The sequence below is a fragment of the Ambystoma mexicanum genome, chromosome 12, assembly GCF_040938575.1.
Source record: "Ambystoma mexicanum isolate Mex_15411 chromosome 12, UKY_AmexF1_1, whole genome shotgun sequence".
In the NCBI taxonomy this organism is placed as follows: domain Eukaryota; kingdom Metazoa; phylum Chordata; class Amphibia; order Caudata; family Ambystomatidae; genus Ambystoma; species Ambystoma mexicanum.
In genome coordinates this window covers 988169953-989323385 of record NC_090936.1, presented here as the reverse complement: position 1 = coordinate 989323385, position 1153433 = coordinate 988169953, and the positions used below count along the sequence as shown (strand labels likewise).

At 46.0% G+C, this 1153433-nt stretch overlaps 2 protein-coding genes across 8 annotated transcripts; one reads left to right on the top strand and one right to left on the bottom strand.

The window, feature by feature from the left end:
* The first annotated feature begins 376646 nt into the window (after positions 1-376646).
* LOC138514175 (protein tyrosine phosphatase domain-containing protein 1-like) lies at positions 376647-640210 on the top strand. Of its 2 annotated transcripts, XM_069629488.1 has the most exons (12): positions 376647-379340; positions 421118-421317; positions 435356-435436; positions 491972-492090; positions 517786-517923; positions 572013-572602; positions 577334-577552; positions 588388-588528; positions 589054-589155; positions 622384-622464; positions 629376-629486; positions 639711-640210. In XM_069629488.1, exons 2-12 carry the CDS (start codon positions 421139-421141, stop codon positions 639867-639869), a joined length of 1920 nt encoding a protein of 639 aa, XP_069485589.1. In that variant the 5' UTR covers positions 376647-379340; positions 421118-421138; the 3' UTR covers positions 639870-640210. The 2 variants fall into 2 exon arrangements, with proteins under 2 accessions (XP_069485589.1, XP_069485590.1); XM_069629489.1 differs by lacking the exon at positions 629376-629486.
* Positions 640211-663100: 22890 nt separating this feature from the next.
* TYMP (thymidine phosphorylase) lies at positions 663101-1153220 on the bottom strand. Of its 6 annotated transcripts, XM_069629484.1 has the most exons (12): positions 1153088-1153219; positions 1034063-1034145; positions 920254-920284; positions 811795-811923; positions 794529-794731; positions 712353-712451; positions 710155-710284; positions 707492-707610; positions 704950-705112; positions 688400-688627; positions 681926-682066; positions 663101-672899 (listed from the first exon to the last, which is right to left on the bottom strand). In XM_069629484.1, exons 3-12 carry the CDS (start codon positions 920282-920284, stop codon positions 672727-672729), a joined length of 1416 nt encoding a protein of 471 aa, XP_069485585.1. In that variant the 5' UTR covers positions 1034063-1034145; positions 1153088-1153219; the 3' UTR covers positions 663101-672726. The 6 variants fall into 6 exon arrangements, with proteins under 6 accessions (XP_069485585.1, XP_069485583.1, XP_069485584.1 ...); XM_069629482.1 differs by lacking the exon at positions 1034063-1034145; XM_069629483.1 differs by lacking the exons at positions 1034063-1034145; positions 1153088-1153219 and adding an exon at positions 1052049-1052320.
* Positions 1153221-1153433: the final 213 nt, after the last annotated feature.

Below are 1153433 nucleotides of genomic sequence, written 5' to 3'. Positions count from 1 at the left end.
TTCTCTCTATTACTAGGGTCATGTGATTGAAACGTTGGTGCAGCGAGTAACGATCTCTGTTGATTACCCCTTTGTTCAGGAGTCAAATAATTTTACCTGGACTTTGAGCACACTCAAGGGACATTTTGGCTCACCTGATTTCCATCACTGTTGCTGAGGGTTCTTTAGATTTTGGTATAGTGTCTTTAATTTTATCATTTTCTCTACCCTGACAATAGAGTACCTCATATAGTTTGGTGCTTTGGTGTACAATCCACTCAAGTGATTTGTCACGGTCAAATTCACGGACCAACTATGATATGATGTCTTTCTGTAGTCCATAGAAGTAGGCAGTTTTAAACTCATTGGAATTGGGGTCAAAAGATACATCAAAACGAGAAAAAGCTATTTTCAAGTCTTGCCAAAATTGGCATGGAGATGTATTAGGCCCAGCAGTAATTGTGTAAGCAACTTTCTTCGCCTCTTGTAATGATTGGAAAGGAGAAAAATGACGTCTAATCTCTTTTTCAAACTCCGCCCATGTCATATTCTGCTGTTTATTTAATCCCCTAATGATACTGGCTGTGGGGGGCGTCCAGAGTTAAATGAAAATATTGTCTGTATTGTTCCTTAGGTATCTGGAGGGCTTTAAATATGCCATGCACCACTTCTAAGTGGTCCTCTATGCAGCACTCCCCTCCTTTTTTAAATGGTTTGATCAAAGCTTTGATGGATTTCATTATCTTTATGGGGCTACTCGTTGCTATGCACGAAATTGCACTACATTGTGAGTCAATCCTGGTTTCAGGTGTATGGGATTGGTGGCGGCCCCCAGTGGCTGTATCAAATCCCCAAAGGGCGCTGCAACCAAGTTCAGTCACCGGCCCAATCACTGGGGCACTAGCTCTTTGGATAGAAATAGGATTCACCTCAACTCCATTGAATGTGGTGCCGTCTATATCAGTGCAAACAGAGGGGTCAAGCAAGGATGCCCCTTGGCCCCAGCCCTCTTTGTTGCATTTCTTGGGGACTACAAAGACTCTGAACGACTTGTTCGTTCCTTTCCTCCAAAGCTTGGAAACATGGTCCTGTCTCGACTCCTCTATGCAGATGACATGATTCTGTTCGACCAAACGCCAATTGGCTTGCAAAGACAGCTTGATAACCTTGCAGCCTATATGTCAGCCAACAACCTACTAATCAACCAGGCCAAAACTAAAATCATGATCCTTTCAAGAGCGACTCGTCCTCTCAAAAAACCCACATCGTGGTCTGTAAATAACATCAGAATTGAGGTGGTCCCCCACTTCAAATATCTGGGGGTGATCATCGACGGTTCAAGCAAGGAACAGAAGATGCAAGCTCACCTTTGGACAAAAACCAAGCTTTTGACGTCTCAACTCAAAGCGATTGACAGAAAATTCGGCAAATACTCACTATTGCCGGCCATTACCTTTTACAAAGGGAAAATAGTGCCAGCATTAACGTATGGCATGGACGCGATGTTTACAATCCCACGCCAACTATGGCGTAGGCTAGAGGGTCACATATGGAAATCACTTTTGGGCCTACCAAATGCAATCCCCATCGAAGCAGTTAGAAGAGAGCTGGGCCTGCTCTCACTGAGTGCGTCTGTCAGGGTGGCTTCACTTGCCCTGTTTAGAAAGACCTTAATGAAAGATGGCCTTCCAATCTGTAACTTTATTGGCCAGGAGCTGTCCTCCACGTCCTCGAAAGCCACCCTGCTTTGGGTACGCAAACAAGAACACATACTGGAAGAAGTGTCATGTTCTAAACTTGACCTAATCTCGAACCCCCAAAGGGTTAACGAAAAAGTAAAGAACCAAGATTGGATCTCTACCATTGATAAAGCAGTAGCTGCGAAGTGTTTAAGACATCTCCCGCCAACATTTAATAAGTTGAAGTCGCCCCTAGGCTACTGTACAAAATTCCCAGATAAAAATCTGCGAGGAATATTTCTGCGAGCCCGTCTCAACCTGCTTCATACAAGAGAAATCTTGGGGATAAGATCCTTAACTGCTACAACCACCTGCAGACTATGTAACGATCCTGACTCCACGGAGTCAATACGCCACCTTTTGTTAAAGTGCCCCTCGCTGAACCGAGAACGGATGGCCTACCTTCTTCCATTATGGCACGACTCAATCTTGATTGAAGAAAACACATGGTGGTGCCGTCTGATTTGTGGTGAAAAATCTCGCTGGGCAACGGCCACGGCAAAAATAATGCAGGCGGCTTTTTTCAAAATTGCAAACCAAAGCAAGAACTCCTTACCGGAAGCTTTCGCTGTTGGACATCAACTTGATAACATAGGTGCACGACACGAGGCTCCAACAGGCGAACCAGGCTCTGGCGGAATTTATCCTTTCAATCTGCAAAAAACTCCGCCTTGACTTGATTTGATCTGTTTTTACATCAACTCTTCAAAACTCTGTCCAATCCCTGGTGTCTGCACCTGTGTAGGTTTTCGAAACTTATGGAAGCAAGATCTGATACTTCTTGTAAAAATCATGTTTTTCTTTGATTATGTACAAGTAATAAAAAAAAAAAAAAAAAAAAAAAAGAATTATTTGTTTCTCTTGTCTCTTTCTTGAAACATTTTAACCATTTCCTGTTCAGCATTTTGGAGATCACTTTCTTTTTCACAATGTTCTTTTTGCAAAATCTGCATTTCCAAAATCTGCATTTCCAAAACAACCTCATCTTTGTCTTGTCTAATATGGTCTACCAATGCTTTCAAATGTACCAATTCTTGTTCACTATCCTCAAACTGTTTCTTGCTTTTAGACAATTGAGAATCAAGATCCCTACATTTTAACTGCATGTCTTTTTGACATACCTCCAATTCTACTCTTAACATTTCCTCTTTTTTACTTGCCCCATCCAGATCAGCTTTTAACCTGTTAATCAGCTTAGTATCACTTTCTTGCATTCGCAGGGATCTGTTCAGGATAAACCATGTCTTTTCACATAGCCGTATCAAACAATCTTTCTCTGCATGTTTATCAGCTGCATTTAATAGTCTCAAAAGGCAGACCTGAATTATGCTGCCTTCTGAAAAAATGCTGTCTAATGGTTCTTTCTGTACTTCACCATAAATGCGGTCATGCCATTCTGTGGCATTATTTGATGACCATGTCCCATGTGCATATAACTTTGCTTCCAGATACTGCACTAGCTCTGAGAATGTGGCTTCCATTTGAGACATTCTGAAATTCACTTTTAGTGTCACACTGCTATTATGAAATGGGTTCCCTCTAATGCCCGGATGTTAGTGTGAGACACACTTGCCACGCCCAGTAGGTGCTCTATAATCATTTCCCCGGCCTGAAATGCACCATATATGCAGGGTATTTTGTGTAAATTTGGGGTATGGCAGTATTTTCTTACTGCCAAAAGAAGAGTGGTAATTTGTTGATAACTTATCCTTGCATTTAGATTGGGTTTGGCCGTACCTCATTCTAGTGACCATATTTTGTTACACTATATTGGAGAATTTAGTAATATACACTATTGGTGGTATTTTCTGGTGGTAAATTACTTAGTGGTGAGCATGATTTTCCTTCCCTACATTATAGCCCCATCATACACAACACTTTCCTTACTATTACAATACTCTTAGTGATCTATAGAGGGCCTTGGACCTACATTCAGAGACACCACGCTTTTACATAGTGTGCCACCTACAACCTGTGGCTGGTATCACTGATTTATTTACACAAATGAACTATGCGTCCATAGGCCTCATTACTGGTTCATAGACCCCCAGTAATCTATATATTGTATCAGATTTCCTCCAGACAACATGCACTGGGGAACACACATATACATCTATTTATCACCGCTAAGTCTTATTTTAGGACAGCTTATTCTGTCTCTTATTTTAGCTACATGGGAAAAATGGGAAATGTACTACCTAAAAAAATAAATCTTCCCCATGTCACAAATGCTATTCCAAATGCACCAAGAAAAGAGAAAAACTAAAACTCTCTACACGTTCTGTTTTTATATTGTTTGTATTATACACAATTGCAATTCAAAATAACATTTTACCATGTACATTGCATTGTTATCTGTAATAAAAAACAAGAAAAGAAACAATACAGAGACAGCAAAATTCACTTTGCAACATTATCATATGACAAATTAAAAGCAGGGGATTTCTTTTGGCGTTATCTCCCCCAGACGACCTCCTTCAGAAGAGCAGGCCCAGTCAGCAGGGGTGTTCTCTGTTATCTCGAATGTTTGGAATGTGTGGCAAAAACATAGAGTTCTCAAGCCAGCGCTAAGTGAAACTAGGCACGTCCGTCTGGAAGCCCAGTCATTCTCCAACTCCTCTGCCTCTGTCAGTCTTTCCCCAGCAAACCTCTGCACCTTCCCCTTTTCCTACGTAATACAACTGCAGATACTTTGCACCAATCAAGTTGAAAGGCCACATCACCCTTCCTTCCATACAATAGACCAGTTATACAGTGCAACTGTAAGTAATATCATTTTCTGGTATGCATGCTCTGCTTACTGCAAACACAGAAGAGAAAAAAAAATATTCTAGTGCACATTTGAAAACGAATTTCAGAACATGTACTTTTACCCCATTTGCACATAGAGATTACATTATAATGTTAATAAGTTAGTATTTTGTAATTAGTAATTGTTAATTAAGTCAGTTAATTAAATGAATAATGTAGTCTCCTATGTATGAGGTATTTCAAAGAAGAGGAAAAAAAAATTCTGGTGCACTTTTAAACCTGCAGCCTGTCTCCAGCCACATACTCACATGTTATGCTGGAAACATAGACTGGCTATATGTGTATGCCACATTATGGCTGGCAACAAAAATGCTATCACATTCAGTGAGGCGCTATAAACTTCAAGACACTGTAAAGCGCTATATACTACTACAGGTGCACTGCTAATGATCTCTGCTTTAATGGCAGTAAGACAGAGAACCTTCTCATTGGGACACCTGTTCTCCCCTCGCCTCCCCCACCACCACTCTCTGGCCCCTCTCCTTGGGTTCCCTCCCCTCATCCTCCTGTGAGGCTAAAAACCTTGGGGTCATCTTTGACTCCGCTCTCTCCTTCTCTCCACACACCACCGACCTTGCCAAGAAGTCCAAGGTTCAGCTCCACCTCCTGAGAGGCATTCTCCCTTTCCTCACCTTCCCCCAGAAGCTCAATGTCTCCAGAGCTCCGGTTCTCTCTAGGCTGGACTGCTGCAACAGCCTGTTCCTCAATCTGCCTCTTTCCTCCCTTCCCCCTCTTCAACTAATCCAGAATAGGGCTGCAAGACTTATCCTTGGCCTCAAGCCCAGGGATTGCATCTTTCCAGCCCTAAAATCACTCCACTGGCTCCCGGTGACTGCAAGGATCAAATTCAAGACCCTTTGCATCATCCACAAAGATGTCTGGGGCCTGGGACCTACCTACATGCAGCTTTCTCTGCCTAAATACCTCCCTGCTAGAGTCCTTTGGTCCTCTAGCTCCAACTTTCTGCAGGTCAGACACTTCTCCAAACAGAGAGTGGGAGGCAGATCCCTTTCCTCGGCAGGAGCCTCCCTCTGGAATGGTCTCCTTGCCCCCCTCATTTTTGAGCCGGATCTTCATAAGTTCCAGAAACTTCTTAAGACTTTCTTTTTCTCCTTCCCCTTCCTTTTCCCCCTCCTGTGGTAATGTCCTTCTGCCGCTTTGACTGGTGCCTGGTCCCTTATGAGTGCTACAGGGGCCAGGCCCTCATTTACCAGTTCCCCCTCAGCATCCCTACCAGCACTTGCCCTCGGGAACCCTTCCTGGACTAGCCTGAATATGGTCCCCGCCATACTTTGAACTTTTCCCTTTCCAACTTCCCCTGCACTTGCTCTTCGTGGCTCCCCTCAGCACTTGCTCAGCCCCCTGGACCACCACTCCTGCACTTACCCCCTACCCTCCTGCTCCATCCCCTGCCCTCTCTTCCACCCTTGCCTGCACTTGCATGGTAAGAACATCACAAGGCCTAGTACAACCATTACTGTTGGTTTTCCCTATGCCCCCCTTTTTGCCTTATGGCACCTGGAAACACTTGCGTATAGGCACTATAAAAATGTGCAACAAAAAGGTTGATATTTCTTTCTTGATCAAGGCACCTCATCTGTTATTAGTGGAAAGAATATCTTTAGCCCTAATCCTATAAACCCTGATTGGTTCTAAAACCACACTCTATTTCACTTTGATTTCATAAAACCTTTTAATGATGAATACAAATCATACATAAAGGCATATACCATAAACCACAGATTCACATCTGAGAAAGAGTGGGAAATGGGGTGCCACCACACATGATCACTATTAGAACAGTTTAATTGTTGCTTGATGATGAATTTCAATCCATTTACGTTTGTGTAGCAGCTGAGGATATGATATGATATATGATGAGTCATTTATAATGTGCCTGTACACAAATGTTTCGAGGCGCGACAAGACAAGGTAGGGAAGACAGAGGGAGGACAAAACAAACAATCTTACTAGGCCTTGTGTCATTCAGATCGTGCGAGTGCGGGCGGGGACAGGGAGAGGAGAAAGGTGTAACGCTCACCTGACTCCCACGGAGGCGCTGGCCTGGTTCGCGCTGCTGTGACCTCTTCAAAGGTGATGCGCAGGGTTCGGAAGACGGACTGGACCGGGCCCCCAAATCTGGCTTGTCTGGCTCGCAGAAGTATCCTTCTGTAGGCGAAAATAGGGGATTAACTGTCTGCGGGGTAATGCAATCAGCCTCCCACTTTCCCCTCTCACCCTCCTCGAAACCCTTCTGTGATTTCTCGTAGTGTCTCACCTTAGGGTCTGGAAGGACGAGCTCTCCATCCTGCTTCTGATGCAGGGGCGCGTTGGTATCCAGTTACTTCACTGGATTTTCGGATTGGTGAGAACCAAACTTGCTTGGCTTCCAGGCAAGTTTTTTGATAAGAGGTTCCCCTTGTGTCCATGCATTAATGTACTAATGCTAGTGTCTTTTTCCCCATAGGGACCGGGGTACGGAATGCCGGGGAATAGGCACCGACCCGAGATGAGAGGTGAAATCCTTGTAGAAATCAGGTAAGTCTTTAATGAGCGTTTTTTGGTAATGTCTTTTCATTCGCTCATTAACGCTGATGTCTCTTTTTCCCCTTAGGGGCCGGAGTCCGGAAATGCCAGGATGCGGCGCGGACCCGAAATGAAGAGGGAATTAATCAACAGGTAAGTCTAAACATGGAGAATTAGCTTTCCTTATTCCCTTCTCTCTCTCACCTTTTGTTCTGGTCTTTTTCTCCCTAGGCGCTGGGGCGTGACTGCGAATCCGGATGATCGCTGCTGAACATGGAGGCGCCCTGTAAAGGTGAATGGAATGCGGCACTGCAGCGATCGACGCAATGAGCTTTTAAATATAAGTCTTCCTTTTAGGGGTGTCACGGTATTAGTTTTATGACGGTGCAATAACCTTCTTGCCAAATGACGGTATATCATGATTATCGCGGTATAGCAGGTGGTGTTAACTAATCTTAACAAATATTTTCTAAAAGGTCATAAATTGTCAGATTTATCATCACAAACAAAACCAGGCACCCAAGACCAGAATTGGGTTTTTTAACATACTTTCCACTGAAATGCCACCCCTTGCTTCCACCAAACACAAACACACGTGTGGAGAGGAGGAGGGGGGGCTGCTGCGACTAGCAAAGCAAACTGAATAGCTTTTCTTAAGTGGTCATTTAGGCTTTTAGCTCCCCCACTGGCTACTGGTGAAGATGAACATGTTGCCATCTTGATAACCTGCATGCCACAGATCAATGGAGGCGGATGGTAGTATAAGCTTGTGCGCATATACACACACACACACACAAACACACACACATACATACACACACACGCACTCCCTCCCTCTTTACGTTACAGCCTTTACTTTACTTCCGGGCCAAAAGGTGTTCAGTAATCACAGACATGTTACCCTTTGGTATGGCAGCAGGGAATACCCACAGAGATGAGTACATTTCGCAGTGTGACTTATTATATGTAAATTCAATGATAGAACCAGGGAAATCCCCCATTGTCATATGTTTAGAAAACATTATCCATTATAAATATATAAACCCCAAAGCCGCCAACTCAAAGTCCCGGGAGGATAGCTCAGCGGCAACGTGCGCGCCTTGGAAGCAAGACGACACGAAGCAACACAGGTTCGATCCCCGGGTCTGCGCTTAGAAACCTCTTGGTGTTTAAGCGCGTTATAAATACGCAACTAAGACAAAAACAATTACGCAACTAAATAAACAATTTCTTTAACACTGCCTCAATGCCCGCGGGCTGTGTGAGCACTTTAAAAAAATAAAAGTAAACCCTTTTCCTTCTTGGCACTGTATTTATTCTTCCTATTGATAACATATTGATTTTGTGTCAGGCACGTGTGGTTTATGGAATGGAATTAAAAACTGCTCAAACTGAAAGTACTTTGCAGACGGCACATCCAACAGTGCAAGACCAAGACTGCGCAGCACTTGCTTACTGCAGCCTTTCCAAATCAGATTGAAAAACACACTTAACGGTATGAACGGTATACCGGTATAAACAATGTGACGGTTATTATTGTTCGATTAGGTGGTTCACGGTATCTTTAACGGTATACCGTAATACCGTTGCATCCCTACTTCCTTTTCAGGATTGTCGGCGAGATGTCTCCGGGATGCGGATTTAGCAGGTAAGGACTTTTCCTTCTTCTGTTCTCTTCTTCTCTTCCTTTGCAGGTGATCCAGGATGCTGGCAGGCGTGGCAGAAGTCAGGATGCAGGAGCGTCCAGCTGCTAGATGCAGAACAACGTGAAGCACGTGTGGCTGTTCGGGTGGGGTTTAAATAGCTTTGGAAGAAGTTCCAGGTATGTATCCTTCCTACAATCAGGTATGTATCCTTCCCCGACCACGCCCGGATGGTAAATTAGTCCCACAGGTAAAGTAGTTCCTTTCAGGCCTCAAGGAGGCCGGGATCCTGCAGCATGGTCTGCATCAGGTAAGTGCACCCAAGCACTTCCATAATGAGCCTGGTGCCTATGGCGCCAGGACTGATGTCTTTTATGAGCCTGGCGCCATAGGCGCCAGGACACTGTCCAAAGGGCCCCTATATGGGGTTGCTGGGTCCTTCCTTGGGGACTGGATGTCCGCTTTCGGGGACGCAGGGCTTGAACCGGCTCCCCGGGAGCGGGCATCATGACAAAAGGCCAGGGGGGACGGAAGTGCGCGGTAGGCCTGGAGACAGTGCAGGGACTACAGGTCGTGGAGGAGCCTGGTGTCCATTGAGATTCTGAGGGTTAGCCAGACAACTAGTCAGCGCAGCGGTCGGGTAGGTCAGCAGGGGAGAGAGAGAGAGAGAGAGAGAGCAGAAATGAAAAGGAAGGTCTTGAGCTGCTTCAGGAACCTTAAGTGGTCCGGCTCAAGTTTCAGAGGGGCAGGGAGGCCATTCCAGAGGAAGGCACCTGCAGAGGAGAGAGATCTACCACCCACTCTCTGTCTGGAGAAGCGTCAGACCCTCAGAGAGTTGTAGGTGGCTGACCAAAGGGGTCGATAAGGAAGGTGTTTAGGAAGAGAGAGTTGGATGTAGTGTGTGCTCTGGCCCCTGAAAGCCTTGTGGACAAGTCCAATACTTGCTTTTTTGTTGTTGGTGGTTTTTATATCGAGAATAATGTGACCTTAGGGCCAACGATAACGCAACCAAAATTTCAGGTTGAACAGTCTTTATTGATGATCATATGACATGTATTCTTTCTTCATGCATTATGGTTGCGTATAAGCTAACAACATTGTAGGAATTATGGATGCAATTGACAAGTCATGGTCATCCTGAGTTTGCCTGTATCCTGGTGGTAAATCCGCCAGGATATCAACAAACGAACCTACTGTTTCCCGGCACCCGATATCCCGGTATTACTGGGATTTTACAGGTGCCGGAAACGGTAGGTAAATCCCCATTCCAACTCCATGGGGGATTGCAGGTATTAGTGGCTCGTTTTTGCCAGTGGGGGCCTGATTTATCTCTAGCTCTCTAGGCAAATCAGTCAACTCCCCCTCATAAACTTGTAGTTTAGCGGTGCGGGTAAAGTGCAGAAATCCCACCACTTTTTTCCCACACCGCCAAACTTGGAATGTGGCCAATTGTGTTGTTCAAGTTCCAAAATTAATTCAGTTGTGTCTTCATCATACGTAATCAATTTTGATAAACAATAATAAATGCAGCTTGCTGCATGTCTAAAACGCTGTAATATTGCTACACTACTGGATGGCCAGGTGGCTCAGTAAGTTTATGAATCTTGGGTAAGCAGTGCAGTACAGACCCTTTACTGTCAACAAAGCTGATGTTGCCTCAGTGATTTAAACTAATTGCAGTCCCAATTGTATGATGTTTCTCAGCTACTTACAGATTTGCTCTATGCCACCTCAGATAGATGGTTTTATTAGACAATAGGAAACATACTCTGTTGTAGACAGGACTCTCAAGTATAGGTATATCCTTCATCTCTGTCTAATGTACTGGGAAAACGTAATGTATTGTGAAACCTGGCCTCTCCCTCACTCTACAGAATTCCCAAATCTAGACGCTTAGCTAAATTGCAAAGGTCAGCTCCGAGACATATAACCCACTAACCAAAAATGCAAAAATGTCTGCATATTTAACTCATACAAAAACCTACACAACAACCCCTCGCACAGCAAACGGCACGCACTTCACCACACTGCAACAACAAACACATAAGCCGCACTAACAGCACACGAGGACTGACATTGATCCGATGCTCGAACCAAGTCTCAGCGCACGGTCTATACCGAACTGAAGCTGTCAACAGGACACTTCTCTCTCACTATCCTATTCCCTCTTCACCTTACTAACCCACCCCACCTTCTTGCTTACAGATCCTCCTGAGCACCTGGGGACCAATTCCGTTGGTGATGGTGCGTGGTATAAATACCCTTAACATTTAACATTATATCTAGCGCTCTGCTCTGTGTTCTTGATAACAATTTTGGGTTTGTTTTGTTTTTTAACTCCGTTAACACTTTTCTTTCTACCTTCGACAAATGTAGATGGTCTTTTAATTTGTAGATTTAAACTCAGAGTACTGTCGTGACTGTGGGATCAACGACCAACATTAGAAGGTTTGGTACAACCCGATTTATCGGAAAATGTACATATGGCAAGGGCTCGGGATCGACTAGAAAAAGGAAGGGTGTTAATGAAGGAAATAAAAACAAGAGGAATAACAGCTTCATTAAGGACGGTAGTTCGTCCGTCAATTCATCCTGTACTACCCCTGGTTCTGCCTCTTGGCAGTCAAATGAAAGTCACTCACAGTCTGTGGGGTTTTAAGTGACTCCTGCACTTTTTTCAGTTTCTGGCTGAAGAATGCTTCAATTGTTCTCCTGCAGGATTGTAGCTCTCCCAGGTCGACACTTCCACTTGTTTTCATTTGCATGTCACAACCCCAGCCTCTGAAATGCATCAGTATCTTACGTCCAAGGGTGATTGATCTTGACTCTGCCAAACTTGAATTGCCAGGCACCTGTTGCATCTTGCTTATCGCCTTGTAGCAGGCTGTCGTGTGGAATGTTGGGAGGACGTGAGGGTTCGGGTGGGTGACAGTTGGGGCATTCACATGATGGGACGCCAGAAGACAAGACATACATGTACTAGGTAGGGTGGACAACGGTCCCGGAATTTGCAGGATTGTCCCGCAATTAGGGACTCTGTCCCGCCGTTTGCAGAGTGGCTGTGCGGGACGCAGGTTGTCCCGACTTTCGTCAGGACAACCTGCCTCCAGCACAGCCACTCTGCAAACTGAGGTGGCCATGAACACAGCATGGCGCTGCCGCCTGCTGCTTTCTTTCTCCGGGCGGCTCTGCAGCCCTGGCTCCTTTTGAGCCTCCAGGTCGAGCTGTAACGCTCTGACACCTGGTTTAATTGAAATGCTAATGCTTTGTTCCTGTGGTCGTGATGGTTATGTTTGCAGTTAAAAAACGTAACCATCACCTCCCAAGGACAAACCATTTGCATTTCAATTAAGCCCGGTGTAAAGAGCCATCAAATTGTTTTTTTTTAAAGGGGCGGGGCAAATGTGAATGACGTTGTGATGTCATCACCGCCTTGTGGGCAAGTGTCCCACGAAAGACTCAAAGAGTTGGCCACCCTAGTACTAGGCCTAAATAAATATACTTTAAATTCATCCTACCTGCCCCTTGCTGCCCCAGTGTCACGCAGACAAAACATATTGTGCCAACAAGGATCCCGCAACCTTATCGATTCAGGTTCGGGTGGTGAGTAAAACAATATGAGCCAGGCCTCATTCCGCAAGACAGCTAACGAGAGAAGGTGCTGAGAAAGAGCTGGGAACACTGGCTCAAGAGAGCGCTGTAATAAGCAAGCACTGCTGTGTGGGACATTGCTGCGACGCTTAGGAGTGCGTGTAGGCGGGCTTAGACTAAGCACGCCAGAAGGAGTGTCATGGCTCCTGAAAGGCCTGCAACATCCGTGCGAGAAGAGCATCCAGGCTGCTGGTGAAAAAAAACTGACTGTAAATATATTACAATAATCATAAATTAAGTCAGGAAAAGGAGAACACTGCAATAAAAAGGTAGAGGTGAACAGAGGAACAAACAGTATGAATATATACATATATCGGAGGCTTGTGGATCTGTTTATAATCACATGCTCTGCATAGGCCGCCATCTAGTGGTACATGCCGAGTATTGCATGACTTGTTTTCAGATTTAGAAAATGTCTGTCATGATGCCTACCTCCAAGGAGCCAGGTCCGACCCAGCAACCCCAGAGGCAGGCATCATTTCCCCCAGGGGAGTGCCAGCGGGCCCAAGCTGGGGCCCTTTGGACGCAGTCCTGGCGCCTTAGGCGCCAGGCTCATGTTGGACCTCTGTCCTGGCGCCTTAGGCGCCAGGCTCATAAAGCTAGACATGTGTTCAAGTGTTTTAATGTGCACTTACCTGATGCAGACCATGCTGCCACATCCAGGCCCTCTTGAGGCCTGAATGGAACTACTTTACCTGTGGGACTACTTTCCACCTGGGTGTGGTCGGGGAAGGATACATACCTGATCGGAGGAAGGATACACACTTGGGACTTCTTCCAAAGCTATTTAAACCACACCCGATCAGCAACTCACGCTTCGCGTTGTTCTGCTCCTCGCAGCTGGATGCTCACCGTGTCAGCTCCTGCATCTGGACTTCAGCCATGCCTGTCAGCATCCTGGGTCACCTGCAGAGGGAGACAAGAGACCTTACCAGCTAAATCTGCACCACGGAGACATCACATCGACGATCCTGAAAGGGAAGACATTATTTTTAAAAGCATTTCGTTACGATCGCTGCAGCACTGCATTTCACTCACCTTTCCTGGGTTCCTCCATCTTCAGCAGCGATCATCCGGATCCACAGCCACTTCCCAGAGCCTAGAGAAAAAGACATTGAATGAGCGTATGCAAAGACAGTTCCCGAGCGCTCATCCAGAACTAACCTGCCATTTTACTGGAACTGGAACTGCACGTTTCACTTCGGGTCGGCGCCATATCTCCGGCATTCCGAACCCCGGCCCCTAAGGGGAAAAAAGACATAAGCATTAGCGCTTGCTGCAAAAAGAACATTATTATTAAGCTTGGACTTTTGAACTTGCAACAGAACTTTTACAGAGCCTTACCTGAATAGTCAAGCTTACCTGAACTCCCATCAATCCTCAATCCAGTGAAGTAACTGGGTTTCAACGCGCCCCTGCATCAGAAGCAGGATGGAGAGCTCATCCTTCCTGACCCTAAGGTGAGACTTCACGGGGAATCGTGGAAGGGTATCGTGGAGGGTTGGAAGAGAGTGGGGGGCTTGAGCATAACTCAGTCAGTAGGTAATACTCCCTTTTCACGCACAGGGGAATATTCCTGCGAGCCGGAGAAGCCAGAGTAGAGGGCCCTTCCTGTCCATCTTCAGAGTCCTGCGCTTCACCATTGAAGAAGCATCAGCACTCGAAGCCAGACCTGTGCCTCCGTGGGAATCAGGTGAGCGTTACAATGTCCCTCTACTCAGTGTGTCTGTAATACTATCCCTAGTGTGATGTCTGTTGTACCCATGGTCCTTCACATGTCGAGGTCCCTCAGATTATTTTTTTCCGCCATAGTGGTCGGTCTCATGTTACGGAGTACATGGCTTATAGCTTTTACTTACTTATCGTTAACATCATCGACAATCAACATCGTGACAGACTTCTCAACAGCTTTTTTGACAAAGAAGCGTTTTGACATCCGTTCCGACGGCTGTCGTCTGCTTCAGCCTATGCCAGGCTGCGGCCTGTACAGTAGGGAGAGAGGGGGGTGTTACTATATATATGAGGCTTGTGGATCTGCTTAGATCTCATAGGCGGACATCTAGTGGTTGTCGCAGAGAATTACATCATTTGTTTTTGAAACTCAAAAAGTTACATCCACTGGGTGTGACAGTAATACTATCCCAGTGTGACGCCTACTGTACCCATTTATTTATTTATTTAATTAGTTTTTTATAATGCGCTTAATACCTGAGTTCGGGTTCTAAGCGTGGATCCAGGATTCAAACCTCTCTTGCTCTGCGTGGTCTTGCCCCTCTGCTATCCTCCGTTTACCCATGGTCCTTTACATGTCGAGGTCCTTCAGATTGTTTTTTTCCACCATCGTAGTCGGACGCTAGTTTGCAGGGTTCTTCTGGCTAACACCTTTGATTACAAAAACTTTAACATTAGACTTTCCTACCTGTTGTTTCGACAACTGCCCATCGACGCCGCTCCAAGAACCTCTTCAGCAGCTTTCAACGGACGTACCCATCATCGTCGACAAGCCGAACAACCGTCTTGACGACAGTGACTACGGCCTACACATGCCCCACCGGGCCTCGGCCCATTACAGTAGAGAGAATAAGGGGAGGTCATACACTTCATCTTTAGCGAATACCTAATCAGACCCCTTCTATTCCCTTTCATTGTCATGCTGCCTTTTCCACTATGGAAAACACAGCATTTAAATTCAGCCCATATTGTAATAGGAAGTACCCCTGAAAAGACCTGCACAAAGTGGGCAATCACTGTCTTCCAAGGGACCACCCCGAAAAGGACTGCAAATCCTGTAGGCTCTTTTGTCCTAAGACTTTTAAGTACTGTCGAACTAAGTGCAGTGCCGCCCACACCACGCAGGCTGAGGCCTCCATAGACTTGGTGGTGGAATCCAGTGATGGTAGTGTTGATGTCCTAAGTGACACCGAGGGCGATCGGGATTCAGGAGAATCCCATGTGCGAGCCCCCAACTACATTAAGCAGGCCAGCAGTACTGTTACAGAGAAAAACACCCGGTGGCAAAAGCACACACACTGCACGACCCACTAAGGACATAACCCGCGGCCGAACGCCGACCACCTCGTCGACTGTTCATGGCCACGTGGTGTCTGAGAAGAAGTCTTCTAAGTCATCTCTGTCGTTTAGGCCATCGTGATCGCTGCATGACAGGTCTCCGAAACTAGCGCTGACTAGGCCAATTTCAGACACTGGGCCTCATTACGACCCAGGCGGTAAGTTACCGCCTGGGCCGTGATTTTACCACCATGGCGTAAACTACATTTACGCCATGGTGGTTGGCGGATTTACCGCCCCATTCCGACCTTGGCGGGGCGGTAAATCCCCATTTTCCCATTTACCCTTCCCCATTCCCATTTTGCCCCATAGGGCATAATGGGAGTGGGGAAGGCGTTAATTACGCCACCGTAAATTACGGTGGCGTAATTAACTCCATGGTCCCTTAGCGCCATGGATTTAAACACCTGCTAAAAGCAGGTGTTAAAACCTCCATGGCGCTAAGGGACCTCGTACTCAGGCGGTAAGGGTCGGCGCTGTTTACGCCGCCGTAAAACCCTTACCGCCTGAGTTGTAATGAGGCCCACTGTGCCTAAAAAGCCCTCCTTTCACACGCCAAAGGGAATGCGTCGAAATCAAAACTTTCGACGTCCCCTTCTAACCAATCAAAAATGCAGGAATTAATCAAGAAACATGTCTGGGTCACGCTCTTAAGGTCCAAAATGTAAAAAACCTCAAACCATTTAACGGCTATTCCTTCCCAGCCCTCTACCTCACAAGATAGCAGCTATACTCCCTCTAAAGACACCCTATCAGCGGCACTAAGTCATAAGGAACATACTCCCATTCAAGTAATTCCTGCCTCTCCTGTATTTCCTAGGTCCACTGAATGGACCCCTGAAAAATTTGACAAAGCGATGAGGAGAATATCTTGTTTCGTGGACTTCATGGACAGTCACCCTGAAGAGTTCTGCACAGGGAGAAATAATAGGCAGGGGTGAACCACCTGCCAAGTTGCCACAGATAAACACTTCCCAGCCCAGCACCTCCACCCAAACCTGTGTTGCCTCATAGTTACATGATCCCTCACAAGATCTCTATATTGTGGACCCCTCCGATTCTGAGAATCCAGGTTCCCAGGGCGACCAGTATAGTCAGGACCAGAACCAATATTACGACGATAATGACACAGACATCTACGTCATCCAGTCCCCAGACAATCAGGATCAGCCTGTGGCTGACCAACCTATAGATAATCAGCTGCAGTACAATGAGCTGCTCTCAGGGTCGCCCAACACTTAAAGATGGTTACTCAGGAGGACCAATAGGACAAAGATGTTGTGGAGGACATTCTGGGAGACAAAAAGTCTGCTACACAGTTTATTCCCCTCCTTCAGTTGGTACAAAGGCGTATTCAGCCTTCCTTACTAAAGGCAAACCTCACAAGAGCGGTCAACCTACACATTGAGAAGGTGTTCAGACTGGCCCCTACCGACCCAATGTATATCAGGTCCACAAAAAATGACCAGGAAGAGAGCAGGCACACCTCTGTCCTCTGCTAAGGTCCCACCTGACAAAGAAAGCAAAAAGATGTACACCTTCTGCAGGAGAGTGGCATCCTCAGCTGCCTATCAAACCATTATTGCCAATAATACCACTCTTTTGGATAGCTATGGTTGCCCTATGTGGGACTCGCTAGAACAACAGATTGAAGCCGTTCCCTAGCCACTCAAGGCACAGCTTATAAACACAGTTTCAGAGAGCAAACAAGTGGGCAACTGCATTAAAATAAAAATTTGGATGCCGCTAACAATGCAGCTCACATCATAGATCAAGGCACGTTAATTAAATGCCGTGTCTGGCTAAGGCAGTCTGGTTTTAAGCTAGAATTGCAGGCCACTTTACTTAATATGCTCATTGAGCCAAATGCCTTGTTTGGCAAGGCAGTTGAGGAAGCGCTGAAAAGTGCCAAAGAGGAATATGACACCTTTAAATCACTGGGACAACTGTCTAACAAACCTTTTGTCCAAATAGGGTCATTTAACACGAGAAGATGTTTCCGTGGTCAGGGCCCACAATGCTGCTCTAACTATAATCAGGGAAACTAATCACCATTGTGGGGCAACTCACAGGGACAGTCTTCCAGCGATTTTCAAAGATGCTACCTACAAAAGGCCCAGGAGTAGAGGTAGGGCCTCCTCCACCAGAGGATGCACTAACCCCAAACAATGACGCCCGCTCTAGGTCCCCTCCCGTGCGACTTCAGTAGGAGGTTGCATCTCTCAATTTACCCACGCATGGAAGGTGATCACTTCGGATAAGTGGGTGTTATCCAACGTGGCAAGAGGATACTGCATAGAGCTTGTTTAGAAACCACTCAACCACCCGTCAAGACACAGAAAACTGACACCAGAAGAAAGGCTCATATTACTGGAAGCGGTGAAGACCCTGCTGGAAAAAGACACCATAAAAATAGTCCCAACCAGGTAAACAAGGGTATCTATTCAACATACTTCCTTGTACTAAAGAAAGACTTAACAATGCACCCTTTACTAGACCTGCGCCCATTGAACACATATGTCAAGCCACAGAAATTCTGCATGACAACACTCCAGGAGGTAATTCCACTCTTAAAACAGGGTGATTTCATGGCAACTTTGGCCATGAATATCCAACCTTTGGATATGAAAGTTGCATACTTTCATATTTCTATGTTCCCAATGCACAGAAAGTATCTGTGATTCGAGATGGCTGGAAAACACTACCAATTCAAAGTGCTCCCCTTCGGCATAATCTCAGCTCCAAGAGTGTTCACAAAGATGCTAGCAGTGGTAGAGATGCACCTACGCAGAAAGCCAATCCCAATGTACCCTTATATAGACAACTGCCTGATAACAGAAGAGACTCCTCAAATATGCAAATACAACACCCAAAGAACAATCAATCTACTGTTCCAATTGGGATTTTTCTATCAACGAGAAAAAATCAAGTCTCGGCCCCAGTCAAGTAAAACAATTCCTGGGAGTGATCATAAAGACTCAAGAGGAGTTAGTCTTCCCCTCAAATGAAAGAGTACAAAACATGCTGTTGCAAGTACCTGGCTATCTAACCAGCTGCCATATAACCGTACGCAAGGCAATGAGCCTGCTTGGGATGATGGCATCATGGGTGTCTGGAGGATAGCTGAGGGGCAATGTGCTCATCTTGGAAGCAAGATGATGTGGAGCAACACAGGTTCCATCCCCAGGTGCGTGCTTAGAAACCTCTGAGACATATATATAATGTTCCTCACTGAAACATGGATCTTGGACTCCAGCGGCCCTATGATTGACATGGCTGTCCTAGAGGGGTATTCCATCTTTTGCAGAAATAGGGATCAGGGCTTCGGGGGAGGAGTAGCTAAGGGCAAATACAACTTCTTTGCGTCTCCCTGTGCTTGTTAGGGATGTGAAATCCTGCATATGAAGCACCCACCAACTGACCATAATTGTGTTAACTTTATATTACTCTATAGACCACCTTCAGTAATGCATGACTTCAATGAGGAGATTGGACACCTGTTGAGTAGTCTTGAGGGACCGGACCGCTCCACTCTCTTCCTTGGGGACCTAAATCGATGGCGGGGCAATCCTCTGGACAAATATTCACAGGATCTAGAAAGATCACTAAATAACATGAACTATGTAGTCTGTAACAAAGAGCCTACGACCACCAAAAAACAACATGTTAGATTGGGTGGTGTTATGCAACTACCCCGAGACCACCATAGATAACACTCTACCCTGTATATGGTCAGACCATTAACGTATTGACTTTCGCATCAAACTTCAGGGTCCTAGGTCTAAAGCCTCCAACAACCACCAAAAAGTCCTAAGTAGGAATTTTAATAAGGTCCTTCCCTCTGACATGGCAACTAGCCTGAACACCCTCATGGACCAGACATCTGACATCGATCCATGTGAAACCCAGGTGTCTGCTTTCTCTTCCACTTTCAGGGAACTGGTGGATAGAACTACCCCAATTAGATTGAAATTGTTCAGGTAAAACTCGGGACAACGTAAAGGGTTCACCTCAGCACTTATAGCCCAAAAGAAAGAGAAAAGGAAACTGGAGGAACAATGGTTACAGTGTCCTTCCTGTGAAAACAAGAATGATTGGAAGAAGGTAGAAAAGTTGTGCAAATGCAATATCCTGAAAACAAAGAAAAACGTCTATAATGACCAAATCAGCAAAGCACCGAATTCCACGGGTAAACCCTTTGAGATCCTTAGATCACTGGAGAAGCCAAAGACCCTATCTGTCAAGGTCCAGCCCACTCCGGCCGATTGCATAGAAGTACAAAATGCGTTTGAAACCAAAATTCTCAAAGCCAGGGACAAAATCAGAGAAAAACAAACCCTGCCAACAGAGACCCTGATATCCCCGACAGAACATCCAAAGCGAGCTGATACAGATAGTTTCTGTTTCACACAAATCAACACCACAGACATGAGAAATCTGTTGTTCACTATGCGACGCACATCGTGTGTAGAAAACATCCTCCCCCCAGGACCATCCTGAAGCACCAAGAACTGTTCATCCCTTTTCTAACCCATATGGTTAACTCTTCCTTCCGAGACAATATTGTGCCGGAATTCATCACAATGTCACCGCTGTCTATTAAATAAAAATGGGGCTAGACCGAAAACATCCAAGCAATCTAAGACCGATAACCAATTGCAACTTTCTTCTAAAAATTCTTGATAAGTGTGCCACATTTAAATTCCAACGTTTCGTCGAAGCCAATAACATCTTACACCAACAACAATCGAGTTTTAGACCAGCACACAGCACTGAAACAGCCCTCATTGATCTACAGACTCATATGCTCCAGATCATGGACCAAGGGAAGACGGGTGTGCTGGTCTTACTTGACCTGTCCGCAGCCTTGGACTTGCTTGATCATGACCAGCTTCTACAGACTCTTGAACACATGGGTAACTGCTCCAAGAAAGAGGTTAACTGGATTCACTAATTTCTTTCCAACCGCAGGTCCAAAATACACTGGGGTAAACTTTTTCCCCCCTATCGCCAATTAAGCGCGGGGTGCCACAGGGCACCAGCCTGTCCCCATTGCTTTTCAACCTATACCTCAGACCACTGTGCCCTCTGCTAGAGGAGTCTTGTGTATTTTTATACAAACTACGCCGACGACACACAGCTGGTACTGGAGATGAGTGGGAACTACCTCCAAAATTCGAATCACTTGACAATTATTTATAACATCAATGAGTCCTGGGTGGGCAGGGACTGGATGTGTTTAAATAGCAGCAAAACTGATCTGCTTATCTTCGGCTCCTGGCAGGCCCGTGCAAAGCTGAGCGAAGAGTATAAAAGCTTTAGCATCAAGCACAGCATCATTACGGTACAGGGCCAGGTGAAAACTTTAGGCATAAACCTGGAATCATCCCTGAGTGCAGAGGCACGTGTGAACCAGATCAGCCGAAATTGTCAGTATTAACTAAGACTGCTTAGCCACATGAGACCTCTTATCAATGAAAAGAACTGTGCCACCATTGCACGCGCAATCATCTTATCGAGGATAGATTATGGCAACACTTTTCTGGTAGGGCCAAACAGCTCCTGCCTTGCTAGATATCAGACCATACAGAACAACGCTGTGCGTATCATTAAGAATAAACAAAGAGGCGAGCACACATCCTCAGACAGGAGGGACCTATATTGGTTGGCAGTGAGGGAGGGAATTGCCTTCAAATCCAGCACCATCATACATTGCTGTCTCTTCGGAATTGCGCCTTCCTACGTGAAGCTATTCATTTCCCAGTATGTACCCCGCAGATCCCTACGTTCGGGAGACACAGGGCAGATTAACTGTTTAAACTTCAAATGTTCTAAAGGGCTGGGCAGATCTTTCTCAGTAAGAGTGGCAAAGCTATGAAACTCATTTCCCATGGCTTTAAGATTAGAGAAAAACGTACTGACTTTCTGCCGAACCTTAAAGACCCTGCTTTTTAAGTAATCAGGAAACAGGCCGCCCCCCTCTTGAATTCAGTTGTCCTGTCTACTTTCATGTTTGTCTCCATCTAATTGTTGCACCCTGCTGCCTGCGGGCTGCAGTGCATTACAAATAAATAAGCAATAAATGAATAATTCCGCATTGGGTCCATAGGACACAATGGGTTTGGGGTGCACTATTACCTCCAGCAGTAACTGCGCCGGCGGTAATAGTCCCAAAAAACAGCCCACAAATGGGCGGTACGTGGACATTTTTACCTCCAGGTTTTTGCTGGTGGTAAAACTCTAACTTACCGGTCAACTAGAGATTGCGCCAGCCCTTAATTGCAGTGTTAATAGCTTTACCGCTACATTTAAGGACTGGCACCCAACTCGTGATGAGGCCCTAAGTCAGCTATCTCAAAGTGGATAGTCAAATGCATTAAAATGTCCTACTCCCTGTCTAACACAACTCTTTCACACCCAGAGCACACACTACACTTGGCACAGGGGCTACCTTGGCTTTTATCGGAAATGTCCCTTTAGTTGCCATTTGCAAAGCGGCTACTTTACTCAGTATTACTGTCTGGATACACACTCCAAATAAGCTTCACAAATTGGACAAGCAGTATTAAAACATCTGTTTGCTGCTGTACCTTCTAACATTTAATTTCATTTTATTGAATGTATAGAGTGCCTTTTCGCCAAGGGCGCTGAACAATAAAAAATAGTAAAAGCAGTGTAATTCATCATGATAAAAAATCAGCATCTCACTGCCTTCTCCAGGTACTGCTCGCTAGTCTATGCAATGCATGTGATTCTAAGGATCCACAAGCCTCAGCAGGCATACATTACTCCGCGTAATCGTATTTCAGATGCTTGTATCTGCTTAGATTTGCATGCGTTCACCCTTCCTCCCCTCTTTGAGTTGAAGGTACATAGACATCAAACATCTTACACTTGCTCTTATGTACTCACACATATACTTCATGTTCCCTCATATCAGAAACAAAACAATCTGATGGACTTCAACGCATGAAGGGCCATGAGTACAATGGTTGTCACACTAGAGATAGTCCCACAATCACACCCAGTCGACATCCCTTTTCGACTTTTGAAAATAAGTCATGGAATGCTCATTTACCACTAGATGGCGGCCTATGAAAAGCATGTGACTCTAAGCAGATACAAGCATCCGAATATATATTTCAATGTTAAACAGCATTCAAGACGCTGTTCCAGCGAGCAGCACTCCAGGTAATAGCTCCAAAACACGAGGTTTACCAAATATCAGATCACGGGCAGAAATCAACAAAAACTGCTACACAGGTTGTGTATCATTAAACAACCTTTATTTTCATATTGAGCAGTTTAAAAGTCAAATTATCCCAGTAAAATCTTTTGCCAGACGGCAGCCTGACGCGTTTCGGCACAACCTAGTGGCTTGTTCACAGTTACTCCTCCCCAGCAGGAAGTTCATTTTTGAAACACCACAGTGAAAAACATAGAAAGGGTGACTTGCATAATTAACACCATAACTAGTGGCCATGTTGGTTTGGGCTACTGAGTGTGATTACAAATCTCGTAGTATTATACACAATCTAAGTCTATTCGTTTTTATTATATATATACATAAGTGTATATTTTCTTTATGTTATAATATAAAGCACTCTCATGGTTATGAAAACAAAAGAAGTGAGATTTAAAAATATAAAAGCACACTTCACAATGTTTCCAATGTAACATATACATTCTTACCAATAGCGTACCATTCAGTCCATGATATTTAGAAAGGGACCCCTACGTGCATAATTTAGTGGCACCTGCACTGTACAATGTACATAATTTAAAATGTCACATTTCTGCAATTCGAAAGATAAAAAATATTCATAAAATCTTTTTCAAAATGCAAAGTCTGTTTCCAATAATTGTTTTTAAAGTGCAAAGTGCAACAAATAGGAAAAATATTCCTAAACCATAGGCAGTGGTTGCACATGCATGTTGCCATCATGGACAATGTATTAACTAATATTTCAATGTGCAAAGACGCATTCCTATGATTTCAATTCATTTTGTATTCTCAAAGCAGCATTGTCATAATATAAAGTGCATAGTGCATTCCTATTACATTCTCAGAACATTAGCATATGTCTTTGGAAATATAAATATGGATACAAAGTGCAAAAACACATTCCCATGATCAATATACAATTGCAAAGTGCAAAGATGCATTCCTATGATCAATATGTCATACATAGTATGGAAGGGACATATATATAAGAAATGTGATATAAAGTGCCATGTGCAAATTTAGAACAAGGGATAAAAATACAGGCGCTTAAAAAGTAAGATTGCACGATTGTAGATATTATAATGTCAGAGAATGAGGTTAAAATAGTTCTGCTACTTAGATGTCATACTAACAATAGATTACCATGAGTAGTAACCACATATATACGCTGATTTATAATAGGTTGAGGTGTAGATAAAAATAGTATTAAAAGTCACCATAAAAAAGTGAGAAGTAAAAATACATATGCCTTAAAGAAAGAAGAAAAAGAAAATTTCACACAAGTAACCAAACGAAAATGAATATAATATTAGATTGTTCAAGTTGATGATGATTACTTCCTGGGCTTTCTATACTTAGTTTAATAGAATCCTTATGTCCCCAAGAAGATGTAAAGCTCTTCATCAATATTATGGCCAACCGGGGTCTTACTCTCATAATCGAGAATTAATTTTGTCTCTTCTTGCCGAAGTGTTCTCTCATTGTCTACTCCCCTAGGGCCAGGAATGACCTTGTGTATACCGAAGAATATTAGACCGGCTGGATCTCCATTGTGAATTTCAGAGAAATGCTTGGCCATCGGGTAAGTACAGTCAGAGCCATATTAGTGATGGCTCTGACATGTTGTAGGATACGTACTTTTAGCTTGCATTTGGTACTTCCAACGTACCACTTGAGACATGGGCACATCAAGACATACTCCACCAACTCTGATTCACATGTGATTTTACTTTTTGTATGAACCAGATGTTTCAATATGGGATGGGCATAACTTTTGCAGTTTTTTGCATATTTGCAAATTCTACACCTGGTACATTTAGAGAAGCCACCTCCTGTTGTGGAAAGCCAATTAGTGCTTGTATCATTCTTTTCCACAGCCATATAGCTGTTCACCAATAGATCAAGGATAGATGTGCTTTTGGGAAAATTAATGTCTGGATGGTCATTTAATAAGCTACCTATATCTTTGTACGCTTTCAACACTTTCCAATATTTGGTTATTATCCGTTTGATGATTCTGGGGCGGCTTCCGAATGTCAAAATGAGTATGGTGGTGTTTTCTTCTTGTTTTGCTAAGTCCGTTTTTGATGTTATTAACATTTTTTGTCTGTTCATTTCTCGGACCTTCAGATATGCCTTTTCAATGATCTTTTTAGGGTACTGTTGTTGTAAGAAATTTTAGTCAGTTACTTTACTGTAACGCTCAACTTGTATCCACAGGGACGCCACCCGCCTTGGCTCGATTGCTTCTGACTTGGATTCACCTCCCCCAGGTACTCGTTCTGCCGTGGATCTATTCTGGAAGACAGGAGTTCTGTTTTAGCCACAATCTCCTTCTCTCGGGGCCCACCTCCCAAGTGCTTCCCAGCGACCCCCTTAGAGTCTTTCTCACCTTGTGTTTCGATAAGGTGCGCTCTCCATCCTGCTGTTCTGTGCAGGGGCGCGTCGTGGCAAGGCACCTTACTGCCAAGTTACTTCACTGGCATGGGCCCTGGAGTCCAGTCCTGCTGCCACTCCGCTGTTGAGGTAAGTCTTTAGTTCTCACAGAGTGTGTGTCTGTAATAGTAGTTGCCCTGTTAATCTCATCCTTCTCTCATAGATGCAGAAGGATGATGAAGGCGTCGAGCTGATGGAGATGGTGGTGCTCGAGATGGTAAGTGAATGCGCAGAGCGCAGCGCTATGAGCGTCTCTGTAATTGGGCTAACCTGTGTTGATCTTCCTTTGAAGATCGCCGAGAAGTTCCTGGAAGAATTGCGATCAGATGGAAGTGGGACGTAGAGTGGAAGATGTCCAGACAGCCGTCGAATACCAGGAGAGCTTCACTAGGTAAGCGCGAGTCTGAGAGGCGTTGGAATCAGAAGACGAACGCTTACTAAATTGTCCTCTTCTCTCTTCTCCCTAGGATGTTTCTAGCAGGCGAGGACAGGCTCCAGAGAAGATACCAGAGCAATCAAGGAGCTGGATTGCCGAACAGGTAAGGAGGACTAATGGTGTTCTTCTTCTCTCCTTATAGATGCAGGCCTGGGATACTGCGAACAGGTCACAGTGAACATCGCACTGCGAGTGCAGAGCAACGCGAAGCGTGCGCTACAGCTCGGGCATGGCTTAAATAGCCTACAGGTATCCCAGGTGCCTCCAGGGCGGACCACGCCCTAGATGCTAGACTGCATGGTTCAGTTCCGAACTGAACCTTGTGGGGGCAGCCATGTTGGTCCATTCCCCAATGGGAACTCCATCTGCCATATGAGCCTGGCTCCAGGACAGCCAAGAGGGGCGTGATTGGGCCCTTGGGGCCTTGCAGGAGCACCGTGGCGCGGCCCAGAGACACCGAGTCCACAGGCCATGGGCTATGGCCTTGACATTTACTTGCTAAATCAAAATCCATGATGTTGCTACAGTTACGTCTAATACGAATACACCATGTGAGATACTCCATAATAGAGTTTTGGGGTGTGCAATATTTGCCTGCAGTGGAATGTTAGCGCCTGTAATCTTTCTGTATAGATTGGACTAAATTTTTTGTGCCTCTGTCTTGACCTGCACATCCAGAAACACAATCGACTGGTGGCTGTGGTGTTCAGTGAACTTAAGATTCACGTTGTTGATGTTGAGCAATTTGACAAACTCACACCACAGCTCAGCTGTGCCGTCCCAAATATTGAATCAATCATCAATGTAGCAAAGCCACAATACCATTTTCTCAGTATATTTTTAATTAGCTTCTGCCCATACTGTGGTTTTCTCCCAATGTCCCATTATTAAATTCGCATATGATGGCGCGAACTTCGTGCCCATCGCAGTTCCCTGGATTTGGCGAAAGGTTTCATTGTTGAATATGAAAATATTGTTTTCCAAGCACATTTTAATCATTTCGAGGATCATCTGTGAATGTTGTAGGTGATTAAGAGATCTAGTATCGAGAAAGTTTTGACAGGCGAATATCCCATCATTGTGTTAATGGGTTAACGGCCCCGTAAAAGGCTGCAGTGCCGTTAACCTATTAGCCCCTAATTACAAGGTCCCTTTGCGGGACCCGACCTTAACGGCTGGTGTAGACCAGCCGTTAAAGTAGGGACCCGCAAAGGGACCTTGGTGCTAAGTACGGTGCCGCAATTTGCGGCACCGTACTTAGCGCCTTCCCCATTCCCATTGAGCCCTATGGGGCAAAATTGGGAATGGGGAAGGGCCATGGAGGAAGGGGGAATTACCGCCCCGCCAACCTTGTAATGGGGTGGTAATTCCCCCTTTCTCCATGGCGGAGTCGGTAACTTACCGGCATGGACCATGGTGCTAGTAGCACCATGGTCTTCCGCCAGGGTCGTAATGAGGCCTGTGGATTCCCAAGGAAGTTCATACATTTTTCAATAAGAAATCCGTGATGTCCCTCACATATGATGGTAATGTGGATACGAAAATGCAAAGGACCTCATCTATGAATTTGGACATATTTTCCAATAGCGACCCACACAGGGTCACAATCGGTCTACCTGGTGGTTTAAGGGGTTTTTTATGGACTTTGGGGTGGAAGTAAATGGTAGGAATAACAGAGTTCTTAGGAAATAAGAATGTAACCATTTCTTCCTCAAGAATATCTGCCTTTTGCCACTTAGTTAGGAAGATCCATACTAATATATATATATTTATAGTCCCCTTAGAGAATGCCTACATTTACACACTCCCTGTATGCTCTAGGTTCATTTATCCTGTCCTTCAATAATGGGAAAAACTCCATTTAAATGTTGTCCATCCTGCCATATAAAATGTCCATGGAAGGACGCTCCCTGGGTGTGCAGTCGCTGCCTCCCGAAGATCATTGTGAGAGATGCTGTGCAGCCTGCCACTGTTTTTGACCCAAAACTTTAAAAGATCGACGCTAAGCGTTGGACAGCTCACGCCATCCAGGCGGAAGCCAGCCTAGACTCCACAGCAGGTGCCGGAGAGTCCGACGACGAACAGGGTGCTTTCAGCACACAAAGTTACTTGAAGATGATATGGGATCAATAGATTCACGAGTGCCCGACCCCTTTCCGGAAGGCAGGCTGGCGGCACTCCTATGGAGACTACCCTTGGCGACAGTGGCACACACAAAGATACATAACTTGAGAATACTCACGTGATAAAAACACAACCCCCAGCTATTTGACAACAAAGCCGTTGAAATCTGGCCACGCGGTACACAAACACACTGTGCTGCCTCGACCTCGACGCAGTCCTCTGCGCCCAACCCACGTGTGTGACACTACAGCCCTCCAAAACAAGTGTTGAGCAAGAAGTCTACCGCACAAAAAAAGTCCTCGGGCCATGTTTCAAAAGCACATGTGGTTGAACCTACGCCTGAATAAAATGCCTGTCTCCAACTTTTTGAAGATGCACACTCCTTCCTAAACGTCAGTCAAAACCTTCTGCAGAAGAGACTGGTTTAAAACAACGGTCAAAACGCCCTCACTCACATACAAAAACATTGGTGCAAGTGTATACATCACAGAAAGACACTCACTTCATGGAGGCTCAATCTCCTTTGTCAAAAGCTTTGCTTTTTGAACCAGCACATAACCCTGAAAAGGTTATATTTCCTCTTAAAGATACACCTTGGATAGGCTCTTGTGTAAAAGAAAGGTTCGAGTTACTATGGACAAAGTCTCGTCTTTTGTGTCATTTCTGGAAAAATATCCTGTTAGACAAAAGCATATTGATTTAGAACAGGACGCACCTCCTTCTAAATCCTCTAAATTGCACGGGGAAGTCCATTCACAGCCCCAAGGTGCAGGGTTTACAAAAGAGGTCATTAATTTAGATCAAGATAATACTGATCATCAGGGAACTTCACAAGATTATCTAGGTGATGATGATCAATATGGTGATGATGATCCTTATAATGAGGACAACACATTTCTACTTCCTTCCCCCCAGGATGATGGCCAACGTGTAGCTTCTTCTCCTGTTCATGACCAGATCTTATACAATGATCTGTTTAAAAAAGCAGCAGACCATTTCAAAATTCAAACACAAGAATCTCCACAAGAGCTAGATTTTGTAGATGAAATGCTGGAAGAAAAGACCTCTATAGTGAAGTTCATTCCACTGCTTCAGTCAGTACCCAAAATAATTCAGCCTTCTTAAGTAGCATCTTCTCTCACCTGAATCCAGATTCCCTGGTGATTACCACTACCCACAAAAGGGCGGGGACTCCCTTAGCTTCTGCAGAAGCCCCTCCTGAAACGAAAGTAAGAAACTCTTCTCCCTGGAAAACAAGTGGCTGCTTTAGCCACGTACCAAGTGCCGATTGCTCACAATACCATTCTTCTTTCCAGCTATAATGGGGCCCTCTGGTACAATGTTTAGTCACAGCTGGGCCTGAACTACTTTGACTCATATTTCAAAGACAGTAGTTGAGGGCAAGCAAGTGGCTAACAATATTATTAAAGGTAATTTAGATGCAGCTGACAATGCTGGTAGAATTGTAGTGGAAGGCACATTACTAAAGCATCATGCTTGGTTGCGACAATCAGGCTTTAAGCTCAAGAATTAAGCAACCTTACTCAGTATGCCAATTGAGGCTAATGTGCTGTTTGGAAAGGCAGTGGAAGATGCCTTGGAAGCTACTAAGAAAGAGTTTGAGACTCTAAAATCCTTAAAACAGATTTCAAACAAACCCTATGTCCAGTTGGTTGTTTTAACACACAAAGGTTTTTTCGTGGACAAACATATCCACGTACTACACAGTCTGCCTTCAACCAATGCTCATCATCCCCTTGGTACTCCAACACTTCACAGTCAACCCCCTTTTAATCCACCTATCAATGGGGCTTCAAACGTGGTAGAGGTTACACTAGGGCAACAACTGCTAAAGGCTTAGTAGTCCGAAAACAGTGGCAGTCCGTTTTAGGTTCCCTCCGATGTTTTCCCAGTAAGGGGTCGCATCTCACAATTCCCCCACGCATGGGAGGGAATCGCTTCAGACAAGTGAGTACTTACACTATGTCCAAGGGCTACTCCATAAACTTCCTCACAAGACCTCATTACCATCCACCAAAGCAACAGAAAATGTTGCAAGAACACCAGCAAACTCTACAAGACGAGATTCAAACTCTTCTACTAAAAGGAGTGATAAAACAGGTCCCGCCTCATGAGGTAAACAAGGGTATTTATTCAACATACTTCCATGTTCCCAAAAAGGATTTAACTATGCCCCCTGTGTTAGACCTACGTCCAGCAAACACATATGTGAAACTGCAAATGTTTTGAATGACAACCCTTCAAGAAGTAATCCTGCTCTTAAAACAGAGTGATTACATGGCAACATTGGATATGAAAGATGCATACTTTCATATTTCATTGTTGCCAGCGCACAGGAAATCTCATGCTCAAAGTTGGAACTACTCATTACCAGTTCAAGGTGTTTCTTTTTGACATATCCACAGCATCCAGAGTATTCACCAAAGTCCTTGTAGTGGCGACTGCCCACCTGTGCAGACAGTCCATTCCAGTGTACCCTTCTGGCTAATTATAGGAGAGACACCTCCAAAATGTCAGCAAAACACCCAAGATACACTCAGCCTACTCTTCAGTCTAGGCTTCTCGATGAACAAGAACAAATCAAGTCTTATTGAAGATCAAACAAAACTGTTTCCTGGGGCTCAAATTCGAGTGAAAGATGCCTTACTCTTCCCCTCCAAAGAGAGGGTAGAAAATATGCTATGCCAAATTCCACATTATGTAGCTGGCCGTCAGATAACCGTACGAAATGCCAAGGGCCTCCTAGGGATGATGGCTTCCTGCATTTACCTAGTGCCTCACACCGGGCTGCGCATGCATCCTATGCAACAGTGGCTGGTGAAACAATGGTTGCAAGCAGTCTGTGGACTGATCTAGTGGTAATTTCGCAAAAACCTGGTTCACTCTCTGCAGTGATTGATAAAGGAGAACTTTCTTCAAGGAAAATCCTTCACCACCCCTGCAGAAGTCGTCACACTTACCACAGATGCATCACTGTCAGGGTGGGGAGTGCATCTCCTCAATCACACTGCTCTCGGCAAATGTCACAATTACTAACATAGAAGCCCATCAAGGTTCTAGAATTATTTGCAGTGTTCAAAGCGCTTCAAGCCATCAACATATACTTCAGGGAAATACAATCCTAGTCCTAACGCAGCACTAAAGCCATGTTTTACATAAACAAACAAACCAACAAGGGGAACACATTCTCCAGGTCTGTCTACACTAGCACAGAACATATAGAATTGGGGATTAAAACGCAACATGTTCCTACTGTGCCAGCACGTTCCAGTGGAACACAACTGCCTAGCCAATGTGTTAAACAGAGACTTACAGCTTCTGTCGGTACATGAATGGCAATGAGCATTACCCCTGCTAGTAGCACAGGGAGTCTTGATTATATTAAAGACATGGAGGCAAGCATTATGCTTCAACTTGTTTAATTTACCCTTCAGCAGTTCAACACTCCAAACAGAAAACAAAACAAACTCTCCATCTCCATGTGTTTTCTTTTTGAAAACTACATTTCCCTTCTTTTTAGTCCATTTCTGTACTCAATCCGTTTTACTGTCTGTAGCCCTCCTAGCTACTTCCTACCTCAGGCCCCACCTGTTCTTTAATCGGTCTGAAAAAACTCTATAAATGTCTTTAAAATAACACAACACTCGAACAACAGTGTCCCTGGTGAACTCCTGGTGGTGAACGTCAACACTCAAAATGTCAGCTCCAACCTGAACCTGGACTACTCGCTGCCCCTCCGCCTGCTAGGCTCCTTGGCCATTCTTCTGGTTGTCTCCGGGGGAATCAGAAAGACACCATTAGGGAGGGAGAATGCACTGCTCTGTTCCAAAGTACCAACAAATACGCGTTAATACAGCAATAACATACAGTGCATGCCCTTGGGTGGGAAAGCAATGCCCACCTCCATGTCTTTAATAGAATCAAGACTCCCTGCACTACTAGCAGGGGTAATCTTCATTCTATGTCAAGACCGGAGGCAAACATTATGCTTGTTCAAAGCTCTGAACTATCGCCTCCGCTATTGATGGAATTGGCTTAAAATAAAAGGTCTGTAATACGCTATCATTGGACCAGTCCATCGCTTGCAGGATGTCCACAAGCAGAACTCCTGCGGTGACCACCTTGAAAGCCATGGCCCCCCTTACTGAGTGAGCCCCGAACCATTCTAGAGCGATCCCTGCCTGTTGCATAACTTTGAGGACCCACGTGCCGATCATGGCTGTCGATACCGCCATAAATGGCTTCCTGTGTGGAATGAGCAACTGCAACATCCCAGCCAGTCACTGTTCTCTCGCCCTGTTCTCATACTCCTTGATGCGCGATGGAAGGCACAATTTAGGGTGGCGGGCATCTAAGGAAAGGAGATGGAAGTGGAATTCATCTGGGTCCTCTATTCTAGAGTAAATGTAACCCCTTCTGGGCTGAAAGTCTTCCTATCCACTTCCAGACCTCTGACATCTGAGACCCTCCTACACACAGTAGCATCGCTAACTTTCCTGATAGTTGTGACATCGTGAGATATCTGTTCGCTGGCCAGGCAGAGAGAAATTGAAACACCACGGTCATGTCCCACAATCGCATGTACCGGGGCGCTGGAGGAATTCAGAATTTCGCCGCCATCATTGATATTGATGTTGATATTGATATTTTATTATTATCGTGCTTGTACACAAGTGTTTCAGAGCGCAAACTGTGTTTCATGAGCAGCAGCACTGCTGGGTGCTCCCCTACTGGCGAGCTGTCCACTTCTGCTTGACCAGCCAAAATAGCAGACCTGTACACTCCTAATGTCCTGGATGCCTTGCCCTCATCCAGGAGGCCAGCTAGGAAATAAAGGACTGATACTACGGGGGCAGAACGTGGAGAAATACTTCTCCTCTTGCACCAGCTTTCCCACTAGCTCCACGCTGCGTCGTAGCTCCTGCGAGTGGAGGGGACCCAGGAATCTGATATGAGCTGAACAGGGTGGCCCGATATGCCCAGAATCGCCCATCTTCTCCTGACACCATCAGCAGCAGCACATCCCTTGCTGTCAGAGGATGACACTGCCAAGCTGGGTTCCTGAGTAGTCGAACGTCCGATGGGAGAATCCACGTGAAATCTGAGGAAAGTTCCATCAGAGCTGGAAACCACACTTGTGACTTCCAGACGGGTGCTACGATCACAACTGTTGCCTTCTCCCTGAGCACTTTCGCAAATACTTTCGCTAATACTCTGCTCAAAATCACAAAGGGAGGAAACGCATAATGCAATCCCCGGCCCCAGTCATGCAGGAATGCGTCTGTGTCTCGCGGGCTGGTATCCAATCTCCAGCTGAAGAACATGGGTGTCTGTGCATTCAGCCTGGATGCGAAAAAGGTCTGTATCGAGCGGCCTCCATAGCAGATCCAGTTGCTGAAGACTTTCACGCCAAGCTTCCAGTCGCTGGAGTTTGTCAGGTAATTGGAGTTCCAATCCGCTACTACGTTGAGCGACTCTGGTAGATACTCGGCTGTCAATGAGATTACAAACTGTAGGCAGTAGTGGGAAAAATCCTTCGCCAGCTCCGCCAGGAGTCTGGACCTTGTTCCCCCTCAGTGGTTTATGTACCGGACTGCTGAGATATTGTCCATCCGCAAAAGGATACAGCAGTTCTCTCTATCTTTTGTAAAAGCCTCGATCGCGAAAGACCCCGCTAATAGTTCTAGACAGTTTATATGTAGCTTCAACTCCCCGGGTGCCCATTTGCCTCCTGTTTCCAGAACGCTGAAACTTGCGCCCCAACCTGCTCTGCTGACATCTGGTTCTATGACTAAGTCTGGGCTGTCCCTGAAGAAAGCACACCTGTTCCACGCTTCCATGTTCTGGAGCTACCAACGCAGCTCTGTGCAGCATTCCCGGTCTAGGGGGACCGTCTGGTGATATCTGAGACACTGATGCACCTGTTTGATCTTCAACCTCTGATGGGCTCTGTAATGCAGGGGCCCTGCCAATGTCACTTGGATGGAGGACGCTAGTAGTCTGACCACCCTCGCTAGCGAGCCAAGAGAGAGGAGTTCCTTGTCCAGACAGGCTTTGAGCTCCTTCATGATATCCCTTATCTTCTTCACTGGAAGTTCCAGTGTTGTCTTCTTTGTGTCTATCACAAGGCCCACAAAGTCTATCCTTTTGACTAGGGACATATCTGACTTCTCTTGGTTCACAGGAAACCTAGTGACGCTAGGAGATCCTTGGCCCAGCCTATCTGGTATACTAACGTCACCCTGTTTTCTGCCATAAGAAGGATATCATCTAGATAAATTATTATGCAATTTCCTTTCTCTCTGATGGCTGCTGTTACCGGCCTCATCAGTTTGGGAAACGCCCAAGGGGCGGTTGCTAGACCGAATGGCAACATCTTGAATTGCCCTCCCCACCAGAATGCTAGGAACTGACAGAATTACGGTGCCACTGGTTCTGTCAGATAGGCATCTTTCAAGTCTACCCTGGCAGGCCATTTGTCTTTCCTGAGAATATTTCTTAGCTGGTGAATGCCTTCCATCTTGAAGCACCTGTATATCACCCAGCCATTGAGCTCTTTGAGGGTTATTACCGGTCGGACCTTCTCCTTCCTGTGAACCAGGAACATATTGATGATGAAACGGGAGCCCTGTGCATCGCTGCCTTTTATGGCTTCCTTCCGCCTGAGCTGTGTGAGCTCGTTGTGGAGGAGCTTGTCCTCTGCTTGCGGCCAGACCATGGGGTTTGGTCGCGTTATTTAAAAAGGGGGCTGTACGAACTCTTGGTGAAACCCGTGCGTGGGTTGTAGCATCCATGCATCGCTGGACAGCGCGCGCCAGCTGTGCCAATATTTCAATGTCCTCCCTCCCACTGGAGGATATGTATAGTGAGTCTCTCTTACATGATATTTGTCCTTCTGAGCGACCTGTGCCCCTTCCTCTATGACCTCTCGTGATCCTCTCTCAGGGAGGGAAGAATGAATCTTGTTGTCTAGACTCCCAGTAGTGGGCCCTGCCCCCCTGGGGTCTGCGTGAGGACGAGAAGCGAGTGGCTGCTGGACCCCGATAGCGACCGGTCCCGCCAAAAACTCTGCCTGGGAAGATTTTCTTTATGGAGACTTGAGCCTTTTCCAGGGAGGTATATGTGCCTACAAACCTCCCCATCTCCTTGCCAAAAGCCTCTCCGAATAGGAGACCTTGTGCTGCTTCGCCAGCTTCATAGGTGGAGAGGTCACTCAGTTTTGGGTCGATCTTTAACAGCAGGCTTCTGCGCCTCTCTGAGGAGATTGCACAGTTAGTATTGCCTAGGAGGCACACCACTCACTATGCCCATCTTGCCAAGGTCTGCACCTGCACCTCCTCACCGTTGTCTCTACCACGCTCTGCTAGATCCATTATCTTTGCCAATGGGCTAGTGACGTCCAGCAACTTCTCTTAGCAGCTTTTCCAGGACCTGTCCATACCTTTCCAGAGGTCCTTAGAGGCTTTTGTGACAAAGGTCAGCTTCTTAGCATCGAGTTCGGGCACTTCAGCCACTTTTCCTGCCAGGTCTAGACGTGGGCATTCCGCCTTCATCCGAGCCCTCGTATCCTTATCTAAGGCTTTCCTGATGCTTTGTGACATGTATTTGGCGACTCTCGACGAGGGCTGCCAGTCCGAGGACCTAGTATTTCACATATGCTCTGGATTGAACATGTCCGACATGTCAGGCTCCTGAACTTCCAGGTGCTTCTCCTTCCTGACTTTCTTGCCTCCCACGGGCGCTGCCTCCTGCTTGCCCTCATCATCCTGGTAGGATACAGACACCTCCAGCTATTCTCCTAGCGTCCTCGTCTGTGTTGCCCATATTGTCTTCCCTTGGGGGTCGGGAGGTAAGGAGGCTTGGCACTGCTGCCCTTTGGAGGAAGGCCTTCTTCAGCTTACCAAAGATGTCAGCTGACCCTGGGGTCTGTTGTTCTACCCCATGAAGTGGACCCGTTGGAGTAGAAGAGGATTTCCTCTTCAGGATCATGTCACTCCCCTGAAGGCTCTCTTTCGTGGTGGTGGTCTTTGCGGAGGTGCTATCTTTAAAACCACGGTTGCTTTTACTTTTCTGCCCTAGGATAGACTCTAGGGTGGCCGGCCTTTCTTGTATAGGCATCAATCCTTCTGCCACGGCTTCCACTAATGAGTCCCCGAGCACCTGCTTGAAACTGAGCGCCAGATTGCTCTCTACTTGCTCCTCTTCACGCCACTCATATTCAGATATACTGGCAGCTGGATGGCTATTGGCTGCTGCTGTGTGCCTGTGCCTGAACTAGAGCAGGCTGCTCCGCACGTCCGCCGGGATCAACCTAGTCTCAGCGTGGTCTGCACCCCCAGCTTCAAGCTGGCGTAATCTGGTGTTGCTCACAAACACCTCTTCTGTTATATACGTGACTTTGCACACTTTAAGGTTTATTTTCTTATTTCTTAACATTTATTTTTTAACACTTTCTCTTTGATCCAACTCACTTCCTACACCTTATTGTGGTGTAAAAGCTCGATAGTGCTTTGTTACCTTGGGGCCTGCTTTCAGCACCCCATGCTCTTGCCACGGCTCTCCGCGGGGTGTGCCTGCAAGCTAGGCACGTTGCCAGTGGATCAAAGAGAGACGCTGTGTGTTCCGGAGGCCCGTCCGATCCTGAAAGTAAGCTGCGACGCTTGAGAACTCTGCTCACACTGAGCGGGCGAGGTAAAGCGTTCGGTCTGCAACCGGACTATGCTGCCAGATGTACTTCTGACTAGGAGCCACATTGCACATGTGAAACAACTCCACACTCCTCTTCCCTGAGGGAGGGGGCTTCAATTTAGCTCTGCAGTGCGGTCGAGCAAGTCCCTGGGTGTGCAACTAATGTTGCACGGGACGCGTTCACTGCACTGCAGTGATGGCAGTCTTCGTGCACAAGACACCGTAAAGTATGGGCTTGCAGCAAGATTGAAAATCGATTGACTTTACCGTTAAATACGGGTCGAGTTGTTAAAAACAATAGGAATTGCTCGCCATTATCATTGCGCACTGTACCACACGTAATACTCATACAAAGTCACTTTCACACTTTAATAAATGTAAACTCATAACATTGCTTAACAGCAAAGCAAAATATCACTTATCTGGCTGAAGAGCAGCAAAGAAGAGGTGGGGCCTGAGGCAGGAAGTAACTAAGAGGGCTACAGACAGGAATTAGGATGGACTACAGAAATTGACTAAAAAGAAGGGAAATGTAGTTTTCCAAAGAAAAAAAATGAAAACATTTGTAGATGAAAGTTTGTTTGGTTTTCTGTTTGAAGTGTTGAACTGTTGAAGAGTAGACTAAAGAAGTTGAAGCATAATGCTTGCCTCCAGTCTTGACATAGAATTGTACAAAGGCATTCTGTACAACATCTTCGCAGGTTGGGGACAAGCAGACATAGATCTGTTTGCAACCCAGGACACCGCACAATGCCCAAACTACGCGTCCAGGTACCCCCAAACAGGAAACAAGGGTAAGGCTCTGTGAATGAGCTGGTTATGGAGTTTTGATACGTGTTTCCCCCAACACCACTACTCCACAAGATTATCCACAAGATGCACCACCAAACTCATTCTAATAGGTCAAATGTGGGCATGTCAACCATGGTTCTCACACCTGCTCACAATGTCCCTTTGCTCACCAGTCAAAGTTCCATGCCCATACAACATGCTGTCCCACCATCAGGAGACAACATATCATCAGTGCCCTCAAACACTGAACTTGGAAGCTCGGCTCCTGAAGTCATAGATGTTGGCCATTTAAACTTACCACAAAGATGTATGGACATCCTTAAAGAGGCATGCAAACCCAATACCAGACATTGTTACAACAATGAATGGAAACAGTTTGTTATCTGATGCAAAGCTTGAGACTTCAACCCAATTGATTGTTCTCCTTCACACATTGTTCTCGTCTTACTTTACCTGTTAGACTCAGGTTTAGTGTTTTAACTCTCTAAAAGTCCATTTAGTAGCACTCTCTGCATACACCACCTCTCAGACTTATGTGTCTTGGTGGAAGGTACCAGTAGTAAAGGCATACATGGACAGGGTTAAAATATTATGCCCACCTATTTCTAACCCAACTCCTGGATGGGATTTAAATAGTGTACCCCATTTGAGCCAATGCATAAAATAAGTCTTAAACACCTCACTTACAGGACTGCATTTCCATTGCCATTAAATCCATTAAAAGGGTTGGTGAACTACAATCACTCTCAGTTCAAGATCTCTTTGTTGTCATTCATAAAGACAAAGTGGTGCTAAGAACACACCCACGTTTCTCTCCTAAATTTATTTCAAAGTTCCATGTCAACCAGTCCATCAGAATTCTAGCTTTCTTCCAAAATCTTACCAATTCAGCAGAAAAGATCATCCATACATTAGATGTTAGGAGGGCTGTAATGTTAGAAGACAAAGCCAATGAGGAAAATTGATCAATTCTTTGTGTTCATAGCTACTGGAGGAGAAGGGTATCATTTCAAACAAAACTCTGCCTTTCACACCCAAAGCACACTCAACACCTGGCACAGGGGCTACCATAGCCTTTATTGCAAATGTCCCTTTAGATGCAATTTGCAAGGCAGCTTCTTGGAGTTCTATATATACCTTCACACAACATTACTGTCTGGATGCACATTCCAAACAAGATGCTCAGGTGGGACAAGCAGTGGAAAGACATCTCTTTGTTGCTGTACCTTATAACATCCCACCACCTTCTCCAGGTACTTCTCGCTATTGTATGCAAAGCATGTGATTCTAATCAGAGCCACAAGCCTCAGAATGCATACATTACTTACCGTAACCATATTTCTGATGATTGTATCCAAATAGATTCACGTGTGCCCATCCTTCCTCTCCACTTGGAGTGAAGGACCATGGGTACAACACATGTTCCACTAGGGATAGTATTACAGACATGCCCAGTCTATGTCCCTTTTCAAACTTCAAAAACAGGTCATGCATTACTCTGCGCATGCCACTAGATGGCGGCCTATGAAAAGCATGTGAATCTAAGCAGATACAAGAATCAGAAATCCGATAACAGTAAGTAACGTATGCCATATATTAATTAAGAACCTGGTCTAGGTCTAGTGTATTGGAGAATATCATAAAGGAGTACAATAAACACGACGGAAGAGCAGATTAGGAGCAGCAGGATAACTGTGGCTCAGACAGTGGGTCAACCACCCATGTTCATGCCAACACCAGGGGCTTCCACCATGGCTTGGGAACTTTGGCGTGAATTGTTTGAGGCTTTCATGGAGGCACAAGATAGGGATACATTCCAGGCTATGAAAAAGTTGTCAATGGTGAAGAATTATTTCGGGTCGGGACGTGTAACTGTAATGAAGCACTTTCCTCCAGGAGGAGTTGAAGCGCAATTGGATGTATATGCCATCATTATGGCACAGTTGGAAAACCAGTTCAAAGATAAAGTAAATCTCATGTTGGAGAGATTTCAATTCTGCTCCTACTCCTCAGGGGTAAAGTAGCAGTGAGCGCATTGATGAATACATTGCAGACTTTAGATGCATGGCGGCAACATGTGATTTTGAGACAATAGATTTGGCGCACTTACCAAATACTGATGCACACATATAACCCAGGAACGCTTATGGACAGGACAAATCACAGATTTGGATCCTAGAATTGACATTCTGATTGATAATCCTGATCTCTTGCACTCTCAATCATCCCACCCTCGCTTTCTTTTACAATCCCTCCCCTTTGCTTGATCACTGCCTTCTCTTCACACTTACTGCCTTTGACTTTGCTAATTTCATCACTTCTAAATTGAATTCTCTCTGTTCTGCCATTCTCCTTGTTTCCCCGCTTTCATCTTGTTCTGTTTCTTCTCTCCCCCGTTGCGGTCCTTTCCTCTTTTTCATCCATCTCTAATTCTGACACTTCTTTACTCACCTCTCAGTCCCATCCTACTGCTTATCCTAAAGATCCTGTTCCATCTTCTCTTATTTCTAAAATGTATCCTTCTCTCAATTCTTACATTAGTAGCCTTAACATCTCTCTTACCCCTCCTATTTTTCCTCTCTTATTCAAACATGCTATTATTCTTCTGGTTCTGTAAATAACCTCCCTTGGGTCCTGTCATTCCTTCGAATTTCCATTCTATTTCTCTTCTTCCATATCTTTCTAAATTACTGGAATGTCTTGTCTACTCTCTGGTTGCTTCCTTTGTTACTTTTAATTCTGTTCTACCTCGCTTTCAATCTGGTTTTTGACCTCTTCACTCTACGGAAACTACTCTTTTATCTGTCCCTGACCCTCTCCTTTCTGCCCGCTATGCAAAACACACTTCTTTTCTTATACTCTTGGACTTATCCTCTGCTTTTGATACTGTGGACCATAACCTACTTCTTGTTTCTCTCTCCTCGTTTGCATTTTCTGGTTCTTTAATCAGATGGTTCCAATCCTATCTCTCTAATCACATGTACCTACTCTCCTGGGCTGGTGTTAATTCTAATCCCCTTCCTCTTCTACACAGTGTTCCACAAAGGTCTGTTCTTGCTCCATTTCTTTTCTGTCTGTATACTTCTCCTTCTCTGAGTTTCTCTTCTTTCGGGTTGTCTCATCACTTTTATGTCAAAGACACCCAACTATTCCTATCCTTTTCTTCTTTCACACCTGATATACACTCAAACCTCTCTGCCTGTCTTTCCTCGATCAAAACTTAGATGTCGGATTAACATCCCGAAAGTTACACCTTTTCTTACCTTCAGTGCCACAAAGCTTCTAATCTTTTCTTTAATTTTCTCTCGATTATTCTACTGTTCTGTTCTTCTCTTTGGTCTTCCTTTCTCCCATCTTTCTCCCCTTAAATCTATTTTCAATTCCTCTATCCATCTTCTGTATTCCCTACCTTTTTGTGACTCTATTTCTCCTTCCTTGACTTCTCCTCACTCTCAACCTAAATTCAATTTTCTCTACATAGTACTTACATCTCTTTATGGACTTGCTCCTATTTATCTTGCCTCTCTTGTTTCCTTTTATGTTCCTTCTTGTACTCTTCGTTCCCAAACCCACTTTCTTTTAACCGTCCCTCGTCCCCATGTGCTTCCTCTTGTTTCTGTTCTTTTTCTCTTCAGGCTTCTCTTCACTGGAATGCTCTCCCTCTTTCCTTGCGGTCTACACATTCTTACTCTACCTTCCGTGCTGCTCTAAAAACATTCTTACTTCAGCCTTAATTGTATGTGAGTTCTATTATAAATTATGTTATTTTATTGTATCCACTTTTATTGTACTGTAAACTGGTTTTGTACAGCGCCTTGCTGTAATGCGCTATATAAATAACAAATAAATACAAATACAAAATACATTGTCCGCAACATTGAGATGTCAGAGATGAACCTCAAGCAACTGAAGTGTGAACTTGACTTGCTATTGGACAGTGTGAGGAGCAAAACGGTACACACGCCATGTAGAAGAGAGGGACGCAAGGAAGCAGTGTAGGAAGTTGGGCCATAGGAAAATCTGAGTGTTACCTCTGGGAAAATGAGGGACACTTTGCAAGAGACAAGTGTTGTCTGGCAATTACTAAAATATGCTCAATATGTAAAATGAAGGGGCATTTTTCAAAAACATGTTGCAGAAGGTGTGCTAGTATACCTGTGATATGTGTTAATACTCAGGAGGAAGACCAAGTGGAAGTGGATCTAGGTCTGGTTGAGGATGATAAACATAACAGGGGAAAATGCCCCAAACCATAGTGTATTGTAGAATTTGATGGCCAGAAAGTAAAAGTGATGGCTGATTTGGGGTCCAGGCACACAATCCTTCCTAAAGCTACCTTTGAGAGGGTGTGGCCAAATGTGAGTTTGTGTGGTCTTGCCATTACGCTGAGTGGAAACGAAGGGGTAAAATAGCCATTGAGGGATACATTGTGGTGAGTTGCTCTTACCGTTGTAGGTCAGCTAGGACAAATGTATATTGTGCAGAGAAAGACATACCTATAATTGGTTAGCATTACATGCAGCAATCCGAATGAAATTGCATTCAGAGGTATGTGATCAGGTTCTGGTGGTAGAAGGGTAGTCAGTGGATGGTGTGGTCCAATGCTTTCCAGAAGTGTTTTTGGTTAATCCTTAGGGACTTTAAACACACAATGTTATTGCAGAAAGCTGCAGTGCCAGTGGTTCACAAATTGAAAAAGATTCTGATCAATTACTGAGAAGAATTGAGTGATACCCTGAAGGATTCATGCAGGAATGATGTCATAGAGCCAATTGAATCAAATCAATTCAAACAGGGTTGTCCAACATAAGTGAGGTGATTCACAAAAGCCTACTAATTTGACAATATAAAGGCAAAACACAGAAAAGGGCAATACACTGGTAGGAGAGAAACATGAATAGCTGAAAAAATATCATCAAATATAAAAAATACATTTAATTATAAATGGTTAAAATACATAGAAATTTACAAAATACAAAAACCAAATCATTACAATAAATATTCACAACATATGTCATGGCAATCACTCAGGAGAAAATGTGAGTACATACATCAATATCACATAAATACATCAATGCATCTGATGTGCCTAATAGGAAATTGAGCCCAATGGGGAATGTGGCATTCCCAAATGGGCTCAGTGGGGAATGGGGAATTCCATTACCGCCAAACCCGTTATCCGGTGCTAATAGCGCCAGGGGATTTGGCGGTAGGGCTAATACCACTGGTGGTAATACCGCCGGCGTTACCGCCCAACTCGTGATTGTTAGGCAGGAACCTGTGCAGTTCCCTCTGGGACCACTGCAAAAGATTTAAGACTACAGATGTTTGGCAGTGAACCCACTTGGTAGCAGTCTGTACCACACAGATTCACTTGGTAGCTGTGGCTGAGCAGTCAGACTTCCCTCAAGAAGAGTTAGGCAGTATACAGAGTATTCACAATAGGTCAAAAGAACTCAGTAGAACAAGTAAACACTGACCAGAGCTTGGTGTAAAAGAGATATAATTATTTATTTAAAACCACATCTAGAAAAACACACAGGCACTAATAGTAAGCAGTTTAAAAACACGGTCACTAAAAGATATACACTCCCTTAAAAGAATATTAGACAATTCTTTAGTAAAGCCCCACTTATTATCAGACAGCGGTGAGCCTTAACGCAGATGGCACTCTAATAATTCGTTTTAAAAGGGAGAGAAAAGCAGAGTATAACTTGAAACAGATCCCAACACTTTTGCAAGAACACAACAAGAGAGGAAGGCAAAGTAAAACCGTGAGTTTAGAGTTCAGTAGGCCGGATCCACTTTAAGAGGATCAAAACGAAATGTGTCCAAGGTCACACGGTTGCAGTGCACAAAAGTCTTGAAAAGGTTCAAAAAGAGTTGGACCAAAGAAAGGGACCAGTTAGCAGGTCAAGGCGGCCAGCCCAGTCCAGAAGGTTAAGGGATTATTATTACCTTGTAGCAATCTTTAGAAAGGGTGGCCTGGTGGACACGGTACCTTAAAGTGGTGAGAATACTCCAGCGGGGGCAGTTGTTCCTGGCAGCGGATGCAAGTCGGTGCGTCGTCCGGGGGAAGAGAGGATCTCGTCGGGGAGGAAGACAGGAGTCTGTTGCACTGCCAGGGAAGAAACCAGCCGCAGAGTTCTCAGGTAAAAGGAGCGGCCCTTTTATTCGCGGTCCAGTGGTAAGTGGCTATCCGGTTGCCGGGGTGCTTGGCACGGGCAATTCGGCCACAAGACGGCCTGGGATGTGAAGAGAAGAAGGTAAACTGGTTGTGCCCACCAGTCAGGGGAAGAAGCCTCTCTAGCCGGGAGATCTTCTCTGTCATCGGGAAGTGGTGAGTCGGTTCCGTAGGGCTCCACCGGTGGTGTCGTCGTGGTAGGTCGGCTCAGCTTCTCCCTCGTCGGATTTTCAGGTCCTGTGGCGACTTCTGAAGTTCCAGTCCCCAAAGCCCTGCTTTTATGCAGCACACCCCCATTCACTCAGCCTGGCTGTCAATCAAACATGCTAAGTGGTGAGCCGGTCGGCTCACCACTTGGGCCAATCACACAAGAGTGCGACTTGAGTTACCAAGGTAACTCAGTCCAGGGTGGCTAAACCCCCTCCCACACCCTCTGTGGTACCCAGTCAGAGTGGCACCACTTTTGGAGGCTTCTGTGGAGAAGCCCGCCAAAAAGTGGAACAAAGGGCACGACTTGGGTTGGAGTCACAGAAGAGAACACAAACGCCATTTTAGAATCGAGTCCTTGCAGAAAATACCAACCGGCAAATTAATATTAAATAAATAAACCGGCGGTATGTTCGAGGCTATGAGAATTAAATAATTAAAGTTGGTAGCCTTGAACAATGGGAAAATCCCCTAGGGATCTAATCGCGGTCGAATATAAAAAGTAGTATCCACTGCCACCAGCCAAAACTCGATCAGGGGGGATGGAGACGTGCCCCCTCGACTAACAGACCCCGGGGCAATTGAATTGCCCCGACCAGTACGTCCACAATATGATGGTTTGTACTGGTTTCTGTTCATAATTTGGGACTAGTAAAGCCAATGGTGACTATACATGCCCTGGGAGACAGTAGTCAGTCCCAGGGTATGGAGTCTTTGGTGGGGTGTCACTATGACACACCTGTGTTACTGCACGGAGGGTGCTGTGTAACACACATAGGAAAAACACATGAGACCCTATGGAGTAAAGGACCCCATAGCCCATAAAACACATTAACAGTCAAAGGAACACCATAAATCATGTCCAAGAGTGGGAGAAAAAGAGTCTCACTCTTGGCAGGAGAAAAGAAAAAACTCCAGAAATCCAGCAAAGCTGCTGGGGGACTCACTAGGTTAGGAAATTCAGCCTAAAGAGAGAATTCTCCCTAAGAGTGATGAGGCCCTATGTCTAACCACTTGTCCAATGTATCTAGATCTCCAAGTCAACGTAACCATTGATGTCAACAACTATTGGTTATGGATGGTAAAGATATTAGGATTGATTTGCTAAAATGTTTTTTTAACATAAATATGCAAATAAATTTTAAAAAAGATGTCAACAACTGCAACGTTGAAGCACCCTTGTGCACCAATGTACCAATGTATGCCACCAAACTGGGTCTTATTGTTCGGTATGAACCCGGACTATTTCTGGATAATGAAAATTTCAAAGTGAAATGGAGTTACGTCTCCAATAAGTGTGGCAGAGATTGGTTGGTTTTAATCATCGAGACTGCGCAAGAAGTGTCGAAACAAATAGAGATAGAGCTCTTCAAAATTGTGGAAGATATTAAAACAACACTCCCCTATAGATGAGTTAAAATTAAAACTAGAACTGAAAGAATTAGCAGAGTTTAAAAGTGAAACAACAGGAGTTCGTATCGAAAGACTTGAAAAAGATTGAAATGTTTTTTTATATTTCCATATGTTAAAAATGTCTACGTTGCAGGATCAAATAATCCTCCCTATGATGGTGGTAAAAAGAACAGAAGAGTAAGATTCTGTGACACATCATGCAGCTCAAGTGAGGATAGCTCAATTGGCGACAGTAAACCCGGTACTGCAGGCATGAATAGTGCAAGTAATACTGGCGAGACAGCTTCCCATCATAGATGGTGAGAGGGCGAGGCAGGTACCAGTCACGATATCAGCACCATTTGTTTTTAGACAAAGGCAATGGGAGGAAGGAATGGGAACAGAGCCAAATGCTAACCAGGAACAAGAAACAAAGGTAATGCATGTATAATCTTAGTATTCATAGTTGGGCCATTTTAAGTGCAATTTTTATTCATTCATCAAGTGTTTCATGTGGACTCATAGTCCCAATTGTGGTCAACCGACACGTGTTTCGACCGCGTGGGTCTTTATCAAGGCAGGTGGTATGAACAGGATGCCCCAATCGGGGTAAGGTGGTGAAGAGCGGTCAGTCCTTTGGATGACGGCTGGGCTTGAAGTATGCCCTTAATTAAAGTCAATATGTACGCATATGTGCGCCTCAGTCCTTTTTTGTTTCGTACTGAGTTTTACCAATTCTTGCGCAAGATCCACCTAAAAGAATTCTTTAAAGATAAAGTGGGACATGACAATAATAATTGTTCAGGATTTAAAAATCCTTCCACTTTTTTGCCCTCCCCTGCAGTCGTTTTCGCTGAATCCTTGAAGTTTGAAAAAAAGGTTCTTAAAGAAATAGATAGCTGGGAAAAGAAAAGCATGTCCGAACATTCTAATTTGAGTAACATGAAGTGGGTTTACTTTGGAATTTAGGGCGTAACCGACAAATTGTGTTCCACCAGGTTGATAAGGGATGCTGCATAGTGATAATGGATCAAGCTGACTATATTAAGCAATCTAACCGGTTATTGTCAGATACAGTGGCCCTCAGGCGTTAAGGGGTTAACAGCGCCGTAAAAGGTGGCGGCGCCGTTAAACCCTTACAGCCTGATTACGAGGTCCCTTTGCGGGTGGCACTTTAACGCCTGCTTTTAGCAGACGTTAAAAAACCAACCCGCAAAGGGACCTTGGTGCTAAGTACGGTGCCGCAACTTGCGGCACCGTACTTTGCGCCTCCCCATTCCCATTGAGCCCTATGGGAATGGGGAGGGGCCATGGCGGCATGGGGAATTACCGCCCTGCCAACCTCGGAATGGAGCGGTAATTCCCCATTCCGCCATGGCGGAGTCGGTAAGTTACCGGCATGGACCATAGTGCTATTAGCACCATGGCCCAACGCCTGGGTCATAATGAGGGCCAGTGAGTTACCAGAAACTACAGAATGATCCTATGCAAGAATTGATGAAGGAAATCAAGTCTAAGGTGGGCAGACCCTTGGAAAATCTATTGATAAGCAAACAAAAGGCTGATTATTTAACAAAAGAGATGGATGTATTCCCATCTTTAAATTGTATGTAAAGTTCACAAGAAATAAATCAATGACCCATTGTGTCAGGGGTGTTGTGTCGAAATTTGCAGATTTCTACCTCCTCCCCTTTGTGATACAGATGGACTCATACATCCAAAATACTAAGAGCGCCATCAATAAAATTGAAGGTCTTTTGATCCTAACAGCCTATTACTTATTAGTCTAGATATCAAATCTCTCTATACTTGTATTCCTCAAAGAGCAATTTTAGAGGTAATGGAGGAAGTGCTGTTGAGTAGAGGCGATGATCATCCTGTCACCAATGGATTCATCATGTGGTGTGTAGAATTGGCACTTACCAAGAACTTTTTAAGTTCCAGGTCCAGTTTTTTCTTCAAACTGAAGGTACGGCCATGGGGTCTGCATTAGCTCCCAATTTGGCTAATCTATACATAAAAATGTTTGAGAAGAATGTAATAAAAGTGGCCTCCAATCCTCTCAAACCCAATATAGTGTTGTGGTTACGATACATAGATGATGTCCTGGTAATTTGGTCAGTATCGATAGAACAGGTTAATGAGTTAATTGGCTAGATTAATATCCAAAACAGGTATTTGAAATGTACCCACACATTTAGTGATACTGAGGTCAATTGTTTGGACATTACGATATACCATCATAATGGTACACTGCAAGTGAAGCGCACCATAAAAAAACAGACAGAAATGCATTGCTGCACTATAATAGTCATCACGTTAAACACATTAAAAGCAATCTCCCTTTTGGACAGTTTCTACGTCTCAAAACAAATACTAGCATTAAACAATTGTATATGTCTGGAGCACATTGTTTATCTTATAAACCCAAAATACAATGGTATCCTAATGCATTGGTGAGGAAATCTTTAAAACATGCTTATAATAATAATTGTGAAGCACTATAGGAACAGATTGGAACCAAGGCAGATATGGATAAATTGGTGTTTGTTAATACTTTGACAAACTTATTTTACAAGATGAAAACAATTGTGAAAAAGAATTTGAGATGTTGCTTTAATAAATCTTTAGCAGAACCTATATTTGCTTTCAAGAAAAGCACTAGCATCTGTGATATCATTATTCATAATGATCTGAAACTACATAAGGAATTGTGGGGCATATACCCTATTATGGGACATCACCGGTGTGGCTCGTGTATCATATGCGATTAAACCCATTATATCCAGACTGTAGATTTGGGATTACCAAATATGAGGCAGCTAAATGAGTTCACAAATTGCAATACCATGACTATTATTTACATGATCAGTTGCCCATGTGGAGGTATATTGTGAAGACAAATTGCAAATGCAAGACTTGCATCATTGAGCACCGTAGTTGTATCAAGAATAGCATTTAAAATGCACCACTAGTCAAGCGCTATCAGACAGTGGGTCATACGTTTGTGGATTTAAAATAGGTTATCCTCATGAAAATTAAAGGCAGCAATCAAGCAACTGTGAATCCAAAATGATCTCAGTACTTTCTCCAGAATGCTACAATGACCTCTCAAATCAATGAGATAAACCAAGATGCCATCCTGAAATGCCATAACTCTGTCCACCCCCTCAAACAGGGTTGCCATGAGTTTCTGAAACACAGTCAAGACGCTAGCTAAAACAGAAACTCATTTATGTGACTAAAAGCCATTTAAATGGGCTTAATAAAAATGTAAAATGGCACAATGTTGTGTGAAGGTATTGGGGAGCATACTATTTTTTATGACTCCCATTGAAAAGTGCCATTTTATGAGCTTAACCAGAGATCATTTTGAACTACCTCTGAGGGAGCATCTGTTAGTATCATTTTAGGTTTTCATTTTGAGAATTTATGACAAATGGAGTGAGTATGGTGTACATTACCTGATCTTGAACAAACCTTTCGGGTTTATATTGGAGATTTGGACAAATATTGTTTTAGAACACCATCCAATATTACACTCAGGTAACATGATTTTCACTGTTAGGAATGGCTCAAGGTTTTTTGAGCATGGGATGTACACTTGTTTTGACAACGGTGGTACACACGCCGCTGGTTTGATGGAATACATTGGTGCAAAAGGGTGCTTCAGTGTTCTAGTTGTTGACATGAACGTTTACATTGCCTTGGCGGTGTAGATACATTGGACACGTGTTTGGATGCAATCACGTGACATTGGAGTTATCTTCTGCTTTTCAGAATGAAAGTCTAACTATCATACTCCGCTGTGATGGTGGTGGTGATCAGTCCGAAGGGTCAGCGTGGCCCTTTAGAGCTGCCAACTTGGGTTTTGAAAGGTACGCCCTTCGTTATTAACCGGTTTGAATTACATGTGAGAGCTTATTGATTCAAGTGAATGGTTGAGGGAACTTAAATAAATCAGTTGGTGTTTTATTTTTCCATTTAGGAACTATGATGCCAGATGAACTATGAAGGGCTGGCTTTAGAAAAATTAACCTTTGTAAAAAGAACTCCTGTTTTTGTAAATAAAGGTGAATACCATATAATTATACTCGGTGGATGATTGACACTCGGTGGGTGATTGAAAGATTAGGAGGCACATTTCCATTGCGATTGAGGACCTATTTTTAAAAATATTGTTATAGATTTAGTGTGTCGAGCAGGCCAGAGTTTCAGGAATGTGCACAATTGGAGTGCGTCCTAATGATTTTGGATATACCATTACCGTAAGGAAATTTACCAGGTATTTGGAATACTGTGAGGTGTTGAAATTAGATCCGTAGAGAATGCTGTTATTACTTTGATATCACTATTGATATGTGATACTGTGAGGTGTTGAAATTAGATCCGTAGCGAATGCTGTTATTACTTTGATATCACTATTAGGAGGGATACACTATGGTTTTTATTCATGTTTTTATCTTTTTTAGAATGATTGTTTGGGGTCTATCCCCCTGCTGATGGTCTGGCTGATTTAAGGATCAGTATTTTGGCCTTGATTGGCTCTAACGTGTTAACCTAAACAGAGAGCACCAGAAGACAACCTTTTTCACTGAAAAGGAGAAATACGATGGTTGAAGCCCTGAGGAATGTCCAACAATCACTGTGTTAAAGACAGAAACATGTTGGATTGCATTAGAATACAGTTAATTATTCATGGAAATATATGTTCAACTCACTACTCCTTTCCCTATTAGGTGGATTAGATGCATCAATTTATTTATTTGATATTCATTTATTTACTCAAATATTCTCCTGAGGGATTTTCATGACATTGTTTTTTGTATTTTGTACATTTCTGTGTATTTTAACTATTTACAATAAAATGTATATATTTTAGATTTGATGATAGTTTTCAGCTACTCGTGTTTCTCTTGTACCAGTATTTTGCCTTTTTCATGGTTTTGCCTTTTGAGAGCCAATTGAGTCATCAGGATGGATGTCCATGATTGTATTGTCTAGGAAGGTGAGTGACTAATTAAGGTTATGTGCAGATTTAAGAAGCTTGAACAAGTGCATAGTGGTTAGTTCCCATTCACTGCCAAATATGCACACAATGTTCTTTTTTCGGAGGGGCTAGGTATTATACCACGTTGGACATGGCAAGTGTATATTATCAAGTACCTATGCATGCTGAATCACAAAGTCTCCCAGCGTTTCTCACACCTGAGAAAACTCATGGCAACCCTGTTTGAAGGGGTGGACAGAGTTATGGTATTTCAGGATGGTATCTTGGTTTAGCTCATTGATTTGAGAGATCATTGTAGTAGCATTCTGGAGAAAGTACTGAGACTCTTGAAGGAGGCATGGATTAATTTATGGAAAGACAAGTGTTTTTTTGCTAGACATGAAGTAGAACATCTTGGACATACTCTGTCTGTGGAGGGAATAAAACACAAGAAGAAGCCAGTACAAGCAATAGTGCAAGCTCCTTGTCCAGGCAACCATGAACAATTGATATCCTTCTTGGGGCTTGTTGAATTATATTCAAAGTTAATTTCCATCTTTGAAGAGAAGACAGAAAAGCTGAAAGTATTGTTGAGAACAGGGTATCCCTATGTTTGTACAGAACGGGAAGACGAGTGTTTCGAGGACATAAAAAGAGAAATAGTGAAAATACCTGTTTCTGCCCGTTTGATGAGAGGAAGGAATGTTTTATAAGTGTGGCTGCTAGTGCGTATGGAGTTTGGGCTGTTTTGCAACAAAAACGCAAAGGCATTGACAGTGGTAGCATCTCATACACTAAATGAAACTAAGCTATTGTAGTCAATAAAAGAACGGAAAGCGTTCAGCTATTTCTGTGCTGTGCCTCACTTCTATGTATTTGTGTGTGGTAAGAAGTTCATACTAAACACTGATCACAAGGCTTTAGTTAACGTTATGAAGTCAAGAAAGGTTGGAACAGAATGAATCTCCACATCTGGAAAGAATGGTGTCTAAAATGCAACCATACTTGTATGAAATAGGCTATGTATCGGGCAAAAGCAATGTCCATACTGATTTCTGGTCCCAGCAACCCTTGGCAAGTTCAGATGACGTAGTGGAAAATGAGAGCAGTGTCGTGGGTGGAAGACTGGGTACTAGCGACTGAGGGAAGTAGTGGGACAAGAATAAAATGGGAAATGATGTATAGGAGAAGGAATGTAGGAATGATGTTCTGCTAGAAAAAGTATGTGAATCCTGTTGTGTAGGGTGGCCTGCTGAAAGGTCATTAGCCAAGGACTACTGGAAAGTGAAGAATGACCTATTTGTAAGGGGCGTGAATGTATTGAGGAATGACAAATTTGTACTGCCCTGGAAATTGATGGAGTTGGTTGGTAAGACATGTCATAAATTCCACTTTGAAATTTCGGCCATGAAGAGGAGATAACGGGAAGATTTCGGGGGGCCTGGAATGGACAGTGCTGTGGAGAGATTTGTGTTTGGGTGCAGTGTATGTGCTGGGAGTGATACAATGCTGCAACCAAGTGCTCCGCCTTTGACTCCTGTGACGCAACCACAGTGGCCATGGTGTAAGAATGCAATAGACATTATGGGTCAGTTCGAGAGCTTGGGTGGGGAATACCGTTATTTGCTTGTAGTGATGGACTATTAGTCTAGGTGCCCTATGTGAAGTGTATGTCTGAGGTGACCACTACCAAGGTTATAGAAGCTTTTGAGACATGGTTTGAATTGGAAGGCCTCCCGTCTTCAGTTGTTCGGGCAATGGTGTCCAATTCACTTTTCAATAGATGTGCAGTTTTGGTTATGGGTATTGCCCATGTACGCACTTCTCTGTACCACCCACAATCAAATAGTTTGTGCAAACATTTCCATAGGGTGCTTAAGGATCATGTGAAAATTGCTGTAAAAACATATGGTGTTGGGTGGCGGTCCTGAAGAAACTATTAGTGTCATATAGACACATTCTACATCTCCTTACTGGAAACACCCTCTTCGAATTAATGCTGAGAAAGTTGCCATGTTCTGAATTAGTCTGAGGTTCGCATGAGTTTAGTTTTTCAAAGGTGGATGAAGTCTGCCTGCATGAAAGGATAAGAACAGGGTAAACAAGGATGAAGAAGTGTTCTGTTGGCCAGTGAGGAGCCAAAACACTTAGGGGGTAATTCATAGAATTCAGCGCAAAAGTGGCGCATGCGGCTGGCGCACAGTATGGGCGTGCGGCAGTCTGCGCCAGCCGTGTGCGCCAAAACCCATTTCGCCGCACAGCGTATTCCTGGATTTTAACATCCCTAAGCAGCCGTGGCGCAGAGTGGCGCAGCGACCCTGTAGCAGCGCCAGTTACGCCCCCAACCCCGCCCCGTGCGCCATGAACAGCGCACAAATCCAGTACATGGGGCACAGGCCAGTGGACTAGCAAACAGCCCCCCAAAAACTCCCCTTGCACCCCTCGGAATACACGTACACCGCTCGCGCTAGGCCATTTGCGTGTAAAACTCCCCACGCACCCCTCAAAATACACGTACCCCGCTCATTTGCGGGAAGTTTCACATGTGGTAGGCCCTGTGCGAGCGGGGTATGTGTATTTTTGGGGTTCGCGGGGAGTTTCACACGCGGTAGGACCTGTGCGAGCAGGGTATGTGTATTTCTGGGGTTCGCGGGGACTTTCACACGCGGTAGGCCATGTGCGAGCGGGGCACGTGTAATTCTGGGGTTCGAGGAGACTTTCACACGCGGTAGGCCCTGTGCGAGCGGGGCACGTGTAATTCTGGGGTTCGCGGGGAGTTTCACACGCGGTAGGCCCTGTGCGAGTGGGGTACGTGTATTACTGGGGTTCGCAGGAAGTTTCACATGCGATAGGCCCTGTGCGAGTGGAGTATGTGTATAACTGGGGTTTGCGGGAAGTTTCACACGCGATTGGCCCTGTGCGAGTGGGGTACGTGTATGACTGGGGTTTGCGGTAAGTTTCACACACGATTGGAGCGGGATACGTGTATTTCGGGGGTTCGCTGAAAGTTTCAAATGCGATAGGCCCTGTGCGAGTGGGGTGCGTGTATTACTGGGGTTCGCGGGAAGTTTCACACGCGGTTTTGCTGTCAGAGCGGGGTACGTGTATTTCGGGGGTGCGCAGGGATTCCTACACGTAAATTGGCACTGTGGGTCCTCCCAGGTGTGCCCTCTACCCCCTCCACGGCCCCTCCAGGCAGCCCACACCACAGGGGACTATCCTGCACCCCTGGTCATGTCCCGCAGGCAGCCCATCCACCATGAGCATGCCCCCAGCCAAGCCACATATCACCTTGCACTACTGATCACCAACTCATGTCCTCCAGCACCCCCACCCCCCCACCATTGACGGGCATCTGCCAGCAGGCCCCCACTCATTTCCCCCAGCACCCCCACCCCCCAGCAGTGAGGGGCACCTGCCAGCAGGCCCCCACTCATGTCCCCCAGCACCCCCACCCCCAGCAGTGAGGGACAACTGCCAGTAGGCCCCTACTCATGTCCCCCAGCACTCCCACCCCCCAGCAGTGAGGGGCACCTGCCAGCAGGCCCCCACTCATGTCCCCTAGCACCCCCACCCCCTAGCAGTGAGGGGCACCTGCCAGCAGGCCCCCACTCATGTCCACCAGCACCCCCACGCCCCAGCAGTGAGAGGCACCTGCCAGCAGGCCCCCACTCATGTCCCACTCATGTCCCCCAGCACCCCCACCCCCCAGCAGTGAGGGGCACCTGCCAGCAGGCCCCCACTCATGTCCCCCAGCAACCCCACCCCCCAGCAGTGAGGGGCACCTGCCAGCAGGCCCCCACTCATGTCCCAATCATGTCCCCCAGCACCCCCACCCCCCAGCAGTGAGGGGCACCTGTCAGCAGGCCCCCACTCATGTCCCCCAGCACCCACCACATTCCAGCAGTGAGGGGCACCTGCCAGCAGGCCCCCACTCATGTCCCCCCCTACATGAAGTAAAGATGCACAATCATGGCCCACTTCTACACCAGAATACCACAGTACACCACCCCATTCTTGAGACGCAATGATTTCCCAATCCTCCCCACACTGACATGCCTATCTCAAGACACAAACCAAAAGTCAACTATGTACATCAACACATGTCCATCACACACACACTGGTTGTCATTGATTGTGTAAACCCACATTTTCACATGCATTAACCCAATGAGCGAATCCCACACATGGAACTAAAATATGAAAATGTATTATGTACAAAAATAAAGCAATGAAATGAAAGCACAACAAAATAGCAAACAGGAAATGAAAACCATGTGCAAAAGATGAGTAAATGAAAAGTATAACCAATCCAAAGTAATCCTAAAGAAAAAGAAAAATAGTCAAAACTCTCCCTCCACCAACGCAAATCCAAAGGAAACGTAAAAAGAAAAATCCATTGATCCATGGTGAAATCAAAAGAAAAAGTTCTATATAATCCATTGTCCATCTATGTACAATCCATTGTCCAAAAGAAAAATCCATTAATCCATGTTCAAAATCAAATAAAAAGTTCAAATAAATCCATTGTCTAACTATGTACAATCCATTGTCAAGGGTCGGTGAGCCCAACGAAAGAAATGAAACCTACCTAAGAAACTACCTAATAAAAAAACGATATACAAATGTGTGTGGCATAGTCGATTCACCACAAATCAAAGGAAAAGGAAAAGGAAACCTAACTCTAAAAACTATTTGCAATGGCAGCGGGCTAGTCCAACGGCTCACTTTTGGATGTCCCGGGCCAGGGCATCATCGAACTCCCGCTCAATGTCCTGGAGGCGGTTCTCTTCCACGGCCCCGAGGGTTCGCAGGGACGATGACATGTTCACCTCCAACTCCCTGCGAATTGCCTCGAGGCACTCGGCCCGCCTCAGTCCCCTCCGCATGGAGTTCTCTGCCCTGACCATTGTGAGCCGTGCCTCTTCCGCCCACTGCCGCTCCGCATCTATGGCGTGGCCCAGCCGCTGCCACACGGAAGACACTTGAAATCCTGGGTCCTCCTGCCCTATGGCCGATGCCTGCCCCTCCGATGTTGAAGGCCCTGAGCCATCATTGCTCCAACCATGTTGCTGCTGCTGTGCCTGTGCCCTGGCTCTTGCTGCCTGCACGTCCTCCTCCGGCTGGGGTGCAGTTGTCGTGGTGGCCACCCCTGCTGGACGTCCGACTCCCGACTGTGGCAGGGATGTGTCCTCCACCAGCCTGGCTGCTGGGTCAGAGGCAGCTCCACAGGGTACCCAGGTGATACATGTGTGGGAAGATGGCATGGAGGACAACTTGCTCGTAGGGGGTTCAGGTGAGGAGGGGGTCGCAAGAAGGTCCAGCACACGGAGGAATCCAGCACCGGTGACCCGTCCCAATAGGTCAACGTGGTCAAAGAGGCATGCGAGACGACATGCAGTCTCTCCACGAAAAGACTGCGGGTCACCTCGCATGCCCCGTTGACGCAACGCTATCCCAGCCAGGACAGGCTCAACAAGGTCCCGGATAGCCACGTCCGCAGGGAGAGGAAGGCCAGTTGTTGTGCGCTTATCCCCTCCCTGAAAACGGGTCTGAACGTAGGCATCCCTGCTGGTGCCAGATGATGCAGTGACAGGATCAGGGACAGGATTTCACACAGGCACCTCTGTGGCTGCCTGTGCTGCCTCCTGTCCCTGCCCCTGCACTGCACCACTAGCACCAGTGGAATCCCTACCTCCAGACCCTGTGTGTGTCCCTTCCGAGGCCTCCTCCACCAAACCCCCCACCAACCTGGATGACCCCGTGCCATCTTCCTCCGTCAGACCCTGTGGGGTCTCAGCTGCCCCTTCTGCTGCCGAGGAGTCCACCTCCGACCTCCGCCTTTTGGGCCTACCCTCGGCAGCTGCGGCCTGGGACGCGGCACCAGACTCCTCATTCCCCGACGAGAAGACAATCTGGGAGGGGAGCCGGGCCTTGCGTCTCCGGCTGGTGGTGCGATTCCTGCCGCTGTGCTCCACAGCACCCTCTCCGCCCTCTTCATCAGTTGACGCTGCAGACAGAGAGAGATAAAACACAGGCATCAGAGCACTGTAAAATGGACTGAAACACACATGACAGTTGTACATGAGTGGCAGTGTCATACTTCAGACATGGCATCACACTCCCCAACACACATGTCATTTGTACTCACACACATGAGCAATTCCACAGCAATATTGCACCAGCCAGCACCATCCATACACATACAACAGCATGAGCATCCGAAGGTGAGCCTGACGTCACATGAAACACGGGGAGTGCACAACACATTCACACATGCCACCACCCTTACATGCATGTGTACATGTCACCAACTGTCATAGTGATGAGATCGCCATCCATGTCACATCTGGCATTCAGCCTTCTACATGTCAGTGTCACATGCATCCAAGTTGCTTCACAGTTGCACACTTGTCAAATACACGCACATGCACATGTACACAGTGCAGATACATGCAGCAGGAACCACCATCCATGTGTGACACCACAACCATGCCAACGTACATAGACTGAAATTCAAACATGTGTGCTCCCACACCTGCATTTGCCCAGCATGCTTACCAACACATACACCATCGATTTGTCTCACACCTGAGAGGACTCACATGTGGCAGCCTCACGCCCATGTTCATACACATCCCTACATGGCCCTACAAAAACACGTGTGCAACCTGCACACTACTGGCACACCACGACACGCAGAGCGTCCATTCAGTATGCATGTACACTTACCGCTCGACTCCAGACGGGTCTGCCTCTCAAGGACCTGGACGTGGAGCGCTGGGCATATGCGTTCCAGGACCCTCATTTGGTGGCCGGACAGGTGGCCCCGGCGCCCCTTGGCATCCACTGCCTTCGAGAGGCGCCGGGCCTTGTTGAGGGTCCTGGCACTGAAGTCCTCCCAGCGCTTCTTGACATGTGGTAAGTCGCGGACTGCCACCCCCTCCGCGTTGATGGCAGTCACGATGTCCATCCAGATCCTGGTCCGTCCTTCATAGTCGGTGCGCAAACTTCCAAAGAGGGCATCATACTGCCCAGGACTTGCTCCACCAGGACACCAACTTCCCTGGCACTGAAGCTGGTGGCCTTCTGCCTCTCTGGCTGGGGGTTGCCAGTGGTGCCAGATGGTGTTGTGCCCGACATGGCAACCCCAGAGGCAGGAGTGGTTGGGCAAATGGGTCCTGGGGCTGGGCTGTGGAGCGATGGTATCCCAGTCGGGAGTCTTCGGTTCCAGCAGGGGTGGTCACAGCAACTGCACCCCTGGCTGATGTGCAGGCAGCAAATAGCATGGCATGTGGCAAGCAGGCAGTCAGGCAGCAGCAGATGGCAGGTGGGAGCGTGCTCAGGGCTCTGGGGGGCAGTAATTCGGCCTTCTGGGCAGGAGCGTGGTCTTCCGTGTGTTTTCGCGTGGCCAGCTTGATACGGAGTGATTTGGCACGTGAAAAAATTGCACGTCAGCGTGTAATTCGAGGAAAGGCCCTTAGAGCGTAAGCGCGTTTTTGACGTTACACGCGCAGGCGTTTCCCTTGTGATGTGGGCATAGTGGTTCAGCGCGCGTGAAAAAACTGCACATCTGCGTATAATCCGAGGAAAGGGCCTATGCGCGTAAGTGACGTGACACGCGCGGGCGTTTCCCTCAGCACGGGTTAAAGGTGAGCGGGGCCAGCAGTTCGCTGTACGTGCCTTTCGTGGAGACCGACGTGTGTTGCTGCTTCGTGTTGTTTCGCGCGCCATCACAACTTCACAGCTATCAAGGACGTATCTCTTCTTTTGGCGGGGGTATTCGCTACGTGTGTTTTTCTGTATCGCGCTAGACAGAAGGTGAGTCACGCACGCTATTTTTCCCACTGCGGGTGCCCCTGTGTATCGCACCCGTTTACAAGGTTATAGTAGCCTGCGTGTACCACGCGTATGCGTTTTCCGCGTTACTGGGTGCCACCGCGTATTGCGGGAGGTTGATTCCACGCACGTAGGCTGCAGGGTTGCGTGCACGGTTTTACTGCAGTTTTGGGGTGCCTGAGCGTTGCGTGACCCGTCACTAAATCACCGGGGTCACATACAGCCTTGCAGGTGTAGGGGGGCTGTTAAAATCTTGCATCCCACCCCGTTCACCCCAATTGCCCAGGTCAATTGTGGTGTACACCTCCCATTGGCACTACTCCATCTGTGCCGGCACTACTACATCTGTGCCATGGTTGGGAGGCCACCAAAGGTGAGGGGCGCCTCAGCTGGGCGTCCTCCTCGTGGCGGGCGTGGTCAGGGACGTGGCCGGGGTGACCAGGGAGTAGGGGGACTCCAGGGTGGCCACAGAGAGGGAAGAGGCAGGGGTGCCCCACTTGAGCACGATGTTGTGCCATGTGTCGGTGCAGTCATGCCCCACCCCCTGTAGTTCTGCGAGATGCAGCTTCTGCATCTGGCACTGGCACCCGTGTGACCCGCCAGTCCGTTGCATCGACTGCCACGGGCCCAAGGGTAGTGGTAGCTGCAGGTGCAGCTGTGGACACAACCACCCAGGCTCAGGGTCTGCCAGCGCAGACTGCGTTGGCACTTGAAGAGCCCTTGAAAGATTTCCAACAGGCCAGGAGGGAAACCATAGGTGCACGCAGGGCTGCCCTGACCAAGACACGTGTCCCTAGGGCAGTTATGTCATCTGCTGCCCCGTACAGCCGGGTGTTGGCAAGTGCAGGGGCAGATGCACCGAACAACACCCCAGTTGTGAGTCTGCCAACCAGGACAGTTGCGGTCAATGACCCTGCCACAGCGGATGTTGCTGCGCAGGGTCCATTAGAGGGCACCCAGCTGCCACTGACACAAGTCAGGCATTTGGTCGTCCCTCCACCTGCCACTCCCTTGGCTCAATCCACCGAACCCACTGGCCATACTGATCAGGGCGGCATTAGCCAGCCAGTGTCTGCGCCACAATCCAAGAGGAGGAAGGCTGCACCTGCAGCACAGGCTGGGACCCCACACACAGCCAAGACCTCCTGCATGTCGAGGAAGAAGCCTTTCTGCAACCAGGAACTGGACTTCCTCGTGGACTACGTGCGGGACCACAGCCATGACATGCTAGTGGGTGCTAATTGTCAGACTATGGCTGCCCACCGTGATACCCACTGGAAGCAAGTTGCGGAACATGTGAGTGCATTCAGCCATGGGGTGCGCATGGCGCAACAGTGCAAAAAGCGTTGGAATGACCTCAAACTCAGCGCTAAGGCTAAGCGTGCCTCAAATTACAACTTGACTCTGGTGACTGGCATTGGGCCTGCACCAGAGGAGGAAGACCTCACTCCGCATGAGTCACTCGTTGCGGAGTTCATACCATCTGAATCGGTCAAAGGAGTGGGAGAGATGCCGGACTTTGATGCCCAGTCCAGTGAGTGTTGATGCGTGTTTGTTGAGGACGTGTGTGTTTTACTTGTGTGATGTGTTGTGCATGACTACCACTACATGTCACGTGTACATGGTTCTGATGTGCAAGTAATGCAATGCTTCCCTGATGCATGTCTGCTCTGCTGGATGGTGGACATGTGGAGCAGACGGGGACTGTCCGCATCACCACTATTGCACCCTACTCACATGCTGGTTACCAGTATGCCCCTCCGGTCCATGTTCCAGCTCACTGGCCCTTCTGCATGTAGCGTGGGGTGACCTTTCTCTCAGCCCAGGGACAATGTCATAGCATGAGTGACGTGCATGTGTCCTCTGCCTGCATGCGGGTACTCCATGTAGGCATGCTCCCTTGCCCCTCCACCCCCCGCTCTGCACCCCAATTCCACCTTTGCACTGGTCTGCTTCAATATTGCCGTTGGGTACTTCCCTGTTCATGCGTCCTGTGTACATGCTAACTTCCAGCGGCCAATCTGCCAGACATATGCTGTGTGGTACATCCTTAGTACTTGATGCAGGGTATCTCACTTGTACTGTGCAGAGGTCAGATGCCCAGCAGGGACATGAGTGCCCATTCATGCTCCATGTGCATTCCACACATGCCCCTATGTGTCCTTGACTGGATGATCACTGTAATACAAGTCCTGGGTGACATACATTGCATGGCATTTCATCAGCCTTCCCATGTCCACTGTGGCTCAGTACTGCGCTGCACACATGTTTAGGGCCTGACAGTCTGTGTGTGTCACAGGCCTCAGCCTGTTTAATGGCCAATGACACTGTCCAACTGGTCTAGTGTCTTCTTCACACGTGGGTGTACTCCAGAGGTTTCATCATGTGTCCTGCTTACTGTCCCATCATCATTTGCTGTGTTGTCACTTGATTCACATGATGCTGTTGATGCTAGTCAACACTGTCTGTCAATACACAGTTCTATGTTCGGCCTTTTGATACCATGCTAGGCATCCCTGCATTTGCACTTGGGGGGAGGGGTGGTTTGCTTGTAGACATGCTACCAATTGAATGCACGTTGCACGTGATGCCTGAAGTTGACCTTGCACTGCCTTCACATTTTATGACACACATCATGAAGTTCTTGTACATGTAGATAGTGAGTAACATACATATTTGCTGCACTGCATTGACCCACTTCAGTGCAAACTGACACCTTTTGACATGCCTAATCACAGAAGCAATTTCAAGTTGACCCAGCATGCATGGCAGGTTCTATTTTGTGTGTGCTATGTCTGCTTGATGTGTTTGGTGTCTGTGTGTGTGTGTTGTGTGCTTCTAACATGTGTAGTGACCTTATTTCTCTCTACTTTTCAGATGATGATGCAATGGAGCCAGAGGATGGTGTTGTCATACTAGGCACAGGGTTGTTATCACTACAGCAACCCGGCACAAGTGGGGGTCGTGGCGTGGTAGGCCACGAAAACCCACATGTGCTACAGTCCATCTTGTCTCTGGCTGGCAATGAGTCCAGCCCTGATGACCACTCTGATGTCCATGTTGAGTTGAACGAGCATCAGGTCCATATGTCAGGGGTGAGTGATTCTGATGTGGACACTCCTGTGTCCGCGACACCTGCACTGATGGGTCAGACAGTCTTGGAACCTCCGCCTGTGGTGGATCGGGACGCAGCGTCACCCTCCACACCAGTCACTGATGTGCCTGGGCCATCACGTCGACGGGGGCAGGTAGTCGTGCGGCCGCGGGCGGTGCCAACACAACGAGGACACCCAGTCCTTGGGTCCCGCAGCGGTCAAGCCCAGCAACGCGGTCGCCACGCGCAACTGCAGTATACTGAGTGGGAGCAAGACATGACTGCCAATTCTGAACAGCAGGGGGCAGCAATGGAGAACATCGCTGAGAGCATGGAGCGTGTGGCCCAATCCGTGCTCCCCCTGCTAGGCAGGTGCTTCTCCAGCAGCAGGCGACACCGTCCACGGCCCGCTTGCTCAGGCTGGGCATGGCGGCCTCAGACAGGGCCCGCCAGGCTGAAATGTCGTCTCTGCGTAAAGCAATTGCTGCTCACGCAGAGGCACACATGGAGGCCCTGAGGCAAGAGTATGCTTCTCTCAGATCCACTCTGGGTGTCCTTATGATGTCCCAGAGGGAGCGGGCAGAGGAGAGATTTACGCAGCTTGAGCGTACCATCTCGGCTGAGCTACATGCTTGCCGGGAGGTGCAGCAGTTGTCCAGCCAGGGCTTGCAGGAGGAACTCCGTGTTACACGTGCTACCTTGCAAGAGGAAGCATGTGTATCACGGGAGGTTCTGCATGCAGACCTACGTGTGATCGCCGCACAGAACCAGGCTCACCCGTCCGGCAGACTTGCTGCCGACGAGAGGCAAGCTGCAGCTAGGCGTGGTCAGGCTCCTGTGCCACGGCCTCCTTTCCAGGAAGAGCCGGACTCGGGCGACAGTCTATCTCCCACATAGGTCGGGCTGTGCAGGCGTTGAGCCCATGGAGGTTTTTTTTTTCCTCAACATCATCGCATGTGGGTGTTGAGCAGCACCCTGTACCTCCCCCTTCCTGAGTGCCCCCCCCCCTCGGGTCGTATGTGGCCATTTTTGATTTTTCTTTTAGTTTAGTTAGTTTAGTTTCAATTTGATAGTTAGTTTAAATAGGTAATATAGGTTTTTCATAGTTAGTGTAATTAGTTAATATAGTTTAAAATTGTCTATTGTGCTTTCATGTGACGGTGTGGTGCTTTGTGGCTTTTGAGAGCATCCACTGTCTGGTCCACCTGGGCCCTTCAAGCTTGTCCTGTGTATGTGTTTGCAGCTTGGGGTCCTTGACTCACATATGCCACTCCTGCTTCCCTTATCCATGGGCTTGCAAGGATGGTTCGGTGTAACAGCCTATTACACAAGGGCTCTGGACTGTCATATCTGTGGCATGTCTGCTGCTGTGAAACTTGTGTAAACACCCCTAGTGGGGATGATAGGGGTGTTATTGACCACTGTTCTTCATTCGCTAGATGGGGGGTTTCATGATTGATGTGTACATTCATTGCTATTCATTGTGTAGTATATTTATTATCTATACTGTACATGTGCTTGTTGCAATTCATGGCGTAGATGGTGTGTTCAACAGTTTGCCTGTGAAAGACGGACTGATGGTGTGATTTGTGATGTATGTCTCTGACATGGTCCAGTCATGTAATGCCTGAAGAGACACACACAGATGATTTTAAAGCATTAATCATGTGTTTCATGCACTTTCTGCAGGGGGATGAGCCTCCAGACCACCTTTGCCAGCACACATGGGCCATTGGACATCTGGAATCTGGACACATTTGGTGGTGCCGACATGCGCATGTGTGCGCAAGCAGAGGCACAGGGATTGGGCTCATGCATCCGAAAACAGCTGACGTGTTTCAAGGGACTCCAGGCAAGGTGAGCAGCACAAGGGGGCCACAACGCAGCAGACCTTCCACCTGGCCAGTTGCACATGCATGCTTAGTAGCAGCACTGACGGTGGGCTTGGACAAATATTGGTGTTGAAGTGCACAATGCGTTGGTGGACTAATGGTGGACTAATGGCTAGTTGATGGGAAAGTTGTCTGGGGCACCTGCAGGGCCAGTGGCACATACCTTCCGGTCTACCATGGTCCATTGAGGCACTTGTATTAGCCATGTAGCATTGCAAGACATGGAACAAAGCAGCTCACAGGGACAGACAGCAAGGGACAGACTCGTGTGCAGTGCATTTCATTACCATGTAGAATTTGACACATGCACTACCTACTTTATTTGGGTCATGGTGGAACATGACTTGTTCTGAAGTCATACCTTGCTATTTGCGTCTGGCTGCTTACCCAGGGAACATTGCATGTTGTGTAATTCGTGACACATTGGTCTTCCATTTGCAACGCACCCAGCAGCGCATGACTTACTTCATTGACTGTGTATGAACCATCACAGGGGTAATGTTACATATGGGTACAAAGCATCCACACCAGATTGTTTGTTTGTAGAGTATTTTGTTACTTTGGGGCATATATGGTGGTGTGTTTGTGTGTTATGGGCACGCACAGATTAGTAACTGTGGCTCTCTTTGCAGCATTAAACTGCTCCTGTTACCGGACCTGAGAGTGTGCAGGCAGGAGGTGTTACGCTCACCTGGCTCCCACAGGGGCGTCGGTCGGACCCGGACAGCTGAGATTTCCACCCACGTGATGCGTAGTGCAGCAATGACTGACTGGATCTGACCTCCTAATCTTGTCTGCTTAACCCGTAGAAATATTCTCCTGCAAGTGGAGAGATGGATTTAGCCACTTGTGGATTCAAGTGATGGCACCCCCACAGTCCTCCCCAACTAATCACCTCCGAAATGCCCTCACAGCAATTTCACCTTATATTCCTGAAAGATGAGCTCTCCATCCTGCGTGGATTTGCGGGGGCGCGTCGATTCCAGTTACTTCACTGGTTTGAATGCTCGGGAGAGTTCCGGAGAGTATTGACTCTGAGGTTCCTGGTGAGGACCAGTAAGTATTAAGTTCATAGAGTTCAATATGTACGATGTTCACTCTTGTTGCCCCCTTCCTTTCTTGTCTTGCAGCTGGCTCGTGAAAAGATGCTCTTGTGGCAGCTGGTGGCGCTCAGGTAAGAGTCTGTATTACCCGGCACTGTCCGGTAAATGTTGCACGAGGAAAACGTGTTGTTTTGTCTCTCTTTACAGATGCGGCACGTGAAAATATGGAGAGTCACAAAAGGATGCCTCCGGTGGTAAATCAGGTAAGTCTATGGTGGTAAGAATTATATTTGTTGGTTCCCTCGGCTCACCTTGTGGTTTTCTTTTGTCTCCTAGGTGCCGAAGTTCGGCAAAGAAATGATGGAGGCAGCGCCGACCCGAAGGATGCTGTGAAGACTGGTGAGTATGGCGCGGCGCTGCAGCTGGAGGTGCGGCGCGTGCAGAAATGATGTTCTTTACAGGTCCAGAGACAAGATGGATCCAGAATCAGGTGTGGAATAGAAATACGTTAGTTTTCTAACCTTGTCCCTTTCTTTCCTCTTTGTTTTAGGAGCTCCGGATTCGAGGCGGGCGTGGCAGAAGACTGGATGCAGGCTGCAGGCACGGTGAGTGTTACGCTGCTGAATGCAGAATAACGCGAAGCGTGTGTTGCTGGTCGGGTGTGGTTTAAATAGCCTCAAAAGTAGTCCCAGGTAAGAAGTCCCTAGAACCACACCCGAGTAAAAAATAGTCCTTGTAGAAAAATAGTCCCTTTCAGGCTTCATGTTGGATTGGAGTCATTTGCAGCATGGTCTGCCTGAGGTAAGTAATGACTATGAGCCTGGCGCCTTAGGTGCCAGGATTGATTCCTACTATGAGCCTGGCGCCTAAGGCGCCAGGACTGAACCCAGATAGCCCCTAGTCGGGGCTGCTGAGGTTTTATTAAATGTCTAGATGCCTGCTCCCGGGGCTGATGGGCTTGGTCTGGATGCCTGGGGGTAGGCATCATGACAGCACTCTCCCCCAAGGCCCCGCCTAAAGTTGTTCTTCCCCTGGGCCCTGGTTTGTTTGGGAAGTTCTGATGGAATCTTTTCACCAACCGAGGTGCATGGACGTGGTCACTAGGTTCCCATGACCTTTCTTGTGGTCTGTAGCCCTTCCAATCGATTAAATAAAAAAGTTTTGATTTAACCATCTTGGAGTCCAGGATATTTTTTACCTCGAATTCAGGTTCTCCATCTATCAAGATGGGGTCGGTTGGTTTGGTTAATCTTGTTCCTGGTTGAACTGGTTTTAAAAGTGAAACATGAAAGACAGGATGAATGCGCATATTAGAGGGTAATTCCAATTTGACGGCTACTGGGTTGATAATGGCCTTAATAGTGTAAGGTCCCAAATATATAGGGTTAAAAGTCTGAGTTCCCTTCAGAGGTATGTGTTTTGTAGCCAGCCAAACTTGATCCCCAATCTGGTATTGTGGAGTTTCACTTCTATCTTAATCAGCATTTTTCTTATATTTCTCTTTTGCTTGTTTCAAATGTTCTGTTGCCTCTTTAAAGGCTTGTGTAATAGTAGAATGCAAATGACTAACTGCAGGCATTTCTAAATGCTGAGGCGAATCTAGTTCTGAGGTTCAAGGATGAAAGTCGATTTTAGAAGTGTGCCCAATAGCCTCTCTGTTAAAGTCAAATTTAGAAATGTGCCCAATAGCCTCTGTGAAAAGTTGAACCTAGAAGTGTTCCCAATAGCCTCTCTGTGAAAAGTAGAATTTAGAAGTGTCCCCAATAGCCTCTCTGTGAAAGTAGAATTTAGAAATGTGCCCTATAGCCTCTGTGAAAAGTTGAACCTAGAAGTGTTCCCAATAGCCTCTCTGTGAAAAGTAGAATTTAGAAGTGTCCCAATAGCCTCTCTGTGAAAGTAGAATTTAGAAATGTGCCCAATAGCCTCTGTGAAAAGTTGAACCTAGAAGTGTCCCCAATAGCCTTTTGTGAAAACTGACTATAGAAGTATGCCCAATAGCCTCTCTGTGAAAGTTGAATTTAGAAGTGTCCCCAATAGCCTCTCTGAGAAAGTAGAATTTAGAAGTGTTCCCAATAGCCTCTTTAGAACATTTTAGAAAACACTTGAATTAACCATATAACCCACCATATGCTTACTCTCTCCTTTACACCACCACTCAACTAGAACACAGAGATACTATGACACCATTCGGTATAACTGTTCTCATACCAACATCCGTCTCATACTCCACATCACTCTATGTAAACACTGCTGGTTACACCCCCCCAGCCAGGCGTTCTCCTCAGGCCTAACGCAGCCACATCCGGTCTGGATTAATCCTGCCAGAACGAACACATACTCCTGACCCCTCAACCACCACACCTACCGCTAAGAAGCAGCTATTACACGAATACCGCACAAGCTGCACACATACATGGTGCCCACACGCACCTTTGACTCTCTCTACTCCCTCTACTGATCTGAACTTCGGTTCCCAAGGGTGTTCAACCTACCAGCGCCTTCAGACCATACCAATGGTATATAAGGCGCTATATAAATGCAAAATAACAATAACAATAACAATGATGTCCATATATGGTATAAAAGGGGCTTTGTCCGGTTCCTGAATGTACAGAGTTATTGTATGCATACTCGGAAATCCATAAAATATCTTTCCAATTACTTTCGGTCTGGTGTAGCATGCAACGTAGGTACTGTTCAAGGGTCTGGTTGGTCCTCTCTGTCTGACCATCGGTCTGGGGATGGTGACTAGTTGATAACCTCACGTCGATTTGCGCCAGTTGACAACATTTCTTCCAAAAATGTGAAATGAATTGACTACCTCGGTCAGAGACCAATACAGAAGGAAATCCGTGTATTTCAACAATGTTTTCGAGGAACTCCTTGGCCAGAATTGAAGCAGAAGGTAATCCCTTTAGAGGAATAAAGTGAGCCATCTTGGAAAAAAGATCCACAATAACTAGAATGGTGTTATATCCATTACATGGAGGTAGATCTGTAATAAAATCTAACAATAAGGTGTGCCATGGTGAAGATGGAATATCCAAAGGTTGTAAGAGGCCAGCTTGTTTTTTCTTCTGACTTTTGTTTTGGGTGCAAATGCCACAAGATATTACAAATGACTTTACGTCTTTGCGCCGGGTGGGCCACCAGAATTGTCTCTTAATTTTAGCTTCAGTTTTTGCGATACCTGGGTGTCCTTCCATCAGGGTGTCATGATAATTGGAGATGACTAGTTCTTGTAGTTCCTTGTGTGGTAGAAATAGTCACCCTTGATAATAAGGTAGGTCATTGATGACTGAGTAGTCCGAGCCTTTCTTCACCCAGTCCTGCAGGGCTGTTGGATCGAAGAGTTGTTGGATCTTTACTTGAATATCCTCTAGTGTCTGTAGAAGGGTTATGCCAAGAATTCTGTGTTCTGAAATTATAGGCACCGGTTCCGGGTTCACATATGCTTCTCCCATCCCTATTCGGGATAAGGCATCTGCCTTGCCATTTTTACAACATGGTCGATAAGTGATCACAAAATCGAACTCGGCAAAGAACAATGCCCATCGAAGTTGACGCGACGATTGGGCCTTGGCTGTTTTTAAATATTGCAAGTTCCGATGATCAGTGATTACCGTAATGGTATGCCTGGCACCGAGAAGATAATGCCGCCAAGCCTTGAAGGCAGATTTGATGGCTAATAATTCTTTATCGGTAACCGCATAGTTTAACTCGGGTGCCGAGAATTTTCTGGACCAAAATGCTACTGGGTGAAGTTGACGGGTTTCAGGATCCTTCTGGGACAGGACAGCTCCCATGGCTAAACTGGATGCATCAGTTTCAACTATGTATGGAAGTTCGGGGCGTGGATGCTTTAAGACAGGTGCAGACTTGAATTTCGCTTTCAGCTCTTGGAAGGCCTTTTCAGCTTCTTCGGTCCACAAGAAGCGTTTGTTTTTTCGCAAAAGTGCTGTGATAGGGTGTGCAACATGTGAGAAATCCGGAATGAATCTGCGGTAGAAATTAGCAAATCCGAGCATGCTTTGTACCCCTTTAACTGAACTGGGTGATGGCCACCTGAGGATTGCGTCCACCTTTCGAGAGTCCATTCGGACTCCTTTTGGAGTCAGGATAAATCCAAGGAATCCAACTTCCGTAGCATGAAAAACGCATTTTTCCAATTTTGCATATAACTTGTGCTGGCGTAGTTTCTCAAGGACTGCACGAACGTGCTTCACATGGTCTGATTCTGAAGAGGAGTACACTAGAATATTGTCTATGTATACAACAACACAGACGTCAATGAGTTCACAAAGGACATTGTTCATAAAATACTGGAAGGCTGCTGTTGCGTTGCACAACCCGAAGGGCATCACCTGGTATTCGAATAACCCGTACTTAGTGCGAAAAGCAGTCTTCCATTCATCGCCTTTCTTTACACGTACCAGATGATATGCCCCTCAGAGATCTAATTTAGTGTAGATGCAAGTGTCCTTTACTTGGTCTAGTAATTCGGGGATCAGAGGCAATGGGTATCGGTTCTTAACCGTGATCTGATTTAATGCGCAGTAGTCTATGCACGTTCTGAGGTCACCTTCATTTTTAGGCTTGAAGAACAAAGCTGAAGATGCAGGGGACTTGGATGGACAAATGAAGCCATTAGCAAGGTATTGGTCCAAGTATTGTCGTAGGTGAAGGTTCTCTGGTTCCGTAAGTGCGTAGATTCTACTATATGGAGGTTGTGCACCAGGTATGAGATCAATTTGACAATCGTATGATCTGTGAGGTGGTAAGGTGTTTGCCTGTTCTTTTTGGAAAACATCCTGGAATTCTTGATATTCCTGAGGTAACTGCACGACTGGAGTAGCGACTGTGGCCAGGCCTTGGTTCAAGGGTTTTTTTGGGTAACAAGTATGTGCACAATCCGGGAAGGTTATTCTCTTCTCTCGCCAATCAATCCAAGGATTATGTGTTTCCAACCAAGGTATCCCCAGTATTATTTGGAACTGTGGGGCTTTGATTAAATCAAACACAATAGCCTCTCGATGCCCATCCTGACCCAATAGTGTCATCTCTGCGGTGGAATGAGTTACATGCCCAGAGGCAATTTCAGTTCCATCGACTGTGGTGATGACATCCGAAGTGGTCTTTTTGCAGAGAGATAGATTCATCCTAGAAGCCAACTCGTGGTCCACATAGTTTCCTAAGGCCCCGCTATCAATGTATGCCCTCACTGCGTGCATACGTGATGGCTGCCTTGGATCTATAAGGACCATTGGTATGATGAAGTGCGAGGTCCGAGTATCCTTCTTCAAGCTGGGCAAGCGGACCTCTACGCTTGTCGGGCAGGGTCGTTTCCCGAATCAGGCTCTGTTTGATTTTTATCAGCAACTCTGACTACTTTTTTAGATGTTTTTATAGGGCAATCCCGTAGAAAATGTCCTGTGGCCCCACAGTACAGACACAATTGCGTCTGCCGTCTTCTTTCTCTTTCCTTTTGAGTGAAGGGTCCCTTGACCCCCCGATCTGCATCGGTTCTGATACATCTGTTCCTTTGAGGGTAACATTGGGTTTAACCAATACCCGATTCTCGAACTTAGCTCGATCAGCCTTTCTATTCTGAAGTCGGTGGTCTAACTGGACCACTAAGTCTATATATTCTGCACAATCCTGAGGTGGGTTCACAACTTGGGCCAAAACGTCTTTGAGTCCACCCCAAAGTCCACGATGAAATAATGTAATTCGTTTTACCTCTGGCCATCCGGTTTCCACCAGTAACCTATTGAAAGTGGCGATATAGGTTAGTAGATCCTGGTTACCTTGTCGTAATGATAAAAGTTTGTTATCCAGGGCCTGTCCCTGTGAATGTCTGGCAAATAGTCTTTCCATGCTCAATTGAAAACCTTGAAAATCCTGAAGAAGAGTGTCATCCTGGTTAACTAATGGAATTGACCAATCCGCTGTGCTGCCACTAAGATATGATAGTACAAAGGCTACTTTGGTTTGGTCGTTCGGAAAAGCTCCAGGTCTGCATAAAAAGTGCAAGCGGCATTGGTTCATAAACACAGCGAACTTTTTTGGGTCCCCAGCAAAACGTTTGGGTGGAGCTAAAGGAATGCTCCCTGGTAGAACCACTTGCACAGGATTGCTTGATGAAACAGGAGTTGGATTCCCCCCGAATCCATGTAATGGTGTTTGCCCAGCTTGGTTTTGCAGTAATTGTCTAGCAAGATCATCAGTGCGCTCCTTTGACACAATCAGTTCTCTCCTGAGACCATTAGTCTCTTGTCGCGAGGCGTGCACTTCTGCCCGAAGTTCCCCTAACAATAGGGCTAGTTGGTTGGTTTCTGAGGTTTCCATAACGCCTGCGTGGGGATTTGTAGATAGGCTTCGCGTTCTGTTACGCTCACCTGGCTCCCACAGAGGCGTCGGTCGGACCCGGACAGCTGCGGTCTCCACCCACGTGATGCGTGGTGCAGCAATGACTGACTGGATCTGCCCTCCTAATCTTGTCTGCTTAACCCATAGAAATATTCTCCTGCAAGTGGAGAGATGGATTTAGCCACTTGTGGATTCAAGTGATGGCACCCCCACAGTCCTCCCCAACTAATCACCTCCGAAATGCCCTCACAGCAATCTCACCTTATATTCTTGAAAGATGAGCTCTCCATCCTGCGTGGATTTGCAGGGCCGTGTCGATTCCAGTTACTTCACTGGTTTGAATGCTCGGCAGAGTTCCGGAGAGTATTGACTCTGAGGTTCCTGGTGAGGGCCAGTAAGTATTAAGTTCATAGAGTTCAATATGTCCGATGTCCACTCTTGTTCCCCCCTTCCTTTCTTGTCTTGCAGCTGGCTCGTGAAAAGATGCTCTTGTGGCAGCTGGTGGCGCTCAGGTAAGAGTCTGTATTAGCCGGCGCTGTCCGGTAAATGTTGCACAAGGAAAACGTGTTGTTTTGTCTCTCTTTACAATGCGGCACATGAAAATATGGAGAGTCACAAAAGGATGCCTCCGGTGGTAAATCAGGTAAGTCTATGGTGGTAAGAATTATATTTGCTGGTTCCCTCGGCTCACCTTGTGGTTTCTTTTGTCTCCTAGGTGCCGAAGTTCGGCAAAGAAATGATGGAGGCAGCACCGACCCGAAGGATGCTGTGAAGACTGGTGAGTATGGCACGGCGCTGCAGCTGGAGGTGCGGCGCGTGCAGAAATGATGTTCTTTACAGGTCCGGAGACAAGATGGATCCAGAATCAGGTGTGGAATAGAAATAAGTTCGTTTTCTAACCTTGACCCTTTCTTTCCTCTTTCTTTTAGGAGATCTGGATTCGAGGCGGGCGTGGCAGAAGACTGGATGCAGGCTGCAGGCACGGTGAGTGTTGCGCTGCTGGATGCAGAATAACGCGAAGCGTGTGTTGCTGGTCGGGTGTGGTTTAAATAGCCTCAAAAGTAGTCCCAGGTAAGAAGTCCCTAGAACCACACCCGAGTAAAAAATAGTCCCTGTAGAAAAATAGTCCCTTTCAGGCTTCATGTTCGATTGGAGTCATTTGCAGCATGGTCTGCCTGAGGTAAGTAATGACTATGAGCCTGGCGCCTTAGGCGCCAGGACTGATTCCTACTATTTATTTTAAAATGTTTTTATTGGCATTTCTTAAATTAACATAGTGCCATCAATATGCATAGTTGCCATCATATAGCATATAACACACATTTAATAACATTGTAACCAAACAATAACCAACAGTAACTGTCTCAAAATGCGTTTCATCCTATTAGTTTACATCCCCGTAGAGTGGGGTCATTTTTGTAACGCATTCCATTAGCTTTTGTATTAAGTGCATATAAATAGTATAGAGTTACCAAAAATAAAACGACTAAAACTAAACAACGACAGTCTACATATGGAAGGTTCATCCGACTCAGATGGGCATGGTTACAAGTAAGGGTACGACGTCTCAGGAAGTGAAGGGGGCAATGGTCGAGGGGACATCGCCTCTGTTTCAATGCTTGGGTTCGGGTATAGCAATAACGATAAAGTTCTTCAGGGGGGCTTATGATCTGCGCTGAAGTGTATTTCTCGCAGGAGGGCCTTCCAAGAGTCAAGGGTGCCACTCGCTATGTCCCCACCAGGGATGATTCCATCTTGCCAGGCTCTGGTTTCGGCTGTGGTCCATCTTTCTAGTTCTCTCAACCAGCGTTCATGCCTCGGTCCTCCTGGTGTCTTCCATGCCAAAGCTATGGTTCTCTTCGCCAGTATGCATGCGATATCCATCAACTTTACGACATGTTTATATTTGCTTGGTCTAGGGTAAGTCCCTAATAGGCATTCTCCGGGTGTCCATGCATATCTGCGTACTCCGGCGTCTGTGCAGGTCTGTTGTACTCTGGACCACAACGCCATTGCCTTGGTGCAAGTCCAGAACATGTGGATGAGATCAGCCTTGTCGGTCCCACACCATGGGCATGCTGAGGAGGCCTGTTTGTTAAAGGAGGCCACCCTGTGTGGGGTCATGTACGTCCGGTAAAGAACGTTTAGTTGTATCTGACCAAATCTAGAGTTTCTCGAGACCTTCTTGGGGTATAAAAGTACTCTTTCCCATTCTTTGTCTGTGAGTGCAGTTTCGAGGTCTGCTTCCCACTTCGCCTTTAGTGCCGAACTTTTGGGATTGGGTTTGTCGTTGAGTCTTTTATATAGTCGAGAAACAGGTTTCCAGCTATCTGTAAGATCGTGCATTTCTTGTAACAGTGGGTCCGGGGTGGGTTCCTCTGGCCAGCTGCTCCAATTTTTCTTAGCGATTTGTTTGATTCGATGATACCAGAGGAATTGGCCACTTGATAACCCTTCGTTGGTCTGTAAAGATTCAAAGTCCCTGAACTCGCCATCCTCGAACATATCTCCCCATGTGTAAATTCCAACGTCCTCCCATCCTCCCATCTCCTAGCTATTGAGAGATCTGTTTGTGTTTTGCACATGTCAACCAGGATGGGGTTGTCTGGAGAGTAGGGATGTTTCACATGCCTAATGTAGCAAGTTCTTGACCAGATCTGCCTTCCAAGTTGACAATCATGGGGGCATCGGATTTCTGTTGTAAAGGGTTCCAAAGCGTTTCTCTGGGGAGTACTCTGGAGGAAGCTTGTCGTATCCGTCCCAGCTCAGCTGATGGATCGTCCGAGAGCCACTTAGTCACATGGCTAAGTTGTGCCGCAAGATAATACAACTGGAGGTCTGGGAGTTGTATTCCTCCTTCCTTATGCGGTAGGGATAGGGTATCTGAAGACAATGTGTGCCTGGTAGGTCCCCACAGGAAGTCCTTGATGAGTGACTCCAGTTTCTTAAAGAAGGGCGGTCTGACGTAGTGGCATATGTTGGCAAAGAAATATAAAAAACGGGGGAGAACTATCATCTTGATAATTGCTGCTCTTCCTACCATCGCAAGTGGGAGTCTTGACCAGAATTTCATGGATCTGCGGAGGTTGGTTATTGCTACTTCAGTATTGTATTCGTGTGTGATCTCCGGGGTGTAGCCCACATTGATTCCTAAGTACCGGAACTTGTCCAGTTGCCACTCCATCCCTATATTCGGGAGTTCTGCCTCTTCGAGGCCTCTCAAGCTGGCCAAAGGGAAGGCTGAGGATTTCAGTCTGCTGAATTTGATCCCAGAGTATTTTGCGAAGTTGTCCAGTACTTCCAGTATGATTGGTGCGTTGGCTTGGGGGTCCCTCAAGTATAGTAGCACATCATCCGCGTACAGCGATATTATATTGTGTTCGTTGCCTACCGTGATGCCTGCATCAAAAAACTTCTTCCTAAAATATATGGCAATCGGCTCCAGGCCCAATATATATAGCATGGGCGACAGCGGACACCCTTGTCTGGTGCCCCTCTGTATTTTCCAGGATTCAGACACCATTCCGCCGGTCTTTACTCTTGCTACGGGAGAATTGTAAAGCACTGTGATCCATCTGATGAAGCCTTCGCCAAACCCAAACCCTCTCAGTACCTCGAAAAGCCACTCCCAGTAGATGGAATCAAAGGCCTTAATGGCGTCAAGCGATAAAATCGCTAGGTCCTCTTCGCTCTCATAGGTTTCGGCCATGATGTGTTACAGTCGTCTCAGGTTGGCCGTACTGTTGCGTCCTGGAACAAAGCCATTCTGATCTTCGTGTATTAGGGACCCAACCACCCTAGCAAGTCTGCAGGCCAGTATGTGGTAAGAATCTTGCTGTCGTAATTTAACATGGCCAAAGGGCGATAATAGTCACAATCGTTGGGTGGTTTGTTCGGTTTAAGCATGGGAATTATTATCGTCTCTTTCATGGTGTTAGGTAGGACCCCATTTTCGTAAGCCTCCTAATAGACCCCATGGAGAATTGGGGTGAGAGTGGTTTCATAAGTTTTGTAGAATTCGGGCGGAAGGCCGTCGCTTCCCGGGGCCTTACTGGTGGCCAGTGATCTGATTGCTGCTGTCACATCTTCAGCCGTGATTTCCAATTCCAGTGCTTCTCTTTGTTCGCTGGATATTCTGGGGAGGCCTATCTCTTCCAGTGTGTCTTTAATATCCTCCCTGGATATTTGTGTGTCATGGGAGTATAACGTGGAGTAGAATTTGGCAAACGCTTCGTTAATACCCAGTTGTGTCCTGTGCCGTATCCCCTTTTCATTGAGTATCTCCATTGGGAGGTGTTTGTGGTGTTCTCGCTTGCACAACCAAGCCAGCAGTCTTCCGGGTTTGTCGGACTCCCTGTGGGACCTAGTGGTGTATGTTGCAAAATCAAACTTCTCCAGTCTATCCCAGGAAGAATGGCATTTCTCGCGGGCTTCCTTCAATCTCCCTTCAACTTCTGGTGTAGTGCATGAAGTGGATTCCAGTCGGAAGATCTCCTCTTCCTGTGCTTCGAGCTCGGCCCTCAGTTGCCTACGAGTGCCCCCAGCTTTGGATATTATTTCTCCTCTGACTACTACCTTCATGGCCTCCCACAGTGTGCTCCAGGTGGATACTGAGCCTTTGTTAATGTCAATATATTCCTCTAGTTTTTCGGCGAGGTCCTCTCTGAATATAGGGTCGGCGAGGGTCGCAGTGGGCATTCTCCACATGGGGATTGGTGGTCTAGGCCCCTTGACTTGCCATTGCATGACCAGTGGGGAATGGTCAGAGATTGATCTTCCCAAGTATGTTGTGGTTTCAACCAATGAGGCTTGTTCTCTGTCGATAAACAAGTGGTCGATTCTTGTGTAAACCTTGTGTGGGGCCAAATAATAGGAGTAGTTCCTTTCTTCGGGATGCTGTTCCCTCCAGATGTCAACCAAGTCGAGGTGTTCCAGCGCGTCTGTCAGTGCAGATGTTGCGGGGTTGCTTGGGTGGGGGGGTGGTATAGACCTGTCTTTAGAGCCATCAATGACGCAATTGAAGTCCCCTCCCCATATGAAGGTCTTATTTCGATGGTGTGTCTAAGCAAATTGGAGTCTCCTCAATAGTGCTCAATAGTGCCCCACATTATTACGTACCTTCCTTCCTTGTCAGATTCAAACCCTTGTAATTGGAAGGGTACATTCGGGTTCACCCAGGTGAACACTCCCCTCAAGTATTTGGAGTAAGGTGATCCTCTCCCGGTCCCAGCCCATTTGTCCGCTAGTTTAGACATGGCATCTTCCGTGAGATGTGTCTCTTGCAACATTGCAATCAATATTTTCTTCCTGCGGAGGTAGGACTGTATTCGATTCCGTCTCAGGTATGAGCTCATCCCCCTCACATTCCACGTCATTATTCTAAGATGTGACGCCATCAGAGCAATGCTTCAGGTCCAGCAGGCCGCTCCCCGTCGGGAGTCTGGAGCGATCTCAATCGTAAGTTACGATACAGCAGGCGAGGATATTCAGGTTCCACACCCTCTGAGTCGTAGCATACATCCTTCTTGCGCTTTTTCTGCGTCATTGATATGTAGACTGTGTAACTAACAAAACAATTAACAGAACTCAAACTGGTGCGACCAGCAACTACATCGTCGTTGTGGTGCTCAGGCGCTCTCGAGCCGTCTAGACCCATCCGGGTATCGGGCGTGAGGTAGGTTAGGCAGGTGGTTGGCCCGACCTAGGTTGTTTGCGGGGGATAGGGCTGGTGTCTGGCGGCGAGGCCGAACGAGGGCCGTTTCTGCATAGCTGACTTAGTTGGATTACCTTCCGTGGTCCGGCCACTTGTGCTTGTTGTGTCCTTCTATGGGGTCGTGTCTCATGCGGTCTGGGGAGTGCCTGTCCCTTCTGCGAGGTTGTTATCTTCTAGCCACATATTAGCGGCTGTTGGATTTTCCAGAAATATCGCCCGTCCCTTGAAGATGACCTTCAATCTCGAGGGGTAAAGGAGCATGTATTTCAAGTTTAGCTGTCTTAGTCTTGCTTTCACTGGTACAAATGAGTTTCTTTCCCTCTGAACTTTCTGGGTATAATCAGGGTAGATAGCGATTTTGGAGTTACCTCATTCTATGGGACCTTCCTCTCTGGAATACCTCAGGATGGTCTCTCTGTCTTGAAAGTTGAGTATTTTGGCAATTATGGGGCGAGGGTGCGAACCAGGTGGGGGCCTCTTTTGGAATGACCTATGTGCCCTTTCGACTGAGAATCCTTGGGTTAGCTTCTCGGGGCCTATCTCCTGTAGTATCAGAGACTCAGTGTAGGCCATTGGATTCGGGCCTTCGCTTCCCTCAGGCACTCCCAGTATTCTGATGTTTCCCCTTCTGGCCCTACCCTCGGCTTCCTCAGATCTTGTCTCTAGCGCTGCCACCTTCCTCTCTAGGTCTATGACTTTGGCTTTCAGGGCTACGGTGTCTTTGGTCGTTTCACAAATGGTTGTCTCGGCGTTTTTCACCCTCTCAGTCAAGTTTCTGGCATCCTGGCGCATGAGTTGGATGTCGGATCTGAATTCGTCAATTTTAGTGTCTATGTGTGTTCTTATCGAAGCTATAGCCTCCATTACCTGGGTATGGTTGTCAGCTGTTTCTCCCTCTCTTGCCTGTGCCGGTTCCGGGCTGGGAGGGTGAGTGTGCGTAGGGGTTTTTGATTTAGTGGAAACATACGAGTCCATGGTAGCTGGTTTCCCTTTGTTCCTGGCAGCCATGTTCGAGTCGTGCGTTGTTCAACTTGCTGCAGGGGCAAGGCGTGCAATTTATGGAGCAATCCGGATAGATTCAGGACTGGACGGGTGTGCCAGTCTTTTTTGCAATGTCTTGTGTACGTTGGGGCCAGGGGGCAGAATTGTGGCCGTCAACTCAAAGTGGTTGGGAGTTAATTGTCTTGTGCCCCGGACTCTATTGCGTGTGCGTGGTCCTCAGAGGCCCGTTGTCCATTTATATCCGGTGGACAGTTTCTGGGGCGGGGGCCATTCGCCTCTACTGATTGTGTTACCCCCAGCGCGTGTGGTGGGCGCTATGGGTGATTCCCTCCAACTCCTCACCTGAACTGTCCGCCTCCGCTTCAATGAGGTCGGGTGATCAGGAGTCCGCCACCTCAATGCTTCCCCGCCGCTCCTCTCCCTGGTCGCAGGCTCGAGCCCCCGGGTATCCGGGCGAGTGTGCTTGGCGTCTCCAAGCTCGTTGCGGGCCTCTGGGCAGCGAAGGGAAGGAGTCCCGGATGGCTGATTCCGGGCCTCTCGAGCCGCTCCCTCCTTTCCAGGCGGCACACGATCAGTGCCGTCCCCAATCCCGATCCGCAGCAGTCCACAGCGCGGCGGGGGGCGCCGGGTCGTGTCTCACCGGCACTCTTGGGCTCCCATACGGAAGACCGGGACCCAGTGTATTCCTGCAAGCTCTGGGAGGAGCGCCCACGGGAGCCGCAGCAGATGGCTTCGCCTCCTCAGGAGAAGCTGTATTTATCGGCGATCCGCCATCTTGGAAGCAGTCGAGAACGGGCAGGGGGGGGACCAATTCGAATGCAGTCCCTCACATCCTGTTGGTCCGTTTTCACGGCGGATCAGCTCTACCTTGTCGGGGACCGCTTCCACCGTCCTCGCAGTCACTTTTTCGTCCCTGAGGGTATAAATCAGGTCAGCAACAGGATCTAGAAACGGCGCCATGGCCGGAGCTCGGCAATTCAGCCTCTGCGTGCCATGAGCTCCAGGCCACGCCCCCCACTGATTCCTACTATGAGCCTGGCGCCTAAGGCGCCAGTACTGAACCCAGATAGCCCCTAGTTGGGGCTGCTGAGGTTTTATTAAATGTCTAGATGCCTGCTCCCGGGGCTGATGGGCTTGGTCCGGATGCCTGGGGGTAGGCACCATGACAGGAGGCCAGCACTCACCCCAGAGATAAGTTTCTCTTTGTCTTCCATTTGAGTAATTTGTTACTATGTGCATGATGATCAGGTTTGGTGTACTTGTGTATGTGTAAATGTGAGGAGTACATTTTTGTGCATGTACTACTTTCCCGTGTGAATCCTACTCCCCTCTCCTGCCCCTCATTCCGGTTATCCAGTATAGCAATGCCTGTCCCAACTGCATATCCCTGACTCTCCTTCCCCACCAGGGTCTCAGAGGCCTGTGTGAGTTTGACCTTGCAGGCACCCCGACCACGGTGGGAGTGGTTGGTTCGTGCCACTCTGCACCTGTACACGGGAGCTGTGACAGTACACATCAGTTTGTGGTTCATTATTCTGTGTTATGTACCACACATGGTACACATCCTGTTGTGACATTATTTTACTGTGCTACCTTGGTTGTTACGTCATTGTGGTAGTACTTGGGCTTTGTGACGTACTGCTACTTCAAGTCATCTACTGGAGGCTCTTCTGGTTTGTTTTGCTGCCTGCAGGCTTTTTGCTTGGCCTCTGTGTTGGCCTGCTTTTAGTTCTCTTTGATTTGGTGTTTTTGCAAGTCAAGGTAGCTTCTGAGGGTGCTGGACACTTTTTGCACACAAGGTGGGAGATGTTGACTAAGGGGAAGGGTGATCCTGTGGCCAGGTGAACTTCAAGGATGAAGGCTACATAACGCAGATGCTGTTGTTCAGTGGGTCATGGTGATTTGTGAGGGGGGGGGGTTGTTGTTGACAGTTGCCTTGCCCTACAGTGTGATGCGCACCCTGACATTGTAATTGCGGTATCCTATGTACATGATGTATTCTGCTGATCAATGCCTGTTCATGTGTTGTGTTTAGCTTTCTGGTGTGAGGGAATAGTTGTGGCTTGACATGCTTGGGTGTACACATGGTGAATGTTCACATGTGATGTTTAGAGGACACTGATGGTCACTTGATTGCACATGCAAATATTGAGTGCATGTCCCTACTGACCCACACACTCACACTATGATCCACTACATGTACAACCACCCTTCCATGTCCACATGTACACTCTGTTTGCCTTCTGGTGCCCACTGTGTCCCTGCAGCACATGATCTATGACCAATTGTGGATCCTATACATGCGTATTTTGCTTTTTGATGTAGTTTGTCGCTTAGATGTGATGCTTAGAGTGTGCGTCACACACAATGGCTGTTCACTATGCTGTGCGCTGAGCAGTGTGTTGCATGAGGTGGACACGGCACACAGAAGGTGCAGTGTTGATTTTGCTATGCACAATGTGCATGTAGGCAGGCATTCATTGTTATGTTACAACTACAACTGTTGGAATGCATTTGGGTATGACTTCTTTTGTGTGGGAGGTTGTTGGTCCGTAATTTTATCTGATTCCTTGTCAGGCATCATTGTCTGATGCCACTTTACATTTTTCACATGTCAATGTGTACCTTATCGGTACTGTGTTGGTGTATAGCTATTGCTTGCCATGTCCTGTTGTGGTTTGGGAGGGTTTGGGTGACATAACAGTGATTGTCATGGCCTGTCTTGCAGGTCTGTGTGATTCACAACTTGCATGTGTGCCTTGTGGTCACACAGGATTGCTTATGTTTAAGTAGCTAGGGATGCACACAATGTGGCGTTTCCATGGCAACATACTCAGGGTGGTAAGGTTGTGACAGTTGACTGTCTCTTTGTCATCATCGATTGTCACCTGGTATGTGCCAGGCCTGTGTGCACTCCGCAGGGGTGGGAGTTTAGGTGAAAAATGTGGCCACAAGCTGGGTCCGGGCTTCCTCGCCATGTGCCCTCTCCCCTCCCATGGGCAGCGCCTGTGCCTGTGGTTGGGCATGTGGGGACACCACCATGTCCACCGCTACGCACTGCCGTGTTGCAACATTGTGCAGGACACTTGCTGCCACAATGATCCTGCACACTACTGGGGGTGCATAGAGTAGCTGCCCGCCAGAGCCGTCAAGGGAGCGGAAGCGTGACTTGAGCACTCTGAATGTGCGCTCCACTCTGGCCCTGGTTGCAATATGGGCCGCGTTGTATCTTACCTGGGGTGGTGTGGTGGGGTTCCGGATTGGCGTCATCATGTGGTTGCTCAAAGGGTAGGCACTGTCCCCTGGAGAGTTGATGATGGTTGTGATTATTGGGGTTTGTGTATTTGTGTGTGTGTGACATGCATGCATGTGCACGGGCATTTGTACTCACCTAGGAGCCATGTGTCGCCATGCTGCCCAGCTTCCAGGGCCCGGCTCAGGGCGGACATTCTGTATATGAAACTGTCATGGGTGGAGCCAGGGTAGTTTGCATAGACAGAGGTGATGATTCCCTTTGCATCGCATACCACCTGCACGTTGATGGAATGCCAGTGCTTGCGGTTTCGTTAGATGTGCTCAGTGGCCCGAGGTGGACGTAGGGCCACATGGGTGCAATCTATGGCACCAAGCACTTTGGGGAAGTGTGGCACCCTGTAAAAGTCCTGGACAACGGCCTGCCTTTCTGCGGGTGTTCTTGGCATGTATATGTGCCTGCGGACTGAGGGGTGTGCAGTGATGATTGCCAACACCTGGTGTAGGCATCGTGACTGTGTGGCCTGTGAGACCCCCCCCACTATGGCAGTAGTCCGCTGAAATGACCCAGTCGCCAAAAAATGCAGGACATTGAACACCTTCTCCAAGGGACTCAATGCTTGGGAGCAGACGGTGGGGGATGTAAGGTCATCTTCCCACTCCCTGAACAGGTCTAGTATGATACGAGGTGGAAACCTATACCTGCCATAGACCTGGTTGTCAGGCATCCCAAAAAGGCTTGTCCGGGGTGAAAAAATGCGGGCCCTGGCTATTCTCCTCCTCCTGCGGTGTCCCACGATCAGTGCTGCGACAAATGGGGCATTCATCGTAGCTGTATATACGTGTTTGTTGTTTGTACGCACTTTTATACTGTGCACGGGACGCTTCCGCCTGCTTTCGTGTGGCAGACACGTTGACGCCTGTGCGTTTCTTTTGACGTGCGCGGGTTTCCCGTATTCGAATCCATGAATACGGGTTGTTCGCATGCGTGTGGGCGTTCCGTTTAGTTCCCTGCAGTACTTACCCAGTTACGCCTTCTTTTTCATGCGTTATTCCCCATTCCGCATGTTACGCCCACTGTTACGCCCACTTTTGTTGTGTGCGCCGCGCTATGTGCGCTTTCCCTGTGCGCGTAGCGCACGCCGTTTGATGACATGTGCGACCGCGTGCGCCATCCACAGATTTGGCGCACAACCAGTGGAAAACACGCGCAGTGCCTTCCTTGAATCGCACATGTGCGCGTGCGCTTGCTTTCTCACGCTTGCGCTGGGATTTTCGCCGCACATTTGTTCCATGAATCGGCCCCTTAGAGTGATGGTGGGAGACATGTTCAGAATTCTTTTATTTTTATTTTATTCTTTAAAGCGCAGACCTAGCTTGAGAGCAGCAGAGCACTGTACAGAGTGTGGGTAGCTGGCATTCGGGCTAGCATCTTTTAACAATAGCGCAGTACTGTGAGTTCTTTGCATTGGTATGTGCGTTGCGAGAAACCTGATGGTATTCTCCCACCCACCCCCTCAGGATCTTCCATTCAGGTGGCCAGAGAAGGGCCATCGCTTTTGGATTCCGACCGTGGGGTGGACAAGTGAGTGAGGATCACCTGAGTAGAAGGTCACAGGGGATTGGGAGGAGGATACCCGAGGGCGAGGCATGGTATTTCCCCAATCCTGAAAACACCCTACCCTGCTCGCCCTCAGCTTTTGTGGGTTGTTTACAATCTCACCTCATCTCCCCCTGCCCATTTCCAATAAATACTGAAGTGAGGAGGAGGGCCCTAAGATCAATAAAGATTACTGATCTTAGGGCCCTCCTAAAATCAGTAATAAAGTTATAGGAATAACTACTTTAGAGAAACCCACTGTCCCACTAAGAGTCAGGCAGAGTCAGGCATTTGTAAGTAACCATTCACACCTGACTCCACTTGACTGTGTGTTCAGCTATAAAAGGCGTGGTTAGTCACAGAGACACGAGCGAGCTAGGGATGCAGTCCGGACCGGTGGAGCCCAGAAGCGGAGAGAAGCAGAAGCTGCAGGCAGGAGGAAGACAGTGCACAGTGACTTGCCCGGTGTGTGTGGGCTGCAGCGTGGCGAGGGAGCCGTTCCTCTGGGAGCCGGAGAAGCAATGCCTGCATTCCGCAGGATAGGTCCAGCAAAGAATGCGTCTTCCCTTGGGGGCAGTGCTGACCCAAAAGGGTGCCTGAGGGGCAGTTGGTGAGACCCTGAAAGAAAGGAAAGCGTGAAAATTCAAAGTAAAAGCAAAGCGAAAAGGCTGAAAGTGCAGCAAAGAGACAGAGCGAAGCAGAGAGCTGGAAAAGCGAAGAGCATTGCTGAAAGCAAGAGAAAAAGTAGCAAGAAAAGCAGATCGGAGCAAAAGCAGAGTAAAGCCCAATCGAGGCAGAAAGTGAGAGGAAGTGGAAAGAAGCAGCGAGTGGTCTACAGCGAGGAAGGGGCACGAGAAAAGCAAAGAAAAGGGCACGGTAAAGAGGGTGCAAGTGTACACGGAACAAAAGAGGGTGGAAGTGTACATGGAAAGGAAAATAGATCAGCAAAGTGATAGGAGCAGGTTAAAGAGGGTGCACGTGTGCACGGAAAGGAAAGCAGAGAGTGCGATTGTGCGCGGAAACAAAAGCAGAGGAAAAGGGGTGAATTAAGCATCTGAGGAAACAGAAAGGTAACTGAAAAACGTGAGCGCCAAAGAAAATAAAGAGAGGGGCAAGAGGGTCAGAGTGGTTGCGCCAAGGAAAAGCAAAGAGCCTGGCGTTTCCAAAAGTCTCTAATTCTATCCCATGAAAGGATGGTATATGAATTCAAGAGAGAACTGTGCTTAATTATGTGTTGTGTTTAAAAACTGGAAAAGGACTAAAACTTGAGGGAAAGGGATCCTGAGAGGCCTGCTTAAGAAATCAAAGTACATCCCGATAAAATAACTGACTTTTTGTTTCACGGTTGAAAGGGGCCTAAGCTTGGGCAAGGGAACCCTAAGAGGCCTAGCCAAGTTAGAGACTTGTTAAATTTTGTTTTACTGTTGAAAGGATTGAAGCGTGGCGAAGGGAATCCCGAGAAGCTTACAAAAGGAACTGTTGTACCAATTTCCATGCTGTTTTGAAACTTGATGAAGCTGAAGCTTGGAGGAGGTACCCCCAGAATAATAACAAAGGACCTGTGGAGAAGGTCTTACGAATAGCCCTGTGGATTGAACTCATTTGTGTGACTTTGGCCATGCAGCACCTGGTAAGAAGACCACCTGAAACCAATACTGGTTTCCATTTTTGTTGAACCACTATTTTTCTTATTTTTGAAAAGTCATCCTTTCACATTTGTGTATAGAGTGAGGGCAGTCATAGGTTTAGTCACAGACAGACTTTTATTTTGGACTCTTAAACAACGACCGGCATTAGAAACATCAGCAATCACCCCTTTAAAGTTAGGGCCATTTAGGCATTACAACAACCGAGGAACCTTGGTAAATAAAGGTTTTCAAATGAACCCATTTGAGTCTTTCAGCCTCATTACGAGGTTGGCGGTAACCCGCTGGCGCTACCAGCAGTTTGCCGCCAACCCTATAACACTGATTCCGCAGCCTGATATCCTGGTGCTACCAGGATATCACAAGTGGTGGCAGAACGGTAGGGGCCTGATTTTCCAGAAGGTCAGGCCTGCCAGGTGATCCATGGCACCTACCGCATTCTTGTAGTATGGTGGTCTGGAAAGGGTGCCGATACGTTGCTACCGGCACCCTTATTTCCGGACTGTCATACTTGTGATGAGGCCCTATGTGTTTCTGGAATGACAGGCTGTTGTCAATGGTGAGGCCTTCGGATCTTGCTGTGTAGCCAATCCTAGGCGCATATCATTGAGCCATTGTTGGACAAGTTGTTTTTTAGCCGGTAGACCGATGAGGACAAATTCAGTCTTGGATGAGTTTAGTTTGAGTTAGACAGTCAACATCCAGGACTGTATGATGGCTAGATAATTGCAGAGACAAATGATGTCCTGGCGCTATTTACTCTCATGTACAACTGAGTATCATCTGCGTATTGGTGGATGGCCATATTGGGATCTTTGAAGAGAGTGCCCAGAGGATCCATGTTAAGGTTAAAAAGGATTGGCGAGAGGATGGAGCATTAGGAGACACCACAGGAGACCTAGAGTTAGTTAGAAGGCAACAAGTTCATCTGGATAGCCTGATGTCTGCCTGAGAGGTAGGAGGTAAGCCAATTCAGGACGGTGCCAGAGAATCTCATCCTTTCAGCAAGGAGGGAGAGAAGAATGCGTAGTCAATGGTGTTGAATGCAGCAGAGAGATCAAGGAGGACGAGGAGGCATGAGTTGCCCTTATCCATGATTCGGAGAGCATCATCCACCACCAGGATGGTGGCTGTCTCGATGCTACATGTTGGGAGAAACCCTGACTGATAGTCATTTAAGAGGTGGGGTTGTTTGATTCTGCTGAGAAGTTGTGTAGCAACTACATTTTACATGATTTTTCCAATAAACGGGAGGCTCGTAATGGGCCTGTAGTTGGCAAGGTCGCCTGGATCTAGGGTTGATTTTTTTCAACAAAAGAGATCATATGAGACGAGTCTTGAGAGTGTCCGGGAATTATCCTTCTGTCAGGGAGGCACTGATGATGCTCAGGAGCACATTAAGTGCCGGGCACATCAATTATTTAATGCTGGAGGCCAGAACTATATTGTCGGATTAAGAAGCAGGTTTGAGGGAGGCAATCATTTTGAGGAGATCCGAGGGAACGAGAGGAGAGAATTCGGTCCAGAGGAGCGATGTAAGTGCCGAGGTGCAGGGGATGCTAATGCTGTGAGAGGTTTATTCGATGGTCTCTTGGATTTGGTCTATTTTTTCTATTAAAATGGGTTGATTCTGTCCGAATTTTACCTGAGTTGCTATCACCTCGGGATCGGTTGAGGATTTGGTAAAATGCTTTTCTACTTCAAAGAGGGTTTTGCTCCAGTTTGAGGCTGCCACAGTGATGGTGGAGTAGTAAGCAACTTTGGCCCGAGTTATGGTTGTTGCGCCACTGTTTCTCTAGGGCTAGGATTGAGCGTTTGTTGGAGGCTAGCTCGGGGGTGTACAATAGGGCGGATGGTTTGGTTTTAGCCTGGCTGGATTTTAGGGGGGCATGAGTACGGAAGAGCATAAGGAAGGGTTTATCCCAATACTCTTTGCCAGTGAAAGTGGCTGATGCTTTCGGCACATGTGTGTGGATGGAGGAGGTTTCAAAATTGAATGCTGTATGAGTTGTGAGGGTAAATCATCCTTCAAACTAGGGTGACAGTATGCAAATTCAGGTACCAAAATCGAAAACACTAACTGAGAGTGAAACTATATTGGCTTCCAGTCCCATGGGGAAGCATGTGATGATTGCAGTCAGTGCTTCAGTTAAGATTTGGAAGTGGGAGCATTTTACTCCGTATTTTTTAAAGTTGCGAGTAAAATTCCCAATTAGAGTATTTTATAAGCGAGCAAGGATCTGTTTTAACTGAAAAACTGAAATATTTTCATAATATTTATTTCTTTGCACCTAGTTATTCATGCACATTAAAAGATACATATTTACTTCTTCCAATCGGGCTGTTAAAATAGTAGTTTCTTCCTGTGGTATTACTGGTCCAAACATATTCATGGAGCTGTGAGGATGAAAGCAAAGGTGCAAGATTCTACATGTCTTTTTCCTATTTTTACTACCCATTTACATTTTTTGTGAGTATTTGCCAATTTGTCGGCAGTAAAAGGGGCCGATTCACCACTTATTCTTAAGGCTGAATGCAGTGGAATCTAATGAGAAGGGGATTAACTCTAAAATTGATGTGCCACGTGAAAAAGAGGTGCCTGAACCAAGTACCTCTTGAGTCTAGCCTAATGTTGGCCTATCCAAAAGATTCCATGATTGTATGATGTATGGCCAGTGCAATTTCTTACTTGCTAGTAGCTTTCTTATTTCAGCAAATGTATATTAGATCATATTTACTGTTCTCAATTGTTATGTAAAGGTGATGATGTGTTGCATCTCGCTGAACGAGCTTGGCGCATGCTGGGGTTTGGAATGTTGGGGACTGGAGGGTTCGGGTGGGCGACGGTGGGAGCATTTGCATGAGGAGAAGCAGGAAGATAAGACATACATGTACCAGGAATAAATAAACATAGCATACCTTCACCCTACCCTTGCTTTGCTGCTCCATTGCCACGCTGACACAACAGAGCTCCTTCTGCAAGACTCCTATATCTTTTTATTCTATTTATTTTTTATTTATTTGTATCTATGTTTTAACAAAACCGTTATACCTTTCATTCATACGTAATATGCTGCTGTCAGTCTTTGTTGTTCAGACTGCACAGCGCTTTCCTCTCATTTCCACTCTCATTTTCCCCCACCTCATTTCCTCCCCTCCTTATCATTCTGCTCTCCACCTTGTTCCTGAAAAACATCCACACCTCGCACTGAACTCTTCATGCTTTTAACGCCGAGTGGAACCGCCGTTTGGGCGGGGGAATGCCAAACCGCACTCGGCTCTGCTGGTCTAGATGCTGAGCATGGCAATTGGTTCCTTAATTTTGAATAATTTCTTTTTGTTTTTTAATTTACTTGATTTAATTGTATAAAACAATTTTTACAAGACAAGATTCCAACATTAGTTAAGATAAGTCCTTTTGGATTTCCGTCATGTTCCTCGAGGATCCAAATTCAAAAGTGTCCAGCATGAGAAAGGATGGAAGGGTTTTCTTTTCGGTCAAGGCCGTCAAGTGAGTAGGCCAATACTTCGAAAGAAGCCCACCACTGCAATGACCCATGACGTCCCCACTCATAAGCCGGCACCACCATTCATCCTCGTCATGAAACTGCAGATTTCTAAATAAATGTCCTAGGTCTAGTGAACGAGGGCCTGTTACCCCTGAACAGTTTAACAATAGATGCTTAATTGTTTCCCTCTTCTCCGGCAGCTTACAAAATCTGCATGATTTTTCTTCTGACAGATTTCTTCTTGCCAGGATTTCCCTAGTATGTAGAATGTTTAGATGAATTCTTAAGAAATTCTCCCGGAGATTTTTATCCGGGCATTTTGTCAGATACGGTTTTAGGTTGTTCATATAAGGAGGTAGGTCTTGCGTCAATTTAGTGGCTGATGATTTTTCCAAGGTCTCTATCCAATCTCTCTCCATAATACGCTGTTTAACCTTTACTGGGTTATGGATAAGTTCCTCTTGAGAACTACCAACCCAATATAGGAGAGATTGAATCCTTGCTGCCCATTCCAAAAGCATTTTGCTAGACCCTGTTTGAATTTCCTGGTGTATTTCTTTCAGGATCAATGGAGGTGAAGGAAGCAAGGTATTTTGATATAGCATAGTTTCATTTTGTGCCACTATTGAACCCAATGATTGCAGTGAGAGTTCCCTCCTTATTAGAGCAATTGGAAGGGATTGAGGAAGATTGAGGACCTTTCTCCAGTAGAACCCTTCTAGTCCTGGCCAGAAATTTGCTGGAAGGTTAGGTAGAGCTTCTACCCCATAGGTCAAGCTTGGAATGACTTTCGTCTTGTAGAAAATCAACGTTGGTGACATTGTGATACGCCTGTACTTATTTGCTGCAGCTCGAGACTGTGAAATAAGAAGCCAGGCTTTTGTCATGATGCTTTCCAGCATTGGTGTTTCTTTACTGTTTTTGTTAATTTTCAATAATGTTGCAAAGCTGCTTCAGGTTTGTCCGTGCATCCTGGCACAGCTCCATGGACCAAATACTTAAAAGGATGATGCCCCATTTTGCTTTTTACAACATTGCTGTGCTGGTAGCCGCCAGACCTTTTCCAAGCGGCTGCAGGCTGAGTGTCCCTGTTCTCTTCTGCACCTCGAAGCCCATAAACTCAAGGGGTCTCTCAAGAAAGTACTTTCCAGTCTCTTCATTTGCAAATTGAACCATTGTTGTATCATTCTTGTTTCCTCGGCTGGCGGGACCAGACTCTCCTCTCTTTCGTAGTTTCTGCTGCCCTCACCTGGTTTCCACCGATGCATTGCACATGGAAAACAGATTCTGAGAGCAAGTTCTCCTGATATGCTTGGTTGTTCAAAATCCTCCTTTCCATTGTTGACTGCCACTGTCCACTGGCGTCTTCTGGAGGTTATTGATTTGAGCCACAAGGGTTCACAGGTTTGGTTCAGACACAAGAATTATGGTGGATAGGACAGCTAGGATGACATGATGAACACTACAGGTAAAATGTAGGTGGGGGACGTCTAGGGTATCCTCCTTTTACAGCCTCCAGAACCTTCATCACTTAACAGGTGGTGGCACCTAGCCCTCATGACTTCCCGTGCTCCAATTATTACCAAATATTGGTCACAGTATTCTTTTCACATAGTTCTCCTTCCCCTCCATATTAGTCCATGCCTTCTGTCTAAAAAAGTACACTCTGTTTATTGTGCTTGTTCTTGACAAGTAACTAGCTATTTCTTCAGATGTTCTGGTTGATTCTTTTGCAAATTTAGTTTGTTCCCTCACTGGTGCATGTTTGTGTTTCAAGAATCCTCACCGTCTGCCTCAATTTGACGTGTCTGTCTGTGGGTAAATGTATTGTGTGAATGTTCTGGCATATCATCCAGTCAGGAATATACTCATTCATACTTTTAGTAATAGTAGCACACTTGAATTTGGGCAATTATTTTTCAGCATTTCTTTCTGATGGCATTGAATCATTTTGCCCAGTACATGATTGATAGTTGCCCATTCATACAAAGTACATTCTTGTTCCCAGGCCTGTTTTGTCTCATAACATGGAATTCTTGGACTGTGCACAAGGTTCAGAAATGTGTTGTGCACTAAAATACCACAGGATACAGAAAAAGCAAAAGATCCCATTATTCAAGTTAGGACATAAGAAACATTTCAGCAAAGTGTGGTAAATAAACTGTGAGAGACTGACTGATATCGTCCCCCTTTGTTTACCTTTCTTCCTCTCCTTTCTCTCTTTGTGCACCTATTTATTGCATACTTATCTCTTGCTCTCTGTGGGGGAAAGTCTGCAATCGAAAATGTTATGTACTCCCATAGCATAATGCTTCATTATAATATTGAATAGGTACTGCAAGCTACCATGTTTAAAGAACTGTTTCTTGCCTTTGCATGGTGAGGCATTAGGCTTTACTGTGCATGTTTTTGCAATGAAGACTCTTAGTCTACTGTCTAGCTATACTCACTTCCACATCTCTTGCTTCTCACACATTTCGCTTTTGGCATATGTAAGCGTGTTTTAGGCAAGGGGATGTAGAAGCCGTAAATCATCATATTGTAAGTGTGCTCGCCTGCCTCAGAGCATGTGTGAACCTTTGAGGAGTATATTCAGCTCCACTAAATGTATCACTTTATGTTGTCTTTCCTGATAACAATGTCTTAGAAGTAAGAACGCAGCTGGTATCAAAGGCTTAGATAGAGAGGAACTGTTCCCTGCTTATAATATTATTTCAGTATGATTTCTTGCCCTGTCTCGACCGACCTCCCCTTCCATTGAAATGCATGTGTTCTCTTTGGTATAAGAGAATTGTGCATGGAGAGGGTTCTCACTTGTGTTGAAGTCTGGTACTGTTGTTGGCTTGTTTTTGTCCTGTTGCTTGCTTTTTACCAATAAGTTATTCACCAATCCATCAGAATAGTCAGTGGTCATTTTTTTCATGGCAAGTTTGATGCCTGTGGCGTTGTATTCGTGCTGTCATGCAGCCAAATCCACCTGTCCTCTCAGTGAACCCCGTGGGCCCAGTAGAGATGATTTTGTCGGAGGAGAGAGCTGGAAAAAGCCTTTGCGGTCTCGGGGAAGACGGACAGGGCAGATGCAGAAAAAGAGCCGACCGAAAATTGTGGGTTAGTGAATAAAGGTAATTGCATCAGTGAATATTTGTGTCTTGTATGGTAATGTTCGAAGCGGGTTGGGGTAAATGTTTGTCTTTGGTTAAAGAAATCTGAAATCTGAAAATTGTTGTGATAATCCAAGGATACAGGAGGGAAGGTATTCTCCCTATAGAACTGTTTATCTGAATAAGAAAGAGTAAGCGCGGTTGGCCACAGCGGTTTAGAGTAAAAAGTAAAAGCAGCACCCCATGCTCCCTACTGACTAAAGAGAACACTGCGCTGGTCGGAGCAGTGTAGTATGGATCAGGGACTAGGATGGATGTGTTCTGTATGAGTGTGAAGAACGTTTTTGGATGAGAGCACCATGATTGTTCTGTCTAAACCCGTTCCTTGACACTTGAAACCCTAAATGTGCAACTCAGTTGCAATCCTGCTTTATATTTCACTCTCATTTTTCTTAGTATGGGAGCTGTAACAGGCTTTGTTTCTACCGATTATGTGCCTTGTCTTCGACTCTTAGCTACACAAGTTTGAAATACAGCTCTGCGTTGTGGGTAGGGTAACGGGGGATATAGGCTGTGAACCAGCAGTCATCTGAATCTGACCAACAACTGTGGGTGTCACTGAAATTTCTGTACGGGGGGAGGAACAAAGGTCAGTTGGTGATATCTGAGCCTCCGGATAGATGTGGCAGAGCGGTCAGCTATGAGCCGTACCAACTCCACCAACCACTGGACAAAATAGTGTTAAAAAATAAGTTAGGAAAGAACCTGGATCCGTATAAATGATACCTTGTCTTACCCCTGTGAGAATGGGCTCAGGTCAGTCTAGACACTTCTTGTCCACTCACTACTCGCCCAAAGCATGTACGTACCTGGATAAATGGCATGAATATACACAGAGTGAGTCACCTAGACATCTCCCCCAGGAACGCCTCTTTTTTAATTTTTATTTAAACTATATTTATAGAGTGATTGATATTACAACAGAAGACAAGAATAGCAGCGCTTACATTAATAGGATATCCCAGATGTTTTGTATACATTGATTGACCGCAGTCAAAGCATTTCTCAAAGTGGTTGCTGATGTTTACAGAAAACCCAGTGATTGCAAGGGATTGTAACGCTTAATGAGGGATAAATTGTCAAGTGGTTGGGGAGTTCCATTGTCCTGGGTATCCTCTTGCAATGACATTAAGTAATTATGAAACAGGGCCCATATATCAATCGGTTTTCAGTTACTGGGTTGTAGCAGGACCATCGCTCCTCCTGGTCTGACGCCCATGTAACAGCTCGCAGCCAGTGTGGAACAGTAGGGCAAATGGGCCGCATACATAACATCAATATACCTCAGGCTGCCAGTAACATACATAGACTCGCCAATCTGTGGAGGCCTTGTACAAGAGGCTTGAATCTGTGTATCGTATATCCTGGCTACTCCGCCACACGTAGAAGTTTCTCCCATGACTAGATCTAGTAGTGGCTCGTTAGGATGTTGTACAGGGAATTCTGTCTAGGTTTTTTTGACAGCTTGGCAGAGCCTGGCTTATTATAACCACTGCTAGGGCTGCCTCTGTGAGGTTCCAGGCATGTCCTGAAGTTTAATAAAGGATTCCATATCATAGACATCCCCTATAGTCGTGTACGCATCCAGCGTCCATTGTTGCAGCGCCATCTTGTCTGCATTGGGGAGTGTCAAAATGAAATTCCATAATAGCACATCGCCATGGAAGGGGTGGGGGTTATTGATCATTTTCCAAAGCTTACCCGAGGCCAGTGCCGTTGCAGCAATGGGTTCACCTACTCTGGGGTCTTTCCATATCGGTGGTAAAATCAATGAGCGCACATCGCGAGCACCAGTAGCATGTCGCTTAATTTTGACATGTGGGTGGGGTGCGTCCTCATCGAACCAGTAGGCTGCATAGTACGCCTGTGCTGCAACCCAGTATTTTTCAAAATCCAGAGCCGCCAGTCCGCCCTGCGAATAGGGCCGGGTTAACGTATCCCATTTTAGTCTGACCGCACCGGCGTACCACAAGAAATTGTTAATCGCCACTTTCTGCGTGTCAAAAAATGCTGCGCCTGGCCATGCTGGTATATTAAAAAAATAATATAGGAGTTTTGGAAGGGTGGTCATTTCTAGGAGCGCAATCGGGCCCGCTATTGCGAGTGGGAGTTTCGTCCCAGGTACGAAGTTTGGCTGTGAGCTGGGGTAGGCACGCACCGTAGTTGCGGGTGTACAGTGTAGTTGGGTGCCATGTCACTACTATCACCAGTTATTTAAATTCTTGGGCCGACCATGCGAATCCCATGAGGTCTAGTGGTGCAGTCGTGGCATCAGTAAGTGGAAACAGTTCAGGCTTAGCACAATTGACACGAAGGCCGGACAGAGTTCCAAAGGATAGGACCTCATGCATGATTGGAGCTAAGTTTACTGTGGGGTCTCGCACAAATACGAGTGTGTCATCTGCGTACAATGAAATAATTTCAGGCTCACCCAAGAGTCTGATTCCTCTTTAGGCGTGTCTGCTTCTGATCACATCTGCCAGTGGTTCCATCACGATGGTGACTATAAAGGGTGACAGTGGGCATCCTTGACGTGTCCCACTTTGGATATCTATGGGATATGAGAGTGTTCCGTTTATATTGATTTTAGCGGATGGTGACGTATAAAGTAGTTGCACCCATGATATGAACTTAGGTCCAAAGTTGCATCTACACAGTACCTCCCACATAAATTGCCATGATGCAGAATCGAAGGCCTTCTGAATGTCGAGGGCCGCAGCAAATGCCTGCGTCTCTGGGTCTCTTTGGGCCAGGATGTTGAATAGATTCCTTAAATTCAGTGCCGTAGAACGGCCAGGGACAAAGCCAACCTGGTCCGGATGAATGTTTTGTTTTATGTATGGGGCCAATCTAAGGGCTAGCACCTTTGCATATATTTTAACATTGGAATTTATGAGGGAGAGGGGGTGGTACGAACCGCATTGCTCCGGTGGTTTGTCAGGCTTAAGTAGGACTGTGGTTACTGCTTTGTGCAGTGTTGGGGGGCGGTGTATCCAAAGTGCAGGACTCTTCCCACAGGGCAGGCAGCCGTGGTGCAAGGCAGGCCATCGAGGCCTGGGGCTTTCCCGGATGGGAGGCCATCGACAGCACTGAATATCTCATCTAAGGATAAGGGCCGATCGAGCATTTCTCTGGTTTCGTCAGAGAGTACTGATAACGGTAAATTGTCTACATATGTTTCTATCTCAGGGAGATCTGCTGTGTCTGTGTTAGTATATAGTGTTGCGTAGAAGGAGCGGAACACCTGAGTAACCTCCGTCGTGGTGTGCACCAGTGTCCCGGAAGTGTTTTGTACAAATGAGATTTGGTTGCTGCCTGACACCTGCCGTACCATGCTGGCCAACAGCTTTCCAGAGCATTCCCCCTCACTTTACTGCCTCGCTAGGCGTGGATTATCCAGGTATTTCAGTTGTCTATCCGCATGGACCCAGAATCTATCAAGTTCGATTTTAATAATATCTCCCAAGGCAATAGCACTAGGCACCACCCTGTATTTTAATTTTAGCTGTTGCAGCACAGTTTCGCTAACATGAATAACTCGCTGAATTGCCTTGAGCAGGCCTGACTCAGTGGCCAGGGCCATAGCTCGTACATAAATCTTGAACACCTCCCATAGTGTCGTTTGCATCTCAGCTGTGCCCGTATTTATAGTGAAATAATCATCCACACATTTTTCCATTTTGCTCTCAAACACAGTATCCAGCAAGGCCTGTGGTTTAAATCTCTGCATTCATCTCGCCCCCAACGTGTCCCCTAGTGTTACCATCAATGTTATCGGGGAGTGGTCACAGAAGGTTCTGGGTAATATGTCAGTGTCCTTGAGGTAAGTTATGAGGGTGTCAGTCAGCCACCACATGTCTATCCGGGTGTTACAGTCATGTTCTGTGGAATAGTAGGAGTACTTCTGTGTTCTTGGGTTGAGTATCCTCCAGGCATCTACCATTCCCAGGCCGGCATGACCTTCCTGCATCACCTGAGCTGCCTCAGTGAGTTGTCAGGATTTGTTCCCGGATCTGTCCAGTTATGCATCTACTATAGTGTTAAAGTCGCCTCCCGACAGCACTGGTACTTGGGGGCCGTAAAACTCAGGGTCATCTATATTTGGCCCATATATGTTTAATAGTACTATTTACTGACCTTTAAGCATACCTCACAATGATACATAGCGCCCCAGTGGGTCCAGATGTGCCTTTTTATGAACATACTGTACAGACCTATGAATAAGGGTCATAACCATTCTACATTGAGTCAAATATGTGACAAAGAATCGCTGTGTCCCCCAGCTTCTAGCAAACCTCTCGCAGTTTACAGTCAATGCATGTGTTTCTTGCAAAAACAGGATGCGCATCTTATGTCGCTCTATGTACAGCTGAAGGCGTTGCATTTTTGTCAGATTGCCCAACCATTACACGTTCCAACTCATAAATTGCAGCAGTTCAAACCCCCATCTGGTCAATATATGGTGTAAGTCCTAAAGCCCCGAGGGGCAGGTCTCAAACAGTGCATTAGAGTCTCACTTAAGTAGCATTGTATCTCATCAACTATTGCATCAACTCCAAGCATTTTTTGTATATTCATCCCGTGTACTCCCCCCCTCACTCTCTCAATCAGAGAAGTGATCGCCCCCTGCCCAACAACCCAACAACATTTGCAGCTTCATGCTTCATATGGGGGGCTGTCTGGCGACTTCAGCCCGACTACAACACAGCTGTTCTTTACATTTCTAACTGAAAAAACTGATTAGGTGCACATGCTTCCCAAGTGTTCAAATTCTCTGTCAAGAGAAACCAAAAAAATACTGTTATATCGGTGGAAATGCAGTATAAACATATAGGGCCCTGTCATCCGTGCAGGGCTCCAGCCGAGACCAAACAATGGGGCTCCCAGGATACGGGAGCATGCATTTTCAGGGATTACCCAAGGAAGTGGTCATCCAGGAATTTAATCGCCTCCTCCGGTATGTTGAAAAAGGATACTCTGTCACTGTGTTCGATTCTTAGTTTGGCTAGGTATAGCATGGCATATTTAACATGTAGGTCACGCAGCCTTTTCTTAGTGGCCGCAAAGGTTTTGTGCTCCTGCTGCACGGTGATTCAAAAGTCAGGGTATAGGTGAATTCTGTTGGAGCCCAACATCAGTTCGCCCTTGATTGTTGCTGCACATAGCAATGCGTCTCTGTCACGATAATTGAGGACACAAGCTATTATTGGATGTGGGGGGGCTCCTGGCCTGGCTTTGGAAGCAAGTGAGCGATTAACTCGTTTAATTGCGAATTGCAGTGACAGCAACACACCTGGCACAACCACTCAGCTTCAAGGTCACCAGACGCATGAAAAAAGAGACAGTGGCTGCCTTTGCCTCCACCTACTCTCCTCCTCCCACTCCTGTGGCTGACTCCCACCCTGACACAGCCCTCACTATACTTAATCTCTCCATCTCCAACACTCTTGATATCCTTGCCCCTGTCATGAGTGTCGGCCAGCTGAGCGGAAATGGAATTCTTCTGGTGGACCATCTGAGATACTGGCCTGCAGCCTCCTTCAAAGGCAATATAGACTATGCATCCGTTCCAAGAAAAGAGTCTTTATCCAAGACCGCATCTCCGCGGTATCAAACAACATGGCTGAACTTTTCAAAGTCTGCAAGGAGCTGATCAATCCTATAGCAGCCTCCTCCTCTGTCACTCCGACCCAGGACCTCTGCTCGTCCCTGGCAGCACACTTCACCACAAAAACCCAAGGCATCCTCCCCTCTCCCCACACTACTTCACATACCAGCACTGGGGCCTCTCTCCCCCCCTCCACTTCCATTTTCCTCTCTCTCCAGTTTCAGCCGATGAGGTCGCCACACAAGTCCGGTCTATGAAGGCCTCATCCAAGCAAGTGGACCTGTGTCCTTCAAAACCATCAAGGACAACATTGACTCCCTCGCGCCAGCCTTGGCTGACCTTTGCAACCTCTCCATTTCCACTGGAGTTTTCCCAACTGCTCTCAAGCACACCCTTGTGCACCCTGTGCTCAAGAAACCTTGTGCTGACCCCTCCACTCCTTCAAACTACTGCCCAATCTCTATCACTCCATTCCTGGGCAAACTCCTGGAGAAGCTGGATATATCTCAGCTAAACCTCTACAAAAGAAGCAATCAGTTGTTTCCATGACCATCAGTCTGGCTTTAGAGCATCCGGAGGCACGAAAACTGCTCTTCTGAACACCTGTGAAGACCTGCTCTCAAATCTTGACCCTAACACTGCCTCTGTCCTCATTCTCCTTGATCTCTCCTCCGTCATTGACACAGTTAACCACAACATCCTGATCTCACGGCTTTGTGATACCCTGGGAATCACAGGTCAGGCTCTGGCCTGGTTAACCTCTTTTCTCTCAAACTGCCCATCCCATGTCGAACTTGGTGCCTTTCTCTCGACTAGCACCCTCTCAACCTGCGACATTCCTCAGGGTTCTAACCTATCCCCCTGGTCTTTCAATGTCTACATGGCCACCCTGGCACGTGTGATTGCCACTTTCACCTCTAATTTCCAGTGTTATGCAGATGAAACACATCTCACCTTCAGGCTACCCTCGGCCGCTTCCTCCTCCTCACTCATACCTGACTGTCTGTCTGCTGTTCAGGCTTGGTGTACTGCAAACAACCTCTGTCTCAATGCCAGTAAAACTGAGATTGTTTGCATTGGGACCCGCTTTCCCTCTCTCACTCCGGCCGGCCTCCCTTGTCCCCGTGCCCACCCCCACATGTGAGGCCAAAAACCTTGGGATCATCTTCGACTCCACTCTCTCCTTCTCCTCACACATTTCTGACATATCTGCAGAGGCACTCTACCTTTTCTCACTTCCCCCAGCGGCTCACTGTCTGCAGAGCCCTGGTTCTTTCTAGGCTGGACTAGTGCAACAGCCTCTTCCTCAACTTCCCTGCATCTTCCCTGCGCCCTCTGCAACTCATCCAGAACAGAACCGCGAGACGTATCCTTGGCCTCAAGCCCAGGGAAAGCATCTCTTTGGCACTGAAATCCCTCCACTGGCTCCCTGTGGCTGCAAGGATCAAATTCAAGACTCTGCATTGTCCACAAGGCTTTCTGGAGCCTGGGACCTACTTACCTTCAACATTGCCTTCCTAAATACTGTCCCTCCCGAGTCAACCGCTCATCTACCTCCAACCTTCTGTTAGTGAGCAGGTTCTCCAAGCAGAGATTTGGAGGGAGATCCCTTTCCTCAGCAGACACCTCCCTCTGGAACAGCCTCCCTACCACCCTCCTCCTTGAGCCTGATATTCTTAAGTTCTGGAAACTCCTCAAGACCTTGCTCTTCCTTCTCTCTCACCCTGCTAACCTAGCTCTCTGGTCTTTCCTCTCTCCCTCCTTCCATTCAGCTCACTGACTGGCCGCCTGGTGCACCCCAGAGTCTCACAGGTCCCCGGCACCCCTGCCAGTCCTACTGCACTTGCCTCAGGGCCCTGCACCCCACCTACTCAGTGCACTTGATACAACTCCTGAGAGCTTCTCTCTCTGCACTTCCCCGGGTTCTACTGACTGGGTGCACTTGGGCCCCTGCCCCTCCCTCGTCCTGCCTGCACTTGCACTACAGCTCTGACTGTAGACCTTTCTGTCCTTCCTTGTCTTACCCCTTAATGTGCACTTGAAAAAAACACAGAATCACTGTCAGGCCTAATTGTTGTATTCTAACTGTTATATGTACCATATCCACTTAATCTGCCTGTGCAGACCGTTATCGCTTCAGAAATTCAAGGGCTCTAAACGACTGTTGTTTTTTTTTTCCTGTGCTCCCACCCCCCTTGAGTGCTTTGAAACACTTTCTTGTGTATAGGCGCTTTATAAATAAAAAATACAATACCAATGGATATCACTTGTCTTGATAAGTAGGTGACCTTAGCCCTAAGGGTTGCGACCTCGGCCTCAGTCGCGTCAATTCTAGTTTCGGCCTCTGTGATGCAGATGTCGGTCTTGTCCATTTGGGCTTTGACTGAGTTGATGGTGCCACACATGTCATCTAGCTTGGTGTGTATGGTGGTAAATCTTTCTTGCATGTGTTCCATCATGCGCTGTAGCTCATTGGGCTCGGCCAGCTCAGCAGCTCAGCAGCTCAGGTGCACCCCCTACCGAGCTGTCTCCTCCCTCTGCCCCTTTCACCGCTTTAGAGGTGGTTTTGGCAAACATATTCATCGAGCTTTGCTTCTTCTTAGCCCCTTTAATCATTGTTATGCCACCGGAAGGGCACAGCGCAGTTGCGACCAGGAAGTGCGGGTCCTGCCACCAGCATTGCCCTCCTTTTTGCCCACAGGCTGTGTTGAGTTGTTGCGCAAACCAGCCGTCACCCAGCAGTCAGGGATGTTGGGGCCTATAGGTACTGTGGCAGAAGGCTTTCTATGTCGCTGCCACCAGGGGTGTCTAGTTCGCCTTGCAGCGTACCTGGGATCTTTGGTGTGTCAGAGCAGCTTGGGGGTGGGGGGCACCCTGTCCCAGCAGTTGTCATGTCATCGCACCCCTGCAACAGCCACACACCACCATCAGTGGGGATGGGTGGCACAGTGTTGTACCTGTGTCAGAGCGACAGGCCGGTGATGTCCCCTGCAACTCTAGAATCCAATGGCACCTCGGGTCAGCACCAAGGTCCTGGAGGAGGTTATGTAGTCGGTTGGCCCAGCGTCTTCACCTCAGTGGGGTTGTACAGGGTAGGACTGCTCACAGTGATGTGACACTGGTCGGTAGTGGCTGCGCCCAGGAGTCGGGTGTCCAGCTGCGTAGTAGCCACGCACAGTCAGTGAGGGCAGCACACTTGATGTCCCAGCTTTGTTGAGCTCAGCCTCTCAGCATCCAAGGACCGGGGTGAAGGCGCTGCAAGGCCAATTGTTAGAGGGTGGGGGGTTGTTGCACCACCGCTTGTGTCGGTGCTCTCGGGGGCAATACATCCATCAGTCGGTTTGGGTGAGTTGTATAGGGAGTTGCATATTGCTGGGAGTCTGCAAATCAGTAATGCAGTGCCAGGTAGCTCCACTCCCGGTGTCAATATCCAGGCCACCACGACAGTGCAGCCCAGCTCAGGGAGCAGAGGGAGCAGATATCAGCAACCCGACGGGTCAGAGGGTGGTGGGGGCAAGGGCACGCAGTCCGCAGCACCCCTACCGGAGGACGGCAGATCAAGCCTCGGCGGGTCAGGCGCCCGGAAGTTGGTTAAGGAGCTGCCCACGGCCGAGGAGCAGCTGCGGACGCAGTTGCAGCAGGGGGCACCAGACGAGGAGGTGATGTGGCCCGGCACAGGAGGGAGAGAGTAGGTGCCCACTGTTTTGTGTGCTGCAGTGTTCCCCAGGCCCTCGAGCCAGTGCATATCAGCCCAGGGGGAGGAATCCGCAAAGCCTGGAGGAAGGCGGACCAACCTGGGCTATCCCGGTGATAACGATACACTATAAAAGACAATGGGGTATGTTTAATGGCTCTGAGATTCGTCCCCTAATTGCTGCTCACGTAAGTTCCTTAACCAAAAGAATCTCCGTCGCCGGTGTGGTGTCAAACCTTAAAGTAGCAGACAATACAAGTTTGTGCAACCAGATTTTAGTCCAACATTAATACAAAACATTTATATAGAAAAAATATTTCAAATTTATTAGGACACAAGGACAATATCAAGCTAAAAAACAATTATACAGTAGCTTAAAAGATTTGATCTAAAAAAGATACATGTGTGAACAATTTTCAGGGTCAACACACAGATCTAATTTGTAAACAATTCTAAAGCATAAACTCAATTAAAAAGCCAGACAGTTAATTACATATTTACAAGAACAAATCTGCAGTCAGGTACAAGAAAACGATAGTCCTATCTCAAGGATGAAACGTCACCTTTACAAATGCATTGGTTCTATGAATCCTAATGGAAGAACCACTAGGTTCTAATACTGCAACAAAAATGTTCTAATTCGACAACCTGTTAATAATACAGGGAATAAATGCCCGACATGTTTCATTCTGTCATCAACATTGAAAAATTCATCAGAACTTCATCAGGGGAAAACTTTGCAGAAGAAAACAGTAAGGACACTGTTTCATATCTCTAAAAGGTTCCACAATTTGATTGTCTGCTCGAATCCTAAGGAAAAACAACAACACACAAAAAAGCTGTTAATTACGCTGTCACTATTTAAAGCCTACTCACTAAAGTGGTATACTTCGTAATTCCAAGGCTTACCATAAGAATGTGGTGTCATCACACATTCATCGGTTCAGTAGACGTGTCTTTTTAATAGACTTCCATCTGTTGAAACAAATTGTACGTTAAACCAAAACCTGCCCAGCTCACTGTCCGTCACCATCTTTTCCCAAGTCACTGTGTATCGTTCTTCTCAAAATTTATTTTAAAACATATCCAGTTACTACTTCAAATTATCGGCATATGTTAAACTATGGGTCCTTCAGTATTTACGGCGGACTTCAAAGCACTACAATTGTGATAATTAATCAGTGTAATAGACTCTTAAACAATCAGAGGTCTTTGAATCAGTGACGTTTGTGGGGAAACCTTATAAGCTTATAACGACTTACTTGTAGATTGTCTGTCGATTTGTGTATTCGACTTTATTTTAGTTTCGTCATTCTGTTGGGCACACTCTGGAACTTTGTGCCGATTCCCATTATTTAGAGTGAATCACAAGAACTACAGGTACACCCTCCAATCGCAGGTATTCGCCATAGTCACTGAAAACGTGAAACACAACAACGTCACGCAACCACGTAAACACATCTAATACCACGTGTCAAAGTAAACATCTAATACACTTCTTCAACAAATCCTACTTCACCCAGTATGTTAATATGCTATGTAACTCTGCAGTAGCAGCTCGTAAATAGTGTGATCACTTAAAAACTAAACGACCGCCGCGGGAATTCAAAGAGCACTCGTAAAACAACAATAGTGCAATTTTGAAACAAAAAGCTCTCATATACAAAATACTCGACCCCCGTCGTCGTAACCATAATCAGCTCGCTCCCTTTGTGAAGCATAGACGATTCAGCTTAGTACAAAAACATAAAGACATACACGGCCAACGACCCATGTTACGCGCTTACCTTTTCAGTGTCTGGCTCGCGAACGTCTTGTCGAACAGTGTGTTGTACGGTAGATGCAGCAATATGCTATTACAAACTTGTGCTGCCTCTACATAAGTGAAAGACGCGGCCTCCCGATTGGTTGATTAGTCTCACGGCGTAGATCCTCGCCGTATCACGTGATTCATATTGATGACATTCTTAAAGTAACACTCCTCAATAGCACTTTAAGCTCAGATGTGCTGGTACAAAATGCTCCATATATCGCCAAAGAACAGGATGTGACTAAACATCAAAAAGGTGCAGTGCTTTTGGTCCAAATATATATATTTATATGATTATAATCAAGGTCCTTTCCATTTTTGGGACATAGTAATTACATCCCTCAGAGTTTATACCATCTTAGAACAGCTGTTGTTTAAGATGCACACGCGCTAATATTTACAATCAGAAACACTATTGCCAATATTACCTCCTATTACATTGGATAGGTCATTCGACCAATGGTCACATATGCATGGTACTTACATTTTGGTAGTTAAACAACTAGCTTATCTATGTGACAGGTTAAGCCATTCCACCTGTTCGTTTAACCCTGTGTTAGCTGTATCGCACAAGAAAATCAACCATTGTTCTTTGGCATATAGAGTACTATTTATGGATTCTCTTTGTGGCATTGATGGAACCTGCAATAACACAGACCATGTCAGATCTTCACTAGTATGTTCAGCCATCAAAAAACCTGTTCACTAGGGGTGCTAGAACCATTTTATTTCTAATGCAGCTCCTATGTTCCGAGATTCGGGTTTTGACTTTTCTGATAGTCATACCTATATAGATTTTGTGGCAAGGGCACCAAATTACGTACACCACATTGCTAGAATTGCAATTAGTGAAGTTACGTTGCACCCATGGTTGTTTAAGGCCTAGATCTACTTCTGTACTCCTTCGTGTTAGGCCACAGTTGACACAGTGGCCACATGGTGAGTGTCCTATCAACCAAGGCATACCCCACAATTCTCTTACACTAATTTGGGGTTGCACCGCTTTAGTGATATCATTTTTGGTTCATAGGTCTTTTAAATTCGTACCTCTTTTACATGCACACACCGGAGGTTCCAATGGGCATTCTCCACTCTTAAGGATGTCCCAGTGTTTTTTAATCATCTTGTTTATTTGATTAGACATGGGAGAAAAAGTACTCACAAAGACTATTCCTTTCTTTTCTTGAGATTTGTCTTGGTATTCAAGCAGGGCTTCTCGGTTGTTATGCATTGATCGTTTAAAAGCTCTATTGACTATTCTCTTAGGATAGTGCCTTGCTTCCAATTTGGAACTTAATTTATGTGCTTCCAACAGAAAAATGGTTTTCGTCAAACTATTTCTTTTTAAACGGAGGAACTGGCCAACCGGCAGGTTTTCTCTCGTATGGCGTGGATGGCAACTCTCAAAAATCAACAAGGAGTTCCGATCATTTGTTTTATGGAACGGCTTGACTTGAAGAATATTCCGCATTGTATCGACCCAAATGGTAATATCCGAAAAATGTATTTCTGCATTACTATGGGTATGGGTAAATTGTAAAAAATGGTTCTGATTATTGATCCACACCGTAAAGTCTTCAAGTTCTTCTACTGAGCCTTCCCATACTATGAGAATATCATCGATATAGCGTCACCAAAAACCTAACTTCGTAAAGAATGGGTTTAGGGTGCTGTAGATGTATTGTATCTCAAATTACTCCACATAGAGGTTGGTTGCTGAGGGGGCTACTGACGAGCCCATTGCTGTTCCATGAATCTGCTGGTAAATTTGATTATTAAAGCTGAAATAATTTTCGGTTAGTGCCATTTCAGCACACCAAAGGATGAAGCTGTTCGGTATTGTACCTTCTGTCCTTTTGGAAAGTAAAATTTCTTCCAACACATTCAGTGTTTCGCGTTGAGGTATGCTTGTATACAACAAAACTATGTCCAAGCTGACCAAAAGTTGTTTCCTGGGGTCAAATGCCATTTCTTCTACCATATTAATTACCTCTGTGGTGTCTTGTATAAATGAATACATATTTGACACAAATGGTTTGAGATATTTGTCAGCAAACCTTGACAAAGGCTCTAACACAGAGCCTGTGCCAGAGACAATAGGCCTGCCAGGTGGTGTAGTTAAGGATTTATGTATTTTAGGAAGGATGTAGTAGGTCTTTCAACTACCAAAAATGCTTGTTCTTGTTGGCATATCCATCCTCGTGATACTGCTTTTTCGACTTTCTTCGTGATCAACAGTTGAAGTTTACTATTAGGATCTTGAGCTAGTGGTTTATAAAATGCTCTATCTAACAATTGTCTTTCACATTCCTTGATGTATGCATCACGATTGAGCATGACAATAGCACCTCCTTTGTCGGCCTTACACAAAACATTATCTGGATTATTAGCCAGATTTTTCACTGCATTTCGTTCTCTGGCGCTCATATTTTGGAAAGCCTGGACAGGGGTTTGTTCTAAGCGTCTCAGATCTTCCCAAACTCTTTTAGCAAAAACCACTGACTCTGGAGTATAACTGCTGACTGGTGGATTAAAGGTAGATTTTGCACGCAGAACACTTTCATTATTCTGCTGGTCATATTCATGATGTTGGAAGTACTGTTTTAAATGTATTTTACGTATTAGCTGCTCTATTTCTACTCTAGTCTGAAATGTGTCATATTTAACTGTAGGGACAAACCCAAAACCTTTATTCAGCACAGCCACCTCTTCTGCACTTGGATTATAAAATGACAAATTTACTAGTAAGGATGCATGTTCCGGGTTTGACGTGGAGCATAGTCCCAATCGTTTGTTGGTGGCCGCTAGTATAAAAAACCTGGTTGAAATTGAGCTTGAGGACCCATTGGTGATTTCTGATTGCCTTGGGAATAGTTACCTCTAGTACGTGGTGTTCGGTTATTTCTTCTTTGATTCCGCCCACGACCTCGATTACGGGTGTTCCTTTGGCCTCTTAAGTGAAACTGATTACTACCGTTCGACCCATCTGAGCTGAAAGAAGTGTTACTGAATCTTACTTGCCGTTGGTAGTACTGTTGCCCTGACTGTTTTTGACCAAAGGGATCATATCCTTGTTTGGTAAACCGGAAGGCATTTTCATGTGAGAATTGTAACAGATCTTTCTTCATCCTTCCGATCCGATCTTGCGTGCAAAAGTCTTTAAATTCTGTAATTTCTTTTGAAATGTCCTCTAGACGTTTTTTGTAAGTTTCTAAAGGAACAAGTTTCTTGATTTCTTCTTCCATCTTGTCTAGATCTGCTGTAATCTTTAGTGTTATTTCACGGGCGGTATCAATAATCAGTATAGTGCAATCTCTGCCACATTTGTTCGCAATATAACTCCATTGTATTATGAAATTCTTATTGTCCAAGAACAAACGCGGCTCATTTCTGACAATTAGGCCTTGTGGGAGGGTCCCTGATCTTAAATATTCAATTATAATCGAGCCGTGGAGCTCAGTACGAATTAACCGTTTTTTCAGTTGCAACAACTCATCCCAATTACTCAAATTAGCTACAAACGACCCATCTCCTTCAGAAAACAATGTTGATTGTGCTAATAATTCGAGAACATATTTATCATCATAACTTTGTGTACGTTCTGCCGCCATTTTAAAACTAATGATATAAGATGTTACTATTACTAAAAGGTCATTAATTGGTAAGGAAGGCACACATTAAGTGTCTTAGAGGAAACAAGATATACATACGGATCGAGAACAAGGCAATGGAGTGGTTAACCTGTGTACAATTAATCAACAGGCCTAAGGCCTACTGTGAACTGTCTTGCAGGTATTAGCTGCACATAAGACCATGATACACTATAAAAGAGAATGGGGTATGTTTAATGGCTCTGAGATTCATCCCTAATTGCTACTCACGTAAGTTCCTTAACCAAAAGAATCTCAGTCGCCGGTGTGGTGTCAAACCTTAAAGTAGCAGACAATACAGGTTTGTGCAACCAGATTTTAGTCCAACATTAATACAAAACATTTTATATAGAAAAAATATTTCAAATTTATTAGGTCACAAGGACAATATCAAGCTAAAAAACAATTAAAGAGTAGCTTAAAAGATTTGATCTAAAAAAGATACATGTGTGAACAATTTTCAGGGTCAACACACAGATCTAATTTGTAAACAATTCTAAAGCATAAACTCAATTAAAAAACCAGACAGTTAATTACATATTTACAAGAACAAATCTGCAGTCAGGTACAAGAAAACGATAGTCCTATCTCAAGGATAAAACGTCACCTTTACAAATGCATTGGTTCTATGAATCCTAATGGAAGAACCACTAGGTTCAACAAAAATGTTCTAATTCGACAACCTGTTAATAATACAGGGTATAAATGCCCGACATGTTTCATTCTGTCATCAACATTGAAAAATTCATCAGAACTTCATCAGGGGAAAACATGAAATTGCAGAAGAAAACAGTAAGGACTCTGTTTCATATCTCTAAAAGGTTCCACAATTTGATTGTCTGCTCGAATCCTAAGGAAAAACAACAACACACAAAACAGCTGTTAATTACGCTGTCACTATTTAAAGCCTACTCACTAAAGTTATATACTTCGTAATACCAAGGCTTACCATAAGGATGTGGTGTCATCACACATTCATCGGTTCAGCAGACGTGTCTTTTTAATAGACTTCCATCTGTTGAAACAAATTGTATGTTAAACCAAAACCTGCCCAGCTCACTGTCCGTCACCATCTTTTTCCCAAGTCACTATGTATCGTTCTTCTCAAAATTTATTTTAAAACATATCCAGTTACTACTTCAAATTATCGCCCTATGTTAAACTATGGGCCCTTCAGTATTTACGGCGGACTTCAAAGCACTACAATTGTGATAATTAATCGGTGTAATAGACTCTTAAACAATCAGAGGTCTTTGAATCAGTGACGTTTGTGGGGAAACCTTATAAGCTTATAACGACTTACTTGTAGATTGTCTGTCGATTTGTGTATTCGACTTTATTTTAGTTTCGTCATTCTGTTGGGCACACTCTGGAACTTTGTGCCGATTCCCATTATTTAGAGTGAATCACAAGAACTACAGGTACACCCTCCAATCGCAGGTATTCGCCGTAGTCACTGAAAACGTGAAACACAACAACGTCACGCAACCACGTAAATACATCTAGTACCACGTGTCAAAGTAAGCATCTAGTGCTCTTCTTCAACAAATCCTACTTCACCGTGTATGTAAATATGCTATGTAACTCTGCAGTAGCAGCTCGTAAATAGTGTGATCACTTAAAAACTAATCGACCGCTGCGAGAATTCAAAGAGCACTCGTAAAACAACAATAGTGCAATTTCGTAACAAAAAGGTCTCATATACAAAATACTCGACCCCGTCGTCGTAACCATAATCAGCTCGCTCCCTTCATGAAGCATAGACAATTCGGCTTAGTACAAAAACACAAAGAAACACACGGCCAACGACCCGTGTTACGCGCTTACCTTTTCAGTGTTTGGCTCGCGAACGTCTTGTCGAACAGTGTGTCGTACGGTAGATGCAGCAATATGCTATTACAAACTTGTGCTGCCTCTACATAAGTGAAAGACGCGGCCTCCCGATTGGTTGATTTTTCTCACGGCGTAGATCCTCGCCGTATCACGTGATTCATATTGATGACATTATAATCAAGGTCCTTTGCATTTTCGTGACATAGTAATTACATCCCTCAGAGTTTATACCATCTTAGAACAGCTGTTGTTTAATGTGCACACGCGCTAATATTTACAATCAGAAACACTATTGCCAATATTACCTCCTATTACATTGGATAGGTCATTCGATCAATGGTCACATATGCACGGTACTTACATTTTGGTAGTTAAACAACTAACCTATCTATGTGACAGGTTAAGCCATTCCACCTGTTCGATTAACCCTCTGTTAGCTGTATCGCACAAGAAAATCAACCATTGTTCTTTGGCATATAGAGTACTATTTATGGATTCTCTTTGTGGCATTGATGGAACCTGCAATAACACCGACCATCTCAGATCTTCACTCCGGCACAGGAGGGAGAGAGTAGGTGCCCACTGTTTTGTGTGCTGCGGTGTCCCCCGGGCCCTCGAGCCAGTGCATATCAGCCCAGGGGGAGGAATCTGCAGGGCCTGGAGGAAGGCGGACAAACCTGGGCTATCCTGGTGATAGTCAGCGGCGGAGATGCGCAGAGGGTCGGATCTCCCTACGACTGGTGCGCTGTCCCTGCAGAAGCCTGCAGCCACAGTAGGCAGGAAGCATCAAGGGTCATGGCGGCAAAGCTCACCCCTGGGTCGCCGAGAGTCAGCGGGTCATCTCTCCGCAGCGAAGTCCAGCTGGCTCAATAGCATATATTTTCCACAGCAATTCTGCCACATTTAATGTTAGGAATGCACCCTCAGATCAAGGATTTTCGGCATGCTCCTCGTTCAGGTGGCCATCTTTGTCGTGCACAACAGCGCCCCCCTAGGAAGGCCCATTTGACTTAGATAAGATCATGAATTTACATAAGATGTTGGAAAAGAAAGGTGTATGTGCACAACAGACAGAAATGGGACAGCTATCTAGATTGGTATACAGAAACTACTAAGAGTCCGACTGAGTCTATGATCTGGGTACTGAAAGACACTCAAGAAATCCCTGAAAACCGAGTACTCAAATCGTACCGACCATAAAGCAGGGTACAAACATTTATATGCCGTAATTCAAGGCAAGCCCCTGCTAAAGGAAAATCCTGAAGATATTTTGGACACTCTAATAAACTCTATGGTTGGCCCATTAACCCCTGAAATATGAGCCCAGATTTCCACATTTTTTTCACCTTCCTCAGCCACATTTGAAGGGATCCCAAATTTGACAGCTAATACCAGTACTGGTGCATTCCCGCTCAGACAGCTACCTGAAGGAGGTGATACTTTAGTTACTGTACATGCCCACTGGAGCATAACTGATTTGTTTAATATCGTTCAGAGATTCCCAAAGATACAGGAATATCCTGTTAAGTTCCAGAAAGACCTTCAGGTTATAATAGACTGTTATCACATGTGAGGGTGCAGAAGTATGGCTCATTCATGTTGTGTCTCTAAAAACGACTTCTGTCCCTAACACTAACAACTTAAACCAGCCGTGCAAGGATGATCTCTCCCTAAAGTAAGGTTTTCTATGTAGATCCAACCAAAAGAAAAGTTCCCAGTCTCCCTGAGGACAAGTTAGACACTGGAGTCTGCGTGGTCTGCGATTGCCTGTTTTCATTGGCCCACTACAACATCTGACTGTAGGCAAAGCCGCGGCGAAGTTGCAGACAAGTTAGACACTGCTGTCTGTTGGGTCCGCGACACTGAGGATTGCCTGTTTTCATCGGCCCGGATTGTGAGGGCAAGTGCCTCTTCACTGTACAGGAGTACAGTTTATTTCATCAATGCCGGCCCGCTCCTCCGGAGTTCAGAGCTTAGAGGGAAACACCAGCGTTTGTGTTTACGTTGCCTAGCAACATCATGCAATGTGCAAAGCCACGCACCCTGCCTCGTTTTCTTCCCACTCGCCGGCTACAACATCCCCTTGTAGGCAAAGCCGGGGGCGAAGTTGGGGACAAGTTAGACACTGTTCTCTGCGTGGTCCACGGAGGGCAGCGCCTCTGCCTCCATGTGGGATTTTCCTCCAGGCCATGATACCATGCAATCTATGGCATCACAAGTTCTCTCTTACTTTACCTGACTCCATGCTACCGGCACGCCCTTTTCATCCATCTAAGGGCCACATTGGTGTTCCATTTGTGACCTCTGTTTCATACTGTATTACAGCAATACTGTTGGGTGCCTCATTTCTCGCGCTTGTTATGCCACCATTTAGCAGACTTTATCACCCTGTCAATACACGTAACCTTGCTAACCTGACCTATCCTCTTTGTACTCCTAAATCTACCTCTCCTTACCTCGAACTATGGAACGCTAGATCGTTATGTAACAAATCATCAACAGTTCTTGATATGTTCTTACACTTGAATTTACAATTCCTCTGTATTACTGAAACTTGAATCTCTGCCACTAATACTACCATACCTGCTTCATTGTCTACTTCTGCTACATCTTTCTGCCGCACCCCTCATATTTCTTCTCGAGGTGGTGGCACTGGTATTTTATATCATTCTTCTTTTTCTCTTATTCCTCATAATTTAACTCTTCCCACTTCTCTAGATTTGAATTTTCATACAAAAAGTTTTCTGCGGTTCTCCTACATCTTCAATTTCATTTCTATTGATTTTTCGTCCACCAGGGGTGGGATAGATATGATTCAAACTATTGATCTACATCTTCAATTTCATTTCTATTGATTTTTCGTCCACCAGGGGTGGGATAGATATGATTCAAACTATTGATACATTGTTGTCTTTTTTGCTTCCCACTACTGTTCCTCTTATAGTTCTTGGTGATTTCAATCTTCATCTCTTAACTACTCATTCTACTCTTTCATTTCTCTCTATTCTTGACTCTCACTATATTACTCCTTTTTCCACAACTTCTCATATTTCTGGTTCTTGTTTAGACCTTATATTTACCTATTTCTACATCTCCTGTGTCTTATCTTCCTGTCTATCTCTCAGACCATCATCTTCTTTTGTTCTCGACTTCTCCTGTGCCTTCATCTTGCATTCTTCCTCCCGCAACTTCTCCTACTTACTTATGTCGTGACCTACGTAAGTTCAACACTATGCTTTGTATCTCTACTAGTACCTCTAAACTGGGGTCTCAAGCTTAATTTTCCAATCTGACAGCAGATGAAGCGGCCACTGCTCTTTCCTCTTCACTCTCAACATCTCTAGATTATTCACTATATCCTTCTTCCGTATACCCTTCACGTCAACCACCCCAACCATGGCTGTCTTCCCATCTTCGCGCAATGCGACACATCCCCCAGTGCTTAGAAAGATGTTGGTTAAAACTGCAGACACCAGGGAACTATGCTTCTTATGTGTCTTATAATCTTTATGATAATTGTCTTCTCTCGCCCAAACAATTTTATTTTTCTGATGTACTTCATTCACAGTCATCTCATCCTAAACGCCTCTTTAAAATTCTTTCTTGACTGCTTTTATCTCATATTCCGGATCCTTCAACTAACTCTACTCTCACTGCCACAGATCTTGCGCTTTATTTCACTTCTAAAGTCTCTTCTTTTCGATCAGTTATTGAATCCTCTCGCACTCAGGTCAGCTCTCTGTCTTCTGCTTCTCCTCTGGATTCTCCTAAAGACATTTTCTCTGGATTCACTCCTATTACTAATGAAGACACTCTCTGTCTCCTTGCCCGTGCTCACCCTACTTCTGGATCCCATACCATCTTCACTCATATATAAAATCTATCCATCACTTGTTTCTTACTTTACAATTTTACCTAATTCCTGTTTATTTTCTTCTGTTTTTCCCTCTTCATTTAAGCATGCCACTATTATTCCAATCTTGAAAAAGCCCTCTGCTGATGTATCTTCTGCTTCCAATTTTCATCCCATTTCACTCCTGCCATATCTTTCTAAATTCTGAAGCGTGTAGTCTATACTCAAGTTTCTACTTTTATCGCTCGTAATTCTATTCTCCTTTGCTTACAATCTGGGTTTCGACCAGGATACTCTACTGAGACTACTCCTATTTCTGTCCTGGACTCTTTACATTCCCCACGTCACGCTAAACAGTCTTCTCTTCTTATACTTCTGGATCTTTCTGCCGCATTCAATACTGTTGATCACACACTCTTCCTGTCTGTTCTTTCTTCTTTTGGCTTTTCTGGTTCCACTTTAGCCAGGTTTGAATCATATCTATCCCAGAGAACCTTTTCAGTTTCCTGGGCAGGGGTTCCTCTGAAACATATTCACTTACTTGTCATGTTCCTCAAGGATCAGTCATTGGTCCTTTAATTTTCTCTCTTTATACTTTCTCGCTAGCTGGAGTTATTTCTTCTTTTGGGTTTTCGCATCATTTTTACGCTGATGACACACAGCTTTTTTGCCCATTTCCACACTTCACTGATGACATTCATCATAAACTTAGTTCTTGTTTACTGGCCATTCAATCATGGATGTCAGATCATTTCTTAGTTCTCAACGCTGCAAAAACTGAGGTTATCTTCTTTCCTTACACTACTAATTCTTCCCTTCTTCTATATCATTTCCTGCAGCCCAGTTACCCATTTCATCAGTGGCTCGTAACATAGGTCTTTTTTTTACTCAAATATTTCTTTTAGTCATCATATTTCACTATCTGCACTTTCCTGTCGATTTCATCTGTACAACATTCAGACTTTTAAAGCCACAACGTTACTGGTGTCTGCTTTAATCTTTTCACGGCTTTTCTACTGCTCCTCTGCACTCTTTGGACTTCCCATATCTCGTTTAGCTCTGCTGAAATCTGTATTTAATGCTTATATAAGTGTTCTTTGTTTGTTGGCTTCTCATGATTCTATTTCCTCTTATTCGGTTCAACTTGAAAGGCTCTCTTTTCATCACTTGTTTCATTCTATCTTCCCTCTCGCTCGCTTCGTTCTGCTTCTCACCATCTTCTTGTAGTCCTCCGTAACCTCAGTTCTCAATCTCGTTTTCGGTCATTTTCTCTTGTAGCAACCTTAAACTGGAATACACCCCCTCTCTCTCTTCATTCCATTACTGTCTATACCAGTGGTCGAAGTGTACGAAAAGAAGTAGTGGAAATATGTTCCCTACTGGCCTGCATTGCTCCCCTCAGACCCCATCGCAGAGCCCCCTCCCATGCACAATAAAACCCCCAAAAAACATTTGCCTGCTCGTTAAGGAAACGTCCTGTGCAGTGCACTGAAAGTGCAAGTTTCAACTTCTTCCTACACTTTTATTTTCAAACAAAACGGTTCCGGAACGGTTTCTTTTTAAGATAAAAGTATAGGAACGGTAAAACTTAATTAAAGGAGCACTGCACCGACCGCTCACGCCCACTTTGACCACTAGTCTATACATCCTTTCGGGCCTCTCTACGACCCTATCTTCTTTTGTCTGGTTAATGAGGATTTTTTGCAATTGCTGAAATACTCTGTGTTTTAAATATTGATTTAATAATTTGTACTGTTTTCTGTTCTTATGTACGGCGCTTTGGCATAAGGCGATATCTAAAATAAAATAAAATACAAAAAATACAAATACAAAATGTTAAAAACGTTAAGACTCCTGAGTTAGTGTCGTAATTCTTTCCACCAGAGTCCTTTTTATAGTGTTTCTCTCCTTTTGAGGCCTCCCGGGCCCCATTTGTACTTGCTCATACAAATGTCAATAGGCATTTCACGAGAATGTACTCTTTATGCTTCTCCTATTTATCCCACCAACTTGGCATACTCCCTTTGTCAAGCGTAAGATCTGGTCAGTTTTGTATTTTTCACTTATTTTGGGTGCGGGTCAAAGACTCAGTATTCAGAATGGTTTGGTTTCACAATATAACTGCTTGGTTCACTCTCCTGCCAAGCAGTTATCCTTTCATGAACTTCTCCTTTTGGTGCATGTCCCAGACTTGCAACATTCAAATCGGCTTGGTTACGCTCCTGCCAATCCTTTGTCCTCTCATGGACTGTCCCTCATTTGATGCAAGTCCCAGACTCGTAATATTCACTGTTGCTTGGTTTACTCTCCTGCCAAGCATGGACTGTCTCTCTTTGGGTGGGGGTCCCAGACACACAATATTCAGATTGCCTTCATTTCAGTTTCTCATATGGGTGCAGGTCACAGACATGCAATATTCAGATTGACTTTTGTTTCTGGCTTTCATAAGGCCCAAGACCCTCTTGTTCCGGCTTCTGCCTCCACCCACTTTCTCCCCGGACCTCCTGCGCCACTCTGGTAACCTGCATACCTATTTGCTTCCCTCTGGAAGGTATCAGCATTTCCTGAGCTGCTGCTTCTCTGGAGCCTCCGGTCGCGTTTGGGGCTTCGTCGCAGTTGGCAGCAGATTTCCTAATGTCGGCTTCTTCCCGGCAGTGCATGCTCTCTCCTAGGCGCTTCGCCAGTGCTCTGGATGACCAGAGGTCCCACACAGCAGTAACGTAATCAGTCCTTGCCTCTGCGACATTGCTCGCATTCTCCTCCGTTCTCGGCTTCCCTCCTGCTGGCTCTCGACCTTTTTGCCCCTGCACGGCTTGCCTGTTTCCTCCTTGGAGGATCGTTTTCCAATTGTATCTCAGCTGTGGAGTGTTTAAACTCCTGCGTTGAAAAATTGCAATCCTTTGGGCCAACCACATTCACCGAGAAGCAAGAATGCTCACTCTGCTTCTCCAGCGTGATCTTTGGACTCCTGGTCATCTTCCTCTTCTCAGTTTTTGAGAAGCTAAAGTGCGCATTATGTTTCTCCATAGTGATCCTTGGACTCAGTACATGACATGAAGTCAGATGTAATATACATTGCACTTTCTGAAGTTGGAAACTTATCAAGTATATTCGTTTCACCAACATGACAATAACAGATACTGGCCCTATCAAAAGGAGGGAGGGGTGGATTAAACATTGGAGAAGGATCTGGGTGACCTACTGCAGAGGAGTACCGCGTACTCTGAACATGGTCATTTCTAATCCCATAAGGGGGTTCCTCCCCCATGTGATCCTCCCTCGATGCACCGCCCCCAGAGGAACTATTGTACCGTGAACGCACTGCACTGACCCCATCGGAAAAGTCTTCCCCTAGGGGAGAAGGGACGACATTCTCAGATTCGTCACACACCATACGTGTGCTGATTTGAATCAATTGTTTCGAGCAGTGCTGCCCACAGATACATTTATCCTGCTGAAAGTGCGTGCCAACTGGTGAGCTGAAGAACCTGCTACAGCCAGGGACTTGAAAACCTTTACTGATAGGCTGGTACAAACTATCACCAATATGTGCCCTTGAAAGTCTGATTTGTCTAAAATTAATACATTCAAGCAAGCAAAACGTTTGAAAGGATACTCTGAGCAATACTCTAGAATCATTGACACAGCTACTATAGCGCGTCATGCAGTGGTGGCCAAGTTTGTTATGGGTGCGCAGCCCAAGGTAACAGAGGGAATTAAGGCAATACTAATAAGGTAGGAAGGAACATGTTTGGTAGAGATATTATTAGCTGCACAACACTTCAATGAAAAGGTTGAAAGACAGAAAGAAACTACTGAAGCCAAACTTATGGCGTTGCAGATACAGAGGTTACAAACTTCCAAGGGAAGGCCAGTGTTTTGACCCACCCCAGGAGGGCAAGGAGAGGGAAGAGGAAGAGGAACGGCCCCATCCTATGAAACATGGTAAACTGTTAAGAGTTATTACATGAACACGTACACTGATCAGTGCAACTACTGTAAAGAGTTTGGCCACAGGAAAGCCAGGTGTCCACATCAGCCTCAGTATGACGGTCAAGGCAGACATCCAACCACGCCAAGCAGAATAAATTGGTCCCAGCCTCCAGTGCCACCCCTTCAGACCAATGGTTAGGATTGCCAAGGGATCTCCAAACGTGTTGCACCACTCATATTGATTAATCCTACTGCCCTGTATGTTGATTGTGTTATTGCTAGTCAAAAGATTTAATGTTTGGTGACACTGGAGCATCATGCTCCACACTAAAAGCTTCAGAGTTTTCACGAATGATGCTGTCTGAAAATATTGTTAATGCTGTAGGTATAGGGGGTACGCCAATACCTCATCATGTGTCTACTCCGTTTATGGTCACGATAGGTCCAATTTCTGACCAACATGCATTCTTGTTGAGTCCCTATTCTCCTGCACACTTGTTTGGATTATGTCTATTTTCTAAGCTAAGGTGCTCTTTTTACTGTGCCCCTGATGGTGTATATCTTAACATCCCAGCACACAGAGAGCACAAGGTGCTGGCAGTATTACAGGAAAATCACTCATTCGAACCCTGGAGGCCACATGATCCTTCTTGCTTGCAACACGCACTGATGGACCAAGTCCCAGTCAACTTATAGTCAACCCATGCAAATGACGCTGGTTATATGGTCAATGCTGAGCCAGTCAAAATTACTTTAAATCCTGGCAAACCCCTGCTATTTGTACCTCAGTATTTTATTTCTCAACAGACTGAAGAAGGTATTTGCCCTTTAATAGAATCCCTTCTCCAACACAGTATTATTGTACCAAATTGTAGCCCTAGCAATACTCTAATTTTGCCCACAAAGAAGCCAGGTAAAGAGTTTTTCGGTTTAATTCAGGACCTGCATGCAGTTAATGTAGCCGTGTTACTGGCTTTTCCTGTTGTACCTAACTCCGCTATCATCTTGTCATGCATTCCCGACTCAGCCAAGTACCTCCATACCTATACATCCTGACAATTAGTATCTGTTTGCATTTACCCATAAATCCACACAATATACGTTCACTCATCTTTCAATGGGATACGTAGAAAGCGCTACCCTGTTCTCCCAAATTTTAAAGAAAGATCTTGACTTGAGTTTGGTTCCCAGGCAGGTCGTCAGTGGTGAAGTATGTAGATGACCTGCTCCTAGCCTCCCCCTCCTTGGAAGCATGTGAGGAAGACTCATTTTGTTGAAAGCGCTTTCTGAAAAAGGCCGCAGGGCATCTAAAATGAAGTTACAGTTGAGATTTCAGCTTGAAATTTATCCCAAGATCGGATTACAATGATACAGAAAGTCCCCAAGTCCCAGACTAGATAGCAGATGGGAGTGTTGCTTGGGATGGTCAGTTGCTGCAGATAGTGCATCCCCGGATACGTATCCATAGATAAGTCCCTTCAAAACCTCATGCATGGTTCAACCCCTGAGCCCCTGCCATGCCCTCAGGAAGAAGAGAATGCCTTTGTCACCATTAAACAAGCACTTGCAAAGACTCCAGCTTTAGGTTTGCTGGATTATGGTAAGCCCTTTGTCCTGTACTGCAATGAGCGCAACGTTTTTTCTCATGGTGTGTTGACTTAGTACGTTGACGAGCACTGGACCACATGCTACCACTGTGTAGCTTTAGATCCATTAGCCGCGCGACTTCCAGCTTGTCTGCAAGTCGTTGCCACTGCTGCTCTGATTTTCTTTTTTAAAAACACTCTTTATTGGCATTTTCAATAAACCAACAGATAAACACTCTCAGCATCCTCCTCCCCCAATGCCCCTTTTATGCCCCTTTTCCCATATTCCCCCTTGCATTTAACCGAGCATCTATTGACCCCTGTACCATTTCCTCCCTACCTTATTCGCCTCCTCTTCACCTATACCCCCCTAAAGTCCCACCTAAATAGCGAACCAGTCGGTCATCCGTGTCCCTCTGGAGTACTCTCGGTGACATTTCTCACCCCTTCTCTTCCCTCTCCTCTCCCTTTTGCCCCTTCCCTCTACATCCCCTTTGTCTCATGATGGTCTCAGATCTTTTGATATGCCCAGGTCATTCAGCAACTGACCACAGTCTGCTGTTACTCCATCCTCATCTGCCAAGTCTCGATTAGCCTGCAATATCTCCAGTTCCACCATACCCCATCTGCGGATATCCCCCTGCCACTGCATCACTGATGGGCTTTGTGGGCGTTTCCAGGCTATAGCCATATGGCGTTTAGCTATGATTAATACGATTCTCACCAGCTTATTCCATGACTTATATCTCTTCCCTTCCGAAAGTATTCCCCACAAACAAACTCTTGGGTTGCACTCCAGCCTCATCCCGAAGAATTAGTTTATCCCTTTGACAACTGTTTCCCAATATCTTGCTATGATTCCGCATTCTCAGACCATATGTTAATGTCCTGCCGGGCCCCTCCCACACCTTGGACACTCGTCACTGAGAGTGCCCTTCATCGTTCGGAGCCTAGTTGGGGTCACATATACTCTATGCAACAGGTTAAACTGAATCAGTTGGAATCTAGCGTTTCGTGACAGATTTTGGACCTGTTCCCAAATCTTTATCCAATCCTTTTATCTGAGAGCCGCCATCGGCTTCCCATTTACCCTTCACCTTCAATTCCTCACGGGGTACCTCCTCTAGGACCCTATAAATGCGGGAGATTTTCTCCTTCCCCCCTGCCTGCTTCAGTAGTAACTACATTAAAGGGCTGACCGTGGGTTCGTCAGGTATTTCCTCCCATAGCTCTACTAGTCTCTTAACTACCGCTCCATATGCCAGGAACAGCCCCTTTGGGAGGCTGTACTTTACGCATCACTCTGAAACTGTCATCAGGGTCCCTCCCTCGAAAAGGTAAGCCACCACACAGCAACCCTTTTCCCGGAACCTCTGTACCCCAACCCTCCCGATAGTCTGCCTTAATATTGGGTCCGAACTCCAGGGCAAGGCCCCACTATACAATCCCTTAGGTCGCCTCCTATGAATATACTTTCGTCACACCACTCTGACCGCTTGGAACACATTTGTCGGCCCATTGTTTCCCACTGAGTCCCACAACAATTCCACCCTCACTCAATGTGTCGGTAGATTCCCCATCAACTCTTTCATACCCTCCCCGTCTAGATGCCCCTATTCCAACACCATTTGCAGTTGTGCTGCTATAAAATAACCCTCATAGTCCGGTAAACCGAAGCCAACCTCCATCTTGGACGTCGTAGCGTCGCCAGTGATACCCTCCACCTTCCGGTGTTCCACAGTAATTCCCTGATTCTACCATCCAACATTTTTACAAACAGCTTTTTAATCACGTATTGTATATTGGTAAAGTAGTAGAGCAGTCTCGGGAGTATCACCATTTTACATATCGCCACCCTTCCCATGAGGGACAGGAGCAACCCTTTCCAAAACTGCAGAGTCTCCTATTTCAGATAGTGCCCGCCCTGTATTTATTTATTTATTTTTGCATTTGTAAAGCGCCACGCAGCCCGGAGGCATCAGGGCGCTGTTTCAAGAAAATGACTTAGTTACAGTGCAAGATGCAATAGACAGTGAATGTTACAGAGAGAGAGTGTCTAACAATAGCCTGGACAAGGAAGGTTGCCTTACATAAGTTATACAGTTGGCAAGGTGAGCACTGACAAGTGAGAAGTGTGTATATCCAGTACCAGGTCAGAGTGGGGTTTACATGAACAACATTGTTTTTATTGCTTTTCGGAAGCCCAGGTGGGACTCGATGCCTGTGATAGAGGTGGGTAACAGGTTCCAGTTGGTGGCTGCGAGGACTGGGAAGCTAGCGCCACCTGCTCTGGTCCTAATGCTTTTTGGAATTGATAGTCGGTGGGTATGGCTGGATTTGGTTGGTCTGTTTGAAGGGGGATCAAAGAATCTTTGCGCAAGGTAGCGAGGTGCTGTGACGTGGCGACATTTGTGGATGAGTGCCAGTGATTTGAAGAGGATGCATTACTTGATGGGTAGCCAATGGATGGATTTCCTGGTGGCCGAGATGTGGTCTCTTTTAGAGATTTCAGTGACTGCTCTCAGGGCATTGTTCTGCACTGTTTGAAGTTTTTTGATGTTTTTAGCTGAGGTGCCTAGTAGAAGTGCATTACAGTATCCTAGGCGGGAACCTATGATTGCTCTGGCGATGGTGAGAGAGTTTTGCTGCGAGAGGAAGGGTCTTGCGGCAATGATAAGTTTCGAGTGGTAGGCTGCTGCTGAGGAGATCGCATTCACCTGTCTATCCATGGTGAGGTTAGAGTCCAGGTAAACTCCTAGGGTTTTGACTGCTTTGGAGACCGAGATGCAGCAGTTGTCAATGATGAAGATGTCATATTGGGACCCCATTTTTTTGATTGTGACTGGAGATCCGATGATAAGTAGTTCTGTCTTTTCGCTGTTGAGGCAAAGCCAGTTTTCAGCCATCCAGGTTTGGATGGTGGTGTAGATGGAGATAAGGGTTTTTTGGTCGGCCTCGTAGTCCCCTGTCAGAGGGATGAGGACTTGTGTATCGTCCGCGTAGTTGGTGTATGTGATGCCCATTGCATCGAGATATTTTAATAGTGACCTTGTGAATAGGTTTTACAATGTAGGAGATATGCAGGACCCTTGCGGGACACTGCACTTAATTAAATGTGGTTGGGCGCAGGCTAGGTCGGAAAAGAAGGATGCGATCCAGGCGGTGGCGTCTGCTAAAAAGTTGCCCGCTGTAGAGAGGTGGTGGCAGAGGGTGTCATGGTCGACCAAGTTGAATGCCACGGAAAGGTCCAGTAGAAGTAGAAGAGCTGGTCTGACTACGTCTCTTAGGTCATCGATTTGGTTCTTAAGGTCCAATAATGCGGTTTCAGTACCATGGTTTGGGCGGAAGCCGGATTGCCGGAGACCAAGCGGGTGATGACCTTCAAGGTAATTCTGCACTTGGAGGTATGCAGTTTTATCCAAAAATCTTAAGAAGGAAGGGAACTGTCGTGATGGGCCTGTAGTTCCCTGGTATCTTGGGGTCTATTGTAGGTTTTTTCAACAGTGGGCGGACCCATGCTTCTTTGAGGCAGGATGGCACTTGGTTGGATTTGAACGAAGCGTTGATGAAGGCTGTGAAGAATGGTACAAGTGTGGGGGCGCTGTTCTTGATGACTTGGGCTGGACACGAGTCACCTTTGCAATTGGAAGTGATTTGCAGTTGGAAGGTTTGATTGAGTTGAGTATGGTTAGGACTTCCTTTTCTGTCATCTCCTGGAATGAGAAGGCTGGGATTGCGGATAGAGTGTTCTGGTGTAGGTCAGATAGTTGTTGCGATAAGGCTTTTTGGTGACTGATGATTTTTTCTTTTAGAGTATTCAGCTTGTTGAGCATGGCTGCTTGGATGCCATTACACCAATCTTTGTCTTTATTCAGGGGTTGGAGGGGAGAGTGGGAGTCTCCAATTCTCTGAAGATTACGAATATTTCTCTGGATCCTGATTTAGCGTTGGCAATCCTGATATTGAAGAAGTTGGCTTTGGCTGAGATGATGGCGGATTTGTATTGTTTGGCAATGTTTTTAAAAGCTTGTTTGGTGGTGTCATTAGGGTTTGTTTGCCAAGCCGTGAGAGCCAATCGTTTTTGTGAGCGTAGTTTCAAGAGATCCTGGGTGAACCATGAGTTCGTTTTTTGGTGGGTTTGGCTTTCCTATGTGTAAGAGGTGCAATGATGTCTATTGCCTTGGTGATAATGGCGTTGTAGGTTGCTGCAAGGGTGTTTGGGTTGTTGGTGAATGGGTGTTCGAGTTCGGGAACCTGGACGTGAGGAAGTAGTCTTTCCTTGGTGAGTTGCTTGGCGCTCCTGGTGAGGGCGGGTGGCAGAATTTCTTGAGAGGTGGTAGGAGTTCTGGTATAGTTGAGATTGAAGTGGATAATGGAGTTGTCCGACTATGGAATGGGAGAGATGATAGGCGTCGATAACTGCCAGTTATGTTGGGCGATCCAATCCAGGATGCAGCCTTTGTTGTGGGTTGGTTTTAGCACTTCTTGTTTGAATCCAAGTGTTGTGAGGGCGTTATTGAAGGCGGCAGCATTCCTGTCTGTGGGTTCATTGAGATCAAGGTTCATATCAACCAGGAGGATGGACATGGTGGTTTTCTTGAGGTTGGTGCTGATGGCGTGTAGGAGTGCTTCCTGGAATTCTCGTGCTGGTCCAGGTGGGCGGTAGGTAACGTGGACGGTAATGGTGCAGCTTGGTGAGGGGTTTATTTTGATGAGCATGTAGTCGCAACAGTGCGACGGGTCTCCTTGGATTCTTCTGATGGGGATGGATTGCTTAATTATCAGTGCAACCCCCCCTCCTTTTTGTGTTTTCCGGTCTTGTCTGAAAATTGTGTATCCATCGGGCAGGGCAATGGCTAGTGCTGGGCCTGTGGCTTCGTGGAGCCATGTTTCGCTAATGAATAATAGGTAAAGGTTAGATTTGCAGAGAAGGTCATGGATATCTAGAGCGTGTGCCGGGAGGGATCTCGCATTGATGAGGGCACACTTGAGTTTGGAAGGCTTGCTTGGATGCCCTTCGCTAGAGGGGGTGGGTGTGGTAGGTTTGTAGTTGGTAACATCCGCCTGAGGACAATCCAAGGGAGAGTTGGTATTAGTAGCACAAGCTAGAATGATAGGGGTGGCAGCCAGGTCAATAGTGGTTTTGGGAGCATAGGTGGTGGCGCCTAGGACAGTGCTGGGGGCACACATATCAAGTGGGTCTGTGCATACATCTGGTGTCACAATACATTCAGCATTAGCAATAGTGGTGTCTATACCTAGTTCAACAATGGCAGTGCCTGGGGCACACATATCAAGTGGGTCTGTACATACATCTGGTGTCACAATACATATAGCATTAGCAATACATTTAGCATTGGGAATAGTGGAGTCCATACTATGCTTAGCAATGGTTGTGCTAGAGGCGCTTGCACATACAGAAGCATTGGCATTAGCTGCTGCAAATACATTATTGGCCATGATAGAGTCTATGGATTCTTTTATAGGTGTTAGTGCTGAAGACCGGCGTCCTGCAGGGGGGCATAGTTCATTCCTACTCTGCGTTACGCTCAAGGAGGAAGTAGCAGCGTGGCAGTGCCGGGCCGGTGTCCACCAGAGGGTGGTTGGGACATGCAGAGCGGCTGAGGGGGGGGGTTATCCTTGTGCATAGTCGGTCATTTCTTCAGAGCCGGGATGGGGGAGCTGCGTGGGCAGGCAGGGCTGCTGAGCGGGCTCATAGGCGTGATAGCCTGCTCCCTAGCAGTGCGGGGGGCCAATTAATGGAGGGGCTCTTAACTTTAGTCGGCACCCGCACCCTCGAGCAGCAGAGAGCAGATTAGAGCTCCGGACGTGGCCTTTTCCCTGGGCCTTCGCTCTGTGGCTTTGCCTGTCGGTCGCCTCCCACTACCTTTAAAGCAGTAGGGGAGGGGCTGGCAGGCTCCACTGGCCTATTAGGTGCTCGGGCCGCGGCGGTGATGTTACGGCAGCCATCATGGTTGATGTTGGTTGCTGTGGCAACGGAGGTGGCCATTTTGGTAAGGCTGAGCTCCTCGTGGGCCTCAGCAGGCGCCGTAGATGCTGGTGCAGGGATGTTGAGCATTATGCACTCCGGTGCAATTTCTGTTGATGGTGGGGTAGATCCTCTGTACGAAGGTTTCCTCCATTCTGTGAAATATTCAGATACCTCCTAACAGGAACAGTAGGGACTTCTACTTATTTATCCGAAAGCCCGATAGTTTTTGAAAATTCCCCAGCACCTCCAGCAACGTTGGGAGATTATCCCACAAATTGCCCATGTACAACAACAGATTGTCTGCATAGAGCGAGACAATGTGTTTCACCCCTCTGCCCCACTAGAATCTCAGCATCCCCCATCTCCTGTCGTATATACCCTACCAGGGGTTCCAGAGCCAATGCAAATAAAATTGGGGAGACTGAGCACTCCTGCCTCATCCCTCTGCCCAGCTCCCATCGTCCAGACACCCAATGGTTGGTCCTCACCACCGCCAATGGTCTATTGTATAATAGGCCCAGCCATCTACGAATATTCGTACCAAACCCATACTTCTCCAGCCCCCGGAATAACCAACTCCATTCTATGGAATTGAATGCCTTCATGGCATCGAAAGAGGCTAATGCCATTTCCCCCTGCAGGGTTTTCACCTGGTCCATTATGTGATGCAGTCGACCAATATTCCTAGTTGTGTTCCTCCCCCCAATAAATCTGCACTGGTCTGGGTGTACCAACTCCCGAGCTACTCCCGCTAGTCTATTCGCCAATATCTTTCCCAAAATGTTCCCATTGACGCTCAACAATGAAATAGGACGATACAACATGTGGTCCAATGGGTCCTTCCCTTCCTTTAGCAGGACAGTTATAATGGCTTCCCTCATAGATTCGGAAGGATACCTTTCTCAAATGCCTCATCATACACCCCTTGAGACATGGGGCCAGGAGATCTGTGTATTCGCAATAAAATTGTACTGGGAACCCATCACTACCCGGGGCTGTACCCTTCTTCATTGTTCGCAATGCCTAGCGTATGTCTTCCTCCTCTATCGGGCCCTCCAGTTCTTCCCTCCGGTCTGCCCCTAGCAATGGCAATTGGATCGTACGGAGCAGCTCGTCTGCATCTTCCTCCACATACATTCCCTCACTGGTATATAGCTCCCTATAAAACTCCTGGAGCACCTTTTTAATTTGCTCTTGGCTACTCACTGTTTCACCCATTCCATCCCTGATTTAGGTAATAGTGCGGCGTGGACGTTCCGTGTCTGTGGACCAGGCCAGTAGTTTTCCTGCTTTGTCCCCTTCCCCATGCAGTCGTATATCTCATTTGTTACTGTCAAAATTTAAAAGGTCCATCAAGGTCTTATTATATGATGACCGAGCCTGGGCCAGTCTATCACCAATTTACCCCCCTCCAGCCACTTCCCTATCTAATTCCGCCACTTGTTTTTCGGCGTGCATCAGAGCTCCCTGCAATCGTTTCCTTGTGCCTACTATCGTGGATATAGAAACCCCTCTTATAGTTTCCCTTAAGGCCTCGCATAGTACCCCCACCATTGCCACTGACCCTGCATTTTGCTCAAAATAGTGTTCTAACTCTGCCCGGTGCTCATTCCTAAAAACCAATATTCTTCAGCGTCTTTCCCTGCATGCGCCACAACCATCGCATGGGCCTCTTACCCGCCCCCTGCAATTTCCCCACAAAGGGGGAATGGTCCGATAAGGTGCGTCTAAGTATTCCATCCCTTCAAATAGATTAAAGTTTTTCCTACCTGCCAAAAGATAGTCTAGACGAGAGTAGGACCCGTGTGCACCAGAGTGATAAGAAAACCACCTATCCTTACCATGTGCCTCCCGCCACAGCTCCACTAGGTCTAGCTCTTCCATTACCATGTGTAGTGCCACCGTCATTTGCGTCTTTTGGAGCCCTGACCCTGCAGCACCATCCAAATTCACATCCAATTTGCAGTTGAAATACCCTTCCCATACAAACAGACCATCTCTATGTGCCCCCTACTATTTTCAGTACCGATGGAAAATATTCCTTGTCATCAATATTCGGTGCATACGAATTCACAACACATAGTGTTCGCCCTCCATTTTTCCCAAACGCACTACTGTCCTCCCCACCTCATCCATCAAGATGTTTTCCACCTGAAGCGCTGCCCCTGCTGCCACCCAAGTCAACACCCCCCTCGCCTGCGAGTAGTAGGAAGTACCAACCACGTGCCCTCCCATCGCCTCCCTAGTGCCACCAAGTTGGCTCTAGTTAAATGTGTAAAAAAGGTAGCAGGCACCCCTCTCTAGAAAGAACATGGCATGATAACCTGTTCCGTGATTTTTACCAACTTTGAGAGTCTGCAACCATTGCTTTTTGCTCAGTGTACTTTTCACAAAGGAGGAGTATCCATTAGCATATTAGTCTGCTTTGTCCCGCCCACAAGGGCAGTCCAGCACCGAAGTGCCTGGCAAACCTCGATTGAACAAGAGTGCCAACGGCATCCCCAGACACATGTTCCAGCCTAGTCGGGCCTCACCAGTGAGGTGGAGCTGTGCCTCTCTGAGCACAGTGAGCAAGTGGTCCACGTCTGGGTTGTCCCAGGTAACTTAGGGTGACCAACCCCAAGTTCCTTGCAAAAATACAAAAAAGGTAGCAGGCGCCCTTCTCTAGAAAGACCACGGCATGATAACCTGTTCTGTGATTTTTACCCACTTTGAGAGTCCGCAGCCATCGCTTTTTGCTCACTGTACTTTTCACAATGGAGGAATCCCATTAGCATATCAGTGTCTTTATCCTGCCCACAAGGGCAGTCCAGCACCGGAATGCCTGGCAAATCTCCTTGAACAAGAGTGCCAACGGCAACCACAGACACGTGTTCCGGCCTCGTCGGTCCTCATCAGTGAGGTGGAGCTGTGCCTCTCTGAGCACTGTGAGCAAGGGGTCCACGTCTGGGTTGCCCCAGGTAACTTAGGGTGACCAACTCCAAGTTCCTTGCAAAAATACAAAAACGGTTGCAGGCACCCCTTTCTAGAAAGAACATGGCATGATAACCTGTTCTGTGGTTTTTACCCACTTTGAGAGTCTGCATCAATCGCTTTTTGCTCACTGTACTTTTCACAAAGGAGGAATAACCATTAGCATATCAGTCTTTGTCCCTCCCACAAGTGCAGTCCAGCACCAAAATGCCTGATAAACTTCCTGACGAGGCCCGACTAGGCCGAAACACATGTCTGGGGTTGCTGTTGGTACTCTTGTTCAGAGGAGAATTGCCTATCATTTTGGTGCTGGAATACCTATGTTGTGGGACAAAGACTGATATGTGTATGGACATTTCTCCTATGTGAAAAACATTGTGAGCTAAAGCGTGGTTGAGACCCACACGGGGGCCATCCACCCAAGAACAGGTCAATGTGCCGTGTTCGTACCGGTAGAGGATTTCCCAGACCTCTTTATGCACCTTTTGGGTACTTTGGTTTCTCACCCTAAGTTACCAGGGGAATCCAGACGTGGACCCCTTGCTCATTGTGCTTAGAGAGGCACAGCTCCACCTCCCTGATGAGGCCCGACTAGGCCGGAACACGTGACTGGGGTTGCCGTTGGTACTCTTGTTCAGAGGAAAATTGCCTACCATTTTGGTGCTGGACTACCCATGGGTGGGACAAATACTGATATGTGTATGGACATTTTTCTTCTGTGAAAAACATAGTGAGCTAAAGAATGGTTGAGGCCCTCCCGGGGGCTATCCGCCCACGAACAGGTCAGTGGGGCGTGTTCGAGCCGGTAGTTAAATGTGTTTCTTGTATCAGAGCTACCTGTATTCCCTGTCTCTTTAGAAATCCCCCCACTCTGTCTTTTACGGTTCGTTCCCAGCTCCCGAAGATTCCATGTTCCGATCTTCAAGTTCATGTTCCCCATCGAGGCCTCCAGGTATAGCTTGTGGTTCCCTCCCGGTCTAACAACATCCTGCCCTCATCCCACTCCTCCCTTCCTCTGCTATTTCCCCTTCCTCTTTGCGGTCGACATTCCCATCTCCGGGTCCTGCTCTCGGTCTCACTTCCATAACTTCCCAACTCCCCTGCACAATCCCTCCCCACTTTCTTTCCCCCCCAACTTCCCCCAACTCCCACTACCCCCTACCATCCCCCTACCAACTCCCCCTTCCCCATCTCCCCCTCAAATCCCCTCCCACTCCCGTTCCTAAAGTCTCCAACCTCCCCCTCGTACCTCCCCTGTTCTCAACCCCCCAGTTGCAATGTCCACGTTCCCTTTCGCCCCTCTGGACGAACAACCAGGAGTACCAGGGCTGACCCCCTCCCTCACGTTCCACCTGTCCCAAAAAGAAAAAAACACTGTAGGGAAAGATTATCTCCCTCTTCCCTGCCGTTTCTTCCCCCGACAAATCCTTAATCAGTTACTGCCCTGTTGGCTCCTGTTCGCACCACCAACCCAGGCCTTCACCCCTCCTTTCCCCCCTCACAAATGAGTTCCGTCCCCTTGTCATGTCTTCCCCTCTGCTCCATGCTCCCTTAAAGTTGGACGTTGTGGACTAGACTCCAGCCAGTCTCACGCCTCCTGTGGCGATGCGAAGAACCAGGATTTGCCCTCCACCACAATCTTGATTTAGCTCGAAAGAACATCATGCATCTGATATTAAGCTCTTGTAGTCGACGCCGTACTGCATCATAACCTCCTGTAAAATGTAATCTCTGTCTCGAAAAAAGGAAGGATGTTGGCCACTATCACTCTCGGCTTCCCTCCCGGTGGTGGGGCTCTCCCTGGCACCCTGTGCACCTGCTTAACAGTAAAGAGCTTCGCAAGGCCCTTCCCGCCCAGTGAATCCAGGATGAGATTTTCCACAAAAATCTCCATGCTCAGTCCTTCCCCTCTTTCAGGGATCCCCACCAGCCGGATGTTACAGCTCCGGGACCATCCTTCTGCATCCTCCGCTCTTGTTTCAAGTGTCCTTATAGCCCCCACCAGGCGGGTGGTTTTAAAGATGATGTAGGTCATCCTCCATAGTGCTCACCCTCTGTTCCATCTCTGTGACCATCTTGCACATCTTCCGTAGGTCCGCTCTCACCAGGCACACTTCCACCCCAACTTCCTTGATGCTTCCCCTCTAGGGAGATCTTTGTAGCTTGTATGGCCTCCATTAGGGCCTCTAGCATCACTCCTCCAGTTCCTACTGCAGCCGCCCCTCAGGTACCAAATCCCAACTTTCCTGTTTTTCTGCTTGCTCTTAGGGTCGGTGAACTTGTCGATTATTTTGCTTGCCGTTCACCATCGTGGCAGCCTCTGTTGCAACTGTCTCCAGGGCCTCCGCCGCCAGTCACCACTGGCCCTGATCATTTACCGTCTTCCCTCTCCACCTAGCTTAACCCCGCTCAGGGGCTAGCAACCGTCATGGCGGCGGCGCAGAGCCAATTACGCCTCCCTACCTCTGTGTCCCTCGCTGGGGGGGGGCTCACTTCAGTGCTCAGTCTCTCCAACTCCAGAGTGTGTACACCAATACAGTCCAAATTCCCAATTGCCCCTATAAAGTCCAACAGCCCACGCAGCCTTTGTTCTCCTGCTCTTTTCACACTGTTCCAGCCGGGGTGGTACCCAGACCGACCTCCTCACACACTCCTCTAAGTTCGTTTCGGTGTCTTGTGGTTTCCTTGGGCCCCCTCCCTCTCACCTATACTTCCACTGTCACTGGAGGGTGCAGCAATAACCCCAACACCCATGCCCCCGAGCGTGTCTCCGAGCTGGGTACCTCTGTCCGCAGGCTATCCTCCCTCACATCCACCTGGCGACGAGCCCGCTGCTCCGTGTCCCTCACCGGGTCCGGTGGTTCACTGTGCCTCACAAGGGCCACAGCATATCTCGCAGCTGGTCCCGCCTGCGCTCCTGAACTTGTCGGGGCATTCTCTGCTGTCATCGGCCAACAAATGTCTGTCTCTCCCTGCTCTAGAAGCCGTGGGCGGTAGTCGGCTCAGCACTGCCTGCCCCCGGCGGCCATCTTTTCCTCGGGTCCTCCGCACTGTTGGATCTGTCGCTCGCGGTTCTCTGGGGCAATATTCCCCAGAGGATCTGGCTTGCACGCGCTCTTCCAGGTCCCCAGGTTGGGGGATTACCATGATTGCACTCTTTTTTTCCATTTAAGGCAGGATTTCAAAAGGATTTCTTCGGGCGGCCCGGGAGCTCCGGAGAACTATGTGTTCATGCTCCGACAGCTGCCCTGCTGCTGCTGCACTGTTGATAGAAAAGACTGACTCACTAGAGCAGGGTCATCCGGTCACGATTGCGGTTTCCCATGCTGTGTTGTCATTACTGTTTAATGGAAAGATAGAGCATGTGTCTAATTCCCCTCTCACCCGATATAAAAAGTTGCTTTTCACTGCCGCTAATGTAACTTTGAACCGATGTTCAGTCCGCAATCCTGCTTCTTTGCTGCCAAATCCGCAGGGTGGGGAACCACATGCCTGTCATGTTGTTGTTGGGACCCTCATGTCCCCGAGTGCTGATTTATTATATGTGTCCCTGTTGTACCCTGACTTGATCGTTTTTGTGGATGGTTCTTGCATCGTTGTCTCAAACAGAGGAATTTGTCTCTGGATATTCTGTATGTACCTCCCATACAGTCCTAAAGCATATTGATTACCTATGACAAGATCGCTGAACTTATGGCTCTCACCTGTGGATGTACCTTGGCCTGGGATAGATCAGCTACGATCTATACAAACTCCATGTATGCTCACGGGGTGGTCCACGACTTCAGAGTCTTTTGGAAGTAGTGTAGATATTTAACTTCTACGGGAACCCAAATATTGAATGGAAAATGTGTGTCAGCCATATTGAATGCATTACTATTTTCCGCAGCTGTAGCTACCATTAAACGTAAAGGGTATCAGGTAATACAATTGCGGCAAAAATGTCACTGGTAAAAGAAATCGCGGCAAAAATGCAGTGGTTTGACCGGATAAAGGTGTACCTCATTATAACATTTAAGGGGAGCGGAGGTTGCGGGGGTGTCCCCCGCCTCCCTTAAATGGTATAATGGTTCCGGAGGTTGCAGGGGTGTCCCCCGCATCCTATACATGATTGTGGCGGAAAACCACTGCATTTGTGCTGCAATATTTTGTATTCATGGCCATTTTTGCAGTGATTTTAAGACATGGAACCACGTAAAGGACATGATCCCTCTCAATCGTTCACAGCCCAAGGAAATACACTAACAGATGGTGCAGTTCGTTCGGCGGCCTTAAATGGGCCCCTGGCTCCTAATGAATTTCTTGTTTGTGTTGAAGTCGCAATATCACTGACTGTTTCCCTTTCCAATCTGGCAATCCTTCAAGAGTAAGCCCCTACAGCCGAAAAGGTGACCTGGACCCAACGGTATTATAAATTGGGAGTATGGTATGCTATAGTAATGTTTATTTGTATAGCGCCTATACACAGGTAAGTGTTTCAAAGCGCTCAAGGAGGGAGGGAACATGGGGAAAAACAACAGTCACTCAGAGCACTTGAATTTCTGGCAGATTAAGTGAATATTATACATTTAACAGTTTAGATACAGCAAATAGGCCTGGCGGCGATTCAGAATTTTTTTTCAAGTGCACATTAAAGGGGTGGAGACAAGGGAGAACAGACAGAACGATCTTCAGGCAGGGCTGCATAAAGATCGTGCAGCGCGGGAGGGTTAGGGAGGGGAAGGGGGCCAAGTGTGCTCAGTCAGTAGAGACTGGTGAAGTACAGAGAGAGAAGTGCAGTGGGGTGTTGGGTCTTGCGGCAAGTGCAGAAGGACTGGCAGAGGTGCCTGGGACCTAACAGACTCCGAGGTACACCAGGCGGCCAGTCAATAAGCTGTATAAAAAGGAGGGAGAGAAGGAAGAGCTAAGAGCTAGGTTAGCAGGGTAGGGTGAGAGAGAAGGAAGAGGAGAAGAGGAAGGTCTTGAGGAGTTTCTGGAACTTGAGAATTTCAGGCTCAAGATTGAGGGTGGCATAGTGGCTGTTCCAGAGGGAGGCACGAGCTGAGGAAAGGGATCTCCCTCCAAATATCTGCTTGGAGAACCGGCTCACTCGCAGAAGGTTGGAGGTAGAAGAGCAGAGGGCCAGTATTTACGTAGGCAACATTGAAGGTACGTAGGTCCCAGGCCACAGAAAGCCTTGTGGACAATGCAGAGGGTCTTGAATTTGATCCTTGCAGCCATGCTGAGTAGATTCCCTGTGGCATTCCCCTAATGGCCGCTTGGGTACTCCTCCCTTGCCTGGTCCATAAAGCTCATGGATTTGCTCATTCAGGTAAAACTGCTATGATTACTCAATTGAATCAATATAAGATCGCTCCTGGGTTAGCCTCTATGGCTCAAGGTTATTGTGAGAATTGTGTTACATGTTTGACACATGCATTGGGGCTCATTACGAGTTTGGTGGTATCTTGGCAGTACATCCGCACGAGATACCACGGAACTGTAATATCGTTGCCTCCACTTGGTCCAGAGGTATTACTGCCGGATTACAAGTGGTGGTGGCGGTGTTAGTCCCCATTTAATTGGAGTACATAGGACTTCATGATGGATTTCATCTGAATTGCTGCAGCGGTAAATCCGCCAGCTGTAATTCTGCCAAAATTTGGCAGAAAGGTGGCAAATTTACCTCCAGCTTTGAGCTGCAGGTGAATCTTCCAACTTTCCGCTTGGCTTGAGGATGGTTGACCCACAGGGGTGCCCAAGGTCTGGGACATCACCCCGACCATCCTGGAGGTTACAGAATCCTAAAAATGTCCTCTCCCCAAACCCTTTTGGATACGAGTGGTTTAGCTTTTTGCCTTTGCGCCCGGGAAGGTGCACCCGCAAGTCAAACCTCAATGGATTCCCACGGGTGGCTTCTTTTTAGAAATGCATGGGGTTCCCTGTTTTCCTTGGTGGCTGCAACACCCCAGGCCCAAATATGTAGGTTGTCCACAACACCAAAATCCTTAAAATGTCCTCTCCCCAAACCCTTTGGGATACCAGTGGTTCAGCCTTTTTCCCTTTGTACCCAGGTAGGTGCACCCACACATGTGTGGTACCGTTGTCGTCTGGACACCTGTTGGAATGTGGGAAGGTAGGAAACGTGTTGTTGGCGGCGTGTTTCGGTGGTTTCCTGGTAGTAAATGTCTGAACATTTTGTTTTTTCCCTTAATTGTGCACTATGCCGGGCCTTGTGGGTAATACATTCTTGGGTGATTTGCGCAAGTCAACCTATGTGTATTCCCAAGGGTGTCTTCTTTTCACAAATGCATGGGGTTCCTTGTTTTCCTTGGTGGCTGCGACACCCCATGCCAAAATCTGTAGGATGTCCACAAGACCAAAATTCTAAAACTTTCCTCTACCTTTCGGATAACAATGGTTTAGTCTTTTCCCTTTGCGCCCGGCTAGGTGCACCCACACATGTGAGGTACCGTTTTCATCGGCACACCTGTGGGAATGCGGGAAGGTAGGACATGTGTTGTTGGCAGCGTGTTTCAGTGGTTTCCTGGTGGCAAATGTCTGAAAATTGAGTTTTTTCCCTTACATTTTGGACTTTGCCAGGCCTTGTGGATAATACATTGTAGGGCAATTCGCGCAAGTCAGACCTCTTTGGATTCACATAGGAGTCTTCTTTTCAGAAATGCATAGGGTTCACTCTTTTCCTTGGTGGCTGCAACATCCCAGGCCCAAATCTGTAGGTTGTCTACAAGATCAACATCCTAAAAATGTCCTCTTCACAAACCCTTCGGGTTACCAGTGGTTTAGCCTTCTCTCTTTGCTCCCAGGTAGGTGCACCCACACATGTGAGGTACCGTTTTCGTCAGGACACCTGTGGGAATGTGGGAATATAGGACATGTGTTGTTGGCAGCGCGTTTCGGTGGTTTCCTGGAGACAAATGTCTGAAAATGTTGTCTTTCCCCCTAAATTTGGGATTTTGCCAGGCCATGTGGGTAATAGATTCTACGGCGAGTTGTGCAAGTCAGATCTCTGTGGATTCCCACGGGTGTCTTCTTTTCAGAAATGCATGGGGTTCCCTGTTTTCCTTGGTGGTTATGACACCCTGAGCCAAATCTGTAGGTTGTCCACATGACCAAAATCCTAAAAATGTCCTCTCCCCAAACCCTTTGGGATACCAGTGGTTTAGCCTTTTCCCGTTGTGCTTAGATAGGTGCATCCACACATGTGAGGTATCATTTTCATCGGGACACCTGTTGGAATGTGGGAAGAGACAACATGTGTTGTTGGCAGTGTGTTTTTCAGTGATTTCCTGGTGAAAAATGTTTGAAAATTGAGTTTTCTTCTGTAAATTTTAGACTTTGCCAGGCCTTGTGCGGTAATACATTCTAGGGAGATTTGCGCAGGTCAGACCTCTGTGGATTCCCACGGGTGGTTTCTTTTCAGAAATGCACAGGGTTCCCTGTTTTCCTTGGTGGCTGCGACAGTAGTCTGTAGGTTGTCCACAAGACCAAAATACCAAAAATGTCCTCTCCCCAAACCCTTTGGGATACCAGTGGTTTTTCCTTTTCCCTTTGCGCCCAGGTAGGTGCACCCACATATGTGAGCTACCGTTTTCGTGGGGACACCTGTGGGAACGAGCAAAGGTAGGACATGTGTTGTTGGCGGGGTATTTCAGGTGTTTCCTGGTGACAAATGTCTGAAAAGTATGCCTTTTTTTTACAAAATATTGGACTTTGCCGGGAATTTTGGGTAATCAATTCTAGGGCGATTCGCAGAAGTCAGATCTCTGTGGATTACCACAGTTTTCTTCTCTTCAGAAATGCATGTGGTTCCTCGTTTCCCTTAGTGGCTGTGACACCCGAGGCCCAAATCTGTAGGTTATCCACAAGACCAAAATCCTAAAAATGCCATCTTCCCAAACTCTTTGGGATACCAGTAGTTTAGCCTTATCCTTTTGCGCCCAGATATGTTCACCCACACATGTGAGGTACCATTTTCGCCGGGACACCTGTGGGAATGTGGGAAGATAGGACATTTGTTGTTTTCTCTTGGTTTTGATAACATTTTCATACATTTGCTACTGCACTTTGTTACACAACCCTTTAATTTCCCAAAGGTAACCTACATTTAGTCTCTCCTTTGTGCACTGTACGCTTTTGTAACTTACCCAAGTCACCTATCCATCAAAAGGTCTGTTTGTGCTCTTTCAAAAAATGTATACTTGCGATTCCTGACATTTGTTTTCCTTATTTTCACATGCTAAGTATTCTGTTTAGGCCGTCAGCATAAAAATCCTGTGTTCCATGGTTCTGTTTTTGGCTTGAGGTATTTCTTATCTTGTGAAACATTACGAAAAACGTGTGATTTCCTAAGTAGAAGAGTCTGGGGAATAGAGCGGTGCATTGCTTTTCTCAATATTCATAGAAGCCATTACAGGTCCAAACATTTCCAGCACATACCTTTTTTCTGTCTTTTTTCCAATTTTTTCCCAAACTATGTGAATTTTACCTACATAGTTGTTGCTTGACCTGCTTTCCTACCCTCCTCTTCCATTCCTTCCACCCATGTCCTATTGGGAAAAAAGGGGAAAAATGCCTACCTCTCACAAAACTGATGGTAACTTTATAAAAAATATGTTCTTTTTATTTCAACTCAAACTGTTCTTGGAAACCTGGAAAATGGCGAATTCAAACAGCAGACCATTTGGTCCTAGCTCTTACAAGGAAAAAGAACAGGTTTCTTTGTACATCATTTTATTGGCATCTTCTGAATAAACTCAAAATTTGCTATCTTTTTTGTTATTTTCTCCCACCCCCATAAAGAAAACTAGGATTCCTTGGTGGTGTTAAGACCACCTACATGTCGGAAGAAAAGGGGCAACATTTGGCCAAATATCTTTTGTAACAAAATAGTTACAAAGGATTGAATGCGACATACTGAAATCTCCAAAGAAGTGCTCAGCACTGGGAATAAAACCCTTAGCAGTTCAGGTGTTAATCATAGTTTGTATTAAGTTTGGTCTTCAGTAGGCACGGGTTGCATTTGTTAAGATGTTCATTTAGTTTGATATTCAAAAACATGGTTTGTATTCAGAACACTTTTCGTTCAACCCGTGGAGTAATATTTCCTTAATTCACTTCAAAAGTAAAGTATAACGTTTGTAGACTTTTGAAAACGTGTTTTGTCCCACACACGACCACTCCGATACAATGTATTTATAGTTATTCAATATTTGACAATGAATTGAATCAGAGACCTTCAAAAACATGTTTCCTCAAATACGCGACAACTCCGATACAGAGTATTACTCGAACAACCAAGGTTAACACTGGTGTACCAGGTTTCTCATTGGATAGAAACTCACTGGTTGCGTTCAAAGTCTTCACAGCAGCATGGATCATGCAGCCTTCTATTCCTCACCTCAGGGGTCTCACACGTGCCCCTCGGTCACCCCTGTGTCCACGTCTCAGCACAGGAGAACAAGCATCTTGAGCACACATAAAAGGGACAGCCTCTCCACATGGCTCCCTTCTTTACGTTCGGCTTGCTGCATGGAGCCCCAGCTCCCATGCCAAACTCGCACCAGCCTTCCTGCTGCTTTTCCATGCATAGGATTTCCTGTTGTCTCCCATACTACTGGGTTCGCCTCCTTTTATACAATTGCAGCCCCTTAACAGGCTAAAGGTGTGAATGTCCAATCAGCCTGGCCTGACCACACTCAATGGGACATGCCTGACCTTTACAGTTCCTAACAGGCATCTTCTTAGTCCCCATACCATAGTGGTAAATGAGTGTGGTCTTCATTGTTCCTAGTTGCCACTTCTTCGTCCAAGTACTGCCAGGTGTCAAATGGGGGAAATAGGTGAAGAGGCTTATAACAGCCCCTTAAGATGGTGGAAGGGTTGGGTTGGTCACTAACAATAAAAGGGGGATACCTGGTCTCACCTGTGGGCACTTTATTCTTCCTCGCCATCCTTCTGGGTCTTCAAGGTTTGTAATTTCTCCTGATGTTACTCTGACCAAAGGAAATGGGGTATCAATAACCCACAAAGGCTTCTGGAACTAGGGTTTCATCCAGGAATGGAAAGGTGAAAATACAGCATCTCATCTGAGGACATTTCCTTCTCCCTCCCCAAGAACCCTCCACCCAGGTGATCCTCCCTTGCTTCTCCACCCCCAGGGTCAGGATCCAAAAGCGATGGCCCTTCCCTGGCCACCTGCACAGAGGTTCCAAGGGGAGCAGATGTGAGGACACACTCAGGTTTCTCACAGTGCTGAGAGTGTAAGATCTGCCTAACCTAAGGGATAGTTTTATATCTACCAGATATTATAATATGTAGCCTTAGGGAAAGTTGGTGTCTGACCTGGCACAAATGTCGGAAGTAAATGAAGCAGTATTAATTGGTTAATGGAGAAGTGGCTTTGGATCCAAGTGAGAATTATACTTTCCAACTGCCTTCTCTTTGTGTGTTATACATGTGTACATTTCAGCCTGATGTGCCAGAGCCAGTCCAAGCAATTTGACATACTCTGGTCAGAAGACAGAGGGGGTAATTCCGAGTCGGGCGGTAAGGGTTAACGGTCACCGGTAACGAGACCGGAGCCCTTAAACCCTTACCGCCCTATTCCGAGTTCCCTTTGCGGGGTGGTACTTAATGCCTGCTTTTTGCAGGCGTTAAAAAACCAACCCGCAAAGGGACCTAGGAGCTAATTACGCCACCGTAATTCACGGTGCCGTAATTAGCGCCTTCCCCATTCCCATTGAGCCCTATGGGCCAAAAATGGGAATGGGGAAGGGCCCATGGTGAATGGGGAATTACCGAGCCCGCCAACCTTGGAATGGGGCGGTAATTCCGCCATTCACCATGGTGGAGTCAGAAAGATAACGGCGTCAACCAAGGCGCTAATTAACACCAGGGTCGGAATGAGGCCCAGAATCTCATTGTTTTGGATTTCCAATGTTGCTTTTGAGGGCACCTTAATTATTTGCTTTTTCCAAAAACATGTTTAAACACTGACTTATTTTTGGTGGTCAGATGGACTTCTACTGAAATCCCCCTGCCATTGCAACCTATTTTGGCTTATTATGAGTATATGGTCGTGGATTAGTAAGGCACCTGGTGCTACGGGTGCTTCTTACGCATCCCTTTTGTGCCCTGGGATGATTCTAACTCCATACATTGGCTTTAGGGAGTAGGCTGGTGGCAGCGGTTATTTAGTTTTAGCTTCACCAAAAGTTCAAGTCATTTCAACACATTGATAGCCGAATGTACTTTTTTGGTAGTTATTGGGGGTACCCATGAATTTTTTGAAGCCTTCTCAGCCATTATGTTTAATGAGCTTCAAATGTTCAGGGCAAATTGGCTGTTCTACACAGGTGGACTCTTTGCAAGTCCAGCATGACAGACACCATATTGGTGTTCACTGGTTCAGACCAGTCTATGTCCCTGGGCTGGCCATATGACATCCTGTGAGGTTGATCTGGATTGATTGGCTGGTTCAGGGGCCAACCAAAGGGAATAGCTTCCTGGCCTTTTGTTCCTAAACCCCTAATGTGATTGGTGGTAGCCAGCACCTGTGAGTGGTGGTACATCAGCAGGAACCCTGCAACTAAGCTTTCACTTCCTACTGGAATTCGCTGAAGTTCAGCTTTCTTACCTGGTGGAGGATTTCTTGCAGTTTGCCGCAATTTGAGGACAGCCTTTGGTCGTAACGGGGGAATGATGTGTCCTGGATTAATCTCCAGTAGGATTTCCGTCTTCTATACAGCCATCCTGGGCCTCCTCTGTCCTTTTGATGATGCCCTTTGTGTGCAACGGCACACCTCCCATACTGACATAATCTCCAGGCCATTCTGCTGCTGTTCTTACTGTTTTAACATCCAGGTTGTCCCGTCTTGGTGCTGGAAACAGTCGCAGTCTGGAAAGGTGTTAAGGCTCCAACGCCCTACCTCATCTGCTCTTCATGACCATCCTGAGGCCCCTCCACCATCTTGGTGAGGCTGCTTCAGCTGGTGGGCACCCTTGCTTTATCCTTCAAGCTGCCGGATCCTGCTTGCTGGGTTTCCTTGCCATCCTATAGTCTTCCTCAACATTGTTTGTGCTTCTAGCTTAACAGGCTTCCTTGTGAGAAGGCTGTGTATTCTTCTTGTTGCTGTTTGGGTTGTCGTTGGCCCAGGGATTCAGTCTCTGGGAAGTTGCATCCTGTAAATCACATCCAGAATAGAAACCTTATACTCACTGGGTTGTTTCACCTTCTAATAACTGTCCTTCTGGAAGCAAATACTGTGTGTACTTACCACTGTGCCCTAGGATGGTGGGTTATTCGAGATACTCACCCTGAGGGTTCTCAGAGGACCAATTAGAAACTTTTCTCAGGCAGGTCTCAACCGCATTTCCCCTTTGGGTTACATCAGGGCTTTCCCTGCTGTTCTGCATCTTCTTCTGGTGCTTCTGGTTCTCAAATTGACATCTGGACCTCCTGATTGGGGTATGCTGGGGTCTACCTTGGGGTTGTTTGCGGCCTAATCTGCATTTTTGGGGTAAAATGTACCTGCATTTTCCCCATACAGGCAGATTGACTACTGACATTTCCCTGTTGACTTCAATGGGAAGGTTTGAGCCTCATTACGACCCTGGCGCTAAGTGGTTAACAGCGCCGTAAAAGGCTACGGCACCGTTAACCACTTACCGCCTTACTACGAGGTCCCTTTGCGGGACCCGACCTGAAAGGCTGGTCTAGACCAGCCGTTAAAGTAGGACCCGCAAAGGGATTCTCGAGGTAAGTACGGTACCGCAATTTGCGGTACCCTACTTACCGCCTTCCCCAGTTCCATTGAGCCCTATGGGGCAAAAATGGGAATGGGGAAGGGCCAATGTTCAATGGGGAATTACCGCCCCGCCAACCTTGGAATGGGGTTGTAATTCCCCATTGAACATTGGCGGACTTGTTACAATACCGGGACCAACCATGGTGCTAATAGCGCCATGGTTTAGCGCCAGTGTTGTAATGAGGGCCTTTGTCTCACCTGAAACTCTTCTAAAGTGACCATATGGGTACTTGCCTGGCCTTGAACATTTTTACCTGTATCCAGTTTGATGGAATGAAGTTTAGGCCAAAGCCTATAATTTAAGACTTAGGTGTAATTTTTCATTTATTTTTGAAGTCATGCTCTCCACTTCTATAACGTGAATGCATATTTACACTGTAACTACTTTTCCCTTAAGTGCTCTTCCTTGGTACATGTTGCTTAAGTGTAATTATACTTTTGGTGGCCTCTAGCTATGTTTTTGAATTGTTTATCCCTTCTGGAACCTTTAACTGTGCTGTTTGCATTTGTATTTCTCAAATACTATGTCACAGAGGGCTGAACGCACTGTGAATGTATTAGTGTTGACACTAGCGATCCTGAATGACTATTTTAAACTATGTTTAAATGTCTGGTTCCCTTCTCTTCCCTACCCTTGTCTCTATACTGACACAGTGGTGTCATTTCGGTTGTTAAAGACTTTTATTTACACCCGCAAAAGGAAAAGAAAAGCCAAGCTTCCCTACTTATTAAGAGGGGGTTGCCCTACTTCAACAAAAAGACTACGGACTCTGTCAGGATGTCCAGTTGAAACCAAAATAGTGCACTGCCCTGTGTCAAAATGCCTATTTCCAACCCTCACACTTGTAACTAATAGCAAAGGGATAAAGGGACTTCTTTACGTTTTAGTACTCCTCAAAAAGGCCAACATAAAGTTCCAGGTTTAATCAAAGCAAAAAGTTCAAAGTTCCAACAAAAAGATCTTTAGGCAACACCAGGGGGAATGACTCCCTTCCCCATGTCGCAGTATTTGCAATGCCAAGAGGTTTCTCCTCTCCTGGCTCTCCACAAAGTTCACAATACCAAGAGGACACCTTGTCAGGAATCGAGTTGGGGTTTCATCTTTCCCGTCTCATTTCTCACAACCTGTGCTTACAAAAGCACATGATTCATGCACTCACTCACGCTCACCATCTCGCGGCAAACAATCTAAGGAAGTTCTGTTACCATCCCGCACCACGTCTGTTAAAAGATATCATTCCTTTACTTTGCGGTGGCGGTTGCCATGGAAATTGGGGCAGAGACATTAATTCCTTCCGCGTCATACGCACTCTATGGTCATGTGATCGCAGGTTCTTAAGCTCTTTCCTGGCTAGTGCTCATTGCCTCTGATTGCATGTAGTGCGCTACGTTGTTATGCTCAAGTTTCCTGTTTTTCTGTCCTTTGACTTTGGAACAATCTTTGTACCTGGCCTTTCTTGTTTCCATTCCATTAACTACTTCCTGGATCTTGCACACCTTTACCAACTCTGTTAAGTTTGTTTCTACCCAACCCACGTGTAAACTGACTTCCTGCTGCCGACCCGGACTCCGGTAAGGACTGCCTTTTTGCCTCACGTTTGTCACTGTTCAAGAAACGCCCGCTGCCGACCCGCTAAGGACGGCCTTTTGCCTTTCATTGACTGTTATTGCTGAACTACTGCTACCAACTCGGAATTCTAAGGATTGCCTTCATTACCCGGACTCTCCATGCTACAAGTGCTAGACCTCCGGCACTACCATCCCTGCATCACCTCAGTACGGACTAGAGACTGCCTGTGTACCATACGTGAGGGTGAGTAGGGAGCGTCCTCTTTCCTTCGGGTATTCCTATTTGGACTTCCAAAGCCCTAGGCGTTCCCGTTCTATCGGGAATAGCCCTGTTCATCCACAGTGCCTTGCGGTCTTACCTGCAGCATTTGTCATCTCTGCAGACAACACGATCAGCTCATGGTAAGAAGTGTCTGTCCATTTCCTTTGATGATCTTGTTTATCCTCGCAGGGTTTTCTTTACTAAAGATTCTTTATATTGTCCTCTATTATCACAGGTATTCCAGGCCTTCCTTTGATGTTGATGTTGCTCATAGCCAGTGTTACATTGAGATATTAAGCACCAACAAGAAGGTAGTTGTATTTCTGTCTGCATTTATTCTTCTGGTATAGCAAAAGGTTGTTGCTAATTCACCTTTTCCTTTCTGGTTTTAGGGAGTCTCCTGCTACGCATTTGGGTCCATTCTTCCAAACAATTGACCCCTGGTATTGGTTTTTCCTATCCATACACAGGGTTACATTGTAGGGTAGTATTTGTCATCTACACTACGTGGACAACTTTGACAGGGCATTATTGACATAATCAGAAGCGTACTCATAGACCCAAACGACGCCTTAACCCAGATCATGCAAATGGTCACTGATTTACGGGAGGACATGACCGCCGCTCATGCTGCTACCCAAAAATGTATTAATGAAATACAAGCTGGGATGCAACCTGTGACACCTGCTATACCTAACCCAGCTTTACCTTCAGGTTCTGGGATGGCCATGTCAGGACAGGATTCAGGGCCTATCTATATGACAGCTCATTTTTCTCTGGCCCAGCCAGAACGGTTTTGCAGCGACCCATGAACTTACCGCACTTTCTTGAATCAATGCTGTTTGCATTTTTTATGCAGACCATCTTCTTTTCCAGATTCTAAGACTAAGGCTGCATTTCTGTTGTCTCATCTTGGCGGTACAGTAGCCTCATGGGCTAACCCTTTACTCGAACAGGGCAGTCTTTTATTGTTTGACTGTGATGCCCTGATTGAAGCTATGAGTAGGGTATTTGATACCCGTTATAAGACCCAAGCCACATATCTTGAATTATTGGGTTTACATGAAGGTGACTCCCATTTGTTGGCAAATTTAGCCAGGTTCAATCAACTCGTGGGTGAAACCAGATGGCCTGAAGATAAGAAGGCTTCTATGTTTTACCACGGGTTATCTGATCCCCTTAAAGACACTTTGTCCACGGATCCTATTGTGCCCACCACTTTTCCAGAGCTCTTAGATATGGTGCTTCAAATGGACGCACAAAGCGCAGAAAGGAAGGGCGAGAAAAGATCTTCTGCACCCTTGGCCATGTTATCTCCAGCTCCCGTTATTGGAGGCCCTGAACCCATGCAGATAGGTGCAGTCCGGGGTCCATTGACCACGGAGGAAAGGGAATTAAGAAAGAGGAACAATTTATGTTTTTACTGTGGTTCATCAGAAAATTTATTGAAGGCTTGTAACAAGAAGCCAAAACGTCAGGGAAATGCCAAAGCTCGGCAGTAGAAAGGTTCAACCTGTCAAGCTCAGCACTTCTTGACGCCCTGATTTCAAAACCTTTTACCATCCCTACCCGGTGTTCCTATCCTCCGGATCACAAATGGTTTATTGACGCAGTGCTTGATTCTGGAGCCACGGGAAACTACATTGACAATGCCTTTGCCAGGAAATTGGGTATACCGGTAATCTCAAAGTCTCAACTGGAACTGGTTAATGCTGTAGTTGATTCCAAATTGCTTTCCGGTTTGGTCATGGAACAGACGGTCGATCTGTCATTAACCATGAATCACGGGACTACCTTGGTTGGACGCCATAATCCGGTGGTAGATTTGAATTCTGGGGAACTGGAGTTTGTGTCTCCCCATTGTGAGGCTTCATGTTTTCCCTCTGCTTCAGAACCATTTACACCTTGTCGATCATTGTTACAAGTTACCTCCTCAATTGGAGCAGTTACTACTAACACACTACCAAAGGAATATGCGTCTTTTTGTGATGTGTCTGATGTCAAAGGAGCAGAGACCCTTCCGCCTCACAGACCATATGATTGTCCTATAGATTTGGTCTCTGGAGACAAGATACCTGTAGGTCGCATTTACTCGCTTACGCAGAAGGAGGACGTGATCCTTAAAGATTACATCGATAAATCATTGAAGTCTGGTTTCATCCATCATTCACGCTCTCCTGCTGCTTCCCCTATGTTTTTTGTACCAAAGAAAGAAGGGGATCTAAGGCCTTGTATCGACTATTGTGCCTTAAATGCCATTACCATTCGTAACCAGTATTCAATTACTCCGATATCTGTTCTCCTTGACCAACTTGGTTCTTCAAAAATCTTTACCAAATTAGATTTACGTGGGGCCTACAATCTAGTGAGAATCAGGGAGGGGGACGAGTGGAAGACTGAATTTAAAACCAAGTATGGTCTTTTTGAATATTGCATAATGCCCTTTGTTTTATGTAATGCTCCTGCTACTTTTCAACACTTCGTTAACGACATTTTTAGGGACATGATGGATTGCGCCCTCATTATCTATCTCGATGACATCTTGATCTATTCTGAATCTTATGAAAGCCATGTACAACATGTCCGTCTAGTTCTGCAACGGTTAAAGGAACATGCTTTGTATGCTAAATTAGAAAAATGTATCTTCCATGTTACTTCTGTTGAGTTTCTTGGTTATGAAATAACAGATCAGGGAGTACAGATGAGTTCTGTAAAAGTCAAGGCGGTTCTTGACTGGCCAGCCCCAAAGAACCTGAAATCATTACAGTCATTCTTGGGGTTCGCCAATTTTTACAGGCATTTTGTACGCTCTTTCTCTGAGATAGCGGCCCCCCTAACGGCGCTTACCAGTAGTAAGAAGTCCTTCTTGTGGGATCCTGCGGCCAACAACGCTTTCGAATCACTCAAGGTAGCGTTCACTACGGCCCCGGTTCTTCAACACCCAAATCCAACTCTACCTTTTGTGGTCGAGGTGGATGCTTCAGACACCGCCTTGGGGGCTGTGTTATCCCAACCTTGTTGTGATTCACATGCCTTTCATCCTGTAGCATATCACTCAAGGAAACCCACCCTTCATTGTTAGGGAGAATTCTCATTCTATGGCTAATTTTCCTTACCTAGTGAGTCCCCCAGCAGCTTTGCTGGATTTCTGGAGTTTGTTTTTCCACTTAGTAAGAGTGTACCCCTTTTTCCCACTCTTAATTGTGTTTTGCCATGTGTCTTTCATCTGTGTTTGTGATTGTGGACTCTGGAGTACGCCACTTCAGTAGCCCCCTTCTTGTGTGTGTTACTCAGCACCTTCAGTCAGTGACACAGGGTTGTATTTTAGACTTCCCACCGACTCCATTTCTGAGGCTGACTACTGTCCCCCAGAAAAGGGTAAAGTTGCCATTAACTTTACTTAGTCATTTAACCACAGATCCAGTACACCCCATCTTACATGGAGTACTGGAAAGGGTTAATCCTTAGCCCTTTTTATCTGTACCTCTTAGAGCAGTGTTTCTCTCTTTTAACATTTAGACTTGGCTGGTGGCAGTGGTATCTACCCTAACTTTTCTACCGCGATTATACTATATAAACGTGGGATTGTTTTAGGCTATTATATTAGCCTCGAACTTAAACCCGCTTGACCAAATACTTTTTCTTTTGGCTCCGGTTGGGTCTATTCACCATTTCTTTTTGTTAAAGTCCTTCCTGTGTTTTACTTTGGCGGCAAACCAGGTTTGCCTTTTTTGTTCACTGTCTTTTGGTGGTCTTCTGCCAAGAAGCCCTCCTCTAGGCGCCTGGGTGTCTAGGTGGGCTGAATGTGAGGAAGGGGTGTAGTCACCCCCTGCACAGGGTATCCTAGGAAACCCAAGTCGCACTTTGCCATGATTGGCTGAGGTGGTTGTCCGGGCTGGACAACCCCACTGCTGCGTGATTGAAAGCCAGGCTGTGTGAATGGGGGATTTTCGCATAAAAGGCCGGTCTCTTGGGCGAGAAGCCAGAGTTGCCACTGGAACTACAAGGAACCGAAGAGAAGCGGAGAAGAAGTCGACTGCTGCAACTATCCCGTCCCGGTGAAGCCCTGCTGCAGTCCTGAGCTATCTACCCTTCGACGATCAGAGAAGATCCAGTCCGGAGTATTCTTCCCTTATGCTTGGTGGGGATAACCAGCTCATCTTCTACAGCCAGAGGATCATCTTCGTGGTCGAAATCGCTGCACACTGCTGTAGTGGTCCGGATAGCCATATGAAGAGCCTCTCCTGCTTTTAAGGAGCGCACCTGTTATTCACCGTCGGTGCTGCCGGCTTCAGCTCTGTGTGGTGCAGACCCCTCCAGACGTCCTCCTTCAAATCGAAGCTCCAGGAACCGTGGGTCTGCAGGAAACTAGCAGGAACAAGCCTTGGCACCAGCCTCTTCATTGAATAAGGTACTGTGTTCTGCTCGAGGAATTCGGGTGAATCCCTTTTCTTCGCCTCCAAGGCTTGCCCTTGTCTTCTCTCCTTCTTATAACTTTTGCTTCCTGTGTTGACAATATCTAAGTACTCCTGGCTACGTTGAATCATGAACTATCCGACTGTGTGATCCTGGACAACAGGAACCCGGTTCCACTTGACACTGGCTCTGGCCTATTGACTCTTGAATTTCTGTCTAAGAGTCTTCTCTGGTTCTGTCTGCCTTGAAAAAAGTATTGCCTATGATTTTTGCCCTCAACTCTCTCTGGGTATCTCACGTGCTAAGTGTGTTTTTGCCCCGGTAACATTTCTTGCCGCGGATACGCGTTTCTTTAGTAAGACCGAACTGTCATTGCTGTCAAAAGAGATTGCAAGTTTATTCCTGGTAACGTCTTTTGTTTCACAACACCGGTCCGCTCAAACACAGGGTACTTACCTTGAAGTTATACCGTACAAAGTGAATTGGTTAGTCGTACTGTATTTTACGTGTGGTTTTTGAATTAATAGAAGTGTTGTGTTTATATCAAATGGTTTAAAAATAAATGTACGTATATTTTTTTACCTGAAACCTTTGTGTTTGCTTGAGTCACAGTAATTGTGGTCCTTTTGTGTAATCTCTGCTACTGCTCATATACTCTTGAGATAAGCCTGGCTGCTCTGCTACTGCTACCACTTTAACATAGTAGTACAGGCTTGTACCAAAGGTAAAACTTGTATTGCCACCTGTAGTCTTAATTGTGTGTAGTGGTCCCTAAGGGCACTGCACAGGATTCTGCCTAACATTCATGAACGGGATTAAACTATCACTGAAAGGGAACTCTTAGCCGAGATGCTTTTATGGTCTGGAGACATCATTTCGTTGGCGCTAGAGTTCCCGTCCAGGTGTATAGAGATCACCGTAATCTCGTAGCCCTTTAATCTGTGAAATATACCACAGCCAGTCTAGCTCGTTGGCATGAGTTTTTTTCTGATTTTAATTTCACGATAATGTATCGTCCTGGGTCTTGTAACACTAAGGCAGACGCTTTCTCGCGCATTCCTAGTAATGACATTTCAAAGACCATTCATGCCTCTGTCTTGCTTCCACACCAAGTGGTATGTGGTTGTACCATGGATTCTTCTTTAAGGTCTCTACTTGTCGCATGAGTTGAGCAGAATCCCCAGACTGTCAAAGATGAGGGAATCAGGGTCATACAGTCATTACCCTATGTTCACGAGAGGCTTTTTCTTCCCAACGAAGCTACTCGTTCCTTGGCCATGCAGTGGTGTCATGATTCCAGGTTTTCTGCACACCCGGGTACCAGAAAAATATTGGAATGGAGTTGGTGGCCAACCATGACTGCGGATACTAGTCAGTATATTAAGACTTGTACAGTTTGTGCTCAAGGTAAAGCCTTGCATGCAAAACCTATGGAATTGTTACAACCATTACCCGTTCCCAAGATGCCATGGACTATGATATCTATGGATTTCATTGTGGACTTGCCAACTATTCAGGGCGTTGATACCATCTGGGTCCTTGTGGAGTATTTAACCAAGTCGGCTTTGTTCATTCCTTGTTGTGGGTTACCATCCGCTCCTGCTTTGGCTAACCTATTTGTTACCCATGTCTTCAGGTGATTCGGTCTACCTAGTATCATCATTACAGATCGAGGATCGCAATTCACCTCACGCTTTTGGAGGACGATTACCACAGCATTAGGCATTGAAGACAGATATTCCAGTGCATATCATCCCCAAACAGAGGGGCAGACTGAAAGGGTTAACGCTACCCTTGAGCAATATCTTTGTTGTCTCCTGCTTCACCATCAGGGATCTTGGTATCTTTGTTATCCATGGCGGAATTTGCTTATGATAATTCCTTGCATACGGCTACTGGTACTACACCTTTCTTTGCTCTGTATGGACATCACCCTGGTACTCTGCCCTTGCCTCTCTTGTTGGGGTCCAGTAACCCCACAGCTAATTCTTGTGTTCAATCTCTTACTAATTTACATTCCCAGGTCAGAGAGCATCTTTTGGAGGCACAGTGTCGCACCAAGAGACATGCTGATGCCCGCCGTCTGAATTCGCCAGTATATTCCAAAGGGATGAAGGTGTGGTTGTCCACTAAAAATCTACGCTTGCCTGGTCGCAGTTGTTTGTTACCACGTTTCTCTGGTCCTTTTACTGTATCAGAAGTGATTAATCCAGTAGCCATCTGTTTACAACTTCCAGCTTCTTGGAAAATTCACTCTGTTTTTTATGTTTCTCTTCTGAAACCCGTACAGGAGGGTACTCAATTCATCATTCCCAAGCATCCCCTACCTGTGGTGGGCTCAGATGAATATGAGGTACAACAAATCCTTGACAATAAGGTCTGGCATGGTGTGCGTCTTTTCCTTGTGGATTGGAAGGGTTATGGTCCTGAAGATCGGACTTGGGAGCCTTTGGCCCATATCCACGCCCCTGCTTGTTTGCAGGATTTCTGGTTCTCCCGTCGAAGGAGGTGTTCTTTGAGGTGGAGTACTGTCAGGAATCGAGTTGGGGTTTCATCTTTCCTGTCTCATTTCTCACAACATGTGCTTACAAAAGCACACAATTCATGAACTGACTCACGCTCACCATCTCGCGGAAAACAATCTAAGGAAGTTCTGTTACCATCCCGCACCACATCCGTTAAAAGATATCCTTCCTTTACTTTGCGGTGGCGGTTGCCATGGAAATTGGGGCAGAGGCATTAATTCCTTCCGTGTCATACTCACGCTATGGTCATGTGATCGCAGGTTCTTAAGCTCTTTCCTGACTAGTGCTCATTGCTTCTGATTGCATGAAGTGTGCTACGTTATTATGCTCAAGATTCCTGTTTTTCTGTCCTTTGACTTTGGAACAATCTTTGTACCTAGCCTTTCTTGTTTCCATTCCATTAACTACTTCTCGTTCTTGCACACTTTTACCAACTCTGTTAACTTTGTTTGCTCTCAACCCACGTGTAAACTGACTTCCTGCTGCCGACCCGGACTCTGCTAAGTATTGCCTTTTGCCTTTCATTGACTGTTATTTCTGAACTACTGCTACCAACTCGGAAGTCTAAGGATTGCCTTCATTGCCCGGACTCTCCACGCTACAAGTGCTACCCAGTAAGACCTCCGGGACTACAATCCCCGCATCAACCCGGTACAGACTAGAGACTGCCTGTGTACCATACGTAGGGATGAGTAGGGACGTCCCCGTTCCGTCGGGTATTCCTATTTGGACTTCCTAAACCCTAGGCGTTCGCGTGCCATCGGGATAGCCCTGTTCATCCACAGTGCCTTGCGGTTTTACCTGCAGCATTTGTCATCTCTGCAGACAACACGATCAGCTCATGGTACGAAGTGTCTGTCCATTTTCTTTGATGATCTTGTCTATCCTTGCAGGTTTCCTTTCCTAAAAATTCTTTATATTGTCCCCTATTATCACAGTTATTCCAGGCCTTCCTTTGATGTTGATGTTGCTCATAGCCAGTGTTACATTGAGATATTAAGCACCAACAAGAAGGTAGTTGTATTTCTGTCTACATTTATTCTTCTGGTATAGCAAAAGGTTGTTGCTAATTCACCTTTTCCTTTCCGGTTTTAGGGAGACTCCTGCTACGCGTTTGGGTCCATTCTTCCAAACAATAGACCCCTGGTATTGACTTTTCATATCCATACACAGGGTTACATTGTAGGGTAAAATTGGTCATCTACACTACATGGAAAACTTTGACAGGGCAATATTGAAATAATCAGAAGCGTACTCAGGGACCCAAACGACACCTTAACCCAGATCATGCAAATGGTCACTGATATACGGGCAGACATGACCGCCGCTCATGCTGCTACCCAACAACGTATTAATGAAATACAAGCTGGGATGCAACCTGTGACACCTCCTATACCTAACCCAGCTTTACCTTCAGGTTCTGGGATGGCTATGTCAGGACAGGATTCAGGGCCTATCTATATGACAGCTCATTTTCCTCTGGCCCAGCCAGAACGGTTTTGCGGCGACCCACGAACTTACCGCACTTTCTTGAATCAATGCCGTTTGCATTTTTTATGCAGACCATCTTCTTTTCCAGATTCTAAGACTAAGGCTGCATTTCTGTTGTCTCATCTTGGTGGTACAGCAGCCTCATGGGCTAACCCTTTACTCGAACAGGGCAGTCCTTTATTGTTTGACTGTGATGCCCTGATTGAAGCTATGAGTAGGGTATTTGATACCCAGTTATGAGACCCAAGCCACGGAAATTGAATTATTGGGTTTACATCAAGGTGACTCTCCTTTGTTGGCATACTTAGCCAGGTTCAATCAACTTGTGGCTGAAACCAGATGGCCTGAAGATAAGAAGGCTTCTATGTTTTACCACGGGTTATCTGATTCCCTTAAAGACACTTTGTCCACGTATCCTATTGTGCCTGCCACTTTTCCAATGCTCTTAGATATGATGCTTCAAATAGACGCACGAAGAGCAGAAAGGAAGGGCGAGAAAAGATCTTCTGCACACTTGGCCATGTTATCTTCGGCTCCCGTTATTGGAGGCCCTGAACCCATGCAGGTAGGTGCAGTCTGGGGTCCCTTGACCACGGAGGAAAGGGAATTAAGAAAGAGGAACAATTTATGTTTTTACTGTGGTTCATCAGAACATTTATTGAAGGCTTGTTTCAAAGAAGCCGAAACGTCAGGGAAATACCAAAGCTCGGCAGTAGAAGGGGTAAATCTGTCGAGCTCAGCACTTCTTGACTCCCTGATTTCAAAACCTTTTAGCATCCCTACCCGGTGTTTCTATCCACCGGATCACAAATGGTTTATTGATGCAGTGCTTGATTCTGGAGACACGGGAAACTACATTGACGATGCCTTTGCCAGGAAATTCGGTATACCGGTAATCTCAAAATATCCGCTGGAACTGGTTAATGCTGTAGATGGTTCCACATTGCTTTCCGGTTTGGTCACGGAACAGACGGTCGATCTGTCATTAACCACGAATCACAGTCATGTTGAAATCATTAGTTTTGATCTCATAGCAGCTCCACAGTATCGCTTGATCCTGAGACTACCTTGGTTGAGACGCCATAATCCGGTGGTAGATTGGAATTCTGGGGAACTGGAGTTTGTGTCTCCCCATTGTGAGGCTTCATGTTTTCCCTCTGCTTCAGAACCATGTACACCTTGTCGACCATTGTTACAAGTTACCTCCTCAATTGGAGCAGTTACTACTAACACACTACCAAAGGAATATGCGTCTTTTTGGGATGTGTTTGATGTCAAAGGAGCAGAGACCCTTCCGCCTCACAGACCATATGATTGTCCTATAGATTTGGTCTCTGGAGCCAAGATACCTGTAGGTCGCATTTTTCTCGCTTACGCAGAAGGAGGACATGATCCTTAAAGATTACATCGATAAATCATTAAAGTCTGGTTTTATCCGTCATTCACGCTCTCCTTCTGCTTCCCCTATGTTTTTTGTACCAAAGAAAGAAAGGGATCTAAGGCCATGTATCGACTATCGTGCCTTAAATGCCATTACCATTCGTAACCAGTATCCAATTCCTCTGATATCTGTTATCCTTGACCAACTTGGTTCTTCAAAAATCTTTACCAAATTGGATTTATGTGGGTTCTACAATTTGGTGAGAATCAGGTAGGGGGACGAGTGGAAGACCGCGTTTAAAACAAAGTATGGTCTTTTTGAATATTGTATAATGCCCTTCGGTTTATGTAATGCTCCTGCTACTTTTCAACACTTTGTTAACGACATTTTTAGGGACATGATGGATCGCTTCCTCATTATCTATCTCAATGACATCTTGATCTATTCTGATTCTTATGAAAGCCATGTACAACATGTCCGTCTAGTTCTGCAACGGTTAAGGGAACATGCTTTGTATGCTAAATTGGAAAAATGTATCTTCCACGTTACTTCTGTTGAGTTTCTTGGTTATGAAATAGCAGATCAGGGAATACAGATGAGTTCTGTAAAAGTCAAGGCGGTTCTTGACTGGCCAGCCCCAAAGAACCTGAAATCATTACAGTCATTCTTGGGGTTTGCCAATTTTTACATGCGTTTTGTACGCTCTTTCTCTGAGATAGCGGCCCCCCTAACAGCGCTTACCAGTAGTAAGAAGCCCTTCTTGTGGGATCCTGTGGCCAACAACGCTTTCGAATCACTCAAGGTAGCGTTCACTACGGCCCCAGTTCTTCGACACCCGAATCCAACTCTACCTTTTGTGGTCGAGATGGATGCTTCAGACACCACCTTGGGGGCTGTTTTATCCCAACCATGTCGTGATTCACATGCCTTGCATCCTGTAGCATATCACTCTAGGAAACTCACCCTTCATGAACGAAATTACACTATCACTGAAAGGGAACTCTTTGCCTATATGCTTTTATGGTCTGGAGACATCATTTGCTTGGCGTTAGAGTTCCCGTCCAGGTGTATACAGATCACCGTAATCTCATAGCCCTTCAATCTGTGAAATGTACCACTGCCAGGCTAGCTCGTTGGCATGAGGTTTTTTCTGATTTTGATTTCACGAAAACGTATAGTCCTGGGTCTTGTAACACTAAGGCAGTCGCTCTCTCATGCATACCTGGTAATGACCTTTCAAAGACCATTCATGCCTCTGTCTTGCTTCCACACCAAGTGGTATGTGGTTGTACCATGGATTCTTCTTTAAGGTCTCTACTTGTCGCATGGGTTGAGCAGAATCCCCAGACTGTCAAAGATGAGGGAATCAGGGTTGTGCAGTCATTACCCTATGTTCACAATAGGCTTTTTCTTCCCAACAATGCTACTCGTTCCTTGGCCCTGCAGTGGTGTCATGATTCCAAGTTTTCTGCACACCCGGGTACCAGAAAAACATTGGAACTACTAAGTAGATCGAGTTGGTGGCCAACCATGACTGTGGATACTAGTCAGTATATTAAGACTTTTACCGTTTGTGCTCAAGGTAAAGCCTTGCATGCAAAACCTATTGGATTGTTACAACCATTACCCGTTCCCATGATGCCATGGACTATGATATCTATGGATTTCATTGTGGACTTGCCACCGATTCAGGGCGTTGATACCATCTGGGTCCTTGTGGACTATTTAACCAAGTCAGCTTTGTTCATTCCTTGTTGTGGTTTACCATCCGCTCCTGCTTTGGCTGACCTATTTGTTACCCATGTCTTCAGGCGATTCGTTCTACCTAGTATCATCATTACAGATCGAGGATCGCAATTCACCTCACACTTTTGGAGGACGATTACCACAGCATTAGGCATTGAAGACAGATATTCCAGTGCATATCATCCCCAAACAGAGGGGCAGACTGAAAGGGTTAACGCTACCCTTGAGCAATATCTTTGTTGTCTCCTGCTTCACCATCAGGGATCTTGGTTATCTTTGTTATCCATGGCGGAATTTGCTTATAATAATTCCTTGCATACGGCTACTGGTACTACACCTTTCTTTGCTCTGTATGGACATCACCCTGGTACTCTGCCCTTGCCTCTCTTGTTGGGGTCCAGTAACCCCGCAGCAAATTATTGTGTTCAATCTCTTACTAATTTACATTCCCAGGTCAGAGAGCATCTTTTGGAGGCACAGTGTCGCACCAAGAGACATGCTGATGCCCGCCGTCTGAATTCGCCAGTATATTCCAAAGGGATGAAGGTGTGGTTGTCCACTAAAAATCTACGCTTGCCTGGTCGCAGTTGTTTGTTACCACGTTTCTCTGGTCCTTTTACTGTATCAGAAGTGATTAATCCAGTAGCCATCTGTTTACAACTTCCAGCTTCTTGGAAAATTCACTCTGTTTTTTATGTTTCTCTTCTGAAACCCGTACAGGAGGGTACTCAATTCATCATTCCCAAGCATCCCCTACCTGTGGTGGGCTCAGATGAATATGAGGTACAACAAATCCTTGACAATAAGGTCCGGCATGGTGCGCGTCTTTTCCTTGTGGATTGGAAGGGTTATGGTCCTGAAGATCGGACTTGGGAGCCTTTGGCCCATATCCACGCCCCTGCTTGTTTGCAGGATTTCTGGTTCTCCCGTCGAAGGAGGTGTTCTTTGAGGTGGAGTACTGTCAGGAATCGAGTTGGGGTTTCATCTTTCCTGTCTCATTTCTCACAACATGTGCTTACAAAAGCACACAATTCATGAACTGACTCACGCTCACCATCTCGCGGAAAACAATCTAAGGAAGTTCTGTTACCATCCCGCACCACATCCGTTAAAAGATATCCTTCCTTTACTTTGCGGTGGCGGTTGCCATGGAAATTGGGGCAGAGACATTAATTCCTTCCGTGTCATACTCACGCTATGGTCATGTGATCGCAGGTTCTTAAGCTCTTTCCTGACTAGTGCTCATTGCTTCTGATTGCATGAAGTGCGCTACGTTATTATGCTCAAGATTCCTGTTTTTCTGTCCTTTGACTTTGGAACAATTTTTGTACCTAGCCTTTCTTGTTTCCATTCCATTAACTACTTCTCGTTCTTGCACACTTTTACCAACTCTGTTAACTTTGTTTGCTCTCAACCCACGTGTAAACTGACTTCCTGCTGCCGACCCGGACTCTGCTAAGTATTGCCTTTTGCCTTTCATTGACTGTTATTTCTGAACTACTGCTACCAACTCGGAAGTCTAAGGATTGCCTTCATTGCCCGGACTCTCCACGCTACAAGTGCTGCCCAGTAAGACCTCCGGCACTACCATCCCCGCATCAAACCGGTACGGACTAGAGACTGCCTGTGTACCATACGTAGGGATGAGTAGGGACGTCCCCGTTCCGTCGGGTATTCCTATTTGGACTTCCTAAACCCTAGGCGTTTGCGTGCCATCGGGATAGCCCTGTTCATCCACAGTGCCTTGCGGTCTTACCTGCAGCATTTGTCATCTCTGCAGACAACACGATCAGCTCATGGTACGAAGTGTCTGTCCATTTTCTTTGATGACCTTGTCTATCCTTGCAGGTTTCCTTTCCTAAAAATTCTTTATATTGTCCCCTATTATCACAGTTATTCCAGGCCTTCCTTTGATGTTGATGTTGCTCATAGCCGGTGTTACATTGAGATATTAAGCACCAACAAGAAGGTAGTTGTATTTCTGTCTACATTTATTCTTCTGGTATAGCAAAAGGTTGTTGCTAATTCACCTTTTCCTTTCTGGTTTTAGGGAGACTCCTGCTATGTGTTTGGGTCCATTCTTCCAAACAATAGACCCCTGGTATTGGTTTTTCATATCCATACACAGGGTTACATTGTAGGGTAAAATTGGTCATCTACACTACATGGACAACTTTGACAGGGCAATATTGAAATAATCAGAAGCGTACTCAGGTACCCAAACGACACCTTAACCCAGATCATGCAAATGGTCACTGATATACGGGCAGACATGACCGCCGCTCATGCTGCTACCCAACAACGTATTAATGAAATACAAGCTGGGATGCAACCTGTGACACCTCCTATACCTAACCCAGCTTTACCTTCAGGTTTTGGGATGGCTATGTCAGGACAGGATTCAGGGCCTATCTATATGACAGCTCATTTTCCTCTGGCCCAGCCAGAACGGTTTTGCGGCGACCCACAAACTTACCGCACTTTCTTGAATCAATGCCGTTTGCATTTTTTATGCAGACTATCTTCTTTTCCAGATTCTAAGACTAAGGCTGCATTTCTGTTGTCTCATCTTGGTGGTACAGCAGCCTCATGGGATAACCCTTTACTCGAACAGGGCAGTCCTTTATTGTTTGACTGTGATGCCCTGATTGAAGCTATGAGTAGGGTATTTGATACCCAGTTATGAGACCCAAGCCACGGAAATTGAATTATTGGGTTTACATCAAGGTGACTCTCCTTTGTTGGCATACTTAGCCAGGTTCCATCAACTTGTGGCTGAAACCAGATGGCCTGAAGATAAGAAGGCTTCTATGTTTTACCACGGGTTATCTGATTCCCTTAAAGACACTTTGTCCACGTATCCTATTGTGCCTGCCACTTTTCCAATGCTCTTAGATATGATGCTTCAAATAGACGCACGAAGAGCAGAAAGGAAGGGCGAGAAAAGATCTTCTGCACACTTGGCCATGTTATCTCCGGCTCCCGTTATTGGAGGCCCTGAACCCATGCAGGTAGGTGCAGTCTGGGGTCCCTTGACCACGGAGGAAAGGGAATTAAGAAAGAGGAACAATTTATGTTTTTACTGTGGTTCATCAGAACATTTATTGAAGGCTTGTTTCAAAGAAGCCGAAATGTCAGGGAAATACCAAAGCTCGGCAGTAGAAGGGGTAAATCCGTCGAGCTCAGCACTTCTTGACTCCCTGATTTCAAAACCTTTTAGCATCCCTACCCGGTGTTCCTATCCACCAGATCACAAATGGTTTATTGATGCAGTGCTTGATTCTGGAGACACGGGAAACTACATTGACGATGCCTTTGCCAGGAAATTCGGTATACCGGTAATCTCAAAATATCCGCTGGAACTGGTTAATGCTGTAGATGGTTCCACATTGCTTTCCGGTTTGGTCACAGAACAGACGGTCGATCTGTCATTAACCACGAATCACAGTCATGTTGAAATCATTAGTTTTGATCTCATAGCAGCTCCACAGTATCGCTTGATCCTGAGACTACCTTGGTTGAGATGCCATAATCCGGTGGTAGATTGGAATTCTGGGGAATTGGAGTTTGTGTCTCCCCATTGTGAGGCTTCATGTTTTCCCTCTGCTTCAGAACCATGTACACCTTGTCGACCATTGTTACAAGTTACCTCCTCAATTGGAGCAGTTACTACTAACACACTATCAAAGGAATACGCGTCTTTTTGGGATGTGTTTGATGTCAAAGGAGCAGAGACCCTTCCGCCTCACAGACCATATGATTGTCCTATAGATTTGGTCTCTGGAGCCAAGATACCTGTAGGTCGCATTTTTCTCGCTTACGCAGAAGGAGGACATGATCCTTAAAGATTACATCGATTAATCATTAAAGTCTGGTTTTATCCGTCATTCACGCTCTCCTTCTGCTTCCCCTATGTTTTTTGTACCAAAGAAAGAAAGGGATCTAAGGCCTTGTATCGACTATCGTGCCTTAAATGCCATTACCATTCGTAACCAGTATCCAATTCCTCTGATATCTGTTCTCCTTGACCAACTTGGTTCTTCAAAAATCTTTACCAAATTGGATTTATGTGGGTTCTACAATTTGGTGAGAATCAGGTAGGGGGACGAGTGGAAGACTGCGTTTAAAACCAAGTATGGTCTTTTTGAATATTGTATAATGCCCTTCGGTTTATGTAATGCTCCTGCTACTTTTCAACACTTTGTTAACGACATTTTTAGGGACATGATGGATCGCTTCCTCATTATCTATCTCAATGACATCTTGATCTATTCTGATTTTTATGAAAGCCATGTACAACATGTCCGTCTAGTTCTGCAACGGTTAAGGGAACATGCTTTGTATGCTAAATTGGAAAAATGTATCTTCCACGTTACTTCTGTTGAGTTTCTTGGTTATGAAATAGCAGATCAGGGAATACAGATGAGTTCTGTAAAAGTCAAGGCGGTTCTTGACTGGCCAGCCCAAAAGAACCTGAAATCATTACAGTCATTCTTGGGGTTCGCCAATTTTTACATGCGTTTTGTACGCTCTTTCTCTGAGATAGCGGCCCCCCTAACGGCGCTTACCAGTAGTAAGAAGTCCTTCTTGTGGGATCCTGTGGCCAACAACACTTTCGAATCACTCAAGGTAGCGTTCACTACGGCCCCAGTTCTTCGACACCCGAATCCAACTCTACCTTTTGTGGTTGAGATGGATGCTTCAGACACCACCTTGGGGGCTGTTTTATCCCAACCATGTCGGGATTCACATTCCTTGCATCCTGTAGCATATCACTCTAGGAAACTCACCCTTCATGAACGAAATTACACTATCACTGAAAGGGAACTCTTTGCCTATATGCTTTTATGGTCTGGAGACATCATTTGCTTGGCGTTAGAGTTCCCGTCCAGGTGTATACAGATCACCGTAATCTCATAGCCCTTCAATCTGTGAAATGTACCACTGCCAGGCTAGCTCGTTGGCATGAGGTTTTTTCTGATTTTGATTTCACGAAAACGTATAGTCCTGGGTCTTGTAACACTAAGGCAGTCGCTCTCTCATGCATACCTGGTAATGACCTTTCAAAGACCATTCATGCCTCTGTCTTGCTTCCACACCAAGTGGTATGTGGTTGTACCATGGATTCTTCTTTAAGGTCTCTACTTGTCGCATGGGTTGAGCAGAATCCCCAGACTGTCAAAGATGAGGGAATCAGGGTTGTGCAGTCATTACCCTATGTTCACAATAGGCTTTTTCTTCCCAACGATGCTACTCGTTCCTTGGCCCTGCAGTGGTGTCATGATTCCAAGTTTTCTGCACACCCGGGTACCAGAAAAACATTGGAACTACTAAGTAGATCGAGTTGGTGGCCAACCATGACTGTGGATACTAGTCAGTATATTAAGACTTTTACCGTTTGTGCTCAAGGTAAAGCCTTGCATGCAAAACCTATTGGATTGTTACAACCATTACCCGTTCCCATGATGCCATGGACTATGATATCTATGGATTTCATTGTGGACTTTCCACCGATTCAGGGCTTTGATACCATCTGGGTCCTTGTAGACTATTTAACCAAGTCAGCTTTGTTCATTCCTTGTCGTGGGTTACCATCCACACCTGCTTTGGCTGACCTATTTGTTACCCCTGTCTTCAGGCGATTCGGTCTACCTAGTATCATCATTACAGATCAAGGATCGCAATTCACCTCACGCTTTTGGAGGGCGATTACCACAGCATTAGGCATTGAAGACAGATATTCCAGTGCATATCATCCCCAAACAGATGGGCAGACTGAAAGGGTTAACGCTACCCTTGAGCAATATCTTCGTTGTCTCCTGCTTCACCCTCAGGGATCTTGGTTTTCTTTGTTAGCCATGGCGGAATTTGCTTATAATAATTCCTTGCACACGGCTACTGGTACTACACCTTTCTTTGCTCTGTATGGACATCACCCCCGTACTCTGCCCTTGCCTCTCTTGTCGGGGTCCAGTAATCCTGCAGCTAATTCTTGTGTTCAATCTCTTACTAATTTACATTCCCAGGTCAGACAGCATCTTTTGGACGCACAGCGTCGCACCAAGAGACATGCTGATGCCCGCCGTCTGAATTCGCCACTATATTCCAAAGGGATGAAGGTGTGGTTGTCCACTAAAAATCTACGCTTGCCTGGTCGTAGTTCTTTGTTACCACGTTTCTCTGGTCCTTTTACTGTATCGGAAGTGATTAATCCAGTAGCCGTCCGTTTACAACTTCCAGCTTCTTGGAAAATTCACTCTGTTTTTCATGTTTCTCTTCTGAAACCCATACTGGGAGGTACTCAATTCATCATTCCCAAGCGTCCCCTACCTGTGGTGGGGTCGGATGAATATGAGGTACAACAAATCCTTGACACTAAGGTGCAGCATGGGGTGTGTGTTTTCCTTGTGGATTGGAAGGGTTATGGTCCTGAAGATCGGACTTGGGAGCCTTTGGCCCATATCCACGCCCCTGCTTGTTTGCAGGATTTCTGGTCCTCCCGTCGAGGGAAGCGTTCTTTGAGGTGGGGTACTGTTAGGAATCATTTTGGGTTTCATCTTTCCCATCTCATTTCTCACAACGTGTGCTTAAAAAAGCACACTATTCATGCACTCACTCACGCTCACCATCTTGCGGCAAACAATCTAAGGAAGTTCTGTTACCATCCCGCGCCACGTCCGTTAAAAGATATCCTTCCTTTACTTTGCGGTGGTGGTTGCCATGGAAATTGGGGCAGAGACATGAATTCCTTCCGCGTCATACGCATGCTATGGTCATGTGATTGCAGGTTCTTAAGCTCTTTCCTGACTAGTGCTCATTGCTTCTGATTGCATGAAGTGCGCTACATTGTTATGTTCAAGTTTCCTGTTTTTCTGTCCTTTGACTTTGGAACAATCTTTGTACCTGGTCTTTCTTGTTTCCATTCCATTAACTACTTCTCAGATTTTGCACACCTTTACCAACTCTGTTAACTTTGTTTGTACCCAACCCATGTGTAAACTGACTTCCTGATGCCAACCCGGACTCCGCTAAGGACTGCCTTTTTGCCTCACGTTTGTCACTGTTCAAGAAACGCCCGCTGCCGACCCAGACCCCGCTAAGGACGGCCTTTTGCCTTTCGTTGACTGTTATTCCTGAATTACTGCTACCAACTCAGAATTCTAAGGATTGCCTTCATAGCCCGTGGTGGTGAGTAGGGAGCGTCCTTGTTCCGTCGGGTATTCCTATTTGGACTTCCTAAGCCCTAGGCGTTTGGGTGCCGTCAGGAATAGCCCTGTTCCTCCACAGTGCCTGGCGGTCTTACCTGTAGCATTTGTCATCTCTGCAGACAACACGATCAGCTCATGGTAAGAAGTGTCTGTCCATTTCCTTTGATGATCTTGTCTATCCTCGCAGGGTTTTCTTTACGAAAGATTCTTTATATTGTCTTCTATTATCACAGATATTCCAGGCCTTCCTTTGATGTTGATGTTGCTCATAGCCAGTGTTACATTGAGATATGAAGCACCAACAAGAAGGTAATTGTATTTCTATCTGCATTTATTCTTCTGGTATAGCAAAAGGTTGTTGCTAATTCTCATGCTACGCGTTTGGGTCCATTCTTCCAAACAATTGACCCCTGGTATTGGTTTTTCAAATCCATACAGAGGGTTACATTGTAGGGTAGAATTCGTCATCTACACTACGTGGACAACCTTGACAGGGCAATATTGACACACCTCTTGCCATTTGGCTTCTCCAGGATCTCACAAACACTAGGGGTGAATGACCCCCTTCCCTTGGTTACAATGTTCACAGCACCAAGAGGACACCTCTCCTCTCTTGGCTTCTCAAGATTCTTGCAAACAGCACCAGGCGTAATAACTCTCTTCACTTGCTTAGAATGTTCACAGTATTCACAATATACAGTTCATAAGTTTCTTATTACCCCCAGCCTGCCTGGTATACTCTCCTGCAAGGCACTAGGTCAGTCTTTCTTCCTCCTACTTGGTCAAGGGTATTTGCTCTTCCTGGCACAGCCAACCTGGTTCGCCCCTTCACCCAAGTACTGTGTCTTGGAAGACTACCTCACAGTTCAGCTGGCAGCCCTCTTATACTCTACTATAAGGGAGTGCCTTGGGTCCCAGACACCTGTACTTTGACTTTTCACATATGCGTCCAAGACCCTTCTCTCAGGTTTGTCTTGTAGCTCAGCACCTTTTTTGCATACTTCTATAAACTTCAATGGGTCCTTGGCCCTTCTGTACTGTCGTGTGGCTTCCCCAATTTCATATGGGTCCCAGTTTGTCGTGTAGCTCAGCACTGTGTTTGCATGCTTCCTTAGACTTCAATGAGTCCTTTGCCCTTCTGTACTCTCGTGTGGCTTCCCCGGTTTGATATGGGTCCCAGACCCCTCTTTCAGCTTTATGTTTGTTATGTTTATTAATTTATAGGGCTCACCAAACCCTTGCGTAACTGGGCGCACAGCATACAAAGAATACCTAAAAGCTTAGTTGCAGGAAGGAAAGGTAAACATATATACATATATACTTAATAGTAGGGTCAAGATACAGTGTAAAATAGATATATACATATATACATAGTAGTAAGGTCAAGAAGCAATGCAATGGGTGCTGTTCAGGGATCAGTCTGTCACTAGTTTAAGGTTGGTACACTCATTTGTCATAGTGGTCATTGGACCGTAGCTAGTTAAGAGTGTTGCGTCTGAAGCTATAGTAGGACTGATCTATTCTGAGCTCAAGTGGGAGTGCATTCCAGTATTGGACAGCTTTAACTGAAAAGCTGTTTCTGTTTTTTAGTCTGAATGTCAGAATTTGGAGGCAATGGGAATTGATTGACCTGGAAGGGTAGGAGGATGTTCTTCTGATTATTCTATCCGTGAGGTATGGTGGGGCTGCATTATTTAAGCATTTGTACGTTAAAGATACAGTTTTGAGGCGGATCCTATCGCTGATTTTAAGTCAGAGATGGTCTCTCCTTGTGTTGGATACATGCTCTCTAGTTGGGAAGTTCAGTACTGTTCTAAGAGCTTTGTTTTGCAATGTCTGAATTGTATTTATAATCTAATTGTTGGCTCCTAGGTATAGGGCGTTACAATTATCGAGTTTTGATAAGACAGGAGTGTTAGCCAGTATAATGCAACTAGCTTGTGATAGGAAAGGCCTACATGATCTAATCAGTTTACAAGTGCAGGCGGTTAATGAAGCTAGAGAATTGAACTGTTTTTTTAAGGTTAGGGTACAGTCCAGATAGAATCCAAGCGTCTTCACTTCTTTAGCTACTGATATTATTTTACCATCAATGTTGAAGGCAGCATAATTGGTATCAAGTTGTTTTTAGATTAGCAGCTGAGCCAAGAATCAGAATCTCAGTCTTATCGTCATTCAGGCAGACTCCATGGGTTGCCATCCATGCCTGAATGAGGGTGTATATTTAATTTACCAAGGCTGTATCAGCAGCGAATTTGTCCGAAAGAAGAATGAGGATCTGGTGTCATCCGCATAATTAGTGTAGGTCACACCCAGTCTCTCCAATTTGTCAAATAAAGGCTTGGTAAAGATATTATACATAGTTGGTGAGACACACAAGTCCTCTGGGACTCCGCATGTTGTTTGAATTGGGTCTGCTGATGCCAATGTGGAGAAGACTAGCATAGTTCTGTTGTCCAGAAAAGACTGGACCCAGGCTATGGCTTCACTGGAGAAGTGGGCAGCTGATGCTAAGTGTTTGCATAAAACTGCATGATCCACCAAGTCAAATGCTTCTGACAAATCGAGGAGGAGGAGCATGGCAGTGCTTCCTTTGTCGTTAAGCTCGTCGATTTGTGCCTTAAGGTCAATTAGGGCTGTCTCTGTGCCGTATTGGGGGTCTAAAGCCCGATTGATGGGTACCTAGGAGTTGCTTAGCCTCAAGATATTTCTGAATTTGGATATAGGCTACTCTATCTATTATCTTGAGGAGGAAAGGGACCGTGGTGATAGGTATACAATTAGTTGGGATGGATAGGTCTAGGGTTTGTTTCTTAAGAAGAGGTAAAACCCATGACTCTTTGAGATTACTTGGGACAGTGTTGGATGAGAAGGAGGCATTGATAAGTTTAGTTATGAATGGGGCTAAATCTCTTGCAGCTTCCTTAATTATTTGGGCTGGGCAATTGTCACCTTTACAGTTGGACGGTTTCAGTGATGCAATCCTTTTTTTCAGTTTCCAAAATAGTTTCCCTAGTAAATTTAAATGGAGGTAGATTGGGTTTGTCATTTGGAGTGGCGGTCATAGGTGTCTCAGATGGGGGCAGGGAGGCTTTTTTTTAGTACAATTTTAGTTTGCAGTGTTGTGATTTTATTAGCTAATGCATTCCTGATGCTAGTGTACCATTGTTTGTCTTTAGGTACATTGTCAGGAGGAGGTATAGGTGATTCTAGTTCACGGTGGACCACAAACAGTTCCTTTGTGTTAGAATTGGCATTTGGGATTCTTTCGTTGAAGAGATCTTTCTTTGTACGTAGAATTTCTTTCTTGTAATTGTTAGCCCAGAGTTTTAATTTTAGTTTATTTTCCTCTGTCTGGGAGTGTCGCCGTAAAGATTCAAGTTTCCTTTTTTGCAGTCTTAGTTCTTTAAGGTGTGGGTTGAACCAAGCATTGAGGTGAGTCTGCTGCTTGCTCTTACGTAACTTAAGTGGCGCAATAGTGTCAAGGTCCTTAGCCATAGTGTTGGTTGGTAGAGCGTTAATAGTAGGGAGGAGGAGAGGTAGAAGTTTGTCAGGTGTAATGTTTTTCTTAGCTCTAGTAGTGAGAGGGGGTGCCATCATTTTATCTTTGGCTATTTATTTAATCTAATGTTAAACTAAGGTCAATGAGATGGTGGTCAGTCCAAGGTTGGGGTGTAATTTTATTGATGAGAGTAGGGCAGTTCAAAGTGGCTACCCAATCTAAGGTCTTTTCTTTATCGCGAGTTGGAGAGAGGACATTTTGGATAAGGCCATGTTCAGTGAGCATAGTAGCAATAGCTTGGGCTTGTTTGTCCTCAGGATCGTTGAATCCTAGTTTGAAATCGCCTAGAACAAGTATTTGGGAGGAATCTTTGGAATTATTTGCTAAGAGGCTAGATAGGTCCTGTTCAAATGTGCCAATAGGTCCAGGTGGCCTGTATATATGGTAAATAGGTAAGGTCCGGCAGGGGGATATCGGCAATTTGGCAGTGAGTAGTTAACATGATTTAGGTGGAAGTAGAGTGGATAACCGAAAGTCAAGGTGAGCTTTGGCGATAATTGCTAATCCGCCTCCTCTAGTGTTGGGTCTGTCCATTCTGATGAGTTTGATAGTCCTCTGGTATAGCTAGTGTCAGGGCTAGACCTGCTGCCTCATGCAGCCAGGTTTCTGTGACCGCTAGGAAGTCAAGGTTATCGGCAGTTAGGATGTCGGCTATTTCAGTGGCATGTGCCACTGCCTAATGTATCTTAACTAGGCCTGGTTCACTATCGAAGACCAGGAGGATCAAGACAACACATAGTTTGAATCTCAGTCTTGCGCTTAGAAACTGATCTCTGGTATTAAACACGTTATAAAACAACAATTATAAAAAAAAATCCTGCCAGGCCTCTCTCAGTCTCTTAGGGGTACTGGGGTGCTCTTTGACTCATTCCCAACCTTAGCCTCTTCCCTCAGTTCCCCCACGGGCTGGTGGGGATCAAGGTTTCCCCCTCTCTCTGGTAGTGCAGTGGTCCATAGGTCCTTGTGTCCCAGCAGTGGTCCATAGGTCCTTGTGTCCCAGCACAGGATTCCTCCTCCTCCTCCTCCAGGGAAGGCTTGACAACACTTCCTGGTTTCCCTCCTCTATTTCTACTCTAGATGGACACCGGAAACCACTAGACTGTTCCTTGTGGTTTTCAAAGGTGATCCTCATGCTTCTGTGCTTCTCCCTTGTCACAGTACTGATCTTCTGGCTTGCTTGTGGGTCAATGGGGTATCTCCTCGTCACAGTACTAGGAAGTGGATCTTCACTTGGGTAACTCCTGATCTTCCTCGTCCTCCTTCTTACTAGGGTGGCAATATCTCATGACTCTAAGAGGGAAGAGATTGTTATTGAGGTCACAAAAAGGGGGTCTTGGGTGAAGTGATTGGCAGGGGTACTGCGTTCTCCCAGGGCCATCGTCACAGGTCCCCTGCAACATTTCCCTCCCCACAATATCCACTCTATGAGTACCAACCCTCAGGGGGAATACCGGGTAGCAGCCTCACCTCCCTGGCCTCATGGAAAGGGGCCTCGCCCCAGGAAGCAGTAACAATACCCTGGGATTTGGCACAGCTGTCACCAGATAGCGGCCCTACAATATAATACAGAAGTGGGTAGTGACTATTATAATAATCTACTATGTTTGTACATGCCCTATGTTTTTTAACTGCGTTCAAATGTCTGGTCCCTCCCCCTTTCCACTTTATGTTGTGTGCCTATCCTTATATAGTTGACCCACTTTTTAATATAAGGATGTCTTAATTGACATGCATTGTTTTTATAATGCATTGGGTACTGTCACTGTGTATATTGTGTTTACTAAAGTACTTATGCAACTAACAGAAGTATGTGTAATTTACGAAATGTGTATAGTTTTCAGTTTATCAGTGTGGTGTATTTTCTATGGATACGTGTGTGGGCTGATTGTACCTTTGTGTCATCCTATATTCCCTTTCTTGAGTTAAGCCTAACTGCTCAGCCATTCTACCATTTTAAGAGCGGTTAGGGCTTTTTTCTTTGGCTGTGTGCTCTGCCACACCTTAAGGTTAGAGGTTGTACAGCCCTCAGCAGGAGGATGAACACAAACCTCCTTAACAACTGGTAAAGTTAGAAATGCCTTACGTTTTGGGACAGTGGGTATGTGGAGTGCTATTCATGGCAGAGGAGAGTAGTGGTGGCACATCACTGAAGTGGACCCACTTTGCTGGATCTCTATGGTAATTGTGCTCTCTGGCAGTAGCCATGTTTGCATCTGCACATCTCATCTAATTAGCAGATTAATTAATTGTTCTAAACACAGGTATTGAACCACTCTCCTAACATCTGAGTTGGCGTTGTAAATGATAAGCAAATCCAGACAAAATGTATACATACATACATCCTACCATTCTCCAATAAACTTTAAGCTAGCCTGCTAATGTTTCCCTTACAGTACAGCAATTCATGGCCTATGTGAGGAAGCGTTTTTCAGAGCTCTTCAACTGCTTCGAGGTGGAGGAATTTGTTGTGAACTGCATGTCCCCTTCTGATCTGGAGTCACTGCGAAGGAAGCTGGCTGAGAGCACAGGTGAAATGGTACAGGTAAGGTACAATAAACATCAGAAGGTCACACACAAAGACATCAGTGTAAATACACTTTGGCACCAGGCCTAGACACATTGTGGGAAGGTTGCCCACAAAGCCATTAATGTATAGTATATGCTGGTAGAGTGTGAGCGTTAGGGCCAATCCACGGTGCTGGAAAGATGCCCATAAAGCCATTGAGCCAGGGTACAGGCTGGCACGGTTATTGGTCACATGATCAAGAAGATGCCAACATAACTATTCTTTCAGTGCACAAAGCCTGTGCACACAGTCTAAAAGCTGTAAACAAAGCCATTCAGGTATAGTGAGATAGACACAAGAAATCTGTGCCATTCCTTCAACATGTAGGCTGGCATCTGGCTTCAGGACCTGTGCATAGGGTTTGAATGCTGCAAACAAATACACTTATTTATAGACTGCACTGAACGCAATGTCAGATTGATCACCAAGACTTTTAGTTAAGAGAACACTCTGACATGGGGCTAAGGCAAAATGTTACACTCATAGCCAGCCATGCAGGTTAGTGTTAAGTGTCATACCAGCCATGTTTACTCCCTAAACACAGGTGAGAGGTCAGACACAATTCCAAACTAATGCAGGAAAAAACAGTTAGTCATACTGCAATCTTTTTTTTACAAAATGCATTTTAATAGCATCTGGATAGTGTTATTGGGGATAGAGCACCCAGGAGGTATTATGACACAACAATACAAATGAGTATGGTCCAGTGAAAACAACTGGATCTCAATGTGATACAACAAACGGTGTACTGCTATTTTTGTTAAACCATAACAGTCATGCAGTTACAATAATAAAACATAAACCCATATTCATGGACATGTATACAAAAGACACATAAACAATGCTTCCAATGTGCACTGTTGACTGGTAATATTGACGATATTGGGGATAGTGCTCTATCCCCAATAACACTATCCAGATGCTATTAAAATGCATTTTGTAAAAAAAAGGATTGCATTATGACTAACTGTTTTTTCTGCATTAGTTTGGAATTGTGTCTGACCTCTCACCCTGAAATTTTGGTCTAGTTTATCTAACAATTCCCTCCTGGGTTTTTCAGGGCTCTGCCAGGTGCCCTATATTGAATTTTCTCCCTAAACACAGGCAAATACTTCAAACAAAATAAATAGGAGTAAAGGTACTCCTAACACAAAATAGGAAACTCCTGACACCTAGAGCCTGCCCCCTGCTTCCACCCAGAGTGCTCCACAGACATGTTCGGGTCAGCGGCACGAGTAGAGTAGTGCCACAGTTAGAGACTCTAACATTAATTTAATAGAGGATGAAATATCTTTGAGATTATAATGAATACTGACATTAAATTTAAAGAATGAATACGAAGTAAAGATCTTTATCTAGCATGGTGGGGGAGATTACTCGATCAAAATGATGGTAACACCTGTTGTATTATATACTCTATCAATGATGCCCATTTCACTTCCGAAACCTTTCTTTAACAAATTGGACTCCTTACTTCTCAAATTTTTATGGATTAAAAGATGCAGAAAAATAGACTTAAATTTACTAAAGAGTGGGCTAGTCAAATTTCCTGATTTTGTGCCATATCATATGGCATTTATGTTGCGTCAATACATTCTCTGTTTACATTCTAAAAATGCAATTGAGACATCTCCCACATGGTGCAAAATTGAATTAGATGAAATTGTCCCCTTTCAAATTTTGGAATTCTTAAATATGGCTTCCTGTTCATGTTCTAATCTGTTTCTTACCCTTCGCTTCCTAAAGATTGCATGGAAAGAGATTTCCATTAACTCCTCTCCTAGGCTGGTCGACCATGATGCCATACATTTATGGTTCAATAAGAACTTGCTTACAAAATTAGTTCATACTCCATTCATAGGTGGTATGATAAAGGGATCTTGTGTATTCATATGGTATTTTGTAAATCCTTAATACCTTTGCATACTCTTGCTTACATTTGTAAGTTAAATGACTCTGATTATGCTATGAATAAGGATTCAACTAACGCTGCTCGATTTTATGATTTATTGATATGAAAATATATTATATCTACATTAGATTCCCCTGGCATCAAAGGTTGGGAGAAAGATCTTGTATGCCGTTATTCCTCTGAAAAATGGGCAAAGGTTTGGATACAAATGTTCAATATTTCTCATGCTGTTAATCTTTCTCAAACTGCCTTTTTTTTGCTCCTAATGTACAGAGTTTTTACTGGTCATGTAAAGATCCAAATTTTCAGTGAAGATTTCTTTTAGCATTTTGGGAAAAGATATGGCCAGCATTTCAGCATGGCCACAATTTATTTGTCGGATCCTTTGGGAATTCGGACATTGCTAACATTTCTTCTCCTAAATTATTTATTGTTATTGTTATTGGTTTCTGCCTCATCTCTTCCAATTGGAAATGTTTGGATCAACTATCATATCCTGCCTGGTGGAATTATATTTGTTATGTTCACAAGTTTGGAAAATGTTGTGCAAACTCATTAAGTGATGTGAAAACATATAATCAAAAATGGAATGTATTTATTGATTTTTTTAAAGCCTGTGTGTGAATACTTACTCATTGCACCATTTGTATGCACATTCCAATCAATCTTCCTCATGTTTCTTGTTTAGTCAATTGTCTATGTTTTGTCTACTCTTACCTAGATCATTTGGTCCATTATTAATATTACCTTTACTACATTCTCTATAGTGTTGATGGTATTCTGAATTTTTATGAGCTACTTTTAAGTATTATTTCATTTGTTTTATCTTAATACACTAATTTGTTAATTTAGGAATTTTAAATATTTACTAGTCATGTGTACTTTTATTATGCTATGCTATTACCTATGTATTCTAATTTAACTGATTTGGTTTTAATGTATTACTGCTGCTATTGTTAAACAAATACTTAATAAAAAATATTTAACAGAGACTCTAATATTATTGTTGGCTGATCTGATACATCTTAATCTTTCCTTGTAGGACACAGTATCCCAAAGCATCCCTATCATATGCGACCAAGTGATGGAAACAGTGGGTCAACTCTGCAGGGCAGGGAAGGTGAGTTTAAATCCCTAGTGCATGTTTGATGGTTCTATTCAATCCTTCGGGCTCCAGATTACCAATTTTGTGTGGATTGAAAATCAAATGCAATAGTTTGTGACACACACAAAGCTAATTGTGCATGACCACTGTTTTTCACTGTGCCCCTGCTGTACACCACCAACTCAGTACTTTTGTTTCTGCTGATCAAATGCAATCTTTAAACTGCTGTCTTTGTCTTTGAAATTGTGTCTGTCCACACTGGGAAGTATTCCAGTTGTTTATTCTAAAGGACATGTTGTCTCTTTTGGTTTTCCACTACTTAGAAAGACCCCTCTCTAATCCTCCAAAATGCCATGTTTTTGTTAGAAGGCATGTGCTGCAGCATAACGTTAAGTTAGTCAATTTACATTGTTTTCCATATTCTGACATCCTGCTATGGGGGTTCATAGCTTAGGAATTTGCAACCTTAAACACCCCTGGTCTTGCGCTTTTTTGCAAGAAACGGCAAGTATGGCATGGAAGTTATTGGAATTCAAGAACCAGCCCTTCTCTGTATTGAGTAATTTTTGTCACATCGACACAACGTAGTTGCAGCAGTGTAGTGTAAAGTGCCCTTGTTAGAATGGATTTCTGAACTGTGCTTTGCAAAGTTAGCTAGGGCAATTCAAGGTAGCTTGGAGAGCAATCAAGGCTAGGTTTCAGGAGTAGTGGGGGTGATCTGAGGCCTTAGATGATCACACACAGTAGGACACAAGAATTACTCTTAAACAGTATCATATCAAAAATATACAATGTATTAGGCCTTTAACAAACACAGGTGAATAATGATGAACACAGTAATGCTACTAACTAAACACACACTATATAAAACATATGTACAATCACTTTCTCGGTTAATCCAGTGAAATATGGATTCCCGCCAAAACCTGTAAGGAGGGAAAGCACACAGGCTTTAACACAATGAGCAACTCCAGAAATGGTTATCCCTAACTTAAGAAGTCCAGCCTTATAAAGATTGTAGCCTTGTGCTCAATGTTATGTTTGTGCGTAAAAGCGATCGTCGATGCGTAAAGCTCACAAGGGACAAACTTCTATGGGAAGTACAAGTTAGAAGAGCACACTGGAGTGTGAGAAATTTGGTTCCAAGAGTCAGAGGCGGGTCTGCTATGGAGAACAAAGCCCAACTTTGGGACGACTATAGGAAGCAATAGCCACCCAAGTCAAGAAAAGGATCACAAGGGGTCCTTTGTGCGTAAAAAGGTATTGGATGAACTAGGGGCCACTGATAAGTGGTATGATTACTCACCGCCCTTAGCTCACTCCGGGTTCAAACTTGGCAGGTTTGAAGAAGGTCGCCTCGACTACGAAATCCCCTCCTTGATTACGCTTCAAAGTGAACAGATATTGCGGGTGCGGATGCAGGTCCGATTTACATCAGGAGCGGTACCTCTCATTTTGAATGTAGGACAAAGAAAACACAGATGCATCTGGTCTCAGGACACTTGTAGAAAGGCAGGAAAATCATCAGCATTGAATGCCACTGTTGCACAGAGATGCGGGAGCACCCAAGTCTCGCAGACTGGCACACCCTTCTCTCTCTTGGCAAGAAGGTGCCTTACAGTGCAAATTAGGGTTCTCCCAAAGCTCGAGCCAAAACTCGATGTAGCAATGTAGGAATGCTCCAGCATGGGCTCCAAGGGACAAGCTCGTCAGTCCACTGGAGGGCCCAGGGACACTTACAAGAAGGCTCATTTGCAGGGTACCAAGGAGACGTTGAGAGTAATTGGTCCCCAACACTCCAAGGGGTTAAAGCACCTTTGCAGGTCTTCGGAGATCGAGCGCAAAGCAGAGCTCTTCCGGGACAACAGCATGCTCAGGGTGCCAAACCTTCCCTGTGCAGTTCCGGACAGTCCTTGGATCTGCATCGCTGCTCTGGATACTTGGCTCCATATAAAGGTCGATTCGGACTGCACAGTATTGTGCGGGTCTACACTCAGAGCCCCTCCTCATATCCTAAAGTCCAGTGAGTGCTCGCAACCCAGCTGGCCAATGAGCACTGGGGTCCTTGTATTTCCAGGTCCTAGAGATCCCTTAAGGATTTTTTGGTAACTGGACAATATGTCTAGGAGTAGACTCATGGCAGCAGAAGCTTTTTGTGTATTTTTATTAACTTTTACTGAGCCATACCGTGCTTACCGCATTAGGCCCATGACTGTGGTAGTGTCCGCGAAGGCCGTGCCACAAGGTCTTTTGTCTTCTCCTTAAGGCTCCAAACAAAATGAAAGAACTCTTATCATGATAAAAATAACAAATTAGTGCCCAATAATAAAAAACCTCATCCACGACACTGACAACATTATAATATACTTTAATAACAACATTCTTGACTTCTAAAATATGATGTACTTTCAGTTGATCACCCCCTCTAATCAGAAAACCTCATAGAGGACACCTTATGCCATCCCAGAAATCATTAATGAGGTGAAATCACTGCAGGTCTCATCCAAGCTTATCCATTCCCGGTCTCCATTATCAAGCACAATCAAATCACTATGCCCAGCCATCATCTACTTATCAGATTCATAACTCCTGAAAGGTATAGCTCTGTCCACCCTAAAACAATCATTGATCACTCCACTCGTGACAAAAGCAGATGTCAACCCGGAGGACTTCCTTTCATGGCCAAGATCCTTGAAAAACTATCAACAGTGAAACTGCAAAATTACTGTGAAGCAGGAAACTTACTACATGAGAAACAATCAGGATTCAGAAAACCACCATCTAATTACTGGACAATAATCAGAAACAAGTTTTAATCCACCTTGATCTCTCAGCGGCATATGACACAGTTGACCATGAGCCCCCCACCCCCCGCTGAGCAGTCTGTAACACTACATGGGTATACAGAGCATCTCCCTGAAGTGGAATAAATCATGCTTTCCTGATTGTAGCACTCAGGTTATCCTAGGTACGTTTCTCTCTTCAGTCATCAAAATGATATGCAGGGGTAGAATAAGGCTCCTCAATTTCACCCTGGATTTCTCACATACATGCATCCCTTGACAAGCCTGCTAGTCAGTCATCATAAATGCCCCCAACTCTACCCAGATGATTCCCAACTGCTTTTTGAAATCCACGACAGAAACAGACAATACTCACATCGCGCATTTGCACCTGGGGGCCCAGGAACACAGGTGCTATCTGTTGATTTAAGCCTGTGTTAGTTTCCAGCCTTCTGGACCACTCCGTCAGGTGCTTTCTTGTTTCCTGCTGCTGCTGGTACCCTACTCCCCCTCACTCAACTTGGCCCCACATTCCTGTCACCCCACTGCAATCCTCCCCCACCTCCCACCGCCCCATCTCGCCACCATCCTCCAATTCCTTCTCCTTACCTTCGGTGTCTGCTCCCAGTCAGACTCTGGTACCTCCTCCGGTCCACTCACCAGCTGCCATGTAAATGGGAAAGGATCAATATCAGCAGTATTTTTTGTAATGGGAATACGGCACGCTCCAGGGATGCAAAGGCAATTATCCATAAAAAATAAAATAAAAAGGACAATTAACACCACACACTTGGGATGCTAATACCCTTAATTAGCGCAGTCTGGGGCAAGCCTCTGTGGTAATGGCCATCTCACAGGGCTTCCCTTCACTTGGGTTTACAAAGGCTCGGGCTGGTGCTCCATTGTCACTGAAGCACCCCCGTACCTCAGTAGTTAATACTAGATTGCCTCTGAACTATCCAGACCTGGATGGAAACAAAAAAACAATTCCTCAAATCAGAAAAACAGAGATTTTTTAAGTGTGTCAATCACCAAAAGTGGAAGTCCCAGTTATGTGTCCCTCTAACCTGGTAACCCCTGCTAAACCCAACAATAAAGCAAACAAACAGGGGATGCTCTTTTAGTAAAGCCCTGACCTGATTGGTCCACCACCAACTTCATATCCTGAAGACAATTCTTCCCTCCCTGGGCAGAAACCATAGAGTGGAACTAGACCAAGTGGTAATCCTGCGTAAACTGGAATACCACCACAGCATTTCTGTAGGTCTGCTCAAATTGATTGATTGATTGATTTGTTATTTATTATGCGCCTATACACAAGTGTTTCATGGCAAGAGAGGGGGAAAAAAGGGAGGACAAGACAACGATCTTACTAGGCCTCATGTCATTAAGTTTGTGCAAATGCATAACAAAAAGTGCAGGGGAGGGGCTATAGGGAGAGGTGCACCCATAGCAGCAGGGCCCTGAGTTAAGTGCAAGGAAGGCTGGGACTACAGGGGGCATTCCCAGCCCGGTAGTGCAAGGTTAGCCAAGCAGCAGTGCAAGTTGGCCCAGGCGTCAAGTGCAGTTGGTCTGGTCAGTGGGGGGCCTAGTGTCCTGAAAGACTCAGAGGACACCGAGGAGCCAGTCAGCTGATGGAGCAGGAGCAAGGGAAGGTTAGCAGGGGAGAGGGAGCGAGAATGAAGAGGAGAAAAGGGAGGTCTTGAGGACCTTCTGGTACTTAAAGAGATCCTGCTCAAGGCAGAGAGAGGCCGGGAGGAGGCCATTCCAGAGGGAGGCATCTGCTGAGCAGAGAGATCGACCCACCATTCTCTGCTTGGAGAAACAGCTCACTCGCAGTTAGAAGTAGATGAACGAAGGGCTCTAGGAGAATGGTACTTAGGAACAGAGAGTTGAAGGTAGTGAGGGCCATGGCCCCAGAAAGCAACGCCTTGTGGACCATGCTGAGGGTCTTAAACGTGATACTTTCAGCCACAGGGAGCCAGTAGAGGGATTTCAAGGCTGGAGAATTTCAGTCCCTGGGCTTTAGGCCAAGGATAAGTCTTGCGGTCCTGTTCTGGATGAGTTGAAGAGGGCGAGCAGTAGAGATAGGCAGATTGAGAAAGAGGCTTTTGCAGTAGTCCATCCTAGAGAGAACCAGGGCTCTGGAGACAGTGAGCTTCTGGGGGAAGGGGAGAAAAGGGCGAATACCTCTGTGGAGGAACAGCTGAATAATGGCTTTCTTGGCAAGGGACATGATGTGTGGAGAGAAGTAGAGAGTGGGGTCGAAGATGACCCCATGGTTTTTTGCCTCACAGTCTGAGGGCCCAAGGAGGTTGGCCAGAGTGATAGAGGAAAAGCAGGAGCAGGGGTCCCAATGAGAAGGATCTCAGTCTTTCTGGTGTTAAGACAGAGATCATTAGAGGCGCTCCATGCCTGAGTAGCAGATAGACAGTCAGGGATGAGCGAGGAGAAGGCCGAGGGTAGCCTGAAAGAGAGCTGTGTGTCATCTGCATAACACTGAAAGTTAGAGAAAAAGGTAGAGATCAGGAGGGCCAAAGGGGCCAGATAGATATTGAAGAGCCAGGGAGAAAGGATAGAGCCCTGGGGAACACCACATGTGGAGAGAGAGGTGGTGGAGTGAAAAGGCGCAAGCTGAAATTGGGAAGGTCGGTCCAGGAGGAAGGAGGTCAGCCATGCCAGAGCTTAATCTATGATGCCAAGGGTCTCATGGAGACGAGTAATCAGGATGTTGTGGTTGACCATGTCAAATGCAGAGGAAAGGTCAAGGAGAATGAGGAAAGAGGGAGAGCAAGAGTCAAGATTAGAGAACAGATCTTCACGGTGTTCAGGGTGCAGTTTCCGTGCATCTGGCTGTTCTGAAGCCAGACTGATGGGCATGGAGGCAAATTTGGAGGGTTAGCTGGGAGATAGCCAACCTCTCCAGGAGTTTGCCCAGGAAAGGAGTGATAGAGATCAGACGATAGTTTGCCAGAATTCAGGGGCCGGCAGAAGGCTTTTTAGTAGGGGTGCACAAGGGAGTGCTTGAGAAAAGATGGGAAAGATCCAGTGGCGAAGGAGTGTTTACAGAAATCGTCCAAGGCTGGAGTGAGAGAACCAATGTTGTCCTTAATGGTTCTGGAGGAGCAGGGGACACCTGTTTAGATGAGATTTTCATAGCCCGGACTTGTCTGGAAACATCTTCAGGTGTTACAGGAGAGAGGGAGGAGTGAAGGTGAGAAGGGGGACGGCCAAGGAGGGCCTGTGAGAGGTGGAGGGCGAGAGAAGAGAAGAGGAGGAGAGTGTGGACCGGATGTCCTGGGTTTTAGTGGTGAAATTAGAAGCCAGAGCCATGCAAAGGGCCTTGCTAGGTGTAGAAGCGGTGGATACTGCAGCAGGATTGGCCAGCTACTTGCAGATTTTGAAAGGTTTTGCTGTGTTGTTAGAGTCCGCAGAGATGCAGGTTTGAATATGCACCCTCTTCTTAGAGAAGATGGAGAGTCTGTATTGCTTTTGGAGCAGGCGGCAGGCCAGTTTGTCAGAGGGTGCACCCAAAGTTCCCCACTTCCATTCAGCTATTCTGTACTTGCGTTTCTGAGCGGCCAGATCGGAGTCATACCAAGAATCGCACTTGTTGACAGGCCTCAGGCGGATCCTCATAACAAGGGCAACAATATCCAGAGTGTTGGAGAGGGAATGGTGAAGGATGGAAAGAGCTGAGTATGGGAGTCAGTCGCAGGAGTAGGTGAGGAAGAGAAAGTGGAGGCAAAGGCGGCCACTGACACTCGTTTTATCGGTCGATTGACCGCAAAGGAAGGTGGCAGTGCTGGATGGGCTTTCGTCAATGGAACAGGAAGCTTCAAGTGAGAAGAAAGAAGAAAGTGGTCAGTCCAGGAGAGAGGAGTAATAAGAGGATTAGAGAGGGGGATGTCTGAAGAGATGAGAACATCCAAGGTGTGGCCGACAGATTGAGTTAGACCAGAGGGAAGAATGGAGAGGGAAAGATAGTCGCATAGGTTACAAAAAAGCCTAGAGGAGTCTGGGGAATCTGGGTGGATGTTGAGATTCCCAAGGAGGAGAAGCGGGAAGGTAGAGGAAAAGAAAGAGGACGTGAGGTCAGCCCATTCAGAGAGGAAGAGGGTGAAATGGCCAGCTAGCCTGTAGATGGTGGCCAAGGTCAGAGAGAGGTCAGGAGCGATAGAGAGCCTGCATACCAGGCATTCAAAGGAGAAATAGGTCTGAGTGGGTGAAAAATGAAGCAGGGATCCGCTCGGGAAAGATCAGGGTCACTCTGCCCCTGGGCCTATTGGGCCTGGGCCCAGAGAGGATATTGTAGCCCTCGGGGAGGAGTGTGTCAAAACTAGTAACAGAGCTGGCTTTGAACCATGTCTCAGTAAGAGCGAGAACATCCAGGTCCAGGAGTTCAAGGAGGTGGCAGATTTCAGAGGAGTGTTTGACAGCAGAGCGAGAGTTGAGAGTAACCACTTGGAGCAGGTTGACTTTTTTGATAGACATCAGGGGTGCAGGGGGATACAGGAGAGAGGAGTAGCCATGGAAGTGGCCAGAGAGGTGGAAAGAGGAGGCGGAAGGGGAACCAGAGAAGTGGTAGGGGGAATAGGTGGAGGAGGAAGGAAGTTCATGAGGAGGGGGAGGTGCCTATCAAATAGTAGGATATTAGGCTGAGGGCCTTGGACCATGATGCTGCCTTTAGATAGACATTAACGATGACTCTGGGGGACTGAAAGGGGGCCATGAGGACCTCCACACGGGTGCCAGCATTAATGGGAGAAGAGGAGGAAGGAGAGAGAAGTGCGACCATATGAAGGGTCCATAGGTCGGGCGAAGGAACGACAAAGAGGATGTCAGTGAGAGTCTTTCTGGAGGAAGCGCTGACATAGATGTCGCGATGGGAAGGCCTGGACTGGAGACCAGGGTGTCCTTCCTGAACTTCTTCCTACCAGTCTTAGTGAGAAGAGTAGGATAGGCAATATAAAAGCAGTTAGAGAAGATGGGGGAAATTGGGAGCAGCATAGCGGGTGTGATAGAGGGCAGGCGAGAGAAGAGAAGGAAACACTGCACAGAGCTATGTCCCACAGAGTGCACAAGAAGGGGATTTGTGAAAAATGCAGGAGAAACAGAGGAAGCAACGGGCAACAGCAGAGCGCAGACGGAGACAAGTAAGCAAGGGCAGCAACAGACAGTGAATGGGGAAAGCGGTGGGAGCTGACCATGTTTAGCTCAACCTAGAGAGGAAAAAAGGCCTGGAAAGCAACAGTAGTGATCACAGTATAGGAGGGAACCTAGAGAAGAGGAGAAAGGCCTAGTGGACACAGCAAGTTGTGTGCATGCATACCAGGAACATTTGCATAGAGGGGAGATGCAGGCACGCAGGAAAAATGCAAAGAACAGTGATGGAGGCAAAAGCAATCACCTAGATCGGAAAACATGTAGAAGATGCAAAGGAAATGCAGATAAATAGTTGCAAAGACACAGAAAAACCAGGTACGGGTACCTGGGAGAGGGGCAGCCTACTGGATGCGTAGAGACAGCGCAGGGAGAGATTCTCATTGAAATGGAAGTAAGCGCAATGTAGGGCAGTTTAGTAGGACGCAGTAACAGGGCTCAAGTCGAGGGTACACGCGGGTGGACGGAGTCCACCCACTTTTTTCAGAGGGTGGACTCAGTCCACGCCCCGACCAAAATGACAAACATTGAATGTCCTGTTTGAGTTGATGAATTAAAGCCGACTTCGGGGATCAAACCACAGTTGTCATGTTTGCTGGCCGGACACTTCACTACTGCACAATATAACCTGATGAAAAATAAACAACTAAAGGTGAAATGTGCCATTTTAGTACTGCAAGTTCCAGAGAAAGCATTGGTATTGGTTCTTGGAGTTTAAAACATGCACACCTTTTAACGTTTTGAAAAACACTATTAGATGAGTATATCCCATCTTGGTTTTGTGTGGGTGTTGATTTTATGAAAGGCAAATGCCATTGGTCCTGTGAAATTTCGGTGGTTATGCAATGCCAATTTAATGAAATGTGCATATTTCACCTTGATATGCTAATTTCTGGCAACATTACATCCCTTTGCGTTTGTTGATGAGTCCCCCCACTTTTATTTTTAAGACTTGACCCCTGCACAGTAATGGTTGCATCCACCACCCGCACCTGTCTTACCTTGTGGTCGCTGCTGGTCGGCGGCTGCCCTGCATGCTCAGACTCTGCGTTCCGACCCCTTCCTTGCCAAACACCTTTGTCACACAACAATGCAGTCTTGTTTAGCAAGGGCTTTGCCGCAGAGAGTTCAATCATCTATTTTAACGGTTTGGATGTTTGGATGCATGGATGTAGCGCAGTGCGCTACGTATCGATGGGCAGCGTCTTCTGTGTCGCACAAAACCGCACCCTTGTCGGGCGAGGGCTTTGCCGCAGAGGGTCCGATCCTCTGTTCTTAAAGGTTTGTTTGCGTGGACGTAGCGCAGTGTGCTACGTATCGAGGGGCAGCGTCTCCTATTGTCCTGCGTCGCACAAAACCACAGCCTTGTCCTGCGAGGGCTTACATACCAAACCAACTGCAACTTGTCCTAAATAGAGCCACTAGACTCCTTTTTGGTCTTGGGAAACATAACTACATATCCACAGCCGATAGATGCTCCATTGGCTCTTGGCCACCCAAAGAATCCAACAAAAACCCTTTGCCAGACCCACAAGATTTTCTGGAAGAATGTCCTGAATGCTTTTTATCCCAAAACCTTTTTATTTTATTGAGTAATAAGAACAGTATGTCAATCAACAGGAATTGAAAGCCTTACATGTGCCCAACACAATTTACATAATTTTATTTTCCAAATCAAACGATACACCCTCCTAACAATCCTTCCTCCCGCCCCAGCATAATATACACTGCTTGAAAAAACACCTCTTTTAAAATTGTAATCGAAAGATATCAATGAAAGATATATCACCATTGGTTATTAAAAGATAATTTCAAACATGTTCAAAACTCTCAATCTGGTTGGACAAGTTAGCATTACCAATTCTCTCCTCACATAGTCCAAGTGTTTAAAAACAGTTTCCTGTAATCTTCTCTAGTGTATGCCAGACCTTCGATAACCACAACAATGTTGATGGTTAGTTTTACTTCTTCCATAATGCGTCTATGGCCTGTTTCGCTCCAGTAATAATTTAATTAGCAGATATTTTCTATATGACCTGGGCAGAGCTGTTGCCTCTCAGGGCCTCATTACGACCCAGGCGGTAAGTTACCGCCTGGGCCGTGACTTTACCACCATGGCGTAAACTACGTTTACGCCATGGTGGTTGGCGGACTTACCGCCCCATTCCGAGGTTGGCGGGGGCGGTAAGTCCCCAATCCCCATTTACCCTTCCCCATTCCCATTTTTGCCCCATAGGGCATAATGGGAGTGGGGAAGGCGTTAATTACGCCACCGTAAATTACGGTGGCGTAATTAACTCCATGGTCCCTTAGCGCCATGGATTTTAACACCTGCTAAAAGCAGGTGTTAAAAGCGCCATGCCGCTAAGGGACCTCGTAATTGGCGGTAAGGGGTCGGCGCAGCTAACGCTGGCGTAAACCCCTTACCGCCAGGGTCGTAATGAGGCCCTCAGTCAGTTAACAATAATATAAACAGAGGGTAATTTGGGATCTCCCAGCATAATATGAGTTAAGGGCAGGACCAAAATAAATTTAACAGTGTCTCTTCTTTACACTTTCTCCAACATTTGTTGTCCACCTATGCCTAAAAGTGGGAAAGATGGGATGGCATCAGGACCTGCAGTTAAAGAATCTTCAATTGTGTTTCTACTGTATCAAAGCTCTGTGACAGGTGCTATGCTTTAGAAACAATTTCCTTTAATGCATCATCATTCATCACATTGGAAGTTGATTTCTTTTTGCCAACTTTTCTTAAGTGGCCACTTGTCACAAGCTTTTTGAGTAGTAAGACGTTTTTAGATAGTGGAGATCAAACCCTTAGAAGATTCTGCTTCCAGAAATATTTTTTACAATTGGGCTAGAGGATGAGTGACTTCTCCTTTCATTGACAGATGGGAGAAGCTGAAGTAGCATTGCAGAGACGTCATTTAGTTGTAGGAACTTTATTACCGTCAGCACAGTTACATCGACCTTGCCAGCTCCTGTAACTGTCCCTGACAAAATGTCTGTCCCTGAAGCTGGCAGTGTTCTACCCACAGAACGTACATGACATAAGTGTGTTATGCTATAAACCTTGGTGTGATGGCGAGATCATGAATGATATGGAAGGTAGGTAGGTGTGTGCGTCTTCTATGTAATTCCATCTACCACAGTTAGTTCGTGGTCTTCTAGTTCGACTTGAATGTGGGTTTCTTTTTTTGTTTTCTTTTTTTAAATGAAGGAGGTTCCCCCGTAACTGCCTCCTTGCCCCCACCCAACCTTCCATAGTATCCCCAACACACACATACAAAAATGAAAAAGGTTGACATTCAATAGTCGAACTAGATGTCCACAAACTAACTGCGGTCGTTGGAATCAATGCAAAAGGGAGTGTGCATTATGCAAGATGTAACGCACCTTTCCTCTTTCGGGGGATAGCAAGCACTTTGCTGGCTTCTTGGATATTTACTGCCTCTGCTCGATCCCCAAAATGATGGATTTGACTTGGGAAGGCATATGTGTTTTCTTCTGACAAAACCCAACATATGCTAATGCTTATGGCACCCTAACGTGCACTCCCCACATCCCATACCCTGTTGTTTTCTGTGACCATTGAAGAGGGCCCTAATATGATGATACTAAGTGGCTCACTGTATTTTGAGACCACTTTATCCATCCAGTGTGGAAGTTTGATGTACACCTTATCCTCCATTCTGAATCAATGGACATTTGTGGTGTTTCTTGTCATATGCTTCCTTGCCCTCATTTGAGCCTTCCCTATTTTGCCGTTAATAGCTTATAGCAAGGGTTGGCGGTAAGGCTTGGCAAGCCAAGCCGACCACCTCATATCCCTGGGATACTTTCCCCTCATGAGTTTAAAGTGTGATTTTCCGGTGGTGTCATACGTGTAGAGCGTATCCCGTCTTTTTAATGAAGTAACTTTCCTTGTTTGCACTACTCGTTCATTTTCCCCTGTTTTCGTTTATGTATGCTGTGTGTTTGTGGTGGGGTTCGTGGGGTGGTGGAACAGTGAGGTGGTGCAGGGGTGTTAGGATGGGGTGTTCGGGATGGAACCAATTTAAATTAACCATTTAAAAAAAAAGAAACGTGCGACAATGACCATGGGGAAAAATCCACAAGTAATGTGCAAACGAGTAAAGTGACCTTTTTAAAACAAGTACAATCCTGTGGCCTCTATAGACTAACAGGATATCCTTTATACCTGGTCTGACAGAATAGTTGGACATCATTAACAGTTGTATGGTGTCTTTGACAACCCTCTTGACTCTCCACAAGCCGTTGGCCTGTGGGTGATATAGGGCTGTCGTCTAGTGTGCCACACTGGAAACATATTTTTTCTCATAACACCAATTGTGCTCTTTTGTTTGTGATTAGCAGTTCCAGTATTTCTTCCCTGGCAAAAAGTGAATCTAAGAATTCAATTGTTTTCTCTGTTGTGATTTCCCCAAGGAACTTTACCTCGGGCCAATGTTAGTAGTAGTCAATGGTGACTGTTTCCACTCTCATTGCTACAGGAAGTATGTTAAAGACACCAATGAAATCCAGTGCCAACTTCTCCCAAGGATGCTCATGCACCTACACTGGCTTGTAGGGTACCCATGGGTACTGGAGGACATTGACACTCTGTTGGCAAACGTGTCTCCCCCTCACATAGCGGTCTACATAACGATGGATGCCAGGCTACCAGAAATTGCTGTTAACAAGGTTCCTGGTCCCGGAGATACCAGAGATACCAGGATGCCCTGTATTTTATCTCGGGGACCAGGAAGCAAATTCTGGTAGCATGGCGTCCATGGGGATGTAGACCACTATTTGAGGAGTTTAGAAATCTGCCAACAGAGTGGCAAAGTATTCGAGCTATTTTTGCTTTCTTTCCTTTTACTTTCTTCATTATTACTTATTACAATTCCTTCATGTAACATTTCTTTTTTTACCTCTTTATTTCTAACTTTTTTTTTTATTTGTTTTACTATCCAGTATTTTTGATGGTCTATTTTAACACAGCACCTTTTAAGACATGGGCATTTCTGCGGCACTGTCTATTTGTAAAAACAAAAGGATTCAATAATATACATTGTTCTGGTTGTCATAGTGAGAGTGAGTGCTCTTCTTTCTTACTCTTTTATCACATTATATGGAGCTGAATATTCTGCATACGTGTCCTGCAGTAGCTTGCTGGTTTCTGGAGACTGCCAAATGGTGACTCAAGGAGACAAGCTTTACCCGCAGCCAGTGTTTGTTGAGCCTGGGGGCTGTATATGGAGGATCCCTGTGGTCCACATCACAGGCCATGGACCAGTCGCCATGTTGCAGTACAGGCCAGCCCTGGGGCGTGGATTCTTCCCACTTTATTTGTAACTAGAGCAGGCCATCTCTTAAAGCCTTGATCCTGCTCAAACTCCATCTGAGACAGTAGAGGAATATGAACATGCAGACAATGTAATTACTGTACTAAGAATTTGCATGTCCATTTAGCGCGTTCATCTAAAAGGTTGCGTATCCATTTCGGATGTATATGCGTCTAATTTTTTACTAACATTATTCAGGATGTATTGCATCCATGCTGTGTTCAACTTGAACACAGCACTGATGCAGCACATCCTGAATAATGTTCATATGAAAAGTAGAGGTCACAATTGAGACTTCCACACTGCATGTCATTGACTAAGCTATGAAATTGATTTGACCCAATATATGCATTGAAGGATGAATTGATTGAGAGAGCTAAGAATTGGATTGCATTATACAATATCATTTGTGTTCGATTTTTGATTGATACAAATGCCTTGATAAAGACCTTTGGTCAAAACACGTGTTGCCACAAGGATATTTGGAAGCAAAACACAATTGAATGAAATCTCATTTCTAAAAAATGTTTTGTTGCAGAATTTTTGTGTATGTTTTCTTTTTCTTTTCTTTTAACAATAACATTTTTAAAAGGGATTCAATACCATTTTGCTGTATAGTGCGCCTTATAAATAATCAATGAAAGAAAAAAGAAAAATACCTATCAATTAGACAGACTGATAGGAAGATAGATTTTGCATATGATCAATGTCTATTCTAAATCAGGTTATTGATTTTGTGCAAGTATTCTGACATAGATTAATAGTTTTGCAATATTAGAGGCATATTGCAGGGTGCCTTTTGTTGAGAATCAACCATTTGCACTTTTCTTAACAATTGAACTATTAACATCACTTTGGGTTTCTTTGATACGGGACAATTAAGGTACTGCAAGTTTCAAATTAATTTGTTACGATACAGTTGCAGCTTCACTTGATATATCAAAGAAGTTATTTCAAAGAGTTTGTGGGATATGCAGTGAACTGTGTCGCTCTGCAGAGACAATATTACAAATCTCTGTCTTCCCGTGACCATCACTGAGAGTTCCCCGTAGGAGAAGGATAGAACTCAGTATAAATGCACACAGTCCCAGTTGCTCAGAGTTGGCTGCTGGAGCAGGAGGCTCATGTTTGGTGAAGGCTGGAGATTGGACAGTGGGTGGAGGAAGTGGCTGGAGAGGTGAACGACAATAACGAGGGGGCACTGCTGGAGAGAAGGAGGAGGTGGTGAGCGCTAGGAGAATAAAGGAGGAGGTGGAACAAGCGAGGGAATAAGTTGTCAGAAGGAAGTAGTGAGTGCTAAAAAGGTGGCTAGGAGGTGGCAATATTGGAGGACGGTTCTAGGAGGAGGTGGTAATGTGCCAGAATGCCATGCCATCTGGCGAGAGTGGAGCAGCCCAAGCTTTTTTGATTTGTATTAACTAAAATTGTGCAGGTAATTCTGTTTCTGAAAGGGAAGTCAGCCAGTCAGACCCTCCTTTCATAAAGCTCCATACCAACAATATAGTGCATTCATGTGCCTTTGCTGTGGCAGTCGTTTGACAGCGGTAGCAGGACAGGAACACATTTGGGTCAAGCATGCATTCATGATGGCTTCTGGAACACAAAGTTCCAACAGACAAAGGTGGTTTTTTAACATTCTGCACCTCTGATTCAAAACATCATTATTGTGTACCCTAGTCAGCCTGGTTTCATGTGCCTGATTAGGGCATGCTGGCTACTAGGATCACACAATTATAAAGCCACATCATTTTGATATAATATAGTGTCAGCTTCGTGAGTTGTGCCTTAGCCATTAAGGGGCTCATGTGTATTAACTATCTGGCCTGGCTGTTTCTGATACAGCCATGTGGAACAAGGCCAGGAAGCCACCTCTTTGATCCCACTGAGGATGGCCAACACCTTCCACCCAGGGCACAGGAACCCGCCATGGGAGATCACTGGGAGCTGGTATACTTCAAAGGCAGAATTCACATAACAAAATCACACTCGCACCAGAGTGCTGACCACTGGAGTCCCTTTGAAGTCAGCAGACAAGGAATGGGGGCAGAGGTATCGAAGCCAGAGTAGAGAGGTAGTCTGAGAGAGGGGTTCCCCCATCTTGGATTCTTCTAGCGCTTGCTACATCTTCCAAACCTCCCGCCCCCCACTTCCTGTAGACAAAGGACTCTGGGTATGGTGTCGGAAGGCAAAGGACACTTTTTACAAACAGCATGGATTGGATACCTGATAACAGGCTTGCTTTGGACCAGTCTGCTGTAGCAGTTTACCTTGACAAGGCCAGGAAATGCTGACCTGATTTGATTAATCTTTGGACTCTCACAAGAAGCAGGATTTTCTGAAACTTTGCTGTGGATACTTTCTGTTGCAAAGACATCTGCCGCAGACGTGGAGACAGAGAGCTCCCAGGCCGAGGAAAGCTCTGCTTCCTGCTTCCTAACCACCCCCAGAGAACAGTAGGGGTGACAATGCTGTGGACAAAGGCCTATCTGCTACCTGTGCGCTGGAACCAGGATCCTACTCACTGGAGGTGAAGGACCCCCTGCAGACAATTTCCTGGACTGAAAGTGCTTAGCTAAGGACTCCCCTTATCCCTGAAGATCCTAGATTCGGCCTCCCAGCAACCCAGAAGTCCAGAAGCAGCTGGAATGCTGTTTTACTGCCTCGAGAAAACTTGAAGTTGGCTTGTTCGTGCTGAACTCACTTTGAACTGCTAAAGGACATGCAGTGCTGCTTTTGGCACTTTGTTCTTCAAACTTTATGCCTGCTCTTTGAGCCATTGAGAAGCCAGTTTGATGCATTGCACAAGAGCACATCGAATCAACCACTTGCCGGCTCAACTCTGTGAAAGCAACTGACTCGAACACATGCATCATCTGTTGGAAACTTCTGACTCAAATACTGATTCAATTCCTTAGAAGCATTATTTTGCTGCTGACTCGAATGCCAAAATGAATAATTGGAAACCATCGACTCGACCGTCTCGTATGTCGACTCGATGCATGTTAGGGAAAATTCTCTGTTTAGGCTGAATTTCCTAACCTAGTGAGTCCCCCAGCAGCTTTGCTGGATTTCTGGAGTTTGTTTTTTTCTCCTGCCAAGAGTGAGACTCTTTTTCTCCCACTCTTGGACATGATTTATGGTGTTCCTTTGAATATTAATGTGTTTCATGGGCTATGGGGTCTTTTACTCCATAGGGTCTCATATGTTTTTTTCTATGTGTGTTACACGGCACCCTCCGTGCAGTAACACCGGGGTGTCAGAGTGACCCCCCTCCATAGACTCCATACCCTGGGACTGACTACTGTCTCCCAGGGCATGTAAAGTCACCATTGGCTTTACTAGTCCCCAATTACTAACAGAACCAGTACCAACCATCATATTGTGGACGTACTGGTAGGGGCAATTCGATTGCCCCTGGGTCTGTTATTCGAGGGGGCACTGTCCCGTCCCCCCTCATCGAGTGTTGGCTGGTGGCAGTGGATACTACTTTTTATATTCAACCGCGAATATATCTCTATGGGATTTTTCCCATTGTTCGAGGCTAATACTTTTTTTACATAGCCTCTAACATACCGCCGGTTTATTTATTTAATATTAATTCACCGGTTGGTATTTTCTGCCAAAACTCGGTTTTAAAATGGCATTTGTGTTCGCCTCTGTAACTCCAAACCAAAGGTCGAGCCCTTTGTTCCACTTTTTGGCGGGCTTCTCCACCGAAGCCTCCAAAAGTGGTGCCACTCTGCCTGGGTACCACAGGGTGTGTGGGAGGGGTTTTAGGCACCCTGGACTGAGTTGCTTTGGCAACTCAAGTCGCACTCTTGTGTGATTGGCCCAAGTGGCGAGCCGGCCGGCTCACCACTTAGCATGTTTGATTGACAGCTAGGCTGAATGAATGGGGGTTTCTTGCATAAAAGCAGGGCTTTTGGGACTGGAACTACGACACCACTGGTGGAGCCCTGCTGAACCGACTCCCCACTTCCCAACGACAGAGGAGATCTCCCTGCTGGAGAGTCTTCTTCCCTTGACTGGTGGGCACAACCAGTTTACCTTCTTTTCTCGCATCCCAGGACGTCTTGTGGTCAAATTGCCCGTGCCAAGCACCCCGGCAACCGGATAGCCACTTACCACTGGACCGCAAATAAAAGGACCGCTCCTTTTAATTGAGAACTCCGCGGCTGGTTTCTTCCCTGGCAGTGCAACAGACTCCTGTTTTCCTCCACGACGAGATCCTCTCTTCCCCCAGACGACGCACCGACTTGCACCCGCTGCCAGGAACAACTGCCCCGCTGGAGCGTTCTCACCATTTTAAGGTACCACGTCTGCCAGGCCTCCCTTTCTAAAGATTGCTACAAGGTAACAATAATCCCTTAACCTTCTGGACTGGTCTGGCCGCCTTGACCATCTAACTGGTCCCTTTCTGTTGGTCCAACTCTTTCTGAACCTTGTGCGATAAATTTGGGCACTTTCAACCGTGTGGCCTTGGACACATTTCGACCGGAGCCTCTTAAAGTGGGTCCGGCCTTGTTAACTTTGACTTTGCGGTTTTAATCTGCCTTCTTCTCCTACTGTGTTCTTCCGAAAGTGTTGGGATCTGTTTCTATCTTTGTTCTGCCTTTCTCTCCCTTTTTAACTGATTGATTAGAGTGCCATCTTCGTTAAGCGCTCACCGCTGTCTGAAAATAAGTGTTGCTTTACTTAAGACTTGTCTAATAATCGTTGAAGGGAGTGTATATTTTTTAGTGACCGTGTTTTTGAACTGCTTACTATTGGCGCCAGTGTGTTTAACTAGATGTGTTTTTAAATAAATAATTATTTCGAAGGGATTGTGTCCTCCGACGTATTCCTTATCTTTGATAATACGTTTCCAGCTTGCTGGTGTTAGGCAGAAACCTGTGCAGTTCCCTCTGGAACCACTGCAAAAGATTTAAGACTACAGGTGTTTGGCAGTAAACCCACTTGGTAGCAGTCTGTACCACACAGATTCACTTGGTAGCTGTGGCTGAGCAGTCAGACTTCCCTCAAGAAGAGTTAGGCAGTATACAGAGTATTCACAATAGGTCAAAAGAACGCAGTAGCACAAGTAAACACTGACCAGGGCTTGGTGTAAAAGAGATATAATTATTTATTTAAAACCACATCTAGAAAAACACACAGGCACTAATAGTAAGCAATTCAAAAACACGGTCACTAAAAGATATACACTCCCTTAGAAGAATATTAGACAAGTCTTAAGTAAAGCCCCACTTATTTTCAGACAGCGGTGAGTGCTTAACGCAGATGGCACTCTAATAATACGTTTAAAAAGGGAGAGAAAAGCAGAGTATAAATTGAAACAGATCCCAACACTTTTACAAGAACACAACAAGAAAGGAAGGCAAAGAAAAACCGTGAGTTTAGAGTTCAGTAGGCCGGATCCACTTTAACAGGATCAAAACGAAATGTGTGCAAGGTCACACGGTTGCAGCGCACAAAAGTCTTGAAGAGGTTCAAAAAAGAGTTGGACCAAAGAAAGGGACCAGTTAGAAGGTCAAGGCGGCCAGCCCAGTCCAGAAGGTTAAGGGGTTATTATTACCTTGTAGCAATCTTTAGAAAGGGAGGCCTGGCGGACACAGTACCTTAAAGTGGTGAGAATACTCCAGCGGGGGCAGTTGTTCGTGGCAGCGGATGCAAGTCGGTGCTTCGTCCGGGGGAAGAGAGGATCTCGTCGGGGAGGTAGACAGGAGTCCGTTGCACTGCCAGTGAAGAAACCAGCCGCGGAGTTCTCAGGTAAAAGGAGCGGTCCTTTTATTTGCGATCCAGTGGTAAGTGGCTATCCTGTTGCCGGGGTGCTTGGCACAGGCAATTCGACCACAAGATGGCCTGGGATGCGAAGAGAGGAAGGTAAACTGGTTGTGCCCACCAGTCAGGGGAAGAAGCCTCTCCAGCCGGGAGATCTTCTCTGTGGTCGGCAAGTGGTGAGTCGGTTCCGCAGGGCTCCACCTGTGGTGTCGTCGTGGCAGGTCGGCTCAGCTTCTCCCTCGTCGGATTTTCAGGTCCTGTGGCGACTTCTGAAGTTCCAGTCCCCAAAGCCCTGCTTTTATGCAGCACACCCCCATTCACTCAGCCTAGCTGTCAATCAAACATGCTAAGTGCCAAACACACAAGAGTGTGACTTGAGTTACCAAGGTAACTCAGTCCAGGGTGCCTAAACCCCCTCCCACACCCCCTGTGGTACCCAGACAGAGTGGCACCACTTCGGGAGGCTTCTGTGGAGAAGCCCACCAAAAGTGGAACAAAGGGCTCGACTTGGGTTGGAGTCACAGAAGAGAACACAAACGCCATTTTAGAATTGAGTCCTGGCAAAAAATACCAACCGGCAAATTAATATTAAATAAATAAACCGGCGGTATGTTCGAGGCTATGAGAATTGAATAATTAAAGTTGGTAGCCTCGAACAATGGGAAAATCCCATAGGGATATATTCGCGGTCGAATATAAAAAGTAGTATCCACTGCCACCAGCCAAAACTCGATCAGGGGGGACGGAGACGTGCCCCCTCGACTAACAGACCCCGGGGCAATCGAATTGCCCCGACCAGTACATCCACAATATGATGGTTTGTACTGGTTTCTGTTCATAATTTGGGACTAGTAAAGCCAATGGTGACTTTACATGCCCTGGGAGACAGTAGTCAGTCCCAGGGTATGGAGTCTATGGTGGGGTGTCACTATGACACCCCTGTGTTACTGCACAGAGGGTGCTGTGTAACACACATAGGAAAACACATGAGACCCTATGGAGTAAAGGACCCCACCAGGGGAGTTGCTAGGTCTGGAAAAGACCCGGGGCTAAGCTGATGTCGGAACTGTTGGGACTGGGGGCTAGCTAGTCTTTTGGCTGTAGCTCCTGAGATTCTATCCGGGGCTACAACCAAAAGATCAGGGGCTATAGCCCCCCCCTAGCAATGCCCCTGGACCCCATAGCCCATAAAACACATTACCAGTCAAAGGAACACCATAAATCATGTCCAAGAGTGGGAGAAAAAGAGTCTCACTCTTGGCAGGAGAAAAAAACAAACTCCAGAAATCCAGCAAAGCTGCTGGGGGACACACTAGGTTAGGAAATTCAGCCTAAAGAGAGAATTCTCCCTAACAGCTGGCCTCGGAAATTTTTTCTGTAGAGGGCGCTGCGCGTCGACGTCTGCCGAGTCGATGACCCTCAACGTCCACCGCATCGGCGCCGACGTCACCATGCCCATAAATAGCCACGCGCTCTGTCCGTTGCTCAGTTCCGTTTTTCCGTGCTTCGTGGGGCCTCGGAACATCGTTGCTCAGTTCAGTCAGGATAACCCTCTATATCTACTCGAATAAATACCAACTCGTTCTCAATGGCATCTTCATCAGAACCGACGACGCCGCGATCCGGCTTCAAGAAATGTTGAGACTGCAGTAAAAAAATGTCGATAATGGATCCACACAGGATCTGCTTGTGGTGCTTGGGAGCCGGGCACCATTGTTCGGAGTGTGAGGACTGCATGTCCATGACGGCGAAAGCCTTGAAGGAGCGCAAGGGGAAGCTCGAGAGAGGTAAGTCAATCAAAACCTCCTCGAAGGTTTCTTCGGCTGAGTCGAGGCATTCGTCTCCTCGCCGTCGAAAACATTCCCATTCTAGATCTTGAAGTAGCTCCCACCATTCGTCGAGATCAAGACACTCAAAAAAGAGACGTCGAAGATCCCCTTCCTCGTCGTCTTCTGTTTCCCCAGAAAGGGTCTCCTGTCCCACAAAACACAGCTCTCAGGCTGAGTGGGAGGAATTCAGAAAGAAAATGTTAAGCGTCTTCGAGAAAGCGGCCTCGACCCCCTCGACGACAGCTGAGGGTGATACCCCGGGTGAAAAACCCAAAAAATCAAAACGCTGCGAGTCGCTGCACCCGGCGAAACATTCCACCCGAGAGCGCCACGAGCCATCAGGTAAGAAGGCACCATCTTCGACGCCGTCGTCGAAGATTCCTTCGATGCATGGATCGGCGCCATCGACGCCGTTGTCGAAGGGTTCTTCAACGCATCAGTCGATCGACTCGACGCCTTCGTCGACGCCGACATCGACGCCGATGAAAGAGAAGACCAAGGCTACTCCACAGCCAACGGTGATTCCAAGGGCCTCCGGCACGACGCCGAGACCATTGTCGACATCCTTGAGTAGGATCCCGATCCTCTCGAGTTCTTCGAGACCTCTTCCAGTTTTTTCGACGCCGTTCTCGGCGCCTTCGAAGCCTGTCACATCGGTGTCGACGACATCGACGTTTTCTCGCCCAATAATGACGAGTTTGGCCCCTTCTGCCTTAGAGATGGGTTTTACACCATTTCAGAGGTCAGAGTACCCTGGACTATCTTCAATTTATGAAGAGGGGGAAGATTCTGACCAGGAAACATTTGGGTTGCAGAGGACCGCACTGCCTATTTCAGAGGATTTCACCTCTGAGGAAAGAAGGTTGAAGGACCTACAGGAGTCACTACATGAGGCAAGTGGGCTGGACACTTCCCCAGAAGTGGAATTTGTTAAGCCAGACCCAGGGGAACATGCCGAAATACCCTATAGAACCCTTATGGCAAGAATTATTGAATTTATGGGTTGGTCTGTGCCTTCACCTGTTTTTCAACAGGATGACCTGACAGACATATTAGACAAAGGTCCACAGGAGGACCCTGTGGTCCCCTTCCATGCAGCCTTACAAAGAAAAATTACATCTAATTGGGAAACTCCTGAAGTTATCCCTGCGGTCAATAAAAGATTGTCAGCCAAGTATAGGGTAGCGGCTGCTGACCCTGAATACTTATCAAAACACCCGACTCCAGAGAACCTGGTGGTCCAAGCGGCAACTTCATCTAGCAGTAGGACCGCTTACCCTACTGTCCCACAGGATAGAGATGACAAGAGGTACGATTCTATGGCGAAGAAAGTCTTCTCTGCTTGTAGTATGGCTTTGAAGTCCATCAACGCCACCTGTACGCTCGCCAGGTTCAGTCACACACTGTGGGAGTGTGCTTCATCAGCGGCTGACTGCATACCCGAAGGAGAGGAAAAGGAAGCCTTCCTTAACATTATTAAAGATGGCAAAGATGCCATGTGCGAATCACTTCAAACTGGCATCGATTCCGCTGACAGTATCAGCAGAGCCATGACGGCAAGTACAACAATCCGCAGGCATGCGTGGTTGCAAAAGTCTGGCTTTGCTCCAGATGTACAGGCCAGACTTTTGAATATGCCCATTGACAGCTCTTCATTATTCGGAAAAAAGGCTGATGACAGTCTGGAACAGTTGCAGACTTCTAAAGCAGCAGCAAAATCTTTAGGAGCTGCTATCCGCCAAACTCCTTTTCGCCCCTCAGGAACCTCTGGGAGAGGAAAGTCATTTTGCTATTCTTCCGCATTCGGGAAAGGCACAGGACAGCCGGCTCAAAGAGGCCAAAGGAGATCCACCCGAGGTGGACGGGTCAAAGGTACTAAGGCCGCAGCAGTAGCAGGTGCCTCTTTACTCTCAGTATCTGCATCAGCCGCCCCCAATCCACTCTGAGGTCTTTCCACACAAAACACCTATAGGGGCAGGTTAACTCACCATCTGACGGAATGGCAGGCAATAACGTCAGATGCTTGCGCATTGGAGACAGTTGCCCAGGGTTACTGCCTACCCTTTCTACACATCCCTCAGAGTCATCCACCGGGGAACAGCTCCCTAAAAGTTCCAGATCCGCTCCTCTTGCAGGAAATTATAGACCTGCTAGAGAAAGGTGCCATAGAACCGGTACCTGTAGCGGACAGGAACAAGGGCTGGTACTCCCCCTACTTTCTCATACCAAAGAAGGACGGAGGACTGAGACCCATCCTGGACTTACGAGAATTGGACAAGTTCCTCAGAAAGGACAAGTTCAAGATGGTAACTCTCTCTCAGATCCTTCAGGCCCTCCAGCTCCAGGACTGGCTGGTATCTCTGAACCTTAAGGATGCTTATTTCCATGTGCCAATCCATCTCAAACACAGGAAATACCTGAGGTTCGCAATTGGCGACTCTCATTATCAATTTCGAGTTCTGCCATTTGGACTGACCTCCGCCCGAGGGTCTTCACCAAGCTAATGTCAGTAGTGGCGGCGAGTCTAAGGAGGGAAGGGATCCACGTCTACCCCTACCTGGTCGATTGGCTGATCAGGGCTGCATCTTCGAAACAGGCCCAGGTCCAGATAGATTATGTCTGCCACTTCCTTCACAAACTGGACTTCTCCCTCAATTTAAAGAAGTCACAGATGATACCATCACAGAGACTCCAGTTCATTGGAGCGGTCCTGGACACTTCCCTAGGAAAAGCCTCGCCACCAGAGGTGAGGGCTCAAGATATTCTGCAGATGGTCAACAAGTTTCAAAATGCCTTCGACTTTTTGTGGTTGCTAGGCCTTATGGCATCCTGCATCTTTCTTGTGCCAGAGGCTCGCCTGAGAAGGAGATCTCTTCAGTGGGCACTGAGAACTCAGTGGTCACAATTCTCAGGGAGAATGACAGATCTCCTCCGGATTCCGGACAAAGTAGCCTGCGACCTTCAATGGTGGGCCTATCCAGAGAACATCTTGAAAGGAGAACTATTTTGGCAACCATGGCCGGAGATAACAGTAGTCACAGACGCCTCACTCACGGGGTGGGGAGCCCATGCCAACGACTTGATCATCAGCGGTCGTTGGTCTCCATCGGAGTCCAGACTACACATCAACCTATTGGAGCTGAGAGCGATCAGACTAGCGCTGAAAGCTTTCCTGCCATCAGTACAGGGGAGAAATATCCTGATAATGACGGACAACACGGTGGCCATGCACTACCTCAACAAAAGAGGAGGCGTAGGATCACTGCCACTGTGCAGAGAGGTAATGCAGCTCTGGTTTTGGGCAATTCGGGAAGGAATCTCTCTATCGGCAGTCCACCTAGCCGGAGAGAAGAACTTGACAGCGGACGCTCTGAGCAGGCAGAGCACAGTCTCCCACGAGTGGGAGCTAGCTCAGGAAGTCCTTCAAGAGATCTTCGCCCTTTGGGGAACCCCTCAGGTGGATCTGTTCGCCACAAGCACCAACAGGAAGTGCGATCTGTTCTGTTCAAGGGAATTTCCCCCGAGAGGAGCTCTAGGAGACGCGTTCGTAGTGGACTGGGAGTTTCCACTCCTTTACGTGTTCCCACCAGTCCCTGTTATTCCTCAAATGATCAGGAGGTTGAGAAGATTCCGGAAAACCATGATCCTAATTGCCCCAGACTGAGCCAGGAGAAGGTGGTACCCGGACCTTCTATATATGTCCATCTGCCCTCCAATCGGTCTTCCACTCAAAGAGAATCTTCTCTCGCAGAAGGGAGGTCAGGTTATCCATCCAGACACCAGAACCCTCAACCTTCATGCTTGGCTTCTGAAAGGGTGAGGTACAAGGATTGGGATCTCCCTGATGACGTCATGGAGGTGTTGCTTTCGGCCAGAAGGCCAGCAACAAAGTCTTTATACCGCTGCCGTTGGAACAATTTTTGCAGCTGGTGTAGGGAAGAGAATATTGACCATTTTTCATGTGGTACACCAACGGTGTTATCGTTTCTACTCTACTTGGCAAACTCAGGCCTTCAAGTTGGCACTGTAAAAGGCTATCTCGCAGCGCTTTCTATCTTCAAGCGCACTGCGGAGGAACCATCGTATTTCAAACTACCTCTAGTGATACAATTTCTCAAGGGATTAACTAATGTTTATCCTCCAAAACCATTCCAGGTTCCCTTATGGGACTTAAATTTAGTCTTAAACTTCCTAATGGGCACTCCATTCAAACCACTTCACTCTTGTTCGCTGAGATTTCTCACGCTTAAAACTGTCCTATTGGTAGCACTAACATCTGCTAGGAGGGTGAGCGAGCTACAAGCTCTCTCCTGTAAACCCCCACATACGATTTTCCACAAGGACAAAATTGTCCTACAGGTGAAGCCCAATTTCCTCCCAAAGGTGGTTTCTGAATTTCATATTACGTTCTTTCAACGGGATGTTCCTCCGACATATTCCTTATCGCCCCTCCCATCCATCCCCGCAGTAATACTTCCCTTGTGGTTGCAGTTTACGCTCCTTCAAGGTCAATAACCAATTCAGGCATGACTTTTCTTATGCTACAAAATGGAACTGAGCAACGGACGCAGCGCGTGGCTATTTATGGGCATGATGAAGTCGGCGCCGATACGGTGGCCGTCGAGGGTCATCGACTCGGCGGACGTCGACGCGCAGCGCCCTCTACAGAAAAAATTTCCAAGGCCAGCAAGCTGGAAACGTATTATCAAAGATAAGGAATACGTCGGAGGAACATCCCGTCGAAAGAACGTTACAAGGTAAGAAGTAACTTGTTCATCTCTCTTACACCAAGCTCTGGTCAGTGTTTACTTGTTCTACTGTGTTCATTTGACCTATTGTGAATACTCTGTACACTGCCTAACTCTTCTTGAGAGAGGTCCTACTGCTCAGCCACAGCTACCAGGTAAATCTGGGTGGTACAGACTGCTACCAATTGGGTTTACTGCCAACCACCTGTAGTCTTAAATCTTTTGCAGTGGTCCCAGAGGGAACTGCACAGGTTTCTGCCTAATACTGGTGTACAGCTGTGGGATTTGTATTGAGTATACACTTTAGTTTGCTTTTTGAATACTTTGGGACAACTAAACACAAAGCTTAGTACTAAAAAGCTGATTTTCTAACTATGTCTGCTATGGAGAGTTATACCCTAGAATCATTGTCTACCAAACCTGCTGATTGTTTGTGTTGGGTAGACATAAGAATCTCTCTGAGAAGAGCAAAAAAATGGAACTTGTAGAAAGATTGTTAGAAAACCAAAGTCTGGGTGATACATAGGAATCTACCCCCCCCCCCCAGCAAATGTAGAAAACAGTGATGGTATTGATCTGAATCAAAGCCTTGATAATGAGTCAGAAGAGGAAAGTGAACCCAATGAAGTTAGCCACTCTGAGCCTATGCCTGCCTTACCTGCTGTACCTACTGAGCCTATACCAGGTCCTATATGGAATCCTGTTTATTTTGAACTTGAAAAAATTAAGCTTGAACTAGAGTACAAACTTTTTATTGCTCAATCTGAACGAAACCAAGAGCTAGAGTTCAGAAGAATGAATGCCCAGGCTGAGCAGAAGCAAGCTGAGTTGAGACTCAGAGAATAGAGCTTAATCATGAACTAGAAATTAAAAAGTTGTCTGTGGAAAATGCTTCTCTCTCCTCTGGTTCCTCTAGGAGTTCCAAGATGCCTAAGGAATTAGTGGGTATGTATGAACCTAAGTTGGATGTGTTGGATTGGTTAAAAATGTTTGAGTATAATCATGGGCTCCAGGACATCACAGGGAATGAGTTACTTCCCTGGTTGTTCTCTAGGCTTGCCCCTGTTGCAACTGATGTGGTAATGGAGTTGGGGGAGGTGGATAAAAAGGATTATGAATGTGTGAAACTAGCTTTAATAGCTAGAGTTGGGAAGACCCCTTCCCAGTACCTTAAGAGGTTTAGGACCCTCAAAACGAATGATGGTACCCCTTGGGCTACCTGGGTGAGTGAGTGTTTGAAGAGGGATGGATTAAGGGTTACAAGGTGAACTTTTATGAGGGAATGAGACATCTTGTTATGTTGGAGTCAATTTATGATGCCTGCTCTCCTGAGCTCAGACAACACTTGGCTGATTCAAAGGGATTAGATTCCAGGAAGCTAGCTAAGGCTGCTGACTTGTGGGTTGCCAACAGGGCCACTCACAAGGATTCAGGGGTCACTCAAAAAAGGATGAGGGAAAGCAGCCACCAAAAGGGAACCAAGAGATTTCTAATACCTCCCAACCCAAAGAGGGCCCCAAACATCAAAATAACCAGTGTAAGCCCCAGGGTAAAACACAACAGGCTAGTGTACCTTCTGGTCACAAACCAGAAGGAGGTCAGGCCAAGCCACCCTTCCAGAGAGCATTTGGAACATGCTATCTCTGTGGGGCAACTGACCACATCAAAGGAGATCCCAGATGTAAGGGTAAACCTACAGGGATCAGCACAGTCTCCTTAGCCTTCACTCCTGAGGAGGAAGTCCAAATGGCTAGTGCTCACTTTGAAGTCTTTGCTGAAGAACCTTTGGGTCTTCAAGCAAGTGTAACCGTAGAGTCCATGGGTCTGGTTAGTGATCAGAATAGGAGTGTGTACAACTCCATACCAGAAAACAAGTTTATTATATGGACAGTGTTCTTGTCAATGGCCAGGATACTCCTGCCAGGCGAGACTCTGGGGCCAGCAGAACAGTAGTGGATGAAAGCTATTTCAGGCCTGAGGATGTTGCTAAGGCACCCAAAAGTCCCACTAAGATGTCTGGAGGCCCTGTCCAAATGGTTCCAATACTACCAGCCCTCATTCAGTGTAATGACATGACAGTGTTGATTCCTGTCAGTGTTCAGACTGAGGTGCCTGGGAGAGTCCTGTTGGGGAAGGATCTAAGAACTCTAGGAGTAGTATCCAGTACCCCCAGGCCTACCAGTATGGAGACCCAGAACCAAACCAAATTGGCTAGAGAGGCCACCTTAAGGAACCACTCTAAGCCTGTGGGAACCTCTACTGAGAACCCCACTACAAGCCCTGGTGTTGGTAAATTGACCTCTGACCCAGGCAAATTTCAGGCTAAAACATTAGGGAAATGGGAGCCCCAACCAAGCTCCATCATTGTTCCCCCAGTTATAGAGTCTGTGACTCCTCCTGCTTCTGAGGAAGAGGTGGATAGACCTACTGGAACCCTAACTAGGCCTAAGAGAACTGGTAATTCTCAGTGCTGGTGGAAAACCAGAAAAGAAAAGTCTAAGGCCAAAAAGTCTAAGGCCAAAAGTCTAAGGACCCCTTGAAAAAGCCTAACACAGGTTCAGAAGTTGTAACAACTTCTGAGGGACTGGTCAACCAGATCCCCTATAACTTTAAAAAGACTGATGTTCCTCAAAGGGTTTGTAGGTCATATAGCTTACAAAGGAAATCCTTTGATTTGACCATACAACATAGGTCAGGGTGTCACCACCAAAATGCTGATGGTCTCTCTAGGATGTATGTCATCGACTAGAGGTATGAGATTCATCCAGGAGTGGATTAAATCCTCCTGTCCCTTAGTCTGGGGGGGGCGCGAGTGTTAGGGAGAATTCTCTGTTTAGGCTGAATTTCCTAACCTAGTGAGTCCCCCAGCAGCTTTGCTGGATTTCTGGAGTTTGTTTTTTTCTCCTGCCAAGAGTGAGACTCTTTTTCTCCCATTCTTGGACATGATTTATGGTGTTCCTTTGAATATTAATGTGTTTCATGGGCTATGGAGTCTTTTACTCCATATGGTCTCATATGTTTTTTTCTATGTGTGTTACACCGCACCCTCCGTGCAGTAAAACCAGGGTGTCATAGTGACCCCCCACCATAGACTCCATACCCTGGGACTGACTACTGTCTCCCAGGGCATGTAAAGTCACCATTGGCTTTACTAGTCCCAAATTACTAACAGAACCAGTACCAACCATCATATTGTGGACGTACTAGTAGGGGCAATTCGATTGCCCCTGGGTCTGTTATTCGAGGGGACACTGTCCCGTCCCCCCTCGTCGAGTTTTGGCTGGTGGCAGTGGATACTACTTTTTATATTCAACCGCGAATATATCTCTATGGGATTTTTCCCATTGTTCGAGACTAATACTTTTTTTACATAGCCTCTAACATACCGCCGGTTTATTTATTTAATATTAATTCACCGGTTGGTATTTTCTGCCAAAACTCGGTTTTAAAATGGCGTTTGTGTTCGTCTCTGTAACTCCAAACCAAAGGTCGAGCCCTTTGTTCCACTTTTTGGCGGGCTTCTCCACAGAAGCCTCCAAAAGTGGTGCCACTCTGTCTGGGTACCACAGGGGGTGCCGGAGGGGGTTTAGGCACCCTGGACTGAGTTGCCTTGGCAACTCAAGTCGCACTCTTGTGTGATTGGCCCAAGTGGTGAGCCGGATCAGGAAGGGACATAGGCAGTAACATCAGTGGGAGAGAGTGATACAGAGCAGGTGGAGGAAGGAAAAACACAAGGTGGAGGTTGTAGTTAGGGGGTACTGAAGAGGTTGGAAATTTGATATCAAGGAGTGGAAGGGGACACCCAGGAGGAGAGCCCAGAGGATGAAGAGAGTAAGGAGTAGTAAAAGTGATTAGAGAGACCAAGTTGGTAACATTGCAAGAGGTGGAAGGAGAGATAAGAGCATCAAGTAGTGAAGGAAGGGAAGAGAAGAGAGAGAACCACCACTTGTATAGCATGTGCAGGAAGGTTCCAGCTGGCCCTAGGCAGGTTAAGACAACGGGAGGAGAAATGAGACTAGGGTGAGATGAAAGAAGGGGGGGAGATGATTCAGCATGAAGCCCAAGCATTAGAAGATATTTTCTTTTATTGCTTTCCCGCCATAGATAATGAACCCCCTAACGTTTTGCTGTTGTTTTGTCCATGTCTTGACTTTTGAAGGTAAATGAATCCTTTTTACATCACTTGCTTTGATAAAATCATCTGCTTTGGGGGAACTAATCGTTCCAGATCGATATCAGTGAAGGAGAACTCTGTTCTCCATTGTGGAATTCTTTGTTTATTTTACACAGCACTCTTCACCTTACAGTGAGGTGCGGTAGGGATAATTTATGTGCCCATTACCTTGTTTTTTTGTAACTTTGTGGTTACTTGCATCATGTGTTCAAGAGGGGCTAGTGGCAGCAGATCATTTACTTTCATATTTTTTCTAATGATCTCATACACTTTTGCATTTTACAGCGTGGTGACTTTTAGAGTACCATTTACTTGAAACTGGCAATGCCACAATATTTTCATATGCCCTTTTTCAGCTTGTATTTTAGCCTTCGTCCTGCATTCATAGGGCCGGATTTGCCATATATGGTGAGCACATTCCTGAGGAAAGCTCCTACTTTCCCCAGGAAAAGAAGCAGTGTGTGTTTGTGGCCTGATGTGGGAGCTGTCTTTTTCTGATCTCCAGAAGGCCTTCATCGCTGCTCCGATCCCTGGACCAGTGAGAACAAGTCACAACCCCTGCTTGAGGATCATGCCCTTAGAAGCCTTCTTAATTGTCACAGTACCATACTGTGGGCTGACCAGCTTCCATGTGGCTATCTCGCTGCATCGCTAATCGTCAGACATACTGAGACGGGTCGGAAATGCAAGGCGGACAACTTTGTAAAGATTTTTCAACAGATGCCATTTTAATAACTCAAAATCCCTACCCTCACTATCCCTACCCTCATGAGGATTTCTCACCTAAAATAAACTAAAGGAAACACTCTAACAAAAGGTTTCCGTCCCTCACATTTGTATGCACACCAAATCAATAATTAAATATATGGCCGTTTAACAACAACAAATATAATAGTATAATCCACACCACAATAGCTGCTTCGTCTGTTAACCTTGGCAAACTCACCTTCCCCAGATTCAACCAGGCTTTTCTTTAACTGTTCAGAAAGGATAAGGAATGCCTGTATTATAACAAAAAGGTCCCCTTCAGTTCTCTTTCTAATCCAAATTGACAACACAAAGTTCCAATTTGGATTCCATAATTGCTAACAAAGCTTTTCTCTTTCCACTTGTAGTCAAGGTCTTGAGACCGCTTCTTGTCATCAACAATGCATACTTCAACAAAGATCTTGTATCAGTTTCTTGTCATCAACAAAGAATTTTTCGGAACTTCATTAGCTGCAAAACAAATGTTTTTGTCAGGATATTTGGCACCACTTTTGCTTCAGTATTACTTCACCAAAACATGTCTGTGATTCACCAATGACTTCCTCATAAGCTTTACCCTACCACGGTACTTCATGATTTTCCACCTGGTTTACTCTCATGCCTGGTTTACCACTACTACAACTCTCTGCTATGGTGTACTCCTGCCAGAACAGAACCAATGGTTACAAAAGCTCTTGGCCTGGTATACTCTCCTGCCAGCTAAGACAAACTACTCTCTCTCAAACTATACTCTTCTGCCCGAATAGAACCAATTGATACAAAGTCCTATGACCTGGTATACTCCCTTACCAGGCCAAACTACTACCTCTTCTGTGGTAAGGGTCAACTTCAAAGGTTTTAACAATGTGTTCTGCTTCCCACAGTTGGGTTTGAGAATGTCTTTAGGAGACATAAGAATCACACTGCTGCTATTAACTATAACCTAAGTGTTTGTGACATGCAAGACAGGCAATGCTTCCTTCTTCCTGAACTCCTTTATCAGAAGGGCAATCCTCCTGCCAACCTTGTCCTGGGTTTGGTGCGCTTAACAAATGCCTTGTTCCAGCTTTGTTAACCAAATGCTGAAAATAACTCTTTCTCTCCTTCACACTTCTTTGGCTTTGGCAATGTGGGTTTAAGACATTCTCTACACCTGGGAAATATTCTTCACACACTCTGTTATGTTCAGTTATCTTCTTTTGGCTTAGGCAACCCTGGTTATTTGTCAATTGCATCAGTGTGCGTCCCTTTTGGCTTTGGAAATTGTGGTTTGGGTTCCCTTCTTGAAATATTGCCCCTTTGTGTGGTTGGCTGTTATTATTACCCACTATATAATAATCCCCTAATTCAGGTTAGATTTTTAAGGCCTATTTATGTCTACTGCATTGGTTTACATCAGCTTGGTATGCATCACAATCATTAATTTGTTTTACATCAGTTCGGTATTCAAAAGGGAGTCTGGATTCAGGCAACGGGTGGTCACAGAGCTCTCCGGCGTTACAATATAACAGTGAACTCACTGGGTTTGGCGTGCGCGTCCGTGTACCTCACAGTTTCCAGCTCGTCTGCTTCAGTTCTCTGGCGTGGCCCGGCAATCTCTCCTGCATGGTTTGCCGCATCTCACAGCCCTCACGGCTCCCCCAGCGATCCGCTTCTTGCCTGCCTCTACTGAACGCTTCACAATGGGGAAATTTACAAAAAGTTGCCCTTTCCGCTGTGTGACCTCTGCAGCTGAAATGTCGAGTCCATACAACCCTCTCAGGACCAGCATCAACTTCTCTCTCCACTCTGGTCCTGGCGTCCTGGCTCTTCCACTATTTCTTCCTCTGCTGCTTTCTGGAGAAATCAAAACTCCTCCACACACTACTACCACTACTGCTTTCCTACTGCTGCTGCTTTGGCCACCTCGCCTTCTTCCACCTTGGTCTGATGGCCTGCACCTGAAGGGGGCCTTTTTTGCCTCTCAACCACCCTCAGGTATGAGTCATCAACATTAATGAACTGCACTCTGCAACCTTGTACCTCGGCAGCCCTCTTCTTCCTCCCAGTACTCTGTGAATTCTGGTACTCGAAGTCCCTAACACAAAGGTTTACAGCTTCTATTTTACAAAAAGCTATTAGGAGATTGGGGTTTTGGGGAAAATTACCTAAAGGGGCTCCCATTCATCCTGACCTGTTTCCCCTACCATGTGATCCTCCCAGCTAACACCACCCCCAGAGTCAGACAGTGTCTGCCTATCCCTGGCCACATGAGGGGTTCCAGGACCGGTTTCCTGGGTGATACACCTCTGATACATCACACATAGCCTGCACATGTGAAATAAGTGGCCTCCACTTTCAGTTACAGCTCTCCAGCACGAGAAGGAGCCTAGCCGGACCAGATTCTTTGTTTCCGCTACAAGGGGAATCTTCTGCCATTTTGTTCAAGTGGCCATTGCTGATCTCCACTGCATCACAGGTCCTCTGAGGTCATTGACAACGTGGTGGTCCTTTCTTTATCTTGCCAGGGTCATGCCCTGTCCAGTCCCAGGAATCGTCAGGCCAGAGCACAGAACCACCAACTAACCAGACCCAAAATCCTGACATCAAAAGTGACACCTGCACCGAGACCCCTGGACCTCCTTCAACGGAACCAAGGCACAGAGCCCAGTGATTTCAGGAGCTGCCAAAGTGGTCCCTAAGTGAATTGGAATACAGGGTGTGAGTAAACATACCTGTTCCTACCCTACCACAACACCAAAGGGTTTAACAGGGGTAAAGTCCTTATCCTACCTTTCCCTTGCCTGACTGTGATCGGCGGAGTTTTGGTCAAAGATCCACTCCTGGGTTTCCCTACAGTGGTTGAATTAAGAGAGGCCCTGCTGAGAACTTTTCTTCAATTGTTTTACTACTTTGAAACACTTTCTAATTGCCTGTTGGCTTTTCCAACTGTTGTTCCGACTCTTCAAAAGACTCCTAGCATTTTGAAGAGAACTACATTGGGAGCTGGGACTCTAGGGCTCTAGGCCCTTTATTTTCTAGCTAGGGAAGGACTAGGTGTAGTGCCTTATTTCATAAGGACATGTATAGTGTTTCTAACTCCTTTCTTTTCTACATGGACATCTGTCCCCCAGAGGCGTTCAACCTATAACATGTTGGAACCATACCAATGGTGAAAGTCACTATACAATGACAATTACATTTCATCACATTACATATTCGTTTTCTAACTTGGTTATGCCTTACCTATTTCTTGGTTCACTGGCTCTGCTACAATACAGTTGCTCCTATTGTTCTGTGTTAAAAGTGAAGTGTCAGTGCTCACACCAGCAGTGACTCTGTATATACCAGTAGTGAATGTTTTTGTGTCATATTTACCAGTGTTTTTATTAATTGTTAAGAGCTTGTCTAAGGCCTAAATACATATCTGTATTTGTACTATTAAGAGTGATGTGTGTGTGCTTAACTAAACACTTCACCAATCTCACACTCTCCTAAGTCCACGCATGGCTGCTCAGTATCACTAGCCAGATATAGATTGGCTAGAGATTAGTGTCTTTCTCTGTTCACCAGAATAGAGTGGCCTCTCCACATCTGTCCACAGCACTGAATCTGAAAGTCCATCATAACACCAGGCAAGGCAAATCCCCAGAAATCCATCTCTATCTTCACTGACACATCTACTTTTGACCGCTATATCATAATGAGTTTTGGGGTAGGGGGCCCTGCATTTAGATCAGACTAAGGAGAAGGGATCATGTCATCCTAGAATAGATTCTGCAGCTCCAGGAATGGTTGTAACAACCCCTCTTGAACTATATGAGCTGGGATGCTGGCTCTAAAGGCCAAAGAGTCCTTGGAACTCGCAATCAGTAGAAAAGACATTGGACAAGGAGGGTGCGGTCTCTGAGGGAAAATGGACTTAAGCCCATCCAGAGAGAACCATACTGACCTTTGTGTTGTTTGGCAAGCTCACAATTACATTTAAATTGTCCCAGCTTGTAACATATCCCCTAATAAAACAGTGAATTACAACAAATGGCGGGAGGGGTTATTATAAGTTGGCCGCTAATAGCGTGCCGGTATTTAGGTATACCGGTACATTACTGCTCTGGTCATCTCTGAGTTTTGGGGGGCAGGGGTTGGCGGAAAACCTCTAGCTAAGAGTTGGAGGTCGTTCCGCCACCTTGTCTGCAAAAATAGCTTGTATTACCAGCGCTTATAATACTGGCAAATCCCCCCATGGAGTCCAATGGGACTCCTTGAAATGGAGACTTACACCGGCTACCGCCACTCGTAATCTGGTGGAAATACCACTAGACCGAGTGGCGGTAGCAGTAATTCCTTTTGGTGGTTTCTCTGCACATTTGCCACAGAGAAACCACAAAACTTGTAATGAGCCCATGGTATTCGCATCCTTTTTGGTCACAGGCTGAACTCACATTCTCATCACATGTTTTGATGTCATTGGGCCTCATTCTGAGGTCGGCCGCAACCCATCTGAACCACCGGTGGGTTGCTGCCAACCTGGAAACACAGAATCCGCCCCCTGACTTCCCAGTGCCACCGGGACTTTGTAAGTCCCGGCGGCGCGGGAAGTCAGGCGGCAGATTCGAGTGGGGAGACGGAAACACAGACGCTGTTGCTAACGGTGCTGGTGCTTCTGTGAAAGGTCTGCCTGCAGTGGCTGTTGCGCCCGGCAGGTCTGACCCTGCTGAGCGCAAGGGCCCCTGCAGGCAGACTCGTAGTGTGGTGGTCTGGAAACAAGGGTGCCGGTAAGCTTACCGGCATCCTTGTTTCCAGACAGCCACACTTGGAATGAGGCCCAGTGTTTTGATTAGGGTATTTTACTTAGATTTGTGGACTGCAGTAATCTCATTGTATCCTTCTACTGCAGGGGTCTTCAACCTCTAACTCTATATGTTTTGAACTACAACTGCCATCAGCACTAGCAGGGATTATGGAGTTCATAATTCAAAATATCTGGAGAGCGCAGGTTGCAGATTGCAGACCCCCATAGAGTCTACTGGATGAGATCCTTTGCATTTAGTGAAACTATATTTTTAATGTTAAATTTATTGGGGATATAGCAATGTCTGAAAGCTGTATTTCCTTGTTCCATTGCAGGTAAAGTTCATGCTGTGGAAGGATTTCTTTAATACTATGAATGCAAACCTGGCTGAGCCTGTCGAGGACGAGCAGCTCACAACAGTAGTGGAATATCTACATAATATTTCTGAGGTAAGAGTCTGTGGGAAGAGGACATCACTAAATTCCTAAAGAACTTTTTCTGACGGGAGATTGTGTAAAATGTTGGAGACAGCCTAAAATGGATGCCTACTCTGTAAGCCCAGAGATACCTCTACAAACATGATACACAAAACATTGGAACTATAAATCTTGAGAAAAAGGTGAAGTGGCCAGCAGAATGCCAAAGAAGAATGTGTGGCATTCTCTTTCAGACAAGTTGTAAGTGCAGCCAAAGGCAGATGGAGCTCTGAGCAAGCAGGCTCGGGGTACTGAGTTTAAGACCTGCTGAGTACAGCGATGATGTTTGTTAGGTAAGATTTTCATATCAATGATAAATCTTCCTGACCTGTGTCAACCCCAGAACCTTTTGCTGGACTGGTAGATTATTTTTCCCTATACCTCAGTGAGTGGGAATCTTTTTCCACACTCACAGAGTATTTTACTCTTTTTACGGGTGTTGTTTTTAAGACTAATCATAGTGTCTTTTAAAAGTTATCCTCTTTGGCAACTTTTTGGCAATAAGTGCCTATTGTTGCTGGGTTGCCCTACGGACTCCCCTTTTAACTTTCTCTGGCTAACCTTGTGAGGACGACTGTGAGGACGACTGAGCACGCCTCCCCCGCCTTTATGTGAATTGCTGAGGAGATACTGAATATCCCCTTTCTCATATTAAATGTAACATTTATGTTACAAAGACAAACATACCTTTAATGGCTGGTGGCAGTGAACCTTTTTATTAATTCAGTGCACCTTTACCGCGGGCTGTTTCCACAACACCGGTAAAGCCACCCATGGGTGCTCATTTTACCAAAATGGCCCTGTCTTCTTTTTTCGCCATTTCAGCGTTCCTTGTCCTTTTTTGTTCCTTCCCCTGACATCCAGGGTGGGAAATTCCTTTGTGGGATTTTTTATCTTCGGCAGGAATCCTGTGGATTCCCTGCCCAGGCCCCAGAGTGTCTGTGAAGGCAGGAAGCGAGGGAGGAGTCCAAAACTCTGCAACCCTTTGTCTTCCAGCCTTACTGCAAGACTCCAAAACTCTGCAACCCTTTGTCTTCGAGCCTTACTGCAAGACTCCAGTACAAACTGAAAGGCTGGCTGTCCTGATAAGACTGCCAACCCCAAAGGTTTGAATGTTGCATGGCTGTTTGATTGGCTGGGTTCCTGCTTAAAAGTCTGATCCTGGAAGCTGAAGAGGTAGTCGACCACTGGAACCAAAACTGAAGAGGAAGATGAAGAAACCGCAGCTGAGATGATTTCCAGCGACCACAGAGTCTGCTGTTGGACAAAAAAGAGTTGTAACCAGAGTCTGCTGTAGCCCTGCGTTCCAATAGACCTGGGGACTCCAAAAACACTGACCCTGACCTAGAGCCAAGAGAGACTCACTAGACTCAAGAAGACCTGCATTTAGAGCCATCCCATGTCGTGCTGCGACCTAGCAGGTCTGCAATTCCTCAATACCCTGGGACCTCGAGCTATCCGGCGGTGCACTGCACAGTCTTCCGAATTCCGAATCCCTCTGAAACTTCGTGGGCATCCTGCTGGATCTCCAGAGGCACGATTCGGACCAAAACGTCCCCTCATCAGAGTGCTGGACCTTGAAATGACAAGTATCCAACCAGCAATATTCTGTCTTCTTCTGTGCTCCTGAAAAGACGCCAAATCCACAGAGCCACATCCAGCCTCGGGGAAACTCTTGCCTGGAGCCTTCTCATGTGATCCCTGCTGCAAAAGTCCTTCCAAAGTTTTGTTTTCCGTCTTCTCGACAAAGGAATCCATCGACTGGGTTTTTGGCTGCATAGCTTGAAGTCTTTCTGATGCAACGCTTGTTCTTTGCTGAGGTAGTGTGTTGTCTTGGGTATTTTACCTACCCTAAGCATTTGTGATTTCTTTATAGCTTTGGGGTGTTTTCTGTGATTGGGAGGCCACTCATCCAGTTCACCAAGGCCCACTGCGGAATCCTCCTAGGATGTCTTCTCTGAAGTCCCTGGACCCTCAACCAACTTTAAAGTGATATACATACTTATTTGAAAAGTCTTCCTCTGGAACTCTGACTTTGCCTGCAACTGAACCCTATCTGACCCTGCCTACAGGTGGCACCTAGGCCACTAGGGAGGGTCCCTATACTGCATCTGAGTGAACTCATGCTATAGAATAAGGGAATTACTGGAAAAGAAAAGGGTTCTGCCTTGAAAAGAATAACAAGTGTTCAAAAGTCACTTACTTGTAAAATAAGTTGGTTGGTAATTGTAACTCTGAGAGTGAACAGTTAAAAAGTTCTTACTTACCTTCAATGTGTGTTGCACTATTCTGAAAAGTATATATAAGGTTAAGTTACTCACCTTTTAATTGGTTGTGCCTCTTCACCAAAAGAGTAATGCTCTTGGCTTCAATTTACCATTCCTGTTAGGATAGATGTATGAGTGTCCCCATTTGGGTCTTGCTTCCCCTGACTTGCTGTTAGCCTATCCAGAATACGTCTGCCTAAGATTTTACTTTCCTTTAAGTTGCAGATAGCGCTTCTAAAAAGTATACAGGTTTTACTTACCTTGTGTTAGCTGTGTGCCATCTGAAAAAAGTTAACAAGTTTTTGCTTATCTCAATCTGTGTTCCACTGATCCTAAAAAGCAGCTGTACTAGTCTGTTACAACATTAGATTTTACCTGCCTAGAATAGCTTTGTGCCATTCCTAAAAAGTGTTCCTTGGGTTGCCTGGAGCATCCAAAATTAGTGTAAAGAGTTCTTGCTTATCTTAGACTGTGTTCCACTGTGCTGAAAAGCAGCTGCAATTGTATGTTACACCAAAAGGTCTCACTCACTTAGTATAAACCCTTTATTTTTATAATAAATTGTGTGTCAGTGTTTCTTTGGACCATATGTATAATACAATTTCTTTGTACTGATTCTACAGCCCTCTCTCCCTCCTAAAATAAGACTGGCTGCTCTGTCTACGCTACCCTGAAATCAGGTGGTACAGCCTTATACTAGGAGTGGATTCTTGTACTGTCTCAATTGAATGGTTTTACTAAGCCCAGTGCTTTGAGTGGGCTGGGGCCTACCAGGGCTGAGCCCCGGCAGTCTCCAAAAAAGTGAGGCTGAGCTGGGGCCCTGTCGGGGCCCTCTGGTCCCACCAAGCCACGGTGCCAGCGGGTTATCATCCCCTGCCAAAACCGCGACCGGAGATTATCCCGCCAGCCGCCCTTGAATAAGTCAGGCAACAGCTGTGACTAACATAATTGCCAGCCAGTCACAGCGTCGCACAAACTGTTTGAGCGACGCTGTGACTGGCTGACATTTCTGCCAGTCACAGCTTTCTGCACTGGAGTTAACTTCCTTGGCCGGCCATCACTATCACGTTTCTTCTCTTCAATCACTGCTGCTGCACCAAATCCGACCCCTGCTGCTAAGTTTCATTAGCAGCAGCGGTAATTGAAGGGAAGATAAGAACATTATAGTGACGGCTGGGTGGAGATTAACTACTCCAGTTCATTTATGAGGACTCGCCCTCACGGGATGCAGCAGGATGTAGCAGCATGAAGCAGCAAGCTAATCGCAGTGCATCAGTGTTCACCTCTTTATTCACACACTTTGTTTTTTTAAAGTAATGGTCCATTTAAGAACCTTTGTTGTGGACAAGGGCTTGAAAAGGCGAATTTGATATTGAAAGCACATGCAGAAAAACTAGTTGCCATAAAATATGTTGACAAAAAAGAGTTGTACACTATTTCAATAGTATTTATATGTCCGCAAATGCATTTTTTTTTTTTTGGGGAACTATGTCCCTTTTCAATGGCATCATATAAAGCATGCCTTTGTGAAACAATGCAAAAGGTTACCATTTCACATTATCTTTTGTTATGATTAAGTCTTGAAAGACAGTCTACAAACCATTTATTATAATTTTGTGAAATTGAATTCTGGTATTTGTAGGCTTCAAGATGGGATGAAAACGCAACATGTGTACTTTTTTATTAACATATTTCTATATTGATTCCTATATTGCTGGAGTACTTCAATTATGCTGTGTGTACTTCTCAATTCTGATTTATAAAACGGAGTATTGTTACAAGCCAAACGTTGTGGTGAGGCGGAGCAAGGATCAGAGGGCAAGTGGTTGGGATGATTTCCCAGTTCCATGGAAGTGGGAAGAGAGGTTGCTGGACTGAAGATGTTCTACCTGCCATGGTGCTGATTTTCACCGTTCAAGTTGACATTACATGTGGGTTGACAGTGTCCGCCCACTTTTTTCACAGTGCAGACTCCATCCTAGGGGGGATAGAGGAGATGGAGAGCAAGAGGGAGTCTAATACCAACCTGGGGGTGGCAGGAGTGAGACTGGGTCGAGAGAAGGATCTCAGAACCAGTTTAGGGGGTATAGAGCAGATGGAGAAGGAATCTAGAACCAGCCTGAGGGGTGGGGGGTGTAGAGGAGATGGAGAGCGAAATGGAGTCTAGAACCAGCCCAGGATGGCAGGGATAGGGATGAGTAGTGAGAGGGATCTCAGAACCGGCCAAGTAATTACACCGGCCCCAGTTAAGGGTGCAATAAATAAATAATAACCTTGAGCTTTGATTTGTTATACTTTAAGGCATGTAGCAAGCAGTCTGTTAAACGATATGTACTTAGTAATTAATGTAAGCCAGACCAGTTTTACGTGTTTGTCTTTGGGCCATGCCCATCAATTAGGCCATGCTTATCAATTCTTAGTCCACGACCCCAAAGGAGGGCCCGCTCAATTTCTTACCCCACTTAAAGCACTGACTAAGCCCATAGTTGGACTTCAGAAAAACGGTCCTAACAATGTTGAAGGGGCAAGTTTTCACTGTAAGCATTGGCTCTTGGCTTAGAGGGGGCCCCTTGCCACAGTGGTCCTGCACTAGTACTGAAGACATCCAGTGGCAGTAGGAATGTCCCAGTGCCACATGGAAAGAAACCTGCACTTGCAGAAGTGGAAAAACAGAGGTAAGAGGATTTGTGGGTGTACTCAAAGAGGAGAAGCCTCGGGAGCGATCCGAGGATGCATGGCTCTATAGCAGGACCATTTAAAGGCATAATAAGGCAAGTCAGAGGGAAGGGGAGGTCTGGCTACTGGCAGTGGGGGGCATCTCCATTGCCAATGCTGTCGTCTGCAAAATACCGTCCTTAGGAGTGGGTAGCAGACACATTATGGCTGGGCTCGGTGGTCAATGAATTGTTGCAGAGGAGGAGGAGGTGAGGAGCTTGGTTCAAGGTAAAGGGGTACCTGTAGATGGACCTAATCCAACAGAATCACATTATGGAGGCAGCAGGTGGAATCTGGAGCCTGGGGGTCAAAAGAGCTGGTGGCGGCACATAGAAGTGAGTTAAAGCTAAGGACACATCGAGTTGAAAACAATTAGACGATTGCCATCTGTTCCGTTTTTCTTTGCATTTAAACACTGTTCTTTTGACTGGAAATGTTCTTGTTATCTAGTTTAAATTGATAAGTTGGCAGTGCACCACTCTGGTCTGAAGAGGTTTTCAAAATGTTTGTTGTATTAAACATTTGTAGTTGGCAAGTCGGGGTGCCCATTGTTCTACATGGATTGTGGAGGAAAGGTTACCTTAGGATAGTTTTATATAAACAGGAGATAAAGAGCTATATTCAACAGTTATCAACATTAAACACATAACTGTTCTGAAAATAAACAATTCATAATTTATTAGATCATAAAAAGTACAAGTTATAAAAACTTCAACATTGATAAAACACTGTATAAAAAATACAAATTGTAAATTGTGACAAACACTGCCTTTTAAACTTGGCTTCGATCCTAATTGATCGGGGATCAGTAAGGCTAAAGCATACGACAATGGTTCACGGCTTTCTTTACCATTTAGAACAGTTAGATGTCAATTAACTGATGAATGTGTTTAAGAGATGCTAATTTGAGCCTCTTTAGCCTTACTGATCCCTGATCAATTAGGATCGAAGCCAAGTTTAAAAGGCAGTGTTTGTCACAATTTACGATTTGTATTTTTTTTACAGTGTTTTATAAATGTTGAAGTTTTTATAACTTGTACTTTTTATGATCTAATAAATTATGAATTGTTTATTTTCAGAACAGTTATGTGTTTAATGTTGATAACTGTTGAATAGTGCTCTCTATCTCCTGTTTATATAAAGTTTTCACTACCCATTATAAGGTAGAGCTTCCACCTAGGTGGCACAGATGGGACTCCCTCCTAAATTTAGTGTTACCTTAGGATAGTTTCATTTAGTACCCTGCCCCACCCTGTGGGCGGTTACTTTAGTTTTACTTTCATTTATTTGTAGAGTGCAAATGTGCACATGCACCATGGTGCTTGGTAATCAGTTATGTTTGAAAACATAACAGTTGTGGAATGTTTTCAACCAATTCCTAAATCTTTGATGTTTTCCCTCTATTTTATGGTGGACCAGGTGGGAAATCCAAAGGGATGGGCCCTGAGCTGAAAAGGAGCATTTGTCCATCTTGACACGTTAGCATTTTAGTATGAGGATAAGGTGCTCAGCCAACCTCTGGGACCAAGTGAGGATATGTTTCTTAAAATGTTTTTCTTAGAAATGTAGGTCATTTTGATAATGAGCATCATGAGCTAAATGTGATATGAACTGTAAGAGTTGGCAACCAATGTAGCTGCCTAATGCTAAAGATGCATGGGGGAAGGTTAGGAAGTGCCCTTACTAGCACATTCACACTTTTTTTTAGATTTCCTGCAGCTAATATTTAGGAAAGTCTTAATGGGGATGGTTACAGAAATCCACTATTGGGGTTACACAGGCATTTATTACCTGAACACCCGTCAAGTTATGATGGGACCAGGAAAGGTTCGAGGAGCAAGGAATGCTGATTCACCAGAATGCCAGGGGTAGTACAGGTGACCATCACACACACAATGACATCACACAAAGTCAGATCACAGGCCCTTTGGTCCATGTAACATGATGGACTTGGAAACCTACAATGAGCATGAAATAGATGCCAAAACAGATGTGGGGGAAAATGTGGGAATTGAAAATTGTATGTACTCCCCCTGCATATTACTGCATTATAATATAGAGCAGGTACTGCAAGCTGCCATGTTTGAACAACTGTTTCTTGCTTGTGCGAGGCAAGGCTTTTGACTTTACAGCACATTTCTTTGCAATGAAGATCCTTAGCTTAGTGTGTAGAGATGCTCGCCTTTACATCTCTTGCTTTTGACATTTATCCCTTTTGGCATTTCATAGTGTGTTTTAGACTCCTGCATTCCTAGGAAAAGAGGTCTTAGCAAAAGGAAGTCATAATATTACAAGCGTTCTCACCTGCCTCAGAGCATGTTTGAATCTTTGAGGAGTACATTCACTGTCACCAAATATTGTACGTTATGCTGCCCTCTCTGATAACACTATCTAAAATTAAATAACTCAGCTGGCATCAAGGATTTCTATAATGAGGCTTTGTTCCCTGCCAGCAACATTGTTTCAGTATGATTCCTTACCCTGTCTGAACCACCCCTTCCACTGAAATACATGTATTCCTTTGGGTATAAGGGTACGGTGCATGGAGGGAATGGGTTATCACTTGCGTCAAAGTCTCATGCTGCCGTTGGTTTTGTTCGTGTTGTTGCATTTTACTAATTCATTGTTCAACAATCCACAGGTACTGTCAGTGGTCATTTTTTCCACCATACAGGCAAAGGCTACTTTAACCTACTAATATATTAACTAGTATACTGGCTTCTTATGCTATGGGAAGAGACGTGATATGGCAGTGATGCACCCAGCAGAGCCATTATAGTCTAAGGATATGGCTTACATATCCAGGGCTGCCTCCGAAGGAGTTTCTTGCAATGTATGCAGGTTACACCCTCACACATCAGATATTTTTGAATAAGCGTAATCGCAGCATGCTTAAACAAGGAAGGAAAGCATGAGGTGGGAAGAGAAAAGTTGAAAAGACAGGTGAGATAGCAGATAAGAGTGTTGACCGATGGGATAAAGGAAGATGGAAAGGTCCAAGGGGAGGAAATAGTTGGGTGAGCAGGAGTTAGGAAAGAAGGCGATGTGGATGATGTGAAAGAGAGATAGTAAGATCAGAGAAATAATGTTTCATAGCGACAAGTGGGGAGGGATCATAGGAGAAATAGAGAGAAGAAAGGAGAGTAAAACCAAGGGGTATTGCGATTTCTTCCAGCGCTGTTTGACTTAGCAGAGAGAAGTCTGGAGGGCAGTGACTGAGGGGTATAGCCAGTGTTGTGGAGTGTTGTGAGATGAAAAAAGTGTTGGAAGGAAAAAGAGTCAACTATAGGATGAAGGGATATATGGAGAGTAGAGGCAGCATGATCAGAGGAAGACAAAGAAGTAATTAAGGAAAGAGAAATTAGAGAGGAAGTGTAAGTCAGGACATAAGAAGATGGATGAAGAGGGCAGAGTGATGGGACAAAATACTGAGAAAATGAAGAAAGTGTTTAGAAGAGTGCATAGGATAAGCAGACACTGGTGTTAGTAGTAAAGGATCTAGAGTGGAAGCATAGGGAAGAGAAGAAATCTGAGTTAGAGGATAGCAATCAAGTAGAGAAAGAAGAGGCGAAGAAGAGCGAGTAGTAGTGAGATGCAGAGTAAAGTTACAAAGAATGAAAAGTAAGATGTAAGAGATAGGAGAAACTAAAGAAGGTAGTTTATGTCATAGAAGTTCAGGAGGGGGACGGGTGGTCTACAGAAAACAAGAAATGCGAATGACAATGTTTTAGAAAAAGAGTGGAGATGATATTCAAATGAAGAGAAATGTGCAAGATTAGAAGGGGGAGGAGTGAAATGATAAAGAATACCAGAGGTATTGGTTGTGTGGGAATCGTATGCCAGGAATTGCCACATATCAGGTATTGCAATCAAAGACTTATTATATATAGTCTTGGACAGCAATGTACTGCCGCCATACACAGTGTGAAGACTCCTATGCCCATGTGATCAGCTACATGAAGCCTTGTATAGTAGGCGTTGGCTAAATGACTGCAGACAAAGCAAAATCAGTGAAATACACCTGCGATGTCGCTGTGCCAGCTGAGCATCTGATTAACCTCTTTTGGGGGAATTTCGTTTCCTTACCTGAAATGGCAATTTTGTATGAAATGTCAGCCAATTAAGGGGCCAACAATGTCACTGCCCCACAATGGGCCAAATATTCGCGCAAAACGGACCCAAAAATCCATTTTGGACAAAAGAATCCCACAAAATGGACAGTGTTACACCACTGACAAATTAGCAGATTTTGACCATAATTTGCTTTGGCTTGGTGCTACCCCTTTAGCGCAGGTAAGCTTCATGTTTCAGGTGCAGTCACATGCTAGATGCATTCTTCTATGCAGACATGAAGCCATCATATGCCAAATGCAGCCTATTTGGCCTGAATAGAACCTTACCCCACTCCACCCCACAGCTTCTCTTTCTTTAATTTGTTGGGACGAAACATCAAATGGGCATATGCCAGAGATGACAAGTGTCCCGACAGGTGTGACTAGTTCATCCAGTTCTTGTCTTTGAAGGGGTTTTAAATGTAATGCTTGGTTCTTATGTTCAACCCCCCCCTTTTGTTGCTTTGCATTCAATTCATATGTCATTTATTTCAGGATCTTTTCAGCTGAAAAATAAGATCTTCTGCAGAAAGCTTTCTCTTACCTCTTGACGTAATTCTAAATGTTGAAATAGACACCAGTCAACTCTATTGAAAGATAACCTGGTAGTGGTTCTTACTGGTTTAAATTCATTTAGTAGTTCACAAAGTCAGACATCATTGAAATGATGTATTATATATCCACATTGCAACTGGTTCACACATATGAACTCTGCCCACTGGCGTTTCTTGGCTTACCCCTATTCCAGCAATATATTTGATTTCAAATGTGTCAATTGTACAAATTTTTTATATCAAAGTCTTAAGATTTAGCTACTTGCAATGACACGTGATAGAGTTAACTTAACGTGCAATATGTGATGTGCTTGCTGTTCCAATAGCCTACAATGAACTAATTATCAAAATGTCTCTTTTAAATGCAATTTGCTTACATCTCAAAGCATTGAACTCTCTCGTACATCTCAGAGCTGAGAATGAGGTGTTCTATTTTCAGTTTCAAAGCGACTGACTCCATGTGTGAATTGTTTCGTTCATCTGCTGATCTCTTATATTTTAAGTCCTTAGCTGCACCTCTCATTCAGAGGGCTTGCTAGAAGTTACCAGCTCTTCACGGCAGCATAGGCCCGTTCCTTACAGCACACACAGCTACTGTACCGCTGGCTGACGTCCATTCCAAGTCTACGACTCTAGGCTTCTTTGCTCCGCTCCCGACTCAGCCAGTCGCTTTTCTCCTCTATTCTTTCGTGCAGTCTTTGTCTTTTTCTCTGTGCACAGCTTGTTGCCCAAGATATAAACTTCCTATCCTTTACTGTTTATCTCTTGTACTTCCTCGCTCTGTGCGAAATAATTCTAACTTTCAGCATCATGAAGCTCTACTATACACTGCATATTGTAAAATCCCTTTTTACTTGACTGCAATTTTTAGCCCTTAAAACAACTAAGAGATCTATGCGCTGGTTTCAGAATCTTAACACTGTGGCTTTTTGTTGTGTCTCTAACAAAAATGCATCTTCTTGAAGTAATTAGTTAGCTCTCCAGCACATCCCATATGGTATTAGCCAGTTAGTAAATATGTTAACAGCGCAGATGCATTTTCTTTGTTATCTTTTTGTATTTACAATGCAGAGTGGCTTAGTTAGTGAACTCATGCATTTCTCCAATTATCCAGACAAATGTTCCTCCCCTTTTCAAAGGCATCTGTAATACGATGCGCTTTGAAAAGTAGAGCTAATGTCAGTGACCATACAAAGCCTCACATTTCTACCTATAACATTGCACTTTTTCTTTTCGAGAACTTAACCTACATGGCTTACATTACTATTATGGTATACCTTTTTTTTTACAATATCTAAAACATAAAGTTGAGCCTAACAAGTGCACATGATTACTACACAATATCCATTCTTTTTACAATACAATTGTTCCCATCTTTATTTCCAACATTTCCATACTACCGAAGCTTCATCCCACAATAGGGTTTAGTTCCTGCTAGATTTCCATAATCGAGTGTTCTCAATCTGGGATCCTTGGGTTTGCGAAATCTTGTTTGGACTTTCATTTCTTTACTGTCTCCAAATTTCCCTTTAATGGTTAGGAGTGGGTAATATGGTTTATAGTGAATATTTCGAATTACATAATTTCGAATGCCAAAATGTCGAAAAAGTGTTACCGAAAAATAAAATTTCGAATTTCTTTTTTTTGTTCTTTTTTGTTTGAAATGGGGGGGGTTCCTCCCCAACCCCCTTTTTTTGTTTGTTTGTAACCCTTTTTTTTTTTACTTGCGAAACAAAACATGTAAATTAAAAAAGAAAAAATGTGCAAAAAATTTTTTTGGTAAAATGTTTTCGACATTTTTGTCATTCGAAATTTTATTTTCGACATATTAACTGGATACCGGGTAATATATTCATGCTTCTCTCTTGGAATCCCATAGCTTCTTCCAATGAATTTTTTACTTTGTTTGTTGCTCCTCTGTGGTGGATTCCCTGTAATTGTTTGACAGATCCTCTTTATTATGTTTGGGATCATGTATTAAAAGTTCCATGCCTAGCTGGGCGCCTGCAGCCAGTGGAACTATGAGGGGTTCCAATGTAGAATCCCCTAGCAGAATGTTTAGGGTCTAGATCAGGAGAGTGTTCCATACAGAGACAGTTAAAGAGAGGAAGGGGCTATGTATGGAGGTGAAGGTGGGTGGGGGCTTTTTTTACCCAAGTAATTTTAATAACCTGTACTTGTAATAAAGGAACTTACTTGGTCAATGGGGTCATTCCGAGTATGGCGGTAGGGGGTTAACGGCACCGGTAAGGATGCCGGTGCCGTTAACACCCTACCGCTACATTCCGAGGTCCCTTAGCGGGTCCCACCAGGACCGCCTGGTCTGACCAGCCGTCCTTAGCGTGACCCGTTAAGGAACCATGGAGCTAATAACGGGCCCGCAATTTGCAGGCCCGTTATTAGCTCCTTCCCCATTCCCATTGAGCCCTATGGGGGCTCAAATGGGAATGGGGAATGGTTTTCGAAATGGGGACTTACCGGGTCCGCATAGGTTGGGATGTCCCGGTAAGTCCCCATTCCGACTGACCAGACCCGGACCCGAGTTTGGAGGCAGCCATGGTGCTAATAGCATCATGGCTGCCTCCAAACTCGGAATGACCCCCAATGTCTGGTCCTCCAATGTATGACTCTTCTTCTGATATGCATGCTATCTCCATCATCTTCCGGTCTCTTTCTTGTAGTTTCATTTATCCCCCTTGGTCCCAGCATGCTATGGTGGGAATTGAGTTAGGAGATACGTCTAGAATAGATAGAAAAACAGAAAGGTTAAGGTTAATTCATATGATTGTTTCCCTTTTCTGTTATCTTTTTCCTAGGGATAAAGTATAGCTTAAACATTACCTCTCACTCTCATCTTGCATTCAAAACATTCTTACTTACCTATGATATATAGTTTCCCATCCTTTATAATGTCAAAACCGTCTAATAAACCTATGTAATTACCTGTAACAGTATTTGATTTCCATATCTTTCGTCTGACTAGCTTTGCCCCTGAAACTCACCCATTTACATGCTGTGAGAAACCTGAGGTTATCCACACACCTACTCCCCTTGGATCCTCTGCTCAGGTGGCCAGGGAAAGGCCATTGCTTTTGGATCCTGACCATGGGGGTGGAGATGCGAAGGAGGACCATCTGGGTGGAGGGTCCTTGGGGATTGGGTAGAGGATATCTGCAGGCGAGACATGGTATCCCCCTTTTGTAGTGAGAACTAACGTCAGCCTTCCCCTCCCTTTTCTAGGCTATTGTAAACCATCTTTTCTCATTTCCCCTCATTTAGACCATGATAGTACTGGGACAAGGAAGAGGTGACTAAGAGAAGTGAACACTAACAACTAATTTCATCACTCTGGTACTGGGTCGAGGAAGAGGCCTGCAGAGTGTTGTGAGGGTCAGGCATGTCCCAATAACTATGGTCCGGCAAGTGAAACTGGAGTGTTCACACTTGCAATCTTTTAAATAGTTTCAGATGTATAAAAAGAGTGAGCAGCAGGAGCAAAGGAGAGAGGCAGCTGGGCCGAATAGCGCAGCAATCCGAGGTTCAGCAGGCAGCATATGAACTGGTGAAAATGACTTTGAGAGAAGAAAAGCCAGGAAGACGTTGAGGCCATTGCGGGCTGCGTGAGGGTCTGAAGCTGAGCGAAACCCATTGCTGCATGTTCCCCGTTGGTAGTGGGGAACAGAGACAAACTGCCAACTGCTGCAGGAGAGATCAAAGAGGTTGAGTGCTGCTTGCTGGAGCTCCTCGGGAGTGCGAGAGGAGCGAACAAGAGCCCGTAAAGGAAACCAGTGCACCCTTAGATAGCATCCGCACACCGGTGAGTGACAGGGAAGCTTCACTCATGCTGGGGCGCTCCAGCGGCATTGGGGGGGGTGACAGTTAGTGCCGAACAAGAAGAAATATGCGATAAAGGGGTCTGGAGACTGGAAAAAGTAAGCTATTGAATACCAAACAATTTGCCAAGCACAAAATACAGTTTGAATAATAAGGAATGGGTCGGAAGGCCAAAGATGAACTGTTGAATACCGAACAAGCTAGGAAGCATGTAACACGTTTGAATGCTGAACTGAAGGAAAAATGTGAGAATATTGTATGATTGAACCAGCACCTGATGTGCCTTTGCGAACTGTCTAAAGTTAAAGAAACAGCACTGGCAAACAAAGTGAAATGTGCGGAAAGCAAAACCATATTGGATAGTGTGAAACCAAGGTGGTAAACAGAAGTACCACAGAGGAAAGTGTGTGAGAATCACATGTTGATGAAGGCAAGAGACCATTAGAGTGTATCAGAAGAATAAGTGGACTTGCAACATAGATGCAGAAAGGAAATCTGTGTTGTCAGGGAAGTCCTATGAGAAAGTCTAAACTGTTGTAAAGCACCAAGGGTAATCGGTTGCGTGACCTGTCTTGGGTGGACCACGAAACCTTTCCTTGGAGTTACCCAAGAGGAGTCAGGAGGCTGAAGCTAGTTGGCCTAAAAGTTGTTCAAGTGATGGAAAGAAAAGGCAAATTATCCAAGTAAATTTGACTCTGAATTTGAAGCCTTAAGAATTGTGTTGAACATGTGTAAGGGAATCCCAAGATCATTTTGTGGAACTGTGTTGAACTTGGGAAGGGAACCCCGAGACCATTTTGTGGAACTGTGTTGAACCTTAGGGGAAGGGAACCTGAGACCATTTTGTGAACTGTGTTGAACTTGGGGAAGGGACCCCCAAGATCCTTTTGTTGGAACTGTTTTGAACTTGGGGAAGAGGGCTGGAAGAAGCTCCAAACTTTAGTTTGAACACTGTTACTTTGGTTGCTGAAGTCCCTACACATTGTTTAGCTTTAGTTGTGAGGGTAAGTATATGTTTTGGACACAGACAGACTTTTAAGTTGAATTTACTGACTCAGACTTTCCTTAGTTTTATTTAGGTTGGGAAATCCCACCTTAGCATAGGGCAAGTCAGGCCTTCAACCATCCTGACATTTGAGTTAATAAATCATTTCCCAATGTCAATAATTGAAAACAATGAGCACCTACTAACCAACAATATATCAATAGTAGAAGCCCAAAACACATTAAAAGAAGGTTCATGCAATGTAATTACAACATGTATAGCCCAGTGGGGCACACCATATCAGATGGAACTGCCCATGTAATCCTCATATTATTAATCATTGATCAATTAATCAATGCCAACATCTCATCAATAGGTGGGTCATGAAATACGCACTATACTATACGTGCAACAAATGTAGGCCAGGTAGGCGCACCATATCAAAAGGAAAAGCCCATGTGAACAACATATCATAAATTGATGCCCAAAACTCATCAATGAGTTGTCATGCAATGCCTACTATTCTATATATACAACATGCGCAGCACAGGGATGCACACAGTATCAACCAGAAAAGTCCATGTCTAAAGTGTGTAACCGCATGCAACCCAGCAAGACAATCAAATAATGAATCTCATCATCCTAAATCCACTGGGTTATATGAAACACGCACTGAAAGATGAGAAGTTGAATCCGGAACAGGCGGGTTGTATTGACCTCAATGCAAATGCACAGCACCATGAGAGGTTTCAGTCCCCAATGCAATTATCTGGTAAGTAACACATAAATATAGTAAAAGGACAGTAAAAGGACTGGCACATTGATTTGTGCACCGCACCTCACTACCACTAGGAGAGGCGCCTGAAACAAATCTCCTCTTACCTCTGAAACATCGACCTCGGCCGGCAACCACAGTCAGCAGAATACCGAAACAGTCATCGGAATCAAGAACGTGTTTAAATCATTCTAATGGGTCACATGATATGGTGTCTGGCTGCCTGGTTGCAATGTAGCTACATCTGGATTGGACCATTGAGCCTGTTCGTAAAGCAATAAACATACGTCATGCACGACTCAAAATTCATTATTCACAACAAATCTAAACGTTCAGAATAAGGATTACATCGGAAAGATTATCAAAACACCACCAGCCATATCATAAATGTACCTGTCAAAGCAGTGCAAGCACATTTTGCCAGCATGGGGTCTGGCATGGATTCACATGCTCATGAATATTCCCCGTCGTGAGGCCGGGAATCCTCGGTAAAGAAAAAATCAGTATCAGTTTCGTTTCTGATCTGTCTTTCTTAGTAGTAACCAATCACTGATCTCTGGGTCATACTGCCCCCAGCCAATGACTGCCCTCTCCCTAAGCCCCTCCCCTGGCAGCCATCTTCAGATTTTTACTGCGCGCTCAAGTGTTGGGAGTCCTTGTGTTTAGCTCTCGAGCTTTTTGCTGCGTTTTCACGCTTTTAGAAGAGATTTTCTCATTTTTCAGTCAGATAGAGCCTCAAGCTCCACCGTGTCTACATCCGATCAACGGGTTCCCGTTTCGGATTTTTCTACGCCCCTCAAGGGTGAGGTTTTCATCGAGCTACGCTTCTTGGAGGAGTCCAGAAGTTTCTGTGGCCTACCCCGGACATGGCCCAGGAGAAAGGAAGCTCAACGCCCGGAAAGCTGTTCAGGGTTTGCCCTGGATGCCAGCTGCAGAATGTGTTCAAAGAGGACGAACATTCAAAGTGCCTCTACTGCCTTCATGAGGACAAAGCGCACGTGGAGAAGGACTGTGCGTTTTGTGGGAACGGACCATCAATTATCGACATCTTCGTCTCTCCAACTGGCTGGAAGGGAAGAGCCTGTCAGTTGAGAAGAAGAAGAAGTCTGAGTGGTCTTCTAAGTCCTGTGAGGGCGCTCCGGCGACGGGGGCCCAACAGAAGGCGAAGCACCGCGAGTCCGCGGGCACCGGGAGCGCCGAACGGTCGGGCTCCTCAGCTGCCAGACAGGGCGCATCTTCTCCAGCACCATCAACCACGAGCCAACGCTCTGGCTCAGGGAAGAGGAAAGCCGAGAACCCGGTGAAGCTTCTGGAGAGGCCCCGGTCGGTCTCGAAGGATCCAGCCGAGGGGGACCGAGGCGGTGACCCTCCCCCCAAGGCAAAGGCCACAGGCCCGCAGAAGGTGGTGAAGGCCTTGATTCACCCAGCTAAGGCCTCTATCGAGGAAGTTGCGGCGGCCATTGCGCAGCTTGGGGAAGCTACACCAGTGGAGGCGACCTCGGGGCCCAGAGTTTCCCTGCCACCGTGGAGGGAAGCCTCTTTCAGGCCAATCGAGAAGACCCCCGTGAAGACCCCAGCGGAAAAAGAGGGGGGGGAGGCGGTGGCCATTGTGGACACGGACACAGCCTCCGAGGAGGAACTGGTCGAAGTCTTGGAGGGCCTCAACGAGGGCGTCGAAGAGGGCCGACAAAGAGGACGACGAGAGCGACGGCGGCGCCGGCGAGGTTCCTAGTCAACCGTTGCGCCCGTCGCTTCCAGAGCCTCAGGACAACTCAACGGCCATTTTGTTGGCAATACAATCCTTATGTTCGGAGATAAGGACGAGATTTCCCCTACCACCGACGGAGGAGCCGGAACCAGGCCCGACGGAGGAGCCAGAGCCAGGTCCGTCGGGAAGTCCCCCAAACAAGAGAAGACGGACCCATCCAGCCCTGCCTTTTCAGCCCTCGCGGCCTGCTCAGCCTTTGCCCACGTCCCGCGTACCTGGGGATGACACGGGAACGGACACGGCCACAACGGGTACGGGTGACGATGGTGGTGACGACGGGACGGAGCTCCCATCGCCTCCAGCCCGGGCCTCCCCGCCCGACGAGATTGGGTCTTTCCACGCTATGATCGCCAGGGCATCTGAGCTTTTTTAGCTCTGTCCCGAAGAGAAGAAGAAGGAAGGTTTCCTTTACCAACGGCGCAAGGCCAAGAGGAAGACAGTCCTCGCCGTGCCTCTGTTGGATGACATCTGGGACGAGGGTCTCACCCTTCTCAAGAACCCATCTACGACTCCTGCCAAGAGAGATCTGTACGAGAAGAAGTACCGGGTCCCCGACGCGGCCCCTTTGTGCCTTAGGGCGCAACCGACCCCTGACTCGGGCGTCTCAGCGGCGGCCAAGAAGAAAGCGGGGGGGGCATCGGCCTCAACGTCAACTTCCCCGCCGGACGGCGAAGGAAAGAAGCTGGATGCAATGGGACGAGTTATCTCGTCGGCGGCAACAACGATTAAGGTGGCCAACGCCCTCGCGATCGTGGCCCGCTGCGACAGGTAGTTATGGTACAAGATCGCCCCCCTGTTGGACTTCCTACCAGACGACAAGAGGGCGGAGGCCCTGGAGATCTTGCAGGAAGGTGAGGTGGCGTCGGACCACGCCATAATGGTGGCAACGGACATTGCCGACACCGGTTCCGCTAGCTAGGCAACAGTGTTTGCCTCAGACAACGAGGTTGGCTCAAGGTGACGGATTTCCGCCAGGACGTACAAGCCAAGATTTTGGACATGCCGTTCGACGGGAACAACCTGTTTGGGAAAACAGTGGATGAGTCCCTCCAAGCCATCAAGGCGGACACAGAGACAGCTAAGGACCTAGGAGTTCTCCAGCAACGAAGGCCGTCCTTTCGGAGCTCCGGAGGCAAGCAGGGTGCCTCCAAGGGATTCAGCAGTGGCTCCTCTACGTACTGCCAAGCACCCCGCTCCTCGTCGCAGGAAGCCTATAGAGGACGAGGCAAGTCGGGTGGATCCCGCCGTCGTCGCCAGGGAGGCCAAGGCGGCAAGGCGTCCTCCAAGCAAGATTGAACCGACCGTGGCGTTGGGCCCCCACAGAAGCACCCCAGTGGGAGGCCGGCTGGCGAAGTTCTTCAGCGTGTGGGAGTCCATCTCCACCGACTGTTGGGTGCTGGACGCCTTGACCCAGGGGCACGCCCTCGAATTTCCAAAAAAGTGCCCCCGCATTCCTCCCGTGGGCAGGAAAGAAAACCACGTCTCTCAACTACTGTTAGAGGTAAGGGCGATGCTCAAGAAAGGTGCCATCAAGCCCTTCCCAAAGAGGCTTCGGGGCTCCGGAGTATACTCAAGGTACGTACTTCCTCGTGAAAAAGAAGACAGGAGGGTGGCGACCCATCCTGGACCTGCGACGACTGAACAAGTACATCAAGGCACAGAAGTTCCGGATGGTCACCCTCCAGCACGTGCTGGGACAGCTGGAGGAGGGCGATTTCCTGTCGTCGTTGGATTTGGAGGATGTATACTTTCATATTCCCATTCTAAAAGGACACCGGAAGTTCCTCAGGTTTGTGGTCCAAGGGCAGGACTACCAGTTCAAGGCCCTCCCGTTCGAATTGAAGTTGGCACCCAGAGTTTTCAGCAAGTGCCTTGCTCCAGTGGCGGCGCGGCTGCGCCTGCAGGGGATCCACGTCTAACCCTACCTGGATGATTGGCTCATCCGTGCAAGGACAAGGGAGCTCGCCGTAGAACGCACAGCGAAGGCCGTCCAGCTGCTCACGGACCTGGGGTTCTCCATCAACTTCCCCAAGTCCCACCTGGTCCCCTCTCAGGTCGCACTGTTTCTGGGAGCCATGCTCGACACAGTGGCACGTCTGGCCTCGCCGTCGGAGGAAAGGACAAAGGCCATCCTAGGCAAGGAGCAGCGTCTGCTGGCCACGGACGTGGCCAGGGTGAGGTCCATCAAGTCCCCCCTTGGGATGATGTCCTTGTGCATTTATCTCGTGCGCCTGTGCAGGCTTCGGATGTGCCCTCTACAGGAGTTCCTCGACACCCGCTGGATTCAAGCGACGGGCAGCTTCGAGGACAGGATCCCTCTCAACGAGACCTTCCGACGGGAGATCCGGTGGTGGGGCACCCACGCTCATCTAGCGGCAGGGACAGACTTTCAGACCCCGGCCCACCAGGCGACGGTGATGACGGATGCCTCCCTGGAGGGGTGGGGAGCGCACACCGGAGATCTTCACGCAAGAGGCCTTTGGCTCCCGGAGGAGAAGCCGCTCCACATCAACATCCTGGAGCTCTGGGCAGTGTTCTGGGCCCTCAGGTCCTTTCTCCCGTCCCTCAAGGGCAAGGTGGTGAGGATCTTCACCGACAACACCACCACAATGTTCTACATCCGGAAGCAGGGTGGAACCAGATCCCCGGCACTATCCAAGGAAGCACAGGATTTCTGGCATTGGGCCATTGCTCAAGGGATGTTTCTGGTGCCGTTTCATCTGGCAAGGATAAAAAACACCATTGCCGACTCACTCAGCAGAGAGCTGCGCTCGTGCCACGAGTGGGAACTACACCAGGATCAAATGGACCGACTCTTTCAGCGATGGGGCAAACCCCAGATCGACCTGTTCACGACAGCGACAAACTCCAAGTGCCAGAGGTTTGCCAGCAGGTTTCCCCAACCGAGGAGTATGGACAATGCTTTCTCGTTCCCCTGGGACGGCCTGTTCCTATATGCGTTCCCTCCGTTGCTGCTGCTGCTCCGACTCATCAACCAGCTCAAGAGGCCCCGGTGCAGGATGATCCTCGTCGCACCGGTGTGGCCGAGGCAGATCTGGTTCCCGGACCTTCTGGACTTGTCAGCGTCCCTACCGGTCAAGCTGCCGACGGGCGCAGATCTTCTTTCCACAGAAGGAGGCGCCATCCTTCATCACGACCCAAAGTCGCTGAACTTGCAGGCCTGGCTCCTGCAGCACTAGAGTTTGGAGGGTACGATATCCCGGCTGACTGCAGAGAGGTTCTTGCAAAGGCCAGGGCGTCCTCAACTCTCAAGTGCTACGGACATAAGTGCAAGAAGTTCTCTGTCTGGTGCCGTGCACAGAAGATTAACCCTCTGCAGATTACGGCCCCTCAAGTACTGCCGTACCTACTGTCGCTGGCCAAGGCTGGACTAGCTCATGCTTCCATCAAGATACATCTGGCTGCGATCTCCCGATACACCAGAACTACGGGACGGACGTCCTTGTGGTCTCATCGCCTGGTGAAGGAATTTATGAAGGGACTGTTCCGATCATTCCCGCCGGTGAAGGCTCCTGCCCCGGCATGGGAACTCAACGTGGTGCTGTCTAGGCTCATGGGGGCGCCATTCGAGCCTCTGCATTTGGGGCCGTTGAAGTTCCTGTCGTGGAAGACAGCATTTCTTGTGGCCATCACGTCCGCAGGACGAGTGGGAGAGATCCAGGCCCTATCCTGCAAGCCTCCATACTTGACTTTTCACGACACAAGGGTGGTGCTGACGACGCACCCCTCCTTTATGCCCAAGGTGCCGTCGGACTTCCACCTCAACAAGCCCTTGGTGTTACCAGTTTTCTTCCCGTCGCCTTTGTGCCGGCCGAGAGGACTTTGCACTCGCTGGATTTGGCTAGAGTGCTGAAGTTCTACGTGGACCGCACGAAGAGTTTTCGGAAGACGTCACAGCTATTTGTTAACTTTGGACCTGTGAACCAAGGGAAGGTTCTCTTGAAGGCTTCCATTTCCAGATGGCTCTCCGGGTGCTTCATGCACTGTCACCGGTTGGCAAACCGACCGTTGCCCGGCCGTCCGAGAGCCCATTCGACCAGAGCGATCGCTGCTACCACGGCGTTCTTGTCTGGTGTGCCCCTGCTGGACATCTGCAGGGCTGCTACGTGGAGGTCGACGCACACCTTCACGAGATTCCACTGCGTCGAACGGGATTCCAGGGAGGAGTCCAGAGTCGGCCAAGCAGTGCTGCGCAACCTGTTCGCCTGGAGGTGGGCCTGGTGAGGAGGTAAGAGTGCTTAACGTTGAGTTTATGTAATGCTTAATGGTGAGCCTTTTCCACCTCCCGTGGTTGTGCTTGTGTGTACTGCTATGTATTCTTATATTCATGAGCATGTGAATCCATGCCAGACCCCATGCTGGAGAAGGAACAAGTTACTTCCCTGTAACTGTTGTTCTCCAGCATGGGTCTGGCATGGATTCACATGCGAACCCTCCCTCCTACCCCTCTGCGGCTCTTCACTTGGTCATACTGCCACTTTACGTGCTACCAAATCTGAAGATGGCTGCCAGGGGAGGGGCTTAGGGAGAGGGCATTCATTGGCTAGGGGCAGTATGACCCAGAGATCAGTGATTGGTTACTACTAAGAAAGACAGATCAGAAACGAAACTGATACTGATTTTTTCTTTACTGAGGATTCCCAGCCTGATGACGGGGAACATTCATGAGCATGTGAATCCATGCCAGACCCATGCTGGAGAACAACATTTACAGGTAAGTAACTTGTTCCTTATTTACTTTGAAAATGTATGACACATGAGAAACAAAATGGGGGACACAATACAAAGTACAAGCCCACGCCAGAGAGCATCAAGCTGTTTTAGGCAGCATACATTGTGCTGCAATCCTACATTTACAGTGAAGAAATACAGATTGAAGATCACATATCAACAACTAGCAAAGGATACGCAGACCATATAGAAGGGCCTTGCATCAATTACTGAGCCATATATAGCATGCATCATGTAATAACGAGGTAAGAGCCGGAGTTAAGTGGATTCTCCTTATTCAGGCCTGCGGACACAGAGCTCATACAACCGGCTCCCTCACCGCTCTCAACCTCCACCAAACCATCTCCCAAGTCTTCCATGTTATGTGCAGATGGAATACAACACATCTTCTCCCATATGCTTAAAACAACACAATATGGAACAAACCAAGAAAATGAACATATTGATATTTTGAGACAATGCAGCATTATCCAAAAGAGAGGGGAGAACATATGAACATTTAACAAATCATTTCATTTTCTTTCCCAAGTGAAACCTTGCACCCCTGAAACTCTCCTGACCATTAATCATGCACAACATCCCTCATCTAGCCTGGCTCCCTTCTCACTCTTTTTGTCAACACTGGGCCTTACTCCTTATCGCAATCAACACCCAAACTCTTACCTTCCAAACACAAACCTTCACCCTCCTCTTCTGACAATGATTGACTACCATAGACACTACCTTGTCCACTAGTCACTAACCTGCCCATCGACCAAACTTCGCCTCCCTCAACAATTACCACACCATTCCTAACAGCAGAAATTCTCTTCGGGCCCAAAACATTTATTTCCAAACACTTGTAAGTTGATCTGGGATTGCCAATCAACACCCATTCTCCATCCTTCCGAACATAATCGTTGACAATATTCTCATAATCAAACTCCTACTTGGCATGTCTTTGATTTTTCTTGATCAAGTCCATTATGGAACTCCTGTCTACGTCAACAGAATTGGCCCAACCAAGCCAACCTGGACACACTTTGGTCCCATACTCCCTCCCTTTTAATGAGGCAAAGGTGACACCTTGGTCACCAAGTGAGTTCTGATAAGATAACCACACAGCATGTGATTGAGGACCACTTTCCATGGTAATTTTGATGTTGAGGCCAATTGACTACCACCCTTGATGAATGTATTAACTCTTTTCACCAAACCATTCGACCCAGGGTTGTAAAGGACAGTGCAAGTGTGTTTAATTGCATAACTGTTCAAGAATTTCATCACGAAATCAGAGCCAAATTGCACTCCATTGCCCGTAACAATCTCTGTGGGAAAACCCTCTCTATAAAACACACCTTCCATGAACTCAACAAAATCTCTCGCCATCACCTCCCTGACAGGACTCCACTCCATCCACTTGGTATGGTAATCTACCATCACAAACAAAAACGTCAAACTGTCACCCAAACCTTGAATTTGTCCGATGATGTCAACAGCAACCTTCTTCCAAGGTTGGTCAGGAACAAAAGTGGGAATCAGTTGTGTCTCACGTACTACTTTGCTTTTATCGCTCAAACATGGTACACACCTCCTCACCAATCTTTCTACCATACAACCCATTCCAGGCAACCAGCAACTTTGTCTCATCCTTCTCTTCGAGCCGCACACCCCCAAATGTCCTTAATGAGCCAACTCAACCAATTTGGCCCTGAGTCCTACCAGAGGAACTATGTTCAACCCTTTCCTAAGCCTACTATCAATAAGAGACAACTCATCCTTTACTTCCCACCACACCTCAAATCTCCTGTCTAAGGTCTCTTTGCCTGGCCAACCAGAGACTGACCACTCCTTAATACACTTCCAGTCTTCCCCAGCCCCCTCATGCAACTGCCACTCAGTTTGCTCTTCGCTTCCCAAATCAATACTGGCAATGGTAGCCTTCACATTCTAACCATCCAAGTTACTTTCTCCCATGCTCTGTTTTCCGGGCAGATAGCAAACTCTAAAATTGTAGCCTTGCAACTCTAACCACCACCTTCTGATCCAGGGAGATCCCAAACCCTAACTACCACACGCAAGCACCTGAACCAAAGGTTTATGATCAGACCTCACAATAAATTCTCAGCCCCACCGGAAAAACTTAAAATGCAGAATGGCCCAAAAAACTGCCAACGCCTCCCTTTATACCACAGAATAGTACTTTTCAGCTCCCTTGAGCGGCCTTGAAGCAAAAGCCACTATTCTGTCTTCCTTGTTTTCATCACTCTGTCTGAGGGTTGCCCACAAACCCAACATGCTCACATCTACAGTGAGAATTGACTTGTCCTTGGCACAACATTTTCCTGTAGAGGGTGCTTTTGCTATGTCCTCCTTGATTCTGCAGACAGCTTCTTCACATTCCTTTGACCAGACAAAGTGAACTACTTTCTTGAGTAACGACTAACGATGTGGAGATCATGGCAAATCCCTTGACAAACTTGTGATAGTATTCCGCTAAGCCAAGGAATTATCGTAGTTGATCTTTATCAGTGGGATCAGGAGCTTTGCTGATTGCTTTGGCATGACTTAACTTTGGACTGATTCCCTTACTCGATACACAATGTCCTAAATAATCAACACTCTCTACGGCAATGGGGCATTTCTTTCATTGAACCGTTAAACCTGATAGCTTTAATCTGTGCAAAACCTTCCTTAACACCGAATCATGTTTCTTTGGAGAATTTGCATGAGCCGTTATGTCATCTTGAAATATTATGATATTCGTTACTCCTTCTAAGACTTTCTCCATGACTCTCTGGAAAACTGCTGCCACAGAGGCAAGTCAGAAAGGCATCCGACAATACGTAAAACTTCCCTCAATGGTGATGAATGCTGTCAGTTGCTGGCATTCAGGTGTCAGTGGAACTTGATTGTAGGCTGCAGATAAGTCGCTTACTTTGAATAACTTGGAGCCACCCTGGGTTGACAGAACTTCAGAGATGACTGGTAACGGGTGATGGTCTACCCAAATGTTTCTATTGAGATCCCTCAGATCCACACAAACCCTAATGCTGCCATTTGGTTTTGAAACAATTACCACAGGAGACAGCCATTCCAAGCTCTCGATCTTCTCAATAATGCCCCTCCAAAGTAAATTATTCAGCTCATCTCTTAATCTTTCCTTGAGTTGGTATGGAACTGACCTCACCGTGTGGATTACAGGAATGGCTCCCTTCCTGAGCTTGATGCATTGCTCAAAGTCTTTGAGTTTCCCCAGGTCATCATAGAATACTTCTGGAAACTCTCTTTCCAACTCAGCTACAGTTACTGGTTCAGACACGTTAGCCTGAATATGAACCCCAAGCTCATATTGTTCTTTCCAACCCAGTAGCGATGATCCTCTGTTCGCCACATACACCTCGGCTGCACAGTTTCTTCCCTTGTATTCGATTTTTGCTGAAAATGTTTCTAACAAATCAGTTTTCACTTCACCATAGGTGTATGTCTCTGTCATGTTTGGGCAGATCTTCTAATTTCCCTTCCACATAAACTTTGTACGTTTTCTTTGTGATGATTGACCATGGTGAACAGCTGTCTACCTTCATCATAATTACTTTCCCATTCAACACAAAGTTATCAGTTGTACCCTTTTTTGTCCCGGTCAATGCTCTAATCTCTAGGACATGTTTACTTTGCTCTATCATATGAACAGTACTTGTAGGAGATTCTTCCTGTTCTGGGTGGCGTCCTCCTGACTCTACAGCATCTATAGTGGGCTCTCAGCACACTCAGGCAAAGTGCCCCCTTTTTTCACTTAAGACAGTTGACATTCCTTGCTGGAAAAAACACACTAGTTGCAAGATGTCTATTGCTACTGCATTTGAAACATTTCAGTTCTTTCCCATTGTTCACTTTCTTTGACTAAAAATATTCCAAAGTTTGTGCACTCCTAGTGTAACAAACATTCAAGATAGTAATGTAGTTCTCAATTGAGTTTAAGGTGCGGTGGAGGAACTGAGATCCTGGCATAAGCCCTCCACAAATGACAAAAAAAAAGAGAAGATTCAAACTTTGAATCCTCCCGTCCCCTGCTCACTATTTTGTGTTGGACAAACCAACTACTATAATCTAAAGAAAATTATTTTAGAAGTTCAAATCTAAACAATGATTTTCAACCACAGCAAGTTTTGTAAAACACATTTGTGTATATATATTTTTTGCAAAATACAAAAACAGTGACAATATTTTTACAGAAAAGAAATAAGTTGAAAAAATGTTGACAATAGTCCGCTTTCAAATGGCGATGTGTTTCGAGGAGAAATACCTCTTCTTCATAGGCCTAAACAGACTATAAAAAAAATATGTATTACAAAAAACTGTCGAATTTGATTGCACATTAGACCATAAATACTAAGTAGTTTATACATTGAAAGAAAATTAAAACAATATTTGGTGTTGTAGAATGTAAACAGAAATAATTCTAATATATTTACATCAAGCAAAATTTTCAGTAAGTAAAGCTTAAGTAAACTCATGTTTTTAAAGAACCAATAACTCAATTCTTCATTCTAATATGGCCACTTGAGTAATCCCCCCGAAGGGGTATTTAACTTAAATGGGTAGGGGTCCCGTGAATCCCATGACACTCCAACAAGAATTCCCAACCAAGTGGTTTATAGGGTTTAAACGTGAAAGGTTGCCTGATTGTACAAGAGTAAAGGTGTGAGACGATTTCTACCGTCACAAACAGGTGTGCACGTACATTTTGCTGAGTGCTGCTTCAAAGGTGAATGCTGGGAATCGTAGTGCCAATTTTGCAATGTAGATTAACCACAGTGGTCAGCTCAATCTGGGAAAAAGTTAGGGAAAAGAAGACACTAATGTCAAGAATGGTATAGACCAAAGATTATAGAAAGGCAAGATTGCCATGGGGCATCCAATGATAACTATAAGACAACAAAGATACGTTTTAGGAATGAAACCCCAGTCCAGAGGGAAACAGATTATATGAGATAATAGTAAATAATGAAGATATCTCCACACTATACACAGAGGTATAATGGTTCCTAAAGTACATGCCGTAAAAAAGCAAAAGTAAACAAATAAGTAATACCGTAAGAAAAATAGAAAGATAGAAATGCAATGCAAAATACATAAGCCTCAAAATGCAGAGACGGCAAAACCTTGAGAGCAAGAAGATCAGGAAATAGTATACTTAGAGAAAAATTGAAAAATAGAGGAAATCTAAACACAATTAGAAAGATAGATAAACTTTACATGAGTTACATTTTTCCAAAAATATGTAGGTGCCCAGTAATCTATTGGTGACGTATCTTAATATACACATGCCCTTGGGTGACAGTCAGACTGGCCCATAATTCGTTACACAAGTCAATGGTGAAGAAATCTATAAAGAGGAACAGCAAAAAAATGAAAATCCTATTTAGTAAACAGTAAGTCCACCAGTATGAATAAATGTAAAGGTAGGGCAAATCGTAACATACCCAGATAGTGGTATGTCAGAGCATGGTTTCAATCATGTTAGCCAATCATCTGGATATTTCAAGCCGAACGCTCCGTGTTTGTATTTCTGCTGAGAATTCCACTACAAAGGCGTAAAAAAGGATCGATTCAATAGCGCCAAGGCTGAAAAAGACGTCAAATAAAAAAAATCATAATCAGACCTGGTGGTATAACACTTTGTAGAGGGTCCCTAGCGTTCTACTCTAGACGCGATAGTTCTTACCTGAGACCGCGAAATCAAATGCGCCGTCACAAACTCACACAGCGGCATCAGTGAAAGTCACCATGGTAAAGACGTTCGCCATTTTAAGAAGGTTACGAGATGCACATATCACGTGATGTTCAATGCGGATGCGAAAGCTACTGGAACTAGAAAGGGGACAAAAGATGTCCTACTAAATATAGCGTGGCGGCCATGTTATAGTGTAGCTCAAATGTCATAAACTATCATGCCATCCAGGATGGATGACAAAGGAGATTATATTAAATTAAAACTTTCTTTGACTGCCTGATAGCTGACACCTCTTACACTTGTCTTTCAGCTTTCATGTTTTTCATATAATGAGCTGTTTGCTCTATACCCCTTGCCAATTCCATTGCTTTTTCAAGCGGCAAATCCTTGGAAAGCAGTTTTTCCTGTATCCTGCAACTGTTGGTACAACGTACCAGTTGGTCTCTGATCAACAAAAACAAAATTCACAAGTGTGGCTTAGAGCCCTCAATGCTGCCACAAAGCACCCCACAGGCTCTTGAGGTTCTTGTGACCTCTGGAAGAATTTGTGATACTCGAACGTGATGTTCTTCTTAGGTTCAAAATGGTTTTGTAACTTTTGTACTGCCACAGTGTAATTATAAATGTCCCCTTGACCTTCTTCTGACAGCCCTGGAAGTCCATCATACACACTGTGACCTTCTGCGCCCACATTATGCCAAAGAACACCTTGTTTTCTAGTGGGGGCAGATTTCTTCTGCAGCATGGGGTCTGGCATGGATTCCCATGCTCATGAATATTCCCCATCGTCAGGCTGCGAATCCTCGGTAAAGAAAAAATCAGTTTCAGTTTCTGAACTGACTTTCTACTAATAACCAATCACTGATGACTGCCCTCTACCTAAGCCCCTCCTCTGGCAGTGATCTTCAGATTTTTACCACACGTTCAAGTGTTGGGAGTCCTCGTGCTTAGCTCTCGACCTTTTACTGCGTATTGCGTTTTTCTCTTATTTTTTCGGTCAAATCGAGCTCAAGCTCCACTAATTCATCTTGCGATTAACAGGGAAATCTCTACACCCCTCAAGGGTGGAATTTCATCGTATTTCACTTCTTGGAGGATCCCGGGAGATCTTTGAGGCCTACCCCACATAGACATGGCCCAAGACAAAGGAGACTCAACGCCCGTTGGATGCAAGCTGTTCAGGATCTGCCCAGGATATGGACTACAGAACGTCTTCAAGGAGGATGAGCTCTCCCAGTGCCTCTACTGCCTGCACTCCGACAAGTCGCACGTGGAGGAGGACTGTGCGTTCTGCAAGAACTTGTCCGTCTGGACTATGAAGGACCGTCGTACACGACTCGCTAATTGGCTGGAGGCGAAGAGCCCAGCAGCAGGTTAGAAGAAGAACTCTGGGCGGTCTTCAAAGACCTTTGAGGGCGCTCCAGAGACGGGGGCCCAACAAAAGGCAAAGCACCGCGAGTCCACGCGCACCGGGAGTGACGTTGGTTGGGGCTCCTCAGCTGCCAGGCCGGGCGCAACATCGCCAACGCCATCCACCACGAGCCAACACTCCGGTTCGAAGAGGAAGTCAGACAACCCGGGTAAGCTTCGGGAGAAGCCCCGGTTGGCCCTGATGGAGAAAACCAAGGGGGCACGAGGCAGTGACCCTCCCCCCACGGTGAAGGCCTCAGACGTGCCTAAGGTCGTGAAGGCCCAGATTCACCCAGCTAAGGCCTCGATTGAGGGAGTTGTGATGGCCCTGGCGAAGTCTGGGGAGGCGACCCCAGTGGAGCCGACCTCCAGTCCTAGAGTTTCCCTGCCATCCCGGAAGGAATTGTCTTTCCAGCCTATCGAAAAGACCCCCGTGAATCCCCGGGCTTAGAAGGATGGGGGTGCGATAGACCTAACGGACTGAGTTACCTCCTCCGCAGACGAGCTGTCTGGCCTCAAGGCAGTCCTCGACAAGAGGTTCGTTGAGGTCAGGACCTACGGGAAGGATCCCGACGAGGCGTACGTGGAGAGCGAGGGTGGAGATGATGAAGAACGGCAGATCAATGAGGAACCGGACACCACGCCTCTGCCGACGCTTCTGTCGCAACCGATGCCACCGCCGACGGACAGGTCAGATGACATTTTGCTGGCACTGCACACCTTGTGCACAGAGATATGGACAAGATTGCCCTTACCTCCGGCAGACGATCCAACAGCGCCTGGACCGTCAGGGAGTCCTCCACTCAAGCGGAGGCAAGTCCATCCTCCCCCGCCCTACAGTCCTTCACCTCCATCACCTCTGCCGGGGGATGAGACGGAGACGGCGACAACGACGACGGGACGGATGACGGTGGTGACGACGGAACAGATCTCCCATCACCCCCTCCCCGGGCTTCCCCTGCCAACAAAATTGGCCCCTTTCACGCCATGATCGCCAGGGCATCAGAGCTTTTCCAGCTATGCTCCGAAGAGCAGAAGAAGGAGGGGTTCCTTTATCAACGACAAGAGGCCAAGATGAAGACCGTCCTCTCAGTCCCGCTGTTGGACGACATCTGGGATGAAGGGCTGTCCCTTTTGAAGAACCCATCCACGGCCCCTGTGAAGAGAGACCGGTACGAGAAGAAGTACCGGGTCCCAGACTCCGCTCTCATGTGCCTCAGGGCACAGGCGTCCCCAGACTCAGTAGTCCCCGCGGCGGCCACGAAGTAATCGGCTGGGGCGACGGCATCGACTTCCACTTCTCCGCCGGACGGCGAGGGGAAGAAGCTAGACGCCATGGGACGTTGGGTCATCTCGTCGGCAGCGACGACCATTAAGGCGGCCAATGCTCTCGCTTTCGTGGCCCGCTACGATAGGGAGCTGTGGTTCAAAATCGCCCCCCTCCTGGACTTCCTTCCAGACGACAAGAGGGCGCAAGCCCTTGAAATCCTGCAAGAGGGCGAGGTGGCGTCGGACCACGCCATCACGGTAGCCACGGACATCGCCGACACCGGTTTTTGCCAGATGGGCAACAGAGTTTGCCTTCGCTGGCGCAGTTGGCTCAGGGCCACCAACTTCCGTCAGGATGGACAGACCAGGGTACTAGACATGCCCTTCGACGGGAACAACCTGTTGGGCAAGGCAGTGGACGAGTCACTGCAGGCCATCAAGACAGACACTGAGACGGCCCGTGCCCTGGGCACGCTACATCAGCGACGGCCATCCTTTAGGACCTCCGGAGGCAAGTCCCAAGGTGCCTCCAAAGAATTCGGCAGCAGCTCTTCATCGTACCGCCAGGCGGCACGCTCTTCATCGCAGGAAGCCTACAGAGGCCACAACAAGGTTGGTGGACATCGTCACCGTCGCCAAGGGGCCCAAGGGGGCAAGGCCTCAGCAAAGCAGGACTGAACTGGCCGTTACGTTGGGCCCCCACCCGAGCACCTCAGTGAGAGGCCGGCTGGCAAAATTTGTCAGCATGTGGGAATCCATCTCCACCGACCGTTGGGTGCTGGATGCCCTGGCCCGCGGGCACACTCTGGAGTTCCAAAGGAAGTGCCCAGACTTTCCACAGTGGCCAGGAAAGAAGACCACAACTACATCTGGAGGTACGAGCGATGCTGGCGAAGGGCGCAATAGAACTCGTCCCAAAGAGGCTCCGAGGCTCCGGAAAATACTTGTGGTACTTCCTCGTCCGAAAGAAGACCTGCGGCTGGCGGCCTATCCTGGACCTCCGCTGCCTCAACAAATACATAAAATCCCAAAAATTCCAGACGGTCACCCTTCAGCACCAGCTGGGACAGCTGGAAGAAGGGGACTTCCTGTCGTCGCTGGACCTAGAGGATGCAAACTTCCACATCCCCATGCACAAAGGACATCGAAAGTTTCTATGCTTCGTGGTCCAGGGGCTGCAGTATCAGTTCAAGGCACTGCCCTTCAGTTTGAAGTCGGCCGCAAGGGTCTTCACCAAGTGCCTGGCGCCGGTGGCGGCGCGGCTGCGCCTGCAGGGGATCCACGTCTACCTCTATCTGGACGATTGGCTCATCCGAGCAAAGTCAAGGGAACTCGCCGTCGACCACACAGCGAGGACTGTCTGCCTGCTCACGGAACTGGGGTTCTCGATAAACTTTGCAAAGTCCTGCTTGGTGCCATCGCAGCACCCCCTGTTCCTGGGAGCCAGGCTCAACATGGCGGCGCGGCTGGCTTCACCGTCGGAGAAGATAAAGGCCATCGTGGGCAAGGTACAACGGCTGTTGACCATGGAAGTAGCCAGGGTGAAGTCCATCAAGTCCCTGCTCGGCATGATGTCATCATGCATCTACCTCGTGCGACTCTGCAGGTTGCGGATGTGGCTGCTGCAGTAGTTCCTTGATGCCCGGTGGATACAAGTGGCGGGAAGCATAGAAGACAAGATCTCCCTCAACAGGACTTTCCGTCAAGCGATCCAGTGGTGGGGCACCCGCGCGCATCTCACGGCAGGCATGGACTTCCAGACCCCAGCACATCAGGTGATGACGGACGCCTCCCTGGAGGGATGGGGCAGGCACACCGGAGATCTCCACGCCAGAGGCCTTTGGCTCCCGGAGGAGATGTCAATGCACATCAACGTCCTGGAGCTTCGGGCCGTGTTCTGGGCCCTCAGGTCCTTCCTTCCGTCCCTCAAGGGCAAAGTGTTAAGGGTCTTCACTGACAACATCACCACGATGTTTTACATCCGGAAGCAGGGGGGCACCATATCCCCAGCTCTCTCCAAGGAAACACAGGATCTGTGGCCCTGGGCCGTCGCCCATGGGATGTTCCTGGCACCCTTTCACCTGGCAGGAGTAAAGAACACTGTCACCGACTCACTCAGCAGAGAGCTGCGCTCTTGCCACGAATGGGAGCTTCGGCAAGATCAAGTAGATCTCCTATTCCGACGATGGGGCAATCCCCAGATCGATCTGTTCACGACGGCGACGAAGACCAAGTGCCGGAGGTTCGCCAGCAGGTTTCCCCAGCCGGAGAGCATGGGGGATGCATTCTCCTTCCCCTGGGAGGGCCTGTTCCTTTATGCGTTCCCACCGTTGCCATTGCTCCTGCGACTCATCAGTCAACTCAGACGGTCCCGATGAGGATGGTCCTCGTCGCACTGGCATGGCCCAGGCAGATATGGTTCCCGGACCTTCTGGACATGTCAGCGTCCCCTCCAGTCAAGCTACCGGCGGACACAGATCTTCTCGCCAGGGAAGGAGGCGCGATTCTGCATCACGACCCAGGATCTCTCAACCTGCAGGCCTGGCTCCTGCAGCACTAGAGTTCGGAGGCTACAACATCCCGGCGGACTGCAAGGAGGTACTTGCCAAGGCCAGGGCTTCCTCGACTCTTAAGTGCTATGGACATAAATGGAAATGGTTCTCTGCCTGGTGCCGTGCACAACAGAAGATCAACCCTCTACGGATTACAGCCCCTCAAGTGCTGCCGTACTTGCTGTCGCTGGCCAAGGCGGGGCTGGCGCATTCTCCATCAAAATTCCTCTTGTGGCTATCTCCCACTACACCAGAACTCCGGGGCGGTCGTCGCTGTGGTCTCACCGCCTGGTGAAGGAGTTCATGAAAGGACTGTTTTGCTCGTTCCCGCCGGTGAAGGCTCCGGCCCTGGCGTGGGAGCTCAATGTGGTGCTGACCAGGCTCATGGGCCCACCATTCGAGCCTTTGCATTCGGCACCGCTGAAATTCCTATCGTGGAAGACAGCGTTTCTTGTGGCCATCACCTCCGCACGACGAGTAGGAGAGATCCAGGCCCTCTCCTATAAGCCTCCGTACCTGACATTCCACCAGACGAGGGTAGTGCTGAAGACACACCCCTCCTTCATGCCCAAGGTGCCGTCGGACTTCCATCTCAACGAGCCCTTGGTGTTGCCTGTTTTCTTCCCGTCGTCTTCGTCGCCAGCTGAGAGGACTCTGCACTTGCTGGATGTGGCTGGAGCGCTGAAGTTCTACGTGGACCACACAAAGAATTTTCGGAAGACATCACAGCTGTTTGTGAACTTTGGCCCTGTGAACCAAGCGAAGGCCCTCTCCAAGGCTTCCATTTCCAGATGGCTCTCTGGCTGCATCATGCACTGTCACCGGTTGGCAAACCGACCGTTGCCTGGCTGTCCGAGAGCCCATTCGACCAGAGCGACCGCTGCTACTACATCGTTCCTTTCTGGTGTGCCCCTGCTGGACATCTGCAGGGCAGCTACGTGGAGGTCGACTCACACCCTCACGAAATTCTACTGCGTCGACCGGGATTCCAGGGAGGAGTCCAGAGTCGGCCAAGCAGTGCTGCGCAACCTGTTCGCTTGAAGGTGAACCTGGTAAGGAGGTAAGAGATGCTTAATGTTGAGTTGTTGAAATGCTTAATGTTGAGCCTTGCCACCTCCCGTGGTTGTGCATGTGTGTACTGCTATGTATTCTTGTATTCATGAGCATGTGAATCCATGCCAGACCCCATGCTGGAGAAGGAACAAGTTACTTACCTGTAACTGTTGTTCTCCAACATGGGTCTGGCATGGATTCACATGCAAACCCTCCATCCAACCCCTCTGCTGTTCTTCTCTTGGTCCTACTGCCACTTTACATGCTACCAAATCTGAAGATGGCTGCCAGAGGAGGTGCTTAGGTAGAGGACAGTCATTGGCTGGGGGCAGTATGACCCAGAGACCAGTGATTGGTTGATATACTGAATTTTTCTTTACCGAGGATTCCCAGCCTGACGACGGGGAATATTCATGAGCATGTGAATCCATGCCAGACCCATGCTGGAGAACAACAGTTACAGGTAAGTAACTTGTTCCTTCCCTCCGATTGCTAATAGATATGTATCAAATAGTTTTTTCCACCTAGCTTCCCGACTGCTGCATCTTCCTCCGGCGTTGGAAGTTATGCACTGGGCCCCCGCCCCGCTGCTCCGGTTGGTGGTGTGGCTGAATGCGCTCCTCAATAGCACTGTGCCGATAAGCACAGTCCGGTGCCAGGAACTGCTGGCACTCACCCACCTCGCTACCTGGGGGTTCCGCAGGCCCAACCGACCCCCCGCAGCTCCCGAGTCCTCGTCACGAATGTAATAACAAGATAAGAGCTGGGGTTAAGTGGATTCTCTTTTTTCAGGCCTGCGGACACAGAGCTCAAATAAGTGGCTCCCCCACTGCTCTCAACCGCCACCGAACCATCTCCCGAGCCTACCACATTCTGTACGGATGGAAATCTCAGGAGATGAAATGCAACACATCACCATTATGCGTGGCACCCAGCACCAAACATTGCATGAACCCAGCTAGTTGACCAAACAGTGTCAAATCTAAACCTGCAACTAAATCCTATGGATCTCTATTAATGTCAGTACAACCAGATCAACTAGTAACTGTCAGTTAGGTAAAATATTTCACAATGAACTTTTAGAACATTAGACTCATTGAATTGACATAATTGTGTATAGAAGCTTTGTTGGTTTTTACTCCGACGTCATCACGTTGAACTGCATACGCTGCTTTCACGTGATGTAAATTCACTTTAAATGCGATTGCGGGGTAGAGGGCTAGTTTTTCCAGTTCTCCCTGCCCCGCGTCTTGCAAGTTACAAAACTAGAGGTGAGCATACTCCTATTTAAGTTTTGTTAAATGCCAGATATTTTCACGTTGGGCAGATGAGATCAAATATTGAGTACTCTTTACTGTGGTTCCTTCATAGGATCATTCGTCTTTGACACACATGCCTGTGGGTGAGTCAATCTCACCACTCAATACTAATGTGGGAATCCTTATTAATATTGGGTAAGCCACTAAACTGTTCAAGTGAAATATTTGATCTAACTAACAGTTACTAGTTGATTTGGTTGGACGGACATTAATAGAGATCCATATGATTATGTTGCAGGTTTAGATTTGACACTGTTTGGGCAAGTCGCAGGATTTTTCTGAAGACACAGGTTAATTGTGCGTTTCTCTCTCTAATTAGTTTGGCAGTTGGGAACTAGTTAAGTTACATAGTTCATTAATACATATTTGTTATTTAGGAAGACAATCTGTGTTCACTTGAAGAAGGATTTGTTAATCTGAAACGCGTTGCAAAAAGATACATTACATGAAAAACATCTTACATCTCATTCTTCTTATCTACAAAGACTGTTGTGATGTTGTTTGAAGGAATTCACACCATAATCTCTTTACAAGAGTGTCTACCAATTTGTTTAATTTACTTGATTTGATGCATTGAAATTCAGCTCTGTATTATCATTTTATGATTTCTTCATGAAATTCCATTAATTATATTTTTCGAGGGGATTGTGTTCTCCGACGTAGTCCACATCTATGACAGTAATGACCACAGCTGTGCTGCTTTGGATTTTTTTTTTGCCATCCTGCGTCAATGACGTCGATACACTGTCCCTCGAGGGCCTCCGTCGAGGGTCGACATCACCGGATGTTATAAATAGGACGCACGGCGCCCATAGCCTCAGTTCAGATATTTCTGCAAACGTGTTCGCTTAGGAATCTCGGCGCGCTTGGTTCTTCTACGTTGCGAAAATGTCTTTGTCTTCTTCTACCCCGAAGTCAGGCTTTAAATAGTGTCGGGACTGCAGTTCCAAAATGTCCATCACGGACCCGCACGACGTCTGCCTCTGGTGCCTCGGCCAAAGCCACGCCACCGATGACTGCGGTAGAAGAAATTATCAGTAGGTAAGGTTTCTCAAACCCATAAATCGAAATCTGCTGGGCTTTCGACCGACGACTCGAGGGGCGACTCTCAACGTCGGCGTAAGTCTAGGGGGTCTCTGTCTCGGAGTGGGTCCCGCCATTCCTCTGCCTCTTCTAGGCATTCTCGGAAGCGCCGTCACTGGTCGCCTTCCCCATCCTCGTCGGAGGACTCCGCCAGACGGCGGGTGAATTGTACCACCAAGTATTCGTCGCCGGCTGAATGGGACGCATTCTGCCAGCAGATGATGGTGATTTTCGAATCGCACGGCACCGTTCCGTCCGCACCTTTGAGAGAAGCCGGCAAGGAACGAGCTAGAGCCACGACTCGCATGCCTTCGGGCTCGGGCGTTCGGCGCGATCATCGGGAGCCGTCGAGGTCCAGATCGGACAAGGTTGATCGACATAGCCGTGCCAGGTCCCGGTCCTTGATGCCCTCGAGACCGTCGGAACCTGTGAGGCCTTCAAAGAAGGCATCGACGCCATCGGCGCCGTGTCCGTCGAGGGACTCTCTCAAGGCTCCAGCTCCGGAGAAGTCATCAATGCTATTGGTGCCAAGGCCGTCGAAGGACTCTCTTGAGGCTCCAGCTCCGAAGAAGTTGTCGAAGTCATCGGCGCCTCGGTCAACATCGACGCCAATTCCATCGGCACCCTCGATGCCTTTTGAGGAGAATTTGCTGAAGGTGCCCCGGAGGGCTGTGGAAGTTCCTAGGAAGGCTCTCAGTAAGTCAGTGAGGCCTGTGTTTGAGCCCTTCTCTGTTCCTCCCCCCAGGATGGATTTATTTCAACCTTTGGATTACATTTCGGAGGTGGAAGAAGGGTCTGATGAGGAGGTGGTGGTGCCTCCTGAGGTTCCTGATGACCTGTTGTCTGGTCACAGTCAAATGGAAGATCTCCGTCAGTCCTTATATGACGCCAGTGGTCTTGACACCTCTCCGTAGGTTGAGTTTGACAGGCCTGAGCCTGGCACGCAAGCCGAATCCTCGTATAGGCGTCTCATGTCGAGGGTGACTGAGTACTTGGGGTGGTCTGCTCCATCTGTTGATTTTCTTCAGGATGATCTGACGGATATCCTGGACCAAGGTCCACCCTCTGACCCGGTGTTGCCATTTCATATGGCTTTGCAAAGAAGGGTGGCGGCGGCTTGGACTGCTCTGGAGAGTCTCCCGGCAGTGAATAAGTTGCTTCTGAAAAAATACCGTCCAGCCAGTGGGGACCCCTGCTACATTGTCAACGCACACCACTCCAGAGAGTTTGGTGGTGCAGGCGGCTACGGCCCCAGCAAATCAGGCTGCGTACCCTACTCTACCATCCCTCCTGATAGGGACGACAAGCGCTTTGATGGTTGGCCGAAGAAGGTATTTTCTTCTGGGGGTATGGCTTTAAAGGCAACCAACTCCGTTTGTGCCTTGGCAAGATTCGCTCACACTCTGTGGAATTGTGCATCTTTGGTGGCTGAGCATATTCCCGAAGGGGAAGAACGGGATGTTTTTCTAGCCCTCGTGCAAGATGGCAAGGATGCCATGTGTGAATCCATTCAGTCTGGTCTGGACATGGAAGACTGTGTCAGCCGGTCCATGGCTGCGAGCACCGTGATACGCAGGTTTGCATGGTTGCGGAAGTCGTGGTTTGCTCCTGATGTGCAATCCCGGCTTCTCAACATGCCCTTTGATGGTGTCCATCTTTTTGGCAGCAAGGCTTACGAGAGCCTTGAGAGCTTGCAGATCTCCAAAGCTGCAGCAAAGTCTTTGAGCGCTGTAATACGCCAACCTCTACCTTTTCGTCCTAAGGGACAGCAATGGAGGGGAGGTTCCTTTCGGTTCTACTCTTCCTTTGGTAGATCGAGAGGAGCTGCCAGTCAAAGGGGCCACCGTAGGAGTACCAGAGGTGGAAAGCAAGGTACTCGAGGTGCCAAGGCCACTCGGGCAGTTGCCTCTTTGCCCTCAGGCACTGCCGCAGTTGCGTCCGCTCAGTCATGAGGCCATGTCCCATGGTTCGCCGGTTGGGGGCAAACTGGCGCAGCATCTTGGAGAATGGCGTGCCATTACTTCAGATGTGTGGGTTCGTAGATCATAACCCACGGCATAACCCACGGCTACTGTCTCCCCTTTCGGCAAAGGCCTCACGACAATCCACTGGGGAAGCTCTCTTTGAAGCGTCCGGATCTGCTCCTTGAGCAGGAAATCCTATCCCTGCTGGAGAAAGGCACCATAGAACTGGTGCCTGTAGCGGAGAGGAACAAGGGATGGTATTCCCCTTATTTTTTGATTCTGAAAAAAGATGGGGGATTGAAACCCATCATGGACTTGCGGGGGCTGAACAAGCTCCTCAGGAATTCAAGATGGTAACTCTTTCTCAAGTCCTCCAGGCCCTTCAACTGCAAGATTGGTTGGTGTCTCTAGACCTCAAGGATGCTTACTTTCAGGTGCCGATTCATCCAAAGCACAGAAATTACCTGAGGTTTGCGGTTGGCGACTCGCATTTTCAGTTTCGGGTCCTGCCGTTCAGATTGACCTCCGCCCTGAGGGTCTTCACCAAGCTGATGGTGGTGGTGGCAGCGTAAGGGGTGATTCACGTCTACCCCTACCTGGACGATTGGTTGATCAGTGCGCGTTCTCCCGAGCAAGCCCTGGATCATCTGTCCGTCACCTGCCACTCCCTTCACAAGCTGGCTTCTCCCTCAATTTAAAGAAGTCCCATTTGACCCCTACCCAGTGGCTCCAGTACATCGGAGCAGTGCTTGACACATCCCTGGGGCAGTGCTCGCCTCCCCAGGTGAGGGCTCTTCACATTCTGCAGACGGTGGACAAGTTTCAACGTGCCCAGAGTCTCCCGGCGTTCGAGTTCTTGAGGTTGGTCGGCCTCATGGCATCTTACATTTTCCTGGCGCCAGAGGCCAGGCTGCGGATGAGATCTCTGCAGTGGGCTCTCAAGATGCAGTGGTCGCAGTTCTCCGGCAGGATGTCGGATCACGTTCAGATTCCACTCTCGGTCGCACAGGATCTTCTGTGGGGGGCCGTCGAAGGAAATCTGATGAAGGGTGCTCCTTTTTGGCAACCATGGCCGGAGGTGACGATCATGACGGACGCATCCCTCACGGGTTGGGGAATTCTTTTCCCACCTCCATATGTTGGTACTGCTTTGGGAGTCTGTCATAGATGTGGAATACGTTGGAGGACACAATCCCCTCGAAGAACAAATGACTTATCTTACCTGGTAACGTTCTTTCGATGGGATGTTCCTCCGACGTATTCCACATCGAACCCTCCCAGCCTGCCCCTCTACAGAATTTCTTATGCGATTGCAGCTTACATTTCCGCAAGGCTTTCTGCAGTCATACTGGCAGGAGATTGGTGCCACACGTTCTGGGAAAAACTAAAACTGAGGCTACGGGCGCCGTGCGTCCTATATATAACATCCGGTGACGACCCTCGACGGAGGCCCTCAAGGGACAGCGTATCGACGTCATCGACGCAGGACGCCTACGCCGAAAAATGTTCCGAAGCAGCACAGCTGTGGTCATTACTGTCATAGATGGGGAATATTTCAGAGGAACATCCCATCGAAAGAACGTTACCAGGTAAGATAAGATACTTGTTCATCTTTGCTTATCAGGTATTAAAGTTGATTTAATAATACATTGTTTTGAATATTTAATTGATTAGATAGAATCTATTTAGCGGTTCACCTACAAGAGTGCATGGGTTTCTCATCATTTTGTGTGAACCCTGTTTGTTCTTCAGTTTTCTTCATATAGCCAAGGATTAACCCAGAGCACCAGAAGTTATTATACATTTGGAAATCTTTACATTTTCCATAATAGTGTATACCTACCCTATTCTGTCTACTTCTGTATTAGGAACACATCTTGTAAATGAACAATTGTCTTTGTCTTCGTTAGTACTCGTAGTTCTACTTTTCTGGCACAATCTACTTCTGAAATTGAATTCTTCAACATAATCATATAATATCCCTAATATTGGATCCTCTCTTTGGGCCAATATTAAGTCTTTGGCTGGAGTAGTGCAACTCCATTGAGCCACTTTGTGTTCCTTTTGCTTTTTAGACTGTGACCGTGTAACACCTTCCCTCTAATAGATGGTCAATTCCATGCATCACCTTTTAGAGCTCCTTCTTTTGCCAATTTACTAACTAAATAGTTTCCTTGTTTGTCGATATCTGGTACTTTTGAATGTCCCTTAATTTTCCTCCAACATACGGTCATGCCATTCTCATTGACCAACTGATCAATTGTTTTAATCATTTTTCCATGTTTTAGAGGTTTCTTGTTATAAGTCAACATTCCACTGGCCTTTCATGTTAGGAAATTGTCTACGAAGCTCTTCAGACATAGTCCGAATCTGTAATTATTACCAATTCTTTTATCTGATACTTTGCTGCTGTATCTATGGCCTTATAGATCGCAAGCAATTCAGCCACTTCATTACTTCTAAGAGCAAATGTGTATCCATCAGATCGAATCTGATCATTGCCCACCCAGATGTTTCCGATCCTGTGACTAATTATTTTTTGAAATCTTCATTTGTATAAAAATGCGAGAGCCATCTACATAAACGACAGGCATGTTTTTGCAAATATCTTCATCAAAAGATTGGTAGGAGGATATTCTTCAATGTTATAATCACATTGTAATTCTTCAGAATCCCTCATTTGTGCACAATCATGCAGTTCTGCCAATCCTTGAGCGTTTGAACTCTTCTCGAAAACCCTGCATTGATAAAATCCAAGATGTAAACCTAGAATTGGACAGATTTCCTGATCAAACTTTCGTACTTTGAAGATATTGGACCTCATTATAAGTGTGCTAGTGTGGTAATAAGGTGCTGGTATTTCTGCATACTGTCTCTTTACCGCACTGGCACACTCCATGTTTGCCGGTAGGGTGGTGGATATATCTCCAGTTATTAGCTGGAGGTATATGTGCCACTCTACTGGCAATAAAATGCTGGTATTACCAGCCTGGTAATACCGGCAAAACCCCCTATGGGACTCCATGGAATGGGGATTTACCAGCATTCACGCCACTTGAAATTTGCCGGTAATTCCAGCAGACCAAGCGGTGGAAACTGGATTACAGTTTGCCTGTATGATACCGGAAAACATGTAATGAGGCCCATTGTAATGGTTCGTTTGAAGTCTCAATTATTACCCTTTTACCTTGAATGATTGGATGAAAGAGTTCTAGCACACATATGGTTGTCGATAATGCATATTTATATTAATTGAAACTGCACTCTATTTGGGATCATGATTACTGGCATATGCCTTCTACTTCTACCTTCTACTTTTTCTCATGTTCCTGATACAAGACTGCAGTCCTACATATCTTATTAAAAAAACAATTTGGTATATTTTCTCTTGCACCTGTATTTTAAATTGTATTTTAAAGTATTGTGTGCTAATGTAAAATAATGTAATTTTAAATGTTTAAATTTTTTTCTTTACATGGATTTTAACTTGTTCTTTTGCAAAGGTTCTACTCGAAATTATTCTTGTAAATGAACTAAATGCAAATAAAAAAAAAAAAAAAAACAATTTTCATGAAGAATTCCTGTCCTTTAACTGGGTAAGTGACGCATGGGCTTGTGTCATGCATTTCTTCAATTGAAAGACTGCCTCGTGTTGCTCACTTCCCCATTGCCAAAGAAAGCTCTTTTTCAACAGCTTGGTGAGAGGTTCTGTAGTTTCAATATACTCTGTGTAATGCATAAAAAAATGTAATGTCTTTGACTCAAATATGGAGTCTGTGTGAAATGCATTCTGGGTGCAGCAGTGGACATTTGACTCCAAGCCTAAGTTCTGAACACCGTTTGAATTTTCTGAAACACTAAAAAAAATCTTGTTTTTGCCCAGGCCAGTTTCACCTTGGTCAAGGATTGTTTGAGCTACTGTTTTGAATTCTGCAAGGAGCCGAAATCAGTTTTTTCGGCTCCCTAAGAAACAGAGGGGAATTTACTTGTCAGGGCATTCTAAGCATACACTGGCCGGTTATCTGTCAAATTTTATTGGCAGTTGACCTCTCCGGAAAATTACTGTCCTGCATTAGATTGGAGGACACTGAATGAGGTTGGCAGAGAGAGACACAGTCCCTTCTGCTGGGCTGAGAGAAGGTAGACATATCTTGTCCAGTCCGTTCCCGTTGTGCAGGTTTTCTCTTTGCCAAACTGGGTTTGGGAAGCTGTCCAGTGAAGTTCATGGCAGGGATGAAGTGGAGCACATATTTGCCAATGGTGATGTAACCTTTTCTATAATTTTTCTTTGTATTCTGTAACATTTATCTGAGTTAATAAATGGCTAGGTAAGTGGCAGTTTTATAACCTAATTGAGAGATTGAATGAGTTCTTGTGTTCCAAAAAGCACACTGCCTTCTTTGTTTGTTTATTGGGAAAAATTGTAAGACTTTCATACACTTATTTTGGGAGAGCAGAACACTCTGGTATACATTTCCTGCTGTAATTGGTCATAACGAACAGGCCCCTCAATTCCTTAAGCTTAGTAGGATCCTTTAACATCTGTAATGCTTCAATTTTTTTTATATGATATGATATGATATGGCATTTATAACGCGCCTATACACAAGTGTTTCAAGGCGCGACGAGGCAAGTGAGGAGGAACAAAGGGAGGACAGACAGCGATCCTACTAGGCCAGGTGTCATTCAGATCGCGCAAGTGCATGGGAAGGGGAAGGAGGAGAAGTGTGAGGGAGAAAGGAAGAGGACAGTGCAGTACATGGGGTCAAAAGTTATTTTGAGGACTAAGACCTTCTTCAGTAACTTCATGACCTAGGAAATTCACCTTCTTCCTGCACCAGTGTGCCTTCTGCAACAGAATCCTGGCTCCAGCATCGTTTATTTGGTTTAGCACATTTTATTTCCTGAAAATGTTTGTTTAGTCTTTTACTCTTTAATAATATATCATCAACATAAATTAGATTTCCTCGCTTTTCAACATCCAGCATTGCATTGTATCCAGCATTGCATCTAAGGAGAACATTTCTCCCCATCTTGCTGTTCCCGCGCTCCAGTCTCCGTTCCAGAATGACCCAGATATTCTGGCCCTTGCCTTCAATCAGACCATCACCCTGGCTGTCAACACAGTTGCTCCTCTCACCCTTTAAAAAGCGAAGAAAGTAAAGCATTTCAATGCCTGGTTCACCGAAGAGCTCCTAGTATTTCGCTCCAAAAAAGGGTAGCATTGGCCACTTGGAAAAAAAGCCCCAACGACGTCACCAACAGAGCCTACAAGGTTCTCTACAGAGACTATAAAAAGGCCATCACTCAGGCCAAGGCCTCTTCCTTCAACACCAGGATTGAAAATGCCAAATCAGAGACCAGAGAAATCTTTGCAGTATTCAGAGAGCTGGAGGCTCCAGCGCCCCCTCCACTGACCATCATGAAAGATGAGTCATGGTGTAATAAAATTCAAGCCACCATGCTTGATAAACTAGAAACCCTACACTCCAAAATTCTAGCTCACCAAAAAGTCCTATCCAATCTCCTAGATAACTATCACCACACCTCCACTCCAGCCACCTCTCCAAACCAAGCCCCTGTGTTTAATTTTAAGGAGATGTCTGAACTCCAAGTCACCACCCTCTTAAACTCCAGCAAACCCTCTAACTGCAAAAGGGGGCGCCTGCCCAGCTCAGGTCATCAAAGACTGTGCCCCTTCCCTGACCCCACTCATCACTGCCTTCATTAACGCCTCCTTCCAGACTGGACATGTTCCGTCTGGACTAAAAGAAGCCTGGGTGAGACCGCTACTAAAAAAACCACACTCGACGCATCTATCCCAGGTAACTACAGGCCAATCACCACTGTGCCATTTTTGCAAAACATTTTGGACAAAGCAGCATACCTGCAAGTGCAAAAATTCATTGAGGACAACCACCTCCTTGGTCTCCGGTAGTCCGGTTTCCGGCCCAGGCATGGGACGGAATCAGCCTTGCTTGGCCTAAAAAACCAAATGGACGACTTAAGAGACGCAGGCAAACCCGCGCTTCTTCTGCTCCTGGACCTCTACGCTGCCTTTGATTTGGTGGACCATAAAACCCTATGCCACCACCTTGCTACCACAGCCAATTTGTCTCTGAGGGCCTGTGCATGGATAACTTCCTTCATGCAGGATCGAGTGATGAAGGTTTTCTCGGAAACCTCCTCTGCCAACCCTAGTCTCTTCAAGTGTGGGGTGCCACTGGGTTCCTGCATAGCGCCCATACTCTATAACCTCTTTACACGACCTCTGTTCAAGATCCTTGACACACTGGGCATTGCATACACTAACTATGCGGACAACACTCAGGTGCTCACCCCACTCTCAGGGAACTACTCTGCTGACCTTAACACCCTCAACTCCATCTACTCTACAATCCAATCCTGGATGGCAGAAAACTGGCTATGCCTCAATAATGAGAAGACCAAACTTCTGCTAATTGGGTCCCCGTCCACATTGGGAAAACTGGATGATCAATATCGCTCCTTCACAGTGGATAACATCCCTATCGCTGTAGCAAAAACCATTAAAACACTGGGTGTCTACATTGAACCTGATCTATCCATGAACAGACAGGTCAACGCAGTAGCCTCCACTTCAGCCTACCACTCTAAACTTCTCACCGCAGCGAGGCCTTTCCTTTCCCTACCTAATTGCCTCACCGTTGCTAGTGCGATTATAGGGTCAAGGCTTGACTACTGTAATGCCCTCCTCGCTGGCACCTCCCAAAATAATCTGACCAAACTGCAACTAGTACAGAACAATGCCCTGAGGGCTGAAACTGCCATCTCCCGACGAGATCACATCTCTGAGGTCAGGAGGAATGTCCACTGGCTCCTTTTGAAGGAAAGAATTACCTTCAAGACACTAGCATTGACTCACAAATGCCTTCACGGCCTTGCCCCCCCTATCTAGCTCAAAGAATCTCCCTCCACACCCCTTCCAGACCTACCAGAGCTGCCTATACCAACAGAATTACTGTCCCTTTCACCCGCAGAGTGCGGGTGGGCGTTTCCAGCTTCCCCAACATGGCAGCCACCTACTGGAACTCCCCACCCCCCTCCATTAGGATGATTGATTTGCATGCAACCTTCATGAAAGCTATCAAAACTAGGCTCTTTGTTTGACATTGCATGAATGCCATGTGCTGTTTATGCTCTATACACTCATGTATGCCTTCTGCTGTTTCTGTTAATCCTGTAACTGTAACAACAAGACTGTTTGACTTTTAAACAAGCCCCAAGAAAAGCCTGGACAGAAGTGCAAAGGTTGATAAAAACTGTGGCAGGAAACTGTCCAAAGTTAGCCAACGACAGAACCAGGAGAAGAAAATCATTCTACTGGTTCTTTCACCTAACTTGTTGATTCGGAAACTAAGGCACAAGGTTACTAAACAGCAGCTTGGAGGCTGATCGAGTCGACCAAGGAGAAGATAGCAGTTGTTGAACTGTGGGACCAGGAGAAGGGAGTCGTTCTCCTTCTAATCTCTACAAGTGCAAACCTTGAACTATTATCACACACTCGTAGAAACCATTTCACCGTGAGAATGGAGTAATTCTCGTGGAGCCATTTATGTTATTGTCGTTTGTTAGTGGTAGGGCTAGAGTAGGTTATTTTGGACAGAGGATGAACACTTTGAGTTTGACGACCACCCTGATGACGAGCACCCAAGTTCTTCTTTAGTTAGGTAGGGAAAGCCCTTTAGAGATAGGAGAAGATAGGCCTTTTTAAATATTATTTAAAAAAGATTGTTGTAAACATGCCACCCCCTTGTCCAACTTCTGACTCCGGCAAGCCAAAATATACTGAAGTGACTGAAAATATTCCATTTGGTCTTGCGTGAACCACTTCAGGCCTTCTTCATTTGGGCACACTTCAGGTACGTTCCCAATGATTGAATTGTTCAGTTCTGCGGTGTAAAAGTCCTCACTGATGGCCGTTCCAATGGAACTCCCTTTTTCAATATGGATACTTTGACAACCTTAATTGTCCACTAAAGTCCTGATGGGTTCGTCCGCGATCTCCACTAATGGTGTCTACTCACAAGTTAATCCTTGTTGTTGGATATCGCCGTTAATGCTCACAAATGCACTAGATCTTCCACATTCTTGACCCTTTCTTTGCTTTAACATCAATGTGAATTGTTTTGTAAATGCTGGAATACATACCTCCTTCTTCAACTGTAACTCTTTTGCATATGGCCGTGTTTGAGCACGATTAAATGCTTTTTCTCTATCATCAAAATCTGTAGGATCTCCACCAAGTCTACACCAGATCTTCTGATTTAATAAGGCATTCACTGTGCACATTCTATGTAGGATGTCATTACCTAAGTAAAATGTCCTTTTGTAATTCCTCACAATCCATATATTATGATGGATTTTCTTGGATCCTAGACCAATGTACAACATGCCCCTTCCTACTATTCTGTGCTCAGACTCTGAGTAGTCCAATCGGATACCATTTGATCTCTAATAAAGAAATGGGGTATTCCTTCCTTGTCCTTTAATTGTCTAAAGAATTATTCATTGATGAAACGTCTTTCTTGTTCTACGCCAATTCTGACTTCACTTCCTCTTTGGAGTCATTAGTTCTCACAAGTGTGCAAGGGCGTGCTTCGACCTGCCTAGGTAGAGGCCGAGGAAACTGACTGACGCAGGGGAAAGAAAGAATGTACCCGTGCAGTACCACCCAAGCCAAAAAGGTGGAAGAGTGGACCGGATGCCCTGAGTTTTAGTGGTGAAATGAGAGATCAGAGCCGTGCATAGGGTCTGGGAGGGAACAGGAGAGGTGGAGACGGCAGCAGGATTATCCAGCTCTTTGCAGATTTTGAAAAGTTTGGCAGAGTTGTTAGATGCCGCAGAGATGCGGGCTTGGATGTAGGCTCTCCTCTTGGACAGTGCAGAGAGTCTATATTGCCTTTGGAGCAGGTGGCAGGCCAGTTTGTCAGAGGATGAGCCTGATCCCCTCCACTTCCTCTCAGTCATCGTGCGCTTGCGCTTAAGGGTGGTGAGGTCGGAATCGTACCAAGAGTTGCACTTGGAGGTGGGCTTCAAATGGATCCTCATGACAGGGGTAAGGACATCGAGAGTGTTAGAGACTGATAGATGAAGGTTGGAAAGGGCTGTGTCAGAGTGTGAATCAGCCTCAGGTGTAGGAGGAGGAGAGAAAGTAGCAGTGAAAGCCTCCACTGACACACGCTTCATGAGACAGATGATCGTGAAGGTGGGAGGCACTGCTGGGGTCGGCTTAACCTGGGGGACTGAGAGCGACAGGTGAGAGGAGAGAAGAAAGTGGTCAATCCAAGAGAAAGCAGTGGTGAGAGGGTTGGAGAGGGGGATGTCTGACGAGATTAGAGGTGTGCCCTGCAGAGTGAGTCGGGCCAGAGGGAAGAATAAAGAGAGTGTCGCAGAGATTGTTGAAGAGCCCAGAGGAGGGGCTAGAAGCATCCAAGTGGATGTTGAGGTTTCTGAGGAGAAGAAGTTGAGAGGTAGAGGCAAGGAGGCAGGAAGAAAGGTCAGCCCACTCAGAGAGGAAGAGGGTGACCTGGCCATGCGGCCTGTAGATGGTAGCCACAGTAAGAGAGAGGCCAGGGTAGATAGAGAGCCCGCAGACCAGGCATTCAAAGGAGGAGTAGGCCTGCGTAGAAATGACAGAAGCAGGGATCCACTCCAGGAAGATCAGGGCTACTCCACCACCAGGACAGTTGGTTCTGGGTTCACAGAGGATCTTTTAGCCATCAGGGAGGAGAGTGTCAAAACTTGTGACAGAGCTGGCCGTGAACCATGTCTCAGTGAGACAGAGTACATCCAGATCAAGCTCTACGAGGAGTCGGCAGATGTCAGAGGAGTGTTTGGCAGCAGAGCGAGAGTTAAGAGTAGCGACATGGAGCAGATTGCCACATTTGAAAGACTTCCGTGGAGGGGTACAGGCATGGGATACGCCCTGCAGAGGTATTAGAGGTGCCCGAGAGTGTGAAGAGGAGGAAGGAGGAGATAGCAGGGTAGTCAGAGAGGAAGAAGAGGGTGCCGGAGAGGTGGCAGAGGAAGGAGGAGACAGAGCAGCCAGAGAGGTGTAGGTAAGAGTAACAGGAGAAGGAAGGAAGTTGATACGACGCGGGAAGCGTCTATCGAAAAGGAGGAGATTGGGCTGAGGGTCCCGTACCAAGATGGTGCCATTCAAATATTGATTGATTAATTTATTTATAGAGAGCTTTACACCAAGGCGCTGTACAATGGAACAACAAAATACAGAGTAATAACAACAAATAATGTGAGCATAGTGGCAACTTGAATCATTCAACAATAAAACAGTGCAAAGAGCAATTTACTGAGAGGGGGGAGAAGTGGAGTGCGAACAGGAGAGTGAAGGGAGGGGCGGGGAAGGATTGAGTGAGAGTAGAAGGAAGGGAGAGAGAGTGTAAAATAGAAAAGGGGAAGGTGGAAAGGGAGGGTAGGGATTAGAAGAGGGGAAAGACGGGGGGAGTAGAGAGGGCAGGGGGGCTTCAAGGTGGGGAATGGAGGAGGAAGGATTTAAGGGAAGTGCAAAATGAGATGAGGGTAGTGGAAGAGCGGATTGAGAGGGGGAGAGAGTTCCAATGCAGAGGAGCAAGAAGTTGGAAAGAGCGGAACCGGGAGGAAGCGCAAGGGGAAGGAGGTACAGAGAGCAGGAAGTGGTCAGCAGAACGAAGGGAGCGAGAGGGGGAGTAGAAGGAGAGAAGGGAGGAGAGATAAGGATTAATGATTGTCTTGGAGGAGTGGAACGGGGCCAGGAGAACCTCCCAACGAGTGCCACCATTAATGGGAGAGGAAGAAAAAGGAGAAAGAACAGAGACCATATGGGGGGGAACGGCAAAGAGGATGTTGGTGAGGGTCTGTCTGGAGGAAGCACTGGTGTAGGTATCAGCGATAGGGATGCCTGGGTTGGAGACCAGGATGTCCATTTTCAGCTTCTTCCTACCGGATTTAGGGCCTCATTCACAGAAGTGTTTTATAATGACACAATCCCATAGGAAAATGCTCTGTGAATCAGGCCCTTAGTGAGAGGGATAGGATAGGAGACAGAATAGCAGTTAGAGAAGAAAGGGGAGACTGAGAGCACCATGGAGGGTGCGGGCAAAGAGAAAGAGGGGGGAGCGGCCCAAGCAAGAGGGGTCGGGGGTCACACACTAAGGGCACTCAAGGAGAGAAGCACAAGACGGGTCACACACAAGAGGCACACAAGTGAGGGGGGAGCAATTAAAGTACAAAACACAGAACACTAGTATCCCTATAGCGACCTAGAGGAGTGAGAAGAGAAATGCAGAAAAAAGCAACAAATATACCATACAATATTCACAATACGCTAGAGGGTGAGAGTGCAAATACAGTGCAGAATACGCAACACTGGTAATCCTAGGTGACCTGGAGGAGTAAGAAAGGAAATGCAAACGATGCAACTAGTATACAATACAATAGCCACAATACAATAGACTGTGAGAGTACAAAACAAAATACGCAAACACTAGTAATCCTAGGGGACCTGGGAGTAAGAAGAGAAATGCAAACAATACAAGTCTGCAATACAATAGTCACAATACAATAGAGCGTGACAGTGCAGAGACAAAACAAATATACAATACACTAGCCGTGGCTGAGGGGTACCTGGAGAGGAAGGAAGAGGAGGGAGAGGGCCCAAGTGCGTGGGGAAGCACACGTGGAACAGGAAGAAGGTGAAGGACGTGCAAGGCCAGGGGAAGCGGGACCTAAGTTGCGTGGGGAAGCGCACATGGAAACCGGCAGAAAGGGAAGGATGCACAGGGCCGGGGGAAGCAGGGCCTAAGTTGCGTGGGGAAGCGCATGTGGAGACGGGCATGAAACTTGGGGTAGCACATGTGGAACAAACAGAAGAGGAAAGTCATGCATAGTCAGGGGAAGTGGGGCATAAGTTGCGTGGGGAAGTGTACCTGGAAACGGGCAGAAGGGGAAGGACTCACAAGGCCGGGGAAGTGGGGCCTAAGTTGCATGGGGAAGCGCACATGGAAAAGTGGCAGATGGGGAACAACGCGCAAGGCCGGGGGCAGCAGGGCCAAGTTGCGTGGGGAAGCGCACGTGGAAAAAGGCTGAAGAGGAATTAATGCAATTAATCTTCTGAATCAATTGTTTGTACATTTGTTTCAAGCATTTTTATTTTGGCTATCCTGAGGCGGGACTTGAATTCACTATTCTGTGGGCCTCATTGCAAGTATTGCAAAATTGTTCCTGGTAAATTCTGCCATGTTTGATTACCATTACCACCATAATCTTCCAGATTCTGAGTTTGTTGTGAGTGAATAAGGGCAAAGTCCCGAAAGGAGAAGAGAACAAAGGACAGTGGGAGGGAACGGGAAGAGGGAGGAAGGGGAGGAGCTGGGGAGGAGGAAAGGCAGTAAGCAGGAGAGAGGAATTAAAGGAAGCAATGAAGAAGCTGGCTGCGGTGTGGTTATTAAGGGGGCCTGTCATATGGTCTGTAATGGGGCCAACAACTGGCTATGAAGGGAAACGAGCACCACCAGTGCCACGGAGGTAGCATCCTGCAAAGAGGAGCCCAGCTGCAGGAGAGTGAGAAGAGCGCAGCAGAGGACCAAGGGCTCCAGCCCGGGGAGATACGCTGTGTAAGTGGTGCGGCGAGGAACAGAGCCGAGGAAGAGGACGGCGAGCGGCTGATGAGCCCAGCCAGCAGCGTGGAACAGGAGGGATCGGTGTGCCCAGCAATGGGGGGGTGGAACTGATGTGACCAGCAGCAAGGTGGCACCGTCGGTGAACTACACCAGCGAGACAGACTACAAGTACCCAACAGCACAGTGGCGGAAGGGGGGGCCGCAAAGGAAGTCCTCCACGTTGGAAGGGGACCGGAGGTGACAAGCCCAGCAGCGATGCTGCGTAGAGCAGATGAGGCCAGCAGCACAGCATAGGAGAGTGGAGATTGCAGTTACGACAAAGGGGCTGCCAGGGATAGCCAACGTGCGCTGCTGCCCGACAGTAAAGTAGTGCCAAAGAAGATGCGCGTAACACCGGAAAGAGAACCGCGACCCCCGCCAGTGAGAACTAACGGAGAACAAACCACTATCCCTGTGCCACAGCACAGAGAGAGAAGGCCCTGAAATCATAGTGATCACCGATACAGTAGATGTGGCTCAACTTCACATAGCGATGTGTGCACACCGGCATATGCAGTGCCGCCAGCACAGAGACATTACCCGATACTACGGCTAACGCCGGTGACGCTGATTGCCAACGTGCCACAAGTGTACCCCCAATAATACTAACATCTGGCAAGGTGCCAACAGCCCATGTGCACACTCATCAAGCAAGCACACAGGGCACAGCCAGACACTACACCCGCCTGCAGCCTTCCCATCCTACCACGCACATCACGGGCATTGAAGGACTGCCTGCCCGTGCCCGAGTGCCATGCGCACCAACACGAAACGCAACTCCGGACAATACACGCACGAGTACAACCAGAGATAACCACCTCACCAATATCAAAATGGTCGACCAGGAACAGGTGGCTGTCGATGCAGGAGTATGTGCCCTAGCAGACCCGGGTCACCCATCTCACGCCAGCTTCATGCGACGGCCCGACCCATTCTCTCTACACCCACACCAAGGACAAAGATGGGAAGAGTGGGTTGAGGAGTTTGAGGACTTCCTAGGTGCAATTGGAGGACAAGACTTACTCAACAGAATGAACATTTTCACCAACCTGGCAGGAAAGGAGATACAGGGCATAATAAAAACCATTCCAGCACACGAAAGGACCACGTACCAACGCCTTCTCGCTGCTGTCAACGGCAAGCTGATAGGAAACCCCAACAAGGACTATGAACGCTACGCGTTCAATCAACAGGTAATACTTCCACATGAGTCCATCGGGGAGTTTGTCATCCGCCTCCAGAAGAACATTGGGTGCTGCGACTTCGCCAACTTCAATGATGAGGAGGCAACGCGGCTGAGAATCATAGAAGGGTGCACCTCGTCAATGCTCAGGAAACACCTTCTCAAAAAGCCCCTACCCCTAATAAAAATACTCAATCTGGCAAGAATGTATGAGCGAGTAGACGCACAGTCAGCCGCCATTGAAAGCAAAAATAAATGTGACTCCATCGCGGCCCTCACAGTAGGACAGCTGGAATACTCTGAGCCTACAGGACCCTGGAGGAGACGAAGACTCAGAAGCCACCGGCAACAAACCCTGAGCAACACGCAATGCCACAGGTGCGGTTTTGCGGCCCCACACAGACGGCCATTCCTGTCCATTGGACAGAAATGCTGGCGATGTGGCCAAAACATTTCCAGGCGATGTGCAGAGTGAGACTACCTACACGCCCTGCGTGCCAACCTACACCACCACCGAGCCTGATCAGACAACTTGTACAATCAAGAGGGCCCCACGATCGGCCAATGCACTGGTATATCCAGCTACCACCGCCCCAAGTAAGATACCTGATACCACTGATAGCACGGCTGGATGTCAGGAAGACCATAGAGGTCATAGACACCTACGCACCCGGATCATGCTGGTATGGACACCCACTCTACTCAGAATCAAGTTGCCCAAGGAGATACAGACAGGGGCAGGAATACAGCACATAACCCCCAACCGTCTCGCGAGATGATCGCGAGTCATGCAAACACCTGGGACCCTACGAGATGTGGTACTGGGGGGGTGGGTGTGGAGGCCACAGTAAATGTCAGCAACAGGCAACGGTCCCAAACAAGAGAGGAAGCATACCCCCTGGACAAATCCCAAGCCTGTGTAGTCCAGTGGGGAACAGCACAGCCGGTACAGCCAAAAGGGCAGTCAGGCTGTGACCCAACCCAGGGAGACCGCACCATTCCCACCGCCATCCACATGATACCAAGTCCCCCCATACGGAACAGCTGTCTCAGCCATCGGACGGCACTACAGCGCACCTTCATCAACATCCACTATAGATCATTCGAAGTCACCCAGATGAAGGACCACACGCGTGAGCAAGTCATGGGAGAGATAAGCTAAAGCCAAAGAAAGGACCTACTGTGCAGATCCCCTCGTAGCCACAGGGGACAAAGAACAAGTGCTAACAACGATAAAGGACCACAGCAAGAGGATGCCAAAAGCCTCCCTTCTCCACGAATTATACCTGGAGGAACCTGAACAAACGAAAGAGGGAACGATCGAGATGGAAGGAGCAGAGAGCGAAGAGACATACAAAGCACCGCAATGAGAAAATGCGGGCGAGACCCGTGAGCCCCCGAACAGACCTCATCGAACAATAAAGAGACCCCAACGGCTGATCGAGCAGATGTAGCCTGGGAAGTCTCATGTTAAGTGGGGGGGAGGTGTTGCGAGTGAATAAGGGCAGAGTCCCTTTAAGGAGAAGAGAACAGAAGACAGTGGGAGGGAGCGGAAAGAGGGAGTGGAGGAGCAGGGGAGGAGGAAAGGCAGTAAGCAGGAGAGAGGAATAAAAGGAAGTAATGAAGAAGCTGGCTCCGGTGTGGTTATTAAGGGGGCCCGTCATATGGTCTCTAAAGGGCCCAACAGAGTTGGTGTTAATCCCCATTTTGGAGTCATTTAGGAATCCATCCAATATGATAATTGCCAGTGGTACTTCCTCTATTTTTCAGAGGTAAAGTGGAGAAAAAACATCCAGTCAAGTGCAGGAGGTATTTTCTCCACTTTTCATTCAAACTTGTAATATGGTGGTGCAGTAAAAGTGGTGGTAATTACATTACCACAACCTTTTATAACACTACCATATTCTTAATGATGCCCTAGGTGTTGACAAGCCCAGCTCTACGCTCAATGAAAGGGGGCGGGGGATAAGTACATGAGAGGCAGCACAGTTCCACAAGAAAAAAAATGACAAAAGGAAGCATTTTTTTAAAAGCACAAGAGGGAGCATTTTATCAGTCCAATAACAATCCCTGAACAAAGGTCCCAATATAAGATGTAGAATAGGCAGGGAACATCAAGAGGGAAATTCAAAATATGACTTCTGAAACACCTGTGATAGCAAATGCCTCCCAGTAGACGTTAGAAAAGAAATAGTGAATGTATTTAAAGAAAATATGACACACAGGAGTAATCGTGGTGAAAAGTCAAAGGGCAATGCAGGAGATTAGGTAGTGCATACAGTACAAAGCAGATGGGGACAGCACCTCACAATACAGTCCTCTGTGTTGTGTTCTTAGTTCGGTTCCTAGGCTGTGTTCTTTTTTACGCCGTTGTGAAAGCTCAGAAGGCAGAATACCCTTAGCACTCATGCTTTCACTATGAAAATGTATTGGCTGCCCGCTTGAGTTGCAGCAGACTTGATCAAAGGATGTTGTTCCTTTGCAACCTTTTTCTGTATTATTAACCAACCAATCTAACTTGTGTTCCCTTTTATTTTGTTTTTTACAGTTAATATACTTTCCAAGTATCTGCACCAATCAGGGATCAGTGGGCCGTCTGGTCATTCTGGACTTGAAGTGGCTCTGTCAAGACATCTTCGGCACATTTGGAAACTTCACCATGAATTCCTTTCAGCAAAATGACAGAGAGCGGTGGAGCCGCAGTGATCTAGAGTCCTGCTTAAAGCTGAGTGGCAGTGGAGATGTTGGAGGTATACTGATGATGCTGGAACAACTGGAGCTGCTCTTTGCCCCTCCAGGGACAGAGGAGTATATCGTCCCAGCATGGCTTGCAAGTGAGATGGCAGCCTCTGTCTGGAAGGATAGCATTCTCTTTAATGTTTACCATGGTGTAGTGTACCGCTGGCGGTCCGAAACTGGCTTCTTCACCCAAGCCTTCTTTGCTCGTTTGCAGCTGCGTCTGCTGAGACATTTCTACACCAGCTCTGGAGGGGAGAGGTTCCTCATCTGGAAAGATGGGATCAAGTGCATTGACAAAGCAGAGGTGCTGGTGCAGGTGACAGAGTCAAGGCTCTCTGTAAACATGGTGGCACGTGGATACTGGGACAATACTGTCAGTTACAACTCCACATCGGACACCAGATCTAAGTGCTGGGAGCTGCTGCAGGCCGTAGGAATGCACATTGAAAAACTTCTGTCTGAAACGAGTGCTGATGGTGACTGGGACAAGTTGTTCTTGAGTCCCAGTCACCTTTGTCAGAAGCAAAATTCCTGTACTGAGGAGCTGGCCGCTTACACTCTCACAGAGGTCCTAGCAGCTGCAGAGGAGCAGGAACCCCTCTGCAATAAATGGCCTGGTGTGGAAGACCAGGCATGGAGCATCCTCATGGCTGGATATGACTTATCTGTCCTGACAAGGTTAACGCGTAGAGCGAGTGTCCGCTGGCTGTGTGCCAGCACCCTCGACCACCTGTGTTGCATGCTGGATCCAGAACATCCCACGGGGAAAGACTGGCGATCCCTAATGGAGAAAATAGGCCAAGCAACCAACCAAGATATTCAAACCCTGGATGCAAATGCACAGCGGACCAAGTGCTCCTTTACGTTCCTCGTCTTTCAGAAATATCCAGGAACTAGCATTGGTCAGCTTTATCAAGCGCTCGAGGAGCTGCAAAGAGAGGACTGCATATATGTGCTGGAGGCCATGTTCAAAGGCTTGGAGGAGTGAAGGAAAAGATCCCTTTCCCAAAGGGCAAGCTTCTGTATCCCAACGGCCTCTGATTTCTCAAAGCAATCCTTTTAGTACTGCTATGTTTTTTATGTTCCCAATGCGCCTCTGTTACCCCACTTTGAATGCATTGACAAGTGTTATGAAGAAATGCTAAGAAGTTAGTCACTGCCTCAGGAACGTCAAAAATGAAATGATTAGTCTGACAAATGTTGTGGACATTCATAGACTGGGGCACAAAAAATTGCTATGATTTGAAGAAATCTCTAAGATTGGAAAGAGCTTTATATACAGATGGAGCAGTGTTGGTTTTCAATCTCTTGTTTATTACATTATTCTTTTAGGTATTTGATTTAGCGCTGACCTAGCCTCAAGGTGCTGCTGAGTGCTTTACGCTCAATATTTATTTTAGCAGTAGCATCTCCCGGTGATGTGGGATCCATAAATCTGTTTGGTGTATGAGTTCCAGTTGAGAATGGATTACAGAAACTTGAATGTAATCGACAGAATGCACATGTGGTTGAAGACATGTAATTTGGCCAATTCTAGGCTGTACACTACACTGAACAGTTTTCTTTATTATATGTACTTACAGTTTGAAGCCTTGGAGGATAAACATGGTTTTCCCAGAATTGCACTATTAGAGTCTAGGTCTTCGAGTTCCATTGTTAGCAAAGTAACCATTACTGTAGATCTCCCCGTTGGGAAAGATTTAACAGACCCTGGGTCCTCTAAGTCACTATGTTACACCATGTGGCGGGGACAGCTGTGACAGTTTAAGGGCTCTTCTGTCTCTCTTGCACAGTACACTGGGGATAGACCAGTGGCCGAAGTGTACGAAAGGAAGTAGTGGAACTATGTTCCCTACTGGCCTGCACTGCTCCCCACAAACCCCATCGCCACTTACCCTCCCACGCACAATACAAACCCCAAAACACATGCGCCTGCTGTTTAGGGAGCAGTTCAGTGCAGTGCACTGAAAGTGCAAGTTTCAACTTCTTCCTACACATTTATTTTAAAACAAAACCATTCTGGAACAGTTTCTTTTTAAAGTAAAAGTAGAGGAACAGTAAAACTTAATTAAAAGAAGTAGAGGAGCAACGCTCCCTACCGCTCCCGCCCACTTCGATCCACTGGGATAGACTATGTATAAATCAGTCTCGGCTGTCTGTCTTGCAGTGGTGACAATCTTGATAAACCAGGAGTCTCCTCTGTGTTACACAGTTTTTGGGAGCAGAATCCAATAACAATGATTTCCTTGATGCATTAATCTTTTGTTATGTGCTTAACAGCGGAGAGTAGTCTCTAGGCACGGGACCGGGATTCAAAACTGTGTTGCTCTGTGTTGTCTTGCTTCCAAGAAAAACACGTTGTCCCTGAGGTATCCTCCTTCTGCTGCACTTATACAGTGCACAGGATCAATGTCAAGGAGTGTGATAGGAATCCAGCTCTTACGTTGGGTTGATAGGTGACAGCTTTGTAACACAATCACTCATTTAATTGTACCGCTCTTCAGCTCACATTACTTCCTAAGATAAGCCTGGCTGCACAGCCATTCTACCAACTTTTGTAGTACATGGCTATATTATATTGTATTTATTTTTTATTTTTGTAACGCATTAAACGCCTGTAGGCCTGAGAGCGCACACAAAACACAGACTAAATAGACAACAAACAAAATGATAGTTACAGAAAGTTATATTAAGAGTTGGGTACCTAATAACAAGAGATAAGTCTTATGAAATCCTACACCAGTTGGACTTAGAAAAACGTACCTAACACCACACAATAGGCCAAAGCACATATTTATTAATGTTAGCCTAAGTACTCTCAAAATGATATGTACGCCTGAGAGCATGTTCCAACACCATTATTTAGTTTTCTGATCAATACTCATGGTACTATGGGTATTGTGTTATAATTTGACAATGAGGAGGGACGACTTGCCAAGGCCCTTTTTGGGGCAAGTACACATGTATATCCTGCCCTGAAGTTATGATGCACCATCGTCCAAGAAAAAAGGGAAATGTGTTCCAGTGCACTTGATCATATTGTGTTTGTTGTGTGGAAGCAAAGACGATCTTGGAAGACAGGGACTGGGGCAATGTTTTCTGCACATCCGTAGACCTTTTCTGTGGAAGAATTTCCAGAGCTTGTAAGTGACACACCAAAGGTTATATGGAATGAATGCCACATATATTTATTGGATGCTCTGCAAGGCAATGCTAAAGTGGCCAACCCACTGAGATTGGGATGTACAAAATGGGTAGCAAACTATCATTTATTGGTTTCAGGGGTATGTTTACTGCACCAGTATCAGTACAGAGGTTTGAAGATCGATATCTACTCCCTAGAACTTTACAGATAAAATAGCCCCGAAGACCCTGTTAGTGATGATGGCTGAAACATTGCTTGTTACAGTAACAAGGGTGAAAGCCTCTGCTCTAATGACATTTCTTCTGATAGTTCTTATTGGAGGACAGTCTGTGTTGCTTCCTTGATAACCAGAGTTAATGTTGATATCCTCTATTTGTGAGATATTGCTTTACCAAACCTGTTAGTTAAAGTGCATGAAGCCATCTGCAACACTGAGGAAATTCAGTCTTCCCACAGTATAATTAACCAGTAGTTGCTTTTTTGTGAGAAAGCACTCCTGGCAGACCAATATTTGTTTTTGTAGACAAAAATCCCCTTCAAATATTATTAGAAAATTATGCTTATAGCTTGCGTTGGTGCACCCAAGATATCAGCAACAGGGAAAAGAGCGCAACCCTGGTTGTGAAAGGTTTCTCAACTGGAGACTTGTGCTTTTATTTGAGCATGCCCTGAAGAAAAATATGCGTTGAGGTGGAATTTAAAGTTTGCTTTTTCATCTTTGGCAAGCATTTACTTATCTTGTAAGCAACATTTTCTGGTAAAAGTATAAGAGATAGAAATGAAAGGAGTTGTTAGGTAATCACAAAAGTTACACGGTACAACTTCAATAGGTGGATGAGTTGGGGGAGTTCACATATTAGTTTTGTGAGCTTGTGAGTAATGCAAGGCATCACCATTATCTATTTCACTTTATTTGGCAGGCCATAGTGGAACAGCATATGCTCTAACTGTGTATCGCAGACAGGTTTATTCAACTTGTTGGTTTCACAATGATGATAATAATGTGTGTTGTTATGTAGCAGTTCATGCTAGATTCCTCCAATTTATAAATGTTGTGATAACATTTGTTATTATGGCCCCGTTTTCCTGCTTGGGGTCTGGCATGGATTCACATGCTCATGAATATTACCTGTCGTCAGGCCGGAAATTGTCAAGTTGGGAAGCACGAGAGGGCTGCGTACCTGGTTTCTTGGTATTTGATCTTGCCGAGGTCGCCAGTCTGGAACCAGTCGAAAGACGAGCTTGTGGCACGAGAGACCAGCCTCTCCGCCACCCAAAAACTGATACTGGGTGGAGGATGGGCCGATTCCCAATGTCACGGAAAGCACTCTCCTGATTAACGTGACGAAGGGACTGTGCAAGCACAGACAGGAGAGGCTACAGTCTTGTTGCCGATCACGGGCAAGGATGGAGTCCGATGGAATCAAGTCCAAAAGCACGTGAACTGAAGCGGAGGTCAAAGATTCCGGCGTGGCAGATATATTCTTAGTCCACAGGAACGGATGTAGAGGGTAAGGCCGGACAGGAATGGAAGGAACCAAGCTGGAACAGGTGACCAAACTGAAGGGGACCGAAAGGTAACCCTGGGGCAGCAATCACAGGGGACCCCGGTAAGTGTATGCTGGCAGACCCAGGGAGATCCAGGTAAAAGTATGTCGGCAGGCCCTGAGTTGAGTCTGGTAAGTTGCTGGCAGAGCCAGGGGAACCCAGGTAGAGTATGCTGGCAGGCCCAGGGAGAACCCAGGTAAGGTATGCTGGCAGGCCCAGCGAGAACCCAGGTAAGGTATGCTAGCAGGCCCAGGGAGAACCCAGGTAAGGTATGCTGGCAGGCCCAGGGAGAACCCAGGTAAGGTATGCTGGCAGGCCCAGGGAGGAACTCAGAGGGGTAGCAGGCAGCCCAGAGTGGACTCAGGTAAGTTGCAGGCAGCCCAGGGTGGGCTCAGGTAAGTAGCAGGCAGCCCAGGTAGGAAAGCTCACAGAACGAAGCAAACCGCGTTGAGACGCGGCTTGCCTCGATCTGCGGCTCCTTTTATGGGTCGCCGGCGTCCGTGAGGCTTGGAACGCAAGCCGCTTCACCCCCGGGCGCCGGCGTACTTAAAGCGAGTCCTGGAAGGCAAGCCCTTCCTAGGACTCGAGCCCAGTCCACGGCGCATGCCCAGAACCGAGACAGAGGTCTCCCGCACATGCGCCGTGGCCCTCCGGCCCCGACACCCAACGCTCTCCCTCTGGCGAGCCCCCAGACACGGAAGCGCGGGTAGACTCGCCAGGAGGTGACGGGAAGAGCGGGCGCGGCGGACCCCGGACTCCAACGTGGCGTGACACTATGCCCCCTCCCAGGATGGCCCGGGGCCCCGGGTTTCCAAGGAAACTGCCTATAGACCTCACGCACCAAGCGGGGAGCATGCACATGCCGGTGTGGTTCCCAAGTACGATCACAAGCCGGGTACCCTTTCCAATCCACCAAATAGTGGAGCACCCCCCTGCGATAACAAGCATCACAGATCTCCTGAACCTCAAATTCCGGGACGCCGTGCACAATGACTGAGGTTGGGCGAGGGCAGGTGCGACCGTAGGTATCGACAACATAGGGCTTCAACAAAGAGACATGGAAAACTGGGTGTACATGCCAAGAAGGGGGTAACTGGAGACGGAACGCTACTGAGGACAGCCGCTTGGTAATAGTGAATGGACCAAAATAACGGGGAGCCAGTTTGACAGGCAAATTGCGAAGCGGCAGGTTCCTAGAGGATAACCAAACCTTGTCCCCGACTTGAAAATCTGGTTCCACACTCCTCTTCCTGTCCGCCTGAGCCTTCATCCGATCCTTGGTTTCTCTCAGGATCTTGCGTGCCAATTCCTGTTGCTGTTGGATGCTTGAGACCAGGGCATCAGCGGATGGAACAGTACTGGCGGGTACGGGATGGAAGGGCATCAATTTGGGATGTTGGCCAGTTGAGCAGATGAACGGACTGACCCCAATGGAGGCATGAACAGTATTGTTGTAGGATACCTCAGCAAGGTCTAACCCAGCCTTCCAGTTGGACTGAGTAGCGTTAGCAAAACAACGGAGGTACTCCTCCAAAGTCTGATTAGTCCTTTCGGTGAGCCCATTGGTCTGTGGGTGATAACCCGAGCTTAGAGCTCTACGAATTCCTAGATGGCCACACACCTTGCTCCAAAAAGAAGAGATGAACTGGGAACCGCGATCTGAAATGATCTTTTCCGGAAGGCCATGCAACCGATAGATTTCATGCAGAAACGCTGAAGCCATTTGGGTCGCCGTAGGAATCTTTTAAATGGAATGAAATGAGCTAATTCGGTGAAACCATCCACAACAACCATTATGCAGGTAAACCCTTCGGAGGGAGGCAGATCCACAATGAAGTCCGTGGCGATGGTATGCCACGGGTAAGGTACCACTTCAGTAGGTACCAGCAATCCCAACGGCCGTCTTCTTGGAATCTTGCACTGGGCACAAACAGGAAAGCTTTCGACGTACTTCTGAACTTCGGTAGCCCATCCAGGCCACCAAAACTGTCGGGATATCAATTCTCGTGTAGCTCTCATTCCTCGATGACCTCCGATATGTGAATCGTGAAATCCATGCAATATGCTATCTCGGATTGTTCCCTTAGGAATGTACAGCCTTTTCCGGAAAAACAAAAGCCCATCATGTTCGTACACTGACCGACGCCTAAGAAGGGCCGACCTTTCAGGATCCGTCCGGGTGGCGGCAGCGATTGACTCAAGGTGAGGTGACAAAGTCAGTAAGAAATGCTGAGGGGAAATCAGTGGCTGATCCGGACAGGTCGTCTCTACCTCTTTCTCCAGGGATCGGGAGAGAGCATCTGCTTTCAAGTTGGAGGTTCCCGGAACGTAAGTGACATGAAACACAAACGGAGAGAAGAAGAAGGCCCACCTGGCTTGACGAGGCGTTCGACATTGCAAGGAGCGTAGGTACTGCAAGTTGCAATGATCCGTCCGAACTTCCACGGAAAAGCGAGCTCCGAGTAGATGATGTCTCCATTCCTCAAAAGCGGTCTTAATAGCCAACAGTTCCTTTTCAATAACCGCGTAATTTCTCTCGCTGGGATTCAATTTGCGAGAGAAATAGGCTACTGGATGTTCTACTGACGTCGCTGGATCTTTCTGTAGGAGAACAGCTCCGACAGCGAATTTGGAAGCGACGGCCTCCACAATGTAGGGTAGATCATCCTGTGGATGGCGCAGAATCGGGGCGGCCATAAAAGCTGACTTCAAGGTGTCAAAAGCCTGAGATGCAAAGGAATCCCACTTGAAAACCACTTTACTGCTGGTCAGCCTGGTGAGGGGCACTGAGATCTGAGAAAACTGTGGAATAAAGCGCCTGTAGAAATTGGCAAATCCCAGAAAGCGTTGAAGAGATTTCATGTCGTGGGGTGGTTTCCACTCTTGTATGGCTTGCACCTTCTTAGGATCCATCTCTATCCCATCTTGGTTAATCACAAATCCCAAAACCAAAAACTCGATACTAGGCTGATGAAAGCAGCACTTCTCCGCCTTTGTGAATAGATGATTAAAGGACAAACGGCGAAGGACCTCCCGAACGTGTTCCACATGCTCTTCAAAGGATTTGGAAAAAACCAGGATATCATCCAAATACACCCCGACTGACAAACCAATTAGATCACCAAAGATGTTATCCATAAACCGTTGGAAGATAGCGGGGGCATTGCATAGACCGAATGGCATGACTCTATATTCATGATGCCCAAAAGGTGTCTTGAAAGCCGTTTTCCATTCATCTCCACTCTTGATGCGGACCAAGTGGTAGGCCCCGCGTAAGTCCAGTTTGGTGAAGATCCGAGCTGTGTGTAAAGTTTCTAAGATACTGCGAATCAATGGTAATGGATAACGGTCCTTTGCAGTTATGTCATTTAGTTGCCGGTAATCTACACAGGGTCTCAAGGTGCCTTCCTTCTTCTTCACAAAAAACATGGGAAATCCTGCGGGCGACTTGGACGGAACGATGTATCCTTTCTGCAAGCAATCTGACAAGTAATCCTGAAGTACTTGTCTTTCGTCCCGGGTTAAAGCATACAGCTTCCCATGGGGAATGACACAGTCCGGCAACAACTCGATGGAGCAGTCGAATGAACGATGTGGCGGAAGAGGTATGTCGCCTGGTTCAGAGAATACCTGTTCAAAGTCGGCGTACTCCTGCGGGATCAGAGAAGTGGAACAAAGACGGACCCCACTGCCATATGTTTCCAGGGCGGTTGAGAAAACCTGGGTAGGAGCTGATAATTTGCACTTCTGGGCGCAAACTGCGGAGGAAAAGGTCAAGGTCTGTGTTCTCCAATCTATAACTGGGTTATGGTGTTGTAGCCAAGGTACCCCCAGGACCACCTTGTAGGTAGGAGACTTGATAACATCCAAGGCGAGTTCCTCAGAATGACCAGCGATCTGGAGAGTTAGACCCACTGTAAACTGTCGGACGGGCCCGGAGGACAAAGGAGTCCCGTCAATGACCTCTACGGGTAGGGCGGTGAATCTAGACAAGACCGGAATCTTGTGACTGGAGGCAAAAGCCTCGTCAATGTAATTGCCGGAAGCTCCGCTGTCCAACAGCCCAAAGACTTCCAGATTCTTGTCAGGCAACTTGATTCGGATCTTCAAGGTCTGTAATACCGCAGGTTGCATGGGAAGAAGTATAGAACAAAATGTGGAAAGGTCTGAAGATGGAATAGGACCTGTCGCTGTGTCATGATCTCTGCTTCCAAGAGGTCAGGGTTTTCCCAACTCCCTTGGAAGCAGATCCATAACCCAGGTTCCGAGGGCCAACCAATCCCAATTGGGACCTTTTGGACCCAGTCCTGGCGCCAGTGGCACCAGGCTCATAAATATGCCCAGTCCCAGCGCTGGAAGCGCCGGGCTCATAATGCTTGGGTGGACTTACCTGCAGCAGACCATGCTGCTTACTTGCCTGCCAGCTGAGCCTCTGATCCTCTTCTGTTTGGAACTACTTTTCCTGTTGGGTGGGGCAGGAGCCACTCCCTAGATTCAGAACACTGGAACTCTTCTGGAAAGCAGGAACTCTTTTCTCACCAAGGCGTGGCTGTGGAAGGAGACACCTAAGCACTACAGGAGGCTATTTAAACCACACCCGGTGGATGAATCTTGCTTTGCGTTATTCTGCATCCTCTGCAGTAGAACGCTCATCGTGTCTTCTGCATCGGATCCTGGGCCTAAGGAAAAAGGCTTACCATCCTGAATCCAGTCTTCAGCAACACCGATAAAGACAAGAAAGAACAGGTTAGCATTCCGGCATCTGAAAGACAAAGGCTTACCTACTCTTCGTGCGCTCCGGAGGTCTTCACACTGCAGTCCGGCATCTGAAAGACAAAAGCTTACCAACTCTTCGCACGCTCCGGAGGCCTTCGGCGCTGTATCCTGCATCTGAAAGACAAAACAAGGTGCGTTTAAAGACAATGGGGAACTTTAATACTCACGTGCCATTACTCTAACCCAGTGGGTATTCCGGCACCCTGCAGCCGCTCCGAACTCGTACCTGCAAAATAAAAGACAGTTAGAGCGCATCGTGAAGCAGGCAACAAGCGCTTACTTACGTGCTTCCAGGCGCTTCTATTCACCACACGGACTCCATCTTCAACTCACTTCAGCCCGTCATCCGCCATCGCCGGCACCTGCAAAACAAGAGACATCATTACTAAAGACTTTAAAGACAATAGAACTACTCGAAACTTACCGTTCGTGCAGTAAACGACGGACAGCAGTCCTCTGAAGTCAAGAGGCCTGCGCTACCGATCCAGTGAAGAAACTGGTTACAGCACCCTGCCCCGAGGCAGATGGAGAGCTCGGCATTCACTTACCTAAGGTGAGAGCGTTAACCTTTGGGGGTCTACAGGAGAGCAAAAAAGGAAAGAGATAGGGACACCCCAATAACCCCAGTTCATTAATCCCATATTTTCTATCTGCAGACATCTTACTCTTGAAGTCAGGCATACAGTGCACAGAGGTCCATCCCAAAGAGCCAACCGGGTGCTACACATCACCTTGGAAGATACGGTAGTCGCCCAGTCAAGACCGGCGCCTCTGCGAGAATCAGGTGAGCGTTACAGAACGCAAAGCCAACCGCAAAACTCTCGCCCAGGCGCTATGGAAACCTCGGATACTGACCACCTAGCCCGGTTACTTGGGGAACTAAGGGCGGAAGTGCATGCAGCTCGTCAGGAAACGAATGCTCTAAGAAGGGAACTAATTATTTCCAAGGAGAGAACAGACGGTCTTGCTAGACAATTGCTACAGTCACAAGCTGGACAAACCCTGTTACCCGCATCAGGGGCAAATCTTCCTTCAACATCCTCTATGAATCCAGTGCAGATCAACCTACCTGGGAATGTACCTCTGGCTCCGCCCGAACGATTTTCTGGTGACCCAAAGAGGTTTGCAGTATTTATCAATCAGTGCCGGTTGCACTTCTTATGCCGGCCAGCAGCCTTTCCAACTGATCAAGCTAAAGTAGCTTTTGTACTTTCGTACCTTAGTGGCAATGCGGCAGACTGGTCGATCCCTCTAGTTAATCAAGATGATCCGGTTCTCCATGATTTTCAAGCCTTTCAGCTTAGTATGGAAAAACTGTTCGCAAGACATTCACAGGGGCAGGCCTTGGACAATGAGCTTCTTTCGTTGCGACAGGGTAATCAAGACCTTTTGGCTTATATTGCATCTTTCAATAGACTAATAGTGGAAACTCAATGGCCTGAGGACAAAAGGATTACGCTGTTTTATAGAGGTCTACGTGGAGAGCTCAAAGACGTTTTAGCCCAAGTAGTGAATCCCCCACAAGACTGTTCGGATTATATAGACTTGGTCGTTCAAATAGATCATAGACTGCAGAACAGGAAGGCCGACCGTTCCAAGTTTGATGCTCGAGTATTTTCCAAACCGCCAACTCCTTCCAAAGGAGTAGACTCCGGGGAACCCATGCAAATAGGGGGTCTGAAAGGTCCTCTAACACAAAAGGAGCGGGAAAGGAGAAAACAGTTGCAATTATGCCTATATTGCGGAAACTCAGGGCACTTTCTTCAAGACTGTCCGGTGAAACCTGCCAAGAAGGCAGTGGGAGATGCAGTTACCAAAGTTACAAACTCTGAGCAGGGAAACGACCTCGCCCGACAAGAATAGAGGTCCTCTTGCCGAGTGTGAAAACCAGTTCCGTGACCTCGCATTTCGTGATACCTATGGTCCTCATTAGCCCTGATAATCCGGATCGATTACATGCAATTGAAGCTTACGTCGACAGCGGTGCCATCGGCAATTATGTGGATCATGAAATGGTTTTGAGGATGAATCTAACTCTTTGTCCCAAGGCTGTAAAGGACGTCATTACTACGGTGGATGGTACGGAGATAGCCTCCGGGCCTGTAACGCATACCACTCAAGAGGTGACGCTAGTAAGTCAAGATGGACACCATGAGAAGATCGTGTTCGATGTGATCAAGGCCCCTCAGTTTCAGATTATTCTAGGAATACCTTGGTTAGAGAAACACAATCCTCTGATCGATTGGCGAGCAAGAACGGTCCAGTTTCCAGAATGTGTCTCTACTTGTCACCCTCCACCTGGTGTTGCACTGGCAGCAATTTCTTCAGAGACTCCCCAGTTACCTCCCGAATACCTTGAATACCAAGATGTTTTTCGGAAGGATCAGGCTAACACTCTACCTCCTCATAGGTCTTATGACTGCCAGATAGACCTGATACCTGGATCTACTCCTCCTTGTAGTAGAATTTATGCCCTCACCGAGCCTGAGAACCTTCACCTTCGACAATACCTGGATCAATACCTGGCGAATGGGTTTATTCGTCCTTCCAAGTCCCCTGCTTCTTCAGCTTTGTTCTTCGTTCCAAAAAAGGAAGGAGACCTTAGAACTTGTATCGATTATCGCTCCCTGAACCAGATCACCGTTAAGAATAGATATCCGTTACCTTTGATCCCTGAACTCCTGGACCAAGTCAGATATGCATGCATATATACAAAGATGGATCTTAGAGGAGCTTACCACTTGGTACGAGTAAAAGAGGGCGATGAATGGAAGACTGCCTTCCGCACCAAGTATGGGCTATTTGAATATCAGGTCATGCCCTTCGGACTTTGCAATTCCCCGGCCGCCTTTCAATATTTTATGAACGATGTCTTTAGAGAGCTCATAGATGTGTGTGTTGTTGTTTACATTGACAACATCCTCGTTTATTCTTCATCGGAATCTGAACATCGAAAACACGTGAAAACTTTTCGCTAAGTTGGAAAAATGTGTTTTCAACGTGACTGAAGTTGAATTCTTGGGATTCATATTATCACCTGGCGGAGTACGTATGGATTCAAAGAAGGTCGATGCAGTTCTCAAATGGCCATCACCATCCTCCGTAAAAGGTGTGCAAAGCATGTTAGGCTTCGCTAACTTTTACCGCAGGTTTATCCCCGAATTCTCTCGAATAGTCCAGCCCATCACTGCCTTGTTAAAGAAAAACAAACGTTTTGAATGGTCTACCGAGGCGGAACAAGCTTTCCAGGATTTGAAGACTAAATTTATCTCCGCACCAATCTTAAAACACCCTCGCCCCGAACTCCCCTACATCGTGGAAACTGATACTTCAAGCCTTGCCATGGGGGCAGTTCTATCACAAAAGGACCCGGTAACCAATCAGTTGCATCCCGTGGCATTTTGGTCCCGCAAATTCTCGCCTCCTGAAATCAATTACACGATTACTGACAAGGAACTTCTGGCTATCAAGTCTGCCTTTAAGGCTTGGCGGCATTATCTGCTGGGGGCCCGACACACCGTTACTGTGGTTACGGATCACCGAAACCTGCAATATTTGAAAACCGCAGAAGCCCAATCCTCTAAACAACTCCGTTGGGCATTATTCTTTGCCGAGTTTGACTTCATAATTACCTATCGACCTGGTACAAAGAACGGTAAAGCTGATGCCCTTTCTCGTATGGGAGTGGAAGAACACTTGATCAACCCTAAACCTGTACCAATCATTCCCGAACAAAGAATTCTGGGTGTAATCGCCACAGAATCCATAGAGGAAGTTAAGGATAAAGCCAGGCAACTTGTAACTCCAGCAGACATACAGAATTGGCATCTGCAGGGAAAGGACTTTGCAGTAAAGGACAACTTATTGTATTTCCAAGAACGATTATACCACCCAGCACAGATTTACAGAAAAAAGTAATCTCCTGTTATCACGATTCTTTAATGGAAGGTCATCCCGGGATGGCCAAGACCTCAGAAAAGATCAAGCGCTACTTCTGGTGGCCGTCTTGGAAAAAATATATCAGAGACTTTATAATGTCCTGTGGAGTATGCGCCCAAAACAAGAGTCAAAAGGAAAGACCAGCAGGCCTCTTACGCCCTATTGACATCCCACCTCGCCCTTGGCATACGCTTTCTATGGACTTCATCACCGATCTACCTCCATGCTCCGGATACAATACGATTCTAGTAATCGTGGACTTATTCTCCAAGATGGCGCATTTCATTCCGCTCAAAGGCTTGCCAACAGCAGCAACTCTGGCCCGAGAATTCCTCGAAAACATCGTCCGACTACATGGTTTTCCCTCGGTTCTAATTTCAGATCGAGGTAGTCAATTTATTTCTCATTTTTGGCGAAGTTGTTGTCGGTCGGCTCAAATTGATGTGAGACTATCGACCAGTCACCACCCTCAGACCGACGGACAAACCGAGAGGACCAATCAAACTTTGGAACAGTATTTACGCTGCATGCTGCAACAAACTGAAAAAACTTGGAAAGACATCCTTTGGATAGCCGAATATGCCTACAATAACTCTGGCCATTCGGGAACTGGGAAAACACCGTTTTTTCTTTTGTACGGCAGTCACCCTCGAACCTCGGAGTTGGATCCCCTCCAAGATCTTGAAACACCAGCAGTAGACTACCTGCATTCTACAATCACCCAAGCCTTTAAGGAAGCTGTTTCTCACCTTCAAAGGGCTAAAGAACAATACAAGAAAGGAGCAGATCAACATCGGAAGGAAGCCCCTCAATATCAAGTAGGGGACCAAGTCTGGTTATCCACCAAATATCTACCTCTAAAAGGGCCACGCACATTCAACCCAAGATACCTTGGTCCCTATTCCATCACTACCATAGTAAACCCAGTAGCGGTCAAGTTGGACTTGCCCCGGCACATGAAGATACATCCGGTCTTCCACGTCTCTCTATTAAAACCCGTGCAACCTCAAACCCGACTAACTAAATCTCCAAAACCCATCCTAGTTGATGGAGAACTCGAGTTTGAAGTCAAAAGCATTCTGGACTCCAAGATCTCCAAATCTAAACTTTTTTACCTAATTGACTGGAAAGGCTACGGCCCCCAAGAGAGATCCTGGGAACCTGCTGAATATGTCCACGCTCCTCGCCTAATCAAAAGATTTCACCGAACATTTCCTGACAAGCCCAAACCCCCGGAGAAGCCCGGTTTGGGAGGGGCCTTGAGGGGGGGTACTGTCATGATCTCTGCTTCCAAGAGGTCAGGGTTTTCCCAACTCCCTTGGAAGCAGATCCATAACCCAGGTTCCGAGGGCCAACCAATCCCAATTGGGACCTTTTGGACCCAGTCCTGGCGCCAGTGGCACCAGGCTCATAAATATGCCCAGTCCCAGCGCTGGAAGCGCCGGGCTCATAATGCTTGGGTGGACTTACCTGCAGCAGACCATGCTGCTTACTTGCCTGCCAGCTGAGCCTCTGATCCTCTTCTGTTTGGAACTACTTTTCCTGTTGGGTGGGGCAGGAGCCACTCCCTAGATTCAGAACACTGGAACTCTTCTGGAAAGCAGGAACTCTTTTCTTACCAAGGCGTGGCTGTGGAAGGAGACACCTAAGCACTACAGGAGGCTATTTAAACCACACCCGGTGGATGAATCTTGCTTTGCGTTATTCTGCATCCTCTGCAGCAGAACGCTCATCGTGTCTTCTGCATCGGATCCTGGGCCTAAGGAAAAAGGCTTACCATCCTGAATCCAGTCTTCAGCAACACCTATAAAGACAAGAAAGAACAGGTTAGCATTCCGGCATCTGAAAGACAAAGGCTTACCTACTCTTCCTGCGCTCCGGAGGTCTTCACACTGCAGTCCGGCATCTGAAAGACAAAAGCTTACCAACTCTTCGCACGCTCCGGAGGCCTTCGGCGCTGCATCCTGCATCTGAAAGACAAAACAAGGTGCATTTAAAGACAATGGGGAACTTTAATACTCACGTGCCATTACTCTAACCCAGTGGGTATTCCGGCACCCTGCAGCCGCTCCGAACTCGTACCTGCAAAATAAAAGACAGTTAGAGCGCATCGTGAAGCAGGCAACAAGCGCTTACTTACGTGCTTCCAGGCGCTTCTATTCACCACACGGACTCCATCTTCAACTCACTTCAGCCCGTCATCCGCCATCGCCGGCACCTGCAAAACAAGAGACATCATTACTAAAGACTTTAAAGACAATAGAATTACTCGAAACTTACCGTTCGTGCAGTAAACGACGGACAGCAGTCCTCTGAAGTCAAGAGGCCTGCGCTACCGATCCAGTGAAGAAACTGGTTACAGCACCCTGCCCCGAGGCAGATGGAGAGCTCGGCATTCACTTACCTAAGGTGAGAGCGTTAACCTTTGGGGGTCTACAGGAGAGCAAAAAATGAAAGAGATAGGGAAACCCCAATAACCCCAGTTCATTAATCCCATATTTTCTATCTGCAGACATCTTACTCTTGAAGTCAGGCATACAGTGCACAGAGGTCCAGCCCAAAGAGCCAACCGGGTGCTACACATCACCTTGGAAGATACGGTAGTCGCCCAGTCAAGACCGGCGCCTCTGCGAGAATCAGGTGAGCGTTACACGCTGCCCTTCCAATACACGACAGGTCTTTTAGTTTCCCGCCTTCTTCTTCTGTGGACGTAAAGGACACGTACCCAGATAATGCCCGGCAGCTCCACAATAAAGACATAGGCGTAATGTTCTTCTCCGTTTCTTTTCTTCCTCAGACAATGGACCTCTCATGGCTCCCAACTGCATTGGCTCTGATCCTGATTCAGTAGGACCGAACGATCCGGCGGGTAAACTGGTCATTCTGGGATTGTTTCTTTCGAGCCGACGTCTTTCTGCCTTCCGCTCGGCTAGCCTCTGGTCAATGCGGAGCACCTGATCAATCATGTGTTGGAGACTCTCTGGTTCGGGGATATGGAGTAACTCGTCCTTGTACTCCTCTCTCAAGCCTCGGCGAAACAGGGTCTTCTGCGTGATTTCAGGCCACTGAGAATCGGTTGCTAATAGTCGGAAGCGGCTGATATAGGTTATGATGTCGGCGCTTCCCTGTTTGATATCCATCAGTTGATTCTGTGCAGCAGAGGCCAGATTTGGCGTTTGGAACACCTCCAGGAATGCCTTTTCAAAGGCTGCAAAGTCATTCAAAATAGGACTGTTTGAAACCACAAAAGGAGTTGCCCAGGCTAAAGCATTCCCAGTTAAGTTCCCCAAGATGTACCCGATCTTGGCCTTATCATTGTTGAAATGAGTCGATTTGAAAAGAAAATGGATTCGGCAGTGGTTACAAAACTCCGCCACCCGTCTACGGTCTCCATCAAACTTGATTGGTGTTGTATGAGCCAAAGAACCCTCCACCTGTGAAGTACTCATTGCTCCTTGGGTTATCATTTGACGTAACGTCTGATTCTCCTGACGCAAGGCGGCCATCTCAGCCCTGAGTGCTTGTAACTCGTTCCGCAGGTCTTGCGAATCCTCCATCTCCACGTCTGAAGGCAGGCTTCTCAATCTGTCAAGTTGGGAAGCACGAGAGGGCTGCGTACCTGGTTTCTTGGTCTTTGATCTTGCCGAGGTTGCCAGTCTGGAACCAGTCGAAAGACGAGCTTGTGGCACGAGAGACCAGCCTCTCCGCCACCCAAAAACTGATACTGGGTGGAGGATGGGCCGATTCCCAATGTCACGGAAAGCACTCTCCTGATTAACGTGACGAAGGGACTGTGCAAGCACAGACAGGAGAGGCTACAGTCTTGTTGCCGATCACGGGCAAGGATGGAGTCCGATGGAATCAAGTCCAAAAGCACGTGAACTGAAGCGGAGGTCAAAGATTCCGGCGTGGCAGATATATTCTTAGTCCACAGGAACGGATGTAGAGGGTAAGGCCGGACAGGAATGGAAGGAACCAAGCTGGAACAGGTGACCAAACTGAAGGGGACCGAAAGGTAACCCTAGGGCAGCAATCACAGGGGACCCCGGTAAGTGTATGCTGGCAGACCCAGGGAGATCCAGGTAAAAGTATGTCGGCAGGCCCTGAGTTGAGTCTGGTAAGTTGCTGGCAGAGCCAGGGGAACCCAGGTAGAGTATGGTGGCAGGCCCAGGGAGAACCCAGGTAAGGTATGCTGGCAGGCCCAGGGAGAACCCAGGTAAGGTATGCTGGCAGGCCCAGGGAGGAACTCAGAGGGGTAGCAGGCAGCCCAGAGTGGACTCAGGTAAGTTGCAGGCAGCCCAGGGTGGGCTCAGGTAAGTAGCAGGCAGCCCAGGTAGGAAAGCTCACAGAACGAAGCAAACCGCGTTGAGACGCAGCTTGCCTCGATCTGCGGCTCCTTTTATGGGTCGCCGGCGCCCGTGAGGCTTGGAACGCAAGCCGCTTCACCCCCGGGCGCCGGCGTACTCAAAGCGAGTCCTGGAAGGCAAGCCCTTCCTAGGACTCGAGCCCAGTCCACGGCGCATGCGCGGAACCGAGACAGAGGTCTCCCGCGCATGCGCCGTGGCCCTCCGGCCCCGACACCCAAAGCTCCCCCTCTGGCGAGCCCCCAGGCGCGGAAGCGCGGGTAGACTCGCCAGGAGGTGACGGGAAGAGCGGGCGCGGCGGACCCCGGTCTCCAACGTGGCGTGACAGAAATCCTTGGAAAAAGAAAAACAGATTCACTTTCACTTACAAACTGTATTTCTCCTCTACACCAATCACTGTCCTCTGGGTCATACTGCCCCCAGCAAATTACAGTCTCCTCCCTAAGCCCCTCCTCTGGCAGCCATCTTGTTCCCCATTCAATGGATATTGTGAAGACAACATCAATGTGGGTGGACTGGAGTGCTTGTTCAGGCTGGTGTTATCACAACTGGAAAAGCTGATACATTTATAAAAGCATCACTTGTGACATGATCATCAAATCAGAGCCAGGATTATGAAGACTGTAGTCAGGACTAAGAGTACAGCAGATAGTAATATCACTAGAAGACTGGTGAAAGGAAAGAATAATAATAATGTATTTCTTATATAGCGCTACACACCCATAGGTCTCCATGCGCGGAAATAACTGAATGGTACTGAATTTATCGACCTCCAAAAGATGACAGGTTGAGTTGACACTGCCATGATTCAAAACCTGCCGCAGCAGGCTGCGCACAGATATCAGGGGTGAGCGCTTAGCTGACCGTGCTATTTGACCGGCAGACAGGTTGTATGTCCCCAATTTCGAATCTGGTACATCATTATACAGTTGAAACTTCACTAGATGACATAGGTGGGAGCATTATGAGAAGGAAACTTAATGCTCACGATAGGGGCCCTATTCAATATTTCTCCCTGGTTGTTTTAGTTGGACCATTCCCCACTATGCAATGTGACATGATTTCAATTAAAATGCGTCATTGTGACAACAATGAAGAATTAATGCAAGAGAAATTGGTCAATGAAAAGTCAGATCATCGCTTCTTTGGTATTGACATTCATCAGGCCTATAAGCAGAATAATGCATCCGTGAAAGGTGGTGGTGAGGCTGTTGTCCTGACAGAAGCCCAGATGCCCTGGCCCTGATTCACAGAGCGTTTTCATATGGGATTGAACCATTATAAAATGCTTCTGTGAATCAGGCCTTCTGTATCATTGGATGGTTTCTAGTACTGGGATGGTCCGCTTAATTGAAGAATTTGAGAAATCAACTAAGAAGTGATTGGACATGGATGAGCCTCACTACGAGGCAAAAAGCATTCACACATGGCATATGCAAAAGATGTCAAGTCCCTCACACGAGCAGTAAAGGATATGGGAAACTCATCTAGCGAAACCAGCAGTGATCTTATTGTACATGACATTAGAAATATAGTAAATCCAGCACTGGCAAACACAGTGTTCAAAACTGAAAAACATGGAATTTACTAATATGAGATATATGTCGGTGAGAGGCTTGTTAACCAAACCAAGAGGCTTGTTAACCAAACCAAATGTATCACAGATCCTATAAAACGTAATAACCTCCATATTGTCAACCATCCTCCAATTAGAGAAAATCAAACAGTTACAAACAGTTGTCAAACAGTTATCAAAAATACTGCTCACTTTCTTCCAGATTTTAGATTGCATCCCAGATATGTAATGGTGATCTGGATGACTTCTTTTAGCTTGCAGCACTTTCAAAGATGGGGACTCTAAGACCAGAGAAAAGTCTGATTTATTGCACTGCCTAAAAACGCTCACAGCTGGGAAAGAAAATATTTACAGCCCTGTAGTCCAGTTTGCCATTCTCGACAGTGCAGTCATGGTCCATATGCTGTGACCAGTGTTAGCAAAAACACTTCAAGTCATCAGCAGAATCGACCGCAGTCTTTGGCAGTCCCTCCTTGCAGCCCTTGCGTGCAGTCTGTCTCCAGTGTCTCTTGTGTGTGAGAGGTGCCATACATAAGCAGCGTTCTGCTGCGGAGCGGCTGCAAAGTCATCAGCAGAGTCGAGCGCACTCTTTGGTAGTCCCTCCTTGCAGCCCCTGCGTGCAGTCTGTCTCCAGTGTCTCTTGTGTGTAGGACGTGCCATACATAAGCAGCGTTTTGCCACGGAGCGGGCGCGGAGCCGTCAGCAGAGTCAACCGCAGTTTTTGGCAGTCCCTCCTTGCAGCCCCTGCGTGCAGTGTGTCTACAGTGTATCTTGTGTGTGGGAGGTGCCATACATAAGCAGCGTACTGCCACGGAGCGGCCACGGAGTCGGCAGCAGAGTCGACCACAGTCTTTGGCAGTCTATGGCTGCGGCGGATCGGGCCGCGGCAGAAGATGATGCCTTCTAAGAAGTGCCCACTCACGGAATACGGAAAAAGATCCTTTGGAGCTGGAGTCTGTAAGGAGGAGAGAGCCGTGGCTCGTTGGACCGCCAGGTAAGAGAGGACATCCAACTCCTCCTGAAACCATGGTGACTCCTGTATCAGCTCTAATTTCTACTGGCCCGCTGGCCTCCAGCTATCCACCTGATCAAGCGCTAGGATCCCCAGAACTGTGTCAAACATATCAAAAAGATAAAACTGTCTCTACCCCTACCCCAGACCTATTTCCTTCCCTGGAACCCCCATATTTAAAGAATCTACAGCCCATTCAGCGATCTCTGGGCTTAATGGAGGGAGAGGGGAAAGGAGAGGGGGAGGAAGATTTAGCAGAGAAACTCTGTGCTCTAACAGACTCCATACAGCCACCCATCAACCATTGAATGCTTGTATAGAGCCTCTCATGGCTCCTGAGCGGATCAGCATAGTTAATAAGAAACAGCCTAAAGAGGGTGAAACAGAGATGCTCGTTGCAACGAAAGAAACATTTCAACCAAATCTAGAGATCGATAACTCAGTCACGGGGGGGATCCCTCCAGCAAATCTGATCCTGATTGATGTTCACCCGACCATCGAAAAGGACTCCCCCATTCTACAAAAGCGAACAGCCAGACATCGATCCTGAGGACGCCCTAACCCTACCTGGAGATGAAGGAACAAATGTGTCCTCAAATTCATCGGGAGAACCGCTAATTGTTCCTCCTCTCTCGGTTGAACTATTGGCTCGACATGTGAGAGCTGAGAGCTCTGACAATCCAACAAGGTCTGCTTAAGGCAAAGCCAACGCAGTATCGAACAACTTCGAGCACAATAGGAACCCGGGCACAATTGGCACAATTAACTCGAGAAAGAAACAAGCTAGAACAGGAGGAACCCACCCCCCAACTTACAACTACGCACGACATCTAAACTTCAAAGGAAAACAGTGCGGTTAATGCCAAGAATAAATTACCCGAACAGGAAAACTACTTTGATACAACCACAACATTTTCTACTACCCTTGAATGTCCTGGAGGACTTCTTAAAAAAAAAAAAAAAGCAACAACCGGATCGGCAGCGACTAAACTTTCAGATGCTAAGATTTTGGCAGAAGTGGAAGGCGTAGCACAGCTCAACGTGCCTCTAACTAAATTTCAGGAAGCATTAGGGGGTTCCACCATCGTAGGAAATCAGGCTAAGCCTCACTCAACCCCCCCCCTAAGATAGCATCTTAGCAAGCCAGTCACTAATGGACGGAGAACTCCCTGGCTTAATGTATATGCCCCAGAAACAGGTTTGTCTCTTTTAAATACTTTGTCAGTGATCTCAGGGACGGAGCGTACAATGCTCGTTCCATCAGATGTGATCTCAAACGGAGTGATTGACTTGGATCAGGAGCCTCCTTTAAAAGAACAGCTGCCTCAAATCACCAAAGGTGGTAATCTCTGCCGTCCACTGGAGGCTCACTTCTTAATATTGAATTGGCGCCCCCAATAGATAGATCACCACTCAATCCATGGAACTCTCAGAAGGAAACAAGATTGGCCACCCACAGGTCAGCGTGTAATCCAGAGAGCATACCATTGCAGGGTAAACCCTACAGAACTCCTCCTCACAATAGACGTATGAGTGAGATTTCTATTCCCATGCCAAAAGACTCACCATCGAAAAAAGCCTGTCCTTTTATCAATAATGTCGACAGTAACTATTGCACTGGCGCCGTTTAGCAAACTCTATGAAGTGCTAGGCGACACCTTAAAGGACCACACCATTATGATGGCTCTTATGCATCTGTTACCTGGAGGGTTTTGTCATGGCCAAGACAGTCGAAAAACCATGCACGAAATCGCAAGCTACGGAAGCGCCGTCATGGCCACCACTCCACCAGACGATGACCTGCACACTTGCCGAAGGAACTAGCAGGTCTTCAAACTCGACCAGCACCCATACTTCCACTATCGAATCTAGCAAGGTATCACCATTGATAAAAGCAGACACGATTCAAAACTTATTAGTGAATTCCAACATAGTCCCCCACAGAGCAGGCATTGGTGTGCATGATCTGAACCAATCTCTACAACCAGTCTTGAAGCAGACGTTGCCTTGCAATATTCAACAAATTTTCATTGAGAAAAACAAAGCTAATGATTCATTCGCTTTGCGCCCTATCGACACGATTCAGACAGACACCACTGAGATTCAAAGCCTAACTCATCAACAATATCGAGCTGGGGCAGGGGGAACCAATACAGCCACTTTTGGTCTTTTTTGCAAAAGACCAAGGCATTTCAAGAAGACTTGACAAAAAAGCGCCTAAGCGAATGATTCAGCCCAACCAACCTGAAATCCCAATTCACGGCAAGGATAAGAGGGAAGTGGTTTCAAACATTTCGAGGAAAACGCTACCTGTTCCCTCCCCTCAAAAAAAGGGAATCCTAAATCTAAAAATGGAGCGAAAAGAAAGGAAATGTCTGATTCAGATGAAGACACGCAGTCAGACCAGGCAATCGACTTGATGGATCCGAGTCTATATTCTATAGAAGACTCAGAATCAGAATTGATTCAACCTGTTCAGCAAAAAAGAAAAGCAGAGGACCTTCGGGTGGAGGACTCACCCATCGAGCCTAGCAAAAAGGTCATAATCATCGATCTGCCTTCTCCCAAATTTTTAACTATGACTGAAAAACGACAATTGATTCATAAAGCGAAAGAGTCATCCAGCCAAAATCAGCATTTTAATAAAAAGCTTTCAAGACTAAGCTGACAATCAAAATGTTGCCTCAAATCAAGAATGGAAGCATACGAATGATTGTGCGCAGTTGTCTTCTACCAATAGGAAACTGCACACATCTCCTCAGCACAGTGTCCGTCAGAAACATTACGATCTAAAAGACACACGCACTCGAGGACGATCAAGACATTCTGAGGATACAAAAACTGCTCGCTCCCCTTTGATGCCCCGAAAAAGACCCACGAGCACGAACCAATCGTCAAGAGCAGATAAGCCCTCTTCAACTTGCACCTTTTAGTTGGAAAGAATCACGGAGCGCAATGATAATCTAATTTTGAATCGGAGAACCTTATCAAAAGTATTTGATGAAATTAGGAGCCTGAGACATCTGTCTACGAATGACATAAACATTGTGGAGCCTAATCCAAATGGTCGAAACAACAGCTCCTTTCTTCATATTGATTCACAAAGGGCCAAAGGTAGTCTGCTAGATACAACTGCAAATCTTTTATCCTTGGGATACGACCTTAGTGAAACAAATCTTGATGGAAGGGCGAGGAAACTCCCACAAGGAAGGGAAAAGAACAACTACCCAAGACTCCATCCGCAATACCATCGATTTATGGAAGACCAGTCGTACGATGGAAACCGTGGGCCAATGACGCACATACCCTGGTTTTCCCGGCTAGACCACCCTAAAAACCAGTCATTTCAATCGAAGACAACGGCCTCTCTGCAGACTAATAACGGGGACTGGAGAGAGGACGGCCAAGAGAAAAAAAAATACAGCTCCTTTGCGCTCAACGAAGAACTAGCTTCATCGCCTGGAAAGGACGCGGAGAGGTTACCCAAAGGCCCATTGTCTCAACTGAAAATCACTTTCACCCAAGACACCAAGGATTCAAGCTCAGTGCTGGAACAGAATCCCAGAAATCCACTCAAAGGCATAGGTGAACAAAGACAATGGACTTGGATTTCATCGGCCCTCGCAACACAGTCGGACAACTAGCCACGAAAAGTGAGCACATGTGTGTCCTCGGCTCCCACAAAGGACCTTGATACGTCCCTATCACAAACTGATCAGATTCTCATGGGTTTGTGGAACACAAGAAGTTTCAGACATTTGACCAGCCACAATGACGTCAACTTTGGCAACTATGACGTCCTGTGTTTACAAGAGACCTGGCTGATGTCGAAACCTACTTTGGACAGCTTTGATGTAGCTTTTTCAGTGACCAAAGGCCTTAAAGGACGCCCAATGCCTGGGCTACTCACACCAATTCGGTCTGGCAGCGGCCTAACTTTAGAAAAAAGTGCTATCTTCCATGGAATGGAATTTACACTAGCCTGCCTGGTTTCATGGCAGCGTTGGGACCCCGTGGGAAACAAAGATAACTTGGACAAAATATTTTTATTAAATACCTACTGGAATTCCAAACAAATATCCAATAATTGCTACTTGAGATCGATCGAAAGTATTGTAGAAGAGGCCTATTACCAGTACCGGATAAATCACATGATAATCAATGGAGACCTTAACGCAGCATGCAGTGATATAGGCTCTGAAGATTTTCCAACCATGCTCAGTTCAATCAAAGGAGAGAGGGCGTCTATGGTCTGCGTTGATGGACTCCAAATATCTGCAGAACATGTATTGGATGTTTGATAGAACATCACCTAGTGTGCCTACATGGGAGCGAGAGGGGCAGGAAGCCATAATTGACCACACCTATGTCTCACGCGGACTCCTCGCTCTAACAGAAAGTTTAGAAATATTAAGAACCAAGCAAAGTGACCATAACATGCTGATAACCACATGGCAGTCACCTCGCTTGCCTGAGAAACTTATAACATCGGACGTTACAAGCGCCGATCGGGGCTTTCGACTTAGGCTAACTGAAGAAGCCATCAACCGGTAGGCCACGCGATACCTAGGCCTTTTTTCGACACACCAGCAAGAAGTTCCTCACGGAGTAGACTACACAACGTTACTAACTGTACATAAAGTGAGAAGGGGTAATGGTCAATCTCTCCCTAAACCCACTCACAAACACAACCAACAACTGGTGGCTAAAAGAAGGCTCTTGAGAAAAATAAAACCAATCTCCAAAAAATCCAACTCAGATGAAAAGAAAAAAGAGGCAAAGGTAACAGAGATAAAATACAAAGCTTGGCTATGCCAGCACAGACTGACCCTCTATCAAAAAGACTCTGAAGCAATGCTCAGGGCAGTCTGTGGGAAACAGACCAGAGGCCTTTGTTCCCTGATAGAAAACTGTGCAAAAGACATCAATACTACCTTGCATAATAACGTGGAGGAAGAGAAGTGGGTAAGCCACTTTATGGAGCTATACAAAAAAACAGCGGTCAATCCCCAAAGGCAACAACACTAACCAGTTATGGCCTGGAAGATTCCATCTGACACGGAGTCGATACTAGCAAAAATTGAGAAATTAAACTCCTCACGTGCATCGGGCCCGGACGGGATTACAAACTTTGACCTAAGAAAACACCCAGAGGCATGGGCAATATTATTCATAAGCAAAGTCTTCCAGAGCTGTGTACAAAGGAAAGAAATTCCATCTTCCTGGAAGAAAGCACTTGTGGTACCCATTTTTAAAAAAGGAGCCAAAGACAATCCACTCCATTATCGCCCTATTGCACTCTTGGATACAAACGGCAAAATCTTTGGTTCCTTTGCCTTGAACAAGTTCCAGGAATGGTCCAAACAGGCTGCTTGCTCTGACCAACTACAAGCAGGCTTCATTAAAGGCCTGGGGACCACTGCCAAAATCCTGCTCCTCAGCTTGCTGAAGGCGAGGGTCATGGAGGGTAAACCTCGCATCTTTTTGGCCTTTGTTGACCTGGTCCAGGCCTCTGACCAGGTCAACCGTGACATTTTATGGTCAAAGTTTGAAACTCTCAAATGCCCCGGATCAGTATTAGACCCAATAAAAGCACTCTACTCTGACACTACAATGTGTGTAAGATTGAGCAGGACGGGATTGTTATCTGAATCCATCAGCACGAGGCAAGGAGTGAAACAGGTCTGCTCTTTGGCTGCAGCTCTGTACAAAGCCTACATCGCAGACTTCAAAAATGTCGAGCATGGAGTAAGAACCTTTCCACCCACGTTGGGCAACTCGAGATTGTCCAGATTACTTTATGCAGACAACATTATTTTATTGGACCAAACAGCTATTGGCCTACAAAGGCAATTAAACTATTTGCTCACCTACATAAGAGAAAACCAACTCGAACTGTATAAAGAGCAAACTAAAATAATGTCCTTTGAGAAAACAATGAAAAAACAACAGAACTAAAATGGAGTCTTGAAGGAGTGTCTCTGGAAAAGGTGAAGAGCTTCAGATGCCTAGGAATCATCTTGACCAATAGCCCCTCTGAAATTCCAATGCAAGAACATCTTCAGGAAAAATTAAGATCATCAATAGCACGATCGAAAACAACTGACAGGAAGTATGGCCGCTTTTTCGCTGATTCCAACTCTGGACTTTTACAAGGCAAAGGTGGTCCCAAGTCTAATATACATGGAGTTTGAGCCATGCCCAATATCCCGGAAAGGTCTCTGGCAAAAACTAGAGGGTCAGTTTTGGCGGAACGTACTGATCCTGCCACAATCAGTACCCATAGTACTAATTCGAAGGTAATTGAGCTTAATGTCCATGAGTGCGATAGTTGCACGCAATGGCCTAATGTTATATAGAAAGGTCATTTTACCTTCACCACTGTTAATTTTGGAAACCATAAAAAATTAGATAGACGGAGCGCACTGTAAGATGCTCACCAAATGGGCAACAAAGAACAAATCTCTTCTAGATAAACTGGGAAGCACTGAAGAGGAGATGAAGTTAAATCCATCAAAGGTAAAAGCGCGCTACTGGAATACGATTGGATTAAAACATTGGAAGAAGCAGTAGTTTACAAACTTACCACAGATCTTCCACATTATAGAGGGAAAGTAAATCAAACCAAACCCTATCTGACAAAGTTCCTAGACAGAAAAGTGCGACAATCATTTTTGAAGATTCGTCTTAACCTGCTATATACAAACAAGATTCTAGCAGTAAGAAACAAAGTTAGCACAAATACGTGTCGGTTCTGCAATCACACAGAACAAGCAGAGACAATAAAACATATTTTATTAGCTTACAAGGGGACCAACGACATTAGGATGACTCACCTCGGTCGTCTATTTAAGGACCTTCACGCTTATAGCGAAGACGAATGGTGGGCCAGGCTAATGAGTGGAGAAAGGCCAACTTGGGTCATAGCAGTGGTGGGATTCTTCTCAAAGCTTGGACTGGACAGGCCTGCAGCGATTTAACTATGGCAGCCCCCCCCCTTGAAATTGAGATACTTTCTCTTATTTTTTTCTTCCTCGTTTTTCCTCATTTGTGCCCGCCCCCGGAGAAAGACTATTGGTGTAGACCATTGTGAATCATTGGATGGACAAGGACACAATGGCCCTCATTCCGAGTTTGGAGGAAAGTAACGCTCCTTACATGGCGTAAATAGCGTGTCCGGGCAGTCATTAGTCCGCTAATAGAGGACTATTACGACTTCGCGGGCACAAGCTTTACACCATGCCGGTAAGGTCATTAGCGCCATGCCGTTAAAGGCACCTAAAATGCCCTTAGCGGCATCCAGCATAGCGCAGATAATACTACCGACATGGTCCAATGCGGCATTAGCGGTGACCGTTATTAGCGGTCACCGCTAATAAGTTGAACTGGAAGTAGCGTCATCGCACAGGAACGGGAAGGAGCACGGCGGCCATCTTTAAAAACACAATCCATTGCCATCCTCACCACTCAGGACCCCTCGGACTCTGCTGATTTTCGGAAAAGATCCACCTATAACACCACTATGCACAAGGCCTTGAAGAAGGGAGCTGCCCGCCAGCAGAAAGAAAGGTTCAATGAGGATGAGCTGCAGATGCTGGTAGACACACTGCAGGAGCATGCTGCCATAGTTTTCTCAAATAACATGAAGAGAGAGGCAGTACTGAAGAAAACGGAGATCTGGGCACTTGTTGCTCAGAAGGTCAGTGCTGTGGGGAACACCCCACGCATGATGAAAGACTGTCGCAAGCGCTGAGTCGACCTGCGACTTAGGGTACGAAATATCCTCTCAGTGAACCGCAGCCAGGCAATGGGAACAGGAGGAGTTCCCAGTTCCCCAATCAAGCTCACCCCACGGGAGGACATCTGCGCCTGCATGATAGGAATTGAGGGGATCAAAGGTGTTGGCGAGATGGAGTGTGGCACCACAACATCGGGCGATGGAGGTGAGAGTCCAAAGTAAACATTGTAATGCCAAATCTGATGAAAGTCAACCAATATGTCAGTTCAAAGAGTCAAGCCATGGTCCAACCCACACACACACACATACTCTCAGCAAAGTAGGCGAACGCATTACAGACACATGCAGATGCCTGCTGCAAGGCAATATTGCACATACCACATACCACACAAAGATGTAAATGCCATGAGTCACACAGCGTGCAGGCCCAAAATACTATGCATGTCAGATAGCACTGCTCTTGGGCAACATGAGTGACGCCAACTTATGCCTGCATAAACCACCCATGTATCAAAGAACGTGCTCATCCAAACACAAATGCCTATTACCCCCAATTGTGTGGATGAGCAATTGTCCTAATGTATGTATGAGGCCTATAAATACATCACTCACGCCTTCCCTCTCTTCGACCCCCACAGGCACTGACCATGACAGCGATGGGCAGGACACAACCCCTTCATAGTCCACACCCCAGAAGAGGTCCCGGGATGACAGCAACCGCCCTCGACCCCGAGGGGACAACCCACGGGGTGCCGTGCACCAGCGGGCAAGCCACCCCAGGTACCCATTACACCGCTGCTACCAAGGCCCGTAGAGGGCGAAGCACCACCACCACCAACCATTGGCCATCCTAATGATACAGGCGAGGCACCACGATCCGAGCAGTCGAGTTTGGCTGGGGAGGTGGCAGCCACAGCACCCATGGCTGTGGAGGACCCACAAGACGACATATGGGTGCCCATTGAGGCGACATATCGGAAGTGGTCCGTACCCCCAAGTCCACTGGTATCCCCACAAATATCATCACTCGATACAGAGCACATCACCACCCCGGAGCAGTCTGGACAGGAGCAGGCGGAAGGACACTTCAGTCCAATCTTGACAACTAGGGAGGCTGGGCAGGACACCCAGGGACCGACAACCTCAACAGGTGCACCCGCAGGGCCGCAGCGGTCAGACCTGCTTACTGCCCTTGTGCGGGAGTTTGTCGAGGACAAAAGACTGGCCAGACAGGAGTGGCGTCAGGACTTAGCCTCACTAGGCAGGTCCATCACAGACAACACTGCCTCCATGGCCAAATCATTCGCTGACAACACCAGCCGCCTCTGCCAGGAGGTCTCGGCCCTCCGGCAGGTCTTAGGCCGCATAGCGGATGCCATGGAGGTAGGGTATCCCGCTACACAATCAAAGCAGGCGGCCACACCGTCTTCCTCCAGTTCTACACAGACAAGCCCGCTCCGCAGGTCGGCATGTATCCTGCGCCAGCAAGACATGCCGCCCCCTGGACCAGGGAGTGCCAATTAATTGTCAGGGCAGCCTCATGTAGGCTTTGGAGACTCAATGGGACGTGTGGGGGGAGTGGGAGGGGGGTGAGTGTGTGTGGGGGAGTTGTGGAGGGAGGGGGAGGGGGATGAGGGTGTGTGGGGGAGTTGTGGGGAGAGAGGGAGGGGGGTGAGGGTGTGTGGGGGAGTTGTGGGGGGAGGGGGTGAGGGTGTGTGGGGGAAGTGTGGGGGGAGGGGGGAGGGTGTGTGGGGGAGTTGGGGGAGGGGTGAGGGTGTATGGGGGAGTTGTGGGGGGAGGGGGGGTGTGTGGGGGAGTTGTGGGAGGAGGGAGTGAGGGTGTGTGGGGGAGTTGGGGGAGGGGGTGGGGGTGGGGGTGAGGGTGGTAAGGGTGGTGGAGGGTTTTTGCACTTACTTTTACATTGTTATATTTAATACACCCATTGTGTGAAAAACAAGACCTGAGTGGACATTCATCATTGCGCATGTGTCATTTATTCATTTACAGTGCATAGTGTAAATGTACTCCCACACCCAGTGCCTTCTGTCCAACCATCGTGTCACCCTCTGCTGCCATATGTGTCAGTAATATTGTGCAATCACTGACTGGCGCACAGCACGTCCCTCCTGTGCATCGGCACCGCAGTGATGTCCAGCCACATCTTCTTCCCCTTCATCATCACCAGGTGGTAGCAGTTCAATGTCAGGGGGAAGGGGCACGTTCCGGCGTATGCACATATTGTGCAGCATGACACATTCCATGATGATCTTGGCCACCTTCTCATGCCTGTAGAGGAGTGCCCCACCCGACCGGTTGAGGCAGCAAAATCATGCCTTCAACAGGCCAAAGGTCTGCTCAATGACTACACGGGTATGGGTATGGGAACGATTGTAGTCCTCCTCGTGCCTGTTCTGTGGGTTTTGGACAGGGGTGAGGAGCCACGGCTTCAAGGGATAGCCACTATCACCTGCATGAGAGGCAATAAAAGGTAAATGTTAGGCGATTCTTGATGGACAGCTGTACTAGTCACACATGCCTGCAGGTTATCGTTGCCCACATGCACATGTCCCTGGATGTATTGACAGCATTTTCAGACCCTCAATGTGTCCTGTGCCTTGGACTAATGGTGTGGGTTGCATCTTCAAAATGATACATGGTGTGCACTGACATCTTGTTGCACAAGCATCGTGTACGCATACAGCTGTGTTAGTGTCAAATTAGTGAGGTGTTGTGTTCTGTGAGATTTACTTAGAGGGAGCGTTGGCAGTAGTCTGTGCAATATTGGCCAATCAGCGCTGATCATTCCCATGGTGACATGCAGCACTCTTGTGGGTGTGCCGGCCCTGTGACAGACAGTGGATTCCCTAGTAGGTTCAGTTTGATGCACTCACAGGGATGCTTGTCCTGTGTGGTGATATGCTGGAGACAGCAACATAGTGCATATGCACTGCATGGTGCTGGATGGCGTTACGGAGGGTGAGTGCCGATGATGAGTGGTGCACGTGTTGTGGGATGTGGGGTGGTTTCCTGTTAGTCATGTAGTGATAGATGTCGACCTTACTTCATTCCTATGGGATTTGGGTGTCATGTACCGTTTGTGATGCTTTGGGGGCACAGTGTTCGGTGATGTGCACATCGTGCAGTCACATCAACATTGGCAGCATGGTGGTGTGTGCATCTCTCCCCCCATTTCAATGCCATGTGCCAGTCCTACAACTTACCAAGCAGCCATGCACGTCGTCCAGCATGTCGCTCGTGGTAGCGTGGAGTTCTGCAGGACCATAGAGTCATGAGTTGATCCGGGATATCGGGCACAACAATGTGTGATGATCTTGCTGGCGTCGCATACCATCTGCACATTGATGGAGTGGTATTGCTTGTGGTTGCGGTACACCACCTTCATGGCATGCAAGACCACCAATTCCACGTGGGTGCAGTCGAGGGCACCTATACAATTTGGAATGCCTGCCAGTGCATGGAATTCAACTTTTATATCAAATTCTCCTGGGGAGTCTGTGGTAGGGATATGTAGTCCCTTGTGTGCTTGAGGAGGGCATCCATCACTTGGTTCAGTATCCGAGTAAATAAGGGTTGTGGTATGCCATGCATGTGCCCCACTGTGTGCTGGTAGGTGCCTGTGGCAAGGAAGTGGAGCACAGACACTACCTTCAGTAGAGGGGGGATGGCAGTACGTATTACAATGAGGCTCACTATGTCGTCGTGTATCAGGTTCACTATGGTGGTGATGGTGTCCCGGTCCATACGGTACAGGATGTGGATCTGCTCAGGGGTTAGGTTGAATGGACTGGCTCTGATGCGAGGGATTGGGGGCTGCCAGCGTGGTAACGGTGGCTGCACTGGTGGGGCGCCTGTCTCACCCTCCTTCTCCTCCTGCGTCTCCTCTGTGGTGCCGGCTGTTGTTGTTGTTGATGATGTTGTGGCAATGCAAGCATGTCCTCCAGCTCCAGTAATGCTACTACTATTGGAATCATCTTGGTGTGGGAGGGGGTGTGGTGTGTGGGTGTACTCCTTTTGTACTGTCCAGACCCCATTGCCTCCACCTGTGCTGATTGTGTGCACCTGTGGGAGTTGGGAACACTGCTCAAGGCATTTTACGGTAGGTCGGCGATGCTGATATTTACGGCATGCCATTAACCACTTTTTCCGCCTTCATGAAGCCGTTGTTTGCATGTCCGCTTCGCTTGTGATCTACTCTAGTTTATGGCATGCCGCTATTGCCGGCATGGTGAGTCGCGTGCCCGCTCTCAGACCGCTATTAACGGCACCGTAATTCATGATGCCGCTAATAGCGGTCGGGCTGGTCAGAATAGCCCGTAGCGGTATTTGATGCTGGTATTCCTTTACCGGCATCGTTGTTCCCTTAGCACCAACCTCGGAATGACCCCCCATGTATTAAAATAATGTTTTCTTGTAAAAATTGATACTCAATTAAATCAAGTGATAAAAAATAAAAAAAACACTTCAAGTGAATGTGAATAATGTGTATAGGCATGAAAACTAGAAGCTATTATCTATTATAATGATAATTATGCGAGTGACACACAGCAAAAGGGGAACAGGTATTCAGAAATGTGTTGAGCCAACAAATCCAGTTAAAAAAACTGTCAAGAGTTTCTCTGTGTTGGTAAAAGCAAGACTGGGTTGTTCTCTTTGGCAACAAGTTCATCAGTTATTGCCACAAACAGGCGATTACCACAAACAATACCATTGTGCCTTGTTTAAACCGTCAAGCCTCCTAGAAACCGGCTCCATACTCACATAAGGCAGACACTTGCATCCTGCGCCACTTAAGTGATGCTGTTCAGCAAAGTTATAGTAGATCCCTAATATGCACCCTGTGGTAGCTCTAGCAATAACATTGACACATTGTCCGAACATTGAAGGTCTATATGTTGCATTTTGATTTGGGAAAAATGTCCTGTTTTGCTGCTCATGAGTTAAAAGCAGCTCTGGGTTCTGATCGCTGTATCTCTGTGCCAATGTTCCATGCGATTCCAAAGTGTGACACTATCTCCTTTTATAGAGGTAAAAGCTAAAGGACTTTCTAGGTCACCTGGAATACACATAAGAGATGTCACCTCACTGTTTAATATATTGGCTGACACCATTGGAGAGATTTGTAGTCTTCCTGTATAACCATACCAGCAGTGTAGAGCATGTCAATGAAGCAAGAAAGCAGCTGTTTACGTAGAAAGGTAGAGTACCTGACAGTCTACCTCCTATGTTGGAAAAGAAATTCTTGGCAATTATGCACTCTCTGTGCTAATTGTTGTCTGGAAGGATTAAGTGTGTAAGTAATGTATGGTCCTAGAGGGACTGTGTGGCCCCAGGTACCTAAAAATGTTTACCCAAAACCTTGTTGAAGTTAACAGGAGTTTGATAGGTGCACGATTTTGCATGATAGTTGGTAAATGCCTTTATTCCTACGGGCACCTGTAGAAAATAGAATAAAGGCATTTACCAACTATCATGCACCATCTTGTCCTCTTGAAAGTAAAGTGCTGGCAAGCAACCTAAAACCATTTTGCATACAGGACCAGCGCCACTTCTAGTGCACCTATCAAACTCCAACCTCCTATGTTGGATGTGCTCATGCAGAATAGCAAAAGAGTTGAATACCGGGCCAGTCACTGATAGGCCTAAATAATTCTTGCACCACCCTTAACTCGCCAAAATGGAGTGGGGTGGAAGAAGAAGTCTATGTGCGGATAGGAAATGTGCTAGACAACTCTACCAGAGGATATGCAAGCGTTGTAGAGCACTCATACAATGTAGCCTCAAAGAAAGATATTCAGAGGATTGCATGAGTTGGAAGGCTGCTGAACCGTCTTTATGTCACACCTTGTACTGACTAAAATAAGTAAGGACAGTTTCCAAGTATTTTTGACTAAACAAAGCATTTGGTGTAGTAGGCAACTTTGTTTTTATATCGAATAAAATTAAATACATTTGTATAGTTTTGTGTTTGCTTCAATTCCTAACCATTGAAAATAATAAAAGTCCATTTCATGTTGTAAAGCTGACAAATGTAATTGGTTATAGATCTGCCATTAGGCCTTTTCACACTTCCAAGGTCTAACTCAGGTCTCACAAACATCAACACATTCACAATTCTCCATACATCGAGGAACCCTAACAGCAATTGGTGGACATATTTAAAAATGGCTGCCAGGTTTTTTACAGGGAAAATCTGAGATGGCCCTGAAGTCAAAAGTCTTCAATATGATATTGTCTACTAAAATTCTTCCAAAGTTTATCCTTCTATTGTCCAAGGCACAATTGTTTCACCTATCTGCAGGACTATGCAAGTCCTTGAGGGACTGAAAGCGCCCTCATGAAGATAAAATCAGATTAGAAATAGGTAGGTTTCACATACAACGCCATACATTACCGATGTCCACTGTGTATTATTTTGATACAACAACTGATTCATTCTGCCTCTATTCTGTGCCCTATTCACAGAAATAATATTTTTTAACGATAATGTCTATTTATAATGTGTAATTATATAAAGGATCTTGTTAACATGTGCTATCCGAAATGGTTGCTTAATGGTTAGAAAACAAAAGCTGCACCATGTACAGCTGTCCACCGACTGGGAGACATGTTTTTAAAAAATATATATTTTTATTGATGTTTTACAAACATAGTTGAACTCATTTGATCAATGTTCAGATATATAGCAGCTGTTAGTCTTCTCTTACCCACCCTCCCCCATTAACACCCTAACCCCAACTCAAACAGTAACTGTGTCCATGATCTATATTGCGTGAAATTACAAGTTCATTGGGTCAAACTGTCCTTTAGACTAGCTTGGGATGTCAGATGCTAGGCCTACTGTTTTCCTCCGGATCTTCGTTAATGTTCTTCCAGAGATTGCTGTGCTCAAGGGTTTTTTTTGTCTGCTGAGGTGAACAGTTCTTGCACAAGTGCATTCCAAGATGTAATGTCTGCAGAGCTTTCTCTTCTTCCCATTCTTAGCGCTTCATACCATAATGCTGTCTCCGCCATAGTCCATCTTTTCAAGTCTGCCCACCATGTTCCTATGTTCGGTCCTTCTTTGGCTTTCCACGTCATTGCTATTCGCCGTTTGGCCAGTGCCCATGCTAGATCTATCATCCTTTTCATTGCTCTGTCTTTCCCTGGATATTTGTATAGTCATAAGAGGTAGGCTTCAGCTGTCCATTCTTGGCCTCTTATTCCTTTCTCTTGCAGACGTTGTTCGAACCTTTGCCAGTATGTCTGTATTGTCAGCAATATCAGAACATATGTCCCACGTCTGCTTTCTCTTCTCCGCATTTTGGGCAGCTCTGTGTGTTTGCTCCTGGAAATTGTGATATATTTTTGGGTGTCAAGTATGCCCTGTGGAGTATGTAAAATTGTAGTTGTTTCAACCTGGCGTTTCTTGAGATCTTTTTTGGGTATAACATTGCTTGGGACCATTCTTTTTCTGTGATTTCTCTGCCTATTTCTGCTTCCCATGGTCGCTTTCCTTTATATAGATCCTTGGGTATCTCCTCCAAGAGCGTTTGGTATATTATGGAGACCATGTGTCCTCCTTCAGATACATTGTAAAACATGCTTAATACAGGATTTTCGGTTTGCAGGGTTACCAGGGACGGCCATCGAGCCTTCAGGCGTCTTATGAGTCTCGGATAAGTTATGTATGGTTCCTGGTGTATTTCATGCGTTTTAACCAGGTCTTGGAATTCTAGTATCGTCCCCGTGGGGGAGAGGTCAACCGCCGTGATCAGTCCTTGGTCTTCCAAGTAAATTTTGCTTTGCTTGAGGTGATCTTTGCTGTTTCCATGCAGAGCTGCCAGTGGTATCTGGGGGGGTATGGTTCTTTTACTTCAAGTATTCTTTTTGCTCTGTTCCATATCTGTTGACCTAGACTTAGGAGCATTGGAGGATGCGTTATTCTAGCCATAGCACTTCTTTAAGGAGGTATGGGGCTACGTTGGCACTCAGCAGGGCATGTTCCATCGTTTCCGTGTCTGCTGTCCAGCTTGCTACATTTCTTTTTTTTTAAAACAATTTTTATTCATTTTTACAACAATCAAACAACTTTTAACAACACAACCAGCGGCACTTGTGTAATAGATTAGCATCATTTGCTCCTCAATCTGTTCATACCGCTTACCTTTACCCTCCCCCCCAACTCGAGCTCACTCCATGTTATTTTCTGATTGTCTTCCGTCTGAGGGAACTTCACCTTCTGTATTCTCAGTAGATTCATGCTCGCTTGAGCCGTCATGATTGGGCCCATACAATGTGGCTACTAGGTGTCTCCAAGCTGTCAGAATTTCTGCTTCCTCCTCCCCTCCCCTATGGACCGCTTCATACTATGCTGCCGTTTCACCTTCAGTCCATTTCTGGAGATCACTCCACCAAATTTCTACTTTTGGTCTATAGGACGCTTTCCACCCCATAGCAATCCTGCGCTTGGCAAGTATGTATGCTAGGTCCTTAAGCTTGCTGATATGTTTTAGTTTGCGCGGTCTAGGGAACCCCCCTACCATACAGGCCCACACCGATCCAACATTCAGCTTGACTCCTTTTTCGTTTAATCGGTGGGCTACTTCTTCCCAGAACTTCCCAATTTCCAGGCACGCCCAACATGTGGGTCATCCCTGCATTTTCTTCTTCACACTTGGGGCTCATTTGTCGTCCAACATCCCTTAACCGTGCCATCCTCTTGGGGGGGGGGGCTGTGAGGGGGGGGTCATGTAAGCCCTATGAGTTACATATAGCCGTATTTGTTGTAGCCCGGTGTTACTAGGTACTTTTTTGTGGTACCTTTGAACTCGTTCCCATAGCCCATCACTCATAGGTTCCCCAGTCTCCTCTTCCCAATCTTGTCTTAGATGGGCTACCTCCTTTCCCACCCTGGACATCAACATTTCATAGAGTCAGGAGACCTCATGGCCTCCTTCTGCTATGTCGTATATCGTTTCTACAGCCGTGTCAGGTTGCTCTTCCAGTATTATTTCAGACCATGTTTCTCTGATTTTCCAGACCAGTCTAGTATAGGTGATATACTGTCCCACGTGTAAGCCTGTTTCCTCTGTCAGCTCCCCAAATTCCCACACTATTCCATCCTGCCATATGTCTCCCATTTGTGAAATTCCCACCGGTTCCCAGTGCTTACGTATTATCTTTCTGAATTGCTCATCTCTGCCGGTCAATGCCACTAGCAGCACCTACGGGGAGCCCGGGGCTGGATTTTCCATGACCTGACAAGCCTTGCATCACACCTTCCATCCCAGCTCCACCATCCCGGGCACCCTACTATTTCAGGACGGGGCAGCCACATCACCTCTTTCAGGAAAAAAGGGGCACACTCTGATCTTAACAATCTAGACTCTGATGTCGAGTCTTCTGCCAACCATTTGCCACATATTGCAATTGGCTGGCCAGGTGATAGATCTCAAAGTTAGGTAATTTTATTCCCCCTTTTTCATGCGTGTTTTGCAATTTCCATAGGGCGATTCTGTTCCTGGTTCCGTGCCAAAGGAAGCCTCTACATATGCTTTGGAGTTTGACGAAGAAGCGCTTCAGTATCATATATGGTATGTTCCCAAAGAAATGTAATAGTCTAGGCAATACCACCATCTTCAACAGCGCCCCTCTCCCCATCATGGCCAGGGGAAGCTTAACCCAGAACTTCATGCTGCTTTCTATATTCGCAACTGCCTTCTGTGTATTGTACTTATACTCTGCTTCTACCATATGATAAATATCAATCCCCAGATATCTGAGGGTGCTGGTCGCCCATGGTATTTGTAAGACTGGCAACTGCTCCCTCGGCACCCCCATGTACCTTCCCAAGGGAAATATGCACGATTTCTTAGGATTGACCGCAATGCCAGAGAGCACCGCAAATCGCTCCATCGCTTCCAGAATATATTGGAGATTCTATTCAGGGTACCTCAGGTATAACAACATGTCATCTGGGTATAATGAAATTAGGTGTGGTCCTCCTTTTGTGTGTATACCGACCTCCTCATATTGGTGCCTCAGGTTATCGCTAGGGACTCCAACGCTAGATGTACAGCATAGGAGACCAGGGGCAACCCTGTCTGGTGCCTCTACTGAGCTGCCACCTCTCCGAGATGACCTCGCCTGTCTTGACCCTGGCTAGCGGTGAACTGTATAATAGTCTCACTCATTTGAGATACCCGGATCCCATCCCATACTCTATCAAAGATGCCATCAGCCAGGGCCATTTGACAGAGTCAAAGGCCTTCACTGCGTCTAGTGATATAATTGCTATCTCGTTTGAATCTCCACTCGTGTGTTCTATGACTCGGTGGGGTCGTCTGAGGTTATCTGATATGTTCCTGCCCGGGACATATCCAGACTGATCTGGGTGTATTAATCTGCTTACTACCTGTCTCATTCTATTTTCCAACACAGCCGTGAGAATTTTGCTGTCTTGGTTTTAGCATTGACAATGGTCTATAGGACCCGCAGTCCGTACTCGGTTTGTTAGGTTTAGGGAGTTGGATAATGATCGCCTCTCTCAGGGATTCTGGCAATTTCTCTGTTTCGAATGCCTTGTTTAACATTGCAAGCAGCAGGGGGAGCACTTCTTTCATGTACATTTTGTAGAACTTACTAGGGAGTCCATCTGCCCCCGGGGTCTTGCTAGTGGGTAGCTGTTCCACTACCACTTGTAGTTCTAGTGTGATTGGGGCGGCTAGATCTTCTCGCTCTTCCGCACTTATTTTCGGTAGCCCAATATCCTCTCATGTTTCCTTTATTTCGCAACTTTCACGCTCACCTTCATCCCAATACAATCGCTTATAGAATTCAAGGAACTCTCTCTTCTAGCCCTCTTGGGTGTCCACTATTTGCCTGCTCTTCCCTGTAACTGCTCTACCTGGCTTGTCTCCCTCCGCGTGTTTTCTCTCTATGTACTTCTTATAGTTTAAATTACACAATCTCCCCCAAAGCCCTACGCATTTCTCTCATAATTGGTTTATTGCTTCTGCATCCTCCTGGGAGTCACTACCTCTGCCCAACACTGCCTCCAGTTCCTCCTCTGCTTTCTGCAATTCTCTTTGTAGGCCTCCTTGCAAACCTTTAGACTTGGCTATGGCTGCTCCTCTCGTTACCACCTTAAAAGCCTCCCACAGGGTACCGGCCGATTCCACACTCCCTGTGTTCTTGTCAAAATATTCTATAATTTCCTCCCTCAAGCCCTCTCTGAACACTATATCTTTCAGTGCTTCTGTTCTAAGTCACCACGTTGGGATCCTTGCTCTTGGGGGCAAGTACTGCCATGTTAGGACCAGAAGCGAGTGGTCCGAGAGGACCCTCGCTTTGTACTCTGATCGGACTATTTCAGCCGCTATCTCCTGTGAAACAAACATATAATCTAGGCGTGTATACAAGTTTTGTGGGGCTGAGTAGTGTGAGTACTGTCTATCGTGTGGGTGGTGCAATCTCAACATATCTTCTAGCCGGAGTTCTCCCAAAAGAGTCATTAGGGTTTTAGCAGCCAGGGTGGTTTGGGCTGTATTCCTGTCTGATCTGTTTATGCTTGGGTTTAGTGTGCAGTTAAAGTCGCCCCCCATATCACCGCTCCTCCCAGGTACGGCTCATCTTGTTGTATAGGGTCTTAAAGTATGCTACTGTATCTTGATTCGGGGCATATGTATTAATAATGCATATTTCTCTATTTTCTAGCAGTCCCCTTATTGCCACCATCCTCCAATCTTCGTCTGCTGTGATATGTAATGGTTGAAAGGGACATGTGGTGCCACCCAAGTAATCACCCCTCTAGCATAGGTTGAGTATGTTGCGCCTATAGTGGTCTTTTTCCATTTCCTCTTTATTAGCTCTAGTTTCTCTTTCGTAAGGTGTGTTTCCTGTATTAAGGCTATGTCTATTTTCGGTCTTTTTAAGTACATCATAATCTTATTTCTTTTCAAATAACTGTTAAGCCCCCTAACATTCCAGGTGGCTATCTTAAGGTCCCCCATTTTTATTTATCTTACATTGTCCCCTCCATTTTCCCTCCTGGTTAATCGCTTTAGGTTCAGACCCGCCTGTATGTAAGCTCGTTTCCCTAACTAATAACACTACCAAACCCCCAACTCCCCACCCTCCTGCCATTAACGCCCCTCCAAATACCCCAACTCCCCTCTCACTCGCCCTCCCTCCCAACCTCAACTGGTGCCCAGCTCCATATTTGGATCTCAGGCTATCCCGCATCTAGTCCTACAAGTAGAACCCAGCAGGGGTCCACCCTATTTGGTGTCCTGACTCAACTAACTACTGGGGGCAAGAACGCACGGTCTCTGTTGCTTCCGCATTCATGGCAATGCGCCATTCATATTTTCCTGACGCTCACTTGCAGCCTACAATATCAATCCTAATAATAGGGCTACTCCATAGCATCACCCACTGTCAATGTATTCTAGCTTCTGTACATGCTCAGAGGGTTTCGCTAGATGTCCACCCACTACGTGGCTTAGTCACTAATTTGTCTGCACATTCGGTCACCCACAAGCGGCTACTTCACTTATCTTGTCCCTTCTGGTCATGTTCTCCTGTATCCGCTGGGCAGCCCTGCGCGTCTAGCCAGTTCACTGCCTCTCCGGGTGATTCAAAGAAGAACGCTTTCCCTTTGTGCAAGACTTTCAGTTTCGCCGGGTACAGCAGCATATATTTAAATCCAGATTCCCGCAGCTGTTTCTTGACCGCCACGTAGTGTAGTCGCTGCCTTTGTCCCTGCATGGTGTAGTCCGGATACGCTGTGACGGTCGCCGATGCTCTGCTTATCGTTCCGCCCTTTCGGAAATATTCAAGGATCTTCTCTCTGTCTTTATAGTTCAGAATCTTGGCAATAATTGCTTGGGGAGGGGCTCCTGGTTGGGGCCTCCTGAGCAGAGCCATGTGCGCTCTCTCCACTGTGAACCCTTGTGTGAGCGCTTCTGCTCCAATATCCTGAATCAGCATGTTCTCCAAGTAGTTTGTAGGGTCCGTACCTTCCTCCACCTCTGGCAGGCCAACCACTCGTATGTTGTTGGGGCGCGCTCGCCCTTCTGCCTCCTCTGCTTGGTTTTTCAGGTTGCGCACCTGTTGCTGCAGTATGTGCACCTCCATGGCATTGGCTGTGCTGATCTCCGTGTTGGTTTGTACTTTCTTTTCCAGGCCACTTGTGCGTTCCGCCAGCGACCTGACGTCTTGTCTTAGAAGGTTCACATCCACACTGACTGCATCAATTTTGGTTTCAAGTGCAGCTTTCAACTCTGCCATGGCCGTGTCGATTTTACTTCCCCACGAGGCCTTCAATTCCTCTATGGCCTCTACGATATGATGATCATCCCGAGGTGAGGCGATCTTGTCTTGGGTGGCTCCTTTTACGGGCGCAGGTGCCTCCGGTGACTGTACATATTTAGCGAAGATGTCCATCGTTGGTTGTTTTCCTTGGACCTTGTTATTTTTAGCCGCCGTGTTCGTTGCCCCCACACCGGCCTCCTTATCGTGATGTTACGGTGTCTCTTCTCTGGCTCCTCCCACTGCCTGATCTTGGCTCTTTTGGCCTTGCAATGTATCTGTTGGCAATCTGAATTGTATTTCTACTTCCCACCGCCGTCTGGAGGGTGGCGGGTGGGTCGGTATTTTCCTCTCGGTATGTCTCTATGCTGGGGCCCTTTGCGTTAGTCCATGCCGCCCAGATAGTGTGGTGGGTGACTGCAGTAGTTATTCGTTCAGGCCAAGCTCCAGTCTCATTTACTGGCCACAATGGCAGCTTTGCCTTATTCCTAGTTTCTCCGCCTCATTCTTTATTATCTCCAGGCAATTCCTCAACAAAAGCGAAAACGGGTCAAAATCCTTTTTCCCCCGGCTGTCTGTCCATGTATTGAATCAGTGCAATTGGGTATTTCCTTTTCATTTAGTGTGTTGCTGCAGGTCTGCAGTCACAAGCACAATGTGCAGCTCCGCTGGGGTTTCTATAATCATGCGGACCGTTGATATTGTCAACTGTGAGGGCTCTTCCCCAGAAGTTGCTGCCTGCCTACTAGGCTCCAGGCAGTACTATGCTCCTGCAGCTCCTCTAAACGCTAACTGCTTATTCCGCCATCCGGGACACATCTATCTAGCTGCGCCCGGCCTGCGGCGCCATTGTGTGTGCATCCGGGCCTGGGGTAGTGTGTTGTGCCGCCCGCTCCTCTGTGCGTTGGGGTGCGTGTTACCTTTGCTGAAATGTATGCACTATGCCAGCTTTGTGTCCCCCTGTTAATTCCTGTTGGGCCGCTCAAACCATCTCGTAATATTGTTGACTGCTTGGGTTCCCCTGTGGAGTTCCAAGCTTCCAACGTCCACTTCCTTAGGAAACCACGCTGCGATGTGCTCAATCCCTGGTACTGGACGGATGTCACCAGCATGTTCGTGGGTTTCTGAGCAGCTGAGGCAACATGCTATTCCTCATACTGCGCGAGGATCCGTCCGGCCCTTACTGTGCGAGCGGTGTGCTTACATATGCCCAGTTCTCTTCATCTCCATAACGCAGCATCTCGCAGCTCTCCAAATTTGCGCATGAGCAGGCGTCACTGCATATCTATTGTCCTACTAGGCAGGGACCGCCCAGTGCGTCTCCGTTCTCATCCGTACCGCAACCATAGACATTCGTTTTGCGGGGGGTCCGTATAATTATATCCAGCAAGCCTCCCCACGGACGTTTCGCTGAAGGAGCGTGTTCCGTTTCAACGATGCACATGTTCCTCTGCCGGGGCTCCGGAAACAGTCTCACTTTCACTTCTCTGCATTCCGTGTTTGCTCAGGGTCTGCCGGGGTGCATGATCTCACCGGTCCCACAATGTGCACTTTGCTCTCATTAGTAGCAGGGGTCCTCTGCAATAGTCACGCAATGGGCCAGTCCCTGCATGAATCCATGGTGTTCGTTGTTCTTTATGTGACAACGGCCGCCATTTTCTTTTGAAGTCGCTGCAGTCTGCGCTTGTTGCCTTTTTGTATCGTAACTTTGTTGCTACGATCCGGTCTTTAACCAAAAGGTCTTTCAGCTGTTCCCTGCAGCTTCACACAACACCAAATGTCTTTGCTTAGCTTGTGCGTCAGTTTTAGGCATATACATATGCCACAGGATCATGAAAGGATCAGCAAGAGACAGCACACAACGCGTCCTATCTCATGGCTGCTTGGCCACGCCCCCAGCTCGCTACATGTTGGAGTTGTCCCGCTAGATAATATAGTTCGAAATGTGGGAGGCGCACGCCTCCTTCTGTGTAGTCTCTGCATAATAGCTCCATAGCAACTCTCTTCCGGCCTTTTCCCCATATAAAGTTGCTTAGTACTGAATTTAAGTCTCTAAAGAAGGCCTTTGGTATGAGGTATGGTACATTTATAAAGTGAAATAGTAATCGGGGGAGGGCTATCATTTTCACCAGTGAAATTCTCCCCATCACCGACAGAGGTCGTTTTCCCCAGAATTGTATGGACGCTTTTAGACCTTTTTTAGCTTTTGGTGTGTTTGTAATATGAGTATTTTTAGTGTCATGGCATATATTTACGCCCAAGTAGCGAATTGTATCTGGGTTCCATGGAAGGTCAAGGCCTGGGAGTCGATCCTCTGCTATCCCTGGCCACCCAGCCAGGTGAAATAAGCAGGATGTATTCCTGCTGATTGAGATTCCTGATAGCCGTGCAAAGTTTTCCAGTATTTCTAAATATGTCTCTAGATTGTCCTCCGGGTGTTTCATGTACAACAGTATGTCGTCTGCATAGAGGGATATTACATGTATGGTTCCATCTACTTGTAGCCCTGTGTCTATAAGTGATTTCCTCATGTAAATCGCTAGGGGTTCAAGTGCCAGGATGTACAATAGGGGTGACAGAGGGCAGCCTTGCTTAGTGCCTCTGCGGATCAAAAATGAGTCTGATATGTGTTTCCCGGTGCAGACTCTTGTTGATGGTTTTGCATAGAGTATGCGTATCCACCTCATAAATCTGTGTCCTATCGCATATGTTCTAGGGTGGCAAACAGCCATTCTCATCTAACAGAATCAAATGCCTTGATGCCATCTAATGCCACCACTGCACAGCCTTCTGGTCTGTTGCGTGTCCCATCTATGACTTCCTTATGTCGCCTCAGGTTTTCCGTTGTGACTCTACCCAGAACGTAGCCCATCTGGTCGGGGTGGACTAGTGTAGTGATTACCTTTTTGAGCTTTTCCCCTAATACTGCTGTGAGGATTTTAGTGTCTTGATTCATCAGCACAATTGGCCGATAGGGAGTATCACTGCTTGTTCCATTGTATCGGGTATGGCACCGGTCTCATATGGCTCTTCTAGAACTAATAGTAATTGCGAGGCTATTAAATCAGCGTACTCCTAATAAAATGCTGCTGGAAGTCCATCGCTTCCTGGTGTTTTCCCCGTGGACAGTGCAGTGATAACTCCTTGTATTTCCTCTATGGTGAGGGGGGTATTAAGCATCTCTCTCTGTTCTACTGTTAGTGCAGGTAGTCCTATGTCTTCGACTGGGAGACATGTTTAATGCTGGGGTCCAAGTGTCTGTGTCTGCTAATGAAAAATGAAACCGTATTTTACTAATGTGTTGTATTCAGAATTAAAGAACATGTGTACTCAATCATGTCCCAGTGTATTATCCTTAATCGCTAGTTGTACAAAACAAAAGAGAAGCCACATGGCCTCAGATCCTGCCCTGGAACCTAATTTATCTTGAATTCACAAGATGCCAAAAAGGTCTGAAACCAGACTTCTGTTTGCAGTGCTTCATCTAATCCTTGGAATACACTAATGGTATGTTAGGTTATGTTAGTGGGATTTATGCTACACACTGCTGCCGTTTGCATTGTCTCCAGGCACCCAGAGTTTCCTGGGGTTACTAGTTATAAGATGTAGAAAGAAATACATTCACACACATACACACAGCTCCTAGCTTTTAATTTTTTTTATAGCAATAAGCCACATGCGCCAGGGTGGACAGGGTTGGTAACTGCATTCCTGAGCTAGGCAAACTCGAGCATAGCAAGGCCACCTAATAGGTGGTGAGAGAAGTCTTCATGTCCACTTCTAATAGGTGTGTATACATATATAGGGGTGCTCCTGTGGACAGCTGTGGTGGGGGACAATTATACTCAAAAAGGGTGTATATAGTCCATTCTGCAAATCGGATAATTCCTCATTAAATTAGTGGTTATTTTGATCAAATGCGTGTATCAGTCATGATATCATGTTATGGTATCCCAAAACCAAACTGAACACAGTCACGTAAATTCTCAAACAGGAGTATTTTATTCAAACAAGTTGAGAAAAACAGATAGTGAGAATGCTCAAAAGGCTCAAAAATAGTAATGCATCAACACATTTGTAAGAAAGAGACAATAAGTCAGTGCAGGAGTTCAACAAAACAAAACATAATCCAGACTTCCAAAACATAAAAACATTTGAAAAAATTTAATTGGTGAAAAAGAGGAAAAGAAACAAGAAACGGATCCACATTTTTATAAGGAGAGAGAACATACCTTAATTTCCGAGAAAAAGGAAACAAATCTCAATCTCTATGGAAAGGGTAAACAAATCTTAATTTCAGTCATAAATACTTTGATTGAGGTACGACTAATAACATCCCAAACCATTTGAAGTCCGTCTATTAAAACATGGTAGATAGATATCCATGTATGGGTCTGCCTACATGTATGTACACATCCTAGCTACACAGAGGTGCCCCTACATGTCAGTAGAGCATGTTTCAGCATTGTGCCAAATGCTTGTATAGCCTTCCTCATGGCAATGTGGACCGGATCCTAGAGGGAAGCAGACAAAAAAAAAACATTCAGGAAATGTGAGTGTGTTCAGGTTTGGTGTACTAAAAAATGTTAGATACTGCCCAAGATTTGGTGATACTCCAAGTAGAAAACTTACCCTAAAAATTAGAAGGGAGAAGTGTGGGTGAGTTCCGGTGGTGGAGTCTTCAGTACAGTGGGTGCAACGTACTAAGGGTCCGCGCCTGCTCGATATTGCTAAACTTTCTGGAGTGAGAGGAAATAAATTGTGTTCTCAAGTGGATATTTGTCTTTGGTCACTCTTTTTTCAGAGATAAGATTGCCGGTACCACCCATTTACAAAAATTAATTGTATACATAAAAACAATTGGTTTAAATACCTGATCCACATGGTAAAGTTTGTTATTCTTCTCATACTAGAGTATAGAATCCTCTTGCTAACAAACCCGATGCATTGGATAAAAATGTATAGAGACAGCGTACAGCAGCTAAAGTAAGCGTCCTATTTTGTCTGCCTGTGGTGATGGAGAAGAAACATGCCTTGATGACTAAAGGTTTGTCATATGCAATGCATTGAATTCCTCGTGACTCTTTTTAAGAGATGGGTTGTTGATTCCCTGTGGGGCATGGCGGCAGTCTGGAGAAATACAACAAAGAAATTCCAGACGTCTCAGAAACCTGCCTGCTGTGACAAATAGTCCTATTTCATATTGGGGAGAAATTGACCCACCTTCCTTCCAAAGATCAATAAAGTTGGACTTCTCGTCTCTGCTCGTGAGCTGCGACAGTGGGGAAATGGCAACTGTTGCCTATGTGATACAAAAGCTTTTTGTGGGGAAGCACATAATGTCATTGCTGATTGGCTATGTTGCTGCAGAAGCTGCGTGCACCGTGAAGGCACAAACCATTCTGTTGGTGCATTGTCACAGCAACACTTTACTCGAAAGAAATCCGTGCAGCGCAGTGGGTCTGCCGCCTGATTACACTAAGATATTTGTAATGACTCGCTATGCATAAACTAATGGCAGAAGGTGATAAAGGTGCCATGCTAGTAAGTAAATATGTACCCGATCTAGCGGGTAAGACAGACAGATTGTTGAGCGGGTTTCTTGAAAGTGTGCCGTGCCTCGTATGGACATTAATTCACCTGACTCCGGGTTGAGAGCTGGTTGCCATGGTAACTCTTAGTTACCTGCATATTACTGGCCCCCAATGCGTGAAAAAACCTGGCCCACATCCAAAATGATATGGACAAGTGGGTAACCAAGGTATTCTGCTGTTTATGTTCACAATGTCTTGTGTGGACGTTAATTAACCTGACTCCGGGTTGTGAGCCCGTCGCCATTGTAGCCCCTCATTACCTGCATACTACTGGCCCCCATTGTGCAGAAAAAACCCGGGCCCACATCCAAAATGATGCGGACAAGTGGGTATCCCAGGTATTTTGCTGTTTGAGTGCACAGTGTCCGTAAAGTCATAAACTCCGCTGAAAGTGATTCAGAGATGACTGTTCTGTGTCTCATGTATCAGGTACTGACATCAACCTGGTTCAAAAAACCCGAAAAAAAGACTGGTCTACGAGAGGTCATGTATTCTATTGGGACTAAAGATATGTGAAAACAGGTAGTCAGCCTAGGGAAATAAACCTACTCCAATACTCATAGTCTAGATCGATAAACCTAAATTAATGGAAGGTACCAACTAAGTAAGTAGAAGGGTTACAGAGGAGGGAAAAATTATCCTTTCAACCCTCGTAAGTGGGTTTCCAATCTATGGATCCAACTGGCTTCTTGGCTTCTCAAAACGTTCTGAGATTCTTTGACTATATTTAATACACACCAGAAGATATAATTTGCTGTGTGTTGTTATTTGATGCATTGGTTGACCATCGGGGCTGGAAGGGTTTTGTACCGTATTTTGGACCTGTGCTCAGAGATCCTTTTACGTATTGGCCGATTGGTCTGGCCTACATATCTCACGACGCAGGGGCACTCAATGCAATAAATCACTTGCCTTGTTTTGCAGTTGGTTAGGTTCGGTAGTGTCCATGTGCGATCACCAATGTTATAATGTTTCATTTTCTTAGTGACTGGCAAGCTATGCAGTTCCCACATGGGTAATGACCAACCATAGTAACACGACAAGGTAGGGCAATTGCCAACTGTGATGTAATTTAGTTAAAACCAAACAACGTCTGATTTCCAAAACCAGGCAACCAGCCTGTTTTATGGATAAAACTACTGTGGTTGAGGGCAGAATTAGAAGGCAACGGAGAACTGCTGTGGGTTTAACCACCAGCGGTAACAAGGCTGTGGAGGAAGACAGATAGGGATAGAATTGAATTTCTAAATATCCCTTCCTCCTACCCACATCTATCCCTATGTAGCACTGGTGTATCGCCTACAAACGGGACAGGATAAGAAGATAAACTATTTACTTCTAGTTGTTGTAAGGCATTCAGCCTTGTTTGAGTCATGCCTCTCAACCACTCTCTTCCACTATGTGTCTGTATTTGAAGAGACAAATAGCCAGACAAAATGTCGGTGTTATAGTGGTTAGGTGTACAGAAATCCACAGTATCTCATTTCCAGCATATGCCAGTCAGTATGTTGGACTGGTACAAATGATAGATCTTTCAAGGTTAGCCAAATAAAAAATGGGCATAATGGATTCCGTATTCGTTATCTGTTGGGGCGTCTTCGGCCCTGTGTATGCTGTCTCATTGGGACATATGGTTGGAACCAAGGTGGTCCCCACATGGTTCCTCCCTGCCCTCCTTTACCTGCAAAAGGGGGTGGTGGAAGTGGTAGAAAGTGCCCAAATATTTGAGATTGATTGTATCTGGCCTGATTGTCTGATAATAGGTGCTAGAGATTATCTGCTCTCTCGTAGACAAAGTGTTCGCAAGTCGGGGAATGAGAACATTTTCCTCAACAAATTTCCTTCCCAAGACAAATTCAAGTCTGGATGTTGGGACCTCCTTGGCTCCACAAACCTTCTCAGGACCTCCTCCTCGATGCTAGGGCTCTCAGGTTAAGTTTTTCATCCTCCTGGTGTGACAGGACAGGCTTTCTGGGCAGACCATTCTGAAAAGATTGATCCATATCTTCCTTTTGCTCCCTCTTACGCAAGAATTCAATTTTTGTGTGTCGCATAGCCGCTTTTCGAGGCCCCTAAAGTTTTTCTTGCTGACTTTTAGGGCGAATAAGGCCTTTTTAGCTTCCCTCAACTCTCATGTTTTGGGGGCGCTGGTTTGTCCCTGGGCTGCTTTGCAGGGAGATAGGTTCTCCCATTTTCACATTTGTTTGCTTTAACTTTGTAAGCCACAGTACCTCAAATGGAGTACGAAAGGGACACTTCTCTTTTTGTTTGGCAACTTTTTTTATGCATTTGTGATGCGACTAGTGCCAAGGCACTTTTTCTAGTGCACTACCATGCACAATCGTTTTATACTGCATAATACCGTCTGAGTAGCATATTCTTAAAATATTCTCCCAATATAGTCTAAGTCCTGTCCTTAAGCCATCATGCTTTTTGACTGTCTTCCTGGATTCCTAGGCTGGAAAACATCAAATGAGGGCATGCACTTTTACAGAGTCCTGATCTGGGCTTCCCACCAGAGCTTTGATTGACTGGGCTTGGGAGTTTCTGGCCCCAAACCACACGTCTTCCAATGTATGTCTGTTGCTGGGCAAATGTGGTATGGACAGCTGTCCATAAAGAATATTTTGAGTGGAGGGCTGGGGAAGCCCCTGTCCTGAATTTGGGATAAAGGGAAAGCACGTATACCAAAGCCAACTGCCAGAATCTTTTTGAATCCTTCTTCTGCACTTAGACAAGGCCCTCATTGGTCCCTTCCTCTCCTGGACTGGTGTGATCCGCTAGTCCTTTGTCCTGGATCATTGTCCTTTTGATTGACCCTTCTGTGGACAGAGCCTTCAAAAACCAGACCCCTCTGCTGAAATGGACAGCATTCTGAACTGAAACTTGAGTCTCTGGTGTTCTTCAGCTCGTGGCCAAGGAACATTAGTGACTGCATTAGCTACTCTACATCCTGAAGTGGGTTCTGCCAGGAGCCTGTTTTCCGTTGTTGCATCAAGCTGATCCTGCTGGCCCTGTTGAGGATTTCTTCACCACTTCTCTTTGCCACCTGGGATCCATCCTCATTTTGGTAATCACAGTGGCTGCTGTCCCAAGTCATCTGGTCTGTCCTGCTGAAAGCATGCTGGTACAGCATCTGGAGCAGAGATCGGAACCGCTGCCTAGCCAGACCTAAACGCGATGCTGATTTATTTATGTGCCTTGGACCACCTACTCTCAGACCAACAGTGTGTGGAGTCAGCCCCAGAGATTCTAACTTCGACGAGGGTCAGTATTTTGACAATCTGAGTAAGGTGAAGAAATGTATGTACTTGCCACATTTGGTGCACACTTTTGGCTTAGGGATTGAATGGGTGTGAAGTCCTCTCCCTAAACATATAACTTAGCTGGCTCTGAGCAGTGGAGCCCAGGTCGCAAACCCTCCCTGGGGTACCCTTAGTGGTCTGGAACTGGAAGTGTGTCCTTACCTTTTGTATATATTTGTTGTTAAAGATGTTGCACATTTTCTGCATTTCCTACCTGTTGGCAAGCCTTTTTTTTAATTGTGTTATGGTTTGAATACATCAAAACAAAGATTTCACAGTTACCAATTTGATTTAAAGCATATTAAATATCATTTTGTGAACAATTCACATCCTAAAATGTACACATGAAATAAAACAATATGATGCCAACATAAAGTTGACAATCTGCACAAAGATGAGATCAATGAATTTTCCTGTTCATCCCAAAATCTAACATACATAAGGTCCGCCACTAAATCTGAATACTCATTTGCAAACATAGCAGATTGTAAACATTGAACCTTCCAAGGGTATGTGCAACTAATAAGCAGGTGTTTCATTGAGTCCTGCTTGTTGGTCATTTTACACAGTCTACAGTACCTCATTTCACTGGCAAGTAGCAGATTAGGACCCAACACTTCCCTAGTCGGCACCAGGTAAAGTCTAAACCTTCTATACATCCAGAACCTGTTTGCGGGGAACCTAATGAGATATTTAGGCAAATAATTCCTATATTTAGGTATTGTGGCTATTTCCCCATACAGGGAATACAATCTCATTTGTTCCGCTGTATTGATCCTGTTTCACTTGTACAATTTCTGTTTTGCTTTTATACGGTTCCTGAATAAGGTAGATGTGCCTATGTTCAAACTTAGAAGAACAGAATTATTAAAGTCAGCAAAGCTATTAATTGAAGGAATTAATTTAGCAGAAGAATAGATCTTAAATCTTCAAATAAGGAATTTTTCGGCAGATCAATTATTTTCACATATAGAGTTAATCTTCTCCATCCATTGCAATATGGAGTTAATGGACGTAAAAACTCAACTCAGACCTTGTTGCGCGACTTGAAACTGTCGTAGGAAGTCCTAACACCTGTTTCCAGGTGATACCTTTGAATTTATTAATGATTGTACCGATTCTCTCCCATCTTAATTCCATACCATACTGTCATGCCTCTAGGCGGGTGGCGCCTGTGTGGCCGCTGGCGGCGTGGACGCTAATTCCGTCGCACACAGCTGCCTACCCGTCACACCCTTCTGTAGTACTGTTCTAGTTGTTGCATGCTGACACGGCCGGGAGCTTAAATTCTGCTTCTTCCGGGTTGCGGACGTGTCGCAACGCTTCCGGTTTCGTCCGCTAGTGCTGTTTTGCTTTGAGCCTTCCCTGCCTACTCGTCCGTTCTATTCGTGTTGGGATCCCGGTCCCCGATCGGGTCCCGGCTATCCCCTCTTCCTTTCCACCTTTCTTCCAGTTCAGTGTTCCTTTTTTCTGATCCTTTGCTTTCGCTTGCTCCCCCCTTCACCCTCCCTCCAGTTCCTGCTAGCCCTCCTCCCTTCCCATTTACTCTCTTTCCCTGTTTCCCTGCTCTCTTGTATTTCCTATTTCTTCCTTTGTCCTGCCTTTTCCTTGCCCATTGGTATCCCTCCTGCTGTTGCTCTCCCGTGTACCAGATTCCCGGCCTGTATATTGGATTGCCTTTTCCTTACCCGTTGGGATTCCTCCTGCTGTTGCTCTCACGTGTATCAGATCCCGGCCTGAAAATTGGATTGCCATCTTCTCCTTGTTCTATTTCCTCGTGCCTGGTTCTCATTGTACCGAGCCACACACCGATTGGACTGCACCCCTCCGGGGCTTCTACTGATTCTTCCGCTGGATTACTCTTCTGGTCCGGCCTCATCTTCAAGAGAGTTCTGTCTACGCATCTCCAGAGAGACACTGAGATCGCTCAGGGTTTTTTTGTGCCTTAGGGCTTTTGCCCTTTTTCGGCGCTCCCGGAAGGGGGCCCATGGTCACCTTTTTAGGCGACACAGTGGCTTCCTTCCGTGGCCGTCCTTACCTGCACAAAAAAAAGGAGCAATCAAGAAGAAAAGAAAAGAAGGGTTCTAGGAAGAAGGACGAAGGTGAGGAGTTAGGGGAGGGTGGAGATTCGGAGTCTACGTTCTCTGACGAAGATATCACAGATCCTGGTGACACATACAGAATAGTCTGAATAATGTTCATGGTATAGTATTTGAGTGTAGGAATCAGCATACATTCATAAAATGCATAGTTGTGAGATATTAAGGCACTTACCATCTACAAAATAGCAGAACAGTGGAAACACGGCACACAGTCGTATTAGAACCGAGTGCACCAATCCCTTCTCCTGGTCTCCCTAATCAGGGGAACAAGGAAAGAACTGGCCGTAAGGCTCAAACAAGGGGAAAAGGTTTCCCAGAAAAATTTCTCACCGTAAAGTTTTTGCAGTTGGTCTCTTTTACAGTGGATGAGTATAATGGGCATAGAGGTAGAGGAGTAGAACATGAATCTGCAGTGTTGGACCTCTGGAAAGTTTCAGAGCAGTAGCAAGTCTGAGATGTCTGATCGGCACAAGAGCTCCAGGAGTTTTCAGAGACGAGACGGGAGACAGAACGCTAGGAGGGAGGCAGCTGAAGCGAGATACTGAATCAAATAACGGAAGGCGGAGGCGAGTAGCGGGAATGGAAGAGTTCATATGAGCACTTCAAAGGGTAGAGGGGAGAAGATAAGGAGGAACGTCAACACAGGGAGAATACCTGTTGAGACGCAGCATCCAAAGGTTCCGACTCAGTTTTCACTGTGCGATTAAGCAAGGACTTGCAGCCGCCATGTTGGAATCAACTAGACCTCTCATCTACCATCTGTCAATGCTGTGATGGAACAACATTGTGGATCCGGCGCCAGCATTTCCATAGTGACCACGGGCGGCTCTTCTGACAACAGTGTATGTGTTTTAATTGAGCAATTGAAGGATTGAGCTCCATTGTATAATTAGCGTCACATTTCGTCAAGGATATCTCATTATAGATCAGAAAGCCCAAATAAACCACTTTCTTTACCACTTCCATACTCCCTTCCCATAAGGACCAATATATTAGTATTCCTCAATTTAGTAAATATAAAAATCTTTTGCTTGGATTTATCACAAGATTCTTTTCTGTGTAATCCGCAAGTGCAGATAAGTTTCTTTGCAGTCCAATAGGTCATTGATCAATGAAAAATAAATCATCTGCATAGACCATCCAATGGCCATTTGATATTTAAAGGTTAAAAGATATTTAAACAAGACTGTGGGCATTACGCAACTTTGTTGTAATCCAATATTAGTTATTATTTGCCTTGAAAGTCACCCTCTTACAGTAACCTAACTTGCATTTTAGTATTTGTGTGCAAAAGCATTATTAATTTCAATAATCCTTTGGGTATATCGCAAATTCTTAGCTTAGGCATTAGAGAGCTCGATGCTGGCACTATAAACTGAATGACTCATTTTCCCAAGGGACAGCGAAAGGAGTAGACTTAAGGGTTTCATGTGATAATGTTGCCTGAAAAAAGGCACAAGGTAGACCTTTTTATTTCCTGACCCCTAAAATACTTTCCCCAAATATTCTACAAGGGGTTTAATTTCATAATATGAAATCTAATCATAGAATATTTGGAGAAAGTGTTTGATTTCATTGAGGGTGCATTATTGGGAAATGGTAGCCCTTTCCCATGCAACTTTATCGATGGACACTAACAATATTATACCACTTAACAGTGTCCCTCTTTTCTTCCTGACACTTCAAAAGCCCCCTTAGCCTCCGCAATAGCCCTGTGTTCAATTTCCTTTAGGAGGATAGTGGCAAAGATTTTTCCCGATATATTCAATAGCCCTAGTCCCTTTTTTGAAAATCGGAACTACATGAGCTATATTCCATAAAGGAGGTTTTGTCAAGTTCAGCTGCCCTTGAGTTTTTAAACTTCCTATTGACAGGCATACTTTCTGCAGAACAAGTACTATTAAGGCCCCCTGCAATCAAAATGTTTGGTCTGTTCCCATCCAACAGCAAATTATATATTAATTTGCCCAATTCCTTCGATAGATTATCGAACAATTTAGCAGTTGGATTCCTGTATACAATTATGACAAGCATCTCCCTAAATAGTTGCTCTCGTGCATTTTGATTTTTACAGGTAATAGAGAACCAGAGACCGTGTTAATCTGTTCTCGTATGGCATTCCAATTTAAGCTATGGCCACCGCAAGGCCTCCACTCGGTCTTACTATGGGCCCAAAAAATGAAGAATTAACAAAAATGTTGAAGCCCTGGAGAAACATAGTTTACATAACCAATTTTCCTGAAGTAATATTAAACCAAATACCCCGAATGGTGGGACAGTGGAGACCTTGTTCAAAAAGTGCCTCTGTCCTCAACAATTATATGAACTCGTTTTAATGCCCTTCGTACAAAAAATGGGTTGTCTCACCTCCAACAGACGCCCATGGGGCTCTATACCTATTATTACCCACACAAGCCATTGAAGCTAAATTAAAACGCAACCAAGACCAATCACTCAATAATAAACTCTCCTTTTTCTGCCCTCTTTGGGCATGCTACCATTATTGCGCCATTCCCACCTTCTGTACAACCTCTAGTTGGGGGAATTGGGTTATATATATTGAGCCTCTTACTGTAGCCAGATAGCTGCACCCCCCTTTTACTTGTTGCTTGTGGGATGAATAAATCAATGTGCATTTGTCAAAAGTAGTCTAATTGTTTCCAAACAAGTATTATCACAGATTTTGTATAGAAATGAACCACTATGCATGTGCCAGGAATCTATAAAAACAGTACTAGATGATATATAATAGTGGTTAGTGCAGGAAATGCATGCAAACAAGCTCACATTTTTTGCTTTATTTAAAGATATAAAATTCATACCTTGCAACAAAAGCTCAAATCCCATTAGCCTGTCATTGGAACAGGACTCCTCATTATCTGCCATCCAGGCGTGGTGCTCTTCCAACGATCTCTGCCTCAATGCCAGCAAAACTGATATCCTTCTTATTGGGATCCCTGCTCTCTCCTTCTTCCCATCTTGTTGGCCTCCCACCTTGGGCTCTCCCACTGCTCCTTCTAGTGAAGCCAGAAACCTTGGAGTCATCTTTGACTCCTCTCTATCCTTCCTCCCTCACACTGAGGACATTGCTAAGAAGTCCCACTTACAACTCTTTCTTCTCAAAGGAATTCTCCCATTTCTCACTTCCCCCAGAAGCTCAATGTTTCCCGAGCCCTGGTTCTCACCAGTCTTGACTATTGCAACAGCCTCCTCCTTAATCTACCTTCTTCCACTTTGTGACCTCTTCAGCTAATCCAGAATAGAGCAGCAAGACTTATCCTTGGCATTAAGCCCAGGGACCGCATCTCTCCTGCCCTGAAAGTCTTCACTGGCTCCCTGTTGCTGCACGGATCAAATTCAAATCCCTTTGCATCATCCAAGGTTGTATGGGGCCGGGGACGACACTATCTTAAACTCTCTCTTACAAAATACTCTGCTTCTAGACCTCCATGTTCCTCTGGCACCAACTCCCTGTGTGTAAAGCGTTTCGCTAAACAGGGAGCAGGGGGTCGTTCTCTTTCCTCAGCTGTATCCCTCCTATGGAACAGCCTCCTCCTCCCTCTGTGTCTTAATCAGGACCATCTTGAATTCCAAAAGCACCTCAAGACTTTCCACTTCCTTCCCTTCTTCCCGCCTCTGCTAATTTCACAGTTGCTGTGATTGGCGACTTGGACCCTTATGCATCCCCTGGGCCCCTGACCACTCAGACTCAATCTCCCCAGCTTCTGTCGACCTTCAGCACTTGCCTCGGCACATACTGTGCACTGGAGACTGCACTGGAGACTGCATTTTTCCACCCAATGCGGCTCCTGGCTAAATAGCACTTACCATACCTTACACTCATCTGTGGCTCACCCTCGAGCCCGGACACCCCAGCACCTACCCCACTGCCCTCTTCCTTGCTGCACTTGCAAGTTCTGAATACTCACAAGGCATAGTAGGTTCCACCATCCCTTCCTCCACTGTGTTTTCTATATATTTTAATTCTACTGCAATCTCATGCTCCCTCCCTTTTGCCCTAAGTGCCCAACAAGCAAACACATAAATAAATAAAATAAATAAATTATGGCAGTCACCCAGCCCACTTGTTTTAAGTATGTGCAGCTAAAACTGAGGTGGAGATTGCCCAGCCAAGGGATCCGGGGATTGGCTTATTACATCAGAGTAAGATATATTTATTGTAGGCATCTCTGAAACATCTCTGTTCATTACTATGCGTGGATGAAAAAAGTCCAACATGTCTTCTTGTTGTTTTTTCCTTTAAACGTTTCCTTTTCTTAGCTTTGGATTTTACATTGGAATGTTGTCTTAGTACCTCTTAATCCACTTTTTAAGTAGGTTCGGGAAAATATAAGGCCCTGAGGAATTCCCTTGAAGACTGTCTTTTATTTAAATTAGATCCCTTTTGATTCTTCAGTGTTTTGACAGGAACTGTAGGGTCTTCCTCGGGACCAGCAGAAAAATTGACATTCCCTGTTTTTTCCTTGTTTCCCTTAATTAAGATATTATCAGCTTTGAAGGGGGAGATGCAGATATGTCAAGAGACAAGTTCAATCTGCCTTCATTATTTCATAGCACTTCCCCGATTTCACTTCGTCTGGACCTGTCCAATGACATTTTTCCCTGTGAAGTAATAACATCTTTTTCCTGAGTTTGTTATGGTTCCATTGTCTTCCTTCTCCAGGAATCTTTCCTTATGGTGGTCAACACACAGGCTACAAATTTAGTGTGAGAGTGAAACTCCTCCCTAATGTTGTCGTAAAGTTCCACCAGAGATTTTAGTACTAAGTGTAAAGCTAATATTGACGAGCGATCTAAAGCATCTCTGTGATGGTCAGTAAAGGTTGATCCCAACACATTGAATTGTCCACATTCCCAGAATTGGTTGGTAAGCGCAATGAGTTTGATGGCCCCAGGTGAAGGGTAGTCAAGTTGAGGTCATTATTCGCACCAGGGCAAGGGGGCGCTCAGCCAATTAGAATCAGATGGCTGGAATCCAGCTACCCGGGGCCCTTACCCAGTTGGTGCCATCTTGATTGTGCGAAGCCAGCAGGGAGCCTCTCATCCCCAACTTCCCCTCTGTCTCCAAAGACATCCCACACGCTCTCCACACCTCCCTCTCACCCTCCCTACTTACCTGCTGGACTTGAGCTTTGTGCTCCTGTCCTGGCGCTCCTCCCGCCCACAGCCACCATGGAAACAGAAAAGGCACTACGTCCCAATTAATATGTTGGTGGCCATCTTGTTTTTTTTATGGGCGCTTGGGCTCATGCAATATGCATGGGGCCCATCACCCATAAAAAAATAAACTATGCGTACCCGGAAAAACCATGTGGTGTGAATAGCAATCACCCCCACTCAAGCTGTTGGCCGTTACCGGCCGTGTACGCCCCCCTTAGCTGGTGTGATTGCTACATTATGGTCATGGGTATTACACATATCTCGAGATGGGCTTAAGTCATTTTCACTGCACAAATCTGCGCACAGTCCTAAGAAGGAGGAATTCAGAGGGATAGACTTGTGAATTACTTCCAAACGTGACTCCAAATAAGCTGCCTGTACTTTGTCATTTAAGCCATTGGGTACCATTGTCACTTGTGGGAAATAACTTGTAGTCTTCCCCTGAGAGGGAACTTTCAAGGGCCACTGAGGATATTGTCCATAGGCAGACCTCACGCCCTCTCTCAATGGGCTTTTCCCCATTAATCTCACTCGAAGTAGTAGTGCCGCATTTACTACGAGGATTATATTCCAATCTACACATGTCATCCACATTGCAAGCGATAGGACTAGAGTACAACATAGTGCAGTGATAAGATATCAGAAATAAACTCACAGAGCAGAGGAGGGGGGACGAATGCCACGTTACCAACACTGCCTGGTTGCCAAATCCCACAGCGAGCGTGGGTGAATCTCAACAGACAACAGCCAGTTGCTGCGAACATCCACGGGCAGCAGGGGACAACTGCAGCAGACTGCACTTAGCGCTGTCCTTCCACACAGCGCTCTGCATTAAGGTTTTTGAAACTCTCCTTCCAATTCGTCTGCGTCACAACGTGGAGCAGCAGAAATGTTCCCCTCTTGCTCCTTTCCTCTGTGAAGCAGGCTGCACTTAGCGCCGCACTCTCACGCCAGGCTCTGCTCTCATTAGTGATTTTAAAACTCTCGGCTGTAGCTTCTAATTTGTCCCAGCAGAAACATTCCTCTCTCACTCGTCTCTTATTTCTGAAGACCTACTTGTCCACTGGATTTTGTACTATTTGGCTGAGTGAAGGACTTTTACAAGCTATATGGTTTTTGCATTAACTAACCATTGTGTCCCTTTATTTCACTGTGAATGTATGGTCTGTGATTCTTAAGCGCAAATGGAATAACATATTATTTGAAACAGTTAATTGTTATATATCCCTACTCTTGGGATCTACTGAAATGTACATTTCTGGGAAGCTTTTTTGGTGCATGGTACTGTGGAATTTAACCTGCATGTGTTTTTCATTTTAATGTAAAGAATATTTTTAGACAACTGAGTCGAACTCTAATGCTTCATCTGTGTGTGTTGTTAATTGTACCTGTACACCAAACACCTGAAGTCCTAAGTCTATGCCTTACTGCTCAGCCAACACGGTCCCATGATTTGGGATAGCCCCAGGATTCTGCGAGCTTAGCCTTCCAAAACCAGACACATTAAGTGGTGTTTTTTAAAGTCCCTCCTAACACTCCCCAAAGAAGAAGCGACATCAACAAATCCTTTCTCCATAAAACAAAGTATTTGGTTAAAGATGTCTCTGCACCACACTTTATTTATTCATTTATTTGTGCATTTATAGCACCGTGCAAAGCTGATGGGCATCTAGGCGCTAGTTACAGGGAAACCAGTCATAGTGCAGGAGTAGTAAGGCAGGAGGGATAGGAGACTAGTTGCATAGCAAGGTTTTGATTTGCTTTCTGAAGACATTGTAGGAGGGTTTGCCTCTCAAGTGTGGGTGAAGCTTGTTCTATAGTGATGGTGCCCGGACTTGGAAGCTGGATCCCCCAGCTTTTGAGCGCTTGACACCTTGGCATGACAAGGCAGTTCCTGTAGGTCTTTCTGAGTCATATTTTTTTAGTTTATCCGCGACGTTAACAGGTGAATCGTTTGAAAGACATTGGTGGGTGAGGGAAAGAATTTTGAAGTCGATTCTGTCCTTAACTCGGAGCCAGTGGGTTGCTTTCCTGGCATTCGATATATGGTCCCGTTTTCCAATGTCAAGAGCAGCGCAGAGCGCTTTGTTTTGGGTTGTTTGTAGTTTGCTGAGGTTCTTCTCAGAGGTGCCACAGAGTAATGAGTTACAATAGACTTGTTTTGAGCCTACAAGTGCCAGGTCAACTTCTAAGCGATTAGTGGTAGTGAGGAAGGTTTACTGGTGTTAATCAATTTGATAGCATATCAATGTGATTGACCTGGTGGGTCATAGTTAGAGAAGAATTAAGGTAGACCCGAAGGGTTTTGACGGATGGTGCAACAAATATCTTGTGGCTGGGTAATGATGAAGGAATTGTACTCCTGGGGTAGACTCTTCAGGCAGGCAGGATGCCCAATGAGGAGGAGTTCGGTTTTTTCATCATTGAAGCAGAGACTGTGTGTGGCCATCCAGGAATGAATGTTTTTGTAGATTTCGTTGATTCTGAGTATGTCTATCAGCTGGTCGCCAGTGAGGGGGATAAGAATTTGGGTGTCATCTGCGTAATTTGTGTACAATATTCGAAGTTCATCGAGATGGTTGAACAAAGACTTTGTGTACACTTTGTACTGGGTGGAGGGCACGCATTAGCCTTGGGGTACTCTGCATGAGTTGGGTGTGGGCGAGGCAGTGGCCTCCCCCGTAAATACTCTAGAGGATCTGTTTGTCATGATGCCTACCCCCGGGCATCCAGCCCAAGTCCATCAACCCCGGAAGCAGGCATCATGTTACCTGGAGCAAACCCAGCAACCCCTGTTAGGGGCTATCTGGGTACAGTCCTATATGGGACATCAGTCCTGGCGCCATAGGCGCCAGGCTCATATGTTAAAACGTACCTGATGCAGACAATGCTGCAAGGGATCCAGGCATCCAAGCCCATGTGAGGCTTGAAGGGACTATTTTATCTTAGGGACTATTTTGTTACTCGGGTGTGGCTGTGGAGGAATACTTACCTGGGACTACTTTGAAGGCTATTTAAACCACGCCCGAAGAGCAGCACATGCTTCGCGTTATTCTGCATCCAGCAGCGTAACGCTCACCGTGTCTGCAGTCAGCATCCAGCATCCTGCCACGCCCGCCTCGAGTCCAGAGCACCTAGAAAGAAGAGAAAGAAGAAGAAAGGTTAGAACAAGAACTTTACTGGATTTCTTACCTGATTTCGGATTCAGCACATCTTCGAAACAGACTTCATTTTAAACGCATCGCATCGCCAGCAGTAGCGCCGCGCCATACTCACCGTTCCTCACAGCATCTCTACGATCCGGTGCTGTCTCCATCTCCTGGTTGCGCATTCCAGCGCCTGAGGGGGACAAGAAAACAACAAGGTGAGCCAAGGGAACAAACAAGGACAATTTCTTGCCACCATATGCTTACCTGATTTTACAGCAGGAGGTATTATCCACCAGCACGCCAAATCTTTCTACGCTGCACCTGCAAGAAAAGAGAAAGCAGCGAGTTAAACCTTGGCATCATTTACCGGACAGTGTTACAAAACACAGACTCTTACCTGAACGCTTTCAGCTGCCACAAGACGATCATCTTTTGGGTCTAAGCTGCAAAAGAAACAAGGAATTGGACAAGAGTGATTAATCGGACATTTTGAACTCATTAGAACTATATACTTACAGCCTTTTGCCCGGAGGTTTGGAGCCAAGATTTGTCCAGAACTCTTCCAATATCCTCAAGCCAGTGAAGTAACTGGCCATCAACGCGCCCCTGCATTCTTCGCAGGATGGAGAGTTCATCATACAATTTTAAGGTGACCTTTGTGAAAGGGAATGTCAGAAGTGATAAGTGGGGACGCAGTGAGATGTTAATACTTAAATCCACGGGTGGCTAATTCCCTGTCCCTGTCTTTAGGAGACTACTTCTACGGGTCAAGCAGACGAAGCTAGGTGGGCCAGTCCAGTCAGTCATCTCTGCACTACGCATCACGTTGGTGGAGACCGTGGCTGTCCAGTTCCGCTCGACACCCCTGTGGGAGCCAGGTGAGCGTAACACTGTTTGACAGGAATGAGTTGATCCATTTGGTGGCTTCAGGGGAGAAATGTGCAGCAGAGGTCAGGGCTTAGCAGAGGATCTTATGGTCTATGAGGTCAAATGGTGCCTAGTGGTCAAGCAGTAGGAGCAGGGAAGGGGTGCCCATGTAATTGGCAGGGATGCTGGGAATGTGTCCCCCTTGCACCAGGATGGTTTAAGCCCAGCGATGGTGTTTGCAAGGGTGGTGTTGCTGATAGGTTGGAACATAAACACAGCAATGTCATCCCGAGATAGGCAAGGTGGGTGGCAGGCCGTTGGTAGTGAGGCTTGTTTCACTTGTATTTTAGATTGTAGCTGCGTGATTCTGCCTGTGGGGGTGTCTTGGATCTTATTACATCAGGCATTGTCTTTCAGGATGCCATCCCAGGAGCACATGGGGGTTTCTAACTCACAGAGAATGGAGAAGAGTTTGCGTGAGCTAGATGCCGCATTAGCAATTCTTTCATTGTAAGTGGAGGCTTAGAAGTAAGGATCATCTGTTTGTATTGGTGCAACAGCTTAGAGAGGTGGCTCTTATTGGTAGGAGTGGGGGGTTTTATGCCAGGTGGCTTCAGCTGTTCCCTTCGAAGCGTATGCAGCGCAGTGATCAGGGGTGAACCAGGTGTTATGATGGATCAGATTCTTAGATTTCTTTGCTTTTAGAGGTGCAAGGTGGTCGATGGTCTTGCGAAGCGGCGTGGTATAGTGGTCCACTAAGGCTATGGGGTCTTGTGTGGAGGGGAGAGGTGAGTTGATGAGAGGAATAATGTTAGTGCTGGTCAAGTTGTGTGAGCTTTGGGTCATATGGTGCTTGGGAGAGAATCTGGCTTGGTATCTTTGCTAGTGACGGGTATGGTGAATGTGATAGTATGTTGGTCTGACCAGGGGCATGGTCTGTTGGAAAGGATGGAGATGTTGCAATTGTGATCTTACAGCCAATCAAGGATGCGACCATGAGAGTTTGTAGGTACTGTAATGAGTTGGGTACATCCAAGAACTGACAGGAAGGTAGCTATGGCAGTGGTGTCTGTGTTGTTGGGGTCACTAAAGCCCAAGTTGAGGTCGCCTAGTACCAAAAGTTGTGTAGATGGTTTGAGGTTGGTGGTAATAAGTTGGCTATGGTCCACTTCGAAGGATGCCATGGGGCCAGGTGGGCGGTACATAAGATGTAAAGTAATTGTGTTGTTTTGTGAGCATTGAAGCTTGGCCGAAAGGGATTCGCAGTTAGGGATCATTGTTGAGTTTGATGTGTACGATGATAGGGAGTCTTTGAAGATAAAGGCTACTCCTCCGCCTTTTCTTTCTGCCCTATCACACCGGAGGATGGCATAGCTTGTAGGGACAGTAACGGATAGATTTGGGCCCACTGTGAGGGAAAACCAGGTCTCGGTCACAGCCAAGATATCTAGGTCATCAGCAGTGATGAGGTCCAAGATTTTCGTGGGGGTGGGCAGTGATAGATCTAGTGTTGAGGAGGGCACAACGTAAGGGTGGTTTGTGAGGGGGTGAGATGCCAATAGGGGTTTCCATGGCTTGTGGTACATTGAGAGGTGTAGTTGTATTATGGCTGGTGGCACCGGGCGTGATCCCATGAGAAAATTAAAGGTGTGGTGGGGGTGTGCAGCATGGTGTCATCCTATACGTCAGGTAGGCATTCCGGACTATGATTCCTGAGGGGTGTGAGCTTCTGGATGTAGAAGTAGATTTGGTGAGAGATTGTGTCTTGTGGTCTGGCCTAACAAGACGAGTCGATATTTGGGATGTTGGCTGTGATGAATGTGGTGTTGCGTAGGCAGAAGGCCTCTTCTTGGAGGGCTTAGTGTTTGCCGCTTGTACTTTGTTTTTTTGTGAGGTAGCTGTGTTTTATTCCCGCTAGGTATGGTTGGGAGTGCGTGACCCCCTTGGATGTGGGCTTTCTTCATGCTGGCAGGAGTAATACATTGACGTGCAGTCCAGTGGCATAAGGGCAAAGACATAGGTGTAAGCATATGGCCTAAGCATAACATAGGGGTGGTTGTCTTGAGCGGGTTAGCTGGTGAAGCTGATAGTGTAGAGGTATGTTGCATTGTGGTGGCATCTGGTGGGAGGGCAGATTGTGCTGAAGCGTTGAGCTGTGGCCTTATCTCTATCAGGGCTTGGAGGAAGAGAGTGGGTGGTGGCAGTTTGCATTTGTAGACGGGCTTCACTGCATTAATGTGCTGTGGTTTGCACTTGCAGAGACCTAGGCATGACATTAGCGGTGGCAAGAAGGAGGTAGGGGGAGGCAGAACAATAAGGGAGGAGGTGAAGAGGCTATGCATCCCTAAGTAATACCAAGCCTGGGGTGTACAACATTGAGCGCAATCAGCTTACCTGTGAGGGCAGGACCAGCAGCAAGCAATGGGGATTCGGGGGTGCACTGAGCAATGGTTTTTGCATTGTCGCTTCGCAGGCGGAGACCGTCAGAGACAAGATCCATCGGCCTTAACTTCAGGCCTTTACTGAGGGCCGGCTTCGCCTCCCGGCTTGGAGGCAGGGCTCTGGTTGTTGTGGGCTCCAGCCAATCGCCGGTCACACACACCATGGCAGGCTGGGAGCCCAATAGGGTCCTCGATTCTGCGGCGGTCATCTTTCCAGGTTGATGGGGCTCTGGTGCAGAAATTGAGGGATGCATAGTTTCACATCTAGCTGACAGGCATATGCCGGTCCCTGGGTGTAAAAGGGGACCAGCAGAGAGAAGATCCATTGGCCTTAACTGCAGGCCTTTACTTGCATTCTTTAAAGCAACAAAAAGTTGTTCTCCGCAAATAGTCCCTCTGGGTCGTTTCCCCATGTCCCTCACAGCCAGTTGGCACCACTTGGCTCGTGTGGGAGGTGTCCTAGCTTCCAGTGGGATGTCAGGCTGTGGTCACATGATCAATAGCGTCCTTAAATTACTGTAAGCATTCATGGTGAAATACCAAGCTTTTCATAAGTGCATCTACAGCATCATCTCCAGAGGTAAAATAAGCTGTGAGGGTCTGTAAGGGCGGTGGTTGGGGCTGTGGTGCTACCTTGAACCCACAACCTGATTTTATCAACCAGTCCCAGCTTACTATGCTCATCTCTCGGCCCAGCCAGTGAACCTCTGGCTATCTGTTGACTTGCCTCCTCGCTAGTCTGCTGCAAGCACATGCCTCATCTCACTCCTTCCAGACAATGGTTTGATGGTTGTTGTCTGTCTGTGGCTATCTCTTTGCTTCCAAAAATTACTCACTCTCTATTTCTCCTTTCAACATTTTCTTCTCTATTCCAGCTTCTTCCTCTTTCTATAGTGGTTCTCACCTTTAGCCCGTCTGTAATCTATTCTCCTCCTTAATATACTTCCTCTTGAAGGCCTCCACCAGCCTGTGTCCTTTCTCCACCTGCTTGATGTTCTCGTCCAACCTTCTTCCTTGGGGCCTTTCTCTTGCGCACTTCTTCCTCCTGCACCTGTAGCACTCCTCTGCACCTCCTGTTCCTCTCACATCTTCAGTGCTGCTCTCACACCTGCAGCTCCCTTCCACATCCTGGTCCTTCATATCTCTCTCCATCTCTTCCAACTCCTGCACCTTCAGGTCTTTCTTCGCCTCCTTCAGCTCTATCTGTACCTAAGCCTCTCCATGTCTTCTCACTCCACTGATTCAGATACCCACACTCACTTATGCTTTATCTGGTTATTCATAGAACTCCAACCCAGCCGCCCCCCCCGTCCCTCTTGCCCGCACCCGCTCAGCCAGGCTATAGTTTATGGCCAGCACATGAGTATACTGATGATTTTGAATTGGGGACTACCTACGTGGTGAATACTCAAGTGAATTCAATATAGCTCCAAAAGGTCATTGTACTTGGAATTTCTGCTTGTGCACCAACGTGGCAGAATACGATGTAGAGCTTGTGTCTATGTGAGATCTGCGAGCACTCCTTTTGCTCATAAGCTGTGGTGCCATCAAGAGCAAATTGTTCTTAAAATCTCAGGTTAGTAATTGTTATTATTACAGTTCCTTTGCCACTATTTCCCACTCTTGGCTCTATATAAGCCCTGTGGACTCACATAAGGACTGATCTAAAGGACTAGTATTTCCTATTTTCTTATCACTAGTCACCCCTTACAGATCTTCATGCCCCAGTCTACAGTGGTTGTTTATGGTTTAAATATGGGCTGATTCAGAGGGCATGTGGTGCTCATATAGTTCACATGATGGCTCTTTGTTCCAGACCCACACTGTTGTGGATGAGACCAGGGGATTCTCCAGTTAACACCCCTGTGCCCCAGAACACTGAGTGAGTGCTGGTCCCCCCTTTTCCCCACAAACATACCCTCAGAGCCAAACAGGATGACATGACTTCCCCCTACATGTTCCATCATGCTCCCCCTTGGGAGGTTTGGGTGTTTAAGTGCAGCAGTTTTCTAACTACTGGTGATTCTAGATTCAGGTCTTAACCCTGCTCTTCGTTTAAGGTCACAGTTAAGGATTGGGAGTGTTGGGGGGCCATCCTGAGTGACATTTCTAGGCCACTCCAAACATCCCCCAATAGTCACCTCTTCATCTCCATCCCATACAGGAATAAAGTCCTTCAGGTTTGATGATTGGACAGTGTCTTGCCTGGATTACTCAAACCAGATCTTAAACTTTGGTAGAGATGACAGGGACAGGTTTTCTGTATTTATGAAATATTTTGGTGCCCTCTTTAATGCTCAACAGGCCAATCATGCTCGCCAGGGTTTCTTTTTGCAAAATATCTCTCTTACGAGAATCTAAGGGAATATTTGCAAAGCTCTGGATCTCCCTATTACAGATATCTTAATATTTAAAGTAATTAACTCCCTCCAACAAACAAAGCTATTGGCCCTGATCGTCTCTCCCCTCTGGTATAAAAGGAATTTCAAAATATGTTAACTCCTCTCCTGACCCAATTATTTAATAGTTTCTTAGATAGTAAACTAATAACACAATCTATGAGTAGCTCCTTGTTGCTCAATTGTATATCAAGTTATTACGCCAGAATTGTTTCTAAGGTAATGGCTGTCAGATTGGCCCCCATGCTCCCAGAGTTGATTCATTCTGATCAATCTCACTTCATTCTGATGAGACAGTCACAGTATAATTTCAGGGGGGTAATGGATATTGTGGCCATTAAACACTGCCAATAGTTCCCCTTATCCTTCTCTAGGTTGACACTAGGAAAACATTGACTGAGTAGATTGGGGATTTCTCAAAAAGGCTTTTAATAAAAGTGGGTGTGGTCCTAGATTTATTAGGGGCCTGGACACCCATTATTCCTGTCTCCATATTAGAAAAACATAGAATTCCTAATTGTTGCCTCAATTAATATCAGCAGAGGCACCAGACAGGACTGCCCATTTCATCCACTGGTGGTACCTCTTTTGATGGCGTCATTGGCTGAATTAGGAACCATCCCGATATTCCGGGTCTAAATATATTGTGCTCACCACATAAATTGGCTCTTTATGCCGATGATGCATTTATTTATTTGTTTAAATAATGGACAGCAACTTCTCTTCTGCCTCTAATGGAGTGATCCACCAGTTTTGAAGTAGTAGCCAGATATGTATCAATTATAAGTCAAACGTCCTCAATATCTCTGTCCCCAGCTTTGTATCCCTTCTTAAAGAGAGCTATAACTTCATTTGTGAAAAACTGAACCTTCTATAATTGGGCGTGACGATTTCCAAAACCGGCAAAGCTACGTCCAAACTCGCATCTGGCTCCGGCACCTGCAAATGGGCAATTCCCGGGCTATTCCGGACCAGCCCGACCCGGTAATTGCCCTTTCGCAGGTGCTGGGCCCGGTACATCACCATTCCCATTTGAGCTTCATAGGGCTCAATGGGAATGGGGACATCGGATGCACGATGCATCCGACTTGCTATGCTCGCGGGTGCAGCACTGCCCGCCAGGTCAGGCCTGCTGGGTTGACAGGCACCCGAGAGCACAGCTCGCAGTATGGCGGTACGGTAGCAATGGTGCCGGTAACGCTACCGGCACTGTTGTTGCCTTACCCCCATACTTATAATGAGGCAGTTCTCTCTCAAAATGAAAATCTTTAAGAGATTATGGCTTGTTGAAACCTCTGCTGTTAAAATGAATATTCTCCCAAAATTGCTTTACGTATTCCAAGCACTCGCAATTCGAATTCCGAAGCCAGTCCCACATTTCCAACAAAAATGTTTATTTAGGGTAATGGTATGCCTTGGGTAGCTTTCAAAACTTTGATTGCTGATTGCTTTAATGTGGGATCTGTGGGGTCCCAAAGACATAGCGTTACTTGCTCGAAGCCCAACTAAGATTCCTCTTTGATACATTAGATCCCCACTTAGCAATGAAATGACGAATACTCGAGAAATTGTTTAGTTCTGTCTCATTGACACCTTTTTGTGGGAATCCTCTACAGCTCGCCCTGCTGAAATTGTACCTGGCGCCCTGACACTTTTCCATTACTGGAATGAAGCCAATGGAACATCAGGATTGTCAGTCCCTATCTTCCCATTAATCCATATCTGGGAACATCCTGATTTCCGTCCTGTGGCAATACTGATGCCTTTAGGGATTGGAAGTCTGAGGCACTGTCATGATTGGGGCAGCTTTACATTATTGGAAGAAATAAATTATTAGTGGAATGTTTCACAGAATTGTGCTTATCACCAGGTGAAAAGTTCAGTTACATATAGTTGCGACATTGGGCCTGGCGCCCACTCATAGCATCATATGGTAAAAAAGACCTCAGTGGTTTAGAACACCCCCTTCACAAAGAGATGCAAACCCACAGGATACCCTTAGTATATAAACGATGGGAATTAAAATATAAATATTCATACTTGGATAAGTGTGAATGGGATTTACAATTGACATGGATGATGCCTCTTGGAACAACGTATGGCTCAGGACACAAAAGGAATAACACTCATACACAATAATTATGCACTGGTTTATGACTCTTGAACGTCACCATAGGAACGTCGCATCTACTCTTCCATTGTGTTGTAGATGTCTTCTGGGAACTGGCACTTATCTTCATCTGTATTGGTCCCCCTTTATTATACAACCTTTTTGGACTGAGATATTATCCCTCATTAAAAATATTGCTAAAATTCACTTATCGTCAGAACCTAGGGTAATGCTGCTGGGAGAGGTTGACGATTCTCAGCAATATGAACTTCCAGGTCATCCTCTAAACTCGTAACTCATATGCTTTTAGCCACTCGCCTGTCTATTGCCTGGCAATGGACATCAACAAAGTCTCCATCTGTTCATTTGTGGTGGGCCAAAATGTGGTACACTATTGTAATGTATTAACTCATAGCTGCTATGAAGTCAGATCATCACAGATATGTCACTACTTGGTTGTCTTTTACATATCCCATGAATAATTCATATGATATTGCAAAGACAATGAAAGCCACAATCAAAGATTGTTTGATTTGTTATAGTCGCCACCCGGAAACGCGATGAGTGCTTATTTTAGTTGGAGCAAAGGTGGGCTTGGTCGAATTTGATCAGATACTTTTTTTTTTTTTGCTTGTGTGAATATTGGCACAATACCTATTCTTGAGGTTCGATATATTCTTTTGCAAAATATTCAATCATGTGATTCCTCAATAAAACTTTTATGAACAAAATAAAATAATGTGTATCCTGTATTACATTAACAATGGGTTCAGGTGGGGTAAGTGCCAGAAGAGGGGCCTGGTTGTCAATGTCTGATGCTGCACGACCTGGATCTTCCATGATAAATGGAGTGTGCATGGGGTGAATGTTAAACCCAACATGTAAAGCTATCTAACACATAATTGTGTCCTATGCACAATGTAAATACATCTAAACAATTGCTCACTGCTGACTGTGACACATGTTCTTTTAGTTGCAGGCAGAACTACATGCAATCACTGCATGCTTGAAGGATACTCACAAGGTTTGCTCGCTAGACCCTCTAGTTAAAACAAAGTAGGTGCAGAATTACATATGTGGTAGTGGCATGATGTCGCGGTCCTGCAAGAAGCTCAGCCCCTTACTCAAGATTTAAGTAAAGTGTGCAAGGGTTGGGTGAGGGAAGGCCTGAGCAGGTGGCCTTTGAGGAGAAATGGGGGGGTTTTAATCTTTGCAGCAAGAAAGTCTGACCATAGAGTACAAGCACAGTGTTCTGATCGTTAATACTGGTGGAGTGTCTATTTAATGAAGCAATCCCAATCTATCCTTGTGGTGATGACTGTATATGCTCCCATGAAGAATAAGGCCTAATTTGTGCGTGACCTTGTGCATAGCTTGCCGCAAGGCATACCTGCTGTGTTTGGCGGCCATCTCAACTCGCCACTGCCAAGATCCTCCTGCTGCCTTAAAATGGAGTCCAGAGGTACTTGAGCACAATGCGCTGCATATTCTCACATGGATTGAATGGTTTTATTCTGGTCCATATATTTTGATAGGTCTATGCGTGCCGATGGATAGTTCTGTAACTTTGATTCATCTATTGATTACTTTTAGTCTTATCGTTGGTTAGTTTTATCGATTTTATTGGTTCTGCTTACATTTGAATTGTATATGTTATCTTGTCAACTTAACATTAAGACCCAAAGAATGATAAATGTGTGTGCAGTTGCTCTTCCGTTCGTCTTTGCGTCAGGCAGGAAGAACTGCCTCAGAGAAGTGCCCCTCGCCCCCATTGAGTATTCTTGTGGAGTGCTAGTTGGAGTTTTATATTTATTTATTCTTAATTTTTGAGTTGCCTACTACGAGACATTCGTTTTGAGGCACCCCAAGGGGAGGCAGAGTAACACCGCAGTACAAAAGGGAAGAGGAAGACGCTGACCGTTCCCAGTTTTGGGACATTCCAGATCAGTTAAGTGCAAGGCGAAAGGCAAAGCGGAAAGTGCAAAGCAAAGTGTTTGTACAGAAATGTTGTTGAGTGCAAGCGTACAGCAGTTGATCAGTAGAGAGCAATGCGGAAAAGGATAAGCACACAAGCTCATTTTACAGTACTGCGTAATTTGGCAGAAGGGACCTGGTAGGGTTGCACTCCAGCGTAGCCAAGTCACTGCCGCCAAATATTAAACATTTGCATGGCCGAGTGCAAAGGCGGTGTGCAAGCGTGTACACCGCGTACACCGCCTTTTGCCCTCCCCTGTACAAATAAAGTAAACTCCACCTGCCATGTAGTATGGCAGGCAGTGTTTACAATGGATGACTTTGGAGTCCGCTTGACTTTTCACCTGGAAGTGAGATATTGGAAACAGTGCCAATGTAGCCTTTCTTCTTGTGACTAGACCAGCGTGGGAATCTTCCCCTCTCACCCCCACTTCACCATCACTGAACCCCAAGTTACTGGTTACCCTGGTAAAAATCCTATTTCACAGTGAGGTTCTGCAAGGAATTGCCATAGGAATCCTGGACAGCTTCTTCCCATGACTGGTTTAGGTTGTTAGCAACCTTGGTGTTAATATCACTTTTTACTGGTATCTTTTTAGTGGTTGCACATTTGCTCATGTGGTCTTTGACCTCTATGGCTGGTTGTTAGTTTCACTTAACAATCCTAACAAGCTGGACGTTTTTCATATATTGTCAGCCGTGTCGATGGAGTACATCCGGTAGTGTGTGCCAGCCCACATCCTCTTACAGAGAATCATGCTTGCTGTTCATCCCCGCTACCATGGCTGAGCCAAGGAGGATTCACGGAGGATTGCTTAAAGTTCCTATGAGAATGTCTTGAGTAATCTGTACCTAAAGGGATCTCAGAGGTTTGAAACATACTGCCTGGCTTTCCCTCACGGTCACAGAGCCGGCGAACGCTCTGCTGATGATAGTAATTTCGGCAACCGGTGGACTTCTTCTGAGTACCTCTCTGTCATGTCTGTTACGTCGTAAAGTGAAGGTACGCATGCGCGAGCCTCGTTCCCGGCCACGCATGTGCTGTTTGAATAAAGACGGTCCGTGCGGCAGTTGCCGCCGGGACCTTACGAGCAGCAGACGTGTGTGCCAGTGTCTCATTGTGTGAGTGCATGCATGCGTGCGAGTGAGGCGGCCCAAGGCACGGGCTTAGCCACCACATTGGCAACGAGGACGGCTGCTACGAGGAAGTCATTTGATATGCGCAAGCGTGTCAAACACGTATCTTTCATCTGAAGCAGTCCGGACCTGACACGAGTGATGGCGGCCATCTTTGATTTTCGACGCGTGACGCAGTAGCGGCCCGCGAGGGTGCTTGTGCGCTACCACGTGCCAGAGAATTCACCTTTCTCAATTTTTGGAACCTGCGTGGTCCTCCAGCCCGGAGGGCCGCATTTCTGGCCTGTGGAGACCTTTTCCCTCACGGCATGAATGTGAAAAGGCTGGCCAGACACTGATCCACAGCCAGTGGACTGCATTGAAGGTGGGATCCACCACATCGCTACAGTCTACATGCCCAGGTACGACTACCTTTAAGAAGATCAGGTTTGCGGCCTCCACTGCGAAGGGAGGTGCCTGTGCGACCTGCGAATATGGCTGACAGCGACGGTGAAGCGCCAGCACCTGCAAGAGTGGCCAGCCAACAACTTGGATCACTACTACCCATGCAAGAGTTTGACACCTCCGGCCCACCCTCCTATGAATAAAGAAACTAGATATGTTTTTCAGAGCGACAGGGGAGGACGATGATGAAGCGAAGGTTGTGACGTTATTATATTCAGCAGGTACGGAAGTTCTGCGGATATATGAGTCCTTGAACCTTAAAATAGTGACTTATGCGGCTGTCAAAACTGCGCTCCAAAATCACTTTATCCCACTATCAAATGTTGATTTCGACAGATTCGTCATGTGTGGGGAGAAACAACACGATGTCTCCACCAACGTGATGCTTAGTGCAGAGATGACTGACTGGACTGGCCCACCTAGCTTTGTCTGCTTGACCCGTAGAAGTAGTCTCCTAAAGACAGGGACAGGGAATTAGCCACCCGTGGATTTAAGTATTAACATCTCACTGCGTCCCCACTTATCACTTCTGACATTCCCTTTCACAAAGGTCACCTTAAAATTGTATGATGAGCTCTCCATCCTGCGAAGAATGCAGGGGCGCGTTGATGGCCAGTTACTTCACTGGCTTGAGGATATTGGGAGAGTTCTGGACAAATCTTGGCTCCAAACCTCCGGGCAAAAGGCTGTAAGTATATAGTTCTAATGAGTTCAAAATGTCCGATTAATCACTCTTGTCCAATTCCTTGTTTCTTTTGCAGCTTAGACCCAAAAGATGATCGTCTTGTGGCAGCTGAAAGCGTTCAGGTAAGAGTCTGTGTTTTGTAACACTGTCCGGTAAATGATGCCAAGGTTTAACTCGCTGCTTTCTCTTTTCTTGCAGGTGCAGCGTAGGAAGATTTGGCGTGCTGGTGGAGAATCCCTGGACCAGTTTTGGGCACGTCTGCGTCAACTGTCGAGCACCTGCAGGTGGGTCAATGAGGAGGAAATTATTAGAAACCAAGTCATACAGGGATGCAGCTCCAGCAAACTGCGAAGGCAGATTCTACGTGAACCTGGCATGACGTTGACACAGATACTGGACAATGGCAGGGTGTATGAGCTTGCAGAGAGTAGAGGTGCGAAAATGGCTGTTGCAGTACGCCCGTTTAAAGGAGAAGAAGCTTTTGCCTTAGGGAGATCAACCCTGTCCAAAACGCGTTGGAGCCAAAAACGCCAAGAAGCATCACCTACGCAGGGCTCCCCAGCAGTGTGCCAGTACTGTGGGTATGATCTTCCACACTCGGAGGATTGTCCGGCGAAGACTAGGGTCTGCGGGAGGTGCAGCACACCGGGGCACTACGCGAGGATGTGTTGTGCAGCCGCTCCAGTGACTACACACAGAGGGCCCGCGAGAGCAAGCGGAAGCGGTTTCAGGAGAAAACGAAGCATCGCTGCGCTGGAACAGGACACTCAGAGGCTAAACATCGCGGAGGAGGAGGAAGAAGAGGGAGAGATCGTCTTCATCTCGAACCTGGCCACTGGAACCAAGAAAAGGAGGCAACCCACATGTGTCGTCGACATTCAAGGTGCTCCCACACCAGTACTGATCGACACTGGAGCCTCCGTGTGTGTGTGTTAGCCACAGAGCACTACAAAGCCATCCCGGGCCCACCGCCGTTGGATAAATCAAAAGCAAGAATATACACTTTTGGGGGCGACACGCCACTGCCGGTTCAGGGTGTATTTGTTGCACCTGTGACACATGGGGCCAACGCAATCAAGGCACGCTTCCACGTCACTGACGTCAGCCCGCACTCGCTGCTCAGCTGTGCCGCATCAGAAGCCCTGAACATTGTACATTTTGCACTGGCGGTATACCAAGTAGACGTTGACGGTTTTCAAGCATCTTCCAAGGGGTGGGCAAACTAAAGACGGCTCCAGTATGCCTACATATTTATGAGACAATATGGCCTACGGCACTCAAACACACGAAGAATACCTTTTCACCTCCGATCACAAGTGGAAAAGGAGCTCCAGTCGCTAATAGAGATGGACATTATTGAGCGAGTCGAAGGACCAACTCCCTGGGTCTCGCCTATCGTCGTGGCGCCCAAACCGAAACAACCAGGTGCCATACGCATTTGTGTGGACATGCGCCTCCCGAATGCTGCCATCAAACGGGAGCACCAAATCACGCCAACGTTGGACGACATTGTAGGCGAGCTGCAGGAGGCCAAGGTTTTTTCTAAACTTGACCTGCGGTCCGGGTATCATCAACTGGAACTCCACCCGGACTCGCGGTATATAACCACATTCACTACTCATGAAGGACTCTACCAGTTCAAACGTCTCCGTTTTGGCGCATCCTCTGCCGCAGAAGTCTTTCAGAATGCCATAAGAGGGGCACTAGCAGGCCTAAAGGGAGTGCTCAATATGAGCGATGACATTGTAGTGTTCGCAGCATCCCAGGCGGAGCACATGAAGCGATTAGAGATGACTCTGCAGAGGTTGAAAGAACTGGGCCTTACACTTCATCGGGGAAAGTGCGAGTTCTTTCGGGATTGCATCAGGTTCTTTGGGTTCATATTTCACGCGAATGGAGTATCACCTGACCCAGAGAAAATCAGAGACATCCGGGAAGCCGCGGCGCCCCAATCTCCCATCGAGGTGCGCAGTTTCCTCGGTATGGTCAATTATTGTGGTCCATTCATAAAGGGCCTCGCTTCTCTGTCTGAACCACTCCGGGCCCTGACCAGGAACGATGTGCCATGGATTTGGGAGAAAAGGGAACAGGAGGTGTTTCAAGACATAAAGAAAGTTCTTTCGGACCAGGACACCATGGCCTATTTTGACCCCACTGCAGAATCAGAGATAGTAGTAGACGCCAACCCAGTGGGTCTGGGTGTGGATCTCATGCAAGCGGATGCCAGAGGGAACATGCGCCCAATTGCCTATGCGAGCAAAGCCCTAACGGACACTGAAAAAGGCTATTCGCAAATCGAATGGGAGGCGCTAGCGATCCTGTGGGGATGCCGACATTTTCGCCTCTACATCCTGGGGAAACCAGTAGTAGTGGTGACAGACCATAAACCTCTGATACCAATCCTGGCGGGTGTGTCGTCGAAACCGCCACCTCGTATCGAGCGGTGGATGCTCGCTCTCATTGAGTATGGGGTGAACCTGATATACAGGCCTGGTACAAACAACCCAGCCGACTACCTGTTACGACACCCGAACTGCGAAAGGAGACAAGGGCCGGGTGAGCTGGTGGAATGTCAGGAGTTCATCCACAATTTTGTCGAAGGAGTCATGCCAGTAGCGCTGTTGAGGGAGGTTGTGGCCGAAGAGTCCTCAAATGACGTAGTCTTCAAGATCATACAGGCTGCCATACGGAGCGGTGAGTGGAAAGAAGTGCTCAACAACAACACCAGGCGAGATGACAGGGCACAGAGAGACCTACAAGCTCTGTGGAAGGTACGAGATGAACTTCGATCTCGGATGATGGCCTAATACTGCGAGGGCGACAGATTGTTATCCCGCAGTCACGCATATCTTGGGTCCTGGAACTAGCAGACACCGGTCACCAGGGGGTCGCCAAAACAAAAGGGTGGCTAAGACCAAAGGTGTGGTTTCCGGACCTGGAAAGCCTGGTGGAGGGACATGTGCGAAGGTGCCTACCATGTCAAGCCGCAAGCCCAGCGGAAAGGGCTCCGCCCATAAACTCGATGGAAAGGAGTGAAAGTCCCTGGGGCACAGTTCATGCAGACTTTGGGTCAACTGGAAGAGGCATGTATTTCTTGGCCGTGATAGACCAGTAGTCAAGGTACCCTGAAGTGGAGCTAGTGGACTCAACGGCAAGTGACCACACCATCTTGGCACTGGAAAAGATATTTCGCAACTCATGGATTTCCAAGGATTCTGTGCTCCGACAACGGACCACCATTCACGGGGAACAAGTTTGCACAGTACATGAAGGAGAGAGGGATTCAGCACAGAAAGGTGTCGCCACTCTGGCCCCGGGCCAATGTGGAAGCGGAAAGATTCATGAGAACATTGAATAAAGTATTCCGCATCTCGGCGAATGGAGGAGGCGAACTGAAGAACATGTTCGAGTTCCTACAGGAATATAGAACGACTCCCCACAAGTCAACAGGGGTCGCTCCGGCTGAGCCCATGTTTGGACGCTGCCCCAGGGGGCTCATTCCGGAGATAGAGGGCCGTGAGCCAGGTGTGATTGACGACGACAGGATTCGGCAGGAGAGAGCTGCCTGGAACGAGAAGGAATCGCCGACCGGAGGGCAAACTGTCGCTCACGTACGAGCTGAAACACTGGACAGTTACCCACGTAAAAGGAACAATGGTAACAGCAGCCAGTGAAAGAGGGACCGTAACTCGCAACAAGTCCTTCTTCAAGAAGATAGAGGTACACCACCGAGAAGAGGAGTCGGAGGAGGCCCCCATACCAGATGAAAGGACGGAAACCCCCGAAGCCGACATGCCAGCGGACATACCGCCCTGTGATGTGACACCGCTGCCGACCGCTGGGAGTAGCAGGCGGTACTCAGTGAGACAAGGCCGCCAACCACCTGTACGTTTTAAGGACTACGCCCTGGACTCAGGAGACTGAGCCGACGATCTGTCCTGATCAGTGACTCACGTTGGGTCAGTTCAAAGTTGTTAAGTTGATGTTGTTTCTTTTTAAAGAAAAGGAGGGATGTTACGTCGTAAAGTGAAGGTACCCATGCGCAAGCCTCATTCCCGGCCGCGCATGCGCTGTTTGAATAAAGACGGTCCGTGCGGCAGTTGCCGCCGGGACCTTACGAGCAGCAGACGTGTGTGCCAGTGTCTCATTGTGTGAGTGCATGCATGCGTGCGAGTGAGGCGGCCCACGGCACGGGCTTAGCCACCACAGTGTCCAGCAGGGACACGGTTCAAGGAGCACAGCTCCTGCCGTCATGACACTGGCAGCCAATGAAAGGCTGAGGTTTGGCGCATGGGCGAGGCTCGGTTCCCAGAGCTCGGGAGTTGCCGCGGGTGAGAAATAAAAGGATGTTACACATTACCAGGCTCCATGTGGTTATTTGCCGCCTGGGAACTTTGCTGTGCACGAGAATTCCCCAAAACAGGACACTCTCCAGAAAGCAATTTGGCAGGCTCATCTCTAGAGCTTGTCTCTTTGAATTTCTTTGAAAATATTCGGGCATTTTTCCAGTTTTTATAAATAATCAATTTCTGCCTACCGAATTTTAATGTCAGTGTTATATGCACGTAATGTTGATGACAGTTGCTGTTATTTCACAAGGTTTTGCGTTTTAAGTTTTTCTCTTGCATCATTATTTCTAGTTTTGTGATTCTCATGTCTGCACAGGTCACATTTTATGTTTCTCGGTTTAATATTCTGTTATATTGTGTCGCACACCACAAGGCTTACATATGGAAGCCCTGTGCTTTGTCTGCTCTGTCTTTGTCTACGTTGGGAGTTCTTTTAAGAAACATTGTTCACCTGTGAGGGAAACAATCCAGGTGTAGGCCTGCCACTCTGACCTTTTACTTCTCTTACACACCTTGGTTCTCTTCCCTTCCATATGTTCTTTGGCTGCTTGAGGCCTTTCGAAGTCACCCACACTGAGTAAGGGCCGCTCACCACATGATATCTTACACTCATTAAAACATCAGCACACACAACAGCTTCGGCTTTACTAAGCACTGCCACACACACTTAGCGAAGGCCAAATGCTGGGCCGCTTCTCATCGTCTAACAAGACTGACTAAGATGGCCTGACATTTCTTTCTCTCTGGAATGAAGCAATTCATAATACTTAGCCTTCAAGACCAGAAGTGTCTTTAAAGGACAACACAACTATCACCAACAGGGATGGACAGCGAGGTAACACTCAGCACGGACCTCAAACAACACACCTGCACAGAACAACATACAACCACATGCCAGCGCCACTGACCTGCGCCACAACATTCCTAAATATAGGTGATGGTACCCATTGCTCTGTTAGGGCTACTTACTTGTCTTGAGTAGGGAGTATTGATGGGTACTTGGCCTTAAGAGTAAGGGCGGGCCTTGGTGCAGCAGGTTGCCAAGCAATCCCCACCACTGCAGAGGACTGCTGCGATGTGTCAGGCTCAAAGCAAAAACCAACACAGCAGCAGGGTCTCAAAACTGGTAATGCATGAAAGGAAGGGTGCCATCCTACCCCGTAACCGGTGTCCTGCATTGATGGCACTGACAGAGCCGTTTCTGCAGCACTGAATAACGGCCTGATTGCTGAACGGTAATCTTTAGTATAAAAATGGGAATGCAGTGATAATATCGCAGCAAAAATGCCGACTGTACAAAAAAATTCGGCAAAAATGCTGTGGTTTGACCCGTTAAAGGTGTACACCATTTAAAGGGAGCGGGGTGTCCCCCGCTTCCCTTAAATGCTATAATTGGACTGGGGGTTGCAGGGGTGTCCCCTGCATCCTTTACATGGATTGCAGTGGCAAAACCACAGCCTTTTTGCCGCAATGTTTTGTGTCCACAGCCATTTTTACAGAGATTTTAACACATGGAACCTAAATATGTTTTATTTCATAAATGCTGAGAAAACACAGGATACAATGTTCAAAGCAGTACATGTTGATTTACAATATAGAGCGAAGACACACATTTGCAAAACATCAGGAACATATCCCTGAAACATCAAACACTTGGGGAGCATAATCAGTCTAAACATCGGAACGTGTCAGAGAGAAATACAAAATATTCGCGTAATTCATATAATCTAGTAGACGATCATCTCCAAGAGCAAGCAGGGAGGCCTTCACAGGTATATCAAGTCGTAGCACCAGACTCAAACTCTCTGTCTCGTCCCTCCAGCAAACATTCTTCTGCAGCAAAACCTGAGTAAATGGCCCAGTGTTCCTTTCTCCTGCTTGCTTTTCCAGCACACCTCATCATCAGACAGGCCTCTCTGGAACATCTGCTCCAGAGTCCAGTATGTTCTGTAGAGCAGCTCAATCTGCGAGGCCCTTTGACCCCCGTCCATCGACCACAGGTGAATCTTATTGCAGCATCTCCTCCAGCAGCCAGGGTCCAGATCCTCCTCTAGCTCTCTGAACGTAGGCAGAAGTTCTGAGTCACTCCCGCTAGCAAAAGCCAAAGCCTTTTATAACATGGTGGCCGGATGGACAGTAGTCGCACACAGTTCCAATTGCGACCATTTTGACGAGACATCAAGGGCATGAAATCAAGCGTTTCAGCAATAACTCCTCTCAATTGTATCATATCGCAGGTGTGGGATTCAGCCATAAAGATGCATAAGGGAGCACAAACGGATCAGATCCTAACCACCGCAAAACTATGTGCCAACAGTCACGTAGAAATTCCATCAGGAGGTTTTTCAATCGCAAGTTCCTGGAGGTCGTGGTAAGCAATGCCTTGGGTTCCAGCTGAATGATGTGGCTCAATTCAATATTCGTACACAGGTCGGTCTCTGGCCTTGTCATTCTACAAAGATGTCTCACAGAAAAAGCCAAGTGATGATTGGAGAAGTTCGGCAGGTTCATGGCACCCAAATGTGATGGAAGTTGCAGCTTCCCAAGTGCCAATCTAGGAGGTTTTCCATCCCACAAGAACTTTTGCATAAGAGCATTTATTTCTTTAAATAGGCTCTTCAGTGGTTTGAGTGGCAGCATAGAGAGAATATAGTTGATCCTGGGTGCCATATTCATCTTGATACAGTCGCTTTGCCCACAGTTAAAGTCTCAAGAGGGACCTATCGATCCCTATCTGATTTGACTTTCGGTAGCTTTACTACGAGTCCTACTCTCCCTCGCCACAGTTCTTATGGTCTCGGGAGGATAGCCTAGGGGCAACGTGCTCGCCTTGGAAGCAAGACAACACAGAGCAGCAACGGTTCGATCCCCGGGTCTGTAGAAACCTCTGGGTATTAATCACGTTATAAATAACATATTATCTCATATCATGTCATGAGGGCTATTTGCCTTCTGACAGAGATTTGCACAAATCCATTCTTAATATGTGCTCCAGCTCCTCCCTCCAGTACAGAGGCTGCTTACATTCCATACATCCTGACATACCAAATGTTGAGGCCACTCTTGCAGTGCAGAGAGGGTGGGTGTAAGTACAGGGACAAAGAAGAGTATGACTTGGCGTAATGAATATTACGGGTAAGTAATCAGGCCATTACCCACACATCCCTCTTCCTCGTCCCATTCCTCGCGTCATGACGCATACCAAAGATGGAGGCAGATCACACCAAGAATCGAAGTGCAGCAATGACTTTTAATAGCAAATCACAAGGTAAAGGCATTTACATTGAAACAGCACCCACCACAGCATGGGCGCCCAACACAGCATGGGTGCAAATCCAGCCCCTTTGTCCCGGCAGATACAAACGATAATGATGTTAGCACGTTAGAGGGGTGGCCCATCTGGCTGCTCTGGAGATGTCCAAGATCGAGGAGCCCCTTGCCTTGGCCCATTAGGCCCCCATCCCTCTAGTGGATCGGCTCTGAATGGGGAGTTACGCCCTCCATGGAATAGGCCAGAGTGATGGTGTCTTGCAACCACTGGCTGATGACAAGAGAGGAGGTTTTCCAATCCTTTCCTGAAGCCCAAAGGTGACTAAGATTCTGTTGTACTTTTGAAAAGATGGGGTCCTGGACAAGTATTACAATAGGATTTACCAAACATCAAGGTGGGCCAGGGCAAGTTCCTTCTCGGGAGGAAGGTTCAGTGGGAGAGAGGGGATGACGACCTCCTGGGACATGTGAAAAGTTGAGACCACTTGAGGCCAAAGGGTTGGGTCACAACGCAGCGTGTCCGCATCAGGGGACACAATGAGGTAGGGAGATGAGCTTAAAAGGGCCGAGCTTTATGATCTGCCTTGCTTATCATATGGCCACCAGAAAGCTCAGCATCCCCGCCGCAATGGTGCCGGAATGCTTTAATAGTCCCCCACTTTTCTTGTAATGAAGAAAGGGTCAGGCCCAGCTGAAACCCATCCTGTAGGAACTGGACAAATTCATGATACCCACACTCCAGGGGACGGAAACCGTGAATTACAAAGACCAGCCCAGCAGATCTTCTGGCAAATCTCGGTCACAGACAAAGCAACAGGATGTTTGGAAGTTTGTAGGAGGAAGGAGCTGGAGCAAATATAAGGAATGGCTTGAGGTAGATCTCTGTGGGAAGGCAGATAGCCTTCTTGGCGTAGGAATGGGACGAGGAAGAGGATCATAAGGGTAATGGATGATACTACTGCCAGGAACTGAGAAAATAGGATGAACCATGTACTAAAAGGTCTCTTTTAAATTTAATTGTGGGGCTACTCTGCTCAGAGTCATTTTTATGGGAGGGCAAAAGGGGCACTTGCCCCAGGCACCCACCTTGGAGGGGGCCCCACAAGGCTGCTTGCTCTAAAGAGGTAAGACTCCTTTGTTCACCAGACTTAAATAGCACACGTCAGGATATTTGATGGCATGCTGCTGAGGCTCTAAACCTCTTGCCTCTCTGTTTTGACAAGTACATTCTGCCTTGATCAATTCATCATGTAATGCTTTCTATGTTCACTGTAGAATACATAGTTTGTGTGTTCCCTCCAGCACAACTCTGTAGCATTCGTTCCTTCCTGTGGGAATTATATTGATCATGTGACATAGCCAAAGTTAAAATGCATATCGATAAATTGAGTACCACAATGGTTCAGAAGTTAGCTCAGTGTGTTAAGCACTCATTGCAGAGATATGTGTACATATGCAAGATTAGAATAGCACATTCCAGCAAGGCTGGCTGAGCATTTCCTATGTCTGAAGTTTATAAACCTGCCTGCATAATGCACTTGGTTTTGCAGCACAGCAGGTGCTATTATCAGCAATGTACCTGCACCAGATAACAGTTGCTATAAAAACTAACTTGTCTTCCATATGGTGAAGGTCTAGAAATTGGTTTGTTTAAGTGGGGTGTTGTAAAAGCTAGGCAATCACCACCAACAATGAGCATAAACTGTTAGGCCAAGAGGTGAAGAAGTATTTGAATTCCAGGGATTTGGGTTGTTTGACCGAAGTGTAAAGATTTGCGGCAGAATTGAGCATAGTCAATTTCACCTGAAATCTGTTTTCACTTCAGCCAAACAAATCAAATCATACCATACTCCTAAAACCCCACCCCTTCCCCTACTTGCCTTTTTTCCCCGTGCCGCCTCCGCCGCTTCTCCTGCACCCCTGCACCGTCAGATTCGTCCCTCAAAGAAAATCTTTAAGCGGTTAACCCCTGCTGACATTATGGTGAACAAGAGTGCGGGGGGATACCTCTGCAGCCCCTGCTCCGCTTATTCACTATAATGCCATTCGAATGGGAGATTTGATCGTAATGATCGTATTTGATCAAATCTCCCATTCAAATAATTATTTTTGGTCGGATTGGGTATTACCAATTCAAGACTGTGGAACCAACACTTTGATGCTTCCATTCTGGCTTTGCCAGCAGATGATACAGAGATCCTGGTAAAATCATCTAATATCTCTTACATTACTGTGCTGTCTTCTGTGAGGTTTGCCTTCTCACATGTTGGTGGCATCATTGAGCCCAATACTTGATCTTTCTTCTTATATGGGGCATTCGCATGGAAAGGGTGGTAGACAGAAGAGAGCAGACCAGATGTTGCAATCCTCGGGCAAGAATATTTTAAGGTCTGCTCGTTTGGCACAAAAAACTGTTTGCTTTTTTGTGAAAGTCAAAGGTTTTTCTGCATGTGTATAAATGACAATTTCACAAGCCAGTGTTTTGGAAGTATTTAAAGCTTTCAAATGCAAAACAAAAACCCAGCTTAAATTTGTTCAATCCCTTCGATTGGTATGCTGGTACTTATATACTTCCCTTGATGATGGAGAGAATGAAGCTATAATCCTTCCCATTTTGCGTAACACCCTTCTATAATATTTTGTTTTTCAAAATTGTCATGTTTGTAATGTGATTTGTGTACTTTCCAAGTCCGTTTTTATAAAATAAGATTATTTTAGTTCATGGTGAAAACTGGAAAAGAAAGGTGTCAAATACAGAAATTGCAGAGTTGGCACAAATCCCAGTTTCACCCCTTAACCAATGTGTGATCCTGGGCATTTAATTTAATCTTGTATTGCCTAACCTCACTAAATTGCCAGTACCGAATTGTTTCAATATTTTCAGCCCTTCAGAGTGACTTCCTTCTCAGGGTATGATTTTAAAAAAAAACCTTGCTCATGGTTTCACTGGCTATAGTGTTGCTGCCACTATAACAGTGAGCATTTATATAATGCACATCACAGGTTCTGGTTCCGTTGATCTCTAATGGCAAAACTATTTGAAAACCATGTTCAACTTCTAATCCCAGTCTGTCTGGAGACAGACACCTTCCTGATAGTTTCTAATCTGCATCCACTATCCATGATATGATATGTGTCGCTTTCTCCTTCCTTCAATTGGTCTCCTCTATCCATGCCACCCACTTTTGCATTCTGTGAAGCAGCTAATGTGAGTTTTCTGTCTATTCTGGGTTATGGGTACCTTTTACATACAGTTCTGCATTAATACCACAGGCTGGATACCTTCCGGGGTGCTATGGATCAAAGGTATCCTGTACCTGTACTAGAACAGAAGTAACCTCTTCATAGACTGCTAATGTTGGCCTTCAAGTGCTACTTGTTTATCAATCTGATTAGAGCAAGAATGAAGAGGGTAAGGGCACTTAAAGGAGTAAACATGCTTAGTTAGAATGCTGCGAGGCAGCATATCAACCTATAGGTTGTGATCACGACCAGCTGAGGGTGGGGGGGGGGGTGTGTGACCAGATATTCTTGATCACTTAATTCATTTGGTTTGGTCGAGGTGGTCTCAAAGATGTCTGTGCCTATGGCCCCAAAAGTCCTTAATATGGCCCTGACTCTGCTTACCCTCCTTGTTTCCCTCTAAGGGTAATTAGTCCTCCCGTTTATCTAGTGTAATCGAGCAAAATCACCATGTCACAAGTACAGGTAGGTACACCTCGACGCCAGAGACTCCAAAGAGGCTACGTCATCATCGAAATGTGTACCCTCACAGATAAATTCAAAAGTTCAGCTGACCTCCTCTTCCTTACTGTTCCTCCTTCACCTTGCACCCCTTCCCGCTTCCGATCTTTTCAGCTCCTTGCCCCTCTACACTGGAACTCTCTACCTCTCCTTATCCGTTCCATTTCCTTTTACTCCTCCTTCCACTCATCCTTAAAATCTCACCTTCTTCATCCTCTCTCTTGACAGCCTTTATTACTCCTTCCTACTCTTCCTCTATTTTTATCTTGTTCCTAGTTCTCAGTAAATTGTTCTTTATACTGTTTTCGATTAATACAAATAAATACAAATACACGAGGAAGAGTAACTAATCTATGAAGTTCCTTGTGTTAATTCCGCCGCAAAAATATCGCAATTTTTTTGCGGCGGAATTCACAAATGGACCCTGCGGGGGACACCCCTGCAACCCCCGCATAATTTTTGAATGTGTGGGGGACACCCCCGTGACCCTGCTCCCACATAATATCCCCCCAAAAAATATCGCCTATGGCGAACCAAACGGCCATATCTACGGGGATATTTTTTTGGGGATATTATGTAGTGACACCATCTATGATACATTCCTGAGGCACCTCTTGCCTCGTGGTGAATCCTGGGCAAAAGAAGCTGTGCCAACTTGGATCTTAGGGACATACTGCGAGGTTTGGAGGCTCTCTCTCTCTGCAGTATGACGCGTTAATTGATCGTATGGTTTTTTTGGGGTGGGAGGCGTGTTGTCTTCCTCGCACCTCTGGCTCATCCCATTCCTTATTGGGAAGTACTTTTGTGTCTACCATGGTGCTGGTGGCATGAATAGCGATCACCTAGCATGTTAAGTCCTTCAGGGTGCCCGGGGTTCATCTGCTTTAGTTGCGACATACTCATGCCGCCTGTGTGACCTGTCCAGTACCTTAGGTCTCGGTTTTCGCACATAGATAGGGAATGCTGGACTTTGCCTGGAATAGTCTGCTGTCTTCACAGGCCACAGAGGTGAAAAGAATTAGGACAGCTTAATAAGACCGCTCCACCCTCACTGCAGATTTTCTTACAAGAACTCAAGTTGTGAGCATGCTATAATGTGTATGAATTGTACCTCCCTTGGCTCCAGGTCATCCACGTGTTATAAAGGGGTGTTTTTCTCTGTTTACTCCAACTCTCTATACTTTTCATTCAGATAAGCATTTTCGGATTGTAGTCCAACTGTGCATATTGCCAAACTGGACTACTGCAAGACCCGCTATCCATCAGATCTGTTCAGAGTAGGAAGCTTCAGGTGTTAAACAATACAGTGGCTCTTCCCATTCTAGGGCTCTGCCAGGGGCCGTGCCAGCTCGAGAAGCTCGCAAAAGAGGCATTTTTGAAAGTTTTGGTCCTGGTCTAAAAACACATCTCAGGATCAGGCCTATTTTGAGAAGCGGCCATTCCTTATGCCCCTGCACATTGCTATGTTTTACCTGCCAATTTTCCTTGATCCCTCCCCCTAGATTCTGCGGCACCTCCTAAGGTGGTCCCTCCTTTGCCGCTAGGGGCCCACGCCACTGGAATAGGCTTCCTTCAGAAATAAGTACAGCCTCTAAACCGACTTGGTTTAAAGATCTCTTGAATGCATGGCCTTTGCTGTTTGGTTCCTCCTCTGCCCAGACGGAAGTGTTGGCACACAGACATGTGAATACATCTGGGCTTCATGTACATCAGAGGCTGTGCCCATATTCCTGTGGAGCTGGCGGCTCTAAGAGGAACAGTCATGAGATGAGGTCTATCAAGGTAGGGCAGGGGTTCACGAGTCAATGAAGGTGCATCTCAGAGGTTATGTTATGTTCATTTGCTTTTATACTGCAACACATGGCCACTGTAATGGTTTCTGGGTCCCTAGGCTGCCCCGTCAGGCGTATCCAGCCCTTAGTCTGCGGGAGGGAAAATGAGGAGGGGGAAGATGAAAGGATGGGAGAGGGAAATAGATTCAGTAAACATGAAGGGAGGGAGGAATGCAGCAGGATGTTATAATGTTGTGTGATAGAATGGGTGCATACTAGTCCTGCAAATTGCAGGCGTTATGTTGTGTTTCCAGGGCATTATTGGAAGTTACTAGATTAATCAAAGTTATTTATAGAGAGGGTGTTCATGAGTGGAACCAACTTCCCAGAGGAGGCTGAGAGGGAACCAGTAAAGACAGAGCCAGAGATAAAGCCGCGCCCTGGGCAGACCAGGTGGACTTGGCCTTCACATCTACCCTCAGGAACTAAGTCTTCGTGTAGTTTCTAACTCGACCTTGGCTGGAGTGCGCACAGACCGTTTCCGGCAGAACCGGAGTTTCCTGACCGTGTCAATTGTAGCCGCGTGGGAGTCCTTGTGGCACGCACGACGCACAAGATGAGACTGCAAGACACTTGATCGCCCCGGAGGTCGGCGTGTGACTGACTGACGACGCTGGCTGCCAAGGCAACTGGGTGCTGCTGCTCACCTGTCCAGGTGAGGCAGAGCACGCAGGTGTGTGTGTGCGGCAGGATCCGCAGAGACGGGGGTAGTGATTGCAAAGGTGAGTTGGGAAACGAGTGTGCCTCTTACACGAGGAGAAGCAGGTGAGCTCCTTCCCAGGGCGGCCTGGTCCTGAGGGGACAGAGACAGTGGGGGGGTGGGGGGGAGAGCCAGATGGGGACCCTGGCCAGGGTACCAAGGGCTGCACCTGAAAGGCTGGCGCGTGTGTGTATGAGAACATTCCTGGAAGCCTGTGCGGTTAGGGTCACAGCCCTCATCTTGGTACCTGAGAGATACCCCTGCTGTCCAAGAAAACACATCATTTGCGTACATGGCACATAGCGCCGGGGGATAGCTCACTGAATCCCACTCCGAGATGGACACGTTCCATACCATAATTATGTTTGATTTATATAGCGCCACCGCGCTTTACAGAGAACATATTTCCATGCAATATCACCAACCGAAGTTGGTACTCATTTATCAACCTCCGAAGGATGAAAGGCTGAGTTGGTCTTGTGGGATTCGAACTTGTGATCTACAGATCGTGCTCAGACATCAGTAGCAAGCACTCAACCCGCCGATCCATTTTACCGGTATTGGTAGCCGTTATTATTAAAGTGCTGGTAAGTGTGAGGAACCCGTCATTAAGTGCTTTCTAAACGATAGCTGTCCAAGGAGTAGTGTATAGCTCTGATGTCCCAGTAGCATGAACAGTGTGCACCTGTATGTACAGCTTACAGGTGCCTTGGACAGCAGAGCTATATCTCGGCTGAGCAACATGTCTTCTCTCCAAGGCACGTGTGATCTCTCTCAGTCTAAATGATAGCACTGCGGGTGTGCGTTGCGGGTGGTTGCTCCGCTGCCTGCAGAGTGTGTAAGGTCGTTGTCCAGGAGCGATAGCTCTGGCGTCTGCGGGCTCTGCTGCCCCTGCTCTGCTGTTTGAGGAGCGGCTCGCCCATAGTTCTTGTGCCTCGGTTGTGTCATCCGATGATAGCTTTGCTGCCTGCCACAGGCAGTGTGTACTGCGAGTGATCGCTCTTCTGTCTAAGGCACACGTGACATCTGCTAGCGAAGGCAGCGTCACCAGTGTGTGACATCTAAGTGCTTGAGAGATAGCTCTGTCTGCTGTACAGGAGTGTGTCAGCTGTGTAATGGGAGGGGCAGATATATGGCTATGCACGGACGGTGTAGCATGGATAATATACTGCGTGGGCGGTGGGCTTGGGGCCTGGCTGAACAGATCCTGTATGCGTGGATGACGCCCCCCCTCTCTCGAGATTGAAAGGGTGTCATGGGAGAACAGCCTGAGTGTCAGTTTCTATTCCATCCGTCGGGGTGTTGTTAGTTACATAGTCAGTTACCTTCTATAGGGCACTAAAAGGTCGCCAATCGCAAAGGGTGCAAGGATTGGTCAGCTTTCAGCAGGTGCTCGGTTTGTCATTGAGGCACAGTTCGGAGCTCGTGCCAATAACTCACATTTTAAAGCACATTTATTTCCAGGTAAAGCTTAAAAAGTAGTTAAACATTCAATAAAGAATACAAAATATTTGTTTGGATACCGGAAGCTTTATTGTAGCGAATTATTTGCTTCAGATGAATATGGGGGTCAGGAGAGTTGGAAGTCAGGTGGTGGGTTGCCTGCCAGAGAACAGCAACCCAGGGTACCCACACAAAAGCAGTCCATGGTGTAGAGGCCCCCCAGGACTTTTTTTTTACCAACTCTGCAGACCAGTCAACCACTGTGTGCCCCTGCTTATTCCCCACCTCCACCCTCCTCCCTTACATGCAGTGAATACACTGCCTTCCCTGCCTTTACAGGATGCACTGGCTCAGGGGGTGAAGTAGGCCCGGCGGTGAAGGGGTAATGTAAAGGAGCATGGGCCAGAGGCAATCACTAGAGGGCAGAACATAAACCAGATAAACCTCTAGGACCAGAAGACCTGTATTTATGCAGTTACAGTTTGTACACCTGCATTCCTGTGGGACCTTGCCAAGAAAGGCGGGCATGGCGGTCACGTGAGGATGCATAGCGTGGGTGCTGGCGACGTCCCTTCATGCGCTAGCAAGTTAAGCTTGAGCTTGGTCTTGAGCAATTCCATCGATGTGATGCCGTTGATGGCGGGCGGTGGAGAAGAATTGCACTGGGTGGTGGCGACGAGAAGTGGCAGGCGGGGGTGCAGGTACAGAGGTCCCGGCTAAGCCCAGGGCACAATTTAGCTAAGGCAAGGACTTCAGCTGTACCCCAGGCACCGCCTGCACACAAAGTATGACCAAGGACCACTTTGCCCAGAGCATGGCTTTGGCCATGCCCTGAGCACCTTCTAGACACCCCTAGCACCTCCCAGCCACCTGATATGCCCAATAGGCTTTTTTCAGGCTGTTCCCCCACCTTGGGGGATGCCTCTGTTACTGCTGCTCTCATTCTACTGCGAATATATGAATGATCGCAGGAGTGTCTGTGATAAAGGGTTGCATGCTTGAACCACTAAGTACATAATGCACAATGGGCTTGCTGCTCATTTCATTCTGTACAACATTCACCCTAACGTTAAAGTGTTTGTAACCATAAGCCATATATACTCATTCAGACCTGCCTCAGGATTGGGATGCGATGAGAAAAAGGCTACACCATCTTTCACTCCATTGGTTTCTAAGGGCTGTTTCTAAAGCTGGGATAGGGAGGTCGGCCTCTTTTGTGTAGTAACCTACTTTATTTCCAAATGGTCTCATTGGAAAAGGCTTGGGCTTGCTGAAAATGTGTGCTATGGGGCCACTTTGAACACTATTTCCAGGGCCTCTCTTGCTTCCCAATCCACCCCTGCTTGGTGCTCATTATATAAATGCCCAGAGTATACACACAGGTGTAAAAACTTGCCATGAAAGGTGAACGCCTATTTTTGCACACTGGTGAATTTATGTTGGCACGTGGAACATGATGAGGGCAAGAAATGATTGCTTCCACTTGCCACCATGTGTTTCCCATACTGGCTCATGCATCAGGTCCCACTGGGATCTGCTCATTAAAGAGAGGCTGGTCGATCCCATGGAGTTTCTTTGCAAATGACCTCCATCGAGACACTGGTTAGGTAGGACTCATTTCATTTCGGATTATAAACTATATGTTGCTGTCACCCAGGAGACTGAAAGTGCTGCGGCTTGATTTTCTAATGCACTTTCTTTCTGTAGGTTTGTAGGTGTTTCCTCTGTTTGTATTATCCATGAGACACCCCTCCAGGCCGGGTTCTCGTCTATCGTCTCGTCTGTCTCTTCGTATTTCTTCTCCCGGTCTATTTGCCTCTATGTTCTTTCTGTTTTGGTTGTGTTTTGTCCTATTTTGACCCCCAGACTCCACCCCACCATTTCTCTTCCAAGATTGCCTGTAGAACTTTTGCCTTCCTTTTTTAGATGAATTAATAACAAGTCGTTTTAAATGTAAAATTTGTGCTCACATATTTCCAAACCTTTAAAGAACTGGTGCAGTGCGCGTGCATTGTACATACCCTGAAGTAGATCTTGCTATGTGGCCTCTTCTCACATCCCAATCAGCCCAGCTCCCTTCTTCGTATCCACTATATCATTCTCCCCATCTTTCCTTATTCTTCACCTCTTACCTCCACTTTCCTTGGTTCACGGCTGCTCTCGTGAGGCCACCTCTTCCTCTCCCGATCAATTCAAGAACTAGGGCTGTGCTAGTTCTTCTATTCATACTGGCTCGCTAGAAGTCTTGGGATGAAACGCGGTCCAAGAGCCAATCGAAATCCGTACCACCAAAAGGCATGGAAAAATATAATTACTTATTCAAAAATCAGAACTAGCACATTCAGATGCAATTCCAGAAATGACTAATTCAAAAATCAGAAATAGCATATTCAGATGCAGTTCCAGAAATAACCTCTTCAAAAATCAGAAATAGCACATTCAGATGCAATTCCAGAAATGACTAATTCAAAAATCAGAAATAGCACATTCAGATGCAATTCCAGAAATTACTTATTCAAAAATCAGAAATAGCACATTCAGATGCAATTCCAGAAATGACTAATAGTACATTCAGATGCAATTCCAGAAATTCCGTCTTCAAAAATCAGAAAAAGCACATTAAGATGCAATTCCAGAAATTACTTATTCCAAAATCAGAAATAGCACATTCATATGCAATTCCAGAAATGACTAATTCAAAAATCAGAAAAAGCACATTCAGATGCAGTTTCAGAAATAACCTCTTCAAAAATCAGAAAAAGCACATTCAGATGCAATTCCAGAAATGACTTATTCCAAAATCAGAAATAGCACATTCGAATGCATTCCCAGAAATGACTTATTAAACAATCAGATATCAGATAACACATTCAGATGCAATTCCAGAAATGATTTACTCCAATTCCAAAATCAGAAATAGCACATTCAGATGCAATCCCAGAAATAGCATATTGTGTTGTATTGTATTGTTTATTACCTGGCCGTTAAGCAACTGGGCACTTGCAAAATAAATACAATAAAATCTTAGGTTACAGGTACATAAATATGTTACATTTCTTATGTTACAGGATAATATATCAAGCATTTCTTATGTTACAATGTAAAATGACTTACATGTAGGATATGTTACAGTTTCAAGTATTTTGCAATAAATGTACAGAGTATTTGGTACAGTTGAGGCATTTAGCAGTCGTTGGTGTGAAGCCAGAGTTTGACGTTAGCTTTGAACACATGGAAGGAAGGGGTAGCTCTGAGAGTGGCTGGGATGGAGTTCCAGAGATAAGCTGCTAGAACTGGGAAGCTGGACCCACCAGTTCTTTTCATTTTAAAGTTGGGGATTTTGATGCTGTTTGAGAGGGCCTTTCTGATAGGTCGTTCAGGAGTGTACTTTGTGAGTTTTTCTGTGAGGCATGCAGGTGCTATGTTGTTCAGACAATTGTGGTTAATGTTCAGAGTTTTAAATTTGATACGGTCATTGATGGCCAGCCAGTTGACGGCTCTTCTATGGACACATATGTGTTGCCCTTTGGGAATGCTTAGGGCTGTTCTAAGGGCATTGTTCTGCAGGGTTTGGAGTTTGTTGATGTTATGTTTACTGGTGCCTAGGTACAGTGCATTGCAGTAGTCTAATTTGGAGAGGATGAGGGCTCGCGCTATGGTGGTACAGCTGTCTGTGGATAGGTATGGTTTACAGGCGTGAATAAGTTTGCAGGTGTAACTGGTTGCTGAGGCTGTAGCATTTACTTGCTTGTCGAGGGTGAGAGCTGAGTCTAAGTAGAATCCTAAGGTTTTAACTTCCTTGGCTACCTTGATTTTGATGCCATCAATCGTGATGGAATTGTACAGATGGGGTAATTTGTTAAGTTTGCTGGTATTCCCGATGATTAAGAGCTCAGTCTTGTTGTCGTTAAGACATAGGCCATGTGTGGCCATCCAGGTTAGGATGATTTGGTAGATTTTATTTATGAGGCTGGTGTCCTTTTCATAGTCACCCTGGATTAGGAAAAGAATCTGGGTATCATCAGCGTAGTTGGTATATGAGACCCCAAGTTTGTCCAATATATCAAAGAGAGGCTTTGTAAAAATATTGTACAAAGTGGGGGAAACACATGACCCTTGAGGGACTCCGCAGGTAATGGGGACTGGATCCGCTGCTGATGTAGGTGAGAAGACTCTTATGGTTCTCTGGTCCAAGAATGAGTTTATCCACGCCGTGGCTTTTGTGGAGAAGTTGGCCACCGATTTGAGGTGATTACAGAGTACCTTGTGATCTACCAGGTCGAAGGCAGCTGATAGGTCTAGGAGTGGGAGAATAGAGATGTTTCCTCTATCTTTGTGCTTGTCTAGTTGGTTTTTAGGATCAAGGAGAGCCGTTTCGGTTCCATGTCTTGGTCTAAATCCTGATTGTCTTGTCCCTAGTAGATTGTTGATCTCCAGATAAGATTGGATCTGTAGATATGCAGCTTTATCTAAGATTTTGAGGAGGAACGGGACAGTTGCTATGGGCCTATAGTTCGTAGGGACATTGGGGTCCAGGTTTACGTTTTTTAGGAGAGGTAATATCCAGGCATCTTTAAGGTTGGTTGGCACAGTGCATGATTTGAAAGAGGAGTTGATAAATGATGTGATGAAGGGGGCTAGTTCATGTGCAGCCTCTTTAATAATTGGGGCTGGACAGGTATCACCAAGGCATCGAGACGGTTTAAGAGACATGATGATGTTCTTAGTTTCTGCAATAGAAATGGCTCTAAAACTAAATTGGTTATGGGGTTTAGTTTGGTTGGCGGCAAGTTCCTGAAGGATGGTTTCTTGTGTGGAGAGGGCAATGTTGTGGAGGGCAGATTTTTTGGCTAATATTTTGTCTTGTAACATTGTGATTTTGTTGCATAAGGCCTTTTGAATGCTTGTGCACCAGGCTTTGTCTTTGGTGCAAGAGTCTATAGGTGCAATTGGGGATTCTAATTCTCTCAGGATGGAGAAGATTTCCCTGGTATTCGAATTTGCTTTTTTGATTCTGCCATTAAAGGTCTCTTTTTTTGCCTGAATGATTTGTTTTTTGTAGCTGTTAGTAGGGGCAGTGAGGAGGTTTTTGTTATGGGGAGAAGGGTTTTTTCTCCAGCAGGCTTCTGCTTGTCGTTTCTCTTTGCATAGGGCTTTTAGTGTGGGAGTGAACCAGGTGTTAAAATGGTCAATAGGTTTAGATTTGGTGAGTTTCAGCGGCGCAATGGCGTCAATCGCTGAGTTGATGGTGTTATTGTACAGGTGAGCTAGATGATTAGGGTTAGAGATCAGGCTAGAGTGATTAGTGATAGGTTGGATCAGGGGGAGAAGATTCAAGAGTTTTTTGCAGCGGGTGAGGGCAGGAGGAGGTTAGGTTGGGGAAGGTCTGAAATGGTCAATGAAATCAGATAGTGATCAGTCCATATGCAAGGTTCAATTGCCGTTATGAGTGAAACGCAGTTCATGTCTGCGACCTAGTTCAATGTGCAGCCTTTAGAGTGTGCTGGGCCATTATTCCGTATAGTAAAGCCTGCTTCCGCAATAGTGTTGGCTATGGTGGAGGCATTGGAGTCTTTTAGGTCCTTATAGCCTAAGTTAAAATCGCCTAGTAGAGTGATTTGTGTTCCCGGTTTGGCATTAGTGTTTAAGAGGGTGGTTAAGTTTTCTTCAAAGGTGCCTAGTGGACCAGGGGGTCTGTAGATAAGGTGTACCGTGATAGTACGTGAGGCAGAGGTTTCTAGTTTTCGCGAGAGTAGTTCAGCTGACGGCATGTTAATGCTGTCTATTTCTTTGATGGTGAGGTTGGCTCTGCAGATAAGAGCTATGCCTCCTCCTTTGGAAGTTTCCCTATCTTTTCTGAACATGGTAAAGTTTGGGGGTATGGCTATCATAAGGGCAGGGCCAGCAGCTTTGTGTAGCCATGTTTCAGTAACTGCTAGGAAGTCGAGTTGGTTACAGGTGATGATGTCAGCAATTTCAGTGGCGTGGGCTATTAGAGATCTAGCGTTGATGAGACCTCCCTTGAGGTTTTGTGTTGTTTTAGTGTTATTGCTAATGTGGAGCTTGTTGGGCAGGGTTTCAGTAGATTTGGTACAGGTTATTTGATTGCAGCTGGATTTCCATTTGTGCATGTTTCGCCTGGCGTGTATTAGCTCCTTCTTAAGGTGGCTGTGAGGAGGGTGTGCACATGGTGGTTTGGGAAGTCTAGTGCCTAGTCTAAGGTTCCTTAGTCCGGTAGGACAAACCTGATTCGGTTGGGGCTGGGTAAAGGGAGCAGGTTGTTTGGGTAGTCTAGTGCCTAGTCTAAGGTTCCTTAGTCCGGTAGGACAAGCCTGATTCAGTTGGGTCTGGGTAAAGGGAGAAGGCTGTTTAGGTAGTCTAGTGCCTATTCAGATGCAATTCCAGAAATGACTTATTCTAAAATCAGATATAACACATTCAGATGCAATTCCAGAAATGATTTATTCCAATTCCAAAATCAGAAATAGCGCATTCAGATGCAATTCCAGAAATTACTTTTTTAAAATTAGAAATAGCACATTCAGATGCAATCCCAGAAATGACTTATTCAACAATCAGAAATAGCACATTCTGATGCAATCACAGAAATTACTTATTCCAAAATTAGAAATAGCACATTCAGTTTTATTTTAAATTATATTTATTGGGTTTTAAACAACATTAACAAGAACAGGTAGCATTATCAATGCATCGTTTATGAATGCACATGTAACTCCCTGCCCTCCCCTCCATCCCCTCCCTCCCAAGACCACAGTTTGTCCTTCAGTTCTACTATTACCAGAACCTATCATGGGCAGCATGCTTCGGCTGTGGTATAATCCACCACCCTTGGATTAAGTAATGACACTGTGAGCACCACCCATTGGTGCAAGTCTTCGCTGGTGCCTAGCTTCTGCTCTTGCAGTGCATTCTCCCATGCCTCAGTTTCTGCCGTCACCCATTTGTGAAGATCCGCCCACCACAGTACTGCACTTGGGCTATTAGTGCTTTTCCAACCCATGGCAATGCGTCTCTTCGCTAGAATGTACGTCAAATCCTTGAGCTTTTTTAAGGGTTGTTCTTCTTGCTTCTTTTATATCTTCCCAGGATGCATGCCGTCAGTGTTTGCACATCTAAGAAATAGCACAATCAGATGCAATTCGATAAATGACATATTCAGAAATCAGAAATAGCACATTCAGATGCAATTCCAGAAATGACTTATTCAAAAATCAGAAATAGCACATTCAGATGCAGTTCTAGAAATGACTTATTCAGAAATCAGATATAGCACATTCAGATGCAATTCCAGAAATGACATATTAAAAAATCAGAAATAGCACACTCATATGCAGTTCTAGAAATTACTTATTCAAAAATCACAAATAGAACATTCAGATGCAATTCCAGAAATTACGTATTCAAAAATCAGAAATAGCACATTCAGATGCAGTACCAGAAACGGCTTATTCAAAAATCAAATATAGCACATTCAGATGCAATTCCAGTAATGACTTATTAAAAAATCAGAAACATCACATTCAATGCAATTCCAGAAATGACTTATTCAAAAATCAGAAATAGCACATTCAGATGCAATTCCAGAAATTACTTATTAAAAATCAGATATAGCACATTCAGATGCAATCCCAGAAATGACTTATTCAAAAATCAGAAATTGGACATTCAGATGCAATTCTAGAAATTACTTATTCAAAAATCAGAAATTGGACATTCTGATGCAGTTCCAGAAATGGCTTATTCAAAAATCAAATATAGAACATTCACATGCAATTCCAGAAATTACTTATTACAAAATCAGAAATAGCATATTCATATGCAATTCCAGAAATGACTTATTAAAAATCAGATATAGCACATTCAGATGCAATTCCAGAAATGACGTATTCAAAAATCAGAAAAAGCACATTCAGATGCAGTACCAGAAACGGCTTATTCAAAAATCAAATATAGCACATTCAGATGCAATTCCAGTAATGACTTATTAAAAAATCAGAAACATCACATTCAATGCAATTCCAGAAATGACTTATTCAAAAATCAGAAATAGCACATTCAGATGCAATTCCAGAAATTACTTATTAAAAATCAGATATAGCACATTCAGATGCAATCCCAGAAATGACTTATTCAAAAATCAGAAATTGGACATTCAGATGCAATTCCAGAAATTACTTATTCAAAAATCAGAAATTGGACATTCTGATGCAGTTCCAGAAATGGCTTATTCAAAAATCAAATATAGAACATTCAGATGCAATTCCAGAAATTACTTATTACAAAATCAGAAATAGCATATTCATATGCAATTCCAGAAATGACTTATTAAAAATCAGATATAGCACATTCAGATGCAATTCCAGAAATGACATATTAAAAAATCAGAAATAGCACACTCATATGCAATTCTAGAAATGACTTATTCAAAAATCAGATATAGCACATTCAGATGCAATTCCAGAAATGACGTATTCAAAAATCAGAAAAAGCACATTCAGATGCAGTACCGGAAACGGCTTATTCAAAAATTAAATATAGCACATTCATATGCAATTCCAGAAATTACTTATTCAAAAATCAGAAATAGCACATTTAGGTGCAATTCCAGAAATGACTTATTAAAAAATCAGAAATAGCACATTCAGATGCAATCCCAGAAATGACTTATTCAAAAATCAGTAATTGGACATTATGATGCAGTTCCAGAAATGGCTTATTCAAAAATCAAATATAGCACATTCAGATGCAATTCCAGAAATGACTTATTACAAGATCAGAAATAGCACATTCATATGCAATTCAAGAAATTACTTATTCAAAAATCAGAAATGGCACATTCAGAAGCAATTCCAGAAATGACTAATTCAAAAATCAGAAATAGCATATTCAGATGCAGTTCCAGAAATGACCTATTCAAAAATCAGAAATAGCACATTCAGATGCAATTCCAGAAATGACGTATTCAAAAATAAGATATAGCACATTCAGATGCAATTCCAGAAATGACATATTAAAAAATCAGAAATAGCACACTCATATGCAATTCTAGAAATTACTTATTCAAAAATCAGAAATAGCACATTCAGATGCAATTCCAGAAATTACGTATTCAAAAATCAGAAATTGCACATTCAGATGCAAATCCAGAAATGACGTATTCAAAAATAAGAAAAAGCACATTCAGATGCAGTACCAGAAACGGCTTATTCAAAAATCCAAATATAGCATATTCAGATGCAATTCCAGAAATGGCTTCTTCAAAAATCAAATATAGCATATTCAGATGCAATTCCAGAAATGACTTATTACATAAATCAGAAATAGCACATTCATATGCAAGTCAAGAAATTCCTTATTCAAAAACAGAAATAGCACATTCAAATGCAATTCCAGAAATGACTTATTAAAAATCAGATATAGCACATTCAGATGCAATTCCAGAAATTACGTATTCAAAAATCAGAAATAGGACATTCAGATGCAATCCCAGAAATGACGTATTCATAAATCAGAAAAAGCACATTCAGATGCAGTACCAGAAACAGCTTATTCAAAAAGCAAATATAGCACATTCAGATGCAATTCCAGAAATGACTTATTAAAAAATCAGAAATATCACATTCATATGCAATTCCAGAAATGACTTATTCAAAAATCAGAAGTAGCAAATTCAGATGCAATTCCAGAAATGACTTATTCAAAAATCCGAAATTGGACATTCAGATGCAATTCCAGAAATTACGTATTCATAAATCAGAAAAAGCACATTCAGATGCAGTACCAGAAACAGCTTATTCAAAAATCAAATATAGCACATTCAGATGCAATTCCAGAAATGGATTATTCAAAAATCAAACATAGCACATTCAGATGCAATTCCAGAAATGACTTATTACAAAATCAGAAATAGCACATTCATATGCAATTCAAGAAATTCCTTATTCAAAAACAGAAATAGCACATTCAGATGCAATTCCAGAAATGACTTATTAAAAATCAGATATAGCACATTCAGATGCAATTCCAGAAATGACATATTAAAAAATCAGAAATAGCACACTCATATGCAATTCTAGAAATGACTTATTCAAAAATCAGATATAGCACATTCAGATGCAATTCCAGAAATTACGTATTCAAAAATCAGAAATAGGACATTCAGATGCAATTCCAGAAATGACGTATTCATAAATCAGAAAAAGCACATTCAGATGCAGTACCAGAAACAGCTTATTCAAAAATCAAATATAGCACATTCAGATGCAATTCCAGAAATGACTTATTAAAAAATCAGAAATATCACATTCATATGCAATTCCAGAAATGACTTATTCAAAAATCAGAAGTAGCACATTCAGATGCAATTCCAGAAATGACTTATTCAAAAACAGAAATAGCACATTCAGATGCAATTCCAGAAATGACATATTAGAAAATCAGAAATAGCACACTCGTATGCAATTCTAGAAATTACTTATTCAAAAATCAGATATAGCACATTCAGATGCAATTCCAGAAATTACGTATTCAAAAATCAGAAATAGGACATTCAGATGCAATTCCAGAAATGACGTATTCATAAATCAGAAATAGCACATTCATATGCAATTCCAGAAATGACTTATTAAAAATCAGATATAGCACATTCAGATGCAATTCCAGAAATGACATATTAAAAAATCAGAAATAGCACACTCATATGCAATTCTAGAAATGACTTATTCAAAAATCAGATATAGCACATTCAGATGCAATTCCAGAAATGACGTATTCAAAAATCAGAAAAAGCACATTCAGATGCAGTACCGGAAACGGCTTATTCAAAAATTAAATATAGCACATTCATATGCAATTCCAGAAATTACTTATTCAAAAATCAGAAATAGCACATTCAGATGCAATTCCAGAAATGACTTATTACAAAATCAGAAATAGCACATTTAGGTGCAATTCCAGAAATGACTTATTAAAAAATCAGAAATAGCACATTCAGATGCAATCCCAGAAATGACTTATTCAAAAATCAGTAATTGGACATTATGATGCAGTTCCAGAAATGGCTTATTCAAAAATCAAATATAGCACATTCAGATGCAATTCCAGAAATGACTTATTACAAGATCAGAAATAGCACATTCATATGCAATTCAAGAAATTACTTATTCAAAAATCAGAAATGGCACATTCAGAAGCAATTCCAGAAATGACTAATTCAAAAATCAGAAATAGCATATTCAGATGCAGTTCCAGAAATGACCTATTCAAAAATCAGAAATAGCACATTCAGATGCAATTCCAGAAATGACGTATTCAAAAATAAGATATAGCACATTCAGATGCAATTCCAGAAATGACATATTAAAAAATCAGAAATAGCACACTCATATGCAATTCTAGAAATTACTTATTCAAAAATCAGAAATAGCACATTCAGATGCAATTCCAGAAATTACGTATTCAAAAATCAGAAATTGCACATTCAGATGCAAATCCAGAAATGACGTATTCAAAAATAAGAAAAAGCACATTCAGATGCAGTACCAGAAACGGCTTATTCAAAAATCCAAATATAGCATATTCAGATGCAATTCCAGAAATGGCTTCTTCAAAAATCAAATATAGCATATTCAGATGCAATTCCAGAAATGACTTATTACATAAATCAGAAATAGCACATTCATATGCAATTCAAGAAATTCCTTATTCAAAAACAGAAATAGCACATTCAAATGCAATTCCAGAAATGACTTATTAAAAATCAGATATAGCACATTCAGATGCAATTCCAGAAATTACGTATTCAAAAATCAGAAATAGGACATTCAGATGCAATCCCAGAAATGACGTATTCATAAATCAGAAAAAGCACATTCAGATGCAGTACCAGAAACAGCTTATTCAAAAAGCAAATATAGCACATTCAGATGCAATTCCAGAAATGACTTATTAAAAAATCAGAAATATCACATTCATATGCAATTCCAGAAATGACTTATTCAAAAATCAGAAGTAGCAAATTCAGATGCAATTCCAGAAATGACTTATTCAAAAATCCGAAATTGGACATTCAGATGCAATTCCAGAAATTACGTATTCATAAATCAGAAAAAGCACATTCAGATGCAGTACCAGAAACAGCTTATTCAAAAATCAAATATAGCACATTCAGATGCAATTCCAGAAATGGATTATTCAAAAATCAAACATAGCACATTCAGATGCAATTCCAGAAATGACTTATTACAAAATCAGAAATAGCACATTCATATGCAATTCAAGAAATTCCTTATTCAAAAACAGAAATAGCACATTCAGATGCAATTCCAGAAATGACTTATTAAAAATCAGATATAGCACATTCAGATGCAATTCCAGAAATGACATATTAAAAAATCAGAAATAGCACACTCATATGCAATTCTAGAAATGACTTATTCAAAAATCAGATATAGCACATTCAGATGCAATTCCAGAAATTACGTATTCAAAAATCAGAAATAGGACATTCAGATGCAATTCCAGAAATGACGTATTCATAAATCAGAAAAAGCACATTCAGATGCAGTACCAGAAACAGCTTATTCAAAAATCAAATATAGCACATTCAGATGCAATTCCAGAAATGACTTATTAAAAAATCAGAAATATCACATTCATATGCAATTCCAGAAATGACTTATTCAAAAATCAGAAGTAGCACATTCAGATGCAATTCCAGAAATGACTTATTCAAAAATCAAATATAGCAAATTAAGATGAAATTCCAGAAATGACTTATTACAAAATCAGAAATAGCACATTCATATGCAATTCAAGAAATTCCTTATTCAAAAACAGAAATAGCACATTCAGATGCAATTCCAGAAATGACATATTAGAAAATCAGAAATAGCACACTCGTATGCAATTCTAGAAATTACTTATTCAAAAATCAGATATAGCACATTCAGATGCAATTCCAGAAATTACGTATTCAAAAATCAGAAATAGGACATTCAGATGCAATTCCAGAAATGACGTATTCATAAATCAGAAATAGCACATTCAGATGCAATCCCAGAAATGACTTATTCAAAAATCAGTAATTGGACATTATGATGCAGTTCCAGAAATGGCTTATTCAAAAATCAAATATAGCACATTCAGATGCAATTCCAGAAATGACGTATTACAAGATCAGAAATAGCACATTCATATGCAATTCAAGAAATTACTTATTCAAAAATCAGAAATGGCACATTCAGAAGCAATTCCAGAAATGACTAATTCAAAAATCAGAAATAGCATATTCAGATGCAGTTCCAGAAATGACCTATTCAAAAATCAGAAATAGCACATTCAGATGCAATTCCAGAAATGACGTATTCAAAAATAAGATATAGCACATTCAGATGCAATTCCAGAAATGACATATTAAAAAATCAGAAATAGCACACTCATATGCAATTCTAGAAATTACTTATTCAAAAATCAGAAATAGCACATTCAGATGCAATTCCAGAAATTACGTATTCAATAATCAGAAATTGCACATTCAGATGCAAATCCAGAAATGACGTATTCAAAAATAAGAAAAAGCACATTCAGATGCAGTACCAGAAACGGCTTATTAAAAAATCCAAATATAGCATATTCAGATGCAATTCCAGAAATGGCTTCTTCAAAAATCAAATATAGCATATTCAGATGCAATTCCAGAAATGACTTATTACATAAATCAGAAATAGCACATTCATATGCAATTCAAGAAATTCCTTATTCAAAAACAGAAATAGCACATTCAAATGCAATTCCAGAAATGACTTATTAAAAATCAGATATAGCACATTCAGATACAATTCCAGAAATTACGTATTCAAAAATCAGAAATAGGACATACAGATGCAATTCCAGAAATGACGTATTCATAAATCAGAAAAAGCACATTCAGATGCAGTACCAGAAACAGCTTATTCAAAAAGCAAATATAGCACATTCAGATGCAATTCCAGAAATGACTTATTAAAAAATCAGAAATATAACATTCATATGCAATTCCAGAAATGACTTATTCAAAAATCAGAAGTAGCACATTCAGATGCAATTCCAGAAATGACTTATTCAAAAATCCGAAATTGGACATTCAGATGCAATTCCAGCAATGACGTATTCATAAATCAGAAAAAGCACATTCAGATGCAGTACCAGAAACAGCTTATTCAAAAATCAAATATAGCACATTCATATGCAATTCCAGAAATGACTTGTTAAAAAATCAGAAATATCAAATTCATATGCAATTCCAGAAATGACTTATTCAAAAATCAGAAGTAGCACATCCAGATGCAATTCCAGAAATGACTTATTCAAAAATCAAATATAGCACATTCAGATGCAATTCCAGAAATGACTTATTAAAAAATCAGAAATATCACATTCATATGCAATTCCAGAAATGACTTATTCAAAAATCAGAAGTAGCACATTCAGATGCAATTCCAGAAATGACTTATTCAAAAATCAGAAATTGGACATTCAGATGCAATTCCAGAAATGACATATTCATAAATAAGAAAAAGCACATTCAGATGCAGTACCAGAAACAGCTTATTCAAAAATAAATATATATCACATTCAGGTGCAATTCCAGAAATGGATTATTCAAAAATCAAACATAGCACATTCAGATACAATTCCAGAAATGACTTATTACAAAATCAGAAATAGCACATTCATATGCAATTCAAGAAATTCCTTATTCAAAAACAGAAATAGCACATTCAGATGCAATTCCAGAAATGACTTATTAAAAATCAGATATAGCACATTCAGATGCAATTCCAGAAATGACATATTAAAAAATCAGAAATAGCACACTCATATGCAATTCTAGAAATTACTTATTCAAAAATCAGATATAGCACATTCAGATGCAATTCCAGAAATTACGTATTCAAAAATCAGAAATAGGACATTCAGATGCAATTCCACAAATGACGTATTCATAAATCAGAAAAAGCACATTCAGATGCAGTACCAGAAACAGCTTATTCAAAAATCAAATATAGCACATTCAGATGCAATTCCAGAAATGACTTATTAAAAAATCAGAAATATCACATTCATATGCAATTCCAGAAATGACTTATTCAAAAATCAGAAGTAGCACATTCAGATGCAATTCCAGAAATGACTTATTCAAAAATCAAATATAGCAAATTCAGATGAAATTCCAGAAATGACTTATTACAAAATCGGAAATAGCACATTCATATGCAATTCAAGAAATTCCTTATTCAAAAACAGAAATAGCACATTCAGATGCAATTCCAGAAATGACTTATTAAAAATCGGATATAGCACATTCAGATTCAATTCCAGAAATGACATATTAGAAAATCAGAAATAGCACACTCATATGCAATTCTAGAAATTACTTATTCAAAAATCAGATATAGCACATTCAGATGCAATTCCAGAAATTACGTATTCAAAAATCAGAAATAGGACATTCAGATGCAATTCCAGAAATGACGTATTCATAAATCAGAAAAAGCACATTCAGATGCAGTACCAGAAACAGCTTATTCAAAAATCAAATATAGCACATTCAGATGCAATTCCAGAAATGACTTATTAAAAAATCAGAAATATCACATTCATATGCAATTCCAGAAATTACTTATTCAAAAATCAGAAGTAGCACATTCAGATGCAATTCCAGAAATGACTTATTCAAAAATTAGAAATTGGACATTCAGATGCAATTCCAGAAATTACTTATTCAAAAATCAGAACTAGCACATTCAGATGCAATCCCAGAAATGACTTATTAAAAACTCAGAAATAGCACATTCAGATGCAATCCCAGAAATTACTTATTTAAAAATCAGAAATTGGACATTCAGATGCAGTTCCAGAAATTACTTATTCAAAAATGAGAAATGGCACATTCAGATGCAAATCCAGAAATGACGTATTCAAAAATCCAAATATAGCACATTCAGATGCAGTACCAGAAACGGCTTATTCAAAAATCCAAATATAGCACATTCAGATGCAATTCAAGAAATTACTTATTAAAAAATCAGAAATATCACATTCATATGCAATTCCAGAAATGACTTATTAAAAAATCAGAAATAGCACATTCCTATGCAATTCCAGAAATTACTTATTCAAAAATCAGAAATAGCACATTCAGATACAATTCCAGAAATTACTTATTAAAAATCAGATATAGCACATTCAGATGCAATTCCAGAAATTACGTATTCAAAAATCAGAAATTGCACATTCAGATGCAAATCCAGAAATGACGTATTCAAAAATAAGAAAAAGCACATTCAGATGCAGTACCAGAAACGGCTTATTCAAAAATCCAAATATAGCATATTCAGATGCAATTCCAGAAATGGCTTCTTCAAAAATCAAATATAGCATATTCAGATGCAATTCCAGAAATTACTTATTACATAAATCAGAAATAGCACATTCATATGCAATTCAAGAAATTCCTTATTCAAAAACAGAAATAGCACATTCAAATGCAATTCCAGAAATGACTTTTTAAAAATCAGATATAGCACATTCAGATACAATTCCAGAAATTACGTATTCAAAAATCAGAAATAGGACATTCAGATGCAATTCCAGAAATGACGTATTCATAAATCAGAAAAAGCACATTCAGATGCAGTACCAGAAACAGCTTATTCAAAAAGCAAATATAGCACATTCAGATGCAATTCCAGAAATGACTTATTAAAAAATCAGAAATATCACATTCATATGCAATTCCAGAAATGACTTATTCAAAAATCAGAAGTAGCACATTCAGATGCAATTCCAGAAATGACTTATTCAAAAATCCGAAATTGGACATTCAGATGCAATTCCAGAAATGACGTATTCATAAATCAGAAAAAGCACATTCAGATGCAGTACCAGAAACAGCTTATTCAAAAATCAAATATAGCACATTCAGATGCAATTCCAGAAATGACTTATTAAAAAATCAGAAATATCACATTCATATGCAATTCCAGAAATGACTTATTCAAAAATCAGAAGTAGCACATCCAGATGCAATTCCAGAAATGACTTATTCAAAAATCAAATATAGCACATTCAGATGCAATTCCAGAAATGACTTATTAAAAAATCAGAAATATCACATTCATATGCAATTCCAGAAATGACTTATTCAAAAATCAGAAGTAGCACATTCAGATGCAATTCCAGAAATGACGTATTCATAAATCAGAAAAAGCACATTCAGATGCAGTACCAGAAACAGCTTATTCAAAAATCAAATATAGCACATTCAGATGCAATTCCAGAAATGGATTATTCAAAAATCAAACATAGCACATTTAGATGCAATTCCAGAAATGACTTATTACAAAATCAGAAATAGCACATTCATATGCAATTCAAGAAATTCCTTATTCAAAAACAGAAATAGCACATTCAGATGCAATTCCAGAAATGACTTATTAAAAATCAGATATAGCACATTCAGATGCAATTCCAGAAATGACATATTAAAAAATCAGAAATAGCACACTCATATGCAATTCTAGAAATTACTTATTCAAAAATCAGATATAGCACATTCAGATGCAATTCCAGAAATTACGTATTCAAAAATCAGAAATAGGACATTCAGATGCAATTCCAGAAATGACGTATTCATAAATCAGAAAAAGCACATTCAGATGCAGTACCAGAAACAGCTAATTCAAAAATCAAATATAGCACATTCAGATGCAATTCCAGAAATGACTTATTAAAAAATCAGAAATATCACATTCATATGCAATTCCAGAAATGACTTATTCAAAAATCAGAAGTAGCACATTCAGATGCAATTCAAGAAATTCCTTATTCAAAAACAGAAATAGCACATTCAGATGCAATTCCAGAAATGACTTATTACAAATCAGATATAGCACATTCAGATGCAATTCCAGAAATGACATATTAGAAAATCAGAAATAGCACACTCATATGCAATTCTAGAAATTACTTATTCAAAAATCAGATATAGCACATTCAGATGCAATTCCAGAAATGACGTATTCATAAATCAGAAAAAGCACATTCAGATGCAGTACCAGAAACAGCTTATTCAAAAATCAAATATAGCACATTCAGATGCAATTCCAGAAATGACTTATTAAAAAATCAGAAATATCACATTCATATGCAATTCCAGAAATTACTTATTCAAAAATCAGAAGTAGCACATTCAGATGCAATTCCAGAAATGACTTATTCAAAAATCAGAAATTGGACATTCAGATGCAATTCCAGAAATTACTTATTCAAAAATCAGAACTAGCACATTCAGATGCAATCCCAGAAATGACTTATTAAAAACTCAGAAATAGCACATTCAGATGCAATCCCAGAAATTACTTATTCAAAAATCAGAAATTGGACATTCAGATGCAGTTCCAGAAATTACTTATTCAAAAATGAGAAATAGCACATTCAGATGCAAATCCAGAAATGACGTATTCAAAAATCCAAATATAGCACATTCAGATGCAGTACCAGAAACGGCTTATTCAAAAATCAGAAATAGCACATTCCTATGCAATTCCAGAAATTACTTATTCAAAAATCAGAAATAGCACATTCAGATGCAATTCCAGAAATTACTTATTAAAAATCAGATATAGCACATTCAGATGCAATTCCAGAAATGACTTATTCAAAAATCAGAAATAGCACATTCAGATGCAATTCCAGAAATGACTTATTCAAAAATCAGAAATTGGACATTCAGATGCAATTCCAGAAATTACTTATTCAAAAATCAGAAATTGGACATTCTGATGCAGTTCCAGAAAGGGTTTATTCAAAAATCAAATATAGGACATTCAGATGCAATTCCAGAAATGACTTATTAAAAAATCAGAAATATCACATTCATATGCAATTCCAGAAATGACTTATTAAAAATTCAGAAATAGCACATTCAGATGCAATCCCAGAAATGACTTATTCAAAAATCAGAAATTGGACATTAAGATGCAATTCCAGAAATGACTTATTCAAAAATCAGAAATTGGACATTCTGATGTAGTTCCAGAAAGGGCTTATTCAAAAATCAAATATAGCACATTCAAATGCAATTCCAGAAATGACTTATTAAAAAATCGGAAATATCAGATTCATATGCAATTCCAGAAATGACTTATTAAAAAATCAGAACTAGCACATTCAGATGCAATTCCAGAAATGACTTATTAAAAAATCAGAAATATCACATTCATATGCAATTCCAGAAATGACTTATTCAAAAATCAGAACTAGCACATTCAGATGCAATCCCAGAAATGACTTATTAAAAAATCAGAACGAGCACATTCAGATGCAATCCCAGAAATTACTTATTCAAAAATCAGAAATTGGACATTCAGATGCAATTCCAGAAATGACTTATTCAAAAATCAGAAATTGTACATTCTGATGCAGTTCCAGAAAGGGCTTATTCAAAAATCAAATATAGCACATTCAGATGCAATTCCAGAAATGACTTATTAAAAAATCAGAAATATCACATTCATATGCAATTCCAGAAATGACTTATTCAAAAATCAGAACTAGCACATTCAGATGCAATTCCAGAAATGACATTAAAAAATCAGAAATAGCACATTCAGATGCAATCCCAGAAATGACTTATTCAAAAATCAGGAATTGGACATTCAGATGCAATTCCAGAAATTACTTATTCAAAAATCAGAACTAGCACATTCAGATGCAATCCCACAAATGACTTATTAGAAAATCAGAAATAGCACATTCAGATGCAATCCCAGAAATGACTTATTCAAAAATCAGGAATTGGACATTCAGATGCAATTCCAGAAATTAACTTATTTAAAAATCAGAAATTGGACATTCTGATGCAGTCCCAGAAATGGCTTATTCAAAAATCAAATATAGCACATTCAGATGCAATTCCAGAAATGACTTATTCACAAATCAGAAATAGCACATTCATATGCAATTCAAGAAATTACTTATTCAAAAATCAGAAATAGCACATTCAGGTGCAATTCCAGAAATGACTTATTCAAAAATCAGAAATAGCATATTCAGATGCAGTTCCAGAAATGACCTATTCAAAAATCAGAAATAGCACATTCAGATGCAATTCCAGAAATGACTTATTCAAAAATCTGAAATAGCACATTCTGATGCAATCCCAGCAATGACTTATTCCAAAATCGGAAATAGCACATTCAGTTTTATTTTAAATTATATTTATTGGGTTTTAAACAACATTAACAAGAACAGGTAGCATCATCAATGCATCGTTTATGAATGCACATGTAACTCCCTGCCCTTCCCTCCCTTTCAAAACCACAGTTTGTCCTTCAGTTCTACTATTACCAGAACCCATCATGGGCTGCATGCTTCGTCTGTGGTAGAATCCACCACCCTTGGATTAAGTAATGACACTGTGAGCGCCACCCATTGGTGCAAGTCTTCGCTGGTGCCTAGCTTCTGCTCTCGCAGTGCATTCTCCCATGCCCCCGTTTCTGCCGTCACCCATTTGTGAAGATCCGCCCACCGCAGTACTGCACTTGGGCTATTAGTGCTTTTCCAACCCGTGGCAATGAGTCTCTTCGCTAGAATGTACGTCAAATCCTTGAGCTTGTTTAAGGGGTTGTTCTTCTTGCTTCTTTTATATCTTCCCAGGATGCATGCCATCGGTGTTTGCACATCTAAGAAATAGCACAATCAGATGCAATTCCATAAATGACATATTCAGAAATCAGAGCTAGCACATTCAGATTCAATTCCAGAAATGACTTATTCAAAAGTCAGAAATAGCACATTCAGATGCAATTCCAGAAATGACGTTTTTCAAAATCAGAAATAGCACATTCAGATGCAATCCCAGGAATGACATATTAAAAAATCAGAAATAGTACATTCAGATGCAGTTCTAGAAATTACTTATTCAAAAATCAGATATAGCACATTCAGATGCAATTCCAGAAATGACACATTAAAAAATCAGAAATAGCACACTCATATGCAATTCTAGAAATGACTTATTCACAAATCAGAAATAGCACATTCAGATGCAATTCCAGAAATTACATATTCAAAAATCAGAAAAAGCCCATTCAGATGCAGTACCAGAAATACTTATTTAAAAATCAGAAATAGCACAATCAGATGCAATTCCAGAAACGGCTTATTCAAAAATCAGATATAGCACATTCAGATGCAATTCCAGAAATGACTTATTAAAAAATCAGATATAGCACATTCATATGCAATTCCAGAGATTACTTATTCAAAAATCAGAAATAGCATATTCAGATGCAATTCCAGAAATGACTTATTAAAAATCAAATATAGCACATTCATATGCAATTCCAGAAATGACTTATTAAAAAATCAGAAATATCACATTCATATGCAATTCCAGAAATTACTTATTCAAAAATCAGAAGTAGCACATTCAGATGCAATTCCAGAAATGACTTATTCAAAAATCAGAAATTGGACATTCAGATGCAATTCCAGAAATTACTTATTCAAAAATCAGAACTAGCACATTCAGATGCAATCCCAGAAATGACTTATTAAAAACTCAGAAATAGCACATTCAGATGCAATCCCAGAAATTACTTATTCAAAAATCAGAAATTGGACATTCAGATGCAGTTCCAGAAATTACTTATTCAAAAATGAGAAATAGCACATTCAGATGCAAATCCAGAAATGACGTATTCAAAAATCCAAATATAGCACATTCAGATGCAGTACCAGAAACGGCTTATTCAAAAATCCAAATATAGCACATTCAGATGCAATTCAAGAAATTACTTATTAAAAAATCAGAAATATCACATTCATATGCAATTCCAGAAATGACTTATTAAAAAATCAGAAATAGCACATTCCTATGCAATTCCAGAAATTACTTATTCAAAAATCAGAAATAGCACATTCAGATGCAATTCCAGAAATTACTTATTAAAAATCAGATATAGCACATTCAGATGCAATTCCAGAAATGACTTATTCAAAAATCAGAAATAGCACATTCAGATGCAATTCCAGAAATGACTTATTCAAAAATCAGAAATTGGACATTCAGATGCAATTCCAGAAATTACTTATTCAAAAATCAGAAATTGGACATTCTGATGCAGTTCCAGAAAGGGTTTATTCAAAAATCAAATATAGGACATTCAGATGCAATTCCAGAAATGACTTATTAAAAAATCAGAAATATCACATTCATATGCAATTCCAGAAATGACTTATTAAAAATTCAGAAATAGCACATTCAGATGCAATCCCAGAAATGACTTATTCAAAAATCAGAAATTGGACATTAAGATGCAATTCCAGAAATGACTTATTCAAAAATCAGAAATTGGACATTCTGATGTAGTTCCAGAAAGGGCTTATTCAAAAATCAAATATAGCACATTCAAATGCAATTCCAGAAATGACTTATTAAAAAATCGGAAATATCAGATTCATATGCAATTCCAGAAATTACTTATTAAAAAATCAGAACTAGCACATTCAGATGCAATTCCAGAAATGACTTATTAAAAAATCAGAAATATCACATTCATATGCAATTCCAGAAATGACTTATTCAAAAATCAGAACTAGCACATTCAGATGCAATCCCAGAAATGACTTATTAAAAAATCAGAACGAGCACATTCAGATGCAATCCCAGAAATTACTTATTCAAAAATCAGAAATTGGACATTCAGATGCAATTCCAGAAATGACTTATTCAAAAATCAGAAATTGTACATTCTGATGCAGTTCCAGAAAGGGCTTATTCAAAAATCAAATATAGCACATTCAGATGCAATTCCAGAAATGACTTATTAAAAAATCAGAAATATCACATTCAAATGCAATTCCAGAAATGACTTATTCGAAAATCAGAACTAGCGCATTCAGATGCAATTCCAGAAATGACTTATTAAAAAATCAGAAATAGCACATTCAGATGCAATCCCAGAAATGACTTATTCAAAAATCAGGAATTGGACATTCAGATGCAATTCCAGAAATTACTTATTCAAAAATCAGAACTAGCACATTCAGATGCAATCCCACAAATGACTTATTAGAAAATCAGAAATAGCACATTCAGATGCAATCCCAGAAATGACTTATTCAAAAATCAGGAATTGGACATTCAGATGCAATTCCAGAAATTAACTTATTTAAAAATCAGAAATTGGACATTCTGATGCAGTCCCAGAAATGGCTTATTCAAAAATCAAATATAGCACATTCAGATGCAATTCCAGAAATGACTTATTAAAAAATCAGAAATAGCACACTCATATGCAATTCTAGAAATGACTTATTCACAAATCAGAAATAGCACATCCATATGCAATTCAAGAAATTACTTATTCAAAAATCAGAAATAGCACATTCAGGTGCAATTCCAGAAATGACTTATTCAAAAATCAGAAATAGCATATTTAGATGCAGTTCCAGAAATGACCTATTCAAAAATCAGAAATAGCACATTCAGATGCAATTCCAGAAATGACTTATTCAAAAATCTGAAATAGCACATTCTGATGCAATCCCAGAAATGACTTATTCCAAAATCGGAAATAGCACATTCAGTTTTATTTTAAATTATATTTATTGGGTTTTAAACAACATTAACAAGAACAGGTAGCATCATCAATGCATCGTTTATGAATGCACATGTAACTCCCTGCCCTTCCCTCCCTCCCAAAACCACAGTTTGTCCTTCAGTTCTACTATTACCAGAACCCATCATGGGCTGCATGCTTCGTCTGTGGTAGAATCCACCACCTTTGGATTAAGTAATGACACTGTGAGCGCCACCCATTGGTGCAAGTCTTCGCTGGTGCCTAGCTTCTGCTCTCGCAGTGCATTCTCCCATGCCCCCGTTTCTGCTGTCACCCATTTGTGAAGATCCGCCCACCGCAGTACTGCACTTGGGCTATTAGTGCTTTTCCAACCCGTGGCAATGAGTCTCTTCGCTAGAATGTACGTCAAATCCTTGAGCTTGTTTAAGGGGTTGTTCTTCTTGCTTCTTTTATATCTTCCCAGGATGCATTCCATCGGTGTTTGCACATCTAAGAAATAGCACAATCAGATGCAATTCCATAAATGACATATTCAGAAATAAGAGCTAGCACATTCAGATTCAATTCCAGAAATGACTTATTCAAAAGTCAGAAATAGCACATTCAGATGCAATTCCAGAAATGACGTTTTTCAAAATCAGAAATAGCACATTCAGATGCAATCCCAGGAATGACTTATTAAAAAATCAGAAATAGTACATTCAGATGCAGTTCTAGAAATTACTTATTCAAAAATCAGATATAGCACATTCAGATGCAATTCCAGAAATGACACATTAAAAAATCAGAAATAGCACACTCATGTGCAATTCTAGAAATGACTTATTCACAAATCAGAAATAGCACATTCAGATGCAATTCCAGAAATTACATATTCAAAAATCAGAAAAAGCACATTCAGATGCAGTACCAGAAATACTTATTCAAAAATCAGAAATAGCACATTCAGATGCAATTCCAGAAACGGCTTATTAAAAAATCAGATATAGCACATTCATATGCAATTCCAGAGATTACTTATTCAAAAATCAGAAATAGCATATTCAGATGCAATTCCAGAAATGACTTATTAAAAATCAAATATAGCACATTCATATGCAATTCCAGAAATGACTTATTCAAGAATCAGAAATAGCACATTCAGATGCAATCCAGAAATGATTTATTCCAATTCCAAAATCAAAAATAGCACATTCAGATGCCATTCCAGAAATGACTTTTTTCAAAATCAGAAATAGCACATTCAGATGCAATCCCAGAAATGACATATTAAAAAATCAGAAATAGTACATTCAGATGCCATTCCAGAAATGACTTTTTTCAAAATCAGAAATGGCACCTTCAGATGCAATTCCAGAAATTACGTATTCAAAAATCAAAAATAGCACATTCAGATGCAATTCTAGAAATTACGTATTCAAAAATCAGAAAAAGCACATTCAGATGCAGTACCAGAAATGACTTATTCAAAAATCAGACATAGCACATTCAGATGCAATTCCAGAAACGGCTTATTCAAAAATCAGAAATAGCACATTCAGATGCAATTCCAGAAATGACTTATTCAAAAATCTGAAATAGCACATTCTGATGCAATCCCAGAAATGACTTATTCCAAAATCGGAAATAGCACATTCAGTTTTATTTTAAATTATATTTATTGGGTTTTAAACAACATTAACAAGAACAGGTAGCATCATCAATGCATCGTTTATGAATGCACATGTAACTCCCTGCCCTTCCCTCCCTCCCAAAACCACAGTTTGTCCTTCAGTTCTACTATTACCAGAACCCATCATGGGCTGCATGCTTCGTCTGTGGTAGAATCCACCACCCTTGGATTAAGTAATGACACTGTGAGCGCCACCCATTGGTGCAAGTCTTCGCTGGTGCCTAGCTTCTGCTCTCGCAGTGCATTCTCCCATGCCCCCGTTTCTGCCGTCACCCATTTGTGAAGATCCGCCCACCGCAGTACTGCACTTGGGCTATTAGTGCTTTTCCAACCCGTGGCAATGAGTCTCTTCGCTAGAATGTACGTCAAATCCTTGAGCTTGTTTAAGGGGTTGTTCTTCTTGCTTCTTTTATATCTTCCCAGGATGCATGCCATCGGTGTTTGCACATCTAAGAAATAGCACAATCAGATGCAATTCCATAAATGACATATTCAGAAATCAGAGCTAGCACATTCAGATTCAATTCCAGAAATGACTTATTCAAAAGTCAGAAATAGCACATTCAGATGCAATTCCAGAAATGACGTTTTTCAAAATCAGAAATAGCACATTCAGATGCAATCCCAGGAATGACATATTAAAAAATCAGAAATAGTACATTCAGATGCAGTTCTAGAAATTACTTATTCAAAAATCAGATATAGCACATTCAGATGCAATTCCAGAAATGACACATTAAAAAATCAGAAATAGCACACTCATATGCAATTCTAGAAATGACTTATTCACAAATCAGAAATAGCACATTCAGATGCAATTCCAGAAATTACTTATTCAAGAATCAGAAATAGCACATTCAGATGCAATCCAGAAATGATTTATTCCAATTCCAAAATCAAAAATAGCACATTCAGATGCCATTCCAGAAATGACTTTTTTCAAAATCAGAAATAGCACATTCAGATGCAATCCCAGAAATGACATATTAAAAAATCAGAAATAGTACATTCAGATGCCATTCCAGAAATGACTTTTTTCAAAATCAGAAATGGCACCTTCAGATGCAATTCCAGAAATTACGTATTCAAAAATCAAAAATAGCACATTCAGATGCAATTCTAGAAATTACGTATTCAAAAATCAGAAAAAGCACATTCAGATGCAGTACCAGAAATGACTTATTCAAAAATCAGACATAGCACATTCAGATGCAATTCCAGAAACGGCTTATTCAAAAATCAGAAATAGCACATTCAGATGCAATTCCAGAAATGACTTATTCAAAAATCTGAAATAGCACATTCTGATGCAATCCCAGAAATGACTTATTCCAAAATCGGAAATAGCACATTCAGTTTTATTTTAAATTATATTTATTGGGTTTTAAACAACATTAACAAGAACAGGTAGCATCATCAATGCATCGTTTATGAATGCACATGTAACTCCCTGCCCTTCCCTCCCTCCCAAAACCACAGTTTGTCCTTCAGTTCTACTATTACCAGAACCCATCATGGGCTGCATGCTTCGTCTGTGGTAGAATCCACCACCCTTGGATTAAGTAATGACACTGTGAGCGCCACCCATTGGTGCAAGTCTTCGCTGGTGCCTAGCTTCTGCTCTCGCAGTGCATTCTCCCATGCCCCCGTTTCTGCCGTCACCCATTTGTGAAGATCCGCCCACCGCAGTACTGCACTTGGGCTATTAGTGCTTTTCCAACCCGTGGCAATGAGTCTCTTCGCTAGAATGTACGTCAAATCCTTGAGCTTGTTTAAGGGGTTGTTCTTCTTGCTTCTTTTATATCTTCCCAGGATGCATGCCATCGGTGTTTGCACATCTAAGAAATAGCACAATCAGATGCAATTCCATAAATGACATATTCAGAAATCAGAGCTAGCACATTCAGATTCAATTCCAGAAATGACTTATTCAAAAGTCAGAAATAGCACATTCAGATGCAATTCCAGAAATGACGTTTTTCAAAATCAGAAATAGCACATTCAGATGCAATCCCAGGAATGACATATTAAAAAATCAGAAATAGTACATTCAGATGCAGTTCTAGAAATTACTTATTCAAAAATCAGATATAGCACATTCAGATGCAATTCCAGAAATGACACATTAAAAAATCAGAAATAGCACACTCATATGCAATTCTAGAAATGACTTATTCACAAATCAGAAATAGCACATTCAGATGCAATTCCAGAAATTACATATTCAAAAATCAGAAAAAGCACATTCAGATGCAGTACCAGAAATACTTATTCAAAAATCAGAAATAGCACATTCAGATGCAATTCCAGAAACGGCTTATTCAAAAATCAGATATAGCACATTCAGATGCAATTCCAGAAATGACTTATTAAAAAATCAGATATAGCACATTCATATGCAATTCCAGAGATTACTTATTCAAAAATCAGAAATAGCATATTCAGATGCAATTCCAGAAATGACTTATTAAAAATCAAATATAGCACATTCATATGCAATTCCAGAAATGACTTATTCAAAAATCAGAAATAGCACATTCAGATGCAATCCAGAAATGATTTATTCCAATTCCAAAATCAAAAATAGCACATTCAGATGCCATTCCAGAAATGACTTTTTTCAAAATCAGAAATAGCACATTCAGATGCAATCCCAGAAATGACATATTAAAAAATCAGAAATAGTACATTCAGATGCCATTCCAGAAATGACTTTTTTCAAAATCAGAAATGGCACCTTCAGATGCAATTCCAGAAATTACGTATTCAAAAATCAAAAATAGCACATTCAGATGCAATTCTAGAAATTACGTATTCAAAAATCAGAAAAAGCACATTCAGATGCAGTACCAGAAATGACTTATTCAAAAATCAGACATAGCACATTCAGATGCAATTCCAGAAACGGCTTATTCAAAAATCAAATATAGCACATTCAGATGCAATTCCAGAAATGACTTATTAAAAAATCAGAAATAGCACATTCATATACAATTCCAGAAATGACTTATTCAAAAATCAGAACTAGCACATTCAGATGCAATCCCAGAAATTAGTTATTCAAAAATCAGAAATAGCACATTCAGATGTAATTCCAAAAATTACTTATTAAAAATCAGATATAGCATGTTCAGATGCAGTTCCAGAAATGACTTAGACTGCACATGATGCAATCTCTCCAACAGTAGAACGTGTCACCCTACTCTCGCACCTACATGCGTTTTCCTTCAACAATGCCATGGACTATTCAAACAAAACATTCACCGTTTTTCGTGTGTGCCACACAGCCACGTGGCATGATACTGGTTCAAAAGAACTGGTGCATTCACCAAAACGATAGATTGCTACGACTTTGCAGATGAAATACCTTCAACTCTCTCTTCCTAAATATCTTCCTTCACGAGCCCTTCGCTCATCCGTCTCCAACTCCCTCATGGTCAGCCGCTTCTCGAAGCATCGAGCTGGGGGTAGATCTCTCTCCGCAGCAGGGGCCTCCCTCTGGAACAGCCTTCCTGCCTCCCTGAAACTTGAGGAGAACCATCTCCGGTTCCGGAAGCACCTCAAAACCTTCCTCTTCGCTTCTGCCTTCTCTCTCCCTCTCCCCTGCTAATCCTGCTTAACTCCCCACTGAATTCAGCACTAAACCTGCATCTGGGCCACTCTCAGCAACCTCGGTCCAGGGCCCAGCCACTCTCCACTTGCACTGCCTCCATGGCTCCCCCTGCACTGTGGGACTGTCACTGTATCCCTACAGCCCCCTTCCCAGCACTTGCTCTGCACTTACCTCGCACTTGCCACCAGCGGGCCCTTTTTATTTATTATTTATTATTTATTATTTTTTACGCTACTTACCTTGTACTGCACTTCCCCCCCACCTCCTCCCCCTGCACTTCCTCCTTTTCCCCTTACCTCTGCACGTGCGCGATCTGAATGACACCTGGCCTAGTAGGATCGTTTGTCTGTCTTCCCCTTGTTTCCCTCCCTCCCTGCCTCGTCGCACCTTGAAACACTTGTGTATAGGCGCGTTACAAATACCATATCATATCATATCATATTGGTTCATCATTTGCTGAGAGCATAACTCGGTTGTTGCAATATCGCCTCTTTCTCGCCACACCCCGCCCCGTTAGTGGTGTCTCTTTCTTTTCTTACTGTATCCATTTGTTTGTCTATGTGACTCTTTTATCCCATAGCTTTGCAAATCTCAGTACACACACAGCCACGCAATAATAATGTGTGTTCTGCTATAGCTCTTCATGCCGGATTTCTGGGATAACAGGTTTTACAGGGTACTCAATACATGGACTTCAGATGACAGGCTGGGACGTTCCTGCCGCCGGGTTTGAACTTGAAAAGTTCAGGCTGGTCCCTGTGTCAGAGAATAGCACTTAATTTGTGAGCTATCGACCAGGGCACAGACACGCTTTCTCTCTTCTTTCTCACTCCTTTCTCTATGTTTTCTGTCCCCATAGCTTCTGCCTCCCTGATCCTTTCAATCTCTCTTATGCTGTTCCACAGCGTCATCCTTCCATCCATCCTCTGCCTCTGTTCTATCATTCTCTTGTCTCTCATGTCTACCTGTTGTTCATCTATTTACCTAGCTATATAACTATCAATTATCAGCGTATCTATCTGTCATACGCCTGTCTTAAATTCTGTGTCTCTTATATCTATTCTCCTGTCTCTCGTGTTGTCTATCAAGCCTCCATCTCTCAATCGACCTTCTGCCGTCTTCTTTGTCTCATATATCATTTTCTTCTCTTCCATGCCCATCTCACTGTCTATCTATCTATCCTCTACCTGTCTTCTGTGTCTATATTGGCCACCATCTTCTTGTCTCGGACCTATCTACTCTACTGCTTTCTCATAATTCTCTACCGAGTTCCCTGCATCTCGTCTCTGTCTCTAACTTGTGACCTTGGACCCTGGCGCTGTGCTCTGTACAGCGCTGCCTCATGTGGAGCAACATTCTATTCTAATACGTGGATGAATACTACAATTCCCAGCATGCAGTGCTACGGCCCGTGTGAGAGCAAGGGCTTCCCCCCCTCCTGCCGCAGTCCAGGTGGCTCCTAGGAAAGAGGATGAACCTGGATTAGTTGCGGCAGCAGCCTGGCGAGGAGCGCAGAGCAGTGCGGCTGCAGGCCCAGTCCTGGCGTTCCTTCTAATCCCTGGCGCAGAGGGGAGAGGGGACGGGTACCTGCTCTGGCCCATGCAGCTTCAAGTGATGGCCGTTCTAGATCCGAGCACTGCCCCGGGAATCCGGGGATCGTGGCACTGAGATGCACAGTCTGGCAGGCGGCTTCACTACTGGCTGGGTCACGCTGAGGCCTCCCCGGGATCGTGGCACGCAGATGCACAGTCTGGCAGGCGGCTTCACTACTGGCAGGGTCACGCTGAGGCCTCCAGGGATGTGGAAATGAGATGCACAGTCTGGAAGGCGGCTTCACTACTGGCTGGGTCACGCTGAGGCCTCCCCGGGATCGTGGCACGCAGATGCACAGTCAGGCGGGCGGCTTCACTACTGGCAGGGTCACGCTGAGGCCTCCAGGGATGTGGAAATGAGATGCACAGTCTGGCAGGCGGCTTCACTACTGACAGGGTCACCCTGAGGCCTCCCGTGGATCGTGGCACGCAGATGCACATTCTGGCGGGTTCACACTGAGGCTGTTCTAGAAGACGGCACTGATGTGTGTACGAATGCCTAGTGAGCAGCCCGTGCCACCGGCTTCAAGCTGAAACCACTGTTTCCTACCTCCTTGTGGCAGGAACAAGCTGCGACCCCAGCATCCTAGCATTGACGCACGCATGAGACCAAGGAGGATCTCCAGTCAAGACAGGCACCAGCTGAGGCCCACAAAGGGCAAATGGCCCTAGGAGGCAGGCCGGCTACTATCAAATTCTGCCACACAGGGCCAGAGAAGCTTGCAACCCACTCTAAGAAGCTGGCAGCGACCAACTGGGGAGGCAAGCATATATTCACCTTACTTCCTGGTACAATATGGGGACAAAAAAAGGGGGTCTGGCAGGCACTAATGAGCTGCGACCAAAGAAGCAGCTTCCCTTCTGTCAGATACAATCGGAGACTTCACTGCTTCCCTGCAGAGATGGACCGCACATGAGTAACCACTAAGTGGCAGGCACAAGTTCAGTCCAACCCGGATCCTGGAACCAAGGGACACATAAACTGTGGACGCCTCTCCACTCCTGGCAGGTACAAGCTAAGGTTGCCCTGGATCTTGGGGATTCTGGAACCGAGTTGGTCATAGGCGGGGGAAGCCTCTCCGGTCCTGGCAGGTACAAGTTAAGGCTGCCCTGGTTCTTGGAACCGAGGGGGTCCTAGGCTGGGGAAGCCTCTCCGGTCCTGGCAGGTACAAGTTAAGGCTGCCCTGGATATTGCAACCGAGGGGGTCATAGGCTGGGGAAGCCTCTCCGGTCCTGGCAGGTACAAGTTAAGGCTGCCCTGGTTCTTGGAACCAAGGGGGTCATAGGCTGGGGAAGTCTCTCCGGTCCTGGCAAGTACAAGTTAAGGCTGCCCTGGATCTTGGAACCGAGGGGGTCATAGGCTGGGCAAGCCTCTCCGGTCCTGGCAGGTACAAGTTAAGGCTGCCCTGGATCTTGGAACCGAGGGGGTCATAGGCTGGGGATCCCTCTCCACTTCTGGCAGGTACAAGTTAAGGCTGCCCTGGATCTTAGAACTAAGGGGGTCATAGGCTGGGGAAGCCTCTCCGGTCCTGGCATGCACAAGTTAAGGCTGCCCTGGATCTTAGAACCAAGGGGGTCATAGGCTGGGGAAGCCTCTCCGGTCCTGGCAAGTACAAGTTAAGCCTGCCCTGGATCTTGGAACCAAGGGGGCCATAGGCTGGGCAAGCCTCTCCGGTCCTGGCAGTTACAAGTTAAGGCTGCCCTGGGTCTTGGAACCGAGGAGGTCATAGGCTGGGAAGCCTCTCCGGTCCTGGCAGGTACAAGTTAAGGCTGCCCTGGATCTTGGGGATCTTGGAACTGAGGGGGGTTCACGGGCTGTGGAACCCTCTCCAGTCGTGGCAAGTACAAGTTAAGGCTGCCCTGGATCTTGGCGCTGATGGGCATAGAAGTGTGGAAGCACCTCCCAGGCTGAAGTTGCTCCACTGAAGAATTTTGGACTGACGGGAAGAGTGACCAGGGAAGGATTGCCAAAACTGACAGTCGCAAGCAGATGCCCTGGTTCCTGGCACGGAGGGGCAGACAAGCCAGAAATGTGTCTTGACTCCTGGCAGACACATGCTGAAGACCCGTCCTGGATCCTGGCACTGAAGGGCAGAAAGGCCCGAGAAGCATCTCTGTGACTGTCAGCTGCACGCTGAGGTCACTGATGAGCAAAGCGGCCACAGAACCAGACCCACTACTCTCAGGTGCAAGCAGAGGCCACCCTGGAATGTGGCACTAATAGGTAGCGAGACCGCCAAGAAGGTCCACTCATGTGAGGCATCAATTGAGATCACCCTCGGCCTTGCCTCTGAAGGGCATATGGACTGGCACCACAAGGCCACCCTGGATCCAGATACTGCAGGGCAGACAGGCTGAGGAAGCAGCTCCACTCCTGGCCGGAGCAAGCCAGTCATCCCTGGAGGAAGGCGCTAACCATCTTCAGTTCTCCCAACTATGCCCGAAGGACAACCGCGCCCTTTGTCTTAGTGAAGGACCCTAAGGAGGCTCGAGTGGCAGGAGGTCGCCCAGAAGGCAGGAGAGGACTGATGTGACCATGCTGCGGCCTGCATGCCGTAGTGGAAGCCTCCCGCTGCGCCAGGACAGGTCTAACAGGTTTGTTAGTATGACTGTGACACCACAGCGACCAGGGGCACTAAAGAGAAACCTCTAAGTGGATATGGGTTTCGTTCAGAACCACGCACATCTACCCATAGGACACTTCGTTTTATCCACAGAACACACACCTGGGACACTTAATGACACCCATAGCACATGCTCTTCCACCCATGAGACCCTTAATGTCATCTGTGGGACATGCGCTTCCACCCATAGGATTTCTCATCTATAGCAGATACAGTTCCACACAGTAGGCACTTCACTTCTTCCATAAAATATGCACTTTCACCCCGAGGACCATCATTTCATTAATAGGGTGTTTGTGCTTCCACCCTTAGGACGCTTACTTTTATATACAGGATCTCATTTCCTCCATGGAGGACCTCATTTCATCCATAGGACAAGCACTTCCACCCATAGGACACTTGATTTCATCTATTGGCAGAAATCTAGTGCAGAATAAACTCATATTCACATAACCAAACATATAGGTGTAGTATGTGTTGTATTTCTCACACACCCCTTACTGCGCCGTAATGAATTGTACACCATGCCATATTCATGCTGATTCCATGAGTCATAGATCACTCTTTCATGATGGTGGTTGACAAAAACTTGTTTAATGGTGAAAAAAAGGCCCTTTGTAATAACACGTGTTTCGGCACTTCTGTGTCTTTCTCAAATCAGGGCAATTCTTGTTTTTAATGTCCAATGGATAGTAATCGTTACGTCTGTGCTAATCAGTTGTCCTAGGGTTTAATCCCGCCTGCAAACTATTTGGTTTTACATCTCTCAGTCCGATCTATCCACTAAGCTTTTCAACGGAGTGGAGGAACTCAATGTCTCCGTCATCTCCCACACCAATGAGACATTGAGGTTTCACTAGAAACCGCTACAAGTAAATCCGGTCGCGGGGGTCCTAAGGTTGATATCCACCAAAAAGTTCCTCAGTACAAGGAAACAAACATAAAGGTGGGCATGCGCTTCCCGGAACACGTCATGTCATCCATAGGACACGCACTTCCACCCACTGGGCATTTACTTTCATTATTATTTAATCTCTAGGGCACTTACTTCTAGCCATGGGCCACCCGCTTCCACCTCAAAGACCCTCACTTCTGCTCATGGGGAGTCTATTTCTACCTTATTGAGACACACTTCTATCAACGGGACATTCTTTTCATGCTCAGAAAGGAAACTACCACCAACAGGACATTTCTTCATAGTAATGGGGCATGCGTTTTCAACCCAGCGACCCTCACTTCTACCGTAAGACATTAACCGTAACACCACAGACACTTTCATCCATGAGATATGTAATTCCACCAGCACAGCAGCATCCATTGAAGTGCCCTTTGACCAAATGACATTTACTTCTGTTGAGGCGAGACACGCACACACACATACCCCCTAGATGGCGTCAGGGCCTTTCACCCTTTTCAAATATAAGGGGCCTCGAGTCTTGAGGGGTGGAGAGAGCCAGAAATTGCCCCCATATTGCCAATCAGCAGTCTAATAACACAGCAATATATAAAGGTATATATTACTTATGTTCTGGGGCTCACAGTGTGCGCTTTGCAGCGCTCCTCTTACAAGCAGTGTTTGCTGGAGCCCGTTCGGCCTTCACTTCCATTGGGGAAAACAGAAGGGTTCCTCCACGTCAGCCACTTGCTTACAAAGAAGAATTAATTTCTATTCAGCAATCATTCAGTGTTTCAGCTCACTTCTGGCTCGCCGTCTCTTGATAATTGGCAGCAATTAACCATATCTATATCTCCATTATAATGTATGCCCCCCACATGAGTCTTAGACTGCTTTCTGCTCCAAGCAATAGGGGCCCCCAACCATCATGTTGAAATGGGCCCCCACACATCTTTAGCTGGGCCTGCATACCCTCCACCCCCCACACACACATACTTGCATTTGCACTCACACTCATACACTCTCTCCCATACATGTGACACTAATTTCCCAAACTAGCTTTTACAACTATCTCTGAGGGATCTATGTGTTCTTGCCGGCTCCATCACCCCTCACCCTCCCAACCCCACCCACCAAAAGCACCCCGACCAAACCCCTCTCCCACGGTCCCTGCTTGCGAATCCTATTTCCTCAAATCTACCCCTGTCCCGCCTGCCCACACTGCTCTTGAAGAGAGGGGTATCATCCTTACCTCCCCCACCAACACTTTCTCTCCACTGCACTGTTACATTTGCCCTCAATAGTGGACGCCATGCTCCCCACCCTGGAGCCCATGCCGCCTAATCCTGATCCCCACGGTCCCCTTACCTGTTCCTCCTCGCCTCACTATGCGCCACTTACTATCTTTGTGCGGTGATCACTGTAAGCTGTGGAGCAGAGATGTCCACTGTGGCTGTTTTGGGCCCTATAAATATACAACATGTATTAACCCGCCCTCTCAGTTCCCCTTACATCATGACAGGCAATAAAAGGCTGTGGATTTTATTGCATGATACGTATATTATAAAAAGGCCCTATATGTAATGTTATTTATCAAATGCCATCATGAATAAAGCAATAGTCTCATTACTGTATATACTGGGCACATAATCATTTAGCATTTATATAGCACCAGGAACCCTCAGGTATCTGAGCGCTGCTTATTATTTCCCACGGTGTGTGGTGCTCATTTATTGACCTCAGAAGGATGAAAGGCTGAGTTTGGCCCTGCCTGGATTCGAACCTGCGTCAGCAGGATCTGCACAGAGGTCAAAGTGAGCGCTCCACTCGCTGTGCTATCTGACCACATGGTTCAGGGTGTGACTTCCTGGGTAGTGCCACCTCTTCTTCCCACGACTGTGTCTAGATAATGTATGTTGTCCTGTTTTTCACTCTTTTTGTTTGAGGCGGGTAGGTTTTGAAGATCTGTCGCCTGCGTTCGCAGAATACCTTTTTTTGCGCTCCGTTCGGAGTGCTGGGGAAATGCATGAAGGCGCTCCAGCTGCCCCTTCTTTTATCCCCATATTGTGCCCTGAGGCCAAGCACCTGGTCGTGACCTCTGCTGCCCACGCCGGCCGACTGGCGCCCTCACTTGGGTGTGTTTTCTCTTTTTTCATTTGTGGTTACCTTCCTTCCTGATTTTCCATGTTGTTTGTCACATGCCGGTCGAAACCTTTTGCTGCAGACCCTAACTTCCTGTAATGGAAAGGGGGAAGCCAGGTCAGGAGCGGGAAGTGTGGCGGGAAAATATTGCTGAGCGCTGCCAAAAGGGGTGCTCATTCCACACCCCGGTTTTGGGCATATATATTAGTATACCTTCGTGTGCCCCTCTGTCGCCGCTTACATTCCCGTGCCCTTTAGCTCCATATGTACCTTATTCCGCGGCACTGGTCAGACATAGAAAGCAGACCACGCGTTCGACTGCCCCGCGCCCGCCTCACAGAGCTGTCAGCGGCCACGCATACGTCCGGTGGCTCAGGGGAATCCATCTCTGCCGAACATGGATACCTCCTCACAGGTGCCCTTTAACCTCATGGATGTACCCTTCTTTCCAAGGGGCATGGATTTCCATCACTGGGATACTTAACTCCATCCATGTAGTATGACCTTCGACCTCAGGGGCATTTTAACATTTGTTGTTTTTGCGGACATGAGCCATGTGCTGCATACGAATTAACGTACATTCATACAGACGTAGATAGATACATGCATAGAATACGGTATATAGTCATAGCATCAAATGCCTTACCATCTAAAGAAAGCGTCGAAAAAAAGCATCTAATGCAGTTTTTTTAAGGTAAAGGGTTTATTTTAATTGTATTGGGTTTTTACAGGTTCAAAAAAGGGGGGTTGGGGTGGGGATCCCCCCATTATAATTATTTTTTTAAAAAAGCTTGATCATTTTTTTTCGACGCTTTTTTTAGATGGTAAGGCATTCGATGCTTTGGCATTCGATGCTATGACTATAAACCATAGAATACATACGTCATATAAGGCATTACTAAGTATTGTGGTCTTATAACGCCACAGAGGGTTGTATGTGGTAATGGTAGAGTGTTCAGTAAATGCCAAAAGTAGTACTCTGCAATGTCATTTTGGTCCCTAAAACATGTCCCTCGTTATGGTATTAAACTATTACATGTACAAAATCTAGCTTTCCTATTGGTTGTCCTAGGTAATTCATGAACATCTTGTAATTGACTTTTGCCTAACTTACTACAAGACCAAATATGGGTGTTCTCAGGGACTTGTTGGGGGAATTGTGGCTGTGGCTGAACTGGGAAGAGATACACGCCCGCACAATTGCTTCTTTTCATCATTCACAAAACATGTTCGCTTTTTAGTCACTTTTGTGAATGCACTAAAGTTTCACCTGAACCTTCCAGGTGTAAATGTTGGATGCGAGCTATGAATGTGCTGAAAGTATATACACATGTGTGTGATTTGTGTAGTTAGAAGGAATATGTAGTAGAACAATAGTTTGCAGTGCAAAAAAAGTTTGAACAAAGTTTTCCTAAGTATTTAAATTTTTCCTTATGTATCATGGATTGAGTGTATAATTTCCATAGAATTTCTGACAGGTCTAAATTACGTCTTATTTCTTTGTGGAAACTGTTTCCGGCGTATGTTTGTCATGACGTAGGAGTAGCTTACGCCTTGCACAACTTAGACGAAAAAGGGATTTAGTACGACTCGGCCCGTCAATGCTTTCCTGGAAGCAGCAAGAACTGAGGATTTGAATATTTATTTTTAAACAGAATTATTTTAACGATGAAGGAAAACATTTTATGTGGGTAAAATCCATCAAGTTATTACAGAAGCATAACAGCCCCTCCCCTTCGGGAGGACCACCTTACTCATGGAATATATATGGATGATGCAAGAATATACAAAATATTTACATGTGCTTAAATGAGGATCTCATATTAATGCGCTTACTGACTGTTTAAAAATATACATAGCATTAAAGTCCTCTTTATGTAGTCAGAAGAAAGAAAATAGGGTGCACACCTTGACCTATGACGTTAACAATAGTTTTGTGTTCTATTCATTTCACTTGTTGGTCGAGCGCTTTGTTACTCCCTAAACCGTGGCAGATATAGTCCCTAGAAATGGTGGTTATGGATATGGTTGAGACAGTAAGTAGTAATCATTCAGTTACATATTTCCTTTATTATTTATTGTTCAGGCTGCTGTGTCTAAACATGTGATCCTCTAATATTCCTCTAGTTGGCATGTGAACATTTGTGTTTTGAGAAAAGCTTTTTATTAAGGTTTTGTGGAAAGCCAACATGTGCTTTGCACTCCTCATCGCTCTGTGATCTCTCTCTACTGGCCACCTGGTCCGGTAGGTCAGTTCTTTGACCACATCTCCCATCTAAGAGACTCTTTCCCTCCCGATCACCGCCTTATTGTCATTGATGACTTCAACATCCCCTCTCTGCTGCTCTATCCACTGACTTTAACTCTTTTCTGCTTAACCATTCACTCTCTTCTGTCCACTCTACCCTCCCATTAAAATGAAAACTCCCTTGACCTTATTCTCATCTCTTCTCAACTCTCTGCCTCTAATATCTCCACTGCCCCTTCTCCCTCCGATCACTGTTTCGACTTTGCCTCAATCTCCACTTCTGCTTCTTCCTCACTCTCTCCAGCTACTACAACTATTACTAAGTGCAGGTTTCCCTCCTCCAAACTCCCTGAATACCTCTCTGGCCTACACCACTCTCTCTCCTCCCAGGCTGAACTCACATTTCCATCCACTGAAGAAGCCTTCACTAACTTTAACACTGCCTTGAAAGCTCCATTTTCCTCTCATTACCCTCTTACTCCTCCCCTCCATGACACTCAAGGATCCACACTGTGAAAACAACAATGCAGAAAAAGCTTCATACTTGGCAAAGGTCAAGGCACTCCCCTGATCTCCAACTCTATCTCACTGCTCTTCTAAACTGTTCCTCTACTATTCACTCTGCCAAACGTGACTTCTATCTTTCTCTCATTTCTTCTCAATCCTCCCATCCCAGGCGCCTCCAAAAATCTCTTAACTCGGTTATCTCACTACCTAAACCCACCTCCATCTCCTTTACACTTTATGCAAATGATCTTGCTCGCTACTTTGTGTCTAAAATGTCTAGCCTTCACAATACCCTCGCTAATTACCGTCTATCTCCTCTTCCTGCTCACTTCTTTCCACCACTCCTACCCTATTCTCGCTACTGTGTCTTCCTTTGCCCGCACCAAACCTGATGAGATGATTGCCCTACTCCTCAAGGCTAACCCTTTCTGTGCCCCCACTGACTCACTGTCCCTGCACATTGTGAAGTACATAGTTCCCCGTGTTGTTCCACAACTTACTTCCCCATTTAACCCCTCTCTTGACAATGCTCATTTTCTGTCATCCTATAAGACAGCTAATGCCATCCACCTCCTTAAGAAACCTGGTATTGATCCTAACTGTCCAGCCAACTTTCGCCCTGTCTACCACACTATTCAAAAATCCTTGAGTGAGTAGTATTCAGTGGACTCACTGAGTTTCTTGATACTCACAACCTCTGGGACCCTCTTCATTCTGGATTCTCACCTCTGCATTCTACCGAGACAGCTCTCCTCAATGTCAGCAACTTCACCTCTGCCACTCGGCATGTTAACCTTTCATTTATTCTAATTCTTCTCAACCTCTCTTGCTGCCTTAGATACTGTCAACCATTCTGACCTTCTCTCTACATTATCTCTCCTTTACATCAGAGATAAGGGCCTGGCTTGGTTTGCTTCATATCTTGCCCCCTGCCACTTTCATGTGTTTTAACTGCCCACTCACCCCTCTTACTGTTGGAGTTCCCAAGGGTATGTCCTTTGTCCACTTCTCTTCACTCTCTAAAGTACAGCTCTTGGCGCCTTGATCTCTTCCGGCTTCTCCTATTAACTCTTTGCTGACTCAGATCTTCTTCTCTTTTCACTTCTTATCTGATGAGCTGGTGTCAAAAATGTCAAACTGCTTCTTAGGGACGACATTTCACCAAAATGCATGGGGTAGCAAAAGTGACATCACACGACCCGTGACCTCTGATGACATCACAGGAAGTCATTTCATTTGACCCCACGCTGAAGTGACAAAACAGGAAGCTATGGAGCACGACCTTTCATCCCTTGACAAAACAGGAAGTGGCATAACATATCATTGTTTCTAATTACACTACAAAAACATGGTTACAATATCACTGTAAAGTGATATACACTTCATACAAGAACGGATCACCATATGTTTCGTTAATATCAGTGTGTATAGGCCCATATTACCAAATTACTTTGAATGCAAGCAGACGTCCAAGGCCAAACGATAATGATGTGTTATTATATAGCACTTACGCTTAAGCGCTTCATATAGAACAAGTTTGTTTGTTTGTTTGTTTATTTGTATAGCGCTCCTGACCCAGGGGTATATGGGCGCTTAAGCATCTGGTTACAGGCAAGGTAAGGAACATTAGTATAGTTGTACAGCATATGTGAAGGTGGCAAAAAGCAGTCATTACAGATATAGTAGCAAGCAGACATAATAAGGGATACATTCATATATTGGGCATACATACATAGTTGGTTATTTATTGAGTAACCAAGTGATAACCTTAGTTCTGAATGGTTGGAAGGTGGGGGTGCATTTGATAGCCAGTGGAATGGTGTTCCATAGTTGAGAGGCTAGAACTGGGAAGCTGGATCCACCAGCTCTTTTAAAGGAATATTTGGGCACCGTCAGTTGTAATGTATTAGAGGATCTAGTGGTTCTAGTATTCTGTCTAAATGTGAATTTATTGGTTAGATAAGGTGGGGCTAGGTGGTTGAGAGCTTTGTAGGTGAGGCAGATGGTTTTTAGGTCTATTTTTTGTTGGATAGAGACATTTGCATGAAATTCTTGTGGCCGATATATGTTCTCTTCTGGGAATATTTAGGGCAGCACGGAGTGCATTGTTTTGTAGAACTTGCAATTTATTGATTACCGTTTTGTTGGCACCTACATAAAGGCTGTTACAGTAATCCAGTTTGGATTGAATAAGTGCTCTGGCTAGAGTGAGGCAGTTGTTGGGGGAGATCAGAGGTCTGCAGGCCCTAATTAATTTGCCCGTGTATGCAGTGGCTGAGGCGGTCATATTAATTTGTTTGGCGAGGTTGGTATTCGTGTCTAGGTAGAAGCCAAGGATTTTTACACTTGTGGCGATGGGAATAGTGTTCCCGTCGATGGTGACGCTAGTGTAGTTGGGGCTGAGTTTCCGGATAGTATTAGGTGAGCCGACAATGAGCAGTTCGGTCTTGTCATCATTCAGGCAGAGGCCATGTGTGGCCATCCATGCCTGAATGATGGAGAAGACTTCATTGATCCGGTTGGCGTCCATGTTGTAATTACCGGATAAGTTGAGGAGTATATGGGTGTCATCTGCGTAATTAGTGCAGGTGACACTCAGATGGTCCAGTTTGTCAAATAAGGGCTTTGTAAATATATTATACAAAGTGGGTGAGACACAAGAACCTTGTGGGACACCGCAAGTAATGGGGATAGGGTCGGCCGCTGCTAGGGGTGAGAAGACCCGCATGGTCCTATTGTCCAGGAAGGATTGGATCCATGTGACCGCAGAGTGGGAGAAGTATGCTGCGATGACAAGTGGTTGCACAGAATTTTGTGGTCAACGAAGTCAAAGGCAGCGGATAGGTCGAGGAGAAGAAGAATGGCAGCCATACCTTTGTCTTTGAGTTTGTCTATCTGGCATTTGAGATCAACAAGGGCCGTTTCTGTCCCATGTTGAGGGCGAAATCCAGATTGGCGAGATCCTAGTAATTGGTTAGTCTCAAGGTAATCCTGAATTTGTAAATAGGCCACTCTGTGAAGTATTTTTAGTAAAAATGGGACAGTGGTAATGGGTCTATAGTTTGTGGGTATATCTGGGTCAAGAGTTTGTTTTTTTAGCAGTGGTAGGACCCAGGATTGTTTCAGATTACTTGGGACCGTATTATTGGCGAAGGACAGGTTTATTAATTTGGTAATGAAGGGGGAAAGATCCCTGGCTGCATCTTTTATGATCTGTGCGGGGCAACTGTCCCCCTTACAGTTCGAGGGATTCAAAGATGCTATTATTTTTTGTACTTCAGGTATGGTTACTTTTTTGAATGTGTAGCCTGAGCTAGTGGCGGTAGGTGAGGGAAGGGTGGAGCTGGAGGTAGGACCATGAGTGAGCTGTTGTCGTTTGTTTTTAATTTTAGTTTGGAGCCCGGAAATTTTATTAGCAAGGGCATTCTGGATCTCTGTGCACCATGGTTTATCCTTAGTGCATGTGTCTGTGGGAGGAATGGGGTTTTGTAACTCCTTTAGGATGTTGAGGAGCTCCTTAGTGCTAGAGCCTGCCTGAGAGATCCTGGAATTAAGAGATTCTTTCTTAGCGCGTATAATCTCATTTTTGTAGAGAGTGGAGATATTGGTAAGGTTAGTTCTGTTAACTACTGAGGGCACTGATTTCCATAGCGATTCAAGTTTACTTTTTTGTTGTCGGAGAAGTTTGAGCTCCGTGGTGTACCATGTATTCAGGTGCGCTTTTGGTTTCCCTTTGCGCATTTTTAGTGGGGCAATGATGTCAATGGCTTTAGCCATGGAATCATTGTAGATGTTGACCAGCAGGTTCAAGTCAGTTGTGGCTGGTAGTGCGTTCAGAATAGGTGTCACCAGGGGTATTAGGGCTGCCACTGTGATGTTGCTCTTTTTCCTAGTTGGGCAAGCCGGAGCAATAACAGGCCTTTTATGCACTAGGTTGCTAATATTGACGTAGATTGGGAGGAGGTGGTGATCAGTCCAGATGAGCTGAACCGGGTCCTTCATGGTGATGTCGCAATTAAGGGCGGTTACCCAATCAAGGATTCTGCCCTTCGAATGGGTGGACTTGAGCAGAGTTATAGGAGGCCATGCTCCTCCAATGCCGTGGCCAGGGCAATGGCTGGGGTGTCAAGAGGATCATTAAACCCAAGATTGAAGTCTCCAAGTATGATCATTTGTGCTGAAGGTTTGGAACTTTCAGCTACTAGAGAAGTGATATCTTCCTCAAAAGAGCCAGGTGGGCCCGGGGTTCTGTAAATTAGATGCATCGTGATAGTGCTCTTAGGAGAGGTTTGTAATTTAACTGTGAGATGCTCACATGATTTGAGAAGAGGAGGGGAGGCTAGTCTAATATCAAGCGAGGACTTAAAGATGATAGCTACACCACCTCCTCGAGCGTTCGGTCTAACTGCTCTGAGGATGGTGTAGTTATCGGGGGTAGCTAGGGTAAGAGATGGTCCCGCAGCATCATGCAACCAAGTTTCGGTCACAGCGAGGAAGTCCAAGTTGTTAGTCAGAATGATGTCGGCGACTTCTATGGAGTGGGCGACTAATGATCTAACATTACGAAGAGCTCCTAGGAGGGGTGGAATTGAGGGCTGTTACAGTGTGATCAGTGGTCATGTTGGGTAGTTTATCTGGGCGTTTACTGGTTCTGTTGTGGGTTCTGGCACCAAGTCTATTGTTTTGATCGGTAGGGATAAGGGTGGTAGTGTGAGAGACGGTAAGGTCAGTAGTTATGGAGGGGCTGTGGTCGGGGGTAGGGCAAGATGCTCTCATGACGGTATGGTTCCACTTGGAGCTATCTGAGTTCTTATTGGCTAGGACATCAGTGAGGTGTGCGTGGCCATAGGTATGATAGGCGGCATGTGGGACCGGGAGGAAGGCTGGTGTGGTAGGCAGGAATGGTGTGGGGCAGATGATAGGGTGATGTCATGGGCAGGCAGGTCTTGCTAGTCCATTATTATAGGCTATGTAGCTATTACCGGTGCAAGTTATATTGCTTTGCATGACACGAAAGGGGAACATGATCGCGGTGAGGCAAAGTAGCATAATAAGGAAGCTGGGGCCGAGGCACCGTGCAAAGGATTGGCGAATAGGGGACATCGGTGACATGGTGTAGTGCCTAATAGCAACAAGGTCAAAGGGTTGGGCTAGTATCAAGTTGTGGCTAAGTATCAGGCAAGCAAGGGTGCTGGTGAGTGAGGCACAGGTATATATTATGGGATCGCCATACTCACAAAAGGTCTGCGATGTCTCGGCTAGGCACAGATTAGGCAAGGTATCATCTCTAAACTAGGTGCATAGGCAGAGTATAGTAGGTTGGCTATGCACATATCAGACACAAGTATATATAATGTGATCATCATATCCACAGAGGTTGGGAGTGTTCAAGCTAGGCATATGGTAGGCACAACATCATGGTCTGCAAGCGACCATAGGGCACAACATAGTTTTAAATGGTCTGTAAGCGACCAAAAGGCACAACAAAGTTTAAAGTGGTCTGAAAGCGACCATAAGGCACAACACAGTTTAAAGTGGTCTGAAAGCGACCATGAGGCACAACACAGTTTAAGGTGGTCTGAAAGCGACCATAAGGCACTACACAGTTTGAGAGGAGAGCTAACAGCAACCTAGACGTGTGCAGGTTAAGGTCGTGGTCATGAGACTACTAAGCTTCGTATGAGAACAGATGTTTTAGAGCAGGCGAATTTGAATTGTCGGTGGGCCAAATGGTGTGCACGTACAGTCACAATGCAAGTAGGCTGATCTACAGTCAAGGTTTAGGGACCGTATTAAATGCTGTGACAGTCGTAAAAAGCAGCAGAAGGCGTTATTGATGGCTAGGTGCGAACGAGACAATCAGAGTAGCGATACTTGTACACAGAAGGAGTAGCGGTCATACACTGTATGATGCTCTGTGTGCAATAGCAGGTTCAGTACTGACTAAAGATCGGACATAGTCAAGGCATGTGCAGTACAGGTATGCTGAGTAGAATATGTACTATCAGTAAGAGGAGCGTTGTTGGGACGATGCCCTGAAGGGAGCGGCCTAGTGCGGCTCAGTAATGCATACCACAACAAGCCAGCAACATTGTAGCAAAGTCCAAAGACAATCAAGATGTTACTGAGGCGCCTTACAGGTACCCCGCAAGTGCAAGGCACAAGTAGTCAAGGTTATGATCAGGGTAGATATGGCAGGCAGCGGAGTCAGAGGAGCCTTACCCGAAAGGGGACAGAGTCCATGACCCGGGCCTCGGACGCCTCCGGACAGGCTCCAGACAGGCAGGGATCCTTATGTAGATGGTCCTTCGGTAGTGGGCCGGCGCTCGCCTGCTGGCATGTGATTGGCCTTGTAAAGCAAAGGCAAGCCAATCGAGGCAGGCGCTGATGTCATGTAGTCACAGAAGAGGCCGAGAGGGTGCCGGCGGCCATCTTGGAACGGGAATCCCTCGTGTGTTCCAATGGTGGCTGAGAAAAAGTGGCTAAAAACAGCTTTTTGGCTCAAATCAGAGCCTGAAAGGATTTTAACCTTGCTAATACAGAATTATGGTGTTCAATGAGGTATTTTCCAAGTGGGGTATAAAAACAGACGGGGGTCTGTGGAAGAGGCAAAGGTGCCTACCTTAGGCAAAGGTAAAGTCAGCAGGACTGCTGACCACTGCTCCTGCAGTGGAGGGTGCTCCTGCACCTCCGTGCTCCTGTACAGTCTACATACAATGTCACCCAACCTGTGTTGGTACTCATTTATCAACCTCAGCAGGATGAAAGGTTGAGTTGACCTTGCTGGAGTCAACCTGCAACCAGCAGATCACACACGCATTGCAGCAGAGAGCGCTCAACCCACTGAGCAATCTTATCGGCTATAGCCATCAGAAAACCAGCCATTCCATAAACAAAGAGCCAGATGCTGCTGGCCACAGCCCAGGAGCCTCAACTTTTGAAAACAAAGACCCCTGGCGACCCCCAAATGAAGTCCCTGCTGCCTCTCTGCCATCAAATATTGGATGACGTCTCACTCGCTCAAACTCCTAAGACTGAAGTTCTCTACTTCCCAGCCAAACAGGCTTTCTGTTCCTCTCCTCCTCTTTTTCTCTTCTATCCTGACTACCTTCCTTACTGTGCTTCCACTCGTAACCTTGGTGCCATCTTCGACCCATCACATAACTTCTCGCCTGTCATCTCAAAATCTGCCACTGGAGCCAGCCTCAACCTCCGCAATATCATACAAATCTGTTATGTTCTTCCTTTCAATACTGCTAAACAGCTAAACTCCTCCTTTTTCCTTTCTAGATCTAGATTTGACTACTGCGGCAGTTTCCTCTATAGCCTTCCCAACAATGCTTTTTCACCTCTGGACAAATTCCACAGCTTCGTGGTCTGCACACTTTTTAATCTGTTTCACTTTACCCCTACCACCTTTGTCCATCGCCTATGTATAAATGTCTTCTCTTCATCTTCCAAACTTTCCATGGACTCACTCCACCCTACCTATCTGCTCATCTCACGTCCCACTCTCCTCCTCATTCGTTAAGATCATCCTCAGCTCGCCTCCTTGCCACCACGTGAGCCCACTGTGTTCCCCCTCATTTCCGCTCTCTCTCTCTCCTCACTCCCCTACTCTGGAATTATCTTCCTCTCCCTCACCATAATAATCCAACTCTACCACTATTTAAATCTAACCTCAAAGCTCTCCTTCTTGCTGAAGAAACAGTGTCCTAGCACATTACATTACTGCATCACCCTGTTTGCCTCTCTCCCTACCCTTCGTGGATAACCCTACACCACTTTTCCATCACCCTCCATCCTTAATTCAGCAGTTCCTCCACCATCCCGTTCCTATGTCATTCTGCCCTGTCCTCGTCCCTGGTTTATGTTTCCACCTTCCCCTGCAACATCTGGTCTTCAAGTCCCATTCTCTCACCCCATTGTAAAGGACCCATGTCATCCGCTCTGTCATCAGTAGAAAATGATGTATGCGTTTTTATGCCAAAAATGCATTGCTTTCCCTATGAGTTATCATTATTAATTAAAAAATAAGTTTGGTTTTGTGTAAACGACTGCGGTAGATCAGGGGACAGTTTTACATAGTTATTTTTAGGGTTACACTTCCTGGTGTGGGTGCAATGTATTTTTTCATGCCTCATATTCTCTGTATGTAATATGACCCTGGAAATTCTATTTCTAAAATATATTCCTGACCATTTCCGATATTTTGAAGGTTCATCTAATATTCGGTATTGTAATACTGAGGACCTTCGCTTATAGTGTATTCATTTCTTATTTTAAAAAAGGGGTAACACTAACGACAAGCAGGTTGCGCTTTTGTGTCGGCATTGGAAAGGCACTTTCCAAGCACTGCCTTAGGGGTATTATCTGGCCATTGATGTTATTAGATACAAAATGAAGTGAGTGCCTGGGCATCTAATAGCAGTGCCTGGCAAATGCCTAATACTTTTTACACATGCCAAAACTGTTGGCTTTGTCAATGCTTGTTTTTAACAGGACTTCAGTGAAGTACATGCATAGTGCTTTTAAATCGAGAGACTGAATGCAGATGTGGTTAAGACAATTTCTATTACAGCAGTGGCATGTTTACTGCTGCAATTAAGTTATTAAATCTCAGTAGACTGCATAAAAAAACACTGGCAGGCACTTCGAGTTTAAAGTTTGATGGCAAGGCTTGAATAAAGCAAGCTCAAAGAGTTCCCATGAGGAGGAGTTTTTGGTGGGAAGGGGCAGGAAGGGCAATAGGGATTAGCATGGCCATGGGTAGTCAGTGGGTGGGCAAATAACCAAACAACACCTACAAGCTTTGTGTCCCTGCTCATATGCCATTTCTCCCCATCTGTACTCTAATGCAATAGTTTCGGCTTTTAGGTGGTGCTAAGGCACCACCTAATATCACAAACTAAAAATAAAATCGGAGACCCCAGATTCCCCATCACTCAGTGTCCAAGACCATTAACCATTCACTCTTAGCGCTTATACAATTATGTAAATAAACACTATATGTATATTTCTCTATTTCATCTCGACATGTTTCGACTATCAGTAGTTCCACACACTCTTCATCAGGCTCTATTTTAATGTACTGTATATGAAGTCCCAACCTAATTGTAAGTTTAGCGCCCATATTTTCAGTCAGATGAAAGCGGTCTAGTAGCATGCTCTTTATCCATGTTGTACAGACAGACATGCAACAACCATTGGGCTAACAGGACTGCAACCACCCCCTAAACTGTGTGCCATTGCTGGCTGGAATTCACTCACCTTTGGAGCTGTCATGAGCAGGATAGGACAATGATGATAAACGGGTTCTATGACTGCGCTGTTAACCAAGGCTTAGCAATTACACTTGTATCACATTTTAAAATGAAATCCTCCACACAGCTGCAATGACCTACACAATCTGTATGCTTTCAAGACAATCACAGTGAGTCACAGGCAGTTTTCTTTTTGTAAAGAAAGGGTGCAAATAGTAGTGAAACCATATTAGAAATTAATGACAGGAATTCTGGTCTTATTAAGTAATCAGCAAGTCTGCACTTACATGTCAGTAGAATATTTGGGATGGTAAGGGGGACAGAACAGAACTCATCTTAAGAGCAATCCTCAAATGTCTTGTTTCTTAGGGGAAGTGGAGAGTTGGTGCAGCTGTAAACATAAAAGCTTCAGTTGAAGGGTCTCACTAAAATGTGTGTAGAGAAGTTAGATGCTTTAAGACTGCACCGGTGAAGAATGCCCACAGAAGGAAAGCGAGTCACAAAATAGAGCTACTTTTTAAAGCTGAGTTTATATCAATGAGTTCTACTAGGTTAACATGACAAAAAGGAGGGTCTGCATTCTCGGGAATTGGAAAATACACCTACCCTGATACTCTTTTGGCTTAACACGTTCATATATACGGCTTTACCTATTTCTGGGCTGCTTTAGGTGCTTTGTGTACTTTGCAAGTAAACTATAAAACTGTATTATTCTAGTGCTTGAAAGCCATACCAAATGTTTTTACTAACTAGAGCTCCAAAGGTAATGCGGTCAGTGCCTAAAGTGCAGAGTGTGTTAAAATCTCGTCTTTACAGTTTAACCGAAGGGTGTGATCTCACTTGCCTTAAATGAAAAAATGCAAGTAATTCAATGTCAGTCACACTACTCAAACAAGCATTGGCAATGCCACTGGTTTTGGTGTTTGTAGTTGTTTATTGCATTTTACATTGAGCATGGAGTGAAGGAATGACAGCAGAGGGAGGAAGAAATGACAGCATGTGAGGGAATAAAGGGCAGCGCCGGAGGGGTGGGGGGTGTATGAGGGAGGCACTGTGGGGTGGAGGATCAACAAAATGAATGGCTACATGAGTGAGAATAAAAAGATCCAATCGATGGGAGGTAGGTCAGCAAATGTTGTGCAGAAGAGCACTGCACAACATTTGAAGAAAGGATAGACAGTGCAAATGAGTGGGGGGAAGAGTGACGGCAAAGGGGCAGCAGACCAACAGTGCAAGGGGGAAGAAGCAACAACGTAAGGGGGAGGAGCGTAGAGCAAAAGGGAAGGAGAAACAGCACAAGGGGGAAGGGAGCAACAGCACAAGGGGAAGGAGCAGCAGTGTAAGAGGGTAGGTTTGACAGAGCAAGCGGGAGGGAACAACATAGCAAACGGGAAAGGAGCGAATGCACAAGGGGCGAAGCAGCAACAGCGCAAGGGGGAAGAAGGGCGACAGCACAAGGGGTAAGGAGCAACAGCACAAGGGCGCAGGGAGCAACAACGCAAGGGGAAGGAAGTGACAGCCCAAGGGAGAAGCAGAACCAGTGCAAGGGGGAAGAAGGGCGACAGCACAAGGGGTAAAAAGCGACAGCACAAGGGAACAGGGAGCAACAACGCTAGAGGAAGGGAGCGACAGCACAAGGGAGAAGGAGTGATGCAGAAGGGGAAAGGAGCAGCAACGCAAGGCAGAGGTGCAACACTGCAAGGGGAAAGGAGCAGCAGCGCAAGGGGGAAAGTGCAACAGTGCATGGGAGGAAGGAGCAACAGCGCAAAGGAGGAAGGAGCAATGGTGCAATGAGGAAGGAGCGACAGAGCAAGGGGGGAGGGAGCAACAGTGCAAAAGGGAAGGAGAGACAGCGCAAAGGGGAGGAAGAACAGTGCAAGTGAGGAAATAGGGACAGGGCAAGGGGGAGAAGGAACCGCCCAAGGGGGGGAGGGACAACACAAGGTGGGGAGGAGGGACAGCAGAAGGGGAGAAGGGACAGCACAAGGGGCCAAAGATGCAACAACACAAGTGGGGAGTACATCTGAGGGTTGTATGTTAAATTGCAGCCTTTGGTCGTAGTTGTCCTGTATTGTACTTTTTATCTCAATGGAGCAAATTTTGGCCCTGCGTAGCATAAGCAAAATGCATAACAGCCTTGCAGAAAGGCTTTTATGCATTTTGCTTTCGCTATGCCACATTTTCAATCATGTTTATGGTGGAGAGGAGGGGCTGAACGCAACTTGCGTTTTCATCACCTTCCTTCCTCTCTGCTATGCAGATGCTGCAGCATTTGCACCGGCATGCATTTTCTTACCGGCTCAAATGCTGGAGATCCCTATGGGGTCCGTTGGCTTTATGTGCCAGCATAAATTAGGCAGACCCCAAAGGGATCCATTGTAAATGCTGCCTGCCACGACGCCATGGCAGGCAGTGTTTAAAATTACAATGAAATGCTGCCTGTCATGCAAGCATGGCAGGCAATGTGTACTGACTTTGCATGGTGGAGTGCAAAAGAGCAAGGCAAAAGGCAGTGTACACGAATGTCTGCCAGTTTTTGCCCTGCACATTTTCTCCCAGCCGTGCAAATGGCCAGAATTTGGCGGTGGGAAGCTGCTTACCTCTATTCCTACACATAATGGCTCCCCACTGCCAATTTAAGCAATTGAGCCTCAATGTGATTTTTTACAGGCCAGGCCACAGCACAGTAGAAGCCCTCCTTGACCTTAAAAACCAATTGGACGATATCCGTGATTCTGAAAACCTAGCCCTCCACCTACTGCTAGACCTGTTGGCAGCATTTGATCGGGTCTACCACCAAACACTCTGCCACCCCCTCACCACAGCTGCCAACTTTCCCCCATCGCCATCAAAGCCTTATTCTTTGCAGGCAGAACAGCCGTGTCTACGCGGGAAGCACTGCTGCCCACCCAACTCAAGTTCCTTGCGGTGTCCCACAAGGCTCATGTGTCTCTCCAACATTATACAATATCTATAGAAAGCTCTTCAAAGGAGTGACGGGAGGATAGCTCTGTGGCAACGTGTGTGTCTTGGAAGACCACGGTGAGCAAACACAGGTTTGAAGCCCGGATCCGCGCTTGAAAAAAACTGAGCGTGTTATAAATTACCTCCACTTCCAGAATTCAATGAAAATATTGCCTAGATATCTACAGGTTATATGCGCTGCAAATAAATGCAAATAAAACTCGCTGGGAATATCGTACACAAACTATGCCGATGATACACAAATCGTTATTCTCCTTTCAGGGAATTATAATCAGGACTCCAACAACATCAATAGAATCTATGACACTATTCAAGCATGGATGGCCACACACTTGCTATTTCTTAATGATAACAAGACCGTCTTAATGATAACAAGACAGAAATCCTGATAGTGGCCCCCATCCCCTTATGTCTTGACAAACTCGACCCAGCCTTCCGCTTCTTCACCATAGATGCCTGCACCATCCTTGTCTCCGCCACTGTCACAAAACACTAGGCTCCACTTGGACTCCAGCCTCAGCATAACCCGACATGTCAATACGATTAAATCTTCAACAGCCGATACCACTAAATTCTTGAATGCGACCAAACACTTCCTCTCTTCACAAGGCTGTCTGAGCATAGCCAGAGCAGTAACTGGATCCCAGCTTAACTTTTAAAACTCCCTTCTCGCTGGCACCTCAGAGCACAACCTCAACAAGCTCCAGACCATTCAGAACATTGCCATCTAGGCTGCTGTGAGCTTATCCAAATGTGACCATGTTTCAACTCACAGAAAAACGGCACACTGGTTGCCAGTCAGAGAACGCATCACCTTTAAAATTCTCCCCATCACACATTGATTTCTCTCTAACATTGCTCCGCACTACCTCTCACAGAGGATCTCCAAGATCGGCTCCTCTAGACCTACTAGACCGATCCACAGCCACAGACTGACCACCCTGCACTTCAGCTGCATCAGAGTTGGGGGAACTAGCTTCCCAGTCATCGGGACTCGTTTGTGGAACAACTTAGCCTCTCCCTTGCACTCTGGGACTCTATATTGGCCTTTGAGAAAGCAACTGAAAACCAGCTTATTCCACTTACTATGAACCTTTCTGCTATGGTACTCCTTTGTCCTCATATGAAATCACATTGAGGTTGGAGAAGTGCAGTACCATTGACAACATACAGAGGTCCTCATGATCCAGAAAGGGAAACATACATGTAGCCCAATAGGGCCAGAAAAGTCGCCCAAATGTAGCCCAACTCCCTCCGTCTCCAAAAAGGAAAGACCACTACGCAGCCCCAGCTTTGAAAGTGGCACAGAAATGTGACATGTTACAATGCTCCTGTTTGGGAGAAAATTAGTTAAATAAGCCACTATTTGATTGCATCGGCGTAATAGAACAAGAAATGACATTTAGTGCTCTGACCAATTATACCACAGCATTTCCAGTTGTCATGACCACCAAAAAGATAGCTTTCTGACACCACTTTCTTCTCTATAGCAGGGGTGTTGGAGATATTGTGATGACTGTGCCACCAAAATGCACTAAAACCAAAAACGCCTGGCTTGCAGTGGGGCAGATTTTATAATTTTATGGATAAAATTGTGTCACCTCCTGCTCCTCTGTTAGTGGCCCCTAAGGTCGTAACTTAGAATTGTGTTATTGTAGCAGTGGCCTTTGATTTGACAAGTGGATGCATAGCTTCACCAGCCTGTCAGTGCACTAGGGATTCCCCTGCAGGGGACTGAATGCAGCAGAAACAATATTAATGCCCTCCCCTGTTGCTGTCAATGTGACAAATTGGATTTTGCTCCGTAGGTGCACAAGGATGAGTAGGGGTAAAATGGCCCACTCAGCTCTGACACTTCTTTGACTCAAAACACAACATAATTAAGAAGGTAAAATAGGGACAGTTAAGAGATATACCTCCTTCGCCTTTTGTGTTAACATGGGCTGAGAGAAGGCTATGCTCTCAAGAGGGGTGAGAAGATGAACCAGTAGTGACCTAAACAACACAGCATCACAGTCTAGAACAAAGGGAATGTCTAATCAAGGTTCTATAAAAATATATATACTTTAATCAAACAAACCATCTGCACTTAGAACAAATAGAAAATGCTGTACAAAAACCCACCCCAAGGAAGAGAAGATGCAACTGACTGGAGAAAGTAGCACTCTGAGCTAAGGTAAATGGTAGGTAAATCCCTAGCCACAAAAAAGGATATATCTTGGATGAAAACAGGGGTGATTGTGACCTAACCAGTCTCTAGGGTCCAAGTGGATAGTGAGGACAGTTCAGAGTCAACAGTACCTGGATTCAGTTCTTGGTGGGTTGACAAGAGTCAGACCCAGTGTTGAACGTAGATTCACAGTGCCTACTCTACCCATAGCAACAAGCAGGCCCAGAGGTCACAGATGCCCATTTGACAGCAGCAGTGACAGACATGTCTATGGTGTGCAGGGTGGCATTTAAGTTAGGCGCCCCTGTACCCAACCAAAGATGATCATAAATAACCCATGATGGTGGAAGGATAATCTCTCAAATAAAGCTATGCATGAGTTTAGGCATAGTGCCTGGTACTACTTACGACCAAGACCGCCACATCCCAATTAACATTGCACATTTGTCAGCTCCTGGGGCTTAGGTCTCCTGGGCCAGGACATCTATTAGGGATTCTCTATATGTTGTGAACTTCAGCGTGGTCCTTATTCTTATCCAAAAAAACACTGGTTTGGATTTACACAGAGGCTCACCTCTTTGCATGATAGTTTCAAGGAAAATGGGTAAATTGGGAGTTTGACTCGGAAGTCCCAGCATGCTTTTTATACAGCAAGTTTACTACAGTTCTTAGCACCCCATAACTTTGCTCCATACAGAGCAGCCTGTCTTGCAAACCTTCTTTCTCCAGCCTTTATGCCTGGTTATGCTATATTATGTGATGTTAGGCAACATCTTGCTGTGTCATGTTACGCTATGCCATAGCACAACTTCATGGCTTACAATTTGTAGTCAGCTGCCAGGAGCTTCCCTTCTGGCACTGCAAAGACACTCCAACCATGGCAAAACTCTGACTTAAATGGGTTTATTGCACAATACAGCTGGACATGCACAATGAACTGGCAGCTGATAAAGCCAGTCACACACCACCACACAACCACAGCATTGCCATGCCGGCAAGAACCAATAGAAATGTGAATGTTTTTCCTTCATTCTTATCATGTTTGCGAGCAGTGTCAGTGGCTTTATATTTTACCATTACCTGCTGACTTTGATTTGGCAATGTTAATTATTTGTTTCGTCACTGCTGGTAACACTCAGTGTTTGCACAGTCACCGCCACGCCATGGCATCCTTGCTGGCTGAAGGCTGGCTGACTCCAAGGCCTCTGCTCATGATCATTCAATGAATGAAACTGATTAGCAAGGTGCCACTGTGACATGAGTAGCGTTGGCCTGGCTCAACCAGGCCAATAAGGCGTTGGCATTTGTGCTGGCCAGCCCACACACAGCCCCATTCAGTCTGGCTCAAACATGCTGCTGCAGTGTAGGTACTACTGTAAAAGAACCGCTAGCAGGGTGGCAAGCGCTGGTTGCGTGCCGCCAGGGACCGGCACCGATGGTCACGCCCTCGCTCTGCCTTCAGCTCAATAGGTGGGCACGCTAATGTGGGTGTGGACCACACCGAAGTTTGACACTTAGAAGATTTTATTTTATATTGCTAAAGCCAGAGCTTTGTGTTTTTTGGTTACATTGAAACTAACAAGGGGTCGAGCATTGTCAATAATGACAGATCCTTTTGACAATGTGTATACCGTTGTTTTATCAAAGTAAATTATTGTGTGGTCATTTACTTCCACAGAATTACTTTGCAGGGAAGTACAGTTATGTTTATTCTGAAAGGGTTGTTGTGTATGAGGCAGAGAATAATGAGGGCTGGGCGTGGTAGTGGGAGGTACGGGGCCATGAGGGACAGCCCTTAAAAAATAAGAGACAACAAATCAAAGTAATTCTGTTGAAGTAAATTAGCACAAAGTAATTGACTTGAATGAACACCAAAGGACCTGATCATGTCTGAGAGTTTGCTACACAAACAAAGCAGTCTATTGCTTGGGTCCCGTTAGTTATCTACCGCCTGCAGACAAGACTGTGATTTACCCCTAAAAGATTGCATTAGAAAGAACTGTTTCAAAAAGCAGGTCATCCTCAGGGAGAGGTGCTGGCACTGTCCCCTTAAAGGCCAAGAAGTAGAGAGGAATGCTCTTACAGTCCCATCAAAAGTATTGAAGCCCAATCAAATGAAGTTCTTCCATCATGTACAGGCAACATGCACACTGGGTGCCTCTGATATTGAAAACCCGCCTTTGCCATTTTTGCCACGAACAGTCCCGGAACTTGAGGAATGACGACTTCCTGCTTTTGAAATGAAGACATGATCTGCATTTGGCAACAATGTTTTTATTTTTTTTTATTTTATTGTAAAACTTCAGTTCAATATACAATATCAAACTTTTGTTACATTAAATTAAATCCAATCCACCTCCCAAATCCCAACAAACAGTCCAAGTTCGATAAGCTCAAAAGAAACCAAATCATCAATTTCCTTTGGACAAAATTTGTAGCTCAAGTTGAGGCATGTTGCAAAATTGGATCGAGAAAATTAATCAGGCTGCAGGAAAGCTTGATGTTTTGACCTGCTACAACATGATCCCACCATTCATCAGGGTCATAGATTTGAGGTTTAAATTCATTCAGATGCCGTTTGCGCTGGTCAGTCAACATTGGACATGCAGTTACTAGATGTTTTGAGGACTCAACTTCCGATGATTTGCGGAACCGACAAGTGTTGATTGTGGTTTCTTTGTTTTTACGTAATCATAGCATTTCGTTTGTGTTTAAGGCATTCAGACGAAATCTCAAGAACTGCTTCCTGTGATGGCGTGATGGGCAGTTCGTAAGGTATTTTGGTTGGTGATGCAGTTTTACCAAACTTTTAGAAGAGGGCAGGGTGGATTTGAGGGCTAGCCTGTTATTGTATTTTCAAAATCCCATGTTGGGGACCCATAATGAGCTCTTCTACACATATGTTTGCATCGACCATAATTGCGTTGAGTTTGGTCTTCCATGTTATTAGAAGGGATGAAACTGCATCATCGTTTTCATTCCTAAAGATTTTATCTGCAGAAATGTTGTCGCCAAGCAGCATTTTGCGTAGTGTAGATAATGATTTACAGACGACTGTCATGTAGATTGAGTTTAGGGCTAATTCATATCTCAGAGCCAAAATTGAGATGTAGTTTGGTAGGCCCAAAACACGCCTCCAAAACTTCCCTTCCAGTCTATGCCATAGATTGTGGTTTATGTTCCACGCTGATTCACCACCAAACGTAAGGGTTGGGATTACCTTCTGGAGGTAGAACATGACTACAGGAATGATAGAAAATTTCCCGTAGTCCTTGTTCATTTTGGCTCCTTGTAGACTTAGGTTTTTAGTTCTGTCCATTAGATCGCTAATCCAGGCGGCTTCGCAGATGGAGTCATTTATCATTACGCCCAGGTAGCGAATAGATTTGACTACGTTTAGACATTTTTTTTCAATAAACCATCTGAAACATTTATCTTTTCTTGAAGTGTTTTGTCCTACACATGATCTTAGTTTTTTTGGTGTTTAGGAACAGATCATTTGCACTTAGGTACTCGTTCAGGCGGATTATGAGATGTTGGAAGCCAATTTGTGTTTGATCTGCTAACACAATGTCTTCAGCGTAAACCAAGCAATTCAGTTGATTTCCATTAAGCTTTGGTGGAAAGCAGTGGGCGGAGGCCAACCACTCAGGTAGATCTGCAAGAAATAGTTTGAAGAGATCAGCAGCCAGGGGGCAGCCCTGCTTGACCCCTTTGTATGTTCTTATTGGTAGGGTAAGGTCGCCTGGAGAATTTACTCTTATTTGAATAGAGGTGTTAGTATGTAAGGCGATAATGGGGTCTAACAGCTGCTCAGGGCATTTCCAGGATCGCAATTTAGCCCATAGTTTACTGCGATTAATAGCATCAAAATCTTGCCGCAGATCGACAAAGGCAAAAAAGATTTTTTTCTTTGCCTCCATCGCTGACAATTTTAGGATGGTCAGAATTGTAAGATTTACATCGACTCCGACTTGACTCGTGAAGCCAGTTTGACGACAATCATGCTTGCCCACCAAGAGGGCCCATTACACCAAACTTTGGTGCAGGTAGGAGCCAAATATTTTGCCAATTGTATCAAGAAGGGCAATAGGGCGATAGTTTGCCGGGTCGGCTCTACTGCCCTTCTTGTATATTGGCACCAGAATAGCCCGTTTATGAATTTCGCCCAATGAGCTTTATGTTTTTTAAGAATAAGGTTGGAGATTTGGTCAGGGCCAGCAGCTCTCGAATTCTTTAGCTTGGAGATAGAAAGTTCAAGCTCTGTGCATGATGGAGTTATCTCCCAAGCAGTGATTGTAGATATGGTCGGTGAAGATTCCTCAATTGCTGGCTTTTCATATATTAACGGAAAGTATTCACACCATTTGGCGCTTGTAATTTCGTTAGAGATTGAGGTTGTAGATTTAGAGCAACCATGGTTCAGAATTGACCAAATTTCATGAGTGTTCTTAGTCATGAGATGCTTTAGCATAGTTTCTGCTCAACTTTGGTGAATTGTTATTGAATGAGATCTTAACCAATTCCCGATAAATCTGGCGCCGTTCTTTGACTTTTCTTATTTTGTCGCACAAATTGCAAGACTCTTTCTTGATCAACCGAAGATCTTTCCTTAGGGTTTTTTTTGCTAAAGCTATTGTTGTAGAATATAAATGTTTCGGAATGGATCCAAGAGTTCTTGAATTTGAGATTTTCATAGTGAAGTCCGCTAATAAGGGCTTATATTCAACAATTTGCAGCGCTTTTAGACTGTGGCTTAAGGATGTAATTAAGCGACCCTTTGTGACAAGCCTGTTACCAGCGGTATTCGTTGACAGTTGAAAGGGATGTTTGTCTGGCGCACTGCAGCTGTCTTCTTTCCATACTAGCCGTAGCAGACTGTGATCACTATGTATCATCGGTTTCACATTGAGAGATGTTACTTTATCAAAGAAATTCAACGAGGCCCAGATGCAATCAAGAGTGTTATTCCTTGCCAGGCCGTGCCAAGTTGGTTTGGATGGTTGGTCACCGTTGATGGCTCCATTCAGCATTTGACAATGGCGTAAGGAGAGAGCGTGCAACCAGGTTTGACCTCTTAGAACGACTTCATTATCTGGAAGCCGAGTGTTTATCTTCATGATAGGATCGAACCAGCTACAATTGAGGTCCCCGCATTTAATCACAGAGACGTTGTTATAGGCAAGGGAGGTATCGTCGATTAGAGTTGACACAGTTTGGATGAAGGATGTTGGCAAAATCATCGCAGGCTTCCAATATCCGTTAATTATTAACAGGTTAGACATATTGTTAGACAAATATAGTCGAACCAGAGTGCTTTGGACAAACGGATTTGGATTGTCAGAGGCCACTAGTGTCCACCAATTCTGAATTTTCAATAAAGTTATCAATATGGCATAGGGACGACCCTTGCTATTTTTTCTGGCGGGATTGATAAGAGTGGTAAAACCATCACAGGTCGGAGAATCCCGAAGCCATGTTTCCTGCAAGCAAATGGCAAAAACGTCATCCAAGGGTTCAGAGAAGGTATTGAAGAGATGGGTAAATCCTCGGGTATTCCATGAGAGTAGTTTTAGCTCTTGTTGAGGGGTATAATCTCATTGTTACTTACAAGGTCCCTTGGGTACTCTTTTCGCACTGGTAGATCGGCCTTCATGTCTTGATAGTTTGCTTGCAAGGGGGCTAAGGATTGTCGCAGTGCGAGTCGCTGATCAACCCTGCGAAACTCTCTTTTGTCATTTTTTTAAATGTTTTGGGTGATCTTGTAGTAGTTGGTTCGACGGTGAGATCAAAGCCTTGAGCAAGAGATGTTCATTCGCCTGTAGCAACAGATTTTTTACTGCAGCAGAAGAGATGTGCAATAATACTTGATCAGTAGACAGTTTGGTTATGTATTCAACAATTTTAATGTCATCAGAAGAGATGGATCTTAATTGAGGGATGCAGGCAAATAGTTTTAATATATTTGCTCGATTTAACTTGACCTCATTTCTGTCTGAATTAATATTTTGAAGCCGAAGTTTCCACAGACAAGGTGTTTTTTCTAGTTTAGAGGTCCCACCTGGACCAGAAGCTATGTGCGAGCTAGAATTCCGCTGGTTCATAGTTTGTTTAGGATTTAGTCTTGTGCGTAACAATGGCAGTTTGACCCTCTTCGTAATGGTTTAAGGTTGTTTTCCATGTACTCCAGATTGTGGCTTCCGTGCGGCAGCAATTGCAGAGGAACTTCTCTCCTCAGATTGCTCGAACATAGCAGCCTCATTTGCATCGGTGCAACCATCAGTTGTGCCATCAGTGTCGACCGAATAGGTCGATAAGTTGCATAGGTCAATAGATGAATCTGAGGTAGCACTAGAGATAGAGATGTCACTGGAGGCCACTCGCCGACGTTTAGCTGTGTTCTTAGAAGGTTGTGAGGTAATACCTGAGACTCGTGCGGAACAAATTGGAGCTGTGGGAACTTGCTGAGTAGAATGTGATTTCCGATCAAATAAACTTGTTTTCTTTGGAGTCGTGATGTTTCTTATGAATTTTTTCACATTTTGCTGAGCTTTTTTCTGACGAACAGTTTGTTTCTTTGGATCTTTTGCGGGTTTAGCAGATGCGCTTTGCAGGTTGATTTGTAAGCTAGTTGTTATAGTTTTGGCAGGACCTTTAAAGATGTTGAAGGTGTTGGCTGGCAAAGGATCATGGGCGACTGCTTTGTTTTGTGCAAGAGGGTAACTGGTGTCTTGCGTCAAAGGAGTCTCGGCATTCAATTTGCTTTGAGTACGTTCAGAGTCAGCAGATGCGGTGTTCGCCATAGGCGGGATTAAGACAACCTCTTTAACGAACAGTTCAGGGGGTGCCAGACCATGTAAGGGAAGGGTTTTGAGTGAGGTTTCTCGCATGTCTGATCGGTCCGTTGAGGAAGATTTGGTGTTTTTACGCAACCATTTCACTGATTCAACAAGACTTTCGATTAGAGTATCATTTTGGCAATGGTGGCGAGCAGCCAAATCGCTTAGCCTTTCTTGCCACCTCAGGGATTTTTCGGCTTCCTTCTCCATCTGGACTTGCAAGAAGCCAGTGAAGTGCTCAGTATTGTCGATTTTTGTAGTCAGGTTTGAGATTGCAGCCCCTTGGTCACTTATTGTCCCTATCAGAGATTCAAGTAATTTGGTAAATGGAGCAAGTGCAACAACAGAGGCAGCAAGAACATTATTGTGGATCTGAGAGAGGGCTTCAACAGAGATACTGAGAGGAGGCGACGCAAAATCATGGGACATCAAGGAGCATAATGAGCTCTCCAGATTGAATTGTGGATTTGAAGGTGCGAGGTTTATAGTAAGATTTGAAGAATGAGTGTCTTCTTGACGTTGAGTAGATAGGACCTGCAGAGTGCTTCCATTCAGCATGGATTTAGCACTCGTAGACGGAGTTTGAGGATTGCCTTTGGCTTTTAACTCTGCAATGCGTTGCAGTCGACTAGCCCGGGCAATAGCGCTCCGGTCTAGGTGAGTTTGGAGAGGTGGAGGCGCCTTTGGAAGAGTTGAAGCAAGTGAGAGCAAAGAATCGACAGTGGCCATATCGGTGGAGCCCCACATGGAGAGTCCAGAAGCCTCAGGCGCTTGACATGCCAATGCACTGTCATTGCCAAATTCAGTGGTATCCACAGCCAGTCCAGAGAGGCTAGCACCCTGTTTCATCTTCAAAATGGATTTATTTAGTGAGCTATCGAAAAAAATTGAAGTCAGTGGACTTGAGGCAGCCTCGGAGACCCTCGTGGGATTTTTCTCACTTGATGTTACATTATTGTTTGAAGGAGGATTTGAAAGTAAAGGAAGCGTTTCCGTAAACGCTGGAAGTTACTGTGGAGGGACACGAGTAAAGGTACCTGAGGGTAAAGGTACGGTTTGTGAAGGAAGACCAGGTGTGAATTTCACTTGACGAAGAATATTACTGTCGAAAGGTGGACAGGTTGGGACAGCATTTGAAAGAAGAAGCTGTGTTGTCATAGGCTGATGCTTGCATAAGTTAGGGGCAAATTACTGATTTGATCCATCGGAAATCAGGATCCTTAAGAGTTCCACGTCACTGACTAAAAAGGGCAGAGGCCCTTTTTCAGTCGAGGTCACTGAATTGACCAAAGAAGCAGTTGCCAGAGCTGGCCAAAGGAATGAGGAGGCGATTGGGGCTGATTCGAGAGGATTTGCGTGGAGGTTACGAGCAGGGGACTTTGGGGCTGGCAAAGTACTGGAAGAGATGCATGAGTGGTTTGTGGAGGTAGCCTTATGAGCGCAGTCATCAAGGGGGGCGGCCAAGAGGATGGCAGACTCACTGCCTATGTCGGCTCCTCCATGAACAAAAGCGTTAACCGTCAAGACAGGCTCACAAAGAGGTTGTTCGTTTTTGGCAGTTAAAGATGAAGCCTGAATGGTGACCACTCAAGCCGCATGGCATGCAGCAAGCGGTAAACTAGAGGGGTCCGAGACTAAGCTCCGGCGGCCAGGCAGTGGCGAAGTTGCAGTAGTCATTGAAGGCGCCATCGGAGCCTGAGCATGTGAAGGCGATGTAGCAAGGAGTGCACGACCAGCAGCTTTGCTTACCTTGACTCCAGAGGGCGCTTTCATCATTGACCATGGATTGAGGCGTCGATGTTGTGATGTTTTCTTGCATGTCTGTGGGCCTTCTGTTAAGAGAGTCATTACACGCAGTTGAAGAGGGAAGGCAGGCGGGGCGGCGGACTAGGGCACAGCACCTTCACTCCCCGCAGCGCAGAAATGCAGGTTATGAGCACGCAGCCCAACAGAAACAGAAGCCAGGACTGAAGACTGAAGAGTAGTGCAGCTCCTCTCAGATCAATAGATTATTCAGTTACCAGGTAACCAGCTGTAAACAGCGAAAACAGCAGAGTTCAGTCGCCCTTGTCTCCTCATCGGGCTTAATGCCGCAAGGGCGGCTTTGAGATGTTTTTAAAGTCACTTCCTGGGGGCGTGGCCTGCAGCCGGCGTGTATCACGTGACTGGCTTAGCTGTGAATGGGGCCCGCGCTCTTTTCAAACTGCTGCAGGGGCTGGGCTGGACTGCAGACTTACGCGAGTTGGAGCGGGGCTGGCAGCATTCGATATGAAGGTTCAGAAGATGTAAGAAGGGTAACCAGCTGACAGCAAAAACAGCAGAGTTCAGTCGCCCATGTCTCCTCGTCGGGCTTAACTGGCAACAATGCTCACAAATCATGCGAAACGCTCTTAGCCGTGTATACTTATCTTCTTCGTGATATGGGCGAAGTAAGAAGTGAGGACTTGGATTAAAGCAGAGGCTACTTAATGGAACTAAACAAATGTGTTTGGTGGTTGCAGATGGACAGTAATTTATGGGGTCACCCGGGTCAGAGAATTGTTGTATTGATAGTACATGCTGTGTTGCTTATGTTTGTTTCTTGCTGGTAATGTTAACTCAATGAAACTGAGCTTGTTGCATAATAGCAAGCCCCCGTGCCATGGCACAGACCCCAGAAGTACTATGTGCAGAGACTTTCTGCAGGTGACGAGAGTCCTTTTGAGCGCTGATTAGATCCGCCCCTTATTTGCGACGAGCTTCGCCAACACCTTGCAGAAATCACTCCTGGGCACAGAACAATGCAAGCTGGTAAGAAGCTAAACCTACCTCCTAGTCCCCATCTTTATTCCAATCTGTGCAGCTGTGGCATTCTGGATGGTACACTTTTAATGTATCTGTATCTGTGCCATAAAATGCACTTTTCCAGAGAGATGGAACCTCGAATGTGATGTCTTAACCTTCACAAACGGCCTGGGGTTTTAAGCTAAGAATGTCTTTCACTTCTGACCTGGTGTGACATCTTCGTGTCCGTTTTTTAGACAATGGAGACTGGAGTGATGTGGTTATAATCTGTTTGACCCCCCCACACCCCCGCAGAGGTAACACCCAGCACTTAACATCATTTGCACATTGTTTTTTTTGTTTTTTTAACAGCAGGCACCCAGAGGGAACCTAGTTAGCCACGCTGTCAAGGGCAATTGTGACCAAAAGAGATTTGGAGAGAAAGAGCATTGTAAATAAGGACTGTCAGGCTCACGTGCAGTCCCATGTTAGGGTACCTTACAATAGAATAAAAGAAGCATTCTAGGGTACAGTAATAGAGTGATAATCGGAAGTGTATCGGAAGCGGCCTCGTTAGGGTTAAAGGTACGGATTGATACCTGCTAAGGTCCTTTCTTCAGGGCGGAGAGAAGAGAGCGGGATTCAAGTACCGAGATCAGGTGCAGTGGCGAGACAGGGATGGAGAACCCCTGTGGCTTGGGCTCGAGAGCCGGCAGTGAGACACCCTGTGGGTGAGGTGGGATCGTGTGGCAGATACTGCAAGACAGCGCTGAACCCTGACCTGCCTCGATGGCCTGCAGGATCATGAGTGGGGCCGTGGGCGCCTTGGCGGCAGGGAACTGCTGTAGTGACCTTTAATGGTACAAAACCTCGGGGGAGAACCCGAAATCCACTCCTTAAGTGGAATGGATACCTACCTTTGTTTTGGGAAAGGCACATTTTAGTATAAAGGAAGATAGGAAGATGGTTTGGTCAACAGTTACTTCCCATAGGTAGAAACTACATGCGTTTTACACAAAAATATATTTTTTATTTTAATAATTTCAGCATAAAAGTCTCTTAAAAATAGAGAAAAAGTTCATATTCTTTGGAATCATCACAACACTCTAAAAATATACTAAATACATATAAAGACAGAACACATACACAATTTTAGAAAAAATAGAAAAGCAGTAAATGGGTTTTTCACATCAGTACATAACTCAGCCTACAGAAAGAATCTAATTAGGTCTTTATTTAGATCATTTATGATCTCTAGGTTCTTATTCTAGACTGTAAACTCGACATGTTTCAGTCCTCTAGGTGGTAATGGGACTTTCTTCAGGAGTAATCTTTAGTTGTGTTAAGAGTGGATGCATTGCTGTTTATAAAATCTTCTTTTAATAAAGCTTCAAGCACTAACGGGGAAGGTAACTGTTGACAAAAAAACCAGAAAAAAGAATCAGCACTTAGGCTCATATTCTTTAATCACAATTAATGAGCGGGCAAGATTCAGGATAAACCAAATTTACTTGAATTCCTGAGTGTAGTTGAGCCCTCAAGGAAATAAGAAAAAGCCACTGAAGTTGGACAATTTTCAAATGAGGAGATAAAGTCTTCTCCAGGTTCCTATGAATAAATTCACAACATTTAGAGGGATCAGTGAAAAAAGTCCTAGGTATCCTAATAGGCGATTTAATATTTCCTAGATATTAGTACTAATTTTCAAACTAATTTTCAAAATTGTTGTCAAATGGCACACCATGTTCAGTTGGGATGCCTGGATTAAGCAGGTCTATATACCTATTTGCACCATTAACTTAATAAAAATTAGTTTCATATCATATTAAGAAATCCAGGCTTCTTACCTCTATATATTGAGGCTGGATAGTCCTGGTTTCTTATTTCAGTTCGAGCAGATGTAGTGCTCGTGGTCACAGGTGTCACAGAAATTAATCTATTCGAGAGAGAGTCATACAAAGGCTCGAGTCACAATCCGTTTTGCAGTGTGTCTCATTGTTTAATAGTAGGCTTCTATACATTGGTCTTTTGTTGGTAGCAAGAACATCCACACTTCTTACCTCTGTTTGATGAGGCTGGATAGTCTTGGTCTCTTGTTTCTCGACGAGCCGATATAAAGCCCATAGTTACGGGTGCCGCTGAAGTTAATCTATTCAAAGACACTAGTCACGGTTCATTCTTAACTGTGTCAGTTCCAAAAACATTCTTTTATGCCTCTAAATGATGGGCATGTGTATATTATTCTTTTAATTTTCACCATTGGGTATATTGAGCTCTCTCATATGGGGTACGCAGTTAACTCTATCATAGGCGTCAAAGTGTTAACTATCTTAGTGCCGCTGTTCGTTGTTAAAAAGGTTTAAATGCACGTTTTTGGGCGTTTTGCAGAGAAGACGCTCTGGCTTACCTGATTTATGCTGCGATCTCGTCTTAATCATATGGCGTTCCAAATTCGCTGTGTTTATTAAACCTCCTTTATGGAACCTCCTCTTTGTGAGGCTGTTTCTTTGTTACTACTCGGACGCAATGATGCTGAATTGGAGTAACATCCTAAAACTGTTTCAGGCGATCCCTTCCCTAAGAAATATAACAACTAACGACAGTGCGCTGGTAACATTTCTTGATGCTGAGAAACCTGACGTGGTTAAAATAGATTTAGTGCCTGATTCACATTCACAGAGAGTTTTCCATGGGATTGCACCATTATAAAATCACTTCTGTGAATCAGACCCTTAATATCTATCATAACTAAAGGCCTCTTACTTGAACAAGCCTCACTGATAGACAGGCTGGGTTATGACATTTATAATATTGAGGAATCATATTTTCTGGAAAAACAACTACAGAATGAAATGACTGGCAAGAGGGAAAATGAATTTCGTTGACTAAAGATATGTTGGCCCTGGTGGTCAGTCATAATTTCGAAAAAAAAAATCGAATGACAATAATGTCGAAACAATAATATCGAAAAAAAATATCGTTTTTTTTTATTATATATTTATTTTGGGGTCCGGGAATAAAGAAAAATGGGTAAAACAAAAAAAAAATTAAAAAAAGGGGAATTGGGGGGAACCCCCCATTTCGAATAAAAAACGTAATTAAAAAAAAAATGACTTTTTTTTTTCTATATTTATTTTTCGATATTTTGACTTTAGAAATTTTTGTTTTCGAAATTATCACTATAAACCGTTGTCCCTCTGTACCTAACGAAAAGCATTGGATACTTTTTGGAAATGTCAGTAATGTAGATGAGCAAAAGGATACACAAGACTGGCCATGGATGACCAGGGTACTTATGACCAGGGACCAGAATCCCTCAGCATATTGAAAGAGGAATTGCCAAGCCCTTAAGATGTTATCCTGAACTTCTTGTGGGCAGAGTTGGCTATTTAATGAACCGTCAGTGACCACTAATCTTACTAAATTTGACATTATATGCTTGCAGGAAATGAGGATAAGGGAACATCCGGCCATGGAGTATTATAATGTTTTTACACCCTCACACAGAAGGGACCCACTAGACGCTCCTTTGGTGGGTTGAACAGAGCAATAAGGAAAAGTCTGAATATAACCAGTGAGCAATTTAAACTTCTGCATAAAGATATATTAGCGGTTAGCCTTAACTGGACTGAAATGGGTGGAAGGAAGAGCAATAGGTGCCTATTGGTCAATGTGTATTGAAAAGATCGGGCTGGAATATTTCCATAAAAGTATAAATGACATTCTATCAGGCTGGCATGTAGAACCCCCCGCCCCATTTGATTTTGGTCATGGGTGACCTAAACTGTAATTGTATGAAACAACTGTACAGAGAGGAGGGACGCAAAAAATAAAACCTCTGTACACGTTGACAAGTATCAAACAGGCTTCTGGAAAAATGTAGAAACCTCTCTAAATGACTTTATAATTCAACTGATTGAACAGCAAGCTCTTTTAAATGAGAAACCCATTTATTGCATCTTAATTGACCTGACAAAGGCCTTTGATAAAGTAAATAGAGCGAGGCTATGGGAAAAAATGTGTTTATGGGGCTGCCCCCCATATACTGGATATACTAATACACCTCCGCAGGAACTTGCAGGTTCAGATTAGGTTGGATGCAGAGGGATCTCTGATCTCCCCTATTCCAAGCTTCAGGGGTGTAAGGAAGGGGTATGTATCGGCCCCCTACCTTTTCAATGTATACATGTCGGATATAGGGATGGCTTTGGAAATGGGGAAGTCCTTCCCTCCACGCTTGGAAGAGAAAGAAATATATAATTTTGCTTATGCAGACGATTATATAATGCTTGACCAAACAAACGCTGATAGGCCTCCAATGCTCTTGTGACAATTTCGAATCTTAAATATAAGATCTCAAAATTAACAGCCGCAAATCTAAAAGTGAATTACATCTGGCACCAAAAAAACCTATCACAGTAAAGTTTACATGGTTTATTGGCAAAGAGCAACTAGACAAGTTGCGGCCGTGGAAATATTTGGGCTATCAGCTGCACTATGAACCTATATATGAAACTTAAGCCTAGTGAAATGAAAACAAAATTTCATTACGGGCAGCACAAATAAAAAAATAAATACGGGAAGTTTTCACTCATTCTGTATATTCAATTTTATAGTTAATTTACGGCAGAATTTACAGGAAAAATTTGGATATCCATGCTTCATATGGATGAGAGTAGAAGCAAAATTGTAGAGAAGTGTTTTAGGGATTCCGGCCTGTGTTCCAATATCTTTAATTAGACATGAGGTAGCGCTTGCTTCCATCAAAGCCATTGTTGAATGGAGACATATTACTCTATATAGATAGGAACACTCTAAAGGCTACCCCCAACTCCCTCCATCTCGTACTTCAGAATAGTGCGATGAAAGGCAACTGTACAGTGCTAAACAACTGGATGTTTAGAACATCAGAACTCCTGGACAACATAAATATGACCAAGGAGGACCTAATTGAAACCCCCTAAATTCTAAAAAAAAATCATCTGCAGCAAGACTGGATAGAAACTACTCAGGGAAAAAATAAATATAAAATCTACTTGCAACTAAAATGGATAATAAAAAGTTAAAGGAGCTACCACAGTATATGATAAAGTTTCCTCATGAGTAGAGGCTCATTTATGCGGGTGAGGTTGAATTTATTTCCTACCAGAGACATTTGTGGTATTGGGAACAGGTGGCCCCTCCCCCTATGGAAATGCAGGTTTGGTTGCGCTGAAAATGATTGAGAAACTCTGCTACATCTTTTTATTGATTCTCCAAATGTGATGGTGATCCGCAAGAAGAACATGCAGAAATGTGCCCACACTGATAACCCAATGATGTCGAGTCAATACTGCTCAGGAATACTTAATGGGCTTAATAATCAGCTATCAATTACAGCCATTCAGTATTTTCAGGAACTATTAGAAAGCAACCCAGACCAGAGTGTAAACATGGCAAAAGGCTTTGAGTAAAGGGAGCATGCTGACTCTATGTTAAGCTTTATGGAAAGAAATGAAATAATGTAATTATAATGAATTCTATTTTTAGATGAGTTGTTTTATTATATGGCAAACTATGAATTGTGATAATGGGCCTCATTATGAGGTTGGAGGTAGCCTTTGCCCCTTTCACCGGCAAGGCTACCTCCAAACTCGCATCTGGGTCCGGCACCCCCGAACGGGCAATTGCCAGGCTATTTGCCCTTTCGCGGGTGCCAGGCCCAGTACATGCCCATTCCCATTTGAGCCCCATAGGGGGCTCAATGGGAATGGGGAGGGTGGTAGCACCGGTACCGTTAATAACGGTACCGGTGCTACCATCATGTTCTGCTTTCGGGTGCCGGTACGGCCACCAGGTCACACCTGGTGGTTGCAAGGGCACCTGCGAGCAGAACTCCTAGTATGGCGGTACGGTAGCGACGGTGCTGGTAGCGATACCAGCGCTGTTGTTGCCTTACCGCCATACTTGTAATGAGGCCCAATGTATTTCATAATGTTATGATGATATGTCATTTTGTAAAGGTTTTAATTAAACCAAATACAAATACAAAATAAATAAATAATAATGTGATGAGCAGGGAGGGGTTGCTGGAGAGAGAGGTACACAGGGTTAATATGCTAGCAGATCTCACAGGGGCTCTTTCAAGGAAAAACAAGTGCCTTTTAACGACAGTCTTGAATCCTGCTACCATGGGAATGATTGAGAAGTCAGGAGGTAGGGAGTTTCAATAATGGGGAGCAAGATGAGAGAGCAAGCAAAAGCGCGAGGTACAGCAGTGCCGGAAGGAAGGAAAACAGAAAGACTCAAGAGTGCTTCAGACCTCAGAGTGTGAGCGGTAAGTAGTGGGAGATCAAGTTGGCCAGAGTGCGTTTGAGGTGGAGGGTGCCCATGGTTTGATTTGAAGACAAGAAGAAGGAATTAAAAGAGGGAGCTATTGCACATTGACAGCAACCCCACATGGAGGAGGTGCATAAGGGTGGGCGAGAAGCACGGGAGGTTGAAGATGGTGCGGGTGGCAGAGATCAGGACATATTTAAATAGGACAAAAGGGTACAGAGGGTGTACAATGAGTAGGCTGGAGCAGTAATCTATCTTGCTGTGGACTAGGGCAAAGATCAGAGTCTTTGAAGATTGAAAAACGAAATGGGGCGGATCTTACAGATGATTCAGAGGTTAAGCCTGGTAGCTGTTTCAGTGGAGGTAGTGAACTGTTGCAGTTTCAGGTCACTGTCAAAGAGAACCCCTAAATTGTGATCCTTGAAGGATGGGGGAGAGCATCTGGGGGAAATGATAGAGGAGAGGGGAGGATGCGCAAGGTGTTACAAGCAGGGAAGTATTGCATTAACTGCAAAAAGAAAAGTACTGGAACTGTGAAAACAGCAGTAAAAAGAAGTAGTGATGCTTTTTAGCAATAAAACGAAACCAGTCTAACTCACTTCCCATTAGTTCCTGCTCACTTTCGTCTTTGTTGTGGGTATGATATAATGGGTCTTGCATTTCTGCTGTCCACGTAACCTGCCGCTCTATGCCCAGTGTCACCCACCTCTCCCGATATCATCCTGCTCATGCGTATTTGTATTTAATTGACTTATAAAGCGCTTTCACCAAAGCCCTAAACATACATGTATAGTACACTAATATGGGTGTGAAAATGACTTTATAAAAAGTAAAAGTAGGAGATAGAGAGAAGATGATTTTTTAGATTAGAGCGAAAGAGAGGAAAAGAGGAAAGTGATCTCTGAGCAAGCAGGAGTTTGTTCCAATATTTAGGGACTAAGAGGGCAAAGGAGCAGAAACAGGATTGTGCACAGGGAGGATGCAGAACAGACAAAAGAAATTGGGATTATGATCTGTGAATATGGGAAGCAGAGTAGAAAGAGGCCGACGCCGGGTCGGGGGGGACGGGAGCCAAACCATGACAACACTACAATGAAAAGCAAAATTGTAAACGAGATTCGAATGTCAGCCAACAAAAAGAAGACAGTGCAGGGTATAGAGATCCATGGGGAGAGGCACAAAACAGCAGAACAATGGAAGAATGATACTGTGAAAAGGAGCCAATTGATTTGCATGGACACCACGAAGAGCAGAGCGATAGCCGAAATGAGAAAATATAAGAGCAGTGATCAGAAGTTAACAGTGACAAAAATAAATCTTAAAGTTTAGTCAACAGTAGACATACGTGAGAACAAAGAAAGCAAAGAATTGAAAATCACACCAAGTTTACCGGCAGGAGAAGTTAATGAAAGAAGTGAAGGAGGGAAGGAGATAGAACAGGGAGTAAAAGAGTTGGGATAGTTGAAGTAGGGAAAACAAGACCTTTGTTTTGGTGGTATTAAGGAGAAAGAAGTTGGTTGCCCTCCAAGACTGAACAGCAAGTAGACAGAGAGAAGGAGTGGAGTGAAAAGAATCAGTAAATGTGGGAAGCCAGAACATTATTTAGGAGTCACCAGCATAGAAGTGGTGAGAAAGCCCAAACAAAAAAATGGTAGTGGAAACATTGATCGTGTGGCTGGAGAAAAGAAGAGGACCAAGCACAGGACCGTAGGGAATCCCATAATGTAATAGAGTAGTTGAAGAAGCTTTACCAGACAGGTGACAGAAAAGCCAAGACAAGAGAACGCGTAGAACTGACCAGTGTGGTCCACAGTATCAAAAGCAGCATAAAGGGGGGAACTGGAGAGCCAGAGCAAGATGGCAGCAAGGTGACGGCGATCTGTTGCACACAAGATCTTACACCGCAATATATCCCGCAATATATCCCGCTTAACCCATGCACAGACACAATATGATCCTCGAATCCAGTGACAGAAGCAGTGGGGAGACAAATATCCGCAGGATGGCTCGTTAGCTGACTTCATCGCTGGGCTGTTGAATGTGGAGATCCCGGGGGCCTGTGAATGCAGTGACTGGGCCCGCTGTCCAGCCGCGGCCCATTGCAATGATGGACTGTGGGGTATCTAGGACTCTGATGGCGGGCGCAGGATAACTGGCCCATATTACTGCTCTCCCCGCGGACCCGATATCTGGCGCAATAGCCATGGTGCCCCTGTCTGCCTGCTGAGGCGCCAGTGGGGGGGCCGTGGGTGTGGCTGGGCAGAAGGGAGTGTGGGGGGTCACAGCAGGGGGGCCAGGGACTTCATTGACTCGAGCCGCCAAGCTGAATCGCTGACGAGGACATGTCCCCCCACCCCGAACTACACTGCTATTGATGTACAGTGTTGACAGCCCACCACTGACCCAGCTCGCAGGTGAGCCGCTGAGGGATGCAATGCACCTTACAAGAGCTGTAACGCGGCTGCCTGCAGGGGGCCTAATAATTCACAATGGGTCAGTGGGGGGGGGAGAAGATGGCTGCATGACTCCAGGCCCTCCTCTTCATGCCGACAATCAACAAGCTGCATGAGGCCTGTGTGACAAAACCTCTTGCACAAAATAGTTTTCCAGGCTAAACTGTGCCCGATGACAACTTCCTCCACTGAATAATTGCACTAAATGGTTGACATATTCTCACCTTCATGACTTCTAGCAAGTAATTGACCAACACCTCCTGCCTTTAAGACTTGGAAGAGACCCCAGGCGGCCACATAATCACACCATGTTTGAGGTAGTGGCTCTGCCGCCAAGGACATGTGGACCTGTGCCCGGCGGATGCTGTGGCCTTCACTAGATGTACCAGTAGAAACGGTATAATCATGGGGGCTGGCAGGGGGGAGACATCACAGAGGTACCCCTGATTCCCCTAAAATTGCAAACTGGCAGAGGGGTATATATATGGATGCCTGGACCCGGTAAACTGGGTGGTGACTAAGACCCAAAGGGTGGGCCCCCTGTAGCCCAATAATATATGATTAATTCCACCGGGCCGCCCCCGCGGAACGGTCACCTGCACCGACATTATAGGGATCACCAGTGCTGAGGGGTTACTCTCTAGAGCCGCCTATGTACCTCGGGGCCAGCCTACTGGCCAAACTGAATGGCGCAACAGAAGAGACCCAGGCTACCTTGAATCTACACCCACCTGGCATGCTACGGTCGACTCCTGGCCCCATCTCCGACAGCGTCACAGATACTGGCACACAGTTGTGCCGCCCTAACCAAAGACATCCCACGATGGAGATCCAAATACAGAACCAAATGAAGGCAATTGTCTTAGAGATGAAGACTATTGGGCAGAGACTCGAAGAAACAAACAATACCGTCCAGAACATTAAACATGACCTCCAAGATGTCCATACTCGACTCCGCGCACAGGCAGACCGGTCAACATATAATGAACAGCTCACCAGCTGGCTAAAGGACAATGTCGAAACGGCCGCCACTGACATTGATGGTCTAATTAAGGAGGTACAATGCTTGGGTTCAAAAATGAAGGACCAGCAAAACAGGTCTTGATGGCACAACCTCTGCCTGGCGGGTCTCCCTGAACACAGCGAGGGGACAGATCTGGAGGCCTACATCTATGGCTACATCCATGAAAAACTGCATATCCCGAACCAGAGAAACCTTATCACAGAACGGGTGCACTGGACTTCAGTCCCCCTCCCGTTTGAATACCTCAATTCTTAACATTCTTAACAGGGCCTTGTTCCAAGAGGAGACACTCACCAATCCTGGGATACATGGATGTGGGTGGGTGAGGGAAGTGTACAGACTGATCAAGGGGGCCATATCAGACAAAGCGACTCCTACCCTGGGCTGCTTGCCCCCCCACTTTCATCGCTAACTCTGTCTGAGCTTTGATTTTGGGTGGTCCAGGCCCTCTCAAGCCAGACCGTTTGTCGACTGGCATAGATAGGGGGAGACTGTAGATCACCATGGGAGGCTGCCAGGGTTGGATGTGACTTGCTTGTTTCTGGGGATGGTTTAAGACCTTAGGATCAAAGGTTATATGACCATGAACTATGAATATGATCCGACCCATGAGACATGTAGTGTATCTAGGGATCTAGGGGTGGTGTGGGTGGGAAGTGGGAGTTGAGGGCATGGGGTAGTTACTCAGCAGTTGGATGTTGTTTTGCCTGTGAGAATTAAAGCTATAATTGGACTGGGAATTAACTGTCTGCCGTTTCACCTGCCCGCTGTCTGTAACAGGCTGTACTGGTTTGGAACTTAATACAAAGATTGAACAAAAATAAAAAAGCAGCAGAAAGAAGTAAAAGGACCAGGAGAAAAGATTGATTAGAATAGAAAGCTGAGAGGAGAGAATCTAAAACATAGAGTAAGGCTGTGTCAGTGGAGAGGAGGGGACACAAATAGATTGATGGTAAGGGCAAGAGTGAGAAGTGATTTAGATGAGCAGAGACTTGGACGTAAACCATATGTTCAAGTCCTTTGGAAATGAAAGTAGTGAAAGAGGATGGAAGCTTGATGGTAATGAGGGATCGAGTGAAGTTTCTTTTTTAATGCCCAAAATAGAAGAGTATTTAAATTCAATAGCAAAAGTAGTCAAGGATAAAGAGATATTGCACAGATTAGTTAACTGGGAGAAGAGAGAAGGATATATTTTAGGAATCAATAAAGAGATCAAGAGATTGGACGGAACACCTAGTGGGTGAGCCCGAGATAGATAGGTAGCAACCACTGTTTCAGAAAGATGAAGAAAGAAAATCATAGGAGGAGGAGTTGGGGAAGAGAATGAGATGAAAAGTGAGAAGGTGGAGTGGATGAGATGGAGTTTCAAAAAAGCATGACATTAGAGGGAACATCTTTAGCAAAGTCAGAAGCTGTTAGAGAAGAATAAAGAGAGGGATCTGAAGAAGAAGGAGGGGACAGAATATGATTAAAGCATTATGAATATGGGATGGGGATGTAGAGAAAGGGTAAGTAAAAGGGTAAGTAAAGGGTAAGTAAAATATCAGCATATTATTATCCTTTAGCTGATATTGATGAAGAATCATAGAAGGCTCTTAGAGAAGAAAGACTATTAAGATCATGAAGAGAATGAGATTTCTTCCAACCACATTGAACCTGGTGGAAGGAACGGTGAAGAGAAGTAGTTATTCAAGGTTGAGAAGACTTCTGAGAAGTAAGGAAAGGCAGGACACAATAGAATGAGTCATGAGTAGAGTGTAATGCAGATGAAGGTGAAGATGAGTCTGAGTTAGCTGAAATAGTATATACAATGTCAGGATGAGGAAGAGAAGTGGTCAGAGTAGAGATAAAAGAGGAAGGGTCAAAGGGCTGTAGCTTATGGTGCTAAAAAACAGCTGAAGAATGGGGGACTTGTGCAATGGGGAGAGAGAGAAGGAGAAGGAAAGCAGGAAATGGCAAGAAGAATAGATCAGAGATGCAGAAACATTAGAGGGCAAAGGAAAAGTAGAAACAATAAGATTAAGAGAATAACAAAAGACATGGGAGGAAGGGGTAGGAATCTAAGAAATGTAATAGGTGTCTAGTCTTGAAAGGAGAAGGATGTATTTTTATATGTTATGCCATTGTTGTCCTATTTCCAGGAGATCCAGCGGTCTCTCGCCATGAGCCCGCAACCATTGGACCCTCGGCCCACCTACTCACAGGCACGGGAGAACCTCATCCGGGCTGTTCCACCAGAGCTCATCTGCTCGCTGACCTGCAGAGGGCGGGACTGCCGTTACGAGGGGCCAGCCGGGTGGAGGCCTGACCAGCAAGCCATCAAAGGGATCTACTCCTCGTGGTAAGCTGAGCTCGATGAAGGCATTGCAGAGTTTATGCAGGCTTCAAGGCACAAGGTCTCATATCATGGTAGGGTAAATCAAACAAGCTGCACAGTCTTGGTGGACATGTGTGAAAGCATGATGATTGGGAAGCAGAGCACGTTGTCAGGTAGATTACAGAAGAAGGCACCACATTTAGTGTCCTGGCCAACTAATTATTTTTCTCTAAGAACGGACGTTATAGGCGTTAGTGTGCATATTCTTTTCCATGTGCTCTAGCGAGGTAACCCATGTTGTTAGCATGTGTCGTTAGTGCACTATCATCTCTGAAGAGAGTTTAGAGGGGAATTGCTCCCTCCCCAACCTTTGCAATAATTACAAATTAATGTAAACGTGACATCTTACTTCACCTTTCTAAAGATATATGCTAAGAAAAGCATTTTATATTTGATTTTTTAAAATTAAAATTAAATATGATTAGTTCTTAAGAACTTTTCACAATTTGATTTACACAAAATAAACATATTTACTTACATACAAACACACACACATACACATATCACTAAAAACCCTAAAAATCATGCTAAAAATATACTAAAATCCTTATAAAACCATATTCACTTTTGCATTCTTCTAAAACCAATTTATTCTTTGTCATCATAATACATTACATTCCTACATTTTCACCCCAAATCAATCTCCTTGTTCCCAACTTATTATTTTTTTTAAATTTATTATTGTTTGGTTGATAAATCAACCTTTCAACTTAAAACACATATACAACAACAACAGTATTATAAACATTTCATCAGACATTTCATCAAATCAAAAAAAGGAAAACTTTTAATTTAAAATCTTAAATAGCTCAGATACAATTTCATATATATACAATTTTCTAAAATAACTAATTCTAAAATCTTTTGAGACTTTCCACATTTACAATTTTTAATAAAACCTTTTTACAACCTTTGCACAGAGAACATGTTTATTTTGGGTATGAAGTCATTGCACAGTTCATTCGAGGTAAGCAAAGTTAGTCTGTCAGTTCTGTTGTATCTAGGTTTAATTATAAAAGGAATTAAACAATAGCTATACGGACGGCTTGCAAAGGAGAGGAGAATATTCTAAGCAAGAATACATCTACAGTTAGCATACTATAACTCTCGAATAGTGTTTTAAAATATTTACAACGTAACACCTTCAATGAGGGACAGACAATTATTAGGTGTTTTAGGTTTTCCTCATATTCTGGCAATTGGCAAAACCGACAAATGTTCTCGTGTTTCTTTTATTGTCCTCTTCTGCATAAAATTTCTCGAGTGTGCCATATGTTGAGTCTAAATCGGAGGTAAAAGTTTCTGAACTGAGATGAAGGAAATTTGAGCAAATAAGAGGCTGTAACTCTAGCTTTTTTCAATCCAAAAAGTTGAATGCTAAAATCTTTATAATTAAAACATTGATCTAGGGTGCAAATCCAGCCATACTGATATAATTTTCTCTGAGCACGATTAGGATTTGTTATTAGTAGGTCGATCGTGATGTCAGCATCCAAGAGGAGATTAGTGACAACATTTCTCCACTTAACTGGGAAGGGGTGAGTAGATTTTAACATATACATGGCCAATATGTGAGAGAAATCAGAGCAATTTATAAACAGCTAAAATGTCCTCAATAATGAACATAATTTCCAAGCATAAAACTCAAACATTGAAATGGCTCCTAGCTCATAACGTATCAGGGGCCCAGGTGTTGAGTTAGGTAAATTAAATATTGCGTGCCAAAATTTGCCCCCTAGCCGCTCCCAAAACACCCGCTCCCTTGGATATTTGGTTTCAGAGCCATATGTGATAATTGGTAAAACCTTTTGGCCGTAATATAGAATAACAGGGGAGCATGTAAATTTGCCAAATTTGTATAAGAGAACTTTGGCTTGGCAAATTAGTGTTTGTAATTTATGTTTTATGTCATGGACATATGGAATATCGAGCTTCAGATTGTTGATGATCACTCCCAAGTATTTATATTGCGGAGTAATAGAGATAATCCCTTCCTGAAAAGTCCAAATGGACGTTTTGACTGGGCGACATTTCTTATTAACACATTTCATGTTCTGAGGTTTAGCTAAATTAATTGACATGTGATTTTCTTGAACATAATGCGAGAGACCCTTTATCAACCGTTGGAGACCAGACGGCATTTTAGAAATTAACATGAGATCATCCGCATATAGAATCCATGCAATTTGATGTGGCCCTAATTTTAGAGCATCTGAATTGATGTCAATGAAACTTTTGCCCATGTCCAAAATAAACAAATTAAAAATAGTGGCTGCCAAACTACAGCCTTGTTTCAGCCCCCGTGCGGTTGGTATTTTGTGGGTTAATTGCCCAGCTAAGGAGATTCTTATCTGAATTGAAGTATTTGAGTGTAAAAGTACAATCAATTTAATTAATGAGCAAGGACAGCCCATTTTATTACTTTATTGCTTAGTAGTAATCTGTCAATAGAGTCGAAAGCCTCTCTAAAATTGATGAAGGCTCAAAATAAGGGTTGGTTTTGGTGTTCACACGTGGCTTTAATAGAATTGATAGCTGTAATGTTTATCGCTGTGCCCTTTCCTGCGACAAAGCCTGTTTGAAATGTGTCGGCATTACCAGAGGCTTCGATCCACATGCAAAGATCTCGTAGAATAAGACGTGCAAAAATCTTACCCGGTGTATCAAGAAGGGCAATTGGTCTATAGTTAGAAGGGTTTTGTCTATTACCCTTCTTGAACACCGGGATGATAATAGAAAGGGACCAATAAGTAGGTCGTTTTTGAATGTGCATAATTAGGGTGAACATTTGAAATAGTATCTTTGCCCATACTTCTGGGAATTGCTTCAACATGTAGTTAGATATCCCATCTGGGCCTGGAGCACGAGATCGCCTGGATTTATTAATATAAAATAAAATGTCTGATACTGAAAATTTTAAGCTAAAAGTTCCTTGGTAAAACTGGTTAGACAGCGGACTTGAATCAACTGGACAAGCATATACGTTTGTATAATGCTTGATCCATTGAGCCTCAGAGACATCATTAATTTGTAAAGAAATCTGTGACTTAGTATTGGTCCTGATAATTAGCTCCCATATTTGGGCTGAGTTTTTCGTTCCGATTCTTTGGAGCATGCATTCGCCATCTTTTTGATACATGTTAGCTCGATGGGCCTTCATCCAGTTTTTGTGTCTTGTCTTCAGTGATTTAAGAGCTTGCCATTTCACCTGGATAGGTAAAGCCAAAACAATCTTTTTTCCCGTCTAAACCAAGACTTTTGGCTCTGTATCTCCTGGTCGAAAACGTGCAGTGGAGAGTGTTCTGCCTTCCCTTTATTTATAGTACCAAATAAGTGTAATAGTTTGCTATACTCAAGTGGCATATTATTACATGTATCAACTACATGCACAGTTGAAATTTGGAATGCCCTGGCAAATTGCACTAGATTACCCTTGGTCCAATGTAATCTATTAATTCCATTGTTTAATGACAAAGGATGATAAGTATTATAGATCTCATTTTTCGGTTGTACCCTAATTTGACATTTCAAATTTAAAATGTTGTGGTCAATATCCTGGGAAGGGATCATATGGAACAAATTCACATCTGGAAATATTTTTCGGTTCACATATATGAAATCAATAATAGCTCCTGAAAGACCACTTTTCCATGTATTATGCAGGGGAGTATCACCCGGGCAGGAGCCGTTTAACATGATAAGATTTTTCGACTCAATGAAAGAGTTCCAAGAAATCAGTCTGCTGTCATTTAGTTTAGTAAGACAATCCAGGCAATGCAAATTTAAATCTCCCGCCAAAATAATATGGGGGTAAAAGGGGAGTTTGGTAATCTCTATACATAAAGCTTCCAAATCCTTGAAAAATGCATTGGTTGACATTGCAACAGGATTCCAATATATATTTATAATCGCGTATCTATGCTCTCTTATTTTGATTATAATCAATTGGGTGTATCGATTTGGTGCAGACTGATGTTCTAGAACCATTTCTGAACTCTATTTTAAGGCCGTTAATAGCCCAGACATGGGACGGCCTTTCAAAGATCGTATAGCAGGATTAAATACAATATCAAAGTTATCCCATACAGGTCGCTCCATAAGCCAAGTCTCTTGGAATAAAATAATATCGTGCAGAGTCAACTCATTAGTTACATTCCTCAGTAAATGCACATGGCCTCTGGTATTCCAACTTATCAGCAACATAGGGGTAGAAGGATGATCGGGGATTAGTTACATCTGCTGCGAGGCACATTGTAGCACAGGATGGAGTTTTTGTGTCATTGGGTGAATTAATTCGACCTGCCTCCGACTTCGTACATACATTTGTGCTTGGTTGATTTGGGAAATAGGGGTTGATATCTGGGTTGACTGATCAATGAGTAACTCAAAACCCAATTCATATATTTCTCTTTTAGCAAGCCACAGTGTATTTAAAACAACTCGAGAGGACACCCAAATACGTGCTATAGAAAGGTCTTTATCAAAGATAAATTCTATCAGATCAATATCCGAGGATTGGATGTCAGCTAGTGAGGGAATTTCAGCTAGTATAGCAAGTATACTAGTGCCATTTAGATCATACTTAGGGTATGGTGGATCTCTTCACTGAATTATTAATGAGTGGAGAGGCTGTTTAGATGGCATTTTCAAGCTCTTTGCTGGTATAAATTGGGGCTTGTTTGGTCGCTGAGCAATTGTTCCAAGCGAATATTTATGTTGATGAATTTGCGTCTCAATCCTTGCAGAGAGTCCTAAGGGTCATTTCTTTGTAAATGATCAGTGAGTAGATCGGCCTCAGGCATTATGTGCGGTAAAAATGTATTATTCAAGTCTGCCATGTATTGGACTACAGCAATTTTTATCGATTGTTCTATTGGGAGGCCTGATGCGGCTATAGTTTGTTGCTGGTTTACAGAAAGATTTTGAATAATATTGCTCATCTTTAAGGATTCAGCGGTTTTATTCACTGTAAACAGCACAGGGACCTTGGGCAAAGATGTTCTCATAGACACAAGGTCTTTATCAGTTTGCACTATTAGGTTGCTTTTATCCTGAATTTTATCACAAAAAGGGCCCTCAACAAGGGATATCGAGGGCCTATGCATGGACATGCAATGATCAATCTCTTTTCTAATTTCATTGCGTCTGGATTCAATGTTCTTAGATAGGAGCAATTCATCCAAGGAGGGAGGGAGCACCGGATGCATCCCCGCCACCTTTACCTGTGCAGGCACCTCTAGCAGGTCATCGAATGAGGATGGGGGCACAGGATGTGTATCCGCCTCTTTACCCTGTTCAGCCGCCTCCACCAGGGCATCGAATGGGGCGTAAACTGCTATTTGGCCTGCATTATGGAGATTGCTTACTTTCTTGGCATTTGCCAGATGACAATATTTTCTTTGTACCGCTTCTGCTGCCATGGTGGTATTTTCCCTGGGTAAGGAAAGTGCTTTAATGAAAGATCTAGTGGCTGATTTTGCCGTCTTGGAAGGAGCTTTACAATTTTTTGTTTTTTTCTCAGGATGCATAGATATCTTTTTTGGTTTTGGTACTGTCTCTTGTAATTTGGTACCATTGATAGAAAATATATTATATGCTTGCTGGGGATCGCTAAGGGTTTTCATAGAAGCCCCAAACAAAGCAGAATTAGACAGGGCCTTTTCATTAGGTCTTTCTGAGTTTTCGGTGGTCGAAGAGTCAGCATAAATTACATTCGCAAAGGCAGGTAGCGATTTAACATTTATCACTTGAGGATTTAAAGCAGTACCAGAAGGCAGGGCAGCAGAGGTGGTCATACTAGCAGGCATTTGTTTTTGATTTTTTGGGCTTTTCGTTTTCATGCTATGTATGGGAGTAGATTGCCATTGTGATATTTTCGCACTCTGTTTATCTTGGACCTGCAGTTTTGGGTCTAATGCTTCAAACAACTTGAAAAGGGAAGAGATAGCCAAATTCATGGCATGTAGCATTGTCTCAATCAGGATCGCAGGTGGAATAGCTGGAGACAATTTTGGTAAATTAGGAGGTCTTTCAGGGTTAAAGGGGACACGGCGGGGAGTGGGAGCAGCGAACGAAGATACCAAACTGCTTGCTATTTCAGAATATATAAAGGAGACTTTGGGTAAATCCAATAAATTTTGTCTCTCTTCCCCTTCCAAAAAAGATGAGTTCAGACTCAGATCAATTACAGCCGGCCGTGAACCAGGTGAAACTTTACAATTTCCAATCGAATTAGCCTCTGGAGGAACATAGGGAACTTGAGTCACGGGGGACCTACTGTCATCCACTGGAACAACAGAATCCTTACTGACTGAATGCGCAACTCGGGTTGCATTCATATTCGTGGTAGACACTGAGATCGGTTTTTGAACAGATTTGCGTAATGCAGGTTTAGGGTGTATTTCTTTTAGTAATGGTACTTCACCTTCTTTGATGAGGGTGTTGTCAGAAACTCCCAAAAAGTTTTTTAGTTCCGGACCTTGTACGTTCGTTGTAAATTTGAAACAGGGATCTACTGTTTTTCCGGGGAAATCACAACATGGAGGTTTGGAATCATTAAAGAAAAAGCATTTTATATCAGCCGTACGGGACGCGCTTAGGGGCGTATGATTGCTAGAAGTTAACATTTTTGCAGAGCTGCGTCTACGGGGCGTGCTGCCCATTTGTTTTTGCTTATATTGTTCACCGCAACACAGTGTCAGACCATTTGGCATTGCGCTTTTTAGTGTATACATATCTCCTTACTAGGGAGGGTATCGGGAATTAAAAAAAAATAAAAAATAGACAAGCAATTCTTACGAACTCAGGCAAAATTAGGAAAATAAATAAAATAGTAACTAAAATAGTGGCAGCTTATGCACAAACAGCGAGGTGGGAGCTGGCAAGATTGGGGCTGCGGCTGCGGCTGCACGCAAGCAGCAAACAGCCAAACAGCACCTTAGGAAGCAGCTTGTGAAGCTGCGAATGAAGCGCACGCTGAAGCGCAGGAGCCTGGGTAATGTAGAGAGGATCCTGGGAAAAGGGGGCGGGCACAGAGGCGGACTCACTTCTTTTACACTTCCTAAAAAAGTAGTAGAGAAAAGTTAGCAAAAGCTAACAATAAATAACATAAAAACGCATCCAGTTCTTGGCCACAAGAGGCCATCCATACCAGTTGTAAGTCTTTTCAAGTCCTTTCAAGTCCGTGCAAATTCAACAATTCAAATGCGGATCCAGCGTCTCAGGCAGCGGCAGCCAAACAGCACCTTAGGAAGCAGCTTGTGAAGCTTTACTAATTCATTCATTCTTTTACCTTCCTCCATACATTATAAAGTGCTATGTGCGTTGATTTACTTTTTGTGTTTAAGCAATTACACCAGAATGCATCGCTCGTAATTCCTTTGTAATTATGAACTAAACTACCTTACACATTCATGTATATGGGTCCCAGTTCACAGCACTCAGTCAGAACATGTCATGCAGTTTCCTCTATTCCTTTCAGTTTACATATGCGACATGTTCTCTCATCAAGCCCCACTCCCAGTTCCATGCCAAGATTCGACAACGCAGGGAGTTTATGAATTCCTAGTAATAATATAAACCTTCGTAGAGCAGGAGCCAGTCTGAGGGACTCTATATTTATGGGATAACTTTACAATATCTGGATAACATTTTAATTTCATCAGATGTGTAGAGTTAGCAGCCCAATCCCATCTTTCTAGTTTAGTCACACATTTATTTTGGTGAATTTGATAATCAGGCTCCCAATTCGTATTCCAGTCGCCAAATGTTTGGTACGCCAATTGTGTGAGATTTTTTGTTGTTCTTGCTTTGGCTCCCCTCTCCTAGGAGATTCAATAAAGGGCATTTAGGTTTTGTCTGTGAATTGATGTATAATAAACACCTTCTTTTTAATGCCATAGAGGGGAGGATGATTAGGCCTAATTCTGATCTTAACAATTCTATGGGAACACTCAGCCCCAAACCTAACATGCGCCTCCGAAACTTTCCTTCCAAAACCTTTAACCATTTCAAATCTTTCAAGCCCAGTGCATGTAATCCATATAACATGTTTGAACAGAAACATTGCTTATACAGCATCATAATTCCAGTCATGTCGTATCCCGCTGATTCATTCACAAATCTTGCAATCATGGCTGTTAAGACTACAGCCGTTCTTCTCTTCTCCTCAATTCGCCGCCCCTTAGTGGTAAACTCAAAGCCCGGATATTTGAATTTGACCACCCTTTCAATTAGGTTTCCTGAGATTATAATTTAATGAGGATGCTGGAGGTACTGAACACAGACAACATGATTATATTCTAAAGCCGTCATCAGCTGAGCATATTAATAACAGATGATGCATTTTGCTAGGCTGTTACTAGAGTTTTATATCCTTTAATGCAAATGAACAATGTATTTCCTTTACTATACTGCCCAAACATCTGAGTTGGTGATTCGTTTTTCACCCCACATGAGTGTTCCCTTGTGGTCATGCCCCCTCATCCCTGGATCCTGTGCTGGCCTCCAACAGTAGTTGTCATAGCTCTGTAAAAAGTGAGGGATTGTAGCAGCAAAACACTTGCTGGGATATTCGCATACCCACAATACTTTGCAAGCAAAATATATTTAAAGACTCACCATGATATTATGGGTAGTTTAAGAAAATGTCATGCATATGCATTCACATAGTTACTTTGCAGGGCAAACCCGATTGTTTGCAACATCCCCTAATGCCATTGGGTAGGATTATACAAGTACTCAGTGAAACCATTTTTGTAAAGCATTTGGGAATTGATCTAGCAGTTGTTAAGCTCTATGCCCAATGCAACTCTGAAAACCTTGAAAGCATGCCGGTTGTGTGAAAAGCTATATAGCTGTTTGAATATTCATTGTACTAATGCTATACCCATAATCCATTGTAGGCAAGTAGATGATTTTGCAAGGTTGCTCTCCACTTGTAGGGTAGAATTAGCATTACTACAGGCTGAGCAGGATATTTTCCTAATCAAAATCCTTACAGGGCAAATTAATATTTGAGTTTTAAAATGTGTTCACCTGCATGGAAACCACTTCAAAGGGTTTTTGTGACATATGTGCAAAGAATATGATCATGGTATGAGGTTACACAATTAAGTAGCCTGCTTACTTACAGTCAGTATCCGATATTTGAGTTGACAGTTCGGTTACATTGACTGGGTGATGCTTTTGCTAAGGCATCATTGGCGATGGAGATTCTGGTGCTTGAACGTAATTCATGTTACAACCAAAATAAAACTGCTTTGGCTTGTGCCTTTTTAGTTCTTGAGACGGTAGGAATTGTCAGTGTGCGCTGCTAAAACTCTTCTGTGCAGCACCCAGAGGGAAGCTGGGCAAGCGCACATGCGCACAGCTTAAAGGGAACATTGTAAGGCATTTCTTTAGATCCCGGTATCAGGAAAGATATGCAGCAGCCCTTATATGTTCTACTAGAGTTCTCTGTTATGCAGGGGCTGGGGACTACATCTGTAGAGGTCAGACAGGATTCTGTAGCTGCATTACTTCACCCGAGGTAGGCTTGGTTAAGCAATCAAGGCCCATAATCTATCAGAGGCGAGTGTTGGGGGGCTAGATACTATATACCACAAATCACCACATTAATGAAGATGAATGTTCATTCATAGTTAGCTTTAGAAGAACAAAAACTCTTTACTTTGAACAATGTAACAGATAATAGTAAAAACAAGCATCCCAGGAGAAAAACCCACATCTGCGGTCCTATTTCAGTGCAGAATTGGACACCAGTGAGGGACTATTACATAGGTGAGTCAAAACCTACGTTCAGTGTTAGTCCATGTGGTAAGGCTTCCATGTGGTGGGAGGAATTATATTCACCCATGCTCTGAATTTACTAACTGCCTGTGTCTCTTGTGAGACCCAAGCTGTAGGGGGTGTGTTTTTCTTTGTCCCCTGCTTCATTTCCTAGTTGGTAAGCTTGCAGCTACTGAAAAGTACATGAAAGGGACCACACAATGCTGGAGCGCTCGATGGCGGTGTTCCTGGTCCTCTTGGTCATAAAGGTGCACCTTCCTTCAGTTTTCCAAGGGATTGGTCAATGCAGTTGGGATTTTTCAATGTTCATCCTTTTGATTCTGATGTTCCACGTCAGTGGCGTTGGTTGTTCTAGCTGGCAGGAAAATGCGTGCGGGAAGCTTGTAGAGCAGGACAACTCAATTTTCTTCATTTTGTAACGTGTGCATAACACCTTCTTTGGTACCCGCTGGTCCGGCAGTGGAGGCCGTTCCAGTGCTTGTCAGTGGAGTGGATGCACAACTTCCATGGAGATGATCAAGTGGGATGGATGTCCTGTGAACACACGTTGGTTGATCCGCAAAGGCACTTGTCCCATCGGTTAAGTGGAGGGGACACACACACCACTGTATGCATGCACCGCACTATCGTTCCCTAAGCAGTACATAACATGCACAATACTGGGTACTTAGGAGTGCGGGTTCTGTTGAGCTGTGGTACCATCAGGATCTGTCACACCTGGTTCAGGCTTTTACCAGTCCCTGGATCTTATCTTTGAGTCAAAACCGGCTATGCTGTAGAGGAGCAAGTGGATGCATTCTCCCTAGTCAACGCCCCTCACCCCCACCCTATTGGAATGGGAACCCATGCACAAGTTTATGTGACATATCCATATGACGTCGACTATATGTAAGATGATATGCACTCAGGCAGCCATTCAGAAGATACCCACACGTTGAAACAGTGGAAGAAACCTATCAAGAAGGATGTCCCTTGCCGAGCTGACGGAAAGCAGCCATGAATAAAATGGGGCGCGACATGTATTTACGTTAAACAAAGTCTAATAATAACAAAAGAATGTCCCAAAGAAGATATATGAATCTATGTTGAAACGATATGAAAATACTTAAGAATGACAATGTAACTGAAGCATTAAGAGAAACATGTACTCCATGATGTAGTATTTACAAATACAAAGAAGAATGAAATGTTCACTGGTCAATAACTACAAATACGCCGAAACACAAGGTTGAAAGAATATGTAGAAGCTTGCTATGAGAGGTATATATTCAAGGTTTAGGACTACCATCAGAACAAGATTGACAACGGCTCATGTCAATCAACCCAACTACCTCAAAAAAGCCCAGAGTTTTAATATGGACGATCAAGAAGCTGGTTTTCCTTGTGAAATAGGGGAGTACATTGGCTTAAAAGCAAAGGAAGATATTTGGAGAGTTTAATGAAAAGCACGAACGGAGTCTATGAGCAGACCATGCGCAAGGAGATATTTCCCAAGATTAGGAGGAACAAGAACATTTACTAATGCCAAGTACTCGACAATTAAAAAGGCATAAAGTCAATATGGGATGGAGTGAGCAAGTCTCTAAAGGTCAAAAGGAGAACTGCACCCAGTAAAAATTGAATCAAATGAGGTTAAAAGCACTGTCGATATGGACAAATTCATGGTCTTGTAACACGTGATGAGGAGCCTGCAAACACGGGCTATTCATTAGGCTTGGAGCTAAGATAGCGGTGTACCTACACTCCTTCAAATGTCCTGAGACAGTGCAGACTGGCAAGGTCAGTCTTCAAACAGAATACACTGGAATAAGGCCTACCGATGAGAGAGGGAGGCCTAACTGGGAAATAAAGGGAGAGCTGACTTACCTGAAACCACTTGGGTTTCGTTTCTATGTTCACGCTGCTAACAAGCCGAATGTCCAAGGGTGAATTTGGGTTGCCAACCAATTAGAATAGCCTGCCATGCACTTTTTACATACAATGTTGCAAAATATTAGTCTGCTGGGATATTTTCTGCTGTGACGAGTACCCTAAACCATGTGATTAGAAGTTGCTCAGGGTGTGTTTTACAGAACAGAGATCGCCAATGAGGGACTAACATGCACATTTTTTATACGTATACATGATCCCTTAATCCAATTCCACTCCTCAATAGGTTTTTGAAGTTTGCCACGTAGGATGACATCATAGATGACACATCTAGCATTATATAAACTCAAAATATATGATAAAACAGTGTGATCTTGCATGAGTCGAATTGATGAGTGTTTATACGCATGCTTTACTTCTTGAGATTAAAGCAGTATTTTATCATGTCCTTTGAGCCTGTCCGGTTATTGGGTCTGAAGTATTTTATTGGTAATTCCATCTAGCAAAACAAATGCTTTAAGGTGCTAGAGCACAATGCCCTCACCAGCCAGAGCTGCCACTCAGAGTTTTCATGGTTGCTTGGGTGTGGTGGGGGAGTATGTAGTCTTGGGAAGCTGGTCGTTGGAAGCTGTGGATTACCTTTCACTCACTGTGGACCTAGGTATCATTGCAGCTAACCTCTCTTTCAGAGTCTCCCACATGGATATCCTTGCGCCTCTACCTTGAGGGGCTGGATCTGTTGGACGATGGTGCATGGTGCCCTTCTAAGCATCAGATTTCTCATTTTGGTGAACAGTCACTTCTTTGGTCACCACGTAGACATAAGCAAGATCAGGGGTTCTGGGAGTCTTGCCCCAGAGAAGAAGTGTGATCTTGCTTCAAGACCAACCGTGTAAGGGCGCTGTTATGAGGCCAGCCTGGATCTCCAATAACATTATTATCTGAAGTACTCGCTCAGATGGTGGCAAGGTGGCCACAGCTCCAACTGTACATGGGCTCTGCATTTTATTTATTTGAACATCTTGTCCACTCAGGACAAAATATGCAGGCAACACGCAACATCTTTATAGTGTGAACAGGAATGTGTGTATGGACCAGGAATCCAGACAGTGAAAAACAAGTCCTTATATGAAAATGATCAGCACGCTGTAAGGAGGGCGGCCTTCTTGGAATTATCCTATTTATTCTTCATGGGAAACACTGCCCGGGTGGAGGTTTAGTGGGAGGTTGGTAGGCATCACCCTGGGTAGAGCCCGAACCCCAAATCTACCAATTGGGTAGCTTGCAAACAGCCAGATAGGCTATGGTAGTCTGCTCTTTAACAGGCATTGCTAAAGCCAATAATTGTGGCTTTGTAGATGCAGAGGTACAGTGTTTTCTTAAATTAACGCATAGGACAAAAAGGCATACCATCTACATATGCAAAGCCAAGTCTGTTGGCTTTGCAGATGTTTACTACTGTAAATTTCCCCTTGGAGAAAATTATCAGTGCTTTCACCAAATCGCCAAGCCCTCTGATGGCTCCTCAGCCTTATTTATTTTTTCATTTCTCTGACAACAACTATCATGCATGTTCCAGACATCCATGAGGACACATTTACACACACTTTGGACTGGCTAGATGGTGTTTTGAGAATAAACATGGTCACACTTCTTTTGAAATTCTTTAGAAATAGTGCTGTAAATACTCATTCATTCTGCTTTAGAAGAGCCCTATTCACTCCAATACACTGATGAGAAATATTACATGCTGGTTTAGAAACAGCTGCTTTAACAAGGGATATATATGCACACGAGGTAGGGCTTCTGGGGCACACAAGGAACTATCACCCCATTATGATTCTCGGGATCAGAGTCTGCATTGCAAGGGTCATAACCAGGTAAATCAGGTGGGTCAAATAAAAAAGTGATTACCTGCATGTTGTAGAGTGCTCTCAGTTTGGGACTTTCTGGCAGACTGGCTCACTTGTAGATTATGAGATCTGAAAGGCCTGTCATTCTGGGGAATCATTAGACATGTGTAAGCCCCTGGCACCGCACCAGCCCTGCAGGACTTCCAGAGGCCACCTGTTTTGGGTGAATTTTCCATACCTTACCTTAAGGCCCAAGCTTAATTCTGCCTCTAGAACTGATAGGGCATGTGACATACTACTGAGGCGTGAGTAGCGGTGTACTTGGTAAGTATGTGGGCTACATTAAGTGATTGCAGATTGTCGTGCAATGGGCATGTGATTCTGGGTGCCTGAATGAGGGGTACAGCAGTGATTACAGGATTTTTCTAGGGTAATAGCTGCATTCAAGGTTCTTTCTTGCTTTTCTGACCATGAAGTGTTTCTGGTTGCAGGGTCACTGATGGTATCCTGGCCATGGCGCGGCCCTCTACACGCCTGATTCAAGAATACTGCATCACTGAGCAGTTCAAGCAGTAAGCGACCTCTATCAGAAATCCAACTGTGAATGTATAATTTGCCTCATGCAAATATTATACATAGTGTTTGCTTTTTTCAGAAGTTTCTCTTTTTAACAAATTGCTGAAGTGACATAGAGGAGGTCATTTAATAAAGGTGCATAAATTGCCCGCAGGGGGCGGTATCCGCTTGCACAATCACCAGAAAATGTGTCTTCCTCCTAGGACTACTTAGAGGATTACTCCCCTACCTCTCCTTCCCACACAGAACCCTCACAATCATATCCCTGATACTCACAAGAATTGACTATGCAAACAGCTGCTACCTAGGAATGCCGGAAAGACTCACCAAGAAACTGCAAAGGGTGCAAAATACAGCAGCCAGGATCCTATTAAGACTAAACACCAGAGACCACATCACTCCAGCATTGAAATCCCTACAGGAAGATTCCTCTTTACTGCACCTTTCCTTCCATTTCTATTGACCCCAAACGTTTTGCTTTTATTTTTGCATCTGACCTGTTCTTTTTACAGTGCAGTGAAGCCTTAAGCTTCAATGCACTGGCTTTTGCTCATCTGTTATGGGAAAAGTGACATGTCCTCCAGGCTGTCAGTACTGGGAAACATTGTTTCCCTTAGTTTAGTTACTTGTTTATAACTTGTCATCACTTGTGGTAACTTTTTATCATTGTTTAATGCATCTTACAATGTAGTACAACGTGGTACACTTTTTGTTTTGCCCTAGACTAACACTCAGAGGATTTCTGGTTACTCTTGCTGTGCTAAATGGACAAGCTGGTGGCAGCAGTGACTTTTACAATTTATTTGGTGCATTTAGTTTTAGCTTTAATGCGTTTAGCACGTTTGGCTACTAACTGGGGCTAGTGGTCAAACATTACAAAAACAGAACACACAACGGGTGTGGCTACCTGATAACCCTATGCTGCACTCCTCTTGGGACACCGTCCCAGGTGTATTTACAGCCAATAGTGAGAAGGCATCTCCCCATAAAATGGAAACCACAGCCCACTTTGGTATATTTCGTCTTCTTAGTTATGTAACACAAAGTAAACATTTACTCTTCTCTATTATTCATTAGATGCACATCTGTGCAGAAAAAATGGAAGTGATGTCCACCTGACCTAGTACAATCAAGAGCCACCAAGACTGTACACAATGTGGGTAGACAATATATATATTTATGTAGCGAAAGTAAAAAGTAGACAATAAGGATCATTCTCACTGTAGAGACCTCAGTGTGTACAGGATGAATCAGTATAATTCCAACATACATGAATTCAATTAAATACAAATTCAATAGATCAGAGCTGTATTTTCGCACACTCCAAAGGCATATTCAGTTAAGATTGGGCATTGAACATATTAATCCATTCACAATGTAACAGAATGTGTACATCAGCATGAGCAGTGCGATTTCTTCTGCTCTATGTTTTGTCCTAAACACTCCTAATGATGGTGCCAACGCGTTTCGGATTCCGATAAACCCATCTTCAGGGCAGGATGTGTAAAGTTTCATAGGGTTGTAAGGGTTTTCCTAAAAATAACAAAGATAAACTAATTAACTTTAAGATGTGTACCAGTAATTAATGGGGGTAGATATTAGTCTGAGTCACTAACCTTATAGTTGAAGCAATAGCGAAAACACCTCAACCTGCATAAAGAGCCAAGATGACATTTCTCAGTTCATAGGTATATTAGATTTTACGCTCTTAAAAGTCCATATTATACGTGTGACACAACTTACCCGGTCCAGAGGCAAGTGCATCGCCCCGGGTCTGAGTAAGCTGTTGGAAGGGCAATCACGAAGGATACGCACAGTAGGGGTCAGTAGCAGAGATATGGATCTAAGTTTGGGATTAGAACAGATCAGGGTGAAAATTAGTGTCAGTTGTGAACTGATCGAGTCACCGGTAAAAATATGTGTGCCAAAGCTATGGCTGTTGAAATATAGCCACTTATGACTGTTGAAATAAAGCCACATATATAAAAAAAGAGGGGACATAAGCATGCAGCCTAGCGCCACCCGCGAGTGAATCTCTCAACATCTGTGCAGCTAACGTAAAAAATGAGTGCTGAACAAATGTGTTTAAACCAGGACACGAGCATGTAGCCAAGTACAAAGGTGCCGCTCGCAAATGACTATTCCATTCCGTTGAAAGTGACATTATAACTTTACTTGCAGTGCATCCGTGCCCGCCTGCGAGCCTAAGTCAATGTAGACACATACCTCTATCTTTTCGGCAGAACGCAGTCCTCGAGACGCCCGTCAGCCAGACACGCGGCTCGGAACTGCGATATGTTATTGTGTTGCCATGGCGGCAGCACGCATGCGCACTGCCTCGTTATCCACCATATTGGTGTGGGCATCCACATAGACGGATGCTATTCACAGAGATGCTCATTAGTAGGTCTGTACGCATACGATTAAATTAACCACAGCCCGACCCTAATATTCCAGAAATGATGTCCGTGTATTGCTCCACATGAATTCAATACCAATTTATAGTAGCTTGTGTGGCGAAGGAGAATATTAGTGTTAGTGTGTCGAGCCAGTTACCATAGAGATTCCGCAATTGGCGTCATTTTCAGATAATGAGGTATATACGCACAGTCACTTTACGAAGAAATTTTCGAAATGTGCGAGAGTCCCGTGAAGTCGTGATCGTTTCACGCCACTCCCAGCCACATGTCAAGGTCCAAAAGACGCGTCTCTGGTCACGGTCAGTTCAATGTTATAAGTGAAGCCAAACGACTTGTAGTGAAGTGTGAGGCGGGGCACCAGGGCAGCCCGAGACTGCATGGAGCCCCACCTCACACTAACCCTTAAATATGTCCACTGAAACCGGATCAGGAATCCCACAGGGGTTATCCCGTGTGTCCTGACTGGTACAGTGTAACATCGAGTTAATATATATAAGGGTTATTTAGCATTCTCCTGTATCTCAACTACCCAAAAAGTCATGGTTCTACTATATGGGTAGGTCAGTGTCCATAGATAGTGCCCACAAACATTTGACAATGTGGATGCATGTGCCATCCCTATCAGTGGAGGTGTGACTGATTTCCCCAGCAGCATAATGGACAGTTATTAACTTATGTGAAAACATAGCAACCAAATCTAATTTTAAACAGTCACAGGCATCATTAGTACAATGTTACGATGTCATATTTACCAACTGCACATACAAAATTCTCAGTAATACCTATAGGCCCGAATCACATTACCAAGTAAATGTATAAGTCAGGTCCCACACTGTGACATTTACCTCGTCAACAAAGATTCAATAATGCAGAATGGCCTCAGTCGCTAGACAGTTCTTTCGTCTGACCAAAGTTGTGCAGTTAGAGAGTAACAGAGTTAAAAAAAAAAACAGAATAGAAAAGCATACCTATAGCATTTAAACAAAGCACATGAGATCAAACTCGCAGTTCATGCCTCTTGGGCTCAAGCAGTCCAATAGATCGATCCAAAAAATGTCCCTTTGTAACAATTACTTATGCACACCCCCCCCATTCCCCCTCTCTCTCTGGTCAAACATTGCCATGCCACTAGGTTTTTTGCTTGTCCTTTGGCCATCTTGTCTTTTAGTCTTCCTCTTGGCCTGTGAGGTCAGGAAAATCCTTATATGGACTTGCAGTGCCCAGGAAAGCACAGGCTTTTGGCAGACTACTCGAGGGCTATGTGTGCTTGCTGCCACGAAGTGGGCTGGGACTGTCTGGTCCCAATCCCCAAACTGGTGCCAGTGTGCCTGAGTATTATGCATGAGTTATGCAGCTAGTGGTCCTGATTGGACCACTGCTGGGGTGTTTGGGTGGGACAGATCTGTCATTGGCTAGTGGGAGCTGCTGCTCTTACCTGACCTTTAGGATAAGAAGAGGACCACTGCACCCACTCTAGAGAGATGAAGCAGCGAAGACTCCTGTCCAGCTACAAGACTTTCAAGGTGACTGTGGACCCGTCGGAGGAAGGCTTGACGACCAACTTCTGCTGCTGCCCTGGTAGAGCCCTGTCCTGCGGAAGATCTCCAGCAGTCCTGCGAAGGAGCTGCGACCCTTGGAGTGGAGGGAACATCCATTCTCACCGTTGGAGTCCTACGAAGAAGAGCCTTCAGAAGAGCCCCAGGACAGCCTTATGGTTGAACAGCTCTGGGGTTGGGCTACCCTGCTGCAGATGTCACTGCTCTGAGTTGAGGCCTGGATCTTCAGCTTGGGCAACAAGACTGACCTCTGTGAAATTTCTAGCATCAAGAGGACCCGAGATAGGAGGGAAAGTTTCGTGCATCGGTGGCTGTCATAAAAAATTGCTTACCTGCATCCATTCCTGTCCTGCAAGGGGCCCAGCATTGGGTTTTTCTGCATTCTTAACTTGGAGACCTTGCACCAGGATTAGACAACGACCGGAGAACTGCTTGAACATGCAACTGCTGGGGATCAAGGGCTGAGGCTGATGGCGGGAACAGCGACCTGGGACCTTCTTCAACCAACCTGCCAAGTCTTATTATGGGTGGTGAGGTATAGCGATATTTACCTGCACCCCTAAATCCCCTTTAAAAGTTTGATAACTTTTATAAAACTTTTTTTAACACATTGGCTTTGCCATTGCTTGTTCACAAAAGCACTCCGAATGTTGGGAACACATGTGTTAGCTAGTTTAAGTCGTCCCCTGACACTTGTAACTGTTCACTGGACCCCAGAGACCGTACCTTAATTTTTTCCAGCTTCACAAAACTGTATGGAACTTTGCTGAACATTTGGGCACAAGGCCCCATACATCTAAGTGGTGGACTTCAGAAGTTAGGATTGAATCTCTGTGGATTGGCTAATACTAATCTGTACCTTCCTTTTCACTGTGTTATTTTGGCCATAAGTAAAGAAGTCTTTTTATACCTGTTTGTCTAAGTGCATTCCTTGACGGCTTCACTCTCTGTGCTCATTGTGGACCCTTTACAAGCTCACCACCTCTTGAGATTTAGCCTAGACCACTCGCCTTGCTACCCTGAACTGGTTTGGCTACAGCTCCCAGAGTTGTCCCTGTCACAATATAGGTTGGCCTTGTATACATCTGTCCACCAGGCCAGAGTATAGAAAATCAGTCCTAACAAATTGGTGCTCAGTGATAGGATGACCCTCTCCACTTAACATCTAAGTGTTTAGTGGGTGAGGATCAGTATTGGGTACCTACGTGTTGTACACTGGTGGAGTGTCATAACAGTACACTGTGATCGTTGACTGCTTTGTAGTTGACAGTCACCTACACGTTTGCTCTGCTTTCTCTCCCTTTCCTTTCCTTCCCTCCTTCCTCTCTCATCCCCTATTTCTCTTCCTTCTTAGCATCCGTTGTTATCCCCTACAGTTCACTAACAGGGCATGTTATCATGACATCTGTAAACAGACGTTGGCGGGATTAGCCGAGCAAAGTACTAAAGCGCCATCCCTCTGTGAATCCCGTCCCTTGTGCAAACACCATCTGTTGCATGGGGCAGCAGGAAGCAAGTCTGCTCTACAAATAGAACCTGCTCCGCTTCTAATAAAGATGTGAGAGCGGTCGAGGGGTGGCTGGTTTTCAGCACTGGGCGGAACAGCACTGTCCTGGGCAATGGTCCCTCTAATCATTGTTCTGTTAATGAGGAAATGCCTTGGTCGTCCGCACAGGTAATTTCCCATGTGTGCATCTGACTAACAAGGCAGGCCTCTTTCTGGGCATGCGTAATGAGTGAGTTGTCATCTCTGAAGGGAGCGTGCAAGGAGTTTCTCACCCACCCAACCGGTGCAATTCTTTACAAATTAGCATTCAAGGTGCTTTACAGCACGTTTCCCAAATAGGTTGGCTCAAATAAATGTTTACAAATGTTTTATAGGCGGTTCAAAAAGAACTAATGAATCAATCCAAAACGTCAAGATCTCTGCTAATGCTTGGAAAAGGTACTCCTGTGCTGAGGAATATACATGTGTGTACCAAAGAAAGCCTTACATGCCCAGGATACACATTGAGCCTAGTCGTGGTTAGTCATTTGTCGAGTTGCAAACACTGCTTGGAGGCAACACAAAACATATGTTACGCAACTGGGAGAACAATATCATGAGTGTTAACACAATCACTTATTATAACTTGTTTTAATTCTCTTTTTATTTTAATTTTTCATAAACACAATCACAACATTAAATACACATATAATGAAAATAGTGCTGCTTTCGAACAGGTTTTCAACGGTTGACACAGGAATGGTCTCCTAAATCCCCTTGCAGCAGCTTCTAAAATAAAACCTTGACGCATAAGTCAACGGATTGTCATCACCATGGTTAAACATTTTCATTTGCATAGACTGTACATCCCCTCCCTTGTGTGGAGCTTCTTGCAACGACTAGTCAACTGTTGGGTCTTTACCCCTCTAAACCATTATTCCTGTATATAGGGCTTCAATACAGTTTGGCAGTATTTTGGTCCTAAATTCACCAAAATACTGCCAAACGGAATTACTGTTGCCACCACTTGGTCTCGCGGTTACAAGTGGTGGTAGGGTGGTGTAAGGGCCCTTTTTTGGCGTCCATAGGACACCATGGGGAATTTAGTGGAATTACTACTGTGGGTAAATCCGCCGATTTTGCCAATTTTTGGTGGTAAAGTGATAGATTGACCTCCAGCATTTTTCTGAAGGTTTATCTTCCATCTTCCTATCAAACGCATAGTACGGTGGTGCGGGAATGTGGCGGTAATGGAATCACCACCACACTATTGCACTTTTTTACTGGACCGCTGTACTTGTAATGAGGCCCATAGTTCTTGTTCGGATAACTGCCTGGAATGATCCATGCTCGTTGTCTTTTGTGCCATCTACCAAATCTGATGAGTGGTGACATTGGAGAAAGCCCTGCCTAATGTCCTTTGTTCGGCATCTTGCATTGCTTCTATTACACATATCTGTTACCAGTTCACGTGCCCACGCCATGTTTGACAGCCATTCAGCTTGCAGGAGCCCTGGCCGCTATCCAGTTGAATGTGATTCTGCGTTTGCCAGTAGTAAAACCAACCGTGTACATTTGCACTGTGTTCAGTTTCTTCCAAGCAGCCCCTGGGAGACCTTGGAATCATGTACTCAACTGTGCATCCTAGGTTATCAAGCCCATCGGTCGAGTGCCCCTGCAGTTTGTAGCATGCCCAGGCCAAGCGGTTGAAGTCAGGTGGCCCTCTCCTAAATCTTGGGCATTCGCCTGCCTTCAGGTTTTCTATTTTGTGCAGGCGCATTGGTGTACAATAATTATGGTGTTCGTCTCGGTGGTGTATTGCACACAACCCAGGGCTAATGGCGATGTTTTGTGTCAGCAATAGCATACACCTTTGTGTACACTCCTCTGACCTTATATCTAGTTGAATGCCTGTCTGCCATCTCTGCATTGCTATACGATTAGTGTGATGTTTATCTGCATTCTCAGTATAACCTGGATATTAATGTTCATGCCACGTATAGCATGGCGTTGGTTCTGGGTGGAAGTGGAAATGTAGGCCACTGCTTATTTATCGTGGCTCTCATGCGATGCTACTGCAATGTTGTCTTGGGTATGGCTTCCTGCAGAATCTCTGCATTATTTCTTCATATGTATCTTGATTGTATCAACAGTGGCGCAACACAAAATATGCCCCCCCCCCCCAACGAGCCATGCTGAGGCCCACCCCAACTCAGCAACAAATCACGGGTTGCGGCACACTTTTTTGGGCCTCATCACGATGTGGGCGCTAACACTTAAATGCGGCGGTAATGCTATTACTGCCGCATGTAAGGGTCCGCCAAATCACGGGCTTGGCGGATTTACCCCGAGCTCTGTGCTGGGGGCAAATCCGCAGCGATTTTCCTGATTTTTGGCGCTATTACTGCCAGCAGTAATACCACCGGCGGTAATAGCGCCGAACATTCCCCATTAGGCCCAATGGGGAATGGGAAATTCCCGAATGGGCCCAATGGGAAATGGGGACTTACCATTCCGCCAAACCTGTGATCCGGTGTTAATAGCATCAGGGGTTTGGCGGTAGGGCTAATGAGGCCTAGATTACCACACTTGCGCAATACGCACAAACATGCTGCTGCAGGGGTACGCCGCACACTGCACTAGGAGAAAGATATAAATATGTGTTTTAATGCGTTATACAGCACACTTTCTGAGAAGCATTGGCTAAACGGCCAGAGCATTCGCAATTTTTTTGTAGGGTAACACCAATCGAAAAATCCAATACATACAAGTCACCAACAGTGCACAGGGACGTTAATGCTTTTTTTTTTTTTTAGCTTTTTTTCATTAACAGAGAAAAACAAGTATAAGTCAACAGAAACATAAATCATAATTCCTACACGCCCCCCATCCCCACCCCTGTGGCACAGCACCAACGGGCCTCACTTCGCGTCGGCCCCCCCAACCGTTTTCTTAATTATAGATGTCCAGTAGTTTAAGGGCCTCATTACGACCCAGGCGGTAAGTTACCGCCTGGGTCGTACCTTTACCACCATGGCGTAAACTACGTTTACGCCATGGTGGTTGGCGGACTTACCGCCCCATTCCGAGGTTGGCGGGGCGGTAAGTCCCCAATCCCCATTTACCCTTCCCCATTCCCATTTTTGCCCCATAGGGCATAATGGGAGTTGGGAAGGCGTTAATTACGCCACCGTAAATTACAGTGGCGTAATTAACATCAAGGTCCCTTAGCGCCATGGATTTTAACACCTGCTAAAAGCAGGTGTTAAAACCTCCATGGCGCTAAGGGACCTCGGAATCAGGCGGTAAGGGTCGGCGCTGTTTACGCCGCCGTAAACCCCTTACCGCCTGAGTCGTAATGAGGCCCTAAGTCTTTGAGGGCACCAATGTTCCCTAAAGTCCCCTTTCAAGCATTCCAGGGTAACGCCCCAGTCTGCGTAGAAGGACTCCAATTTATTATCTGCGGCATATGTGGCCCACTCCAGAGAGACAATGTCCCACATTTTCCTCAGCCAATCCTGCTCCGTAGGGATCGAGGGCCCTTTCCACCTTTGCGCGATGAGGGACAAAGCCGCCAACGTGAATGTCACAGACTCCTTGGTGCGGCCCCGCTCCTTCGCTTCCTCCCCTTGCCCACTCCCTCCCATCAAGATTTCCCGAGGGTCCCGAGGGGCTCCTCCCCCCAAAGCCTGAGCTATAGCCCACTTAAATCCGACCCAGAAGGGTTGCAAAATGGGACAATCCCACCAGATATGTGAGCCGTGCCCCACTCCCCGCACCCCCTCCAACAATCCCCCGGGGTAGCAGGGTTCATTGCGTGAAGTCGGGCGGGAGTATAATGCCATCCCACCATGCACTTGTACCAAACCTCCTGAACCTGGATCGCCTTCGCAATTTTGGGGATCCGTGCCCACAGCCTCTCCCAGTCTTTCGGCTCCATTCGGACCCCGAAATGCCACCCCCAGTCAGCCATGTAAGTCCAACTAACACACGGGCTACCTCTCTCCAACTGCTTGTGTAAGTCTGAGATAAGCCCCCTAGAGCCCTCATGGGTTGTTAAGAACCTTTCAAAGTGGGTTAGATCCCTAGTCGCGGCCAATCTTATGCTCGGGGACATAACCCAATGCCTGATTTGGAAATAATAAAGCCTCTCCCTTTCTCCCAAGTCGAACTCCTTTTTGCATTCCTCAAATGTTTTCACCCTATCCCCAACGAACATGTCCCTCAGGGTTCTGCATCACCCCTCCTCCCAATCCAGGAACGCCCCCCTCTCGATTCCCGGAGTGAAGTCCCCATTATAGAAAATAGGGGTAAACGGTGATGGAAGAGTTGTAGTCCCCCACCTCTCTACAGCCCGATCCCAACTATCAACTACACTTTTCGTAATATCACTCAAATAGAGATGTGGAGGTCGCAGCCGTCGTGGGAGCCAAAGAACCTCCCCCAAATGATGCCGAGCCACCGCTCTATCCATCTTCACCCAGTGCTTTAGGTAATCCTTCGAGAATCATTCTTTGATTATCCTGAGCTGTGCCGCGTCATGGTAGCGGCGAAAGTCGGGGAAGGCCAGGCCCACTCTCTCCCTAGAGGCCATTAGTAACTGCCTGGAAAGTCACAATCTCCCCCCCCCAGACAAAGCCCCTGGTCAGCCCGTCCAGCCTCTTCAAGAAGCTCTCCGGGACCCTCAACGGAATGGCCTGGAAGAGGTAGAGCACTCGGGGGAGAATCAACATCCTAAGGACAGCCCCCCTGCCCAGCCAGGAGATAGGTAGGGCACCCCACCTCCGTAGATCTTTTTTAATAGCTAAGAGAATCGGCTCGTAATTTGCAGCCAGCTAGTGAGGGGGTGATCCGAACTCCCAGGTACCGCAACCCAGAGGGGCTCCACTTGAACGGGGACACCTCCCTCACCTCCTTCGCCTCCCCCACCCCTAGAGAGAGATTCATCAGTTCCGACTTCTGGAAGTTAACCCTCAAACCCGAGACTTCACCAAAGGTGGTTAATAACGCTATGCATGAAGGGAGGGACTCCTTCGGGTTAGTTAATGTAAGCAGCATGTCGTCGGCAAAAGCCGCTACTTTATGTTGCCCCCCTCCGAATGGGATACCCCTGATTTCCACCGTTTGACGTATCGCCAACAGGAGAGGCTCTAGATAAATGGCATAGAGTAAGGGGGAAAGGGGGCACCCCTGCTTCGTCCCCCTCTGAAGCCTAAAAGGCTGGGACATCTCCCCATTAACCAGGATGCGTGACGTGGGATTTTTACAGTTGGCGGCAACCAGGTTAATGAAACCCTCCCCGAGCCCCATTTTCTCCATCACCTGGAATAGGAACGACCACTCCACCCGGTCAAACGCCTTCTCGGCGTCGAGCGCCAAGAGGATCGCCGGAGTGGCCGTCTTGAAGGACTTCTCCACTAGATGAGCCACCCTCCTGATGTTGTCAGCGGTCTGCCATCCCACTACGAATCCCGACTGATCTTGGTGGATTAGTGAGGGAAGGTGCTTCTCTAGTCGGCTTGCCAAAATCTTTGTCAAGATTTTTGCCTCTGTATTGATAAGGGCAATGGGACGATAAGAGGTAGTTAATGCTTTAATTAATATAATGCTTTGCTATTAAAAATGCCATGCCACAATGAAAACATGTCCAACTGGCTGCACAATGTAGACCAGTCTAGACACATAATAACATATTACAGTAAAGCATGCCAGGCCACATTTAGACATACCTCGACTAGTTGCGCCAAAATGCCAGTCTAAGCAATAACACTTATCATGGTTATTTTAAGACAGATGCCCATAAAAATATACAATGCTGCAGTAAGAAACGGCTAGACTGGCAGCACCCAAATGCCAGTCTACCCAGGTAATTACACTTAGTAGGACTGCTTTATCGGAGATGCCCTATTAAAAAAAAGTCAAGCCAAACTAAGAAAGGACTAGACTGGCTGCACCAAAATGCCCCTCTAGCCACTAATATCACATATCATGACTGCTTAGCCTGAACATGGATAACCATTATGATTTATCACACAATCCCTGTCTCACACCACCCCCCACACATCCCCTCTCCCTCCCACCCCCTGCCCCAACCCCCAAAATCAGCTTCTCGGCCCAGAATTACCTCCACATCCATTTTCCTTGTCCCAATGCTAACGGATGAGGCTCCTTGCCTCATAGGTAAGTACTGGGACGAGGAAGAATAGGGCTATGAGTAATGAAAATTACCAATAAGTAACCAAGGGATTACACACAAGTAGTGGTGCAACACCATTGAACTGACTGAACTTCAGCCCTCCCTCCACCACTCCCCCCTTGAAATGTTGGGCTATGTTGACTCTACCTGGCTGACCTACAGAGCCGTTGCCGGACAGAACAGGACACAGATGTTAAACGGCACCTGGGTTTCGCTGTTAACAAAGGCCCGGCAATTACTAACGTAGCGCATTTCACTGTTAGTACCTGCATTCAAAAGCATAATTTTTTAGGCAATTGAAATCTCGATGTGGGTTTAGTACTTGCATGCCAGGGAGGTGATTGGGAGGGTAGAGTGGGGACAGGAGACCGCTTATTCTCACAGCAGTTCATAAGTGGGTTCTTTCAGAATTAATGGAGAGCGTTAACTGCTTGTAACATTGAATCTGCACTAGAATAGTCTCATTAGAATGCATAAAGAGGTTAGATGCCCCACACAAATAAGTTTGCCCCTGTCCCAACGCCCGTGAAGTTAGCACCTCTCCCAACATTTGAAGGGTTAGTACCACCCGCCCAAAAGTTAGGTTTTGTTGCGCTCCTGAACCCAAGCACACACACCATTCACCATACACACACATGCGCACCCAGCCACCCATACATTTAAGTGTGTACCCTTTTACCATACAGGCACACCCAGGCAGTTATCCATACATTTACGTGTGCACCCTTTCACCATACAGGCACACCTAGGCAGCCACCCATACATTTAAGTGTGCACCCTTTCACCATGCCGGCATACACACCCAGGCAGCCACCCATACATTTAAGTATGCACCCTTTCATCATACACTCACACAGGCAGCCACCTGTACATTTAAGTTTTCACCCTTTCACTATACACTGACACAGGCAGCCACATATACATTTAAGTGTGCACCCTTTCATCATTCAGGCACACCCAGACAACAAACCATACATTTAAGTGTGCAACTCGACACGCACATCCAGCTACCCATACATTTATTTGTGCACTCTTTCATCATACACTCACACAGGCAGCCACCTATACATTTAAGTGTGCACCCTTTCACCATACAATCACACACGCAAGCACCATGGGGTTGAGCAGAGCCCAATTACTTAAAAAAGAAATGGTTTCTTTTTGAAGTCACTCCGACTTTAAGGACCGAACCATAATGGAAATAATGTCTTTATGACATAGAGCTCCCACACCCCATGACATGGAGGCCTCCAGCCTAGAGGCTTCCATGTCATGGGGTGAGGAGAGCCCTCGGACTTCAAAAAGAAATAGTTTCTTTTTGTAGTCACTCTGCCTTCATAAATAAATTATTTCTGTTATGCTGTAACAGAAATAATTTCTTTATGAAGGTAGAATGACTAAAATAAAAAAGTTTATTATTTTGTTTTAGTCCAAGGGGACCCCCTTCCAGGACATGTGGTGGCAGTGTGAAAACAAAAACAAAATATCGAGGCTGAGTACCCCAAAAGGAAATACACCGAACACGGGTTACAAAGGAACATACAAAGTACTTTATTTTATACTGAATCCAGTTACGAAGAACAGAGCAAAATCAGATAGCTATCGGCTCTCGGTGCAACACAACAAACTCCAGCGTGGTTCAGTGTGTTCAGTGAGAGACGCTGTACATTAGAATGCATTGGTTTTTTATACTCTTTGTGAGCACGATGTCCAGCCCCACTTCGGGTTAATATTCCGCGAATACATCACCGATCTAGGGTTCATGCCAAGTCTCGCACATCTGCATATAACTGGTTTGCTTTTAATACATATATCAACAAGCCTATATGGCAACTGTGTATTCTGGGATTTCCCACGCAGGTCTTCTCAAACATTAATACAATGCAGTTAAACAAGTGTTCTACGTTCAGTATTTGAATACGTTGTTCTTAACGTATGCTCGTGGATTAGTTTCATTGCACGAGTAATCCTTTACACACAGGTCAACGAAGGACAAGGTCTCAGTTCACGACCTCAACAAGTGGCCTGGAGGTAAGTTACATATTAGCTACATACAGAGGTCAAGACGGCCATGTTGTATTTTGGAATGACATCGTCCACCATTTTCAGGGTGACTTTACAAAGCGAACCTAAAATGGCGGCTTACATTGATTTTAAGGTCAGGACCTTGCAACACATATTTCTTCGCAAGCAACTTATTAGCAGCTTGGCGTAGGCCAATATACATATATTTATTGCGATAGGAGGCACAATATAATTTCTCATTTGACAAACCCCCCTTTTGGCCTATGCCAAGTGCAAAAACTACTTTGGATCTCCTTGCAAATAACTCCATGCATCATCGTCCATGCACCCTGAATCACTGTCGGAAATATCTATTGCCATTAGGTAATTCGTTAAAACATTTCTTTCAACACATATTCTTTGGAAGTTTTATCTGGGGCATACACTTTATGTCCTATCGTTCCTATCGCTTGTGCGCAACATCCCCCTAGCATCGAACATATACTAGGTAGACACTGAATACAGCAACAAAGAAACAACAGGATTCCCAAAATAATCAGCAAGACTGAAAGTACCTTCCAACCCCAAGATCGCAAGAAGTCCCTGAACCAAGCGCTAACATCCCAGTTTCCTTCGGGAACATGCACTTCTGAACTAAGGACGTGCAGATTCTGTATTGCCTTGAAGATGGTTGGGGAGGAATGTGGTACGAAAACACAGCAAGCGGACCCCACTAATTTACACATTCCAAGATCCAAGACGTTCAGCCAGAATGACATCTAATGCCATCCGGTTTTGAAGTGCTACTAGTCTTATCGCCTTTTGTTCTAATGTCATATTATAGAGTATGTCCGTGGTCCGGTTGATGGTTCTCTCCAGTACTCTCGCTAGTCTTCTGATATCTTCGGAATTCGCTATCTGCCCCCAAAATGGCACAACTGATTTTGCTATATCTCCCAAGATCTGTGCTGGGGTGTCACCATTCTCGTCCCACCATGGACGAGCCTTTGAAACTTCTTTTGTACTAGCTATAAACACCCCAGGTAACAGGATCCCTAAATAACAGGTTCCCTGCCAATCCCTGGGCAACCATGGGAATGCTACATTACCGCAGACAAAGTAGACAGGTTCGCCTATATACAAAGGTCTGTTTTCCCCAGTCAAATTTGCAACATTGGCACAACCTAAAAAATCTCCCATTAACTGAGTTCCATTCGTCTGTATGCAAAAAGAAACTGAATCGGGGCTATGATTAACAGTGTAAGAAGGAGGCATGGCATCCTTATTGCCTATCGGAGCCATCTTAAAGGAAATCAAAGATTGGAAAGGACGAGACAGTCTCAGAAGGCCTAATAAAAGCAACGTTAGGTTTACTCCTGTTTGCGAAAAGCGGGCATCCCAGGGGAGTCAAAACAAGTTTCTCAAAACTATTCAAATTGGTGCCATCAAAGTTCCCTGAGATGCTATCATTCCAACGGCCAAAGAACAGTGCTCTAAGAGAAGCATAGCAAGCAGTTGTCAAAGGTAAAGGATGAATATACCAACCTAGCCCCTTATCCCCGTGTTGCGGTAAATGTGGGCAGACCCAACAGTTAGACTTATTAAAAATGGCATGCGTAGCATTCATGATAAGTAGTAGAGTATTATTGTGGTACCTTTGTCTATTCTGAGAGTCCCTAGGGGACAGAGTATGCAAATGTACGAAGGGAGTAGGAATAGCAGGTACATTTTCAGTGGGCAACAAGGATTCTAAAGGATGCATTTCCTCAAGGTACCACAATCCTAAAACAGTGACTATTATAAACCCAAGTATCATTATAAAAACACAGCAATACGTTTTCGGGGCCCAGGCATATTGTCCATTGTCCCGGTTGGTCACCCCCTCATTTACAAGTCCTATACGAGCGGTAGCGGTAGCAGGCATTGTAGTCTTCACATGGATACCCCCAATGTTCGTTGCTGGCGACCTCCCGGTCGCGCAACTTCTTAGTCCTTCCACAACCCTAACCAATAGAATCCCCTTTCTCAAATTTGGGCAAAAACAAGCCCTTGATGATCCTTTTCTTCTTCAAATGCACAGCCGAACCGTGCCGTAAGTCTATCAGATGGACAGCAAAACCGTGCCGTAATTCTCTCAGATGCACTGGAAAACCGTGCCGTACGTCTATCAGATGCACAGCAAAACCGTGCCGTAAGTCTATTTTCTTGGACGCAGATTGTACCTTACTTTTCTCGGTACTGATTGGTCCAGAAACAATGTGTCATCACTTCCCGTTGGAAGCAACGTATCAGAGACAAGTGAAGATGCCGAATTTGAAACAGCAGTTTCCGGGTGCATAACTTTTGGAGAGTGTGGAGACATAATGGCGGCTTCCCCAAGCCTCACGGGCTCAGAGAGATTCTCCGACACACTCTCAGCGCTATTTACTGCTTTGGGCTCGTTGGTTGCAGCATTAGCGAGGGGTTCTGTTTCTTCTGTAACGTGTGGCACTGGGTGAGGAAGTTTCTTGACGTGGGACTCGTGGATCCAGTTCTTTCTTCCAGAGACCCGCACCGCTGTTTGGGTGACTAACAGGACCTGGAACGGGCAACGCCAGCGAGGCGCAAGGCAGGAAGAGCGCTCAAATGCCTTGATGAGCACCCAACTTCCAGGCCGTATACTGTGGCCCGGGCCCTCGTATCGCACAGGTAAAGCTTCTCGTACCTGGTAATAAATCAAATACAGGTTTTTAGTCAACTGGCTTCAATAATCTGAAAGTAATACATTTTCAACATTTCTCAATGAATTGCATTTACGAAGGTTCCAGATATTGGCAGGTCTCCCCATTACCACCTCAAATGGAGAGAGCCCAGTCTTAGTTTGAGGGGTTGTACGCATGGATAATAACACGATCGGTAAGGCGTCCAGCCATTTTAGTTTGGTGCCAGCACACGTCTTAGCGAGCTTGTTCTTGATGATACCGTTGTGTCTTTCTACTAGTCCGGCGTTCTGAGCATGTCTGGCCGAATGGAACCGTTTGTTGATTTGTAATGCCGCACATATCTGCAGAATTACAGCAGCGACAAAATGTGGACCATTGTCCGACCAGATAACTCTTGGTAGCCCGAACCACGGGAAGTATTCCTTTAACATGGTTTTCGCCGTAGTCATGGCTGTAGCATCTTTGACGGGGAAAGCCTCAACCCATTTACTAAAAGCACAGATGACCACCAGCACATATTTTTTATTGTCACATCGTTCCATTTCAATAAAGTCAAAGTGGATAACTTCAAAGGGGACAGAGGGTGGCCCAAAACTTCCCCTTGGAGTTACTGTCCCCTTTCCCACATTGTGTTGTAGGCAAATCATGCAATCCTGGACGTAGCGCTGGGCAATTTTCGAAATTTTGTCATTTGCCTAAACTTTCTCTAACATTTTTGTCATTTTCTGGGCACATACATGCGTAGGACCATGGGCCATGATGACCATCATCATTATATACGCGTCAGGGAGTAGCCATATCCCTTCAACTATGTCCACCCAACACCCGTCATCATCAAGTTTCCCCAAGCCTTTAGCCTACCTCTTGGATTCTTCTAACGTGGCATCAGCTTGGATATCCCGTACAGACCCAACACCCTCATCCATGGCATAAGCACTTACAGTCACCCTTGAAACATACATCTCCGTAAGGGGATTGGTAGCAGTTTGTCTAACTATCTGATCAGCGAAAGCATTCCCTTTCCCTATGTCATCTGTAATCTTTCGATGTGCTTCACATTTCATAACTGCTATCTGAGTAGGGAGCGCAAGCACTGAGAGTAGTTGTACTATTAGGGAGCCATGTTGGATTTTAGTGCCATGTGAAGTTAGGAACCCTCTCTTTGACCAAAGTGTCCCAAAGTTGTGAACCACCCCAGAGGCATACTGACTATCAGTATATATATTTACTGCAAGCCCTTCGGAAAGTTCACAAGCTCGGGTCAATGCTATAATCTCTGCGGCCTGCGCAGAATTATGCGTGATTCTCTTAGTTTCCATGACCATGCTTAATGTGGTGATTGCATAAGCAGCTGTGGATTTACCATCCGGAAGTTTGAAGCAGGAGAAATCACCAACAGCTCTCCTTGCGGATTATCCAAAGGAGTGTCTTTCAAATCAATTCTACCCTTTGTTTCTTGTTCGGTAGTATACAGACAGTCATGTGACTCTTCATCGCCGCAAGTAGTATCTTGCAGGAAAGGTTGGAGTTCAGCCAGATGAAGAACACAACACCTCTTAATTTGAATGTGAGGAGCAAACAAGATCAATTCATATCTTGTCAACCGTGCAGAAGTGAGGTGTTGCGTTTGGGTTCGGTTCAGTAGAACATCTACAGAGTGAGGCACCATCAGGGTTAGATCATGGCCTAGGACCATTCCCTCACTCTGTTTTAGAGACGCAGCAGCAGCGACAGCTCGCAAACATCTTGGCAAAGCGCATGCTATAGGATCAAGGGTGGAAGAAAAGTAACTGCACGGCGTATTCTTCCCTCCATGTTCCTGCGTTAATACAGAGCATAATGCAGTCTTATGCAAGTCAAACTATTGCTGGTGTTCCGCGTTCCACGACAATGGCGAAGAAATGCCCTTCTTTGTCAAAGCCAACATCAGTTTGATCACTAGTGAAAAATTTGGGATCCACAACCTACAGTAAGAAGCCATACCTATCAAGGCTCTAACTTCCTTCTGTGTATTTGGGACAGACATAACAGAAATGTGTTTTATTCTTTCAGGTATCAATCTTCTTCCCTCCTTTGACAGGAGATAGCCTAAATAGGCGACCTCCTGGCAACAATATTGACATTTTTTAAGTGAAGCTTTGTGACCATGCTTAGCTAAATGGATAAGCAATAACACAGTGCCCTCCTTACAGGCGCTCTCAGAGTCAGCAGCTAAAAGCAAGTCATCAACATATTGAAGCAATGTACAAGTAGAGGGCAATTCAAGGGTATCAAGCTGTTCTTTCAAAGCCCTACTATAGATGCTAGGACTCTCTGTGTACCCTTGAGGTGCACGAGTAAATGTGAACGAGGGTCCCCCTAAGGTGAACGCAAACAAGTATCTACTATCCTTGTGTATAGGAATACTAAAGAAAGTATTCTTTAGATCCACAACACTAAAGTAAGTAGCTGTAGCTGGGATCATGGTTAAGATTGTCGTCACATCAGGCACAATTGGAAATTGTGGAGCGACGACTTTATTAATGGCACGTAAATCAATTATGAAACGGAATGGAATTGCATTATCGCCTTTCTTGTACACGGGTAAAATCGGACTATTACACAAACTTCCTGAAATTTCTTCAATCACCCCGCGATGCACAAAATCGGAAACAATGCATTTCAAAGCTCGCTCGCCCTCAACTGAAATCTTCTACTGGGGAATGCGTGGCAGCTCAATTCCATGTTTCAAAACTATCTTAACAGGTTCAATCTGTAAAACACCGACATCATTGTCGTCAACAGCCCATAAGCTCTCTGGTACATTAATGAATTCTGTCGGCAAAGGTCTAGTCAAGAATTGCGAGACAGAAAATTGCTGTGGTGAAATCGTCAAGCGCACTCCATCAGAAGAACAATAAATCACTGCATTTAATTCTTTTAACAGATTCAACCCCAGCAAGTTCTCTCCACAATTCGAAGTCAACAGAAATGGACAGTGGTCCTTAAAGGGACCCAAAGTAATGGGTACCGGCGAAGAAACCGGACAAATAACTGGTGTGCCAGAAAACCCTACAGAAACATTGGTTTGCCCTGACAGTGGAATGTTTGGAACCCGTGAATGATCAATGGAACACTTCTGTGCTCCAGTGTCTATCAAAAACTGATGTTTCCTATTTCCCACCACCATTTCAACGTAGGGACCTTTCTGATTGAAGGGAATAGGTGTAGGTTCCAAATCCTGCTTCGGGCAATCATAACGAAACAGAATGTCTTCAAAAGGAACCTCTTCAGATAAATATGCAGCGGAAGGATGATCAAATATGTTTCTGGTGTCCACACTCGAAATCTGATTATCCTGTGAAAAAGGTTGCTGAGGATCCTGTGTAAACTGACCTCTGCCAGGGCCCCCTACACCCGGGCGACCTCTGGATCGTCTACCCATATTCCCGAATGTGTTATGCGACCTTTGTCGAAGGACGGGGCATTGTGCATGCCAATGACGCTCTTGACGACAATAGGCGCACTGGTTGATGTTCACAGGACCCAAGGGCACATTCGCTTGCGGGACATACTGACCTCTAATCTGAGAACTACCCCCTCTGGGGCCTCTAACAATTTGCTCTAATAGCACTTTAGTCTTCAAATCACCTTTTTGTTTTTCAACTCGTATCTTTTTCATTATTGTCATGGTTCTCGTAGTACTGAGCCATGTGCAGTACTTCTGATTGCGATTTCGCCTGCCAAGCGCTCTCAGAAGACATAATTTGTGACTGGATGTCAGGCAGCAATCCACACACAAATTTGTCCACAAATAACCTTTTCCCAGACTCTGTGCCTAGGTCTTTTCCACTGAAATCCGAGAATACCTGTTCGAACTGATTAAAGAACTCGGTAGCACCCTCAGACTTTCCTTGGACACAGGCCGTAAATTTGTCCCAAATAATTCTTTTCTCTGGAATTATGGTTTTAAATTTTGCAATAATTCTATCAGGCAAAGTTAGTATTACCTGAGACGGTTTTTCACCAGCTGGCCTTTCTCCATCGAGTCTAGTTATATTCACCCATGTATCTCCCAACCCTGGTACTTCGTCTATAGTTCTAACTTGTTTCCACAAATCTACGGGCAGGAGTACAGGGAATAACAAATTAATATCACCTTAGGTGAACACTGAGGATTGCAAGACGGACTCTATTTCTTTATAGAATCCTGTCAGATTGTTCCTAATATCAGGAATAGATTGCCTAATAGTAATCACTTCGTGTCTTGAGAACGGGACGTGAACGAACTGTGATACATAATGTGCAGGAATGTCCACAGCGACTATACCCCGTGCAACATCGGCCACAATCTCAACCTTTGGGACAAATGTCGGAGGAACCTCTCTCAGGCAACTGAGAAGTATGTGGCTCCGAACGCTTACTAAGCAACAGAGCTAAATCGAGCACTAAAGCAGTCGAAGAAGTGTCAAGTGAAAAAGCTCTCTTGTAAATACTCAATAACTCTGTGGGACAACTAATCTTTCTTTTTACACAATCATCCTGTAGGTACTCTATCATTACCTGTATCACTTTCCTCTGCATTTCTGGCGTATACTGACTATATGTGTCATATACTTCAACGGGAGTTATGGACATATCTGAAATCCATCTAAGCGCGTCCTTCGTACAAATTCATGCTTCCTCAGATATCGATTTACGACAAGGAAGGAACTGTTTCTGCACATACATACTTTCCCCCTCATCATCCGCATTCTGCAACTTTTCTAACTCCTTTCTATACCCAAATAACCTCTCGACATGCTCATTTACTTTCTCCACAGTGTCTCTAGAAAACGCTAAAGTATTTAGATCCCTTAACCCTTGCGGGAGATCTGTATTGTTTAATTTTCCCCACATTACACATAAATGAATCCCTAAACCTTCAATAAATACATTTTTCTCAGGAAAATTATCCATATTACAAAGTGTGGCAAAAACATTAGCTTGATCATCCCTCTCCATACAATGCTTAGCCCATGCAATCAAATCACGTTTCTTCTTTGGTGGTACAGTATTGCGAGTGACAACCTTTGACCCTACACCTCGCTTGACTACTAGCGGCTCAGGACCACTTGGAAGAGAGGGAGCAGGAAAATTCAATGGGGGTACTGTAACTGGTGTGATAAGAAGAGGTGGAGGAGCCGGAGGAAGGGGAACATTAGGAGGAGCAGGAACAACGGGAACAACAGCAGGTAGAGCAGGAATAGCAGGAGGAAGAGGCAAAGCAGCAGGAAGAGGAACATACAGAGGTGGCGCAGAGGCACCAGGCCTTCGTTCATTTAACAATTTGTCTATGAATTCATCAGAAGCATGGAGGTCTTTGGAAGGATAGATTTTCTGAATTCCAAGTGAGAAAGCCCTATCCATATTCCAAGTCAATTCAGAATGTTTATCTTGGTCATACAATAATGCCTTTTTGGCTTTTGTCTTATGACGGCGCGCATGTTTTTCTCTACTTTTAAGTTGCTGAAAAGCTTCTTTTTTTCAATTCTGCAAAACATCAAATGCTGCAGGTCTGCCCTTTTTCTTTAATAGAATTGACTCTAAATACTCAATACGAGGGATTTCAAAACTACCATTGATTGGCCATTGAAGTTCGGAGGCATGTCTGGTTTGTCTGTGCCAAATGTCATTAAATACTATACTTCCAATGCCATGCTTACAGTACATAGTACATGCCGGCGACCCCTCCTGTGGTGCGGGACAGCTAAATTCCAAAGATTGTCTATCGCTGCGGAACAACGCCCTGAAGCAGGTAGACAATTTCCCAGCCATATTAAATTATTGGTGTTACCTGGTCAATAATTGTGTCTGCAGATACAATGCGCCAAATTCCAATTATCAGGGTTGAATTAAGAGTCGGGTCACGACTCACCTGAACAAACCTAAGGAGGTCCGATTGGATTTCAAAGAATCTTACCTAACTAACCTTACCTCGTGTATGGTGATTTTGGCAAATCTGGCCGCCTCGATAAGTGGACCCTCGTCAGGATGCCGTCTCGCTAATCGTCCAGGGATCGGGTCGTGCAACGCTGCTGAGGTGTCGCGTCTCGTTCAGTGGGGCCCCTTTTTGTCACACCGTCCGATCCCGGTCCGATAGCCTGCGTCAACCTTCGACAATCCGGCATCAATTTTGAGGGTCCCGTTCGGGCGCCAACTGTGAAAACAAAATCAAATTATCGAGGCTGAGTACCCCAAAAGGAAATACACCGAACACGGGTTACAAAGGAACATACAACATACTTTATTTTATACTGAATCCAGTTACGAAGAACAGAGCAAAATCAGATAGCTATCGGCCCTCAGTGCAACACAACGAACTCCAGCGTGGTTCAGTGTGTTCAGTGAGAGACGCTGTACATTAGAATGCATTGGTTTTTTATACTCTTTGTGAGCACGATGTCCAGCCCCACCTCGGATTAATATTTCGCTAATACATCACTGATCTAGGGTTCATGCCAAGTCTGGCACATCCGCATATAACTGGTTTGCTTTTAATACATATATCAACAAGACTATACGGCAACTGTGTATTCTGGGATTTCCCATGCAGGTCTTCTCAAACATTAATACAATGTAGTTAAAGAAGTGTTCTACGTTCAGTATTTGAATACATTGTTCTTAACGTATGCTCGTGGATTAGTTTCATTGCACGAGTAATCCTTTACACACAGGTCAACGAAGGACAAGGTCTCAGTTCACGACCTCAACAAGTGGCCTGGAGGCAAGTTACATAATAGCTACATACAGAGGTCAAGGCGGCCATGTTGTATTTTGGAATGACATCGTCCACCATTTTAACTCACAGGGTGACTTTACAAAGCGAACCTAAAATGGCGGATTGGCCTAAAATGGCAGCTTACATTGATTTTAAGGTCAGGACCTTGCAACACGGATTTCTTCGCAAGCGATTTATTAGCAGCTTGGCGTAGGCCAATATACATATATTCATTGGGATAGGAGGCACGATATAATTTCTCATTTGACAGCAGGGCTGCCCACACCACGGGTCCCCCGTTACGCCAGTGTGTATTAACTATTAACTATCAAGTGCGCTCAGCTATCGATTCCATTTTCTTTCCATAGGCTGCAGATATAACCATCAAATTAGTATGCTGAACCCTAGGTGTTCCGTATGTTAAGCCTCAGAGTGGAGAGTTGGGTGTCCCCCGTTCTTTGACTTACTTTGCTCCAAGCCCATTGGGTACAGTGCACTGGGTTTATCCCCTTTGGGGGCGGGGCTTGTATCTAACTCACATTAGTGTGTTCAGTGTCAATGGGTCAACACAGACTTCTTGCATTAATAGATGTGGGTATTCTCCTCAATGACTTGTCCAGTAAGCAACAAAATGCGCTTGTGCCACCATGTAAATATCTTGAAAGTTAGGTATTGCCAACCATAAATGCTTCCCACAAATATGCCAGAGCAACCAAGTGTATCGAAGGAGCCGGAACCAACCAAGTTGGTTTGGGGGGTTTCTCCCCTGAGAACATATTTTGAATAATGGATTAAAATGGTGCATTTTACAGCAGATTTTCAGTCAAAAATTGGATAAAAATCCAGACAGATTGCAATTGGTTTTATAAGGTAACTCATGAAAAAATCTAATAGATGCAAGTCACCAAGTGTGCACAGTAGCATTACCCAACATGTTTTCATGATGCCTTTGACCACTATAAATGCCAGTATAAATTTGTGTCCACATGTCCATATCCATGCTGGCTGCACCAAGGTAAGCAGTATTCCCATATGGTTTCCACATGATGCAAATAATGGTACTATAAAAATTCATGTCCACAATGGTTCTGCCAATATATGGCAGTATCCCCACATAAGAACAAAATCCTGTTGACTTCGTCATTCAAAATGTCATGCCACAATATGAAAATATGTCCAAACGGACAAAATACCAGTCTAGCCACGCAATAACACATCCTGCTTGCTTTATTATAGATGGGCAGTAAAACATGGTATGTCAAAGTAAGAAATAGCAAGACTGGCTGCACCAAAATGCCAGACTGGCCATGTAATAATGCACAATGCTTGCTTTTCATTGATGGCTAGTAAAAGAAACGCCATGCCAAAGGAATAGCTAGATTGGCTGCACCAAACTGCCATTCTATCAATGTGATAACACTTATCATGCTTGCTTTATTGTAGATGCTGAGTAAGAAATGGCATGCCAAAGAAATAGCTAGACTGGCTGCACCAAAAGGCACATAATAACAATTATCATGCTTACTTTATCAAAGATGTCCAGTAAAAAATGGCATGCTACAGTGAGAAATGGCTTGGCTGGTTGCACCAAAATGCCAGTTTAGCCACATAAGAACACTTGTCATGCTTGGTTTATTCAATGGCTATGATGCAGTCATAGCTACAGTGCCGAACCCAAGCCTCCCCACCTAACCACCAAAATCAGTGCTTGGCATGCCACAAACACACATGTGCATACCACACACATTCACGCAACATTCACTCACTCGTTCATGCAGAATTCACTTGTGCCCTCATGCACTTGCTCATTCATACATGCACCCATCACCCACTTACGCATCATACTCACTCATTCATTCACACATGCACGCATACAAATCATATTCCTGTTACATTCAGCCCCGGCCTGGACTCTTCTAATTTCTGCACACTTGCCTCCCAGTGACATAAAAGACTATGGGCCTCATTACACGTAGTGCGGTAAGGGTTTACCGGTACCCGTAAGGGCACCGGTACCGGTAAGCTCTTACCGCCTTACTACGAGGTTCCTTTGCGGGACCCGACATTAACGCCTGGTGTAGACCAGCCATTAAAGTTGGGACCCGCAAAGGGACCATGGTGCTAATTACGCTACCGCATTTGCGGTACCGTAATTAGCGCCTTCCCCATTCCCATAGAACCCTATGGGGCAAAAATGGGAATGGGGAAGGGCAATGGAGGAAGGCGGAATTACCGCCTTCCCAACCTTGGAATAGGGCAGTAATTCCCCTTTCCTCCAAGGCAGTACCGGTAAATTACCGGCATGAACCATGGTGCTAATAGCACCATGGTTTACCGCACTACGTGTAATGAGGCCCTATGGCTCCCATGACACACGAACAGGACCAGAAACCAAATATTGCTTCCTGGTTTCGACATACACATGCAAGTCTCAGTCCAAACTGTCTGAATGTGCGGGGAGGCCTGGGAGCACACCCTACTCACGTTCAGAGGTGCAGTTCCACAGCCTACATCCCCAATGGCCCATCCAAGGCTGTGGAAGCAAAATGTCCCTGGCCTTGCATGGCCCATTGGACATGCGCACGGGGGAAGATAAACTGTGAAAGGGAAAAAGGCAGCCCAAGAGTGCTCCCTCAGCTGCAGAAAGCAGCTGAGGGAGAGCTCAGTGTTTACATTGGACTGGCTCGCCTCCTCCATACAGGGTGAGGTCATTAGCGGGACACCCCCCTCTCGCCCATTATGGATGTGCCACCAGTGTTTGCACATATGGTTTCAATAGTTTTTCCCACTTAACTCTGGGGTTTACGTTTCCTAGCTAAGGGCTCAGTGGCCATTAGAAATAGTATATGTGGCAAGGGGCAAGCATGCTTAGTTCCCCTTTTTATAGCTATGGGTTCCGAGATCATCTTGTTACTGACAATGTAGGCCCTGGGTGTGGAGTGTTGCAGTTAAATCCATCTTATCATGTTGAGGCTAAGTGCCATTTTCTGTAATATTGCCCATAGGTAATTCCATTCGGCAGAATCAAAAGCTTTCTCAGCATCTAAGAAAGCAGCTATTGAATCTGCATCAGAGCTGACATTTTGATTGATTGATTGATTGATTTATAGAGCGCTTTACACCAAGGCGCTGTACAATGGAACAACAAAATACAAGATAACAACTTCAAATGACAGTGGGAGCAAAAATGACATCATGAATCATTCAATAAAATGTTCATCGTGGCAAATATTCTTCTGAGGTTAAGTTGCACAGATCATCCATATATAAATTCTGACCGGGGCAGATGAATTAGCCCAGTGATATGTGGAAGCAATAATTACAATTAGCAATTATTTTTCTTTAGTAGTGAGAGCAGGTGATAGGAGACACATTTGTAAGTTAGTTTACTAGGATTTGGCAACAAAGCTGTATGGTCTATATTTAGCGAGGGTGCAAGCACTCTGGCTTATTATACTTCCTTGTACATGTCAAGTAATGTTTGTCCCAACTGATCTATATATGGTTTGTAAAATTCAGCTGTTAGGCATTGTGGTCTGGGAGATTTACCATTGGGTAGATCCTCCACTGCCTTCTGCAATTCTGATAATGATATATGGGTTTCTAAAGCGATGGCCACTTTGGGGGATTGCTTGGGCAATATTATTTGATCTAGGTATTGCACTGTGGCTAATATGGAGAAAAATGTTTTACTATCATAAAGATCTGCATTAAAGTCCCTAAAGGCTGTGTTTATCCCTACTGTATCTGTCACTCTAGTGCTATTGACAGCCGCGATCTTCAAAATCGCCTTCCTATTCTTCGCTCTATTTCCGAGCCATGCTAAGGACCTTCCAGATCTGTCTCTTTCTCTGTACTTTTTGGCTGCTATTGGCCTGTTAATGTTCCTAATTTCCATATCTGCAGTGTCTCTGAACTGCTCCACTTTATCTTGTAGTGCTGCAAGGACCATCCTCGCCAATTCCATTGTATCTTTGCTGCAGATCTTTTATCTCTGATTCTAGCCTGGATAATCTCGCTCTAATATCTTTTAGGATTCCAGTCGCATTGGAGATACGTATGCCTCGTATGTAGATCTTAAATGCTTCCCACGGGGACGGCATGGAGGTGACCGAGTTTACAGGGAATTTGAAATACTCTCTAATTGAAGCTGAAATATGCTGGGAGAATACCACCCAAACTAATTACGCAGATGATACCCAAATCCCCTTCCCGCTTTCTGGGGATTATGAAACGGATTTGGCCTTGGTGAATAGAGTGTACGTCATCATCCAGGCATGGATGGCCATACATAGTATATGTCTGAATGATGATAAAACTGAACTCATCATGCTGGGCACCACCTCTAGCATAAAAAAATTAGGACCTTACTATTCCTCATTCATTATCGATGGCAACTGCATCAAAGTAGGACAAGAGGCAAAACCGCTTGGCTTCTACCTAGACGCAAACTTCTCCTTTGCTAAACAGGTTAACTCTCTAGCATCCTCTACGGCCTACACGTACAAATTAATCTGCACAGCCAAGCCATTCCTATCTGCCACTAGTTGCACGACCTTGGCCAGAGCCCTCATCCTATCTTGACTGGACTATTGCAATGCCCTCTATCTAGGGTCCACCAAAGCCATCACCAGAAAAATCCAAACCCTACAAAACAATGCCCTTAGAGCCGCATTAGGCATCGCTAAGAGAGACAACATCTCTGAGAGTAGCCAACAGAATAATTGGCTTCCTACCAATGATAAAATACTCTTAAAAACCTTGTCACTTACACACAAATCCCTCAATAACGCTGCGCCTATCTACTTGGTTAACAGATTCCACAGACAGACCTCCCTGAGACCTTCCAGAACAGCATACAAAGACTGCCTTTCTATCCCTAATTTCAACCGCTCCAGCACCGGTGGTAATAGCTTCCCGGTGAAAGCAGCCAAATTATGGAACTCTTTACCTCCCTCACTGAGAACTGATCTCCCCTATCCAAATTTCAGGACCAACACCATCATGAGGCTGAAAGCGAATAATCACTAAACCTAAAGCAGCCTTGCAACCTGAACCCCCTCCACTTACTGAACCTCTGTACTCTCTCACCTCATTATCACTTCCACCTGTATATATTGCTGATGTGTATATATATGACTGTATGTATTGCTGATGTAAACAAACCATATGTATCATGATACCTCTACCTTCCGTCTGCAACAAGACCTATTATGTATATACCTGTATTTAATACCTGTCTGTAAATATTAACGTCGTTGTAACTAAGCTTCGCATATTCATGTAACTGCTGCGCCCTGTTACCCGAGGGTTTGATCGCGCATTATAAATAATAAATAATAAAACAAACCACATCCGTCAGCGAGTGAGAATTCAATCTCCACGCAATTGGCCTTGTACAGTGTAGGGAGAGTTGAAGCATGACCTCTACCGAGCTATGATCTGATAATGTGTGACCGAGAATTTTACATGTGTTTATTTTCTCTAATATAGTGTCAGACGTTAGGATATAATCCCTGTGTAATCTATGTGTTCAGAGGTGTTATGTACTCCCGAATGATGTGTGTATCTTTGGGAGTGTGGGTTATGTCGTCTCAAAATGTCTTACAATTTGTGATAGGCTGTCAGCTTTTTCACTTAGATCATAAACTGTGTCACCCTTCTTGCGTGCCGTCTAGTGTCGTCTTTTACTGGGTCTAGGACCAAGTTCAAATTTCTGAACCAGGGCACTGCGCTGTCTATATTTCTGGCTAGTATATCTCTATTGGCTCACCCCAAGGTACCTACCCTCAGGGTCCTCTTTAACCTTTAACCTCACCCAATATTAACCAAGAGATCCATGTATCTTTATTGATGCGCCTCTGGCATAGCTAGAGTATGATTCATAGTAGCAGTCCCCCTCCCCAGGTTTTGATTGTACTTCCCTTTGATCCTTTGGCCATATGTGTTTTCTGTAATCATGGAATTTTAACTCTCTGCAGGGAGGCTGTTCCAGAGGGAGGCCCCAGCCGAGGAAAGAGATCTTCCCCCCATTCTCTGCTTGGAAAAGCGTCTGACCCTCAGAGAATTGGAGCTGGATGAGCAGAGAGCTTGAGAAGGAAGATGTTTAGGAAGAGATTGTTGGAGGTAGGGCAGTACCAGGCCCCAGAAAGCCTTGTGGGTGATGCAGAGGGTCTTGAAGTTGATCATTGCAGCGACATGGAGCCAGTGAAGAGATTTCAGAGCTGAAGACCTACGATCCCTGGGCTTGAGTCCAAGGACCAGTCTCGCAGGCCTGTTCTGGATGAGTTATAAAGGTTGAAGAGTAGAGACAAGCAGATTTAGAAAGAAGCTGTTGCAATAGACCAGCCTAGAGGGGATCAGAGCTCCGGAGACAGTGAGCGTCTGGGGGAAAGTGAGAACAGGCAGAATACCTCTGAGGAGGTGGAGCTGAAAGTGTGACTTCTTAGAGACATTGGAGATGTGAGGGGAGATGTCTGTTGTACTTATAATTGTTCCTCTCAATTGCAAACTGTCTCCAATTCCTTACACCTCCCCACCCACCATGATTACCCCTAACAATCAGTGAAATAACCACTGTAACTTCCCAAATATATTAAAAAAAGAAGCCTTTCTGTGTAACAGTCTTGGGTGAGTGTGGCTGCTCACCTCCCGGGTGATCCTGTTCATGGACACTTTCAGCTGACAAGTAATGTTGACACAAAGTCTTACCTTCTTGCATCTAGCCTAAGTTCAAATTTGAGAACCAAATAAAGTCTGTTCTGCTGACATAGTAGCTTATGCTGGTTTAGCTCTTGATATTCTTCCAGCATCCATTGAATAGTAATGTGAGGTTGTGCAGTTTTTCCTTTATTCACCCGCAGGCTCTCTATGTGTTGAATTGCTTATTCAGGGTTAGTGAAGAACAGTGACTTACCTTTCAGCATTATCCGTAGTTTGGAGGGGTACAACATGGCATACTTGAGCTTCCTTTCCCATAACACTTATTTTACTGAATCAATGTGTTTGCGGGCTCTTTGTACCTCTGCACTACAGTCTGGGAAGAACTTGATTGTTATGTTCTCGTGGAATGTGTCCCCCATTTCTCTGGCCACCTTGAGTATCTTGACATGTCCTCAGCAATTCAATAGTCACATTATTATTGGTCTTGGGTGGCTCAAGGGACATAACGTTACCAATTTACGTTGACAGTTCAGCATGATTGTTTTGTAGTACAGCCAGTATCTTTAACAGGGTGGATTCATGGGTAGTCCTATCAGCAGTACGGATACTGCTTGTTATTTATGGGTCAGGTGGATCCATTTTATTACTGTGGTAGGCAAAGCACTGTAGGTGAAAATTCGAGCTTTGCCATCTTGGCTCGTTCATGTCCTGTGTACGTGGCTCCTATGTTCTCTCACCAGAACCTAGGGTTGTCTGATTATCAACACTTGTTCTTTTTTGATTTGGGTGCATTCGCAGGTATAATGACTTGGAAGGTAGGGTGTGTCCTATGTGCAGTGCTGGCATATCTTGCTTTCTTTATGCCTTTTTTGATACACCGTCCACAGACAGTATTGGTCCTCCCAGAGTATTTAAAAACATTTTGTTTATGTAGAGCAGTCCCAGACCCCAGAAAGCCTTGTGGGTGATGCAGAGGGTTTTGAAGTTGATCATTGCAGCGAAATGGAGCCTAGGTGCTTATGTTCTGCAGAGTATTCCAATAATGACTTTGTTGACCCGCCATGCCTTTATTTGGTTTTGATCTTTGAGTTAAATTACAATATGCCATGTGATTTATGGTCGTGTGCTTGTGTCATGATTCCTAGCCCCGGGCATCCGGACCAGGTCCATCTGTCCCGGGAGCAGGCATCCAGATACTTGGGAAAAACCCAGCAGCCCCGGCTAGGGGCTATCTGGGTACAGTCCTGGCACTGTAGGCGCCAGGCTCATAGAAGGGGTCAGTCTTGCCGCCATAGGTGCCAGGTTCATTTGCTTTCACTTACCTCATGCAGACCATGCTGCTCAGCATTCAAGCCAATGTGAGGTCTGAAGGGGGACTACTTTATTTCAGGGACTATTTTCTTACTCGGGTGTGGTCTTGGGAACTTCTTACCTGGGACTACTTTGAAGGCTATTTAAACCACGCCCGAAGAGCAGCTCACGCTTCGCGTTATTCTGCATCCTGCTGCGTAATGCTCACCGTGCCTGCAAGCCAGCATCCAGTCTTCTGCCATGCCCGCCTCGAGCCTGGAGCTCCTAGAAAAAAGGGAGAAAGAAGGAAAAGGTTAGAACAAGAACAATACTTATTTCCTCACCTGATTCTGGATCCATCGCGCCTTCGAATAAGAAGAAAGACATTATTTGATGCGCGTTGCATCGCCTGCTGCAGCGCCGCGCTATTCTCACCAGCCTTCGCAGCACCTCCACGATCCACCTCTGTCTTCATCATTTCTTCGCCAAACTCCGGCACCTAAGAGGAATAAAGAACAGCAAGGTGAGCCGAGAGAATAATAAGTCAATATTAGTCACCACAATAGACTTACCTGATTTTACCACCGGAGGCATTCTTCAACTCCACGGGCCGGTGCAGCCTCCATTCATCTTCGCCGAACTCCGGCATCTAAGGGGAACAAAAGGGACAGCCAGGTGAGCCAAAAGAACAAACCAAGGGAATCTCTTTCACCATAATAGACTTACCTGATTTTACCGCCGGAGGTATTATTCCTCAAAACGCCATCATTTATCACTCTGCACCTATAATAAGGGAGAAAGCAACAGATTACATACAGATGTCATTTACCGGACAGTGTTGGATAATACCGACTCTTACCTGAACTTTACCAGCCGCACGAGGCAATCTTCTCTAGGGTCAAGCTGCAAGCTGCAAGGAATCGGACAAGAGTGAAAGTCAGACATTTTGAACTCTTACGAACTATACTTACGGCTCCTCGCCGGTTACCTCAGAGTCAATATTGTTCTGGAACTCTCCAATTCCTTCGGACCAGTGAAGTAACTGGTTATCCACGCGCCCCTGCATTCTATGCAGGATGGAGAGCTCATCCTTTCAAAATCTAAGGTGAGAATATAAAAAGAGACATCGGAGGTGATTAGAGGGGAGAACAGTGGGGCGGGGGGTTTATCACTCAAATCCACGGGTGGCTAATTCCCTTTCTCCATTTTCAGCAGAATACTTCTTCGGGTCAAGCAGACGAGATTAGGTGGGCCAGTCCAGTCTGTCATCCCTGCACTACGCGTCACGTGGGTGGAAACCGTAGCTGTCCAGTTCCGATCGACGCCGCTTTGGGAGCCAGGTGAGCGTAACAGCTTGGAGCCATGGTATCAGGTAATATTATCCCCATAAATAATGTTGCCATACATCTAGTCGCTGGGAAATGGCATAGGCAACATTATTTATGGGGCTAATTTATGGGGTAAATGGGAGCGGGGGTTGCAGGGGTGTTCTCCGCTCCCTTTAAATAAATATGGGGGTTGCAGGGGTGTCCTCTGCAGGTTCAATGGGGTAATATCGCTGCAACAACAAAAAACGGTGCCATTCTTTGCGCGGATATTATCACATGGAACCGGCTACTGTCCACAGGTTGTCCCTTACTATTGTTCTTCCAGCGGGGAGCTCCCTCTCTGATGCTACAATTCCTTCAGCATGATCCTGCTTTTAATATTGTAGGACCCCATTTAGAACCATACACTTTTTCACTATTCCATGTCTGCGGTTCCTTCCTGTCAGCTGTTACGTTTCTCTATTCTGCATGGCTCTTAAATGACAGAATAATGGCAACCAAAAGGAGCGTGCTGGAAAACATGCCAATAAGAGTTCATGTTCCACTAGAAAAAAAAGTGATTCAAAGGCAAGAAGAAAATCGACACACATATACAATTCACAACAACTTTTAGTAAAAAAGAAGTTAACTTTCTGGATGTCACTGTGTCAAATCAGGATCTCAAACTTACCACTACCTTGTACCGAAAATCGAGCGATCGTAATAATCTGCTGCATCGTTTAAGTTTTCACCCTCAAAATACTCTTAGAAGTCTCCCTTACAGCCAGATGTTAAGGGTTAAGAAAATAGTGCAAGATGAAGTGGAATGTGGTAAGCAAATACAAGATATGGCAAAGAGATTTTTACAAAGAGGTTATCCTATACAGGAGATCAATGATTCTATTTCCAAAGTGATAACCATGGATAGACAAGAGGTATTAACCAAATCTACGTCAGTTAAAGAAACACCATTCATCTATGTGACTAAATATTCTACAGAGAGTAATAAAGTTAAGAAAATTGTTTTGAAACATTGCCATTTTCTATCAGAGGACAGAATACTGGGACACCTCTATACCACTCCTCCAATGTTTGCCTACACCAGAAGCAGGAATATTAAAGATATGTTGATAAGGAGTGACATTCAAACACAAAAAACAAGAACAACAAGAAAGGGAACATTTCCATGTTTGAACTGCTCATATTGTAACATGGTTCAGAAAGGGGACGTTGTGTTTCACCCAAACAAAGGTCGCAAAATCTACTTGACGAAATTCGCAACATGTGACACTATGAATGTTATATACATTATCAAGTGCCCATGTGGCAAGTACTACGTGGGACAAACCGCCCGTAAAGCGAAAACAAGATGGAACGAACATCGTTCAAATATTCGTACAGGAAACATCAAATCTCCAGTAGCAAGACATTTTAGAGAAGCTAATCATCAAATAGCGCAAATTAAATTTCAAATCTTGGATGTATTGGAAGTTACTCAAGGACAGAGAGTTGACATTAACAGACAAAAGGCACTCGCAACCCGTCTCTAGAGACACACGGATCGCAGCATTACAGAGGGAGTCTTTCCCCGTTGCACTGGATTGATGACAAGGCGTTCACAACTTCAAAATGTAAGCTAAGCATGCATGAATCGTTCACATGGTGCTGCAGGTATCTCATCATCGTCTTAAGACATCAGAGGAGAGCCAAGCTGTTGGAATAGGTGACAACTTAAGGAGATGGAGCAGACCAATGCTGGGACATAAGCCCACATGCTTTAATAGGATCACTGGAGACTGGCAAGATTATCAAGAACAGAAGCAAGCTGCACAAAGGGCATATAACAAAATATAAACAAGCATGTTTGAGTGAAGCAGAGTTGGATAATTCTACAATAAGGAATTGAATACAAACAGGCCTAAGATTAGAAGCATCGTTTAATACAGTCCCTGATGAAGGTCTAGCACAGACCGAAATGCATTGGACAATATAATGCTTGCTAAAGGCCTCAGACAAATGCAGATTTCTAAATAAAAGATTTTTTGGTTACAACTAATTGAACTTATTATTATTTTTGAAGAATTCTTGGAAAATTTTGAACATTTACTTAAAGCAAATTAGTGAGATATCCACAAAGGTCCTTCCAGCAGACTGGTGCAATTTAACCAGTCAACAGCGTAATAAGAAGAAAATGGCACTCATAATTTATGTGTCAGGAAAACGATTGCATCAGAATTGCTGGACCAAAGAGTATGATAATCAGAATTCCTGTGCCACTACTTACATTACGTTGATTTGAGAACAGAACTTCGACAAAACTCACCCATAACCACCCCTACAGATGAACTTCCAACAAGCCACATTTACTACCTGAAAACGACCAAATACTCCGAACAAAGTGTTGAAATATGTCCAACAAAAAGATAAATAATGGACACATAAGAGCCTACCACCTGCTTCTTATTTCTATCCGCGGAGTACCTCTGACATTTTCAGATCAGTGGTGCCACGAGAGCAGTGGCACAGGAAGGAGCTTTAATAATATTACCACTTGAGCCAAAGAGAAGTATGGTGGAAAGACTTTGCATGACAAAAAGATATCTGTTCTAGAGTTAAAATATATTTCCACTCTCCTAAAAAGTGCCTGTATTGACATTGCAAATAACTTTTGTACTCTCTGAAAAATCATTTGACTTCAGGCTTCCAAAAATATAGTGTAAAACAAAATGGAGCCCTGCTTGTAACCTTGTCAAAGGGAACAGTATGACTAGGCACATAATCTAGCCTATAGATGTTTTACTCTCAACGCCCCCTAAATGGAATACAAAAAAATATGAACCTCATTGTGACTCCTTAGTTAGCTCCTTTTAAAAAAATAATCACACAGGTTTGCCATATGAGTTAATAGCAGCACTACTCAGTGTAAAATAGAGCCTCATCCCACAAATAGGGGTCCCTCCTCTACAATCCCCTGTTATCAGTTAAACAAAGTGGAGGGAATGCTAGAGGCTCTAAATGTAGAGCTCAGTATTATATTGAAAAACCCATGTCTGCTGAGCATAAAAAAGAAACCGAAGGTGCAGTTCCCTAAACTATTACTCAAGGTTGCTGTTCCTCAATGTAAACAAACAACACATCTCCTTCATTCTGTACCGTGCTTCCAAAACAACTAATTTGGATTTTGAAAGTAGTGCATTTGTCCTTGACCTACACATAATGTACGTCTGTGCTGGCCTCCAATACTACTTTGCAGATTTCAGTAAAATGTAAGATAGGCTCCTCTGGGGATTGTAGCAGCAAAACACCCACTGGGACATCTGTATAACCACAATATTTTGCATACGAAAAGTATTTAAAGCCTCACCATGATATTTAGGGAAGTTTAAGAAAATGTCATGCATCGGCATACGGCCAATTTATTTTTTGCAGTGCAAACAATATTCTTTACAACACAAATTTCTCCTAATATTGTTGAGATACATTATTAAATATTAAAATCTATGCATGCCCAGAGGAACCTGATAACTTGGAACGTATAAAGCTGGCATGGAAAGCATTTTCTAAATATCTGTTGACCTAAAGCCAAATATGAGTTGTACAAGGAATATTTCCATTCCCATAACCCATTGCAGGCTCATCAAATTAGATTGAAATATTACCCTCCCTTCAAATATTAATATGAACACTGCTAATGGAGAAGAGGCTGGGCATGAAATATTCATACCCAAAATCCTTAATGGACACATTGATGTGTGTGAAAGCTCACTGTGGTATAGTGGGAGTAATGTAAGCAGGGCTAGACCAGAATACCTAAAATGTAGCTTTTTTTTAACAGAGAGAGCAAATGGCAGGCATTTCCTGCGACTTGTGCCTTATGAATGCTTGAGAAGGGGATAATTCTCTGGGTGCCCTGCTAATTTTCCTTTGAGCGCAACACAGATGGAAGCTGGGCACACACATATGTTCACAGCTTGGAGAGAACATACTCCTGGGAATCAGTCATGCAAGCAGTAGTCAGTCTCATATGCGTGAGACAGTACACTCCCACACAGGTTTATTTTAATCAGGCGCATTACTTTCACATGTTGTCCGTCAGGGCAGGACATCCTGAGCCTGAGGCAACCACTACCAACGCCACGTGGCAGTTAGAGGGGTTCATGCACGTTCTGAGTGCACATAATGGATATGTCACAGTGTTGCTTATCAGGACTGTAGAGCATGGCCTGAACTGTGTGTCCCCCCAGACAGTGCTGAAAAGCATTGGATGGCGCAAGTGTGTACTAAAGGGCATTTACAGAGCTTTAAATATATTACCATTGCTGTGTTAGCAGTTGGTGCTGCTCAGTAGCATGGAACTAGGAGTATAGGGGGGATTTCAGCACCCCCATACATTCTGGAGAGAATGTCTGCTTACAGCCTCATTGCAATAATTGTTAAGCCTTTTCAATGGATTAGCACTGCTCTCTTTAATGGCTGCCTTTTAGGTTTCGTTAACCCCTTTGTTTTGTAATTTTGTGAAATAATTGAACACACTTTGGGAATTGGAAGTGGGTGAGCGCGGGCAGGGTACAGTTACCTTGGGCCAAGTGGCTGGCTTGAGCATGATTCATGTTTCAAGCCACTAGTCCGAAAACTCAAGCACTTCAATAGGAGGCACTGTATGTGCATGTCAGGAGAGGGATCATTACTAGTGACATGGCACATGTGAACCCTAGCTGATAAGACCTGGTGGGGGCATTTGCACCTAAAAGCTCCCAACCCCAGTTAGGCAACTGGAAGGAAGCCAGGGATTGATCCTTTGCCAGTTGAGCTCGCGTTTAGCTCATTGAGCCAAGTCATACCCCCAAGCTTGGCTCTGGCTTTGTTCTACCCATGATTTCTCTGGCTCCCCCACATGTAATAAGCATCTAATATTTGTGCTTGTTTAATGACTTGAGGTATTGAATGAGTGGAAGAACTGCTGACTATATTTTTAATAGCATTGTAGCAGTACATTTTAGTATCTCAGCAGAGAACCAAAGGAAATAATCAATATAGTGTCTGATGTCTGCATTGCTGCAGGGGACTTCGGACCATAGTACTACCAATTCACCATCTTTCATGATCTTGCCATCTCCCGTGGCTGACCAGTGATTGACACTGACAAATGCTTACCAGTCTACAGTAGGCATGTGGCTGTTTTAAAGAGCCTGTTCCACATACAGTATAGTCCTTTCAGTGCAGAGCCTTTAGCACACCATGTAGGCCTTACCTGGGTCTGACAATGTCCCAGCCTTACAGGCCCTCCATGGTAGTTTGCCTTTTGGTAACTCTTTCATAGTCTGTCAATGTACCATCGATATTTACCCTACAGGTTTGTGCCCTGGTAAGCTACTGATATTTTGTGATATTACAGCCTGTAAATAGGATCAATCAATCCCTAGAACAATTCTAGCATTGTTTTCGCTCTCAATACCAAGATGACTGGGCTAAATGGGTAGCAATTGCCAAATTCTCCTGTAATTATCTGGTTCATTCTGCTGGGCAGTTTCCCCATCATTTGCTATATTTGGGTTCCACCCTGTGTGTTTCTCGGGTCCCTTCTGGTTTAGCAAGTACCTGTGGTATTCTCACATTTATTCAAATTGCAGTAAGTGTCAAAAGCAGTACTGGTTCATTTTGGAATAGCATAACTGGAATATGAGAAGTTTACAGATTGTAAAGAGGTGGCAGCGCCCACTCTGTAGGACAGTCAGTTTGGCTTTGTACCAGATTTGAACTGATAACTTTTCTAAACGTATGCCATATTTTGTGGGACCTTTTAAGGTTTTGGTAATAATTCATCCAGTGGCATTGAAACTGGTCCATCTCAAACATTGGCATATCAACCTGGTGTTGAATATTCCCTTTGAGTTACTGGATTTTATTTCCATTAGGAATCAATCAAATTTCGATGATGGTTGTCACTAACTCAAAGAGTCGTCTGTCTATGATTTTCAAGCCCCTAGGGGTCAACTTCAGTATCTTTTGGATTGGAAAGAGCTTTAGCTGTATGGGAGATTGTGGGAGCCTGTAGGCTCTGTTGAAGCCATGAAATTGGCCCATATCTTCCTTACCCAATTTCCATGAAAACCTAATCCCGAGCTGATGGGTTTTAGGAGGGGGAATACTGTCAAAGGTTTGGCTTGCCATATGCACAAACGACTGAACAGAAAGAATTTGCATTCACAATGCAAAACAAGGAATCCTAGAGTTGTTTGGAGAATATGGGACAAATAGAGTTTGGGAAATATACTGTGGCTAACATTAGGACTGATATGGGTTAACAGGTGGAATGGAGTGGTGTGGGTAGTTCGAAATGGTGAGGGGCAATTTCAAGATGGCCACCACCATTCATCGGATTATGGGTAGCGCCTCTAGGGCAGTCGACCAAGACACTGTGGCCCTCATTACGACCCTGGCGGAAAGTGACTGACCGGACCGCCACAGCGTAAATAGCGTTTCCGCCATTGCACGATGGAGCAAAGTGCGGCTCATTCCGACCCATCGGGCACGAGCACCACGCCATGGCGGAAGTGCAAAGTCCGCGATGGCGGAAATGACCCCAAAACGGCCCACACCGCCGCCGTACGGCGCCCTAGGTGCAATACCGCCACCCATCTCAGCGGACACCGCAGTGAGCGCCAACCGGAAAGTACGGTGACCGTAAATATACGGAAACGGAAGTAAAAGCATGGTCCCGGAACGGGAAACATCCCGCCGTACACCTATAAAACCACAAATTCCACACAACCATAAAAAATACTACCCTGAGACACATCCCAACCCGTCATCCACCCTAGTGAAACCAAGAAAAATGGGAAAAGTAGCGAAGAAAGCGTGCGACCGCAAGCGGCAGGTCCACTTCTCCCGTGAGGAACTCACCGTGCTCACGGAGACCCTCCAGGAGAATGCTGCCGCCGTCTTCTCCACGCAAATGACCAAGACGGCACTTGCGAACAAGAAGGCCATATGGGCCCTGGTGGCACAGCGGGTAAGTGCGGTGGGGACCGCACCCCGCAACCCACAGCAATGCAGAAAGCGATGGGACGACCTGCGGATACGCGTCCGTAGCATACTTTCTGCCAACCGCAACATTGCCACAGCTACCGGGGGAGGATCGGAATCACCCATCAAGTTGACCCCCTGGGAAGAAATATGTGCCTCCACCATTGGAATGGAGAGCATAGAGGGAGTCGGAGGGATGGAGAAAGGAGTGCAGACATCCGAAGATTCAGGTAGGTGGCCCAAATAAAACAATGCCAAAACCACAACGTCCAATCATGTGAAGTACCACGTGCCCACATAGTGCAACAGGAACACATGTCCAGGAGAACGTCCACATACATAGGCCTGATAGCACACTTTAAAACTCACATCAAATACATAAATAATTAAAAATCCTAAAAACACCCTCTACACGTGCAGCAGGCACACCCTAACTGCAGGCTGCCAAACAACTGCACCCACACTCCACACACAAATGAAACCACCTCCAAGGCCCCGACCCAAATCACCCTCAGGTACCACCCCAATGCATGTGATACATTGCCATTCCAATTCCCACAGACCCATTAATAACGCTCGCCCTCCTTTACTCCACCACAGGGTCCGATCCAAACGACGAGCACCAGGACACCCCTACCAGCACACCTGCAAAGAAGGCCAAGACCAACGGCCAAAGACCCTCCACCTCAGCTGCACGGATCAAGACACGGCAGCAGCACAAATCAAGTGGCAGCACACAGGAGGGGACTTCAACAGGCACCCCAGCAGCCAGCATGCCCACAACACCACCACCACAGGTCCCCCCAATGGATGCCACAGTAGGCACTGCTTCTGGTGGCAGCAGCACCATAGGTGATACTGCATTAATGGCAGCATGCTCCGACACAGAAAACGGGGATGTCGAAGTTAGATCCATCCATGACCTGTCTCAATCCCCCTGTCTGTTCCATCCCGTACAACATGAGGATACCACGCAGGGGCACCCACAAGACGACGACTGGCCATCCCCCACAAGCCCTGTGGCAAGGCAACATGAGGTGACCAGCCCCTCTGTGACACCACCGCAAATGGCCATGGCCCAGCAGAGGCAACAGTCCTTCGACCAGGTAATCGTGCAACAGCAGCAACTGGCCACGCTCCTCAAGGACCATGCCGATGAATGTGGGGGCACTAAGGCAGACATAGAAACATCAACTGAGACACTTAGGGCAGAAATGGAGAGAAGTACAGAGACACTAAGGGCACAAATGGAGAGTAGCACCGAGAGCCTGAGAGTACAAATGGAGAGAAGCACCGAGAGCCTGAGAGTACAAATGGAGAGAAGCACCGAGAGCCTGAGGGGGGAACTGCATGCGACGTCCAAAGACGTATGTGCCGAACTAGCCGCAGTGCGCCGTGTGCTCACTGAGCTCTCACAAACCCTTAGGGACATGCATGGACGTGAGCAGGCAGAGACATCATCCGTTGCAAGTTCCGTCCAGGGCAGCCAACGTAGATCTGGGAGGAACCTGCGCTCCACAGGCAGGGGTGCCCCTGATACCCGCAGAGGGGGCTTGCAATAGCGTCTGCCCACTGACAATGAGCATCTATGGACACTGGTGTTCGGGGGGGAGGTAGGAGGGTGGAGGGGGTGTGTTGGGCTCACTTGGGTGGCGGGTCGATAGGGTGTTTAACATGATATCACATATGCCATAAACAATGCACGATCATGCAATGAGATGTGTGGACATTGATCTTTGTGTACGAGGCCATTATAGGCGTACAGTCCATATTGTGCATGTTCCAGACACACACAGTGCCACGAGTCCCGTGTCCATGTATCAGCCACCAGGCGTGAGTGCTAGAAGCATGCATCTATGAGATGCTGACGAATGTCACGGCCCTCCTGTGCCTCGCAGACTCCTTGAGGTGCTGCCACATCCCCACCCTCATCATGACCATCTTCAGGTGCTTGCAGTTCTGCGTCAGGGGGCATGGGCACATTTCTACGTACGCACATGTTGTGTAGCATGACACATGCCATGACCATCTTTGCCACCTTCACATGGCGGTACAGGAGTGCCCCGCCAGACCTGCTGAGGCAGCGGAAACGAGTCTTCAGTAGGCCGAATGCCTGTTCTATGACTACACGGGTACGTGAGTGGGCATGGTTGTAGTCCTCCTCATGCTGGTCCCGTGGGTTCCGGACTGGTGTGAGGAGCCATCTCTTCAGTGGATACCCGGCATCACCTGTATGTGGACAAGTAAGGAATTTTGAGGAATGCCATTGCTACGTACGCACCCCCCCCTTCCTGCCAGGTCATTGCCGCATCACATACCCCACATCATCATGCATGAAATGAGACTCACCGAGTAGCCAGGATCTGTTCCCTGCGTGTCGCTCCATGTAGCGTGGTATAGTAGAGTTCCTCAAGACCATAGAATCATGGGTTGATCCAGGAAATCGGGCACAACAATGTGTAATGATCCTGTTGGAGTCACACACCATTTGTACATTCAGAGAATGAAATTGTTTTCGGTTGCGGTACTGGGCCTCCATGGCATGTGGGACGACCAATTCCACATGGGTGCAGTCGATGGCACCAATGCAACCCGGTATGCCGGCAAGTGCATGGAATCCCACTTTTGTGTTGGTAATTTCCTGCTCCGAGCGTGGTAGAGAGATGTAGTCGTCTGCGTGCTTCAGGAGGGCATCGAGCACTTGCAATAGTGTCTGTGAGAACAGTGGCTGTGATATGCCATGCAACTGTCCGACTGTGTGCTGGTAGGTGCCTGTGGCCAGGAAGTGGAGTACAGACACCACCTTCAGTAGGGGTGGGATGGCGGTTGGGCTATCTATCATGCTGACAAGGTCAGCCTGTGTCATGTCCACAATGGCGGTTATGGTGTCCCGGTCCAAACGGTAGAGTGTGTGGATCTGCTCATCAGTGAGGTTGAACGGATGTGCTCGGAGGCGTGGGATTGCGGGCTGCCTGCGTGGTGGTAGTGGCTGTGCTGGCGGCCCTTGCTGGCCCTGCCTTGCCCTCCTCCTCCTCCTGCGTCTCCGCCGTGCGGCCGGTTGTAGTTGGTGTTCGTCTTCTTCTTGAAGTTGGAGTACTTGCAGTGCTATCAGGTCCCCCAGGGCCAACATAGCTAGTCCTGCCGGTAGCATTTCGGAGTGGGTGTGGTTGTGGGAGGAGGCTGGGTGTGCAATTTATGTGTTTTCAGGCTGTATGGCCTCCACCTGTGGTGATTCATTCCACCTGTGCAAGCTGCACTCCCCTTTGGGCGAGCACGTCCCGCACACAACGCTGCAATTCGACGAATGGCATCTTGCTATTGCAATCATGTATTTGTACCCGATGGCAGTGTAACATTGGTTGATATGTTCATTCGGCTATGGTCCCATTGTTTCACATACTATCTTTGCAGTCGCGAACAGACTTGTGAAGGGTCAGTGGAACGTAGTACTCGAGTAACGGTGGACCCTCATGCAACACTGTACCGAGCTTCACCGACGGGCGGGGCGTCCCATTTGTGAGTGAAGGCAGTTGCCGTTTTCACACACAGCCGCACTAGATGGATTAAGTTGTGATTTCAAGCGGCCACAGTTGCCTTTTCGACGTGATGTTGCAAATGAGGAATTCGAAGGGCGGCGCTTTCGGTTTTCAGCTAGCGGCGAGGAGATGCCCACAGGTCTGACTGCAAATATAACGTTCTATTGTTCAATGTCCTTGAGACAGGGGCCATGGCGAGGATGCAATGATTGATATGAATAGTTTGGGATGCGCAATAGCGACGTGGGCGATGAGGCCGGACGTTCCCAAATACATGTTACTTCACAACACTGGAATTACGGGCTGGGGCACAGTGGATTTTGCAGGCTGCATAACGCACAGACTCAATGGAAATTTCACATGTTATGTGAGTATGGAGACAGGCGTTTTCATTACGGGATGAGGGAATGATGTATGGATGCATGGACAGATGATTTGATACAGAGTTTGCCATGTACAGGGCTTCTTGGAATCTATCCGCCTCCCCTGCGCTATGTGATGCAGGGCTGCCATAGTGGGACCATCGTCTATCTGGCCTTGTTGAGCCCTCCCTGTCTCGACGCGCCTTCAGACACTTGTGTCTATGCACGTTACCAATCCCATCAGATGGATTCTGTTTTAACAGACGCATGCACAGGTACACTCGTTTGTGATAGTGTTTTCACCTCGATATAGATAGTTATGATTCGCAAGTGGTTTTTGGGTGGTGATGATCCTTTGGAGTGGGCTAGCATGCATATGGCTGTGGATTTGGTGTGATCATTGAAGTGAGTGATTCAAATGTAGTTCTGATGGCCATACTATTCTTTTTCATTTCATTTGGTTGACAGGTATCTCCTCCCCTTTTGCCACTGCCATCTGTATGCCACTCCTGCAGATGGATTTTACTCCCGACACCTGCTGCTTCGTGTTAATCAGTGGAGCAGCATTACGATCTTATGGGACGATCGCCAATGGGCCACATGCCCTTACGCAGTACTAGTGGCTAGGAGCAACATTTCGGCCTTTCAGCTGGACTAGTGCCTCCCTATTGGGACGGCCCTGCGGTTCTAGGCGCTTCCATGTTGCCTTTTCGTACGGGAATGTAGCCCCTGTGTACCATGAAGGAACAGGGCGTCACACAAGAAGTAGCTGGTCATTTATTGCGGATGCAGCCCACAATAATGAAATATATTTTGGAGTTCATGGCCTAATGGCTGTATGGGCTTGGAGAATTTGTTGTGCATTAAATTTCTATTCTGATATGAACCGTGTAGCGTTCTTCTTTGCAAGTGATGTGGCATATTACTATTTGGGGAGCGATGTATTGTGAGGAGATCTGCATTGGGTTCCAGCTTCGGGGTATAGTTGCTTGGTACTGTGCTGGGCGCGTTTGCCTACGAAGCCCAGTGAGGTCAGGGATGAGGGCTGCCATTATGACTGTTTTGATGATGTCATGCTCAGGGGCGGGGGATTAGCTTTTGTGTAACAGATGCCGGTCAGCCAGTTGGATAGGTGGTATGATGTGAATATCGGAATATTGCTGGTCACAGGTGCCTGTGTTTGCGTGCGTTTCTTGGTGGGAGACTGAGGTCATGTCCATTTGTATGGCTTCTGTATTCGTGCCATCTGTGCCCTGCAGCTCCCATTGGGCCCTCTTGAGATTAATTTGTTCGTTGGCAGGCATGGATGACTAGTACATTTCACTGGTTGCATTGTGTGACTTCATTGCACCTACGGGGGGTTGTACAATGTGGCCAGGGAGCGGTGTACAAGCACTCAGTAGGGCCGTTTACGGTTGGTTCGCGATGCCGTACTTCTCACCATGGCGGAATGGTACTTTCCGCCGTGCTTGATGGCGTTAGGTGCATGTCCGCTAGGGTCGGAATTCGCGTACCGTTGCGCCATGGTGCTAATTACGGTTTGGCATGGCGCGCGCGCGCGTACTTGGTGCAGTTAGCGTTGGCGTTCACTACGGTGTCGCTAATGGCATCGTACTTTGCGGTGACGGGTCATAATCGCACCGAGCGCTATTCGATGGCGGTATTGCATTTCCGCCATCGTTTTTCGATTTCCGCCAGGGTCGTAATGAGGGCCACAGTAAAGATGGTGGAGTGGGATCACTCAGTTCCTGACAACATCAACACCAGGCCCTTCTTGAGTAGTATGTTTCATATTCCTTTCCTGCATATCTTTCTTCTGTTATCATCTACGACACACTGGGCTCTTTGTAGTCATGTATTTTAAATGTTTACCTCTATTATTCACTGATTTCCCTTATATTCCCTTCACCCTCTGTGGAATATAGTTGACAAATGTCCATTGGAGAGTGAAGCCCGCAATCTCAAGAATGGGTGAGGAGACATGAGACCAGAAAAAGGGATGGTGTTCTTGACTGCGTTACTTGTTACAGCTTCTGATTATACTTTTCTGTTTTGCAGCATACTGGGAGCTGTGTTCAATTCAAGGGGAAGGATTGGGCAGGTTTGCTTCAGAATCTGTAGGATGTTAAGCCCATAACCAGGCTCTGAGATCATAAGAGAGTTTCTGCTGGTCTGCTCACCTATCACTTCAGATTCAAAATAAGGATTGCAGATTTTGCGCCATAACCACTCTTGATATGTACCTCCTACTATGCACTCAATTTAATGTTATATTTTTCAGTCTCCTCAATAACAGTAGTGTCACCCAATATTGTATGTATAACTGTGGAGCAAAAAGTTAAACTTTGCTGCCTTGATTGTGGGTCATATTACCCCCTAATTGTCTGACACCTGAGCGAAGCAAGTGCCATTAATGTGGCAGAAGGGCATTTACTGACAATAAGTTTATAAGAACACAGCCTAGAATCCCGAAGCTATGTTGGCACACAGAACAGCATGTTTGCATGCTGAACACAATGAGCAGACATTGAATCTGCCATGCAAACCTGCTGTGTGGTGTGCTTACAATGTGAACAAACACCCAGTGATGGCCTCCAAAAAGGAGGCGAGGGAACGGCTAGAAGGGAGCCACTTTCAACCTGCTCGGTGTGATGCTGGAAATGCATCAGAGGGACAGAGCCTCCGTATACATGTACTTTACTGCTTTTTATCATGTGTTCTGTCATTTTTTCCATGCAGGAGTTCATTTGGGACTCCTGGCGGTGCAGCTCTCTCTTTTGGTTTGGTGTACAGACCCATGGTATACCCTTATGGCACCCATAGGTGGGGGTACAACCCTGTGTCCCTAGTGTATGTTTTTGGGCACATGTGGGTGGCCCACAGAGCAGGGTATGTGCTGGAAGCAGCTCCGTGCTGAAATGACTGGTCTCCTGAGCGTCCTCCATTTTGGGATGCCCAGGCCCTGTCATTGGAATCAGTAGATTCCAGATGGAAACAAGATGGCTCCCGGTGCCTCTTGCCTTCCATCGCCTGTTACCTTGATCTTCCCGAAGTCCCGGGAAGCCCTGACTCTGTCCCTTCCCCCTGACTGGCTGTTGGGTGGAAGTTCCATATATGGTAGTTTGGGGAAGTGCCGACCAGACTGGCTGGAGCCTTCCCAACGACCGTATGTTGTGGGTGCACCTGTGGGTGCGACCTGGGTGAATGGAGTGTGTGACGAATAGATACTTCTTGTTGTGGATGTCTGGTATCTGGTGTTTGACACAATGACTGAGACAGCCCTGCCTGAAACTGGTATGAATGCAGTGTGTAGTGTTGAATGGCGTGGTACTTGTCCGAATCCACATTTTGGGCCTCATTACGAGATGCCCGCTAAAAACAGAGTCATTACCGGCATGAAGGTATTAGCGTATCCGTGCACCCTTGACGCCGCTAATAGCGGCTGATTATAAGTCCGCGAGCATGCGCGAACGCCCATGCCGGTAATGGCTACACCGCCATGCCGCTAAAGGCCCTCCAACCGCCTGATAGCGCCATCACGGGACCCGCCGATACCGCCTCCGCCAAGGAGCAACCCCTTAATAACGACCCGGTAATAACAACATGCTAATACCGGGCTCGTAATACCGGACCCGGAAGTAACGTCATTGCGTCAGAACGGAAATGCACCGGCGGCCATCTTTAAAAACACAATCATTGCAATCCTCTCAATCCAGCAGTGCTACAGAGCCGGTAACGATGCTGGTAATGGCATTCCTCCTTCCTTTTTTCATCACCTCCATACTCGTAATGAAGCCCTCTGTGTTATGAGTGTCTGGATGGAAAAAAAATTCCTGAATGCACCGTGCGTCTGATTGGCTGACTGAGTGCTGAATGCTCTTCTGAGTAATTGGTTACCTGAGTGTGACCCAGCAGAATGAATGGGAGGTCAACAGTATATCTGGGGGCCTCTCACTGCTAGAAATCGTTCAGAAGCTGAAGAGAAACTGGAGTTGAAACTGAAGCTTGACCTTGAAGCCCTGCTGGAAGAGAAGAATTGCTGTTGCTACTTCGCCGATCTGAAAGCGGTTGTGTCTCCAAGAACTGATCCAAGAGAGGACCTGGTAAGGAGACATCTTCCCGAGCTACGAGGGACCATCGTGCACCAGCTTATCTTTGCCAAAGCTCCCTGGTAGACAGACCTACAAAAGGCTGCTGACCGGAGACAGGGACTGCCGCAGAATCCCAGAGAGAAGCACCCGGACTGTTGTCCATCACCGTCGATGACCGCTGTCGCCAACTGGAGCCGCAGTGCTCCCGTTGCCTAAGAATATTTGATCCAAGGACGGTCTCGTCTGCACCGTCGACCACTTTGTCCTGCCGGAGAAAGTCAAGGCCGTCGACGCACCGAGGAACATCGGCCGATGGGTTTCCCACCACCTAAAGACCACCGAGACGTCGACAACTCGACGCCCTTGCTGGGCCACAGTTCTTCAAACTCTTTACCGTCCTGAACTATCGACATCGAGGAGCCCCGCACGCCTCTTCCTTGCAGGACGTCTATGCTGCGTCGTCGACGAGCACTCCTAGGAACAAAGCTGCCACTTCACCGCCGTAGTTCACATTGTACATCGCCGGACGTGTGACGACCCATGGCTCCTGCCTTAAAGGGAGTGCACTCAAGAAGGCCCGTCGATATCCGACAACGAACTCTACACCACCAGGTACTTTGGGGTTGCTGAACTATTGGAAAGACTCTTGTGAACAATATAGGTACTGGGCTTGTGATATATCTTTATTCTACAGGTTGCCCAGGTGGGGGGATACCCACACAGAACTGTGTCTAGGTAAACAGGGCCAGTATTCTGCCAATTGCTCTAATCAACTGCTTTCCTCTTATATCTATTGTTGGTTTCCTTTACAAACTGATTTGTGGGACATTTAACTGTACAGTTGATGCCCTTTAAAGAGATCAAATAGTGATTGTGGTACCATGTAGAACTGTATAGATTTGCCATTGTAGATAACCGAGTACAAAGTGAGTTATCGTGATATTGTACATAACTGTGAACATTAATTATATAAAGACTGTGTTTTAACTAATACAGTGTGCGGACATTCCTTTGTGGGTGCTTGGGGACTACACTGTACTTAAGAACCAGCCCACATCACCTCGTGAGAAGCTAGGCCCTGATTGCTCGTCCATTGCTACCAACAATAGAGAATCTTGGCTGGGGTCCTCTGTGTCTCTCCTCTACCATATAGAGAGCAGGAGTACAGACCCCCGCCCCCTCCAGTCTTTACACTGGCGGCAGCGGTGGGATTCTTATGGTTTTAAGAATCAGTGTATAACTGTGCCACTTACAAAATATTTGCATTTTGTTAAATTGCGGTTTAGTTGTGTACAGGATAACTGCATTGCAAGCGATGGAATCTATTGCGAATGGTAAATTGACTCGGATGAGCTTAGAGGCTTTCCAGAGTGCTTGTGAAGCCAGGGAGTTAGACTTTGTGGATAAGTCTAGGGCTGAGCTGATAGCTGCCCTGGTGGACTACCAGACTGATGGTGAAACTCTTGAAGGGGGGATGCAACCAATGAGGACTCTGCCCCTGGGGTTGTTGCTGAATCTGTTTCTGGGAATGCCACCATTCCTGCTGCCTCTGTTCCGACCTCCAGCAATTCCTGGGAACTTGAGTTATTAAGGATGAAATTGGACTTTGAATACCGCAAGTTGAAGTAGATGCTCAGCTTACGAAAGAGGAGTTGGCACAGCAAGTGGAACTCAAGAACAGGGATCTTGAACTCAAAGACAAGGACACTGAATGTTAGCAAATCCAGTTAGAGAAAGATCGAGTGGAGACTTCAGCGAAACCAGTTGAGAGTGTCAGGTCCCCAGCCACGAAGTTTATGAAATATTTGCTGGGTGTGTATGTGGAAGGTTCTGATATCCTCCAATGGATTGAAGCGTTTGAGATGGCTTGTGCAATTCATGATGTTGATAAGAGAGATTGGGCTAAGTGTTTGTTAAGCAGAGTGCATCAGAATGGATATGGCTGTATTCTGAAACTGAGTGTGGAAGAAAGGGGTCAGTATGAGTGCATGAAGTCGGCTTTGATTGCCAAGTTTGGCAAGACACCTACCCAATACCTTAAAAGGTTCAGGGATTTTAAGAAAAGAGAGAATGTGTCTTGGGTTGATTGGGTGAGTGCTGCGCACATGAACCTGGTGGGGTGGATTGATGGATACAAGGTGAAAACGTTTGTTGAATTGTCCCACCTCTTGTTTTTGAGCATTTTTCGGAAGCCTGTTCACCAGAGCTGTGTCAGTATGTTGCTGACCAGAACATTTTGGATCCCTTTAAGCTGGCTAGGTTGGCTGACAAGTGGGTCTCCCATCGGGTGTCCCCTAAGGACTCCAGTGGGAAGGACAAGGACAAAGAAAAGGGGACCTCTCAGAAAGCTGAGGAGTCCCCAAAGCAATCACAGACAGGTAAACCAAAACCTTCCTCTCCTATGACCCGAAAACCTAGTGAGGATAAGTCTGTTGTGGGTGGGAGTAAGAGTAGTGGTCCGCCTGTTGCAAAGCAGGGTACCAGTGGTTCCAGTACCGTACCCCGCACTCCCGGCACTTGTTGGGATTGTGGGGCTCTGGATCACAGAAGGGGTGACCCCAAGTGTAAGGGTAAGGCACTTGGAGTCCAGGCTGGCAGCCTGACCTACCCCTACTCCGTACCAGAGGTGGAGGCCACTGCTCTTCCCTCCTCTACAGGGATCACATTCGGTGCTCCTGTAGAGATTTCCTTAGTGTCCCTTGGGGCCTGGGACCAGTATGCAGAAGTACTGGCAACTATCCCACAGAACACATGTAGGTTTTTGAGAAGTCTCCTCTTGAATGGCCAGCCTTCTACTGGTTTGAGAGACACTGGGTCAAGCATGACAGTGGTGGACAGGACCCTGCTCAAGCCAGAGTACTATGTAGGTGCTCCTCTGAGAACTACCAGGTTAGATGGTGGGCCTCCCAAATTATCGCCTGTAATCTTAGTTCACATCACAATTGGAGACAAGACAGCAAAGCTTTCGGTCCTGGTTCAGGACAACGTGCCTGCGAACATTTTGTTAGGCAACGTTTTGGTCGAGTTGGGGATGATCATGGATGGTCTACCCATGGCTGCTGTGGCAGTCACCCGATCGCAGGTCACACAGGGTCTGGCTGCAAGCCCGGTACCCTCGCCGATGGGGAAACCCAAGCCGCGACGGAAACGGAAGGGTAAGAAGGCCACCTCTGTGGAGGGGACTCCTTCTCTTCCTGCTGCTGCTGCAGGATCCGCTGGGACTCATGCTCTGGACGGGCTGAGTCGAGTGGTGAACCCAGTCTCAACTGCTGTGGGAGAAGAGCCAGAAGACTTTCCTGTGGGAGAGGTGCTCAACCCGGAGGACCACCCCGACCTTCAATGCTTGTTCGCTGAAGGGTGACCCTCCCGGCCGAACTTCTGTAAGGGTCAGAGAGAGTGCCACTCTCTCGAGGGTCTGAGAAAACAGGCCCTGTCCCAGGCACAAGGAGAATTGCCTAGGACATTCCGGATCTATTGGGAGGGTGAGCTCCTTGTTAGTGAGCCCACTAAGCCTGAACCTGGTGCCTCAAGAGGTTGATGGTACCCCAGGTTTACAGGCCCTTCCTGCTGCAGTTGGCACATGAGGTGCCCTTAGCTGGCCATCTTGGTACCAGGAAGACTAAGCAGAGGCTCTCTGCCCATTTGTATTGGCCACGGATGGGAGTAGTAGTGGAGTCCGACTGCAGGAATTGCCCAACTTGTCAGTTGTCTGGCAAGACTGGAGGCAGTGTCATTGCCCCACTGCAGCCATTGCCAGTGGATGGCATACCATTTGAGAGGGTGGGCATCGACATTGTCGGTCCCCTTGACCCTCCCACTTCAGGTGGATATCGGTTCATCCTGGTCTTGGTTGATCATGCCACCAGGTTCCCTGAGGCTATACCCCTTCGGACTGTTACTGTCAAGGTGGTTGCCAGGACTCTCCTGGGCAACTTCACCCATGTTGGATTCCCTAAGGAGGTTGTCTCTGACAGAGGATCCAACTTCATGTCTAGTTACATGAAAACCATGTGGAAAGAGTGCGGAGTAACCTACAATTTCTCCACCTCTTACCACCTCCAGACCAATGGTCTGGTTGAGAGATTTAATAAAACTCTCAATGGCATGCTAGGCGCTTTGGAAGAGACCCTAAGGTAGAAGTGGGATCTTCTCCTGCCATGCTTGCTGTTCACTGACAGAGAGGTACCTCAAGAGGGTGTTTCATCCCCTTTGAGTTACTCTTTGAACATCCCGTGGGGGGGCCCCTTGCCTTGATCCGAGAAGGTTTGGAAGCCACCCCTCCAGGTCCTGCCAAGCAACTGGGGGACTATGTGTTAGGCCTCAGACGGAGGATGACACAGATGATTGGTCAGACAATAGCGAATCACCAGGCTAGCCAGGAACTGAATGAATACTGGCATGACCTTAAAGTGGATTGGATTGTGCAAGTGGATTGGATTCCGGGACAGGAAATCCTTGTGATGGAGCCTACCAAGCCTCGAGCTTTGGCAGATAAGTGGACTGGACCCTTCAGGATCATCTCCAAGATGGGCGAAGTCAATTTTCTGGTTGACATGGGAGTCTCTGGGGTAGCCCCTCAAGTAATCCACGTCAACAGGCTCAAGCCTTTCCATAGGCGAGCAGAAGTCTCATGTCTCTTGCCAGCTGCAGAACAAGAAGAGGATGAGAGTGAGCCCCTTCCTGATTTGCTGCATAGCAACTCTCAGGGTGGCTCAGTGGAGGGAGCATATCTCTCTCCAGATCTGACGACAGAGCAGCAGAGGGCCTGCAGGGCTTTGCTCCGACAGTATGCCCCTCTGTTTGTCAAAAGCAGGTGCTACCGTATATCAGATACAGTTAAGAACCACATCCAGGCTGAGGTCGCCAAGATGTTGGATCTGGGTGTTATTGACCCCTCACCCAGTCCCTGGCCCAGTCACGTGGTCCTTGTCCCCAAGGCAAGTTCCCAGGCAGGTACCAAGGATTGGAGGTTCTGTGTGGACTACCGAGGAGTCAATGCCGTCACCAAAACTGACGCGCACCCATTGCCCAGGGCTGATGAGCTTGTGGCCACCATAGGTGCTGCCAAATTTGTAAGCACCTTTGACCTTACCTCAGGCTATTGGCAAATAGCTCTGACGGACCATGCCAAGGAAAATATGGTGTTCTCAACACCTGAGGGACTTTACCAGTTTAGGGTCATGCCTTTTGGGTTGAAGAATGCGCTCAGTGGGCTGGAGCCCTTTTGTGTGGCCTACTTAGATGACATTGCCATCTACAGTTCCACCTGGGAAGAGCATTTGACACATCTGGATAAGGTGTTTCATGCCTTGAAAAGGGCTAACCTCACTATCAAGGCTACCAAGTGCCAGATAGCTCAGGGGAAAGTCACGTATCTTGGTCATGAGGTAGGAGGGGGTCAAATCCAATATCTCCCCAGTAAAGAACAGGATGTGCATGACTGGGAGACTCAAACCCAGGTGAGAGCCTTTTTGGGCCTCACTGGGTATTATTCCAATTTCATGGCAGACTATGGAACCATAGCTGCACCTCTGACAGCTCTGACGGCACCCAAACAGCCTAGGAAGGTTAATTGGACTGAAGACTGTCAGAGGACCTTTAACGGCTTGAATGAAAGTCTGTGTAGGGCACCTGTGTTGTGTGCACTTGATTACAGCAAGCCCTTTATCGTTCAAACTGACGCCTGCAACACCGAAAATTGGAGTTGTCTTGTCCCAGTTAGATGACAAAGGAAGAGAACATCCGATCATATTCATCAGTAGACAACTCAAGGGTAGAGAACTTAGGTGGGCTACTGTTGAAAAGAAATGTATCAGTATAATTTGGAGCCTTAGGCGTTTTAGACCTTACCTTACCGGGTCTACCTTCAAGGTCCAAACAGATCATATGCCCCTGAAGTGGCTTATGCAGATGAAGGGTGAGAACCCGAAGCTGCTCAGGTGGTCCATTAGCCTACAAGGGCTAGACTTCACCATAGAGCATAGACCAGGCAAGAGTCACGATAATGCAGATTGCCTTTCCAGAAGGTATGTTGACCGTCTGGATCAGGGGGTCTATCCTGTAGGAGATTAGGCACCCTAACCTCAGTCTGGGGGGGGGGGGGGCACTGTGATGCTGGAAATGCATCGGAGGGACAGGGCCTCCGTATCCTTGTCCTTTACTACTTTTTATCATGTATTCTGTCATGTTTTCCGTACAGGAGTTTGTGTGGGACTCCTGGCGGTGCAGCTCTCTCTTTTGGTTTGGTCTACAGACCCATGAGATACCCTTATGGCACCCATGGATGGGGGTACAACCCTGTGCCCCTAGTGTATGTTTTTGGGCACCTGTGGGTGGCCCACAGAGGAGGGTACGGGCTGGTGGCAGCTCTGTGCTGAAATTACTGGTACCCTAAGTGTCCTCCATTTTGGGATGCCCAGGCCCTGTCATTGGAATTGGTAGATTCCTGATGGAAACAAGATGGCTCTCGTGGCCTCTTGCCTTCCATCGCCTGTTACCTTGATCGTCCCAAAGTCCTGGGAAGCCCTGACTCTGTCCCTGCCCCCTGACTGGCTGTTGGGTGTAAGTTCTATATATGCTAGTGTGGGGAAGTGCCGACCAGACTGGCTGGAGCCTTCCCAACGACCGTATGTTGTGGGTGGGACCTGGGTGAATGGAGTGTGTGACGAATAGACACTTCTTGTTGTGGATGTCTGGTATCTGGTGTTTGACACGATGGCTGAGACAGTCCTGCCCGAAACTGGTATGAATGCAGAGTGTAGTGTTGAATGGTGCGGTACTTGTCTGAATCCACATTCTGTGTTATGAGTGTCTGGATGGAGAAGAATGGCCTGAATGCACTGTGTGCCTGTTTTGCTGACTGACTGCTGAATGCCCTTGTGAGTGATTGGTTGCCTGAGTGTGACCCAGCAGAATGAATGGGAGATCAACAGTATATCTGGGGGCCTCTCACTGCTAGAAATCGTTCAGAAGCTGAAGAGATACTGGAGTTGAAACTGAAGCTTGACCTTGAAGCCCTGCTGGAAGAGAAGAATTGCTGTTGCTCTACTTCGCCGATCTGAAAGCGGTTGTGTCTCCAAGAACTGATCCAAGAGAGGACCTGCTAAGGAGACCTCTTCCTCTAGCTACGAGGGACCATTGAGCACCATCTGATCTTTGCCAAAGCTCCCAGGTAGACAGACCTATGAAAGGCTGCCGATCGGGGACAGGGACTGCCGCTGAATCCCAAAGAGGAACACCCGGACTGTTGTCCATCACCATCGACGACCGCTGTCGCTGACCGGAGCCGCAGTGCTCCCGTTGCCTAAGAACTTTTGATCCAAGGACGCTCTTGTCCGCACCGTCAACCACTTTGTCCCGCCGGAGAAAGTCGAGGCCGTCGACGCACCGAGGAGTATCCGCCGGTGGGTTTGCCACCACCTAAAGACCACAGAGATGCCGACGACTCAACGCCCTTGCTGGGCCACAGTTCTTCAAACTATTTGTGGTCCTGAACTATCGACATCGAGGTGTCCCACACGCCTCTTCTTTGCAGGACATCTACGCTCCGTCGTTGACGAGCACCGCTAGAAACGAAGCTGCCACATCACTGCCATAGTTCACCTTGTTCATCGCTGGACGTTCGACGACCCGTGGCTCCTGCCTTAAAGGGAGTGCACTCAAGAAGGGCCGTCGATTTCCCGACCAGGAACTCTACAACACCAGGTACTTTGGGGTTGCTGAACTATTGGAAAGGCTTTTGTGAACAATATATGGGCTGGGTTTGTGATATATCTTTATTCTACAGGTTGCCCAGGTGGGGGGATCTCCACACAGAACTGTGTCTAGGTAAACGGGGCCAGTATTCTGCCAATTGCTCTAACCAACTGCTTTCCTCTTATATCTATTGTTGGTTTCCTTTACAAACTGATTTGTGTGACATTTAATTGTACAGTTGATGCACTTTAAAGAGATCAAATAGGGATTGTGGTATCATGTAGAACTGTATAGATTTGCCATTGTAGATAACTGAGTACAAAGTGAGTTATCGTGACATTGTACATAACCTTGAACATTAATTATATAAAAACTGTGTTTTAACTAATACAGTGTGCCGGCATTCCTTTGTGGGTGCTTGGTGACTACACTGTACTTAAGAACCAGCCCGCATCACCTCGTGAGAAGCTAGGCCCTGATTGCTCGTCCATTACTACCAACAATAGAGAATCTTGGCTGGGGTCCTCTGTGCCTCTCCTCTAGCATATAGAGAGCAGGAGTACAGACCACCCTCCAGTCTTTACACTTTGCTAATCCTATAGAAAATAATGTGAGCTGGAACTTGATCCAGCATTCAGCAAAATGGGATACAGCAAGGAAGAGATGGAGACTGGGCCAAAGAAGCAGGTCAGGCAAATGACCCAACAAATGAGCAGGAGTTCTATTAATTGTGGGAGATTCATGGTGCCTTTACTGTTCAGAACCACATAGTTGTTGCTTGATGCAATCCATATTGGATGGGAAAAATGCATGTCTCTAGGGCGTGTCATTGGTTGTGCTTGGTAAACCTCAGTGTAGAAGTGGTATAAGAGGTAGTGTTCACTGATGGTGTTAAGCAGATGACAGAAGACAATGTTGACAAGCATTGGTGATAGAGCAGATACTTGTGGGACTCCACAAAAGAGATGATGTGGGTCAGACAGAAAGGAATTTAGCTTGGGTATTTCTAATATGGTGGAGTAGTTGTCATTGGGGCATGAATTTATGCAAATCTGTATGGCAAGTGCTTTTCAAATCTGATTCTCTACAAGCTGAATTGCTTCCTGAAATGTTTGACATATTACATGCACACTAGCAACAAGCAGATCCTTTGACGGCACGTTTGAGTTTCTTCCAATCTCCAAGTAAAACTGTAGCCCAGAAGGATACACCCACACTGAGATAGGCAAAAGATCATCAAGAAAGGGTATGCATCCTTGTGTGCCTGAATGGATTGGATATGCTATTTTTTGTGTACTAGCACTGCCATACTGATTCTCCATCTAGGATCTGTTCCAGTGGTGCAGAATGGCTGCTCATTTCCAAGATAAGCCTGCCATACTACTGCAGCCAAAGCCTAGTACACTTGTTATCTATTGCTGTCCCTGCAGCTATTAACTTCATCTGTTTACTCTTCAGGTACAACATCAGGTCTATAATCAATGCCCAGGTATCCCAGGAGCATGCCCACTGCGGTGACCCCCTGGAGCCAGCAAGCGGATTCTCATACTTACCACAGGCCTTCATGGACAGTGGAAGTAAGTCACTCTTGAAGGGAGAGAATATGAGGAGTAATTGCTCTTTGTAGGTCGAGGTGTCCAATTTGCCTATAGACCGCTAACTCTGTATTTTAGTGCATGCAGCAGTAATGGTGTTACTATAGATCAGACATTATCAACAGTGGAAACAGAGGAAACATGGTCAGGGCTGGTGCTCATTTATTTCAATGTGGAATGTCAATACTTCTAGATCCTATTCTCAATATGTTGCTATTTTAATATCCTGAGGTGGGCCTGGTGAATGCTTCATTTGGTGTTTGTTTGCACATGCATAGCTATGCTATTCCTTCTCTTTTTAGCCACACAAACATCTTAGTTTCTGCTATCCTCTTGAGTGTGACCTGGTGACCGTTTTCTGTTCAGGTTTTTGTTCTGCTTCATGTGCTGCTCCCTGTGCTCCTTTTTTTTGTCTCCCGCCATCTTTCTTTTCATCTTTCTTTTTGCCATTAAGTGTATGCCACAGCAGTCAGGGTTCAAGACCAAGACAGTGTGGTTGGGGTTCCCTCGGCTCACATTAGCCTGAGGGAAGCAGCAGGAAAATGATGCTCTAGCGTAATGTGGTTCGCTGGTGGAGGCGTCTTCATGCAGCAGTCTGGTGGTCGAGCAAGTCAAAACGACTCATCAAGCTAATGAGCAAACCGCTTTGGAGATGCTGTCACTGTGATGAGCCTGTCAAGCCACCATGCAAACCTCGAGACAACCAGATTTAACCTACCATTGCACACGTTGGCACTATTGATCAAAAATATCAAACTCCCAACCGGCAACCGCTGCAGTGTCCAAGCAAAATCAAGCCACCCACTCGATAATACTGGCCATGATTAACAAGTATCATTGAGCCAGCATGAAGCAGTGAACCGCAGCTCAAATCCACGAAGGGAGCCAGAGGTGTGACTAAATGCTGGCAAGCCATCAAAAACAGACTAGGCTAGAGAACCTGTGGCCTAGTTATTAGGGCAGAATTATATCTTTTGGGATTCCTTTTACTGATTCTGAGAATCGCCTAAAAATTGTTCTTGCTTTCTTAGTTTTATACTGTTTTGCTGTCAGAGGGATTTATATTAAAGTCTGACTGCAGCTGCAACTCCATTTTGGTGTTTTCCCTTTTAGTAGCCCATGGGGTTACCAGGGCAGGGTTGGCCCATTTGACCGATGGTGAGGTTCCTCACCAAGAAAGTATGTTGGGGGTAGGATGTTAGCAGCTGCATATTTTTTTGGGCTACTCCATTTTGTACCCCTTTTTCCCATCGGTAGCCATATGCTCAGATATGGTGGCCATTGTGCTACCGATGCATTTCAACAATCCCATAACCTGGCCATTTTCTTTTGCGGCCTTTCTCCGTTTGAATGCACTGCGAAGAATGGCCAAAACACAGAGATTTTTCTGATACAGTTTTCTAACAAGTGAAACTAACAATGCTGATCTTTTAGCCATATCTCATCACATGGAACCCCAAATACACTCAGATTTGCTAAGATTGCTTGAACATTTGTGCATAATACTCTTGATTATAACTAGGTTTTGTAAAATACCTTTGATATACTTATAACAGTGAAACTGAATCACAAGGTATCACTAATATGCACGATTTAATTAGAAATCTCACAACTGTATAGGATATTCAGTATAGAGTAATCAGCACAGTTATATGATGGACTGTGAGACTCCTCTATGGGTGAGGCATTCATTTACAGCAACAGGCCATTTTGAATTAAAACATGTGTACATATAGCATTATGCTTCAATCCAAATGGGAAAGCATGATAAAGTACAGTCCCCTTGAATCGACTGATTCTGACCTTGTTCACAGTTCCTTCTCTATCTCCTGAAATGCTGACACATCCCCTGTAACTCGCGTATCAGTAGTGGTTCATCAAGCTCTAGCCTTGGACTCCTCTATTCTCTTCCTACACCTCAATCGTTGCCAAACTCCTCTCATCCTCTAGCTTCTTATATTGCCTTTTTGCTGAGAACACAAACATCTTCTTCTCCTTCCCCTTGTTCACCCGAGAGCTAACTTCCTGCATCATCGCCTGCCACTCAGCGAATACAACACTTGAAGGCTCTATGCTGTGTGATGATCAACTGCCTTTAACAAACTGGACTACTTTTCCAGCCTCCTCATGGGAATCACCTTTTGTACCTCATCTTGACAGTGTACTGAACTTTAGCATTGGCACCCTTCTTAACCTGACCTTCTTGTTCATCCTCTGACAAACTAGCCTGTCGCCTGCTCCAAAGGCAATACCAACTCTCTGTCCTCACCAAGACGAGAGTCCACATTCAAGCCTGTGTCTCTGCTGCATCTAACAACTGGGCCGAACTCTTTAAAATTTGCAAGGAGCTTGCCATCCCCGCTGCAGTCTCTATCCCTCCTGTTGCCTCCCAGGCTCTTTGCAATGCCCTTGCCTCTCACTGTATCTCAAAAACCCAGGACATCCTGTCCACCCTCTCCTCCACTCCCCCTCCACTTCCCTCTCCGTCTGTGCATGCTGACCCTCCTTCAGCCACCCCACCACCTTCTTTCTCATCCTTGCCCCCTAATGAGGTTGCTAGACAAGTCCGATCGATGAAAGCCTCATCAAAACAGGTTCATCCCTGTTCCTCTAACACCATCATGGACCACGTCGATACCCTCGCTCCGGCACTTGCCGATTTCTGCAACCACTCCTTTGCCTCAGGATCTTTCCCCTCCCCTCCCCTCTAAAGCACTCCCTTGTGCATCCTCTTCTTGAGAAACCCACAGCTGATCCATCTTGTCCGGCTAACTATCACCCAATTTCCATTACTCCTTTTCTGGGCAAACTCCTGGAAAAGCTGGCCCTTTCTCAGCTTAACCTTCATTCCGATTCTGTTGGTTGTCTCCACGACCACCAGTCTGGCTTCAGAGCTGCTGCCAGAAGCACATAAACTGCTTTTCTGAACATCCGTGAAGATCTGCTCTCCAACCTTGACTCTACATTCCCTCTGTCCTCATCCTACTCGATCTCTCTTCTGCCTTCGACACGGTCAACCATACCATCCTGCTCAACCCTCTCCGTGATAACCTGGGTATCACTGATCAGGCTCTGTGCCTGGCTGACCTCCTTCCTTTCTGATCAACCCTCCCTGGTCCAACTTGGGTCCTTCCTATCATCTATCTCCCTCTCTACCTGTGGTGTTCCCCAGTGGTCTAACCTCTCACCCTGGCTTTTCAACCAGTACCTGACAACTCTCGCCTACAGCATTGCCATGTTCTGGTTCTCTATAGGTTGGACTATTGTAAGAGCATCTTTCTAAATCTACCTGCCTCTACTCTCCGCCCTCTGCAACCCATCCAGAACAGGACTGCAAGACTTGTCCTTGGCCTCAAGCCCTGGGATTGTATCTCTCCAGCTCTGAAATCTCTCCATTGGCTCCCAGTGGATGCAAGGATTACATTCAAAACCCTCTGCATTGTCCATAAGGCTTTCTGGGGCATGAGTCCAAAATACCTTCAGCGAACCCATCGCCAATACCTCCCCTCTTGAGCTCTTTGCTCCTCTACCTGTTACTCCCTCAAGGTCAGTTGTTTCTCAAAAAAACAAGCTGGGGGTAGAGCTCTGTCTTCGGCTGGAGCCTCCCTCTGGAACAGCCTCCCTGCCACTCTGAAATTTGAGGAGAATCATCTCTGGTTCCGGAAGCACCTCAAGACCTTCCTTTTTGCTCCTGCCTTCATCACCCCCTCTCCCCTGCTGACCTGTTCTCTCTCGGCATCGTGCACCTGGCCTACCATCGTGCACTGCCTCCGGGCCATCCCCTGCACTGGGGTCTGTATCTGTACCCATACAGTCCCCCTCTTTCTTCCTGCGGTTATCAGACATGCTCTGTCTGCTGCCCTATACCCAGCACTTGCCACTTGCTGGCTGCACTACCACTGTTTGTTGCCTTTATTATTTATTTATTATTATTTATCTGTTTGTTCCTTTGTTCCGCACTTTCCACTTCTCCTCCCTCCCCCTCTCCCATGCACTTTTCCCCTCTCCCATGCACTTGCGTGTTCTCAATGTCACTGGATCTAGTAAGATTGCTGTTTTGTTCACCCATTTTTCTCTCCATTGCCTAGTCATGCTCTGATACACTTGTGTACGAGCGTGATATAAATAAAATATCAAACTCCATCAGCCGTCATCCACCTTTGCAAAATGCCCCCATGTGGGATAGACATCAATTCACAATCACTCCCTTTTTCAATTCCTTGTTCTAAACTTTAAGTAATTTCATGGCCTGACCCCTTCCCCCCGTCCCCAACCTGGCTAACTACATCTCCTGCTACTCATGTACTGGGCTGGCACACTTAAATCGCAAGCCCTCCATAGCCTGTTTGTTCCCCGTCCTCCCTGCACTAACTCCAGTCACCCCTTCACCCTCCTTTCCCCAACAACATGAAATCCCTAGCCCATGACATCAAGTAAATCCCCACTGTATCTTGATTCCATGAAAAGGCACTCCCTTTCACCTTTATGTTGTTGTTTTTTAAATGTTAATTTGGGCATTTACTGAGGTTCAACAAGCAACAGAGTACTGTACATCTGTAGCAGTTACTGGCCTACTTTAAATGGTTACAAGAGGGAATAGACTTTACAATATAGCACATATCACCTGCATGCCACTTGTGGTATCTGGAACAGACAACGTTTATAGTAAGTGAGGAACAAACAACAGTGCAGAGAGCAGATGTGGAGGTGGAACACGCCTTGAAACACTTGTGTATAGGCGCGTTATAAATGCCATATCATTTCATTATGGTGCACATGGAGGGATACTGGCTGGGTGGCTTCATGCGGTTGAAACCAACGGGGGTGACGAAGAACCCCCCTTGAAAAGGAGGGTATTGATTTATTTTCTGAATTGCATGGGAGTGGGATCAAGTACGCATTGACGGGCATGTGATTTGACAGTCTTGCGGTGTAGATCAAGAATGCTTGTTTCCTGGTCCTTTTCTCTTGGCCTGAATGAAAACGTTTCTGGCACACCAACTCATACAAATTCAAATCATGAAAATACACAATTACCTTATCAAAGCCAAGCTCACTATTTCCCATGGCAAGTTGATAGTCCGAGCTTCACAACATTGATGTATTGAGACAACAACATGTCAATTGACAGAACATTATCAGCTTGACACTGTTGCACTTGACATTACCAACACTGACATATTGACACAACCATGTCATTGACACTGCAGTGATACAATGACAACAGAGTTATTAAACAGACTTGTCCAGACCACAGGGTCCCATTCTAAGCGTGGCCGAGTAAGTTAATTGTGTGGCAGTCTTGTTTCTCTGCTGAGCCTTCCTTTTCCTGTGCTCTTTCGCCCAGCCCCAGCGGAGGCAAGCAGGTGACTGCCACAATACATACGTTTGTTTTTAATCATTACTTGCTCACCTGCTCGTTGCCCAGGGTTGGACTCTTGCTTATGCCTTTGCTGCTCCCAATGGCCTGGTGGGGCACTCTTCAGGTACACAGAAAGCAGTGTACAGTGTCAATCGAACACCCCTCCATGAGTCCTGGTTCCTGGCAGACTAGGAGGGGCAGAACCTCACTGCCCCTAGGCCTTTCTAACCCCTGGGGAGGGGCAGGCATGTCCTCTAGCCATTTTCAGGGTGGGGTACCGCGGCCAGCATTGCTAGTGGGCCATGCAAGACTGGGGAAGCAAAACGCCCCCAGCTTTGCATGGCTCAGTTGGCATGTGCAGCTTATGTTATATACCTAAGCACAACGGAGCCGGCTAAGGAGTGCACCCATCAGCTGCACACTGCAGTTGAAGGAGTGCTCAGGTTTTCACTGGTGTGGCTTTGGCTGAAGAGATGGTGGCCATTATAGATACTCTGTCACTCTTCAATGTCATGGCCCTGTTAGGAACTGGAAGGCAGACCTTTCACTCTGCATGACACCTTCCTCTATCCAGTTTCCTGTTACACTAATCTACCATGCATGACCCATTCCCCCCCACCTGCCCTACCACCTCCTGAATCTACTACCAAATACTGTACCTCCTGCATTGTGCCAAGTACCTTTGATCTCCTGTGATTCTTAAATAATTGCAGTTTAGTCATCAAGGACCCTGTGATCAGTGATCAGGAGCGGTGTTCCACCTCTTTTATTTTTTTCTGTTTACCAATCCTCTACTTTTTATGACCATATTCACCATTCTATATAGAGTATTGGTCCATTCATGTGCCTGTGCAAGTGTAAAGTTGCAATAGGAGCATTAGTTACTAGTCACTTAGACTATTGCAATACCCTGGCTGCAACACCTTGTCACTTGTTGCACTATGCTTCCGCCTACCCTCTCCCTTGCTGGGACCACAGTTCCAATACTTTGTTCCATACACTTCTACCACTGCCTGTGATTATTAATTTCAAGTTGGTTGTCTAGGACCCTTTGATTCTTAAATAACAGCATGTTGGCCACCTATCATCCTATGCTTCCGAGATATTTGCATTGCCTGGTCTCCCAAGGATCTGTGCTTGAGCACACTGTGCACTTCTCTGTACTACAAAAGTGCTCCTCTGGCTCCCTTCACCCCTGCACCCCTTTAGCCCCGTCCGTACTATGCTCTTAACAATCTTACTGCTCCTCTCTGTTCTTTCTCTCTCCCATCTGATAGTCAACCATTCAACCCCTCCTTCTCCACTAACCCTGCCCACCACCGTGCATCCACCTTCCCAACCTCCACCACCCTCCCCAACGCAACCTAGGCTGCTGCCCTCAAACCCCACCTCACCCATTCCATCCTCCTCTACCTTACCCGCCCCCCTAAACCTACTTCAGCTTCTATCTCCTGATCCCTCTAACATCACCCTGGGTCTCTGAAATGTCCAAAACCTCGACAATAACATCTCCTTTTATGAATCTTTTCAATTCTCAACACCCATCAGATAAGGAAGAACTTGGATCCATATATTGTGACTGTGTTATAACTTAGAAAGGTTTGAATGGCTTCATTTTGTGGAGCAAGCAGAGAACTAGGCATCCAGAAAGATTTTGAATTCAAGAGTTATAGTTACAATATCAAAAATAACATAATGGGTAGTAAGGAAAAGCGCAGCGAAAAACAAACTCACAGAAAGAAAAATCAATGCCTGGCAGAGGCCAGGGTTCGGGGAATGGATTATTGGGTAGATGAGTGAAGCATTAGGGGAGTCTGGGAAATTTGGTGATCAGTGCTGGTGGGTGGCAAAGGGGAAAGCACGGAGTAAGGAATTGCTGAGCGAGGGATTGAAGTTGTTCCGCATCTGTCTGCTGGGTTAATACTTTGAGTGAAAAGGCACATTCTTACATATGAAATTCCGAAATTGACAGTTTGAAGTATTTTTTGCCGATACTGTTCACTTTCATACGTTAATTTCATCTTTCTGTATCCATTTCATTGTTATTTACACAGCATCATCACATTGGTCTGAATAAACAACGATTTTTCTGGGTATTTCAGGGTTGAAAAAATGAGAACATTGGCATTTTGATTTGTATACCACTGCTCACCTCATGCGCGTGAATAAGAAAATGTTTTTTTTTTAGACAGATCTGTAATGGGGAAAAGTTGTGTGGGATTGCTTGTGGCCCAGTACAGCAGGGATATCAGTTAGCAGCTTGGGCTGACCTGGCTCTTCAAAACTGAAGCACACATAAACCGGACGTTGGCAAATTGCTCTTATTATTTGCAGCTGCTGAAAAACATCCGCACACTGCTATCCCAAACTGCAGCTAGACTATGGATTCCTCTCAGACAACAGAGACCCTGCAATCTTCCGCTCTGGGCTGAAGACTCTCTTTGTCTCTTGATTTCCCGGGGTTCCTTCCCCTCCGGTCTCTCTTCTTTGTTTGTCCCGTTTTAGCTCATGTCCACACGTCTATATGTTTGACAAGTGCCCTGATGCCTGCAGGCTTTTGGCGTTATATCAATAAATAAAAAAATAAAAAATAAAGTGGGGCAAGGACTGGTATTTCCCCTTATTTAATTGCATAGTAAGCTGAAAAGTGATGATTTGGAGAATTGCATGGAGCAATGCTGGTGGTAAAGCATAATTCAAAGCCTTCCACCCATCACTCTGCAGTTTTGCAGCTAACATACGACCATTGGAGTGTATAGATAACAGACCGGCCTAATAAGGAATCAATTAACAGACTGCACAGATATAAATGTGAGATCAAGAATTATGTTTGATTGTGGCATTAACCCCCGCCTCCCTTTCCAAGGGCTGGAACGGGGGCTGGGGGAGTTAACGTCATTGGCACCCGTCCCAAATGCTGGGACGGGATTAGTTGAAAGTATTTTCCTGCCACGAACGATACGCCTCCCAGCATCCCGATCACGGAAGGAAAATGCTATTCCAGGATGGCCGCCATGGAAAGGGAAAGAGGGTGTTGTGAAATACCCCAATGAAGACAGGAGTCAGGAGGCTTGTAACTGAGGGTTTATTCTCTCATAAGATTAGTGCACACTGCTAATCAGGTGCGTGTCCAAATAACAGCTGTAACAAAGGCCTAAACGTGGCCTTGAGGATAATGCCACAGGGTCCGTGTCAATGGAAGAGTCCCAAGGTCTCTTTCTCGAAGGAGCCGGCAGGACACGCCCTGTTGCGTCCTCGGCTCTTCCCGTAATGCGCGCGAAGCGCACGGGGGCGGAGCTAAGGCTCGCGGCGAGATCTCGCGAGAGTGTGGGCTCTTGCGATATCTCTACACATCTCCCCTTTTCAATGTGCAGCGGAATCACTGTAAAACATAGTCATTGTATCTCACCGGTCTTCTGTGTTCTCTTCTGGGCCGCTCACTATTTCCGGCACAGTTCTCCTGTTGCTCCTGTTCGGGATCTGCACTCGGTGCTTCCGGTTCACGTTCGGTTTCCACCCTCTCTCTGTCGTCTCCTTCTAGTTCTCGTTCTTCGCCTGTTCCATAGTCTCTTTCGGTTTCCCTTTGTGATCTCTCCGGAGTCCTCGCTCTTTCCCTATTCTTCTAATATAATGCCACTCTTTCGAGGTTCCACGCTCGCCCGTCTTCCGTGCGAACATGATTTGTCCCTTTGTGGGTCACTCTGGTGGGTCGGCTAAACCGAGACCCCGTGACCTGATCTTTCTTCGGTAGTCTTATTTTAACCAAATCTCCTTTTCCTATGTCGGACGCTTGCCTAGTTCTTCTTCTCTGATCATTCCATGATTTCATGCGTGCCTTGCTGCTTTTGATTCTCCAGACCACTTCTGCCATGTCCACCGCTTCGTCTTCTCGTATTTTCGATAACCATGGTGGAATGAGCGTGGATGCCGCACTCCTCCCTCTCAACATTTTGAACGGGGATATCTGTGTGATCCCGTTTGGAGTGAGTCTGTGGGCCGCTATGGCCTCCTTAGTGGTTTTGAGCGGGTCCATACCCGAAGCTGTGACCAATTGGATGGCGCCTTTTATGAATCTGTTGGCCCTTTCCACAAGGCCGTTGGCCTGGGGGTGATATAGGGCCGCTTTCTTCTGTTTAATGTGGTTTCTTTTTAAGAATTCTTCCATGTCCTTAGAGACTAGTTGCACCCCGTTGTCTGTAACCACTTCCTTGGGGAGGCCTTCTCTCTGAAAAATTTCTGTAAGTACTTCTATAACTGTCGCTGTCGTTATGTTCGGGACAAACTGTGCCTCCACCCATTTGGATAGGTAGTCGACCAGTACTATGCCGTACCGATGTTCAGGTGCCATTGCTTCCAAAGGCCCTATGAAGTCGATGCCAACCTTTGACCACACGGCCTCTGGTATTTCCGTGGGTATTAGGGTTGCTTGGCAGACTTTAAGTCTCTTGTCGCTATTGAGGCATTCATGGCAACGTTCTACCATGGATCGAATTTCCTGGTCCATGGATGGCCACCAGTAGGCCTCTCTTACTCTGCGACGGGTCATCGTGTTTCCCAAGTGACCCGCATGGGCTCTACATAGGATAGTTCTTCTAATTCCAGTGGGGGGGATAATCTGATCGGTTTTCATAATTATCCCATCCATTTCAGATCGTTCATCTGAGACCTTCCAATAGGGTCTCATGCCCTCGGGCAATGTCTTTTCCGATGGCCAACCTTCCTTGATCAATTTGCGAATCATGTCCATGGTGTGGTCTTTCCCATCTTCCTCTTCCCAATGTCTCTCACTGAGTTCTAGGTAATCTGGTGTTCTCAAGTCCGTGATGGATGCGACAATGCATTCTCCATGCAGGAACGTGGTGGCTTTATCCTTACCCTCCGGCAGCCTCGACATGCAATCAGCTTGCAAATTTTTCCAACCTGAGATGTGTTGGATCTCAAACGTGTACTCTTGCAGTTTGGCTGCAATGCGTGCCAACCTGGGTGTGGATACTTTAGTGCCTCCCGGGCTGAGCATATGAATGAGGGGCTTATGATCCGTCACAAGCTTGAATTTTGTGCCCCATACGTATGTCCTGAAATGTTCGACCGCCCATGCGCAGGCCAACATTTCTTTTTCTATGGTGGAGTAGTTCTGTTCGGCTTCTGATAATGCCTTCGATGCGAAAGCCACCACGTGGTCTGTGTCACCTTTCTTTTGTGTGAGCACCGCTCCTAGTCCATATGCACTGGCATCTGTGGTGACAATTGTTTCCCACGCCGGATTAAATGGTTGGAGGCACAGTGCATCTATGATATGTTGCTTTATGTTCTCCAACGCCGTCTTATGGGGTTCTTGCCATATAAATTCCGAGCCCTTTTTGAGTATGTCGCGAAGGGGTGCCGTGGTCTCAGAAAACTTGGGTATGAACTTCGCATAATACTCGGCCAATCCAAGAAATGACCGCACTTCCTCTTTGCTGGTGGGTTCCGGTGCTTTAATGATTGCTTGCATGAGATTTTGTTTGGGGCTGATGCCTTTTTCTGAAATCTTGTACCCCAAGTATTCAACTTCTTTCACCCGGAACAAACATTTTTCATGACGTAATCGCACACCTGCTTCTTGTAGTTTGTTTAGGACAATTCTCAACGTGGTATCGTGCGTTTGTTCATCCTCCGCATACACCAGAATGTTGTCCTGGAAGTAAACCACATTTTTAACTTTCCGTAGCAGGACATCCATCATGCGTTGGAACGCTGATGCCGCTGATAACAACCCAAATGGCATTTTGGTGAATTGGTATGTGCCAAATGGAGTGATGAATGCCATGGGGGGTTTCGACTCTTCATGTAGTTGTATTTGGTGGTATGCATTCCTCATGTCTAATTTCGAGAATATTTTGGCTTCTTTCATCAACAGAAAGAGTTCGTTTATGCTTGGAAGGGGGTAATTATCTGTGATGACTTCCAAGTTTAGACTGCGCAGGTCTATGCACACTCTGAGTTCCTGTGATTGGGGTTTCTTTATTAGCACGACGGGGCTCAGCCATTCAGACGCTTCGATTTCTTCGATGACCCCCTCTGTTTTCATCTTTTCAAGCTGACCCCTCAGGATGTCCCTCGCCGTGGCTGGCACTGGCCTCACGCGGTGCTTTACAGGGACTGCATTTCTTCTGAGCACTATTTTGTGCAGAAAACCCTTAATGTGCCCCGGCTCCTCCGAGAAAAGTGTTGGGTAGTCGCTTTTGACGACGGGTCCGCTCGTCACCCTGACCGACAAGACCTGATCTTCGGTGCTGGGATACAGTCTGATTTTCAGCTTGTCTTGGTCATCCCAACCTAGCACTGCTGGACCTTCCTGACTGAAGTAGACTCGGGTCGTGGTTTCCCTTCCTTTGAATTATACTTTGCCCTTGATGTATCCTAAAAGTTCGACCGACGCCCCTCGAAATACAGTGGGTTGATGCCTTGTCGTTAACACTTGCACCTTTTCTTTTCCCACCATGTCTTTGTAAGTTCGAAGAGGTATGATCGTTAGGTCTGAACCAGAATCTGCCATGACCCTTGTTTCCATGCCATCAATTTTTATCGTGCAGTGAGGCTTCTCTCTCCTTGCTCTTGTGCTGTTTACCATAATGACTGTGGGTCTTCCTTTATCTTCTGAGGAAGATTCTTTCTCCGTATTTCGGTCAGCATTGAGACTGGAGACTTTCTTGTTTCTCCACCGACACACGATTGAGAAATGTCCGATGCGTTTGCATATGGAGCATTCTTTGTCTCTGGCTGGGCACTCCCTGTCGAACGCTAGCGCATGTTTCGTGCTGGTGCACCTGTGACACTTGAGGGGTTCTTTCCTGTTCCCTTTACCTTCTCTCGTGTCGGTTGCTGGCCTTTCTTTTTTTGTATGAAAGCCCACTGCTTGTATTTCCGCGGAACTCTGGGCCCCTGTAAGCTCCTTTCGTCTTCTCGCCGTTTCTTCGACCGCCCTGGCGATTTCAATTGCTTTCTCCAACTGCAGTTCCTTTTCGACAATGAACTTATCCTGGACTTTCCGACTGTTAGTGTGAACAACCAACATGTCGCATATGAGGCTCTCTGCATTGTTGCCAAAACTACACAGCGCTGCCAATTCCCTCAGTTTGGTGACATAGTCGTCGACTGGTTCAGCCATCTCTTGTTTTCGAGTGTAAAACCGTATCCTGTGGAGCACTGTGTTCTCTTTGCTGGCAAATCTTTTTATGATTCTCCTGACCTCCTCCTTGAATACATCGTCATCGTCGTCATCCACTGGCATCGGGGTCAGACTATCGAAAACTCTTTGTCCTTCTACTCCCAATGCATTGAGTAGCATGGCCCTGCGCCTCGCCGCTGAAAACCCTGCTCCTCCTAGAGCCTCCACATATGTTGTGAATAGGGGTTGCCATTGTGGCCACGGGATGGCAGGCCTACCTGGAGTTTGTAGAAACAGTGGGGGTGGCGTAGCCCCTTGCATGGTCCTCCGTGAGTTCTGGTGGTGATCCTCGTCGCCAATTTATGTTGTGAAATACCCCAATGAAGACAGGAGTCAGGAGGCTTGTAACTGAGGGTTTATTCTCTCATAAGATTAGTGCACACTGCTAATCAGGTGCATGTCCAAATAACAGCTGTAACAAAGGCCTAAACGTGGCCTTGAGGATAATGCCACAGGGTCCGTGTCAATGGAAGAGTCCCACGGTCTCTTTCTCGAAGGAGCCGGCAGGCCGCGCCCTGTTGCGTCCTCGGCTCTTCCCGTAATGCGCGCGAAGCGCGCGGGGGCGGAGCTAAGGCTCGCGGCGAGATCTCGCGAGAGTGTGGGCTCTCGCGATATCTCTACAGAGGGGCCCCTCTTCCCTTTCCATGGCAGCCTCTGAGAGCCAAGTGGAAGGAGCGGCTAAGGTAAGTGGGGGTGGTGGGGAACAAATAAATAAATGGGGATGGAGAATGTGGGGAAGAGGGCGGCTGGGGGAATCCACAGCAGGCGGCATAGAACACTGGCTGAGATTGCCAGTTTCTGGCCGTGATCCAAGCCTCCTGATTGGCTGGCTATCTCATAAGGGTTCTAATGTCCATTTCACATTCATAGGCTGTTTCTATTACCTAACTATCTATTTAAAAGAACAACACCATTTTTATCTGTAAAAGATGAGAGCTAACTTCCAGTTAAACATTCCCATAGTCAGTCATGTGACCTCCTTACCACTCCTTGCAAGTCTGATTTATAACTCTTCTCCTTCTGCCTCTGATTTAGCCTCTTCACAACCAAAATGGACACTCATCATTCTTCTTTTTACCTAGCTGCCCCTTCTCTCCCTTCGCCTTTTTCCTCTCTCTCATCTTCTTGGTCTTGTTTTACTCCTCTTCTTCCCTTTCTTTCTGATGCCTCGGGCCAGGCGCACAATACAAATAAATAAACTAAACTAAACTTTCAAAGCTTTCGGAAGGTGCTGTCCTCTTTTGGTTATCTTTAGAAGTGGAATCTAATTATGTCTTACCCCATCTCCAATCTGGGGTTCGTCCCGCTCACTCTATGGAAACTGCTCTCATGCACGTCATACATTTTCTTATGTCATACCATCATTTGAATTAATTTTCTCTTCTTATTCTTCTAGTCTTATCCACGGGGTCCGGCACTATGGTTCATACTCAATTTAATCTCTTTATTGAACAATTTAGGCAAAGCACAAAACACAAACACAAGGTTGCAGTACGACCAGAATCGCTAATGCAGAGCAGCATATGACTTTTCAATACCTACGAAATAGAGCAACTTGTGGCAATATATAAGCCAGCAAAAAATAAAATAAAAAATGTCCCGCCCCGCCACCCCTCGCCCACTCTGCATATATCAACAAAAGCAACAATGTCATAGAAAGCAGGGTGTTAGCAAGGCCACTGCCCCCCCCCCGCCCGGTGTCCGCTCCATCAACTATTCAACCATGTACTCCCCCCACTAAGGTATTCCATGTTCCAATGCCCAGTTCACAGGTCCCTCCTAAACCACATATAAACGTGCCTAGGAGTCATAGCGCCTGCATGCTTACAGAAAGACTTCCATTACGACCACAAACAAATCGATACTGGGCTGAGACAGGTATCCAGTGAGTCCCTAGAATACAAAGCATCGAATGCAAAAGCCTTGAAAAAAAATGCCTCGAAAAAATGCCTCGAAAAAACACATTTAGTTTGTAGGTAAAGATTTCTTTTTATTAAAATGGGTTTTAAGGGGTAAAAAAACAGAGGTCTGGGGGAACCCCCCCATTAAAAAAAAATGGGAGAAAATGAATTTTTTCGATGCATTTATTTTTGAGGCTTTTGCATTCGATGCTTTGGATGTCGAGGCTATCACTAGGAACCGCTGAGACATCGTCTTTCAGATACAGGCCAGTTCCGCATGGCAGGTCTTAGCTACTAGGGCCACCATTTCCGTTTCTCCGGTGCTTTCCCTGACTTTCACCCGATCAAGATCGCCTTATATACAGAAAATAATATCACATGTAAGAATTTTCACACCGTTCAGCCCTCATGCCATTCCTTACTATTAAGACACAGAAACCCTGCAAGCAGGGTCACAGGGACAGTGCAACCTTGTACTTTAGACAGGCAACGGAGTACAAGATCCCAGAAAGGTTGTATACCTGGGCAGGTTCCAAAGATGTGGCCGGCAGAGCCAACCACCCCCCATTGCCTCCAGCAGAGGGGACACTGGGCTAAACCCATAACATATAATTTGGAGGGTGTGTAGTAAACCATATGTATGATCTTGTACTGCATTTCCCTGTGCTTCAAAGTACAGGACACACATTTTATGGCATCAAAAGCATTGTATATGTCTTTGGCACAGAGCGGTGCACCTAGGTCCTAAGCCCAAATCTCTGCAGTGTCATGTGCCTTGCAAGATTGGTCAGAGAGGCGCGTGCTGACGTTGATCCCCAGGTATTTAATATGTTGGTCTTGCAATCTAAAGGGCGCTACACCACCAGAGTTCCATGGGATATCCGAACGGGGAGAGGGAGGCCTTCCGACTTGTCCTAGTTTATGCAGTATCCTGCGACTGGTCCATATTCCATTAGGATTGTTTGAATGCAGGGCAGGGATTTAGCACAGTTGCTGATGTAGTGCAAGAGATTGTCTGCACAGAGAGAAACTCTATGTTCCTTGCCCCCTTGCATGATCTTCATCCATTCCGCATCCAAATATAGTGTCATTGCCAAGGGCTCAATGGTCAGCGCATACAGCAGCGGGGACAGGGGGCAACCCTGCCTCGTGCCAGTATGCAGCGGAAATGGCTCAGAAGTGTGGCCATTGGTGGCCACAGTGGCATGGGGAGCATCATAGAGTAACCAGATCATACACACGAGCAGCACAGAGAAGCCAAAGCACTGGAGAACGGAGAACGTATAGTCCCACCGCACCCTTTCAAAGGCTTTCTTGGCATCCAGTGACAAGATCACGTCATGCGGATTCGTCAGGCCTTCGATGATGTGTAACAGCCTTCTCAAGTTGTCCAAGGAGCTGCGATGCAGTATGAACTCAGTTTAGTCTTGGTGTATCAGCCTCGGCATAAGCCCATCAAGATTCTTTCCCACACATCTCGCCAAGATTTTTGCATCTGCATTAACCAGGGATATTGGTCTATATGCGCTGCAATGCGTCGGGTCCTCTCCCTTCTTAAGAAAGACCAAATAATCGTTGTGAGCATAGTCTCCGGAAGGTGGCACATGTCAGTTGCCTCGCGGAACATCTGTCCCAGTTTGGGGGCAACAACATTGCTCTGGTGCTTATAAATGTCAATTGGGAGGCTATCTCGGCCAGACGCTGTACCTGCGGTTATGCCCCTAACAGCACTTAGTACTTCCTCGTCGGACAGCGGTGCGTTCAACACATCCAGATCCTCTGGGGTTAGCGTCGGGAGAGGCAGAAGGCACAGAAACTCCTGCACTAGTCCCATGTCACAAGGGGGGGCGGCATAGAGACCTTCATAGTATTCAGCTAATCTCTATCACCGTTCAGAAGATTACCTGCCGCATCTTGTATAGTCTCTATAATCTGTGTGCATTGCTTGCAGTGCAGCGCGAGCACCATCAGTCGAAGTGGGCGATTACCCTCAGAATAAAGAGTGTGGGCCTATTAACTGAATGCCTTCTGGTCTCTCAGCATGGAGATCCGCACCAGTTCAGCTCTGGTCCAGAGTATCCAGGCATAGGCTGTCGGGTCCCTGGATAGTTTGTGTTTGCGTTCATCTACTGACAGTGTGGCAGAAAGCGTTGCTTTCTGCTCTTTCCAGGAGCGTAGTTTAAATGCCCACCTTGAAATCCACTGTCCCCTCAAGTATGACTTGAATGCATCCCAACATCGCAGTACTGAGTATTCGTCAGAGAGGTTGTCCCTCCAAGAACCCTCAACATCCTCAGTCAAATGCTGCACAAAGTCAGGGTGGGTGAGCATCATTAGATTGAGGTGCCAAGTTGGAGTGCGCTGTATTTCGTCAGTCAGTGTTGTGGGATGTTTTTACCCATGCATCCAAGCCCTACCACAGAACTGTGCATTACTGGCATTGAAAACATCATGATGGCCAGAATGAAGGCCTCTGTCCATGGGAAGCATTCACACCGGCCCTTACCAGCAACAGCACAAGGATATTACAGGTTTCTGTTAACCGGATGCAGAGTGCACCCTGCTCCGCTGACCTCAGTCAACACAATAGACTCTTCTGCTGAATAGGATATGCTGATTTCAGGTGTAATTGTCAACAGTTGCTCTGGGGGAAGGAAAACATTTGATCTCTGAGTCAAGCCAAGCTCCTGGGGGCGGACCCAGACTCAGATGTGAATTCCTTTAAGGGCAAATGTATATTTATTAATTTTCTCATGAAATATTGTATTAAGCTTACAAAAATGTACAATTTGGAGATTCTTAATATGAAAAATGTACCTACAAATTGAGACTAAGTTCAACTCAGTGTGATGTCCTGAGACCGAACCCCGGGATTTATTAATATTGTGGGTACATCGTTTATGCTAGAGACATGATAACTTATATTAATATGCTCAGGGAGAGGGTACAGGTCTGTGTAAATTTTGAGGAAAAACCAATATGGCGAAAGTCACTAAAAAGCGCAAAATGTCGTTTCTAAACCCAAGCTCGTAGAAACATGTGCCTTGAACCAAACTGTACCGTAAGCAATCTGTGATGTGTACATGTAATTTCAACGACGTGTGTATCTGGGAAACCTGTTGGTTATGAAAAATTCATTTTTTAAGTAAAAGCAAAGGGGTGTTTCTTCAATAGATTGTAAATTGGTAGTACTGGATGACTCACAACTCTGTTCCCCAGTCAGGCGACAGAGAATCCTATAGCCTATCAGGATCCTCGGAGGGTTGGGCATAGAAAGTCAGCCTTCCCACCCACTTTCAAAAGACATAAAAAGACCCACTGAAACCCAGTTAGGAACTGCTCTTTCCACTTTCTTGCGAAGCACTTTGATGGACGACTTCACATTCAGGCAATATCCAGAGACCAGAACTTAGAAAACCAGACTCCAGACTTCAAATCCAGACAGATCCTGAGATCCAGAACTTAGACTCCAGAACTTAAAGCAGAGGGGCCAATCCACAAGCTGAATCCTTTTCAGCAGGCCTCAAAATCTTTTGCAACCTGATATTCAACAGCCGGGCGAGCTGTTTGATTCTGGCTAGAACCCTGTGCAAGAACCCAGAAAGCAGAGCTGTATCCAGACCGCCGTGCAGTGCCGATAGAAGACCAGACCCAGACCAGACCGCTGTGCAGTGCCAGAACTTTTGCCAGAACCAGAGATCCAGACCAGCAGAGCAGAGAGAACTGCAGCTAAAGCTGTTGACCAGATCTGTGACGAGGCCCATTCCTTCCAAAATTAGAAGTGAGTATCCAGCCAGAGCTGTGCAAAACCAATCTTTAGTTTAAAACAATCTAATTGAAACCATTTCCACCTATTTAGAACTGCATCATAGAAATTGTGTGTTCATTCTGTGTTTTCAAAGCTGTGAAAGTGTCATTTGTCATTCTGAGCTTTATTTTTTTTGAGAATCTACCTCCACTAAATTGTCCGTATCTTTTGAACCGCGCGTCTTAGAAGCGAGATTTAACTGTCATCTTAAAGCTAAGAATCTAAGCTTTCCAACAAGCCCATAACCGGAAAAAGTGCAGCGAATTGCAATTTGAATCAAATTTCTCCACCTGTCAAAATCGCTGTCTTTTGCTTGCAACTGCTGAAATCCGTTTTCAACCTGATAATCCCTCATGAATCACTGATAGTGTTGACCTGAACCAATCTCAAGTAGCTATCACCTACCCTGAATCTCCTATGGGGAATTAAAATCATTTTTAGCATATTTTCACTTCTTTGCAAATCACATTTAAAGTATTTTTGCCTGTTTTTTAAAATCATACCGGTTGCTCCAAGTTTGCTAGGGGGGAACTAAAATTTGTATTGCATTGTGATTGTCTTCCTGAAAACTGTGTGCTCTCCTTCCTTCATATTGCATAGGGGGGAGTAAATTGCCACAAGGGAAAAAGTGATCATATTATCTCTTGTTGAAACCATATCAGTTTATTTCTGTGCTGCATTCTTTTCCATCATTGCATTTCCTTGAAACCATAAAGCATTCTCAGCTACCTTATCCTCTCTACACCAACTCCTAAGTAATTAAAAAAATGTGCTAGTGTAATATTATCCATTGTTGATCACTGTCATATTCATAAGTGTGCTATCAAATATTAATTTATTTATAAAAGTGTGATATATATATCTTGTTTAATTTTTCAATAAATCTTTTAATTTTCAAAACAAACCTTGGCTCAGTGAGGTCAGGGGCATTCAAAGAGAGGGGCGTTACACAAGGGTTTATCATCCAGATCTATGAACTTGTCATAAAAATATATAAATAAGGGCTTCCCTTGGGCATCTCAGACTAGGCCTTGACTTAGTTGGAGTGCTGAATTGAAATCACTTAACAGTGTAAACTGAAGAGGATCGGGTGCATGATCAGAGAGTGTGGTTGGTAAAATAGTACATTTCATAACCATGTGGTGGATATTAAAAGGATATTAAAAGGAAGAAGCCAGCAGTCCACCCGGGAGTTCGTTCATCAGTGTGCAGAGTACCAATACCTTTTCCGGCGGTGTGGATTTTATGTTAGCCCTACTTTGTCTGACCTGTGCTGGATCCAGCGTGACATTCAGATCATCACTGATTAATGTTAAGTGTCGCAGGAAAGGGATACACATGGCCAGCGTATAAGCAAAGAAGCCTGGGGTGTTTGTAGTTGGGGCATAGATATTTAAAAGTGTGATATGCTGGTTATGCAGAGTACCGTGGAGCAGAATTAATCTGCCCTCCTTATCTGATTTGGTGTCTAAATTTGTGAGGGGCACATGTTTATGCACTAGGACAGACAGACCCTGCTTCCCATGAAATGGGGAGTGAGCCGCTGTTCCAACCCACCCCATACCCATCTCAGCTGATTCGGTTGCATTTAGATGAAGACATCCACATTTAAGTCCCTGATATAATTGAGAAGTTGCGCTGCTTAAAGGAGTGACCCAGCCCTTGATATTAAGGGTAATGCAGTTAAGTGTCACCATTATTCACAGACCAAAATCTGGCACTTGGGTGGGCTGCAAAATGGTAGAAGCACATGAGTACATTGGTACAATGGTAAAGAACAGCCCAGACAAGGCAGTAGCGTAGAAAGGCACAAAGCAACATATGAGTTAGCACTTATGGAGTTTAGGGACAGCACCACACACCAATCCCACTCCCAGCTGACTGACAGTAGACTGGAAGCGGGGAATTCCGGCAGGCATGCGTTCTGAGTGGTTACACTGATCTATGATGAATGCACAGTATATAAAAAACAAAATTAACAACCCCCTCAAAAAAACACCAACCCAGCTCCCAAATAGTCCTAATCGGCAACAGCTAAACATTAGAACATTGGAACATTAGAACATTGGGGCCTACAAATATAACTGAAGAAAAGACAGTGCCATGGGTATCGGTCTAGGTCAAGGTGGTCTATCATGAGCCCACAGCATTCATTTCATCCCATCTGGATGTCTAACGGGATGGTACACAATGGGGCGCGGGCTATGTCGTGATGACAGATATTGGTGGAATGTCCATCGTCAAAACACAGCGATGCAAAGATATAACCCCTGAGCACTGCCTGGTATCGCATGTGCAAGCTCGTGCCTTATCCGGCACCGGCCAAACAGGTAATTAGCGTCCTTGCCATTTACCTTAGTAAATCTTTCTCCAGCCGAAGCCCAGTTGATCATAGAGTTAGGCTCAGAAGAATCCTTGTAGAATGTTCCCAAGTAAAATCACTCAGTCGGGCATCCCTCTTTCCCACAGCTCCACTCCAGACCCCTGAGCCACCCCTCTTCCAGTTGTTGCGCATGGCATTCTCCCTGTGGGGCAGTGGATCAGAGCCTTGAGCTGATGGCGTGTCCGGCTCCTCAGGAATGTTGTCTGCCGAGACCAGATTGCATTCTTTCAGGAATAGCCACGCTTCCTTGGGGTCATCAAATTAATGGCATTGTCGTTCCAGCTGAATGTTCCATGTTGCAGGGAACCTGAGGTAGTGGCAATGGTCAGAGTTCTTCAACACGTTAAATATCATGTTGAAGCCTCAAGACTTCCAAAGAGTAATCATTAATGACCAGGACCACCGTTGTGTCTATTTGTATGGTGCCCACAGCTCGATATGCCTTGAAAATGGTCATCTTTTGCTGGAAGTTGAGAAGGCGGGCTGTGATGATCCGGGGTCTCTCACCAGCTAGTGGTTTGGGAATGGGTTTCGGATGAGCATGCTCAATGGTAATGGTCTGTGCTTTCATAGGTTTTTGATGTCTGCAGCCTCTGTGCCCTCCAGAATGCCAGCCAGTCACAGATTATTGCAACACAACCTGTCTTCCAGGTCCTCAACTTTTGCTCCAAGGCGTTGGACTTCTTTGATGAGTGCGTCAACGCGTGTTGCCGTAGTTTCATGATTATCCTAGAGTGCACTGATTTGGTGCTCATTATCCACGGTCTGTTTGGATTGGAGGTCAACACGGCTATTCATGTCTTTCAGCTCTTTCATAATGTCGTGCATCGTGCTGTGAGACTCTTGTGTGCATTGCCCAATATTCTTCATTTCGGCCAGGATGGCCTGTAGCTCTGCCGGCATGTCCATCGCCTCCCTCCATCTCATGGATCGCCTTTAGAGGAGGTAATTTGTTGGAGCGGGTATCCGTTGCCTCAGTATCCGACTCAGAGGAGGATTGCAGCATAGCCCCCCAGGGCTCTCTCACGTGCCCTGTTTTAGTGAGCAGTCCGATGGGAGGTATCCCCAGACCAAGGGATGGGCATCAAGGGGCTCCCGTCTGTCACCTTTCAGGCTCCAATGTAAAATACACAGAGGCACAGCATGGGTTGCACTACAGGGCAAGAAGAGGAATGGCTAGCTCACCAGAGGCTCAGGCAAGGTGGAGATACCATGCAGACCCTTTTGGTTCAATGGGGAGTCCAGGTGCACCCTCACCCCAGTGCAGGGTCCCTATATGTGTACAGCAACCAGGAGACCACCGAGATCCCTCTTACCTCTCCAGTAGTAATGCAGGACGTATGAAGCACAATGGTAGTCAGGATGGCACGGGATGAGGAACACAGTGAGAGCCAGTGTGCAGAAAGGTATTTTAGGTGCTGATTTGCAGAGAGCCATTACTTAATGAGCAGCAATCTTTGAGTTGAACGAAGCGTGGGTAGCCCTTCCAGGCATGCGTTTTACCATATTCTTTGTATGGACCTTTGTTCACAGTATGGCTCTCGGTGGATGTACAGGGCACAGAAGCACTGCAGGCGCTGCTCCGTGGAGCCGATATGCTACTCTATAACACGCCACAAAGATCAACCCTATGTCTCAGCAGGAGACCCCGAGGCGGGCAAGGTGAGGGCGAGTATGGAGTGCAGATGTAATTCAGTGCAGCTTCTCCGATGAAGATTCAGAGCCTCAACCAGCAGTGGGGTGTCTATCAGGTCATGCATGGGGGAGGAGGGCCAGCTGGCTCAGTGGTCGACGCCACTGCTGCGGTTGCAGCCGCAACACCGGTGCGACTCACTGGGTTGGGCACCTCGCTGCATTACACAGCTCTCCACTCCCCCTCCCAGGTCCTCGCTGTGGGGCCATATGCCTGGTCGCACATGACTCAGTCAGTCTCACTGGCAGCCTCGGGTAGCGCACATGGTCTCAGCCCTCTGCAGCAGAACCATGCGAGCACAGGTGATCGGCTGGGTCCCAAGTGCCCAAAAATCAATAGCAGGATTGCAGGGAGTCAGGCATCACGGAGCAGCATTTGTTTTACACCAACATGACCATTGGGTGGCTTTAATCGAGCAGACCTGCCCATCCTGTGCTGAGCGACGTGAACCCGTGGCCATCCTGATCGGGCTCTTGAACGTCCCCCACTATGGTTAATTCTGTTCTTTGTTCTTCCACTCCCACACTTGGTATAACCGGTTCCGCTCTGTCTTCATTTTCTTCCTATGTTTTCGATTGCACTTATTCTGTTTCATGGGCCAGTGAATCTTCCTGCTCCTTAGCCTTTGTATTTGGGATCCTTCAAGGCTCTGTCCTTGGCCCTTTGGTCTTTTCTCTGTAGACTATTCGTTTGTCTGTTGGTATTAATTTCTTTGGATTTCACTGACATTTTTATGCTGACGATTCAATCTTTTTCTCTTTTTCTTTCTTTTCTGGTCAGCTTCATTCTTTTCTTTATGATGATCTCACTGCTGTCATCCTATGGTTGCTTTATCATTCCTTTATGCATAATCTCATTATGACTGCTATGCTCTGTTCGTTTCCTATCACTTTCAATCCTGACTCTCTTTGCCCATCGCCATCCGCATGTAATATTGGCATTCATTTTTTGATTCCTCACTTCCTTTTCCTACTGCCATCTCACTGTTGTCCATGCTTGTCATTATCCGTTTCACTGCTAATAAAACTCTTCTCACTTTGTTCTTTTTCTCAACTTGATTACTGTTCTTCTCTTTTTGTGGCCTTGATGTTGCTCCCGTTTGGCTGATCACTAATTCTACTTTTTGTTTTCTTGTCTTCCTCCTTCCCTATCTCTCCCTCTCTTGCTGCGCTTTGTTGCCTTTCCTTTCCTGTGTGCATGGTCTCAACCTCTTCTGTTTCTGGTCTTTGCCTATACTCCCACATGTACTCTTCGCTCATCTCTGTTTCTTCTTGTTGTTCCTTGCCCTCCATTCATACTCTTCATTCTTGTGTTTCTTCTTGCTGTTCCTTACCCTCCATCATACTCTTCATTCTTGTGTTTCTCATTGCTGTTATTAGCCCTCCGTTCATACTCTTCGTTTTTCTCTGTTTCTTCTTGTTGTTCCTTTCCCTCCATTCATACTCTTTGTTCTTCTCTGTTTCCTCTTGTTGTTCTTTACCCTGCATTCATACTCTTCATTCTTCTTGCTTATTTATTAGCCCTCCATTCATACCCTTCATTCTTCTGTTTCTTCTTGCTATTATTAGCCCTCCATTCATACTCTTCATTTTTCTCTGTTTCTTCTTGCTGTTCCTTGGCCTCAATCATACCTTTTGCTCTTCTCTGTTTCTTCTTGCTGTTCCATGTCCTCCATTTATACTCTTCATTCCTCTCTGTTTCTTCTTGCTGTTCCTTGACCTTCATTCATACTCTTTGTTCTTTTCTATTTCCTCTTGTTGTTCCTTGCCCCTCATTCATATTCTCTGTTCCTCTGTTCTTCTCTGTTTCCTCTTGCTGTTCTTTGCCCTCCATTCATACTCTTTGTTCTTCTTTGTTTTTTCTTGTTGTTACCCTCCATTCATACTCTTCGTTCTTCTCTGTTTCTTCTTGATGTTCCTTGCCCTCCCTTCATACTCTTTGTTCTTTTCTGTTTCATCTTGCTGTTCCTTGCCCTCCTTTTATACGTGTTGTTCTTCGCTGTTTCTTCTTTTTGTTCCTTGTCCTTCATTCATACTCTCCATTCTTCTTTGTTTTTTCTTGCTGTTCCTTGCCCACCATTCATACTCTTTGTTCTTCTTTGTTTTTTCTTGCTGTTACCCTCCATTCATACTCTTCGTTCTTCTCTGTTTCCTCTTGATGTTCCTTGCCCTCCCTTCATACTCTTTGTTCTTTTCTGTTTCATCTTGCTGTTCCTTGCCCTCCTTTTATACGTTTTGTTCTTCGCTGTTTCTTCTTTTTGTTCCTTGCCCTTCATTCATACTCTCCATTCTTATTTGTTTCTTCTTGCTGTTCCTTGCCCACCATTCATACTCCTTGTTCGTCTCTGTTTCTTCTTGCTGCTGCTTGCCCTCCTTGTACTCAATCGCATATTTCTGCTGGGCTCTCATCTTTTCGTTCCTCTCTTAAAGCTCATCTTCTCTCTAATGCAACTATAACTTCATGTTTGCTATCTGTCTTTTACTCATGAATATGATTGTTTGTTTGTTTGTTTGTTATCGTTGTTGTACATTTTTGTACAGTGCTTTGACGAACGTGCAGTCTAACCCCAAATAAATAAATAAATAAATAAATAAATAAACTGCATACAACATTATCTGTTCCAATCTCCATACTAGGGTATGCTCGGCCTATTAGAGGAAATAGGCAACTGCCTCAGGATCCAGCTAGCAAGTAGCCCAACTACATCGAGCAGCATTGTTTTCAATAAGGTTGCAGCTGCCATAAGATGCCATAAAATGGCAAAATTACAGTTTTCCCAAGGCAGGAAACATGCTTATACTGGGCATTCACCAAGGCGAGCGAAAGAACCTTCTATCATCTCAGGGTTCTTCTTCTCGATTGATATCCTTGTGCCAAGGGCTGAGGCTGGCTTTAAGGGTGGTCGGCGTGGTGATAACTCTCCTGTTCTGCTATCCCAGGATTGCAACAGCCAAATGCCTCAACCCGTATGTATCCCACAGCGATCAACAGTACACACCATTGATGATAGAGTGAACCCATGTTGGTGTTTGGAGTGTCCTAGCACTATGGGCAACTGCCCTGTTGTCAGGATTCAGGTGGACAGATAGTACCTATGAAAAAGTGCCTTGGCAGTGGCTATCAAGTCACATGTCAGGGTCAGCTGGACATGTGAATGCTGCTTCCATAGACCTAACAACCTTGCAAAAGAACAGACTTTTCAGTCAACGTTCATGATTTACCATTGGCCATATTGGCTAAGATGTCAAGTTGATCTAATAAAGTGGGGCTGTGCTCTACTAAGGACCCCCTTATAATCAATGTATTTCCTCCTCTTGCAGTTTACTTCTTTAACTTCGGATTGCCGGATTTCGGTGTGGCGTCTGTGATGCGCATTCTGGATGTGGTGAAAGTGATGGCCTTTGCACTGCACGAAGGGAAGGTGGCCGTGCACTGCCACGCTGGCTTGGGGCGGACAGGTAATGTCTCCAGGAAGTGGGTATTTTGCCATTATTTGTGGAAACACTGTCAGTACTCCCTGCACAGCATATAATAACTCAGCATATAATACCAACAGTACACTCTGCACACCTCATACAGAATTATGGATATACTACTATCAGGTTTCACTATACACCGATGGAGCTCCAGAAGCACATAGGCCATTGGTCAAGTCGGTCAGACAGAACAGGCTGCAGAGGACCGGCTCCACAGAGTTTACAGTAACATGTCTTATGTAGGAACAGGTGGTAAGGGAGCTCACTGCAGACCTTAAAGTTACCTACATAATATAGGCACACCAGAGTGCTTTAAGTGGGATACGAAATTGAAGAAGCACTCTGGAAAGGGGCGTGGCCACATTATGATGGGTGTGGCCTAAAGGTGAGGAAGGTGGTTTTGTCTGGGGCCACCTGTCCCAGGCAAACATTACATCATGAGGTCCTGCAAACATGTATTTTGGGTCACTCAGCACTCTCGGGTGACCTTGTCAGCGTACTGCAAATAAAACTCCCTCTGGTTCAGTTTCTAAATAAACTGCTGTCTGTTAAAAACTAAATCTCTCTCTCTCACTCGGCATATGATGCAGGCATAGAGGAGTCAAATACGTATTTATTTTTAAATTAGCATTGGTTTCTTTACAAATCTTTTAGCTAAGAACATAACATCTTTACATCACAGAACTGTTTCGCAAAGCCACCAATAGGAACACCTTGCTTCATTTCAACAGCTACCACCCGGAAAGAATGAAGTACAATTTACCGTACGGACAATTCCTTCGCATCAGAAGAAACTGTACCGAACTGTACCGAACGCACCTCTTTTGACAAACATGCCACTGACCTCCAAACTAGGCTTGCCGACATGGGGTACCCCAGAAAAGCGATCAAAAACGCCAAGAAGCGGGACGCCAACACCGACCGCACTATATGTCTCACCAAAATAACCAAAAAGGAACTTGACAGACTTGTTTGCGTCACCACGTTTAGCCCACTCAGTGACCTCATTAAAAAGACCATCAAACTACACTGGCCCATCATCAGAAACGTGGGATCACTACAAAAAGTCCCACTGTTTGCCTTAAAAAAAAACGGAACATCAGTGAATCCTTGGTACACACCTTCATCGAACCTACCAAGTCTACCAGCACTCTATGGAATCTCCCGCCCGTACAAGGCCACTACCGGTGTGGCAAATGTACAGTCTGCCAATTCACAGAGACTACCAAAATATTCCAACATAATGACATTAATTGGACTCTGCAAGACCATACCAATTGCAATACGAAACAGGTCATATATGTTATAACTTGCCCTTGTGGATTCATTTACGTGGGCAAAACCATGAGACCAGTCAAGACCAGGATCTGCGAGCACCGCTCGTGCATAAAAAACAAAGTACCTGATAAACCCCTTGTAGATCATTTTGTCAAGAAAAATCACACCAATATGGACCTCAAATGGGTGGTAATACAGAAAGTTACTGCCACCATCAGAAAGGGGAGACGTTGACAGAATCATAACCCGTTTAGAACAGAAATGGGTACACAAATTAAATTCTGTCCGGTCAGGTTTAAACATCAGCGTAGAGTGGAAACACTTCCTGTAAATTGAGACAATGCATCCACTCCTAATTGACCTCATGTGGCACCGCTGGACTTTATAAACGCCACCCTATTTGGTTAATATGTGCCTTTTCCTGTATCACTGCTAAACATAACCACCATCAAAAATGGCGCATTTCCTGTAAATATGTATCATGATATGTGTCACCAAAACATGTTGTTATGCTCACATCATCCATTCCATTTCCTTACCCCTCTTTAGCAGCTCTGGGCACCATTACCACCACACCCTTGACGCCGACCAATCAGCATCCTAGCCTGGCAGTGAGGCATCCTCCGCCCGCCTGCCTGCCCATGGACTACTTACCTGAGCCAGGCATCGTTTCATGCGTATGCGTACACACCAGTATGCTCCCCCATGGCTGAGTGTGTTTACTTTGCCTTTGGAACCAAGTGCCATTTCCGGTCAGGCACCCTCACGGGCACCCCGGCCTCGTGCACCTCATCATGGCCGCTCACCCCATTTAATCACAGTCAGCTCCCCAGCTCACTCTGTGCGCAGCCAGGGACCTCGACCGCTGACATTGTGCTCTGCAGCGCTCATCCTTCCTTTAACCCTAGGTGAGTACACGCGCATGCAACCACTGCAGCTATGTGATCCCTTGCACCTAATTCTCGGCTACATGTCTCACTTAAGAATGGGAGCGTAGCCTCCATTTTAGACCTTCTTCACCCCAGCATGACACCCTGCACTGGCAATCCCGCTAATCTGCCGCCTGGGTTTTTAAGATTGTAATTACTCCCTTTTTAGCATCACTGACGTTTTTGACACTGCAAACACAACGATTCGCACTTCTGTCCATTTATAAGTCATGCTCAGACCTACTTCCTCGTGGGACACACTTGTTTTGTTACCCACTCGTGATTTTATCCGCCACACCTCACCCGTAGCCTTCTGTGACCTGCACGCCTCACCAGCCCTCACGTGCACCATGACACTTATTATCTGAGCCCCGTATGTCCTTTTTTCCACAGCACCTCACGCTTGCGGTTGACTTTGCGTATTCATCACGCCAGGCTGTTCCACCCATAATTTGCGCGGTAACAGGCCTCCTTAAGGTAAGCTTTGCTCTTACCCCTTTTTTAACCCTTAGTTGCTCCCCCACTCTTTATGGCTTAACACAGCCTCCATGTCCTTCCTACTTCCACAGGAACGGCCACTTCTAGAACCTCGAAAATCCTCCAGGGTACTCCTGACACTGCTACTCCCCTGAGCCACTGCGCTCCTAAGTTCCGGTAAGCACCGGTCCTTCATGTATCGATACCTCTACCTGTGCTAGATACCCACGAATGTGTCCACTCCTATAACACCTCATCTGTTTATCTCAACAGACCTCACAAGATACTTCCCACTTTGGAATATCTCATCCTGATGAAGGCCACACCATCAGAGCTCATCCCAGCTCACCTTCTGGCCAAAACACTGTTGTGTTGACTATTATATTGTCTGCGTTGTCCTTGTTCAACCCTTCATTGTTTTGATGTATATGTGCTGATTATTACATGCTATCACCTCACTAAATCCACTGGTCTCCTTCCCAAGGACCCCTCAGTGAATGTGTAAGCATTGAAAAGATGCTACAAATATTTGAAATATGTCACTTACAAACTGGTTACTATACTTGAAAAATGTGTAAATACTGTTGTATCATGTGTAACTCCTAGTTAAGTGTATCTACAAACACGTAAACTGCAGTTTTATTAAAAATCTGACTGCAGTACTCAGAATTGTCCTGATACATTCTTGTCAGAATTCATTTATAGTAACGTGTACACACTTACCAAGGTGTAACCCCCATAGGTGTGTGTTCACACTTACCAAGGTGTAACCCCCATAGGTGTGTGTTCACCCTTCGTTCATCAGCCAGGTAGCCCATGACCTTGCTCATTTTTGCTCTTAAATACGTGACTACCCACCTGGGTAGAGCAAGGCATCAACCAGGTGCCCTTTTTGATAAACATTTATTCAAGACATACATGACGTGAGAGGAACATCGGTGCAGAGCCTACAGTTACACAAAACATATAGGAAGTGAAAGGGAGCACCCTGCAGAGCTGTCAATAGCACCATTGTTGTGGGGCAGAGGAGAAAGGGTGCCCCTTGTAGTGCTAACAGTGACACAAGCCTTGCAAACACAAGGTGAAATGCAGACACCTGCAAAGCTTCCACTAACTCAACATACACAGGAAGTGAGAGGAGGCGCCATGCAGATCTGTGAATGACACCAGTCTTACAGACAACACGAAAAGGGGGGAGGGTCCCCTAAATGTACCACTTATATTGAATGATTTCAACACAGTTGAACCTACGATGCGGGTCAACAATTAGTTGTACTGTTGAAAATCACTATGGCCCTCATTACGACCCTGGCGGAAAGTAACTGACCTGACCGCCATAGCGTAAATAGCGTTTCCGCCATTGCACGATGGAGTAAAGTGCGGCTAATTCCGACCCATCGGGCACGAGCATTACGCCATGGGGGAAGTGCAAAGTCCGCGATGGCGGAAATGTCCCCAAAATGCCCCTCACCGCCGTCGTACGGCGCCCTAGGTGCAATTCCGCCACCCATCATAGCGGTCACCGTAATGAGCGGTAATCGCAAAATACGGTGACCGTAAATATACGGAAACGGAAGTAAAAACATGGGGCCGGAACGGGAAACAGCACGCCGTACACCTACAAAATCAGAATCCCAACACAACCATTACAAATCCGACCCTGAGACACATCCCAACCCGTAAGCCACCCTAGTTAAAACAATCAAAATGGGAAAAGTTGCTAAAAAAGCGTGCGACCGCAAGCGGCAGGTCCACTTCTCCCATGAGGAACTCACCGTGCTCACAGAGACCCTCCAGGAGAATGCTGCCGTCGTCTTCTCGACGCAAATGACCAGGACGGCACTTGCGAACAAGAAGGCCATATGGGCCCTGGTGGCACAGCGGGTAAGTGCGGTGGGGACCGCACCCCGCAACCCACAGCAATGCAGAAAGCGATGGGACGACTTGCAGATACGCGTACGGAGCATACTATCAGCCAACCGTAACATTGCCACAGCTACCGGTGGAGGATCGGAATCACCCATCAAGTTGACCCCCTGGGAAGAAATCTGTGCCTCCACCATTGGAATGGAGAGTATAGAGGGAGTCGGAGGGATGGAGAAAGGAGTGCAGACATCCGAAGAATCAGGTAGGTGGGCCAAATAAAACAATGCTAAATCCACAATGTCCAATCATGTGAAGTACCATGTGTCCACATAGTGCAACAGAAACACATGTCCAGGAGAACGTCCACATACATTGGCCTGATAGCGCACTTTAAAACTCACATTAAATACATAAATAATTAAAAATCCTAAAAACACCCTCTACACGTGCAGCATGCACACCCTAACTGCAGGCTGCAAAACAACTGCATCCTCAATCCACACAAAAATGAAACCACCTCCAAGGCCCTGACCCAAAACACCCTCAGGTACCACCCCAATGCATGTGATACATTGCCATTCCAATTTCCACAGACCCATAAATAACGCTCGCCCTCCTTTACTCCACCACAGGGTCCGATTCAAACGACGAGCTCCAGGACACCCCTACCAGCACACCTGCAAAGAGGGCCAAGACCAACGGCCAAAGACCCTCCACCTCAGCTGCACGGATCAAGACACGGCAGCAGCACAAATCAAGTGGCAGCACACAGGAGGGGACTTCAACAGGCACCCCAGCAGCCAGCATGCCCACAACAGCAGCACCACAGGTCCCCCCAATGGATGCCACAGAAGGCACTGCTTCTGGTGGCAGCAGCACCATAGGTGACACTGCATTAATGGCAGCATGCTCCGACACAGAAAACGGTGCTGTCGATGTAGGACCCATCCATGACCTGTCTCAATCCCCCTGTTTGTTTCATCCCGTACACCATGAGGATACCACGCAGGGGCACCCACAAGACGACTACTGGCCATCCCCCACAAGCCCTGTGGCAAGGCAACATGAGGTGATCAGCCCCTCTGTGACACCACCGCAAATGGGCATGGCCCAGCAGAGGCAACAGTCCCTCGACCAGGTGATCGTGCAACAGCAGCAACTGGCCACGCTCCTCAAGGAGCATGCTGATGAATGTGGGGGTTCTAAGGCAGTCATAGAAACATCTACTGAGACACTTAGGGCACAAATGGAGAGAAGTACAGAGACACTAAAGGCACAAATGGAGAGAAGTACAGAGACACTAAGGGCACAAATGGAGAGAAGTACAGAGACACTAAGGGTACAAATGGAGAGAAGCACCGAGAGCCTGAGGGGGGAACTGCATGCGACGTCCAAAGACGTATGTGGTGAACTTGCCGCTGTGCGCCGTGTGCTCACTGAGCTCTCACAAACCCTTAGGGACATGCATGGACGTGAGCAGGCAGAGACATCATCCGTTGCAAGTTCCGTCCAGGGCAGCCCCCAACGTAGATCTGGGAGGAACCTGCGCTCCACAGGCAGGGGTGCCCCTGATATCCGGAGAGGGGGCTTGCAATAGCGTCTGCCCACTGACAATGAGCATCTTTGGACACTGGTGTTCGGGGGGGAGGTAGGAGGGTGGAGGGGGGGTGTTGGGCTTTCTTGGGTGGCGGGTCGATGGGGTGTGTAATATAATTTCACATATGCTATAAACATTACATAATCATCCAATGAGATGTGTGGACATTGATCTTTGTGTACGAGGCCTTTATTGGCGTACAGTCCACATTGTGCATGTTCCAGTCACACACAGTGCCACAAGTCCCGTGTCCATGTATCAGCCACCAGGCGTGAGTGCTAGAAGCATGAATCTATGATATTCTGACGAATTTCACGGGCCTCCTGTGCCTCGCGGACTCCTTGAGGTGCTGCCACATCCCCACCCTCATCATGACCATCTTCAGGTGCTTGTAGTTCTGCGTCAGGGGGCATGGGCACATTTCTACGTACGCACATGTTGTGTAGCATGACACATGCCATGACCATCTTTGCAACCTTCTCATGGCGGTACAGGAGTGCCCCGCCAGACCTGCTGAGGCAGCGAAAACGAGCCTTCAGTAGGCCGAATGCCTGTTCAATGACTACACGGGTACGTGAGTGGGCATGGTTGTAGTCCTCCTCATGCTGGTTCTGTGGGTTCCGGAGTAGTGTAAGGAGCCATCTCTTCAGTGGATACCCGGCATCACCTGTATGTGGACAATAAAGGATGTTTGTGGAATGACATTGCTAGGTACGCATCCCCCCCCCCCTTCCTGCCAGGTCATTGCCGCATCACATACCCCACATTATCATGCATGAAATGAGACTCACCGAGTAGCCAGGATCTGTTCCCTGCGTGTCGCTCCATGTAGCGTGGTATTGTAGAGTTCCTCAAGACCATAGAATCATGGGTTGATCCAGGAAATCGGGCACAACAATGTGTAAAGATCCTGTTGGAGTCACACACCATCTGTACATTAAGAGAATGATATTGTTTCCGGTTGCGGTACTGGGCCTCCATGGCATGTGGGACAACCAATTCCACATGGGTGCAGTCGATGGCACCAATGCAACCCGGTATGCCGGCCAGTGCATGGAATCCCACTTTTGTGTTTGTAATCTCCTGCTCCGAGCGTGGTAAAGAGATGTAGTCGTCTGCGTGCTTCAGGAGGGCATCGAGCACTTGCGATAGTGTCCGTGACAACAGTGGCTGTGAAATGCCATGCAACTGTCCGACTGTGTGCTGGTAGGTGCCTGTGGCCAGGAAGTGGAGTACAGACACCACCTTCAGTAGGGGTGGGATGGCGGTTGGGCTATCTATCATGCTGACAAGGTCAGCGTGTGTCATGTTCACAATGGCGGTTATGGTGTCCCCGTCCAAACGGTAGAGGGTGTGGATCTGCTCAGCAGTGAGGTTGAACGGATGAGCTCGGAGGCATGGGATTGCGGGCTGCCTGCGTGGTGGTAGTGGCTGTGCTGGTGGCCCTTGCTGGCCCTGCCTTGCCCTCCTCCTCCTCCTGCGTCTCCTCTGTGCGGCCGGTTGTTGTAGTAGTTGGTGTTCGTCTTCTTCTTGAAGTTGTAGTACTTGCAGTGCTATCAGGTCCCCCAGGGCCAACATCGCTAGTCCTGCCGGTAGCATTTTGGAGTGGGTGTGGTTGTGGGAGGGGGTTGGGTGTGCAATTTATGTGTTTTCAGGCTGTATAGCCTCCACCTGTGGTGATTCATTCCACCTGTGCCAGCTGCAATCCCCTTTGGGCGAGCACGTCCCGCACACAACGCTGCAATGTGACGCATGGCATCTTGCTATTACAATCATCTATTTAATCCCGATGGCAGTGAAATATTGGCTTATATGTTCATTCTGCTATGGTCCCATTGTTTCACATACTATCTTTGCAGTCGCGAACAAATTTGTGAAGGGTCAGTGAAATGTAGTACTCGATTAACGGTGGACCCTCATGCAGCACTGTACCGAGGTTCACCGACGGGCGGGGCGTCCCATTTGTGAGTGAATCCAGTTGCCATTTTCACACACTGCCGCACTACATGGATGAATTTGTGATTTCAAGCGGTCACAGATGCCTTATCGACGTGATGTTGCAAATGAGGAATTCGAAGGACAGCGCTTTCGGTTTTCAGCTAGCGGCGAGGAGACGCCCACAGGTCTGACTGCAAATATAACGTTCTATTGTTTAATGTCCTTGGGACAGGGGCCATGGCGAGAATGCAATGATTGATATGAATAGTATGGGATGCGCAATAGCGTAGTGGACGATAAGGCAGGACGTTCCCAAATACATGTTACTTCACAACACTAGAATTCCGGGCTGGAGCACAGTGGATTTTGCAGACTGCATTACGCACAGACTCAATGGAAATTTCAAATGTGATGTGAGTAAATAATCAGGCGTTTTCATACCGGGATGAGGGAATGATGTATGGATGCATGGACAGATGATTTAATTGAGAGTTTGCCATGTACATGGCTTTTCGGAATCTATCCCCTTCCCCTGCGCTATGTGATGCAGAGCTGCCATAGTGGGACCATCGTCTATCTGCCCTTGTTGAACCCTCCCTGTCTCGACGCGCCTTCAGACACTTGTGTCTATGCACGTTACTAATCCCATCTAATGGATTCTGTCTTAACAGACGCATGCACACAAACACTCGTTTGTAATAGTGTTTCTCCAGCATGGGGTCTGGCATGGATTCACATGCTCATGAATATTCCCCGTCGTCAGGCTGGGAATCCTCGGTAAAGAAAAAACCAGTATCAGTTTCGTTTCTGATCTGTCTTTCGTAGTAATAACCAATCACTGGTCTCTGCATCATACTGACCACAGCCAATGACTGCCCTCTACCTAAGCACCGCCTCTGGCAGCCATCTTCAGATTTTTACAGCACGTTCATGTGTTGGGATCCTCGTGCTATTGCTCTCGAGCGTTAGTGCTATTTTTCGCGCTTTTTCACAAAAAACTTCGATTCTTTCGGTCAAAAGAGCCTCAAGCTCCACCGATCCTACATCCGATCAACGGGGACCCGTGTCGGATTCATCTGTGCCCCTCAAGGGTGAAGATTTCGTCGAGCTACACTTCGGAGGACTCCAGAAGCTTCTCAGGCCCGGTCTCGGAGATGGCCCAGGAGAAGGGAAGCTCGACGCCCGGAAAGCTGTTCAGGGTCTGCCCTGGATGCCAGCTGCAGAACGTCTTTAAGGAGGACGAACACTCTTTCTGCCTTTACTGCCTTCATGAGGACAAGACGCACGTGGAGAAGGACTGTGCGTTTTGCGGCAACATGTCGGAACGGACCATGAAGGACCGCCATCAACGTCTCGCCAACTGGCTGGAGGGTAAGAGCCCGTCTGGCGAGAAGAAGAAGAAATCCGAGCGGTCTTCTAAGACCTTTGAGGGCGCCCCGGCGACGGGGGCCCAACATAAGGCCAAGCACCGCGAGTCCACTGGCACCGGGAGCGCCGAACGGTCGGGCTCTACGGGCGCCAGGCAGGGCGCACCCTCCCCGGCACCATCAACCACGAGCCAACGCTCTGGGTCGGGTAAGAGGAAGGCCGAGCACCCGGCAAAGCTCCTGGAGAGGCCCCGGTCGAGCTCTAAGGCAGAGGAGGAGCGTGGCAGTGCCCCCTCCCTCAAGGATAAGGCGGTGAGCGCACCTAAGGTGGTGAAGGCCTTGATCCATCCGACCAAGCCCTCTATCGAAACGGTCGCGGCGGCCCTGGCTCAGCCTGTGGTGGCTGCACCAGTGGTGGCGACCTCAGGGCCCAGAATCTCCCTGCCTCCTCGGAGGGAGTCTTCTTTTGTGCCCATCGATAGGACCCCCGTGAAACCCTCCGTGGGGAAGAAGAAGGGGGGGCAGGGCGTCGTCGTAGATTCGGCCTCAACCTCAGAAGAGGAGCTGATCGAGGTCTTAAGCCACGGCCTAGGCGTGGAAGAAGACCAGCCCGTCGAATGGACCCCGACACAGGTGACGACGACGACATCGTCGAGGATACCGACGGGGCCCCTGCTCGCCCGTCGGACTCCCCTCTGCCAGCGCCGCAAGACAACTCGGCGGCCATTTTGTTGGCCATACAGTCCTTATGCTCCGAGATAAGGACGAGGCTACCGTTACCGACGGAGGAACCTCTCCCGTCGGGGGATCCAGAACCGGGACGTTCTGGTGTTCCCCCTACCAAGAAAAGAAGGATCCATCCACCACCTCCTTTTCAACCGTCGCGCCCCGTCCAGCCCTCCTCCCCGTCCACCCGAGGGGATGATACGGGGACTGACACGGCAGCGACGGGTACGGACGACGAGGCTTACGACGAGGATTTTCCGTCGTCGCCTCCCACCAGGGCTTCTCCGCCCGACGAGATCGGATCTTTCCACTCCATGATCTCCAGGGCTTCCGAGCTTTTCCAACTCTGCCCTGAGGAGAAGAAAAAGGAAGGCTTCCTTTATCAGCGGCGCGAGGCCAAGAGGAAGACGGTCCTCGCAGTGCCTCTGTTGGACGACATTTGGGATGAGGGCCTTTCCCTCCTCAAGAACCCTTCCACGACGCCAGCTAGAAGAGACCGGTACGAGAAGAAGTACCGGGTCCCGGACACGGCCCCCCTATGCCTCCGGGCGCAACCTACCCCGGATTCCGTCGTCTCCGCGGCAGCCAGGAAGAAAGCGGGGGGGGCCTCCACATCGACTTCCCCGCCGGACGGCGAGGGAAAGAAATTGGATGCTATGGGACGTAGAGTCATCTCGTCGGCAGCGACGACAATTAAAGCGGCCAACGCCTTGGCTATCGTGGCCCGCTACGACAGGGAGCTCTGGTACAAGATAGCTCCCCTGCTGGATTTTCTGCCGGACGACAAGAGGGCGGAGGCCCTGGAGATCCTGCAGGAAGGTGAGGTGGCCTCGGACCACGCCATCACCGTGGCGACGGACATCGCCGACACTGGGTTCCGCCAGCTGGGCAACGGCGTTTGCCTTCGACGTCGTGGATGGCTCAAAGCTACGGACTTCCGGCAGGACGTCCAGACCAGAGTCCTGGACATGCCCTTCGACGGGAACAACCTGTTTGGGAAGACAGTGGACGATTCCCTTCAGGCCATCAAGGCGGATACTGAGACGGCCCGGGCCCTTGGAGTCCTGCAGCAACGACGGACGCCCTTTCGGAGCGGCGGAGGCAAGGGCGCCTCCAAAGGTTCCGGCGGCGGTTTCGCTTCCTACCGTCAAGCGGCCCGCTCGTCGTCGCAAGAGGCCTACAGAGGACGAGGCAAGTCTAGCGGACCCCGCCGTCGTCGCCAAGGAGGTCAAGGCGGCAAGGCCGCGTCCAAGCAGGATTGAACCGGCCGTGGGGTCGGGCCCCCACCGAAGCACCCCGGTGGGAGGCCGGCTGGCGGGCTTCGTCAGCGTGTGGGAGTCCATCTCCACCGACCGTTGGGTGCTGGACGCCCTGGCCCGGGGCCACGCGCTCGAGTTTCAAAGAAGGTGCCCGCGCGTCCCCCCCGTGGCCAGGAAAGAACTTCACGTCCCTCAACTTCTCCTGGAGGTAAAGGCGATGCTCAGAAAGGGCGCCATCGAACTCGTCCCAAAGAGGCTTCGGGGCTCCGGAGTCTACTCGAGATACTTCCTCGTGAAGAAGAAGACGGGAGGATGGCGCCCCATCCTAGACCTGCGACGTCTGAACAAGTTCATCAAGGCGCAGAAGTTCCGGATGGTCACCCTCCAGCACGTCCTGGGTCAGCTGGAGGAAGGAGACTTCCTATCGTCGTTGGATTTGGAGGATGCCTACTTCCACATTCCCATCCTAAAGGGGCACCGAAAATTCCTCAGGTTCGTGGTCCAAGGGCGTCATTACCAGTTCAAAGCCCTTCCCTTCGGACTACGGTCGGCACCCAGGGTATTCACCAAGTGCCTCGCACCGGTGGCGGCGCAGCTGCGCCGCGAGGGGATTCACGTCTACCCCTACCTGGACGACTGGCTCATCCGCGCCAAGACGAGGGAGCTCGCCGTGGTCCACACGGCAAGGACCGTCCAACTCCTCACGGACCTGGGATTCGCCGTGAACTACGCCAAATCCCACCTGGTGCCCGCGCAAGTCGCACTGTTTCTGGGAGCGAGGCTCGACACAGTGTCCCTTCTGGCCTCCCCGTCGGAGGAGAGGACCAGGACCATCTTGGGCAAGGCGCAACGGATGTTGGTGGCCGACGCGGCCAAAGTGAGGTCCATCAAGTCCCTCCTCAGGATGATGTCTTCCTGCATCTACCTCATTCCCATGTGCAGGCTCCGGATGCGCCCGTTGCAAGAATTCCTGGATGCGCGCTGGATCCAGACGACGGGCAGCTTCGAGGAAAGGATCAAGCTCGACGAGAGCTTCCGACGAGCGATACGGTGGTGGGGCACCCGCGCGCATCTGACGGCGGGCATGGACTTCCAGACCCCAGCCCACCAGGAGACTGTGACCACGGATGCCTCCCTGGAAGGGTGGGGAGCGCACACCGAAAATCTGCACGCAAGGGGACTCTGGCTCCCGACGGAGAAGTCCCTGCATATCAACGTCCTGGAGCTCCGTGCAGTGTTTTGGGCCCTCAGGTCCTTCCTTCCGTCCCTCAAGGACAAGGTGGTGAGGATCTTCACCGACAACACCACCACCATGTTTTACATCAGGAAACAGGGCGGAACCAGGTCCCCAGCGCTGTCCAAGGAGGCGCAGGACCTGTGGCATTGGGCCGTCGCCCAAGGGATTTTTCTGGTGCCGTTTCATCTGGCAGGGATAAAAAACACCATCGCCGACTCACTCAGCAGGGAGCTGCGCTCGTGCCACGAGTGGGAACTACGGCAGGATCTGGTGGATCGCCTCTTCCGACGGTGGGGCACACCCCAGATCGACCTGTTCGCGACGGCGACAAACACCAAGTGCCGGAGGTTCGCCAGCAGGTTTCCCCAGACGAGGAGCATGGGCGATGCTTTCTCGTTCCCCTGGGAGGGCCTGTTCCTCTACGCGTTCCCTCCCTTGCCTCTGCTAATCCGGCTCGTCAACCAGCTCAAGAGGTCACGGTGCAGGATGATCCTCGTCGCACCTGCGTGGCCGAGGCAGATATGGTTCCCGGACTTGCTGGACTTGTCAGCGTCCCCGCCGATCAAGCTGCCGGCGGACGCGGATCTACTCTCCAGGGAAGGAGGCGCCATCCTCCACCACGACCCGAAGTCGCTGAACTTGCAGGCCTGGCTCCTGCAGCGCTAGAGTTTGGAGGATACGACATACCGGCCGATTGCAGAGAGGTTCTTGCAAAGGCCAGGGCGTCCTCGACTCTTAAATGCTACGGACACAAATGGAAGAGGTTCTCTGTCTGGTGCCACGCACAGAAGATTAACCCTCTACGGATTACGGCTCCCCAAGTACTGCCGTACCTGCTGACGCTGGCCAAAGCTGGTCTGGCACACGCGTCCATCAAGATTCATCTTGCTGCGATCTCCCGATACACCAGAACCACGGGGCGGACGTCCTTGTGGTCTCATCGTCTGGTGAAAGAGTTCATGAAGGGACTGTTCAGATCGTTCCCGCCGGTGAAGGCTCCGGCCCCGGCGTGGGAGCTCAACGTGGTGCTGACCAAGCTCATGGGACCTCCGTTCGAGCCTCTGCACTCGGCCCCGTTGAAGTTTCTATCGTGGAAAACAGCTTTTCTTGTGGCCATCACCTCCGCACGACGAGTGGGAGAGATCCAGGCCCTTTCCTGCAAGGCCCCGTACTTGACTTTCCACGACACGAGGGTAGTGCTCAGGACGCACCCCTCCTTCATGCCCAAGGTACCGTCGGACTTCCATCTCAACGAACCCTTGGTGTTACCTGTGTTCTTCCCGTCGCCTTCGTCGCCGGCTGAGAGGACTTTGCACTCGCTGGATGTAGCTAGAGCGCTGAAGTTCTACGTGGACCGCACGAAGGGTTTTCGGAAGACGTCACAACTCTTTGTGAACTTTGGACCTGTCAATCAGGGGAAGGCTCTCTCGAAGGCTTCCATCTCCAGATGGCTCTCCGGCTGTATCATGTGCTGTCACCGGTTGGCAAACCGACCGCTGCCTGGCCGTCCGAGAGCCCATTCCACCAGAGCGATCGCAGCTACCACGGCGTTCCTATCTGGTGTGCCCCTGCTGGACATATGCAGGGCTGCTACGTGGAGGTCGACGCACACCTTCACGAAATTCTACTGCGTCGACCGGGATTCCAGGGAGGAGTCCAGGGTCGGCCAAGCAGTGCTGCGCAACCTGTTCGCCTGAGGTGAGCCTGGTGAGGAGGTAAGATGCTTAATGTTGAGTTGATGTGATGCTTAATGTTGAGCCTTTGCCACCTCCCGTGGTTGTGCATGTGTGTACTGCTATGTATTCTTTATTCATGAGCATGTGAATCCATGCCAGACCCCATGCTGGAGAAGGAACAAGTTACTTACCTGTAACTGTTGTTCTCCAGCATGGGTCTGGCATGGATTCACATGCGAACCCTCCAGCCTACCCCTCTGCGGCTCTTCACTTGGTCATACTGCCACTTCACGTGCTTCCAAATCTGAAGATGGCTGCCAGAGGCGGTGCTTAGGTAGAGGGCAGTCATTGGCTGTGGTCAGTATGACGCAGAGACCAGTGATTGGTTATTACTACGAAAGACAGATCAGAAACGAAGCTGATACTGGTTTTTTCTTTACCGAGGATTCCCAGCCTGACGACGGGGAATATTCATGAGCATGTGAATCCATGCCAGACCCATGCTGGAGAACAACAGTTACAGGTAAGTAACTTGTTCCTTTCACCTCGATTTATATAGTTATGATTCGCAAGTGATTTTTGGGTGGAAATAATCCTTTTGAGTGGGCTAGCATGCATATGGCTGTAGATTTAGTGTGATCATTGAAGTGAGTAATACGTAGGAAGTTCTGATGCCCATGCTATTCTTTTTCATTTCATTTGGGTGACAGGTATCTCCTCCCCTTTTGCCGCTGCCATCTGTATGCCACTCCTGCAGATGGCTTTTACTCCCGACACCTGCTGCTTCGAGTTAATCAGTGGAGCACCATTACGATCTTATGGGACGATCGCCAATGGGCCACATGCCCTTACGCAGTACTAGTGGCTAGGAGCTACATATCAACCTTTCAGCTGGACTAGTGCCTACCTAATGGGACGGCCCTGCGGTTCTCGGCGCTTCCATGTTGCCTTTTTGAACGTGAATGTAGCCCCTGTGTACCATGAAGGAACAGGGCGTCACACAAGAAGAAGCTGGTCATTTATTGCGGATGCAGCCCACAGTAATGAAAAATGTTTTGGAGTTTATGACCTAATAGCTGTATGGGCTTGGTGAATTTGATGTGCATTAAAATTTGATTCTGATTTCAACCGTGTAGCGTTATTCTTTGCAAGTAATGTAGCATATTCCTATTTGTGGAGCGGTGTATTGTGAGGAGATCTGCATTGGGTTCCGGCTTCTGAGTATAGTTGCGTGGTACTGTACTGGCCGCGTTTGCCTACGAAGCCCAGTAAGGTCAGGGATGGGGCCTGCCATTATGACTGTTTTAATTATGTCATGCTCAGGGGCGGGGGATTAGCTTTTGTGTAACAGATGCCGGTCAGCCAGGTGGATTGGTGGAATGATGTGATTATCAGAAAATGGCTGGTCACAGGTGCCTGTGTTTGCGTGCGTTTGTTGGAGGGAGACTGAGGTCATGTCCATTGGAATAGCTTCTGTATTCGTGCCATCTGTGCCCTGCAGCTCCCATTGGCCCCTCTTGAGATGAGCCTGGCTGCTCAGTCACTCTGCCAACTTGTGTGGTACATGCTTATGCTGATGGTTGGTTTGTTTACTGGCAAGGGTACAGGGCTGGTGCAGTCTCCCTCAGGATACTGCTTTGAATGTTGCCTTACACTGGTGTCAAGCGATGGGGGCCTGTTGTTGTTTTGTCTCATGTTTCAGTTCATATTGCTGTACTTGAACCTTCACGTGCCTGTGCTGCATCAGTACGGCAATGGTGACATGCCAAATATGGATGGCCACTCACAAGGCACTTGGAGCCCCTACATTCATTTGTTCGTTGGCATGCATGGGTGACTTGTACATTTCACTGGTTGCATTGTGTAACTTCATTGCACCTACGAGGTGTTGTGCAATGTGGGCAGGGAGTGGTGTACAGGCACTCAGTAGGGCCATTTACGGTTGGTTCACGATGCCGTAATTCTCACCATGGCGGAATGGTACTTTCCGCCATGCTTGATGGCGTAAAGTTAATGTCCGCTAGGGTCAGCATTCGCGTACCGTTTCGCCATGGTGGTAATTACGGTTTTGCATGGCGCGCGTGCGCGTACTTGGTGCAGTTAGCGTTGGCGTTCACTACGGTGTCGCTGATGGCATCGTACTTTACGGTGACGGGTCATAATCGCACCGAGCGGTATTCGATGGCGGTATTACATTTCCGCCATCGTTTTTCGATTTCCGCCAGGGTCGTAATGAGGGCCTATGAAGGTACACAACACAATATATGTATGTATCGAATCGTATGTCTTACAGTATTTTGTTGGATTTGTATCAACATGGAATGAAATGAAAAATACAGCATAGTGTTTTTATTAGCTTGTTTGTAGGACCGGCTGGCCTACATAATAAATAAAATAATTTTAATATTTTATATTGTGTTGTGTACCTTCATAGTGATTAGTTCAACAGTACAAATAATTGTTGACCCTCATCGTAGGTTCAACTGTGTTGAAATCATTCAATATAAGTGGTACATTTAGGGGACCCCCCTTTCGTGTTGATTAAATAGCTCATTTGGCCCATAATGCCTATGAGTGTCTTTCCCTTTTGTGACGCACCAGTCTTACAGAGACATGGGTGTGATTGACTCTATTGTCCCGCTAGCTCCAAAAAAAGCTAAACCCTTAGCTCACATGAACTCCTGGTACACCCAGGACCTTATAGCATCAGAGCGGACAAAAGACGTACTGAAACCTCCTGGAGAAACCACTCATCTGACACACTCAAATAGGAGTTTTTAAACCTCTCCAAGAAATATAAAAATGCAATCATCCAAGCCAAAGCTAACACATTCAACTCCAGAATTGTTAACGCCACCTCAAACACTAGGGAATTATTCTCCATCCTCAGGGAATTGAAAGCCTTTATCCCCCCAGCCTCCACTCTGACCAAAGACTGTACTTGGTGTGACAGCATTCAGAATACCATGTTGCAAACAATTGGCATGCTCCAAAATAAAATTCTGCCCAAACAAGCCACCCTGAATCACACCCATCCTGACTCCAAGGCCACCCCTACTCTTATTTTGAACACTCCAACTCCCCCCCTTATTGAGCTTCAACAAAAATTCTGCCCAGGAAACTTTACACATCCTGAAAAGCTTAAAGCCTTCAAAATGAAAAGCAGATGTATGCCTAGCACCCTTAATTAAAGACTGCACCGAAGCACTGGCCCCTTTTATCATTAATTCCTTTCACAACATACGTGGTACCTCTAGCCTCAAAGAAGCTTGGGTCTTACCACTATTAAAAAAACCTAGCCTCAATCGGGCCTCACCAAACAACTACCACCCGATCATGACTGTTCTCTTTCTTTTTTTTTTTTTTAAACAATTTTATTGATTTTATTCAAAAAATAACAAACCAAACCAAACTTACAGCGGATACATAATGCCAATCACAAATCAACACAGATTGCTGTATTCCGGCCCACTGTATCTCCCCTTCCCTCACCCCTCCCCAGCCTACACCCTCTCATTTCCAGTCTCTACCTCTTGCGGCGGGGATTCCTCTTCAACAGGACTTATTGGGTCTCCATCACTTGGTCCCTCATGTGAAGGCCCAAATAATTCAGCTATCAGTTGCCTCCAACCCAGCAGGGTTCCGGCTTCTTCTTCCATCTCCCCTTTACACGCTTCCTGCCATACCACTGTTTCCGCCTCCGCCCACTTCTGCAGATCCCTCCACCATGTTTCCATTTTGGGTCTATGACATGCCTTCCAACCCATCGCAATCCTTCTCTTTGCCAAGACGTAGGCTAGATCTTTCAATTTGCTTACGTGTTTAAGCTTGCGTGTTCTGGGAAACCCTTCTATCAAATAAGCCCACGCAGTATCTACCTTCATGTGGAGCCCTTTGTCTTCCATTTTCAGTGATATTTATCCCCAGTATCTCGCTATCAGTGGGCATGCCCAGAACATATGCACCATTCCCATATTTTCCTCATTACATTTAGGGCACACTTGGTGTCCGGCATTTTTAAATTTAGCTATCTTTTGAGGCGTCAGGTATGCCCTGTGAGTTATATACAACTGTATCTGCTGTAACTTAGCATTTCCCGACACTTTTTTATGATATCCTTGTGCTCTTTCCCACATCCCATCACTCATCGGGGCCCCTACTTCTTCTTCCCAGTCCATTCTAAGTTGCACCACCTCCTTGACCACTTGGGACATTATCATTTCATATAACCTAGATGTTTTGTGTCCCCCTTCTGCTATGTCATATATCGTATCTATAGTGGCGTCCGGTTCCTCCGCCAGTGCCACTTTCGACCAGGTTTCTTTAATTCTTTGCACCACCCCGTGATACGTAATATATTGCCCAACACTCAGCCCCATTAATTCCACCAGCTCCCCAAATTCCAATATCTTCCCCTCCTGCCATACATCCCCCATCATTGCTATCCCAACCGATTCCCAGTGCTTCCTAATCATTAACCTCAGTTGCTTTTCTCTTCCCACCACTGTGACCAATGGGTTCTGTGGGGAGCACGGGGATGGCTTCCCCATTAATCGGCACGCTCTTTGCCACATCTCCCACCCAAGGCCCATCATCCCAGGCGGCCTTCCAACTCCAATCTAGGCAACCATACCATCTCTTTTAGGAAATATGGGGCGCAGTCCCTCTGAAACAGCCTGTGTTCTAAGTTAGGCTATTCTGAGAGCCGTTTAGCTACGTATTGTAATTGGCTCGCTACATAATAGACTTCCCAGTTTGGTAATTTAATGCCTCCTTTCTCGTATGGATTTTGTAATTTCCACAGGGCTACCCTGTTCCTCATCCCGTGCCATAAGAATTCCCTGTATATACCGTCCTAGTAAAGAATTTCCTGGGTATTGCGTATGGGATATTCGCGAAGCAATGCAACAATCTGGGTAGCGCCACCATCTTGAGAATCGCCCCTCGTCCCATCATTGCCAATGGGAGCTTCACCCAAAAATTCAAGCTACTCTCCAGTTTCCTAACTGTTCTTTCCGTGTTATGCCTATGCTCAGCTTCTACAGTATGATATATGTCTACTCCCAGATATCTGAATGTGGCGACTTCCCACAGTATCTGTAGGATCGGCAAATGCTCTACCGGGAGCCCTCTATATCTACCCAAAGGGACCATACAGGACTTACTGGGGTTCACAGCTATGCCTGATAGTTCTGCAAACCTCTTCATCACTTCCAATATATATTGAAGGTTCTCTTCTGGGTAGCACAAATAATGTAACATGTCATCTGCGTACAATGAAATTAAATGTGGTGTCTCCCCAACGACAATACCTATTGCATCATATTGCTGCCGTAGATAAATCGCCAGGGGTTCTAAGGCTACGATATACAGCATGGGGGACCATGGGCATCCTTGTCTAGCACCCCTACTGAGTTGCCATCTATCAGAAACCACTGCTCCTGTTTTCACTCTAGCTAGTGGTGCACTGTATAACAGTTTGACCCATTTGAGATATCCTGGTCCCATGCCATAGTTGGCTAGGCCGCCATTAACCAGGGCCATTTGACTGAGTCAAATGCCTTGATCGCATCTAATGATACTATCGCCATCTCGCCTGCATCTCCATTAGCGTGTTCAATGACTCGGTGGAGTCGCCTAAGGTTATTCGAGATGTTCCTATTCGGGACATTTCCCGTCTGATCGGGATGTATTAACTTATTAATGACCTTCTTCAGTCTATTTGCCAGGACCGCTGTTAGAATCTTGCTGTCTTGGTTTAACATCGACAAGGACCTGTACGAGCCACAGTCACTACCAGGCTTATTGGGTTTGGGAAGCGGTATAATGACCACTTCACGTAAGGATTCCGGTAATTTCCCAGCTTCATACGCTTCATTAATCATCTCCAGCAGCGGGGGGAGTACCTGTGTTTTATATGCTTTATAGAATTCGCTTGGGAGTCCATCAGTTCCCGGGATTTTGCACGTGGGCAACAGCCTCACTACCTCTTCTAGTTCCTCCAGAGTGATCGGGGCATCTAGCTCCTCCCTCTCCTCTGCGCTGATCTGGGGTAGTCCAATATCTTCCAATGTGTCTCCTATTTCTTCTCTGTTGCTTCCTGCCTCATCCCCATACAGGCATCTATAATACTCTGCAAATTTCTGATTAACCCCCTCTTGTGTATCTGCTACGCTCCCATCTTCTTTCACTATCATTCTAATTGGGGGCCTAGGGGTCTCATTTTTATATATCCATGTCAGAACTCTCCCTGGTCTGTCCCCTTCTGCATGTTGTCTCTCTATATACTTTTTATAATTGAGGTTGCATAATCTCTCCCAGTATACTGCACATTTCTGTTGCAGGCCGAGTATCTTTTCCGTATCTTCCTTAGTCGTACTACCCTTTTCTGACACCCTTTCTAGCTCCTTTTCGGCTTCCTGAAACTCGGTCAGGATCCCATTCTGCAGTCCCTTAGACTTGGCTATGACGATTCCCCTCACCACCACCTTGAAGGCTTCCCAGAGTGTGCCCACTGTCTTAACAATGCCAGTATTCATCTCAAAATAACTTATTATTTCCTCTCGCATATCCTCCCTGAATACATTGTCTTTGAACGCCTCTGCGCGCAAGCGCCATGTGGGTATCCTTCCCCGCGGGGGTCGGTATTGCCACACTAACATCAGTGGCGAGTGGTCTGAGAGGACCCTTGCTTTGTATTCTGCATGCGTTATTTCAGTCATTAATTCATGCGTGGCAAACACATAGTCTAGTCTAGTATATAGGCCCTGAGGGGCTGCATAGTGTGAATATTGTCTATCCTGTGGATGGCGTGCCCTCCATGCATCGTCCAGCACAAAATCTGCCAATATTGACTGCAGTGCCTTTGCAGCCGGAGTGGGTCTGTCTATCTTAGTGTCTGATCTATCTATGTTTGGGTTTAACACAATTAAAATTCCCCCCCCACACCCACACTAAGTTTACCATACAGGGTTCTAAAGTAAGCAGCCGTATCCTGATTCGGGGCATAAGTATTTACAATACATATCTCCCTATTTTCCACCAGCCCTTTCATAACCACCATTCTACCGTCTGGCTCCGCAGCAGAATGCAACAACTGGAACGGGACACGTGGGGCATTACCCCTCTTACATAGGCTGAGTATGCTGCCCCTACTACAGTCCCTCTCTACTTATTCCGTATCACTTCCAGTTTTTCCTGCGTTAAATGAGGTTCTTGTAACAAGGCTATGTCCACTTTCTGTCAGGTCTCCCATGGTGCATCTCATTTCTCCCGGGGTGTAGGCTCATACCCCAACTGTACACCCTTCCCAACTACAACAAACCACTGCACACAACCCCTTCCCTCCCCCCTCCCTACCCTACCCCAACCCCAACAAGTGCCCAGCTCCATCCCTGGATCTCAGGCTCCCCTGCGTTTGAACCCACCCTGGAACACCCAGGCCAAGACCCAAGCAGGGTGTCACCGCACTATTGGTGACCTAACTAAACTCTAGATGAGGGTATAAAGACTATCTCTGCAAGGCTCCCTAACGAAACAATAGTCACAGTGCTCACAGATCATATTCTTTTCCAACCTGGTCATACCAGCCCATAAGCTGCATCAGTTACTATAATCAAGTCCCATAGTCTTAAGCCACGACACCCATAGGTGCCCTTACTACGCATTACTTATCTTCTCCTTCTCCCATCTGGATGTCCAACTCCCGGGGGCAGCCTTGCGTGTCGAGCCACCCCATAGCTTCTTCCGGAGTTTCGAAAAACAAAGTTCTGTTTTTTGTGTTTTGCCGGGTAAAGCAACATGTACTTGTGGCCCACGTCTCGCAGTCTTCTCTTGACAGTCCCAAAGTTCATTCGGCTCCGCTGCACCATCAGGGTATAATCCGGGTAGGCAGTTATGTTTGCCGTCCCTCTTTGTATTGTTCCACCTTTACGGAAGTGTTCCAGGATTCTTTCTCGATCCCGGTAGTTAAGGATCTTGGCATTCACCGGCCTAGGTGGATTGCCCTGCGGCGGCTTCCTCGTTAGAGCCCTATGCGCCCTTTCCACCGCAAACCCCTGGGACAAAACTCCTCCGGTTATCTCCTGCAACAGCATAGATTCAATAAACTCTGTGGGGTTGTGGCCCTCTGCTCCCTCCGGCAAGCCAACAATGTGGATATTATTCTTCCGGGCGCATCCTTCCGCCTCCTCCGCCCTGTTCTCTAAGTTGCCCACGCGCTGCACTAGGGCATGAAGTTCCGACCCGTGTGAAGCACAGTCCGCCGTGTTCGGGCCCACCTTTTTCTCAAGGTTCTCAGAGCGCTCTGCCAGTGACCTGACATCCTGCCGGAGAAGATTCACATCCTCTTGCACCGCCCTAACTTTGAGCTCCAGCGCTGTCTTCAGTTCGGTCACGGTCAGTTCAAGCTTGGTCTCCCAAGCCACCTTCAGGTCAGCGATCGCAGCAAGGACCTCCTGGTTCGTGCCCATGACGGCCACGCTCCCAGCGGGGGCCCTGTCCCTGCTCCTGTCCCTGGCTCCTTCCGGGCCGGGCGGCGTCCTGGCATATTCGTCTAGCGTAGGCTGCTTGCCCTTCAGTCTTGGAGGTTTGTTGGACATAGCGCTGCAGCTAAAGTTCGTAGGTCAGCCTCACCACTTGTGGTCTTCAGTTCCAGTGGGAGCAGACTGATGTTACCGCCCGAGGCCAGGGGGGCTGCCCCAGGGGCGTCTAGAGACTACCTCTTAGTTGCAGGAGTGAGTTGTGCCCTTCCACTTAACCGTGTGGATCCCCTCTCCAACTCTGCTGTGCATCCAAGAGGATGCCTTGATATTCGTGCCTGGTTCGCCAGCGGGTAACTGCTGCAATTTAAGGTTCCTGGTCTCGGATGTCAGGCCATACCTATGGTCCCTGCGGCATCCATCTTCATCCTGAGTCTACCGCCTACGGGGCATGCAAGCTGGCCAGCGTACTCTTCTCTTCACCACGGGGTGGGGAGGCGCACACTAAGTTACAATGCCGCCAGCGCTGCCCGGGCGAAGGGGCACCAACAGCTCAAAGACTCATCCAGCCTCCTCCTCGACCTGTCCGGGGCAGTCTGCAGTAGCCTGCTGGTCTGCTCTCTATCTCCTTCGCTTTTGTTAGGGCAGTGCCAGGATGCTAGTAATGTTCCTGCATCTGGCTCAGAGCAGTTTCATTTGTGACAATGATTGTGCAGGGAGGTATTGTGATGTAATGTGGAATGCTGTCTAGTTACCATTCAGAGCATTCTACTCGTATAGTCCTGATGTTCTTATTATATCGTAGCGCAACCCTGGCGCTTCACTCCTCGCCTCTGGGGGACTAATATACTTCACAGCAACTCCGACGCTGCGGTCCCCGACCTCCAGCGCCCACACCGGCCCAGCGTTCACCGCTCAATCTCCCCAACCTGGTCAAGCCCACACAAGCTACCAGGCAACTGTTAAAGCCTGCTCCGAGCGACAATACCTGCCATACAACAGTCTTCCTGCTGTACCAGGGTGTCAGCCAGTTGAATCCTTTTTTTAATGCTCCTCGACAGACTTCACCTTCGGTTGGGAGCCAGCTACAAAAATGTCAAGTGCTGCTAGGGGTATATCGCGGCAAGCAAAGTTATTTTGGAAGCCTCTGTTCTGGACTTCAAGTCTCCTTGTTTTGGCGCTCCCTCGCAACATGTATGGGGCGCTTCGGTTACTTAGTCGCGAGGTCTGCCTCGCCTGCTAGCCTAGTCCTAGTGCCGCCCACCGCCTCGGACGGTCTTCCGAGCCCGCACTGGGCAAATGTAGATAGCAAAGCTGCGCCGAGGTCTCTTCAGAGGTGCACAGTCCCTCACACAGCCCGCACCGTGGTCGTTGACACACGGGGCACCCCTGCCACCCTACGTGTTTCTCCTCCTTTGTTCGGCACCGCCGCCATTTTGCCTCCTCAAGTCCGCGACTCCGGGGGACTTCGTTCGTTTTTATTCGCTGTTCCCAGAATTGTAAGGATTCCAGCTTGTCAGCAACTGTTATGCCTACGTTCATAGGCAGGTGCCCATGTCCCTGGTATTAAAAGGCTAGTGCAACTGCACTTTATTTTCAGGATGGATGCAGGATCTCCAGGAGCTCCTCACATGGCCTCCAAGCCACGCCCCCCACTGTTCCCTTTCTGCTAAAAATACGCGACAGAGCTGCTTATGTCCAAATCCAGGACACCTAGAAGCAAACCATATCCTAGGACTTTACCAATCAGGATTCTGCCCAGGCCATGGAACTGAGTCAGCTCTCCTTGATTTAAAAAATCAGATGGATGACATCAGTGATGAGGGTAAACTTTCCCTACTGTTACTATTAGATCTGTACACGGCATTCGAATAGTTGACCATAACATTATATGCCGTCACCTCACCCACTCAGCCTCCTTCTCACCGGAAGCAGCTTCTTGGATCGCCTCCTTCTTAAACCTAGAAGGAAGAATAATGAAGGTTTTCTCAGAGAAAGCCAGCGCAGCACCCTCACCCATCAGCTGTGGTGTACCCCAAGGGTCCTGCATTTCCTCAACTCTACAATATATTCACGAAGCCACTCTTCGACCTACTGGACTCCATCGGCATAGCTTACACAAACTACGCTGACAACACACACATTCTCCTCCCCTTCTCTGGCACATACTTTATAACGCTGCCACGTTAATTTCTACATTCGCCATCATTCAAGTATGGATGGCGACCCATGGACTATGTCTGAATCATGAACTGCTGATCATTGGTCATGCAGCTGCCCTTAAAAAACGGAACTCTGCATACTCACCCTTTGCTATCGATGGTATATCGATTCCAGTTTCTCCTTCTGTCAAAACCCTCAGAGTATACTTGGATGCTTCACTATCCCAATCCCGACAAGTCAACGCCATTGCATCTTCAGCAGCCTATTCAACCAAACTCCTAAATGCCTCCAGACCCTTCCTATCGACAGACAGGTGACTGACGATCGCCCACACAGTGGTGGGTGCCAGGCTAGACTACTGCAACACATTATTTGCAGGTACCTCAGCTCACAATATACAGAAACTCCAAACCATCCAAAATAATGCCCTACAAGCGAACCTGAACCACCCCAGATCAGAACATATATCATCTGCCCGCACGGCAGTACACTGGCTACCCTTCTCGGGAAGAATTGTATTCAAGACACTAACCATCACCCACAGATGTATTTCCAAAGTGGCTCCACCCTATCTGGCTCAAAGAATCTCCAAATCTCACTCCACTCGGCCTATCTAGTTCAACCGAAGTTCAAACGTACTAAAGCGGGTGGAACGAGCTTCCCAGTTATACCAGGCGAAGCAATGCCGTTGAAGTAGATTTCACCTAATACAATTTCACCTAAGGAAAAGTGACTGAATTTATTTGACCGAAAATGATAGGTAATGTGGTAGATGTATAGTGCATAATAGGTGGGGTGTGGGGAAAGGGTATAAATTAGGCTAGGGAGGGGTAAGGGCGGGCTGTGGGGGTCTCCCCCCACATTATAAAAAAAAGTAGAAAAAACAAGTCATTTTCGTTTTTAGGTTAAATAAATTCAGTCACTTCTTCATTAGTTACAATATTTTCAAATAAATAATGTATATCCAAGCAATGAAACTCTCCCACCCAACGTAAGAAAAGTGGTTACAGGCTACAGGGCTTTCCACAAAGCCTTTAAAACATGGCTATTCAATTAAAGGATAGTTCCGGGACTTTTTTTTTATTGTCCCTACGGTTCGGCCATGTGTTTTTAAGCATAAATCGGTAGATCGTAGAAAACTTTCCTATGGACCTTACCCGACTTTTCGTCCATTAACGCACTCGAAATCAGCCGCCATTTTCTGATAATCCTATCATTTCCCCCCATCGACCTGGCTCACCTGCTTTTGCGGCACTAAATCAAATCCCCCGCCCCTGAAACAGACTTTATCAAAACATTCATATTCCCCGCCTCTATCCGTGACGTGACCTTGCTGCGTAGGCAAACGCGCCCAGGCGTCTTCTACGCGGCTCCACACAGAACCCGGAAACCAACACAGATCAGCTCACAACACAGCGCGCCACAATTCGGAATATGAAACTGTACTTTTAAATCAAACCGCAAGATTGTAAATTTGGTAAAGTACATTTATTTGACATCAAATGTTTAGAGAATATTCAGCGATTTTCATTTTTATTTGCTCACGTTCCAAAAAGTTCGTTTTGAGGCACGCGATATTCCTTTGCTGTACACAGGGTCTTAGATCATCTCACAATACAGCGCCACAAATCGGAATATGAAACTGTGGTTTAAAAGCAAACGGCAAGATTGTACATTTTTGCAAAGTACATTTATTGGACATCAAATGTTTAGAGAATATTCAGCGATTTGCATTTTTCTTTGCTCTCGATCCAAAATAGTTCGTCTTGAGGCAAGCGATGTTCGTGTGCAGTACACAGGGTGTTGGTTTACGATAAAATAAGCTCTTCGGTCGCACTGATAATCGCATGGCTGTTCCAACAACGAGGCACTAGGCCACCACAACGGTCTGTATGTTGCATATAGCCGTTAGTACCGCGTAAGGGCATACTTGTACTTGGCGATCGTCCCATAAAATGGTCAGGGTGGTAACGTTGTTCACGCGGAGAAGCAACTGGCGGTTGAAAAAGCCATCCGCCGGTGTCTGGTACTCGTGACACATACAATAATGAAGGATGTACCTGTTTTAAAAACATAAAAAATGAAATTAGTCTCACCATCAGATCTTTATTAAAATTATTCATTTTATATATTAGGTCGGGAAATTATTTCATAGCTAGGACAGTGCAACTGGGTATTATACGTCAAGGGGGGGCTGTAGGATACTGAGACAGTCCCCCAGTGCAGGGGTTGACAGGGAGGCAGTGCAGGTGGAGAGTGGAAGGGCCCAGGACCGAGGTTGCAGACAGTGGACCAGTTGTAGCAGGGGAGAGGGAGAGAGAAAGCAGAAGCAAAGAGGAAGGTTTTGAGGTGCTTCCGTAAAAGGAGATGGTTCTCCTCAAGATAGTGCGCGGTACAAAACAATATGCCACATAGAACGAACAAGTACAACTTAACCCGTCTTTAAAGCTACTGTATAGTAATTAAATTGCGGTATAAACTCATCTAAAGAGTTACTTACATTATATTTGCATTTTCCATTGTGTCTGTGCGTAGGGCAGCCCCGAAATACCACTCCTTCTATGCCGACGTTATTTCTTCTAATGAACTAACATTAAATGGCTTTCGTTTCTGAAATTATATTCATTATCGTTTCTTACGTTTTTCCCCCACACCCCCAAAAGAAGTCTTTCGGGATGGTCCCGGCCTGTCAAGGTCAAATAACAATAGAACCTTATACTGAGTCGTGGGCCATTCCGGCACCCGAGCAAAAAATCAAAGCAGCTGACCTTCACTTTGAACGAGCACACATTCCTAGTTAGCTACATTCAGTGTAAGGCCATCTCACAGGACTTGAAATTTACACTCCATCTTTGCATTTTGTCTGCGTGCATTTGCAGCCCCAGCGAACCATAAATACGGAGACATTCTATATTTTTTGAAAAATGATTTATATTACTGTTTGGTTTAATTTAATGCGCAAATGAACAAGGGTGGAGAGACACATTGCATGTACACTGAGCAATCACTTTTATTTACACAATACATAGCTACACATATTCAATGGGCCTGCGACATGAGGAGACTCGAGAGAACAGACAATCAAATTACAATCATTTAAACCGTGATGTGTATTTCTCAATGAGCTCTGCTTTAGGTGGACATGGAACAGAGGCAATGTTGGGTGGCAATGCAGTTGTCCCCTGCACAGGTTCGTTCACAACTCCATGTATGTGCCTATCTAGGACATCAACAATAAGTCTCTCAATAAACTCATATTGCATATCCTCAAACACTGGTTTGATCACCCATTGTTTACTTCTTTTAGTGAAGGCCTTATTGTAGCGAAGCGTCCCTAAAGTTCCGGTCGTCCTACTTTGTTGACGGCCAACATTATGGTTATGTGCCAAGACCGCTAGAAGAGTCCAATTTATCATGCCCTCCATGCCAAAATGCAATCGTTTTGGCCTGTACTTTAGGCACATATTGTGGAACACCTCCAAATCTCCTGTGTGGCAGAATTCCGTGAGTCCCCTCAAATCTCTTGTTATAGTTTTATCAAATACAATCTTTTCAATGGCTTTGTGAGTGGGTGATGAAGGAATCAACCACTTCTTCTTCCGTGCCTCCTCTGTGGACAAATGGCCATGTTCACAATTGTGGAAATGTTGGTTTGTGGTCCAGCGGTGAACGTTGCTACAGTGTAGCATTACTGATCGCCATTTTTCCAGTAGAATTTCCAACGACCCTCCACATGTTTTTGAGCTCCACCAAAGATGGTTGCTGATTGACTTGGACCACTGTGAAATACCTTGCATATCTTTTTTTTTACCTGCAGCCGACATTTTTTTATTGATTGTTTTTGCAAGATGCCAAACGTCAAATTGTTGATTTATATTTTTGTACTCTTCTCTCATTGTCTTGGCAATTGAAACGTGTCTGTCCGTGGCTATCAGGTCGATCACCATTCCCCGCGATTGTAGTTCTTGCAATGATGCTACAAAGCCAACTTTCTCCATGGCCACTGAGGATGTACTTTGTGACACCTGCACGACCACCGAACTCACAATTTTCTTACTTTCCATGTCCTGAAAGTGGTAGGTGCAGTACTTGGCTGAAAATCCTGGGCTGTCGCACTGTCCATCACCGGCTAGCCTGAACCGTTTGCCCGCGAATGTACTATCAATAGACATTTTTTCCATTCTCCAAGCTTCGCTAATGGCTGGAAATAGATAATCGGTTTGGTATTTGTAGAACTGAGTTTTCGCAATGAAATGGATTCCCACAAACTGAAAGAAAGACTCTAACTTTTTAAAACTTGAACCACTAAAAAGTGCAGCCGCTGCACAAAGTAGATTGCCTGCTGGCAGTTGCCCCAGCATGGGTTGTGCAGACCATGAGAAAGGATGATATTTTGTACAGGTGGCATGTATTTTAAGGTTAGTGCCTCGAATTGCACGAGTCACATTAATCAATGGCTCCCCACATACTTCCCCACCAACCGAATGCCCACATTTCATCTGAATAATAATATCAATCAAACAACTATCGAATACAATGAATTTGGCCTCTTTCCTTATACTGTCACTCTGCATCCCAGCTGGTTCGGCCTGTAACGTTGAGGACATGTCACTCACATGAAAGGTAGAATCTCTGATATCGTCTTCCGCTATGTTCAGTGATATTGATGGTGTTTCATTGTCGTCCACTTCATTTTCTTCCATTGCAACATCTGTTCCTTCTCCGGCGATGGGTGAATAAAACAATTTCTTCAACTTTCTCGCGGTCTTAGTTTTTGCGAGTGTGGATTCTGTGAATTGATCTCCGACTGCATCCGAACTACCAGGAGGACATTCACTATCAATGGCTGGTGGTGGTATAGCTCCGTTTTCAATCACTTCATATTCTTCCCATTGGCACGATGCATCTCCAGTCTCAAGTCCCTGCCAAAAGGTTTGACAAGCAACATCTCTCGTTCGCTTCACTGTCTGTGTAGATCTAGTTCGTACACCCACTCGCAACTGGAGGACAGATTGGAAAAGGGATGTTCAGTTTAAACACAACTTACAGTATTGAACTATTAACAGTGAAAAACAACATAATATAGTGACCAGGACACAAACCTTCTTTTGCTTTCTTTTCTTTGAAACTTTCTTGCCTCGAACTTCAACATCAGGACGCTGTTGCTCCGACTCGTGTGTGCATGTCTCCACTTCCTCTTGCGCTGCAATGACTATATTTTCATGATAAGCACATCCATCACGCACTGACGCTCCATCGACTCCCTGAAACATAGAACTTTCATTAGTATGTATAATAATATTGAAAACACAAAATGTACTTGGGGACCAATACCCACGTACATCTCAATAGCAAAACACGAATGAACGCTTTGTGTAGAACATTCAAACGACAATTATTCACGCATTGTTGATCTAGTTAGATGGAACTGTCAAGATCCATACCTCGGGCTCCTCATAGACTTCCATTGATGATATTATTGAAGATGATGCTTCAGTAACTCCCTGAAACACAGTAATTGCATTAGTATGGTTTTCTATTTTGTTAAAAAGAACATAAACTTTGTGCAGGCGTCAACGGCTCATTTAAATAGACCTGCACAAATGATCAGTTGTCTAAAATAAATAATGGATATGTAAATATGATTCCATTTGCTCGATCGTTGGAAGTGTCACCACCCAGAGATCTGCATCAACTACTAGGGGTGATGTTCTTGTAGAAGAAGCCCTGTCATCTCCCTGAAACATAGTACTTGCGTTAATAAAGAAGGAAGTATAGCGGATGTAATCACGTCATATGATTTCGCTTGATCGAACTGTCAGTATCCATACCTCGAAATGCATAAGAACATCAAGGGACGCTGTAACTGCGGTGCACACTTCTGCAAGCTGTTGCGCCGACCCGTAACTGCATGCTCCCCCTTCTTCTTGGACTAATGCTCCATCGACTCCCTGAAACATAGGACTTTCATTAGTAATGAACACAATATTGAAAAAAGAAGACACATAGGAGGGCGACGACAGAAGGACATATCAATGGCTAAAAACGAAAGAAACATTGTGTGTAACAATCACGCTACAAGCATGCAAGATCTGATGATCTCCATCGATGGAACTGTCCGGAAACGTACCTCGAGCATCTGAGTGACATCAACGGTTGTCGTCAATACGTTGGGCTCCTCAGCATCTCCCTGAAAGACAGTACTTGCATTATTTTGGATAACAATAATTATAACTGAAAACAAAGACTAGAGGACGAGTACAAGGGTGTACCATTAGGTAAAATAATTACACGATAAATTAAAACTATTGATTTACATGCCTAAAACAAGACAGGGGCAGAATAGCCAAGTAAGATTACCCGATAGGCGCTTGAAGTGGCTGATGACTGCAATAACGACACGGATGGAGAATCTTCCGCCTTCATATTGAGTGGATACATAAATGGGGAAATTATTGTTAGCTAATGCTACACACTACCGCAAGGCCGAGAGATAAATACGTAAACTTGACTCACCAGTGGAGGGATGTGGACGAATAGAGTGGGAATAGCGGTTGAGAGCAATTTTCGCCTCGCTCGCGGTGTATTCTTCTTTATTAGCAATGATGTGGAGTACATGTCTGAGCTAAAGTGCCTGCTGCAGATGCGGTATCGATCACCCCTCTTGTCCGCAAAGACTTCTAGGACTCTACTTTCAAGCTCAGACGGTGGATATCCGCAATATCGGACCCATTCTCTTATCTGATCTATTGTCTTAGGGAAAACATGCAATATAGTACCTTCAGATTTATTATGGGTCTTCGAAGGGCAACCGCCAATGGAACAGGCAGGCATTGTGGAAAGTTCTGAAAAGTAAAGATCAACAATTCTCTAAGAATACCAATGTGTTAAAAAATTAAATGACACATAAAAGGTTCAATGCAAGGTTCGTTTTGGTTCTTGGAACTATACACGTTATTCACATGCGGATAAGTATTTGAATAACTTTAAAAGAATAGAAAAATAATTTGACTAAACTCAGAACATGTGACTAGTTCCTTGCATGTACTGTCTTGAACGAAAAGAAATTGGACGCAAAATGATTATGGTACATGGCCTTACCTTGACGAACAAACAGTTAGATGCAGGGATCAGAGTAGTTTCTTGTCGTAGAACAGGGAGCAGTTCACAGGTTGCAAACTGAGGAGTTTCCTCGAAGTGGTCACGGAAGTTCACAGACACGAAGAGCAGATAACCAGCACCTTCACGGGTTGACTAGCAAAGCGCAAAGAAGTTCTCATTAGAAATATGAAGTGGGTTATAAAGAATTCGAAACAGGGGTGTGTTTGTGAATGAATGACGTGTATATGTCGTGGCATTATGCGGTTTGCAGGGGGCCGTCCAGCGTGAGGGGGGATGCTTGGCAGGAGACACGGGGTCTGGAGGTAGGCATGGGAACAACAACCCATGCTCTATAGACCACTTTGAAGTGTACAAGGTCTTTGGCACCTGTTGGCCTTTATCGCTCCCTGACAGCTCCACTTGCCAGCACAAGTACCCCGGTGCGAACTGCCTTTGATAGGGCGGGGGGTGGATTGGGGCGGTGGTCGTGCAGACAAGACACAGGAAGACTCGTGAATGGAGACACACTTATGTGGATTGCAGGGGGCCGTCCAGCGTGAGGGGGGATGCTTGGCAGGAGACACGGGGTCTGGAGGTAGACATGGGAACAACAACCCATGCTCTATAGACCACTTTGAAGTGTACATGGTCTTTGGCACCTCTTGGCCTTTATCGCTCCCTGACAGCTCCACTTGCCAGCGCAAGTACCCCGGTGCGAACTGCCTTTGATAGGGCGGGGGGGTGGATTGGGGCGGTGGTCGTGCAGACAAGACTCGTTTGCCGCAGGGCCTCACCAAGGAGAGGCCATCTAACTGCATGTAAGAGGCAGGCTGCAGGATCTAGTACATGGAAGGGAGGGGGGTGAGTTTATAAATACCTCACCCTCCCAGGAGAATATATGGGTGCAGTTCACCCTGGAGACCCTGGATGCCTAGGCAGTTAGCCAGCAGCAGGCTGGCCTGTGGTGGCAAGGCGGCACGGGCCAGAGGGGGTCATCTCTGTACCCGGTGCCCAAAAGGATGATTTATTATGATCAACCATATTGATTATTTACCTATAACCATGTTTTGTATCAATAAAATCGAACGGCCTTTTATTGCCAATGCTTGAACAAAGTGGTGTGGTAAGTATTTTTGGGGGAGGAGGCAAGGCCGGGAGGCTTGATGCCAACCCGCAAAATAACATATGTATGTCTGCTGCATATGGGTTCAACGCTTATGTGGATTGAAGGTGGGCGGCCAGCGTGAGGGAGGATGCTGGCCGGAGACATGTGGTGTGACAAGACAAGGCACAGGAAGACTATTCAATGGAGACACACTAGATTCATTTAAAAAATCAAAACAACCATTGTTAAAATATATGTTGGGTTTTATTTTAGATCTTAATTTCAATTGAACATAAATAATAAACATTACACATTGTAAAGTTCCGGTTGCAGCACATCCAGGGAAAATCCGCGGTATTGTCCATTGTCGCTGGGGAAATGTTGTCTAATGGCAAGTACCGCACAGGCAGGTATTACTCTCCGAACGCGGTGTCCGAGCCTCCCGTGAAGCCACCAAGTGAAGCAACGATAGGCCACCAGCCTGTACCACCTGTGAAAATGAAAGATGCAAACTGTATTAAAATGACAAAACTTTCTTATCACTGTCGATTCAGGTAAAAAATGTCATTCTGCTTAGAAAATGCACAATATGGAACCAATTTACATGCATTCGAATGATATGTAGATGTAATTTTATATGTGGGAGACGACCATGAAATAGTAGTGGCATCACTGACATCACAACCAGAGTATACTTACTCGTTACTCGGATTACGCGGACGAACAGTGCCGCGAAGTTCGTGCATAAGCACCATCATCATCCTCAACACGGTCCGTGAGAGGCAGGCTTCCCTGAACTCTGGCAGCTCGGTGATGCATTGCGGACTTGGCTCGCCTTCCGAAATGTAGGCCAAGCACCCGGAATTTTCACGGCAGCAGCAGTTCTCCTCCTCAGTTGGCATTAGCTCGCACCGATTGCACGTGCACCAGGTGGAGACGCCGTCCATGCGACATGGTCCAGGCTCTTCATCCGTTGACTGGTCCTCCCAACTGCCTTCCGAATCCCCATCGTTTTCGCGTGCTTGCCTTTCCAGTAGTTCTTCCTTGGTTTACTCGGGCTCGTACATATACGGCATTATTGTAGCCATTGTGTGGTAAAGAAAGTAAAATAATTTACAGAGATGGTACAGGTGTTCACAAGGCCTAGAAGCGGCGAAGGTAGCTGACCAGAGCACAGAAACGAGTCACAGAATACTCAAAGTAACACAGAGAGAGTAATGGAATCGAAAATCTGCTGCTGTGTGTTGTGAAACGGTGTGTTTATACTTATTGAGGAAAGAGGCGTCCTGCCATTTCCATGGCGACACTTCATTAGCTGAGGCGCAGCGATTGTTGACACGAAACGTGCTTTGGCATTGGGAAATGGGCGGTACGTGTCTGCTGATGTCAGGCTCAGGGGCGGGGGATTTGATTTAGTGCAGCAAAAGCAGGTGAGCCAGGTCGATGGGGGGAAATGATAGGATTATCAGAAAATGGCGGCTGATTTCGAGTGCGTTAATGGATGAAAAGTCGGGTAAGGTCCATAGGAAAGTTTTCTACGATCTACCGATTTATGCTTAAAAACACATGGCCGAACCGTAGGGACAATAAAAAAAAAGTCCCGGAACTATCCTTTAAGCTGCTCAAGGTAGTCTGCCTATGTATCATTACCTGCTGATTGTAACTATGCTATGTATGATATCACTCTGTGCCTATGGGCGCCATGTAACTAGTTCTCTCTAGTGACCTGAATCCCCAGGGTTTGTGCGCGCCATACAAAAGAAATAAATAAATAAATGGGTGAGAGGGAGCTCCATACAGAGCTCGCAATAAGACTAGTCTTAAAGGCACAGATGTAAGATCAAGATCCCTGAAGAGTTGACAGTAACACTGCCTTACAGGCACACAGAGTGAGAGTGAGATTTCCTTCTCCCGAGTGCTTGTTTATCGAGAGTCAACCACTGTCATGAATATCATCCCATCATTCAACAAATTCCAGCCGATGTCTGTGCTCGACATCCTCAAATTAGCCTCACAAAGTAAAGCATCAGGATCACAAGGCGATCCCTGCCTAGCCGCATTTGTCAAACAACAGATCCCGACCTTGTGACGAGGCATCAGCAACCTGTGCAATGCTTCACTAAATTCAGGCGTTGTCCCTACTTTACTGAAGAAAGTCCAAATAACCCCCATCTTGAACAGGGCCAGCACAGATACCTCGATACTGGCCAAACTCAGACATATTGCAAATATACCCTCTATAGCTAAAATAGCTGCCTTCCCAAATCCAGGTGAGAGTGGGTCCTTACCTCTGCCCAAGCAGTTGCCTATCATGTGGGGTCCCCCAAATATATGCCACAGCACCCTCCCTTTTCAATGTATACCTAAAACCATCAGCCACACACCTCAATTCCTTCTGATTCCCATTGAAATGTTGTGTCAATGGCCTACAAATCCCAATCCACTTAGGCCTCGATCCAGCATGTATCATGCTGATTCCTACATAACTATACCAGATCTGCGAATGGGTGACAGCCTCCACTGGGACAGAAAAACATTTATAATACATGCAAATATACCTTATAAATAAACCCCCTTTCCCAAGTCTGCCCACCTTAGGGCCCGTCTGAACCCTTTAATAAGGGAACAACTTTGGCATCATATTCAATTAATCTCTGTCTTTCAAATCCCAAATCAACACCGTTTGCAAAAAAGCAAAACTCCAACTCCAAATGCTAAAACACATTGCACCTCTCATTTGACTCCAACAGAAAACAGGCCTCGTGAAAGCACTAGTACTCCTGCCATTTGGACTACTTCACAAGCCTGCTTGCAGTCGCACCAAGAAGCTCTTCAATTGGATCCCAATCCTCCAGAATAGAGGAATCAGACATTTCCTTGAGGAAAAGATGAGATCACATTTCATAAGCCCACTGTCTCCCAGTTGAATTGGTGATCACCTTCAGGATTCTTTGCCTTACCCACAGGGCAATACACAGTTCTGCCGAGATTACAACTTTCCCACAAGGCAATTGTTGTATCGTCAGGCCGTCACATGCCAAAAAACATGTAGCTGATGTCTCTACAACAATAAAGAGGCACGTCAGTTCGTAGGCGGGGCCAGAGATCAACTACCATAGTTGCGTGTGTGCACCTTATTAAGCACGGTCTCCCCCTTCTCCACGCCACATAACACTTGACCAAGAGGGGGTTCGCTTCACACAACGTGGTGTTTCCATAACGCAACGCCTCCTTTGTGGAGGAGGTGAGTGTCGCGCACATGGTCCTGCGCAACATAATGAATATGTTCCGGCCTTGCTGTCTGAAACGACGTCGACTGTCAAGGCTGGAGGCAGCCTCTGGTTGACGGCTGATGTAATTGTGACTGCCTGCATTGAGCAGGACCACTCTTGGACATGGGTGGCTGAGTCTGAGTGCAAAAGAGTTGGTCCCAGTAAGAGTACATGGTCTAAGACACCATGATAATGACTCCTACCATAAGGAGTGCTTGTGCGACGCATTTGGCTCATGCCTGGTGGGACCATGTCCAGACAAACGGGTGCTGTTGGTGGTGCCGATTTTGATGGAGATGAAGTGTCTTCATCTTTAGAATGATGGAGGCCTGGTAGAATGGCCAGTGCAGAACAACCTGTGACACTGCTGCCATTCTATAATAGTCCAGTGCCATACTGTGATAATGCTGGGGCGCCTTCATCACTTGGACCTGGCTGTCATTTGTGGTGTGAAAGACTTGATATGTTTTTTCAGCCGCTCTGAGGGATGATGCCACAAAACGATCTATGATGCTGGTTTATGCTGGCAGCAAAGTACATAGACTTTTCAAGACCCTTCCTCAAGGCAATGACTCTTATGCAGACACCAGTGCGGCCCTCACTAACCACTATACACCCATGGTCAATATAGACTAGCCAGGCGCAGCAGAGTCCCACAGCACCACTGGATACTTTTTACACCAGGTTACGACAGCTTGCTTCCACATGTGCATTCAAGGGACCACATCATTCAGCAATGCTTCTCTTCCCAGTTGAGGAAGCAGATATTAAGGAACCTGTAGTACTCCCCCTCCTGAGGATACTGCAACTAGGCAGAGCTCAGGAATTAGCAAGTACGTGTGCAGCACACATGGAAGATGCCATGAAGGGTTTAAAGCTTGAGGCAGCGCATTCCTTGAAAATTACCCCCTAGAGAAATTCCAAGGCGAGGGGTAAAGTGAGGTTCAGAAATTCTTCCCAATGAAAGCAGGAGGTAGTAAAGATCTCCTGTAAGCAGTGAGGGAGCCAGCTTCTGCATCCTCAGGACTGCCCAGCAAATGGACATCAGTATGGGTGGTGCAGAAATATAAATCACTGTGCACGCATGCGCAGTGCAGCACAGCGCCACAGACGTTTCCAAGACTGCCAAGTCAAGGAAGAGAATGCCCAACCAGAGTTGCAGTGGTATCGCAAGGACTACTGGGAACCGAATAAGGGATAGAGGAGTCATTCGATGCAGTAGATGTGTTTTTTCTATCTGCGCAATTTCGAACGGAACACTGAATGAGCGCCAACAGCCAAGCTGTGCGGTCCAGATACTATCAACTAACGGCCCGAAGCGCATTGACACAGGAGCGTCTGTTAATGTGACTCCCACAGAACAGTTATGCAGACCGTCATCGTTACCAACGCTGAACATGCATATTTACAAATGGAGGCCAGTGCCCACTACCCCTGGAATGTGCGTTCTACGCACATGTGATGCATGACAGGTTGCCCACACTTGCCCTCTTCTACATTACATAGGAACCAACTGATACCCTACTGGGCTGTCATACTGCTGAAGACCTGGGATTAGTGCACCTGGCATTCAGTGTTTTTGTCACTTACATTCAAGACAATTAGAATGGTAGAAAAGCAATTTCTGTGCTCAAAATTACCTGAAGACGCCTGGATTGCCTGACTTTGCCTGGAACTGCTGGCCCCGCCCCCTAAACACCGGAAGTGTTTAAAAACTGCTTCCTGCACGCATTTGCATGCGCGCATTAAGTACGCGCTCTAAGTAGCGCTGTTTGCTGGCCTGTCCCACTGCCCTATCTGCTCAAAATTACCTGAAGACGCCTGGATTGCCTGACTTTGCCTGGAACTGCTGACCCCGCCCCCTAAACACGGGAAGTGTTTAAAAACTGCTTTCTGCGTGCATTTGCGCGCACACATTAAGTACGTGCTATAAATAGCGCTGTTTGCTGGCCTGTCCCTCTGCCCTACGTGCTCAAAATTACCTGAAGACGCCTGGATTGCCTGACTTTGCCTGGAACTGCTGGCCCCACCCCCTAAACACCGGAAGTGTTTAAAAACTGCTTCCTGTGTGCATTTGCACACGCGCATTAAGTACGCGCTATAAGTAGCGCTGCTTGCTGGCCTGTCCCGCTGCCCTACGTGCTCAAAATTACCTGAAGACGCCTGGATTGCCTGACTTTGCCTGGAACTGCTGCCCCCCACCCCCTAAACACCGGAAGTGTTTAAAAACTGCTTCCTGCATGCATTTGCGCGTGCGCATTAAGTATGCACTATAAGTAGCGCTGTTTGCTGTTAGCTGGTAGCTCATAGCTAGTTGCCCTAAACTATCTAACATCAGGTAAAAGGGAAGAAAATAATATATACTGATGTTTATATTGTTTTCCTGTCTATATCTCTAATTCTTGTCTTGCCATTGTCCTAGGCATTTCTTACGTGCTCACATAATTAATTAATGCACCTGCAAGTCTAATTGTTAGAGCGACGTCCATTACTAATTAAATAGCATTAATTAATTTGTATTAATCCTCTGCACGGGGATGTGCCCCCTTGCAAAAGCAAATATGGCAAGTGGACTGCGAAGCGCAAAAGGTAATCTGACTACTCCTCTGCTGCTCTCTTCAACAAGCATTGACTCCTTAATATGTCAAGGGAAAACTTCATATATTGAGCCGGTTCCTTCAGAAGCTCATGTGTCGAATTCTCTTAAAGAAGAAAGGCCTTCACTTCATCACGTCTCTCATGCTGCTCAAATTCATGCTCAAGGAAGTCCTCAAATTCCTATTCAAATTCCAGCATTAATACTTTCGGATCCTCCTGCTTCTACTTGTTCCATCAGTCCTGAAGTACGTAAAGCCATCAATGACTTCAAAAGCTGCTCGAAATCACCGTTGGCCCTTGAAAGCGATAAAAGGCAATTCGACCTAACTATGGAGAAAATCGAAGGGCTAGACCAAGTTGTATGTCGCTCCATTGGCACGTTGACTCCCGTAGTATTCAACTCCGTAAAGAAGCGCATGTCTTTTCAATCACATCAGTCCAAGCACTCCAAATATCTCTTGGATGCGAGTATCGAAATTGTCGACGATATAAATAAAGAGCCTCCTCTGTCTCAAATCTCCTACTCCCCGGAACAAGAGGAAATGCATGCCAAAACCTCTCAGCCACCAACATCTACTGATTTGAGTCAAATGGAAGATGCAACGCAACATTCCCCTAGCACCTTCCCGGTGATCATTCGAATCCTAGATCTCCTCGACAAAGGCCACGATCTGACCCATCTAGAATTGAAGGAGACCAAAGCAATGCTCTCACACATGTCCTAAAAAATGGACCGCATTGAAGGGTTCATTATGGCAGCTGAAACACTAAAAAATCTTAAAGAAGATCTAAGTTTAAATCAGCCAACTTCCAAAAATAAAAACATCCAATGCTGCCTTGAAACAACTTTAATGTCTCTTCCAATTCCTCCAGAGGCACCATTGAATCCTCCTATGTGCAATTGTCAAAATGAGCTAAAAGACCTAAAAACAGCAATTGAAAAAACAAATACCATCATAGCGCTATATGCTCCAAAACCCATTCAGTCTAATGACTGCCCTGATAGCCCAACCAAATTGCTCAAAGTACTTGAACAAATGAAACCAGAATCTAATGAACAACTACCAATTGAAGAAAACACCGGTTTTATGTCTCGAAGAGAAAAAAAACTCCACCAAAGAGCTGTTAAAAGGTATGCTAAAAGGCGTAAGGACGCACGGCTAAAAGGGCCTAATCACCAAAGTGACTCAATCAAACCACCAACATCTACTGCCTTTGAAATAACATCTGACAAAGATCACATTGACCTTCAACAACTTTCAAAAGAAAGCCAAGAAGCCTTAATTCCATCGACAAATCCCAACCCCAAAATACCTCAAAAAGCAATAAACATGAAAAAAACATCTAAACCGATTGACAAGTCAAATTCTGTTAAAGATATCGAATCAGTTGAATCCGATACTAAACAAACAGAAATAGATCAGTCTGAGCTCACTAACATGACAACAATCATCAAACTGGAAAACAAAAAAGCCAATGTGAAGGTAAAAACCTTGCCGTTGCTCCCAAAGTCTCCAAATAAGCAGTCATCGGCACAATTGATGGGAACCAAAACGAACCTAGGTAAATACTTTCCAACATGTGGCAGAGGCCTTACCACCCGACATGATGACACATCGCTCCTGGAACCTTCTACCACAACAATGAAAAAAACTTACAGTGAAGCTTGTATAAATGAACCAAATTGCTCATCAATCACTGCTAAAAAATGGATTCCCTTAGTACAACTTGTCCAATGATAGTTGTTAATGGACGGGGAAAGGAAACAACCCTAACTGCATTGCCTCCCTCAGAAGTAACCTCTCTGCAATCAAGAAACAGGAGCTGATCAGTACCAATGCATTACCCCCCCTGGACAACAATCGCATATCGGTGCACGGTCTTGCTCTGTGCAAATCTATTCCGGAAGCACAGAACACCTCAGTGTTAAATTATCATGACATTTTAGAAATCTTGCGAAAAGAACTTCGTGAGGGATTTACGAAAGCAGTCTTGGACACTAATCCCCTAATCTCAAATTCGTCTTGCCCTGAAAATTGAGTTTTCTCCAACACAAATACCTCTGATTCTCAAACAACATCTTTGGATCAACCCTCTGACAAGACTCAAGAAAATAACATGGTAAAGCACCACCTAATAGAATATGAAGGAAATCGTGAACTTCTAGGGAAAAATCGTGTTAATCGAGCATTCCTCTTAACACTCTTTTCCCGAATTCCTCAATTGCGAATGTTCAAATCAGAGGATATCCTCACAGTATCATTATCAATAGAAAACAACTACTGCCTGTGTGTTATTTGTCCTCCGAAGCTGCCATGAAATACTTATGGTTCAATAGGGAAGGAATTAAAGAGGAAGGCCTCTCCTTAAGTTCTATTGAAAATGAACAGGAAGCAAAGAACTTTATTCAGTACAAATGTTTGCAGGATGCTACTTTACAAACGCGATCTACTTCACTACCGAACTCCAATGATGATGAAAATGGTGCTATTGATGAATTATTGAACAGAGTGGGTATATCCCAAGGCCTACCTTGGCTAGCTCCAATGCTCAATTCTATCTTAGTTAAAAAAAATGTTTTATTGTTTATGGTTAAAAGAAACCTTTACAATTACAGTAAGTGTAAAACAAAACAATTGACATAACAGAACATTTACAATTAAATATAATCAACAATCATGTACTGACAAAATTAATTAAAACAACTGTATCAACAGATACCTATATACACTCATTCATAATTATACATTCTTAAATTCATAAAATAATTACAAGCCACAATGTTACAAATCACAGTTAGTCTTAACAATTCATAGATAAGAGAACCCAATTTTCAATCGCAGCCATATCATCATCGCCGGACAACTAATAAGCATAACAGTGCATACATTCCAGATAGTAACAAGAGTAGTCACAGAGTTCGCACCAACAACAACTTATGCTAGATACGTCCCTGATCGCTATTCACTTTGTACCAATTCTGAACCAGCGGTAGCTACTGATTTTTCAAACAGTTTGCTTTCTAAAATTGTCAGAAAATTAGTTAAACTCAAAATAAGACTTTGAGGCCTTCCCCACATGCATCTTTGCCATACATTCTCCCTGCTCAGAGTAGATCCTGAGCAGAGATACTCTCCAAACATAGCTTTTCTTTCAGGTTTAAAATTCACACAATACACAGTTAGGAGTTTCAGCGATTCTATAATGCTGTTGATTTTGCAGAATCTACAGTCCCCAATATTGGTCTTATTTTTGTATTGATTCCAATGCATCAATTTTTCATTTGTTTGTAACTGATTTAAACGAAATCTCAAATATAGTGTCCTAGCTACGTTACATGGAAGAATTTCATGATACTTTGGACGATAAGCCCACTGCTTCAGAAATTTGGCATATTCAGAAAAGGATTTATAGGTATTTATCTTGTCAACCAACAGACACCAGTAGTAACGACAATGTTTGAGTTTACATGAGGGGAGTCCTAGTATAAGGTCCTCATGGCTAATCATGGTGGCAGATAGTAATTCCCCCATCCTGTTTCTAAATTTCAGAAGAGATGGCGGATTGCCTTGGGCATAGAAAACCGGAAAAAGATTGTCCAGAGCAAAATATATTTGAAAAAAATGTGTATCAAAGTTTATTGAAAATGATACCAACAATTTAAACAATGGTGAGTCAATCACTAATAATTAAACACTAATCATTTTAATACAATACAACAGCAGCAACCATATGCCTAAAATTGGCTAAAACATTATCACGCATACTTGCCATTCATAGTGCGCTCATTCAAACCCAACTCATCATAACGTGACATACATCCAAAAGCTAAAAAACTAAGGAATCATGTTAAAAACCTATGGGGAAGAGGAATTCATGACTATTCCCCATAAAACAGACATTATTTTTATGTTCACAATCAATAGAATTAACAAATGATCTATTGACAGGGTGGATCGGAAGGAAAAGTGCAAAAGATCACATCCCTGTAGGGTTTATCTCTCGACCGGTTTCAACGTGTAGTGGTAGTAAACACAACGTCTTCTCAGGAGGTAGATGTTACCATTCTGGTGAATGCCAAATTGCTGTAGTGGCCGTGACAGAGTAGTGCGACCAGTCACGCTAGGAGAAGCCAAGGCCGAGTCCTGACCTAAAAGGCACCCTATGGAATTAGGGAAAGCCAGGGCTGCATGTGTAGAAAAGTGGGTAAGTAGCACAGCTTAGCCTGAAGTGCCAATCTCGTCTGTGGATCACTTTTGTTGTCTTATCTTGATCAATCTTCTGATTTGGTTTTGAGAAATTGTCTGCACTTAAAGCTCAGTCATAGAATCCTGTTGGTGGATGCTCTTTTTACAGTATTTACATGCCGCCCCTCGAGTTACACAATTCACCACAGCTTTCCTGACAGAAGGAAGTGCCTTGGGCAATCACCCGCACGAGATGATTGCCTTGGGCAATCATCATCCCTAGATCTACATATAACGAATCTTTAGGGGGCGACAACATTTTACCATAGTTTGCAAGTAATCGCCAATGCCATTTGACAACGGCAACAAGCCTAACTCATGGCAGATGATTGCATTTGGCATAGACAAAGCCAGACCCAATACTCTCTTCCACATTTTGCCCTTGATTATGTCTAATATTCCCTCTAGGTCATAAAGACATATGTCCAAGGCATTAAGTAGAATCGGCTCCACTTTTTGTAAATAAAATTTAAGAATTGGAAGCAAAGAAAATGTCCCTAATCGATTGTATATAAGTTTCATCTGTACAGTCAACGGTTGCACTTTGTTATCTATAATAATCTTCCAGCTATCGAGGGAATAAGTACTCGATAGGTGGTAACCCAGGTAACGAATAGAAGATGACTTCGGGATTGAAATACCATTGAGGCACCATGTAAATTTGGCCGATCTTTTACGGCCTTCTGCAAAAACAACAATAAAAGACTTTTCAGAATTCACTTGTAGGTTATGTTTACTAGGAAAGAGTGAAATAAACCCAACTTAGTCTGGAGCCCAAAAGGGGTCAGATCAAAAAATAATAAGTCATCAGCAAAACTTAACCAATTCAGTGACAAAGCTCCTAATTTTACAGGAAAAATACAAGCCTCCTTCCATTCTTCATCTAGATCTAATAGATATAGATTAAACAGTACTGCCGCAAGATTACAGCCCTGCTTAAGTCCTATTTCCGTAAGGATGGGATCGGTCAGCGCACCAGCTTTTGTCATTCGAATCCTGTAGGTAGTTTGTTTGTGCAAAGCTGCAATCATTGCAACCAATTGGGGACAAAACCCATATTTAATCAATTTTGCCCACAATATTTTACTCTAATAACTGAGTCAAAGGCCGCAGTAAGATCAAGGGCTGCCATATAAATTGGCCCGGAAATAAAGGACCTGGTCAGCTGATGTAAATGAGCAATTACCGTAGCATTTAATTGGCAGCCCATGTGACGGCGGAATCCTATCTGAAATTTAGGCAAAAATGATACTTACTAATATGTTGATGGATAGATTGTAATAGTAATCCAGTAAAGATTCTTGCAGCAGAGTCCAGGGGCCTCATTACACGGCAGGCGGTAGGGATTTACCGGCACCGGTAAAATACCGGTACCGGTAAATCCCTGCCGCCTTACTACGAGTTCCCTTAGCGGGTTGGAGTTTTAACGCCTGCTTTTTGCAGGCGTTAAATACCAACCCGCTTAGGGACCTCGGAGCTAATTACGGCACCGCAAAATTGCGGTGCCGTAATTAGCGCCTTCCCCATTCCCATAGAGCCCTATGGTGCATAAATGGGAATGGGGAAGGGCAATGGCGGAAGGGGGATTTACCGCCCCTCCAACCTTGGGATGGGGCGGTAAATCCCCTTTCCGCCAAGGCGGTGCCAGTATTTTACCGGCATGAGCCATGGCGCTAATAGCGCCATGGCTCACCGCCTACCGTGTAATGAGGCCCCATGAGTGCTATGGGTATAAATTGGCTGGCTCATTCATTGGGCCCTTCTTGTAGACCAGAATAATAATGGCCGAGCACCAGGAGGTAGGAATTCTTCAAATTTGATTTGAAAGATTGAGGCCCACAGTTCTGGATTAAGTTTGATTAAACATGGTGGAATACTGTCAGGCCCAGAAGTTCTTGAACCATGCGATCTAACAATGGCCATACGTATATCCTCAATAGTCCAAACACAAACAACAGCAATGTGGTCAGTCCAATTCATATAAAAGGTAGATAAAAAAACCTTGTGGCATAGCAAACTTCGCTTTAATATATCTGACCCATTTGGGTGCAGAGATAGATGATTCTTCAATGATTTCTGACTTGCCAATCAGGGTGCGCAAAGTACCCCACACCTGTCTAGTTCTATTCTTTAATAATAAAGTTAAAAGATTCTGGTTATCAGTGTTAATCAACTCATATTTCATAGCTTTTATTTGTCTTTTGTATGTTGAAGCAACATGTGCTTTCAAGTCATAATACTCTTTTCCATTAAATACACCGGAACCAAGTTGTCTATACTGATACCGTTTCTCTTTACGTAACTTAACCACCTTCTGGTTATAGAGATGTCGATGATTGGGGAGACTACTTATTTCCATAATGGTCATAATCTGCACAACATGTGCAGTGATTCTTGTTGAGTTCTGTATCTCAGAAAACACACAAGCCTGCCCTCCCGAATTCACCCCCAATATAAGTAGATGATCATCTTGCATATCTGATATAACGTTTTTACATCTCTTTGATGTCCACTTAACAGACAACCGATTTCGATCAAATTCTATAGTAGAAAGTCTCGGATCTATCTCAAGGCTACCAATCTTGACTCTAAGTTGGAATTTCAAGGCAAAATGATCTGCCAGAGATAGATTCGTAATCATTACCGGGTCAGTGGACTGCATCAACTTAGAGGAGGCAAAGATGAAATCAATCAGAGAGGTCCACGATCCTCTAACCCAAGTATAATTATAAATTCCTATTTTAAACGGAACCATTTGAATATCCCAAGTCAGGAAATATTCGAACCACTTTTTGCCGTTGACTTTAGATTTCTTATTCTGGTCATAGTGGCAATGTTTACCCTTGTTGTCTAATGCTACACAATTGGAATTAAAATCTCCCCCAATAATAACATTTATACTTGGATTATGAGAAAAAGCCTGTTCCAAAATAAGATCCAGATGTTTAGTGATTTTTCCAAAAGAAGACTTAACCGGATTCCAATAGAGATTGATTACAAGAAAGCCTTGATAGAGCACATCTTTATGATTGATTTCAACCACCAACAAGGAGTCATCAGCCCACTTCACTGAGGACTCCAATCTCAAATTGTTATCAATTAAAATAGCTAGCCCCCCTGATGGTCGACCCAAGATACCCTTGACAGTAGGCTGCTGATGAATATAGAATCCATCCAAGTCCAGTTCACCTACTGCCATCATTTCTTGTATCAAACATATCCCCGGCCGCTTTACCTTATCAAATAATGAAATCCATGTCCTCAGGTTGGAGCTACCACAAGAGTTCCACGTCACAAAGGTCAGCGCCTTCATTTCATCCTACTGTCTATCTGTTGATTTAGGCACAACAGTTGGGTTCACAGGCCCTATATCCATCATTCCCGAAAAGGAAGCTGCAAATTCATAAATTGTTTCAAAAAATCTTCGTTAATCATTGGTAAAGTTCCTGCCACACTTGGGATTGCAGGTGGTTCTGGAAGAGTAGCTATAAAGATTTCAGCAAGTTCATCTGAGCTAAATAAACATGGAGTTGGACCTAATGATTCAAAATCGTGGCGCTGCGCCCAAATTAATCGCGCAATCATATGTGAGTGGTAGCCACAGATCATTCGAGTCGGGTTATTATGTGATATTCTTACCCAATCAATATCATCACTTCTGATAGTACACAGGGTAGGGATAGCCTGGAAAGCCTTGAGCATAGCCGAATGATTTAGACACATTTTTACAGTAGTTAGAGACTTAGATTCCCAGCCCATAATGGATGGCATGTCAGAGGTTAAAATCATTACCTCCGTCTTAGGCATAGACTCGTAAACACTTGAATTGACTTCATGTATACGAGCATAAGGCTCTGTAATGAATCTCTCCCCTGCCATATTTGTCTCATTTTTACAATGGTTAAACACTTGTGATTCGACACTCATATCATCATCATTAAACAGGAGCTTTTCAGGTCCTTTTCCCATGCTATAGATGGAATCCGCCGAGGGGAAGTAGTTTTGGTTAATTCACACTCCTGATTAGTTTGTGGTTTTAGAACCTTATTATTAGCTCTACCTTGTTTTGGTTTAGTGCATGCAGAGTTATTCTGTAATTTAACAGGACCAGCTACTTTAATTTTATTCGATGCCTTCTTTATATATAAGACTGGGAAAAAATTTAACAAGTCAGATTGTTTTTGTTTGCCCACACCTAAAACCTCATCATGCGTTGATTCTCTGTTTTCTTTCACGGTAGATTGTGTCTCCAACAATTTTCGCTTCCCTGCAGAGTCTTGACTAACATCAATATTCAGCAGTGCTCTGGACTCTTGATTAAGTTGCTGGAGATCAATCTTCTCCTCTTCAATTGACATGTTTTTTAGCTCAACTTTAAATGCCTCTTTATCATCTATTTTTACATTTTTTTTTCATCAATTTTACATTTTTTACTTGGTTCACCTTACGTTTAGCCACTCTTACCAAGAGACTTTTTTGTTTTCTGGATAATACTGGTTCATAGACCTGGTCCTCAGCTTTATCTCCTTTCTGCAATCCCATTGAATTATGAGTTTTCTGCGACTCATCTTCCAGATCAATTAAGCTGGTTAATGCAGAAGGGTTATCTGGATGTACTTCAGTACATCCACCAATCAAGTGTGGGGCTGGATCAACCTTTTCGTGTACAATAAGCTGGATCTCTCCAGCTAATTGAGCATTAGAGGTATTCTTTGTTGTCCCTATCAGGATCTGTTGAATTGCAGCAGCATTTGCTGATGCCATCATTATCAACTGATCAATTGAGTTAGATGGTGGATTAGGTTCCTCTTTTTTGTCATTAGAGGCAGTAACAGCAGCAAAGGTTGTCATAGCATTTAACCCCAATCTAGGATCGACTCAGGTTTGTGTGACTTTATCAATCATTTGGGTATGCATGTTTTGTTTTCCTACTGATAGAGCTGTGGCTGCTCGTCACAGGTGAATAACAGACCTTCTATCCGATTAACCTTGGCTAGAACTTCCATTAACAAACTATGAGAACAGATAATTTGCGAATGCGTTTCTTCATGGCCTTTATCAAGAAGGTTTAATATTCTAGTCAAAACGGGGAAATCAACTCCAAGGGCAGATGTCTCCTATAGATTGCGTTCCACTTCTCCCTGTAATTCGAAGAGACTTGCCCGTTGTTCAACAGGAACATTAGAGATCTCAAGTTCTGTCCCCATATGAGCACCAACAGAGTCAAGGCTATTTCTAATTTCTGATGGCGAGCTAGTCTCAACATTTTTAAACCCACTGGTGGACTCATCTAATTTGGGATGCTCATCAAAATATGCATGTACCTGAGCCTGGCTAGATAACAAATTACTAGGATCAGTATGCACATGCACATCTTCCATACACTATCTGCTTACTTTCACCGGAGTTGAAGGCCCTCTAGAAAATCGCATCCTTTTATCTAATAATGCTTCTATCGCCGGGGCAATTATGGATACATCAGAAAATCTTGGTTTAGTTGTGCTAATCCCCATCTTCATTAGCAATTCTCCATTACCCGGCACTTCAACGCACCCACGCCCAGCTACAATACCTTCATCATGATTCATATCTTTGAGCTTAAAAATCTCAGGTGTAATTGAAAGATCAGGTTTCACACTGATTTGAATTGGCAGGTTTGGAATGGTAGGCTCGTTTACAGCGACTCCTTCCTGTTGTGACAGGTGTCTACTAGATTCACCTTGCATTTCAACACTTATAGATATTCCCACCTCATTAGAGAAATGAATTTCATTGTTTACTAGTAAACTAGTATTTTCAACAATGGTGTGGTTAATTTCAATAGCATTTCTCATCTCAGCTGTTGACTCGTGGATCTTACGTCCACTCCGTAGCCCATTCACCATTTTAGATACCTGATAATTACTTTTACAGCGTGTTCCAAATGCAAGATAACAATCACTTGACCCTCGTTCCTCCTGCAGCCCACTGCTCGCCGCGCACCGTGAACAGTCAACAGTACTTTCCAGTACTTACACGGTGTGCGCGCGAGTGCGCGGGCTGCTGGTATTTTATGGAGGTAATCAGGGGGCGTAACGCCCAAGAGGCGGTGTCTGGGTATTTGAGCCCTTTAAAGTAAGAAAGCAAAAGAATGATTCTGAAACTGAATAGGTCGTCGTAACGCCAATATTCACGTACACAGCGTACACGCTGAATCCAGCGTACACGCAACAATCACCTTTGTTTGTTTTCTCGAGCCAGGCACAATGGGTGTTCGAAGTAAAGACGTCCTCCGCTCTTGGCTGCACATTATTTGCGTAACTTCAGTGCAGAAACCAAACGCTGTGAATGTGACGAACCAGATCAGCAATGCTATGTGACAGTCAACAGTACTTTCCAGTGCTTACACGGTGCACCAATTGTATCTTAAAATCCAAGGAATCAGCCTCTACATCGTAGCCTACCCCAAAAACCTACCTAACCTTCCAATCTTGGAATTCATGTGGCCATCTCAATCTTATGAAATGGCACTCATTGGTAGATCCTTACAGCCGCCCTGCAATACTGATGATGCAAGAAACCATGAAAACCACCTCTTTTACGTTGCCTGATTATACCACCCACTCCATACAAGCCACACGATCCTCTGTTGGCCGACCATCTGGAGAAGTTCTGATAGCAGTAGACAATGCCCTAATGTTCAGTTCAAAAATTGTCTGGAAAGCAAACAACTTGATAGCGATACCACTAAATACAAACATCCATAAATATCGCCAACTCATCGTAATTAGGATTTATTGGAACACTGCGCACACTTCAATTGAAGAGATGATCGATACAGTCGAGAATTGTCTAGAATTTACAACCTATGAATACCAAAACATCGAAATAATATTAGGCGGAGACTTCAATTGTGACTGCAGGACAAATGAGGCTCCAAAATCAATCCATTATCCAAGCGAAGAGGTACGACATGGAGGAACTTTTTAAGGGATTGGGACTTAGATATTATTACACCTAATCAAAAGTCAACTTGGTCTACATGGTCAAGAGAAGCAAAGTCTTCAACGATTGATTTTATATTTGCCACTCATAACCTGCTCCTAGCATCATCCACGTTAATAATCAATCAGATGACCTACGGAGTTCACGCACAAATATTGGGCAAGGTGAAACTCAACTGCCCTTTACTGGCAGTTGACTATTCCACAGTGCTGGCAGAAATCGATCGTCCACAAATTTCTCTCAGATGGAGTCAAGGCTTATGTAAACAATTTGTCCAATACGTAATGCTGGCCATTGCTAATTGCAGGATCACTGAAGCAATCTCCACTAGCGAAATGGAGAAAACATATGGCGAACTCATCCACGCTGCGTTAATGCACTTTAGTAAAGAAATGGCTATTTCTAAGCACGCACATTCATTGACCCTCTGTGCAAAGCACGGAAACGAGAAAAAAACAAGGCCCTTAGACATCTGAAAAAAACTCAATTATCTTGCGAGATGCATCTAATACAGCGGAATCAAATTTTGGCTATATACAAACAAAACTTAAAACATACAAGAATACTAAGACATAATGAAGCTAACTGCAAACTCATCAGAGCTATAACAGAACATGACACACAAACTATTTGGCAAACAATTAAGAGTAACCAGAATCAAGTATTGTCCTCATCGCCTAACTCTATATCAGAATCCACTTGGACCACCTATATCACACACAAATTTCGGATTCCTCATAAATTCCTGAATATCCCTCCCAGTTCTCTATCATATCAGGACCTTCCGCGTCTAAATTGGACAACTACAGATATCAAGTGGGCCATTTCTAAACTCAACTACTCTAAATCAGCTGGTCCAGACGGCTTTCTGCCCTGCCTGCACAAAGCAGATCTGGACCTATGGGCCATGATCTTAAAAACGAAATTTCAGGCCATTTTCAATCTGGGTGCAATCCCTGCTTCCTCCTGGCTATCGGCTAATATTATACCGATTTATAAAAAAGGCGACCCCTCCTTGCCACAGAACTACCGGCCTATCGCCTTAATCGATACTGAGGCAAAACATTTTGCAACTCTCCTGCTCTACGACCTGGAAAAATATATTGAAAATAATGCACTATATTCTAAATATCAAACAGGGTTCAGGAAAGGGATGAGCACCTCGCTCAATGCTATGATCATGGCACTTATCATTGCAGGAGCAAAAAAAAACCTGCAAATCCAGTCTACATTGCTCTTATCGATATGTCCTCAGCCTTCGACAATGTAGTACGGAATCTACTATGGATCAAATTTATTGAAATGGGAATTCCGCAAGTGCTAATATACTGGTTTATGGCATTACATACCAACACCTCATACAAAATTAAATCACATCTGAAGGTCGAACAACAAACCCGATTAGTACTGGAGTTGGGTTGAAATAAGGCTGCAATCTAGCTGCTACTTTTTTTATCTGTACCTTGCGGACCTTGATAAAGGCTGGGACAAAAAAAACTTGTTCTCCGTAAAATTTGGCTTAATTCAATTAAAATGGATCGTCTTTGCGGATGACATTATCTTATTCGACCCCACTCCTGCAGACCTTCATCTCAAACTAGGATTATTCGAAGAGTTTGCGACGGCACACAACTTAACACCCAACCCTGCTAAAACAGCAGTTATGAAATTTGGAGTTCGAAAAAAAACTGGCAAACTGCAATGGCACATCATGGGAACTAGCATCCCCTGCATCTCAGATACGATCTATCTAGGATATCACCTATCGGAGCAAAATTCCATCAGAATGTGGACGGACCTACTAAAAAATAAGATCAGACCGCTCACATCACAGCTAAAACTAATTCATGCGAAATACTGTACGTTTTCTCTAACTCCTGTCATCGAGTTCCTAACACTAAAAATTGAAAGTGTTATTTTATATTCGCTGGATATTTGCCTAGGTGAAATGGGCCCGATCCTAGATCAATTGCAGGGTACATCTCTGGAAAGTGCCATGTGTCTTCCCATGTCTTTGTCCAATGCTGTCCTAAGACATGAACTAGGTCTAATAGCACTATCCACCCGTTGGAAATGGCAACTCCTCACAAATTTTGCAAAAATAATGTATCCTCGGACGAATTCCTTATTTGGCGACTTGAGGGAAACTATTGAATCAATGCCCACGATTCCCTTGGCTCAATACCAGGTCATTTTGATTGAGGCTCATATCACGGTGGATGATGTCTATATTAGACCTGCATATGCAAAAAACATTTATTCAAACTCGATTGGTGTACAATGATTGAACAAATAGGCAAATACAAACTGTACAAGGAATATTATCTATTTACAAAAAAGCGTATACCTAGATATGATCAATAATTTTATTTCCCTGTAATCACACGCGAAAAGCTTACCTATGGTTCAAATTTAATCTGTTGTACACCAAAGAATGGATTTCGAATTGGGCCAAGTCCGACACGAAATCTGAAAGTAAGCACTGTAGATTTCCCTTATGTACTGAATCCATTGAAACATTCAAGCATCTAATTTTACATTGTCCGTACTTTAAACACACAAGAACTGTTCTACTCATGGAATTTGTGAATGTCCACCACACCAACTGTTTAACATTCCTATGGGTTAGAATGATGCAAGGTACTTATAAACCTCTTATTTATGCTTTAATGAGGTTCTGTAAATTGATAGAAAAGGAACTAAGCACTTATGTTAATGATAGTGCGTGCAATTCTGTTTAAAGTATTATCATGCCAATTTCCAATACTGTTGAACTGATATATCATGACTGCTTCTTATTTTATTTTGAGTACGTTTCCTGGGATACGTTATGAACCCGTGTTTCAACAAACTTATCAATGTAAGAAACAATGCACCACGCTCTCAAATTCATACTATTCTTTATGATAATCTTTTTCATGCATATTTTTTTCATTTATAAACAATTGGTATGAATTGCAAAATTTATTTTTGACAAATAAGTGTTTTTAAGAAGTTTTTAATGAGTTATATGTAATGTTGTTCTTATCCCTTTTGATATGATATATACTGTAATGATTATGTGATAATATGTTTTTGTAAAGGTTATGTTATGTTATAATGGAATCAAGAACAAATAAAAATAAAAAAGAAAGCAATTTCTGTCCTTGGAACGATCTCCCTGAACATGGGAGAACCCAGCGGAACCATAGGAGATTCAGACACCCACTTCCTCGCCCAAGCCTTCAAGCCAGGATTCACACAAGTGCCAATGAACACAGCCCCTATTCCTGACCCCCGAGAACCCACTGACATGCTGACCTTCTAACTCCTGGATGCATTGGCTCTGTGAGACCCTCAACCTGAGAACTTAACCCTAAGTCAGCCTTTTTCCATCCAGGGTAATGTTATGTAGGTGAGCTATTCCCCAATGTCCGCCTGCTTGTAAGTCATCATTGATGTCCCCACACCCTCTGTGTCCACCCTCATGAATTGAAGCAGCTTGCTCGTAATGAAGCGCATGACAAAACCCCAATGAAACATGCCAGGAGCATTTCTGATCACAATAAGATATGCCGCCATGTTGCATTGGGATTACTGCTGCTCGTAGTCTTGTCCGTAGTCTCCCTCTTTTAGCGCCAAGATGCCCCTGGGTGACCGTGCGCTCTATAGGTAATGCTAACATAACATAACATACTGCATCGGTTTTGCTGTCCAGTAATATCCCTCTAATTTTCATTGTTTTTTTTACTAATGTTGGGATTTGCTTCTATGCTCTTCATTCTTCCTTAGGCGTTCTCATTGCCTGCTACCTGCTGTATGCCACGCGCATCACCCCCCAGGAAGCCATCTGTTTTGTGCGCCTCCAACGCCCAGGCTCTATCCAGACTCTATCACAGATGAACCTGGTCACTGACTTTGCCAAGTTCCTCGATTCGATCCGAATGGTCTATGCCAATGCGCCACCTGCCAGGGGCCCCAGCTTCACACTCCCACAGTACTTGGCCCGGCAGAAGCATCTCCTCCATGGTAACGAAGGACGCAACCTCCGACACATCCCCAAGGTTGTAGGCGTGATCTGCAAGCGACTGGTGCAGCTGATGAAGAGGCGCAAGAGCTGCATTACAGCCTGGGCTGAGCTGGAGAAAGAGAGCAATAGCCAAGCCTTAACCAAAGTTATTCGGTCCCTGCTTTTCGGCCGGCAGACCACAAGCAATGGTCCAGTGCCACAAGACCCTGACAGCATGCTGGGACCAGTTTACTACGCCCGGGTGAAAGAAAGTAGGCTCTCACAAACTGTTTCAAATAAGAGGCTTCTAAATACCCAGAGAAGCATGAGTGAGTCCAGCCTCCACAGTGCCCTCCTCAAAGAGACCCAAAAGGTAAGGGGGTGCAGCTGCGGGTGGAGGGTTAGGCCTTGCATTTCATCAATCAAACTAAGGAAGTTGGAAAAAAACACTGGTAGTTGTAAGCATTTGGCCCAAAGAGTTAGCGTATCGGCATAACTTCCTAATTTGTTTCATATGGTTAAATGATGTCTGATTGGCAGAGGCATGGCGTCTTCATTACACCGAGTCCTACTCTTCATCGTTCTTGTGCTCAAGCAAGAGATGGACCACACCTCTGAAACAGCCAATCATAATGTTTCATTTTTCTTTTTAAACCTTGTTGCCACCTGTGGCTCCTCCATCCCACAAATAAGATTAAAGGCAGCACTTATCACAAAACCACCTGTGCCCCATGAAGTAAGGTGACCGCCCCCAACTCTCCCAGTGAGGGGTAGGTGAATAGGACTGGAATGAAGAAGAGTAGGACTTGATCTAATTAAGATTACTAGTCAGTAATCCAACCCTTGGCACTTCATCCCTGTTCCTCTCCCAACTCCTCAAAGAAGAGGAAATACAAAGCAGGGTTGGGACCCATGAATTATCACTGACACACCAGCATATCTAAGCAAATGCACACCATTCATGATGATTTGCTGTATGCCCAATAACTCAAATGCTAAGCATTCAAGAAGAACAAAAGACTGAAATACTAATAGACAGGCACTGCTGATAATGGTTAATGAAGGTGTCTTGTGTAGCCCATGTCGCTCTCCACCAAATGTCAGTCCCTTATGCCCCCTGGACGGCCACCCACATTACAATGAAACCACTTGCAGTAGCAGGTCATGGGAACACTTTCACACAGATCACATTGCCAGCAGCGCATCCCTAGATGGGAGGAAACCACAATACAAAATCACATTACAAGAATACAGGAAAGAGGGCAGTGGAAGGTACATGTAGAGAGCAGCACTTTGAGGAACAGTGCTGGAGACTGTTAAAGGACAGTTCAGATGTCTACGGGGAGTTTGATCTGTAGTTGTTTGAGAAAGTTGTTGACCACAGCCAACCTTTACATTTGCACCAGAATCTATTGACAGAATCTTCTGATCTGATTTCTGCCAGGAGTTTCTGATGGGAGATTGTTTCCATGTTTGGAGTCGATGGCAACAAGGGAGCATCAATCATGACGGAAAATGTGTTAAAATTAACAGATTCAAAGTACTTGGGTGTGTTGTGCTCCATGATGCTGGGCAGGAAGTGGTTAGGGCATTTATTGTGAGTGACAAGGGCCTTCAAGGTGACTTTTTACTCATAGGGAGCCATTTCAGAGCTTTCAGGGCCAACGTGTTGTGCTCTCAAGGTTGAAGGGAGAAAAGGAGTGTGGCAGTAATGTTGTGTAGTAGTTGCAGCTGACTGATGGAATCTGTTTTGAGATCCATGTAGATGGAATTACAATACTTTTGTGCAGAGAGAATTAGTGCTTCGGCAAAACCCATTTTCTAAGGTGGTTAGGTAGGTTAACATTGCTCTCATCATGCACAATTGGAAAGAGGTAGACATTTCACTGGTGACTGTTCGCCTGAACCCATGCCAGAAGGGACAATTGACCTACTTATTAGCCAAGGAAATCATGCACCTGGCCTACCTGCTCAGAGTTGAAGAGGAGTGTTTCAACCCACCATGGCCATGACCAAAGGCCACCAGAATGGCATGTTCATTATCAGGCACCGCTATTACCCATCCCAATGCCTGAGACATAATCCACTTATTAAGCTGATAAGTTAATTGAATAAGGCCAGTGATGCACCAAGACATGGGCAGAGTATATTGAATCCTATAGCAGGTTAACTTCAATTTTGAAAGAGTAAAAAGTATACATTTTATTGTTCAATCATCTAATTACTGAATGTAGTTCCATCAACCACTTGATCTAATAAGAGCAATCCATTTAAAGTAAGGCATGGCCATTCTACCAACATCCAGGGGACAACCATGGTCACCATTCACCAACCCCCTGGGCGGAACTTGGCAAGTGGAAAAAGAAACTATCTTAGGGCAAAGGTCTGCTGAGGGGCACAAAACCAGGCCGCTAGGGAGAAAGCACAGGAAAGAGGATAAACAAAGAAGAGAACCGAGCTCCCCGAACTGACAGGCCAAGTTGGCAGCTAGAAGGAAGATAGTTAAGCTTAATGGAGCCCGAAGCAGTCAAGGATCAGAGAAGGGTCACACAGAGGGCAGGGAGCTCTGATACAAGGTGTGCTGAGCTTATACCCCCTGAGAACATGAGAAGCGTATTTGTCCACATCTGCTATGTCTTTCCACACCCTCTATCCCCCTCCCCCTCCAGGAGTTCCTTGAATGCCCTGATGGAGGCCAATTGATACCTGGGGGAAGAAACAGCCAGTCCTAGTTTGAAAGATTTCCCAAAGAACTCCAGTACTTGGCATAGGCCCTTGGTATCGCTGGCTTCTTGGAGCACGGCATGGCAGTGGCCAATTCCCCAGACATGCCTTAAAGACCGAACCCACTGTTTTCAGCTGCCATGACATAAGATTGAGCTGCAAGAGGGTGAGGCTTGGGAGAAGACGGCTCAACATAGTGGAAAGGGACAGCCGGAGGAGCTAGGCCTGTGTTGATGACGTGCACAGGAAGAGGGGGATCCAGTATCTTCTCCACCAAGATGAGACCAACACCATCATGAGAGTCACTTCCTCTGAATCTGGGAAGCAAACTGGTTAGTAAGTCAAAGGGAGGGAATTAATCTAGGAGCCCTGTTGCCAAGGAAAAATCAGGGCATCTGTTCACTGGGCATGGGATTCCTAGGATATGGAGCAGTAAGAGGGGAGTACAGAAGTCCCTCTTCAGGCAAAGAGATCCGATATAGCCGAGCTATACCATCAGCAGATCTGAAGGAAGATACTCTGTTGGATAGTCAGTTCCCCTAATAAGAGAAACTGCCTGCTCAGGCTGCCCATCACTCCGTTTTTCAACCCTTAGATGTAGGCCAACTCTAATAAAGCATTATTCTGTTCTTTCCAGGCAAGTACTATTGAGTTCATTACATGTTCCAGGGACAGGGATCGTGTACCTTCCTGGTGACTGAGGTAGAATTGTGCCACTGCATTGCCCATCTGGATGAGGACATCCTACCCTTGAGCTAGAAGGCAAATTCCAGAAGGGCTAGTTGGATGACAAAAAGGTCTCTAGAATTGAAAGAAGTTTGGGCCTCTTCCAGAGACCACAACCCCTGAGCAGATTCTTGTCCCAGAGCGACACTCGAAAATCCTGCTCTGGCAGCTGTAGCCAGAACCACCGGAGGTAGGGGCAAGGGGGAGATATAGGAACCCCAGCCACCAGGGTGTCCTCCTGGAGTCAACATTGAAGTTCAGAGTTGATCTATGATAAGACCGGAGCCAGAGCTGTGTATGACCTAGAGCATAGACCTAGGTCCACACACCCTCCACTCCCCACCCTACCTGAGAGTCGGTGATCTGCTCCCCAATGTTTCACTCCATGGTTGCTTGTATATCCCTTGCTGTCAATTGTCTGCCCTCCCATGTTGTTAGTTTCCCGCTCCCTTTGTCTCTGCTTCCCTCACTGTGCTCTTCCCCTTATAATTGTAAAGCACTCTGTTGCTTCCCTAAGCTTGGCCCACAATCAATAAATACCCTAATAATAATTATAATAATAATAAAGAGCAGGGCATCTGGTGGTAAGGCAGGTAATTTACCAGGGCCCTCCTGGGAGCCCGGGCCCAAGGGACAACAGAAACACAGGCTGACATATCCCCCAAGCTCTGTATTCAATGATGAGCTGGGGTGGACCCATCTCTGGTGAAGGGCTTGCAGTCTTTTCTTCACTTGCATGGATCACTCGTTGTTGAGCCGATCCCCAATGAAGTCCTGGTGTTGGGAAGCGTTCAGGTGTCTATTGGGAAAGTTCAACTTTTACTTGAATCTCACCAGTGCTTTGCATCTTTTGTAGATTTTCACCTCATCCATGAAAGTTCACCAAATGTGGCAAGCAACACATGCAGCCAGAGCCAAACACTCATGCTGAGTTTGGAACATCCCCCTGAGTCTTCAGCCAGGCCAGATAGAGGGAGGTGTTTTGAGAAGCCAGTCTAGGTAGAAGGGCACAAGGGTGTTGTGTCTGTGGAGGATGCCAAGCATCCCCACTGAAGGGGCTAATGGGATTTTAAATGGGTCTTCTAGTGACTGGTGCCATCTTAGTCTCAAGGGAATGGTGTCAATACCCATCACAAAAAGGGCACTTTCTGAAAACCTGATTGTTGCTGTTGCAGGTATGTGGCTAAAGAGAACTGGAATTATTGTCTTTCACTGGATACCTCCTTTAACCCTGTGGAAGGCAGATCAACAGATACTCAAGACCAGCCATGCAGTCAGACAACAAAAATACAAGGGTAGGATCGCCTGTTTAAACTAAACGGAGTTATCCATCCAAGTATCAGCCCTCTGTGAGGAGAGTATGGAAGGGAAAACCTGAGTGGTTGGGTAAGGTGAAGAATCCAGTACAAGCCTGGATGATTAGGGACAGCCTCTTGAGATGAGGCAAGGTCATTGCTCCTTAGGGACTCTTGTATGTTCTCTTTTCTTATATTAATACACATAATAAAATAGCAGATGTTTTTCCCAATTTAATTGTACAAAATGTAAAGGCACTAAATGTATCCACCGTGGAACAATGAAGGGCCGAGTTGCTCCTGCCACTGGATTTAAACTTCTTTATAACATTTTCTAAGTTATTGTTTCTTTTTCTAAGGTCACAGATCCGGGAAGTCGACTTCAAGACCACAGTGGTCGCTTTGGGTCTGGCCCAATCTGTGTTGGGCCTTTAGCAGCCGATGTAAGAGCCCCAGAGCCAGCATCACCCAGAAGACGTGACATGGCAGATACTGCACTGAGACTGGAGTCAGATGGAGAGACAGGTCCTGGATCAGACCATAGAGCCAATTGTAACACTACGTTTGAAATCTTAAATGTGAGTCTATTTCCTAGTTGGCAGTTGCAGGTATGTGGCCCGTGAGGCCTGAAGAGATAAAAATGGGCCTACATGTGGAAGAAAAAGGTATGTCCTCAACGGATGATGAGATGGAGGGTGAATGAAGAGGAATAACTCTTTCTTTGGGGACCCTGGTAGCACAAACAAAGGCATCAGGGTCTCCAAATCAGGGTCTCCAAATTCAGATGATTTTCTACTGTCACAGACACTACATCTGTTTCTCTTCAAGTCTCTCTGCCTCCAGTATGTGTCATCTTGAGAAATCTCAGAATGGGTCCGGCATGAAAGTGTGTATGACAAGCTGTGGTTTAACAACTGGGACACATCAACTTCAGGACCACTGGCCTCACAATGTGGTCCCAGTACACATATTCACATCTGCAGTCTCCTCTTATGTCTGTGTTCCCTTACCCAACCATTATCAAGGGTAGGGAAGACGCAATCTGAGCACAACTCGCAATACCGAGGTGGCCTCTCAAGAGTCTGCCCTTAGTACCCTTAATGCATTTGCCATTTGGTATAGATTATGGACAGTGGTCATACCATGCATCTGGGAATGACATTCCTCAGCTATGCTTCACCAGCCAATGTGCTGCCATGCATATTTACACCCCGTGGACTTTCATACATTTGCTACAGTCAAGATACTGCCATGCCCATGCTCCAACCATGTGGCTGCCATGTCCATGCACAACCAAAGTTCTGACATTGCATTTCCAACCAGGTTCTGGCATGATCATACTTAGTGCCAAATTAATGCCGTGTTCCTCCCCAGCTACAATCCTGTTATATTCTTCCATTTGCATAGTTGCTTCCTTGCTCCTTCGACTGCCAAGCTGCGGCCATGTTAATTTACCTGCCACAATTCTTTCATTCACATCTGCATCCATGGGGGTGCCATGCTCCTACTCCTGCCAACAAGCTGCCATGATCATTCCTCGGCCAGGATTATTACGCTCACAGCCATGGCCAGCGGCCCGCCCTACTTATCCTCATGCTAAGCAGCTGCACTGCTCTCCCACTGGTCAAAGTGATGCCATGCTCCTCATCAGACAACGTGCTTCATTGACAATCTCCAAGCCAATGCATTGCCACGTTAATTAAGACAGGTTGTTGTCATGCTCATTGTACAGTCAAGACACTACCATTGTTATTCCCCAGCCATTGTTCTGCCATGTTAATCCCCAGTCAATGTGTTATGCTTGCAGACATCCAAGGGAATAAAATGCTTTCCCCTTAGCCAACCTGCTGCTCTGTCCATGCTCTAATCATGGGAGGGTCTTGTTCATCATCATCTAAGGTGCTGCCATCCTCCACACTTATCAAACCGTGCCCATCCACCAGCCAAGGTCCCGGCCATCGCATCGCCAGCCAAAGTGTTACCATGCTTTCCCACGATCAAAGTTCTATCATTTTCATCCCCACCCCAACCAAGGTGCTACCATGGTCTGTCCGAGTCTACTTCTGCTACACCTTTCCACAATCCAAAGTTTCATCAAGCTCATCCTAAACCAAAGTACTCCTGCCCATGCTGATACCCAACGGGGATGCTACCATGTCCCTCTCCAGCCAGACTGCTGGCACGTTCACTCTTTAGCCAATGTCCTGTCCTGCTCATAATTCAAACACAGTACTGCCATGCTCTTCCTTCGGCTAAGGTGCTGCCATGACTCCCTTCAGTCAAGGTGTTGCCATACCCACCCTCTAGCCAGGGTGCTGACCCGGCCCTACCATGGTTATCCCTTAACGAAGATGTTTCACTGCTCAACCACAGCCAAGATGCTACCAGACACAAAATATCATACCATATCATATCACATGCACCAGCCAATAAGATATCATTCGCATTCCAGGCAAGCAGCTGCCATGCTCATTCCGCAGTCAATGTGCTATCATGCTCATCCTTGTCCAATGTTCTTTCAAGTTTACCCCCTTTCATGGTGCAGCTATGCCCTTTTCCAATAGGCATGGTTCACCCCAGCCATGCTGCTTCCATGTTCATCCCCTGGCACAACCATTGTCCATCCCAACGCCTGAGAAAAGGGGAATGCTCATACTGTTATTCAATGGAGTAGAGGGTTAGTTAAATGTTTAACCAAAAACTGGTTTCTGAGGGCAATGATTTCTGAAGGGAAAACATCAGGAAATGATCTACTTATTAAGCTGATAGTCTATTGAATAAGGCCAGTGATGACAATGGGTAGAGTATATTGAATAATATAGAAGGTTAACTTCAATTATGAATTGGTAAAACGTATACATTTCATTGTTCAATCATCTAAGAATTGAATGTAATAACATCAACCACTTGCATCAGAAGATGTTTGGGAAATGTGTAGATGATTTTGGCTTTTGGCTTCTTGAAGACATAATTCATCTGGAATAGAATCATGGACAGTAACAAGAACTACTTGATTCTTGCTATCTTAGAATTCTGGAAGAACATTAAGGGCTTGATATCCTGCAAGGGCTGCAACTTGGTGGTTACACTATTTACAAGAAAGCTTTATTTTATTATTAAGTGAAATTTCATTTTTCATTTTCTTTTTTGCACACTTGTATTTGTCATGATGTAGGGATCATGCATATATTCATGTGGCAAGGTTGGCTTGAAACAAAGCATACTAATAATGTATACACAAGTACTGACATGCTTTACAAAGTGACAAATACACAACATACTAGGTGAAAACATCAATGATTCTTAATTAAACACGTGAACACAATGTTATAATCATAACATTCATTTATGTTTTCAGTCTAACATCAGCTAACACAGAGATTTACTCACAATTGAATCTTTCTGACTACCTACCAGTGGCGAGAAGGGGGAGGTTTAGACATGTTTCATCCCATCAGTTACAGTTTGCAAGTAGCTTCATCAGGCCACAACCACAATAATAATCATAGAGAAAGAGAGTTTGGTGTCCCAGGTCATCTATATATATATTTGAATGTCAGACTTATTGTAGTTGCTGGCCTGAAATATGTCAAACTCTCTCTCCCCTGTTTCTACAGGTGTAGCTAGCAAGTTAGATTCAATCAGGACTAATACCCTTATTGAAATGATATTAGATGCAGCTCATATGCATATGCTAAAGAACTGCCATGCTCATACCCCTTATGTGTATAAGCATGTGTTTACATGCTTATGTGCTTCCACGCTCAGCCCCAGTCAAGATGCTTTAATGCCCAATCCCAGTTAACGTGCTTCCATGCTCAATCCCAACAATGGTGCTTTCCTACTCAATCCCAATCATGGTGCTTCCATTCTCAACCCCAGAGCAGGTACGTTCATGGTCAACCCCAACCATGGTGCTTTCATGCTCAATCCCAATTAAGGTGCTTCTAATGTCAACCCCTTTCAAGATGCTTTCATGCCCAATCCAGGTTAGGTTGCTTTCATGCTCAATCCTAGTCAAGGTGCTTCCATGCTCAGCCCCAGATAAGGTACTTCTATGGTCAACCCCAGCCAAGGAGCTTTCATGCTCAACCCCGGTTACAGGGATTTAATGCTCAAAACATGTCAAGGTGCTTTCATGCCCAATCCCAGTCAAGGTGCTTCCATGCTCAGCCCCAGAGAAGATACTTATATGGTCAACCCCAGCCAGGGTGCTTTCATGCTCAACCCCAGGTACAGGGATTTAATGCTCAAAACCTGTCAAGGTGCTTTCGTACTCATGCTCAGTCAAGCTGCTGCCATGCTCAAACCCAGTCTAGGTACTTCCATACACTATCCCATTTACGGTTCTTCGGTGCTCAGTTCTAGGCACTGGTGCGTTCATGCTCATCTCAGTCAAGGTTCTTACATGCTCAATTCCCAGACAAGGTACTTCCATTGTCATCCCCAGTCAATGTGCTTCTTTGCTCAACCCCAGTCAGGGCGCTGTAATTCTTATCCTCATTCCAAGAGTATGCCAGGCTCACCACCCAGTGTGGGTTTTGCCATGCTCATCCACTTGTCAAGGTTCTGCCACGCTCAGTCCAAGGCAATCTGCTGCCATGCTTATCGCCAGGTTTATATTTTGACTTTCCCACCCACCTGTAGTTATTGTTCTGCCATGCTAAATCCCAGTCTTGATGCTGCCATGTACACTGATTCAGGGGCCAGGGCTATTGAATAGTCACCAAACTCAATTGTCTTATACTAGTTTCAGTTTTCTTTCTTTTAATGTTCATCCCACTCATTAGGTGATCAACAAGGGTTTAAATACCTAGTTTGTATATCTGGCTCAAGGTCATTGTGTTAATTTAAATGTTCCTGTTTTGATATTTGCCCCTGAACAGCCATTATCTAAGGCTTCATCCGGGATAGTAATCCCAAATGTGCCCTTCAGAGGTCCTATGTCTCTTAGAGTTTGGGTCCCCGAAAGGCACCCTGCCCTTGTCTGAGCATCCTCACACACTTGGCTGTATGACTGCATGAGTTCTACTGGTTGGTGCTAGTTATTGGACATTGACAGCGTGATGTTGCCCTGGGACGCCTCTACATGGAACACCTGTGCAAAATCAGTATCATGCCCCACTGCTGGATATTGTGTTCTGCATGAGAGTGGCAAATGTGGATATTGCTGTATTTGCCCATGGCTTCTGACTGCAGAGCATGGGCTACAGTTGCCAGAACAAGATATGACCTTTTTGCGAATGATTTCTGGATTCAAACTTGAATTGACACCTGGAGAAAAGGTTTATGAAGAAGACTGCAAATATTCCCAGAGATTTGAAGAGCTGCACCCCTATAACTGGTAGCTGGGTTTTCACTCAGCCACAAATGTTCCTACTTAATCAGATGTTCTCCATCCTTACCTTTTCAAACCTGGGAACTAATCCCTAAAAGCGAAGTCTCCAACCTGAAGAGGAATCGTGATGTAGCTCTACTGATCTCTGCACTCTTCCAAGGCCTACACTCCTTGGAACCAGCAATCCCTTTGCATAACCTTGTTGCAACGTTTGGTTGGATGGCCACAATGGTACTTTGTTCGCTAAAAAAAGTGTTGCTGCCCAATCTCCGTGTGGAAGCAAAAACAAAGAGGTGATGGCTGGAAGGTTTAGAATGAATCCTAACCTCTGGCATTGCTCTGGGCAACCACCCAGACCATCGTTCTTCGCCTGCCAAGCCTTTACAGAAGGGGAAAGACCATATGCAAATCAGGCTTGTTCCCACCCCAAAAGGGGCCGTCCAGCCCAAACTGCTAGGTCACATTCCTTCTGCACGAGACCATACGCATCCTCAAACATGTTTCGGTCTTGTTGGGCCTCATCAGTGAGGAGTAGCTTGGGACCCAATCCCCGTGTGGAACCAACATGAGGAGGCCGAAGCCACTGAGAACTTGTAATTGCAACCTGAAATAAAACACAGAGAAACAGCTAAACAAGAATCTAAAAGAAGTATCAGGAGTCAGAGGATTTCTTTCTATACCTTAACTGCTTCTGCTGAACATTGGCCCTCATCAGGAGGTTGGAGGTAACCATGCCGCTTTTAGCAGCATGGTTGCCTCCTTACCGCAATCCGGGCCCGGGTTCCTCGACTGAGGAATTACTGGGCCATCGCAACCTTGGCGGACCCGGGAATTCCCCGTCCGAGCAACCCGGACCCAGTCCATCCCCATTCGAGCCCCCATAGGGCTCAATGGGAATGAGGATGGAGCTAACAACGGGCCTGTTAATGACGGGCCCGTTGTTGGCTCCCTGGTGTCCTCGCGGGACCCGGTATGGACGCCTGGTTTTTCCAGGCGCCCATTGCAGGTCCCGCGAGGAGACCTCGTGGTAGGGCGGAATGGGTTTACCGGCACCGGCACCTTTACTGGTGCCGGTAAATCCATTCCGCCAACCTTCTGATGAGGGCCATTGTCTCAATTTTCCGGTACTGGACTTATGTAGTGAGCCAACTGGATAGCTGCACCTGAGCCTTCCGTAGCCGCTCATCGCTTCTCTGGCACAGCAGCTTCACGAATTTCTTGACAGCAGTATAACTTGCTTGGAGAAGCTATGTCGCCACAGGAACTTTCTCTGTTCAACTGGAGGCTGGCATGTGCGATCATTGACCTTTGACCTTGCAAAGGGCACAAAGTATTTACAGCCAGCGGCCCGATACAGCCAAAGATAACCAACCAACGGGCTCCATTTACTGAGATTGTCTTGCTCACAGAAAGGCATTGAGTATTTCTGAAGACAGGTACTGGACCTTTCTTTCATGCTGGTCCCTATACGTAAAATCAATGAAACCGCAGCATCAGGATCCATATCCTACTTAGCCGATGAAAGCTGGCCCATCTCCCCCTGCTGATTCCCATGTCAGACTAACTCCTAGATAACATTATCAATCAATTTGGATTTTATAATTCTGTTAATTCCATTAATGCCACACTTACAATGCAAAAGAAGGATCCATATGAACTAAAAAAGAATTACAATTCAAACCAGAAGTCACAAAATATAAATTCATAAGTATACAATACATTTTGCATTCAGAATACGTCAATGCCAAAACGAATATAATAAATTAATCAAACATATCAAATGCACAGACCCATATTATAAACATCATCAACAATGTGTACCACAAGCCATTTCTAAATTCAATTTGTATACAGAGTGTGCAAGCAATGTAACCACCACACAACTATTCTAACAAACCTGCTTCAAACATTATCTTTTGCAGGGTTTTCATTCTAATCCTCAAAGGCAAAGAAACCAATATTATCGTAGAGTTTCATGTAGCTCTATCAGCCAGTAGCATTAGCCAAAACAGGACCCGTCTACAAGACCTGAAACACACATTTTTCTAGATGCACAAGATCGTAGTTCTCCTGGCGCGCGCGTGTGTGTGTGTGTGTGTGTGTGTGTGTGTGTGTATACAACTCACAAAACCTCAAAAATTGGAAAAGAATTTCCTTATCCGAATTCTTGCATGGGTATTTCATACCAAAGGTATCATTGGATGGCTATCTAGATCATCATGAATTTAGATGCATCCAATCAAAAGTGAATAAGCAAAACTGTCTCTCATAAGAAGCCCTCAAAAGAATTGTTGCTATGCCAGTAGTTAGTGCAATGGGAAAATATGATTTCGCCATGGATTTCTGATGAGTCAACCCTTCTTGCTCCACAAGTTGTGTAAGAGACGTATGGTTTTCGCATATGTCTTTGCACCCTTCATGATGGTATTAGGATTTCTAAACATGCTGGACGAACCAAGCTGATCAAAATTATATTTCAGATATCTCGGTAGTGGAATATTTTCTGATGAATAATTTTCCAGCAAGTCTTAAATAATGTCTTATGTAGGACAGCAGCTTCATTCTCCCCATAGAGTGTACCAAAACAACAATAGTTGAATGGCTAAATAATCTGACAAATACAATAGACTCTGGGCCTCATTACGAGTATGGCGGTGTGGGAAAAAATTGTGGTAATACATTGGTAACCACTGCATTACCACTGCTTTATGGCAAAAATTGCTGGCGGTAATTCTGCCGAAATCCCCATGCAGTTCTGTGTGCTCTAAAAATGTGGGATTTATGCCACCTACCACCACTTGTAATCCTGCGGTAAATCTGCAGGACCAAGTGGCAGTATTTCGGCAGATTTACTACGGAAATACTGCCAAACTTGTAATGAAGCCCCTTGTTTCGTATGAGTAGTAAATATGGGCGTCGACCTTGGTACCCCTATGATTTTACAAACAAAAGAGTTTTGGGCAGCCTACAGGTGTTCAGTTTCAGAAAAGCTCACACTGCAGCAGCATACTCTCCGGCTGTGAAAGGTTTACCCCTATAGATTGTGACCATGTGATCACTGTGTTGCCTTTTCATTGTTTTAGCAAATTTAAACATATCCACATTAAACTGCAACACCTTGAGCGCCTGTCCCTCTGTATGGCCCTCACATGTCGGCTTACAATATTAAGGTATGCCTAAATAAACAACATGCAGACATTATTTCAATCTTTTGGCGCATCACATGTATCAATTTACAGGGGCTAAAACATTTAGGCACATGATACAGGATTTGTTGGCGCTAACAGTTAAGCCTCTTTTTGCCATACAGCAGGTACAGCGTTGACCACGAAGAGCCTTTGAAGAGCCAAAGGATTCCTTGCTCTAAGCACAGTGACATATGCATACCTAAAGATGGGAGTTTTCCTTCTGGAGAATTGCTGCACATACCTAGCCTCTATGACAATGACCAGTGAATTAGTGCAACAATTGAACAGGGGTGGCAGGGGGCTCAGCCTTAACACAATACTTTTTCCTGATTAAATGTATCTGTCAATTAACCTGCATCTCCATATCTCACTTTAGCCATGGAATCCATGTCAATTTCAACAATCACTGCTAAAAGGGCCAGGGGAATATAAAACAACCTGGCACTCAAACCACGGAGCAGCGTGTTCATCTCCAAGATGAAGCCAGTCAATGACAAATGTCTCTCTCCAGAGAAGCCCTGTGATACCATTAAAGACCACGGGGCGCATTTCCATAAGCGAACACTATGTTGATGTCCATAAACGTGTTCTAATATATCATATAGCTGTAAATTCAAGCTTGATGAGTAGTGCCTAGCTGTGACTGAAAACCTAGCTGTGTATGCCTTAAATATTTTTTTCTTTTATCAACGGAAAAACTCCCACTTGGGCGGAAACAGGTAATAAAACTGTCCCCTAGAGTGAAGTCTATCAAACTTGGATCCCAATGAACGTGCTTGAACTTTGACAGCACAAGCGACCATAATAAGAAGATTTACGAACTGAGACCACGACATCTGAGCCCGATGACCTCAGTTGTAAATTACACAATCATTTTGTTTACTGTTTTACGGACCTCATTACCAGTTTTGTGGTAATTCGGCTGTGAATCCGCTGAATTACCTCCAAACTCGTTTACTGTTACTGCCACCTGGTCACGTGGCATTACCACATAATTAGAAGTGGTGGTAATTACCTATTTTTGGAGTCGCAGAATTGCAACATGCTAAATCTGCCCATTTGTTATGGTAAAGTGGCTGATTCACCTCCAGATTTTTTCTACAGGTAAATCCTCCATGTCACCTCCACAGTTATATTTTCGTCAGAGCGGGAACACTGGCTTAATTCCCTTACCACCAAAAATCACTCACCTGGACTCTCAGGAACCATGAAGGAATTACCTCTTGGGGATAACGCAGAACTGAACGCTCTGTTATATTTATCTAGGGAGCTTCCGGTTCCCTGTCCTCCCCAAGTGTCTTTAGGCTGGGGGGCGCTGGAATAGGTGACTTGGTGTTCCGGGATGAATGTTGATGGCAGTGTTGGGGACCAAATGGAGGCAAGAAGGGCACTGTGAGTATTGTGACTTTAGAAAGGTAAAATAATCCATTTGCACCCTATTGATGGCATTACCTGAGAATGGGAACGCAAGTTCCTTGAAACGAAGGTCTTGCGTAAACATAAAGCGGCTCAACCATTCCAACTAAAAGTAGGACAGGTAAATCCTGTGTATGAAGTGAAGTCCCCAAATAAAAAGTAGAATAAAATGACAAAATCTAATTACCTGGCTGATATGGTTTGCGTGTAGCTGATGCGAGGTGTGCAGGGAATGGGACTTTGGACACGTAATCTATTGCTTCGTCCAGCGAGGTTGCCACAGGTGTCCCGGAAAGAGGCGACTGTGGCTATTCTGACAGTGGCTGTTCCGACCAGGTAAGCCATTCCTGACAATGAGCCCCAATGTATATTTTCATAATCATCTCTGTGTGGACATCACTTCCTTCAAAGTAAAACAGTGTTACAATGTATCTTCCCACCCACACTCCTCTTAAGAGTTGACCTTGACCACTTGACCATTGCTACCGCAAGGTACACCAGGGAAAGCTTCAAGAACCCATTTGCTTAGACTAAGAGAGTTACTCTCACTTCAGGAACACAGACTGGGGGGGATCTTCCCTAGCAGTCACATCTCCTCCATAGGCTATATGTGCCACTCCTCCAGTACCTAAGAGTCTGACACTCAAGTAAATATTAATGCAGAAACTCTATGGACAGGACACTTCTGCTTCTTTTGGGTTGGTGCCCCAATGCATCTACTACAACACATGAAGCTGGTATAGGGTTGACACTCCAATCAACAAAACCCCCAGTGACTATGTGTAAAATAGTGTCTCTAGTCTCTTTGGATTGATTCTCCCGTTTCTTTGTTCATGACACATATGGACAAGATACCCTTGGTCTGTCTACATTTACTTTTTCTGCCCACTATTAGCATGAGCCCCTTAGTATTTAATGGATCATGGGCCTTCTCTAGAGAGCGACATTTATCATAGACTGATTTAGCCTTGGAGATACACAAGCTGCTCCACGAACTAAACATTGGGCTGGGTATGAACATTAAACTTCCTGGACCATCTTAGTCTGGGAAAATCAGTTTGATTCTGTCACAGGATCCTAGGCTACATGGGGTCATGAATTGATCAGATGCCCCATTGAAGTCATGCTTCATGGGTGCCTTGTTGGCTTCCATCGTCTGCCTGTATGAATGTGTATTGGTGGTTATTTGAGCTAGACTCAAGAGGAGGCCAGAGCATGTCATGAGTTCCTAAGTCCCTAAGTGGCATCCTCACAAGGCTGGATATGGACATACAAGAAGGGTGAATGCCCTCCTTTGGGGTTAGTAACAGACATAGCACCATATCCCCCTGGTTTGTGAAAAAGAAGCAACATTAGTTTCATATATCTCTCATGTTTGTCAAACGCTCTGTAAGATGTCAGCCAACATTTTCTCAGATGCGAGCTAGGCCTGACCATAAGAACCTATTGACTTTCACTTATATCTTGTTAGAACCAGGCTGAGAACCCCTCCTGCCATCCTGCAATGGAATCCAAGGGCATGACCCCCACTCATATACAATTGATTGCAATGGCACTTGCAGAACAAGAACCCTTGGATCCCAAGCAGCAGAAGAAGGTCCATGAGTTAAAGGTAATTGACATGCCCGAATCCACAGTTATAGATGTTTGTTTCTAATCCACAACCCCCATAGTGAGTCTCTGGGTATGGATATGCTCAAATATCTTCAAAGCAAACGTTGTACTAGTCAGTGTGAGAGTGTCTAATTGACGTCTTCCTGGGTAGAGCACATGCACTGGGCATTAGTTAATAATATTCTAAGACTCCAATATTGGTAGCGTATGTGTGCCTGTCCTAAAATGGCTGAGAATGACAACTCGGGGGGCATTTGTTTGTATGGTGTGTGCTTTTATGTATTTCTTCACTAAAGCTTCCTGAGAAGGCAACCTCTGACCTTTCTAAAGCAGTGTATGCATGCATGCAGCTCTTCCCTAGGGCTCCTGAGAACTAACCCTTTTGCCTGTGTTTTCTCCTGGGTGCATGTGATACCTTTGCTCTAGGACTCGTGAAAATGAATCATTTGCCTTTTACCTGTTGCCCATCTCCATTTTCACAGCAGGTGACCCCCCCTCCCTGTGTCTTTTCTCTCTTGAGCAGTCACTACTGAATAAGGAGGAGGCCGCCTGGGGCCGGCTATCTGCTGAGACCAATCCCAGGATCCTGAGCGCTATGCTCTGGCAATGGCTGGACAGCCTGAAGGTCAGTTTCCTTCCTTCTTCCATTGAATAATCTTTAGGGCCTCACACCTCATCAGACATTAGCATTACTCAATCCTGCAATCCTGACTGTGATGTTTATAAGCACTATGTGACCAGTATTGGACAGACGCGTGAATAGGGGTTTCTATGCGCCTTCTATATTATTCTGTGTTTACGTAGGGAATTTTCCCGGAACACCTCATTCGGCAAACTGTCCACCGCCATGACTCTTGTGGATCCATGGTCATTAGAACAATTCACAGAGTAACCTGGGTTGTAAGATGGGTTGTTCACCATCTTAATGTCTATGTTAGTCTAAAATGTCCCAAAAATGATATTAGGTTAAAACCAAATGAGAATTAAACTTAGCTGAAATGCCCAAGATTGTGCCCTATTTCATTGGTTTTACTTGCATGGATTCATAAGGTATCTTTCGTGCTTAGAAACCTTCTATTTTATCATTTGTTTCTTGGTATCTTTTGTAATACAGCCATGTTCCTCCATAGATTTGATTCTGTTACTTACCTTTTTAACATAAGTAATGATTTGTGTTCATATTCTTCCATTATGACTCTTTTGTGATAAATAGTTATATAGGTTCTTCTTTGTGCTTGAGTTCCTCTATTGTGACTGTTTACATTTGCGTTGCACCTTATTTCGTATATGTTCTCCGGCAGTTCCATACAACCTATTTGTGCTTGAACTAATCCCTACAACCAGATGGTACTTACATTCCTCCATCCTGAATATTTGTGCTTGGAGTCTTCTATACTGCCTGTTTGTGTTTGCATTGTGACAAGGCCAGTACCCTGGCAGTGGCAGGAGGTTAGCCAGAGAAAGACCAAATTCCTCTTCCTGCACAGCGACTGGTCCTCCCTGGTGGTACTCGTCCTAAAGCCCAAACTGACGTGCTGATTTTGTCTCGACTTCCAACGTCTTAACAAAGTCTCCAAATTCGATGTGTATCCCATGTCCCTTATAGATGAGCTAGTGGAGAAATCTGGACCGACAAAGGGATACTAAGAGGTACCTCTGGATGAGGAGGTTAAGCTTAAGACTGCCTTCTCCACTTCAGAGTACCTATTCCTGTTTACTAGTCTTCCTTTTGGGTTGCATGGAGCCCCTGCTACATTCCAGTGCCTCATGGATCAAGTTTTGGCACCCTGTAAGGAATTTGCCTGGGCTTATCTTGATGGCATTGTGGTGCATGGTGCTACTTGGACAGAACACCTCAGACATCATTGAGACCTTCTGTGACTGAATGAGGGAGGCCAATCTAGCGGCGAACCTGGTGAAATACCACCTAGCGCAGCCATCTGTCAAGTATGTGGGATTCCAAGTAGGCAGTGGTAAAGTCTGATTATATGTGATTTTACCGACCACAATTACAGAGCGGTAAATTTAATGTCGGACAAAATACTGAAAAACACCACATTTTATTTTATTTTTTATGTGGGGGGTCTCGTTCAAGCCCCCCGTTTTTGTACTCTTATAACGCCACTCCAAACCCTTCTGACCCATTTTAACCCCTTTTCCCCACTACCCTTTATTTATTTAATTAATGTTTGATGTGTTATCCGGTATTATGGTCCACTCTGTAATGTTATAGATATATTGACTGGATACTGTAATGTCCTACTCTAGGTAGCCAAAGTAAAAGCCATCCATCCAAGTGCCAACCCTAACCATCAAGAAGGACATCAGGGCAGTGGTGTATTTTGTTTTTCTGCTGCCCTATGCCAGCAAAGTGCATGTTCCACCTCCAGATGTACTCCTCCCCTTTTCCAGACTCTGCCGCTTTTATAATACTCTGCCTCTTTCCCTCTTATCTTAAGAAATTGAAGCATGGGTATTCAATTTGAGTGGAAAAACCATTTCATCCCTGTCACTTTTAAGCCTTTTCTCACCATTGTGCTGAGCAGGTTTTGCATTTATTATTGTCATTGAATTGCATAAATTCTCCCCAAATGGTTTGAAATCACAGAGTAATGTCGGCACTTAGTCTAAACTGGAATATTTGCTAACTCATTCATCAAGGTGTAATTGTATATGAATGTTTCACTTTCAAGGAATTACGTTATAAACTCTCTGAAAACTGCTTTGAAATAAGTTTGATGTTATTGACAGAGCTATCTCATAGAGATCCTAGATAGGTATGTTTTGGGCAGGGAGAGGCTGGTAGAAGTTGGGAATAGCCATAGGAACTAGAATCACCAGGGGCAGTCAGTCGGTGTGTAACTTGAGCTAATAGCCAAAAACTAATAATGAGGTTTATTTTTTGATTCACACATTTTATAATATAATATTTGTTATATTGCCTTTTGGACCACAAGTATATTTTGTTTCAAAAAGGAACATATTTCCAGGCTCCATTTTCCTTTTAAATGATCAGCAAATTGAATGCGAGTCCTTATGCAGTCTAGAGAAGACCATCTGCTTAAGCCTCAGTTACATTGCCTATAGTATGGGATCAGTTGAAGCATTGCACACAAGAGCACAGAGAAGTTGTCTATGGCATTGTTTTTCTATCATTTAACCAAGCTCTTCTTTGAAGTAGGTCTGTGTTTTAGAAGGCTTTGCAAGAGGGGAACAATGGTGTCCTTTATTGTATGTAGGTGGTAAAAGAATCCAGGCCCCAGGGGAAAGTATATTTTGGTTAATGCAATTCCTCATGTTCAGTAAAGCAATGCTTTTACAGACTGGGCCTCTCATGTCTAGGTACACATATTATTGCATAGTCATGGTTGTTATTGGCTTTAGGAGGGTAAAGGCTAGGACAAGGGGCCTCCAATGCTCGTTTGATGCATTTGCTGCTCTGGCTTCATAGTGGCGGCTAGAGCATGCACGCAACTTACTATAGCCGCTCTGGCAGAATTATGTATACGTTTCTGTCATCTCGGCGTGTCATTTGCACTTTCTTCATGTTCACGTCTTTTAAGCAAAATGCATTCTGGGTGCAAGCATTTAACGTCTGGCTGACTGGGTTACTGATCAGATTTTGTAAAGATCTTGTTAAGGCGAATGAAAAATGAAAATGCAGTAAGTGTACATACTTTCTTCAACAGAAAGGCTTCAATACATTTCATACATTCATTTATTTTATTTGTTTTGGTTAATAATAAACTTTACAACAAAAACTTGAATTAAAATAACCGATAAAAGTATACATAATATCAATAGTAACACACTTTCCAGAAGACACATGAAAAGAAACATATATTGAAATACAAGTACAAATATAAATACAGATACATTTACAGATATAGATATAGCTTCACGTCTCTAAAATAATTTACATACCACAGATAAAAATCGTATTACTGCCAGATTTATTGTAACTATCCGACCATAATTGTTCGGGATGAACTTGTTCCGGGTCCAGCACAACATTTTTGAAATAACTAATTTGCTGCCCTCTCTAATGTTTCCAATCGAGGCCAGCATGTTACAAAATCAGCAGATCACCATTTCATTACTTATATCACCTCTTACTAATAAAATCTCTCTTGTCGGAAGAACTCTTAATCTAAAGCGCATGACGTTTTTACACTTGTTCTTATTGGGGAATCGTATTAGATATGGTTCTGGACAGCCCATTGTTTTTTGATACGAGATAATCTGTGAATATAGCTTTGACCCCAACACTGCATCAACAGTCCCGCCCCAGTCATTATACTGGAGCAGCCGTTTCATTTTCGCTGGAGAGTGGAGCAAAGGTTCCAGTGTTGTTCCTAACTTCATTAGTGTTAAGAGACATACTTCATGCAGTTTTGATACGGAACCTACATGGGCGACTCCTTCCCGTAGCCCCTTACCTAATAGCGCATATAAAGATTAATTCAGACTCATGTAGAGTTTCCTGCACAGACTTAATCTCCTCCATTCCACCATGCTTTGAATTGATTGTAGGCCCAATTCATATCGTATTGCCGGTAGTGAGACACACTTGTAGAGAATGTAGGACTGACCGCCAGATCATGGCTTCATATTTACTCATCTCAATAGCAGCCCACAAAGGGAACAATTCTAGACTGTAGCACAACCGTGGAACGATCTTCGAATGGGAAAACCTTGTAGAAGGGAAATATTGAGACTTTTCTGTATTTCGTATCCATTTTTTTCAATTGGGTAAGTTGTTTAAGTACTTTATCTTGCAGATAATTTCGATAAAAGTACTTTTTCTTTTTTAGCTGAGATGATAGGAAAGCCCAGGTAAATAATGAACATCTTCACAGTGAGTCTTAAATTGTTCAGAAGTAAAGCCAATGGGAGTCGTGTGTTTGCTCAATCTCATGACCACAGCCTTTTGAGGATTTACTTTGAGATAGTTAAGCCCTATCCGACTATGTTCTAGCAGTATTAAATCATCTGCAAAGGCCGAGAAGAAAATGCTGCCTCATCTAATACAATACCCGCATCTGCTATGGAAAGGCTAAATAGGGCGGGAGCAAATATGCAACCTTGGCGAAGTCCGTTATATATACAAATAGTATTACATAACAGGCCCTCCTTATTCGTGCATATTTGTATTTTAGACCCTTCATGTAGGTGGATTAGGATGGACAGAATGCCACCGGGGAGACATAGCTTATTTAATTTTGTCCAGTGTGATCCTATCTACCAGATCAAAAGCAAGGGATAGGTCAATGGAGGCCATGTATGTGGGTGCAGAATTAGCTTTCCGGGCTAATTGTTGGAGAGCACATAATAAAAGCCCACCAGCGTCCGTCCCGTACCCACTTGCCTTCGGAACCTGATTTGTTGCATTGATAGGATGCCATTGCACAAACTCCATTCCTCTATATGCTTTAGAACAAGGGCTGCAAACATTTTAGAATCTGCATCCAACAGTGCTATTAGAGGATAGTTCAATGGACTACCCCTTTCGCCCTTCTTATAGATTGGTACCATGTATGAGATTTTCCAAGCGGGTGGCAAAAACCTGGTTAAGACAATATCTTTGAATAAAAGGTATAGTGCTTTGCACCAAAGATCTGGTTATTTTGTAGGGTTGCGTTCGTGAGTTGATTTGGCCCACTGCTCTAGAAGGACTAGCCTTGCTAATCAGATCCTTAATATATTTAATAGTGAATTTTAGGTCCCGGGCGCTGGCCTTTAGGGTAACCCCTTGTGAAAATGCAAACTCCTCCCTCCCATATATCTTTCCAAAGTGCCCTGCCCAATCAGCTTCCAATATGGTGTTACTTTGCACTGTGGACTGGGTACCCTCCATAGCATTTACAAGATTCCAGAATTGCCTAGAGTTGCCATCATTCAAGGCCGCTATCATATTTTCGCCGTCTCTTTGGTACATACTGGCACAATATTCTTTAATCCAGTTTTTCAATTTTTGTTTTACCTTCGATATTGCCTTTTTTTAATGTTTTTACAACCTGGCATTTTTACAATATGCCATATCTCTCTACGGCACAGTTTTGTCTTACTCTGTACCATTAGATTGAACCCATGTTCATGCCTTTTATTAACTGGTCTCGCTCCCATGTCTTTCACAGATTTCTTAATTAGAGTCTGAATGTGCGGGTCGAAAGAGCTGTGTGTATATGTAAATAGTTTGTTACCCAGGGTTTAACTAAAAAAATCTATCGTAAAAAGAGCATTTAATTTGTAGACATTTCCCTAGCTGCAAAAATGGGTGGAGTAGCCAAAAAGAACAGTTCTGCAGAGTTAATCGAAACCAATACTTGATCAAAAGCAGCTTTTCCATTCAATGCTTGTACCAGAACAGGGGAATTGGCCAAGTCCAGCAATAGCGGCGATACCTCCCCTGACCTCCCCCGATCAGTACGGGCCTCCGCCACGTTAGACGGGGAGGGGGAGCGCAAGAGCACACGACATACTACTTCTTCTGCTTGAAAACACAAGTGGCACCACCAACATTTAATTTTTTGAGAGCAGCCACCTTCATTCTCTCTTTTTTGTTGCGCATGTTAGGTTTAATTCTATTTCACAGTGCCACAGTGCTCTGCACTTTGTGGCAGACAAACCAATCAGAAAGTACAACAATGTCAGAATGAGATCCTTCTATCAGGATCAAAGCATCAATTTGGAAGACCAGCAGAACTTAGGTACAGAGCACAGGTGGCCTCATACCTGGAACCTTCTTGGCCCCAAGCATCACCGGCACAGCGAACAGCAAACAGCACTCTGGAGGAACTCTGGGATGCACGCGCACTGAAGCGCCTGTCCCGGCCTCAAGTACTGTGCTCACAGTTTGTGGGCGGGGCTTCGGGCATAGTTTCAAATGGTGACGCTGTTAAAAAAATGAAAAGAGCAATGTTAGACTCAAAACTAGTAAAGGAGTAATTTAAGTATATAAATGAAGTCCATAATTCTGTAATTGTGGAGGGGCAGGCAGTTGCCAATACCTAAGTTTGTGCATCATGGGAAAACAGGAAAGATGCAAAGATCAGCCAGGAGCAGCGTCTCCAGCCAGACAGCCAGGCAGCAAAAAGCACTCTGGAGGCAATCCGGGATGCGCACAACCCGGGCTTCAAGTACTGCGTTGGCGGTTTGTGGGCGGGGCTTCGGGAATAGTTTCAAAAGGTCACGCTAAGTTCGTTCATCACGGGAAAACAGGAAAGTTGCAAAGATCAGCCAGGAGCAGCGTCTCCAGCCAGGCAGCAAACACCACTCTGTAGGCACTGCGCGATGCGTGAAAGGCTTCAATAGATGCACTGATAGATGTACATGCGTGTCCATGTGCACATATGTTTTTACATTCACTCCTTTAAAGGTGGCTGCACACACACACTTTTAAAATCTTGTAGTAATGCACATAAACACAAGCAGTTAACACGCGAATGCCCATAGACAAGTGTATTTTACTAAAGAATGTATACTCCCAGTGTTTAAGTGGGATTAGAAATCGAGTTGGGGTATGGTTAACGGGTGTGGCCTAAGTATGGGTGTACTTACGCCATGCCTCCTATTGAGAGCCCCCCCTCGCCTAAGGTGGGGGCTGCTAAAAGAAGTCGATCTGGGGCGCTCTGGCATTATTACCTTTGATGCGCCCAGCCCTTCCTTTTAAACAAAAGGTGTGACACCAGTGTGTCCCAGCTCACACGCAGCAGGCAGCTCTTTCATTGAGGAGCCACATGGTGCAACGCTTTAACAGAAACAAGAGGAGAAAGGGACTGCCCAGCTCTCCTTTTGTTTCCGAGTAAAGAGTCATTACTCAGCATCACTCAAAGGGGCTTCATGCTGGATGATTTACTCAGAAACAAAAGGAGAGCTGGGCAATCCTACCCTCCTCCTGTTTCAGAGTACAGAGACATCAGGCGGCCCGCACTGCACGGTTACACATGCTGCTTGCAGTTGTCAGTACATCGGTTTAGAAAAAAGAAAGACACTGTGCAGCGGCTACAGGGGCTGCCCTGGGTGTTGGGGTGGTTGGGGCGGTTGGGGCTAGTCGGGGTTGGGCCCAGCTCGGGAGCCCTTTCTGGAGACTGCTTGGGCTCGGCCCTGGCTAGCTACAGCCCACTTAAAGCACTGCTCCCTTCTGAAAGCAAGCAACGTGAATTTACCAACTAAAAAATCTGCATGAAGACACACACTAATAATGTTTAGTTTTATGTAGCGCTACAAAACCAAAGGTATCTAAGCACTGAAATAACAGTTAATATTATTACGTCACTGCTTGGTATTCAATGTATTGCCCTTGGAATGATGAAAAGCTGACTTGGCCTTGCTGGGATTCGAATCTGCATCTGCAGGCTGCGCAATCATGTCAGAAGGAGCGCCCAGTACGTTGTGCTATCTGACCAGCTACACTGTAGCAAATCTTCATGTCCAGACACACATGTACATATGTAAACACTGAGGTGGGTTCTATTATACACACGTGACACTGTTGAACAAAATCCGGATATGCACCTCCGTCATAGACACACACATCCTTACTCGCGCGCAGCCGCAGCGTAATTGATCACGGATGGGCCTTTCCTTTTAGAGGGAAATAGCGGGCCATTCCTGGGTCTTTGCTACTAGGCCTTCCTTCCCTCATATGAGTTAGGCACGCCTCCTTCAGATCTTCCATTGTCAGCCTTCCAAATCAACTCACCTCACTTCCGTATCTAGAAGCAATTGACTGGGATGTGCATCCTGGCTCTTTCAAAATAGCACATCATTCCGTAATTACCACAGAGATGAAAAGTAACTAGTATAAGCAATTTCTAAATTGCTAGGAGACGGCTGCTGCCGCCTTGCCAAAAGCGCCATCGCGTGTGCATTACTGCAGCGTGCTTGACAACAATACACAGGCTTTTAGTTTGCCTGGCTTAACAGACGTATGCAAAAAGGACAATTTTACATTTCAAAACACGTTACTCTAAGCCATACATGCCAACATTCTGTGACCAAAAATCTGTAGGAATCTTAAAGTTTCAAAAATAGTCAGGCAAGGAGGTAATGATAGGAATAGGGCGCGTCAGCAGCCCATTGTCATTGAATGAGCCCGCCGCCGCGGGTGCATTGAATGACAATGAGGCGCCTGCCACGCCTTCTGCCATCACGCCAGCTCGGGGGGGCCCTTGAAAGACTCGCCTGAGTTGACGTGGTGGGGGGCTAATGGCGCCTTTTGTGAAAGGCACTCGCGGCGGAGGGGCGCCCTTAGCCCACCGCCGTGGGCGCCTTTTACATCAAAGGCCTGCATGCTGCTCCTTCTCCCGCTACGCCAGCTCGGGGAAGTCCTTGAAAGACTCCCCCGAGCTGGCGTGGTGGGGGGCTAATGGCACCTTTGGCCAAAGGCACCCGCGGTGGAGGGGCACTTTTAGCCCACTGCCGTGGGTTCCTTTGACATTAACAGCCTGCATGCCGTGCCTTCTCCCGCTACGCCAGCTCGGGGAAGTCCTTGAAAGACTCCCCCAAGCTGGCGTGGGCAAAAAAAAAATGTTAAAAAAATCGGTATTTGGTGTAAAAAAATCGGTAGGCGGTAGGACTGCTTAAAAAGCGGTATCCTACCGCCTAAATCGGTAGGGTTGGCAAGTATGCTAAACCCGCCACCCAGAGCCGTAGCCAGGATTGTCTAACAAGTGAGGCCTGAAGCTAATGCAGTTGGGCCCATCGCAGTGACATTACCATCTGTAAATGCCCACACAGCGCTTCTGAGTGGGCATTTACAGATTTGAGATGGACCTTGCCCGCTCAGACCCAACCATGTGTACACCTCTGCATCCACCCGAATTTGTAATTTGTCACAAAGCTGCCTGTCACAATTAATTTTTCATGGGTTTGTAACGCAGTCATTGACATCTTAACGAAAAAGAGAATGAACCTTTGCCCCCCACAGCACTCAAATTTCTCCTCTACTCTCTAGTACCGCTCTTTTTCTATAGCGAATAGTTTCTACATGCCTATTAGCTATTGACTATTGATGCTAGTGCAATTCTACAACAAAAACATGGCTGATTAAATGTATTGTCCTTTCCAAGCACGCACTTGTTTTATTTTGAACAAACCTGACATTCAATGATGAAGTTTCTTCGTTTCTTTGAGCTTATTTAACTGGTATGCAGTGGAGCAGGGTGCCGAACTGAAAGCCAAGGCCGCCCATAGAGGCCACAGTGTGCCACTGGTTTCCCACGCTGAAAGTGTGGTTGCTTCCATGAGGTACACTGCCATAACCCGTGCATCCGTCCATTTGGACCCATTACATAGCAATAACTCATTCCTCCTTTTCCCCCCAGAAAAGTGTAACATGAGTCTTGCTTTGTTTTTTGGCATAAAAAGGCCACAGATTTATTTTCCACAATATCATAAAAACACACTGCACACATTAGTGGAAACAATTCAGAAGATGCGGCGACTGCTCCGTGTCCCAAAACCTGCTTCCCCCTTTCCTTCCAAAAAGTGCATCATAGGCCCAACTCTCCCAACCCTTTGCGCCTGAGCCTCGCCTGCCCATGCAGGTGTTCGTGGCCGGGGAGAGTGCCGTTTCCTTGGGGGAAGCTGAGCCCTTTTTCCCCCAGACACTCCTGCCGTTTAGGCTCCCAAGGGCCACTGGCCTGGGAAGAGCGAAGACCCTTCCAGCTTTCTCCTGGCTCATCCGGAGTCTGTCTCTTGTGTTTGGTTGCCCAAACACCGCCACGCCACAGATGGGTTATCGCCCACTGTGGCTGCCCCCTGCCTCCTTCCTTACATTTCTAGGATTTTTGTGCAAAGGTTCCAGTAGAATAGCTCCAACCCCAGTGGAGACAACTGTACCCCGTCTTTAAGAAAATACTCTGGAGCCTTTAAATTAATCAAGCCGTGCCTGATCTGGCCAAAGCCCCAGCCCCTGCAAAATTTTGCCATTGCACCATTTAGCTTTCGTCTGGACCTCTCCACGGCTGCTTGCCCTGCCCTCGATACAAATGAGTGTCCTATTACCCAGACCGTTCTCTTTTCCTTCCGGGCTGCTGCTGGTGGGGAGAAAAGGTGTCATGTCAATTTATATTTTTTCAGGCCTGATATATCTCCTAAAACACCCCGACTTCCATCTGCCAATCTGCTTGATTGTTCCTTCCCCCATGCCCATAGCTGCGCCCGATGTGGCCGCCCCAATCCGAAATGAGTGAGTCCCAAAGACACTCTTTGTCTCCCCAATTCCTTCCAGCGCCATTTCCATCACCCTTCTGAATTGGAAGCGGCTTAGTGCCGTCCCATCGTGGTGAATGACCAGCAGCGCCTCTTCACCCGAGGGTGGTCTCAACCTGGGGAAATCTGCCACCGCCTTGACCGGGCATTTGAGACTGCCCATGATGGGTTGGAGGGTCACCGTGCACCCTTTGCCTTCTTGATCAGTTTTTGATCGCATCACCCATACTGCCAGATGTAAACCTGAACTTTGGACATCTATCACCGGTAAAAACCCCTTCCCCTTTGCGTCCTTGTTTTCAGGCACCAGTTTGCTCACCCTGAAGGCCCCAAAAAACGCCAATGTAAAAGCTGCCCTAAATAGTGCCACTTCAAAACCCCCGTGACACACTATGTCCAAGTATGCTACTATTTTTTGGAGCTTGGCAATATCTATGGGCCTCCTCTCGTCACTCCTAGGTGGTCCTTGTTTGGCCCAACCCTTCATGGCTGTCACAATGTAGTGCTCCTTAGTGGGATCCTCTTTCCCCTCTAGCTTGTAATAATGGGTGATGGCTGCTAAGTGGTAAGCCATCCAAGACCTGGTTTTTCCTTCGTGCCAGCCCCAACCCACAAAGGCCCTCACCGGTAGCTCCTGCTGACTCCCTGTTAATACCACCTGTTTGAATTGCAAGTACCGCTCCCAGCAAGACTTGTATCTACTTGCAGTTCCTGGAGCTAGCGCCGTCTGGATCTGGGCACTCAGATTGATCCAATCATGTCCCACCACTGTGTTTCGAACGGGGCCATCACCTCGTCTGCTCCCGGACAACTCCCTCAGAAATGTTCCCACTGCAAACGAGAGAGAGCGTCAGCAGCCGTGTTCTCCACACCAGGTATGTGTCTGGCTTGAACCTCAATGTTGCATTGCAGCATGCATTTGTTAAGCTCCCTTAACAACAGTAATACCCTAGTGCTACTGGCAGAACATTGGTTTATGATCTGGACTACCGCTAGGTTATTCGACCAAAGCATGACTTTGCTGTCCTTTAGCTGTTCCCCCCATAATCTGAACGCCACCACTATGGGAAAGAGTTCCAGCAGCGTGATATCTCTGGTGACCCCTTGCTGATGCCACTCCTCTGCCATGGCATGCCGCACCATTTGGTGTCCAGGATTGCCCCAAACCCCAGTGCCCCCGATGAATCTGTGAACAACTTTGACCTGTCCCTGTTGCTCCACTCTCCTCTCCACATCCGAACCCCATTGAATTTGTCCAAGAATGTGTCCCACATGGCTAGGTCCTCCTGTACCTCTGCCCCAACCGCACATGCTGGTTCACGTGCTGTAACCCCACAGTTTTTTGCTCAACACTCCTTGCAAACACTTGCCCACTGGGATGACCTTCCCTGCGAAATTGAGGTTACCCGCCAGTGCCTGGAGTTCTCTCAGGGTTGCTTTGTTCCTACCCCTTAGGCTTTTGATGATCTCCTTTAGTTTCTGAACCTTTTCCTGGGGGAGCCTGCACTCTCCCTTTGCTGTCTCGATCTCGATCCCCAAGAAGGTCAAACAAGTCACTGGTCCCACTGTTTTCTCCCCTGCTAGCGGGACCCCCATTGTCTTCATCAATCGCTGGAATGTCGCAATCGTCGGACCCCCTATTACAAATAAACAGAAAGTCATCTAGGTAATGTACCACCGCACCTACCTGACACTCCTGCTTTACCATAAACTCTAAATAGGAGCTAAAAGCCTCAAAATACGCACAAGAGATGGCACATCCCATAGGTAAACATTTATCAAAGTAGTACATGTCCTGCACTTTGAAACCGAACAAATGCTGGCTTTCCTTGTAAATGGGCAGTAAACGGAATGTAGATTCTATGTCTGCCTTCCCCATAAGGGCTCACTTCCCGGCAGACCTTACCACTTCCACCGAGTCATCAAAGGATGAATAATGTACCTTGCATAGTTCTTCGCTGATGCCATCATTGAGTGACTCCCCTTTGGGAAATGAAAGGTGGTGAATCAGCCGATACTGCCCCCTTCTCTTTTTTGGAACCAACCCTAATGGGGATATTACCAGATTGTCCAATGGCGGATTTTTGAATGGGCCTGCTACCCTGCCCAACTTGACCTCTTTGGCAACTTTCGCTGCCACAACCTCTGGCATTGCTAGTGCCGACCGCAGGTTGACTGCCTCTGCTCCCTTCTTTACCCCTGTGCATGGGATTCTAAACCCCCACCTGAAACCTTCCCACAATAGTCTAGCGTCCTCATAGTTATGATAAACATTTAACCACAGAGTCATAGCCTGTAGTCTGACCGGGGTTGGCAACCCCCTTTTAATGACATTTTATACAACTGCTGTTTTGGTTTAGACAAACTGCCCTCATCTTCATTTCCTCTTGACCTTCTCCTTTGCTTTGGGGCTGCTTTTACGTTTCCCCTCGTTGGTTGAGGAGTTGCGATCCCTGGGCCTCCCTCCCCGGGGGTGCTTGAAGCGGTATGTTTTCCCAAAAGGGCAACCCTCCTCTGAATTGACCCTCCAGCATTCCGCTTGCTCCCCCTAGTAGCTGGCTCTGCTGTTCCAGGAGGAGTATCCGTGAAAGGACGACCTCCCCAGCCTGGAGTATCCACCCCTGCCCCTCCAAGCTTGGGGTTTCTCCCCTGGGGATTTCTCTCCCCCTTCCCCTGGCGGGATCAGTTCATCTAAGAACCCACCCACATCCATTTCATCCCAAGACAAAGCCGGCCAAACTTGCATTTTCTAACGAAAAACCCGATCATATTGCAACCAACCTTCGCCCCCATGCTTTAAATACAGGTCATGGATGTACTGCTCATAGGCCATCATTGACGATGTATCTTGTGGGTGGTTTTCTATCATAATGGATGTGTACACCTTGAATGCCCTTAGCCAGTTATGTATGGATGCCTCTGTCTTGGGTTGCTCCTTGTCCCTCTTCGCCTTCTCCTTCTCAGACAATTCCTTTAACCCATTGCCCAGAGGTTCCATCCCCACAAAATCCAAAATTTCAATAAATTCTTTCCTCCATACCCTCTCTTTAATGGCCACTGGTATGTGCCATGATAAGGAGTTCACTGCCACCCTGACTGGACCAAACCCTGGCATTGTTCTCCCATACCGAGTCATCATGGGTCCCCACAACCCCTCCTGCCCTACATTGGCGTTAGGACCCGGGGGCAGACCTGGTCCTGCCATCCCTCGCCCCCGGGCTACTGGGTTGGGGCTGCCCATGGGGTTTGCTGTGGTCCCTGCTGCAGCTTGTTGCCCTTGATTAAGCTGTGCTGGGTTGACCTGCCCTATGGAGTTTATATTGGCTAATGCATTGGCCCCTTGAACCTGCGCCTGTTCCGCCACCCCTCCTGGCAATGCTGGGTTGAGCCATGCGCTTGACCACTGGCTCATGTCCATTGGCACCCCGTTGTTGCTGGGGTTCCCTGCAAAGTACCCTCCTGAATCCAGCCCCCTTGGTCCCAGGGCCACCCCTCTCTGTTGTATTACAGCAGCCCCATTCCCCACATGATTGAAGGCATTAACATTCCCACTCATTACCTGCCTGTTACCCCCATTCGCCCATGCTTGCATACATTGCCACACCATACCTTTTACAGCCTCCAAGGATGCGGGCCTGTCTTCCCTTGCCGCCACCGGTCTGGTCACAGACGTGCTGGGTGGACCCTTGCTCCTTGTTGGCTTCACAGATGCATGTGCCGGTACGGCTACAACCTCCTGTGCCCTTCCCTGGTTCTTTTCCCCAGCAGTTTTGGGTTTCTTGCTGTTTGCCGCTTGTTCCTTGCTTGCCTTGGCCTTCTGTGTCATGGTCCTCTTTCTTTTTCCGACAGGTTCCTCTTCCTCTGCCCCCCGTTCTTCCTCCTCCTGCTCCTGTTGTTCCTCGTTGTCTGGGTATAGAAACGGGTAGACCGGCCCTTGACTAGGTCCTGCTTGTTCCTCCTCGCCTGACTGTGGTGTCATTGCCTCCATCCAGTTAGGGCCGTGCTTGGCTGCTGCCAGCTTGGCCATGGCCATGAATGCCTCGAAGTCCATTCTTGTCAGCTGCCCTTTAAATTCTTCTGGTTCTGTTCCTTTTTTGTGTACTCCTGCCCCTTACTTGCAGCCGCGCTGATCCTTGCACCCTCTTGGCTGGCTGAACCCAAGGTCTGCCTTTATTTGCACGGGTCGCGCTCAGTGAACCCCGTTCAATTCTGTTGTGCCGCCGAGGCCTTCCTTTCTTGCCCGGGTCGAGCACAGCGAACCCCGTTTGCTTCCACCTGCTAATGAATGGCGTGCTCCCGTAACCTGACCAGCTGCCAGGAATATGTCCCCGTGCGTGCAGATGCCTCGTAAACAGGGCCCCCCCTGCAGTTTGTCTGGAGTGCCTGGGACGTAATGCGAGTGCTATTTGCACTGCCTGATGTTCCGCTCCCTGTTTCTGTGCCCCCTCCCTGTTTGGAGCTCACCTTTCGTTCGTTGCCGCACAGACCTCACCGTGCCTCACTTGCGTTTTACGCCGCCTCTGTGACGTCTTCCCCCTGGTTGGCGGGCCGCTCCCACAAAGTCTTCTTCCTGGCTGCGGGCGGGGAACCTCCGATCTTGCTGCGGGTGGTATGTGCTGCTGGGCTCGAGGGGTTGTGCTGCTGGGCTCCGCCTCCACCGTCACCTTCTTCCAGTGTAGCCGCCCGCTGCTCTGACTCCGGCTTCCTCTTCCTTGTGTCACTGCTGTTCTCAAAGCTCGAGCGCCGACGTGAAGATCCGGGTGAAGCCGACGTCCGCTGCAGGGCCTCTCCTCTCGCCCGCGAAGTCCTTCCGGGCAGAGTCTCCAGGCGAAGCAACGCAGAAGTCCTCCAACGGCGTCGATGAAAAACAAAGTCCTATGCTGGCAGGCGGGCGTCCACTGCCACGGATGGATGCTGCCTGCAGGGGGAAGCCCGCTCGCTATAAAGGGGGATAGCCCCGCCCCTTTCCATTGTAGCCCCTTCGCAGGCTTTTTCCCCCTTTTGCCGTGCTGTTTTGTTTCGCAGGCTTTCCCCCCACTTTGCCGCACTTCGGTGGGTACCTCCCCTCCATCCTGAGGAGGGGGAGGGCGATTAGGAGGAGGACACCGCCCGGGTCATTTTGGATTTCCGTTGTCACTGTCCTTTCGCACCAACTGCCTAATGAGCTGCATGAGTGCGCAAGGGGATTTACTGTCGCTGTTTTCCGCGCCATCCGCCACTTGCAGTGAACATGCACTGGAAGGATGATGACATTGCACGCCATGACTTCACTCATTTCACATGACACATGGCACGTCTCGGTTTGCAATGGGTAATCTCCTTGGCCCGACTCCGAGAACAGTACAACAATAAGTGAAGTGAAAGCAAGTCAATTAATGAGAAAAACGAATGTCTATAGCAAAATGTTCCCCACCCGTTGCAATCTGCTGCTCTAGGCCACACCTAGTGGGCCTAATGGTAAATACATCACTGCATCAGGGAATTTTTGGGACCGATTAGGTATTATCTCTGGATTCTTAAAAACTTGTCAGAGACAGCCAGGCCCCTAACGGATAAACTGAAGAAAGAACATCCCGATCATGTCCACTGGATCGCCCAAGCACAATCTGCCTTCTACAAACTTAAAGACGTTTTATGTCACAGTCCCATCCTAATTATGACTAACTCTGAAAAGAAATTTGTTCTTCAGACCGACTGTACTGTCTCAGGTGGAAAAAAGGCAAGGAGAAACCAATAATCTTTAACAGCAAGAAATGACAACAGTGAGGAATAAACTACTCCATCATCGAGATAGAAGCCATAGCAATTAAATGGGCGGTATATACTCTTTGATAATATAGTACAGGCAGAAGATTCACGTTAGTGATTGACCAGGCCCTGCTCATCTGGATGGCAAGAAATAAGAAAAGAAACCCTCAGACATTAAAATGGTTCCTGGCAATACAGCCCTTTTCTTTTACAGTAAAGCACTGGCCTAGCAGCAAATAAGCCAGCATTGACTTCCTCTCACGGTATCCCCAGACAAATTCTCAGGGAGAGGTGGAGATAGAGGAGGCCACAGGAGAAAGTGTGGGGATGTGTGCCAGCATGATAGTTCGCAGCCCCTTCTTGCCAGCCTTGACTCTAATTAAAATTGTCTGCCGGTATTTTCTATTGGTTGCAGATTTCACCAGGAAGGGAGCAGGGAAGAGAAAACTAGAACATTAGCTGGCCTTATGTACCAACAAAGTGAGACAGTAAAGACTCCCTCTGCGCCGCAGTGACCCACTTGTAGCAGCAGTCTGGAGAGAGAAACACAGGCTGCAGTCATGCACCGCTACAATGCAGAAACCCACTGTGTGGACCACCAGACTATGCCAGACAGTCCACACCTGTAAGCAGCAATCCCTTGGACCACCAATTACTATTCCCCAAACTTACCGAGATGGTCCCGGAGAGCGGACCACAAAACCCAAACTTGGACATTGAATTTTCTCTGCTGTTAGGGCTATTACGGGGTGACCCTGCATGGAAAAAATGGATGGAGTTTAGCCGCTTTTTGAAGACTTCCCCATGCACAAACAGACCCTAGGAGGGATTGGCCAAGTAAATCTTTCCAATCAATACAGAGGGAAAAGTAAGCAGGGGGCAGGAAACAGCAAGTGTGGGTTATTCGGCTGAGGTCATCGGTGGAGGTGGCGTAAGAGCGAGAGACCAGCAAGAGGGAGGAAGGAGCACCGGCTTGTGAGGGAGACTGTTGCAGAATATGAGGCATTGGTTTAGGAGTGAAAGTGGTTCTGCAGTGTGCATGTGGATGTTTGGAGAATGAGAAGAAGTTAGTGCAATTAGTGGATGTGAAGCAAATGGTGCTGGGTCACAGCAGGGTGTTTGTTCATACTTCCTGTTTGTGATTGAATGCCTTCTTTCTGATTGTGCTTGTATTCCTTCTTCCTGTCAGTGCTTATGCTGCCCCAAACATCCTGTTTGTGTCTGGATACCTTTGTACTTCCTGTTTGTACTTGGATCACTAGCTATTTCCTTTTTGTGCTTGGCTTCCTCCTTCCCATGTGTATTTGGATTCCTCAAAGATTATGTTTGTACTTACATCTCTTCACAGATCCTGTTTGTGCTTGCAATCCCCCCTACACCCCGTGTGTGCTTGGATTTCTTTGTACGCTCTGTTTAGACTTGGATCCCTAAATATTTCTTGTTTGGGCTTGGTTTCCTCAGTCTCGTGTGTACTTGGATTTCTCAATACTTCATATTTGTACTTGTATCCCTTCATGCAGCAGGTTAATTCCTGCTTGTACTCGAAAATGTACTCAGGGACCTCTGATCCAACCATAATAACTCGTAATGAAAAAGGAGCACACACCGGGCAAGAAGCAGCGCTGTTTATTAGAGCTGGGTAAGCACAAATCAAACAGAACAGTGGACTGGAACTGATTGGTGAAGGCTGGCACGTGCACATACAGTGAACATTAGTTTTATACTACAAATACAATGGTCATGGAATTAGAAAAAGTTATAGCTCAGACGTTTCACATTTTGTTGTGGTTCCCAAGGAGCTCATTGGTGGGACTACGTCATATCCTCAGAGCTAGCATATGTTAGTAGAACCTGATTGGAACTTAGGGATAAACAGTGTCCCAACTCATTGCCTCCCCATGTGGCGCCACATCCATTCTCACCGCTCCCAGGAACAGTTTGCAATTAGTAAAATAACATTTGTGCTGACCGCTGGAACTTTATTATACTGTCATTGGTCAGCACCATTGAGGAAAGAACACAAGACACCATACTTTTGGTGGGAAGGGAGACATTGACATGGAACCTGCTAGCTATCGTCCTTTGCAAACACTGAAGTGGATACTCTGAAGGCTGGCCACCTCGCAGAGACATCGAAAGTAACTTTTGATTGACCCTCCCAGGAATGCCACTCCATCCAGTTTCCCCTTTTCATAGCCACCTGCCGGTAGGCAATTGTGGCCACATGAACAGTTCTCTAGCTTAAGTCCACTTTCGCTCTACCCCCAAATGCCTGCAGGATTGCCTTACCGCCCTGTCATTACATCACCCAGTGTTATCTTAGCTGCTTCAGTCGTGCATGTGACATGAAGCTTGAGCTCTGTCTCCCGTCTCCCTTGCCCGTGGGGTGGGGGTCATGTATATAAAGTGGGGCTTCCGAGGCCGGGCCCTTCCTGGGGGCATCCCTGCTGAATGTGTTTACCAGGGTTATTTTCCCCTCTCTAGTGCTAATGATAGAATGGTCCTGTGGGTCGATAGCACACATAATGCATTCCTATCCCTGTGTTTCCCTGCAGTCTTCTTTCAGAGTGTGACTGCAGTTTGTTTGTGTTCCGTGTTTCTTCCCACCAGAGGGTACCCTGTCCCCCTTGCTTACTTTCATAGGTGGTAGGTGTGCCCCCATCTGGCGCTGAATTTAATACATTCCCCCCTTTGATCGATCTTTTGATCGATATCTCCATCCCACTAATTTCCTCACCCTCTTCCTTGCGTGCCCACACCCATGTGACCCTGTTTATTTCCCCTTCTTCTTTGTACCTCTCTATGTATTTTCCAAATACTAATATCTTTGTTCCATCGGTTGAGCACTCACCCCAAAGGGCTTCATAATTTTCAAATCTCGTGGTGGTGCTGTAAATATTAATTCCACAAAATCCTCATTCTCATTCACACTTGAAGGCTCCTCCCCATAGATTTTACCAAGCTCAATTTTATTTGCATATATTATATATCGTGCAGTTGCACCAGCCAATGACCCACCAGCCGATGCAGATGGCAACAAGCATCACGACGAGCAAAGGGACAGTTCAAAGGGACAGTTATTTTTAACATTGCTGCCAGCCAATCCGGGACCCAGGCAAATAATGCGTCCAACCAAGTGTTTGATGTGACGTCTTCTGTCTCCTTCATCATCCTTTCATGTATTGTTCCTATCTCCTCCACAGCCTCTGTAACTGTTCCGTTGGCTGCATCGTTTGCAGGTATGGCGTTGCAACATGTGCTTCCAACCTTGTTGCACACACTGCCTTCCATAGCCGTCATGAGGTCCAATATATAGCGAATTTGGAGTGCCAATAAACGCAAAGCTCTGAGCTCTTCTCAGACTGCATTTAATCCTTTTTCGGTTGCAATAGTCAATTGCAGCAGCTCATAACGTGTGATTTGAATCCATTTCACTTTATCTGCTGTTTGCACCTCAGGAAGCAGGAGTCAGCTGAAAAACACAGACGAAGAGTCTTAAATGTGGTGGGATAGCATCCAAGCTCTGGGTGGATTCTGCTGAGATAAAGTTGCTGGTCCTCTTCCTCTTTATCTTCGGTTGTTCTTCTCGCGCCTCCACGGGCCCTGTTACTTTACTCTTCCATTTCTGGCTGGAAAGTTTGTTGAACGGTACCAAATCTGCACAGGGCACCAGCAAGGTGGGCTGTGGAGGGTCACCAGTGCACAGTCTCCTTCCCAATCTGGCGGCAGTTGGGCATATGCTCTTGTCCCACATGCCCACCACACGTCCATCACTGCAGCAGTCCCTTTCTGCAATGCTGCAATGCTCATCGTCCTCTCAAAGCCAGTGTTAATTTTCAGCACCACCACCCATTTGCTCTGAAACACAAAGAACACTGTCTGAGCCACTTTTTGTAAACTGGGCAGTGTTTTTCATCTATCCAGGTTAAGGCATGTACATTGTTATTCCATATTTTCCTGCATCCTTTATCTATTTTCTTCACCAATTTCTCTTCAAACCCCACCAGCACTTCTGCTCGGCACTGTACCATCTCTCTTTTCCATTGTAATACACCAAAACTCAGATTCGCATCAGGGACCTGGTGTGGCACCATGGTATATCCTGCCCTGTTGCACTCTTGCAGAATATTCTCCCATGGGCAGTGACAACCTGTTTTCCCCTCTGTGCTCCTTCTGTGTTATATTCCAGTATCATGTGCTTGGTAGCGTCACCCTGTGCCATGCTTTCTAGTTGCGTATAGTTATCAATGTACTCCTCCCCCTCATGTATGCATTTTACTTCTACTGTGTGCCCCTGGAAGAGCCCTCTGGTTGTACACAATGACATATTCATCAGACATTCCCCTTCCTGTGCCAATAATTCTTGTGGCAGTAATTGTTTCAGTGTCCCTGCAAGGTGTGGGAGGAGTGAGCACACATAACAGGTGCCATTAGTGCTCCCTCGCCCCACCCTCTTCATTTCTCTGTACCACACATTTTCAGATTCTATGTCCCCTCTCTCCCCAATAGCATTGTAAAATCCTTCAATACTAGATATACTCCTCTTAGTGCGTGTCTCCCTTCATCATCAGCAGGTGTGCTCATACTACCCTTATGCAGTAAGAACCAGAAGAGGCAGAGAAGACAGAATGTAGAAAAACAGAACAATCCAATCCCTATCATATTTGCATCAACTTTTGTTCTTCTCCCATTCCCCCTAGTATTCTCTTGCCCATCTTCTCTTTCATCTATGGGCCTGCGATAAAATATTATTGCAATATACACAGTCAATGTTAATTGGTTAATGCTCCCCATTAGATCACTATTTCTCTTTCCGTTGTGCTGCTGTGGTCTTTGCGTACGTTGGACATATGCATCCATGCTCTTGTTTCCTTTATTTTCACTGCTGTTGGGGTTGCATAGACAACTTCGAAAGGACTGCAAGCCCTCGGCTCCTTCCACCTTCTGACCACATTGCAGATGAGAATTCAGTTGCCTGGATAAAGAGGCTGTGCTTGCAGAAAGTCCTCCTGTTGATGCGCACTAGTCTGCTCTTCAACGTTGGTCGGCCGACATGTAGGTTGCTGAACCTGGCAGGAGATGTAGCAGAGAACATTTGTCATTTCGGTCAGAAAAGCTTTCATTTCGTCTGTGTGGATCTCTGAGCTAGGGTTAGCATCTGAAATTGAACGTGTACGATGAATAGGCGGATGCATCCTCCTACCCATTACAATTTCATGCAGAGTCAAGTGGTGATCCGCACTGGGTGAGTTACAGAGATCGAAAAGGCCAAGGGGAGGCAAGAAAGCCAATTTTGGCAGAGAGAAGAGGTTAGCTTTACCAAGCGTTCTTTTAGTAAGCCATTGAGCCATTCAAAAATCCAGTTCTCCTGTGGCCGGTACACCATGCAAAGCTTATGTTTTATCCCCAAGGGACATGTAATCTCGTCAAAAAAGTTGCTGGTGAAATGCTGGCCATTATCCGACCATGTCTCCTCACACACTCCCCATCTTGGAAACACCTCCCTCACCAATAAATTGTCTGCAGATTTTGCGTAATATTTTGCACAGGGTCCCGCCTCAAGCCAACGTGAGAATGGACAGACAACAATTAACATGTACCTATAGAAGGCACACCTTTCTTTCATGTCAACATAGTCGATATACAAGTACAGGAAGGGCCCTTCCAGCCGCGGTATAGTTCCCTGGTTTGTTTTCAATGTATGACTAGACAAAAACTGTTGACACGTCACACAGTTCCCCATGAACTCCTCCACTCTCTCATGCAAGTTCGGCACGTACCACCCTTCATTCACGTCTGCTGCTATACTTTCTTTGGATGTATGGGTGGGGAAGTGCAGCTGTTCTAGTGCTACACTTAGCAATTTTCGGGGCATCACAGACTTCTCTGTACTATTCTGTCGCCAAATTAAATCAGTGCGTGAGAGTTAGCACCCGCGCTGTATCCATAATAATTTTTGCTCTTTTTATGCTTCTCTTGCAGCTGTATAATTTGGACAATGTGTATTGTGTTGAAACTTTCCTCTCCCTCTATCCCTCCCCAACCACCAACCACCGTCCTTTCTGCGGCTTTGAGTGGGGCTCTTTCTTTTGCCCTTGAGTACCTTCTTATACCCCCTTCAGGTAAATTGGCTGCTTCTTTTGCTACTCTGTCAGCCATTTTGTTTCCTAATGAGATTCTGTCTTGTTTACCTGTGCGGGCAGCACATATTATTATTGCCACTTCTAATGGTATTTCTAGGGCCTCTATTAACTGTTTAAGCAGCTCTGCATGTTGTACAGGGGACCCGTCACTTCTTCTGAACCCTCTACTTTCCCATCGTCCCAATCCTGAATGTATTGTTGATGTGTCATAAGCGGAATCCGATTTTTTTTTTAGCTGCATGTCTTTCCATCACGTTTAATGCCCTGATCATTGCCACTAGCTCTGCTGCCTGTGCTGAATAGTGGGGGGTAGTCGTTGTTGGGATGCTATTACATTTTCTCCATTTATGCTGCACACTACCGCCGCTCCAGTATGTCTCCTTCCTGTCTCCGGGTCCATTCTTGATGACCTGTTAATATAAACTATGTCTGCCCCTGCTATTTCCTCCTCTTTTATCTGTATGTTCCCTTCCATTTTGTCCATGCGCGCTGCACATTCGTTGTATTTAGTCCCCTTCCTCTATAGGTTCTGCTATGTAGGTAGCTGGCTTGACCACACCACACCTCACTATGTCAATGGCTGGATTTGTCAGGATGACTTCGTAACCTGATGTACTCTGTGCTGTTAATGCACTTTTTTCATTTTTTCAGGATGGCAAATAGTGAGTGTTCTATGTAAAGTACTATGGGACACCCCATGGTGATTGTCACTGCCTTCTCTATTGCAAACACTACAGCCATGTCTGCTTTTTCACAGGGGAAGTGTCCCTGCATCATTGGGCCTAGAATACCACTGTAGTATGCCACAGGCTTCTGTGGCTGGGGTTTCTTTTGTGAGGACCGCCGTCATCACTGAACCATCTGAATATGAGAACAAATTGAATTTTTCTGTGTAGTTTGGGTGGCCAGCACTGGCACATGGGATAGTGCTTCTTTTAACTCTGTGAAGTGCTCATTCATTTCTGATGTCCATTGTATTTCCCTCTTCTCTTTTTGTGCCTCTTTAAGGCCCTACAAAAGGGGTTTGTGCATATGGGATAATCGAACACCCATGCTCTGCAATAATTGCGCAGTCCTAGGAACTTCTGCATTTCCTTTACTGTATGTGGGCGAGCTGTGGTGTGCACTGCCTCTACCCGCTCTAGTGTTATCCTTCGCCCCTCAATTGATATTATTTGTCCCAGATACACAACCTCTTCCTGGCAATATTGTAAATTCCCTTTTGTCCACCTTGTATCTTTTCCCTGCTATGACTGTCAGAAGATGTATTGAGTCTGCTCTACACTCTTCCTCTGTCTCACTGCATATCAACAAATCGTCAGCATACAGAATCACTGTGCTTGGCATTTGTACATTGCATAGGTCCATCTGGATCACCCTGTAAAAAATGCTAGGTGACCCAAAGTACCCTCGAGGCAGATGAGTGTGCTCAAATCTGTTACCGCTATATGTGAACAATATCAAGTATAATGAGTCTGGGTGCAAGGGGATAGGAAAGAAGGCGTTCTTCAAGTCAATGGGCCTCATTACAACTGTGCCGGTCCGGAAACAACGGTGCCTGTAAGTCTACAGGCACCGTTGTTTCCAGACCAGCACAGTACATCTCTGCGGGCGGGTGCTGTCCTGCCCACCAGAGTCAGACCTGCTGGGCAGGACAGCACCGGTAGCAGAGTTTTCACGGAAGCACCGGCACCATTGTTAATGGTGCCGGTGCTCCTGTGTCCCCATTCCCATGGAGACCTTGTGGACTCCATATGAATGGGATCTAACAAAATTACTTCCGCCTGAATTTCCCGCCGCCGAACTTGTAATAGCTGGGTTGGCACCGGGAAGTCAGGCACGAGTAATTTTTGTCAGATCTGGCGGCAAGCTGACACTTTTACCATCAGGGTTACCGCTGGACCCGAAATGGGGCTCAATGACTTTGAAGTACTTCGCCTTTGTTGGGATGTTGCACAATATTGTGGCGGGGCTTGGGACGACAGGAAATTCTGCCTCAATCATATTGTTTAGAGGGCGCAGATCCTGGATGAAACACTATGACCCACCCTTTTATTTCTTTATCAGGTATATTGCTGTGTTGCATGGCGATGAGGATGTCTAGGTGATGCCCTGCTGCCATAGTGTATGTAGGGTGGAATATATTCCCTCATCTGCTTCTCTGGACAATGGGTATTGTTTCGCACAGGGCAGCAGTGCCCCTTTCCTTAGTTTTATTTTCAATGTTCCAACTCCTTTCAGTACCCCGGCATCATGGGGCACCTTGGTCCATAGTTTCTCTAGCACCCTTTTGAGATCCTCCTATGTGTGTTTGTTCCATTGTGTTACTAGCTGCGTTAGTATTGGTACCAATGTTTCCATTACCTGAACTAGACACGGTATCTGTATCTGAAACACCATCTCTCCCTTCTCTTACCCATCAAAGAACAATTGTTCACCCAATACTCCTGTTATTGTCAGTGTTGGGTCAATGCATAGCACCGTACGCCATTCCATGTTGTCATTTTCTATCCCACAAAGGATCACCATGTCTTTTCGTATCACTTCTTCTTCAAGTTGTAACATGACTGTTGTACCCTTCATGTCATCCTTCTGGCACTGTGGTCCAAACAGAAATTCCGAGGCTAGTCAGAACATATTCCCCTGTATACCTGGGATTCTTACTAGCAGGATCTCGACCCCATACAGGAACATACTTGGGTACAAGGGCTGTGCTTTCAGACTGCTCTGTGCGTGCGCCACCAAGAGGAGTGCGGCCACACATGTGTAATAAATGTCTGGCATGGTGCACACATCCCTTTCTCCATTAATGATATGGTTGCGTTTAGTTTGCTGAGCAAATCTCTCCCTAGTATGTTGATTTATAATTTATAATGTATTATTCATAATTGTTCATTTATAACGTACTTAATACCAGGAGTGGTTTCTAAGTAAGGGATCGGGATTCAAACCTGTGTTGCCAAACACATTGCCCCAGAGCTATCCTTCCTTGCTTCCAAGACAAACACATTGCCCCAGAGCTATCCTTCCTTGATAGGAGTGTCTTTGGAATACCGTAGTGCCGCTATGATGTGTTGCGTCCCTATTGTTAGTGGTAAATCTTTTGTGACTGGAACCGTGACCACCACCCCAGAGAAGCTCTGCGTATCTATCATCTTGTTTGACAATGGGGATTCCCCCTCCCTAATGCAGGATTTGGTTGCTCCTGTGTCTATAAGAAAGGAAAATGTTCTTGATCCTATTCTCACTGCTACTTCGGGTTCCTCTTTGGGGTCATCAGTTACTGCTTGGACTGGACACACTAAGGCTCTCTGTGGGGCCCACTATTGTTGCATGTTACTTGGTAGAAAAGGGAAAGGATTTCGCCCTACAGCGCTGACCCTAGTATAATGGGGCACCACGTTTTGTCCTAGCACCACTGCTGTCCCTGCCACCACTGCTGGTGGTTATGTCACCACTGGGACTGCTATCCCACCATCCATTGTCCCTGCATTTATCTGTGTCCCACTCTGCTGTGTGGGCCTCTGTGTTTGATGTGGTTGTGCCGGAAGAAGCAGCATCTGCTGCCACTGCGCCGGTAGTATGCTGTATGCCTGTGGCTGAACCACTTGGATTGCTTGTGACTGTGCTTGCTGCACAAAAGGTCAGGTATGGACTAGGTGCCCCATGTTCTGGCATATATAACACAGCCCAAAGACCTGTTAACCTGACCCTCTATATCCCCCTCTTGCTCGCTACGGGTACCCTCTTACCATAAGAAAACTTCCCCCGTGGATGTAATTCCCTTGTGGTGGGGTTCCCCATTGTGGCATGTATTGCGGCTGCACATAACCCCCTTGTTGCTGTATGTTCCCCATGGGAAACCCTCCCTGTGGTGCGGGCACCATTGCTGCAGCATCTGGCATGAGCATTGCCCCTTCCATTGTGTATTTTGCCCGTTTCTTTTGCACCAGTTTGTTTTCTGCCGCCAGTCTCTCGCTTTATTGTTTTAGTTTGCAATAATGCACTATTGTTGCCTGTATTTTGGGCCAACCCATAGCTTCTATGTCCACAATCATATCCAATGATGCCTGTACTTCTGTTGGCAGGCCCTTTATCGGTATGTGGAAGAACAAGGGTATTCATTCATCCCAAGACATTTGTGACCCTTGCGTCCATAGGTCCTGTACCCATTTTATAGAATCTGCTGGGTCCTTGTCGCTTTTCATTTTATGAGCCATTGCCATCCATAGGTTGTAACTGTCAGGGTACATAATTTTCGAGACCTCCCAATTGTGTGCTCGACAGTTGTTAAAGGGTGCTCCGCCATGGGCATTTGTGCTCAATTTCTCCCCTTTGTACACTAATGGTTCCATATTTTGTCTACCTGTTCGCTTATGATGGCTGAGAATAAAAGTTTCAGGTCCCCTATTGCTAATGTCACCTCTGCCGTCTTCTTCTCAAGTGCCTGCATCCATTTACTGGCCCCTGCCACAAGGGATGGCAGGCTGCATATTAAGTTGTCCCTATACATTGTCTGTCATGGGACATAGTGCTCGCCTCCTCATCCCTTCTGTAGTAATGGCATTACTTGTGTCTTTTGACCTATCCCTCCTCCTTTGGTGGTCTGAGTCAATCCTATTTTCACCTTCCCTACGCGGCTGCAGAGGGATGTTGACCAGCCCCTGTCACTTTCATCACTGTCCTGTCACTTTCACTCTTTTCCTCCCCCTTGTTTTATCTGGTGTCCATTTGTCACTGTCCCCATCACTTCAGTCATCCCCTATCAGTCCTTCGTCTGAGGCTGCATCGTGTGCATCCCCTCCTTCTGCTTCTTTCTTCTTCCCCTCTTCCTCCTCTTCATCTATTTTGAATGTTATTCTCCCTGATAGCCATTCCCTCTTGTCTCCCTTACTCTTCATCCGCACCTCCTCCTATATCACTCGCTCAGCATCACTGAATGTGTCTACCTGTTGGAGTGCATTCTTTTCTATGTCTGCTAGGTATTGCCTCTCTCCCCTTGTGTGTATGTCCTCCCTTCATGCGTCTCTGTCATTTTTTCATGGTCGCCTACCTGAGTTTCTTGCTGGAATTAGTGTATCTGCTGCGGGTCGTAATGTTGGATATCGCCCATACGGTGGGGTCAGAGAGCTCTGTCAGCTCCCGCCCGCAGTATCCTCCTCCTTTTTCACTTTTTCCCCTTTTGTCTCCTCATATAGCTTCCAGAGCCCCAATATGTTCTGTCTGCTTTTTAGCTTGGAGCCCTTGTATTTTGTTAACAGATACAAGAATGTATTTTCTATTATTTTGCTGTCAAAAGTACCTTCCCCGGTCCATGCATGGAAGCACTTACCTGCAGTCTCTTGGGCCCATTGAAAATTGTACTTTAATAGTTTATCTCGGTACTGGGGCAATTTCCGGCAATTGAGATCCAAGGAGCTGTCTAGATAAGCCATTATTCCACTACCTCCCTTTCTTTCAATCCCATTTAACCTGTGTTCCCTTTCTCCCATTACCCACACACTCACTCCCAATCATGTCTAACTCAGCGTTCACTCTGACCCTCTCCACAGGCCGACCATGCACTCCACTTGTCCTGCTGGCCCTTTCCACAGGCCCAACAACTCACTCAGTGTTAGTACCAATTGGCCCGCCACACAGGCTCACCGTTTCCTATGTTGGAACAAGAGTGCAGCACTGTCTGCACACCCCCTCCGCTACAATGCAAAGTGAAATATTTTACATGAGGTACCTCTTGGTCTTGACTCTTACACAACGATTCCACACCATAAGACAATACTAACTACCACTCGTGTGTCCCTCTCTATAACCCCAGAACACAAAAACCTCAATTATGCAACTCTTACCCCAATGATGCAACTATAAAATCGCTGGTACAATGCGCAACTCCCATCTAACGGGATCTGCCAAACACTATGCACCTCTCCTGCTCTAATGCAGGCATACCCACAGTTGCGTCCACTCCCTATTGAGTGGTACACGCTAATTTCTAATAGTACTACGCCTGATCGTCCTCCCTGCTTGACGATGCATCCTAAACACCAGAATAATCGGACCCTCGCAGCCGTGGACATGCTACCACTATGCAGCACATTCGTGCACAGTTATACTCACATCTTAGAGGCTCTTGAGTCCCCTCAGCACCAAGCGTTCGGCACAAGATCATCCCTCCCACTGAGCGTGGGTGGCACCCAGGACCAGGCAGACCTTTGTGAACTCGGCGTCTGCAGGGCCTTCTCAGTGATGTGCGTTGGTCAAGTCTGTGTTCGCTAGACCCACACCCTCAGGGAGGGCTGCTCGAATACCCTCAGCTAACCAGGAGGACTGACGATCTCGCTGGGGCCTCCAAAAATGTACTGAGGGGTCCTCCAATCCCACCATAAAAACTCGTAATCAAAAAAGAGCACACACCAGGCAAGAAGAAACGCTGTTTATTACAGCTGAACAAGCACAAATCAAACAGAATAGTGGACTGGAACTGATTGATGAGAGCTGACATCTGCGCATACAGTGTACATCAGTTTTATACTACGAATACAATAGTCATGGAATTAGAAACAGATTAGCTCAAACATTTTACATTTTGTTGTGGTTCCCAAGGAGCTAATTGATGGGACTATAACATATACTCAGAGCCAGTGTATGTTAGTAGAACATGATTGGAGCTAAGAGATCAACAGCGCCCCAACTCATCGCCTCCTCACATGGTGCCACATCCATTCTCAACCCTCCCAGGAACAGTTTCAATTAGTAAAATAATATTTGTGCTGACCGCTGGAACTTTATTATACTATTTCTCAGCACCATTGAACAAAGAACACAAGACACCATGCTTCTGGTAGGAAGGAAGACATTCTCACAGTACCTGCTAGATATCGGCCTTCGCAAACCCTCAAGTGGATACTATGAAGGCTGGCCACCTCCCAGATACATTGACAGTACCTTTTGATTGGCCCTACCAGGAACGTCACTCATAGCCACCTGCCGATAGGCACTTGTGGCCATGTGAACAGTTCTCTGGCTTAAGTCCACTTTTCCTCAACCCCCGAGTGCCCGCAGGATTGGCTTGCCACCCTGTCATTACATCACCCAGTGTTGTCTTACCTGCTTCAGTCGTGCGTGTGACGTTAAGCTTGAGCTCTGTCTCCCTCCTCCCTGGCCTGTGGGGTAGTGATCATGTGTTTAGAGCGGGACTACCCCGGCAGGGCCGTTCCTGGAGCATCTCTGCTGAAGGTGTTTACTGGGTTCATTTTCCCCCATTCAGCGCTAATGATAGAGTGTTCCCGTGGGCCGATAGTACACATAATGGATTCCTATCCCTGTGTTTGCCCACAGTGTCTTCTTTCAAGGTGGGACTGCAGTTTGTTTGTGTTCCTGTGTTTCTTCACCCTTGAGGGTTCCCTGTCCCCCTTTTGCTTACTTATGCAGGTGGTAGGTGCGCCCCCATACTGATTCCTTCCTCTACCCTGTTTAGTTCCATGTAATAATGTCCCCTCAAAAATAACGCCATGCAAAAGAATCAGTGAAAAATTGCAGTTTTTTTGTGGGGGCATTGTTAGATGGAACACGCAGGGGACACCCCTGCAACCCTCGCTCCCCTGTCCCTATATATATGGTCACCTATATAATGTTGCCACAACCTTTTCCTGGCTACATTATATTCGGCGACCATATATATAGGGATATTATTACCTGATACCCCCTGTTTGTGCCTGGATTCTTTTATACTTATTGCTTGTAATTGGACCACTGGATATTTTGTCTGCCCTTTACTTCCTCCTTCCTGTGTCTGCTTCAATTTCTCATTACTTCATGTTTGTACTTGGATCACTTCATGCATCATGTTTGTGTGCATTTTCCTGTTTGAGCTTGGATTCCTTTGTCATTCTTGTGCTTTGGTATCTGTATATTTCTTATTTGTGTTTGGATTCCATCTTTCTGTGTGTGCTTGGATTCTTCAATATTCCACGTTTGTGTCTCAATGCCACCAGGCTTCTTGCCTGTGCTTGCATTTGTTCTTACTTCCTGTTTGTACTTGGATGTCATGTCACCAGTCTACAGGTTGAGTATACATTGCTTCAGGCTTCCTATGTATGGTTATATTTGTATTTGTATTTGTTTATTTATAACGCGCAGACCAACAGGCCCGGGGGCATCAGGGCGCAATTTGTACAACAGTTTCAAGGACAAACATACAGGCAAGGAGCTTACATTACAAAATTTAAACAATACCAGTAAATAACAATCATACTAATTACATATATTACATAGGTTATAATGCACTAGGATTAACTGAGGAAGTATCCTAGTGTGAACAAAATTGTTAGCAGAATTAGCAGGCCGGAAATGGAGTCAGGGGAGGCAGGCCAGGGTAGGTAAGACAGAGGTGTCGGGCATGTCTTAATGCTGGTCAAAGAGCCAGAAGTTGGTTTTAGTCTTGAAGGTGTTGAAGGAGTCTTCGGCTCTGATAGTAGCAGGGAGGGTGTTCCAGAGTTTAGAGGCTAGGACAGGGAAGCTGGTGCCTCCCGCTTTCTGAAGCTTAAACCTGGGGATAGTTAGGCAGTGAGTCTGAGCTGTTCTTAGTGGTCCGGTAGTAAAGTGGCGCGAAAGCCGACTACATAGATAGATCGGGGCCTTGTTGGCTAAGCATTTGTGCGTGAGGGCAAGAGTTTTTAGGGAGATTCTCTGCTTCACCGGTAGCCACTTTAGGCTGGTTCTGGCGTCTGAGATGTGGTGGTTTGCGAGGGATGTTCAGGGCCGCTCGAATGGCATTGTTCTGGGTAGTTTGGAGTTTGGAAAGGTTCTCTTGGCTGGTGCCTAAGTAAAGAGCACTGCAGTAATCAATTTTTGCAATATTAAGTGTTCTGGCTAGTGTGACACTGTTGGGGGTAGTAAGAAATGGTGTGCAGGCTGAAATAAGTTTGCACGTGTAGGCAGAGGCAGACCTAACTGCATTTGTTTGTCTCGATAGGGATAGGGTTGAGTCTAGGTAAAAGCCTAATGTTTTGGTGTCTTTCGAGACACGTATGGTATTGCCGTCTATGGTGAACGACTGATAAAACGGCTCGAGTTTGCTCAGGCGTTGTGAGGTACCCAAGATAAGGAGCTCCGTCTTATCGTCGTTCAGACATAGCTGGTGCTGGGCCATCCAAGCTTGGATAACCAGATAGACGTCATTGAGGGCCTTGGTGTCAGCCAGATAATCACCTGAGATGGGAATGAGTATCTGGGTGTCGTCCGCATAATTGGTGTAGGAGACACCCAGATAATCAAGCACATCAAAGAGTGGTTTCGTAAAGATATTGTAAAGTGTCGGTGACACGCAAGAACCCTGAGGTACGCCGCAATGAATAGGAGAAGGATCCGCCGCTGCGGAGGGTGCAAAGACCCTCATGGATCTGTTGCTCAAGAAGGATTTGATCCAGGCCGCAGTGGACGGTGAGAAGTTGGCAGCAGAGTGGAGGTGTCTGCAAAGGATTTGGTGGTTAACCAAATCAAATGTGGCGGAGAGGTCGAGGAGTAATAGCATTGCTAGTTTGCCATTGTCCAGTACTTCCAATTTGTTCTTCGATCACTCCATAGGTTCAAATCTGCTCGTTTGCACTTGGAATTTTCTTCACACTTACTGTTTGTGCTTGTATTCCTACACAGTTTCTGAATGTATTTGCCCTTCTTTCACGCCGCCTGTATTTGGCCAGATTCCTAAAGTCCTCCTATTGCCCATCCAATTCCTCTTTACTTCCCTTTTGCTTTCCAATAATCAATTTTTCCTACTTTGTTATTTTATTATTTCATAATTCCTTGATTTTACTTAGAGTGTCGCCAGCCTCTTTGTATGTAAACGAGGGCGGTGTTGTTAAATTGTACCCCCCGCACTCCTTTGCAGAGCAAGATGAAGAGAATTAGGATTCTCCTAATCCTATGGCACATATAATGTGGGCAATAAAACTAATGAACAGTAAGAGAAGGCCATTTCCAAATCCTAAACTCTAGCCATATGATACAAAGAATACAGGCAAGAGCGACCAATGACCAGGTAGGGCATCTGTGAAGATTCTCAGGTAAAGCACTTGAGGTCTGAGGAAAACATGTAATTCTGTAATCCACTGGGCAGGTACCAGACAGTACCTGCCCCTGGGGTAGGCATTCTTTTAATTTGATTATAAGACATTCCATTTCCAGACTGTGAATCCCACTCAAAGGTATTAACTCGTGATTGCATTCAGAATATCTGATAAAGGAAGATATTGATCACATGGCAGCTTGAAGACTGGTTGCCCATATTTAATGATCTTTAGTTTACATCTTGAAGGGTTCAGGGCACATGCCTAATTAGAATGGGAGAGTGTGTAGATCAGGCCTAGGCAACTGATTTAATAGGCCACTAAAGGTCAGTGTTTCTTTTGCGTCTATTATTTATACCAGTATACATTTATCTCTCTCAGCATTTTGTAATTTCATGAAAATGTAAGTCATTTCTTTTGTGTCAAACAAATATTGTCAATATCATCATCAGAGGGATGACTGGCAAATCTGTCCTCACCGGTCATCGCCCCTTAGGTGTCTTGTCCGCTGTAATTTTGGAAGGAAGTTATGTGCAGGTCTTCCATTGTAGTACAACATCCAATCAGAGAATGTTAACCTACCTCTACAGAAGTGTAGACCCATGAGCTCTTGCCCTCGTTCAGCTGAGTCCTTTCCTGCTTCATGCTGGCAGCCTCACACTACTCTTTCTCTTCTCACAGGAACCAGTATTGAGCGTGCCGGACACCTTGTTGCTGCTTTCAGATCCGAAGGGGTGGCAGTCCTTGAGCTCTCTTCACAAAGTGAGTCACGGGGGGTGGGAAGAATGGGTGTGAAGTCACACTGAAGACAAATCTATAGTCCAAGGTAACCTCTTGAAGTTCTACCTTCTGCTGTGCAAAAGTAATGTATTACCTTTAAATAGGCCGATTCATGTTCAGCATCCTTGTCTGTTTTGATTTTCACTATTGTAATCTGTCATTTCTGATGTATTTATTTAACTAATGATGTCAGATACAATATCATTAGTGATGCTATCACTCGACACAAAGGGCACTGAGTTAAGTCTGCATACTTATCTAGCTTCCAGCTTCCTGTTTTTTGCCGTTTAAACACACTCGCAGGTTTTTCATGGTATGCCATCGTTGTTTAATTGATTTTGAAAAGGTTTTTCTTTTTCTTTCATATGTTGTTGGATTTTAAAACATTTGAATAGAGCAATGAAGGAAGAACAACGATGTAGAGTGGATCAGCAGCATTTAAGATCACTCTGAGCCTATCAATAGATGTGTATCTGAAGAAGGGGCCGCTTCACACTGAGCAGCCATGTAGGAAGAAGTTACTTAATTTCAGTTCTCCATTGTGGGTATCTTTGTTGATATTGATATTGATATTTTATTTATACCGTGCTCGTATACAAGTGTTTCAGAGCGCGTCAATGCAAGGGAGGGGAAGCAGGGGAGAACAAAAACAACGATCTTACTAGGCCCAGTGACATTTGGAACCTAAGAGTGCATGGAAGAGGGTGTGGGGAGAAGTGGAAAGTGCAGAGCAAAGGAGAAAACAGATAAATAATAATAAAGGCAACAAACAGTGGTAGTGCAGCCGGTAAGTGGCAAAAGTGCTAGGCTTAAGGCAGCAGACAGGGTATGTCTGATAAGTGCAGGAAGAAAAGGGGGGTGGCTGTATGGGTACAGATACAGACCCAGTGCAAGATCGTTGGCGGCACACCAATTTTGAATGGCAGTTAGACAATCAGAGATGATAGAAGTAAAGGAGGTGGCCGAGGGCAGCCTGAAAATGAGTTGAGTGGCGTCAGAATAGCACTGGAAATTAGAGAAGAAAATGGCAATGCAGCAGGCAAGGGTTTCCAGGTATTGGTTGAAAAGCCAGGGCGAGAGGTTAGACCCGTGGGGAACACCACAGGTAGAGACGGAGGTAGATGATAGGAAGGACTGAAGTTGGGCCTGGGAGGGTTGATCCGAGAGGAAAGAGGTCAGCCGGGCCAGAGCCTGATCGGTGATACCCAGGTTATCACTGAGACGGTTGAGCAGGATGGTAAGGTTGACCATGTCGAAGGCAGAAGAGAGATCGAGTAGGATAAGGACAGAGGGAATGTTAGAGTCAAGGTTGGAGAGCAGATCTTCATGGATGTTCAGGAGAGCAGTTTCCGTGCTTCCGGCAGCTCTGAAGCCAGACTGGTGGTCATGAAGACAGTCAACAGAATCAGAATGGAGGTTTAGCTGAGATGGCCAGCTTTTCCAGGTGTTTGCCCAGAAAAGGAGTAATGGAAATTGGGTGATAGTTAACCGGACAGGAAGGAACAGCTGTGGGTTTCTTGAGAAGAGGATGCACAAGGGAGTGCTTCAGAGTGGAGGGGAAGGATCCTGAGGCAAAGGAGTGGTTTCAGAAATCGGCAAGGGCTGGAGTGAGGGTATCGACATGGTCATTGATGGTTTTAGAGGAACAGGAATTAACCTCTTTAGACAAGGCTTTCATAGACAGGACTTGTCTAGTGATCTCATCAGAGGAGAAAAGAGCAAAGGAAGAGAAGGAGGTTTAGGGGGTGGCTGAAGGAGGGTCAGCATGCACAGACGGAGAGGGGAGAGGATGGGGATTTATGTTATAACCATAAACCAATAAGCAACTCTTTATATGAGCAGGATCCAATCATATTTTAATAAAGAGTTATTTTTGTTTCAAATTTAGCCAGTCATATATTTTATTCCTTTAAACATATTATTTTGTTTTTTTCAAATAGAGAAATGGAAGTGGAATTAACAGAACACAGTTTCTGACTTCACTAGGCTAGCCCAAAAATAGAGTATATAAAGTGCTGGTCTTGCTTTTAAACCAAGAGGATCTTGTCACTGGGGGAGGTAGTCTCCAGCGACCTCCATCATGCATGTCAGCATTGGTGACCACCGGTTAATTTTTGACAGTCGGAAAGAGTAAGGTCGTGCTTCTTTCAAGGGCTGGCCGGATGGGAGGAAAAGAGGGTTATTCAGGATTATAGTGAAGATACCCATTATATAAAACTAGCATTGAAAGACTGTAACATTCCCTTCTTTGCACACAACATGTGATGTCATGGGATCTTTATTATTAGTGATGGACAGATGACTAGAATAGCAAGCCATATCCTTAAAGAAGGGGACTGGATTGCCAGAGCAGAGGACATATTATAATCCCCCCAAACCTATACATTACAGAAATTAGAACGAGCAAGTAGGAAAGGCAGGGCTACCCCAGAAGCTTAATTAAGCACATTTCATGCAGAGGACTTAACGTACTAACCGTTCTTTCCTAGGGTTAGGATCCAGACCGTAATCCTCTGTGAAAATGTGAACTGATGACAAGTTGTTCTCTCTGAAAATGTCAGTAATTGGGGTTTTCTGAGGAGTACAATCATGGCTGCATTCCTCTTCTTGGAAAGGGCTCTGGCATTGTCTATAAAGGCCTGCGGGCCCTTTGATGGCATATTTGTATGTAGAAGACTATCCATGTGGTTCTTGTTTGCTTCAAAGATTCTAGTGCTACCATTCACAGGCAAATGTGTGGACTTCATAAGGTCTCTAGTCTTATCCAATTAGTGTCTTCGGGCCCTTTTCACATACAGTGTGTGCTGGAAGTTCTCATCTGTGGGGAATGGCTGACAGAAAGCTGTGAGAATAAAATAGGACTTTTTAGAGCAAAGATCGACAATTTCCAGATTAAAACTCAGTCAAAATCTTTATTTCGGTTTTAGTTAACCATAACAGTTTGCATAAAACACAGTTCAAATCAAAAGCAATGAAAGACAGAACTTTCATTGACATTCACAGCACATGAATAGAAAACTTGCTGAACCTCATCAGAGGATGATATGAACTGATAATTCATGGTACCCTGAACCAGAAATAAGTTTGAGAGACAACTCACTCCTAGAGGGAAATTAACCATCCAAACTTTGTAAACTTCTTGAACTGACATGAACATTTAGAACTTTGAACTATATCACCAGGCTTAGGCCTGAGGAAAAGAGGCAGAACAAACAACACAATTGGGCGGGGGTCAGAGATCAGCCACCATGAGCTAAGTATAGTGTGAGTCAACTTAGTTAGGCAGAGTAAGACACCCTTAAGAGCACTGGTTTATTGTTTTCGTTGTAAGCTTAGAGAATATCATTACAATCATAGTTGCAGCGATGGAAGAGGCATTCTTTTCCCTTTTAATAAACTTCTAAGTTGAACAATGTTGTCCGGTCCGTCTCCTATGTCTGACTTACCGCACCACTAAGCGTGAAACTATCGACTCACCATAGCCTGGAAGAAAGACAATTACAACCACAGGTGCATCAACCAAGCTCCAAACCAAGCAAAAGATGTCTTCTCAATCCATGAGGTGCTCATTAACGCCATCCACACAGCTCCCCCATGGACCCCAACCAATTACTAGCAGAACATCTGGCAGATTTCTTCCACACAATATCTTTGTCCATCAAAGAATCAATCTCTCCCTCCAGCGGCCAAGTGCAGACTACAGTCCTGATCCCTAAGAGCAAGTCCATCTTCTTGGAATTCCTACCGGTAACACTAGAAGACAGCCAACACCCATAAAGGGTATCAACTAAAGCAACAGCCCTTTCTTGATTAGCGTCCAGGAAATGTCTTCCATCATTAGGACCTCACATGACTACTCTTTACATTCTTTCGCTAGCTACAGGCACACTACCAGCCCACCTGGAGGTGAAAGTGATTGTCCTTCGGGTTAGGAAACAAAAACCAGCCCCTCTGAGTTTGGCCATCTATCAACCTATCACTACATTGCTGATTTAAGGATAATTCATTGGAAGAGCAGTCACCAAACAGCTTAGAAAGTACATCCAAAACCAGGGCCTCTTCCACAACAGACAGTCCAGCTTGAGGCCTGATAGAAACCTCCTTCCGGAATACAAGAGACAACACATTTCGGAACCTGGGTGCAACCCATCCAATAGCCATAATCCTCCTGGAACTCTCCAGAGCCTATGACACTATTGACCACACTATCCTTCTTCAAGACCATGGTCATCCATTGGTATGGTAGCACAGCCTGGCATGCATAGCTTCATTTCTAAGAGACCACCTTTCCTCAGTCAGATGGGGCCAGTTCACCTCTCTCCCTTTGTGGCTTCTCAACATGTACAGCCATCTTCTGTCAGACTTGCTTGACCACTTCAAGGTAGCGTTTAACGGGCCTCATTAGGACCCTGGCGGTAAGGGGTTTGCGCCAGCGTTAGCTGCGCCGACCCCTTACCGCCAACTACGAGTTTCCAGAGCGCCATGGACACTTTTCCGCCCGCTTTTTGCGGGCGGAAAAATCCATGGCGCTCTGGGACCTTGGTGTTAATTACGCCACCGTATTTTACGGTGGCGTAATTAACTCCTTCCCCACTCCCATTGAGCCCTATGGGGCCGAAATGGGAATGGGGAAGGGTAAATGGGACAATGGGGACTTACCGCCCCGCCGACCTCGGAATGGGGCGGTAAGTCCGCCATCCGCCATGGCGTAAAGGGACTTTGCGCCATGGCCGGAAAGTCCGTGGATGGCGGTAAAAATCCGCCAGGGTCCTAATGAGGGCCAACATCTACACTGATGACATACTACTCTTACTCAACACAAATACCTCGTACAATCGTCCAACCTCACAGCATGGCTATCCACAGTCCAAGGCTGGATTTTTGACGGTTGGCTCTTCCTGACCCCAGTAGACAGGCATCTGCCTCATTCTGAACATTTAGCCAAAGTTCCTAAGCCCAGACCCCCAGCCATTAAACAAAGGAAATAATCTGGGGGGGCCTTTAATAAGAATATGTTCTTCTCTCAACACATTTCAGCAGTGGTTAGCAGTTGGCATTGTACCTTGATCCTGTTGCACAAGGTCCTAATATCTCTAAAGATGTATAACACAATTCAAATATATTCAAAGATTGATTGCTGCAGAAGTAGTCTTTTCCTGTCTTGCCAGGAAGGAGATTGCATGCCTTGAAGTCATACAAAATGGATCTGCTAATTGATTTTCAGCCTCACAGAGTATGACACCATTTCACGGGCATTACAATCATCACAGTGGCTACTAGTTCAATTAACCATCCTGTTCAGGACCCTTTACATCATCGGAGGATAGCACTGGGGCAACACGCTGGTCTTGGAAGCAAGACCACACAGAGCAACAGAGGTTTGAATCCCAGATCCACACTTACAAACCAAACTCAAGTACGGTATTAGGCGCGTTATAAAAAACCAATGCAATAAAATAAAATAAATAAATCAGAAAAGCAGCCTGAAGCCCCGGTGAACAATGTCTGTTTAACTATCTGGTGAAACACATTCCCTCCAGAAACCTCAGTTCGAGCGTCTCCAATCTTCTGAGTTCTTGCAAAAGGCCCAAGTTCAGGAAGAGCAGACTCGCCATGTCACACCGACCCTCTAGAACTTTCTACCTCTGCATATCAGATTGGAACCCAACCACCTCAAGTTCCGGCAATCACTAAAAACCCTCATGTTCAAGAAGGCCAGCACTCCTTTCATCTAGGATAGGTCTGTTTGTCTCCACCTTTCCCTGTTCCTAAAGTATATGCCCTTTTTATTCAAAGTTAAATTTGTTATTCTCTGAGATGGCAATAGGCTGTTCATTTGGCCCTTTTAAGGTCTTGGAGCTCCATTGTTCGCACTCCTCGCCTATCTTGTTCCCTCTACCCTCCCCCATCCTTCCATCGTATTCCCTCCTTCTCCACCCGGCACTCTGAAGTATCCCTGTAAACACGTGGTGCACTTAAAAATCCCAATAAATACATGAATACATAAAATGTATGTGTTCCAAGTGACACCATATCCCGGTGGAATATGGTATTTGGTTCGGGAGAACAGAATATCGCTATGGCACTGAATCCTCTGGTTTATATGACGACTACTTGAAGGCTACCTTGCGCAGAAGGTATTAAATGGGTCCAAAGAGAGTACCTGTGTTCAACTTCCATAAGGCCAGCAACTTGGCTTTTATACCCTCCTGGGAGAGCATCCTGTACATGTACCCTAATTGGCATAGACCTTTAATCGGAAGGTAACCTAAGCCAATATTAACATTAAGATATCCCTCATTTGGCAGAAAACACTGTATATACCGCAGTTAAGGTTGTGACATCGGAATGAAACTCAGCTGGGGCCACAGCATGGATCTTTAACCTGCTGGGTGAGTAGCACAGGCATATAAGTATTCGTAATGGGCATAGACCTAGCGATCTAATGGACTTCATTAATTAAAGCTATACATATCTGATAGATTAGCAGCACAGCACATGCATATATAGTGAGTCCATAATGAAAAGGCTCTATAAGCCCAGTGAGGGTATACACTATATGCCTAATGACAAAGTAACCTGGACATAGGCAGCTAATGGACCAGTTTTTAGACCATGCCACTCCAATGATGCAAAACCATGGTCCTATATGGCCCTACTCCACCAGCTAGTCTACCTGAGCATAGAAGACTTATGGTGTTACGTCTTGTGCAGGTGCCCCTGATATGGCAGTATGTATCTTTTAATCATTAGGATATAAAGAACATGTACAACCCCAAAAGGAATTTCGCAAGGTGCAATGTTTGATATGGGTGTTCTCTCGTTGTTTCATTGTGCTGTAATCATTGATTGCGAGGCACTAAGAATGTTAAAAAGGACATTATCTATTTTAGTTTCAGGCTGAAACAATCTTCTGCATTCTGGAGTGCATCAGTAAAATGGCTTCCCTGACCGTGGACTTGGAAGACGCCATATTCATGAGGTTAATCAAGGCCTGTACGCGGGTGAGTGCTGCATGTTAGGAGGTTGAACTCATGTAAGGAAAGGTCTCAGAGATGATTCCAAGGGCTCAGAGCCACGGAAGGATGGATGGGTGCTGGAATGTGTAAGCGCATGCACTTGGTTCTTGGGGATGACTGGTCTAGTCTGGCACCATCTTAGAAATGGATGGACGGTTCTGGGAGAGTGTTGGGATGGTGGCAGTCACTGGTCTGTCTGGGGGATGAAGAACTATAGGTCAGGATGCACCAAGAGAGGAAGCTTCCTGGGCCTGCACCGAGGAATGAAGAGTAGGGGGGAATGCACCAGGGGAGAAGGAGAGCACTCCTACACAATCATTAATGGCCCAGTTTTGGCCCAGTCCAAATCAGGCTATGCCATGCATTGGGGCTCTGCCGAAAACGTAATAAAAATTCATCAGCAACCATATGCAAAACATCTCAGCTAACTGACACACATTTCAGTCTCGAGTCCATAACCTTACACGACCTTCCTCGGTGCAACTTGATCCTTTAAAGACATACTTGCATTGTTAGGATAACTCATCATTTCATGCACTTTTACCTTCCCCGTCCCCTTCTCTGCAAGAAAATATCTTTTTAATGTACTCCCTTTTGTAATATTAGGCATAATGCGACCAGAGCAGTTGTAAGGAAAGCTGTGTGATGAGATTGAAATGGTGAGTGTTGGTGACTATCAGGTGAATTTAGCACTATGTATTTGGCTCATTAGGGGGAAGTCCTGCAGCAATGCGTTCTCACTTTCATCTCTGGAAAGCATGAATCCATGGGCCCCGAATGTGAAATCACTTACCTAAATAAACCACTTAGCCCTGTACCACTTACGTATTTCCAGTGATGCTGATTTACCAGCTCACTAACATGGTCATCCAGTAGTCCAGAAGGCCCTCAAATAATTCACAGAAAAGCAGAAAAAAAATGAGAATTCTCTGGCAACTTGTCCAGCAATGGCAAAAAATGATATGGCCCTCAGGAGAAAATGGTAGACAGTAAAATATGGATGCAATCTTGCTTAATATGAAAACACCATTTAACTTCCTTGCTATCGACACAGATTTGCCTTTGCTGATTTGTGTTGCCACATTTGCAAAAAAAGGAGAACAAATATCCGCAGGAAACATAGTTACAAAGAAACACTGGTTGAAGTAACACATTTAGAATCCGCAGACTTGTGCCCTGAGTAAGCTCTCCTTAGTCGGAGTTAATGACAACCTTCTGATGAAAATAAAAGCACAGGACAAACAGTTCACTGTGTTCACAGAGTAGAGGTCAAAGTGCATGGTGGTGTACTGCTTGGCCGGGCGGTACATATCCACATTGAACAGTAAACACAGGAGCCATGATCACTGATGACCTTCTCTTTATTCCTCCTTCTCCTTTCTGCCTTTCCTCTTCCCTTGCTCCTCCCTTTCCTCCGCTTCCCACTCCCTCCGAAAGTCTTGAGCTCCCCTCTTAAAGGGGCTCTGTCCTTTTTCCACTTACAACACATGGGATCAGAAGAGAGTGTGTTTGCCATGCCTCCTCCCCTGAATTGCCACGTGGAGATCCGAGGCAGCTTTTCACATGTCCGCTTGTAACTTTTACCTCCTACTGAAAACAAAGCTTATGAGTAGTAGAAACTAAGCAGCTATGCAGTTTCAGAACAAAACACTAGAGGCTTGTGAAGAGAGGAATTGATATAAGTATTTCTGGAAGTCTGTGAAGGACTTGATAAAAATAGAAGAGGCGGCGGGACAGAGTTCGAAAATGTTTTTAGTGCTCTGTGCAGCTCATCATTTGCGCCAAAATAAGTGTGCCACATTCTCAAGGTACACACATACAGATCCCCGGTGTGACCTCCTTTGGGGATTTGGGCATATATGGGGGTTTCCTGTGCATTTTATGAAGTGCATCCTGAATTCAGAAACAGGATGCACTTTGAAATGTTCAGAACACAAACACAAACCCTCGTTCCTGTTTCGAATAGGCCCAGGAGGGGGGGGAGTCCAGCACATGACAAGGTCGCTCGTCAAGCCTTGATTGTAAGTGGAACAGCAGCAGCATGAGCCAGTGCTGACCCACTGAAAAGTGGAACAGGAATGATTTAATGTGGCAATTTACTATGAGGGGACCTTGAATGGCCAGTCATTGTGATACGCGCATGGATCATGTGTTACATTAGTGTCGGGAGCGCGCTTCTGGCACTAACGAATGCAAGTGGGATAGCCAGCATATCTTTTGCGCCGTTGCACAGCCCGGATAAAATGTGCAGGTTATCTTTGTGCTTAAGTTGACCTGTGCATTTCTGTAAGTGGCACAATTTAAAAAAGCGTGTCTTTACAATTTTTATTACTTGCCTGTTTTTTTTTAGATTCTGCCCCAGTATCTATTGACAAACATGCAGTATTTTTAATCTTTAGACCATGACCCTTATAATGTCATTTACATGCACCAAACATTGACAGAGCACTTGGACACACAATAATAATGTCCTCTCTGGGAGGCAAGACTCATCTTGTTACTGTGGGATGTGCAGTTCCTACCCTCATTTGGGACTCCCACGAGCATGACAACATTGAAGATCCAGGACTTGAACAATTCTCTCATTGGATCAGCAGCCAGAGTGTAATCCCAGCACAAATGAAGTTGCTTCAGAAACCTGTTGCTTTGTGTCCTCTTGAAGCAGTACTTATGCGCTTGGAGAACATACCAGAATCTCTTCCTGCGGTTTGCAATATATGAATGGACATGAGTGCTGTACTTGGCCTCCATCTTTGCTTGAGCCAGGCAAGCAGAGGATGAGAAGACGTGAGACATCTGCTCCGTCCAATGCTCTTGAGGAAATGGTGACAACCATTGCAAGTTTTGTGGAGGATACTCAATAATGTCGGCATGGTGGGGCCCCAATCCATAAATTGCCACGCGTAAGAGGGGCAACATTTACAGACATGCTAAAGCAATATGAGGACCATATTTCATGGGACAGCAAGAGTTGGCTTTGATGAATGTCTCACACTGTGCATTAAGGAAATGAGATGGAATCAATGTGCAAAACATTACACTGTCACAACCATCTTTGGCCAAATCTTTCCAGTGATCGCAAACAAGATACCGCTTCTGTCAAATGAAGAGAAGACACAATTGCAGATATGCCTGCAGCCGACCTAGCAGCAGCATACTATTAGTGGTAATGGTAATGTTTATTTACATAGCCCCTATACACAGGCAAGTGCTTCAAAGTGCTCAAAGAGGGTGGGAACATGGGGAAAAACAACAATCGCTCAGAGCCCTTGAAATTCTGAGACGATAACAGTCTGCACAGGCAGAGTAAGGCAATATAATACATTTAACAGTTGAGACACAGCAAATAGGCCTGACAGCGATTCTGCAGTTGTACCAAGTACACATTAAGGGGTGAAGACAAGGGAAAACAGCCGGTGATCTTAAGGCAAATGTGCAATCGGATCGTGCAATTGCACAGATGGCCAAGAGAGGGAGAGGTCCAAGTGTGCCCAGTCGATGGAGACTGGGTAAGTGCAGAGACAGCCACTCTCTTGGGTTAATTTTCAAGTGCATTATGGCAGGTTGGGGTGCAGGGCCCTGAGGCAAGTGCAGAGAGCACTGACGGGGGTACCGGGGACCTGTGAGACTCTGAGGTACACCAGGCAGCCAGTCGGAAAGCTGTAGGGAAGAGGAGGGGGTGGAAAGAGCAAAGAGCTAGGTTAGCAGGGTAAAGGGAGAGCGAAGGAGGAGGAGAAGAGGAAGGTCTGGAGGAGTTCCAGAAATTAAGAAGATCAGACTCAAGACGGAGGGTGGCAGAGGGAGGTACCTGCTGAGGATAATGATCTCCCTCCAAATCTCTGCTTGGAGAACCGGCTCACTCGCAGAAGTTTGGAAGTAGATGAGCGGAGGGCCTGTGAGGGACAGTATTTAGGTAGGCAACGTTGCAGGTAGGTCATTTGATGTGGCTTTAATGATTGTGTGCCACCATACCAAAATAAGGTATGGCTTATTCGTAGAGCTCATCTTGCCACCAGATGAATAGGGCCACAATTATTATGTTTTTGGGTCAGAGGTGGAGGAGTTAAATGCAACCTTTGTTTGCAGTGACTTTGTTTCATAGCGTCTTTCAAACAGGGCACATGCAACCTTTGAACCTGCCCTGTGCCATTTAAGAGCAGGTGCGGCAGGGCACATGTGTGCACTCTGATTTTGTCATGGAACCTTATGAATGGGAGGTCTGGTTAGCAGACTACTCTTTCTGACATGGATTACCCATATCATTTTTATATAATAAAAATCAAAAAGCTAGGACATCTACACCATTACCAGATGGCAATCCTTCAAAAAGTGGCACTGAAAAGGGGAGTGTGGGATACTGGATATAGATGCACATTGTGAATCTGGTAGCATTAGGAAATGAGATATACTTGTGGCAGTGGTGGTATGGGACCTAACTGTACATGGCTGTAGGCTGAGCAGGACAATTGGTTATTACTTTATCTGGCGGTGTGGGAACAGGGTAAGGATGGTTGGAGTGGTGTGGAGTAATTGGATATAGATGTGTCTGTGGTTTATTGTGGCATTGTTTATGGCTTGATCTGTTGTCATAGGACATGGGATGGGTATTGTTTGCGGGTTATCTAGGAAACTGTATATAAATGGCTCTGGGGGTATGGGCACTGAATATGAATGTCTCGATATAAGAGAACTGGACATGAATGTTTCTGGGGCATGTATGATTTTGGATTTTGATGGCTATTAAGTGTATTTGGATTTGAATAGGCATGGATTTGTTTGTGTTGGGAACTGAGTAAGGTGGGACCTACCGTTATGGGGGAGCTGGATTTTGATGAATCTATTGGTATGGGGAGAGGGATTTGGATGTGTCTGGTTGTAAGAAGGAGTTAAATATCAATTGGTCTGGTGGTATGAGGGAGCTAGGTATGTATGGGCCTGCTGGGATTGTGTGCATGTTCTTGAGGAAACTGTATATAAATGGCTGTGGATGTAAGGGAACTGAATATGAAGTTGCGGTATAAGTGAACTAGACATAAATGGTTCTGGGGCATGTATGAATTTGGATGTGGATGGCTATCATGTGTATTTGGATTTGAATAGGCATGGATTTGTTCATGTTTGGGACTGGGTAAGGTGGGGCCTACCGCTATGTGGAGCTGGCTTTTGATTAATCTATTGGTATGGGAAGAGGGATTTGGATGTGTCTGGTTGTAAGAAGGAGTTAAATATACATGGGGCTTGTGGTATGAGGGAGGTAGGTATGTATGGCCCTGCTGGGATGAGGGAGTGGGATATGGGCGTGACTATTTATATGATCATGCTGAATACGGATGGGTCTGGTTGTATGCGAGATGGATATGGTCTGGTCTGGGGAAAAGTGGAGCAGGATGTGGATGGGGCTGGTGGATTAGGGAAGCTGAATATCGATGGGTCTGTTTATGAGGAGCGCTGAATTTAGGTGGTTCTAATGATATCAGAGCTGGTCTTAGGAACTGGATATTAATGGGTATATTGATATAGGGTTACTGTACAGATGTGGTCTAATGGGCAAATTGAATATAGATAGATCTGAAGGCACAGACAACTGTATATACATGCATGGTGGCTTGGTTTTGTAAGAACAGGCAATACATATATTTGTGTAATGTAGATATGGTCTACTAGAGGTGAGGTCAGACCGGAGGATGCTCAGGTGCTTCTTGCGGCATTAGTCAACCAACCTGTTTTAGGAACCTGAATTACAAACTCATAGCCCCCTCTTACTTGCATCCTTTCCAAGTTGTTCCTGTGGGCCCCTTGCTAGAGTTTGTCTTTAGCCCTGGAGCTTGTTGCTGTCTAACCTTCCTGATGTTCTGCCACATGCGAGTCCCTCCTTCCATTTTTCCCTTACAGCCTGTAGGCTTATGTTATCTCACTCGCTCTCTGACCCTCCAAGGGATGTAGCCCACACTTTCTTCTGCTTCTTATGTTTCCTCTCCTCCTCCTCAACAACTGTGCCTTCCTTCTACCAACTTCTCCACCTTACTATGTTCTCCCCACCTTTTAATTTCCTCCTCCAACTCCTCCTGAATCTCCACCTCCTCTGCAAATAATACTCCTACAAATTCACCTCCTCCACCATCAGCTCTTCCTGCCCCATGACCTCTCTAGGGACCTCTAGCTTATTTTGCTCTTCCACTTTTGTCTGAACCACAAGCTCTTCCTGCACCACCACCTCCACATGCACTCAACTGCTCCTTCACCTCCAACTGCTCTGCTTCACCACTGCCTGCACCACACCTCCAAACGTTCCCACCCGAGTGCTCGCTATGCAGGTTTTTAAAGGGCTTTCTTCTCCTACGCTGGGCTTAGGCCAATGAACTGTTGAGGAATATAGTAATTCTTCTTGTGTGGAGATTGGTTCCCGCATCTGCACTGATTGCTGTCAGGTGTATCATTTCCCAGCCTCCTTTCCTCAGTGGGCTGGGCCTTTGAATCTTATTTTCCTCTTGCTTGGGGCTGTATTACATGGTCATGGATCAGGATATCTCACTAGAAGCATTCTGCAAGGAAGCCGTATCCAGAACTAAAGGGCTCCATGTCATTACTTTAAGTTGGGGCCACTTGTCTCTATTTTAACTTTTAAGGCTGAAAAAGTGGGCATCTGTATCCACATTCAGTGGGTGATACCTGAGCTATTGATAGAGAGTGTCGGGATCCAGGCCTTGCTGCATTTGATTTCCACCAAAGAGGTACACCCCTCGGAGAGTGTGCACACCTTTTACGTTCACTGATTCACCATGGAGAAAAACAGGAGATCTTTACACAACCTTTAAACATTCTGTTTCAATCAGTGCAGATGAATATTTATAGATCGTGAAAGTACAGCAAGTCCCCACAATCCTTTAGCAAAATGACTGGCTGTGCTCCATACATCTGAGAGATGCATATCTAAACATGCCCTTCCCACATTTCTTGGTGGAACACAAACACTTACTTACTTAGATGGCTGGTTGATCCATACTTGCTCTCAGGAGCAGGTCGCTCCCTGGCTTTTGACTCTCCTTGACCTTCCTTTCTGTTTGTGCCTTTCGGTGAACCCAACCTAATCCACATTGACCCCTACACCTCATGGCAAAGAAGGAACTGTTACCATGGGCCTCTGGTCACATGTCAGAGTGTTATAGCTTGCACGTGCAATGTGACATTGTCAGTCAGGAGGTCTTAAGTCTTAGAAAATCCCCATCACCGAGAAAGTGCTGAACGGTATTTGGTGGTAGACAGCAGAATTCCTCCTGACGGATGGAGTTCCGTTCATCCCTCCCGGCCCAAGATCTCTATCAGCAAGAACTCATTGGAGTTTTATTGAGGTGCGACCTTGGATCACCTTCAGACTAAAGTGACCTCTGGTTACATCAGAACAGGCCGTCCAATAAGTAAAAGGTGTTTGTGTACACCTATTCTGCTGGAACAATCAATGAATAACTTGCTCCTCAGCTTTGGGGTCAGGCTCTGGAGCCCATTCACATAGCATAAATTGGCAATTGCAGAGCAGACTTTCTGAGTCGACTGGCATATGCCCTACAAGATTCGGAACTGCACCTAACAATAGCAGATAGCATCTTTTCAAGATTGACGTCTTTGCCACTCAGCACAATTTGAAGTGCAGACGATAGGCATCCCTGAGGGCTCCGGGCCATCGATATGCGTATGTATTGGGAGATACCCTTCTGTTCAGTTAGTTTGGGATATTCACCTGTGTGTTTCATCTCCTGCCCCTCATTCACAAAAGGGATTTGCCAGTTTAAGAAGACCTCAGGATGTTGGTTAATGTTCGTAGTTCTTAACAGGCTGGCTCAGATCTGGTATTATGACCTCCTTAACCAGTATGCTGCCCAGCGTTCCCTGCTCCCACAGAAAAGCCAACGTATTGTTGCAACAGCAAGGTCAAATTCTGCATCCATGACTTTCATTGTTGAGCTCTACAGGCTGGTCTCTATGGAGCATTTGATATTTTTAGAGGAAAATCACAAGATCTCCTTCACAACAGCCAATGGCTAAAATGTTGCCACTAGTCTGGAAAGGTGTTGGAACTCAGGTTTAGGCTTGTGGACCCTACCTCATGTGAATCGACACTTATAGCAACATTCAAATGGATATAGTGCAAGGACAAGGTGATTCTGATGATCCATTCTTCCTCTTTTCCGGTGTCATCTATGGCTTCTACTTGAACCAAGAAATATCCTTTTGGTGTCCTTTCCAAACCCGTTGGGCCTGATTCATGAAGTGTTTTATAATGACGCAATGCCATAGGAAAATGTTCCATGAATCAGGCCCATCTCATCCTAATGTAAGAAGGGCTTTGAAATATATCTTAGAGAGAATTAAGGATTTCGGGGCCTCGTTTGATGTTTCGCACATGACAGCGATATTCTCACAAAAAAGGCTTCCCTGTCCCCATTTGCCTATTGGGTTGGCGCGTGCGTTCCTGTGGCATATTATTTTGCAGGGATCCCTCCTCTGGCAGTGATCCACGTGCATGCTCTGAACGCAAAGGCAACATTATTGGCGTTTTAGCGACTTGTGCGGATGTAATTTGATGACCAGTTTACAGACGCCACACTCGCCGTTCTATCTGCTTTGGCAGTAACAGAAAGTGTTTGGAAGCAGGCACATGCATAAGTGGGAGACACACATATTTATGTATGCGTGTGTTTGTGTGTGTGTAGCTCCCAATGCTTTTCTTATGCTTTGCAAGAAATTATCTGATCTCGATACAGTATAAATATCCCAACAGTCAGTTGCTAATAACATGGAATAACTTTATTTTATTTGTATTTATTGTTTCAGTTGTATACAGTACGAACAAGGGCATAATAGCACTGTATAGGTTCTGGAAAGCATATCAGACATAAAACATTTATAATTTACAAGTATTAGTATCCGGCTAGGGACAATGAGCTTTTTAGAAGCGAGCTCATTGGCCCTCGCCGGGTCATTAACAGCCTGGTAAAACCTTTGTTGGGCAGGTCGCAGCTGCACCCTGGCCGCCATTGAAAGAGAGAAAGGACTACAAGTAGTCCCTTCTCCCCGTTTCATGGCGGCCATCTTTTTTGTTTACTTTTTCTTAGTTTTTCAATGGCCGCCATGGAAAGGGAGAAAGGATTACATATAATCCTTTCTCCCCGCAAACCTTTTTTTTTCTTTTTTAAGTTGCAAGATGCCAACTTAAAAAATACACTATTAGTACCCTGGTATTTACATAACGGTGTACTTATAGCAATAAGCCCCTCACTCGGGGGTGCATTACCTCTTCAGTTAGGGCCCGCCTGAAGCAGTAATGCCGCCACCCCCAGCTCGAGGCTTATTACTTAATTAACATCAACAAAATGATTTACGGTACACGTGGTAGCTTGGCTAGGATAAGGCTTAGTGGTAGTACGTTTTTGATTGCTGCTCTACGCGAGACAGTGAAAGCAATTTACTGTTTCATCTATTCAAGGATCACCAAGGAAGGGAGGATAAACATTGTGAATCAAGGAACAATACTTGGGCTTTACTATGCAGTGCATGAAAAAGGAGAAACAAATTGCTCTATGGATTACATAGTAGGTTAATAACACTGAGGAGTAGAGCATGGGCATTTTGGATGAAGAGTGATATATGTGCTCTATGCACTAAAAGGGGGAGGATGAAACTGAAAATGGAAAGGGCTCATGACCATAGAGGAAATAAGGCAGGTACCCCTGGTGAGGCCCAAAGGTGTGGGGTGCCATTGCGATAAGCCCTAGGGCTGCAGTGTTGGGTGGTGTAAAAGAGGGGCCTTGCCGGAAGGGTGGAATATGGATGGAAGATCCTGGTGGATAGAGAGGGAGACACGGTGGGATATTAGTTTCCAGCAGGAATACTCTTTTGTGTGTATGCTTGATTTATTTTCTAGCAAATTGTATGGAGCAGAGTAGTTTTGGTGAGGGAGTTTGTTACCAACTATTTTCTGTGTGGCAAAAGAAATAAATTCTGTTTTTATTTTCACAGAAAACCAGGGACTACATTGATTTACTTCTTTCTTTTTTAATCTGATCATGGTTACATGGTCATGAAGGAATTGATTTCAGTAGTATCTTCTATAGAGGCTAGCCTCAACACATTCTTGTTTATATTTTATAAGACCTTCCTGAAATGTTAAGGCAGTTGATAACTCTATTTTTTCCTCTTTTCCTCTTTATACAGCACCCTGAGATAGAAGCTAGAAATTTTTCTGGATTGGTCCATTCTTTCCGGCTGGTGACAATTGAGATGCGTGAGCATGGCTTGAATACTAGAGGAAGAGCACGGACACATTATTCAGCCGCAGGGAAAGTGACAGTTCTTGTTGCCAAAAACTCCTAAGGCTGCCATCTCTACTGGTGGCCTAACCAGTTAAAATGTGGGATGAACCTGGTGAAAGAAGGAGGCGGTCTGTGTTTCTGAGGACCACCTGAACTGTGCCCAACATCTGAGTGCCAGACTCCTTGTATTGCCACAATTTATCAATTCAAGATATGTGATCTTGAACATTATTTGGATGCTCTTTGCCACGCTCAGTCTGAATTTGTTTTATCAATAATCAATGGTGAGTCAAATTATCCTAACACCGTGTCCCTCCCTTTCTGAAGAACTGCCTGTAACCTTGATCTGCTGCAAATTTAAAATAAAATAGTGGTAGGAAGTTGGTCCCACTTCCACAATTATCTTATCTTGTTATCTGGTACCATCTTTCAACGATAGCAATGATCGAATACGCATATTATGATTTTGTGAATCACTAAAACAGAAATATGGTCATGATCTGTTTATTTGGCTCTATCGAGATATCATATTGTCAGACGCATCCACTCCATATCTAAGCTCAATCTTGACGCACCTTCATACTTATCAGAAACCATAACCAAGAATTCTTCCGACCGCCACAAAAGAAGCCATCATGCTAACCAGCTCCGCATTCCCACCGTAAGAAGAGCCAAAGCCAGAGGCATTGGTTTCCCTCCATATCACCTAAGCTCTGGAACGCCCTCCCCAACTCTCTCAGAGCAGAACCCTCTCTGGATTCCTTTTGCAAATCGCTCAAAACCCCACTATTCACATAACCCTCTTCACCTCCCCGCACCCTAGCGACCACCCTGCAAACTCGAGCTGTATTGTTACGCAACCTGTCTGTAAATGCAATTTCTATGTAACCAAAATAAGCTAACAAAAAATACAAATGACCATGTAACCATTATGCCTTCCTCTGTAACCAACAATGTTGTCAATTCTGCAACAGCGCCATGATGCCCCCGGGCTGTTGTGCGCTTTAAAAATACGAATAAATAAGCCAGATCACATATTGCTGTTCTAATGCATAGTGGTAAAGGAATCTATTTATGTACTCGACCACACATTGCCAGAATATCCATTAGATCTAGATGTCACACGCTCAGATTCACCCATCTATGATATGATATAAGTCATTTATAACGTGCCTGTACACAAGGGTTTCTATGCACGACAAGACAAGGGAGGGAAGACAGAGGGAGGATAAAACAAACGATCTTACTAGGCCTTGTGTCATTCAGATTGTGCAAGTGTGATACGCAAAGTGAAGGAGGGGAGGGTCAGTGCAAGGTGGAGGGAAGGGGGGAAGTGCAAACAGTGCAGCATTGCTCTGAGTAAGTGCAGCCAGGGCAGCACGGCTCTGAGTAAATGCATGGAGGCAGCGAACTGTAGGGTTCCAGATACAGCCCCTAAGTACGCGGTAGGCCCGGAGGCAGTGCAGGGGCTACTGGTCATGAAGGAGCCTGGTACCCAGTGAGACTCTGAGTGTAGCCAGGCAACCAGTTGTCGCAGCAGACAGGTAGGCCAGCGGGGGAGAGGAAAAGAGAAAGCAGAAGCGAAAAGGAAGGCCTTGAGCTGCTTCCGGAACGCCAGGTGGTCCAGTTCACGTTTGAGAGGGGCACAGAGGCCATTCCAGAGGGAGGCACCTGCAGAGGGGAGAGGTCTACACCGCACTCTCTGCCTGGAGGAGCGTCTGACCTTCAGAGAGTTGGAGGTGACTGAGCGAAGGGCTTGAGAAGGAAGGTGTTTAGGAAAAGAGAGTTAGATGTAGTACAGGCCCCAGCCCCAGAAAGCCTTGTGGATGATGCTCAAAGCCTTGAACTTGATCCTTGTAGCGACCGAGTCCTGTCCTGTCCTGTCCAAGTCTCGCAGTCCTGTTCTGGATTAGTTGCGGAGGGCGGAGAGTAGAGGAAGGTAGATTGAAAAAGAGGATGTTGCAGTCCAGCCTAAAGAGAACTAGGACTCTAGAGACAGTAAGCTTCTGGGGGAAAGTAAAAAAAAAGGAAGAATACCTCTGAGGAGGTGCAGCTGGTAGTGGGCGGGCCTTCTTGGCAAGGTCCGTGATGTGAGGAGTGAAGGAGAGAATGGAGATGAAGATGACACCAAGGTGTTTTGCCTCACATGAAGGCGAAGGAAGAGGGCCCAAGGAAGGGGGCCAGAGTGAGAGAGGGAAAGAGAAGGATCTCAGTCTTAATGGCATTAAGGTAGAGATCGTTGGAGGTGCACCACTCCTGAATTGTGGATTGACAGTCAGGAATGAGTGAGAGAGGAGAGGAGGCTGAGGTGCGCCTGGAGGAGAGCTGTGTGTCATCCACATAACACTGAAAGTTAGAGGTGAAGGTAGAGATAAGGTGGGCCAAAGGGACCAAGTAGATATTGAAGAGCCAGGGTGAGAGGTTAGAGCCCTTGGGAACACCACATATGGCGAGGGAGGTGGTGGAGAGAAAGGACCCAAGTTGGACCTGGGAGGGTCGGTGCCCAGGTTCTCACAGAGACGGTTGATCAGGATGGCATGATTGACCGTGTCAAAAGCAGTGGAGTAATCAAGTTGAATGAGGACTGAAGAACGGCTACAATCAAGATTAGTGAGCAGATCTCGACAGGTGTTCAGGAGAGCAGTTTTCATGCCTCTGGTTGCTCTGAAGCCAGGCTGATGGTCATGGAGACAGCCAACAGATTCAGTGTGGAGAGTAAGCTGGGAGATGGGCAGCTTTTCCAGGCATTTGCCCAGGAAAGGACTGATAGAGATTGGGCAGTAGTTTGCCAGACGGGAAGAATTGGCAGAAGGCTTTTTCAATAGGGGGTTCACAAGGGGGTGCTTGAGGGGAGAGGGGAATGTTCCACTGGCAAAAGAGTGTTTGCAGAAATTGCAGAAATAGGCCAAGGATGGAGCCAGGGTGTCAATGCAATCCTTAATGGTTCTGGAGGAGCTCAGGAGCACCTGCTTAGATGACACTACCATAGATCGGACTTGTCTAGAAACATTGTCAGGTGTGGTCTGAGAGAAAGAGGTGAAAGGAGGAAGAGAGGGAGAGGTGGCCAGAGGGGCACCAAGAGAGGTAGAGGGAGAGCAAGAGGAGAGAAGTGAGAAGCCAGAGCCCTACAGAGGGCACAGAAGAGGTGGATGTAAAGACTGGAGGGGGGTGTCTGTACTCCTGCTCTCTATATGGCAGAGGTGAGGCACAGAGGATCCCAGCCAAGAGTCTCTATTTCGGTAGCTATGGTCGAACAATCAAGGCCTAGCTTCTCCGGAGGTGATGCAGGCTGGTTCTTAAGTACAGTGTAGTCCCCAAGCACCCACAAAGAAATGTCTGCACACTGTATTAGTGAAATCACAGTCTTTATATAATTAAGGTTCACTGTTACATACACAATCACAATAAGTCACTTTGTGCTCAGTTAATCTACAATGGCAAATATATACACAGTTCTATGTGGTACCACAATTACTATTAGATTTCAAGTGCATCAACTGGACTTAGTTTAAATGTCACACAAATTGAGTAATAAAGAGAACCAACAATAGATATAGGAGGGAAGCAGTTGGTTAGAACAATTGGCAGAATACTGGCCCCTTTGCCTAGATACAGTTCTGTATGAGGATCCCCCCACCTGGGCAACCTGTAAATAAAGTACAAGCCCAGTCCATATATTGTTCACAAGAGTTTTATTTCCTTCTAAATAGTTCTACAACCCCAATGTACCTGGAATAACAGAATTCAACGTCGGGTCGTCGACTGATCATACTTGAGCGGCTCCCGTTAAGACAGAAGCCACGGATCGTTGAGATCCCACGAGGACAAAGACCGAACACTGTTGTTGCGGCAGCAGCTTCAGTTCTTGCGGTGCTGGTTGACGATCGATCGAAAACATCCTGCTGAGGCGTGCGGTGCACCTCGATGATGAGCAAGCAAGGGCGTCGGGTACGTCGGTGTCTGGCGTCGGCAAACGGGACAGGACCATGGCTGGCTTCAGTAGCTTTGTCGGCGTCTCTGAGGTCTTCGGGTAGTGGGAAACCCACTGGCGGATTCTCCTCGGTCGTCGGCGGCTTCGACTTTTTCCGGTAGGACGAAAGCGGTCGACGAGGATGAGCAAGGGAGTCCTTGGATCAAATGTTTTAGGCAAAGGGTGCACTGCGGTTCTGGTCGCCGACTGTGGATGGCTGTCCGGTGTTTCTCTTCATTCTCCTCGGCAGTCCCCTTCTCTGGTCAGCAGCCTTTCATAGGTCTGTCTACCAGGGAGCTTTGGCAAAGGTCAGCTTGTGCACGATGGTCCCTCGTAGCTCGGGAAGAGGTCTCCTAGCCAGATCGTCACTTGGATCCGTTCTTGAAGGCATAGCAGCTTTCAGATTCCAACAAAGGGAACAGCAGTTCACCTTCTTCTTCTGGCTTGGCTTCGAGAGTAAGCATCAACTTCAGCTTCTGAATGATTTCTAGCAGTGAGAGGCCCCCAGATACACTGTTGATCTCCCATTCACTCTGCTGGGTCTCACTCTCAGGCAACCAATCACTCAGAAGGGCATTCAAGCAGCCAGGCAGCCAATCCGGCACACAGTGCATTCAGGCCATTCTTCTCCATCCAGACACTCACAACACAGAATGTGGATTCGGACAAGCACTCTGCCATTCAGCACTACACACTGCATTCATACCAGTTTCGGGCAGGGCTGTCTCAGTCATTGTGTTAACCACCAGATACTAGACACCCATAACACAGAATGAGTATTTGTCACACACTCCATTCACCCAGGTCCCACCCCAGGGGTGTACCCACAACATACTGTCATTGGGAAGGCTCCAGCCAGTCTGGCCTGGACTTCCCCACAACCCTATATATGGAACTTCCATCCACCAGCCAGTCCGAGGGAAGGGACAGAGTCAGGGCTTCCCGGGACTTTGGGAAAAGTAAGGTAACAGGCGATAGAAAGCAAGAGGCCACAGGGGCCATCTTGAATGCACTGATTCCAAGGACAGGGCCTGGGCATGCCAAAATGGAGGATGGTCAGGGCAGCTGTCAATTCAGCACAGAACTGCCACCAGCCCATACCCTGCTCTGTGGCCACACACAGGTTCCCAAAAACATACACTAGGAGTACAGTGTCGTACTCCCACCCATGGGTGCCATAAGGGTATGCCAAGGGTCTGTTCACCAAACCAAATAAAGGAAGATCGAGCATACATGATAAAAAGCAATAAAGGACAAGGATTTGGAGGCCCTGTCCCTCCAATGCATTTCCACCATCACAGTGGAGACTGCAGAATGATTGGCTAGCTCCCTGCAGATTTTAAAGAGTTTGGCCTTGTTGTGAGAAGCTGCAGAGACGTGGGCTTGGATGTGGGCTCTCTTCCTGGACCGGACAGAAAGTCTGTATTGCCTTTGGAGCAGGCAGCAAGCCAGTTTGTCAGAGAATGCGCCTGATGCCCTCCACTTCCTCTCGGCCACCCTACACTTGTGTTTCAGGGTGGCGAGGTGAGTGTCCTATCAAAAGTTGCACTTGGAGGTAGGCTTCAGACGGATTCTCATGACATGGGGTGCAAGGACATCCAGAGTATTGGAGATCGAGTGCTGCAGGTTAGAGAGGGATGTGCCAGAGTGTGAGTCAGCCGCAGGCATAGGAGGTGCAGAGAAAGTAGCAGCAAAGGCCTCCACTGACACACGCTTCATGGGCCGAATGACAGAGAAGGTAGGTGGGAGTGCTGGGGTTGGCTTTTCCTGGGAGAGCTTCAGATGAGAGGAGAGCAGAAAGTGGCCAGTCCACGAGAGAGGAGTGGTGAGAGGGTTTGAGAGGAGGATATGTGAAGAGATGAGAGCATCCAAGGTGTGCCCAGCCAAGTGTGTCTGACCAGCGGGTAGAATGTAAAGAGAGTGTCGCAGATGTTGTATAAGAGCCCCAAGGAGGGATTAAAAGCATCCAGGTGGATCTTGATGTCTCTGAGGAGGAGAGGTTGAGAGGTAGAGGCAAGCAGTGAAGAGGAGAGGTCAGCCCACTCTGAGAGGAAGAGGGCAACCTGGTCAGGTGGCCTGTAAATTGTGGCCACAGTAAGAGAGAGACCAGTTGAGATACAGAGCCTGCAGATCTGACATTGAAAGGAGGAGTAGGCCTGCGTAGGAATGACAAAAGCAGGAACCCACTCCGGAAAGATCAGGGCTACTCCACCTCCGGGGCGATTGGATCTGGGTTTGGAGAGGATCTTGTAGCCATTAGGGAGGAGAGTGTCAAAACACACGACAGAGCTGGACATGAACCATGTCTCAGTGAGAGCGAGGACCTCCAGGTCAAGTTCTTCAAGCAGGTGGCAGTTGTCAGAGGAGCGTTTGACACCAGAGCGAGAGTTAAGAGTAGCGACGTGGAGCAAGTTGCCACATTTGAAAGACTTCTGTGGAGGGGTACAAGCTTGAGTTACGCCCTGCAGAGGTGGTAGAGGGGCCTGAGAGTGAGCAGAGGGGGAAGGAGATGGCAAGGTAGCCAGAAAAAATGAGGAGAGTGCAAGAGAGGTGATGGAAGAAGGAGGTGGCAGAGGAACCAGAGAGGTGCTGGTAGGAGAGGTGCAGGTAGGAGTAGCAGGAGAAGGGAGGAAGTTGATAAAACACGGGAGACGCCTAGCAAAAATGAGGAGATTGGGCTGAGGATCCTGGACCAAGACGGTTCCACCATTCAGATAGACATTAATGATGGTCTTGGAGGAGTGGAAGGAGGCAAAGAGGACCTTCCACCAAGTGCCACCATTAATGGGAGAGGAGTAAAAAGGAGAGAGAACAGAGACAATATGAGGGGTCAATAGGTATGTAGAGGGTGTGACAAAGAGGATGTTGGTAAGAGTCTATCTGGAGGAAGCATTGATGTAGGTATCAGTGAATGGGAGGCATGGGTTGGAGACCAGGACACCAGGATGTCCCTCTTGAGCTTCATTCTTCCTGACTTAGTGAGAGGGATAGGGTAGCAGTTAGAGAACCATAGAGGGTGCAAGGAGGAGGTTGGAGGAGGAGGGAGTGGAAGAGAGAGAGGAGAGATGCACAGCACAAGCTACACAGTGCAGGATGTGCAGAGTGGAGGGAGCGGTGCCACACTGTAGGGAGCACACAGAACGGGCAGATGGGAACAATCAACAGTAAAAACAGTACCCACAGCAGGGTGGTGTCCTAGGGAGATGAGAGAACCTCAAGGACACAGATCACAGTACAAGAAAAGCCACAGGTTGGTTAGGGGACATGGGGGGGCTAGAGAGTAAGAGAGTGCCTAAGGGCACAGATCACAGTACAACAATAGCCACAGTTGGGGAGGGGCCTAGAGAGTGTGTGAGAGCCTAAGGGCACAGATCACATTACAAAAGGAACCACAGTTAGGGGGGCTAGAGAGTGGAAGACAGCTTAAGGGCACAGATCACAGTACCATAGGAACCGCAAGTGAGGGGACCTAGAGAAAGACACAAAACACAAAGTACGGCTAACCGCTGGAAGGGGCGAGCCTAGGGTTGCGCAGAGAATAGAGTATGTTATGTCAGACGGTTAGGAGGAAGTACGCGCAAAGGGCAGGTAGTTTAGTAGGGAGCAGTAGTGGCTGCCCCCCCACCCCGCCCTTTTACGAACTTTTGGACGCTGATGGTCGATGGCTGCATGTTGGGATCGCAATCTGCGCCGCTACCTCTTTGCCGCCAAACACCTTCATTGCACAACACTGCAGCCTTGTCCTGTGAGGCGAGGGCTTCGCCGCAGAGGGTCCGATCCTCGATTCTTAAAGTTTTGGATGCATGGGCATAGACGCAACGTATTATGTATCGACGGGCAGTGTCTCCTGCGCACCTACATCGCACAAAACTGGCTATTTCCTGTGACGACTTTGCTGCAGAGGGCTCGATCCTCGGTTCTTAAAGGTTTGGATGCGTGGACGTAGGTGCAACATATTACGTATCGACGTGCAGCATCTCCTACGCACCTGTATCATACAACACAGCGGCCTTGTCCTGCAAGGGCTTCATGATATGATTCAGATTTCCCACTGCCATACTCATCATTTCATAAGCTTTTTCAGAACACACAGACAAACCTATACTGATCTGCTCTACACCACCACCTACTGTATCAACCTCATCACACAAGACCTTTTTCTAGATTGTATACTGCCAGATGTATCCCATTATGAACTGTTCGAGATCAGATTGTGAGACTAATGAATCCATGGCGTGTTCTAAAATCACAGGGTACCCAAATTATCCCTCCATGACCTGTGCTAATTTCCACACAAATACACACATACACACGCCTCCTGGGTATCCGCTGTAGACTGTACATTACATTGGTGGATCCATCCATCAAACAGCCTGTTTAGAACATATACTTCCAGACTATTGCTCCGTTGATTGTAATTGATTTCCTTGGTGTTCAGGCTTGATAATACCTTCTATATAATCTCACAGGAAGCATGACTTTAAGAATGAGGACCATCTAAAGGCGTACAACATTTATTGACTGCCCATCTGGCATTATTCCCGAAAATTAGAGCATGAATTCATGTAGAGATCCAAGCAGTTGTTGGGGTGGTCAGGAAGGGTCCCCATGATCATGAAAGCTTTATGTTGCGCACACCATACTAATGACTGGGGAACTGCGGCAAATTGGCTGTGAGGTTGCAATTTTATATACATTGAGTTTAGGTAATTATGGATGGGAGATGTTACTTTAGTGTTACTATTGGTATAGAAATTGATACATATTAGCTTGCATGCGTGCAGAAAGATAAAATGTTAAACCCACCAAATGTAAAAACATACATGCACAATAATACAATACATGGGCAATTCATGAATCCCACAAATGAATCAAAAACACAGTACTTGGGGCCCTTTTGCAAAATGCAGGTGAATGAGTAACTTCACAACATTCGCAGTTAGCAGCTACACGATTAATTTTAGGTAGCAGAGACATTCTGGTTTTCTGGGCATGGGGGGTGGGAGGAAGAACGAATTAGTTATCTAGTAAAAAGGTCAGTTTGCGAACAGCACGAAGGTTTATGATTTAACAGTTCCACAAGGGAACAGATGTAATCTTGCTCATTGCATTGAAGTCGCGTAGAGGGGGATGACCATTTGCCTAGGCTGGCAATAAAGATGCCATGATGATACCAAGGCCAGGGTGTCCAGCGGGCAATTATTTTTACAGGTTGAAAACTAGAGGCAGTATGTGCTGGAGTGGTGGTCGCATAAATGAGTATGGGCCTCATCACGAGTCGGGCAGTAACCCTTAAATGTGCCGGTAGCGCTATTACCGCTGCATTTAAGGGTCTGCCAGATCATGGCTTTGGTGGGTTTGGCAGTAGGGCTATTAGCGCCGGCGCTAATAGTGCCGGCGTTACCGCCCAACTCGTGATGAGGCCCTATGTCTTAATGGGAAAATCTGCTAACATTTTGGGCATCATCACGAGTTGGGCGGTAACGCCGGTGCTATTAGCGCCGGCGCTAAAAGCCCTACCGCCAAACCCCCCAGCGCTATTAGCGCCGGATCACGGGTTTGGCAGAAGGGTTATTGCCCATTCCCCATTGGGCCCATTCCAGAATTCCTCATTCCCCATTGGGCCCAATGGGGATAATTCGTGCTATTACCGCCAGTGGATTTCCTGCCGGCAGTAATTGTGCCGAAAATTGGCAATTTTGCCGCTAAGAGCTGGGGGGAAATCCGCCAAAGCCATGATCTGGCGGACCCTTAAATGCGGCGGTAATAGCGCTACTGCCGCATTTAAGGATTACCGCCAGACTTGTGATGAGGCCCTTTGTATTGTCCCAATCATTTGGGCATGTATTTTGAAGCATACTGTAATCGATTTTAAAATGTTTTCTATGCATTTTACCTTCGTTTTCCTCACTTTTACACACGCGAAAATAACAGTTCAGGCGGGACCATATTGTGCTAATCTTAACAGTTGATGCATCGCCCTAAATTCAAGTGCCCTCGCTGCAAGAATACAGATTGCCTGCCCCTCAAACTGACATCACTAGTCCAAACGATATGCTACACCTATTTTTATGACGTTCGTGGCCGGCCAGCATAGCCAAACATGCACCGTCATCACCCATGCCATAACGTTACTTAATGCAGAACCAGGAAGATAAACACACACATCCTCTCACAGCGGGTAACTTTTCTTTCTTGTCTCAAATAGGAGAGCAAAACATATATTTTAAAGAAAAGATCAATAGTCTGCAATGTAACACGTGCTTTTATTTTGCAAAGAACGCTTCAGCACATATTTATATTATAAATGCTGACAGGTTGCTCCTTATTGCTAGTACCACCAAAGGACAGATTGGTGCCTGTCGGTCGTCCCACATAACGGTTATACAATAAGCACCATTTATGATTATTCACCAATGTTGACTGAAGAATCCATCTGACAGTAGCTGGAAATATCCGCAGAACGGTACAATATAGCTGTGTAGATAACAAAATAAAAGAATATATTTTAGTAGCCGGTCTGTAATCGAATATAACAAGTTACCATATAATTCAGAACCGGATGAAACCTGATCCTAAACACAAACAGATGGCATTAGAATGGAAGTGGTAAAATTAGTGTTCGTTAAGAGAACCAATTGCCCATGGAAAAGGTTCATCCCCCGCCCCTCCACCCAACCCCCACTTTATGGTGCACAAGGATGCAACGGTGACAGCACATCAGGATATATTTTCTTCAAAAAAGAAGGTATGTTGATATGTGTCTGAAACCTGACGAATTCTTATGACAAAGGGTATATCTGTTACTCCAAATTTCTCTTATAAACCTTAAAACATCTTTTTATTAAACACATAGATAATAATACTCATAAAATGATCACATTACATAAAAGCTCCATGAAAAAACTCCATGACAAACCATGTAAAACAAAATTTTACACAAAGCAAAAGAAAGACACAAGAATATATAAATATTGTGGGTTAAATCACTTGATTACTCGATCAACACCACGTTGGAGTTGTATTTCCTTTTTTCCACACTGATATTTAGATTGTCTACTTACTGTTGGCGAGCAGGGATTTTCAGGATTCGTGGAGGTGGCCATAGATGAGATCTACACCGGGACAGATATGTGCAATTCAATACAAGCTTTGCAACTACTGTAGAAGATCAGTCACAGAACACAGACCAAAGAAGCAGCCTAATACTGCCTTCTGACCTGATTTTGAGCCATTTTTTTCCCCGCCCTAAAGGATCAGTGGAAACATTGAAGGAAACTTAACTCTTTACCTCCATCCAACGCAGAATAGAAGACATCTGGAGAGATATTCCCAAAGAAATGGAAATCTTTGTCCCATTTTATTTACCATTCGGTGGAAATTCCGTAGCCTGTGGAACTTAGTCACCACAGTTTGGAAGGGTTCGCAAACCACTTAAATATACCTGACAAAGAGAAAAGTGGTAGGAAAGAAGACTCTATCACCACCATAGAACACAAGCAACAAAATACCCCTGATGAATGTCCTACATCGATTGTGTGTTTAGGGACAGAAACTTGTGCAAGTTGGGTCTAGTAAACAATCTAAATATCAGTGTGGAAAAAAGGAAATACAACTCCAACGTGAAGCTTCACGTGGTGTTGATCGAGTAATCAAGTGATTTAACCCACAATATTTATATATTCTTGTGTCTTTCTTTTGCTTTGTGTAAAATTTTGTTTTACATGGTTTGTCATGGTGTTTTTTCATGGAGCTTTTATGTAATGTGATCATTTTATGAGTATTATTATCTATGTGTTTAATAAAAATATGTTTTAAGGTTTATAAGAGAAATTTGGAGTAACAGATATACCCTTTGTCATAAGAATTTGTCGGGTTTCAGACACATATCAACATACCTTCTTTTTTGAAGAAAATATAGCTTAACCGTGTGGTAAGAAGCGTATGATCCCCCATTACACGGTGTAGACCGTTTGATAATAGCACATCAGGATATGCCATGGGACAAAGCGGTGTAGATATCATTAGCCTGCATACAGGTTGTGGTTGTGGGTCTTCGAGGAAAAATCATCACAATATGGCCCATTTAACAACCCATAACTCTGCACTGAATATATTAGTGTGCAAAGCCACTAAGCAATACGTCCAAAAATATCATACCTCTATTCACTCCTCTTTAAACTATACACAAATAACAATCATTACTATAGAGATAAACAAACCACGAGTTATGCACTCGTTTATTTCATAGTGTGTGGTATAAATATCATACACCATAACATAACATACTGTGTCAATTATTTTGGTCAAATCACACATTTGCACGTCCCTGAATTAGGCATTATGCATACAGCACACATGCAGTTTTTTATCGCACAAATATTAAGTTTAGGTGATCTTACATAATTTCAGGAAGTTCCATTCCCTCGTTGTCCTGCTGAGTAACCACTCCAAACAACAGATTGCTGAAATGTAAACTAAATTTTCGTATGTCCAATTTCAATATAGAAAATGTTATAATTTTTTTTGGGTATTCGACACATTGGCCCTCATTACGAGGTATGCCGGTATGGGAAAAACGATGCCGGTATGTAAATACCGGCATCATTTACCGTTCCGTAGCATTCCAACCCGCAAACCCGGTATTAGCGGCATACCAAACAACGGTGCCGCTAATAGCGGCATAGGTGCGTACACGCGCCCCTTCAGAGAGAAAATACCGGCATGCCGGTAATAGGGGGTAATTCCAACCCACGCATACATGCAAATATCGGCATCGCCACAGGCATCTCAGACCACCCGCAAACAGCAAGCAAGATACAAGGCAGCTGCCACAGGTGCACACAATCCCCACAGGTGGAGTCAAAGGAGGCTGTGCCAGTATGAACTGAGCACACCCACACACCACAACCCCCCCCCCCCGGTGTAGGCAATGCAGAGTTGCCCAGTACAAAAGGAGCACAACTAAACACCACACCCCTTCCTACACCAAAATGCCAAAACTAGCATTTGCAAACATGGCGCAGGAGTACCTGCCTATACTGATACAACTATAGCAACAACTGCAACAACAACAACAGCAGCAAGAACAGGCAGCACAGAGGAGACACAGGAGGAGAAGGAGGTTGAGACAGGCCCATCCAGTACCACCAGCGCAGCCACCAGAGCCTCGTAGGCAGCCAGCAATACCTTGCACCAGACCCAGCCCATTCAACCCTACCCCTGAGCAGATCCACACCCTGTACCGGTTGAACCGTGACACCATCACCACCATAGTGCACATGCTACAGAATGAGATTGCCAGCCACATACAAATATGCACTGCATCCCCCCACTACTAAAGGTGGTGTCTGTGCCACACTTCCTGGCCACAGGCACCTACCAACACACAGTGGGCCAGCTGCATGGCATTTCACAACCACTATTTTCACGCATGCTGAACCAAGTGCTAGATGCCCTCCTGAAGCACGCAAGTACCCACATATCCCTACCACGGACTGCACAGGAGATAGCCGAAACCAAAGTAGGCTCCCATGCACTGGCAGGCATGCCCAATTGTGTCGGTGCCATCGACTGCACCCATGTGGAATTGATAGTCCCCCATGCCATAGAGGCCGTGTACCGCAATCGCAAACAACACCACTCCATCAATGGTTGTGGATAACAGGCATCAGAGCCTTGTCAGGGTGGAGGTCTAAGGCAGAAAGGTTGGCATGGCTTGCTTCTACTATAACCTTACAGCTGTTGTATTTAGTAGTGATGAAGCAATGAGCTATGTCCTGGAGGATTATCACAGACCCTTTGTGAAGTATAGTGGTATTTCAGAGGGCACAGGCCGGAATATCAAATTGGAGATTGAGTATGTATTTGTCAGACTTGCTGCTTTAATAAAGCTCAATGATTATCATCTCGTAGGTAACATAAGAGGATTCTGTAATCCTTTTCTGGTACTGATGGTGGTGGCAGATGCTGGATACAAAATTTCAAAGCCTACATATCCCGTTTCTGTGAAATGGGTGTCTCCTATGCAAACAAGAGATGGGTATAAAAACCTCTAGGATTATAGAGTGTTCCGAGGCCTTCTGAAATGGAGTTGAAAGCCTGCTTCCTAGTGAAGCTACTGGCCGCAAAGGTTTTCCTTCAAGATTCTTCCAAATGATGGTCGCTGCTCTGATGGAGGGTACCATTTGCAAGTGGCTCTAGTGGGATAGACCGGCATCTGGAGGAAGAGGGTAGGTAACAGAGGACAGGCGGAGGGTTGGAATAGGCTGCAGCCTCCATTGGGTGGGTAGTCTTTGGCGAGGGCAAATTAAGGTTTGGTGCAGGACATTGTACAAGCAAAACAAAATGGCATAAGATGATATACTCTTCTTTGCTCTTACTGTCTTCATTCTGTCCCATCTTCCCATCTTTGCTTTATTGTCTTTGGTTCTCTTGCAGGGATTTGAACAGGCCTTCGGGCTGCATAAGTACTGTATGAACAACCAACATAGTATGACAACAAGAAGTATATGAAGTATATGAAGTGGGGGAGAGAAAAACAAGCTGGTATCACACAGGTCACGAGAAAGGTGATAGAGTAAACGCTATTGGACAATGAAAGGGAGGAGAGGAAAAGGGCAAAAGAATGAGACAGACAGGCGGCTACATTCATTACTGTATAAACAACCAACATAGTATGACAACAAGAAGTATATGAAGACTGAATATGAGATACAATTTTGGAGCAGCCCTTATCTTTGGGAATCTTCCAATCTCACTGTGGGCAGTCGCTGTGCTTCTGCTGGCCTTCCACATAATCAGAAACTGGACCGCCATTGGAGAAGAATAGTGCAATACACTTCTAAGGGATGGTGTATTGAAGGTCACTGTAGAAGATTCCTTTGAGTTGGTGTTGCTCAGTGGTGTTAAAGGAGCCTCACTATCCAAAAAGCAATTATCAGTCATCATGAGGAATCACTAATGCACTCCTGGTGTGGGCAGACAGACCGAAATATGAAGGTCTGCCCACACCCTTATTCCTGGCTACCAGGAGGGCTGTGTTTTGTCATGCCTGATGCAGGTGGAATGACACAGGCAGAGTGGCTGCTAACATACCTGTCCCTTAGCATACTAAACTTGTGCCACATCCTCATACGGAGCACTGCATCGTGACAGTGCCCTTCCCATCCTGGCACTGCCTCTACTGTGTACCTGCTTCCTCACAGTTGCCTCTGCTTCACACTTGATTGATTGATTGTTTATTTGTGTAGCGCCTATACACAATGTGTTTCAAAGCGCTTCAAGGTAGGTAGGGAACAAGGGAGAATACAGTGACATTCTTACAAGTCCTTGATACATTCAGAATGTGAAAAATAACTATCATAATCTGCCTGGCGACATTTCAGAAAGAGCAAGTGCAGGGACAATGAAGAGGAGGGGAGGCGACACGGGGGGGGGGAATGAGACAGACAAGCGGCTTCATTACTATTCCTGACAGCAATTGTTGTAGTGCCAGAGTTTAACAAGAGGGGGGAGGGGTGGAAGAGGGGTTGGAATAAGGGCGGAGGAGAAGAACAAAACAAGCTACTATCAGACGCTACAGATAGTGCTGGAGGGGCAGTGGGAGGAGAAGACAATGAGGGAAGTGGGGAAGAGAAAAACAAGCTGCTATCACACAGGTCACAAGAAAGATGATAGAGTAAGCGCTATTGGACAATGAAAGGGAGGGGAGGAGGAGGGCAAAAGAATGAGACAGACATGCGGCTACATTACTATGCCTGACGGCAATTGAGGTAGTGTCGGAATTTAAAAATAGGGGGGCGGGGAAGGAGGAGGGAGTGAGGGAGAAGGGGAAGAACAAAAACAGGCAACTAACATGCTAGGCCAGACGGCCTATCAGAGTAGTGCGGCGGGGGGAAGTAGGAGAATAACAAAAAGGGGGGGAGACAAAACAGGCAGCTATAAAACAGGCCAGGTGACATATGTGAAATAGCAAAGTGCTAGGGTATGGTGAAAAGGGGAGTTGGAGGGCACACAGTTGCCTCTGCTTCACGCTTGAAATGTAATTTTATGCTTTTATGCTCCTTACAGCTTTTTTACCCCTGAAGACTCAGGAGACTTAACAATCTGGGTTCCATGTGTCTCTCTGCGTCAATCGGCCGTGCTATTGCACAGGGGATGGAAGGAGGAGCCCATGGGTCAACGATTGCTGATGGAGGGTGTAAAGATGGATTTCAAAACCCTGACCTGATGGCAGACGTTTAGGAGGCCACCCCCCGTTTAGTGAAACTGGGGAACTTTCTGGACAAGCCAGACAATCTAGGTAGCTTGGCAGGCGGTCAAGACTAAGCCTCAGAGGGGTGAGAGCGATCCGAAGCCCACAATGAGCACACAGAAGCAACAAACCACAGATTACTCTTATACAAGTGTATATGAAAGATATCTATACATTTTTTGTCAACCAGACCAATAGACACAAGTAACCTTTAGTGATGGGAAAACAGTGACCACACCCAATACTCTACTATACAGCATATAGACAATACGTTTCCTAATGTGACAAATGAAGAAAACAGCCACAGCTTGTACAGAGAAGGGTTAGTTAACACACTAGGAACATTAGAGCATTCTTCTGAGTTGTTCCCTAACTTTCTAGTGCAGCCATAAGAAGTGGGGAGCCTTCTGCTCAACAGTACAGTTGTGCGTAAAAGTGCACGATCGAGCCGGTGAAGCAAAAAGCGGGTCTTCTTGGGAAGGCTGTAGCAAGTCAGGAAGGGGCTTGAGGTGATGGAGAATTGGTTCCCAATATTCGAGTAGAATGTGCCCTTGGTGGCAGAACTGTTTTCAAAAGGTGAGAATAGCTAGGTAGGGCAGGCTAACCCAGCCAAGATTGAACACCTTTAACTGCAGCAGTTGGGTCATTTCCGGTGAAGGGAAAGCGGTGAAGAAGGTTACTTTTTTAGCATTTTGCGGAACTGTAGAGGGTGCTCCAGAAGTCTTACAGTGGCATGGATTCTTTTGGGAAGACAGGCACCTGTGGGGGAGAGAGACCTGCTACCCACTCTAAGATTGAAGAAGTATTTGACTGTCATGGACTTGGAATTAGAGGCGTGTACGGCTGTATGAGGGTACTATTTAGGGAAGGAAAGGAGGAGATTGCGTGGTCTCAGGACCAAGAACGATAACATGCTTTTCACCCCTTTCCAGTGCCCTTTTAGCAAACTTATAATGTTGACGGGACGCACCTCCACTTCATCTATATAAAAACCATATCCCTTATTGGAACGACTTATTGCGTCTGCTATGGGGAGGTCATCAGCACAAGTGCCATGCATTGCATGTGTGCATGGAGTTTGGGTCTAGCAGAGGGTTTGACAGACACCAGTGTACCTTTCAAAGATGTGAAATATCCATTTGCATATCAGTCTTTCTCCCACCCAAATGGGCAGTCCAGCACCGAAATGCTCGGGCAATTCTGTTCCGAACAAGAGTACCAATAGCACCCCCATACACGTGTCTTCTAAATAGAGGATAAGCAATATAAATGAAGGAAAGGTAAAAGATATACAAAAATGCATCATGAACCAGATTATATAGGCGTAAATTGCAAGTGTAATATCATTAGATTGTTTCTGTACAATGTCCAAACATTGGGGAACATATGAAAAATGTGATTGTGAGCAGATTTTGAAGAGAGCTCATCAAATGACTCTGGAAATTCTACCACATCACCCCAACCCTCCTCCAAATGAACTGGCTCCCAGTGCAAGCCCATTTCATGTTCAAATCCTGTTGTATCATCCAGAAGGCTGCCACCCTGAAGTCCCCAAGCTACCTGCCTGAGAAACTCAGCATCTTCGGAGCACTGCGTTCCAACAGAATTAAGGAAAGGTTCAGCCTTGAACTCCGACGGTGCAGGAAGGAAAGAAAGAGAAGACCAGCCTTCTCTATTTATGCTCCAAGACTCTGGAACCGCTTCCTGTCAACATCAGACTCACCCCATCGTGGCTACTGTTCAGGAAAGAGCTAATGTAAGTAATGGCTTCTCTGTAAAACATAGGTCCACATACCCTCCAGTCCCCACCATACCTGAGACTCTGATCTGCTCTCAGCTGTCTCTTCCCCTGATTGCTTGTAGATCCCTTGCTGCAAATTGCCCGTCCGTGCCCTCTCATATTAGCTCCCACTCTCTTTTTCTCTGCTTCCCTCACTGTGTTCTTCACCCTATGATTGCAAAGTGATCCATTCCTCCCAAAGCTAGGTCTGCTCTCAAACAATACCCTAATAATTATAAGCGTAACAATAATAAAAGCATCATCCACTCTATGTAACCCAACTATTATCTCAAATATCTGATACTGACTGTAAGTAAGCAGGCTACTTGGATGTGTAACCTTATCCCATGCTTCCTATTCTTCATATTCTTAGTGCATATGGCACACAAGCGTTTTGAAGCAGTCCTCTTGCAAGTTAACGCATTATATAACTCAAATATAAATTTGCTCTCTAAGGATTTTGAGTAGACACATGTCATGCTCAGCGTCTGCTACCTTAGCATTGCTAACATTATCCTATACGTGGAGAGAAACATTGCAATATCATTTACGTGGCATGCAAGGATAATGGGTATGGGCTATGGCTGGTATTTCTAGTCTATAATATTAGGGCAGCAGACATTCAGACAATAGAATGCTTTTCACACAATCTGCTTTCTTTCCAAGTGTTCAGTGTTGCTTTGGGCATAGGCCTTATCAAACTATTCTGTAACTTGCTGCTGTACAACACTGTTTCAATTATCAGTTGTATAATCCTATCCAATGATATAAGGGTGGGGAAAGTTGCAAACATTCTGGTATTCACAGCAAAATAATTGTGTACATGCAGATTCATGAAATTTTCTTAAAATGCACATATCATGGTGAGGCGCTACATTTGTTTTGCTTGCAAAGTATCATGGGGATGCAAATATCCCAGTCAGTGTTTTGCTGCTACTATCCCTCACTTGTTACTGTGCCCTGTCAACTATTATTGGAGGCTAGCACAGTAGGGGAAGGCGGGCATGGGTGGAAGGGCGCAGGAAAACACTCCTTGCGAGTAATAAACAAATTAGCAACTTTCAAAAACAAAGTCAGTTGTTTTGACAGTACATTACAGTGAAGGAAATAGGTTGTTTTTTTCCTAACAAATAGGAAACTCTAGTAACAGTCTAGAGAACTGCACCTTCTGTTTCTTCTTTCTATGCTCAGCTGCTGAGAGCATTTCAATATAAACATGTGTTCTTCATTTATTTGACTCTAGCATCACCCTGCATCTTGTTCGACTGATAACAATGAATTACAGAGCGACCCCTAGGTACAGAAGAATGCACTCAAGCTATTGTACCTCTAAGCATTGATGCTATTAACCTCAGATTTTCTTCCACTGGGCTCCATAACAAACCCCAGTAAGGCTCTTGTTGAATTTTGTCCAGATTGTGGTGAGGAAGGGTGGGAAAAAATATAGGCTGTATTATGTGTCCAGTCATTTTACCTCTCATGTCAGGGTTACAAGTAAAGCTCTGATAAGAATGTACTTCCTACTTGGAGTGAAATGATTTTTCAGGGTGTACACAAATAATTAGCTTTGCCAACAGGGATACTTTATGCTTATTAAAATATGTTCTTTCCCCTTATAATTCGTCTTGAGATTGGGCAGAAATATTATAGTTCCTTCCTATGCCACTGCTTTGCTGGGCACTGATTTGAAAAAAATATCAGTGGAGCTTTGTGGACAGAAGCCAGGGGTCGACTCCTTTGTGCTCGTCGTTTTCTGTTTTTGATGGGCCCATTTTTAGGGATATGTCTCTTAGCTGTATGCTGGTTTTGAGAAAGTGTTGTTACAACTCACAGGACAATGTAATGTGGATAGTAAGCAGAAACTAAGGAATTTGTATCATCATATTCTGTGGTGCAGCTATTTGGATGCAATTATCATCCTTACACAAATTATGAGAGGCATGTTCTCCTGGCCCGTAAATTACTTGAAGTGACACATGAATTCCTATTGGCATGTTTTCTGACACATTCCTTTTACTTGCCATTATTCCATCTGCAAATATTGTATCCTGTCTGATTTCTTGACAACCACATCAGTTATGAAAAGCGATAAGTGTTTTTCAGTGGCATAAAGCAAAAAAGAAATTCTACACAGGAGTACTTTTACTAGATACTGTGGCAGCTCTTGAGATCTTGAGCTGGTTGAGTTCTCTTAATAATCACATATAAAATATTTGTTTTGTTAGCCTATGTATTTGGAAATGTTGTACGATGCACCTTTTACACAGATTTGTAAAGAATTGCAGAGGTTGGGAAGGGGAAATTCCTTTCCAAACTCTCATCGGCAATGGTAGCTCACTAATTTCGCATGCCCACAAAGTGGCTTAGCTTGTTAGTCAATTGCGTACGTGGAAAATAAAGTGTGCACAAAAGGCAGCCAGATCTGCACTTAGATAAAAATAATGAAAGTGAACACTGGTGGTGTGAGCAGGATGGGGAGAGGCCAGGGACAATGTTGGTAGCAGGGTGGGGAGAGCCCAGGGTCTGTGGTGAGTATGGGGATAGCCCAAGGACTGGGTTAGGAGTGGGATGAAGGAGCTGAGAGACTGTGATGGCTGCAGGTGGGAGAGCCCAGGCCCTATTCTTGGAGTAGGGTGCATTGACAGCACGCGATAGTTTATAGCCATTTGGACTTACTGTCCATTTGGCATTTTTGGGGTGGCCCGGCCTGCCCACATTTTGCTCATTGGGCCCATGCCAAAAACCTTTGAAGACCGCTGTTGTAGTCTGTTTGGACTAGGGCATTTCAAGTGTGCATTTATTTTAATTATTTTGGTACACAGACTGCCTTTAGTTTACGACAGTACCCTGACTGTTTGCCTTGAATCACTCAAATGAGAGTGTTGCTTGTTGAACGTGGGCATACGTACAAAATTCCTAGATACAGTACAGCAGGAAAGGGGATGAATTATCACAGGGAACACATATTTTTTCTGCACTGTAGAACAAAGAAGGACAGGCAGCAGCGCACTTACATACACTGTTCACATGCCACTTACCCTCTTCCTTGTCTCAGTACTTACTCTGAGTTGCTCCACCTCCAAGCCAGGAAGCCTTTCTTATATTGTTTCTTTTAGAAACTCAGTTGCTTGTCCCTGGGCGGTATAAGAACATCCCCCATACTCACAATGCGCCTATTTCTTCTGCTGTCGTACCAGACTATGAATCCTGAGTCCTGCTGAGCTGGTGCTGTGATTCACATTATCCCCCCCTTACTGCTGGGCTTTGAGGGCTCATCATCTGTGCTTGGCAAATATATCTCCTGTGGTCCCTTACAGGGTGGGGATGTGGTGCAGGTCACACCTGTGGACACCTGGTGATGAGGCGGTGAAGGCTCAAGGCTGGGAGAGCACAATGTTCTACTGGCGATTCTAATGGGGGCACCATGAGGCTGACATAGGAATGTTTTGAGCGAAGGGTGGTATGTCCTGCCTTCGGACAGGAATTATAACGAGTCATGGGTGCCAGCGTTGCTGAGGCCCACACTTGGGCCTTGATAGATGGAGGAAGTGGGGCATTGTGGCCAGAATGAATGCTGATGCTGTTTCCAGAATTATTGCGCACAGTAAGGAAATATAGGGGGGGTTGCTAAATTGCTTAGACAATGTCACTGTGCAAGGCAATAGTATTTTACTGGATAGGCAGGAGAGAAACCAGCAGGGTTGGTTTATCTCTCTTCAGCATCCCGCTTCCCTGCATTTCTGCATTTTTGGAACAGGGTGCTAACTCCTACCTACTGGTATCATAGTTGGGCCATGCCTCGTGTTAGAAGGAAAGTGCTGGCCCTACCTATGTAGGAACTGCTTGTGGCAAGGGGCGCTTGAGAGGCGTCATGATCTCTGGCTCTGCATATGGTCGCAAGAATGGGAAGGAAGCTGACCCATCTCTTCATTCTGGCAGCATGATTGCAAGAATGCCCTCCTTCCACACGCTCCCAGCGAATGTGAGGGCAGCAATGGCAAAATCTGTTGCGTAGCATGCTACGCACATAGTTCAGGGGAGGTCTTGCAGCAGTTACCTGAGGGTGCAGGAGTGTTTTTGCAGTGGTTCTTAGGGCGATCCTCACACCTCTGCGCCCTCCAGCTCTGCCCACTGTTGGGTCTGCCCCTCAAGCTTTCTGCTTCGTATATGTTTGGGTTTGAACCAGAAGAACTAACATTCTGGGCCGCTTACATCTATTGCAATTAATGAGCTCAGATGTAGTTTCTATACACTATATGGGGGATATAACCAGAACCAAAATAAGTGCACAATTAGGGCATTGCAAGTAGCACGTGTTTCATGTGTCCCTCATTGCCATTTACCTTATTATGTGGTTGCTATACAGAACATTGTTTGCTTCCCCTTCTTGGGTTGGAGAGATGTTTCCATTTCAAGTACTAATGCTCGAGAGAGACACTCAGTCTGGATAATAGTTCCTCCAGAGGATACTTGACATGTGTGTCGATTGCTGTGTAGTGTGCACCTTGACGGGGTTTCTGACACGTTAGCCAGTGAAGATCACAAACATTGGTCTGTTATGATCCTCTTAGGATGGACAGAAGTGTAGCACTGCTGCTTGTAACACTTCATTTTGTATACACATGACTACATGGATCAGCATGCCTCCGGTGGTGATCTTGGAGTGAGGTCTGATGGTTGGTCTCCTGCTGAACGACGAGCCATTTCCACAGGAAAGCAATCCCAATCTGGACGGATTGAATAATTCTTTCAGAGGAATGCAATAGTGTTAACAAGACTTTTTGCTCCTTCACTTTAAATCTGTTGCCATAAAATGAAAGAGTTACATGCAAATATCACTTCTCTGCTACTGAAATTGAGTCATGATTGTACACGACAATGCTAAAGGAGTGCAGTTCATGTCTGGGCATTTGGTTTATACAATGTGAGACAAATCATCCAATTTATGTGTTTTGGGGATATAAATGGCGATTTTCTCACAACCAGGCTCTCGGCAGGATGATTCTTTAAGTAGCTCAGATTGGGTAGAAGACAGAAGGGAGATTGTCTCAAGTCCTCTCTTGCCTTTTGATTTACAACCACTTCAACATTGAGTTCCTATTGGAGGGAAAATTAAGGATGCAAATGGAAATCCACATGGAAAAATAAATATATGAACTGCATCCTGCACAAAGCATTTGAAAGAAACACATGCGAGGAAATATTGTGATGTCAACAGCTCATCTACAAGAATTTTCTGTGGGTTTTCCCACAGTAAATGACCAGACCAAAAATAAATTCTTCCACTTATATGAAAGTATCCAGCAAACTTTATTAAAGGGAGAAAAAACTATTTGAGGTCTACATTATTTCTGCATTCGTCTTTGCAGGACTGGGCATCAGCTTGCAAAATTAAACGTACAGAGTTATGAAGTGTACATCTTTGACAGGAGCTTGATTGTAAACATGTTTTAATGTTGCCCTGTTTAAAGAACTAAACAGGGAAACATTGATATATAAAGAATATATTCTGAGAAGGCCCCAAGTAATAAGAAATGTAATAAGAAATTCTCATCAAACTGGTCTTCCATGAAGGATGCAATTCACGCTTCACAGCTTCTAATCTATAAAAGCCCAAACCTATAGATTGAAGGGGGCTCACTCACTGATGAACTGACAGGCGGACTGAAGAAAGAGATAGAGGAATTTACAACAGGAGCGAGAATAGAATAGCTTGCTTTTCCCGGGACACATCTGGGATTGCTGGCAGATGTTACTACATTGAAGTTAAATACAGAAGTGATAATTACATCTTTCAGTAAATTGATAATTCTTCATTATAGTAACCATTGGGATTTCATTGAGAATGATGACAATATATAATTTGTTTATGTTTTAAATTGATTTGATCATTTTCAGTTTTTAATAAATGGACCTTTTGTACAACCCTGTGTATTTCTCGTCCCACAAGAGGAGGGGAACTGTAGAGAATCACTACTGTTAAACTGCTGTGTGTATCAAGTTCATAAAAATTGTTTTGTTTAACAAATAACAATTGCTCATGCCTGATTTGGGGGGGTTGAAAATTCCCCCAAACTAGATGTCAGCCAATTAAAACACCCTAGAGTACTTGGATGTGTTCTCCCTCCTAGTAAACTGGCACATGGTGTATGCTTCCACGGGCAGCCTGGGGTCTGCTCTGGAGGTGATGCTTAACATCTAAAGGGAGATTTGCATCTATCGATCTGCTAGTGACACAGTTGGGGCTACAGTTTATATCCATTCAGTCCTTGATCTAGGAGGAGCCTCTGAGGGCATTCCTGGAAAAGCAAAGTAACATGAGATGTGTTGCCTCCACTGGCATATGTGGAGACTGTAGAGCACTGGTTACTGTGACAGTCTGTTCCTACGCTCAATGGATACAACGTCCTTTCATCCTGGGATGAAAGGACGCTGGGTTTTTCTCCCTTGTCATTTCAACATGAAAACTCATCGAATTTTGTAGGGGGATTAAAAAATATATATATGGATGGGGTGTGGGTGTTCGGGAATAGTTAAATAATTAAAGAGGATAACAAAAGATGAGTTTTCGCATTGAAATATCCACAGAGAAAAACCCATTGTTTGTTCATCCCGGGATGAAATGACATGGAATCGCTCAATGATGACATCTGGGATTGCTGTCAGACAGTTGTGAAAGGCTCCTATGGAATTCAACCCCAGGCCTTTCTAAGTGGGAAAGGAAATAGACAGGTTCAATACACAAGGAGAGAAAACAGGCACTGGAGGGATGCTGACCCATTTTGCTGACTGATGCTCAGCTGTTACTAGAAGCAAGAATTGAAGCAGTCCTTCACAGGGTCCCCACCTGTCTGTGAGACAGCCCAAAATAAATTCCTATGTAAGTATAGTGCAAGGAGAAAAATAATTCTATGGGGAGGTATACTCTAAAGGGGAAGATTAAATCCCAGCTCCTTTTATTTGTGAAAGTACTATGAGGGTATATCAATTGACTGTGCATCCTGGGAAATTAGTAAATATATCAAAAGTGTAAGTGCTTCTGGAAACTTTGGATTTGATAAAATAGACCCAATTGGTGTGAATATTGGGAGACATGATTCCTTTTCTGAGTAATGGCCTATTTCAGAATGGGTGCCATATATTATCTCACTTTGCACATGCCTAGAAGAAGAATGTAATTGAAGTAATTCCCTGTTTAGATCACTGAGCAGGGTCCTGCTACTAGCTCTGAACCACTCAATGAAATAGGTAGAGGGGTTTCAACTCACAATCACTTTTACCCAATTTAAATTGCCCATTGAACATTGGCAAATGCACACTTTTTACACAATAATGCAATAGAAACATAATTGAAGGGAACCTAGTAAACATATACATTAAGTACACATTTTTCTTTTTGTATGCGATTTACATGCATGAATGTCAAGTAGTCTGGCTTTATATTGAGTTTTCTTGAATGCTGTTTTGTATAATGACATGTCTGTTGAAAATGCATGAAAAATAGAGAGACTTAGCTAGCAAGGATGTTCTGATTTAATCACTACTTTTTTTTTTAATTAAAGGTTTATCTGGAATCCTCATTCACCTTTCCACTCATGGCAAATGGGCACTTGGGGTAAACCAAATGTACACATGGTGATATGTGTGCTTTAACAAGTCTACATTTAAGTTAAATATAGCATTGATAAGTGAATTTATCAGTGTATTGATCATTCTTCATGGTACTAACCATAGCAATGGGGATTTCATTGATGATGATGGAAATTTATAATTTGTTAATATTTTTAATTGGTTTATTTCTAGTTTTTAATAAACAGACCTTCTGGACAACCCTTGTATTTCTTGTCCCGAAAAGGAAGGGAGGCTGTAGGGAATCGATACTGTTAAACTGCTGTGTCCCAAACTGCTGTGTCCCAAGTTCATAAAAAGAACTTTGTTTAATAAACACCTAACTATGTATATGCCAGCTATCTACACTGTCCTACTAAGGTCTATCCTATACATATCCACGACTATAGATTTTGACATGCTGCATGCTATGCCATCTATTATGGCACTTCCTAACAATCTCACATACTCCATGATCCTGGCCACCAGACCATGCAATATCTCCCACAGAAACCGTAAGCTACAAGTCAGACTCCCGAAAATATATGAACCCCCTGCCAAATCCCTTCACTATCTTTCTAACAACTCCTCGAGAAGCCCTATAGGCCCCCAGCCTAATACTAAAGTGCCCATGCACAAATCTACTAAAACTCACCACCCACTTCAGCTCAATAGCAGACTCACTCGAGATCCCATCACCCGCCCAGGAATGAATCTAAACATGCTGCCACTGCCTACTGAGACTACTCAGCACGGTATCAAAGGAGCCCTACTCAACGCCCGATCCACGGTGGCATCTTAATCTCTACTGAGAAAATGGACTTCCTTGCTATAACAGAATCCTGGCTTCACCCAGCAGCAGGTTCAGCGATCATGCTAGCCATCCCAGACAGACGACTACACCCTCCTAAGAATAGACCGCACCACCTCCCGGGGCGATGGCCTAGCCATAATTGCGAAATCCAGTTTAGCATTGAGACTTGCTCCCACAATAAATGTAGACTCATGTGAACTTTTGACTGCCAAACTAACCATCTCTAATACCCAAACAATATCCATCCATCTAATATACAGACCACCAGGTCTTTTAGGTTCTTTCGAAGACGATCTCACCAATATCCTATCAGAGAACCTTGAAAATTGCTCATCAAGCCCCCTTTTAGGCAACCTCAATCTTGGCTACAATGACCCGTCAGATCCCAATGCCTCCCAGATTAATGATCCCTTTGTGGAATTAGGATTCACCCAGAAGGTAACAGGCTCCACACACATTAAAGGCAGAACTCTTGACTGGATAGCTGAGCACAACTGCCAAACGTCAGTTACTGCCATTACACCTTTGCCATGGTCCGACCACCACTTGATCTCCTTCTCCTTAGAAGCCACTACTCCCAACCATGCCACTAGCATAGCACCCTCTGTACCCACCAGGAATAAAAAGAAAATAACTGCCAACAAACTAATTCCTCTGATCCTTCCCACTTTGAATTCTCTCCCCGCCACCGCCGACCCACTCATTATGGTCGAAGAGTACAACAAAGTCATGCTATCTGCTCTTGATACCACAGCACCTTTGAAAATTAGAAAAAGTAAACAGAAAAAACATGTCAACACATGGTTCTCCCCCCCACCTAAAAGCCATTAGATCAGAGAAACGTCTCTGCGAACAAACATGGAGACGAGACCCGTCAGATACTAACAAAAACAACCTCACAAAATTAGCATCACTCTACAAAAAAGAAATTATCCTTGCGAAACAAGATTCTTACAATATGCGCATTTCCCAAGCCAATTCTAACACTAAAGAACTGTTCACCATTCTTAAAGAAATCGAGACTCCTATCAAACCTCCTGACACCTGCCTTAAGGATAAAAACTGGTGCACTAATATCCAGAGTGCCCTAGCTAACAAAGTAACTACCTTACAGGTGAAAATTATCAATAAAAAGGAATCCCTCATCCTCACCTCCAATCATAACAATAACACTGCCCCTCTGCCTTCAAACACCAGACTTCCCATCACTTCTAAACGGATGACGCCCCTCTTCAACTTTAAGAAAGTGTCTATCTTGGAAGTCGAAAAAGTCATCCTCACCCTCAAACCGTCCAACTGTCACGGCGACCCCTGCCCAGCACAAATCATAAAATACGCTGCACGGGACCTCTCCCCATTCATAACCAAGCTCATAAATGCTTAATTCTCCACTGGCACTATCCCTAATAACCTGAAACAGTCGTGGGTCCTCCCACTCCTAAAAAAACAAACCCTTGACCCCTCCATTCCCACAAACTACCACCCCATTACCACAGTACCGTTCCTGCTCAAAATCCTAGATAAGGTGGCATACCTCCAAATCCAACAATATCTGGAATGCAACCACCTTCTTGGAACGCGGAAGTCAGGCTTTAGACCACAACACGGAACAGAAACGGCACTGATTGACCTGAAGGCACAAATAGACACCCTGAGAGACAATGGCAACACAGCATTACTACTATTGCTCGAACTCTCAGCGGTGTTTGACTTGGTCGAACATACGATTCTCTGCAACTATTTGGACTCCGCTACCCACTTCTCACAAGAGGCTATAGGATGGATTTAATCCTTCTTAGACAACAGAACCATGTGTGTTTTCTCACCCTCCGCAGCTGCAGACCCTATACCTATTACCTGCGGTGTGCCCCACGGTTCTTGCGTTTCGCCCACTCTGTACAACATGTTCACAAAGCCCCTTTTTGATGATCTAGATGGCCTGGGCATCACCTACACTAACTATGCGGATGATACGCAGATCCTCATCCCGCTGACGGGAGACTACAACAAGGATTTGGCCTTCGTAAACAGAGTGTACCTCATCATCCAGGCATGGATGGCCTCCCATGGTCTATGCCTGAATGATGACAAAACTGAACTCCTTATCGTTGGTACCACAGCCAATCTTAACAAACTAGGCCAACCCTATTCCAAATTCATCATATATAATAATGATATCACAGTAGCTAAAGAAGTCAAAACCCTTGGCTTCTATCTAGAGTCAACGCTTACCTTCAAAAAACAAGTAAACTCTATGGCGTCGGCGACAGCCTACACTTGTAAGATAATTAGAGCAGCTAAGCCTTTCCTTACACCTAACAACTGTATCACGTCAGCAAGAGCATTAGTATTATCCAAAATGGATTATTGCAATGCCCTATATGTTGGGAGTAACAAATATATCACCAATAAAATCCAGATCCTGCAAAATAATGCTTTGAGAGCAGCTCTCAACATTCCTAAGAAAGCCCACATATCTGACCTAAGAAGATCCAACAATTGGCTGTCCATCAAAGACAAAATCTACCTGAAGTCAGCTTCCCTGACACATAAATGCCTTCACCTGGCTGCCCCACAATACCTCACCTCTAGATTCATGAGACAATACACTAATCGCCCCTTCAGAACAGGCACTGCCAACCTATTGCGGGTGCCCAGATTCAAACGCATGAAGGTGGGTGGCAGTAGCTTCCCAGTTAAAGCTGCCCAAAATTGGAACTCTCTCCCTCCTACTCTTAGGGAAGACATGCCCTATCAGATCTAACCTTATCCACTGGATTAAGGAACATGATATCTAATTCTTTCACCACGCCTGATCACACTACTGACCTGCTCTCTGTATATAATACTACGGCGTCGCCTCTGGTCGCCACCTGTTCATCTGCATGATAATTCTTCTCAATACTGACTTCTATTGTATTGTGAGTCACACTGTAAATAGTGTATTGTAAATCACAATTGTAAATATTGTAATGTAATGCACAGTATTTTAACTTAAGCTGAACAATCCACTTTTTGCCTTCTGCGCCCAAATACCCTTGGGTCTGGTGCGCAATATAAATAAACAAACAAACAAACAAAATAAACGAAAATTGTGTGAGCCTGATCTGCTGTGGGTTGAAAATTCCCCCAAACTCAATGTCGCCCGATTAAAACATCCACCAGCACTTGACTGGGTCCTCCCTCCTAGTAGACAGTCACATGGTGTATGCTTCAACAGGCAGACTGGGGTCTGCTCTGGAGGCGTTGCTTAACATCTAACAGGATATTTGCACCTACCCCACCGTTGGTGACACAGTTGGGGCTACCATTTATATCCATTCAGTCCTTGATCTCGGCTGACCCTCTGAGGACATTCCTGGAAAAGTAAAGTAATTTGAGATGTGTTACCTCCACTGGTGTATATGGAGACTGTAGCACACTGGTTACTGTGACAGTCTGTTCCTACTCTCAATGATGACATCCTCACTCTGTTAACATTCAGCACATTGCAATATTGCTGTAAGGTGACAGCTCGCTTGGGACTCACCTCTCATGCTTTCCATTTCTCTTTGGTCTCATCCTGGAGATTGTGTGTTGCTCTAGGAGGAAGTTGGAGTTATCCAGACTCTGGTTTGTGTTAGGCATGGTCCCACATATGGTTGCTGCGCCTGTTGTGGTTGATGGTTATTGATAGAATGGAAATTGTCTTTTTTGGTAGGAGTTCAGGTAGGAGAATTTGTCATAATGTTCAATTGGCATGGGCAACACCTTCTAATTCTGGTTGAGTAGTTGCTCAGTATTTAGCTACTCCTAACTTTGTTTGCGCTGATTAAGGCAGAATGCAGCAATATTGGCCTTGCTTGCTTAAACCTCCATGGATGTCATGATATTTCTGTTGGGGTATCCTTTCGATGGATGTCTTCCACTGGATCCCTGGATATTTATGGGGGTTTTTATGGCTGCTCAGTTCTATCCTGGGCCGGCTGAGCTCCTCTGACATGCTCTGTGTCGAAGTTGCTTTTACCTTAATTCAAGTTGCCTTGTAGGTCCATACCTGTAATCAGTGCTCCAGATAAGATTTTGAGGTGGGAGTATTTTACTCCCTGTTTTTAAACTTTGAGAGTAAATGTGATTATAAGAGAGTAGAAATGACTTTTCTCCTTTGCAAGAGAGTAAAATGTATGTGACATCCTGCGTCGCATGCACCAACTGTATGGAAATCCTTACCATACGGCAGCTTTCTGCATTGTGACAGAATACACCTTTTATTATTTCTCTAAGGTCTGGCCATTTGATCTCTCCTGTATATATTTAAATATTGAAATCACAAAAACCTAGCCAGCTTCAGAGAAATACATTCTGTTTCAGAGGTGGCTTGCAATTAAATCCATATAGATAAAAATCAAAAGAAGCCTTCTGGTTTCTGTCAAGTAACCTGACCTTTGCAATGCCCTCTGCTCTAAACTTTTGTGTAAATGTACGCAGGAAAATAATAAAGCTGTTGTATTTGCAAGATTTTAATGCGTAAAAAGGCCTGATATGCACCTTATCTGGAGGCCTGCCTGTAATACTATGCCTGGAATGTTAAAGGGCACTGTCATTTTCTGGCTCAGCAGTGATAGTGTTTACTATTAGAATGTTTAAACATTTGCCTGAACACGGGTGTCTTTGCTGTAATGCTGAATCTCTTTGGGATGCTCTTCATCCACATGGAAACCTAGCCAGACTTCCTCTCATAATTTCAAGTCACCCTATGCTTTCAAAGGTTTGTTTTCATGATTTTCCTTCTTCTGTTTTACGATTATGCTTGATGTTCATTCACCTACAACATGAGATACAAGGTCCTTGTCTCCAGTTGTCCTCTCTGCCTGGTCCGGTGGACCTGTTTCAGAGGTTCTTTAGCTGCACTCCCCTCCTTGCAGGGCCACCCACTCCTGTTGTCAGAGGATGCAGTGGGCTGAAGTGGGTCTGTGCTCTGCTATGCTTGGCTTATGGCTTGATGTGGCTGAGACCCATGCTTGATCTTTGGTATGCCTCACAGAGTGAGTACTGGGACAAAAAACTGGGAATGTGGTGGTAAACCCTTGATTTCTTAATGGTAATCTTTATTACAACTAATCTTACTCTTCCTTGTCCTGGATGACTGCTGCGCCCTGCCCTGGATTGGGGGGATTTGTCCTTAGCTTTTGGGGATTTAGCAGGAGGATTCTAGGTAAGGGGGATGATCTCACAACACCTAGGGCCAAGCAGGCAGGGTTGGAAAGGGTTGGCAGTGACACACCTCAGAATAACCCCTAGGAGTAGGAAGAGTAATAAAGATTACTGGTAAGTAATTGAGGCATTCTTGAAGTTAGCTCTCAGTGTCACCGTGGGACCCTACGGTATGGAGGTCCCTTTTTACCAAAATGTTGAAATGCCCTGAGGGTGGCCCTATATATTTATGTGTATGACAGGGAGTGCAGGGGGGGGTGAAAGGGTTGATTACAACTAATGCACTTGTGTAAGGGCAGGTTTCTCGGTGAACATCAGAAGCCTGCAATGAGGCCACCAACAAGAAGGCTGTACTGTAAATAGCCACAGCACGAGACCTACAGCAGAACCGTGACCACTCGCAGGGAAGGAAGTCATCACCAGTAGGTGATGAGCCTTCCCCTCCCCCCCTGTAATCATTCTGAATGCTACTTTATTCAAGATTCAAGGTGCCGCTGATGAGAAGTGTTACTATTGCGGAGAAACAGAAGCATTGAAACGTTATTTCATCATTGAGACTTGTGTGCATGCCAAACGATAGCAGTAAAGAATTAGCAGATATAGGGTATATGAAAAATCTGTATGAGATGTTTTAAAAAGGGAAAAAAGAAATGGCTAGCTGAAAAAGACAAGAGAACATGTTTTAATATTATATAGTTGAGCGTGAAACGCGTTGTAGGTGGTCGTGCACCAGGCGTCCTGCCTCTGTTTGTTTTGCTGTTTCCCCAGCCTTTTTTGCTCTGTACAATTGTGCAGTTTTCTACTATTAAAAACTTCCTATTCTTACCGTGTGGGCACTATATTTTTGGGTTCTCTTCCCATTTGGGTTTGCAGGACCTCTTTGGGTCCACGGAGAGTGTGGTACGTCCCCCCTCCTCTGTTTTTTTCAATATATATATATGTTTGACATTTTCAGCTTGCACTTTCATTTTATCCTCTCCCAACACTTCTAATCAGGATGTTTTTATATTCCTACATCTGCTCATTCTTTATTTATTTATTACTGTATTAACTATATGACTGAGAAATATAAGTCATGGTATGTTTAAATCATGGAAAATAGGGGGTGCACATAATATACATTGATGGAAAGAGCTCCATTTACATTTTATCAAAGGAAGAAGGGGAAACGTTGCCTTTGAAGAGAGCATGTAGAATTGGGAGTTCCTTATACTGATGGATGTAGTTAATGGAACATTATTGGTAGTAAGTGGGGCTGGTAATTACGTCATAATCTCATTAGCATTGCGTGTTTGATTCAGTCCTCTGCATCCTGCCTCTTTTTCAGTCCCTCAGGAGAGATGATCTCTGCGATTCTGGATCTTGGAGGAAAGGGGGCACTGTCCCCAAGCAGCAGCGCTGCCTGCAGCGAGAGCTTCTGCCGGTCGGCCAGTTGGGCTGTGTCATGGTGGATCCTGATCCAGGGTGTTCCTGGGGGAAAGAGGCAGGAATTACACCAGTGAATGAAGAGGGACATGTGTGAGGGAGAAGAAGAACAGTCCCACAGCAGACTGCAAAGAAGCCACCCGGACAACATGCATTGACCCACCACCTAGAGACTGCATGGGAGCTCAAGGAGAACATCAATCATACAGATAACTACAGTGATAGACTGCAGGGAGAGCATCCTTCATATAGGCATTTAAAGGGCAAACATTAACTGCAATGGGTTCAAAAACAAGAGGCTGAAGTAATGATTGCAGTAGAACTCCCACTACATATGGACACCTGCCAAGAGACTACAAGGCGTAAATCACCAACAGACACAAATCACCACCAGAAGGCTTCAAAAACATCAGCATCCACACAGACTGCAAAAGCAAGAGACTGATAAGAGAACATCAATATCAAAGGCTGCAAGAGACTGCAGGAGAAGTTGACCTTCAATTAGTACAGGAAACACAAGACAACCACAAAGAGTCCTCAAGTATAAAAGCAACCACACAGGAAAAACTACAAAAAGACTGCCGGAAGAACAACAATTGCACAGGCGGCAACACAAAAGACTCCAGGAGGTACATTGACAACACATGGAGCACCATTCAAGGACAACAACTACACATGGAACAATGCAAAGAGACATAAAATACAGCAACAACAAATGAGGAAAACTCTAGTAGGAGAGTCTACAAATGTTGGCTGTTCGAATGTTGTGCATTACAACTCCCATCAGACCTAACCATCAAAGTCAATGGTAAGTAGTCACAGAACTCATAGCCCAAAAGATCTGGAGAGCCACACGCTGCATTGCCTTGATCTAGAATTTAATTAAAACTCCTTACATTTTTGCATTTTTACTGCATTTTGCTGCCTTTTTACTGCATTCCTTGAAATCATATCCAGATGCGTTTCTAAATGCACAAGCTCTATTCAAATGATGCATCTTGATAAATCTAATCCCTTGCTCTAACTCCTCGGGCTGTCCAGAAATACTTGGCTCATCTACCTAGTATGAAAGTCAATCAAGTTACATCTGTAAAATACTGCCGTTCAATTGTTAGGTCTTTTTTTACCTTATCTTGATTATCATTTCTTGATTTTCTCTTTAATGGTGGCTGCACCCCCACATTTGTGAACCTGTCTTGCTCACTGTCTCCTTCTTGTAACCCAGGCCCTATTCCTCACTACCCTTGATTTACTGTTTCACTTGTTGCATATGACTTGCTGCTAGGACACCTGGTGAGTTCCTCGTGCACTGCGCAGTCCCTTTATCTACTCTCCAGCTGCATGCCCCCATAACTATGGTGCTCTCTATCTCTCCTGTCTATTCTAATTGATACTCTATCTAATTCCCTACCCCGCTCTCGAAGTCTGGAAGGAACACATTTAAGAAAGCACTCCTGGTCTCCAACCCAGGACTTCCATTGCTGACACCTACGTCAATGCTTCCTCCTGGCAGACTATTACTGACATTCTCATTACTGTTCCCTCTCCTGACCTATGGATTCCCCATATGGTTGCTATAATCCCCGCTTTTTCTTCTTCTCCCATTAATGGTGGAACCAGATGGGAAGTTCTCTTGGCACACTTCCTATCATCTAGGTGCATCATTAATTTCTATCAGAACGGCACTATCATGGCTCAGGGCTCTCAGCCCAACCTCCTACTTCTTGACAGGTGTCTCCCATCTTGCATCAACTTCCTCCTTTCTCCTGCCATTCCTCCGGCTGCCACCCCTCTGGTCTCTTCATCCCCACTGACGGGTGTACCTAACCCCAGTACCCCACCAAGGAAGATCTTTAAAGGTGGAAACCAGATTCACCTAGCTACCCTCAATTCATGTTCTGCTGTCAAACATTCCACTGACATCTGTCACCTCCTTGAAGACTTTGACCTTGACGTCTTCGCTCTAACTGAGACATGGTTCAAAGCCAGCTCTGTCACTGCTTTTGAAACTCTCCTTCCTGAAGGTTAGATGATCGACCCAAGCCCAGGTCTAACCGGTCTGGAGGCAGAGTGGCCCTTGTCTTTCTTAGTGGGTCTCTGCTACCATCATACCGACTTAATCCTACTCCTCCTTTGAATGTCTTGTCTGCAACCTTTGCGTCTCTCCTACCTTCTTGCTCACTCTTGCCACTATCTACAGGCCTCCTGAGCCAGTCTCGCTCTTCCTCTCAAAGTGTGCCAACCTTGCCTCTTCTCTCCTGACTTACACCTCCAAGCTTCTCCTCCTCAGACACTTCAACATTCATCTTGACTCTCCTGATGCTGCCACCTTACTCTTCCGCAACCTTTGTGATTCTCTTTCCCTCACAATTCTTCTCTCTGGTCTGACCCACTTAGCCGGGCACACTCTGGATGTGCTCATCTCAGCAGACATCCCTTTTCTAACCCTCTCACTGATCCTCTCTCCTGGACTGACTACGCTCTCCTCTCCTCCCATCTTGAGCTCCTGGGTTCCCCGGCTAAGCCTTTGCCCACAATGCCAGTCTCCTTTCTGTCATTTGACCAATGAAGCGTGTGCATTTAGCTGCTTTTGCTGCCTCCTTCACTCCCACCCACTCTCACTATTCACTCTCATACTGACTCAGCTCTTACTAACCTTCACCTCTCCATCTCCAAAACCCTTGACACCCTTGTCCGTGCCTTGAGGATCCGCATGAAGCCAGCCGCCAAGTGCAATAGCTGGTATGATTACAATCTAGCCTCGCTGAAACGCAAGTCCAAATCTGCCGAAGGTAGTGGTTGGCTTCAAGCATATCCTCTGACAAACTGGCTTGTAGCCTTCTCCAAAGGCAATACTGACTCTCCATCTGCTTCAACAAACAGGCCCATAGCCAATCCTGCATCTCTGGGGCATCAAACAAGACAGCTGAATGTTTCAAAATCTGCAAGGAACTTGCCAATCCAACTGCAGTCTCCACTTGTCCTCTTCCTACTCAGTCTCTCTTGACAGCATTGGCCTCCCATTTCACAACCAAATTTCAGGACATTGGTCCTCACTACGAGGTTGGCAGTAACCCTCTGGTCCTACCGGTGGGTTGCCGCCAACCCTGTAACACCATTACTGCTGTCCGATATCCCGGTGCGGTAACAGTAACTCCCCATTTCCATGGAGTCCCACAGGAATCCATGGAAATCGGGTCACTGAAGCACCAGCACTGTTGGTAACAGTGCCAGTGCTTCAGTGAGAGACATGCCGATTGGGGCCTGAAAACTCAGCAGGTCAGGCCTGCCGGGGGATTCGTGCCTCATCCAGCATTCTCGTAGTACGGTGGTCCGGAAATAAGGGTGCCGGTAGCGACATACCAGCACCCTTATTTCCGGAGCGCTGTACTTAGAATGAGGCCCATCCTATTCTCTGTCTCCTCTTCTCCCCTGCCCCTGCCTGAATGCAGGCCTCCCCAGTACCCCCTCTTGCTTCACCCTACTTTCCTCCTCTCCCCTATTGCACTTGATGAGGTTACCAAGATACTCTGCTTTATGAAAGTCTCCTCCAAACAGGTGCTTCCCTGATCCCCTAGAACTATCAAGGACAACATTGTCTCTCTCGCTCCCTCTTTGGCTGATTTCTGTAACCACTCTTTTGCTTTGCCACTGGCTCCTTCCCTTCACCTCTAAAGCATTCCCTTGTGCACCCTCTCCTAAAAAATCTATCTGCGGACCCTTCCTGCCTGGCTAACTACCACCCTAACTCCACTACCCCCTTCTTGGGAAAACTCCTGGAGAAGTTGGTCATCTCCCAAATAATCCATCACACTGTAGCTGTCGGCTGCCTTCATGACCACCAGTCTGGCTTCAGAGCAGCCGAGGCATGGAAACTTCTCTCCTGAACACCCGTGATGACCTGCTCTCAAACCTCGACTCCACCACTCCTTCCGCTCTTATCCTCCACGATCTGTCCACTGACCTTGACACAGTCAATCAATCCATCCTCATAAATTGGCTCTGTGATACCCTGGGTATCACGTACCGGGCACCGGATTGGTTGACCTCTTTCCTCTCGAATCGGCCTTCTCAAGTGCAACTTGGCCTTTTTCTCTCCTCTACCTCACTCTCGACTTGCTGCACCCCTCGGGGCACTATCCTTTCTCTGTGGTTTTTCAACATTTATCTTGCCCCTCTAGCCCACTTGATCTCCAACTTCTCTCCTCATTTCCATTGTTATGCTGATGATACACAGCTCTCCTTTAAGCTTCCCTCCTCTTGCTCCTCTCCTTCCTTTTTCATTCCCGACTGTCTGACTGCTATTCAGGCATGGTGCGCTGCTAATGAGCTCTGCTTTAACGTTAGTAAGACTGAGATCCTTCTCCTTGGGACTCCTATCCAACACTCTGGCCGCCCTCCTTAGGCCCCCTCCCCTCACCCCTGTGTGAGGCTAAAAACCTGGGTGTCATCTTCTACTCCTCTATCTCCTTCTCTCCTCATATCGCTGACCTTGCAAAGAAGGCTTGCTATCAGCTTCACCTCCTTAGAGGCAGTCTCCCTTTCCTTACCTTCCCCCAGAAACTCTATGGGCCTCGTCACGACTTCAGCGGTAACCCTTAAATCCAGCGGTAGCGCTATTACCGCCGGACTTAAGGGTCCGCCAAATCAGGGCTTCGGCGGATTTTGCCCCAGCTCTGAGCTGGGGGGGAAATCTGCTGAAAATTCACGCTATTACCGCCGGCGGGAAATCCGCTGGCGGTATTAGCGCAAAGATTCCCCATTGAGCCCAATGGGGAATGGGGCATTCCCGAATGGGCTCAGTGGGGAATGGGGACTTACATTACCGCCGAACTCGTGATCCGGCGCTATTAGCGCTGGGGACTTCGGCGGTAGGGCAAATACCGCCCACGCTAATAGCTTTACGTTACCGCCCAAGTCGTGATGAGGCCCTATGTCTTTAAAGCTCTGGTTCTCTCAAGACTTGATTACTGTAACAGCCTTTTCCTTAATCTACCTTTCTCCTTCCTTTGCCCTCTTCAACTAATCCAGAATAGGACTGCAAGACTTATCCTTGGCCTTAAGCCGATGGACCGCATCTCTACCGCCCTAAGATCTTTCCACTGTCTCCCGGTGGTTGCAAGAATCAAATTCAAGACGCTTTGCATCATTCCGCAAAGGCTTTCTGGGGCCTGGGAGCTCACTACATCAAACTCTCTCTCTGCCAAATATCTCGCAGCTAGACTCCTTTGGTCCTCTATCTCCAACTCTCTGCAGATCAGACGTTTCTCCAAACAGAGAGTCAGGGGGGGTAGATCTCTCTCTTCGGCAGGAGCCTCCCTTTGGAACAGGCTCCCTGCCCCTCTCCGACTTGAGCCGGATCTCCTTAAGTTCTGCAAGCTTCTCAAGACCTTCCTTTTCTCCTCTTCCTTCCCTCTCCCACTCCCCTGATAGTCTCCTCCTGCCGTTATGACTGGTTGCCTGTGTTCCCTTATGAGCTCTTACTGAGGTCAGGCCCTCCCTCGACCAGCCTTCCTAGCACCCTTTCCTACCAGCACTTGCCCTGTGGCACCCTTCCCTGACTAGCCTTCTGAGGCTGGTCCACTCCTGCTCTTGCACTTGACCCTACCATATGGTTTTCCCTGGCACTTGCTCTCCTGGGCACCCCTTAGCATTTGCCCAGCCCTGGCCCCTCTCCCTCCAGCACTTCTGCCTCTCCGCCCTCTCCCTTTCCCATTCCTTTGCCCTGATCTCCCCCCTCCCCCCTGCGCTTATATATTGCACTTGCACGATCCAAATATCACAAGACCTAGTAGGACCGTTACTGTTGTTTTTCTCAACTGCCCCACGCCCCCTTTTGTCTTGTGATGCCTGGAAACACTTTTGCAGTATAGGCGCCATACAAATATTTAATGAGTAAATAAATGCACATCAGATCCCTTCTATCGCTTACTGCCAAGTACATGGATCATGTCCATTGCATATTAAACGTGCAATAGAGACGCAGAAGACGTATATTTCAGTTGTTACCAATATATCACGTGGGCTTTCTAGAAATGACAGAGTTGGAGCATGAACAAAACAACTGCTGTGTGAATACACTGAAACCACGGGCGGTGATATGGAGGCAGGCAGCTCACATTGCCCATTGATGCGCATTAGGGGCAATATCAGGGAAAGGTTTGCAATGATACAAAACATAGAGCAGAGCCATTTTGAATATTGTTTTGCTGCTTGCTTAATACAGAATAGAGAAAAAAGTATTCCTCCAAAAGTGCTCAAAGGTATACTAGGTACAAACTGATTTTTCACTATTTCTGCTATTTATATAATAGGAAAGAGAGCAAATTAGTTTTTTGCTCCACCTTTGTCTGCTATGTTTTAGTGTTTAGTTTCAAATATGAACCATGGGGCTACGGTTGGGGAAGCATTTGTTTGCACCATTTTGTATTATGAATGTGAACAATATAGTGACCTTTTTTGCTTTGGTGAATAAATGTGTTTGAAATATGGAGTGGAATAAACCCCCCTGTGTTATCTTTCCTTTTGGATTTGTGACTTTTTTCCAGTGCAAACTTTCAGTAAATCTAACCTCGAGCCTGCTCTTGTCCCCCACTGGCACAATGGGTCTCATTCCGAGTATGGAGGTCCAGAAATAAGGGTGCTGGTAGCAATGTACCAGGCACCCTGTCCGGACCACCATACTACGAGAATGCCGGTAGGGGTCACGGATCCCCCGCCAGGTAAGGCATTTCCGGGATTCCATGCCCCTACTGGCATGTCTCTCACAACGGTGCCGGTGCTTCAGTGACTCCTGGGACTCCATGGAAATGGGGAGTAACCATTATTGCTGCCACTTGTGATATCCTGGTGGCACTGGGATATCAGGCGGTGGTAACAGTGTTACGTGGTTGGCGGCAACCCACTGATAGCACCTGCGGGTTACCGGCAACCTCATAATGAGGTCCAATGTGTTTGTAAAACTCTTTCAGACAACTCTTTCCAAGGTTACTGACTGGGGCTCATTACATGTTTGCCGGTGTCCTGCCGGTAATTTCGGCGGGATTCTGGCAAACTGCCCCTACCGTTACCAGCGCTGGGATATTCTAGGTGCCGGCAACGGCTGTAATCCCCATTCCATGGAGAGAATTGCCAGATTTACCAACACTTGTAATACTGGTGCTGGTAATTCCAGCATTTATCTTCCGGGAGGGGCCTGATTTACCTCCAGCTCTTGGCTGGAGGTAAATCAGCGCCTCCAATGGAAAAATTGTGTTTTGCTGGTCTGGACAAATCGCCAGTCCTCAAATTAACGGCAATTTTACCACCAATTTTTCCAGACTGCCAAAACTGTAATGAGGCCCTCCTCTTTGTTAGTCTTTGCATAATAGGTGGGCCAAGGCAGAACATAGGGCATGTGATCCCCAGCTATATAGAAAATATCAATGTTAATGGTGACATTCTTTGTGGAGGGACTTGTGAGCACGGTTTGAGATCCCAAAAGGACCACGACTGACCCAAGATACATTTCAAAGGTATGTTGCTATGTGGCTTGTCTTAGGATCCAGTCCATAAAATGTAAGCTGAGACAATCAGGCTCATTATGAGTGTGGCGGTGCATGAAAAAAGTGGAGGTAATACCGTTTGCCTCAATTTTTCCTGCAAAAGTGGAGGAGAGGTAATTTCTCCACTTTACCTCTAAAAATCGCTGGTATTAACTTCAGTAATACCGACGGCAGTAAAACCGGCAAGAATCCTCCATGGAGTCCTATGAACTCCATTACACTGGCAAACCGCCACTTGTAATCAAGTGGTATTACTGTCAGCGGCAATACCTCTAGTGGTAATACTGCCTGACTAAGTGGTGGTATCAGTAATTCCATTTGACGGTATTCCAGCCGATTTACGGCTGGAATACTGGCAAACTCGTAAAGAGCCCCAATGCCTTTTTTAGGCAATCTTCACCTTGCAGCGATCTTCAGGGCAGCCATATGGACCACTATCGTTGAATACTACTGCATTATGGCTGATACGCAGAGGAAGTGTCCTTCCAAAAAATATAGCTGTAATGTAAGTACTGCTTTGTGTTGCGCTAGTTACCAACAAAGTGGTATCCCAGCATCGGGTCTTATCCGCAGGTTAACGAATTGTGCCCTTGCAGGGTTATCCAGATCTGAGTAGGATAGCAAGGCACGTAGGGAGCAGCTACAGGCATCCAGACCAAAGCGAAGAAAATGAGATCAAAACACAAACACATTTGCTCCAGTTTGGGCGCATATAGAAGACACCAGTCCCGGAGGCAAAATAAATAGAGATTTGGGCAGCAGATACAACTGGAAAACCTTCACGATCCGTTATAAAACAGCCGGGTTTGTGTGCGTGCTGCGGTAGAGTACAAACTACCATGATAGGATCTAACCTTACAGAGTAACCTTTTATCAGCCAGACCAACACAACATTTTTCTGGTACCGACCAACACCACACCTTAAGGAATCAATAATCGATACCAACTTTTGAACAAATTGAAGGAATAATGTGATCCACGCAATTGATCACATCTCTTCCAAGTCATGCTGCTAAACAACTCTCACCCGATCAGATCAGATGACCATTGTGTATGGAATGCAGACAATACAAAGTGCAATTAAAGCCTGCCAGAACTCCATCAACACCGACTTGACAATAACACAAGTAAACGCTTAACACTTCTAAAATAGTGTCAAGCAACAGAGCTCGAAGCATTGATTATGAAGTTTATAATTACAGAGGTGAGGTCTGAGAAGCGTTGCATGGACCACTTATTGTTTAATATAAAAGTGGAGAGTCCAGACTGCCATTTTTGAGAAAGAAGTTCTACACAGGCATCAAATAGTATTTTCCCCCAATCAAGGAATACAGGAAACAGGGAGGAATTACAGTTTAAACATAGTTAAATGGGGGAGTGGGGCAGCCAATCAGAAGTGACCCGCTGTATATGTCCACAATGGATCAACAGTTTGAGAAACATGTTGGGCCCATCCCAGTCAATGCCAGGCTCTATAGCATTAAACAGTGGATCTCCTTAGACCTATGATAATAATTAGGTAAGTACCTTCTGCCACGTGCTGACCGATGGTCACCATCAATTCTGCTCCGACACTGTGGTTGATTGCCTGCCCGGGCTGGCTGCGGCCTGCTCCCATCTCGAGCAGCAGGAGCGCAATGGGCATAGCATGGATCTTCTCCACTGTTCCTGGAGAGAGGGCAACAGGATAGTGGGTGAAGAGAAAGATATGGGTAGATAAAATAGATTGGCTGGCTATTACCAGAGAAGGGTGATCCAGATGGACAGTGGAGAAGAAGGAGGGGAGCTCTTGCAGAAAGGAGGGACACTACTTGAATAGGAACGGCATCACACTAGACAGCAAACAGGTCCACCTAAAGAAGAGTGTACACCTCATAATATGTTGTTGCCTGATTTCCTTTTGTGCTACCTCCTTCCCCCCCTCCAGCCCCCTCCTATTTCATCTTTACATTCAGCACTTGGAAGGTGCCCTAGGGAAGCTTTAGTAATGCAAAATCAACCAACAAAACATAATTTCATGTTGCTTCCTGCTCTGCATGTTTTCCTCCTTCCCTATTATGCCACTGTGGTGACAGGTGCAGGCCTGGATGTCAAGCAAGCTGCTCTTTCTTGCTTCTTGTGCAAACTGCCTCACAATCCCCTCAATCACTGCCCGCACTGAGAATCTTCTAAGGCCGTCCTCACTCATGGGTTGTCAAATTCATGGGGGGGAGGGGGGGTTGCCTGCTGATCCACAACTCATGAATGCGGATCGGAGATTGTCCAGGAACATGCAGAAATCCTCGAAGCACCCATCACTTTAATTTCCTTTAATTTCTCCTGCAATCAGACAGATCCTGTGCCTGCCAAACACAATTATCCCCTTAAAATCCATTGGCGAGGCCAAAACTAATCTAGCAAATATTTTTCCAGCAAGGGAGACAAGTCGGCGATGGCACAGAATCTTACCAAAGAGACCACATCCTGATGAGGGTTCTGCTGTCAGCAGAATTGCCATGTTTGGCTAGTCTGGGGGGGGGGGGCTTGGCACGGTTGTGCCCCTGTGCAGCAATGATTGTACAGGCATGGGGAATACATTGCTGACAACCCACATGAGAACTGGAAGAAAACGTAAAAAAGCCCTTTCACCCGTCCCCCTCAGGGAGAGGACAGGCTGCCCAACTTTGTAAGTGTTCCTTAAAATATGCATAGCACCTTGAAATTAAAGAGGTTAGCATATGTTGGTGGGAGCTGGATAGTGTGGGAACTGGAAATGGAACAGCAGGAGGAAAGTCCCTTTAAATCTCTTGGTCTTGGCTGGCATGTCCCTAAAGATTCAGACGAGTTTGTTGTTCAACAGTAGGGGTGTATCTGCTCTGAGGGAGCAGTTCCCCTCTAGGGATCAGATCTGCCATGGAAGAGTACATTTTCATTGGGGCGGGAGGGGATCTGCCATGGGGGGAACAGATCTTTCACTGGTAAATTGTCCTTTTGTTCTATAATTTGATTCTGATATACATTTTCCATTCACAACCACCTCCTCCCGCAACCTGTCTCTCACTCGTTTCCATTTGCTGTAGGATTATGGGGTACACAGTTCACTGAGCATCATTGACCAAGGCCACCCACGAAAGTAAGCCATTCTACCTTCTTCTCACACATAATTGTGCAACTGCAGCACACAGTGAACTTAGAAAAGTGTGCCATTTTTATGTAGCTGCATTACAGTGGAACCTGCCAATGGCTTTCCCTTTAAAACTGCGGATAACTCAAAAGGTTGTTGGTAGATTCTGAAGGCTGCAAGGTGATCAGATCCTGGAAATCTCAGTCAGACTGGAATCAGCAAACTAAATTCCACTCTCATCTAAGAGTGCCCCTGAGTGACTTGGATAGCCACACTATAGAAAAGGGCATTGGCAGGGGAAGAGGAGTGGTTAAGAGCCCCAGCAAAGACTTAGGGAAGGCCAGGCGTGGCATGGACTGTGGCTGGGTTAACCTTGCTTTATTTTCTAATGTTGCAAGCATAGGGGGTCATTACGACCCTGGCGCTAAGGGATTACCGGTACCGGTAAGGGTATTGGTACCGGTAATCCTTTAGCGCCCAATTCCCATAACGGCGGCTGGAACCAGCCGTTAGAGCAGGGACCCACAAAGGGACCCTGGCGATAATTACGGTACCGCAATTTGCTGCTAGATCAGATTGGCCCACTTTTAAAGTAAATGAGAAGATGATGGGTGACAATACTCCTCTTGCTCAGTAGTTATCCCATGTTTAGAATCAGATCCTCAGTTTCAGACCGTTGTACAAACCTGCTCCAGTCAGTCGGATAGAAGAACACAACATTGGCTAGTGGATGCAGGGGCCCCTCTAGGAGAAAAACTAAAAATAGATTTATTTTCGTATTTTCAGAAGAATTTTCTGAAGATTCGGCACCGTTTTTGAATTACTTGTGCCACAATTATTTTCAAATGCACCACTTTTTCACATTTTCACACACTTAATAGGATAAATAAAGGTTTACCATGTTAAGAAATTGTCACTGTGTCGTCAGGACAGCTAATGTCAATAGCGGGCCTTGGAGCGTATTGTTTTACAAATAAAGCACAGCTGCTAACTAGTCATTCAAATCGTTCAAATAGTTGGTAATATTGACGCAGTTTATGGCCAGGAGGATCTCTTGACTCCACAGAACCCACCTCCCATTTTCTGGCCTATTTAAAAATCCCCTCACCCTTTGTATGAGACCCCACAGTGACATGGCTGTCCCAAATGTCATTACATTTTCCTTCCTTTCCCTCCTCCTGAGGGTCAATTTCACCATAATCACTAGCTTTCCTTGCTTCTCTGATCCAGACCTTCACTTTGTGGGCGTCAACTCAGCTAAAAACTTAAATTGCAAAGGGGGAGAACATCTGTTTGTAATTAGGTGCAAGAGCTGCCCTCCATGCACACTTTACTTTTCTACCACGTTTGTAAAAAAAAGTGTAAATGCACCGGAAATCAAGGATTGCAGGAGGCATGTACAATGGATTCCAAAGGAATATGCCTGCTTGTACCAGGTAGTTATTTCAGGTGCATTCTACTGCATTATCACCAGAATGAAAATAGAAGCTGGCGCTAATGCAGACTCATTTGTCAGGCTGAGAGGCAACGGCAACTATATAAAGTCCGATCTGCTGCCCAACCCAACCACATTATGAAAAATCCTGCAGATCAGTCAAACTGGTGGTAAGGGGGCGCTGTCACGTTTGCCTCCATTTCTACCAATCTGTGAGACCCACACAGTGGCCCACTCTGTGTTTTGGTAGATTTCTATCACCTTAGCAGGAGCAACCTTTGATCCTGATCATCAGACTGTGGTCCACCTTTTAGTATCTCTTTGTATGACAGATTGGTGGAGGCTTGTCTTGAGTAGGGTTGCCTTTCTTTTTGAATATTCTGCTTAAACTGCTGACATGCAATCAACTCTTCACCTTCCATCCACTGCACCATCTGCCTCAATATCATGCTGCGAGGTCAATGTCTTTGAGGTTTCATCATCTCTTCCCCTTGGCCAATGTGATGCGGTAATCATAGACAGAGTGGAGATGCTCATGGCTCTCCTAGGAATCAGGTTTAATAATTCAAGTGAGTGGATTTTCTGGTTGTGTGGTCGTTCTTCATGAGTATCCCAGCCAGCACTAGAAGAGGATATTGTGCACCCCTTTATTCAAATGTCTGCTCTTTGCCATTGTGTTTCTTGAGATGTTTGCCAATGCAAATCCCATTTGACCTTTGTATTTCAAGGCAACTTCCTTTGTGCGGTTGAAGAATTAGCCTCTTATGTTTGTGTCTCAGACAGCGCACAATACATTTTCTGAGAGTTTAAGCTTTTGGTGTTTCCGGTTGGATTTTTAATGCTGGCTGGGAATGCAACTTCAACCCTCTAGTTATGAGTTTTCTCTGTAAAGGTCCTTGGGTCATTTTATCTAATTTCGTTTGAGCACCACGCGTTTTGATTTGTCCCTGAAGTGAGTTCATAACTTTTACTTCGTCTTCTAATTTTGCTGGTTTCTTTCTCGGCTTGAATCAGTTTCTTGCAGTATTTTTGTAATGCCTTCATGGGAGTTTGGAGAATGTTCAGGATTTCCTCGGTTGTACTATTGGCTGCGCCCATATTAGTCCTCAGTAGCTTTAGTGCCCGCAATAATGCTTTCAACTTGGCTTCACATCCCCCTTCGGAGGGTGAAGTGAGCGCATTCTGCTCATGCCAGCTTGCTGTAACTGGTAGTCTCATGCAGTCCCAGGCTTCCTTTTCAATTGCAAGCATAATTTAGATCCACAGTGGGTCACAATGATGGAGTGTTTCCCCCTGTCTTTTTTGGGAGGTGTAGTCCTCTCTTGCTATTGTGTGGCAGCACTAAGCCATGAGGCAAGGTAGGGGTCAACGTTATTTGCCTGCTCTCCTAGTTTGCCATTTCCTTGTTTACCCCTCATCTCCCGGCTGCAGTTATTTTTAATGTCGCCTGCATTTAATTAGATCTTCCACTTTCATTATTAAAGGTAAAAAGTTATTTAGAAGTAATGTTGCCTGCATGTACTAAAACACACTTCTCCTTGCTACCGTAAAATGTTTATTCAGGGCGGGGTAGGGTGTTGGTCAGCTATGGCAAAAATTAATGTGTTCCCACGGGTTTTTAATGTAATCCCTCCTGGGGTTTTAAAGTGTTTTTGAAGCATCTCTCTGCTTGTCTACTTCCAAGACTACCATGTATCCTAGTGCTGGAAAAGGGCCTAGCTCTGGGTGCCTGCTTTGCAGTACACTCCCTTCTACTGTGACCGGATTGTAATGCAAACCCACATGTTCCCTTCGAAGGTTTTCCAAGTGAATAGATTCCCCGGATTGCCATTTCTCTTGCCCAAGGCTCCTTTTCATGGAGCACGTTCTTGTGAGTTTAAAGCCCATTCAAGCCATTCTGGGCCTGAAGTCTGTTTTGAGAGTCTGTACTGCCACCTGTTAACTTAACTAGGCAGCTGCAACTCAGGGAATCGAGTTGGAAAGGGGTGAATTATATGCAGAATATTCCCAGAGGATCCCAGTGACCCACTAAGAGGGTCCTAGTCTCCACAACAACCCAGCAATCCTTACCTGTTTGCTCACATGTGCAAATGACTGCTAGGGTTATAGCCTCATCAGGGAGCCTGCCTGCTGAAAGTCACCCTAACCTGGAAGTGTCTTCAGGGTCACCCTCTTATCCCTACTATAGAACTGGCTGTTTGTGGCTATTCAGGGATGGAGGGCCCTTAAGAGCAGCTGGTACTTACATTGCTGGCTAGAAGCCAGAAAGATACCATCCCCTGCACGCTTCTCTGTGCTGTGAGGTTGCTTGACTGTGCCTTTAAGCGCTACACAGAACACAGACATGCACTTTCCATTCAGGTGCAGGAATAAAAGATTCTCTCTCTGCCCATTGTGATCCCTTGCCTTGTATTGCTCACAACATTTACCTCTCACTCATCCTACCTTTCGAGGTGGCTTGGCAGCACCAGAACTATTTATTCAGGAATGTACCTGCCATATCATTAATACATGCGACAGGCATGTTAAACCTACATATCTGCCAGGGTTGCCCGAGGAAATCCTTGAGCCGCTCACATACCCAACACTACTCGATCTTGATCTTATGATTCTCCAAAACTCTTTCAGGATCACATGGCGACTGTTGTCAATGAATACAGTGGCTTTGGGGTTGATGGTTGTGCATAGAGATTGGATACACATGCAGTGGTGCACCCTATAACATCCTCCAGCAGCATGCATGCAGCCGTTCTTTCTTTCTTTCTTTCTTTCTTTCTTTCTTTCTTTCTTTCTTTCTTTCTTTCTTTCTTTCTTTCTTTCTTTCTTCCTTTCTTTCTTTCTTTCTTTCTTTCTTTCTTTCTTTCCTTGATTGATATAGAGTATCAGATAACAGAGGCAGTCCCAGGGTAATACAATATGGGGTGATTAATGGGGCCTGGGAAAGCCTGGTAGCAAGGAACATAGACCAGGGAAGTTAACAAGGGGGCAGGCCTCATAGGATGAACATGCAGGGCCTAGTGCCATTATCCATATTTAAGCAATATACATATTGACATATTTACATTCCTGAGTAACATAGTGTCAGGAGTGTTATGGGTGACAGTTGGGAAGCGTTAGGGAGGGGGCAGGAGACGCTCCTTTGCTTATTGAGACTTCTCAACCACTTCTGATTGGGCGGTCTGGAGCAGAATGTAGAGCAAAGAAAGAATGAACAATAAGTACCCTTGTTTGAGTGGGGTACAGTCCTTAACTTCCACGTATTTAGTCTCTTGCAGTGATAGTTTCCACTTTCAGTATTACAGTCATGGTGTTGGATGAGACAGGTCTTTCTCCAAGCAACGCCTGGCCTCACGCATCTCTGCATTCTCTCTCTGTCTCTCTCTGTCTCTCTCTCTCTCTCGCAAACCCCCCTCATTTCCACTCCCTCCGCTTAGTGCCATACAGCATCCCTAGGTGGTCGTACCTGCCCTCTGAGTTTTCAGCTCCTCCCGGTGCTTTGCAGGTCTCAGGACCTTGAAGTAGTCATTGCTCCCCATGCAGAGGGTCTGGGCCGTGCCCGAGTCTACACCCTGGGCTTCCAACATGGCCTGGAACCTCCTCAGTGCAGACCCGTCATCCAGGGATCTTCCAATCATCTCCACACCCTGTTTGGCGTTGACTGCTCTTCCGCACATCCACAATAGGTACCCACCTGCAATACCAAGAGGCTGATGTTAGGATGGAAAGATATAAGCGTCCCTCCAACTAAAGGACTGCATTCTCCTCTACGTAATACATACACTGCTTTGTCTCTGCCTGGAATACACATCCTGTCTTCTTGCAAGACTACACTTCTTATACCGACCATGTTGCACGTTAGGCACCCATCATTTCCTTATCCGTATAATGGCGCTTCTTCGACCGACATGTTGTCCCCCATTAACATTGCACTTCAACTTCTGAACCGGGACCTCCATTCTAGCAACACACCTTCACTCCCTCCCTTTTCATAGTGCTCTACTCCTTCCCTCTATACTGCACCATCTCTAAGAAAAACCTATTCTGTTTAGAAACGTGCTGCGGGGGGGGGGGGGTGGTCGATGGTGACCGAAGAATGCAGAAACAGCCCCTCAATCAAAGATTACAGCCAGATTTAATTTGATCTTGCGAGCCATGATGGTGGTTATTGCAGCAGTTGCGTGCTATCATTTGTCGTACCAATTAATGGGCATTTGGCTAATTAGAACTGCATTGCTTGATAAGGCCATGTTGGTAGCAATCAAGCTGATTCTTATGATCTGCAAGACAAGAAAAAACCTAGTGTTGATGACTGGCTAATCGAGTTGCATATTTTGTCAAAATATGAAAAAATCTCATTGAAGGCTAAAGATAAGGAGGAATAGAATCTTTCGTAGTGGGGACCATTTAATGCCTTATATGATTGAGTATATAGGTTGGAGATAAAAGAGAGAAGTGTGATTTTTTTTTGTTTTCCTTCTTGTCTCTGTGTGGTTTAATGTTTGTGTATTTTACAGAAATTGTATTGTATTTAACTGACTTATATAGGGAAATGATAATTTGACATGTTTAAGGGTGGTAGAATTGATATTTTGTATATTGTTTTAGGTGGTAATACAATGCTGTTGATGTAGTTACCTTATTACTTTACTATACACCATAGTTACATCCTGTATGAAGGAATATGTTTTGTTGACAAACTAATAAAAAGATAATAAAAAATAAAAATAAAAAAAAGAACGGCATTGCTGACGCGAACAAGGCTGAGGTTACTGAGAAGTATGCAAAGATGCCCGCAAACCTGCAAGAGTGGAGCTTGTTGCATGTGTAGTAAGCCAATGAATATGGCCGCCATGTTTGAGTAAGGAAGAAACACTATAGAAATTGTTGTTTACATCAGTATGAGCATGTGTTGTTCAGTTTCATTTCTAAATCATCATCATTAGGCAGTAGAGTCCACACTATGGACCTCATTATGAGTTTGGCAGTAATTTGGTAGTAAATCCGCTAAATTAAAATCAATTACATTTATTGCCACTTAGTCCCGTAGACTTGCCACATGATTACAAGTAGTGGAAAGGTGGAGTAAATCTCAATTTTTGGAGTCCATAGGACGCCATGGGGATTGTGGTGGAATAACCGTGAGCCCTAACTCCACTGCAATGATTCTACTGTTTTTAGCTCTAAAGGGGAGGATTTCCCCCCAGCATGATTCTGGAGATAAATCCTCCATTTTAAGGTCAGTACAGTTAGCAGCAATTTTACTACCACCAGAAAAGCGGTGGCAGGGGAATTACCACCAATTCTTTACATCACTGCCAACCTCGTTACGAGGCCAAATGAGTTTCCCTGCTGCATTCTTGTTGTTGTTGGTAATCTTTATTTGGCTCAAATCCATAAAAAAAACACACTGTATAAACATAAATAGATATAACATACAAATAAGCATGATACAAAAACAAGACATCTAAGAAGATTTAAAAGCATTTATCATGATAAAAACACATGATGAATCAGGGAGAGAATAACTTGCAACCCTCGATGACTATCTTAAGCACCTTCATAAAAAATCAAAATTCACACTGTTCAAAGAGGGCTTAGAAGTACAGTCCCCCTGACAACGTGATTGCCACTCACACTTTGTTCTCATCAGCCAAGTTCGATGGATGTACTTTGCGACATTACCACCAAACAACAGATCTTGTGTATTAGTCAAACAAGACATTGCATCCGAAACAGTCATTACTCCTGCTGCTCTCAGATTTGCCATTCAGACACATGGGGCGCAGTGCTTTAAATTCTTTACAAAAAAAGAATAAGTGACACACCGTTTCAATAGCAGAAGCTCAATATGAGCATATGCCTGATCCTTTTCGCTTCCAGGATTTTGTGAAAGACGCCACTCTCAATATCCCCAAACCAAAATCAAAGTACAGGGCATGTGCATATGTAGGTTGCAAAAATTCCAGATATGTTTCATACCCAAAATCATCTATCTGACTCAGATAAGCAGGCCCCAATGTCAGTTGCTGACAGTTCTCTATCATAATCCTTTTGCTCTACACTGTTATTTCTTTCCTAACCCTGCAAATAGCAGCTTTATTAATCAATGTAGGGTTTGTCCATAGCTCTTGTTCATTTAGGTCCAACAGGGAATTCCTTTCATGCCTGACCCACATTAAACCCCTGCCCCCGTCCTAATTTAGCAGATGGACAAGAGCATGACGTTATTGGGACAATGAGGGCATAGACCATAATCTCAACCAGTAAAATACTGCTTTCATTTGGAGTTCAATATTAATTGGACACAAGTCAAACTGCATATGCATAGTGGGATTTGCTGTCCCCCGGTTGGATATGGTAATTTGTTTTTTTAAGTTGTTTTCAACTTTATCCAATTCAGGAGCCTTTACAGAACCCCTTATTTCGGCACCATAAGAAGCTGACATTGCCTGCTTCTTCTACACATTTATTGCTGGCGCGATTGCTCTTCTGCATGCCTGGTAAAGAATGACCTGACTCCCCCACTGTATTTTTCCAGGTTTGCACACGTCTTCGTGATCTGAGAGGACCAGAGCCCATTTTCATTGAACTTAAGCCACAGGTAGTCAAGGGTATTTCCATCTACTTTGGCCATAAGTCTACGATGTTTAGCACATTCTGGTGAAAACACCATAGACTTGGTGTTTCCTTTGTTTATTGTAAGCAGGAGGTCACCTCACTTCCTCGCAAACAACTCCAGTGATGCCCAAATACCATGCGGTGTTCTTCACAGGAGCACGGCATTGTCGGCGAAGAAGAGGGCTGGAAAAAATGTCAGAAACCAGTTTAGGTGGGTCCCGACACTCCTTGCACAGAGTGTTGGTAACTTCCTCAACATAAATACAGAATAAAAGTGGGGCAAGGACGTACACCTGCCTTACCCCCATTGTTACATCAAAGAGCGGGTTAACCTTTCCTGCAAGCCCATGGAGAACTATGGTTTTATTTTAAGAATATAGAGATTGTACAATAGATATAAGACTTGGGGGCCTCCCTCTGTTTTGCAAAAAACTGCCAAAGCCTGTAGCGCAAAATCCCATCAAAGGCCAACCCCAGGTCAACGAAAATAGCATATAAGTTTGCCTTACCCAGGACGGTATTTTTCTGTATGATCAGGAACAGGCAGAAACTTTGATCCACCGTACCCGTACCTTTTTTTAACCCTGCCTGGCTAGTATGAATGATATTATTGACATCAGCCCACTCCTGTATATATTTTCAAATAACATTTGCCCATTTTTCTTCCAGTAGTATCAATCAATGGGCTGATCGTTTGCCAGGGATTCTCTCCCATGCTTTTAATATATTGGAATAATTTCCGCATTCCTCCATGAGGGAGGGACTGTGTTCAGATTTATACATGCAGTAAATGTTTTCCAAAGGACAGGGCCCCAAACGACTGGTTGATCAATAATTTATAATTGTTCCTTTATGATGCGCTTTATACCAGAGACCAGTTTCTAAGTGTGAGACCAGGATTCGAACCTGTGTTGGTATGCGCTGTCTTGTTTCCAAGACAAACGCATTGCCCCTGAGCTATCCTCCTAGCCCTAAGAAGTGTTCAAGCACTCTATCCGGGCCCAAGGCATTTTCCCTTTTTTGAGAATGTATTGCATTTGCAACTTCCTCTTTGCCAATTATAAGAGGGCTCCCTGGCCTTCTCTCTCTGTGGGGCCAGACTGGGTCCGGTCTATCTGTTGTATGATGGGCCAGATCTCCTCCATAAAGTTCAGAAAAGTGCTTACACCACTCATCCGAAGTGAAGTCCAGCTCCAGAAACAAATTAACAAAAGGTCCTGCTGTCCCCCATCTCATAGGCGATTCCACTCAAACTTTACAAACTCATCTTTTTTCCATTTGAATAGTTTCTTGTAGTGGGATCTACTAGTGCACAAATGCACCCTATCAACTGGTGGACTAGCAGACAGAACAGCTTTCACACACTATTTGGCTTGGGCACATTCCTCATCGTATCATTTAGATCTTCTTACTGCATGCTTCTTTACTACTATCCGGTCACTAGTTACAAAGGTGGAGATGGTCTCTACCAAGGTCTTAAATTCCCCGGGAATGTGGGCATCCAGAACCCCTTTGTTACAAATTGTTTCAATACACAGTTCAATTGCTTCACATAGTCTGCTCTTTCTATCTTGCATCAATAACTTGGACCATTTGACAGCTCTACGGACATGGTGCAATATCGAAATTGGCTGTGTGGCTACCTCCATACTCAGAATGACCTCCCAGGTCTTCCCAGAGGTCTTCAAGTTCTAACAGGGGTTCCATTTGTAAATTTAGATCAACAGCAACCACAATACAAGGCTCTTCCCAGGCACCACTTACAGATAGCAGCTTATCAATGTGACCATTGAATTCAGCCTAATATACATATTGGATAGTCTGAATTCATAGCCATCCGGTACGCCCATCTCAAGAACTTTTAGATCTTCTGAGCCAGTGTCTAATGCTGTGACATTCCAATTTAAAATCGGATCAAACCAGGCAATTAATCCCCTGCATAGTCTTCCCCTTGGGCCCTTCACTGCCAAAACCTTGTAAATCATCCCATTCAGTTGCCCATGTTTCTCGCAGAAGGATTACTTGAGACGCCTTGATAAATGTACACCAACTTGAATCGTGAAGAAGTTTAGACACACCTGCAATATTCCGTGACAACAACATACACTCAGGTGCCCTTGTGGGAATCATTTTGGACCAGTCAGTCAACACCCTGTTAACCCTGCTCTAAATTTGTAGACAAACCATCAGCACCCCTTCGTGAGGCATTTGTGATGGTAATATTTCTTGGGGGGACTATAGCTTCAGCCTGTGTTTAAACATTGGTAGGGTGAGCCTGCTGTGAGGTGAGGGGTGGGCTCTCAGAACTACACTAGATCCCAACGGTGGATATGTCCTGCAAACAATCGCCAATAATCCTTCTACCAGATATTTGTTAAAAAATGAGATACTATTCTGCATTTTGAACCGTTTATATTCAACAATATTCTCTCTAATTATAGAGATGTGCCCCTTCACTGATCTTATCGAATGGATAAATGCATTTGTTAACAATGCTTCAGATTCAAAGGCAGGGGGGGCACTCTGGACACATTACACATAGTTACTGATCTTACAAAAAGGCCTGGCTGTTGCCGGAAACTATTTCTCATCACTTTCCTTCATCCTCTGCCTGGCACAAAATCATCTACAGGTGATCCTCTATGCACTCCTGGGGGATGGGTATCCTCCAAATGATTAATACGCTCAATTATGGAGCCATTGTTCCCTAAAAAATCTCTCAGGAGTGGTGGCTCCTTGTTTACAATAATGGAAGTCTCAAAAACCCCAGGGGCCATAGAGAAAGCCACCGAACGAGACGCTGGTTTAGGGCAACCCAACCCCTTTGCCGTTCTCTGAGAGATAATTGCCTCTCTTGGTTTGTTCTTTTTATCTGCTACTTGCCATTCGCCAGGAGATACATTGTTATGCTTAACCTGGTCCTGCACAATGGGATGTGCAAGCAATGATTGGATAACGTCCCTAACGGCCCCTATTTCGTTAACAAGCTTGGTCAGAATACCAGTAGGGAAACTCTCCCTAAGAGTTTTAACCTTGCTCACTACATCACATCTAGAAGGTTCACACACCCTTAGAATGCTTGAAGTAGACTTATCCTTACTTGAAACCACTTGAGCTTTCTGTTTGATACTCAATAATCCCTATGCATGGGTTTTTATGCAGCCTTTACGTTTAGCAGCACCTTTAGATGGCCCTTTTTTCTACCACGCCCAAAACGGCTGGTACTCTTTATTCTCTCTATTGTCGGATGGGCAGGCTTTATAAGAATAGGCGTAAAGGAGTAATTTACAACAACTACCCCCTCTGGTCCCTCATTCCGATCAGGGCATGCCTCTCCCAAGGTTTCATCCACAAATAACGTATCAAACCTATTGGAAAGGGAAATAATGGGATTGATTATAACAACGTCTCCCTCAGGTTTTCCTTCCAATCCCGGGAGAGGCTCTTTACTTGTCAAGCGGGAAGGGTGTCCTTCAGAAGGTTCAACCCTACCTACGTTATTCGGTGTTATTGAGGGGTAGATTTACTGTCACCCCTTTGCATCAGTTGGACCAGCTAGTAATGCAAAAGATCGCCCCACAAGCTGGCCAACTTTTTTTCAACTTCATAAGCCAGCATGGGATCCTCAACTTGTTTGAATTTAGGGCGGGCTAATGGGGGCATAGGAACAGCCAACTTAGTAGCTGTTCGATCACTAGAATCAATAACAGCAATGACCTCATCACCAGCTCCCACTAACACACAGTTTTCCCCTGCTACCGTGGTCCAATATTTACATACACTTTTCACACTTGCTATTATTGACACACCTTTGGTGATTGGGGCATTCCCACCCAAACAGTCAGTATCCTGTATGAGATCCTGTATTTCCAAAATCAATACATTAACCTCACTGATAGGTTTAAACATTTTATACAGCTTTTTCTTTTGGCTAACATCCGGGGGGCTTGAGTTCATAACCTTTCGTGTTGATATGATGGCAGACTATAGCACCAACTATAGCACAAACAGGACCAGCAGCGAAGCCCACTGCCAGGGGGTATATCGAATACTGTCTAGTGGGTGAGGAGTTGCAAGGAACGCCTGAATAGCTCAAGAGGCTGCCTGAGTCCATCTACTCCCCCGTACCCTGCTCCACAGACAGTCCACACATAGTCAGTAATAGCCACCATTCTGTTTCACCTTGGTTGTAAGTTTCCCGCCACCATGCAACAATGCCACAATGCAACAATTAAAGTCAAATCAGGTCAAGTCTTGCATTTTAAAACGATTGTTTAAAAGAACAACAATGCACTATGGAGCCTATTTGTTACTGTGATGTCCCATATATCAGTCTAAGTGGCACAACTGATGAATTAAAAAAGTGCTCTGGCTCCCGCAGCGTTAGCTTGTGGACTCTTACTGAACAAGAGAGTGCATATGGCGAGTATATAATATAACCAACGGGATTGGTCGGTCCTACTTACTCTCTGCTACTTGCTTCTTTGCTCTGGCTCCTAACTTGACTTGCTCTCTTTGCTTTGGCCTTGGCTTGACTTGGCAATCTTGGGATCAAAAAGCAGGGAACCAGGAAAAGGTAGGAAAAGGGCAGCCTTATACCGCACCGGCTGTCTGCTGCTTGCTGGGGATCTGACTACATTGCTGTCAATTCTGATACTGGCAGAGGGGCACAGATCACTGAGGACCCTACCAGCTCTTTGAAATTGATATCTGCTGTAATGACAGCCGTCATTACTGACCTCTGCATATGCCCATGTACGCATGGCAGGGATCTGAGTAAATCTACAGCATGATGTGGTGTTAGACACAGGACCCTAGGCAATGCCCAGGTTCCTATGCCCAGCACAGCCTATGAGGTGAATGAGAAAAATCCCTCAGAAAAGGTTGCAATGCCGAAGTGGTAGCAGTTTGGCTTTTTTTAATGGTTTATCGCCAGAAGGAAAATAAGGATTGATGCAAAATTAAAGTATGGCTCATAAGCAAAGCACCAATTTGTTCATTTGAAATATTATATTTTGCTCACAGATGAAAATGTTGTACAGTATGAATTCACTTGACCAAAGTAATAACAAACCGAATTACAGTCTTGCACTGTATCCGTTTAAGTTCACTAGCAGCCATGGGTTTGCCATGCCATGGCAGACCAGTGTTAGAAGATTCTCGTCTTTTGTTTTGCATGATCAAGTTCTTCCATGACCTTAGTGACAACTCTTCTGTCTTAATGCTGTCCTTATTTTTATGTGTATGTATTCTGAATACTTCTACGATGCATGAGGATCGGAGGGGAGCTATCGTGACCTGGGGGCCCTGTTATGTTTCTGGTGGGTGGGAGTGAAGGGATCAGCCGTTTGCCCCCAACCACCAGCATGGGGATCACAGTACTTTGTGGTTGGGGTGACTGGTGTGCATAAAGAGTGGTGTTGTGTGTCAGCAGTCCCAAATTGGTAGGGATTGTGCATCCAATCCATTGAGCATACAGCACTCCAGTAGCTATTTCTGTTGGACTGTAACATATTTGTCCACTTGCCCAAGTTTGTCTGCCCCATGTCTGTCAATCCTAAATCACGTATTCCAGTTCTGTACCCTACGTACACAGAACTGGGTAGCTTCTTGTCAGTGGATACCATCCCACTTGGTGAAGGATAAGGTGGATGTCATGCTGGAAGAGACCATGAGATGAATTTGCAATCACCTTGGCTTCTTGAGTTGAGTTTGTACAGCCTATTCGTTGTCGCAAGCTTAGGAAAGAGAAGATGGCTGTCCTCTGGCTTGGTGTCCTGGGCACTCTCAAGAGGATGGTGTCCTTTAGGTGAGGAGGTGAATTGCCCCAAGGCATACTTACCCCCTGAAGATACTGGCCCTTTCTCTCTGTGTTATCATGTCAATTCTGGAGTGGAAAGTGGGCTGAGAACATTTCTGACCTGACCGGTCAACACTCTTCTGGAAATAATGATGGAGCTAACTGGGGTCATATGTAAATCATTATCTCAAGAGGTGTTGCAATGGGTCATAAAGTAAGCAGAAATAGAATAGGACCAAAGAATTCTCCTTGGAAGTATTATTAGCTGTATTTTCCCTCTAAATAAATGCATAGTGAGATGTTAATGTGTGGACATGACTGTTCACAAGCTAGTCATCTGGGACGTTGAAAGGCAACAGATCTAATAATCCGCTGATTTGGTAGACCATCCATGTATCAAGAGATTGAAGATTTTGGAGAAGTCTGTGCCCAGGAGAAGGTATCAACAGGTAAAACAAACAAATTGTACCTATTGCCAGAGGTTTTGGCCTACAATTCCCATTGGCCATGGACAGTACAGCAAATGGCAAGGGATCATGGAAGTCATAGGAAAAATCATCTGGAGAGATGCAGGCTGCACAGTGCCTTTGTTTTCCTACCAAAGATGTCCCTGTTCCTTACGAGAAGACCATAAACTTGTGAGCAGTGGATTGATTTTCCAAGATGGATCCTGTAATCACTTTAGAAAATGTACCCACAACTATGAGGTTGGCACAGGTATTTCTGAAGAAGACATATTTAGTTCTGCATTAAGATGCCTAACCAAGTTTGGTGGACTTTATGAACAAATACAGCTTTTCTTTTTTTAAACATGCTATATGTATATAATCAGTGATACCTGGTTAACTATGAACTTGGTGTAGTGTAAATACCTCATTGCAAATATGAGCGAGAGATCCGATTCTGTATTTTACCTCAAAATGGTCAGAAGAAGTTGAATACAAATGAATGGAATTAATGTAATTTATGAAGGGGAACACATGTGACATTACAATTCTACAGATACCATATCTGCCATTTATTTTTTTCAAGCCATTTATGTGCACATCATAAAATTGCTCATCTGGTAGAAATACTTGATGCTAATTAGACAAACATGTATTTTTGCCACATCAAAGAAGACTTATGTGTGTCTAATGTATGATTAAAAGTGACATCAGCTTTAAATATTGTGCCAGTACCTATGACTATTCAACTTTTAAATACTGTGCCAGAAGGTACTACATACATAATTGTTCCCATGCGATTATATACAAGCAAAACCGCTAAAAGTACAATATTTAAAAGTGCTACCAACATATGCCAGATTACTTACAATGTATATCTGAGTATTGCTCAAGTAATCAATGGTGCTGTCAATAGTATTACTATTATTTTCTACATTCCTCTAATAAAAGAATGTTCAATATACCAATCTTACAGGGGTTATGACCAAATAGTCTGTGCTATTTTCAAATATGCCAAACGTTCTTCTCAGTGTATCAGCCCATTAGGTGAAAGGTTGCTGTGACAATGTTCACTTTGCCAAGAAATGTTAACACAATGTGATGAATCTGGTGGAGTCATCCCTGATTTCCTGTCAGTGACTTCCTGCCATGTGGCCAGGGGTCGGCCGCTGCTACCTGATCCTGTCTCTGGGGGTGGCTATATGACGGAGGATCACATGGGAGGAGCAACCTCTGGGAAGATGTTGTTGCTCTAGCGGATGAGACATGGCATCCCCATGTCTGAAACTCTCAGGCCCTATTGTCATGCATCCACTCCCTTTTCTATGAAGAGCAAGCAAAACCCTTATAGCAATCTACCAAACAACCTTCCAACCTTGGTCCACCTTGCCAATGTGATTAAATCACTTTGTTCAACTCCACTCGTCAATCAATCAGACCTGACTTGCCATCAAAACCTTTTAAAAATGCTTATCCAAATTCCAAAAGTCAATCATTCACAATGGACTTCTGCTCCCAGAATTCGCGAACACTAGGATGAAGAAGAAGAAGGAAGAAAGAGACTGCAAACCCAGTGAGCACTCTAGTGTTTTCTGGCACACACCTGTGCCTGGGGAATTTAGGCAGGCCAAACAGAGTATGGAGGACAGCTGTTGTGGCATCTGTAGAGAGAGGGCGGGGAACTGAGAAGCCAGGACCGACGTGGTGGAGCCTGGCGGTTCACCTCCGGAGGAAGAAGGAACTGCTGAACCAAGATGTGCTGCGAGTATGCCAGGAGCCGGTGAAGAACTCCTGTTTTGTTCGCAGATGGGGGAAAACCTCATTTACCTTACCAGAGCAAAGAGGACAGCAGGCATGTTGGCAGGACCGACGAATGAAAGGAAGAAGACAGCGAGAAGGAAGCAGACGGGAATCCTTCCCTGGTCGAACACGAGAGAAGATACCAATGCCTTCAGAAACTAGTGACCCTTCCCAATAGCAACAGGAACACCAGGGCGTATCGGCAAATACGCAGAGTATGCACAATTGTATCTCTTCTTAGCCCTACCTTCCTGCTTCCTTAATTTCTCTCATTCTACCTTTCCCCTTTTTTAGGTGTGCCTCCCCTCTCTCGCTAGTCTTCCCCTCTCATTCAACTTCCCCCATTCTCTCCCCTGCTTTTCACTCCACTCTCTTTTTCCTCGTCACTCTGCTGGGCCACTTTCACCCCTTCTTTTAACTTCCTTCCACTTTCTCTCGGTGCTCCAATATTTACTTCATTGTTTCTCTGCTATATAATTTGTATCTAATGTCTCCTTCTTTTCTCCGACCTTCTCTTCTGTTTATCTCCGGTTCTCTTCATCTTTTTTCTCCCTTCTGGCATTGTTCATCTCTACCCTGCTCTCTTCCTCCTTGGATACATTCTTCTCTATTCTCCTCTTTTCCATTCCTTCCGCTATGTTATATGGTTCCCTTTCCTTTTGGATACCCTTCTTTCCATTGTACTGGAGTACATTCCTCTAAATTTGTCTTCCCCTACTGGTCCAAAACTGTTCCTCTTCTTGCTCTTCTCCTTGTCCTCCACCTGCCTGCATCTCTTGCCCTTCCCTGTGTCCCTCTTTCATTCTCCTTTAACACTTTTTCTTTTGTCACTGTTGCTACATGTATCCTGGCCTCCCTACAGTTTCCCCTCTTCTAGCTTTTCCATTTATACCCACCCACCTTCTATTTTCCCTATGTACCAACCTTAACCCAACACAACAGAGGCTACCTGCCACCACTCTGGCCCTCTAATTGAGTCTACACCATCTGTTCAAACTATACAGGAGATGGGAGGGCTTGCCTAGTCTCATGTCACATTGCTCTGTGGCCCGAGGGATTAGAGTCAGGGGCCAACATCCTGGGGCAGGCTTGCCAGACCCGAATGCTGCCTGACCTCCTATTGGCATTATGTCTCGCCTGTGGACTCTACAGTCATCTGCATCAAAGAGCGCCCCCCCTTTCTTCTATCCCCTTAGAGACCAACACCCCGAATGACCTGCTTCTCCCATCCATGCAGCAATGCACTAGTTTGGCAAAAAACTATGGCCTGAACCAGTTTTCGCTCTTTAATCCCTTGCTACAGGTATGTTATGTTATGTTAGCGGAATTTATATAGCGTGCGTACGCCCGAAGGCATCATGGCACATTTCGGAAACCAGAACAGTTTAGTACCAGAGGAGTGTGCGTTCGAATAGCAGAGTTTTCAATTTACGCTGGAAGCCAAGGTGATCAGCCACCCTCCTGAGATCGAGGTGTAGCTCATTCCAGGCCCTAGCTGCCACCACGGAGAAGGCGCGACCCCCGGTACGGGTGCGCCTAAACCGAGGGACAACTATCAAAAGGGCAGAGAGGGAACGAAGGGCGCGGGCCGGAACATAGTGCACACATTTTGACTGCAAATACTCTGCTCCCCTCCCGTAGTAGGCTCGATGCTTATACCCTGAAGACCTCCCTCAGCTACTCACCCCAGGATCAATCGTGAGGCCAAATGCCAAGCTATTAAGGATGCTGACAGTGGGAGGATAACCCGAGGACCTGTCCCCCCACCCCAGTTCCCCAACACTTTGGATGCTGGATTCCTCCCTTTCAAAAGGTTCACCCTCCTCTATGGGTGCACAACATTTTTTTTGTTCACAGGTACCTCAAATATTCCAGTACCATCCTTCTCCACATGCGGCAGGTAGTGTGAAAATGAACAGTACATACACACACACGCACACACATAGACACACTTGCATACATGCTGCGCTCACACTCAACCATAACTGTATGACACTATCAACTACACCGAACTAGTGGCAGACTGGATATGGTCTCTATCCTTCTGGTTTCAGATCCAAGTGTTAGTGCTTCGCCATCTTGGCAGGGTATGCATAAAAGAGGAAGCAGGGTAATGGGAGGAAGTGGTAATCACACCTTTCCTGCCTACTTAGCATACCAAAGGAATCACAGGGAAGCTGCATGCACTGGCAGAGGCCACAACATGTTAGGGGGTCCTGAAAGCCATCTAACCATCAGCTTGTTTTGGCATATGAAGTGTGTATTAATAATAATTAATAATATTGGCTAGCCTGGCAATTAATATATCACCTTCATGAAATGTTATCAGTGACAGGGCTCATCAAAGCATCCAAGATACATCAAGATTTTGGAGAAAGTTGAACAATGTGTTGGAGGTGGAGTAACTAATTTATGGTAGGTGGGGGTGATTTCAACATTGTGAAGGGTATAGTAGGGGTGGAGAAGGGGCTGGTGGAAAGGCTCATAATAGTTCAAAAATATTACATCATTCCATGCAATACATGTGGCTTGACAACAAAGTAGCTGATGGATACTATGCAAGGGCTAATTGTAAATGTATCCCAGGTACGTCATTTGGGGCCAGGGGTCGCAGGTGCGACCCTTGTGGTCTCCCTTTCTACCCCTAAAAAACATTTTTTTTAAAAAGATTTATTTTTTAAATGTAAGCTCCTGGGTTGTGATCAGGGCCATGTGGCTCTTTGTTTCTCAAGTGGCTGGCTTTCTTGTTCAGGCCTCTTTAAAAAAAAGAGGGTTCACAAGTGTAACACTTTCAGCAGTGACACGAAATAAGAAAGAATAGGAATACAAAATAATGTGTCTTTCTGGAATTCTATACAATAATTGCTAGACTCATTAAAGGTATATTTCAGGCACACTTCAGGGGTGAGTCACTGATTTAGCCTGTTCTGAAACACCTCAACTCAGCCTTTCATTTTTCAGAGGTCAATAAAGGAGTACTAACATAGGTTGGGTGATACTGCATGTATATTTGTTCTATATAAAGCACTTACCTGTAAGTGCTATATAATAACACATCATTATCATTTTCCCTTGGACGTCTGCTTGCACTCACAGTAATTTAGTAATATGGGCCTATACACACTGATATTAACGATACATATGGGGATCCATTCTTGTATGAAATGTATATCACATTATAGTGATATCGTAACCATATTTTTTGCAGTGTACCGAGGAACAATGCTAGGTGATGCCACTTCCTGTTTTGTCAAGAAGTGGAAGGTCCATCACTTCCTGTGATGTCACTTTGGGGTGGGGTCAAAGGACATGACTTCCTGTTATTTAATTAGAGGGCAAGGGTGGTGTGATGTCACTTCCGCTACCACTGGCATTTTGGTGAAATGACGTCCCTGATGTATCCTCTTGTTTACCAATTTACCAATAAAATAATGTACAAAAAAAAATGAACATTTAACTTCTGCTTTTCATTCGCAGTCAGATGGGCAACCAGGCTAATCTAACTCAATTTTGGCAGAGTGTTTTCAATATTTTGTTATCATTTAGCAACATAATTAGATAACATGGTTACAAGTGGTAGAATGTGCTTTCAATAATACTACTCATATGTCTAGTTTCACCTTTCTTTTATCTACAACCTCGCCATGCTCAATGTGTTCCAATGAATGTTCTACAATGCCATTTATAACCTCCTAGAGGTAGGGTACTGTAGTTAGCAACCTTTAATCATTTAGAGAAAGCCAAATAGAGCTACAAATAGCATGCAGATTCTACATGTTGGTGGTAGATCTCTTTCTTTGGCTGGGGCTTCCCTCTGGAACAGCTTCCCTGCCTCCCTTAAACTTGAGGAGAACCATCTCTGGTTCAGGAAGCACCTCAAAACCTTTCTCTTTGCTTCTGCCTTTTCTCCTCCTCGCCCCATGCTGACCTTCTGGCTGAAACTGAATCTGCACTGGTTACTTGGCCTCCCCCTGATCCTGGGCCCAGGACCCTCCCCCACCAGTCACACACCCCTTCGCTGCCTGCCTAGCAACCCCCGCACTTGGGGACTGTCTCTGTATCCCTACAGTTCCACTACCGGCACTTGACACCTGATGGCTGCACTCACCTCTGCACTTGCCACCTGGTGGACGTTACTTTTACTTATTGTTATTATTCTATTCCCATGTACTGCACTATCCCTTCCTCCTCCCCCTGCACTTTCACCCTTCCCCCTTCCCATGCACTTACGTGATTTGAATGACCCCTGGCCTAGTATGATCGTTGTCTGTCATCCCTTTGTTCCCCTTCCTTTGCCTCGTCACGCCTTGAAACACTTGTGTAGAGGCGCGTTATAAATGCCATATCATATCATATATCATATCAAAAGTAAACCACCCCCAGATTGCCACATGAGTGAAAAGCGGGGAAGATTGTGAGTTTCATAAAAATGGCAGGCCAGATTTTTCTCGTCTCTTTGTGATCGTAGAAGAGTTCATTCCAATGGGAGCAGAATTAAAGATACCTCACAACTGGATGTTGCCTCACACATTTCCAGCCTCTCTACAGAAACCAACAAGATCTAATCATAGTTCATTACCCTCACTCCAGGGCAAATTAATTAAAGGTGAACCCCTGATTACATGGTACATAATATTCTGGCTAATTAAAGCTGCTTATATTACCTGATCAAAGGGCTAGGTGTAGACCTGATTATCAACATTGAGTACCAGAAGTGCAAGTTCATGATAGCCAATTAGAGCCCCTGTAGCCAATCAATAGGGGGATTGTAAAGAAGGCACCGCCTGAGAGGTGTGTGCAGAGGGGAAGGATACATATTGAACAGAGAATGTCTTCCCAAGGACAATCGTGTGGGGCTACCTCCAGGTTGTGGCGTGTGGGAAGGAATTGTGCTACTGCTCCAGCATACCCCTTTACAGAGCCCTGTACATTCTCTATCTTGGTGAAACTGCAATGTGTATCCGAAGGCTCAGGCGGCTTTGTGAGGAATGTGCCAGGCCTCCAAGGCCTAGACTTCGGTGACAAATTGCAAGTGGTTGACCATGTGTTTGGCCATTATTTGAATCAGGAAGATAAATGATTGGGGCGCTATAAAGGTGCTACTGTTTATTTAAATCGGTTTGAACATGTTTGATCATGAGTTGTGGACCCTCATTATTGGTATGAATGTGCTTTTCACAATGTTGGGGGGAGCACATGGCTTGTACAGTGGTTTATAAGAGGCTCTGCATGCATACTGCCTAGCAATACTCCACATCCCGTCAATCTAAGAGAAGGTTCCCTGTCCATCAGACTGTGCGTTCCCCGTTTTCCTCCTCTAGGGGTCAAGGGCTCCAGGAGCTTTCAGACCTGTCCACGTGACCAGCTCGCGTAAGTCAGGGGGCCCACGTCCCTTTAGGCATTCTAGAGACTCCATCACTTCCAGGGAGTTGCCGATCCTCTGCCCAATGGGACAGTCCATCTCTGTGATGAGAGCTGCAGTGCTTATCCCCAGCTGGTTCCCGGTGGCAACCTGCAGCAACAAATAGAGAGAGTCAGTTGAGCTTCAAATTGCTGCTTCCCTGTCCCCCCTTTGTGGTACGATGTCAAAAGAGGATAACAAGTGTTAAACAGTAGAGAAAGTGTTGCAGTCTTGGAGAGGCCATTGGAACACCTCAGCATTCGGGAGCGGTCATGGGTGGTTACGGCTCGCAGACTGAGAATTTTTGCAAAGCGCCTTGGGGAGGACTCAGTGTAGTTACAAGGTTATTAGTCCTGCCCTCTCCCCACCCCCAATGCGAGGGGATCACCATTCACACCCCAGGGCTCCCTCCCTAAAGTATTTTTGTATGGGAACTGGGCTCTGAGAGTCTTGCAGGTACCCAATTTCCTGTAAAAACCCCAAACCAAAGAAGGCCACTGCAATGGAAAATAGTAAGGGAGTAATGCTCTTTTCTATTTCCATAGTGGTGACAGCTAGGGAGCATGAGCAGACAGACCAGAACAGCTGGCAGCACAGATAAGTTGGGAGCATGGGTTGCAGGGCTGGCTGGAGGAGGATGTGTTTCGCAGGGTGAGGGGAAGGGGTGTGGGCGAGCGGCAAATCTAAAAAATGGAAGACTTGCGGAAGATGTGCCAGAGGTCAGGAGAGAACGTGGGTATTAACAGTGGCTTCACAACTGTGCCCTCTATCTCTTGATTGGCGGGTGCCTCTACCCAAGGTGCGAATATTACATTAACTAATAATACTCCTGTGAAGTCCATCTGACCATGTTTTGATTGGCAGTGTTTGTCAGGACCTCCACCACTTACTCATGCCCCTTCATATTGGGAACTATTGGTGGCACAACAACATATTGCACTTAGTCCCATTCAGCCTGTGTGCAGATTTACTTCTACAAAAATACAGCATTAACCACTTGTTACATGTTTCCCTTCCAAGGTTTGTTATGATCCATTATGGTACTACCAAGCTCTGGTTCAGCTATATCCCATTTTGTTGAGGAAGCGGTTTATATCCCTCAGGAGCTCAATGTGACTCAAGCGCTGGTACTCTCGAAATTTGACTACTGTAACAGTCTCCTCCTGAATCTTCCTTCTTCCACTCTGTGACCCCCTCCAGCTTGCTTATCCAGAATAGGGCAGCGAGACTTATCCTTGGCCTTAACCCCAGGGTCGGCATCTCTCCTGCACTAAAGAGTCTTCACTGGCTCCCGGTTGCTACTCGGATTAAATTCAAATACCTCTGCATGCTGTCTGGGCCCAGGGACCACACTATCTTCAACTTTATATCACTAAAACTCTCCCTCTAGACCACTTTGCTTCTCTGGCACCAACTTTTTGTGTGTGAAGTGTTTTGCTAAACAGAGGGCAGGGGGTCGCTCACTTTCCTCTGCAGGCTCCATCCTTTGGAATAGCTACCCCCCCCGCACCTTGAGCAGGATCTTCTCAAACTCCGGAAGCTGCTTAATACTTTCCTCTTTTCCTCCTCCTACCCTCTGCTAATCCCACAGTTGCTGAATCGGTGTCCTTGGCACTTATGCATCCTGGGGCCTTGACCTCCCACACCAATTCTTCCCAGCTTCTGTCTATCCACAGCACTTTGCATCTGCACACCCTCCGCTCTGGAGGCTCACACTTACACCCCCTGCAGCCCAGGCCATGTAGCACTCAACAGTCTTAGCACTTCGCATATGGCTCACCTACGAGCTCAGACTCCCCAGCACTTACCCCCTCTCCCTCTTCTTTCTGCACTTGCACGTTCTGAATACTCACAAGGCATAGTAGGTTCGTCCCTCTCCCTCTTCCCCCTATGCTCTTAAGTATTCTGCTATAATGTAATTCCCACCCACGCTCCCTCGCTGCCCTGTGTGCGCTTTGAACCAGTATTGACTTATTGAATAAGTGCCTAACAAGCAAACAATAAATACAAATAAATAAATACATATGTATTTGTGCTATCATGGCGTCCAGAGAAAGACTAACGGGGCACTTCCCTTTGTCTATTCATCCCATTAAGTCTTTTACCACCAATTGGTAGGAGTGGGACAAAGTTGAAAGGTACAGTAGATGCTGTCTTTAGCTTTCCTGCATTCCCACATCTCCCGTATGTGTACCATTGATAAAAGCAATACTATCTCCTGCCCCAGGTTACACCGTAATTTGATCTTTAAAACCGAAACACGAGAAAAATAAATTCCAAAGAGCAGCAGGATCCTTGTTTAGTATCATATGAAGAGGAAAAATCAATCTAAGGTAAAAGCAACCTCATTAATATTTCTATTAACTAAGTAATTTTTGACTAGTTCTATCTTAACGAAAACAAGGATTTGCCAAGCATTTTACAGTTACAAAATCTGAAATTGTTCAACATTGATAAGTATGAGGGATGAGTTCATAGGCCTCTACTCACCAAGCTCTGTGCAAGTTCTCTGGCACTGTCGAGGGTCTTATAGAAAGCTGCGTCGCCATATTTCACATCCAGCACCAAGGCAGATGGGGACTCTGCAGCTTTCTTACACATCACTGAACCTGGGGACACCAGGAGACACAATGAAGGGGATAATATCACATTCATAGGCTGAAAACAGGGTTGCGGTGGGTGTGTTTCATGTGTCCAAATATATTTTCTCTATGTAGAGTAAACTTCCTGTGCCATGTGTGGGTAAGAAGGGGTGTAATCTTCTGTGTTGCGGCTTAATGTTTTTATCTGTAGGTAAGACTCATCTTGTATTGGTGTGGTAAGCATCCTGTGCCAAAATGTACTTTGTATTCTTCGATTAAACTCCCTGTGCCAGGATTGGTCTTGTATCCTATGGGAATGTGCATCACACCCATGTATATCTTGTATCCTCTGGTTAGCTTCCTTTGGCCAGATTCCTCTTGCATGTGTGGAGTTGGCTTCCTATGCCTAGATTTAGCATGTATAATTGGATTAAATTCTTTATGTCCAGACTTAACCTATATTTAAGAGACATGCCCCATGTACCCGTGGGCATCATATACCTTATGTTAAACCACTTTGCCCAGGATTATCTTATTCCTCTGTGGAAAATGCCCTGTTCCCAGATGTATTTAAATCATAGGAGATAAACGCCTTCATGTTTTCTATGTTGTCAACTTTTGTGCCCGGACTAATCTTCTAGCCAATGTTGAAAACTTCTGCAGCCAGACCTTTCTTGTTCCTGTGAGGTAAACTCCATGTACCTGGATACATTCATTGTGTATCCTATGGTTTAACCCACTCTGCCCAGATTCATAGTACACCTCTCATTGAAGCTCTGTACGCCATGATTCATTATGTATCTGCAAGTGAATGGGTTTTCTCATCAGTTGCTCTCCTAAACAGCGAGTCATGCAAAGGGACTACTTGGCAATAGCGCTGTATTAAGGAGACATAACTAGACTTTTCTGGCATACACTGACAGCAATCCCAAAATTAGAGAGATAGAGAAAGAGAGAGGTAGAGAGGTAGAGAGGGAGAGAGAAAGAGAGAGAGAGAGAGAGAGAGAGAGAGAAAGAGAGAAAGAAAGAAAGAGAGAGAGAGAGAGAGAAAGAGAGAAAGAAAGAAAGAGAGACAGAGAGAGAGAGAGAGAGAGAGAGAGACCTTGTGTTGCAGTTTAAAGCCCATCTGAAATACGAAGAGTGGGAACTTTTAGTTTGAAAATGTCCTTTAATTTTATTCAGAAGCAGGGATTTCCTTTTGTAGTCCCCGGCTTACGGACAGGCAAGCCATCACAAGCAAATTGATCATGGCATCTCATTTAAAGAAACTATGTCAACTGAGAGCAGAGACCATGTTTTTCAATTTGGATTTGGTAGGTGGAAGCCCGAACAGCGATGCCCAGATCAGGAGGTTGGAAATTGTAAAACGACATTTCCTTCCAGAAGGGTCCTTAAGTTCTACAAATAGTCTTGAAGGCAAACCTGAGGCAACAAGAAATCCAGCAAGGGATTTGTAACTTGAGAAGAATTATATATTTCAGATGAATGGATATGTCTGTCATTTTAGGATCAAGGGCTGTTCAGATCGGACAGTGCTGTGCGATAAGCAAAGAGACTGATAATGACGGAAGAATCATCCACCTTAGGAGCACCGAAATGCACTGTGAGTTTGGTAGCGACATCTTTTTCAGTCAACGTAAGGAACACCCAGAAAGTAGACAATCTTTCTGACATGCTAGGGGAGGAAAGAAGGCCAGGGATGCATATGTATTTCCAGAAAATCCCATTGATTATAAAGAGTGATCCTAGACAGACATATCTAGGCACCTGGAAACACTTTCTGCTGTATGGGTGCCACAGACATGTCCAATAAATAAAATAAATCCATATCTGGATGCCCCTACAATATATGTCTTGTGGACGATTTAATCCAAAACATCAGTATATAAGCCTAAAATATGACTGTACATGCAACATTAAATCAAAAAGCACAGATACTGGAAAACTGTCTGAGCTATAGGTAATTAAGTTACCCTTTAGTTACAATAAAATTGGTATCAGAAGTCTTTCTTTAGCTTCTCTCTGTTTCTAATTGCTCAGAGAACCATGAATACTATCCACGAATACTATCCACAAGTGGTAACAAGACCAGGTTGTGAGAGGAAAAATGAAGAGAATATGCAATACTGGTTTTAAGCTACTGAGGAAGACCCACAAATAGAATCAAAGCACTGAAATAGGTTAGGTTACATTGCCACAGTAATGTTCCCTGTTTTCAGTGTTTCTCAGTCACAAATGTAAACACCTAGTCATACCCTTACCCTATCACCCCTTTGCCACATGGCTTCTTAACATCTCCCTAAACAGAAAGGCAGGGCCTGGTGGTGCACCTTTTCTGTTTCAACCTCTTACCACTGAAACTCTCTCCGTCAGTCCCTTAAGAACATTCAAATGTTGGAAAATCATTCAATACTTGGATTGCTCCGTATTGATCACCCGTCATTTTGTTATGGCATCAATGGACCACCTTGGTGGCTATGTCATCTTTACAAACTCTGGAATAACTACACGAATAACTATAATAGAATGAGCTCTTCTGTACCCCAGAGGGGAGGTAAAGTGCCTTCTTACTTGTGATCAAAGGTATACTGTCCACTGTGGCTGTGATATCCCGCATGGAATAGAGAACCTTGTCAGCAGGAACCAGCTCTTCTGTCTGCCCCACAATACAGCAGCCAACCTTCTCCAGTATCTTCAGCATCTGTAGTAACAAATGGGCTTGTCAGGCTCTAATTCTTAATGTGGCAGAAGATAGGAAAGCTGACTATAGGAACCCCCACATCCAGTGGTCTCCCGTATCATGAGAGTCCAATTTAGCATGTAGACATCTGCAAGAGGAACATCTCAGTCACCCAAAACTCTATAGCTGTCACCCCAAAAACCATACACTACGACCCTATCAACAACTCTCTCACCCACTGCATCCTCGCCATCATAAAAACATTTCAGTCAACCCCAAACCAACATTTAGATGAACCCCCGAATCAACAATGCTCACTCCCCAAACCAAAATCCCTTCTACACCCAAATTATCTCCCTCACCCTCAAACCAACATCTTCCATTTGCCGGGAAACATGTCATCTAGGTGGGTGGGTGCCAATAATACACAAATCCAAACTCCAGATCTTCTGCCGAGATCTACCTCGCCCAAACAATTGTAAAATTACAGGAATGCAACTAGAAGCACATCCACTATTAAATGTCATAAGATAATGATGTGTTATTTATATAGCGCTTTCGCCAAAGCACTTTACACAGAACATATTTACATACAGTATCACCCAACCTAAGTTGGCACTCATTTATTGACCTCGGAGCACTCATTTATTGAACTCGGAAGGATGAAAGAGTGAGTTGGCCTTGCAGGGATTTGAACCTGCGACCTGCAGATCACACACAGATTGCAGCAGCAATCGCTCAACCCACTGAACTATCTTGCAGACATATTTGGTACACAAAGTCCATACCGGGATAGCAGCCTAGAATTAGGCTTGGACCCTCTAACAAGACAACCCACAAAGTACCTGACTTCATCACCAAATGATCTGCTGCTGCTAAATCGCTCTTGAGGCTTCCAATTCTTCAAACGTAAGTTAACTACAGGAGCAATGCTTAACATCCTTCACGTAAACGTTAATATGTGGCACTCAGTAAAACCATTCCATAGTGCTATAGGTGGGAACCGAAACCTCCTCAGTGACTACCTAATGTAACTGAAGCAATGATTTCTGAAACAAAAAATAGCTTGCCACACAGCTGGAGACTCTTCAAATAAAACAATCCCCAAATATGCGCACACAATATATCACAAAACCATCTTCACAAGCAAACAAACATTGTAATCCAACACCCAATGAAAACAACAAGCTGCCCCAGAATGGTGTTTAGTGGTTAAAAGATGCATTCCATTCCCCGACATCCTGCAGCACTAAGACCTTTGCAGCAGGCAATGCACCTTCTTCACAAGCTGAAGGACCACAGCTAAAGCTAGTAAAATCAACAAAGGGGATCAATCATACCTCATCGGGATAGTTCTCAATTTCTATGGTGGATGAAACAACCATTCTTCATTTTTAAGAGGCCCAAAACCCAATAGGAAATCGGGCAAGCCATGCCACTCGCTGCTGACACACTGGCAAAACCACCCAAAAGATGTCTATAATTATAATCGTTTTTTTATAACGTGCTCAATACGGAAGAGGTTTCTAAGGGCTGACCGGTTTCGAACCTGTGTTGCTCTGCATCGCCTTGCTTCCAAGTCGAGCGAGCTATACCATCGTGTTTAGGCCCAAGGAGCTCCAAATGTCCCCTTAAAACCAATCTTTAGTAAAGCATCCCTATATCCAAATCAAAGTAAACGTCCGTCCAAAACAACATGGATGATTGTCAGTCTGAACCAAACATGGGATATGAACTGCACGGACATTAGCATGTGATGATCTTCTGGGTTTTAACACATCACACATTGCCTACTGTATGGACACAAATGAATACACAGTATGGCAACTTGAATATTCACCATGTTTTAGTACACCTGACCCTGACCCTGTATAAATAATGCCAAACCATGTCAATGTAACGTTTTGCTCAGGTTCCTCCTGCATGTTGCAGCTAGAAGTGATTTGTTTTTTGTTATGCGGTGTACAAATAAACATAAAGTGATGTGTTGCTTTTTGTCCTTTAGAGGGGCCACCTCAAATGTGCCAAACACTGCATTGCAGCACATGCCATACCCTTCCCAGTATCTCTTCCTATCCCGCTTCGTTACCTGCTCTGGGCCTTGCGAGACGTTGAATCCTGGCACTGACTCCAGTTTATCCAGAGTTCCTCCTGTATGGCCCAATCCTCGACCACTAATCATTGGGACCTGAAAGAGATGGGGAGAGGGGTGTAGTAAAAGTAAACACCAATCATTTCATGCTTTATAACTGGAAGAGTGAAAATACAAAGGAGATGTCAAAGCAGAAACGAACATGAGACATGTTGCACGGCATGTCAGGCTGCAGATAGGGGTATATGAGGGTTGAATACACATCTCTCCAGTGGTTTGCTTTGATGTATGCTTGCCACACCTCTTTTACTGTCTACTCTGTATTGTGGTTCCCTTGCAATTGGTACTGATAGGTACATGCTGTGATGAATCCTGACCCCCAGCCTGAGATCTCCTCCCATTTGGCCAGGGGATGGCGGCAGCCGCTACCTGATTCTGACCCTGGGGGTGGTATTATGAGGGAGGGTCACATGGCAGGAGGTGGCTGTCAGGGAGATGTGGTGACCCCAGTAGGAGAAATGTGGTATTCTTCCCTTCCAAACGAAGCAGACCCTATAATTCCTAAATTCCTGATGACCTGTTGTCAATATACAAATCCCTCCAGTTGCAAAACCCTAAAAACCCTTTGTGATAGACGTTTTAGACAGAATACCATTTCCACCTCATATGTACATAACACACACATAACACCACAACACCTCCTCTCTCTGATGTTTTTGTGCTAACCAAAAATCCCAAACGAAATCACCTTAGAAGTTCTGTAAAACTCCTATGGACTCCAACTCTCATAAAACCTCAAGTACTGAGATGAGGAAGAGGAAGAAGGTGTTACTATGGATCACAATTAAAACTAAACTGGATATGCAGGCTAGTTGTTGTAATGAGACCCAACTGCGCAGGACATTCAAAAATTGTGTCCGCATTTGCAAGAGACAGAGAAGCCGAACGGGAGAAGGAAGTAGAACCATGGGAGAAGGCAGAAGCATGGGAACAGTGCCTGCTGGTGATAACTACTTACTGAAGTGGTGCAAGGCCAAAGAAGACACAGCAGGCACCGTAAAAGGACTGCTGGGGAACCAGCAGCAACGGCTACCAGCAGTGCGGTCGAGTCCAGAAACAGCAGGTTTATCGGCAGACAAATGTGGAGCCAGCAGAAGAGCGGAGGGAAGGTCTGCAGAACAGAGAAAGCCATCCCAAGGTGAAAGCTTCACCACAGCAACGTGCCATTGGTCAGAGGTATTGCCAGACACCGGTGAGTCTGCCCAGAGAAGTTGGGTACCCTGGGGCATACCGGCAGCCATGTGAGCCATTAAGAACCTATTTTGAATACCGACCAAGTAGAAAACAAAGACAAAATGTGCCCAAATCCTCATGTATTTATTTTATTTATTTATTTATTACATTTGTTATACACCCAGACCCAGAGGTATCACGGCATAGTTACAGACAGTGGGAAATTACAATCTTTAAAGTATACATGAAAAACATAATGAAACAAAAATGAGGTATCAAGCACTGAATATACATTTGGTAGGTAGGTCTGGTTAGGATGTTGGTCTGCATACCTGTGTTAGGGTGGAGGCCCTGTTAAAATTGGTTGAATAACCAAGTTCTAAGTGATTTTTTGAATTGTGCGAAGGATGTTTCGTTTTTAATGTTGTTAGGTAGGGTATTACAATGTCTGGGAGCAAGGACTTTGAAGCTACTGCCCCCTGCTTTCGCTCTTTTGTATCGTTGGATTTCGAGTTGTAGGTCATCTTTCGATCTGAGGAGTCTGGTTTGAGTTCTTTTCATGACTGTCTTGATTAGGTATTTGGGGGCTTTGTTGGTGATGCATTTCTGTGTAATGCTTAGGGTTTTGAATAGTATCCTAGCTTTGATAGGCAGCCAATGGTTGTCTCTCCTGATGTTGGAGATGTGTTCAGACTTTGTTCTGCATGAGTTGGAGTTTGGATATGTTGAACGTTGGATGTACCTAGGAAGAGGACATTGCAATAGTCGAGCTTGGATAGTATTGGCGCTCTTGCTAGTGTGACGCAGTTGTTGGGTGTTAGGAATTTGCGACCAAAGGAGATGAGTTTGGCAGTGTAAGAGGCAGACGAGGACAGGGTGTTGACTTGTTTTGACATGGTAAAGGTGGCGTCGAAGTAAACACTGAGTATCTTGACTTGTTTTAGGACTGGGATCATGGTGCCATCGATGGTGAATGAGGTGTATGCGGCTGTAGAGAGTCAATTTTGGAGGCTGAGCCTGATATGAGTAGCTCTGTTTTATCGTCGTGGAGACATAAGCTATTATTGGCCATCCAGTTTTCGATTAATGACGAGTCTTGCTCATGGTTGCCTGGTAGTGGAATGAGGATCTGGGTGTCATCAGCAAAGTTAGTGTAGATGACACCATGGCATCCAGTGCTTCAAATAGCAGCTTGGTGTACGCGTTGTACAACGTGGGGGAGAGGCATGAGCCTTGTGGGACGCTTATGGGGACTGGTATGGGGTCGGCTGATTCTTTGCCGATGGAGACTCTTGAGCTCCTGTCAGCTAGGAAGGATTTAATCCAGTCAGTAGCATCCTTGGACAGGTTGAAGTTATTAGCTAATGTGACACAGAGTTTGTCAGGGTCGACCAGATCGAATGCCGCCGACAGGTCCAGTAGCATTAGTAGGCATAGTTGTCCTGCTTCTCTGGAGGCATCCATTTGGGTCTTCAGGTCGAAAAGGGCTGTCTCCGTGCTGTGGTTAGGGCAGAATCCTGATTGTCGGTCCCCCAGGAGTTGGTGGTGTTCTATGTGGTTTTGGATTTGGGAGTATGCTATTTTATCGATTATTTTCAGGAGAAATGGGACCATTGTAAGTGGTCGGTAGGTTGTGGAATTGATGGATCTAGGGTTGTTTTTTTAGGAGGGGGTTACCCAAGCTTTTTTGATGCTGGTGGGGACCGTATTAGTGTTGAAGGAGGCGTTAACAAATTCAGTGATAATGGGTGTTAGGGTAGGTGCGCAGAGTTTGACTAGGTGGGATGGATATGGTCTTCTTTGCAGTTTGAAGCTTTGAGTTTAGCTATAGTGTCTAGCACTTTGTTGTCTGAAACTGGAGTGATGTGAAAGGGAGTGCAAGGTTAAGCGCTCGCTGGGCTCGTTGAGATGGAAGGTAGGGTTTGTTCGGCTAGTAGTGATATCTTACTGTTAATTTTCTTTTGTAGCAGTAGGACTTTAGATGCTAGGGCATCTTGAATTGTGGTGCATCATTCTTTACTGGCCTTGGTGGGTGCTATCACTTGGCAAGGATTCTCTTGCTCTTTGAGGATGGAGAACAATTCTTTGCTATCGGAAGTTGCATTGGTGATGCGAAGGTTGAAGGCATTGGCTTTTTTTTCGGTGACTACGGCTGATTTGTAGTTTTTGTTAGCTTCTTTGAAGGCTTTCGCTGATTCAGGGGTGTTACTTTTTCTGTGGAGATGCTCAAGCGATCTTTTTGTACGTCTCAAGGCGGGTAATTCCTCATTGAACCAGAAGTAGGAGCGTTTGTCTGTCTTTCTGGATTTGATAGTGATAGGGGCAAGTGAGTTGATAGTTTGGGTGAGGCTTTCTTGATAGAATTCTGCTAGGTAGGTCGGGCTATTAGTATCAGGGGTGGTATTGGCCAGTGCTTCAGTCAGGGCAGGGGAGAGGTTATCTGCTAAGAGCTTTTTGATATTTCTGGATTCGAAGGTGTCAGGTTTTTGGGAGATGGTGTGGCCTGTGATGTTGTTATCCAGTGTAAAGTTGATAACCGAGTGGTCTGACCAATCTACATGGGTGATGGAGTCAATGGTGATTTGTGCGTTGAGAGTGAGGACCCAATCCAGGGTCCTACCTTTGGTATGGGTGGGTTCATTGATCAGTTGCTCGAATTTCATATCTTGCATGGCTGTACGGAATGCTAATGCGCAAAGATCTAGGGGATCGTTGAAGCCTAGGTTTATGTCTCCGAGAATAATGCATTTTGTGTTTGGTTTTATGAGGGGTGTAATTAGCAGTGGGATGTATAGGTTGGGGTGGGTATTTTTATTCAGTGATCTATAAACTACTATGAAGTTGGTAGTGGTTTTGGGATTGGATGTGAATTTAACTAGTAGGAGTTCATACCCCTGTAGCTGTTCTATTGGGCAGGTTCTGATTTGCAGTGTGGTTTTGGCTGAAGGGCGACTCCGCCCCCTTTGGTGTTGGTCCTATCTGTTCTGAGGATGCTGAATCCTGGAGGAATGGCAAGAGCTAAGAGTGGGCCTGCAGCAGGGTATAGCCATGTTTCGGTGACCACCAAGATATCAAGTTGTTGATCCACAATGAGGTTGTGGATTTCTATGGCGTGAGCTCCGAGGGAGTGTGCATTGATAAGAGCACATTTGATGGAGGATATGGAGTCTTGGCACTGTGTAATGCCTGGGTTGGTTGTGAGATTGGTGTTTTGGGATTTTTTTTAGAGGTTTGGTAGGTTTATTGAAGAGGTCTTTGTTTTGGAGGTTGTTGGAGGTGGTATCTAGTTTGGGAAGTGTGACAGTGGTTGTGGCTGTGTTGTAGCTTGGTGGGTGGTTTTAATTCTAGAGTTAAGTCTGTTGAATCTGTCAATACCCAGGGTGGGTGTTGTCTTGATGTCTGTTTTTTTGGTTGCTTAGTGGCAGTTTTTTTTAATTTATTTTTATTTTATTGTAATATTTTGTTTTTTTTACAAACTTTTATTACATTTATTCCAACATTAGAAATCACAATACACGGAAAAGAAAAGAAGTAAAAAGGGAACAGAACCATAGTCATTTCATTTCATTATTCTCTGCCTTTTGGTTTTAAGCGGAAGAATTAGTGATACCTCGGGCTTTAGAATATAATCAAGATAGTCAATTATTGCACAAGTTAACTTTTGGTTAGTTCCGGTCAATATCAAACACCAGCAATTTTCCATATTTCCATTAATTGGGGCAAATTTGCTTAGAAAATAAGTCCTTGGGGTTTTTACGTCAGGACATTCGATAACAAGGTGTTTTAATGACTCAATTTCAGTTGTACAATAACGGCAAAGATTATCTTTTGTCTCCTTGTCTTTTTTTAATAATAGCATCTCTTTCGTTTTGTATAAGTTCAATTGCAACCTTAAGAACTGGTCCCGATGATAACGTGATGGAAATTTAACTAGATACTTCGGCGGCTGATCAACTCCCTTTAATGCAGGCCCAAGATAGAGCGATGAAGTAAGAAGATTGCGTTCAACTTCATTTTGTATCCAGAGCCATCTTTTCAGTTTCTGCTTCACAATTTGTGGACGATGCAATACAGTTTCTGTGTCGATGTCGGCTTGATTTAAGATGACATTTAGCATCTCTACCCAGTTCTTTAGGAGACCAGAATATGGGAGATTAGTTTTTGGAGCCAAGAGCCAATAGGGCGCAGCTGGTGCCTCTAGGTGCATTTTCCTCCAGAGAGCTATCGTTTTCCAGAGTACTGTTCCATATAAGGGACTAAGGCACAGTTCATACCTGATAGCTGCATTAGATACATTTTTGGGGAATTTAAGGACCTTCTTCCAAAATGAACCCCCCAGAACCGACCAAATTGATTTATTTATATTCCAACCAGCCCCGCTTCCGCAGGTGATTGTTCGAACTACCTTCTGCGAGTAAAATGTCAAAATCGGATTTAAAGAGAATTTTCCATATTCAGCATGCAGTCTAAACCCTTGTAGTGAGAACATTTGCATACGTGCTACAAGGGCTTGACACCAGCTCCATTCCCGAATGGATAGATTAAATGGAATACCCAAATAGTGAATAGATGAAACTGATTAAATTGTTTCACCCGCTATTTTCCAGGAAAAATGTTTATTTCGACGGTTGCCTTGCACATCAAATTTCATAATTTTAGTTTTTTTAACATTAACTTGAAGTTCGTTCCTTTCAAGATAAGACTGGAGAGAGTTTAGTAATCTTTACATCCCAATTGACGTCGAACCTATCAGCACCAAATCGTTGGCATAAGTGACCCAGCTTATTAATTCGCCGTTGATTTTTGGTGGGAATGCTTTTACCTCCCCAAGGTATTTTGGCAAGTCAGCAATGAAAAGCTTAAAAAGCAAGGCTGCAAGGGGACAGCCTTGTTTAACTCCTTTTTCAGTCTTTATTTCATTGGTAAGGTCGCTGTCATTTTGCAGGCACCCAAACCCCTGAAACTGGTGGGGCCATCCCGGACTTTGGCCCCCTTGAGGGCTTATCAGGCCCCAGCTAGGCTCACCTGGACTCAGTCATGGCGCCGCTGGCGCCAGGCTCATGGAGGTGTTAGTTACATGGTCCATTAACTTGGCTCTGAGAGGCTCAGGCATTCAGTTCAGGGTGTGGCCTGGAACTACTTTACCTGAGAGAAGGGATACAGAGAAGAGGACTATTTTCTTGGAGCTACTTGCAAGACTATTTAAACCGCACCCAACAATCTGAACACGCTTCGCGTTATTCTGCACTCCTGCAGCGTAACGCTCACCATGTCAGATCAGTTCTTGCTTCCTTCTGCCACGCCCGTCCAGAGTCTTCCGTCCATCGGCACCTGCGAACAGAGAATAACAGGAGTTATTTAAGCATAGAAGGCCTTACCTGCAGCGATCCAGATCTCATCTCCTGCTTTCCCACGGACCGCCGCATCTGCAGAACAGAACGAAAAGTACCCTCTCGGGTAGCTACTCACCTGATCAGACTGCTCCAGGAACTTCATCGGACAGTTCTTCACTCAGCAGCGCGCCGCAGCTCGACACCGCTACACGGATCTTCCATTCTTCTTCCTGGACTCGCGCCGTACCTGCTGAACAGAAAAAGACAAAAGGGTTAGTCGCACGTAGCAAAGGAAGGCTACAGAGGCGAACATTTGCGCGTCCAGCACAGCGCAATACTTACCGGCAGGAATCCTGAGCATCATTGTCAGGGGGGTCATCCATTAACCGAAGGTTGCTTAACGCCGCACCTGTAAGACAATAACAGACATTGGTTATCTTGAACAGAAAGACTTAAAGGCAGTCATTCCAAGCAGTTATTGGAATAGAGACTTACCTGCTTACTCCCGGGCCTTCTACTTCAGCAACTTCCTTCGGATCAGTGACGTAACTCGATCCAGGAAAGACTGTGAACCGCTCCCCTGCCAGAGTGTGCAGGACGGAGAGCTCGCCCATTAAAAAACAGAGGTGAGCCAGAAGAAGTGAAGCATAGACCAGAAGGATATGAAACCACTGACTAGCTCCCTTCGGTAGCTAATATCTTGTTTCGACTTGCAGGCTAACATCTCCTGAAGCAAGGACTAAGGGGAGACGCAAGCTAGCATCACCAGCCAAGCAGAGCAGCATCAGGACAGACAACACCCTACGCACATGAGCACGCCCCCGTGGAGACCAGGTGAGCGTGACAGTCGCCTTGGTTATTGATATGAACACGAATTCTGGTATTCTGGTGGAGGGCTATTATCGGTTGCAATAGTTCTGGAGGATACGACCAAGACTGCAGCTTTTCCCATAAGAGGCGTCTATTTATACTATCGAACGCCTGTCGAAGATCAACAAAGGTGAGGTATAGTTGTTTCTTTTTTTGTATAGCCTCAAGCTTTAATATGTTTAACAGGGTTAGATTTAGCTTGACGCCTACTCCTTGCTTAAAGCCAGTTTGGCGAATGTCTGTAAGCTCTGCATTGGTTGCCCATAATGCTAGCTTTTTTTGGAGGAAGGTCACAAAAATCTTGCCTATTATATCTAGTAGGGGAATCGGGCGATAACTTAAAGGATCATCCCGATTGCCCTTTTTATAGATAGGAACCACAATAGCCGAAGACCAGGAAAGAGGTATTTTCATTTCACTTGCAATTTTCTCAAAGAGCGACGCTACAAATTGCGACCAAGAATCTTTATTTGCTTTTAGAATGGAATTTGTCAATCCATCTGGACCTGCATCTCGGGAGTTGTTTAATTTTTGAATTACAGCTGCAATGTCTTCCGATGACTCTATAACATTCCAAAGTACATGATCCAGCAATTTTGCAGATTGACCTGCGTCTGGGGGTTGGGCAAATACAGGAGTAAAATGTTCCTCCCATGCACTGGAAGTTATGTTGTTCATTAGCATACTACTCTGATTTAAAGAGCCTTTGTTTAGAATCGACCAAATCTGTTTCGACTTGTGTTTTAAAATTAAGCGTAGAATCTCTTCACCTTGTTCCTGGTTTTGAATTGTGGAAAAAGACTTTAATCAATTCCTATATTTTTGCCTCCTTTTCTTTATGGCCAATGCTGTATTCTCATTCAAGGCTTTTTTTAAACATCGGATGTCTTGGTGGAGCGTTCTTTTTGCTTATTTAACCAATATGCTAAATACATGTTTGTTAGCACAAACCGTGATTTTATTTGAGCACGATTTTGACTTGAATTGTAAAAGTAATGGTGCATAGTTTATCTCCGAACTTAGGGGGCTGTTAGTCGAAAACATAAGCTCTTTTAGCACATTGATTTGTTGATTATTTATCCTTAGTCTATTGATTGATTTGAAGAACCTGGGGATTTATTGAAGACATGGTCTCACTATATAGCTTCCATGTTAATTTTAGCACATCATGATCACTTTTAGAAGTTTTCTGGATCGATAGATCATCAATTTTGCAAAGAAGATTTTTAGAAGACCAGAAACAGTCTATTGACGACGAGAAGTTGTTACGGTGCCATGTTGGTCTAGCAGGAATGTCTCCTCTGACATTTCCATTTAACATGGTGCAACCTCTAATTTTTAATTCCGTAACCACTTTCGCCCTCTACCTGATGTCTGGGAGTTTTTAGAGGAGAACAGCTCTTAGCAGGGGCTTTGTTTTCGAAAAGGGGAAAATTCAGATCTCCACAGATGATCATTTTAAAATCGAAGTATTTGTTCATTCATTTGTCAATAATTGAGGTGACAGATGACAAGTATTTCATGGTTGGAATCATAGCCGGGTTCCAATAGGTATTTATTAATAACAAGTAGTCACTTTCCTTGTTGCTCTGGTGAAACAATTGCAAGACTGTCACTTGTACGAATAAATTCGGATTTTCAGTTGCAATTATTTTCCACTTGTTATTGATTTTTATCATTGTTATTAGACCAGAATATGGTCTCCCTTTGAGATTTTTACCGGCACGATTAAGTAAAGTTACGTAGCCATCTCTGGACGGGCTTTCCCGCAGCCACGTTTCTTGTGTTCCAAGAGAAGAGCGAACAGCTAACTTCACTTCACTAACTTCACTAACTTCACTCAGCTACTGAGTGTTTAATTGTCTTGTTGGATTGGTCTCAGAGCGGAATCTTTGTGAAGAGCCTTGTCTCAGTGGTCCTTTGAAGAACGTGTTACGTTTCTTCTTGAATGGGGTGATGATCTTATTACATCTCTAGGATTAGAGATATCATCTTCAAGAAATTCATTTGTTACAAGTTTGTATCCTATGTCATCTTCTGTTAGTAATTCAAAGCCGAAGAAGAGAAGCTCCTCTTTCGCTGCCAACAAGGTTTTGATGATTATATGTGATTTAATGTGTAAAATCACCAAATCTGAGCGAGTTTCTGTAACATATTCAATGATCACTATATCTTCAGATGAAATTGTGCGCAGCGAGGGAATACAATGAAACAATTTCATTACATTTCCTCGATTTAAGTTGACTTCATTTTTGATGGACAGTATATTTTCCACTGGAGTTTCCATCTTTTGGCTGTAGAATTAGTTGAGTTCGTAGACTGAATCCAATTGTCGGCTTGCGTTGTTTTTTTTTTCAACTGCGCAGTAGTCAGTTTTGGATTTAGGTTGCACATCTTCACATTTGTCTGATCAGACATCAATTTGAACACTGTGTTCTGTGATAGCTGATTCTTTGTTTCAGTAGAGAGATTCTGTTGTTGAGAGACCCCCGTAACAGTTCGATTGCCTGTTGTAGAATTGACTGTTTGAGCCAATTTGACTGTTGGATTTGGCACCATCACAGGAGAAGGGGAGACCATAGCTCCAGAAGTAGTTGAGGAATCCCCGACTTCACTCTTCTCAATAGAGTATGTTGATAGATCAGCCATATCTATTGAAGCTGGTGACGAAAGGACATCCTCAACCACATCTTCCACATGTGGTCGTTTGTTTGGGTTGGAAAGTCCCACATCTTCATTCGATTTTTCTGTCCTATTGTGGCTATCAGCATTGCGCTTGCTCGTAAAGAGACCAGTTTTTGGAGGGGTCGTCAGATTTCTGATGAATTTCTTGGAGTTGTTGGATCGACCCTTAGGTCCATTACCTATATTTGTTGTTTTCTTCGGCACAACTTTAGACTGCTTTTTTGTAGTGCCCTTTGCTTGAACTGCCAAAGATTTGTCTGCACCAGTAAAGATGCCAAATGAAGCATTTTTGTCAATGCCGCCACTTTAAATGACTGCTCTACTCTCATTGTATTTAGTTCTCCAGAGATGGTCGTTGGAATCACAATGGTATCGCCTAGGATACGGTCTTGATCAGACTCCGTTAAGGCCTTTGAGTGCTCTGTATTTTTTGCAGACGCATTTGGTAGCGGCGTATCTTGCCTCGGGATCAGATGTATGGGATCCTGCACTTGATCATTCGAAGGTACCACACTTATGGCAGCATGTGCAATTAACTGTCACGCTCTTTCAATCTAGATTGAGCAGTGACAGGTTTATTTTCCAAAGGAGGCAGATGATGGTTGGGGCAGCGTGATATTATGACGCATCCACTTTGTGCACTCCAAAACGGCATCCATTAAATCCGTTTTATCTGCTAGCTCATTTCTTGTTATGTCACTCAATCGGGTTTTCCAGCTTACAGATATTTCCGCCTCTTTTTCTAAGCGTCGCTTTAGAAAGGAATTAGTGGTCTCCAGATTCTGAATTTTGGAAAACATTTGCCAAGCAGGGCACTTTGTTCTTTTAGTGACTCATTCAATGACTCATATAGCTTAGTGAAAGGTATGAGTGCAACAGAAGTAGCAGCTAGAACATTATTATTTATCTGTATACTAGCAGCTATTGAGAGATTCTTTTTTAGACCACTTCCTTTTTCGTGGTCAACCTGGCTGACTGGTTCCATATTGTTTATTTTATTTATGTCCGGTGAAGAAAACGTAAGCCTTTTGGCTTCTTGATGTTCATTATAATTTGCATTGGCTGGTGAAGTATGAATTTTCGAACCAACTTTGCAAGTATCAGACACCGAGCTTTTATTTTTGGAGTTGTTATTTGTAGTGCCCACTCGAGTGGAAAGACATTCAATTGCCTGTGGCTTGGACAAAAAACCGGATTGAGACCCACTTGTCTTATTAGAGTTTAACATCGAAGACAATGGTGGCGTGGTATCAGCAAAACTTTCATTCAATCTTTCCTTTATAATTTCAAAATCAGATTTCAGGCGCTCTGTTAGACGAGCTTCACGTGCAGCATAGTCATAATTATGTCTATTAAAGTGAAATGTTGTATCAGAGAGCGCAGTTCCAGATGGTAGCTCCGCTTCCAAACTATTTAATGGAGTTTGGTACACATTTACCCCGTTTGCCAGAAGGTTAGAAGCTGCATGTGCAGATAATGTCTTTCACTTGTGACCTGGCTGTTTGCTTTTTGGAAGCTTTGCATGTTACAGCGCTTTCTGCCAACTCCAGATGCTTTACGTTTGTTAATGTTACTGCGCTGCCAATCGCATTAGAAAGCTTTGCATTCTGCTCACATGTGGCGAGCGGCGAGACCTTATTTTGTGGATAACACAGCAACTGTTCCTTATTTGCAGTGAGGCTACTAGCCGCCTCATTAGAACTGACTGCATGAGTAATGCTCAGCGGCCACAAGCAACTGTGAGGTTTTGCTCGGGCCCTCCAACCAAACGAGGAACATATCACGCGGGAGCCTGGCGTACTGTCAACTGCTTCTTTATTTAACGAGGCAGGAACTGCCGAACTCTCCCCTTGCCCCCACCCTAACCCAACGTCACTTCCCTTCCCGGGGAAGATAAGACCGCAACGGCAGTCTGCCCACACAATGATGTGGGCGGGCTGCAAGCCCTGAGGGATGACCTGACATCTCCCTCCTTTTTAACAAGTAAGACACTTGCCGCTCCTCCCTCCATCTCTTCTATGAGTCTGTGGGGTTTTATGCGGCTTCTCTGGGGTCGCCCACGATTGCACGGTGTCCTCTCTGTCTGTCCCTGTGACGTCTGATTGTCCTCACTTTCTGATGCCTCCATTCTCCCAGGTAGGGGGTGTCTTGACTGAGGTCATCGTCGCTGTACCCGATTCCGACTTGCTCATGCTCTGTGAGGCTCCTCCGGTACTTGAAGTGCGATACATTCTGAGTGACTGAGGATTGGTCGGTTCTCTGAGCCGTGATCATTGTCCCTTTCCTGTGCGTGACAACCAGCGGGTCTTGTGCGAACGTGGCGTCCTCCTTTCTTTGTTTGGGTTGCGCAACCACACTTGGTCTCCGGGCTCAATGTTTGACTCCTGAGCTTTCCTCTTGTGGTCCGCGGTCTCTTTCATTTTGGCATTCGCGGTGTCATCCTTGTTTCTGGCCTCCTGTTCAAGTGGCGTTGCTTCTGCCGAGTGTGTGTCTTCCGGCAGTCGCGTCAGGATCGATCTTCGGAACATCAGGTCAGCTGGGCATATGCCCGTCGTGCTGTGGGGTGTGTGGCGATAGTCCCTAAGGAACTGATAGAGTGCTTGTTCGAAAGGTTTATTGAGTATGGCCGCTATTTGTAATGTTCTTTTGATGTTGGCCATGAATCTCTCGACCATGCCATTTGCCTGTGGCCATCGTGGTGTTATTCTCCGGTGCTGGAACCCCATGTATCTCGAAAAGTTCTCAAAGTCCTTGCTCATGAATGGCGCTCCATTATCGGACTTGATGACCCTGGGTATTCCGTATATAGACAACATGCGGTCCAGTGCTGGGATGACACTGGAGGCTGCGGTGCTGTCAATGATTTGCGCCTCTGGGAATCTTGAATGTTCATCTATTAACACCAGCACGTACGTGCCATCTCTTAGGGGTCCGAAGAAATCCACCGCCAGTTCCTCCCACACATGTCCTGGTAGTGGTGACATGTGAAGTGGGTTTGGGTGTGGAGGAGGTGCTACTTGCGCGCACGTCGTGCATTGGCCTATCATTTCTTCTACCATCGCATCCAGCCTGGGGAACCATACCTTTTGCCTTAGTAGTCGCTTGGTGGCGACCACTCCTCAGTGGCTTTCATGTGCTACTTGGATCGTTCTGGTGCGTAACGATTTCGGGAGGAGTACTTTGCACCCTTTCAGTATGACGTGATCATCGACTATGGAGAGTTCGTCTCGGACCTGGTCTATGTGTTTGATGTCCTCTTGGATCTCTTCCGGTTCCTGTCTCGCTTGTTGACGCATGTGCGCTCTTCTGTCTTCATGCATGCAGTGACGTACGATTCGTAGCGCCGGGTCCTGCTCTGAATGTGTGATTATGTCCGCCCACCCCACGGGCAAGGGTTGCAAGTGATGGACAACGTAGTTGAGGTATTCATCGGCGATGGATGGTTGAGGGTTGGCAGGGCCGGTTGGGTGGCGAGACAGATAGTCAGCTGGGTTGTCTTCTTTTCCCGGGCGGTGCTTGATGATGAATTTATAGTCCTGCAGACGTAGACCCCATCGGGCTATCCTCGGTGGCATTCTTGATTTGGGGTCCCTGTAAATTGTGAGTAAAGCCTGGTGATCCGTTATGATGGTAAACTCCTTGCCGTAGAAGAACAGATTGAAGTACTCGCATGCCCATACCACCGCCAGGCTTTCATTTTCGGCCTGGGAATACGCTTGTTCTGTGGGGGTTAGGCTGCTGCTGGCATACGCCACGATGTATACGTTTGTGGGTTCATGCGGATCAACTTGCGTTAGCATGGCGCCCAGGCCAACAGGGCTGGCGTCCACGACTACTTCTGTGTGTCTCTTGGCGTCAAAGTAGACCATGTCCTCAGCGTTTGTAATGGTGTCCCGAATTGCCTCAAATGCTCTCTGGCAGTCCGCGGAACACGTGTAGGGTCGCGTTAGTAGGCGCAAAGGGTTGCTGATTGTTGCGTAGTCCTTTAGGTACCTGGAACAGTAGCTGGCCAGTCCTAGGAAAGACCGGAGCTCTGTCGTGGTCGTCGGGGGTGTGGCTGAGTTGAGCGCTGCTACTTTCTCCGGGTCTGGTCGCATTCCTTTGCTGGAGAAGATGTGGCCGAAGAATCGTAATGAGCCTTTTCCAAATTCGCATTTAGACTTATTCAGAGTTAATCCAGCTGCTTGTAACGCTTCACACACTCTGTGAAGAGCTGTGTCGTGCTCTTCCTTTTTCTTGCCAAATACCAGGACATCATCTGAATAGTTCAGGCAGTTTGGCACGTGTCTGATAACGCGGTGTATTTCCTCTTGGAAGATTTCAGCTGCGGAGGATATCCCGAAGCTGAGCCTCTTGTACTGGAATAAGCCCAGGTGCGTGACGAAGGTCGTGATGTACCTGGACTCGGGTGCAATCTCAATTTGATGATATCCTTTTCTGAGGTCCAATTTGGAGAAAACCTGCGCCCTGTGGAGGAGGTGGATCATGTCAGTGATCCTGGGCGCCTGATGTCTCTCCCTTTCAATTGCTGCGTTGGCTCTCCTCATGTCTACACACAGGCGAATTGATCCGTCGGGTGACTTTTTGGGGACGGGGACAATGGTGGTTACCCATGGAGTGGGTCCTGAAACTGGTTCGATGACGAAGAGTTTAATGAGATTGTCTAGTTCTTCTTCGACTTGGTGCTGTATGTTCACAGGTATCCCGCGATAGTGTTGAGCGACAGGCGGTATGTCCGGGTTTATGTGCAGCTGTACCTTTCTGTGTTTCAATTTTCCCAGACCTTTGAACATGTTTGGAAATGTTAGTTCTATTGCGTCCGGTCTGGCGAAGTATTTGTGGGCCATCAGTTGGTACAGAATGTGCACCAAACCCATCTCAACAGCGGTCTTAAAGCTGAGGATGCATCCGCTGTTGGCTTCTGTCTACAGAATATGTAGGGGAATCTTTGCCGCGTGTGATTTGTGCACGCACCACAGAGAGATGGTCCCTTTGCAGGGTAGTGGTGTTGTAGCTCCATATGGATAAATGTCCACTATTGCCTTTCGGATCTTTGGTGGGTTGTTGAATGTATTGTACGCTTGTTCGCTTATTATGTTAACCGTCGCCCCTGTATCAATGAGGAATTCTAGAGGCGTGGCGTTGTTGAGTGCCCACACATATCCCTTTTTCCGTTGGTCGTCCTCTGATGACTGGGATTCACTGCCTGATGGGGATCGCATTTCGATGTATCGGACAAATCTCCTCCTTTGAGTTTGTCTAGAGCCGTCCGTCGTCTTCCGGTCATCCCTGGCATATGAGCGCCTCCTGGTTCTGTCTTCTCTCCGGGGTCCCATCTGGTCTTCTTCTCCTCTCCCGGTGGGTGGGCTGTGTCGCGAGCTTCTCCTTCTCTCCTGTTGTCTCGGTCTACTGGGCCCTCGGCCGGGTGCATTCTTGCAGACCGCTCTGTAATGGTCCATTCCGCCACAGGCAGCACACTTTTGTCCAACTGCTGGGCAGTCGCCCACGTGTGGATATTCGTACCCGCATCAGTAGCACGTGGCGTCTGAGTGTTTCCCACCTTGTGAGGGGGCAGCATATAGTTTGTTGATTGTGTCCGCGCTAGGTGTCTGATGTTGAATGGTAACCTTGCCTAGGCTGTCTAGCTGCGACTCGACTGCTGCTTCCATTCTGGCGAGAGCGAGGATTTCCTCGAGGAACCGTTGCTTTTGGAGCAGTTGTTTTCTGAACGGTTGAGATATGCAGCCAGCTATGACCTGGGATTTTAGTGCTTCCTCGTAGGAGTATTTGTGGAATTCACAATATTTCAGCTTGATGCGTAGGCGCATCACAAAGTTGTCTAGCGACTCCCCTTTTTCCTGTCTCGTGGTGTGGAACACATGGCGCTCGTAGTCGATGTTTGTGTGGGGTGTAAAGTATTCCGATAGCTGCCCATGCAGTTCTCCGTATGTGACGGTGTCTACATTCATCAGTTCGCCTGCTATGTCCCTGACGGCGGAGCCTACCGTCATGAATAGTGTGTTTTTTAACATTGCGTCATCGGTTAGGCCGATTGCCCCGTATAAAATGTGAAGTCCCTGAGCCATATGACCCATCTGGATCCCAGATTAGAAGTGTCCCTGACATTGAATGTGCCGGGTATGGGCAGGCTTTGGGAGGCGGTACCTGAACCTTGTGCATGTTGATGATCATCTGCCGCGGCTCCCGCTCCACCTGACGAGGCTGCTGCTGGGCTTGTTGGAGCAGACATGTCCGCGGTGGCGGGCGCACTCCGGATGAGTCTTGATGTGTCTCTGTGAAGCCTTGTGTTGTCCTTGCGTTGCGATCACTCCGCACGTGCAGCTTTGACGTGGAGCGCGAGCAGTCTGGTAGCCTCGAGGGTTAATAGGCTGTGGCGTGCCCCTCCTGTCCTTCTATGGATGATCCTCGGGTCCTCCACGTGCTGAGTGGCCTGCGCGGCCTGCAGGGTAGAGAGGGAGGAGGGAGGATAAGGCAGCCGCCTACAGCAATTTGCGGGCCAGCTGGGCCCTCTGCAGGTTTCACAAATGTACCCACGTGCGTGGCCTGTATTCGCCGTGGGCCCTCTTACGCTGTTCACAAGCGCACCAACGTGTGCGGCCTGCATCCGCCGTGCACGCGGGCTCTTGCGGCGGGTTCTCGCTCAGAAGAGGAGCGCCGACGCGCCTAAGCTGCTCGACCCCAGTTCTCTGCGTGCCTCCCAGGCCTCGGGAGCGGAGGTGCGCCGACGCGCTGGAAGCGCTCGACTGCGGGCCTCCTTCTGGCAAGGGCGGGTAACGTGTACCCCTCGTCGCCAATTGTGAGGTTTTGCTCGGGCCCTCCAACCGAACGAGGAACATATCACGCGGGAGCCTGGCGTACTGTCAACTGCTTCTTTATTTAACGAGGCAGGAACTGCCGAACTCTCCCCTCGCCCCCCACCCTAACCCAACATCACTTCCCTTCCCGGGGAAGATAAGACCGCAACGGCGGTCTGGCCACACAATGATGTGGGCGGGCTGCAAGCCCTGAGGGACGACCTGACAGCAATCATTAGACAGTGCATCATTTTCAAAGTAAGCTTTGCTCGCTTCATTTAAAAATCAAAGAGAAGAATTTTCAGCTGGACTTTTTTCTGTGTTGCAGACCTCCATGATTCGAGCTTCTAACAGCTCAGAATCGGTAATTTTAAATAAAGAAGGGAGCTGGGTGGCATCAGTTCTAACTTCAAACGGACAATTATCATTTCCTTTAACACGGCGCAATGTTTCACAAGCTTCAGACTCTACAGTTAAAAGAGGCGATTTACGATGAGATTTCATGTTTTCAACATTTAGACTCGCTACCACAAGTGAGGCCAGGGAAGGTACTGAAGATACCATTTCAAACGGAGTCACAGAGGACAACAAGCCGCTCACTTTTACTGGTTCAGAAAATGCAATTGCCTTAACTTGAAAATCGCGAGTCAGGGTCATGTTTCCCCTGCGCCTTTGTTGTAATGATTTATTGCGAGTCAGGGGACCGGTGACAGATTCCATCAGAGTTGCCACCTGCACGTCCGGACCGGAAGCAGAGTGAAGCAGACTGGACTCAACTCGGAACTCCTTCTTCTTCTTAATTATAGAATGCGTAGGCGGACCCACGCAGGCGCTTCCCCATCCTAAAGGATGATGTGCACCTAACCCACCAATCAATACTTAGCTCACATAAACTTACAACTCCTCCCACCGCCCCGTCTGCCTCACAAAATCCAACAGCACACTGCTCCTCCTGCCTCTCACCCCGTCACCTCCCAGCAAAGCCTTCCCACTCAGCTCAGCCACACCCAGCGCAGACACTGAACCCTCATCAATTCTCTCTCCTCAACATGTCTCTCACACCTAAGCAGAAAATGTCCCACAGTCTCAGGTACCCCACACACCGCACAGTCCCTCGACTCACGCTTCCCCACTCGAAACAGTCATTCAGCCCCACATACCCTATCCTCAACCGATTCAGCATCACCTTTCCCCCTCCTCCATTCCAGACTCCCCGCATCCACCTTCACCGACACTTTCCCACGAACACCAAACATCCACCTGGCCTTCACCCCACTCACCCACCTCTCCTGCCACTCATCCATGACCCATCTCACCACCACAGCCTTCACCTCATCCACACTCAAAGGCAACCTCACATCAACCGTTCCCCGCCTCATACCCTCACCCGCCGCCATATCCACCAACTCATTACCCAAAATGCCACTGTGACTGGGGACCCACGCCAACTCCAAATCCATTCCCCCACGCACACACCGATCAATCTTCCTCCTGATGTCCAAAATCACATCCTTCCTATCACCATCCCCTGCCACAATCACTTGTTACCCACTCAATGAATCCGAGAACACCACCACCTTCTCATATCCCAACTCGCACACCCTATCAATCGCCAATGCAATCGTCACCAACTCAGCCGTACAAATAGACACATCATTCGTCAGTCGCCCCACCTTATACTCCCCAGTGCTTTCCAGATAAAACGCCATACCCACTCTCCCAGACATAGGATCTTTCGAACCATCCGTGAACACCTTACATCCTTCCTTCCCTGCCACATACGCCTGACCCAAAGTCTTGATCTCACCCCGCAAACCCCGCTTCTTCGACACCACACTCGCCAAATCTAAACACACCTTTGGAGACCCCATCATCCACATCGGCCATCTCACCAAATCCGTACCCGTCACAGCCAACAACTCGCCCACACCCCACTGCACCCCCTTCTCCCACATGTGAAACCCCAAAGTGCCCCCCTTCCTCCTCCACCAGTCCCCATAGTAGTCAAACTTCCAATTATACTTCAAACATTCACGCACCGGATGAGCCACACCCTTCGCACTGCACTTCCACACGGCGCTCTGCGCCTGGAATCTCCATTTAATGGGAGGACTTCCCACTTAAAGAGCCAGTACAATCCAGGCAATCCAGGCAAACTGAAGAAAAAAAAGGAGCAGATTTAACAATTCACCGTCGCTGCAGCTTCTCACAGGTAAGCACAAGAAAGTCCAAGCAGGAAGCAGACTGGACTCAACTCGGGACTCTGCGCGGCGCTCCGCCCCCGGAATCTCTATTTAAGGGGAGGACTTCCCACTTAAAGAGCCAGTACAATCCAGGCAATCAAGGCAAACTGAAGAAAAAAAGGAGCAGATTTAACAATTCACCGTCGCTGCAGCTTCTCACAGTTAAGCACAAGAGAGTCCAAGCAGGAAGTAGATTGGACTCAACTCAGGACTCCGCGCGGCGCTCCGCGCCCGGAATCTCTATTTAAGGGGAGGACTTCCCACTTAAAGAGCCAGTACAATCTAGGCAATCCAGGCAAACTGAAGAAAAAAAGGAGCAGATTTAACAATTCACTGTCGCTGCAGCTTCTCACAGGTAAGCACAAGAGAGTCCAAGCAGGAAGCAGACTGGACTCAACTCGGGACACTGAGCGGGGCTCCGCGCCCGGAATCTATATTTAAGCGGAGGACTTCCCACTTAAAGAGCCAGTACAATCCAGGCAATCCAGGAAAACTGAAGAAAAAAATGAGCAGATTTAACAATTCACCGTCGCTGCAGCTTCTCACAGGTAAGCACAAGAGAGTTCAAGCAGGAAGCAGACTGGACTGAACTCGGGACTCCGCACGGCGCTCCGCGCCCGGAATCTCTGTTTAAGGGGAGGACTTCCCACTTAAAGAGCCAGCACAATCCAGGCAATCCAGGCAAACTGAAGAAAAAAAAGGTGCAGATTTAACAATTTACCGTCGCTGCAGCTTCTCACAGGTAAGCACAAGAGAGTCCAAGCAGGAAGCAGACTGGACTCAACTCGGGACTCCGCGTGGCGGTCAGCGCCCGGAATCTCTATTTAAGGGGAGGACTTCCCACTTAAAGAGCCACTACAATCCATGCAATCCAGGCAAAATGAAGAAAGAAAAGGAGCAGATTTAACAATTCACCGTTGCTGCAGCTTCTCACAGGTAAGTACAAGAGAGTCCAAGCAGGAAGCAGACTGGACTCAACTCGGGACTCTGCGCGGCGCTCCGCGCCCGGAATTTCTATTTAAGGGGAGGACTTCCCACTTAAAGAGTCAGTACAATCCATGCAATCCAGGCAAACTGAAGAAAAAAAGGAGCAGATTTAACAATTCACCGTCGCTGCAGCTTCTCACAGGTAAGCACAAGAGAGTCCAAGCAGGAAGCAGACTGGACTCAACTCGGGACTCTGCGCGGCGCTCCTTGCCTGGAATCTCTATTTAAGGGGAGGACTTCCCACTTAAAGAGCCAGTACAATCCAGGCAATCCAGGCAAACTGAAGAAAAAAAGGAGCAGATTTAACAATTCACTGTTGCTGCAGCTTCTCACAGGTAAGCACAAGAGGGTCCAAGCAGGAAGCAGACTGGACTCAACTCAGGACTCCGCGCGGCGCTCCACTGCCTGAATCTCTATTTAAGGGGAGGACTTCCCACTTAAAGAGCCAGTACAATCCAGGCAATCCAGGCAAACTGAAGAAAAAAGAGGAGCAGATTTAACAATTTACCATCGCTGCAGCTCCTCACAGGTAAGCACAAGAGAGTCCAAGCAGGAAGCAGACTGGAATCAACTCGGGACTCTGTGTGGCCCTCTGTGCCCGGAATCTCTATTTAAGGGGAGGACTTCCCACTTAAAGAGCCAGTACAATCCAGGCAATCCAGGCAAATTGAAGAATAAAAAGGAGCAGATTTAACAATTCACTGTCGCTGCAGCTTCTCACAGGTAAGCACAAGAGAGTCCAAGTAGGAAGCAGACTGGACTCAACTCGGGACTCCGCGCGGCGCTCCGTGCCCGAAATCTCTATTTAAGGGGAGGACTTCCCACTTAAAGAGCCAGTACAATCCAGGCAATCCAGGCAAACTGAAGGAAAAAAGGAGCAGTTTTAACAATTCACAGTCGCTGCAGCTCCTCACAGGTAAGCACAAGAGAGTCCAAGCAGGAAGCAGACTGGAATCAACTCGGGACTCCGCGCGGCGCTCCGTGCCCGAAATCTCTATTTAAGGGGAGGACTTCCCACTTAAAGAGCCACTACAATCCAGGCAATCCAGGCAAACTGAAGAAAAAAAGGAGCAGATTTAACAATTCACCGTCGCTGCAGCTTCTCACAGGTAAGCACAAGAGAGTCCAAGCAGGAAGCAGACTGGATTCAACTCGGGACTCTGCGCTGCACTCCGCGCCCGGAATCTCTATTTAAGGGGAGGACTTCCCACTTAAAGAGCCAGTACAATCCAGGCAATCCAGGCAAACTGAAGAGAAAAAAAGGAGCAGATTTAACAATTCACCGTCGCTGCAGCTTCTCACAGGTAAGCACAAGAGAGTCCAAGCAGGAAGCAGACTGGACTCAACTCGGGACTCCGCGCGGCGCTCCGCGACCGGAATCTCTATTTAAGGGGAGGACTTCCCACTTAAAGAGCCAGTACAATCCAGGCAATCCAGGCAAACTGAAGAAAAAAAAGGAGCAGATTTAACAATTCACTGTCGCTGCAGCTTCTCACAGGTAAGCACAAGAAGGTCCAAGCAGGAAGCAGACTGGACTCAACTCAGGACTCAGCGCGGCGCTCCACTCCCTGAATCTTTTTTTATTTTTTATTTATTTGTTTGGTTAATACAATCAACCTTTCACATTTTCCACATACAAGAGAGAACAAAACAAATTGCATTTCATGATTATTTACCAGCAAATTTGCACAGAAACAGCAATTTCAGTAACTTAATTTAACAGTCTGGGCTGCTCAATTGGTATTCTTTTTGATGTTCAGTAGGATTTAACTGCAGCTTATTGTGATCATTAGGAAATACAGCATCCAGAAATTGTATAGTGGCTATCTTTATGACTAGCTTAGGTGATGAAAAGATGAATTGCCACAGATCTTTGTATATATACCTATTTTGTTCTTCCAGATAATTTTTGAAGTATAGCTTCCGAGTCGCTGCCAGTTGAGAGCAGTACACTATACAATGTTCCAAAGTCTCTTTCTGGTCTAGAACTTTACAAAATCGGCAGTAATTTTCAGCCTTCGGGATTAAATTTCTGCGAGACAAAACTTCTCGAGTTGGCCACAAATTTAAACGAAAGCGAAGCAGCTTGTGACGTATTTTGGAGCATGGAAATTTGACCAAATAATCAGCCATGACACTGTGACGCTTGTGACCAAATAAATTCCGTTTGAAATCTTTGTAAGTTACGCATTTATTTTGGTTAGTACACCAATCATGCTGTTGAATTTTTTTTTTTTGCGCTGCCTTCATTTGATAATAAAAGCTCCAGCGAGATTGATGCATCAGCTAATACATTTAGAGTTAACTTACACCATTGTTGGGAGAACAATCAATCTCTCCTTAATAAATGGACAGCCACTTGACCCAAAATATCTGGACGATCAAGAGAGAGAAGACATTTCCCAAGAAATGCACAGTATTTCCAAGTAACATACGAAAAAATAGAAAGAGAGCCCAGTTCAAACCTAATCAACGGCAACGGTGTACTTGCCGGAACATGTAGTACTTGCTTCCAGAAAGATGGTTCCAATCTATCCCACCAAATTTCTTTTTTGGGGGCCTGGGCCTCTGACCCATAAGTTAAGATTGGAAGGACTTTCTGCACATAGAAAGTTACCACATGTTTTGTTGTGAATTTGCCAAATTTGCCCATTAATAATTTAGCCTGGGCAACTAAAGTCTGAAGTTTGCCCTTAATTTCCATATCTTGACTGGGGTTTGCAGGAGTATCGGTGATCAAAATCCCCAAATATTTGTATATGGAAACCTTGACAAGGGCCGAATTATGCAATTTCCATGTGAAAGGTTTGACTTTTACTCCCGCGTGCCATTTGCAAACCATTATTTGTGTTTTATTCGTGTTTATATTTAGGTGGTTTGCATCCACATACGATTCCAGACCATTTAAGAGATTTTGTAAACCACTTTGAGTTTTTGAAATGAGAATCAAATCGTCTGCATAAAGAAGATATTGGATTTTGGTCAAACCCATACTCGGAGAGTCACTACTTATCTGCTTAAGAGCAATGCCCAAATCAAAAATAAAGAAATTAAATATAGAGGAGGCCAAGATGCACCCCTGTTTCAATCCTCTGTGTGTTTTAAATTTAGCCGATAGATCGCCCCCCAAAGCAAGTCTGACCTGCATGGTAGTATTTGTGTGTAGGAGAACTATTAGTGATATCAGCGAAGAGGGGCAATTATGTTTAATTAGTTTTGAGAATAAAAGAGATCTGTCGACTGAGTCAAAAGCGACTTTAAAGTCAACAAAGGCTAAGAATAAAGTCTGTTTCTGAACAGTATGCTCAGAAAGAAGTGTATTTAGAGTGAAAATATTAGGGATAGTGCCTACTTGTGCCACAAAGCCTGCTTGAAAAGGATCATTAAGTCCAGCCTGCATAGTCCATTTTTGAAACTCTCTTAAGATTATACGTGAGAAAATCTTACCGGGAGCGTCCAATAATGCTATGGGTCTGTAACATGTAGGATCTTTCCTGTTCCCTTTCTTAAAAATGGGAATGATTATTGAGTGAGTCCAGGAGGGGGGGAGAGTTTGCGTGTTAATAATGATAGAGAAGATTTGAAATAATATTTTGGACCAGATTTCTGGATGATCTTTGAACATTCTGTTAGATAAACCATCAGGTCCGCATGCACCAGATCGACTGGACTTCTTGATAAACAGGCGAATGTCATCCAAATCAAAATTTAGATGAAACTTCGTCGTGCACTTGTCGGATAATGGTGCAGAACCCCCTTTTGGAATACTATATAAAATTGAGAAATGGGAGATCCAGTCCGCCTCAGAGACTTCATTGGCCTGTATTATTGCCTGAGGTCCATTAGTGGCTTGATTGAGCAGGGACCAGGTATTAGCAATATTCAGGCTTTGAATAGTGGCCAATAACAGTTGGCTGTCAAGATGGTATAATGTGGCACGCCTGGATTTAATCCAGTTTCTGTAACTGGTTTTGATTTTTGATAACTGACTGAAACGAATACTATGAGGTAATTTCATAGCTTCTCTTTTTTGAAGTCTGAATAATATCTTTTGATTTCTGACTTCAGAATTGAAGTTATGAAGAGAAGGAAGTTGAGTCTTAGGTTTGGATACAGTGCTCGCCAAAGGAGGTCGAAAGGCTTGAATCATGTCAGAATAGCAGATGTTAGAATTTGCCACATTCAGTTGGATTTTGTTACCTTCATGATTCAATTGTGTGTAAAAGCGGGCTAAAGCTTTGTCCGTCCATCTTATTTTATTACCTGCATTATTGGTGATCAGTTGAGAATGTTGAAATTTATCTCTCTGCAAGTTTGGGACACCATTGAACAAAAATGTGGCCGTCAGTTGATTATGGTCACTCACGTCAGATTGTACAATTTCAAAGTCTATTACATCAGAGAAACAACTGAGATTCATGTACATATAATCTATGATGGAGGAAGACTTCCCTCTATGCCACGTTGATCCCGGGGGGATATCGGATTTAAATGCACCATTGAGTCTATAAAGATTGTGATATTTTACAAATTGTAACCATTTCTTAATTCGAATTTGGGAGTTTAAGGTTTTCCCACCTATACAATCCAGATTTAGGTCACCAGCAATCAAAATTTTGTATACTGTGTTGTCCATATAAACCAGACTGATCATATCGCTCAACATTTTCAGAAAGCATTCGTCCGTTATCCCCGCCGGAATCCAGTATACATTAATAATGGCAAACGAGGTAGCATCCAATTTTAACCGTGACATTTGAATAAAGGGATTAGGTGATGACCAAAAAGTGAGACTGGTATTGATGTTCGCTTGAATGGCTGTGAAAAGACCACCATAAGTTCTGCCACAAGAACTCTTGCTAGCAGTATTAATTAAAACATCATGTGTGTCCCAAATTGGCGTACTAGTTAGCCAAGTTTCCTGTAACATAATCAGATTGTATTTGCTTAGTGAACTCAGATCATTATTCATAAGGTGAGAAAAGCCCCTGGAGTTCCAACTTAAAAGTGTGAATTCACTTGTTGTCAAAGCTTGATCTAGTTACTGCTGGTGTTCAGAACCTATAAAAGCTCTAGATTCTTTAGGCCCATACGAATGGCTTTCATATGTAGCATGTTTCGACTGACTAAGAGAATGTTGTTGGTGGGCAACCTGCGGATTAGGGTTGGATTCAGAGTGTACTTCGAAGCCAAGGTCAAACAGGTCCTTTCTTGCTAACCATATTGCGTTTTGGATTACACGAGATTGCATCCAAAGTCTCACAATATGTAAGTTCGAATTGTCAAAGAAATCTACCAATGTTAAATCGTCAGAGCTGATATCCTCAAGTGCCGCTATGTCTGCAAAGATATTCAAAATGGAGTTTCTATTCAAAACAAACTGCTTATATGGCAACGGTCGACATTTTAACACTAGACAGAAATTAGCTAAACGTTTTGGAGGAAGTTGAGTAGTAGTGAATTTCTTATTGGGAGCCAAAGAAACCGAGTGACTAGCGATAAGTTTTTTATAACTAGTTAAAGCTGTACTAGATGGCATTTGAAGATCCTTGGAAATAGCGGCTTTAAGTAGGCTAAATAATTCGGGAACTATTTCAGCCAAAAGTAATTTCCCAGACTTATCAGATGGGGGCATGGTCAAAAAGTTAGTTTCAGAACAGTGCTTGATGGGAGATGCCTTGGGCTCGGTAGATGCAGACAAAGGATTACTCGCAGGTTGACGATCTTGTTCAACCACGGGCTTTGCCTGTTTGGTCTGAATTAGTTGAGTTACGGGAGAGGACTCATGTTTGGGGAAGCCCTGATCTGACATATAGGCATCAACAGCCCGTCGAAGTTCCAAACGATGGAGCTCAGATGAAGAACTACTGACTTTAAAGGATGAGGGATTCAGGGTGATATCTCTTTCATTTGATGGTATAAGAGTTGATGATTTAGGGTCATTAATTGCGGTCACCAGAGCATCCAATGGGGCATAAGGCGGCACGATAGGCGCACTTTTAAGATTTTTAGTCAGGGAGATAGTCGAGGTGCGCAAAAAGGCCAATTGTTGATATTTTTTTGATACTGCTGAGGAAGCAATTAAGGTATTTTTTTTTGGCAAGTGAATCTGACGAATACAATTTTTAGTTTTGGATGTGTGGTCTTGATTGATAGTGGTTTGGTTTTTCGTTTTTTTGTTTTATTATTTTTGACTCTGCCCTCCTAGGAGTGACCCCCTTGCCAGCACCTGTCTGCGCTTTATCTGTGGATATTTCATAGGGAGCATTGGTAGTTGACGAGATGCCAAAGTCAGACTGAGTAGTGGCTAGACCTTGTGCAAAAGCACTTGGACGGACCGCGGCACTGTGAATTATGCCTTCAATGTATGGAACGGCTGTGTATGCACAAGATTTGGGTGGTGTGCTGTGCTCAGTGAGATGACTCACCAAAGTTTGCAATGGGCCAGAAGTGTGTGTGCCTAAAGAAGCTTTTAATACTACAGGTGTATCACTTGATTCACATGCTTTCTTTGCATTAGCATATTTTGAAAATAGGGTAGGGGCATGCTCCTGCCATTCCAAAATTTTGTCTAATTTTTGAGTATGTTCAGTGGACTTGTTTGTCCACGCATCAAATAGTTTGATTAATGTTTGGAGTGAAGTGTGCATGGCAGATAATGTTAACTTGACCAAGCTTTTGTTTGTCATTTCTGGGTCCACCTTACATGATAAAATTGGAGATTGTGGACGTTGTCGAGGGGTGGGAGCAAGATAAGAAGCATCAATGGCGGAGCAGTTCGACTCACAATTTTAGAACATAATAGGAGATTCAGAAAGACGATGAGAAACATCCACATGGAGTAATTGGGAAGAAAGATCAGCATCACTCAAATTTAGATTTGCGGTGACATTTTTTGCCGTAGCAATGGGAGTTTGAGCCCCTACTGGTTGAGTAGGAGCAGAGGAAGGTATATTGTGTAATAATATGCTATCAGAAAGGGAAACATGTTGAACTGACCCAGGCAAAAAGGGTGTTACTTGTTTGGCGACTATTGGTACATCTTTAGTGTCATTACGCAAAACAGGATGCACATTCATTTCAACAAAAGATTGATCATGAACCATATGAACAATAGAAGACGGTTTTGGGAGGTTTAAAACTGGCCACTTAACGGATTCTTTGTAAAATTGTCGAATATCCTGCAAAGGAGGCCCGAGAGGCGCAGCTTTGCGACCCTTGCGTGTTCTGCTTGCTATTGGCGTTGAGCACAAAGTCAATGCTGGTTGTTGTACAGTTAATGCTATGGTATTTCGTGTGCATGAGTTGCGTGCCAATTGTGATTTTGGGGGCAAGCCCATTGTTATTGACGGCAGTCGTGACTGCATAATAGAAGAGCTGGTCAATAAATACTATGAATTTGGTTATAAATGCAATAAGACTGTTAAGAAAAGTCAACTAATCACTTTTAGTAGTTATTAAAATCCTCCAAGTGATGCGGCACCAGAGCCCCTCAGCACCCAACAGCCGCACAACAGCACAGCTAGCGGCCTTGACCCAGCCGGGCTTAACGCCGCAAGGGTGGCTGGCAGTGCACTTTAGCACTGGGGCAAGTCACGTGATGGGTCACGTGATGGGTCACGTGCCGAGTGGAAAGCCCGCCTCCAACAAACAGTGTTCACTCCCCTGCAAGAGCTCCTTGTCAGCTCGCAATGCAGGATTAGGTAAGTCAGCCAAAACGAACGTTCTTCTCCACAGCAAGGATTTTTCAAAATGATGAAACACACGCCGCTCGGGCGGCTGGCAGTGCACTTTAGCACTGGGGCAAGTCACGTGATGGGTCACGTGATGGGTCACGTGCCGAGTGGAAAGCCCGCCTCCAACAAACAGCGTTCACTCCCCTGCAAGAGCCCCTTGTCAGCTCGCAATGCAGGATTAGGTAAGTCAGCCAAAACGAACGTTCTTCTCCACAGCAAGGATTTTTCAAAATGATGAAACACACGCCGCTCGGGCGGCTGGCAGCGCACTTTAGCACTGGGTCAAGTCACGTGATGGGTCACGTGATGGGTCACGGGCCGAGTGGAAAGCCCGCCTCCAACAAACAGCGTTCACTCCCCTGCAAGAGCCCCTTGTCAGCTCGCAATGCAGGATTAGGTAAGTGAGCCAAAACGAACGTTCTTCTCCACAGCGAGGATTTTTCAAAATGATGAAACACACGCCGCTCGGGCGGCTGGCAGTGCACTTTAGCACTGGGGCAAGTCACGTGATGGGTCACGTGATGGGTCACGTGCCGAGTGGAAAGCCCGCCTCCAACAAACAGCATTCACTCCCCTGCAAGAGCCCCTTGTCAGCTCGCAATGCAGGATTAGGTAAGTGAGCCAAAACGAACGTTCTTCTCCACAGCAAGGATTTTTCAAAATGATGAAACACACGCCGCTCGGGCGGCTGGCAGTGCACTTTAGCACTGGGGCAAGTCACGTGATGGGTCACGTGATGGGTCACGTGCCGAGTGGAAAGCCCGCCTCCAACAAACAGCGTTCACTCCCCTGCAAGAGCCCCTTGTCAGCTCGCAATGCAGGATTAGGTAAGTGAGCCAAAACGAACGTTCTTCTCCACAGCAAGGATTTTTCAAAATGATGAAACACACTCCCTGAATCTCTATTTAAGGGGAGGACTTCCCACTTGAAGAGCCAGTACAATCCAGGCAAACTGAAGAAAAAAGAGGAGCAGATTTAACAATTTACCATCGCTGCAGTTCCTCACAGGTAAGCACAAGAGAGTCCAAGCAGGAAGCAGACTTGAATCAACTCGGGACTCTGCGTGGCCCTCCGTGCCCGGAATCTCTATTTAAGGGGAGGACTTCCCACTTAAAGAGCCAGTACAATCCAGGCAATCCAGGCAAACTGAAGAAAAAAAAGGAGCAGATTTAACAATTGACCGTCGCTGCAGCTTCTCACAGGTAAGCAAAAGAGAGTCCAAGCAGGAAGCAGACTGGACTCAACTCGGGACTCTGCGCGGCACTCCGCGCCCGGAATCTCTATTTAAGGGGAGGACGTCCCACTTAAAGAGCCAGTACAATCCAGGCAATCCAGGCATACTGAAGAAAAAAAGGAGAAGATTTAACAATTCACTGTCGCTGCAGCTCCTCACAGGTAAGCACAAGAGAGTCCAAGCTGGAAGCAGACTGGACTCAACTCGGAACTCCGCGGGGCGCTCCGTGCCCGGAATCTTTATTTAAGGGGAGGACTTCCCGCTTAAAGAGCCAGTACAATCCAGGCAATCCAGGCAAACTGAAGAAAAAAAAGGAGCAGATTTAACAATTCACCGTCGCTGCAGCTCCTCACAGGTAAACACAAGAGAGTCCAAGCATGAAGCAGACTGGACTCAACTCGGGAATCTGCGTGGCGCTCCGCGCCCAGAATCTCTATTTAAGGGGAGGACTTCCCACTTAAAGAGCCAGTACAATCCAGGCAATCCAGGCATACTGCCTCACAGGTAAGCACAAGAGAGTCCAAGCAGGAAGCAGACTGGACTCAACTCGGGACTCTGCGCTCTGGAGCTGAGTCTGTTAAGTCTGTCAAGGCCCAAGGTGGGTGTAGTCTTATTGTTTGTCTCTTTAGGTTGGGGAGGTTTGGTAATGTTCAGTATGGGATTAAGGTTTGTTTGTGCTAATTTATTTATGGTTTTGGTACTGTTACTAGGGCGTGCGGGGAAAGAAAGGAGGGAGGGTAGGAATTAGGTGGGGCGGGGGATGGGGTGGTGACGCTGGGACCCCTGTCTAGCTGATCCTTCGTCTATCATGATATAGTATCCTCCTGTGCATGGGATGGAATGCGGCATTATGCAAAAAGGGAACATAATGGAGGTCAGGATGTGCAGCATTATATGGATGGCTGTAGTTGGGAGGTATATATGATATGCAACGCCTAGGCGTAGGTGTAATGGCTGAGAGGCGATGAGGATATGGGTTTCATTAGCTTAGTGATTACGTGTCTCTATGGGCATTGGTTTTAAGTGGTTGGGCTAGTGGTTAGGCTAATGCGGCTGGGCGTGGCAGCACTTGGGGCAGCAATATTGCAATTGGGTAGGGATCTCGATCACGTTGACCAGCAATGCAGTTAGGCTAGTGCGTCAACAGTAGTTGCGATAAACATTCTTGCAGTTCGGCTGGGCGGACAATCAAGCAGTATCAGAGTGAACAACAATGCAGATAGGCTAGTGCGGCAGTGACTAGGGCAAAAACCTTGCAGTTCGGCTACACTGACAATCAGGCAGTATCAGGGTGAACAGCAGTGCAGATAGGCTAGTGCGGCAGTGACTAGGGCAAAAACATTGCAGTTTGGCTGGGCTCATAATCGGGTGTAAACAGCAAAGCAGGTAGGCTAGTGTTGCAATGAAGCGGATATAATCCTATCAGTCCCTAATGCAAGAGGACGATTGAGTCGGTAATGGGCTTTAAAGGTGTACTTCGGTGTGCGTGAAGGCGCATCAATGTTTGCAGTCACAATGGAACGCAGCAATATGTGAGCGAATTTTGCCTTATTAGCCTTAGAATAGTCGATCGATCCTGTGCAATGGGTGCAACATCGTGGGAAGGATGACTTACTGGCTGGATAATACAGCCATCTCCGGACAGCTGCAGACAGGGCCCTTAGGATGCAGCCCTTTGGAGAAGCGGCTTCCGCCTCTGGTTTCGGTCGTGAGTGCAAAAAGATTCTCGGCGACCAATCAGGGCGCAGAGGTGCAGAGGGCAGCTCCCTGCTCTTTGGCCATAGCAAATACGTCGGCCATTTTGGAATTACAAATTCTATGGGCGAGATGTATGAGATGTAAATATGGGGAAGGTTGGAGCAAGTATTACCACAAGCCAATGAAGGCTAGTGCCCTATAATAAATATATATATTCAGTGAAAAAACCTTGTTAAAGGGACGTTATGGTTACAAGTAAAACCGAAACCCCCCAGAAATTCGCCAGTTATGGTAATCTAAGCAACCTTAACTCGCGCCACCACCGTGCACTGCTAAGACTAACTGCTGATGCTCCTCGCGCAAGTTTGCTGCAATCGCGTCCAGCCCTTTGGGCTGCAGACAGAATTGTTTTCCACATGTAAACCTAGGGCTTCGCCCATGCCTCATGCCCCAATAAGTAAATCAAAGTAGGCATTCGTCCTTGCCGAGGGCCAGGCCCACTGTCCATGCATTGAAGTTATATTACAATTTTTTGTACTTACATTTGGACACTTTGGAAAAATAAAATAAGACAGATTCGCAAAAAGCATGCTTTCACGTACTTGCTGATGCTTCCCACGCAGGTTTATTGTAATCCAGTGCAGCAATTCAGGCTCTAGCCGCAAGCAGAATATTTATTCTCATTCAGACCTAGGGCTTGGGCCATGCCACATGCCCCAATAAGCATGCCCAGGCACCAACGTTGTATCACAATTTTCTGTACTTCCATTTTGACGCTTTATAAAAAATAAAACACAGGATAGATTTTCAAAACCATGCCTAGAGGCCCTTGCTGAGGCTCTTTGCGAATGTTTGCTGCAATCCTGTCCAGCACTTCGGGCTGTAGCCATGAGCAGAATTTTTGTCCCCATTCAAACGTGTCCAGATGTCAAAAAATTGTTAACACATATCAGGTCCCTGGTGGTCATGCCCACTTTAACCCCACTGCAGGTCCCTCGTGTGCATGGCCACTAACCAGATTGTCCGGGTCATGGTCTGTGGTATGTGTGTGGCATAGTTGGTCAGTGTGTTGTGTGTTTGCAGGAGATGGAGTGTTTTAGTAAGGTTAGTGAGGAGACTGGGTGAGCCTCATACCAGGGTACAGGGTTGAGGTATTGATTGCGAAGGTTGTTTGTTGTATGAATTGAAACCCACTGTGCTGAAATTAATGGTGTTAAGTATATCTTTAGTTTGTTTAAACAGTTGTGAAGTGAAATGAGTACTCTTTAACCTTGGTCACAGCACTGGCATTGTTTCCTGGAACACAAAAGGGCACCTGCATATCTACACTGATGAAAGTCTCTGTGCATCCCTCTGAGAATTCCACATAATACTTTTTCAGGAAGAGTGGTTTCTTGATACCATGTACCTGGATGGCTGATATGGGGCCTCTGGGGTAGACCATCCGGTGTGTGGGAGTATGGGCCTCATTTCAGGACTCACCTGAAATAAAATACAACCTGGGGGCTGATTGCAATCTTCCGGGAATTCTGGCGATCAACATCTACTGGAATCCCAGCAAACACAGTATCAAGGACTTTTTCAAGGACCTGTCAAAAATCATGGAAATTGGTCCCTAAATACCAAGTTGGGTTATGTCCTAATGGCTCCGGACTTTAAATGGTCTACAGTAATATTAACAAATTCAGAATAACGAATCACTTTTTTAATGAATTTTTAATAATATTTGGGTAAACGTATATATGGGGTGGGGTAAGGGATTAAAAAGGGGGATTGGGGGTCACAGTAAAGCTAGGGAAACGGGGGGCTTGTGGGAGGAACCCTGCAAATTGAAAAACACAAATAAATTCAATGTTATTTTGTTATTTTGAATTCACTAAAAAAGCTTTCGTTATTTTTGAATTCGTTATCATCACATGGAGCACTGTAATGCTGTACTAAAAGATATTTACCATGATAATGGATGTGTAAATGTGGAAAATGCGGTGAAGGGGAGGCAATGTGGTTTGGCATGGTCCACTTTTTTGAAGAAGTAGGATCTGCTTAGCCTAGATGATAATGTTGAAAGGGATTTGGAAGGTAAAGCAACGTGGCATTGTGGTGATTCCTCTTCCTGTATTGATTACATGTCTGTTAGTGCCAATCTCTTTCATAAATGTCCTACATTTAAAGTGTGCCAGTCTGAGTTAAGCAACCATAATATGGTTACAGCAGAATTGACATATGATAGAAGTAAAAAAAAAATCAGATGAATTTGTACAATGCAACCCTCAACTCAAATGGTGATCAAATATCTTGGTCAATGCACAATGGTTGCAAGTTTAACAGCCTCCTAGGGGATGCTGTCTTGCAACTAAATGAGCTAGAGAGATTTTGCAACTTTTCACCAACAGTTATCAATGTTTTTCTAAAAGGTATGTTGACGGGTTTGCAAGACAAAACTAAGAGTAGCAGTACATGTAACCTCCATGCCTTTGAGCTAAAGGTGGCAAATCGGGAAAGAGAGCTTCAGAAAGAATTGACATTAATAATGAAACATTGCAAACAGAAATATATATTCAGCACAAACGTTTAATGTGGTAGCAAGATGCAGAGATAATGCTATCAGTGATTAAGGACAAAGGTGAGAGAATATGTGGGTCCTTACTAATAACTTGGAGTTGAATCGTTAGATTTGCAAATTAACCCAGTTTCTGAGGAACTATGGCATAAGCACTTCCTATGACTCTATTCAGGTGGCTTTGAGTTTTGTTGTGCTATGAGCCCTGTCTCGAATGTTGACTGGGTGCTAAGATTTGAGTTTGAAGACATTCTGAAACTCATTAAGAAGGCTAGTAATTCAGGAGCTGTGGACCCTAACGGACTATCCAATCATATTATGAAGAATGATCAGTTTGTGTGGGCCTCGATTCTGTTCATGTTATTTACGAATATTATCCGACTGAAAAAAACTCTGCCGTCATGGAGGCTCTCATATTTAGTTCCCATCTATAAAAATGGCAATCATTAGATCCAATTAACTATTGACCGGTCTCCCTTTTAGATATGGACAGTAAAGAAAATCTGCATTGATTCTAAAGCCACTAGAGATCTGGGAAATCCAGTCCCGCTGCCTTACTATATATCAATCTGGCTTCAGGAAAGGAGCTGGCACCAAGCTAAATATAACAATTGTGAATATCCTACAGGCCATGTGTATTAGACCTAACTCATTAACTCTCCATTTAGGCTTCATTGATTTTTCCAACGCCTTTGATTTGTTCAACTGCAGCAAGTTGTGGTGAAAACTTTCCAACCGGGGTCTCTCGCATGGATTTCTCAACATATTGGTGTATTTACATTCCGATCTGTGTTCTAGGGTATGATTAAATCAAGAAAGGAACTTATCAAATGCAATCCCTAACATCAGAGGACTCAGCTAGGGGTGCATGCTGGCCCCCTGGCTGTTCAACATCTATATTCCGGACGTGGTCGAATCCATTGAAGGCTCTTCTTTCGTTTCTCCCTGCTTGGGGATGTTAACCTCAAATGGCTAGCATACGCTGCTAATATCCTTACTGGACAACACTCAAATTTGTCTCCAGAGGATGCTAAAGGCAAGGAGTAGGTATGCTAAGGAAAATGGCCTAATTATAATTAGTACCTGGCGAGGGCCATCAGATTGTAACAATCGATCTGTTTGGCCATCGCTGGGTCATTACCCTGCCGACAAAGATTTACCTGTTGTGCTTCAGAGCATCGCATCTAGCAGAGTTTCTCCCCTTTCTTCGTGCGGCCACCATGGAAAGGGAGAAGGGACTATGTGTAGTGCTTTCACCCCATTCCATGGCAGCCATTTTCTTTGTTTTGTTTTTTTTAAATCTTTTTAATGGCCACCATGGAAAGGAGAAATGACTATGCATAGTACTTCTCCACATCCATGATAGCCATATTGTTTGCTTTTTTTGCTGAGTCGAGAAACGCTGCTTCTCAACTCAAGGACAAATACTATTAGTACCCTGGTACAACATGCCGGGGTACTAATAGCAATAGAACCCTCGGAGGGGGGCGCATTACTGGTTGGGTAATGCCCCCAGAGCTTTGCTAAAGCCCTGGCTTCACTCAGACTTGTAACTATCACCCCACGAGCATTACTTGACTGCTAGCACCCTACCCCCCTCATCGGGTTCTATTGCTTTAATAAGGCAAAAAACAATATTATGCATTTCTCTAGGGCTCAAGGAAAATGTGTTTTTGCTTGGTGCCTGGATAAAACGATGATTGCAACTACGGATTGCTTTCTGTATTTGGGTGTTCAGTTTTGTAGTAGGAATAATAAGGCAGCAGTAAAACACGCTCTGCTGTTGAAGGTGGAGTGTTTCATCCCAAAACTAAGGAAAATAACCAGTAAATATGGGAGATTGTTCTTGTTGTCAGGGATCAAATACTACAAAATGAATGTAATTTGAAACGTATTGATGTTTTGGAAAATGGGACTTTTTTTGCATTACTTAGAGGCAAAACTGTGGTGTAAGGTGCTATGCATCCCTAATTGTGATCCACTGACTGGGGGGGGGGGGGTTGGCATCATGGAAGGAGGCCCAGACAACAGATTCAATGTAACAAAAATACCTTTAATAACTTAAATGTCAGGATGGTGTAAGGCCTAACTTGCCCTATGCTAAGGTGGGATCAAATTAAAAGTCTGTCTGTGTCCACAAACCTATGCTTGCCTTTACAACTAACAACAAAACAATGTGTAGGGATGTCAACCATAAATTAAACAGTGTTCCAAAAGCAAAGTTCTGAGCTATTTCCAGCGCATGCTTTTTCTTCAGCTTCTCCTCCTTAAATATCAAAAAGTTTACAACAATGTTCAAGTTACCTTTTCTTGGATTCAAGGTTATATAGTTCCACACCTTTTCAAATGTCAGGATACCCTTCCCCAAATTCAATACAGTTTCTTGGCAGCAAGTCTCAGGGTTCCCTTACCCAGGTTTAATATCAAAAAGATGTCACAAAAGGGAGTATTTTGAAGCTTTGTCTTTGAGATCATTCCCAACAATTCTTCACAGCTCAGAGCTCTCTTCCCCAAGCGTTATATGCATCAATAGTATTTTTCTGTAATAGCATAAAGGGGCCATCTGGTCTTGGTGCAGTCTTTGCACCACACGGTCCACCCATCACAGGTCATGCAACAAGGAACCTTGACTTCTCTTTTAGCAGTTCAATATTCAACATATAGGGATTCTCTGGTCTTGGCGCAGATGTTGGATATCACGATTCACCCATTACAGGTCACGCAACCAGGAATCCTAAATTCTCCTTGTGCAGCTTCAACATCAAACAGTTTCTCAGATTTGCATTCAACTCTCCATTCAGAGTCCTTCATTTGACTTGGTTTCCTATTTTCTTTCAGTATATGGTTAAACATTAGCAGGTTTGCTATTTTCATTCAGTTCATTATTCAAGAGTAGCAGGGTTTCTGTTTTCATTCAATTCGGTATGCAATTGTAGCAGTTTTGCTGTTTTCATTCAATTTGGTATTCAATTGAAGCAGCTTTGCTGTTTTCATTTAATTAGGTATTCAATATTAACGTGTTACTTTCATTCAATTCAGTATTTAAATTTAGCAAAGTTGCTGTTTTCATTCATCTTTGTATTCAATACTAACAGTCTTGCTGTATTCATTCAGTTCGGTATTCAATATTAGCAGTTAATGCTTCTCCTGCCACTTGCCTTTCGCTCCTTCATTTAACTTCACCGTTCCACTTGTAATGCACTTTGGGTCCCACTGTGGCTGTCGCCCGATTCACTGGGTTTCACAGCAATCTCCATCCAAGTTTCCCAGGTCTCTCTCTGTTACTCTTGCATAGCTTTTCCTTTTATGCACCTGTAGTCCTTCAATGGGCTGCAGGTGTATTCCATCAGTCCATTCTGCCTGGCTCTGATTAAGAGGCCATGCCTGACCTTCATAACTTTCATGCATCTCCTTCGTCCCAGTACCTAAGTGGTCAAAGGAAGTGGTGTTCATTACTCTCAGTTGCTTCTTCCTCATCTCAGTACCAAAGTGGGAAGACTGTGTGGTGTTTATTACTCTCAGCTGTCTCTTCCTCATCTCAGTACTGTCAGGTGGCCCAATAGAGGTAAGTAGGGAGGTTGACCTACAATAACCCACAAAGGTTGGCAGAGGGATAGATTGGTTGATATTAGGATAAAGGGGATACCATGTCTCGCCTGAAGGCATCCCACTCTCAATCCCAAGTACTCTCCACACAGGTGATCCATCCCTCGCTTGTGTACCCCAAGGGTCATGATCCAAAAGTGATGGCCTTTCCCTGGCGACCTGTGTAGAGGATCCTAGGAGAGTAGGAGTGAGAATACACTCAGTTTTCTCACAGGTGACATGATTTGAGTTGTGTCTATTGTCCACACAGAGCAGACTGGAATGGAATGTGTTACGGCTGCTGTGTAAAATCTTGTAATCTCCCCCTGAATCCCTTTTATTTAACATCAAGGCTTGTTTACTGGATAAGAAGTGTGATTATCTATTAATGTGGGTTTATAAGTGTAATGAGTTTCTGGAGAAATGATCTTGTACCCAAGCCAATCTCATTGACTTCTCTCAACTGGTAAAAAAAAACGACTATGGGAAATGGACTGGATTTGAACATGTTCTTTGCATTCAGATCTTTTCATTAGAGTTATACAAACTTAGTCCAACTTGACTAATTTTGTTTAACCCCAAAACCAGTTACAATCGACCCCATAAAACACTGTTCTTCACTAAAACCTCAGCAAATGTCGAATCCCATTATTACAGAAACAAAGTTGTACCCCCCTACCAATCTACCCCAACCTACCTCTATGCCGACTCCCACCCCCCCTTTGACATACACAACCCCCTCACTCCTGCTTCCCTTCCAATGCTCTCCCAACTCCACCTGCTTTCTAAATATTTTGTACCTTATGACAGATTAAGGAGCATAAGTGCCCTAAATCTCAGGGGGCAAGTAAAAAAAGACTTAATATACTGCAGGAATCCATCCATTGTTTATAGAAGCAGGTTAGCTTGCTATGCAGGGCATATGTCACTTTTCACATATAAGAAGTCTCCACATTCCACACATCCTACTCATCCAATCCTCGATGGATGGAGCCGGTTCGACTTCCATACTGCAGCAATGGCGTTCCTGGCAACTAACAATTTCAGCCTAAGGAGCTGAATTGAGCACCCCCCTCATGCTCCTTGCTTTGGGCTACCAATACCATTAGGCAAACCGCTAGGACACACTAAGTCTTCAAGCATGTTACCTTTAGCAGGGTGAGAACTAGCTCCCTCCAATAGGGTTGTAGCTCGGGGCAGCTCCACCAGATATGAAAGTATGTCCCAGCCCTCTGGCAACCCCTCCAGCATGGCCCTGTTGCCCCCCTTCGCATGTGTGCTTCCCTCTCTGGGGTAGTATACCACAGTGCCAGAAGCAAATACTTTTGCTCCACATATTGGGTGCTCACTGTCGCCCTCGAGACCTCCTTCAGATTCGGATCACTGCTCTTCATCCAACTCTTTCTCTAGGTCTCTATGCCACCCCTTCACGTAGGCTGGGAGGACTTTATTTAAGGAGGGGTTTAGACAGCTATACAATTGCAAGATCAATCCTGCTGTACCTCCCTGTGAGAATATCAGTCTCTCAACCGGTGTCGGCTGCCTTACTGCCCCTTCCCTGTTGTCCTTCTGATGAACCCAATGTCTAAACTGCATGTAGGTCAACCGGTCCCACTCCAAACGTGGCATTACAGCAATCAAATGATCTAATTTGCCCCCCAATCAAACATGTGCGAGATAAACTCATAACCTCCTTCCCCCCAATCCCGAAAAGCATTACTTCCATATGCTGGCGTAAAATTCAAGTTATGATGAATCAGCGTTACTGGTGGCCGGAATGTTGTCAGCCCCAACCTCTTAGCAATCCCATCCCACACTTGAAGTGTGGCTGTGGCTGAAGGCAGTTCATACATACCGTCAGGCCGGCCGTTCAGGGAATCCATGGCATGTACTGTGAATCGAAAGCGGTCTACAGATCACCTGTTCCTCTAATTGACGTCAACCCTTCCTCAATCCTGAGTCTACGCAGTCCTGTATTATTCTCAACTGTGAAGCCTGATAATATCTCCATAAATGGGGAAAACCAGGCCCCCCATTGCCTGAACCTATAAACAGTTGCCACTGCTACTCTTGCCCGACATTCCTGCCAAGCGAACCTGTCAAAGTCCTGTTGGAGCTATCTCTGCTTGGGGATCTTCAGTGGGAGCATTTCAAATAAATACAGTAACCTTGGTAGCACATACATTTTAATTGCAGCTATTCTGTCCATCAGAGATAATGCCTGTGCACTCCACTTTCCCATGTCATCTTTAATTGCCCTTATCACCCCGGGATAAAGGCCCCCATACTTAGCCGTTAACTAGATTCCGAGGTAGCTAATGCTCTTCAACACCCATCGGAAGGGAAAGATACTCTACAGGACCATCACCCTTTCTGGCGCTAAGGACAAATTCAAAGCCTCACACTTAATCAGGTTTATTTTGAACCCAGTCACTGCCTGCCACCTTCCAAGTAGTCCCAATATCGAAGGGAGTGATTTCTCCAGCTCTGAAATAGCCAGGAGGATATCATACACATATAACACTATTTTATGAGAGACCCCCTCATACCCGATGCCACGTATGTCTGGGGCAGCCCTAATGCGCTTGGCTAGCATCTCTCCTGAAAGTGTGAAATGCAGAGACAAGAGGGGACACCCTTGTCTAGTACCCCTGAGTAGTCAACATCCCCGAAAACAGCTGGCCATTCACTGCTTCTCTCCCTGAGGGCATTTTATATAATACAAATACTCCCCATATGAAGCCCGGAGCTAGGCCAAACCTGCCCATTACCTTTCTCAAGTAAGCCCACTCCATGCCGTCAAAGGCCTTTTCTGTGTCTAAGGACAACAATATTGAAGGAACCTTCTTTTTGTGGGCAATGTCAATGAGGTCTATCACCCGCCTTGTACTGTCTGCCGCCTGTCTCCTGGCCATGAATCCTGATTGGTCCTCTCTCACCACATCTGGCAATACCCGGTCAAGACGTTCTGCTAGAATCTTTGCATACAGCTTCCGGTCTACCTTCAACACCACGATGAGGCAGAATGACGAGCACAACCCAGGGTTCTTGCCCTCTTTGTGTATGATCAAGACCCTTGCTGCCTCCATCAACTTCGGGACCACTCCCTCCCTCCATATTGCATTGAATAAAGAGTGAAGGGGGCCCAACAGCTTCCCTGATTAGATCCTATAGAATTACGGGGTGCACCCGTCCATTCCTGGGGATTTGCTAATCTTCAATGAAGCATATGGCTCACAGGTTTTTCTCCTTTGTTATGTAGCTGTTTAAAATATGATTCTCAGTATCAGTCGCCTTTGGCAACTTACGAGCCGCTATTAAGGTCCCAACCTCAGCCAACAATGGGAAGTCTGAGAAATATAGGTCCCTATAGTAATAATCAAAGGCGTCCTGTTTCTCTAATTCCGAGCTAACTACCCCCCGTAGAGGGAAATCTAAGCTCACCAATGGCTCCATGAGTCACCCTCGCCTTGAGCTTCTACGCCAGAATTCTGCCCGCCCTATACCACTGTTCGTAATATTGTTGTTTGACCTTTATCAAAGCATACTCCACTTTATTCTCTTCCATGGTATTTGAACCGCCTGGAGTGCTCTATATATTTTCCGCGAACCTGAGACCCGATACTGTCCTTCCAAATCCCTCAATTGAGTTAGCAGACGCTCCAGCTCCACCTCCACCCTTCGGATCTGGTATAACCCAACTCCTTTTGACATGAATACCCCTCGTATATATGCTTTAAAAGTGTCCCATCGGATCCCCTCCCCCATCTCCCCTTGTGCATTCTCCCTGAAGCAATCCTGTTATGTTATGTTAACTCACTTGTAACATGCCAAAGCCCGAGGGCATCCAGGCGCCCTGAAAGATAAAGGTGGATGTCAGTCTTATCTTACTACATGAACAGGATAGCCTTCAACTGTTTTCTGAAGACCAGATGATTATTCTCATTGCGTGGGTGTTCAGGTAGAGCATTCCAGGCCTGTGCTGCCTGCACATGAAAGGCACGACAATTTCCGTGAGCTCTCTTAACGCAGTCTACTTCTAAGAGACATGCCTTTGCTGATTGAAGGTTTCTTTTAGGTTGATAAAGGCTCAGCCTATTCTTGAGGTAAGCCGGTGCATCACCAAAAACACATTTGTGGCAGGTGGTCAACAGCTTAAACTGAATCCTTGCTGAGACAGGCAGCCAGTGTAGTTTCTTCCTGCCAGTAGATGTAGGCTTGGTAGGGCTCATCTGATAAACAATGCGCACTGCCGCATTATGGATCTTTTGCAATTTATGGACGTCTGTCTTGTTAGCTCCCCCTAGGAGGGCATTACAATAGTCTACTCTCGGGAGTATCATGGCTCTAAAATACTTTTAGCGATTTTCCTCAGAAACCAGTGAGGCAACTTGCCATAGTACTTTGAGATGGTAGTTGGTACCTTTCATAATTGCTTCTACGAGCGCACCACTATCCAAACTGGTTTCCAGGTAAGTGCTCAAGGTCTTCACCTTATGTACCACTAAAATCTGACTGCCGCCAATTGAGAATCTGGCATAACAATGACTCAACTTATCTATGGCTTGCCGGGGGCCATATAGCATAAGCTCGGTCTTGGTGGCGTTGAGGCATGGCCAATTTGTGGACATCCAACCCTTTATGGTCTGATAGACCAGATCCAGCTTCTGTTGGTCTTTTTCATAGTCCCCACTGATCTCTGGTGCCAGCTGGAAGTTGTCTGCATAATTGCAGAAGAAAAGACCCAGACTCTCCAGATCCATACACAATGGAATGATATAAATGTTAAAAAGCAGGGGAGAGAGGCATGCCCCCTGGGGGACTCAGCAGGAGGCGAACTCAGCATCTGACGTGCTTTCACCCCAGTGAACTCTTGAGCAGCGTCCTTCGAGGAAGGATTTATGCCAGTGTATTGCCTCCACTAAGAGACCCCCAACGGTGGCCATCCGATCCAGCAGTATCCCGTGGTCTAGCAAGTCGAAGGCTGCCGATAGATCTAACAGCATCAGCAGCCCCGACTTGCTCGACTCCAGCCCAGAGAGCATGTGTGCCTGTAGGTCCAATAATGCACTCTCAGTGCCATGGAAACTGCGGAAGCCTGATTGCTTCTTAGAATACCCATACTTGAGATATGAGTCTGGAGTTGTAGCGTAGCTACTTTGTCAATTAGTTTCAAGAAAAAGAGTGTCTTGGTGATTGGCCTAAGATTGGCTGTATCGTTAGGATCTAAACTGGCCTTTTTTTGTAATTGTGTAACTGCTACATTTTTTATAGAGAGTGGAATGCTTCCAGTTCGAAAAGAGGAGTTTACGTACCTACACAGGAACGGAGCAAAAATATCCTTGTGTTCTAATATTGTCTTGGAGTTCACCCGGACAACTTGTGGGGTGCATGGTCTTCAGGACATCGTGGATTTCCACCGTAGTATGCTCCTTAAACCTAAAATGTGGGATTCCTGCTGATTTTGATCTCCATCTTCTGAATGTTGAGAAACCGTTTTTAAATTAACAGTACTTTCCTCCTTCCCATCTTTACTACAACTTTCCGAAGTAACTATGGTATGTGAGATTTTCCTGGTTAATACTTCAAAGATATTTTTTTTGCCAATTTTCAATGTGTCAGAAAAGGCTTTCTGAACTCTTTTGAAGTCTTCATTAGTTGGTTTAATGGTGGGGTTGGTACTCATGGATTTCTCCCAGGACCTGAAGAGTCTGAAAAGTTCCTTAGTTTGATTTCCGGCCTGGGTAATTTGTTTGTTATAAAAGTTACACATGAATTCCAGGAGTCTAGCCTCATATTCCTTTGCCTTGTGCTTCCAAGCTACCAAGTTTTCCGGAGTATTATCTCTCAGCCAGCCGTGTTCCGCACGCCTTTTTGTGGTTTTTAATTCCACCAAGGTTCGGGTAAACCATTTGTGGTGATTAGGAGTATCTCTAACGGTCCTAGTTTTCAAGGGAGCCACCTGATCTAACATACTTAAGACCTCCTAGTTATAAGCACTGATGAGGGCTTCCGGGCTATCCGAATCGTCGGTTTTAGTCATTATATTCTCTAGACATTTTGAGAGAATAGGTGCTGTAACAGCCTTCAGGTTCCTATTCAGTACTTTACATACAGATTCATGAATTTTTAATGAAGTGTCAACTGAAATGAAACAGAGAAATGGTCCGACCAAATACAGGATGTGGTAATAGCATTATGAAGGAGAATGTTTCCACTTCCCACCCACTCAAGGATATGTCATTTTATATGCTTCGGTTCAGAATTGTGAATTGTTATCTGGTGGCTTTTTAGTGTTTTTTCAAGCTACAGAGCTTTATTATCTTTAACATGTCCTTTCCAACGGTTAAAATCTCCCAGTATAACTAGGGCAGAGTTGACTGTAAACGTTGTAGCCCCTCTGCTAACAAAGTCCTCATTAAACTTTGAGGGTTCCCCTGGTGGACGGTAGAGAAAGACCAGGTTAACACTTTGGTTGAAATTAGGAAGCAGTTTAATGTGCAATAGATCGCAACCTTCACCCTCTATTTTGGCTTTGTAAATTCTAAGCTCCTTTTTACACATAACAGCCACACCTCATCCTAAGCCACCCTCTCGGTGCTTCCCAAAGAAAGCATAACCGGGAGGGGTCGCCTGCTCTATAGTAAGGCTGTGTGCATCCGTGAGCCAGGTCACATTGATATACATGATGTCTACGCTATGTTCTAAACTAAAGTTGTGAACATCAATCATGTGCTTCACAAGAGACCTGGTATTTAATAATACTAATGTCAATTTTGCCGGGAACGACCCCTTCTTAAATGTAGCATCTGTTTTATGGACATTCTTTGAAGTGGGGTGTGTCATGGTCACAGGGCAAGGACCACTATCTTTATCATCTAAAGGGTCCAAATGGACCCGGTCCTGGCGCCTTTGGCGCCAGGCTCATAAGAAAGTGTGCTCTGCACACTTTGTGTCTGGGTCATGTGTTACTTCCTCCCCAGCAGGCTCCTCATGTGCATCCAGGCCGGGCGTGGCCATTGGGAAACATTGGGGTGCACGTGCAGCAGTCTCTGGGAGTGGCAAGGTGGGGCCACAAGGTGGCGCCAAAGGGCCGTGGCTGGGACCAGGCTATTTAAGCCTGCCCCACCCGCATGCAAGCGTTTTGCGTTAGCCTGCTTCTTGCAGCGTAACGCTTACCGCCGCTTGAAGCGCTCTTACTTAATTCCAGTTCATCATCTTCAGCGCACACCTTACCTGACTCCAACCACACCATTGCTTGAAGTGCAGCTTACCTGAACCCGGCACCTCATCTTCAGCGCACACCTTACCTGCTTCCAGCAATACCATCGCTCGAAAAGCAGCTTACCTGACTCCAGCAACACCATCGCCGGAAGAGCATCTTACCTGACTCCTGCCATCCCATCGCCTGCAGCGCATCGCATCTTACATGACTCCCATTGTCATCGGAGTCGAGGCACATCCTCACCTGTTCCGGGCGTCGAGCTATGCGGGAGCTCCTCTTCTCGCCCAGCATCCTCACAGATCCATCCATCTAGTAACCGCTGGCAGGTCTTCGGATAGCCCCCTCCCGCCTGACGCAGCCAGGCCATCCCTGCAAGAGAAAAGGACACACAAGGTTAGAGACTACATAAATACCTTATGCTTGGTTGCGCCACTCATATTCCTTGCGCTCGACCTTGAAACCTCAACTTACCTTCTATTTGGGAACCTCGTAAACCCCTCTGGCACCCATTGTGACTCGCTCCAAACACTGCGACTCTGCATGGCCTTCTTCACACCTATTGGGGAGAGGAAAGACATTACAAGGGTTACAGACAATAATCACAGAAAAAAGACATTGCAAAAGGATACAGACAACAATCATTGTTAAGAATACTTACCTTCAAAGTGGTTCTGCACAGCCGGTCTGGGCTGCCACGCACACAGACCAGTGAAGCAATAGGTCCATCAAAGGCGCCCCTGCAGTTGAGAAGCAGGACGGAGAGCTCATCCTTATAAGAAAACAGGTGGGACTTTATGGGTAAATGCATGCTCACCTCATTCTGGAACGAAGGGTTCGAGGGAAATCACAGTCCAACCACAGCATTCTCACTGCCTCACGTATCCTCTCAGGGGCAGTGCCAGCAACCAGAGCTGCCCACACTACAGAAGCACGGGAAGAAGTCTGATCCAGGGGAGCCAAGTCCAGGGAGGGTTACAACCGTGCCCCAACATCCCCGCAGAGACCAGGAGAGTGTAACAGGTATAAATCAGCTGTAGCAACGTTGTCTAAACCGACATGCTGTATGCATCCAACCTTCATCACCCTGGATGAGTTGGGGATGGATGTGTTGTGAACTGTTTCCTTTCCCATGTCGAGGTCGGCACAAACTGAGTTGCTGACAGTGTGATCAGTATCTCAATGTGCTGAATGTCCCCACCAATCTCACTTTGCACAGGCTTCGGCAAAAGGGTCGGATTTACCTTCCAGTAGTTGGGCCTAGCTTACCTGCGATGCAAGTCCCATGTGATGTATAATGGGGCATGATCCGATAGTACAAGTGTGCCCATCGTAGCGGACTCAAGTCCTTTGAGAGCCTCACTCACCATTAAAATATAGTCTGGTCTGGAATATATCTTGTGCACATGGGAGTAGAACAAGACATTTTTCACACCTGGGATAAAATGCCGCCAGGAGTCCACAATCCCCACCTCCTCCAAATCCCTTATTAGATTCCCAGATGGCTGCCTTGTGCCCATGTACGAGCCCCTGGACATATCCTAATTGGGGTCGAACATCATGTTGGGGACACCCGCCAGTATCATGTCCCCACCAGCAAATTCCACACATTCCCTCAAGACTGCACCACAGTGTTCGTTCTGGCCACAATTAGGGGTATATGTTGATGCTATCATTAACAATGCCCCATTAAACCACCTGTCTACGAACATGTATCTCCCCTCTTGTTCTGTCTTTGTTTTCACTATAGCAAATTGGACCCTCTTGCTCACCAGAATACCTAACCCCTTGCTGCGGATAATGCTTTGAGCTCAGCCAGCTTTTGTCCTCTTTACGAGGTGCGTCTCTTGGAGGCATGCCACACCCAAAGTCACCCAAGCTCACTTAACAGTTTCCTTGACTGTTGACAGGGTCACAACATTTATAAAAACCAGCAATACACCAGGAGGTCACATAATAGTTGGTACATTATTTTTATATTTTGATTGAAGATCTGGGCCTCTAGTGGAATGCTGATGCAGAAGACAAAAAATATATAAGCAAACTTCATTTTGAAACTGAGAGAAAATGTATTAAAATTTGATTAAGCCTGACCACGACTCAACATACACCCATCACCCATTAGAGTTCAATTTATAGGACTACTGGTTTTTATAAATGTTGTGTGCTGTTTAAAGATTAATTGTTATGGTATTAGTGTGCCCTGATGAAGACGGCTATCAGCTTATCTCCTTTTCTTTTTTTTCTAATGTTTAAGATTGTTTTTTTGGCCGTCGAAACTACGCTTAAGATGATATCTTATAAATGAGATACCCGTAGTAGGCACTTAGCACTTTTTGACAACCCTTTTGCACTGACTGCTTTTTTCCACTGTTTTAGGTATACAGTGGCCATAGGTATTATACTTAGCAGTGCCCTATCAGATAGTTTTTTAGATTTTTTCTAGAACTTTTTTGATGTATAATATGTATTTACATGTATTTTAGCAAATGTTATTGTGTGGATTTATAAAATATTTTTACTTTATTGTGACTTTTGTACAAATTAAATAAAATATGTGAATTTGATTACTCACCAGACTATGGGCCTCATTACGATTTTGGCGGCAGCCATGCCGCTATTGGCGGCATGGCTGCCGCCAAAATCGTGTCCGGATCCGGGTTCCCAGAATGGGGAATTACTGGCCATTCTGAGTTCGGAGGGCCCGGTAATTCCTCCCTACAGGAACTCGGGCCAGACCTCCCCATTCCCATTTCAGCCCCCATAGGGCTGAATGGAAATGGGGGAGGGAGCAAACAACGGGCCGATTTCAAGCAGCCCGTTGTTTGCTCCCTATTCCCCTCACGAGACCCGGTAATCACGCCTGGTTTGACCAGGCGTTACTTACTGGGTCCCGCGAGGGGAGCTTGTAATGAGGCGGAACGGGTTTAACGGGTCCGCCTCCTTTAGCGGGTCCCGTTAACCTGTTCCGCCACACTTGTAATGAGGCCCTATGTCTCTTATCACCCATTCACCCACCTGAGTCATTTAATTGTTTAAACTGTTGTATTCATCTGTGTGACCTCCTACCCTTTTTTTGCAATATATATATAAATCCCCTGGTCCACGGTGTAGGGGATACCCATCCTACTTGCTCTATTTGCATCAAAGCTTGCCAAGCCATGCAGTCTCCCGTTGTTGTCTGTTCTCGAGGTCCTCAATAGTAGTAACCACGAGTGACATATCCTTGTTGATGCTGACCAGCCCAGCCTAGAGATGAAGCACATCTTTCTGCATGGACTGTACTGCAGCCTCAGTGTCTTCCACCCTTAAGTACAGTTGTTTTGTGTCTCTGACCAGATCCGCAATCGATTTCTTGATCTCCTCTACGCTGCTCTTCATATCTGCTTGCACCGACTGCATCAGCTCCTCCTTGAACATGTTTTTCAGCACCTTCAGGCAGTCCATTAAGTCAGATTCAGAGCACCCCTGCGCTGTCTTCATGACTTCCTTCTCCATATGTCCCTTCTTCTGTGGGAGATTTCGATCTGCTGGTCTCTACTCCCCCCCCTTTGGATTGTTGCTGAGTTGACAGCCAATATGTGTTTAATGTCCGTCCTTTGGGCGCCGACTTGCATGGCCGCCCACCACCGACTCTGTGATGGGTCTCTTTCCTCATGCAGTCTCAGCTGCCGCCACGTCCGCACCTTGCTCTCCCCACCAACCGGGCAACCCTTCTCTGAGCTGTGGATCCTCCTGTCTTCAATGCGGCCTGGGCTTATCAGAACAGATCAGCTTCGTCTCTTCCTGAATCTTCTTCCGGATCCCCTCCTCACTGCCAATGATAATTTCAAAGGCTCTCTCTAAAGTGGCATGGTAGATTGGGTCTCCCAGAATATTTGCCAAAGGCTCTCAACATCTTCCACAATTAATAGGCATTGGGAACATCAATGAATTGTAGAGCGTCGTGGGCTAGATAGTCGAGCTGGTGTTTGTAATAGGATTTAAATCACACATCTTCCTCTCTAGTACATGTACAAAATATACCTTCGTCAGTTTCTCAACAACAGAATTATTATAGAAGCTACAAAGTGGCCAAATCTGCGGTTTCATCAGGTCGTCACTTTACAGAAGATGCTCTGGTGGCCAAACACTTCTTAGTCTTGCACCTCATGAAAAGGGACAGATTTTTGTGTATCCCTTAACCCTAATATTCCATCTGCAGAACATGGATATGATGCTTCAGTTTATTTCCAATTGATCTGATATTTGGGTATGTAGTGATGTTACCAAATCTTCTTTACTGAAAATGGTAATACCGAAACAATTTTACTGAAATCTTTTTGTATTTTTTAAGGGGAGGGGACAGAAACAGGGAAAAACAGGGAGCTTTGCACCCCCCCTAAAAACAAAAACACCAGAAAACAATGTCAGTAACATTTGTTCGGTATTACCGTTTTCGGTAAAAGAAGATTTGGTAACATCACATGGAACCAATATTTATAGGGGATCAAGGAAAGCCTGGTTAGTCAAACTAACCCACACTGACCCTACAATTAGTGTGGTCAGACCAGAAGGTGTTTGTATTCCCTTCTCTTAAAAGAATATGTGCAATTGTTCTACCATTTATATCCATTCCATCCTGACTGTGCAATTGTATATGGAATAGGCACGTGTAACACACCTTCTCAGGGAGACTGTTTACTCATAGCTCCTTGTTTCACCAAGGAACTCCTTTTTATTTACGTTTTTCACACTTCTATTGTCAGGTGGCGTTATGAATCGTGGGATCACATCACTTCTCCCCATGTGGGAGCACTTTACTGTGAAGCTAGAGAGGTGAGGCTGCTACCCAATATTTCCTTTAGGAGTGGTAAAAAGTGGGAGGACCTCACAGGGAGGGACTTCACTCATGTGGATGATGACAACTGTTCCATGCTTCCTGACCTCGATTTGACCACAATACCTCTCTGACTCCTTCTTTCATATACTTCAGCCCCCTTTTCGCACCTCAATCAAAACGTAACTTTGTGTACAGGGCCACAGCCAAGGGCCAGAATCTTCCCCTGTCTGGGCATGTTCCATCTATGGCCCCAACAAGTGCCTAAATCATCTCCTTGCACCCTTTTCATGTTGCAAGGTAAGCCTTCTGTGTTTTCCTACTATGAGCAGAGTGGAGTGCTGCTCCTTTGCATCAGGGCTGTTCTGGGCCCATCCCTTTGTTTCCTGGCTTTGTTTCTGTTGAATCCCACCTCTGCTAAATGCGGCTTGCCCAGGGTTTCTGTTTTCATCATCCACTACTAGTGAGCCGGCAAGGCGATGCCAGCTCACAGCAAAGGGCCACAGACAAGGGCCAGGATCTTCACCTGTCTGGGCCTGTCCGGACCTGGCTGGTCCATATGGCCCCCCTCCTCCCTCCAGCACTGCAGCACATCCTTATGATCTCACCTGGATTAAGGGGGCTGACTGTGATCCCTCGCGCCCTGCCACCTGGTCTACAGCCAGGCTTTCTCGTGAGTAGCCAGCTCAATGACTTTTGATCTCCAGTGACTTTACATCTGCAGCCACTTGACTTCATGTGTTTAGTGTGCCTTGCTTAAACATTCGAATTTAGGCGTTTTACATCTGCAGCCACTTGAATTCATGTGGTTAGTGTGCCTTGCTTATCATTCAAATTTAGGCGTTTTACATCTGCAGCCACTTTCTTTGGATGTGCTTAATGTGCCTCCACTAACCCCTTACTCCCCTCCCCTCCTCCCATTTGTCTCTTGCACTTATTGCTCGGTTTGTCTTATCCTACACCACCTCTCCCCTCTCTCTTTCATTCATGTATAGCTCTTGTGTTATTGTAACGACCGTCAGGAATGTGCAATATTTTTTTGTCGTATGTTGTAACAGTTTGTAGTCCTCCTAGCCTATGTTGTTCCACTAAAACGCATTGCAGTTGCCCATTCTGAATATACCAATGCCCATTAAGAATATTATTATCTGATTAGTCTATCACCCTCCCTATGTTGGAGCACTTTGAAACGCTTGTTAAGTGTATAGGCACTATATAAATGACCAATAAATAAATAACTCCCTACCACTCTTACCTCTGAGTCCCGAAATCCCTGAGACCTGTAGGAAAAGCCTCTGACAGTACCACTGTATGTTATTGTGACACTCCTCCTTTTCTTCCTATAACACCAAATTCACTGTCTTACGGAAATACTGTGAAGAAGATTACAGGAGTTATACAAACTATTCTTTCATATGACTTTAAAAGTACTGAGAAGAGGTGGCCCAGAGGAGGCCTGGAGAGTGCTTCATTGACACAGATAAGGGATGTTGACATTGCGCTGGGGAGGACCGAGCACAGACTATAAAAGCAGACAAAGGACTGCCTGAAAGTGAGCCTGAAAAACCATAGAGAAGCCAGCATGAAGACGCGCCTGCCCGGGAACTTCAAACTCAGCAACTAAGATGCAAAACAGAGATGTAAGTTCTTGGTCGAGAGGACGTGACTGGAAGGTAGGAGGAAGCCTCAGGAACCAAGAGGAGGCCCAACAAATGTAGAAGAGAGGATCTGGCTAACAGTTGGTCCATTAACAGGGCTGATACCGTGGAAACTGAGGCCTTGCAGAACCAAAGCAGGGTAGAGAGAAGGCAGGAACGAGTGGTGACAAACGATGAATGCACAAGAGCAGCCCCAATGTCTTAGGAAGAACTGGCGATGTGGTTCCAAGAAGAAAGAAGAAACAGAAGCATGGTAGAACCGGTAGGGGATTGGGGGAAAATAGTGAAAGCATTCAGAGGGATCTCCCTCATCCCAGTAATTGTTGTGAAGCTGATCCAAGCATCCAGAGGGATCTCCCTTGTTTCAGTATATTGTTGTTAAGCTGATCAAAGTATCAGGCGGGATCTCCCTCATCACAGTGGTTGGTGGAGAAGTGCCAAGAGTGACATTATCAATAAGAAGCGCCTCAGCATTGATCTCTCTCATCTCAATAATTGTGGTAAAGTTGATCTAAGCATCTGGAGTATTCTCTCTCATCTCAGTAATTGGTGCAGAGTTTACCAAAGCCTCATGAGTGATCTCCCACACAACAATACTGATGGTTACAGTAAGCGAAGTGAAGCAGGAACACTGAAATTAACTACAGAGAAAGCCAGGAGAGAAGCACAAATCTTAATAAGAACTGTTAAGAAATATTGGGCCTCATTACAAGGTAGGCGGTGGACCAAGGTGCTGTTAGCACCTTGGTCCATGCCGGTAAATTACCGGCACCGCCTTGGCGGAAAGGGGAATTACCGCCCTACTCCAAGGTTGGTGGGGCGGTAATTCCCCCTTCCACCATTGCTCTTCCCCATTCCCATTTTTGCCCCATAGGGCATAATGGGAATGGGGAAGGTGCTAATTACGGTACCGTAAATTTGCGGTGCCGTAATTAGCACCAAGGTCCCTTTGCGGGTTGGGTTTTAACGCCTGCAAAAAGCAGGCGTTAAATTCCCCAAACCGCAAAGGGACCTCGTAGTACGGCGGTAAGGGTTAACGGTCACCGTTACCATTAACGGTGACCGTTGACCCTTACCGCCGTCCGTTTAATGAGGCCCATTGTCACCAAGAGTCAAGTGAACCAGGAAAAGGGAAACACTCTTCTGATTTTACAAAACAGTTTTGGTGATTCAGACACTAATGCAAAGGTATTCAAAGATATTGGGCCTCATTCCGAGGCTGGCACTATCCATGGAGTAAATAGCACCATGGTAAGCAACCATGGAGCTATTTACTCCATGGAAATCCGGCATGGTGAATGGAGTAATTACCGGTCCATTCCAAGGTTGGAGGGACCGGTAATTCCCCATTCACCATACCGGTTCCCCATCCCCATTCCTGCCCCCATAGGGCTCAATGGGAATGGGGAAGGAGTAAATTACGGCACCGTAAATTACGGTGCCGTAATTTACTCCAATGTCCCTTTGCGGGTTGGATTTTTAACGCCTGCTAAAAGCAGGCGTTAAATGCCAACCCGCAAAAGAGAACTCGGAATATGGTGGTAAGTGTTAACGGTCACCGTTGCCATTAACGGTGACCGTTAACCCTTACCGCCAGCCTCGGAATGAGGCCCATTGTCAAAGACACTTTGGACACTTTGGGCCTCATTACACGGTAGGCGGTAAGGGTTTACTGGTATTTTACCGGTACCGGTAAATCCTTACCGCCTTACTACGAGGTCCTTTTGTGGGTTGGGGAATTTAACGCCTGCTTTTTGCAGGCGTTAAAAACCAACCCGCAAAGGGACCCAGGTAGCTAATTACGGTACCGCAATTTGCGGTACCGTAATTAGCGCCTTCCCCATTCCCATTATGCCCTATGGGGCAAAAATGGGAATGGGGAAGGGCAATGGTGGAAGGGGGAATTACCGCCCCGTTAACCTTGGAATGGGGCGGTAATTCCCCTTTCCACCAAGGCGGTACCGGTAAATTACCGGCATGAACCATGGCGCTAATAGCGCCATGGTTTACCGCCTACCGTGTAATGAGGCCCTTTGTCTCTGTGGAACACAAACTTTCAGTTAAGACTTATAAACATAAATCCCAAAGTGGATACCAGTGAACCAGGAGAAAGGAGTCATTCTTCTGGTGTTCTTTATGTTGTTTGAATATATAGTGGTAGGGCTAGAGTTAGGTAGTTTTCAACAGAGGACAGGACTGTTTATCATTTGGACAACTACCCTCACGGCGAGCACCTGATGTTTCCTTAGTTAGGTTGGGAATACTGTTAGTAATGGGAGAATTCAGCCTTTTTCCTATGTTATTTAATAAAGAAGTGTTATATGTAGCATGGGGTCCACACCGTGTCATAGAACCTAGTGACATGATGTGAAATACAGAGCCCAGCAGTGGGATGCGCGTGGGGATGAAAAGAGGTGCGGCGACAGTTGGAGGAGTGCCAGCGACGCAGGGCTTGCATGCCCCATACTTACTGTGTTAAGATATTTGCAATAAACCTCATATATCTTAATACATATCTTTAATATAAACCTCTGCTATGGTCCGTGCCCTCTGTGGACACTGCAGTAGTGGCAACAAGGAGCTTACCCCATAAAATGGCAAGCCCTGCCTCTGGTGAGATTCGGATCATATGCACGCACAGATCTAGATCAGCCTGGTGCCAGATAAATGGAGGTGAGAGGGTGTTTGAAAGACCAGGAAGTGGGAGGCCACATTTTAAGTAAATCATTGTGGTGGCAGGATAAGCCGGAGTGAAAGAGGAACATTAGAGGAAGGGGCCCATCAACGTGGAGGCTGCTCATGTTACAGGCAGCAACTGCAGGAAGTCGGGCGGGAGGCTCCTCATGTTACAGGCAGCAACTGCAGGAAGTCAGGCATTTTATTGAGAGCAGATCAGACAGTAACAGGAATGAACACAAAATACTATATGGTACAAATCCCCTGAGTGTGCGGTACACACCCTAAAGTGCAACAATACAGCCTCATTGAAGACCACCTCACCACGGCTGCACAGAGGGGTGCAAGAGACATGGTGATGCATAGTGTGCCCCCTCCAGCAATGTTCTTACCGGATATTGGTGAGCCAGTCTTGCCATGGAAAAGGTGGCTCATAGGATTTGAGCATTATGCTAACGTAGTGTGTAGAACAAACTACAGTGTGAACAGACAGAAATCTCTGTTCCTACATAGTTTAGGGACAGCAGGGCAAGAGAAATCTGAAGATTTGCACGAGCTAACAGTTGATATGAGTGAGGAAATTAATGATTATGAGAAGGCCATAAAGAAAATGAGTAAACACTATGAAAATAAACTGAGCACCATTTTGGAGCGATACAAGTTTGGGAAACGCATACAAGAAGAGGGTGAAAGCGTAGAACAGCACGTTATAGCCCTGCAGAAGCTAGCAAGGACCTGCAAATTCAATCAACAACTTGACGGAGGACTCAGAGATCAATTTATGATAGAATGCAGCAGCAGCAAAGTAAGATTGAAGTTGTGGGCAGAAGACGACTCACCACTGGAGACTGTCCTATGCACGGCAAAAGAGGTCAAACACACTGAGAAATGTGTGAAAACTTAGAAGGAAGGGTAAAAGAAATGACTGTAACAACTGAACTGCCCGGCAACCCAGTGGAGAATCGAGTGCAGTGGTAGACAATCAAGGTGGAAGAAGGAGATGGAACAGTGATAACACAGAGTCCAGATATAACAATGGAAACCGGGAGGAAATTAATAGAGACACCAGAATAGGTTCCGCCATGGACTTTTAACTTGGACGAGGTAGACAGAGACTAAGGGGCAGAATAATTTGTAGAATTTGCAGTGGGAAGGGGCATCTAGCTCAGTGCTGCAGAAACAAGAATGTGGCCACAAATTGAATTAGTGATGAAGAAAGTAATGAAGGTGAGGAGTGGATTTCAGCGGTAGGAAGTGAAGAAGCAGAGGTAGACAACCCAAAGGCTATTTTTCATGTTAATGGTGTACTGATCGTCGTGATGGCTGACTTAGAAGCTAAATATACACTCATTCCGGAAGTGGAATGGAGAAAGTTTGGACCCAGGTACTTATATGAAGCGGATATAAATCCAAGAGCATATGGAGGGGTGAGAATCGACTTGATCAGTTGGTTTAAGGCAACCCTGATTTTCAAAGGAAGACAAGCCGAAGTGCGTGTGTATGTATCAAAGAAAGGAGCATCCCCTCTCCTGAGCTGAACACACCAGAGGTTGCTGAAGGTCTGATTGGATACGAATGCAGAAGGTCAGTATTTACAATTGAAGGATCAGGACAAACTACCAATAAAACTCAAAAGGAGGTTTTCAAGGATGAGATAGAATGTTTGAAAGGGTTCACGCATCGCATACTACTCAGAGAGGGTTGCATGCCAGTGGCCCAGAAACTTGGCATTGTTCCATTGTCTATGAGAGATGAGGTGAAATTCAAATTGAAGTAGCTTGAAGAACAAGGAATTATAGAGAGCATTGATGCATCTGAATGGGTGTCACCCTTGATGGTTGTAGGAAAAGGTTCTGGCAAGATCGGAATAGCGTGGACTTAAGGCAACTTAACAAATGTGTAACCCTGGAAAGACATCCGCTGCCTATAATACAAGAACTGATATTGACAATGGGCCCAGCGAAGGTATTTTTGACACTTGCCTCACCTCAGCATACCATCAAATTAAGCACCACAATGAATCTCTACATTTAACTGCATTTGTAACACCAGAAGGATTGTTTCAATACCAGCGGATGCCAAATGGCCTTTTATCTGCAGCCTCTGTATTTCAAACAATCATGTACAGAATATTTGATAGAGAAGAAGGTGTCATTTTCTTTCAGGACAATGTGCTGGTGTACGCTGAGGACAATGAGGAACATGATAGAAGGCTAGAGAGAGTTCTCAAGAAACATTGCGATGTGTGAATGACTCTCCCCTGCACTTGCGCGATCTCAATGTCACTAGGCCGAATAAGATTGTTGTCTTTTTCTCCCTTTTTTCCCCTCCCCTGCCTTGTCGCACCTTGAAACACTTGTGTATAGGCACTTTATAAATGTCATATCATATCATATCACAGCAGTGAAAAATCAAATATCAATAGGAAGGTGATCGAGCATTTAGGGCATGTGATCGCCAAAGAAGGTATCGCTCCCAAGAAGAATCTAATTAATACAATAGAACACATGACCACACCTAATTGCAAAGAACATGTCAGAACATTTTTTAGGTATGGCAGAGTATTATTCGAAGTTTGTCCGAACATTTGCTGATCACATGAATGCCTTAAGTGGTACATTGAAGACAAACATAACATTTTTATTTGATGAAAATTGCGAAAATGAGTTTCAGTACATAAAGAAAGCTTTGACAACAGCACCTATGTTACATAACTACAAGAAGGGACGACACACTGTGATTATGGCAGATGCAAGCAATGTCGGTTTGGGTGCTGTCCTTACACAAATTGAAGAAAAAAAGGAGCACATAGTAGTATTTGCATCACAATTGCTAAAGGGTCCGGAGAAAGCTTACGTGACCGTAGAGAACGAGGCCCTATCTATCAAATGCGCTACGGATAAGTTCCAACGTTTTATTTGGGGTACCAGGTTTGAGTTACACACAGATCACAAACTGCTAGTTCAGGTGTTTTCAACAAAAGGTCTGGAAAAAGTATCAGGGAGAATAAGAAGATGGGTGTCCAGGAATTTGATTTAACAGTTTAATACATCCCGGGAGTAAGAAACTATACTGCGGATTACCTATCGCCAATGACTACGAGAGTAGAAGTTGGGTGTGATGATGAAGAGCAGTTTGCGATTTGTGAAATATTGGAACCTTCAATTTTGAAACAGCAGTGGTATGGAGAAAGTGTAAAGGATGTCAAAATGAATATCATCATCAATGATTTGTTGGAAGGAGGACTAAACAAAGAGTCAGCGCAGAAAGCAGAAGTTGAAGGTTTTTGGAATCTTAGAGAGGAACTGTGTGTTCAAGACGGTGTTCTCATGAGAGGAGACATGCTGGTACCACCCGTAGGATTGAGGGAGAAGGTGATACGTCTTAGACATGAGGGACATCAGGGAAGGGTAAAGACAAAATGCAGAATAAGGTACAGCTATTGGTGGGCGGCGTGCGACAATCAAATTGAGAAGACAGAGATTGTATCCTTTGTACCAATAGTGACAAAGTGTGTGTAAGCGCAAAGCCCATGGCTCTCACAGACATACCAGGGAGACCCTGAGAGAAATTAGCAATCCATGTGATTGGGCTGATATGGGGTGGTGGATGTCAGACATCTTGCATTGTAGTTGTGGATGTGTTGACAAGATGGGCAGCGTTGATGATGACCCCACATGTTACTGCTAAGAAAATAATTCAGTTCTTTCTTGGAGGAGTTCTGTGAGCGTGAGGGTTACCCAGGAATTGATCTGATTGACAATTTAAATCAAAGGAAATTGAAGTATATCTTTAGAAAAGGGCCATTGTTTATAAAACCATTGCTATATATCATCAACAAACTAATGGGATTGAAGAGAGGGTCCCAGGAATGCCGATGCACATGACAGCCCGAAGAGTCAAGAATGCAAAATGCAACTCACTGTTTGGACAGCCTCCAGGCGGGCCAGTGACATCCACATATGCGAACAGATATTCTCTGAGACAGCCATTCAAACCTTATCCAGTCAATGGGCCTCATTACGGGTCCGGCAGTAACCCTGCCAGTGCTACCGTCGGGTTGCCGCCGGACCCGTAAAAATATTACCGGTGCCTGACTTCCCGGTGTCAGCAGGCTATTACAAGTCCGGCGGGCGGGTAGTCAGGGACCGGTCATTTTGTTAATCCCCATTAACATAGCGTCCCTTAGGACTCTATGGGAGTGGGGACACAGAAGCACCGGCACCATTGTTAACAGCGGCTCTGGCAGGCAAAACCGTATTTTGCCGGTCTGGAAACAAGGGTGCCGGTAAGCTTACCAGCACCCTTATTTCTGGACTGGCAAACTCGGCATGAGGCCCAATGTCTTTATGAATACAGGTGCCACTACACTGATCATGGAAATCCGTTGTGCGGACATCATTAGTGATACCACGACATAGCAACGTTAGTCATGAAGCAAACTCGCACCCATGCACAAAGTTACACGGACACACGTGCATACACAAAGAACATGCTTACTCAGTTGTGTAGATAGAGGACAGATACATAAACATACTGTCGAAAGCTTTTATTATTTTTCTCACTAGTCAAATGCAGAAACGCTGAACGCAAGGCAACGAAGAGATGCAGAGCAAGCCTGCAGACGCTTATTTCAACTAACCCTATGGAACTACAGGATCGTATAAGGAGCCTGGAAGAACCAGATACAACTAACCTTTAAGAAACATAGCACGGTATGGATATATAGAAATCATAGTATAACTGTGGTGAAGTTACATGAGGCCACAAGCCGCAGGACGAGAGGCGAAGAAAAAATAGAATTAGGCTGCACAGAGCAGTAGGCCAGGGCTCGCAACAAAGGTCAGCGATGAGCAGAACATTCCTGGGCCTCGGAGACAAGGAGCAACCTGCTAAATACTAGCATATATCCTCACAAATTGCAGACCAGAGAGCATGATTTCACAATCCTCAACCACGTGCTGCGGCCAAGCCAAGCAAGACAATAGTCAATGACCCACGGCAGGAAGACGCAGTTCTCAGCAACACAGACAAGAAGTGAAACATGGATTCTTTAACAGTGTTGCAAAACTGAGGGCACTCTCATAGGCAAAAGTGGTAGCACCGACAGTTACATTGGGAACACATAGCCTTTCTCATCACCTTGAGAAGGTGTACTGAGAGCTGGGAACACATCCGGGTCCCAGGCCTGGGGAGATCAGCTCCAGCCAATGAGGGAACAGAAATCCTTGGGTGGGTGGCAGAGGGCAAGGGCCAATGGTAATCCTGCGACCCTGCAACAATGTAATAGATTGTTTTAGGGGAAGGGGCAGGCACGCCGCCTGACATGTGAGGGTCAATAGAGTAACATGTGTAGGTGCCATGTATAGGCACTACCACCCACACTACTCAATCATGTCTCAATCATGTCTCCTCGTAGGTTTTTGGGGAAGAGCCCCATGGTATGATGCAGTAAGTGAACAAAATGTCCCGACACAGGCTCAGGAGTTGTGAGCCTGGGAGATTTTCAATGTCCTGTATGATCCCTGTATGTTTGTATAGTAAATGACAGTTCTAACTTGCCCTTCGCTGAGTCCTCCATCTGTGCACTGGGGGAGGGTTTGTTGGGCCCTGTGAGATGCAACAGTGAGCTTGTATTGTGACTCCCAGTCCCTCTGGTATACCTAAACCAACAAGTTGGTAGCAGAGGTATGGTTGACGACGCCTATTTGGCATAAGCCGCATCTTCCACTGCAGCACCTGGAGGGCTGCAGGGCACCTCGCGGAGTGTGAGTCCCACAGGAGGTGCATCCGCGTACAAAAGCTATCAGGAGGCAGCGTGGAGAATATCTTGCCTGCGGTCCGTGAGGAGCCCAACAGAATGTTAAAGGTATTTATATAGCGCACCATCACCAACACAGTTGGTCTCCAGGCACTCAGGAAGATCTGTAAACAAAGAGGTGGGGTTGGGTTAGTGGGTGAAGAGGGCGTAGGAAAGTGAGAAGGTGGTGTCCTACTGGCAGCTTCAGTTCGGTTTTCAACATGCACTGAGCTTGGGTGTGAATATAGGATCGAAGTGAGTCCTCGTGTGCTGTTGTTGCGGTCTATGGGCCTCATTATGAGGCTTGCGCTCCCGTAATGAAGGGTGCCGGTACGGGACCGGCACCGTTCATTACGGGATGCGCAATTACGAGGTTCCCTTGCGGGACCCGGAACAGACGTCTGGTAAAACCAGATGTCCTTTCCGGGTCCCGCGAGGGGACCAAGGAGCTAATAAAGGGCCCGTTATTAACGGGCCCGTTATTAGCTCCATCCCCATTCCCATGGGGATGGGGATCGATTCCTTCAAGGAGGAATTACCGGGTCCTCCAATGTTGGAATGACCCGGTTATTCCTCATTGAAGGAACCCAGTGCTGGAACATGGTATGTAGGCAGCCATGCGCTTACTAAGGGCATGGCTACCTCCATACTCGTAATGAGACCCTATGTGTTGATTGTTTGTTGGTGTGGTGAAGTAGGTGCAATTTGCTGTGAAAGAAGTGGTTGTGTAGGTTTTTGTGTGAGTTAAGAATGCAGAAATTTGACGTTTTGGTTAGTGGGTTATACGTCTCTTAATCCTTGTAGTTATGTTTTATGTATCTGGTTGTCATACTGGGTAGGTATATTCTTTCTCTTTCTTTCCTGACTTTCTAGTTTCTAGGGCAATGGTGTGGCTGGTTCTTATCTCAGTTATTTGAGCTTGGTACACTCAGTTGTGCGAGCATTATCCCCTAGTTCGATAGTGGTGTTATATTATCATTCCCCGCTCCTTCCTATCTATTTACTGTCGGTGGTCCATTGGGTAGGTATTTCTTTCTCTTCCCTTTCCTGACTCTCTAGTTTCTTGGGTAGTGGCGAGGCTGGTCAGCTAAGTTATTGAGTTTAGTACACCCGGGTGGGCGAGCATTTTCTCTACCTAGGTAGTGGTGTTATATCATCATTCCCCGCTCCTACATATCTATTTACTGTCGGTGGTCCATTGCTGCTTGTGATTACAATGTGGGACAAGGTGCTATTGCTGGGACATGCCTTGCCTTCCTTCCCGATTGATCTGTGGATGTTCAGGTATGATTCTAGGTGGTCTAGCTTTCAAATGATAAGTGGCTATGTTGTAGATCCGTATATCCTTAATTCTATTAAGGGTCGAAGGCTTAGGAATCAGGGCTAGGTTCCTCTCGGCCTAGTTCCGCTGTGTATGCCCCTATGGGCATTCTTTCTAGTTATGGGGTGAAGAGCCAAGATTTGAGGAGTTTCCTGAATTGTAGGTGATCTCTTGTGTTCCATATGTTCTTTGGTAGTTCGTTGAAGGTTTTTGGTGCGAGGGGAGAGAAAGAGGATCTTCCGAGTTTTCTTTTGATGTATGATTTGGGTTCTATGCAGATGTCGCTACTGGATCTGAGTGGCCTTGAAGTGTGATGTACGTTTATTTTTCTTCTAAGGAACTCTGCACCTTGGTCGTGGGTTGCGCTGTGCGTTATGCAGATTGATTTGAATTTGATTTGCTGTTTGATGGGTAGCCACTGTAGCGTTTTCAGTGCTGGTGTGATGTGTTCTCTTCAAGGTAGTTTAAGGAGCATTCTGGCCGCCGCATTTTATGGGCGTTGGAGTTTATTTACGAGTCATTCAGGCATGCCTAGATGAACATGTTACTTACCAACTGATAACGTTCTTTCGACTGGATGTTCCTCCAACGCAATCCCCATCCCCGACATGCAACGTCCACAGCACGGCCGCCCTGGAAAACCCCTGGCAGAGGGTGCCCCGTGACGACGGCGCTGGGCCGATGCCCCGCGGCAGCCCCTACCAAAGGCGATGCCACAAGCAGCATGCACGGCGCCCGCAGCACCAACCCATGTCCCTTCCCACCTCTCATCGTGTAGGCCATGTGGGCCCAACAAGCGTAGACTGCCTTCAGCCTTGTTAGAAAGGTGATGTGATGTGGCAGCTTTGGGGGAGCCGGTAGCCGAGCAGTGTAAGTGGTACACAGAGTTTAAGTATTGACCCAGCCACACGGAAACTGATGGGTGTTCTAAAGTAATGTTCAGAGTGGGGTGGTGACGAGTATTGTTGAGTATCTTTGATGTATTGCCGAGTGCTGTTTAGTAATATCAAGTAGTGTGAAGTATAGTAGAGAAAGGAGCGGATGCAGATGTCATTTTTGTGGTTAGGGAGCATTCAGTCTTGAGGTAAATGGTTCTGGCGAATAACCTAGACTATTGACTGAAGGATATGGATGACAAAATCCATATAAATATTGGATTCCCTGTGGATATGGCATTTTAGCTCGGGTCATGGATGATGGTATCCGTGTAAAGGGTTTAGCAAATGTAGCTAGCTTAAATTGCGGAAGGTGTTCTTCTGGTTAAGTCTTGCAGAGGCGTTTTATCTACAAGGCGACGCTGTAGGTACAGATTGAGCACAAGAAATATTGGTATCCCCTGTTAGGAGGAAGGAAGAAAGCTGTGGGTATATGTCGGGTTCGTAAAAATGGCTGTTTGATAGAACAATAGCGTTGCAAGCTTTGTTAGTGATTTCTATCATTCCCTTATGTAGTGAAGCAGTGACATCACCCATAAGGCCTGTGCATAGGACTAGGAGAGCTCGAGGAGGTACAGAATTTGGTGTTCACAGTTTACAATTGACAGAATAAGCTGTTCAGTGGCGGCGCACGTAAAGCAAGAACTGGTATCTGTGAAGTTGAGAAAAACAAGATTGAAAATATTTTTGTTTTTGAATATTAACGGAAGTGTCGAAAGCCTCGACTTGAGGTCAAGTGAATATAAAGCAATGTATATGGGGAAGTGCAGGGGGGTACGCCCCTACAGCAGCTTTGTAAGGCCCTTCCGCAATATAAGGTAAGATTTGTAAATATAGCAAGGAATGGACGAAAAACACAGAAGGTAAATTGATTAAGCCATGGCCACAATGCAGAAGTTTCTCCAAATATGTCCAGCAATCATTACACACACACATACAAGAGGCTTATAAGGAGAAAAAGTTGAGCCGTCGTATAGAGATATTCGAGCTCTGGAAAATATTTTAGGAGGACGAGCGGGAAGTAGCGAGGCGTCAATGGATGCTGAGCCAGCGGGAGACCCTGAGCGCAGCGCCCTCGGCCCCCGCTGCCCCACCTCCCCCTGACCATGAGAACGAAGGAGCTGCAACAGGATCACAGGAAGTATACACTATACAAGAATTAAAAGCAGCAGAGGGTTACACAAATCCAACATTCAAACCTCCGCCATATACAAAGGAGGATGGGTAGAAGGGTGTGTGCAGCAAGACCCAAACGAGGGCCATGGAGGGCCTGGGAGGAATAGCATTGAACGGGTGGGTAGGAGGGCAGATACTATTGAAATTGGATGGGAAGACAGCGGGAGAAAAAGGAGGGGCAAGTAAGGAAGGAGCTGGGTCTAAGGAGATCAGTGAAGCACAAGAGTGGGCAGAGATAATGGAAGAAGTAGAAAGGAAAGAAAAGGAAAAGAATGGAGAATGCAAGAGGGTGTGAAGAGAAAAGCAAAAAGAAGAAGAGAAAGAGCAGCAGCAGAGAGAAATTAGGAGAAAGAGGAAGCTCGAGGAGATAGAGAGGCAAAGGGAGGAAGACGAGAAGGAAAAGCAAGTTCTGGTACGAAGGGAAAGGAGAAAGTGGGAAGAGAGTGCAAAAGCAAAGAGGAGGAGGAGCGCACAGCTAGAGACATAAGAATAGAATGGGGACAAACTAATCCTGATGGCAGCACGGGAAGGGATAGGCAAACAGTGCTAGATCGCAGCACAAAACATGACAAGGCACCCATGCTGCCAGACAAAACCAACACAGGGTCCTTCATGAGGGGGGGGCTGTGGGAACCTCATTGACCTAGAAGGGGAACCACAGGGAGCAAAGGTACTGAGGAGACTGAGCTTCCATGACGAATTCTGAGTCTGATGATGACTTGGTAGGGAGTGAGAATGAGGGATTAGGGTAAATAGATCGTCGATTCGCAGGGAAAAGCATTGATCAGAGCTCAATGTGGGGAGCAGACAAACACAGGGGGAAAGAGGGGGGATAGGGATGAGAAACTGCAACAGTCCAGGGCCGCATTACACAGCATGGATGACTTAACGCAAAAGGCTCAGAGACCTTCTGGCACGTAGGAGGGAGGAACTGGCAGGGGCATTCACATCCACTAATGACACTGGGAGAATGGAAGGGGGGGCAGGACTGTCACAGATCCCCTTACAGGGAAAGGGGGTGCGACCTCAGTATGTACCATGGAAACATATAGACAAGGAAAACTTGAGGTGTAGGCTACCCTCGTTGACTGCGGGTGCGGGGAAATGGATATATGAGATGGAAAGGATGATGGCAGGGCACAAATTTGCAGTAGGGGACGTAAAAGGTTTACTAGTGATGGCCCTTGGAGAGGCCACTGATGACGTGTGGAGAAGGGTGGGGTACTCAGGAGTAAAAATCCAGAACACGGTGCACAATGGTTCACCGTTCACTAACTCTACCAAGCATCTGTATGGCAAGCTCTGCAGACACAGTACACAGACTTTGTGTGATTATGGTACGCAGAATGGGGGAAGACGAAGACCGCCTACAATATTTCAGGCTATTCAAGAGCTCTGGCGCCTTGAAACACGAGACTGGAGGATTAAACAGTGGCATTAGTCTATCAAAGGCAACTGAAAAAGTTGGTGGGAATGGAAGCAAAGCCATGGTCAGACACACAACTCACAATAGTACATTACTGCAGGCTAAGACAAGGTGAGGAAAAAGCAAGAGGAAAGAAAGCCAGAGGATGCGAAGTTAGTATAGAAGAAGCTGTCTAAATACACCATGGAAGGGCAGTATTAACAAGCACAGGAGGACAAGGGGCACCACAGTACGCACCTCCGCCCGCAGGAGGGGTGATCATGGGGCGGGTGATGCGCAGCATGGCTTTTCGAGGAAGAGGGGGTCCACGGATATGGGCAGCAAATGCAACAGAGCCAAGGGGGATTTCCGTGTATTGGCAGAAAATGCAACAGAGCCAAGGGGGATTTCTGGGAGGGTATCAGGGATATGGGCAACAAATGCAGCCAGATCCAGAAGGGCTTCCCTGGAGGGTATCAGAGGTAAATGAGAGAACCGCCCCAATGCTGGATGTGCATACAGATAGAACATATCGCAAGGGTATGAAGGAGCAGAGGAGGGATGCCACAGAATCGGGGAATGCAATACCACCCAGCATATCCAGGGGAAAACAATCAATAGCTGGTCCGATAGCACAGCGAGTAGAGTGCTCGCTTTGACATCTGTGCAGAGCCTGCTGACGCAGGTTCGAATCCCGGCAGGGCCAATCTCAGCCTTTCATCCTTCCGAGTTTGATAAATGAGCACCACACACCGTGGGTAGTAAGAAGCAGCGTTCAGGAGCCTGAGGGTTTATAGTGCTATATAAATGCTAAATTATTATTATTATTATTAATCAATCAGTTACTTATAATGCGCACTGAAACTGAAGGCATCATGGCGCAGTCAAAGATATCCACAAAAGACTGAGACAGATGACAGAGAAGGGAGCTCACGCACAAAGATGGGTTTTGAGGTTGCGTTTGAAGACCTCAAAATCATTGATCAGCCGTAGGGGAAGCTGGAGCGAGTTCCAAAGTTTGGGACCGGCCACCGAAAAAACTCTTCTCCCCGACTCCCTCCTTGCAATACCTGGGAATGCATAAAAGCGTTGCACTGGCAGATCTCAAGGAGCGACCAGGGCAATAGCTGTGCAAATTCTATTGGATCGCCGAGCAGCCTTTCCCATTCAGGGCACGCTGGATCATACATGTAGCCTTAAGTTTTACCCGGGCTTCCACAGGCAGCCAATGTAAAGACTAGCGTGCCTTAGAGACATGCTGCCCAATAGGAATCCCTTTCACCAGCCGAACGGTCGCATTTTGCAAAACTTGCAAGCAGCGTGTGAGATAGGCAGGCTGAGAAAGGTAGATAGCATTGCAATAATCAATGCTGCCCTTTAGGCAGGCTACTACCACTTGGGCATAACATTGTCTGGGAATGAAGGGGAGGACTTTCTTCAGCGGTTTCCATTTCAGAAAGCCAAGACCACAGACTGAGTTTATATGGCTGTCCATGGTAAGGGAGGCAGATATCTTAATGCCCAGCTTCCAGACTACTTTAGCCGGCTCTGGTAATGGGCCTAACGCAGAAGGCCAGAAATCAGAGGTCCAGCTTGCATGGGCTTCTGGTGGCCCCAAGATCAGAATGAGTTCTGTGCCCAGGACCAGACACAGCAACAAGGACAGTCACTGAACGCATACCCGCAGACACACCAGCCCATGACACAGACACCACAAATGCAGGTGCCTATGCAGCATTATTCGCAGGCACCACAGATACAGCAGATGCAGGGTAACACACAGCAATTATACATGGCACAGAAGATATTGCAGATGCAGAACAGCACACAACCAAACGATGGGACTGTGGCATGCACAGACTCCATGACGACTCCCATTAGGAAACTAGGGGGGTCACTGTAGTGGGGGGCAACCCATTTTTGGGACACAGAATGTCATTATACCCTCAATAGGACAGCCCACAGATGGACTTGATGTGTCCCATCTTATCGATTACACCCAACCCGGTGGAGGAACCACGTATAGGGGTGACGATAGGTGACAAAACATTTCCTTTCTTGTAGACACTGGGGCGACTAGATCCTGCATTCGGGAGGGGAAGTACAGCATGTCAGGTCAATGCCATGAATGCTCAAGGGTTCTCTGGGTCAACGGATTTGGTCCCTTTTACAGAAGATATTGCACTTTCCATATGGGAACAAGACTTAGCTTTACCCCTACTATATTCTCGACAGGCACCCTTAAACATACTGGGGAGAGCTATCATGAGCAAACTTAACATGACCATTTCATTCAATGACAAGGGGATAGTGTGCTCCACACAAGGGATACAGCTTCTAAATGTGAGGGGGATTATTCAAGTCTATTGTGGACTGACGGTACATAGGGGGGTGCCAGTAGATGAGGAACTGTTTCAATATGGGACTGAAACAATAATAGCATGGCTCCCAGGGATTCAGGGGAAAATGTGGCACCTTCCAAATGTATACTTATTCAGGCCAGAAATACCACTAGATGACAAAGAAGGGACAATAGTGCCATTAGAATTAGAGGCAGTAATAATGGGGGGTGACTAGATAGCAGTGCATGGGACAGATGATACAGGGCGACCATGGTGAGCAGAGTGATCGCTGTTGCAGAAGGACACAGGTTGACTACATTTACAGATGAAGAACTATTGAAAGGCAACAGATCAGATCACGAGATGGTGTTCGAAATGAACATTACATATTGGGTGAGATTACATTACAAAGAGGTACCACAGAGAATGGCGATGATGCTAAAAGCACCGCCGACATTACTCAAGGAAGACTTGACAAAGGTCCCCAGCATTCTATGGACCACAAGTCCCTATGATGTGGGGCTTCTGAAGGGTATAGGAGCAGTGACAATCAATCTGAAGCCAGGACCCATTTTACCAAGAGTTAGGCAATATCCACTGTCAAGGGAGGCAGACGAGGGACTCTATGAGACCATTGCAGCACTAATAAAGCAGGGCATCCTAGTGCCATCAGAATCACCATGCAACATGGCTGTGTATCCTCTCAAAAAGGCGATAGGGGGGTCATGGCATTTTATACAGCACTTGCACCCTCTTAAGCACATTGTAGAAGCAGAGTTTCCTTTAGTTTCAAATCCAGCATCAATTTTGTGTAGCATCCCCACGGAAGATACCTACTTCACGGTCATCAATTTGAAGAATGCATTATACTCTATACCATTACACCCAGATTCACAGGACATAACTTTATTTCTTTATAGAAATAAGAAGTGGAAACATACATGACTTCCTCAAGGGGACTGTGAATCCCCTTCCATATTCAACGCAATGTACAGATGGAGAGCATGGTTAAACAGTATGCAGACAACATATTGATTTGCAGCAAGACAGAGGAACAGTATAGAAATGACTCAGTGCACATGTTGACAGTACTAGCAGAAAAAGTGTACAAGGTAGACAAGGCCAAATTACAATATTGCCAGACAGAAGTATTGTGCATTGGACAACTGATATCTCAAGACGGCAGAAGAGTAACACCAGAAAGGGCAGAAGCAATACGCAGGACAGCAAAACCCACAACCATGCAACAAATGCAGCAATTCCTAGGATTATGAAACTATTGCAGGGCATGGGTATTTGACTATAGCACTTACACTAGGCCCTTATTGAGTTCAATGATGGAAGCACAAAGAGGGGAGAAGACATTACAATGGACAACGGAGATGGCTGAGGCAGTTGACGAGCTGAAGGAAGCAATATGCACAGCTCCAGTGTTAGGGATCCCAGATTATCAAGGAGACTTTTTCCTATTCTCACACTCCGATGGAGTGGTTATGACTTATGACTGCAGTACTGACACAAAATATGAGCATGGGACACAAGCCTCTAGCATACCACAGTGGAAAATTATATCCAGTAATGAGAAGACACTATGCATGTGAACAGGTATTGGCTGCAGCCGCATTTACAGTAGAGACATCAGAGAGTATTACCATGGGATACAACACCACTCTTTATGTGGAGCATGCTCTCTTTGCAATTCTGGAGAGACCGAAAAGTAAATTACACAAAGAGCTTCAGGGTACGAGGTATTACTGTCAAACCCAGCTCTCTAGATAGTGAGATGCAGACTTGTCAACCTTCATCGCCAACATCTTACAGGAGGGTGATTATGCACACGACTGCACAGCAAACATAGCAGAATTCTGTGACACTTGTAAAGTACAGGAGAACGCACTTGAGGGGGGAGACGTGCTTTACATTGACGGGTCATCAATAATTGACCAAATGAATGGGGAAAGACATACTGGGTCAGCAGTAGTGAGATTGAGAGAGGAGGGGACAAGCGAGGTGGTGACAAGTGCACGTCTAACTTCCCACTTTTCAGCACAATCAGCACAATTAGTAGCCTTACACAGGGGAAGGACCCCGTCTCCATGGGCAATGAAGCAGCAGATGCGGAAGTAAAGCGTGCCGCCTACTTTGGGGACATTTTAGAAATTGATATATTGTCACACACGCGTGATTATGCATGAACAATGATACTAAAGGAAGGCTACAACACACTTCCAGTGACAAAGATTAGGGAGTTGCAGGGAGCTGTACCCAGGGAAGAAAAAGAGTTATGGATAAATAGGGGATGTACAGTGTCTCGGACAGACGCCTTATGGCGGCAAAACAACACAGGGAAAGTGGTAATGCCATTTTCATTATTGCACACTGCACTGACACAATTACACTTTCCAACCCATAGAGGGAAGGAGGTGCTTGCTGCTCATATTGGAGAAACATGGTTCTGTCCTAACTTGGCAGAACATGTCACTGAATTCATGACTGTCTAGTGTGTAAAGCATTAATGCAGGTCATACATTGAGGGTAGTGAGAGGAGAAATACCTCACCCAGTGGGTCCATTCCAACACCTGCACGTTGACTATTTCGACATGATCCAAGTTTGCCAAGTTTCCGCTACATGATAGTGGTTGTATGCCCATTTTCCCTATTGAATCGAAGCCGGTCCGTGTTCCCATCCTGACGCCTTTAGAGCAACAAAATTGCTGATCCGGGAGATATTCCCACGAGGGGGCTTGTATGTGGTCCCGCAGTCTGACAATGGTCCTCACTTCGCCAGTGAGATGTTCCAGCACATTACAACCTTGTTAGGAATCCAACACAACTCTATTGTGCTTATCACCCACAAGCAAACAGATTGTGTGAGCTCTTCAATGGCTTGCTCAAGGAAGGTATAGCCAAAACTAAAAAGACTCTAAACAAAAGTTGGCTCCATTACCTTCCCTTAGCCTTGTTTGTATTGTGCAATAAGCCAGGGTCCGACCACCATTTAACCCCACATGAGGTGGTAGCAGGACAGCGCATGCAACTTTCCCTGGCTCCTCCCACTAGGGCAATCAAATATGCATAGAAGGTGTCTGTTGGATTGGGGCATGAAATGTATGGGTATACCACTTTCTTGATTGCAAGGTGCCGGTTTTATTTCTTGCCGCTGCAGAGGCAATGGAAAAGGCCTAAAGCAGGAGAAGAGAGCGACAGCACCGAAGCCAACAAGGACTTACTTAAGCAACCACTGTTGTATCCGGGTGACCAAGTCCTCTTACAAAATGTTTCTAGGAAGTGGAACACACTGCGCTTTACAGGACCACTTACTGTTGAACTGATCACTGAGCGATACTTCTAATACCAATATGAAAAGGGCCAACGATCCACAAACAGAAGAGCAAAACAATAACTTGGAATCGGCACAGCCGAGCAGAGGACATCCAGTGGTTACTCGCTAACGTGCAGGACAAATAGGGCAAGGACTTCCTTCACATCCAGAGTGAAAGCACACTATCTGTTTGTTATTTTTCTTTCTGCACATATCCATCATGAAAGTGTGACTGTTTTTATTACATTTGGTGCATGATTCCCCGTGATACCCATCCTGAGACTTTCCAAGGCCAATTTATCCAATTTGCTAGGAGATCAAACAGTACCAGAAGACGCCACTGTAACGTGTATTTCCGTGTCTTCATAGCTTATTTGTCCCAAGTATATCCGTACCTGGAAATGGGAAACCCATCTGTACTCTTAGTCCTATGTGACGCCAGAATAAAAGCTGTGTGGGAACAGCTATTCCTTCTTGCTATGGCAGACTATTTTGTTCTCGGCCCTTGAATTAGTTTAATACTAACCCAATAACGCTTGTTTTGCTAATTTCAGGCAGACAAATGATATCTTCAAACTATGCAAGGATCCAAAAGGGTAGAGGTGATGGAAACAGCTACAATAAATAGCTCATTGTGTCATGTCTCTTATTTCCAAGTGGTGTTCTTTCTTTCATTTTCTGGCGAGTATCCTATGTTGCTAGCAATACTGCTGTATGCCCTACTACACAACCCCAACTCCAGCAGCTGGTATGACCATGTCAGGTAGACAGGTAAGCACTGTAAGTACACTAAAAAGAGGTAGACACGGTGCAGATGCAGACATGGGGGGTGGAACTAGAGTTCCACCCCCCCATGTGAGATAGATTTCACTGATACTGCTTGAGTATCTAACAACATGTGGTACAAGTCATGACCAAAGTAGGTAACAAAACCACTGGGGAGAGCTGCTATATATGCTCACTAATCACCTATGCCATGAGTGCCTCCAGAACATTTATTGTAACTGCAATTCCAGCTGCAAGAGCACAATGCCTTATGTACCTATCCATGGTTACCACACAAGGAGGATTCCAAAGGAATACAGCAACATTAAGATGGATTTCCAAGGCAACATTTCCCCACGAAGACAGTTATATAAATACACTAGACATGATGAACAATTACTGGCAACTAGACCAGGCTATACAATACATAACTGACAGCCCGTAGAAGGGAGAGACAAAAACAATAACACTGAAAGAATGACCATGCCCTAAGAAAGGACTCAAGGAAATAGGAGTACCGGGATGTTGAGAAATACCACAAATGCTTGTGTATGGCTTAGTATACACAGCTGAAGAATGGAAAGAGGGAGTAGTAGGTAGCAAGGCTCACACCCTAGTACAAGCACTGGTGAACACAGTACAAAGAGAACATAACAAGTGTCTGAAAGAATGGGATGTAAGCACAAAGTTACTGACCGGGGTGGACAATGAAGCTGGACCAATGCCCATAATACCACTGATGAAACCAGCATTATGTTTCCAGAATGATGGAGCAGTAAAGGTTGGAGAAAACAAGGAGTGCAGGTACACTGAAAAGCAACCAGCAATGAAGACTGGGACAACAGTATTAATGGATCACTATTGGGGCTGCAGATCCAAGGCATACGAGAAGCTGCCACCCAACTGAGGAGGGGTATGTTTGTTGGCACACATCAACATGCCAGAACTAGCAGTACCACAGAAGGACATCAAGATAGACGACTTCCCTAAAATGGACTAAACAAAAAGAAAGAAGGGTTCAGTAGTAGTGAGTAGAGAGAAAAGAGATAACTATTTCTCATCAGGAGCATCACTGGACGATGTGCCACCTGTTCCCCAGGTGTTCAGTAAGACAAAAATGTTATTTGTGTCAGTAGTTCCAGCTGTGCACATATACACAAACGTGAAATGGTTGCATATTTCGAGATGGGAACTGATGCAGACAATAAACTCAACAGTAAACGCCTTCAATGCAATAAAAGAAGAGCTCCGAGCAGTAAGATTGATGGCTCTCCAGAACAGAAATGTTCTAGACCTTCTCACAGCAATGGAAGGGGGAGTTTGCGCCAAGATCAGGAGTTCTTGTCGCATGTTCGTGCCCACAAATGACAGAGAAAATGGCACACTGACAGAAGCCGTAACAAGATTGTCGAAAATGGATGCCAAAATGGAGGAGAAAGCAAAAGGAAGAGGGCGAGACCAGAGCTGGCTCTCATATATATGGTCATGGATGCCAACATGGCTGACAGACGGACTAAAAGTATTACTAAGAGCACTGATCCTAGTACTAGTAGGACTGTGTGTGATCAAGATCTGCATTACACAATGTCACAAAATGAATAAGAAAACGATAGGGATGAAAGAGTTAGTAGATATAAATGTTGAAGAGGAAACATAGAAGATATTAAATGATAGAAATAACCTAAGGACAAAGATAAAGGATGCCCACTGTTCCCAACTTAGATGATAACATTTGATGATCCATTTGACAACAACAAATACTGGGCGAAATGGGTATGGTGCAACCCAGAAGGAGACTGTAGTTACATGACATGGAGTTTCGATGACCATTCAAATTACTACAGACATTCTGGAGGAGTAACAAAGATATGGCTATCAAAACCAATGGTGACTAAGTGTGGTGGTTTGATCGACAAGTCGACCAGAGGGGGGACTGAAGAGAGGGTTCCTGGAATGCCCCTCCTCACCCCCATGAACATGACAGCCCAAAGAGTCAAGAACGCAAGATGCAGCTCACTGTTTGGACAGCCCCCAGAAGGGCCAGTGATATCAACATGTGCAAAAAAGAAATTCTCTCAGGCAGCCATTAAAACCGTATCCAGTCAATTTCCTTATGGATACAGGTGCCACTACACTGATCATCGATCCAAATGCATCAATGGATCAGATTGACTGATAACGGAAATCCGTTGTGCTGATATCATTATTGACACCATGACATAGCAACGTTAGTCAAGAAGCAAACTCGGACACATGCACGACGTTACATGGACACACACGTGCATACAGGAAGAACATGCATACACAGTTCTTTAGATAGAGGACAGATACTTATAGATACTGTCGAAAGCTTTTATTATTTTTCTCATTAGCCAAATGCAGAAATGCTGAACGCAAGGCAGATGCAGAGGAAGCATGCATATGCTTATTGCAATGAGCCCTATGGAACTACAGGATCATATAAGTAGTCTGGAAGAACCATATACTACTAACCTATAAGAAACATAGCACAATATACATATATAGAAATCATAGTATAACTGTAGTGAGCCCCAGGACGAGAGGCGAAGAAAAAGCAGAATTAGGCTGCACAGAGCAGCAGGCCGGTGGCTCGCAGCCAAGTTCAGCGATGAGCAGAACATTACTGGCCATCAGGGACAAGGAGCAACCTGCAGAATACTAGCACAAATCCTCACAAAGTGCAGACCAGAGAGCTCAAAGACGTGGTGCGGCCGAGTCAGACAATGGTCATTCATCCACGGTGGGAAGACGCGTAGATCTCCGCAACAGAGACATGAAGTGAAACATGGATTCTTTAACAACGGTGCAACACTGAGGGCACTCTCATAGGCAAAAGTGGTAGCATTGACAGTTACATTGGGAACACATAGTCTTTCTCATCGCCTTGAGAAGGTGCACTGAGTGCTGAGAAAACAGCTGGGTCCCAGGCCTAGGGAGATCAGCTCCAGCCAATCAGGGAACATAAATCCAGTGGTGGATGGCAGAGGGCAAGGGCCAATGGTAATCCTGTGACTCTGCAACAATGTAATAGATCGTTTTTGGGGAAGGGGCAGGCAAGCCACCTGACATGTGAGGGCCAATAGAGTAACATGCATATGTGCTGTGTATAGGCACTACCACCCCAACTACCCAATCCTGTCTCCTCGTAGGTTTTTGGGGAAGAGTTCCATGGTGTGATGCAGTAAGTGAACAAAATGTCCCGACACGGGCTCAGGAGTCGTAAATCTGGGATATTTTCAATGTCCTGTATGATCCCTGTCTGTTTGTGTAATAAATGAAAGTTCTAACTTGCCCTTCGCTCAGTCCTGCATCTGTGCATTGGGGAAGAGTTCATTGGGCCCTGGGAGCTGGAACGGTGAGCTCATAGCGTGACCTCAGTCCCTCTGGTATACCTAAGCTAAAAGGATTGTGGATAGATATAACAGGATAATCAAAGAAGCCATTAGATGGGTGTGGTCTAATGGAAGGGATTGGATAGAGGTGGCGAGAAGAACCATGGTTGCTCATAGGTTCATGCCAAACAGCACTACTGGAATTTCTCCTTTTGAACATAGTAGAGGAAGGACAGGTGCTACAAAGCTGTTTCCAGGCTGGATGGGTGATGTGACTGGCATTGTAGTGAGGTTGGATGAAATGAAGGACCTCAGGCTGAAACTGATGAAAAACAAGGCATTGCAAGACAATAGGAGTTTCAGGAGGCGTTGCTTTCAATGAGTGGGAAGCTGGGTCAGGGTCAAATTGCTGGTTGTGTTAAGAGGCAATAGTTGCCAATGGTCTGGGCCAATTGAGGTAGCAGAGGTTTTCAGACATGCTGTGAAGACAAAGGATGGAAGAGTTTGGACTCGAAGAGAGTGATGGTGGAAAGATTGAGATGAGTGAATGGGTGGGTGTAGGAGAAATTGGTCTGGAGAACAAGGAAATCAGTAGTGGTAGACGTTCCTTGTCAGATACAACAGATATGTCTCCTGCTGCATCGAGATGTGGAAGGAGTTACCGAAGACCGAGATATCTTGATGACTACACTTTTTAGTGAGAAACACGAAGAGAACTTTGTGAAAGAAAGGGGATGTGTAGCATGGGGTCCACATCGTGCCACAGAACACAGTGACACAATGTGGAATGCAGAGCCCAGTAACAGGATGCGCATGAGGAAGATAAGAATTACAGTGATGGTTGGAGGAGTGCCAGAGAAGCAGGGCTTGCATTCCCCATACATACTGCGTTAAAATATTTGCAATAAACATTATATATCTTAATAGATATCTTTAATATAAACCTCTGCTGGTGTCCGTGCCCTAGGTGGACACTTAATTATACCATGCCACCCCTTAGTCCGACTCCTTCCTCCAGCATGCCACAGAGTGTAAATTGTCGCCTTCATCTGGTGAGTAGGGATACATCTGTGTTTGGGGGCAACTCTACCAGGAAGGCTATGACTTGTAAAGCTTGCCTTGTGGGAGAAAGATTGGACACCCACATCCTCCTCTCCCTCGCAGACAAGATGGGTTTCTCTGGCACTGTCCTGAATTGGTTTACCTCCTACCTCTTGGGCAGACACCAAGCCACCCAGACGAACATGTTGCATTCTAAACAACTCCTAATTTCCTGCAGAGTCCCCCAAGTCTCTATCCTCTCACTGATCCTTTTTAAACTTTACATGGTGCCTGTGGGCACACTTCTCAAAGATCTCAATATAGCCACCATCAATACACAAACAATACACAATTGTACTTCAGAGTAAAAATCCCCCAAGAGATTAGTTGCCTAAGTGAAAATCTAGTTATCATCCAGTCTTGGATGTCCGCTGCCTACCTCAAACTTAACCCTTCCAAAAACCAAATTTGTCCGCATTGGTCCCACTGCTAAACAAACAACTCGTCCAACAATAATATGTGCCTAGAAGGATTTGCTACACAACTCCTGGATTCAGTAAAATCCTTAGTCTTCACCATCAACTGCAGCCTGTCCTTCCAGAAACACATATCTAACAGGGCTGCCAGCTGCTCCCTTGCCTCCCTTAAAAGCAGCCCACCACGTCACAGCATGCATTTTTACTGGTAAGTGAAAATGTGTCCAAATTTCCCGCCCCTCACCCCCCATTCTACGCAAACTACATTGGCTTCCTCTCCAGGACTCAAAGTTGTTCAAGACTGCATGTATCACCTACAAAGCAGTTACGAATAGGACAACTGCGTACCTGACAGCTAAGCTGCACACATCTGGTGGCGCATGCTCCTCGTGCAGCAAATCAACCAGATGTCACAAATCACAACTCGTCCGGAAAGAGAGTATCTGCAAACAATCCTTCTCTTGTCATGCACACCCTCTGGAACTTGGTTCTGGTATCCACTTGGAATGCCCCCACAGTTCCCCAATTTTGCAAATTTCACAAATCGTAGCTTTTTCAATAACACTTGACCAAGGACTAATCCCAATTAATGCACAGGCTGACACACATACCACAACTCTCAGTACTGCGCTATTGTTGAAAGACCCCTGCCCAAACGTTGGCTAACCATATCCTGTACAGCGCTCCACTTCTATAGAGGGAGGGCCATGCTTCAAACAATGAAAACTAAATATGGATGGCATCTTGAAAATAGCTGACTGGGTGAACCAACCTATTTCTAACTGGTGTAATAGTATCCAGTCTTGAAAGTAAATGAAGAAAATGCTAATTTTACTATTGTGACATAGAATCACAATTGTATTAAAGATATGGAAACTAATGTATCTCTTAGTTGTCCTTAACCTCCCGATTAATGGATCTGACGTGTCTCTCCCCAGCAAGGGTCTCTCAAACCTTCTACTTCCTTCATTCCGCCTTCATCATTGAGGAGAAGCTCACATCTAGTTTTGAGGGAGCTCTTTTCTTCATTCAAGTCATGTTGCTCATCCCAGTGGTTTCAAAGGTTTCCAGGTTACTTCTTCGAGCCAGTGGACTCACCGAGGTGATAGGGATGCTGCAGAAGGCCAGACACCTTGTTTTTCATTTGATCATTTCTCCACTAGGTTATTGGGATTTAAAGGCTTTTGTTGTAGGCTTGGTTTACTTTACAGCTGCCCTTAGTAAAGGCAGAGACATTAATAATAATTGACTCTGTGCATGTAATAAAAATACGGTTTCACATCCTGATAATTGGGGAATTCATCTTTCTCCAAGATGTCTCCTGTACGCAGAACGAGCAGGTTATTCTTTCGTCTCCCCTTTTTATCCACAAGAGAGTGGACCAACATTCAGCCTTCACAACTAGTTCAACAAGCATTGGCAAAAGTGGTAGGTTTGGCATCATGACTTCACCTGATTTTTCTGTATAGGTGTAGTAGGGGAGCAGTAGTCAGGCAGGAGTAGTTAGTATGGCATTCCTCATTTAGTAGTGAAATGCATGGTTTTGGAAAGGTTGTCTGTATGCTTCACTTCTTATTTTGTTTGTAAGTATTGTAATGTAACCTAATGGACAGGCTGTCAGTACCTCAGAACAAGCCCACGCCGGATGTGGAGAGAAATGGGGCATGAAGAGGGTCTATCTCCACCTGATCCGACTAACTGATATTATAAGAGGGAAACCTTTTTATCCCTTCGTTTTTACGGTATAGGGTAGAAAAATGGGTTTCCCATACATCTGGGTTAATTGGTTGGCATTTGAGGGAACATTGACCCAAGGGATCCTTGATCAGTCTCCAAAAAGAAGAGGTATTTTTTATAAAAAATAGAGCAAAGCATTGATTCTGCATCATTAATATACAACAAAAAGCGGTGGCACTTACCCCAATTTTTATAATTAAGTTTCAATGCTTTTACCTTTTATCTCATAATCAAGCAGTGTCTTTCCCAATTGTCTCAGAGCTTTATTAAACTCTCTCTTCTTTCCTGAAAGCAGGATATCATACTTGTGCCTATAAGATCGGTTTGTATTTACCTTTTTAGTACTCCCGAGATTAGGGGAGTATAGACTACCCAGAGCCCTTTGGATTGCCTTATCATAGGTAGTTGGATTTAAAAGCTGGCCATCTTCTTTAGACCCCATATAAAAGATACACTAGTTAAAATATAATGATAGTGCTGGTTTGCATTTTAATGCTTGGTTTCATACATTAACATCCGCTACCAACGAGCAATTTAAACTTGTTTGGTGATCCCACTTATACTTCAGCATCAGCACTATCATATGATGGTCACTAGATTGCATAGGGGTCACTTTTAGACTATTACATTTCCAAAATAATGATTTAGATAAAAATAAATAGTCCAAAGTGGACCTCAAATGACCATTTGCCCAAGTGAATTCTGGAGGCTTGTCATCCATAAGATTTCCATTTGCAAGGATTAAGTCCCAACTATTTCGTTCTGTGCTTATTACCCTCCCTCTTTTCCTCGCCAATGAAGAAGCCCCAATCCTATTTTTTTGCAATACCATTTGGGGTCCAGGCATTCACCATTAAAATCCCCAAATATAATAATCTCTGCATTGTCATTTTCTAAGAAATTTGAAAGAAGAGCAGAACGAACTTTCAGAAACATTTCGATCTCCCTGGATTTAGGATTAAAATAAACATTCCACACATAACAACATAATTCATTACTAGAGTTTCCATCCATACTAACCACTTTTAACACTTGAATATCATTCCGGTGCGTTTCTATTTTAAACATATTGAGGCCAAAACCATTTTTAAGGGGACAAAGAAGACCCACCGCCATAGGCCGGCCCTGTAGACCCTGAATTGCTTTCACTATAAGAACCGCATAACCATCTATTACAGGGCTAGACGTTAGCCATGTTTCCTGCAGGAACTTCAGAGAATATTGTGGCAGAGGAATAAAGTCTGTTTCCAGAAACATATAACCTCTGCAATTCCAGGAAGCCAAACAGAGATGGTCTATTCACTTTAAGCTGTTCTGAATGCCTCCCCTTCCATGCAGCGCAGACAAGACAGAATTTTGGTCGTAAACCGATGGCAATCTTGTTGGATTCTCATCAGTGATTCTTTGCTGGCTTGATTCTAAAGTGTTAATGTTAATGGAAAGGGTAAAGCGAGATATCAATTCATGCACAGATGTGGAGGTGAGGGAATTTACAACAGGTAGTCCCTCAGGTGACAAGATCTTTGGTTCTTCTAAAGGCTGCAACACATCATATCCCATTGTTAAAAAGGATTCCAACTTTGACAAGACCAGAGACCTTACCATTTGTGAAAAGAAGTATAGCTTTGCCAGATTTAATTTACCCTTTAAGGGGAACTGAACCAACGCAATATCACTAGAGGAACTCAATCATAAGCTAGTAATTTCCAAAAACAAGGCCATAATTTGAGTCTGATTTAAAGGGAGCAAATCCCTGTTTGAAGAAACCTCACTCAGGATTAATGTGTGTTCCTCTGAGAAGTGAATATTCCCTCCTACACTTTCTTTTTTGCTTTCAGTATGATTTTATTTGTTCCCCATTCCATGATGTACCAAAGGATAAAGATTTCCCTTTAACTCTACGCAACCATTGAATGTTGGTTTACATAAACCAGCATTCTGACGTGCAGTTTTGGCTGAGTCCACTGTATCCCCTAACCAACTTGGGGCTGACCTCAACATAGTGGATCTTCTATCAATGGTCGTTATAGGGCAAGAAGAAACCATTGGACAAAAAGCTTGTGGGAGCTCTTCCTTGCTTGCTATAGAAAGCCTTAGTCTTCTTTCCTCTAATGTGAGAAAAGATGACTTCACTGTATCCTGTTGGTTCGTAGACCGAGAATCCAACCTATCTGAGACAACCAAAGAAGATTCTAATGTCCTATTTGCCAAAAGATGTGCAAACAGGTCTTTCCTTTTGTCTAGTGTGCCTTGGCCTGAGGTTTGGCATAAGTTCGTAGTAGATGTGTTTTTAAGCATCTTTCTGCCCAGGACCAAGAGGAAGAAACATGGGTGCCAGTGATAGCTCTGTTTTTTGTGGTTGACATTGATGGCTTACAAAGTTTCTCCTTGGTGAAGGCGCCCCTTCAGAAGATCTAATCAGCGCATTCGCCAGGTGGGAAGTAGGAGAGAGGTTCTCCATATTGGCCATGATCTTATCTGCTGGTTTGCTTATACTCTCCATCTCTGAATAGACTGACAAAATACTATGATCTAAAAATTCTAGTGGGTTCAGTGTAAACTTTACAAATGTATCAATTGGACCCTTTTGGCCAGAGTTCTCTGTCTTTTCAAGATTATTCAATTTCTTCTTAACTTTCCTTGGGTTTGATGTTAAATCCTTGCAAGACAAATTTGTCTTTTCAGTCTGTCTAGACGAACAGGCACTAGGCGGCGCTTCCTCAAGAGTGGGAGACAGACTGAATCCACCACAGGTTCCTCATAAAGCTGCGGGAACCTTTCCGCCACTTCTTAGAGCAATTGTTCATATTGTTAGTATTTTGTCCCCTCTAAAGAAGTTAAACTAGCAGCTGTATTAGTTGCCATGTCTGCCGTCTGAGGTTTAACACAGCCATTAGTTGTATTGTCGTTTGACTTCTTGTGTGACGGCCGCGAGGACTAGAAACTGTTAAGTTCCCAGAAAATCCCAGTAGATCGTTTCTCAGATCTTGAAGAGAATCCCTTGAACATTGCACTTTCTCATAGATAAATCCCTCCAAAAAGCCATCTTGGAGGACATAACATTTAGGAAGGTAAGTTGTTCATGAAATTCCTCTGTGATAAAATCGTAAGAATTGGCCATTTGGGAAAGGGGGAAGTTCAAGGCATAAAGGGATCACCCCTGAGTATTAGGAAGCTTGTGTCATGTTATATGTAATGGGGATGAACTACGTATGTCCTGAGGCGAACCCCGCAGAGAACGGTCTAGCACTGATGTCATATTTTTATATCCTGTGGACTCTTTTGAAAATAATGGCAGAGATTGTGAAAAGTTTGTATCTGTAGTTAATTGAATTCCAGAGGAGAAAAAGATGCAGCGGACTACGGAAGCTCCCACTGATGCTTCCGTAAGGGGGCTATCGCCATTGACTTTTGCCAAGTGTTGTACAGCCTCAGGGGCAACATTGTTATTGAAGCAAGATCATTTTAACAATGCTGTGTCTTTAGGGGCTATATATGACGATGCTGGTGGAGGCATGGTAAGCGACAAAGCCATACTTTTGCTTTTCAAGGCTACGCAGGCAGCGTTCCCACCGTTACATGCCGGATAAGTATTTTGGCAGAACTTGTCACCGCTCCTGAGCAAATAAGTAGTCATTTACGCAAGTCATTGCAAACATTAGGAAAAGTTAGGAGCTTTTGCAGTAATATAAACAGTGTGATCAGAGTGATCACAGATTTTGCAGGGCCACTCACCGAGCTGGTGGATAGGCTGAACAGGCTGAAAAGATAATGCTCTGCACCAGTTGCACTGAATAATCACCAATTCTGCCGTTCGCTCACAGAGCCTCAGCGGACCACAGTAGACAACTCTCTGCTCCGCTGTCCGTGCCCCGATTCATGTGAATAAAGGGGTTTTGAAGGAGTTCATTGTTGCAAGGTCGAAAGCTCCGCCTGCACCAGTTGACACAGCAGAAAGACTCCAGGCAAATCCAGGCTCCACGGCAGACCACTTTCTGTTCCGCTCTCCGCCAATTATTTTTATTGAAATCTTCACATGTCTTCGATAATTAGCAATGCTGACAGTGATTGGCCAATGCATTTCGGACGACAGTCCATCTTCAGGGCACCAAACTGTCATCAGAAGACACGAAGAGTGCCTCCATTTATCAAGTAAAAACCAAGTACAGGTAATCTTCTCTTCAAAAGAACATCTGCACATACTGCATGGTCAGGTTCTACTCTTATGTTTGATTTCTAATGGCGGTTGAATCCAACAATAGTGTATCACTATGGAACTTTGTGTGTACTAGCAGACTCAAATGAAGGCTTTGCTCAGCTGCCCCACTCCGGCCATGATTCCTGGTACAACTTCTCCAAGGCTGGGCTCCTGGTTTGCTCGAGATCTAGCCCCTTCCACTGAAGCACCACCAGGTTCATGTGTGTGCCATTACGTATCACACATCCTCTGCGGCAGCCGCTGCAAAAGTTTGACTCGCATACTCCTTCACTTTACTTTTTGTCCTCTCTCCAATTTGTGTCACCCATTAAGCCCCTATGATGGGGGCTAGTGATGATTTTGCCCTTCTAATCAAGCTATGGCATCTGGCAATGGCCCGCCAGCCCTGGTAATACCCATGCTTCACTCTGCCCATTACCTTGAGATAGTAGTAAGCCATTACAAGTCGGAAAGTACAGCCCGTCTCGAATGACATAATCATCATAGTATGTCTTAATGAATTCTAATATGAATTGCCAGGGAAAATTGTATAAATTTTTCTTCCTTGTTGTTGCTTGACCAACCTATTGCTAAGGGTCTAGCTTTTGAAGTTGTAGCTTTCTGGCACTTGCTCTTTAAATATGGCAGCAGGACAGCACTTAAAAAAGTACCCACGTGGGGCTGCAGGTGCATCTATGATGAACTCTAAAAAGTGTGCTCATGGATCCAGAGGGTTCTTTCACTGTGTTCCGGCACAGAAGAGCTCATGAATATGTCCAGGTGTCAGACCCCCCGACCAACAGTGGAGGCAATGTAAATAAAAGCACAGTTCACATGCTTCGATTGCAAGAGTACCCCTGTTGACTTAAGTTTGGAATGCATACCTGTTAGGGTAATCAGTGACAACTCTTCACAGTTTCATGGACTGTTAATCACTAAAAACATACCTTGCACCCACACACCGCCAAAGCAGGGGTGAGGGGGAGGCTGACCTTGTCCCCTACACCCCCTGTGGAGTGTTTGTCAACTACTAGTCCACGCCACGCTTCAGGCCAAGCCAGAATCTTCCCAGAAGACATCATCTCTCGGGTCAGCAACAGGGTCTCATCTGGCTCCATCCCACGCAGCCTGACCGCCATCAGGAAGGCACCTGGGAGCTCGGAGACAAAGGGATTCAAATGATCATACCAGAAGGAAGAAACACAAGTGAGAGCTCCCAAACATGTTTTGATATGGCTTATAGCCTCCCCACCACACGCCGCCAAACTAGAAAGCAATTGTCAGAAATAAATTCCACACCAAGGACCATGCATTTCATAAGAAGGACATGGTACGTGCTGTATTTGTTTTATTTTTCTAGTGGGTCTTCTTGTGGTATTTTATATTTTTTTTATTGTATATGGTTATAAAAAAAACCTTTCACAATTGACAAGTTCATCTTTCATAAATACATAAATGAAGCATACAAACTTGTTTAAGCAATCAAAACAATCAATTACCTATCTTATACAAAACACAAGTTAAATAATGTCCTTTTCTTTCAATATATACATTTCAAGTACTTGACGAACCACAGGAAAACTAATACTACCAGGGAGAAAAAAAGATGGTGGCAGTGCACTGGTGTCGGGTTTGTACAGGGAGGTGTATTCATTTTGTGACGTCTACTAATTTTGACCACAAGGCGGACTTTGAAATCTCAATACATTTGTTTTTGAACAATTTGGATAAATATGGGCTGTTTCCTTGGAAGAACGTACAACATATGTTTCATTCAATGTAATTTCACTGACAACGAATTGGTGGTGGTTTGAAACTCTTTTACCAGTTGGCTAGGTTTGCATCAAAAACAATGTAAGTGCGCTTTATTCTTCAGAAAATGTGCAGCCATTTCACCTTCACAGTTGGTTCAAAATCGTCTCCCCATTTCTGAATCTTCTGGTCTCCCCAGACCCTTTCGTATAGAGAGCATACTTTTAGTTTTTTGTTTTACTTTCTTGTGTGTTGCATAGTGCCTACGCTGGTTATACGCATGCGCGAGTGGCAACGAGGCTCGCGCATGCGCTGTGTGAAATAAAGACGGTCACCCGGCAATTCGAGCTGGGGACCCGAGCAGAACACACGCGTCCTGCGTGGTTCCTTGCGCGCGTGTGCTGGCGTGCGTGTGAGTGCCGGTGGGGACCCTGGGCAGCCCCCACCATCTAACACTGGCGACGAGGAGGCTCAGGAGCATTCCATCCCCGTTCCGACAGCATCAGAGTCGGAATTGATGCTCTGTGTATATTCAAACTCGCGCGTATGGCCGGTGGCCATTTTGTATGATTAAGGATTGCAGAGGTTGCGGCCCAGGAGGGTGCTCGTGCGCCGGCTGCGATCCCCATTGCATCATAAACAATTTTTGGACCCTCCCACAGCCCTAGCTCACTGCAGGGCTGTGGCTTGAAAAAAAAAAGAAAAGAAGATCTACAAGGGTGAAAAGGACTTGCCAGGATTGGCATCTACAGGCCTCCCAGGTGCAGTCGCTGGTGTTTGGAGCAACATCATCTCCTCTGGTGCCTGGATCACACCTATACTTTCAAGTACCATCAACCTGTGAGTAATCTGCCTGATCATCAGCATGGGCGAGGAAGGAGAGGTGGAAGGTGCCGTTGCGCCCATCCCACGCAAGATGCACAGCACACTGGCCCCCATGCCCGAGTTTGACACCACGGGTCCACCATCCAAGTTGGGGCCGAAATGGCTCCTGTGGGTCAAGAAAATAGAAATGTTCTTGAGAGCCTCTGGGGAGGAGGATGACGCCAAAATTGCCATCATGGTGTTCTCCGCAGGCACGGAGGTGCACAGAATCTATGACTCTCTCTTTATCCCGGTGGTCACGCATGACGCTGTGAAGCAGGCCCTACGAGATCATTTTCTGCCCATTGCCAAAGTGGATTTTGACAGATTTGTCATGTGCGCGGAAAGGCAGCAAGAAGAGGAATCGCTGGACCAGTTCTGTGCGCGGCTGACACATCTGGCAACCTCCTGCAGGTGGGTGAATGAGGAGGAGATGGTCCGAAACCAGCTACTGCAAGGGTGCAGTTCAGGGAAGCTAAGGAGGCAAGTACTGAGAGAGCCTGGTCTGACTCTACAGAAAATCCTGGACACGGGGAGAGCTTACAAGCTGGTGGAGGTCAGGGGGGCGAAGATGGATGCAGCCACGCACTCTGGCAAGGGCGAAGAGGCATTTGCCATTGGACGCTCTGCTCCAGGGAGGGCAAGATGGACACCTAAAAGAGGAGATAGCCTTCCAGCACCTGGTGCTGCTCAGTCGTGCCCCTACTGCGGGTATGACCTGCCACACGTGGGGGAGTGCCCAGCAAAGTCGAGGGTCTGCGGCCAGTGTAGCACCAGGACATTACGCGAGGGTGTGTAGGACAACCACACCGGTAGCAGCCCCGAGAGGACCAGCAAGAGTTGGGGGAAGCAATGCCCGGAGGGTGAGGGGCGTGTCAGCTGTCGAGCAAGGCCTGCAGGACCAGAATATCGCAGAAGAGGAGGAGGAAGAGGAAGAAATCTTCTTTATTTCAAGCATTGCCATAGGCCCTGGAGGAAGCCGACAACCGACATGCCTGGTAAACATCGGAGAAGTTCCCACCCCGGTCCTCATAGATACGGGGGCCTCGATCTGCGTGCTAGCGACTGAACATTATGAAGCACTCCCAGGCCCTCCCGAATTGACACAATCTAAGGCGCGGATATATGCTTTCGGGGGAGACACGCCACACCCCATCCGAGGGGTGTTTGTGGCACCTGTGTCTCATGGAATGAGCAAGATAAAAGCAAGATTCTTCATCACAAGCGTGAGCCCACACTCCCTCCTAAATTGTGCTGCCTCCGAAGCGCTGAACATGGTGCACTTCACGTTCGCTGTATATCACACCGACCTGGAATGCCTGCTCCAACGTTTTGACATGATCTTCCAAGGGATAGGGAAGTTGAAGGCTGACCCCATACGGCTCCACATCGATGGATCGGTGAGACCAACGGCACTCAAGCATCGCCGCATCCCGTTCCACCTGCGGGCACAGGTGGAGAAGGAGTTACAAACACTGGTCGTATTGGCCATTATCGAGAGGGTGGAAGGCCCTACACCCTGGGTCTCCCCGATTGTGGTGGCCCCAAAACCTAAACAACCAGGGGCAGTTCGCATCTTCATGGACATGAGGTTGCCAAACATGGCGATCAAAAGGGAATGTCACCTCATGCCCACCCTAGATGACATTGTTGGTGAGCTACAAGGGGCGAGAGTCTTCTCTAAACTGGATCTGAGGTCGGGCTACCATCAGCTGGAGCTTCACCCCGAGTCAAGATACATTACCACCTTTACGACTCACAAGGGGTTATACCAGTTTAAGAGGCTCAACTTCGGTGTCTCGTCGAGGGGCTCTGTCGGGACTGAAAGGGGTAATAAACATGTTGGACGACATTCTGGTGTTTGCAAGGTCAGAGGCGGAACACCTGAAGCGCTTGGAGAACACCCTGGAAAGACTCTGCAGCCTAGGACTGACCCTGCACAGACAAAAATGTGAGTTTTTGAAGGAGCGGCTGGAATTCTTTGGGTTCGTGTTTCACGCCGGGGGCATCTCCCCGGATCCGGAGAAGGACATTCAGGAGGCCGCCCCACCGGGGTCCCCCGCGGAAATAAGGAGTTTCTTGGGGATGGTCAATTACTGTGGATGATTTATTCGCGACTTGGACTCCCTGTCGGAACCCTTGCGGGCACTCACTAGAAATGACGTGGCCTGGAGCTGGACCGGGAAGGAACAGAGGGCGTTCACTGCCATCAAGAACGCCCTGTCGGGGCAAGAGACTATGGCCTACTTCAATCCTGACCGTGAATCAGAGATCATGGTTGACGCAAGCCCGGTAGGGCTGGGAGCAGTCCTAATGCATGCGGATCCGCAGGGGACCATGCAGCCCATTGCTTACGCTAGCAAGGCTCTCACCGAAACTGAGAAACGCTATTCCCAAATTGAGCATGAAGCCTTGGCCATCTTATGGGGCTGCAAGCATTTTCGGATTTACATCCTGGGGAAGCGTGTAGTTGTTGTGACGTATCACAAGCCCCTGATCCAGATCATGTCGGGGCATCGTCCAAGCCACCGCCTCGTATTGAGAGATAGATGCTCTCGCTCATGGAGTACGGGGTCAAGTGGCTGTATCGGCCTGGCACACACAACCCAGCGGACTATCGGTCCCGACATCCGGGATCTGGGCGGCCCAGGGACTCGGAGGAGGTGGCAGACTGCAGGGAAGCTGTGCACCTTGTGGTGGAATCGGCGCTGCCTGTCCCCCTGGTGCGCCAGGAGATTGCGGACAAATCAAATGCTGACGAGGTATTCCTGAGAATAAAAGAGGCTGTGGCCAGCGGGGAATGGCGCGAAGTCCTCGCGAACAATGCCCGGGACGACGGCGCACAAAAGGACCTTCAGGCTCTCTGAAGGACATGTCACGAGCTGTCGGTCGCAGTGGACGGTCTCCTGCTGAGGGGCCACCAAATCGTGATCGGACACTGGTGGGCAGAGTGCTGCAGCTCGCCCACAAAGGGCACCAGGGGACAGCGAAGACGATGGCACGTCTACGGTTCAAAGTTTGGTTCCCGGACCTGGAGAGCAGGGTTGACAAGTATGTGAGGGCTTGCATCCCCTGCCAAGCAGCGAGTCCAGTGGAAAGAGGGCCACCCATTCAGGCCATGGAGAGGAGTGAACGCCCGTGGGGGACAGTGCATGCTGACTTTGGGTCCACGGGCTGGGGAATGTACTTTTTGGCAGTGACAGACCAATGGTCTAGCTATCCCGAGGTGGACCTAGTTGAGTCCATGGCCAGTGACCACACCATCCTGGCCATGGAAAAGATGTTTGCCACCCATGGATTTCCCCTGGAGATATGCTCAGACAACGGAGTGCCGTTCCAGGGGCAACAGTTTGCTCAGTACTGTGAGGAGAGGGGGGATAAAGCATCGGAAAGTCACCCCGCTCTGGCCCAGAGCAAATGGGGAGGTAGAACGCTTCATGCGAACGCTCAAAAAGGTTTCTGCATATCGCTGAATGGAGGGGAGGTACTCCGGCGCAACCTGTTCGACTTCCTGTGCGAATACCGCAAGACCCTGCATCAGCCCACTGAGGTCGCGCCGGCGGAAACCCTTTTCAAGCGGCCTCCACAAGGACTGTTACCCGAAGTGGAAGGTCGACATCCGGGAGAGATTGATAACAACCGGGTGCGAGTAGAGAGGGCCACCCAGAACGAGCGAGAGACTGTCTGGCGAAGACTACCGGAGAAGGTGATTGCAGTGGGGGACACCGTGCTGGTGCGTAATCGAAGACCGGAAGGGAAGTTGTTGTTACCTTGCGAGGCGCAGCCGCTGGGGGTGACCCACGTCAAGGGATCCATGGTCACAGCGGCCAATGCCCGAGGGACAGTCACAGGAATGCGTCGTTCTTCAAGCGCATAGAGGTGGCGCCGAACCCAGCAGAGAACGACATGCATAGACCAGAGGAAGACGCAGGAGCGACACCGAGAGACGATGGACCGCCAGAGGCTCCAGGGTCACCAGAGGCGCCCGCATCCGTACCTGAGCCGGACGGGGCGCAAGCCGCCGCAGCGCTTCCAAGACTTTATTATGGACTCTGCCTCGTAACTGGTGGAAGACTCTCAGTTTAAGTTTCGATTGTTACTGTTGAGTGCATTATTTAAAATGGTTTATTGTTTGGGGAAAAAGGAGGGATGTTCCGTAGTGCCTACGCTGGTTATACGCATGCGCGAGTGGCAACGAGGTTCGCGCATGCGCTGTGTGAAATAAAGATGGTCACCCGGCAGTTCGAGCCGGGGACCCGAGCAGAACACACGCATCCTGCGTGGTTCCTTGCGCGCGTGTGCTGGCGTGCGTGTGTGTGCCGGTGGGGGCCCTGGGCAGCCCCCCCCTTTAACATTGTGTACCTGGCCCTGTCTCTATTTCTGTTTCCCAGAAATCTGTCTCCATTCTGGGGGAGGCTGCGCTGCTAGTATTCTGCGTACTATGGGAGAGCTTCTAACCCCAATATAGACGCACTCTTCTAAATGGGAGAACAATTCTCCACTCTCCACTCTCTCACAGTAATGTCGCTCAATGTCTCTCTCTCTCTCTCTCACTCTCTCCCTCTCTTTCACTGAGTTCAGTATAGGTGCTCGTTGTCATCACTCATAGCTTGTGCATGCCTGGCATTCTGACGTGTGCTGCAGATGGTACAGCAGCCTCAACATTACTGCTAAGCAGAGCCAGTCATCCCTCACCAAGGGAGTGGTGTGCACATGCCGTCTGTAGCAGGGAATCCTCGCCTGGAGCAGCCTTCGCCCCTCCCACAGAACCCCAAACCTCCAATTGATTGAATCCAACTGCCGCACGCACGCACGCACGCACGCACGCAGAAACGTTAGACTCTGCGCAACGCCGCAGCTCTGAGATGAATCCTTTCTCACACTCAAACAAGTTTGTAGTCTGGCACCATCTTCTGCAAAACTGCTATAAACGCCGCTTTGTAACAGTAACAAATGTAGGGCTGGATTACAATTTTGGCAGGAAAACTGGCGATAATTCCATTTGACGGAATTACTGTCATAGCGCTCGGAGGAATTACCTACACAGTATGACTGCAGGGCACTGACAGATTGTTAAATCTGACAGGTAGAATTACCTCCAAGTCCATACCGCACAACAAATTCACCGATTTTTGGCAGCGTTACTGATACCAACTACCATTTAGGCAGATTTATCATGACAGTAGTTCTGCCAAAAAGTGGCGGAATGCTTGATATACCACCATACAGGAATAGAGTGATTGTGGGAATGGGAAGCAAAGAGGCAGCAATTTTGAAAATTACAATCCATTCAGAATACACTATTTCCGATTGCCATCTGAGCCTCATGTGAAAAATGCCAGGAGACAAGGGCCTCATGTGAAAAATGCTAGGAGACAAGGAACTCGTGAAAAATGGCAGGAGACAAGGGACTCGTGTGAAAAATGCCAGGAGACAAGGGACTCATGTGAAAAATGCCAGGAGACAAGGACCGCATGTGAAAAATGCCAGGAGACCAGGGCCTCGAGAAAAATGACAGGAGACAAACGCTGTGAAGAATGCCAGGAGACAAGGGCCTCATCTGAAAAATGCCAGGAGATAAGGGACTCATGTGAAAAATGCCAGGAGACAAGAGCCTTATGTGAAAAATGCCAGGAGACAAGGGACTCGTGTGAAAAATGCCAGGAGATAAGGGGGAGTCGAATGTGCTAAAAATAGGGTGTGCAGACTCAAATTCGGTGTGGGAGTGCTACACATGCAGACCAACGTGGTGGCTGTTGCTGAAGAGCTGTTATTTGGCCGGCTATGGAATGGATAAGATATTGGCAGTGGGCACAGTGCAGTATGACATTGACCAATGCAGGAAGAGATGGAAGACCTCAAAGCACATGTACGCAGTTTCCTCACCACTTACTGCCAAAAGAATGCTGCCCCAGCAGGAGACAGTGTGGAGCGGCTACATCTCACGCCCCAGGGGGAAAGTGACCAGCATACTCCACATGGCAAGAACTGACATACTTGGAGAAGCAGAGGTGGGGGCAGGTAGCCAAACAGGGGCAGATGCTTAAACATGACAACAATGGGCGCTGGGGTATGTGAATGCAGAAAATAGGTGCGAAGCCATCAGCAGGCCGGCACACAGCTGACACTATTGCAAGCAAGGCTTTTGAATTAACACCAGCAATACCACGGCAATAGAGATGAGGATTCATGCAGGTGAATACCAGGAAATGACACCAGATTGAGATGAATGTGATCCCATTCAACAATTGAAAGCATCCACATATATTTAACATCATGAAATCTTGAGATCTAGTGAGCCACTAAACCAATGTTCACCCACCCTAATATTCCTCCAGCTGTGAAGTTTTGCTGCGCAGGCTAAACTTCACATGTCATAAGCTCCCACACATTTCCTTACTCAAGCACCAGGCACAAATAAGGGCCACACTAAGAAAGATGTTCAGTGAAAGGAGATACATCACAGATGACAGTCCACCCAGGGCGTCAGACAAACAAACTGGTCTAAGCTGTATTTTTCTGGATGGACAATCCTAAACAACATAAGGCCAGATGGGGCCCACATGCATCCTGTATCTAGTGAGCACACCATAGCAACTCCTTCAACAATTACCATTACTTGAATCAAACATGCACCTCACAACAGACATGTCACACATCTTGTAAAGTCATCAAATAACATGTGTCAAAGGCATAGCCCCCACATCCGGAGATGTATCCAGCTGCCTCAACATTGCATGGGTGTCCTGCAAATCATGCACATGCCACGATGGCGACCAAATACAGGTAATTTCTCCAAGGCAGTCAGGGAGAAGATTCCAGGGGCAGATCAGCTGCATAGCCCCAAGTTGAGGCCAGCACCTCTGCCCCAACCACCATAACTACAATCACCTCTTCATTTATCCCTGGGCCCTGTAATGCTTACTCCGACTGCAAGACCGTAGCAAGGACAACAGATGCCACCAGGAGCTGCCGCCATATCCAGCCTCATTGCCACATCCAAGCAAACATTGGAGACAGCCACCACCACAGCCAGTCCCATGCTGTCTCACCTGGGAAAGATCTTCTTGCCACCACCACTGCTGCCAGTCAGTCTACTCCCCCACCTGGGGGAGAGCCTTGCACCACCACTGCCACCAGTCAGACTGCTGCCTCACCTCTCACCTAGTGAAGAGCCCCAAACCACTATTGTCAGTGGGCCTGCACCAGTCACCACTGTAATTCCGATAACAACTGTCTGTGGTGGCTCTGGGGCCACCTTGCCTTCATCTCTCCCCTCTCTAGGCCATGTACCTCTTGTGGACTCTCCTCCCTCCTGCTCTGTCACATGTGTTCTGGAGTGGTACCAACATCAGGACGCCAATTCTGATACAGATGATGACACTGCACATGCTTCGAATGGAAGCATGGGGATGATATTACTAGGAGACACCCCCTTGCCTGTCTACTCCCCAGAAGAGCTGCATGAAACACATAGTTTGCCATCTCAGAAAGACTCCTCAGAATGGGCAACATCAGGAGAGGATGGGGCACCTTGCAGACCTCCAATTACAAAATAAGCAGGTGTTGTGGATGGGAGGGCATGCATTTGAATACAAATATGATCAGAACTCTAGACAGGAGGAGAAAAAACTCCCATTGTCACATGGCAAAATACATTGGACCAATCAAGATAAAAGGGAGGATAATTGGGAGTGTTAATTTTATTATTATTATTATTATTATTATTATTATTATTATTATTATTATTATGTTTTTATATTGATCAAGCTCACCACTGAATTAGGCTCAAAGTGTTTGTGTGTAAACCTGATCAAATTAAGGTGCATTAAGTCCTCTGAAGAGAACCAATGATTGGCCCCATCTAGTGAGGAAATGTATCAAATGATACTGGATGACGGGAGTTTGTCAGTTTTTTTCAGGACAAGCAGACAGAAAATAGAGAGAATGCTTGGTAAATCTGCAGAAGAAGGGAGCTGTCCGATAGGATAATTGCTGAGTGGGTTTCCACCTTGGATGTAGCTAATGGGAATCAACCCTTTATAAGGTCTGGTGGAGAAATCTTGCAAAAGACAGAACCAGATTGTCTTAGAGGGATTTTGAAAGCAGGGGACAGACTGGCTGAACTACCCAAAGCTGTTGATGTCCCTCCTTGTCCAGTGCCTTTAAAAGACAATCCAAAAGTAAGTATTACAATCCCTGTGTATTTAGATATGTGTCCCAGGAAATAGATAGGGCCCCTGATAGGATTTGAAAGTCGTTTAGAGGATTCCTTTACCAGCTAGGCCAACAAATGGGGATTGAGCTACTAGGGAAACTTTGTGGAAGTTTATTTAAAATAGTGTGCCCCAGAATTCATGATTGTGCAGGGTAAATAATATTCTCTGACTGTCTCCAAATAAACTGGTTGCTCAGTTTTGACAGGGATCGTTTTTGCCCAGATTTGTGAGATGGTGTGCAACATTTGGAAGATTTGAAAGAGTTGTTTATCTTCCTGACCTGTGGAAAACATAGTTTACATACAATGAGAAATACCTAGTAAAGCTATTTCCTTAAAGTGAAGTAGGAAGGAGGTTAATTTGCCCAACATACAGAAAAGACAGGGCTATGTATTAAGCAGGGTTCAAGTATCCAGTAGAAATGACACTTTAAATGAACATATATTTCGTGCACTCCTAAAATAAAAGCTTCCATTCAAAATTAAAGCTTGTAGAGAAAGTAGTCCAACATTAAACCCTGCATTTTATACACATGTCTAAATCAGAAACCAACACTACACTACATTTGGAGAATTGTCCTGGGGATGAGAAAGTTATATGCAAATTCTATGTATGTTTTTCTCTGATGCCAACACTTGATGATAGAGAAAATCAAGCGAAATTTATAGTGTAACATTTTTCTCTGATGTCAGTACTTGCCAGTGGTGTTTGGGAAAATTTACGGAAATATATTGTACGTTTCTGATATGAATATTGAAAACTCTCATATGTGGAAAAGTAATGCTGACAAGAGGTGTTAATTGGAATATTAATTCTGAAGAAGAATATATCTTTTGCCCAGAATAGTTTTTAATATTTATATATTATACAAATAGTGAATTCAACTAGTGAGATAATATCACAGTCATGTTGTGTTTTCTTTTCCAGCTGTTTCTATGTGGACAATTTCCCCAGCATAAAGTTGGAGGACCACCTTTAATGAATATACAAAATAGAAATAAATGACTTACAAAGTCCAACAGTCTCTCTCTCTTTCTCTCTCTCACTTTCTTTGGTCTCCAGGACCTCTGAACCCAGTCCAAACCATGTCTCCTCAATAACGTGCTTGGCCAGCCTGCCGTGAGCCTTGTTGAAGCTCCCGTGCGACACGCTTTTCTTGGCCTACACTATGTAGGCTGCAAGGGTTTGAGGAATCAACTTCCGTGTGTCTGGCGCTCCAGAGTACACATCAGTGCAGGGTGATGGTTCTCACTATGAGCCCCCCACAGGTACCATATTAGGGTGGGTTGTACCCTGGGCCCGTGGGGGGGGGGGGGTGATTATCAGGTACCAAGCCTCCTCTGTGCTCTTGGAGATATGTTCCAAAGGCAACTACAATGGGTAGGGCCTGAGCTTCACCCTTCGCCTCAGGCCTGTTCTCACTACCTCCCACTGTAGCTGATTTGCCTTTCTACTCTCTGCATCCTAGTGGCTGCTTTTGGCATACAGCACCACCTTTCTGCTCAGGAACCATCTTTCTCGGGGTACCCCTCCTTGTGCAAGTTTTTCATGGGTCTCGCCTCCTAGGTTGCTACTTTGGCAACTTAAATATTAAGCCTATCCTAACAATTCCTTCTCTCTGATGAAGTTCTCCCCCAAGCCAACCTCTCTCTCCTCAGCCTCCAATTGTCTACCTCAACCTGCTGTCTCCTGAATTGAGTCAGTGACAGTGTACCCAATGGAAGTAAAAAATCAGGTGTCAAACGCCACCTTTAATGTGAGTGGCCGGGAAGGAAGCAATTTAAGACTATAGGCCAGAGAAACAAAAATCAGAGGACAGGAGGAAGGATCCGAGCGGGGAACATGAATATTAAAATCCCCAAGAACAACGAGTGTTGTGGCAAGAGTAGAGACAATAAGCAGTAAAGAATCAAAGTCATCATAGAAGGGCCCCAGAGAGCCGGGAGGACGATCGATAACCAGGAAGCCAAGCGGAGGAGGGGCCTCGAGAAAAGAAAGTGTAATTCAAAATAAGAGAAGGAGGGGAGAGGGCAGTGGCCAAACACGGATGAACTAGCAGGCCAACCCAAGAGGCTTGAGTGGCGGTGTGAAATCGACGAATCCAGATATCAGTGGCACACAAAAAAATCAAAGTTAAATGAAAAAATACTAATCCAGAACAAATTCAGTTTTACACACAATGGAACCAGTGTGCCAGAGCCCAAGACAAATAGGAGGAGGAACGGAGAGTAGGATAAAGGAGGTAAGTGTATAAAGGTAGGTGGGACGTATGCTGACATCGAAAATATTCCTGTCAAAGTTTTAAGGAAACCGAGAAAACAAAAAGCTAGTAAACAGCAACATTGTGGTTATTGTGGTACTCTTCTAGCACTCCCTTCTTCTCCAAACTATGCTCTGCAGCTCCTCCTTGAACTCACCACCCTGAGAGACTGGCTAGGCCTGGTTACATTGCCTGGGCCTCCTTCCCTAAAGTGCATGTCAGGGAAACTTTCTGATAATAGGCAGAGTGGGTGGGCCTGGTTTATGATTGTCCCATATGCCCAGGGTCATGTGCTTTGTGAGGGTCCAGGAGGGAGATTACATCCGGGCCTGCCGCCCTCTTGAATTTCATAAGGCCCATAGCCATGAGAGGATTGTATTCATATAGCATCTGCTCGAATTCCTATTCCACTGTTTCCCAAGTGTGTCCACCAAGAGTTAATACATTCAGAGGAGAATCAGGAAAGCCCTTGTGTGTATTAGCGCTGTTGTTGCCGAAGAACATGCCTTTTCATATCCGCTGGGGTGTTAGTTCCAGTAAGGGTACACTACTAGAGATACATTGTATTTGTGTGAGTCCCACACACCTCCCTCAGAGGTTTTGTCAAAGAAACAAAAGTATCAAAATTTTCACTTAGAAACTCAGATGACTCTGGCAGCTCCTCCAGAGGCACCAATCTATCAATTGCACTATCATAGAAGGTCACTGCAAGCAAGGCTGAGTCCCTTCAATGTGTATTTATTCCTGAGAGCTGCAGCTGGGATTCCTTCAAAGGGCAAGCAGTCCCTTTGTTATTGGGCAACATAGGTTCCTCCCTCTTGAAGGACACCCCCCCACAAGGCCATGAAGTGCCCAATAGACTCCTCTTAAAGGTTTACCTCCTTCAGGTCCAACATCCCATAGCTCGGGTTAGTACCTGGCCTTTAGGACTGCCCTACTAGCAACAAAGAGGGTCAATCACAGGTCATTGCCACAGTGCCTAGCTGTTTTCAGAAAATATCTGTATTAGTTCTTGATGGGTTAGCCGTCCTTTCTGTCCTTACGCGTGCCCATGCCCATGCTTTGGTGGCATGTGGTCCAGTGCATCACGATGATCATCCTCAGGAGGCATGGGAAAATTCCTCCAGATGCACATGTTGTGCAGCTTTACCCAATTGAGGATGATCTTTCCCACTTTCTCTTGCTTGTACATTAATGCCTTCCTTCCCCATCTGGGGGCGGGGGGGGGGGGCGGGAGGGATGCCTGCACATTCCCTTAATCACGCCAAATGTGCATTGAATGCACACCTTGGTAGGCATTTGTGCCTCATTGAACACTGTCTCCCGTGGCGTTCCAGGGTTCCTGATGGGGTTCTGAGCCATGGTAGCTGCAGATAGATGGAGTCATCTGCAAATGAAAACACATTGGATAACAGGAATCTTGCTTTTTGAGGTGCTGATCAATTTGAGAATAGTGCAGATGGCCTTTGTGTTTCATCATGTACATATGGCTACATTCACGCAAGTATACTTTGGGAAAATGTTTCTTGGATTTGGGACGGGTTCTGCTCATCCTGCTCTATGGCGTATGCGTCTATACTAAGGGTACCTGGTACGGTCTCGATCATCCAGGTGAAAAATGAATTTAACCGAAGCAGTTGGGTCTCGGACAAATGCTTTGTTTAAATTCTATGGCGTATGCGTACACCCCGATTTTCAGCATCACTCCCCATGCTACCAGAACCCCCAAAGTCCTTGCCCAATTGATGACCTGCCCTTAAATTGATATTAAGCATTGGTTGATTCGGTGTATGTGACTGGCATTTTAATTTCATACAGAACCTGTGAAATGCTTTGACTGGTTGACTAGGTCGCTACATACCCAAGTAACTGCTCATGGCATTGAATAATATCAGACTGTGGACCGGAGTTGGGAGTCCACATAGACGCTGACCACTTTCACACTTCCGGAACCTATGCAAAAAGTGCAAATGGGCCTAGGAGTCGCTACATCGATGGTTAAGCTGGGGGATCTGAAATGGGTTCTTGATGCAAGCATGTGGACAATGCACAGGATAGTGTGTGGGTTTGCATGCATGAAATTAATATTGCACTGTTCTTTCCACCTTTCACATTTCCTTTCCTTTTTCGGTTCGCCATTCCCGGTCAGTTGGGCTACATATCAAAGACCCAAGTGTTCCGTCAACTGGGGGTGTCCAGTTACCCTGTCAGGGTGCTGTTTCGTAGCACCAGAGCATCATGAAACCGCCACAGCAATGGATCACAATCAGGTCATATGTATATTCATAGTTAAGGGTGGGCACCATTTTCCTAGAACATTTGTACAGGTAACTTATAAAGAGGAAAAGTGACTCATCTGGAACGCACTAACTAACCCCAGTGTCCATGTTACAAGCCTTAAAATGGTGCTTGTTTTAAACTGCTTTGACTATTTCAGGCCTTCATAGAGCAGTTCAAGCCGGAAACCTCGTTGGGAAGGAAAGATGGTCTTCACACCCTCCCAGGCGTTACCAAAGGAGAAATAACTGCTAAGAGAGCACATCCAGGGAGCAGGGGGGTACACATACAGGAGTGTGCGCAGTCGCCTCAGTGCATGCAATGCAAGCTATATGGTAGATACAGGAGTAAACGCCATCTTGGCGAACAGCAGCCATTTTAGAAGTTAGGCCCAAGTGTGGCAAACAACATTTTGTGTCTTAATATTTGGCCCCTTGCCTGAGTGCCTGAGTGTGAACATCACCGGAATCGTACTAAAATCTTACCTCTACGACTGGGCCCCCACAGTTACTGCGACTTCAGCTCTGACCCACGTTAGTGGGAGGAACTGACACTGCAGGGAAAGCAGGGTGTAGGCGGCACACACAGAAGTGTGCCTCCATAGGTAAGTTGGATGGGGGTTCGGGAAGAGGAAGGAGAATGTGGGCCGGGGGATGCGGGCAAAGTGATCTATCCGATCACTGCTCCATGCCATAATTGGCACGGACATATTTGTCGGCGCAGTTACGGCCGGTGTAGTGATCACATAGATTCACATCACCCCCACCGCACCCCAGCCAGGTCTCACAAAGTCTCACAAAGTCCACAAAATCTTCCATAGTTCTAAGAAAGTTACAGATCCTTGCGGTCTGGAAAGAATGCACTCTGCAAGGTCATGAGAAGGGAGCAGAGCACCTCTTGGCAGTACCATCCCACGGGACACATAGCAAAACCCTCCTGCACCAAACATTGCAAACACGAGAAAAACAGCGTTGCCATGCTTTCATCCCATGACCCCTGCATGCCATGACATCGACCAAGCCCAGACCACTGACCATAAAACTTGAACACCCCTCGATTGATCACTAAGATCAGAAGGCAAGGCTATTGTGCCTTCAGAAATGTGTCAAGGGATTTGTGCAGCGAGGTGCAGGGTAGCATCAAAATGATAGCCTAAAACTAAGGTGGAGGACATTGGGATTTACTGATTTGTCCGGGAACGAGGGAAGCGTATGAGTTAGTGTGACCGCAGCTCTCCCCCTGAGCCCATCCCTGTATCTGCCAGGTGCTCGTTACAATGATAAAAAAACATTATGTTAGCAGCCAATTAATCCATGTGGGTGCCCAGCAGCACCCACGTGGACGAAGATGAACAGATGAAGATGGGCCAATGGCCTGGCCTCCCATATGGAGCAGGCCCTATAAGTATAGAGCTCATCCAATTAGGATTGTAGAATTGTAATTTATATGATTACGTCATTAATTACGTTATTTTGTGCTTATAATCTACTACACGTCCCTATGGAGCTCAGAACGTTCGGCAGCAGAAGAGTTCTTTGCTGATGTATTTGTATTTTGGAAAAATAAATACGTGTTATCCTTGCAAGCGTGTCTTGGGTCTTTTGCCCCAGCGGGCTGTATTTTTCCTGCTGTGAGCATGCCTTCACTTCGCTGTTGCAACCTGGGCTGCTTTAATAGAATGCTGTAAGGCGTTGCCTATAACCGTGAGTCTGTTTACTTGCTTTGTGCAAACGTTTTGCTTTCTTCTTTCTGAGGTCAGAAGCTCTCGAGGGAAGCTCCTGTTTTATGGAACACCCTGACCACTAACCTACTACTATCAAATATATCTATGCCCAACCTAACATACTTGTTTCCTCTTGCATTTTTCACTGCCATATGTGTTGTCACATGTTATATTATATTTTATTAAGTGTGATGTGGACATACCCCAACTCATAATTTTAATATGATATGTACAAATCGGTTCTGTCATTTCATCGACAAGTGTAATTTCGATGGGTTTTTTTCAGAGTATTTTATTACTGAAAAAACTCATCGAAATAGATGTATTTTTTTTGGGCGGGGGTACCCCCAAATCCCCCATCCCCTATTGTTTTTTTTACATATTCCCGACCACCCCACCGCTTATATATACTTTTCCTACTCCCCCCTCACCCCTATATATTTTAATTAATTATTTTGGTAAAATGTACTTCATCAAAATGACACCCGTCGATGAAAGAACGCTCTTCCGTACAAATCAACAGGATATGCGATCGTTTATTCATCCCACTTCTGGTTAAAAGAGTTCATTTTGTAATAGTTTGTCTTACATGATCTCCAAAGAAATCTGTTACTGTGCTTAATCCAGTGTCTGTCTCTATGTTATTCTGGGTTACAATAACTCTGCTCTTGGAGCAGGAGCCCCTAACAGCTGGCATCTCAGGCTTGGGTGTCTGTTAGGACACAGAGAAAGAAAATAAAAGATGGGGAGGGGGACTTGCATGTACAAGTGGTATGTGCAAATAGAAACTGGGAGAAATTACATGGCGATGGGAGATAAATAAAGAAGGCGGGAAAAGGGGGTGGCCCAAGTGTTGGACAGGGCAATTGAGACAGCAACTGTATCTGGTTAGTGCAATTTGAGGTCAGGCTCGGGAGTCTCGGAAGGATAGCTTAGGGGCAATGTGCTCGCCTTGGAAGCAAGACGACAGGGTGCAGCACAGGTTCGATCCCCAGGTCCGTGCTTAGAAACCTCTAGGTATTAAGCGCTTTATAAATAACCTATCATATCTGTCCAATGATTTCTCCTTCAGTTGCGATACAGAAACAGTATTACAGTTACTTCAGAAAACTACTCACCAATCTGGCAATCCTGCACCTTTCCATCAGTCACTGCTCGGATGAAGAAGCGGAGCTCGTCCTCTTGCAATCTTCCTCCATCTCGCTTTTTCCGAAGGAGCTCGGGGACGCTGAGATGTCCATGTGTATCTGTGTTCAAAATGAAAACTGATTATCGCTGCTCGCAAGATGTTTGCTTTACAGTCGCATAAGCAGTCCATTTAACTATCCATCTCATTAATTTGTCACACGTTAAACTGTTGGTAAATGAGATCTTGAGATCCAATCTCAGCAGTGCTCCCTTGTACAAGAGTTGCGCCTGGACACAAATTACTTTCTGTGTCTGGCAAATATTGCTCCATTTATGCTGCCTAAAACTTCTGTTACTCAATAGCAGTGGTGGCTGGTGAATTCTTTATTGAAGGGGTGTAAATCTTTCCCACCAAAATGCAAGCGACCAAGAATATCAAGGGGGCTTGAACCGGGGTTCTTGGCATTCTTGCCCTGTGAACCTTTTAAAAGTAATGGGTTAAAATGATGCATTTTACAACATACGTTATGTGACAAATTGGGTCAAAAGCCACACAGTTTACATTCGGTTGTGTAGGGTAATCCATGAAAAAATCCAAAAGATACAAGTCACCAACAGTTCACAGGAGCATTTTCCAACTCATTTTCATGATGACTTTGCCCACAACACATGCCAGTACAAGAAACATTTTCATGCTGCTGATGCACATACATGTCCTTGCAGGCTGCACCAATACATGCCAGTATTACCATGTAAGAACATGCTCCTGTTGGCTTTGTCAGTAAAAAGTGCCATGCCACAGTAATATATGGAGCCTATCCTCACCAATGTAGGCCAGTCTAGCCATGTTATAACAGACATTGGGCCTCATCACGAGTTGGGCGGTAGCCCTGAAATCCGGCGTTAATGGTATTACCACTGCAAATACTGCACCACCTGATCAGGACCCTGCGCAATTGTATTACGGACCCAAAAGGGATCAGCGGTAATACAGCCAATTACACCCGGCGTTAATAGAGCCGACAACACACAGCAGTATTACAGATGTATCACAACTCCATGGCCAGCGGTATTAGCCCGAAAACAGGCGCTAATACAGCTGGAATCACCCCCAGCCTCCAGCTGGAGGTAAATGAACCCAGGTGTCAGGAATCAAGGCACAGGTGCAAACAATGCACACCAGAGGGCTACATAAGACCCACCCGAGCCCCAAAAACACTTTCCAACACCATGCTGCCATTCTTTGCTGGAAGCTTTGCCATGCAGTTGCTCATGCTGCGCCTGGAGCTACAGATGCAGGACAACCAGGGCAAAGGGAGCACAGGGTGTGGGGGGGAATGAGGAGGAGGAGGAGGAGAGCAGTCCCAGCAAGGCGAGCATCCATCCCCAGGGTCAGGCCATCACCCTGGGCCCTCACAGCCACACCAGTTGGTAACTGAGTAACGCCTGGACAGGGAGACCATCACTGAGCTGCTGGCCACAATACATGAGCAAATAGGGAGCAGGATTAACATCCGTACAGCCGTGCCCCGACTGGTGTAGCTGGTGGCAGTTCTGCTGTTCCTGGGGAGAGGCAGCTTCCAGCACTCAGTGGCCATGATGCATGGGATGGCACAGTCGACATTCTGTGTTGTCCTGGGCCAGGTGCTGGATGCCCTCCTGCACCATGTAAATGAACACATTGCACTGCCCACCAACCAGGCCCAGGTCAATGACATGAAGGTACATTTTTATGCCACCACGCAACTGCCCAATGTAATAGCAGCCATCAACTGCACCCATGTGGCATTGGTGGCGCCCGAGACTCATGAGGCGGCATACAGGAACTGCAAGCACTACCACTCCATGAACGTGCAGATGACATGTGGCCCTGACCTCATCATATCCCACTGCTGTGCCTGCTACCTAGGATCCACCAGCGACTCCATGGTCCTCCGCAACAGTGAAGAAAAGAGGGCAGTTCCAGTGCAGCACGTCTCAGGGCACAGGGGGGGGGGCAGGCAGGCAAGGCTCTTACAACAACCGTCACCACAGCAGGGCGACACAGGGACAGCAAATGCTTGCGGCGTTGAGCACTCTTAAATCACGACCCAGAGGAGCTAAGACTATGAAATTTGGCGGGAGAGGGCCCAGGTCCACAAGCTGGCAATTCCTTGACTCTCAAGTGTCAACTCTGGACAGCAGCGATCTTGGCGAAACCTTGGGTTCGAGCTGGTTAGTTCGCTGATGTCCCAGGAACACTTCCAAAGAGGCTCTTTTGGAGGGTGATCAGGAGGTGCCGAGAGTATTTGTTCCCACTAGTTGTTCCCACTAGGCACACTTGTACAATCACCATAAAATCCTTAGAGGGTAGCAAGGGCCATAAAAAAGGATCCCTATGCGCTGTACTGTGAGGTACCTGGCACATAGATAAACAGTTACCAAGAAATTGCAAAATTGTCAAAGATTAAGGGAAAGATAGTTTCCCAGTACTGAAGGATGTGTCAGTTTCCCTATAACAGATGAGCAAAAGCCCAGAGGAGTGCAGCTGAAGGCCATTCTCGACTGGAAAAAGTCAGGATAGGTTAGCCAAACAAAAGCAAAAAGTTTTGGGGGGTCCATAAATGGAGGGAAAATAACACCTAAGGGAAATCTTTCCTAACAAGGTGGTTGGCATTTGGTGTCACTTTTCCATTGGGGGGGGTTCACTCACCTTCTGCCTCTTGGCTGCCAGCGCCAGCCTCGGCTCCTCCTACTCCCTCTATCCCCTCCATGTCAATGACCGTACTGCAGCACTCCGCACACTGTGTCAGGTCCAGTGGTGGTGGTGAGCCTCACCCTGTGGCCCGGCAGTCTGTGCGGTGCTGCGTAAGGATTGACTGGACCCTGACCCGCAGGTTGTTGCACCGCTTTCTGCAGTCTTCCCCATTCTGGGGGACACAGAGGAATGCTGACACGTTCTGGCTGATTGCCAGCCAGATCCGGTTGCGCCGTTGTGAGGAGGCTGGTCCCATAGAGCTGAGCATGATGTGCTACCACTTCTTCCACCAGGCACATCAATTCTCTCCCCATGAACTTTGGTTTCCTGAGGCGATCTTGGGCCGCCTTACCCCTTGCCCTCTCCTGTGACATATTTTCTACTCAGAATGTCTGCATGGCTGCCAGGGGCTCTGATTTTTGATGGATTGTTATTTCCAAAATGGCCACCATGGTATTTCCAGTTCCGGCGGTGACGCATTTCCCGCTGGCACTGTTAGCGCACGCTAAAAGCATGAGCTAATACTGCGTGATGATGCAGCTCACGGCGGTAGCACTAATTTTGCGTTTTTTTCGTCCAGAAGGCCTTTTTCAGGTGATGTGTACATCAGGCACTATTAGCGTTACTGTCAGGGCCGTGCGCGCATGCACGCATTCTCGTGATGCAGCAGAATAAATGACACGGGTTCTGGCGGTAACACTAACACAGCTCAACGGATTTAAGGCCTGAATAAAGCCCAACTCATGATGAGGCATATCTTGTATAGTTTACTTTTGATGTCCAGTATAAACTGCCATGCCACAGAAAGAAAACATAACCAGACTGGCTGCAGCAAATTAGGCCAGTATAGCGAAATAGCATCACTTATCATGTTTGTTATAACCTTGACCGCAGTAATGTAGGCCAGTCTAGCCACATAATAATTTATCATGTTTGCTTTTACCTTGGTATCCAGTAAAAACTACCACTCCAGAGGCAGAAAGCATAATCAGACTGACTGCAGAAATGCAGGTGAGTCTAGCTTTGCAGCAACCCTCCAAATTAGATGCTCACTCCCCAACAGCCCAAATTAAATCAAGCTCAGTGTAGCAATGGAGTGCTTCCCGGACCACTAACAACTTCTCCTTTTGGTGGTATCATTGAATACAATCAAATTCCTCCTGGTGTGTTACAAAGCAAATAAGTTACTTATTGAATGTTATTGTATTTATTTTGTACTTGTTTGGTTTAATGCCAGCATGAAAATGACATGCTGGCGTTAAACCAAACGATTTTGCAGGCAGAGCGGGAATGCACAGCGAGTATGTATATCCCAGTCCGTAGCGAGTATGTATATCCCAGTCCGTGCCCCCACACTGGCGGGAAAATGAAGAAAATCCTCTGAAACGGTGCAAGAGAGGCGTGTATATGTAATGCCTTCGTTTACCACATTATTTTCCGATCTGGCAGACTCAATTATGTTTTCTTCACAATTAAATCATTTGTGTAAATGATGTATCAGGCACAATAAATTCTTTTGATACTTGGTTTATAAATTAAACTCCTTTGGTCTCTTTCTTCTGAGCAAATTAGTTATGCTAATACCCTAGCCCAGAGTGGAGGATCTCCTGAGTCTTTCAGAGATACATTGGTGTCTCACTCCTCAGATCAAGGTCTCACTAAATGTAGATGTGGCTCACAGCCTGGAGCACAGTTTCAGTCCTTTAGTGCAAATCTCACACATGAGCGTACGGGCTCACTCTTTGGTTATGCATGTCCTATCTCAGTCCCTCTGCACATAGTTTCAGTTTTGAGGTGTAACTTTTATGAGGAACAGTCCCAAGTATGAGTCTCACACCTTCAAACTGACTTATTTACTTGTTCGATAAGAACCACAACCTTGGAGCACAGCATCACTCACTGGATGGTGATCTCCCAGCACAGATTAAAGATTCTCTTGGTCAGTCTCCATGACACCGGCCCCTAGATGCCCATGGGCTTTGCGCGCTTATACAAATGCTTAAATAAAATAAATAAATACATAAATATTTGGTCACACCTGCATGTTGGCCTTCCGATCTCCAGATCAGTTTGCTGGGAGAGAGGCACACCTGTGTCTGGGAGAGTTTAGAAACCTCATTGGAATGTGTGAGAAAGCCACAACCCCCTTTTCATTTGTTCATATACCCTTTGCATTATGACCTCTTGCACCAATATGTGGTCACGCCAGCACTGCACTCCTGAAAGAATGACCTCCCTGAGAATTGCTATACTGTAGTGTCTCAATATGTTTTGGGAGTTTCAAACGTTGTCACCGGCAGACCTCCAAGGTTTAGACAGGCAAACTGACTCTAGGCCCCAGTTCAATTCTACATAGTTAACATTACCATCAGGGACTTTTTGCTGGTGGTTGCCACTCTTTGAAATACACTCCCAGTGTCTGTGCAGCGTCTTGATGTCCCACTTACATTCCATGGGCAGCTCAAGACATGGCTATTCCCGATTGGATGTGACCTGGCCTTCAATTCTGCATTACTCCCAAGATGTCACTGTGGTGGTGAATAATTGCCTAATAAGCCTTTAATAGAGCACAACATAAAAGTTGATCAGGCCTGCTGAGAAGTAGCCACACTGTCGCATAAAGAGAATAGAAGCCCTGATTAGGGCCAGTACTGTCCCATACAGAATGTGTCAGTAATGCTAAGAAATGCTGTATTATCTCATTAGCAACACTGCAGCATTTTATCCTTCTGGAAATTGATTAAGGCTGGTCTATTCGAAGTTAGCTACCTTATAGTTTTCTGTAGATTTAGAGCTTGAATGCTCTTGATGGTTTGTAGTAGTTTACCGAACTAATATGATGACAGTCCTGCTAAGAAAGGTGATACTGTGTTCTTAAATGTACTACAAAGCTGCGCGGAGCTGCTGGTGCTCTGCAATTTATAGTCTAGCAGTCCTGCTGAAAAGACCTGGTAAAGACCAACAATAATATAGTAGAACACCTGAGAAGCATTGTACTGCCTTATTAAAAGTTAAATTTGCCTGCTAAGAAATACCACTAATGTCGCATCAAAACTTTGTCTGTTTTACTGGAAGCTAGCAGTATTGTCCCAAAAGGTTGCACTGAATGGGAGTTGAAGTGTGAATCTGTCGAACCGCATGCCATGCAGCCAATTCTGTAATTGGGCATGCTTGGTGGTGTTTGCTCTGAGAATGAATTTGTTCTTTGCCGGGTTGAACTTCAGGTAGACGCTTGACAGTCAGGCTTGGATGATTTCCAGACAGTGCTATAGTCAATGGATGTCATCAATAAAGCTGTATCGTCTACATATTGGTGTACCTTAATGTCAGAATTGGCAGAGTTCTCCCAAAGGTCCCGTGAAGAGGCAGAAGATGACAGGGGACAAGATGGGAACTGTGGAATGCCACAGGTTACTGGACAGTGTTGAGATCTGTTTCGGCCCATCTGGACAAGTTGGTCTCTGTTGGAGAGATATGAAGTGAGCCACTCAGGATTGTTCCATCAAAGCCCATGGGCATGGTGAGGGTGCTGAGGAGGACTTCATGGTCAACGGTATTGACGGCTCCAGACAGATGAGGTCAAGGAGGATGAGTCAGCAGGAGTCCCCTTTGTCAAGGACTGTGGAATTAAAAGCACAGGAAACCTGCTGAGTAGTGCTGGTACTGTGCCATTCCGATCCAGGTTGCCTTGCTCAGAGGGCGATTGTACGTCTCCATTAAAAATATTGAAGGTCTGCTGAGAAGTTCACATAGTAACCAATGAAAGGTATAGCAGCCCTGCTGCGTAGTGCCCGCCTCTTACCACCTCTATGAGGATGACTCGAAAATCTTCTTATTTTTTACCTCTTCTCTGCCTTCTCACTATCCAGACATGGGTGTCTTCTCACAACCTCCATCTCAATCCTTTTGAAAACTGAGGTTCTTTTCTTCCCTGCTTCTACCATTCCCGCCCTCTTCCCCCTCCCTCCAGTTTCCTTTCCACCATCTACCCTTTCTATCTCTCCCTCTGCCTGTAATATTGGTGTCATTCTTGATTCTTCACTTTCCTTTTCTGCTCATATTTCCTTTAGCCCTCACTCCTACTGCTATCAATTATTCAATATTCAAAAAGCTTGTTAGTTCCTTATCCCTTCTTCTACTAAACTCCTTATCTCTTCACTAGTTTTTTTATCTAGACTGTTCTACTGGAGGGCATGGCCTGCTGCCCGCAAAATGGCCACTTGGCCTGGGAGCTCTCCCCACTGAACCTCTCTACCCCCGAATACACACCAACCAGAACCCATGGATAATACTACAACAGCAGTTTTCAGGAAAATGGAGACCCTGTGAACATGCCGGCGGTACTGCCATCAGCAGATGTGTCCCAGTTGTTGTCATCCACAAGAAGAGGGCAGCCACCAGCACCCAACCATGAGGTGGCGGATGGACTCTCAGGGAGGGACTCGCATGTGGACTAGAAGGGAACGAGGCTGCAGATCCACAGTGTCGCTAGTGCAGGGGAACAAGGGTCGAACGCACCAGACGGTGACTCCTCAGGTGCTGCACCTGTGGGGGAAGTGAGATGGATACGAGAGGTGAGGAGGCAGGAGAGAGAAGAGGGAGGTGTGGAGACATGGGACAGATTTCTGCAAAGCGGTGCTACCCACCGGTAGATCAGCAGATGAGCTGCCGGTGCCTCCCACCCCACTCCCCTGAGCAGCATGGAACGTGGCCCAGAACCGGAAAATAAAGAAAAAAAAGTAAACAAGTAAATTATAAAAGAAGGAAGTAGATTGATCTAGACAGGCAGATGCAACCAGGAGGCCTTAGACCACAACAGAGGCCATGTTGGAATCAATCTGTGCAACAGCAGATGAGGGCGTGTGGCTCTAAGGCGGAGTGGGACTGAAGGGGGCTGAGGAAAAGAAACAATGTGTAGAGAATTAGAGTCCCGGCACTGTAATATACAGTGGCAACAAAGCCAATAATGTACACGACAGTGGTAGCTGAACTATAGTTCACATTGAGAGGCTCTGAGAATCTTGGGATGGCCCCTCATATATGGAGGGTTCTCAAAGTGAATATAGCTCTGCAAGGCACTCCTGTATAAACCAACTGAGCAGCCACAATATGGCTTAACTAGAAGAGACATGAAAAGAGGTGTCAGAGGCATCTCTGATATCACTGTGAGAGCTTCAGTGTCCAAAATATGCTCACCCACATAGTACACAGTTGACACATGGAGGGCCATCAAACCATGGAGGAGTCCAAATTAGATCTCTTGCTGCAGCAATTGTCCAAACTCAATAAAGCTATGTGGGTATCGACACAAGGTTGAAGGAGGGTGTGAGCCTTGGAATGTTTCTACATGGAGCTGAATCTTCTAAAGCCTGCAGTGCGGCGGCCCATTTACAAAACCATCTGATCCAGCGGAGCGGAGTGTCTCAGAGTGTTTGATGATTGCGGTGAACACAAACGTCTACACTGTGTCAGACTCTTGAAAGAGTCTTTCATTTCTTTTTACTCCAGCGGTCCGCCTACAAAACCATCTGGCCCAGCGGAGCGCAGGGTTCGACTGGCCGCATCAGCCAATCGGCCACTGGCCGATGGACTTTGAGGACCTGGGGGGCTGGTTTTTCTTGAAGCCACCCTGGTCTGGTTTTTTGTGTTTAATAAATTATAAATAATATATAACTCACACAGCTCGCAGGCAGCCAGCCACTGTGGCAGTGCCGTGGCGTGGCACTGCGCTGCGTGCGTGTGCGAGTGTGCCAGTGCCCCACATGGGCACAGGCCATGGGTGGCCCAAGCTGGGCCATGTTTTTTTTTAATGGAATGTTTGTTGTCGCTTCACGCGACTCAGCAGGTCCTGGGGGGCCTGGGCCAAGCTGGCTGCTTCTGCCTCGCCGGGCTCGCACTCGCCTCGTTAGTAGCAGCGGAAAGGAAACTGACACCATCCCGCACTCTGTCTGCAGCAGGGGGCGGGCAGGGGTCAGGAGGGCTGTCACGCAGTGCAGCATACATTATTCATCAAAGCAAGGTAACAACACACACGTTGTTACCTTGCTTTGATGATTTGATAAATCATTTGCAAATTTGCATGTATGCATGATGCATGATGCATTATGCATCATGCAGATGCCATCACTGTGCCAGCCATGTATAGTGGTGCTCACTCGCCTTGGGCCCGGGCCGCCCCCGGCTCGCTCTGAAATGCTAATGAAATTAGCAGGCCTGCCTGGCCCCTCGGCCTCCTGCTGCCAGGGCTGGGCCGGGGGCTGGGCCTGGGCCCCGGGGCACAGCACACAGTCTGGCGGCCTGCCCGGCACCTTATCATAACAAGTTGCTTTCAACTTTTCAGGAAGTAACAACAATGAAGTTGTTGCCCTTTGTGCAAAGTTGAAAGCAACTTGTGCCTGGGGGGCTGTGCCGGGCCCTGGGAATATGTGGATGTGTCTCAGGTAGCGGCGCTGACCCAGACTCTGTGTCGCCGCAATTGGACTACACTCTTCATCATACCACGTGACTAGAGAGAGCCTAGAGGATAAGTTGGGCCTCTACTCCGTCCCTGGGCATGATGATTTTGGCCAGTGTCACAGGAGCCAGCCCACGAGACAATGAGTCCACACTCCACAACTGACACCAGTTTCACAGCAAACAGCACCTGTCACGAGACACTCCAGTCCAGGCAAGCAGCAGCCCAGCCTTCCCTGAGAAGAAGTCGAAGAGAGAAGACGAGTCACTCACGAGAGCCAGAGAGACTGAAGTTCAGCACACTGTGTTAGGAGCCTGTGCTCAGGTAAGATGCACCACAACCCATTTGCCTCTACAATGTTTATCCAGTCATGTTGCCCTACATAGACAGTATTTTTGGTGCTCTCTACCTGGTGAGAAGTTGTGAGCTCAAGCGTTTGCTGGATGGAGTGAGTGACCTCCTCCACCGTCCTCAATCACGTACTCACAAATGATAATAATCACATTTCATGAGTTCCTGGGGCAGCACGCCAGCGCCTTTGGGCCGAACCCAGTTCCTTTGACTCAACCTTTCAGCCGCGGCATTTCAGGCCCGGGTGAAAGAGAAATTAACGCATTATAACTCAGGGCGGGTGAGTGCTACTGAGTCACAGTGTCAATGAATAATCCCCAGGGGTAATTAAAGTCAGATCAAAAAGGGATGGTTAATGAAGGCTGCCGGCACTGTTACTAGAAACCCCTGATCACGGCTCTGGTTTGGGTTCATTGTGCCCCCACCCTGGGGGAGGGAGGGGAAGTTAGGGTGTTCCCCTACCATTCATGCCACATTCTGCAGTCCCACCCTTCTCCCCTACCTGAGGGGAGATAGCGCTTGATTTTCTGGCTGGCGTAGACACGCTGCTTTCTTTTCCTGTTGACTCGGTGGGCCAGTCTGGGAACAGCCTGCCTTGCCCGGGGCTGTGGAAGCAGGGGTGGGGGGGGGGTCGGGGCAGGGGGGTGCAAAGATTGATTTGCAAGAGCACACCCTTATCCTAAAATATTTCCATAATTGGTAAAAACAAACAGGCAGCTTTCACAGGCGGCAAGGAGTGCAATGAATGCCCACTGTCACCCAATCTGTGACTCAGCAGCAGGCAAGGTAGCTCAGTGGGCCTTGCGCCTGCTGCTCAAATTGGTGTACAGTCCCAAGCATCAGGGGTGCGAGCTCCGGCAGACCCGAGAGTCAGATCCCCCAGACTTTCCCCCTTTGGAAGTGAATAATACCATGAGAGCCAGTTATGTTGGTCATTTAAAGGGCAGATAATAGAACCCCGGCGAGTTTGCCATAACACACAGAAAACCGTGGGCAAAGTGCTTTAAGATAGCACGGCAGGGTAGCGTCCTGCTGCAGAGATGACTGTAGGGCATGGACTAAAATCTGAGCGAATGTGGCCCAGAAGTGCCTCCTTCGGACGTGCATATAAAGAGAACATTTCAAGCGTGTTGTAATTCAGGACCAAATGGGCGTTATGGGGTAATACACCCACCCCAACTGTTCAGGTGGCTGGCCACACTTGGACAGAGTTCTTTTTATTAATAATTCTATATTTGACTATTACAGAATGTTGTAGCGTGTATTGCATCCACTACGAAACATATCTATTGCACGTACTGCAGAGCACTCGACACTGTGTACAGCACCCCCATCCCCTCAGCAAACTTGACATCACAGGGGCCTGATTCCCAACCTCGCCTTTCAATGGGAACACCAGGCACCCAAAGAAAGACAGACACCTCTCAAACATTTTCGGCAACCACCGACATGTCTTATTATGTGTGGAATTACAGGGAAACTGACTGATTACAACACGTGCTAAGGCTGTGCACCCCAGTAGCAGCATGGAACCAACCTGCGTTAACTATGATACATATCAATGCTCACCCCTCACAAGCCCCGCTAGCCATTACAGGGAGACGGGCACGGGGGATGGGGTACCACAATGGCCTCTTTACTACTTGTGTGGTAACATTAAATTCAGGCCGACTTGCTCCTACCTACCACATGCGGTAAATACCACCAAATATGACGTGGCATTGCACCTAAAACCTCACCAAAAGCTTCTGTTCACTGCACCAAAAAACGTCTGTGTGGGGACCCCCAACGGGTTTAAATAAGCGGGCATCTCTTCTGATCTTTCTGTTACAACCACATGATATCTAGTCTACCAGGAACAGGATGATGCAGGAGTCGGTGCTGTAAGATTCACACAATGCCGCTTTGCAAGGCTAGGTGATAACAGACTTTTTACTCATAAACAGCTCAAGGTTGGCTGTTCACAGTCTATGCACTATATTTAATGACTATTGGCGCATGCCTTATCATTTATCCAAGCACAGCCAGCATTTTCCATTTCTCACCTTGTGTTTCGCATTGATTGCAATTTTTCTCCGAACTGCTGTCAACCTTGTATAGCTGGAGGCGAACGCACATTTCACTAGCCACACTGTGTTGGTCATATCAATGATATCTGGAACATGTACACGTACATGGCATTTAAAGAGGGCCTACTCGCCAAAGCAAATATCAGAAGGGTGTGATGTCTTTTCCATCCCACAAGGCAGTCATCCTTCCTTCATCAAAGCTAATTGACTTTTCTCTTTTGACATTTTATTGTTAGAATCTTACTTTTGCTTTGTCAGTGCTGAATCTATCCTGCTTAACAGGGATCTTTGCATTACAAATTCGACCTCCTTTGGTCCGTCGATTTCCCAGAATCCCTGTGGGCGTGTGGCCAGGAAGCACCTTGAGGCGATTCAGTTAACAGTGCTGCGCTATGTATGTCCCTTCTTTCATTCACATGCTTCTCAGGCCCACCACTTCCTAATAAGGAGAGGAAACGGCCGGGACTGCCTGAAGCACCATGCCTTGGTGGTGGTGTTCCAGAAACAGGGCATTTACTGACAGTGTTTTACTGACTTGACGTTGTTGTTTTCAGGCTGGCTTTGACATCCAGCTGACATCAGCCTAACATCAGGTGCTCGAGGCCCTGGCCGATCGGCTGGCAGCTTGTCATAGACATGATTTACTAGAGTTTGCACGTTGGGATCTTAGAAACTACCCTCAACGGTCAGACGCCATTGCCTTGTCTCATGCACTTGTATTGCTGAGGCCCTCGTCACACAAGCACTACCGTGGGCAGAGCCTGAAAAGTAGATGCATTGCACACAGGCTTGAAATGCGGCCAAATTTGCACCAGACCTGTAGATGCTCATTTTACTATAGCCGATATGATAGCTAAGTGGGTTGAACGCTCGCTGCTGTGATGTGTGTGTGTTCTGCAGGTTCGAACCCCAGCAAGGCCATCTCAGCCTTTCATCCTGCGGGCGATAAATGAGTACCAAGACAGGTTGGGTGATATTGTATGCATATTTGTTCTATAAAAAAGAGCTTAAGCGTAAGTGCTATACAATAACATATTATCATTTAGCCTTGGACGTCTGCTTGTATTCACAGTAATTTGACAATATGTATGAAATGTATATCACATTAGTGAAATCATAACCATATTTTTCATAGTGTACTTAGGAACAATGCTATTTGATGGCCACTTCCTGTTTTGTCAAGGGGTGAAAGGTAGTGTTTCATTAATGGCACTGATTCTGTAGAAACATCTGTGTTTGCGCAGTGAGAACCGTGGTAGGCAATGCATTCCTTTCTATAGCATTGCACTTTGCTGGGCACAGATTCCTCAGTCAGTGTTCCCTCTGTATCAAGTCTCACTCACACACATTGTTTTTTACAAGCCCTTGCAGTTGATGTCTAGTTTAAAGCTTATATTCAAATGACCTTCACCTGTTTACTGCAATCCCAGTTCCCTGCAATAGCATGTTACTATCTGGAAATTCTTTAGCAATTTGCATCCTCCAAATGAAACAAGGAATACATCAACACATCACAAACCATCCTCTATTGTTTTTTAGCTCAGTCTGTATGTAGCCTTTATGGACCTGGATGCTCTACTCCTTTTTTGTGACAGACTATGGTTTAGCCCCTAGCTATTGGGGGATGCTTTGGCGCCCATCATATCTTTGTTACAAGCCCTGCACTGTATTTATATGCTATATAGTGTGTTTATTGGGTTTTCGTCATCTTTACCTTGTTTTTTTTTGCAGGCAGGTCACTGTTCAAGTATCCACTCTAGTCAGGCCTTAGCGCGGAACTACCAACAGCCAGCCAGGCGAGCCCATCCCTGTGGGTAAGTAACCACTAATGACTGTACATCTTCAATGCAGTGCAATGTAAGGCGGTCCTGTATAGCACACTCAAACCACTTTGGCAGCCTTCATTATGCACACCTGTTGTCTCCCCCCAGAAGCACAGCCACCCTAGGCTACAGTCCAGCCTATAAGCATCACAGTGACCAGGCAGAACTTCTAGCCTATTCCTCCTCTTTCAATCTGGCCACGTTTTGTCATTGTGAATTTGCATCCAGACCTAATGTGTGCTAGGGCAAATGGAAAACCTGGATTATACCTCTCTCAAACACTGAGGTGGAGGGTAGGATGATTACACAAACGTGTGCATGTGTGTGCATGCAGCAGGAATTCACTTGCTATATGCACCCTTGGTGTTTTTCATAAGTTAATTAAGATGCAGTTTTCCTTTTTGGCTACTATTTGTTTTGAGACGGCATACCATAATACAACGTCCAGGCCACTGCTCGCCTGGAGAAATAACATGCATGCATCCAGTTCATTTACCATGCTATGGGACTGGATTACTGTTAGACTCAGCATTTTATAGACCTAGCTGGATATTGTTCTCTTTTTTGGGAGCGAGGTTATGGTGAGGCTGGGGACAGCCAAATCTGAAAATGCTGACAATCACTTGTTTCCTCTTAATGAAATGATATTTTGGATTTTGGCACTGGCAGCCAGGTTACTTAGACCTATTGTGATAAAGGTAGGAATCAGATGCACAATTAAGCAAATGTTATAGAGAAAAGAAGAAAAAGTGAATTGAAGAGGAAATCCAGCAAAACAAAAAAATTGAAGATCTGTTTACAGGTCAGACCATCAAAATGTCACGTGGTGGTATTGCTGGGAGAAAAGTGGAGGAGGATGACCAGGCATCTTCTTCAGGTACAAGTGTTAAACCTGGTTCTTCACTGGACCCATCAACAAGAGCTCCAGATGTGAGAAGACTAGAAGCCAGTTATTGGAGACATCTCAACAGAGGCAGATGCTGCAGCAACTACAATGTCATCAATCATTGTAGGTGCCCCCCGAGAGGAAGTGTCGGAATCAAGTCTGCCAGAAATAATTGAGGCTGTCCCTCTCAAGGAAAAGGCAGTCAGTGGTGGTACCAGTCTGCCAAAAACAATTGAAGATTCCCCCAAGGAAGAAGTGTCGGAATCAGGTCTGCCAGAAATAATTGAGGCTGTCCATCTCGAGGAAGAGGCAGCCGGTGGGTTTACCAGTCTGCCACAAACAATTGAAGATTCCCCTAAGGAAGAAGTGTTGGAATCAAGTCTGCCAGAAATAATTGAGGCTGTCCATCTCGAGAAAGAGGCAGCCGGTGGTGGTACCAGTTTGCCACAAACAATTGAAGATTCCCCCAAGGAAGAAGTGTCGGAATCAAGTCTGCCAGAAATAATTGAGGCTGTCCCTCTCAAGGAAAAGGCAGTCAGTGGTGGTACCAGTCTGCCAAAAACAATTGAAGATTCCCCCAAGGAAGAAGTGTCGGAATCAGGTCTGCCAGAAATAATTGAGGCTGTCCATCTCGAGGAAGAGGCAGCCGGTGGGTTTACCAGTCTGCCACAAACAATTGAAGATTCCCCTAAGGAAGAAGTGTTGGAATCAAGTCTGCCAGAAATAATTGAGGCTGTCCATCTCGAGAAAGAGGCAGCCGGTGGTGGTACCAGTTTGCCACAAACAATTGAAGATTCCCCCAATGGAGAAGTGTCGGAATCAAGTCTGCCAGAAATACTTTAGGGTGTCCTCCTCGAGGGGGACAGCCTAAAGTATTTCTGGAAGTGGCAGCCGGTGGTGGTACCAGTCTGCCACAAACAATTGAAGATTCCCCCAAGGAGGACGTGTCAGACACAAGTCTACCAGAAATAATTGGAGACAACATCATCCCCCCAGAGGAAGTGGCAGGTACTAGTCATTCTGAAGAATCTTTATCTGCTTTACAACATACTGAAGACTCAGGGAATGGGGGTGTGAGGCACAGGGCATGGAAAGATGATCCACAGGTGGCAGACTATTTGTTTCAACGTCCAAAACCAGATCAACTTTCCTATTTCTTTCAGCACCATCCAATTCAACCTCCCAAACATAGACACATTAAAGCAAGCTTAGCCTTTTGGAGGAAAGATGGGGGAAAACGGTATTGGTAAAGTTACTGTGAAATACAAAAGGCCCTTTTTTGCACAGTTTATTTAGCGTTTACTAAACGTGGAGAGAGGGGTCTTTTCATCAACGGGGTGAAAAACTGGAGGCGTATTTACCAGCGCAGTGCAAAACATGAGGCAGGCCAAGGTCACCAGAGGTGCACAGATTCATATATGTTGAACTTTTCAGGGGTTGACATAGGCGGTTTAATCTTTCACCGATAGAAATGAGCTCGAAGTGAGCAAATCAGAAAAAGGAGAGACATATTGGAGCAAGTTATTGACGCTGTAAAAGTCATTGGGAAAAGGGGGTTCATTTTTGCGGGAAATCAGAGTCCATGTCCGAGCGGGATAATGAAGAGCTGGATCATGGCAACTTCCTTGAAATCCTTATGACAGACCTCTAAAGGAACATATTGAGGCCATTCAAACCAAATCCAAAAAGAAAACTGGGCAAGGACGGGGTGCTTCTGTGAACTTCATGTCAAAGGCTACGGTTGGGTATGTGATTGAAGCCATTTCCAAACAGATCAAAATGGTAATCTGTCAAGAAATAAAGGAAGCAGGGATATTTTCCATTCAGATAGACTCAACCCAAGATGTGAGTGTTACTGATCAGTGCTCTATAATTATTAGATATGTTACCGTCACTGTACATGAACACCTACTAGCAGTAACCAACTGCACTTTGTCTACTGGAAAGGAGCTGTTTGAGTTGGTGCAGAGTGTTATTAAAGATAATGGTCTGGACCTACGCAAGTGCATTGGGAATTCAACCGATGGTGCATCCAATATGCAGGGGCAGTACAATGGTCTCACATCCTGGCTCAGTAAGGAATCCCCTGGTCAATTACATGTCTGGTGCTATGCACATGTATTAAATCTTGTACTTGTAGAGGGGACACAAGTATCAAATGAATCAGCGTCTTTGTTTGGCCTGTTAAACTCCTGTGCCGTTTCTTTCAGGGAGTCCTACAAAAGGATGGATGTGTGGCGTGAGCTGTCTGTGGAAGGCCGCACAATCCAAATAATAGGAGAAACAAGGTGGTGGGCAAAGGATGCAGCACTACGGAAAGTTGTTGGCTCCTTTAATAACCCAAACAAAGCAATGTTCATTGATGTGGTTGTTGCACTCAATAATATTGGCTCAAATACAGATAAATTCAATGCAAACGTTCGTTACCAAGCTTTAAATATTTCAGAGGCTCTGTGCAAATTCCAAACAGAGCTCACAGCCCAGTTTTATGTCAGAGTATTTAATTCGACAACCCCATTATCTAAGTACCTCCAGACAAGTGGAATGGACATCCTACAGGCACAAAGAATGGTCTCGGACACTACAAAAGCGCTTGCTGTACAGTCAAGAAATTTTGATTCTGTGTATTCTGCAGCTGAAAAATTTGCAGAATGGGCCAACGTGGGCTTGAAAGAAAGAGGCTATGATAAAGGAGTGGAAACTGCACTTCCAGAGGGGAGAGTGTCCCACAAAAAGAGGAAGCCTGGAATGAATGCAAGGGATGAGCCAATCACCTTGGCTAAAGACCGGTTTAGAGTTACTGTACATAATGCCATTATGGACAACATTCTTCAAAGCCTAACTAGTTGTTTTAAAACCCACTCATTTCTGGCCGCAGATATAGCATGCCTGGATCCCAAAAATGTCAATGAAAGTCTACCCGACAATGCTCTTACAAATATGTGCTCCTTGCTTGAAAGACTGGATGACTCTATAACGCTACAGGGGTTAAGGGAAGAACTCTCAGACTTTGCAAGCAAGTGGACTAAACTGAGGAGGACACTACCAGAAGAGTATGCCTTTGAAGCCCTACATGGTGAAGATCCAACACTACAAGATTTTGGAGAGCTACCTTTAGTACAGAAATGCAATACATGCCGTAACTGTGCAATATGTTGCTATGAAATTCTAAAAAGGTATGAACTTTTTAGTAGTGCTTACCGGCAATTGTATTTGGCATACAAGTTCATCTTGACATTATCTTGCACAAAGGTAGCACGTGAAATAAGTTTTTCAAAATTGAAGAATATTAAAACCCGCTTAAGAAACCACCTCTGCCAGGACAACCTCAAAGCCTTTATGTTCCTGTCTGTGGAGCGTAATGTGCTTGTCCAATTGTAAAATCCGGACATAATCGACCTGGTTGCACATAAAAGTGCATTGTTGCAGGAACTCTTGATTGAGTGATTTCCAGGATTTTCATGAAGCTGGAAGCAGGATTTCCAGGAGCTGTGGACCCTGTCACAGAACTGTATGCAAAGTTATGTTATTTTATGAGTTGTGTTGTTATTGTGTCATCATTTGGTTGTACTGCTTATTAAATGCAACTTTATTTTCATTACTTGTGTCAACGAGTAGACATGCTTTGAGTCTGGTTCTGCAAAATAAGTATTTTACTATGTCATGATGGTGTTTTTTTTTTTAAAAGAACAAAAGGAATGTTATCACTTTCTCAACCGTTTACGCAAAACATAACAACATGCAACAGACACATGAACCCTCCATAAGTAGCATTTTCTGTTAAGTCGTGAATTGACGCGATTCACGGATGATAGTTTGAGGGCCACTTTTTTTGAAGTGAGGGGTGGGCCACTTTTTGAGGTGAGGGGTGGGCCACTTTTCTGAGATGAGGGGTGGGCCTCTTTTTTTTGGGTGTCCGGGCCTATTTCTTGTCCCAGTCCTACCCTGGTGGAGAGTAGTGGAAAGTCTCTAAGTGCTCGGTGATTACGGTGAACACGGACTGCTACACTGTGTCAGACTCCTGAAAGAGTCTTTCATTTCTTTTTACTCCAGCAGGCCACCTACAAAACCAGCAGATCCAGCAGAGCGGAGTGTCTCAGAGTGTTTGGTGTTTGGGAGAGGGCGACGCAACCACCGAAGAGGATCATTATTTCCCAACTGGTGGCAAAACTCTCTGCAAATGGTCGGTGTGTGGTCGGCAGTGAAAAATTGTGAAAGCCTACCTCTACAGGATGTGACCAACCTCGACTACCCTTGAGGGACGGAGAAACGGCACATGACTGCATGAAAGAAGGTGAGTCCAGGGGGAGATTACCCTTGAGTGATCCCCTGAGAAACACAGACAATGAACCACGCCTAGATCACATGAGAAGTAGAGGGGGGACATAAAACAACGTCAACAAATAGTACCCGCCAGCCCCGCCATTCAACGAACTGGTTGAAATTACGCCTCCTACCGCGGAATATAGTAAGGAGTAAAAAAACACAGACGCTTTTAGAAAATACTGTAATTCTGCAATAACAGAATTAAATCTAGCGTCAGCTGTTCATGCATTGTATGGTAAATCCGCCTTGCAGACCCTTGCTTCTAAAGGGCAGGGCCCTTTGATCACAACAGAACAAGTGGGAGAAAGAGCTTGAGAGCTGAAATCTTTGCCCTGCCTAAAACTTACTCCAAAACTGAAAACGGTATGGAGCTCATTTACCCTAGGAGTGGGTGAACCCTTCACAAATCACAAGTTCTTTTACCGTAAATATTACCACAGATAAAACCAAGTTCACCCCGCCGCCAAACTCTGTGGCATGGAAACACATCAGATGTTCAGGATGATGTCCTTCTGGCAACAGCAAACTCATTTGCAGCCCGTACATTGTGCATGAAAGGCACAACAGATTTAGCCACAACCACAGGAGCACTGAGAAACCAAGACAACATGGCTAGGCAAGTAGAGCTACCCTCAGCTAATATGAAATAAGATTCAATGATGACACCCTTGCTATCAAAGGAAGTCACTACAGTAAGAAGTGACTTAATTACAACAGCACAAGTGACAGAGGTCACATCCAAATTAAACAGCAGGGAGCCCAGGGATGCCTTCCCCTATGGAAATGCAAAGAGTATGCACAGCACTGATGACCTAAAGGAGAAGTTGTCGGATAGTGCTACACTTGATGATGTGAATTTAGGAATGCACACGAATGTGGTGTGGGTGCGGAACACCTGAAACAACAATAAAAGACAGAGAGTCTCTGATGGATCTTGGGATACAATAGAATTGGAAGATCAAGAAATCCATCACAGTGTAACAGGGGATCTCAATCCACACGTTATAGAGGTCTGATGTCTCAATCACACGAATCTGAAGTAAATTCCCCCAATTCAACAGGGATTTACACAAACACTCTGGCTGCCCTGATTATCACTATGGAGCCGTTTACAAAACTATATGAGAGTCTACATGAACAACTGCAAGATCATACAACTTTGCTTGCAATGATGCATTAGAAAATCCTGTTTGTAGAGCGCTTCATAACTGTACTCCAGGGCAATATGGACAAGGCCTCAGCCCAGATTACGAATATACTGCAGAGCATCCTAGAGCCAATCATTCAGGACAAGGACAAATGAAGGGCTCAAAGAGCAAAAAGGGGGCATTTGCCCATGGGAGGAAAGCAAACATCCTTGAACTCTGCTATGAACGTGGCTCAGGATTTAAAGGCAGTTATTGTACCCACGCCTAATGATCAACCAGGTGAGACATCACTTAACATATCTTGTGGTGGGGAAAACAGTCTGTTGGAGGTGTCGACCACAAAGCCTGCTTCCTCGATGTCCGTCATGGCAGGAACTATCAATATGAATTATAGTATTGTGGATGAACTGGAAGAAATTCTATTGCCGGGTCCTAGAGAGGAGTCCAAAGAAGTGGTGGAACTCAATCTTCCCTCGACAGACTTGAAAGCGATGAAAGAATATAATATCTTTACAAAGGCAAAATGTGGTGTGAAGAGGCTGCAACAACGTGCCCATCACCTGACAATGCTTCAACAGCAGACTCAGGGGAGAGATAACAACAAACAGCCCCAAAATAACCAACCTAAGAATCAAAAATCAACGTACAAATCAAGATCAAATGGGTCGCAGCACTTTATCCATAATTTGATCACCCCAGATAACTTGAGTGTCGATCCAGGAGAAACAAGCAGTGCTGATAAAGAAAAAAGGTTCTAGCAGAGACACCACATCCAATCCTAGAACAGCATCAGCGCACTGGCGTAACAGGGGCCCCCGCAGCCCCCGCAGTGCGGGGGGGCCCGCGGCGTGGGGGGCCCCACCAGCACATGGCTGGGAGGGGGCCCCAGTAAAAAAGAAAAAAAAAAATATATATATTTTTTTCTAAAAAAAAAAAGTTTCTTTTGAAATTCACTCTGCATTCATAAAGAACATTTCTGTAACAGAAATAATTTCTTTATGAAGGCAGAGTGACTACAAAAAGAAACTTTCTTTTTGAAGTCTGAGGGCCCCCGTACCCCATGACATGGAAGACCCTAGGCTGGAGGCCTCCATGTCATGGGGTGGGGGGGGGGGGGGAACCCTATGCCTTCAAAAAGAAATTGTTTGTTTTTGAAGCCACTCAGCCATCATAAAGAAATTATTTTGATTATGGTTCGGTCCTTAACTGAAATAATTTCTTAATGAAGTTATAGTGACTTAAAAAAGAAACAATGGGGCTCATTCTGACCATGCCGGTCCGGAAACAACGGTGCTGGTAAGCTTACAGGCACTGTTTTTTCCGGACCGGCATATTACAGGTCTTCCTGGTGGGGCTGCCGTGCCCGACAGGTCTGACCCTGCCAGACACAGCAGCCACGGTAGGCAGACCTGTCACGGAAGCACCGGCACCGTTAACAATGGTGCAGGTGCTTCTGTGTCCCCATTCCCGTGGAGTCTGGGGTTTAATGAAATTACCGGCACCTGATTTCCCAGCCGCCGGACTTGAAATAGCACGGTGGCACCGGGAAGTCAGGCCATAGTAATTTTTTATGGGTCTGGCGGTAACCCGCCGGTAGCACCGGCACGGTTCCTGCTGGACCCGTAATGAGCCCCAATTTCTTTTTTAAGTAATAGGGCCCCCCCTCAACTCCATGAGGTGTGCGTGTATGAGCCTATGGTGAAAGGGTGCACACATAAATGTATAGGTGGCTACCTGTGTGAGTGTATGGTGAAAGGGTGCACACTTAAATGTGTGGATGACTGGGTGTGTATAAGGTGAATGGTGTGTGTGCTTGTGTACAGGGGCACAAGAAAACCTTCATTTCGAGGGGGCTAACCCTTCAAAGGTTGGGAGAGGCGCTAACTTCACATGCGGTGGGGAGGGGGAAACTTATTTGTGTGGGCGCATCCAAATTATTTACGCATTTTAATGAGACTATTCTAGTGCAGATTCAATGTTACAAGCAGTTAGCTCTCTCCTATAAGTCTCCTGTTCCCTCTCTACCCTTCCAATCACTCCCCTGGCATGCAAGTACTAAACCCACATCACGATTTCAATCGCCTAAACAATGTGGAATTTGAATGCAGGTACTAACAGTGAAATGCTTTACGTTGGTAATTGCTGGGTTCTTGTTAACAGCAAAAACCAGGTGCCGTTTAAAATCTGTGTCCTGTTCGGTCTGGCAACTGCTCTAAAGGTTAGCCAAGTTGAGTCAATATAGCCCAAAATGTCAGGGGGGGTAGTGCTGAAGCCCAGTCAACTCAATGGTGTTGCGCTACTACTTGTGTTTAATGCCTTGCTTACTCCTAGCCCTATTCTTCCTCGTCCCAGTACTTATATACGAGGCAGTACGTGTGTTCGAGGCACTCTGCCTCATACAAAAGTACTGGGAAGAGGTAGAGGTACATGGAGGTAATGCCTGATTTAGCTACCTGTAATCTTCATCACTCCTAGTCCCACTGTTCCTCATCCCAGTACTTACCTATGAGGCAAGCAGCCTCATACGAAAGCTCTGGGACAAGGAAGAGGGACGCAGAGGTAATTCTGGGCCAAGGAGCTGATTGTGGAGGTTGGGGTGGTGGGTGGGAGGGAGAGTGGATGTGTGGGGGGGCAGGATTGTGTGATAAATCATAATTGTTGTCCATGTCCAGGCTAAGCAGGCATGATATGTGGTATTAGTGGCTAGAGAGGCATTTTGATTTAGCCAGTCTAGTCATTCCTCAGTTTGGTATGACTTTCTTTTAACTGGACATTTCTGATAAAGTAGTCCTGCTAACTTTAATTACCTGGCTAGATTGGCATTTGGGTGCTGCCAGTCTAGCCATTTCTTACTGCGGCATTGTATATTTTTCTGGGCATCTGTGATAAAATGATATGATGTGATTGAAGTCATTTATAATGCGCCTGTACACAAGTGTACACAAGGGAGGGATGATAGAGGGAGGACAAGACAAACAATCTCACTAGGCCTTGTGTCATTGTGAGAACGAGAAGTGCAAGGGAAAAGGGAGCAGGGAAGTGCAAGTGAGAGGGGAGGGGAAAACAGGGCAGCAATGCTCTCAGTAAGTGCAGCCAGGGCAGAGAAGCTATTGGTTGTGCAAGGAGAACAATGGACTGCAGGGTTACAGTTACAGCCCCTAAGTGCATGGTAGGCCCGGAGGCAGTGCAAGGGTGACCAATCAAGAAAGAGCCTGGACTCAGAGAGTCTCTGAGGGTAGCCAAGCAGCCAGTCAGTACAGCAGACATGTAGGTCAGGTAGGTCAGCAGGGGGGAGAGAGAGCGAAAGCAGCAGAGAAGAGGAAAGCTTTTAGCTGCTTCCGAAACTTCAGGTTGTCCGCCTCAAGTTTGAGAGGGGCAGGGAGGCCATTCCAGTTGGAGGCACCAGCAGAGGAGAGAGGTCTACCCCCACTCTCTGCCTGGAGAAATGTCTAAGCCTTAGAGAGTTGGAGGTAGCTGAGTGAAGGGTTAGAGAAAGAAGGTTTTTTGGAAGAGGGCATTGGATTTAGTGTTGGCACTGGCCCCAGAAAGCCTTGTGGGCAATGCAAAGGTTCTTGAACTTGATCCTTGCAGCCAGTGGAGAGATTTCAGGGCTGGAGAAATACAATCCCAGGGCTTGAGGCCAAGGCTAAGTCTTGCAGTCCTGTTCTGGATTATTTGCATATGAAGGAGACTAGAGGAAGACAGATTGAGAAAGTGGCTGTTGCAGGAGTCCAGCTTAGAGACAGTGAGTGTCTGGTGGAGAGTGAGAAAGGGAAGAGGAGGAGCAGCTGGTAGTGGGACTTCTTGGTGATGTCCGAGATGTTAGGAGAGAAAGAGAGTGTGGCGTTGAAGATGACACCAAGGTTTTTTGCCTCGCAGGAAGGCAAAGGAAGAGGGCCCAAGGTGGTCTGCTATAGTGAGAGAGGAAACACAGTGGCAAGGGTCCCAATGAGAAGGATCTCTATCTTACTGGCATTAAGGCAGAGGTTGTTGGAGGCGCACCAATCCTGAATCGTGGATAGACAGTCAGGAATGAGCAAGAGAGGAGAGGAGGATGAGGGGAGCCTGAAGGAAAGATGAGTCATCCGCACAACACTGAAAGTTAGAGGATAAGGTAGAGATCAGGGAGGCCAAAGTGGCCAAGTAGAGGTTGAAAAACCAGCGTGAGAGGATAGAGCCCTGGGGAATGCCACAGGTAGAGAGAGGTGGCGGAGAGAATGGGACCACGATCGACCTGGGAGCGGAGTGGCGGTCCAAGTGGAAGTAGGTCAGTCACTCTAGGGTCTGATCTGTGATGCCCAGGTTCTCACAGAGTCGATTAATCAGGATGGCGATGTTGACCCTGTTGAAAGCAGAGGAAAGATGAAGGATGAGAATAGAAGGAATGCTGGAATCAAGGTTAGAGAGCAGCACAGGTGTTAAGGAGAGCAGTTTCCATGCCTCTGGCAGCTCTGAAGCCAGACTGATGGTCATGGAGACAACCAACAGATTCAGTGTGGAGAGTAAGCTGGGAGATGGCAAGCTTTTCCAAGAGTTTGCTCAGGAAAGGTGGAGCTTGAGCGATAGTTGTCCAGCAGGTAGGATCAGCAGACTGCTTCTTGAGGAGAGGGTGCACAAGGGAGTGCTCAAAGGGAGAGGGGAACATTGCAGTGGCGAAAGAGTGATTACAGAAATCGGCCAAGGCTGGAGCGAGGGTGTCAATATGGGCTTTGATGGTTCTGGAGGAGCAGCGGAGCACCTGTTTGGACGACACTTTCATAGATCGGACTTGTCTAGAAACCTCGTCAGGTGTTGTCAGAGAGAAAGAGGAAAAAGGAGGAGGAGAGAAGAGATGGCCAAAATGGGCCGAGAGAGGAAGAGGACATAGAGGACAGGATGTCCTGAGATTTAGCAGAGAAATGAGAGGCCAGAGCTGTACAGAGGCCATGGGAGGGAACAGAAGAGGTATAGACCACAACAGGATTCACCAGTTCCTTGCAGATTTTAAAGAGTTTGGCCGTGTTGTTCGAGGCCATGGAGACACATGCTTTATTGTGTGCTCTCTTCTTGATGAGTGTTATTGCTCTGACTGGCATTTTGCTGAAAACAGTCTAGGTATGTCTAAATGTGGCCTGGCATTCTGTACTATAATGTTATTACGTGTTTACACTGGTCTACATTGTGCAGCCAGTTGGAAGCATTAATGTTCCTGTGCACTGTTGGTGACTTGCATGTATTGGATTGTGTTACCCTACAAAACAATTGCAAACACTCTGGCTTTATAGCCAATTTATCTCAGAAAGTGTGCTGTATATTGCATTAAAACACATATTTATATCTTTTTCCTAGTGCAGTGTGCGGCATACCCCTTCAGCAGCACGTTCATGCGTATTGTGCAAGCGTGACAGTCTAGGCCGGCCCAGAGTGTGGCGCAACCCGTGATTTGTTGCCGAGTTGGGGGGCCCCCTCAGCATGGCTCGCACGGGGGCCCCCACATTTTGTGTTACGCCACTGCATCAGCGTACCTCTTCGATTGTGTCCTACGATGAGCTGTTGGACTTATCCACATACACGGTCACAGAAGCAGAGAAAACAGCGGATTCGGCATTGATTACTAGCCTGCTTAAAAATCGACAACAGTGCAAGCTGCGCATGTTCTCCCAGAAATATGAAATATTAACATTTTCAACAAATAACGACTCATGTGAAAAGAAGTTAGAGGGGACATTAACACATCCGTGGAGAAATGTGGAGCCTAGGGAGCGTGTTTTTTGATGTTTCATCATCGGTTGAGAAGTCATTAGACCATTCTGGCTGATCACCTGCTCAGTCACCCCACAGGTTATCTTTGGAGCAAAAATGGCAACGTCTTAGAGCAGATCAAGACATGGGGCCTCATTACAACTATGCCAGTTCAGAAACAACTGTGCCGGTAAGTTTACCAGCATCGTTGTTTCCGGACAGGCATATTACAACTCTGCGGGTGGGTGCCGTCCCGCCCACATAGTTGTCACAGAAGCACTGGCACCGTTATAAACGGTGCCAGTGCTTCCATGGTCCCCAGTCCCATAGTGCCCTATGGGACTCTATGGGAATAGGGACTTCAAATTTACCGGCACCTGACTTTCTGGTCCGCCGGGGTTGTAATCCCCTGGTGTTACCGGAAGTCAGGTGTTGGTAAATCATTATGGGTCCGGCGGCAACCCGCCGGTATCACCAGCGCGTTTACCGCCATGCCCATGATAAGGCTTAAGGTCTTCAAACGAATAAGAACATAGTAGAGGACTCACACCCCAATAAAGAAGAAATAGGTGACAAGAAAACAGCTAAAGGGCCTACATGAACTATGGACCCACGTAGACCTCCGGAAGAATGTAGTGACCATAGAATGCGCTCCCTGTCACCAATTATGAGCTCATCTACAAAGCTGCAGCCAATTTTTTCAACTGACTTACAAACAATAGAATTTGTTAATGAAGAAAGACTGGAGAAGGTGTTAATTCATGTTTCATCAAAGTTGTTTGAGTATTTATTGTTGAGGGAAGCAAATGGTCTACTGCCACTGGGATGTGCGTTGAGATCAGTGGCAGACCATCGAGATCCAGGGCCCCACTCACGTACCCCAAGAGGATTTGACATTAGAAAAAGAACACACTGTGCAGGGGAGGATGCAGTTAAACAAGCACAGAGAGGTTCAACATGAGATCACACCGTAACATCTAGATACAGAGACAGTTCACATCACATGAGGTCCAGAAGGTACGATCATGAGAGATGGAATGGCCCACATGACCCAATAATAACCAGGACAAGGAGATCGTAATCGAGGCAGTCCAAACGCCCCAAAGACTTCATTTTGGGGAGTTGGAATACAAGAGGTTTTGGGCATCTGTTTGGAAAGTCGGACCTACATTGGGAGACATTTGACATTATATGCCTTCAAGAGACTTGGATAACAAAAAAAAACCCTGACATTGGATGGATATATAATTTACTTAAATCAAGCCATAAACGGCTCCAAGGCAAGACCAGTGTCAGGCCTCCTTATAAATGTAAAAAACAGCAGTAGACTAACTGTGGTGAAGACAATCAATCTAAACCCTTATATTCAAGTTTTAACAATTCGGATGGAAGGACCACAGGATAACATCTATACTTGGGCCATTTTATTTAACCTTTATTGGAACCATGAGTTCAAGGGGGCAGAAAACATCCAAACAATAATAATGGGGTTTATAGACAAGTATCTTGAAAAATGGCCAGATATGACTATAATATTATTTGGAGATCTAAATAAAGACTGCTTTAACCCATGTAATGTACTAATATGTGATGACCAAACAGCATTATCACGATCGGAGAATAGAGGGTTGACCTGGTGTATGGAATTGAGATCTAGGAATATCCACATGTTAAATGGTCAAACAATGGGGGATATCCCCGCCAGATCAACTTGGAAAAGGAAGGGGGAAAAAAGGGTGTTAGACATATTTGTATCTGAAAATGGATTACTGCAAATTGACTCCATTCAAGTCATAGAAACTAACCGTAGTGACCATAACATCTTAAAACTGACCTGCAATCCCTGGGCGAGGGTGACGAGCAAGTTATTTCCGTTAGGAGGGCAGATAGCACCTGGCGGAAATAGGTTGCTTATGAACGCAAGGAAAATTGTCTGTTTGACAGAAAGACTTGTCCGCATAAAAATCTCATTAAAGAATGACCAACTATGGTCAGCACTGGAATATACTGTATTACTGACACATTTTGTAGAAAGTAGGAAAACGGGTTTGAAAGAGCTGAAGAAATCAAAAGGTGTTGATGTAAAAAAGTACATGAAAAAGTTGAAGTACCAGTATAAGAACTGGGTGAAGTCAAGGAAGCACTTGCTATTGCAGCAAGATGCTGAAAAGATGTTAACTAGTATATAATTGAAAAATACTAGGGAGATCTGGCATCTGATTCATTCCATTAACACTGCCCAGGCAGCCTTACTGACAAATGCAATACCAGCAGCATGGTGGATAGAATACTAAAAATGTCCAGTCCTCATGGAAAACATCTGTTGTAGTCCCAATCTTCAAGAAGGGTGATAGGTCTTGGCTCCATTATACATCTTCTGTCCAGTTTAAGCAATATCTGTCCTTAAACCCAGTCATTTAGCAGGACTGTCAGCTCTTGTCTCCCATGTGTCCCTGAGGCACCTTGTTGCCCTCAATCAACTTTGCTTGCAGGTAGATGCGCACTCTATACAATCGTCAATCATAGCCACTGTCTTCTTATTTACCAGTTTAGCGCCACTAAGTGCAGCTTCGCTACTATATGCAGGTGGTGCATAAACAGGATTTGTGTACCCTGCCCCTGGTTTTAACTCCTTCAAGGTGTAAAATCCGTGTCCTACTGTCGATGGGTCAGCGGTTTGAGTTTTGCATCATGCTGGTTAAGGATCCACTCTCTCTTGGGTGGATCCTCGCCCTTGTCCTCAAACATCTTCCCAAACTCCAATATTGCTACTTTTCTGCTTAATTTCTTTCTCTTGTATGCAGCATGTAAATACGTGGTCATGTGTTGCAGAACAGATTTAGAAATACTGCTCTTTTGCCCTCTGTATCGCAAGTCCATTCCGCGCTATATTTGCATATTTTGTCCTGATATCACAGAAGGGACTTGCACAAGTGCTTAAGGGGTGTATCGCCCATGGACTGGCGATACTTGCTTGACCTCAAATCGGGATGTTTTGCACACTTACACAATGCCAGATTCAACGTCACAATTACTGTCAACAATTAATCAACTTCTCCATGGACACAATGACTTCTGATTTATTCTGGCAGCCTCTCTGGCTCACCAGCAAGGACGTGCTCCACACACTGCCCACACTCTAGTCTCTTCCCTCAAAGGCCAAGCCACAACTCTCCAGGCACTCCTCAAGCCCAACCCTAAATGGTACAACAAACATCTCCTCTTCTAAAAGCTTCACCTCCAGGTTGCTCCGCTACAAAACACCTCCTCTGTTTTCTTTACCATTAACTCTGTGCCCACTGCGGGTCGTCACCTTTGCGTTGATGCGCTGTATTCTATTACCAACCCTTACTTGACATCACCAACCACTGCGCATGTAAAGTACACCACAATACAAAGACACCAAAAATACGTCCATCTTCCTGCTCATTTTTCATTCACATGGGAATCAGTCTCTTAAAAATGCCTACTCAGGGGTGTGGTCCTTCTTTTACACCATAAAATAACATAGGACAACCTTAAATGGGCATTGCTTCACTCTAGGGAGTATTGCATCTGGTTTGAGTTTGATTCATACTGCTCCTATGCTGTTCAATGACCTTACATCATAGTGGCTGTCTGTCCATAGACAACTGGGTACTCCTGCCATATCCTCGTATAATAATGATGGTGATGCTGTGGCGGGCAGTATTGTTTGTGGTATTTTTCTGTGTTGCACTACCATGTGACAGGTTATTGTGAGGCGGACACAAAGTCGTACTAGTCTCAACAGCCATATTTATTAAAAGAAAATGGGTTTGGAAAAAGGCCTATCTTGCCCTAACCAAAGGAAAATGTCCCTACCTGTAAAACTTAAACTAAAGTAAGGTGACCTTTTGTCCAAAATACATCTGACCCTCACACTAATATACAAAAGAATTTATGTTTTCACTTCAACCAAGTTATGCAAAACCACATAGATATAACATTTCAACAAAACAAACCTTGTATTCATGGTTTAGCTTCCCTTCCCCTGAACTAGTTCAGGAAAAAGTATATGAAATACGCTGCTTCATCAAAGTGCCATCAGAGGCAATGGAAATGTTATGTTATGTTATGATGATTTATACTGCGCACCCATACCACCCAAAACGGGCAGTCGCCGGACATTAAATGGCTTTTATTGGTTTTCTCCTTAAGATGACAAAGCAAATGTTCTTAATAAAGTTTATTTTCAACAAAGCATTGGATTTCCCTGTGTACTCCCCTGCCAGGAACTCCTCTACTGAAATACCCCCTTTCAACAAAGGTTTGATAAGATAAACTTCCTTTTCAACACAATGGGCCTCATTACACAGTAGGCGGTAAGGGATTACCGGCACCGGTAAGGGCACCGGTGCCGGTAATCCCTTACCGCCCTACTACGAGGTCCCTTAGTGGGTCCCTCCCCTAACGCCTGGTTTTACCAGGCGTTAGGGGAGGGACCCACTAAGGGACTTCAGAGCTAGTAACGGTACCACAAATTGCGGTACCGTTATTAGCTCCTTCCCCATCCCCATTGAGCCCTATGGGGGCTCAAATGGGGAATGGTTCCCGGAATGGGGACTTACCGGGTCCTCCAAGGTCGGAATGACCTGGTAACTCCCTATTCCGGGAACACGGACCCAGAATGCGGTAAGGGGGTAGCTATGGCGCTAATAGCGCCATGGCTACCGCCTACCGTGTAATGAGGCCCAATGTATTTCCTGGTGCACTTCCCTCCCAGCAACTCCTTAATTGAATAGATATCCTGGTTTACTCTCCTGCCAGGAATATTTCCCTTTTGGTCTTTATAGATCCCCTGGTGTACTCTCCTGTCAGGTATCTCTTCCCAAAAAGGTTCACTACCTGATGTACCTCGTGTATTGTATTGTATTGTATTGTATTTTAGTTTATAACGCGCAGATAGCCCGCAGGCATCAGGGCCCGGGAAGTCCAGATTAATCCATCGCGCAAAATATTACTGTCTATAGTAGGCAGGCAGAGATAAGGCAACTTATCATTGGAATGGATGAGTTTTCAGAAGTTTCCTGAAACTCAGGTAGTTCTCTTCCTGCCGTAGTGTTTGTGGTAATTTGTTCCAGCATTTTGCTGCCTTGACTGGGAATGATTTTCCCAGTCCTTGCACACGTTTTGCTTTGGGAATGTTCAGGTAGGCTTTATTCTCTGATCTAAGGCGTCTTTGGGGCATATACAATGAGAATTGTTTCTTGAAGTATCTCGGGGCTTCTCCATGCACACATCTGTGAACAATGGTCATCGCCTTAAAGAGTACTCTTTCTTCAACCCTTAGCCAGTGTAAGGATCTTCTCCCCGTTGTAACATGCTCCCTTTTTTTGATACTCTTGATGATACGAACTCCGTCATTTTCCATGACCTGACACTTTTGTAATTTTCTCTTAGTGGCTCCGATCAGTAGGGCGTTAGCATAGTCCAGGCGTGACACGATAACCGCTCTTGCTATGGTTGCTGCATTTGCCTCATTAATGAATGGCCTTATGGCTCTCATAAGATGCATGTACTAGGCATTACTTTTCTGCAGGTAATTTACCTGTGCCTCTGATCCCATGGAGACTTCCACAAACATCCCTAGAGTTTTTACATGAGACATCACTGGGTTTTTGGCCTGTTTGATGGTAAAGGCTTGGTATTCTTTCCCTAGCTTGGATCTAGCCTGTTGTGTCCCAAAAATCATCAATTCAGTTTTCGTATCATTGAGACACATCCAGTGACGTTGCATCATTTGTCAATGATGTGGTACACCTCTGATATTTTTGCACTATCTATGCTGTATTCTCCCTTGAGTTCAAAAACAAGCTGCTTGCCATCGGCGTAGTTAGTAAAAAACACGCCGATTTGTTCCAAGAGCTCGCATAAACTTCTCATAGACAAGTTAAATAGTAATGGCGACAGGCTAGCACCCTGGGGGACACCATACACGATAGGGGCAGCCTCAGAAAATGTGTCACCCCAGTGGATCTTATCGCTCCTGTCTTTCAAAAATGATGCTAGCCACTCCAGTGCCTTGGACGTTCAACCAGCTATTTTTGAGAGTGCCTCCTGCAGGAGTTGATGGTCCACCAGGTCAAACGCGGCACTAAGGTCTAACAGCATGAGGATCCCTGTATTGCCCTTGTCTAACAGATCTAACATATAGGTCTGGAGATCAAGCATAGCCGATTCTGTGCTATGTAAGGCTCGGAAACCTGATTTCTGTTCATGCAATAGGTTCCGGACTTCTACATGCTTTTGCAATTGGTTTGTGGCAATTTTGTCTAGGACCTTCAGTATAAAGTTTTAGTTCATTATAGGTCTCAGATTACTGGAGTCCTTTGGATCCAACCCTGGTTTTTTCACTAAGGGGGTAATTGTTACCTTATTGATTTCCTTTGGCACTACCCCTTCCCTGAAAGAAGCATTAATTATCTTTGTCAATACTGGGGCAAAAATGTCTTTGTAGTCCAGTATGATTTTAGACGGCAACATGTTCTCCGCACAGGAGGTGGGTTTCATTTTGGCCAAGGTATCAGGTTTGTCTACAATGTTCACTTTCCTCTTTAATGTATCACACACTTACACTCCTTCAATGGTTAGGTTTAGCCTCGACAAAACATGTTCCAATTTCCTCCCCATTAGTGTCCCGTACTTCTTTCTACATGTAATTTGGCTCTTGTCAATGCTTGTTTACAATTTCCCCAAATTGACACTTCAAATAAGGGAATAGTACAGCTTTTTGCCCTTTTGTTTCTTCTTCAAAGTCTTTTGGCTTTGGCAATGTGATTTCCAAGTTACCCCAAATTGTCATCCCATATAAGAGGAATTGTACCACTTTTACACTTGTAATTTAAATCTACTTGGTCGGTATTCAAAACTTTCACTTACTTGTCTGTGTACCTGTCGGAAGGCTGCAGGGATTACAACTTCTTCAGGACCAACAGAATGGTATCTCCTGGTGTCTCCGACCCATAGCACTTTGCATCAGCACAGTCCTGCATCAGGAATGGCTTTGGTAGACTGTCAAACCCTCTCTCAGTATCTTTACTGGCCTCATGGTTCCTCGCTGATAAGGTTGCTGTTTTTTAGTTTGACAGCGCTGTGGACAACCTTTCTGTGGCTGTCTGTGCCTTCACAGTACTTCTCTGGAGCGTGTCAGTCTCAGTTGAGTCTCCTGCCACTTCAGTATGTCAGAGTGACAATTGGCAGTCCAGGAGCACCTGCTTCCTTCAGCCGGGTTCACTCCTGTGCGTCTGTCCCTCTCCATGGCTCTGCTTCCCACTCTGCAGCCCAATCCAACTTCTCCTTCACCTTCTCCTGTCTGCAGGTATTTCTCTGATTTAAATGTCCCACACAGTTGATGGAATGAATAACAACAAAACCGCATGTTAGACTTGGCATTACTGTTAATCCGCATTGACTATTTGCTCCTCTTCTTCATCCCAGTACTTAACGCTTTCTGGGAACTGGAATCTAAAGGATTACCATAGTATTTTAAGTTCTTTTGTTCAACCCTTTTATCTACATAATAATCATCATCAACATTAGATGTAAAATGAGTTTGAGGGGTTATGCACTTGTGAAGGGTGAATACAGTTCTGCTTAAGCTCTTTAACAGTAGGTTTTAAGACCTTACAATTAAAGGGTATCTGAATAATGACAGCAGGCCATTAGAAACTCTGGGATTAGGGTTTCTTCTTCAGTCAAGGGAAGAATACGGCGTCCCTCCAGTCAGAGCCATCACCTCTCCCCGACAGCCATCTGCTCCCACTTGATAAACCCTCAGAGTACCCCTCCCCAGGGTCAGGATCAGATAGTGTCTGCCTTCCCCTGCCATGTGGGAAGAGATCACCACTGGGAAATTAGAGATGACTCAGCAGGATTAATCACAGTATGCAAATCTCAAACAGTATCTCCTCCTCCGATTCTGTATCTTCAAATAATTGCTCATCAGCTACTTCTCATAATGGCAGTGTGGGATCTATGCATTATACTGTACACCATTTTATTCCCTCTTCATCTGTACCTGTTAGGATGATGGCTTCTTTTCTGATGATCACTGCATATATGTTTAGGGTAAACATTGTTCCTTGTGCTTTCTCTTGTGGAACTGCTGGTCTAAATAGAAACTCTGCTGGTAAGCAAAAGATGTTTCGCACCACAGGAAGCCACCCTATCAGTACTGTCACTGCATACATGAACATCTGTTTGTGCACTGGTAGTGCTTGAATTGCACTGGTTCTGCATAGCGCTTGTACTACTGTGGCTACTCTTGTGTCGTACATGCCTGGTATGGAGCACACTATCTCTTTGTCTGTGAATGAAAGTTTCATGTTCAGTGTACTCAAAATAGCTCCTCCCATTAAATGTACAGGTGTCTCTGTACTGTATAATAATGGTTCTAACATTTCCTCTATCCCTGTGGTAAGGTTAGATCTTCTGTGAATGGACCCTTGGTAATAGCCCCAGAGAATCCCTGTGTGTCCATGCTTCTGTTGACCAAAGTAAACCTTCCTTCCCTTATGCAGGACATGGTGGCTCCTGTATCCACCATAAATTTTTATGTATTCGATATTTGTAAGGTGCCTATACAACAAATGGTGTTTCAAGGTGCCACAAGACAAAAAGGGTGGTGGGGGGCATGGAGAAAGATAACAATAACTGTCCTACTAGGCCTTTTGACATTCAGGTTGTGCAAGTGCAGTAACAATAAGTGTGAGGAAGGGATTGGGGATGGAATGCCGATAGGGTAAAATGCGAAGTGCTAGGGTGGGAAGGAAAGTGCAGGGAAAGAGGAGGAAGTGAAAGGGGGGATGGAGGAGGAGGGAAGAGGGCCACAGGGGCTAGGCCAGTGTTAAGGGGAGGGCAGGAAGGCAAGTGCCACGGATCGCATGGGGTACAAGGGGGTGAGTGTCCACATGCTAAGTGAGAGGAGATGAGTGGACTGGGCGGGGGGCTGGTACCCTGTAAAACTCAGAGGAAACCAGGACACCAGTCAATGCGGCAGATGGGGGTGTTATCAGGGAAGAGGGAAGGAAGAAGAGAAAAGGAGGGTCTTGAGGAGCTTCTAGAACTTAAGGAGATCTGGCTCAAGCCTGAAAGGGGCAGTAGAACATTCCAGCTGGAGGCTCTTGCTGAGAAGAGAGATCTTCCCCCACTCCCTGCTTAGAGAAGCATCTGATCTGCAGAGAGTTGGAGCTAGAAGACCGAAGGGCTCTAGCAGGGATGTATTTAGGAAGAGAGAGTTGGATGTAGCGGTGTCCCTGGTCCCAGAAAGCCTTGTGGATGATGCAGAGGGTCTTGAAGTTGATCCTAGCAGCAGCTGGAAGCCAATGGAGAGGTTTTAGGGCTGGAGAGATGCAGTCCCTTGGCTTGAGGCCAAGGATAAGTCTTGCAGTACTATTCTGGTTTAGTTGAAGGGGTGAAGGGAGGATAAAGGAAGATTGAGGAAGAGGCTGTTGCAGTAGTCCTAGAGAGGACCAGAGCTCTGGAGACATTGAGTTTCTGGGGGGTGAGGAAAGGGAGAATGCCTCTGAGGAGGTTCAGATGATAGTGGACCTTACTGGCAAGTTCCAAGATCTGCGATGTGAGGAGAGAAGGAGAGATAGGGATCAAAAAGGACAACAAGGTTTTTTGCCTCACAAGAGGGGTAGGGGAGGAGACCCATAGAGGGTGGCCAGAGGGTAGGAGGGAAGGAGGGAGCTGGGGTCTCAATGAGAAGGATCTCATTCGTACTGGCATTAAGACAGAGATCATTGGCAGCACACCATGCCTGAATAGCAGCCAGACAGTCGGGTATGAGAGAGGAGGAAGAGAAGGCAGAGGGAAGCTTGAAGGAGAGGTGTGTGTTACCTTCATAACACTGGAAGTGAGGAGAGAAGGAGGTGATCAGGTGGGCCAGAAGGGCAAGGTAGATTTTGAAGAGCCATGCGACCATAAAGGTGAACATCTCCTATCTTCACTCCCACCTTAGGTTCCTTTTCTGGGTTTGGGGTGACTGATAGTACTGGACATGTCAGGTCTCACTGTGGGCTGTCCTATTGTGAATACACGTTTGACGCCAGGAGCTGGAATATGTTGGCTCCCAGGGCACTTGTTCCTGTGTAATGTGTTACTGTCCCTCTTGGCAATGCATTCTGTTCCCATGGCGGTGTGGTAGCTTGGGAAGGTGCTTGTTGTGTGATGTTCTCCGTGACATTTGGGGTTGGGTACTGTATGGGCCATCCCTGTTTGGGGGCTTCTATTTGCATTTGGCCTGATTTTTGTGGTTCCTCAGACCCTGGAGAATAGATGGGTCTGGGTGCTGCTGTTTGCCTGGCGGCATATGCCCGATATGCTGATACCTTCTATGATGGATCATAAGCAGAATACTTATTTGGGGGAACATCTGGATGGTATTGCATAGGTGCCCTACAATCTCGTTTTAAATGTCCTAGTTTCCCACATGACCAACATGACCCTCTGAATCTGGGTTTTAATCCTTCAAATCCCCCTCCTTGTCCTCTCTGAGAGTTACCTCTTGCTCCATGGACCCCTCCCATGTCCCTTTTGTCATACCCTGAGTTAACTGTCCACCCTTGTGGCAGTTCATGTTTGTGTTGCCCATCTGTGACACTTGTGACCACTGCAACTTCCATGTTTACCTTTGCTAACCTTAGATGTACCAGCTTTGCTTCTGTTCTCTGCACTTGCTCTTCTTTTTCCCTTTCTCACGCTTTGCTTGCAGTAGTGCATTATATACGCTTGTATTTCACCCCACCCTTTTGCTTTGATGCTCACTATTTTATCTCAGTGCTTGTATCTCTATTTGAAGACCTCTGCGTAACATGTGGTAAAATATCGGTATGCTTTTATCCTGTGCTTCCCCTGTCTTTTATCACCACATTTCCTGAATTGAATGGATGTATAATGCTGGGTCTTCATCAGGTTGCATTGTGTGTGCCATGATAGATCCTATGCCGGGTTTGTCTGGTTATGCCCTTCACAAAGCATTCCATTCATGGGCTCAGCAATTAGTAAATGGAGCCCTATTATGTGCGTCGCTCTCTAGTCAAACTCCTGGGTATCCTGCCTTTTCCCAAATTGTGTTAGTCTGTTCGACTAATATAGTGGCAAGTAGGCTATTCATATCTCCCACTACTAAAGTGACTCCCGCTGTCTGCTTTTCTAATGCATAGATCCACTTTCCCACTTCTGCCGTGGGTGTGGGCAGTGTCTTTATCAAGTTGCTTTTGTCCATGTGTGGCTAAGGTACATACTGTGATCTCCCTATCCCTTTCTGTATTAAAAGAAATATTGTCCCCCTCTTCCCTTTGTTAAGTAACTTTGCCTTTTGCTTCCCTCTCACTACTGCTATTGATCGTGGGTGTGGTCTGAGCCTCTCCTCCTTACCTCCTTCTCTCTGTTTCTTCTGACTCATAGTCGAAGGTTTGCTGACTCTGTTCCCTACATTGCATGCTCTCTTCATGTCTCCTTCCCAGTCGTATTCCCTCTTCTGTTTCTATTTTTACATTTGTAATCATTGTGCTATTCATTTTCAGCAGTGTCTCGCCTGCTGTCCAAGTATCAGCATTCATCATTGGGCATAGCATTTCTCTCTCTCTACTCTTCGTTACCCTTTGAGGCTCCTCTTCTGTCTTCTGAAGGGCTGCTTCTAGATCCCTATGTACTTTACTTTCTGTCTTTATTTTAATTGGCTCTCAATCTTTATTATTTGCAGCACCGTTGCATGGTGTTGTTGGTTCTGAGCCTGCTTGGGGTTCATGCCGGGATTAGTATATCCCGCAACAGGTTTTATGGGATACGTTCCAAGTGTGGGCAGGGTCTGTTGGCTGTGCAGGCGCTGAAACTTGTGCCAAATTGGTGTCTTTTTCTGATAGGGGTGGAATTGTTGACTCTGCAGGCATTGCAGCCTGTGTCGTGCTTGTGCAGGCTCTGGGTAGGGACAGGGCTGTGGTTACACCAGGTGGTTTTTCTCCTTGCTCATTCCTCCACTTCTACTTCGCCACATAACTTCCATTATTCTAATATACTCTGCCTCTTCCTTAGCTTTTTACTTTTATACGTTCACAACAAGTGCGTGTACATATGTTCAATGATTCCCTTATTGTGTGTGCCTCCTGCTGGCCACGCAGTAAACATTTTCCGTTCTGTTCTCACCATTCATTATTGTACTTAATGGTCTTCCCCCTATACGTCGGGAGCTCTTTGCACATATGTTAAACTGGTGTACACATTTTTAGACAACAATGTCACAGTGACGTAATGAGTAACTACTGATTATCACAATAGAACAAAACACTATGTTCAACAGAGCCTCCAGAGACCGCCCTCTACGGCGCATCCCTGAGTTACCACAAAACAAAGCAAAACACAAATCACTATCCATCTCTGCACAACAACTACTGACAAAAACTTCCCTCCCAAAATATTTTCTCCACCCCAAACATTTGGCCCAATCTGAGCACTCACACCAAACTACTCTCGTCTACCATGAAACACCCTTCTATCTACACTTTATACAACATAATAAAAAGGTCAACACTTATGTACACAATAATGGTTTATTTTCCCTCCATCCCTTGCCTTGGAACGCGAGACGTTTCACTTCAATGGCCCTCATTACGACCCTGGCGGAGATCGTGGTGCAATATGCACCATGGAGCACGGCGGAAAGCTGCCGATACCGCCATGGGGGTTGGCGGATTTACCGCCCCATTCCGACCTTGGCGGAGCGGTAAATCCCCAATCCCCATTTTACCCTTCCCCATTCCCATTTTTGCCCCATAGGGTATAATGGGAGTGGGGAAGGAGTTAATTACGCCACCGTAAAATACGGTGGCGTAATTAACAACAAGGTCCCGTAGCGCCATGGATTTCTCCGCCCGGAAAAACCAGGCGGAAAACGGCTCCATGGCGCTACGGGAACTCGTAGTAGGGCGGACGGGTCCGCCGCGAATACCGCTGGCGTAAACCCACTCCGCCAGGGTCGTAATGAGGGCCAATGTCTCTTATTTTCACCACTACTACTACTACTGTGATGTCACTGCTCCTCTCTGCAGGAACCCTCTTCTATTTCAACTTCATAGTAAAACAAATGCAAAGATTATTTACCACAGGATTCACTCCTTCGCACACTCCACTCTCATTCCAATACTCCTCTCCCGCTTGTTGTTCTTGCATCAGGTGCACTTTGCTTTGTTTTCCCGAGGACCTATGATGCCATCTCTCCGCCTCAAGAGGGCCAGCACACATGTAGGCGACGCCACAGCCAAATATACCAAATATTAGTCTGCAACATCCTTCCAGGGGGCATATCTGACCATAATGTGGTAGTAATCACCTTAGACACTCTCTTAAAGCGCTAGTGTTCCAGCAGATGGAGAATGAATGTCAGCTTGATGAAAAATCCATGGGATAAAACAGAGCTTGCAGATACTGTCACAGAGTACTTCACCCTAAATGGGCTCAGTGGTCCCCATAGGCACTCTCTGGGCTGCAGGGCAAGTGTATATCAGGGGAGTCCTAATTCAAAATAGTGCTAGGAGGAAAGAAGTGTACAAGGAGAACCTGGTATCCTTAGAGAAAGAAGTGAAGAAACTGACACAGCGGTATGAAACACGCCCCTGCAGAAATGCCTTATTAGCACTGATAAAGCAACATTTGAAAAACAATTATTTCACGAAAAAAGCAGAATACTCGCTCTTTAGGTTAAAGGCTACATAATATGAACAGGGGGAAAAAGCAGGGTGTCTCTTAGCAGCCCAGCTCAAGCGAAGGGAGGAGCAAAGCGGGATCGCCATGATCTGATGTAAAGAAACATATAGGTGTGTGACCGATCCCAGCATTATAATGCAAGAATTCCGCACTTTTTATGAATCCTTGTATACTGCTGTCCCCCCGACAGAGCAGTCAATAGAAAGATTGTTCCTTGAAGCCTTACCCCTCCTACAGCTGGGATTAGAGGATCAGCATTTTCTAGGGATGAATAATGGGAAATCATGGGGGAAGACGGTCTGCCCATGGAACTTTATATGGCAGGGGTTATCAAAGCAGCTGAAATGCTGATCATGCCCATAGAACTGTATATGGCAGGGGTTATCAAAGCAGCTGAAATGCTGATCAGAATGTTCGAGGATGAAGGGGCAGAGGGCACTTAGAGCATAATTAAATGCAGTGATGCTGTCCATCATTCATAAGCCAGCCAGAGATCCACTGTTCTTTAGTAAGCAGCCAATCCCCCTAATAAATACAGATTTCAAGATATTAGCAAAGGTGCAGGCTACAAGACCTAAAGAAGTGATCACAAAGTTATTCCATGAGGCCCAAGTAGGCTTTGTACCAGGAAGATCAGCAAGGGATAACATGAGGTTACTACTCCACTTGCTCTGGCAGAAGAGGTGAGGAGGGGAGCCGAAAATAGTGCTCTTACTGGACGCTGAAAAAGCGTTTGACCGGGTTGAGCGGGGTAATCTGTACAAAAGAGTAGAAGTTCGGCCTGGGACAAGATTTAAAGAAAAGTTAAACTCCCCTACAGTCAACCAAGTGCTAGGGTGGGATGTGGTGGATGTCTGTCAGACTCTTTCAATATAAACAGGGGGGCAAAGAAGGGCTGTACCCTCTGCCCCTTAGTTTTCCTCCTAGCACTCGAGCCACTTTCCATGGCCATCCAGCTAAACCCCAAAATTAGACAGAATAAAACTCTGGTCGGAGAGCAAAAAGCATTGTTGTATACAGACGATATCATGTTGACGTTAGTGGACCCCGGGTCCTTGGTAACACAGTTGATGCTGGGGATTTGTACCTTTTCTTCCTTCTCAGGTTATAAGATAAACAGTCTTACATGTTGTTGCCGGCTGATCATTTAGGTGATTCTACCTGTCTTTTGCAGGATACCTTGCAGAAGGGTATTATCTTCACAAATGCAGTGCAACATTACACTCGCCATGAGAGTGGGCTTGGGTTTACATCGCCAGCTAGGAATATGAATGTTTTAGGCATGAGGGTAAGCAGATTGACTTCATGGTCTAATTTGGTCACGCCATGTTAGGCAGCATTGATTCATTTGATTGGTTGTTTGGTCTTGAGGCTCTGTGCCCCTGTTGTAAGTGATGTTCTGGTTATTCTTTTAGAACCTTGGTCACTACCATTTGGGTGTCTGACAAAGGTATGTTTGGTCGCAAATGGAGTCTTTCAATCCCTCATTGATTTAAAAGAGGGATGCTATGTTCTGGATTCAAATATATTTCTATGTGTGTAAATTGAATGCTTCTCATATTGAGGTGGATGGATTAAGTGTCCCTACTTCCAGTAATGTATATTTTTGTTACTCTCCAGATCAACTTCTGACTAGTGCCTTTCCACCACGCTTTGAAACGAGGAAGGCTAGGTGGTTAGAAGAAATGTTCACCCCCACAGCCAAAACTCAAGTAGGCCAATACAACTGAGCATGTAGAATTTGAAATCAAATTGGTCTTACAATATGGTTGTTATGGGCAAAACTGTACGTAGGTGCCAATTCACTTTTTATATCACGTAGTACATAGTAGTGGTAAACAGGTTGTCTAAGGTTTTGGGACTATCTGGGATTCAGTTGTGGTCATTTTTTTCTTTGCTAGGTTTTGCTCATCATGTATGTACTGAAGGTATGAATGTGATTGTTTGGATCTGTGGGAGTATGTGTGGTGGTCAGGTTTACAATGCTGTCTTGTAGACATTCATTGGGCCTCATTACACGGTAGGCGTTAAGGGATTACCACCACCGGTAAGGGCACCGGTCCCGGTAATCCCTTACCGCCCTACTACGAGGCCCCTTAGCGGGTCCCTCCCTTAACGCCTGGTTTTCCCAGGCGTTATGGAAGGGACCCGCTAAGGGACTTCAGAGCTAATAACGGTACCGCAAATTGCTGTACCGTTATTAGCTCCTTCCCCATTCCCATTTGAGCCCTATGGGGGCTCAAATGGGAATGGGGAATGGTTCCCGGAATGGAGACTTACCGGTCCCGCCAAGGTCGGAATGTCCTGGTAAGTCCCCATTCCGGGAACACAGACCCGGAATGCGGTAAGATATAGCCATGGTGCTAATAGCGCCATGGCTACCGCCTACCGTGTAATGAGGCCCAGTGACTTGTTTGCTCTTGAAACGCACTATGCATTTTCGTTGCTCTGTTGCACTTTTCCCATTTTTACGAACATCAGAAAAATTAAAATAGTTCTTCAATGTGAGACATTGCCTTGGGACTTTCACTAGCCTCTTGGATTATTTGAATATATTGTATAGAGCGTGCTGTTTGGGTTTTTCTTTTGTTCTTATTTGATACTCACTGACCCCCATACCATACTCGGAGTGGGCTGACCTCACATGTGTGTTCTTTATGAGATAAACTCTAGCAAATGTGAGGCTATACCCTTAAACGGTAGCACATACAAGAACTGTATATGGGGAACTGAGCTGTGTTGGGTGGAGGCAATCTCAAGTACCTGGGGGTCTACCTGAACAGAGGCCTAGCCCCGGTATGATTAGGGATAATGTAGGGCCAGCCTGGTCTAAGACACAATTAGATTTTGTCAAGTGGTCATCGCTGAATCTATCCCTATGGTGGAGGAGTTCAAATATTCAAAATGGTGGTACTAGCGCACACATGAATGACATAGTTGGCCTACTAGCTTTAAAAATCACGACAGTGTTGCTTAAAAAGATCATGCAGGGATTTAAATCATTAAAGGAATGGTTCGGTCAAAAAAAATGTATTGTCCCTACGGGTCGGCCATGTGTTTTTAAGCCTAAGTCGCACGATTTTAGAAAAGTTTCCTATGGACCTTACCCGAGTTTTCGTCCATTAAAGGCAAACGAAAACAGGCACCAGGGCGCTGCCATTTTGTGATAATCCTATCACTTTCCCCATCGCCCTGGCTGACCTGCTTTTGTAGCACTAAATCATATCCCCCGCCCCTGAGCCTGTCATCAGCAGACGCGTACCGCCCATTTCACAACGCCAAAGCACGTCTCGTGTCAACAATCGCTGCGCTTGAGCTAATGACGTGTTGCCATGGAAACGGCAGGAAGCCTCTTTACTCAATAAGTATAAACAGACCGTTTCACAACACACAGCAGCAGATTTTCGATTCCATTCCTCTCTCTGTGTTACTTTGAGTATTCTGTGACTCGTTTCTGTTCTCTGGTCAGCTACCTTTGCCGCTTGTAGCCCCTGTGAACACCTGTACCATCGCTAGAAATTATTTTAGTTTGTTTACCACACAATGGCTACAATAACGCCCTACATGTACGAGCCCGAGTATACCGAGGGGGAACTACTGGAAAGGGAAACACGCGAAAACGATGGGGCTTCGGACGGCAGTTGGCAGGACGAATCAACGGATAAAGACACTGGACCTAGTCGCATGGACAGTGTTTCCACCTGGTACACATGCAATTGGTACGAGCTAATGCCAACCGAGGAGGAGAACTGCTGCTGCTGTGAAAACTCGGGATGCATGGCCTACATCTCGGAAGGCGAGCCACGTCCGCAATGCATCACCGAGCTGCCAGACTTCAGGGCAGCCTGCCTCACACGGTCTGTGTTGAGGATAATGGTGGTGCTTATGCACGAACTTCGCGCATCTGTTCGTCCTCGTAATCCGAGTAACGAGTAAGTATACTCTGCTTGTGATGCCACTCCTATTTCATAGTCTTCTACTATATCCAAAATTACATATACATATCATGTTAACGCATGAAAGTCATTCAATAGTGTGCAGTCTCTAGATAGCATTTGTCAAAGCAGAATGCCATTAGTTACAAGAATTGTCATTGACAACAAATGTTTAATAAACTTATCTTGTTCATTTAAAAACAGTTTGTATCATTCTTTTTCACAGGTGGTACCGGCTGGTGGCCTATCGCTCCTTTACATGGTGGCTTCACGGGAGGCTTGGACACCGTGTTCGAACAGTAATACCCGCCTGTGCCGTTCGTGTCATAAGAGAAACTTTCCCGAGTGACAGCGGTCAGCACAGGGGATTTTCCCTCTCTGTGCTGCAACCTGACCTGTACAATGTGTAAAGTCTTGTATTTTTGTGCCATCAAAATAAGATAAAAAATAAAACACCACATATATTTTAACAACGGTTGTTTCGATTTTTTTAAATGAATGAAGTCTGTCTCCATTCAAGGATGGACGTCAGACATCTTTGCTCTGAATGGGTGAAGGTCAGGTCGCTGTGAAGCGGTGTGGTCACTATCTAAGCTAACATAATATATTCTCAATAATGCATGCACTAAATAACACTTGTTCAAAGTCTTTCAGTAGGTTATGTCTCTATAAAAGTCACACATATATCTATACTATCAATTAACATTGGATTATACAGGTCTTAGGTTAAGGGTCTTGACCACTATAATACACTGGTTGAAGTGTGGGTCTGTGCTCACAAGAGTCATTTGTTATTGATAGGCAACGATATACTGTGGTAGGGGTCTAATGTTAGTTGGGGATCTGCTAGGTGGGCATCATGGCGTGGTCAGTGGTCTGGCACATGAAGAGAATACCTTGCAGGGACACAGGGTCAGAATGGCAGTAAGTTTCCACTGGCGAGGGTGCGTGAGCAAGGACACGTTTTTGGAGATGAACGAGCTATGTGCTTAGTTCAGGCTGGTTCACATGCAGGACAGTGATCTCAGAGGAAGAGTGATGTGTTACATTTATTAGCTGTTGTAAATACCTCTGGAGTTTTCCAGTCAGAGTGGGAACGAGGGTGGGGGCCATGTGCTCTGTACTATCGCAGTGAGGCCTGGTCACCAAGATGGAGTTGAAAGGGGTACAAAAATGGATGCCCCGTGTCCTGCTCAATGGTCCCATCTACGCAAATGTCAACCAAAGTTAACATCACATAAGGGCAAGGGGCGAACCCACTACTGGAGGCACTTGGTCCGAGTTTCTACTGAGAAGTAAAGGATGAGCGGGGCCTGATGGCCCCTCGCTCCCACACACTTGCCTGCACGCCCACCGGCCCATCCATCCACCCCTCCCTCACCTATCAAAGGCATTTCGCACCCGTGGATGAGCGCTGCCATGGTGTGCTGTCAGGGGCGATAACGGCCAAGGTGCCAAACACCATGTACACTTCAAAAGGTATCCCACGCCAAAGGGGCAATCACTCACATGGCCTCCTCAGACCCTGTGTCTCCAGGCAGGCCTCCCCTGAGGCAGGCCGCCCCCCTGCAATTCACATAAGTGTGTCTCCATTCAGCAGTCTTCCTGTGCCTTGTCTGCACGCCCACCGGCCCATCCATCCACCCCCGCTCCCCTATCAAAGGCATTTCGCACCTGTGGATGAGCGCTGCCATGGTGTGCTATCAGGGGCGGTAACGGCCAAGGTGCCAAACACCATGTACACTTCAAAAGGTATCCCACGCCAAAGGGGCAATCGCTCACATAGCCTCCTCAGACCCTCTGTCTCCAGGCAGGCCTCCCCTGAGGCAGGCCGCCCCCCTGCAATCCACATAAGTGAGTCTCCATTCAGCAGTCTTCCTGTGCCTTGTCTGCACGCCCACCGGCTCATCCATCCACCCCCCCCCTCACCTATCAAAGGCATTTCGCACCCGTGGATGAGCGCTGCCATGGTGTGCTGTCAGGGGCGATAACGGCCAAGGTGCCAAACACCATGTACACTTCAAAAGGTATTGTAACGCTCACCTGACTCCCACAGAGACGCTGACCAGGTCTGGACTGCTGCGGCCTCATCTAAGGTGATGCGCAGAACTCGGAAGACCGACTGGACAGGGCCCCCAAAATCTCGCTTGTCTGACTCGCAGGAGAATCCTTCTGCAGATGGGGAAAAGGGGATTAACTACCTGCGGAGTAGCGCGTCGGCCTCCCACTTCCCTCTTTCATTCTCCTCAGACCACCTCCGAAATTCCCCGTTAACTCTCACCTTAAGGTTTGAAAGGACAAGCTCTCCATCCTGCTTCTGGTGCAGGGGTGCGATTATATGCAGTTACTTCACTGGTGTTCGGATTGGTGAGGATCCAAGCTTACTTGACTTTTCTGGCAAGGTGCCGTAAGTATACTGTTGTAAAAGTTCAAGAGTTGGCCTCCTTTTCTAGTTGCCTTTATATTCAGTAGTCTGTCTCTTTTCTCTTTTATCACAGGTGCTGAGAGAAGATTTCGCGTAGAGGAAACAATTCGCCGAAGGTAAACTCAGGTGAGTTTATGATGGGTGGTTCCTTTAATGTCCTTATATTCACCCACTAATGCGTGTTTCTTTTTTCCCCATAGGGGCCGGGGTACGGTACTGCCGAAGAAACGGCGCCGACCCGAGATGAGGAAAGATTCTCCCAACAATAATCAGGTAAACTTATGGCGAAAATCTGGCTTTCCTCAATGTGTTCCTTTTGCTCACCTTTTTTTCTTCTCTTCCCCCTTAGGCGCAGGTATGCAGCGGATCGTGCAGATGGTCGCTAAGGAGCACGGAGATGCCTCGTGAACAGGTGAGTGGAACGCGGCGCTGCAGCGAGCAACGCGATGCGTCTTTAAAATAATGTCTTCCCTTAGGATCGCCGGCGTGATGACTCCGGACTCCGGGTAGAAGCAGGTAATGTTCTTCTGTTCACCTTTTCTCTTCTCTTCTTTCCTTTCAGGTGTTCCAGGATGGAGGCGGGCGTGGCTGGAGTCAGGATGCAGGAGCAGACACGGTGAGCGTCCAGCTGCTAGGTGCAGAACAACGCGAAGCGTGAACTGCTGTCTGGGCGTGGCTTAAATAGCCCCCAAAGTATTTCCAGGTACGTATTCTTCCCCGGCCACGCCCGAGTGGCAAAATAGTCCCACAGGTAAAATAGTCCCTTTCAGGCCTCAAAGAGGTCTGGATCAGGCAGCATGGTCTGCATCAGGTAAATTCACATAAACACTCCCTTTATGAGCCTGGCGCCAAAGGCGCCAGGACAGTGTCCAAAGGGCCCCTACAAGGGGTTGCTGGCCTTTTCCCCGGGAAAATGATGTCTGCTTCCGGGGACGCTGGTCCTGGACTGGTTCTCCGGGAGTAGGCATCATGACAGCACTCCCGCCCAAGGCCCCTGCCAAGATTGTTTTTTCCGGGGGTTTTGGTTTGTTTGGGAAATTCCGGTGGAATTTTTTTGTTAACCGAGGTGCATGTACATGGTCACTAGGTTCCCAAGACCTTTCCTGAGGCCCGTATCCTTTCCAATCTATTAGATAGAAAAGTTTTGACTTTGACACCTTGGAATCTAAAATGTTCTTCACATCAAATTCAGGTTCTCCATTTACTTGGATAGGTTCTGGTGGCTTGATTAATCGGGTTCCAGGTTGTACTGGTTTCAAAAGTGATACATGAAAAACAGGGTGAATCCGCATATTAACTGGTAGGTTGAGTTTGACGGCCACCGGGTTGATTATGGCCGTAATTGAGTAAGGCCCCAAATATTTTGGGTTAAAAGTTCGAGGTCCTTTGAGCGATAAGTGTCTGGTAGCCAGCCATACTTGGTCTCCTATTTGGTATAGAGGTGCCTCACTTCGATGGAGATCAGCATTCTTCTTGTATTTTCTCTTGGCTTGCTGTAAATGTGTAGTTGCTTCTTTGAAAGCTTGAGTTATTGTAGAATGCAGATGGTCTACTGCGGGCATTTCGAGGCTTTGAGGCGAGTCAAAATCTGAGGTTCGAGGGTGATGTCCATATAAGGTATAAAAAGGACTTTGCCCAGTTCCAGAATGTACCGAATTATTGTATGCATATTCGGCAATCCAAAGAATATCCTTCCAATTACTTTCAGATTGATGCAACATACACCGTAAATATTGTTCAAGGGTCTGGTTAGTCCTCTCTGTTTGACCATCGGTCTGAGGGTGGTGGCTGGTTGATAATCTTACGTCGATTTGTGCCAGCTGACAACACTTTCTCCAAAAATGGGAAATGAATTGGCTTCCCCGGTCAGAGACTAGTGTGGATGGGAATCCATGTAAACGAACGATATTTTCATGGAATTCCTTGGCTAGGACAGAAGCTGAAGGTAAACCTTTTAATGGAATGAAGTGGGCCATTTTGGAAAATAAATCCACAATAACAAGAATAGTGTTATATCCATAACAAGGAGGCAGGTCCGTAATAAAATCCAGTGACAAGGTGTGCCAAGGTGCCGGTGGAATGTCTAAAGGTTGAAGAAGGCCGGCTGGTCTTTTTTTTTAACCTTTATTTTGGGCACAAACACCACAGGACATCACAAAGGATTTAATGTCCTTTCGCCAAGAGGGCCACCAGAACTGTCGTTTAACCTTTTCTTCCGTCTTGGCAATACCTGGGTGCCCCTCTATTAGAGTATCATGATAACGAGAAATAACCAGTTCTTGTAATTCTTTGTGTGGTAGAAATAAGTGCCTTTGGAAGTAAGGTAAACCATCATTGACAGTAAAGTAAGACCCCTTTTGAATCCAATCCTGCAAGGCTGTAGGGTCCAGGAGTTGTTTAACTCTAGCATGAATGTCTTCCAGTGTTTTAAAGAGGTCATGCCCAGGATTCTTTGTTCGGGAATTATCGGTACAGGTTCTGGGTTTGTATCTGTTTCTCCCATTCCTATTCGTGATAGAGCATCCGCTTTGCCATTCTTGCTGCCAGGACGGTAGGTAATTACAAAATCGAATTCAGCAAAAAACAAAGCCCATCAGAGCTGACGTGATGATTGAGCTTTGGCAGTTTTCAAATATTGTAAGTTCCGGTGGTCAGTGATCACTGTGATGGTATGTCTAGCGCCAGGAAGATAATGCCTCCAAGCCTTAAAAGCGGACTTAATGGCTAATAACTCTTTGTCGGTGATTGCATAATTGACCTCAGGTGCTGAGAATTTTCTGGACCAAAATGCTACGGGGTGCAGTTGGTTAGTTTCGGGATCTCTTTGAGATAGGACAGCTCCCATAGCTAAGCTGGATGCGTCGGTTTCGACTATGTATGGGAGATCTGGACGCAGGTGTTTCAATACAGGTGCAGAGGTAAATTTAGCTTTTAATTCCTGAAAGGCCTGTTCGGCTTCCTCAGACCATTCAAAGCGTTTATTTTTCCTCAAGAGTGCAGTGATGGGTTGTACAATATGTGAAAATTCTGGGATAAATCTGCGATAGAAATTGGCAAAGCCAAGCATGCTTTGAACGCCTTTCACAAAGCTAGGCGATGGCCATTTGAGGATGGCATCCACTTTTCGCGAGTCCATTCGGACTCCTTTAGGTGTCAGGATGAAACCAAGAAACTCGACTTCTGTGGTATGGAAAACACACTTTTCAAGTTTTTCAAACAGTTTGTGTTGGTGCAATTTCTCAAGAACTGCCCTGACGTGCCTTTTGTGATCAGATTCCGAAGAGGAGTACACAAGAATGTCATCGATATATACGACAACACAAACATCGATGAGTTCCCGAAGGACATTGTTCATGAAGTTTTGGAAGGCAGCAGGTGCGTTGCACAATCCGAAAGGCATCACCTGGTACTCGAATAGTCCATATTTGGTGCGGAAGGCAGTTTTCCATTTGTCGCCTTCCTTTACTCGCACCAGATGGTAAGCCCCCCGGAGATCTAACTTGGTGTATATGCAGGCATCCTTCACCTGGTCAAGAAGTTCAGGGATCAGAGGCAAAGGGTAACGGTTTTTAACAGTTATCTGATTCAATGCGCGGTAGTCGATACAAGTTCTGAGGTCGCCTTCTTTTTTTGGCACGAAGAACAAAGCCGAGGATGCAGGAGACTTTGACGGGCGAATGAAACCATTGGCTAAGTACTGATCTAAATATTGTCGCAAATGAAGATTCTCGGGTTCAGTAAGAGCATAAATCCTGCTACAAGGGGGTTGTGCACCGGGCATCAGATCGATTTGGCAAGCGTACGACCTGTGAGGGGGTAACGTGTTGGCCTGTTCCTTTTGGAAGACGTCTTGAAATTCTTGGGATTCCGGCGGTATTTGCAAAGTGGCAGGGGTTACTGTAGCCAGGCCTATATTTGGATTGCCTGGATAACAGGTTTGTGCACAATCCAGAAAGGCTATCCTCTTCGCTCGCCAGTCAATTAGAGGATTATGTGTTTCTAACCAAGGAATTCCTAGAATTACCTGAAACTGTGGAGCCTTGATTACGTCAAACACAACAGCCTACCGATGCCCGTCCTGACCCACTAGTGTCACCTCTGCAGTGGAATTTGTTACCGGCCCAGAGGCGATTTCAGTTCCATCTACTGTGGTGATCACCTCTTTACTGGTTTTAGGACGAAGAGGGAGATTGATCCTGGAAGCCAATTCACGATCTACATAGTTTCCTATAGCCCCACTATCGATGTATGCCTTTATTGCATGCAACCGCCCAGGCTGTTCCGGATCTACGAGGACCATTGGCATGATGAAGTGCGAGGTCTGAGAGTTAGTTTTCAGGCTCGGCAAGCGGACCCCTATGCTTGTCGGGCGTGGTCGTTTCCCGAATCAAGTTCCACATGGTTGTCATGACCACAGGTTAGTTTAGTTTCCCATACTTGTCCTAAGAGTTGCAGGTTTATAGGGAATTTATTTGCCCTAGCTAGTTATTGATTCTAACTCCCCATATTAATGGTTAGTTGAGTTTCTTTAATGGCCGCTAGGTGGTACCTCTGGGTCAGTTAGTTAGCGGGTCTAGTTGTTGTCATTTGCCAGCTATTTAAGCCCCGCCCCTCAGGAGGCTCGCGCTTCGCGTCGTTTGTCTGAGTTCAGACTGAACGCTCGCCGCGTACCTCCGTTCCCTGTCACCGCTCATTAGACCTTGTCCACAGTTTATTCCATTCATTCCTTGAGTAACTTTAATTAGTTATCAGCTCCCTTCCTGTGTTTTTTCCAGTTGCTGCCGTTCCCGGCTCAGTCCTGTCATAGCGGTCTCCTCATCTCTCAGTTCGTAGCAGTTTTCTCTCACGCAAGTACACCTATTAAGTGCAAATGCAATTGCTCCGTTTGTGTTGCCTTATCTGATACATTGAAATTGTGTATAAATGCTATTTGGATTCCTCACGCATTTTCAGGATATTACGTTGTTTGTAGCGGGTTCGCGCCCTTTCCTGTGGAGTTTTGTCTTGGAAGCTGATTTTCTAGTCAGATAATTTTGGTCACACTAAGGTTCATATTACGCTTTGTAATAAGGTGTTTTTCCATTACCGTCCCGTAGTGTAGTGAGGTAGTTTTTTCTGTCATTCTACACTTGCATCACACCTCAGCTTATGCCCCCTTTAGGTCCAAGTAGCATAGGGCTTCTGTCATTTGTTTAGTGCCAATTTAGTCCCTTTCTAAAGAAACTATTATCCAGTATCCCATTCTTCAGGACTTGCGCCCCTGTATAGAACAGGATGGAGAGCTCAATAAATTAAATACCAAGGTGAGATATTTGCTGCCCCCCATATTACCAGTTTTGACTTTCAGTTTTACGTGGGAAAACTAAGGAAGGGAAAATTGTTATTTTCTCCACAGAAATTCAGTGTCTAGTTCCCAGGAAGGTAGAAGTCAGTTGGAGTTCCAGAAGGTTCCCGCAGAGTTTTCAGGTGAGCGTTACAGAACGCGAAGCCGCTTTGAAAAAATACTCTGCCTGGACATTATGGAAACTCCAGAAGTAGACCAGTTGGCTCAGTTATTGGGAGAACTAAGGGCTGAGGTCCATGCAGCCCGCTCAGAAACCAGTGCTCTCCGGAGAGAATTAATTGTTAACCGGGATCGCACTGAGGAGTTAGCTCGTCAGATGTTGCAAGCCCAAGCGGGTCAAACTCCCTTGCCTTCTGCCAGTGTTTCTGCCCCCGTTTCAGTCACGCCTCCCTCACCGGTTCAGGTAATTGTTCCCGGCAATATCCCATTAGCTCCTCCTGAACGCTTTCTAGGAGATCCTAAGAAGTTTGCGGTTTTTCTCAACCAATGCCAGCTTCATTTCCTCTGCCGCCCTGGGGTATTTCCTTCTGATCAGGCCAAGGTAGCGTTTATATTATCCTATTTGGGTGGTTATGCAGCTGATTGGTCAATCCCGTTAGTAAATAGGGATGATCCGATTTTGAGAAATCTTGCAGATTTTCAGAAGGAGATGGAGAAATTGTTTGCACGTCATGCTCAGGGTCAGGCTCTGGATAATGAGTTGCTTTCACTTCGCCAAGGCAACCAGGAATTGTTGGCATATGTAGCAACTTTCAACAGATTGGTGGCAGAAACAAATTGGCCCACAGAAAAAAGAACCACCTTATTTCAGAGAGGATTACGTAATGAATTGAAGGACGTCCTGGCTCAGGTGGTGAATCCTCCAGAAGGAATTGCAGAATTCATTGATCTAACGGTACAACTTGACCAAAGATTGCAAGACAGAAGAATGGATCGCTCTCGTTCAGAAAACAGAACTTATTTTGTGCGCCCCAAGGAAAATCAGTTGAGAACCAGTTCAGAGAGTTCCGTTGAACCCATGCAGTTGGGAGCCATCAGAGGACCGATATCACAAGCTGAAAGAGACAAGAGACGCCAACAACAGCTGTGTCTTTATTGTGGTAAAGCTGGTCATTTTCTCAAGGAGTGTCCTATTAAACCTTCCAGGAAGCCTATTGGAGGTGTTAACCCAGACAAGAAGGACTCGGATTCGGAAAACTCCAGTGCCCGACAAGTGTAGAGGTCAACTTGTCGAGCATGGAGAAAGGTTTGGTGACCTCACATTTTGTTTTTCCCATTACCTTATCCAGTACGAAACAGCCCACCAGAATGCAGACTTTGCAAGCCTACATCGATTGTGGAGCAGTTGGGAATTATATGGATATCGACTTGGCAACTAGGGTGGGTTTTCCTCGTGTGAACAAGCACGAAGCTGAAAATGTATCAGCAGTCGATGGTACGCCTTTGGCTTCAGGTCCTGTTACTCAATGCACGGAGAACCTTATTATGTGTTGTCAGGGAAAGCATGAAGAGAGAATCACGTTCGACCTTATTAGCGCTCCTCAACTCCAAATTATACTTGGCTTACCCTGGTTGGAGAAACATAACCCAAGGATCGATTGGCGAACTCGGTCTTTGACCTTTGCTGCTGAGTGTAGAGAATCTTGCTGTAAAACAAACACCCAGGGTGATTCCCGTTTAATGGAGAAGGTCTCTGTATCAACGTTAGGAGTCATCGGCTTACTACCTCCCGAGTATGCAGAATTTCGAGACGTCTTTGAAGAGAAATTGGCCGAGGAGCTTCCTCCACATCGGCCCTATGATTGTCAGATTGATCTTCTTCCTGGAAGTGAAATTCCGTGTAGTCGGATTTATTCACTAACGGAGAAAGAAGATGCTCACCTAAAGAAATACTTAGACCAATACTTAGCCAACGGTTTCATCCGACCCTCTAAGTCTCCTGCTGCTTCGCCTCTTTTTTTTGTTGCCAAGAAAGAGGGCGATCTCAGAACTTGCATTGATTACCGAGCACTCAATCAGATTACTGTCAAGAATCGATATCCTATTCCCCTCATTTCAAATTTGTTGGACCAAATTAAAGGAGCTCAGATATTCACCAAGCTGGATCTTAGAGGAGCGTATCACCTGATCCGAGTGAAGGAAGGCGACGAGTGGAAGACTGCTTTTCGCACAAAGTTTGGCCTCTTCGAATACCAAGTCATGCCATTCGGGTTATGCAACGCTCCAGCAGCATTTCAGTGCTTTATGAATGACGTTTTGAAAGATTTGCTTGATGTCTGCGCAGTAGTATATATTGACGATATCTTGATCTTTTCAGCAACCCCCTCGGAACATGTGAATCACGTTTCAGCAGTTTTGAAAAAATTGCGAGAGTACTCCCTTTTTGTGAAGATGGAAAAGTGTTAATTTCATGTTCCTGAAGTAGAGTTTCTAGGGTATGTGCTGTCCTCTCAAGGAGTCAAAATGGATGTTCGGAAGGTAGAGGCAATTCTTTCATGGCCAGTTCCAACTTCGGTGAAAGGAGTCCAAAGTTTTTTAGGCTTTGCAAATTTCTATAGAAGATTTGTGGAAAATTTCTCGCAGTTGGTTCATCCAATCACGTCTTTGCTTAAAAAGAACCAGAAGTTTGCCTGGACCCCAGAGGCCACCATTGCTTTTCAGACTCTCAAGTCCAAGTTTACTGAGGCTCCTATTTTGAGACATCCACGTCCTGACTTACCTTTTATTGTAGAGACAGATGCCTCGAGTGCTGCCATGGGGGCCGTTTTGTCGCAACGAGATCCACAGACTCAAGTTTTGCATCCAGTTGCGTTTTGGTCGAAAAAATTTTCAACTGCAGAACGAAATTATACCATTACAGACAGGGAACTGTTGGCAATCAAGTGCGCCTTAAAGGAATGGAGACATTATTTGCTAGGTGCCCAACACACAGTCACCATCCTTACTGACCACCGAAACTTGCAGTATCTCCGCTCAGTCAAGGCCCAATCGGCTAGACAACTGCGATGGGCTTTATTCTTCGCAGAGTACGACTTTGTCATCACTTTTCGGCCAGGAGTTCGAAATGGGAAGGCCGACGCCTTGTCCCGGATTGGCAATGAAGATGAGACCTTTGTTCCCCAAGTTCCAAACAACATCATTGCTGGAGACAGGGTTTTAGGATTGCTAAACACTCCAGACCCTTTTTATGAAGAACTGCTGAAGGAAGTCAAGAGGAATGTGGTTCCTGAAGAGCTGCTTACCTGGACAAATCGAGGCGATCAATTCACCCTGCAGGAGGATATCCCGCATTATCAAAATCGCTTGTACCTACCTACTGAAGAATTGAGAAGACAAGTGATTGCTAACTACCATAGCTCCTTGATTGAGGGACATCCAGGGGTCACCAAGTCCTTGGAAAAAATCAAGAGACACTACTGGTGGCCTACATGGCGCAAGGATGTCATTCAATTTATTCAAACCTGTGGAACCTGTGCACAAAATAAGAATACTAAGAAAAGACCGGCCGGTCTTCTTCAACCTTTGGATGTTCCACCGAGTCCTTGGCATACCGTGTCAATGGATTTTATTACCGATCTTCCTCCATGTAGGGGTTTTGACACCATTCTAGTGGTGGTTGACTTATTCTCCAAGATGGCACATTTTATCGCAGTCCAAGGACTTCCGACAGCTTCTGGATTGGCCAAGATATTTCTGGAGAATATTGTTAAGACGCATGGTTTTCCCTCCATTGTAATCTCAGACCGAGGTAGTCAATTTGTTTCTAAATTTTGGAGGCAATGTTGTGCTCTGGCCAAGATTGATGTTCGACTATCCACCAGCCATCATCCCCAAACCGATGGTCAGACGGAGCGCACCAACCAAACCTTAGAACAGTATTTACGATGCATGCTTCACCAAACAGAAGACTCTTGGTTGGATATATTGTGGGTGGCAGAATATGCTTACAACAATTCAACTCATTCCTCTACTGGGCTTACTCCATTCTATACATTACATGGCAGACATCCTCGAACTTCAGCCTTTGACCCTCCAGAACCTTTAGAGATGCCTGCTGTGAAAACTCTCCATGAATTCATCTCTACGGCCCACACTAGGGCTCAAGCTAGCTTGTCCGCAGCCAAAGAAAGTCAGAAGAAGTTTGCTGACCGCCATCGAAGTGCAGCTCCTAGGTTTCAAATTGGAGACTCTGTGTGGCTATCCTCCAGAAATTTGATGTTGAAAGGTTCAAAGAAATTTCTTCCTCGATTTTTGGGTCCGTTCTCCATAGAAGCCATCATCAACCCAGTGGCAATGAAATTGACCCTTCCTCGGAAGATGCGAATTCATCCAGTTTTTCATGTGTCTTTACTGAAACCAGTAACGCCAGATACTCGTTTAGAACCAGCTCCTGCTCCCCTTGAGTTTGAAGACAATCAATCTGAATATGAAGTGAAGGATATTTTAGACTCCAAGATGGTCAGGCACAAGGTTTTTTATCTGATTGACTGGAAGGGTTACGGTCCCTTAGATAGATCCTGGGAACCTAAAGAAAACATACATGCCACTAGATTGTTAAAAAGGTTTCATCAGAATCACCCCAATAAGCCGGGAGGAGAGTCCTTGAGGAGGGGTACTGTCATGACCACAGGTTAGTTTAGTTTCCCATACTTGTCCTAAGAGTTGCAGGTTTATAGGGAATTTATTTGCCCTAGCTAGTTATTGATTCTAACTCCCCATATTAATGGTTAGTTGAGTTTCTTTAATGGCCGCTAGGTGGTGCCTCTGGGTCAGTTAGTTAGCGAGTCTAGTTGTTGTCATTTGCCAGCTATTTAAGCCCCGCCCCTCAGGAGGCTCGCGCTTCGCGTCGTTTGTCTGAGTTCAGACTGAACGCTCGCCGCGTACCTCCGTTCCCTGTCACCGCTCATTAGACCTTGTCCACAGTTTATTCCATTCATTCCTTGAGTAACTTTAATTAGTTATCAGCTCCCTTCCTGTGTTTTTTCCAGTTGCTGCCGTTCCCGGCTCAGTCCTGTCATAGCGGTCTCCTCATCTCTCAGTTCGTAGCAGTTTTCTCTCACGCAAGTACACCTATTAAGTGCAAATGCAATTGCTCTGTTTGTGTTGCCTTATCTGATACATTGAAATTGTGTATAAATGCTATTTGGATTCCTCACGCATTTTCAGGATATTACGTTGTTTGTAGCGGGTTCGCGCCCTTTCCTGTGGAGTTTTGTCTTGGAAGCTGATTTTCTAGTCAGATAATTTTGGTCACACTAAGGTTCATATTACGCTTTGTAATAAGGTGTTTTTCCATTACCGTCCCGTAGTGTAGTGAGGTAGTTTTTTCTGTCATTCTACACTTGCATCACACCTCAGCTTATGCCCCCTTTAGGTCCAAGTAGCATAGGGCTTCTGTCATTTGTTTAGTGCCAATTTAGTCCCTTTCTAAAGAAACTATTATCCAGTATCCCATTCTTCAGGACTTGCGCCCCTGTATAGAACAGGATGGAGAGCTCAATAAATTAAATACCAAGGTGAAATATTTGCTGCCCCCCATATTACCAGTTTTGACTTTCAGTTTTACGTGGGAAAACTAAGGAAGGGAAAATTGTTATTTTCTCCACAGAAATTCAGTGTCTAGTTCCCAGGAAGGTAGAAGTCAGTTGGAGTTCCAGAAGGTTCCCGCAGAGTTTTCAGGTGAGCGTTACAATGGTTCTTATCCGCGGCTCCTACCGCCTTCTTGGGCGGTTTTACTGGGCAATCTCGTAAAAAGTGTCCAGAAGCCCCACAATAACGACATAATCGCATCTGCCGTCTTCTTTCACGTTCTTTTTGAGTTAAAGGTCCTTTAACCCCTCCAATTTGCATAGGTTCTGAAACATCGGCACCCTTGGGGTTAACGTGAGTCTTGACCAACACCCGTGTCTCAAACTTGGACTGATCTGCCTTTCTGTTCTGAAGCCTGTGATCTAATTGGACCACTAAGTCTATATATTCCATGCAGTCTTGGGGCGGATTTACAACTTGGGCCAGGACATCCTTAAGTTCAAGTTCTCCACGTAGACCTCGATGAAATAACGTGATTCTTTTATCCTCTGGCCACCCAGTCTCCACAACCAACCTATTGAAGGTTGCGATATAGGCTAAGATATCCTGGTTACCCTGTCGTAGGGACAGAAGTTCGTTGTCCAGGGCCTGTCCCTGAGAGTGCCATCTTTCCATGCGTGTTTGAAAGCCTTGAAAATCCCGGAGTATAGGGTCATCTTGAGTAACCAGTGGAACTGACCAATCGGCAGCACAGCCGCTGAGATATGATAATACAAAAGCTACCTTGGTTTGGTCGTTAGGAAAGGCCCCAGGTCTGCAGAGGAAGTGCAATCGGCATTGATTCATGAATACGGCGAATCTTTTGGGGTCCCCGGCAAAACGTTCAGGTGGGGCCAACGGCATATTTCCAGGTAGATTAATTTGCACCGGGCTACTTGAAACCACTGGGGCGGGAATACCCCCTGAACCTGGTAGGGGAGTTTGTCCAGCCTGACCTTGCAATAGCTGCCTGGCAAGGTCATCAGTTCGTTCCTTAGATACAATTAGTTCTCTCCTAAGAGTGTTAGTCTCCTGACGAGCGGAATGCACTTCGGCCCGTAATTCCCCCAATAGGTGGGCCAACTGATCAGTCTCGGAAGTCTCCATAGCGCCTGGGTGGGAAATTGTAGGAAGGCTTCGCGTTCTGTAACGCTCACCTGACTCCCACGGAGACGCTGACCAGGTCTGGACTGCTACAGCCTCTTCTAAGGTGATGCGCAGAACTCGGAAAACCGACTGGACAGGACCCCCAAATCTCGCTTGTCTGATTTGCAGGAGAATCCTTCTGCAGATGGAGAAAAGGGGATTAACTACCTGCGGAGTAGCGCGTCGGCCTCCCACTTCCCTCTTTCACTCTCCTCAGACCACCTCCGAAATTCCCCGTTAACTCTCACCTTAAGGTTTGAAAGGACAAGCTCTCCATCCTGCTTCTGGTGCAGGGGTGCGATTATATCCAGTTACTTCACTGGTGTTCGGATTGGTGAGGATCCAAGCTTACTTGACTTTACTGGCAAGGTGCCGTAAGTATACTGTTGTAAAAGTTCAAGAGTTGGCCTTCTTTTCTATTTGCCTTTATATTCAGTAGTCCGTCTCTTTTCCCTTTTATCACAGGTGCTGAGTGAAGATTTCGCATAGAGGAAACAATTCGCCGAAGGTAAACTCAGGTGAGTTTATGATGGGTGGTTCCTTTAATGTCCTTATATTCACCCACTAATGCATGTGTCTTTTTTCCCCATAGGGGCCGGGGTACGGTACTGCCGAAGAAGCGGCGCCGACCCGAGATGAGGAAAGATTCTCCCAACAATAATCAGGTAAGACTTATGGCGAAAATCTGTCCAATTTGTTCCTTTTGCTCACCCTTTGTTCTTCTCTTCCCCCTTAGGCGCAGGTATGCGGCGGATCGTGCAGATGGTCGCTAAGGAGCACGGAGATGCCTCGTGAACAGGTGAGTGGAAAGCGGCGCTGCAGCGAGCAACGCGATGCGTCTTTAAAATAATGTCTTCCCTTAGGATCGCCGGCGTGATGACTCCGGTCTCCGGGTAGAAGCAGGTAATGTTCTTCTGTTCACCTTTTCCCTTCTCTTCTTTCCTTTCAGGTGTTCCAGGATGGAGGCAGGCGTGGCTGGAGTCAGGATGCAGGAGCAGACACGGTGAGCATCCAGCTGCTAGGTGCAGAACAACGCGAAGCGTGAGCTGCTGTCTGGGCGTGGCTTAAATAGCTCCCAAAGTAGTTCCAGTAACGTATTCTTCCCCGGCCACGCCCGAGTGGCAAAATAGTCCCACAGGTAAAATAGTCCCTTCCAGGCCTCAAAGAGGTCTGGATCTGGCAGCACGGTCTGCATCAGGTAAGTTCACATAAACACTCCCTTTATGAGCCTGGCGCCTATGGCGCCAGGACTGAGGTCCCAAATGAGCCTACTAGGGGTTGCTGGCCTTTTCCCCGGGAAAATGATGTCTGCTTCCGGGGACGCTGGACCTGGACTGGTTCTCCAGGAGTAGGCATCATGACAGGTATCCCACGCCAAAGGGGCAATCGCTCACATGGCCTCCTCAGGCCCCGTGTCTCCAGGCAGGCCTCCCCTGAGGCAGGCCGCCCCCCTGCAAACCACATAATACCACGACATACACACGTCATTCATTCACAAACACACCCCTGTTTCTAATACTTTATAAACCACTTGATATGACAAATGTAACTCCTGGTATGACTCGGATCTCGTCACCCTTAAATGCAAGTGCAGGGTGGCAGAGAGGAAATGGCGTGCTTCATGTTCATCCTCTGACAAACTGGCCTGCCGCCTGCTCCAAAGGCAATACCAGCTCTCACTAAGAAGAGAGCCCTTATCCAAGCTCGCATCTCTGCGGCATCTAACAATTCGGCCGAACTCTTTAAAATCTGCAAGGAGCTGGCCAACCCTGCTGCAGTCTCCACCTCTCCTGTCCCCTCCCAGGCCCTCTGCACGGCACTGGCCTCCCACTTCATTTCAAAAACTCAGGACATCCTGTCCTCACTCTCCTCCTATCACCTCCCCTGCTCTATTCCCTGCTCTCCCTCTGGCCCTTCTGCAGCCACCCCTCCCCCCTCCTTCTCTGCCTTTCCCCTTTTGTCTGCTGACGAGGTTATAAGACAAGTCCGATCTATGAAAGTCTTGTCAAAACAGGTCCACCCCTGTTCCTCCAAAACTATCAAGGACCACATTGACTCCCTGGCTCCTGCCTGTCACGCCGCCCGTCCTGGGGTCTCCTTACCCGCTACGGCGCTCCCCGTCCTGGAGGCTGTATCCTCGTTTTCGGCTTCGGGGTCCGGGGGTGTCCTGGGTCCCGGGCGCTTCCGGGTTTCCTACGCGCACTACTTTGCGCATGCGCGGGCGCCCGCTCTCCACTCTTCGCGCATGCGCAGTGCGCAGGATGCTCGATTCTGGAGGGTATGCGGCTCAAGCCTCGTTGTGGGGTGTCCGATGCCTGGGAGACGGCACGGCTTGCGTTGCAAGCCTCCCAGGTGCTGGCGGGCCTATTTAAGGAGCCCTGATCCTTTTCCAAACCGCGTCTCAACGCGGTTTGTTCTGGATCGTGTCTTTGCTGCCTTGCATTGTATCCCCGTTGCCTTCCACCTTCCCTAGTTCTGCCTGGGGAACCCTGCCTTCCACCTTCCCTTGTTCTGCCTGGGGAACCCCTGCCTTTCTCCTTCCCTTGTCCTGCCTGGGGGACCCCTGCCTTCCACCTTCTCCTGTCTGGCTCCATCTCCCTCCTTCCTTCCTGCTCCAGAGGTACCGCTCGCCCTCCTTGGTCCTGGTCCCAGTTCAGTCCTTCCTGTCTGTTATTCGCTCTGAGTCTAACTCCACTAGTTCCGTGCTCCTCTCCTTACCAGCCTGCTCTTCCTGTTTCCTCGTCCTCATCCCTGGAGGGACCGTTCTGCTTCCAGTCCCCGGACCTGCCTTCCGTCGGAATCCCACTAAGGACCCCGGACCATCTACTCAGAGGCTCCCCCTGCCAGTGCTTGCACTGTCCTGACGCCACTCAATCAGGGGTGAGCCAACCCGTGGCGTTGGGAGCCGGCTCACCTCCAATCCGGTTCCAGTCGGGCTGGTGTTGGGCTGGTTCCCCGCGTCATTAGTCACGTCTATCCGGATCATCTGACAGTCTGGCCTCATCACCAAGGAACCCAACCGGATGAACAGGTATGCAGCGTTCTCGTGACGCTATTTACAACAGATTGAGACGCCTGTCTTCTGACACCTCGGACTCTACGATGGAAGAGGATCCGGGTCTTCGTAACGAGCTTCAAGCGCTTCGTGCCGAGATGGCGGCACTCCGTCAGGAAAACGTAGCCTTACGCCAAATGGTGACACAGAACGTTGGTGCCATTCCTCAACCTGAAGGTCCCATGGCTCACACAGCTCCCATCAAGTTCGATGGAGATCCCCGCCGTGTGGGTGAATTCTGTAATCATTGCCGCATACACTTTCTCTTCCTTTCATCTCACTTTACCAATGACAAAGCCAAGATCGGATACATATTGGGCAACTTATCCGGTAACGCGCTTGCCTGGGCAACTCCTTTGGTCGTTACTAATAACCCAATCCTGAATGATTTTTTAGCCTTCGAGAAAGCATTCTTGGATGTGTTTCAATCCCCCAATCTGGCCTCAGCAGCACAGAACCAACTGATGGATCTACAACAAGCCAATACCGACATCATCTCCTACATCAGCCGTTTCCGTCAATTGGCAACTGACTCCTTATGGCCAGAGGTAACGCAAAAGACCTTGTTTCGCCGGGGATTAAGAGAGGAATACAAAGATGAATTGTTGCATATACCGGAACCTGATGATCTACAGAAACTTATTGAACAAGTTCTGAGGATAGACCAGAGGTTGACCGAGAGAAAAGGAGAGAGACGACGGTTTGAGAAGGGAAACCTCAGATCACTGTCTTTTCCTACTGGGATATCAGCACCTTCGGATGCTACCCAAGAACCAATGCAACTGGGAGCTGTAAGGGGCCCATTATCGGAAGAGGAGAAGAAGCGCAGAAGAAGTCTGCGACTGTGTTTATATTGCGGAGGCGCTGGACATTTTCTGGGAACCTGCCCTCTACGTCCTATCAAGAAAGGGGGAAACTAGAAGACCTGTCGTCTAAGGGAAAGGCTACGACAGGTCCTTTCTTGCTTTCAGACCTTTCCAGCCCTGGGTTACAACTGCCCCCAATGCAGCCTGCCGTCTTGATGATTCTAGAGATCACTTTGAAGTGGCTTGATAAGACGATTGATGTCCATGGTCTATTAGATTGCGGGGCTTCCGGAAACTATATTGATGAGGCATTCGCCATCAACCTTGGTATGCCTTTGTTTACTAGAAGAACGGTTATACCAGTAGAGGTCATCGATGGTACACCCTTAGCTTCCGGTCCCATTCGGTTGCATACCATCGGCATGCTGTTACAGGTCAAGGGGCATGAAGAAAGGATAGCCCTCGACGTCATCAAGTCACCATCGTATCCTGTGGTTTTGGGACTGCCTTGGCTTTTGCGACACAATCCTACAATCGATTGGGAGTCCCGTACTTTGAAATTTGTTTCTGCCTTTTGCCTCCGTGAATGTTGCTGCCACAACACCTCCTTGAAGTCTACAACCTTGATCCCTCTAGTCCCGGGAGAGGACTCATCTGCCTTATGTTCCCTGTCCCAGATTCCGAATGTTTACGCCGACCTTTGTACAGTGTTTTCGGAACCCGGGGAAATACCTCTTCCTCCTCATCGGACATTTGACTGTCCCATAGACCTGATCCCTGGTGCTGTGATTCCTCATGGGAAGTTATACTCTCTAACTCAGTCTGAAAGACAAGTACTCCGGGATTATCTGGATGATTGTTCTAAGAAGGGTTACATCGTACCCTCCAAGTCCTCCGCCGGTTTTCCGTTGTTCTTTGTCAAAAAGAAAGAGGGGACCCTGCGGCCCTGTATCGATTACCGTCAATTGAATGACATAACACTCAAGGACAGGTACCCATTACCTTTGATTCGGAACATCATGGAGTCCTTACGTTCTGCCAATATCTTCACTAAGTTGGATCGCCGGGGAGCCTACCACCTGGTTAGAATCAAAGAAGGCGACGAGTGGAAGACGGCATTTAAAACACCCTTTGGGCACTACGAATACAGGGTAATGCCCTTCGGGTTGTGTAATGCTCCAGCCGTCTTCCAACGGTTTATGGACAACGTGTTTGGCGATCTGGTTGGCATCTCGGTCTGGGTTTACCTAGACGACATCTTGATCTTCTCGGACGATCTGAAGGAACATGTCTCGCATGTCCGTGAAGTACTTTTGCGTTTGTCACGTAATCACCTGTACGCCAAAGCCGAAAAATGCTCGTTTCACCGAAATAGCATGGAGTTCCTGGGATACGTAATCAGCAATGCAGGTATACACATGGATTCGGGCAAAGTGAAGGCTATTCAGAACTGGAAACAACCACATGATGTGAAGTCCCTTCAGCGGTTTTTGGGGTTCGCCAATTTTTATCGGCGCTTTATTCCACAGTTTTCACAGGTCACGGCCCCATTGACACGTCTGACCAGTGTTAAGATACCTTTCCTTTGGGTTCAAGAGGCATCGACAGCCTTTGAGTGCTTGAAGACAGCGTTTAGTACAGCTCCTGTTTTGCGTCATCCTAACGATGAGATGCCATATGTCATCGAAGCAGATGCCTCCAACTTCGCTGTTGGAGCGGTCCTACTGCAAAAACATCCTGCATCCGGCGATGAACATCCTGTGGCCTATTACTCTCGGAAACTCACCTCTAGTGAGCTGAACTATGCAGTCATTGAAAAAGAACTTTTGGCCATCAAGACAGCGTTTGAAGAATGGAGACATCATTTACTTGGTGGTCGTTTCCCTGTAGAAGTTCGTACCGACCATCGCAACTTGCAGTTCCTACGAACACTGCAGTGTCGCACTGCTCGCCAAGCCCGATGGGCCTTCTTCTTCTCTCACTTTGATTTTACAATCACATACATTCCTAGCTCCCAGAACCAGAAGGCAGATGCCTTATCTCGATCCTTAGACAAGGAAGATGTGGGAGCCGGTTTGGACACGCCTATGATATCTCCCAAACACTTTCTACTAACCTTAGCTCCGCATCTCCAGAAGATCATTCAAGAGACCTTGAGGGATCCGGAACGTGTCGATCTGCTGAAGAAACCCGAGATCTGCGAACGCGACGGTTTTTTGTTCTTCCTGAACCGATTATACATACCTTCGGCTGCCCTTCGCTTGGACATTCTCCATGGTTTTCACGATTCTCAAGTAGCTGGTCATCGTGGTATCAAGGCCACCCAGGAGTTGATCTCCAGACAATTCTGGTGGCCTGGATGGGCCAAAGAAGTAAAGTCATATGTGGAAAGTTGTCCTATCTGTGCTCAGACGAAGACACCCAGAAGAAAGCCTTTGGGACTACTTAAGCCTACTGAAACTCCTCCCTACCCTTGGCATACTATCGCCACCGACTTCATTGTTGAGCTTCCGCCCTCTGCAGATCACACTTGTGTCATGGTGGTCGTGGATTGTTTCACTAAATATGCACATTTCATTCCCTTCATAAAGATCCCAACTTCCTCCCAGATGGCTTTGGCTTTTCTACACGACATTTATCGGTTACATGGACTCCCTGAGAAGAACATCTCTGATCGTGGTTCACAATTTCTTTCTTCTTTCTGGCGTCAGTTGTGTAGTCATCTAGGTATCCACAGAGCCTTGAGCTCAGGCTATCACCCTCACACCAACGGTCAGACCGAAAGGACAAATCAAACCCTGGAGCAATACTTACGTTGCTATACCAATGCCACTCAGTCAAACTGGCTAAAGTACCTGGACTTGGCGGAAGTTTCCTATAACAATGCGGCCCATGCTGCCACCGGCATCAGTCCTTTTTTTTGTTCAGCTGGACAACATCCCAAGCTGGTTCCTTTCTCACCTGTGGTGCCCAGCTCTGTTCCGTCTGCGGATCACTTGGTCTTCAATATACAGAAACAACATATCCTGGCCCGGAGAACCCTTACGGAGACACGTGAGCGCATGAAGGAGCAGGCTGATAGGGGCCGAACCACGGAACCCGATCTCCAGGTGGGCGATCTGGTTTGGTTATCTTCCAAAAATCTACCTATTCGTAATCTGCCCACTAAATTGGCACCCCGGTTCTATGGGCCTTTCAAGATTGCCGAGCGTTTGTCCTCGGTGGCTTTTCGATTGGTGCTGCCCCGCACTCGGAGGATACACCCTGTCTTCCATGTCTCCCTTTTGAAGCCCTATGTGAAGGATGTCTTTCGACGCTCTGGTCCTCGGCCCTCCTCTGTTCTGGTACGGGGGGTTCCTGAGTTTGAGGTTCAGGAGGTCTGTGATTCGCGGATTCGTCGGGGTGTGCTCCAATTCTTGATCGATTGGAAGGGTTATCCCACCTGTGATCGCACTTGGGAGCCGCACTATAATGTGCACGCTCCCCGGCTTATTCGTGAATACTTTCTTCATTTTCCCTGGAAGCCTGGGGCCCCGGGCCTTTCTGGGAGGGGGCATAGTGTCACGCCGCCCGTCCTGGGGTCTCCTTACCCGCTACGGCGCTCCCCGTCCTGGAGGCTGTATCCTCGTTTTCGGCTTCGGGGTCCGGGGGTGTCCTGGGTCCCGGGCGCCTCCGGGTTTCCTACGCGCACTACTTTGCGCATGCGCGGGCGCCCGCTCTCCACTCTTCGCGCATGCGCAGTGCGCAGGATGCTCGATTCTGGAGGGTATGCGGCTCAAGCCTCGTTGTGGGGTGTCCGATGCCTGGGAGACGGCACGGCTTGCGTTGCAAGCCTCCCAGGTGCTGGCGGGCCTATTTAAGGAGCCCTGATCCTTTTCCAAACCGCGTCTCAACGCGGTTTGTTCTGGATCGTGTCTTTGCTGCCTTGCATTGTATCCCCGTTGCCTTCCACCTTCCCTAGTTCTGCCTGGGGAACCCTGTCTTCCACCTTCCCTTGTTCTGCCTGGGGAACCCCTGCCTTTCTCCTTCCCTTGTCCTGCCTGGGGGACCCCTGCCTTCCACCTTCTCCTGTCTGGCTCCATCTCCCTCCTTCCTTCCTGCTCCAGAGGTACCGCTCGCCCTCCTTGGTCCTGGTCCCAGTTCAGTCCTTCCTGTCTGTTATTCGCTCTGAGTCTAACTCCACTAGTTCCGTGCTCCTCTCCTTACCAGCCTGCTCTTCCTGTTTCCTCGTCCTCATCCCTGGAGGGACCGTTCTGCTTCCAGTCCCCGGACCTGCCTTCCGTCGGAATCCCACTAAGGACCCCGGACCATCTACTCAGAGGCTCCCCCTGCCAGTGCTTGCACTGTCCTGACGCCACTCAATCAGGGGTGAGCCAACCCGTGGCGTTGGGAGCCGGCTCACCTCCAATCCGGTTCCAGTCGGGCTGGTGTTGGGCTGGTTCCCCGCGTCATTAGTCACATCTATCCGGATCATCTGACAGTCTGGCCTCATCACCAAGGAACCCAACCGGACGAACAGGTACGCAGCGTTCTCGTGACGCTATTTACAACACTGCCCTGGCTGACTTCTGCAATCACTCCTTCGCCTCTGGAGTCTTCCCTTCCCCCCTCAAGCACTCCCTTGTGCACCCCCTTCTTAAGAAACCCTCTTCCGACCCCTCCTGCCCAGCTAACTATCGCCCAATCTCTAGCACCCCCTTCCTGGGCAAGCTCCTGGAGAAACTGGCCATCTCCCAGCTTAATCACCATGCTGAATCTGTTGGTAGTCTTCATGACCATCAGTCTGGCTTCAGAGCTGCCAGAAGCACGGAAACTGCTCTCCTGAACATCTGTGAGGACCTGCTCTCTAACCTTGACTCTAACACCCCTTGTGTTCTCATTCTGCTCGACCTCTCTTCTGCCTTTGACACTGTCAACCACACCATCCTGATTAACCGTCTCCGTGATAACCTGGGTATCACTGGTCAGGCTCTGGCGTGGCTGACCTCCTTCCTCTCCAATCGACCCTCCCAGGTCCAACTGGGTTCCTTCCTCTCTGACATCTTTTTCTCTACCTGTGGTGTCCCCCAGGGATCTAACCTCTCCCCCTGGCTGTTCAACCAGTATCTGGCACTTCTTGCTCACCGCATCGCCGCTCTCTGTCCCAACTTTCAGTGCTACGCGGATGATACCCAGCTCATTTTCAAGCTACCATCAGCCTCCTCTTCCCCTTCCCTCATCTCTGACTGTCTCTCTGCTATCCAGGAATGGTGTACCGCCAATGACCTCTGCCTTAATGCCAGTAAGACTGAGATTCTACTTATCGGCACACCCACTCCCTCCTTCCCTGCAGCTCTCTGGCCGGCCTCCCTTGGCCCTCTTCCTGCGCCTACCTGCAAAGCAAAAAACCTTGGAGTCATCTTCGACTCCACACTCTCTTTCTCTCTTCACATATCTGACGTCTCTAAGAAGTCACACTACCAGCTACACATCCTCAGAGGTATCCTTCCCTTCCTCTCCTTCCCCCAGAAGCTCACTGTCTCCAGAGCCCTGGTTCTCTGAAGGCTGGACTACTGTAACAGCCTCTATCTAAATCTTCCTGCCTCTACTCTCCGCCCTTTGCAACTTATCTAGAACAGGACTGCAAGACTTGTCCTTGGCCTCAAGCCCAATGGCCGTATCTCTCCAGGACTGAAATCACTACTCTGGCTCCCAGTGGCTGCGAGGATTAAGTTCAAAACCCTCTGCATTGTCCACAAGGCCTTCTGGGGCCTTGGGCCAAAATACCTTCAACTCTCTCTTCCGAAATATCTTCCTTCTCAAGCTCTTCGCTCATCCACCTCCAACTACCTCAGGGTCAGCCGCTTCTCCAAGCAACGAGCTGGGGGTAGATCTCTCTCCACAGCAGGGGCCTCCCTCTGGAACAGCCTTCCTGCCTCCCTGAAACTTGAGGATAACCATCTCCGGTTCAGGAAGCACCTCAAAACCTTCCTCTTTTCCTCCGCTTTCTCTCCCTCTCTCCCCTGCTAAAAACACTGAACCTGGAATGAATATGCTACCGGGCAACTCTCCGATCTCTGTCCTTGGCCCAGCCACTCTTCCCTCAACTGCCTACCTGCACTACGGGACTGTCTCTGTATCCTACAGCCCCTTCTCCCGGCACTTACCTTGCACTTGCCACCAGCTGGCCCTATTATTTATCTTGTATTCTACTAACCATGTCCTGCACTTTTCCTTGCACTTGCCACCAGCTGGCCCTATTATTTATCTTGTATTCTACTAACCATGTACAGCACTTTTCCCCTCTCTCTTCCCCTTGCACTTTTTCCCAGTCCCCTCTACCGTTGCACTTGCGCGTTCTGAATGACACCTGGCCTAGTAGGATCGTTGTCTGTCTCTCCTTGTCCCCCCCCTGCCTCGTCGCGCCTTGAAACACTTGTGTATAGACGCGTTACAAATGCCATATCATATCATATCATATCATATCATGAGAACATCTTTGTGCTTTGCAAGTCAACTCCTGAACGTTCTACCTGAGAAGCACTGAGATCTATGCTAATCTGCTTGTCGTCGTGCCATCTGTGACCGCTTCGAGCAAACTCATCAGTGTGCTACCTGTGGCCATCTACCTGTTCTCCTGCAACATACTGCTCGGCCTGCTGAATCCAACTGTTTGTTGGTCAAGGTAGGGCCATGTATCCTAGTCATATTTCGGTCATTTTTAAATTTCTATCTATTTGCGATTAGAGTACCCAATAGTGCTATGTTCATTTGGCTCATTGTTATTGACTTGAGTTTCAATTGTTATGCTATCGATAGATCTATTTATTTTCATCTGTGTCAATTGTCATCGAATTGCATCCTTCGGGGGTCCAGTCTATAATGTAAGCATGTTTCCTTCTCGTGCAAGACAGAACATCCAAGGGACGAGTCACATGTTCAGAGTTTAGTCACATCATTTACAAATTTCTGCAACTTATGCAAACACTAAGCCGCACATGATGAACTGGTATAGTTCCGGCGAGTAAAACAAACGTTGCATTGAACATTGTTTGGTTCATTTACTTTTGTATCACATTTTTATTCATCAAGATTGTTTAATAATGACGATATTTACTTTTCAGAATTTTCAACAATGCCTGCCTGTTCGATTAGCGGTTGCCCTTTGAAGATCCATGCTAAATCTGAAGGAACTACAATGCATGTATTCCCGAAAACTGTTGATGGAATAAGAGAATGGGTCAGCATTGCGGATATCCACTGCATGCGCTTGAAAGTAGAGTACAACAAGTCTTTGAGGACAAGAGGGGTGATCGATACCGCATCTGCAGCCGGCACTTTCCCTTGAACATGTACGCCACATCTTGGGTAACAAAGAAGAATAAACGGCGAACAACACGAAAATTGCTCGCAAAAGCTATTCCCACTCTATTCGTCCACATTCCGCCACTGGTGAGTCAAGTGTCCGTATTTAGCTTTAGGCCTTGCGGTAGTGTGTAGGTAGCCGAATGGATTCATTGATATTTTAGGTGTTGTTTCCAATTTGTAATACTTTCGACATTGATATGAGTGTATAGCTTTTTGAATAATGACATTTATCAATATATTATTTTTAGATTTCATAACCCACAAACGAAATCTATATATGGGCACAGGGAACTGTGCTATATTGCGCATTTTCAAATGCATTACTCAAGTATTCTGTCTACTTACATGGCAATTTTAAATATTGGCATTTCATTATCAAACAATAATTTACCTTTACAACTGCTTGACTATCCCTTCCGTGACATGCTCGCAGTTATCAACCACTTCTAGCGCGTATCAGGTAATCTTGCTTGGCTATTCCGCTACAGCCTTGTTTTATGCATGTCAAGTAATAGTTTTTATGTATCGTGTGATTAGTTTACCAATTGTTTGGTTAGTGCTTTCCAATTGATATACACCTTGGTTGTCGTCCCCTGGTGTTTGTTTTCAGTTATAATTATTGTTATCCATACTAATGCAAGTACTGTCTTTCAGGGAGATGCTGAAGCGTCCACCACTTTGACAACAGCCCTAGATGTTCTTCAGCAGCACGAGGTATGGATACTGACAGCTCCATCGACCGTGATCATCAGGACTGGAACACGTCGTTTGTTCTACACCATTTTTCATTCGTGGTTAGCCATTGATATGTACCTGTGCGGTCGACCCCAAGTGTGTGTTATGTTTTCAATATTGTAATCCTTACTAATGCAAATACTATGTTTCAGGCAGTTGTTGAAGCGTCAACCCCCGCACTTGATGCGGAGCCTGACATTCAAGTAATTCCAGGGGAAGTGGAAGCGGGACCATGCGGATACGAATCGGTGCAACAGTTTTCGGAAGCGCGCACTACATTTACAACATCCCTAGATATTCTTCAGCAGCACAAGCTATGGATACTGACAGCTCCATCGATGAGATCATATAACGTGATTCCATTTGCTATACTTTCTTCTCTATTAACGCAAGTACTGTGTTTTAGGGAGACGATGGAGCTTCCACTACAATCACAACATCCCATTTAGATGATGCAGATGTAAAGAAATCGGAGAAATAAGTTGATTAAATCTGATCATATTTAAATATTCCTTGATTCTTTTAGACAAAGCATCATTTGTGGTTATCTCTTTATATGTACCTGTGCCGTCGACCCCAAGTGTGTGTATGTTTACAATATTGAAAACCATACTAACGCAAGTACTGTGTTTCAGGGAGTTGCTGCTTCATCCTCTCCAATACAATCATTCATGGCAGTCCATGCAGAGCCAGAGGTATGGATACTGACAGTTCCATCGAACTAGGTCATCAGAGCTCGAATACTTGTCGTTTGATTGTTCAACACAATGTTTAAATCGTGTTTAGCTATTGAGATGTACCTGTGTGTTCGTCCTCATGTGTGTTTTATGCTAACAATATTGTGATACACAGTAATGAAAGTACTGTGTTTCAGGGAGTCAATGGAGCCTCAATGTGTGCGGTCTATGCGGATACAGAAAATATAGTCATTGCAGCGCAACAGGAAGGGAAGAGATGCGGAAACGAATCGGAGCTACACCGTGCAGATGTTGAAGGTGGAGTCAAAAAAGTTGCAAAGAAAAGAAACAAAAATAAGATTAGTTACTATCAGTTCATAACTTTCGAAATGTTTTTGTGCTGGGGACTATCTTTTGTTTTTTTCCAGTCAATTGTACTATACTTTATCTTGTGTTTAAACTGAACATCCCTTTTCCAATCTGTCCTCTAGTTACCCGTGGGTGTACGAACTATACATACACAGACAGTGAAGCGAATGAGAGATGTTGCTTGCCAGACCATTTACACTATGGAGGAACTATTAATTCAGACGCGGCGTGTAGAGACTAGAGATGCTCATGTCCAATGGCCAGAACATTAAATGAACGTGTCCGGAGAATCCAGTAAAGTTGTAATGGACCACTGCTACAGTGCGACTGCAACACCACAAGAAGATGATACTGAATGTATTGAAGATAGCTCTGAAGTATTCGCAGATCAATTCACACAATCTACACCCGCCAAAAAAATGCCACCCAAAAAGCTGTCGACAATGTTGTGTTCTCTGCATCACTTTTTAGTGGCTCCAGTTTTAGAAAAGTAAAGTCTTTCTTTCAGTTTGTGGGACTCCATTTCATTTCTAAAACGCAGTACTAGAGATACCAACGTGATTATCTATTTCAGACCATTAGTGATGCTTGGAAAATTGAACAATTGTCTCTAGCAAGTACATTCGAAGGCAAACGATTCAGGCTAGCCGGCCAGGCTAGCCGGCGAGGGACAGTGCGACAGCCCTGGATTTTCTGCCAAGTACTGCACCTACCATTTTCAGTACATGGATAGTAAGAAAATTGTGAGTTTGGTGGTCGTGCAGGTGTCCCAATGTAAATCCTCAGTGGCCATGGAGAAACTAGGATTTATAAAATCAGTGGAATATCTACAATCGAGGGGAATGCACATCGACCTCATAGCCACGGACAGACACGTTTAAATTGCCAAGACAATGGGGGTCATTCCGAGGTTGGAGGTAAGGGATTACCGGCGCCTGTAAGGGCACCAAGTGCGATAATCCCTTACCTCTGTATTCCGAGTTCCCTTTGCGGGTCCCTCTTTACCTCCTGCTTTTAGCAGGAGTAAATTACGGGACCCGCAAAGTGACCTTGGAGTAAATTACGGCACTGTAATTTACGGTGTCGTAATTACCTCCTTCCCCATTCCCATTGAGCCCTATGGGGGCAGAAATGGGGATGGGGAAGGGCTATGGTGAATGGGGAATTACCGGTCCATCCAACCTTGGAATGGACCGGTAATTACTCCATTCACCATGCCGGTATTCCATGGAGTAAATAGCTCCATGGTTGCCAACCATGGAGCTATTTACTCCATGGTGTAGTCCTAACTCGGAATGAGGGCCAATGAGAGAGCAGTCCCCACATATTAAACATCAATTTGATGTATGGCATCTTGCTAAATCAATCAATAAGAAAATCTCGGCTGCAGGGAAAAAAATGGTTTGGAAAGTATTTCACAGTGGTCCCAGTCTATCAGCAACCATCTTTGGTGGAGCTCCAAAACTTGTGAAGGGTCAGTGGAAATCCTACTTGAAAAATGGCGGTCACTGATGCACCACTGTACCAACGTTCACCGCTGTACAGAAAACCTACATTTCCACCAATGTGAACATGGCCCTTTGTCCCCAGAGGAGGCATGGAAGAAGAAGTGGTTGGTTCCATCTTCACCCACACACAAAGCCATTGAGAAGATTGTTTTCGATAAAACTCTATCAAGAGATTGTAGGGGGCTGACAGAATTCTGTCACACAGGAGGTTTGGAAGCGTTCCACAATATGTGCCTGAAGTACAGGCCAAAGCGCTTGCATTTCAGCATGCAGGGCATGAAATATAGGACTCTACTTGCGGTCTTGGCCCATAACGAGAATGTGTGCCGTGAACAATCTAGAACTACAGGTAATGTAGGGATGCTTCGCTACACTACGGCCTTTGCAAAAAGAAGTAAGCAATGGGTGATCAAACCAGTCTATGAGGAAATGGAGTTTGACTTTTTTAAAGGCCTTATTGTTGCTGTACTCGAGAAGCACAGATATGGAATTTTGAGCGTTTCTGTGCAGAGCACTGATGCATTGCCACCAAACATTGCCACTGTGCCATGTCCACCCAAAGAAGAACTCATTGAGAAGTACAAATCCCGGTTTAAATCATTATAATCTGATTGTCTTTTTGTTAAAAAAAATATTCTACAGTGTACATACAAAGTATGCAAACCCTAACCCCTACCTTCACCATCCTTGGTGGCGAACAACCTGGGTGTCGTCTTTGACTTCTCTCTCTATTCACCTCATATCGCTGACCTTGTCAATTTGTGTATGTATATATTTTTGTTGATGTAACTAAGTTTCGCAATCTCATGTAAATGCATTGCGCACCGTTAAACGAGGGGAGGCTTGCGTATTGCAAATAATAAAACAAACAAACAGTAATTCTCACTTTCAACTCAACTCCTCGGGTACTTTATACTTTCCCTGACCTTCCCCCAAACAGTCAATATCCCCATAGTTATGGTTCTGTAGGGCTGCAAAGCTCGCGTACAACGAGGACAAAATTGGGGGCCTTAGAACGCTCCAAGCGAGCCGTTGCAGATGGGAGAGAAGCCAGTTCGCATTTGCACATTGAGGCCCAATACATAGATGGATTTGAAAATTCAAGTTCTCACAGATGGCTTTACTACGGGATGTTGCAAAGTAAGAAGGTATGCTGATTTCGAGTGAAGGTCAGCGGCTTTGATTTTCAGCTCGTGGCCTGAAGAGGCCCACAACTCGCACTGGCAGTATAAGGTTCTATTGTTTTTTGACCGTGAGAGACAGGGACAATGCCGAAAGGACTTCATTTGAAGGAGGTGGGCAATAACGTAAGAGACGATAAGGCAGAAAATTCGGAAACTAGACCGAGTTTTATGTTAGTTCAGTATACGAAAAATCGTTGTCACGAGCACGGTGGGATTTACGGACTACATTACGCAGAGACACAATGGAAATTGCAAATATAATGTAAGTAAGTCTTTAGACGCTTTTATACCGGAATGAAGAATTAATGAATGGATGAATGAATGAATGAAGAGCAAGTAAAACGTTTGTGGGATCATCTTTGTACCGGGCACATGGGCATGCAGGTCCACATTCCACACGCATGTAGACAAACAGTTGTTTATCATTGTGTGTTAAACTCGATTTATTTTGTTAGTTTTCGCATTGATTTTAGAGCCGAACATTCTCCATTGCACTATCCTTGCAAGCAAATAGTTTCTGATCCGCTGTAATAAATAAAATGAATAATAGTAATAAAGATCAGCTGGCGAGACTATTTATAATTTTTATGTTTTCAAAACAGGTCTATCCTACCCTACTGCTACTGCCACCAGTTTCAGACCCCGGCAGATGGTTTTTTCAACCGCCAGCTGCAGCTTCTCTTAAACAACTGCACTCCACTTTGACAATCTTATGGGACGATCGCCAAGGGCCCATATGCCCTTACGCGGTACTAGCGGCTAGAAGCAACATATCAACCTTTACGCTGGCCTAGTGTCTAGTTGATGGAACAGCCTTGCGGTTCGCCGTGCGACCAAAGTGCTTCTTTTAACGAAAACCAACACCCTGTGTACCATAAAGGAACAGCGCGTGACTCACGATAAACTTTTACGGATTTGCGGATCGAAAGAAAAGAAAGAAAATCACATTCCGATTTAATATGCAAATTGATGAATATTCTATAAACATTTAATGTCAAATAAATGTACTTTACCAAATGTACCGTGTTGCTGTTTGATTTTAAAGTACAGTTTCATATTCCGAATTGTGGCGCGCTGTGTTGTGAGTTGATCTGTGTTGGTTTCCGGGTTCTGTGTGAAGTCGCGTAGAAGACGACTGGGCGCGTTTGCCTACGCAGCACAGTAACGTCACAGAGAGAGGCGGGGAATATGAATGTTTTGATAATGTCACGCTCAGGGGCGGGGGATATGATTTAGTGCCACAAAAGCAGGTCAGCCAGGGCGATGGGGCAAGTGATAGGATTATCACAAAATGGCAGTGCCCTGGTGCCTGTTTTCGTGTGCGTTTAATGGACGAAAACTCAGGTAAGGTCCATAGGAAATTTTTCTAAAATCGTGCGACTTAGGATTAAAAACACATGGCCGACCCGTAGGAACAATACAAAATTTTGACCGAACCATTCCTTTAAGTTGGGGAAGTCTGAGACTGAAATTGAAGATTGGGAAGCTATATGCACCCACACACGCAGGGTGCCTGGGGCTCGCGAATGTAGAGCTGTATTGGTCGCAACAGCTATCACAGGTTAGCAGTGTTCTTTAGAGAGCATGAGTCCAACCCCGCATGGGTAGTATAGGAGCAGGAAATTACTCAAAAGAATGGGATGTCTTTAATGAAGAAGCGAGGGCTAAGGCCCACCCCATACTGCGTGCCAGCGCGGCAGCCTGAGTGAGAGCCCACACACTAGTCAAAGTGGATAGTCACTGGATACGATAGGTTATTTATAACGCGCTTAATACCCAGAGGTTTCTAAGCGCGGATATGGGGATCGAACCTCTGTTGCTCCGCATCGTCTTGCTTCCAAGGAGAGCACGTTGCCCCTGAGCTATCCTCCCGAGACAAGGCACTCGGAGGCACCCATTTGAAGCCATAAGAACATTAAGATAGGTGGGAAAATGGTCATCTGGAAGAAATGGGCTCATGCAGGTCTGGCCGAAACTAAAAGATATAGTAACCGGCGATCAATGTATGAGTTTCAGTGAGACTAAAAGCAGGTCCGGGATGGCAGATAGTGAAGAGTTGAAGCACAGGCAGCTCGTGCACTGCTTACAGGCGGCCTTTAGAGGGCAACATTCCTTGCTAAAAAGCTCCCCAATTACTAGCCTTCTCTCAGCATGGAACAGAGATAGGGGGTTAATGAGAGCTTTGTATGTCACACTGGTAGACAGACTGAACACCGAGTAGAGTAGGCATTGTAAACAGATGCCAAAATAATTCTAGGGGAGCAATTCACAGAGGAGGCAGTACAAAGCCTGTTCCTCAACTTTGGAGCCAGAGAGGCCAGGCTTAGCCTGACGCAATACAAAATACTGCAGGGATAGTACTGGACCCCAAAAAAACACTAGGGGCGGTTAAGCTCTTATACAGTTCACAGTGCTGGAGGTGCCAAGCAGCTCCTGGGGACATTGCCCAAATGTGATGGTCCTGTTCAGCATTAAAAAAGTACTGGCCTGACATATTGGACAAGTCCAATATACGCTAGGTCTGGTCATCCAGAAAGACTCTGTGTGCTGCATGACATGTATGGGCTACCAAATATCACTAGGATAGGCGAAAAGTGGCTGAACACAGCCCTATTGGCAGCAAAACAGGTCCTTTGAAGGTCATGGAGATCCATTTCATGTCCATCGGCCAGCACGTGGGAAGAAGAGATGGTTAAAGTCGCATCTTTTGAGCTATTAAATACACAGAGTGAGGGAGAAAGAGGCTGAATTTCTGATAACATGGGGGAACTTCCAACACCTCAACTAAGAGAGAGATGGCGGAGTAGAATACAGGGATCTGTGTGATCACTTCGAATATAAAATACTGAATGCAAAAATGATGATTTCTTTTTCGATTCGGGCAAGTACATGCACGAGGGACCCCCGCAGAACCCCACCCATTCCCCCTTTACATAACTAATTACCTGTATCCGTCCCTCCAAATATAATTACAGTGAAAACCGAGAGAAAAAAACAAGGCCATTTTGCATTCAGAATTTTGGTTAGCGCAGTAAAGCACTGATACCGAATACAATGTGTTCTGATCAGGACATGGCCCTTTGGAAGGATGCTCTTGGAGCCCCTTCCGTCATACAATAGTCCCAGGTATATACATGATCTACTAAGATGTTCCATACAGAGGACTGTTGCCCTGAAAGACATGCTGGCTAGCTTTATTACTTGTGGTTGTATGTATGTTGATGTTGTGTTCCTAGCTCATGGGAGCAGTGGTTCTCTCATTAAGGATGTCTGTCAACTGACCACTTCAGTGTTGACTGATAATGACGGACACGAAGGTCTACAGAACGTTGTTTCTTTTTCGCAGGGACTATAGGAGAGTGTAATAGTTATTCTGCAGCGATTGTGATCTTCGCTGGGACCTCCAGATCCGACCAGCCTGGAAGTTGAAAGGTTCAATAGCCAAGAGGGTTGGATTTGAAATGTTGGCTCAACTTTAAATTGGGACCTTGGTTACACGAATGGAGAAGGGGGAAGGGGGGGGGGGAGTCTGTCATAGGCCCGTGCATGTTTCCATAGGTGTCCATTACTCTGTGATTTGTGTGCTTGCATTGCATGATGGGTGTTATGTCAATACTTGCAAAGAAAATGAATGTAAATTCCAACACAGAAAATACGGAAATAGACTGTTCTACTGCTCTTCCCTTCTTGTTGGTCTCCCAGCAGCTCACCTTGCTCCCCTCTACTCAATCTATCACTCCTCAATCCGGCTACTCGGCACTCCTTCCACTGGTGCGTCACCATTACTTCTCTTCGATTACTTTTCAACTTCTTCTGTATTGTTTTTAAGTGCCTCTATAGCCTTGCCCCTCCACATCTCACTTCTCTTATTATTCTCCAGCCAGACTACTCCACTTTCAATCTTTTTCTTTAAGTTGTCCCCGTTCTCCTTATGCGCCATCCTGCTTCCGTTCATTGGCTCTGCTGGCTCCTAAGAATTGGAACTCCCTCCCTCTTTGCGTTCTATATCCTCATTTCCCCTCTTTAAGTTCCGTCTTAACTCCCACTTCCTCTCTCAGTGATCTTCTAGTTTAGTTTTTAATCTACTCATGTTTATTGTACCGTTGACTGCTCTGTACAGCGCTTGGGCCTAAAGCGCTATACAAATCCAATAGAAATCCCCCCTAAAATAAGTTTGCATTAAAATATTAACCCCCAAATGAGAAGTGTAGATTACCTTTCCACTCAGGGTAGGGCAGCATTGCTAATAATTGCTGGTATTCTCCCATTAACTGTGTCACAGACCTGATGAGGAGAGTGTTTCCTCCATTCAACACCAATTCGTAGCATGCCTATTGAAATTGCTTTCAAAGTGCCCAGTCAGTTCTTGCCCTCTTTGCTGCAATTGCCAACAAAAGAAATGAAAGCTTTTAACGATAGAACAAGCAACCTATTTTGCCTTTATGAAAACGTGTGTATCCATGCCAGAGAATGCCTGACTACCATTCCCAACTACTCCCACCCCATTCCTCAGTCAGTCTACCTCTCTACCCCCACCCGACCCCATGTCTCTCTGTCCTCCGTTTCCTTTTCATCACTGGGATTTTCTTTCCCACTCCATCCCCTTTTGCATATCTCTCCCTCTCCTTTACCTCCTTTTTAATTGCTTTCTCTAGCCACCAATCCTTCTCTATGAATCTACCTTCCTGTTTCCCATGCCTTTTCTTCCACCCATTTTCCTCTGTTTACTTCATCTCATTACCTCTATTTTCCTCTGTCCTCCTCTTCTTCCAAACCCTGCGGTGTCTTATTACCCTCCTGGCATAGTCCATACCCATTAACTCTTGCAGGTCTGGTAAATGGTATTGCAATGTAGCTCTCCGCTCATAGGGTAATGTTAGCCACGCTAAAGTAGTAGACTCTGAGCATGGTATGATATGATATGATATGATATGGTAAGTCATTTATAACGTGCCAGTGCCTAAGTGTTTCTATGCGCAATAAGACAAGGGAGGGGAGACAAAGGGAGAACAAAATAAAAGATCTTACTAGTCCTTCTATCATATAGATCGTGCAAGTGCAACGGGGAAGGGAGAGGAGAAGTGCCATTGGAAGGGAGGAGGGAAAGTGCAATAGGGCAAAGCTCTAAGTAAGTTCAGCCGAGGTGGCTGGCTCAGGGTAAGTGCCAGGAGGCAGGGGACTGACATCTGCCTGTTCAAAATCCTTACAGGGCAAATTCATATTTCAGTTTTCTAAGGGGTTAACTTTCAAGCACTTGTGTGACATAAATACAAAGAATAGAAGCATTGGATGAGGTGACGCATCCAATAAGCCTGCTTACTTCCAGTTAGTATCTGATATTTCAGCTGACACTTGGGTTGCAAATGTGTGGGTGACGCTTGTGCCACGGCACCATGAGTAATCGAAATGTTGGTGCAACAAACATAAAACAAGTTGATGTAGATACAAGTCTGGTAACCTTTCGCAAAGCCAAGGTAGGCAGAGCAAGGTTGCCTGGTAACACCTAAGTGTGGCCTGCTGCGGGAGCGAGGGTCATATGATATAAGTGTGGGAGATTCAAGTTTAGTAGTCATGGGTGGGGAGGGAAGGTTATTTGGTTAATGTATGCAGCCATATCTTAGATCTTCTGTTCATGCAGCAAACTTTTTCATATTTATATTTAACCCTTGAGGGTGTGTTTTTGTTTTACATTTTTTAGGTTTGTAAGGTCACGCTAGGCCTAATGCAAATAGACTAGACCAGAAAATAAGGACTAGCTAGCGTAATTTTGCTTTATTAAGAGAGAAAGCAAATGTCGGGTAACTGATATGCTTTGTGCTTTATTAATTAGAAGATTGGAATTATCTGTGTGCAGTGTAAAAACTCTTCTTGAGCAGCACCCAAAGGAAGCTGGACAAACGCACATGCGCACAGTTTAGAGGGAACAGTTTCAGGCATTCTGTTGGTGTAACTAATTATGATAGGGAGTATAAATGTACAAATACAGGAGAATACAGTATGGGGACAAGGTAATGCCCAACTTGTATTGGGAAAGGTGGGGCGAGAACAGTGAGTGCCCAATAAAGCCTTTTAGGAACATTCAGTCTCTGTAAATTCCCCTGCCTTCTCAGGGTTGCACACAAGTGGAGTCAAAGTGGGAGTGTTACAGGGTTGTGTGCAACCGGGTGAGTGGTGCTAAAACCAAGGACAGAAAATGGGCAAGAAACATAGAAAACAGGTGGAAGACCCACCTAAGGACACACCTGTGCACGTTATGTACGCCAACTGTGGTAGTGCTGCATGCGAGTTCCTCGCTGTCTGGCACCCGCTAACTCAAGATAACAGACATACTCATTTTCCAGTACAGGGTACCTTTAATTTGGACAAGACAGTAACTTTAAGATTGAAAATGGAGAAGGGGAAAGTGAGCCCTAGACAGTGGCGTGTGTAGGAAATGTGGCTCCACTGGTAGGCTGAATCGTGGAACAGAGTCACATATCTTGGATGTGGGAAGAATGGTCAGAGCACATGTGGAAAGAACAGCTGGTGTGTTCTCTAAGTGGCTACATCTGATGATCACCATGGCATTGGTCAGTTTCCAATGCCACAGGGCAGATGTTCCACTAGGTGGTAGCTTCCTGCTGAACTACATTTCTGCAGATCTCTTTGCCCGAGATCTGCAGTGTTGCAATGTGGGCTTTCATAGACACTTTCATCAACTCAACCACCACTAAGTGGATCGGTTGGGGTCTAAACCCTATTTTGGTGATGCTGCTTTAAATTCTTCAGGCGAAGAGATTATTGTGGTGTGCGTGAAGCCTTGTTGGAAGCATCTCTTTTTGTTTCCAATATGTTAAGCATTTCTTGATATATCCTCATTGTTAAGTACTAGGACGAGAAAGAGGAACGGAGAGGGTAACCGCCAGATTACTTACTGGTAATCTTCATTACACTAAAGGATCTGTGATGTCACTGCGCTGCCTAAAATCCTGACAAATAAAATGCTGATTACAAAAACTGTGAGGCGCAGTGATCACATAGATCACTTATTACTAGCTCCCCATACCCGCTTCCCCTATATCTGCATGCTTACCTTGTGGGGGCACACAGAAGTGTGCCACCGACTCCCCTCTATCCCTGCAACGTGAGCTGCTTTCGACTAACATGGGTCAGAGTGGTTGCTGCAGGGGCCTTTTTACTTTTTTCTTTTTTTTATACTTTATTGTCCCCCACTATCCCTGTAATGGAAGTGGGAGACACCCTTGCAAACCCCAAACGCATCATACCAAGCAAGGGGAGCGGGGGGGTGCCCCAGTGATCCCCGCTCTCCTGGTTCGTTATATTGTGATTCAGCATTTTCTTTACAGCCGAACGTGCAATAAACGTGCGTTCAGTATTTTTATGTAACACCAAGTCCTACTTTCTCATCCCACTCTTATCACCCTTCCCATTGACCCATTGAGATATTGTGGTTTCGAGGTATCCCTGGTAATATGCAGATTTAGTGACGGGGGAGGGGGCCGGACGCTCTTTACCCCTCCCAAGGGGATGGTGGTAGTAGAACAATGATTATCTAAGCAACAGGTTCGTTGCTCAGGGATAAGCGTCTGGACAAGGAAGGGTGAAGTAATGAAGATTGATGGTAAGTAGTCAGGACCGTATTACAAAATGATTTAAAACTTGTTTATTTGATATTTCAAGGTTAAAATGAAATTCAAATAAGCACCACTTTTCCGAATGGGATGAAAAATATATCAACTAACAAAGTCCAGTGCCTGTTTTCATGCTTCGGTGCTTTTGTTTAACTTGTGTACACAAGATTAGCCAGGCTTTATAGGCAAACCGGGGACTCGTGGGGAATGTTTACCCAGGGCAGGAATTAGCCCTCCTTCTCAAAGCTCAGATCCCACTTAGTAACAGCGCAGGCGTGTCAGAATCGTTTCACATGACAGATAAGAGCTAATTGTCCCTTGGCTTGTTCAGTGAAATGAAAGCAATTACATCTCCCTGGAAGTCAGTCTGTTCCATTTACCACTTAGCTTATGCATGGGAAAAATGCATTAGACTGTTCCAATTAAGATCAAACGCAGGTCGAGGTAAATCATCCAGGTATATTCATCAGAGAGATTCTATAGCTATCACATCTGTGTCGTGGGTGTACGTAGCTGGTAACGCAGCTGGTTAACGCAGCCGAAGCCTAGGTGAGAATCGTTTTTTCATGGAAGGTGGGCTCTGCATGCAGTGTGCAAGCCCAATCTTCCATGAAAAATAAAAAAAAACATGGCCCCTGCTAAAGTCAATAGAAAAGGGTCCTGTTTCTATTTCCATGGAAGGGGTCAAGAACGGTGGAGAGCACTGGGACTGGAGCAGAAAGCTCTGGTCCAGCAGGTCAATTGGGAGAGGTGGAGGAATAGTGTGCAATTTCTTGTAGGGTGAGGGCATGGGGAGTCAACAGGCAGAGCCTCCCTGTTGCCTCCCCACAATCACGATGGTGACACGCAGGAAAGGGCATCGGGTGGCTGGAAAACATTTAGCAGTGCATCTTTTTGTCCCGTTTCCTACCACATGATTGGCGAAGTGCCCATGCCCGGATACAAAAAGACCTTTCTCTCTTCCTGGTGCAACCATAACCCTGAGGCAACATTCTACATGGAAGCCCCATGTTTGGCATTCTATTCTAGTGTTTAACAGGGTTCAATATGATTACCAAAAATTGACATATCCTTTCCCTTGTATAAATACCACAACACATATTACAAATACAGTCAAACTCTTGAGCTAATAGTACAACGGATAGATATGTGACGGGGAACCACACTGCAGGTAACCCACACCTGTTTTTCCCCTTCCAGAAATATTGTCCGTTTCTGAAACTTTTCCTGTCTGAACCTTGTGCTCTTGAGCACCCACCCAATGTGCCATTCATTATGCTTCTGTCAATTTCAAATATTTTGCTTTTGGCTAAACCTCTTTAAAAAACATAGATCACAACATGTATTGCAGCATTTTCTAATCAAAGAAATCAAATACTGTATTAAAATTACATTCTGGCATGTTCAGATTGGTCATAACGAGTTTGGCCTTCAATGTCATGACCTATCAACTTTGGAATTCTATACAAGGAACACACATTACCATTACTGCTCTTATCAGATGCCATCAGAAATATAGTTGTGTGTACTGGCTATCTGTGACAAGATAATATTTTCTAGCATGGAAGGATAATTTCATTTTGTCAAGATCACCAAATTGTAATTGGGAAGTCTTTGAAGACCAAGCCACATTGAACATTTAAGTTCTTTTTGCCTTGTCCTCAGTGTATTGTTTATTTGACTGCTCGGTCATCAACCTTGAGATTGATTACTTTATCTTTAAACAACTCTAATGGATTAGTTAGGTTCCTTTTTTCCTTCCTCCAAGTAATTCAAAGGGAAACACTCCAATGACTGAGTACTGGGTAGACCAATATGGCACCAACACAGACTCTATTACATTTTTGCTGTTTTATTATGCACATTCTATGGAATTGTTTAGAACTCAGTTAAATCGATTCACCAATCCATTGGCTTGAGGGTGGTATACAGACATAGTGCAAGGACACAGTTGCACTTTTCATACAAGCATACATGCTGTTTGAAATGAGTTGAACACCCCATCCTGCAGTTCTACAAGTATTACCTCAGATCAATTGGAGAAATAATATAGAGTACGGAAATAAATCAAACTAGGTGTTTCTGTATTAAATGGACCAGTGGCATAGAAGATAACTTTGGCTAAGGGTCACCCGTTGCATAGGTTGTTGCCATGGAAGGTGTATGTGTTCTAAAGTTTTATCATATTCAACACAAACTTCAGAGCATGGACTGATCACTCTACATCATCTACCCAGGCCACCAAAGGTTTCCGCGTGCATCATTTTATAGAAGAAATTTCTAAGTGACCACTGTGGGCATTATGTACAATAACATTTCTGAGACTAATTGGTGTTTTTCAAAGATCTCTCATCACGGGAATGTTACCCTCTACTGCACATTCATCTGCTACATGTATGAATAGCTTGCACTCTTCATCTACAAGTTTCTTTGAAGGACGCCCTGACTTGACATACTCCTTTACTTTGTGCAATGACAAATCACATTCTACAGTGTTCTCCAACACTTCCTCAGTAAACCCCCCCACCTCCGGACAAACATCCCTGTACTTACAGTTACCTCTACCCATTCTTCCTTTCCAGAAGATTGGTCCACTGGTAGAGGCAGGAGGGATAAACAATCAGGGCTACATTGGACTTGTATTGGCATACACGTGGTCTGTGAACAGTTCTTAACGTAAATTCACCACCCCACAAAAACAATCTACAGTGCTACTTTGCACAATGCCTTTTGCTCTATTATACATTAATAACTTTCTGGAGATTTTAAAGAGTAAGTGGCAAAAGGTATGGTCCGTTTGTGCACACCATTCAACCGTGAGAGGAATGCCCTGAGGACCCTGTTACTAGTGTCCACAGAAATGGTGGACCTCTCCTTGGGGTAGGATCAGGGTTTGGGCTTTTAACTTGCCATTTTTAGACATATCAAATGAAGATTGCTGCTCCATGCCCGAGACAGACCTGGAGTGGACCCCTTCTTAAGGAATCTGCAGAGGGGCTGCTGTGGCTGAATAGTTGAGAACAAATATAGGATACAGTTTCCATAACTCACAAGATCTTCCTTCATTGAAGAAAGTGTAGTCACACACATCGTTAACTAAATTAATCTTTGCTTTGATCCCTGTGGCCAAGATTTGGTGACCAAGATAGACAGCCGTATCCCAAAATAATTTACGTGTGTCATCACACACAAGAACAAACTGCAACAGTTCAACAACCTCCCAGATACAAATGCTGCCTCACTCATTCGTCACCATGCATTTATGGCAACATTGTTATCATATATAACCTCTTCATATTTAACCCCTTAATACATACATGTAACATTATCCATCCATTTCGGAGACAATAGCCCAGTCCTGGCTTTTACTTTCCACTCTCGGACTTGTAGTCCTAGGTTTATAATGGGCAATCGAGGACTACAAATCACAGAATGCAAAGTTAAAATCAGACCTGGACTATTGTCTCCTAAATGGAACAGATAATGTTGGAATGCATGCTAATACAACACCGAAAGGTCAAAAGGGGGAGTAGGTGTGAACAAACTAGGGGATAAGCACAACACCTATCACCTCAACTATTTGTCTCCTGTTTGCCAAACTTGACACCACCATGGCAGAGCACTACAGGGTGTATTCCGCCCGCCACAAACAGATTACTTTGTTCACACACCTTCCCAATTGACCACAGTCCATGTGACCTCCATTGTTACTCCTACTCATCTTATTTATTTAATTATTTTATTTATAATGCGCTGGAGCAAGGCCCATGAGTATAGAAGCACGGACAGACAAAACAACAACATCAAACATGTAGGAGAGCAGCAGGTGATGAGTTACCATGGGAGAGAAACGATTCAGGTTTATTCAAACAGGATGGTCTTGAGTCTACGCTTGAAAGAGGCCAATGAATGACAGGATCCAAGGTCAGGTGGCAGGGCATTCCAGAGGCGAGGAGCTGTCATGGGATAGCAACCTTCCAGAACAAGTGATCTTTTTGCTATGGGAGTCACAAGCAGACTGGCGTTGTTAGATCTGAGCGTGCACCTATTTGGGAGCCATTCATGCAGTTTTGAGTGGTAAGTGGGACTTTTTCCAAAGAGACAGTTATGCACGATACAGAGTGTGCGAAACACCACCCGCTTCCTGATCGGAAGCCAATGTAAAGATTTCCAGGCAGGGGATATGTGCTCATGTCTCTGCAGCCCACAAACAATCCAGACTGTGTTGTTCTGGACCACTTGAAGATGATTCAGTTCTCCTTGTCCTACTCCCTGTAGGAGACTTGTGCAATAGTCAAGGCGTGAACCAATAATGGCCTAAGCAGACATGGTACAGCTATTAGGAATGAGAAGTGGACATATGATGGCTAGAAGCTTTAGCTGGTACAATGAACAGGCGACCAGATGGCTAACATGAGCTTTCATGTTTAACTCCTGATCTAAAATAACCCCTAGCGTTTTTACTTTCGGTAGAGTCTTAAGTGAGCAGTCTGCCACTATAAAAGCTTTACACACAGAGTCAACTTTGCAGAGCATGTGCGACGTACCCACAATCATAAGTTCAGATTTAGGGTTGCTGAGGGCAAGTCTGTTAGACAACATCCAACTATATACATAGTTGTAAATGATATTGACTGTCTTTGTGTCTCTTTCATGGTCACCCGTCAGAGGAATCAGACACTGGGTATTATCCGTGTAGTTTGCATAGAGACAAAGTTTGGAAAAGACAAAGTGAAAATGTTGAAGAGTGCAGGCGACATACATGAACCCTGTGGAGCCCCAAAGGGTAGAATGAAGCCTTCTCTGTCCATCATCGACTAAGCTCTAGTCCCTGTGATTACGAAGTTGACCACCCCACCCTTCCTGAAGAACGCTCCTACTCTTTGATATTTGCTAATCAAAATATGTATTGCCCACTCACGTCTCCCAATCGCAAAAGTAAAAACGGTTGTGTACATTGGATACTTTTTTATCTTCTATCACTGCTGTAGAAAAGTTAACAACATTATTTGGTCCACACCCACTATTCCAATCTCCGTTTTTAAACTATTTGACTATAAAGACCATTTCTCTGAAGCTACAATACAGTGTTCTCCTCTGGTTCTTCCAGCATCTATTCCTGCACGTGCCCTGTTTGTTATAAATGGCCATTGCAACCCTAGAAAGCTTCCCATGAAACTATGCAAGGAATTCAGTGATGTCACTCTGCCACCAGCAAACCCCAGCATCTCCTGTGTTATTACTCTGAGGCAGTACTGTAACGAGGACTGTTCGGGGTGTTCTCTAAACATAGATCACTAGCAGTAATCTGTCAATAGTGTGCTGGTTCCTTTCACGGCCAGTGTCCGCAAGGTGGGGTAGCCTTAGTCTTCGTTACAGTACAGTTATACCCCCTCATGACTGAGGCCCCCCATAAAAAACGAGGGCTCCTTACCCCATATGCAACAAAAATTACTCTGAGGCATTCATTGCCAAGAATCCCCAGCCTGGAGGTCTGCTAGATCACGGTTACCTCTGCTATATAAGAACTTGCTACATTTGACTATGGCCACCCTAGTTGCAGCCTTTTGTTCCAGAACTGACTGGGATGTCAGGCATTGGGCATCCCACCATGTAACCTTTGCGTGGTTACCAGTATCACTCCAAAGCCCAAGGCATAACAGGCGTACCGCAGAGCTGATCTGTCAAACTGTTGCCTCCTCAATTACTGCTTGAAGGCATCACTACTCTGCCTCTGCTAAGTAATAGAACACAACTCCAATAAAACCACAGGATTGCACCATCTGTAATTTGCAGCTCTGATATCTCAACCCGACCATTCCATTATGATTCTCGAATTGGTTCTATGCAGATCCTGTTGCATTACTTCTTGAAATACTCTGTCGCATACAGAAGCGGCAGTGGAACAGATAGCAAGACACGTTTTGGAACTGCTGCAGAACTGCCATAGGACCAAACCCATTGTGCTCTAGCACCTTGAAGCGTCTTCTATGTGCTTGATGAAATTACCAGTAAATAGCACAGACCAAATAACCAGACAGACCAACGGAAGATGGTAAAATACTGCTTCAATCTCAATGAAAGAAAGCAGGGCAATATGACAGCTGTCAAAGTAAATGCTCAATGTTGACACATAATTTTGCTTGTACAGAGTTTATATACTTTCAAATACGTGATTTATGATGTCATCCAACGTGAAATTTGATAAAACCTATCACCAGGAGGGATTGGATTAGTGGAACATATCTACTTATTGAATTGTATAATGGTTAATGTCTCATTGGTTGCCCCTTGTCTGTAGGACACACCCGGAGCTACTTCTATGTACGTCACATAATGATTATAGCAGAGAATATGGCAGCACTCTAATAACTGCAACATTGTGTATGAAAGTGTTTGGCAGGCTTTTTGATTGGTTGGCAATCCTATCCAACCTTTGACTTTCCGCTCCTTAGCAACACGTAAAGAGAAAAAAACCTAGGTGTTCAAGCTGCGTCAACATATTCTCTTGGTTTCCCAATTAGTCCATCGCATTTCATTGACCTGGTCCTTATCCAAGGTCTATCGTTTCTAGTTGACCTTGTAGTCTGTTCACTGTTCTGGGACATTTGAGGGCGTGTGAGCACACCACTATCTTAACTCAAGCTCTAATGATAAGTCTTTGTTTTGAGTTCTTCATCACGTGTTAGGAGACCACCATTTTGTATATTTCAGCCTCTCAATTACTGGTATTTTATTTTATTAAACAGGGTGTAATTTCCCCTTCTGGCCTTTAGAGACTTGTTCACTCCAGCTCACAAAGGCCTTTGCCTTCATATTTGTCCAACACTTGTCATCTGCAAATGGCCTTGTCCCTCCTAATCTTAGCAGAAAGATATCTTACGCACATGGTCTGTTCATTCGACTCCCTTTGTGCCTTGCACACATCTCTTTAAATAGCCTTCTTGACTTCAGGCCAACATACTCCCTTATTATACACACAAAAACAGCTTCTTCATTAATTCTTCAATGTGCAATTCTAGGCTCATATTTTGAGGTAGCTGGATTGATTCTTTAACACAGGCCGTCGTTCTTTTTTTCCAATGGCCATCCGAAATGTTATGTATATACCTCATTCTTGCAAGCATCTATGTGCTTTTTCTACTTATGTTACAGAGTATTTACAGTTATTGGTCAGCAAGCTACTTCATCTTCTTATTTGTACGATTACTTCATTTTTAGGTACATGTTTCTCTGTGTTCTTCAGTTACATCATCAGTCTTAAGTATTTTCATATAGTTTCAACAAAGGTTTATATATCTTCTTTATGACATCATTCTGTTGTTGTCAGACTTTTACTTAGCGTTCATCCATGATTCACATTTCCGCATTCTGGCATTTTGGCAGTGGGCATCCTTCCTGGTGACTTCCTTCCACTGTCTCAAGGTGAGGGTATCTTCTGAATGGCTGGCTCAGTGCATATCGTCTTTCATACATTTGACGTGGTATGGACATGTCACATAAACTCATCCTGGGTTCCCAATTGTAGCTCTTCATCTGCTACTCCCTGATGAGGGGGCAGGGACTAGAGAAGAGGCCTCCACCTGCTCCTCTACATTTCCCCATTGTCGAAAATTCAACCATACCCTCCATTTCCTCTTTTTCTGCAATTCCTGCTTCATCTTCTTCTATCATCTCATCACATTTTCTTTTCTTTGGGACCCATACCTCCGTCGCTCCCCTCAGGTGACACAAAATCTTTATGTGTTCATCCACACTCCAGGTCATATATCGACAATCCCCTGCTGGTGAACAGAATATCCATCGTCCCACATATCTCTTCCGATCTTGGGGATAGTAAAACTTTGTTCTTGGAGGTGCAAAAGAACTCTTCTTGAAGTTTTCTCGAGTACTTTCTTCAGTCTGTGTTTTCTCTCCATTGCCATTGTTAATGTCAATCATTATCTTCATTCCAGTAGCTTTCTTCGCTGTTTTCTGGCAGTGTCCCAAAATGATCGCTAAGAGACAGAATCCTAGCAACACTAATACTAGTATTGCTCCAAGTAATTTAAATGCATTCACCAACCAAGATGGAATCCATGAAAACAGGGATGAGAACCAATCGTTTCCTGCCGTCTCAGCAGCTTCGTCTTAAATTTTTGTATGCAGGGTTGTTAACACTGTTTTGCTCCTGTCAAGGTTCCATTTTCTCCATCAGGGGATGGTGAAAACGTACAGGAAGATGGCCCAACCTTAGCACAGACACCTCCTTCCATTGATGTTATCAGATGCAGAACATACTTGTTCTGGAGAGTCATCAGCCTGATGGTTCTCAATTCTTTCTTGATTGTATTGAATCCTTTTATCATTGCATTAATGGTCTGCAGCAATTCACACCTAGTGATCTGTAACCACGTGGCATTTACTGCAGCTTGAAGTCGCAGTATAAACATAGATGTCATTATCATGGTAGTCTTACTGAATAATTTGTGTTCATCATAGAATGTCTTCATAAGCCTTTTTTGATTTCGATGAGAAATAATTCTCTCTTTTTAGTCGACAAAGATGAAATGATCTCTTCCTTCTGTTGTATTCATTCATTTTTGGGATCTCCTCAATACTGAGGTCACTTTGGGGAATCACCAATGCTGGAACGTGTACATTTACATTGGAGCACACTCCCTATAACGATCCATTAGAAATGCAGTTCCTTCATTCATTCCTGGCACTTTAATTATTTCTCCACAACTATTGTTCTTTACAACATAGACCATGACATCATTCTTGAAGCAGGTTGTTGCGTTCTTCGATTGTAATATATGCACTGGTCCTGCTTCGTTATCAACCAAGGTTAGTAGTTTTGCATACTTGACCCATGATTACAGGCATTATTTATTCACCTTTTACACTTTGTGGACCATTTCTTTCTTCAATAAATTTGCATGCCATGATATTAGTCCATCTGTCAAGATCTCCAAAACCCTCCCGATGATCATCCTCACCTGTGTCTTCCACCGAGTTGTCGAAGACCTTTGAATTCTTCTTCTTGCGGAGTCGACGAGGTTCCTTCCCTTCATTTCTTTCTTTTGATGTAAGTAGGGGTGAGCTCCCCCGGAATCCACATTGGCCAGATATACCACCAAACCCCAGAGGACTCCAGGGAGCAAGCCCCAAAAATGTTCAGGGAAAAAGTCAATCTGGTATAAAAAACCCTGATTGAATGTTCAAATGGAGGATGGTATGAGAGTTGTTGGAAAACACTCCTTAGGCTCACACACAATAGTCTACTGGATGCTGTAAGATCTCCTCTGCAAAATGCTGTAGAATGATAGATGCACCCTGCCTTGAAACAATATAAAATCCTAGTCATATAACCACGGAAGACTGAAGTGGCAAGTGAGGGAAGTAGAAGCGGAGAGAAAACCAACACAGAACCGCGAGGCGCGGAAGGCTGAAAGCAAAAGGAAAGGTAAGTAGCGTTTAAAAGTACCAGATCAGAACCGTGAGGAGCGGAAGGCAGAAAGCAAAAGGTAAGGTAAAGTAGCGTTTAAAGGAAAACAGTTCCGAACCGCGAGGCGCAGAATGTGGGAAGCAAAGGTAATGAAAGCGTCTCCCGGAGGGGACCCCTTCAGAACAAAAACAAATACAGCCGCAGACTATCAAAATACAAAACTAAGCAAACCATAAAATAAGAAAGAAAGAAAAAGATGCAAAGTAACGCAAAAAGTCGCAAACGGGAATATACTGAAAGGGAGTGACCCGAAAGCGGGTTAACAAAGAAGGTAGAAAAAACAGATCTCGCCTGAAAAGCAATTGAAAAACAAACAAACAGAAGACAGGAATAATCCAGGAAGAAATGGAATAGTAACTAGACCAAATAGATACTGGAGGGTAGCAAGGAAACCGGTATGCGAACTGGCGAGCGTAATACTGTAAGTAAACAGATACAACACACTCCAGTCTAGGCTTCGCCCACCCTTATGGAGGCGGCCCCCATTTTAGGGGAAGACTAGACCGGTAATCTGGTTTCAAGGCTTGTGCTTCCAATGATGCCACAGTTTCCAAGGACGGCGCATGACACCATCTTCCCACCCAATTACCAGTTGCTACATGCCCATACACCGACAACTGTGCTCTCTCCCAGCATCCTGACTCACCTGATCTTAAAGTCATGTCTGAGCAGTTCATTCTTTTCATTTCGACAGTTTGTATTTTCTCTATATATTGGGATGGACACACAAGTTTTTTGTTTGTCCATCCAAGTTCAGTCTCCATTCTTTTTGACTTCATGTATGTATCTTCGTATGGAGTTGCCCATTTTTTGTTCGAGTTGGCCTCTGGTGGTACCTGCTGCCAGGTGACTGAGACATTTTACATCGTGTGAAGACATTTTACTTTCAATAAATGTTCTTGCAGCATTCATAGCATACAGTATTAATGAGCATAGCAAAACAAAAGTGTTGATGGCTGGAAGGTTTAGAATAAATCTTGACCTCTGGCATTGCTCTGGGCAACACTCCAGACCATCGTTCTTCGCCTGCCAAGCCATTACAAAAGGGGGAAAACCATATGCAAATCAGGCTTGGTCCCACCCTCAAAGGGGTAGTCCAGCCCGAACTGCTAGGTCACATCCCTTTTGCACGAGACCACAAGCATCCCCAGACATGTTTCAGCCTTGTTGGGCGTCATCAGTGAGGAGTAGCTTGGGTCTCTAGGCCCAGCAGGCAAGGGACCCACGTCTGGGCATACCCTTCCCACTCGGGGTGACAATAGCAAAACAAAAGAGTTGATGGCTGGAAGGTTTAGAATAAATCTTGACCTCTGGCATTGCTCTGGGCAACCCTCCAGACCATTGTTCTTCGCCTGCCAAGCCATTACCAAAGGGGAAAAACCATATGCAAATCAAGCTTGGTCCCACCCCCAAAGGGGTAGTCCAGCCCAAACTGCTAGGTCACATCCCTTTTGCACGAGACCACAAGCATCACCAGACATGTTTCAGCCTTGTTGGGCGTCATCAGTGAGGAGTAGCTTGGGTCTCTAGGCCCAGCAGGCAAGGGACCCACGTCTGGGCATACCCTTCCCACTCGGGTGACAATAGCAAAACAAAAGAGTTGATGGCTGGAAGGTTTAGAATAAATCTTGACCTCTGGCATTACTCTGGGCAACCCTCCAGACCATCGTTCTTCGCCTGCCAAGCCATTACAAAAGGGGAAAAACCATATGCAAATCAGGCTTGGTCCCACCCCGAAAGGGGTAGTCCAGCCAAAACTTCTAGGTCACATCCCTTTTGCACGAGACCACAAGCATCCCCAGACATGTTTCAGCCTTGTTGGGCGTCATCAGTGAGGAGTAGCTTGGGTCTCTAGGCCCAGCAGGCAAGGGACCCACGTCTGGGCATACCCTTCCCACTCGGGGTGACAATAGCAAAACAAAAGAGTTGATGGCTGGAAGGTTTAGAATAAATCTTGACCTCTGGCATTGCTCTGGGCAACCCTCCAGACCCTCGTTCTTCGCCTGCCAAGCCATTACAAAAGGGGAAAAACCATATGCAAATCAGGCTTGGTCCCACCCCCAAAGAGGTAGTCCAGCCCAAACTGCTAGGTCACATCCCTTTTGCATGGAAGGTTGCCCAGAGCAATTGCCAGTGGTTTAGATTCATTCGAAACCTTCCACCCATCACTTTTGTGGTCAGTTTGTTTCTCCTTCTGAGAGAGGGTATGCCCAGACATGAGCCCTTGCTCGCTGCGCCACAGGGAACCAGGCTGCACCTCACTGAAGAGGTCCAACAAGGCCGAAACATGTCTGGGGTTGCTTGGTTTTCTGTGCAGATGGGACATGGCCTAGCAGTTTGGGCTGGGCTGCTACCTTCGGTGGCGGCAGCTGCTGACTGATTTGCACATGGCTGGTCCCCTTTTGCAATGGCGCAGACGGGCTAAAAAACGGTGGTGTGGAAGGTTGCCCAGAGCAATTGCCAGTGGTTTAGATTAATTCGAAACCTTCCACCCATCACTTTTGTGGTCAGTTTGTTTCTCCTTGTGAGAGAGTGTATGCCCAGACGTGGGTCCCTTGCTCGCTGCGCCACAGGGAACCAGGCTGCACCTCACTGAGGAGGTCCAACAAGGCCAAAACATGTCTGGGGTTGCTTGGTTTTCTGTGCAGATGGGACCTGGCCTAGCAGTTCGGGCTGGGCTGCTACCTTCGGTGGCGTCAGCTGCTGACTGATTTGCACATGGCTGGTCCCCTTTTGCAATGGCGCAGACGGGCTAAAAAACAGTGGTGTGGAAGGTTGCCCAGAGCAATTGCCAGTGGTTTAGATTCATTTGAAACCTTCCACCCATCATTTTTGTGGTCACTTTGTTTCTCCTTGTGAGAGAGGGTATGCCCAGACGTGGGTCCCTTGCTCACTGCGCCACAGGGAACCAGGCTGCACCTCACTGAGGAGGTCTAACAAGGCCGAAACATGTCTGGGATTGCTTGGTTTTCTGTGCAGAGGGGACCTGGCCTAGCAGTTCGGGCTGGGCTGCTGTCAGGAATCAGGGGTGGAAGTTATGGAACCGCTGGCGGCACTAGCTAGCAGTTACCTCGCTCTAGTCCTCATCCAATATGGCGGCGGACTCTATATGTCTGACTCCGCCCCCTTGTGTGGTGCGTTGTATCTGTGTTTGCTTCTCGCACGCTAACGCTCCGTTACTCTCTAGTTTTACCTTCCATTGGGCTTACTTAGCCGCCTTAGTTTCCAACTTTATCCTAATCTTGTACAACCTTTGTTTCTCGCTGCATTTCCTTCTTTCGTATTCTGCCGCGCTACAACCCTACCATCTCGTCTTGGGTTCACGGCGTGTTCTCCGCGGTTTCACCGCTTCGGTGCCTTGCTGTCTTGCTTACCTGGGTACGAGGTTCCTCCTACCTTCCTGCTCGGCTTCTCGCCGTTCCTTCCAGCTGCCTGCAGCCGTCTCTGTACGCGGCACTGTTTTGCACTGTTTGCTACTTACATTTTGCCTTCCGGTACTTCCAACTTTTGTTCGGCTCCGCTCGGAAAGCGGCACTCTCTTCCTGTATCTGCTTTATTTTCTACTCAGCGGTATCTTGCCATCTATTCCTTTCACTGGGTATGCATTTCGGGTTTCCTTCTTAGACCATTCATTCTCCTTTCCTTTCCTCTTTTTCGTCTATTATCCTGCTACTTACTTACGATTTCCTTGTTGCTATTGAAAGGTTCTACCTGCAAGTCTTATTCCGAGCTCTATCTGGGAAATTGATCGCGGACATCTGTTACTTCCAGTCAGCCTTCGCTATCCACCTTCAGCGTCTGCCCACAGCGGTTTCTGCTAGGAGAGATTATTTCTTCCAACGGCCTGAGTTATCAAGGACTGTCCACCTCATCTCCTACCAACAAGATCTACAGGGTTTTTTCTGCTTTGGCTTTTTCCCTGAAGGTGAGGCTGGCCCCACTGAAGGCACCCGAGACAGGTTCCCACTACTGTCACGGTGGCCTCTGGAGGGGATAGACCTTATCTCCGCGAAAAGAAGGTCCGGATTTATAAGGACAAGTCATCTAGCAACAAGAAGAAGAAGCTTCCAAAGAAGAAAGATCCTCTCAAGGATCTATACTCTGAAGAATTAGGTGAGGAGATAGGGGAGGTGGAACCAGAGCTTGACAGAATACAACGCCCAACATTACCCATGGCGTCCTTGGAGCAGTACCAAGAGCTGGTCGCAGCCATACAGAATCTCACTGCGGAAGTCCAGTCTTTGAGAACAGAGAATATCGCCCTTCGACAGCAGGTCGTACTGCACCGAGAAGATCATGGGGATTTACCTACTATGCCGCTCTCGTTTGGCAAATATGATGGCCATCCGGGAGGACTTAAGGAATTTTTGGACGCCTGCAAGGTATACTTCACCTTCAGACCTCATGCCTATGGAACTGATCGATCCAGAGTCGGATTCATCATAGCCAATCTTCACGGAAACGCCTTGTCTTGGGCTACGCCGTTAGTCTCAAACTAAGATCCTGCATTGAATAACTTCCACCCCAAACTCCGGATCAGAGAACGCCTCCCTTCACAGATGAACCCATGCAGATTGGGGCTACTCGTGGTCCTCTTACTCCGGAACAGAGAAGACGCCGTAAGGAGGCAGGTTTATGCATGTATTGCGTCTCCGAAACATTTGTTACAGAATTGTCCAGAAGTTCCTCCCAGGCGGAAGGAAAACTACAACCCCCGAACTGTGGCAAGGGAAGTTTCGGGGGATTTGCCAAATACCCTTGCTACCATGCAGGAACAATAGGGGACGCAGAAGCAAATAGTCTGATGGTGTTCAAGGTCTCACTATGGATATCGGATGCTAAACAGGTCGAAGTGTTGGCGATGTTGGACTGCGGTGCCGCAGGAAACTTTATGGACCTACACTGGGCTAAGGAAAACCTTGTTCCCACGAAACCGAAGTCAAGGGCCATTCCTGTAGAAGGTGTAGATGGGACACCTTTGTCCTCGGGACTTATTGTAAGTGAGACAATTCCCCTGCGAATGGCACTGGACCACCACCAAGAGGATCTAGTTTTTGACCAGATCCGAGCAGCTCATTTTCCGTTGGTATTAGGCATTCCCTGGTTAAGGAAGCATAATCCTCATATAGATTGGACCGCAAATAGGGTCAGCTTTGACTCCCAGTTCTGTAAGACTAATTGTATGGACCCTTTTGCCATCAAGGAAGTAGCCAAAGAAGAGACTAGGGTCATCGGGCCATTAATCGTGTCAACGGTCCCAACTCAGTATCAGGAATATTCTGAGGTGTTCCTGGATACCATTCCTAAAAGCCTACCTCCACACAGGGCCGAAGACTGTTGTATTGACCTATTACCCGATTCTACGGTGCCCTTTGGTCGAATGTACCCCTTGTCTCTTCCCGAACGAGGAGCTCTCAGAATCTCGATGCCCATCTCCAAAACGGATTAATCCAAGAATCAAGATCATCTTGTGGGGCCTCTTTATTCTTTATAACAAAGAAGGACACCACTGAGCTACGTCCATGCATAGACTACAGAGGTCTCAACAAGATAACCATCCGAGACAGATACCCTATGCCCCTTATAAGTGACATCCTGGAGGCGGTGCAGGGTGCAAGGTATTTCACCAAACTCGATTTAAGGGGTGCCTATCACCTCCTGAGAATAAGACACAGAGATGAATGGAAGGCGGCATTCAGGACCCCTTTTGGGTTGTATGAATACAAGGTAATGCCATTTGGCCTTGTGAACGCTCCAGCAGTTTTTCAAAGATATATGGACAAGGTGTTTGCAGACAAGTTATTCTTGTCAGTCGTAGTCTATCTAGACGACATCCTGATTTATTCTGAAGAATTAGCCGATCACCGGCAGCAAGTCAAGGAGGTTTTGCACCGACTACAGTTCCATCAACTGTTGGTCAAACCTGAAAAATGCCAATTCGAAGTAACCTCAGTGTCCTATCTAGGATTCATCCTATCACAAGAAGGCATCAAGATGGATCCCAATAAGGTCAAGGCAATCATGGAATGGAGGGAACCAACTAACGTTAAAGAACTACAGAGCTTCCTCGGATTAGCCAACTTTTACAGGAGGTTTATTCCCAACTTTTCTAGGATGGTACTCCCACTAACCTCATTGCTTAAGAAGGGAGTTAAGTTCGCCTTCGACAAGGAACCCGGAGAGGCTTTCCTTTTTCTCAAAAAGAAGTTCTCCACCGCACCCATTTTAGCTCAACCAGATCAGTCAAGACAGTTCATCCTAGAAACTGACGCTTCTGTAGGAGCGGTAGGTGCAATTTTATTACAATGTTCGGACGGTGGCTATGAACATCCCGTAGCCTATTTTTCCAAGACTCTGACCAGTAGTGAAAGGAACTACTCTGTCTTAGAAAGAGAGTTATTGGCCATCAAATTGGCTTGCCAAGAATGGCGTCATCTCTTACAAGGTGCCACTCACTGCTTTATTATCCGCACGGATCATCGCAATCTTAGGGTCCTACAGCAGATGGAATGCTCCAACGCAAGACATGCCCGATGGGCCTTCTTCTTTTTGCAATATGATTTTGTAATTACTTACATTCCTGGGACAGAAAATAAGAGAGCAGATGCATTATCACGAAGTCTCGGAGAAGGATCAGAGTACTGTCAAGGACAAGACTTGATGTTACCTGGAATAAAGATTCTGGCTTCCACCACCTCCTTTTTAGAAGAATTGATACCTAATTATCAAACCTGCACTGAACTTCCTTCAACTGTGGTGCAAGGAGACGATGGGTTGTTCTATCATGAGAAGGCATTATTCATCCCTACCAAGAAGCTTCAAAGCAAGGTTCTTTCCTGGTGCCATGACACCCCTTTGACTGGCCATCCAGGAATTAGAAAGACTTGCGAACTACTGAAGAGGAACTTTTGGTGGCCAAGGCTTAGAGAAGATGTATACCAATATGTGTCGACTGTGCGGTTTGTGCCTCCAGTAAATACCAGACGGGCAAACCATTCGGATTGTTGCAACAACCTTCTCTTCCGGAACGCCCGTGGGAACACATATCCATGGACTTTATTGTGGATCTCCCCCAGTCCTATGATATGACTGTAATCATGATGACAGTGGATTCCTACAGTAAATTGGCACACTTCACTGCATTCAAACAAGTTCCAACAGCCCCTGATACGACAGTTGCCTTCCTTCGAGACATTGTCCGTTTACATGGACTGCCCAGGACTATAGTGTCGAATCGAGGATCTCAATTCACCTCCCGACTCTGGGTTACCCTCTGCCGCATTTTGAGCATACAAAGAGCTCTTTCCTCTGGTTACCATCCAGAAAGTAATGGCCAGACAGAAAGACTCAACGCCAGCCTAGAGCAATATTTAAGATGTTTCTGTAGTCATCAACAGAAGGAATGGTTTCAATTCCTCTCGCAAGCAGAGTTTGCTTATAACAACACTTTGCACACTTCGATTCAGATGAGTCCTTTTCTTTGTACTTATGGATTCCACCCACACCATCTACCCCCTGTAATTCCACCAACTACCAAGATCCCTGCTTTGGATGGTACATTTAAAGACCTGCATGAGGTACATGATCTAGCCAAGAAGGCTCTCCTGGCGAGCCGTCTTACACAAAAGAGATGGGCAGATAGAAGCAGACGGTCTAACCCAGGCTGGAAGACGGGGCAATTAGTCTGGTTGTCCACCAGATTTCTCCCAAGATGGGTCCATACCGGGAAGTTTTCCCCACGTTTTATTGGGCCCTTCGCCATCATTCAACAGATTAACCCGGTGGCTTACAAGATAAAGCTCCCTATATCTCTCAAAAGGGTGCATCCTGTTTTCCATGTCTCCTTGCTCAAAGAGCATAAGGAAGACCCCTTTCAAAGACCAGCTTGTCGGAGACTTGCTCAGGTGGAGGAGATTCCAGAGGAATACGAGGTGGCTCGGCTAATCGATTCCAGGTATCACCAGGGTAGGTTACAATACCTGGTACATTGGAAAGGCTATCCGATAGCTGAGAGGTCTTGGGAACCTAAGAGCCATCTCCATGCTCCCAGTCTCCTAAGAAGATTCCATCAGTTACACCCGAGCAAACCAGGGGGGTCCCCGAGAAAGAGGGGGTATACTGTCAGGAATCAGGGGTGGAAGTTATGGAACCGCTGGCGGCACTAGCTAGCAGTTACCTCGCTCTAGTCCTCATCCAATATGGCGGAAGACTCTATATGTCTGACTCCGCCTCCTTGTGCGGTGCGTTGTATCTGTGTTTGCTTCTCGCACGCTAACGCTCCGTTACTCTCTAGTTTTACCTTCCATTGGGCTTACTTAGCCGCCTTAGTTTCCAACTTTATCCTAATCTTGTACAACCTTTGTTTCTCGCTGCATTTCCTTCTTTCGTATTCTGCCGCGCTACAACCCTACCATCTCGTCTTGGGTTCACGGCGTGTTCTCCACGGTTTCACCGCTTCGGTGCCTTGCTGTCTTGCTTACCTGGGTACGACGCTCCTCCTACCTTCCTGCTCGGCTTCTCGCCGTTCCTTCCAGCTGCCTGCAGCCGTCTCTGTACGCGGCACTGTTTTGCACTGTTTGCTACTTACATTTTGCCTTCCGGTACTTCCAACTTTTGTTCGGCTCCGCTCGGAAAGCGGCACTCTCTTCCTGTATCTGCTTTATTTTCTACTCGGCGGTATCTTGACATCTATTCCATTCACTGGGTATGCATTTCGGGTTTCCTTCTTAGACCATTCATTCTCCTTTCCTTTCCTCTTTTTCGTCTATTATCCTGATACTTACTTACGATTTCCTTGTTGCTATTGAAAGGTTCTACCTGCAAGTCTTATTCCGAGCTCTATCTGGGAAATTGATCACGGACATCTGTTACTTCCAGTCAGCCTTCGCTATCCACCTTCAGCGTCTGCCCACAGTGGTTTCTGCTAGGAGAGATTATTTCTTCCAACGGCCTGAGTAATCAAGGACTGTCCACCTCATCTCCTACCAACAAGATCTACAGGGTTTTTTCTGCTTTGGCTTTTTCCCTGAAAGTGAGGCTGGCCCCACTGAAGGCACCCGAGACAGGTTCCCACTACTGTCACGGTGGCCTCTGGAGGGGATAGACCTTATCTCCGCGAAAAGAAGGTCCGGATTTATAAGGACAAGTTATCTAGCAACAAGAAGAAGAAGCTTCTAAAGACGAAAGATCCTCTCAAGGATCTATCCTCTGAAGAATCAGGTGAGGAGATAGGGGAGGTGGAACCAGAGCTTGACAGCTGCTACCTTCGGTGGCGGCAGCTGCTGACTAATTTGCACATGGCTGGTCCCCTTTTGCAATGGCACAGACGGGCTAAAAAACGGTGGTGTGGAAGGTTGCCCAGAGCAGTTGCCAGTGGTTTAGATTCATTTGAAACCTTCCACCCATCACTTTTGTGGTCAGTTTGTTTCTCCTTGTGAGGGAGGGTATGCCCAGATGTGGGTCCCTTGCTCGTTGCGCCACAGGGAACCAGGCTGCACCTCACTGAGGAGGTCCAACAAGGCCGAAACATGTCTGGGGTTGCTTGGTTTTCTGTGCAGAGGGGACCTGGCCTAGCAGTTCGGGCTGGGCTGCTACCTTCGGTGGCGGCAGCTGCTGACTGATTTGCACATGGCTGGTCCCCTTTTGCAATGGCGCAGACGGGCTAAAAAACGGTGGTGTGGAAGGTTGCCCAGAGCAATTGCCAGTGGTTTAGATTCATTCGAAACCTTCCACCCATCACTTTTGTGGTCGGTATTAATGAGCAGACATAATAACTCTCTTCCGATGTTCTTTCTCCCACCTCTTTCATGTGCTGGTACCATAGATTATTAGCTATATTAGCCGATTTATCTACTTTCATTGTCTTCCACAGCATCTCTCTTTATTCGAGAAAAATGTCTTTTAATATCAGGAATCCGTGGGGTGTGTTTTCTTTCTCCTCACTGATTATAATGTGTGTGAATACCAGTAATAGAGATATCGGCTAAAATCAAAATACCACAAAAGGCTCCAATAATTATTCTACGTATAGTACATCTTATTTGTGGAGCTACAGTTCTTACCTCTTGAAATATTTCAATTTCTCTGATTATATTTGACATATATCAAATGTGTCCATTATTGACGATTTATGAATTTATAGCAAAAACTGCAAAATAATCGCCAATATAATACTCAAAACAATAGTGTTATTTTTCGTTTTTTCCCCAAGAAACGTCACTATATCGGTATGTCTTCTTATCAAAGCTGGGAAAGACTGTAATATGCATGAAAATACTACAAGTAAGATCATGTGTAGAATGGGAAGTATAAAAAAAGAAAGTAGTCTTCTTTTCTTCTGACTTCTACTGTTTGTAAAATTGTCTCTTTGATCCTAGTCTAGGGAAGTTATGCCAAGATCACTGCTAGTCCATCAGTCCTTAAGGAACTCTAATCTAGAGGTTTTGCTTTCTCTTCCTTTGTCTTGTCTTGACTTTTGGTCCTGGATCTTGTCTGCATTTGCTGAAATTCTTCAATTGCTTCCGTAGGGGTAGCTTCAGGAGAGGTAAAGATTTCTCCTTTGTATGGTTTGATGTCATGTAACTGTATCCAAGCTCTTCTTCCTTTTAGTTTTACAGTGGTAGGGCTTGCTTCCTCTACTTCGTGAGGATCTTCAAAACAAAGGGTTCGCCAGGTGTGCACTAATTTACGCACCAGCACCTGGTCCCCTGGGTATAAACTAAGGAGCATAAGCGTCTCTTCCAAATCAATGGGTGGATTGTCTTTTTTGTTTTCTCTTGACCCCACCCGTTCGTTCTGGAGCTGTTGGGACCTAAAAGAAACACTTTCAGTCATCGTTTTTAAATAAATTCCAGCACAACATTGCCTTTGTGGGTGTGGGTAAAGCTATGGGGCTTGCCAGCTTGAACTTGTGGTAATGTAACATTTTTGTATTTTTAATTCCTTAAATTGGTTACACTATGCACTACATAGAAATATTTTAAGACTTGTGGGTTATAGATACAGATTTCCAGCTGTAATATGAAGTATTGATTCCTGGTAAAAGTCCCATCTTGTATTTAAAATCTATAGCCTTTACTAATTCATTTTTTACATTTTTATATTATTATTGTGTTACAGTCATCTATTTTACTTGTCACATAATACAAAACATTCTCCTAACAAAGATTCATAAAAAACATAGTTGAAACACACAACAGCAGCAAAAGAAACAAATAAATAAATTTACAATTCAACCAACCAATCCCCGGGGCATTTTATAATATAGTTCGAGCTTCTTAAGTACTTTCACAAGTTCAATAGAGAAGAAGTAGTGCCTAAGGGGGAGTACAATGTGATGCAAATGTGATACAAATTGTGCATTTGAAAAAATATTTATCCAGTAACACTGGTCAAAACCGCTAGCCGCATTGTAAAGTAACTCATCAACTGGTCCAATTTGGTAAGAAAAGTGGGCCACTTTGACCAAAATAAGTGTCCCACACTAGCATTTTGTGTTTTTTGGTTTGGGCATTGCCCTATTGCCCTATACGCCAGTCCGAACCTGGCACGCACATTGGAGCATGGCAATTTTTGCCAGGAGCACTGCATGTTTTACTGCCATTTTTGGGCAAAGCAAAGCCAACTTGAGTGTTACTATGTGAAGGAGGAGTTGCAGTACGGGAAGGGTACTGCAATGGGGCTGGCTGGGTCCTACTGTGGCATTAAATATGTTCTAACACCTGAGGTATTGCTCCAGGCTCTGCACTATTGTCCACTGCTGTTTAATCTTTGTGTCCTCTTTGTCAGTCCTCAAATTGTTTTGGTACACGTTTGTGCGTTACCATGAACTTTTCCATAATTGCATTTTTGTGCCTCCTGTCAGGGCGTGTTGGGAATGATCATTAACCCCATTGTAAGATGTATCCAGTGGATATTTATGGGTGTTGCCTTTGGGAGGTTGAGGTCCAATGGATGGGTTATGAGATTTTGGATGCTGGATCTTATTGTGTTGGCATTGGCATCATGTATCTTCAAACAGTGATGGCACATTAACCGTACAAGGCTGGATGGAGGGTTATGATCAGTCTATTTTCCAGGCATTGGGAGGACTTGTTAATAGTGAGAGGTGGAGAATAGCAGTCAGTGGAATGTTGGTGATTGTTGTCTTTGGAATATATCTGCATTTTTGGTAGAGGACGCCAGTGGAGTGATGGATTGCTTCGACTGAGTTATTTGGCCCACTACTGGGTGTTGCCTTTGGCTGGATGAATGGTGGATGACGACAAGAGGATCTTCTGGTGGCTGCAGGGGCTCGTGTTTTAGTGCATGTTTTGTATCTCCCTATGCAATGAGAAGCAGGGAAGCGCATTAGTCGATCCACCCAGGTAGGCAAATACGGTAGTAGCTGTTAATGAGCTGCCCTTCAGGTTGCCCATTTTGTGGATATGTAGCCCAGGCTTGGGCGTTGGACTGTCCGGCTGGACTTTGTATTCTGCAATTAACCCTGGGACAGCTCAGACAGCTAGTAGGCCAAACCGGCAGCTGGCTGGTCGACAGGGCTGCCTGGGTGGAGGTCATGGTAACCGATTATGGTTGATGTTAAAGACACGTGAGGGTCCCCGTCAGAATCAGAGAATCTTTCTGCAAATAAATTCTGCATGTTTACCTCCAAAAATCTATGTATTATCTTTTGTATTATACAATGTGTGTTTCATGAAGACATGATCATATACGAGTGTACCCCTATTTCCCGTTACATATACGAGTACACCCCTATTGTCCATTACATATACAAGTGCACCCCTATTGTCCGTTATATAGTGAGGCTGGTCAAGGGTGTGGTGGGAAGGAGCTGGGATGACATTGCATAGGCGCCAGGTTTTTTGGGCTTTAGGCCCAAGCTCACCAATACCTAAAACCTAAAAGGGATGGAGGTAAAGCGGCTGGGCTGGGCAAGCTTGAAGATTCAAGAGAGATGTTTAACCGAGTGTCAGATGCAGAACCTTTTAGGATTGAACGTGCGTATAGGGACAACAGCTGTGATGACCAGGAGAGATGAAAATGTCATATTGTGCTCTCAAATGACAGTGTAATTCTAGCGATTATTCCACAAGCTGTAATTCACAACCCTTTCATCAGATAAGGGCTGCTCAGCAGATAGCAATTAATAATAAAGGGGTTATGAGGTCAAGTCCATTTCAATGATCGTTTCATGAGCAAACTTTGAACTGTACAGTTGTTGAAATTGAGACGGGCCATATGCAATCCTTAGCACCGTTTAGTATAGGGTAGAAAAGGTGAACTAAACACTTTAAAAAAAATACACAACAATTTGCTTGTTTGACAAGCATAGAAAATCACATTAATTATTGCACTGGGTTCGTTCTAAAAAAATCTGCGTTTTATCTTTCCGAAGTTAATAGTTATGTCCCTTACTGGCATGTATTTGAGAATGAACAATTCTCGCCTTATGCTTTGGGTGATATGTACTCAATGTTTAAGATGCCAAATTCTACGGTGAGACTACCTACTATGTGTACAACCAGAGAGGCGTTGCAAAGTTCTATGACAAATAGAGGGGGAAACATCTGGATACACTACGATGCATCTCTATGGCATTATGTAGAGCTGCAAATAGCAAACAAGACCTTATGCAGGCAGAGTTGGATCAGAAAGGGCATATTTAAAATACGCAATGTATGGGAGAATGGTCACATGATCCCCTTTGATCGTCTAAGAGAATCATTTGGGATTGGGGGTAGGAAACGTGTGCGTTATAGGGACCTAAAAACTCTTTTGACAGAAAGGCAGGGAATGTTAGGTAATACCATGAGAGAGACCCTCGGTTTGTGAGAGCATTCGTTCTCTCCCTTGTGCAGTGTCAACATACATGAAACTAATGCCCATGGAAAGCTCACATATGGAAGCATGGGAAAAACTTTGCCAGGCTTGGATGGAGGATCTCTGCATAGATATTCCTGGTGAGGAATGGGGGTACATGCTTCGTATAGGGGTACAGTCAAGAATGGACCTAGGGTTTAGGTATGTTAGACAAAGAATTCTTTGTAGGCTGTATTGGACCCCTTCTAGAAAGGCCAAGTTAGAACTATTGGATGCTCATACCTGGTGGGGTTGTGATCATGATGGGGGCACCTTGATGCATATGCTATGGACATGCTCAAGGGTATCCACCTTTTGGAATGAAGTCCTACATAAATTAGACATTGCACTGGGAGAATCTCTCCCACGCTCTTCCTGTTTGACGATCTTATTGTCGAACAGAAAGAGAGGGGATAAACCAGAGTGAGAACAGAGTGGATTAATAAAATTTTGGTAATGGTGGCTAAACAAATACTAAAAGTTTGGAAATCTAGAAAAAAGCTCAATGTAGATGAATGGCTGTTAGATGTTTTGCACCTTATCGAGATAGTAATGTTAACAAAACAAGGAAGAGAGGGGCATTATTTTCGAATCTGGGGTTCTTTCAATGAATTATACAGCTGAAGCGCATTAACCACATGTTTTGTTTTCTGTATACAGTAGTTGGGGGATTATTGTAATCATTATACAGTGTCATCTGTTGTGTTTGTTGATGTTGTATTGTCTACTACAGTTAGATGTCTAAAATTTGGTTGTGAAATAGAGGTTTGTAGTAGTTTATTAAGGTTTTACGTTTTCGAATTTCTAGACTGTAATGCTTGATTACTTAGCAGATTTAAGTGTTTTGCAATCTGGATGAAGATCCATGCTATTATGGATACGTTGATGTTTCTGTTCTTTGTATGTTTCATTCTGAAATAATAAATAAAGTGATCAAAAAAGAAAAAAAAGAAAATCACATGCTCTGCTAAATTCCCATAATGCATAGCAACAATGCGCATGTCTTTTCCAGATAATAACAAATCAGGGGACTCTTCTTGATCTTACAACACACAGGAGAATATTCACACACGTCTAGGAGCCCCATGTCAGTGTGCACCGCACACCGATCCTTGCCTCCTTGCAGCCCTGCATCTTTAAGGGAAAAGCAAAACTACATGTACCAGAATGCAGAGAAACAAACAGTGCAAGGGGCATCACTCACGTCTGACATGGGACATAAATCAAACTGCAGCACGCAGCCGCATTTTAATTGTGCCCCATACCATGACTCACCAATATTACAACTGAAGATGCTTAATGTCACATCCACACAGTCCAGATGTTCTATGTTCTCTGCATTGTGGTACCTATAGCGGTGAGCTGTAAGTGACCTGAGGTAAAGAATGAAGCACCCCACCAGACGAGGTGTGACTGAATGTTTTTCCACCGTGAATTAGCTTGATATGTGAGAACACAAGCAAGTTACAATCCCTAGGGAGACTGCTATTTTGGATATTGCCCAATTTGTTCGAATTTAATTGATTGCATGCTAAAACTGGGCAAATTCGGCCAGTACCATTTGATCGATTTAATTGATTGCATGCTAAAACTGGGCAAATTCGGCCAGTACCATTTGTTCGAATTTAATTGATTGCATGCTAAAACTGGGCAAATTCGGCCAGTACCATTTGTTCGAATTTAATTGATTGCATGCTAAAACTGGGCAAATTCGGCCATTACCATTTGATCGATTTAATTGATTGCATGCTAAAACTGGGCAAATTCGGCCAGTACCATTTGATCGATTTAATTGATTGCATGCTAAAACTGGGCAAATTCGGCCAGTACCATTTGATCGATTTAATTCGAACAAATTGGACAATTAATACCGAACGTGGAGAGAGGGGGTATCCCCCGCTCCCCCTGTTCGGTAGTGAAAGCCTTTGGGATAGCAGGGGTGTCCCCAGCTTCCTGAGGACGGGAGGTGGGGGACGGGGAAAAAAAAGAAAAGCAGACCTTGCAGCGGCGTCGGAGGGACGGAACTGACACTGCAGGGTCAGAAGCTAGCGGAGAAGCAAAAGGTAAGTGGAGGGGAGGGTGGGTGGATGTATTGGGGATGGAGGATCAATGTTTTGCCAAATTTGGTCGCAGCAAAATTGTATTCATGGCAAAATTGACCAAGGTCGATTCCGCCGCGAACAATTCTGCCACGGTCCAATCACGTATATCCCTATTTTGTGTTTTAAATGATATTCCACCACATATAATGCTTTTGAGGGGGGGGGGGGTAATGGAATGGTTTAGTAAGGTGGAGGCTCCCTTTTGAGCAGGAGGAGTTGCTTGATTAACTAACTGTAGTTTACCAATTTTTAGTGGTGTCACTTCCTGTAATGTCACCGTGTCTACAATCATGGCATTACTTCCTATGACATCATCAGGTTCAAAGGGTGCATGAAGATTCCCTTTGCTACACTTGTCATTTTTGTGATTTCAGGTAAATGCCCCCTACCAATACATATGTGGACCTGTACCCACTGCGAGTTTGCAGTACCATGCACCCACCCCACCACGCCTGTGTTAACAGGTGACCGTATGCGACCCATTTATGAACAGAGAGGTGTCTTTTCCTGAGCTCTCAGGAGCCTGCCTGGTGTCTGTCCTGGTGGCACTAGGGATCATTTTATAGCCCACACCCCTGCAGGCAAGCATGTAAGCCCACCACATGCTCACCTATTGGGTTGTGCTGCTCCTAATGAAAGCCTGAGTTGCTGAGCTCAGGTGAGCTTCTGGTTTTAGGATGGCACGGTACATGCAGTCAGAGAAGCACCTTTATCTCTGAGTGCATATGTTACCAGTACTTTGTGGAATGCTGATAGAGTTCAATATTGACAATTTATATAGTGCCACCTAAATGGTTTTGCCACTTGTGACTTATTGAGAAATTATATTACTCATTCAATTAACCTCTTAGGCATCGAAGGCTTGGATGGGCTGCAAGAGGTGTTGTACCTGCGACCTGAAGCTTTCCCTCAAAGCTCTGAAACATGCACTAAACCCACCATGGTATCTCGCTGTCTATTTGGGATCGTACCTGGCCACTACAAATATACCTTTCTTTCTTGTTTTATTGTGCTTATTGGTCAATTGCAAACCTTTTACAAATATGTAATACAAATAAAACACTTAAAATGTACTAGGATTAAACAATAAAATTGAACTTGCTAAAATTCCATAAAACTGTTAAAAAAATATCACACAACTATAAAGGTACAGTTCCAGATTATTAAATGTTAATACACAGCATATATATCAAGATAAATAATCAGGGTGCATTAAGGTGCATCAAACAGCAATCAAACCTAGGGCTACCCCCCCAAACATGATAAGCGGCAGCGGTTATTACAATATAAGGTGTTCCAGAATTGATCATTCTCAGTCACCCTCAAACTGGAAGTGCAGTTAGAACAGCTCTTGAAATACCTCTTTTTACTCCCACCCACCTGAACTTCTTTCGAAATTCTGGGAGAGGCAATCATACATTCCATTCCATGATTTCGAAAGTGAAACCACTTCCGTGTTTACACTTTCGTGAGGAAATGGCATCCATGACAATAGTGGAAGTCAATAGTTAGGAGAGTGGGCTATGCCTTTTGATTCTCAACCCCGAGAACAAAGTGAAAGGCAGAGCCGCCAATCAGATCTGTCTCTGTCCCTGTGCAGAGAGACTGGATTCAGGGTCTCAAAAGTTCAAAGGAAATAAAACTGCTCCTCCTAAAACATTGGAACTGTTTGAGAAAATATGGTCTCGTTTTTTCGTGGTTGGATTGTAAAATACGCCCAAGATCAGGAGGGGGCCGTGGGAGGGAAGTTGATTACTACTCTGCTTCGACGCTAATGTAAATGTGTGTGTGGTAGATATGTTTATTTCTGTAAAATGTAAATGTGTAAATAAAAAAAGAAAACTGCTCATCAACGAGTTCAGGAATTCTTTGAAGGCTCCATAAAGAGAGGTCACATTAGAAACAAACCTCACACTAATCAACTCTTTCACTCTCTACTGTTGGCTCTTCCAGTCCTTAAAAATATCCTAAAAGGGCTGACTGAGGCCATAACTTCCACCACACCCATTAGTCAGACCCGGTACCTTCATTCGTGGCGTCCGACGTTTGCTGCATCTGGAAGAGAAGAGAATACATGGATGAAGGATTCATTTGAATCAAATAATCCATTTGACCAATGAGAAGGTCGCATTGATCTCATGACTGGTCACAGCTAGGCAGCAGAGCTGCTCTAGAGCAGTGCTGCGGCACAGTATCATACTGCTCAGTCTTCCTACTGTCACGCTGCCTCTTGCAGGCTGTCTCTGAAGGAGCTGTGCAGCAAAGCACTGTATGGTTGGACCTGTACATCTCAATCAATCTCCACTAAAGAGGGCCACCAGCAACTATAGAAGGAGTTATTGAACATTGAAACCTTTCAGAGTATAAGCCAACAGTATAAATAATGATAGTAGCAAGGACATTAGCTATCGCATTGGGAGGGTCTTTGGTCCAGTGGCCAAGTTGTTAATGTATGAATTTAAAGACCTGATTTCTGAACCCATAATTTGCACTTATTCATGCTTTCTGTGATTCAGGGATAATTGCTTCTTTTTCCTGTACCTTAAATTCCTCTGGAGCACACACAGCCTTCAGTTTGAGATGCTGCTCATATCATGTTCTCTTTAAAATACTCCTTGGTGCTAGGTCAGTTCTGTAACTAACATCCAAGAAATGATGGGCACAGCTACCAAGTAGTCTCTGCTCATGCTGCCTGCTATGACACTGATGCCATACATACCCAAAGTGTATCATATTAACTTCAATCAGATTGATACACATCGCAATCCCATTTCCCATGGGCATACCTTCAGTATGTTATGTTATGTTAACAGTTTTTTTATACTATGCCAAACCACCACCATAGTAGTCTTTGCACACCTGGGTGTGCCAAAATAATGGGCTCCATTACGAGTACGGTGGTGCAGGAAAAAGTAGTGGTAAATCCACTACCAAATTCTGATATAGAAGGTAAAGTTGAAGAGTCACCACCAGCAAGCAGCTGGAGGTATCTCCTCCACTTTCCCTCCAAAAAACTGAGGAATAACCACACGCGAAATGACCACTTGTGGGAATTTCACCAACCCCGCCACCCCCTAGAATCATATGGCCTCTCGGCAAGAATTTAATTTCGTAAATCTCCCATTTATCAAATGTAAGACACATTTTGAAGACTGAATGGACTGTGAGTGATTCAATTGACATACAAAGACAAAGTGGCAAACAACAAAACATACTTGGCAGTGTGTACACAATTTAATTTCACAAACATTACTTGTGTGGTGAAATGGAACCCCATCATCTCATTTGGCGGGATTTCAATCAGAGATTTGTGGAATCATAAAGAGCATGCTTTTTCCTTTGTTAAATATATTGCCGAGAGATAAGTCCACACAATTCCACTTTGCCCCTCTCATGTTTGTCTATTAAGTCATTTGTAACCCAGAAGGTGAAAACTAAGTCATTACATCCACATCCTTCGTTCTCATCCCAGTACTTAACTTCGAGGCCCTGCTTCCCTATTTTATTTCCCTCTTACTTGAAATAACCCTCTTCCTATCAGGGCCTTTAGTCTAAGGAGGGAGCCTGGGGCAAGTACCTGGACAATGAGGAGGTTGAGGCTGTATCAGCCAAGGTTTGGAACACCATGGGGTTCTCTGAGCCCAAAACCCACAGAGGTTCTGTGGACCCCAACATCAGGCAATGCAAGTATTCCCCCAAGATGGGTCTCCCACGATTGCAAATATTATGGAATATATTATGGAATAAATCTTCTAAAAATGGAAGATTCCAGATCATATTTCACTTCCTTGTTTCATGGCTAACCTATATCCCTTAAAAAGCATGGAAGTCCTCCATGGCAGCAGAGTGAGTGGCTGTAAGGGAGATCCTGTATATAGAAAGTCAAATGCGGCCCTAAAATTCCATTACCGTGTTCATCAGCATCTTAGGGCAAATGTTTATGGATCCAATACTGCTGAAACCGTTTTGGGTGGTTTTAATCACGGAGGGTTGTACAGGCTGCACTCCTATCCTGGCATACATTCAGAAATAAGTAGATATCTGTGGTATGGCTGTGTCAATGGGGGCAGGCATTTCAGCTAGATGACATATCCACTTGAGAGATTGGAAAATGGAGGGGTCACAAACGTCTGCCCTGAAAATTCCCTTTCAAGGAAACAAACTGTACAGGGATTCCTTGGAAAACAAGTTCCATAGTGTACCAAACAGACAAACATGCAGACAAGTTAAGAAAGAAGAGGGCCTCCAAAATCTCCAGACATAGGTCATCCGGATCCAAGAATGGAAGTGGAAGACTCAAACCCTTTCACAAGGTGCATGGGTTTTGATCCAGGCTGGTAACGTCCCAATCTCCTGTTCAAAATCAGAAGTCCTGACAAATACAGAGGGCCTGTGGATGAGCGACTCCAGCATTTTCCAAGGAATGGGAAATGTGGCCTGCAGATGCCTTGTCAATTCAGATTGTTTAGTGGGAATTTTCTGCTCCACCAGTGCAATCAAACATGACCATAACCTATATGCCAAGAAGTAGACTCAAGGAAAAGGCCACATCACGTGCCATCCTGCAACTGCTAGGAAAGGGGGTGATTGTCAGGGTCCCTCTGGATCAGCGGGGTCAAGGGTTTTATTCTCAGGGTTTTCTGGTCCCAAAATCGTTGGAGAAATTCAGATTGATACTGGATCTAAAAGCCATGGATGTACATGTGAAAGGGGTGAGATTAAAGATGTAACCCCTACAAAAGATCATACCTTTGATAGTGAAAGAGGATTGGCATGTGTACATAGACTTATAGGATGCCTACTACCATGTGGCTATCCGGTCATCCCAACAGTAATTTCTCATATTTCCAGTGGGAAGAAGCCATTATCCATTCCAAACACCCAGCCACCCTAAAGGTTCATGTAGACATTGGGAATTATTTGAGGAGGCATGAAAAGTCTGCCCGCCACCGCCAGCAGCAATATTGCAGCAAATCTCCAGTTCCTCCAGGATGGGTTTCACAAGGGATTGGCAGTATCTACTTTATGGGCCAAGTGGGCCACCCTGCTGGCACTAAAGGATAACCCTGAGGGCAGATTGGATGGGGAAGCTGTGGTGCCTAGGTTCCTAAAGAGTTTGGCATCTTCCAGGTACCCCCCACATAAAGGTGCACCTCAATATGATTTAACTTTGATATTGTGATTCCTGAAGGCTCCTCCTTTGAACATATTGAACAGACTGACATCAAGTTTCTAATACTTAAAACAGCCTTTATCATTGCCATTTACTCAGTCCAAGGAATAGGGGAAATAGGTATGCAGCTGTGCCGACCACCCTTTCTTAGGGTTCGGACTGAGGCACTTGTAATGAAGCATGACTCCTAAGTATCCCCCAAAGCTATCATATCTCTCAAGATGTAATTCTCCCTGCTTTCTTTCAGGACCCCAAGAATGAAGAAGAAGAGGCATGGCACTCCATCAATGTACCTTGATAGAACTGAGGGGTTCAGGAAATCTGAAAGCCTTTGCATGACTTTTTGGGCTGCTGGGGTAGACAGGAAGGCCTCAGTGGTGGCAATCAGACATTGGATCTGGAAAAGCCACGTCTAAAGCATATGAGGCATCCAGATTGTTCATGCCTGAAGAAGTAGAGCGTCATTCATGTAGGGGCATGGCAGCCTCTTGAGTGGATGCTTAGGGTGTTTCTACTAGCGACCCGCCTGGCGACATGTAGCGCAGTGACATGGGCTGATCCAATATGGTTCAGAAGACACTGTAAACTGAATGTGGACAACCCCATGGATGGGTCCTTTGAGGTAGGGGTGCTCACAACTGGAGTGGTGTGATTTTCCATTGGTTTAATATTTAATAAAAGTATTAATGTCGAATGTATGTCTCATTGGACCCCTTCCACAAGGTATAGCGTGGGTACACCTCAAAGGTACGTACTGGGATGAGGAAGAGGGGCATGGGGGTAATACCCTGTTTAATTATTGGTAATCTGCATTACTCCCAGTCCTACTCATCCTCCTCACAGTACTGACAACCCTTCTCGTCCACCCTGGGTGTGGAAGGTCCCATGACCCATCATTGGACAATATAACATAGAATAATGGGTGGCCATGAGTGGGAGGTAATATGCCTCCAAAAGGGAAGACATGGTTCCCTGTAACAGAGGAGGGGCCTCAAAGGTAAGTACTCTGCTTATTTACAAAATGAACTCTTTATGTTAGGGTTGTGATGCCTGTTCGTGCCTGCAGAAGTTATTGTCACAGGGAAGGAAACTGTTTTTGTCATAATTCTTTCTAGAAAGCGATTGGTGCTCCCAAACTTCCTGATGTTTCAGGAAAGTTCCTTCTTTTTACCTGACTGATATCCCAACTTCTTCACGCTGTTTGCATTTGTAAATTTGTTGAACTCTTGTATTCCAGCTGCTTTATAGAGGTCAGGCTAACTGGAATTGAGCTGTAGCAGTGATACAATTAACAACCAACACTTGGTTGTGTTATGAGTGGGACATGACATTCCATATTGCATCGGACAACAACTATATAGCAGTTACGCCATAAATAACGTTTATAGCAGGTATGTACATTGCATATAATTTGCAGCTGCATTAATATTAACACTTACATATAATCATTGTGTATATGGATTTGGGGTCGAGAAGGACACCTTTGCAGACACCAGACTTGGTCATTGGGTGCTACTCTAGCTGCATTAAGAATTGTTTTTGGAGCACATTTTTGAACACAGAGAAAGTGCCTCTTATTTCAAGGAAGCAGGGTACCAGGATTTAGAGAGAGTTTAATCTGGAGGGAGTGCATGTTTTTTTGGGGGGGGGGATTAGAAAGACGTCCAAATGTTGGCTGGTTGACCAAATGGGGATTCAAGACATGAAATTGCACAGAGACACTGTGTAGAAAGATACGAGGAGGAGGGAGCAAGGACAGAGCCTTGGGGGCCCCCCACTTGTACAGATGGAGTACGAGTATACAATCGCCCTCATAATAAGAGAACCTGGAGAGTTAAATAAAATGGCAAAATGCTCCTTCTTGTGTATTACGAAAGATGTTATTTGTGCTCAAAGAGAATTAAAGAGCTTGGGATTTCTGGGAGGGGCCCCATGGCACGAGCAATGCAGACTTGGGAGCAGCTACAGCAAAACAAGAGGTGATGGCTGAAAGGTTTATAATTAATCTTAACTTCTGGCATTGCTCTGGGCAGCCCTCCAGACCACCGTTCTTCGCCTGCCAAGCCATTACAAAAGGGTAAAGACCATATGCAAATCAGCCTTGGTCCCACCCCAAAAGGGTCAGTCCAGCACGAACTGCTTGGTCACATCCCTTATGCATGAGACTACAAGTATCTCCAGACATGTTTCAGTACCAAGCTGCACCTCACTGAGGCGGCCCAACAAGGTTGAAACATGTCTGGGGTTGCTTGTGTTTCCGTGCAGAGGGGACCTGGGCTAGCAGTTCGGGCCGGGCTGCTAACATTGGCGGCAGTACTTGACTGATTTGCATATGGCCGGACCCCTTTTGCAATGGTGCAGGCGGGCTAAAAAACGGTGGTGTGGAAGGTTGACCAGAGCCGCGACAGTGGTTCAGATTAATTCAAAACCTTCAACCCATCACTTTTTTGGTTGGTTTTAGGAGCAGCAGCAGGAGGGGAAGAAATAGTAGAAGATTGATAGGGTAGTACCTCATTAAAAACAGTCTTCCTTTCTGCTTTTGCCGAAGCCAACTATGTTGTCCGACACTCGTGGACTCACCATCAGTCCTGCAAGGGGGCCTATGTCTCGCGCGCCAGGCTCCAAAACCACCTGAAGCCATGATTGATACGCTGGAGAAGCGTGGGGGGTCTAATTTGGAGGATTTTCTTAAGAAAGGCCCTATATTTCTTTTCATTTCCTGCTGTAACTGTTGATGATTTTAAACTACTGTTGACAGTGCTTTAAGTTTTTTTAAGGTTAGTTGTATTGAACACACTTTGGCATTTACAGTAATACGAAAGCATTTTTTGGCAATAGTCGTGGTGGAATTGAATGTTACTCATGTTATTTTTTAGAAGCATAACATAAATAATTATTTCAGTACCTTTTTCCAGATGTCGGTCTCTTCTTGCATGCTGTTGGAATTCTCTTAATGGCCTGACTGCTCTTTGTCATTATTCTGATGGTCTTTTTCTATATAATATTACTGAGCAAGAAATGTAAACTTGCAGGCAAGCTGACCTTGGTTAGTAATTCTACTAGTGGTCACGGACGTTTAAGAATGTTTGGATAAACCAGTGCCATTAATGTCTTTGCTTCCAACTTTTAGTAATGAAACGTTTCTTTCTTTGCAAATGTCACTACAAGCTCAAGATGGCATTTCTAGACCATAAAACATGTTATTGTCAAGAACGACTACAGATAATGTTTTGAGGTAAGAACATCTCCCTGCCTCATTTTTAGTTTGGTCTATAAGGTGTATGCAGCTCGAGACACCTATAAGCCTAAACTATTGCATTAGAGTACAGCTATGGAGAAATTGCCTATGAGAAGGGACGTACTGTAGCTGTAGTTTGGTTATTTGCCCACCGACTGACTGCCAATGGCCGTGCTAAACCCTATGGCCATTCCCACCCAGTTCCTGCCACTCCCTGCCCAAAGCACCTCCTCATGTGAACTGTTTGCGCTCGCTTTAATCAAGACTTACCATCAACCTTTGCGCTGGAAGTATCTACCTGTGTTTTTTCAAAGCAGTCTTCTGAGAGTTAATGACTCCATTGGTATTGTAAACCCGCTCCTGGTGTAATAAAATGTCTTAACCAGGTCTGGCTTCAGCCACTCAATTTATAAGCACTATGTGTGTTCTTCACTGAAGTGCTGTTAAAAACAAGCATTGGGAAAGCTAACAGTTTTGGCCTGTGTGTAAGTATTAGGCATTTGCCAGGCACTGCTGTTAGATGCTCGTACCATTTTTCACTTGCTACCATCAATGGTCAGTTAATATCACTACGGCTGTGCACGGTAAGTGCCTTTCACATGGCTACACAAAAGCCCAAACTGTTGGCATTGCTAATGCTTGTTCAATTTGGGGCCAACAGCAGTGCTGGTGGCAACAAGGGACAGACACCTGCCTACATGTTAAGAAATCAAGGATTAGATAACAGTGGAAGGCCCCCAATAGACACTGGGATCACTAATTAAGGGGTGACAGCCGAGGAAAACAACACAAAACATTAGAAAGCACACGATATCCGGCCCACCTGAATGAAAGGAAACCCTGCACCAGGAGCAATAGACAGCACGAGGACATCTCCTAGCAAACAACTATCAAACACAAACCTGTAGACCCCACAGACCCCTGGATTAAAGAATAAAGCATAAACAAGAGAAGAGCCTGGAAAGAAAGCAAAAGCTGACACGGGACCCCACTCCCCCCAACATCACCATAGACCCTCCAAAGGAGAAGAAGGGCCCACAACATATCCCCCCCACAATAGGCCTGGATAGGCTCCAGCAATACAGAAGGGAAGAGACACTCAAAGCGCATACCGCGCCCATTACATCCCACATGATGAGCGTCGCCTCCACCAAAGATGACATTGCGGGCCTGATGGCGGAAATCAAGGCTCTCCGCTCAGACATACAATCCTCCATATCAGAACTAAGAGTGAAGGTTGACAGGGTAGAGGAAAAAGTAGAAAACCTTGAAAACAACCAGGTCAACGCGGACATGATGGAAATGAAACTCAACGCAAGAATGACAGACATAGAATTGAGAGAGGAAGAGATTACCCTCAAAATGGACGATATGGAGAACAGAAAAAGGAGATTGAATATCCGGATAATTGGACTGGAGGAAACAGAGGGGGAGACACCGACTCAAATTGAGATTATAATACAAGACATAATCAACCAACTATTCAAGGCGGAGGGAGACAAAATGGTGCAATTGGAAAGAGCCCACAGAGGTGGTAGAACATTTGGAGGAGGGCCGCGCTCAATAATTGCCAAATTTCTATGCTACAAAGAAAAATCGGAGGTCCTTCTCAGAACAAAACAAGTATAAGACATTGAATACAAAGGCTCAAAAATTAAGATATACCAAGACTTGTCAAGCCTTACATTGAGCCGCAGACGGGGATGCAAGCCTCTGGCTACCTGGCTCCCAGAACGAGGAATCCGGTACAGATGGGTCTACCCTTTCCCTATGACATTCGAAGCCAACGGGGAAGACTACAGAGTCACCACACCGGAGGAAGCAAACCAAATGCTAAAACACCTAAAGGAAACCATGGCCACCAGAGGGCCGTTGGGCCCCTAAGGAACCCACTCGCCAAGATCACACAACATAGAAGCACAACCCCAAAGACAAAAGAGAAGCAAGGCGGATAGAAAGTACATCAAGCTGGGATCCCCGCCGACCTCACAACCTGCCTGACCATGGAAAACGAGAGCTGGCATAAAAACAAAGAAGCCTACTAAAGTACAGAGAGAGGGGCCAGGGATTACCCGAGGGCTTTCTCGGTGAGGGGCGAGCCCAAAACCTAGTGGCCCTCAGTTTTAAGAGGGCATCTCAAACTCAGAGACCCTGGGTCACAGTAAAAAACGCGACCACATTTATTTAGTTATGTTCACCGTTGTAAGAGGTGGCAGGGAGACAGACGGGGGCAAAACAAGATCGAGCACACGAGACAGAGCCACATGAAATGATAGCGATTGAATGGGGAGGAAGAGGTCATGAGAAAGGAATCCTAATGTAAAAATGGAAGGGAACGCAAAAGCAGGACCTGGGACCTACACCCTAAAAATGGGCACACTCAATGTTAAGGGACTTAACTCACCCACGAAAAGGTCACTAGTCACCTTGGCTTTGGCAATGTAAGTTTAAACCAGCAGTTGTTATATGCTTCTTAAAACAAGGGCAACAAGCTTCACAACCTTTGGACCTTTCATTAATCCCCTTCTGCCTTTGACATCGCAATTGGTCTGAGCACGGCTGAGGGAGACTAATTGACCAAAAGAAAGGGATCTGAGCACTGCTGAGAGGGATCCAGGGTGAACCGTGAGTCACTTGAGAAAGAATGATGTGAGCATAGTTTGAAAGAGATCTGAGCCCGGAAGAGGGGGATCCAACATTGAACATTTTGTTGTGAAAAGGATCTGAGCCCGGCTGAGGAGGATCCAGGGTGAACACCCAAACTGAGTGCTGGAAAAGAACGTTTTTCGTGTTGTTTTTGTATACCAGACCCTCTGAGTCAAGGGATTTGCAACAGATCAAGAGGCTTGGAGATAGAAGGTCTTGAACTGTGAAAGTAGAACTGCATCCTCGTGCCATAGAAGCCAGAGTATGTGCTTTGCTCGAGTGAATCGCCTTGTCCCGTGCTGAAAATGTGGGGAAGGGAGGCCCAGAGTCCAAATATCCTGACTTATCATTTTGTGAACACCTCTTTCTTTTTCACGAACATCACCCCACCTTATTTTGTAAATTAGTGGTAAGGATTGCCAAAAGGTCTTTTAGTATAGGCCCTTTTTTAATTTAAGAAGACTCCACTAGGACTGCATTATTATTATTTGATGGTTATAGCTTGCTCCCATCTGTAGATTTAGGTTTAGATAGGAGTTTATCTCACCCTAGTGAAAGTTCAATAAACACCCTTGAACTGTGGTCACTTGTGTCTGTATACCTGTTGATACCATGCCTTGAAGGAGCTTCACTCAACATCCTTTTCATTCAGGAGACCAGGCTTAGAGCCGGGGAGGAAAGGCTGATGAGAGGGAAAGGAGTGGGCAAAACATACTGGGCCTCAGCTGACCACAAAAGAGGAGAAGTAGGCATAATATTGCACAAGAGGATCAAATTAATAAACCCAGAGGTCCACGCACAAATGGGGGGGAGGCTTTTGCTGGTCCAAGGGGAATGGGAAGGAGCCCAGATCACACTAGCGGGAGCATACACACCCAACCAAGGACAGGGGCTTTCAATGAGGAGGCCCTGACCATGATTATTGACAAAAGCAAGGGCCCCACAATAATAGGAGGGGACTTCAATGCATGGGCGGACCCACGAATAGACAGACAAACAACACGGAATGAACCCAAGGAACCCCCAAACACAATAGGAAATAGATTTAGGAGAAACTTAAGTGATGAGGCCTCCTAGACATATGGAGGTCACAGAACCCAGAGAAGAAGGGGTACACATTTAGGCCCAGTGTCCACGATACTTTTACAAGAATCGACTCCATACTGACTAACAGAGAACTCTACCCAAGAATAAGGGGAAGCACCATTAGACCAGGCGCCTGGTCCGATCATGATATGGTTATCGCCACCCTAGACATGGAGGGATCGGGGAAACCAGGACACTAGATGGCGCTGCAACAAGTTCCTGTGGTGGGACAAACTATTTGCTCAAGAGCTAAAGACCGCAATTGAGGAATACTTCCAAATAAACGACAATGGCGAAGTGAGAGCCACAGCACTATGGGAAGCAGGGAAAGCCACTTGGAGGGGACTACTGATGAGAGAGGGAGCAAGGAAAAAAAGGGAACAGAGGTTTCAGGAGGAGAGATTGGGCAAAGAAATAACTAACCTGGAAGATAAACTACATGCCCAAGGGACAGATCGAAAAGAGCACCTAGGCACACTCAAACAAAAAAGGGAAGAATTGAAAAAACTAGGGATTGGAGACACAATGCGGAAACTGAAATTCTTGAAGTAAAAATTCTATGAAAAAAGGGACAAGGCAGACAAGATGTTAGCGGCTAGACTTAGAACTCAAAGAGCAGAGAGATGGGTTGACAAGATTAAAACGCAACAAGGGGATTATGCCACAACACCAGAGGGAATAGCTAATCAATTCTCCAACTATTGCATAGAGCTATACACCACGGAGGGTACTGGGACAGAGACAGAAATGCAGGATTATATTGCCAGGGCGTGCCTAACACACCTATCTAACACAGAGCAAGCACTCCTAGAATTGGCCATAACCCCTGAAGAAACAAAAGCAGCAATAAAGAGGCTCCCAGCGGGAGGTGCACCTTGGGCTTGTACAAAAAATGTGCATATATCCTGGCCCACATATGGCTAAGTTATTTAACCATAACAGGAAACGGGCCTGGCAGCCCTGTCCTTCACAATAGCCCACATAGTAATAATTCCCAAAACCGGTAAAAAGACCCAACATGCTGCAAGTTGTACCTTCCGATATCATTAATAAACACAGACGCAAAGATATACACAAAAATCCTGGCCCCCCGCATAGAGGAAATCATGCACCGCCTGATACACCCCGATCAGGTGGGATTCATAAAGGGCAGACAAGGGGCCGATGCCATGTGCAAAACGCTGGATATCATGGAACATACAGGGAGAAAGGAGGGGAAACAAGCGCTACTAAGCCTAGACTCAGACAAAGCATTCGATTGAGTGGAATGGGGCATTCTCTCGGCCATACTTAAAAACATGGGCTTCGAAGAACGATTTATAAGAGGAATACAGGCAATCTACAAAACACGCAGGGGAAAAGTCGTAGTAAATGGCAAACTATCACAAGAATTCAACTTATCCAGAGGAACCAGACAGGGGTGCTTACAACACTTTGATGAGGTGCAAAAAGGAGCGGGGAACAGGGCTCCCAGACTGCTATACATACTACTGAGCTGCCCAAATCAGGGCCCTGGTGCCGCACCTGAGAGGAGATAAGCACAAGCAATGGGTAACAATTGAAAACCATAACCTAAGACCAGTGACACTAGGGGATTGGCTATGGGCCCCAAAACCATAATTTCCAACGAAAGTACTTTCCCACTATGCAATGGGACCCCTGCTAAAACTCTGGTGGACCAAAGGGGAAATGAAGGGACACACAACATGGCCCTCACCACTGAGCCATATATGGGCCCCCCATCAGAAATGAAATCTGGGAGCCTCAAAGCTTCCAAAAATGGTTCAAAGCAGGCCTGGAAAGAGTAGGGCAAAGGGTGAAAGGAGACAAATGCATCTCTCTTCAAGAAATGGAAACGTGCCACCAACTCAAACCCCTCGGACCATTTCTGTTCCTGCAACTGAGAGGAGTCTTAATGGCTCCCACATGGAAGGATAAACTACACAGAGAACTAACACCCCTGGAGAAAATCCTAAGTGACGCCTCCTCCACCAAAGGCCTCATCACTGTGATATACAAGACTTTCCTTTGCAATCATCGGAAAAAGGAAGATGCCCTAAAAAAGAGATGGGAGACAGATCTGGGCACCAAGATGAACAAATGTGTACATCAGCCCACAAAACCTCCATCTCCGCTCAATACAAGCTGCACGGCCTAAAACCTCTACACAGATGGCACTATGACCTGAGACACCTTGACAAAATGTTCAACTAAACCAACCCCCAATTCTGCATTACCATAACCTGGAAATCACTAACACTCCAGACAGAGACAGTTTGGGCTCGAAAAGCCAGAGAAATATATGAAATGGAGTTCATTACAGGGGCGCTTCACGATATATCCCCAAGCAGAGAAATGGAATGGGTGTCTTTCCTCAATATCTATAAAGAATGAACAGACCCATCAGAGGCAAGATGCCCAACTCGAACACATGCAACCCAATGCCTACAAACGCTCAATGCGACTTGTCTCGTCTCAAGGGGGGATCGAGGAGGGATGGGAATGGGACTGTTATTGTTCAAATATAAACTCTAGACAAATTTCAAATGTGTGAATGTAACAATGCAAGAGTAATGAGTTTTTCTTTGTTAACAAAATGCCTAATAAAAACAATAAAAAAAAATAATGAGGCCCCAGTAATAAAGATAATAATGAGGCCACAGTAATAATGAGGGTAATAGAGGAAGAAGCAGATGAGAAAGGAAGATGAAGGATGTGCAGAGTGGACATCTATTTCAGAGTTACAGATAAATTGGGGCAAGAGAAAAGAAGACAAGTTGACTGATCAAGTGGGGGAAGAGGGAGGGTGGGAGATGAAGTAGAAAGAGACATAATGGGGAGTGACAGGTGGGAGGGAGGAAGCAAAAGAGGAAAGAAATCGACAAGCGAGGGAGGAAGCAAATGAGCCGGTGGAGAGTGGATGCATTGTCATAAGAGGGCTTAGTAGAATGTTAGGGGAAAATTAAAAGCATGAGCAGGAAAGGGGATATCCCCATTCCCTCCATGTCACCTCTTGAGTGAGTTACATTTCACTTTTTAGCTTAAGCCATCTACCTTCTCAACAAACAAGCACAACCGTCGCTAAGACCATTTTGATGTCATCCCTTGTTCGTCTACAATGCCCTCTTTTCCCCCAGCCCTACCACATTTGCATATTAAATGTACAAATGAAACTCTAATTGAATATGAAATATAACAATAAAAACCCTTCTCTCCATTCTTCATATCCATCTTAGCACTGGGTGTGCATGAGAAAAGAACAGGCATAGTGGGGTGACAGGGCATTTCCTGCCCATGGCGAAAGGGCATTTTGCTTTCATATAACTGATAAAGTGTTGATTGCTCCTGTTTGTTCCTATACCCTAAAAGGCTGCTAAATTGCTATCGGTCTTGGGAGGCCGGGTTCTAATCCCACCTTCTCCACTTGAGCAAACTGTGTGAACCAACTTCTTTGAATTGTGGTTGGTCCAGTTCAGCCTTTCCTCATCCAAAATTCAATACAATAAGATCCATTGTGCCAGATAGGAATCTACGTTTAGTCAAATACTGCACGCATTTATAAAGAAAAGTCAACAAAAACATTATCTTTCCCTATCTTTCCCCTAGCACAGGCACAGTAGAGCAGATATTTAGCCTGGGGCCACTTAGGTAGGAGCATGTTCTACCTACTCTAGAAAATGGTGACAGAAGACAAAGCAAGATTGTGACCTTTGGCCTGCCACAGCAGCAGAGAGGCTATATCACAGATAACAACGCATGCTGAAAGAAGAAAAAATGCTTCCCAAAACATAAAACTCAATAACAGGTGTTACCTTAGCTAAGCAATCTTCATGAATAAACAATGGGAAGGGAGTCATTTGAGGAAGGTCAGATAAGTGACACATTTACGGCAAAATACATGAACCCTTTCAGTATTCTAAGCTGGGTAAATACCCTATGGGTTAATGCACCTGCTGCAGAGAGCTGTGTGCACCCTGTAGCTTCCACATTGGTTTGAGGTTGTTAGGCATCTTTAGCAGAGATACTTGTGAAAACTTCATAGTCACGCATGGTCACTTGTTGGAAAACGAAGCGTTCAAATTCCCAAAACTAATAAAAATGAGTACCATTGATTGTTCATAGTAATGCTATAGAGTCGTAGGACTGTGGTAGATAGAACTGTGGACTAATCTGTGATTGCTAAAAAGGTATCCACATGCATTCATTCCCTGCCAAATAAGAAAATCCATCGTCAAATATACCAACCTACTGAATTAAAGTACTGGTAAATGTTATTTAGCAAGCCCAACATTTGTGATCGGTATTATTTGATACGACCCTAAATGATTACAGGATACACCCACACCCTTACAGCAGATGGATTAACCCACGGACCTAACTTGCCAACCCCGTGATTTGTAGAGGCTTGGAGGAGCTTGCCAGCAAACAAAACAGGCATAGGAAATGGTAATTTACATTGCTGCATGGGGATCAGCGAAATAATCCTCAGCTGGTTCAAATCCTACCTTGTGAACCACCAATGGTTCGTACAAATGGATTCTTCCAGATCACCAACTCTACCCATCACCTGTAGGATCCTGCAAGGATCCATCCTATCCCCTGTGATCTTCAATCTTTACATGGAACCACTCTGAACCCTCCTCTCTCCACACAACATCCACATTCACCAATACGCAGATGACATGCAGATTTACCTCAAGATATCCTCCATCAAAGACATCCACAGACTCAAGGCTTCACTCACATTGATCAGTCCTGGATGGCCAGTGCTTAGCTGAAGTTCAACCCCTCCAAGACTGAATTCTTACTGCTGACTAACACCACCAAAAACCCTGACATCCAGACCTGGCTCTCTGCCATGAACCTCGAGGGATTCACACACCAGCTGGCCACCTGTGCCAAGTCCCTTGGGTTCACCATCGACCGGCACCTCACGTTTAAAGACACAAATGTCCTGGTACGAACTTTCTCTCCTGCGGAAAATCAAGCCCTTCATCACAGGAAACCACTTCAGATCCACTGTCCAAGCCTTGGTCCTCTCCCACCACGATGGTGGCAATTCCCTTTTGGAAGGCCTTCCGGCGACTACCCTGGCACCTCTGCAATGTGTCCTGCATGCTGCAGCAAGACTCATTAAAGACTCTCCAAATTCAACCACATATCCCAGATCATCATCAAACTGCACTGGCTCCCACTGCAAGCCTATATCATCTTTAAGTCCTGTTGCATCATCTACAAGGCTGTCATCCTGAAGCCCCAAGGTACCTCACTGAGAAACTCAGCATCTCCGGAGGCCTGCGATCCACCTGAAGAAAAGAAATGTGCAGACTTGAATTACGACAGTACAGGAAGGAAAGAACCAGAAAACAGGCCTTCTATGTATACACTCCAATTCTCCGGAACCTCCTTCCCTTCAACATCAGATTTGCCCCATCACTTCTACAGTTCAGGAAAGAGATCAAGAGATTCCTCTTCAGGGAATGGATCCTCCTTGAAACCTAGGTCCACACACCCTGCACCCCCCACCCTACCTGAGACTCTGTGATCTTCACCCACTGTCTCCCCCCCATGCTGCTAATTGCCCACCCTCCCCTGTTAGCTCCCCGCTCCTTTTTTTCTGCTTCCCTCACTGTGTTCTTTATCTATTAATGTAAAGGGCTCTGTTGCTTCCCAAAGCTAGGTCCAGACTCTATAAATACCCTAACAATAATAATAATAATAATAATACCTCCTTATCTCAAAAAACAAAAGTATAAGAACCAATTTTATACAAAGGTACGAAAACCACTTTTAGGCAAACCACCACCCTGTGTGACCTTTCACCCTAGTTACTCAATTATTATTATTATTTGTTTTAATTATTAGGGTTATAGGTCAAATGTTCGAATGCAAAAGGACAAATGACAAAAGGGTTGAGGCAAAATGACTGAAAAAAATGGTCGAGTTTTTTTTTTGGGCAGGGGGGTTCCCAAACAATATATAAATGTTAAAAAAAAAATTCGACCCTTTTGTCTTCGGTCGTTTTGCCTCGACCCTTTTGTCATTCGACCTTTTGCATTCATACATTTGACCGGACACCAATTATTTCTTATGACAGTACTAGTAGCCAGTGTAGAAACTATCTAAGTACTGGCATTGTTCTAAATTCGGTTTTTTTGTATAACAGTGTTTTATTAGAAGTTATTTTGAGCCAAAATAACTTCTAATAAAATGCTGTTATACAAAAAATAAGAATTTAGAAAATAGTACTGTTAAATAAGAAATATTTTTGTTTTAAATTATTGTTTAATAATTGAGTCACTAGGATGAAAAGTCAATCTTCAGTGAATTTACTGTTTCTGAATGGACCTTGGTTTCATGATGTCTCATCTATCTACTTCAATGAAATCTTACAGGATAGAACAGGGAAGTGCAGAGGCAGAATAGTTGTAATCTTTATGAAAACTTTGAAATCTGAAATATTAAACACTTTTACACCATCATCCTTAGAATATCTTTCGATTTCATGTGTTTTATCTAATAAGATAATAATGCTCATGCCTCCTAGCAGTGCACCCAGTGTTCAAATTTACTGTGACCTTGGACTCCGCCCAGTAACTCACGAGGCATCGATAAGACCCATTGTCTTCTGGCTAATCCTCAACACATCACACTATTTGTCATTTCATAAGGATGTGTTGTGGGAATGAAGTCAAAGGAAGCCCCCAAAATGGTAACTATTTATAAAAAAATAAACTGATGGAGCTGAATCTGCCCACGCTTTGGCGCAGACTTAAAGACGAGGAACAGAATCTCTGTACACTTTAAAAAAAAGTGTTATGCCTGGACTCTGGATAATTTTTTAAAGAGCAGGCAAGTGGTACATTAACTATTCTTTACCTGCCTTTGAAAATTGAATGGGGTTACGAAAACGATATGTTGTGACTGCCCAGTGCCGAAGAAAGACCATTATATATGAAGTTCATATTCAGCATTTGACCGTTAGCCTCATTTACTGCGAAATGGAGTCCAAATTCTCTTGAAGTGTCCTGTCTGCTGTTATGCGATTGAAAGTAAGCAGCTTTTTGTCTTCTCCTCTTGTCACTGTTTTAAGACAAGGAGAAAATTGCTTTTATCTATTTTACTGAAACATACATTTTTAAACACATTAGATGCATTGATAGTTGGATCGTTTTTAAATGTGCAATTGATCCAGAAAAAGCAATTGCCAGTTTCATCAAAAGTGCATGTTTTTTAGATGCGACCATGTGCATTCATAACAATGCCAGCCGTTTCAGTTATCTTTTGTCTATTCATTTGTTTTTACTCTTTTATCATCATGCTTCCTGTCTTGCTCTATTGTGCCCAACTGCTGTTTTTTTAATGTGAAGGAACATATGCTTATTGAATAAAGATGCTGCGAAGACTCTTACTTTGAATGCATATCTGGGGGATTTAAACCCCTTTTTTCTTGTTCTACGCTTTCAATGGGGATATCTTACAAAAATGTTAACAATCTTGGAGTTAACACAACACGTCCCTCCCCCCCACACATAAGTGGTCCTTTATTAAGTTTAATTATCACCAACTCTTTTTTATTACAATGTGCCGCTCCAATGGTACTTGCCTGGACCCCGACCGTTTCTTAGTTCTCTTTATGTTTCCTTTTTTAGTTATTCAGTATCAAGGCCGGACAAAAACACGGGTTATCAACTCTCACCATTTTCCTTATTGTTTATTAGAGGTAATTGATGAATCCCTGTACTTATGCTTACAGTCTTTAAATGCTTCTCTTGTTACAGAGGAACGAGTTGGAGATTATCATGACAGGCTAACTAATGTTCTGGATATTGTGGTCCCTATGAAATCACTGAAAAGTACATTAAAACCCCATAATGTTTGATGTACTCAGTCTTTAAATGTAAACAAATGTATGGTTGACAAACTGTACAACAATGGCTCCAATGCGAAGAAGGATGAGGATCTTATGATGCTGAAACTAACTTACTTCGCTAGAAAGAAAGGAACTAATAAGAATTGGCAAAGTAGAATAGTAATTCACAACTTATTTCCTCAGCAGAAAGCAATTTCAAATATCTTTTTGACACTGTCAAAAAAGTGTCAATCTACTTAAATCCATTTCAGTAGAAGCTTCTGTTAATCTATGCAATTTGTTTACTAACATTTTATTAAGAAAATGTATCTTATTTGTAAAAGGTTTAAAAATGAAAATACCCATGATGATTTTAACTTACAGAGAAAAGCCCCAGTCGTTATCTGGGATCACTTTTCCAAAGCAACTTTAGATCTCTTTCATAAGATTTTTGCTTCTTTAAAACCTACTTTTTATTTCAATTATCTACTCCCAGTGACTTTTGTGAAAGCATTATCTGCTACATCACTAACTGCACTATTTCAAATAATAGACCTGTCTCTAAAAGAAAGTCTCTTATTTAAAAATAGGATATTTACCCAATTATTGAAGAAAAGTCATCTGGACCCTAACGACGCACAGATTTATCATCTTATATACAGTCTTCCAACTAATTGGTCATATTCAAGAAAATCTTCTCCAACCCCACCAATCGGGTTAGAGTTCATTACAGTAGTGAAACGCCCATCATTCAGGTGTTTGACGATATCCTTTGCATTACCGATGGGGGAGTGCCTGTCTTTTGGTGATGGTGATCTCATGATGATGATGACTTTGATATTTGTAACAGGCTTATACCTCCGAAGAGGAAGTCCAAACAGAAACTGTATCCGGGCACAGGTGTTAAATTGAAGAGAACAGAGTAAAAAGGCTGCCTAGAAAGAGGTTTAACGAAAAAAGGTGAGTTTTATGCATCTTCTGAAATAATGAAAGAGAATCAAGTTTCCGGAGAACAAAAGGGGGAGCATTCCAAACATGGGGAGCAAACAAGGAGAAACCTCTGTTACCTCCATGGACATAGGGGAATGCAGGTACTACCAGCAGGTTTTGGGCAGATGAGCAAATATATTGTCCTTGGTGATAGGGGGTGATTATAGAAAACAGATAGGCAGGGGCCAGGCCAGGGAGACAATTAAAGACAAGGCAGTGAACCTTAAAATGGATCCTCTGTTAATCTGGAAGCCAGTGGAGTGATCTATGTAGAGAAGACATAGACGTAGTTATTGGCAGATGAAAAAGAAGTCTAACCACTGCATTATGAGGAACCTGCAGGCGATGAGTTTGGCATGCTGGGATCCCGACAAGGATGGCATTGCAGTAAGGAAGCTTTGAATTAGCCAATGCTCCAACGACTACTGGTCGATAATAATCAGGAGAATGGGTCGCAAGAATCTTATCTGATAGTAAATAGACTTGAGCATCTCACTTGTCTGTAGATTGCAGATCAGATTGGATTGATTGGATTGCCAAAGACAGCCAAGATGTTTTACTTTTTGTGAAAAGGCAGTGGGTGTGTCAAATAGTGCTGGATAGGGTGGAAGGTGCTGTGAGTCTTCCGGCAGGTGTTTGGTGTCCAGCAGGATTAGCTTAGTTTTAGATGGATTAAACTGCCCCTTACTTGCTACATCCCGCTTTTAATTTCCTGAGCACAATTACATACCCTTTGTACTGAATACTATGAGACATCAATCCTAGCGTAAATCTGCGTATCATCTGCGTAAAGAATGCTAACTTAAGCCATATTTTGTCAAGATACTCAGTAAAGGTCGAATATATATATATATATATCTATTGAATAACAAAGGTGAAAGGCCTTAGGGAACACTGCATGATAGAAGTGGAGTAGAAGTTTCCCATTTTGACCTGTTGAATCCGATCTGAAGGAAAAAATGAGAACCATTTTAAAGTGTCTTCTGACAAATGGGCGACCTAAGACAGTTTGAGTATGTTGAAGTCGACTGTGTCGAATGCTACCGATAGATCAAGCATGACCAACAAACAGAGATTTCTCTCACCGACAGATCTCAGTATGTCATCCCACGCTGCAAGAAGTGCTGTTTCCGTTCCATGGCAGGGCCTGAAACCTGATTGGAATGTGTCAAGAAGATGATGATCTTTCAGAAACGTATGTAGTTGGATATTGACAACCTTATCCAGGATTTTGGCCGGCCATAAGAGACCTGCAATTGGACGATACTTCATGACGATATTGTGTTCCAATGAGGGTTCTTCAATAACGGAGTCAGAAAAGATCTTTTGAGCTCCTTTGGCATCATGCCTTGCGTGAAAGAAGAGTTAACAAAACAAGCAATGTATTTGGTGAGTTCATGGGCATATCGATTGGCCAGACAGGCAGGGATAGGATTATAATTATAATTTGATGGTTTTAAACTAGCAATGCAACGCTCACCTTGTATCCACGGGGACGACTGCTCTTCGGTCCCTTCCCCTTCCCTGGAGTTCGTGATGTCGAGGGTCGGCTCTAGACGATAGGAGATGAAGCTTAACTGTTGTTCTTTCCCTGGCGACCCACCTCCCGGGCTCCTAATTCCCTTGCGGTTCCCCTGGGACGTCTCTCACCTTGATTTCTATTAAGGTGCGCTCTCCATCCTGCCACGTTGGGCAGGGGCGCGTCGTCTCTGGCACCGTTCCGCCGAGCTTCTTCACTGGCGAGGGCCGGAGTCCAGACCGGCCGTGACTCCGTTCTTTCAGGTAAGTCTTTGTAGATGAAGTTGAGAATAATGTCTTTGGTGATGTAAGCACAAATAACCTTCTCCCCTTTTCTTGCAGGTGTTGGAGGCTGAGGCGACGCCAAAGCTGATTGCGAGAAGGTAAGATGAAATGCCAAGCGGCGCTGCGAGCGTCCTTGCAAATGGCTAACCTGTGCTATTGTTGTCTTGCAGGTCGGGAAGAATAGACGATGACTGGTTATCCAGAACCCAAGGGAGCAGAAGATGTCTCGGAGAAGATGGCCTTCCTGGCGGACTGGTAAACTGCTCTCACGATGTCAGAGCTGGAGCCGGAGGAAGATGGAGAGAGCGTTGGATGATATCAGTTGTCGGAGGATGCCGTTGAACAGGTAAGATTGGCAATGCTTCTTGCCTTTTTCTCACCCTTGCAGGCCAGGATGCTGAGCAGGACCCGGTGAACGTCACGCTGCTACAGCAGAATAACGCGAAGCACGTGCCTCCAATCGGGCATGGTTTAAATAGCCAGCAGGTATCCCAGGTGCCTTCGGGGCGAGCCCCGTCCTGGATGCTAGACCGCCGAATGCAGTTCCCCAGCGTTCCTCAAGGGGCGGCCATGCTTATCCATTGCCCATTGAAACCCCTTCCTAGCATGTGCCTCTGATGCCAACAGCGCCAGAACTGGCTCCAAGGGATCCGAGGGGGGCCGAATAGAGTCTTTAGGGCCCTGTGGAAACTCGGTGGGGCCAAGGTTAGGACAAGCAATTAAGGAAGATATTTCCACCAGAATAATTGTGGACAGTTAAATTTTACAAGAAGGGGTTGCATGTGGTCAGTTTTAAGTAAAAACAAGTTGAGGAGTGGGAACTTGTGGACCAATATTCAATCGAATACCGTTAACTTTGTTCATAAAAAACGTATTAAAATAATTAGCTAGTTTAGAAGATGGAAACAGAGATGATGAGATACATTTAGGATTGGAAAGATCTTTTATGATGTCAACAAGCTCTTTAGGTTTTCTGATTGATTTGCCAAGCTGGTTCTGCAAAAAACGGGATTTGGCGGCAAAGATAGCTTTTATGTAGATGTTGAGAACTAAAGAAATCTTCACAATTTAAATTAAGACTATAGGGAGACAGTTTGATGATAGTTCAAACTTTTGAATTTAATTGAGATCCTGAATACTACGTGAGGAAGTACCAACTCGAGAAGCAATTATTTGGGAAGCTAAAAACTCTTTCTGAATGAGAAAAACCGACGCGTGATGATCGGACCATGAAATAGTTAGCGTCTCCTGAAATATAGCTATTAATAGGTCAAGGCAGAAGAGGAAGAAGTAAGGAGGGAAATATTGTGTGGTGAAATAATTTCGTTGCGCTTGATGGAGTCTGAGTTCTCTGGAATATCACACCATGGGCCTCATTACGACCTCGGCGGTAGACATGCCGCTATGGCGGCATGGCTGCCGCCGAAATCGCGTCCGGGTCCTCAGAATGCGGATTTACCAGGCCATTCCGAGTTTGGAAGGCCCGGTAATTCCTCCCTCCAAGGAGCCGGACCCGGTCCTTCCCCATTCCCATTTCAGCCCCCATAGGGCTGAATGGGAATGGGAGAGGGAGCAGACAACGGGCATTACGAGTTGGCCCGTTGTTTGCTCCCTCTTCCCCTCGCGGGACCCGGTAAGCACGCCTGGTTTGACCAGGCTTTGCTTCCTGGGTCCCGCGAGGCGACCTCGTAATGAGACGGTACGGGGTAAACGGTGCCGGCACCTTTTACGGCGCCGTTTACCCCGTACCGCCAGGGTCGTAATGAGGCCCCATATGTTAAAATATCCAAGAATAATCAAGTTTGAATATTGTGTAGCGTCAGTTCCCAGAAACAGGTTTCATTTTCTAGGCTCACCCTGACTGGTCCAGGGGGCTGGTAGCAGAGAACTATGTGAAAAGAGCGGGAAGTCAAGAGATGGAGGTTAAGGCATAAATTTGAGATATCTCATCCCGCAGTAGGGATTGAAAATTGGTTAGCGTTAGAGAAGATTTGGAAATGATTGCAACTCTAACATCTCTTTGGTGCTCGTCATTCAGCCATTTAATCTAAAAATCGAGAGGAACGAGAGAGTGAAAAACTGAAGCAGAGCAGGTATTAAACCAAGTTTCTGTGACAAAATTGTCAAGATTGTAAAGTTCAATAAAGTCTACCAAAGCTGTGGCATTTTTTTATGGCAGATCTGGCATTGATAAAGGCAGCATGGAGGAACTGAGCCTGGTTGTCAGATGCCCTGGTAGTCAAGAGGCGCTTCTAGATCTCTCAGCAGTCTTTGACACTGTGGACCACTCTGTACATTTGAATATTCTTTCTCGTCGGATGGGTGAAGTGGGAGTGGTGCTGAACTGGATTCTGTCTTTTCTCTCAAACAGACAACAGGCTGTTTTTCTGGGGGCTTTGAGTCTCTCATCCCTTGTGGGGGCTCCATAGGGATCCATCCTGTCACCAATTCTTTTGAATCTCCCTATGGAACTGCTGAGAGGTCTGACCACTAAGCATGGCATCTCCCTCCATCAGTGTGCTAATGATACCCCTTTATACCTTTCAGTGTCATCAGAATGTGATTTTTGCAACTTGGGCCAATGTCTATTTGAAATTGAAAAATTGATGAATTCAGTCCACCCTAAATTCAATAACACCAAATGTGTATGGTTTGGTTTGGATACAATTTTGTATGCAGAGCAAACTTGGATGTCCTCATTACTTCCTGGTAATGTTATACTCGAAGCACATTTATCTGCCAGATCTTTAGGCGTTCTTCTTGATTCTAAGCTCCCAATGTTCTCCCATATTAACAAGAAAGAGCAGCTGGTATATTATCAATTATTTCTTCTTCTCAAAACCAAAGCTTTTTTTTCCTTCTTGTTCTTTTTTGCTCTTTTGTTCAATCTCTTATTTTACCAACTATTGATGAAGGCAATGCAATTCTGATTGGAATCACGAATTTCATCCTAAAACCACAGAAAGTTGCATTGCAAGCCGCTGCCAAATGGATTGTAGGAGAAAAGAAGCCTACTTTGGCTCCCCTTAAAAGCTCGTATTCTTTGTTAACTCGATTGTTTAATTTTTAAAGCTCTACAATTTGGTCATCCTGCCTATTTGGCAGATATGTTATTGGGGAGAAACTCTCGAAATGTAGACAAGCATGTGCTAATTATTCCCAGGTAAACAAAGTTCAGAGACAGGCCTTTTCCATTGCAGCTCCAATTTTTTGGGAATAGCATACCTGTCGCTAGTCGTACCTCTGATACCTTGTTACAATTCCGAAAATGGTTGAAAACTCATCTTTTTTTGAACCACTGAATTTAAGTTCCTAAAATGTAATTGTTTTTAATTGTTTTTAAATTTGCCTCTGATACATCTGAATGTTTTTATTCATTACATTTTCCGAAGGAACTTATGTTGTACTGCGCTCTGTAAATTATTTGTTAATATGGTTCACATTCTATAAATATAAATACAAATAGTACCTGGGTATAGGATGCCAGTTCCTGGCAATGGTATGAGTAATAGGCTTTTGATAGAAACCAGTACAAATAGTGTCGATACTTGAATATACCCCAAATGAATAGGCAAATGATGGGCATACCTGAATACATGGCAATACCTTGAAATGATGCAAGGTGCATCACCTTTGGTGACAATGCGACAGAAGCACTTGGGAATTTTTGTAGGCAATACTTGACAAATTACGTGGAAATGTGATGTCAAAAACGACCCAATGGCATAATTACCTGTGCTTGTGGTGGCAAAACCTGGCATATGGAGAGCGAGCACATGGGCATATGATGGCAATATCTTGCATGAGGTGTATATACCTATATAGTTAAGGGGACGTTATGCTTAAGTTGCACCAATAAAAACCTATGAAATTTAATAGAAAAACATTGTTAGAGGGACGTTATGGTTACAGGTAAAACCAAAAAATCATCAGAAATTCGCCAGTTAGGGTAAGCTAAGCAACCGTAACTCGCGCCACCACCGCGTACTGCTAAGACTAACAGCCAGGACATCAAAGATGACATCACAAATGTCACGAACATCCGGACCGTTCGCAGACTTTTACAGCGAAAACACCTGTATTTTGGCTTCTTATAGCCATATCCCATCCTATCCTCATCACCCCCTACCTCCCCAGAGATTGTTTGTTGAGTTTGACAAGTGCAAAGTTGCGTTTATTTTATTTTTTGCTACCGCGGTGTCCGCGGACACTAGCAAAAGTCTGCGAATCCAACATGGCAGGCATTTCAAGGAAATGACGCATTTTTACGCTTTTCCCCATCCAATCAGTGGGCACGCCCGATGTCCGCGGACTTCACGTGCCCAATGGGCCAATCAGACCACTGTCCGCGGATCGAACAGGGAAATGGGTCCGCAGAGTGGAGCCAGATATCACACATTTTTGTGGACCTACATTTGACCTGTTTTTAAAAAAACTACTGGACGGATTTTCACCAAATTTACAAAAGCCCGCTTTTGGGACCAATCCACCGCTCCTGTCGCAAAATTGTGAAATTCCATCCAGCGGTTTGGGCTGTAGGCGTGAGCAACGTTTTTTTCATTTCAGTGTATGGAGACATTTTTGGGGGGGGATCCACCCATAACTTTGGCCCCCCTTGACGAAATCTCAACAAACTTTCCAAAAAGCGGGCCATATACTTTTTTACAAAGTTTGGTGAGGGTTTGTTCAGGGGGAGCTAAGTTATAAGCCGCCCAAAAAGTGCTCTTCCGATGAGTTGAACAACTTAACCATAACTACGCAGCCGCTACCGCAGGCCGTGTAATAACTTAAGGATAATGCCTGCTATATGACGACAACACCTGCTATGCAATGACAGTACCTACCATGCAATGAGAGAACCAGCGTGGCAATACCAGCAATTGATGTTAGTATATTGACACATAACTGCAGTAGCTGGCAACTGGTTTTAGTGACTGGCACTGTGGTGCTAATACATGCCAAGTGGTGTGAGCATCCAGGTTTTTGGTGGTGAACCTGGTAATAGTGTGAATACATGGGTAATTGATGGCAACACTTAGCAAATTATTCGAGGACCTGTGCAAATTATAGCAATATATATGTGTGCTTGTGCATGTGATGGTAAAAGCAGCATATTGGGAAAAAGGCTAGGCTAAGGGCTTAAAACGGAGAAAAATAAACTGGTGCATGGTGCCTGCACCTGGCCCAAGATGGCAAACCCTGTTTTTAGTACTTGTGGATTTAATGGCAAAACACAAAACAAGGCATCTGGCCTCAGCAGTGGGCTGTCACTGTTCGCTGCTGTATGCAGAGACATAGATTTCCTTTCAACTGATTTGTGGGAAACATGTATGCAAGTGTAGAACTCATGAAAATAGAGTAAATACTTGCATTCATTTTTGGGAGCTCAAGTCTTGATCCTTGATCGCCACCACCTGCTCATAATTAGGCACTGCAGCCATAGAAAACTGCAATGCTGTAAGAATTTGGAATGTAGACGTGACACCTTGTGTTCACAGCCATGAATTAAAACCTAAATACACTTGTACATAATGTGCTTGGATTTAGCGCTGCTGATTGAGAGCTACCTTACCAGACCCGCCCCCCCCTACTCCCACAGCAGATCCTCCTGGAAAGTACTATGAGGTTTGGCTTCAGGGTTTCCCCCTCCCTGTTTCCTGGATTCTGGTGTATCCCTGACCCTGTAAGACCTGAGATGTTTCTGGAGCATTGCCTGGACGCTGAGAAAGACCCTGGCCTTCTTGGGACATAGTTTGACATCTACAAGGCAGTGGCTTGACACCCTGGAGTCAGTGGTAGAAGTGTACTGAAAAAAGTCGTGGAATTGTGGTCCCAGCAGGTAAAAGAGTAAGCAAAAGCATAGTGCAGCACGTGACAAGGTGTTGCAGCCATAGCATTGCAATAGTCTAAGGGCCTCATTACACGGAAGGCGGTGGTCCAGGGTGCTATTAGCACCCTGGACCATGCCGGTAAAATACCGGCACCGCCTTGGCGGAAAGGGGATTTACCGCCCCATTCCAAGGTTGGAGGGGCGGTAAATCCCCTTTCCGCCATTGCCCTTCCCCATTCCCATTTCTGCCCCATAGGGCTCTATGGGACTGGGGAAGGCGCTAATTACGGCACCGCAATTTTGCGGTGCCGTAATTAGCTCCGAGGTCCCTTAGCGGGTTGGTATTTAACACCTGCAAAAAGCAGGCGTTAAAACTCCAACCCGCTAAGGGACCTCGTAGTACGGCGGTAAGGGTTAACGGTCACCGTTGCCATTAACGGTGACCGTTAACCCTTACCGCCGTCCGTGTAATGAGGCCCTAAGTGACTAGTAACTAAGGAGGCGCCTGTTACAGATTTACACTTGCACAGGGACATGAATGGCCAAATGATCCATATTTTTTTAGTTATTGATTTATTGTGCATTTTGTCAGGTGCTTATACAGTAAGTCAATTCTGTTTCAAATCGCCCACAGGGCAACAGGGAGGGGACATGGGATTGACACCAGTAAATACAGTGAAATATAAAGACGAACCTACTATGCCATGTGATTATCCAGAACGTGCAAGTGCAGCAAGACAGTCTGTGCCCGTGGGTGAGCAGCAGATGAAGTGCACAGTACGGTATGATATGATATGAAATGATAGTTTATTTATATAGCTCCTATTCACAATGGGCCTGATTCACAGATATGTTTTATAATGGTGCAATCCCATTGGAAAACGCTCTGTGAATCAGGTCCAATGTGTTTCAAAGCGCTTCAAGGCAAGGGAGGGAACAAGGGAAAAATACAGTGACATTCTTACAGGCCATGAACAAGAATGTGAAAATTAACTATCGTACTCGGCCTGGCAACGTTTCAGATAGTGCAAGAGCTAAGACACAGATACGAAGGAGATGGGATACAGACAGGCGACTACTATACTAGGCCTGACTACATTTCTGGTAGAGCCGGAATATTACAAGAGGTGAGGGAGAGGGTAGGAGAAAGGAGGGAGAGGAACCAAAAGAGCAACTATTGTACTAGACCTGACAACATTTCAAATAGTGTTGGATAGGGGACAACTAAGGGAGGGGGCAGGAGACAACACAATTGTTGCTATCATACTAGGTCCAATGACAATTCCGATAGCGTAAGTGCAAAGAAAAAAGTAGGGGTGAGGAGGAGAGAACAGAGAATAAAACAATGAAAAAGAGCAGAGAAGCACAGGGGAGAGCGGAATACAGATGCAGAAGTCAAAACTCATTGTTGCAGGGTACAGAAAATGTAGGCAAGGTTTTGAGAAGACGATGGGAACAGCATGATTCAGGGCCAACCTCAGTACGAGATCCAGGGAGGTCCAGCATGAGGGTTGAGAAGATGAAACCAAAGTCAATGTGTCCGTAAAAGTCAAATCCATGTGTAGGCAACAAGTTGGAGATGGTGAAAAACTATAGTGAGTCAAGACAACTCCTGCAGTGAATAGGTGATTGGGAGGAGTGGGGTGGAAGAAGAGAGCTGGAAAGCATTGGGGTGAGGGGACAGGAATTAGGAGGAGCAAGAAGGGGGGGTTGTGGGAGGGGGCACACACGAGCATCACAGGAGACCAGAGGGGTGTGGGGGTACACATGAACAACAAAAGGGGGAATAGGGGGGCGTGGCTAACGAGCCATGAGATAAGCTGGGTTTCACTGCAGCTCCTGCCGATCCTGCAAATTCCTTGAATGCGCAGGTATAAGATATCTTGTGTACGCCATCCAGACAGACCCACGGCTAGGTAAATGGGTACTGCATGCAGCGCACAACACTGGAACCAGAATTGGTATGGGGAAAAGAAGTTACACAGAGAAGTTACACAACGAATGAAGATGACGGGGTCCCGAAGAGGTCCTGAAAAGATGGCTGCCTCTCCAGGACAAAGGAATTAAGGAGCGCACTCAAGAGTCTTCACCGCGGCAGACTAGGAGCCCCTGCAGTATAAGGGAAGACAGCGGGGAGCTTACATTGTGCTGGGTGACAATGCGGTAGCCAGCGGACGAGTGTGCTGAGCGAGAGCCAGAGTCCTGCAGCGAGCCACAACGAAGCTGAATGGACTCACAGAGAGCCGTAGTGCGGACCCCGATTGCTCGATTGCGTGGATGATTGCACGGAGGACGCTGACAAAGAACGCGACACAGCGGCTTTGCATGCCCACATAGTTGGGCACGAAACGCCGGTCGCACTGCATGTGAGAAATGCCTATGCCCGTGGGCAGAGGAGTGCAGAGAGCATGCCAAATAACCTCTAGCTGGCATTGTAGGAGACTTGAAAGCAGTACTCCCCAACACAGAAAGCTGGTCATAGGTGGCGAGAACTGCCTGAAAACAGACACAGCAACAGAGGCCCGGCGATGCCGACGCGAGAGAGAGACCCGGTAAGCCGCAATAATTACACAGAGGAAAACACCGAGCCAGAGCCACGAGGGGGATGATGGATGAGCCTGTCATACACACTGAGTCATATTGTCAGGAAGGGGCATTGCTGAGTGTATCTGAGCCGCATGGACAGTAACGCTGCCGACGAATTTGGTGAAAGTGTGCAGTGAGGCGAGATTCATCCTGCAGAATATAAGATTGGCCATTGCTGAAGCAATACATGGCAGAATCCCATATGGGCAGAATCCAGGGATATGAAAGTTACACCACAATGCACAACAGTGACACGTCTGCGAAGCACAACTAGGGCCCCTGAACAATGTGATTGCGCAATTGGAGCGCAGCAGAACCTGAAGAGAAGTGGCAACCAATACAGGCACAACACGGGCTGACATGCTAGATAAAGGCAAGGGCCACAACAAGTGAAACACTATATTTGTGGGCTGGATACCAGAGCGAAGGGCCTAATAGAATGCATGGCGCCAAGTGGTGGAGAAATCAGCAACCTATAGGAACCACGTGATCAGGGAGCCTGATACTGCGGCGAATACTGGAAGTAGAGACACGGGACACGGGCTCGGATGCCATATAACTCTGGGCCCCGAACGAAATTAAAGGATAGAACCAGATTACACAGGTGGTACCCGGAGCGACTCAGAAACTAGCAGCCCAGGTAGTCCCTCATTGGTACACCGGCAGCATCCGAACAGAACCCGGCACCAGACGAGCCAGGGCAGGCCGAAGAACCTGGGAGACTAGCCCCAACTATTGTGAACTTATATACTAGGCGCCAACAGGATGGCGTACAAGTTGCCCAAAACAAAGGGGAAGCATGCAACCATGGAGGATTTTACCAAAACACCTCAGCCAGCGGAAGGGACCAGGAACAGAGAAAGGAACCCGCAAACAGAAAACGCACCAATGCACAACGATCAACGGATCCTGGATGCCATAGCGGACCTGAAAATTGCATGGGAAACTAAGTTGCAGGCGCCATGGTTTAACTCAAAACATCACTGGATCTCAAAATTGGAGCAGTGCAAGAGGATGTAAACCTACTGAGACAAGACGTAAAGAAAATAGCGGAACGCACAGGCAAACAGGAAAAGGAAGCAAACGCAAACATAACTGCTTGCCAGTTACATGCCTCGGAGATTCACATACTATGGCAACAAGTGAGCAACTTAGAAAACCAGGCAGAAGAAGTTGAAGGACGGGCCCGCAGAAACAACATATGCATTGTGGGGCTCCCCGGAAGGAGAAGAAGGACCAAACCCCACGGATTATATTGAGACCATGTTGCTGCAGGAAATTGAGGGAGGGGCACTTACCCAGGGGTTCGCGATGGAGAGAGCACACAGAGCCCTAACGAGGAAACCACCGCCAAGAGCCCCTGCGAGACCGATAATTGGCAAAATTTTGAACTGTCGAGACAGGGAGAAGATCCTGGAATTCTTCCGAACAGGGGGTACAATACAAAGGGCAGCTGCTTCGATCACGGCATACCCGGATTACACTCTCCTGGTGCAGAGAAGGCGACTGAACTATGGAACTGTGAAGAAAAGGCTGCGAGACACAAACTTTAATTATATGCTGATGTACCTGGCGAAACTGAAAGTGGTTCACAAGAACAGGGCCCTCTTTTTTGAAACTCCAGAGGAGGCGACGGAATGGCTGGATGGACAGAATTGCCCGGCAGGGACAGACACACAGAAGGATGATGGAGCGGAGAAGTGAAGTAGCGGCTCCAGAGTTTGAGGTGCTGTATAAACTATGACATTGGGATTTGAATATAAGATAGTGCACATGCAAGCTGGGAGGCGAGCTAGATGCTAATTAGAAGAATACTGATGCGCATAATATAATGTATATGATTGCAGGAGATACAGAGGACCCACTCTCACACCCCAATAGTTAGGTTAGGTAGGTTACCCATAGTGTGGTTACACCCTGCTGAGTTCCTAGTACCCGCAAGCCGAGAACAGACTAAGTGCGGGATTTCCTGAGATCCACGGATGGAGCTGGACCACAGTTGGGAATGGGAAGGGTGGGGGGAGGGTTTGGGAGTTGGGGAGTTGCAGTGTTACTTGTTAGGGAACGAGCTTACACACATGCGCGCCTGTGCCTAAAGTGGACGATGAAGAGGGTTAATGGAGGGGACTGGGCACGGTCGGAATATGGGGGACTTTAAGATAGTAACCTGGAATGTCAAGGGGCTCAACAGTTACCTGAAGAGGAATAAGATTATGATGTACTTAAGAAGGCAGAAGATTGATATAGCCCTAATACAGGAAATACATCTCATGAAAGAGAAACAAGAGGTGATTCAGAGGAAATGGAAGGAAACCATCATAGGTGCAACATACTCGGCTTATGCCAGAGGGGTGATCACTTGGATAGCACCACATGTCCTTTTCCAACTACAACAGAGCACGGTGGAGGCGGATGGGAGGATGGTGGCAAAAAGGGGGTTGATAGAAAATAGAGAAATATGCATCATAAATACATATGTCCCGAATGAAGACACTGTGGCTTACTTCAAGACACTGGCCCTCATTCCGAGTTGGGCGGTAATGGTTAACGGTCGCCGGTAAGGAGACCGGTGCTGTTAAACCCTTACCGCCCAATTCCGAGGTCCCTTAGCGGGACCCGCAAAGGACGTGTGGTCTGACCACACGTCCTTTGCGGGTCCCGCTAAGGGACCAGGGTGCTAATAACGGGCCCGCTATTTGCGGGCCCGTAATCAGCACATTCCCCATTCCCATTGAGACCCATGGGGGCTCAAATGGGAATGGGGAATGGTTGGTTGAATGGGGATTTACCCTGGCCGCACAGGTTGGAATGTCCCGTTAAGTCCCCATTCAACCAGACCGGACCCGGGTTTGGAGGCAGCCATAGCGCAAACAGCGCCATGGCTACCTCCAAACTCGGAATGAGGCCCACTGCATAGCAAAATGAGCCCGTACCTGGGGGGAGCAGTGATATGGGGAGGAGATTTTAACTGCATGTTAGACCCGAGGGTAGACAGGTCAGACAGGAAATCAGACAAACCCACCCCTGCTGCCAAAACCCTGAAGACCCTGTTAAGAGACCTCTGGTTAGAGGATATGTGGAGGTTGCACCACCCACATGGTAAACAGTATTCACATTACTCAGCCCCACAGAACTTGTATACGCGATTAGACTACATATTTGCCTCACAAGAGACAATGGAAATAGTGCAATCAGAGTACAAAGCGAGGGTTCTTTCGGACCACTCGCCATTGGTCCTAACACGGCAATATAGGCCTCCAAGGGCTAGGATCCCAATGTGGCGACTCAGGACTGAAGCATTGAAGGACATAGTGTTCAGAGATGACCTGAGAGAAGAAATTATAGAATACTTTGAAAATAACACTAGGAGTGTTAAATCGGCCGGCACCCTATGGGAAGCCTTTAAGGTAGTGATGAGAGGATCGGCTATAGCTAAATCCAAAGGGCTGCAGAGAGGCATACTAAGGGATATGCAGAAGGCACAGGCGAAACTAGAGACAGCTTTGGGTAAAGAAGGTAACTCTTGGGAGGATGCTGAAACCATAAACCAATTGCAGCAGGAATGCGCAGGGCAATGGGAGAGGTTGTGTAATCTAAACTATAAGAAATATATAGAGAGGCAGCACGCGGGGGGAGATAAGCCGGGGAGATTGCTGGCATGGTTGTATAAAAGCGAGACCCCCAGGCCCTCGATCAGAGCAGTAAGAGGGGAGAGCTGGGAAATAGTGGATACCAAAGAGGGCGTGAATGGAGAGTTCCTTGAATTCTATAAACGATTGTACGGGGACATAGGTGGGGGGGGGAGATAGTGAGATAAGGGAAACACTAGAGGATATTGGCCTGCCAAAAATAAGCGCTGAAGAGTGAGAGGACCTAGATGCCCCAATTACATTGGAAGAAATAGAGGCGGTGGTTGAGCAACTTCCCACCAGCAGGACCTGGGGTGCGGATGGACTCCCCAGTGAGTTTTAGAAAATGCAGAGAAAAGAAGTGCTCCCCTCACTGCTTGCAATGTTAAATGAAGCATTTGAAACAGGGATGTTACCAGAATCCCTGAGAGAGCCGATCATTATCCCACTCCCCAAACCTATCAAGCCAGGCATGGACTGCGGGTCATATAGACCGTTGTCAATTCTGAACCAGGACAGCAAGATACTTACGGCTGTGTTGGCAAATAGAATGAGACAGGTCATAAGCAGACTAATACACTCTGATCAGTCCGGATATGTCCCGTGCAGAAGCATATCAGACAACCTCAGAAGACTTCACCGGTTCATAGAGCACACAGTAGGAGACTCAAGTCAAATAGCGATTATATCACTAGATGCAGTGAAAGCCTTTGACTCCGTCAAATGGCATTGGATGATAGCAGCTCTAAGAGAATATGGGATGGGACCCAGGTACCTAAAGTGGGTTAAATTACTATACAGCTCACCGCTAGCCAGAGTTAAGACAGGAATGATCATATCGGAGATGTGGCAACTCAGCAGGGGCACCAGACAGGGTTGCCCTTGGTCCCTGATGCTGTACATCCTAGCATTGGAACCCGTGGCAATATACTTGAGACAACAATACGAATAAATTGGAATTTACACAAAAGGGGGACCACACTTAATTTCATTATATGCAGATGACATGTTACTATACTTGAGATACCCTGAAGAAAATCTTCAATACATTCTGGAAGCAATGGAGCGATTTGCATTGCTCTCCGGCATTGCAGTTAATCCCAAGAAATTGTGTATATTCCCCCTGGGGTGGTATATAGGGGTCCCGCAGGAACAACTGCCAGTCTTACAAATACCATGGGAGACCAGCACATTCAGATACCTGGGGATTGACATTTATCACACGGTGGAAGCAGAATATAGACACAACACCGAGAAAGCAGTAGTGAACATTGAAAATAGCATGAGGTTTTGGACTAAGCTCCCCTTGGCCATGATGGGGAGGGGGGCGCTGTTGAAGATGGTCGTATTGCCTAGGCTACTACATTTATTTGGGAACATACCATGCATGATACCAAAGTGTTTCTTTGTCAAACTCCAGAGAATATGCAGGGGCTTTATTTGGCATGGGACCAGGAACAGAATTGCCCTATGGAAGTTACAGAACACGTACAATAAAGGGGGTATAAAACTGCCTAACTTTGAGGTCTATTATTTGGCTAGTCAACTGCAATATGTGGCCAAATGGTTAACGGAAGCCTCGATATCAGAGTCCAGATTGCTGAGATCAGAGTGTTCCCCGTTCTTTCTGAAAGAATTGATATGGCTGTCCAAGCTTGAGCTACAAGGTCGCCCAGAATGTTGGAATTGGGATGGAAGATATGGCGCAAGGCTTGCCAGGTCATGGAGAACCCAACCCTGTGTTCTACGCAAGTGCCGCTAGTGGCATTAACCAGAGGAGACTCACAACTGAGGAAGGTGATTCGTAGGCACTTGGAACCTGTGGGGATCGCAACATTGGCAGACATATGGCAGGAAGGGGAAGTAAAGGAATTTGGGGTGCTTGTAGAGGAAACGGGTTTATACGTAGGGCAGTACATTACTTATACTAGAATGGTACGCGGATCAGAGAGACATGGCCTGAAATAATACTAGAAGATCAACCTGACATGGCCATAGAAACAATATATGATATAGCAGAGGGAAGGCATGAGGTTTCTCAAATCCATGAGCTGCTAATGTTGAGGGTCGGAAAGGAAGTGGCTCAATTAAGACACGACTGGGAAGAGGAAACCGGGGAATTTATGAGTGACAGGCTATGGGAGCGGGCTCAAAGGTACCATAAAAAAGTGTCTAGGAATGCAAGGCTATAACAAATACAGTTATATGTAACCTACAGGGCATACATGACCCCCCAGAGGATAGCTCGGTTCAAGAACGCTGCATGACAAACATGCCCCAAATGTGGGGAAGAAAATGCAGGGATGACACACATGTTTTGGGCATGTCCAGAAATTGGGAAGGTCTGGGGAGAAGTAGCCCGTCGATTAAATGATAAAGGGATCAAACTACATGTTGAATCAGTGTGGGCATGCATGGTAGGAGAGTTCCCTAGACCACATCAATTGAAACATGTGAGTAAGCTTAAGGACTTGGCATGTATACTGGCCAAGTGCAGAATTGCCATGGGGTGGAAATCATGCAACAGAAAGTAGAAGTTTGGTGGAGGGACCTCCAGAAATGGACCGAAGCCGAAGCGGCAGTATGGTATGAAGCTGTCAGTAGGGGAGGGAAGGAGGAAGCAGGAACCCTGACAGTCTGGAGACAATTAGTGGCCTCATTGTATGGGCCCACCCAGGACTGCTTAAGCGATCATGAAACCCAACAGAACACGGAAGGGGAGGTCCCCTCAGAGGAAAGAGAAGCAGAATGCACAGTGGAGTAGGCTCAAGTTGGGGGTGAGGGGAAGGGGTAAGCGGTAGAAATGTAACGATATGTACATGATGCTAAAGTGTTATGATAAATACTGCTGGTTTTGTTGAATGTTGATTGTTTTGTTGTAAAAACCAATACAATTATAAAGAAGAAAAAAGGGGGGACCAGAGGTGGGTGGGGGACACATGAACATCACAGGGGATTAGAGGGGGTTGGGGGGAACACATCACGAGGGACCAAAGGGGCTGGGGGGTACACATGAACAAAACGGGGGACCAGAGGGGTGTGGGGGGGAGGGGGGGACACATGAACATGGGGCACCATAGGGGGGTACACATGAGCAACATGGGGGGCCACAGAGGGGCTAGGGGGACACATCAAGGGGGAGCAAAGGGGGTGGGAGGTACACAAAACCATCATGAGGGACCAGAGAGGGGTAGGAGGACACACAAACATCATGGGGGACCAGAGGGTGGGGTGGGGGACCACCCGAACATCACGGGGACCAGAGGGGCGGACACATGAGCAACACGGGGACCAGAGGGGCGTGGGAGACAAATCAAGGTGGACCAAAGGAGGTGGGGGTACACAAGACCATCACGGAGGACCAGACGGGGTGGGGGACACACACAAACATCACAGGGGACCAGAGGGGGGTGGGGGGTCACACAAACATCACGGGGGAGCAGAGGGGTAACACATGAGCAACATGGGGGATCAGAGGGAGCTGGGGGGACACATCAAGGGGGACCAAAGGGGGTGGGGGCACACAAGACCATCTCAGGAGACCAGAGGGGTTGGGGAGGACACACAAACATCACGGGGGACCAGAGAGGGGTGGGGGGATACACGAACATCACGGGTTACCAGAGGGGAGTAAGGGGACACACAAACATCACGGGGGACCAGAGGAGGGTTTGGGGGACACACACGAACATCACAGGGGACCAGAGGGGGGTGGGGAGACACAAGAACATCACAGGGGACCAGAGGGCGGTGGGTGGGATAGGAACAAATTGTAGATCAGGGGTAAGAAGGTGTCCTCAATGATCCGGAAACAAACAGGGGCCTTGGAAGGTGGGCCTTGGGGAGGTCCACCTGCCGGCATTCGGATTGGCCCATAACAGCACAACATGGGCCAATCACGCAACAGCATCAGCTATAGCAGGGGGACACAGAGAGGAGCATTTCTGCGAGCCACCATCTTGGAGGGTGAAAGTTACCCAATGCGGTGGTAGGGGAGTACAAAAAACAGGTGAAGGCCTTGTTGCACACTGTGCAGGCTTGTAAATTGCAGGCAGTCATTGCGCAGTGTGTGCGGTGCTTATTAGCACAAAGACATCTCATGCAGGCAGTGAGCTCCAAGTGGAGCCTACCTGGGTCTGTAAATGTTGGCAAGCATCAAGGCATCAGAAGAATAGGGTTGCAGGTCCCCAGAGGGTAGAATGAGGAACAGTAAGTGCTCTGCGGCCTGAAACCGCATTGGGTAGAAAGTGCAAGCCTACAGGATTGAGGCCGGTGGGTGCCAAGGCAAGTGCTGCGAGGTAGGCAGAGGCTGGGGCGATTGGGTAAGGGAGCCCAGATCCCTGAGGGATAAATAAGGGCGTTGACCACCAATCACAGTGACTGTGAGATTAGCAGAGGAGGGAAGGAGGAGGTGAAGAGGAAAGTCTTGAGGAGCTGCTGGAATTTGAGGAAGTCCTGCTCAAGACAAAGAGGAAGGGGAGGCTGTTCCATAAGAGGGAGCCAGCTGAAGAAAGGGATCGGCCTCCAGCCCTCTGTTTAGCGAAACACTTTACACACAGAGAGGTGGGGCCAGAGGACCGCAGAGTTCTAGAGGGAGAGTATTTAGTAAGAGAAAGCTGCAGACAGCGTGGGCCCAGGCCCCAGACGGCTGATGCAGAGGGGTTTGAATTAAATCTGTGCCGCAGCCGGTAGCCAGTGAAGAGTTTTTAGGGCAGGAGAGATGTGGACCTTGGGTTTATGGCCAAGGGTAAGTTTTGCTGCCCTCTTCTATATTAGCTGTAGGGTTCGGAGTGGAAGAAGGTAGATTTAGGAGAAGGCTATTGCAGTAGTCAAGCCTAGAGAGAACCAGGGCTCATGTAACATTGAGCTTCTGGTGGAAAGTGAGAAAAGAGAGAATTCTTTTGAGAAGGAAGAGTTGAAAGTGGGACTTCTTGGCAATGTCCTGAGTGTGAGGGGGAAGGAGAGAGAGGAATCAAAGATGACTCCAAGGTTTCTGGCTTCAGAAGAAGGAGCCGAGGGAGAGCCCATAGCTGAAGGCCAGCGTGAGGGGAAGAAAGATGGAACAGGCATCCCAATGGGAATGATCTCTGTTTTACTGGCATTGAGGCAGAGATTGTTAGAAGTACACCAGGACTGGATGGCAGATAGGAAGTCAGGGATGATGGAAGATGCAAGTGGGTCAGCAGGACATTTGAAAAAGAGTTGTGTGTCATCTGCTTAGCACTGGAAGTTGGAGGAGAAGGAGGAAATGAGGAGTGCTAGATGAGAAAGGTAAATGTGGAAGAGCCAGGAGGAGAGGTTTCAACCCTCGGGGACACCACAGGCGGAGAAGGAAGTAGGTGAGAAGGTGCCCAGAACGACTTGAGACGAAGGTTCATTTAGGAAGGAGGTAAGACAGTCAAGTACCCGCTCTGAGATACCAGGGGTACCATGGAGCTATTTTATGAGGATGGAATGGTTAACTGTATCGAAAGTAGAGGGGAGATCAAGTAGGATGAGGACAGCTGGAGAGTTAGAGTCCAGAGATGCAAACAGTTATTCACAGGTGTTCAGAAGAGCAGTTTTGGTGCCTTTGGATGGATGCTTGGAATCCAGATTGATGCTTGTGGAGACCACCAACAAATTCAGTGTGTGAGGTAAATTGTAGAAAGGGCAGCTTCTCCAACAGTTTTCCAAGGAAGGGGGTGATAGAAATAGGGTGGTAGTTGGCTGGACAGGTAGGGTCTGCTGAAGGTTTTTTCAGGAGGGGGTGCACAAGGGAGTGTTTGAGGGAAGATGGGAAAGATGAGTAGCAAAAGAGTGGTTGCAGAGATCAGCGAGTACAGGGGGCAAGAGAGCCAATGTTGTCCTTGATGGTTCTAGAGGAGCAAGGGGAAACCTATTTGGAGGAGACCATCATGGAGGGGACGACTCTGGAGACTTCTTCAGGTGTGACAGGGGAGAAGGAGGAGAGAGAGGAAGAAGGAGGGTGAGAAGTCATAGGAGGCAAGGGAGTGAGGGAGGGGTTGGGCGGGAGGGTGGCAAGTGTGCTCAAGATGGCCAGAGTTTGAGTGGTGAAGTGTATAATAATAATAATAATTTACCATTTATATAGCGTTACGAACCCTCAGGTATCTGAGCGCTGCTTATTATTACCCATGGTGTGTGGTGCTCATTTATCAACCTCGGAAGGATGAAATGCTGAGTTTGGCCTCCCGGGATTCGAACCTGCATCAGCAGGCTCTGCACGAATGTCAGAGCGGGCGTTCTACTCGCTGTGCTATCGGATCGGCTAGTGCGTTGCAGAGGGCCTGGGAAGGAAGAGGGAAGGGGGAGAGTGCGGAAGGGTTGGCTAGTTCCCTGTAGATTTTAAAGAGTTCAGCCGTGTTTTTGGAGGCACCTGACACCTGTGCCTGGATGTGGGCCCTTTTCTTGGCACAGATGGAGAGTCTGTATTGCCTTTGGAGCAGGCCAGTTTGTCGAACGGTGAGCCTGAGGTTTGCCACTTCCGTTCCACAGCTCTGCATTTGCGTTTCAGGACTGCAAGTTCAGAGTTGTACCAGGTGTTACATTTGGAGGTGGGTTTCAGGTGGATCCTCATGACTGGCGCAAGAATGTCAAGGGTGTTGGTAATGGCCAAATGGAGGTTGCCCAGAGCAGACTAGGTGGTAGAATCTGGGGGTGGGGAGGGCAAAGGTGGGTGTGAAGGCAGCAGCTGACACTCGTTTCATTGGACGGATGTTCGTGAAGAGGTTGGCAGGGCTTTTGGAGGGGCAGTCAAAGGGCTGAGGGAAACCAGGTGTGAGGAGAGGAGAGAACAAATCTGACCAAGAGAGTGAAGTGATCAGAGGGTGGAGAGAATGAGGTCAGAATGGATGAGGGCATCCAGAGTGTGTCCAGCCTAGTGGGTTGGGCAAAAGGGAGAATGAAGAGGGCTAGTGAATTGCAAGGAAGAGAGTGGATGCTGTGACAGGGGAGTCCAAATGGATGCTGAAATTGCCCATCAGGAAGAGATTAGAGGTGGTTGAGAGTAGGGAGGAACATAATTCAGCCCATTCAGAGAGGGACAGGGTGCTAGCACCAGGTGTCCTGTAGATGGTGGCAATGGTCAGAGAGGAGGAGAGAGAGATGACCAGCTTACAGACCAGACTCTTGATGGAAGAGTAGAGCTGGGTGGGTATGATAGAAGAAGGAACCCACTCAGGGAAGATTAAGGCAACCCCACCACCAGCAGGGTGAGGTTGTGGCTTGGAGGTGATCTTAAAGCCATCAGGGTGAAGGGAGTCAAAAGCAGTGACTGAGCTGGCATTGAACCATGCATCGGTAAGAGCGAGAATGTCTAGGTCAGTGTCTTCAAGAAGGAGGCACATATTGGCGGAATGTTTGTTGGCTGAGCAGGCGTTAAGAGTAGCCATGTGAAGGAGGTCTCCACCTTTGAAGGTTTTCTGAGGTGGAGTACATGGACATGGTACACCAGTCAAAGGGGGAGGGACAGAGAGAGTGGTAGGGGGAGCGGCAGGTGAAGGAAGGAAGCTAATGAGGGACTGCAGGCGCCGGTCAAAGAGGAGGAGGTTGGGTTCAGGTTGAACCAGGATAGTGCCTGTGTGGTAGACATTAATGATACAGCGTGATGATGAGCAGCCGGCCAAGGGGACTTCCCACTTGATGCCACCATTAATGGGAGAGCATGTGAAAGGGTGGAGAGTAGCGATGAGATGAGGAGTCCATAGATCTGGAGAAGAGACAGAGAAGAGAATATCAGTGAAAACCTGTCTGGAGGTTGCGCTGATGTAGGTGTCTGCGATCGGTAGGCCGGGGTTCGTGAACAAGATGTCTTTTTTTGTGCTTTTTCCTTCCAGACTTCGTGAGAGAGGGAGGATAGGTGATAGTGTAGCAGTTAGAGAACATAAGTGAGATGGTGAGAGCCATAGGGGCGGCTGAGGCTAGTTGAGGAATGAAAGAGGAGTGGCTGAACAACACAGTTCTTAGCTAAACTCACCAGGTGGCCTATTAGTCACAAAAGGCACAAATGCAACCCAAAACTACATTCAAATTTCAAGAAACAAGGGGCACAAATGCAATGCAATGAGGGTGAAGAGATGTAAAAGCGCGCTCACCTAAATTCGAATTTCAAAAACAGGGGCACAGATGCAAATCAAATAGGGTGCAAGATGTACGAGCACACAAACCTAGATTCAAATTTCAAAAACAGGGGCACAAAAGCAATGCAATGAGGGTGCAGAGATGTAATAGTGCACACACCTAAATTTGAATTTCTAAAACAGGTGCACAAATGCAATGCAATGAGGGTGCCAGATGTAAAAGCACACACACCTAAATTTAAATTTATAAAACAGTGGCACAAATGCAATGAGAGGAGAACGTTAGGTGAGGCAAGGAAGGCAGAATATGCACAGTAATTGGTTCAGAAAGTTAGTACAGGATGCAATGGGAGACTTCAGCCATCACTCACTGGTTGAACTGAAGGGAGCATAGAAGTCCAGGGGCCCAAATTCATGGAGTAACAGTATGTGGATTCTGGAGGCTCAATCATAATTTGAGGAGGGAGGAAAGGTGGAGGACCTCTGGGCCCTCCTCAGCCTGGACAGGCTCAGACAGGGGCCTCAGTGGTAGGCCTTGGGAAGGGGGCTGGCATTAGCCTGCCGGCTTCATGATTGGCCTTAAGGCCAAGCAGCAGGCCAATCAGTGGCCCGTAGCAAAGAGCAGGTGGAGTGGAGGAACAATAAAGCTACATTCTGCCATGTTATTGTGCAAAAACGAAAAAAAGCAAAGGAAAACGTTTTTTGTTTCTCGGTTTTTTTCGAATCCTAAATTAGCAAGCAGGTGGTACTGACCTCAATATGCCAGAGCCCAAGAGGGTTTACAAGAGTGCAGCACTAAGATGGTGGTACAATGGTGCACCTCAGAATCTTCAAGCAGCTGTTCCCTTGCATCGATGCAGTTGGAAAGTGGCCAAAGGGGAGTCCGGAGGGGCCTAGTGGTGGGCCTTGGGCAGGGGGCCGGCTTAGCCCCCCGGCTTCCTGACTGGCCTTAAGGCCTATAGCAAACAGCAGGTGGAGTGGAGGAACAATGAAGCTGCAGTCTGTCATGTTCCTCCAAGAGTGCGGCACTTAGGCGGTGGTCCAATGGTGCTACTCAGAATCTTCTAGCAGCTGTAGCCACGCATTGATTCAGTTGGAAAGTGGTGACTATGGTCGTAAAAGGTAGAGAAATGGTAAACAGAAGTAGTGGAACACTGCTCCCGACCGTTCCTGCTCACTTTGATCACTGCCCGGAGTATTGATGTCTTGTTCTGAATTGGGCAAACATGGTTTATTGTCATCATTGCTGCATTACAATTAAGTGGGCTGTGTACATCTGGACTGACAAGTTCGAATAGATGTGACTCCCCAGGATAGTAGTGTCCCATAGATCTCTGCTTGTGCCCCAGTTTGGTTTTGATTCTTCTCTGGAGTTATGAGGAGCACTGGCGCCTTCACATAACCCTGGAAATCTGGACTCTCAGGACTGTTGGAACTGTGGAACTCCTCAGGTACTGTGACCCCTTTACTTCAGTTATAATGACATGCGTGGCCAAACCCAAGGTAATAGACCAAAGCATAGCAAAGCAAGGGCCTTTAAAGAGCATTGTGGGTTGTTAACACATTGTACAGCCTGCCAAACGCTTCATTAAATGCATTAGCATCCCGGGCAAAAAGCTAGGGTCCTGAGGGAGAGCAATGGCACCCAATGAGGAGGTTGAGGTAGCAGCAGAGGCATGGAAGAGTTAAGTGAGGTTTCAGTTCGGCTTATAGGAAAAGGCAGCATGGGTGGTGCAGTTGGAGGAGTGTAGCTTGGGGAAAGCAGAGGGTGGGTGCACACAGTGTTCACCTTGCCCTGAACGCAACCGTGCACACGGAGGAATAGCCTTTGCTCTGAGTGAGCAATGGTATTGGGTGTGGTGCCTGCCCTGTGTGTTCATTAAATATTTGTGGAATGGGACTTTACTTCATTTCTGGCTTCCTAAAGAGGCTTTACCGCAGGATTGTAATCTTCATTAAACATATATCCTATAAGGTAGAACTAGATGGCAGTAAGATAGATGAGACTGGATGCCTCTCTAATGCACAATTCTATTATTGATGGAGTGTTATTGTACTGTACAACACCACCTGATGCAGCCAGAAGATGGGCGTATCACTTGCTTTGAATTTTAGCCCATACTGTCATTTGAGCGGACTTGATATCACCGGATAATAAGCTGATTTATTGTAGTATTGATCAGTTAAGATGGCATATGGATGGCATTGATGAATTTGGAGTCATGGGGACATATCTGTCTATGTTTACTGAGAGTAAGCTATAAACCTCTTCCAGTTCAACCAAGTTGCAATTGAAATGCTTAACTTATTAAGACAACCATGTTTTTTATATAGAACATAATACCACATTTAATCAACTTAGTTTGTTTATTTACTGTACACATTTTTAAAGCAACTTTTCCACCATGTGCTGGGGGAGGTGTGGGGGGTGGGGGTAGTGACCCTTCCCCCACATATGGCCCGGGCGATTATCCTGCAATAACGACCCCTGCCTCAGTCTATAATGCTATAGTAATAGATAGCCATCTAGAGAGAGAAGATATGCCCTGAGCTCCCCACGCAGACATTAAACTGTATGTAAGGCAGAGGTAGATGTGTGACAGGGGCCTCATTACAACCTTGGTGCTAAGTGCACCAACTTTACCACCATGGTGTAAACTCCGTTTACACCATGGTGGATGGCGGATTTACCGCCCCATTCCAAGGTGAGTGGGGCGGTAAATCCCCATTTCCCATTTACCCTTCCCCATTCCCATTTTTGCCCCATAGGGCATAATGGGAGTGGGGAAGGCGCTAATTACTCCGCCGTAAATTACGGCGGCGTAATTAGCACCATGGCAGGTTAGCGCCATGGATTTTAACGCCTGCTAAAAGCAGGCGTTAAAATCAGAATCAGGCGTTAAGGGTTAACGGTGGCATTAACCCTTAACGCCTGAGTGGAGTGAGAGGGCGGCCGTATTCCTGTCCTTATGCATGCAGTGATAGTCTGGCACCCTTCTGTTATGTTGGTGTGCTTTGACAGCTATCATAAGGCTGTGTTGCTTGCACAGTGTTGTATGCCATAGTAAGGCTGCCTCCCAGTACTGAGGTGCAGGGAGGGAATCTTTCGAGCTACATGCCAGCAACTTGAACACCAGTGTGGCCAAAGATCAGCAAAGAGGGGCCCTCAGCCAGCCAAAGACTAGAGAAAGGGCCCGAAACAGAATGCAATGCGCCCCAAAATGGACTCACTGGCAAGAGAAATCATGATATGGGCTGCTGGTACACCTCGAAAACATTTTTTATAACATTTGACAGTGGTTGTACGTCAGAAATGCCATTTTGTCATTTTCACGACTCCCTGAAAAATGTGCTCAATTTTCATTTTGTCATCAGTTTCTGTTTTTTGTTCCTTAAGTTATGTTACACAGTTTTTAAAGTATGCCATATTAGCACCGTAGTGGTCTCGGAGCACGAAGGCGTGTGCTGTTGTGTAAAATGTTTAAGGACCTGAGCATGTCTGTGGCGCAGCAGTCAGACGTTTAAACCTTTAACAGCGGCAGGGTGTCACTGTGAGCCTGGGCCTGCTGAAACCATGCACAAGAAAACAGGAGACCAACGTCCTTCTACTTACACTCCCAGGCCTCGAAAGACCAGCTTCTATCGTCTGGAACTAAGGGCAGTACACCTAGATAAGGATGCAGACGCCAGGTTGTGCATACCCCTGACGTATCCCTAAAAAGTCCCCGTGGACAGGCAGTACAGGGGTGGGGAGGGGATATATGTCGAACTCATACATAAACACATTCTGGCTGCTTCACAAAGCAACATAAAACAAATAAGGCAGAGAAGTCGAATAACATACAGGCGGCGAGGAAATGTGATTGCTTTAAAAAGAATAGGTCCCAAACACAAGGACCTGCGATTTGACAAACAGACACCTCTGAACTCAGGGCCGAACCCGAGAGTTCCCACTCCCAGATACTCCGGCTCTGGGAACCATCCGTGTTTGGTGCTGATTATCAAAGATGTTTATGGTCTTCTATCAGAGTGCTATGATAAGGGGCTTTTTTCAGGGCAGAAAAATAGCTTCTCACTATCTGAACACAGAGCCCTCCTCTGCCATGCAGTGTTAGTGCTTCTGAAATCCTTTGCCATGGCATCACAGCAGGAAGATACACCATTAGAAAACCATATGGATGCACAGCAAAGCAGTACATTATACTCTCGTGGGTACTTATTCGCTACGCAGTATATCTCCCTGTGTGGTGAGCAAGTGCATAACGTTGCAGAGGACACGCAGTGAAGGACACACAGGCTTATCCCGCTGGTAGGTTTGTTTTGCTGCACAATGTATTTGCACTAGAGGAGCACTGCCAAGCAAAACAGATTAGCAAAATCTCAAATGCAGGAACAGATTGGGCATCATTACAAGTATGGCGGTAAGGCAACAACGGTGCTGGTATCGCTACCGGCACCGTTGATAACGTACCGCCATACTAGGAGTTCTGCACGCGGATGCCTTTACAGCCACTAGGTTTGACCTGGTGGCTGTACCAGCACCCACGAGCAGAACTTGATGGAAGCACCGGTACCGTTAACGGTACCGGTGCTACCACCCTCTCCATTCCCATTGAGCCCTATTGGGCTCAAATGGGAATGGGGATGTACCGGGCCCGGGGTATTACCCAAATTGTTTCTTTACAATTGTTCGAATGACCTTTTCAAAATTGACCATATATATATATAGGGGTTTTTGGGGGGTTTGACGTTGGGTGGGGGGGTTGTGGGGGGTGTCCCCCCACATATATGTTACAATTGACCTTCACAATTCGGACAATTGTGAAAAGGTCAATTATAATTCGAACAGTTGTAAAACGAACAATTCGTACACAACCGGGCCCAGCACCCGCGAAAAGGCAATTACCGGGTCCGGCTGGGCCGGAATAGCCCAGTAATTCCCCATTCGCGGGTGCCTGTCCCGGATGCGAGTTTGGAGGTAGCCTTGCCGGTAAAACCGGCAAGGCTACCTCCAACTTCGTAATGAGGCCCATTGTCTGTTATATTTAAACTGCAAATGTGGGAGCCAGAAATGATCCATCTGACAGACCTATATCTGCTTTTCGTCGAACTTCTTGTCTGTACACGTCGAACAAGTACACGTAAGGCTCGCTGGTTGAGGTTCCTACCACCTACACGTATATTTTCCAATTGTTATCTGCATTCAAATATTTTCCACAGTTTCTTTCCATGTTCTTTTCATGTCTCAGACAGTGCTAGGATCAGTGTGGCGGTGAGGGGGAATGGGCCCTGCATAGTGGCCAAGGGTGTCGGACGCGTCATGGTCGGGTTTGGGGGCCGCTTTCGACTTGGTTACAATGGGACATGCTTGGAGAACAAGTGTATTGGGTCCAGAAGAGCAGCCATGCGGATCGGCGCCACCTTAAATGTTTATCTGAAAACCAATATGCTTTATTGTACAACCCGCCCTGACTAATGTATTTGAATCACATTACTGAAACATTTCAAACGAAACATGGCCTACCCTTCTTTTAAAATACAATGCACCCTGTTAACAAAAAAGTGTGACAATCCTGCATAAAACTGATAATGCAGATAGGTGTGACGATTAATGGTCTCGAAACAAGGCGTGCCATACTGACCCAAATTCGTGAGAATCGGCCGAGAGTCCAGAGCAGGAGTAATGGCAGAGCAAGACAGGACTAAGAGAAAAGGATGAAGAACATTATGGAGGGGGAGGGGAGATGTCCTCATAACATTCCAGGAGAAACATGAGGTGGAGCAATGAAATAAGGTCTAGTGGAAACTGATTAAAGCCAACACAGATGCTTTGAGGGTAACCAAAGGAGTGCCGGTGAAATAGAAAAACTTTGGCCGAAGGGAATTGGTAGAACAGGACATGGTTTCCCAAATGTGGGCCCATATCAGAGTCATGGCTGGTGGCGCTGACAAGCATGTTAGATATGGCATCAAGGGGAAAGTGGTGCCTCATCTCAAGCAAGTCAAGAAGGAATTTCGACTTCAAAACATTTGCTTTCTCCTCTTCCCAGAGGCTACTTGTTCTGGCAGCATGATATCTTTTGGAGTAGCCATGTTGAAAAGCCACTGTGGGGCTTACATGTGTTTTATGTATATAGATATAAAAGTGAAAATGTGTGGGTTTTCCCTATATAATTCCACACCGTTTCACCAATCTGCACCAAGTTTTGCACATTCACCTGTTAGGACCCTGCAGACATTACTGGCTACATGACATTTGGACACCCCACACCTTTCCCCGGATTTCATCAAAGGTCAACATTTGTTTGTGGGTTTGTGGCATGGCAAAGCTTTGTTCCTTTGACAATTCCACACAGGTTCACCAATGTGCACCAAATTATGCAGAGTTACCTGTACCTATGAGCGAATGAAAGCCTGGGCAACGCCAGGTTTATCAGCTAGTTTACTATATAAGTGGGTTGAGTGTAAAGGGGGTTGTCCCCATTGCTACAAAGTAGCTTAAGCAGCTGATTTATTAGACCCACAATGTAAGTGTACAAATGGGCAGAGATACATAGAGGTATCTCTAGGAACCTTTAGATATTGCTGGTGGAATCAATCGGGCAACACAGAGCACCTGGTGGTACACCACCTGGGCCTGTTCTCAGCAACGAACATTGCAGTGATATTTACCTCAAATGGGCTGTGGACATGGTGGCCATGTCACCTTGCTGAGCATCCCATGGCGATATGTTGCCTTGTCAATGTGACATGTTACTGAAGTGAGGATCTTGTGGCAGAGTGGTATTAATAACACAATGACAGTGTTTTTCTTTATTATGTTTATCCTTGCTCAGTGAGGATTACTCTGTCTCTCGGAGACTGATCTTTGACCTTTTAACACCTTTCTCGATGCTGCTATCCTTCTTGATGATTCCTCATTGTCTTTAACAATTCTCAGTCCTTCTCAGGTTCACATACTCTCAGGTTTGTTAGCAATTCTGTCAAACTCTGGGCTCTTTTGTAAATGTCTGCATAATCCTCTCAGCACAAGACTACCTTCGGGGTTCTCAGGTCCACAGTCAGAGTCCAAGCAAGTTCTAAAATATCTGTATTCCACTCTCAGGATCTGGATGTCTTTCAAGCTTGTCAGAGACACTCGCATGCTGTAGACATTGTTCAGGCTTTTCAGCACCCCTCCCAGGCTCTAAGCTTTTTCTCAGGCTTCGCAGCTCCACTGTCAGGGTCTAGGCACATTTTAAAACATATCATCGCCGCTCTTAGGGTGTATGCACTTTCATAAATGTTCCATATGGCCCTCTAAAGCTGCCAGAATTCTTCTGGCCTCTTAATGACTCTCCTTTGTTCTTGGCCTTTTCAAAAACTTCTCATTGCCACAAGCAGGCCATAGAGATCCTTAAGTCTTCTCAGCACCAGGGTTGTCCAGACTTCAAGGGCCAGAAACCTGACAGGTTTTCCAGATATCCCTCATTAATATTAATGAGCAGAAATGTGCATACATTTAGATTCATTGTATTTAAATGTATTCAAATGTATCTCATGATTATTAATTAGGGGTATCCTGAAATCCTGAAAATCCCGACGTGGCTCTATCCCTTGAGGCCTGGTGTTGGACAACCCTGCTCTGAACACTTTCGAAAACTTCTCAACATTCCTCCCAGCTTCTAGACATCTTTCAGATGCTTCTGCATACCACTTAGAGGCTCTGAGCACTTTCTAAAACTGCAACACACCTCTCAGATTCTAGGCACTTATCAGAGTTCTAAGCAGTTCTCAGATCCTAGATCCGTTTTGGGATTTTCCACACCCACATATCGGGTTTCCAATGAGATAGTCTGCAGCCATCAACTTGATGCTTTTTCTCCAGCTTCTGGATGACAACGGCTCACTCTTCTTCAGCAAGGCCGCTCTTCTTATGCTTTCTACTCTGCTCTGATTGGTAGGATGCTTACCTACCCTTTCTTTAAAATTTCAATGGCTCTGTGAGTTTTAGCTCTGTCACTTTTTCCATCATAGTGTAGAAGAGGAGCTAAGTACCTCTACCGGAAGTCCCGCCCCCATTCTGTCTATATGCTAGCAACTGGAAATTGCGACATGCGCAGCAAATTCCAGTGAGGATACCTATACCGCAAAGAGTCCTTGTAACAAGGTATCCATTGAGAAAAACCCTATATGTATCAATAAAGAAATGACAGTCTTGGGCAATGACGCAGGGCCGCCCAAGTCGAGGCAGAGTAAATGATGTTACCATCCGGCAGGCTAGGAGAGGGGCAGCTCCCGCCCCCACGCCTGCTCCTCTCCCCCACAAGCACAGAGACACACTGTCTCTGTCACACAATGCTGAGGAAGGGTGAGGTGCGAACATGCACCTCGCCCTTCCTCCAAACAACAAGGTGCTAAGCACCTACCGAAAACCAACAGGCACGCAGGGCCCAGGTTCAAAGACCTGTCCCCTCCTCAGGGGGCCAGACATGTCAGCTATCCGGCTTCCCTGGATCTTATAAATAAGAGCAGAATGCTCTAAAAAAACACAATCTGTTTGTGGACCCTGAACAGGGACCCAAACTGACAGGAGGTTCGCTGTTCACTCAGCGTGTTCCACACTTTGCTTCTTTACCACAAAACCCTCCCACCCTACAAATAAGGGAGAAGAACAAAGGAAAAGAAGTACAGGGCACTGTACAGTGTCCACAATGAGTCATGGGACATGAGAAGGCGGCACGGGCCAGAGGGGGTAACCTCGGTACCCGGTGCCCAAAAGTATGATATTATTATGATATGTGATTATTTGTGTATCTGCATAACAATATCTGTACAATAAAATCCTACAGCCTTTTATTGCCAACACTTGACTTGGGGTTCGGCCTACAGTATGCATGCATATGGGTGCATCAGTTATCTGAAGGAAGTTCTGGAAGAAGTGTGAAGATGAATGAAAGGAAAGACTGGTGACGTCACATGAAGCAGAAATGGTGCACCTTGAAGACATGCTAAAGAAGAAAGAATATAGACCTTATAGAATCTGATGATGAAGCAACGAAGTAACCAACATTTCGGGAGCGAAATGAAGATTGCACGTGCGGAGAAGCAATGAAGAAAATGCAATCTATTTTACAAATGTACAGACACAGTAACACAAGTAGACAAATTAATCATATGGCTGGCTACGTAGCGAATAGACTGCAGGCGATGTGCCACTATATATATATATATATTTTACAAAGAAGGGTGCGAGGGGCGCACTCTGGGTCCCAGCTAGATGTACCTTTCCACAGTCCAGTTGATGTTCTCCTCCTAGCGCGCTTTCTTGCCTCTTGCAATCATCAGGGAGGCAGTCTGTTCAGGTGTTTATTCAGGTGTTGATGGTTACTACCAGTGATGGCCTCAGGGGATTCTGGTTGCTGTAGTCATTCAAGTAGCCAGGAAACAACTCAACCTCCAATTACAAAGTGTAAAACCCCAGTTGGGGGGAGGGGGGAAAACCAACAGTGTGGCTCTCCTGAGTAGGGGCATGTGTCACCCCAGTGCCGCCGCCTCTGGAGCCCGGGACTCCTAAAAGATTTTACAAAGAAGGGTGCGAGGGGCGCACTCTGGGTCCCAGCTAGATGTACCTTTCCACCGTCAAGTTGATGTTCTCCTCCTAGCGTGCTTTCTTGCCTCTTGCAATCATCAGGGAGGCAGTCTATTCAGGTGTTTAGTCAGGTGTTGATGGTTACTACCAGTGATGGCCTCAGGGGATTCTGGTTGCTGTAGTCATTCAAGTAGCCAGGAAACAACTCAACCTCCAATTACAAAGTGTAAAACCCCAGTTGGGGGGAGGGGGGAAAACCAACAGTGTGGCTCTCCTGAGTAGGGGCATGTGTCACCCCGGTGCCGCCGCCTCTGGAGCCTGGGACTCCTAAAAGATTTTACAAAGAAGGGTGCGAGGGGCGCACTCTGGGTCCCAGCTAGATGTACCTTTCCACAGTCCAGTTGATGTTCTCCTCCTAGCGTGCTTTCTTGCCTCTTGCAATCATCAGGGAGGCAGTCTGTTCAGGTGTTTATTCAGGTGTTGGTGGTTACTACCAGTGATGGCCTCAGGGGATTCTGGTTGCTGTAGTCATTCAAGTAGCCAGGAAACAACTCAACCTCCAATTACAAAGTGTAAAACCCCAGTTGGGGGGAGGGGGGAAAACCAACAGTGTGGCTCTCCTGAATAGGGGCATGTGTCACCCCAGTGCCGCCGCCTCTGGAGCCCGGGACTCCTAAAAGATTTTACAAAGAAGGGTGAATGAAAGATTCTGGAAGTGTGGCGCAACAGAATAGAATAGCTGACGGCGAAGGAAGATTCAAGAAGGTTTGCCTGGCCCAGTGCCAGGGGTCAGAGCTGCCAAGAGCCTGGTTATCTACTTGAGAAGATACAATGAACATGAGAAGCTGAGCTCCTGTTTTATGTGTAATGGAAAAACACTGGAAGTGCCAAGGTTTCTTCATTTAATAGTATTAATTACAACAAAGTAGCTCAAAAGCGTGGTCTCTAGTCACATGGTCAGATGAAAATAGACTTTGGGGCGAGCTACACTGAGACCAGAAGATAAGGCCATGCCTTCACTCCCTTTTATTCTCAGGCACAGTGAGCCTCTGCAAGGCCGAGTTCAAACATATTAATTGAATAGCAGACCCTAGGAGTGATGATGGATGTTGGGCTTATTGGGTGGGGAGGCAAGACCAGGCCAACCCACCAGCACCTGCGGTACCAGCTTGCATGCTGCTAGCGAGTGGAATAATCCAGAAGGGTACAAGCGTGCCAACCAATTGTAGAGGGCCACGTAGCAAGGAGCCCTATAGTTTGAGAAGCCAATAGCACGTTGTGTATTAGTCTGACACAGAAGATGACTTGCACTTGGGATGGGCTTAGTTGTCCGTCTGATCTTAGAGACACAATCACGATCCCTTCCCATATAGAAAGTATTCTTAGATGTTCCCTTTAAGCCTATCATATCCCCTAATAGGTTTTCTTATTTTTGCATTGTAGTCTGACGTCACTTATCATGAATTGTTACTATAAAAGTGGAATTTTTTATGAAATGCGTCGAGAGACTTGAGCGAACGTCCGTTGATGTCCGCTGTACTCCCTGTTTTAGATAATTGTTAATAAAACAGCCTTGAATTTGCCAACTTCCTGAGTCGGCCTGATTATTGATGTATGAGTAAGATCTGCGTCCCCATCCATCTAAGATAGTGTTCGTCTTAAAGGCCCCTGTGGGTTCAATGCTCTGCTTTCTGGCTCCTGAAAGATGATCAAGGAACATCTGGTGATATAATCCCGGTTAGCTATATTGGATTTTGTCAGTAATTTTTTTCTGTGTTTTTGGAGGAGCCACCAAACAAGCATGTTACTTTGTGGGGTGAAAAGATTGTTGAAATGCAGCTTTTTAGGTAATTCATCATTTGGCCTCCTCAAATTATGCAAGCTTTATCACAATCTGTAAATGGACTATTGCACTGATTAGATGTATGCCTCAGCTCTACCTGAGGTATATATGGTAGGAGGATATATTGTGTGTGAACCAACACCTCATAAAGTGTTCAAGTATACCACACAAAAAACACCTATGGGTTGTGAGTTGCATCAATATGTCGACCGCAGCAGCATTGTAGTACATTTTCATAGGGCTGCTGGCACTGAAGGAGTTGCATTATAGTTTAGGCCACAGGTGGATTAATTTGCCTTTGCTCTGGGTTCACATTGAGGCTAGTGCTGTGAGCCAGCAACTCTTGAGGACCTGGTCAAATGTTGTCTCTGTGTGATACAGTTGTTCATGGTAATGGACAGTGAGTGGACGTTCAAGGCTGTATGAAATGATTATCCTGTGGTCAGAGACAGCATATCAGCCCATCAATGCCACGCCCATTGAGCTTTAGAGCATATGAGTTGAATTGGACTGACTGCCACACTGCTAATAGAGTAATCAACTTTATTAAAGAGGGAACATGGAAAAAAGGCTGAATCAAAGACAGTGGAAGGAAAATTATGATTATCGGTGAAAACGCCCACTAATAAAGAGTGGGATGGTTCCTAAAAGGGTCCAGGAAAAACAACACAAGGAAATAGATGTTGTCTTGGTTTTGTTAGAACAACAGGATGTCTTACATGCTGAGTTAAAAGGGGAAATTACCTTTGTCTCCTCAGTGATGTTTTGGAATAGTGAGAAATTGGTCCTGGGTAAGACCAGGGCACATCTATTCAGACACTTTCAGAATTAGTTGAATATTGTTAGTTTGGGTCAGATTGGGCTTTCCCAAATTTCTTTTGGGATTCAGGGAAGAGATATCACTAAGTTTTCTCACTTTCCCCGAGATGTTCACCACGTCGAGAGCCCTGGTTCTCTCTGGGCTGGACTATTGCAACAGCCTCTTTCACGACGTTCCTACATCTTCTCTCCATCCTCTACTGCTCATCCAGAGCAGACCGCAAGATTTATCTTTTGCCTAAGCCCAGGGGCCGCATCTCTGCCGGCGCTGAAATCCCTCCACTGGCTCCCCATTGCTGCAAGGATCACTTTCAAGACCCTCTGCATAATCCACAAGGCTTTCTGGGGCTGGGGCCTGCACTATCTCCAAAGCTCTGTTCCTAACAACTCTCCCTCTAGAGTCCTCCACTCGTCCTCCTTCAACTCTCTACGGGTGAGCCGCGTTCACAAACAGACACATACTGGTGAACCCCGTATAGAGATGTAGGAGCTCAGCCAGCATGAAAATGTTGTTTACACTGGCAGAATGATGGCATCCATTGGAGGCAAAGGCATCATGAAATTGCATTGAAAAATGCTTCTTTGCACTGTTGGTGACACAGCATCTATTGGCTTTTTTCTGGTCTTAACCTACAAAACCGAGTGTAAACTGTGTAGATTTTTACCCAATTTTTCAAAGCAAGTGTGTTGTAAAATGCATTTTTTTACCCATTATTTTATATTCTTTTCTCAGGGGAAACGAGGGACCCTCCAATATCCCCTTGGTTGGTTTGAGATCACTCGCTACACTCGGTCGCTCCCACATATACATGGGAAATGCTTATCACCCTCCAATTAAAAAATTCACCAGCCGCCACTGCTCTCAGCCTTGCTTGAAGGGCTATGAATAGCCTTAATAAAAGTTAACACAAATGCTTCCTGCCATAATTTCTCTATCCACGATCTCAGTCTCATGCGAACCCTGAGAACACAGCATAACAAGGCATAGTTAAAATGTGCACTTATGCAGCAGGTAAAAATATAAGTGCGTGAAGAACTGATGAATGAGGAGAGTGAGGGGCTGATATAGAACCTGTGGGATACGCCTCACTCAGTCGGGAATACTTTACGCAGATGGGTCTTCAAAAACATACAGCGGATCTTCCATAGCTCAAATGATGGATGCATATAACTTGACACATCTCACATGAGAAGAAATGATGATCCTCATGATGATAGTACTCATTCAGTAAGTTGGCCCTCAGCCCAGCAGCACTTGTGAGATCTGCCACAGAACCCCTAAGATTCCTCCCTGACACTGATCACCCTGAGCAAGTTTGCTGGTGCCATTGTATCAAACTGCAGGAGAAGCCTTGCAGTTCCCTATGTTGTACAATTAACATTAATTAAAATGAACCATTATTATATAAAGGAAGCCAACACACCAGCTGATGAAGGCTTGTCGTTTTTAAAGGAGAAAAGTAACGCCAAGATGGCGACCGGTAATTACTGCACACAGAAAGCCAAATGAGATGTGGTTAAACAGAGGTAAGCGCTCCTGTGAGAGGATTGTCTTTCTATAAATAAAATATAAACGTCCAACAAGTAATGTGTTGATACTATAGAGGACGGTATATTGGAACACATTAAGTGATAGACAAACATAATCGTTGTATCGATATGCTTAGTTAGTCCTATTTAAAACAACACAGAGAAGCTGATACATAATACTTTAAATTGCAGAAGATGGATGGGATTTATAGCCACGTGATAAGAATTTGCAAATAATTTTGTGGATGTTACAGCAAACTTAATAATTCCAGGTAAAGAAGACTATTGCCAAAATAGTATGGAATAAAGACAGACTTAATGCTATCCCTATTTAATTAAGGAGTGACATGTTATCTCCCGCCTTCTCGATTTTACTTTCCATGTAGATGGCTGCCTCCTTTGGCTTGATATGCAGAGAAGTGCTCAGTAAGTTGGTTTTCATAAGAGGGCCATATTCTACATCAGAGAAGGGAGTATTCACACATCGTATTAAATAGGATGTCTTTTCAAAAAAAGTTACAAACACACATAATAACCAAAAACGATATGTTTCCTTTGAATTTATAGAGTGGAACTCACAAACTGAAAGTAAAAAAAAAGAGGAATAAGAACATAGATATGGCAGAAAGGAATAAGAATGCATATGTAGCCCATGGTCAAGATATTCCACAAATCTCAAGGAAGGCACTGCCAACTAATGGGCACCGAAAGTAAAATGTGAAATATTATTACTTATTTCAGAAGAAGGCGGTCCAAATTGTTTAACACCGAAACGTTGTTCAAAATACAACTAATCAACGATTGTACTTACGTCGATCAGTGGGAGTCATGAAATGTAAGTGACATAACAATATGTGACAGATACACTTTAGAAATTGAAAACAGCATGATTAGAAGCAATGGAACACTAGGAGATCATGTTATGTGGATGAAATGTGATTGTAATACCAATATATGATTTGTGATGTTTTTATGATTGATGTTTTGTATGTGTAAACATAACCAAAGGTTAGGTACCCTGCACTATTTTTTCACTTTGTTCTACAAAATTGGGAATGACAAAAAAAACTCTTTGTAAATTCATGTACAGGTGAAGTCTTGTTAGATCTGATGTCCTTTTAATTAACTTGTTTTTAGAATTGTAATACATTTTGAGTAATATAAGAAACTTCGACAGGAACATCTATGTGTATATAATGATTAGTTAAGACTTGTAACAAAGACACGCACAACCATTGCCCTAATCCGCAAAGGCACTTTGGGCTGACAGAGAACAGCAGCAATGCTTCTTCAGCTTATCACAATAGCACAGAGAAAGCCAGCCCAAACCCGTCATCAACACCAGTTCAATAATGCCAGACCTGTAGTCAAACTTGACTAAAAGTAGCAAAAGCGAAAGGTCCGGCACCAAAAACATGACCTGAAAATGGAACACCAACTGTGTCAAGGAGTTCCCCCCTTCTCACCTGAATCTGTTCTTTACCGGTGTTCTTGGAGGCTGCCTTCTTTTGGATGGATCGGGTTTTGAAGAAGGCGGCCCGTGTCTCCGCCGAATCCAGAATGCATTCAGTTTTCCGGGAGGCCGAATCCAGGAATCCAGGAGGCAAGGTAAGTTCGCTAGAACTAGAATCCAGGAGGAAGAAGAAGGGGGGGGTTTCGAGAAAGGGATAGCGGAGTAGAAAGGAGAAGAACTGCGAGCTACGGAGCACACGTCTGGTCGCTAATCGCTATAGCATTGAGACGTGTGGAACCGCAGAAGGCGTGGTCTAGAAATAGAGAAGGGTTACGCCCAACGCATGGAGCGAGAAGGGAATGCGTTGGACGGCCATATTGGAGGTATTAGTTGTTTAAGTCCGTTGTGACAAGGACCATGAGGCCCAAAAAGGGCGCACCCAGCGATTCATGACAGCATGCCTCCTCCGAAGACCCTTCCCTTCTGGTTTGCCCGGGTGGATGAGGTGGAACCTTCTGAGCAGCCGTGGGGCCTTGATGTTTGAGAGAGGTTCCCAGGTTCTTTCGCTAGGAGGATATCCTTTCCATTCAACCAGGTATTGAAGCTGGCCCCTTCTATACCTGGAGTCACAAATCTGAGATACCTCATATTCCAATTGGTCATCGACCAGTACAGGAGGAGGTCTGGAGTGTTTTTGGGAGGATGGATAGTAGGGTTTCAACAAGGATGTGTGAAACACTGGGTGTATCTTCTTCCAGGATTCAGGCAACTCGATCCGATAAGAAACAGGATTTATAATTTCCTTTATGGAAAATGGACCAGAGTACTGAGGGGCCAGTTTACTAGGGTGTAGATGTCGGGGTAGTAATTTGGAGGACAACCAGATCTGATCACCGACTGCATAAGAAGGGCCAGGTCTTCTTCTGGAATCTGCATATTTCTTGGTCTGTTTCCTGGCCTTCTCCAAAAATTCCTTGGCTTCTTTATGTATGTTGACAAGGGTTTCGATACATGAGTCAACTGTAGGTACTGGTGTAGATTGGGGAAGAACAGAAGGTAGGACCGACGGATGAAATCCTTGACTGCATTAAAAAGGGCTGATCTTAAGTGCCAAATGGTCAGAATTATTGTAAGCGAATTCAGCCACGGGTATCAGGAGCGACCAGTCATCCTGGACCTTGGTGGCGAAGCATCAAAGATACTGTTCCAGGGTTTGGTTGACACGTTCTGTGATTCCGTTGGTTTGAGGATGGTAACCTGACGAAAGGGCACGTTGGATCCCTAAGCATTGACAGAGATGTTTCCAGAATTGAGAGATGTATTGAGGTCCGCGATCTGAAATGATCTTGGAAGGGAGTCCATGTAAACGGAATATGTGTTCCAGGAAGATTCCTGCTAGTTCAGAAGAGGATGGCAATTTACACAGGGGCGTAAAATGAGCCATATGAGTGAACAGGTCTATGGTAACCATGATGGTGGTATACCCACGGGATGGTGGCAGTTCCACAATGAAGTCCGTAGCGATAATCTCCCAAGGCCTAGTTGGCAATGTAGGTTGTAGTAGAAGGCCCGCTGGTTTCTTGTTATTGTGTTTATTTTGATTGCAGACAACACAGGATTGAATGTACTGTCGTACGTCGGGTTCCATCCTAGGCCACCAGAATTGCCTTTGTATTAGACGGAGGGTATTGGTGACACCACGATGTCTGGAGTGTAGGGTATCGTGTCAGAGATTCCTTAGTCTTTGTTGTAGTCTTCTTGTAGGGATGACCAACAGATTGTCTTTGAACAAATAACCTTCCCGGACCTTTACATTCCAAGGATTTCTTTTAGATTTGTCCTTCCACAGATCAGAGGATTGGGTTTGGGCTTGGATTTCTTCGAGGAGGTTGACTGCCTGGGCCACAAAGATCTTGGGGTAAAACATCTGAGGATATGCCTTTTCTTCAGTGGGCTCGTAGTCAGGTCTTCGAGATAAGGCGTTGGCGATCAGGTTTTGTGATCCAGGAACGTGAGTGATATGTAACTGGTACTTGGCAAAGAAGTATGTCCAACGTGCCTGATGACTGTTCCTACACTCCAAAGACTGTAGAATCTGGAGGTTTCGGTGGTCAGTATCGGCCTGAACTGGATGTTTAGCTCCCAAAAGTAAATGTCGCCATTCAGTGAAGGCTTGGCGGATGGCTAACAATACTTTTTCCAGGACTGAATAATGTGTTTCACTAGGAGTCAGAGTTCGTGAGAGGTAAGCAATTGGGTGCTCCAGTTTATCTCCTAATTTTTGTTTCAGGACTGCGCCAATGGCATAATTTGAAGCACCCATTTCTACCAGAAAAGGACGGCTAGTATCGGGTTGAGCCAAGATAGGAGCTTGCGTAAACTCTGTCTTTAAACGCTAGAACGCCATATCTTGTGGTGTTGACCAGAGGAAAGGAGTGTCTTTCTTCAGGAGAGCAACAATCGGTTGCACTATCTCGGAGAAATTAGATATGAATTTCCGGTAGAAATTGGCGAGTCCCAGGAAAGATTGAATTTCTTTCATGGAAGTAGGAGCGGGCCAGGTCAATATGGCTTTTACCTTTGAAGGGTCCATACCGATTCCTTCTGGGGTAAGAATAAACCCTAGGTAGTGGACTGCCTTCACATGCTCTTCATGTTGTTTAGGATCCTTGGAAAAGATCAATATGTCCTCCAGATATACAATAACAAAGAGAAACAGCATGTCAGAGAACTCCCTATCCATAAAGCGTTGGAAAATTGCCGGGGCGTTAGCCAATCCGAAGGGCATGACTAGGTACTCAAAATGGCCAAAGGGTGTTCTGAAGGCAGTCTTCCATTCGTCTTCTTCCCTGACACGGATCAAATGATAGGCGCCCCTGAGATCCAACTTGGTGAATATCACTGCGCCTCTCACGGCTTCCAGGATATCTGAAATCAGGGGTAACGGGTACCGATCCTTGAGGGTACATTGATTTAGCCCGCGATAATCAAGGCAGGGTCTGAGTTCCTTGGTATCCTTCTTGGGACCAAAGAATAGAGAAGCACCAGCAGGAGATTTCGAGGGTCTTATGGTGCCATTTTGAAGGTTGGTATCCAGGTATTCTCTTAGGGCCTTCTTCTCGGGTTCGGAAAGAATGAACATCCTGCCGAAGGGAATCACTGCAGAGGGTTCCGTCTCTATGGCGCAGTCTTCAGGTCTGTGTGGGGGTAAGGCCTGGACAATGGCAGTCGAAAACACATCAGCATAAGCTTGGTAGACTTCAGGAACTTGCATGACATTGGATACCATTAGTGGTGTCTGTTGTTCCTTTGTTGGTTCCTTTGGGTGCGTTAATGGAGGTTCTAGGGATAGACAATGAGACATGCAAAACTCTGAGCCTAGGAATAGGGAACCCGCAGACCAATTGATATATGGATTGTGTTTCTGTAGCCAGGGCATGCCCAATACCAAGGGGTAATGAGCTGATTTAATAATGTCAAACCTGATCAGTTCTCGATGGTGATTTATTGAAAGCTGGATCTCCTTGGTCTGCAAGCTTATGGGTCCTGATGTGAGGGGTCTTCCGTCGATAGCTTCCACAGGCTGCATGGTGCTTCGTGACTCGTAGGGAATCTGATGTTTATCAACCCACTCATGATCGATGAAAATTCCCATAGTTCTGCAGTCTACCAGGGCCAAAATGGAATAGTTCGTATTCTTGGATGGTGATAAAAAGGCCTCCAGTACCACCAAATTGTTTTGGCCAGGAGAGTTCAAGGATGGAATGGATGTGGAGCAAACATCTCTCTCCCGAAGCTCTGCTCCATCTAGGATTGGGAGCTGGCATTTGCCGGACGCAGAGGGGGTGCTAAAGGACACTCTCTAACCAAATGCTTATCTGAGGCACAGTACATGCACAAGCCCGTATGAATTCTCCTCATTCTCTCTTGTGGGGATATGGGTCCACGAAAGGCCCCAATCAGCATGGGCTCGGATTCTGAAACTGGGCTTGGGTTGATTTCTGGTCTGGGGGTACCCTCAAATGATACCTTGGAAGGAGTTCCCCTGGATTTCTTCTTTTCTGACTTCCTTTCCTGGATACGGAAGGCAATCTGCATGGCAAGATCCATTAATGCCTGGAATGAGCTTGGTCGTGCCACTCTGGCCAGCTCATCGTTAATTTCTTCGTTCAATCCTCTCCTGAACAGGACAAAACTCGCCTCAGTGGACCAGTCGGCTTCTTTTGCCAGTTGTTTAAATCGGGTCACATAAGTGAGCATATCCTGCGTCCCTTGCTGAAAGTCTAACAAGCGTTCTTGTGCACTATAGACCTGCTCAGGGCGGTCAAACGTGTCCTTTAGGGCACGTATAAACCCATCATAATCATCTAGGAGGGCATTGCTAGAGTTAACGAGGGGAGTGGCCCAAGTTAAGGCATTCCTGGAAAGGTGAGAGATTATAAAACCCACCTTGGCCCTGGGGGTCGCAAACTAGTAAGGCTTGAAGGTAAAATGAACCAAGCACGAATCCAGGAATGCACGAAGGTTCTTTGCGGAGCCGTCGTATTTATCCACGACTCTGCCGAGTATAACACTCTCTTTTGTAGCAGAATCCCGGGATAGAACCAATTATTTGAGAGCGGCGTTCTCCGCTTTCAGATTCTGTCACTCGGTTGACAGTTCCTGCATACTACGCATCAAGTCCTGCACGGCAGCCTCCATGTCGATATCGCTTTCGATTGGGTGGCGTCTCAAACTGTCAAGGAGTTCCCCCCTTCTCACCTGAATCTGTTCTTTACCGGTGTTCTTGGAGGCTGCCTTCTTTCGGAGGGATCGGGTTTTGAAGAAGGCGGCCCCTGTCTCTGCCAAATCCAGAATGCGTTCAGTTTTCCGGGAGTTCGAATCCAGGAATCCAGGAGGCAAGGTAAGTTCGTTAGAACTAGAATCCAGGAGGAAGAAGAAGGGGGGGGTTTCGAGGAAGGGATAGCGGAGTAGAAAGGAGAAGAACCGCGAGCTACGGAGCACACGTCTGGTCGCTAATCGCTATAGCACTGAGACGCGCGGAGCCGTGAAAGGCATGGTCTAGAAATAGAGAAGGGTTACGTCCAACGCATGGAGCGAGAAGGGAATGTGTTGGACGGCCATATTGGAGGTATTAGTTGTTTAAGTCCGTTGTGACAAGGGCCATGAGGCCCAAAAGGGGCGCACCCAGCGATTCATGACAAACTGCCAGGCTGGCATGCAGCATCCTTGTGCCTTCTGTGTAGTTTTTGATGCACGCGCACCAGCAGCACCTCAACCCAAATGAGATATCTACCATCACTATTAATATTCACCAAACATGATGTAAAACAAAAAGGCCCATCCAATCAGACTCACACATGGATCAAGATGAACTGAGAAGGATGGAATGACATAGAACAAAACAACACTGAAGAGTTCACAACCTAGGAAATAAAAAAAGAGATCAGATTGCCAACAGCAATGTTCAACATCTACCCCGACCACCGCCCAAAGCAATGCATCCCAACTCTCCCAACAAACAAAGATTAAAATGAGCCTGTTAAGTGTACTATTAAAACTGACATACTTGCTCAAAACCAGAACCTAATTCACACTCAAACAATCCACCTCTGAGACATCCCAGAAATGTGATTTGCATTCAGATCTGGGTTACGCTGCAACTCCCAATCTACATGATCTGAGTCATAAACAGAAGAACTAGAACCTGGGAGGTGTTATCTACTTCCTACATGAACAAGCTCCAGTTTCCCAACTGCTATATCCCCCACACCTCTTTTGGTCACTCTATCGTATCCTACTTGATAGACTCAAATAAGTCAGTAGGCCTGGCAGTCACCAATGGGAGCAAATATACAATCCTGGCGTTCTAAATAAATTCCCAAGTTTAGCTCTGGCCTTGACATGCACATTCAAGTGGATTCTAGTCATCGAAGACTTCAGTCTTTGGTGGAAGCCAAAAACAATAAACAAGCAATTAAAATTGTGAAAAACATATTACCATTGGTGTCAGAAATTCTGTGAATTCAACAACTCGCCTATGTGGGCAACACACAATGACACTGATTCTCAAAAATGTGCACTGGAGCAAATGAGGAGATGGCCATGAGCATCCCTAATTTTCACCTGCTCCCTTACACCTGGTTCTGAAAGCCTAAAACTAGAGCAAATCTGGTGATGTCTAAAACCTCTTTGAGTTGCTCACATGCAAATGTGATTCACAAAATTGTGCTTAAGGGCATCACTGGGATGCTCCAATCTGTTTTAGGTTTTGAGAATAAGACAGAATATAGCAGGCACAGGTTTAAGATGTGCACAGCCATCTCCTTATTTACCCCAGTGAAAACTCTGAGAATCATGTTTAAATCACTTCATGTTACTTCATTTACAACATGAGCTCAAAAGCCTTTGAGACACAACACATCTCCTTGTATGACCATAATCTAATTTAAATGTATATGTTCTTCACCAGATCTCCTGCCCTCTAACGACAAAATGGTAAAATAGCTTTAATTTCAGTGGGATTCCTTGAATAAGGTATCTCAACATTCTTAAAGGGAACATATAAAGTCGGACACATACCCCGCCTTAACCATATTTGGCTCTGCCCTTCTTCTGGCAATCCTCGACTCTAAAGTCACAGGGGCTACATACATGATAGCCCCCCGAAGAATAAAAGTGATAGGAATGGAAATAGCATCAATGGAACACTGAATCAAAATAGAATGCAAGTTTCATTTGAGAGGATACTGCTGAGCAGAGAAAAGAGAACAAACATACTAATCATGGAAACCTCTAGACCATCATCAAAGTTGTTTAAAATGCTCAGCGATCCTGGAGTATTCCCCTTGGGCATGAACAAATTCTGTGAGGACCCTCTGGTCTACGTCAACGCAAAGATCTGAGATACATTCACCAACAAATCAGAAGCCTCAATGCTGCACCCAACTCACCCCGTCCAGGCCAACTAAAGTAGTGCAAATAGCCACCAGGGTGTAGCTGCATAACCTACGAATATAGCCATCCACTACATTGTGGATGCTTTTCATCCCCATTGCCAAAGGTAACTGGAGGGTCAATGCACCCTCCTACGCGAGTGAGCAATGACCAATAAGACAATAACTGTGGACCAATAAAACATGACTGTGATGAAATGACTACTGCTCTGCAGAAGTACAGAGCTAGGCAGTGGCTAAAGCGCCTGTTCAGTCCCACACTACAATTAAACCAGCAGTGACTTCAATCATAAAAGTGAAACCGGCAAACCTCGACATGTATGCATACCTTCTTTGCCTCTTTTGCTAGCGAAGGCCGAGGGCAGCCTATGCCTTTCAGGAGGGGTGTGAGCTGGGATAGAAACAAATCCAAACAACAATAAAATAAAAGAATGTCCAAACAAGATTCTATAAAATATGATCTTTAATTAAACTAAATAAAATTCATGCAGTTTATATAAACACTATGGGCCCACCCCTGGAAAGGAAAACACAGAGAGAAAACAGTCTATAAATAAAGATGCATTCTGGATTTGTAGACAGGAGGGTCCAGACAAAAGATTTCAACAGCTAATGTTAAAGCTCTTGGATATTTCTTAATAAGGCAGAGAAGGGGGCTTAAAAATCGCTAAGTTCCTATAAAATGGACCGGGGGGACAGAGCCACTTCAAATACCTTTCTAGTTTTTCAGGTTTTTTGGCATCATACAAGGCATTTAAGTTGCCAAGCAGGGGGTGAGGCGACAGGATTCAACGGCATAGTGTGGTCCCACAGCAGCAATGGTTTGCAGGCTGAAGATACATAGAAGCATTAGGCAGTGTCCGGTTGTCCCGAAAGACTCAGGGCCCGATCAATAACTTGCTGCAGTGAACGTGCTAACGAGCACGATTCTCTGCGCCAAATGAGGATGCCCGGGCTCCAAAAGTATTCGCAAGTGGGCCTGGGCGTCCTCGTAGTGCACCACACTGCACCTTCAGGATTGCGCCTGTTTTAGTTATAACGGGCGCAATGCTGAAATCTCGGCAACATTTTTGTAAAATAACGACATATTCATTATTTTACAAAAATGCTGCCGAGAACACAGGTGTATATGAACACTTTGCTATACACCAAAGTAAGCAGCCTCAACATTGGAGCTGCTTACTTTGGTGTATAGGAAAGTGTTCATATACACCCGGGTAAATGAAAGTGTTCATTCATTTGCACCAAAGTAAGCAGCCTCAACATTGCAGCTGCTTACTTTGGTGTATAGGAAAGTGTTCATATACACCCGGGTAAATGAAATTGTTCATTCATTTACACCAAAGTAAGCAGCTTCAACGTTGCAGACTACAACGTTGAAGCTGCATGCTTTGGCGTAAATTAAACTGTTCATGTACACCCGTGGGGTGTATATGAACACTTTGGTGTAAATGAAAGTGTTCATTCATTTGCACCAAAGTAAGCAGCTTCAACGTTGCACACTACAACGTTGAAGCTGCTTGCTTTGGTTTAAATGAACGTGTTCATATACACCCGTGTGGTGTATATGAACACTTTCACATGCATCAAACAAGGCTTCTTGTGGCACTCCTCCAGTATAACAGCACCAAAATGGTACCGTATATGTGTGCGATTTTAGCGCACATATAAAACTGGAGGAGTGCCACAAGAATACCCTTCTAAAAAGCTCGGTAACAAATGTGGTGGTTGCTAGGTTGGTTTCCAACCCATCCTAGCAACCACTACATGTATTCCGAAAGTGGCGCATTCCTACTGACTTCAGAAGAATGCGCCATCTTCAGAATAGGTCTTAAGAACCGAAAAGGTTGTTATTCCTTTTAGTGACCTTTTCGGTACTTAAGACCAGGTTGAGAATCTGGCCCTCAGTGGCCTTGGATGTGGCAAAGTGTAGACTTGCCTTCGGCAGAGAGCAGGCTAGACTGGCTCAACATAACATCATGGTGCTGCAGAGGTGACTTCTTGGGACCCAAAGAAGTTGGTAACTAGAAGTTGCTGTCGAGTTAGGGATGCTAGAAGACTCGCCGGTTCTCAGATGCAGAGACAGTGGGACTTCGGCGTCAAGATAACACAGAGATGTGAAGGTGGTTTGGCTTCAAGGCAGAAGATGTCTCTGTGGTTCCTTTGCAGCTGCTTGGATGGCTTCAAAGGTGCCCAAACCAGTGTCGAGGCAGTTGTTCTATCACCTCTAGTGGTAGGGTTCTTGGTTGAGTGCGCCATTTGCAAGAGTTGCCAGCAAGCAGCTCATTCCAAACTGTCCTTTCGGAAGGTTAGGGAGAATAACTTGCTTCTTCCTTAAAGCTCCTGGTTTTCACCTCTTGTTGGAGTAGATTGTTCTCTCAATCAGGTTTGAGTGAAGCATTCTTCAAGCAGAGTCCAAAGATGAATTCACTAAGGGGACTACCTCTTATATGCAACATTGGATTGGTCTACAGCGAGCCTCTAGTTAAGGGTCCAGTCATCGCTGCTGTAAAAATTGCTCTTTGTCATATGATATCAAAGCCACAGTGCTATGTCTGCAGGAAGTAGTGAGTGGGTCAGGAAGTTTGGGAGCCCTTTCAAAATCAAAGATGGGGGGACCCATCTGCAGACCGAAGCTCTCCCAGGGCTTAATAACATAGCCCATTTCCTCTGTCTGTGTGCTTCAAATGGACTCCAGTATTCCGCACCTTAGAGTGAGGTGGCCATTGTAATGACAAGATTGTCTTTTAAGCTCTAGTCCCAAGGCCCCTACCTTCCTCCAAAAGTGTTCCTGTTCCCTAGCAGAAGGTGTCACCCCTCCTCGGGGTGGGAGAGGGGTTCAAAGAGAGGTCTCTTGGGTGGGACCTGACATGGGTTTTGTGGCTACACACAGGCTAGGCGGCCAATACACACTAGGTCCTGTTAGGAATGAGTCACTGTTCACCAAGCTGACAATAATATGACATCCAATGATTGTGGCTGTATAATTGTGCAATCTCAGTAGCCAGAATGTCAAAACCAGACATGGCCTATATTTAGCTTTTAGCAACAGCCACCATGTGGCCGATTTACACAATTATGAGGCTTTGAACTGGAGGTGTGTACTGTTAAAAAGCTATCTCTGTCTGTTGGAACTTTGGGTTCCCTCAGCTGTGTTCAGGAATGCACATGTGCCCTTTGAACCTGCCCAGCTGCCGCTGCATGGTAACAGCTGGGGATGTCAGGAGACAGTCACAGCAAGGTACATGTGAGCATTATGTTTTTGGACACTGAGAATTATGACAGTGGGGGTCTGATTAGCAGTACCCGCTTTCAGAAATAGAATTACCAACATCATTTTATTATTATAAATAAAAAAAGCTCAGGCTATTTCACCCGCACAGATGACATTCTGTCATAATGACACTGACAACTCCCTCTTCAAGAAGTATTCAACAGATTCCATGAAAGTTCTCAATTTTAAGCAAGAAAGTCGTGAAAAACGCCACTGTGCAAATTCGTGAGTGCATGAAAGCCAGAAGCCAATTCTAAGCTTGGTATTCTAGTTTGAGATTCACCACAAGTATGGAATAAGTCCTAAAGTATTAGAGAAGACCTCCTGACCGCCTTGCATAAGAGCCATCTGCCAGTCCATACTACATGGATGACAATAAAACATTGATCTCACGACCACATGAATGGAATGGGACAAAGCATTCCTCAAAGGTACATAGCTGACTAGTCTCTTTAGGAATGGCATAAATATAACGTTAAAAAGAAAGCAAGTGCCAGGCATCCTCACTCTTAATCCTGTTCACTATGCACATGAGAATCAGTCACAAGTAGTAGCACAGAACCTACTTTCTAAGTATGTGTGGACTCAAATTCACCTTGGGTGAGAGAGCGAGTCAGAGAATCATCCACATTTCCTGTCCTCACTACAGCACACAATTTTCTGCATGAAGGCAACATGGCCTACATTGTTTCAAGTCATAGACCTTCATGGCCATAGACAGACCGAACGCCTTGCTGCCAGGGGTGTTGCTAGGTTTGCAAAAGATCTGGGGCTACGCTAATGTGGGGACTGTCGGGCCTCGGGGCTAGCTAGCCTTTTGGATGTTGCCCCTGAGCTTCTATCAGGGGCTACAACCAAAAAATAAGGGGCTATAGCCCGCTCAGGCACCCCCTAGCAACGCCTCTGCTTGCTGCGGTTCACATGGTGCACGTATGTGTTTGGCTGCGGTAAGTTTGACATGCGCATGTTTGTGTAAGTTGTGCTTGGACATGTCTTCTTTAAGGTGAGCTTGTGTGTGTCAAGTAATGTGCGCTTTTGTGTGTGTGATAATGTGTGCTGATTTATTTATGCCTGTGGTATGGCTCTCTTCAAAGATGTTGGGCAAATGCTCTCCCCATTTGGTGCTCTGACCCACCAACCTTAATTGGTGATCTGCCTCCACTTTAGTGAAGGATGCTTTGCAGCAGTCATAAACGTTTCTCCACCAACCTACCAGCAATAACGTTTTCAAAAACCCTTGTTTTGCTTAGCCTGTCCTTTCCTGTGGCCTGCAACAGACACCTGAGGGACTTGATTGACCATTAAAGCATTGTGATGGGGGACATCTGATGTTAAAAGCAGGCTTCGCAGATGCTGTCATTTGCTAAATGTGCTGCACCAATTTAATATAAACAACAAAAGAGATACTTCCAAAGCGAAACACACGTTTTACATGTAAAGCCACCAACTGATTCAAGAGCTGTGTTGCTGCATTTTGCTAAAAGAAAATATATACATAAGCAACAAGAAATAAGTCCTTTCTCGCCATTGCCATTCCTCGAGACTGATATATTTGCAGGAGAGAAAAGGGACCAGAGAAAGGTGTATGTTATGTTATGTTAATTACACTTATACCACACACATTCAAATGAAGGGACCTTGGCGCTGGGACTAGATCAAAATGCTAGGTGACACAGAAACTAGAATAGCAGAGTTCTGAACATGCCACGGAATTGCAAATGATTCACAGTACTCCTAAGTGCAACCAGCAATTAATTCCATAATTTGCCGGCAGCAACAGAAAAAGCTTGACCTCCACCCCTGCTTAGGCGAAATTTAGGAATCTCAACAAAGCAGGCATCAGTAAAGAGGAGAGAATGCCCCGGGAGAAAAGACAAAAACTTGTCTTGGAGGAAATTTACTCCCTGGTGATAATATGCCCAGTGGACCAAACAAACAGATTTAAACTTGATGATCCTTTTGCCACAGAAAGCCAGTGAGGGGATGAAGTACCATGCTAATGTGTGAGCCATGAGGAGTAGAACTTGCAATTTGGGCGGCAGGATTCTGTAGACGTTGCAGCCGATGAACCACACCAAGAGCATGGGCCAAATAAAAGGCGTTACAATAGTCCAATCGGCTGCTCACCAAAGAGGCGACTACCGTGGGGTGCAAGCAAGCTGGTACAAAAGGTGAAACCTTGCAAAGAGTTTTAAGGAAGAAGTGGTCTGTTTTACAAACTGTACCCATCTCGGTAGCCATCGACAGTGACGAGCAGAGATAAACTACCAGATTCTTAACAACCGTCAACGGGATGGGAAGAGCATCCAGCACAGGTGACCAAAAAGAAGAAGCCAAAGAAAGAGAGTCAGAAGAGGAACTCACCACCAGAACCTCTATCTTATTCCGTTTAACTTTAGCTAATCGTTGTTCATCCAGCCAGTCACAGCCCCCAGGCACTCGCATAAAAGGAACGACACCTCAGCCTGGTCAAGATCTAAACGGACCAGGATCTGGGTGTCATCAGCATGCAAGTAAGACCTGAAGCCGCGGGAGCGGATGAGAGCAACTAACGGCTGGACATAGATGTTGAACAAAATCAGGGACAAGGCGGAGCCTTAGGGAACACTGCACGCATCGCATCATGTAGGTATGTGTTCACCCTGGTCGCCCCCTCAATGATGGTATGCAAATCCAAACATGGCATCACAATCAACGTTTAATATTGTGAATCCACATTTCAAATAATCAGTTAATACCTTTCAACGTGCGTTTGTGTGTGGGCATGCATAACAAAAAAATGATGTTTAGTGCGGCACAACCAGGATTTTTGCAAAAACCTCCCCTCCACTTTGAAGGGAAAAGTGAGGAGGTTAGTGCAACACAAGCAAAGTGAGTTCAGGGGCTGCAGAGGTGCAAACTTCACTCATCAGGAATATGTACAGAAATGTCACTCTACACTTGCACCTCACCTCTCTCCCTTCCTCTCTCTCAGCCTACGAACCTCACTCTCCTCTGTTGTAATTTCAATGCTGGCCAATGTTTCTTAATGCAGCTTACCCAGCTACGCTCAAGGCTTTTCCTCCCACACGTTTATACTTGGTGATGCCAGAGTGATTTTTCCTTCCAAGGAGGGTGTCAGATTCTTGGGTATGTTGTAGCTTTCATATGTATGTGTGCCTCTCAGCTCAGTTTTCACTTTGAGTTAGTCAGGATGAGTCTTCGCACCATCTGTTGCCAGTATAGGAATTTCAGAGGAGGTGTAGTCTGAACAGATTTTTTTTTTTTAAACCAAGGATACGTCTGGCTGCATGATTTCTGACAAATGTATCGCTCGCCTCTGACACCTGTGTGCAGCCTGCAACCACAAACCTGAATTCTGGCAAGGCAGACTCGTCCGTTCATCATTCAGTGCTTGATAAATCGAGTACCTCCAGTATCCTCCTATTTCTTATCAACCAAGCTGTGGAACCCAGTCCCAGGTGACTTCGTACATAGGATGATCACAGCGTTTTCAAAAAATCTCTTAAAATCTGGCTGTTTACTAGAGGAAGAAATACAAACTAGCACACCACCCTCTGAAGGCCAGCCCATCTAGAACCTTCACTCTCTAGACACCCCAGGCTGGGAGTCTTAGACCTACTAGAACCAGTCAGATGAACTAGCATGACCATGAATATACCAAGGAAAGTACCACTTAGATGTTGACAACTTAATAGCCATCTTATACCTGTAACTAAAGACCGACTGAAGCACCATCCTTGGAAAGCAGGACAAAAGAGATACGGGCCATCATGAACCTGGACCTAAAAACCAATAAGAGCACCAATCTTGCAAACCAGTACAAAATATACATTACACTCATTTGTGTTACCCTCACGCACATATACAAAATGCCTGTGTAGAACACTTAAATTGTGTACACATTGGAAATCGGACCTAGTCCAGTCTGTCGCCCCAATTTTCTCACTGCATTGGACATAAAATACGCACCCCACCCCACAGTCATCATAAAATGGAACCCAGAACAGTTATAACACCTCATCTCGATGGATAACAACCCACCTTCAACTTTAGCGCTTCAATATAGCCCTACAATTCCAATAACAGGAGCCCCAAGTGACCCGCTCCTTCCACAACTAACCGACTCACCTTTCAATCTATTAGCACCCTTCCAATGCACGCAGGGTCCACTACACACACGGCTTTATGCCTGCTTGCACTATCCCAAACACAGGAACCTTGGCGGTGCCACTCAGAGCTCTTTGCATGTGCCGCTACATCTTTAGCTCTATCAAATACTGTGCATACAGCATCTCTCCCTGTGTCCCGAGGATGCTTTCTAACAGATAAAACGTATTCCCAAAAGTCATTGCCACAAACCCCATAGAACCATATCTGCACCCAGGAATCTGGTACTTCCGGTCTCTATTCAATGCTGCAGGTTTCACATCTGCTTCTCCCTTTGCCCCACTAACCTCCCCAATCTTTATTTGGACATAATCACGTGCCACAAAACTGTCAAAATATGGCAGAAGTGCACTATACAAATCCACATTACATTTACTTACCATTAAAATAGGTATTAATAATATGCATTGAAGTATTTATTGTATTTGTTTATTTTATTATGCATTTGTAAGGTGCTTCAACAAATACATCAACAAATTGTGCTTTAAAGTGCCGACAGGCCAAACGAGGGGGGAACATGGGAAAAGAAAACAAATAGAATAAAACGGATGAACAAGAAAGAGGAGGTCCTACTGGGCCTTGTGAGCTCTCAGAGCGTGCAAGTGCAGGCAGAGAGAAGGGACAAAGGAAGGGGGTAAGTGCTATGTGTTCCACAGATGGAAGTGCCAGTGACTCAGTTGCAAGCAACAGTTAAGTGCCTGGCAATGATCGCTTGATAAAGAGTGATTACCTGCCCATACAATGAGTGCAGGCTTGTGAGACAACACAGGCCAGAGAGTGCCCAAAGGCAAGTGTTGGGGGAGGGCGGATGGCTGAAGGCGATTGGGCGGAGGACTAGTACCCAGAAGGACACATAAGGGTCCAAGCCACCAATCTCAGTGACTGTGAGGTTTAGGACAGGAGGGAGAGGAGGAAGAAGGAGGTGAAGAGAGATGGGAGAGGAGGAAGAGCCCAGGATAACCTGGGAGGGACGGTCAGTGAGGAAAGAGGTCAGCCAGTCCAGTTCCCGTTCTGTGATGCAAAGGGTATCATGGATCCGTTTTATGAGGATGAAGTGGCTTACCATATCAAATGGAAAGGAGAGATCAAGTAGAATGAGAACGGTAGGAGTGTTAGAGTCAAGAGATGCAAGCAGTTTTTCACGGGTGTTCAGGAGAGCAGTTTCTGTGCCTCTGGATCCAGGTTCTCCAACCAGTAGATCGTGAGCTACTGGTAGCTCTCCCGGGGCTTCACAGTCGCTCTTTGCATTAGACACCAAAATTAGCACTGTGTGTTTATTTTGGTGTCTGAAGTCCCTCGGCCTCTTCCCCTGCAGCTTCGATCTCCTATCCTTGCAAAGAAAACAGTCAAAAGCTGTGTGCACGGTGAGAGGAGGGGCTGCATCTGGGCTTGAAGGGCTCAGAGTAGTGTCACAACAAGGGGCTATATATCAATAACAAAAGTAAATAGGAAATGTGTGTTGTGACCATGGTCACCAAGAGGTGCAAATGATGGCTGATTAAAAAGGGACGAGGTGCATAAAAGTGCATGCCATGTATAACAAAGCTGGGGCTGTGATAGTTTCAGTCTCACTGTGTTACTTTAGATTTATTTTGGTTAGCATTACTTTGAATGCTAGTATTTGTAAGTTTTCAATCGAAATTGGGACAATAAAGCTAAAGGTGCAATCGTTTTTTGCTGAGTGTGGATGTGGGTGCGCACGTGTGTAGAAAAAAGACAATCCGTGTCCCCGCTTGCAAGATAAAAACTACATCTAGTGTTAGGTCTTGTTTATGGTGAAAGTCTGCATTTTTTTTTTATTGAAGATACTGAGTACTCAGTTTTAAGGCAATAGTACCCCAACAGTATTAAAGGTTACAATGGAATTTGCTGTGATATGGAGGAGCCCACCTATATGCATGTCCCAATATAGGAATTCGACCTCTAACAGCAATTTTACACCTATGTAAATGTGGAAAACGACTAGCAGACTGCATTCTGGTGCTTGCCACTACATTTATAAAAACTAAACAGGAATTCATGTGCCATTAATACCAGGACTTAAAAAACATGATTTGATAGTTCTGTTTCATCCTTTGTTTTAAGAAACAAGAATACAAATGTAGGAAAAACTGAGTAGTGGTTTGTATGTATATACTTTGATATATATAGGATCAATATAGCTTAAACCTAGTTACTAGTAATAGAGCACTGTACAAAACAGGGTGGTGAATACAGGGAGAGAACACTGAGGAGAGCCATGGGATGGGAGAACAATTAATAGGGTTGTTCTCTTTGGCTATGTGCACAAATCGGGAGATCTACAGAGATCTGTGGGAAATCTGCATGAATATGTTAAAATTCTGGCTGGGGATTTTCACCCTTTCAATACTGGGTTGAAATGGTGCAGTTTCTGATTATTGTTGTTCCTAGAAATTGGGCAAAACACACTCCAATGTACAGGGAGCTGCACGTGCAATCCAGGCATGGCCCATTGGTCATGCACCAGAATGACCTGCACGATTCCTGCATGGAGAGGAGGTGATCCTGTGAGCTGTTTGCTCAACATTTTTATTTAATGATGTATGTATTGTCTGGTTGGGTTGTTATATGATTTGTGTGGGTTTCAAGTCATTGCTATAAAACTGAACATTATTTTAGCCCTGTGATTTACACTTTTTGCATATATCTTGATCACATGGCTTACACATGTTCATTTTTTCCATTCTTTCCAATTATTTTGACATAAAAACCTTTAAAGGTAGTCAACAAAATACGCTTTGGCCTACTTTTCCTTGATGAATTCTGTGACTTGGCATGTGAGCAATTTTCATGAATTGTGGATATGCTAAAGTGGCAGAGGATTTTATTTTGACAAAGCAAGTCGTGGTATATGCTGATTTAAAGAAAAAGGTATAATACATTTATTGAAATACTCCTCAGATTGTTTTTGCACATGCTGCCACAAAAAGTACAGAAACTACCCTTGTTGAAATCCTGGAGGAAGATGTGGATGCACCATCAAACAAAAAGGCTGAAGATGACCATTTCCATCCTGAGTGGGAAATCAATGTTTTATCTCCCAGCATAAAAAGAAAATGTGCATCTTTAATCTAAGGTGCCCAATTTACAGTAGGAAAAAGAGCATACGGTTGATAGGCATTTTGCAATAACACACGCAAACTATGAAAATTGTTTTCCCAAAGGAAGCTGTCTGCAATCCTAAAAAGTAAGTAACCTAAAAGCTGCAATGTAAATGCTATTATAGAGGCAGCCTTTTTGCTAATTATTTGATGAAAAACAAATGTACTTTTACAGATTGTGCAATTGTGTAGGACGCAGCAACTCCAGTGAAAGCGTGTTGTCAAAGATTTTAAAAACTGTCCTGAATTTATGTCTGCCATGTCAGGTGTGCAGTTGGGTGCAAACCCTATGGCAAGTAGGGTATCTGCCCTACGATTTATTTTCTGGCTCTGCAAATCTGCCCTTTTCAGATGAACTTCCTGAAATGAAAACTGTGATCCCATCTGACAGCATCGGAGTGCTGTGCTGTTTCAAGCTGCGCGCCGAATTACTGGGCACTGGTGGATAGCAAGCAGTGTCAGCCTTCACATTGAATGTACTGATTAGTTTCCTACATTCTGATATTTTTTGACAATTTTTAGGAGACAGCTACCAATTTTAAAAAATGAAGGAAATAAGTATGTTTTTAAAGTTGTTAATACAATAAATGCACATTATTCCTTTTTTTATATACAGAACAAATAAATGGAACAAAATAATTAGTACAAATTCTCACACTCATGGCCATCACCACCCCAGTAGCTCTTGCCAGTAGCGGCCATCTATTGGCCATTCACTACAAGTAGCTCTTGCCAACATAAAGGTTGGAGACCCCTTCTCGGAATCCAGATTGATGGTTGTGTAGGCAACCAACAAGCTCAGTATGGTGGGTCAGTTGTGGGAAGACCAGCTTCTCCAGGAGTTTCCCAAGGAAGGGAGTGATAGAGATGGAGCGGTAGTCAGCCAGACACGCAGGGTCAGCGGAGGGCTTTTTCGGGAGGGGGCGCACAAGAGAGTGCTTGAGGGAAGAGGGGAAAGACCCGGTAGCAAGAGAGTGATTGCATGAATCAGCAAGTGCAGGGACAAGGGAGCCGATGGTAACCTTAAAGTTTCTGGAGGAGGGAGGGACACCATGAAGCGCTAGATAAAAATGGATAATATTATTGTGAAACTTGTAATACTGGAGAAGGGTTTGGTGGAACTATGCTATGGGTTATTTGTATTCTGAACGTCTGCTTCAAACATATGAGTGGTCACTTTAAGGAAAACCATAGAACTGCCATATTGGAGTTGTAAGGTGTAAGAGGGGCTGAGGTGCAATTCAGGGAGGTGTGGCTGCAGCTTAAAGGTACCTGATGAAGGGGAAGAGTACGCTTTCTTTGCTGTTACGTTAATTTGTTGTGCATGTTTTCATGACTTGATATGAAGATGCAGGAACAGATCATTCAACATATGTGTTACATGAAAAACTAATTTTAAAACACTTAAACACCAAATGCATTTGTAAGCTTTTTTGATGGGCTTTCGAAACATTTGATCATAAATGACCTGTATGGGAACTTGAAGCAGATCTTTCCCTTTCTTAGTCTTATTCTGAACTTGTATAATGTTACATTTTTAAGAATAACGAATTGTTTGGTAAAGTATATAGTTACTAAAACCAAGTTGTCATGTTGGTTCTTATATGGTTGTATCCCTCAAGTTATGTTTGTGTTCACTGTTTGCACCTCCTAATATTGATTTCTGGAGATGACACTTGGGCTACTGTAGTGGGGTGCACTTGAGTATGTCTGTGGTAAGGGGCACTTGAGTGTGTCACTGGTAAGGTACACTTGTGTGTGCTTGTCCATTGTAAGAGCAGTTGTGTGCATTTCTGTAATAAAGTACACTTGGTTGTAGTAAGTTAGGTCATTCTGTCTGATTCTCACTGCTATAGGCACCGAGTACGTGGGGGCAAAGGAAGCAGTTGCCTCGGTTCTCCTGGAACCTGCAGGGCAGCTAAATCAGTTTTTCCCCAGGGAGATCCTGCAAGTGTTTGTGTTGTGCAAACAAAAAGGAAAACAAAAAATCCAGATTGAAAGCCACGCTCTTCTAAATCGCTGTGCAGCAGCATGGCTTCTGACTACTCACTTGCTGGGCTCAAATTTGGTGAAGTGTTAGCATCTTGCAAAATTAGCAAGTGTTGCTCACTTCAAAATGGGAAGACCGCCGACCAGGGAATCCTAAAGCAGAATGCTACAAAGGCAGCTCAGCAGGTTAGGCAACTGTTGCTGAGATGTTACATGTTTAGACCTGGCCGTGCAGCCAGTGGCTTTTTTCCAATTCCTGCTGCAAAATGTGCTGTAAAATGTGTTGGGGACCTGGGGAAGGGCACGGCTACGTTGCTTTGCTCGGTGTGGTAATTTCTGCCCCGAAGCAAAAATCAAAAGTTGGCACCCATGCTTATAACCTCACACAGAGTTTCATAAGAAGGATAGAACGCTAAGGTATGCTTGTGTGCAGTAGGGTGGCTTCATTTTGTGTCTTTGAAAAGATGCACTTGTGTGATTTTCTATTTTAAGGTGCACCTGTGTGACGTGCCTTTTGTATTTCTTTGATCACGTAATGCTTAATCTGTAAATTAAGCACTTTCCTGTTTGAAGTTTTTATGTTGCATAGTTACTTAATGTCCTACTTGTGCTGGGCACGGGTCCTTGTGGTGTGCATGCGTCACTGACTGCCAAATACACGATTAGTGCCCGAATGGTCAATCGATGCTTCCTTCATGTGGAACACTAGCATCCGCTGCCTGGGCCAATCGGATCCCTGCGCAGATGGGGGTGTGTGAGACTGTAGGCTGGCCATGGCACCAAATGAACAACGTCCCACATTCATGGCAGGATGCAGAGAAGTAAAGGGGCGGTGTGGCGGGGGGCGTGCTGCCGTCTGGGACGGTGAGGAGAGAAGGGTTGTGCGAAGGAAGGGATCGTTATTTTGGCAGTCTGCAAGATGGAAGTACGGAGGGGGGGGGGCGGGGCAGCCTGCATGAGGTAGCACGTATCAGTGTGGCGGGAGAGCGTAGAGAATATGTAGCAAAGAGAACACGTTCAGCCATAGAGCATTGTGCAACGAGGAGGCTGTTACGGTGTGCCTGAAGCAGTCAGTGTGCAGGGAAGCGGCCGTGATTAAAGGGGAAAGAGTAGAGATAGACCCAACCTCAACATTGGGCTTCGAGTGAGGGGGTCAGTGTTCAAAAGTGGAGACATGTGGGATCATCCAAGGTCCCTCCAAGTGTCTGTATGCCCCACTTTCAATTGTGCCTTTAATTTTGGCACTCTGCCCCCTGTAACCTTCAGCACACAAGCTGACTCTATGCTCCCAAATGACCCGAGAAAAGCCGAGGAACAAAACTAAAGCAAAAGGGGGTCAGTGTTGGTAGCTTCCCTGGGCCAGGACTCAAACAGGGCACCTTCTCGAGGTGGCCTGGGGTGACTACAAACCCCAGAGTTGCAATCAAACCTGCATCAGTATCCGTCCAGGAACTGGATGTGTGTGACCTGTAGGTTAGCTGCAGTAGGTGCATAAAGCCACTGGGTGGTCTTATCAGATTTCAAAACGTGTTGCTGCAAAAAAAAAAAAAAAATGACAAAATAAAACCACACACACACACACACACACAAGAAAAGCTGGTCTTCCCCAGAGACCAGGAGGCTGAATATTTTCCTGTTTTCTTTATCGCCTTCATCTACTATGCATTCCTTTTGCCCATTGCATCCCCCTTTTAACCCAATTTTGACAATATTTGGTTTAACCAGGAGATGCTAAGCATTAGGAGGTGTGAGCTATATCGGAGCAGAGCAGTCACATCTTTGGTTTCATCATGGGGGTATATTGATATGGACTGCTGCTGTCTGTCAATGCTCTGATTACTTACTAGTAAACTTCATTACTCATAGCCCTACTATCTCTCGTCAAAGTACTTACTCTGCGAAGGTGCTCCACCTTCTGACAGAACCCTTTCCCAAAACGTCTTCTCTTTTTTTTTAAGCCCCTCCACTTGAGAGCCTGGGGTATAACGCACCTAACCTGTCCCATAACCTGTACCGATCCTTCTGTCTAAACCAAAGGAACCGGGATGATCTTACCCCAGTGAGGGAGAGAAGTACATACTGTAACGAGGAAGAGCAGGACATGGAGCAGTGAAGATTACCTGTAACTTATCAGATCATTACCTCCATGCCCTTGTTCCTCGTCACAGCACTTACTCGATGAAGTATACCAAATATCGAACCGGCACATACTAGGCCCGAAAAGGAATTACCTCATCCTTCAAGCAGAGGCAGCAGCCATTGCTGAAGAGTCCCAAGCAACAACACCAAGCAGAGAAAGGTGATTGCAGAAGATAAACCTCACAGAAACCAACTGGCAAGGGGCAATAGGTTGACACCTATTCAGATCACTCAACAGCACCACTTCAGGGAAGGCACAGGCTCTTGTCCTGGACAATCCAACCTAGGGACCGGCAGAGAATCACGGAAGTACTAGGTAAAAGATTAGACAGAAGGCATTACCAGGTCAACCTCCAAGCTGAGGAGCCCCAAAGAGCAAACTGAGCAAGATAAAGGCCTAGCAACATCCAAAGGGAACCAGTCCCACTCTATTCCCAAGGCCAGATGATCAAGAATAGCCTTCCAGAAAGCCCCCCTTAGGCCTTTCAAACTCTTTACAAAATATTTACTAGTGCTTTTTGTATAATGGTGCATGCCACCATAACCAAACTTCATAGTTGGTTCAATGCTGCCACCTAAAGGCCATCTATGCACAGTGAAACCTGTATTTGACATTTAGTGCAAACACAGTTTGTTTGCAGTATATGTCAAATACAAGTCTCATACTTCCCCATTCTCAGCAGCAAGCATGCAAATGGTACTTGCCCTTCATAAAATCTCCTTGCCAATGAGAGTGGGCTAGTAGATTTTGCAAGCCCTGCCACTATCAGAGTTTACATACTACTACTGGTCTGCAGTAGCCTAATTTTGGGACTGCTCAACCATTGAAAAAGGGAAACCAAAAGGACTTCTAAAATGGCTGCCAGGGCCTGGAGTGAGCCTGAGCACCAGGGCAGGTAGTTCTCGAAGAGGTGGGAAAATGAAGCTTGGGGCTCCTATGAGCCTACCCCCACAAAGGGAGTTAAAGAGTGCTGAAAGGAGCAGGCCACCCCAAAGACCTCCTACCCAAAGGTTGGCACCTTGAAAATAACCAACAAGTCAACCTGCCCTCCAGCCTGCAGTCCCTAGGGCCACATATCACTTTGACTTAAGAAGAAGGCACCGGAGGTGGGATGAACCAGGTTCCACAAGTACACAGATTCAGAACCCCATTCACAACTTCAAACATGTCGCCAAAGCAGATCCTGTTTGATACCACAGAGCCTGAAAGATCCAAGGTGGGAGGCAAAGGAGGTTAATTCAGACACAAATCACCCCAAAACCAACTGAACAACGCTGGACACTACTGTCCAGCATGCCCAATATGAGAGCCGCCTCACACCCTCACAACTAACAGAGTAATGTCGGGAGACTTACAGAGAGATCCCTCTGAACCATGGCCCAATATTCTAAATATGCAGTATATAGAACCCTGAAAGAACATTTCCAGAGAACTGCATGCTCACATTAACGCTGCACCAGCTTATGGGTAATCATTAATTTCCAATGTTCTAAATATGCCACACTGCAACATTGAGAGAATAGGCCCAATGCCTCCTGCAGGCAGAAGCTAGGAACCCAAAGTGGGTCAGCACCCCCTTTTTTCTTCACCATGGGATGGGAAGAGGCTCATGAGAACTCAGAGGGTCTTCCTAACCTAATACAGTGCTGGAGCACAGTCATAGGTTATAAATTACAGAGGGCACAATTGGATGCCCACACCATCTGCCCACATCTTTAATGGGCCTACTACAAACAGCCGTCCTGTACTCGCTACATTCATCCTACGAAACAAAGCAAGGGTCTGGCCAAACCACCTAGACCATCTCTGCATATGTCACAGACACCTAGACCCCATCTTAGACCTCCTGGATGCAACACTACATCTAGCCCCCCTAGACAAGGCCACTCCTAAGGCTCATGAGCAGAGCCAGTCATGACCCACAGAGGTCCGAAGCTGCCATGGTACAGGCGGAATGCTCTAACTCCCGGGTATTCCAAGAATGCCCCTGGACATAAGAAGACCAGGTCCAAGGATTTACCCAAGAGCAGCGATACCACTACCAAGCAGGATCAACCAACCTACTGGTAGGACTGAGTCCAGAAAGCCACCAAATTCACACCCAACAAATGTATTTCAAGTACAATGATATCTGATCCAGACAGGAAGCAATTTGAATCTCCGAAACCTGTCATCAGCAAAACAGAGGGGAGGGGAGAACATCCTCCCCTCCACCTAAAACCAAGTTTATCAACTCAAGAAGGGCAAGATGTGGAGCCCACAGAGTACTTATGCATACCACAGTTACCTTGTTGCCACACACAATAATTACAGGGGATCCAACCTGCTAGGGCTACCAATGCAAATAAAGAGCAAGGCACAGCCAGAACCACACAACAATCCAGCAGGCATCAAAACCTGGTGACTGCCAAAAAAACATGAGAGCGGGAATCCAGCACGAACACCAGTCTGTGCACATCTCCTGCAGCATGCTCAAACCACACACCGAAGCGGGGTCTAGAGTTTACACAAAGGACTATCAGGGATCATCCAAAGCAAAATCTACACCCTGAGCCTTGACGAAGAAAGTTCTCACTACAAACACACACAACATGAGAGCTTGGGGACCCAGAGTCATACTCCTGGAACATAGTCCTGAACTAGACAGCAACCCCTGTGACCCCAGGGTAGCAGCATACAGAAGCAAACAAGAGGGGACTGTCCTGCCAACCTTCTTGATACTGTGCAACCAGCCAAAATGCTCAGAGACCAGTAATCTGTGAGCCCTCTGCCTTCATGAGGAGATACTGACATTTATTAGCTGAAGAACTAAGGTATATTGCCTGTTCCAGTAGAATTTAATCCTTATAGCGATGACATCCCTGCATTCCTCACATGATGGGCAGGTGCGAGACATAGTGCAACAAAACTTCCCTCTGTGATTTTTATTTTTATTGTCAAGAAGTAGGATACACAAGTATAAAAGTGAACCTGGTTTGGGAACTGAACTCCCATCTGTGGGAATCGTAGTCTAATGCTCTACCATTTTGGTATACAGGTTGCACCCAAAACAGTGGCTGAATAATTGCTTGCATGGAAATCCCTATCCAATTTCAATTTTGCGCACTTTTTTTTCACTGAAAACCAGAGAGTATTCCACATTCATACTTGTATCACATTACCTTTTTCCTTCCTAAACATTCAAAGTCTGAAACGGACATGGTCTGTTTGTGGTCAAAGAGGTTTCTGCAAGAATTAAAAGGTAAGAAAAAACAGGCTTGGACAACCCACATCTGAATTTGATTGAAACTGCATAGTTGCCTGGGAAGTGGCTGATTCACCAATTACTTTCAGCTGCCTGCTTGCAGGGTTACCATAGTAACCAGTGGAAAATAATTCACAGTGCAGGCAGTCCTGACGCCAATGAGATGAACTGGCTCTCTTTGCTGCTTGGAACCCCAATCCTCATGCATTGTGCACTGAAAAGAACCTCCACCAGCTCTCTCATGTTATGCAGTTCAAGCTGGGACTCACTGGAAAGAACTACAGGTACTACATCAGGCAGCACGGAAAGCCGCCCCCGAAGTAGTAACACAGAGGCACTGCCCACTTTGCTGTGGGAGGATTCAGAGCCAATATATCACTCACTCCCTATGTCTACCTGCCATTGACGTGACAGGGGGCAGCACCCAAATCTGTAACCACATGAAGAGACCGGGTTGACCAGAAGGCCTGCAATAGCCATTTCATTTTCAAACCTGAGATTGATAATCCGCCAAACCCCATACACAGAATAGTAGCAACATATATGAGGGAGGGAAAGGACACAATGGCCAAGGACCTATTTCCCCTAGTCACTGTGATCTCAAGGCTCCTTGTCGGGGTGTCTGAAATCCACAGATCCCCATGCAGCGCCCCTTCCTTTAATTTGGGGAGTGGGCAGGAGACAGAGTTATCCCAGCAGTTCTGGCCGCTATACCACTGTTCTGTGGGAGTATTCACAGCTCAAAATGTTGCTCAACCTCTACATCATGGTCAGTGCTCATGTTGCCATTGCCACAAAGTGTTCTGTTCCTAGGCCTGTATACTCAGCTAAGTAGAAACCTCTGGGGTGCCCCATACTCACCAGGCCTGGTTCGGCCATCCCCTCCTGAAGTCCAAGCCCAGCAGGGACTGAGGGTGAAATGTAAAGTCATATGGCATTTGTATAGTGCTAGTGCTATTGGTATTGCCTCAAATTGCTGTGGGTGAACGTCCTTAGAGGACTGAAGTCCAAGGTATGAGAGATTGGTCAGAGGAATTTAGAATGCATGTGGGCATTTTAGCAAGTATGAAGGTAAGTAGGGGTGGCTAAGTCCCTGTTAGCAGCCCATGTAGAAATGGCTTGTGGATGGGTGCTGTGAAGGCTGCAAGGCGAGTATGTGAGTCAACAAGACTGATTAGACCGAATTTCTATCATGGGAGTTAGCTGCATTCTTGTGACAAAGGTGATGTGCGATAAGAGATAGAGTAGCGAATGGCTGCAGCTACGTGCAGGTGGGTGGCGGTGGGAAACCGGCAAACCTGCCTTACCGTCTCTGCTGCCCATAATATCCCGGTGTTGCATAGGACTCCATGGGATGGGATTGCCAGAATCACTGGCACCGTTAGTAACAGTGCCGGTGATTCAGGCATTTAATTGCCGGTAGGGGCCTGAACTCCCAGATCAGGCCTGCTGGGAGATCCGTGGCACCCACCGGCAGACTTGAAGTGTGCCTGTTCGGAGAAAATGCAAGAGCCGTAATTACTGGCCTTTTATCCAGCATTTTCTCTGCACCGGCAAACTTATAATGATGCACAAATATTGTGTTTTTTTATCCTTGACTAAACAATGGATGGACCTAAACTCTCTTAAAATGACACAAAAAAATGAAATGTGTATAGCGACCGCACAAGCAAACCCTTGGAGCATCATATGATAGCTTGGTTGCAATTCCCTTATCCCAAAACAGTTCCCTTGGTTGGCAATTTGATCATCACCCTAGACTCCTACCTTCCTCTGGCCCAGCCAATAGCCTCTGTGTCCATGAATAGTGTTTTCCATCTTAGGACATAGAAATGCTGACTCCCTTTTCTCTCCTTCCCACAAAGATGGGTAGCAATAGATGTGTTTGCCACTTTGCCAAGGCTGCTTGGTGTTCAGATCGTGGCTGTAAGACTCTTGTTGAGATTTTGAAATATTGGCCATATCTCGGCTAGATTGATAGCCTTGCGATGGCTTCTAGTGAAGCAACAAACCACCTTTAAACCTCTGTGTCTACCTCAGAAGGCCGGCCCTCTTTAAGCACACAAACCTTCTCCTGTTCAGCAGGATACACCGTACCGCCCCTATCGGGCCTTAGATCTTGAGCAACTGGCCTTGTGATGATTCCTCGCTATAAATAGGAGAAATCTGGGGGCCGATCTTTCTCTGTGCAGTCTAGCAAAATGCACACAGACCCAAATGTATTAACTTTCCGTTAGCCAACTAAGACACATCTCTTTGAGACAGCCTCCTGAAATTTGACCTTTCTACATTTTTCCACTCACTTTTAATTGATTAATCTTTTATAACACACTTAATACCGGAGACCAGCCTCTAAGCGCGGGAACGGAATTTGAACCTTCGTTGCTATGCATTGTCTTGCTTCCAACACAAGCACGTTGCCCCTGAGCTATCCTCCCGGACCCTCTTTGCTCAAACAGCGCAGAGAAACCTTTGTGGTGAATGTCTGGGCTTCATAAACCCACATTCACAACCCAAATCACATGTCTTGCTAGGTAGTTTGTCTACGCCACCGTACAAAGCTTTGTGCTGCCTATATGTGTGTACGTTAAAGCAGCTCTGTGTGCTGATTAAAAGAAACTCGCTGTGCTGTGTTAGAGGATCATCAGCGCCTGCTGCATTCTCTCTCTGGCTATTAAAGAAGGCAAAACAGACCCATTTCCTAAAAAGCTGAGAATACTTTGCCAAAGTGGTCTTTGCATCAAGGTCCAAGTGAAGGCAATTAACTGGATTAGCAAAACCACTGGGCCACAGAGATCCCACTGGTTTAAAGAGTTCTCTTTCAGGGTTCCTGCAGCTGGTCATGTAACATGGCAGATCGTCAAGGTCGGTTGATGGGCAGGACATTGTGCGCATGGTGTGTGGGGGAGCGAGCACGGAATGGGGAACAATGCAACAATGTCTTTTTAAAAATAGAAACGTAGGTTACTAGCCCCCACCTGTGCTCCCACATACTCAGCAGCCCATGACTGCCACACTGCTTGTAAAAGCTTCATTTTGTAGAGTTTGTAAGCTGCGAGTGACTCCAACCTATCACCTTCCAATCTTGGCTGATTAGTCACACCACTTTTGGATTGTATTATGGTGACTTGGTTATCAGTACACTTTAGATAAGGAGGGGTGGCTGAAAGGGTCTTTAACCAAAGGCCTGATCCATCAGTTACAAATATTGGCAATGCACACAGTTTGGCTTTTGTGTAGGCATGGGATAGGCATTTGCTAGGTACTTCCGTGCTAGTACTAACCGGCCATTAATGGTAGCAGCTGTCAAATGGTGAGAGTACCCGGGCATATAATAGTAACCGCCTCTGGCAATTGCCTAATACCAATACAAAAGTCAAAACTGTTGGTTTTGCCAATGCTTGTTTTTAACAGGACTTCAGTGAAGGATACGCATACTGCTAGGAAATCAAGTTGTTGAACACAGTTGGTTAAGGCATTTGTATAACACGAGTAGTGCATTTAAGACTGAAATTAAGCCATTAACTGTCTAAAGCGTGCTTTGTAATCATGCCAGCAGGTGCTGCCAGCACACCATTTTATGTTACTGCTTGATGAAGCTAGCTCAAAGAGATCCCAGGAGGATGTGATTTGGCTGGTGATGGGGAGGAAATGGTTGGGAATGGCCATAGGTATTAGCATGGTCAAGGTTCGTCAATGGGTGGCTAATAATCACATCCCATTTCACTCTTAGATGTACTCTAATGCAATAGTTTAGACGTATAGGTGGCATTAAAGCCAAAACTAAAAACGGGGGAGAGGGGGCAGTGGTACTTGTTCCTTTGAACCTTGGATAGTGCCCGTTTAGGCTTTCCTTGAAGGTGGTGCATCTGGGCAGCACTTTCAGGATTGGGCTAAAATTCGAAACTTAAGGTGCCCTGACAGGGGTGGCTTGAACATTATATCGAGTGGGTGAACACCGGCCGACCTGCAGCTTCAAAGCCCCGAACGCTGGTCCTCTGCTGGAGTCGGACTAGTGACATGTGATCACCACCCTCTCGCCCCTTACCCATCAAGTCTGGGGCTGGCTCAACAGAGACAACAATACACTCACGTATGTATCCACTGTGACACTTTCCTTCCAATCATCATTGTTAACAAACGGCTGGTCACAAGCAAGGCGCATATACACAGCTTATGTTACTTGCCAGATAGCTCACAGAGTCAGGTGTTTGCTGCTGAGATCTGTGCTCACACTGCAGTTTGCATGTTCAAGTCCCTGAAGGCCCCACTTCGTTTTTCTGCATAGGATGGATGATCAAATGAGCACTGTTCAAATGCCTATTATCACTAGTGCTATGAAGTAGAGTAGCAAGCGCTATACTAAAAACAAACTGTTAGCAGTTATGTATATTTTTACCATGGCCGTGTGATTGATCGATGCCTCGATGCGGAGCTTGAACTACTTTCTCAATCACACGGCAACAGTTTGGATACCGTAGAACTGTTTGAAAACTGTGCCTATTCATTGATGAATTCTTGCCTCGCATCTATAACATGGCTTTCCCGGCTTTTACACCGGGATTTGGTTTAAACATACCTGCTTCATCTTTCTGCACTATCTAGAACCTTTGTTTTGAAGCTACTGTGGAAATTCAGTGTTATCTGAACGGACGTCTACGACCATTTGGGATTAGCAAGCGTTTTTTCAAAATATAGTGTTCATTTCAGAAAGGATTTCTACAATACTGAGCTAGCCCATGTTGTTGACTTGGCTGACCGCTACTACGCCTATTGGGAAGCAGCTTTCCGCATCTCGATATACGCACTGACACCCCCTTTCCTTGGGGTGTTAGACATTGTACTCACATCATCATTGTCTTTAGAGTATCAGTCTGTTTAGGCCTGAGAAGAAGGGGTTTTCAACCTCGAAACGTGTTGCCAAATGAAAAACAGACTACTAGCAACACTTCTTCAAATTGTTCCTTCTTTTGCAAGAATATTGTGACTGCTTTTGCCTTCAAAACTGTTTTTGCCTTCAAAAACCTTTTTTGTAATCCTAAAACAAAATATACACATTTTTGTGTTTTACAAAATTTGCTTTTGGTCTATTATTATTACCTACAAACAGAATTAATCATTTTGAGTTTACAGTAGTTGGTTTAGCCAACACACAACAGTGTGCAGGGGACGGGAGGGTTCAAAGGTTGAGCCTTCTCTTTCTTGTGTTTTATTATGTGTGGAGGTCTTGTGCCAGGATCTTAGTTCCTCCCCCGCACCTTAATTTAAATTGACATTTGTTTTTGACTATTTTCATAAAAAGTTTACCAGATTAGGAGTGCACCAATTCTTGTATTGTTCAATCTCTTACTAACCGGGATCCTGATGACAACCCGATCCACCCACTGGCCCTGCGGTTTTCCCCAGAATCGTGTACTAATCTGAACTTCATCGACAGTTCGGAGAGGGCGTTTGCCATTTCTCTGAAATTTGGACAGTAAGGAGAGCTTGAGCCTGCTTGGCAGCCTAGAAAGTCACTTCTGGGGGTCTTCCAATATCAGAGCGGTATCAACGGGTGGGAGAACTGGGCCGGCTGCCCAGGGCTTAAAATGGGGAGGGGAAAAGGTGGGGCAGGTGTGAATCCGTCTCCTGGATCAGGGAGAGAATGGCTGTGTGTTTTTCCCTGTGACTCTAGAGCTGGCCATGTTCCTCTATGCACCCCTCTTCCTAGGCGTTACAGCTCACACAGACCACTGGAGAGATGTGCATTGCACATGTGTGGTTGGAGGCTATACACCTTGAAGGACTTTACAATTTAGGCTTATCACCAGGCCGAAAGCAGGATTCAAACCCGAATCTACCAGCTGCAAAGCAGTCACTTAACCTTTTGGCGAACCAGGGATGTCATTTGGGGGTCACTCGAGGTCGCAGCTGTGACCCCGTCTGTCTCCCTTGTGACCCCTGGTGTTGGCGGTCACCATATGCCGTCCGCCCCGTGAGCCCCCACACCCCCGGACACAGACACGCAGACACAGTGCTGCTGGTGCGGGCTCCCCAGTGGCTCTGCAGCCGCCGGGAACGCCCCGTTTATTTATACATGCACGCGACAGAGTGAGACGTCACTCCGTCGCGTGTGCGCCCTTAAAGGGCCAGCCCCACACTCGTCCTTTTCCATAACAACAAACAACTGAAAAGGAGGATCTAACTATTACAACATCACAACATGTCCCCGTAAGCCCCTTTAATGATACCCACCCAGGGCGGGGGCACCACACTCCACAGGCTTCGGGATCTTGACCACATAACAACCATCACTTAGTCCATGACATAGTCCGTAAAACGGGCAGGTTTCCCTTGCCCTGTCCTCAGGGGGTACCTCCTGCCCGTCTCTCTGGCTGGTGTTCCCTCACCATGCACGTCACAGGTCGGGGACTCCACTTGGACTGAGGGTCCGCCTCCTTCGTCTGGCACCTCCTCAAGGTCCATGTCTGCCATATGTTCTGCCCTAGGCTCACCTAGTCTCTTAAAGAAGCTGGCATTCCTGGTGACAGATGCCATTCCATCGGACGCGGTCACCATTGACCCCTTGATCACCACCACGTCCAACGGAGCCGGCTCATATGTGAGGGAGAGTTTGCCCTGAGGGTGACGGTTCTTCACCAGAACTTCATCCAATGGGGCGAGTCTTGGTGGTCTTAAACCCGTCTGGGCGTTCTCCATTTCTGTCCGTGCCCTTCTCTCCTCTTCCACCAGCTCATTGTTGATGACAGCAGGTTCTCGCTCCCCCACCTCCGGTATAATGTCCCTTGGGTACCTCTGCAACAACGCCTCCGCCGGCGCCACCCCTGTAGATGAGTGAGGGGTGGTCCTGTACCCTCACAGGAACACATATAGTGCCCTTTGTAGGCACTCGCCTTTTCCTTGTGCGATCCAGAAGACTTTGTTCAGCATGCGCATCATCCGCTCTGCTTCTCCGTTCGCTCAGGGCCACAGCGGAGTGACCTTCCTGTGGTGAATGCCATGCTCTTTTATGAGGTCAGCAAAGTTTTCACCGTGGAACGGGGCACCATTATCGGAGCATAATACCTTGGGCAGCCCATGGGTGGCAAAGATTTTCTCCAACACTACCACCACTCTTTCAAACGCCACAGACTCCATGAACTCTACCTCCGGATATCGGGACCCTTCATCGACAACCACCAGTAAGTGAGTGCCTTTGGTCGTGGACCCAAAGTCTGCGTGGACCACCTCCCACAGCCGTGTTCCTCTGGGCATTGTTTCGATAGTTGGTCACGCTGCGGTGAGGATGTTTGGCACCACACACATGAGGCCACGAATTCTTACACTCTCCTTTCTATCTCGGGGAACCACACTTTCTGCCAGAGTCGGGCCTTTATTTTGGGCACCCCTTGGTGTCCCTGATGTGCCAGGGCGATGATTTGTTGCACCTTGGCTTGTGGGATCACTATTCTGTCCCCTCTTAGCAGCAGCCCCGAGTCTCAAAACGTCAGTTCCTCTCGGACCCACCAGAGTTGTTCCAGGGCCACCTTTGCCTCGTGTGTTCTCCGAGCCAAAGACTCCATCACCATCTTCCAGGTACCCTGTTCCATGGCCGTTTTCAGGATCCCGAAACACTCATCGGCCAGCGAGGCCTGTTCTAGTTCTTCTACTGGCACCGAATTGGGGGTGGCCGCCTACACCACCAGCCGTATATGCTCGTCCGCCTCCTCTGCGCACGTGGATGGCTGATCGCCCCTTCTTGGGTGCCTGGGGAGATAGTCTGCAGCATTGTTGCTGCCCGGGTGGTAGACCAACGAAACACCATAGTCTAGGAGCGCCAGCATCCACCGTTCTAGCCTCACGGGAGGTTTGGAAGATGAGCCACTAGGATGGGAAGTAAAGGCTTATGGACCGTGACCACCATCACGGGCCTTCCTAGGACATACAGTCCGAAGTGTCTGCAGCCCCACAGCACAGCCAGCGCCTCCTGCTCAATTTGCGAATAATGCTGCTCGATCTCTGAAAGCGCTTTGCTTGCATACGCTATCGGGCGGACTTCTTGGTCAGCTCCCACTTGAGTGAGGACCGCTCCGAGGCTGTAGGGGCTGGCATCCATGATGATCTCCGTCTGTAATGCCAGGTCAAAGAATGCCATGGTGTCCTCTGCTGTGAGGGAGCCCTTGATGTCGATGAAGGCAGCTTGTTCCAGTGGCCCCCACTGCCAGGTGACGTCCTTCCTTGTTAGTGTCCGCAGTGGCTCAGAACGGGATGCCAGGTTCCCCATGAACCGGCCACAGTACGTGACCATTCCCAAGAAGCTCCTCACCTCAGCCACGTTCTCTGGTGGCCTGGCCTCCTTAATGTCTCTCACCTTGAGCGGATCAGGGTACACTCCATCCGCCTTGAAGATAAAGGCGGAAAATTCAATGGTGGTTTTAAGAAATTCGCACTTGTCCCTGTGCAGTGTGAGTCCCAACGAGTGTAGGCGTTCAGATGTCTTTGCCAGACGGGCCAGATGTTCTGCCTCTGATCTTGCGAACACCAGGATATCATCACTGATATTGAGCACCCCTTCCAGATCTGCCAAGGCCCCTCTGATGATATTTTGAAAGACCTCTGCCGCTGAGGACACCCCAAAGCGGAGCCTTTTGTATCTATACAGCCCCCGGTGAGTTGTGAATGTGGTGATATAACGTGACTCGGGGTGAAGCACCACCTGATGGTACCCGGTTTGGAAAAGAACCTAGAACCCTGTAGCTCTGTTATGATGTCGTCAATTGTGGGGGTCAGGTGTGTTTTCCGCTTTATCGCCTTGTTGGGCATACGCATGTCCACACAAATTCTCACCGAATCAGGCCGTTTGGGTTTCTGGGCAATCACGATCAGGGAGACCCATGGGGTGGGGCCCTCCACCTTTTCGATAATGTCCAGCTTGACGAAGTTATCTAGTTCCTGATCCACCAGGTCTCTGAGGCGGAATGGCACTCGCTGATGTTTGAGCACCACTGGCTGAATAGACTCGTCAATGTGTAGCCGGACAGGATCACCAGCCATCTGTCCTATGCCTTCAAACAGAGGTGAGTGTTTGCTCAACAGCACCTGAATGTCGTCCACGTACACTGAGTACGCAAAAGTCACAATGCCTAGAGCCTCAGCCGCAGCACAGCATAGTAAGGTGTTGTTACTCACTGGTGTGACGTAGAACATGGCCCGGATTTTGGCTCCACCATACTTCACATCTGCGATGAATGCACCATCCAGAGGGATTGGCTGCCCCCCCCCGAATGTAAATATGTGCGCCTTCGGTGTGGGTAGGCAAGGTGGAGATTGCATGGTGTCATAATGCTCCCTGGCCATTACGTTGACAGATGCGCCAGTGTCCACAAGTATCGGTACTGAGTCCCCATTCACCAGGACATTACATCTGGGATGTCGCTTGGAGTTGGACCGCAGGACACCCACACTGGACACAAAGAATAAGTTTTCTTCTTCCTCTTCCTCACCTTCCGGACCATTTCCATTGTCCCCTTCGTCCACCTGAGCCACATTCGACGAATGTTGTTGGCGGAAGAAGCCTGTACGGACCGGCCCTCTGGGAACGATTGTCGGTGTCACGGCCTTACACATGCAGGCGTAGTGATCCGCACCTCCACAGCGGCAACACGTTTTTCCGATGGCTGGGCACTCTGCAGGATGTGGGAGATCGTATCCACACTTCAGACACGAGTTGACTGCTGACTGCCCTCTTATCCCTTGGTTGCCTGCTGGGCATCTAAACCCTCGGCCTCTGCCGATGGCACAAATGTCCTCCCCCTTGCTGGGGCGCACTCCTGCCTCCATTCTGGTCACCCGCAATTCAGAGACCTCATGGTACGTCCCCAATTCCAGGATGCGGGGAAGAGTGATGCCCGGCTCCCTCAGGATCTAGTGGCGCAGCTTGCCAGACACACACCCATGGATGAGTTGGTTCCTTATCATCGTATCAGGGTCATTCCAGGCACAGGATACCGCCAGCCTGCGCAGTCTCTCATAAAGGACGTCCAGTGTCTCATCGTCCTTTTGGCGGGCTGCGCCCATGAGGAACCGTTCGTAATCGGCATTTGCCATGGGTAGAAAATGATTGTGGAGAGCATCCTTGGCCGCCGCATATGAACCATTTGCTGGTTGGAGGGACAGGAACACCTCATTTACCACAGGGCCAGCACAGAGGGTGGCCACTTTACTGTCATCACTGGTCTCCATAGGGGCCCTAAAGTACATTTCTAACCTGTCCATCCACATTTTCCACCTTGGCCCCAGGCTTGATGGTGCACCTGAGATATCAAATTCAGGCATTGGCTGCAGGGCTCCATGTGGTTTTAGCAGTGGTCTTGGTGGTAGCACTGGAGGTGGCTGTTGGCCCACTGCAGGAGGGGCTTGCTGTTGGTTAGCAGCTGCAGCTTGTCCAGCGTTCATGATGGCGAGCGCACAGGCACCCCTGATGTAGTGAAAATAACAGGGGCCGGAACTCACCACCACCTCCTTCTCAGAAGGGCCTAGACAGGCCTTAGATGAATGGCAGGCACCATATGTGGCCAATAGCTTCCAGTCTCAGGACTCCTCACAGTCACAATGTCCCTCAGTATGGCAGGTCAGATGCCAGGCAGGTTAGATGTCCCAAAAATTGAGCAGGGTGGGCCCAGGGTGTGCACCCAAACAGCAGGCCTTCCCTGGCTCCACACCCAATACTCGATGAACAAACTGTGAAAATGCGAAAAATTCACTTGAAGAAACACATAAAGTGCATCCTGTGGCTGTCCGCCACAAGAGTATCCAGAAATTATGCCTGGGTGGCTCACCGTCGCTTCAAACGAAGCCGTGACCTCCCAGGGCCTATTGTCAAAGATGGCCGCCGACCGCGTGGATCAATACCCTCTCTGCGGCATGTTTCATGAAGTGTGCTTCACATCCAATCACTTGCGCACTGATGAAAGTCACCGCCTTTCCCGGGTGCTATCTCCAACTCGTCGCCACTGTTGGCGGTCACCGTATGCCATCCGCCCCGTGAGCCCCCACACCTCCGGACACAGACACGCAGACACAGTGATGCTGGTGCGGGCTCCCTGGTGGCTCTGCGGCCGCCGGGAACGCCCCAATTATTTATACATGCACACGACGGAGTGAGACGTCACTCCATCGCGTGCCTGCCCTTAAAGGGCCAGCACCACACCTGGCTTGGCCTTTGCGACCCCTACTCTATATTGGGTCTCATGCTTTAAAGAGTTCTGAAACTTTTCTGTGGTTGCCTAGCAACTGCTTAAAGTTACAGAGCTCTTGAAAGCCGGGGCGCAGAAAACATGTTCCCATGATGCCTCGGGTAGACGTGTGCCTCAGTGCGGAGGCTCGAAGCTAACGAGCAAAGCACTACCTAGTGAAGGATTAACCGAGCTCTGCAGGAAGGAGTGTCGAGATTGTGTGTGGGTCCCCTTCCCGCGCTGTGTGCCTAGTGGTCCTCAGGCAGAGTGCCGTAGATAAAACAGGTAAGTGGCTGCTGACTGATGCATGTGTACTGCATGTTTACTGGCACGATTCGCACCTATTTGCTCCAAGAATCCAGCACCCCTGCATATTTATTTTGGGGGAATACTCGGTCAGCATAGTTTGGCAGCTGTATGATTTGCGAGTTGGAAAGTAGGCCTGCAGATGTCTAACGATCTGCAGGAGTGGGAGAAAAAATTCCAAATTGCTTTAAATAAATAATCACTTAAAAATGCTTTTATTTGACCATGGCATACTTTTTTAAAAATCCCTTTTTTTAAATCGAAAATAATGAATGCGTTTTGGTGCCATTGTATCTGCTCGTTGTTTACAGTCATGCTAACGTTTCTGAAAGACTTGCAACCTTTTCAAATTATATTCAGGTTTAATAGAATTCAAGGCACTTTGTTTTTTTTTATAAAACATCACTCACTTTCTTTGCATTTTTAAAGCGAAATGTGCAAAGCGGTGCCATCCCTAGAACTCAGTTTACAGAAATTGTCGGTGCACTTATTACACAAGTCTATGGAATTACTGAAACGTGGGTGTGCCCTGTTTGCCACTGCCCAGAAGCACTGTTAACACAGCTGCGTGCTCTCGTTTTCCGCCATTATGTTGTGCGTTGGCTGGTATCGACTTCTGCTTACCGAATTCTATGCATTTCGCAAACATTATGGACACGTTTTAGAAACAGTTATCCTCACACCGATACCTGTTGTGTTATGTTATTTGGCATTTATATAGCGCTCTATTGTTACGCTCACCTGGTATCCACAGGGGTGCCACACAATACTGGATGGAGGTCTAAGCGCTATACTGGACCCCTCTGTGCTTGGTTATGTGCCAGACATTGTTTAGCACCTATAACAGGAGAATGGAGGGTTAAGATACTGGTTCTGTGATGGGTGGACTCCCACCTCCTCTGGTCCAAATCCCCTCCCTTGGGGTTATTGCTCACCTTAGGTTTTTGTGCGTTGAACTCTCCATCCTGCGTCTCTGTGCAGGGGCGCGTGGTTGGTGTGGGCGTTCCGTGGACCTAGTTGCTTTACTGGTCCGTGTGCCATTATGTCGGGTCCAGACCAGCTGTGACTCTGACTCTGCTTGCTGTCTTCCAGGTGAGTTATAATCTTTTCCGTCTTTATTCTGTTTCTGTCTTTCCCTCCGTTTTCTCTGTCTTCTCAGCGTCTTGCTCCACTACGCTGTTCCCTAACAATGTCTCTTTTTGTTTTCATAGGGATGGTTGCGATCTCGGAGTTGCTGCGCCGATGGCGAAGACCACAGTGCGTTATTGATGCACGGAGCGCTGCGCTGTTTATTGGTGTTAATTGCTAACCTGTGTTCTCTTCTCGTTGTACAGGTTGCGGTGATGTTCCGGAGTGATGAGCATTCGAAGCGCTGCTTGCCCAGGTAAGTGCTTTGTTAATGCTGACCTTGTTCCTTCTCCCTTGCAGGTTGCGGTGAAACCTGGAGATGGGCGAGGGAAGAGAAGCGCAGGGTGCTGCCAGGACTCGCTGCTTGTCTAGGTAAGAATTGTTATTAATGCTGTCCTTGTTGCTTTACCTTTGCAGGTTGCGGCGAATTCCGGAGATGGGTGAGGTAAGTGAAGCGCAGGATGGATTGAAGACCAGTTACTTCACAGGTAAGTGTTCTTGCTCCCTAATGCTGTTCTTGTTCTTCCAGGTTATTAACAGAATCTGGATCTAGGGCTTCAGGATCGGGCTGCCAGAGAAGCAGATGAGCAGGAGCTGGACACAGTGAGCGTTATGCTGCAGGAGTGCAGAATAACGCAAAGCGTGTTCTGCTGTTTGGGTGTGTTTTAAATAGCCCAGGTAAAGTAGTTCTAGGCCAAGTAATTCCAGGCCCAGCCACACCCAAAACACTAGACCGCATGGCTTGGTTCTAAAGAACTGAGTTGTGTAATAGGCCTCCATGTTGGATTAAGGTTCAAAACTGGTATTGCTTTATACCTGATAATGAGCCAGGTGCCAGGACTGACTCCATGTATGTTTCCGATGGTGTTTTAAGGCCCTTGGGGCCAGTGTGAAGGGCTTTAGTCCCACTGCTGCCAGGGGGCTGTTATACCTGAGGGGGTCAGGGGCATGGATCATGACAGCACTCCCCCCTAAGGCCCCTCTTAAGGTATTTCCTCCGTCCGGCCCTGGTTTGGTGATGGTTCTGATGAAATCGTCTTACCAGGCGTGGCGCATGGACGTGCTCGGTAGGCTCCCATATCCTGTCCTGAGGGCCGTATCCCTTCCAGTCCACTAAGTAATATAACTTGGACCTGGTGAGTTTAGAATCCAGGGTTTCCTTGACTTCGAATTCGGGTTCTCCGTTAACCAGTACCAGATTTGGTGGTGTTTTGACCCGAGTTCCAGGCTGAACAGGTTTTAAGAGTGACACGTGGAATACGGGATGGATCTGCATATTTGGTGGTAAAGCTAGTTTTACTGCCATGGGATTTATGATAGCCTTGATGGTATAGGGCCCTAGATAACTGGGACTAAATGTTCGAGTTCCTTTTATGGGAACGTGCCGAGACGCCAACCAGACTTCATCTCCGACTTGGTAGTCTGGGGCTTTTCTTCGGTGTTGATCAGAGAATCTTTTATGTCATTCTTTGGCTTGGATCAAGTGTTCTTCTGCCTTTTTGAAGGCTTGAGTGATGGTCGTATGTAAAGTCTTCACTGCGGGCATTTCCAAGGCCATGGGGGTATCTAATTCAGAAGTACGTGGGTGCCTTCCATATACGGTATAGAATGGACTCTGTCCAGTACTGGTGTGTAGCAAGTTGTTGTAGGCATATTCGGCTATCCACAGCACATCCTTCCAGCTTCCACTTGATGTAACATGCACCATAGGTATTGCTCTAGTGTCTGATTCGTCTGCTCTGTTTGGCCATCAGTTTGGGGATGGTGACAGTGGACAGATGAATATCGATTTGGGCAATTGCACAACTCTTCCTCCAGAAGTTAGACACAAACCGGCTCCCTCGGTCAGAAATCAGGACGGAGGGGAAACCATGTAATCATACGATTTGCTCTAAAAACACCTTTGCCAGACTGGATGCGTTTGGTAGACCCTTAAGCGGAATGAAATGGGCCATTTTAGAGAATAGGTCAACAACCACTAGGATAGTGTTGAACCCTTGTCACGGAGGCAGATCTGTGATGAAATCGAGGGAGAGTGTGTGCCAAGGTGCAGGTGGAATTTCCAGGGGTTGAAGAAGGCCCGCAGGTCTTTGTTTCTTGGATTTATTCTGTGCACAAATGCCACATGACAGAATAAACTATGTAATGTCCTTTCGCCAGGTCGGCTACCAATAATTTCTTTTCACCTTGGCTAGGGTCTTGGCAATTCCTGGATGTCCTTCTATCAGGGGGTCGTGATAACCAGAAATGACGTGTTCTTGTAGTGCCTTATTCGGTAGATATAAACGCCCTCTGAAATACGGGAGTTGGTTCTTTGTTGTGTAATGTTCGCCTTGAGTGGTCCAGTCTTGTAGAGCCTCGGTGTTCATTAGGAGCCGAATTTCCTTTTGGAGTTCGTCCAGAGATAACGTTGTTGTAAGTCCTAGTAGTTTGTCACCTGGAATAATGGCCACCGGGTCTGGGGTTGAATATGCGTTCTCATCAATACCCATGCGGTATAGGGCATTGGCTTTTCCGTTCTGGACTCCAGGTCGGTACGTGATTATGTAATCATATTCTGCGAAGAATAAAGCCCATCAGAGTTGACGGGATGATTGAGCCTTTGCGTCTTGAGGTATTGTAGGTTGCGATGGTCGATGATGACTGTGATGGTATGTCTGGCGCCTAGGAGGTAATGCCGCCAAGCATTAAAAGCTGCCTTGATCGCTAGGAGTTCCTTGTCTGTTATTGCATAGTTAAGTTCAGGTGTAGTACATTTTCGCGACTAAAAGGGCATGGGATGTAACTGGCCTGTTTTGGGGTCCTTTTGGGAAAGAACAGGCCCCATTGCCATGCTGGAGGCATCTGTTTCCACTACATATGGGAGATCTGGGCGGGGTGACGTAGCACCGGGGCTGAGGTAAATCTTTTCTTGAGTTCCTGGAAGGCCTCTCCACCTCTTCTGTCCATTGGAACAGTTTGTTGTTTTTTTGTAATAAAGAAGTGATCGGGTGCACAATCTGGGAGAAACCCGGGATGAATCGGTGCTAAAAGTTTGCAAAGCCGGGCATATTTTGGACACCTTTGACTGAAGACGGTGATGGCCAGCTAAGGTTGGCGTCTACTTTGTGCATATCCATCCGGACGCCTCTGGGAGTGAGGACAAAACCAAGTAACTCGACTTCAGTGACATGGAAGGAGCATTTTTCAAGTTTGGCGTATAGCTGGTGCTGTTGGAGTTGTGCAAGGACGGAGCAAACGTGCCTGACATACATGGTCCTGTTTAGAAGAGGAGTACACCAAGATGTCGTTGATGTAAACTAGGGCACATACGTCGATCAATTCCCGTAGTACATCGTTCATGAAGTACTGGAACGCGGCGGGAGCATTGCAAAGCCCAAAGGGCATCACCTGATATTCGTACAGCACGTACTTGTAACGAAAGGCGGTCTTCCATTCGTCTCCTTTCTTTACACGCACAAGATGGTATGCCCCCCTGAGGTCCAATTTGGTGTAAATGTGGGCATCCTTGACTTGGTCCAGCAGTTCTGGTATAAGTGGTAGAGGATAACGGTTTTTAACTGTTACCTGGTTTAGTGCGCGGTAGTCGATGCACGTTTTCAAGTTCCCCTCCTTTTTCGGTACAAAGAATAGGGGCGAGGCTGCCAGGGATTTGGACAGGCGGATAAAACCGTTTGCCAGGTATTGGTCCAGATATGATTTCAAGTGGAGATTTTCAGGTTCGGTGAGTGCATAAATTCGACTACACAGGATTTGTGCACCAGGTACGAGGTCGATCTGACAGTCATATGGCATGTGAGGGGGTAAGGTATTAGCCTGTTCTTTTTGGAAAACGTCTTGGAAATCGTGGTAGTCACTTGGTAGTGTACTTGTTACACCTAGTACCAACACCTCTTTATCTTGGACAGGTGTCTCTGGGTCAAACGATGGCATTTCCACTTGGTAGCACGCATGAGCACACTCATTGGAGAAGGCTAATTTCTTGGCTCGCCAGTCGATGTTAGGATTGTGAGCCCCCAACCACGGCATCCCTAGAATCACCCAGAACTGAGGGGCCTTGATAAGGTCGAAGGCAATGGCTTTCCGATGTCCATCTTGGCACAGAAGGGTCAGTTCTGCTGTGCATTGAGTTACAGGACCAAAGCTATCTCTGTGCTGTCGACAGTGGTGACCTTCTCAGTTGTCAATTTCTGACAGAGGGGAAGCCCCATCCTTGTTGCCAGGCCTTGGTCTATGTAGTTACCAATGGCTCCGCTGTGTATGTATGCCTCCACAGCATGCATCTGAGATGGTTGTTGGTGACTGATCAAAATCACAGGGAGGGCAAGGTGTGAGGTCTGTGGCTCTTTTCCTTTGCTCGACAAACGGACCTCTACGCATGCCAGGCCTGGAAGTTTTCTGACTCTTGTTCTCCTCCTTCTTTCTCTGTAGCTCTAACTGTTCTCCTAGGGGGTTTTATGGGACATTCTCTGAGGAAGTGACCTGATTTCCCACAGTACAGGCATAATTGCTGTTGTCTCCTTTTGTCTCTTTCGACCTTGGGTAATGGGCTCTGAACCCCCCCAATTTGCATGGGTTCCGGAGTGTTTTCTGATGAACGCGGACTGTTCTCCCTTGAGCGTACATACACAGTCCGATTCTCCATTCTGGCTCGATCTGTCCTTCGATCTTGCAGCCTGTGGTCTAGATGCACCACTAAATTGATTAACTCTGCACAGTCTTTTGGCGGGTTTACCACCTGAGCTAGGACTTCTTTCAATTCCCCCATAATCCTTGATGGAATAACATTATTCTTTTCTCCTCAGGTCACCCAGTTTCAACAACACGTCTGTTAAAAGTGGCGATATATGTTAACAAATCTTGGCTGCCTTGGCGGAGGGACAAAAGTTTGTTATCCAGAGCTTGGCCCCGGGTATGTCGGGTGAACAGCTTCTCCATCTCCTGTTGAAACCCCCTGAAATCCTGCAGGAGTGGGTCATCCTGGCTTACTAACGGTATGGACCAATCTGCGGCACTGCCACTCAGATATGACAGAATGAAGGCAACCCACCACTGATCGTTAGGAAAGGCTCCGGGTCTACAAAGAAAATGGAGGCGGCACTGGTTCATGAATACTGCATATTTTCTTGGGTCCCCTGTAAAACGTTCCGGTGGGGCCAAATGAACTGCCCAGGGAGGACCACCTGCACTGTATTGATGGAGGTAGCTGGAACTGTAATGCTCACCTGGCTCCCACAGAGGCGCGGGCGTGGCTGGGACTGCTGTGACCTCTTCTGCAGAGATGTGTAAGACCCGGAAGATGGACTGGACTGGATTCCCCAACCTAGCTTTTCTGGCTCGGAGGAATATCCCACTGTGTGTGAAAAGGAAGGGTTAATAGTTTGCGGGTGATGTTCCGACCTCCCACTTCACTTCTCTCCCTCCGTGAAACCCTTTTGGGATTCCCTGCGAAGACTCACCTTAGGGACCAAAATGACGAGTTCTCCATCCTGCTTCTGATGCAGGGGCGCGTTGTGATTCCAGTTACTTCACTGGATTGATGAGTTTAAACTAGTTTCTCCATTCCCGTCGTACCGCAAATGTTTATGGCAAGTTTGGGTTTATATTCACTCATCTGTTCTTTTCTTTCGCAGGTGCTGGAGAAGATTCCGGGCTGCAGGCGATTTGGATGAAGCCAAATTCTGGTAAGAATTCCGATGAGAGATTCCTTTGCAGTTTTAAGTATCTCCTTTAATGTCCAATGTCTTTTTCCCCATAGGGGCCGGGGTACGGCAATGCCGGAGGTAAGGCGCCGACCCGAAAAGAGCTGCTGTGTCTCTCTTGCAAATGGGTGAGTCTTGAGTGAGCGTATTGCTAATGTTCTCACATGCTCTCACTAATACAATGTCTGTTTCTTTTCCCCTTAGGGGCCGGGGTGCTGAGATGCCGAAGGTATGGCACAAACCCGAAGGCGGAGAGGGAATTGAACCACAGGTAAATTCTACTTAGATTCGTGTTTCCCTTCTCACCTCTCTTTCTCCTTCCTTCCAATAGGCGCTGGATGGCGGTGGAAGCTCCGGATGGACGTCGCAGGACTCGAAAACGCCACGTGCAGGTGAGTGAAATGCAGCGTGCTGCGCGCGACGCGATGCGCGTTTAAAATGTTTGCCTTCTTTGCAGAATCGTCAGCGTGCAGAACCCGGAGTGCAGATGTATCAGGTAAGGTTCTTGTTTTCACCTGTTCTCTTCCCTTTTCTTCTTTAGGTGTTTCCAGGATGCTGGCAGGCGTGATGGAGGACCAAGGCAGGAGCAGGCACGGTGAGCGTCCAGCTGCTAAGTGCAGAACAACGCGAAGCGTGGTCTGCTGCTTGGGTGTGGCTTAAATAGCCTTTCAAGTAGTTCCAGGTATGTATTCTTCCCCCAGAAATATGTATTCCTCCACCGGTCACACCCTAGAGATCAAGTAGTCCCTAGAAAAATAGTTCCTTCCAGTCTTGGAAGTTGCAGCATGGTCTGCACAGGTAAGTTTACACCAAGCACTACTCCCAACCTACTTCTGTATGAGTCTGGCACCGATGGCGCCAGGACTGATGTCCCCTATGAGCCTGACACCAACGGCGCCAGGACTGAGTCCAAAGGGCCCCCATCTGGGGCTGCTAGGACTTCCCTTGAATGCATGGTGTCTGTCTCTGAGGGTGCCGGGCCTGGTTTGGCTCCTTGGAGGCAGGCATCATGACAGTACCTCCTCCCAAGGCCCCTCCCAAGGGTGTCCAACCTGGAGGCCTCGGTTTATTTGGGAACTTCCAGTGAAAATTCCGTATTAGTCGAGGTGCATGTACATTCTCACTTGGTTCCCAAGATCTTTCCTGAGGTCCATATCCTTTCCAATCAATCAGATAAAAGAGTTTTGACTTGGACATCTTAGAATCCAATATGTCCTTAACTTAGAATTCCAATTCCCCATCTATTGGAATTGGTTCTGGTGGTTTGCATAACCTGGTTCCGGGTGGTACTGGTTTCAACAGTAATACGTGAAAAACGGGATGGATTTGCATATTAGGTGGCAGATCGAGTTTGAAGGCTACCGGGTTAATGATAGCTTTGATTGGATAAGGCCCTATATATCCTGGGTTAAAAGTTCGTGGACCTTTAAGCGGTAAATGTCTAGTTGCAAGCCACACTTGGTCTCCTACTTTGTAAGGAGGTACTTTACTTCGATGTAAATCAGCATTTTCCTTGTACCTTTCTTTGGCTTGTTGTAAATGAGTCTTTGCTTCCTTGAAGGCTTGGGTTATTGTGGCATGTAAATGATTCACGGCGGACATTTCAAGGCTTTGAGGGGATTCAAGGTCCGAAGTCCTGGGATGATGGCCGAATAGGGTATAGAAAGGAGTCTGACCCGTTCCAGAATGCACAGAATTGTTGTACGCGTACTAGGCAATCCATAGAATGTCCTTCCAATTACCCTCAGATTGAGGTAACATACACCGCAGATACTGTTCCAGGGTCTGGTTTGTTCTTTCGGTTTGACCATCGGTTTGAGGATGGTGGCTGGTGGATAATCGCACAGCAACTTGGGCCATTTGGCAACACCTTTTCCAGAAATGAGAAATAAATTGACTTCCCCGATCAGAAACCAATATGGATGGGAAGCCATGTAAACGAACAACATTTTCAAGAAATTCCTTTGCTAAGGTGGGGGCTGAAGGCAACCCCTTCAATGGGATAAAATGAGCCATCTTGGAGAAGAGGTCTACAATCACCAGGATAGTATTATACCCATGACTAGGAGGCAGGTCAGTTATAAAGTCCATCGATAAGGTGTGCCACGGTGCCGGAGGGATGTCCAGGGGCCGTAAAGGACCGGCTGGTTTTTGCTTCTGACTTTTATTTTGGGCGCACACTCCGCAGGTCATCACAAAGGATTTAATATCCTTTCGCCAGGATGGCCACCAGAAATGCCGTTTGATCTTTTCCTCTGTTTTAGCGATGCCCGGGTGTCCTTCCATTAGTATATCATGATAATGTGCTATAACGAGTTCTTGCAATTCCTTGTGAGGCAGAAATAACCGCCCTTGGAAATAGGGTAAATCATTATTAATGGAATAGTTTGAGCCTTTCTGGCTCCATTCTTGTAAAGCTGTAGCGTCGAAAAGCAATTTAACTCTACCTTGAACGTCCTCAATAGTTTGAGAAGAGATTACACCCAAAATCCTCTGTTCGGGAATAATCGGAACTGGCTCTAGACTTGAGGCAATGTCACCCATTCCAATTCGAGATAGAGCGTCTGCCTTGCCATTCTTGCAACCCGGGCGATATGGGATTATAAAGTCAAATTCTGCAAAGAACAGAGCCCAATGGAGTTGACGAGAAGATTGAGCTTTGGCCGTTTTCAAGTATTGCAAGTTCCTGTGATCTGTAATCACTGTAACGGTGTGTCTTGCGCCGAGCAGGTAGTGACGCCAAGCTTTGAAAGCTGACTTAATAGCCAACAGTTCCTTGTCTGTGATTCTGTAGTTCACTTCAGGAGCCGAGAATTTCCTGGACCAAAAGGCTACGGGATGTAGTTGATTTGAAACTAGATCCCTTTGAGAAAGGACAGCCCCTATGGCTAAACTAGAAGCGTCGGTTTCCACAACGTAAGGGAGGTCCGGATGAGGATGTTTTAACACAGGTGCTAAGGTGAATTTGGTTTTTAGTTCCTGAAAGGCTTGTTCTGCCTCCTTAGACCACTCGAAGCGTCTGTTTTTTCGTAGGAGCGCCGTGATGGGTTGAACCACTCGAGAAAATTCCGGGATAAACCTTCTGTAAAAATTGGCAAAACCTAGCATACTTTGAACTCCTTTCACAGAACTAGGAGACGGCCATTTGAGGATCACATCCACTTTCCGTGAGTCCATTGGGACTCCTTTAGGTGTTAGGACGAATCCGAGAAACTCAACTTCCGTAACATGAAAAAGGCATTTTTCAAGTTTTGCAAACAGTTTGTGCTGGCGCAGTTTCTCCAAGACAGTTCTAACATGTTTTCGGTGATCGGATTCCGAGGAGGAGTACACCAGGATGTTGTCAATATATACAATGACACAAACATCGATGAGTTCTCGAAAAACGTCATTCATAAAATATTGAAAGGCAGCAGGTGCGTTGCACAACCCGAAAGGCATTACCTGGTACTCAAAGAGTCCATATTTGGTGCGGAAGGCAGTTTTCCATTCGTCGCCTTCTCTGACGCGCACCAGGTGGTAAGCTCCCCTTAAATCTAACTTAGTATAGATACAAGCATCTTTTACCTGGTCAAGGAGCTCAGGGATCAAGGGCAGAGGATAACGATTCTTGACCGTTATCTGATTTAAGGCGCGGTAGTCAATGCAAGTTCTAAGGTCGCCTTCTTTTTTCGGTACGAAGAATAGAGCTGAGGAAGCAGGTGACTTTGATGGGCGAATAAAACCATTGGCAAGGTACTGATCCAAATACTGTCGCAAATGAAGGTTCTCCGGTTCAGTAAGGGCATAGATTCTACTACAAGGCGGTTGAGCATTGGGTACCAGGCGATCTGACAATCATATGGTCGGTGAGGAGGTAAGGTGTTGGCCTGTTCCTTTGGGAAGATTTCCGTGGTAGAGTGTGTTACCGGCCCGGAGGCAATTTCGGTTCCATCAACCGTGGTAATGACGTCCTTGGTGGTTTTTGGACGGAGAGGGAGACCAATCCTGGAAGCCAATTCAAGGTCAACATAATTTCCAATAGCCCCACTGTCGAGGTAGGCTTTTATTCCGTGCAACCGTTGAGGCTGTTTTGGATCTATGAGGACCATAGGCATGATGAAATGCGAGGTCAAAGAGTCTGTCTTCACGCTCGGCAAGCGGACCTCTACGCTTGTCGGGCTTGGTCGTTTCCCGAATCAGGTTCTGGAAGATTACTGTCTGTGGCTCCAACCACCTTCTTAGGTGGTTTTACCGGGCAATCCCGCAGGAAGTGTCCAGAAGCTCCACAGTAAAGACATAATTGTTTTTGTCTTCTTCTTTCTCGTTCTTTCTGAGTTAGTGGTCCTTTAACTCCCCCAATTTGCATTGGCTCTGAAGCGTTGGTACCCTTGGGGCTTGTGTGGGTTTTGATCAGAACTCGGGTTTCAAATATGGACCGATCCGCTTTTCTATTCTGGAGTCTATGATCAAGTTGGACCACTAAGTCAATGTATTCTGCGCAGAGTTGAGGCGGTTTCACTATTTGAGCAAGAACGTCTTTTAGTTCTCCACGCAGACCTCGGTGGAATAATGTAATTCTTTTATTCTCAGGCCACCCAGTCTCTACGACCAATCTGTTAAATGTGGCTATATAAGATAGGAGATCTTGGTTTCCTTGCCGCAAGGACAGAAGTTCGTTATCCAAGGCCTCACCCTGAGCGTGTCGAGCGAATAATCTTTCCATGCTTGCCTGGAAGCCTTGAAAGTCCTGAAGGATTGGGTCGTCTTGATTTACCAACGGAATTGACCAATCGGCAGCACTGCCGCTGAGATAAGATAGCACAAAAGCCACCTTGGTTTGGTCATTAGGGAAGGCCCCAGGTCTGCATATGAAATGTAAACGACATTGATTCATGAAAACGGCGTATTTCTTGGGATCCCCAGTAAAACGCTCAGGGGGGGCCAGAGGCATATTTCCTGGCAGGTTAATTTGCACCGGGTTGGTTGAAACCATCGGAGTGGAATTCATCCCGGAGCCGGGTAAAGGCGTTTGTCCTGCCTGACTCTGCAAAAGCTGTTTAGCCAAATCATCAGTTCGTTCTGTGGATAAGATTAGTTCCCTTCTAAGGGCGTTAGTTTCCTGGCGGGCGGCATGCACTTCTGCCCGTAATTCCCCCAATAATTGGGCCAGTTGGTCTGTCTCGGAAGTCTCCATGGCGCCTGGGTGGGAAATTATGGGTTGGCTTCGCGTTCTGTAACGCTCACCTGGCTCCCACGGAGGTGCGGGCGTGGCTGGGACTGCTGTGACCTCTTCTGCAGAGATGCGTAAGACCCGGAAGATGGACTGAACTGGATTCCCCAACCTGGCTTTTCTGGCTCGGAGGAATATCCCACTGTGTGTGAAAAGGAAGGGTTAATAGTCTGCGGGTGATGTTCCGACCTCCCACTTCCCTTCTCTCCCTCCGTGAAACCCTTTTGGGATTCCCTGCGAAGACTCACCTTAGGGACCAAAATGACGAGCTCTCCATCCTGCTTCTGATGCAGGGGCGCGTTGTGATTCCAGTTACTTCACTGGATTGATGAGTTTAAACTAGTTTGTCCATTCCCGTCGTACCGCAAATGTTTATGGCAAGTTTGGGTTTATATTCACTCATCTGTTCTTTTCTTTCGCAGGTGCTGGAGAAGATTCCGGGCTGCAGGCGATTTGGATGAAGCCAAATTCTGGTAAGAATTCCGATGAGAGATTCCTTTGCAGTTTTAAGTATCTCCTTTAATGTCCAATGTCTTTTTCCCCATAGGGGCCGGGGTACGGCAATGCCGGAGGTAAGGCGCCGACCCGAAAAGAGCTGCTGTGTCTCTCTTGCAAATGGGTAAGTCTTGAGTGAGCGTATTGCTAATGTTCTCACATGCTCTCACTAATACAATGTCTGTTTCTTTTCCCCTTAGGGGCCGGGGTGCTGAGATGCCGAAGGTATGGCACAAACCCGAAGGCAGAGAGGGAATTGAACCACAGGTAAGTTCTACTTAGATTCGTGTTTCCCTTCCCACCTCTCTTTCTCCTTCCTTCCAATAGGCGCTGGATGGCGGTGGAAGCTCCGGATGGACGTCGCAGGACTCGAAAACGCCACGTGCAGGTGAGTGAAATGCAGCGTGCTGCTTGCGACGCGATGCGCGTTTAAAATGTTTGCCTTCTTTGCAGGATCGTCGGCGTGCAGAATCCGGAGTGCAGATGTATCAGGTAAGGTTCTTGTTTTCACCTGTTCTCTTCCCTTTTCTTCTTTAGGTGTTTCCAGGATGCTGGCAGGCGTGATGGAGGACCAAGGCAGGAGCAGGCACTGTGAGCGTCCAGCTGCTAAGTGCAGAACAACGCAAAGCGTGGTCTGTTGCTTGGGTGTGGCTTAAATAGCCTTTCAAGTAGTTCCAGGTATGTATTCTTCCCCCAGAAATATGTATTCCCTCACCGGTCACACCCTAGAGATCAAGTAGTCCCTAGAAAAATAGTTCCTTCCAGTCTTGGAAGATGCAGCATGGTCTGCACAGGTAAGTTTACACCAAGCACTACTCCCAACCTACTTCTGTATGAGCCTGGCACCGATGGCGCCAGGACTGATGTCCCCTATGAGCCTGACGCCAACGGCGCCAGGACTGAGTCCAAAGGGCCCCCATCTGGGGCTGCTGGGACTTCCCTTGAATGCATGGTGTCTGTCTCTGAGGGTGCCGGGCCTGGTTTGGCTCCTTGGAGGCAGGCATCATGACAGGAACCAACGGAATACTTCCTGGCAACGGAGCATGCCCAGCCTGTGTTTGGAGCAATTGTCTGGCTAATTCATCGGTGCTGTCCTTGGTGACAATCAACTCCCTCCTAAGGGCGTTGGTTTCGTGCCAGGCGGAGTGAACCTTGGCACGTAATTCTCCCAGTAACTGGGCTAGTTGGTCAGTCTCTGATGTTTCCATGACGCCCAGGTGGATGTTTTAATTGAGGCTTTGCATTCTGTTACGCGCACCTGGTATCCACAGGGGCACCACACGATACTGGATGGAGGTCTAAGCGCTATACCGGACCCCTCTCTGCTTGGTTATGTGCCAGACATTGGGTAGCACCTATAACAGGAGAATGGATGGTTAAGATACTGGTTCTGTGATGGGTGGACTCCCACCTCCCTCTGGTCCAAATCTCCTCCCTTGGGGTTATTGCTCACCTTAGGTTTTTGTGCGTTGAACTCTTCGTCCTGCGTCTCTGTGCAGGGGCGCGTGGTTTGTGTGGGCGTTCCGTGGACCTAGTTGCTTCACTGGTCCGTGTGCCGTTATGTCAGGTCCAGACCGGCTGTGACCCCGACTCTGCTTGCTGTCTTCCAGGTGAGTTATAATGTCTTTTCCGTCTTTATTCTGTTTCTTTCTTTCCCTTGGTTTTCTCTGTCTTCTCTGCGTCTTGCTCCACTATGCTGTTCCCTAACAATGTCTCTTTTCGTTTTCACTGGGATGGTTGTGATCTCGGAGATGCTGCGCCGATGGCGAAGACCACGGTGAGTTATTGATGCGCGGAGCACTGCGCTGTTTATTGGTGTTAATTGCTAACCTGTGTTCTCTTCTCTTTGTACAGGTTGCGGTGATGTTCCGGAGTGATGAGCGTTCAAAGCGCTGCTTGCCCAGTTAAGTGCTTTGTTAATGCTGACCTTGTTCCTTCTCCCTTGCAGGTTGCGGTGAAACCCGGAGATGGGCGAGGGAAGAGAAGCGCAGGGTGCTGCCAGGACTCGCATCTTGCCCAGTTAAGAATTGTTATTAATGCTGTCCTTGTTTCTTTACCTTTGCAGGTTGCGACGAATTCCAGAGATGGGCGAGTTAAGCGAAGCGCAGGATGCATTCAAGACCGGTTACTTCACATGTAAGTTTTCTAGCTTGCTAATACTGTTCTTGTTCTTCCAGGTTATTAACAGAATCCGGATCTTGGGCTTCAGGATCGGGCCACTGGAGAAGCAGATGAGCAGGAGCTGGACACGGTGAGTGTTACGCTGCAGGAGTGCAGAATAACGCAAAGCATGTACTGCTGTTTGGGTGTGGTTTAAATAGCCCAGGTAAAGTAGTGCCAGGCCAAGTAGTTCCAGGCCCAGCCACACCAAAAGCACTAGACCGCATGGCTTGGCTCTAAAGAACTGAGCTGTGTAATAGGCCTCCATGTTGTATTAAGGTCCAAAACTGGTATTGCTTTATTCCTGATAATGAGCCTGGTGCCAAAGGTGCCAGGACTGACTCCATGTATGTTTCTGATGGAGTTTCAAGGCCCTTGGGGCCAGTGTGAAGGGCTTTAGCCCCACTGCTGCCAGGGGGCTGTTATACCTGAGGGAGTCAGGGGCATGGATCATGACATCTATATATCATTGGTATGACCACAAAGCACTAGTAGGTTGAACGCCCCCAGGGACCTAGTCCAGGTCAGTTGAGAGAGTAAGGTGTCATAGGGTGCTTGGGTGCACCAGTTATATGTGCAGCTGATGCAATTGCCTGATGATAGCTGCATCCTAGCATTAGGTGTGGGGTATTGATATCAGTTGAATGTGTGCAGTCTGGAGGGTGGACACCAAGACTGGGTTCTGGTTGCGTTAGGCCTGTGTAGAACGCTTATGTGGGCAGCTAGGCCGGTTTGTCATGGGATGTAGCTGCATTTTATTAGAATTATGAGGTGTTCATGGGGTAATGTTCGTATGTGAGCAGCTAGGCTGAAATTGATCGAGGGGTGTAGCTGCACTCTAATTGTGTGTTGGTGTAGACTAGAGAATAAGCATAGTGATATGGGAGGTGAGTGGGTGGAGTTATGATCGAAGAAGTTCGCTATTCTGGATTTCAGGTGAGCGTTTGCTTAGTAGTGACTTTATAAGCATATTCAGTGGCGTCATTGCTCGGGATCTCATTAAGCATTTGTCATTGGGTTGCCAGAGATCAATCACCTCAGATGGTCCTGGGCGGCATTAGGGTAAGAGCCACATTTGTAGAGCTTTGCGCAAGGTCATATAGTCTTGGGTGTGTTGAATATGTGGGGAGAGTGAGTTACACAGAGTTGGGGCCAAGGTTGAAGAGGCGGATCCACCAATCCTGACAGAGTTATGGGTTGGAATCACTAGAAGGAAGGCAGTACTTGATTTTAGGGTGCGCGATGCAAGGTAGGGTTTTATCTTTTCTTGTAGGGACATTGGGTCTGTCTTGTGCACAGCTCGGTGAGTGAAGCATACGGTCATGAAGGTGGCCCTTTGTCCAACTGGGAGCCACTGGAGGGTTTGGAGAGCTGGTAAAATGTGGTCTCTTTGACCCAGGATGAGGAGCAGTTTTGCGGCAGCATTTTGGGCTCTTTGGAGTTTGTTGAGTTGGTATGCCAGTGCTCCTAGGTATAGCGAGTTGGCATAGTCCAGCCTCAACATCACAATCGACATAACTGCAGTAAGTCTGTTCGGGTGGGAGAGGTAGGGAAACATGCGTCTGAGAAGTTTGACGTGGTAGTGACAGCATTTTGACATGTTGTTGATCTGATGGGAGAAAGTTAGGCCTGAGTCCATAGTGCAGCCTACGTTTTTCACTATATCGGATAGGGGGCGGGGGTGGGCCGAGGGACGGGTGCCATGGGAGCGGATGTGGCAGAAGGGCAGTATTGCCGCACACTATGATTTCAGTTTTATCAGGGTTCAAAAGGACGTGGTTTATTGTCATCCAACGGTCAATATCGCAGAGACAGGCTTCAAGGTCGGGATGGGGGTTGGTGCCTGACTTGGGAATTCTTAGGATAATTTGGGTATCGTCAGTGTAGTTGTAACAGGAGATGTTGTGCATGCGGATGATTCCTGGTAGAGTGGTTATATAGAGGTTGAACAGGAGAGCGGATGGGCATGCCCCTTGGGGTACTCCAGCGTTCACTGAGCGAGCAGTTTGTTTGTTTGTTTTGTTTATTTATTTGTATAGCGCTCCTGACCCAGAGGTATATGGGCGCTTAAGCATCAGGTTACAGGCATAGGTAGGAACATTTGTACAATTGTGCAGCTTAAGTATAGTTACAAAATCAGTTATGAGAGCAGTTATAGTAGAATTAGTGACATGCATACATACAGTGCTAGTTAATTGTTAAGTAACCAGGTGATGATCTTAGTTCTGAAAGGTTGAAATGTAGGGGTAGATTTGATGTCCAGTGGAATAGTGTTCCATAATTGTGAGGCTAGAACTGGGAAACTGGAGCCACCGGCTCTTTTGAGGGAGTATTTGGGCACTGTCAGTTGTAGTGTATTAGAGGATCTGGTGGTTCTAATATTCTGTCTTAAGATGAATTTATCGGTTAGATAAGGTGGGGCCAGGTGGTTAAGAGCTTTGTAGGTGAGGCAGATAGTTTTTAGGTCTATTTTTTGTTGGATGGAGAGCCATTTGCATGTGATTCTTGTGGCTGAGATATGTTCTCTTCTGGGAATATTAAGGGCGGCACGGAGTGCGTTGTTTTGTAGGACTTGCAGTTTGTTGACAACCGTTTTATTGGCACCTACATACAGGCTGTTGCAATAATCCAGTTTGGATTGTATAAGTGCTCTGGCTAGAGTAAGGCAATTGTTGGGGGATATCAGAGGTCTGCAGGCTCTAATTAGTTTCCCAGTGTAAGCAGTGGCTGAGGCAGTCATATTAATTTGTTTGGCGAGGTTGGTGTTAGTGTCGAGATAGAAACCAAGAGTTTTTACACTTTTGGCAGTGGGAATAGTGTTGCCGTCGATGATGAAGCTAGAGTAGCTCGGGCTGAGATTCCGGATAGTGTTGGGTGAGCCGACAAGGAGCAGTTCAGTCTTGTCATCGTTCAGGCAGAGGCCATGTGTGGCCATCCGTGCCTGAACGATGGAGAAGACTTCGCCGATCCTGTTGGCGTCCGCGTTGTAGTTGCCTGATAAAGGGAGGAGTATCTGGGTGTCATCTGCGTAGTTGGTGTAGGTGACACCCAGATGGTCCAGTTTATCGAATAGGGGCTTTGTAAATATATTATACAAAGTGGGTGAAACACACGATCCTTGTGGGACACCGCAGGTAATGGGAATAGGGTCGGCTGCTGCTATGGGTGAGAAGACTCGCATGGTCCTATTGTCCAGGAAGGATTGGATCCATGTGACCGCTGAGTGGGAGAAGTGTGCTGCCGATGATAAGTGGTTGCACAGAATTTTGTGGTCAACCAGGTCAAAGGCAGCGGAGAGGTCGAGGAGAAGCAGGATGGCAGCCCTCCCTTTATCTTTAATTTCGTCTATCTGGCTCTTGAGATCAACAAGGGCTGTTTCCGTCCCATGTTGGGGACGAAAGCCAGATTGGCGAGTACCTAGTAATAGGTTAGTTTCAAGGTAATCCTGAATTTGTAGATAGGCCACTCTGTCAAGAATCTTTAGTAAAAATGGGACAGTGGTAATGGGTCTATAATTTGTGGGTATATCTGGGTCGAGGGTCTGTTTTTTTAGCAAGGGTAGGACCCAGGATTGTTTCAGATTACTTGGGACCATGTTGTTGGAAAACGACAAATTTATTAATTTGGTGATGAAAGGGGAGAGATCCCTGGCAGCATCCTTGATAATCTGTGCGGGGCAACTGTCCCCCTTGCAGTTCGAGGGTTTCAAGGATGCTATCATTTTTTGTACTTCAGGTGTGGTGACCTTTTTGAAGGTGAAGCCTGAGCTAGTGGCGGTGGGTGGGGGATGGGTGGGTCTGGAGGTGGGGTCATGAGTGAGCTGTTGCCGTTTGTTTCCAATTTTAGTTTGGAGCCCTGAGATTTTGTTGGCCAGGGCGTTCTGGATCCCTGTGCACCACGGTTTATCCTTTGTGCAGGTATCTTCGGGAGGAGTGGGGTTTTCTAATTCCTTTAAGATGTTAAAGAGCTCTTTTGTGCTTGAGCCTGCCTGTGAAATCCTGGAATTAAGAGATTCTTTCTTGGCACGTGTGATCTCATTTTTGTAGTGGGTGGAGATGTTGGTGAGGTTAGTTCTATTGTCTACTGAAGGCACCGAATTCCATAGTAATTCGAGTTTGCTTTTTTGTAGTCAGAGAAGTTTGAGCTCTGGGGTGTACCATGTATTCAGGTGCGCTTTGGGTTTCCCTTTACGCATTTTCAGTGGGGCAATGGTGTCGATAGCTTTAGCCATGGAGTCATTGTAGGCGTTGACCATCGAGTTTAAGTCAGTTGTGGTTGGTAGGGCGTTCAGAATGGGGGTCACCAGAGGCATTAAGGCTTCAGCTGTGATGTTGCTCTTTTTCCTGGTTAGGCAGGCCGGAGCGATGATAGGCTTTTTGTGCACTAGGTTGTTGATATTAATGTCAAGGGGGAGGAAGTGGTGATCCGTCCAGATGAGCTGTACAGGGTCCTTTAGGGTGATGTTGCAATTGAGGGCGGTAACCCAGTCAAGGATTCTGCCTTTCGAGTGGGTGGGTTTGGAGCAGAGTTGAAGGAGGCCATGCTCCTCTAATGCCGTGGCCAGGGCAATGGCAGGGGTGTCAAGAGGGTCATTAAACCCGAGATTGAAGTCTCCCAGTATAATCATTTGTGCTGTAGGTTTGGAGCTTTCGGCTACTAGGGAGGTGATATCTTCCTCAAAGGAGCCAGGTGGACCGGGGGGTCTATAGATTAGGTGCATAGTGATAGTACTCTTCGGGGAGGTTTGTAGTTTAACTGTGAGGTGTTCACATGATTTGAGTAGAGGAGAGGAGCCTGATAGTCTGATATCGAGTGAGGACTTAAAGATGAGGGCTACACCACCTCCTCGAGCGTTAGGTCTGTCTACTCTGAGGATAGTATAGTTGTCAGGGATGGCTAGGGTAAGGGATGGTCCCGCAGCCTCATGTAACCAAGTTTCTGTCATAGCAAGGAAGTCTAGGTTGTTGGTCAGAATGATGTCGGCGACTTCTGTGGAATGGGCGACTAGTGATCTAACATTTAGAAGAGCTCCTTTTAGTGTATGGAGGGTAGAGTTAATGGGGGTTATAGTGTACTTGTTAGTTTTGTTGGGTAGTTTAGCTGGGCGTTTGCTAGTTATGTGGTGGATTCTGGCACCAAGTCTATTGTTGCGCTCGGTAGGGATAAGGGTGGTTGTTTTAGAGACAGTAAGGTCGGTCATCGTGGAGGGGCTGTGATGATGGGTAGGGCAGGGTGCTCTAGTGTCGGTAGGGTTCTGCTTGGATCTATCTGCACTCTTATTGTCTAGGACATCGTAATGCTGTGCGTGGTCATGGGTAGGATGGGCAGGTTGTGAGACCGGGAGGAAGGCTGGAGTAGTGGGCAGGAATGGTGTAGGGCAGACGATAGGGTAATGTCTTGGGCAGGCGGGTCTAGCTAGTCCATTTTTATAGGTTATGTAGCTGTTACCGTTGCAAAGTATATTGCTTTGCATGACACAGAAGGGGAACATGATTGCGATAAGGCAAAGTAGCATAATGTGTGTGCTAGGGGCGATGCGCCGTGCAGAGGATTGGCGGATGAATGACATTGGTGCGACCATAAGGCACGACACAATAGTGTGGTCTAAATACGACCATAAGGCACAATATAATAGCGTGGTCACTATGCGACCATAAGGCACAGCACAATAGCGTGGTCACTGTGCGACCATAAGGCACAACACAGTAGTGTGGTCTAAATGCGACCATAGGGCACAGCGCAATGGCGTGGTCACTATGCGACCATAAGGCACAACACAGTAGTGTGGTCTAGATGCGACCATAGGGCACAACACAGTAATGTGGTCTAGATGCGACCATAGGGCACAACACAGTAATGTAGTCTAGATGCGACCATAGGGCACAACACAGTAATGTGGTCTAATACGACCATAGGCACAACACAATAGCGTGGTCTAAATGCGACCATAAGGCACAGCACAGTAGTGTGGTCTAACTGCGACCATAGGGCACAACACAGTAGTGTGGTCACTATGCGACCATAAGGCACAGCACAATAGCGTGGTCTCTGTGCGACCATAAGGTACTACACAGTAGTGTGGTCTAAATGCGACCATAGGGCACAACACAGTAGTGTGGTCACTATGTGACCAAAAGGCACAACATAATGGCGTGGTCACTATGCGACCATAAGGCACAACACAGTAGTGTGGTCTAGATGCGACCATAGGGCACAACACAGTAATGTGGTCTAGATGCGACCATAGGGCACAACACAGTAATGTAGTCTAGATGCGACCATAGGGCACAACACAGTAATGTGGTCTAATACGACCATAGGCACAGCACAATAGCATGGTCTAAATGCGACCATAAGGCACAGCACAGTAGTGTGGTCTAACTGCGACCATAGGGCACAACACAGTAGTGTGGTCACTATGTGACCAAAAGGCACAACATAATGGCGTGGTCACTATGCGACCATAAGGCACAACACAGTAGTGTGGTCTAAATGCGGTCATAGGGTATGTGACCGGTACTAGAGACCATAGACCAATCTAAGGCTAAGAGTCCATGCATGCAGTAATGTCACGGTACTTGCATGTACTTACAATGCGTTCTTATGCGAGAGGGTTCTGGTAGTGGGTAAGTTGCACGTTGAGCAGAGGGGTGGCCACTCCGCACTCCCATGCGCCTAACAGTTGAGACAAAAGGGGAGAGGAGGGTTATTTGTTTCCTGTTGATGAGGAAGGAGGCAATCCATTTGAGAGCAGTGCCACGGATTCCTAGGGAGTGAAGGCGGTCAAGGAGGATTGAGTGGTTAACCGTGTCAAAGGCTGCAGAGAGATTGAGGAGAATCAGTGCTGCACAGCCTTCAAAATCTGCAGTGACTTTAAGATCATCCCAGGTCGAGATCAGAGTGGTTTCTGTTCCATGTCGAGGTCTGAAGCCTTGTTGTGCAGGGTCGAGGAGACAGTTAGATTCTATAAAGGAGTTGAGCTGGGAGTATGCTGTCCGGTAAAGGAGTTGAGCTGGGAGTATGCTGTCCGGTCAATGAGTTTCGCTAGAAATCTGATGTTGGAGATTGGTCTGTAATTCTTGGGGACAAGGGATGCCTTTTTTAGAAGTGGCTTGACATGCGCTATTTTGAAGGCATCAGGGAATATGCCAGAGGTGAGTGAGTCATTTAGTATGGCTCTTGCATGCAGGTAGACGAGAATATTTCTTTCAGGACAGAGGCGGGGCAGGGGTCGAGGGGCGATCCGGAGGGTGTGCTGGCTGATAGTAGGTCAAGGAACGCATCTCTGGAGATGGGCTTGAAGGAGTCGAACGTACTGAAATTGGGCGTCGGGCAATGGGATGAGGAGGGGTCGGTGAAGGGAAGGGGGTGAGGAAGGACAATTTGGTTTTAAGGGTTTGCTACCCTGTCAAGTGCGGTGTTGTAGAAGTGTATGGAGAGGGAGTCGCAGAGTGATTGTGTGGGGGTGGATTGGGTAGAGGTGCACGTGGGTTTCACAAATTCTGATATGATCATGTGGAGTTCTTTGCTGCGGTTGTCACAGTTGAGAATTTGTTTATTGTAATAGGCTTTAAATGATTAATCACTTAAAAGTGCTCTTATTTGACCATGGCACACTTTTTTAAAAGCCCTTTTTTTTAAATCGAAATTAATGAATACGTTTTTGGGCCATTGTATCATGATTCAGGTACGCTGCAAGCACGCTTTACAAAATTCGAAACTTTTTTTTACAAAGTTAGCTGCTCTTTGTTTATAGTCGTGGTAACGTTTCTGAAAGACTTGCTACCTTTTCTGAATTCTGTTCAGATTTAATAGAATTCAAGGCGCTTTATTTATTTTTATAAAACATCACTCACTTTGTATGCAAACGTGTGTGCATTTTTAAAGCAAAATGTGCAAAGTGGTGCCATCCCTGAAACTCAGTTTACACAAATTGTCAGTGCACTTTTTACACAAGTCTGTGGAATTACTGAAAGGTGGGTGTGCCCTGTTTGCCAGTGCCCACAAGCACTGTTAACACAGCTGCATGCCCTCGTGTTCTGCCATTATGTGGTGCGTTGGCTGATGTCTACTCCTGCTTACCGAATTCTATGCATTTCTCAAAAGATTATGGACACGTTTTAAAAACAGTTATCCTTGTTTTCATATCCATACCCACTTGTTCCAGAGTTGGGCGAATGGTTTACAAGTTCCTGTGTGTTGTGTAATTCGCTTGTGCACTTATTCTAAAAAGGCAAAATGGTTACAGAAAGGTTTGTGCACGTTTCGAAGCGTTCTATCCCCTTTTTATTTGCAGGACTTTGCACACAGCTGTTACAGAATAGCCACGCAGTTTATTACAGCAATGTCACCACAAGTTCTTTTACAGAATTATGGGGGGTACTTTCCCAGAAATACGTCTTATTGTGCTTACTCATGGTTTTAAACATTTCCATTTAACACCCTTTGCTAAAATATCTAAGAGTGCCATTGTGCATTTTTCATTATAAATGCTGGCCTTTTGCAAAAATATCTTTAAGCAATGCACACACGCTGTGTTGCCTATATGGGTCTGTGCAAACCTGCCCAGCCGTGGCATCGGCATCACCCAGGAGTAAAGGTCTGAGCATTGGCAAACAAAGGCCAATCGTGGTATCACCCAGGAATGCAGACCTGTGCATTGGCTTGGTATGCTGAGAGGACAGGTCTGTGCCAGCTAGGCACAGGCCGATCGTGGCTTCGCTCAGGAATCCCGACTCTGTATTGGCCTGGCATGCTGGGGGGCTCTGTGTGTGTGCAGGGTGGACAGAGGGCAATAGTGGCATCGCTCAGGAGCCAAGATTCAGCATTGACCTGGCATGCCGGGCGGCTCTGTGTGTGTGCAAGGTGAACACAGGCCAATAGTGGCATCGCTCGGGAGCCAAGATTCAGCATTGGCCTGGCATGCTGGGCGGGTCTGTGTGTGTGCAAGGCGGACACAGGCCAATAGTGGCATCACTCAGGAGCCGCGATTCAGCATTGGCCTGGCATGCTGGGCCGCTCTGCATGTGTGCAAGGCAGACACAGGGCGAGCGTGGCATCACCCAGGGTAACAGACAGAGCTGGCAGGCTGTGAAGCTCAGCCTGTGTCAGGTAGTACAGGCCAATGGTGGCATCACCCAGAGTCCAGAGCGTTGGCCTGGCATGCTGGGGGGCTTGGTCCGTGGCAGGCACAACTGACAGGTGGAGGCGGAGGAGCAGGCTTGCCCTTTGAGGAAACAGACCCCTGTCCTGTACTGTTCAGGTATCGCACTGAATGTGACTAGAAAGAGAAGGAGGCGTTCAATAGGAGACTTCGACATGAAAAGGATCTGTGTTCGTTCCACCTCACCTTTGCTGTACGTTGTGTTTGGCCTACGTAATAGAGGCCGCACGGGCACTTGATCGCATAATTGATGCTATGTGTGTCGCAAGTAGCATAACTCCTTAATCTGATTTTTTCTCCAGTGTTTGGGTGAATTACTGATTCACCATTCATAATGTAACTGCAGTTACTACAATTCAAACAAGGGAATGTCCCAATGCGTTCAGTGATTTTCTTTTTCTGTGGAGGTTTGGTGTTAACCAATTTGTCTTTGAGGTTTTGACTGCGTTGGTAGGCAAAGGTGGGGATCTCTCTGAACAGGTGTTCAACTCTCTGGTCGCATGCCACTGTATTCCAATTCTTTTTAATTATTGCTTTAATGCGGTTGCTTTGTCTTGAATACTTATATGGGAACACGGCACATATTCATGCAGCCAGCATGGACCACAAACAACTGCTAGTGAGGAATGTGGGCTTGTAGCAGGCCTTGGCTTATGTTGGCTCAGTCTCCATGTGGCCGGGAGCAAAAGGAAAGGTAACGAACGAGGGTCTTGCTCTGTTCCTTGACACACTCATTATGTCTAACAAATGAAAATGCTTCAGAAAACGTCCAACACGTGTAAATATACATAATCTGCTACTATCTTTTTTTTCCTTTCATATCCCGACAGGGGATGACTGTAGATTTGCATTGTTCGGGCTCAGTTTCTAAGAGTTGAATTTGTTGTCACACCTTCTTTCATTTCATGCACCAGCCACATGTTTTTTCTTTCATTGCATGGCATCACACTAATTTGGTAATATGGGCCTATACACACTGATGATCCATTTTTGTATCACATTTATATATTACAGTAACCATATTTTTCTTAGTGTAGTGAGGAACAATGCTATGTGAGGCCACTTCCTGTTTTGTCAAGGGGTGATAGGTTGTGTGCCATCACTTCCCTTAATGTCACTTGGGAGTGGGGTCAAATGACATCTCTTCCTGTGATGTCATCAGAGGTCAAGGGTCATGTGATGTCACTTCCGCTACCCCTGGCATTTTGGTGAAATGACGTCCCTGGGGCGACTGCTCTTTTCAGGTAGAGAATGACTAATGCACCATCTAATTAACATCCAATAGCAGGCAAATGTCCGAAGCCTGCTTTGACCTGCAGTGTGCCATTACACCACCTCCCACATTCAATTAGACCTTTTTGACAGACTAAATATCTAATATTTCGCATGGCGCAGCCAGCCTTGGACAAGTTGTGACCATTAACAGAGCCCCCCCCCCGCACCACCACCGGAGTTGTGCATACGTTGGGGTTGCTTAGAAACGGCCCTGGTCCGCTATGATAGATATCGGGTAGCTTTGGCATTCAAGCTTTTTGTACAGTGCATTACTCACATTTGTGCAGCAGGTAGGGAATGTACCAGGTGTTATGCCATTGCCACCCCATGCAAGTTCCTGTTGTGGAAACCCTCCCACTCTTATCAACAATGGCCTGTTTTTACGTTTTTAGGGCCCAAATGGTGCCCCCAGTGCCAGTCTGCTGGTAGCGCATAACTGCTTGAATTGCTGTCAGAACCAGCGCTACAATAAGGCAAATGCTCAAACCAGTGAGATATTTTATCAACGCGATGCTACAAAGACAGCCTCACTCGCCATCTGGTTGAGCTTCAGCACCAATTTTAAACCAGCAATGGTGAATCGGGAGTAGTGTGTTGCCGTGTGGACAGACCCTCTGCTTATGATTCTTTTCACAGTGTTTACCTTGAAGGCGTTCTTAGCAGATAAAGACACTGGCTCCTGAGTGAAGCAGAACGAGTGCAGGAGGAGTGTGTTGCCATGTGTTCCGGGGTGCACAGCATCTGCATCGGTCTCAGAACCCCTACTGTGAAAGCCGCTATCATTATCAAGGATATTGGCCATCAGGTAACAACACTACTACTCCACCCCATTACGTGCCTCCCTGCTTTGACTGGTCTTCCCATTACTGTTGACTCCATGTGAGCCAATTCAAACCTCGACTGATTGTCTTGCTGCCTGCCTTGCACCTTGCTTCTTACCTTGCTAGAGCGAAACTGGGCATCATTTGAATATATCGAGCAGGTGTATAGCCTGACTAGCAAGATGTTCGAGGGTTATTCTCCCTGAGTGGGTCAATGCTAACTTGTTATAACTTTTTATAAGCGTGTCTCTGTGGTGGAAGGACGACTTAAAGGCACCAGAAGTTGATACAATGTTGCAGGAGTCTCCCAAAGAGGTCATAATGTCTCAATCCTTCGACTATCCATCTCAAGAGGTGCACCAACCATGTACCAATCAAACATCTTCAACCTCCAGTGCCTGGCCTGGGAAACATCCCCATGGAATATTAGCTAGAAATAATTTGGACTATACACTTTCCACTTCATCGATGAAACGTATAATTACTAAGGGGTTGTCAAACAAGAGAAGATCACTAAGTGATAGTATCCAGAGTGAAGGAAGGTTCCTGGACCAACTGCAAATACATCCAGAATCGGACATTACCGTAATTGGCATGGGTGACGTGGCCCTGAGGTCTAATAACATTGATGGTACATGTGACCCTTTGGTCAGTGGGGCCCTACCTTCCATGTCTAGGCAGCAGGATTTCAGCGGGCCCTCCAAGGAGGATTGCAGCGAAGATCCCAATCAGTCCGCAGGAGTCTCTAAGCACAATGGCTCTTTGTCAAACCCCACATTAACAGCATTGAGTTGTGTGTTCAACTCCTAGGTGAGTGATTTCGAGAATTAACCAAAGAGGTAGAGACATGTGAGTCCTCAATAGTGGGCCTTAACTACCTGCTAAATTCATCAGTATGCAAGGACTTTGGTCTTCTAGAGGAAGAAAGTTGCAACCAATCTTCGATGTGTAAAGAGATTAAGTCCCATCTGACGGTGCTTGAACAAGAACTACTTTCTACGAAGCTAGAGTTAAAAACTATGTGGGTTATGATATGATATGATATGGCATTTATAACGCGCCTATACACAAGTGTTTCAAGGCGCGACCAGGCAAGGAAGGGGGGAACAGGGGAAGACAGACAACGATCTTACTAGGCCCGGTGTCATTCAGATTGCGCAAGTGCATGGTAAGGGGGAAAGGGAAAAGTGCGAGAGGGAAGGGAGGCGGAAAATGCAGTACATGGAATAGTAGAATAAATAAGATAGTAAACGGCCAGAGGTGGCAAGTGCAAGGTAAGTGCATACGTAAGTGCTGGTAGGGGGACCGTAGGGATACAGAAAACAGTCCCCAGGTGCAAGGGTTGCCGGGGAGGCAGTGCAGGTGTGCAACTGGCGGGCCTGGTCTCGAGATCAGAAGGGTGTCCAGGTAACCAGTGCAGTATCAGCCAGGAATTCAGCAGGGGAGAGGGGGACAGAAAGCATAAGCAAAGAGGAAGGTTTTGAGGTGCTTCCGGAACCGGAGATGGTTCTCCTCAAGTTTAATGGAGGCAGGAAGGCTGTTCCAGAGGGAGGCCCCTGCCGAAGAGAGATATCTAGCACCAACTTGTTGCTTGGAGAAGTGACTGACCCTGAGGGAGTTGGAGGCGGATGAGTGAAGAGCTCGAGAAGGAAGATATTTAGGAAGTGAGAGTTGAAGGTATTGCGGCCCCAGAAGGCCTTGTGGACAATGCAAAGGGTTTTGAACTTAATCCTCACAGCCACTGTGGGAGAGCCACAGTGCAGAGATTTCAGTCCTGGAGAGATTTGGTCCTGTGGCTTGAGGCCAAGGAAAAGTCTTGCAGTCCTGTTCTGGATAAATTGCAGCGGGCAGAGAGTAGAGGCAGGCAGTTTTAGGAACAGGCTGTTACAGTAGTTCAGCCTGGAGAGAACCAGGGCTCTGGAGACAGTGAGCTTCTGAGGGAAGGAGAGGAGAGGAAGAATACCTCTGAGGAGGCGCAGCTGGTAGTGGGACTTCTTAGAGACGTCAGAGATGTGAGGAGAGAAGGAGAGTGTGGAGTCGAAGTTGACCCCAAGGTTTTTAGCCTTGCAGGTGGGAGCGGTAAGAATGCCAAGAGAGACCGGCCAGGGAGCTGCAGGAAAGGAGGGGGTGGGTGTGCCGAGTCCAGGATGGGGTCTCATCACAACGTGACAGAGACGCAAGAATCTTTCCCATTGGATGACACTCCACTGTTGCAATCTACACTAGAAGAATTTATACGGTTGGCCCAGTCCGGGATGCCATTTCAGCAACGCCGAAAAGGAGGTCAGAGGATTTGGGTACAAATTTATCCGAAGACTTGGGACAAGAATCTGCTCCAAGACCTCCCTCTGTCGGCTGCCTCTCCATGTCCTGAGGTCCTACAGAATGTTCCAACAGTCATTGAAGATAAAGGCCGGGAGGGGGGCGGTAAAGCAAGGAAGGGAAAAGGAAGATAAATGCCCTGTCAACTAACTGAGGAAGTTCCTAAGGAAGAGTCCCACCCTGAGTCACAGAAATCTAAGAATATTAAATAGTTAAAGCAAAAGAAATTGGGAAAAAGAAATGTCTTTAACACCCTGAATAAAGCCGCTATCAGGGTCATAATAGACATACCCAATCATACCCAATCAACCTTTTTCTCAGCAGGTGGACATGAATAAAGATCTTGCAAGCTCAGGTGGGGATCCCGGGAGTGGATCACCCTTAAAGCAAAAAAAAACAAATACAATCACTAAAATCAGTGTGAGTCTGTAAACAGATAATCTAAATGAAGTAAAGAAGCCCACTTTATGCCTGGCCCCAATTTTTCTGAGAGAGACACTCAAGCAGGCACAAGAGAGGAGAAGTATGGACAAAATCAGCCTGGACCCAAATGTTCCCACCATTATGTCAGGCATCCCCAAGGGAAAAGACGATGGTGAGGCCAGGTCCGGGAAGGAAGATCACCCCCCGATTCAGCGGGCATCGGTTACACCCTCGCAGAAAGTTCCTCGGGCTGAGGGAACAGAACAATCTCTCACGAAGGACCTGAGTCCCTTTGCCTTTCTGGGGCATTATAAATCAGCAACCTCAATTCCAAGTATCAGTCCAGTCGAATTGCATTTTGGAATCGACCTGGACAGAATATTTTACTGAAATCTTTGAGGAAACAAATCCACGTGGTTGTGGACTTCCCTATAAATTGTAGTCGGAACTCAAAAATTACGGAAAGCGAGGTTGAATGCCTTATATATACCTCGTCGAGATCGAAGGCAGCTGGGTCAAATGGCCTCACAAATGACATGTCATTATCTGCAGTTGTACTTTGGACCTCTATCCTTCTTAACCTGTTTAATAACATAATAAAACATGTGAATGCCCTGAGTCCTGGTGTCCAGCATCTATAAGAAATGATCCTATATTTATATCATCATATATTTATATTTATATCATCATATATATATATGATGATAAAATAATAATCCTGATCTATAAGAAATGTGATCATGGGAACCTAGCTAACTATCGCCCCATTGCCCTAATGGACCTAGAGAGTAAAATATTTGCCTGAATCATTCTAAAGGACTTGGTGAAATGCACGGACCAGGCAAACATCATCTCGATGTTCCAGACCGGTTTATGTAAGGGACTGTCTGTGACATTAAACGGCCTGGTCCTTAATAGCCTAAAAACTAAGCAAGACAAAGATTTTCGTCACTATGGGGCCTGGATAGACTTGTTCAGTGCATTGTATACCATACATCGAGGGAAACTATGGTGCAAACTAAAAGAATGGGGAATCTCTGATGGTCTCTTGGCTATCTTAATTCACATGCATAATAAAACTATGATACAGGTAAGACTGAATTTTGTAGGTGGCCTGTCCTCTCTCATTCCCACTGCTAAAGGTTTAAGATAGGGATGCATTGTGGCACCCTGCCTTTTTAACCCTTTCCTGGCTGATCCGTGGAACAAACTTGCATTACACTCAATGGCATCGCCTAGAATTGGTGACCTTAAGGTAACTTGTTTGGCCTACGCAGACAACGTGGTCCTGTTAGACTGTAACCCGATAGGCCTACAGTGTCTGATCGTAGCCTTTGAGAATTACGCCTGTTTGAATCACCTTGTTATCAATCCAACCAAAACATTTGCCATGACCTACAATCATTCAAACAAGAAAAGGAAAGGTTGTGTCAGATGGAAGAGGGCAGACCAGACATTGGCTGTAGTAAAGGAAATAAAATACTTAGGTTTTATGATAAGATCAAATCCCTCAATGACAGCGCTTGAAGCCGTTATAGGGACCAAGGTTAATCAACTTGTCTGTCAAATGAAAAAAATCCTCTGTGCCTACTGCAGATTCACCCACTTACCCTTCATTAAGTTCTATAAGGGTACAGTTATTCCCATTCTTATGTATGGAATCAAAATCGAGAAATGGGCCATGAAGATCAATTGGGTTTGAATAGAGGGTTTGATTTGGAAACAAGTATTTAACTTACTGCATTCGCTTCCCATGGCTAGGCGAAGATACGAGCTAGGTCTGCAATCACTAAAATGTTATGCAGAATGGAGAAGGATTATGTTGTATAGATCTATCATAACCCCTGTCAAAAATTCCCTTTATGAGGATAAAGGTGGTCTAATGGTAGGAAATTCTAACGTCTGCCTACGTGAATTGAAACATGATGCATTAGGCATAATTACGAAATGCCATTCCTCAGAAACAGAATTGATGGACAACCCATTAAAGCTAAAAAATCTATGGGTCAAATTGACTGGATTGAAAGAAGGGCGCCATTCATAAACATGAAATGCTTTGAGAATTTCTGAGTAAATGACAAACCCTCAGGTTACTTGCTGCCTTATCTGAGAAGGTTCCCAAATCCAAGAGGTTGTATTTATATACTAAAAGAGCGCTATTGAACATCAGGAATAAGGGCCCATTGAAGGACAGTATTTGCGATCTCTGTGATGCAGGTGCGCAACAGAATGTAAAACATCTCCTAATAACATAAGCAAAGGATTCACCATTTCTCACGTTTTGTATATAATGTTGACTGGCTGTACTTTGATGAATTTTGGAACCAAATGTCAGCCGAGAACGAAACTTTTTTAACATTGGAAGTTCTTAGATCTCTGGGAAAAATTGAGTCATTAATTAAGGCCTAATATTAATTCACTATTGCTGACTAGGTTGGGATATTGTTCTTTTATTCTATTTTCCTTCTTTTTTCTTTATGTTTTTCTTTGATAGATTGTAAATGTTTTATTTTAACCACTATGTATGATTGATCTGATTATTTGAATATTTTAACGTCTTCTCTTTTTGTATTGTGAAAAGTCATATGTTGACTAAGCACAAATAAACATTTTTTTTTAAATGGTGAATCAGCGCCATCCACCAATAAACTGCTCTGCGTGTGATTTTGTTGTCCAGGTGCCTGGCAGGCTGGGCCGGGTGCTTCCCAGGTAGGCAGTCTGACCTGCTATGGCCCTGCCCACTGTTGCAATGGAAGAAGCCGTGAGTCGCCTCTGGCTCCCGGCCAGCTCTTGGCAACAGTTCATCCATCCATCATCATGGATGCATCGCCCTTGCACCCGCAGATACCAGGCACGTCTTCGCCACCACATGCCAGAGGTTATCTTCAGCTGGGCTTGAAAGGCTCACACTGTAGAAAGCAGAGCTATCCCCTGCAGGTAGCCGATTCTATAGTAATATGCCCATGTTTCCGACAAATGCCTTTCCTTTACGCTACGTGGAGCTTACAGGCTCAGGTCCAAGAGCAGAGCTGTTCTCCTATAGGCTCCATCCTCGGACTACAGACCTTGCCATTGGATAACACAGACTCTACCAACATCGACCTCAGAGAGCAGAGCAACCCCCAGGCAACACCAGTGCTTTAAGTGGAATGCGCTCTCATGGGGTGGGGGGCACTAGGTGTCACTACCGAAAGCATGCTGTGCATGGCCTAAACCATGATGGGCGTGCTCTAAAGGTGGGCGCCTGACCCGCAGAGCACATCATGAGACCCAGCAAACTTGTATTTCAGATAATTCAGCATGGTCTTGGGTGGTCTGTTTGCATCCAGTCCTATATATATATATATCACAGTTAAGTTATGGTTAAGTTGCTGTTTCCATAGGAAGAGCACTTTTTGGGCGGCCTATAACTCCGCTCTCCCTGGACGAATCCTCACCAAACTTAACAAAAAAAGTATATGGGGTACTCTGAATTATTTTTTTGCAAAGTTTGGTGATGTTTGGTGCAGGGGGGCAAATGTTATGGGGGGGGTCCCAAAATGTCTTTTTTCTCATAGACTGAATGGGGGAAAAACTTTGCGCACGCCTACAGGTCAGACTGTTGGAAGGATTTTCACCATATTTGTGGCAGGGGCAGGGTCTTGGTCCCGAAAGCGTGCTTTTGTAAATTTGGTGACAATCCGTCCAGTAGTTTCCTATAAAACAACCAAAAAATATGTCTAAAAAAATGTGTGATATCTATGTGCACTCCGTGGTTACACTTCCCTGTTCGCTCCGCGGACAAGATACCGATTGGCCAGGGGGTGGCGTCATGACCGCAGACACACAACGTCTTCGCCGATTGGCTGCAGCGAGCCGTGATGTGCGTCAGAATGTGTGAATGCGCCCGACATCTTGGATCCGAAGACAGCGCGGTCGCCACCAGAGGCGAAATGCTGTTTAGGAATCTATTTTGATCTCCTACAGTGCTTTGGGAGGTTCAGAGAGTAAGAGATGGGTGAAATACTGTACTTGTTTGGGCGGCAGGTGTCAATGATGTATTCTCTATGGCCACCTTGTTTGGGATGTTTGTACATGTAGAAAATGAGTGGTCTAATAAGGGTAGTATTTCAGACCGTGCTGTGTACAGGTACCTTGACACTGTTGTAAGGACACGTGTGGTGTTAGCCACCATTACAATTGCGTACATGTCGTTTTTACATTATTTTTTCCTATGGGTGTGCTATTTATTAGTACGCCGACATGGGTGTGACATGCTGCGGTGGTTGTGGCCAGGACCTAGAGTCTTGGATGCATGGCCGTAGGCTGTAGGCCAAAGGCCATACCTCCAAGACTGTAGGCCCTGGCCACAACCACTGCAGCATGTCACACCCATGGATACACCTGTAGTATTGATTATCGATTAGATGGTTGTGGGGAGTGTGTACAGTCGGCCAAAGTTATAAGCACTGAAACATCACATTTTAGCAATGCATACACCCGTACTATAGCTTAGCAGTCAGATGGTTCTGGTGAGGGTGTACAGCCTTGGGTACATGGCCGAAGGCCATGCACCCAGGAACGACCTTATAAGCAGTGGAGTTATAAGCCAATGTACACCCATACATTCAAATATTTATGGACCTACATCCACATCTCTAGGTCTTGCCCACAACCATTGTAGCATATTAGACCGGCACGTTAGTGGCTGTGTTGTTATGGTGAAGTTGCTGTGTGCATAGGAAGAGCACTTTTTGGGTGCCTTATAACTGTGCTCCACTTGAACGCTTCCTCACCAAAGTTTGCACAAAGAAAATATCAGACACTCTGAATTTCTTTGGACAGTTGGTGATGTTTAGTGCAGGGGGGAAGTTATAAGGTGGGGGTTTCTCAAAACGTCTCTTTTCCCCTTAGACTGAATGGGGGAAAAGGTTTGTGCCCGCAAACATGTGGCGCTTTGCCTGATTGGTTGTGGAACAGCGTTAAGTACGTTACCTTTCTTCGGTGCTCCCCCTATCTTTTAAGTTCGTGCTCACTGTACCATTACGAATTAGTGCGTGTGGGTTAAAATGTTTTTTGAATAATATTGCCATCAGACTGGCCTCCTAAGTTTTCAAAACTAAAGCCACCATCTGCACTCTTTATTGGGAACAGCGATTCTGGAGGTGTATGGGAGTAGCGATTCTCATAACTGAATTTCAATATGTTGATGCAAAGTAAGAATGTATTTGGCTTCTGAGTGAAGGTCATATGGGTTTCTTTTTTGGTTGGACGGTCAATACGCCCGCGCATCCGAGTGAACGTATAAGGGGCAATTGTTTTTTGACCTTGAGCGAAAGGGAAACCTTTGAAGAAATTCACGGAATGAAAGGGTCGAAAAAAATAGCATTGATAAGGTGATGGCATCAATGACATTTGTCATGTCATCTTTGATGTCCTTGGTGTTAGTCTTAGCAATCCACGTAGGTGGAGCGAGTTATGGTTGTTTAGGTTACCATAATTAGCGAATGTGAAGTGTTTGTCAGTTTTACTGTGAAGTATAACGACCCTTTAACAACGTTTTTTTACTGAATATACATATATATATATATATGGCAGTGAACAAAAACAAAGGGGCTAAACATGTGATGTCGTCAATGATGTCATCAATGACATTTGTGATGCCATCTTTCATGTCCTGGATGTTAGTGTTAGCAGTGCAGAGTGGTGATGGCAGGTGTGGGTGCTTAGCCAACAACAACTGGTGAATTTCAGATGTTTCTCGGTTTTACTTTGAACCATAATGGCACGTTTGAAAAAGTTTTTTAGTGAAGTGTACAGGTTTTTGGTAGGGCAACTTAACCATAACTTCCCGTTAACAAAGTTTTTTTTGTGTGTATATATATATATATATCTCCATGGTAGTGAGCCAGGCATAATACACTGAGCTTAGTGCTCATTTCATTTTTCACAGAACTCACTCTAATAAAAAAAAGTCAGCAAACTATAGAAATCTATACGCATTTGGACCGCTCAGCTCTTGGGCGTGAGGCTTGGAATTCTGCTTGTGCAGATGACGACTTCTCACTTCCCTAAAAGTGCCCTTTTACAGCTAGTACATCTCCTGAAGTGTCCGTTCAGACTCGATGTGTGTTCAGGAGAATGTGTGCCCGGTCCTTGTAAGTAGCGGACAGAGAGTCCCGGCTTGGCAGTCATTTTTGAAGACTCCCAGGGTGCTTCCGAGCGAGCCCCTGCCCCACTTCAAGCCCTGGGTTACACAGATTCTACATATTCAGGCAACAGCAATATCCAGTGGGTTCCACAGACCTTACAGTCCCAGTACTGAGGAAGCAAAGCTACCCCTCAGATCTGGCAGGCTGCAATCGCAGGATGTAGAGCTTCCCATCAGATTATTGAGATTGCATGGGCAATGGCCTCTGACAGCAGAGCTATCCCGAACGTTCCCACAGATCTTTCAGACCACATCAAACGCAACAAAATAATTGGTTCAATATTCTTGCGCCCATCCCTCCAGTGCTTTAAGTGGGTCAGGGCCAGCCGGGGGCGGGCACCGGCAGTCTCCAAAAAGTGGTGCTGAGCCATGGCCCGGCTGTGTGCCCACAGTCCCACCACATCACGGCGGGACACATTATCCTGCCACGGCCGCAGCCGCGGCGGGAATGCACCCCGCCATTGAGTCAGGCTAGCTGACAGAAGAGCCAGCCAGCCTCGCACGAGGGGTCACCAGAGGAAGTTACTGTCCTTTTGTTTCACCCTCCCCAGGTCACTGAGGCATCTTTGACCCTCGGCAAACCTGGGGACTGCGTGACATATTTTGAGGTTTTTAAAAGATGGCTTGAAAAGTACACAATTCAAGCCATCTTTTATACAGCTTTGCTGACGGACAAAGACGTCTCCGGCTTTGGGCAAAGCTTTTAGGAGATGGATTGAATTGTGCACTTGTCAAGCCATCTTTTATAAACATATAAATATGTTACATATTTCTGTGTTTAAAATAGAAGGCTTGAAAAGTGCACAAACCATAGTAAGGTACGCACACAAATATATAAATGCTTACACATATATTTATTTGGGTACCTTACTATGGTGTGTATACTTTTCAGGCCACGCCCATCATGCAAGCCACGCCCCCAAATGAGGGACCCCCTCAATTTCTTAGGCTGAGCAGTAAGGGACATGGGCATGTGACGCAGGGACACTACAAACCGAAGCGCCTCCAGGCGCAGCTCTCCGTGGGACAGACACCATGAGGGTGAAGGGGGGAGTGAAAGTTCTGGGGCCATCATGATCGCAAGTCAGGATTCGATAGAAGGCACAACATGGGAGAAGAGGTTATGAAATAGCAGGCCTTGGTTAGAAATGGAGAGAGGCTCCCGAGGAGTGGCCCTGCCTTCTTTCCCTCCTCTCCAGCTGCACCCCACCTCTATCAGATGCCCTCTTTCTACCCACTCTGCATCTTGCTCACTCCATACACAGCAAGGATGTGGGCCTGATAGTTGTGCTTTGTTGGGGCAGGGTCCGCTGACAAACCCCGTTATTTGCATAAGAGCAAAGGATTCTGGGAACCTTGAGACTTAGGGTTGAGAGGGTTGGGGTCCACCCTCTGGCTTCTCCCAACTTGGGGTGCATGATGGAGGCTGGCAGCAGTGTCAGGCCATGCCCCTCCTTGCTCAGGTGTTGTCCCCAACTGGAACACACAGATCCTCAGCCCAGAAGGGCAAGAACAACGAGTTTCCTAGAAGTGCCCAGCAACCTATCCCAGGGCAAATCTACTACTCAGCACAGCCATTCCCAGAGAGGACAGGTTCTGTGTGCCCGTGCCAATCCACACAGATCCATTCCCAGGGATGACAGGCTCTGTATCCCCATGAAAATCCAATAAACACATCAATTCTCAGAGATGCCGGGCTCTGCGTCCCGTGCCAATCCAATAGGCACATCCATTCCCACAGGTGACAGACTCTGTATCCCTGTGCCAATCCAAAAAAGCACATCCATTGCCAGAGGCGATAGGCTCTGTATACCCGTGCCAATCCAACAAGCACATATATCCCTAGAGGTAACACGCTCCGTATCCCTGTGCACATCCATTCCCAGAGGTGACAGGCTCCGTGTCCTCATGTCAAACCAATAAACACATCCATTCCCAGAGGTTGACAGGCTCTGCGTCCCGTGCCAATACAACAAGAACACCCCTTCCCAAAGGTGACAGGCTCTGTACACTTGTGCTAATCCAATAAGCACATCCCTTCCCAGGGGTGACAGGCCCTGTATCCACGTGCCAATCCAATAAGCAGATCCATTGCCAGAGGTGACAGGCTATGTTTCTGTGTGCCAACACAATACGAACATCTATTCCCGGAGGGGACAGGCTCCATATATCCATGCCTATCCAATAAGCACAACCATTCCCAGAGGTGACAGACTCTGTATCCCTGTGCCAGTCCAATAAGCACATCTATACCAAGAGGGGACAGGATGTATATCTCCGTGCAATCCAATGAGCACATCCATTCCCAGAGGTGACAGACTCCGTACCCCTGTGCCAATCCAATAAGCACATCTTTTCCCAGACGTGACAGGCTCTGTACCCTTGTGCCAATCCAATAAGCACACCCACGCTCATGTGTGGCATACCTTATTTCCGTGTGCCAATCTACTACTGAACACATCCATTGTCGGAGGTGACAGCATCTGCATCCCTGTTCCAATCCAATAAGCACATTCATTCCCAGAGGTGACAGACTCCATATCCCTGTGCCAATATACTACTGAGCACAGCCATTCCCAGAGGTGACAGCCTCTGTATCCATGTGCCAATCCAATAGGCACATCCTTTCCCTGGGGTGACAGTCTCTGTATCCCTGTGCCAACTCAACAGGCACATTCATTCTCAGAGGTGACAGACTCCGTACGCCTGTGCGAATCCAATAAGCACACCCATTTCCAGAGGTGACAGGCCCTGTATACCTGTGCCAATCTGATCAGCACATCCATTCCCAGAGGTGACAGGCTCTGTATCCATGTGCCAATCCAATAAGCACATCCCTTCCCAAGGGTGACAGGTGCTGCATCCGCGTGCCAATCCAATAAGCACATCTATTCCCAGAGGTGACAGGCTCCATATCCCCGTGCCTATGTAATGCGCACATGTATCCCCAGTGATCACAGGCTCAGTATCCCTGTGCCAATCTACTCCTGAGCACAGCCATTCTCAGAGGTGACAAGCACCGTGTCCATGTGCCAATCCAATAAGCACATCCATTACCAGAGGTGACAGGCTCCATATCCCTGTGCCAACCGAATAAGCACATCTATTCCCAGAGGTGACAGGTTCGGCATCTCTGTGCCAACCCAATAAGCACATCCATTCCCAGAGGTGACAGGTTCTGCATCTCTGTGCCAACCCAATAAGCACATCCATTCCCAGAGGTGACAGGTTCGGCAGCTCTGTGCCAACCCAATAAGCACATCCATTCACAGAGGTGACAGGTTCTGCATCTCTGTGCCAACCCAATAAGCACATCCATTCCCAGAGGTGACAGGTTCTGCATCTCTGTGCCTGTCTACTACTGGGCACAGCCATACATTCCCATGGGGTGTCCGCTCTTATCCCTGTGCCAATCCAAAAAGCACAACCTTGAAACAGCAGTCTTAGACCAACAGAGCCACAACTAAGGGAGAGCGTGAGGAGGTCTGAGGGTGGAGGACTAGGTGTGATGCAGGACAGAGCACAGCAAGGGAAGAGAGAGTGGGGACAGTGGTGCCGAGGTGGGCTGCAAGGATTAAAAAAAATCACTAAATCTGTCGCGATAATAACCCCTTGAATGTGTGCCTCACTCACAGTTTCAGAACCTGGTAGTGAGCAGCGGATGCACACTATATCACATCCGAAAACAAAGTCCATGTTAACGGTGTATGCCCTCATTGCAGTCAGTACCCCAAAGACCAGCATCCAATCACAAGCTAAGCAGAAAAGTAGATGCCCTCACTAGCTGGCTCGCAGTTCACATGAAAAGTGCAGGTACTTACTGTCGCACAGGCCACAGGAGAAGTGCAGGTACTCATTATCTCACAGTCCACCAGAGATAACCCGACCAGGTACTCACTGTCTTACACTTTACAGGGAAAGTGCAGAAACGAACTGCCTCACAAGTCAAAGCAGAAGTGCAGCAACCCCCTTTCTCACAGTCCGCCAGAAATATGCACGTGCTCACTGTCTCAAGAGTCTAGGTGAAAAGTGCTGAGACTGCCGCGGTCCACAGGAGATGTGCAAGTACTCACAGCCTCACAGTGTGCTGAAGATGTGCTGGTCCCCACAATGAACTGCAGCAAGCCAGCGCCCCAGAGGCCACCGGAGAAGTGCAGACACTCACTGTTTTACAGCCCAAATAAGTTCAGGAATCGTTGACAGGAAAAGCAGCGATGCTTCCAGTCCAAAGCAGAAGTGCCGGAACTCTCAGCTCAGCATAGCAGGGCAAGTACTCACGCTCACTGCAAACAAGAGAAGTGCAGGTGTGTGCTGTCCCATAGGCCACCGGAGATGTGCAAGTGCTCACTGTCTCACATGTGAAAAGGAAGGGGCAGGTACCTACCGTTTCACAGTCCACTGGCGATGTCGCGCGGTGCCAAGGTCGGTCCTCGCAAGCTGCAGCACATCAAGGAAGTGCAGGGGACTAATGTCTCACAGCCCAGCAGGAAAATTAAGTTACCGTGTCATATCCCATAGGGGGAGTGCGGAAATTCACTGACACTCACAGACACATAGCCCAGCACGGGAGTGCGGGTGCTCACTACAGCAGGGCTCCCAGCGCAGCTCTTGCGAGCTGCCTCGCAGTTCGGCTGCCAAATTCAAGTACTCGAGGGGAGAAAACAGAAACAAGCCGCTAAAATCACAAGTCCAGGGCCACTGCCTCTCGCCTGGCTCCCCCTCGAGGCCAGAATTAAGCATACATTGGCAGGCAATGCGCCCGAGAACGTCCACGTAGACTTAGAGCTGGAACACTGCCGAGTCGCAGCTGGACTGTGCCACTTGCACAGTTAGGACACTTGAATACTGCAAGTGCCAAAGTTGAAAGAAATGCCTAAACGCCCCCACCCCTTTAATAAACTGAAGCCCTATTTAAAACGGCGTTAGGAACTTTCAAATGGTTCAGTTGCATGGGACCTCGAGCCTCACGGGGACTTCCAGCAACTCCCCCATGATGGCAGTCAGAAGTCCTATAGCAATATGCATAGCTTTCTATATTACTTTCGTTCCCGGGCTTTAAATGCACGCTTTGTAGCGCTCGCCTTATAAGCTGCGTTTGCTGTGTCCCTTCAGGTCGTCACTTCCTCCCTGCCTTTTAACGCAGATTCCTACACATCAGCCACATGCTGACAAAGAAGGATGTATATCTTTTCAGTGAGCATAGTGTTTCAGTTCTGTGCTGGCATGCCATCTCATGACCCCTGCCTGTATTTTCTTTCCCTCCATTATAATGTATGCACCCCACTGGTGCCTCAGACAGTCTTCTATTCTAAGCAAGCCCCTCCCCCCACCACCCACCCACCAACCATCATTTTGAAATGGGCCCCCACACAGTTGCCTGTTTTTGGCGATCTACCCGAAGATGTCATAGTCCCGTTTGAGCTGGGTTTTTTCAATGTCACTTGTATTTTATGCCTGTTGCCTATTTTGCAGGTTATGTTTTGCAAGCACCAATGTGTCAATGTCGAAGAGCCCACATGAAAAGTAACATTTCAGCTCGTGCCTTCAGAGGGGCAGCTCCATTGCATTGCAAGGTTCGTTGGCATAAGGAGTCATGGGCCGGATCCCTCTGGTTCCACCTACCCCTACTGCGCACAGTAAACCACTGGCATGTGGTAAGATGTCAGGCCGGGGGTTCTCTGAGAATACCAGCAGGCATGCACTTGTGTCTAGTGTATATGCTTTATTTTCATTAAGAATTTGCGTGGACACAGCCTTCATTACCTTTGGCAAGATTATCACGGTGGTTAGGGGCTCAACGAAACCTACATGGGGGGGTTAAATGGAGATGGGAGGGGCCACTTCAGAAACTGGGTGGGGCAAACGTGGAGGATCCGCCCTCGCGTTCTACCCCAAGGGTTGTCTGGCATGGGGCCCAGCATTACACATTAGCGCACACCCACAATTATACATTTACTCACTCATTTAAACACCCCATTCACCATACACTTGCTCATTTACATGCACACCCAGTCCTCCATACATCATACACTCATTCACACATGCATTGCATACACCCTCCCTGCACATATGCATACATACAACACCCTTTAAAACTGCTAGTTTCAGAAAAGGCTTCCGTTGCCTCTCTGCCCAACAAAAAGCAAGTGTGCCCATCAGCTCCTTCCCCTCGGATGTGAAATAACATATAATGTTATATGTTCTCTGGCATGGGTGGGGAGGGGGCTGTTGTGGCCCGCTCCCGGATCAGCGGAGCGGGCCACAGCTGATGTCAGGATCACCCGACAGAGACCCTTGGGCTGCGTTCACACGGCAGACAATCCACAGGGGTCTCCCTGTGGGCCCCGGAGCACTGGAGCGGTACACATGGGCTGGGGGCACCCAGCTCACCACTGCCCCATCTCTGGGGGCATCCAGGCAGGGGTTGCCCAGACAGCCGTGGTCACACGGTCAATACCTTCAGGTGGGACGGTGTTGCCCAGCAGGGCTCCGTCCACATGCAGGGCCCCGCCATTGGGCCTGCTGCACTCAGTGTAGCACCAGCATGGCGCTCGAAATAACCACACCAGAGTCAGCTCTTTGGTAGACTCACGAGCCGGAAACGGCTCGTCTCATTTATTGAGTTGGTCACAAGGTGATCACCATGTGACCTATTACACAAGTCCTGGGAGCTACAGGAGGGGTGACATACAACACTCCTCATTTTTCATAACGAACAAACAAAATAGCATCACACCACCCTGTACCCAATAATACTAGGACTACACCTACAACTAATCTTCATACAGTTAGGGGCCCAGGTTACCTAGGGGTGACAGTCAGGGTCGGTAAGCTACTGGTGACACGTTGGAAAACTCTACATGCAAGCACACCCTTTATTAACCTGGGTGAGTGGATCTTGCACCACCAAAACACCACCATCATGCGCACCTGGAATCCCTTACTACCCAACCCACAAACGCATGAGCGCAACATCACACAACATTTTGGCTGGGCCATTTGCAGCATGTCCATGGTCTGCGGTCTCCCAGCCGTAGATATCCCGACTACTGGGTTCACTCTCTGCACTTGCAGGCCCGCAGGATACCGGTCCGCCTTGCATTGGGATGTTCTCGGGACAGTTCAGAGTTCAAGGGACGGCAAAGATGCACCTGGGAACACCCAGGGGCCACATCGGCCTAGTCCTTCGCTGGTGGGCAAAACCGTGACAGGATGCTGGGTTGGTGGCCGGATGACAGGCCACTTCCTTCACTTAGGGGCTGCTGCTCCCGGCTGAGGGCGAACAAGCACTCACGAGAGCTGCAACCCTCCTCCCTTTTCCGATCTTTTGCTTTCAGGCAGGCCAGCCACGACTACCGGACCTCAGTTCACGTTGGGGGGGCTCTAGCTGCACATCCCCGATTGAGTGGGCTGATTGCTATGCCGCTACTGCACATGCAGCCCAGGGCACCACTAGATATCACTGGCCCCTTTGCTCTCAACATCTCCAACATGGAGCACACAGACCATCAGCCCCCCCAGCTGGCCTGCGGTCTTCTCTGGCCTTGTAGTTACCTTGTCATTGCTCGACAGTGAGCCCTGCCCACCTCATTGCCTGATGGGCCCCCAGGGGTAATGGAGTACCCAGGCCAGTACTTGAGCGGTGTCGTCAGTACTGTTACACTGTTTGCTCCCTCTGTTGCTACTGGAGCGGCCTGTCTGCTCCTCCCCCTTCACTGTGTGGAGGACTGAGCACTCTGGCCTCCCTTTACCTTGTGGTGATGTCCTGGGGTGGGCACAGCCTCACCTGTTGACATCTGGTGGGCCAGTGAATGTGGGGCCATCCACTATTGCCTGTTGTTACTCCCTCCTGGGACCAATGCCAGCAGCTGATCAAGATGCTGCACACCCACACAATGGTCATTTCAGCATTTTTCAGGGGGGCAGTTGTTTGTTGGCCCCTGGTTCCTTTGTTTTCCCCTAACTTCACATCCGCTGGCTCTGGTGATAGTAGGCCACACCCCTTTTCATGTGGCTGCCGCGGGCCTGGTGCTCCTTTGTTGCGGCTGGAGTGAGTAATCTTTATTCACCCCTGCGGCCGGGGTCAGATGGCCACACCCTGCTTCCTTGGGCTGCTGAGGGCCTCAGTTGCCTTCGTTTTTTTTTTCCTGGATCACCGCCGCGCGCCCGCTAATCATACGTCACGGCCACCTTCTTTTGTTGCAGCTACATCGTTTTATCTGTATTTACCGCCACGGCCCGAGATAGAGGGAGGTATTTTACCATCAGTTCCGCTGGCGTCTTGTTTGTCGCTTCATGCGGCGTGTTCCTGTAGTCTCGGAGCATTCTGCACAGAGCTTGGTGGAGATCCACGTTTTCCAGCTTTGCTCTTTGTACTGTCTTTTTAATCGATGACATGAACCGCTCTGCCATTCCATTTGCTTGAGGCCAGAGGGGCGTTATTTTCTGGTGCTTAAACCCCAAATGTTTCGCCAACTTCGAGAAGTCATGACTACAGAAGGGGGGTCCATTATCAGATTTGATCATGTCCGGTATACCCCACTCGCTCACTACTTCATCGAAGATTGCCGCTACGTGTGCAAATGCTGTGGATGGTGATCTTTTGACGATGGGGAATCGTGAGTGTTCATCGATGAATAGAAGTAAATATTCTCCTGTTTCGGGGGGCCCGTAGAAATCTACTGCGAGCTTTTCCCATGGGCGCTCTGGGATATGTGTTATTTGTAGGGGTGCATGTGCCTCTTCTCTGGCTGTGCATTGGCAGGCCATGCAATTTCTCACCCACCGGTCGACTAAGGCGTCGAGATAGGGAAACCATACGTGTCGTCGCAGTTGGCGCTTGGTGTTGTCTGCGCCCCTGTGGCCTTCATGTGCCGTCCTGATGATTTCAGATCTCAGGGCCGATGGGACTATTATTCTGCACCCTCTGAGAAGTATGGCGCCGTCGTGTACTGCTAGCTCTGAGTGGATCCTTGCAATCCTTTCTACTTCGTCTTGATTTGCTCCTGGGTGTGACGATAGTGCTCTCTTGTAGTCTTTCCATTTGTTGTGTTCAGTGAGTTCAATCGCCAGTGCCATGGATGGGTCTGCTGCTGTTGCGAGCGCTACCGTCTCGAGTGACATCGCCGGAGGTAGTGCGTTGTTAGTGACGTAGTTTATATATTCTATATCACCTTGTCTTGGCGTTGACGTCCCAGAGGGGTGTCTCGACAGATAGTCAGCTGGATTATGCTCACCCCCCGGTCGGTGAATGATGTGATAATCATACTCTTGTAGCCGGATGCCCCACCGTTCTATCCTGGGGGGCATTTTTGTCCTTGGGTTTCCGAACAGCGACAGGAGGGCCTGGTGATCTGTGATGAGGGTGAACCGTTTCCCGATGACGAAGTTATGAAAGTGTTCACATGCCCATACTGCGGCCAGACTTTCTTTTTCCGCCTGGGAATATGCTGCCTCAGGGGGCGCGAGTGCTCTGCTGGCATACGCCACGATGTGGCGCGGGTGAGCGTCCTTGCCATTGGTCTGGGCAAGAATGGCCCCGAGACCTACCGGGCTCGCGTCGACCACGATTTCTGTGTGCCATTCTGGGTCGAAATAGGCCAGTTTCCGTGCCTCGGCCAAGGACAATTTTATGGAATCAAATGCTTCCTGGCACTCGGCGGTCCAGGCGAAGATCATGTCCTTTTGGAGCAACTTCCGGAGGGGTTCCGTGATGGTGGCGTAGTGGGGGATATAGCGGGCGCAGTATCCGGCCATGCCCAGGAACGAGCGGACGTCGGCAATCTGTTTTGGAGCTTGCAGATCAAAGATGGTGGCCACTTTGTCGGGGTCCGGCGTCATCCCGTCAGCCGAGAAGATGTGACCGAAGAACTTTAACTTGCTTTTGCTGAATCTGCATTTCTCCACATTCAACGTGAGGCCTGCATCCTGAATGGCTTTGCACGTGGCTCGAAGGGCGGTGTCGTGCTCTTCTCGGGTGCGGCCAAACACTAGAATGTCATCGCTGTAGTTCAACGTGCCCTTGATTGGGCGTATGATCTGTCTGATTGCTTCGTGAAAAATTTCCGCCGCCGATGAAATGCCGAAGTTTAGGCGTCTGTATCTGAATAGGCCATCATGGGTGGCAAACGTGGTGATTCCTCTGGATTCTGGGTGAAGAACCATTTGGTGGTAGCCTTGGTTCAAGTCCAATTTCGAGAAGAGGGTGGACTTATTCAGTTGCACTATCATATCTTCGATGCGTGGCCCTGGGTGTCTTTCGCGCTAAATTGCTGTATTGGCCACGCGCATGTCAACGCAGAGTCTCAGGCGCCCGCCTTCTTTAGGTACTATGACCAGTGGGGATACCCACGGGGTCGGGCCCGTGGCTGGTTCAATTATGCCATCGGTCAGGAGTTGGTTGAGTTCTGCTGACACTGCCTCCTGCAGATGGAAGCCGACCCTTCTCGGGTGTTGAGGGACCGGTCGAATCGTGGGATCAATGTGGAGTTTCACCGGCGGACCTTTCAGTTGGCCCAGACCCTTGCAGATGAGAGGAAATTCTTTTTGGATGGCAGCACTCGACATCATTTCAGGTTTGGTGAGTGCCGAGGAGAGAAACAGTATTGAGTCCCTCGTTTCTGATGCCGGGTCGGTCGAGCGTATTCTGTCCCTTTCGCCGACATGTATGTCAATGAGTCCTAGGCATGACGCCGTCCTGTAGCTAAGTAGGCATCTGCCTTTGGTGGGGCTGCGAATGACATGTATGTCTGTCGTCGTGGACTGGTTGTCACGTATGAGCCGGCGGCTGAAAAATCCAATCGACTGCAGGGGGTTTGCAGCGCCCCATTGGTAGATCTTGGAGGCCGAAGGTGTCAGGGGTGGTCTATTGGTGATCTGGTTGAACTCTTTTTCGCCCATTATGTTGACGGTGGCTCCCGAGTCTACAAGGAAACAGAACTGCTGGCCTGCTATGTCGACGGGTATTTTGGGAGCTTCACGTGCCTCGCTTTCGTCCATGATGAGATTCACGTATTCGTCGTGTGCATTCAGGTGAAATTGATCCAGTTCCTGTGGATACCCTTGTGAGTCCCCTTCATACTGTGAGAGATGATCCGGAGGTCCGTCGTACTCGTCTCTGATGTGGGATACTTGCTCTTCGCCTTCATGCTCTTGCCCGTCGTCCACGGGATATGCTTCTTCGACTACTCTAACGTATCTCCGTGGGTTTTGGGCGTATGTGCGTGGTTGGTACGTCTGGAATGGGGGGTTCCTGACGGGCGCTTTGAATTGTGCGGCGATGGGGAACTTTTGCGTCGGAAACGGTCTGCCTTCTCTACAGACCGACTGGAAGTGTCCTTCCCTGCCACAGTTGCCACATCTCTGTGATATGGCGGGGCAGGCTCCTGCATGTGGGAAGGCCATGCCGCAGCGGTAACATTGGGGTTGTGTCCTCGGCGTCATGGCGTAGTTGGGATTGGCGCCTTTGTCCCCTTGTCTGGTGTGTATCGCTGCGACAATTTCTGCTCTCTCCTGTCTCGTCGACGCTGTGTTCGAGATTTGGGTTGCCTGCTTCTCCACTCTCTCTAGAATTCTGGCCATCTGGCTCACCTCTTCTATGGAGATAGGCTTTTTCAGAAGTTGCTTTTTTAGGGTTTGAGACAGACATCCTTCGATGACCCTCAGCCGGATGGCTTCGTCAAGGGAGAAGGCTTCGAATTGACAATAGGCCCCTTTTATGCGTAGTCGGGTAATGAATTCGTCGACGGTTTCATCAACTCGCTGTGTGCACAGGTTGAATATGTAACGTTCATAGTCCCTGTTCGGTTCAATGACCAACCTCTTGTTTATGGCCGCAATCAGTGTCGGAAAGTCAGCTTGCTCTGCGGGAGGAATTGTCTTGGTGAGGACTTTTATGTCGTTGCCCGCCAGATTTAGGAACATACTCCGCAGCCGAGGGGACTTGTCTTCCCCCGCTGCATCAATGAACGTGTTAAAGTCCTCTAGCCACTCAACCCACCGTGGGCCTTTGTCAGCCTGTGGCATCATCGAAAATGGGGGCGGCATGCGCCAAGCCGTCGTTGCTGTGCCGCTTGCAGGGGCGTTCGGCGGCTGTTGGGCCTGAGGCCGCTGGGCTTGCGGCGAGCTCATTTCGTGGTTGTAGGGCGCGGTCTGCGCGGTGCGGGTGCGTATTGGGCAAACCCACCTTTAAAGTCTCGCGGGCCTCGTACAGCACTCCTGCTCGGAGAGGGCGGAGGGCGGGCTCTGGATGATGTTCGGCGCCGTCTCGTGGCTGCTCGCGGTGTGGAATGTGCTGGGAGGCGTAGGCCTGGTAGCTCGCTGGAAAATCGAGCCGGTCGATGTGTAGAGGAGGAGTCGGGCCTGGGATCAGGCGCTTGCTGGACAGCGTGGCCGGATGGCCCGCTGAAAATCAAGTCGCGGAAGTGCGATCGATGTGTACAGGAGGAGTCGGGCCTGGGATCAGGCACGTGCGCTGGGCCGGAAGGTGCCTGCGGCGCTGGATTAGAGCAGGAACGATGAGCCAAGGAGGAGGAGTCGGTGGTCTGGTAAGTCGCCTCGTCGCCAGATGTTAGGCCTGGACTGAGCCAGTGAAAGGAGGACAGACACACCGAGTGGAAGGTAACTCTTTCTTTATTCAAATACATACATGGACTGACTTGCTTCTGTCCCTTCCCCCTTTATAACGTCCCTGCTCCCGTGACGTGTTCCCACGTGGTACGGGCTTGACCTCTTAAAGGGGACGCGGTCCCTGTAGCGGTGTTGGACCGTAACAGGGCTACTTGCACCTGCCTCCCACGGGGCCTATAGCGGCCATCACCGCGCCGTGGTGGAGCGCTTCCTTCTACCTCTAGCACCCCTCAGCATATTTGTTTTCCTTTGCTCACTGTACGGGCCCGGGTGTTAGATGGCCACGCCCCCTTTTATTTTTCAGGGTCGCCGCAGGCTTCCATGCCCCTTTTGTCACTGTGGTCAGTGTTATGCGGCCCCCCCTTTCTTTAAGTTTCTCCTCTGAGAGCGGGCACACGAGGACAGCTGGTTGCTCCTCCCTGCGGCTGGGAACCAAAGGGAGACATCAGTCGGCCTCGGTGCTCCTTGCACTTTCTTGATTGCAGCCACTGGGTGGGCCGCCAAACCCACATGCAGCCCTGACCGACAGACTCTTCCTTCCACGGCCGACACAGCAGGGGTGCAGGCACACACCAATCTGCACGGCATGACAGCCTTCTTCGCGCGGGCAACGCTGCCTCCTCCTCAATCGCGGCCGACGCTGCCGCCTCCTCCATGCGGGCCCTGGTCCACCCCCGGATCTCCACCAACAGGACAGAAACACACAGGCTCCCAGCAGCCCCACGCCCCAGCATGCGAGGCCCAGACCACGCCTCATCGCCATTGTTGTGGCCCGCTCCCGGATCACCGGAGCGGGCCACAACTGATGTCGGGATTACTCGACAGAGACCCTTCCCAGGTCTAAAAGGATGACTTAAGAGACCATCCTGGAGTCATCCGATGATCATCGAACTACATTAAAAGTCATTCCCATATCATCAGAAGTCATCACACTGTTAAAGTCATCAGCAAATGTCTCAGAATGGTGGGTGATGATTTGGGGATGAGTTTAGGAGGACTTGCTGATGATGCCAACATCATCCCTATTTTAGAAATCTCTTTTTTCCTGATGATTTTAGGATGACTTGCCGATTACTTCAAGAGCATCACCATGATGATTTGGGGATAATTCTGGGTTGACCAGCCGATTACTTCAAGAGCATCAACAGGTTTGCCCCAGATGATTACGGGATGACCTGCTGATTACTTGAAGAGCAAAAACATGTTTGTCCCTGATGATTTGGGGGTGATTCTGGGATGACCTACTGATTACTCCAAGAGCATCGCCATGAAACATGTTGTGTTTGATGGTTTGGGGATGGCTTACTGATTACTTCAGAGCATCACAGAGTTTGTAGGATGATTTGTGGACTTATACTGATTGCCATTCAGCTTTTGCTTAGCTGCACTGGTGCTGAATGATTTTTGAATGCTTTGCTAAGTACACCTTTTTGGCATTCTTTATAGTTGCATGTAAAAAGCATAATATGGATATGATCATTTAAATTACAACACCCAATGTAGAAGTGCTAAACCATTGACCAGGAATCACACTTAAAAAGCATACATGCCACAGAAATAGTTTAGTTTTCTTGCAGTGATAAGTGACTAGCGCATATATATGGGGATGTGCCATTCTGTAGTCAAAAATAATCATTTTAATTAGTTCATGCGCCCTGCCAAACCAAATCCATGTCCAACCAAAGTTTAAAAAAAAAGGAAAATAGGATATTTAATCAAACTAAAAAAATACTTAGCGCTATTCTGTCAGTTTGATATTGTTCAGTTCGGTCTTATTGCTGTTCTTTAGTTTTGTTGCTATCCTGCAAGCCTTTCTTTGTTTAAAATGTCTCTTTTTTCTTCCTTAGGTATGCAGAGCTTCAGCGCAGCGAACTGGCTTGGTTGAGCCCCCGCTGGTAAATGATGGCGCATTAAGAGCGCTATGATGCGGTAAGTAAGTGCTATGCGCAGCGCTGCAATGTCTTGCCTTTGCTAACCTGTGTTTTCCTTCCTTGTACGTCGCAGTGTTCTTCAGCGCAAGTGGAATGTCCAGAGTGGTGCTAGCCGAGAGGCGACCAGCCAGGTAAGCCTTTTGAGCAGTTCGTAATTTGTAAATGTCTCTACAGCTTTCTTTAATGTTGCCTCTATCTTCCTCTTTCAGGTCGTTCTGTCCGGGAGGTGTGCAGATTCGAGGAAGCTGTTCTCAGTAGCTGCGAGTGTTTAAAGATGAAGACTGCAGGTAAGATGCTGCTGCTAATGATGTTCCTTTTGTCTCCTTGCAGGTTCTGCTTCTCCGAGGTTCGAGGGAATAGCTGGACACGGTGAGTGTCACGTTGCAAGCTGCAAAGTAACACGAAGCATGTTCTGCAGTCAGGGTGTGGTTTATATAGCCCAGGTAAAGTAGTACCAGGGAAAGTAGTTCCAGGCCTGCCACACCCAAAACACTAGACCGCATAGCTTGGTTCTTAGGGAACCAAGCTATGTGGATGCCTCCATGTTGGCTGACAATATAATAAAGTAGTTCCCAAGCACATTGTTGTTCATGGACTGGCCCCATGAGGGTTTTTGAAGAGGATGCCAGGCTCTAGAGGCCTGAGTCCTGACTCCACCTGGCCAATGGGTTTGCCAGAGGGGGTTTTGGGCGAGGGTCGTGCCACCTCTATTCTGCTGGTAACAACAAGCAAGGACCCTCAAGTTAAACTGACTCACCAAAAGTCAACCACCACAAGTACACAAGAAAAAATTGCCCACACAATATATCTTGCTTAAAAATATAGTCTTTCTATAAACGTTTAGATATAAATGAATCTCTACATTACAGTTGAGTACATTATTTCTCATGAACACCACACTATGTATAGGAGTCAACACAGGGTCTCTACACAATATGCACTTAATGGATGGTTCACCAGGTCTGCCAATTAATGATATTGACCACTAATCATAACATCCCAACAGAAAGGGGCAATTAATCTAACAGGGCCTTCCCTTGTGCATAGAAGGAAAGGCAGGTATGTACACCACACTCAAAGACGAGTATACCTTTTTGACATCGGAAATTTAAGATGGATTCACCGGCCCCCAGAATTTGGTCACAAATGTCCCCAACACATATTTGGCCCTAGGGAACAAGTAAGGGAAACGCACAATATAAATACTAGCAACACTTAATGGAAGAAGGGGATAAACAAGTTGTGGATGGCCAGATAACTAGATAACCCATCCCGCTAGACAGCTGTTTAGGAATTCCCAGTTTAGGGTTATGGATTCAGGTTGCTCAATAGGAAAGGGGCCCCTTTGGCCTTTAGAAGCAATGGGCCCATTGGGGTTGTGTAAACATTTGTAAAAGTAGCCCCCCTTTAGCTACCAAAGTAAGCAAAGTGTTTCTCAGGGCTTCCCAGAAGCCTAAAAGATGCATTTCCAGCATGAATTTGGATGTAGGAAACCAATTCTGTTCAATCCAATTCAAAGCAATTTGGTATTTCAGATATAAACGTTTCATTTTCAACTTTGTTGAAAATACATACCTTTTGTATTACTGGTATCTGGAGGGCTAATATGTTTTTCTCTTCTACTACCAAATGAACTGGGCTTTCAAATCATAGGACTGACACACAAATGGAATAATGAGTGCCAAATTGGTGAACGCATCTGCTTCTCTACACTGTATGAATCTACTGTCCGTACCAAAGGCATGCAATCCACCCTCATTCACATATTTGATAACACTTTGATCTCTCCTCTGAATACGAGTGTAATTTGAACTGTAAACAAGAACATTATTTTTCTCCATAAATATCTTGTTACATGATACAACATTTGTTAATACCCATTCCCATAGAGTCCTAGAAGACTCTATGGAAATGGGGAAACGGGAGCACTGGCACCGTTAGCAACAGTGCTGGTGCTCCAGTGACAAGTCTGCCTACCATGGCTGCTGCGGCTCCGGCAGGCAGGCATACTTGTAGTTTGCCGGTCCGGAAACAAGGGTGCCAGTGAGCTTACCGGCACCCTTGTTCTGGACCGGCAAACAAGTAATGAGGCCCATGTGCAATTTCCTTAAATTTGTTTATAAATATCGAATGTACAGTGTAATTTCTCTAAATATGAGCTGTGAGGGTGGAGAAGGAGAATGAGGACAAGCAGATATACACCTCATCTATAGAGCCCAGGCCCTCACCTCTATCATATTGGAAGAACAGCAAGAGAACACTGTGCATGGCACCTGGTATCATCCCAATACCACATCGAAGGTATGAGAGACGTTATGCATTGAGACAACCTATTATTATTATTATTATTATTATTATTATTATTATTATTAACCTTATCGAATGTATACCTGAACTGATGCGATAGACATGAGCCTGTAGACACCACTGGACATAGAAGAGCTTTATGTAAAGTCTGACTGGTGTGAAGTGACATCATGAAGAAGAGAAGATACGTGGATGCTCTAAACCTGATGTATGTATATCTAGCGAATGAGGATGTGACTAAAGTGGCAAAGTAAACATATATGTGAATATGAAGAGAGCCATATACACCTAGAAAAAGAGATGCAGTAGATGTATTCAACCAAGTTAAAGAAAGAGAAGAAAGAGAGGAAAAGAAATGCAAGGTAGAAATGCAAGGTAGATAAAACAATAGGGAAGCTTGGTAACGTAGGAATATGACGCAATTAAAGCAGCCATGTTGAGAAAATGGATGTCGACATTGTATAATAATCGAGAAGCCACGAGGGTAAAGACCAAGGCTGCAGAGCTGAAAGGCGCTGGGATACAGATATGTGCAAGAACAAAGAATATTTGTTTGGATCAGAATCAAGGATGCTGCTGTAAGAAGCAACTGCAAGGCACAAAAGGAGCCGAAGAGGATAAGCTACGTACGTAAGACATATTTATCTTCCATTAAGTAAAGGAGTGAACATTTGTGAGTGGCAAGTATTGAACAATCAAAGATGCAGAAAGAATATGCAAGACGGAGCAACCAAGTCTCCATAGGCCGAGGAGAGTAATAGCACCCAATATAATTGAATCAAATAGCAGTAAACAGAAGAACTGAATGGACAAAATCATGGTCTCCTCGCACGTGGGACAATACCAGAAAACAAGGCCTATTCATAAAGCTCCAGACGAAGATAGCAATGTACTTTCACTCTCTTCAAAGTTCAGAGGAAGAGGGCGGTCAGCAAGGTCAACTACAGAGAAGAAGCCTTGGCTTTGGGCTTACCTGATGAGAGATGATAGGCTAATTAGCTAAGATGGGCATTTGTCTGACATTGTTCCCTTGCTTCTGGGTTTCGTTGCTTACGTGCTGCTAACGAGCCGAATGTCCAAGGTTGGAGGAGCATGCCAACCAGTCATGTAATGGTGGACTATACATTGATGCAGAAGCCTATCTGCTGCTGGTATTATGTTATTATCAGTATTCTATGTAGTTCGAGGTTGTTCAAGGCGTACCTAACAGATAAGTGGCAGCTGATGATGATACTAACTCTTATAAGAACTATGGGTATATAATTTCCCTTAACCAATCCCTCTGCCTGATAGGTATTTACTGTTTGCCACATAGGATGAAGTCATAGACGTACATCGAGGTATACAACCTTTTGCGCAATTGAAATGCATTGAGAATGTGTGAGCTACAATCTGTTCGGCAGGTTTCCCAACTTTATTGAATTGATAATAAAGTAGTATTTTGCCATATTCTTTGAGTCTGTCTAGTTATTTGAACCTGAGATCATTTATTTGATAATCCCCTTCGGCACTTGGAATGTTTCCTGTGGAAAGCAGAGAAAAAAATGCGTGTAAAATGAGACGGTGGGCAGGTGCCCCTTTTAAAGAAATTCCTGTCCAGTCCTCATGGACGCACCGCATTAGGGAAGAGTCGATACCGAAGGACTCGAACTGAGCAGCGGCTGTAAATAGAACATCAAAAGCAAAAAATAAAAGGGGAGGGATTGTATTGCATGTGTAAATATGTATGGTGAGGAAACGGTAATGGGATTGATTAAGAAGAGATTGCCTTGGGGTATTTTTAGGGATTCCTGAGGCAAGGCTAATATGACGGATGCATTTCACACTCCAAAATGAGGCAAAACGGAAATTAGATACTTTTACTAGAGAAAGTAAAGAAAGACAATCATAGAAATTGTTGTGCCCATTTGGTTGGGGTTATGAATATGTTAGTGTAATTGAGATAAAATAGGATGTAAAATATACATTTAGAACAATAGTAATATTTTGGCTGGCTTTCAGACTCTAAAAACAAGTGATTGGCGCCAATCATAGGAGGGCAACAGTTGAGAAAAAATATAGCAAAATAAGATTCTTAGATTGTAGATAATAAAATAGCAGGACAGTGAGAATCGATAGAACTGTAAACAAAGGAATAAAGAGAATATTATTGTGTAGGCTTGGAAATTCTTTTAAAAATCACTTTTGGGCAATGGGTGGCTATTGATGGTGCTTTCCTGAATCAATTGTTGTGATATAATTGATTAAAGTAACAGAGAATAAAGGGTCTGGTAAGTATTGACAGTTAAAAACAACTTATCATCATGGAGGACACTCCTCTTCTACACTTGTGCAAAACATTACCGAGGTACACAACTAAGATTAGGAAATATTATGCTGAATGGGTAAGAGGCATGGCTGGCAAAATGTTCATGCCTTTGCCTCAAGAGGGTTCCCTATCAAGAACAGTACTACAACACATGACAGCATACGTACATGGTGTGTACACAGGGAAGAAGTTACAAAAAAGGATAGCTATTTTAGAGCTATAGAAAATGTATCAGAGTGAGAGAGATGACCGACCGAGAAGGAGTGGATGAATAATCAGCATGAAGGGGAGGGCTCTGCTCTTCTTTCTCCTTCTGAAAACAATAGTGCGGACACAGGGAAACAGGGATTCTATCCTCTATAGGAGTTAAAAGCAGCAGCAGGGTATATTAATTTGATATTTGCACCCCCCCCTTATAGTAGTGAAGACAGTACAGAAGAAAGTAAGACCAAAGAAGCAAATATATGTTGGGCTGTAGTAAATATGATGAGCGTAATGAGAGAAGGGACAGACTGATAGAGATAGAAGAAGAGACTAAGAGACAAAAGGGAGAGAAATACAAAGCCAGTGAAGTGACAATTGTACAGAAGGAGTGGATGGAAGAACAAATATTACTTAAATTAGACAGAAAGGGTATCGACCAAGTTAAAGAAAGAGAAGAAAGAGAGGAAAAGAAAAGAAAGGAAAAGGAATGAGAAACGGCATACAGGTGAGAAGGAAAAAGAGAGGAAGCAAAAGGAAGAACAAAGAAGGTATGAAGAGCAGGTCAAAGAGGGAAAGAGAAAAGATGTAGAAAAGAAGAAACCTGAGGAAATAGAAACACAGATTGATTGAAAGAAAGAAGAGAAGAGGGAGATGAGAAGAAGGGAAGAGCAAGAGCAAAAAGAAATGAGAAGGAGCAGAGAACAAAGGAAAGATGAAATTGATCACATCAGTAACAGATGTGTAATACCAGTTGAAAAATAAAAATGGTGGGAAGAAGCGAGGAGGTTGCAACAGCCCCACAGGGAGGTGAACAAGACACCTGGAGTACCAACATGGGCTGATGATGATGCAGAAGGCATAGGCAAACGGATTTGGGAATTTTATAGACATATGAGGAAAAAAGATGGCTATGAGATCAGAGGGAGTATCGAAGGATCGCCACTGAGAGAAACAAGAGATAGATCAGATGACATAATGATGGAAACGCATACAACGCTGTCCCTTAGCAGACTAAATCTTGATGAGGAGGAACGGGATAACAGCCATATCAGTTGGGGCATAACGATGTCAGACGATTAAAGGGAAGAACACTGAGAGAGCGCAAGAAGAGGGAGTGTGTGGCTCTTCGAGAGATCAAGACATAGGAAACGGGGTAAAGTGGTCAGATTTAGAAGAAACAGAAATAAAAACACCAGAACCTATGTCATATCCTGAACGACCACAAGGAGGGTCGCATAGTGTAGGGGAAATGTCCCTGCCTTATGTAAGTAGATTAAGGTAATTGCCAGGATAAAGATGAGCGGGCAAAACTAGCCCCACCTGGAATACAAGAAGTGTAAGTGGATACAATTGTAGAACAGGGTACACACAATTCCTGTTATTAGAGAATGGTGGAGGACAACCACAACATAAACCGTGGTCGCAGATGGCTAAAGATAATTTCAAATGCAAGTTACCTAGTTAGGCTGCAGGAGCGTGTAAGTGGATTTATGAGTTACAATGAATGACAGTGGGAATGATACTAACAGTGGGTGATGTAACAGGACTATTAGCAGCTATTCCTTGGGAGCGAGCTTACAACATTTGGAGATGAGGGGTATATGCAAGTGTGACAGCACAAAACACGACACACGATGGAGTTCCATTTAATAATTGTAGAGCAGACGTATGGAGGGAACATAGACTACTGTATCCAGATGTGTCAGATATGGGAGCGACAAGGAAAATGGGAGAGAACGAAGATCCTGTTGCTTATATTCAGGAGATTCAAGAACTTTGGTGTCTTGAGACAAGAAAACCGTGGGATAAAACAGTAGCATTATTTTATCATATGTTATGTCAGGGACTGCCGAGCCAGTGCAAAAGGCAGATGGCAAAACAGTATGTAGGCATGGAAGCGAAGCCATGGCCAAAAATACAGTTGACTATTGTACATCATTGTGGATTGTTACAACAGAAAAATTCGAAAAATGTAGAGAATAGGAAGTTTGAGAAGCAAAGTTAGTTCAAAATTTCTTTTTCGAAATTCACCATAAAAGGAGCAGTACTGACAAGCAGTGAAGAAGTGGTTACAAAAAAGTTACAGCCTGCACAGCCAATCAATGCAGGGTACCCAGTAGGTCAGGGAGGGTAAAAGCTTTGGCCACGTGGTAGAGGGAATGGACCCAGAGGACAAGGAGGAAGATTTCAAAACCCTCAAGGTGGAGGAGGATTTAATGGAGCACAGCTGCAACCGTGCTGGAATTGTGGGAGAATGGAACATTTGGCCCACACGTGTAGAGTAGAGGGGGCATGCAGCAGAACTGGCAAGGTCAAAGAAGGGGGAAGGGCTATTTTCCATCGTATAGTACAGAACCACCAGAGTATTATGCCCAAGATCACACGCAGTATCATACACATACACCGCAAATACAGCAAATGCTGCAATCACAATCACCACAAGGGCAACCACAGCAGGTGCCTATGCAAACACAAGTATAGACCCAACAGTACACTCTGTCACAACAGGCAATGATACCACAATGGAATGCAAATACAGGAGCCCCACAAACACATACACCCAGGACAGGGAGTGTAATAGTGGGAGGAAATATTTTTACGAATACATGGATGAATGTATATCCACAATAGGAAAGCTCACAGAGTGACCTGATATGGTCAGTACTATCGGTGACACCAAACCCCAAAAGAAACAGAAGGTCAGGGTAACGAGAACATTTTCATTTCTAGTCTATGCCACTATTGTATTCCCAACAGACACCAGTTAGCATATTAGGACATGACTTGATGACAAAACTTAACAAGACAATATCATTTACTGACAAGGGGATAATACATTCCACTCCAAGAGTACATCACATGAATGTAAAATAATTTATACTAGAAATTACAGGCCAGAAAACCTTGCGAGGAGTTCCTTTAGAGCAAGAGGTATTTTTGTATGGAGTAAATATTTTGTTGACATGTCTTCCTGGATTGATAGGTAAATTGCTGAGAATGCCTGACATTTTTTTGTTTAAGCCAGAAATACCTATGGGTGATAAGGAAGGACAGGTTATTCCCATAGAAATAGAGGCAGCAGTGGTAAGAGAGGAAAGGTTGGTTGTTCATGGGACAGATGATGAAGGAAGAGCATGGAGAACAGTAATAGCTCTTGATGAAGGTTATAGACTAACAGACTTGACAGACGAAGAGTTGTTCAGGGATGAGTATTCAGACGATGAACTAGTATTTTTCATAAGCCTTACATATTGGATAAAATTTGAGAACAGGGAAATACCACAGAGATTGCATTTGTAAGAAAGAATGCACAATTTTTCCAGGAAGATTTAGAAAAAGTGCCAAGCATATTATGGGCCAGCATTCCACATGATATGGGTCTATTGAGCGGAGCATGAGCAGTTCCAATTAAGCGTAAGCCAAGAGCAATTTTACCACAAGCAAAACAGTACCCCATGTCCTGAGAAGCAGACAAAGGTATATTTGAAAACATTTCCACTTTAGTACAGCAGGGAATACCGGTACCATCAGACTCCACATGAAACACGGCTGTGTACACAGTAAAGAAATAAACGGGGGTTATGGTGATGTATTCAGGATCTATTCCCCCTAAACAATATTCTCATAGCAGAGTGTCCTCTGGTTCCAAATCCAGCTACGATATTGTGTAACATCCCAGCTTCAAGATTAGACTTTCTTTTCGTATAGTAATCAGTGGTTGAGACATACAAGATTACCACAGGGGTAGTCTGTATCCCCATCAATCTTTAATAGAGTCCTCCACATGGACCTAGGCAGCATACAACTTGAGAGCACAATAATTCAGTACATAGATGACATACTAGTGTGCAGTAAGACAAAAGAAAAATGCAGGGAATACTCAGTCCAGTTGTAATTGTAATTGGTTATTTATAACGTGCTTAATACCCAGAGGTTTCTAAGCGTGGACCCAGGGATTGTACCTATGTTACTCCACGTTCTCTTGCTTCCAAGGCGAGCGTGTTACCCCTGAGCCATCCTCCTTGTAGTTATTAACAGTATTGGCAGGAAAAGGATACGTAGCAGACAAAGAGAAATTACAGTATTTTGCTACGAAGAGGTCCTGTACATAGGACAGTTAATCTCTCAAGAGGGGAGTAAAGTAACATAGCAGAAGCAATCACGAAAACTCTAAAACCTGAGACAGTGAGGGAAATGCAGCAATATTTAGGCTGATGTAATTATTGTACGACCTGGGCTTTTGATTACAGTACATATATTAGACCACTTTTATAAGGACTTAAAGAAGCACAGATGTAAAGATGACATAACATGGACAGATGAGATGACAGAAGGATTTGAAGAGTTAAAAATGGTGATTTGTACAGCCTCTGGATTAGGGATCCTAGATAATAACAAGCAGTTTTATTTATTCTTGCATTCAAATGGAGTGGTAATGACAGCAGTCCTTACACAGAAGACAACACTAGGACATGGACATAAACCATGAGCTTATTACAGTGGGATGTTAGACCCAGTAATGAGAGGGCATTTCACTTGCGAATATGCATTAGCTGCTTCTGCTTTCGGAATTGAAAAAGCTGCATGTTTTACAATAGGGTGCTCAATGACGTTATGCATTGAGCATTCCTTATTCACCATTTTGGAGAAACCTAAAAGCACATTGACTACGCAAAAAGCATCAGGATACGAGTTGATCATTTCAAATCCAGTGATCAAAATTGTTAGATTTAGAGTAGTCAATCCAGCGACATTCATAGCAGAACCACTAGAGGAGGATTATGTACACGATTGTACAATTTATACTGAGTTTTATGACAATATTTCCCACGTTAAAGAAAATGCTCTGGGGGAGAATTCTATTCATTGATGGTTCTTCAAAAATGTATCAAATGACAGGAGAAATGCATACAGGGATCAGCAGTAGTGAAGTTAAAACAGAATGGTGAATTTGAAGTAGTGACAAGTGCAAGATTGCCTTCACATTGTTCAGCACAGGCTGCAGAATTAGTGGCACTTATCACTGGACTTCAGAGATATGAGGATGAGGACGTGACAGTGTACTCTGACTCCACCTGTGTGACGCCAACTGTACATGCAGGGTTGTCACGCTGGAAAAGGAGGGGCTTCCTCTGCGCAGACAGCACACCAGTGCAACATGCGCTGCTATGCTATTGGACAAGTTTATGAAGGTACTAAAGCTCCCATTGGCTTTCGCCGTGGTGAAGTGTGCAGCACATACTAAGAAGGCAGCCATGATTTCTCGCTGTAACAAAGGCACATACATTGAAGTGAAAAGTGCAGCATATTTTCCATATATTTCTAATTTTGAAGTAGAAAATGTTAAGCAAATGCCATAATGTTGCATGATGATGAAAGAAGGCTTTAATATGTTATCCATTCATTGTACAGTTAATTGAGCTGCAGGGTCAAGCTCTGCAAGAAGAACAAGATTTATGGAAAAGAAGGGGGTGTTCTTTATCCCCTACAGAGGTTAGATGGAGACAGGATAGGGCTGGAATGCCAGTTATGTATGCCCCTAGAATTATTGAGAGTTGCACTGGATCAGTTTCACTATCCTGTGCATACAAACAGAGAGAATCTTACTCCCATGATTGCAGAAGATTGGTGTCCGCCAAATTTATAAGAACACGTTGTACAGTTTATTGTGAACTACATTGGGCCTCATTACGAGTTAGGAGGTAGCCATGGTGCTATTAGCACCATGGCTACCCCCTTACCGCATTCCGGGTCCGGGTTCCCGAAATAGGGACTTACCGGGTCATTCCAACCTTGGAGGACCCGGTAATTCCCCATTCCGGGAACCATTCCCCATTCCCATTCGAGCCCCCATAGGGCTCAATGGGAATGGGGATGGAGCTAATAACGGTACCTCAATTTGTGGTACCGTTATTAGCTCTGAGGTCTCTTAACGGGTCCCATCCTTAACACCTGGTCAGATCAGGCGTTAAGGAAGGGACCTGCTAAGGGACCTCAGAATAGGGTGGTAAGGGATTACCGGCACCGGTGCCCTTACCGTTGCCAGTAATCCCTTACCACCTACCTCGTAATGAGGCCCATTGTCTGCCAGAAACTCACAGCAGTGCATACCTTGAGAATAGTGAGAGGAACAATACCCCAGCCCAATTGTCCTTTTCAGCATCTGCATATAGTTTACGTGGATATGTTGCAAACAATCAATGGCTACAGATTTATGTTAGTAGTAGTGTGTCCTTTTTCCTGATGGATTGAGGTAGGTCCATGCACACACGCCGATGCCATGTGTGCTGCTAGGTTTCTCATACGTGAGGTGTTTCCTAGATGGAGTGTATGCGAAGTCCTGCGGTTTGATGATGCCCGCCTTTTGTAAATGAGATGTTCGAACAAATCACTCTTCTGGCATAAAGCATACGTTTTCTCTGCTTATTACCCACAGGCAAATGGTTTTTGTGAGCATTTAAATGGACTCCTTAAAGAGAGGATATCCAAAATCAAGATTACTTTTAAGAAGGCATGGCTACATTGCCTACCGCTTGCCTTATTTGCCCTGAGAAACCAGCCTGGCTCAGATCACCACCTGACTCCTCATGAGTTGGTGACTGGATGCTGCATGAGAGTACCACTTGTTCCTCCCACTCAAATAGAAACTGATGCCCATAGTGTAGCAAAAACATTAGGAGATGAGATGCATGATTATTTGACAAATAGGACAGCTAGTGTTTCTTTTATTTGCCAACATATCACAAATCCCAGGAAAGGGTCAAAGAAGATTGAAGACAACAGCCAAGCGATCAATCCTACTGAAATGTTAAAGCCACCTAGTTTGTATCCAGGGGACCAAGTGCTTGTTAAGAGTTTTGTCCACACTTGGAATAAGCCCCTCTTTGAAGGACCGTACCCAGCAGAGGGGGTCACCACCACAGCCATGAAGATACAATGAAGACAAGCTTGGGTGCCTTACAAAGGAGAGATCCTTACCCCTCTGACACCCGTTGACAGTGAAGCAAGAGAAGAAGTTCTGCAAATGCAGACAAGATCAGCTACCAAGAGCCAACAAGAACAGATGAAATAAAAAGAATTCAAACTTTTGATCATTCCCAAGTTTAAAGGGAAATTAACAAATATTTCAGTTTTCACAGAACTATTCCTATTAGGTTAAAGAGACAATGGGGGGTCATTCCGAGTTTGGAGGTAAGTAACTATCCTTACCGGCATGGAGCAAATACTGTGTCCGTGTAGGTAATAGCCCGCAAATAGAGGGCTATTACGACTTTGCGGGCACAAGCTTTGCGCCATGCCGGTAAGGGCATTACCGCCATGCTGTAAAAGCCCAGAAAAGGCCCTTAGCAGCATCATCCAAAGTGCAGATTGCACTACCGGCATGAATCAAGGCGGCATTAGCGGCCACCGCTAATAGCGGTGACTGCTAATAACGGTCACCGTAAATAAGCGGAACCGGAAGTAGCGTCATCGCACAGGAACGGGAAAGAGCACGGTGGCCATCTTTAAAAACACAATCCATTGCCATCCATAGAAGCCAGGACCTGGAGTATATTGTTGTGTGGCAAATACTAATCAGTACAACAGTACAATGTCCAAGGCTGTTAAAAAGGGCGCCTCACACCAGCGTAAGGAGCGCTTCAGCGAAGATGAGCTCACCCTGCTCACGGAGACCCTGGCAGAAAATGCCAATGTTGTTTTTGCCCAGAGCCTCAAGAGGGAGGCTATCATCAGAAAAAAAGAAATCTGGGCACTAGTGGCGGAAAAAGTAAGCGCGGTTGGTAACACCCCCCGCACCACCAAAGACTGCTGGAAGAGGTGGGATGACTTGCGCCTGAGAGTCCGCAACATCCCCTCTGCGAACAGGAGCCAGGCCATGGCAACTGGTGGAGGAACAAGCTCCCCCATAAAGCTGTGCCAGTGGGAGGACATATGTGCTAGCCTGATTGGCATGGAGGCAATTGAAGGCATGGGAGACATGGAGTGTGGCACCACATCATCCGAAGAAGGAGGTGAGTGTCCTAAGAAAACACTGTGATGCAGAGTCTGATGATAGTTCAACAATATGTCTGTCTAAAGAGGCAAACCATGGTCCAATACATACACATTCCCAGCATAATTGTCGTACGCAGGACAGACACATGCAGATGCCTGCAGCAAAGCAATGCCATATCTTTCACATAATACACTAAGATGTCAATGGCATAGGTCAGACTGCATGCGGGCCACAACAAATATGCATGTCACATAGCATACGTGTGCCCCAACATGATTGACCCCGATGGATCCCTGCATTACCCACCCATATAGCAAGCAACTTGATCATCCAAACTGAACTACCTCTTACCCTCGATTGTGTAGATGAGCAATGATACAAATGTATGTATGATGCTTCTCCAACCATCACTCATGCCGTCGCTCTCTTCGACCCCCACAGGTTCAGACCTTGACAGCGAGGCCCGGGACTCAACCCCACTGCCAACCACACCCCGGAAGAGGGCCCGTGATGAGGGAAACAGGCCTTCAACCTCAAGAGGCCAACACAAGCCTCGTCATGCACCACAGAGGAAACCACCTCCGGGTGCCGCGGCACTGGTGCCGCCAAGGGCCCACGACCCCAAACCCACTACTCCAGCAGTCATACAGGCAGAGGACACAGCTGAAGCTGCACCCTCTGTGAAGTCCAGTTCAGTCAGGGAGGCGGCAGCCACAGCACCCCTTGATGAGGGTGAAGCGCAGGAAGAGGTGTGGGTGCCCGTGGAGGATGACCCCTCCGACCTGCCCTGCACACCAAGTCCAGCACCATCCCCCCAGCTGATATTGCTGGACTCCAAAAACACCACCACCCCGGAGCAGCCTGGGGGGGGAGTATGACCAAGGGGCCATGAGTCCCATAGGGGAACCAATAGTTGACACCCAAGCGCCCTCCACCTCGACAGGTATACCGGCGATGGTGCAGCGGCAGGAGGAGCTGACCACCCTGGTCCGTCAATTTGTAAATGACAATGCCCAAGCAAGGCAGGAGTGGCGAGAAAACACTGCCTCTCTGGGCAAGATGATTGCTGAGAGCACAACTAGACTGTGCGAGGAGGTCTCAGCCCTGCGGCAGGTCCTCAGCCGCATCACTGATGCTATGGAGGCTGAATGTCCAGCACCCCAGATGGATCAGGTAGCCAAACCATCGTCCTCCAGCTAAACACAGACCAGCCCACTGCGCAGATCAGTGCGCACCCTGCGCCGGCCATACATGCCACCACCAGGTGCAGGGAGTGGCAGGAAGTAGACTGGCCAGCCTGATGAAGGCAATGGATACTTGTTTGGACATGTGTGGGGGAGTTTTGGGGGGAGACAAGGGGGGAGGGTGTGTTGGGTAGTTTTGGGGGAGGGGTAGGGGGGTGAGGGTGGTTGGTACATTTTCTTCTTCATTGTAAATTTCAGTACACCCGTTGTGTGAAAAAAATACATCTTGAGTGGACATTCATCATTGCGCATGTGTCAGTTATTCATATACAGTGCATAGTGTACATGTACTCCCACACCCAGTGCCCTCTGTCAAACTATCATGTCACCCTCTGCAGCCATGTGTGTCAGAAATGTTGTGCTATCACTGACTGACGCACATCACGTCCCTCCTGTGCATCGGCACCGCGATGCTGTACAGCCACATCTTCTTCATTCCCTTCATCATCACCAGGTGGTAGCAGTTCAATGTCAGGGGGCAGGGGCACGTTCCGTCGGATACACATATTGTGCAGCATTACACATACCATGATGATCTTGGCCACCTTCTCATGCCTGTAGAGGAGTGCCCCACCCGACCGGCTAAGGCAGCGAAATCGTGCCTTTAACAGGCCAAAGGTCTGCTCAATGACCACACGGGTATGGGTGTGGGAACAATTGTAGTCCTCCTCGTGCCTGTTCTGTGGGTTTCGGACAGGGGTGAGGAGCCACGACTTCAACAGATAGCCACTGTCACCTGCATATGAGGCAAAAAAGGTACATGTCAGTAGAATCATTATGGACAGCTGTACTAGTCACACATGCATGCAGATTATCGTTGGTCAAATGCACATGTGCCTGGTTGTATGCACGCTATTTTCAGGCCCTCATTGTGTCCTGTGCCATGGACTAATGGTGTGGGTTGCATCTTCAAGATGGTGCACGGTGTGCACTGCCGTCTTGTTGCACATGCATCGTGTACGCATACAGCTGTGTTTGTGTCTAATTTGTGAGGACATATGTGCTAGCCTGATTGGCATGGAGGCAATTGAAGGCATGGGAGACATGGAGTGTGGCACCACACCATCCGAAGAAGGAGGTGAGTGTCCTAAGAAAACACTGTGATGCAGAGTCTGATGATAGTTCACCAATATGTCTGTCTAAAGAGGCAAGCCATGGTCCAATACATACACATTCCCAGCATAATTGTCGTACGCAGCACAGACACATGCAGATGCCTGCATCAAAGCAATGCCATATCTTCCACATAACACACTAAGATGTCAATGGCATAGGTCAGACTGCATGCGGGCCACAACAAATATGCATGTCACATAGCATACGTGTGCCCCAACATGATTGACCCCGATGGATCCCTGCATTACCCACCCATATAGCAAGCAACTTGATCATCCAAACTGAACTACCTCTTACCCTCGATTGTGTAGATGAGCAATGATACAAATGTATGTATGATGCTTCTTTCGGACAGGGGTGAGGAGCCACGACTTCAACAGATAGCCACTGTCACCTGCATAGGAGGCAAAAAAGGTACATGTCAGTAGAATCATGATGGACAGCTGTACTAGTCACACATGCATGCAGATTATCGTTGGTCAAATGCACATGTGCCTGGTTGTATGCACGCTATTTTCAGGCCCTCATTGTGCCCTGTGCCATGGACTAATGGTGTGGGTTGCATCTTCAAGATGGTGCACGGTGTGCACTGCCGTCTTGTTGCACATGCATCGTGTAGGCATACAGCTGTGTTTGTGTCTAATTTGTGATGTGTTGTCTTCTGTAGGAATTGCTGACTTGGAGCGTTGGCAGTAGGCTCTGCAATGTTAGGCATTCAGCGCTGATTTTTGCCATGGTGACATGCTGCATTCCTGTGGTTGTGGCGGCCCTTGACAGACAGTGGATTCCCTTGGTGGTTTGGTTCAATGCACTCCCATGGATGCTTGTCCTGTATGGTGATTTGCTAGAGACAGCAACATAGTGCATATTCACTGCATGTTGCTGGATGGTTTTATGGAAGGTGAGGTCCGCTGATGAGTGGTGCATGTTTAGTGGGATGTGGGGGGTTTACTGTTTGTCATGTTGTGATAGGTGTCGACCTTACTTCTGTCCTATGGGATTTGGATGTCATGTTCTGTTTGGGATGCTTTGGGGCACAGTGTTTAGTGATGTGCACATCATGCTGTCACATCAACATTGACACCATGGTGGCGTGTGCATCTCTCCCCCCAAATGAGTGCCATATGCCTGTCATGCAACTTACCAAGCAGCCAGGCACATCGTCCAGCATGTTGCTCCATGTAGCGTGGTAGCGTGGAGTTTCGCAGGACCATAGAGTCATGAGTTGATCCGGGATATCAGGCACAACAATGTGTTATGATCTTGCTGGCGTCACATACCATCTGCACATTGATGGAGTGGTATTGCTTGCGGTTGCGGTACGCCACCTCCATGGCATGTGGGACCACCAACTCCACGTGGGTGCAGTCGAGGGCACCTATACAATTTGGCATGCCTGCCAGTGCATGGAAGCCAACTTTGGTATCAAAAATCTCCTGGGGAGTCTGTGGTAGGGATATGTAGTCCCTTGTGTGCTTGAGGAGGGCATCCAGCACTTGGTTCAGAATGCGAGAAAATAAGGGTTGTGATCAGCCATGCATGTGCCACACTGTGTGCTGGTAAGTGCCTGTGGCAAGGAAGTGGAGCACCGATACTACCTTCAGTAGAGGGGGGATGGCGGTGCGTATTTCAATGAGGCTGACAATGTTGTTGTGTATCATGTCCACAATGGTGGTGATGGTGTCCCGGTCCAGACAGTATAGGGTGTGGATATGATCCGGGGTTAGGTTGAAAGGACTGGCTCTGATGCAAGGGATTGGGGGCTGCCTGTGTGTTACCGCTGGCTGCAATGGTGGGGCATGCTGGGCCTGTCTCACCCTCCTTCTCTTCCTGCGTCTCTTATGTGGTGCCTGCTGTTGCTGTTGTTATTGTTGCTGGTGTTGCAATGCAAGCATGTCCTCCAGCTCCAGTATTGCTACTACTATTGGAATCATCTTGGTGTGGGAAGGGGTGTGGTATGTGGGTGTGCTCCTTTTGTACTGGCCCAGACTTCATTGCCTCCACCTGTGCTGATTGTGCGCATCAGTGGCAGTTGGGAACACTGCACATAGCATTTTTTGGTTGGTTCGAGATGCCGGTATCCTCTATTAGCGCCTTCATGATGCCGGTATTTGCTTGTCCGCCTAACTTGTGATTAATAGCAGCATGGCGGTATTGCCGGTATGATGGGCCGCATGCCCGCGCCCATGCTGCTATTAGAGGCGCCGTTATTAACGGTGCCGCTAATAGCGGGGTCTCAGGTCGGAAAAGCCCGGAGCGGTAAACAATGCCGGTAATTCTTTACCGGCATCGTTTTTCCCTTACCTCCAACCTCGGAATGACCCCCAATGTTTTGAAAATAGAAAAAGAAGAGCACACAACACTTTATGCTGCCTATGACATTGCACAGAATCTTTTAAGCTGTTCTCATTTGTATACTTCGATCCTATCCAGCTCTAGTGTGACGAAATGTTGATATTGTAACCTTTTTGGGAAATCCTAAAACAGCCCCATTATTAAAGGTCATCATTGTAAATCATTGTAATACTATTACAATTTCTGTTATAAAAAAAAGTGTAGTTGTTAAAGAATAACAAGAACTAAACGTTGATAAAGAGAATGTGAATTTTCAAGTTTGTAATAAACATTTTGCCAGCAAGAAGATGGATTATTTTGCAGTATTTCTTGCAGCTATGTTTGTACAATGTGTTGTCTTTTCTTGCTTATTTTTATAGCATTTTCTCAAATGATGTTTTATAATATAGATGAAGTGTCCAGCAATAAGACATCTGTTTCTATCCATAACAAAAGCACAAGTGATATTTTCCCTGATATTTCCAAACAAAATAACTGACTTAAAAGGGATGCTGGAGAAGATTATCAGGACATAAATACATTCTTTGACAATTCAGCCCATTTAAAAAATAACCCGTGGTATCAAAACCTGAGTGAGGTTGAGGAGAAAACATCAGATGAGAGCTGCTATGTATTTTCTCTCATCTCTTATGCCATGAGCAGAGCCAGAACATGTATAGCAAGATAAATACCTACACATGATGTGAAGTGTCTCATCCATTTAGCAGCATGCATGACAAGAGGACAATTTTAAGGGAAATGTGCAACCCTACAATAAATGTCAAAGAGAACGTTCTCATTTGAAGATGCTTACATAAAAACGCAGATTATTATAAAAGACCCAAGTTGAAAGAGCAGAATGCTCCTGTACTCATTCAGTGGTCTGACTGGAGGAGAGATGAGGATTGTTCAACAAAAGAGACTGGATTGTGCAGACACATGGGAAACACCAGGATGGCCAGGATGCTGGGAGAGACCTCAGCTATTGGTATATGGACAAGTAGTCACCAGTACAGGATGGGAAGAAGGAATGATGGGATGCAGTGCACACTTATTGATGACAGTGCCAGTAAAGCTAGTGCAAGTAGTAAATGATGGGTGCCTTAAGGAATGGGCCATGTGTTCGGAGTTACTAACATGGGTTGAAGATGAAGCAGTGCCTCTATCCATGCTACAGATGAAGAATGTGACACTGTGTTTCAGAAAAAGTGGTCTTACCAAAGTTGGAGAAAATAAAGGATGCAAGCAAATAATTGATGTGCCAGGAATTACATGAGGAACTGCTGTGCTAATGGACTGCTATTGGGTCTGTGGATCCAAAGTTTATATGAAGCTGCCTAAAAATTGGGGAGGAATATAATATATAATGATTATACATGTTCCTGCATTAGTGAATCCCCCAAAGTGATCTCCACATCACTGACTTGCCAAAAATGGATGTACACCAAAGAAAGAAGAGGTCACAAACTCACTTGACAGAAGAGAGAGAACTATTTTTCGGTAAAATCAATAGAAGCTTATCACGACATACCAGATGACCATAAATTGTTTGACAGGACGGCAGTGATATTTACAGCTTTATTCATGGCAGGAATTCAGGCTGCAGCAAATGCCAAGTGGTTACAAATCACCAGATGGGAACTGCTACAAACGGTTAATACAACAATAAAATAATTTAATGTGATTAAAGAAGAATTGAGGGCTATCAGAATCATGACCCTCCAGAACAGCTATGTCCTTGACTTAATTACAGCAATGGAAGGAGGTGTGAGTGCTAAGATCGGCCTTCTTGCTGTAAGTACATACCTGCCCATGATGGAGAAAATGGAACCCTGACAAAAGCAATAACTATGTTGTCAACTCTGCATACGAAAATGGTGGAAGAAGTAGATGAGACCAAAGATGAAGATTTGTTTTTATCTCTATTCTCATGGGTTCCAACCTGGATGATACATGCCTACAAAGTGTTGAGAGAAATACTAGTGTTGTTGTTGTGGTATTCTGTCTTACAAGAATAATTATAGGGCAATATAAGAAGACACTGAAGAAAGTTAGTTGGATTAAGATAATGATCAATGGGAATGTTGTGGCTGATGAGCACACACAGATTGAACACACCACACATGAGCACCTGAAAGGAAGTACCATGGCACCTCCAGGAATGAGGTTTCTGTATCCTAAAGACCATAAGAACTATCTGGGAGATTGAGTGTTCTGTTATATGACCTGTAGTGTGGATGAACACAAAGACTGCAGGTGACCTGAGGGGGATTACAAAGATATGGATTCCAAAGAAACCACAGTGTGAAGAAAATTGAGGAGGTGGTCAAGGACTCGACCAGAGGGGGAATGAAGACAGGCAGATGTACACATTCTCTATAGAGCCCACACCCTCACCTCTGTCATATTGGAAGAACAGCAAAAGAACACTGTGCATGGCACCTGGTATCATCCCAACACAACATTGAAGGTAGGAGAGACTTTATGCACTGAGAAAACCGTACCAAATGTATCCCTGAGCTGATGCGGTAGACATGAGCCTGCAGACACCTCTGAATATAGAAGAGCTATAAGTAAAGTCTTAAAACTTTGAAGTGATGCCATGAAGAAGAGAAGAAATGTGGACACACTAATCCTGATTTATGGATATCAAGAGAATGAAGATGTGACTAAAGTGACGAAGTACACATGTATGCAAATACGAAGAAAACCATATACACATAGAAGATAAGTAATGTGAAAAACCAGAGGGCGAAGGGAGAAACACCCAATGGTGAGACATGGTATCCCCTTTTTCCAAAACCCATCTAACCCTGCTTATTTTATGGGAAACTACAACTCCCATAATTCCTCCCCACTTTACCTTGACAAAAGTACTGCACCAAGGAAGATGAGGAAGGGGGTTAAAAGGATTACCTCCCCTGACTTGCATTGGCCCGGTCCCTGTAACGAGGCCAGGCAGAGTCAGGCACGTAGCACTAACAATGTCCACCTGCCACATATTAACACTCCCTTTGAAAATAAAAGGTGGCTCGCACAGGCACATGTTGAGTGAGGCTGGTTACGAGAAGTAACATCTCTTCCGAGGCTGATGCGAACCAATCTGTGGAAGGTGGAAGACCAATGGGCTGATCGACAGTTGAGATGCAATCCACCCTCATTCACATATTTGATAACATATTTATTTATAACATATGTATTTTGCTACGAAGAGGTCCTGTACATAGGACAGTTAATCTCTCAAGAGGGGAGTAAAGTAACATAGCAGAAGCAATCACGAAAACTCTAAAACCTGAGACAGTGAGGGAAATGCAGCAATATTTAGGCTGATGTAATTATTGTACGACCTGGGCTTTTGATTACAGTACATATATTAGACCACTTTTATAAGGACTTAAAGAAGCACAGATGTAAAGATGACATAACATGGACAGATGAGATGACAGAAGGATTTGAAGAGTTAAAAATGGTGATTTGTACAGCCTCTGGATTAGGGATCCTAGATAATAACAAGCAGTTTTATTTATTCTTGCATTCAAATGGAGTGGTAATGACAGCAGTCCTTACACAGAAGACAACACTAGGACATGGACATAAACCATGAGCTTATTACAGTGGGATGTTAGACCCAGTAATGAGAGGGCATTTCACTTGCGAATATGCATTAGTTGCTTCTGCTTTCGGAATTGAAAAAGCTGCATGTTTTACAATAGGGTGCTCAATGACGTTATGCATTGAGCATTCCTTATTCACCATTTTGGAGAAACCTAAAAGCACATTGACTACGCAAAAAGCATCAGGATACGAGTTGATCATTTCAAATCCAGTGATCAAAATTGTTAGATTTAGAGTAGTCAATCCAGCGACATTCATAGCAGAACCACTAGAGGAGGATTATGTACACGATTGTACAATTTATACTGAGTTTTATGACAATATTTCCCACGTTAAAGAAAATGCTCTGGGGGAGAATTCTATTCATTGATGGTTCTTCAAAAATGTATCAAATGACAGGAGAAATGCATACAGGGATCAGCAGTAGTGAAGTTAAAACAGAATGGTGAATTTGAAGTAGTGACAAGTGCAAGATTGCCTTCACATTGTTCAGCACAGGCTGCAGAATTAGTGGCACTTATCACTGGACTTCAGAGATATGAGGATGAGGACGTGACAGTGTACTCTGACTCCACCTGTGTGACGCCAACTGTACATGCAGGGTTGTCACGCTGGAAAAGGAGGGGCTTCCTCTGCGCAGACAGCACACCAGTGCAACATGCGCTGCTATGCTATTGGACAAGCTTATGAAGGTACTAAAGCTCCCATTGGCTTTCGCCGTGGTGAAGTGTGCAGCACATACTAAGAAGGCAGCCATGATTTCTCGCTGTAACAAAGGCACATACATTGAAGTGAAAAGTGCAGCATATTTTCCATATATTTCTAATTTTGAAGTAGAAAATGTTAAGCAAATGCCATAATGTTGCATGATGATGAAAGAAGGCTTTAATATGTTATCCATTCATTGTACAGTTAATTGAGCTGCAGGGTCAAGCTCTGCAAGAAGAACAAGATTTATGGAAAAGAAGGGGGTGTTCTTTATCCCCTACAGAGGTTAGATGGAGACAGGATAGGGCTGGAATGCCAGTTATGTATGCCCCTAGAATTATTGAGAGTTGCACTGGATCAGTTTCACTATCCTGTGCATACAAACAGAGAGAATCTTACTCCCATGATTGCAGAAGATTGGTGTCCGCCAAATTTATAAGAACACGTTGTACAGTTTATTGTGAACTACATTGGGCCTCATTACGAGTTAGGAGGTAGCCATGGTGCTATTAGCACCATGGCTACCCCCTTACCGCATTCCGGGTCCGGGTTCCCGAAATAGGGACTTACCGGGTCATTCCAACCTTGGAGGACCCGGTAATTCCCCATTCCGGGAACCATTCCCCATTCCCATTCGAGCCCCCATAGGGCTCAATGGGAATGGGGATGGAGCTAATAACGGTACCTCAATTTGTGGTACCGTTATTAGCTCTGAGGTCTCTTAACGGGTCCCATCCTTAACACCTGGTCAGATCAGGCGTTAAGGAAGGGACCTGCTAAGGGACCTCAGAATAGGGTGGTAAGGGATTACCGGCACCGGTGCCCTTACCGGTGCCAGTAATCCCTTACCACCTACCTCGTAATGAGGCCCATTGTCTGCCAGAAACTCACCGCAGTGCATACCTTGAGAATAGTGAGAGGAACAATACCCCAGCCCAATTGTCCTTTTCAGCATCTGCATATAGTTTACGTGGATATGTTGCAAACAATCAATGGCTACAGATTTATGTTAGTAGTAGTGTGTCTTTTTTCCTGATGGATTGAGGTAGGTCCATGCACACACGCCGATGCCATGTGTGCTGCTAGGTTTCTCATACGTGAGGTGTTTCCTAGATGGAGTGTATGCGAAGTCCTGCGGTTTGATGATGCCCGCCTTTTGTAAATGAGATGTTCGAACAAATCACTCTTCTGGCATAAAGCATACGTTTTCTCTGCTTATCACCCACAGGCAAATGGTTTTTGTGAGCATTTAAATGGACTCCTTAAAGAGAGGATATCCAAAATCAAGATTACTTTTAAGAAGGCATGGCTACATTGCCTACCGCTTGCCTTATTTGCCCTGAGAAACCAGCCTGGCTCAGATCACCACCTGACTCCTCATGAGTTGGTGACTGGATGCTGCATGAGAGTACCACTTGTTCCTCCCACTCAAATAGAAACTGATGCCCATAGTGTAGCAAAAACATTAGGAGATGAGATGCATGATTATTTGACAAATAGGACAGCTAGTGTTTCTTTTATTTGCCAACATATCACAAATCCCAGGAAAGGGTCAAAGAAGATTGAAGACAACAGCCAAGCGATCAATCCTACTGAAATGTTAAAGCCACCTAGTTTGTATCCAGGGGACCAAGTGCTTGTTAAGAGTTTTGTCCACACTTGGAATAAGCCCCTCTTTGAAGGACCGTACCCAGCAGAGGGGGTCACCACCACAGCCATGAAGATACAATGAAGACAAGCTTGGGTGCCTTACAAAGGAGAGATCCTTACCCCTCCGACACCCGTTGACAGTGAAGCAAGAGAAGAAGTTCTGCAAATGCAGACAAGATCAGCTACCAAGAGCCAACAAGAACAGATGAAATAAAAAGAATTCAAACTTTTGATCATTCCCAAGTTTAAAGGGAAATTAACAAATATTTCAGTTTTCACAGAACTATTCCTATTAGGTTAAAGAGACAATGGGGGGTCATTCCGAGTTTGGAGGTAAGTAACTATCCTTACCGGCATGGAGCAAATACTGTGTCCGTGTAGGTAATAGCCCGCAAATAGAGGGCTATTACGACTTTGCGGGCACAAGCTTTGCGCCATGCCGGTAAGGGCATTACCGCCATGCTGTAAAAGCCCAGAAAAGGCCCTTAGCAGCATCATCCAAAGTGCAGATTGCACTACCGGCATGAATCAAGGCGGCATTAGCGGCCACCGCTAATAGCGGTGACTGCTAATAACGGTCACCGTAAATAAGCGGAACCGGAAGTAGCGTCATCGCACAGGAACGGGAAAGAGCACGGTGGCCATCTTTAAAAACACAATCCATTGCCATCCATAGAAGCCAGGACCTGGAGTATATTGTTGTGTGGCAAATACTAATCAGTACAACAGTACAATGTCCAAGGCTGTTAAAAAGGGCGCCTCACACCAGCGTAAGGAGCGCTTCAGCGAAGATGAGCTCACCCTGCTCACGGAGACCCTGGCAGAAAATGCCAATGTTGTTTTTGCCCAGAGCCTCAAGAGGGAGGCTATCATCAGAAAAAAAGAAATCTGGGCACTAGTGGCGGAAAAAGTAAGCGCGGTTGGTAACACCCCCCGCACCACCAAAGACTGCTGGAAGAGGTGGGATGACTTGCGCCTGAGAGTCCGCAACATCCCCTCTGCGAACAGGAGCCAGGCCATGGCAACTGGTGGAGGAACAAGCTCCCCCATAAAGCTGTGCCAGTGGGAGGACATATGTGCTAGCCTGATTGGCATGGAGGCAATTGAAGGCATGGGAGACATGGAGTGTGGCACCACATCATCCGAAGAAGGAGGTGAGTGTCCTAAGAAAACACTGTGATGCAGAGTCTGATGATAGTTCAACAATATGTCTGTCTAAAGAGGCAAGCCATGGTCCAATACATACACATTCCCAGCATAATTGTCGTACGCAGGACAGACACATGCAGATGCCTGCAGCAAAGCAATGCCATATCTTTCACATAACACACTAAGATGTCAATGGCATAGGTCAGACTGCATGCGGGCCACAACAAATATGCATGTCACATAGCATACGTGTGCCCCAACATGATTGACCCCGATGGATCCCTGCATTACCCACCCATATAGCAAGCAACTTGATCATCCAAACTGAACTACCTCTTACCCTCGATTGTGTAGATGAGCAATGATACAAATGTATGTATGATGCTTCTCCAACCATCACTCATGCCGTCCCTCTCTTCGACCCCCACAGGTTCAGACCTTGACAGCGAGGCCCGGGACTCAACCCCACTGCCAACCACACCCCGGAAGAGGGCCCGTGATGAGGGAAACAGGCCTTCAACCTCAAGAGGCCAACACAAGCCTCGTCATGCACCACAGAGGAAACCACCTCTGGGTGCCGCGGCACTGGTGCCGCCAAGGGCCCACGACCCCAAACCCACTACTCCAGCAGTCATACAGGCAGAGGACACAGCTGAAGCTGCACCCTCTGTGAAGTCCAGTTCAGTCAGGGAGGCGGCAGCCACAGCACCCCTTGATGAGGGTGAAGCGCAGGAAGAGGTGTGGGTGCCCGTGGAGGATGACCCCTCCGACCTGCCCTGCACACCAAGTCCAGCACCATCCCCCCAGCTGATATTGCTGGACTCCAAAAACACCACCACCCCGGAGCAGCCTGGGGGGGGAGTATGACCAAGGGGCCATGAGTCCCATAGGGGAACCAATAGTTGACACCCAAGCGCCCTCCACCTCGACAGGTATACCGGCGATGGTGCAGCGGCAGGAGGAGCTGACCACCCTGGTCCGTCAATTTGTAAATGACAATGCCCAAGCAAGGCAGGAGTGGCGAGAAAACACTGCCTCTCTGGGCAAGATGATTGCTGAGAGCACAACTAGACTGTGCGAGGAGGTCTCAGCCCTGCGGCAGGTCCTCAGCCGCATCACTGATGCTATGGAGGCTGAATGTCCAGCACCCCAGATGGATCAGGTAGCCAAACCATCGTCCTCCAGCTAAACACAGACCAGCCCACTGCGCAGATCAGTGCGCACCCTGCGCCGGCCATACATGCCACCACCAGGTGCAGGGAGTGGCAGGAAGTAGACTGGCCAGCCTGATGAAGGCAATGGATACTTGTTTGGACATGTGTGGGGGAGTTTTGGGGGGAGACAAGGGGGGAGGGTGTGTTGGGTAGTTTTGGGGGAGGGGTAGGGGGGTGAGGGTGGTTGGTACATTTTCTTCTTCATTGTAAATTTCAGTACACCCGTTGTGTGAAAAAAATACATCTTGAGTGGACATTCATCATTGCGCATGTGTCAGTTATTCATATACAGTGCATAGTGTACATGTACTCCCACACCCAGTGCCCTCTGTCAAACTATCATGTCACCCTCTGCAGCCATGTGTGTCAGAAATGTTGTGCTATCACTGACTGACGCACATCACGTCCCTCCTGTGCATCGGCACCGCGATGCTGTACAGCCACATCTTCTTCATTCCCTTCATCATCACCAGGTGGTAGCAGTTCAATGTCAGGGGGCAGGGGCACGTTCCGTCGGATACACATATTGTGCAGCATTACACATACCATGATGATCTTGGCCACCTTCTCATGCCTGTAGAGGAGTGCCCCACCCGACCGGCTAAGGCAGCGAAATCGTGCCTTTAACAGGCCAAAGGTCTGCTCAATGACCACACGGGTACGGGTGTGGGAACAATTGTAGTCCTCCTCGTGCCTGTTCTGTGGGTTTCGGACAGTGGTGAGGAGCCACGACTTCAACAGATAGCCACTGTCACCTGCATATGAGGCAAAAAAGGTACATGTCAGTAGAATCATTATGGACAGCTGTACTAGTCACACATGCATGCAGATTATCGTTGGTCAAATGCACATGTGCCTGGTTGTATGCACGCTATTTTCAGGCCCTCATTGTGTCCTGTGCCATGGACTAATGGTGTGGGTTGCATCTTCAAGATGGTGCACGGTGTGCACTGCCGTCTTGTTGCACATGCATCGTGTACGCATACAGCTGTGTTTGTGTCTAATTTGTGAGGACATATGTGCTAGCCTGATTGGCATGGAGGCAATTGAAGGCATGGGAGACATGGAGTGTGGCACCACACCATCCGAAGAAGGAGGTGAGTGTCCTAAGAAAACACTGTGATGCAGAGTCTGATGATAGTTCACCAATATGTCTGTCTAAAGAGGCAAGCCATGGTCCAATACATACACATTCCCAGCATAATTGTCGTACGCAGCACAGACACATGCAGATGCCTGCATCAAAGCAATGCCATATCTTCCACATAACACACTAAGATGTCAATGGCATAGGTCAGACTGCATGCGGGCCACAACAAATATGCATGTCACATAGCATACGTGTGCCCCAACATGATTGACCCCGATGGATCCCTGCATTACCCACCCATATAGCAAGCAACTTGATCATCCAAACTGAACTACCTCTTACCCTCGATTGTGTAGATGAGCAATGATACAAATGTATGTATGATGCTTCTTTCGGACAGGGGTGAGGAGCCACGACTTCAACAGATAGCCACTGTCACCTGCATAGGAGGCAAAAAAGGTACATGTCAGTAGAATCATGATGGACAGCTGTACTAGTCAAACATGCATGCAGATTATCGTTGGTCAAATGCACATGTGCCTGGTTGTATGCACGCTATTTTCAGGCCCTCATTGTGCCCTGTGCCATGGACTAATGGTGTGGGTTGCATCTTCAAGATGGTGCACGGTGTGCACTGCCGTCTTGTTGCACATGCATCGTGTAGGCATACAGCTGTGTTTGTGTCTAATTTGTGATGTGTTGTCTTCTGTAGGAATTGCTGACTTGGAGCGTTGGCAGTAGGCTCTGCAATGTTAGGCATTCAGCGCTGATTTTTGCCATGGTGACATGCTGCATTCCTGTGGTTGTGGCGGCCCTTGACAGACAGTGGATTCCCTTGGTGGTTTGGTTCAATGCACTCCCATGGATGCTTGTCCTGTATGGTGATTTGCTAGAGACAGCAACATAGTGCATATTCACTGCATGTTGCTGGATGGTTTTATGGAAGGTGAGGTCCGCTGATGAGTGGTGCACGTTTAGTGGGATGTGGGGGGTTTACTGTTTGTCATGTTGTGATAGGTGTCGACCTTACTTCTGTCCTATGGGATTTGGATGTCATGTTCTGTTTGGGATGCTTTGGGGCACAGTGTTTAGTGATGTGCACATCATGCTGTCACATCAACATTGACACCATGGTGGCGTGTGCATCTCTCCCCCCGAATGAGTGCCATATGCCTGTCATGCAACTTACCAAGCTGCCAGGCACATCGTCCAGCATGTTGCTCCATGTAGCGTGGTAGCGTGGAGTTTCGCAGGACCATAGAGTCATGAGTTGATCCGGGATATCAGGCACAACAATGTGTTATGATCTTGCTGGCGTCACATACCATCTGCACATTGATGGAGTGGTATTGCTTGCGGTTGCGGTACGCCACCTCCATGGCATGTGGGACCACCAACTCCACGTGGGTGCAGTCGAGGGCACCTATACAATTTGGCATGCCTGCCAGTGCATGGAAGCCAACTTTGGTATCAAAAATCTCCTGGGGAGTCTGTGGTAGGGATATGTAGTCCCTTGTGTGCTTGAGGAGGGCATCCAGCACTTGGTTCAGAATGCGAGAAAATAAGGGTTGTGATCAGCCATGCATGTGCCACACTGTGTGCTGGTAAGTGCCTGTGGCAAGGAAGTGGAGCACCGATACTACCTTCAGTAGAGGGGGGATGGCGGTGCGTATTTCAATGAGGCTGACAATGTTGTTGTGTATCATGTCCACGATGGTGGTGATGGTGTCCCGGTCCAGACAGTATAGGGTGTGGATATGATCCGGGGTTAGGTTGAAAGGACTGGCTCTGATGCAAGGGATTGGGGGCTGCCTGTGTGTTACCGCTGGCTGCAATGGTGGAGCATGCTGGGCCTGTCTCACCCTCCTTCTCTTCCTGCGTCTCTTATGTGGTGCCTGCTGTTGCTGTTGTTATTGTTGCTGGTGTGCAATGCAAGCATGTCCTACAGCTCCAGTATTGCTACTACTATTGGAATCATCTTGGTGTGGGAAGGGGTGTGGTATGTGGGTGTGCTCCTTTTGTACTGGCCCAGACTTCATTGCCTCCACCTGTGCTGATTGTGCGCATCAGTGGCAGTTGGGAACACTGCACATAGCATTTTTTGGTTGGTTCGAGATGCCGGTATCCTCTATTAGCGCCTTCATGATGCCGGTATTTGCTTGTCCGCCTAACTTGTGATTAATAGCAGCATGGCGGTATTGCCGGTATGATGGGCCGCATGCCCGCGCCCATGCTGCTATTAGAGGCGCCGTTATTAACGGTGCCGCTAATAGCGGGGTCTCAGGTCGGAAAAGCCCGGAGCGGTAAACAATGCCGGTAATTCTTTACCGGCATCGTTTTTCCCTTACCTCCAACCTCGGAATGACCCCCAATGTTTTGAAAATAGAAAAAGAAGAGCACACAACACTTTATGCTGCCTATGACATTGCACAGAATCTTTTAAGCTGTTCTCATTTGTATACTTCGATCCTATCCAGCTCTAGTGTGACGAAATGTTGATATTGTAACCTTTTTGGGAAATCCTAAAACAGCCCCATTATTAAAGGTCATCATTGTAAATCATTGTAATACTATTACAATTTCTGTTATAAAAAAAAGTGTAGTTGTTAAAGAATAACAAGAACTAAACGTTGATAAAGAGAATGTGAATTTTCAAGTTTGTAATAAACATTTTGCCAGCAAGAAGATGGATTATTTTGCAGTATTTCTTGCAGCTATGTTTGTACAATGTGTTGTCTTTTCTTGCTTATTTTTATAGCATTTTCTCAAATGATGTTTTATAATATAGATGAAGTGTCCAGCAATAAGACATCTGTTTCTATCCATAACAAAAGCACAAGTGATATTTTCCCTGATATTTCCAAACAAAATAACTGACTTAAAAGGGATGCTGGAGAAGATTATCAGGACATAAATACATTCTTTGACAATTCAGCCCATTTAAAAAATAACCCGTGGTATCAAAACCTGAGTGAGGTTGAGGAGAAAACATCAGATGAGAGCTGCTATGTATTTTCTCTCATCTCTTATGCCATGAGCAGAGCCAGAACATTTATAGCAAGATAAATACCTACACATGATGTGAAGTGTCTCATCCATTTAGCAGCATGCATGACAAGAGGACAATTTTAAGGGAAATGTGCAACCCTACAATAAATGTCAAAGAGAACGTTCTCATTTGAAGATGCTTACATAAAAACGCAGATTATTATAAAAGACCCAAGTTGAAAGAGCAGAATGCTCCTGTACTCATTCAGTGGTCTGACTGGAGGAGAGATGAGGATTGTTCAACAAAAGAGACTGGATTGTGCAGACACATGGGAAACACCAGGATGGCCAGGATGCTGGGAGAGACCTCAGCTATTGGTATATGGACAAGTAGTCACCAGTACAGGATGGGAAGAAGGAATGATGGGATGCAGTGCACACTTATTGATGACAGTGCCAGTAAAGCTAGTGCAAGTAGTAAATGATGGGTGCCTTAAGGAATGGGCCATGTGTTCGGAGTTACTAACATGGGTTGAAGATGAAGCAGTGCCTCTATCCATACTACAGATGAAGAATGTGACACTGTGTTTCAGAAAAAGTGGTCTTACCAAAGTTGGAGAAAATAAAGGATGCAAGCAAATAATTGATGTGCCAGGAATTACATGAGGAACTGCTGTGCTAATGGACTGCTATTGGGTCTGTGGATCCAAAGTTTATATGAAGCTGCCTAAAAATTGGGGAGGAATATAATATATAATGATTATACATGTTCCTGCATTAGTGAATCCCCCAAAGTGATCTCCACATCACTGACTTGCCAAAAATGGATGTACACCAAAGAAAGAAGAGGTCACAAACTCACTTGACAGAAGAGAGAGAACTATTTTTCGGTAAAATCAATAGAAGCTTATCACGACATACCAGATGACCATAAATTGTTTGACAGGACGGCAGTGATATTTACAGCTTTATTCATGGCAGGAATTCAGGCTGCAGCAAATGCCAAGTGGTTACAAATCACCAGATGGGAACTGCTACAAACGGTTAATACAACAATAAAATAATTTAATGTGATTAAAGAAGAATTGAGGGCTATCAGAATCATGACCCTCCAGAACATCTATGTCCTTGACTTAATTACAGCAATGGAAGGAGGTGTGAGTGCTAAGATCGGCCTTCTTGCTGTAAGTACATACCTGCCCATGATGGAGAAAATGGAACCCTGACAAAAGCAATAACTATGTTGTCAACTCTGCATACGAAAATGGTGGAAGAAGTAGATGAGACCAAAGATGAAGATTTGTTTTTATCTCTATTCTCATGGGTTCCAACCTGGATGATAAATGCCTACAAAGTGTTGAGAGAAATACTAGTGTTGTTGTTGTGGTATTCTGTCTTACAAGAATAATTATAGGGCAATATAAGAAGACACTGAAGAAAGTTAGTTGGATTAAGATAATGATCAATGGGAATGTTGTGGCTGATGAGCACACACAGACTGAACACACCACACATGAGCACCTGAAAGGAAGTACCATGGCACCTCCAGGAATGAGGTTTCTGTATCCTAAAGACCATAAGAACTATCTGGGAGATTGAGTGTTCTGTTATATGACCTGTAGTGTGGATGAACACAAAGACTGCAGGTGACCTGAGGGGGATTACAAAGATATGGATTCCAAAGAAACCACAGTGTGAAGAAAAGGTGAAGAAAATTGAGGAGGTGGTCAAGGACTCGACCAGAGGGGGAATGAAGACAGGCAGATGTACACATTCTCTATAGAGCCCACACCCTCATCTCTGTCATATTGGAAGAACAGCAAAAGAACACTGTGCATGGCACCTGGTATCATCCCAACACAACATTGAAGGTAGGAGAGACTTTATGCACTGAGAAAACCGTACCAAATGTATCCCTGAGCTGATGCGGTAGACATGAGCCTGCAGACACCTCTGAATATAGAAGAGCTATAAGTAAAGTCTTAAAACTTTGAAGTGATGCCATGAAGAAGAGAAGAAATGTGGACACACTAATCCTGATTTATGGATATCAAGAGAATGAAGATGTGACTAAAGTGACGAAGTACACATGTATGCAAATACGAAGAAAACCATATACACATAGAAGATAAGTAATGTGAAAAACCAGAGGGCGAAGGGAGAAACACCCAATGGTGAGACATGGTATCCCCTTTTTCCAAAACCCATCTAACCCTGCTTATTTTATGGGAAACTACAACTCCCATAATTCCTCCCCACTTTACCTTGACAAAAGTACTGCACCAAGGAAGATGAGGAAGGGGGTTAAAAGGATTACCTCCCCTGACTTGCATTGGCCCGGTCCCTGTAACGAGGCCAGGCAGAGTCAGGCACGTAGCACTAACAATGTCCACCTGCCACATATTAACACTCCCTTTGAAAATAAAAGGTGGCTCGCACAGGCACATGTTGAGTGAGGCTGGTTACGAGAAGTAACATCTCTTCCGAGGCTGATGCGAACCAATCTGTGGAAGGTGGAAGACCAATGGGCTGATCGACAGTTGAGATGCAATCCACCCTCATTCACATATTTGATAACATATTTATTTATAACATATGTATTTTGCTACGAAGAGGTCCTGTACATAGGACAGTTAATCTCTCAAGAGGGGAGTAAAGTAACATAGCAGAAGCAATCACGAAAACTCTAAAACCTGAGACAGTGAGGGAAATGCAGCAATATTTAGGCTGATGTAATTATTGTACGACCTGGGCTTTTGATTAGAGTACATATATTAGACCACTTTTATAAGGACTTAAAGAAGCACAGATATAAAGATGACATAACATGGACAGATGAGATGACAGAAGGATTTGAAGAGTTAAAAATGGTGATTTGTACAGCCTCTGGATTAGGGATCCTAGATAATAACAAGCAGTTTTATTTATTCTTGCATTCAAATGGAGTGGTAATGACAGCAGTCCTTACACAGAAGACAACACTAGGACATGGACATAAACCATGAGCTTATTACAGTGGGATGTTAGACCCAGTAATGAGAGGGCATTTCACTTGCGAATATGCATTAGTTGCTTCTGCTTTCGGAATTGAAAAAGCTGCATGTTTTACAATAGGGTGCTCAATGACGTTATGCATTGAGCATTCCTTATTCACCATTTTGGAGAAACCTAAAAGCACATTGACTACGCAAAAAGCATCAGGATACGAGTTGATCATTTCAAATCCAGTGATCAAAATTGTTAGATTTAGAGTAGTCAATCCAGCGACATTCATAGCAGAACCACTAGAGGAGGATTATGTACACGATTGTACAATTTATACTGAGTTTTATGACAATATTTCCCACGTTAAAGAAAATGCTCTGGGGGAGAATTCTATTCATTGATGGTTCTTCAAAAATGTATCAAATGACAGGAGAAATGCATACAGGGATCAGCAGTAGTGAAGTTAAAACAGAATGGTGAATTTGGAGTAGTGACAAGTGCAAGATTGCCTTCACATTGTTCAGCACAGGCTGCAGAATTAGTGGCACTTATCACTGGACTTCAGAGATATGAGGATGAGGACGTGACAGTGTACTCTGACTCCACCTGTGTGACGCCAACTGTACATGCAGGGTTGTCACGCTGGAAAAGGAGGGGCTTCCTCTGCGCAGACAGCACACCAGTGCAACATGCGCTGCTATGCTATTGGACAAGCTTATGAAGGTACTAAAGCTCCCATTGGCTTTCGCCGTGGTGAAGTGTGCAGCACATACTAAGAAGGCAGCCATGATTTCTCGCTGTAACAAAGGCACATACATTGAAGTGAAAAGTGCAGCATATTTTCCATATATTTCTAATTTTGAAGTAGAAAATGTTAAGCAAATGCCATAATGTTGCATGATGATGAAAGAAGGCTTTAATATGTTATCCATTCATTGTACAGTTAATTGAGCTGCAGGGTCAAGCTCTGCAAGAAGAACAAGATTTATGGAAAAGAAGGGGGTGTTCTTTATCCCCTACAGAGGTTAGATAGAGACAGGATAGGGCTGGAATGCCAGTTATGTATGCCCCTAGAATTATTGAGAGTTGCACTGGATCAGTTTCACTATCCTGTGCATACAAACAGAGAGAATCTTACTCCCATGATTGCAGAAGATTGGTGTCCGCCAAATTTATAAGAACACGTTGTACAGTTTATTGTGAACTACATTGGGCCTCATTACGAGTTAGGAGGTAGCCATGGTGCTATTAGCACCATGGCTACCCCCTTACCGCATTCCGGGTCCGGGTTCCCGAAATAGGGACTTACCGGGTCATTCCAACCTTGGAGGACCCGGTAATTCCCCATTCCGGGAACCATTCCCCATTCCCATTCGAGCCCCCATAGGGCTCAATGGGAATGGGGATGGAGCTAATAACGGTACCTCAATTTGTGGTACCGTTATTAGCTCTGAGGTCTCTTAACGGGTCCCATCCTTAACACCTGGTCAGATCAGGCGTTAAGGAAGGGACCTGCTAAGGGACCTCAGAATAGGGTGGTAAGGGATTACCGGCACCGGTGCCCTTACCGGTGCCAGTAATCCCTTACCACCTACCTCGTAATGAGGCCCATTGTCTGCCAGAAACTCACCGCAGTGCATACCTTGAGAATAGTGAGAGGAACAATACCCCAGCCCAATTGTCCTTTTCAGCATCTGCATATAGTTTACGTGGATATGTTGCAAACAATCAATGGCTACAGATTTATGTTAGTAGTAGTGTGTCTTTTTTCCTGATGGATTGAGGTAGGTCCATGCACACACGCCGATGCCATGTGTGCTGCTAGGTTTCTCATACGTGAGGTGTTTCCTAGATGGAGTGTATGCGAAGTCCTGCGGTTTGATGATGCCCGCCTTTTGTAAATGAGATGTTCGAACAAATCACTCTTCTGGCATAAAGCATACGTTTTCTCTGCTTATCACCCACAGGCAAATGGTTTTTGTGAGCATTTAAATGGACTCCTTAAAGAGAGGATATCCAAAATCAAGATTACTTTTAAGAAGGCATGGCTACATTGCCTACCGCTTGCCTTATTTGCCCTGAGAAACCAGCCTGGCTCAGATCACCACCTGACTCCTCATGAGTTGGTGACTGGATGCTGCATGAGAGTACCACTTGTTCCTCCCACTCAAATAGAAACTGATGCCCATAGTGTAGCAAAAACATTAGGAGATGAGATGCATGATTATTTGACAAATAGGACAGCTAGTGTTTCTTTTATTTGCCAACATATCACAAATCCCAGGAAAGGGTCAAAGAAGATTGAAGACAACAGCCAAGCGATCAATCCTACTGAAATGTTAAAGCCACCTAGTTTGTATCCAGGGGACCAAGTGCTTGTTAAGAGTTTTGTCCACACTTGGAATAAGCCCCTCTTTGAAGGACCGTACCCAGCAGAGGGGGTCACCACCACAGCCATGAAGATACAATGAAGACAAGCTTGGGTGCCTTACAAAGGAGAGATCCTTACCCCTCTGACACCCGTTGACAGTGAAGCAAGAGAAGAAGTTCTGCAAATGCAGACAAGATCAGCTACCAAGAGCCAACAAGAACAGATGAAATAAAAAGAATTCAAACTTTTGATCATTCCCAAGTTTAAAGGGAAATTAACAAATATTTCAGTTTTCACAGAACTATTCCTATTAGGTTAAAGAGACAATGGGGGGTCATTCCGAGTTTGGAGGTAAGTAACTATCCTTACCGGCATGGAGCAAATACTGTGTCCGTGTAGGTAATAGCCCGCAAATAGAGGGCTATTACGACTTTGCGGGCACAAGCTTTGCGCCATGCCGGTAAGGGCATTACCGCCATGCTGTAAAAGCCCAGAAAAGGCCCTTAGCAGCATCATCCAAAGTGCAGATTGCACTACCGGCATGAATCAAGGCGGCATTAGCGGCCACCGCTAATAGCGGTGACTGCTAATAACGGTCACCGTAAATAAGCGGAACCGGAAGTAGCGTCATCGCACAGGAACGGGAAAGAGCACGGTGGCCATCTTTAAAAACACAATCCATTGCCATCCATAGAAGCCAGGACCTGGAGTATATTGTTGTGTGGCAAATACTAATCAGTACAACAGTACAATGTCCAAGGCTGTTAAAAAGGGCGCCTCACACCAGCGTAAGGAGCGCTTCAGCGAAGATGAGCTCACCCTGCTCACGGAGACCCTGGCAGAAAATGCCAATGTTGTTTTTGCCCAGAGCCTCAAGAGGGAGGCTATCATCAGAAAAAAAGAAATCTGGGCACTAGTGGCGGAAAAAGTAAGCGCGGTTGGTAACACCCCCCGCACCACCAAAGACTGCTGGAAGAGGTGGGATGACTTGCGCCTGAGAGTCCGCAACATCCCCTCTGCGAACAGGAGCCAGGCCATGGCAACTGGTGGAGGAACAAGCTCCCCCATAAAGCTGTGCCAGTGGGAGGACATATGTGCTAGCCTGATTGGCATGGAGGCAATTGAAGGCATGGGAGACATGGAGTGTGGCACCACATCATCCGAAGAAGGAGGTGAGTGTCCTAAGAAAACACTGTGATGCAGAGTCTGATGATAGTTCAACAATATGTCTGTCTAAAGAGGCAAGCCATGGTCCAATACATACACATTCCCAGCATAATTGTCGTACGCAGGACAGACACATGCAGATGACTGCAGCAAAGCAATGCCATATCTTTCACATAACACACTAAGATGTCAATGGCATAGGTCAGACTGCATGCGGGCCACAACAAATATGCATGTCACATAGCATACGTGTGCCCCAACATGATTGACCCCGATGGATCCCTGCATTACCCACCCATATAGCAAGCAACTTGATCATCCAAACTGAACTACCTCTTACCCTCGATTGTGTAGATGAGCAATGATACAAATGTATGTATGATGCTTCTCCAACCATCACTCATGCCGTCCCGCTCTTCGACCCCCACAGGTTCAGACCTTGACAGCGAGGCCCGGGACTCAGCCCCACTGCCAACCACACCCCGGAAGAGGGCCCGTGATGAGGGAAACAGGCCTTCAACCTCAAGAGGCCAACACAAGCCTCGTCATGCACCACAGAGGAAACCACCTCTGGGTGCCGCGGCACTGGTGCCGCCAAGGGCCCACGACCCCAAACCCACTACTCCAGCAGTCATACAGGCAGAGGACACAGCTGAAGCTGCACCCTCTGTGAAGTCCAGTTCAGTCAGGGAGGCGGCAGCCACAGCACCCCTTGATGAGGGTGAAGCGCAGGAAGAGGTGTGGGTGCCCGTGGAGGATGACCCCTCCGACCTGCCCTGCACACCAAGTCCAGCACCATCCCCCCAGCTGATATTGCTGGACTCCAAAAACACCACCACCCCGGAGCAGCCTGGGGGGGGAGTATGACCAAGGGGCCATGAGTCCCATAGGGGAACCAATAGTTGACACCCAAGCGCCCTCCACCTCGACAGGTATACCGGCGATGGTGCAGCGGCAGGAGGAGCTGACCACCCTGGTCCGTCAATTTGTAAATGACAATGCCCAAGCAAGGCAGGAGTGGCGAGAAAACACTGCCTCTCTGGGCAAGATGATTGCTGAGAGCACAACTAGACTGTGCGAGGAGGTCTCAGCCCTGCGGCAGGTCCTCAGCCGCATCACTGATGCTATGGAGGCTGAATGTCCAGCACCCCAGATGGATCAGGTAGCCAAACCATCGTCCTCCAGCTAAACACAGACCAGCCCACTGCGCAGATCAGTGCGCACCCTGCGCCGGCCATACATGCCACCACCAGGTGCAGGGAGTGGCAGGAAGTAGACTGGCCAGCCTGATGAAGGCAATGGATACTTGTTTGGACATGTGTGGGGGAGTTTTGGGGGGAGACAAGGGGGGAGGGTGTGTTGGGTAGTTTTGGGGGAGGGGTAGGGGGGTGAGGGTGGTTGGTACATTTTCTTCTTCATTGTAAATTTCAGTACACCCGTTGTGTGAAAAAAATACATCTTGAGTGGACATTCATCATTGCGCATGTGTCAGTTATTCATATACAGTGCATAGTGTACATGTACTCCCACACCCAGTGCCCTCTGTCAAACTATCATGTCACCCTCTGCAGCCATGTGTGTCAGAAATGTTGTGCTATCACTGACTGACGCACATCACGTCCCTCCTGTGCATCGGCACCGCGATGCTGTACAGCCACATCTTCTTCATTCCCTTCATCATCACCAGGTGGTAGCAGTTCAATGTCAGGGGGCAGGGGCACGTTCCGTCGGATACACATATTGTGCAGCATTACACATACCATGATGATCTTGGCCACCTTCTCATGCCTGTAGAGGAGTGCCCCACCCGACCGGCTAAGGCAGCGAAATCGTGCCTTTAACAGGCCAAAGGTCTGCTCAATGACCACACGGGTACGGGTGTGGGAACAATTGTAGTCCTCCTCGTGCCTGTTCTATGGGTTTCGGACAGGGGTGAGGAGCCACGACTTCAACAGATAGCCACTGTCACCTGCATATGAGGCAAAAAAGGTACATGTCAGTAGAATCATTATGGACAGCTGTACTAGTCACACATGCATGCAGATTATCGTTGGTCAAATGCACATGTGCCTGGTTGTATGCACGCTATTTTCAGGCCCTCATTGTGTCCTGTGCCATGGACTAATGGTGTGGGTTGCATCTTCAAGATGGTGCACGGTGTGCACTGCCGTCTTGTTGCACATGCATCGTGTACGCATACAGCTGTGTTTGTGTCTAATTTGTGAGGACATATGTGCTAGCCTGATTGGCATGGAGGCAATTGAAGGCATGGGAGACATGGAGTGTGGCACCACATCATCCGAAGAAGGAGGTGAGTGTCCTAAGAAAACACTGTGATGCAGAGTCTGATGATAGTTCACCAATGTGTCTGTCTAAAGAGGCAAGCCATGGTCCAATACATACACATTCCCAGCATAATTGTCGTACGCAGCACAGACACATGCAGATGCCTGCATCAAAGCAATGCCATATCTTCCACATAACACACTAAGATGTCAATGGCATAAGTCAGACTGCATGCGGGCCACAACAAATATGCATGTCACATAGCATACGTGTGCCCCAACATGATTGACCCCGATGGATCCCTGCATTACCCACCCATATAGCAAGCAACTTGATCATCCAAACTGAACTACCTCTTACCCTCGATTGTGTAGATGAGCAATGATACAAATGTATGTATGATGCTTCTTTCGGACAGGGGTGAGGAGCCACGACTTCAACAGATAGCCACTGTCACCTGCATAGGAGGCAAAAAAGGTACATGTCAGTAGAATCATGATGGACAGCTGTACTAGTCACACATGCATGCAGATTATCGTTGGTCAAATGCACATGTGCCTGGTTGTATGCACGCTATTTTCAGGCCCTCATTGTGCCCTGTGCCATGGACTAATGGTGTGGGTTGCATCTTCAAGATGGTGCACGGTGTGCACTGCCGTCTTGTTGCACATGCATCGTGTAGGCATACAGCTGTGTTTGTGTCTAATTTGTGATGTGTTGTCTTCTGTAGGAATTGCTGACTTGGAGCGTTGGCAGTAGGCTCTGCAATGTTAGGCATTCAGCGCTGATTTTTGCCATGGTGACATGCTGCATTCCTGTGGTTGTGGCGGCCCTTGACAGACAGTGGATTCCCTTGGTGGTTTGGTTCAATGCACTCCCATGGATGCTTGTCCTGTATGGTGATTTGCTAGAGACAGCAACATAGTGCATATTCACTGCATGTTGCTGGATGGTTTTATGGAAGGTGAGGTCCGCTGATGAGTGGTGCACGTTTAGTGGGATGTGGGGGGTTTACTGTTTGTCATGTTGTGATAGGTGTCGACCTTACTTCTGTCCTATGGGATTTGGATGTCATGTTCTGTTTGGGATGCTTTGGGGCACAGTGTTTAGTGATGTGCACATCATGCTGTCACATCAACATTGACACCATGGTGGCGTGTGCATCTCTCCCCCCGAATGAGTGCCATATGCCTGTCATGCAACTTACCAAGCAGCCAGGCACATCGTCCAGCATGTTGCTCCATGTAGCGTGGTAGCGTGGAGTTTCGCAGGACCATAGAGTCATGAGTTGATCCGGGATATCAGGCACAACAATGTGTTATGATCTTGCTGGCGTCACATACCATCTGCACATTGATGGAGTGGTATTGCTTGCGGTTGCGGTACGCCACCTCCATGGCATGTGGGACCACCAACACCACGTGGGTGCAGTCGAGGGCACCTATACAATTTGGCATGCCTGCCAGTGCATGGAAGCCAACTTTGGTATCAAAAATCTCCTGGGGAGTCTGTGGTAGGGATATGTAGTCCCTTGTGTGCTTGAGGAGGGCATCCAGCACTTGGTTCAGAATGCGAGAAAATAAGGGTTGTGATCAGCCATGCATGTGCCACACTGTGTGCTGGTAAGTGCCTGTGGCAAGGAAGTGGAGGACCGATACTACCTTCAGTAGAGGGGGGATGGCGGTGCGTATTTCAATGAGGCTGACAATGTTGTTGTGTATCATGTCCACGATGGTGGTGATGGTGTCCCGGTCCAGACAGTATAGGGTGTGGATATGATCCGGGGTTAGGTTGAAAGGACTGGCTCTGATGCAAGGGATTGGGGGCTGCCTGTGTGTTACCGCTGGCTGCAATGGTGGGGCATGCTGGGCCTGTCTCACCCTCCTTCTCTTCCTGCGTCTCTTATGTGGTGCCTGCTGTTGCTGTTGTTATTGTTGCTGGTGTTGCAATGCAAGCATGTCCTCCAGCTCCAGTATTGCTACTACTATTGGAATCATCTTGGTGTGGGAAGGGGTGTGGTATGTGGGTGTGCTCCTTTTGTACTGGCCCAGACTTCATTGCCTCCACCTGTGCTGATTGTGCGCATCAGTGGCAGTTGGGAACACTGCACATAGCATTTTTTGGTTGGTTCGAGATGCCGGTATCCTCTATTAGCGCCTTCATGATGCCGGTATTTGCTTGTCCGCCTAACTTGTGATTAATAGCAGCATGGCGGTATTGCCGGTATGATGGGCCGCATGCCCGCGCCCATGCTGCTATTAGAGGCGCCGTTATTAACGGTGCCGCTAATAGCGGGGTCTCAGGTCGGAAAAGCCCGGAGCGGTAAACAATGCCGGTAATTCTTTACCGGCATCGTTTTTCCCTTACCTCCAACCTCGGAATGACCCCCAATGTTTTGAAAATAGAAAAAGAAGAGCACACAACACTTTATGCTGCCTATGACATTGCACAGAATCTTTTAAGCTGTTCTCATTTGTATACTTCGATCCTATCCAGCTCTAGTGTGACGAAATGTTGATATTGTAACCTTTTTGGGAAATCCTAAAACAGCCCCATTATTAAAGGTCATCATTGTAAATCATTGTAATACTATTACAATTTCTGTTATAAAAAAAAGTGTAGTTGTTAAAGAATAACAAGAACTAAACGTTGATAAAGAGAATGTGAATTTTCAAGTTTGTAATAAACATTTTGCCAGCAAGAAGATGGATTATTTTGCAGTATTTCTTGCAGCTATGTTTGTACAATGTGTTGTCTTTTCTTGCTTATTTTTATAGCATTTTCTCAAATGATGTTTTATAATATAGATGAAGTGTCCAGCAATAAGACATCTGTTTCTATCCATAACAAAAGCACAAGTGATATTTTCCCTGATATTTCCAAACAAAATAACTGACTTAAAAGGGATGCTGGAGAAGATTATCAGGACATAAATACATTCTTTGACAATTCAGCCCATTTAAAAAATAACCCGTGGTATCAAAACCTGAGTGAGGTTGAGGAGAAAACATCAGATGAGAGCTGCTATGTATTTTCTCTCATCTCTTATGCCATGAGCAGAGCCAGAACATTTATAGCAAGATAAATACCTACACATGATGTGAAGTGTCTCATCCATTTAGCAGCATGCATGACAAGAGGACAATTTTAAGGGAAATGTGCAACCCTACAATAAATGTCAAAGAGAACGTTCTCATTTGAAGATGCTTACATAAAAACGCAGATTATTATAAAAGACCCAAGTTGAAAGAGCAGAATGCTCCTGTACTCATTCAGTGGTCTGACTGGAGGAGAGATGAGGATTGTTCAACAAAAGAGACTGGATTGTGCAGACACATGGGAAACACCAGGATGGCCAGGATGCTGGGAGAGACCTCAGCTATTGGTATATGGACAAGTAGTCACCAGTACAGGATGGGAAGAAGGAATGATGGGATGCAGTGCACACTTATTGATGACAGTGCCAGTAAAGCTAGTGCAAGTAGTAAATGATGGGTGCCTTAAGCAATGGGCCATGTGTTCGGAGTTACTAACATGGGTTGAAGATGAAGCAGTGCCTCTATCCATACTACAGATGAAGAATGTGACACTGTGTTTCAGAAAAAGTGGTCTTACCAAAGTTGGAGAAAATAAAGGATGCAAGCAAATAATTGATGTGCCAGGAATTACATGAGGAACTGCTGTGCTAATGGACTGCTATTGGGTCTGTGGATCCAAAGTTTATATGAAGCTGCCTAAAAATTGGGGAGGAATATAATATATAATGATTATACATGTTCCTGCATTAGTGAATCCCCCAAAGTGATCTCCACATCACTGACTTGCCAAAAATGGATGTACACCAAAGAAAGAAGAGGTCACAAACTCACTTGACAGAAGAGAGAGAACTATTTTTCGGTAAAATCAATAGAAGCTTATCACGACATACCAGATGACCATAAATTGTTTGACAGGACGGCAGTGATATTTACAGCTTTATTCATGGCAGGAATTCAGGCTGCAGCAAATGCCAAGTGGTTACAAATCACCAGATGGGAACTGCTACAAACGGTTAATACAACAATAAAATAATTTAATGTGATTAAAGAAGAATTGAGGGCTATCAGAATCATGACCCTCCAGAACAGCTATGTCCTTGACTTAATTACAGCAATGGAAGGAGGTGTGAGTGCTAAGATCGGCCTTCTTGCTGTAAGTACATACCTGCCCATGATGGAGAAAATGGAACCCTGACAAAAGCAATAACTATGTTGTCAACTCTGCATACGAAAATGGTGGAAGAAGTAGATGAGACCAAAGATGAAGATTTGTTTTTATCTCTATTCTCATGGGTTCCAACCTGGATGATAAATGCCTACAAAGTGTTGAGAGAAATACTAGTGTTGTTGTTGTGGTATTCTGTCTTACAAGAATAATTATAGGGCAATATAAGAAGACACTGAAGAAAGTTAGTTGGATTAAGATAATGATCAATGGGAATGTTGTGGCTGATGAGCACACACAGACTGAACACACCACACATGAGCACCTGAAAGGAAGTACCATGGCACCTCCAGGAATGAGGTTTCTGTATCCTAAAGACCATAAGAACTATCTGGGAGATTGAGTGTTCTGTTATATGACCTGTAGTGTGGATGAACACAAAGACTGCAGGTGACCTGAGGGGGATTACAAAGATATGGATTCCAAAGAAACCACAGTGTGAAGAAAAGGTGAAGAAAATTGAGGAGGTGGTCAAGGACTCGACCAGAGGGGGAATGAAGACAGGCAGATGTACACATTCTCTATAGAGCCCACACCCTCACCTCTGTCATATTGGAAGAACAGCAAAAGAACACTGTGCATGGCACCTGGTATCATCCCAACACAACATCGAAGGTAGGAGAGACTTTATGCACTGAGAAAACCGTACCAAATGTATCCCTGAGCTGATGCGGTAGACATGATCCTGCAGACACCTCTGAATATAGAAGAGCTATAAGTAAAGTCTTAAAACTTTGAAGTGATGCCATGAAGAAGAGAAGAAATGTGGACACACTAATCCTGATTTATGGATATCAAGAGAATGAAGATGTGACTAAAGTGACGAAGTACACATGTATGCAAATACGAAGAAAACCATATACACATAGAAGATAAGTAATGTGAAAAACCAGAGGGCGAAGGGAGAAACACCCAATGGTGAGACATGGTATCCCCTTTTTCCAAAACCCATCTAACCCTGCTTATTTTATGGGAAACTACAACTCCCATAATTCCTCCCCACTTTACCTTGACAAAAGTACTGCACCAAGGAAGATGAGAAAGGGGGTTAAAAGGATTACCTCCCCTGACTTGCATTGGCCCGGTCCCTGTAACGAGGCCAGGCAGAGTCAGGCACGTAGCACTAACAATGTCCACCTGCCACATATTAACACTCCCTTTGAAAATAAAAGGTGGCTCGCACAGGCACATGTTGAGTGAGGCTGGTTACGAGAAGTAACATCTCTTCCGAGGCTGATGCGAACCAATCTGTGGAAGGTTGAAGACCAATGGGCTGATCGACAGTTGAGAGGATCAAGAGAAAACCAGGCAAGATTGCCATGCTTTCGGGAGGCCCTCAGTATTCGAAAAGGAAAGCCAAGCGAGCGGAGGAAATAAACCTTAAAGTTCCCAGAAAGTGACCCACGACCCTCCCGGGAGAACTGTGAAGTTGGGGAGGAGCAGAAGAGGTATTGGTAACAGCTTTGAGATGCAGGAAAGAGATGAAAGTAATCCAATTAACATAGCCAGTGAATTAATCAAGGGAATCAAAAGTCTGGTTGATGTTAAAACGAAAGTGACTGGCCCTCATTACGACCCTGGCGGAATTCGGAAAACGATGGCGGAAATGCAATACCGCCATCGAATAGCGCTCGGTGCGACTATGACCCGTCACCGCAAAGTACGATGCCATTAGCGACACCGTAGTGAACGCCAACGCTAACTGCACCAAGCACGCGCGCGCGCGCCATGCCAAACCGTAAACACCACCCTGGCGCAAGGGTACGCCAATTCCGACCTTAGCGGACATGTACCTAACGCCATCAAGCATGGCGGAATGCACCATTCCGCCATGGTGAGAAGTACGGCATCGCGAATCAACCGTAAACGGCCCCACTGAGTGCCCGTACACCGCTCCCTGCCCACAAAGTACAACTCCCCGTAGGTGCAATGAAGTCACAATGCAACCAGTGAAATGTACAAGTCACCCATGCATGCCAACGAACAAAAGAAACACAACAGGGGCCAATGGGAGCTGCAGGGCACAGATGGCACGAATACAGAAGCCATCCCAATGGACATGACCACAGTCCCCCACCAAGAAACGCACGCAAACACAGGCACCTGTGACCAGCAATATTCCGAAAATCACATCATTCCACCAGTCCACCTGGCTGACCGGCATCTGTTACACAAAACCCAATCCCCCGCCCCTGAGCATGACAACATTCAAACTGTCATATTGGCAGCCCCCATCCCTGACCTCACGGGCTTCGTAGGCAAACGCGCCCAGTACAGTACCACGCAACTAAACTCCGAAGCTGGAACCCAGTGCAGATCTCCTCACAATACATCGCCCCCCAAATAGGCATATGCCACATCACTTGCAAAGAAGAACGCTACACGGGCCAAATCAGAATAGAAATTTAATGCACATCAAAATCACCAAGCCCATACAGCCATCAGGCCATGAACTCCAAAACACATTTCACCATTGTGGGCTGCATCCGCAAGAAATGACCAGCTACTTCTTGTGTGACGCCCTGTTCCCTCATGGTACACAGAGCCACATTCACGTACGAAAAGGCAACATGGAAGCGCACAGAACCGCAGGGCCGTCCCAATGGGGAGGCACTAGTCCAGCTGAAAGGCCGAAATGTTGCTCCGAGCCACTAGTACTGCGTAAGGGCATGTGGCCCATTGGCGATCGTCCCATAAGATCGTAATGCTGCTCCACTGATTAACACGAAGCAGCAGGTGTCGGGAGTAAAAGCCATCTGCAGGAGTGGCATACAGATGGCAGTGGCAAAAGGGGAGGAGATACCTGTCAACCAAAAGAAAAGAAAAAGAACAGAATGGCCATCAGAACTACATTCGAACAACTCACTTCAATGATCACACTAAATCCACAGCCATATGCATGCTAGCCCACTCCAAAGGATCATCACCACCCCAAAACCACTTGCGACTCATAACTATCTATATCGAGGTGTAAACATCATCACAAACGAGTGTACCTGTGCATGCGTCTGTGAAAACAGAATCCATCAGATGGGATTGGTAACGTGCATGGACACAAGTGTCTGAGGGCGCGTCGAGACAGGGAGGGCTCAACAAGGCCAGATAGACGATGGTCCCACTATGGCAGCCCTGCATCACATAGCGCAGGGGAGGCGGACAGATTCCAAGAAGCCCTGTACATGGCAAACTCTGTATCAAATCACCTGCCCATGCATCCATTCATCATTCCCTCATCCCGGGATTAAAACGCCTGAATATTTACTCACATAACATTAGAAATATCCATTGAGTCTGTGCGTTATGCAGCCTGCAAAATCCACAGTGCCCCAGCCCGTAATTCCAGTGTAGTGAAGTAACATGTATTTGGGAACGTCCGGACTCATTGCCCACGTCGCTATTGCGCATCCCAAACCATTCATATCAATCATTGCATTCTCGCCATGGCCCCTGTCCCAAGGACATTGAACAATAGAACGTTATATTTGCAGTCAGACCTGTGGGCATCTCCTCGCCGCTAGCTGAAAACCGAAAGCGCCGCCCTTCGAATTCCTCATTTGCAACATCACGTCGAAGAGGCATCTGTGGCCGTTTGAATACACTAATTAATCCATCGAGTGCGGCTGTGTGTGAAAATGGCAACTGCCTTCACCCACGAATGGGACGCCCCGCCCGTCGTTGCAACTCGGTACAGTGATGAATGAGGGCCCACCGTTACTCGAGTACTACGTTCCACTGACCCTTCACAACTCTGTTCGCGACTGCACAGATAGTATGTGAAACAATGGGACCACAGCAGAATGAACATATCAACCAATGTTACACGGCCATCGGGTACAAATACATGATTGCAATAGCAAGATGCCATTCCACGAATTGCAGCGTTGTGCGCGGGACGTGCTCGGCCAAAGGGGAGAGCAGTTTGCACAGGTGGAATGAATCACCACAGGTGGAGGCCATTCAGCCTGAAAACACATAAATTGCACAGCCAGTCTCCTCCCACAACCACACCGAAATGCTACCGGCAGGACTCGCGATGTTGGCCCTGGGGGACCTGATAGCACTGCAAGTACTCCAACTCCAAGAAGAAGACGAACACCAACTACAACCGGCCGCACGGAGGAGACGCAGGAGGAGGAGGAGGCAAAGGCAGGGCCAGCAAGGGCCGCCAGCACAGCCACTACCACCACGCAGGCAGCCCGCAATCCCACGCCTCCGAGCACATCCGTTCAACCTCACTGATGAGCAGATCCACACCCTCTACCGTCTGGACCGGGACACCATAGCCGCCATTGTGGACATGACACAGGCTGACCTTGTCAGCATGATAGATAGCCCAACCGCCATCCCACCCCTACTGAAGGTGGTGTCTGTACTCCACTTCCTGGCCACAGGCACCTACCAGCACACAGTCGGACAGTTGCATGGCATTTCTCAGCCACTGTTCTCACGGACACTATTGCAAGTGCTCGATGCCCTCCTGCAGCACGCAGACGACTACATCTCCCTACCACGCTCGGAGCAGGAAATTACCAACACAAAAGTGGGATTCCATGCACTTGCCGGCATACCGGGTTGCATTGGTGCCATCGACTGCACCCATGTGGAATTGGTCGTCCCACATGCCATGGAGGCCCAGTACCGCAACCGAAAACAATTTCATTCTCTGAATGTACAAATGGTGTGTGACTCCAACAGGATCATTACACATTGTTGTGCCCGATTCCCTGGATCAACCCATGATTCTATGGTCTTGAGGAACTCTACAATACCACGCTACATGGAGCGACACGCAGGGAACAGATCCTGGCTACTCGGTGAGTCTCATTTCATGCATGATAATGTGGGGTATGTGATTCGGCAATGACCTGGCAGGAAGGGGGGGGGTGTGCGTACGTAGCAATGGCATTCCACATCATACGTTTCTCGTCCACATACAGGTGATGCTGGATATCCACTGAAGAGATGGCTCCTCACACCAGTCCGGAACCCACGGGACCAGCATGAGGAGGACTACAACCATGCCCACTCACGTACCCGTGTAGTCATTGAACAGGCATTCGGCCTACTGAAGGGTCGTTTCCGCTGCCTCAGCAGGTCTGGCGGGGCACTCCTGTACCGCCATGAGAAGGTTGCAAAGATGGTGATGGCATGTGTCATGCTCCACAACATGTGCGTACGTAGAAATGTGCCCATGCCCCCTGACGCAGAACTGCAAGCACCTGATGATGGTCATGATGAGGGTGGGGATGTGGCAGCACCTCAAGGAGTCTGCGAGGCACCGGAGGGCCGTGACATTCGTCAGCATCTCATTGATGTATGCTTCTAGCACTCACGCCTGGTGGCTGATACATGGACACGGGACTCGTGGCACTGTGTGTGTCTGGGACATGCACAATATGGACTGTACGCCTATGATGGCCTAGTACACAAAGATCAATGTCCACACATCTCATTGGTTGATCGTGCACTTTTTATGGCATATGTGATATCATGTTGTACACCCTATCGACCCGCCACCCAAGTGAGCCCAACACACCCCCTCCACCCTCCTACCTCCCCCCCGAACACCAGTGTCCAAAGATGCTCATTGTCAGTGGGCAGTCGCTATTGCAAGCCCCCTCTGCGGGTATCAGGGGCACCCCTGCCTGTGGAGCGCAGGTTCCTCCCAGATCTACGTTGGGGGCTGCCCTGGACGGAACTTGCAACGGAGGATGTCTCTGCCTGCTCACGTCCATGCATGTCCCTAAGGGTTTGCGAGAGCTCAGTGAGCACACGGCGCACTGCGGCAAGTTCGGCACATACGTCCTTGGACGTCGCATGCAGTTCCCCCCTCAGGCTCTCGGTGCTTCTCTCCATTTGTGCCCTTAGTGTCTCTGTACCTCTCTCCATTTCTGCCCTAAGTGTCTCAGTTGATGTTTCTATGTCTGCCTTAGTGCCCCCACATTCATCGGCATGGTCCTTGAGGAGCGTGGCCAGTTGCTGCTGTTGCACGATTAACTGGTCGAGGGACTGTTGCCTCTGCTGGGCCATGGCCATTTGCGGGGGTGTCACAGAGGGGCTGTTGTCCTCATGTTGCCTTGCCACAGGGCTTGTGGGGGATGGCCAGTCGTCGCCTTGTGGGTGCCCCTGCGTGGTATCCTCATGTTGTACGGGATGGGACAGACAGGGGGATTGGGACAGGTCATGGATGGATCTGACTTCGACATCCCCGTCTTCTGTGTCGGAGCATGCTGCCATCAATGGGGTGTCACCTATGGTGCTGCTGCCACCGGAGGCAGTGCCTTCTGTGGCATCCGTTGGGGGGACCTGTGGTGGTGGTGTTGTGGGCATGCTGGCTGCTGGGGTGCCTGTTGATGTTCCCTCCTCTGTGCTGCCACCTGATTTGTGCTGCTGCCGTGTCTTGATGCGTGCAGCTGAGGTGGAGGGTCTTTGGCCGTTGGTCTTGGCCCTCTTTGCAGGTGTGCTGGTAGGGGTGTCCTGAAGCTCGTCGTTTGGATCGGACCCTGTGGTGGAGTAAAGGAGGGCGAGGGTTATTGATGGGTCTGTGGGAATTGGAATGGCATTGTATCACATGCATTGGGGTGGTACCTGAGGGTGATTTGGGTTGGGGCCTTGGAGGTGCTTTCATTTGTGTGTGGAGTGAGGGTGCAGTTGTTTGGCAGCCTGCAGTTAGGGTGTGCCTGCTGCACGTGTAGTGCGTGTTTTAGGGGTTTTTAATTATTTATGTATTTATTGTGGGTTTTAACGTGCGCTATCAGGCCGATGTGTGTGGACGTTCTCCTGGACATGTGTTTCTGTTGCACTATGTGGACGCATGGTACTTCACATGGATGGACTTTGTGGATTTGGCATTGTTTTATTTGGGCCACCTACCTGAATCTTCGGATGTCTGCACTCCTTTCTCCATCCCTCCGACTCCCTCTATGCTCTCCATTCCGATGGTGGAGGCACAGATTTCTTCCCAGGGGGTCAACTTGATGGGTGATTCAGGACCTCCCCCGGTGGCTGTGGCAATGTTGCGGTTGGCAGAGAGTATGCTGCGGACGCGTATCCGCAGGTCGTCCCATCGCTTACGGCATTGCTGTGGGGTGCGGGGTGCGGTCCCCACCGCACTTACCCGCTGTGCCACCAGAGCCCATATGGCCTTCTTGTTTGCAAGTGCCGTCCTGGTCATTTGCGTGCAGAAGACGACGGCAGCATTCTCCTGGAGGGTCTCTGTTAGCACGGTGAGTTCCTCACGGGAGAAGTGGACCTGCCGCTTGCGGTCGCACGCTTTCTTCGCTACTTTTCCCATTTTTCTTGGTTTCGCTAGGGTGGATGACGGGTTGGGGTGTGTCTCAGGGTAGTGATTTTAGTGGTTGTGTGGTTTTAGTGGTTTTATAGGTGTACGGCGGGATGTTTCCCGTTCCGGGCCCATGTTTTAACTTCCGTTTCCGTATATTTCCGGTCACCGTACTTTCCGGTAGGCGCACACTGCGGTGTCCGCTGTGATGGGTGGCGGTATTGCACCTAGGGCGCCGTACGGCGGCGGTGTGGGCCGTTTTGGGGTCATTTCCGCCATCGCGGACTTTGCACTTCCGCCATGCCGTGGTGCTCGTGCCCGATGGGTCGGAATGGGCCGCACTTTGCTCCTTCGTGCAATGGCGGAAACGCTATTTACGCTGTGGCGGTCCGGTCAGCCACTTTCCGCCAGGGTCGTAATGAGGGCCACTGTCTTTTTAAAGTTGAAGGTTGCGCATGTGCCGATAAAACTCCAATGTAGAGAACAATTGTTGAAAGACAAGGATACAAAGTAGCAGAGTGATCCTGTGAGATGAAGTCGCACATTAGAAAGTATCTGTGAAATGTTTTTGGATTTTGAAAAATATTGCAAGCGGAGATCAAAGGGAACCGCGATAAGGAAAGAACGTTGAATAAAAAGAAAGTGACATTTGTGAAATGTTCAATATGCCAAGACGGCAAAGGTATAATATAAGAACTTTGGAGAAAGGCCAAGAAGGCAAGTGAAAGAGAATAAGAGCTATACGTACCAAGAGGCATTGGTGCTACCAGAGAAAATTGTGAATTGAAGGATTGTTGAAAGAGAGGTCCAAGTGGTCATGCATAGGTCTTTGTAAATTCCTTGCAGTCTCGAAAGTCTTTGACAGAAAAAAGATGTATGAGATAAAATGTGGGGAAGGGAAACGCCACAAAGGAGAGACAGGCTTGAGCCCGGCAGAGGGAGGCTGTGCAGAATTGTGAGAAATTGTATGATAAAGTGAAACAAGACAGGCTCGAGCCAGGCAGAGGGAAGCCTGTACAGAATTGTGAGAAATTGAGAACACATGAACTGAGTATTGATGGCAAGGCAAGCAAAGCCTAAAGAAGTGATTGAACTACCAGAAGTTGAAAGCCTAAGATTGAACTGTTGAATTGTACCAGTAAGTCAAAGTGTGCATGACTGACATAACTGCCATCCACCCATCCTTTTTTTGACTCTCTAGACGCTGTGGTGTTGAACCTGGAGAAGGAAGTTGGTGCTGAAGCCATTCTGGCATTTCCTTTTGACACACTATTTTCATTTTGTATTCCCTTAAAACATTTGTTATTCTAAGAAGGAGGGAAAGGTTAGATTTTCTTAGTATAGGCCTTTTTATTTGGACCAGACTGACTTGGACGTATTTGTTATTGTTTAATGGTTGAGATTACTCCCATTTTAGAGTTAGGGGCAGTTAGGAATTCTACCGTCCCAATCAAAAGTGTAAATAAAGGTTTTCAAAAACATCCATTGTGTCTGTGTCTACTGCTCAATACCATGCCTTCCTCACTAACAAGAGATGCACTAGATTTATGTACGCAGAAATGCAAGGTAGATACGACAATATAGAAGCTTGCAAAGGTAGGAAATATAACGTGAAAAAAGCAGCCATGTTGAGCAAATGGACATCGCCATTTTAAAATAATAAGCGAGAAGCCTTGAGCATCAGGACCAAGGCTGCAGAGCTGATTTGTGCAAGAACAAAGGATATTTGTTTGGCTCAGATTCAAGGATGCCGCAGCAAGAAGCAACTGCAAGGCACAAAAGGAGTCAAAGAGGATAAGCTACGTACGTAAGACATATTTCTCTTAGATTAAGTAAAGGAGTGAACATTTGTGAGTATTGAACAATCAAAGATGCAGAAAGCGCATGCAAGACGGAGTGACCAAGTCTCCAGAGGTGTCCAGTTAAAGTACCTAATACAAAAGGATCGAATGCCAAAGGGTCGACTCAATTTGACCTAAAACAAAAGGGCTGAATTATTTTTTTTTATATATTTTCTTTGGGTTTCCGTTTTTGAAAAAAGTGGTTTTACCACAAAAAAGGCGGTTTGGGGGGGACACCCCGAAAACAAAAAAATTCGACTGTTTGGTTTTAGGTCCTTTTGATTCGACCCTTTTGGCATTCGATCCAATGCATTGACCTATAACCGTCTCCAGAGGCTGACGAAAGTAATAACACCCAATATAATTGAATCAAATAGCACTAAATAGGACAGAATGGACACAATCATGGTCTCCTCAAATGTGGTAAAATACCAGAAAACAAGGCCTATTCATAAAGCTCCAGATGATGGTAGCAATGTACCTTCACTCCCTTTAAAGTTCAGAGGAAGAGAGCAGTCAGAAAGGTCAACTACAGAGAAAAAGCCTTGGTTTAGGGCCTAATTGATGAGAGATGGTAGGCTAATTTGCTAAAGAGGGCAGTTGTCTGACGTAGTTCCCTTGCACCTGGGTTTCGTTGCTTACTTTCTGCTAACAGACCGAATGTCCATGGTTGGAGGACAGTGCCAACCAATCACGAGGGAAATGGTGGACTATACATTGTTGCAGAACCCTAACCTATCCGCTGCTGTATTATGCATTATCACTATTCTACATAGTTAGAGGTTGTTCAAGGCATGCCTAACAGATAAGGGGCAGCCAATGATGATACTAACACATATGAACTATAGGTATATATGTTATGATATGATAGGTTATTTATAACGCGCTTAATACCCAGAGGTTTCTAAGCGCGGATCTGGGTATCGAGCCTGTGGTGTTCTTTGTCGTCTTGCTTTCAAGGCAAGCACGTTGAACCTGAGCTATCCTCCTTTAACCATTCCCTCTGCCCGATAGGTTTTTACTGTTTGGCATGTAGGATGACATAATAGCTGATGTACATTGAGGTATAAGACCTTTATGCGTAATTGAAATGTGTTGAGAATCTATGAGCTACAATCAGTTTGTTCGGCAGGTTTCCCGACTTTTCTGAATAAAGTAGTATTTTGCCATATTATTTGAGTCTGTCCAGTTATTTGGGCCTGAGATCATTTATTTCATAATCCCATTCAGCACTTGGAACGCTCAAGGTGCTACTGCACAAAACTCACAAGGAGGGGTCATTTTGTGGACTATAAACCTTTATTGTGTAACCCAAGAAAACCTCGCTCGTCTTACTTCTAAGGGGCTTGCCCAGCAGCAACATAGGAAAATGTTGACATGTCAGAAAGTCTGTCAAAATCAAATGTTCTCCATCCTCTGTTATAAACCAACACATCTAACCCTAACACTATAAACATAAATCTTTAACTGAAGTGAAGTTTGTGGTTCCTTCACCAGGAGAATGACTCCCTTCGCCTGCTATAAACGTTCTCCACAGTGGTCTTTAAACACTCTTGGAGAAAACTTGGATTAGTGTATTTAACTCCTTCCAAGAAGTAGAAAATCTCATAGCCTTATTTGGCATCCATTTAACAGTATGATGATAGGTATCTTTTCCAGGGTTCCCTGTATCTGTCTTGTATGGCTTTTTGCTGGTTTCTATATCGTAATGAGGGTATTGTTTTCCAAAGATCTCAGGCTGTCCTATGATGTTTGTTGGCTCACAGCGATGAGGGAGAAAACTCCTGATGTCCTCTATTTTAACAGGGGTATTTGGTGAGTCACTGTGATGAGGGAGATGGCTCTCGTTCCACTATGCTTAGGCAATGGTATCGGGTGGAGCACTCCAACGAGGGCGATGACTCCCTACACTTTCTGCTTGATCAGTTGTACTGGCAGAACCACTTTGACGAGGGAGAGGACTCTGAATGCACTTTGCTTGGGCAGTGGTATTGGGCTGACCAATGTGATGAGGGAGATAACTCCCGATGCCCTCTGCTTGAACAATGGTATTGACTTGACTACTGTGACGAGGGAGATAACGCCCAACACACTCTGCTAGAGCAGTAGTATTGGCTGGACCACTGCGATGAAGGAGGCGATTTCAGGCATACTCTGTTTGAGAAGTGGTGTTGGCTGGACCACTACAACAAGGGAGATGACTCCCAACACACTTTGTTTGGGCAGTGGTTTTGGCTAGACCACTGTGATGAGGGAGATGACCCCTACCCACTCTTCAACATTAATGTCCCTCTTGATGGTGTTCTGCCAACAACTGAGATGCAGGAGATTATTCTGATATACTCTTCAATAATGTTTAGATCCCTGCCGGTTCTTAACAGCTGCCGCCAACCGTGGTTTTCACCACGCAGCTTACTCGTTCTTCCTGGGATTTGATGCTGGCCTCGTTCTACAGAATGCCGCCTGCATCCTTGTTGCTGTCTGCCTCTTGCAATCCGCTCCACAAGGTTAAGATGCTTCCAGCGGTTCCCACTATGCCAATTGTAAGACAGACACAAGTGATCACAGTTCAAGGATGTTTATTAAACTGTAAATATGGGTGAGATAAACGCCTAATATAAAACTAAAATTAAGATGGGAGGGAGCTACGACCAACAAATAATAATAATACAGTCCTAGTGGAGTCTAGTCAAATAAACAGGGCCTATACTAAAAAAAACTATTGCCAATCCTTACCGCTGTGCTACAAAAGAGTGTGGAATAATGTTCACAAGAAAAGAAAGAAGTGTTCACAAAATGATAAGACAGGATGTTATTGCCAGGGTCTCCCTTCCCCACGATTTCTAGCACGGGAAAAGGCAGGACTCTTGAGCAGAGCACACTCCTGGTCTTCTCCAGCACAAGGTTACAGTTTATTTTCTCTATATCAGGACCAAGTCTCTTTCATGCAAAGTCTCTTGCTTCAGAGGGACTGATATGCCATAAACAACAATAACAAAAGTTCCTCCTATTTATCTTCACGTTGGATGATTACTCTTCACCCTTGGATCCCCCTCAGCCGTGCTCTGATCCTTCTCTCAACGTTAGTCTTCCTCAATCGGGCTCAGACCAACCACTCACTGTGGACATCCCTCAGTCGCGCTCACACTTGTCACGACAATGTTCACCAGTGTATTACTGCTGACCCTAATTCATAGGCATCCCTCAGTCCAGTTCACTTTTGCCAATTATCAAAGTTCACTTAGTTTTAACACCATGTAGGAGCACTTCCCTTGGCTTTTCCGGGCATCCCTCCATCTGGTTCACATTACCATTTTCCTACACTTCATAGGTAAGTCATTCTAGACCCCTTAGGTTCTTCCTTTACCAAAGTCTGGGTCTGAGGCCCCAGTCAGGGTTTCTCTTAAGCCCCCAGTCAGGATTTACACAGTTCTGTCATGACAATGAATTTTCAGGCATCCCAGCCGGGTTCACATTTGCCCCAGTAACATAGTTCACTTTGCTTAGCTTTCTCTTGGCATCCCTCAGTTGGGTGTAACGCTCACCTGGTATCCACGGGGACGTCACACAGCCTGTTGTGACCTCTTATGACCTCGAACCCTTCCCTGGAGTATACTCGACTGGAGACTGGGCCTGAAACACAGGATTGGTAGAGTTTAACTCCCTATTGTCTCTGTGTGCTTGAACCCCTTCTTCCCCTGGGTCCAACCCTTCCCTTTGATCCACAGCTCACCTTGTTTTCTTGGAAAGTGTGCTCTCTGTCCTGCTTTCAGCGCAGGGGCGCGTTGATTGATAAGGGCTCGTTGCTGCCTAGTTACTTCACTGGCAAGAGTCCGACAGGTAAGTATAATGAGTCTTTTGAACAGTTCTCTAACTTCGTTCTTTTCCTTCCTTAGATGATGGCCGGCGTCCGGGGATGGCGACGTGCTGCTGAGATGAGTAATGCTGAAGGTGAGTGAGAGCGCGATGCAATCCTTTCGTATTTGTAATGAACTGAGTTCTTTTTCTGTGTCTTTTAGGTGCCGCAACGTTTTCAGCCTGGATGCCGGTTATGAAGAAGAAATGCGGTGAGTAAGCGCAGTATGCAGCGCCTCTAGATGTTTCCACGCTAACCTGGAGTGTCTTTTCTCTCTTGCAGATGGATGAGAAGTTCCGGAGACAGAGTTCCCCCAGAGCGGCTGGGATTCAGATAAGCATTTGAAGCTTGTACAGTCTTTAAAAATAAGCGAAGATTTGCTGAATGCTTACTAATGCCTTTTTTCTGTTCTTTTCCCTTTTCCTTAGGAAGCGGCGTGCCGGGGTGGGAATGACACCGCCGAAGATGCCCGCGGGACAGAAGAAGCAATGAATGATGGGCAGAAGCGCTGCAAGGTAAGGCTGTTCCTAACGGTGTTCTTTTTCTTGCAGGAGCTGAGCGCAGAAGAAAGATGCAGGCCTACTGGAGACCGATCCGAACACGGTGAGTGTCACGCTGCTGGTGCAGAAAACACAAAGCATGTTTCTCAGCCTGGGCGTGGCTTAAATAGTCTCTGGGTATCCCAGGTGTCTCTGGGCTGAACCATCTTGTCCCCATCAAAGCACCCAATGTTATCCTATGGGAGTGAGTGAGTCTGGTGCCACAGCGCCAAGTCTGACTCCAAGTGGGTCTTTGGAGGGATGGAGAGGCCCTTGAGGGCCATGTAGGTGATCGTGGCCTTGCTCCAGCCTGACATCTTGGAGGGCTGGGGACATGAGGGGCAGGAATCATGACATTGGGTTTACATTTGCCTCCACTACGTGCCTACAAATTTAGACTGTACAAGGGTTTTGACTTGACCCTCATATGACCACTTTGACAGCTTATGCCAGCCTTCCCTAAGGCTGCTTGGTATTTGTAGTTTCAACACTCTTAGTTCAAATCATTCTCCTGGTTTAGGAGAGGGGGCACCAGCCAGAGACCTTCGAATGAGCGCCTACATGGCGCCAGACCACTCTGTCTCTGGTGTCAATTTCACTTACAACGGTCACCAGGGTCACCTCTGCCGGGCTTGGACCCCTCTTAGGGTTCACAAAGGGCCTCCCTCTTCAGGGCCTGGACACTGCTCCCAGGAGATATCTCCCAAAGGTCCACAATGGTCTCTCTCTTCTGGGCTCGGACCCCTCTGCCAAGGTTCATAAATAGCCTCCATCTGCTGGGCTCGGACCCTCCTCCAAAGCACACAAGGGACTCCCTCAGCCGGGCTCAGACCCCTCTCAATCCCTCAAAGTTCATGATCAAGACTTCCCTCCATCGGGCTCGAGTCTCCTCTCACAATTCACAAAAAGGGGATACTTCGTATCCCAGAATGCACTGTCTGGATTTTGCTCTCACTTCTCAGCTCCCCAAAATGGCATTTTTGGCATTGGGAGCTGCAGGTGCTAAAAGGGGATATTGCTCTGAGTTCAGGGTCTCCTCTGCAGACCTTCAAAGCCCTTGGTTTGACTGACTGGCCCAGGGGAGGAGTCTGCTGTGGGCACCGCCAGGCAACCCCAGCTGCACCTGGACTTCTGGAGGTACAGCTCCCTCTCCACATTGCCGTCTCCTCTGGACTCACAAGGCCAGTGCGAGGGTGCTTTTCTCCTCCCCCAGGTGTCCCAGGGTCTCTATAGCTTTGCTGGTCTTCCTCTAGCTTCCTGCACCTTCCAGCACCCCCAACTCGTTCAAGGTGTGCTTTCCTGCCCCGCCTTTTATCCTTCCTGGGACTGGTGATTTGGTTCAGGTGTGCATGGTTGGAAGGGAAGGCCTGACCCTGCATGTCCTCTTTAGCGGGACAACATGGCGGTCATCCATAGAAGTTAATGGCCCAGGAATTCCTATGAGTAATCCTTATTCCTCCTTGTTGCTTCCTCTTCTTTGCAGTATTTGAAGGACAGAGCGAATTAAGCAGATTCTGGGAAATTTAGTGAGTTACAGATTGTGGAAGAAAATCAGCTGAGTAATTATTAAAAGATTTGTCAACAAAAAACAAGGATTATGGGGTTTGTAGTGTTCAACTGAAGAGGAGGTAAGATTATTATCAGAAAGGGGAGAACAGATGGGTCAATGTGAATAAATGGGTTATCTCCTGCCTTTTCTTAAAGGGAAGTACTGGCGTAGGAAGGGACTGTGGTTGCAATATCCCATAAAGATGGAGGGTTTGTTGGGTATGGGTGTATTGCAGAAAAGGGGATACTGCATCTCGCCTGAGGGCATTCCATCCGTGGTCCCCAAGGGCCCCTTGCCCAGGTGATCCTCCCTCGCTTGTCTGCCCCTAGTGTTGGGACCCAAGTGCAATGACCCTCCCCTGGACAAAGGATCACTGGGGTCTATCAGTGAGAACACCCTCAGGTTTCTCACATACCTTTCCCCTAATTCACTGGCTTTCCGCCCAAGGATCCTCAATTGAAGCTCCATCAGGTTCTTGCTCAGAAGGCATGTTCTGAATTACATTCAAAGGACAATTCCTTGCGGAGTGCCCCTTCTTTCTACAGGAGTAACATTGTTGGTCTCGAAGACCCCATATATGATTTTTTGGTTTTTCCGGCAGAGTTACCCCTGTCTCTGCACTGGGGTACATTGTTTTATCCTCCGTTGATTTGGAAACAACTTCTATGGATTTAGGAAAAAGGGGAGGCTCAATGGCAGAAAAGAACCCTAACGATGGGGTTTTAGAGACCAGAAAGTCAGATAGGGACTCCTTGATCTTTGCCTCCAGATCTTCTTCTTCCCTATTCATGGGGCGCTCTAGGGTGTGGCTCCAGTCTGCACAAAAATAATATTTCTCTGTCTCAGAGGCCTCTGACATCACTAAAGAAGAAGTGGAATTAGCCTTTTTCAGGTGGCTAAAAAAATGTCTTAGAGGGTGGACATTCCCCATCAGTATTTCTCTACCTTCTCCTGAGTTGGGCAAGTCCCTAAAAAATGGTTCTGGTTGGAATGATAGAGGTTCACCAGGCTCAGGAGGATAGATGTTCCTAAGAACGTTGAGCTCTTGCCATGCAGATTCTAGAATCTCAGAGGAAATTAAAGGAGGTTTAAGAGGTATCTTTTCCTCCGACAAGTAGGTTGATTTCGGAGGTCTGCTTTCCTCTCTGACTTTCTTAAACTCGTCAGGGTATCCCTCTTGGGGATGTTTGGGGAAGACCAAGGTTTTGATGTTTCTTTGGGACCGGGGTACCCAAATGCTTTCATTTACAAGGTTCTCCACAATCTCACCCCTAGTTATAGCTACGGGAGTGGAAGAGAAGTTCAGCAGGACCAGTCTCAGCTCATCTCCCCAACAAAAGAATGGGTAATATTTTTAAGTCTTTCTTTCGGTGGGGCACTATATAAATGGCTGAGCTGACGGGGAAGTGCATCTGTCATTCCAGAGAGATTAGTATTTTATCTCTCCCTGGTACCAGATAATTATGGCGACACAAAAGATGATATATATTTCCCTCCACCAGTTTCCTTTCTGGAGGAATTGCCTCAGGGGCTAGGAGACAGAAATTAATTCCCATTTTATAGGTTGAGTGCTTTGAGTTAATCAACGAGTCTTCCATAGACGTCACCCCATTGATGGAAAAAGGGGTTGAGGAAAATGGGATTTGTTCTTGGTAGAGAAAGTCGGATTCATGTTTGGGAGATTAGCAGTCAGTGGATTTTTGCCTTAACCCCGGGGGTGAGGTATAAGGTCTCAAGGGTTGTTGGTCTCTACTTTGGTGGGGTCCCCAACTTGTCTCAGTTCAGGTAAATCCCACTCCTAGAACCATATTAAGGCGGGCATGGTATCAAAGTAAGACAGACACAAGCGATTACAGTTCAAGGGTATTTTATCAAACTGTAAAAAGGAGTGAGATAAACACCTAATCTAAACCTAAATCTAAGATGGGAGCAAGTTACGACCATCAAATAATAATAATACAGTCCTAGTGGAGTCTAGTCAAATAAACGAGGCCTATACAAAAAAAACTATGGCAATCCTTACCGCTATGCTACAAAAGAGAGTGGGATAATGTTCACAAGAAAAGAAAGAAGTGTTCATAAAATGATAAGTCAGGATGTTATGGCCAGGGCTTCCCTTCCTCACCTTTTCTAGCACGGGAAAAGGTGGGATTCTTGAGCAGAGCACACTCCTGGGCTTCTCCAGCACAAGGTTAAAGTTACTTTTCTGAATATCAGGACCAAGTCTCTTTCATGCAAAGTGCCTTGCGTTAAAGGGACTGATATGCTATAAACTCCAATAACAAAAGTTCCTCCTATTTATCTTCACGTTGGGTGATTTCTCTTCACTCTTGGATCCCCCTCAGCTGGACTCCAATCCTTCTCTAAACGTTAACCTTCCTCAATCTGGCTCAGACCAACCACTCACTGTGGACATCCCTCAGTCGCGCTCACACTTGTCATCACAATGTTCACAAGTGTATTACTGCTCACCCTAATTCATAGGAATCCCTCAGCCGGGTTCACATTTGCCAATTATCACAGTTCACTTAGTTTTAACACCACCATGCAGGATTCACTTCCCTTGGCTTTCTCATGGCATCCCTCCATTGGGTTCACATTTCATAAGAAAGTCTTTCTAGACCCCTCCCTTTACCCAAGTCCAGATCTCAGCCCCCAGTCAGGCTTTATCTTAAGCCCCCAGTCAGGCTTTCCCTTAAGCCCCCAGTCAGGCTTCACACAGTTCTATCATCACAATGGATTTGCAGGCATCCCTCAGCCAGGTTCACATTTGCCCCAATAACACTGTTCACTTTGTTTAGCTTTCTCTTGGCATCCCTCAGTTGGGTTCACATTTGCCTTCACTATGTGGCAAAGACTTTTGACTGTACAAGGGGTTTGACTTGACCCTCGTATGACCAATTTGACAGCTTATGCCGGCCTCCCCCAAGGCCTCTTGGTATTTATAGTTTCAACTTTTAGTTCAATACATTCTCCTGGCTCAGGGGAGGGGCCACCAGCCAGAGAACCTCGAATGAGCGCCCACGTGGTACCGGACAACTCTGTCTCTGGTGTCAATTTCACTCACAAAGTTCACCACGGTCTCTCTGTGCCGGGCTCGGACCCTTCTTAGGGTTCACAAAGGACCTCCCTCTTCTGGGCTCGGACCCTGCTCCTGAGAGTTCTCTCCCAAAAGTCCACAAGGGCCTACCTCTTCCGGGCTCAGACCCCTCTGTCAAGCTTCATAAACTGACTCCTTCTGCCGTGCTTGGACCCTCCTCCAAAGTTCACAAGGGTCTCCCTCTGCCAGGCTCAGACCCCTCTCAATACCTCAAAGTTCATGAAGAAGACGTCTCTCCGCTGGGCTTGAGTCTCCTCTCACAATTCACAAAAAAGGGTTGGGGACTTCTAGTCCCAGAATACACTGTCTGGATTGTGCTCCCATTTCTCAGCTCCCTAAAATGGCATTTCTGGCATTGGGAGTAGCAGGAGCTAAAAGGGGATACTAATCTGAGGTCAGGGTCTCCTCTGCTGACCCTTGGAGACCTGGGTTTGACTGACTGGCCCAGGGGAGGACTCTTGCTGTGGGTACTGCCAGGCAACCCCAGCTGCCCCTGGACTTGCCTTCTTGAGCTACAGCTCCCACTCCACCATGCAGTCTCCTCTGGAGTCACAGGGCCATTGTCAGGGCGCTTTTCTCCTCCTCTAGGTCTCCCAGGGTCTCTACAGCTTTTCTGGTGTTCCTCTGGATTTCCTGCACCTTCCAGCATCCCCAACTCGCTCAAAGTGTGCTTTCCTGCCCCGCCTTTTATACTTCCTGGGAGTGGTGATTTGGTTCAGGTGTGCATGACTGGAAGGAAATGCCTGACCCTGCCTGTCCTCATTAGCGGGACAACATGGCAGTCGTCCATAGGAGTTAATGGTCCAGGGATTCCTATGGGTAATCCTTATTCCTCCTTGTTGCTTCCTCCTCGTCACAGTATTTTAAGCACAGAGTGAATGAAGGGGATTCTGAGAAATGTAGTGAGTTGCAGATTGTGCTAGAAAATCGGCTGAATAATTATTAAAAGGTTTGTCAACAAGAAAACAGGGATTATGGGGTTTGTAGTGTTCCACTGAAGAGGAGGGAAGCTTATTGTCAGAAAGGGGAGAACATGGGTCGTTGTGGATAAATGGGTTTTCTCCTGCCTTTTCTTAAAGGGAAGTACTGGGGTAGGATGGGACTGTGGTGGCAATATCCCATGAACACAGAGGTGTTGTCGGGTGTGGGTGTATCACAGAAAAGGGTATACCACGTCTCGTCTGAGGGCATTCCTTCTGTGGCCCCCAAGGGCCCCTTGCCCAGGTGACTCTCCCTTGCTTGTTTGCCCCCAGAGTCGGGATCCAAGCCCGATGGCCCTCCCCTGGCCACCTGAACAAAGGATCCCTGGAGTCTACCAGTGAGAACACCCTCAGGTTTCTCACACAATGCACTCTGCTGGGTCTTAAGACCTCTGGTGTCTGTGCCGTCTCCGGACCGCACAGTCCAACTTGCCCAGGTCGCGTCAGCTGTGTCCTTCCTCCAACTTGCTTGCAGGACACCTCCTTTCACAGACCAGCCACACATTTTTGTTTGAAACTCCCAGGCTCTCCAGGCAGTACACCTGGCTCCCCTTCTGCTTCTCCTTCCTGCTTCCTTTCTCCTAGTCCTTCTTTTTCTTTTATCTTGTTCTGTTTGGTCTTCTGCCGCAGAACACAGCAATGCTTCCTCTAGTTCCATGGAGCCATGGAACTAGAGGAAGTCACAGTACTGTGCTGGTTTTGCATATTGTTATTTCATATGCTTCTCGTGCTCTTCTTCGTCCCAGTATGTTTTACATTTGGTACAGTCATAGCCTTACAATAACACCTTGTTTCTCTATCAATGGTGGGAGAAAAGGGTGACCATGAGGGTAAGGCTTTATGTGACAGGCTTTTATGGAGGCCTTTCCTCAAGTGGATTTCATTATCCCCTCCCTATGAGGCCCTCCCACATATTACCACCCCTGGGGGGACTATCGGGTAGCGGCCTCACCTCTGTAGCCCCTTAGGAAAGCGATCCCCCCGGGGAGAAGTGACGAGACCTGGTGAATCGTCACAGTGCACATGTGCTACCTCTTTTTTGTATTTACTGATCTGTTTACTTGATTTTACTTGACTTTATGTTTGGACTGCAGGTGACTGCTGTAACAGCATCTCTTCACAAGTTCAATAACCAAAATGCTCAACATTTCCCAACCAGTATGGCCACTGCTTGCAGGCTTTGCAAGAGTGCCATACAGGGATCTGGTGCGCAAGGGCCCATTGAACTAATCACTCATTGAACTGCAGAATGAAAAGTGGTTGCTTCTGTCATCGTCACTATGTTGCATTGACCTCACAGAGCATCCAGAGTCGCAGGACTGTGAGGGGTGATCTATGGGGGGAATCGGATTCTCCCAATCTGTACTGAAATAAGGGGGTAAGGCATAACTAGCCAAATCGATGGGTTTCAATTGCACATTTGGATGATACCACTACAGTCGAGAGTGGCTGTAGCTAGTGAATTAGTAAAATGTAAGGCCATAAATGTTTCCATGAATTAAACTCAGCGAGCTCACCTGAACTAATGCAGTAAGGCTTTCGCTGGTATATTCTCGTAGAAAATACTTCAAAATATTGGGCCTCATTACGACCCTGGCGCTAATGGGTTAACGGCGCCGTAAAAGGCTGCAGCGCTGTTAACCCATTAGCGCCTGATTACGAGGTCCCTTTGCGGGACCCAACCTTAACGGCTGGTCCACACCAGCCGTTAAAGTAGGGACCCGCAAAGGGACCTTGGTGCTAAGTACGGTACCGCAATTTGCGGTACCGTGCTTAGCGCCTTCCCCATTCCCATAGAGCCCTAGGGGGCGAAAATGGGAATGGGGAAGGGCCATGGTTCAATGGGGAATTACCGCCCCGCCAACCTTGGAATTGGGTGGTAATTCCCCATTGAACCATGGCGGACCCGTTACAACACCGGCACCAACCATGGTGCTAATAGCGCCATGGTTTAGCGCCGGTGTTATAATGAGGGCCATTGTCTTGCAATTGCACATTTTACAGCAAAAAAAATTTAGAAAAATTGGTAACGTAGAATTTACACTCCATTCTGCAGGGCAACAAATGAAAGATGTCAATAGATGCCTGGCCACCAACAGTGCACAGGAGCATTGTGTAACAGGTGTTGATGGTGGCTATAACCCAAAGAAAAACCGGGAGTCCTTTGTCAACATTATGTGTCAGCACTGCCCCACTTTCAAGCGGGTTCTACCAACACCAGATCATGAGGTCTGTCTCCCTTTCATGCTTGTGTATCCCAGGATGTAATGAGGCTGGTTTCAACAATACATGACAGCATGGCCACTGTCAAACACTCTTCCATACTGCTAATCCCCTACAAAGGCTTGTCTCAACAGTATATGCCTTTGCTGCCCACCTTTTCTGCTTCTAGTGCCCAAATGAAATCCTGCAGTCTGCCTCAATGGTTATATGTGCTATTGTTGGTGAGAAAACCCCGAGATGGCTTTTTAATGAGTGGCACATAACTGTGGTAAAAATATCAAGAGATGCTTTTCACTGTGTGTAATATCTACATACATTTAGCACGTGAAGTGCGTAGTAAGTGCACCTGCTGTTTGGCTGCAGCTTCTGCTTCTTGCTGTCTGCCTCCCTTCCCACTTCACATGGGTGCTGCATGCGCAAGAGGAAGCCCTGTCTAACTCTGTGCGCCGAAACGTTGGACTGCAACTGCTCAAGTAATTGTCTTTTGTGGAAGCTTTGAATCTTGGACCGTCACCGTTTGGCATACACGCTGAATAACCAACGTCCCTTTTCTATTACTAGGATTCTCTGTGGCTGACGACCTCTGGCTCCACCCACTCTCACCCAGCAGCCTCTACATTAGCCGGGTGCACGCGCACGTGAAGTGCGTAGTAAGTGCACCGCTGTTTGGCTGTTCGAGTGCAAGGGGGCGAGGTAAATCGGAGTCTGCATATGGGTATGAACCCTATTTGTTTTTTTGTCTCTAGTTAATGATAACTGAATTATATCCCTTGAACTAGCTACAGTATAGAGATATTCTGTCATACGCCGCCGTACTCCCTGGCACCTGTGGCCTCTAATCCGACTAGGAGGCCATTGATGTACCACCACGTACATCCGTTCGGGCAGCAGCGGTCTAGTTCTTCCTCCGCTTGCTGCTTTGGAGCTTATTAGCCATGCCCTGCCTTTCCCACAAGGCGTTGCAACCCTTTTTGGTCAGCCGTGCTCTTCTGCGCTGCCGCTTGTTGCTTCTACGCTTGTTTGCTTCATGTTTATTCCCGTTCAGTGCTTTTTCGTCAGAACGCCTCTGTTTCTCTGTGTTTCCTAGCCGCCTCACGGTTTTGCCTCTTTTCGGCGCTTCGGCGTCAACCTACCTTTCTCTCCTCTTCTTTTTGTACGAGCTCTGTCTTCCTTTCTCTCTCTGCTGCTCTCTGACTGCTCCACCCCTGTTTTGCGCGGGAGTGTGTGTTAGCACTACAGTTGGTTTCTTTCAGGGTAATTCATAGAATTTCACACAAAAGTGGCGCACGCGGCTGGCGCACAGTGTGCGCTTTCGAATGTCTGCGCCAGCCGCGTGCTCTAAAATTGATTTCCGCGCACAGCATATTCATGGATTTTAGCCTCCAAAACCAGCCGTGGCTGTGACCCTGCAGCAGCCCAGTTACGCCCCCAAGAACACCCTCACGCAAGGAAAAGCCATCAAAATTCCCAATTCAGCGCAAAGGGCTGCGCTAACCCTGGACCAGTTTACAGGGCTGCCAAACAGCAAACGCCAAGCGGGGAACGTGTATTTCAGGGGTGTGCGGGAAGTTGCACACGCGATTGGGCTTGGTACATGTATTTCAGGGGTGCGCGGGAAGTTTCACACGCGATTGGGCTGGGTATGTGTATTTCAGGGTTGCGCGGGAAGTTTCACACGCGATTGGCCTGGGTACGTGTATTTCAGGGGTGCGCAGGAAGTTTCACACGCAATTGGCCTGGGTACGTGTATTTCAGGGGTGCGCAGGAAGTTTCACACGCGATTGGCCTGGGTACGTGTATTTCAGAGGTGCGCGGGAAGTTTCACACGCGATTGGCCTGGGTACATGTATTTCAGGGGTGCGCGGGAAGTTTCACACGCGATTGGAGTAGGGTACGTGTATTACCGGGCTGCGCATGAAGTTTCACACGCGATTTTGCTGTCAGAGCAAGGAAAGCGTATTTTGGGGGTGCGCGGGGAGTCCTACACATGAATTGGCAGTGTGGGTCCTCCCAGGTGTCCCATCTATCCCCTCCACGGCCCCTGCAGGCAGCCCACACCACAGGGGACTACCCCGCACCCCTGGTCATGTCCCGCAGGCAGCACATCCACCATGGGCATGCCCCCCAGCCAAGCCACATGTCACGTTGCAATATGATCACCAACTCATGTCTCCCAGCACCCCCACCCCCCAGCAGTGCAGGGCACCTGCCAGCAGGCCCCCACACATGTCCCCATGTCCCCCAGCACCCCCGCCCCCAGCAGTCAGGGGCACCTGCCAGCAGGCCCCCACAATGTCCCCCAGCACTCCCACCCCCCAGCAGTCAGGGGCACCTGCCAGCAGGCCCCCACACATGTCCCACACATGTCCACCTGCACCCCCACCCCCCAGCAGTCAGGGGCACCTGCCAGAAGGCCCCCACACATGTCCCCCTACACCCCCACCCCCCAGCAGTCAGGGGCACCTGCCAGCAGGCCCCCACACATGTCCCCCAGCACCCCCACCCCCCAGCAGTCAAGGGCACCTGCCAGCAGGCCCCCACTCATGTCCCACACATGTCCCCCTGCACCCCCACCCCCCAGCAGTCAGGGGCACCTGCCAGCAGGCCCCCACACATGTCCCCCAGCACCCCCACCCCCCAGCAGTCAGGGGCACCTGCCAGCAGGCCCCCACACATGTCCCCCTGCACCCCCACCCCCCAGCAGTCAGGGGCACCTGCCAGCAGGCCCCCACACATGTCCCCTATCACCCCCACCCCCCAGCAGTCAGGGGCACCTGCCAGCAGGCCCCCACTCATGTCCCCTTGCACCCCCACCCCCCCAGCAGTGCAGGGCACCTGCCAGCAGGCCCCCACTCATGTCCCACTCATGTCCCCTTGCATCCCCACCCCCCAGCAGTGCAGGGCACCTGCCAGCAGGCCCCTACACATGTCCCCCAGCACCCCCACCCCTCAGCAGTGCAGGGCACCTGCCAGCAGGCCCCCACTCATGTCCCACTCATGTCCCCTTGCACCCCCACCCCCCAGCAGTGCAGGGCACCTGCCAGCAGGCCCCCACTCATGTCCCACTCATGTCCCCTTGCACCCCCACCCCCCAGCAGTGCAGGGCACCTGCCAGCAGGCCCCCACTCATGTCCCCTTGCACCCCCACCCCCTAGCAGTCAGGGGCACCTGCCAGCAGGCCCCCACTCATGTCCCACTCATGTCCCCTTGCACCCCCACCCCGCAGCAGTGCAGCGCACCTGCCAGCAGGCCCCCACTCATGTCCCCTTGCACCCCCACGCCCCAGCAGTGCAGGGCACCTGCCAGCAGGCCCCCACGCATGTCCCACTCATGTCTCCTTGCACCCCCACCCCCCAGCAGTCAGGGGCACCTGCCAGCAGGCCCCCACTCATGTCCGCCAGCACACCCACCCCCCAGCACTGAGGGGCACCTGCCAGCAGGCCACCACTCATGTCTCACTCATGTCCCCTTGCACCCCCACCCCCCAGCAGTGCAGGGCACCTGCCAGCAGGCCCCCACTCATGTCCCCCTGCCCCCAGGTCATGACGATCCTGAATCATGGCCCTTATGGCCAGCCTCCCCAGCCCAAAGACCCAACCAATTACTGCATCCACCCACATAGAAAAGGCAATTACATGATACAACCACAATGGCAAGTATGTAAATGAACACATGCCCGTCACACACACACACAATGGTTGCAAGTGAATGTGAAAACCCATATCATGACATGCATGAAACCAATGAGATAATACCACACATCGAAGTATGAAGAAAAAAATGTATTAAACGCAACATGAATGGATCAAACAAACAACAATGGGAATAAAAAAAGAAAAGCTGCATGTCCGTAAAATAATGAAAAACAAGAAATCATAATCCAAAGGAAAGGTGTCCAAAGTCACAGTCCAACAAAGCAAATCCAAGGGAAAAACAAAAGTGAAAACCATTGCTCCATGGGGAAATCTAAAAAAAAGAGATGAATTCAATAGTGAACTATATACAGATGAACAATCCAGGGTCCATGATCCCAACTGAAGAAATGAAACCTATCAAAAATACTACCTAATGAAAAAATATATACAGAAACGTGGTGCATTGTCCAAGCGCAATCAAAATAAAGAAAAAAACCAAAGGAAACCTAACACTATCTAACTATTTACAAGGGCAGCGGGCTAGTCCGACGGATCACTTTTGGATGTCCCGGGCCAGGGCATCATCGAACTCCTGCTCAATGTCCCGGAGGCGGTCCTCTTCCATGGCCCCGAGGGTTCGCAGGGACGACGATATGTTCTCCTCCAACTCCCTGCGAATTGCCTTCGAGGCACTCGGCCCGCCTCAGGGCCCTCCACATGGAGTGCTCCGCCCTGACCATCATGAGCCGTGCCTCTTCTGCCCGCTGCCGCTCCGCATCTATGGCATGGTCTTACCGCTGCCACATGGAAGACACTTCCCCTCCTGGGTCCTCCTGCCCTCTGGCCGATGCCTGCCCCTCCGATGACGAAGGCCCCGAGCCATCATGGCACCCACCTTGTTGCTGCTGCTGCTGTGCCTCTGCCCATGCCCTGGCTCTTGCTGCCTGCACATCCTCCTCCGGCTGGGGTGCAGTTGTTGAGGTGGCCACCCCTGCTGGACGTCCGACTCCCGACTGTGGCAGGGATGTGTCCTCCACCAGCCTGGCCGCAGGGTCAGAGGCAGCTCCACAGAGCACCCAGGTGACACATGGGTGGGAAGATGGCACGGAGTACGACTGGCGCATAGGGGGTTCAGTTGAGGAGGGGGTCGGAACAAGGCCCAGCAAACAGAGGAATCCGGCCCCAGTGACCTGTCCCAGTAGGTCGACGTGATCAACGAGCCATTCGAGACGACATGAGCCTCCCCATGAAAAGACTGCATTTTGCCTCGCATGGCCCGTTGACGCAACGCCACACCACCCAGGACAGGCTCAACCCGGTCCCGGATAGCCACGTCCGCAGGCAGAGGAAGGCCAGTTGTTGTAAGCTCATCCCCTGCCTGAAAACGGGTTTGGACGTAGGTATCCCTGCTGGTGCAGGATGATGCAGTCACAGGATCGGGGACAGGATTACACACAGGCACCTCCGCAGCAGCCTGTGCTGCCTCCTGTCCCTGCCCCTGCACTGCACCACTAGCACCAGTGGAATCCCCACCTCCAGACCCTGTCTCTGTCCCTTGCACGGCCTCCTCCTCCACCAAACCCCCCACCAACCTGGATGACTCTGTGCCATCTTCCTCCGTTGGGCCCTGTGGGGTCTCAGCTGCCCCTTCTGCTGCCGAGGAGTCCAACTCCGACCTCCGCCTCTTGGACCTCCCCTCGGCAGCTGCAACCTGGCACCGGACTCCTCACTCCCCGACGATCTGACAACCTGGGAGGGGAGCCGGGCCTTGCGTCTGTATCACCATGCCGCCCAGCTTCTAGGTCCCGGTTTAGGGTTGACATTCTGTCAATGAAACTGTCGTGGGTGGACCCTGGATAGTTGGCATATACTGAGGTGATGATTCCCTTGGCATCACATACTACCTGCACGTTGATGGAATGCCAGTGCTTGCGGTTTCTATAGATGTGCTCTGATGCCCTGGGGGGACGTAGAGCCACATGGGTGCAATCAATGGCACCTAGGACTTTGGGTAATTGTGCCACCCCGTAGAAATCCTGGACGGCAGCCTGCCTTTCTGCAGGTGTTCTGGGCAGGTATATGTGCCTGCGGACTGATGGGCGTGCAGTCATGATGGCCAAGCCCTGGTGTAGGCAGCGTGACTGCGTGGCCTGTGACACCCCCCCCACTATGGCACTTGTCCGCTGAAATGATCCGGTGGCCAAAAAGTGCAGTACATTGAGGACCTTCTCCAGGGGGCTGAGAGCTTGGGAGCAGAGGGTGGGTGATGTGAGGTCATCCTCCCACTCACTGACCAGGTCGAGTATTATGTGAGGTGGAAACCTGTACCTCCCATACACCTGGTCATCAGGCATGCCAAAAAGGCTGGTTCTGTGTGTGAAAATTCTGGGCCTGAGTATCCTCCTCCTCCTCCTGCGGTATCCCACGACCACTGCTGCTAGGAACGGTATGTTCATCCTGGCGTCTGAGCTTGCTTGTTGTTTGCGCGCACTTTTATGCTGCGTGGGTTCCTGTACGCCTGCTTCCTGCTGGCGTACGTGTTTCCGGATTAGCGCGCTTTTTTGGCACGTGTGTGTGGACGTTCCGCGCATTTGCCTCCTGTACATCCCCACCCACCCCAGTAATACACGTACCCCGCTCGCCCAGGCCCAATCGCGTGTAAAACTTCCCGCGAGCCCCTGAAGTACACGTACCCAGTTCACCCAGGCACAATTGCATGTAAAACTTCCCGCTAGCCCCTGAAGTACACATACCCAGCTCGCCCAGGCCCAATCGCGTGTGAAACTTCCTGCGCACCCCCGAAATACACGCTATTTTTGACACAGCGGGTGTCCGTGTTTGTCGCGTACCCCTTTGCACGTCATTTGTCCTAGAGGGCCACAGTATGGGACATTCATCAGAGCTGTATATACGGGCTTTTTGTTAGCACACATTTTTTTAATGCGCAGGGACGCTATCGCCTGCCTTCGTGTGGCGGACATGTGTTGATGTACATAGTTGACTTTTGGTTTGTGTCATGAGATCGCCATTTCACTGCTGGGGGTGGGGGTGCAAGGGGACATGAGTGGGGGCCTGCTGGCAGCTGCCCCTCAGTGCTTGGGGGTGGGTGTGCAAGGGGACATAAGTGGGGGCCTGATGGCAGGTGCCCTGCACTGCTGGGGGGTGGGGGTGCAAAGGGACATGAGTGGGACATGAGTGGGGGCCTTCTGGCAGGTGCCCTGCACTGCTGGGGGTGGGGTGCAAGGGGACATGAGTGGGACATGAGTAGGGGCATGCTGGCAGGTGCCCTGCACTGCTGGGGGGTGGGGGTGCAAGGGGACATGAGTGGGGGCCTGCTGGCAGGTGCCCCTCAGTGCCAGGGGGTGGGGGTGCAAGGGGACATGAGTGGGGGCCTGCTGGCAGGTGCACTGCACTGCTGGGGGGTGGGGGTGCAAGGGGACATGAGTGGGGGCCTGCTGGCAAGTGCCCTGCACTGCTGGAGGGTGGGGGTGCAAGGGGACATGAGTGGGGGCCTGCTGTAGGTGCCCCGCAGTGCTGGGGGTGGGGGTGCAAGGGGACATGAGTGGGGGCCTGCTGGCAGGTGCCCTGCACTGCTGGGGGATGGGGTGCAAGGGGACATGAGTGGGGGCCTGCTGGCAGGTGCCCTGCACTGCTGGGGGGTGGGGGTGCAAGGGGACATGAGTGGGGGCCTGCTGGCAGGTGCCCTGCACTGCCGAGGGGTGGGGGTGCAAGGGGACATGAGTGGGGGCCTGCTGGCAGGTGCCCTGCACTGCTGGGGGGTGGGGGTGCAAGGGGACATGAGTGGGGGCCTGCTGGCAGGTACCCTGCACTACTGGGGGGTGGGGGTGCAAGGGGACATGAGTGGGGGCCTGCTGGCAGGTACCCTGCACTGCTGGGGGGAGGGGGTACAAGGGGACATGAGTGGGACATGAGTGGGGGCCTGCTGGCAGGTGCCCCTCAGTGCTGGGGGGTGGGGGTGCAAGGGGACATGAGTGGGACATGAGTGGGGGCCTGCTGGCAGATGCCCTGCACTGCTGGGGGGTGGGGGTTCAAGGGGTCATGAGTGGGGGCCTGCTGGCAGGTACCCTGCACTGCTGGGGGTGGGGGTGCAAGGGGACATGAGTGGGGGCCTTCTGCCAGGTGCCCTGCACTGCTGGGGGATGGGGGTGCAAGGGGACATGAGTGGGGGCCTGCTGGCAGGTGCCCTGCACTGCTGGGGGGTGGGGGTGCAAGGGGACATGAGTGGGACATGAGTGGAGGCCTGCTGGCAGGTGCCCCTCAGTGCTGGGGGGTGGGGATGCAAGGGGACATGAGTGGGACATGTGTGGGGGCCTGCTGGCAGGTGCCCCTGACTGCTGGGGGGTGGGGGTGCAGGGGGACATGTGTGGGACATGGGTGGGGGCCTGCTGGCATGAGTGGGGGCCTGCTGGCAGGTGCCCTGCACTGCTGGTGGGTGGGGGCGCAAGGGGACATGAGTGGGGGCCTGCTGGCAGGTGCCCTGCACTGCTGGGGGGTGGGTGTGCAAGGGGACATGAGTGGGGGTCTGCTGGCAGGTGCCCTGCACTGCTGGGGGGTGGGGGTGCAAGGGGACTGTAACGCTCACCTGGCTCCCACGGAGGCTCTGGTCTGGGTTGCTGTGGCCTCTTCAAGCGTGATACGCAGAATTCGGACCACCGATTGAACAGGACCCCCAAATCTTGCTTGTCTGGCCCGTAGGAATATCCTTCTGCAGATGAGAAAGGGGATTAACTGTCTGCTGAATAGTGTGCTTGCTCGCCCCTTTCCCCCTTCGTTCTTCTCTGATTCCTCCAAAACCCCCGGTTAAGCTCACCTTATGGTTTGGAAGGATGAACCCTCCATCCTGCTTCTGGTGCAGGGGCGCGTGTTTGTCCAGTTACTTCACTGGTTTTCAGAATGGCGCTGGCACATCCACTTGACTTTTCTGAGCGATACGCCGTAAGTATGAAGATGCAAAAGTTCAAGTGTGAGCCTCCTTTTATGTTGTCTTTTCTGTCCTTTATTTCAGGTGCAGAACAAAGGCGATGCGTTGAGGGGTTAAATTGCCGGTGGTAAAATCAGGTGAGTTAGTGATGAGGGCGACCCCTCTAAATGTCTTTATAATTCCCCAGTAATGTCTTTTGTCCTTTCCCCATAGGGGCCGGGGTGCGGTACCTGCCAAAGATGCGGCGCCGACCCGAGATGTGGAATGGTTCACCAAGAAAAGCCGGTAAGAAATATGGCTGAAAATTCGGCTTTCCTCTTGTGTTCCCTTGCTCACCTTTTGTCTCTTCTTCTCTCCCCTAGGTGCAGAGATGTGGCGACCGGTGCTGAGAGCCGCCATGGAGCCGGGCGGCGTCTCGGGAACAGGTGAGTGAAGCGCGGCGCTGCAGCAAGCAACGCGGTGCTTTTAAATGGAAGTCTTCCTTCAGGAATGCTGGCGTGAAGATTCCGGATGCAGGTAAGAAGGTTGAATAAGTTCTTGGTTTTCACCTTTCTCTTCTCTTATTCCCTTAAAGGTGTTCCAGGTTCGAGTCGGGCGTGGCTGGAGTCCAGGTGCAGGAGCAGACACGGTGAGCGTTCAGCTGCTGGGATGCAGAACAACGCGAAGCACGTGTGGCTGTCCGGGCGTGGCTTAAATAGCTTTGGAAGAAGTTCCAGGTGAGTATTCTTCCACAGCCCCACCCATGTAACAAAATAGTTCCTTCAGAAAAATAGTCCCTCCTAAGCCTCATTTGGCTTGGTTCTTCATGCAGCATGGTCTGCATCAGGTGAGTGTGCAGCATGGTCTGCTTCAGGTAAGTGCACCAAACACTTCCCCTTATGAGCCTGGCGCCTATGGCGCCAGGACTGATGCCCAACATGAGCCTGGCGCCAACGGCGCCAGGACAGAGTCCAAAGAGCCCCTATAAAGGGCCGCTGGGCTTTTACCCGGGGGCGTGATGCCTGCTCCCGGGGGTGCTGGGCTTGGCCTGGTGCTCCAGGGGTAGGCATCATGACAGCACTCCCCCCCAAGGCCCCTCCCAAGGTCGTTTTCCCAGGAGGTTTCGGTTTGTTCGGGAAATTCCGATGGAACCTTTTTACTAGCCGAGGTGCATGTACGTGGTCGCTGGGTTCCCAAGATCTTTCCTGAGGCCCGTACCCCTTCCAATCAATTAGATAGAAAAGTTTTGATTTTGAGATTTTAGAGTCCAAAATGTTCTTCACCTCGAATTCAGGCTCCCCATCTATCTGGATTGGTTCTGGTGGCTTTATTAATCTGGTTCCTGGTTGCACTGGTTTCAAAAGCGACACATGAAAAACGGGGTGAATCCGCATGTTAGCTGGTAGATCTAGCTTGACTGCCACTGGGTTAATTATAGCTTTGATCGAGTAAGGGCCTAAATACCTTGGATTAAAAGTCTGAGGTCCCTTGAGCGATAAGTGTTTGGTAGCCAACCATACTTGATCCCCTAGTTGGTATGGGGGCGCCTCCTTTCGATGCAGATCCGCATTCTTTTTGTATTTCCCTTTCGCATGTTGTAAGTGTGCAGTAGCATCCTTGAAGGCTTGAGTAATCGTAGAATGCAAATGGTCCACTGCGGGCATTTCGAGGCTCAAAGGTGAGTCCAAGTCTGAAGTACGAGGGTGATGTCCATATAGGGTATAAAAGGGGCTCTGACCAGTTCCAGAGTGTATCGAGTTATTGTATGCATATTCAGCCACCCATAAAATATCCTTCCAATTACCCTCCGATTGGTGCAACATACATCGTAGATATTGTTCAAGGGTCTGGTTCGTTCTCTCCGTCTGACCATCGGTCTGTGGGTGGTGGCTGGTTGAGAGTCTTACGTCGATTTGTGCCAGTTGACAACACTTTTTCCAAAAATGAGAAATAAACTGGCTTCCCCGATCGGAGATTAGTATGGACGGGAATCCATGCAGACGGATGATATTTTCGAGGAATTCCTTGGCAAGAACAAAAGCTGAAGGTAATCCTTTCAACGGAATAAAATGGGCCATCTTGGAAAATAAATCCACCACAACCAGAATAGTATTGTATCCATTACAAGAGGGCAGGTCCGTGATAAAATCTAGTGACAAGGTGTGCCAAGGTGCTGGTGGAATGTCTAAAGGTTGAAGAAGACCAGCGGGTTTTGTTTTTTGACCTTTGTTTTGGGCGCAAACTCCACAGGACATCACGAAAGATTTAATATCCTTTCGCCAGGACGGCCACCAGAATTGTCGTTTAATTTTTTCCTCTGTTTTGGCAATGCCAGGATGTCCTTCCATCAGAGTATCGTGATGACGGGAAATAACCAGTTCTTGCAATTCCTTTTCTGGCAAAAATAAACGTCCTTGGAAGTAAGGTAAGCCATCGTTGATTGAAAAGGCAGACCCCCTTTTGATCCAATCCTGCAAGGCTGAAGAGTCCAGGAATAGTTTTACCCGTGCTTGAATGTCTTCAAGGGTTTGTAAAGTGGTTATCCCCAAGATTCTTTGTTGGGGAATTATCGGCACAGGTTTTGAGTTTGTGTCCATTTCTCCCAATCCAATTCGAGATAGCGCGTCCGCTTTGCCATTCTTACAGCCGGGACGGTAGGTGATTACAAAATCGAACTCAGCAAAGAATAAAGCCCATCGGAGCTGTCGTGAAGACTGAGCCTTGGCAGTTTTTAAATATTGTAAATTTCGGTGATCAGTGATCACGGTGATGGGATGCCTGGCGCCAAGAAGATAATGCCGCCAAGCCTTAAAGGCGGACTTAATGGCTAATAATTCCTTATCGGTGATTGCATAATTTATCTCCGGCGGTGAGAACTTTCTGGACCAAAATGCTACGGGGTGCAGTTGGTTGGTTTCGGGGTCTCTCTGAGACAGGACAGCTCCCATGGCTAAGCTGGATGCGTCGTTTTTGACTATATATGGGAGATCAGGACGCGGGTGTTTCAAAATAGGTGCGGACGTAAATTTAGCTTTTAATTCCTGAAAGGCCTGTTCAGCTTCCTCGGTCCATTCAAAACGTTTATTCTTCCGCAAGAGTGCAGTGATGGGTTGCACCACCGGTGAAAATTCCGGGATAAACCTGCGATAAAAATTGGCAAAACCAAGCATGCTTTGGACACCTTTCACCGAACTAGGTGATGGCCATTTGAGGATGGCATCCACTTTCCGTGAGTCCATTCAGACCCCTTTAGGTGTCAGGATGAATCCAAGAAACTCAACCTCGGTGGTATGGAAAACGCATTTTTCCAGCTTTGCAAACAGTTTGTGCTGGCGCAATTTCTCAAGGACGGCCCTGACATGTTTTCTGTGATCAGATTCCGAAGAGGAGTACACCAGAATGTCATCGATATACACGACAACACAGACATCGATGAGTTCCCGAAGGACATCGTTCATGAAGAATTGGAAGGCAGCAGGCGCGTTGCACAACCCGAAAGGCATCACCTGGTATTCGAATAGTCCATATTTTGTACGGAAGGCCGTTTTCCATTCGTCGCCTTCTTTTACTCGTACCAGATGATAAGCCCCCCGGAGATCTAACTTGGTGTATATGCAAGCGTCCTTCACCTGGTCAAGGAGTTCAGGGATCAAAGGCAGAGGGTAACGATTTTTAACAGTTATCTGGTTCAATGCGCGGTAATCGATACAAGTTCTAAGGTCGCCTTCTTTTTTTGGCACGAAGAACAAAGCCGAGGATGCCGGAGACTTTGACGGGCGAATGAAACCATTGGCTAGGTATTGATCTAAATATTGTTTCAAATGCAGATTCTCCAGCTCAGTAAGGGCATAAATCCTGCTACAAGGGGGTTGTGCACCGGGCACCAGATCGATTTGGCAATCGTACGATCTGTGAGGAGGTAACGTGTTTGCCTGTTCCTTTTGGAAGACGTCCTGAAAGTCTTGGTATTCCGGAGGTAGTTGCATGGAGACAGAGGTTACTGATGCTAGACTGATCTTCAGATTTTCTGGGTAGCAGGTTCGTGCACACTCCGGAAAGGTTATTCTCTTCGCTCGCCAATCAATTCGAGGATTATGTGTCTCTAACCAAGGGATTCCGAGAATAACCTGAAACTGTGGAGCCTTGATTACATCAAACACAACTGCCTCCCGATGGCCGTCCGGACCTACAAGTGTCACCTCAGCTGTGGAATGTGTTACCAGTCCCGAGGCAATTTCGGTTCCATCAACTGTGGTAATGACATCTTTGCTGGTTTTAGGACGCAGGGGAAGGTTAATCCTGGAGACCAATTCACGATCCACGTAGTTTCCTATAGCCCCACTATCGATGTATGCCTTTATTGCATGCAACTGCTTAGGCTGTTCCGGATCTACGAGGACCATTGGCACAGTGAAATGCGAGGTCTAAAAGTTTGTTTTCAAGCTCGGCAAGCGGACCCCTACGCTTGTCGGGAGGGGTCGTTTCCCGATACAGAGGTTTCATGGATTTTATCAGCGGCTCCTACCACCTTCCTGGGCGGCCTTGTCGGGCAATCTCATAGAAAGTGTCCAGAGGATCCACAATAAAGACATAAGTGCATCTGCCGTCTTCTTTCACGTTCCTTTTGCGTTAAAGGTCCTTTAACTCCTCCGATTTGCATTGGCTCAGAGGCTTCAGCCCCATTGAGGTTAGCGTGGGTCTTGACTAACACCCGGGTCTCAAACTTGGACCGATCTGCTTTTCTGTTTTGGAGTCTGTGATCCAATTGGACCACTAAGTCTATATATTCTGAGCATTCTTGGGGCGGATTTACAACTTGGGCCAGGACATCTTTAAGTTCTCCGCGTAGACCTCGATAAAATAACGTGATTCTTTTCTCCTCTGGCCACCCAGTTTCCACAATTATTCTATTAAAGGTTGCAATGTAGGAAAGGAGGTCTTGATTGCCCTGTCGCAGAGATAGAAGTTTGTCATCTAGAGCCTGCCCCTGGGAGTGACGAGCAAATAACCTTTCCATGCTTGCTTGAAATCCTTGAAAATCACGAAGAATCGGGTCATCTTGAGTTACCAGTGGAACTGACCAATCGGCAGCACTGCCGCTGAGATATGACAATACAAAGGCTACCTTGGTCTGGTCATTAGGGAAGGCCCCAGGTCTGCACAGGAAATGCAAACGACACTGATTCATGAATACGGCGAATCGTTTGGGGTCCCCAGCAAAGCGTTCGGGTGGGGCCAGCGGCATGTTTCCAGGTAGATTAATCTGCACCGGGTTACTGGAAAGCACAGGAGCAGGGTTCCCTCCGGAACCGGGTAAAGGAGTTTGTCCAGCTTGACCTTGCAAAAGCTGTCTAGCCAGGTCATCAGCTCTTTCCTTTGTTACAATCACTTCCCTCCTCAGAGCATTAGTCTCTTGACGAGCGGCGTGTACTTCGGCCCGTAATTCCCCCAGTAGTTGGGCCAACTGGTCAGTCTCGGAAGTTTCCATAGCGCCTGGGTGGGAATTTGTAGGAAGGCTTCGCGTTCTGTAACGCTCACCTGGCTCCCACGGAGGCGCTGGTCTGGTCTGGGTTGCTGTGGCCTCTTCAAGCGTGATGCGCAGAATTCGGACCACCGATTGAACAGGACCCCCAAATCTTGCTTGTCTGGCCCGTAGGAATATCCTTCTGCAGATGAGAAAGGGTATTAACTGTCTGCTGAATAGTGTGCTTGCTCCCCCCTTTCCCCCTTCGTTCTTCTCTGATTCCTCCAAAACCCCCGGTTAAGCTCACCTTATGGTTTGGAAGGATGAACTCTCCATCCTGCTTCTTGTGCAGGGGCGCGTGTTGGTCCAGTTACTTCACTGGTTTTCAGAATGGCACTGGCACATCCACTTGACTTTTCTGAGCGATACGCCGTAAGTATGAAGATGCAAAAGTTCAAGTGTGAGCCTCCTTTTATGTTGTCTTTTCTGTCCTTTATTTCAGGTGCAGAACAAAGGCGATGCGTTGAGGGGTTAAATTGCCGGTGGTAAAATCAGGTGAGTTAGTGATGAGGGCGACCCCTCTAAATGTCTTTATAATTCCCCAGTAATGTCTTTTGTCCTTTCCCCATAGGGGCCGGGGTGCGGTACCTGCCAACGATGCGGCGCCGACCCGAGATGTGGAATGGTTCACCAAGAAAAGCCGGTAAGAAATATGGCTGAAAATTCGGCTTTCCTCTTGTGTTCCCTTGCTCACCTTTTGTCTCTTCTTCTCTCCCCTGGGTGCAGAGATGTGGCGACCGGTGCTGAGAGCCGCGATGGAGCCGGGCGGCATCTCGGGAACAGGTGAGTGAAGCGTGGCGCTGCAGCGAGCAACGCAGTGCTTTTAAATGGAAGTCTTCCTTCAGGAATGCTGGCGTGAAGATTCCAGATGCAGGTAAGAAGGTTGAATAAGTTCTTGGTTTTCACCTTTCTCTTCTCTTATTCCCTTACAGGTGTTCCAGGTTTGAGGCGGGCGTGGCTGGAGTCCAGGTGCAGGAGCAGACACGGTGAGCGTTCAGCTGCTGGGATGCAGAACAACGCGAAGCACGTGTGGCTGTCCGGGCGTGGCTTAAATAGCTTTGGAAGAAGTTCCAGGTGAGTATTCTTCCACAGCCCCACCCAAGTAACAAAATAGTTCCTTCAGAAAAATAGTCCCTCCTAAGCCTCATTTGGCTTGGTTCTTCATGCAGCATGGTCTGCATCAGGTGAGTGTGCAGGATGGTCTGCTTCAGGTAAGTGTACCAAACACTTCCCCTTATGAGCCTGGCGCCTATGGCGCCAGGACTGATGCCCAACATGAGCCTGGCGCCAACGGCGCCAGGACAGAGTCCAAAGAGCCCCTATAAAGGGCCGCTGGGCTTTTACCCGGGGGCGTGATGCCTGCTCCCGGGGGTGCTGGGCCTGGCCTGGTGCTCCGGGGGTAGGCATCATGACAGGGACATGAGTGGGGGCCTGCTGGCAGGTGCCCTGCTCTGCTGGGGGGTGGGGGTGTAAGGGGACATGAGTGGGACATGAGTGGGGGCCTGCTGGCAGGTGCCCTGCACTGCTGGGGGGTGGGGGTGCAAGGGGACATGAGTGGGACATGAGTGGGGGCCTGCTGGCAGGTGCCCTGCACTGCTGGGGGGTGGGGGTGCAAGGGGACATGAGTGGGGGCCTGCTGCAGGTGCCCTGCACTGCTGGGGGGCGGGGGTGCAAGGGGACATGAGTGGGACATGAGTGGGGGCCTGCTGGCAGGTGCCCTGCACTGCTGGGGGGTGGGGGTGCAAGGGGACATGAGTGGGGGCCTGCGGGCAGGTGCCCTGCACTGCTGGGGGGTGGGGGTGGAGGGGGTCATGCGTTGATGATCAGTAGTGCAAGCTGACATGTGGCTTGCCTGGGGGGCATGCCCATGGTGGATGGGCTGCCTGCGGGACATGACCAGGGGTGCAGGGTAGTCCCCTGTGGTGTGGGCTGCCTGCAGGGGCCGTGGAGGGTGTAGAGGGAACACCTGGGAGGACCCACACTGCCAATTCACGTGTAGGACTCCCCTGCACCCCAGATATACACGTACCCCACTCGCACAGGGCCTGTCGCATGTGAAACTTCCCGAGCACCCCCGAAATACACGTACCCCACTCGCACAGGGCCTATCGCGTGTGAAACTTCCCACGAACCCCAGAAATACACGTACCCTGCTGGAATCGCGTGTGAAACTTCCCGCGCACCCCAGAAATACACGTACCCCGCTCGCCCAAGGCCAATCGCGTGTGAAACTTCCCGCGCACCCCAGATTTACACGTACCCAGGCCAATCGCGTGTGAAACTTCATGCAAACCCCAGGAATACATGCACCCCACTTGCACAGGGCCTATCACGTGTGAGACTTCCCGCGAACCCCAGATTTACACGCAACCAGGCCAATCGCGTGTGCGACTTCACGCGAACCCCAGGAATACATGCACCCCACTTGCACAGGGCCTATCGCGTGTGAAACTTCCCGCGAACCCCAGATTTACACGCACCCCGCTCGCCCAAGGCCAATCGCGTGTGAAACTTCCCGCACACCCCCGAAATACACGCACACGCTATTTTTGACACAGCGGGTGTTCGTGTTTGTCGCGTACCCCTTTGCACGTCATTTGGCCTAGAGGGCCACAGTATGGGACAATCATCAGAGCTGTATATACGTGCTTTTTGTTAGCGCACATTTCGGCGCACATTTTTTTCATGCGCAGGGACGCTGCCGCCTGCCCTCGTGTGGCAGACGTGTTTAGGCCTGTGCGCGTCTTCGCCCGTGCGCTGGTTTGCCCTATTCGATCCCATGAATACGTGTTGTAGGAGAGCGTGTGGGCGTTCCGCGCACTTGCCTCCTGTCCTTCTCCCGTGACGCCCACATTTTCACGCGTTGTTCCCCATTCCGCGTGTCACGCCCCGTGTTACGCCTACTTCTGTTATGTGCGCCGAGCTGTGTGCGCTTTCGCTGTGGCCGTAGCGCACGCCGCTAGAAGACCTGTGCGCCGGCGTGCGCCACGCAGATTTTCAGCGCACATCCCAGATTTTACTCGCGCACGGACTTCCATGAATCGATGTGCGCGGGTTTTGCTGCGATTTTCGCACTTGCACTGCGATTTTCGCACTTGCACTGCGATTCGCACGGTTTCGCACGCTTGCGCGTGAATTTTCAGCGCACATTAATTCCATGAATCAGCCTCTTTTTTTTTTCCTACCTCCTTCCGCAAGATTCTGCACTTCTTCCTGGCTCCGTCTTACCTGAATTGCTTATACTTCGGACTACCGGCTGAGCCCATCTTCCACCCAGGATCCTGTCAGCAGCATTTCTTTGGGGCTTTTTATGGCACTCCAGGCTTTTTCCCCATTCTTTGTCCCTCTCGGGGAAGGGGTCACAAGGTGGGCTCTCTGACAAACCTTCACAGTGGCTTCTCTTCGAGGGAGATCCGTCATCAAGCTAAAAACAAGAAAGACTACAGAGCCCGAAGATCAATAACACCTTTTGACACGGATGTCGATCTATCAGGTGAAGAGGAGGAGGAGGAAATAGGGAGAGTTAAAGTCGACCGGAGTGGCGAGGTTGACATATTCCTGAACTTGAAAACTGTTGCGTACTACGTTCTTATTCTGTGGGCTAATCCCAGAAAACAACGATTTGGGACATGAGCTTTTTTGGTGGGGCATTCATGTTGGGCAATTGATTGGTTATTTTGTGTTGTTCCTTTTAGATTTGTCTGGTCCATCCCTATTGATAGTACTCAGTAACAAAAGGGATTTGTGTATTACACTTAGGCAGGCCTTAACTCAAAAGACCTTGTAAATTGAAATTATGAAATCGGGATGCTTCTTGCACTGAGGGAAACTTTATTAATTAATGATGTCTTTCAAGTTGAGAAGTGGTCGAATAGTTAAAATGCCAGCAAAAAAACAATCAATACCAACTATTAATAACGGAGTCAATAAGGCCGAATCAAAACAAGTGAAAAGGACTGCAGACAACATTGTTGAACTGCCAGGCAACACCGAACTCCATTTTGAATCAAACATTGGTAACTTGTCTCTTTCTCAAAACGTAAACAATATTTGTCACGAGGCAGCTTTCGCTCATGCTCGAGCACAGAGTGAACTACGATCAAAACCAGTGGCAGGTCTGCCTTCTATCCCCACCCAGGTACACAATGACTCAAACTATGTACCTATAAAAAGTTTCCTGAGCATGCGAGATATTGGGTTGTCTGCTTCCTTGGTTGAAAATGAAGAGGAACTGAGCGGGCCCCCCTCTGACATATCAATCGAGCGGCCCCCCCTCTGACATATCAATCCTTGCCCCCGCAGTAATGGCAGGATTAGAAACACGTGTAAGACTCTCAGTTGGTCCCTCCATGCCAGTCACTGCAGCGGTAGGGAAGGTTGCAAATGTCCATCTCCATTACAGGGAGGTGGACAGCATTGTTGATATGAACCAATTACATGATAATCCACCTCTGGATGACTCATCAAAAACAGGGCCTCTGGCAAGCTCGCCCAAAGGTACGCTGCCAGATAAGGGAAAAAGCGCCCCTTTACATACTGACCAAAATTTGACAAGTCTTTTTAATACGGATGGCACTTCCCTATTAGTGGCTGACCCATTAAATCCATGAGAGGACTTGTTGAACTTAGAGGCCTCCCATCCAGTATTATCAAGAGTTTTGAACCTTCTAGACAAAGGGCACGACTATATACATTACGAACTACGTGATCTAAAAGCTTCATCATTTGAAGTTTTATCTAAAGTAAATAAATTGGAGGGCTATATTTTTGCTGAGAAATATAGACTTGAGGGCGGGTGTTTCAATCGCCAGAACAATGTTATACGTACCACAACCGCAGTAGCAACTCAAACAGTAAGCACTGTGATGAATGACCAATTCATACAACAGCAGGATGTAGCAACACCCCCTCTCATTTCTTCGCAAACTTTTGCACAGGCATTAGGGGCAACTCAAGCTATGTCCGCTACTCAGACACTGACACATGCACACCTATGCCAGAAAGTGGTCCAAAATAGTGAAAAAATAGAGCCGATATATTTTTTTTCTCCAGGTGGAAGATTCATCACAAGTTACGGCTCAGACGGCTGAACCCTCAAGCTCTAAACCTGTAGAAATTGACCACCATGATAGCCCTTCTGCCCTCACTAACTTGATGGATGCTGAGGTGCGAAGTGAACTTGAGCTAATTGAGGTTGATGAGGGATTCGAGGAGATCTGCAATTCTGGTGCTGGGACTCAGTTCTCATCCAGGACAGAGAAACGCTTGTCCTTACGTGCACTAAAAAGAAAAGCCAACCGGCAAGCCGCTCAGCAGGCGTTAGGCAAAAAAACAAAAAAAACTTTAAGCTCCAAACATAATGAGGCGATGGTGCACAAAAAGGTGATAGGCACCTCTACTAATATAGAAGTTGGTATTGATCTAGACAAACTCTCTGAGGAGAGTAAAAGAGTCTTACAACTAAACGGTGGGACTTCTGCCGATTCCACTAGCAAAGGTTCAACAAAAGGATTTGCCTTCCGGCTCAAAAAGTGAGGTTAGGCCTCTCGGTAAAACAGATGTGGATTCTCAGGTGGATAAATTAAGTTAAGCCAAACAAATGGAATTCGCTTCTAGCCTAACAATTCCCCAACAAACGCAACTATCGATGTTTTATAAACCAATTGCAAATAAAAAAAGCAACATGGGAGTTCATATACTTGAAGCTAGGGGGCAGCCGTCAATGAGCGCTCCTTGCTCAGCTCAAGGGTCTCCTAAAACACAGGGTGTGGGGAAATTAGTGGGAAAACCTCTGATGGCAATAATTAATGAGACCATGCCTAATAAGATCTTGGGAATTAAACAAACACCCTCTATTGTTGAGAGTGATCCATTGTGCAAATCACCAAGATTGCACAAAGGAAAAGCATCCTCCCATGCTGAGAATGATAGTGTGCCCCCAACCTCATCCAACATTGTTGGCTGGATAAGCAATGCTGACATCAATTAACCAATCCTTTATACTACAGGCATTTTATAAAATACCAGCTCTTAGAACTTTAAACTCTAGGGATATTGAATGGATCACGCTTCTGGTGATGAACAATCATCGGATGGTGTGTCAATTCCAATCTCCAAACATAGCAGATTTAGTGTGGCAGCACAGGAGGGACCTCAAGCTAATTGGACTAACTCCTTTTCTTTTTGATACTATTGACGAGGCAATTACCTTTAACGAAACACCGGAAGAATTAGAAACTCTGCGAACGATAAGTGACACTAGGCCTCTTATGAGTGGACCTCCCGAATCAGCAGTGATTGCGCAACTTGCTGCTCTCTTAAACATTAGCAAAGATTGGTCATGGCTGACCTCTCTTGCTGTCACCTTGAACTTTCACATACATTTAGTATGTATGGTCTCACAGTGCCATCTAGTGGAGTTGCATAAATATGATTCCAGATGTACAACATTTCCTACAGTTGTTTACTTTCTTTAACTAACCTAAAACACATTCTACCTACACCTGACGCAATAAGTACCTTTTAACAAGCGTGCACCTCCTAATTACCTTCCCTCATCGACCCCTGAAGCCTCCCTTAGTCCCCCCTTTTTATACTTTTCATAACAGAACCCTTTTTTGTCTTTTTGTTCAGTTATAAACCCAACCAGCAATACTGCATTACTCTGTGCAATTCGAGATTCAAACCTTGATTCGATTATTTATACCCTTGTTTTTTTATTTTTTTTATTTCATTGTAATCACACCTTTGATTATTGATGCTTTGCTTTTTCAGCAACGTAATCACTGGCCACCATCTCAATATATGTTTTCGCTGCTCCCAGTTCTGCATCATGTTGCTCTCAGTTGCTTTGCCCCACCTCACATACACAGAGGTACACAGACTGCCTACATGCATGCGTGGCGTTTTGAGTGAGGAAATCTATTTCGGGTCGCAGAGTCAACCTTTTTGACCTCTATTATCCACTTGACAGAGATGAATAATTGTTTGATGGAGGTAAGCGAGCGGCTAGTTCTTACGCTTTGTACACCTTAATTGTGGGAATTCTGAGCACTTTTAAGAGGGGCTGCATTTTGGATGACAGTTTAGTGCTGCCATGCACATTCTTTAACAGGGCAGTCATTCGAGCATTCACGTGAATGCAGTGCATGTAATTTTAAACGTGTATAACAACACTCTTGGCCCCCTTGAGGGATAGGCAAGTCTGCTGTGGACTCTCACAGCTTGACATTCCAAAGCAGTGTCTGCTTTCTGCTTTGGCATTTTTTGCCATTTTCTGCTAATTCATTTTTTGAACATCCACGTTAATGCTGCACATGTTGTTCTGTACTGGCATAATACTCTTGGCCTCCTTGAGGGATGGGCATGTCCGCTGAGGAACCTTACAGCACAGCTCTGTTTGTAATTTTACCAAAGCAGCGCCTGCATTCTGTCTAGGCATGTTTTGCCATTTTCTGCTATTTCATCATTATAATGGGCTTCTCAACTGGTTTGTTGTAGTGATCTACAGATGACACTGGTGTTTCGGGTTAAGCTGTGCTGCTTTCCCAACTTCCAACATCTGCAACTTGGCTTCCCCTAATTCAATAGGGTGCCTTTTCAGGTGAGCCACCATGTTTTGCTCCAGTTTCAAGCACTTGATATAGCACTTTTTGTCTTGTTTTATTTCATTTTTTGCATGTCGGTCTTACTTTAGGTTAGGATTTGGTCCTGGCTTCCCCCAGCGTGACTGACCATATCACTTTGTTACGGCCACCATAGCAATTTGGCATTCATCAGGTTGGTCCAGTATTGGTCTTCTTTGGACTAACAATCATATGTTTATATATAATCTGCATTGTGCACTTATATACTTGTCGCAGATTAACCATGGTCCTGAAGGTTCCCCACCATTCTGCACGGTCTTCTTTTGGGAGTCACTAACCCTTTCGCTCTGTCATATATAGCTGTTAGATTGGGATTCCTATTTTGCTTTATTGTTATACGGCATATATGATCCCTGAGTTGTTTCACAAAGAAAATTGGGCTGCTCTTTTGTAGTTGCCCTCTCTGTTTAATTGTATTCGGCAGACAGTCAGCTATGACTCATATGTTCTACGCATTAGTCTATAGCCATGTTTTTGTGTTTTACAGAATGGTAACATCCACCTCCTGAGGAAGACGTTGTGTTTACTACCACTACACGTCGAAACCAGTTGAGAGATATACCCTACAGGGTTGTGATCTTTTGCACTTTTCCTTCTGATCCACCCTGACAATAGATTATTTATTAATTAATTCTGTTGATTATGAATATAAAAATTATGTCTGTTTGATGGGGACCAGTCATGAATTCCTTCTCCCCACAGGTTTTTTAGCATGATTCTTTTGTCTTTTAAGCTTTTGGATGTATGTCACGGTATGTTGAGTTGGGTTTGAATAAGTGCACTATGAATGGCAAGTATGTGTGACAATGTTTTAGCCGACTTTAGGCATACGGTTGCTGCTGTTTTGCTGTATTAAAGTGATCAGTGTTTAATTATTTGTGATTGACTCACCATTGTTTAAATTGTTGGTATCACTTTCAATAAATTTTGATACGCATTTTTTCAAATTGATTTGTTTCTCTGGACAATCTTTTTCTGTTGTTCTATGCAATTGTAATACTCTGGTCCAGAGGCTAGAGTTTCCCTGCCATTTTCAGATTTTTCAATATGAGGGACATCAACAGGAACATTCTTGTGGACGGGCACCCTTTGCCGATAATCAGTGACAAGTTGTCGACTCTCGATAAGGCCAGAATATTTTTTGTGATTGACCTCTCTCAGGCGTATCACCAGATCCCCTTGAAGGAAGAGTGCCAGCATTTGACGGCGTTCATTACAGTTTTTGGAACTTTCAAGTATCGGAGGATGCCATTCGGGCTTGCCTCGGCAGCGGCCGTATTTCAGAGAGTGATGGACAAAGTTATGGAGGGTGTGAGGAATGTTGCAGTGTTCCAAGATGATATGCTTGTGTTTGCGAATTCTAAGTCTGAACATGATGAGGTTTAGAGGCAAGTGTTGGGAAGGCTGTCAAAAGCCGGTGTGACTGTAAGAAGGGACAAGTGTAAGATTGCGGTGGGGAAGGTGGAGTATCTCGGACATGAGATCGATGAACTGGGTGTGAGACCAAAAAAGTGTTTGGTAGAAGCTGTGAAAAAAACCCCTGTGCCGACGGACAAAGACCAAGTGAGGTCTTTTTTAGGCCTTGCAGAATATTACCATTGTTTTGTGAAAGATTTCGCTTTAGTGTCGGCCCCCATAGGAATGATTCTTAAAAAAGGGTCGAGGTTTGAGTGGTCTCCGGAGTGTGGCAGGGCGTTTGAGAGTATCAAGGAAGCAATCAGTGAAGCACCGTCTATTGGGAGATTTAATCCCATAGATAAAACAGTTTTGATTGTTGATGGTAGTTTGATGGGGTTGGGAGCCACATTGGTACAAGTGGATAGAGAGAATAAGGAGAGAGTCATTGCCTTTGCTTCAAGAGCATTGAGGGGGTGCGGAGTCCAAGTATCCAGTAATCGAGAGAGAGACTTTGGCCATGTTCTGGGCTGTTATGCATTTTAAATTTTTCTTGTGGGGCAGGAGATTTGTAGTTCGCTCTGATCATAAACCATTAGTACAGTTGTTTGAGAGTGGAAGGTGGGCTCTAGGTTCGCCAAGGATAAGCAGGTGGGGTTTAGGTCTTCAAGGGTATCATTTTGACCTGAGTTTTTTGCCCGGGAAAAAGAATGTTGTGGCAGATTGCCTATCGAGGATGCCTTTAAGTGTCACTGAGACGGTGGAGGATGAGACAGTGGAAGAATCGGTGGTAGCTGAAATAAATGAGGCAGTTGCTTAAGAAGAGTGGTTGCAGGGAGAAAGTGCTGATGAAGAGCTTAAGTTGATCAAGGAATGGACGGTGAAGGGATGGCCCCACAAGAATAGTTTGGATAGGAGATTTGGCATATGGTGGGAAGTTAAGGAGGAGTTGAACATACTTGAGGGCAAACTGAGGAGAGGACGATGTATCATACCTCCAGTGTCGATCAGGCAGACCCTTTTGGAACTGGCTCTTGAGGGTCACCCAGGGGAAAGTGCAATGAAGAGGAAACTGCGGCAGAATTTCTGGTGGCCGCGCATAGACAAGATGGCGGAGTGGTGGGTGAAGGAATGCATGGAGTGTCAAATGAGTGACAAAACTAAGGTGACAAGGGAAACACCGTTGAGTCCTACCACGGTGCCAGAGCAGCCGTGGTCTAGAGTGGCTGTGGATATTGTGGGACCCATTATGGGTTTGGGAGATGGATTGAGGTTTTTGTTTGTACTAGTGGATTTTCACACATAATGGATTGAATGGGAGGCAGTAAGAGAGGTCACAGCTAGAGAGCTAATAGCGTTCTTAGAAAAAATGTCCTTTAGAGAAGGGGTGCCCACTGAACTTGTTTCGGATAATGGGGTTCAGTTTGTATCGTTGGCAATGAAGACATTTCTCAGCAGTTATGGCATTAGACATGTTAGAACTGCATTATATCACCCAAGGGCCAATGGCCTAGTGGAGAGAGTCAACCGTTTTTTGAAAGAAGGCTTGCAACTAGCCATGAGGGTAAGGCAGCCATGGAAGCAGATGTTGAAGATTATGACGTGGAATTATCTCACTACCCTGCATTCAGTGACAAAGGTATCACCATTTGTTTCTCTCAAAGGAAGGGAACCAGGAACTGAATTGTGTCCAGGGTGGTTGGGAGTAGCAGGAGTAGTTCAAGTGGATAGAGAACAGATAATGAAATGCATCAGGGAGAGCCAGGAGAGAAATAAATTGTATTTTGAAGCCCGTGAGAAAGTGAAGGAACATGAGTGGAAGGTAGGAGAGATGGTATATGTAAAGAATCCTAGACTGGTGAACAAATGTTTGGACAGCAAATGTATGGGTCCTAAGAGAATTTCTGCAGTAAGGAAGAGTGTGGTTGTATTAGAAGGAGGAGAGGTCTGGTCTAAAGGAAAAATTGCAAAGGCACATGGCGTGGATGGGAGAGTGGAAACTGATGAGTCTAATCATGACAACAAAAAGAAAAGAGATGAAGAGGGTGAAAGTGTTCAGAGTGGTAGTGAAAGTGCCCAAGGTGGAGGTGCTCATGACAGTTCCGGAAGTAGTGTTCAAGGTGGGAGTGAAAATGTTCAAGGTGGAGGCGCTCAAGATAGTTCAAATACTTATCAGAGATCCAGGTCTAAGCCGGTGTGGATGAAGGACTATGCATCTTATTGAAAGAGTCTGTGTCTCATCCGTGTTAAAATTGTGTATTGTTTTGAGTAGACAAATGTTATTTGTACCACTTTGATTCAAGTGTAGCAGTTATATTTGTGTTAACATTTTCCATATTTGGTTATTCTTTATACTACGCCTTAAGTAGAATTGTTAATTTTAGTTTCATTTATTTCATTGAAAATCTTTGTTTTCGTTAAGGAGGAAGGTGTGTAGTGATGCGCCCTTTGGAATGTTGAGGCACGCGAATCATTCTCCTTGTATGCATTCGGAGCTTGGATCACGTGCCCGCAGTAACCGTTGGAGGAGATGTGAAGTGGTTGGGCACGGCGGGCCCCGTTACAATAAATCTCCCCTTGCGTAACTTCGAGTGCCTCCCTCAATCCTTACACACCCCTACACACGTTTAGACATTCAGTTCCCCTGCCTGAATCCCCAATAGGCCATGCAAGGCTGAGGAAGCAAATCACCCCCTGCCTTGCATGGTCCATTTGACATGCATTCGGGGGAATTAAACTGTCCAATGGAAACCATGTTTCCTTTCGACAGTTTAAGCTTGCCCAGGAGCATTCCCTCAGCTGCAGCAGGCACCTGAAGGACTACTCAGTGTTTCCACTGGGCTGACTCGGCTGTTTGATGGGCGAGGGTACTACCGGCTCCACGTCCCCTTGGCCATTATGGACAACCCACCCCTGTCCCCATATTGACGGCCTGATACATTTCAGTGGTGTCTCCCAGTCACAACAATTCTGTCCTCATACAGTTCAATTAAGTTTCACTCATTCTCACCACTGGTTTCAAAAACCTCAAAACGAATGACCTATCCCAATCTCAGCCCTCATACCAGGTCCACAAGTAAGGGCTCCCTCTCTTTGTTTGGGGTGTTCATTGGAAATTGTTCAGTGGAGAATGGGAGCAGTGCTCAAGCTGGTTTCCCTCTCCCCTTTATGTCAGTGGACAATTTTTGCTCTCTTCTCCCACCCTCTAACCCCTCCTCTATCTTTCATACGATGTTTCGTTCTTTCTCTATTTTTTCGTTACTTATTTTAAAAATGAAGATCACTTTTAGTCATCAGCATGCTGGACAAAATAGAATTATGTACACAGTACCAAAAATCACAACTCCCTAAAAGTAATGAAACGGTCCTTAAGACTTACAATTGAAATCCAAGTTGACGCGACTTCCCTGCTCCTGATCGTTTCGGTTTAATATTCGGTGTGTGTGAACTATTTCCTTTTTTTATGCGGAACCATACTAGAGGGTGGGGATTGGAACCGTCAGTGTGTGAAGGCGGTGAGACGTGATGTGAGCTAGCACGCCTAGTTCTCAGCCAGTAAGAAGCAAATGATTCACCAGGACAGGCGCTTTCTGTCTCAGCACAGCTTATGTCATCATATTGCCTTTCAAGTGTCAACACGCCACCTGACTTTGAACACCTCCGCCCATACTGAGAACATACAATGAGTTGCGTAGATATTGGCAGCAGTTTGCTTACACTGGGGA

Excerpts from the sequence above, each read along its gene's own strand:
- LOC138514175 (XM_069629488.1), top strand. The coding sequence starts at position 421,139 with ATGAGCCCGCAACCATTGGACCCTCGGCCCACCTACTCACAGGCACGG. Across the intron at positions 517,924-572,012 it reads CGCTGGCTTGGGGCGGACAG|GCGTTCTCATTGCCTGCTAC; the intron begins GTAATGTCTCCA and ends ATTCTTCCTTAG. Across the intron at positions 572,603-577,333 it reads TCCTCAAAGAGACCCAAAAG|GTCACAGATCCGGGAAGTCG; the intron begins GTAAGGGGGTGC and ends TCTTTTTCTAAG.
- TYMP (XM_069629484.1), bottom strand. The coding sequence starts at position 920,284 with ATGCAGCAAACGTCGGACGCCACGAATGAAG. Across the intron at positions 811,924-920,253 it reads GTCGGACGCCACGAATGAAG|ATACACATGGACATCTCAGC; the intron begins GTACCGGGTCTG and ends TTTTGAACACAG. Across the intron at positions 710,285-712,352 it reads TCTCGCAAGGCCCAGAGCAG|ATGCTGAAGATACTGGAGAA; the intron begins GTAACGAAGCGG and ends TTGTTACTACAG.